We start from the raw sequence: 1,153,433 nt of genomic DNA, 5'->3' as shown, positions 1-1,153,433 counted from the left end.
ATGCATTCACAAAAAATCACAGTAACAACCCACAATCCCCCCGGAAGAATGAATACACAAAGTGAAAATCGGTCAAACAATGTAATGTGCCAATATACATGTCATACAAAAATATACAGATATATATTTGAAAATCAGTCATAATTATATACAATACGAGAAGTAGTGCAGAAATGTACATAACAATGTCCGTGCACCAACAGTCCAAAAATGCATAGGCGAGGCCCACAAACGATACCTGACCACAATCGGAGAGAACACTGCCGGGGCATCAGATAGAAATACTACAGGCACCTCAGGGGGAAGGGGGGCACCTCAGCCGGATGACTGCAAAGCCAGATCCATGACGGGGCTCCATGCCCATTTATGCCATCCTGGGGAGTGCAAAGCCACAGTCTCTCAAGTCTATACAGTGGGTGGGTTGCCAACTGTGCCATCCTGGGGAGTGCAAAGCCACAGTCTCTCAAGTCTATACAGTGGGTAGCTTGCCCACTGTTCATTCCTGGCGAGTGCAAAGCCACAGTCTCTCAAGTCTATACAGTGGGTGGTTTGCCCATTGTTCAATCCTGGCGAGTGCAAAGCCACAGTCTCTCAAGTCTATACAGTGGGTGGGTTGCCCACTGTTCAATCCTGGGAGTGCAAAGCCACAGTCTCTCAAGTTGATGCAGGTCTCTACTGGTACTGGGGGGGACTGGTGCCCAGACTGGATGAGTCTCCCCGTGAAAGGTCGTGTCCTGTCACTGTCCCAGCTGCACATGGGATAAGGATGCCTGATGTGGCGGTCCCTTCATTCCTACCCGGTGCATTGCCCTGTTCAGCAGTGATTTGCCATGGCGGTCTTTGCCCTGTTCAGCGGTGCTTTGCCATGGCGGTTCTGATAAGGACATTGGTGTGTGGCATGACGTTCTCTACACTGGACATTGGTGTGTGGCATGACGTCTACTACACTGGACATTGGTGTGTGGCATGACGTTTCATCATTGCCCAGCGGGGCTGTGGCAGCCGGGGCCCTCCAGGGCACTGACTCCGGCGGTGGTCTCCTGACTAGTGACGATACTTGGACCCTCCTGGGCTGTGACTCTGGCGGTGGTCTCCTGACCAGTGACCATACTTGGGCCCTCCTGGGCTGTGACTCTGGCGGTGGTCTCCTGACCAGTGATGATACTTGGGCCCTCCTGGGCAATGACTCCGGCAGTGGCGGTGGTCTCTGGACCAGTGACAATACTTGGGCCCTCCTGGGCTGTGACTCTTGCGGTGGTCTCCTGACCAGTGACGATCCTTGGGCCCTCCTGGGCTATGACTCTGGCGGTGGTCTCCTGACCAGTGACGATACTTGGGCCCTCCTGGGCTGTGACTCTGGCGGTGGTCTCCTGACCAGTGACAATACTTCGGCCCTCCTGGGCAATGACTCCGGCGGTGGCGGTGGTCTCCTGACCAGTGACGATACTTGGGCCCTCCTGGGCAATGACTCCGGCGGTGGCCTCTGGACCAGTGACGATACTTGGGCCCTCCTGGGCTGTGACTCTGGCGGTGGTCTCTTGACCAGTAACGACGGTGCTGGTGGTTGTTTCTTGACCGCCGGAAATGATGGCGCACTTCTCCGCCGTGACACTCACAACAGGCTGGGGAGACTTCCTCTGGCCCTTCCCCACCTTTGGTGGAGTCACAGCTGACTCTCCAATCCCCTTGGAACCCATGTCAGTTGTTTTCCCACCAGGAGTCTTAGCACGGTCCCGTTGTCCACTCTCCAATTTTAGAGCCTTTACAGGGGGTGGGCTGCCAGTGCCTGGGCTCCAGGTCCTACTACCTGCCCTGGTGGCCGGTGCACTCCAAAAACCTTGAACAGGCACCACTGGTATTGGAGGCTTTTTGGCTGAGGCGCTACGACGGGACTGATGAATTGGAGGGGGGGTGGGGGCAAAAAGGTCAACTTTACAGAGGGACAGTTTCTGACGAACACTGGGATGGGTAGCTGGGATGGGACGGGTAGCTCGGAGTGGAGGAAGAGGAGGTGGTTGTCGGAGGTGTCACTTTAGGTGTTTTGGGTGCAGGTGCAGGTACTGGAGGCTGTTGTGAGGTGGATGGATGTTGGGTGAGTGATTGCCGGCGTTTGTGTACTTTGGGAGGGGGCGTCACAGACACACTGGGAGAGGACACAGGGGACGTGTAGATGGCAGTGGCGGTGGTGAGTGCAGGTGAGCGGCTTGTGGTGCTGGGTGTCCTGGTGCGATTCATGGTGCCTGTGGATGTTGTGCATGCAGGTGTGTGTGTAGACGAGACTGGGAGGGAGAAGGGAGAAGAGGAGGAGGGGGACACAGTGGAGGCAGTGGATGTTGTTGTGTCTGTATGTGACTGAGGCATGCGTGAGTGCCTTTGGTGTGTGTGGTGCCTATGTTTGCTTGAGCTACTTGGGTGTGTTGACTTGTGTGCATGCTGGTCTGTAGGTGTGCTTGGGATGGGATGGGATACAGGAGATTGGGTGGGGGGAGGCTAGACACAGGGACAATGGCTGCCATCAGTGCTGAGGCCAAAGATTGCAGGGTTCGCTGAAGGACAGCCTGACCAGAATGAATGCCCTCCAGGAATGCATTACTTTGTTGCAACTCTCGTTCTACACCCTGGATGGCATTCACAATGGTAGACTGCCCAACAGTGAGTGACCTGAGGAGGTCAATGGCCTCCTCACTGAGGGCAGCAGGGGTGACTGGGGCAGGGCCTGAGGTGCCTGGGGAGAAGGTGATGCCCACCCTCCTGGGTGAGCGGGCACGGGGCGAACGCTGAGGGGCTGCTGGGAGGGCGGTGCTGGTAGGGGAGGTGGCGGCTGTACCTGTAGACGTGGGGGGCACAGATGGTGCCACCACCACAAGGGAGCCCACATCGTCGAACGAGTCCATGTCGCTGCTTGGTGATCCGGTGGCCGACGTGAAGCTCCCCTCGCCCTCCGTCCCACTGGTGCATTCAGAGTCCGTGGTGTGGCCCTCCATGGTCATGTGGGATGCAGCTCCCTCGTGCTCCGGTGCCATTGTACCTCCGCCTGTTGATGCTGATGTACAAAAGGACAGGGAGAGCAGAAAAAGGGGGGGAGACAGAAGAAAGAGGGTTTTAGTGCATGGCATACCGCTACTGTTGGCGGACAAAACAAACGCAGCTGCCCCCTGCATTACGCCGTGCTCCTGCCCTCTGCAGATGCAATTTCTGGGATATGGCCTATATGGCAATGGAGGACATCTGCGCACATGGATGCCACAGGGGAAACTATACCTCGACTTGGCACTCTGCTGAGGTGGGGTAGAGTGCCACATGGCCTACATTACGGAGGGGCCTTGCCTACCTAACTCGCCCTGGCCTAGGGACACCCACAGCCCACCTCCCCCACCCAGACACCTCCACTGCACGCAAAGTCCGCAGAATGAGGTTGTACTCACTTCCTTGTGTCTGCTGTGATGCCCTCCAACTCCGGGTAGGCCACCGCCAGGATCCGGAACATCAGGGGGGGTCATGGTGCGACAGGCACCCCTCCCACGTTGGGAGGCCATCCCCAGCTGAGCCTCCGCCGTCTTCTTGCTGCAGCGGCGAATGTCCTCCCATCTCTTATGGCAGTGGGTGCCCCGTCTCTGGTGGGCCCCTAGGGTCCGGAACTCCTTGGCGATGGCACGTTAAATGTTCCTCTTCTGGTGGGCGCTGACCTACATGACATGCACAAGGAAAGAGGAACAGTAATTACCAACTGCACCGTCGTTGTGAGTGGCCCCCTCCCTACTCTGGCCATGTGGCCCATTCATTCCCATGCAATAATGTTCTATGAACTCTGCCCCCTTCCCTCTTCCAAGCAGCCCTCTCCACCCAGGCCTAGCCCATACAACGTGCTCCCTGTGTACTAACCTGTTGGTCTGGATGACCGTAGAGTAGCGTGTACTGGGGGAGGACCCTGTCTACCAGTTTCTCCAACTCCTGTGCAGTGAAGGCAGGGGCCCTTTCCCCAGACGCAGCAGCCATCGTCGCTTCCAGACCGAGGTCACAGCAGCATTTGCAGTGTAGGTCCTCTCCTGTCGAAGGTCAGGTATCTAGTGATTGAAGAGATAGAAAATGTTGGTGACGTCCGCGGCGGTGCGCATCATCACCGCCAGCGCACCTGTTCATTGGCTCCTGGGACCCATAGGGTCCAATGTTAACCAATGCAGCATTGCGCCGCGGTCTACGACCGCCTACCGCGACGGTGTGCAACGCCAGCGCAGTTACCCCACAATCCCATTGTCCCAGTTTAGAGGTCAGGCAGCCGCCATTTCAGGGGCCCACGTGGCTTCATTTACTTCTGCGTCACACATAGCTAGGCCTACACTCAACACACATACAGGAAGGGTTTTGTGAGTGGTGTGGTCTTGTGTGTGACTGTGGGTACATACCTGGAGGAATAATGACTGGTTCTTCGCTGTTGTCCTTCGTAGGCACCGTCTGCTGGGACATATGAGAAGATGGCGGAATCCTCCGGTGTACCGACCGCTGGTGGACCTGTTGACAATGGAAGAGCGACATGTCATCGTAACCTACCGGTTTGACCGTTCCACAAAGCAGGAACTATGTACCCAGTTGGAGCCAGACCTGATGTCACCAATCCGCCATCCGACTGGAATCCCCCCTGACGTGCAGGTGCTGTCAGTGCTCCATTCCCTTGCAAGTGGGTCTTTTCAGACAACTGTGGCCATGGCATCAGGGATGTCCCGGCCTATGTTTTCCAACGTGTTGTCCAGAGTGTTGTCTGCCCTGCTGAAACACGTAAGGAGATACATAATTTTCCCTGAGGTGGATGATTTGCCTACAGTGGAAGGTGACTTCTATGCCCTTGGACATATCCCCAATGTCATAGGTGCTATTGATGGGACCCATGTAGCTCTGGTCCCCCCCCACAGGAGTGAACAGGTGTACAGGAACCGGAAGAGTTATCATTCGATGAATGTCCAGATGGTCTGTTTGGCAGACCAGTACATCTCGCAGGTAAATGCTATGTTCCCTGGCTCAGTGCATGACGCCTACATCCTGCGGAATAGCAGCATCCCTGATATGATGGGTCAACTCCAGAGGCACCGTGTATGGCTATTGGGGGACTCTGGTTACCCCCAACCTGTCCAGGCTATTGACCCCAGTGAGGAATCCCAGGAAAAGGGCAGAGGAACGGTACAATGAGGCCCATGGGCGGACTAGGAGGGTGATCGAATGCACCTTCGGCCTCCTGAAGGCCAGGTTCAGGTGCCTCCATATGACAGGTGGATCCCTATTCTACTCACCGAAGAAGGTGTGCGACATCATCATCGCCTGCTCCATGCTCCATAATTTGGCTTTGCGACTCCAGGTGCCTTTTCTGCAGGAGGATGATCCCGATGACGGTGTTGTAGCAGCTGTGGAGCCTGTGGACAGTGATGAGGATGAAGCTGATGAAGAAGACAACGACAACAGGGAGTCTGTCATACAGCAATATTTCCAGTGAGACACAGGTGAGAACATTTTCATTTTTAGCATTACATTAACTTTCACACTTCTACCTCTATCCTGTTTTTCGATTTAAATCACTATTTGGTAACTGGGTTGTACCCTCCCATTACAGTTTCACAGGTGTGGTTACCTACGTGTCAACTGCTTGCATCCTTCAAGGGCTTGTGATGTGTGACATAGGTATGTTAGCTTTACAATGGTACACCCATTATGACACTGTCATTGATAATACATTTTTACTAAATCACAGACTGACTCCAGATTGTTTTGTGTTTCAAGGGTGTTTATTGAAGTGCTCAGAAATGGGAGTGGGTTGTAAAATGAGGATGGGTGATGGCGGAGGAATATCCATGGCAGAGTCCAGTCTATTAGTCTCACAGGTGCACTGCCCATCTGGGCATAGGAAGTGCAGCTGGGGCAGTTTAAGTATGGACAGGATAACAAAGTGGGAGAGTGGGGTGACAATCAGGGTGGTCTCATTTCCTGGCGGGGGTCTTGCCATCTTGCTCTGTCCTGTTCCTGGATCTCAGGGACCGCTTGCGTGGTGGCTGTCCATCTGCAGGGGGTGGGGTGCTGGTGTGTTGGTCCTGTGGCGGGGCGTCCTTTCCACTAGCGCCGGCGGAGGTGGTGGGCAGTTCATCATCCATGCTAGTGTCAGGGGCCCCTTGGAGTGCCACGGTGTACTCAAGGTCTGCTGTATGTCCTTCAGCACCCCTTCGATGGTGCCCAGGGCAGAGCTGATGGTCCTGAGCTCCTCCTTGAACCTCAAATACAGTTCGTCCTGCAGGCGCAGGGTCTCCTGCAACTTGTCCAGGACCGTCGCCATCGTCTCCTGGGAGTGGTGGTATGCTCCCATGATGGAGGATAGGGCCTCGTGGAGAGTGGGTTCCCTTGGCCTGTCCGCCCCCTGTCGCACAGCAGCCCTCCCAGTTCCCCTGTGTTCCTGTGCCTCTGTCCCCTGGACCGTGTGCCCACTACCACTGCCCCCAGGTCCCTGTTGTTGTTGGGGTGGTGGGTTACCCTGGGTGCCCTGTAGTGGTGGACACACCGCTGATTGACCTGTCCTGGGTAGGGAGGTTTGGGCCCGCTGGGTGGGTGCTGTGCTGGTGTTACCAGAGGGTGGAAGGTCGGTGTTGGGCTATGCCTGTGCAAGGGGAACCGACTGTCCAGAGGCCCACGATAGTCCGGGCTGATCATCAGGGTCCAGTAGGGCAGAGCTGCTCTAGTCACTGTGGGCCTCTTCTGGGGGTGGAGTCGTGTTGTCTGGACACTCTGGTGTGGTGACGGTCCTTCGGGTTCCTGCAGGGGCATAAGAGCATGATTATTGCATGTGTGTGTGTAATGGTGTGCAATGGGTGGGTGTTTGTGTACCCCAGTGCAAGCATTCCTGTGTGTGGGTTTGTGTGGTGATGGTTGGGGGGGGTGTACTGGGTATGTGCAGTGGGCATGCTTTAGTGATGGGTGTCCATGCTTAGTTGTGTCATGCAGGGCTTGGTGTTGGGATGGGTGGTTGGTGTCATGCGTACATTAGTGAGGAGTTGTAGTGATAGGGGAGGGGGTGAGGGAGGGGGTGTGTGATAGCATGCAGGTAGGGTGGGGGATATGATAGTTAAGATTTTACTTACCAGTGTCCCATCCTCCACCGACACCTGCAAGGCCCTCAGGATGCAAGATGGTCAAGACTTGCTCCTCCCATGTTGTTAGTTGTGGGGGAGGAGGTGGGGGTCCGCCGCCAGTCCGCTGTACCGCGATGTTGTGCCTGGAGACCGTTGAACGCACCTTCCCCCGTAGGTCGTTCCACCTCTTCCTGATGTCCTCCCTATTTCTTGGGTGCTGTCCCACGGCGTTCACCCTGTCCACTATTCTGCGCCATAACTCCATCTTCCTGGCTATTGATGTGTGCTGTACCTGTGAGCCAAATAGCTGTGGCTCTACCCGGACGATTTCCTCCACCATGACCCTGAGCTCCTCCTTGGAGAAGCGGGGGTGTCTTTGGCGTGCCATGGGGTGGTGTGGGTGATGTGTGGGGTGGTGATGGTTGTGGTGAGTGTAGTGGTGTGTGGTGTTTTGTGCGTGGATGTTGTGTGGGTGATGGTGTTGTGTGCCTCTGTGTAGTGGGGTTGTCTATTCTGTGCTCTCTCTCTGTCGCCTTCGTCTCTAATTTTTGGTAGTAGGGGTTTGTGGGTGATGTGGGTGTGTGTTTTATATTGTATTGGGTGTGTGGGAGTGGTGTTTGTATGTGTTTCAGGTGTGTGTATTTGGAATTGTCCAATGTGGCGGAGTTTTGGAGATGTGTGTGTATTTTGAGCGCAGTGGTGTGTACCGCCAATGGAATACCGCGGTTGAAAGACCGCCGCGTGGATTCGTGGGTCGTAATAGCATGGGCGTGTTTCTGTTGGCGTGGAGGTGGAGGATTTGTTTCCGCCAGTTTATCACTGACCTTTGGTGTGGCGGTCTTGTGTGGGTGTCTGAATTTCGGCGGATTCCAAGATGTGTGTCATAATAGCTGTGGCGGAATGCCGCCGCCACGGAGGTGTATTGGCGGTCTTCTGCGCGGCAGTAAGCGCCTTTTACCGCCAATGTTGTAATGACCCCCTAAATACTTTGTGGTGGGAGTACCTAGTACCTTTGAAAAATCAGGAGGTAGATAAGAGAGCACCCAGCCATGAAGGAGAAGGTGTATCTAGCCCGGGAAGTAGGAAGAATAGAGTAAAGATAAAGACAGAAGTAAGGGGAATCCACATGATGGGCGGCATAATGCGGTTCAGAAACTGCACATGCCACGTGCTATTCTCAGATGTCACAAAATGTCACCCTGGCAAGACATAGAGAGACCGCAGAGGAATAGAGAGGTGAGGAAAGAATGTGTATCAAGTCATCAGATATGTAGCAATTGAGGCAGTGTTTTGATCAGGTAGACATGCGAGGTGATAGATAACAGAAACAGGGGAGATGCAGCACTGTGCATGTGTACTAATACCTGGGGTAGAAGTGTCATGTGGTTATAGTGATAAGTCAAACGTCTGGCCCAAAATGTTGTGGAGCTCTGTGGTATAACATAATAGATGATTAGCATAGACGTCATTTACTGGTCGCCAGAGGTCGCAGCTGCGACCCCTGGATTGCCTCCTGCGACGCCTGGCACTGCCCTTGCAACCTTTTGCCTCAGAGATCACAAAGACAGTGCTAGGAGCTTAAGTTTAAGCAGGGTTTTCTTCAGCCTTTGTCCCTTTCTTTAGCTCAGTACAGAAAACTGACACCTATACTTTTATAGCGCCACCTTTACGTCATTTTTTGACACAGAAACGGCGCAAACTTGCAAAATACAATTGGGGCATATTTATACTCCGTTTGCGCCGAATGTGCGTCGTTTTTTTCGACGCAAATTCGGCGCAAAACTAACGCCATATTTATACTTTGGCGTTAGACGCGTCTAGCGCCAAAGTATGGGCAAATAGCGTAATTTTTTAGCGTGAACGCCTTCCGTGCGTTAATGAGATGCAAGGAAGGCGTTCCCGTCTAAAAAAATGACGGCGACGCAAATGCGTCGTATTTATACTCCCGGGCAAAAATCATGCCCGGGAGTGGTCGGGTCAAAAAACCCCGCATTTGCGCCACTTTTTAACGCCTGTGTCAGGGCAGGCGTTAAGGGACCTGTGGGCTCAAAATGAGCCCACAGCTGCCCTCACATGCCCCCAGGGACCCCCCCTGCCACCCTTGCCCACCCCAGGAGGACACCCAAGGATGGAGGGACCCACCCCAGGGACATTCAGGTAAGTTCAGGTAAGTATAATTTTTTTTTGTTTATATTTTTTTTTTGGCATAGGGGGGCCTGATTTGTGCCCCCCTACATGCCACAATGCCCAATGACTATGCCCAGGGGACATAAGTCCCCTGGGCATGGCCATTGGGCAAGGGGGCATGACTCCTGTCTTTACTAAGACAGGAGTCATGTAAATGGCGTCTGGGCGTCGTTTAAAATGGCGCAAATCGGGTTAAGACGATTTTTTAGCGTCAACCTGACTTGCGCCATTTTTAAGACGCCCTAACGCCATTTTTCCCTACGCCGGCGCTGCCTGGTGTACGTGGTTTTTTTCCACGCACACCAGGCAGCGCCGGTCTGCTTGCGTCGGCTAACGCCATTCAATAAATACGGCGCCCGCATGGTGCTTCAGAATGGCGTTAGCCGGCGCAAAATTTTTTGACCCTAAACTGCGTTAGCGTCAAAAAGTATAAATACGGGCCAATTGTATTTTGCAAGTTTGCGCCGTTTTTGCGTCAAAAAGCAGCGCAAATGCGGCGCAAAAAAAGTATAAATATGGTCCCTTATGTCATCTTCAGCAGGAGAACGCTGAATACGTTTTTGCAAACCTCCTTCATGGCGCTGCGTTTACTGGCGCCTCCTTGTCCAGGCTCACCACAGATAAGTGCATGTAAGTATACAGGGGATGTGAAGGCCCTTTTGGAGCGTGGATGGGGCTCGTTGGGAGTTTAAAGATACAATTTTTGATAGCATGACCTACTGAAAACAGCTTGAGCTGGCAATTACGTCGCAGTGCTTAAATGTCTTGTTTGCTTATGGTGCTGTGCTCCCTTTTATTATGTGTGTCAGAAAAATGCTTTAAAGCTAAAGAGAACCCGCCCTGGTCTGACAATGATGCTAATATGGGCACACTGGCAAGGTACAGATGCGAAGGGGTTTTGGTTATGCCAGGCCAAGTTTTTGGTGCATCCACGCTGGGTAGGCTGTAATGAACTTAAGGCTGATCACCTTATTATATGTTTTTAATCATGTGTTTTTATATTGTGCCTAATTTCTGTTTCTAAGCGCTATTAATAATGTTTGTAGTAGGTATGCCATTAAGTAAGGGTGTATTTGTAAATGATATAACTAGGAGAAGAGAGGGAGCTCTAAAAAAGCCTTCCTCACTGAACATAATTGTGCAATTTATGTTAAACAACTACCTCCTAGCTAGGCTTCACTTCTCCTATTCCCAACAAATGATTAATAGTTAGAAAAATGTTGAAACTAAATGAGATTTATTTTGCTGTGCATTTATGGTGCAAAAGTGGGGAATGCCTAACCTGTGGTCATGCAGACTAGAGTCCTTCTGTGCATAGCTAGAAGATGACTGACGGTTAATTCAGTTTTATCACGGTTTCTAAGAGCAATTATAATAGTGAATTTCTGGAATGGTCGTGGGTGTTCAGGAAGGAGATGAGGTCCTGGATTAAGTAACTCTTTATTGAAGAATAAGAAGTAGAACGTTATCATCAGGGCTTGCTTCCTCAGCACAATTGTATTATCTTGCGCAAACTACTTTACATTCTGACCTGCGCCTCCCTTTGCTTATTTGAAAAAAGCATGAGAAGTCATTGTGGATACTTGTGTACACTGGGCACAGTAGATGCCATACTATGGTGGTCATTAAAACCCTGGTGGTCGGTGTTAAAGCGGTGGTAAGACCTCCAACAGGCCGGCGGTAAAAAATTTGGAATTAAGACTGTGGCGGAAGACAGCCACTTTAACACTCCGACCGCCACAGCAGTACAGACAAACAGCTTGGCGGTCACTGCCAACAGACAGGCGGAGGACAAAGTACCGCCCACAGTATCACAACCTACCAATCCGCCACCTTTTCCGGGGCGGATTCACCACGGATAAAAACACGGCAGAAACAGGACTTCAAAGAGAAAGCGCTCACCTCTACACACCCCCCGAGGAACCAGGACACCATGGAACCGGAACTCCAAATTCTCCCTGTGATAGTCTTCCTGCTCCTCTACCAGGAGCACGAATGCCGGCGGCGACGACCACGGTGAGCACTGCACCTACGACACAGGAGAGGGGGGAGGGAAAAAACAGGGACACAGACGTGCAACACCCCCACCCCCACCCTCACCCACTACAACACACACACTAATACATATTTATACATTATAGTTACCCCCACCAACCCGGAAGAATGCAAAGACAAAAGGAAATTAGTGTAACCATTGTAATATATTAAAATCAAGTACGCAAAAATATATATATATATATATATACACCATAAACAAAATATACACCAAGAATAGTAGTCCAGGTAGTGCTCCAATGAAGTCCGTGGAACACTGGGCCCACACGGTATGGGCGAGGCCCACACAAGATCCCCGACCATGACAGAGAGAACACTGCAGGGGCATCAGAGAGCAACAAAACAGGCACCTCAGGTGGAGGGAAAGGGGGGGCACCTCAGCCGGTTGAGTGCACAACGCCAAATCCACGCAAGGGCCACATGCCCACTGTTCAATCCTGGGGAGTGCAAAGCCACAGTCTCTCAAGTCTCTACAGTGGGTGGGTTGCCCACTGCCATATCCTGGGGAGTGCAAAGCCACAGTCTCTCAAGTCTCTACAGTGGGTGGGTTGCCCACTGTTCAATCCTGGGGAGTGCAAAGCCACAGTCTCTCAAGTCTCTACAGTGGGTGGGTTGCCCACTGTGCAATCCTGGGGGGTGCAAAGCCACAGTCTCTCAAGTCTCTACAGTGGGTGGGTTGCCCACTGTTCAATCCTGGGGAGTGCAAAGCCACAGTCTCTCAAGTCGATGACAGTCTCCACTGGTTCTGGGGGGGGCTCTGTGCCCAGAGTGCTTCATCCTGCTAAGGACAGAGGTAGTGGATGTATCTCTCCACTGGTTCTGGAGGGGGCATGGTGCCCAGAGTGCTTCATCCTGCTAAGGACAGAGGTAGTGGATGTATTTCTCCACTGGTTCTGGAGGGGCATGGTGCCCAGAGTGCTTCATCCTGCTTGTGATGGACTCAGTAGCGTCAGTGCCCTTGGCGCTCATGGGCCAGCGGTGCTTGAGGCGGCGGTGCCCTGTTCAGTGGTGCTTGAGGCGGCGGTGCCCTGTTCAGCGGTGCTTGAGGCAGCGGTGCCCTGTTCAGCGGTGCTTGAGGTGGCGGTGCCCTGTTCAGTGGTGCTTGAGGCGGCAGGCTCCTTTGCAGTGACTCAGCTGCTGGCGCTCCTCTCTGTCCCAGTGGGGCTAGTGCTGGCGGTCCTCTCTGTCCCAGCGGGGCTTGTGCTGGTGGTCCTCTCTGTCCCAACGGGGCTTGTGCTGGCGGTCCTCTCTGTCCCAGCGGGGCTAGTGCTGGTGGTCCTCTCTGTCCCAGCGGGGCTTGTGCTGGCGGTCCTCTCTGTCCCAGCGGGGCTTGTGCCGGCGGTTCTCTCTGTCCCAGCGGGGCTGATGGCTGTGGCCTCCTGGGCAGCGGGGCTGATGGCTGTGGCCTCCTGGGCAGCAGGGATGATGGCGGTGGCCTCCTGGGAAGCGGGGATGATAGCGGTCTCCTCTGCTGTGTTGCTCTTCCCAGACTTTCCTGGTTTCTTGTGGGCCTTCCTCACCTTGGAAGGTGTCGCAGCTGACTCCACACTCCCACCGGGACCCCTGGGAGCGGCTTTGGTGGCTGGAGTCTTCCCCCTCTCCCGCCGGGCACTGGCCAACTTTTGATGCTTCACAGGTGGAGGACTGTCCGTGCTGTGGCTCCGTGCCACACTGGCTGCCCTGGTGGCCGGTGCACTCCAGATTCCGGTGACTACAGGCACCACTGGTCCCAGAGATGTTGTGGCTGAGGTGCTAGTTCGGGACCTATTAGACGGACGGGGTGGGGGAGGTGTGGGAAAGAGGTCAAGGTTGGACAGGAAAAGGTTTTTTGAGACACTGGGACGGGTAGCTGGAGGGGATTTGGGAGTGGAGGAAGAGGTTGTGGTTGTAGGAGGTGTTAGTTTGCTGACTTTGGGTGAAGGTGCATGGGCTGGAGGCTGTCGTGAGGTGGATGGCTGTTGGGTGGGTGTGTGCCTGCGTTTGTGTATCTTGGGAGGTGGCGTCACAGACACACTGGGACCTCTCCCAGTGTGTCTGTGACGCCCCCTCCCAAGGGGACGTGTGAATGTTAGTGGGGGTGGTGACTGCACGTGAGCGGGGTGTGGTGGTGGGTGTGCTGGTGATGGCAGTAGTGGCTGTAGATGTAGTGCATGCAGGTGTGAGTGTAGACAAGACTGGGAGGGACGAGGGAGACAAGGAGGAGGGGACACAGTGGAGGCAGTGGATGTTGGTGTGTCTGCATGTGTGTGATGCTTGCGTGAGTGCCAGTGGGATGTGTGGTGCTTATGTTTGCCAGAGCTTCCCTTGTGTGTTGACGTGTGTGAATGCTGGTCTGTAGGTGTGCTTGTGATAGGCTGGGGTACGGGGGATTGGGTCTGGGTGGAGGAAGTTGGAGGGGGGATGCTAGAGACAGGGACAATGGCTGCCATCAGTGCTGAGGCCAGAGTCCGAAAAGCTCGCTGAAGGGCCGCCTGACCAGAATGAATGCCCTCCAGGAATGCATTTGTTTGTTGCAACTGCCTTTCTACACCCTGGTTGGCATTCAAAATGGTAGACTGCCCAACAGTGAGGGACCTGAGGAGGTCAATGGCCTCCTCACTGAGGGCAGCAGGGGTGACTGGGGCAGGGCCTGAGGTGCCTGGGGTGAAGGTGATGCCCACCCTCCTGGGTGAGCGGGCACGGGGTAAAGGCTGAGGGGCTGCTGGGAGGGCGGTGCTGGTAGGGGGGGTGGCGGCTGTACCTGTAGATGCGGGGGCACAGATGTTGCCGCCACCACAAGGGAGCTCCCATCAGAGGACGAGTCTGTGTCGCTGGTCTCAGCTCCTGTCCCCGCCGTGGAGCTCCCCTCACCCTCCGTCCCACTGGTGAAGTCCAAGTCCGTAGTGTGGCCCTCCATGGCCATCTGGGATGCAGCCCCCTCGTGCTCCGGTGCCACTGCTCCTCCGCCTGATGATGCTAATGCACACAAGAACAGGGAGACCACAAAAAAGGGGGGGACGACAGAAGAAAGACATGTTGAGTGCATGCATTACCGCTACCATTGGCAGACACGACAGACACAGAAGCCCCCTGCACTACGCCGCGCTCTTGGGATCCACTGTTCAAACCCTGGGAAATGGCCTACTAGGTATGGCCGACATCTGCACACATGGATGACACAGGGGCATGACTAGGTGTACTTGGCACTCTACAGAGGTGGGGTGGGGTGCCACATGGCCTGCCTTACAGAGGGACCTTGCCTACTAAACTCGCCATGGCCTAGGGAAACCCACAGCCCACCTCCACCACCCAGATACCTCCACTGTGTGCAAAATCAGCAGGATGAGAGTGTATTCACCCCCTTGTGGCTGCTGTGATGCCCTCAAGCGCCCATCCAACTCCGGGTACGCCACCGCCAGGATCCTAAACATCAGGGGGGTCATGGTGCGACGGGCACCCCTCCCACGTTGGGAGGCCATCCCCAGCTGAGCCTCCGCCGTCTTCGTGCTCCAGCGGCAAATGTCCTCCCATCTTTTCCGGCAGTGGGTGCTCCGTCTGTGGTAGACCCCCAGGGTCCGGACTTCCTTGGCGATGGCACGCCAAATATCATTTTTCTGGTGGGCGCTGACCTACGTGAATTGTACAGGGGGAAGAGAAACTTATTACCAACTGCACCGTCACAGTCATTGACCCCCATCCCTACCCTTGCCATGTGGCACATGCACTCACCGTCGTTTCATGCACGCTGCAATATCCCCCCCTTCTTACATCCACCCCACTCCACACAAGCATAGCCCATACAGCATGCTCCCAGTGTACTTACCTGTTTGTCTGGAGGACCGTAGAGTAGCGTGTACTGGGGGAGGGCCCCGTCCACGAGTTTCTCCAACTCCTCCGATGTGAATGCAGGGGCCCTTTCCCCAGACACTTGAGCCATTGTCTCTTCCAGACCGAGGTCACAGCAGCACTTGTAGCGTAGGTCCTCTCCTGTCGAAGATCAGGTATCGAGTGATTGAACAGATAGAAAATGGCGGTCACATCCGCGGCGGAGCGTACCGTCACCGCCGGCGTACATCGTCATTGGCTCCTGGGACCCATAGGGTCCGATGTTAACCAATGCAGCACTGCGCCGTGGTCTTCGACCGCCTACCACGACGGAGTACAACGCCAGCGCAGTTCCCTCACATCCCATTGTCCCACTTTACAGGTCAGGCAGCCGCCATTTCATGGCCCCACATGGCTTCATTTTTAACTGCGTCACACATACCAAGGCCTAGACTCAACACACATACAGGCCACTTTTTGGATTATGATTCATGTTCTGTTTAAGCTGTGGGTACATATCTCTGAGTTAGTTGACTCTGTGCTCGCTGTTGTCCTTCATAGGCACCGTCTGCTGGGACATGTGAGGAGATGGCGGCATCCTCCAGTGTACCGACCGCTGGTGGACCTGTCGACAATGGAGGAAAGACATGTGATCATCACATACAGGCTTGACCATGCCACAATCCATGAACTGTGTACCCAGCTGGAGCCAGACCTGATGTCAGCTATTCGCCATCCCACAGGAATCCCCCCTCAAGTGCAGGTGCTGTCAGTGCTCCATTTCCTTTCAAGTGGGTCATTTCAAACAACTGTGGCCATTGCATCAGGGATGTCCCAGCCTATGTTTTCCAACGTGTTGTCCAGAGTGTTGTCTGCCCTGCTGAAACACATGCGGCGCTACATCGTTTTCTCTCAGGTGGAGGATTTGCCTACAGTGAAAGGAGACTTCTATGTCCTGGGACATATCCCCAACATCATAGGTGCCATTGATGGGACCCATGTGGCTTTGGTCCTCCCCTGCAGGAGTGAACAGGTGTACAGAAACCGGAAGAGTTATCATTCGATGAATGTACAGATGGTCTGTTTGGTCGACCAGTACATCTCCCATGTGGATGCCAAGTTCCCTGGCTCAGTGCATGACGCCTACATCCTGCGGAATAGCAGCATCCCTTATGTGATGGGTCAACTCCAGAGGCACCGTGTGTGGCTATTAGGTGAGCACCTGGAAGCAAGACAATGGGAATGGTTGTCTGGGTCTGGGGTTATCCCTACAGGTTAGTGTGTGTCTAACAGTTGTCCCTCCCCATTTGCAGGTGACTCTGGTTACCCCAACCTGTCATGGCTACTGACCCCAGTGAGGAATCCCAGGACAAGGGCAGAGGAACGCTACAATGAGGCCCATGGGCGAACACGGCGGATAATCAAGCGGACCTTCGGCCTCCTGAAGGCCAGGTTCAGGTGCCTCCATATGACAGGTGGATCCCTATTCTACTCACCAAAGAAGGTGTGCCAGATCATCGTGGCCTGCTGTATGCTTCACAACTTAGCTTTGCGACGACAGGTGCCTTTTCTGCAGGAGGATGGTCCAGATGGCGGTGTTGTTGCAGCTGTGGAACCTGTGGACAGTGAAGACGAGGAAGCAGAAGAAGAAGACATGGACAACAGGGACTCAGTGATGCAGCAATATTTCCAGTGAGACACAGGTACGAATACAAACCTGCCTACTACATGTACTTTAACACTACTACCTCTCTTCTGTCTGTCGTTTTCACCCAGTGTATGGTCACTGAGTTGTCACTTTCCCTTACGATTTCACAGATGTGGGTCCCACAGTGCTTTGATTCCTCATGGACTAGAGCTGTGTGACATAGGTATGTTGACATTACAAATGAAAGAGCTTTTTGACACTGTAATTGCTAATACACTATTCCGAAATCACAGACTGACTCCAGATTGTTTTGTGCTTCAAGGGTGTTTATTTAAGTGCTCAATATTGGAGGGGGTAGCAAAATGGTGAGGGGTGATGGTGGAGGAATGTCCATGGCAGAGTCCAGTCTATTAGTCTCACAGGTGCATTGCCCAAATGGGCATAGGAAGTGGAGCTGGGGCAGTTTAAGGATGGACAGGGTGACAAAGTGGGACAGAAGGATGACATTCAGGGTGGTCTAATTTCTTGGCGGGTGTCTTGCATGGTTCTCTGTCTTGTTCCTGGATCTCAGGGACCGTTTGCGGGGTGGTTCTCCCTCTGCAGGGGCTGGGGTGCTGGTGTGGTTGTCCTGTGGCGGTGCCTCCTGTCCACTAGCGCCGGCGGAGGTGGTGGGCAGTTCATTGTCCAGGCTAGTGTCAGGGGCCCTTGTTGTGCCACAGTGTCCCTCTTGGTGTTGAGTACTTCCTTCAGCACCCCTACGATGGTGCCCAGGGGGGAATTGATGGCTCTGAGTTCCTCCCTGAAGCCCAAATACTGTTCCTCCTGCAGCCGCTGGGTCTCCTGAAACTTGGCCAGTACCGTTGCCATCGTCTCCTGGGAGTGGTGGTAGGCTCCCATGATGTTGGAGAGGGCCTCATGGAGAGTGGGTTCCCTTGGCCTGTCCTCCCCCTGTTGCACAGCAGCCCTCCCAGTTCCCCTGTGTTCCTGTGCCTCCGTCCCCTGGACCATGTGCCCACTACCACTGCCCCAGTTCCCTGTTGTTGTTGGGGTGGTGGGTTAACCTGGGTTCCCTGCAGTGGTGGACACACTGCTGATTGACGTGTCCTGGGGCGGGGGTATGGGCCCGCTGGGTGGGTGCTGTGCTGGTGTTTCCATAGGGGGGAGGAGGCTCTGTAGTGGCCTGTGACTGTGTGATGGGAACCGACTGTCCTGAGGTCCCCGAGGGGCCAGGCTGGTCATCTAGATCCAGTTGGACAGAGGTGCTGTCATCACTGTGGGCCTCTTCTGTTGGTGGTGTGGACATGTGTGGACCCTCCTGTCCGGTGACGGTGGGTAGGGGTCCTGCAGGGGTATAAAAGGATGTTTATAACATCTGTGTGTGCCATGGTGTGCAATGGGTGGGTGACCGTGTACCCCAGTGCTTGCATTTATACGTGGGACCTTGTGTGATGATGGTTTAGGGGGGTGTATGGGTATGTGCAGTGGCCATGCTTTAGTGATGGGTGTCCATGCTTTGTGGTTGCATGCAGGGCTTGGTGTTGGGATGTGTGGTTGTGATAGTGGAACATTTGTGAGGAGTAGGAGTGATGGGGTGAGGTGAGTGTGGGGGTATGTGATGGCATGCAGGTTGGGTGGGGGATGAAGTAGTGAGAGATTTGACTCACCAGAGTCCATTCCTCCATCTAGTCCTGTGAGGCCCCCAGGATGCAGAATCGCCAAGACCCGCTCCTCCAATGTTGTTAGTTGTGGGGGAGGAGGTGAGGGTCCGCCGCCAGTCAGCTGAACCGCAAGGTGGTGTACTGAGACCACAGAACGCACCTTCCCCCATAGGTCGTTCCACCTCTTCCTGATGTCATCCCGATTTCTTGGGTGCTGTCCCACTGCGTTCACCCTGTCCACTATTCTTCGCCATAGCTTCATCTTCCTTGCAATGGAGGTGTGCTGCACCTGTGATCCGAATAGCTGTGGCTCTACCCGGACGATTTCCCCCACCATGACCCTGAGCTCCTCCTCCGAGAACCTGGGCTGTCTTTGCCGTGCCATGGGGTGGTGTGGGTGATGTGTGGGGTGGTGTGTGTGGTGATAAGTGTGCTGATATGTAGTGGGGTGTTGTGTGAGGTGCGTGGAAGTTATGTGGGTGATGGTGTTGTGTGCCTGTGGATGCTAGTATTGTTGATGGTGGTGTCTCTCTCTGTGCTTCTTTCTCAATTGTGGTCATAGGGGTTTGTGGGTGATGTAGGTGTGTGTTTTATATTGTATTGGGTGTGTGGGAGTGGTGTGTGTATGTGTATCAGGTGTGTATATTTTGAATTGTCCAATGTGGCTGTGTTTTGTGTGTGTGTGTATTTTGAGTGCGGCGGTGTGTACCGCCAATGGAATACCGTGGTTGAAAGACCGCCGCGTGGATTTGTGTGTCGTGATAATGTGGGCATATTTCTGTTGGCGTGACGGTGGAGGTTTTGTTTTCGCCAGTTTATCACTGACCTTTGGTGTGGCGGACTTGTGTGGGTGTCTGAATTTTGGCGGTTTCTGTGCTGTGGGTCATAATGGCTGTGGCGGATTTCCGCGGCCGCGGCGGTATGTTGGCGGTCTTCTGCACGGCGGTAAGCGGCTTTTACCGCCAATGTTGTAATGACCGCCTATATGCCTTAGATGGTTGTTTCATGACTTGGCGTAGAAGAGGTCTCTTCGCCGTTGCGCTCTCCTGTGAGGCTGCAGTTGCAGAGATAAATTCATGAATTTCACCCATCACGTTTTTGCATGGCTCAGTGTGACGCCCTAAACATGATGAGTATGTCCAGATGTGGGTCCCATTCTCACTTTATTTCGGAAGCCAAGCTGCTTGACCCAAATAACCCAAAACTAATCTGGGGGTTTCTTGTGTTCTGTTTCAGAAGGGATCTGTCTTGGGAGTTTGGACTTGACTGTTCCTGTTGATGCAGGTCTATGGCTGATTTGCATATGGCTGGGTCCTTGCTGAGGGGCATGGCAGGCAAAAAATGATGGACTATGATTGGGCCTAAAGTATTTACCAGTGGCTGAGATTAATGCAACCATTTAACCCTTTACTTTTTTATTTTCATAGAGGCTGGAGGATGAGCCTTGGGAAAGGTATACTGGCCTTCTGAGAAGGAGCTAGTGTGCAGTAACCATAAAGTCTTTGCAGCTGTAAATGGCTTCTGTGCTGGTATTCCTATAGCTGCACACTGGTTTTCCTTAACCCAGGCTTAAAGTTTCAGATAAGGCCCATTGAAGTAGGTTTGTAAAAGTAGCATGCCATCAAGAGTCCAGCTGACTCCTTTCATCCTTTAGGTATGGGTCCTAAAGGGAAAAACATATAGGAAATGTAAATAGTGCGTAAACTGCCAGTAGTAAATGAATGCTTTTCATGAAGCTTGTTTATTACTGTCTTCTTTGCAAAAGCATTATCTATATGTTTTAACGGTTTACTGTTTTGTTGCATGGGCGTGTTTTTTTTGGAGTTAATGTGGGGGATTAATGACAGAAGTTAATTAGTACCCCAACTTAAGGTTTCTGTACGTTGATATTTCATGGAAGGTATCAATGATGAACACATGCTGTGTGACTTTAAAATTTTTTATTGTCAACAATACATCTTCTGATTAAATACTTTATACTGTGACATTAATATTTAAAGATTTGTAGCACAGGTGTGGTTTGAATACTCCAAGTGCTATAAAAGAAAGCCACATGCAAATAACTAGGGACTAGGGACAACTTAAGAAGCAAAATCATAGGGTTTGCAAATGTGAAACGCCTGGATTGTGGGTGCTAAACACATTTTGCAAAGGGTTACCAAATTGCAAAATGGGTTTAGAAATAGATCCTGAATCTCAATTTTGGAAGGGTCCTGTTTAGGACATCCCTTCCAAACAGTGACTCATTTTGCAATGTATCATTGGCTTGCAACCATAATTACAGTTGCAAACTATTGAAAAGTTACCAACTCCAAAAAGAAAGGTGGTAACCCATTCACAAAGGGAAAGACGTCCCGCTGATAACTGTTGTGAGTGTTCAGAAAAGTTTCTGTGGGAGAGGTACTTGAGGCTGAGACAGTACATGCAGAGGTTGCAATTGGCATTGGAAGCTGTGGTGTACACTTGAGGATGTTATCACAGGGAAGTGGATTGTGGGTGTATGCATTCCCAGGTTTTGCTACATGCATCATCACCATGCATCATCAGCATCATTAGCTTTCTTAATTCGAGTAGGCCTAAAAAACCTTTAGCAGTTTGTGGGTTTTGTTTATAAGCAGGGCTTCTGGTTTTATGGTATTTATTTTATTTGACATTTCCCTCTGTATTTATCCATATTTATTTTTTAGTAATTTCGTATGTATTAATCCATATTTATTTTGTATTTTGTGAAAAAATTAATCCACAACTAGTATTTTTGTACATTTATTTAACCAATAAATGTATACTCTGACACAAACGCCTGACCAGTTTCAATGAGATGACTACCCATAAATGATAAATGTATTCCCTGGTGAGAAAACATGTGTAAATATACAGCTGTTTAAGCCTCATTAGGAAACTTTCTCTTTTTTGACTCCGTTACCTGTCAATCCGCACAGCTATTGGCCAGGCACTCACGACTGACAGCATTTAAAATCACTCAAAAAGCAACCTAATTTCCATTTTTATGCATGTTTAAAAATAAATACAGACAGGAAAATAGATACTTTTCTGTCTGTATTTATATGTAAAAATCAGTACAAACAAAAAATTGGGAGCCTTATTTACAAGATGTCAAAACTATTATTTATATTCTTTATTAAATGATACATTACATGCAGTAATTTTAATCTTATAAAATCCAAAAGACAGTAGATTCACATTAAAATACAACTGGATTTAATGTTAAGAATAGTTTGTTTTATGAATTCCAAGTAGTGTAGTTAAATACTCGTGTGGGGAGGAAAGCAATGTTGATGAATGCACAAGCATACCAAAGATGTGCCCAAGCAATCTGATAGAGACTTTTAGCTGCAGATTCCTTACCCTAGAATTATCCTAGGCATCAGACTGGATGCAGAAGATTTTTTGTGCGCAGTACCCCTGCACGTGGTAGGTGGCATCAATCGGCTCTGCCTGTGCGTCGTTGGTATCATTCTCACCAGAAGTGACGTCTGCTGTACCTATATTGGGGCCACCCCTGGCGAGCTGATGTAAATTCTTTTCTTTCAGCACCAGCCAGCACACATACAGGAAGAACTACTCCTTCAGTCACTTTTTGACTGTACTTTTTTGGCATTTTGCCAAGGTTTTTTGGTGTGGCAGGATGTTTTCGAAGAAGACCGGCTTCAGTCCCTGTGGTGCATGTCACCAGCCATTGTTAGAGACGGACCAGCACCTCATTTGCCTGTGGTGTCTTGAGCATGACCATGACCCACGACTTAGAGGGAGCACTCCCTCAAGCTGATGGCGGCTCGTTGTGCGACTCCGCACCGGTCGAGGACCCAGTCAAGAGGAAGGTCCCAGGATCGGTCATGGAGTCTGAGGTAGTCGTCCCATTCGAAATCTTCAGGACATTCACGTAAATCTAGACACAAGAAGAAAAAGAAGAATAAGCATACTTCAACTTCGCTCTGTCTGTCACCTGACAAGTTGCAGAACTGTGACCCCCACCCAACTAAAGGAATTCTATGACACCATGTGCCTCATATTTGGGGAGGCTGACTCCTCCAGCATGCCTTCGGGTCCCACAGAGCTGGTAGGATCCCCCTGCTGGTTCAGTGCACCATTGGGGACCCAGGGATCCACTTCTGGATCCGAACTGACGCCGGTTGTATTACCTCAACCTTCCCCAGCGCTGGTCCAGATGCTGATGCTCCCAGCAGCGACAGCAATATCTACATTTTGATCTCTGACTCCGATACGGAGCAGGAGGAACATCACCTAATGCGGTATCCAGTGCTATCTGGAGCCTTGCCTTCCAGATCAGATCCTGAGTATTATTCCTATGGGCTTGGACTTGGGGAGCAATAGGAATGGTCACTGGACCCTGAAGAAGTCTAACCTTATGAGCATGATATGGACTGGTGTGAGAAACAGGGTGAAGCTAGTGGCCTAGATACTTCCCCAGCTGCTGCATGCTTTCTCTCCCTACCGTGGCTACAGATAAGTGAACGTCTTTTGCCATGGTGGTGAAGAGGGCTGCAGAGGTCCTCTTCCTTCATTTGCCTTCAGTGGAGGTCAAGACCAATATCTTGACAGAGTTATGTCAGCTGGGAGTCTCCCCATCTGAACCGCACCTCCCATTTATTGAGGCCCTTACAGATGTCCTTTTGGATACTTGGTCCAAACCCAACACAGGGGCTCCTGTGACTATGACAATCATCTGTTGCCACCGCCTCACAGGACCTAAGTTTCCTCATGCAACACTCCATCCCTAAACATTTGGTGGTCCAGGCTTCCACCTCCAGTGTCAACCCAAAGTCCAAAAGGCTGGAGACACTTGGGGAGACGATGATCTCTTCCATCAGCCTAGCAATGTGGCCTGTGAACACTGACCGCCTTTTGGGCCGCTCCTGCACTCTCTAAGATACGATTGTGCAAGTGCTGCCTACAATCTCGAAGGAGGCCCAGGCTCTGTAGAAGACAGGCGGGATGCAGCAGTGTTCACAACTTGCCTGGGACTCGACAACTGACTTGCTAGGCATAGCAATTTCATCACTCTTAAGTGTCATGTCTGGATTTGTACTACTGGCTTTTCAGGGAATATCAGGGAATATCATGTCTTCTTTGATGGTCATGCCCTTTGATGACTCCTGTCTCTTTGGAGACAAAGCGGACTCATCGCTCAAACGTTTTAAGGACAGGTTACGGCTCGGTCCTTGGGCTTATTTTCTGCCCCGCCCCACCTCTTGTCTGTTTTTCACTCCTTTTATGGCTATGGAGGTGCTATCAGCCACACCAATACCCATCCCAGTGGTCAAAGTGCATTAAAAAAAGGATGGGGACTGTGATGCTGCATGCACTTGGATGGGATCAGTTAGCACGGAGGCAGGGACAAAGGTGTGGCTAAAACAACAAAATATTCTGTAAGTTTCTTTGGCCTTTCACTGTCAGGTAGCTACATATAAAATAATGTGCAGCTTAAATGAAAAATGAATAAAAAAAGTTGTTACCCAGTGGGAAATGCACTATAGTACATTATGAAGCCTCTCTTAGTTAATTCACTGCACTGATCTGTGTGTAACCAGAAAGCCACAGAATGAAATCTTGATTGATTCAGTGGAGAATAATGACTTTTGTATTTTTAATGCTACGAGGACACAGTTTGTGACAGAAAACACTGTGAATATGTAAGTCAATATTTTAAGCTTGCATTACACAAATACAAGTATAATGTAGACTGCTACAAAATGAGCAAAATGTTTTAAGATGAGATGGTGCTTCCAAATTATAGATTTTTATCAATACCTGACTGTAACTTATTTTACATCACTGTCCTTTCAGCACCTCCAGGGGTAGTAGCGCTATATAAAAACAATTACAATTAAAAGCATGCACTTCACAGCCCAGTTGTTTACTCTTTGCACTGCCACTCAAAAAGAATAAATATTTGTCATCACAAAGCTTCAATCAATTAAAGCTTGTACCGGCTCCCAAGCATCCCTTATATTTGAGGATTACCCTTTACATTTGTAGATTAACTTGTAGCGCACATTTGCATTTCTTTCACATAAGCAGGCACCCTGGCAGAAAGGCTTGTTTCGCTGCCAGCCTGACCTTGGTTTCACAGACAGGAGACTCACTGAATGACACTTGGGCTGAAGCATTTCATCTATCAGATTTAAGCCTCCCGGGTTGTCTTTTTACAAAAAGTAGGGCAACAGATTTTCATAAATCAAAAAAGTATGGGCACGTGGTGCCCCTCTGATCTCGCCCACTTTGATCTCTGACCCACCCAACTCTTGTGCTGCGTGGTCGAGGGCATAGTATCCATAGGCTTTGTGAATGAGGCAGCCAGATGTTGAGTCAGTCCACCACCATCTCCCCCTCAAGCTGCAGCCTCCAAAAACTCTTAATGTGTCCTTATATCATCACTGGCTTCCAGTTGGCTGCAGGATATGCCATCACCTGCCCCATTGTCAGTCCATACCACCAGACAGGTGGGTTTTGCAGATAGTCTGAAAGGGCTACTACATCCCCTTTGCTGCTACCTCTCCCACATGCCACCATCTCATGATAGGCTTGCGGAGGATCATCTTTCCCTTTTCCACAAGGAAGTTGAGGCTCTCTTGGCCAAGGGAACCGTAAAGAGGGTCCCAATGCCAAAAGTATGGCATGGTTGTTTTTCTCGCTGCTTCTTGGTGCCAAAGAAGAACGGAGGACTTTGTTCTATCCTTGACCTGCAGCCCTTCTACTACTTCCTCGGGAAGGAGACATTCAAGATGCTTACATTGGCTCAGGTTCTGTCTGCTATGGACCCGGGAGACTGGATGGTAGCGTTGGTCTTGTAAGACATATATTTTCACATCCCTGTCTTGCCTGCCCATAGGCGTTACCTGCAGTTCCCTGTCGGCCATGAGCATTTCCCCTTTGCTGTGCTCCTCTTTGGCTTGACCAGAGTCCCTTGGGTGTTCACGAAGGTGATGGCAGTGGCTGCATCTCATCTGTGGAGATCAGGGGTGTCAGTCTTCCCCTATCTCGATGACTTGCTGTTGGGCTCACCTCAGACCGTTGCATCCCACCTCCAGACTATGGTGGGCCTTCTGCACTCACTGGGGTTCACTATAAACTTGCTGAAGTTACACCTGACTCCCTCTCAGAGTCTCCCTTTCATCATGGCTGTCCTGGATACAGTGTGGTTTCGGGTTTATCCTCCCAATGCGGCGAGTCCTCGATATTTAGGCTATGATACCAATGCTTCAGCCTCCATTCTGGGTTTCGATGAAACAAACTCTGAGGCTGCTGGGGTTCATGGCTTCCTGGATCCGGCTTGTAATAAATACACGTAAGCATATGAGGGCACTACAGTGGGACCTGAAGTTTCAGTGAGCACAGCATCAGGGGATTCATTCCAACATGGTCCAGATCTCAGAGGGAAATGTGGAAGATATAAATCTACAGTGGTGGCTAGCAATCTGCGATTGGGCTAGGGGCAGAGCCCTCTCCCTTCCTCAACCAGATCTTATACTAGTGAAAGATGCATCACTCCTGGGATCAGACAGCTATCTGGGAGAGGTGGCGATCAGAGGATTCTGGCCTCCAGCGTAATACAGGCTCAACATCAGCATGCTGGAACTCCAAACAATCCAACTAGCATTGAAAACCTTTCTATCTTCCATCAAGGGAACCTGTCCCAAGTGTTCACTAACAACACCACCACCATGTGGTACTGCAAGAAACCGGGGATGGAGCCATGGACCCTCTGTCAAGATTTTTTTAATTTCTGGACATGGCTGGAACATCAGGGCACATCCCTGGTGGTTCAACACCTGACAGGTTCTTTGAATGCCAGGGCAGACAAACTCAGACAGAGGTGCCTAGAATATCACAAATGGCATCTCCATCTGGAAGTGGTACAAGACTTTGCGTGTTCTCAGTGGCGGCAAACAGATTTAACAATGTCAGCAGTTTTTTGTGCTGGAATTTCCAAGTCAGCCCTTTATCGGAGATGTTTTTTGTTGCAAGTAGAGCCCAGCCCTCCCATATGCCTTTCTGCCTATCCCACCCCTGCCCAGAGTTCTCATGAAGATCAAGAATGACTGGGCCCAAGTAATTTTTCTGGCTACTGAGTATGGCTTTCGATTCTCCGATCATATTGCCCCTTTGGGAGGATCTTCTGTCGCAGCAACACAGGAGGGTTCTCCACCCAAACCTGTCCAGCCTCTGCCTTCTTGCGTGAAGCTTGAGCAGCTGAAGTTGACAGCCTTTGACCTTCCTTCTGAAGTCTGTGATGTTATCTTAGCAGCCATGCGTTCCTTCACCAATTTCTATGCATCTGCAATTGGAATAAATTTGTGGATTGATGTTCCAACAGAAATGTCAAACCCATTTATGTCTCCCTTTTTCAGTTTCTTCTCTTTATTCTATCTCTTGCCCACCAGGGCTCTCCTCTGGACACTCTTAAGGGCTATCTCTGCATTCATTAGATTGCCTGAAAAACCCTCTCTCTTCAAATCCCCTACTGTATATAGATTACTGAAAGGTATGGTTCATCTTCTCCTATGTTCTCTTGTTATCATGCCTCAGTGGGACTTGAATGTGGTTCTCACATTCTTGATGTCTGCTCCTTTTGAGCCACTTTGCAATGGTCTCTTGCAGCTGTTCATCATCAAAACGGCTTACCAAATGGCAATCAAATCTGCCCGACGAGTTAGCGAGCTGCAGGCCTTGTCTTAGCCACCCTATTTATCCTTCCACCCTGACAAAGTAGTGCATTGCACGCAGGCCTCCTTCCTTCCGAAGGTGGTCACACCTTTTCATGTGTGATCAGGTGACCAGTTCAATTGATCACCTTATCTATTTAATATGCTCCCCCTCACCCTTCCAAGGAAGAGGAGCATCTCCATCATGTAGACCCCAAATGAGCGTTGTTGATCTACCTTGACCGCATGCGGGAATTCCAAGTGGACAATCAACTTTTCATGGGATATGTCAGAGCCAAAATGGGTTGTGCTGTGCATCTCCAGATGGGTTGTGCTCTGCATTAAAATCTGATATGCGTTGGCTAAGAAGCAACCCCATGAGGACTTGATGAGCCAAAGCTGTGACTACTGTGTTAGCACATGGAGTTCCAGTCCTGGATATCTGCCAAGCAGCAACATGGGCTTCCCTGCACACAGTTACCAGACATTACTGCCTGGACAGTCAGATCCGTTGGGATGGGTATTGTGCCTGTTCGTTCACGCAGGACTTCCTTATCTTAAATTGGTCCGCAAACCCACCTCTGTGCATGGTATTGCTTGAGTATCTATTCTAAGGGAAGGAATCTGCAACTCAAATTGCGTCATTATTTGGCGGCAGGCATCCAGCCAATTAATGACGCATGAAGCATGCTGGCGGACGGTGGTGGGGTGGATGCTGCTCCACCCTCACTGCCACATCAGTTCATACACCGCCACACCTATAATGATTCATTCATAGGCATTGTGGTGTATGGAGAGGCGGCGATGGTGGCAGTGCAGCATCCAGGGAGCCCGTTACCTCCTGGAGCAGAGTGACGGAAGAGGTAAGTGCTGTCCGAGAGGGAAGGGGGGAAGGGTGTGTGTGTGTGAGTGTGTGAGTGCATGGGGGTGTGCGTGAGTGTATGTGGGGGGATGTGTGTCTGAGTGAATGTATGCATGTGTGCATGTAGGTGAATGGGTGCATGTGGATGTTGGGGGTTGGGTTTTGGGGGGACTTGTATGTAGGGGTGAAGGGTGGGGGATGGTGAGGGTCAAGCGGGGGAGCCTACATGTGGTTTTGGGGGCGGAGAGTTGGGGGGGTCAGTTTTTGGGGTTCAGGGAGTGGAGTGTGGGGGCAGATCTAGGGGTTTGGGGGGTGGGTTGGTGTAGTGGCAAAGGGGGGGGGGCTGGTGTGTCACATACAGGTGACAGGAATGGTTATTCCTGTCACCTATATGCTTTCTGCCAGGAAATCCCAGGTGGAAATGGGATCAAAATCCTACTGCCAGTCCGGCCTCCACCGTCAGGTTGAATGTGCCTCCAGTCGGTCCGGTGGTCAAATCTGGCCTGGCAGTGGGTGGTAGTGAAATGGCTGCTTTGCACTTATTGCTCAGTTCGTAACATCAGCCTTGTCACTTCCTAGGTGACATTTGTTTCTCTTACATCATCGATAATATGATGTCCCTTCCTGTGATGTCATTGGGTGTGAAAGGCCATGTGTTCTCACTTCCACTTGGTGAATCGACATCCATGATGATTAGAAGACATTTTCAGACATATTTGACATCACTCTGGTTTATAAGGGAAAACACCCTATGCATTAAGCAGGTAATTTGCAAACAGTAACGGGCACTGCAAACCTACAATTCTGAAACCATCATTATATTACCAAGAACCTTAAAACAAGGTTAGATGGTGAGTCACAAAGGTAGGTACAGAAAGCCAGAGACAATCCATCGAGTGTACTTATCATGGTTGCACTGTCAAGGTGATTGTATTTAATGTCCCATTATTCCACCCATTGCATAGTGGCAGGAACATATTTCTCTTGAGGTTTTTGTCTGTCAAGTAGTCTGCTGCTATGACAATCTGATGCCCAATGAAGAGAAAACAACTGTTCCTGTTCCTTGCAGCCTATAGTACTAGTATGTCCTGTTGGTGCTGCAGGAAGCATGCTCTTATGGGACTCAACCAGTTAGAGGCAGCTGCATATTTGGGTCTAATGCAGTGAATCCTTTGGCATTTTAAAGCTCCAGCAAAGTCTATTTCAAGCAGTTTTGCCAAGAATGCCACTATGTCCTCCTCTGCTTGCACCAGCTGCTATAGAATTGGATGCTGTTACAAATAAATACCAAGCCTGTGATCATAATCTTTAGGACCAAATGTCCCAGCCTCTGTTCGGAGTCTTATCCACCCTTTCTTCTACTACGTCCCCCCTCTGGGTTGTGTCAAGGACAGTGGTGAAGTCAAAACTGCCAGCTTAGACAGATTTAATTTCTGATACAATAGACAACACTACTGAGTCCAGTTTGGTCATTGTAAAGCCAATCATAGAGAGCTGTTTCATTATCAACTCAAGTGTGATTTCCAGTGACTACACCATCCTTTGACAGACTTGCTATTGGATACAGTATGTACTTCTGTAAAGACTAAACAGAGTGATGACATATGGATGGACATGCAGGGTAAAAGATGACCACTGGCCCCAGGAGAACCTCAAAGATCAGAAGGGAAAGTGTATGGCTTTGTGGGGGAATTCTGCAACCCCTCTACTGTGGTAAATGAGCAGCTCCAGGTTTCATGGACAGGTCCACAGTAAGGTCGTCACATAGGTACAAACATGATGACTAGTGAGTGTGTATTTCACTACAATGGTACAACAAAGATTATCTTCTAAATAGAGCTCAGTAGAGAAGTGGCAGTATAAGGGTAATACACCAGATTGTTGACAGCTGTCAGTGGGTGTTGAGACAGAGGGTCATTGGACCTGTGGAGGATATGAACTGATTTTGCGGGCAAGCTATGAATAAAAGTCCATTCCTGAATTGGATGAACACTGTACATTCTCCTACAAGACAAGATTGACTCTTGGTCTCTGGGGACAGCACACTGTCACGTTTCTATCTAGAGTACTGAGGGGCTTCTAGCCCACAACTGCTGGGTTGAGTGCTGGGTGGCAGTTCCGCTAGTTGAACCACGGTACAGCTAGGCTGAATATTTACATACAAGGAGGTTGCAGTGTTTGGGTAGTTGATGCGGAAGGGGCAATTTGTGTAGCAGTGGGACGATTGATGGTCACGCCTAAGGGGTATAAAGAGCTGTGCCCCACAATGGTGTCACAGGGGCTTTAAAGTGCCCCTCTGTGCACAGGAATTTCTCCAAGGTCATTCTTCCAAGGCTGCTAAGGCAGGGTGTACGCGGCTTCAAAAACTGCACCCAGTACCGACTGGTACCAAATACCCGATTAAACAATGCCCCTTGTCTAATCATGGGAGTTGCTACTGAGGTGTGCATGTGGCACAGGAGTGAGTACAGGCCAACCAGAGCTATCCGAGTTGATGCCACTTACATTCTATACTTCACCACTGCTTCAATATTAAAGGTGAGTCCCTCTTCCTTGGGAGAAAAGTCCACATCGGGATCCATTCGACTGAGCATGATCAACTAGCGGCTTTCTTGGATGAAGCCAGCATCAGTTCTAGGCCTGACTTTCTTTTAATGCATCCCTGATGCTTGTGTTGGGTACTTGGGGAAATTGTTCTTTAAGTCGTTAATACTTGTTTGCGGGCAAACTGTAGAGTTTTCCCTAGCATAGGTGGTGCAGAATGCATTAAGGGTGTTAATGTGTTGGGTCCCTTTTTGTCGGGTGCCCCTGATAGGCACTGAGGCCTCTAAGAGGGTGTACTCATAGGCACCTACACCTGCCAGTCTGTGTACATGTATAATTTGTGTGCAATATTTAGCTTTACATGCAATACATTTAAGTGTTGTTTGTTGCATTGCTGAGTTCTGAGATTCTAGCCCACAGTATCTCCCCAGAATTCATCTTGGACTGCTCTGCCATGCTACCCTGAGTGCCAACTGTTTTCCTGAAAGCTTTTAAAATGCATGAATTAAGAATTGCATTTAAATTATCTGTGGTCTAAAAGTGACAAAAACACATGGGAAGAGAGAACATTTTGAGAAATGAATTGATGAAACTCAGTTACTGGTTGGGGGGTGGGAGTGTTAAAACCCTACTCTAGCCTTGATATCTGTCACGGTGAAACACAAGCAAACCCCAGATTAACCTGTGCTTAGCCCTCTGGTAGCATGGCACAAAAGCAGTCAGGCTTAACTTAGAGGCAATATGTAAAGTATTAATGCAGCACTTCAAACAGTAATAAAGTAAAAATATCTAAACAAGAAACATCCTCGAAGTTCCCTGCCCTCCTTGCCTGGTGTATAAGCTTCAAAGGACTTGTCACCACTGCATTGTTCATGCAGCCAGCTTATACACTGGGCAAGGAGGGCAGGGAACAGCCCCACTTGCAAATGAATAGGATGTGGGGCTGTGCCCAGGTCTGACCTCCATCTGGCAGTTGATGGTCTATGCAGGCACACAATCCCCATATTATGTGGCTGTCTGGGAGGAATAAACAAAGTCCAACTTCCAACTACACCCAGTCATGTGACCCAAGAACAGGCTGCAGGCACCAAATAGTTAGGGCAGGAAAATGCCAACTTTTTAAATTTGTGATTTAAAATCAGACTTTACATTAAAGAGGGTTTTTAATTACGATTTATCAGACACCAAACTTGAAATTTTTACTTCTTCCCAATCAAATGTTAGCACCTATTAAATGTACTAAGCAACCAAATTTTACTGTATGGTATAGGTAGGCCTTGCGGTAGTGAAAAATAAATGTAAGAGTTTTTCACTATGAGAGCATGCAAAAGATAAAAATACATATCCAACTTTTTAAATGCACTGCAGTCTGCTCTATGGGTGGTTTAGGGCCTACCTAAGGGGTGACTTATGTGTGTTAAAAAGGAAGGTTTGGGCCTAGAAAAAGGTTAATCTTTCCTGATCAAAATGGCTATTTAGAACTGCATCCACAGGCTGCAATGGCAAGCCTGAGACATGTTTAAATGGCTACTTAAGTGGGTAGCACAATGAGTGCTGCACACCCACAAATAGCATTTAATTTACAGCCCTGGGCACACGTAGTACCACTTTACCAGAGTCTTACAAGTAGACTAAATAAGTAAATATGAGTGTAAGCCAATGTTACCATATTTAAAGGAGTGAGCACAAACACTTCAGCAATGTGGTAACAGTGGTAAAGTGCACAAAGTGCAAAAGCCATCAAAAACGAAGTCTAAAACAAAAAGCATAATGCCATATTGTGTATTTATGTGTTTGAATTGAACTGTTTGTTTACTCTGTGAGGTAGAAACAGATTTACTAATCTTGGCTATTGGCAAATGGGACAACAGCATTCCTCATCTTTGTGGGTTAGAATGTGCGATGAATGTTAGCTATTTATTAAAGTAAATACCTAGATAGGCTTTGCTGCATGGATCCAGAATCTTGTTTTCTGTGAACTATGTAATAGACATGGAACACCAATTATTTTATCAATGCGTCATGTTTGATGCAGTTACATTTGTGCAGATGCAGAGATTAAAGATCAAAGATGTACTGCAGTATATGCTGCTGGGGAGTGTGTTAGAAGGTAACCTATTCTTATAATGGTAAAGAATTGATATGGAAATCATTGTGAGAGAGGCCAAGGAATGTCAGACTCACAAAATGTAAACTCCTTGTTAATTTTGGTTCCTCTGGGTTTTTGTTTTTTTAGTAATGACTAATTGTACGTTTTAGTGTGTGTGTTTCACAAAATTGAAATGTTTCTCTAATGAAGCAGTGAGCATTTTTGTTTCGATGGTCATTTTCTCCTTTGTATATGAACATTAAACTGACCATAATCGCTCTCTGACTATGGGATCCATTGTGGAATGTTCTCAACCACCTCACAGGGCCCAGTCCAGCAATCCTGGAGGGTCCCGAACTCTACAGTTTCCAGCACCCACACTTTCTGCCCAGGCTGGAATTCCACAGTGGTATAGTTTTGATCATCCCACTCCTTCATCAAAGCCTGGCTGGCTTCTAAGTTGTCAGAAGGTTGCTTCCACAACTTAGCCATTTGGCTGTGGACAGCCAGCATGTAGTTCACTACATCCTGGGTGACTTTCTTGGGAGCTTGCTCCTAACCTTCCTTTACCAAGCTAAGAGGTGCCCTGACAGGGTGCCCATACAGAAGCTTGAAGGAGATGGAGCCCATTCCCTTTTGTGGTACCTCCCTGTAAGCATCAACAAACAGAGTAAGAGAATATCCCTCTTTCTCCTTAGGCAGACTTTTGATCATGCTTTTGAGGGTCCTGTTGAATATCTCAACAAGCCCATTGCTTTTGGGGTGGTAAGGGGTGGAAAACGCGTAGGTTACCCCACACTCTTTCCACATGGACTGCATATAAGCAGACCTGATTTTGGTGCCCCTGCCAGACACCACTTCTTTGGGGAAACCGAGCTGGGTGGAAATCCCCATAAGGACTCTTGCTACTATAGGTGCAGTGGTGGTCTTCAGAAGTATGGCCCCTGGGTACCACGTTGCATGATCCATCAGAACCATGATGAACCTGTGACTAGAAGTGGTCTAGGGATCCGTAGACAATGTCAATGACCACCCTTTCAAAGGGGGTGCTACTGACTGGCAGTGGTTCCAAAGGAGCCTTCAGCTTCTGCCCTGTTTTCCCACTGGCCTGGCAGGCCACGCAGGTCCTACAGAACATGCCTGAGGAGGTCCAATAAAAGTGGGTGATAAGTCTTGCAAAGCTCTTGTCTTGGCCCAAATGTCTCATCAGGGGTATCTCATGAGCCAGCTCCAGTAAGAAGGCCCTGTAGTGTTGGGTGAACTGCCAGGACCCTTGTTATCCCATGCATGGGAGCTTTAGGCTCACTATATAGAAGGCTGTCCTCCCAGTAAATGTGATAGCTCCCAGAGCCATTACCTGCTGCCTGGGCTTCGGCCTGTCACCTCATGCCCTCGAGGTTGAGACAATCTTTCTGTGCCCAACAGAACTTCTTGGTGGGTCCTCCTTTCTAGGCCTGATCATAGAACTCCTCTCCACCAACACATTGTGGCATGGGGCGGAGTTTATTCGCGCTCACAAGATTATATTTTGGCACTCTCTTGCGAGCACGATGATACTCCCCGGCCGCTAGTAGCGCATGCTTGAGACTTCGCGTTCTCTCATGTTGTTCCCAGGTAATCCGGCGGCCAAAACAGGACATGAGTGCGAAGTCAATTCTGAAGTAGATTTTCTACTCCAGAGTCACTAAGGGCCTCATTATGACCCTGGCGGGCGGCGGAGGCCGCCCGCCAGGATCCCGCCCTCCAAATTACCGCGCCGCGGTCAAAAGACCGCGGCGGGTATTACGAGTTTTCCCCTGGGCTGGCGGGCGGTTCCAGTTAAACCGCCCGCCAGCCCAGGGGAAAACGACCTTCCCACAAGGATGCCGGCTCGTAATCGAGCCGGCGGAGTGGGAAGGTGCGACGGGTGCTACTGCACCCGTCGCGTATTTCACTGTCTGCAAGGCAGACAGTGAAATACATTTTGGGGCCCTCTTACGGGGGCCCCTGCCGTGCCCATACCATTGGCATGGGCACGGCAGGGGCCCCCAGGGGCCCCGCGACCCCCCCTACCGCCATCCTGTTCATGGCGGCTTTCCCGCCATGAACTGGATGGCGGTAGGGGGGGTCAGAATCCTCATGGCTGCGGAGCGCGCTCCGCAGCCATGGAGGATTCCAATGAGCAGCGGAAAGTCAGCGGGAGACCGCTGACTTTCCGCTTCTGACCGCGGCTGAACCGCCGCGGTCAGAATGCTCATTGGAGCACCGCCAGCCTGTCGGCGGTGCTCCCGTGGTCGGTGGCCCTGGCGGCCACCGGCCGCCAGGGTCAGAATGACCCTCTAAATCTAGTCAAAAAGAGATTTTAACTAGATTTTCTTCTCCAATGGACCCTGCAATTAGTTTTTTAGATTGAGAATCCTTTTTTTCAAAAAGGAAGGAGGTGTGTCAGAGACTCCAACTTCTTTTTCCTGTCCAGCAGGCTCCTCCCAGTGTTTTGCCCATCTCCTAGTCACTTTTCACTTGGATTTCAAGGTGGAAGGATCACTCTCTTTGTCTCCTTGATATGCCTTTGGTTAAGGACTTTGTTTTTGATGAATCGCACAAGTAAGTTAAAAAACTGTTGTGTTTGCTTGAGCATGCACCACTATTTTGTTTAACTTTAATTTGATATTTGATTTTAAAATTGTATTGTGTTGGTTGGGCTTGAGTTTAAGTATGGGCTTAGTTATTAATTTTTTTTATTTAATTGATTTTTCACCTTATGTAAGGAACATGGTTCCACAGCTCAGTACCTTTTCTACGTTTGTAACATTTGGAATAATATTTTAGTATGTGGCCTAGATTTCCAAAGGGCATTTAGCCAGTCTGCCCAGTAATAGTAGATATTAGTGCATGAAATAAATGTTTCAGTGGTATATGTTTTTAAAACTTCATTTAGGGGTGGGGTGGCATTGGATTACATTTAAAATATATTGGCTACTGTTTGCATTTAATTTTTTTAAAGTGTATATATTGTGTACATATTTGATATATATTTGATGGCATAGATGGATAATGTTTGACCATGTGGCTGGCAGCCATTTTGTGCAGGCAGCCAGTGCCCCTTTGCCATAGCCTTGCATGTGTTCTCCTTTGTTCTCCTTGCTCCTTGTTGTTGTTTGACCATGTGGCTGGCAGCCATTTTGTGTCTGCAGCCAGTGTCCTTCCCTTTGCCATAGGCTTGCATGTGTTCTTTGTTTGCCATGCCTCCTTGCTCCATGTTGTTGTTGTCTGAGCATGTGGCTGGCTGGCAGCCATTTTGTCCATCCAGCCAGCGTCCCTTGCCACAGGCTTGCATGTGTTCCTTGTTTTCCAGTCCTCCTTGCTCCTTGTTGTTTGATCATGTTGCTGGCAGCCATTTTGTGCATGGAGCCAGTGTACCTCCCTTTGCCATAGGCTTGCATGTGTTCTTTGTTTGCCATGCCTCCTTGCTCCTTGTTGTTGTTGTTTGACCATGTGGCTGGCTGGCGGCCATTTTGTTTATCCAGCCAATATCCCTTGTTGTAGGCTTGCATGTGTTCTTTGTTTGCCATGCCTCCTTGCTCCTTGTTGTTGTTGTTTGACCATGTGGCTGGCTGGCGGCCATTTTGTTTATCCAGCCAATATCCCTTGTTGTAGGCTTGCATGTGTTCTTTGTTCTCCATGCCTCCTCCTTGCTTCTTGTTGTTGTAACTTGTTGTTTGACCATGTGGCTGACTGACAGTGTGTCTTTGATATAGGCTTACATACAAACATCGTAATTGTTGATCATTTGTTTTTTAAGTTTTGTTTATTTTTTATTTTTATTTTTAATTTGAATTTTTATGCCATTTTTTATTTCATTTTTTAAATTTATTTTTTATTTTAATATTGATATTTTAGTTTTATATTTTCTAGACTTTTTTAAAAACTTTTTAACTTTTTTATTTTTTGTTTTTAATTTAAATTTTTTTCTTTCTTCATTTTTTTAATTTTTATGTTTTATTTATTTATATATTTTTATAAATTTTAATTGAAATTTTTATTTCATTCTGCAGTTTGCCTTGCTCCATCCATCCGATGTATTCCATTCATCCATCCATCCATCCATCCACCAAAGGTGCACAGCTGCACTACAGCATTCAGTTTCTTAGGTGTAGTTTCATTTCCTTCAGAACACCCTGGCTGCGGAGCACCGCAGACAAATCAACAGCATAATTAATTTTGTTATTGATTATTCCATTTCCCTGAGACCACCTTGCCTGTTACTGAAAGGATTATTCCATTTACCCATGCATCTCTCTTTGACTACACCAGGTATCTCCTTTAAAACAGAAGGACATAAAGCAAGAGCTAGATCTGTCCGTTGTGCTGTCTGATTTGAAATGTAATTTTTTTGTGGTGTGGTTTGCCTTTACAATGTTTGATTAAATAAGTACATTACATAAGTACCTAACAGCATTTCTCTGTGCTATTTTCAACCTGCAACAATGCCATGTTTCACTAACTATATGATTTTCTTGCTTGGTTGTTTTTAGGTGCACAAGAGAAGAGACCCCACATCACCCGCAGTATTTCCAAAGAGAAGGCCTTACAGGTACTTCAGTCCACAGGCACCAAACACTTTCGCTTGTGCATCTTAGTGCCACTGCCAACCTAAAGATAAAAATGGCCCAAAGAAAGTTGCTCCCAAGAAAGTGGACAGTGAGAACAAGCAGCATTCTGCCAGTGGCATGTCAACCGCAACTTTTTGGGGGAGATGTGTGCTTGCCACACTGGCCTCAGTGGAGGAACCACCCACATCAACAGCACCAACCCAAGTTCAAGACCATGTCTGTCAGTGAGGCAGCCACCTCAATCATGGCAACATCGAAGAGCAGTGATGTTGAATTGGATTTGTCCCTATCGCAAAGTAGTATCCAATCTTTTCAGGAAACAGAGCAACGTGGACAGCAGCTGCAGCCAGATCTTCCAAAGTTGGATCAGAACAGGAGATAGAGCTTCCTGCTGAGCAATAACCTCTTCTTTTAAAATTAATGGCTCCCAGACCTCCAGCAAGAAAAAGGAAGGGTACTACTCCACCATCTTCTCCAAGCACCACTTCTGAATCACGATGATAGGGACAAGGCGTGGACCCCAGCAGAGTCCGGGAGACACCAGGGAGGCAAAGTTCCAGAAAGCCTTAGAATCATGGAAAGGGATGAGGATGAGGAGGATGATGATGATAATGACAAGCCAGTCATTGTGGAAGCTGGCACAGAGGAGTCTGACATTACTATCAACCTGCTCCGTGGCATATGGCACAGGCAGCACTGCCAGCTCCCATATTTGTAAGGCCCCAGCAGAGACCTGCACCAACCCGTTCCTCATTAGAAGTATGCACTGCAGAGAGGCAATCAACATACCCACCTACATCCAGTTCTCCTTCATGCATTGGCAGTGGCCCAATAAGAAAGTACTCCTCCCAGTTTGGGACTTTTTTACGATTAGCAAACAGGAGGAGAACATTGCCATATGCTCCATTTGCCACGCAAGTGTTCGTCAAGGTAAGCCTGGTTCACATTATGGTACTGGAAGCCAGACGACCCACATGAAAAAACATCACGCAATCCGGTGGTAGGAGCACCTTAAAAAAAATGGCTCAACGTGGTTGCGGTGGTGAATGTGCAGAGAGCCAAGGGACATCAGCTACAACTGATCAAATCACGTGGAAGGTGAGGAAGAAGAGGGTGACATCTTCATTCAAAGCAACCCTGACCCCAACAATGTGCCAGAATCACCCACCTCAGCGACCTCACAATGGCACAGGAAGGCTCAGAGTAAGATGTGGTGCACATTCAGTCTACCACCACCTACATCTCAAAAGTTGCCTATGTCAGTGGGCTCACAAAAGAAGAACATCCAGGTTACAATTATGGGCATGCTTAGGCAGGAGGGGCCCTATGACCGCAACCACTCAATGGCACATTTGTGTACAATGGGAAGCTGGCAAAAATATTAGCTCTGGACACCCTCCCTTTTTTGTGAAAGGAGTGGAATTCTTACGAGTTTGTGGTAGCCCTCGAAGGAATGGACGGTTCCAGGCTGAACCTATTTTGCTAGAGTTGCTGTTCCAGCGCTGCATCACGATGTGCTACCATTGGTTGGACAAGCTTTGCAGCAAAGTGTTGTCCACACTATCCACCTGATGGCAGACATGGGGACCAGTTGTCAGGCGACGGATTACATGTGCATCACTGCACACTGAATCTCTTTTCTGGGGGTAAAGCAAGAGCTATCTACAGGTGTTTGCCCTGAAGAAATTTTTAAGAGTGGGTGGTTATATAAAACAGTAGCTATGTTTGCCATGGAAAAATCACATACAGCTGCAAACATCTTAGAAGACTTTAATAGCAAAGTGTCTGAATGGCTGCAGCCCAGAGGTCTTCGAGTTGGATCTGTTGCCACAGACAATGACAGTAACATAGTCAAGTCCATGGCAGACAGTGGCTATTTCAGGGTCCTGTTGTTGGTGCACTGCATTAACCTGGTTGTGCAAGACTTTCTTAAAAAAGAGGCATAATCATCAACATACTGACCACCTGCAGACACATCTACATTCATTTCAGCCATTCTTTTAAAGCCCGGAAACAATTGTGGATTAGTTAGTGTGATAACAAAGTACCTGTTAAAGCCCTGATACAGGAGATGCCAACACATTAGAACTCAGCCTATTATATGATGCAGCGTCTGTTTGAGCTGTACAAACTGATCAATGACTATGCCATTCAAAGAGGATCTGATGCAAATGGGAAAACTATGACCATGGATGTGTCCAAATGGGGCCTAGTCAAATGCCTCACACAGATGCTGCTCCCTTTTGAGGTTTTCACACGACAAGTTAGCAAGGAGGACAGTACAATGGGTTAAGCTATCCTGTTATTGCATCTGCCACAGGAGCAGCTAAAGAAGGTGTCTAAAAGGTTTGCATTCGGGGTGCGAACGAAATCCCAGAAGCGCATGCTTTGGTTAATAGCCTAAGCTATCGCTTGACTTGTAATGCCAGGCTACAAAATGTCATCATCTCATCCGAAGAGTATATCAGTACCAGCCTACTTGATCCATGCTACAAAAAAATGATTTCTGCTATCATTCCTTTTTCTAAAGGGGCTATTTCACAGTACTAGAGATGGATTGTTGAGCAAGCAGTAGAACTGGAAGAAGAACGGCTGGAACTTAGAGTTCCACTCTGCAGTTCTGGGGTGCCACCTTCAACTTCTAGAGAGGGCAGTCTTGTCTCACATCTGCCAACCCTACCACCAAGAAAACTGGCGACAACAACAACAAAAGAATCAGACCCAGTCTCTGCATTGGCTTGGTTTCAAGTGGCAGGTCTTAAGTCCAGTGCAGAGGCAAAGTAAAAAGCGGTTGAGCAGGTGGCAGCACCAATGACCATTCCGAGAATGTTCCAGGAAAATCTGGATGACCCGAAGTAGGTGTATGTGGATCAAAACCCATTGGTGTATTGGTATGGGAAGATGCGCAAATGGCCAGAAATCAGCAGGCTGGCAATAAAGTTTCTGGCTTGTCCTGTAGCCAGGTTATCTGCTGAACGTGTGTTCAGTGCAGCTGGTACAGTTTTTACAGTGAGAACTACCAGTCTCCCTCCTCAAAACATGGAGAGATTGACCATGATCAAAATGAACCAGCATTTTATACCACCTGATTACACTGTTCCTAATACACCACAGGAAGAGGGAGAGAATAAATGGTCATAATCAAGCATGTTAGCTGATCAACTTCTAGGAGAACCACCAGAGTTTGAGGATGAACTCTACTTCCCAGGTTGAGTATGACAGTGCCACCATAGAACGTTTTAATTTTCTCCTTCAGCTTCTTTTTTCTCTTTCTTTCTTTGGAAAAAAAAAGAGAAATATGCTAGTGCAACATTACATTAGTATCGATTTATGATGCCCCACCATTGACTTTATAGTCACATACAAGCCCAGAATAGAGTTGGTCACATGTGCAATGAAGAAGCCCCCACATACTCTTCAGGACGTTGGAGATGATGCCTGCCTCCCCCACATGCTATTGCCTGTCCTATTTTTACATCACCTAGCAGGGCTGCCCTAGGAGGTCATTGATTGAAATACTGCAAGTGCCAATGCCTAATTCCAATGTGTGGCTACCATCAAAGAGGAAGTATTTTGTTCAACCATCATGCTTGGTTGGAAGAAGTAACTAAGTAACTATTGCACCATTGAGTGGTAATATATTGATTGATTGTAAGTGTGAATTCGTGAGTGATGACTGACGTATGTGGTGGCCGACAGTGAGGGAAGGAAGTTCAATAAATTTGTAAACATTTTTCCGATGATTTGCAATGTTTGGGGGTTGATGGGTGATCATTTTTTCCTGACAGTGATTGACGTTTCAAAAGTAGTGAAATGTACCTGCAGGGTCTACTCCTTTTTTCTGTTTCCTCATAAAAAAAAAGCCACTTTAGTTACCAAACACAAATCTACACAAACAATGCTCCAGTTCTGTTTCTCTATTTGTTCTTCAACAGCAGTGCACTTCACAGGTCTACCTTGCTAGGTTTGGGACTGGGACAGAGTTACTCTGAATCTGGAGGAGAAAGGATTCAGGGTGGGACTACCTCAACAGCTGGAAAGGAGAACGTTTTTGACTTCGAAGAGAGCCCATGATGATGGTGAAGACTCTGAGGCCTAGTACTACTTCTCACTCGGGTCTGTGAACTGGAGAGAGGTGTGTTGGTTGCTAGCTCAAACGGGAAACTCCTCTCATGTTCTTGCTCTGCCACTGAGTCGTCTTGGTACAATCCTAACTCCTTGTGAAGCTTACCTTGCTTTCTTTTGTCCTTTTCCTTTACTCTATAATAAAGAGACTGTTTTTTCAATACACAAGCCTTCTCCTAGTCCTCTCCTGCACAAACAAATCTTGGAAAGACCAAGACTCCAGCTTACCTACTGGGCATGTTCAGACAGGCATCAGAGTGACAGACATTCCAAGAAGAATGGAGATGCATCACCCAATTTAGCAATACATTATAATATTCCTTTTAACAATCATAATTTTTTAGAACTTGGTGGGTTACATTTAATTTCCATATTTCAAAACTAGAAGACATAAAAGGATATACTATTAGGGGTCTCTTTGGGGCAGAAGGACTGTTTCCAATTAATTTACTGAACTGCGTCATACTTACTTATCCCTTCATTTCCTTCCACAACATATTGATGATGGTGTGCTGCTCAGTGCCCCAATGAGTATTGTTGTGGTTTCTTTTGTGTAGTGTTTGTCTTTGTCCCAGCTTTCGTCAAATCCCTTTTCTCATCCATTCATTGAGCCCCTAACCCTCTTCCCCCAGGCTGTGTGATTTATTGAGGTGTGACCTAATTTTATACCATAAATGAGTCACACGCTTGGTGAGGCAGATGTGGTGAAATTTACACCAACTCACTGCATGACGTTCTATTTTGTATTATCCGAACAATATTCCACACCGGCCCCATTCATTCATGCCTTGTGTGCGTGTGTTCCATAAAGGCTTACCCTGGTCCAAACACTCTTGAGACTGAGCCCACTTCTCCTGACTCCATGATTTCATTTCCTCAGTTTAGTTTTATATTATCACTCCCCACCATTGCTCAGAAGAAACTGATATTGCTAGAATTTATTTTCATATCAGGTCTTCTTTGCTGTTTGTCAAATACTGTAATTGTGGTAGTCTGGTCTCAGTCTTCCTAAAGTTATGATAATATGATGATGACCCACTAACTCAATGTTTTCTTTTAATCGAGTTGACAGTGATGAATAACCCTTTGATTATTCCTATAGTTGGAGTTTGCATAGGTGGGAGTGGTACCTTCTGTGAAGTTCTGTCTTCCCTGTTAGCATGCTAGCCTGCTACTAATACTACTACCTACCGCCATGCATTGCGCCTCTTTGCAACCCTGTGTGCTACATTATGCCTGTGCCAGGCATAATGTATGCAAAGGGGGCATACCCTCATTAGGAGGGGCAAAACAATGGTGCAAGGAAATCTATGAGCTCCGAGCAGGCATTAAAAGGAGGCTTTCATTATTCAGAATGGGCCCCCATGTACTCCGCCGTAGTAGCGCCAACATTTTGCCACTACTCCTGCAGAGTACATCAATAGTGTCACATAGAATTACACTATTACCCCCTACACTGCGCCATGGTGTTCCATATTTTGAATACGGTGCACAAATGGTGGCGGTAGGGGAGCGCTAAAGGGCATAGGGAAAGTGGCGTTTCCATGAATCTGCCCCTATGATTATCATCCTTTCATTGCGAAAGGGGCGGTGCCATGGGAGATGACGGAGATGAGGGGAGTGCACTGTGCACTCCCCTCAATGGCATGTATATTTGGCCGGCCATCACGGGATGGCCAAACACGCATGCGCACTGTGCTCTCTCCAGCCCTGCACTGTGTTGCTGGGCTGGAGAGAGCAGACACAGGCTCCCAGTCTGCCTGGGAGTGCCCTGACTGGGCGCTCCCAGTTAATCCTAATGCTGCTCTGAGCAGTGTCAGAATTTGCCACAGGGCAGACTTGGAGCCTGTGCCTGGAGTGACGAGGGAAAGAGGAGCGGCACTGCGCGGCTGCAACAGAGCAGGTCCTTTTTTTTTTTTTTTTATGAAATGATTCCCCCACCCCCATCCCTCCCAACCTCAACCCAATGTCCTCCACCTTCCCCGGGTGTGGGTATACTAAGTTCTTGTAGGCAAAAGAAACAAAGGCAAGTAAATAACATACACTTTTTTTGATCAGATTCCAATTAAAAGGCTACAATAAAAGTCAGCAGTGCAAACTAAAAGTCTAAAACACCAAAATAAAGATTTGAAATGCAAATTAAGTTAAAAAAAATACCCTTCATTATTTACAAACACAAAACTCTCCATCTTCACCCACAACAGTCCCACCTCTCTCCCCGAACAAATAACCCCATCTCCAAAAGGTCCAAAGAAATGTCTAGCCCAAATCCTTTCCCACCCTCTCCACCCCCAACAAGTCCCTCCCACCAGAGGAAAAAAAAATCAAAAGGGCTTAAAAAAGGACACTGTAAATATGGGTCCGGAGCTGGTCGAGGCTCTGTATAATTTAGTAACAAAGTATTGGTAAAGTATTGGTAAACCCATGTTTCAATTGATTAGTTCATGCCTTCAATTTCACAGTTCCAGTTATAGTCAATACATTCAGCCCAGTCAATAGATCCAATGAGAGTTTATTTTCAAGTGCATAGATAACAAGGAGTCAATACAACGTGCATAAGTGATGAGCAAACGCTGACACATATTTCGCCCCCTAGTGGTATGTAAACCTGGGGCTTTCTCAAAGCTGTGCTAGTATTCTTACAGTAGAATCGTGTAAGGCCACTTTATCATATAAGATTGATAAAGGACCACATCCGGGCAGATTCATGGGATAAATCCCTGGATAGAGAACCGGCAAGCCCAGGCTCTTTATAATGCTGGTGAGCCGGCTCTCCATCTGGTCCATCCACTGCAGGATGCATCAGAAGAATGCCCTGGTAGAGCAGGAGGGTGCAGGCGCAGGTGCAGTCAGTGACCCTGACTGATGGCGGTGGCGCCTGTGATGTACTGGCTGGGAGACTGGGGACTGGTGTGCTGCTCTGCTGGGTCAAAAACAGCTGTTTCAGCCTCTTCCTCCTCCAGGATCACCAGGCACTGGTATTCTGCCTGAGTGTTCCCCAGTCTCTGCTGCTGCAGATGAGCTTCTACCTCCTGCCTTATTGGTGGTGGTCATTGGGCAGTAAATTTCAAGCTATTTCAAGAAAAAGAAGAATAACAAAAGTAAATTGTAAACAATACTCTGAACAAACACTTCTTCAAATGATCGATAGTGAGTAGCACTACATTGCTGGTCCCCTGAGGGCATTGGAATTTGATGTGATCGTTTATAATTAGGAGAGTCACAGGGCCAATATTTTATTTGTTTACCTGCACATGCCTCACATAAGAAGCACTAAGGCCCTCATTACAACCCTGGCGGTCAGTGATAAAGTTGCGGTAATACCGCCAACAGGCTGGCGGTAACTACTGGCCAAATTATGACCATATCGGAAACAGCTCAGACAGACAGCCACTTTAACACACCGACCACCAGGGTGGAATTGACAGGCACCAAGGCGGTAGCCACCTACAGTTATGCGGAAGTCAATGTTCCGCCCACTGTATTATGAGACAGGAAACCACCACCTTTTCCGGGACGGTACCAACGACATCAAAAGCCTGGTGGAAACACTGCACAGAAGGGAAACAACTCACCTGTGGAGACTCTGGGAAGAACCACACCGCCATGGAGCCCGAACTGCATATCTTCCCAATGCTCTTCTACTTCCTGCTCCACTATGAACATCAACGCCGGCGAAGACGACCACGGTGAGTACTGCCGCCTAGCACACAGGGGAGGGAGGGAGGAAAAAGAGAGTGACACACACATGCAACACACAACCCCACCCCCACCACTATAAACACAGGCAGATGCAGTAGCATAACATATTTACCCCATACCCCCCAGGAATTATGCAAGGACAACAGCAATAGATAAATACAGTAGAAATATGTGCATCCAAAACTATGTACATATTTACAAATGAAGGGACACTGCCCAGTCCTCAATCTTCATGGGCTACAGGGCCACATTACAAAGTCTCCTGCAACAATGCAGAGAGAAAACACTGCAGGGGCATCAGTTCGAAAATAGGCAGGCACCTCAGTGGGACGGAGAAATGGGGGCACCTCAGCCGGAAAATGTAACAAATCCACTGGATCTAGAGGGAGCAACGTGCCCTGTGCTTGGTCCTGGGGAGTGCAAGGCCTCAGTCTCCCAAGTGGGTGACTTGCCCACATGCTCTGGAGGTGGCATTGTGCCCTGTGATCTTCATCCTGGGGAGGATGGGGTGAGTGGATGGCTTCTCCACTGGTTCTGAAGGTGGCATCATGCCCTGTGATCTTCATCCTGGGGAGCATGGGGTGAGTGGATGGCATCTCCACTGGTTCTGAATGGGGCAACGTGCCCTGTGATCTTCATCCTGGGGAGGATGGGGTGAGTGGGTGGCATCTCCACTGGTTCTCGAGGGGGCATTGTGCCCTGTGATCTTCATCCTGGGAAGGATGGGGTGAGTGGATGGCTTCTCCACTGGTTCTGGAGGGGGCATTGTACCCTGTGATGCAGTCTTGGGGTAGTGGTGGGGGGAGGCTCCAGCCCATCCTCTGCAGCCTCAGATGGCTGCCCACTGGTGCTGCTACTGCTGGTGGTGCTGGTGGCGGTGCTGCTGCTGCTGGTAGTGGTGGGGGGAGGCTCCGGCCCATCCCCTGCAGCCTCGAACGGCTGCCCACTGGTTCTGCTGCTGCTGGTGGTGGTGCTGGTGGCGGTGCTGCTGGCAGTGGTGGGGTGAGGCTCCAACCCATCCCCTGCAGCCTCAGACGGCTGCACCACCATGGTGCAGGCCCCTTGCCCTTCCTGGCAGCAGCTGGGGATTCCTCCTTTCCCTTCCTGGCAGCAGCCGGTTGATTCCTCCTTCCCCTTTATTACAGCAGCTGGGGGTGGCACCTTTCCCGTCCTTTCAACAGCTGGGGGTGGCACCTTTCCCTTCCTTACAGCAGCTGGATGTGGCACCTTTCCCTTCCTTTCAGCAGCTGGGGGTGGCTCCTTGCCCCTCCTTTCAGCAGCTGGGGGTAGTTCATTGCCCTTCCTGGCAGTACTTGGGGCAGGCACCCTTTCCATGTGGCTGCCTGGTGATCGGGATCCTTTCCCACCAGGAGTTGCTCTGGACACTACTGGGCCCGTGGACTGGGTGGCTGAGGTGCTTGCCTGGGTTTTACACACCCTGGCCAGACATGAAGGATGGGGGGGAGGAGGGATAGGGAAGAGGTCAACGGAGGAGAGGAAAAGCTTCTTAGGGACATTGGGGCGGGAAGAGGGAGAATGTTTGGGAGTGGAGGAAGAGGGAGTGGTTGCGCAAGGTGTCTGTCTGCTGTGTTTGGGTGCAGGTGAATGGGCTGAATGCTGTTGTGAGGTTGATGGCTGTTGGGTGTCTGAGTGATTGCGTTTGTGCACCTTGGGAAGGGGGGAAAGACACGGTGGGAGAGGACACAGGGGACGTGTACAAGGCTGTTGGGGTGATGTTTGCAGGTGAGGTGTGTGTTATGCTAGGTGTGGTAGAAATGGTGGTAGTGGATGATGGTGTAGTGCATGCAGGTGTGAGTGGAAATGCAACTGGGAGGGAGGTGGAAGAGGAGGAGGACACAGTGGAGGCAGTGGATGTTGGTATGTCTGCATCTTGATGGTGTTTGTGTGAGTGCCTGTTGGATGATGTGTGGTGCTTGTGTTTGCGTATGCCACTCTTGTGTCTTGTCCTGTGTGTATGTATGTCTGCCTGTGTGCTTGGGATAGGTTGGGGTTGAGGGGAATGGGACTGGGTAGAGGAAGTTGGAGGGTGGAAATAGGGACAATGGCTGCCATCAGAGAGGAGGCCAGAGCCTGGATTGATTTCTGCTGTGCCGCCAAGCCAGTCTGAATGCCCTCCAGAAATGCATTGTTCTGTTGCATTTGGGCTGCAAGCACCTGGATGGCATTCACAATGGTTGACTGCCCTGCAGAAATGGATCGCAGAAGGTCAATAGCCTCCCCACTCAGGGCAGCAGGGCTAACTGGGGCAGGGCCTGAGGTGCCTGGGGCGAAGGAGATGCCCACCCTCCTGGGTGAGCGGGCATAGGCAACTCACTGAGGGGCTGCTGGGAGGGCAGTGCTGGTACGTGGGGTGGCGGCTGTACCTGTAGCTGGGGTGGGCACAGATGTGTCTGCCACCACCAGGGAGCTTCCATCGGAGGAGGTATCTGTGTCCGAACTGTCCCCTCCAGTCTCCACCGTAGTGGTCCCCTCCGTCCCACTGGTGCCCTCACAGTCAGTGGACTCTGCCTCCTGGGTCCTGTGGGATGCAGCTCCCTCCGTCGCAGGTGACACTGCTCCTCTGCCAGATGATGCTAATGCACATAAGGACAGGGTGACAAAACAAAAATGGAGGGGAGACAAAGGATACACTTGGTCAATTGCTGCACCAACTCCACCGTTGGCGTACACATCACACTCACACACAGGGAACAGCCCTACGTACTAGTACTAGGCAATGAACTACCAGTAGCAATGCTAGTCACCAGGGCATGGGGAGAGATACATACCACCAACTGCAGCATACCTGGGACCCACATAGCCCTGCCCAGTAGTAGATGCCTACTAGCTAGGTTGGAAGAAATTCACATCAGAACCCTGCCCAACATGGAACCTACTCTGCAATGTCAGCTCTGGCCTAGGGTACCCACAGGCACACATCCCCCACCCAGATACCACCCCACCAGGCGTAAGTAGTGATGATGGGCACTGTACTCACCCCCTTGTGGATGCTGTGATGCATCCAAGAGCCCATCCAGCTCCAGATTGGCCACTGCCAGTATGCGGGCCATCAGGGGGTCAGGGTTCGATGGGCGCCCCTTCCTCGTTGGGAGGCTATCCCCAGCTGGGCCTCTGTCGTCTTCCATGCCCATCGTCTCAGGTCCTCCCACCGTTCCGACAGTGGGTGCTCCGCCTGCCGTAGATCCCCAGGGTCCCCATGTCCTTGGTGATGCCACGCCATATACCCTTCTTTTGATGGGCGCTGACCTGCAGAGGAAATATACACAGGGAAAGGTATTTAGTTAGACTGTCCTGCCCGTTAAACTCATGGCCCACCATATCCCTTCCCATTCCCCTTACACACAGACATCGCCCAGCATAAATGCTGCACGCTGCCCAGGGCCCATCGAGCAATCCCCCTGTAGGCGGGTGTCCTACACTGCGCCTCCAGAACTGTAGCATTGGCGACGGAGGAGTCTTTCTTCCGTCTCCATGACGCGTTGTCATGGAGACGCATCGGAACCGCGCCTCGGGGCGAGGCCGGACTTCCGGGTTGTCGGCTCTGAAAACGCCGAAACCCGGATAAAAGGAGACGCCGCGGCAGAGACGAAGAGGGAGGACAAGAGGAGTCAAGGAGAGGAGAACGGGATCTCACCGGCAGCCGAACCCAGACGGAAGGAGCAGCACCCCCGCAGTTACATGGGAGAGGGAGAAGCCTCCCAAGAAGACGAAGAATCCTGCCACGATCCAGGAGGATCGTGGCTCAACAAGGTACGGGGTTTATTCAGGGACAGTTACTCTAAAGGGGCAGGAGGGAGGAAAAAGGAGGGAAAAGGAACCGGGGAGGGTAGAAGGGGAACAGGGCAGTTTTGGTTGGGGAACTGGGGAAGTCACAATGCACGTCCACTGCATGGCACTACCCTGACACAGACCCAATAGTCGTCCACCCAAACCCCCCCCTAACTACACCAACCCCTATCGGTTTTTCCCTCACACCCCTCCCTTCTATTAATAAGATATAAATATAACACTTACCGTCCCACTTACCGTGTCTTGTCCTCTGATTCTGTCGAGAGTCCACGTGCACCCAAGGAGAAGCCGTCAGTGGAACGACCCTAAAAAGAAAGAAGGAAAAACTGAGGACCTGCATACACCACCGCACCTATAACCAGAGACTCCTCAAAGAAAAGACACAAAGAGAAGAGCAGTTTCAAGAGTTTATTTGTTGTTGTTTATTTTTTTTGATAATTTTTTCTCCTTCTAACTAATAAAACCCTGGCTTCAGCCTTATAAACCCCTATAAAACTGGGTCTGAGCCTCTGTACTAGCAAGCCCAACATCCCGCCTCACCACACCCCCCAACACAAGGCCTTCACACACAGCACTCCATGCATTCATGCCCCATGCATCGTGCTCACAGTGTACTCACCTGCTGGTCTGGAGGCCCACACAGCAGTCTGTACTGGGGTAGGACCCCATCCACCAGTCTCTTCAACTTCCCTGAGGTGAAGGCAGGGGCCCTTTCCCCAGTTACACGAGCCATGGTAGGTTCCAGACACAGGTCACAGCAGCACATGCAGTGTAGATCCTCTCCTGTTGAAGGTCAGGTAGCAAGTGAGTGTACAGATAGAAAATAGCAGTGATGTCCGCAGCGGTGCATACTGTCACCGCCGGCGTACATCACCATTGGCCACTGTATACCATAGGGCCCAATGATAACCAATGAGGAGTTGCACAGCTGTTCCCGACTGCCTCCCGCAATGGAGCACAACATCAGTGGAATTACCTCACTTCCACCTGTCCCTCCATACAGAACAGGCGGACGCCATTTCAGGTGGGGGGGCAGGCCATGGATCCTAAATGCGTCAAAGTTCACAATTGTACATTCAGGACATATGCCACTAATAAATTATAAAAATTACATCATGCATTGAACTGTAGTGGTTACAATGAACAGATAATGACCAGCTCCTCACTCTTTTGCCCCGTAGATTGCAACGGCTGCGGATGAATAGGAGATAGAGACATCCCCCGTGTTCAGACCCCTGGTGAACTTGGCAACAATGGAGGACAGGCACATCGTCCTAACCTACAGACTTGACAGGGCCACAATCACAGAGCTGTGTGCCCAATTGGAGCCTGACCTGACATCTGCTATCTGTCACCCCACTGGGATCCCCCCTCTTGTGCAAGTGCTATCTGTGCTTCATTTCTTGGCAACTGGTTCTTTCCAAGTGACAGTGGGCTTGGCAGCAGGAATGTCGCAGCTAATGTTTTCAATTGTGCTGACAAGAGTGTTGTCTGCCCTGATTAAGCACATGTGCAGCTACATCATTTTCCTCCAGGTGGAGTGTTTGGCTACAGTGAAGGCTGACTTCTATGCAATGGGACATATCCCCAACATTATTGGAGCTATTGATGGAAGACATATAGCATTTGATCCCCATCCCCCGGCGAAATGAACAGGTCTTCAGAAATCAAAAAGGTTTTCACTTGATGAATGTGCAGATGGTGTGTTTGGCGGACCAGTACATCGCCCATGTCAATGCTAAGCATCCTGGGTCCATGCATGATGCTTTTATCCTGAGAAATAGCAGCGTCCCAAATGTGATGGCCCAACTCCAGAGGCACAGGGTGAGGCTAGTACGTGACCCCATCCAATGGATGTTGGTGTATGGGTATTGTGTGGGCCATAAAGGTTAGTGTGTGGCTAACAGTTGTCCCTCAATATTTGCAGGTGACTCTGGTTACCCCAACCTCTCATGGCTACTGACCCCTGTGAGGAATGCCAGAACAAGGGCAGAGGAACGTTACAATGAGGCACATGAACGTACATTTGGCCTCCTGAAGGCGAGGTTTCGGTGCCTCCATCTAACAGGTGGATCCCTGTGCTACTCACCCAAGAAGGTCAGCCAGATCATCGTGGCATGCTGTATGTCGCACAACCTTGCTTTGAGACGCCATGTGCCTTATCTGCAGGAGGAGGAGGATGGAGATGGCTGTGTGGCAGCAGTGGACCCTGTGGACAGTGAATATGAGGAGGCAGAGGATGAGGACAAGGACAACAGAACTGCAGTGATACTTCAATACTTTCAATGACACACAGGTAAGACAGTGTAAATTCACATTTCATTGACAGTTTAATGTTTGACATTGTCACTGGCAGGCTGTGACTTCCTACTTCACTGGCCACTCACTGTACCCTTTGGGATCTCTATTTGCAGATATTGGTGCCCCACTATCGCTCCTGGTGTGTTCACTGCAGCCAACTACAGGTCTTCACTATGTATACATTACTGTACAGTTGAATTGCAATGATTAAACCTTGTTAAACGAATACATGCTTCAATCATTTGACGTACTCCATACTTGTATTTTTTCAAACTGTGTTTATTGCAGTGCTTTGAAGAAAAGTGGGAAGTGCAATGAGCTGGGTTGATAATGGAGGAAAGTACAGGGTAGAGTCCAGTCTATTTGTAGCACAGGTGCATTGTCCCAGGGGGCATAGGAAGGGGAGCAGTGGCATTCAATGTGAACAGGGTGACAGAGTGGGACACAAGTGTGACAATCACAAGAGTCTTATTTCCTGGTGGATGTCTTGGCAAAGTCTCTTTCTTCTGCTTGGATCGCAGGGAACGTTTGCGGGGTGGTTCACCTTCTGCAGGGGCAGGGGTGCTGGTGGCCTGTTGGTCCTGTGGCGAGCCTCCTGTCCACTAGCGGCAGCGGAGGTGGAGGGCTGTTCAGTAGTCTGGCTAGTGTCAGGGGCCCGCTGGTGTGACACTGCCTCTCTCATAATGTTGGCCATGTCTGCCATCACCCTTGCAATGGAGACTAGGGTGGTGTTAATGGACTTCAAGTCTTCACCTGCAACTTGTCCATGATCTGGCCCAGCGTATCCTGGGAATGTTGGTATACTCCCAGGATCCCGGTGAGTGCTTCCTGGAGAGTCGGTTCCCTGGGTCTGTACTCCCTCTGGCACACAGCACTCCTCCCAGTTTCCCTGTTGCCTCTGTCCCCTGAATCGTGTGCCCACTGCCACTGACCCCAGGTCCCTCTTTGTCCTGGGTTTGTGGGGTGCCCTGGGGTCCCTGTAGAGATGGACACACTGCTGATTGACGTGTCCTGGGGACAGAGGTATGTGCCCGCTGGGTGGGTGCTGTGGTGGTGTTTCCTGAGGTGGGAGGCTCTGTGGTGGTGTGTGACTGTCCCTGGGTAACCGACTGTCCTGAGGTCCCTTATGGGCCAGGTTGGTCATCCAGATCCAGGCGAGCAGAGACGCTGTCATCACTGTGGGCCTTTTCTGTGAGGGGACTGGATGTTGCTGGCACCTCATCTCCAGTGACATTGGCTGGGATACCTGTGGGGATGTAAATGCAGTGTTATTGTTTCTGTGTGTGACATATTGTGCATGAGGGGGTTGCCCTTTATGGTTGTTATTGCCCTGGCAGCTTTGCCTTGTGTGAGTTGCTATTTGGTGGGCTAGCTGTTTTCCTCTGGTGTGTATGCTTTAGTGATAGGTGTCCATGCAGGTTTGTGAGTGGTGTCCATGCATTGGTGGTGCATGCAGGGCTTGGGACTGGGATGGGTGAGATGTGATGGTGGGGTGTGTGGGAGGTGGTGGAGTGATGGGAGTGAGGGCGGGGGTATGTGATGGCATGCAGGTAGGGGGGTGATAGAAATAGTTGAGAGTTTACTTACCAGAGTCCAGTCCTCCTCCTACTCTTGCCAGGCCCTCAGGATGCATGATTGCCAAGACTTGCTCCTCCCATGTTGTTAGTTGTGGAGGAAGAGATGGGGGTCCACCGCCAGTCTGCTGTACAGCTAGTTGGTGTCTTGCTGCCACAGAACACACCTTCCCCTGTAGGTCATTCCACCTCTTCCTGATGTCATCCCTTGTTCTGGGGTACTGTTCCATGGCGTTGACCCTGTCCACGATTCTCCGCCATAGCTCCATCTTCCTAGCAATGGATATCTGCTGCACCTGTGATCTAAATAGCTGTGGCTCTACCCTGATGATTTCCTCCACCATGAGCCTTAGCTCCTCCTCAGAGAATCTGGGGTGTCGTTGTAGTGCCATGGGTGTAGTGTGAGTGGTTTGTGTGAGAGTGTATAGGGTGATGTGTTGGGGTGTGTGTTGTGAGGTGTGTGGGTGGTGTATAGGTGATGGTGTTATGTGGCTCTGGGTGTGTGGGTGCTCTTGCTGTCTGTCTCTGTTGGCAATGGTTTGTAGTCGTAAAGGGTTGTGGGTAGTGTGGGTGTATATTTTATAGTGGTGTGGGTGTGTGGGTGTGGTGTGTGTATGGGTGTCAGGTGTGTGTAGTTTGAATTGTCCAATGTGGTGTTGTTTTGTTTGAGTGTGTGTATTTTGAGCGCGATGGTATGTACCGCCAATGGTATACCGTGGTTGAATGTCCGCCGTGGTGATTCGTGGGTCATAATGTGATGGGCGTTGTTTTGTTGGCGTAACGGTGTGGGTTTTGATACCACCAGTTTATCACTGACCTTTGGTGTGGAGGAGTTGTGTATGTGGCTGTATAGTGATGGATTGGTGTGTGTGTCATAATATGGTAAGTGGATTTCCGCCGTGGCAGTGGTATGTTGGTGGCAGTCAGCATGGCGGTAAGTGGGATTTACCGCCAATATCATAATGAGGTCCTAAAAGACTTAAGGCAGAATACATCCAGATAAAAAAAAACTGTGATTTAATTTTTTTTCTTTTAAAGGATTTTATAGTAACTAAGCAGACACATTTAGCGGAGAAATAAAAACAAATTATCTCTCATTATGATGAGTAAGACATTATGCACTATGGAGTACAAGTTGTGCCAAATAATTGGAGGCATGCTAGCCAGCACTTCAAGTACATTGTTACTGTCTGCAGCTCGGGCAGCTTTACCTGACAATTGTCTATCTTTGATTCCAATGGTCCTGCTCCTACCCACATGCCTTTCACTTAGTTTAGTTTCTACCCTGACTCCAAAGAGGCACATGAATAAATAAGATATGTCACACGTCATGTATAAAATGCAGATATATTTTATCCTGCCTCCTGTAAGTAGACGGGGGAAACGATGCACTGCACTATAGGGAAAAGAATGGGCTATATAGATTGTATTTGGCACACTCGTCACAATGTATCCCCTATACCAAACTTTAAATCAGATTGTGCATTTACTAGTCGCACTTTACTCACTGGTCTCACCCATCATCACAACCAAATTATTTCTAACAAATTGATTCACTGGCAGTAAGAAAAGAAAAACAAATGGACTCACTATAATGCAGAGTAAGGCAGATGGATTAGGCAGGTAGGTAGAGCTTTTGCTATACAAGAATAGAGGGGTGTCACTGATCTCTCTACAGAAGAAGAGCTTCATTCTTAATCCATCCAAGCAATTATTCAATCATCCTTTCATTCTTCATCTATATACACCCATAGCCACCATGATTTAAGCTTTACTTTCTCTCATCTAGTCTTTCACCCAAATTCACGACCGTTTATCCATCCATTTAATACCCCCACTATCCACCCTTTCTTTCAATCATCCTTTCACCCATCCATCCATTTATCCAATACCACTACTCACCCATGTGTCCTTTTTCATCCACCTATGCATCCCTTTCTTTTACTCTTTACACCCATCCTTTTTTAAAAACTTCATTTCGTTCACATTTTTGTCAAGCCATCATTTTCAGCGTACATTACGTGTGCTTTTTGTGAGTTGCAGATAGAAGAGACTATAAGTAACCCAACCACAGCTGTAGCTATAATGCGGGGGGTCATGAATCTGATCAGGGCAACGCCCTTATAGCTAGTGAGTAAGAGTAATTGTCACTAAGCAAGCAATGTGACTTACCAGCGCCCATCCCTGCTGCTGCATATCTCCCTGGTCCAACTGCTCCTGCAGTGGTTGAACTTGCGCTGGATCCACTGATTGGTGTGTCTATAAAAAAAACAGTATACTATTTTTAGATGCCAGGTCCCATTCTTAATGTTTTAAAATTCAACTGCAAACATTACAGTTCAGTAAGCCTGCAGTATATTGTGTCAAAAATATCACTCTGGTTATTTTGTAGGAATGTTTGAAAACTGGGTAGTCAAACTAACCAAAAGCTTTGCATAATCAAGAGGCAGAGCTTTAGCCTATGATTAATGATGACTCAAAATCATTGAAGAGCAATGAAGAGGTGGAATACAAAATGGTCAATGAAAGAAAAAAGATAATGCAGTGATAACAGGAATTAAACAAAACTTGGATAGGGGAGTTGGGAAAACAGGGAGACAGTATAAAAAAGTAAACAAGGCAAAATTAAAAGTAGTATAAAAGTGGGGAGAGATACAAGTTAGGGAAATAATAATAATATTAAATAATAAGACTTACTGGGATGAGCAGAGCCATCTGCATCGGCGCTGGCGGTCTGCGCCTCCCCAGCTCCTGCCGGACCCGCTGGTGCAGTGCCCCTCTTATTGACCTTGGGTGCTGATGTAAGATTAGAAAGAAGATAAAAAAAATACATCAATCGTACCGTTAATCTCCACTAATTACTATATAACATGTACATGCAATAACATTGTACTTAAATCAGATCATTTATGGTACTAGATTAGTATGATCAACTATCATTGAGTTGGCTATACTCCTAAAATCCCTATTCCAAATTTCCTTAACAAAAACTGCATTTGGAACTAATGCATTTGCAGTGAATTGATCTTTCATTCTATTCTCATTTCTGAAGCCCCTTGATGGACCAAATTAGTCTGTACGGGCTACATAAAGTCACAGAGGACACTAACTCACTGATCTTACTACTTCACTATGGAGACAGGAAGACAGAGGAGTCTGTGTTGCAAAGGCTTCTTAAATAATCAGCCAAAGCAAATGTCTACCTACGTGTACAATGAGGTAGCACCGAGCACCTGCCTAGCTCTAACTGCATCACATAACAAATAATATTCTTAACGTAACTAAACATAACTTACCTCTGAGTGAAAGCCACATGCTATTCAAAAGAAAAAGGTAGCATTATAGAACACAAACACACTAACAATGTAATACTAAGCAAGCCCTGGGATCTTGATGCCTAGCAGGTCGAGTAGGTCTTGCTCGCGGTTGGTGATATCCGCCCAGCGGTGTCAGCTGCTGGGTGGTGTGCTGAACCTGACCAACTGATGCACCCTAGCCCAGCACTGCTGATGCTCCCGCGGGGGGTAAGCGCTTCCAGGCCTGCCACTAGCAGGGAGGGGAGGTGGAGCTGCACATAAAAAACAGTGTTGCCATCTCCTCCTTGCTGAAGATCAGCAGAGGCCGCAACCCTTGGCGGCAGCGCCGTCCACAAGCCTGGCGGCCATTGTTGCTCTGCTACTCTGCCATGGTGCTGGGTGGGATACTGGGGTAGGAGAAAAGAAACAGGAAGAAAAGGAAGGAAGAAATAAATGAAAAATAAACAAAAAAATCAAAGTTTCAAAAAACACACAAAAAATGCAAACACTAAATAAAATGAGACACAAAAAGGCGGCAACACGAGGAGTGCTCCCGTCATGCACTCGCCCTGAAGGAACCACTTCTGGGGGAAATCAGCGCTGCTATACACGGCGGCTGTGCACAGCATTTCTATGTCAGCATGTGACCCGACGAGCTCCGAGGAGGCAGTGATGCTTCTAAACCGCATACTGTGATGCTGAAGGCTTCTTGATGATTCCTGCGAGGCAGTGAGGTTGTGGAGGTGAATTATGGCATCCTCTGGTTTCTCGCTGCGACCTGCTGAGACTCGCTACATGCCGGCCATAGAGGTTAGATGCCTGTAAGGTAAGCAACCTTCCTTGTGTTATGCCCCCCAGTGCTTCTACTGAAAGGACAGAGAACAGTCTTTGGTGCCACATAAAGGTGGTCATTACGACCCTGGCGGATTACTTCCGCCAGGGCCGCGGGACGCGGTGGCACCACCGACAGGCCGGCGGTGCCCCGCGGGGCATTCTGACCGCGGCGGCTTAGCCGCGGTCAGAGAAGGGAAACCGGCGGTCTCCCGCCGGTTTCCCGCTGCCCCCAAGGAATCCTCCAAGCCGGCGCAGCTTGCTGCGCCGGCTTGGGGATTCCGACTCCCCCTCCCGCCATCCAGTTCCTGGCGGTTCTCCCGCCGGGAACCGGATGGCGGGAGGGGGAGTCGCGGGCCCCCGTAAGAGGGCCCCAAAATGTATTTCACTGTCTGCATAGCAGACAGTGAAATACGCGACGGGTGCAGTAGCACCCGTCGCACCTTCCCACTCCGCCGGCTCGATTACGAGCCGGCTTCATGGTGGGAAGGTCGTTTTCCCCTGGGCTGGCGGGCGGCCTTTCGGCGGCCGCCCGCCAGCCCAGGGGAAAACTTGGAATACCCTCCGCGGTCTCTGGACCGCGGAGCGGTATTCCTGACGCGCAACATTGACGGGCGGCCTCAGCCGCCCGTCAATGTTGGAATGAGGGCCAAAGACTGTGAGCTGGTCACAGGGAGAGGGTACAATTTCTGAAAGGAGTAGCCCGAGGTGCACTTTACAGGGCGCGGTGGAAAGAGGCAAAAAAAAAGGCAACGAGTGAGTCCGTCCTTTATCATCAACTTTGTCAGCAGTGTTCGCTCAGGGTACGGTAGGCCTCCTTGCTGGTGTTTTGGCAGGCTGGTCGGGCAGCGGAAGTGGCTTGCTTAGAAGTGAAGGCGGCTTGCTTAGGAGTGAGCGCGGCTTGTGCCCGCATGCTCTGCCCTAAGTCCAGGCTGCAGCCCCCCTACAACCTGGCTCAACGCCAACAGCAGACACCCACAAACTAGTGACTATTTGTTAACCTTCCCTGCTGGCAGGACTGGCATATCAATGAAGAAAGCGGGAGTTAGAGAACCATTATTACGTGGGTGTACTCCAGGGAAATCTAAACCGGCAAGCGTATCTACGATGTCTAAAACACACTATGGCGGTCATTCCGACCCTGGCGGTTGACTACCGCCAGGGCCGGGGACCGCGGATGCACCGCCAACAGGCTGGCGGTGCATCCATGGGCATTCTGACCGCGGCGGTACAGCTGCGGTCAGAAACGGGAAACCGGCGGTGTCCCGCCGGTTTCCCGCTGCCCGAGGGAATCCTCCATGGCGGTGCTGCAGGCAGCGCCGCCATGGGGATTCCGACCCCCTTACCGCCAGCCTGGTTCTGGCGGTTTTGACCGCCAGAACCTGGCTGGCGGTAACGGGTGTCGTGGGGCCCCTGGGGGCCACTGCAGTGCCCATGCCAATCGGCCTTCGGGAAACTCAGAATTACCGCGGCGGTCTTTTGACCGCGCAGCGGTAATCTGACGGCGGGACGCCGCCCGCCAAAGTCAGAATCACCCCCTATATTTCCTTGGAGAGCTATAAGAGCAAAATCAATCTTCAGAGTTTGGAGGGTTTGGCTAATGGGGACCCTAAACAAGGGGCTTCTTCCCCGGAAGGCAAGGGCAGGGGATCAACTGCATAGTCAGCAAATTCTATAGTGATTTCCAATTTGCCACCTTGTGAACCTGGCTCACAGGACTCTGGCTCCCAGATCATTCTAATGTCTGCACAGATGGAGGGTATCTCAGAAGCCTGCAAGAAACTACCACTTTACCCTCTGTTTGGTTTCAAGACAGTGGGCTTAGCTTCATTAGAAAGTGTGGTCATATCATCTCCAGGGACAGTGACAGTTGGCCCGGGAGAAACATCTCATCCATCTCAAACTTTGACATCTAGTCCTTTTTCACCTAGCGTCCAGGGGCTGAGCGACCACTTAGTTCTGCAGTAAGCGCATATAATGAGTTGGCCTTTCAGCCGCCATTATTCCAAACAAACAGCAGTGATAGTAGTATTGTTAGTTCAAATGCAACCCCGAGCAAGCTGGTATTGGATGCACAGTTAGAAACTCTCCTGCTACAAATTTTGGGAAATTAAGAACTTTGAGGCCAGCACATGATAAAGCACACTTTAGAGGTACAAACACAGCTGGGCCACATTAAGGAAAGTTTAGCACAAATCAACTCCAGACTGGCTCAAGCAGAACAGCGCATATCAAACTTGGAGGACGTTCAGAGAGGTATGGAACCACAGATAGCGCAACTGAAGCGTGAGATGCTCGAGTCTCAAATAAAGTTGGAAAACTTGGAAAGTCATGCTAGGCGCGCCAACCTATGGTTTGTGGGGATTCCAGAAGGCTCTGAAAATGGGAAAGATCAGATTAAATTTATGACTGATCTGCTTGCTCAGCATGTCTTTCCTGGAGGTTCTTTTCCAAAAGATCTGACCATCATGCGGACCCATCGGGTTCCTTTGTCTCAGTTAACAAACATGAAATATCCTCGGCCTATTCATGTACACTTTGAAGACTTTAGGGTTAAAGAAGCTATTTTAACAGCAGCAATCAAATCCAAAGGCTTTCCCCTACCTGCCAAAGGTCGTTTCAATGCTTTTCTGGATCTGCCAGCATTGGCAGCATCGAGAATTTAGAAGTATGATTGAACATTTGAAACATCAGGGCATCTAGGCAGCTATAGTACAGCAATCACAATTCAAAGTGCTGCTGGAATGCCAGTTTCTTGTCCTGCAAACAACTGAGCAGGCAAAGGAGCTTCTGAATCCTCAGAAATAGGACACTCAATTTTTTCTCCGCAAAGCACAGAGGGGGTCTTTTGTCTTTTCCTTGTCTTCTTCTTTTTCCTCTATTGCTGTTCTTTTCCTCCTTGTTGATTTAACAAGGCTGGTGATGTACTGCCTTTTTATTTTTTATTTTATTAGGGTGGGGACACGACAAGCAGCAGCATTAGACTATGCTCCTTGGGGGCGACACATTCACATGTAAATGTGGCTGTTACAATAATCGGTGGTTGAGGCCCGGAAGAGAACTCTTGAGTGCTAAGGTAAGGCACTCACCTAAAGGGCAGGGGGAGGGTGGGCCAAGAGATTGGGGGACCCTATGGGAGAGCCCTAGCTGGATTGACCTCTTGGCTCCAGGGGTATGGGGGAGGGAGGGGTAGGGCACTGGAGGGTTGGGCTAGAGGGGGGTAAGGATTGGGTGTTGAATGTGACACTTGTGGACAAGCATTTATAAAATTATGTTGCAGTATCGCAGAAATGTCCAAAGGGTTTTAAGGTTCTCAAAATCAAGGGTGGGCCAGCCTCGATATGCTGCGGGGTAGGATAGGCTGAAAGAGTGTTTATTTCCATGAAGGGTTCAAGATCACTGACAATGGTGTCTTACAATGTGAATGGCTTCAATAATCGCCAGAAGAGGAAAACAATGCTCGTGTGGTTTGTCTGTGAAGGCTAGCATAATACTTGTTGAAGAAACCAATTTCAAATTATCAGCAGTTCCAATTAAATTCCCGGGGTATATCCAGCTTTCCACTGTTGCGTCAGCAAATGCTACAATTGGTGGTGTTGCAATATTGATTAGCAGAGATATTGATGCATAGATAATCAGGATGCATAAAGATCCTAATGCAAGGTGGATAAAAAAAAAAATGGTTCAATCGAGTTATAAACTTGTCAAGTTTCTGTGGTCCGATTAAAGACTCCCCTGAATCATTGACCTTGATTCATGATTTTGCTAAGGGTATGGAGGGCCCATTAGTAATGGTCAGCGATTTTAATATTCTCTGTGACCACCCTCTGCTAGATTGTTCACGTCCAAATAAAACTCAGACAAAACCTAAATCCATTAGAGTTCTTTATACCCTTCTGTGTGATTTTGATCGGATTGGGTATATCCAGCTTTCCGTTGTTGCGTCAGCAAATGCTACAATTGGTGGTGTTGCAATATTGATTAGTAGAGATATTGATGCATAGAAAATCAGGATGCCTAAAGATCCTAATGCAAGGTGGATTAAAAAAAAATTGTTCAATCGAGTTATCAATTTGTCAAGTTTCTATGGTCCAATTAAAGACTCCCCAGAAATATTGACCTTGATTCATGATTTCTCTAAGGGTATGGGGGGGGCCCATTAGTAATAGTCAGCGATTTTAATATTCTCTGTGACCACCCTCTGCTAGATTGTTCACGTCCAAATAAAACTCAGACAAAACCTAAATCCATTAGAGTTCTTCGCGCCCTTATGTGTGATTTTGCTCGGATTGATGCATGGAGTTCTGATCATCCTTTGGACAGACTCTATACCTATCATTCTAAACACTTCCATTCATCATCGTGTATTGATTTCTTCCTCATGTCACATGCCTTGCCAAGATCGGGGACACCTATGATGGCAAATCAATTCTCAGATCATGCTGTGATCACTCTTGACCTGCATTTTTCAATCCAGCATCAAGTACTATCTTGGTGGACATTTGATAATTCTTTATTAGCAAATGAGGCATGGTTTGCCCAGTTGCAGTTAGCACTTCAAGATTTTCTGGAGTGCAATGTTGTCTGTGTCTCAGAATTTGTAGTATGGGAAGCCTTAAAGGCCTTTTTCAGGGGCAAGGTCATAGCTTATAACGCTCCGGTTAAACTGTCAGAAAAAGCTGCATGTCTCCAGTTGCACATCTCGCTGGACCAAGCAACGACTGCATACTTAGCCGCTTCTTCACCAGATTGTAAGACTAAGATGAGCCGCGTTCAGCGTGATCTCATGGATCATTTTCTTAGTAAGGAGGTGGTAAATCATAGCACAATGTTAAAGCAAAGCTATGAGGACAATGAGCATACTAGCAGGTATTTGGCTTGGCTGGAGAAGCGCAAGACTCATGTGAATAGCATAACCCATATTTATGACCCATGCACTGCAGCATCTATGTCAATTCCTGACGAGATAGATGGGGTGTTTCTGCATCACTACACTGCCCTTTATTCAGATGTTTCAAACCCATCTCTTGAGGAGATCATGAATTAGTTAGTAGATATTCATATCCCGACAATTACACCTGAACAAGGGGGCACCCTGATTAATCCAATTTTTCTTGCGGAGGTCAAGGAGGCGGAAGATTCCTTGCTGAATGCAAAAGCTTGTGGGGCAGATGGGATTCTAGCCAAGATTTTTAAGCTCTTTGCTCCCCAATTAAATCAATGTTTAGTTGCTTTATTCAACAGCATCTTGCACGGGGCTACAGTTCTAGATACTTTCACTCAAGCGGTGGTGGTTAGTTTTTAAAAAAAGGCAAGTCTCCCCAAGACTTTCAATCTTATCGCCCCATCAGCTTATTAACTGTTGATTCAATGGATTGTGCATTTCACTATTTTAGCAAAATTTGTTTTTCCAACACCATTTATGGAGTTATTGAAAAAGCTGTGTAGGCATGCAAAAACATCCATTGTTATTAATGGTCGATCAGCTGGCGAGATAGTAATATCTCGGAGAACATTTGAAGGGTGTCTCCTGTCATCCACTTTCTTTGTGCTGTTTTTGGACCCATTAGCCTCGACTCTTCGTCAAAACTCAGATCTGCAAAGTTAAAGCTTTTCGCCGATGATATGGCACTGTATCTGGCTGCTGACGCATTTAATATTCAACGTGCTTTTGCTAGAATCAATCAGTTTTCTCCTATAGAGGGGTACGTAATAAATCATGCACAATTTGAGGCATTACTTCAGAAATATTACCTAGGAACAGGCAAGTTCATTATTCCTCATCGCAGCCCATCCGATATCTGAGAGTTTGGGTATCCTCTAAACTTGATGATCTTTATGCTCTTAATTTTAAGACCATTCTGAAGAAGACAGGGTCATTATTCAGACAATGACGAAGTCCTTCTCTGTCAATTATGGGGTGTGTCGCACTAATTAAGATGTCCATTCTTCCTCGTTTTCTTTTTACATTTACTAATATTTTGATCAAGGTGCTGCAGGCTTTTTTGAGTCAGTTGATTGGGAAATTCGTCAATTTTTGTGGCTAGGTAAGAAGCCTGGATTCAAAATACAGGCCTTGCAGTTTAATCTTGAAGGGCGCGGGACTGCGCAACCCAATCTTAAAGCATATCAACAGGTGTCACTTTTGGACAGGCTGAATAGATCTTCCCGCTCATTCCAGCTTGAGGTGAACTTCTATTTAAAGCTGATATTGAAAGAATTCGAGATTAGGCTGTTCCCCTTTTTGAAATTTCCTAGGTTGCCCAAGAAAACTCAATATAAAATAACTTGTGTAATTTGTAAAAGCTTTCAGAGGATTCAGGAGAGTTATGAGATTCATGGGGTTCATCTCCAATTGAAACTAGTGGAATGTATTCTGTTGGTTTTACAGTTAAGTGTGTTAATGTGCAAACGTTGGTCAGACCTGGATGTACATCGGTTACAGGATTTTTTTTTTTATGGGGCACTGTTTTTCTTGACATCAACTGGTGAGCAAGCGCTCTGATATAAATCCCTCTCTCTTTTTTTAGCTATGTTCAAATTAAGAAGTTCTGTGCAGGGTATAGGGAAGAGGAAAAACCCATAGCTGATGAAATTGGTCGATCTTATTTGATCTCTTTGATGCAGGGTATCGGTAACTGTTACCTAGTCTGCCAGTTCTTTAATTGATCCTCCTAATGGAAAAAAAGATGTTTGAGAAACATATGCTATTACAGTAATGTCTAACTTTTCCCATGTGTTTCCTTGCACCTGGTTCAGGACAGCTATAAAAGCCGGAGTTTAAGACTAAATCCTGCTTAGCTCTGTTTAACTTGGAAGTGACGCTTACCTGTCTCCAGTCTTCTTCAGCCTTCCCTTCACAGTGGCAGTCCTCTGTTTGAAGCAGCATCCATATGTTAAAAGTGACGGGCATCTTCTCACAGCAATGTGCTTCCTGAGTTCCGACCTAGTATTTCTGATCTTCTCCGCAGTTACCACAGTACCTGTAAAGGGTGGGCAGCTTGCAATTCAGATCTCGCATTGCACTTTCTTGCACTAGCAAAAAGGCACGAGTCATCCCATAAAAGGTAACACAAGTTTTTCTGTTTAATTTGGGATCTTGATCAGTGCTGATTTATCAAATGTACCTAAAGCCAGCAATAATATTCAGATCAATCTCGTAACTGAAAGGACATTAGAGAAAAGTTGTATTTCTTGTAATAGCTGCGCCTTCCTTGACCGTGTGATCACAGCTGGTTTTCAACCGTGTTCTCTCGATCAGAATCTGATGTTGGTGTTCTAAAGACTTTTGGGACAATTGAGAACTATAATCTGATTTGTATTGCATATTTGCATATGAACCTTGAACTTTTGAGACTCTTAAACTACTGAAGAATTTGAAGTAGTTTTATTGTGATTAACCCTGTCATTTTCTCTCAGCAGCACTCCCTGTACATGATAATTCCAGTTCATGATATTTCCTGGATAATTCTTTAATCACACTGGGGAATCGTTCTATTGTGACTTATTGGTATGTTGATTTTAACTTAGTTTATGCCAAAGATCTGTTTAGTTTTTCCTGTTTTAAAGTGTGGTTTAATTGCAGGGAAATCCGAGTCCAGACCATTGTATCTGAATAATCCTGATTGCCGGCATCCTGAATCCAAAACCAGAATCCAGATATCCTTGAGCCCAGCAGTGTCCGCAGTAGAGATATAGAATACTCAGAAGTCCTCGTAGTTATCTCTTTCTCTCTCATCCCAACCCCCCCTTGCCCTTTTAAACTCCTAAGGTTGCAGTGTCCTTCATTGCTGCCCTGTCAGTTATCATTGGGACTCGGGGATTATCATCCCCCCATCATGACTACCTGGAGTTCAGGTAAGTGGCTCACAACACCAGTTCCCCTTTATAACCCAGTCCTGTCTGCCAGGAGATCTGCGGGGGTTATCAGTCCTTTGTCTGTGTCAGGCCACTAGCCTTTGAAGTGTAAGTGAGAGCTCCCCCACCCTTCCTGCCCAGGAAGACCCATCAGTATGCAGATGAATGCAGATGCAGCTGAGTGTCCTGTGTTTATGGCTGTCTGGGTGGAATGCACTAGGGAATCTGTCAACCAGCACAGACCAGACATGGATTGGGGACAGGCTGTAAGGCACAGAGAGCAGTAAGTGCAGAGAAATGCCTACTTTCTAAAAGTGGCATTTCTAAAATAGTAGTGTTAAATTCAACTTCACCAGTTAGTAGCATTTCTCACTACTATTCCAACCATACTAAACATGACAATGCCACTCCTTTCAGATCAGAAATTACCACTTAAAAGTACATATGGAAATTTCCAATGTTGGCCTATGAGAGGTGCAAGCTTCACAATAGTGAAAAACAGCTTTCGGTGTTTTTCACTACCAGGACATGTAAAACTTACAAGTACTTGTACTGCCTTTTACTTACATAGCACCCTGCCTTATGGGCTACCTAGAGCCTTACTCAGGGGTGACATATGTAAGAAAAGAGTGGTTCTGGGCTTGGTAAGAGGTTTCAGATGCCAAGTCGGGTGGCAGTGAGACTTCACCCACAGGCTCTGCAGTGGGAGGCCGGAGACATGTTTACAGAGCTACTTAAGTGGGTGGCACAATCAGTGCTGCAGGCCCACTAGTAGCATTTAATTTACAAGCCCTGGGTATATGGTATACTACCCTACAAGGGGCTTACAGGAAAATTAAATATGCCAATTGTGGATACATCAATGTTACCATGTTTTAGGGGAGAAGCACATGCACTTTAGCACTGATTAGCAGTGGTAAAGTGCTCATAGTCCTAAGGTCAACAACAGATACAGCAAGGAAACAGGAGGCAAAGGCAAAATGTCTGGGGTAAGAACACCCTAAGGATGCCAGGTCTAACACCTGTGCTTCTTCTTGGGTCTTCTCGCCCGCAACTAAGGTCCTGAAGTACCTCTTTTCGGGGCTCAGGTAAGTGTAACTGCTAAATGCTTCATTATCAATCATTCTGTCAGCTAGCGCTCTTTTCTATATCTGTTTTTGGCTGCCTTTAGCGTTATCACTCTATGTCCTATGTAGCTTCATATTTCGTAGTAGTGCGGTATCTTTCTGTATAGCCTTGATCGTAGTTTCTTGACCAGTGATGCGTAGACTTCTCAATGGAGCATTATCGTCAAATTCTACACACCGGCGGGAGTTGCGATTTGACTCCACATACACCAACCGTCAATTCAGCACTTTGACAAAGGCACACAAGGCATGCCCAAGCAGTTTGCTTTGGCCACAGTCAAACTCTCTGGGAGAGCACTGTTGATCTTCGGGTTACTTATCCCCTATCTCCTCACTAGCTGTGGTGTCCTGCCCAACGTGGGTACCTGCCAAAGCACCACACGCAGAGCTATGTGTTACACATTTTTATTCTTCAATGTGTAACTGCAAACTCAACATTATAAACCTTAATTCACCTCACCACATTCTAAAACGTACATCATTATTCTACAGAGTCTTTCAAGATCCAAAAGGGGTTCCATCACACATACTCACAAGACACAACATGTATTGTTAAGAATGTTGATGTCTCCCTCTTTGTCTGGTTTGTGCATTATTCTATTGGGAGTAAGCTCTGAACTCTCCTGTGAAGAATTTGAATTCAATGTATGTCTGCAGTTTGAAATCGAAATCTGCCTCTCATTTGTCAGTAGTAAAGGTGATAATGTACCACCTCACTTTGTAATAAGGTGGGGCACTGGTAGAAGTGGATCATGCGATTTCCAGATACTCTTTTCAGTCATGCTTGTCCAACCACAACAAGCTCTCCTTCAAAAGGAATGCAACATTTGTTTTTGGAATCCTGGACCAGGTATTCAGCTTTAAACTGTATAGTGTATGTTTTTCATAAATGATTAAATATATTGCTACAAAAAGGGTAAATTGGATTTGCAAATCTTATCAATAAAACTTGAAGGAAACTGATATTCCATCATGACCAAAATCAATTACACTATGAAGACAGGGCCATCAAGCTAGAGTATGCCAGGGCCCATTAGATGAGATGCAGGTGTGAGCCTGTCTTGGCAGATCAGGTAGCTGTTATTTTGTACTATCTGACTTAGAGTAATAGAAAATATCTTTTGGTGGAAAGCTCCAAAGGTAACACATACCTTATTCAACAGAATATTAAGTTGTGAAACGAAAATAGTATGCAGGTCACCTCCTTTTTGTTCGGGCTTCATGTAATAAGAAAATATTTTACAGAACTATTTATGATTTGATACGAAGCATTGATAGGGTCTCTGATCTTACTGTGTTAAGATGTTAATAATAAAGAGAGATGAGAAAGTGCAACTGAATGTCTTGTTAATGTCACTCGTAAGATGAAAGTAAAAAGAGAAAAGATAATTTGACTTAAATGATGATATATGTGTCAAAATGTTATCGATACAGCCAGATCAATCAATTAAATATTACAAAAAATAATGTTACTGACTTCTCACGTGATTTATGAAGACAACGTAGTGAGAAAAGAAAGAAAACCGGCCTAGAATTTTCCTGCTAGTCACTTCCAAACCTTTTACAAAAATGTTGAATTAATTGTTCAAAGATAAATATTTGCAGGTTGTAAAAAGATGAGACGCTGGCCTTCGGTAGGAAAAGATCCCATGGTCTCAGAAAGAGCCATGAGAAAAAACTGTCCTTCCTTGATATAAAGAAATGTAAGAAATTCAACAAAAAACTTGAATAAAACCCCTACCCCCTGACTAAAAATGTATATACATATTTCTTAACTCCACAGTCAACTTGAGAGTGTCATGTCTTAACAATGCAAACGCATTCGCAGAGAGCGAAGGAAATGTATATGAGCGCTCACTTCTCTGGCAACAAAGCACATTTCAGTAAAAATACCATTACCGATTCTTGTGGAGGTTCTGGGGCTTGACTCCTAGAGACCAGGGGATTGTTTAGGTACTGTTTGTCTCCAATGAGCGATGTCCACAATCAGCATAGCACACAATGTTCTTGAAGTGCAGAGAAACAAAACAAAAATATTTCCTCACTCCATTTATATTGCTCTGCCCTATCCATACCACAACCTTGTAGAACTGAATGATTTTAGAACTCAAAGAATGTGTTTATCCATATTTAAGGTATTATGACTGAAAAATACTCCACTGTATCGAGTTTCAAGGTCTACTGTTTACAATATTGTAATAGTGTAATATTACGGCATTGTTCACCACATATGTTTAAAGGCAACCAATAAATTGTCCCTCAGTATTGAAACACACTGAATTTAAGTAAACAGATTGGCAGATAATTGTAGGACTAAACTACATCCCACTTAGTTGACTGAAACTTTGGTTAACTATATTTCCTCCTCTACTCATCATTCAGCAGAGCATATACCGTTAGAGGAAATAAAATATGATGATATGAGAACTACTGTTAAGGATCCAAGCCTTTCAAACAGGATTCCGTTCTTGAAAGAAATATTCCATCCTAAAGATATCTGGGTTAGAGAGTCCCAGGGGAGCCTGATCCAGAACCTGGGCCGCTCCCACCGAATCATCTACCTATATCCAAGTACAGTGTTATGATGCAGGGAAACCGTAGCAGAGAGAGTGCATATTCACTGCGTGATGTTTTCAGCTATGCGGGGCAGCAATCTGCATGGTGGTGCAAATTCCTTGATAAATGCACCTACGAGTTGTGTCCAGCTGGAAGCAATTCAAGCTCATATGGAGCCAAACACCTAATTTATTCTCAGCATGTCGCTTCAACGTGACAACTTAGCTTATTTTATCAACCTTGATAAAGGAAGATTGAGTAAAGATCTGAAAGGATTCAAAGCTACCCCTGGCAGGTTACAAAGAGCTGTTTGAACTTTGCATTTTAGTAATTCAGCCTTAACTAGGCTTGTAACTTATCGCCTACAAGTAACATAATGATCTCTGCAGCAAGGTGATTAACTATGTCTTCTATGTTGCATAAAATACAAATCTGTGACCCACACATTACACCTATTCTCTGAAGCATTCTCCCATCCTCCCCATCACATGGATTGTGTACCGCACGACGCTCACACATCTGATAGTGTGTCCACTAAATCTGTTTCAGGCTCATTTTTCAGCCAGCCACACTAACTCGATGTAAACGAGCCCAGTTCTTGCTTTCTCTTGGAGCCGTGACCCAGCGCTTGAACTTCACTTTCAAACCACAAGCATGCATGGGAGCAAACGCGTCTGCTGGGAAAAACGGAGCCTTAACAACCGAACCGTGAAGCCAGGCCCAACATTTGCGACTAATTTGTTTTCTTTGTCATCGTCCAAATATGTTTCACCCTGTCTGGGCCTGGTTACCCATTTTAAGAAGCCCAGATTTTTTTGGTGGGCAGCCATGTGATTTGGTTGTTCAGCTTAAGGTGAAGGACAGGCTGCGGGATGTCTCCAGTGTACATTTACGCAAAGCGGTTGTCAAAGCCAGACCACTGTGGATCAGACAGAAGTTAAAGCCAGTGACCAGTGTCCCAGGCTGTCTCTGTCTGGTGTCTGATGGCATTTTCTCCAGCGATTGTTTTTCTTTCCTATTCTCCGTATTTACAAAGGTCGTTTAACAAAGAGGAAAAAAACGCAAAAGCCGCAGCTGTCCACCCGTAATATTTTGCATCATCTTTTATTGTACTTCACCCCAGGAACCTCGTGAAAGATGGACCAAAGAAAACTGTGTCAGGACGGAATTATGTCATGTTAAGCTGCAGGCCTTCTGGCACTGGTTGAAGGGCCCAAGCGCAGACACAAATGCGACTAGTATTACTGTTATTTTTTTTAATATGTGGTACTTAAGGTTTTTCACTTTCTACAACTTCGCGCTTATAGTGTGCAGTGCGTTTTTGCAGCCCCTCGGCCTGCCTTCCTCGAACACCGGGGCTCTTTACCAGAAAGGGGGAGATAGCAGCAAAAAATGGTCTCCTTGGTTAGGACAAGGGGTGAAGGAAAATAGCGTACCCTTGCTGCAACAGATGAGTCTGCGTCTACACCTGCAGTGCAGTGGCGGGGGCGGGGCTAGTGTAAACAAAACAATTCTAACTCCTGAAACATAGTTTTAATGCCCCATTATAATACACACACACACACACACTTCTACCTTGTCATTTTCTCACTTTTTTACTCTGTGTTAAGTAGTACCATATCTATGCAGATATGTTTTAACAATAACAACGTTCATTATCTCTGCGCTTATTACTATTAACATAGAGAATTCAGCCCAGATTTATTAAGGTTTTACTTCACCCTTGTGCCACACAAGGGGATGCAGGTAGATGTAAAAGCTAGAATGAGATTTACCAAGCCATGCAAGCCCCCCTTGCGTGGCTCTGCATGGCTTGGTACATCTAGAGTAATGCAATGCAGTGCAAGTTGTTGCCTTTCATTACTCTGCGTGGTGGGAGCATTACATGAATGGGACGTGTGTGTTCCCATGAATTCATCCATGTATTTTGAAGCATTCCCAGATTTACCCACACAGGTAGACCTTGGAATGTGTCAGAAATGTACACCTTCCCACCAGAGGCACAAGGAGAAATATATTTAATTAAATCAATCAATCAGTATACATGTAGGCGATACTTGTCACCACCCATGGGGATTTCCAGGCACTGGCAGTGTCCAATTGATTATCTGAATAGCCAGATCTCCAGACTTTCGGAACTCTGGAAAGGGAGGTCCATAGATGAAAGGGTAGCTCGTTCCATGTCTTCACTGCTAGGTAGGAGAAGGAGGATCCTTTACATTTGCTATGTCGGTTGAGGGAGTGAGGGTTAGAGAAAGAGATGCAGAGTGGAGATTTCTGGTGGGCTGATGGAAGTTCAGACTGTGGTTCAAGTAGGCGGGTCTACAGTTGTGTAGGGCCTTGTATGCATGGGTCAGGAGCTTGAACTGACATATTTTCATATATGGAGCTAGTGGAGTTCACTGAGGTAGCGGGTGATGTGGGTTTAGCTGGGGAGATCCAGGACGCGTCTGGCTGCAGCGTTCTGTATAGTCTTTAATCGTCGTCGGAGGTGAGCTGCTATCCCTGCATAGAGAGCTTTGCCGTGGTCCAGTCGGCTGGAGATGAGGGCCTAGATGATGGTGCATCTGGAACTATGTGGTAGCCATTTGAATATCTTACGAAGCATGCAGAGGATGAAAAAACAGGAGGAGGAGACAGAGCTGACTTGAGTCATCATGGTTAGCTTGTTGTCTAGAATGATGCCTAGGTTTCTTCATGGTCAGTGGAGGTAGGAGTAGGTCTGAGTTCTGAGGGCCACCAGGATGTGTCCCATGTGGAGCTTTTGATTCCAAAACTCAGTACCTGTGTTTTATCCATGTAGAGCTTCAGGCAGCTGTCCTTCATCCATTTGATGACATCTGTCATGCAGTTGTGGAAGTTGGTCTTGGTGGTGCCTTCGTAGAGCAAGAGGATGAGTTGTGTGTCGTTGGCTTAAGATATGGTGTGAGTCTTTGTGTTTTGGAAATGCTGGCCAGGGGTCATATAAGTGTGGGGCTGAGTGAGGATCCTTGGGGTACTTCACAGATGAATTTCCTGGGTTCAGAGGTGAAGTGGGGAAGGTGGACTTTTTGCATTCCTCCGGTGAGGAAAGAGGCTATCCATCGCAGCCTTGTGATGAGTGTGTGGTGGGAGAATGTATCAAAGGCTGCCAAGAGGTGTAGGAGGATCAGAGCTGTTGTCTCGCCTCAGATGAGTAGGGCTCAGATGTTGTTGGTACCTGTGAGGAGGGCTGTCTCAGTGCTGTGGTTACTACGAAATCCGGATTGGGAGGAGTCTAGTAGGATTTTCCATTCCAGATTTGAGGAGAGCTGTTGGTTAATGGCTTTCTCTAATACCTTGGCCAGGAAGGGGGCAGGGAGACTTATCAGTAGTTGTTGAGTAAACTGAGGTCTTCTGATGGTTTCTTTTTTAGGGTTTTGACTTCGGCGTCTTTGCAGTCCCGGAGAATGTGGCCATGGCAATTGAGGTGTTGAACAAGGTGGTACTACGTGGCTGATTATGGCTTTGCCTTGGTTGAAGATGTGGTAAGGACATGGGTCGGTTGGGACCCTTGAGTGGACTGAGTTCATGATCGACCCAAGGTGGACAGAAACCACTAGGCACCAGGGATTTTCTTCTTAGTTTTTACAGATGGGGAGCGACCCCTTAGGCAAGGGTTGCTCCCCTGGGGGGCCAATTCTATTATTAGGCCATTTCTGCCCACCTTTAGAGCAGAATGGAGAATGACCAAGATGGGCAGAAACCACTAGACACCATGGATTTTTTTTTTGTGCCAATTCCACACAAGGGGAGCGACCCCCTAGGCAAAGGTTGATCCCCTGGGGGCAATTTTATTTTAAGCCATTTCTGTCGCCCTTGGAGGGAGATCGGCCTACTTTTATTAGGCCAATCTGCCCCCAAGGGGGGCAGAAACCACTAGACACCAGGGATTTTTATTTTGTATTTTTTACAGATGGGGAGCGACCCCTTAGGCAAGGGTCTCTCCCCTGGGGGGGGGGGCAATTTTATTTTAGCCTTCGGCCTTCAGCAGAAGTGGCCCGGTTAGTCTGTGTGCAACTTGCAGGAGCCCATAGTGCCCTGCTTGTTACTCGTTTAAGGGCATGCTTGTTCCCCCCATCTCAGGAGAAAGGTGGGGAGAGGCGGCATCCATAATAAAATCTGTGACGTGCTCGTGTCCCCTACCAAAAGTCCAGGTGGGGCATGGTGGCGAATCTGTGTGGCTATTTGTGATAGCATTCCTCTTCTATCCAGTAAATCAGAGTCTCTGGATGATCAGGTTACTATAATTATCTAAGGCTTACAACCCACCTGTCACCACCTTGAGCAGTCAATGAGTAAAGTTGCACCACCCTCCAAGGAATTCACTAGCATAACAACAAGTCCTTGAATGCCAGACCAAATGAATCTCCTGTTACCTTCTTCCACCACCTGCTATTCTGTGCAATGAGGTCTGGCAAGGTGCGCAGTGCATCAAAACCTGCTGAGAAACGAGGGCCAAGGGTAAAGGTTACTCCAGCTCCCACTGATGGCCCTAGCAAGTGTACATCGGCCACTTCAAGTCCAGTGTCCAAAAGACAAGGAAGTAGAAAATTAGTGACTTCCTGAAGCCCCTACAGGAACTCTTGCTCCTGCTCACGGCCATCCATCAGTTACCATGTTGGCTGAGATCTGCCCTACGTTGCCAGGGAAGTTACCTTCAATACTAAATAGGCCAAAGCAACCAGAAATGCTAGCTGATGTGCGCATATTTGACAAAGACTTAAGCTCGATGGGGCAACCCTCCAGTGTCTTCAAGGAAAATATCATACACCAGCATGTCTCCCCACAGAGATCCCTCAACCTCCCGTGTGAACCATACCAAGTTAACTCCTCTCTTAAGAAAATCTCTGGATTCTTCTGCCTTATGGCAAGATCTCTTATTGAGCCCATTCGAGGTCAGCCAAGAACGCCCCAATGTGCAGCAGGATGCCACTTTACCTTTAGGCCCCAAACACGATTATAATTTCCTGCTCTCTCCAATAAAGATCCAACGGCCAAATTAACTTACCGAATTTCTGTTTTTCAGGGAATATACATTTTAGAGGCAGCCTAAAGCTAATCACAGATCCTTCTCCCTACAAGGGCCATAGCAATGAGGCGTCTCTCCTTGAACTTGGCAGCAATTCTGGGACTACAGCACAAACCTCCCCACTTCAGCAGGCCCCCCCCCCAACATTTGTCGGGATGATGCCCAAAAACCAGGAGCCTCACATGATATGGGACACAATGCACTGGTGCCGCCGCTTCTGTGGCCACTTTGTTAAATTCAATGGAGGTGATTTCCTCTGCCCCTTCCTATCACTTGAAAAAACTTGACCTCCAAGTCAACATCCTCAATTCCCTGACACCTCATGTCATCGGCATCTATCAAAAGCTGCAAGATCTTAACAACCTCATCAGACGGGTGCAGAAAGATCCTGACATAGTTTATCATTCTTGTCAATCCTGGCAGAAATCTGCCGTTAAGCTCCCAAAATCTTTTTCGGTACCTGAGTCTGCCACAAAACCAGATAATGAGAATCAGCAGGCAAACCATGAAGCAAGCCAGTTTGGGAGGGTGCAGGACACTGATCAGAAGCTAAGTTCTGAGTCCTGCCATGATGATGTGCCGGATGTAGGAAAAGACAATGGTGGGTCCCCTAAGCAAAGAAACACTGCGATTCTATTAGAATCTCTGGCCTACAGTCTTTCACAGAGCTCCCCCACGAGGTCCCAGGACAGAGCCCTCAAAAAAGTAAAACCACCTATGACTAAGAGAGTGCAAATGCCTCAGGAAGGCCAGGAACAATAAGCAGAATAAAATAATAGTTCCTGTACTACTGCCCTAGGATGCGCACAATCTTTAACGGAGGACAATGACCTACTGAAATTATGGCCACTCGACTCGCTCTTCGAACAGAAAGAACCACACAACCTCTTGCGATCAAAAGAGCTCATATCACTAGAGCCCATTCAATCGGAAAGGTCAGACATGCCTCAAGCAGCTTCAAACAGCACAAGCTGGCTAGTAGATACAGCTCCACAGGCTCCCTAGGACTTAAATCTAGAGGCTCGGAGTACGGTGCCTCCTAAAGGACCAGGACAACCAACAAACTGGCCTCTAACCAAGGCAGGCTTCCTTTGCTGAGGTTCAAGCAACAGCTCGGCTAATGATCAGCCTTGCAACTTCAGCCAAATTCAGCATCAGTTTATTCTCCCATGTCACTCAGCTATTCTACCCAAGTAGTCTCACCTGAATACACCTGAAACCTGTTAATGAATAATAACATGGAACCGCCATTCCAATGCACACATCAGTCTCCAGGGATTTTCATTCAGGCCCAAGACAAAGCTCAGTCTTCTGCTTTGGCCAAAGATCAGCTCTTCAACCTCGGCCAAGTTCAGCAGCACTCAAATTCCTCCTGCCACTCAGTTTTGGCAAGCCACTTACCTAGGCAGCTATTTCTAAACATCCCTGTGACTTGCCAGTGAACAACGGTTCGGAACAGCCATCTTATTGCCCATGCCCCCGCCTACGGAAATCTGCATACAGCCACCAAGAGGATCATCAATGGTACAAAGGCAGTTTGGAAGCAGAATCAGTGAGGACCAAGATGATTCCACACTATAAGTCTAGAGAAAGGCATGACATTTTAAATAGGGCGGCTGTCCTAAAGCTTATGTGGCCCAATGACAATCTCAAACATCTTCAATCAGATCGCATTGAGATGATTAAATTTAAGGCTAATCCAGCGTCACCAGGAAAGTAAACAGCGGTGGTCACCTGGTCTGATAGCAGGACTGCTGCACTATATTTGGACAACAGGGATAGTTTTTTAAGATGGGACATTGAGAGCACCAGGATGCAAAGTGGAGCAATCGGCCCTCTCGAACTGTCTCCTTATACTCCCTTGAATTTTATGATTCAACAAACAAGGCTCCTGGTGCGCCCAGTTACATGACGTGCCTCAGACCAGGACAAGATGGCAGCATGAACCTCAAGCAGCCATAACTCCAGCTTATCGATCATGTGCTGTTGGAATGGAAATGGCCTAAGAGGCAAGATGAAAGAGGTAGATGTCATCAACTATCTATTAAAATACAACGTGTTGTTGCAGGAAACATGGTCGGAGAAGCCGATTTCCGTTACAGGCTTTAAGGAATACCACCTAGTTGCCAAGAAGCTAACAAAGGGATGCAGAGCAGCAAGTGGAATGTCAACATATGTTGGATCACATCTATTATGGCAACATGCTCCGATTGATTTGGCCCTCTCATGGGCCCAATGTGTTAAGTTTACAGCCCTAACTACCTCACATGTAGACCAAGAGCCCTGCTTTTTACTGGGTAATGTCTCTATACATCTGAACAAAAAAGGTAAAGCAGGGAAACTAGAGGTTTTATATAAACTAGTTAAATCCTTACATTACACGTTTGCCCATGCAAGGTTGGTTCTATCAGGGAACTTAAACATGCACCTACTAGAAAGCAACATCAATCATAATCAATCTCCACTATTGAATGCGGACAACAAAATCCCCCAGTAATAACATAATTCCACGAAAATGACCGGCTTGGGAAAGAATGTGTCATGGCCTTGGAATGTAGAGGTCTATACACACTCAACGGGCGTCTCCCTCAAGATCAACCAGCAGCCTTTACCAGAGTTATGAACAAGTCCTCTTCCACTCTGGTTTATACGTTTGGTGACTTGGAGTTATTTCCAGTGGTCAATCACTACAGCATCCTTGACAGAGTAGAGGGTGACCACTTCCGCCAACACATTGAATTGCTGTTAAAGCCTCCCAGAGCACCTCATGCAAATGATTGGCTGATTACCTCATGGGCCTATAACCTAAGGCATTTGGCATGGAAAAGAGTAGAAACGAGTCCTTAATTAATTTTATACTCAACTTTCCACAACATTATTACCCTGCACATGGTTCTCATTTGATACACTTCTGGGAAACTTTAACAACAACACCCCAGAGTCACTTTGCAGCAACCAGGGCAAAACATTGCAAACCTACCAAGGGAGGGGCCACATGGTTTACCAATGCCCTGCGGCTGGAAAAAAGAAAATGAAACAAGGCTGTCAGAAAGTACCGGCAGTATGTCCTAACTGCTGGTCATGATTCGAGACAACAAATAGTTGCCTTACGACAACAATGTAAGAACAACATCTGGTCCGCTAAAGGGTCCTCGTATAGTAGTAGGCTGGCCCTCTATGTAATGTGCAAAGCTAGGCACACTGTGAAGGGGATCCAGGCAACCACACAGTCTCCAGAGGCAAAAACTAGATCACCGAATGCTATCATTTTTGAGGTAGCTTGGTTGAGCAGTTAGGCTAATCTTAGAGAAGTGCAAAGCATTTGTTTTATTCACAGTATCAATCATGCACCACACACTCACAAAGAAATAACTTAAGACCAATTTATAAAAATACGTCAGCTTTTTAAATAGATTTTAAGACCAAGATTATTAAGATTGGTTAAGTACTTTTGAAATTATGAAATTTTGAAGTTTTAATAAATGCAGTCTTTCTGTGCGTAATTGTGCACCATAGGAAGTAACAGGCAGTCACTTTTAAAAAAGCATATAAAATCACACAATTGTGTTACCACGTTCCACTTTTGCAGCTTCGTCAAAGTTGTCGGTGGGCACGCTGTGCCAGCTCGAGAGGCTCGGGTGGCTCCTGGTTTCGATGGGAGCAGCGTTGGAAAGTCCCTTGGAGCAGGTGCAGGGCCACTCCGGGGGACCAATTGGAAAAGGGTGATTCTTGCAGCTTTAAAGGTGGTGCCTTGGGATCCCCTTTTGCAGGGGATGAGGGACCCTTGGAGCACAACTGGTTCCTCGTTGCAGGGCACAGGGCAGCCAGGTGCAGAGCAAGTTGGTGATTCAGGAGCTGTTAGAGAAAGAGATGCAGAGTGGAGATTTCTGGTGGGCTGATGGAAGTTCAGACTGTGGTTCAAGTAGGCGGGTCTACAGTTTTGTAGGGCCTTGTATGCATGGGTCAGGAGCTTGAACTGACATATTTTCATATATGGAGCTAGTGGAGTTCACTGAGGTAGCGGGTGATGTGGGTTTAGCTGGGGAGATCCAGGACGCGTCTGGCTGCAGCGTTCTGTATAGTCTTTAATCGTCGTCGGAGGTGAGCTGCTATCCCTGCATAGAGAGCTTTGCCGTGGTCCAGTCGGCTGGAGATGAGGGCCTAGATGATGGTGCATCTGGAACTATGTGGTAGCCATTTGAATATCTTATGAAGCATGCAGGGGATGAAAAAACAGGAGGAGGAGACAGAGCTGACTTGAGTCATCATGGTTAGCTTGTTGTCTAGAATGATGCCTAGTTTTCTTGCATGGTCAGTGGAGGTAGGAGTAGGTCTGAGTTCTGAGGGCCACCAGGATGTGTCCCATGTGGAGCTTTTGATTCCAAAACTCAGTACCTGTGTTTTATCCATGTAGAGCTTTAGGCAGCTGTCCTTCATCCATTTGATGACATCTGTCATGCAGTTGTGGAAGTTGGTCTTGGTGGTGCCTTCGTAGAGCAAGAGGATGAGTTGTGTGTTGTTGGCTTAAGATATGGTGTGAGTCTTTGTGTTTTGGAAATGCTGGCCAGGGGTCATATAAGTGTGGGGCTGAGTGAGGATCCTTGGGGTACTTCACAGATTAATTTCCTGGGTTCAGAGGTGAAGTGGGGAAGGTGGACTTTTTGCATTCCTCCGGTGAGGAAAGAGGCTATCCATCTGAGGGCAGCTCCTTTGATGGCTATGTTGTGCAGACTTGTGATGAGTGTGTGGTGGGAGAATGTATCAAAGGCTGCCAAGAGGTGTAGGAGGATCAGAGCTGTTGTCTCGCCTCAGATGAGTAGGGCTCAGATGTTGTTGGTACCTGTGAGGAGGGCTGTCTCAGTGCTGTGGTTACTACGAAATCCGGATTGGGAGGAGTCTAGTAGGAGTTTCCATTCCAGATTTGAGGAGAGCTGTTGGTTAATGGCTTTCTCTAATACCTTGGCCAGGAAGGGGGCAGGGAGACTTATCAGTAGTTGTTGAGTAAACTGAGGTCTTCTGATGGTTTCTTTTTTAGGGTTTTGACTTCGGCGTCTTTGCAGTCCCAGAGAATGTGGCCATGGCAATTGAGGTGTTGAACAAGGTGGTACTACGTGGCTGATTCTGGCTTTGCCTTGGTTGAAGATGTGGTAAGGACATGGGTCGGTTGGGACCCTTGAGTGGACAGAGTTCATGATCGACCCAAGGTGGACAGAAACCACTAGGCACCAGGGATTTTCTTCTTATTTTTTACAGATGGGGAGCGACCCCTTAGGCAAGGGTTGCTCCCCTGGGGGGCCAATTCTATTATTAGGCCATTTCTGCCCACCTTTAGAGCAGAATGGAGAATGACCAAGAGGGGCAGAAACCACTAGACACCATGGATTTTTTTTTGTGCCAATTCCACACAAGGGAAGCGACCCCCTAGGCAAAGGTTGATCCCCTGGGGGCAATTTTATTTTAAGCCATTTCTGTCGCCCTTGGAGGGAGATCGGCCTACTTTTATTAGGCCAATCTGCCCCCAAGGGGGGCAGAAACCACTAGACACCAGGGATTTTTATTTTGTATTTTTTACAGATGGGGAGCGACCCCTTAGGCAAGGGTCTCTCCCCTGGGGGGGGGGGCAATTTTATTTTAGCCTTCGGCCTTCAGCAGAAGTGGCCCGGTTAGTCTGTGTGCAACTTGCAGGAGCCCATAGTGCCCTGCTCGTTACTCGTTTAAGGGCATGCTTGTTCCCCCCATCTCAGGAGAAAGGTGGGGAGAGGCGGCATCCATAATAAAATCTGTGACGTGCTCGTGTCCCCTACCAAAAGTCCAGGTGGGGCATGGTGGCGAATCTGTGTGGCTATTTGTGATAGCATTCCTCTTCCATCCAGTAAATCAGAGTCTCTGGATGATCAGGTTACTATAATTATCTAAGGCTTACAACCCACCTGTCACCACCTTGAGCAGTCAATGAGTAAAGTTGCACCACCCTCCAAGGAATTCACTAGCATAACAACAAGTCCTTGAATGCCAGACCAAATGAATCTCCTGTTACCTTCTTCCACCACCTGCTATTCTGTGCAATGAGGTCTGGCAAGGTGCGCAGTGCATCAAAACCTGCTGAGAAACGAGGGCCAAGGGTAAAGGTTACTCCAGCTCCCACTGATGGCCCTAGCAAGTGTACATCGGCCACTTCAAGTCCAGTGTCCAAAAGACAAGGAAGTAGAAAATTAGTGACTTCCTGAAGCCCCTACAGGAACTCTTGCTCCTGCTCACGGCCATCCATCAGTTACCATGTTGGCTGAGATCTGCCCTACGTTGCCAGGGAAGTTACCTTCAATACTAAATAGGCCAAAGCAACCAGAAATGCTAGCTGATGTGCGCATATTTGACAAAGACTTAAGCTCGATGGGGCAACCCTCCAGTGTCTTCAAGGAAAATATCATACACCAGCATGTCTCCCCACAGAGATCCCTCAACCTCCCGTGTGAACCATACCAAGTTAACTCCTCTCTTAAGAAAATCTCTGGATTCTTCTGCCTTATGGCAAGATCTCTTATTGAGCCCATTCGAGGTCAGCCAAGAACGCCCCAATGTGCAGCAGGATGCCACTTTACCTTTAGGCCCCAAACACGATTATAATTTCCTGCTCTCTCCAATAAAGATCCAACGGCCAAATTAACTTACCGAATTTCTGTTTTTCAGGGAATATACATTTTAGAGGCAGCCTAAAGCTAATCACAGATCCTTCTCCCTACAAGGGCCATAGCAATGAGGCGTCTCTCCTTGAACTTGGCAGCAATTCTGGGACTACAGCACAAACCTCCCCACTTCAGCAGGCCCCCCCCAACATTTGTCGGGATGATGCCCAAAGACCAGGAGCCTCACATGATATGGGACACAATGCACTGGTGCCGTCGCTTCTGTGGCCACTTTGTTAAATTCAATGGAGGTGATTTCCTCTGCCCCTTCCTATCACTTGAAAAAACTTGACCTCCAAGTCAACATCCTCAATTCCCTGACACCTCATGTCATCGGCATCTATCAAAAGCTGCAAGATCTTAACAACCTCATCAGACGGGTGCAGAAAGATCCTAACATAGTTTATCATTCTTGTCAATCCTGGCAGAAATCTGCCGTTAAGCTCCCAAAATCTTTTTCGGTACCTGAGTCTGCCACAAAACCAGATAATGAGAATCAGCAGGCAAACCATGAAGCAAGCCAGTTTGGGAGGGTGCAGGACACTGATCAGAAGCTAAGTTCTGAGTCCTGCCATGATGATGTGCCGGATGTAGGAAAAGACAATGGTGGGTCCCCTAAGCAAAGAAACACTGCGATTCTATTAGAATCTCTGGCCTACAGTCTTTTACAGAGCTCCCCCACAAGGTCCCAGGACAGAGCACTCAAAAAAGTAAAACCACCTATGACTAAGAGAGTGCAAATGCCTCAGGAAGGCCAGGAACAACAAGCAGAATAAAGAAATAGTTCCTGTACTACTGCCCTAGGATGCGCACAATCTTTAATGGAGGACAATGACCTACTGAAATTATGGCCACTCGACTCACTCTTCCAACAGAAAGAACCACACAACCTCTTGCGATCAAAAGAGCTCATATCACTAGAGCCCATTCAATCGGAAAGGTCAGACATGCCTCAAGCAGCTTCAAACAGCACAAGCTGGCTAGTAGATACAGCTCCACAGGCTCCCTAGGACTTAAATCTAGAGGCTCGGAGTACGGTGCCTCCTAAAGGACCAGGACAACCAACAAACTGGCCTCTAACCAAGGCAGGCTTCCTTTGCTGAGGTTCAAGCAACAGCTCGGCTAATGATCAGCCTTGCAACTTCAGCCAAATTCAGCATCAGTTTATTCTCCCATGTCACTCAGCTATTCTACCCAAGTAGTCTCACCTGAATACACCTGAAACCTGTTAATGAATAATAACATGGAACCGCCATTCCAATGCACACATCAGTCTCCAGGGATTTTCATTCAGGCCCAAGACAAAGCTCAGTCTTCTGCTTTGGCCAAAGATCAGCTCTTCAACCTCGGCCAAGTTCAGCAGCACTCAAATTCCTCCTGCCACTCAGTTTTGGCAAGCCACTTACCTAGGCAGCCATTTCTAAACATCCCTGTGACTTGCCAGTGAACAACGGTTTGGAACAGCCATCTTATTGCCCATGCCCCCGCCTACGGAAATCTGCATACAGCCACCAAGAGGATCATCAATGGTACAAAGGCAGTTTGGAAGCAGAATCAGTGAGGACCAAGATGATTCCACACTATAAGTCTAGAGAAAGGCATGACATTTTAAATAGGGCGGCTGTCCTAAAGCTTATGTGGCCCAATGACAATCTCAAACATCTTCAATCAGATCGCATTGAGATTATTCAATTTAAGGCTAATCCAGCGTCACCAGGAAATGAAACAGCGGTGGTCACCTGGTCTGATAGCAGGACTGCTGCACTATATTTGGACAACAGGGATAGTTTTTTAAGATGGGACATTGAGAGCACCAGGATGCAAAGTGGAGCAATCGGCCCTCTCGAACTGTCTCCTTATACTCCCTTGAATTTTATGATTCAACAAACAAGGCTCCTGGTGCGCCCAGTTACATGACGTGCCTCAGACCAGGACAAGATGGCAGCATGAACCTCAAGCAGCCATAACCCCAGCTTATCGACCATGTGCTGTTGGAATGGAAATGGCCGAAGAGGCAAGATGAAAGAGGTAGATGTCATCAACCATCTATTAAAATACAACGTGTTGTTGCAGGAAACATGGTCGGAGAAGCCGATTTCCGTTACAGGCTTTAAGGAATACCACCTAGTTGCCAAGAAGCTAACAAAGGGATGCAGAGCAGCAAGTGGAATGTCAACATATGTTGGATCACATCTATTATGGCAACATGCTCCGATTGATTTGGCCCTCTCATGGGCCCAATGTGTTAAGTTTACAGCCCTAACTACCTCACATGTAGACCAAGAGCCCTGCTTTTTACTGGGTAATGTCTCTATACATCTGAACAAAAAAGGTAAAGCAGGGAAACTAGAGGTTTTATATAAACTAGTTAAATCCTTACAATACAAGTTTGCCCATGCAAGGTTGGTTCTATCAGGGAACTTAAACATGCACCTCCTAGAAAGCAACATCAATCATAATCAATCTCCACTATTGAATGCGGACAACAAAATCCCCCAGTAATAACATAATTCCACGAAAATGACCGGCTTGGGAAAGAATGTGTCATGGCCTTGGAATGTAGAGGTCTATACACACTCAACGGGCGTCTCCCTCAAGATCAACCAGCAGCCTTTACCAGAGTTATGAACAAGTCCTCTTCCACTCTGGTTTATACGTTTGGTGACTTGGAGTTATTTCCAATGGTCACTCACTACAGCATCCTTGACAGAGTAGAGGGTGACCACTTCCGCCAACACATTGAATTGCTGTTAAAGCCTCCCAGAGCACCTCATGCAAATGATTTGCTGATTACCTCAAGGGCCTATAACCTGAGGCATTTGGCATGGAAAAGAGTAGAAACGAGTCCTTAATTAATTTTATACTCAACTTTCCACAACATTATTACCCTGCACATGGTTCTCATTTGATTCACTTCTGGGAAACTTTAACAACAACACCCCAGAGTCACTTTGCAGCAACCAGGGCAAAACATCGCAAACCTACCAAGGGAGGGGCCACATGGTTTACCAATGCCCTGCAGCTGGAAAAAAGAAAATGAAACAAGGCTGTCAGAAAGTACCGGCAGTATGTCCTAACTGCCGGTCATGATTCGAGACAACAAATAGTTGCCTTACGACAACAATGTAAGAACAACATCTGGTCCGCTAAGGGGTCCTCGTATAGTAGTACGCTGGCCCTCTATGTAATGTGCAAAGCTAGGCACACTGTGAAGGGGATCCAGGCAACCACACAGTCTCCAGAGGCAAAAACTAGATCACCGAATGCTATCATTTTTGAGGTAGCTTGGTTGAGCAGTTAGGCTAATCTTAGAGAAGTGCAAAGCATTTGTTTTATTCACAGTATCAATCATGCACCACACACTCACAAAGAAATAACTTAAGACCAATTTATAAAAATACGTCAGCTTTTTAAATAGATTTTAAGACCAAGATTATTAAGATTGGTTAAGTACTTTTGAAATTATGAAATTTTGAAGTTTTAATAAATGCAGTCTTTCTGGGCGTAATTGTGCACCATAGGAAGTAATAGGCAGTCACTTTTAAAAAAGCATATAAAATCACACAATTGTGTAACCACGTTCCACTTTTACAGCTTGGTCAAAGTTGTCGGTGGGCACGCTGTGCCAGCTCGAGAGGCTCGGGTGGCTCCTGGTTTCGATGGGAGCAGCGTTGGAAAGTCCCTTGGAGCAGGTGCAGGGCCACTCCGGGGGACCAATTGGAAAAGGGTGATTCTTGCAGCTTTAAAGGTGGTGCCTTGGTATCCCCTTTTGCAAGGGATGAGGGACCCTTGGAGCACAACTGGTTCCTCGTTGCAGGGCACAGGGCAGCCAGGTGCAGAGCAAGTTGGTGATTCAGGAGCTGTGCGCAATGGAGCCCTTTGGACCTGGAGATAGGTCTTTTTGAGGGTAGCTCACAGGACAATGGGGGCACTTTGGTGGGAGGTCCCGGATGTTCCTGAATTCCCTTGACTGGGGCTTCCTTGTGGTCTGAGTTCAGCTCTGGTGGGCTGTGTTTTTTGGAGTCCAACGTCTACTGACCAGCACTCAGGGTACTGGCACGACTCGGCCACTGGAGAGCGCAGGGCCCCCAAACTTGGCTTTCTTATGGGGTTTGTCCAGGCGGTTGTCAGTGTGTTGTTGGATCTGGCTGCAACTTCTGGTTCAGAAGATGTTGGCTAGTTAGTGAAGTAACCCTCACTGGCTTGGTGGTTCTTGCTTGGTTGTAGAGTTGTACCTCCACTCAGAATGGAGATCTTGGGCAATTGGTGAAGCCTGGAGGTCCTCTGGGTTTCTTGTGGTCAGTCCAGTGTCCAGCTCCTCCATAGTGGCGATTGTCGGGTCCTGGGTGCAGCATGGAGGATTTGGCACCATTTCTTTGTGCAGCATGTCCACAGTTCTCATGCCTTGGTTCTTTTTTGGGCTGGTCTTCTTTGTCCTTTTGAATCTGAAATCTTGGTCTAGGGGTGTCCACTAAATACTGAATTTATGGGATGTTTTAGGGGGAACCAGGAGGAAAATGAAAAAGAGGGTCCACCTCACAGGCAACAACCTTGGGGTGGTGCATCCCAGGTGAGGCCACTTCTCCTACCCTTTGTCTGGTTTCCCACCAAAAGTGGGGATTTGCAAAGGGGGATGCCTTCTGCTAGCAGCAGGCGTTGGGGACGAATTTCAAGGGCGGTAAGCCCTTTGAAGCTCACTGCCAGGACAGTGCACATTCCTGAAGGAGGGGGTGATATCAAACAATCCACGGTTCAGAGCAGCCATCATGTAGCTGGGAAACTCGTGTTGACCAGTGTCCAGCACAAGTATTCAAATGGCTGCTCTGTTTACTCACTATCTCCCAAGTTTGGCAAGAACACAGTGGGGGCATATTGCTCATGCAGCTATGCCGTCACATATAATAGGGAGCACCATGCCTTAGGGCTATAAGGCCTGTCAGGGGGGTGTCTTACCCATAGTAAATGGAGTATGGTGGACAGGCACACAGTGTACCATGTTGAGTTTGAGTTTTAGGTTTGCACCATAACTCTCAGCCTGCAGTGGCAGGGCTAGGTGTATCTGAATCCATGGCACTAAAGGGTGGCACAATCATTGCTGCTGCCCTGAGGGGTCTACCCATAGTAACCCATGCCCTGGGCACATAGGTGCCCACTTACTAGGGACTTATAGTGGTAGTTAAGGGTGTATCCAATTGTGCCAATGTATCACAACCGATTTAGGGAAAGAGCTCTTGCCCAGGGAACCTGGTTAGCAGGGGCCCTGGGCACTACAATTCCTAGGACACATCAATATCAGGCAAAAGGTGGGGGGATAACCATGTCAAAAAAGGCCTTCTCTCAAACTACCGTCCCCACAAACGAAAGAGGATGAGACTACCCTTTCCCTAGTGAGTCTCCATCATCTAAGTGGAAGAACCTGGAGAGGCCATCTGTATTGGCATGGGCAGTCCCAGGTCTGTTCCACTTGAAAGCCCACCCCCTGGACCACCTAAGCAGTTTGGGGTTTTCACCTGCCATTTGTTGTAGCCTGTGGTCATTCTGAACTATGAAGTGGGAGCCAAACAGGTCTGGTCTCAACTTCTTCAGGGCCCAAACCACAGCAAAGGCTTCCATCTCTATGGCACACCATTTGTGATCCGTAGGGAGTAGTTTCTTGCTTATAAAAGCAACTGGCTGGTCATGTCCATCATAATTTTTCCAGGAAAGGACCGCTCATATCCCCATTTTAGAAGCATCTTTTTGGACTATGAATTCCCTGGAGCAGCCTTGTGCTTGTAGAACTGTAGCAGAGCACATAGCTTCCTTCAGAGAGTCAAAGGCCTTTTGACAACTTATTATCCAGTTAACCTGTTCGTGCATTTTCTTGGAGGTGACCTCTGTGAGGGGGGCAACTATTGTGCCATAATCCTTCACAAACCTCCTATAATACCCAGTCAAGCCAAGGAATGCCCTGACTTGTGTCTGGGTTGTGGGAGCTTCCTGAGCCAGAATAGTCTGAATCTTGGGTTGAAGGAGTGGGACTTGACCTCCACCAACCAGGTGGCCCAAGTAAACAACTTTCTCCTGCCCTATCTGACACTTACTAACCTTGATAGTGAGGCCTGCCTTTTGCAGAGCCTCAATGACCTTTCCAAGGTGGATCAGGTGATCCTGCCAGGTGGAAGTATAGACTGTTATGTCATCTAAGTAAGCTGCACTAAATGTTTCCAGTCCATCAAGGACTTGTTCACCAACCTCTGGAAGGTTGCAGGTGCATTCTATAATCCAAAGGGGATAACAGTGAATTGATAATGCCCACTGGGAGTAGAAAATGCTGACCTCTCTTTTGCTCCTGGGGTCAGACCAATCTGCCAGTACCTAGATGTTAAATCAAAGGTACTCAGATATTGGGCTGTCCCTAACCAGTCTATGAGCTCAACAGTACTTGTAATTGGGTGTGCAGATGTCTTTGTTACATCTTTGTTACAGAGTTGAGGCCCCTATAGTCCACACAGAACCTCATTTCCTTTTTCTCTCCTTTGGAGTGAGGCTTGGGGACTAAAACTACTGGTCTAGCCCAGGGACTCTCAGAGGGTCCAATGACATCCAAACCCAGCATCTTTTTAACTTCTGCCTCTATGCTCTCTCTGACCAGGTCTGACTGTCTATAAATTTTGTTTTTGACAGGCAAGCTGTTGCTAGTGTCCACATCATGGGTACACCAGTTTGTCTTTCCAGGGGTCAGAGGGAAGAGTTCAGCATACTGGTTGAGGACTTGCCTCCAATCCATTTGCTGTTGTCCTGTGAGGGTGTCTGATAAGGCCACTTCATCCACAGAACCATCTTGTGGGTTGCTGGAGAAGAGATCAGGGAGAGGCTCACTCTAATCCTCCTCTCCCTCCGCTGTAACCATGAACATGGTCACATCAGCTCTATCATAAAAGGGTTTTAGGTGGTTGACATGGATGATTGTTTTTGTGGCTCTTGCAGCTGCCTAGGTCAACTAAATAAGTGACCTCCCCTTTTCTTTCAAGTATGGGATACGGCCCAGACCATTTGTCCTGGAAGGCCCTTGGAGCAACAGGCTCCAACACCCAAACTTTCTGCCCTGGTTAGAACTCCACCATAGCAGCTTTTTGATCATAGCAGAGCATTTGAGGCTCCTAGCTGGCCTGAAAATGTTTGCTGTCTTTTTCTATGTACTCAACCATTCTGGAATGTAGGCCAAGCACATACTCCACAATATCCTGTTTGGGCTCTTTGAGAGGATTCTCCCAGCCTTTCCTAACAAGACTTAGTGGCCCCCTAACAGGGTGCCCCAACAAACGTTCAAATGGAGAAAAACCTACTCCCTTTTGTGTCACTTCCCTGTAGGCAAACAGCAAGCAAGGAAGCAGGACATCCCATCTCCTTCTGAGTTTTTCAGCCAGTCTTCCAATCATGCCTTTTAGGGTTTAGCTAAACCTTTCAACCAACCCATTGGTTTGTGGATGGCATGGGGTGGTGAACTTATAAGTCATCCCACATTCCTGCCACATGTGTTTTAAGTATGCAGAAATTAAGTTTGAACCTTTGTCTAATACTACCTACTTAGGGAACACTACCCTGGTGAAGATACCCAGGAGGGCCTTGGCAACTGCAGGTGCAGTAATAAACCTAAGGGGTATAGCCTCAGGATACCTAGTGGCACGATCCACTAGTATATACCTGTGTCCTGCTGCTGTTTGAGGGTCAAGGGGGCCAACAATGGTGACCCCTACCATTTGAAAGGGTACCCCACCACTAGAAGTGGCATTAAGGGGGTCTTTGAGTGCCCAACTGCTTTGCCACTGGCCTGGCAGGTGGGACAGGACTGACAAAAGTCTCTTACTTTTTGGGACATACCTGGACAATAAAAGTGGTTAACTAACCAACTCCAAGTTTTGTTTTGGCCCAGATGTCCTGTTAGGGGAATGTCATGGACTAGAGTGAGGAAACATTCTCTGAACTTTTGGGGCACCACCACTCTCCTGGTTGCACCAGGCTTGAGGTCTCTGGGCTCAGTGTACAGGTGCCCGTCCTCCCAATAAATCCTGAGCAGCTTGCTGTCTCAGGTCTTCGAAAGTGGGGCAGGTTCTCTGCCCCTAGCATAGATCTTCCCTAGAGGGTCCCGCTGGGCCCAAGAGTTCTGGGTGGTAAGGCCCAAACTCTTCATGCTCAGTTCCATCTAAGGTGGGTGACTCCTCTTCCTGAGAGGAGGGGCCCTGTCTTGTGATCTGTTTTGGAGCTGGTCTTTCAGTTTTCTTGCCTTTTCTCTTGGGAGGCTGGTCCACTATTTCAGGACCCAGCTGTCCTTTTTCTCCTGTGAAGTTTGGTTTGTGCCCTTGTCTTGACACATGCCCACCCAGGGATCCCTAATATTGCTGCACGGGTCTTCAGTTCTATTTCAGCCCAGGGGGAATGCTCCTTGTCATTAACAAGCAGGGAATCTACAGGGATGGATGAGGACACAACCACTTCTTTGTGCCCTACTACTTACATATTTACTGCATATATGCAGACATACATTTGGTGCTCCTGTCAGGCAACACTTCTTTGTGGGGAAGTGTGAGAAACTGGGGCTGATTGCAGAGGCCCCATAACTTTTTGCCCCCATTTTCCACTTTATGCTGGTGTTTTCCTGACTCTGATGGTGCCCTGGGTACTGCTAACCAGTCCCAGGGCCTGTGCTCTGTGTAAAATGGATATGCAAATTAGGCTAATTATAATTGGCTAAGTTAACCTACCTATAAGTCCCTAGTATATGGTAGGGCATGTAGGTTTAGGGACCACAGCATAGGTGGTGCACACCTAGGTGCATTGCTGAGGTGCCCAGTGTCATTTTAAAAGCAAGCCTGCCTTGCTGGCTGCTTTTAAATTAAAGTTATATGCAAATTCGACTTTGGAATTAAAGGTACTTCCAAAGTCTTAAACTACCTTATTTTTACATATAAGTCACCCCTAAGGTGTGCCCTATGTGCCCCTAGGGCTGGGTGCCATGTAACTATAAGCAGGGACTTTATAAAAATAGATTTATAAGCCCTGGTGAGGTAAAAACAGCCAAATTACTTTTTCCCTCATTGAAGTAAATGGCCTTCATAGGCTAGAATGGGCAGACTTTATTTTAAATTTTAAAGTCTCCTTAAATGTTACATACCAAGAATGTGGTATCAAATTGATTGTTATAATAAATCCCACAACTTCCAGTTGTTGGATTTAATATAACTAGTCCAGGTAAAAAGTTTAGACTTTACCTAAAAAGTTGCCAATTTCAGCTCTGCATTGTTTTTGCTGCTGTGCTCTGATTGGCCAGCCTGCAGCAGCTTCTGCCAGGCTACTTTAATGAGGTGTGAAGTGGCCTGACTTCACACAAAGGAATGTGCTTGGGGGAGAGAATCTCCCCTCAGCAGATGGTGAGGCAGGAAGGGGGAGGGCTGCCAAACTGGTCTTCAAAGGCAGAGAAGGACATCTGGAGCACCCAGCAACACCCCCACATCCTGCAACCCCAGACAGCTAGGTGCCCCCTTGATTAGATTAGGAGAGGGGTGTGTTTATGATTTTTAGCCACACCAGTGGGTGGGCTCAGCCAGATCTCTCCTCCAAAAATCAGATTCATCCATTTTGGATTTTTAGAGACTGTTGCCTTCTGGGATGGATTTTTGCCACACTTCCCAGGAAGTGGTCATCACAGGGGGACGACCCTGTCCCTGATTGGAGAACCAGGGCCCCCCTGCTTTTCACCCAGGAGCAAGGATAAAACTGGCAGACCTGCACCCACGCCTCAGATCCCCTCCAGAATTCAACAAGAAAGGAACTAAAAAAGAAGAAGGACTGCCCTGCTGGACCCCTGGCCTGCACCTGGACCCTGCACTCAGAAGGACTGCACCAGCTGCACACTTGGGCTTCACCACAAGAAGGACTTTGCCTGGCTTCAACTGGTTCAAGGAGGGACTCCCTGTTTGCTACAGGTGAAAAATTGCTAAACCAGAGTCCCCTGCACCAACTCCTAAAGAAAGCGACCAGCTGACCACTGTCCAGTGGCCAAAAAGGAGTTTGCGCCAGGTGCATTCTGGGAGTTGAAGTCCGCACCCCCCAAGGACCATCACAGAACTTCTGGACCCTTGGGGTGAGCTGTGGACCCCAAAAGAACCTTAAAAGAACATCTGGGTGAAGCCCCAGAAGTTTGGAAAAGATTGGAGAATTTTTGAAAAAAAGCTCCATAAAGTGACCGACCCGACGCGGAAATTCTAGCCGGCTTGCCTCAACCGCGACCCGGCCTGACTTCGTGGTTCGTCCCGGTAAAGAAAAACATCCAAAAAAGAGACTAAGTCCGAACGTAAAAAGTTGACCGGGACCTTCCAGCCATCGTATCTGAGAAGGGCTCCACGGACGTCGGATCAAGATCCAGGTTTACTCCGGTCGAAGGATTTTCATCTCGAAATAACGACTAAGTCCGAAGGTAAAAATCACCACCGAGGAAACCGACTTCGCGTATCCGGACAAGGGCTCCAGGAGGTCGGATCCAACTGGCAGGTTCGTCCCGGGGAAGAAAAACATCAAAAAAGAGACTAAGTCAGAAGGTAACTTTTTAACCGAGGCCTCCCGCGACTTGTAGCCGAGCAGGGCTCCATCGCGGTCGGCCTGAAAGTTTGACTTTGCCCCGGTCCTGGTGCAACCAGATGACCCGATTGGCGCTTTTTGTTTCTAAGCGCTAGAAAATAATAATACTTTAAAAATTCATATCTCCGGTTCCCCTGAACCGATTTTAATCGTTTTTGTGTCATTTTAAAGATAAAAATATAAGCTATTTTTATAAATTGGTTTTGGATTTTTAAACTGTTTCCTGTGTTTTATTTAATTACTGTTTTGTGATATTTGAATGCTTTACACTTTGTCTCCTAAGTTAAGCCTTGACGCTCGATGCCAAGCTACCAAGGGTAGAGCTGGGATTAATTTACTGAGACCTAACTGTACCTATGTGGAGGTTAGTGGCTTGTTGCTAGGTGTAGGTACCTACCTGCCCTACCAATAACCCATTTTCCAACATAATTGGAAGCAGCGACGGGATCCTGTACTTGTGTTCAATATCACGTTACAGTTTTAGATAAAACAAATTCAAAATCCTTTAAATTGTCCTAGTGCAAAAATTGTTTTTAATTTTTTTTTTTTTTTTTTTTTTATTAATTTGGATTAATTTCAATTATTGAATTTTTGTAATTTTTCTAAATTCTTGTTTCCAATTTTTGCAAAAAGTTTTTGTTGACACAAAACTAGGGAACCATGGAGCTTGATCTGGCTAGCCTACCCACACTGACAGTAGTCCAGCTTAGGGGGTTGTGTATTGAAAGAGGGTTGCCTGCAACCACTGATCTCAGGAAGCAAATCCTGATCACATCCCTGACAGCATGGGCTGAGGCCCAAGAGGTAGAGTCAGAAGAAGCTCCAGAGGAGGGAGAAAGAAGGGAGGATGCAAGCTCTAACCACTCAGGGGAGGGAAGGCATCTGACCCTAAGTGAGGATGAGGAAGAACGGTCCTCAGTAAATACAGTCACTAGGGGCAGATCCAAAGCTAGTGGTGGGAAGGGGGTCCTTTCAGGAGGAGAGAACCCATCCATCAGAGAAAGAGAGCTGGAGGCCCAGCTAGCATACATAGCTTTGGAAGCAGAGAAGCTGGCCCTAGAAAAGAAAAAGTGGGCATACAAAGAGAAAAGAGATGGAAGCAGCGATAAAGAAGCTGAGGTGTCCATGGGTGGGGGAGTTTGCCCCAGGTTACCCAAGGGGGTAGTTCCTGCTTATGTAGAGGGGGATGACATAGATAAGTGGCTGGGGGCCTTTGAGAGGGCACTCCAAATGAGAAGGGTTAGGCCTCAATACTGGGGTTCCCTTTTGTGGGAGTTGGTCCCCAACTCAGGGAGGGATAGGCTTCTGACCTTAAGGGGGGAGGAGGCAGATTCATACCCTAGTATGAAGAGGTGCTTAGCCAAGAAGTTTGGTCTGACCCCAGAGCAATATAGAATGAAGTTCAGGGACACCCAGAAGGTCAGTACCCAGTCTTGGGTTGACTTTGTGGACATTTCACGAAAGGCACTAGAGGGCTGGATTATTGGTAACAAAGTAGATACTTATGAGGGGTTATACAATCTGATCATGAGAGAGCACATCTTGACCAATTGTATCCAAGAAAGGTTACGCCAGCATCTAGTGGACTCTAAGCAGACCAACCCTAGAGAGCTAGGGGAGGCAGCTGATGAGTGGTTGAGAACCAGGGTGGTTGTCAAGTCCCAGGGGGGAGACTCCAAGAAGGGGGGGACAGGTCCACAAAAACCTAAGGAGGGAGGTGGTAAGCCCACCACAGAGACTCCCTCTGTACCCCAGAACCCTAAGAAGGAGGAGAGTAAATCCCACTCCCACTCTGACAAGCAGAGACAGGGAGACCCAGGGTTAAAAAAGCTCTTGGACAGTAGGGCTTGCTTTGACTGTCAGCAGACAGGTCACTTCAGAGGAGATGCAGCCTGTCCAAAGAAGGTGGTTAGCACTGGGCTGTCCAGTGTAGCCATAGAGGAGGATTCCTCAGATGATGAAGTCCTCCTAGCATTGTGCTGGGAGACAGGACCAGATGGTAAGCTGGTGATCCCTGAGGGTGGGAGTAGGCACTTCCACCACATTCAAGTGAATGGGATCCCTACCACTGGCCTGAGAGACACCGGTGCCAGTCACACTATAGTGAGTGACCGGTTAGTGACCCCAGACATGTATGTCCCAGGAAAGACAAAGAAAGTCAGGATAGCCACAGGGGAGGTCACCTCCAAACCTGTAGCCATAGTGCCCCTAGAGAGGGAGGGTATCCTTGAATGGATTAAGGTGGTAGTCAGTGCTGACCTTCCCCTAGATTGTATCCTGGGCAATGACCTCCCAGAGGTGAGTCTGGTCACAGATGGGGTGGTCGCCAAGGGCGCCCCCCCAACCCAAAGTCCTGGGGAGTCAGTCCATACAGTTAGGAGACAGGGGTCCCCAAGAAAAGGAAAGAAGAAAAGGAAGGGTAGGCCACTCTTAAAGAGAGTTCCAGGGAGCCAAAGGCCTTCTGCCCCAGTAGGGGGGGAGCCCAGAGTTGGCACTGGTGAGGCCTCACCTGACCCCAAGAAGTCCTGAGTAGTCAGGCAGCTGTCCAGATGCAAGGTGTTGCCCCTGCACTGACAGAAGGGAGAGTGGAAGGAGAGTGTCTGCCACAGGAGGTGGTAGCCCCCCACTCTAGACAGCAAGAGGGGTGCCAGGACCCCAAAGTTGCCCTTAAAGCAGCTCAGCCACCTGTCAGTGGAGAGCTTAGGGTGTGGTTCTGGGTACTGACAGCTGTCAGTAGCCTCTGCTGGGTGCTAGCCTTCCTGGCAGCACTGTACTTGGCCTGGGAGGCAGACCCCAGGGCCAATAGCAAAGTAGGCCCCCTGACCCTATTGGTCATGGTGGGGTTGCTCAAGTGTTGGGTGACCTCTTTGGGTAAGCTAGGTGTTGCCCTAGCAAAGTTTGGAGTAGGGGAGGTGGGCACCTCACTACCCAAGTTGGCAGAGAGAGAGGAGGAAGACCCCCCTAGAGGGAAGTTTCAGTTTGAAATGGGTCCTTTCATTGCTGGGGTGGGTTCACTACCCATAGGGAGTGACCCTGACAGGAGGATATAAGGCAGAGTAGGCCCTGCAAAGGGACAGCCAGTTTTCTTCACTGTCTTCCTCGCCTAACAAGCCAGGAAGACTCTCCCAGGGTTGGGCTGAGTCTCCTGAGCGTGTGGGCTGGGGGGGGTTGTGTGAGAAACTGGGGCTGATTGCAGAGGCCCCATAACTTTTTGCCCCCATTTTCCACTTTATGCTGGTGTTTTCCTGACTCTGATGGTGCCCTGGGTACTGCTAACCAGTCCCAGGGCCTGTGCTCTGTGTAAAATGGATATGCAAATTAGGCTAATTATAATTGGCTAAGTTAACCTACCTATAAGTCCCTAGTATATGGTAGGGCATGTAGGTTTAGGGACCACAGCATAGGTGGTGCACACCTAGGTGCATTGCTGAGGTGCCCAGTGTCATTTTAAAAGCAAGCCTGCCTTGCTGGCTGCTTTTAAATTAAAGTTATATGCAAATTCGACTTTGGAATTAACGGTACTTCCAAAGTCTTAAACTACCTTATTTTTACATATAAGTCACCCCTAAGGTGTGCCCTATGTGCCCCTAGGGCTGGGTGCCATGTCACTATAAGCAGGGACTTTATAAAAATAGATTTATAAGCCCTGGTGAGGTAAAAACAGCCAAATTACTTTTTCCCTCATTGAAGTAAATGGCCTTCATAGGCTAGAATGGGCAGACTTTATTTTAAATTTTAAAGTCTCCTTAAATGTTACATACCAAGAATTTGGTATCAAATTGATTGTTATAATAAATCCCACAACTTCCAGTTGTTGGATTTAATATAACTAGTCCAGGTAAAAAGTTTAGACTTTACCTAAAAAGTTGCCAATTTCAGCTCTGCATTGTTTTTGCTGCTGTGCTCTGATTGGCCAGCCTGCAGCAGCTTCTGCCAGGCTACTTTAATGAGGTGTGAAGTGGCCTGACTTCACACAAAGGAATGTGCTTGGGGGAGAGAATCTCCCCTCAGCAGATGGTGAGGCAGGAAGGGGGAGGGCTGCCAAACTGGTCTTCAAAGGCAGAGAAGGACATCTGGAGCACCCAGCAACACCCCCACATCCTGCAACCCCAGACAGTTAGGTGCCCCCTTGATTAGATTAGGAGAGGGCAGGAGAGGGGTGTATTTATGATTTTTAGCCACACCAGTGGGTGGGCTCAGCCAGATCTCTCCTCCAAAAATCAGATTCATCCATTTTGGATTTTTAGAGACTGTTGCCTTCTGGGATGGATTTTTGCCACACTTCCCAGGAAGTGGTCATCACAGGGGGACGACCCTGTCCCTGATTGGAGAACCAGGGCCCCCCTGCTTTTCACCCAGGAGCAAGGATAAAACTGGCAGACCTGCACCCACGCCTCAGATCCCCTCCAGAATTCAACAAGAAAGGAACTAAAGAAGAAGAAGGACTGCCCTGCTGGACCCCTGGCCTGCACCTGGACCCTGCACTCAGAAGGACTGCACCAGCTGCACACTTGGGCTTCACCACAAGAAGGACTTTGCCTGGCTTCAACTGGTTCAAGGAGGGACTCCCTGTTTGCTACAGGTGAAAAATTGCTAAACCAGAGTCCCCTGCACCAACTCCTGAAGAAAGTGACCAGCTGACCACTGTCCAGTGGCCAAAAAGGAGTTTGCGCCAGGTGCATTCTGGGAGTTGAAGTCCGCACCCCCCAAGGACCATCACAGAACTTCTGGACCCTTGGGGTTAGCTGTGGACCCCAAAAGAACCTTAAAAGAACATCTGGGTGAAGCCCCAGAAGTTTGGAAAAGATTGGAGAATTTTTTTTAAAAAGCTCCATAAAGTGACCGACCCGACGCGGAAATTCTAGCCGGCTTGCCTCAACCGCGACCCGGCCTGACTTCGTGGTTCGTCCCGGTAAAGAAAAACATCCAAAAAAGAGACTAAGTCCGAACGTAAAAAGTTGACCGGGACCTTCCAGCCATCGTATCCGAGAAGGGCTCCACGGACGTCGGATCAAGATCCAGGTTTACCCCGGTCGAAGGATTTTCATCTCTAAAAAACGACTAAGTCCGAAGGTAAAAATCACCACCGAGGAAACCGACTTCGCATATCCGGACAAGGGCTCCAGGAGGTCGGATCCAACTGGCAGGTTCGTCCCGGGGAAGAAAAACATCAAAAAAGAGACTAAGGGGGTCATTCTGACCCTGGCGGCCGGTGGCCGCCAGGGCCACCGACCACGGGAGCACCGCCAACAGGCTGGCGGTGCTCCCACGAGCATTCTGACCGCGGCGGTTCAGCCGCGGTCAGAAGCGGCAAGTCGGCGGGCTCCCACCGACTTACTGCTGCTCGGGGGAATCCTTCATGGCGGCGGAGCGCGCTCCACCGCCATGAGGATTCTGACCCCCCCTACCGCCATCCTGTTCATGGCGGGAAAGCCGCCATGAACAGGATGGCGGTAGGGGGGGTCGCGGGGCCCCCGTATGAGGGCCCCGCAAAGTATTTCAGTGCCTGCCTTGCAGACACTGAAATACGCGACGGGTGCCACTGCACCCGTCGCACCTTCCCACTCCGCCGGCTCGATTACGAGCCGGCATCCTCGTGGGAAGGGAGTTTTTCCCTGGGCTGGCGGGCGGTCTTTTGGAGACCGCCCGCCAGCCCAGGGAAAAACTCATAATACCCTCCGCGGTCTTCTGACCGCGGAGCGGTATAATGGGGGCGGAATTCTGGCGGGCGGCCTCCGCCGCCCGCCAGAATCAGAATCACCCCCTAAGTCAGAAGGTAACTTTTTAACCGAGGCCTCCCGCGACTTGTAGCCGAGCAGGGCTCCATCGCGGTCGGCCTGAAAGTTTGACTTTGCCCCGGTCCTGGTGCAACCAGATGACCCGATTGGCGCTTTTTGTTTCTAAGCGCTAGAAAATAATAATACTTTAAAAATTCATATCTCCGGTTCCCCTGAACCGATTTTAATCGTTTTTGTGTCATTTTAAAGATAAAAATATAAGCTATTTTTATGAATTGGTTTTGGATTTTTAAACTGTTTCCTGTGTTTTATTTAATTACTGGTTTGTGATATTTGAATGCTTTACACTTTGTCTCCTAAGTTAAGTCTTGACGCTCGATGCCAAGCTACCAAGGGTAGAGCTGGGATTAATTTACTGAGACCTAACTGTACCTATGTGGAGGTTAGTGGCTTGTTGCTAGGTGTAGGTACCTACCTGCCCTACCAATAACCCATTTTCCAACAGGAAGCCTACTCTGCTCAAAAAGAAATCCCCATTAGGGCCCTAGCCACTGCAGGTGCAGTTGCAGTCTTCAGAGGTATGGTCTCTGGGTACCTTGTGGCATAGTCCACCAAAACCAGGATAAACCTGTTGACAGAGGCTTTCAAAGGGTCCAGAGGCCCAATAATGTTGGTGCCCACCCTTTCAAAGGGGGTGCTAACAACAGGTAAGGGTTGTAGGGGAGCTTTAAGATTTTTCCCTGTCTTCCCACTGGTCTGGCAGGTCAAGCAGCTCCTGCAGAATGCATCTGAGGATCCCTTCATCCAGGGTAGGTAAAAGTGGGGGACCAGCCTGGCAAAGCTCTTGTCCTGCCCCAGATCTCCTGCAAGGGGAATTTCAACAGCCAGCTCCAGCAGGAAGTCCTTGTAGCACTGAGGAACAACCAGTGCCCATGCTGCCCCATACATAGGTACCTTAGGCTCTCGGTACAGGAGGTCATTCTCCCAATAGATGCAGTGATCCCCAGAGGTATCACCAGCAGCTTTGGCTTGAGCCTGTTGTCTCATGCCTTCCAGGGCTAGTTACGCTCTCTGTGCGTTACAGAACTCCTCAGTGGTGGGTCCCCCTTCTGCTTGCCATTCAGCAAGCTCAGGCAGGTCACCAAGGAAGGCAATGTCCTCCTCAGTGGCCTCTGGGGCAGCCTCTTCTGCAACCCCATCCACCTCCTCTGCAAGACACTCAGTGGCTGGTTTCCATTACGCCTTGTCCTTCCCTCTCTTGGCAGCTGACGGGGTCATTTTCCAGGCTCCAGACTTCCTTGACTCCCTTTCTGGGATGCCATGGGCCTTGTCGTCACCCAAACCCACTCAGGCAACCCCAACATTCCCAGGTGTGACCTGAGCTCTACTTCCTTCCAGGCAGTGTGCTGTAGGTCATTCATTAGCAAACAGTCCATAGGCATGGCAGGGCTCACAGCAAATTTCAGCATACCTGAGACTCCCTCTTCTTCCCTCAAAGGGAACTAAAATCACAGGGCAGTGGCTCTCCTGGTTATCAGCTACTACAACCTGGTACGATACATTGGACACCTTACCGCAGTCATACTGGCTTCTGTGTCCCTCAGAGTCTCCATCCTCTGACCATTGATGGTGACCCACTGCCTATACTTTGCAGTATTAGAATGCATGTGGGCCTTGGGCACATCTCCTCATCACCAAGGGATACTAGGGTAAGCTCACTTACTTATTTCTACTAAATGGGGCCATCTCCTCCCCAAGAACTACACTAGCCAATCCAGAGGGAGGATGTGCCCTCTTGTGGGCATTAGGATCAGCCTTGTAATTCCCATAGTCATAAGACTCATTTCCCTTGGGGTTAGATTTGTTGTGAATCTATTTTGAGAAGCCCATCTTTTGGTGGCCAGATTACAATTGAGACCCTTTCCCTTGAGAGCTATTTTAGGAGCCTTGAGATGACTCCTTCTTTTTATCTCCCACATCTTCCTTCTGGGGGGAACCCCGACCACACTTTTGGCAGTCCCGCCAGATGCCTTTTTGAACACTGTAGTGCAGGCCAGAGGTCCGCCTCCTCAGCAAACATCCGGTGACCAATCAACGTGCTATCTATCAGGTGTTGGCACAGGTCTTGAGCATGTGCTCCCTCAGAATCAGATTGTACCACCCATCAAAATAATCTACCTTGCTGGCCCACACTCAGCCCTTCAATATCTTGCTGGCATAATCTATGAGGTCCATTCAAGACAGGTCTGGGAGTTTATGGCTGTCCCTGAACCTTTGCCTATATTTATCAGGGATCAACCCAAATTCAGAAAGAAGAATTTCCTTCATGAGGGCATACTTGGTCTGATCTTCTACCTCTAGTGTCAGGAGTGTGTCCCTCCCTACCATTGGCATGTACCACCACAAGCTACCCCCCACAGCAGTACTCCTCTGGGACCCTGTACCCTCAGAGCTACCTCATAAACTGAGAACCATTTATCTGTATCATCCCCACCACATACCTGGGTACCAGGTCTTTGACTATGAGGACTGAAGCCATCTGGGCTGTCCTTCTTTGTGATCATGAGGACACACCGGCCCGGAGTGCTGTTGTGGGCTATCAGACCCTGTATTCAAAATTACAGAGACTACATCCTTTGTGTGGCCCAAGAGCTGGATACTGCACTCTTTGAGAATCACAGGATCTCTTTCTCCCTGGACTACACCAGCAGGGTACAGGGTGCCCAGAAGGGTTTTCTGGAGGTTAAAGCCAAGTTACTATCCATGGAGCTCAGGTACATGTTACTGTATCCAGCTCAATTGAGGGTTTTGTCTGGGGGCAATTCCTATTTCTTTGATACTCCAGAGGATGTTTGGAGGTGATTGAAGGTATGGGACTTGGTGCCCAAGGAAAAAGCAGGCTCCTGGCACACAGGTGCTGTGGGTCTCTGACGAGCTTGCAGCCTGAACTGGAGAACAAGGGAGAAGCCCAAGACTGATGAGACTTTGAAACCTAGTGGGGAGAGTCCAGCAAGGATTGTTATACAAGGGGATGGTACTATGGCATTGGCTCCCCAAGTCAATGTATCAGACTCTTTGGGGGACGTGCCTGCCCCGGAGACTGTTTTCGAATTGGGTGAATCTGTTACCTAATATGTGACTACATATTGTGACATACAAATTGTACCTTCTCTGCTTTCTCTTCTTTCCCCTCTCTACTTCCAGGAGGGGAGGGCAACTTGCCGGCGTGTGGCTGGGGTTACGCTTAGTTGTTGTGCTCAACATAAGCTGGAATGGTCTGCATTGCGTTCCTGGTACAGCATCCTATTATGTAAAGGGGTCGGGAATTCTCTTCACAGTTAGTGATAGGCCATGGTTTTGGAGCTCAAGGTTTAGGCTGTGGGTCCTGACAGCAGGGACCTTGATGGCTATGCGGTATGCTCTGTTAATGTTTTACTGTTTATCTGGGGTGGGGGGGTTAAGGGTGTTGAAATGGTTTATTCTCCTTCAGTTGGGGGTACATGTTTTTTGGTTGCAGTACGCATGATGTACCAAGTCTTTACCTTACATTGATTGGGATGCTTGCGACAGCTTGAGTGAGGGGTGGCTGAGACGGGTCCCAAAGGATTGGGGTTGCATTGATCAGTGGCTGAATGTATGAATCTCTTAATGTGGAATGGCAGGGGCTTGAAGGGCTACTTTGAGAGGTATAGAGTGCATATGTTCCTCAGGCACCACAAGGTGCAGATCGTTTGCTTGCAAGAAACTCATTTGATGAGAGGGGTACCTCAGAAATTAGGAAAGACATTGAGGGTTCAATTCTATTCTGCTACTTACTATTACTATGCCATTGGGGTGGCCATTTGGATTGCACCCGGGGTCCCATTTCAACACACTTACAGCGAGGCAGACATAGAGGGACGTTATCCCCTACTTCAGGGAACATTGGATGGTAAACACATTATTATCCTGAACACTTATGCACCTAACCTGTATGAAAAACATTATTATGAGCAAATTCAAGATATTCTGTAGGGCAATATGGCGCCCCCTGATATGGGCAGGGGGTTACCATTGCATTCTAGATGGTGAGAGGAACTGCCATCCACTCAAGCAGGGCACTAAGCCCCTGATGACTAGTTCCCTCTCTGCTGTCATGCGCAACTTGGGTTTCCTTGAAGGCTAGCATGTGCTGCGCCCAGAGTTCCAGGAATACACCTGCCATTCTCCAACATATAATACCTATAGCCACCTGGATCACATGTTGATGGCCGGGGTGGACCTTCAAAGGTTGGTTGCGGTGACACATTTGGGGAGGTTCCTTTCTGACCACACGTCTGTGCTGCTCAAATTGAGTTAGGGGGATGATCAACACCAGGTGCGGAGTTGGCATATGCCTTCTGAACTCCTGACCGATATGATGTGTTGGGAGGTGCTGGCAACATCCCTCATGGACTATTTAACCACGAGCAGATGGCTTCCCCCTTTGCAAACCCCCACTTTTGGTGGGAGCAAAGGCAGGAAACCAGACAAAGGGTAGGAGGAGTGGTCTCACTGAGCATGCACAACCCCAAGGGGCTTGCAGGCAAAGTGGACCCTCTATCACATTTTCCTCCATGTTGGATGGCAGGAAACATCCAATAGGGTTTAGGAAAGTGACCCTGTCCACAGAAAGTGGTCAATGTAGTGGCCCTGATGAGACCTGCAGGTGTGCCAAGTTTGGTGGTACTGTGCCCTCCCGTGGCTGAGTTGTGGAAATACCCCAGGTACGGATGAGTGCACATCAGACATCTTCAAAAGCAGCTCCCCCAGAGCTGCAACTAGACCAGGGGGAAGCCCCAGTTGAGGGACTTCAGTGATGCCCTGGACCTCCCGCTAGACTGTCTTCTCACTGCACACCGGCTACCTGGTATTTATCCTTTCCTCGGATTCCGAGCTCAGGGACTACACTCTGTTTCTTTCTCTTTAAAAACAAAATATTGTCTCTTTCTAAGTATAATGTATATTCTTAGTTTCTTTCTCACCAATATTTACTACCTCTGATTTTATTTGTGCACTATTCTGTTTGGCATCTTTGAGTAGAGTCTGGTTTTTCATCCTGTATGAGAGTATCTCAACCTTAAAAGTATATTTTCCATTCAATGTTGTCACCTGTTTTTTTTTTCTCTGCGCGCTACCCTTTATTTTCTGTTATATTTACATACCAAAAATATTATTTTGCGTTGTTACAACCTTGAAAAAGTCCTGTTGGACGAAACACGTGTTGGCTGCTTTCTACATATACATATTTATATGTGTGAACATAAGGAATTAAAGTGTTTTGCCATGTGAAAACTAATTTCTGGAACGTTGGACTTTTATTCACTGTGGACTGCTATCTGGAGTGCCCTGGTATCTCTGTTTTGAAATTCATTTTCCAGCACGGCTCAAAGGAAGTTGCCTTCTCTTTTTTTGATCTAGTGCAACTTAGGCCCATATTTATACTTTTTTAGCGCCGCATTTGCGCCGCTTTTTGACGCAAAAACGGCGCAAACTTGCAAAATCCAATTGTATTTTGCAAGTTTGCGCCGTTTTTGCGTCAAAAAGCGGCGCAAATGCGGCGCTAAAAAAGTATAAATATGGCCCTTAATATCCTGGGTGGTTGGGTATTTCTACCAGGTTGGCACCCATTCAAGGACCCATTGCATTCATTACTGGACATTGTTCCTTTGTATTCAGATGTGCAAACACTAAGCATCAACCACCTAATTTTTCGTATTACAATGCACAATGTAGTGGGAGGAGCCTGAACTTGAGTAGGAGGCAGCACTGGAGTCGGAAGAGCACGGCACACGGAGACTTGGTGCCCAGAGAAGCATGGCTGAGTGCCGTGGTGAGTGGCACTCAAGATTCTGGGCAAAGAGCACAGAGCTCACATCCTCCCCTGCACTACCGCCCTGCTTCTGCTTCGCTACTGGTGCCCACAGTTGTGGCCACATAAACAGAGAACCTCTCCATTCCACCCCCGTTCCAGAGCACCCACCAGGGGGGCCACCATTATTTACATTCCATGCTATGATACCTCCTCCCCCATATCACTGGGTGACAATGGTTTTAACAGCAGTCATTGGAAGTGAATGAGGTGGCAAAAAACGTATACTCCACGAAAAAGGCTGCATCACTGGCAGTATCTGCCTCTAAAAACAGTCTGTCCTGCAGTCCCCTCTTTAGATGAATCTCTCTGACCACAACTTTTCACCAATAGTTACATCAAGTGATTCCTCACCTACCTTCTTGGATGCCAAGTCTTCACTCAAGGAACCACATCAACAGGAAGAGCAAGGCATCAACCGCAGTGGCAACATGATTCCAGCCCCTGATAACATCGTTAGTCCCCAGCAGCACAATGGACCCGAGGTCCGACCGGGAAAATTATACTACTCTCACCCATGAAATCCATTCATCTGAATGGCTCATAAAACCCTGTCAATGATCCTGCAGGTACGAAGCTGAATGATCAATCTCTTTTGGAATTGTCCAGAGAACCCGCTATGTGCACTGGCCAACAAGACAGACCTGTTCCTAATGCAACAACAGACCCCTCCAGTACAGTCTGGCATCAATTCGTAAAAACCCTGCAATCTATGTTCTCAGATTGATAAATAAACTTGTTATCAAAACCTACAAGCAAGTGTTACCTCTTCCAAAATCTTCATCTGTCGCTCTGATTAGGCTCGAATTCGGCCTTCCAGATCAATGGGCAGCCGGCACAAGTGCCTATCTTAATTTGTCTTACAACCTACAGAGGGCCCAGGCTGACTGCCTAGAAGCATTACTATGGCAGAAATCAGCTGCAGTGGCTCAGGTCAAGCACATAGTTGGGTCTTTGAAGACTCTCAGCAACTGCTGGATGCAATAGATCTCTGGGGCAGCAACAAATTCACTCAAGTTTTAAAATAAGTTTAAAAAAACACATCCACCTCTGGTCATTTCACTCAGACAGCGATATTTGCATTATGCAAACATGCTTGGGGAATCATCAGCAGGTATCAGCCGGCATCCCCAGCATTATAGCTTTCCAGCATGTACTCCATCTATTTGAAGGCAAGACTAAGGGTTTAGGACTAGGAGAGTGGACCTTTCTGAAACACCTGCCCAGCTGGTGACACCTAAATGCAGACATAGATTGTAGGGGCTGCAGAAGTGGTGAAGAATCCTTCGAACACATATGTTTGCTAAACCAGGATAATACAGCTCTGAACATTTTGTTGACAAAATGTGTCCTCATTGCGTCCACCATGTTCAGTGTGCTAGGAGCTCGGCAGGTGGGCTATGGGGCCCTCTCCAAACCACCTGTTGAGTGTTCCAGTTCTTTAAATATTGTCCATCAGGGTATTCGCAATTATAACTGATTAGTTACGCAACACAGTGCTATAGTAACATCTTCCTGCATGAAGCAATCCGGATGGTGTTTGCTTCCAGAGACATTGTCACCCATCAGCTACAACTTGCGACCACTCCCGCTGTAGCCAATCGGATCGTGGCCTCTTTAAAGATTATTCATTTGGTTCTGTGTTGTGGAACTGTTGTCTTAAGGCATCAACACTTTAATTATATCACAGTGCTGCTACTATCGATTAATAATTTGCTGCCATTTTTGCTGTTCAACTGTCGTTAAATACTCGATTTGAACCATTAGTTTAATAATGTTGCTGTTATCAATGTGCCTTTCTAAACTTGTCAGTGTTGTTTTTAAAGTATGTTTCTAATGTTGATGACACTGGCTAGTCAAGTGTCGATGTATCCCTTGCTTTAATAACTGAATTCATTTTAATAGCTACAGTCAATGTTGCACAATGTGCTTATTGTTTTGTTTTCCTTTTTATACTGCAAGGGGTTTTAAGTGATCAAAAACAATAAAGAAATATTTCAGTGCTCCACATTTGTTGCTGGGTTCTCTCTCAGGCCTCACTGTCAGCAATCTAATACATAACAATTGGCCTTTTTCAAGCTAACAAGAAGCACAATATCACACAATCAGAGTAGAAAAAACAGCATACTGGCAGAGTTAAAGCAGCCATTTTCAGCTGTGGCCTAATGTCAAGTTCTGGTAAGTCAAGAATCAAAATTGATGCACGTTACAGTATTATAAATCAGTGGAAATCAAACAATCATTATTAAACATGAACATGTAGTGGATATGTAATGAATATGTTAACATCAGTCTATTAATCAACCTAATACACCTTTGTGTGTAAAACCCTATTAAATGAAATAATTACGTACTGTTAATTCATTTTTATTCATGACATATGTTACTGAAGTTAGACCACACTATGAATGAATATGTTGTATATAAGTCCATAAATGTATTTGTAAATATATATTGAATATGAGTGCGTCATGTGTGGGTCAACTTTATTGTTCAGGTAATTAAAACCATAACAAAAAGAATACAACAATTATGTTTTAAATTTAAATGTAGTCACATTAAAATGCCATTTTATCTGTAAAAACGGTTGTCAAATAATGTTGATCTGCAATTTGTCTATGACTCAGGTTTCATCAAAAAGTGCTTAGTTTCCCGTTGAGCCTTCGTGCTTCATGCTGGCAGCCCCCACTAACTGGGATAGCAGCCGCCTGTGTGTTGTACCATATTTTGCCTATCTAGCCAAGGCCCAGGCCGCCGAGGGTGAGAAGCAGATGTCGGATGTCTCCATACAAAGTCCACTAAGGCCAAAGCTACAGGTTTCGGGTTGATAGGAGCAGACTCATGCTTACTCTTTTATCCCTGTGTGGGGGCCAGGAGGGGTTAAAGTCCTTAATTGGCAAGGCTAATGTTCACATGTGAAGAATCTGCTGTCGAGTTCCTGTATTTATTGATTCTAAAAGATATGGCTGAGGGACTACAATCAGGGAAGAGTCATTTAACACTGACACTGCTGATGGGGATTTGACTGACAGTAAGTCAAGTTGCTCCCTTGAGATTTCCCTTGATCTTCAGTTGTTGTTTTCCAAACTCTGAATGCCACTGTATCTGCCACCTGGATGGGGTCACCCATTTTGAAGGTCTTCAGTGTTTTTCTTAGCTGTGTGTTCCAGGGATTACCAGGAGTTTCAAAGATGTATATGACTGCATAACTGTATATACACATGGAGCGAAAATTGCACTGCTCCAGATGGTTGGCGAAGTTGGCATTGACAGTATATCTAACTGAGACCTGGTGATACTTTGTGCAGGGTGTTTGAGGTGGAAGGCAGTACAAGAGTTGCAGAAGCCTTTGGCCAGTTCTTTGCTATGTCAAGTTGTTCTGGATACAGTCAGAAAGGTCTGTGAAGCACACAGTGAAACAGCTCTTAAAGAAAGAAAAGCAATTTGAAATCAAAGTTTTCGATCGAGGTTGATGAGTTGTCTCTGTACACTATATTCAAGCCTTCAACTGACTTGGTTCTTTAACATGATGTAAACATCTATTATATAGACTACAATGTGGGTGGAGTCCTTTGCTAGCTAGGACTCCTTGAAGGACAGCTAATGTGGGGTTTTGTCAGTGATCACATCATGGACATACTTGTAATGTGGCATTCTTTAGGATGCACTTTAAAATCTCCAGAGGAGCATGGGGGAAGCAATGAAAGAGAGCTGAGGTAGGAGGCTTGTGGGATTTGTCTGGGTTGCATGGGAGAGAGGTGAAAAGGAGAAGGAAGCCTAAGCATTGACAAGGAGGGGTGGCAGGCAGGGACGAATGGTGTCAGTAGGTAGTTAAAAAGGAAATAGTAGGGTGGAGTGAATACGGATGAGAGGGCAGCAAGAAAAAATGATGACAGGTAAAGTGCAGTAGAAAATGGTGAGGCAAGTGGAGTGAGTTGGGGAGAGGGATAGAGGGATGGGATGTCAGCATAGGAGGTCAGTAAGTGGGGATGGGTGAAGGCTGGAAGCAAAAGAGATGGAGGATGCCCAATCGAACATGACTCTAGATAGGTGGAGAATAGTTCGAGAGTGGTCTTTGGATAAAGAGAGGGCTAATGTGACATCAAGAATGAATTGTGATGCTAGTGAGATTAGGTCAGGAAGGAAAGATTTGAGAACAAATAGTACAGGAGATGGAAAACATAGAAGGGCTTGGCAATTCTTTCTTTCAAAATAAAGAATTGCAGGTACTCAGGACCTGGCAGCACCAGCGCATTTAAAGCAGTGGCTGCAATCCAAAGCTTAATGCCCTTTTAATGCATTTGTTTTTTGGGTGTTTGTACAATACTTGATTTCTGCCTGTGATTACTTTATAGCATGAACAATCAAACAGAAAGGTTTAGTGAATCCTAGTTTGTTTTAATGGGATAACAGGAGTTAGCTTAGCCTCTGGCTTTCAGATTCATGCCCCCGTCACCTAGTGACTTTTAACCTACTTAGCTTGCTCTGTCTTAGCCATTTAATTATTTAATTCATCTAAGATGGCTACCTTGTTTATAGTTAGGCCACTTGTTATGCTTTGCATTATCAGTGCCACCGCGCTAAGGCGTCAAGACCAAGCAGTAAAGACAAACAAACATTAGGTGTTCACACTTAGGGATTTTCCCTCTCTATACTTTCGAGGGATTGTTTATAATAATTGCCATCCCAAGCATGTCTGTTATCTATTGTTTGGGAACACACCTACGTCAGGGGTCCTGGTAGATCTGTATAAATATCGCACTTTAGACAGATAATCAGAGGGATTCCGACCAGAGGGCATCGCCACCATCGCTGATACCGATGCTGCACGTCGTCTTGACGCTGAACCAGTCTTCGTGTCCCTGCAGAGTCTGAGATAGAGACCTCATTTCAAGGGAACAAGGGTTGGGGGCTCCTCTCTTGGACATGGCATTGGCAGATTAGGTTTAGCAAAGCCAGCTCTCCTTTAGGTAGGAGGTTAGGTCTATCACATTAGGGTATTAAGGCATATTACATCTTGTACGTCTTTTACATGCATTGCAAGATGGTGGGGGTCTTTGTAATAATGACTCTCGTCTTCACAATTTTGTTCCTTGCATTATTCATTATCCTAATCATCGCAGCCCATGCAACTTATCGGAAATCGCAGTTGTGTTAAATAAAAACTATTGAAACTTTACTGCATCTTTGTCATTGCCTGTGTTTGTATGAGACATGATATATCTGTGAGAAAGGGGTAATCTCCGTTTAACAACGACACTCCCTGAGAAGTCTTATTCTCAAGTCCATGTGTAAAGGCTGCCACAAATCACCTTTTACTATTGTGTTTCTGGTGAGGTACTGCTAGTGAGCCAGTAAGGTTAGGACTACAGTTTTGACTTGTTGTAGGATAGGCATAGTCACCTACAAACAAAAGTACTGTCAGCCTTTAACCAGCAGACTTGCCTACAGCAAGAGTCCAAACAACGAGAAAGGCAGTTAACAGCTGTTACAAAGGAAGGGCATGCTTGGAGGCTAGCTAAATAAAACTGTGATTGAGACTTAAGATAAAGAGATATCTCAGATGTGGCTCAATCTAGGCAGTGGAAACATTCTTTTATTTAGTGATGTAAACAGCCCAGACATCTTGGTATGTTTAGTTGAAATTTTGTGACATTCTCTCTTTGGATGTGAATTTGGGTATTGTGGGAAATTGGGTTGTTGGTTGACCATGGTTTGACCCTTAGTCAACCAACAGCCACAGTCCCTTACAGGGTGTCCGACAAAAAGTCATTAAATTAATCTGTGCTTACGCTCGATTGCTTGGCACAAAAAGCAGTCAGGCATAACTTAGAGGCAAAGTATTAAGTATTATTGCAGCACACAAACAGTAATAACTTGAAAACAGAACACAAGAAAAACTCTAAACCAATTTAGAAAAATAGAGTACATTTTAATACATTATTTGACACCAAAACAGCAAAAATCCAAACAGAAGAAATAGAGTTTTTAAAGTGTAAGGTTCAAAATAGCACCTAAAAGATAAAAGCGCAAGTCCTATCCTCACCGCTGATCACTAATGTTAGAAATGGGGTCTTTGGTTGGCAGTCAGGTTACCCCCTGTCCAAGCAAGGACCCTCACCCTAGTCTGGGTAAGTCACACACAATCCAAATTATCCTGTGCCCACCCTCTGGTAGCTTGGCACTGAGCAGTCAGGCTTAACTTAGAAGGCAATGTGTAAAGTATTTGTGCAATAAATCATGCAGTAACACAACATAGCACCACAAAAATACACCACACAGTGTTTAGAAAAATATATAATATTTATTTAGATATTTGCAGTTCAAAACGATAAAAGATGCAATAAGAAATTGTAGAGATATCACTGAAAAGTGATATGAAATGTCTTAAGTCTTTAAAAAGCAAACAAAGTCTCTATCAAGCACAAAGTACCTGGGTTGGAGTGGAAAATCTCTGCAAAGGGCCGCAGAGGAGGAGATGCGTGGAAAAATGGTGTGTGCGTCGGCTCTGCCCCTTCACACACGGACTTGCGTCGTTATTTTTCACGCGTTTTCCGGCGCACGGACAGGTCTCCTCTGTGGGTCGCGGGATTCCCAGATGTCCCGGGGTCTGTGCGTGGAATCCTGGGCTTGTTCTCCGGCTGCGCGTCGTTCCGGTGAGCTGTTTGTGGAATTATCTCCCTCACAGCAGGCGTTGCGTCAATTTCCTCTCTGGAAGCCAGGCAGCGTTGTCCAGGCGGGCCGTGCGTCGAAGTTCCGGTCGCACTGCAGGCATCGCGTCAATCTTTTCCTTGCGGGGTCAAGCGGCGTCTTTCCGGATCGGCGTGCAGTACATTTTTCACCACGGAGCAAACTGTGCGTCAAATTTTGCGGCGCACAAGGAGTCCAGTTGAAAGATGGAAGTATTTTTGGTCCTGAGACTTCAGGGAACAGGAGGCAAGCTCTATCCAAGCCCTTGGAGAGCACTTCTGCAGCAAGGCAAGAGTTCAGCAAGGCAATTTTGATAAGCGTCAGGGCACTCATGAATACTATTCAGACCAACACACGTCATGAGAGTTTAGTGAGTATCATCTATACTTCGGACCGGGATGAGAATAATGATAGCGATCCACCAACAGTTAAAATTCCAAATTTAATGCCAAAGCTCAAGCCATTGAAATTCAGATTTTCTAAAGTCCAACAGCAGCCAACACGTGTTTCGTCATATGAGAATAATTCTTCTCAAAGACTTCATCAGGGCTGCAAAACATAATTATTGCTATAATAAGTATGATGGGATTCTTCCCATAACACATAGAATGTCCCAACACCCGTGACATTCGTGATAGAACATTATGATGAAAAAACACACAAATATGTGATAAAATGTGACTTATAGCAAACAGAAAACACCAAAAGAGAGGTCTCACATGACAACATATAATATTACGTCCACTACCATGCAGAATACCCTAAGATCATGTAGATCAAATATCATTATACCAAGTACAAATTGAAATTAAGTATATCGAAGTGATCATGGTACTCATATGAAAATTGAAGTATAAATAAGTGATAGTAAATAAATGCCAAAATTGGCAATAGATAATAAATATGATTAGAAGAAATTCGCCAAGAAGACCCATATGAAAAAGAATGCCACCACTAAAGTGGAAAAAATTCAACAATGGTGATCAAATAATCACCAAACGGCACACACCTTTATAAATATTGTAGAGATGTAAAAAAGCGCGACCAAATAATATCATATCAAATAATATATGTCTACAATAGAATTGGAAAAAGTTGTCATTATTCTGAATCTGATTTCCAAGGCTAAAATACTTAAAATTCAGTATTTAGAATCTCCCCTGAGATGTACATACCTCCGTGTTACATTAACAAAAACAATAACATCCTGTTGCGATAGCACATGGTCTTGGTTAACTGTAAAAGTAAAAAATAGACACAGATATATATTTTCTATATATGTAGAATATACCAGAACTAAATCGTTAATCTCCGAGTTCTATGAAGATCTTCGCTTACCTCCAACTCAATAAAGTGGAGTAACACATTATCCAATCTATCCGTTGCGCGCCTCAGCGTGGGCAATTATCGAAACCGGCGCCCGGGAAAACCCGATTTTTAAACCGGATCACTCAACATTACGTCATTAGAGACCATAACAATAGAGAAAAGACTGAGAAAACCGTAGCGGGTGCCATCTTGAAATAGAAGAATGAACATTAACTGCTATGTTCCATCACAAGGCAGTAATGTTTGTAATCACTTATACTTAATATGGCGAAACCAATATAAAATAATAACGAAATTATGAGGGAAAACAGACAAAATTAATAATCCCATTAATCCTAAACCGATGGTAATACACCTAATAAATACGTAAACCAGCATAATGGGTGGCATCCTTAGTGTCAAAATAAAGGTGCTAATAAATAAATAAATGGATAATCCCACCTCCAACTGCTCCTGACCTACAATGAATAAGAAAGACAGCGGGGCAACGAGACAAAAACAGACCACAGAACCCATTAGATCAGAGGGAAGGACATGAACCCATCGTGAAACGTGCCATCTAAAGTGTATAAAGGTATAGAGGAGGCAATAAATAAGATCCCCACTTATTGAAAAGAGGAATAAGAAAAATAAAAATAAAAAATAATAATAATACTGACAATAATGGGATCTGGTTTAAAAATCGGGTTTTCCCGGGCGCCGGTTTCGATAATTGCACACGCTGAGGCGCGCAACGGATAGATTGGATAATGTGTTACTCCACTTTATTGAGTTGGAGGTAAGCGAAGATCTTCATAGAACTCGGAGATTAACGATTTAGTTCTGGTATATTCTACATATATAGAAAATATATATCTGTGTCTATTTTTTACTTTTACAGTTAACCAAGACCATGTGCTATCGCAACAGGATGTTATTGTTTTTGTTAATGTAACACGGAGGTATGTACATCTCAGGGGAGATTCTAAATACTGAATTTTAAGTATTTTAGCCTTGGAAATCAGATTCAGAATAATGACAACTTTTTCCAATTCTATTGTAGACATATATTATTTGATATGATATTATTTGGTCGCGCTTTTTTACATCTCTACAATATTTATGAAGGTATGTGCCGTTTGGTGATTATTTGATCACCATTGTTGAATTTTTTCCACTTTAGTGGTGGCATTCTTTTTCATATGGGTCTTCTTGGCGAATTTCTTCTAATCATATTTATTATCTATTGCCAATTTTGGCATTTATTTACTATCACTTATTTATACTTCAATTTTCATATGAGTACCATGATCCCTTCGATATACTTAATTTCAATTTGTACTTGGTATAATGATATTTGATCTACATGATCTTAGGGTATTCTGCATGGTAGTGGACGTAATATTATATGTTGTCATGTGAGACCTCTCTTTTGGTGTTTTCTGTTTGCTATAAGTCACATTTTATCACATATTTGTGTGTTTTTTCATCATAATGTTCTATCACGAATGTCACGGGTGTTGGGACATTCTATGTGTTATGGGAAGAATCCCATCATACTTATTATAGCAATAATTATGTTTTGCAGCCCTGATGAAGTCTTTGAGAAGAATTATTCTCATATGACGAAACACGTGTTGGCTGCTGTTGGACTTTAGAAAATCTGAATTTCAATGGACTTGAGCTTTGGCATTAAATTTGGAATTTTAACTGTTGGTGGATCGCTATCATTATTCTCATCCCGGTCCGAAGTATAGATGATACTCACTAAACTCTCATGACGTGTGTTGGTCTGAATAGTATTCATGAGTGCCCTGACGCTTATCAAAATTGACTTCTAGTTTCCTAGGAAACATTGGAGGAAAGAGGAGGATCCTTCCGCCAGGAGCACCTTGCTTTTTGAAGAACATATTAAGTTTACTGGATGACTAACTGTTTGAGCGCTGTTTCCTATACTTTCTTCCTCGTGTTCAAATTGTGTTAAGAGTTCAGCAAGGCAGCAGGCCAACAGCAAGGCAGAAGTCCTTTGTAGAAAGCAGTCAGGTGAGTCCTTTGAGCAACCAGGAAGTTCTTCTTGGCAGGATGCAGGTTCTGGTTTCTTCTCCAGCAAGTGTCTGAGGTGGTAGGGCAGAGGCCCTGTTTTATACCCAAATGTGCCTTTGAAGTGGGGGAGACTTCAAAGAGTGGCTAAGAAGTGCACCAGGTCCCCTTTCAGTTCAGTCCTGTCTGCCAGGGTCCCAGTAGGGTGTGTGGCAGTCATTTGTGTCAGAGCAGGCCCTCCACCCTCCCAGCCCAGGAAGACCCATTCAAAATGAAGATGTATGCAAGTGAGGCTGAGTACCCTGTGTTTGGGGTGTGTCTGAGTGAATGCACAAGGAGCTGTCAACTAAATCTAGCCAGACGTGGATTGTAAGGCACAGAAAGTTTTAAGTGCAAAGAAATGCTCACTTTCTAAAAGTGGCATTTCTAGAATAGTAATATTAAATCCAACTTCACCAGTCAGCAGGATTTTGTATTACCATACTGGCCATACTAAATATGACCTGCCTACTCCTTTCAGATCAGCAGCTACCACTTCAATAATGTATGAGGGCAGCCCCAAGGTTAGCCTATGAAGGGAGCAGGCCTCACAGTAGTGTAAAAACGAATTTAGGAGTTTTACACTACCAGGACATGTAAACTACATAGGTACATGTCCTGCCTGTTACCCACACCGCACCCTGCTCTAGGGGTTACCTAGGGCACACATTAGAGGTGACTTATGTGTTGAAAAAGGGGAGTTTTAGGCTTGGCAAGTACTTTTAAATGCCAAGTCGAATTGGCAGCGAAACTGCACACACAGGCCTTGCAATGGAAGGCCTGAGACAAGGTAAAGGGGCTACTTGAGTGGGTGGCACAATCAGTGCTGCAGGCCCACTAGTAGCATTTAATCTACAGGCCCTAGGCACATACAGTGCACATTACTAGGGACTTCTAAGTAAATTAAATATTCCAATTGGGTATGATCCAAAGTTACCATGTTTAAAGGGAGAGAGCATATGCACTTTAGCACTGGTTAGCAGTGGTGAAGTGCGCAGAGTCTAAAAGCCAGCAAAAAGAGTGTCCAAAAAGTGGAGGGAGGCAGGCAAAAAGTTAGGGGTGACCACCCTAAGGCATGTCAGGTCTAACAAGTGCCAACTGCAGACATCTGGCCATGCTAGAACTGGTCAGAGTCCAAAGTTAAGGAGCACAGTTCAAATGCAAGAAGTGCATTCAGCCAGGTCAGCCTTTACCTTCAAACTTAAAAAGATTTTTTTTTTAAATGTATGAGAAAGTAAAAGTTCAGAGAGGCACGGCTGCAGAAGTGTCCAAGAAGAGAGCACCATTGTCAGATAGACGTGGAGCAAAGCAGCAGTACAAAGTAGAAGGATGTAGCCGAAGACAGTTCCACGAGGTCGGATACCACTTTAGCAAAGGACTGCTGAAAGGAATTTGCTGCTGTGAAGAAGGTGGAGGAAGATGGTGCAAAGTCAATCTGACTGGCGATGCAACTCAGGCGGATAGTCAAGTAGGTTTGTCCTGGTCTCCTCTTGGTTGTCAGAGCACTTTTTGGCCAAATTTTGTCTGTCTGCAGTTTTGGAAACAAATTGCCATCTGGGCATGTTTAGCACCACAACCAAGGGTCCAGAAGTGAATAGAAACCTATTGGGGGTTCAGGACTCATTCAGGCTGGGTTCAGGCGTGGGTTTAAGATTGTCTGAGCCTTTTATGTCCCTGGAAGACTTGGGGGCAGGTAAAAATGCAGGACACAACAGCAGGGCAGGCCTCCTAGGGTCGAGGGCAGGCTCCAGGCAGCAAAACAGTCTTTCCAGGTACAGCAGCAGACTGTTAGAATGCACAGCAGGTCACAGCAGCAGACAGGCTTCTGACAATCCTTCTGCAGGTCGAGTAGAGAACTGAAGAGTGGATCTGAGAGCCCTATTGTTATACCCTGGTGCCCTGCTCCTAGAAGGTGGGAGACGTTTCTGGAGAGGCCCTTTGAAGTTCTAGGAGTTTCTTGCTTCCCCTGCCCTGGCACCAAGCTGGCTACACTGACAATACAGGGTTCTATGCCTATTGAGATGAGCCAGAACACAGTCTATTCAGGTGTAAATGGGGCTGTGCTCAGCTCTGTCCCCATCCTGGGCCCTTACATGTGGTGCTAAAGATGTCCAGATGGCCAATTTTCTAAATGAGGACTTGAATTAAAATGTGACCAAAAAGTGCTTTGAAAACCAGGAGGAGACCAGGACCAACCTGCTTGTCTATCCGCCTGAGGTGCATCGCCAGTCGGATTGACTTTGTGGCTTCCCCCGCTATGTTCTTCTCCGCAGCAGTAAGTCTGTTCCAGTGGTCCTTTGCCAAAGGGGTATCCAACTGGTGGGACTCCTATGGATACATCCATCTGCTTCGACCAGCTGGAGATTTTCAACTTCCATCTTGACAACTAAGTCTGAAGGTAAAAATCTTCACAGTGGCTTTGCTCCACGGCTATCTGACGACAACGCTCTGTTCTCGGACACTCCTGCAGCCTTGTCCCACTGAACGTCTACCTTCTCAGAGATTTTTTCTTCAAATTTTTTCCAAGTCCGAAGGTAAAGGCAAACCGGACCCAATCCACTTTATGTATCTGAACCTATTTTGTGGTGTTTTCACTTTGTGACTGTGTGTGCTGCATAAATACTTTACACATTGCCTGTAAGCCAATCAAGCCTGACTGCTTTTTGTGTCAAGTTACCCAGGGTTAAGCACAGGTTATTATAGTGATTTTCTTCTGGTTTACGCTGATTGTTGCTATTGCTTGAGCAGGGCCCAGTCAACCAACAACTGAATTTCTCACATTGGTGTTCAGCGGTCTGGATCAGGACTTGTGCTTGTTCAGTACCATGCAGTGATTTGTGTTGCACTTAAATCCCAGATAAATAATTTGACATCAGAGTGACCGCTTTTTTAATTCTCCTTTGTCCCAATTGGCTGTATTTATTTTTTCTAAATTTAAGTAACCATACCTTCCTCTACTACTATAGAGATGGAGATGGTGACTCCGTGCCCAATCACCAAGGTCACTAGTATTGCCATCCCTAGAACTGGGGGCATCCCCTGTTCCTTCTGCCTTCACTGCACCGGTGTCTGTCTGGACCCCAGCCAACTTCTGGGTTGTAGAAGGATGCAAGTCCATCGACAGAGCAAGGAAGGAGCACAATTGTCCGTCAAGTGTCCCTCAGCATGCGGCAAGGTCTCCTTCACTGTCCAGATTCACTCATAACAGTACAATTAGGTGGCATGCTTCATCAGCGGGTGTTGCTCCTCATCGGGCTGGTGCTGCAATGCCTGACAGGCCCCATGAGGGGGCTCTTTGCCGTAGATCTTTTTTTGTAAATGTCATGAAACTCAAGCCCATATTTTGGCTTGAATGTGAGGAGAATGTGAAGGATTGGAAAGGTGAGTAGCTATAGGTACCAATGCTATCACTTTACTAAAGGCTGTGGAACCTCTGCCAAGATTAAAAACAAACAGGGGACTGGAACCAGAAGCAATGATCTGTGGTTCCCTGAAAACTATCTGAGTGTATGCTTCCTACACTATTAGAAAAATGTCTACATGTTTCATGCCCTCGTCAGTCCCTATGGATCTATTGGTGTTTCTTCAGGACCTATGAGAAAAGAACCTAAACCATTACTTGAAGTAAAATGGTTCTTGTGACTAGTGTGCCTATTTGTTAATGTATCTTACACTAATGTGTATATAAGTTTCCTCTGCTGGTGACCCTTCTTCAGTCTGGATGTGGCCCTGTGGGTTGCGTGGGCTCTGCATCTCCTACGTATTTCGTTAGGAGATGCTGTTAGGTTTTTTAACCTAGCTCTCTTCCACGACCCAGGGGTCCTGCAGAGGAAGCTCATACACACATTAGTGTAAGATAAGGGCTTACATCCCCCTGCAGCTGGACCAGCCAACGAGACGGAAAGAGGGTCCCAAAAAGACCTCCAGAGTTGCAGCAACCACACTAGCTGGCTCAATGGCCCAGGATTCTCACTCGCATGACAACTACCATTGAGCTACTACTCCACATGACAAGCTCGGGGGAAGACCGCCGGCTGCTATACACTCACCACTCCACTGCTCCACTGCCTGGGCACATCCACGCCAAAAGGATACACAGGCAGTATTAGTCCTGCAGGCCCCAACACTCCTCACTGGCCATGCGGGTGAAGATGCAGGTCTGTGAATTCCTCCGCTATGGAGAGGTCCGTCCCCATGCTACCTGGGCAGCTTTGAGAGCCTCACCACTATGCACCCCAGTCAAGGACAATCGGCATGTCCCAAGGCCGCCAGAAGATTCCCAGCCTTGTAGGCCGTACCTTGTCCCGGTGGCGCACTCAATCTCCAGCTGCAGTGCTCAGGCCCACCGCAGGTTGTGACAGGCTCCATAACACAGGAGAGCAGTCCTGCACCAATCTCTGCCAATTTTACGCTCACAGGGCACTGGACTGTTGTGGGGTGCTCTGTGGTGGCGGCTAAATGACACCACTGACTGCCTGCAGCAGGATTCTGCAGGATAATGCTGGAGCGACAAGGAGCCTCTCAGGGTTGCGTCCTGTCTGCCATCTTGCGGAACTACTGCCAGGCCTACTACCTGCTGCCAGCATAGAGGGAAGGTGGCGCTGCACTGAGAAAACCAATGCTGCCACCTCCGTCTCACAGGGGTGGGCCGGGGTTGCACCCCTGTGCAGCGTCGCTGCACACAAGATAGATGGCTCCTGCTGGCTATTCAGAGGGACCTGGAGCTGCCTTCCACTGATCACCAGGGCCACCCTGCTCTGCCAGGGGGCTGGGTTGAAGAAAAGAAACAGGAGAAGGAAGGAAGGAAGAAATAACTAAGGAAGTAACGGGAAAAATAAACAAAAATACAAAAAGTCACAAAAAGCCTGAAAAAAAAGAACAAAAAAAGTATCAAAACACAGACACAAGAAGCCACACTAATACAATGACTAAAAATGAGGGGTAGATTAATTAGGAGGGTGGAGGGTTGAAAAGTTTACTAAGGGATGAAAAAACAGGCCCAGCTCCATAAACAGAGAAAAATGTCCATACCCATGCGAACAGCGTGGTGCCGTTAGCACCTGAATTTGCACACAAGAAAGTACTCCGCATTGCATTTGATGTCAAATGCAATGCGAATGGGTGCGAAGGGGGAAACTCCGCCTACCCGCGGAACTCCACTTATCTCAGCAGAGTTTTTTTTACCACTTTGCAGAGTTCCACGTAGCGTGACTCCATGAACTTCATCCACACCTAGGGTGAAGTGAGAAGAGAAGGGGCCTCAGTATAGAGCCTTTGGTGGCATTGACAAGTAAAATAAATGGTGGTTGGAGAGCTGATGGGTTGAAAGTACACAGTGAAAGACCAGTTTGGGAGGTAGGAAGGGGACTATTTGAGAGCAGTCAGTAATGCCAGTGGTTGAAATGGTGGTGAGAAAGACAGGGCAGTGGTTGGTATCAAATGTGGCAGAAAGTTCGAGGAGTATGAGAATGGGTGGGAATTGGTTGTGATGTGCTGGAGTGGAGCGCACAACACCCATTTTTAGAAGGGCTTGTGCATATTGTTTGCATAGAAGTGGAGACTAATGTGGCCTAAAATTAGGCATTCAAACATTTTAGAGAAGAAAAGTAAAAGCAATAAACAGCTGTAGGTTTCTTATGTAAATGTAGAACCATCACAGTTTTAAGGCAAATATCATCAATACCAGGTAGTAATATGTAATTAAATAGGGGAGTTAGACAAAGTAGTACATTGGAAGTGAGTACACAATCTTTTATTCAACTTGTTTAATGGTTTGTAGACTGAAAGCATCCGATGGATGCATAAATGGTTAGCAGATTTGTTTATGGGAATGAGATTTCTGGGACATGTAAGTTTGAAGCTGGCAAGCGTTGCTATGCAACATAATGGAGTATTAGTCTTATAGGAGAACAGAGATGATTAAGTGATGAGGCAAGTGTATGCCTAATAATAATGATTTTTGAAGAGAAATAGGTTGCAAATTCAGATGCAGAAAGAGCGGGTGAGATGTGCTAGGAATAGCAAGAAGGTTCTTGTTGTGCGTATCAACTATTTGGGGTGAGGCTGAAGAAAGGTGATATAGATTTGAAAGTAAGTCGATTTATTGTGGTCAAGTGCTGTATAAAGTGTGTTGAGAGCTTATTTGTGAGTCCGAAGTTTTTCCATATTCTTGTTCTAGCTCAATTTACAGAGGAATATGCTCACCAGTGTTTTGGAGGAAGGAATATGTGGTGTGATTCATGGTCTTGGTGTTTTTGGAGAGAATGTGCACAATGGGTGGTGTTAATTAACTGGGTCAAACTGAATTTTGTGATTGAAGCATCCCTTAGTAATGGAGAAACGTTGTGTTAGACCTGACAGCATTAGGGTGGTCATCCCCTAACTTTGTGCCTGCCTCCCTCCATTTTTCTGACCCTGTTTTTGCTGGTTTTGGGACTCTGCTCACGTTACCACTGCTTACCAATGCTAAAGTGCATGTGCTCTCGCCCCTAAACATGATAACATTGGTTCCTACCCCATTAGCATATTTCATTTGTTTGTAAGACCCTAGTAAAGTGCACTGGCAGTGCCCAGGGCCTGTAAATTAAAAACTACTAGTTGGTCAGCAGCACCGGTTGTGCCCCCCACATAAGTAACCCTTAACCATGTCTCATGCCTGTCATTGCAAGGCCTGTGTGTGCAGTTTCACTGCCACTTCAACTTGGCATTTAAAACTACTTGCCAAGCCTTCAACTCCTTTTTTCTACTTATAAGTCACTCCTAAAGTAGGCCCTACTTAATCCACAGGGCAGGGTGCTATGTAAGTAAAAGGCAAGATATGTACTTATGTGTTTTACATGTCCCAGTAAGGGAAAACTCACAACATCATTTTCATAGGATAGCATTAGGGCTACTCTCATATACTGTTTAAGTGGTAGATTCTGAGCAGAAAGGGGTAAACAGGTCATGTTTAGCATCGCCAGAATGGTAATAGAAAATCCTGCTTATTGGTGAAGTTGGATTTTGTATTACTATTTTAGAAATGCCACTTTTAGAAAGTGAGCATTTCTCTGCACCTAAAATCCATCTGTGCCTTACAGCCTGTTTCCAATCCATGTGTGGCCTGTGCTGGTTGACAGCTCCCCTTGTGCATTCCACCCAGACAGCCAAAAACAAAGGACACTCAGTCACATCTGCATTCATCTGCATACTGAATGGGTCTCCCTGAGCAGAAAGGGTGGAGGGACTCTCTCTTACACTTCGAAGGCCAGTGCCCTGCCCTCACACAAAGTTCTGATAACCCCCACAGGGATCCTGGCAGACAGTCTTGGGATGAAAGGGGATATTGTGCACTTCAAAACCACTCTTTGAAGTTTCCCCCACTTTAAAGGCATATTTGGATATATATAATGGGTCTCTGACCCCACCAAATCAGACACTTCTGGATCTACACCTGGACTCTCTCGAAGGGACCGCCTGGCTGCCCAAAGGACTCATCTGGCCTGCTTTGCTGAGAAGGACTGCTGCCTTTTTTGTTGCCCTGCTGCCTATTGGCCTCAGACTGTGCTGGAAGGACTCTGTCTTACCTACAAGTGCTCTCCAAGGGCTTGGATTGAGATTCCCTTCTGTTATGAAGTCTCAGGGCCACAAAGACTTCACCCAGGGAAGAAAATCCCTGTGCGTTGGAAAATCGATGCAACACCTGCAGAAATCGACGCAGCACCTACCTTGCAGGAGAAAATTCACCACTTCACCTACTGGATCGACGCAGCACTTGCTCCTTCTTACCAGCGCATCAAGGATTTTCAACGCATTGTCCCTGAGCATCGAAATATCCCCACATCACAGTGAGGAACCAAGGCTGTGCTCCTGGAAAATGATGCATCACCTTGCAGCGCGGAAAGAAATGACGCATTGTCTGTGCCGTGCCGGAAGTGGATAGTGGTGTGGTTGGCTCAGAGGAGATGGACACCCATAAGTCAATGATGGCATGATCAGAGGAAGAGGAGTAAATGGTAGTTAGGTAATGTGACAGTTTGTGGGAGATAAGTATCAAGACTAATTGTTTGTCATGGTCATGGTGGGAGTGGTATACGTGCTGAGTACTGAAAGGTAAAAGAGAAGCTGCATGAAGAGAGTTGATTGCTGAGGTCTAGGTTGAAGGATCCCATGCCTTTGAGAGGAGTGTAGGGTGTTATTTAATACAAGACATTATCTAAGTCTATGACTGAGACAGTGCTACCTGGAGGCCGGCAGAGGGTTAGTATGTATATGAGAAAGCTGAACATTTGGGGTTCTCACTCAAAAGGGCAGGAGTAAATCTGCTTTCTGGTATGGCATGCTATAGGCCACGAGGTCCTGCCACTCGTTTTTGGGGAGTTTTTACTTAATTTTGTTTTTGCATTAACACTATCACATTTCTTGGAAATTTCAACAGTTCTGACCACACTGCAATCTGGTCAACTCATTGGCATCAATTGGTCTTGTCTAGTTGATGCAAGAAATTACTTGTGATGCCCAGCTATAGGTTGGATCGAAGTTTCGGGCAAGCCAATCAAGTGGCCTTTTACTCTGTCTTACCACAGAGTTCGACTGATCACTAATCCATTTTTTCATCTGCATACCCTTGCCTAAGAAGTCACACCAACTTCCGGACAATCTAAGTTAAGTCGGCTAAACCACTTTTTCTGCTGCCAAAATACTGGACAGCTGCAAACTGGCAAGGACCTATTTTCAATTGCTCGTAACTTAGCCAAACCCACTTGTACCTCTCAAGCAATTGTCCCTACTCACAAACTTTGTGAGGATTTTTCTCAGTGTTTTTAAGACAAAATCTCGGATATTTTAGATTCCCTAGGGCAACCTAAATTGTCAGACTACATGGCTGCAATAGATCCTACTATGATACTATCAGGCATCATTCCAGAAATCTGTGTAATTTCACCCATTAATGATGAGAATTTTGCGCTACTTATGCAGGCTGTATGCTTGGGCTCTCCAGTGGACCCATTAAGGGGCCGATCTAGTACCTGAGCCCCTTAGATCATTATGCAATCTGTCACTTTTTACAGGGAAGGTTCCCACTGAGTGGAAAAAGGCTCTGGTGGTGCCTTTGCTCAAGAAAGCCTACCTGGATGTTCTTGGTAACGTTCGACCTATTTCCCTGCTACCTTACTTCATAAAAAATCCTGGAATGTATGTTGACCATATCATAGCAGAACAAGTAGAAGCCTACCACCTATTTGATCATGCCGAGTCCGGGCTCTAGCCCGCTCACGGTACCGAATCTGCCCTGGTAAAAGTGATGGATATTCTGTGGCTGTGGTAACTTTGTGACCCTCGTCCTGCTTGATTTCTCTGCCACATTTGATACAGCGACCCACTCCATTGTGTTGAGAAGGTTGCAGGAAATTGGAATTAAAATATCGGCTTTAGAGTGGTGCACCTCCTATCTCTCTGGTAGGCAGAAAGCACTCTACCTGACCCCTTTCTACTCTGAGTTCAGAGAGGTGGGACAAGGAGTACCTCAGGGATGGCCACTGAGTCCCACTTTCTTCAATATCTATCTGAAACTGCTTGCTCAACAGATCCGCAGCCATGTCCTACCCTTCATGAACTATGTGAATGACTCACAGCTTATCTTCTGGGCTGATGTCAACTTGTCATGCCTGTTTGAGAGATTCCATCTATGTATGCGGAGAGATCACATTCTGGCTCAGTAAGAATACATTACAATTTAATGCCAGTAAAACTGAAATTCTATGATGCTCTACCAGACCGGTGGCTAGCTGCCTCTTGGTGGACTTCTGAAACTCTGCAATGACCGCTGTCTGAAACCAGGGCTTTCAATTTGTGAGTAATCTGTCTTTAACTAGCCAAGTTAATAAACTTTTGGTGTCTTGTTCTTCCTTACTCATTTTGTTAAGGGAAATTCTCCCATTGCTACCCCTGGAGTCAGGAAGGCTTATTGTTCAGTTAACAATTGAGTCGACTGGACTAGTGCAACTCACTGTATCTGGGCATTTCTGGCTATATGAAACAGCTCTTTTGTATTCAAAATGCAGCAGCAATGCTTGATTTGGGCAGGGCTTATCATTCACCTTCTTTGTATACCCAGGCCACTTTGCATTGGCTCCCAGTAAATAATAGAATAACTTTCAGGTGTCTTTACTCTTCCTTCAATAGAAATTCTGTCACTACGAACCCACTCGTCTGTTGTGCTCTAACAACTCAAGGTGACTTTGTGTGCCCTTAATCAAACGAGTTTGTCTTGGAAGAAATCTTTTTCATTTCAAGCTAGTCATGTCTGGAATCCATTGTCTACTTACATTTGGCGATTGGACAACCATTTTGCTTTTCGTGATGCCTTGAAAACCTGTCTGTTTCCTCAGTAATGCTATTGGATATAGTGCACTCCAGTTAGTTCATAGCACCAGGATACCTTTATAGGGTTTTGTAGTGGTCTGTAAAATAAATTAAATTATAAATGGCCAAAAATTGTAGTATATTTGTCAAGCTCAAGATCTCTGAGCTCAGAAGTTTGTTTGCTAGTTCATCTCGTAAGGTAGATTAAATGATTCTTTATGGTCTGTGCTGTTGGAGGTAGGTGTGGTGCTGTGGCGAGGGTTGTGCGGCATGGTGACATGTTTTTATTTAGTAGTGGAATGTGTTTGTGTGTAACTAGGGTGCCCTCATGACTTGGGGGAAACAAGGAAACGGAGTATGGATAAATTGGGTGGTAGTAACATGATTCTCCATGTGAGGATGCAGATACAATAACTATGTTATGACTAAGTATGGTAGTAGTAGTGGAGGTCTTGGTTCGAGGTACTGTAGGTCTTAGTTGTAGTGAATTTCTGTGAAGCAAAATTGCAGTGGAGCAAAAAGAGTAGAGCATATCAAATTGTAGCGAATTACAGTAAATTAAACCAGATTGCAGAAACAGGTAAGGAAGCAAACCATAAATACTTTTTTGTTTTAGAACTTTATTGCTTATCTTAGTCAAATTCAGGCAGTATTTAAGCGTATTATATGGCTTTACCATAGAGCAATGTAACTTGAATTAAATTAGTAAGAAGGAATGTAAGAGAGGATTTGCGCTTCTGCATGTAAATTGTATCAATTGGCTACAATTCTGAGGTGACTATGAACCTCATTATGTGTGGCTTAATGTAGTCCATGCAGTTACCAATGCTGAAGCTTTCCAAAACCTCTGCTGGGTTGAGTTATCAGATATTAGAAGTGGGACCCAGAAGCCCACCTAAAAAATGAGGAATAAGCAGGAAATTGATAATCCCACTCCTATCACTAATTTCTGATGATTTCAGATGACTTCACTGATAATAATTTATGCTTTCAAAATGTTTTGAAAGAAAGTAATACAATATACTCCTTTTGTACTAGTATACGCTCTGGTCCTGATTTAGGGGTGTGGGTCTACTGGGGTAAAATGAGGTGTAATTACCAACTCTGGCTTTTATCCCATGTCCAAAACTGCCTATTCAAATTTATTGAGCCCAGAATGGGGAATAGCACTCACACTTATTTTAACTTGGTCAGAATCTTCATATAGATTCCTTCTCTGGGCTGAGCAATGGCTGAGCAATGGCCAGTTTTCAGATCCTATTTACTATCTCTTTTTTCTGGTAGTGTAGTGAATCCTAGTTTGTTTTAATGGGATAACAGGAGTTAGTTTAGCCATTGGCTTGCAGACTCGTGCCCCCATCACCTAGTGACTTTTAACCTACTTAGCTTGCTCTGTCTTAGCCCATTTAATTATTTAATTCTTCTAAGATGGCTGCCTTATTTATAGTTAGGCCACTTGTTATGATTTGCATTATCAGTGCCACCGCGTTAAGGCGTCAAAATCAAGTGACAAAGACAAACAAACTGTAGGTGTTCACATTTAGGGACTTTCCCTCTTCATGCTTTCAAGGGAATTGTTTATATTAATTGCCGCCCCATGCATGCCTGTTATCTATTGTTTGGGAACACACCTACATCAGGGGTCCAAGTAGATCTGTATAAATATACCACACTTTAGACAGATAATCAGAGGGATTCTGACCAGAGGGGATCGCCACCATCTCTGATATCGATGCTGCACGTCGTCTTGACGCTTCGTGTTCCTGCGGAGTCTGAGATAGAGACCTCATTCCAAGGTAACGAGGGTTGGGGCTCCTTGCATGGACATGGCATTGGCAGATTAGGTTTAACATACCCAGCTCTCCTTTAGGTAGTAGGTTAGGCCTATCATGATAGGGTATTAGGACATATTACACACTTTATGTCTTTTCATGTTAATGCAAGATGGTGGGGGTCTTTGTAATAATGACTCTCGTCTTTACATCTCCATTTCTTGCACTGATCATTATCCTAATCATTGCAGCCCATGCAACTTATTGTAGATTGCAGTTGTGTTAAATAAAAGCTATTGAAACTTCACTGCATCTTCATTATTGCCTGTGTTTGGGTGAGACATGATATATCTGTGAGAAAGGGGTAATCTCCGTTTAACCACAACACTCCCTGAGATGTCATACTCTCGAGTCCATGCGTAAAGGCTGCCACAAATCACCTTTCACTGTTTGGGTTTGTGGTGAGGTGCTGCTGGTGAGCCGGAAGGGTTGGGAAAACAGCTGCGACTTGTTGCAGGATAGGCATAGTCGCCTACAAACATTAGTACTGTCATCCTTAAACCAGCAGTCTTGCCTAGAGCAAGAGTCCAAACTACGACAGTAGTAAATGACCTTGGGGATCCAGCGGAGGTCACTGGGCTGTGTGTGAGGGTAGGGGAGGGTGCCCGGTTGAGGAGGAGCTTTGGCCTGGCTTGGGAGGAACATTCTAAACTCTTCGGGTGAAGTTGTAGGCATCTGTTGGGGCTTGGCTGGTCTGATGCCCTCATCTCCTCCCCATGTTTGCTGGTTGCAGATTCTTATCCAGTGCATGTGATAAAATAGCCCCCAGTAATTCTACAAGTGGGAATACAGGCCACCTCACATTTGCTTTAAATGGTATCCCCCACCCCAAGTAACACAAAGCAACTCGTAATGAAGGATTATGTGTCACCATTTTTTAATTTTACAAATGGGGTCCAATGTTGTTTGCAATGTAAATGATTTTGTAAATCTTTAATACAAAAACATTTACGCATGGTGACTCTTTCATGTGAGTCCATGTGCACACGCCAATGGGTGGCCATTGTGAGAGCATTAATACTTTTACAAAAATACTTGCAAGACTGCAACTTTGTGCATGAAACATGAGTGGCCATCTTAGAATTGTTTTGTAAAAAAGTTTTTAAAAGCACATGAAGTTTTAAAGTATTACAGAAATGTTTGGAAGGTGGCTGTCCTGCATATGCATGGATGTACATACATGGGGAGCCATCCTTGAATGGTTTAAAAGCTATTCTCAAAGATGGCAACCTCAAGCAGTGTGTGCTCAGTTACTGCCCGCTGCAAGTGGCAGGCAGGGCGTGATAGAGGCATATGGCGAGCTGCTGAGCCCTTGCAAAAATTAAAAGTAATAAGTTGTTTTAGAGAAAGCACACAATGGCCCTTAAGTCCCTGGGATGGAAAAGGACTACTTTCTGTTTGGGTGGCCATGTTATGCTTCTGCAGAATGTCATTACTCACACAGAAATGGATCAGTGGCTAAAGGAAGCTGACTCTGTAACCCATGCTATATGCCTTGGCGGGCAGAAGCACAATGGGAACGACATTGCAACAGATCACTTGATGAAGAGGGCGTAGAGTCCATGACCAGGCCGGGCTGCTTTGTGGGGCTGCGGGGGGGCTGTGCCTGTGCCCACATTCCTTCACTGATACTGTGTTTAACACGTGCTGATTTTCATCAAGTAAAACTGTGTTCATTGTTTCCATACTCAGTAATCTCTGGTCTAGAAATGCCACAAAACTCGTAATATGGCAGCTTGGTATACATCAGGGAATATCGCTCAGCCATATGCATCATGATGGCCTAAGTAGGTTATTCTGTTGAAGCCACTGATGTCGACTCAGTTTGTACAGTTGCCCTTTTCACTCAGATGGACAGATTCTTTTTGTCGCCACCTGTTTACAGATTATGGATTCCCTATAACTATTCTCAAAATGACTGACAAGGCCTTGAGTGTGTATGTGTGTCTTGTATTCTGACACAGAGTTTAAGGTATCCTGACTTCGGCAGCCAGATGGTTCTCATGATCTTCTGGGATTTGGTGGAAAATGTGTCTTAAATGGTTCTAGACTGGCCGGCTGCTGCCTGAACTTTCAATGGGTGCACTTACCTCAGCTGTAGTTTTCTGATGGCGCCCTATCTGTACATGTGCACAAACCCTGCAAAGACCCATAGATAATAGTGCTCACTAAGACAACACTTGCAAGCACCTCACCAGATCACACATAAAGAGTGACAGTTAGGCGGTATGGCCTAACTCACACAAGTAAATCTATAGATGAAAATTCCATACATATTTACTTATGCCTGTGTGTGAATCCTTGCCTACATGCAATTTAGCAACTCTAAGCAACTCTAAGCAGACATTTACACATCTTAGATTCCCCAAATTTAGCCATTGTGCGCCTGTCCGCTGTAATATTTTACCATGAGTGCACAAACTTCCAGAACGTGAGAGGCGGTTGCTCCCTACACTTGTATTTTTCTGCTATTTTCTTAATCACAAAATACGTCTTTGCGTCAAATATAGCACTAAAGGATGGATTTGCTTTTCGCCAAATTACATGTAATTTTGCATAATTTCCTGAAATTTTACATAATTATGCCAAAGTAAATTATGCAAATTTAATTCACACCCAGTTTAAAGTCTCCAAATTTAGGGCCACATGTATCAAACAATTTTGCATTCGCAAACAGTGCGAATCGCAAAATTCGGCTGTTTGAGAATTCAAAAATGCCTTTCAAGATGTATGAAAGGCATTCGCAATGCAATTTCAAGGAAACGCTAAATTAGCGATTCCCTGAAATTGCGACTCTATTTAGAGAATCGCAAATTTCGATTCTCTAAATAGGAAATTGCAAATAGGGAATTCCTATTTGTGACTTCCAGAGCACATGTATCAAGCATTTCCTAAATGCGAATTGGGCATTTAGGAAATGCAATTATCACCAAATCCAAGTTGGTGGTAAGCAATTGCAATTTTTAACAATGCATTATAAATGCATTTTTTAAAATAACATGTAGAGCACACGTGCCCCTTGGGCATGTGTGAGCTTCACATGTCCGCAAATATTTTTTTGGGGTGCATCAAAGGGGGCCTTAGGCCCCCAGCACCCTGGGGTTTACATTACCTAATTTGCAAAATCCTAACTGGAATTCGCAAATTAGGTAATGCAAAACCATTTGCACCTATCAGCCTAGAGGCCCATAGGGGTGAATGGAGTCCCATTCCCTAATTGCGATTCGGTAATAGCGATTGCGAATTTTAAGAAATCACTATTACCGACTCACAATTTTCATACATCCCAGTTTGCACTTCTTAAATAGCAATTTCTTAAAATGTGCTATTTAAGAAATACAAACCAGGAGCTTGATACATCTGGCCCTTAGTTTTTTAAGCCATAGAGATGTCTTCATTTGCTATGTAGAATAGCAAATTAAAAGTTTAGGGAAGCAAGCATCACCTGAAGAAAATAATACATGCTTGGGAAACGTTAGTGCTGGGATCTAATAAATAGAGTTGCCACCATTGCTTTATCCTTTTCCCCTTGTGCATCAAGACATTGTAGTCAGCAGAAATCAGCTACATCAGTTGTATTGTGCATGTGGGGTGCAACATGGAAAATGTCATGATGTGCTTGTGTGTGTGAGGAGAGTAGTTAGATGGATCAATCAAGAGTTTACTATTCATTGACAGTTTTTATCTTTGTAACTATCTATGTAAGTCCATCTGTCATATTTTCATTTTTATAGTGTGATTTCTATACGTGTTTGCAATGTTTACAGTTATAATTTTTTACATTAATTATTTTTTCTTTTCTTTTATATTTTGTACATATGTTATATATATATGGATGTATGCAATATCTACAGTTCTAGGACCCATTTTTACACTTTTGTGTTTTATTTTATTTTCTATATATTTTCTGTACATTTATACAATGTGATGAATATGGTTGGTTCCATTGTCAAAACTCTAACTTGATATGATGATCATTTTCTACCTTAGTGTTGTGTTGATAGTGTTTGTCCTATCCTCAATTGATTTGTATGTGGTTCCCTTGCAGTACCGGTGAGTTTCAGTATGAGGTGTGTGACTTACTCCAAGAATTGAATTGATATCTTTGAGCCTGATGGGACTGTAGTATTACTAAAATAGATGTTATTGCAACCTTACTGAACTGCAAGTGACTTACCCTTTTGTAGGTGTGATTTTGTATTTGCATGTCTCTCTTTGTGGGCCTTCTCTATTTTCCATTTGTATTTTCTACTTTGTAGTAGATTTTTCATGTTACAGTAACTTTCTCGTGCCACTCCTACATTTACACCTAAAACAGCACTCTCGGCTGAGAATGCTGCATGAGACAGATTCAGACTAAGCAAAGATCTACTCTACCTATGTGAACTGCACAGTAAGATGTACACCTAAACCTTTGTGAATTGGATTTAATAGTAAATGAAGTAGTGCTACAGTAACACTATCATACAGACTCATAAATGTCTTTGTGACTAGGCCGCTATGTCTTTTGGTTCTAAAATGTATGTTTCTATTGTGTTTATTTATCAAAGGCACACAAAGGATGGGAAAGACTCAGTGGGGTAGATTCGGGAGAGTGAGCAAAAGAGTGTGGGGGCATTTTAAGTGCACACAGAACAGAAGAAGGAGCTGGAAAGTGCTCTCAGGGAGTGTTAAATGAAAAATAACATTTGCAAAAAAAAAGAAAAGTAGTTCCATGATGTCAAATGTGGAAAGAATCAGTGCATTTTATCAAAAACAAGGGTAAAGAAGACATGCTTTGGGGTGGGACAAACACAAGAATAGGGAGGAAAGTGATCCAATCAAAAGCAGGGAACTCAGAGAAACAATAAAGCCATCCAGTCACGATCGAGAGATTGACCTACAGCCTGCTCTATGTAGCATTGTTTGCAGTTCTAGCTGCTATAGCCAACTGAAGCTGTCTGTAGCAAGACCACCAATAAGCATTAGCAAAGCCAATAGATCTTGCCTATGTGAGTGTGGCTACTGTTGAGCTTGGCTAAAAGATAGTGCTGTCGCCTAGAGTAGAGCTGCATAGAGGAGAATGGAGTGGCATGAAGTGGCATAGAGTAGAGTGGAGTGATGTACAGAGGAGTAGCATAGGGTAGGCTGACGTAGAGTGGCATAGAGTAGAGAGGCATAGAGTTCATAGGTGTAGAGCAGAGTGGCAAGGAGTGGTGTAATGTAGAGTGGTGTAGAGTAGAGTTGTGTAGAGTGGAATGGAGTGGTGAGTAGGGGCATAGGGTAGAGTGGCATGAAGTGGCATAAGAGTAGAATTATATTGAGAAAAGTGGTGTAGAGTGGAGTGGCACAGAATGACTTAGAGTAGAGTGGAATGGTGTGGAGTCATGCAGAGTGGAAAGGAGTCGCGAGTAGGATAGTGGCATACAGTGATGTGGCATAGAGTGGAGTGGCAATTGCTAGAGTGGCATGGAGTAGAGTGACTGAGTAAAGTGTCATAGAGTGGAGTATTAGTGTGTGTAGTGGTTTAGATTAGAGTGGTGTGGAGTGGAGTAGAGAGGTCGCATAAAATAGAGTTGCATAGAATGTAGTGGCGTAAAGCAGTGTAGAGTGGAGTGGAGTGGCGTAGAGTGGAGTAGTGTATATTGAATAGACTGGCATACAGTATTACAGTTGTGGGTGTTAGCAACTAAAGTGACAATACAGATGGCAGATAGGATAATAGCAACATAAACAAGAAGCAATATGTCTGTGTTAAAAGTAGGAAAGCACAATGCATATCCAGAAATAATACGGGAATGCTTATAATTTTTGTTTTTTCAAAGTGTGTTGCGAAAAGACGAGGATGAACAAAGACAAGGAAGAACACCTATGCTTGCTAAATGTCAAAGGCCGGAGCTAACAGAAGAATGTAAGAAAAGTCTATGGGAGTTAAGAAATTGAAGGATTGCAAATGAGAGTGACAACGGAAACAACTAATGTTATGCTGTGGGTGGGTTGTAAACCCACTGAATTGTAAACAATGTGTCTGACAGCACAGTGTTAGCGCTGTATAGGCGAGACCTAAAAAGGTACACAGAGATTAGTGTAGTGTCAGTTACATTAGAAGTAGTGTATTTAGGTAGATGATGGGGTGGGTAAAAGAACTAGCATTGGGTAAAATCAACACATTTAAGAGTGATATTTAAGAGTTATCTGCTTGTTATATTCAAGAGGCACATGGGAAGGAACTGAGTGAGAGATGTGGCACCTCAGATTAACACTCCCCAGTCATGAAGCCCTCTTTATCCTCTAAACGTGGATGAGAAATATTAGCAGAAATGCCTATTTGATGGAAGTTACTATAGCCAAGCCATAATGTTGTTTTTCTCCTTTGGATTGATATTGTTTTTTATGCAATGATTTGAACACTTGGGAGAAGGTCGACTCCATGGAGATGCAAGCTGTGATAGGCGAGCAAACTCTTTCCAAATTTTGGAAGCAGATTAATCTTTGTGAGACTGTTTCTTCCAAATCATTCGGTTCTGTTTTCGAACCTGGGACATTAAAGATGCATTCATAATTTGTCGATACAGTCATTTACAATTTGTAATATGTCCGCACGCCTTGTCCATTGTTTGAGATGGGTTTGCCTGACTGCTGACTTTCGATCACCACTGCGCCAAGCTGTATTGTTAGGTCAAGCGTAAGCGTTAGACCTCGTGTATACTTTTAGTATACTTTTTATGGCTTAAAGCAATTTAATTTGTTGGTTGCAGTGCCTTTAAAAATTATTGCTCACTAGTGGTCAGTTCTGTCTTTTTCTCCCTCCTTTTTTGTTTCAGAGCAGTGACCAACTACTGTATTATTCCACTTTGGTTTCTTTATCTGTTGCTGTGACGGACTATTTTTGTTTTTTCTTTGGTGCTCCCCTTTCACTGTGGTTGTTTTAGGCTGGTAGCTGCCTGTATTTTATTGCAGCATTCCGTTCCTCCCATCTCCTCCCATGTGGCTGACATTTGTTTTGGCTTTATTCCAGTGCTGTCCTCGTTTACCTCTGGGTCCTAAAATAAGCTTATTTTACAAAAGAAACACCCAGTTGTTTAGCTCACTGCTCACGAAAGCCGCAATATGCCCTTTCTGGTAGAATGTAGCTAAACCTAGAAGCTATGATGTGAAACTTGCTTAGCCTTGCATCGCATCACAAGTTTATCTCTCCAGGGCCCCTCCCTGCCAGAACTCATGACATTACAAACAAGGCATGGCTTATCTCCTTTATTTGGGTCCTAAGTCTTCTCAGGCTGCTCTGCTCGTTGAAATGTGCAGTAAGAATACTTGCAAGACTTTTCATTCTGTTAAAATAAAAATAAAATACTTTTCCAGCTTTATTTTCTGTTCAGGTGTATACTCAACATGAGATAGTGCAGCCATCTTCTTGGGCTTGTGATTTCTGATATCAGTAGCCACCAGTGACCACCAAAACATGCCAGGAAAAGATGAAATTATGAGACAGGGTTGACCAATTTATGTGTCAAGAAAAGTCCAGTTCTGATTTTTTTTTTTTAACCAAAAGTCTACAGCACAAACTGCAGCTGTGGGGCTCTCGTCTGGATAGTACGGGCCTGTTTCTCATGCAGAGGAGGCAAGTTTCTGCTGTTTTAAGAAGCTTATTCTACCTTGAAAAACACATGTATTTCCGCCTTTTATCAAGTCAACAGGAGTTTTGAGGTAGAGAGTGTCCCAGGGTGGTTTTATTTATCGCTTTTAATGGAATTTCCTCTTTTGCATTTATATATGTCTTCTGTTAAAATAAAACAAATAACACCCTTGGGGTCTTCTGAGTCATGTGGACTGTGGAAAATGTGCCTCAGTCGCAGTTGCCACTGCTTCTTTGGAAGAAATGCAGATGTTTTAATGCGTTTGTTTGTGCTGAACTTTGAAGTTAACCCCATCTGAGAAAATCCGAGGCATCCTGCTTCCGGAAGACATGCCCCTGGAAAACCCGGCTTCGATAAGGCGCCTGCTTACCGGGAGTTCACCAAACCTGCAGCAGAAATTTATTTTGCACACTTACTTGTTTATAGCAGATGTCGGGGTGAGGCTGAGTTCGGAATGTTATCAATGTAGTTTGTGTTGTGATTTGTATGTCACAAAAGCCTAAAACCGGGTGAGGGAATTTGTACAGTGAATATATTAAAATGCAGACAGAATATATTAAGATGCAAACGTGAAAAGCATGTCTTTGTAAGAACAGAAATATGTATAAATCAGTTAGAAAAAAGCCACAGGTGGCTTTCAAACAGCAGTAAGGAGAGGTGCGGTACAGTGCACATACCCTTGAGTCTGCTCTAAACAAATAAAGGTATGAACAAAATATTCAGTAACCGCAGTACGAACTATGTCTAATTTGTAGCTGTATTTCTGTTTCTTAACATGCAGGTCGCACTTTCCTAACTTCATATTCTCCACTCGTCAAGTGGCATACTGCATTGTGATGCTTGATACAGATTGGACAACAGTTAGGTTCGCTTTTTCAGAAGTCTGTTAGTTGAACTGCATTGGGGTGAATGGACAAAAAGAAAAAAGGGAGCACACTCCCTCACACTCCAGCAAAAAGTTAGCCCCAATGCATCATGGTAAATGCAGTCACTTTGTTTTGTGTTGAAAAAGTAATCAAAAGTCTTTCACCTAAGTAGGTGCAGCAAGTGCTGTGTATCTCTGGACACGTGTTTCTAGGTTTAGCCCGTCATCAGCAGAGAGCAGCCAAAGTCTGTGGGGTTGCTTGAAATGCCGCCAAAAGTCTTCTCAGGTTTATGTACCACTCACTGGCGCACAGGTGCCTCACCAGAGCTCGTCAGCTCGTTAGCTCAAGGGAGCAGTCATTGGACAAAAAGAAAAAAGGGAGGGGGTGAATCTGGTTTGGTCTTGGAGACCGTTTTTGTTGGAACACAGAACAGCCATGCACAGTGCATTGAGTAATGATGGTCACCAGTTTATAAGTGTGAGGATGTCGCTGGCCAGTGAGGTGAAGTAGGCAATGGCTTAATCCTCTAGATCAGTATTAACCATCTCTGCTATTCTTGGTCTTAAGGTGACTTGTTTGAACCATACAAATGGTTCTATAGGTGTAGTAAATCTAACATATAAAGGGAGTCATGTCATTAATAAGCATTTATTAACATGAAGGGTTACTAGAACAAAGACATGTAAAAATAGGTTTTATAGCATTAACAGGTTAACCCTCCAAAGGGGATTTACAACCTAGGCATATACTGATTATTCAAGGGGCCTAATAATGTGTTTAGTGGTGAACGAATGTGTTAAGTTAAGTGACTTTATGATTTTTTTTCTTGGTTGAATAAACTAAGAGGGCCAGATCGAGAAGTCAATGGATCTACTTGGTTTGGACGTGGTTGGCCCACTGAAGACAGTTGCCTTCAAACTTAAAAACATAAATATTCATGTAGTTAGACTCACATGGGAGCAGGCTGTGCTTTTAACACTGTCCAGACCCCCTGGTTTGCTTGTTTGTTGCTTCTGGGAAAAAATACTTGAAGTGAACATGGTTTGAGTGGGAGCAGACATGTCGTACAGTTGAAGCATGATGTGCGATGCCTGCTTAACGTGCCTGTTGCTCTCACTTTTTGTTAGAGCATTTGAGTTGCAAAGTGAGCAGCACAAATGGTTCTTGGTGATTGCACTAGAAGATAATATTTCAGTCATAATTTTTCACAAATTATTCTTAGTACAGTGCTGCCAGTTGAAACCCTGCAACAGAGTTTGTCATACATCAACGTCAGTCTCAAGCAATCTGTTTTTCAGCAAATGACAAGCTTTTAAGCTAAGGTACTCAAGAACATTTATTTGAAAGGTACTCAAGCAAATTTATTTGAGTCCTCAACTGAGGAATCACCCTCGGATTTTCCCTTATGTAACAGCTTCTCAGAAATGAGATTCAGAGAAATATACTGAATTCCATCCAGGGCCCCTTCTTGATGCATAGGTTTTCTGACGATATGCAGATACCTTTAAGACCAGCAACATTTTTGAAGTCTTTCTCTTTTAAAGTTATTCTTCTTCTCTGGCACAAGTTTTCTTACACAAACACACACAGGATTCCTTTTCCTTTTCAGTTTTCCTCGAGCTGTGACCCAGCATCAGTGAATTTTATCCTCTCTGGATAAAAGTTAGTACTCTGTTGCTCTCTAACTAACAAGTGTGTGTATGTATGTCTCTCTCTCTCTCTATATATATATATATATATATATATATACACTAATAACCTTGGCACCGTTTGATGAATCTTCACAAGATTTTCACAAAAAAATACGATGTTCACTTCAGCATGTCTAGAAAGTTTTGGGTGAGAGAAAAAGAGGGTCCCAAAATGCTTTTCCCCATGCATTTTTTATAGGGATTTTGAACTGGAATAGTGCCCGAACCACTGGACGGAATTACACCAAATTTGGCACAAAGGTAGCTCTTGGTCTAGAAAACAACCTTTTTAGGTCGAACTTGCAAGCTCTTTGAAATGTTATAATCTAGCTTTGGGTTTTCACCACACCGACAGCGCCCATCACTATCACTCGCTCGTGGGCTTGCCTTTCAAAATCCTTTCTTATCATTGGTAAATGCTTTATGTTTGTTCCTCCTAGGGGCAGTTTTGTTACTGCCTTGGACATGGACCCTGTTACATGGATAATTGCACTTTTGCCGATACGTTTGACTGCGAGCAAACTTATTTTTTCTTTTATGTCTCCTTCGCGCTCATGGCGGCCCTTGAGCTTTGAATTGTCTCGCTTATGTCAACTTTTTTACTATTAATTTTCAATTTATGTGGCAAGAAAAGTCCAGTTAGGAAATGTACAACACTAATAGCTCTAACTGGAGCAAATGCGAGACCCATTGCATTGCAAATGCTTGTTTTTTTTTTGTACATGCACATTTCCCACGCTTTAGCATCTGGATGACTGGCTAGATTTGTATTTGGCAGTCCTCTAGCGATAGTGCGAAAGCCAAGAACTGTTCAGAAAGTATTTGGCTCTTAGCTGCAGAATGAAGTTCGTAGACTTTATTCCAAACTCTTTCCAAACACTTTTTGAATAGCTAATATTAAGTAGATAATTTAAATAGATTATTTTTCCTGTAGCGCTTTCTACCGAACATCTCTCTCAACCAACCCTGTTTACCATACAGCTGGGCACCAATAACTCTCCTGTGGCTGCTTCAAGGAGAATAACATTTACGGAGGTTTAATAGCAAGGCAGTCAGTGTCGGGCCTAGTTGCTTACATAGCTAGAACTGTTTGCATCAGTTCGTAGGGGAAATGTGACGTTAACGTTTCTTTCCCAAAGTGGAGCATTACATTGCTGTCCAAACCGAGCTATTGGTGAGCGGTTGTTTGTTTCCTGTGTAAAACTTGGAATGCGTTGTTTTGCAGTCCTTCCAAGAAAGAAACAATTGCTGGCATGCAGTCTAGCCCATCTGTAAGTAGTCATTTATAATGTGCTCTTACACATCAGAGAGACATGCGAATCTGAAGAAGGGGAGGCGTGGAAGTATCTAGCGGTTTGGCAGGGAACTGGGTTCCATACATGACACAGGTTGCCTGCTTGCACATGCCTTATGCTTTATTTGAGAGCAGGCACAGTTGTTAGTGCTACTAGTTTAACTCTCTGTTCAAACCAAAACATTTTGGCGAGGTGACAAACACATATTACTCAATATGTTTCTGTAATAGAATCCAGGGGCTTAATAGAAATGAACTATGAGTAATGGCCGTCCGACCTACTTCAATTTTCTTATTTGTCACATGTGATGTGGGTGGGTGCACTTGGGCCCATATTTATATTTTTTAGCGCCGCATTTGGGCCGCTTTTTAACGAAAAAGCGGCGCAAACTTACAAATACAATTGTAAGTTTGCGCCGTTTTTGCGTCAAAAAATGACGCAAATGCGGCGCAAAAAAATATAAATATGGGCCTTTTATGTTTACAGTTCCCAACAATTTCATCTCACGGTGAAGCTGCTGTAGGTCCTCAACTAGTCCAGCAGATGGAGTTATTGCACATTCAAGACAAACCCTCATCTCTTCGTTTGTAGTTGTTAGTCACTCTGTCAGACAAGCGCCTGAGACATCCTTCGTTCGAATAATTGTGCTATGGAAATGCCTTCTAATTCTGTTTGGGCTTGGTTCTGGCACACACTGAAGGCAATAGGAAGCTTTAATAAGTGATAGATTGAGATGGACTGTTGTTCATCGTAATGACAACACAAAGGTCCCCATTCACAATTGTCACTGCTGGTTAGTCAGAAATGTACACTCCTGTACATGCAAATACAACTTGTGGAGATTTGCAATTTCATTGAAGTTACGGGAATTGCAGGATTACTTGTGAACCTATGACACTCAAAGATTCCTTGGATTATTCAAATACATAAACAGTTTACTTCATATGGACGTAAAATCAGTCTACATCTGAGCATGTGTAAATGAAACATATATGAGCATATGGCCCGGTACCGCCGAGGTCTTCTTTCCCAACCTCAAACCGTACCCCCCACATATCCCCTTGCCCCCACATTGGTAGGCAATAATACACACATCTTTGGGCTAAGGGTCGTAAACCCCCTGGCTGTATTTTTATTAAACAAACAAACATGTTCAGTAACACCACATAATATATCAATATTATACCCGGTAACCCATAGTATCTACAGCTTATTTACATATGGCAATGGCTAGCCTTAACAGAGACGCTAATATATTCGGTTTTTCAGTACTATCTAAACATGTTCCTGTGTATCACAATTTATGCCTGCGAATGAGATCATGACTGGTCCCCAATGGTGCCTCCAGAAATGATCCCTTTTCCCATCTATGTGACCTGTGGTGGGTCCCTCCATAGGGAAGGACCCCACCCCCTCACAACTCCTCCCCGGGCACACTTTGAGTAGGGGGCCCACCTGCCCTCCAGGATACTTACCCTTGGCCCCCACTCCACCCATCAGTCCTTACCCCAAGGGTCAGTGCCAGCTTCGCACCAACTGCACATGCGGGGTAGCTGGCCATCAGGACCAAATGCCAGCAACTCCCGCCCCTGGATTCTCTATTCAATTCCCTGCCAACACCCTTTGGAGGGCCCCATGACATTGCTGTCATGTTTAAGTAAGGAAAAGGTATGCCGAATTGTCCCACCATTCATGATCTTACCCCACCTGAGGCCAGAATAATTCAACTACTATCTGGGTCCCCTCCGCCCCCTTCCAAGCTGTCATACTAGAGAGGGTGGTGCACCAGCCAGGCCAGTTAGTTCTCAAGAAACATCTCATTACCAATCCTCGACATGTGTACTCTGTCCTGTAAGAAAAAATGCTCACCTTTTATGTATTCATGGGTTATGGTTGACAGCCTAGAGGGTCTGAACAGCTTACCAATATTGTTGTTTAGAAGCTTCACTGAATCGCTCAAGGCCCTGACCTAGCTACCATCCCTCCACTGCAACTATGGATGACGTTAGACCATGCTAGCACTATCTGAGGGAATTTCTTAGCCAGACAACCAATCGCAGAGATCATGAGTTCAAATAGGTGCTTCCGGCCAATATGCACTAAAACATCTAAACCAGGCCCTTAGTCCCATCGGTGTGTCCGAGCAGTTGTGCAAAAAAGAAAATCGCTGCAGTGTGGCACCTAGCGCAAGCAATCGACTGATCCTCACCCCTTAGCATCCCCAGGAATGCTATGACTGGGGAAGAAGCAAACCAATCTGACCTCCCCATGGGCGCCAAGAGTTTATGATAAGTGCTAAACACCCCTCATAAGCACACCTGGTCCTGGGAGCTAGATTGGCTGTCATGAGGTCTGGTAATCTTGGGTGCCAAGCCACCACAGATTGTCCAGGAAAGGCATAGGGGATTCTGGATGATGAAACCTGAAAACCTGCATCTTGAAACAAGACAATGCTTCAGCATCATTGTTTACACACCAGGGACATGCTTGGCTTTGAAAAGTACAGTCGATTTTAGACCCTGCAGTACTTTTTCATTAAGCAACCATAGAGTCATTTAACATTTCACAGCCTGTTGAGGGATGCAGTCCACCACTGTCATATTATCAAACCAGAACACGACTGACTGATTGTGGAACTGCTCTGACCAAATGGACAATGCTACTAAGATTGGAAACAGCTCCAGGAAAACTATGTTAGTAACCAACCCAGATTACCACAACTGCACACACGATGCTGCCCCCACAATGGCACCAAACCCTTCACTACCTGCTGCATCGGTGAAGAGACCTAGCTCCTCATTGGTTCAGGGCACACCACAGTCCCATTAAAATCACACAGAAATGACTCCCAGTTTCTCATATCTGCCTGACCTCACTGGACAGCCTCTTGTGATGATGCTTTACCTTCCGGCCAGACATGGCTTGGACAATTGATCGAGAGAAGGGGTGCCCCATGGGGAAGATCCACAATGAGACATTCAGATGTCCAACCAAGACATGTTACTGTTGTAAAGTGACTTTTTTAGCCCCAGACATGCTTGCAGAGCTTTGGAAAAAATTTTACACTTTTCCAAGGGAAGCCTGGAGACAAAGTCGTCTAGGTAGTGCAACACCCATTGGTTCCCTAAAGTCCACCAAGAAAACCCAATTGAAGAACGTGCTGAACTTCTCAAAATAGGAGCATGACATGGAGCCGCCCATAGGCATTCACTTATCAAAGAAAAGGCCGCCTCCAATTGAAAACCCAGCAGATGAAAGTGTACAGTTCATTCTTGAGGGCATAGTCTTCTGTTGCATGCCTACCCTTGTTCTGCTGAGCAGCACAACATCGTCTTCATATAGCAGGTTTGACAGTTGCTTCTTTCCCAGCCTTAGTGCATGGGCGTTGACTGAAGATAGCGCCATTGAGAAATCTGCCATGAAGAGATTGAAGAGCGTGGGGGCCAGGACACAGCCCTGTTTTAGGCCTTTTGTTGTTGGGCTCTTTCTGGATAGGTTTGACCCATTTCCCAGTCTAATCCTGACTCACGTGCTGGTGTACAGTGACTCAATGGCTTTCAGCATCTGTTCTGGGATTTGCCAGCTGCTGAGTTTCTCCCATAGTCTGTTTTGGTTGATGCTGTCGAAGGCTGCTTTGAAGTCAATGAAGCAGAGATAGAGTGGGAGCTTCATGGCCTTTGAGGAGTCCAGTATGAGGGATTATGCCGTGATTTTAGTGTCCGTGCCTGTGTTACTAGTGAACCCCGTTTGGTTTGCAGAAATTAGAGATTTTTGACCAGCCTAGTCGGCCAGGTGTTCCAGGAGAGCGCCGGCGTAATACTTTGCTTCGTTGTCTATAAGTGCAATCAGGCGGTAGTTGCTGGCGATCGATCTATCACTGCCTTTGTATATTGGTGAGATTATAAATCCCCTTCATGATTCTGGGATTGATTCCTCAGACAGGGCGTAGTTGAAGGGGGAGGGCATGGCCTCAGCTGACTTGGACGGGTCCAATTTGTAGATGGCCTGAGGAACTCAGTTTGGACTGGGGGCGCCCATCTTTCTCCCTCTGCCTATCAGCCTTTGGATGCCTGCACAGGAGATGGATAGTTCACTGACTAGTAGCTGCGTTTTCCGGCAGCTGGGTTTCTGGCATTGGATGGCGTACCTAGGCCACTGGTGGAAACGCCGTTGGCTTCCTGGAAGTATAGTTACAGAAAAGATGCCCAGTCCAACTCCGACATGTTTGAGTCCGTGATTGGGCCTTGTTGATTTTTCAGGGCAATTGCAGTAGTCCAGAATTGGCTGGTGTTCTTGTGTTTTATGTCCCAGATGAGTTTAGCCCAGACATTTCCGTGTGTAGCCTTCTGATCTCCAACACCATCTGTTTCAGTTTGTCTTTTGCTCCTCCCTTTTTTGTTGATGGGTTAGGAGCACAGTGAGAAATTTGTTGGAGTCCCAGGAGAGCCTCTTGCAGCTGGCCTTTAGGGCCATTGATAGATAGACCCCCAGGCCCTCTTACCCTGGGCCAAATTTGCCTTCCTTGGTGGCAGGAAGGCAGGCAAAGGAATATCCAGGAATGGGGATTGGTTCCAGGGCCCAGGTTTCTTGTAAGATGATGATCGAGAAGCCTTGAAGATAAGTAAGTGTGTTAGGGTCTTGCAGTTTGTCCTTTAGCCCGTGAATGTTCCAGGAGCAGAGCTTTAAGCCGTGACTGTCCGGGACCTCCTTGCCCCCTGGGGCAGAGATTCAGTTTGTGGTTTGTATCTGGTTGAGGACGCGGGCTAACCACTCCCAGTCTTCTCTCTCTTGGCTGTTCTTCTGGTTCAGCACTTAATATATGGGCTGGGCACACCTTGTGGAGTTTGGTCCTGGGAGCGGACCTCGCGCTCCCTGAAGAACCATGGGGGGAGCCGCTGGCGTCCTCCTGTTGTCTTCAGGAGTGCTTTATCATGGCCTGAGTAAATAAGTGTAGCCGGCGTCTTCTACCCCTTCCAAGATGATACCCTACTTCTTAAAGTGTTTTCCTTTTTTGAGAACAGCCTCAGCCAGCATAACGGACTGCCAGGTGACTTTGGTTTATTCATTGGCTTTTCCTGTCCCTCGCTCTATAAATTAAATGGATTCAATCATGTCTGAGGTGATATAGGCTACACTTAGAGTCTACCCTAGAAGTTTTAGAATGTTTCCACGGTTGAGGATATCCGTGTTCCCAAGTGATCGATATTCTGGGTGGAATAGAATTACCCGGCTCTCTCCCTCCCGTGGGATGTTCTCAGTGGGGCGGGCTGTTGTGTTAGGGATTTTATCTTCCGTGGATGGGGACTACAGGGTGTGCAGTTCATCTAAGGGGTGATAAGAGGAGGATCTGTCAGGGTCGAGTCTGATCGTTCTCCTAACCAGAAGTGGAGTGACTGGCTAAAGCGTGGTTACTTGCCACATCACGTTATTGGCATTAATGCTCTTTTACTCCTTTTCATAATCTTTCCGGGCTGACCCAGGCTGACCCACCATACTCATCTGGAGCACTCACAATCCTATTTTGATAGCCACAAGTTGGGTGCCTAAATCCTTAAAGCGCTTGGCCAAAATGGCTTGGTAAGTGCAGACGCATCTAACCCAATTTGCCAGTGTTTCCTCCACATTTTCCTGTATGATCAATGGCCGTTTCTAGAGTGCAAACATTCCTTGTAACATTTGACCTCTTCCTTCTCAGACTTACCCACCAGCAACTCAAAAATATCCACATATGTCCCCTTCCCAAAAATTTTATTCACCTCCATGGGCACATGCCTGCCCAACTGCTCATGCTCCTACTGCACATCACCCCCAAAAAAAGCTGGTAATGGTGCCCCGTACATAGATTTAACACCCCTGAGCTGGAGGAGTCATCACCATCACTGCAGGTTCCCCGGGTGTACTCCCCCCCCATTGCTGTGCCTGATGCAGTGGGTACCTGACTTGCTGGCTGGGAATCCCCCTCCCCCAATCTCTGCCACATGTGTGTACCTGACGGGGCTGCAGTAACAACCAGGGGCACCCCACTGGGCCCTGTGGCAGGCCCACCCAGGTGAGACACAAAGCACATAGCCCTTTCTAGATCATCACCTTCATTAGTACCTACCAAGGCTCCCCCCCACTAGGGTGGCGGAGAGCATCCTCACTTCTGAGAGTCAATGTAACACAGTCACCAAATTAGCCACTAAGTCTGACCGGGAAAGTCTCCCTGCGGGCATAATTCCAATGTCCATACCACTGTTGCCATTCTGTACAATGTCGTTGCGTGCCGCCGGCCCCATTGCCACTGTGACATAGCCCTGTGCGGCAGCCTGGCCCGAGTCACCAGGAGCCGTGGTCTGACCCAAAAGAGTCACAACCAAAGGTATAGTGCCCTGGACCCCTACCCACCTAGGTTAACTGTTGCCTGCCCATGCAAAACCCTCTTATACCTGCACTGCATATGTGATCTCTTTGAGACAGAAGTAAATGCCTCCCTGGAAGGTACCCCTGCTTTCCTGACCGCTCCACTGCCTCCGCAGACACCCCAGGTATTGTGACTTCAGTGACGCAATCACCTGGTGCATGGCGTCCATTCTAAGCAGCAACTCCTCCAGCAGCGCCTCAGTCCATGAGTGCTTGACATTCTTCCGTGCACCACCAGACATAATCGCACCATAGGCCAGACAATAATTCTTACTACTTGAATACATGACTAATGTTATTCCAAGTTATGAAAAAACTCAATCACCCTTCATTAGTACCAAAAAGAATGCCTAAAAGAAAGGCAGCCTTCTTGATTATGGGAACCCTCAATCATTTTGTTCACATACCACCAGGAGTACTAACCTACTGAACTGTCATGACTACTATCACAGGGTTTCAAAAATGCAATCAATGTTACAATCAAATTATTTGCTAAGGAGTTCTAGGATGAAGGAAGAAATTCTACAATTTTTAATTAGTGATATTTTAAGTAGCTCTACAACATATTGCTTAGTGGTCTCCCCCAGTTTTCCACCTTCATACTAGTATCAATCCTAAAACTACAAGGGTGATGTGTGGGCATCAAATCAAAGTTTAAGAATACAGATTCCTTAGATTTATTAATATCTTGTAGCAAGATTGGAAAGCTACATAAAGAGGCTTGCTACTTATCCCTATATTTGTCTCCTTGTTTTAGAGCACCTAACAACCCTTGCTGGGCCAAGCAACTTCTGCATGCCCTATTCCTATCATTGCTAACTTTCATCCCAGGATTCATGTAGGCAGCATCATGAACAGAAAGTAATTAAGGGGGTCATTACAACATTGGCGGTAAAAGCCGCTTACCGCCGTGCAGAAGACCGCCAACACACCGCCGTGGCCGCGGAAATCCGCCACAGCTATTATGACCCACATTCCGAAATCCGACAAAATTCAGACACCCACACAAGTCCGCCACACCAAAGGTCAGTGATAAACTGGCGGAAAAACAAACTCCACCGTCACGCCAACAGAAATACGCCCATGCTATCACGACCCACGAATCCACGCGGCGGTCTTTCAACCGCGGTATTCCATTGGCGGGACACACCGCAGCGCTCAAAATATACACACATCTCCAAAACACCACCACATTGGACAATTCGAAAGACACACACCTAATACACATACACACACCACTCCCACACACTCAGTACTATATAAAACACACACCCACATCACCCACAAACCCCTACGACAAGAACATCTGAAAGAAGGCCAGAGAGAGACACCACCATCCACAAACTAGCAGCCACAGGCACTCAACACCATCACCCACACTACTTCCACGCACAAAACACCACACACCACTACATATCACCACACTTATCACCACATACACCACCCCACACATCACCTACACCACCCCATGGCACGTCAAAGACACCCCAGGTTCTCTGAGGAGGAGCTCAGGGTCATGGTGGAGGAAATTGTCCGGGTAGAGCCACAGCTATTTGGATCACATGTGCAGCACACCTCCATAGCTAGGAAGATGGAGCTATGGCGAAGAATAGTTGACAGGGTGAACGCAGTGGGACAGCACCCAAGAAATAGGGACGTCATCAGGAAGAGGTGGAACGACCTACGGGGGAAGGTGCGTTCCGTGGTCTCCAGACACAACATCGCGGTACAGCGGACTGGCGGCGGACCCCCACCTCCTCCCCCACAACTAACAACATGGGAGGAGCAGGTCTTGACTATTCTGCATCCTGAGGGCCTCGCAGGAGTCGGTGGAGGAATGGACTCTGGTAAGTCAAACCTTTAACTACCATATCCCCCAACCTACCTGCATGCTATCACAGACCCCCACCCTCGCCCCCTCCCCTATCACTCCAACTCCTCACAAATGTCCCAACATCACAAACCACACATCCCAACACCAAGCCCTGCATGAAGCAACAAAGCATGGACACCCATCACTAAAGCATGCCCACTGCACATACCCACACAACCCCCTAAACCATCATCACACAAGGTCCCACACAGGAATGCCAGCACTGGGGTACACGGTCACCCACCCATTGCACACCATGACACACACAGATGCAATAATCATGCCTTTACACCCCTGCAGGACCACTACCCAAAGTCACCAGACAGGAGGGTCCAGACATCTCCACCCCACCCACAGAAGAGGCCCACAGTGATGACAGCAGCTCTGTCCAACTGGATCCAGATGACCAGCCCGGACCATCGTGGGCCTCGGGACAGTCGGTTCCCCACACCCAGTCACAGGCCACCACAGACCTTCCACCCTCTGGTAACACCAGCACAGCACCCACCCAGCGGGCCCATACCTCCGTACCCAGGACACGTCAATCAGCTGTGTGTCCACCACTACAGGGAACCCAGGATAACCCACCACCCCAACAACAACAGGGACCTGGGGGCAGTGGTAGTGGGCACACGGTCCAGGGGACGGAGGCCCACGAACACAGGGGAACTGGGAGGGCTGCTGTGCGACAGGGGGCGGAAAGGCCTAGGGAACCCACTCTCCACGAGGCCCTCTCCTCCATCATGGTAGCATACCACCACTCCCAGGAGACGATGGCAACGGTACTGGCCATGTTTCAGGAGACCCAGCGGCTGCAGGAGGAACAGTATTTGGGCTTCAAGAAGGAACTCAGAACCATCAGCACCGCCCTGGGCACCATCGTAGGCGTGCTGAAGGAGATACTTAACACCAGGAGGGAGACTGTGGCACTACAAGGGGCCCCTGACACTAGCATGGACAATGAACTGCCCACCACCTCCGCTGGCGCTAGTGGACAGGAGGCACCGCCACAGGACCACCACACCAGCACCCACCCCCTGCAGATGTAGAACCACCCCGCAAACGGTCCCTAAGATCCAGGAACAAGACAGAGCACGATGCCAAGACCACCGCCAAGAAATTAGACCACCCTGATTGTCATCCTACTGTCCCACTTTGTAACCCTGTCCATATTGGAACTGCCCCAACTCCACTTCCTATGCCTATATGGGCAATGCACCTGTGAGACTAATAGACTGGACTCTGCCATGGACATTCCTCCACCATCACCCCTCACCATTTTACAACACCCCTCCAATATTGAGCACTTAAATAAACACCCTTGAAGCACATAACAATCTGGAGTCAGTCTGTGATTTTGAAAATGTGTATTAGCAATGACAGTGACAAAATGCGTTCTCAAATGTAATGTCAACATACGTATGTCACACATCTCAAGTCCATGAGGAATCTAAGCAGATAACACACGTTGGAAACCACACGTGTGAAACCGTAATGAAAATGTACAACTCAGTTACCATATACTGGTTGAAATCGACAGACAGGATAGAGGTAGAAGTGTGAAAGTACTTGTAGTAGGCAGGAATGTATTCTCACCTGTGTGTCACTGGAAATATTGCTGGATAACTGAGTCCCTGTTGTCAATGTCTTCTTCCTCTGCTTCCTCCTCATCACTGTCCACAGGCTCCACAGCTGCCACAACACCGTCATCTGGACCATCCTCCTGCAGAAAAGGCACCTGTCGTCGCAAAGCCAAATTGTGAAGCATACAGCAGGCCAGGATGATCTGGCACACCTTTCTTGGTGAGTAGAATAGGGAACCACCTGTCATATGGAGGCACCTGAACCTGGCCTTCAGGAGGCCGAAGGTGCGTTCGATCACCCTCCTAGTCCGCCCATGGGCCTCATTGTAGCGTTCCTCTGCCATGGTCCTGGGATTCCTTACTGGGGTCAGTAGCCATGACAGGTTGGGGTAACCAGAGTCCCCTAATAGCCACACCCGGTGCCTCTGGAGTTGACCTATCACATAAGGGATGCTGCTATTCCGCAGGATGTAGGCGTCATGCACAGAGCCAGGGAACATAGCATTTACCTGGGAGATGTACTGGTCTGCAAAACATACCATCTGTACATTCATCGAATGATAACTCTTCTGGTTCCTGTACACCTGTTCACTCCTGTGGGGGGGGACCAGAGCTACATGGGTCCCATCAATGGCACCTATGATGTTGGGGATATGTCCAAGGGCATAGAAGTCACCTTTCACTGTAGGCAAAACCTCCACCTGAGGGAAAATGATGTAGCTCCGCATGTGTTTCAGCAGGGCAGACAACACTCTGGACAACACGTTGGAAAACATAGGCTGGGACATCCCTGATGCCATGGCCACTGTTGTTTGAAATGACCCACTTGCAAGGAAATGGAGCACTGATAGCACCTGCACTTGAGGGGGGATCCCTGTGGGATGGCGGATTGCTGACATCAGGTCTGGCTCCAACTGGGTACACAGTTCCTGGATTGTGGCACGGTCAAACCTGTAGGTGATGATCAAATGTTGCTCCTCCATTGTCAACAGGTCCACCAGGTACAACAACAGGTCAACAGGTACACTGGAGGATTCCGCCATCTCCTCACATGTCCCAGCGGACGGTGCCTAGGAAGGACAACAGCGACCACAGAGTCAAACAACTCAGAGGTATGTACCCACAGTCTACACAGAACACCATTCATACACAAAAGGTGGCCTGTATTTGTGTTGTGCGACAAGGCCTAGGTCTGTGTGACGCAGTTGGTAATTAGGCCATGTGGGCCCCTGAAATGGCGGCTGCCTGACCTCTAAAGTGGGACAATGGGATGTGAGGTAACTGCGCTGCTGTTGTACAACGTCGCGGTAGGCGGTCGAAGACCGCGGCGCAATGCTGCATTGGTTAACATTGGACCCTATGGGTCCCAGTAGACAATGACGATGTACGCCGGCGGTTATGCTACGCACCGCCGCGGACGTGACCGCCGCGGACGTGACCACTATTTTCTAGCTGTTCAATCACTCGATACCTGATCTTCGACAGGAGAGGACCTACACTGCAAGTGCTGCTGTGACCTCTGTCTGGAAGAGACAATGGCTCGTGCGTCTGGGGAAAGGGCCCCTGCCTTCACTGCAGAGGAGCTGGAGAAGCTCGTGGACGGGGTCCTCCCCTAGTACACGCTACTCTACGGTCCTCCAGACCAACAGGTAAGTACACAGGGAGCACGTTGTATGGGCTATGCCTGTATGGAAAGGGCTGGTTGTAAGAAGGAAGGGGGCAGAGTTCTGAGTGCATGAAAGACGGTGAATGCATGTGCCACATGGCAAGGGTAGGGATGGGGGCCCCTCACTTTGACGGTGCAGTTGTTAACGACTTCTCTTCTTCCCCTGTACATGTCATGTAGGCCAGCGCCCACCAGAAGAAGGATATTTGGCGTGCCATCGCCAAGGACGTCCGAACCCTGGGGGTCCACCACAGATGGAGCACCCACTTCCGGAAAAGATGGGAGGACATTCGCCGCTGGAGCAAGAAGACAGCGGAGGCTCAGCTGGGGATGGCCTCCCAACGTGGGAGGGGTGTCCGTCGAACCATGACCCCCCTGATGTTCCGGATCCTGGCGGTGGCCTACCCTGAGTTGGATGGGCGCTTGAGGGCATCACAGCAGACACAAGGGGGTGAGTACAACATCATTCAGCGGACTTTGCGCGCAGTGAAGGTGTCTGGGTGGGGGAGGAGGGCTGTGGGTTTCCCCAGGCCAGGGCGAGTTCCGTAGGCTAGGCCCCTCCGTAATGCAGGCCATGTGGCACCCCACCTCTGTAGAGTGCCAAGTACAGGTATACATGCCCCTGTGTCATCTATGTGTGCAGATGTCGTCCATAGCCATGTAGGCCATATCCCAGGAATTGCATCTGTAGAGCCCAACAGCGCGGCATAGTGCAGGGGGCTGCTGTGTCTGTATTGTCCGCCAACGGTAGCAGTAAGCCATGCACTCAGCCTGTCTTTCTTCTGTCATCCCCCCCCCTTTTTGTGGTCTCCCTGTTCTTGTGTGCATCAGCATCATCAGGCGGAGGTACAGTGGCACCAGAGACTCGGAATACACCAGTTGGACGGAGGGCGAGGGGAGCTTCACGGCGGTCACAAGATCTGCAACGAGCGACACGGACTCGTCCTCCGATGGGAGCTCCCTTGTGGTGGCGGCAAAATCTGTGCCCCCCACTTCTACAGGTACAGCCGCCACCCCCCCTACCAGCACTGCCCTCCCAGCAGCCCCTCAGCCTGCGCCCCGTGCCCGCTCACCCAGGAGGGTTGGCATCACCTTTGCCCCAGGCACCTCAGCCCCTGCCACCTCTGCTGCCCTCAGTGAGGAGGCCATTGACCTCCTCAGGTCCCTCCCTGTTGGGCAGTCTACCATTTTGAATGCCATCCAGGGTGTAGAAAGGGAATTGCAACACACAAATGCATTCTTGGAGGGCATTCATTCTGGTCAGGCTGCCCTTCATGGAACCCTGCAAACTCTGGCCTCAGCACTGATGGCAGCCATTGTCCCTGTGTCTAACCTCCCCCCTCCAACTTCCTCCACCCAGAGCAATCCCCTGTACCCCAGCCTATCCCAAGCACACCATCAGACCAGCATGCACACACCTCACCACACAAGGGAAGCTCAGGCAAACATAAGCACCACACATCCCACAGGCACTCACGCAAGCATCACACACATACAGACACACCAACATCCACTGCCTCCACTGTGTCCCCCTCCTCGTTGTCTCCCTCCTCCCTCCCAGTCTTGTCTACACTCTCACCTGCATGCACTACCACTACAGCCACTATGTCCCGCACCAGCACACCCACCACCACACCCCGCTCACGTGCACTCACCAACCCCACTACCATTTACACGTCCCCTGTGTCCTCTCCCAGTGTGTCTGTGATACCCCCTCCCAAAGTACACAAACACAGGCACACACCCACACAACAGCCATCCACCTCACGACAGCCTCCAGCGCATGCACCTTCACCCAAAGTCACCAAACGTACACCTCCTACAACCACTACCTCTTCCTCCACTCCCAAACCCCCTCCAGCTACCCGTCCCAGTGTTCCTAAGAAACTTTTCCTGACCAAGCTTTACCTCTTTCCCACCCCCCCTCCAATTCATAGGTCCCGTACTAGCACCTCAGCCAAAAAATCTCCGGGACCAGTGGTGCCTGTTGTTACAGGTATGTGGAGTGCACCGGGCACCAGGGCAGCCAGTGTGACACGGAGCCACAGCACAGCCAGTCCCCCCCCTGTGAAACACCAGAAGTTGGACAGTGCCCGGCGGGACAGGGGGAAGACTCCAGGCAGCAAAGCCGCTCACAAGAGTCCTGGGGGGAGTGTCGACTCAGCTGTGACTCCTCCCAAGGTGGGGAAGGGGCAGAAGAAATCACCAAAGTCTGGGAGGAGCAGCACTGCGGAGAAGACCACCATCATCCCTGCTGCCCAGGAGGCCACCGCCAGCCCAACCGTCACTGGCCAGGAGGCCACCGCCATAGTCAGTGCCCAGGAGGGCAGCCCAATCGTCACTGACCAGGAGGCCACCGCCAGAGTCAGTGCCCAGGAGGGCAGCCGGATCGTCTCTGGCCAGGAGGCCACCACCAGAGTCAGTGCCCAGGAGGGCAGCCCGATCGTCACTGGCCAGGAGGCCACCGCCAGAGTCAGTGCCCAGGAGGGCAGCCCGATCGTCACTGGCCAGGAGGCCACCGCCAGACACAGCCAAGCTGCCCAGGAGGGCCCCGGCAGCCACAGCCCAGCTGGGCAATGAAAGACCGCCAGCCCCAGCACAGCTGGGCAATGAAGGACCGCCATGGCAAGCACCGCTGAACAGGGCAAAGACTGCCAGCCCCAGCCCAGCTGGGCAATAAAGGACCGCCATGGCAAGCACCGCTGAACAGGGCAAGCACCGCTGAACAGGTCAGGAACTGCAAACTCAAGCACAGCTGAACAGGGCAAAGACCGCCATGGCAAGCACCGCTGAAGAGGGCAAGCACTGCTGAACAGGTCAGAAACTGCAAACTCAAGCACCGCTGAACAGGGCAAAGACTGCCATGGCAAGCTCCGCTGAACAGGGCAAGCACCGCTGAACAGGTCAGGAACTGCAAACTCAAGCACCGCTGAACAGGGCAAAGACCGCCATGGCAAGCACCGCTGAACAGGGCAAGCACCGCTGAACAGGTCCGGAACTGCAAACTCAAGCACCGCTGAACAGGGCAAAGACCGCCATGGCAAGCTCCGCTGAACAGGGCAAAGACCGCCAACTCAAGCCCCGCTAGCCCATAGGCGGCAGGGGCACTAACGCAACAGGGACCGTCACGGGGTGAGTGATGCACTCTGGGCACCAGTCCCCCTCCAGAACCAGTGGAGACATGCATCCACTACCTCTGTCCTTCACAGGATGAAGCACTCTGGGCACCAGTCCCCCTCCAGAACCAGTGGAGACATGCATCCACTACCTCTGTCCTTCTCAGGATGAAGCACTCTGGGCACCAGTCCCCCTCCAGAACCAGTGGAGACATGCATCCACTACCTCTATCCTTCACAGGATGAAGCACTCTGGGCACCAGTCCCCCTCCAGAACCTGTGGAGACTGTTATCCACCTGAGAGACTGTGGCTTTGCACTCCCCAGGATGGTACAGTGGGCAACCCACCCACTGTAGAGACTTGAGAGACTGTGGCTTTGCACTCCCCAGGATGGTACAGTGGGCAACCAACCCACTGTAGAGACTTGAGAGACTGTGGCTTTGCACTCCCCAGGATGGTACAGTGGGCAACCCACCCACTGTAGATACTTGTGAGACTGTGGCTTTGCACTCCCCAGGATGGTACAGTGGGCAAGCCACCCACTGTAGAAACTTGAGAGACTGTGGCTTTGCACTCCCCAGGATGGTACAGTGGGCAACCCACCCACTGTAGAGACTTGAGAGACTGTGGCTTTGCACTTCCCAGGATACATCAATGGGCATGGAGCCCCCTCGTGGATCTGGCGTGGTGCACTCATCCGGCTGAGGTGCCCCCCCTTCCCTTCCCCCTGAGGTGCCTGTTGTATTTCTAGCTGATGCCCCAGCAGTGTTCTCTCCGTTTTGATCAGGTATCTAGTGTGGGCCTCGCCCATGCATTTTGGGCCCAGTGGTCCACGGACAATGAATGGTGCATTACCTGCACTACTAATCATGGTGTATATTTTGTGTCATGTGTATATATATATATATATATATATGTATTTATTTGCTTACTGTATTTTGATATATTACAATGGTTCAATTCATTTCCTTTGGTCTTTGCATTCTTCCTGGGGGGGTTGGGGGTTGTTACTGTAATGTTTGGATATGCATTGGTGTGTGTGTTGTAGTGGGTGAGGGTTGGGTGGGGGTGTTGCGTGTGTGTGTCCCTGTCTTTTGCCTACCCCCTCACCTATGTCGTAGGTGCAGTTCTCACTGTTGTCTTCGCCGCCGGCATTGATGATCGTCATAGAAGAGCAGGAAGACTAGTGCAGGAAGAATATGGAGTTCCGGCTCCATGGTGTCGTCGTTCCTCGTGGAGTGTGTAGAGGTGAGCGTTTTCCCTTTGAAATGGCTGTTTCCGCCATGTTTTTATCCGCGGTGAATCTGCCCCGGAAAAGGTGGCGGATTGGTAGGTTGTGATACTGTGGGCGGTACTTTGTCTCCCGCCTGTCTGTTGGCGGTGACCGCCGCGCTGTTTGTCTGTACTGCCGTGGCGGTCGGAGTGTTAAAGTGGCTGTCTTTGTTGACGGTTTCCGCCACGGTCATAATTCCCATTTTTTTACTGCCGGCCTGTTGGCTGTCTTACCGCCGCTTTAACAGTTTACTTTCTCTAGTTCTCACTCCGTATCCTTCTCCTAGCTCCTCAACGACAAATACAACACTGTCTAGGGGCTAAGAATGGGATGAGGTTAACCCTGTGCTCTCATTAGAAAATCAAAGGATGTATGATGTCACTTCTGCCATTCTTGGGATTTTGCTGAATTCATGCCCATGAATGTGGACCATTACATTTTTTTGGTCCTTCCTGTTTATTCCCTAATATATTTCCTTTCAACACAGGTCAGCCTTGACCTATCGAGGGAGGCAAACTGCATTAACAGTACTGACACTGTACTACAGCAAACTGTCAGTGCCCACACGAGAGTGGTCCTTGAGAATGTATTGCATGATTACAACTCTTTACAGTCTTTTTGGGAATAATGAGTTCTTCCATAAGTTCATCATTGGTATTCTCAGTTGGCAGGTACGATATATGAGGTTTTAAAACCTGTGCAATGAGACTGTACATGGGTGGCAGTTTGGCAATAACAATAATTAAAGTAGAATTGATGAGTCAAACATCATTGGCAAACTGAGACCGCATGACACCACTTCAAGTATACACTGTTTAATTTTACTACATGGAGTAGTTATGGCAAATGTTTTACAGACACTTAAACAACCAGTAGTGCTTGCATCTGTCTTCATCTGTTGAGCTAATGATGAATGGCATATATCAATGACATGATTGAATGAGTGCATAAACAACACAAAGACAACACTGCAAAAATTACCTATAAGTAAGACATGGCGGAATAAGCTTCCATCCTGCCAACAACCGTTGTTATAGAGCAAACTATGGAGGTGTACCCAGGCAGCCTTATCAGGCAGTGAGAACATTTGTACTGTTTGCTTTACAGACTCATGCAACCTGATTAATAGAGTCGTTCAACACCTACATCAAACTTAAGTATGAAAATGGTTGGGTTCAACAGATCAGAGTCGCTCTTACCAACCACAAAGTATGAATTTGCAGTAGAAAATCAATTTACCTTTTTGTCATTTTATTCCAGTGTTATGTAATTTTACATTGAAGTAAATATGCTTCCACAAGCAAGCAGTAGTCGTTACACAGGAGAAGTGCCCTGGAAGGTTTTTGCACAGCCACAACCTTGTAAGTTTGTGGGTATTCACAAACCCTTTCACAGCTGATTCCCGCCTTAAAAATAGATCAAGTTGAATCAAATCAGGATTTATAGAGTGCAACCACTCACCCGTAGGGGTCTTAAGGCGCTGAGTGGGTTTGTCCTCTGTGCTTCAGTTGAAGAGCCAGGTTTTATGGTCCTTCCTGAATTTGCGGAGCAAATAGCAGAGGTTTCCTCTTGTCAAGGGCCGATGTCAATAAACTGGAAATGGGAAGGAAACACCTCAACTTTCCAACAGTCTGTGGGAATGGATTTTTCAATGAAAAAAATATATTTTCACAGTGGAGAAACAATGTTAAAATGTGCAGTTGCACTATGAGACAGTTCCACATGTATTTATACAACATGTACAACAACCACTGTGAAAATACCTTAGCATTAGCTGAGGTTCCTGAGTTGGAACAGGTGTAGGATTATGATTGTCAGCTGAGCTCCTCCCAAGGATTACAATTGACTCTTAAACCCTGACAGATGATGGGGCCTTTGTACCAGTCCTTCAAATATAGATTTCTTAGTGCCTAGATCTATTGTTCCCAACTCTACTCTAAGGTGCCATTCTGGGCCACATAGTTCAGAGATTTTAAAAATGTATCTGCGTGAAGTTCGTTTAACAGAATGTTTCTTTCCTTTGGGTGTTCTTGGAGTCAACATTTCATCATTGCAATATATTAATCTCTCATTAAACCCTCAATGAGGAAGTTCTATTGAATTTAACATTTTTAATTTTGTTAATCAATTCTCACCGAATCAGCTTCTCTAGTTGCCCTGTGAGGGACTTATGAGACATGTAGTTCAACTCTCCGTTTCATGTTCATATCAAGGTTGAAAACTGATTGCCTCAAACCGATTGTTGATTTTTGGCACCAAACATTAGCTATTACTGTACCTTATGTTTTTAACACCTGTGAAATGTGCCCCAAAACGCAACCTTATGACAGAGCTGGGAACAATATATATGTAGATACTAAGAAAGAACTAAGAATTAACCATGACCAAGAGCTTTGGTGGTCAGAAGGCCACTATATTTCAATAAATAATTGAGCACCACCTTGTGGTATACTACTGCTCTTTGGAATGATTGGTTATAACTGGGGCAGTGGTCCACTTACATTCACCAGTTATTGCCATTGATCCAGCATGGACTATATCTTCAATTTTTGACTCTGATGAATCTTTCCTTCTCTGTTCCAAGGGGTGAGGAGACTCACATCAAATTATTTAAATTAATTACAGTGCAACCCAATGGCCACACATTCAATTTTGGTGACTAGGTTAAAGTTTCAAAAGACTTTGGCGGTCATTCTGACCGCGGCGGGCGGCGGTCACCGCCAAATGGCCGCTCCGCGGTCAGGAGACCGCGGATGCCATTCTGGCTTTCCCGCTGGGCCGGTGGGCGACCGCCAAAAGGCTGCCCGCCGGCCCAGCGGGAAAGACCCTGCAACAAGGAAGCCGGCTCCGAATGGAGCCGGCGGAGTTGCAGGGGTGCGACGGGTGCAGTGGCACCCGTTGTGATTTTCACTGTCTGCAAAGCAGACAGTGAAAATCTTCATGGGGCCCTGTTAGGGGGCCCCTGCACTGCCCATGCCAGTGGCATGGGCAGTGCAGGGGCCCCCAGGGGCCCCACGACACCCGTTCCCGCCATCCTGGTTCTGGCAGTGAAAACCGCCAGAAACAGGCTGGCGGGAAGGGGGTCGGAATCCCCATGGCGGCGCTGCAAGCAGCGCCGCCATGGAGGATTCCCTGGGCCAGGGGAAAACCGGCGGGAAACTGCCGGTTCCCCTTTTCTGACCGCGGCTTTACCGCCGCGGTCAGAATAGCCCTGAAAGCACCGCCAGCCTGTTGGCGGTGCTTCCGCTGCCCTCAGCCCTGGCGATCAGAGACCGCCAGGGTTGGAATGAGGGCCTTTATTACAGACTCAATGTCAAACTTATATAAATGAGTCTCAAAACCATTGTATAGACACAAAATCACGAAAGGAGAGTTAAAGCGTCGCAGAGTAATTGGATTAACATATGCAATATCAATATCTCAATAGCGACAAGGCAGAAAATCAAGAAAAGTGTTTGGTGTTTAAAAGGGAAACACTTTCACATTATACAGGAAAATAACCATCCCTTCTTTTCATGTTTTAAGAGACATAACGACACAGCCAGGTTATGCCCTCTCGACCTTCCCTCTGATGACTTTTAGAGTCATCATAAACCCACTTCATCCTTGAATGAGACTCTCTAAAATCTGTTTGTTTTAAACAACTTTCATCTAGACTCCTCCAATCGTTTCATATCAACATAATAGTTTCACTGATTATCTTCCATCTCAACCTCTGCTCTCTTTCTCTAGCTGCCTTTTTGAACCCTCATTCTCTGGAAGATTTTGTATCCAACCAAAAGAACTATTACCACGGTTGAAATAATCAACAATGGTTTCAGCACAAAGCCTACAACTCCACTCCCCAAATTTCCAAACTGTAGTGAAAACCCCATTTCCAATTGCTCCCCATGCACCAGTTGCTTTCAAATCTTTTGAATCCTTTATCAACCCAGAAATATTCCCAATATACTTCTGCAAATCCTTCCTTTTCTCCGGAATATAGGTACAAATTTGTTGGACTTTCAGCATCCAACAGACTCCGCCTTCCTTTGCGAGCAACAAATCCAGCACAAGTCGATTTTGCAAAACCATTGACCTTATCGCTACCATCTTGGTGTTTACTAACAAGGTCATTCAGAATCATTCTCACTGATTGAATCAATGCAGCAAAAACATCCCCTACTTTTTAAGCAGCAATTGCTTCTCATCTAGTTCTAGCTTTCATCTTCGACACAGGATCTTCAAGGTGTTCAACATGATAGATTTTTGGAAACACTATTGCTAAAAAACACATACCATGTCAACCGTTTGACAACTTAAAATATGCATGCTGTCCAGGGATTACAGTATCATTTCCATCCAAAAAGAATTCACTCTTTCTCCTGACATCAAAAACATGCTCACAATCACTTTTCCCTATAAACAATGGATCTATATAGCTCTAGTCAATGTGTACACACAACTTCCCTTTATGTTGCCAGTCCAAAGCCAAAGCTAGCAAATTCCCTTGCACTTGGTGTTCTATTTCCTCTTTCTTCTATTTGTGTTGTGCTCTAAGATCCTTATCGGTTTTGGGTTAGGCTTCTAATTCCCTCCTTTGATCCTTTACCAAATTTAGAAATTCCTTTTCTACCTTACTTATTGAACAGGTTAAATTATGTCTATGTGCATATGCAGTATTTAAAGGCTTCAATGGTGGAAATTATTTCCCTGCAATTTTAGCACATTTAAAATAAGGATTTTTATTCAGGTGCTTAAAAAAGGGAATTTCAGGCAACAATAGCTCATAATATGAGAAATAATATTAGAAACGTCCCTTGTTATAAAATATACTTAACAGTAAACTACAAGAAATACCATAAGTCAGTAGAATATGATGATGAGTGATACCTCTGATGCAGAAGCAGGTAAATATGTACAAACATAGAAATCTATTGCATCCATTGTATTGATATATTCATAGAGGAATTTAAAATATACATTAGCTGAATATTCTCCTTTTGACTCATCTAAATATAATGCTTTCTCTTTTAAGATATAGTGATTATTAACCTTAGGACTAAGAGTCAAAGTGAAAACAATTGGGGTCAACTTCTCTTCTTCAAAACGAGCAGAGGAAAAGGCTCCTATTAGCAGCACTTCTGATATTACAAAAAAAATAAACACCAAAGCACCTACTATGTACTTACCTCTAGCTTTCTGATTTGGACACATTACATCTTTAGAATCAGATACATTATCAAATCAACACAGCAATGGTAAAAACCCCTTTGTTGGTTTCACCAATGTGAACAGCAAGAGAGTTCAAAAAGTCCAAAGTTCATTTATCAACAACATGCAAATCTTTGTGAGACTTCCGTAGTCCTACTCCACGTTCTTCTAAGTGACAACCCTCTTTCTTCTTCTACCGGGACCTAGGAAATCTTCCAAATTCCTGATCCCAATCAATGTAAATACCTCTAACATACATGCACACTAAGCTCATAAATGACAGCGAAAACTCAAGATACAGTTCAACCACAATGTTCAGTTCATGGAGGTTTAGCCAAACCTGTATATTGATCCCAATATTTCCAGAACCCTTAATCTGTGGCTGTGTAATTTGCAAAGTAAGTCCACTCTGGTGAAGAATGTCTACGACTAAGCACTCTTGTTGTTTTTAACCTTCTCAGCGCCACACCCTCGTCTTCACTTCCACTCAAATCAGAGTTCTCATTCCCTTCAGAAATCCTTGGTGGCACATGTTCTTTAGGCAAACCCAATTATCTCATTCTTGTCTTCTGGGCCAATGATCTCCAGCTTCTACTTGCTTTCTTCCAGCACTCATTCCTTCTCCAGGGTCTGATTCTGAGTCTGACTCGTTCACCACAGGACAAGACTTCATTGTTTCTGCTTCCGAGTCAGATATGACTTGTTCAAGACCCTCTTCAACTTGCTCAGGTGTTATTTCAAACTCAGGTTGGTCCCCAACAACTTGACTGAACTGTCTCCATTGTCTCTCTCGTACCACTGGTTCTACTGGAACAGGCACTGTTGTTTCAAGGGGACATTCACCCCTACGATTGTGGAAAGTGTGTATCCAGTTGGGGGCACCTCCACACTTCACAGGAGTCATCGTAACCAGAATCACCTGGTATGTACCACACCAACGGGCTTCCAGACACATTTTCCTAACGTGTTCCTTCACCAAGACCCAATCTCCGGGACTAAGGTCATGGCACTGTTCTTGTTGCGGGGGCTGTGACTGATCTGACCTAATGAGACACAGACTGCACTACATCAGCTAGTCCCTTGCAATAGTCTAGGACCATATTGTCTGGTATATTCACAAGTGCATTTGCAGGAATCACTGGCAGCCTCAACACCCTCCCCATCAGGATTTTGTGTGGGAAGGCAGTCCAGTCTTTTGATCAGGTACACTCTGAAGACTCATCAACACAACAGGCAAGGCATCAGGGCATTTCAAAGATGTTGAAGCACACACTTTTGCTGATCTTGATTTCAGTGTGCCATTCACTTGCTCAACAAGACACAAAGCCTCATCCCTGTAGTAGCAATGCAATCTGTTCCAATTGCAATGCTGTGCACAACAATTTCAGGACCTAATTATTAAAATGAGTTCATCAATCTGATTCCAAAGAAGTTGCGAAACCAACTCTGGGAATGAGTTCTCTCATCAGTAGTTTGGCTACAGTAAGACTATCATTTCGCCTAGTTGGGTACACTTCGACCCAACAGGAAAAGATGCATAAAATGACCAAAACTTACCTCAATCCCTTGCACACAGGCATCTCAATAAAATCCATCTGTATCCTGTTAAAAGGCCCACCTGACCTTCCTATGTGGCACAATGTGACTGCAGTACTTTTCCCAACATTGTTCTGTTGACATACAACACACCTGTGAAATAATGCTTCAGTCATCAATCCGAATTTCAGATTAAAACCAGGTCTACCTGAAAAACCTCACCATGGCGTCCCTACCGATATGACAAGACCATAGAATGTCTAGCCACAGGAGGTAACAAGCTACTTGTTAACACTGGTCATCCATTCATTGAAACCCAAATGTCATCATCTCTTTTGACACAACTTGCTCTATCCCAACTCTTTTGTTCCTCTTCAGAGGTTAAAGTTAGTCTCATCCATTCTCTCATTTATGAGTTCACCGTTAATTGTACAAACAATATAAGCGCTTGGCAACCCTGTCAGTGTACCTATTGCCCAAAGTCACATGATCATCTCCAGAACGATGAGCAGGGCACGTGACCAGTGCAATTTGTTCAGGCAACTGTAGTAAATTGAGGAGGTTTCTTACTTATCTGCCATCCGGATCGGAGATCCAGAGGACTTCATGAACCCTCAATGAGATCACAGTTGCCCAAAGTCATTAACAACACCAAAGCCATATTGACTATCGCTAAAGATTGTCACTTTCAATTGATCAGAAATGCAACATACTCTGGTAAGAGCAATCAACTCGGCCACTTGTGCTCAGAATATTCCTTGAAACGAGGAAGCTTCAACAATTCCAGAAAGGTTATAGACAGTATAGGCTGCTCTTAAACTTCCTCCACGGACTCTCAAGCATGAACCATCAACATAAAGGACATAATTGGATTTAGGTAATGGTTCATCTCGTAAATCTGGTCTCAGCTTGGTACACAGTTGAGTAACATCAAGACAATTGTGGTCCCCTTCACAATCTTAATTAGTTCTTTGACCCAATATTGGCAACAGAGTAGAAGGATTCAAAATCCCACAACGTTTGATTGTCACATTCTCTCTAGCCAGAATCACTTGCTCATCTTCAGTCAGTCGCTTGCTTGTCCGGTGCTGTGTTCTGCTTCTAGTCAACAAAAGGTTTACTGATTGGGGCATGTACACAGTTAAGAGGTAATCCATAACAATATTTTCACACCTCTCAATACTAATGCTGACCCCTGCTACTGATTTTAGACACCCAGTAAGACATCCTGTAAAGACTTAACCACCAGGGGAAAGTTGGGCATTCATCATCTACAGTAGCCCACTATTCCCAAAAACATTCTGACTTCCCTCTGTGCTGTTGACATACTCATTTTCAATGTGGATGAAATACTCTCTTGTGACACTTTTCTCACTCCTTTCTCAATGTGGTATCCCAGATATTGAACCTCTTTCTGACAGTATCGTAACTTTCCTGGGGATACTTTATGTCCATTCTCAGCCGGGTGGTTCAATAACGTAATGGTATTCTATTTGCGAGCCTCTTGAGTATTCAACACCACCATTAGTGCGTTGATGTACTGAATCAGGACTGAATTGTAAGCCATGATCAGAGATTTCAAGTTTCTCCTTAAAATCTGATTGAAAATAGATGGAGACTCAGTAGATCCTTGTGGAACTTGGTACCATGCCAAAACCCTGTTTCCAAACTGAAATGCGACAATGAATTGGCTATCCTCTTCCAACAGTATCAAAAAGAAAACCTGACACAAGTCAATGACAGTCAACCACCTCACATGGAATCTGAAACAATATTACAGCTGGATTCTGTACCAGAGGGCAACAAGGAACAACAATATTATTTATTTTCCTAAGATCCTGTACAATTCTGTACTTGTCATTTGGGTTCTGAAGACCCATAATGGGCGAGTTTGAAGGACTCTCCATTATCTTCCTCAGAATTCCCTGCAGTATCATGGACTCGACCACAGGAGTTATTCCAGCAATCATTTCAGGGGTCATATTGTACTGTGAGGTTCTCAGGAATTCAGCCTTACGATTAACAGTTATTCGGACACGTTCCACACCTTTTATCAGTCCAATATCTTTTCATGAGAAATCTCACTCTAAAAGTGTCTCTCAAATCTGAAGGCAAATCGTCAACTGTTAACAAAACCAATACCAATGCAATGAGATTCATTTCTTGATACTTTAAAGAAAGCATCTTCATCTTGAGTCTGAATCTCAATTCCATCTGGGGGACAAGAGATAACACAATTCATGTTTGTAAGCAAGTTTCTTCCCAAGAGGTTCACTGGGCTTGGTCATACAGTATACAGTATTAACATGTGCTTGTTATCCTATTTTTGCCGTGATTGGTTTCTTGAGCTTTCATTGGCTTATTCCCTACGTCAACAAGTTGGACTGCTTTTCCCGGGAGGGGTAGGTTTAGAACATTTTGAAATGGATTATTATCCTGCGTCTGATTCAGATTCATTCTCACACACTGATTTATGTTCTGACGCAACCCACAACAATTTGCTGCGGCATCGGAGGTTGAGGTACTTGCATAACTTGAGCTTAGGGCATATTAAAACTTTGAGTCCTGGGTCTTTGAGCATGCTACATCTGATTGGGATTATTATTCTGAGAAGGCACAAACCCTGCATTTTGGGCCTGATAAGCTGAATTCAAACAACATTCCCTCTTCCAATGCCCCAGCTGAATTCAAATGTGAAAAGGAGTTGATATTTTTGGACTATTTACATCCATTATGGTATCCGGATCTATAGGAACTCCCTTACCTTGCATTGGGTTTTGTGGCTGTTGATATACGCCTTGCATTGTGCCTGCATTATTTATAGCTAGGGCCATCTGACTAGTTCTCTGAGCTGCTTTCATTTGAGCGACCATCAACTTTTCCTTGAGGTTTTTCTGCTTCATCTCTATCTCATCATGGCAGTATTTTGCATAGCGCAAAATGTCATTAATAGACTTATTCTGCCAACAAATCAAATGTTGCTGAATCATTATACTGATTTCTGGCCTTAGCCCTGTCACAAACCTCAACACAAAATGTCCCATATTCTTAGCCTTTAAGGTCTCCATACCACTATACTGTTTGAATGTCTGTAACAACCCATCATAGTAAGGATGGATCGACTCCTTTGACTCTTAGGTCATCCTGTCAATCTCGACCCAATCAACATCTTCTGGAGGCACATTCCCTTTAAGGAATGTCATGACCTCCTGATTTTTCTTTATTACCAACAGCGAAGGACCCTTGATTATTGCATTTCTAGTTAGTTTCATCTCAGGCCATCGAACAGCTATTTTACACTCAATCTACAAGTCACTTGGAGTAGCAATGTCAAGTAACATATTCTAATCAACCCACAACACATGGGAAATGTTCACAAACCCTTCAACCTGTCGATACCATTCCACTGTCTTCTCTCATAATTTTACGAAATCATTGGTAAATGACGCAAGATCACTTCTGCTCCATGGCACATCAACATAACCGCCACCAGGCCCTTCTCAATGGAAAGGTTGTAACACCTCCCTCTGCTCCACCTGGAGGCGGCTCACCCGGAGGCTTCATTATCTCCTTCTTCTTTGCCCATTTAGTCTAATTCATTCCATTTCCTAATGTTCTTAATTCGTTATTTGATCTGAGTTTTCAATCCTGGGCTTCTCATATCAGCAGTGTCCTCACTAAAGCACACTTGATAGCCACTTTGCAGAGCCTTAGTTTTATTTAAATCTACCTCATATTTTTGAGACAATTTTGTAACTTTATCATGAACCTGGCCCACTTCTTTAGTAATATCTCTACACATAAATGCAAGCTCATCTTCTTGATAAGCCTCTAGCTGTTCCAAGCCAAGATTTCCAACAATCATTGCGTCCAATTCTTCTGTCAGCTTTGCTACATCCAGAGTTCTTTCTCTTGGTATTGATGGAATTGTCCTCTGACTCACTTCTGTATGTGTACTCTCTTTAGATGGAGTACCTCCATTGAAGAATTGTACCCATTCATCTAGCTCTTTTGCAGTAATAGATCGAGTCACTACAGGAATCTTAGGTGTGAAATTGTTTCCCTGAGCACCATTTCCTAAATTCAAAGGCAGTTCCCATACAGGAGTAGTGCGGGTGGGTACTTTCTGAAGAACCTGTTGAAGTGTATCCTGACACATTCAAATTCATATCTGCACTCACTCTGCGTGGAGTACTAGTATGCGTTGGAATCAAAGAAACACGCTCCCTAGTATCTGGACTATTTGGAACTCTGCTCTGTGTTCCTGAATTATTAGGTACAGCCAAATTGTACGTATTTCTCCCAGAGCTTTCAGATTCATGGCTAAGAACTACCTGCCCAATAGTAACCAGGACTGTGAGAGCATCGACAGTCCTCACAGTGGGGTCGACTGGAACACATTCCCTCAAACCTTCACTTCTTGGTTCACAAGGCACATTAACTGGAATGGGTCCCACAGGACTAGCAGTAGTCATAGTTGGGCAAAGGGAAAAGTGACTGTTAGAAATTAGGTCTTTGGTTGGCATTCAGGATGCTCCCTGTCCAAGCAAGGACCCTCACTCTAGTCAGGGTAAAGGAGAATCACACTTAGTTAACCCCCGCTCGTCCCCTTGGTAGTGTGGCACAAGCAGGCAGGCTTAACTTTAGAAGCAATGTCTAAGGGGGTCATTTTGACCTTGGCGGACGGCGGAGGCCGTCCGCCAAGGTACCGCCGCTGAATGACCGCACCGCGGTCAAAAGACCGCGGCGGCCATTCAGACATTTCCTCTGGGCCGGCGGGCGCTCTCCAAAAGAGCGCCCGCCGGGCCAGAGGAAATGCCCCTGCAACGAGGACGCCGGCTCAGAATTGAGCCGGCGTAGTTGCAGGGGTGCGACGGGTGCAGTTGCACCCATCGCGTATTTCAGTGTCTGCTTAGCAGACACTGAAATACTTTGCGGGGCCCTCTTACGGGGGCCCCGCGGCACCCCCTACCACCATCCTGTTCCTGGCGGGAGACCCGCCAGGAACAAGATGGCGGTAGGGGGTGTCAGAATCCCCATGGCTGCGGAGCGCGCTCCGCAGCCATGGAGGATTCACAAGGGCAGTGGTAAACCGGCGGGAGACCGCCGGTTTACCCTTTCTGGCCGCGGCTGAACCGCCGCGGTCAGAATGCCCTCGGGAGCACCGCCAGCCTGTTGGCGGTGCTCCCGTGGTCGGTGACCCTGGCGGTCACCGGCCGCCAGGGTCAGAATGACCCCCTAAGTATTTGTACCAACACACACAGTAATACACTGAAAACACTACAAAATAGACACCACACCAGTTTAGAACTATAAGTAATATTTATCTAAATCAAACAAGACCAAAACAACAAAAATCCAACATACACAAGTCAAGATATGAATCTTCAAAAGAATAAGAGTCTTCGGCCCTCATTACAACCCTGGCGGTCGGTGTTAAAGCGGCGGTAACACCGCCAACAGGCTGGTGGTAAAAAAAATGGGATTACGACCATGGCCGAAAGCGCCAACATAGACAGCCACCTTAACACTCCGACCGCCAGGGCGGTAGCAACAAACACCGCGGCGGTCACCGTCAACAGACAGACGGAAGACAATGTACCGCCCACCCTATCATGAGAGGCCAATCCGCCAGCTTTTCCGGGGCGGTCCCAATGACATCAAAAGCATGGCGGAAACAATACATCGAAGGGGAACCCCTCACCTTCCGACAATCCACGAAGAACCAGGACGCCATGGAGCCTGAATTGCAGATCCTCCCCATGTTGGTGTATCTTCTCATACACCAGGAAGCAGAAAGAAGGTGGCGGCGGCAACAACGGTGTGTACTGCACCTAGCAAACAGGGGAGGGGAGGAGGGAAAAGAGAGTGACATACACCCGCGGCACGCAACACCCGCACCCCCCACCCTCACCCACAACACCATACACACTAACACATCCAACAACGTCACTGATACACCCCGTCACCCCCTGGAACAACGCAAGGACAAAAGGAAATTAGTTTAACCAGTGTTATATTAGAACATTCAGCTATAGCAATAGAATTTTAAATAATCAGTGTATACAAAATTTTACATTATGTACACAAGGCCGTACACTGTCCCTTGTAAATGTCTGTGGACCAGTGGTCCCAAAAAGCAAGGGCGAAGCCCACACATGTCACCTGCCTCAAAAACTGAGAGAACACTGCAGGGGCAGCAGGTCGAAAAAACACAGGCACCTCAGGGGAAGGGGAGGGGGGCACCTCAGCCGGAAGATGGTACGACGTCACTGCTCCTCGAGGGGGCTCCATGCCCACTGCTTGGTCCAGGGGAGTGCAAAGCCACAGTCTCTCAAGTGAGTGGTTTGCCCACTGCTTGGTACTGGGGAGTGCAAAGCCACAGTCTCTCAAGTGGGTGGTCTGCCCACTGCCTGGTCCTGGGAGTGCAAAGCCACAGTCTCTCAAGTCTCTCAAGTGGGTGGTCTGCCCACTGCCTGGTCCTGGGGAGTGCAAAGCCACAGTCTCTCAAGTGGATGGCTTCTTCCACTGGTTCTGGAGGGGGCATTGTGCCCAGAGTGCTTCATCCTGCCAAGGATAGTGATAGTGGATTCATTTCTCCACTGCTTCTGGAGGGGGCATTGTGCCTAGTGATGCTGCACCTGGGGTGTGGCAGTTAACATTCTCTCACCTGGGTGTCTGAGCAGCGACATGTACATGGAACAGGTAGCATGATACTCCATGGAGGCAGAGCCACACTCCATCCAGCCGCGACTTAGGCTGCAAACTTCTGGTAGTGCCAGTGCTGGTGGTGGTGCCTCATGTGGTGTGTCCAGGGTCCAGGACATCACCTGCAGCCTCAGACGGCTGCCCACTGGTGATGCTGCTGATGTCTGAAGTAGTGGCACCGGCTGGGCATGTGGCGGTGAAGATGGTGGTGCAGGTGATGGTGGCTGTGGCTGCGGCGGAGATGCTGCCGGTGCTACCAGTGGTGCAGGTGTCTGTAGTGGTGGACGGAGACACCAGACCCTCTCTGGCAGCCACGGATGGCTGATCCTTGGGGAGGATGCTGCAGATTGACGTTGTGGCAGCGGCGGTGCAGGTGGCAGTGCAGGTGGCGGTGCAGGTGGTGGTCGTTGCGGGGGTGGTGACCGTGGCACAGGTCGCTGGCATCTCTGGGGAAATGGTGGTCACCAGCCCCTCACCAGGAGGCTTTGTGTCCTGAGGTGACTTGGCCTTTGTCTTGTGTCCCTTCCCCACGTTGGTAGCCGCTGCTGGGACCTTGGCACTGTCCTCTTTGTGTTTGGATGACGCCTTGCTGGGTGGGTGGTGCGACTTTCCCCTGCTGCATGCCAGCCCCTTCTTGACCTTGGCAGGTGGCGGAATCGGGTGGACATTCCCATCTGTAGGTGGCACACTGGCAGCTCTGACGGGTGCCCCCTTCGATTCCCCCGGACTTGCAGGGACCACAGGGGACGAAGATTTGGTGGTTGCGGTGCTGGGCTGGGATCTACACATCCTGGCCCTAGGGGAAGGCCGGGGGGAGGTGTAGGGAAGAGGTTAATGTTAGCTAGGAAAAGTTTTTTGACACACTGGGACGGGAAGATGGAAGGGGTATGGGAGTGGAGGAAGAGGTAGTGGTTGTAGGAGGTGTATGTCTGCTGAGTTTGGGTGAAGGTGCATGGGCTGGAGGCTGTTGTGAGGTGGATGGCTGTTGAGTGGGTCAATCAATCAATCAATCAAAGAAATTTGTAGAGCGCACTACTTACACATGAGGGTCTCAAGGCGCTGGGGGGGGGAACTGGGGAGGGTGGGGCCAGGGAGGGTCACTGGTCGAACAGCCAAGTCTTGAGGTTCTTTCTGAAGACCAGTAGGTCTTTGGTTTTGCGAAGGCCGGTGGGGAGGGAGTTCCAGGTTTTGGGGGCGAGGTAGGAGAAAGACCTGCCTCCTGTTGTGGTGTGCTGGATGTGGGGGACTGTGGCTAGGGCGAGGTCGGCTGATCGGAGGTTGCGTGTGGGAGTGTGGAAGTTTACTCTTTCATTGAGGTAGGTTGGGCCGGTGTTGTCAAGGGATTTGTGTGTGTGGATGAGGATCTTGAATGTGATTCTCTTGTCTATGGGGAGCCAGTGTAGGGATTTGAGGTGTGGTGAGATTCGTTTGTGTCGGGGGAGGCCAAGGACGAGGCGCGCAGCTGTGTTCTGGATACTTTGAAGTTTGCGCTTGAGTTTGAGTGTGGTGCCGGAGTAGAGGGCGTTGCCGTAGTCCAGTCTGCTGCTGATGAGTGCGTGGGTGACTGTCTTTCTGGTTTCTGGGGGGATCCATTTGAAGGATTTTTTTAGGATGCGGAGTGTGTGGAAGCAGGAGGAGGTTAGAGCATTGATTTGCTGTGTCATGGAGAGGGAGGGGTCGAGGATGATGCTGAGGTTGCGTGCGTGGGTTGCAGGGGTGGGTGCGGGGCCTAGGGAGGTGGGCCACCAGGAGTCATCCCATGTGGTTTTGTTGGGGCCGAAGATGATGACTTTGGTCTTGTTTGAGTTGAGCTTGAGATGGTTAGTGGTCATCCAGTTGGCGGTGTCTAGGAGAGCGCGTTTAGGTTGGTTTTGGCGGTGGTGGGGTTGCGGGTGAGGATGAGTTGGGTGTCATCTGCATATGAGAGGATGGGGATTCCGTGTGCTCAGAGAATGTTGGCTAGGGGGATCATGTAGATGTTGAAGAGTGTGGGGCTGAGGGAGGACCCTTGGGGGACTCTGCAGGTGATCTTGGTAGTGTTGGAGTGGAAGGGCGGGAGGCGGACTCTCGGGGTTCGGTCGGTGAGGAAGGAGGAGAGCCAGTCTAAGGCTTTGTGGTGGATTCCTATGTTGTGGAGGCGTGTGCGGAGTGTGCGGTGACAGACGGTGTCAAAAGCTGCGGAGAGATCTAGGAGGATGAGTGCGACGATCTCGCCTTTGTCGACTTTGGTCCTGATGTCGTCAGTGCCTGCGATGAGGGCGTTTTCTGTGCTGTGGTTCTTGCGGAACCCTGATTATGAGGGGTCAAGGGTGTTGGTTGCTTCGAGGAAGTGGGATAGGCGAGTGTTGACTAATTTCTCTGCAACCTTGGTGGGGAATGGGAGGAGGGAGATGGTGCGGTAGTTGGAGAGGATCTGCGGGTCGGCTTTTTTTTTTTTTAGGAGAGCAGTAATTTCCGCGTGCTTCCAGGGGTCTGGGTAGGTGGCGGAGTCGAAAGAGGAGTTGATTATGTTGTAGAGTATGGGGGCGATGGTAGGGCTAGCTTTGTTGTAGATGCGGTGTGGACAGGGGTCGGAGGGGGAACCGGAGTGGATGGAGTTCATGGGTTTTTCGGTTTCTTCGTGTGTGGTAGGGGTCCATGTGGATAGTGTGGTGGGGGGTCTTGAGTGGGGGTTGAGTTGGGTGAGAGAGGTGTATGTGTGGTGGGTGTGTGTGATATGAAGCTGTTGTGGATGTCCAGGATTTTGTGGAGGAAGTGGTTGGAAAGGGCGTCACATAGGGGCTGTGTGTGTGTGGGGTCTATGTTGCTGGCTTTGGGTTTGGCAAGTTTGTTGATGATGGTGAAGAGCTCTTTGCTATTTTGGGAGTTGTTGTCAAGGCGTGTCTTGTAGTGATCTCTTTTGGCGGTGCGTATGAGTTGGTGATGGGTGCGAATGTTGGTTTTGAGGGTGGAGAAGTTGGTTGAGGAGGGTTCCTGCGTTTGTGTACTTTGGGAGGAGGGCTCCCAGACACACTGGGAGAGGACACAGGGGACGTGTGAATGGTTGTGGGGGTGGTGATTGCTCATGAGCGGTGTGTTGTGATTGGCGTGCTGGTGATGGAGGCAGTGTCTGATGATGTAGTGCATGCAGGTGTGAGTGAAGATGAGACTGGGAGGGAGGTGGAGGACGTGGAGGAGGGGGACACAGTGGAGGAAGTGGATTTTGGTATGTGTGCATGGGTATGGTTCTTGTGTGAGTGCCTGTGTGATAATGTGTGGCGCTTATGTTTTCCTGAGCCACTTTTGTGTGTTGATGTATGTGCCTGCTGGTCTGAAGGTGTGCTTGGGATAGGCTGAGGTAGAGGAGATTGGGTCTTGGTAGTGGAAGTTGGAGAGGGGAGGCTGGACACAGGGACAGTGGCTGCCATTGGTGATGAGGCCAGAGCCTGAAATGCTCTCTGTTGAGCCGCCACGCCAGAATGAATGCCCTCTAGGTCTGCATTTGTTTGTTGCAAATGCCTCTCGACACCCTGGATGGCATTCAGAATGGTTGACTGCCCAACAGTGAGGGATCTCAGGAGGTCAATAGCCTCCTCACTGAGGGCAGCAAGGCTGACTGGAGCAGGGTCTTAGGTGCCTGGGGCGAAGGAGATGCCCACCCTCCTGGGTGAGCGGGCACGGGAAACATGCTGAGGGGCTGCTGGGAGGGCGGTGCTGGTGGGGGGGTGGCGGCTGTATCTGTTGTTGGGGTGGGCACAGACGTGTCCGCCACCGCCCGGGAGCATCCATCAGAGGAGGAGTCGCTGTCACTGGTATCCCCTCCTGTCCTCGTCGTGGAGCTCCTCTCGCCCTCTGTCCCACTGGTGCCTTCACCCTCCGTGGATTCACCCTCATGGGCCATGTGGGATGCAGCTCCCTCCGTTGCCGGTGCCTCAGCTCCTCTGCCAGATTATGCTAATGCACACAAGGACAGGCTGACAAAACAAGAAGGGGGGAAGACAGAGGACACACATGGTCAATGCCAGCAACACCACTACCGTTGGTGGACACAACACACACTGAGCTCCCCTATGCACTAGGCCATGCCCAACCACTCACTAAGGTAGTCACCAGCCCATGGGGTATAATGCCTAATGCCAGCACCTGCACACCTGACACCCCAGGACCCTGCACACTAGAAGTTGCCCAATTGTACCACTGGGGTAGGGGTGCTTCTGAGCCTTCAAACAAGGGACCCACCCTGGCATGATCGCCCTGGCCTAGGGGCACCCACAGTCCACATCCCCCACCCAGTTAGTTCCTAAACTGCGCAAAGTCAGCTTAATGAAACTTTACTCACCCCCTTGTGGCTGCTGTGATGCCCTCAAGCGCTCATCCAACTCCAGATAGGCCATCGCCACGATGCGGAACATCAGGGGGTCATGGTGCGACGGGAACTCCTTCCACGTTGGGAGGCCAGCCCCTGCTGGGCCTCCTCCGTCTTCTTGCTCCAGCGGCGCAAGTCCTCCCATCTCTTGCGGCAGTGGGTGCTCTGCCTATGATAGACCACCAGGATGGCACGCCAAATGCCCTTCTTCTAGTGGGTGCTGACCTAGAGGGTAAACAGAGTGAAAACATTTAATTACTCACCCGTCTGGACCGTCATACTCATTGCCCACCTGTTCCCACCGATGCCCTGACGCACATACACTGACCACCTCACATGCAGCACTCAGGCCACCCCCCAACATTTGGCTTACATCCACACCACTCCAAACAGGCATTGCCCACGCATCATGCTCACAGTGTACTCACCTGTTTGTCTGGAGGACCGTAGAGTAGCGTGGACGGGAGGAGGACCCCATCCACAAGTTTGTCCAACCCCTCCGCAGTGAAGGCAGGGGCCCTTCTCCCAGACACTGTAGCCATTGTCGCTTCCAGACTCAGGTCACAGCAGCACCTGCAGTGTGGGTCCTCTCCTGTTGATGGTCAGGTATCAAATGAGTGAATTGGTATAAAATGGCGGTGACGTCCGTGGCGGGGCGTACCATCACCGCCGGCGTACATCGCCATTGGCTCCTAGGACCCATAGGGCCCAATGATGACCAATGTGGAGTTGCGCTGTCGTCTTCGACCGCCTACCGCGATGCTGCACAACGCCAGCGCAGTTACCTCATTTCCCCTTGTCCCTCCTCACAAGTCAGGCAGCCGCCATTTCAGGGAAGCACATGGCATGGCACCTAACTGCGTCACAGCACATATTGGCACGTATACTGACTCACGATTTAACATACGGCTTCTGTAACATTAGTTCAGACACAGTTGTGCTATCTATGTGGTAAATGACCTTCTGCTCACTGTTCTCCTCCATAGGCTACAACCGCTGAGGCAGCATATGAGATGGCGGCATCCTCCTGTTTACAGACCCCTGGTGGACCTGTCGACAATGGAAGACAAACACATCATAATCACAACACAAAAGGATGATGGACTGATCTGGGTTTAATCCATCGTTCTTTTGCTCAGCATGCCACCCCAGTTTGAACCCAGCCATTTGCAAATCAGGCTTGACCCTGTTCCCCCATGGGAACAGTCCAGCCCGAACTGCCAGGCCAGGTCCTCCCTGGACCGGAAACAAGCATCCTGGGACCGGTTTCAGGATATCACCCTTCATCAGCCTGGCTAGCTTGAATCCAGTGGCACAGTGAGCAAGGGACCCACGTCTGGGCATAACCTTCCCACTTAGGGCAACTTTAGCAACACAAAAGGTTGATGTATATGGCTGGGTCCAAACTGGGGTGACGTGGTGGGCAAAATAACGATGGATTAAACCCAGATCTGTGACAGGGGGTGAGTGTTTCAACACTCCGTCCATCATTTTATTTTGTTTTGTGATGTTGCTTTATGTGCCCTAAGTGGCAGGGGTATGCAACTCGTGTACATCGTGTTCCCCCAGGTGGAGGATTTGGCCACAGTGAAAGCTGACTTCTATGCCCTGGGACATATCCCCAACATCATTGGTGCCATTGATGGTACCCATGTAGCATTTGTCCCCTCCCGGAAAAATAAACAAGTGTGCAGAAATAGAAAAAGCTACCATTCGATGAATGTGCAGATGGTGTGTTTGGCAGACTAGTACATCTCCCATGTGAATGCCAAGTATCCTGGCTCCGTGCATGATGCCTATACCTTGCGCAATACCAGTATCCCTTATGTGATGGCCCAACTCCAGAGGCACCGGGTGTGGCTAATAGGTGAGCCCAAGGTCCCCACACAGTATGAGTAGGTGTCTGTCAGTGAGGAATCCCAGGACAAGGGCAGAGGAATGCTACAATGAGGCACATGGGCGAACTAGGCGGATTATTGAGAGGACATTCGGCCTCCTGAAAGCCAGATTCCAGTGCCTCCATCTGACAGGTGGCTCCCTTTACTACTCATCCAAGAAGGTGTGCCAGATCATCGTGGCATGCTGTATGTTGCACAACTTGGCATTGAGAATTCCAGGTGCCTTTTCTGCTGGAGGATGAGGCTGGTGATGGTCTTGTGGCAGCGATGGAGCCTGTGGACAGTGAGGAAGAGGAGGCAGAGGAAGAAGATGTTGACAACAGGACAAACATCATCCTGCAGTACCTCCAGTGACACACAGGTAAGAGACTGTAACTCCTCTTCACATATCAGTTTACTTTAGGACACTGTACATGGTAGCCTTGTAACCTCCGTCTATGGACAGTGACTGTTCCCTTTGGATTTCCTTTTTTCAGATCTCTATCCCCCATTCTGCCTTCTGCTATGTGTACTGCTGCCCAACAACTGTCATACATTGGTATGAGTAAATGAACATATACCTTGCAATGTTTTGCTAATGTTGTAGTAATACATTTGTGAATCATCAGACTTTCTCCAGATTGGTATTTGATTAAAGGGTGTTTATTTAGGTGCTAAAGAGTATAGGGGTATGTGCAAGGGGCTTGGGTGATGGTGGAGGAAAGTCCATGATAGAGTCCAGTCTCTTGGTTTCACAGGTGCATTGTCAAAGGGGGCATAGGAAGTGGAGCAATGTCAGTTCAAGGTGGACAGGGAAACAGAGTGGGACAGAAGGGTGACAATCAGCAGGGTCCTATTTCCTGGCGGGGGTCTTGGCAATGTTCTTTGTCTTCTGCCTGGATCACAGGGACTGTTTGCGTGGTGGTTCTCCTTCTGCAGGGGGTGGGGTGCTGGTGGCCTGTTAGTCCTGTGGCGGTGCCTCCTGTCCACTAGCGCCGGTGAAGGTGGAAGGCTGTTCCTCGATTTGGCTAGTGTCTGGGGCCCTTTGTTGAGCCACTGCCTCCCTCATGGTCTTGCCCATATCAGCCAGCACCCCTGCTATGGTGACCAGGATGGTGTAGATTTTGGTGAGGTCATCCCTGATCCCCATGTACTGTCCCTCCTGCAGCCGCTGGGTCTCCTGAAACTTGGCCAGTACCGTGCCCATGGTCTCCTGGGAATGGTGGTATGCTCCCATGATGTTGGAGAGTGCCTCGTGGAGGGTTGGTTCACTGGGCCTGTCCTCCCCCTGTCGCACAGCAGTCCTCCCAGCTTCCCTGTTGTCCTGTGTCATTGTCCCCTGAACCGTGTGCCCACTGCCACTGACCCCAGGTCCCTGATCGTCCTGGGTTAGTGGGGTTGCCTGGGGTCCCTGTAGTGGTGGACACACTGCTGTTTGACGTGTCCTGTGGACAGTGGCATGGGCCCGCTGGGTGGGTGCTGTGGTGGTGTTTCCTGATGGGGGGAGGGTCTGTGGTGGGTTGGGACTGTGGCAGGGGAACCGACTGTCCAGAGGTCCCAGATGGGCCAGGCTGGTCATCCTGATCCAGGCGTGCAGAGCTGCTGTCATCACTGTGGGCCTCTTCTGTGGGGGGACTGGATGTAGCTGGCACCTCCTGTCTGGTGGCATTGGTTAGGGGTCCTGTTGGGATGCAAATGCATTGTTATTGTATCTGTGTGTGCCATCTTGTGCAATGGGTGTCTTTCCCTTATAGAATTGTGCTTTCCCTGTTGCCTTGGCCTTGTGTGATTGCTGATTGTGTGGGGTGGGTGAGTCTCTCTAGTGTGCATGCTGTGATGATGGGTGTCCATGCAGGGCTGTGATGGGGGTCCATGCATTAGTGGAGCATCCAGGGCTTGGTAATGGGATGTGTGGGTTGTGATAGTGGGGTATATGTGAGGTGGTGGAGTGATGGGGGTGAGGGTAGGGATAGGAGTTAGTGACGGCATGCAGGTAGGGTGGGGGGGATAAACTAGTTAAGAGTTGACTTACCAGAGTCCAGTCCTCCTGCTACTCATGCGAGGCCCTCAGGATGCATGATTGCCAAAACTTGCTCCTCCCATGTTGTTAGTTGTGGGGGAGTGGGTGGGGTTCCACAGCCAGTACTCTGTATAGCAATCTGGTGTCTTGATACCACGGAACGTACCTTCCCCTGTAGGTCGTTCCACCTCTTCCTGATGTCATCCCTGGTTCTTGGATGCTGTCCCACGGCATTGACCCTGTCCAGGATTCTCCGCCATAGCTCCACCTTCCTTGCAATGGATGTCTGCTGCACCTGTGATCCGAATAGCTGTGGCTCTACCCAGATGATTTCCTCCACCATGACCCTTAGCTCCTCCTCAGAAAACCTGGGCTGTCTTTGAGGTGCCATGATGTGGTGTGAGTGTTATGTGTGAGGTGATGTGTGGGGTGATGTGTTGTGATGTATCATGTGATGTGCGTGGATGGTGTATGAGTGATGGTGTTCTGTGCCTCTGAGTGAAGGTGTGCTCTTTGCTTTTCTCCCTCTGCTTGTTCTAATTTGTTTGTTGAAATGGTTGTGGGTAATGTGGGTGTGTGTTTTATAGTGGTATGAGTGTGAGGGTGTGGTGTGTGTATGTGTGTCAGGTGTGTGTATTTCGATTTGTCCAATGTGGTGTGGTTTTGTAAGTGTGTGTGCATTTTGAGCGTGGCGGTGTGCACCACCAATGGTTTACCGCAGTTGAAAGACCGCCGCGTTGATTCGTGGGTCATGATACTGTGGGCGTGTTCCTGTTGGCGTGAAGGTGTGGGTTTTGCTATTGCCAGTTTATCACTGACCATTGGTGTGGCGGACTTGTGTGGGTGTCTGTATTGTGGCAGTATTCTCTGTGTGGGTCATAATACCCGTGGCGGTTTACTGCCGCGGTCACGGTCTGTTGGCACCCGTCAGCACGGCGGTAGACAGCATTTACCGCCAGGGTTGTAATGAGGGCCTTAATCCTTAGAAAAACAGTGAGAATGCTGTTGTAACACAAAGTACCTGTTCAACATGAAAAATAAAGCCGCACGGGTGAGCGTGCATCGGAAAGGCAGCGATGCGTCGATTGCTTCCTCCCAAAGGAGGCCCTGCGTCGTTTTCTTCAGTTGGGTTGGCGATGCGTTGTTTCTTCTCCCTTGCAAGAGAGCGATGCGTTGATTTCCGGATGGGAAAACTCAGATCCGCGCAGAGTCAGGTTGACTTTGACGCCCAGGGACGATGCATGGAAAATCCTGTTGCATGGTGTTAGAAAAACGCTCTGCGTGGGGTCTGTGTCATTATCAGCAGCCGCAAGCAGGTGTTGCACGTCGTTTCTCAAGTCACGATGTGTTGATCTCCCAGCCGCAATGCAGGTGGAGTGTCGATTTCAGCCGCGATTACGGCGGCTGAAATGTTTATCACCCACGTTGCAGATGGTGCATCGTAAATTTCCCCGCACAGCATTCTGTGCATGGATTTTCAGCTCTTGTCTACCAACTTCACCTTTCAAGTGCCCTGGGACTGAAGAGGACACCACTTGGCAGGGCAGTAGTCTCAGCAGAGAGTCCAGTTGTTAGCAGAGGAAGTCTTTGATGGCACTGAGACTTCAAAACAGGAGGCAAGCTGAACTCAAGCCCTTGGAGATTCTTCACAAGCAGGAATGTACAACAAAGTCCAGACTTTGTCCCCTTTCACAGGCAGAAGCAGCAACTGCAGGATAGCCCAACAAAGCACAGTCACAGGCGGGGGCAGCACTCCTCCTCAGTTCTTCTCCTTGACTGAGGTTCCTCTTGAATCCAGAAGTGATCTGATTTTCAGGGGTAATGGGTCCAATACTTATACCCCTGTCTGCCTTTGAAGTAGGCCTACTTCAACGGAAAGTCTCTGTTGTTCTCCAGATCCTGCCTTGCCCAGGCCAGGCCCCAGACACACACCAGGGGGTTGGTGACTGCATTGTGGGAGCCCTTTCAGGTGTGAGTGACCACTCCTCCTTCCCCTCCTAGCACAGATGGCTCATCGGGATATGCAGGCTACACCCCATCTCCCTTTGTTTCACTGTCTAGAGGAGAGTCACAAACAGCCCAACTGTCAAACTGACAAAGAGATGGACGAAGGTCGCTGTCCAGGTCAAATCACTGACCATGGAGTTCGGGCTCAGGGCGTTAAATGGCAGAACCAAATCAGACACCAATGGCTGTCACACGTTCAACAAAACCAATCACACCAGCAGAATCGACTACTGTCTATTCGACATAAGACTATGGCCTTTAGTCATCGACATGACGATCATTGAAAGGACTGAAAGCGATCACAACCCTCTCTCTGCCCACACATTAGCTCTAGGTAATCTCCCATCCACGTTTAACTCCCCAGCAGTAGCACCGGAGGGTATTAGCCTGGCCAACAATAAACAACACTTAAAATGGGACAAGGTCGTGGCTCGGCCCACACTCATCAACGCCGCTAATAACACCCTAAAATCCACACTAATGGACCTAGAGGCAGGTCCTGCAATTCCCTACCAGGAAATAAGCTTAATCCACACCTCCTGTTTCAGGGACATCGCAGCCCACTTTTCAGTGCCCCCAGCCCATGAGAACAAACGACACATGGGTAGGCACCGCTGGTTCAACAAAACGTGTCGGTCCCTAAACAAGCGCTTAGTTCAAGCCATTAAATCCAAGGACCCCACCGCCATCCGCGTAGCTAGTAAGTCCTATAAATCTGCAATACGCAAAGCCAAGTGTGACCAAGATAATAAATGGTGGACAGCACTCAGTGACGCTGTGCGCGAGAGGAACCATAGCCTGTTCTGGTCCCTGGCAGCGCGAGGCCCAGAATCCAGTGGTTTGGACATCGCAACCAATATTGCCCCGAAAGACTGGGTAGTTCACTTTAGTAGCCTGTACTCCCCTGTCCCTGATAGCCCCATTCCTGTTTGCATGGGCCCCCACCTATATCCCTCATTAGCACCCACCACCGCAGCACCCCTGTTGTTCTCCCTAAGCGACATAACCTATTCCCTAAGCACCTTAAAACGCAGCAGTGCCCCTGGATCAGACTGCGTCCCAGCAGACCTGTTCTCAACAGACCTAGCATCCTGGTCAAGATACCTCACCATCATAGCAAACGCAATAGCATCTGGGGCGCCAATCCCCGATTCCTGGAAAGCGGCTATTGTTATTCCAATCTTTAAAAAGGGCGACAGATCACTTCCCTGCAACTATAGACCTATTAGCTTAATTGACTGTGTCCAAAACGTCTTCTGCCACTGCCTCCTAGGAAAGATCGAAGAATGGATGACTGAACATGATATCCTTAGCCCCCTCCAAGCTGGTTTCCGGAAGAAAATTTCCACCACTGATCAAGCCCTCAGATTCCTATTATTATATTGGAAAACAGTGCTCATTGGCAAAAGGCAGCCTTTATGTAGCTTTTGTGGACCTCAAATCTGCTTTTGACCTAGTACCTCGCAACAAACTATGGGACACTCTCTCTCGGATGGGAATCCCGGAGCACATTCTTGCCATACTGATACGACTCCACGAGGACAACTACGCACGAGTCAGGTGGGGCAACAAGGGCCAACTAACTGATAGAATCCATGTTTCCAGGGGTGTGCGGCAAGGGTGCGTCCTTGCCCCGACCCTCTTTTCCCTGTATATCAATGAAATCGTTCCCTCCCTCCTCAGATTGCAGGCTGACGCACCTTCACTTGGCACACAAAAAATCCCAGTCTTACTCTTTGCCGATGACACTCTTCTGATATCCAAGACCCCTAGCGGCCTAAGGAAACTCCTTACGTGCTTCGAGAAATTCTGCTCATCACAGGGACTCGAAATCAACGCCTCGAAAACAAAACTAATGACCCTCAATCCCCATAGATCTTTTAAAGGGAAGTTTACTTTAGTGGGCTCCACACTTGAGAAGGTGGGCATTTTCAGCTACCTGGGCTTAACATTCACTGACAACATGTCTTGGAAACCACACATAGGAAAACAAGTTCTAAAATTAAAACAAACAACAGGGGTACTACTAAAAAACTTTCACCTCTCACACACAAAATCAATTCGCCCAGCATTACAGTTATACGAAGCCCAGGCCGTCACCTCAGCGCTTTACGGGGCTGAACTATGGGGCTATACCAAAACCCAAGACTTAACCACCGCTGAAAATTACTTCCTGAGAAACCTTGTGTCCCTTCCGCAAAGCACCCCACTGTTCCCCCTTTTTAAGGACCTCGGTATCAAACGCATTGGACACAAAGCCCACCTGCGACCTCTGCTGTACTGGCGGCGTCTCTGGACCACCCCTGAGCTCGACATTTTCACTGAAGCTCTACAAGTCATTCTAAAAGCCGACCATCTTCACAGAATCCCATGGCTACGACGCATCAAGGGCTCACTGTACTCACTCGGGCTAAATGATCTCTGGAACTCACCCACCACGTCCGTCTTCCCCTCGAAAAGCGAACTAAAGAAACTATATTGGCAAATGGCAAATTACGAAGACACAAGGGCTGCACTCCACACCACACTATCTTGTGATTTTGCCAACCTAAAAGAGTCATGCAAGTACAAAGCTTTTTGGGACCTAATCACGGCCCCAAGGGAAAGGAAACTGTACTTCCAGCTCCGCATTGGAACACTCACATTAAGTCTTCTCACCAGCAGCTGGTCACACAACGAATCAATCGCATGCCCAGCTTGCAAAGCCCCCATCGAGAATCTCCCTCACGTCCTTTTTGCCTGCCCCGCGTACACCGCCCCTCGCAGGAAATGGTTGGCCCCGGCATGCAGACTACTGGGAGTCCGCAGCTCTGAGCTAGCCCTGCGAATCCTCAGATCAGACACTAGGCCAACGCTAGTGATCGCCGTCGCCAAATTCCTCGGAGCTAGCTGGCTTGTTAGAGGGAAATCCCTTCTGTATAAAGACTCCAACTAAGACTGTCCCATTGTCCTGTGCGAGCGCATTTTATTCCATTTTTATTCCATCTTTTCTTATCTTTTACTCCCTTTTTATCATTATATTTATTATTGTATTTATTTGTATTTATTACTGCTTGCGCTTTTTTGGCTCCCGTAGCCGCAATAAAGCTCCTTTGAATTGAATTGAAACTGACCCAGTCAGGCAATCCACAAACAGGCAAAGTCATGGAATGGTTTAAGAAAGAAAATGCCTACTTTCTAAGAGTGGCATTTTCAAACTAACAATCTAAAAACCAACTTCACAAAAATATGTATTTTTAAATTGTTGAGACCCTAAACTTAAAATGTCTATCTGCTCTCAAAGGGAATCTGCACTTTAAAGTTATTTAAAGGTAGCCCCCATGTTAACCTATGAGAAAGAGAGATAGGCCTTGCAACAGTGAAGACTGAATTTAGCAGGATTTTAATGTTAGGACATGTAACACACATCAGTTCATGTCCCATCGGTAACATACACTGCATCTTGCCCATGGTGCTACATAAGGGCCTACCTTAGGGGCGCCTTACATGTATAAACAGAGAAGGTTTAGGCATGACAAGTGAAAACACTTGCCAAGTCGAATTGGCAGTTTGAAAGTGTACACACAGCCACTACAGTGGCAGGTCTGAGCCATGTTTACAGGGCTACTAGTGTGGGTGACACAACCAGTGCTGCAGACCCACTAGTAGCATTTGATTTACAGGGCTTGGGCACCTCCAGTGCACTTTACTAGGGACTTACTAGTAAATCAAATATGCCAATCATGCATACGCCAATTTACACATACATTTTACATAGGAGCACTTGCACTTTAGCACTTGCCAAGAGTATAAAAAACAGCAAAAAGAGAGACCAGCACACATCAACAAGCTGGGAAGCAAAGGCAAAAAGTTAGGGTAGACCACGCCAAGGATGCCAAGTTTAACAGCGACTATACTACTGCTTTCAGTACCATTGTTTCCCTCTTCACTCCTAATTCATTATACAAGGGTGGACGTTCAGACAACAATACACCCCAAAGACTGTCTCTAGAATCATCACTGACTAGACTCATGTCATCATGCTCTTTTGATTTCTTCTCCTTTTGTCTTCAAACCATTTTGTTTTCCCCTTTTCCCTTCACCATATTGGTAGTCAAGGCTGTGTACAGCTTGACCCCTTTTATCATGTCCGTTCTCTACCTTTTCTACTCAACATCCCATCTAGCATCTGCACAAGTACTTATAGCTTTCTTTGCTCTACCATGGCATTTCTCCTTTTCTTGAGCATCGGCAGCATGCCCCCAAGCATTAAGCACCCCATATTGTGCAGGTCTAGGAGGTGGTTTCATTTTTTACAATATCCTCCTCAGATTCTCAATAATCTTCAAATTAAATGTGCTGTATTGTGGGAATCTCACTGGACCTTCCTTTTTCCTTTTCTGTGATCTTATGCCATTGACCAATCCAAACACATGTAAAAGCTCTATGTTATTCACCATATAATGACCTGGTGCACCTTCGGGTGGTGCCATTTTACCTTCTCTACTGGGAATATGAATATAACTTCTAAACAAGTCTCTTATAATTTTAAAGTATTTCATTTTTCACAAATGTCCACAAAGCGTCAATTCAATCCAAAACTGTATCCACAATCCCTTGCTCTGACAAAGTCACCAATCGCAGCACGACACCTTATGGCATTGCCCACCAATAGCAGCATGGTACTACACCAACCAACCTATACCAGCGCAGTACAATGTGACGTAAACCTCGCTCCTCTCAGCTGTTCCACTCCTTACAATCTGCATGCACACTCACTTTGCAATATCACATACATACACAAAATGCAAAACCTTTGTCTGCTCTGCTAAAGAACGAATAGCTTCAAACACACAAGAAAGATTTCGATCACTTTTGATGAAACCTCGACCTGCGGGGTGTCACGTAGATCACTACAGTTTTGATCTGTGCTTTAAGATATCCTATACCAATCGCCTCACATTCACACAAAGTAACTCCCTATCTTATCTATGCCATTGATGACATCTCACAACGAACACAACCTCGTAGCAGACAATATAATATGACACCTTTTAAGCTATCCCGGGATCTTAGGCCATGTCGGAACTGATAACCAATATGAACTCCTTTATAAATCACCACACTCACACCACATACAAACATCTCCGCAAGACACAATCCAGCCTCACAATCCCCGCCAGCTAAATCCGGGCAGTAAGGAGACTCACATCAAAATATTCAAATCAATTACAGTGCAACCAAATGGTCACACATTCAATCTTGGAGACCAACTTAAGTTTCAAAAGGCTTTATTATAGACTCAAAGTCAAATTTACATGATTGAGTCTCAAAACCACAGTATAGACATACAAAATCACTAAAGGAGAGTTAAAACATTGTGCAATATTGAATTGGATTAACATATGCAATACCAATCTCCCAATAGTGACAATGCAGAAAATCAAGAAAAGTGTTTGGTGTTTAAAATCCAAAATCAAATGTATTCTCCTCCCTAACCACTGAATCTTGATGACTAACTATTCTAATATTTAGAAGGGTTTCCAGGAAAATGTTAGCATAACAGAACTTCTGTAGAAGGTTCCATCAAGAGAGGTGTGTGCCGCATAAAGCTGCAGAATCTTTAGTAATTTGAGGTCTATACCTCAAAGAGGTCCCCTCTTCTCAAAGGAATAAAGGTGTCTGAACCTTTCACTAACTAAACCACTCTTAAATCTCAATCCTTCCAAAAATGACATTGTTGTCGAACTCTTCCACTGAAAAACAAAATCATAAATCAAATGGATACTTGGTAACAGTATCTCCTTTAAGTTTCTTTTATGTGTTCTTGGTGCAGCCTTGTGCTTAGGAATTTCAAAACAATAACTGACAATTCAGGATACTCTTATCCTTGTAATGCTTCTCTCAGACTCTCTTATCTCTCACGTACAATAGCTTCCTTATTAGTTTCAGCAACTGCAGCTTTAGAAAACCATGCAAAAAGCAAACTTCACATTGAATATTAAAACACAGTAAAAATGTGGGCATTCACTTCAGCCAAGCTAAATATAAACAAGTACCCTTTCAAATTAAATGGCTTCTGTGAGTCTTCTTATGTTGAATATAAAGTGATTATCAAGAACAATAGTGCTTAAAATACTATAATATTTTTCAAACGATGATTAAATGAGGCAAAGATGAAACATTATATTTATCTCTGCACTTTCTTGTATGCATTTCAGTGCAACATGGTTAAATGGGAAGCACTTTTACGTTATACAGAAAAATGATCACCCGTTTGTTTCATGTTTTTTTAGAGACATAATGGCACAGCCAGGCTATGCTCTTTCACCATCAACACACAACATAACTTGTGCCGTCCTCCATGTTCAAAACAGCAATTTGCCAATAGCACAGAAACACAAAAACAGTTATCACAAGAACATGGCGGGTAACACAAGTTATGATGTGTGTTTTGTGCATTGATAACCATATCTAGTGCATTTTAGTGGTTTTGTTCATTTGACCCAGAACCCTAACTCAGTTTGCTATTCTTTTCAGTGAATTTAATTGGAATTTTTTATGATGTACTTAGACACCCACTGTACAGTGGGCTTTGGCTGCAGGGCTTAGCCTGCCACTAAGCCCTGCATCTATATCATTCTGAGTGCACAACTTCTCCTGTGCAAAGCCTTTCTCTGTGCACAAAGGTTGCGCCCAACCTGTAGCACATGTCAAACTCCCTCTGTGCATGTCCTCTGACCTTGTTCACAAGAGACTGGAAACAGGGCCTGCTGCCAATGCTCAGGGGGTGGCCCAAATTGCTTGGCCTTTTTCTAGGCTGGACTAGCAAATCTGAAGCATCTTAAATTGTAGTTAGGAACCGAGGCAAGTACCTCGGTCCCTGGTTGTCATTTTATGTGTGGAATTCGCAAGTCAGAAAGTTTGGAAGTGAATCCAGTTACATTTGTAGTTTTTAAATTCAACCTAAAAGGCTGCCCTTTATAGTTTTCCAACTATGGTCTGGGGTTGGGGTGTGCACACGCTGCCTCCTGGTGGCCTTTTTTTCTAAACTGCATGAGACTGGGACTGTGTCCCTAGTCTTATAACAGCTGCCAGATGTGAATTTGGTCTCTTCAGATATCTCAGATCCGAAAAAGTTGACTGAAGAAAAGGCTCACTTGTCCAATCTGATTTTTTTTATTTTTGGATATTCCTGTATTCTTGTACTACCTCGAAGAGCTGCAGTTCTGCTAAACCTGCTATCACCTACTCTGGATACCAAAGCTAATTTATTGACTCAAATTCTTTAACTAGATATGACTTCATCAGACCCTCTGTTACATTTAATGAGGCCCTAGAGACACTCTCATGGCCACCTGGTCTAATCCATGTTTAGCCGCTCGGGTCAGCTGACATGTGGTCAAGCCCTTGGTGATACTGGATTTTTTACAAGACACTCACACTGAAAGCCTTGCGATGCAGACCTCCACAAGTAAAGTCAATGTGAATGCTTTTCCTTCGAGACCCCACACCTTGCCCAGATAGGAGTCGAAATATTTTGATCCCCATAACATTTCTTTGTAAGGTGCATGTTCACCATTAGGTCTTTTGGCACAATAATAATAGATGTTTATCGTTACCAAACTGATTGGTACTGATATTGACCCCAGAAGAATGAAAGACTGAGTGGACCCTCTAGGATCCAAGCCTGTGACCATGAGGTCAAATACAGATTCCTGGGGCCGTATTACAGAAAGTACCCCATGGGCACAAATAGCGTGTGCTCCTGTTTTGTAAACCCCTGGGGCACTTTTATATGAGAGATGAGGCAGCAGATGCTTTTGCTGCCCCTCCTGTAATACCGATTGTGCTCGCGCACATGCAGTTCCATCACTCCATTGCTATCATGACAGGGCATTCCCTCATTTACATGGGGGCATGGCCCCATCCAAATAAAGGAATCACTTTGCCTCTGTGCCCATGCTGTATTATTGATGTGGGCACGGAGGCAAACATGCCCTTAGGAGGAGCACTGAAAGGTACACAAAAGGGGGGGTTCACTGTCAGTGCTCCCCCTCAGGGTATCCCTCTCGGGAGGGGAAAGAGATCCCATGGACACCCCTAGACATCCTACCTCAGGTGAGTGTTGTCACTCACTGCACCTACCTGCAATGGGATCTCTAATTCCTCTTGACAAAGAAACACGGAACAGCTTTTAAACATCTGCTCCATATTTCGCATAAATGCTCCAATGCAGCACAAGTTTGCATCTGCCATGAGGGCATTGCATTCTTCATAATATGTACTTTCCCTCTTTTCACCTGTCACACGCCTGGGGGGTGGTATCTGGAAGAGCTGGAGATCAGAAACCTCTAGTCTCCAGTGGAAAGCCAGCGTCACATTAACCTTTTGGAACGTTGGCCCTGAATGCCTTCCTGCTGACCATCAAGGGAACTCTGGTACGGGTCCTTATGGGCAACAAATCCACCAAATGGTACTACAAAATGCAGGGGATAGATCTGTTCGCCACCATCAAGAAGACACAATGTTAAAGTTTCTGTGCACTGCAATTTCCTCCAACTCCAGATTCTGTTTGGAAAGTTACACAGGTCTCCTCTGTGCATTCTTGCCACTGCCTCTCTGACCTTGCGCTTAGAGAAAAGTCAGGACAGACCAGCACCAAGTCATCTTTAATAGCCCTGAACTGGATCAAAAGAGTATGGTGCCCATAGCTCCTGAGTCGGAGCATCTGATCCTGCCACCCCTTTGTGGTTAACAGTTTTATTAGCTACCACCTCTCATAAGGAGTTGGTAGGTTCCCTCAGGTGGACCTTCTGTCTCAGCAACAGGGGGAAGGTCTTGCTCTCTAATCTCCACAACCTACACCTGTATAAGTGGTGACAACTAAATTCCTTTGTATTGCTGCCTGTAGTGATAGATGTTATTCTTTCAGCTAGATGCCTTTCCATGAAGTCCATGTATGCCGCTCACTGGGAGATGTTTGTTGCCTATGTCTGAGATATGTCTAGACCATGTGCAGGCAGATTTCTCTAATACATTGTTGCTTGTTTTGTCATTTGTGGGAAAACTGGGCTGACTGCAGAAGCCCCCTAACTTTTTGTAAGATACAGGTGCAAAGGTTCCCCTGCATCAAGTCCTGCAAGGAGAGCCCTGCTGACCAGCGTCTAGTTGCCATTTGAGGAGTCTGACCAGATGTATTCTGGGAATTGTAGTCCCAACCCAAAGAGCAACTCAGAGCTTCTGGAATCTTGAATCAAGTTGTGAACACTTCAAGGACCCAAAAAAGACCTCTGGAAGAAAATCCAGACGTTTGGAGACATTTGGAGCAACTGTTGTAAAGAGCTTCGTAAGTTGAAGATGCGCATTGTGGGAGTTGTAGTCCCAGACCCCAAGAGGCAGACCAGAGGCTCTCAACCCTTGGCTGGTGCGGTGGACCACTTTCCTGTATCAAGAAACACTTCTGAAAGTAAATGTAATAGTGTTAAACCGTGGGTGGCCTGAATTCTGGACATTGTCCCTGTCCAGTGTGACCTTTTTTTAACCCTTTGAGTGCTATCTGCTTCTAAGCACCTGAATTGCTTTTAATCTTTAGAAATGCATATCTCTGTTTCCCTTTTGTCATTTTAGTGTCATTTTTAGGATAAAAATATAGGTGGTCATTACAACCCTGGCGGACGGTGTTAAAGGTGTGGCAATACCGCAAACAGGCCGGCGGACAAAAAAAGGGAATTATGACCCTGGCGGAAACCTCCAACAAAGACAGCCACTTTAACACACCGCCCGCCACGGCGGTACAGACAAGCAGCGCGGCGGTCACCGCCAACAGACAGGCGGAAGACAATGTACCGCCCATAGTATCACAACCCGCCAATCCGCCACCTTTTCTGGGGCGGATTCACCGTGGATAAAAACACGGCGGAAACAGTTACTGCAATGGGAAAACACTCACCTCAACACATCCCACGAGGAACGAGGACTCCATGGAGCCCGAATTACACATTCTTCCGGCCCTTGTATTCCTACTCATCTACGAAGACCAACAGCGGCGCGGCCGAAGACAACGGTGAGCACTGCACCTATGACATGGGAGAGGGGGGAGGCAAAAGTTAGGGGGACACTCACAAAACTCTCCCACCCCCACCCCCACCCTCACATATTACAACATACACACCAATGCATCCAAAAAAATCACAGTAACAACCCACAATCCCACCGGAAGAATGCAAAGACAAAGCGAAATCTGTTCAAACATTGTAATGTATCAATATACATGTCTGTCAAAATATACAGATATACAAGAAAATCAGCCAGAAATATATACATTACGAGAAGTAGTGCAGATATGCACATAGCAATGTCCGTGCACCACTAGTCCAAAAAAGCATGGGCGAGGCCAACAAAAGATACCTGTCCTCAATCGGAGAGAACACTGCCGGGGCATCAGATAGAAATACTACAGGCACCTCAGGGGCAAGGGAAGGGGGGGCACCTCAGCCGGATGACTGCAAAGCCAGATCCACGACGGGCCTCCATGCCCATTGATGTATCCTGGGGAGTGCAAAGCCACAGTCTCTCAAGTCTCTACACTGGGTGGGTTGCCCACTGTACCATCCTGGGGAGTGCAAAGGCACAGTCTCTCAAGTCTCTACAGTGGGTGGGTTGCCCACTGCCATATCCTGGGGAGTGCAAAGTCACAGTCTCTCACGTCTCTACAGTGGGTGGGTTGCCCACTGCCATATCCTGGGGAGTGCAAAGCCACAGTCTCTCAAGTAGATAACATCCGCCAGTGACTCTGGAGGGGGACTGGTGGCCAGACTGGATCAGTCTCCCCGTGAAAGTTCCTGTCCCATCACTGTCCCAGATGCACATGGGATAAGGATGCTTGATGTGGCGGTCTTTACATTCTTACCCGGTGCATGCCCTGTTCAGCGGTGCTTTGCCATGATGGTGCTTGCCCTGTTCAGCGGTGCTGTGCCATGGCGGTGCTTGCCCTGTTCAGCGGTGCTGTGCCATGGCGGTGCTTGCCCTGTTCAGTGGTGCTTTGCCATGGCGGTGCTTGCCCTGTTCAGTGGTGCTTTGGCATGGCGGTCTCTGGACTGTTCAGCAGTGCTTTGCCATGGCGGTCTCTGGACTGTTCAGCGGTGCTTTGCCATGGCGGTCTCTGGACTGTTCAGCGGTGCTTTGCCATGGCGGTCTCTGGAACGGGCATTGGTGTGTGGCATGACGATCCCTAGACTGGGCATTGGTGTGTGGCATGACGTTCCATGGACTGGGCATTGGTGTGTGGCATGACGATACCCAGACTGGGCATTGGTGTGTGGCATGACGTTCCCTCATAGCGCACCGGGGCTGTGGCAGCCGGGTCCCTCCTGGGCACTGACTCCAGCGGTTGTCTCCTGACCAGTGACGGTACTTGGGCCCTCCTGGTCACTGACTCCGGCGGTGGCCGCCTGACCAGTAACGATACTTGGGCCCTCCTGGGCACTGACTCCGGCGGTGGTCTCCTGACCAGTGACGATACTTGGGCCCTCCTGGGCACTGACTCCGGCGGTGGTCTCCTGACCAGTGACGATACTTGGGCCCTCCTGGGCAATGACTCGGGCAGTGATCTCCTGACCAGTGAAGATACTTGGGCCCTCCTGGGCACTGACTCTGGCGGTGGTCTCCTGACCAGTGACGATACTTGGACCCTCCTGGGCACTGACTCCGGCGGTGGTCTCCTGACCAGTGACGATACTTGGGCCCTCCTGGTCAATGACTTGGGCGGTGGTCTCCTGACCAGTGACGATACTTGGGCCCTCCTGGGCACTGACTCCGGCGGTGGTCTCCTGACCAGTGACGATACTTGGGCCCTCCTGGGCAATGACTTGGGCGGTGGTCTCCTGACCAGTGACGATACTTGGGCCTTCCTGGGCACTGACTTGGGCGGTGGTCTCCTGACCAGTGACGATACTTGGGCCCTCCTGGGCAATGACTCCGGCGGTGGTCTCCTGACCAGTGACAATACTTGGGCCCTCCTGGGCAATGACTCCGGCGGTGGTCTCCTGACCAGTGACGACGGTGCTGGCGGTGGCGTCTCGACCGCCGGGAATGATGCCGCCCTTCTCCGCCGTGAGACTCACAACAGGCTGGGCAGACTTCCTCTGGCCCTTCCCCACCTTTGGTGGAGTCACAGCTGACTCTCCAATCCCCTTGGGACCCCTGTGAGTTGTTTTCCCACCAGTCCCGTCGTCCACTTTCCAATTTCAGAGCCTTTACAGGGGGTGGACTGCCAGTGCCTTGGCTCCGGGTCATACTGCCTGCCCTGGTGGCTGGTGCACTCCACATACCTTGAACAAGCACCACTGGTATTGGAGGCTTTTTGGCTGAGGCGCTACGACGGGACTGATGAATTGGAGGGGGGGTGGGGGCAAAAAGGTCAACTTTACACAGGGACAGTTTCTGACGAACACTGGGATGGGTAGTTGGAGGGGGTCTGGGAGTGGAGGAAGAGGAGGTGGTTGTAGAAGGGTGTCACTTAAGGTGTTTTGGGTGCAGGTACTGGAGGCTGTCGTGAGGTGGATGGATGTTGGGTGTGTGGGTGCCCGCGTTTGTGTACTTTGGGAGGGGGCATCACAGACACACTGGGAGAGGACACAGGGGACGTGTAAATGGCAGTGGAGGTGGTGAGTGCAGGTGAACGGCTTGTGGTGCTGGGTGTCTTGGTGCGATTCCTGGTGCCTGTAGATGTGGTGCTTGCAGGTGTGTGTGTAGACGAGACTGGGAGGGAGGAGGGAGAAGAGGAGGAGGGGGACACAGTGGAGGCAGTGGATGTTGCTGTGTCTGTATGTGTGTGATGATTGCGTGAGTGCCTGTGGGTTGTGTGGTGCCTATGTTTGCTTGAGCTACTTGTGTGTGCTGACTTGTGTGCATGCTGGTCTGTAGGTGTGCTTGGGATGGGCTGGGGTACAGGGGATTGGGTCTGGGTGGAGGAGGTTGGAGGGGGAGGCTAGACACAGGGACAATGCCTGCCATCAGTGCTGAGGCCAGAGACTGCAGGGTTCGCTGAAGGACATCCTGACCAGAATGAATGCCCTCCAGGAATGCAGTACCGTGTTGCAACTCTCGTTCTACACCCTGGATGGCATTCACAATGGTAGACTGCCCAACAGTGAGTGACCTGAGGAGGTCAATGGCCTCCTCACTGAGGGCAGCAGGGGTGACTGGGGCAGGGCCTGAGGTGCCTGGGGCAAAGGTGATGCCCTCCTGGGTGAGCGGGCACGGGGCGAACGCTGAGGGGCTGCTGGGAGGGCGGTGCTGGTAGGGGAGGTGGCGGCTGTACCTGTAGAAGTGGGGCGCACAGATGGTGCCGCCACCACAAGGGAGCCCCCATCGGCGGACGAGTCCGTGTCCCTGCTTGGTGATCCGGTGGCCGACGTGAAGCTCCCCTCACCCTCCGTCCCACTGGTGCATTCTGAGTCCGTGGTGTGGCCCTCCATGGCCATGTGGGATGCAGCTTCCTCGTGCTCCGGTGCCAAATCAAATCATTAACATTTATAAAGCGCGCTACTCACCCGTGCGGGTCTCAAGGCGCTAGGGGAAAGGGGGGGTTACTGCTGCTCGAATAGCCAGGAGTCTCCGGAAAGCTGGGTGGTCCTGGGTGGTCCTGAGGCTGGTGGGGAGGGAGTTCCAGGTCTTGGCCGCCAGGAAGGAAAAAGATCTCCCACCCGCCGTGGAGCGGCAGATGCGAGGGACGGCAGCGAGTGCGAGACCAGAGGAACGGAGGAGGCGGGTGGGGACGTAGAAGCTGAGGCGTCGGTTGAGGTATTCCGGTCCCTTGTTGTGGAGGGCTTTGTGTGCGTGGGTGAGAAGTCGAAAGGTGATCCTTTTGCTGACTGGGAGCCAATGCAGGTGTCTCAGGTGTGCGGAGATGTGGCTGTTGCGGGGTACGTCGAGGATGAGGCGTGCCGATGCGTTTTGAATGCGTTGCAGGCGATTTTGGAGTTTGGCTGTGGTCCCGGCGTAGAGGGTGTTGCCGTAGTCCAGGCGGCTCGTGACGAGGGCTTGGGTCACGGTTTTTCCAGCGGAAGATATTGCGGAGTATGCGGAGGGTGAGGAAGCAGGCGGAGGACACGGCGTTGACTTGCTTGGTCATGGTGAGAAGAGGGTCCAAGATGAAGCCGAGGTTGCGGGCGTGGTCTGTGGGGGTTGGTGCGGTGCCGAGGGCCGTGGGCCACCAGTAGTCGTCCCAGGCGGACGGGGTGTTGCCGAGGATGAGGACTTCCGTTTTTTCAGAGTTCAGCTTTAGGCGGCTGAGCCTCATCCAATCTGCGACGTCCTTCATACCCTCTTGTAGGTTGGTCTTGGCGCTGGCGGGGTCCTTAGTGAGGGAGAGTATAAGTTGGGTGTCGTCGGCGTAGGAGGTGATGATGATGTTGTGCTTGCGAACGATGTTGGCGAGGGGGCTCATGTAGACATTGAAGAGTGTCGGGCTGAGCGATGAGCCTTGAGGTACGCCGCAGATGATCTCGGTGGGTTCTGAGCGAAACGGAGGGAGGTAAACTCTTTGGGAACGGTTTGAGAGGAAGGAGGCGATCCAGTCCAGGGCCTGGCCTTGGATCCCGGTGGAGCGGAGGCGGGTGATTAGGGTGCGGTGACAGACGGTGTCGAAGGCAGCCGAGAGGTCGAGGCGAATGAGGGCGACTGTTTCACCGTTGTCCATCAGGGTTCTGATGTCGTCAGTGACTGAGATGAGGGCGGTTTCCGTGCTGTGGTTGGTTCGGAATCCGGTTTGTGAAGGGTCGGGCAGGTTGTTGTTTTCCAGGAAGGTGGTCAGCTGTTTGTTGACGGTCTTCTCTATTACCTTGGCTGGGAAAGGCAGAAGAGAGATGGGGCGGACGTTTTTCAGGTCGCTCGGGTCAGCCGTAGGTTTCTTTAGTAGGGCGTTGACTTCGGCGTGTTTCCAGCATTCGGGGAAGGTAGCAGAAGAAAAAGAAGAGTTGATGACGGTCTGGAGGTGTGGGGCGATGATGTCATCGGCTTTGTTAAAGATGAAGTGAGGGCAAGGATCCGAAGGGGCGCCGGAGTGGATAGAGTTCATGATGGATTTGGTTTCTTCAGTGTTGATGTGGGTCCAGTTGTTGAGGGTAATGGCCGGGGGTGCGGGTTCGGTGGTGTTATGTTGGGTCTGGTGTCCGAAGCTGTCGTGGAGGTCGCTGATCTTGCGATGGAAGAAAGTGGCGAGGGATTCGCACAAATCCTGTGAGGGCGTGACGGCGTTGGCGTTGGGGTTGGAGAACTCCTTGACGATGCTGAAGATTTCTCTGCTGTTGTGGCTGTTTTTTTCCAGTCTGTCGGTGAAAAAGTTCTTTTTAGCAGCGCGGATCAGGCGGTGGTGTTCGCGGGTAGTGTTCTTGAGGGCGGTCATGTTGTCAGCGGTGTGGTCCTTGCGCCAGGCCTTCTCGAGGGCGCGACAAGTTTTCTTTGATTCTTTGAGGGTGTCAGAGAACCAGAGAGGTTTTTTGGTGTTGGTCTGTCGATGCGTGCGTTTGAGGGGAGCAAGGTTGTCTGCGCAGTTGGAGATCCAGTTTGTGAGGCTGAGGGCTGCGTCGTTGGGGTCGGTGGGGAAGGTGGGTTGGTTGGCGGCGAGTGCTGAGAAGGGTTGCTCTTCGGGGATCTTGTTCCACTGTCGACGAGGGATGGGTTGAGTGCGGAGGTGGCGGGTCTCGCGTCGGAATGTGAAGTGGACACAGCTGTGGTCGGTCCAGTGTAGAGCGGAGGTGTGGCTGAAGAAGACGTGTTTGCTGGCGGAGAAGATAGGGTCAAGCGTGTGTCCGGCGATGTGGGTGGCGGTGTTCACCAGTTGTTTGAGGCCGAGGTTGGCGAGGTTGTCGAGCAGGGTGGTGGTGTTGGGGTCGTTGTTTTGTTCCAGATGGAAGTTGAGGTCGCCTAGGAGGATGTAGTCCGGTGAGGCGAGGGCGTGAGGGGAGATGAAGTCGGCTATGGCGTCGCTGAAGGGGGCGCGCGGTCTAGGAGGACGGTAGACGAGGGATCCTCTGAGGGTGGTCCTCGGGTCGGTGCGAATCTGAAAATGCAGGTGTTCAGCGGCGAGAGGGGTGTCTTCGGTGGAGGTGGAGGTGGTGACGCTGATGGAGTCTTTGAAGACGATGGCGATACCTCCTCCTACTTGGTTGGTGCGGTCTTTTCTGGAGATCTTGTAGCCTTCGGGGATGGCGGGTGGCGATGTCTGGAGCAGAGGAGGCGTTCATCCAGGTCTCCGTGATGAAGGCGACATCCGGTGCTGTGGAGTCCAGGAGGTCCCAGAGTTCAACGGCGTGCTTGTGGACGGATCGAGCGTTGACCAGGATGCACTTGAGGTGGTTGATGGCGCGTGGGCTTGTGGTCGTGGTAGTTGCGTGGTGGAAGATGCGTTTGCAGGAGTTGCAGGCGAAGGGTCCATGGGTGCGTTTGGGGTGAGCTTGGAAGCAGGTGTTGGAGCGTCCTGGGTTGAGGGCGAGGAGGGTGGTGGGGTCGTAGCGGATCAGCGGGGTTTGGGAGAGCTGGGGACCAGGGGTCGTGGTGCTGGGCGTGGGCCAGGCGCAGACGGGCGCAGACGGGCTTGCCTCTGGCGCACCTCCGGCGCGCCGGCGCGCAGCGGCCGCCATATGAGGTAGGAGGGGGGGAGGGGTCAGCTGGGGGCGAATGGAGCTGGGGGCGGGGGCGTGCAGGAGGTCGCAGCGGGAAAGCGCGAGGGAGGGGGGGACAGGTAGAGTGAGAAGAGCTGGGGGAGGGGGGTTTAAGGGTGGAGGGGGGAGAGTGTTAGGACGTTTGGGAGATTAGGAAGAGAGATAGGAGTAGGGTTGTGAAGATAGGGGAGGGGGGTTGTAGAGGTGGGTGAGGGTGAGAGGTAGAGTGAGAGGATAGGAAGAATAGGTAATAGAGGGGGTGGCGGGAAGGGGGGAGAGATAGAGAAATAGATAGAGAAAATGGATAGATAGAGAAATCGATAGATAGAGAAATAGATAGATAGAGAGATAGGTAGATAGGAGGAGGTGGAGAGTGAGGGAGTTAGATAGTGAGATAGAGAGATAAGTGGATAGGAGGAGAGAGGGAGGTAGATAGCGAATGGGTTAGATAGGGGTGATAGAGAGGGGGAGGCGAGTGAGGGAGGGGGATGAGGCAGGAGCAGGAGGGCAGGCGCGGGGAGAAGAAGACGGAGGGGGCAGAGGAGCCGAAGACAGAAGATAGAAGACAGAAGAACAGAAGACAGAAGAACAGAAGACAGAAGAACAGAAGACCGGAAGAACAGAAGAACAGAAGAACAGAAGAACAGAAGACAGAAGAACAGAAGACAGAAGAACAGAAGACCGGAAGAACAGAAGAACAGAAGTACAGAAGACCGGAAGAACAGAAGAACAGAAGTCCAGAAGAACTCAGAAGAGCAGAAGTTCACAGAAGAGCAGAAAATCACAGATGAAGATACGAAGAACAGAAGGCAGAAGACAGGCAGAAGACCTCAGAAGAAGATGAAGAAGAAGAGATGCGACGGGAGAGGCAGAGAAGCACACAGAAGAAGAGAGAAGACGGGGAGAAGAAGAGTACAGAAGAAGATTACAGGCGAGGAGCGAGGAGGAAGAACAGAGAAGAAGAAAAGAAGAAAAGAAGCAGGAGCAGGAGACAGGGTGAGTAGCGCGGGGCAGGGCGAGGGGCTGGGAGGTGGGGGTACTTACTGTGAGGTGGGTCTCAGGAACTCAGGAACTTGGAGGAGCTGGAGGAGCTGCAGCGGCAGGGGGAGCGACCTACCCTTGGGTCAAGGGTCGCTACCACTGTCGCGCAGCGGCCGCCATATGAGGTAGGAGGGGGGGAGGGGTCAGCTGGGGGCGAATGGGAGCTGGGGGGGCGGGGGCGTGCAGGAGGTCGCGGCGGGAAAGCGCGAGGGAGGGGGGGACAGGTAGAGTGAGAAGAGCTGGGGGAGGGGGGTTTAAGGGGGGAGGGGGGAGGGGGGAGAGTGTTAGGAGGTTTGGGAGATTAGGAAGAGAGATAGGAGTAGGGTTGTGAAGATAGGGGAGGGGGGGTTGTAGAGGTGGGTGAGGGTGAGAGGTAGAGTGAGAGGATAGGAAGAATAGGTAATAGAGGGGGTGGCGGTAAGGGGGGAGAGATAGAGAAATAGATAGAGAAAATGGATAGATAGAGAAATCGATAGATAGAGAAATAGATAGATAGAGAGATAGGTAGATAGGAGGAGGTGGAGAGTGAGGGAGTTAGATAGTGAGATAGATAGGTGGATAGGAGGAGAGAGGGAGGTAGATAGCGAATGGGTTAGATAGGGGTGATAGAGAGGGGGAGGCGAGTGAGGGAGGGGGATGAGGCAGGAGCAGGAGGGCAGGCGCGGGGAGAAGAAGACGGAGGGGGCAGAGGAGCCGAAGACAGAAGATAGAAGACAGAAGAACAGAAGACAGAAGAACAGAAGACAGAAGAACAGAAGACCAGAAGAACAGAAGACCGGAAGAACAGAAGAACAGAAGAACAGGAGAACAGAAGAACAGGAGTCCAGAAGAACTCAGAAGAGCAGAAGTTCACAAAAGAGCAGAAGATCACAGATGAAGATACGAAGAACAGAAGGCAGAAGACAGGCAGAAGACCTCAGAAGAAGATGAAGAAGAAGAGAGGCGACGGGAGAGGCAGAGAAGCACACAGAAGGAGAGAGAAGACGGGGAGAAGAAAAGTACAGAAGAAGATTACAGGCGAGGAGCGAGGAGGAAGAACAGAGAAGAAGAAAAGAAGAAAAGAAGAAAAGAAGCAGGAGCAGGAGAGAGGGTGAGTAGCGCGGGGCAGGGCGAGGGGCTGGGAGGTGGGGGGTACTTACTGTGAGGTGGGTCTCAGGAACTCAGGAACCTGGAGGAGCAGGAGGAGCTGCAGCGGCAGGGGGAGCGACCTACCCTTGGGTCAAGGGTGCCACTGTACCTCCGCCTGATGATGCTGATGCACAAAAAAGAACAGGGAGAGCACAAAAAGGGGGGGGGAAAGACAGAAGAAGAAAAGGTTGAGTGCATGGCATACCGCTACCGTTGGCGGACAAGACAGACACAGCAGCCCCCTGCATTACGCTGTGCTCCTGGCCTCTGCATATGCAATTCCTGGGATATGGCCTACATCGCTATGGTGGACATCTGCACACATGGATGCCACAGGGGCAACTATACCTGTACTTGGCACTGTACTGAGGTGGGGTAGAGTGCCACATGGGCTGCATTACAGAGGGGCCTAGTCTATGCATTTCTGGCTGGCCTAGGTACACCCACAGCCCTCCTCCCCCACCCAGACCCCTCTAGTGCGCGCAAAGTCCGCAGAATGAGGTTGTACTCACCCCCTTGTGTCTGCTGTGATGCCCTCAAGCGCCCATCCAACTCATGGTAGGCCACCGCCAGGATCCGGAACATCAGGGGGGTCATAGTGCGACGTGCACCCCTCCCACGTTGGGAGGCCATCCGCAGCTGAGCCTCCGCCGTCTTCTTGCTGCAGTGGCGAATGTCCTCCCATCTTTTACGGCAGTGGGTGCCCCGTCTCTGGTGGGCCCCCAGGGTCCGGACGTCCTTGGCGATGGCACGCCAAATGTCCCTCTTCTGGTGGGCGCTGACCTACATGACATGCACAAGGGAAGAAGAGAAGTCATTACCAACTGCACCGTCGATGTGAGTGGCCCCCCTCCCTACTCTAGCCATGTGGCCCATTCATTGACATGCATTAATGTTCCCTGAACTCTGCCCCCTTCCCTCTTCCACCCAGCCCTCTCCACCCAGGCCTAGCCCATACAACGTGCTCCCTGTGTACTAACCTGTTGGTCTGGAGGACCGTAGAGTAGCGTGTACTGGGGGAGGACCCCGTCTACCAGTTTCTCCAACTCCTGAGCAGTGAAGGCAGGGGCCCTTTCCCCAGACGCAGCAGCCATCGTCGTTTCCACACCGAGGTCACAGCAGCACTTGCAGTGTAGGTCCTCTCCTGTCGAAGGTCAGGTATCTAGTGATTGAACAGATAGAAAATGGCGGTGACGTCCGCGGCGGTGATGTCCGCGGCGGTGCGTATCATCACCGCCGGCGCACCTGTTCATTGGCTCCTGGGCCCCATAGGGTCCTATGTGAACCAATGCAGCATTGCGCCGCGGTCCACGACCGCCTACCGCGACGGTGGGCAACGCCAGCGCAGTTACCCCACAATCCCATTGTCCCAGTGTAGTGGTCAGGCAGCCGCCATTTCAGGGGCCCACATGGCTTCATTTGATTCTGCGTCACACATAGCTAGGCCTACACTCAACACACATACAGGAAGGGTTTTGTGTGTGGTGTCGTGTTCTGTGTAACTGTGGGTACATACCTGGATGAAAATTGACTTTATCGTCGCTCTTGTCCTTCGTAGGCGCCGTCAGCTGGGACATGGGAGAAGATGGCGTAATCCTCCGGTGTACCGACCGCTGGTGGACCTGTTGACAATGGAAGAGCGACATGTCATTGTCACCTACAGGTTTGATCCTGCCACAATCCAGGAACTATGTACCCAGTTGGAGCCAGACCTGATGTCACCAATCCGCCATCCCACTGGAATTCCCCCTGACGTGCAGGTGCTGTCAGTGCTCCATTTCCTTGCAAGTGGCTCTTTTCAGACAACAGTGGCTATGGCATCAGGGATATCCCAGCCTATGTTTTCCAACGTCTTGTCCAGAGTGTTGTCTGCCCTGCTGAAACACGTAAGGAGATACATCATTTTCCCCGAGGTGGAGGATTTGCCTACAGTTAAAGGTGACTTCTATGCCCTTGGACATATCCCCAACATCATAAGTGCCATTGATGGGACCCATGTAGCTCTGGTCCCCCCCCACAGGAGTGAACAGGTGTACAGAAACAGGAAGAGTTATCATTCTATGAATGTACAGATGGTATGTTTGGCAGACCAGTACATCTCCCAGGTTAATGCTATGTTCCCTGGCTCTGTGCATGATGCCTACATCCTGCGGAATAGCAGCATCCCTGATATGATGGGTCAACTCCAGAGGCACCGTGTATGGCTATTAGGGGACTCTGGTTACCCCAACCTTTCCTGGCTACTGACCCCAGTGAGGAATCCCAGGACCCGGGCAGAGGAACGCTACAATGAGTGCAATGGGGGGACTAGGAGGGTGATCGAACGCACCTTCGGCCTCCTTAAGGCCAGGTTCAGGTGCCTCCATATGACAGGTGTTTCCCTATTCTACTCACCATAGAAAGTGTGCCAGATCATCATCGCCTGCTCGATGCTTCCTAATTTGGCTTTACGACGCCAGGTGCCTTTTCTGCAGGAGGATGGTCCAGATGACGGTGTTGCGGCAGCTGTGGAGCCTGTGGAGCCTGGGGACAGTGATGAGGAGGAAGCTGAGGAAGAAAACAACGACAACAGGGAGTCAGTCATACAGCAATATTTCCAGTGACACACAGGTGAGAACATTTTCAGATTATACATTACATTCACTGTCACACATCTTCCTCTATCCTGTGTGTAATTACTTGGGATTATTTTGTAATTGAGTTGTTTCTTTCCATTACGGTTTCACAGGTGTGGTTACCAACGTGTGTCATCTACTTGCATCCTTCAAGGACTTTTGATGTGTGACATTGGTATGTTGCTTTTACATCTCACAACGCATTTTCACACTGTCATTGATATTACATTTTAACAAATCATAGACTGACTCCAGATTGTTTTGTGTTTCAAGGGTTTTTATTGCAGTGCTCAGAACTGGGAGGGGGTTGTTACATGGTGATGGGTGATGGCGGAGGAATGTCCATGGCAGAGTCCAGTCTATTAGTCTCACAGGTGCACTGCCCATCTGGGCATAGGAAGAGGAGCTGGGGCAGTTCAAGTATGGACAGGGTAACAAAGTGGGGCAGTGGGGGGACAATCAGGGTGGTCTCATTTCCTGGCGGGGTTCTTGCCATCTTGCTCTGTCCTGTTCCTGGATCTCAGGGACCACTTGCGGGGTGGTTGTCCATCTGCAGGGGGTGGGGTGCTGGTGTGGTGGTCCTGTGGTGGGGCGTCCTGTCCACTAGCGCTGGCGGAGGTGGTGGGCAGTTCATCGTCCTGGCTAGTGTCAGGGGCCCCTTGGAATGCCATGGTGTCCCTCAGGGTCTGCTGTATGTCCTTCAGCACCCCTACGATGGTGCCCAGGGCGGAGCTGATGGTCCTGAGCTCCTCCCTGAACCCCAAATACTGGTCCTCCTGCAGGCGCTGGGTCTCCTGAAACTTGACCAGGACCGTGGCCATCGTCTCCTGGGAGTGGTGGTATGCTCCCATGATGGAGGTGAGGGCCTCGTGGAGAGTGGGTTCCCTTGGCCTGTCCGCCCCCTGTCGCACAGCAGCCCTCCCAGTTCCCCTGTGTTCCTGGGCCTCCGTCCCCTGGACCGTGTGCCCACTACCACTGCCCCCAGGTCCCTGTTGTTGTTGGGGTGGTGGGTTAGCCTGGGTTCCCTGTAGTGGTGGACACACCGCTGATTGACCTGTCCTGGGTAGGGAGGTTTGGGCCCGCTGGGTGGGTGCTGTGCTGGTGTTACCAGAGGGTGGATGGTCAGTGTTGGGCTGTGCCTGTGCGAGGGGAACCGACTGTCCTGAGGCCCACGATGGTCCGGCCTGGTCATCAGGCTCCAGTAGGGCAGAGCTGCTATCGTCACTGTGGGCCTCTTCTTGGGGTGGAGTGGTGTTGTCTGGACGCTCTGGTGTGGTGACGGTCCTTCATGTTCCTGCAGGGTCATAAGAGCATGATTATTGCATGTGTGTGTGTCATGGTGTGCAATGGGTGGGTGACCGTGTACCCCAGTGCTAGCATTCCTGTGTGGGGGCTTGTGTGATGATGGTTAGGGGGTTGTTCTGGGTATGTACAGTGGGCAGGCTTAGGTGATAGGTGTCCATGCTTCGTTGTGTCATGCAGGGCTTGGTGTTGGGATGTGTAGTTTGTGTTATTAGTACATTAGTGAGGATTTGGGGTGATAGGGGCGGGTGTGAGGGGGGTGTGTGATAGCATGCAGGTAGGGTGGGGGATAAGTTAGTTAAGATTTGACTTACCAGTGTCCCATCCTCCACCGACTCCTCCGAGGCCCTCTGGATGCATGATGGTCAAGACTTGCTCCTCCCATGTTGTTAGTTGTGGAGGAGGAGGTGGGGGTCCGCCGCCAGTCCGCTGAACCGCGATGTTGTGCCTGGAGACCGTTGAATGCACCTTCCCCCGTAGGTCGTTCCACCTCTTCCTGATGTCCTCCTTATTTCTTGGGTGCTGTCCCACAGCGTTGACCCTGTCCACTATTCTTCGCCATAGCTCCATCTTCCTGGCTATTGATGTGTGCTGTACCTGTGAGCCAAATAGCTGTGGCTCTACCCGGACAATTTCCTCCACCATGACCCTGAGCTCCTCCTCGGAAAAGCGGGGGTGTCTTTGGCGTGCCATGGGGTGGTGTGTGTGATGTGTGGGGCGGTGTGAGTGTTGATGTGTGTGGTGTTGTGTCGTGGTGTGTGGTGTTTTGTGCGTGGATGTTGTGTTGGTGATGGTGTTGTGTACCTAACTGGACATACCGGGGGTTAGTGGCCTATTGCTAAGTGTAGGTACTTACCTGCTCTTAGAAATAGTCCACTTTCCAACATCACTGTACCAGTATCATATTCACATGGACCTGGAAACCAGAACCCTCATGTCCTCAACTTTGCTCTCCTCTATTATCTCTTTCAAAGCTCCATACGACAGTGTAGCACAACTGCGGTGGCAGAGAATCACAATGTCTTATGTTAGATAAAGGATGACATAGTTTCTTTCTGTACATTGATGTGTTGTATCATGTCTCTTGATTACTGGCTACAATCTTCAATTAAGAGTCGGTCTACAGTTTATGTATTTACCTTACAATTTTATATAGCACCACTCTACCAATAAATCAGGTGTCAAGGTGCTTCACATAATAAAAACAGAAGCGTGCAAAGTACAAAATAAGAGAAGAAAATATGAAAACGGCAATGGGAGCATTGCAGGTGAACATCATAGTAGTTAGGTTGGAGACATCAGCTTTTCGGTTGTGCTAATAGCCTTCCTGTCAACAGTATCACTATCCTGCTTCCCCTTGTTGGTACTAAGCTTCCACTCTCCTAATCTCTAGCATGAGGGAGTTCTGGGTTTTTCAGGCTATTGTGAGTTAAATATTCTGTAAAAGCTGAATGTGATACTGATTTGCCCTCTCTTAGAGGAGAATAAGGAGATTGGGGATGAACGCATTAAATGTAAACAAGTTGAAAGGAAGTGCATGGAAGATACAGGCTGGGTATGTGTGGGCAGGAAGTGCTCCAGCGTGGAACCTGTATACCAAAGGTTATTAACCTGTTGTTCAGGGATCTCCGGTGGTCCGCAACAACTTAGAAAATGAAATACAATTAAATAGTGTATAACTGAAGAAGCAAAATGTAAAACTGAACATTTTTAAAACATTCTGTAAATACCAAGGAATTTGAAATTGGGGGCTACAAATTATGTGGGTATCCTTAGATTGATCCATCGGAGCAGTGCAGGTGCGTCAAACACAATACAATAGTATGATAGAACTGCTCAATTGAATTTAGATAAACTCCAGCCTTCCAAGTAAAATGGAAAATGTTGATTTTTTTTATATTTGTTAAATAAAGAAACTATTTCACCATTTTTGTATATGTTTGATGAATGCTTGTATTTGTATTTGTTTGCATTGTTTTGTGGATTAAAACATCAAAATTGCCTAGGTTGATGACCCTGGGTTCCAGGAATGAATCATTGAGGGTCCCCTAATTTCAATAATGATTCATTGGGGTCCCTGGATTCCAGTAATGATTAAGTAGGGGTCCGCAGATGTCAAAAGGTTGGGAACCTCTTCTGAATAGGACTTAATAAAATGGAGTGGGGTGGAGAGTTGTCTGGGCACCGCACCACAATGCTCCAAAGATCTCACAGGTAGGAGCGTGTTTATCTTAGACCTTCACACGGGTTTCAACAATTTTCACTATTTAATGTGCATCTATAATTATTATTTTTCTTATGCTCATGTAGTGCTAATGGGCGTGAATACCTGCCCGTATTAGTATGTCCTACTTCATTAATTGTTTAACTGTATCACCTTATATGGGACAGGGTTGGTAATAACTGTGATAATTTACTTATATGAGTCATGTCTGGATTCTCTTTTTACAATTCATGTCAGCTTTCAAAACAAAATAGGATTTGAAGTCGGCTTAAATGAATTTTGATGTCTGTAACCAGAACGCAGGATAATAAAGCATTTTATTACAATTAAAAACTGGAAATTGAAAAAGTGATACTGAACTTGTTTAGTACAACGCATTATATTAGAAATAAGTAAAACAGACACACCTTGTTCCTATGCTAAGCATTCTGCATCTACGAGGTGGGACTTAGCAGCAGTGCAATTCTCTGCTTTTTAAGTGCTAGAATGTTTACTTTATTTGCTATTGTACTTCACCTATGCTTTTAATCTGATTGTTTTGCGTATGAAATTATGTGGTTATATCTACCATAATAGGGGTTTGATTGATCGTGATTCAGCAAGTATTTGGAGTAACAGGCTGAATCGAGGTTATGAAGTCAGAAATAGTTCTGCGGATATTTGGGGCGTCCCCAGGTCAAATGCTGTGGAAAATGAGGAATTAGTGGTATGGAGACCGGAATTACTGATTCTTCTGGTAATTCCTCATTTCTTGGGACTCCTTCAGTGTCTCACTTGTAATCATAAGGAACTTCAATCCCCGGAGTTACTGGTACCTCCCAATGAAGCCAAAGTAGCTCTGCGACACATGATTTTTAGGGTTGAACACACCAAGCGCTCTGGCCCCTGTTGTAATCTCGCTGTGGACTTTTAACCACGTCCATCAGTTTGGTTGGTTCGTGGGCTTGCCTTTTAAAATTTGCTTGATTTCATTTGTGAAAGGCATGCATACATCATGCCTTTTCCGTTGTTTGACCTCCTCTACAGCACCGGGAAGCTACTGAAAACGTACGAGGCTCCATGTTTTCCAAATGGCTTCTGCACTATTTCTTTTTATTTCCTACGCAGTGCAATCTCGCTGGGCAATAGTCAAGCACTTTGCATGACATCGACCCTGTTACATGGATAATTCTACGTTTGCCGGTTACATGGATAATTCTCCTTTTGCCGGTTAAATGGATAATTGCATTTTTGCTGATACGTTTCACTGCAAGCAAACTTCTGTTTCCTTTTCTGTGTCTCCTTCACCCTCATGGCGACTGTCGGCTCGCATATGTGAAACTGTTCTATTTTTCAGATAATTGCACTTTTCCTGATACGTTTCACTGTGAGCAAACTTCTGTTTCCTTTTCTGTGTCTCCTTCACACTCATGGTGACCACTGGCTTGCATAAGTGAAACTGTTTTACTTTTCATTACCAGTTTATGTGGCAAGAAAAATCTGTTTCTGAGTTTATAACCCTAATAGCTCTAACTCGAGCAAATGCGAGACCCATTGCATTGCAAATGCTTGTTTACTATTGGGAATACTCCTCTTATTCCTTCATAGACAAACACAGTCCAATTGTTATTGTACATTTTCATTGTCTCAGCATGGGTTTCCCCATTCTTGTGATTGATAGGTGGTGCTTCGTTATTTCCTCAATGTCACAGGACTGAATAGTCCTTATTCTTACATGTCTTTCCAAGAAGAAAATAGAAACACATTTGATTTGAGAAACTCATTTGATAGAAGAAATAATATGCCCTTCACATGAAACCAAATATTTGTGTCTTTAGTTGCAATACATCCAAAATAATTAGTGAAACATTTTATTTAATAAAATATTGAAATAATAGGGTATCTTTTAAGGACCAGTACAAGTGTTTTATTTTTTTATTGAGGTGGAGGCAGAAAATGTCCTTTTAATTTGGGTGTCATTTATACATTAATTACTTTACACAGTTCGTTTTTAGAGATTTAGGAAAACACTTTTTGTTACTGCAAGGTTTTTCTAATTGCTTTAGAAGATGGTCAAACGTTTTTGCATCCTGCCATGTATTTCCTGCCGTCCCACAACAGTCACCCACAAATTGACATTTTATTGGGTTCAAGCTTTATTTATTTATATATTCAATCACTGACTTAGCTCACCTAGACTGATAGATAATAAGGTCCTTTACACTGAAAAATAGCAGAATATAATGGGTTTACATAAAAATAGGAAGGGGTTTAATGCAACTAAAGTGATGATTTCTAACAGTCTCATAATTGCATTAGAGTCAAGAGAACCTTTGCACACATTCATTCAGAAAGGTGTCTTGAGCTGTTTATAGTTTGTGGTAAGCCTGAGCAAAGTTTTGAGATCTGAATCTATGTTTGCACAGACCCCAGATAATGCATCTCGAGAGGGACAAACCATACAGATATCACTATAATTTAAACACTAATTTCTCAAAACATGCTGAATGGATTTACTCCAAATCACAAAAAGAGCTATTTCTGAGTAAAGGCCTATCCTTCTACCAAATGTAGCCTATTTCTAACTGTTTTTGTTTTTTTCTTTATCGCTTTTCAAAATTTCTATTGGAATTAACATGGGAAAAAGACATGGGGTAGCTCCTCTTTTTACCCACCTTTACTTGATGGATCAGCCCGAAATTTTTCAGGAAAGATCAGTGGTGGACAAACTTGTTTTGAAAAGCTTTGTCAAGATTCACCAAACGGTGCCAAATGTATTAGCAAAACAAAAAATGCTGTTATGGAAACTGTGCCCGATCATATAACGACACACTGGTGACCGCCACTGTGTCATATCTATGTCAATATCAATATTTATATCTATCAATCTATATAAAAATATAGTTGCTGAAAAAACAAAGATAAAAGTGACGTTATAGTTAGATAAAAATTTCAGTGCTAACATAAGGTTTTAACCTGAAAAAAAAACACTGAAATTTACCAGTTACAGTTATCTCAAGCAACCATAACTCATGCCCTAACGTAACTGGGGAGCAGCAGCTTGTTCTTGCTACTTGTGCTTACTCCCACAGGAGGGAGCAATCAGAGTTTCCCTGCCCACAAGAGTGAAGGCAGGGAAACAGAAGTGAGCTGCCATCCGGCGGGAGCATTTTCAAAGCTCACGCTGGGTGAGAGCACACTTCTTCCCTTGGCCATGCTCCTGGGGGCAGGGAAAACTACTGTGTCCTAGGGATGGGTTCCCTGGGATGCATTTAAAGAGTCAGTCCTAGGGTATGCAGTCCATGGGGCCTTGTAAGGCTTTGGAACTGGGTCACACTCCCACCCTAGTTTTGTTTGTTCCCAGGTCCCATGTGGGCTTAAGGAGGGGGGCCATGAGATCCCCTCCCCTCAAGTGTTTGGCCCCGAATTCCTCTAAAACTAAAGTGTGTGCCTCAAGGGCTGGGGCCCCCAGGGCCACTATAGCCTGGTTGGGGGGGGTCCGTGTGCCCCCTTCCTCTATGAGTATATTTTTAGCCACAGGGGATTGGGTCACTGAGGCTCATCTCTGTTTCAGAAATGGGGGTGGGCACATGCCCCTATCCCTAAATAATATAAAAGTTAAAAAGCTGACAGACTTTTTTTTATTTTAGTTACTATCCCACTGGAGTCTCAGAAGACCCACAGGAACTTTAAAAAAATATATATATATTTTGGACCTAGGCCTATAGGGGTCATGGTAACTGTACCCTGCCACCTTATTTTTTTTTAACTAACCTCAAAACAGGGGACTAAATCCATGAGTCATATAATGGTTGCCTGTAACATTTTTCCTCCTGTTGCAGGCAGCCAATCAAAGCCTTGCACCCAAGGGTACAAAATAGCCTAAGGGTAAAAAAAAACCCTGGGCCAATTAGAAGGCTTTACTTTTTAAAACTGGGTTTGAGCCTCTCTTGCAAGAGTCTCTCGAACCCAACCGTCCAGATATTTTTGAGACTTAGCATCTATGGAGTTGCACCAAATCACAAAAAGCATGCTTTCTTGACCAAGATCTAACTTCCTGGGAAATTTTGTGTAATTCCATTCAACAGTTTTTGCAGTAGCGCTACATATAAAGTCTATTAAAAATGCATCTGAATTTTGTGGTTAGGGACTCTCTCTTTGTCTCTGTCCCCACTTTGACGAACCGTGCACATGCTAGACAAAAAAAGAAACGTTTTGGAAAGTTTTGTGGAGATTTGTCAAACAGCGCCAACATTTTTAGCAAAACAAAAAAGGAATTTTCTATGGAAATGCTGAAGTAACCATAATTACTCACTGGCAACCACCACTTGGTAATGTACTTATCTATATATGCATATTACTATATACGTATATCTCTCTTAATACATAAATCCATCTATCTATCTAACATTTGTTTTTTAAAACATTCTTAAGACGGTTATTATGAACAGTGAAGATTAGGATGCCTTGAAAAGAAGTGAAGAAAAATTAAATTTGGATCGAATGTAGTGTATTTAAGAAATGTGTCCACTGAGGCAGGAATAATATGGTTAATTTAATTTGAATTTTTAATGTATATTTGGTAGGTAAATTATGCAAAAAACAGAAATGAATTTAAATATCGGGTGTGCGATATTGCGACGAATCAGCAGTACGGATGTTTTGAATATAGGCTAAGATGGCCACCGTTCAGTGAGTGACGGTTACAGTGAATTGTTTGTCCTTGTTTTATGTTTATGTTTTATACACCGCGTTTTCAATTATAGAGGTAAGTGTATGAACGAATGTTTACCTGTGATCAAGGAGACTGGATCTCCGAAACGCGTTGGGTTTGAGGCGTATCATTGCACAATAAAGTGAAGTTTTGACATTTGGAGGCGGAGTGGTCTCAGCTGCTTTTTCTGGTGGACACTATAACATTTTCTAGCTCTCGCGTCTAGAATTTTCAGTTCTATTAAGGACACGGAGGCGAGGAGCCCTCCCTTGATAGAAATTTCATTAATAAAAAATTACTGAAAATATTCTACATGTGTTATTCTTGTATTTTCCCACCCAGAATTTTTACAGTGTATGATATGAATAAAGGACCGGAGGCTCTGATTATGCTAGTTTAGCCATTATCACAGAGGAGACATCCAGAATAGGTTTAAAATAAAACTTCTTAAACGTGGAATCAGATGACCAATGTGCTGCATTTAATATGTCCTCAAGGCAAGAACCTAAGGCGAAGGATTTTGATGCCATAGCACCCTTCACAGAGTGAATACCAAATTTGGAGACATCAACGCCTGCCTCGGCTAAGAGCCACCTCACCTATCTGGCAAGTGTTGCTGAAGTAACCGGGCGAAAAGGCTTTTGAAGAGAAATAAGCAGCTGACTTGACATATTAGTACGAAATTCGGCCGTACTCACCTCGTAATCCTTCAGACATTGTACAACACGGAGTTTTTTGTTATCAGGAAATGCTGGATAGGATACTACCCTGGTATTGCATTTTGTTCTTCTGGATATGGTAAAAGAAACACTTTCTGGAGAAAATCTTCTTCCAGAGCTTTAACATCAGACATTCGCTTACAAGATACAAGACAAAGTAAAAAGGTAAGTTTTGCCAACAGTTGTTTCCTGGAGAGATATTAATACTTCCAATAAAATAATGCCAGGAAACAAAAAACTGCAGAACAATATTAACATCCAACAGATCTGAGTAGTTGGGAAGAGGCGGCTTCAACATTATAATGCCCGTAATCAGTTTACAAACCATAGGCAATTGACCAATAGGCCTACCCTCGACAAACACATGGCCAGCCGAAATGGCTGAGCGGAAATTGTTGATCGAGTTATAAGCCATTCCAGAGGCGGCCAGTGGAGCTAGAAATTCAAAATCAAGATGCAATCGGCAGTAAGAGGATCTGAACCCCGTGAAGAACACCAGCTACACTAGCGTCTCCAGGCTGAGGAATAACGTTTATGAGTGTTGGGGGCCCAGGACTGGATGATAAATTCCTGAGCTTCGCTCGAAAGGCCTGGGAGGTTCCAATTTTGCCTGAAAGACGTCAGGCGAGGAGAGAAAGTTGGCCTGATAAGATCAAGGGATGAGGGGATTTCCCCGGGTCCAGGAGGAGATTCAAAGACCGAGGTAAGAGGTAAGGAGGAGCGCAGGCAAATTCCATAATGATGGGAAACCATGGTTGTGCTCTCCAAAAGGGGGCAATCAGCACAATTTCCGCCTCTTGTCTCCGAAGATGTGCTAGGAACCTGGGAGTCATTACAAAGGGGGGAAAGGCATAAGCGAGGAAGGGAGACCAGTCCTGGAGGAAGGCGACTGTCGCCTTTTCTCCCGGATCCGGGTGCCAACTGAAATATGTCGGAAGTTGAGTGTACAGACGGGATGCGAAGAGGTCTATTGAGCAAGGGCCCCAAATCCGCATGACCGAACTCAAGATTCGAGGATGCAATCTCCAATTGCTGGCATCCCTCAGATGGTGGGAGTGCCAGTCCACTATTACATTCCTTTGACCCGGAAGGTATTCTGCTGTCACAGAAATTTGGTTTTGGAGACAGTAATGCCAAAAGTCTTTGGCGATCTCCGTCAAGATCCAAGACCGGGTTCTCCCCAGTTTATTCACATATCGAACTGCTGACACATTGTCCATCCGGAGAAGGATGCCACATTTCGCCCTGCCCACAGAAAAACTGCAGATAGTAAAAGAACCTGCTAGAAGTTCCAGGCAGTTGATATGCATCAATAGTTCTTCCTGAGACCAACGGCCCCCGGTGGACAGGGGGCCACAATGAGCACCCTAACCCCAACGGCTGGCATCCGCCTCTATGGTCAGGTCTGGAGAACATGGAAAAATGGCTCTGCCATTCCAAGCCTCCATGTAATTTAACCACCAAGAAATCTCGATTCTCGCATCTTCCGAGAGAGGAACCAATTGGGAGTAGGACAAACCATTGTTCAAGTGTAAGATCTTCAGACGTTGGAGGGATCTGTAATGCAGAGGGCCCAGAAAAATCGCCTGTATAGAAGACACTAGTAGTCTCACTATATGAGCTAGGAATCTCAAGGATACAGTCGTCTAGGATAATGCTAGTCTCAATTCTCTCTTGACCCTCCCCACCTTCACTTGATGAAGAATCCATTGAGCGGAAGGGGAGTCCACCAAGAAACCTAGGAACACTATCGATTGAGAAGGAATCAGGATGGATTTCTGGACATTGATAACAAAACCCAGATCCTGAAGAAGAGATATTGCCCACTCCAGGTGTAGCATGATCGTTTGAGGGCACTGAGACATTATTAGCATGACGTCTAGATAAATGATCAGACGAACACCCCTGTGTCTCAGATATTCCACCACCGGTCTCATCAACTTCGTGAAGCACCACGGAGCTGACAACAGACCGAAAGGGAGAACCTTTAATTCTAATATCATTCCCTCCCAGCGGAATTGCAGAAAGCATCAGTGAGGAGGAAAGATAGGAATTGACAAGTAAGCATCCTTCTGGTCCAGACGGACCATCCAATCTCCTATCCGAACGATGTCTCGAAGTAAGTGGATCCCTTCCATTTTGAAATGGCGGTAAAGTGTCCACTGATTGAATTCCTTCAAATTGAGAACCAATCTTGAACCGCCACCCTTTTTGTCTACCAAAAAGATGGGACTCACAAAACCCCTGGGGTGTAAGCTTGTTTCTTCTATCGCCTCTTTTGAAAGGAGAGTAAGAATTTCTTTGTGAATGAAAGACTGATCGGAGAGGGAAAATACATAGTTTTGGGGTAGATAGCTGAAGAGGGGATTGAAAAAATTCTATTTTGAAACCGAGAATGGTTTTGAGTACCCAAGGATCGTTTGAGAGCTTTTGCCAATTGTGGTAAAAAAAGGCGAGTGCGACCCCCTAATGAAATCTCTTCCCAAGGAATGATTCTCACCTGCAGGAGACGAGTCTTGGATGGTGGCAGCTGCACCTCTGAACCTTCCTCTACAAAAATGGCCTCAGAAGGCCCGCCTTGAGGGGTAGAAGGTGGAGGGCTGATCTTGGTAACCACCTCTGCTCTTATAGCCTTGGGAGCCATCTCCAGAGGAGTTGTGAAATACTCGGCTGAACGAACGTCCCCTGAAGCGTCCGGCTCTGGAAAAAAGAGGGCGAAGAGCTCTCTTGATAGAACCCTGTGCTTTATCCAGACTGGAAAAGGTGGTAACAAACTTGGAAAGCTCTTTCAAGAAGGGGGTTCCGAATAGGAGGCCCTTGGCCGCTGGGCCCACTTCTGAAGATGCAAGGTCAGCTAGTTTGGGAACCAGTTTCATCAGAATGGACCGGCGGCGCTCATTTGAAATGGCGCAGTTGGTATTACCCAACATGCAAATTGCTCTTTGTGACCAGCCAATAAGGGTTTCCGTGTCTATTGGAACATTGGACTCTTTCGCTTGGAAAGCGAGTTCCAGGATCTTAGTCAAGGGGCCCGATAAATCCAAGAGTTTATCCTTATAGGATTTCCAGGCCCTGTTGATTCCTTTCGTAGGGTCTTTGGTATATTTCTTGAGGTAACTAACCATAGAAGGGTCTATTTTTGGGGTTTCTGTCACTTTGTCAGGGAGATCTGGTCTGGGGCACTCAGAGCGTAAGCGAGCCCGTACCTCTTTATCAAACTCTTGTCGGAGAAGATTCTTTACATAGTCTGTGATCTCAGGGGGAGGAATCCAAGCAGTAGACCTAGGGTGAATGATCTCACCCGGTTCAAACATTAAAAGCTTAGCTTGTTTGGCGGCAGAAGTATGATGGGACTTTGCCTTACGTTTACGGAGTTGAGTATCATCCTTAAGTGAGCTACGAGATGAATTAGCATCAGAGTCCTCAGATACTTCATCTGAATGAGGATCTGCTGGAATACTATAAGGGTGTTCAGCCATTAATGTTGCTGTTAGTTTTTCGAAGGCTTCAGTATGAATGGCTTTGGTGGGAGGATTAGACTGACCTACAATTATGCCCCCTTTGGGAGGAAGCCAGCCCTGTTGCTGTCCAAACCTGTAGAGGTGATGTTTCAATGTGGTTATAGCTTTGGCTAGTGCATCATTCACAGTCTGACGCACGCCTGCGTCTAGAGCGTGCACAAGGTCTTGCTCGAAGGAGCTTGAGTGTGCCTCTTCATAGAAGTAGCCTTCATCCCCTTCCAGATCTTCTTCGTACAAGTTTTCCATACTTTGCAGTAGAACCTTAATTTGGTTGAAGCACCAATAAGTCAGGGGGGAGGGGCGGAGCTTTTCAATATATATATACATATGAATATATTATCATAGACCACAATGCAGGTGTGCAGGTGGAAGGAGGAAGAAATCAAGTGTGAAGGGAGCACCTGCACAGAAGCTCTAGGTAAGAAAACCACTACAAAATTTTACAACCATGCAGATAATTCTGGCAGGGTGTTCAGGGGGAGCTGAGGGCTATGGCAGTAGAAATCTGTCTCCAGATTTAAAAATCCAAACAGAACAGGCAGAGTGCAGGGTTCCAGTGCCAGAGTAAACGCGCAAGTCGATCGGCCCCGAGAGGAGAAGAATGGCGGTCGACTTGCGCACTCTCGCCCGTAATAAAAATAGAAATAGGACTGCGCGAGCAAGTCGCGCAGTCCCGCTCCCCAATAAAGGCTTCCACTCCACCGGTGCTACGGACGGCAAGCCGCTCGTTTTAAATTAAGCATTGCGCTAAACAGCATTTGTTAAATAAACATAGCATTACATTAAAATCACAAAACGTTATACGCGCTAAGGCAAAAAGGGTGACTTAACTGGCTGCGGAGCAGCAAAGAAAGAGGAAGAGACGCTGAGTCACGAGGGTTTTATAGAGCTGGTCTTTATGGTTATAGTGTTGTCATATTGGGTTCATGGGATTTGTAGTTTTTGTATACTAAATCTTTCCTATTGGCTGATGAGTTATTAAAAGCATAGAAAGAGAAGCATAATCAAACCTCCGGTCCTGACATAGAATTAGATATGTGTAAACACTGCTACCCTGTGAGACCTGCTGCATTGCTGGCATAGGATAAAAGCAGTATTTTGTTTTGGGATATATATATATATTTATATATGGTAAAGATTTATGCTGCAACAATATGGCTTTGGATGTAATGTGACAAAATACATTTTTCAGAGGAATATAGTGAGAAGATTTTAAAAATCTGAATTTTTCAATCAGCAAGGTCATTTTACAGCCTAATCTGTCAGGCCGTTTTCTGAATCTTGGATGAACAAATAACAACAAAAATGTGCTATTCATTAAAAAAGAGTGCCTAGAAAAAGCTGGCAGACTGAACTTGGCCATTTAACAAAAATCTTAAATGAGGAAGAATCTTTATATGCTGCTAATTAGAAAGAGCAAGACGTGAAATTGGTATTAGTTGTCAGTTGATCTGGTCAGGAACATGGCTGACAAAAAAAAACAAAATAAAAGAGTACTTTAGAAAAAGTGTTTGAATGATTATTGGCACAGAAGATCGATTAGTTTTACCACAAAAATTGACACCCTCTTTTTGAGCTTTACTAACAAGTGATGAAGTGGGGGATGGGATTTGCACCGTTTATAGCCTTGGTATGAATTTCGAATTCCAGCTGTACTCAAGTGGATGGATTTTTGTCTTGAATAAAGCTTAACATCAACATTTCAGTGCCATATTAATAACAGTGAAGAACATTTTGCTTCGCAAGAACAACAGAAAGTAGTAGAATTGCAAATCATAAAGGTTTATTACCTGATAAAATTACAAACTCAAATATTTGAAATTAGTCATAAATTAATAATCATCTGGTTACAGCATGTCACTATAATCCAACTCAATCAGAATATCAAATACAAAGCAAAGGTATTTAAATTTTGTTGTAGACAATTCTTGAAAGACTTGGTTCCCCTGAAGGGAAACCCCCTAATGTTAACTTAAGGTTTCAAGTGAGGTCAGGAACAATCTAAGCAGAGGAATCAGCAAGTGAAGCCTCTGAGGCAGAACCAATGAGACCAATGAGAAATCTGTTTGATTGAGAGTTTAACTCTATCAGCAGCAATAAACTAAGCATAGGATCTCAAGAGAGGCAGAGTGACATCTGTCTTCGAGGAGGGACAGGAATGATCTGAGCCAAGGAAATTTAATAAATTTAATGGGAGCATAACACTCTATGGTTCCAAAAAGACAGGAACTAATCAAAAGCTAACATTTGATGATAACATGTCCTTGGTTTCGTTCTCAGTCATCACACCAGGGAGTCTTCCCAGGTGCATGACCTTTAGGCGTTGGGCTGGTCAAACAGTCCAGGGCACAGACGCACAAAACTAATTATAAAGTTACAATGAAACTGTCAATAATGTGTTCACGGTGAAACAATTATTATTCAAAATACTGCAGCTAACTTGGGTCTTGAAACAAGAACAAAGTGAGATAGCACATTAAGGGGGTCATTCCGACCCTGGCGGTCGGTGTTAAAGCGGCGGCCAACCCGCCAACAGGCAGGCGGTCAAAAAAATGGAATTCTGACCCTGGCGGGAACCGCCAACACAGCCCGCCACTTTAACACTCCGACCGCCAGGCCGGGCCAAACAAACAGCGCAGCGGTCACCGCAAACAGACAGGCGGCAGACAATGTACTGCCCACCCTATCACGACCCACCAATCCGCCACCTTTTCCGGGGCGGGAGCCCCGCCTATAAAAACACGGCGGAAACAGATCACGAACGGGAAAACGCTCACCTCTATACACTCCACGAGGAATCTGGACAGCATGGAACCCGAATTAAACATCCTACCAGCGATTGTCTACCTGCTCCTCTACCAGGAGCACGAACGCCGCCGCAGGAGACAACGGTGAGTACTGCACCTACGACACAGGGGAGGGGGGGAGGAGAAAAGATTACGGGCACACACATACGTGACACCCCCCCCCCAAATCCCCACACACCAATGCAGAGCAACAAGTCAGATTTACACCCCCCAAACCACCCGGAATAATTCAAAGACAAAATAAAATGATCATTAAAATAGAAGTATATTAAAGCATATTTGAACTGAAGTGAAATATTAGATTATTAAAACAAATAAATAACAACATGAAGAATATGAACATAGTCCAAAAGTCCGGCACATATTGGCTACATGCCATTGTCCGTGGGCCAATGTGCATAAACACATGGGCAAAGCCCACACACGAAACCCGATTCCATTGGAGAGAACACTGCTGGGGCATCAGATAATAAAACCACAGGCACCTCAGTGGGAAGGGAAGGGGGGGCACCTCAGCCACATGAGTCCACAACGCCAGATCCACGAGGGGCCTCCATGCCCACTGTACCATCCTGGGGAGTGCAAAGCCACAGTCTCACAAGTCTCTACAGTGGGTGGATTGCCCACTGTACCATCCTGGGGAGTGCAAAGCCACCGTCTCACAAGTCTCTACAGTGGGTGGATTGCCCACTGTACCATCCTCGGGAGTGCAAAGCCACAGTCTCACAAGTCTTTTCAGTGGGTGGATTGCCCACTGTACCATCCTGGGGAGTGCAAAGCCACAGTCCATCTGGTGGATTACAGACTCCACTGGTTATGGAGGAGGCATGGTGCCCAGAGTGCTTCGTGAAGCCCTGCCCGACACAGATCCGGCCCTGCCAATGGGCCAGCGGTGCTTGAGATGAAGGGCCCAGCGGAGCGGTGCTTGAGATGAAGGCCCCAGCGGAGCGGTGCTTGACAGGAAGGGCCCAGCGGAGCGGTGCAGAGACGGCGGGGCCCAGCGGAGCGGTGCTTGAGATGAAGGGCCCAGCGGAGCGGTGCTTGAGATGAAGGCCCCAGCGGAGCGGTGCTTGAGATGAAGGGCCCAGCGGAGCGGTGCAGAGACGGCGGGGCCCAGCGGAGCGGTGCTTGAGATGAAGGGCCCAGCGGAGCGGTGCTTGACAGGAAGGGCCCAGCGGAGCGGTGCAGAGACGGCGGGGCCCAGTGGAGCGGTGCTTGAGATGAAGGGCCCAGCGGAGCGGTGCTTGAGATGAAGGCCCCAGCGGAGCGGTGCTTGACAGGAAGGGCCCAGCGGAGCGGTGCTTGAGAGGAAGGCCCCAGCGGAGCGGTGCAGAGACGGCGGGGCCCAGCGGAGCGGTGCTTGACAGGAAGGGCCCAGCGGAGCGGTGCAGAGACGGCAGGGCCCAGCGGAGTGGTGCTTGAGATGAAGGGCCCAGCGGAGCGGTGCTTGAGATGAAGGCCCCAGCCGAGCGGTGCTTGAGATGAAGGGCCCAGCGGAGCGGTGCTTGACAGGAAGGGCCCAGCGGAGCGGTGCAGAGACGGCGGGGCCCAGCGGAGCGGTGCTTCAGATGAAGGGCCCAGCAGAGCGGTGCTTGAGATGAAGGCCCCAGCGGAGCGGTGCTTGACAGGAAGGGCCCAGCGGAGCGGTGCTTGAGAGGAAGGCCCCAGCGGAGCGGTGCAGAGACGGCGGGGCCCAGCGGAGCGGTGCTTGACAGGAAGGGCCCAGCGGAGCGGTGCAGAGACGGCGGGGCCCAGCGGAGCGGTGCTTGACAGGAAGGGCCCAGCGGAGCGGTGCAGAGACGGCGGGGCCCAGCGGAGCGGTGCTTGAGATGAAGGGCCCAGGGGAGCGGTGCTTGACAGGAAGGGCCCAGCGGAGCGGTGCTTGAGAGGAAGGCCCCAGCGGAGCGGTGCAGAGACGGCGGGGCCCAGCGGAGCGGTGCTTGAGATGAAGGGCCCAGCGGAGCGGTGCTTGACAGGAAGGGCCCAGCGGAGCGGTGCAGAGACGGCGGGGCCCAGCGGAGCGGTGCTTGAGATGAAGGGCCCAGCGGAGCGGTGCTTGACAGGAAGGGCCAAGCGGAGCGGTGCAGAGACGGCGGGGCCCAGCGGAGCGGTGCTTGACAGGAAGGGCCCAGCGGAGCGGTGCAGAGACGGCGGGGCCCAGCGGAGCGGTGCTTGACAGGAAGGGCCCAGTGGAGCGGTGCAGAGACGGCGGGGCCCAGCGGAGCGGTGCTTGAGATGAAGGGCCCAGCGGAGCAGTGCTTGACTGGAAGGGCCCAGCGGAGCGGTGCAGAGACGGCGGGGCCCTGTTAAGCGGTTCTTCTCACGGCGGGGCCCTGTTCAGCGGTCCTTCTCACGGCGGGGCCCAGCGGAGCGGTGCTTGAGATGAAGGGCCCAGCGGAGCGGTGCTTGAGAGGAAGGCCCCAGCGAAGCGGTGCAGAGACGGCGGGGCCCAGCGGAGCGGTGCTTGAGATGAAGGGCCCAGCGGAGCAGTGCTTGACAGGAAGGGCCCAGCGGAGCGGTGCAGAGACGGCGGGGCCCAGCGGAGCAGTGCTTGACAGGAAGGGCCCAGCGGAGCGGTGCTTGACAGGAAGGGTCCAGCGGAGCGGTGCAGAGACGGCGGGGCCCTGTTAAGCGGTTCTTCTCACGGCGGGGCCCTGTTCAGCGGTCCTTCTCACGGCGGGCCATGTTCAGCGGTGCTTCTCACGGCGGGCCATGTTCAGCGGTGCTTCTCACGGCGGGGCCCTGTTCAGCGGTGCTTCTCACAGCGGGGCCCTGTTCAGCGGTGCTTCTCACGGCGGGCCCTGTTCAGCGGTGCTTCTCACGGCGGGGCCCTGTTCAGCGGTGCTACTCTTGGCGGGGCCCTGTTCAGCGGTTCTTCACACGGCGGGGCAATCATTCCCGCTCAGTCGCCATCCGACCTATCGCTTGCGGGGCCCTCCTGTGTTGGACTCCTGGGCCCGTGGCTGTCCTCCGTCACACCCCAAATGGGGCTGGTGGGGCCCTCCTGGGCAGCTCGCCTGCTGCCGGACTTCTTCGCCCTGCTGCCCTTGCCCTCCTTGGACGAATCTCTGGGGCCCTTGCCTCCCTTGGAAGTATCTCTGGGGTCCTTGCCCTCCTTGGACGAATCTCTGGGGCCCTTGCCTCCCTTGGAAGTATCTCTGGGGCCCTTGCCCTCCTTGGACGAATCTCTGGGGCCCTTGCCTCCCTTGGAAGTATCTCTGGGGCCCTTGCCCTCCTTGGACGAATCTCTGGGGCCCTTGCCTCCCTTGGTGGATGGGCCAGGTGACGGTGCAAGGCTGGTGTCCTTGGGGGCAGCCGTCTCAGGCCTGTGGCGCCGGCCCTTCACTTTTTTGCTTCTTTTCCCAGGGGGTGGGCTGGCTGTCCCCTTGCTGCTGGCCGATGTTCCTGCCCTAGGAGCTGGTGGACTCCAATAGCCCTGAACGATGGTCCTAGTAGTTGCAGGGCTTGTGGTGGCTGAGGTGCTGGTTGGACTCTTACGAGATGGAGGGGGTGGGTCAGTTGTTGGAGAGGAAAATCAATTTCGAAAGACAGGGACGGGTAGTTGTAGTGGGTATGGGAGTGGAGGAAGAGGATGTGGTTGTAGGAGAGTCAAGTGTGCTGTCTTTGGTTGCAGGTGCTTGTGACGGAGGCTGTCGTGAGGTGGATGGCTGTTGGGTGGGTGGCTGCCTGCGTTTGTGTGGTTTGGAAGAGGGGGTGACAGACACACTGGGAGAGGACACAGGGGACGTGTAAATGGTAGTGGGGGTGGTGACTGCACGTGTGCGGACTGTTCTGGTGGGTGTGGTGGTGATGGACGTACTGGCTGATGGTGGTGTGCATGCAGGTGTGAGTGGAGACGTCACAGGGAGGGAGGAGGGAGACGAGGAGGAGGGGGACACAGTGGAGGCAGTGGGTGTTGCTGTGTCTGCATGTGGATGTTGCTTCGGTGAATGCTTGTGTGATCTGTGGTGCTTATGTCTGGATGAGCTGCCCTTGGGTGTTGATGTGTGTGCAGGCTGGTCTGTAGGTGTGTCTGGGATAGGCAGAGGAACAGGGGAGTGGGACTGGGTTGAGGAAGTTGGAGGGGGGAGGCTAGACACAGGGACAATTGCTGCTGTCAGTGCTGAGGCCAGAGCGTTGAACGATCGCTGATGGGCAGCCTGACCCGAATGAATGCCCTCCAGGTATGCATTGCTCCGATGCACCTCCCTTTCCACCCCCTGGATGGCATTCAAAAGGGTAGACTGCCCAACAATGAGCGTCCGGAGGAGGTCAATGACCTCCTCACTGAGGGCAGCAGGCGTAACTGGGGGCAGGACCTGAGGTGCCAGGGGCGAAGGAGATGGCTGACCGAGCGGGCACGGGGCGAAAGCTGAGGGGCTGCTGGGAGGGCGGAGCTGGTGCGCTGGGTGGCGGCTGTACCTGTTTTTGCAGTGGGCACGGATGGTGCCGCCACCACAAGGGAGCTCCCTTCCGAGGACGTGTCGGTGTCACTGACGTCTCCACGGGTCCCCGTTGTGGAGCCCCCCTCGCCCTCCGTCTCACTGGTTAAGTCCGAGTCGGTTGCAAGGCCCTCCGGGCCCATGTGAGATGCAGCTCCCTCGTGCGCCGATGCCACTTCTCCTCCGCCTGATGATGCTAATGCACACATGAGCAGGAAAACCAAAAAATAAGGAGGGGGAGAGAAGAAAGAAAGACATGTTGAGTGCATGCATTGGCGGCACCGTTGGCGGAGAGGACAGGCACAGAAGCCCCCTGCACTACGCCGCGCACTCGGGGTACACTACTCAATTATTGTGACTTGGCCTACAAGTCTATGGACGACAAATGCACACATAGGTGAGCCCGGGCCATGGATAGCTGTACTTCGCACTCTACTGAGGTGGGGGGCCGGGGCACAGGGCCATGTCTATCGGAGGGGCCTGGACTACAGAAACCTCCCTGGCCTAGAGATAGCCACAGTCCTCCTCCCCCACCCAGACGCCTCCACTGTGCGCTAATATGGCAGAATGTGCTGATACTCACCCCCTTGTGTCTGCTGTGATGTCCTCACGCGCCCATCCAAATCGGGGTAGGCCACCGCCAGGATCCGGGGCATCAGGGGGGTCAATTGACGACTGGCACCCCTCCTACGTTGGGAGGCCATCCCCAGCAGAGCCTCGGCGGTCTTTCTGCTCCCGCGGCGGATGTCCTCCCACCTCTTGCGGCAGTGGGTGCCCCGTCTGTTGTGGACCCCCAGGGCCCGGACGTCCTTGGCGATGGCACGCCAAATGTCGATCTTCTGATGGGCGCTGACCTATGTGACATGGACAGGGTGGAAAAAGAAATATCATCACTTTTCTGCATGGTAGATGTGAGTGGCCCCCCCTCCCCAACCTTGCCATGTGGCACATGCTCTCATCTGTCGTGCGTTGCTATCCTCATACGCTCCCCTCCCCACCATCTTACATCCACCCCACTCAACACAGGCATAGCCCATACTACGTGCTCCCAGTGTACTTACCTGTTGGTCTGGAGGACCGTAGAGTAGCGCATACTGGGGAAGGACCCCATCAACGAGTTTATCCAATTCCTCAGATGTGAAGGCAGGGGCCCTTTCCCCAGTCGCAGCAGCCATTGTCTCTTCCAGACCGAGTTCACAGCAGCACTTGCAGTATAGGTCCTCTCCTGTGGATGATCAGGTCTCGAGTGATTAAGCAGATAGAAAATGGCGGTCACACCCGCAGCGGTGCGTACCGCGGCGGTGCGTACCGCGACCGCCGGTGCACATCGTCGTTGGCTCCTGGCTCCTGAGACCCATAGGGTTCTATGTTAACCAATGCTGCTTTGCGCCGCGGTCTTCGACCGCCTACCGCCACGGTGTGCCACGCCAGCGCATTGACCTCACATCCCATTGTCACACTTCACAGGTCAGGCAGCCGCCATTTCAAGGGCCCACATGGCTGAATTTCTACGGTGTCACACAGGCCTAGGCCTTGCATTGCCACTCATACAAGCCATTCAATGCATAGCGAATCGTGTACTGTGCAAGCTGTGGTTACGTACCTGTGGGTTGCTTGACTCTGTGCTCCATGTTGTCCTTACTAGGCACCGTCCGCTGGGACTTGCGAGGAGATGGAGGAATCCTCCCGTGTACAGACCGCTGGTGGACCTGTCGACAATGGAAGAACGACATGTCATACTGACATACAGACTTGACCTAGCCACTATACATGAACTGTGTGCCCAGCTGGAGCCAGACCTGATGTCCCCCATTCGCCAACCCACAGGGATTCCCCCTCTGGTGCAGGTTCTGTCAGTACTCCATTTTTTGGCAAGTGGATCATTCCAAACAACAGTGGCCATATCATCAGGGATGTCTCAGCCTATGTTTTCTAAGGTTTTGTCCAGAGTGTTGTCTGCCCTGATGAAACACATGCGGAGCTACATTGTTTTCCCTGAGGTGGCCGATTTGGCTACAGTGAAGGGTGATTTCTATGCCCTTGGACATATCCCCAACATCATTGGGGCCATTGATGGGACACATGTGGCCTTGGTTCCCCCCAGTAGCAGTGAGCAGGTATACAGGAACAGAAAAAGTTATCATTCTATGAATGTCCAGGTGGTCTGTTTGGCTGACCAGTACATCTCCCATGTAAATGCCAAGTTCCCAGGGTCAGTGCATGACGCGTACATCATGCGAATTAGCAGCATCCCTTATGTGATGGAACAGCTACAGAGACACCGTGTGTGGCTAATAGGTGACTCTGGTTACCCCAACCTGTCGTGGCTACTTACCCAGTGAGGAATCCCAGGACAAGGGCAGAGGAACGCTACAATGAGGCCCATGGGCAAACTAGGAGGATTATAGAACGAACCTTCGGCCTCCTGAAGGCCAGGTTTAGGTGCCTGCATATGACAGGGGGATCCCTAATGTACTCACCAAAGAAGGTGTGCCATATCATCGTGGCCTGCTGTATGCTTCACAACCTGGCTTTGCGACGCCAGGTGCCTTTCCTGCAGGAGGATGGTCCAGATGGTGGTGTTGTAGCAGCTGTGGAGCCTGTGGAGAGTGAAGAGGAGGAGGACGACGGGGACGACACAGACAACAGGGACACAGTGATACAACAGTATTTTCAGTAGCACACAGGTACGAATCAACCACGCCATTTTACATTTACTTAAAGTCTCCTGCCTCTCTACTGTCTGAGTTCCCCCCAGTTCCTGTTAACTGAGTTGTGACTTTCCCTTCAGTTTTCAGAGCTGTGGGCCCCACTGCGTGACCTCTGCTTTGTTTGGCCATGTACTACAGCTGTGTGACAGTGGTATGTTGTCATCACAATGTAACCGAACATTTCTGCACCGTTATGTCTAATACATTTGTTCAAATTACAAGCAGACTCCAGATTTTTTTAGTGCAAAAAGTGATTTAATTCAAGTGCTAAATTTATGGAACATGATTGTAAAACGGGCATGGGTGATGGTGGAGTAATGTCCATGGCAGAGTCCAGTTCTCAGTCGCACAGGTGCATTGTCCATATGCCTGTGGAAGGATGGAGCAGGGGCAGTTCAAGGTTGGACAGGGTGACAATCAGGGGGTATCGTTTGCTGGCGGGGGTCTTGCAATCCTACTCTGTCTTCTTGTGAGATCTCAGGTTCCGCTTGCGGGGTGGTTCTTCTTCTGCAGGAGGTGGGGTTCTGGTGGCCCGTCGTTGTTTGGGGGCCTCCTGTCCACTAGCGCCGGCAGAGGTGGTAGGCTGTTCCTGGTCCAGGCTAGTGACAGGGGTCCTTTGTGGTGCCACATGGTCCCGCAATGTGGTGACTATCTGGGTTAAGGCCAGGACGATGGTCCCCATTGCGGAACTAATGTTCCTCAGTTCCTCTCTGAACCCCATGTACTGTTGCTCCTGCATGACCTGGATCTCCTGGAACCTGGCCAGTACCGTAGCCATCGTCTCCTGGGAGCGGTGGTATACTCCCATGATGGAGGAGAGGGCCTCTTGGAGAGTCGGTTCCCTGGGCCTGTCCCCCCCCCTGTCGCACAGCAGCCCTCCCAGTTCCCCTCTTTCCCTGGGCCTCTGTCCCCTGGACGGTGTGCCCACTACCACTGCCCCCAGGTCCCTGTTGTTGTTGGGGTGGTGGGTCAACCTGGGTGCCCTGTAGTGGTGGACACACCGCTGATTGACGTGTCCTGGAGACAGAGGCATGGGCCCGCTGGGTGAGAGCTGTGCTGGTGTTCCCAGAGGGGGTTAGGTCTGGTGTAGCCTGTGGCTGTCTGTGGGGAACCGACTGTCCCGAGGTCCCCGATGGGCCGGGCTGGTCATCAGGGTCCAGGGAGACAGAGCTGCTGTCGTCACTGGGGGCCTCTTCTGGGGGTGGGATGGACATCTCTGGACCCTCCGTGGCGGTGTGGTGGCGTTCGGGTCCTGCAGGGGTATAAGAGTATGGTTATTGCTTCTGTGTGTGACATTTCGTGTAATGGGTGGGTGGCCGTGTCCCCCAGTGCTGGCATTCCCTTGTGGGGGCTTTTGTGACGGTGGCTTGTGGGGGTGATGGGTGTGTGCAGTGGGCATGCTTTGGGGATGGGTGTCCATGCTTTGGGGAGGCATGCAGGTCTGGGTTTTGGGATGGGTGGGTTGTGATGGTGAGCCATTAGCAAGGAGTTGGTGTGATGGGGGTGGGGGTATGATTTGGCATGCAGGTGGGGTGGGGGGAATGAAGTAGTGAAGATTTGCCTTACCAGAGTCCATTCCTCCGCCTACTCCTGCGAGGCCCTCAGGATGCAGGATGTGCAAGACTTCCTTCTCCCATGCTGTGAATTCTGGGGGAGTAGGTGGGGGTCCGCCGCCAGTCTTCTGCACCGCAATGTTGTGCCTTGATACCATGGAACGCACCTTCCCCCGTAGGTCGTTCCACCGCTTCCTGATGTCGTCCCGATTGCGTGGATGCTGTCCCACAGCGTTGACCCTGTCCACTATTCTGCTCCATAGCTCCATCTTCCTGGCAATGGTGGTGTGCTGCACCTGTGCCCCGAAGAGCTGAGGCTCTACACGTACTATTTCCTCCACCATGACCCTGAGTTCTGCGTCAGAGAACCTGGGGTGTCTTTGGGGTGCCATGGGGTGGTGTGGATGAGGTGAGGGGTGGTGTATGTGTTGTAGAGTGTGGTGAGTGTGGTGGTGTATGGTGTTTTGTGCGTGGAAAGTGTGTGGGTGATGTTGTGATTTGCCTATGTGTGATGGTGTACTCTATGCTGTGCTCTCTCTCTCTGTCCTTCACTCGCAATTGTGGTCGTAGGGGTTTGTGGGTGATGTGGGTGTGTGTTTTATACTGGATTGGGTGTGTGGGAGTGGTGTGTGTATGTGTCTCAGGTGTGTGTATTTTGAATTATCCAATGTGGATGTGTTTTGTAAAGGTGTGTGTATTTTGAGCGCGGCGGTGTGTACCGCCAATGGAATACCGCGGTTGAAAGACCGCTGCTGGGATTTGTGGGTCGGAATGGCATGGGCGTATTTCTGTTGGCGTGACGGTGGAGATTTGGTCATCGCTAGTTTCCCGCTGACCTTTGGTGTGGCGGAATATTGTGGATGTCGGGTTTTTGGCGGTTTGCCAGTTGCGGGTCAGAATGACCGTGGCGGTTTACCGCGGCCGCGGCGGTGTTATGGCGGCCTTCTGGCCGGCGGTAAGCGACTTTTACCGCCGAGGTCAGAATGACCCCCTAAGACCTTTATTACAACCCTGCCGGTCGGTGTTAAAGCGGCGGTAATACCTCCTACCGGCCGGTGGTAATAAAAATTTAATCATGACCACAGCAGGAACCGCCAACACATAAAGCCACTTTAACACTCCGACCGCCACGGCGGTAACAACAAACACCGCAGCAGTAACCTCCAACAGACAGGCAGAAGACAATGTACCGCCCACCCCATTACAATATGCCCATCCGCCAGCTTTTCCGGGGCGGTACCAATGCCATCAAAAGCATGGCAGAAACAGTACTTGGAAGGGAAACCACTCACCACTCGACACTCAACGAAGAACCAGGACGCCATGGAGCCCGAGCTGCAGGTCTTGCCCTTGCTGGTCTACCTTCTCATACATCAGGAGTACCAACGGCAACGATGACCACAGTGCGTACAGCACCTAGTAGACAGGGGAGGGGGGGAGGAAAAAGAGTGACACACACACGCAACATGCAACATCCCCACCCCCACACTCACCCCCAACACCATACACACAAACACATGCAACAACATTACATATACACCCTGTAACCCTCTGGAAGAACGCAAGGACAAAAGGAATTGAGTCAAATTAGTGTAATATTAGAATTCTAGAGAAATACGTTCATAAATAAATAAACAGTATGTACAATATATACAATATATACAAAATGAGGGACAATGTCCACACAAAAATAGTCCGTGGCCCACTGGGCCAAAACACATAGGCCAAGCCCACACTTGACTCTTGCCTCAAAATGGAGAGAACACTGCAGGGGCATCAGGTCGAAAACACACAGGCACCTCAGGGGGACGGGGAAGGGGAGGAACCTCAGCCAGAAGATGGTACTACGCCACAGCTCCTGGAGGGGGCTCCATGGCCACACCGATGTCCTGGGGAGTGCAAAGCCAGTCTCTTAAGTCTCACCAGTGGGTGGGTTGCCCACTGCTTGGTCCTGGGGAGTGCAAAGCCACAGTCTCTCAAGTGGGTGGTTTGCCCACTGCCTGGTCCTGGGGAGTGCAAGGCCACAGTCTCTCAAGTGGGTGGTTTGCCCACTGCTTGGTCCTGGGGAGTGCAAGGCCACAGTCTCTCAAGTGGGTGGGTTGTCCACTGCTTGGTCCTGGGGAGTGCAAGGCCACAGTCTCTCAAGTGGATGGCTTCTTCCACTGGTCCTGGAGGGGGCTTTGTGCCCACTGTACGTCATCCTGCCAAGGACAGGGTGAGTGAATGCCTTTCTCCACTGGTTCTGGAGGAGGCTGTGTACCCAGCGATGCAGCAATTGGGGGGTGCCAGGTCACAGTCCCTCACCTGGGTGTCAGAGCCACGAGATTTGCAGTGGTCAGGATGCATGATATTTAATAAAACTAATGGGGTGTAATGCTCAGGATACAAGTTAGCCAAAGTATAATAACTATGGGGTGCCCACACAAGGGAAAACACCCATCCCTTAAAGGTTTAGACGAAATCCAACAATTTATAGAAACAATATGAGGCCCCCCACCAATATTTACAATTACAGCAATCAAATGTATTATGACTCAATTGAGTATTGTTAAAGAAAACAAATCATTCAAATTTAACACAGTTCCATAATGTTCGACCCAGTCCAAAGGTTTATTGAATCAAATCTTCAAATCCCTCAGCAACCCATCCATGGAAATACAATTCAAGCCAACACGTGTTTCGTCATGGGAAATTCTTACATCCCAAACGACTTCTTCAGGGCTGGAAATCGTAAGCAAATAGTTTGAGTTAGAAACCAAAATGCTCAAACTCCATAGTTAAATAAAGTATAGAAATCCCAAGTTAAGCCAAAAATCCAAAACCCAATAACCAAGTGAGAGGAAAGAAATACTATCTGTTTGCAATGAATTATTATCTTTACCGAAAGAAGAATAAACCCTAATAGAAAAAAAACAACCACAAATAAGAACCACAAAAATGCTCCCCAGTCACCAAATAGAAGCCCTATTTCACATACGTTCACAAGATTATGTAGTATCACGAAATCACCCTTATCTGTGAACACACACCCTTTGTGTCATGCTAATGATATCCTATATATGTTACACATGCACTATACATGGTGAATTAATGGTGTAGATCCCATAGTTTGTGTCTGACAAACTACACATAACCCCTAGCAGTACCTTATGTTAAATGAAATCCAATGCAAACGGAAATTCCTGTCCGTTTGTAACTGTTGTCACTAATATAACATATCGAAATAAGTTATCCAAGCCTGATCAAAAAAGGAGAGAAACCAAATAAATGTATAAATAGTTTACTCCAAAACACAACAAAACCAATGTATTAAATCCACACTCCAAACATGTGGCACAAGAGTTAACACCATATAGAGTACCTTAAATTCATGGCCCAATTGTGTAAATGATAGTTTAAAGTTCATATAGCTTCCATCCGTAAGCTACAAAAAAGCAGAAAAACAAATACTGAATATAAAAGCTTTCCGATTGACAGAATCTCTTGTTTGGATCTTTTTTTAAACGGAACATAAGAAGCACAATAGGGAGAGACCGTCCCCCCCAGTCACTTACCAAATTAGGTTGATCAAGCCGATAAACGGTGTTAACATATTAAGGACGCCGAGCTGCGAGTACGCTACTCGCGCTCCTGATCCCGGAAGCTAAATAGACTTCCGGTATCACCATACGAGTTGATACTGTGAGCAGAGAAAACGGACAAACGTCCGCTAGTGTAGAAATGGGACCAAAGGTTCCCTGTAAAGCATAAAAACAGAAACACGATCAATCCGGCTCAAGTAATCTTATTTTGCATGTGCAACATAAAAAACACACAAATATGTAAACAATCGATTTATAATTAAAATAACCAAGTAACAATCCTCATTGTAAGAAATCCTATACAAAATCAATCCGATTTGTGTAATCCTCTTTTTTCTGTGAAAACTTTTTTGAAAACAAATAAACATAATCGATCCGTATAACGACCACCATTGGTCAGAAAAGAAGCCACATACTCTAATATTAACCATACTTCATTAGAAACCTCAGCCCAAATTATCAATCAGAATTCTAACCTAATCCATACTCAACATATGATGTTGAGATAGAATTCTATCCAAGTTCTCCATCGCATATTACTCAACAAAGGAAGCCAAACCTAAAGAGTCAGACAGTTAACAAAGATTGGGCAGAAACAAAAAAAATTGTACCAACCCAATTATATTATGGACCCTTAACATCCCCACTGCTGAAATTACAACAATTTATGTTTGAGAATTTTGGTTAATAACTCCATTTGTTATAAAAATCTCCAATCCATAAGATAATAAAATTACATCAAGTACATCAACATCATATCGATGCACTTTTAAACAAGTTTGACAAGATAAGATATACCACTGTACAAATATAAGTCAAAATTTCAATCCCCCAAGAAGAACTCCAATTCTCTATCAAAGTTGAGGCCTGATTCTAAGGCCCTCAATCTCATAATCCATAATGCCTCTTTCTTACGTAAGGATAGTTCTCTATTGCCACCCCTCGGATCCCTAGGGACATGTTCAAGTCCCAAAAATTTGAAGCTTTTATGGGCTGATTGTGAGTCACAAGCTATAATATGAGCCACTATTGGATATCTTACGTCACTATTTTTAAACATTCGAATATGCTCTTCAATTCTAACCTTAAGTGGGCGTATTGTACTCCCCACATAAATTTGAGTGCATTTACATTGTATTATGTATATAACATAAGTAGTATTACAATTAATCATTGAACAAATTCTAAAAACTCTCCCACCAATAGGAAATTCTTTAATATTGTGGCATGCCCAGCGACATACTCCACAGTAGCCACATTTGAAAAAACCTATTGCACGTGTGGATAACCAAGTTTTAATGGGAGAAAAGGTAGTGAAACTAGGACTCAGGATATTCTTCAAAGTCCTACCCTTCCGATATGATGTAGGTACTCTTTCTGATATTACATTTTTTATTGATTCATCTTGTAGTAATATATCCCAATGTTTAGTCATAAATCTTTTTAAAATCAGGGAGGCATCATTGAAATCCGTTATAAATCGAACCTTATTGGATTTGTCCACCACGTTATTTCGATCTTTAGTTTTCAAGATATCACTTCTATCCAATTGTTTGGCTCTAAACTGTGCCCTCTTAACTACCTTGTTCGAGTAACCTCGTGCTCTGAACCTTCTACCCATATCATCCACATGGTTTAAAAACTCATCATCTAGACTACAGTTGCGTTGTGCCCTCACAAGTTCTCCAAAGGGAATTGAAACTACTTGATGTCTGGGGTGTGTACTTTTAGCATGAAGAATAGAATTGCATGCTGTGGCTTTGCGGAAAAGTCTACTTTGAATTTTATCTTCCGCAATGGAATTCAATGTTCACCGAACTGAATTGGTATGTGAATTTTACATTCATAGTATTCGAATTTAAAAAGGTACAGAATTCCACCAGTTTCTGTTCACCACCGGTCCAAATCAGAAAACAGTCGTCTATATAATATATATAACGACCCCAAAACAGTATGTGGGTTTGCCATTGAGTAGATTCCGGACCCCAAACCCATTTGTGTTCAAACCAACCCATGAAAAGATTTGCATGGGAGGGAGAGAATTTGGAGCCCATCGCAACACTCCGCTTTTGTCTAAACCAGTCTTTATTGAACAGAAAAAAGTTATTTGTGAGAATCAAATCGATCATTTCAATTACCATTGGAGTATGTTCCCAAAGACTCGCTGATCTTTTATTCAGAAAAAAGCGAATGGCTTCCTGTCCTAACTCATGATTAATGCAGGTATACAAAGATACTACGTCCAATGTAACTAATAACATATTACTCTCCCACTCCACATCATTCAAAATACTACGAATATGTGTAGTATCTTTGATAAAAGATGGGAGATTGTAAACCATAGGTTGCAAAAAACAATCCACAAATTCGGAATGTCTCTTAGTAGGGCCTAGTATACCAGAAACAATTGGTCTACCCGGTGGAAAAGGCAGTCCCTTATGCACCTTAGATAGTGTGTAAAGACATGGATATCTAGGATGATCAACCTTCAAATAGAGATATTCGTCTTTGCTAAGTAGCCCTTGTTGTTGCCAAGTAGATAAACTCTTGTTAATCATGTACATAAGGTTGGGAATGGGATTCCCAATGATCTTCTCATAGCATGTCCTATCATTTAGTTGCGACAATATCTCATTGTCATAGTCTATCTTATTCATGAGGACAACATTCCCCCCTTTGTCTGCTTGCCTAATAATGATATCTTTATCCTGTCTGAGTACTTCCAATGCAGCTAATTCATCTGGACTAAAAAAAATCGAGAATTGTCTGTATTTGTTCTTAGCCAGATAATTGTCATAATCCTGACAAACCAGGTCAAAGAACCTATCAAATGAGTTCATGCCTAAAGATCTCGGAGTCCAACACGATTTCCTTTTTAAACCACTAGAAATACTTCTACTCGATACTACATCCAAATCCTGTAGTACTCTTGAAAGAATACCAGGATCTTCGTCCCGTTCAGCTATAGATAGTATAAGTGCTGTGTCCTGCACTTCTTCAATAGATAAAGTGCTTAATGAAGATGTAGCCGCATCCGGAATTGAGCTCTCAATAGGATTCAATTGAAAATACTTTTTTAGTTTAAGTTTACGAACAAACCTGAATAAATCAATCTTAGATCTACAGGGATCTCTGAATATTTTATGGCAGAAATTAAGACCTCTAGCCAGAAGACTCTTAACCCCTGATGTCAGTTCAACTTTGGAAAGATTGATCACATTGATGGCTGATAATCCATCCAAGCCTATATTTTCTTGTCCCGAGATCTCATTTTGACTCCATCTTGATCTTTTGCCTTGACCACCTGCTCCTCTGTTGCCCCTCCTGGTTTTTTTGTATACGAAGTCCCTCTGTTTTGGACGTATTTGCCTCGTTTCATCCTCATTAGTTCTTGTAAAAAAGCACTCCCACCCGAAACGTCACACCCTTGGGAAGAAGTACTTGCACCGCCCTCCACCTCACTATCACTTGTAATCGAGGTACTAATAGATGTTGAATCTGAAACATTGGACATACTAGACCTCCTGGGAGCCAAATTAGTGTGAATTAAATGGTCATATTTGCTAGAAAAAGTGAAAACCCTACCCGTCAGGTAATCTTTCTCATCCCGTTTTAATTTACACGCTTTTCTCTGCGTAATTTCCTCCTGGAATTTAAGTAATACTTCTTCTAAAATTTTATAGTTTTTATCAGTGGCTTCTTTTACATTTAAATCTTCAAATTTTTTTTCTAAAACCCCGATCTCAGCTTGTAACTGAGTCACTTTCCTCTCCGCATTTATGATTAAAATATTCATAAGTTTCATCGAGCTGGCAGTTAACTCATTGTCCCATAGAACCAGCAAATCTGAGTCTAGGTCATCGTAAGTAGGAAAAATCTGAGATCTCAAACCACGGGGATGCGATTCAATTTCTTGTATTGTTTCAATGTTGCCCCATCCCACCACTTAGATAATTCACTTTTCTTCATTTTTTCTAGTCTAATGAATTTACTTCTTAAGCCTTCATTCTGTGAGTGCGAATTGTACGTAACATGTTTTGAAATGTACCCCCCCTGGCTAGGCTATTGAATAATTCCTCAGCTAGTTTCGTTCTATCCATAATAAAGTAGATATATATCAAGGCCACTATCCAAGCAGCCCCCCTAAAACTTAATTTAATAAAACTAATGGGGTGTAATGCTAGGGGAATAGAAGGCGCATGGATGCATGATAGTCTATGGAGGCAGGGCTACAGTCCATTCATTGGCGGCTACGGCTGCACAGTGGTGGTAGTGCCGGTGGTAGTGGAGGTGCAGCCAGTGATGGGGGAGGCTCCAGCCCTTCTCCTGCAGCCTCGGACGGCTGCCCACTGGGGCTGCTGCTGTTGACAGTGGTGCTACTGTCAGCGGTGCAGGTGGTGGTGCTTGCGGCAGTGCTTGCGGCAGTGCAGGTGGCGGTGCTGGGCGCAGTGGAGGTGCCGGTGCTGCCAGTGGTGGGGCGAAGCTCCAGCCCATCCCCTGCAGCCTCAGACGGCTGCTCACTGAGGCTGCTGCTGCTGACATGAGTGGTGCTTGCGGCGGTGCAGGTGGCGGTGCAGGTGGCAGTGCTTGGTGCGGTGCTTGCGGCAGTGCAGGTGGCAGTGCTGGCTGTTGTGCTGGTAGCCACCAGGCCTTCACCTGCAGGCTCAGACGGCTGAAGTGCCTTGGCTGGTGTTTTCTGCCCCTTCCTGCCCTTGGCAGATGGTGGTGTCACCATCGGTCTGGCAGCTAGAGTCTTTGACATGGCCTTGCTGGGTGGTTGTGGCTCCTTCCCCTTACTGGATGCTGTCCCCTTCTTCACCTTGCCAGGTGGCGGAATGTTCTTTGCCTTGGCAGGGGTTGGAGGCACAATGGCTGGCCTGATGGGAGCCCCCTTTGAGCCTATGACAGCTGTAGGAACCACAGCAGACGTGGACTTGGTGGCTGAGGTGCTGGGCTGGGTTCTGGCCACCCTGGCCCGAGGGGAAGGACAGGGGAGAGGGGTAGGGAACAGGTCAATGTTGGCTAGGAAAAGCTTCTTAGGGACATTGGAGCGGGAAGAGGGTGAAGGTTTGGAAGTGGAGGGAGAGGGAGGGGTTGTAGGAGGTGTCCGTCTGCTGTGTTTGGGTGCAGGTGCATGAGCTGGATGCTGTTGGGAGGTAGATGGCTGTTGGGTGGGTATGTGCTTCCGTTTGTGTACTTTGGGAGGAGGGGTCACAGACACAGTGGGAGAGGACACAGGGGACGTGGACACAGTGGAGGCAGTGGATGTGTCTGCATCGGGATGGTGGTGTGTGAGTGCCTGTGAGATGAAGTGTGGTGCTTGTGTTTGCCTGAGCCACTTTTGTGTGTTGATTTGGGTGAATACTGGTTTGAAGGTGTGCTTGGGATAGGTTGGGGTTGAGGGGATTGGGACTGGGTAGAGGAAGTTGGAGGGGGAGGCTAGAGACAGTGACAATGGCTGCCATCAGTGCAGAGGCCAGAGCCTGAAATGCTGTCTGTTGGGCCACCACGCCAGAGTGAATGCCCTCCAGGTATGCATTTGTTTGTTGCAAATGCCTCTCGACACCCTGGATGGCATTCAGTATGGTTGACTGCCCAACAGTGAGGGATCTCAGGAGGTTAATAGCCTGCTCACTGAGGGCAGCAGGGCTGACTGGGGCAGGGCCTGAGGTGCCTGGGGCGAAGGAGATGCCCACCATCCTGGGTGAGCGGGCACGGGAAACACGCTGAGGGGTTGCTGGGAGGGCGGTGCTGGTAGGGGGGGTGGCAGCTGTACCTGTTGTTGGGGTGGGCACGGAGGTGTCCGCCACCGTCAGGTAGCTTCCATCGGAGGAGTCGTCGCTCTCTGTAGTGTCCCCTCCTATCTCCGTCGTGGTACTCCCCTCGTCCTCCGTCCCACTGGTGCCCTCACCGTCGGTGGATTCGACCTCCAGGCCCATGTGTGATGCAGCTCCCTCCGTCGCCGGTGTCCCTGCTCCTCCGCCAGATGATGCTAATGCACACAAGGACAGGGTGACAAAACAAAAAGGGGGGGAGAGACAGAGGATACACCTGGTCAATGCCAGCAACACCACTACTGTTGGTGTACACAACAGACAGGGAGCTGCCCTTTGCACTAGGCTATGCACTACCAGTTACAATGCTAGTCACCAGCCCATGGGGGACATGGCATAACGCCATCAGCTGCACCCCTGAACCCACAGGACCCTGCCCAGTAGTAGATGCCCACTAACACCATTGGGGTTGGAGTGCTTCAGAGCCTGCCCAACAAGGGACCTACCCTGCCATGTTCGCTCTGGCCTAGGGGCACCCGCAGTCCACATCCCCCACCCAGGTAAAACCTTAACACACGCCAAATCATGAATCTGAAGTAGTACTCACCCCCTTGTGGCTGCTGTGATGCCCTCAAGCACCCATCCAACTCCGGATAGGCCACAGCCAGGATGCAGAACATCAGGGGGGTCAGGGTACGACGGGCACCCCTTCCTCGTTGGGAGGCCAGCCCCAGCTGGGCCTCTGCCGTCTTCCTTGCCCAGCGGCGTAGGTTCTCCCACCGTTGGCGGCAGTGGGTGCTCCGCCTGTCAAAGACCCCCAGGGTCCTCACCTCCTTGGCGATGGCATGCCAAATACCCTTTTTCTGATGGGCGCTGACCTGCAGGAACAATAAAGCAGAGAAGGCATTAGTAATCCCGTCTGGACCGTCACACTCATTGCCCACCATATCCCTCCCATCCACTAGCGCACATTTATTGACCACCATACATGCAGCGCACTGGCCAGGACCCCTCAGACCCATCCCTACACAGGTCTTACATACACAGCTATTCATACATTCATGGCCCACACATCATGCTCACAGTGTATTCACCTGTTTGTCTGGAGGACCATAGAGTAAAGTGTACTGGGGTAGGACCCCATCCACAAGTCTCTCCAACTCCTCTGCAGTGAAGGCAGGGGCCCTTTCCCCAGACACATGAGCCATTGTCGCTTCCAGACACAGGTCGCAGCAGCACTTGCAGTGTAGGTCCTCTCCTGTTGAAGGTCAGGTTGCAAGTGAGTGAACAGATAGAAAATGGCGGTCACATCCGCAGCGGCGCGTACCATCACTGCTGGCGTACATCACCATGGGCTCCTGAAACCCATAGGGCCCAATGATAACCAATGCGAAGTTGCGCTGCTGTTGTTGACCGCCTGCCGCAACGGCCCACAACGCCAGCGGACATACCTCATTTCCTCTTGTCCCTCCACACAGGTCAGGCAGCCGCCATTTCAGGGGGCACAGGCGATGCCACCTAACTGCGTCACAGCAGACATTGGCACATCAATTGACTCTTGGATTCAGATACTGGTTCTGTAAATGAAGAGATGCATCATTATTGCAGTAGATGTGTGAATATGACCCTCTGCTCACTGTTTTCCTCGCTAGGCTTCGACCGCTCAGGATGAATATGAGATGGAGACATCCTCCAGTGTACAGATCCCTGGTGGACCTTGTGACAATGGAGGACAGACACATTATCCTAACCTACAGACTTTATCGGGCCACAATCCAAGAACTGTGTGCCCAATTGGAGCCAGACCTGATGTCAGCTATTCACCAACCCACAGGTATCCCCCCTCTAGTGCAGGTCCTGTCAGTGCTACATTTCCTGGCAAGTGGTTCCTTCCAAACAGCAGTGGCCATGGCATCAGGGATGTCTCAGCCAATGTTCTCAAACGTGTTGACCAGAGTGTTGTCTGCCCTTCTGAAACACATGGGCACCTACATCGTATTCCCACAGGTGGAGGATTTGGCCACAGTGAAAGCTGACTTTTATGCCCTGGGACATATCCCGAACATCATTGGTGCCATTGATGGTACACATGTAGCATTTGTCCCCCCCCCCCGGAGAAATGAACAGGTGTTCAGGAATAGAAATAGCTATCACTCTATGAATGTGCAGATGGTGTGTTTGGCTGACCAGTACATCTCCCATGTGAATGCCAAGTATCCTGGCTCTGTGCATGACGTCTTTATCTTGAGGAATAGCAGCATCCCATATGTGATGGCTCAACTCCAGAGGCACCAGGTGTGGCTAATAGGTGAGCCCAAGGTCTCCACCCAGTATATGTTGGTGTCTGGGTATGGGGTTGTCCCTAAGGGTTAGTGTGTGTCTAACAGTTGTCCCTCAATGTTTTCAGGTGACTCTGGTTACCCCAACCTCTCATGGCTACTGACCCCAGTGAGGAATGCCAGGACAAGGGCAGAGGAACGTTACAATGAGGCACATGGGCGAACAAGGAGGATAATTGAGCAAACCCTCTGCCTCCTGAAGGCTAGGTTCCGGTGCCTCAATCAGACAGGTGGATCCCTATACTACTCACCCAAGAAGGTGTGCCAGATCATCGTTGCATGTTGCACAACCTGGCCTTGAGACGCCAGGTACCTTTTCTGCAGGAGGATGAGCCTGGAGATGGTCTTGTGGCAGCTGTGGAGCCTGTGGATAGTGAGGAAGAGGAGGCAGAGGAAGAAGATGTGGACAACAGAAGTAACATACAGCAGTACTTCCAGTGACACACAGGTAAGACACTGTAACTTCACTTTACTTTTCAGTTTTCTGTTGGACATTGTACATGGCAGCCTGATTTCCCTATGTCTCTGGCCACTTACTGTACCCTTTGGCATCTCTATTTTCAGATCTCTGTGGCCTACTCTGGCTCCTAGTATGTGTACTGCTGCCCACTAAATGTCATACCAATGTATTAATTACTGTACATATGAATTGCAATGTTTTCAGAATGTTGTACTAATACATATTTCAATCAATTGACAGACTTCAGATTAGTATTTGTTCCAAGGGTGTATATTTAAGTGCTAATAAGTAGAGGGGGGTGTGCAATGGGCTGGGGGGATGGTGGAGAAATGTCCAGTTAGAGTCCAGTCTCTTGGTATCCCAGGTGCATTGTCCAATTGGGCATAGGAAGGGGAGTAATGGCAGTTCAAGGTGGACCAGGTGACAGAGTCTTATTTCCTGGCAGGAGTCTTGGCAATGTTCTCTGGCTTCTGCCTGGATCGCAGAGACCGTTTGTGGGGTGGTTCTCCTTCTGCAGGGGGTGGGGTGCTGGTGGTCTGTTGGTCCTGTGGCGGGCCTCCTGTCCACTAGTGCCGGCGGAGGTGGAGGGCTGTTCATTGGTGTGGCTAGTGTCAGGTGCCCGTTGGTGTGCCACTGCCTCCCTCATGGTGTTTTGCCATGTCAGCCAGCACCCCTGCAATGGTGACCAGGATGGTGTAGATGTGTTTGAGGTCCTCCCTGATCCCCAGATACTGTCCCTCCTGCTGCCGCTGGGTCTCCTGCAACTTGGCCAGTATCTGGCCCATGGTCTCCTGGGAATGGTGGTATGCTCCCAGGATGTTTGTGAGTGCCTCCTGGAGAGTGGGTTCCATGGGCATGTCCTCCCGCTGTCACACAGCAGTCCTACTAGCTTCGCTGTTGTCCTGTGCCTCTGTCCCCTGAACCATGTGCCCACTGCCACTGACCCCAGGTCACTGATTTTCTTGGGTTTGTGGGGTTGCCTGGGGTCCCTGTAGTGGTGGACACACTGCTGATTGATGTGTCCTGGGGACAGTGGCATGGGCCCGCTGGGTGGGTGCTGTGCTGGTGTTCGAGGGGGAGGCTCCGTGGTGGTATGGGACTGTGGCAGGGTAACCGACTGTCCAGAGGTCCCTGATGGGCCAGGTTGGTCATCGTGATCTTATAGTGTGTGTCTTATAGTGGTCTGAGTGTGTGGGTGTGGTGTGTGTATGTGTGTCAGGTGTGTGTAGTTTGAATTGTCCAATGTGGTGTCGTTTTGTTAGTGTGTGTATATTTTGAGCAGGGTGGTGTGTACTGCCAATGGTTTACCGCGGTTGAAAGACCGCTGCGGTGATTCGTGGGTCCTGATACTCTGGGCGTATTCCTGTTGGCGTTACGGTGTGGGTTTTGGTACCACCAATTTATCACTGACCTTTGGTCTGGCGGACTTATGTGGGTGTCTGTATAGTGGAGGATTTCTCTATGTGGGTCATAATACCCGTAGCGGTATACCGCCGCGGTCATGGTATGTTGGCGGCTGTGAGCACGGCGGTAGGCGGCATTTACCGGCGGGGTTGTAATTAGGGCCTAAGTATAGCTTACTGAATGTAAACACACTCTAACTATGGTGAATCATTAACATAAGAATATCTAACTATCATCAATCTGAAAATGAAATCACACGTAGATATAAGTGCCAAAATATGATTTCCATTAGCAGATTGCCAATCGAAAATGAAAAATGGTGACAGCACCACATCTATGTAATGCAGACTTTTTAATGAACTCTGTGAGAATGTGGCATTTCTTAAATAAAGTTGATCTTCCTAAACATACCATAGAGGATATGCATTTTATAGAATATCAGAATTTTCTTGCTGTGTTATCTGGGGTCAAAGGTAAGAGTCTGTAGAAATCTCCAGAATTAAGTGGGTTTCTCACTTTTATTGAACATTTTAGAAATTACTGATTCCCTCGTTATTCAAAGGGAATAGTGGCTGATTCAGTGGTCTGGCAGCAGTTGCCTGAAATGCAAATCCCAGTGGCCTCATTACAACCAATATCTTTTTTTAAACATTGATCTAAAGATTCTGTCAAAAGTCAATGCTTTATATTCAAACATATCCATAGCTATATAATTCAATACCCCAAACATTTCTGTGGAAAACATAGGATGAGAGAGTTAGTTGATATTACTAGTATGAATAAATTTAATGTGTACCCTTTGATTGCAGTTATTTTTGATATAGAAAAAAACGTTTGATAGTTTGTGAAATATACTGCAGACATTTTAATTTCTCAGGTGGGATGAATCACTGTATTCTAGTGCAAGAGGTAATTTATTAACAAATGGGGCTATATTGCAACAGTTTATTATTATGATGGGTATGAGACAGGAGTGTCCTTTACCTAACGTCTTTAGTTTTGCTCTTTAGTCTCTTTTCACTGGAAGATCGTAGGACCGAGGAGATATGTGCACTCAGGTTCGGGAGGTTAAGATTAAAACTTTGTGCATGACTATGTAGCGTCTACTGAAAGGTTAATTATTTATTTTGTTGCCTTCATTGGTCTATTTGGACAGGTTTTCAACAAATAACTAAGGTGGGGAATAGATGTTTTGTATTTCACAGGAGTGTTATAAAGAGAATTGTGCAGAGTGCAGGGTAAAATGGCCAGATAGTGGATTTAAGCATTTAGGAACTTCACTCAAAAGGCACTCTCATAATTTGTTGTCTGCCAGTGTGAAACCTGTAAAGTCTGTAATTGTGTATGTTAAACAAAAATATCAGTAGATTTGGCCAATGAGGTTTGACATTTTGGGGAAAAAGTGTCTACATTTAAAATGAATATTTTTCTCAGATTTATATACATTTTGAATGTCTTATGGTTTCATGTGAGGAAAAAAGATCTTCAGTTAATAGAAGATCTTCAACACCCTTTTTACACGAAACATCTGAGAAGACTGCTGTTGCATAACTCAGACTTTGTTTGGGTACAAATCATATCGTGAGAGCAAGGGATGGATGGGAACAAATGGAGCAGGAGCGACTGTTGTAGAATCACATGAAATGTTGTGCTATTTTTAGCGAAATCTGTCCCTACTCCAAAAGTGGACACTGGGACACTGTTACTGTTTTATATTCTATCAGCTGCCTTTCTAAGAAAACATACTTGTTTATGTTCTATGTTAATATGTCTCTTGCAAGCATTTCACTTTGTGCCCTGCTCAAGTCTCATATTTGTACACAATAGTTAATCTAGTATTGCCCTCCAAGAGTTACAGAGTCAGCCTTCTAACAATAGAAATGTCAGCCCTGTTCTCAGAACCCAACATGTTTTGTTATATAAACACCGCTTAGGGCAAAGAAGAGCAGAGGGCATTCGAGCCAGTGCAATCTTATGCTGTGTGCCACTTCGTTGACAGTTTCGCTGATCTTAGCTTTGCCTTTCCAGCCAACTGGGAGGACTGCCAGCAGAACAACAGGCAGACCCTTGCCTTCTTACAGGTATGGGGTTGAAGCTCCTTCCATAAACTGGGACAGGCAAAAGGGCTAACAATGCTATGTTCTCATGTTAGACATTAGGGTGTAGGTAGGAATTACTAGATCTCATGATTATGTCAGGATGTTGGGACTGTTTATATATTTCACTCCAGTGGTCACTATCATCACTGTACTATGTTTCATCCTTCTAGTAACCACAGCTCATGTTTTATTATCACAGAAGGCAGTTGCTTCAATAAATACATTGAAACTTATCCTGCATCATGTTTCTATGCTGCCACAAGTCACCTTTACCTTCTAGGTTTGGGTGAGGTGCTGCAAGCTAGCTGAAAAGCTCGGGCTGACAGCTACCAGTTGGTGTGGGACTGACTCAATCACCCACACATGGAGGTGCTGCTGCCCTAAACCCAGCAGATTTACTCCCATGGTAAGAGACCTATGACACCTTCAGATGAGCTGACAGAAGAGGGAAACAACTTGTTGCAAACCTTTGATATGAAATACTATATAAATGTGTTTTCCTAGAGTAGGCAGATCTATTCTGACCCAGACTCTTTGCTTACTTTCCAGACCACTCTGCAGAGCCCTTTGCAGACATTTCTCAGATTCATCCAGAGAGATCCTTTTATTTCCTCTGCCAGAATCTATGCTGCTATGAGACTCTACTGAGTTTCTTGAACATCTCTTTAGGCGAAGTTCTACTTTATGATTTGAGATTTAATGCTAAAAGCTTCATACTTTTGCCTCTGGATTTTAGAGCTCATTATTGGTTCTAACTGATGTTTTCTCTCATTCTCATTAGCTTAAAATAGGGATTTTTCCTTTAAGGAATGTGCTTTATGTATTTGTTCTGATATTAATGATTTATATTTATTATGAATTCATTATTTTGTTTCTGAACAATAAAGATTTACTTACTAAACGCTTTGATACTCACACCAGCTCTCATCATTGACTCCCAAAGGTTAAAATTAAAACTGTAATGAATACGTTGATTTGATTTACAGCTCCTGGTTGCCCTCAAGCGGTCCAGCGAGGGGTCGGACTAGGTGCATAGCGAGCGCCTCCTTTGACGTAAGTGTGACTATAAGGGGACACTCCCCCTCCTGGAATCTGGGGCCAGTAGCCTTTAGATGTGGGGCATCGGCTAGGTAGTTCCTCGCCACAGGTAGGCCCCTTCATTTGTTATATTTCCTTTCCCACTCTCTTATTGAGTGAAGAATGCCCCCAGACCTTCCTTGGCTCATTGTAGAGGGCAGAAACATGTCGGCTATTTTTTAGATAGGTGACCCAGTGAGTCCTTACTCTCACCCTGGTGTCCTACCCTTGTTTTTAATACACCAGCAGACACAACTATTAAAAGTGTAGATTACACACCGGTAACTGCTTAGGTGTTTTTATATCTTCCCCTAGCTTAGCTGGATCCCACTTACTCCAGATAAATAATAATTTACGCACTCCCTCCCGTTCCCTTAACGGTGAGGTTGAGTCCGCCCAGGTGGCACTGTACTACCTGGATGGGGCTAGGTGGTCAAATGATGAAGCACGACACTATATAGTGTGTGAGACCACCTAGTCCATAAAGGAAATACCCCCTCCCCCTACCCATCACCACCTCACATCACGCACACTCCATTTTTACACCCATTGAGGTCTAGGAGCCCCTGGATAATCTCCCGTGGACACAGCTTCTTATCACTAGTGAACCCCATACCCTTTTGTGTTAATTTGCTCTCATCTACAACCAAAGTCTGTCACTTGGGTCCCGATGAGAAAAGCAGGCACTGTTGATCTGATGAATTGGTAAGATTTAAGCAGTAAACCAAATATTTAACTAAGGTCCCAGCTACACCATGTGTAAGTTCTGGTTTTTATTTGTACTCCTAGGTGTTTTTTTGAAAAATATTAAAATTAAATACATAATCATGAACACTGTTATGAACTTGTCCCTAATAATCCAGTGATTACTGAAAATACAAATTGTTGTTGTCAAAGTTTTGTTTTTCTTTGTGAAGAATTATAATGATCAGAGTTTGGGTGGATGCTCTGTTGCATTTACAGAGTTATGTAAATATGGTATGTGATCCCCACTGGTGTATGCAGAAACCTCTTCCACCCTATTGGACTGGCTAATCTCTCGCTGGGGTCAAAATTACCCCCAGTAAAGCCTGGATTATGAGTGGGATTGAATGGGAGGATATTGACCGTAACCAGTTGCAAGTAATACCTCCTATTCTGAGTATTTAAAAGAAAAATGTGAAATAAATGTAGAGTTGGTGTATTCACCTCCAAATTCTGGATTTCTGGGAACATATCAGCCATTTTTCCCTGTTTAATTTTGTCAGGTTTTTCCTCCTGAAAGTTACCTGGTGGAAACTGTGGTTGTATGCAGTGTTTGCTGCACAATTTATGTTTAACAGGGGTTTGTAAAGATGGAAATTTAACACATAGTAAGAATTGGGGCCTAAATATCTATATATTTACATGGTAAGAATCAGTCTGGAAGACGTTTGTGATTATGTTCCCACAGGACTGTGGCAAATTCGTGGTCTATACCTTCAAAAGTAAAAGCACACTCACCAGTCAAGTCATTCGAGCACCTAACTTCAGTTACAATCACAAAATGATCTACATCGTAATCTATAGCTGGTTTCTCTCAACTCCACAAACTTCATACAGGTTTCTCAGTTTTTCACAAACCTACAAATAATCCACTATGAACTAGTTGAAAGAACAAGTGATGAATGGGTCAAATTATCATGAGCAAATTTACACATGCCAATAAATCTATTAAATTATCATTGCAAAACTTTGTAAATACTGATCCAATGTTTTATTTTTTCACACTAGTGCAGCATCAGGCTGTGGCTGAATGGCTGAAGGCAAATGTAATTCCACCTTAAAACTTGGAAGTAAGACGTGTTACCCTTTTTTTGAATAAGCAGGCACAAGATAAATTCAGACTTTCCATAAGTGGGTTCATCTTATTTCTTTGACATAAAAGCTCAGAATAAAGGAAGTATGATTATCTTCCTAATTTACATTTGACAGTCCAGGTCTCTCTCTCAGGAGAAGTGCTGCCCTCAACAAAATAAACAGGTGTTACTAGAGTAAGGAAACTATATGGGTTGTTCATATCCACTTCTATGCTCACTTTCTTTTCTTTCTTGTTGAGACATTTTTAGGTGTGGCCTAAAAAGAGCTTTGCCTGTTTTGCCAGCCTCATGTTTTCCAAACCGTACAGTAAAAATACATACGTATGTTGTGGCCTTCAATCAACACTCTTTGGGCACTGGTCTGGTCAGATGTCACACAAAGTATGCTCCTTCCCACCAAAAAAACAAAGTATAGGTCAATGGACCAGCCTATTTCCATCATTGGATGTTTTCACTTTGAATGACTGCATGTTGCCCTTGCATACATACACTTAAAATAGCTCCCAAAACTTTTTAGATACTTGTTTTTCCCCAGTTACTGGTAGTCCCTATTCATAGTAGGATTTCATCAACTATTTCCATAACAATAAGACATTTGAATGAATAAAAGAACCTTTAATCATATATGTGTGCCTATTGTGTTGCTCCACTGACATTGACATTTTGCTTCTTTCTACCACAGCATATAGCATAGGACCGCCGCTTTTAATGTAAGGAACTGCAATTATACGACACATGTACAGTGCCACTCTAAAAGCGGTTTGCCAATAATAAGGCTGAAGGAACATGAATTTACTTGTGGCTGCTTGTACTTTATAATAAAATGTCATCACAGATTTGTAATAGTAATCAACACTACTGGCCTAGCCTGGCCAAAAACTCCATAATAGCAATATCAAAACTTAAATTGATTTTAGTCAGCTGAATGTATCCAGTAGGCTGCTTCTTACTCAAAGTATACTCCCTCCCACCACATCACACACAATATGTGAATGGATCAGTCCACTTCAGCCACTGGGTACATTTAGTTCAAGACCACTTTTAGATTGCACCCCCTTATTCATCCAACTAAACATAGAAACCCGGGGTTACCTACTTGAAATCACTTATATTCACCAGTGCATGTGTGTGCAAATTTATATGGTAACACACACTTCATCAGCTTAGAGCAAGTCATTTGAAGTAATTCGAGCGGGACCTCTAGCAACAACTTGAGGTACTGCAGGTTTATGGAGACATCAGTTGAATCTGACTCAATCTACATAGCAGTCCGCAAAGATCTGTGCTTTCCAACGAAGGTGACTCGTGGTGTCAGGCACAGCTCTTGACATTAGAACCCAGAAGGACAAGAAAGGTGTTTTAATCAACCAAACACTGGCCACTGCATATATATTCTCGAAAAGAGTAAAAAGGCACTCCTCCCTGGATGATTAGAATGCTTTATTCACGATGTCAAGGACAACACGTTTCAGATATCAGTCTTTCTCAGCTGCAAGCCCAATTTCTTCATTGATTTAAATAGTGTGCAAACATGAGTAAAGCATGGAACTACACAACATACTCAGTAAGAATATTGAGAAACAAACAATGACATTGATAGATCTCACCATTTAGAGGAAACTCCTAAAATAGAATACATACAATACTTTTATATTTTATATAGTCTCACTGCGAGATTACCATTTTCAGGTCAATCACACACCCATAATTAAATCACGCCATCTCTGATCAGTCTCCATTATTATATATACATACAGCCCCAGTGGACTAATCTCAACTCCAAAGCCAAGAACAATTTTTTATCTCCAATTTACAAAGAAAATTATTTACATATGTTTTACGTATGTATTAATGGCCCTTAAATATACTGGAATTCATAAGTGAATCCTTGATAATGAATTACCTCCATGTATTAAAATTCATTCTTAGTTGATACATGCATCACAATAAATGACACTGGAAATCTTACGTAGTCCCTTGGTCAGATTACCAATTGCAGGTCAGTGGCACATCCAAAATTAATCCAGTCATCTCTGATCAGTCTTCATGATATAAACATGCTGCCCCAGTGGACTAATCTCAACTCCACAATTGTAGATACATTTTTGGACAAAAGGAAAAATCCATCATCAAACAACATAATGAAGAAAAAATAAGTGCAATCACTAAAAATAACCTATTCTGCTGAGTGGGCCTTGTCACAACCATTGAAGGCAAGAAACAAAATATACTGTAAAAACAAAACAAAATGTATACTCATCTGTTTCATATGAAAATAGGATTCCAGTATTCAAATTAGAACAGGCCAGCATAAAACCTGAAAAGGACATATATTCTGTTTGTATGAGAATGATACGGTGTATTAAGTCAAATGTATAGGTTGCTGCTCATCAAGATTCAAACCATGAATCGCTTCAGCGATTCAAATCTGGTGAGCCTTGTTCTCTGGGATTTCGTTCCATGTGGAATGTGATCCTGTATCTGTTTTGTATGTATAGAAGCATTTTTATTCAAATTAGATCATCTTCAATATGCAACTTTGCTTGTTTTTTTGTTTCTTGATTTAACACCTCCTGGATTAAAGCCACATCCCTGTCTTATTGATAGCAATTTTTTACTGCAATAATATTTGTTATCATTTTTATTAGAGTTTGAGGCAATGGTTGGGGCTGTGTAGTGCATGCAGTACAGCACATATACTTTAAAATCCCTATTTCTAATATGAAATGTAATTACAAATCCACATTTTAAGAAAACTGCTACTCTCTGTATCCATGCATATTCCTTTTTGGGGCAACATGTGTAAATTGAGAGACATAAATGTTATGATTTCAGGTACATATCTGGCTGTGCAGAACAACACAATTCCCATAATGTCTGAAATGACTTATACTCATTTCTCTTCCAAATAAAAGAAATATTGTTCTTCGTTAAATTAGTGAATGGTGATATGTAAGGTTAATGATTGGCAATAAATGTACTACACAAATTTGTGACGCCCATGAAACTATGGACAGAGTTACATCCCCGACAACAAACCCAACAGTACTGCTTGAGTTTTGTTTATATCAACTGCATTCTTTCTCTTGAAATACCATAACCCAGTGAGGTGCAAATTTATTGTCATCCTTAGAAGTGAACAAATGTACATACATCAAGGGCCATATGTAAGAAAACAGGAGCTTGCGAATCGCAAATAGCGATTTTTCAGAAATCGCTATTTCCGAGTCACAATTGGCCATGTAACAATATTGCGATTCGGAAATAGCGATTTCTTAAAAATCGCTATTTGTGATTTGCGAGGCCCATTTACTGAATCGCAATTAGCATTTTCGCAAATTGCGATTTTTTTTGCGATTCGGTAAAAAATTGCAATTTGCGAGAAAGTTCGAGAATGCACACCTGGAGGAATCTGATGACATCACCAGCAGGAAATGAGTCATCCCAGGCAGTTTCAGGTGCCACACCCAAACCAGCATTCTGAGAGAGAGCAGCCCAGCCACACAGAGCAGCACTCAGAAGGAGCCAGAACACCTGAGCAAGGATGGATACCCCAGGCCAAGCACAGGAGAAGGGTGAAAGAAAACGAAAGCTGAAATTCAGCGAGCAGGAGCTTGAGGTGCTAACTGAGGAGGTGGTCAGGAGCCATGACCACCTTCTTGGAAAAAGCCCACTGTAGGTGCCTGAGAGTGAGAAGAGGAGACTATGGTTGGACATACAGTCAAAAATCTGCACAATTGGAGTGGCACAGCGCTCCATCGAAGAGATCAAAAAAAGGTGGTATGACCTGCGGTCCCGTGCAAAGGAGAGGGTGGCAAGGAGACTTGCGGAGGCCAGGGGCACAGGAGGCGGTCCACCCACAGAGGCACCACCCACACCATTGGAGGACCTAGTCGAGTCCACACTCCTCCCTGAAGCTGTGACTGGGGTCACAGAGATCGACACCTCCGGCACACCAAGTACCAGCCAAGGTAAGTGCAATATGTGTATGCACAAAAGCCCCTTAGGAATTCGCAAGTAATGTTATACAGTGTGAGAAGTAGTCCAGTCCACATCTTAGAAGCAGCACTACAATGCATTATGGGAGTGGCAGTCCACAACCCAGAACTGAAAGTAGCACATACAATGTATTTACGTACAGTGACACCCAGAGGAGCACACCACACACAACACCGTGTAGAGAAGTACCTGTACCTTTATTAGCATTGTCTGACCGTAAATGTAACATACATAACTGACATGCTGCATATTGTTGTTGCAGGTTGGCCAGGCCCAGCAGCCACAGCATCTGCATGGATAGGCGAGACAGACACCCATCTGGCCTCCGATTCTAACACCAGTGGATCCCTCAACATAGCGACTGTACGACGCAGGCCCAGGGCACTTCCACTGCCAGAGCTCAGCAACGACTCTGATGAGCAGCAGGAAGGGCCAAGTACCCCATCAGCAACAGACAGGCGCAGCCCGATTCAGGAGGTCAGGTGTCATCCAACCACAGCACCACGCAGGATGGCAACAGATTCCTGAGCACAGCAGCATGAGGCAGGTGAGGGTCCCTCCTTATTTGGTGGCCTGGAAGCTGCTATGTTGCAGCAGCAGCGTCTACAAAATAAGCGGATCCTTGCATTAGATAAGAACTTGCGCAGACATAACCGCAACATGATGGGCCTGCATCGCCAACTTGACTCCCTCAATAATAACATTGTACAGCTGCGTGAGGGACAGGTGCAGGCATCACAGGACACCAGGGACCTCACAAGTGCTGTCCGTGAACTCTGCCAGGAGCTGCGCCATGAGAGGGTGAGCCAGCGCAGACAGGAGCGCAGATTTCGTACAATGTTTGGCAGCTTCTGTCGTTCCTCTTACAGGATGGCAAATTCTACAGCACTGATTGCCCGTCGTGCAGTGGCTGCGCAAGTGGAGGCAGCACACAGCAGCAGGGACGTTGTAAATCGACTTGTGCAGATCACCAATGTGATCGAACACATTATGGGACCAAGGTCAGCCACTCAGAGTGAGCTAGCACTGGGCGACACTGAGGACAGTTCCAGCCTCAGCAGTGTTGCCGTACCAGCAGCGGACACCAGACGGCGCAGTGCCAGGCACAGCACTGCCACTGAGGGTGACAATAGAGGTGCCAGTGATGTAACTGGGCACCCGAGTGGTGTGCATGAGCGCAAAAAATGACTCTAGCTGCCAGTGGACTGCTGTTGACACTATGAAGTAATAGTGCATAACTCTGGTCCTTCATTGTTTTGCGTTTATCACATTACCTGTTTTTTGTCATTACTCACACGTACATTACCTGACTTAAGGTAATACATTTATTTCACTACAGATACATTTGTCAGAGGATTTGTGTCATTAATACTCACGTCTGAAATGGTTGTGTCTGATGTCGGCGCGCCTTTGCCTTCCCTCTGCTGCACTGCTCCTGTCTGCTGGCTGTAAAGGTGGTATGGGATCATCATCCTCCTCTGATTCAGTTTCACATATTTCTACAGGTATGCCCCTGGTGGTAGCTATATTGTGCAAGATTGCACAAGTAGCCACTATTCTACATGTAGTCTCTGGACTGTACTGTAGTGCCCCTCCACTTTTGTGGAGGCACCAGAAGCGACTCTTCAGCAGTCCAAATGTGCGCTCCACCACATTGCAGGTCATCCTGTGTGCTGCATCGTATCTCCGTTCAGAAGGTGTTGTAGGATTGAGGTAGGGCATCATCATGTAGGTGCGCACTGCATTGGCACTGTCTCCTGGAAGGGACCGAGGGTATGATGAGTAACTGAGCCATCTGACGTCACAACGCCACCAATGCACCAGTGCACAGAGGGACAATACCTAGTAGATATCCTTCACCAAACTACCCAGCTAGCAGTCTTGTGTGAATCCCACTGTGGCAAAAGATGTAAGAATCATGTGTGCTCTCTGGGTACCTGGCCACGAGATAAGTAATGATGTAGGAGGCATTCCATATCACCTGTATATTCATGGAATGTTGGTATTTCCTGTTGTGGTACACATACTCTGTGGCTGATGGTGGACAGATTGCCACATGTGTGCCATCTATGGCACCTAGGACGTGGGGGAACTGTGCTATCTGGTAAAACTCTATTTTTGTCTGCTGTAATTCCTGTGGGGTGTGGGGGAATCTGATGTACTGTTGTAGTTTGCTCAGCATGGCGTTGATGAATGCATTGAAAAATCTAGAGAGGGTACTCTGTGAGACCCCTCCAGCTGCTGCTATGACGCCTTGATAGCTCCCTGAGGCGAGTAGGTGGAGGGAGCATAATACCTGCACATGGGTGGGTATGCTGTGAGTCCTTAGTGTTCTGTGCTGCAGTATGGGTTGTAGCTTAGCTATCAGATCAAGTATCATGGCTGAGTTCAACATATACCTCTCATATATTTCCTCCTCTGTCAGGTTAAAAAGTATAATGCGCACTCTGAAAATGCGCTCTTGTCTCCTCCTCCCTCTCCTCAAACCTGCCAAGATCCTCATCTTCCTCGCCATGACGTAGAGTGCAGCCATTGTTGAAAAGAGTTTGAGGCATTCTGGGCCTCTTTATATAGGTTGCACCTGGTTACCACCTGGTTTCAGTTCATGGTATTTTGCATGTGCAAAATGGCATTCTGCAAAAAATTGCAACTTGAGATTTTTTTATGCATCTCTTTGCGACTTGGATTTTGCGAGTCGCAACTTGCGCCTCGCAATTCCCTACTGGAAATACCGAATCGCAAATTGCGACTCACAAAACCAGGTCGCAATGCAAAAAATAACAAATTTTGCGATTTCTTCTTTTTGGTCTGCGAATGCCTTTCATGCATCGCAGACCACTTTTTTGCACTGGCAAACAGCTGATTTTTGCGTTTCGCACCATTTGCGAGTGCAAAAAAGTTTAATATATCTGGCCCCAAGTCTCATGTGATTGTTAAAAGTGGCATTTAAAAATAAATACATTACGAGTTGTATTCCTTCAATTTAATTGCGTTTTTCAACTAGTGACAGGCATTTGTAGGATTAGCACAGTTACTCCCAAAAATATTAAATACAGAAACACAAATCCTACCAAACAGATAACTCTTGAGGTAAGTATAATCTGCATTTCCATTTTTCATGTTTGATGAGTGACTACCCCATAGCTGGATTATCACCCATCAATTACCCTTACTAGCTCCTGAATGTCTTGTTCTTCATTTGGAATGTGATAATTAACAAATAAAATAGAGTTTGATGTCACTGCCTAAGTAAAGACTTGAAAATTGTATTTCACCTTGTCAAAAACCTCTAAGAATCTCCTCCCTAAACAATGCCTCCCTATATATTTTGAATGTACATTGCAGTAATGCTGAAATACTGACTGCACGTTTCAATTACTTTGAATTCTTTTTTAACCTCTTTTTTCTGTAGTAATGAGTGCCTTTTTGTGGGGATACCTCATATGGGCAACCAAGCATAATCCTGGTATAGTCATGGGCACAATTTACCAAAAAATGAGTAAATATGCACTGGTGCATTTATGCCTTGTATGCTGGTGCGGGTGTATTACTTTTTCACTGTTTAACAAACATTCTCATACACCTGGAAAGTTACACTAAGCGCATGTTGCGCACTTCTGGTAATGTCATATGACTAGTCCCAAGGACTCCTATCCCCCCTGTATCGAGTTCTCCATACCGGATTGAAGCCCTGTGCGCAAACGCACATTTTTACTTTCTTTTCTCTGCGAGACAAACATTTTTCCCCGTGTAAAATGCTCTTAGTAGCTAATATCTTACGATACAGATTTTGCGGTAATGAACATATAAGGATAGTAAAATGCGTGCCTGCAAATTCAATTGAAATACCCTCCCAATAATGATACGATATACCTAAGTAGGTACAGGTTCTTGATTCTGCAGAAACATAGCAGAAGAGAGTAGCTACGTGCAGAATCTCAGGTTTCCAGGGGAGGAAGCAAGCCTGGGGGCGCGTGAGGGGTGGTTTGTACAATTAAACAAGCCGTTCCCATTCATGCGTCTAATTTATCAGACTAGCAAGGACCTCATTCACAGAGACTGCAGCGATCTGGAGAAAGCCTCTGTGCTGAACCTCTTGGCTCACCACTATGATCTGGAAGTGGCTGAAAACAATTTTTCCTCACTTTATTCAAATTGTTACACATCTGGCTGGGAAGACAGAGGCAATAGGAGAGGAGGTAACCCCAGCAGAATGAGTCAAACAGAATGTTTCATAAGTAAGGTATATGCAGGAACAAACCTTGCAATGAGGGCAGGTACATATGTGGCATATGTCTCTAGGAGCATGATCAAGGCTTTTGGCTGCTCTGAGAGATGAATATTTTATGGGGTCGCTTTCTACCACAGGAATACAGACCAATTGTTTTCAGGTGTCTCTATTGGTCATCTAAAAACAACAGCCCTGACCTCAATGGCAAACGTTGCTGGAGGACGACAAATTAAATTGAGAACTTGGAAAGTAAAGTAGAATACGATCAGAAATAATCCCTATTGAAAACAACAGAAATGAAGCATCTCAAAAGATATCTTCCAGCAGTCCTTATTGCAAAGAAATATTTTATAAAAACATTTATTTCACTTTCTACCAGGTGGGAATTGGGGTCTCTCGCTGTTGGGGTGCTTACACTCATATTCCAATTTCCAGTCAGGTCAGAAATTGCTGTACTTTGCAGGCTTTCACCAGTGGTCTGTGTTAGAAATTGGGTTTTTGGTTGACCTTAGTCAAACAGCAACCACAATCTTCCTCAGGCAAACTCTAAATTCATCTTTGCTCACCGTCTGGTAGCTTGGCACAGAGCAGTCGGGCTTTACTTAGAGGCGGTGTGTAAAGTATTTGTGCAACAATTCAAACAGTGAAACAGTGAAAACACCACACAAAATGAATCCATACCAGTTTAGAACAATAGAGTAAGATTTAACAAATAAAACACGACCAACTTGACAAAAATCCAACTAGTGAACTTGAGTTATGAGCTTTTAAAGAATAAACTGTAAAATAGCACTTAGAAGCAAAAGGCGCCAACTGGGATAATCCGGTTGCACTGGACAGGGACAAAGTCATAAGTTCAGGCCAACCGTGAGGAAGCGCGGGCCAGCTACAGGGACCCCGTTAGACCAGCTGAATAAAAGTACCTTAAATCCTGGTTGCAGAACCTTCGTTTGGTTCCAACCATGCAGTAGAGCTGATCTGTTGACTTTCTCCATTCAACAGTGGCAATGCATCAGTTCCGAGATGTGGCGAATTTAGGGTGGCAGTACCTGCTGCATCAATCTCGAGGATCAAGGAGCTGGGGCTTGCAACACTGATTTTGAGGATGCATTGTGCAGTAGGGACAATGCATCGGATCTTATGAGTGCAGAGACAGCAATGCAGAGTTTTGGTATCATTGTCGAGGCTGCCATCGATGGGGATATGAGGTTCTTACAGCCAGAAAAGTGTTGCAGTGCCCGTTCTGAAGGCTATGTGCAAGTTCTGTTCCACGCAACAGTGTGATGCATTGATTCTGCTCCTGAAGCAGAGGATGCATCTATTCTGCTGGAGAAAGAACCTTAGTCCCTCTTCCAAGTGTCCAGGACTGGGGTGGAACCACTTAGCATGGCAGACACACAGATGGCAGAGTCCAGGTGCTGGAACAAGGTGGTTCGAAGTATTTTATGTCCCTGAGACTTCAGATCAGGACACCAACCAGCTTGCCCTTGGAGTTACTCTAGATTCAAGTGATGCATGTCCAGTCCTTCTTGCTCTGGCCTGGGACCAGCAGGCAGCAGAGCACGACAGGAGTCCAGTAAAGCAGCAGTCAAGCAGAGTGGCAGTCCTTCAGCAGCACAGCAGTCCTTCTTCTTGGAAGTGCACTTCTCCAGAAACGTACTGAGTTGGTGGTGTCAAAGGTCCAGTACCTATACCCAGTTGGGCCTTTAAAGTAGAGAAGACATCAAAGACAGGCCTTTGAAGTGCATGGAGGTCATACCCTTCATATCTGGCTCCAGACTCACTACAGGGGGTTATGCAGCCCTTTGTGTGTGGACTGGACACAACATATTCATGTGTAAGTGAGGCTATAACCAGCTCCTCCCTTCCATTTTCCCAGGATGGCCCATCAAGTCACAACTAAGCTCCCATCATGTGTGGCTGTCTAGAGGGAAAACACAAAGCCCAGATGTCACTCACCACAAACAAGTGATCAGAGACATGCAGCAGGCAGCATATGGCTAAAGTCTGAAAACACCAACTTTCTAAAAGTGGCATTTTCGAAATTAAAATTTAAAATCAGACTTCACCATAAACTGTGATTTTAAATTGTCATTCAAGAGACACCAAACTCGAAAAGTTTATCTCTTCTAGATTGTGAATTACACTTATAAGATGTAATAAGGTAATGACAATGTTATCCTATGGGAGAGATAGGCCTTGCTGTAGTGAAAAATTACTTTGGGAGTTTTTCACTACCAAGACATGTAAAGCTTAAAAGTACATTGCTTGCTTTTTGAATATTGTGTGCCCTGCCCTCTAGGTTGTCCACAACCTACCTTAGGGATTGCTTACACGTACAAAAAGGAAAGGTTTGTGTCTGGCAAAAGGGTCACTTTGTCAGGTCGACAGGGAGTGAAAAGCTGCACACACAGGCTCTGCAATGGCAGGCCTCAGACATGGCCTCGTGTAGTGTACTTAACTAGGGACTTATAAGTAAATTAAATATGCCAATTGGGAATAAGCTAATATTACCAGGTTTAAGGGAGAGAGCACAATCCCTTTAGCACAAGTTAGCAGTGTTAAAGTGCCCAGAAACCTAAAAGCCAGCAAAAATGAGCCATGAAAACAGGAGGTCAGAGGGCAAAAAGTTAGGGAAAACCACACCAAGGATGCCAGGTCTAACAGTTCACAGCCTTGCAAAAAGTCATCTCGAATCTGGGCTTGCTTCTTGGCCCAGGCCCATGTGATGACATTTTTCACCCAGATATCTTTCACGGGCCCCATCGCAGATTTCCATGTCATTGCAGTCCTTCTCTTAGCCAGCACTAGGGCCAAATCTGAGAATCTAGAACCCACCTTCCAAATTCGAGGTCTATGAAACAGTTCCAAAAGACAGACCTCCAAAGTGCAATCAAGAGTTCAGTCTAGGTTGATATTCAGTGTGCAGATCACCATATCCCAGTATGGCCAGAAGTGGGGGCAGCTCCAAGTCATGTGGCAGAAATCTGCATCTAGAGGCATACATCTAGGGCAACCATGCGGTTCACCGTCATAAATGATCTGGAGTCTGTGGGGGGTTAGGTAAGTCATATGAACATTATTAAATTGAGTATATTTCAGTTTCATATTCCTGGAGACCTTCTTAGGATATACCAAAACCCTGCGACACTTTGGATATGTAAAGTCTCACCCTAGTATCCCTCCCCACTTATGCCAGAGTGTCAACTGGGGTTTCTGGACAAATTTGGCAGCAATTTATAAAACGACCTCACCAAAGGCCTCACCATGCCCATGGACACCAGCATCTATAGTACTGCATGTGTCATTGGTTCATCATACCCTCCAGCCCGCAAGTCTCTAAATGTCTGTGTCAAGGCCTCATAAGATAGAATCTGTCCTGGAGATAGGTCATATTGGGCTATCAAATATTCTAGTGGAAGCAAAGCCCCCAAGTGATAACAGTCACCAACTGTTACCAGGCCAGCATCCCTCCAGGCCGACTATTGCACAGCCGGGAAAAAAGAGAGGGTCACCATGTGGGAGACCCACTAAAGACACGGCAAGGGCATAAGAGGTTCTTCGGCACACAGCGCTTCCAACATTTCAAGGCCACTGCCAACAACGCAGCTGGTCTGGGAATTGCCTTTGCCGGGCACAGCACTTTTGCCAGCAGTGGACTCTGGCCAGTCCCATCAGTCCTAATTCCTCCTGTAGGGCCCTGTCAAGCCACTGGGTGACCCACTGGAGCTGCGCCATTAAAAAATACAAATCAAAGTCCCTTATCATGGTGGAATGGTGATTTACCTCACAGGACACTCTATGGTGGCTCCCAACCCATGTTATTTTCCTAAGCAGGGTTTCAAATTGGTAAAATCAAGAAGGCACCACTACCAGGAGATTAATAAAATAGTATAATAATCTTGGGCACATGACCATTTTGGATACCAAACTCATGGCAATAATTGGCAGTTTAAGAGATCTCCAAAAGGGGACACCAGTTTTGAGTGATCTGAGAGCCTTCCCCAAGTTGCCCTCTCATAGATCTTATAGTGAGTGGAATACTTGAATTCACAGGTACATAAACATAGAGGGGGACCAAGTCAAATCTTGCAGAATGTCGAACGGCTGCTGGGTTCCTGGGGTAATGAGGAACAAACAAGTTTTGGTTTTATTGACCTGGAGGCCTGAAAGTGTCTCAAATTCCCCCAGAAGGCATAGCACTGTCACAGCACCCGTAGGGCCATCAGCCAGGTACAGCAGGAGGTTGTCTGCATATAAAGAAATATTATGTTCCCAGCCTTGCACCACTATGCTGGTGCCAACCCCTCCCATTGAAAGAATTCTGGGAGTCGTTCAATGGGCAACGTGAAGAAGGAGGGATAGTGGGCATCCCTGTCTGGTGCCTCTATAGACATTGTATTGTAGGGAGATAGTCATGCCTGTTCTAACCAGTGCAGTGGTGCAGAATAAGGTAACTTAACCCAATTAATCCAGCATTCCCCTAGACCCATGTGACGTTTAGCCTTCAACAAGGAAATCCCACCGCACAGAAACACAGGCTATTTTAAGGTCCCCAGACGTAAGTGTGGTCAGTGGTTGAGACTGCACCTCTGGATCATAGAGAACATGGTAAAACCGCCAAAGATTAAGGGAAGTACTGTGGTCTGGGATGAAACCGTTTTGGTCCTCATGTATCAATGCAGGCATGTGGGAAAGTAGCCAGAAGGCCAAAGCCTTGCTAAGAATTTTTAAGTCTATGTGGAGCATGGACAGAGGGTGAAATGCTGTGGTCTGTGCACCCTGTACATCAGTCTTGGGAAATGGGATCAGAACAGAATCCATGTGGATGCAGGCAGTGCTCCTTGTTTGAAAGAGTCTGTGTATAGTGACTCCAACTTTAGAGCCAGAGTTCCTGCAAAAGCTCAGTAAAACTCCACAGGTAGGCTGTCTGGGCCCGGGGTTTTGCCTGTAGCCATTTCCATAATTGCAAGCCAGATCTGCTGGGTCGTTACCGGACCCCCCAGGCCCACCCAAGCCTCTTGAAGAAGTTCTTTCAGTGGCAATTGTTGCAGGAAGGCAGCCTGTACCCCCAATGGGACAGCCCCAGGATGCCTATACAGTGTTTCATAATATTCTTTAAATGAGGTGTTGGTGGCCCTAGGAGAATAAAGTGATGCTCCATCCTGTTAGGAGTTGTGTGATAGGGGCCTCATGGGACTCCAGCCTAATCAGCCAAGCTAGGAGCCTCTGCGGCCGTCCCTCTTCATTCTGTGTTTTAAGTATATAATTCTTATAATCATGACATCACAGTAGCTCTAAGATGGTATTATACTGTTCCCAAGCCTCCCGAGGACTAGGTATTGCAGTCTCGTCCATCCCCAGAGCATTATCTAACTTGTGCAGCCTGTTATCTAATGTCTTTACTTCCCCATTCAGCTCCCTCCAAACTCCAACTGAGTGACTTAAATAGTGTCTGCGAACTACCACCTTATAGGCTTCCCACTCGACCAAGCAAGAGGAGACGGAACCCTGGTTAAGCCATGCCTGGATCTTCACAGAAGTAAATAATACCATCAAGTATGATCCTGAAATTGGCAGGGAACATCAAAGAGTATTGCAAGCCTTCCTCCCTGAGGGCCTTCTTTACTTCCAGGAAGGACACACGCTTAACTTGCACTGCCACCATGAAGTCAAAAAACACTGAAAACATTGTCAACTGTTAAAGTGTCCCCTATTTGCGCTTTTGAAGTATAATATCTCTGTCCTTATAATGGAGTAGCTTTGCTGCCACAGTGTGGGGCCGGTGACTGGGTGCCAGCGTGCAGGCCGGCACCTGTGGGCACACTCCAGGGTGAAGAAGGGGGTAAGATGATGAAACCTCTGCTTGAGGCCAACGTTCGAGAGACATCACAATATTGTCTCCTTCCATACCTTCAAACCACCCGGATATTGTTTCAGCTGCTGCGTCCATCCATGTTTTTCAACTGATGTTCCAACATGCATTCTCATTCGGTCAGATCTTCCATTCTGCAAGACAGTGTTTGTTGGTCTGGCTGCAGCACTCCCACTGAGATCTCCACTGCCTTAACTCGGTCACCCAGCCTGCAGGAGGCCGTGGCACACTGATACTGCACTGTCTTGTTGGAGGGTGTCCCTGGTGTCTGCTATGGCAGCAAGAATCTTGTCCAGTTGGAGATCGATGGGGCACCTGTTGCCTCAGTCTCCGTGGTCGGAGGCTGGGAAGGCTCCCCCAGTCCAGGCTGAGCACCCACTGCCTTGGTTCTCGACTTCCCCAGAAGGACGATATGGCCAAGGCAGCAGCAAAGTTCAGGGCCACTAGCCCCAGGTGCATTCAAGCAAAACTCAGTGGTATGGCAAAAGCCTCTTTCCCCAGGGAGGGTAAAAACCTTGGAGCCCTGAAGCTCAGCAAGCCTATGTCTCACCAGGAGAGAGACAGCTCCTCTTTCAAATCTACCAAATATGCAGTCCTACATCATTAGCTTCCCACGCAGACACTTCAGTAGGTGGACAGGGCCAAAGACAACTTCCCAAAGTACACATGGCTGCAAAGTGCACCGCAGGTGAGATCAAACCCCAGGGATGGCCCCTAGGCTTAGCAGTTGTCACTCACACCTCATCGCTCCAAATAGGAGGCTCTGGCATTGGAAGAATCACAGCCCCCTACATGGAAGAGGCTCACATCACAGCAGGCTCACACCTCTGCCTGCAGAGTCCATACAGGCCCCAGCAGCTATTCCATACCTCTAGTTTGAGTCCAAGGGGAGAAGGCAGTGGCCACCCTCCTCCCACAGTTCACAGGGTGGAGTTATGACAAAATGGTTGGGTTCTTGGACCCCCTGTCCATCTCCGAGGTCTTTCTGGGCCCACCGGCGGGCCCTGAATCTCCAACGTCTGCATTGTAGGCAGCTTGAGCCTTCAGGGATAGCAGGCAATCCCAGTCCCTCACACTCACCGGCTGACCCCAGAGTTCTCACCCCATCAGTAGTGTTCAGGTGGCCCCTGGCACAGTTCACCAATCATCAATATTCTCAAGGGGAGGCCATCCGGCTGGGACAGAATCTTTACCCTATCAGCTACCTTGGCACTGGGCCCCCATAAAGGCCCGAGGCATTCTACTCACCTTGTTGCGGAGCTTGTCTGCCGGGAGACCACTCCCCATGCAGCTACCCAGAGGCACATCTTGTGGCCCTGCTGGGCTCTGAGCATGCGTCACTCACAGGGGGCCGCCACCTGTCCAATTTAGGCCGGCTGGCTCGAACGGTAAGCAGCCCCCCAAGGCACCAAGTGCCCTTTCAGGAGTTGTGGCCTCCAGCTGGAGCAATCCTCAGATCTGGAGGCACTTGGACAGTCTCCAGCCAGGCTCTTTGGTGCCCACGCACAACAGGTGGGGTCAGCCGGTCAGTCCCTTAGCTGCACCCTGGTCTCAATCCTCCACACCAGTGCTAATATAGGCCCTGAGTTGTCCCGCACCTTGAGATCCTTAGCCTGCCAGCAGGGATGCCGCACCCCACTCCCCAGCACAGAGCTGCATTGAACAGGCTCCTGGAGAGGCCGCTCAGGGGTTAGTTCATGGTCTCATCATCCGATGGTAATGGGGGGCTTCACTGCTCTTTCTGCACAGACCCTTCCAACCAGGGGAAGCAGCACTATCAATCCCTGGTTGCCATCTTGAAGTTTGTGGCCGCTAGTACAGCTCCCAGCCTCACCGGTCACTAACACGTATGGATTTGTAAAACATTTCTGCCCTCAAAAAGTGACCCCAGGAAAGCTGCCACTAAGGACGTGGTGGCAGCAAGGCAAGTGTCTCCCCCAGGCAGCAAATAGTGCCGGATGGATAATGGGCCTGCACGGACAGCAAACGCATGCGCCCACCATCTTTGACTTGTAAGCCACAACACCCTCCAAGAAACTTACGTTGCTTAGGAAACTTTATTTGAAGTTCCTAAAAGGAAGCACACTGGTTGTAAGAGTAATACAGGGTAATTTTCCAATTTGCGGACTGAATATCGAAAGTCCTGAGAGCTTTATCTGGTTGCCCTTCTCCCCCTACTGAGCAAAGATGTTGCCTGGAAATGTTCTCTCGCCTCCATATCAAAATACTGCAGGGCCCTTTACTCTGTCGGACCATCGGATGCAATTAGTGGAAAAATCCCACCCCCTCCAATCAACCCCACGATTTCAACAAAAAAAACATAGTCTGCTTGCATACTTCTTCTTTTCCTCTCTCCTCTTCTGTTCTGAAGACTCACCCAGTTAGGCACATTCCTTTTGGACTGTGGTGTGCACATGTGTGACCACCTGCAGGGTCCACCTTTCTTCGGTCCATGCCTCCTCGTCAGGAGCCTCCTCTTCGCATTCATCCCACATTCTCCTATCTTGAGGTGTCATAACACCTCATTCACTTTGCATTTACTCCACACTCTCCTTCCCAGGGCTTTAAGAGGGCCAGGGCACTCCTGGTCTCAGACTCTGTAGTCATTAAAAATGGACATTGAAACACATCCCTATTGGGCCCATATTTATGTCCTTTACTTTAGTGGTGAAAACACTGATTGCTTTCTAAAAAATGAATGTAAAAAATGTTAAGGAATCACACAGTTTACACAATATTGAATTCTATAGCTTCTTAAAATTGAAGTTTGTCTAAATAAGCTAAACGTGCAATACGTATACCCGTTGATCCTTCAGGACATATTAAATCTATATAAAACAAAACACCTGGTATCTAAAATAAATAAAGCTATCAAACCTAATATTTCCAGATTATTACGCCACCTCCAAACAAAATGGGAAGAAGAAAGTCCTCCTCTATGGCAATATACTGGTTGGTAATATATCTGGTTGCACCTCTTAAACACAAAATGACACCTATACTGACACAATCCAACATCTTGCTGACTCATAAATACTATAGGACCCTGCCAGTGCCTATACAAATTGGGTCTTAGAGATAGCCCCACTTACTGGATTTGTAGTTCTCTTACTGGAGTTATTCCATCTGTGCTTTCTAATTACCCTCTTTTAAATACCTTCTGTAAGACATAAGGTTACTGTTTTGGGGGGAGCCGGGATAAAACCCTATTCAAGCAGCAACCACATGAAATCACAAACTCCAAATTAACCTTGGCTCAACTCTTTGCTAGCTTGGAACATAACATTCAGGCTTCATTTAGAGACAATGTATAAAGCATTAGGAAGCACATCAAACAGTAATAAAGTGATAACACAGCACAAAAAAGTCCCACACTAATTTAGAAAGAAAAAGTAAATTTTAATAAAGAAAACAAGGCCAAAACAACAAAAATCCAATCACTAGAGCCTGAGGTATTCAAGTTTGACATTTAAGTGGATATAGTGCCAAAAAGCATAAAGCGCCAGCTGTGGATATCTTTTAGTGCTAGACCAGGAAAAAGTCACAAGTTCATTCTGATCGCGATGGAGCACTGGCCGGCCACAGGAACCCAGTAAGGCCTGCTGAACAGGAGTACCTTAAATCCTGGTTGTGGAACATTGCGGAGTCCTTTGTCTAGGATTTGTTGCACAGCAGCGATTCACAAGAGCTGCAAAACCGATGTGTGGTCCAGTGTTGTCATTGAGGACCCTGTAGTCGAAGGGCTGGCAATGTGAAGTCCTGCATTGAGATGTGTTGTGCACTGGCTGGTTCCCAAGAGGCTGCTGCAGGGCTTGCGATGCATAGTCCTGCATTGTCATTGAGGATGTGGTCGAAGAGGGGCTTGCGATGTGAAGTCCTGCGTCGAGGATGTGTCATGCTGCAGTGCTTTCTGTAAGACTTCAAGTGCCAATGCAAAACCCTTGCATTGGGGGAAATCCATGTGGCAAAGGGGACTGCATCAGTTCTGCTTGAGGTTGAGCTGCGCACAGAGGGGATGCATTGGTTCTGCTGGTTCCACAGATGGACTGGCAGAGCACCTTCGGGCCCACTTCCTGGGGTCCAGAACTGGTGTGGTACCACTTGGTATGGCAGGGATCACAGTTGGCAGAGTCCAGCTGCTGTGTTCAAGATTATGGAGCCTTCTGTCCCTGAGGCTCTAGTCCGGAGGCCAGCCAAACAGCCCTTTGAATCACTCTAGGGTCCTGGTTTCAACAGATGCAGGTCCATTCCTTATCCCCCAGCAAGAAGGCAACAGTCTATCAGAGCAGCATTCCACCAGAGTGTCAGTTATTTCAATAGCACAGCAGTCCTTCTTCCTGACAGAGTCCACAGGTCCAGAAGTGTACTAAAGAGCTGGGGTCTGAGGTCCACCATTTATACCTGTAGCCCACTTTGAACTGGAGGAAGCTTGTAGAGATTTCCACCCCCTGAGGTGTCAGGTATTCGCTTACTCCTTTTCCTGGACCCAGCTTGTCTGGGCTCACAATAGACCAGTGACAATCTTTCTGTGAGAGAGCTCAGTCAGTGTCTTTGTGATGTGCAAGTGTGGTAAGTGACAGCTCCTATCTCTCGTTAACTCAGAGTTACCCATCCTTTGTCTGGTGCTCAAGGAGCAAAACAAAGACCAACTGCCAGCTCCAACTAGTCATGTGACCCAGAAACAAGCTGCAGGCACCAAATGTTTGAGGCAAGAAAGTGACAACTTTCTAAAAGTGGCATTTTCAGAATTGTGAGTGAAAATCTGACTTTACCGTTAATGAAGGTTTTTAATTGCAATTCTTTAAACACCAAACTCAACTGTCTACCTGCTCTCAATTGGAAGTTAGAGCTCATTAAATGTAATAAGGTATCCCTTGTGGGAGAAATAGGTCTTGCAGTAGGGAAAAACACATTTAAGAGTTTTTCACTACCAGGGCATGTGATTCTTAAAAATAAAGATCCAAAGTTTTAAATACACTGTACCCTGCCATCTGGGCTGTTGAGAGCCTACTCTAGGAGTGTCATTTATGTATTAAAATGAAGGTTTGAGCCTGGCAAAAGGTTTATTTTGGCAAGGCGAAATGGAAGCTTAAAATTGCACACACATGCTGCCATGGCAGTCCTGAGAGATGTTTGCAGGGCTACTTAAGTGGGTGGCACAATAAGTGCTTCTGGCCCACTAGTAGCATTCAATTTATAAACCATGGGTACATGTAGTATCATTTTACTAAGGACTTGCATATAAATTTAATATATCTATTTAATGTAAACCAATTCCATCATGTTTAAAGGAGAGAGTACAAGCACTTTAGCACTGGTTAGCAGTGGTAAAGTGTGCAGAGTCCTAAAAGCCAATAAAAACAGATAGGTTCAGAAAACAGAGGGCGAAGGCAAAAAGTCTGTGGGTGTGCCTGCAGAAAGGGGCAGTCCAACATATTGTGGTCTCAAATTCACTTTTATCAAATCGTTACTGCAGATAAACATACCAAATGATTTCTCATGCATGATATTTGCCCCCTGCATCTCAAATATAGGAACTGAGCAGAATAAATATCTATTAGATGTTATACTCAGTTGGTATGCAAAATCATACTTACTATTTGGAAAGATTACAATAAATTGTCCTATTCAGTAGGGCCAGAATATCTTGTATTCCTTGGGGGAGCAGACAATATTTCACTATCACACTCAATATGGAAACACTAAGCAAATCCATTTGGCAATCACTAGACACCAACTGGGGCACTTTGAAACCACCATGAATTTAGAAGAATTTCAAAACCAATATGCTCTATGATATTACTCACACAATAAAGATGCTCTCTATTCAAAACGTACCTGGTTATGAACATAGTCACTTAACTACATACATACAGAGTCCTAACTCATGCTTACCCCTTCCCTTCTTCTTGTGTGTTTGCTTAATATGGAGTATGATTAGAAACAAAATGACACATTTCACCTGCATTTATAAATACTATGACTTCTTTTGTCATAGAGCATCATGTCTACATCCTGTTATACAGAACTCCTCAGTTGTTGTTGTCTTATTGTTTTGTTCTGCAAAACCAACAAAGATTTACAGAAATAAAAAAGTTAAGGTAATTCATGTCAGCTGTTAAGTACCTGTTGTATATTTCATGTTTTACCTAATCTTGAAAAAGTGTCACAAACGGAGAAAGCAAGATCCTGCAGCAATGAGATACAGGGGCAGGATAGTGGATTAAAGAGGCAGGAGGTGGATTTAAGACTACCAATCTTGGTATTCGGTGTGCCAACGTTAAATTGCACTAGGCGGGGGCTTCTAAGCAGTGCTTCGGGCACCAGCACGCTTTCTATTACAAATTAAGCACTGGGTAAAATAACGGGGTGTCAGGAAGTACATTCTGAAAGGAGTGAAAATAGGGTGCTAAAGAGGAAAGAGAAAAGGCATAAGATATGTAGATTGATGAGATGTGGAGAGAAAAAGAGCATACATGTTTAACAAAGTGAGCATAATGAGACACTCAAAAGTCCCCTACTCCTACGGCAGGCTTCAGTAATGTTTAATTCTGTCTGACAATTTCAGAATTGAAACAGTTTGAATATTAATTATTTATAACATAATCATTGTTGTTATTAATTGATCTTAAACAGCTAACAACCATTTTCTAAACTTGTTTTTATTAAGCATTTTGCAAACAGTTTCATCGTCTCAACAATGCATGGCATAGATTTGTTACAAAGACAATAGCGAGGTAACAGTGCACAGTATGTAGATGTTCCATAACAAGGGGAAGCATGTGTTAACGCAGGCAAGAGTGTGCGCACAGTTACAGAAAAAGAAGTGAGGAAAAGAAAGCAAAGAGGAGCAACATAAGCACACGCATCAGGTGCACTGAGGCGTCTGGCCCCACACCACACACACCTGAACATTCGTTGTCACTGAACTAGAAAAACCGTATAGGTTGACCACCCCAAAAGCAGATAAGTGGTGAAACCAGGGGGAGGAAGAGAAAAGATGGGAGAGAAAGAGCGAGAGGGAGGAGGCAATAAAACAGGTCATCGGCAGTAGGAGGTCAAGCGGGGTGACAGGTCTGGGGCGCTGAGCGAGAAGCAGGCTCCGTGCCAAGGGGTGGGGGGGGTATGGTAGGAGGGGTTGAGAAGCAGGGCAGGTGGAAGAGGGTCAGAAACATCCACACTCAATTTAAATGCTTCAAGCAGGGTGTCCCACTGATGCAAAATTGGTTACTTCCAGTGACCCCGCAGCTCCTCCAACCATAGGGGAGTCTCCGCTGGTGCCCACACCCCCACTGATCGAGCCCAAGCAAGTGGCCGAGAGGGAGTATTTGACTTCTAAATGGGCCCTCGATTTCCAAGCGTGCGTGGTTCACCACTTAGCCAATAGAAGTGCCAGATCGAGGATCGGGACAACAGCCCTATTTTTCTTATTATGCTTAAAAAACCAATAACACAAATGCCCCTGGTGCATAGCGAGGGAACTCCACTGGTTTGGGAGAGGCAAGCAGCAACAGAAGGCCAGTTAAGAGTGAGCTGGGGAAGGACCAAGACATGTGAATGAAGTCCGCATCCTCATGCAAGCAACGGGGCAGGAGGCATTCATGCAGTGCAAGAAACAGCTGATCTTCGCAGGAGCGAGAAACGCCTTATGCAGGATGTAAAACTGTATTAGTTTGACCCACACATTTCTTGAGACAGTGGCAGGGTAGTTCAGGATCTTGGCCTCTTCCGCATTGCTGCACGCCCTACCCAGGTCTTCACTCTACTGGTTGCGAAGCGTCAGAAGAGGCAGGCAAGTGTGCTCACTCAGCACTTTGGCGAACCATGTGACCAAGTGATGCCCCATGCCCAGGACATGTAGATTTTTAAGTACTTTATGTGTGACTGGATCAGGCTGCAATGGTCCCAGTATATTCGTACTGTGTCTATAATTGAGTTGTATATGAGGAACTGCCTGGGTGAGGAGACCAGTTTGGTCATTCAGATCAGCAAATGGAATGAGTATAGTGTCAGGTAAGAGATCACACAAAGTATAGAGGCCCGCTTTGTGCGAAGGGGGCTATTGCTGTCATTGCTGCCATTGTGATTTGTGCTTGCCTTCTGGGTGTACTGAGCAGCAGGAGCAGGAGGCATATGCCACTGAGGCAATGGTGAGGCATAGACAGAGGTGGAAGCAGCTCCACAGACAGGGGGCATATAGGCAGGATGGATGCACGAACAAGTGGGTGAAAAAATTGCAACAAGCGCTCCGACGTCCACAATGGGGACATCAGTTTTGCAGTGTTATCCAGGTCAAGTTCAGCAAACTACTGCACTACCCACTTCAGCTGGGCAGTGATGTAATAGTCCTCAAAGTTGAGAGCGCCCAGCCCACCCCTGTCAGTTGGCAGGCACAGTTTTGACATTGCTACTCTGTGGCATCTGCCAGACTAGAGGAAGTCACAGAGCAGGCGTTCAAGTGTGACAAAAAAGGATTTGTGCAAATAAATCGGGATATTAACAAAATAATTAAGCAAGTGCTGCAGCATTACCATTTTAGACAGAGCAATGCATCTTGCCACTCACAGTAGTAAAACTGCCCAACAAGAAATCTGCCTACTAAGGGAGGACACTATCAGGGTACGTTTCCATCCTCCAGTGCTGTCGCATCATAGTAGATCCAGATAGTGAATCGTTCCTACATGCCACTGCACCACCTCCTAACTCAGCCGGAGGCCAGCTTCCAGTGCTCCTGCCGACAAGGGGAAAAGGCAAGACTTGCCCTATTTGATGTGCAGACCCAAGACATCTGCAAAGCAGGAGAGCAGTCCCTCAATGGCAGGCACGGGCCGCTTAAAGATATTTTGCACATTTAGAACCATTTCATCCGTGTAGAGCGACACAGTATACACACGATCCCCCAGTGGAATCCCTCAGTCAAGGGAGAGAGTGGGCAGCCCTGGAAGGTGCCACAGCCAATGCATATGAGCTCAGAGATATATCTGCCCATCTTGACTGCAGCCAACAGTAGGGTGTATAAGAGCTTAATAAGCCCAGGATGGCCTGGACCAGCAGGGCAAAAAGATAGCCCCACTCCAAGGAGTCGAAGGCTTTTTCAAAATCCAGTATCAGGCAGCCAGACTGGGGCCAGCGGCCTGGCACCTGCTTCAATACCCAGAAGAGGGTATGGGTTGCAGAAGTGCTGCAACCCAGCACAAGCCATTTTGGTCCCTATGGACCAGTCGTGGGCCCACTGGTGACAGCCGGTCTGCTAAGATTTTGGCAAGAATTTTATTACCTGAGCTGATCATTGCCAAGTGTGTATGGGAACTGAGGTTGGATGGGTCGCACCCTGGTTTAGGAATCGAAACAATCAGCGCTTCCAGGAGACAGGAGCATGAGAGCGCGTCATCATAGAGTTTGAAAGTGGGGCACCAGCAGTGTGGTATACCTTTTATAGAAGACTTGGGAAAACCCATCGGAGCCCAAACGTTTGCCCTTAAACAGCCAACAAACAATGACAAAGCCAATAGTCCTGGTTGGTTTTAAGTGTTTTTTTAAATCTTGACCATTTCCCAACAGCAAATAATAAATTATTTAGTGAGGGTCTTGAGGCAATTTTACTTTTTCTTCTTGTTTTTCCGTCCTCTTTCTTGGACCCATACTTGGCTCCGCGGCATCATCGTTAACAAAAAGATCTCGGGCAAAGAGCCCCCCTTCGGGGGGTGCCCGTCAGGCATTGCAAGGCCGGCCTGACGAGGAGCTGTCCGATGATGAAGCATGACACCAAATGTGGTGTGTGAGGACTTTTGCTCCTGACTATCAGGACTCCTTTTCTTTTTCTTTTTCCTCCCGTTAGTTTTGGAACAGTGTATTATATTATATTATCTGGTTTTAAGTGTATGTCAGTGTGACGGGTTCTTTATCCCGGGTTGAAGGGATATTGGATTAAGGCGACAGACGCGTGCTCAATGGGTTAACTAATTTATTTCGGTTTTGGGTCTAAGATGAACTTATCATCTTCTCACAATGTCAGGGTTGGTTTAGTCTCTTATTTTCTCTTTCAGGGTTCGGATAAGGTTCCTGGTGTGGTCTGGTCCGACTTTAAGAAGGTTCTGGTCTTCCCATATGTCAGCGGCCCAGGTTCCCCAGAATAAAGAAGAAAAGAAAACAGGTAAGTGGGGATTCAGTAAATATGTAGAGTTATTTAGGTTTAGTAGGGTGGTGGGGGATAGGTAGGAGTGCAGGGAGGTGAGGGGTTACTTTTTACCGTGTCTTTCTCCCTGCCCAGTGCGTTCGTGGAGCTCCCCTTTTATTTTGGTAGCAGCTATTTAGGGTTGGGTTTCCGTGAGGTTAGAGGGTACAATGTTTTCCCTTTACACCGTCTCCCCTCCCTTATAGGACCTCAGCCCTTTCCCCTTAGTTCCCCGTAATCCCAATAACCACCCGGCGCCCCTCTCCCATTTGCGGCACGATCGTACCTCTGGTGGCCACGCCCCTCCAGGGACGCGGCCGGCTTCCTGGCGGTCTCCCGACTTCACTGGGTCAGGGGCGGGAGGCTCCCTGAGTATCTCTCCTCTTCCACATCGCTCGTCTGCCTCGCGGGGACTCGCTTCGTTGTGGTGTGCGTTTTGCCGTTCGCCTTCCTCCGTTGTTGCTCCGTGAGCGTTTCGCTCCCTCGCGTCTTCCGGGGCCTCGGCGGCGTCCTTTTTTTCAATTTCTCCTCTGGCGTACATGACGTTCGACGTCATGACGTCCAGAGCTCCTCAGGTGCCCCCGGGGTATTCCTCGCCAGTTTCCGCATTTTCCTGAAAACCGGCGTCGGGAGACGTCCGGTTACACATCCCCTCACTTGAATGGGGCTGTTCGAGTCCCACAGGTCCCGGAAACTGGGATAAATAGTCGGCCTGACCCATAAGGTCACCAGGGAGGTGGCAAACCTGAAAGGAGAAAGGTTGAAGCTCGATAAACCACCTCAGGATACGATTGTTGGTATTTTTATATCTCGAGAGCCAGGTAAGGGGAGCATGATCTGTATACAATAGGAAGGACCTTCCCAAAAGGTAATATTGGAGGCTTTCGATTGCCCACTTAATGGCAAGACACTCCCGCTCGATAATGGGATATTTCTGTTCCCTGGGAAACAGTTTACGGCTAATAAAGACCACGGGATGGCTTACTTCGGTTTTATCTTTCTGAAAAAGCACGGCTCCCAATCCTACGTCGGAGGCATCCGTTTGAAGATGGAAGGGTTTATTAAAATCAGGGCATTTTAAAATCGGTTGAGTAGTGAGGCATCTCTGTAAGGTACGATAACTATGATATTGAATCGGGCTTAGTCTCGTAATGGTTTTGGGTTGTCCTTTTCTCAGAAGGTCGGTCAGGGGGGCGGCCAAGGTGGAATAATGGGGTATAAAGCGTCAATAGTATCCTACCAGGCCTAAAAAAGAACGGACCTCCTTTTTCGAGGTGGGAGCATCGATGCGTAGGATGGCTTCAATTTTATTCATTTGGGGTCTCAGTATACCTTTCCCTATGTGATAGCCCAGGTAAGAGATATCATTAAAGGCCAGTCGGCTCTTAGAAGGGTTGGCTGTCAGTCCAGCCCTTCGTAATGCTGTAAAGATTTTGCCTATATGCGTTAAATGGTCTTCCCATGTCTCACTAAATATGACAATGTCATCCAGATATGCGGCAGCGTATCTGGTATGAGGTCGTAGAATGGTGTCAATGAGGCGTTGGAAGGTGGCGGGTGCCCCATGTAACCCGAAAGGGAGAACATTAAAATGATATAGTCCGGAGGGGGTAGAGAAGGCCGTTTTTTCTCTATCTTCTGTGGCCAGCGGGATCTGCCAGTAGCCTTTTGTCAAGTCGAGAGTAGACATGTATTTAGCTTTCCCCAATTTCTCTAAAAGTTCGTCTACTCTTGGAAGGGGATACGTGTCAAACTGGGATATAGAATTGACTTGTTCAAAGTCAATACAAAAACGTATAGACCCATCCGGTTTGGGCACCAATACCACAGGCGAACACCAGGGACTTTGAGAAGGTTCTATAATATCTAGGTCTAGCATTTTCTCTATTTCACTTTCTACCAGAACCTTCCTTGCTCCGGGGATACAATAAGGGCGTAACCGCACTATCTTACCAGGAGGGGTTATGATCTGATGATGTACCAACTTGGTTCTACCGGGTATCAGGGAGAACATCTGAGTATGTTCATCGAGGAGTTTGTTTAACTGCTTGCGCTGTTGAACCGAGATGTCTGTATTTATGACCGGTGCCTCGCGCCCGCTAGGGCGATCAGTGGGGCACCACCCTACCTCCAATTCCTTAACGGTGTTAACCAGACATCCTCGGACCGGGTCAGTCACAGGTTCTTCCCATTTTTTTTAGCAGATTAACGTGAAAGATCTGTGACCTATTGGGACTATCGGTGAGCTGAATTTCATAGGTCACGGGTGTTATTATTCCTGTCACGTTATATGGTCCCTGCCACTTTGCTAACAGTTTGTTATCTGAACTGGGGAGAAGCACTAACACCTTATCCCCTATGGAAAAAGACCTCAACTGAGTATTCCTATCATAATACCTTTTCTGTTTCTCTTGAGCCTTCTCCATGTGTTCCCTTACGTTTTCCCACACCGTGTGTAGGTGGTTTTTTAATTCCTGGGTATATTTCAGAAGGGTCTTTTCCCCATCCTCCTCCTCCCATAATTCCGCTGCCATGTCTAATAGGGTCCTGGGTTGTCGTCCGAACAACAGTTCAAACGGACTATGGCCCGTAGAAGCTTGTTCATGGGTTCTGATAGCGTATAATACTAAGGGGAGTTTCCTATCCCAGTCTTTACCTGTCTCGGAGATAGATTTCTTTAGAAGATTTTTCAGCGTCCGGTTGTACCGTTCCACCAGGCCATCAGTCTGTGGATGATAAACCGACGTCCGCAATTGCTTGATCCCCAAAAGTTGACATATTTGTGTCATCAAGGAGGACATGAATTGGGTGCCTTGGTCTGTTAAGATTTCTCGGGGAAAGCCGATTCGGGAGAAGAACCCTATCATGGCGTGGGCAACACTCTTGGTGTTAATACTACTAAGAGGGATGGCCTCGGGGTACCTTGTGGCGTAATCCACCAACACTAATATGTAACGGTATCCTCTGGAAGAGGGTAGGAGAGGACCAACAATGTCCATTCCTATTCGTGAGAAGGGAATATCTATGATAGGAAGGGGTTGTAAAGGGGCTCTTCTCCTTGTACCAGGATCAATCATTTGGCATTTAGGACACTGCTGACAGAATTTCCTAAGCTGCGAAAAGACACCCGGCCAATAGAACCTCCTCAACAGATACTCTTCAGTTTTTTCCCTCCCATAGTGGCCACCCCCTGGCTGACTGTGGGCTAGGTGCAGAACTTGTTGTCTATAGGGTTCGGGGACTATCAATTGCTTCTTTTCTTCTCGGTCATTGCTAATGACTCGATATAATAGATTTTGAACTATTGTGAACGATGGACCTTTATCTTGGAGGGTCCGGGGCCGTGCACTTTTCCAGTCATGAACCAAACTTGGATCTTCTCTTTGGCAGCTCCGGAAGGGGGGAAGGTTAGTAAGGGTAAGAACCGGTGTAATTACCCTCTCTGGGCTCGAGTTTTCTTTTGCGTAGGCTTTTCTGGTTGCTCTTTTTTCACCTCGGGAGGGTTTGTACCGGTCTAACGGGGAAGGTATAGGTATGTTAGAGAAGGGAGCATTTTTCCACCAGGTACTCATTTCTTCAGAATGTCTTGTACTATCCAGAAGCTCCGAAAATTTTGTAAAATCCGTTCCTATAATAGCTTCTTCCACTAGTCGTTCCACTACCCCCATCCTTATGGGATTTTCTTTTCCTTCCCATGACAGGGTTGTCCAGGTTAGAGGATATTCTTTGGTTTCCCCATGAATACAACAGATGGACACAGTAAGACCTGCAGTAAAGGTAGGGTTAACAAGTAAATCAGCCCGGATTACGGACTGACTGCACCCTGAATCAATGAGGGCCAGGGTGGGTCTTCCATTGATAACAAGTCTCTTCTTATATGGGGTTTCTTTTCCCCCAGTATAAAAGACTCTTCCCCTAGTAATTCCTATTTCCATTGGTTCTGGTTTTTCTGTTTTTAGGGGGCAAACCCGGGCTATATGTCCCCATTCGCCACAACTAAAACACTGTGGTTGTTGAACATACGGCTTTTCAAGTCCTCGCGTTTTCCCAGTATCATCGTTGGTTCTTCACCCCACCGATGAGGATGAACTGGGACTCTGTCGAATGGGGCTAGGCGTTGACCGAAGGGGGGGAACCTTGAATTCGAGGGAGCGGTGTAAGGCACAGGCTAACTCGATGGTGGTGTTTGTGTCTGGGTTTGGGTGTTGTTTGATCCAGTGACGCGTGTTGGGGGGTAGGGCGTCTAGATATTGTTCTAAGAGGACGATCTCAATGATATCTTCCCTATTAGTCCCAATGGGGCCTAACCATTTGAGACCCAAATCTTTGATCCGGAAGTATAGGGCTCGGGGATTCTCGGAGGGCCCCCACTTGGCTTTTCTAAACCGGACTCGGTAATGTTCTGAATCAAAACCCACCCGTTCCAGGATGCTCTTTTTAATGTCCTGATAGGGAGTTATTCCGCCTGGGTTCACCGCTTGATAAGCCGCTTGGAGGGTTCCTGTTAATAATGGGGCGATATATTGACCACATCGCTCCTGGGGCCAGGTAGCGGAAGTGGCAACTCGCTCAAAATTGGTGAAGAAAGTATCCGGGTCTTCGCCTTCCTGGTACCGCTGTAGGACCGAACTGGGCACATTCGGATGTACCCGGGTGGCAGCAATGGTATCCGTGAGATTTTTGATGGCAGTCTCATGAACCAATTGATTGTTGGCCATGATAGTGGCCTGACTTTTGAGCGCGCTTTGTAGGGCCTCCCTTTCCACTTTAGCCTCCTTCTGTTGCTCTTCCCACACTATTTGCAGATGCCTCTGTCCCTCGGCCAACTGCTGCATCATATCTGATATCGTGGGTTTATCCTCCATGGTCTTGGACTGCCTGTCGCCTGGTCCAAAATCCCACTTCTGACACCACTGTGACGGGTTCTTTATCCCGGGTTGAAGGGATATTGGATTAAGGCGACAGACGCGTGCTCAAGGGGTTAACTAATTTATTTCGGTTTTGGGTCTAAGATGAACTTATCATCTTCTCACAATGTCAGGGTTGGTTTAGTCTCTCAATGAAAATAATAAAGTCTCCTTTTATTTTTATTCTCTCTTTCAGGGTTCGGATAAGGTTCCTGGTGTGGTCTGGTCCGGCTTTAAGAAGGTTCTGGTCTTCCCATATGTCAGCGGCCCAGGTTCCCCAGAATAAAGAAGAAAAGAAAACAGGTAAGTGGGGATTCAGTAAATATGTAGAGTTATTTAGGTTTAGTAGGGTGGTGGGGGATAGGTAAGAGTGCAGGGAGGTGAGGCGTTACTTTTTACCGTGTCTTTCTCCCTGCCCCAGTGCGTTCGTGGAGCTCCCCTTTTATTTTGGTAGCAGCTATTTAGGGTTGGGTTTCCGTGAGGTTAGAGGGTACAATGTTTTCCCTTTACACCGTCTCCCCTCCCTTATAGGACCTCAGCTCTTTCCCCTTAGTTCCCCGTAATCCCAATAACCACCCGGCGCCCCACTCCCATTTGCGGCACGATCGTACCTCTGGTGGCCACGCCCCTCCAGGGACGCGGCCGGCTTCCTGGCGGTCTCCTGACTTCACTGGGTCAGGGGCGGGAGGCTCCCTGAGTATCTCTCCTCTTCCACATCGCTCGTCTGCCTCGCGGGGACTCACTTTGTTGTGGTGTGCGTTTTGCCGTTCGCCTTCCTCCGTTGTTGCTCCGTGAGCGTTTCGCTCCCTCGCGTCTTCCGGGGCCTCGGCGGCGTCCTTTTTTTCAATTTCTCCTCTGGCGTACATGACGTTCGACGTCATGACGTCCAGAGCTCCTCGGGTGCCCCCGGGGTATTCCTCGTCAGTTTCCGCATTTTCCTGAAAACCGGCGTTGGGAGACGTCCGGTTACAGTCAGTTTTATTATATATCTGCGTGCAATGACTCAAAGCTTAGAGAACCACCACCACCAAAACACTGATCAGTTCCATCATTATTATAGTTATTGCCTTACAGGAAACCTTAGACCATGATTCCAAGAGATATAGTACCAGAATAATGTTTTAAATACTGTAGGAAAAGGGGGTGAAACCCTACTCAAGCAGCAACTACAATTCTTGTCAGGGTGAAAAACTACCAAACCCAAAATTAACCTGTACTTAACCCTGTGGTAGCACAAAAGCAGTCAGGCTTAACTTAGAGACGATGTATAAATTATTTATGCAGCACAATAATAAAGTGAAAACTCGAAACAAGGAAAATACCACACCAATTTAGAAACACAGAGTAAACGTCAATAAATGATTTGAACCCAAAACAACAAAAATTCAATTAGTAGAACTAGAGGCATGCAATTTTAAAGAATTTGTGAAAATCAAGCTCTAAGAAGCAGAAATCACCAACTGCAGTTATCTGGTCATGGTAGACTGGGTCCAAGTCACAAGTTCAGACTGACTGAGATGGAGCGCTGGCCTGATACAGGACTGATTTCAGTCCTCTGGGAAAGTACCTTGTGGGCCTGGGTGTTGAGATGTGAAGTTCTTGAGCTGCTCTGCACAGGCTGGCGTTGAGGAGCCGTCAACAAGGAGCTTCAATGCAAAGTCCTGCATCGAAATGGGTTGTGCATCATTGAGTTGAAGAGCTATCATCGGGAAGATGCATCGCGCAGCAAAGGGTCAATGAGCCGTTAATGAACAGATTTAATGCAAAGTCCTGCGCGGGCATCAAGGAAGTTGCCGGGCTTGCAGAGAGCTGCATCAGTGCCAAAGATGAACTGCATCAGATTGGAGTCGATGGCAAGCTGCGTTGAGATGGGGAGAGATGCATCAGCATTGAAGAAGTCTGTTATGTCCCTGCAGCTTAGAACAGGGGGCGGCCAACTGACCTATGGAGATTTAGTGGAGCTGTTGTGTGCTGAAGGTTACTACTGATTAAATGCAAGGCACTGTGGTAGTGAAACACTGATTTAAGAGTTTTTCACTACCAGCACATGTAAATGTTAAGAGTACATGTCCTACTTTTTAAATAACCTGTACCCTGCCCTCGGGCTGTGTAGGGCCTACCTAGGGATGACTGATATGTATTAAAAAGGAAGGTTTACATCTGGCAAAAGGTTTCTTTTCCAAGGTCAGAAGGGCAAGATAAAATTAAACACACTGGCTGCAGTGGCAGGCTTGAGACATGTTAAAAAGAGCGAAAGTGGGTGGTGCAATAAGTGCAGCAGGCCCACTAATAGCATTTAATTTACACGCCCCTGGATATACATATTACCACTTTACAAGGGATTTACAGGTAAATTAAATGTACCAAAGGGGTGTAAGCCTATTTTACCATGTTTAAGGGAGAGAGCAAATGCATTTTAGCACTCTTTTGGCAGTGGTAAAGTGTGTAGAGTCATAAGGCCAGCAAAAACGAAGTCAGGAAAAACAGGAAGTTTTGAGACAAAATGTTGGGGAAAGCCACACCAAGAATGTGAGGTCCAACAAATACTATCAAAAATGTAGTGTTGTTAATAAGGTTTACAAAAATATCACCCCAGTACAGCCTATAACACCCAACAGAGAAACATTTTTGTAACCCATATTTAGGCCACAATATTTATTGTTGTAACCAGTATTCAGATATACAACCTTCCAGCAGTGTGGAGGGACTCTAGGCTACCTGAGCAGATGCAAACACTTGTACATCATACTGTAAGTACTTTGGGCGTAACTGGATGTCTCCCCCGATATCGAAGTCTACCCAAAAAGGCACATTTGCCTTCCACCACAGAACAGCTTCTCCAGCACCGCAAAGTAACGCTTCCCTGTGTAGTTTTGTCTGTACCTTCAGGCTCAGCTTCCACTGCCTGGAAATGGCTGCCCTGGAACCCTTGGAAGCTGGCTTGGAAGCCTGATGGCATTAGAAGTAGTTTAGCAATGCTGGCTACTTGCCAACCATCACCAATGCCAGTTGTGGAACACCAAGAGTTCACTTGCCAGATTGAACTTCAATTTGATAGTCAAAACCTCAGTTTGGTGAGTGTTTTGAATGCCACAGGTTTTTTTTTTAATACAGGGATCTTCATTTTTAGCTAATGCCAAGGAAATGTATTCCGACAGCTGTTTAACAGTGTCTCTATCTAGAGCTGGGTACAGAGCACCTCTCCATGGATAATTTGTCCGTAAACATTTTTAGATCTCTCATACCAGACAGCGAAAGATGTCTGGTTTTGAAACAAATTCTGGGAGCTAACCGTGGGCCTACAGCCCGGTCATTGCTTACCATCGACTGTCCATATTAATACTCAAATTTGCTTGCTTCTTTTTGGATGAATTGTCTTTCTCGTCTTGTGCTTGGGAGAGCTGTTTTTTTCCTTTCTCATATTAAATATGTTATAAACTATGCTTACACTGATTAAAACTGTTTTTACACTGTTCTCCAGCTTGCATCAATGCCACTACACACCACATAACTAGCTTTACTGTTGTTTTTCATTCTAAATAAAGAAGTGTGTGCTTTACTCTGATAAATGGAGAGCTTCCCCTCGCTGTACCTAACAAAGGACATTTCAGTTGTCCCAGGCGACTGCTAAGCAATGTTCAATAAGCATACTTGAATACACTGTGAGAATTACTGAAATTCAATGTAATATTACCATGAGAGAATTTTCAAATGTAGTAAGTAGTAACAAATTTCCTCTTGCTTGTTCCCTATTGGTGTATATCAGGATCACCATGTACTTGTGTAGAGTGTATGAAAATCTTTGTCTAAAACCCTATAAAAGGACATATTGTTTTCTTTATTTTGGTACCTCTATTTCCCACCTGTAGAAGGGGACTCTATGTCGGATTGCATATAGAACTGTATTGAGTTCTTTGTACTTATGATTTGTATACTTTGCTACTAAACTTACTGATGGCACATTTCATGTATATTGCCTATTAATTCTTTATATAAAATATCAAATGACAGCTCCTGTCATACTTGTAGGGATGTTTCAGCATTGATTATTGAACTTGATCAAAATTAATATCAGTGACACATCTAATCGGGGAGCACCAAAGTCCTGATATGGACTACACTGCTCAAGGTCCTATATGCTGGCACACCTTGTTGACTATGACAATTTAGGATACATTTGACACCTGCAGAAGTACTACAAAGGTGATGGTTCCTATTAGCGCTGATCAGTAATTGACAAAAAAAATTGGCTACATAACCAATCACTGCACCTTCATGGTTCAGATGGGTTTCTCCAAAGGTCAAAATTGCCACCGTCCAAACATGATCCTGGTTTCCGAAAGGAGAAGTAGCTGAGAAAGAATGATGTAAGTATCAATAGGGACTGCATGCATGTGAAAAATGAATCAGTTGCAGAACAGTGCATGCTGGGAGTTGTAGTAGGTGCATTGTGGTGGAATGCGGTAGACACATTTGAAAAGTAATTATTATGTGGCCCTGGTCTTCAAATTTGTGGGAACAGTCATTATTGTGTTCCTGATTATGTCTTTTGATTTTTTTTACATTCGGAAATGTATGAGTTGTTATACACATGGTAGAGAATTAAAGCGAGGTACCTCAAGTTAGATATTAAACTTGTGAACTTGCCCGCTAAGGTGAAATGTGCTGTGAGGTGCTATCAGTTACACCAAGATAGGGACGAAATCTTTTCTTGCATGACTGTACTAATTGAACTCTGTGGCAACTCGTTCCTTAGTGCACAGGAGCGAACGCGCATGACTTTCACAGGTCGAAGGCTAACTCTTGATGAACGGAGGTAGTATTCTTACGGCTGTGGAGGATTTTCTGCTTGATTGAAGCAGGCAAATGGTGAAAATTTCAGAAAATTGGTTTAGAAGCAGTCTGGCAGTATTCTGGCATTGCGTCATCAGAGTTCCACACAGGGCATTGCTGGTGAACGCCATAGTTGGACTGTAATAGGTGCCCTTTGACAGAGACACGCTGGTATTGGAGAAGGGATCGTGAACCCAGTAGTGCAGAGAAAGTGAGTGGCTGGAATATTAGTGACTGAGAGTAGTGCAGAGAAAGTGAGTGATTGGAATAGACAGTTACTGAGAGATTGTCAGAACAGCAAATCCTTTGTCAAAGAATGAAAAAGAAGTAAATAAGAAGGAAAAGGTGCCACCGGAAGGTACCACAGCTAGAAAGATGGTGGCCAAGAAAGGGTCACTCAAGTGGACATCACTTAGCCAATGGCACAAATATACATCCAAAGATATGGAACTGCAATTCCAGTTTTGAGTTATACTTTCCATATCCCTCAACTTTAGAAGTTGAAGAGGAGAATGTACAACTTAAAACCACAGCCTAGTCCGACTCAATTTGAAGCCCTAAATCTTTGGGTGCAAATGGCCGGAGAAATGAAAAGAAAGAAATCTGAATTAAACATCTATATTGTGGCTCATGCATGGAGAAGCATGTAGGATGAGGAGAGGCAGAGACAGTGGAGGCAGGAAGTCATTCAGACAGTTGGTGCTTATCCCTTGATAGAAAATGAAGAGAAGGGGAAACCAAAAAGGGAGACAGAAACGGAGAGCGAAGAGAAAGACGCCTTCATAGACGATCTCCTCAGCATAAGACCACTCCCATACAATGCGGGCAGCCGCTGCATTGAGTGCCACAGCCCCAACCAAAACGGAGACTGTGTCACAATTAATGGTGCCGAAGGAGCAGTACCCTCAATATGCCCACCACCTGGCAGCACCGATTCGGCAATGCTAAATAAAAGTTCAGAGTGGTCAGATGAGGGGAAGGGTACTGGGGAGGTGTTGGAAGGTGGGTCATAAGTTGTGTGGCCTGCTCAAGTAATGGGTCAGCACAGGGCCATCAGTGGGAACCAAACACCCCGTTGTAGCGCTTGATTCTCATAGGGTAGTGTTGCAGAGCAGTCCAAGGCTTACCCAAGGTAGGTGGTGAGGGCTAATAATCCCCATTCACAAGCACACAAACGTGACACTCAATAAATGATGGTCCAGTCTGTGCTTTTTCTTTTGATAAAGTGAAAGTACATTTATTACACACACATACTACTCAATGCTATGCAACAATTTACAAATATACACAAATTGGTGGAATTACTCTTGGATCATATTATGTAATCTCTCAAATCTCCCCGAAGGGGGAAATATAATCCAACAACTCACATGGCAAAACAATCCCAGGTATCCCAATACACAGTTGACTCTAATATAGATTGTGAGCACCAAAATCTGGCAAATAAGTACAGTCTCATTACTGAAATCAGCATCAACAAGGAACATATAGAGAGAGATTTAAATACTTTAAAAGGGGAAGATTACTTTTAGATTATTCTCAGATTACTTTTTGATTAACCTGGTGTAATACCATCCTACAAACCTAGAGGGTGCAGTCACACAAGCAAAGAACAAAAGTTCCAAGATGCTGGTGCTTTACATTTTGTTGTAAACCTTGGGGGGGGGGGGAGTTACATTTCCTTTGTCCCGCCCAACCTAGTTTGGGGACACAAATGTTGCATCGGGGGCTTGCTTTACTGTTCCTGTAGCTCCCCCTGGCAATGGGAGCTTGGTTGGTGGTGATCCCATGAACTGAGCACACAGCTTAGAATGATGTTGGGCCTTGCAAGGCCTTGTGGGACATATGCATACCTAATGAGTGGCTCTCCCTCTATGCCGTGGAAAGCCGCTTGGATTCCAGTCAATCAACCTCATGCGCATTTCTCCACTTTTGTTGGTGTCTTTGTTGGACCGCAGTGTGAGGAGCCCACCCCCGGCTGCCCTCTTGTTTGGGGGTTTGTCTATGGTCCCACCCGGACACCCCTGTCATGCAGCAACTTTGGGGAGGGCGACGGTGCTCCTCACCTTCCTTAGCTGGGGGGCACCCAGATGGGGTCCGGGGACCTTCTAGGTCCTCTTCATGCGGGTCGCGATGACAGCCCCCACCTTTACTTCATTTTGGGGGCATTTTAGAAGGATCTCAGATTATAAGGAGCCAGTCCTACTGACTCCTTGCACCAGCCTTCCTTCTAGGGGTCCTCCTTTTCTTCTGGGTAGCGCGCTCCCCTTGCACTATCCCAGCCTTTCCCCCAACTAGTCCTCAGGGGGAACAAGGGGACCAGCTTACCTGGCTCTGGCAGGCACCTCGCTTGGCCTGAAGTCCTTCAGGGGCAGAGACCCTGCCCCAGGGGGCAGTCAGGGGATTCTTCATTCCTGTTGCCTAAGTGTCCAGCAGTGAAACACAGCCAAGAGAGAGAGCTCTCAACTGTGCAGGACCTTTTAGGTGGGGGCAGAAGTGTCCAGCTGGCCTGCACCTCTGGCCAATCAAGATGTGCCACATCACTTCCTTGCCCTGTCCCCTCCTTCCTACACAGTCTTCTGGGATAGCTCAAAATGGCGGCGGCCTGGAGCTAGGGCCACATGTGCTTTGAAACTCAGCCCCTCCTTCCTAACATTCCTTTGGGGCTTCTCCACCCATTTCCTTGCAGGGTCAGACAGCTGGCTGATTGATGCAAGGCCCTGCTCAGGTAGTTGGGTAGAGTAGCAATTGACCCTAATCCTGTGCTGAGTCAGAGAAAGATGACATTCCTGGATGACCCATACGTTTGTAGTCTACTGCATAATTCTTTTCATACAGGTTGCAGTGTACATTGGTGTGACTCTGGTCTTGGTGGGCCCTAGGAGACCTGAGTCATGCCCTAGGCCACTCTTTCCCATTTACATATAATGGAGTTTCCCTACAGTGAAAAGACAGTATGCACACTGATGTTGACATGTACTGGAGTGTCCCTACAGTAAAAAAGACAGTAAGCACACTGACTATCCCTCACCTGTGTACACCCATCTCATGAGGCATACTCCAGGTCACCACCCACTCTGCATAGGTCCTTCTGCACCAGGCTCTCTAGCGCAGTTCTTGGGCTGCGCACACCAGGAACCCTCCCCACTCAGCCCTTATATGGGTGCACAATCGTGTGCACACATAATCACGGGTAACCAACCCGGGGCCTCCTAATCTTGCTGTGCCATAGGAGCCTTTGCTTAGCAAGGCAGCACCGGCGTTCACACCCGCAGTCCATTTTACAATGAGTTTACTGTGGGTGAGTCCCTGACTAGGAGGCTCCTTCACAGTAAAAAGGTCAAAAAGCAGGTAGTCAAAAGTGAAAAATCAGGGCAGACCAGATGGTCAGAATGGTCCTCTCACAGTGGGGTCCTATGGGGAGGGAGACCTGTAACGAGACAGGGTCCAAATTAGATGACTGGAGCCTGCATGCACTTTAGAACCAGCATTACAATTGAGGCATTACAATGAAGAGCTTCTCTTACCTGCGGAATAGAAATGTGTATCCACATACTGCCAGAGTAGTACCAAATGTTCCGTTTGTTAGCACCAATGTTCAGTTCGTTAGCAAGGGTTAAACTCCCTTGGTTCTCTCTAATTCTGGAAATGGTATACTTGGAGTGCTTCACACAGCTTTGACAGTCTTACATTCTCTTCAACTTACATCATCAATCATATTTTATCACAGAACTAAAAAGTTTGTATTTACCTTGAAAGCAATGAGCTAAGTTCACTCTAACGTTCTGTAAATTTACGTCAATGCCACACATAAACAAAATAACATGTGGATTTTCTCTTAAAGACACAATGGATTCATAAACACAGCAATTCACTTTGATCTATGAAATACGGTACTTATTGTCTGTAATTTAACACTGAAGGTTTTCACAAGCGCTGTCTAATGTGCCTGTCGAATGTGCCAGCAAACTCTTTCAGAATCCTCATTCAGAAATATGGCTTTATGTTATTGTGATTCTGTGCTCCTCAAATCACTTTTACCTGTAGAAACACTGCAGGGGCTGATGGGCCTCAGCAATGGAAGAACTTGGAACTTCTCCAGCGTCTGACTGCAAGATGCAAGATCAGCAATTGCAAGTGGTTGGCATTGGGTGGGGCTGCTTTTTTTAGCATCGGCCACATCCAAGATGGCGGCAGTGATTCTTTGTTGTCTCGTGGGATTTTGCAGTGTTTGCAGATGGTAGGGTTGTATTCTGCAAAAGTAGGTGATTAATGAGGAATGAATATGCGCATACATCCCTACTCACAAGATGGGCTTTAACAATCTTAGCATCAATCAATCAATCCAAAAATATATAGAGTGCGTTCATCACCCATGAGGGTCTCAAGGCTCTGGGGGGGGGGGTTACTGTTTGAACAGCCATGTCTTGAAGTTTTTTCTGAAGAGCAGGAGGTCCTGGGTCCTGCGGAGGTTGGTGGGGAGGGAGCTCCAGGCCTTGAGGGCAAGGTAGGAGAAGGATCTGCCTCCTGTGGTGGCGCGTTGGATGCCGGGGACTGTGGCGAGTGCGAGGTCGACGGAGCAGAGGTGGCGAGTGGGAGTATGGAAGTTCACTCTTTCGTTGAGGTAGGTTGGTCCGGTGTTGTGGAAGGATTTGTGTGCGTGGATGAGGATTTTGAAGGTGATCCTCTTGTCGATAGGGAGCCATTGAAGGGATCTGAGGTGTGGCGAGATGTGTTCATGGTGAGGGAGGTCCTGGATGAGGCGGGCGACTGCGTTCTGGATTCTCTGGAGTTTGCGTTTGAGTTTGAGTGTGGTGCTGGCGTAGAGGGCGTTCCCGTAGTCCAGCCTGATGATGATGAGTGCGTTGATGACGGTCTTTCTGGTCTCTATGGGAATCCACTTGAAGGTTTTTCGCAGCATGCGGAGTGTGTTGAAACAGGAGGAGGTGACGGCGTTGATTTGCTGGGTCATGGAGAGGGAGGAGTCCAGGATGATGCTGAGGTTGCGTGCGTGGTTTGCGGAGATAGGTGCGGGCCTAGGGCGGTGGGCCACCAGGAGTCGTCCAATATGGTTTTGTTGGGGCCAAAAATTATGATTTCGGTTTTGTTGGAGTTGAGCTTGAGGTGGTTTGCTGTCATCCATGTGGCGGTGTCAAGGAGTGCAGCGTGGAGGTTGGTTTTGGTGGTGGTAGGGTTACAAGTGAGCAAGATGATGAGCTGGGTGTCGTCTGCATAGGATATGATGTGATTCAGTGTGGTCGGAGGATGTTGGCGAGTGGGGTCATGTAAATGTTGAAAAGGGTAGGGCTGAGGGAGGACCCTTGGGGGACTCCGCAGATGATTTTGGTGGCTGTGGAGTGGAAGGGAGGGAGGCGGACTTTTTTGGGTTCTTTCGGTGAGGAAGGAGGTGAGCCAATGTAGGGCTTTGTGTTGAATCCCTGCGTTGTGGAGGCGTGTGCGGAGGGTATGATGGCAGACAGTGTCAAAGGCAGCGGAGAGGTCCAGGAGGATGAGTGCGACGGTCTCGCCCTTGTCGACTCTGGTTCTGATGTCATCAGTACATGCGATGAGGGCGGTCTCAGTGCTGTGGTTCTTGCGGAACCCAGACTGGGAGGGGTCAAGTGTGTTGTTTTCCTCAAGGAAGTGGGACAGGCGGGTGTTCACTAGGTTCTCAGCTACCTTGGCGGGGAAGGGGCGGAGAGAGATAGGGCGGTAGTTGGTGAGGTCGTCAGGGTCAGCTTTGGGCTTTTTCAGGAGTGCGGTGACTTCTGCGTGCTTCCAGGGGTCTGGGAAGGTGGCGGTGTCGAAAGAGCTGTTGATTATGTCGCAAAGCTTGGGGGCGATGGTTGGGCTGGCTTTGTTGTAAATGCGATGGGGGCAGGGGTCAGAGGGGGAGCCTGAGTGGATGGGATTCATCGTTTTTTCAGTTTCTTCGTCGGTGGTAAGGTCCCAGGTGATTAGTAGGTTGGGGTGTGTGTGGAGGGTCTATGTTAGTCGAGTCGGAGGTGTGTGTGGCGGGTGCGTGTCGTTTGAAACTGTTGTGTATATCTAAGATTTTGCGGTGGAAATGGTTTGAGAGGGAGTTCCAGAGGAGTTGTGTGTGTGTGTGGGGTCTATGTTGCTGGCTTTGGGTTTGGAGAGCTCTTTGATGATGGTAAAGAGTTCCTTGCTGTTGTGAGAGTTACTGTCTATGCGTTCCTTGTAGTATGCTCTTTTGGTGGTGCGTATGAGTTGGTGGTGGTTGCGAATGGAGGTTTTGAGGGAGGAGAAGTTGGTGGTTGAGGGTTCCTGTCGCCAAGCATGCTATATGACAACACCCATTAAGTCACATGTATGTAATGGATGCATCTTTATCGCAAATACCATGTCATAACCACCAGTTGCATGCAATATTCCAAGTGTGACTCACAATGGCAACAATCAAGGGCATCAATACACCATTACTGCACAATGTAGTAGCTATTTCTCTATTACCCCATATCCATTATCATGATGAGGACATCATGATGAAGGCATCACATCAGCCGTGACAGTACCTCCTACCAAAAGTCCATCTTGAGGATTTAGGGAGGGGGAACTGGATGTGTTGAATGAAAGCTCTGAAAGAGGCACAGTGCATGTATGGCTTCCCGAGGCTCCCATGAGTCCTCCTCCAAAACCATACCCTTTCCATGATACAAAATACCAGAGACTACCTTTGTGAGGTTTGACAGCTTTGATGGCACACACTTTATATTCCTAGCAATCATCCACCATAATGGAAGGCGGCGGATATGAATGGGCAAAGGGACCTGCAGGCTTCAGCAATGAGGTGTAAAAGACAGAATGTATTCTCATACTACAAAGTAGTTGTAATGTAAAGGTAAAAGGATGAACCACTTTCTCAATCGTAAATGGACCCACATATTGAGGTTGGTTGAAATTTGTGCTGGTGCTCAAATCTGAAGTTTTTTGAAGACAACCAGACATGGTCACTCAGGTGATAAATCGGGCTTGCTTAACGTTTCCGGTCTGCAAACCATTTGTACAATACTTTGGCTTTCAGAGCATTGTGACAAAGACGCATGGTCATAGTGAATAGTTTCTGCAATCTGTGGGCCACAGTAGGCATACGTTCAGATGATGATGGATGGCGTGATAGCAGGTACTGTGGGTGATGGCCATAATTCAGATAAAAGGGAAACATTTTTTGTTGCGGAATGTTAAAGATTGTTATAGGTTAACTGGAGTCCCCAGAGTAAATACACCCAAGAACATGGCACACCTGACAAGTAACAACAAAGTTAATGCTTTAATACCTGGTTCACCTTTTCTGTTTGGCTGTCTGTTTTCCGACAAAAGCTAGTGGATACATGACATATACTGCCGCACACCAGGCTTTCTAGAACCTGGAGGTAAACTGAGTGCCTCGATCTAAAGTATCAGATTTAAGTAAACTGTGTAAGTGTACCAGTTGAGTCGGCAGATGGGTTGCCACTTCTGCAGCTGGTGGTGAACCTGTGCATGCAATGAAGTGAGCCATCTTAGCTAGATGGTCTACAACCACTAAGATGGCGTCTTTACCTTGATCCATAGGTAGTGTGGTAATAAAGTCCACTGATGTATCTTCCCAGATTCGGTCAGAGGTTGCAAATGGCTGAAGAAGCCCTTTTTTCTTTGATCTGTCAACTTTGGTTTGATTGCAAACACCACATTGTTGTATATGTGTGCCTGTATCAGATCTCCAAGCGGTCCACCAAAAGTAACGACTAATCAGTTCCAGTGTTTTGGTTCATCCTGAGTGTCCTGCTAATGTCTGATCTTGGCACCATTGAAATGCTTGCTGTTGCAATTGTTTTGTAAGAACGTATAAAGGTTTGCCCTGAAATGGTATCTTGTCAAGCATACATCGTCGTTGTCTTGTTTGCACCATTGTACCAGTTGTGACATGGGTAGGGCCTCTTGGATTTTAATGAAAAAGGTATTGGTTAGAACAATAGTGACTGCAATGATTTTTTTCCTGAGCTACAATATATGGAGGTTCATAAGGTTGTGTAGTAGTGAGTTCTGAGTGGGATAGGGCATCCAATGTATTGTTGCCACTGCTGGGACAAAATGTGATTTGGAAAAAACAAATCCTAAAATAAATAAAGTCCAGGTCAACTGCTGCGAGTTAATGCTTTAGCACAGTGCAAAAACTTTAGATTTCTATGATCTGTGTATACAGTGATGGAGAACTTGACAGCCAATAAATAGTGTCACCATTGCTTAAATGCTAGATGAATTGCCAATAGTTCTTTTTCAGAAATAGTATGATTGTGTTCTTCTGGTGGGAGCTTTTTTGATAAATATGCCACTGGATGCAAGCAATTGGTGTCTGGATCTCTTTGAGGTAAAATAGCACCTATGGCTTTACTGGATGCATCTGCTTTGATGATGAAAGGTTACTCAGTATCAGGGTGTTTGTGGACTTATGCTGTGGTAAAAGCGTTTTTCATTTGAAGAAATGCCTGCTCGGTTTTCTGAGTCCACTGACATGGAACCCCCTTGTGGAGTCATGTGGTTAAAAGAATCACTTTGGTGGGGAAGTGCTCTGTAAATCTTCTGTAAAAATGTGCAAACCCCAATAATCTTTGTATATCTTTCACATTCTGGGGTCTGGGCCATTCAGTGACTGCTTGGATCTTGCGTTCCGCCACTGTGATACTGTGAGGTGTCAGAATGAAATTTAAGAACTCCACTTCTGTGGTGTGAAATGTGCACTTGGACAGCTTGCAATATAAACCATTTTACCGTAAGGCTGTTAAAATGATTTTCATATGTTTTTCATGTTCCTCAATTGAGGTGGATTAAATAAAGGTGTAATCAATGCATACAATGACAAATCTGTCCAGGTACTCATGGACGAAGTTATCACAAAAAAATGACATGCCACAGGGGTGCTGAATAACCTGAATAGCATGACATTATATTCAAACAAGCCATGCCTTGTGCCGAAAGCAATCTTCCACTCACCTCCATCCCCAATGCGCACTAGGTGGTATACGCCGCTAAGATCAAGTTTTGTATAGATTTTGACTCTTCTTACTTGATTGAGCAGGACTGGGATGAGTGGTAATGAGTAGCATTTTTTGTTATTATAATATTGATTAAGGCTCTATAATCAATACATGGGCATAATTTGCCATTACATTTTGGTACAAAAAATAACAGCAGATTCTTGGTTTCTGGCTACTTCAGCTGTAACTGTATGATGTGTTATCAGCCCAGACATTAACATTGTCTCATCTACAGCTCTTACTGATTCAGGCTGGGTCTTTTCTTTTTCTGAGTGGTAATCTGTAAACTTGAGCAGTATTGGCATCAATAAAGTTTCCGGTTGCCCCAGAATCTATCATTACTACCACTTCTTCTGTCCTGCCTTCCACGACACATGAGCATTGAGGAACAGGTGTGGAAATCAATGGTTTGATCAGGAGCCACAGGGTAAATGCTCAAAGGATTCTCCTGTCTGTCTCTTGAGCTTTCTAGTTTCTCTTGGTACAAGCGGCATGTGCTGTTTTCTGACCTGCTGTCTTGTGCCCCTTTTTACTGCAATACAGCCATTGACCACTCTTGTGCCTTTGGTCTTTTTCTTCCCGTGTGAGTGGCATTCTAACACCTTCTATTTCCAGAAGTTCACCACTGTCTGAAGAAGAGGATATGGGTTTCTCCTTTGGGCGACTAAAAGGATGAATGTCCCACCTTTTCTGATCTCAAAGTCTGTGGTCTAACCATAAAGGGAAGGCTATGAGCTTCTCACATGTATCAGGTTGTGGGTCAATTTGTACTAAACTTTTGTCCCTTAAACCCTGGTAGTATACTGCTGCCCTTTTCTCCTCTGGACAGTTTGTTTCTGAGGTTAATCAATTAAACTGTGTTAGATAGTGTACCAAATCTTTGTTGCCCTGTTTGAGCTCCAGCAGTTGACGGTCTGCTGAACCTGTGATGATATGCCTATCAAAGATCTTCTCAAACTCTTCCTTGAAATCTTGCCAATTGTATAAGAGCCAGTCTTCTGAGTTTACTAAAGGGACTGCTCACATGGCGCAATTGCCACTGAGATAAGAGATTAAAAAGGCAATTTGTGATTGGGCATCAGGGAAAGCAGTAGGGCATACCATAAAGTGCAACTGAACTTGTGTGAGAAAAGTCTGGAACTGTGATGGATCCCCTGAAAATCACTCTGTTGATGCTAATTTTACAAGCGTTGTAATGGTCACTGACACTGTGGGAGTGGGTGGGTTGCTTAGTGTCTGCAAGAATGGAACTTGGACTAGATTCTGGTGCCCACTCACTATCTGGGTTTGAAGGTAAGCCACCTGACTAGAGCTGTTTCCTGCCATGCAGCAGCCATTTTGTTGTACATTTGTTAGGATTTTACTCAAATCGCCTATAGAAGACACCTTGGAGGCACTGCTCAGGTGAAATGTAATTGTATATGCTCACAATTTTGGCAATACTGATGATTTCTAAGGCGCAGTAGCCCCAATATGCCCACCGTTCAGCAGCAATGGTAAACGGACGTTCGGAATGGCCAGACAAGGGAAAAGCTTTTTGGGATGGTATTGCACGGAGAAAGACCTGGAATGAGACGGCGTTCAAATTAGATAACTAGAGCCTGCATGCACTTTAGAACAAACATTACAACTGAGGCATTACAATACAGAGCTTCCATTATCTCTTACCTTTAGAATCAGAAATATGTATCCCTATACTGCCAGAGTAGTATTGTTAGCACCAAATGTTCAGTTCATTAGCAAGGATTAAGGTATCTTGGTTACCTTTAATTCTGGCAGTGGTATGCTTGGAATACTCCACACAGTTTTTACAATCTTGCATACTCTTAGACTTGCATCCTCAATCGTATTTAATCACACAACTCAAATGTTTGTATTTACCTTGAAAGCAATGAGTTAAGTTCTCTCTAATGTTCTGTAAATTATGTCACTGCGACTAATAAACAAAATAACCAGTGTCTTTTCTCTCAAAAACAGGATAGATTAATTAACACAGTGTAGGAGGCTGGCCTGGCTTGTAGTGGGTACCAGAGGTACTTACACCTTGTGCCAGGTCCAGTTATCCCTTATTAGTGTAGAAGAGGTGTTTCTAGCAGCTTAGGCTGATAGAAGATAGCTATGGCAAAGCAGCTTAGGCTGAACTATGAGACATGTAAAGCTCCTACTATACCACTGGTGTCATATGCGCAATATCATAAGAAAACACAATACACAGATATACTAAAAATAAAGGTACTTTATTTTTATGACAATATGCCAAAAGTATCTCAGTGAGTACCCTCAGTATGAGGATGAGAAATATACACAAACCAAAGTTATGCAGCTAATAGCAAAAGGAAGTAATGCAAGCAATGTAAAGTTACAGTAGATTGCAATAGGAGCACATAGGTATAGGGGCAACACAAACCATATACTCCAAAAGAGGAATGCGAACCACGAATGGACCCCAAACCTATGTGAGCTTGTAGAGGGTCGCTGGGACTGTAAGAAAACAGTGAGGGTTAGAAAAATAGCCCACCCCAAGACCCTGAAAGGTAGGTGTAAAGTGCACCTACTACCCCCAGAGAGCACAGAAGTCGTGATAGGGGGATTCTGCAGGAAGAACAAACACCAGCAATGCAACAACTGTGGATTTCCGGATCTGAGTACCTGTAAGACAAGGGGACCAAGTCCAAGAGTCACGACAGTGTCGAGAGTGGGCAGGAGCCCAAGAAATGCCAGCTGAGGGTGCAAGGAAGCTGCCACCTGTTGGAAGAAGCTTGGCGTTCTGCAAGAACGAAGAGGACTAGGAACTTCCCCTTTGGAAGAATGGATGTCCCACGTTGTGAAGAAGCTTGCAGAGGTATTTCCACGCAGAAAGACCGCAAACAAGCCTTGCTAGCTGCAAGGGTCGTGGTTAGGGTTTTTGGATGCTGCTGTGGCCCAGGAGGGACCAGGATGTCGCCACTTGGATGAGGAGACAGAGGGGGCACCCGGCAATTCAGGGAGCCCTCACAGAAGCAGGCAGCACCCGCAGAAGTACCTGAACAGGCACTTAGAAGAAAAGTGAACCGGAGTCCACCCGAAGTCACAAAAGCGAATCCCACGACGCCGGAGGACAACTCAGATGGTTGTGCACTGCAGGTTAGAGTGTCGGGGACCCAGGCTTGGCTGTGCATGACGGAAATCCTGGAAGAGTGCACAGGAGCCGGAGCAGCTGCAAATCACGCAGTACCCAGCAATGCAGTCTAGCGTGGGGAGGCAAGGACTTACCTCCACCAAACTTGGACTGAAGAGTCACTGGACTGCGGGAGTCACTTGGACAGAGTTGCTGAGTTCCAGGGACCACGCTCATTGTGCTGAGAGGGGAACAAGTGGACCAGTGATGCAGTCTTTTGTTTCCTGCGGTTGCAGGGGGAAGATTCCGTTGACCCACGGGAGATTTCTTCAGAGCTCCTGGTACAGAGAGGAGGCAGGCTACCCCCAGAGCATGCACCACCTGGAAACAGTTGAGAAAGCCATCAGGATGAAGCGATACAAGGTTGTTAGTAGTCCTCTTGCTACTTTGTTGCGGTTTTGCAGGCGTCCTGAGCAGTCAGCGGTCGATCCTTTGGCAGAAGGGGAAAAAGGAGATGCGGAGGAACTCTGGTGAGCTCTTGCATTCGTTATCTGGTGAGATCCCCAAAGCAGAGACCCTAAGTAGCCAGAAAAGGAGGTTTGGCTACCTAGGAAGAAGGATTGGCAAGTTTGCGGCCAGTATGGCTATATTCTGCAAAAACAGCTGATTAGTGAGCAATGAATATGCACCTGCATTCCGATGTGCAAGATGGGCTTTAACAGCCTTAGCATGCTCTATGACAGCATTCAGTTAACCGCTTCTGTGCCGGGGACATAATGGTTACGTTCACCGGCACAGTGCTCCTGTTCCGAGGACGTAACCATTACGTCATCGCACATGAGCTCGGAGGGAGCGCTAGCACTCCCTCTGTGGGCTTCCCTCCCACTCCCCCCAAGGCAGGGATGGAAGGGGAAATCCTTCCCCTTCCACTCCCAACCCCCCTGCCCCCAGTGACTTCTGCTGACGTCAGCCTCATCAGAGGCCACCTCCCCATCGCGCTGGAAGCTCAGCTTCCAGCACGATTGGAAGAGAAAGGCTTTGCACTTCTCTTTCGATCATGTGATTGGGGCCTGAGAGGCTTCAAAGGGAAGGAAAGGAATTTCCTTCCATTTGAAGTCTCTCAGAGCATTTCAGAAGCCAGATCGTGAAGTGAACTGGCTTTTGAAATGCCCACTAGACACCAAGGATTTTTTTAAATAAGGAAATTGGCATAAGGGGAGCGACCCCTTGGGCAAGAGTCACTCCCCAGGCAGGCAATTCTCAAGGCCTTTTCTGCCCCCCCGGGGGCAGATCGGCCTATTGTTATTAGGCCGATCTGCCCCCAGGAGGGCAGAAACCTCTAGGCACCAGGGATCTATTTTAGTTTTTTTTGTTTTTTAGAGGTGGGGAGCGACCCCTTAGGCAAGGGTCGCTCCCCTAGGGGGAAAATTTTACTTAGGCCATTTCTGCCCCCCTTGGGGGCAGATCGGCCTATTGTTATGAGGCCGATCTTCCTCCGCGGGGCAGAAACATTTAGGCACCAGGGATCTTTTTTTTTTTTTTTTTTTTGGTTTTTTAGAGGTGGGGAGCGACACCTTAGTCAAGGGTCGCTTTCCTAGGGGGGAAATTATATTTAGGCCATTTCTGCCCCCCTTGACAGCAGATCGGCCTATTTTTATGAGGCCAATCTGCCCCCTGGGGGGCAGGATCCACTAGACACCATTTTTTTTTTTTAAGGCAAATTCACGCAAGGGGAGCGACCCCTTAGGCAAGGGACGCCCCCGGGGTGGGGGATTTATTTTAGGGCATTTCTGTCCAACCTGGGGGCAGATCGGCCTATTGTTATCTATGGGCGCCAGGGATCTTTTTTTTTATATACATGCGCATAAGGGGAGCGGCCCCTTGGGCAAGGGACACTCACCAGGGGGAATAATATTTTTAGGCAGATCGGCCTATTATAATTAGGCCAATCTGCCCCCGTGGGGTAGAAATCCCTAGACACCAGGGATATATTTTTGTTTATGTCTACTTTAGTTTTTTATATATGGGGAGCGACCCCTTAGGCAAATTGTATTTAGACCATTTCTGCCCCCTTGGGGGCAGATCAGCCGATTTTTGTTAAGCCAATCTGCCCTCAAGCGGGGAAGAAACCACTAGGCACCGGAGATTTTGTTTTTGCGCCAATTTCACGCAAGGGGAGCGACTCCTTAGACAAGGGTCGCTCCCCGCGGGGGGGGGCAAATTTATCTTAGGCCATTTCTGCTTCCCTTGGGGGCAGATCGGCCTATTTCTATTAGGCCGATCTGCCCCCGGGGGGAGGGGCAGAAACCACTTAGGCACCAGGGATTGGTGTGTGTGTATTTTCTTTGGGGGGCAGCCCCTTGGTTAAGGGTTGCTCGCCATCGGGGGAAACATTACTGTTGGCCATATCTGCCCCCCGTGGGGGCAGATTGGCCTATTTTTGGAAGGCCCATCTGCCCCTAAGGGGGAGGCAGGAAGCCCACCAGAGACCAGGGAAGATTTTTTTTCCAAAATAAGAGGGTGGGGGTATGGCCAGACCCCCACCCCAAATAAATGGGGCCAAAGTTGTTCTGCCCACCAGTGGGCAGATGGGGCAATTACCCCTGATCCACACCCCTGGGGCAGAAAGTCTACTAGATGCAGGGAATAAAAATTAAAAAAAATAGTGGGGTGGTGGCTACCAATCAGTATGGGCCTGGTTATGCCCCCACCCCAGCTGAAAGGGATAACAGTCTTTTAGCTCTCCCTTGCACACTAAAACATCTTATCCCACCGCAAGCAAGAGGACATTTGATTATTTGGGGTTTTGGTTTTACATTTGGGCCATGAGAGCTTGGCTAACTCTCAAAATTGTCCTGCTTGGAATGGTGAGGGCTGCACTTTATGGACTTTCGGACGCTGCCTTGTAGAAAAATCCACAAGACCTCGACACATCTGAAAACTAAACATCTGGGTGATTCCAGGGTTGTGTGTTTCACATGCACCCCCGCAAAACCAGGTGATTATGTATTTGATAATTTTGATGTGTCCAGAGAGTGTTTTGGGGCATTTCCTTTCGCGGGCAGAAGGGCTATCGACAAAAGGGAGGTACCATCTTCATCAGGAGACTTGGGGGAATGCTGGGTGGAAGGAAATTTGTGGCTCCTCTCAGATTCCAGAACTTTCTGTCACCGAAATGTGAGGAAAAAGTGTTTTTTTAGCCACATTTTGAGATTTGCAAAGGATTCTGGGTAACAGAACCTGGTGAGAGCCCTACAAGTCACCCCATCTTGGATTCCCCTAGGTGTCTAGTTTTCAAAAACGCACAGGTTTGCTAGGTTTCCCTAGGTGCCGGCTGAGCTAGAGGCCAAAGTCCACAGCTAGGCACTTTGCAAAAAACAGCTCTGTTTTCTTTGGGAAAATGTGATACGTCCACGTTCTGTTTTGTGTTTTGGGGCATTTCCTGTCGCGGGCGCTAGGCCTACCCTCACAACTGAGTTACCATTTTCATCGGGAGACTTGGGGAAACGCTGGGTGGAAGGAAATTTGTTGCTTCTTTCAGATTCCAGAACTTTCTATCACTGAAAGGGGAGGAAAAGGTGTTTTGGGCCAAATTTTGAGGTTTGCAAAGGATTCTGGGTAACAGAACCTGGTCAGAGCCCCACAAGTCACCCCATCTTGGATTCCCCTAGGTGTCTGGTTTTCAAAAACGCAAAGGTTTGGTAGGTTTCCCTAGGTGCCGGCTGAGCTAGAGGCCAAAATCCACAGCTAGGCACTTTGCAAAAAACAGCTCTGTTTTCTTTGGGAAAATGTGATGTGCCCACTTTGTGTTTTGGGGCATTTCTTGTCGCGGGTGCTAGGCCTACCCACACGAGTGAGGAACCCTTTTTATCAGGCGACGTGGGGGAAAGCTGGGTTGAAGGAAATTTGTGGCTCCTCTCAGATTCCAGAACTTTCTGTCACCGAAATGTGAGGAAAAAGTGTTTTTTAGCCACATTTTGAGGTTTGCAAAGGATTCTGGGTAACAGAACCTGGTGCGAGCCCCACAAGTGACCCCATCTTTGATTCTCCTAGGTTTCTAGTTTTCAAAAATGTGCATGTTTGCTAGGTTTCCCTAGGTGCCGGCTGAGGTAGAGGCCAAAATCCAGAGCAAAGCACTTTGCAAAAAACAGGTCTGTTTTTCTTTGGGAAAATGTGATGTGTCCACGTTGTGTTTTGGGGCATTTCCTGTCACGGGCACTAGGCCTACCCACACAAGTGAGGTACCATTTTTATCGGGAGAGTTGAGGGAACGCTGTGGCTCCTCTCAGATTCCAGAACTTTCTGTCACCGAAATGAGAGGAAAAAGTGTTTTTGGGCCAAATTTTGAGGTTTGCAAAGGATTCTGGGTAACAGAACCTGGTGCGAGCCCCACAAGTCACCCCATCTTGGGTTCCCCTAGGTGTCTAGTTTTAAAATATGCAAATGTTTGGTAGCTTTCCCTAGGTGTCGGCTGAGCTAGAGGCCAAAATCCACAGCTAGGCACTTTGCAAAAAACAGGTCTGTTTTCTTTGGGAAAATGTGATGTGTCCACGTTGTGTTTTGGGGCATTTTCTGTCACGGGCGCTAGGCCTACCCACACAACTGAGGTACCATTTGTATCTGGAGACTTGGGGAAACGCTGGGTGGAAGGAAATTTGTGGCTCCTCTTAGATTCCAGAACTTTCTGTCACCGAAATGAGAGGAAAAAGTTTTTTTTTAGCCAAATTTTGAGGTTTGCAAAGGATTCTGGGTAACAGAACCTGGTCAGAGCCCCACAAGTCACCCCATCTTGGATTCCCTTAGGTGTCTTGTTTTCAAAATGCGCAAGTTTGGTAGGTTTCCTTAGGTGCCGGCTGAGCCTGAGGCCAAAACCTACAGCTAGGCACTTTGCAAAAAACATGTTAGATTTCAATGTAAAAATGTGATGTGTTCATGTTGTGTTTCCTGTCATAAGCATTAGGCCTACCCACGCAAGTGAGGTACAGTTTTTATCAGGAGACTTAGGGGAACACAGAATAGCAAAACAAGTTTTATTGCCCCTTGTCTTTCTCTAAATTTTTTCCTTCCAAATGTAAGACAGTGTGTAAAAAAGACGTCTATTTGAGAAATGCTCTGTAATTCACATGCTAGTATGGGCACCCCAGAATTCAGAGATGTGCAAATAACCACTGCTTCTCAACACCTTATCTTGTGGCCATTTTGGAAATACAAAGGTTTTCTTGATACCTATTTCTCACTTTTTATATTTCACAAAATGAATTGCTGTATGTCCAGTATACAACAGAAACCCGTTGCAAGGTGCATCTCCTTTATTGGCTCTGGGTACCTAGAGTTCTTGATTAACCTATAAGCCCTATATATCCCCACAACCAGAAGAGTCTAGCAGATGTAACGTATATTGCTTTTGAAAATATAACATAGAAGGAAAAAGTTACAGAGTAAAACATGGAGAAAAAATGGCTGTTTTTTTCACCTCAATTTCAATATTTTTTTAGTTCAGCTATTATCTTCTGTAGGAAACACTTATAGGATCTACACAAATTTCCCTTTGCTGAGTTCAGAATTATATATACTTTTCAGAAATGTTTAGCTTTCTGGGATCCAGCATTGGTTTCACACTAATTTCTGTCACTAACTGGAAGGAGGCTGAAAGCACAAAAAATTGTAAAAATGGGGTATGTCCCAGTAAAATGCCAGAATTGTGTTGAAAAATGTGGTTTTCTGATTCAAGTCTGCCTGTTCCTGAAAGCTGGGAATATGGTGATTTTAGCACTGCAAACCCTTTGCTGATGCAATTTTCAGGGAAAAAAACCACAAGCCTTCTTCTGCAGCCTTTTTTTCCCATTTAAAAAAAAAATGAAATAGTTGCTGTATTTTGGCTAATTTCTTGGTCTCCTCCAGGGGAACCCACAAACTCTGGGTACCTCTAGAATCTCTAGGATGTTGGGAAAACAAGGACGCAAATGTGGAATGGATAGCTTATGTGGACAAAAGGTTATGAGGGCCTAAGCGCAAACTGCCCCAAATAGCCAAAAAAAGGCTCGGCACAGGAGGGGAAAAGGCCTGGCAGCGAAGGGGTTAATCACATGTATATAATGGAAGTGCCTTCACCCCAAATACCATGTCATAGCCTCCCGTTGCAGGCAAAATTCCAAACACGATTGTGGCATCACAAGGGCAACAATCAAGGGCATCAATATACCATTACTGCACAATGTAGCAGCTAATGTCCTATTGCCCCATATCCATTATCATGATGAGGACATCATGATGAAGGCGTCATGTCCGCCGTGACAGACCGGGACAGTTGCAGACTACCCTATGGACGCTTGTGCATCCCGAGCTACACAGAAACCGCTGTCTCATCTCATGTTCAGATTCCAGTACCCACAGTAATAAGACCACAATCTTCAACAAGCCCCTTAATTGCTACTCCGGTAGAGGCACTTGGTAGTGCTCAACCACATTAACCTATCCCAAGCATACCTCAGGACTCTACATCAAGGCCTGGAGTAATGGCACTAGGGTTCCCGCAAAGAGAAGGTTTAGCTAGCAGGGGCATGGCAGCTCAGACAACTAGTACTGCTTCACCATCGGGTAATGAGTTGGGCGTAGCACAATCCCCACAGCGCCTTAATGTTCTTCAATTGAAAACAAAATTTGAAGAAACATGTTAAGGGAAATGTGGGAATGGACTACTTAGGACATTACAGTGAGAATGAGTTGCTTTACAGAAGGTTAAGGTAAAGTTTGCGTGCTGACGTGTTTACCTCTCACATAGAGCAAAGCATCTTCGGAGCTCTTTTGATTGGCTAACATGTATCCTTCCACTACTCCCATTTAGGAAACATTTTGTTTCTTTTTCATTCTGCACTCCCTGAGAATGCGAGTTTTCTACCTCCCTCTCTTGTGTGCTGCTTATTCACCCCAAATACCTGCCCCCTCCTCGTGCTATGTTGATCCCCAGCCCTCCCAGCTTGCCTGTAAAAGCTCAACAACAGGGATATTTTTGCTGGGCTATGGCTGAAGAGCAAATTTTAGGGCTTTTATCTCCTGCATTCCATGTATTGCATGCGAGAAAGCACACGCTTTGGCACACTAAGACCCCCATTTATATAGTTTTTTTGCACCACATTTGCGTCATGTTTTGTTGCAAAAGCGGTGCAAACGTACAAAATATAATTGTATTTTGTAAGTTTGCACCGCTTTTTCATCAAAAAAATGAAGCAATGCGGCACAAAAAAAGTATAAATATAGGCCAAAGGGTTTTTTTAGAGCTTGGGTAGAGTCATCTGCTGCATTCCTTCAGCTAGCACCTGAGGCAGAAGGAGGTGCAGTTAGCGTGACATTTCTCCTGGCTTCCTAAACTAATAAATAGGAGTTAACGGTTAAATCCTTTGGAAAGTAAATTAGACTTTGGCCATTGTTTCCATTTACAATCTGACACTTCCTTGCACTTTTCGGAATATGTTCAGAGTTGCCTGATTAATATGTATTTGAAAAACTGTGCCATTTTTAAAGTTTGAAAACACTGAATTCAAGGTACAGTTTTGACAGATCATATAATTTGTGTTTGCTTTTACTCTGGTATTTTCCTTTTTTCTTTTACTTTTTTACAACAAAGACTAACATTGGCAAAGCACTACCCTGACCCACATCATCATCACCTCCATCATGTCCGCCACTTTTTCAGATGAATAGAAACCTGCAGAAAAGAATGCCCTCATCAAGCAGCCCACAGTTGACCTGAATCAACTAAGCTACTCCTGACCCATCTCCCTACTCCCCCATCCTGTCACGATTCGTCTTTCTCTTACCGCTTCTGTCAGATGTAGATGGAGTACGGCTTCGGAGCTTGCACGTCCTGGTCTAGCCAAGATAAGGGTGACCCTACCGGTAGCCATGGTGCTGCTGGTAAGAGGGGCATGCAAGCAGTCCATTCCCTCCAGAATGAGCTCCAGAGGAAAAACCACTTAGGGAAAAACCTCCAAAAGGGAGCTCCAGAAGATCAGAAAAGGCACAGTAGAACTCAGGACTCCAAGAACTGGAACATCAGGAATCTACAAGGGAAAACAGGCAGGAACAGTCCACAGCAGGAACACAAAAGAGCGAGGATCACCACCAACCAGAGTGTTTCAACGCAAGGAAGAAAGATACTCAAGCTTCTTATATACCAGAAAACAGGAAGTGAACCAACAGGAAAAAGGAAAAATGCCATATTAAGTTAGGAAAGTGTCATAGAGAAAACTAGGCAAAACTTCATATTTGAAAGGGACTAATAAAAGAAAGGAACAGTGCATGCTGGGAAGAACAAGCATTCTAGGACAAAGAAAGTCTGGCTTCCATAAACCAAAGAATGAACAGCCCAGAAACAGATAAGTATTAGATATGCATTGCAGGGGCCACCTGCGAAGCAAGAACAGAGCATGCAGTGACCACGGCAAGACCCACGTCCTGACCGTGGGCCGCCCGACCTTGCCACCGCACCAGAGAAGGATGCTGCAGGCAGACCAATGGCCGTGGCAGGCTGGACCTGCTGAACATCGGACCGCGGGCCTCCCCGCAGGACAAAATTAGAGCGCCGCGGGTGGATTACCGAGCCGTGGCATAACACATCCAGCCAAAGTGATTGTGAAGGCATCAAACAAGCAACAAACACGCACCTCTAACTTCACCATCTTCTAGACAAAACTCAATCAGGATTCAGAAAGAACCACATCAAAATAGCACTCACCACGGCCACTGACAACAGTTGAAATGAACCATGGATGCAAGGGATATAGCCAAGGGACAATTTGTTCCCATTATTTTACAACTTACAAAGCCAAACTGAGATAATCATATTCGTTTATATTGATTATTGGGGCAATTTAACAAGAGATGTTCTCTAGTTTCAATGTCTCCTCTACGTAGTCAAACTAAAGAATACAAAAAAGTGATGGATAGAATGCTTGAATTAATCTCAGCCACTGATAATTACTTGTGGCTTCCATCATTATTTTGCACACCATGCCATCTACGTTTTGCCCAGCCATGTGAAAATCAGTCTTGACAAGTGTTTTTATCTGCTGCCCTGCATCACAAGGAAAGGGCGGAAATGTGCTGTATTTATCTAATATGTTGCATTCCTGTTCTTCCCCCCTAGTGCCCTTTTGACTGCCCAACACCAACGCAGACTCCCTTGCACAATGGTGCAAGGGTTCCTGCATTGCATACATGACTGCTTTTGTGCAGGAAGGGGCATCTACCTGCACAAAAACAGTCTTGAGAGGTTTTTTCCTCTTTCTGTGTGTGCTGCAGAACATTTGAATCATCCTAGACCGAGGAGAAACAACTGCCCTCATCCTGTTTTACCTTCCTGAATCCTTCGACACCATCTCCCGTAACACCCTTATCTGAAGAGTCCACGAGATTGGCATACAAGGATCCACTCTCAAATGGATCTGTTCCTTCCTCATGGGAAGAACTCAAAGGGTTAGACTGCCACCTTTCACATCAGAGACTAAGAAATTGCTATGCAGAGTCCCACAGGGATCGTTCCTCATTCCCACCCATATATCATATATCCATATACAATAAACGCTTGCTTCCATCATGTGATCACAAGACATCTCCGTCATCTGCCGACGCCAATAACAACCAACTTATCCTCCCCCTGATGGATAAGACAACTGTCATAAGAACCAACATCATCAGTTGCATGACCATGGTAGCAGACCGGATGCGAATCAACTGCCTGTAGAAGAACTCCAGGAAGACAGACGTATTGGTCTTCTGCAACAAGACCTCCCCATGGGACTCCACCTGGTGGCATTTGGAGGTAGGACTCACACTCGCAGACTTTGCAAGTAATCTAGGGATCATCCGAGATGACATGCTTAACATGACAGCTCAAGTCAATGCAGTGTGCACCTCCTGTTTCCATACCCTACGCATGCTACAAAAAATCTTTAAATGGTTGCCTCAGAACACCAGACAGACCACCTAGCAAACACTCATCACCAGCCGGCTGGACTACTGCAACACTCTATGCCGGAATCTATTAACAACTGCTACACAGACTCCAGACCATCCAGAACACCACTGCAAGGGTCATAATTGATGTTAGAAATGGGTCTTTGGTTGGCAGTCAGGTTACCCCCTGTCCAAGCAAGGACCCTCTCTATAGTCAGGGTAAAGAAAAATCACACTCAGTTAACCCCTGCTCACTCCCTTGGTAGCTTGGCACGAGCAGGTAGGCTTAACTTCAGAGATCAGCTGTAAAGTATTTGTACCAACACACACAGTAATACAGTAAAAACACCACAAAATGACTCAACACATGTTTAGAAAAATAGCCAATATTTATCTAAACAAAACAAGACCAAAACAACAAAAACCTGACATACACAAGTCAAGTTATGATTTTTTAAAGATTAAACTCAAAAATAGCACTTAGAAACATAAAAAGCTTTGGTGAGGTGATAGCACGGGGTAGTGATGGAGTCATTCCCAACAATCTGACGCCCATGGCGCCGGGTGCAGAGCCACGCAGACCCCCAGGTACAGTACCTGTGAGAACAAGTCGGTGCGCGAAGTCGGGGATCGTGGCATTGCTGGATCTGAGGCGGCGTCAGTTCCGGTGCTGTGGGGCGAAGGAGCGGAGGCGTCATGAAGAGGCGTCAGGTCCTTGCTGCAGAGTGGGGGAGGTGAGGAGGCGTCGGTGCGAAACGTTGAATCTGAGCACTTCAGGTAGTGTCAGTCGTGGCGTGGCGCGGCGACTTCCACAGAGTCGCAGACTTCAGTGGGGCTGCAGCGGTGTTGAGCCTGGGAGGATCATCACACTCCAGGGAGGACCACAGAGTCGGTTGCAGGTGGCATCACGGGATTCAGCAGCGGCGTCGGTCCGGAGTCATCCAAAGTCGGCTTTCCTGGATTTTCACCAGCTTCTCCTTTCATTGAGTGAGGGCAAGCACAGCCCTTTCAGGTGTGAAATCCCTCCCAGCACAGATGGCTCATCACAATATGCAGGCTACTCCCCAGCTCCCTTTGTGTCCCTTGTCTAGAGAGAGGTGCAAACAGCCCAACTATCAAACTGACCCAGACAGGGAATCCACAAACAGGCAGAGTCACAGAATGGTTCAAGCGAGAAAATGCCTAATTTCTAAAAGTGGCATTTTCAAACACACAGTCTAAAAAACAACTTCACTAAAAGATGCATTTTTAAATTGTGAGCTCAAAAACCCTAAACTCCACATTTCTATCTGCTCCCTAAAGGAATCTGCCCTTTAATAATATTTAAAGGCAGCCTCCATGTTAATCTATGAGAGAGTTAGGCCTTGCAACAGTGACAACCGAATTAGGCAGTATTTCACTGTTGAGACATGTAAAACACATAAGTACATGTCCCACCTTTAACATACACTGCACCCTGCCCATGGGGCTACTTTTGGCCTACCTTAAGGGTGCCTTACGTGTATAAAAAGGGAAGGCTTGGGCCTGGCAAGTGGGTACACTTGCCAAGTCGAATTGGCAGTTTAAAACTGCACACAGAGACACTTCAGTGGCAGGTCCAAACCATGATTACAGGGCTACTTATGTGGGTGGCACAACCTGTGCTTCAAGCCCACTAGTAGCATTTGATTTACAGGCCCTGGGCACCTCTGGTTGTAGGACGCTGGCCTGGCTTATAGTGGGTACCTTGTGGTACTTACACCTTGTGCCAGGTCCAGTTATCCCTCATTAGTAGAACAGAAGTGTTCTAGCAGCTTAGGCTGATAGAGGTAGCTATAGCAGAGCAGCTTTGGCTGAACTAGGAGACATGCAAAGCGCTTACCATACCACTTATATCATATAGCACTATATCATAAGAAAACTCAATACTCAGAGTTACTAAAAATAAAGGTACTTTATTTTAGTGACAATATGCCAAAAGTATCTCAGAGGATATACTCCCTTAGGAGGTAAGTAATATACACAAAATATTTAGACACAAACCAAAATCAGGTAAGTAACAGTTGGAAAAGTAGTGCAAACAATGTAGAATCACAATAGTATGCAATATGGATAAATAGGCATAGGGGCAACACAAACCATATACTCCAAAAGTGGAATGCGAACCACAAATGGACCCCAGGCCTAGTGTAGTGTGTAGAGGGTCGCTGGGAGTGTAAGAAAACACTAAGGCCCATATTTATATTTTTTTAGCGCCGCATTTGCGCCGCTTTTTGATGCATAAACGGCGCAAACTTACAAAATACCATTGTATTTTGTAAGTCTGCGCCACTTTTGCATCACAAAATGACGCAAATGCGGCGCTACACAAGTATAAATATGGGCCTAAGGGAGTCCAAGATACCCCACTTCAAGACCCTGAAAAGTAGGAGTAAAGTTACTCTACTACCCCAGAAAGACAGTAAAGTCGAGATAGGGGATTCTGCAAGGACAGCAACTGACTGCAAAACACTGAAGACGGATTCCTGGACCTGAGGACCTGTAAAGGAAGGGGACCAAGTCCAAGAGTCACGCAAGTGTCTGGGGGGTAGCAGCCCACTAAACCCTGGATGAAGGTGCAAAAGGGCTGCCTCCGGGTGGAAGAAGCCAAAGATTCTGCAACAACGGAAGGTGCCAGGAACTCCTTTGGTCAGAAGATGTCTCACGGCGTGCTGGAGGATGCAGAGTTGTTTCCACGCAGAAAGACCACAAACAAGCCTTGCTAGCAGCAAGAGTCGCAGTTGAGAATTTTGGGTGCTGCTAGGGCCCAGGAAGAACCAGGAAGTCGCCCCTTGGAAGAGGAGACAGAGGGGGCGCTCAGCAACACTGAGAGCCCATGCAGAAGCAGGCAGCACCCACAGAAGCACCTAAACATGGGACTTAGAAGATCTGAGGACGACGGTCGACTCAGAACAACAAAAGAGGGTCCCACGACGTCGGAGTCCAACTCAGCGAGTTGGGCAATGCAGGATGGAGTGCTGGAGACCTGGGCTAGGCTGTGCACAAAGGAAGTCTTGCAAAAGTGCACAGGAGCCCAAGCAGCTGCAGTGCATGCAGTACACAGGATGACTGTCTAGCGTGGGGAGGCAAGGACTTACCTCCACCAAATTTGGACAGAACGCCACTGGACTGTCGGGGACACTTGGACCCAGCTCCTGTGTTCCAGGGACCACGCTTGTCAGGATGAGAGGGGACCCAGAGGACTGGTGATGCTGAAGTTTGGTGCCTGCGTTAGCAGCGGGAAGATTCCGTCGACCCACTGGAGATTTCTTCTTGGCTTCCAGTGCAGGGTGAAGGCAAACAGCCCTCAGAGCATGCACCACCAGGAAACAGTCAAGAAAGCCAGCAGGATGAAGCGCTACAATGTTGCTGGTAGTCTTCTTGCTACTTTGTTGCAGTTATGCAGGCGTCCTGGAGCAGTCGGCAGTCGATTCTTGGCAGAAGTTGAAGAGGGAAGTGCAGAGGAACTCTGGTGAGCTCTTGCATTTGTTATCTGGTGAGATGCCCACAGGAGAGACCATAAATGGCCCATAGAGGAGGATTGGCTACTGAGAAAAGTAAGCACCTATCAGGAGGGGACTCTGACGTCACCTGCTGGGACTGGCCACTCAGAGCTGTCCATTGTGCCCTCACACCTCTGCATCCAAGATGGCAGAGGTCTAGGACACACTGGAGGAGCTCTGGGCACCTCCCCTGGGAGGTGCTGGTCAAGGGAGTGGTAACTCCCCTTTCCTTTGTCCAGTTTCGCGCCAGAGCAGGGCTGGGGGATCCCTGAACCGGTGTAGACTGGCTTATGCAGAGAGGGCACCATCTGTGCCCATCAAAGCATTTCCAGAGGCCAGGAGAGGCTACTCCTCCCAGGCCCTTCACACCTTTTTCCAAAGGGAGAGGGCGTAACACCCTCTCTCAGAGGAAATCCTTTGTTCTGCCTTCCTGGGACCAGGCTGCCCAGGCCCTAGGGGGGCAGAAACCTGTCTGAGGGGTTGGCAGCAGCAGTAGCTGCAGTGGAAACCCCGGAAAGTTAGTTTGGCAGTAACCGGGCTCTGTGCTGGAGACCCGGGGATGCATGGAATTGTCACCCCAATACCAGAATGGTATTAGGGTGACAATTCCATGATCTGAGACATGTTACATGGCCATGTTCGGAGTTCCCATTGTGACGCTACATATAGGTAGTGACTTATATGTAGTGCAAGCGTGTAATGGTGTCCCCGCACTCACAAAGTCCGGGGAATTTGCCCTGAACAATGTGGGGGCACCTTGGCTAGTGCCAGGGTGCCCACACACTAAGTAACTTTGCACCTAACCTTCACCAAGTGAGGGTTAGACATATAGGTGACTTATAAGTTACTTATGTGCAGTGTAAAATGGCTGTGAAATAACGTGGAAGTTATTTCACTCAGGCTGCAGTGGCAGTCCTGTGTAAGAATTGCCTGAGCTCCCTAAGGGTGGCAAAAGAAATGCTGCAGCCCATAGGGATCTCCTGGAACCCCAATACCCTGGGTACCTAGGTATCATATACTAGGGAATTATAAGGGTGTTCCAGTGTGCCAATCAGAATTGGTAAAATTAGTCACTAGCCTGCAGTGACAATTTTAAAAGCAGAGAGAGCATAAACACTGAGGTTCTGGTTAGCAGAACCTCAGTGATACAGTTAGGCACCACGCAGGGAACACATATAGGCAACAAACTTATGAGCACTGGGGTCCTGGCTAGCAGGATCCCAGTGACACATATTAAACATACTGACAACATAGGGTTTTCACTATGAGCACTGGACCCTGACTAGCAGGATCCCAGTGAGACAGTAAAAACACCCTGACATATACTCACAAACAGGCCAAAAGTGGGGGTAACAAGGCTAGAAAGAGGCTACCTTCCTACACTAGTGCACTGTACTAGGGGCTTACTGGTAAATCAAATATGCCAATCATGGAAAGTCAAGTACACATATGTTTTACATAGTAGTATTTGCACTTTAGCACTAGATAGCAGTGGTAAAGTGCCCTGAGTAACAAAAACAGCAAAAACAGGGTCCGGCACACATCAACAACCTGGGAAACAGAGGCAAAAAGTTAGCGGAGACCACGCCAAGGATGCCAAGTCTAACACTCGACCTCCCACACTGCACCCACAACACTCAGCACCTCAAGAAGATTCACTGGCTCCCCATTCACAATAGCAGCCAATTCAAACTTCTCATGGACACATACAAAGCCCTACACAACACAGGACCAGAATACATGACCAGCCGCATACACTTTTACCGACCCACCAGATACCTGTTTTGCCACCTTTCACTCGCACATTCCTTGCATCCGCAAAAGCAAAACTGAAGGTCACCCATTCTCCAACATCGCACCCAGGACATGTAACCACTCCATCAAAAAAAAAGGCCTCCTCCTCACTTCTTGAGTTCCACAAGAAGTTAAAGACCTGGCTCTCCGTATGCACACCTTGAGGACCACACACCTACACTCTTGCCCAAGTGCCTGGATAGTCTCTCTGGTGATTAGTGCGCTATACAAATCAATATAACATAACAAAGCCAACAGTCTGGTACTCGGCTTATAAAGGCATACCTATTTATTTTGCCAGTGCTTGGTCACATGGGTGTGGCACAGCCTTACTTATTGCAGCACAGACCGAGCTGATTTGACCGACAAACATAAAAATGTTACAGACACTTTATCCTATGACTTGATTGATGCAGTCTCTTTCTACTTCTCACAACTTTGGAGCCTTATTAAGAGAACTAAATCCACCATGTGATTCCTAGGCTGGCCCGGAGGAAAGCTAAACACTTTACCGACTGCTTCCTCGGCTGTAGATGGCTGTGCTAGGTTTTCTGAGGTCTTTATCAGCTGTTTCCGAAGTTTCAAAACCTGGGTAAAACTTCAGTGTGACTGTTTGCATTTGCAAGGGCTGAGCAAACCTCGCTCTAGACAGCGCTGGCTCGGATGCCTGGCTGGGCTGCAGAGTGCGCGCTCTGTAATATGTGCTGCTGGCTGCAGTTAGAGAAACTTTACACCACATTAACGGAGCCTCCTCTCTGGGACGGGCTTGAGCAGGGCCGATGCTCAGGCCAGCTTTGATGGGCGAGCAGTATCCCCCTCTCTCGCCGCTCTGTTCTGTTACATTTTAAATCATCTGTCACGTTCGTGGGCTCTGGGCTGCGATAGCATGACTACACGGTGAAGGCATCTCCTGGAACCCTCGTCCATGTCCCCCGGGCGTGGCGGGGCATCCCCTGTGCGCGATCAGCCCCAGTTTTGGGCAGGGCGGACGGAAAGCCTCACTGCGTAATGAATACTTTGAACCCCATGGGGAGAGCGCGCATTTTTTCGATGCCTCATTAAAGGGTCCTCTCTGAGTTTGTTGTGCTGTAGTTTGTCGATCGCCTCCTGCTCCAGGAAGGTCTGTTCTCGGAGCTGCGGGCCGGGGGAAGAGGCGACCAGTGTGAAGGGGAGCAGGGCAGCGTGCACTAGGAGCTGGGAGCCGGACTCGGCGGCAGCAGGATGCGGCTGTGCGGGCTGCTTCGGGTGGCGCTGGGATACTGTACACTGCTGATGCTGTCCGGCCTGACCCCAGGCCAAGGTGCTGAAAGAGACCCCGAGGCCGACGGCGTGAAGGAGACCAGAGCCAACAGGGCCAAGCGGAGAGGAGGAACCGGAGGAGCGGGCGCAGGTGGAGCAGGCCACGACGTGCTGAAAGGGTAACGTGTCCTCCTTAGTCAGACTCAAGGCGCTAAATCTAGGGCCGGTGATGACCCAGTGTGTACATATTAGGATAACCCATGGACAGCAACGGGGTTTATTATACACTATGTTGGGAGGTACCTGAAGTTGCTCAGCGTGAGATGCATTTCCCCAGCCCCATTAACTTTGCACTCCAATACTTGTAGCTGCGTATTCCCTCTTATATACACGGGACTGGAAGTACCAGAATGCAAAATAAAGCCTAGGACTGGGCGAGCTTCGCACCCCTGACTTGGAACACCTTGGTATCTCTGATTGCATTTGCTCAGTGACCGAAGTTGAAACGTGTGCATGGTCAGGTGTTCTAAGGCGGGCGAGTGCAATGCTTGTTGGCTCCTCTCATGGCGAAAAGCTAATATTACTTGACGCCTCTCTCTATTTTTTAAAATCCGCTTTTAAATCTGCATTCTGTCGGTGTATGTATGCTCTCTTGGTGCTGCAAACACACCCCACGTTAAGGGACAGCTCGATCTCAGACAAGGGATTTGAGAAGAGCTGTGTGTCGCTGTTTCACTAAAATCGGAAACTCAGCGGAGCATGAGCTGTGCTCCGAGGCTGCCTTTAATAAAGGTACTAACTGCCCATTCTAAAGAGTCCGTGGACTCTTGGTGTTTATGTCAGTCCAGTGCTTGCATTGTTTTGTGTTTCTGATAAATTTAGTGACCAAACTTCCTTTGAATCGTATGCGGTAAAGAGATATCTTGAGTACTTTTTTTGCAGTACTTTAAAACCAGTGCCGAGGTCAGGTGTTACGGTGGAGTGCATGTATATTCGGTTCCGGGCAAGCTACACCAGTAGACCTGCATATTTGCACGGACAAACTGTCCCAAATATGTTCGTTCTCTGATCAGTCTGGTCGTCGATGTAAGTGTTACTGCCATTTACCTAACTCCGTGTAAAAGCGTGCAGTGCATCACACAGTGCATCACACAGCACGGGATCCCTCCAAACATTATTCGACAGGTACAGTGGACGTGTGAATGAATCGCTGTATTCGGACAGGTTACCGTGAGCGTGGACTACACTCGGACACATTGCAGTGTACACCTGTCTGTGTGCATCGCTGTGTTCGGACGGATTAAGATGCACGTCTGAGTGCCTCCCCCCCTCCACACAGCCCCTCAACAGGTTGTGAATACCTAAGGGCTGCCCTATTTGTACTTCTAACTCAGGGGTCTTCAAACTGGGGGGCGGGGCCCCCTAGGGGGCCCTCAAGTGATTCCAGGGGGGCGCCAGGCTGTGGCCAAAATAATTATTACACAGATAACAGTGTTTTGTTTTGAGCAGAAACATATTACTTCACAAATAAAAAGGTAACATTACTTAACTGCAATGTTTAAATACTGTAGACATCTTTAAACATTGCCATCTTTTTAAAATGACTGGGAAAAATTCTGAGGGGGGTGCAATGATTTTAATTTTTCAACTGGGGGAGCGGCATTAAAAAATTTGGAGACCACTGTTCAGACTGCACCTTGGGATTGCGAGCGCCTGTAAACTCCGTGGTTGTCTGGTCGCAAATCCATCCGACCTCTCCACGATCCTGGCTGGTAGTTGGTTTCTTGACGCGGCCCTGAGGTGCCTGGCCTCGACCCTTAGGTGCTGGACGCGGTCCTGAGATGAGGTTAGAAGTCCTGGGCTGCCCGGTCGCGGCCCTGAAGTGCTCGGCGCGGTCCTGAGGTACAAGGCGCGGTGCAGAGGTGCAGGTCAGCGGCCCTGGGCTGTCCGGTCGCGTCCCGCGTCTTCAGACCGAGCGATAAAGGTCTGTATCATGCACACAGACTCTCTTGAGAAGGCCCCGTGCTGCGGTCTGTGAGCCCATGTGTTTTACTGCTCAATGGAAGCCTGGAGCTCTCGTGGCACTTCTTGCTTTGGCTTCGGAAAGCACAGTACTTGGCAGTCACTGGAAAGAACCGTTACTGTCTCTCTTTGCTTTGTCGAAGAGGCCAAAGATAGAGGCAAAAAAACAATCTGAGCATCTCTCTGGAGTTTGGCCCTTTCTCATAAGGTGTTCTTGCACCTCATTCACCCCCCACCCCCCACAACGTAGTGTACTTATGTGTCCCCAGGGCGCATTCACCTCGCACTTTCTTTGCCTGTCATAATGCCAAAACCATATTCACCTCACACTTTCCTGAGGTGTCATAAGTCATCAGGCCGCAGCCACATACCTGTGAACCCATCCTCAACTGGCTAGAATCCCCCTCTCATGCACGTGCCTTCAGTGAATTGTACTAGGTCCCCCTGTTTGGACACCTGCCTCACTCTCCCAAATGTTTTGTTCTCAATTTAGTTCAATGGTATCACCCTCCTAAACACCTTGCTGCGCTCTCCTTCCAGAGAAAACTGGTTGACAATTGTTTTTTCACATCACTCTTGAGGTGTCACAACACCCCATTCACCCCACACTCTGCTATGCTGCCATAACTCTCCATTTACCTCCAGTGCTTGAAATGGAAAAGTGGAAATGCAGGTGCCCTGGAGCAGAGTACCTGCTTGTTTCTGAGAAGTGTTGGTACTCTCCAATTAAAAGTATTACGTTTTTCTTGAGAAGGTCAGGTTCTCTCCCTCTCAAAATAAAAACGTGCCGATACTCAGTACCGGCCCATTTAAAGCACTGTTTAACTCACAGCCTCCTATGACAAGACCTCATTCACTTAAAACTCTTTTTGAGGTGTTATAATGCCGTATTCACCTAGCAGTCAACTGTCTTGTGGCGTACCAACACCTCATTCACCCCAGCCCCACATATCCCGAGTTGTCACAACGCCTCATTCACCTCACTGTCTCCCAAAGAGTCACATCACCTTATTCAGCTCACTGTACTGGGGAGGGAACCTCAGGGGCTCTCAGTCAGTGATTGGTGTTATGCTCTGTGACACTCCTCCACCATTTCACGGAGTCACGTGGTGGGGTTTTAGAACTGCTCCATACTGAACACCCCCAGACATCACACACACTGAGAGCGAATTTACTGGTTGGAACCAACGAAGGCTGCAAGTGATATAGCCCAGGGATGGACTGGTCCCATGAGGACCAGGGTGAGGACGTGGCATAAGGCGGGCGTCTGTCTAGAGTGGCGCAGTAGCAAAAAACTATAGACTGGACTTCGGCCCGAGCACCTTGTTGTTTGTTGTAGCGGGTATAGATCTCTCCATCGAGCATCTGTTGCTGGCATATAAATGCACCTTTCATATTACTAATCTGAATTATAGGTGTGGGTTTAACTCCGTTAAAAGGGAATCAAATTACCTTTTAACGAACTGAGGTCGTTAAAATGAATACCATTTTAATGGCTAATTAAGACACTTTTAACGCAAGAGTAAATAAATCCAATTAGTCATGTGTGTATTACAAAAGGGAAATCTATATGTCTGTCTGTCTATCTGTCTGTCTACCTGTCTATCTGTCTATCTATCTACATTTTTCTTTCCCTCTGTCTGTCCCCGCCCTCCAGCCTCCCTACCCACCCAGCGCACATCTTTCTAACGGTCCATCATTCTGCCACTCTGCCTGACCACCTGTCTATTCATCTACATATCCATCTTTCCCTGTGTCTCCCCTCCCTAGTCCCTGCCCACCAACAAACCAACCATCCTTCCATCCTTCTACGCCTATCCATCCTTCTATGCCTCTACCCCTCCCTCCAGTGACTGATGCACCAGAGGAATGTCTTCGACTTCGCCCGAGTATACTAGACTATCAAGCACATTCCAAAGCAACTGAACGCCTAGCATGCCCTTGGGATGACAGAGTTTTACAGGAAAGGCAAAGGCATTGGTGTTTACACTGTCGGTTGTCTTTACTCACTGTCCCTTCGAACAAGGGCACTGTGTATATCCCTGGCCCGAGATCTCCAACAAGGTTTCAAGTATTGGCTCGGGCATCCAACGAGCATCCTCGAGTTCCTTCACTCATCAAATGAATGACCATTCAAAGGCTTCTGGCTATCCTGGAAGGTGAAGTTAATGGTCTTCACCAAAAGTGATGGCCCACAAGCACACGCAACCTAGACAGACGACAGCATTCAATAGTTTGCATCCGCCTGGAGGTGAAAGCGGCACCTCTCTAGGGCAGGCGTGGTCAACGATGTGGTGAGAGCCATGTCAGAATTTCAGGGTAGACCCATGAAGTAAAAAATGGTATAGTAAGAAAATCAAGAGCAATTGCAGAAAAATCTATGTTACTTGACTTATTGAAACCACAAACTATAAATCTTCAGTACCACGATATTTAAACAATTGTGGTACTTACTCATTGCACTCACATATGAGTTAGATAACTCCACTTGGAAACACCTAGTGACATTAACACATATATTTTTGCCATATCACATGTGTAAAAAGCGAAATAAGTCTTCTATTTTACAATTTACAAAGCCAAACTGATATATCATACTATTTTATATGGACTCTTGGGACAATTAACAAGAGATGCTCTACAGTTTCAATGTCTCCTCTACATAGTCAAACTAAAGTATACAAAAAAGTGAATGGAGTGCTTGAATTAATCTAATCCACTGGTTATTAATTACTTGTGGACGCCATCGTTATTTTGCACACCATGCCATCTCAGTTTGGCCGAGCCATTTGCAAATCAGTCTTGACCAGTGTTTGATGCGCTGCCCTGCGTACCAAGGAAAGGGCAGGAATACACCTCAATTATTCAATATAGTGCATTCCTGTCCCCCCGTGTCCTTTTGCAGGCTAGCACCAACACAGGCTCCCTTGCACCATGATGCAAGGGTACCTGCGGTGCATGCATGATTGTTTCTGTGCAGGAAGGAAAACCTTCCTGCACAAAAACAGTCCTGAAAGGCTTTTTTCTCTTTTGGTGTGTGCTGCCGAAAACAGCACACATAAAAAGAGGAAAACAGCAAGGAGAAATAAAGATATTTCCCATCGTTATGTCTTTCCTGGGGAGGCATACAATTTTGGGGCATTCCCAGTTTTACCAGGGTTGGTAAATCTGGGAATGCGTTAAAAACCAAGGGAGGTGCTTGGGAACACCCATTGAACACCTCCCTAGCTCGGAGAAAGGCAACACAACGATTTGCGCTTACTTCATATTTTTGAAGCTGTTCAAAACCACGCACAGTGGCTGTGAGTGGCTTAAAAAATATGACTTAGTGGTTTGTGCCATGCAGGTATCTTGTTGCGTGGTGCAAGCATGAAGCAAACCCCTCATAAATATGCCCCTATGTTTTTCAAACTTCTACTAATCTGTGACATCCATTTAAAGAGCTAGGCCTTTTTTTAGCTGATCCTAAGTGCGCATGGCACATGGGTGAATTGGAGGGGTTTTCCAGTACTAAGTAGAACACAAAATAAGGAGGAGAAAAAACATACTTGTCTCAGTTCTTCTGCTGGAACGCAGAGGTTGTGAGAAGTTCTGGCTGTGTGCACCTTGGTGTCAGTTCATCAGCCTATTGCCTGTTGATCTTGTAGAGTGCTAGCTATGAAACTCTTCAGTAGGCGCTGCAGTTTTATGAGACCTACTATGTCAACTTGCCATGCATCAAAATGCAACTCGTCCTAATTTCAACGTGGTGTCACAGTTGCAATCTTACTTATGTCAAATTATGGATTGGGGTTCACCAAATTTAAATCGGATTTTCTCACTGAGCCTGCCTGCAATTAAATAGGAGCACAAACAGTCCTATGACGCAGAACGATGCAGCAAACGTTATCAGTGCGCCATGTAATAAGTTTAGAAAGGCTTCAGACTCCCTGCCTCCAAGGCATTTTGAACTATGACCTTTAACTGTGCACAACAGAAAATGGTATTTTAATAAATACCGAACCCTTTCTATGCTGTCAAAAGTGCTTAACTTCAATCCACAGGTTCGAGTTTATACAGTAACAGCTTTTTTCTGCAATCAACACATTCAAATATAATCAGTCCTGAGATGAAAAAATGCCCCTTTTTCGGGCTATTGCATTAAGATCTGGAGAGAAAGACAACTGCCCCGCAACAAGGGATCAGGAGGCGCACAGAACACTACTTTTGCAATGCCACTTGTATGGAAAGATATAGCATTACCATGCGAAAGCGCTTCTCGAACTTTCTACCACCACAGATGTCATTATGTACACCATTCTTGGACATAATTCTTAAATAATGTGCCAAAGCGACAGATGCTTGACTAATTTGAGCGGTAAAGACATTTGATTTCTGGGTAGCTTTTGATCATGTCTGTGTTAGGCATGTATATGTCTGTCAGGGTTTGCATAAGCTGTCGGATGCCTCGAGGCCTTGAGAGGTGGGATTGTGGAAGCTTCGAAGGCCACAGATCATAAACGTAGAGGGCACGATTAGGACAAGAACATTTCAATCCTATCAGCCGCTTTCTGAAACGAGGCACTCAAATGTTTACAGAATTCTGTAGGGCGCTTTTCAATACTGAGATTATCTGGTGGTGGTTTTTATTAGACCCGCGGCCCCACCCCGCAGCTCCCACCCCAGGCCTCTGTTACCTATCTATTTTTCTTACATATGTGCTACACGAGGGGAACAGCACACATACAATGGAGTGTAAAATTCACATTCATTTTTAGGGAAGAAGTTGCTCTGCCTTAAGCTCTCACATACACAGAACAACTTTGAATTTATAAATGGCCATTGATGACACAGAAGGTATCACATGGGGTATCCTTGTATTTGATGATGACTTAGTGAGTCAGCAATTGGTGCGACCCTCTGAAGATCATACCTTTGAATCCTTCAAGGCACTCTTGGCCTTACATCTTTGGTAGCACTGAAAGCTGTTATTTATCGCGTTTGGCGATGGCAGGAGTGCAGGATCAAGCGCTGGAAAAAGCTATTTCTACACTGTATGGCCACAAGCCAGCCATTTTCCTCTTCTGACAAAGTACCCCTAACCGCCTCAATTTGCAAAGGTTTTTCTTGAAGCAACAGGTCCACCGGAAACTCTTACTGCCCAGATGAACGAACTCTGGGTGTATTTCACTAGTTTCACAGACGACCTTCTTTTTCGACTTTCTTGTATTGTGTGCTCAGTTAATAGCACTAAATCACTTGATTCAGAAAATTAAGTAAAATGCCGTGACCATATCAAAAAAGCTTTAATCTCTCCCTTCAAACCATATGGAAAGGGAGTAATTTCAAGTCTTTCAACCCAATTAGTTTCTGCTTCTAATTAGAGAAATTTTGTCTCATAAATCTGTGGTTCCTAGCCTGGAGGCCTGGGACACTGGTGGTGAACCCTTCTCATTGGGTCCGTGACTGCTTTGCAAATTACATAACATTAAACGATTAATAAAGTGTATATAAATAAAGAAGCTAAGGCCCATATTTATACTTTTTTAGCGCTGCATTTGCGCCGCTTTTTAATGCAAAAGCGGCGCAAACTTACAAAATACAATTGTATTTTGTAAGTTTGTGCCGCTTTTGTGTCAAAAAATGAGGCAAATGCGGCGCTAAAAAAGTATAAATATGGGCCCAAATGTTCAACTGAACATTTAAAACATATTGTAAATGTGAAAAAAAAATGTAAATTGGAGGCTAAAAACGTAAATTTGTATCCTTAGACTGATTCATGGGAGCAGTGTAGGTGCATCCAACAGAATATAGAATGGACGATGAGTTGCCTCAGTTGAATTCAGAAAAGCTCCAACCTTTCTATTAAAATTATACTTTTTTGTTTGCAAATTAAATAATATGTCATCATTTGGGCATTTGTTCATTGACTGTTTTTTTCTTATATTGTTTTGCAGTTCAAATCATCGACAATGCTTAGGCCTGGTTACCCAGCTTCCAGTAATGATGCGTGGGGGTCCCTGGATTTCAATAATGATTCAGTGGGGGTCCCCGGGTTTCAGTAATGATTAAGTGGGGGTACCTAGGAGTAAAAAGGTTGTCATAAGTCAATATATCCATTACTCCCTACTAAATAGAATACAATCTTTCCTCTGCAGAATACTCCAAGTAAGGACATCCAAATGTCATCTTAAATGCAAGTAGAAGTGATTCATATGTCTCCAAACAGGCATCCAAAGTTGTTATTAGAGGAGTTGTCTAGGCACATGCTGATCTATTAGGGAAACCAATTAATTAACCAACCTTTACTCAATGTACAGGATGAAAAGCTAAGTTCTCTCAACTTCACTGAAACATTGGGAACATTTGGCACACTTGAAGAAACTAATGGGATATTAGTAGGTCTGATACAGTACCAAACAGTTGAAGTGCTGTTGTTGTAACTTTTGTGCTTGGTCCTGAGATTAATCCACAGTGTAATCGGTCCTAAAAATCTGTTGATGTTAAATCTGTATTGGACTAGACACTGAAATTGTTGTGAAGTTTTATTCTTGATTGCCCAAAGAAAGAACAATTCCTCTTAGTTACAATGGTACCACCCTGCACTGAGCAGTTCATTTGAAAGATGCAAAGTGTCTCATTTAGAGAGTCTTAGATTAGGAGGAAATGTCCCAAATGGCAAAACACTTCCCTGACAATTTTGTAGTTCTTGTTTGAAGACAGGATTAAATAAGAAGTAAATAGCAAAGCACATGGAGGCAGGAGTGGGTTAATTATTGATTTCTTAAGTGACGCCATTTAAGGCAGTTTCTCTTGCTACTATTGCTAGTTGGGTGAAGACAGTGATGGTGATGCAGGAAGTTAGTGTGAGTATGGCTGCCTTCAGAGTGCTCCCAGTGAGGGGTACTATGGCAAGAAAGTTGTGCATAGAAAGGAATGTGACTCCTTTGGAAGCTTCTTCCACTTTGGTAGTGATTTTTGACACAATTATTTGAAACATTATTCATTTATAAAACAGTGAACAGATACACCTCTCCAGCAGGAGGTTATTATTTGAGTTTGGGAAAGTTAATTCGTTGGAATACTTTGATATGTAGATTTATGAAGGGGTGGGAAATAGGCAGGGTATTTAGTATATTTGAGGTGCGGTTAATACATTTTTAAGTTTAAGGATGTTGAGTTGGAAGTTAGCGTCTTTTTCAAGTTTGATTGCTTTCAGAAGATTATCAGGTGTTCGCACTTTAAAGTGATGTAGTAGGTATTATAACCCAGAGGGAGTTTGAATAGGGGAGAATGAAAACAATGAGTTAGACAATATTTTATCTTAAGTTTGAGAAGTTTCCAAATGGTCTGTTGTAAGATGTATTGAGGAGTATGAGAAGAGAATTCTGGAGTTGAGGCCAGATCAAGAATTTCAGCTGTTGATTTCTTAAATTAGATCCTGCAGACCTGCATCATTTTAGTCTTCATTCTGAATCACTCAGTCAGACCTACTGCCCTTCTGGGGACAAAAGAGAACAATGAACCAATCATCCATGCCAAATACTATTTGATTCTTTTTTTATGCTCTAGATCATTGTTTTACTTGTTTAATTTGGGTCCCAGTATGGAAGTATAGCGTGGGATAGTGCTAGCCGCTGAGTCTTTAATAAAATCTGTCACTAAGAGGGTCATTCTGACCCGGGCGGGCGGCGGTCGCCGCCTGCCTGGTGGGAACCGCCAAATGGCCGCCCCGCGGTCAAAAGACCGCGGGGGCCATTCTGACTTTCCCGCAGGGCTGGCGGGCGCCCGCCAAGGGAGCGCCCGCAGGCCCAGCGTGAAAGGGCCTGCAACACAGAAGCCGGCTCCGAATGGAGCCGGCGGTGTTTCAGGTGTGCGACGGGTGCAGTAGCACCCGTCGCGATTTTCACTGTCTGCTATGCGTTTCACTGTCTGCTATGCTAGGTGTTGTGGGGCCCCTGGGGGCCCCTGCTATGCCAAAGGCATGGGCATTGCAGGGGCCCCCAGGGGCCCCACAACACCCGTTCCCGCCATCCTGTTCCTGGCGGTAAAAAACGCCAGAAACAGACTGGCGGGAAGGGGGTCGGAATCCCCCAAGCAGCGCCGCCATGGAGGTTCAGCCCAGCCAGGGGAAATCCGGCGGGAAACCGCTGGATCCCCTTTTCTGACCGCGGCTTTACTGCCGCGGTCAGAATGGGCAATGAAGCACCGCCAGCCTGTTGGCGGTGCTTCCGTTGCCCGCGGCCCTAGCGGTCCAAGACCGCCAGGGTAGGAATGAGGCCCTAAATGTTAGAGAATAGTCATTTTATGGAAAGACTGGGGGCTAGCATCATGCATATTCACAGTCCCTCAATACGGCAATTGCAACATGCGTCACTGGCCTTTAGTAAAATTTTGCAAACCCTCCTGCATTTGACCAGTCGATCATCTGTTCTCAAAATTACTTGCAGTTTTCCTCCCAAAGAAAACATCTTATTAGCTGTTGCCCTCAGGGCTCAATGAATCCATTTAAATCCACTCCAGATTCCTGTACTAGTGCTCTCTTCCACCTATTGTTGTCACTTACAATACCACTCTGTAACAGCGATTTGTGTATGCAAGACAACTGTCTAGAATTTATTCTAAACAGCTGTTATCTTGCTTATCAAAAACTATTTCTAGAAATCTTCCTCTGGCCCACACTTGCACTTCTAAAGGAATATTAGGGCAACTCTTTCTACATTCTGCGCTTCCTTTATTCATTTTGTGAACAACACCTCATGTAAAATTGTCTCTATTTGTTAGGAACTCTGTGAACCCTGTGCCACCACCTCCCCTCTCTTTTAGGAGCTCAAGAACATTCATTGCTCTTTCACTCCTGCCCACACCATTCCTAATTCGGTGTCCTCTCCTCTTTCTTTGAGCGGTACCTCCCTTTCTTCTCTCTTACTTCACACATCCTTCTGTCGACATTATCTTTGATTCCCATGCTTTCATCAAATCAGGGCCCATCTCCGGCCTTTGCCCCCTACTAGTTCTCTCCTTTTCCTCAGACAATATCAATCCCATTCCTCTTGACCTCTGCAACACTTCGAATGTTAGAAACATGGAAACATACCCAGATTATTAATTTGAAAAATTCTGTTTATCTGTCAGTTTGACAGTATTTGCCTGCCTCTTTCTCTCCCTTTTCCTATTAAAGGTCTAGAAAAAGAAGTAAAGCACTGAATCTCTACATCCACTGAGAACATTACCCTGCTTGATGCCAGTCAGTAAGTCTTCATATGGTCACACAGCACTGAAACCCTCTTCAACATTCATATTACCCCTCTTGCTTCACTGGCTCAATCATTTAGCTTCAATATCATGTCTTATGTGGCCAATACTCAAATCACTGTCTCTGCCAGTGAAAATATCTTTCACACTCAGGAATAGTTCTGCTCTTTCATGACTGCAGTGGCAACTTGGATGGATTACAGCTGCCTTAAACTAAATGGCAACAAAACTAAGGTTTTCATCATTGGTGTTCACAAACCTTTCTGGTCATATCTATGGTGGCTTTCAGAGCTCTGAATTCAGGCTGTTGGAAGCTGGGCTCTACCTTTGATTCCTCTTTGTCTTTTGCAAGTCACTTTGGATGTGTGTCAGCCTCTTGAGTTTCCTATCTTTATACGCAGCAGAAAATAATTCCTTTTATTTCTAACATCCTTGATGAAGACTGAAATGATGCTGCATACACCACAGGTAAGTGTAAATATTCTTCTTTCAATTCAGCATCTAAGTTCACCACTGGCAGCACACAGGACCACTCCAACAGCCCCCATCCAGCTCAAAGCCAAAAGGTCTAAGAACCTTTAAACATTCTCAATATCACTTACATCATACCATGAGAATCCCAAATAAGCTAAACCCAACACATCTTCCCCCTTTACAATCCAAAATAAATATATGTTAGCACCAACATATAGAAAACATCAGTAGCAGCTGGTGTCAGGACAGACTAGCAGGGCAGGGGGTGGTGGTGTTTGACACGAACACATAAAACAACAAATGGATGATGACACAAACACAAAAAAAACATAAAATAAGTTACCTGTCGCCTGTCGCATCAACGCTTTTCTGCTCCTCTCCACTGCAGCACAGGCTCCCAAACTCCCCTTCGCCAATCCAGATGCTGCTCTCATGCTGCTGGCAGCATGAGGGCTGAATCAGGATTAGCCTGCGTGCCCTGGCTTTGCGTTCCCAGAGAGACTAGGAGCCTGTGCCTGCTGTCTCTAACCCGGCAACGCAGCTCGGGTTGGAGTCAGCTCAGTGCGCATGTCGGTTTGGGCATCCTGAGACAGCCAGACAAACCCACATTCACACTGATAGCAGTACACACCACTTACCCTCTTTTACTATCACCGCAATGGCCCCGTCCCCAAGACTCGGCCAAGGCCTTAGAACTTTAAAAATAAAATGATAATAAACCTGTTTTATTATTGTTTTATTTATCAACTTTTGAGGCTGCTGGCGGGGGGTGGGGTGGGGAGGGCGATGCTCCTCCGCCATAGCAGAGGAGCCACCACTGGTAAACATGAATCTACAAAGTAACCCTATGTCAAAACATAGGGTATGATTTAGAGTTCAGTGAAGGGGTTAGACCATCACAAATGTTACCGATATCCCATCTGCCGTATTACAATTTCCATAGGCTAGAATGGAATTGTAATATGGCGGATGGGATATCTGTCTATTTGTGATAGAGTAACCCTTTCCCCAAACTCTAAATCAGGCCTTCAATCTTTTAATTTAACAGAAACAGAAGTTCTCCAAGAAGAATTCCTCATCCAAAAAGATGTAGATAAAGATGAAGGCACTGCCACATGATCTTTGTAAAACCTCACTTCAGAGTTGTTCTGCACTAACAATGAATCATCCAGCATCAGCAATAAATTGCCTTTGTTCCAGCATTTACTATCCTCCAATCTGACCGCATGATCATAGACTTTAACCACCTTCATTGGCTTAGAAAACCGAGACCCATTCCCACACATAAGGTCTGTTGCCTCTCACATCTCCTTCCTTTATATTCAAACAACAATTATTATTCTCAGTGTACTTCCTCTAAGCATCTCTTCTTTTCTCTGGTACCTCACTCAACACAGACATAGATGGCGATTCCATATCTATCCTCAATATGATCATCTTCAAACTCGGCAACCTCCCTTTCAACAGAACAAAAGGTGAAACCTTGGTGTCGGCATTAGGAGTTGTTCAAATGTCTCATAACAATATTTTTATCTCCTGAATTCAATCCAGTCCACCAGCCAATGACAATTGCAAATTTCCATTGATGGCCTGATTACATGAATCCACCAAACTATTACTTCTGGGATGTTTTATACCTAACTATTTAAGAAACATTTTAAATTCATTTGAAACAAATTGTGGTCCATTGCCCCTAACATCCTCATCTGGTATCCCTTCCTGGAAAACCACATTTTCATAAGCTTCCTTCACTTTTCCTTAAATGACAGAAATCATGAAAATTACTGCTGACCATCTAGAATGGTAATCAATGATGACCAAACCATACTTGACCTGACTTCCCATGTTAAGAGGACCCTTAATATCCATAGCAAGTTTAGACCAAGCTTTGTCAGGCACAAACAGGACTTATGGGACACAGTATGGTAACTTGAAACTTATCACTGGCTACACAAAATATACATTGTCTTACATAGTGTTCCACAGCTCTGTCCACATTTAGCCACCAGAACAAATCTCTAACTCTCCTTTTCATGACTCTCAATCCAACCTGCTCTTCATGGACAGGCTGCATCTCCCTTTTTTGTCCTCATGGAATCCTGTACTACCAAATTGTCCCCAGAAAACAACAGACCTTGAATTACAGAAAATTCTGAGGCTATGTGCCAAAAAACATTATATGACTTCCTTCAACACCATGTCCTGCTCTAGTGCATCTTACAATCCCTATTTCGAAATGACACCCTTGGTAAAATCAGTGAGTTTACTTACAACAAATCACACCTTCAACATCATATCCATAAATCATTGGAACACCACAGATGCCAAAGCAAGAACAAAAGGTATTCTTTTGTACTGAAAGGTCCCTTAAGGAGTAACAAAGGACATCAAGTTACAAGAATCATCATGTAATACAATCTGATGAGATGCAGATGCCATATCTAAAGTTGAAAAAAATCTGTGCTTCTTTTATATTGGTTAACATCTCCATGATATTGGGTAATGGGTCTCTGTCCCCCGACCCCCAAATGCTGGGATTAAGATCCCTGAGATCTACACACATGTGTAAGTTTCCATTTGTTTTATGCTCAAGCATCACTGGAGACAAACATTCAGAACTCTCAATTGGTTCAATGATATCTTGGACACACAACTTATCCAATTACTTACATAGATCAGGTCTCAAAGCCGAAGGGACTTTCCTGAGCTTGTGCACAACTAGCTGTACACCAATTTCAACTGTATTTTGTGTTTGAAACCCTTCACTTTTCCAACTACATCTGTGAATACTTTATGAAATCTTACTTCCCATTCTGGCACTAGCAGTGCCCATACACCCATGCATTCTTTCTTTAGAAGCAGCACTTGTTCAGGATTGTTAGGATCCAAAATAATGCCTAGATCTCTTTGTTCCAACCATCCCAATATTGATGATCCATACAATGCAACATACACAGTGGCAGACATGATACTTTATCTAAAATACACTTCTTGCTTAATTTTTGATTTTCTCAACTTAATATATTTGAAATGTTTCCAATCATTGGTTTCAATCAAGATAAAATGTGAACCTGAGTCTGCCATCAAATTTACAGACACCTCTCCAATTCCCACTCGACAATATAGATGTATAAAAGGTTTGTACCCTATTTACAGTACTAGGACTTCCTTACATTCAGTATCAGATGAAATTACATCCATGCATAATACAACACTTTCATCACTAGAATCAGAAGTTTCAATTAAAATATAATTTCTATTAACCACTCTGACAACTTAGGACTGTTGGATTTTGCTGGAATTGCAAACATTAGTAAAGTGTCCTTTTATACTTTCATGCACCTTTTATCAACAGCTGGACATGTCATTAAAATTCCCAAATGATTACCATTACCCCATCTGCAACATTTGAGACTCGTCGACTTAAAAGATTCCAAATTATTATTTTTAGAGGTACTCTTCATACTCGCCACTACATTCTGAGATGCTGATCTTTGTGAAAAAAGTGGCATTTCTGCTAAATACGGTGCTGTCCTTTCTTTTAGCAGCGATTTCCACAGCTCTGTCCAGAGTAAAAATTAGAAATAGTAAATAAAGTTTCTTGAACCTTCTTATTATTACTATGCTCAGCAATCTGATCTCCAATAAATTCCTCTTCATAATTCATATAATCGCAGGCAGATGCTAAATTTCTTAGGGCCAGCACAAAGCTCTGACTGGATTCTCCAGGCGATTGATGACGTCTATAAAACACGCCTTTTAAGAATTACATTTTTCTGAGGTTTAAATCTGGTGTCCAAGATTTTTAGAGCGGAAGCATATTCTTATTCTACACCTCCCTCCCCATAGCTTATTGGCAAGGTAAATGGTTCAGAATCTTCCTGCCTTTCTGCCCAAGACAATGCTTCAATAAAGCATATTTTTTCTTTTATGTGGATGGATCCCCCTCTCATGCATCTACATACACCTCAAAGCCCTCTTTCAACTGTTACCACTCAGCACACTCACTACTAGAATTAAGATTATAATGAGGTGGTGGTACAATGCTCTGCTGCACACTGAAAGAGTAGTAGTCCTGCTAAAAACTGTAACACTAGTGATATTCCACCATACTAAATAAATAATACACAATGACACCTGCAGTTAAATGTACAATCCACAGCAGCTAAATTATTGACATGCTATTTGAGCACATCACTATAAACATAACTTTATAAGGTCTGGATATCACAGTAGATATGCAAGATGTGCACATCACCGTTAAATAACCGTCACATGGTTCGGTGCAAGAATGCAAAATGCTGTTGGATTCCTTCAATTCATTTATGAGTGCTTCCATCGACCAAACAGATATCCATCAACTTTGTTGTTAACTCCAATATTCAGTAACTCACACAGTTGTGCGAATCACCATACGATCACCATGTTTCCAATTTCCGTATAAGTCTGGAATACTTCATAGATAAATAGATATATGCCAAAACACAATGAACACATCTAAGATGGCTGCATTAACCATCTAGTCAGCAAACTGCATAAAATGGCCATGCGCGATGTGATTTGCATTGAATTCTACAGGTGATAGGTGCACCGCGCCAGTAACCGATCCAATATGGCCACCGCCAACATCTAGACCATGCTCTTCGGCTGTAAACAACTTCCATGATAGCCACCCAACAAGTTTTGTTGAATTCTACAGACAACAGATGTACCACACCAGAAATACCTGTAGTGCGCCTTCCAACAACATTTAAACTGTGACACTACAACAATCAAACACAGATTGCCATAACAGGAAATAATATTCCGATTTGTTCCACTGGCAGCTCACCACACAGATGGATATATTCCCTCAGCTCAATCTAGATTGCCGGCAGATGATCGTCTTTTGGGTTAAAGATTATGTTGTCCTTGAATAAATTCAAATAAAAAATGCAGAAATCAACGTGTGCTGGATGCAGAGTTACCCTTCTGCCATTCGTCGTCGCAAATGAAAGGATGCAGCATACACCACAGGTAAGTGTAAATATTATCCTTTTTATTCAGTATCCAAGTTCACCACTGGTAGGCATGCAGTACCACGCCAACAGCCCTCACCCAGTTCAAAGCCAAACAATATAAGAACCTTTAAACATTCTAATTACCTCTTATGTTGGCTCTCAGAGCTCTGATTTCAGGCAGCCAGATCCAGATCTTGGGCATTATCTTTGATTACTCTTTGCCTTTTACAAGTCAAGTTGGCTGTGTGTCAGACTCTTGAGTTTCCTATCTTCATATGCATCGGAAAATAACTCCTTTCTAGCTAGCTTTCTTGAGGAAAACTGTTCTCCAAACTCTCATTCTTTATGGCTCGATTATCAGAACTTACTTAACCTTGACCTTCCTTCCTATCCATCATAGTGTCTTGAGATCGTCCAGAATGCAGCAGTCTGCTTTTCTTTGGAATCTCAACATACTACCCAAAATCTAGCTACCTCAACCTCCCTCCACCGGCTGCCTGTTGCTAAATATTAATTTGTAAAGCTCTTTTCTTCTTCTATTGGGCCCTTCACCTCACAGGCCAACTGTGTCTTAGGAGAAGGTTCTAGGCAGACAATCCTGCCTGCTATTTGAAATCCTTGTCTGGCAGTCTTCACAGTATACTCCCATCATATGTGCCCAACTCAGTGGATGCTCCTTTTACTGCCTGACTCCCTTTCAGACAAACATTAGAACTCTTTGCCCTCTAAGCTTTACAAACTTGACTATTACCTATCCCCCAGAAAACACATAAAAACTTGGTTATTCCTGCTTCCATAATCTCTAGGTTTTCTGGTCCGATTCTTTCAGCACCAGGATGCCCTCAGGGTATTTAGCTTGCACTTAATACGTTGCATTAAGTAAATCTCTCAGGCATTACAGCATGCAGCAATACCACTTCACTCAAAACCCGATTCAGCTGGGTTGATAGAGGTTGGTTTTCCCAGGATATATTTACCAGGTATAACCTAGCAAATATAACCTGGTTGACTATATGCCTGGAGAAATTGTGAATTACCTACAGAAACTGTTACCGTGCAATGCATTGGTTTGCCTGGCAAGTTCCAATTCCGTAGAGTAAAACCATAAAAATGAGGTCATTTTGCATCCTAGGGTTACCACTGTCCATTGCTAATGTAATTCTGTGTGGGAAAATACTGCTTCAGGAGTTTCGTCAGACCTGCAATGATAGCCTTCTAGCCAAGTTGCCTATATCTGAAAGATTTCCCATAGAGAACTCATTTATTTCTCACAGACTTGACCTTGGAGATCCAGAATATTGTTGGCAATCTGTTGCTCAAACATCACAGTTTCAGCCACACAATCATTGCGTTTAAATTCCTCAGCTGGCTTCCCAGTGCTGATTACAGCTTTAAATGTCTCTTCATTACACAGGGGGACTGCTAAAAGAAGATTGCTACTTTCCTCACACAAAAACACAAACATTACTCTTCGACTTAACCCGGCTCCTCTCCTTTATAAACATTTCGTTCTTCAGCAAGGCGCGTGGAGACTCACCTCTTTCTTGTTCCTGTCCTCAGCCTTTGGAACTCTTTGCTTCAAGAAATCTGAGACATTGAACTTCGCCTGACCTTCACAAATGCAATAAAATTTTGCCTTTTTCACTTTCATTCCACCTTTTGTCTACTTTCTCGTTCCTCTAGTTACAAGCTTAAGAGAATCTTCTTCAAATATGCAATGTGTTTTACAGGTGTCAAAAATACATAAATGACCTGTTACCATACAGTCACTGCAGCAAAAGGACATTGGCATGCAGAAAGGAAACGTAGACCCTGGCTGTAGGCTGATACTCATGTTTACCATCCTGGTCCATGAAACAAGTTTACCTTGAAGATCTAGGAAGTAAAGACCGTGGCCACAGCTCACTGACTGTATTTAGTAAACTTATCTGTTGGAAAATGGGTTATTGGTTAGGTGCAGGTAGGTAACTACACCTAGCAACAAGCCACTAACCTCCACTTAGGTCCAGTTAGGTCTCAGTAAATTAACCCCAGCTCAACCCTTGGTAGCTTGGCAACGAGCGTCAAGGCTTAACGTAGGAGACAGTGTGTAAAGCATTCAAATATCACAAAACAGTAATTAAATAAAACACAGGAAACAGTTTAAAAATCCAAAACCAATTTATAAAAATAGTTTATATTTTTATCTTTAAAATGACACCAAAACGAATAAAATCGGATAAAGGGAACCGGAGATATGAATTTTTAAAGAATTATTATTTTTCTAGCGCTTAGAAACAAAAAGCGCCAATCGGGTCATCTGGTTGCACCTCGACCGGGGCAAAGTCAAAGTTTCAGGCCGACCGCGATGGAGCCCTGCTCGGCTACAGGTCGCGGGAGGCCTCGGTTAAAAAGTTACCTTCTGACTTAGGCCCTCATTCTGACCCTGGCGGTCTTTGACCGCCAGGGCGGAGGACCGCGGGAGCACCGCCGACAGGCCGGCGGTGCTCCAATGGGGATTCCGACCGCGGCGGTAAAGCCGCGGTCGGACCGGCACCACTGGCGGGGTCCCGCCAGTGTACCGCGGCCCCATTGAATCCTCCGCGGCGGCGCAGCTTGCTGCACCGCCGCGGGGATTCCGACCCCCCCTACCGCCATCCAGATCCCGGCGGTCGGACCGCCGAGATCCGGATGGCGGTAGGGGGGGTCACGGGGCCCCTGGGGGCCCCTGCAGTGCCCATGCCACTGGCATGGGCATTGCAGGGGCCCCCGTAAGAGGGCCCCTTCATGTATTTCACTGTCTGCTGTGCAGACAGTGAAATACGCGACGGGTGCAACTGCACCCGTCGCACAGCTTCCACTCCGCCGGCTCGATTCCGAGCCGGCTTCATCGTGGAAGCCTCTTTCCCGCTGGGCTGGCTGGCGGTCTGAAGGAGACCGCCCGCCAGCCCAGCGGGAAAGTCAGAATTACCGCCGCGGTCTTTCGACCGCGGAACGGTAACCTGACGGTGGGACTTTGGCGGGCGGCCTCCGCCGCCCGCCAAGGTCAGAATGAGGGCCTTAGTCTTTATTTTGAAGATTATCTTCAGCGGGACGAACCTGCCAGTCCTATCCGACCTCCTGGAGCCCTTCTCCGGATACGCGATGCTGGATTCCTCGGTGGAGATTTTTACCTTCGGACTTAGTCGTTTTTTCGAGGTGAAAATCCTTCGACCGGGGTAAACCTGGATCTTGATCCGACGTCCATGGAGCACTTCTCGGATACGATGGCTGGGAGGTCCCGGTCAACTTTTTACCTTCGGACTTAATCTATTTTTTGGAGATTTTTCTTTACCGGGACGAACCACCAAATCAGGCCGGGTCGCGGTTGAGGCAAGCCGGCTAGAATTTCCGCGGCCCCTATATGGAGCTTTTTTACAAAAATTCTCAAATCTTCTCCAAACTTCTGGGGCTTCACCCAGATGTTCCTTTAAGGTTCTTTTGGGGTCCACAGCTCACCCCAAGGGTCCAGAAGTTCTGAGATGGTCCTTGGGGGGTGCAGACTACCACTCCCAGAATGCACCTGGCGCAAACTCCTTTTTGGCCACTGGACAGTGGTCAGCTGGTCACTTTCTTCAGGAGTTGGTGCAGGGGACTCTGGATAGCAATTTTTCACCTGTAGCAAACAGGGAGTCCCTCCTTGAACCAGTTGAAGCCAGGCAAAGTCCTTCTTGTGGTGAAGCCCAAGTGTGCAGCTGGTGCAGTCCTTCTAAGTGCAGGTTCCAGGTGCAGGCCAGGGGTCCAGCAGGGCAGTCCTTCTTCTCCTTTAGTTCTTTTCTTGTTGAAATCTGGTGGGGATCTGAGGTGTGGGTGCAGGTCTGCCAGTTTTATCCTTGCTCCTGGGTGAAAAGCAGGGGGTTCCTGGTTCTCCTATCAGGTACAGGGTCGTCCCCCTGTGATGACCACTTCCTGGGAAGTGTGGCAAAAATCCATCCCAGAAGGCAACATTCTCTAAAAAAATCCAACATGGCTGAATCTGATTTTTGGAGGTTACATCTGGCTGAGCCCACCCACTGGTGTGGCTAAAAATCATAAACACACCCCTCTCCTGCCCTCTCCTAATCTAATCAAGGGGGCACCTAGTTGTCTGGGGTTGCAGGATGTGGGGGTGTTGCTGGTTGCTCCAAATGTCCTTCTCTGCCTTTGAAGACCAGTTTGGCAGCCCTCCCCCTTCCTGCCTCACCATCTGCTGAGAGGAGATTCTCTCCCACAAGCACATTCCTTTGTGTGAAGCCAGGCCACTTCACACCTCATCAAGGCAGCTTGGCTAAGCTGCTCCAGGCTGGCAAAAACAATGCAGGGCTGAAATTGGCAACTTTTTAGGTAAAGTCTAAAACTTTTTACCTGAACAAGTTATATTAAATCCCACAACTGAAAGTTGTGGGATTTAGCACAACAATTAATTTGATACCAAATTCTTGGTATGCAACATTTAAGGAGACTTTAAAATTTAAAATAAAGTCTCCCCATTCTAGCCTATGAAGGCCGTTTACTACAATGAGGGAAAAACGAATTTGGCTGTTTTTACCTCACCAGGGCTTATAAAACTATTTTTATAAAGTCCCTGCTTATAGTTACATGGCACCCAGCCCTAGGGGCACATAGGGCACACCTTAGGGGTGACTTATATGTAAAAATAAGGTAGTTTAAGACTTTGGAACTACTTTTAATTCCAAAGTCGAATTTGCATATAACTTTAATTTAAAATCAGCCAGCAAGGCAGGCCTGCCTTTAAAATGACACTGGGCACCTCAGCAGTGCACCTATGGGTGCACTACCTATGCTGTGGTCCCTAAACCTACATGCCCTACCATATACTAGGGACTTATAGGTAGGTTAACTTAGCCAATTATAATTAGCCTAATTTGCATATTGATTTTACACAGAGCACAGGCCATGGGACTAGTTAGCAGTACCCAGGGCACCATCAGAGTCAGGAAAACACCAGCATAAAGTGGAAAATGGGGGCAAAAAGTTAGGGGGCCTCTGCAATCAGCCCTGTTTTCTCACATTATCTAACAAATACATGTTTCCCACTCAGTTTCATATTATCTTTGCAGTAGTTGCAGGCTACAATGTGAGTGCAGTACAACGGTCCAGGAAAAACAGATCACAGCCACATTTACATTTTTTAAAACACTAGTCCGAAGGGTTGTATGACATTAGAATGCTGCCCAAAACCACGCAAGCCTTTACGACCCATTTGTTTTTACCACACATATTCCTTTACCATGCATGCTTTCACTATGCATGCAAAGTCTATTTAAGGTAAGTGTTTTATATATATATGTGTGTATACGCGCTCACACACAAACATTTATACTTACTTTAAATAGAGTTTCTGTGCATGGTAAAGGCATGTGTGGTAAAAGCATCTGTGTGGTAAAAATGTGCGTGGTAAAAAATGTGTGGTAAAGACACTGTGTGGTAATTTTTGCGTTGAAAAGGCTATTTCCCGTCAGAACGTCAGGAGGGTCATTAAGGTAACCTGCCCAGCAGGAACATCATGCTCTTCTTAGTACTGAATGATTAGAAATTGCATGAAAAATCTTGTAACAGTAGCTTCTCACCCCCTATGTAATGCATGTGTTCCCCCCCAGGGGCACCACAGATGCCTTGTTTAAGATCGTTCATGACATTAGCTATTACCATCACCAACTAAATCATCCATGTCATTGATGTAATTGTGTCTTTTTAAAATTATCTTTATGCCATTTTGTTGGACAGGAAGATGTTGGTCCACTTAGGTAGCTGCTGCTTCCTCGTTCCCATCATACAAACTTGTCTTATTGTAGTATCTAGGTATTTCTAATGGTAAATACATTTTCTGCCACTGGATTTCTGTGTTAAACGCCACCACCTACAGTGAACGTGGCGTGCAGAACTTGATTATATTATTGTGTAGCTGTGTTTTAGTTCTTACTCCACTACCTAATCTTAGATTTTCCACTTCTTCTTTATGCCAAAGAAAAGTGCCCTAATTTTCACATGTCCTATTTTTATCTATTGGCTCACGATTCATTGGTATTCATCTACATGTTTTTCAAAACCAACTTACATATTCTCTCATTTCTTTTGTGCATCAGTACACAGAAAAAATTAAATATGTTCTTATGAATAAGCAAAAGGATCATCAGTTTTATGGGCAAATGGACTCAATTTATATGTCAGGAAAGAATTAGACGGCTACTTTGTAGTAAGTGAAATATTTTGAGAGATACCAAGGGAACTCCTGCCAGTAGTGACCTAAAGCATTAAAGATAAATCTCCATTTATATTTCTCTAACTACAGAATCAACAATGTAAAATGGCCGCCCAATATACACCTTTAGTTATTTATTTTATCCAAACATAGAGCCTGATTTAACGCTCGGCAGAATGTTAGTCCTTCACAAACGTGACGGATAACCCTCACCTTTATGACAGATTAATTACTCTGTCGAACTCTAATCAACCCCAAATTTTCCTGTAGCCCTTTACCTACGAGGACCACACCGCTGACAACATGAACGCCCTCAAGAACGCTACCCGCGAACACCACCACCTGATCCGCGCTGCCAAAAGGAACTTCTTCACCGACAGACTGGACAAAAACAGCCACAACAGCAGAGAACTCTTCAGCATCGTCAAGGAGTTCTCCAACCCCAGCGCCAACGCCAACGCCGTCACGCCCTCACAGGATCTGTGCAAATCCCTCGCCACTTTCTTCCATCGCAAGATCAGCGACCTCCACGACAGCTTCGGACACCAGACCCAACCAAACACCACCGAACCCGCACCCCCGGCCATCACCCTCAACAACTGGACCCACATCAACACGGAAGAAACCAAATCCATCATGAACTCTATCCACTCCGGCGCCCCTTCGGACCCTTGCCCGCACTTCATCTTTAACAAAGCCGACGACATCATCGCCCCGCACCTCCAGACCGTCATCAACTCCTCTTTTTCTTCTGCTACCTTCCCCGAATGCTGGAAACACGCCGAAGTCAACGCCCTACTAAAGAAACCTACGGCTGACCCGAGCGACCTGAAAAACTTCTGCCCCATCTCTCTTCTGCCTTTCCCAGCCAAAGTAATAGAGAAGACCGTCAACAAACAGCTGACCACCTTCCTGGAAGACAACAACCTGCTCGACCCCTCACAAACCGGATTCCGAACCAACCACAGCACTGAAACCGCCCTCCTCTCAGTCACAGACGACATCAGAACCCTAATGGACAACGGTGAAACAGTCACCCTCATTCTCCTCGACCTCTCGGCTGCCTTTGACACCGTCTGTCACCGCACCCTAATCACCCGCCTCCGCTCCACCGGGATCCAAGGCCAGGCCCTGGACTGGATCGCCTCCTTCCTCGCAAACCGTTCACAAAGAGTTTACCTCCCTCCGTTTCGCTCAGAACCCACCGAGATCATCTGCGGCGTACCTCAAGGCTCATCACTCAGCCCGACACTCTTCAATGTCTACATGAGCCCCCTCGCCAACATTGTACGCAAGCACGACATCATCATCACCTCCTACGCCGACGACACCCAACTTATACTCTCCCTCACCAAGGACCCCGCCAGCGCCAAGACCAACCTACAAGAGGGTATGAAGGACGTCGCAGATTGGATGAGGCTCAGCCGCCTAAAGCTGAACTCTGAAAAAACGGAAGTCCTCATACTCGGCAACACCCCGTCCGCCTGGGATGACTCCTGGTGGCCCACGGCCCTCGGCAACGCACCGACCACCACAGACCACGCCGGCAACCTCGGCTTCATCTTGGACCCTCTTCTCACCATGACTAAGCAAGTCAACGCCGTGTCCTCCGCCTGCTTCCTCACCCTCCGCATGCTCCGTAAGATCTTCCGCTGGATCCCCGCCGACACCAGAAAAACCGTGACCCACGCCCTCGTCACGAGCCGCCTGGACTACGGCAACACCCTCTACGCCGGGACCACAGCCAAACTCCAAAATCGCCTGCAACGCATTCAAAACGCCTCGGCCCGCCTCATCCTAGACGTACCCCGCAACAGCCACATCTCCGCACACCTGAGACACCTGCATTGGCTCCCAGTCAGCAAAAGGATCACCTTCCGACTTCTCACCCACGCACACAAAGCCCTCCACGACAAGGGACCGGAATACCTCAACAGACGCCTCAGCTTCTACGTCCCCACCCGCCACCTGCGCTCCTCTGGCCTCGCACTTGCTGCTGTCCCTCGCATCCGCCGCTCCACGGCGGGTGGGAGATCTTTCTCCTTCCTGGCGGCCAAGACCTGGAACTCCCTCCCCACCAGCCTCAGGACCACCCAGGACCACTCCGCTTTCCAGAGACTCCTAAAGACCTGGCTGTTCGAGCAGCGTTAACCCCCCCTTTTTTTTCCCCTAGCGCCTTGAGACCCGCACGGGTGAGTAGCGCGCTTTATAAATGTTAATGATTTGATTTGATTTGATACTTGATAGTATTTACCCATACTCATGATTTACCAAACATGGACTATTGGACAAAAAGAGCATACACTTCTCAGCACGAAAGCTATATAGTCTGGATGTTCTGCTCTCTATAGAACTAGTAGTGCATTAATGTATTAAAAATTCAATAGGTGGATTAACTCCTTGGATACATATTTGTAATTCACTTTATCTGCATCTGACAAGAGATACACTTTCTGGATCTGCTAATCAGGATTGAAGATGGACACATTAATATGAAGACATACAAGAAGACTACTGATTGTAACAGCTTAATGTTATTTGACAGTCATCAACTGAGAACCTTATGTGAGCATCTACCTTATGGACAAATGCATTGGTTAAAGAGAAATTGCAGCACCCCACAAGGCTTTGATACACAAGCAAAAACACTGTGTAGGAACTTGACTGAAAGAAATTACCCATCTAGAATAATCAAACAAGCCGAAAAGAGAGCATGGAATAACCATAGGGATGCCCTTTTAAAGACGGTGGAGAAACCTACCAGTAACGTTATAACATGTGTCACCACCTTTACACCTAATTTCAACAAGATCAAATGCATAGTTAACAAACATTGGCTTATCCTCAATGTTGGCACTTTGGAGATTCCCCGCCCTTGTTTTGCGTTCAAACGCACAGAAGATTTAAGAAATCTTCTTGTCCATATCAGACCCTGCACTAAACGAGTCGAAACACAGAAAACATTATGGGACCTGACACCTGTCATGGGACATTACCCTTGGGGATCATGTGGCGTTTGCTCCTTTACACAACAATCTAAAGAAGTTACTCTGAATTCCAGATTTGTCTGGAGACAAAAACATAATACAAACTGCATCACCAAGAATTGTATTTATGCCATCACAAGCCCCTGTGGACTTCACTGTAGATGGATGACCACCAGAGTGGCAAAAATTAGAATAATGGAACATGGTAGCACTATTCGCTGCAAACGAGATATGACCAGGATGTGCAAACATTCCTAACCGCAAAACACTCCTCTGATGAATTAAGATGGACTATTTTGGAAGCCAACCAATGTTGGAGCAATGCCAGTGTTTTTAGGAGAGAACAACAATGTATTTTCTATCCCTCTTCTAATAAATTGAGGTTGAACGATGACATCCCCTGGTGTGAGGTATGAGAGCCTGACCTCTTAGAGTAAGTCTTAAAGTGATTATGTTATTTGACCTTGACCAACTCTCAGGTCTCCTGACATCATACCCCATGACAGTTCTCTTGGCTCATTTTTTGTGACAAATGTCTATCTTCCTCACAAACCTCCGGACTGCTCTCAGCACTTGTCTGGTTTATACATACCATACTATCATGGTCGGTATCAACAATTTGTACCTGCAGACATCCTAGGTATCTGTTACCTACAGTACCCAGAAGCTCTTTACACTTCACTGATCTTATTGGATTGCCATCAAGTACTTACATTGTATTCTAGTATGTTTCCTAATATGTATATGCCCTTTTTGAGTTTGTCTTGGGGACCCGACATGCCCTACTTGAATTTGTGATTCACACACCTGCCATCACGATTATAATGCCAATCTCCCCCCACTTTAAAATAGCCACCCTCTGTATTTGACACCCATACGTGTCCCATGTTTATTACCAGAGGCACATCACAGAATTTGCAGACAACTCACATCCTACACCATGTAGGTGTGGATTGCATACTATCCAACTCCAACAACTCAGTCTTCAACATTTAGGCTCTCGTATAATTCTTCCTCTTCCACCTTAAGATGGCCGCTGTTTCCTTGCATAGACTTGCCCATTGACACTAGTCCTACCTTATGTTCATGATTAGAAGAGCTTGACTGATCTCCTAGCACTCCTGACGAGGATTACTGGGTTATCTGACCTTTAAAAATGAACCGCCCTCCCTGCTCAGTTTACGTTCCAGATGGGGCACTAATATATTTTACCATTTAATGAGATTACAGGTATTACCTTTTAGGGGTTACCTTAACTACCGCAGAGTTTTTTTGGGTGCTCTGTCACTCTCCATATATGTTTCGTCCTGAAGAGGTGCAGTGGACCTGTTTTCTCGGGCATAAGAGGTGCAAAACATGTTGACCCAATATCACTTAGTATTTATTTGCATTTAGGCTACCTGGGTACATTGAGTCACCCCAGCAGCTCCAACCATTTCTTTAGGTCTTTTAATTCCATACAGTAAAGTGTACAGGGGGTTCCCTTAGATGGTTTTAATTTTCAGTTTTTGCACATAGAAACCTTACACACTTACTTTGCCCCATATGGACACCCTCACACTTGAACATCTCTCATTATACGGAATCAACTAAAAAGACCTCCGTCAAAGCGACCCTTCGGGGGCACGGAGGACATTGCAGCACCAGTCCTATGAGGAGCATGCCCTATGATGAAGCATGGCATCCCTTGGGGTGTGTGAGGGCAACACAATACAATTCACAGGATTCTCTCCTGAATTCTTGTGTCTCGTGTCCCATCTGTGGTTTTCTTCTCTATAGGAACAGTACCTTTCTTTGTTTGTGACAGTCATTTTCTGGAACCGAGGTACTGGACCTTTGATTTTGGCTCATAGCCCCCCCTTTCTTTCTTTTTGGTTACCTTATTTTGCAATCCTAGGAGTTAAAGATTCACATTTTACAAATCCTTGTCATGTTGTTTTAGGAAGGGTTGTATATTGTTTTGACAACTGTAAGTTCAGGCAAGTTTGTAAATGTATGACTGTATACGAAAAGTTGCCTTGTGGAAAAACCATTGCTAAATACAGGTAACCTGAGTTATTTATGGAGACAAGCCAGTGGTGAATCTACAGGCCTGATTGGTTCATTAGAAACAGTTATGTCAGAGGCCATAGGTCTAATCTCTTTAGTAAAATTATAAGAAATGCAGTAGGCATGACTTATTTATTATTATTAAAATATGTTACAGCAAATAGCCTTTTAAATATGGATAATCACACTGTGTTAAAACCTGTCAACAGGTATTGTGTTACATGGATTATCATAGATCACTGTTGAAGTCAGAGGTTTTAGTGTTAGGTATCTCATTTGGTTTCCCTATCTGACAAATCCTGTGAATATACAATTTTCACATTTATATTAATTGCTAACCCTTTTGGGAGGGGGTTGTATATTGTTGTGCTAACTATAATTGTATGTGGATATATATGATTTTCTGTCTGAATGCGTGGGTGTTGCCTTGTCAGATGCCCTAGGTCTGATATGTTTGTTATGAAAAGTTACTACAAAGGCAGTAAGCCTTTCCAGAGTTTTGTGCGAAGAGTTTGATAACTCTAGTAGGCCAAGGGTCAATTGCATTACACTGTGTTAAAGGCTGTAGAAAGGTACATGTTGTCTCGAAGATTAAAATAGTAGGCAATAAGTTTGGTTCTCTGACAAACACTTGGAGTTGAAGATTTGCAATACGATAATCCTTGTCCTTTTCACAGTGGTTGTCTATTGTTTTGCCACCTGTAATTTTGTATATATTTGTAATTTTATCACTATTCCTGATGTTGCCATCTAATGTGCAATACAGAATGCCTACGTTCGTTAAGGTGATAAGCCAATGATTAAGGCCGTAGGTTTAATTTCCTTTTTGGGAAAATGTATGTCAGATGCCGTAGATCTAATCTGTCTTCTATGAAACATTAGGACAAAGGTAGTAGGTCTGACCTATTGTTGGACCTGGCCCTTTTACAGGGTCATTCCCCAGACTTTTTGACTCTGAGCGCTTTTTCACTGCTAACCAGTGCTAAAGTGCATGTGCTCTCCCTTACAAAATTTGTATGATTGGCTTATACCTAATTGGCATATTTAATTTACCTATATGTCCCTTGTAAAGTGGTATCCCTATACCCAGGGCCTATAAATTAAATGCTACTAGTGGGCCTGCAGCGCTGCTTGCGCTACCCACTGAAGTAGCCTGTCAAACCTATCACAGGCCTGCTAGCGCAGGACCTGTGTGTGCAGTTTTCTGCCACAGGGACATGGCATCTAAATTTACTTGCCAGGCACAGAACTCCCCTTTTACTACATGTAAGTCACCCATAAGGTACGCCCTAGCTAGCCCTATGGGCAGGGTGCCATGTATGTAGAAGGCAGGACATGTGCCATGTTGCATGGCCTGTCCTGGTAGTGACAAACAGCCTAACTTGGTGTCTCACTGCTGTGAGTGCTGTCTTCTCATAGGATTGCATTGGAAATGCCCTGCTTTATGTGTAAGGGGTATTGTCTGATTTATGAGGGGTAGCTTAGGCATGTTTGGTATGGTTGTGATAGTGGTGAGAAATGCTGCTTGCTGGTGTAGGTGTATTTATTGTTACTATCACAGAAATGCCACTTCTAGAAAGTGTGCATTTATCTGTGCTTATGACTTTTGGTTTTTTGCAGCTTGTCTCCAATTCACGTCTGGGCAGACTGACAGTTGGGGCTTTGTGCATACTTTTCAGACAGCCTGAACACAGGGAGGGTGGAGGTGTCACAGAGGTGCATCTACATATTGTAAAGCCTTCCTGGGCTGAGAGAAGGGAGAGGCGGGGCATACCTGCATTTGTAAAGGCTGTGCCCTGGCCTCGCACAATAGGGTTGTTTACCCCCCCAACTGATTTTTGAAGCCTGTGCTGGAGGAGAGAAAGGGCACTCCCAGAACCAGTTGTAACTGGTTGGAACCCCCTCTCTTCCCATTTTAAAACACACTGAAAACTTAGTACAAGTACAGGGGAATTTTCCCCACAATTTAGACATCATTTGACATTCTTTGGACATTCTTGGGACTCCAGAAACCTTACCTGGATGCAGGACGCTGCTGAGAGGACCCACCAGGACCACCTTGGACTGCTGCTGCTGTGCTGACCTGTGACCTGTCTGGTCAGAAGGAGAAACTGCCACTGCTGACATCCACTTGTGTGCTAGCCTGTAGCTGGGTTCACCAGCCCTGCACCCCTTCTTCATTGTCTTTGTCTCGAAAGGCAGGGTGCCATGGCCCCTGACCTCTGTAAACTTACTCTTGCACAAAGGAGGGCTGTTTTTGAGGATGAAGCGCTGGGAGAGTGCTCCTGAGTGCTCAGTACGCCTTTAAAGTGCTATTCCTGGCCCAAAATCACCACCACAGCCCGGGATCACAATTGTGCCCCTCGCGCTGTTTTTAGCGTTCTCTTGTGCCTGAAAATCTTCCCCCGCCGCGACCCAGGGTCGTCTGTGCTCAAAAAGTGCTCCATTGTGCTGCCGGGACTCACTGCCGCAGCCCGGGGGTGTTGTGGCCTGAGCGCGTCGTGCTCCATTTAGTGCCCCCAGGGCACCAAGGAAAGAAGAACCGGAGCGAGCGCGCTCCAACAGTGCCCCCGGGGCGAAGAGTGCTTTTTGACACGCCCCCGGGGCACCTGCAGGCACAATCCTTGGTGCCTGCCCCACGCGACAGCCCAGGTCAGGCTGGAAAGCAGCTCGCGCACCGGACCCGGGTGCGGCCTTGTTGGGATGCAGGAGGGAAGCCTCATCTGAGGCCCCTGATTCCTTCCCCATTCTTGGCAGCCGCACCGAGGACGAGGGCGGCTGCCTATTGCTATGCAGGACACGGGGCGGAAAGGGAGTTCCCATCCCCCCGGTCACTGCCTGAGGGGTGCGATCGCCCCAGTTACCTAATTGTTGGTTTGGGCCCCCCCTCTGCTCTGGGAGAGGGCCATTAGAGACCCGGGGGGGGGGCCCACAAAGGTCGCAGGTCCCAAGAGGGGCCCGTTCCGTTTTTCTGCCACGAGAGGGTGCAGTCCGCCCCTCTCCTCCCACTGAGACTGCGTGACCCCCGTTTCGCACATAGGAGCGCCGGAGGCCCCTATGCTCATCTAGGCACTAGGAGTGCCTTTTCATATTCACCAGGTACTGTAAGATCCATATTTTTGCTCTAGAAGCCTAGTATGAACCTTGAGGGAGGGGGTTATATGGTTTGACCTACTTTTCCTGCCAGTACATATATGTGCTAATGTTCCTTTTATGGGCATGATTTACTGATATGTATTTATGTGACTTGTGAGATGTTTTCTAATGTTCCTTCTATGAGTATTTAGGAGTTATTCATTGCAAGTGCATAGAATTCTTACTGTAATTCCTGACTACTGCTTATGTTGCAGAATCCTGAGTACTTACGTGTTCTAATGTGACAACTGCGTATTCTTGCAGAGTATTAGTAACTTGTGTAACATTTTGACAACTGCTAAGACAGCACGGTATTACTTACGTGTAATGTTGGTCTAATTATGTTTTGTGCAATACAGTTTATTTTTACATAGCTCAGTGTTGTGTTTACTTTGTGGTGTACATTTTGCATCACATATGTTGTGTGTGTTGTGCAAACGCTTTACACATTGCCTCTGGGTTAGGCCTGACTGCTCGTGCCAAGCTACCAAGGGGGTGAGCAGGGGTTATCTTGGACGTGTAACTCCCTTGCCCTGACTAGAGTGGGTAGGTTCTGCCTGGCTTAGGTGCATACCCTAGCCAATCAGAAACCCCATTTCTAACACCTATGTATTGTTAAATGCGTTACTAAAGCCTTTAGATCTTAATGGGTGGATTGTTATAACACTCTGCTGAAAACTGTAGATAAGTATTTTATTACATGGACTCTCCAAGATTATCATAGCAAGCAACAGTTTCGTTGTTGGTGATTGTATGAAATTCAGTTATTAGTTGTGAAGGATGTGAATCCTCCACAAGTAAAAGGTCCACAATTGCAGTCGTGGCTCATGGGGGTTACAAGGGGTGGTGCTTGTAGGGAGGGTCTGGGGGTTCAATATCAATAATTACAAAAAAACTTACCTGCGCGTGGCGCCGCCGATCCTCTGTCTCCTCAGCAGGCAGGCATAGGCTCCCAGCCTGCCCTGCGGGTCAAACCTGACACTGCTCAGAGCAGCATTAGGATTGGCTGGGAGCACCCAGTCAAGGTGCTCCCAGGCAGACAGGGAGCCTGTGCCTATAGCCTGGCAACACAGTGCTGGGCTGGAGAGAGCACAGTGCGCATGTGTGTTTGGCCGGCCCGAGACGGCCGGCCAAACACACAAGTGCACTGAGGGGAGTGCTGTGTGCACTCCCCTCGGTGCTTGTCATCCCACTTGGCCCACCCCTTCACAATGAAAGGATAACAAACATAGGGCCTGATTACAACTTTGGAGGAGGTGTTAATCCGTCCCAAATGTGACGGATATACCACCAGCCGTATTACGAGTTCCATAGGCTATAATGGACTCGTAATACGGCTGGTGGTATATCCATCACTTTTGGGACGGATGAACACCTTCCTCCAAAGTTGTAATCAGGCCCATAGTTTATTATCCTTTCGTTGCAAAAAGGTTTGCAGCTTCTGCTGCTGGCAGGGCAGTGAGCGAGCGGAGGAGCTGCCTCTGCACAATTGCTTCCTTACTGGGAGCCGGATTTTCCATTTTAGCAATTTACTCTCTCAGGGTAGAATCGGAGCTGACCAAGACCTACTCTAAGTAGGCAGTTTGCAGGCTATCAATGCCAATTTGCTGGTGTGCAACAACAACACTCAATAAATTATTGTCCAGTCAGTGCTTTATCATTTAAAAAGGAAAATACATTTATTACACACAGACTATGAAATACTGCACATTAATTTACAAATATGTGCATCACATTTTACTTCTAGAAGGTCCAAAACTCCATAATTACCGTAGCCCTCCCCTATACCAGATGCAGCACCATAATATAAGGAGGTGTCATTTAAAATAAGGAATGTTTACAGGCTTTGTTAAGGTGCCACAATAGTAAAACCATGATCACATGTTGTTATCATTAAAGCCAATAATCATATTCAAATACATTCTTTAATGTAAGCATTACACTTATAAATTATTAATAAAGCATATTAAATAAAGAATTTCAAATGCAATCACAGACATAGCAGTCTCTCTTTTACACTACCCAGGCCACATAATGCAGCCATAGAACCAACCACTAAATGTCCCTGCAATTCCAAGCCAAAGAGCAAAAGTGCCAGCTCCAAGAGGGCTTGAAATTGTTGCAAGCCTCTCCCAATTGTATTGGCCCAGGAGACTTAGGGTTGAAATTTAATGAAGACTTCTAGGGTGGGGGCTGCATTCCCTGGGCCTCCTGAAACACTTATGCAATTCATTGGTGGTGGCCCTGCCTCTCCTTGGAGCCCCAGTAGGAGATAGAAATCTGTAAACAAGCCATTGCCGGGCATTATAAGGTGCTCCCTTGCTGGGAAAATCCATATTCAAATAGCAGCTCACCTGCTGTGCAATTTCACGTCATTCATATTTTCTTTTCTTTTTAAATCCCTGGCCTGTGCCCACTGTGCACCTGAGTGCCGCACCATGTTAAGGGCAGCACCTGGAGCCCACTCCTGGCGGCCCTAGCAGGCTCCCTGCACAGCCTACGCTTCCAGTTGCCAGAGCCAGCATCTTCATTCTCCCGGCAGAGTGTTTATGCTGCAGTGGCCACCCTTCTTGCTCCAGGAAACTATCAAGGGAAACAGTTGTGGGTACATTGGCATTGGATTGGTGCCCCACCTCTTTCCACTTCACTTCAGGGTCTGGGAATCGGGTCCTGGGCGCCCCTGGGGGCTAAAGTTCTGATAGTGAAGGAGGCCCCGTGCATAACCCATCTTCAACAAAAAAAAGCCTCTTTCCCACACTCCCAGGCCACGTAGTCTCCAGAATGTCTGAAATGCGACCCGGTAAGGAGGGATTGGAGTCCAGGTCTTCCCCCAACTGAGTGTATAACTCTCTGCCAAGTTGGGGTGTGACACACTGATTATCAGATGTAGATTTTCCTCACTTTGCTGTCTGTGCCAGTGGCCAGTCCTATAGTTTTCCATCTTTTACTTCTATAGGGCCCCTTTTATTTATTTAGTTCTCCTTTATTAGCATCCTGCAGCTGCTCATACATTTCTACTAGGTTGCTTGCTTGCATCTGATTTCATATGCAGTGTGATGCATCCTCTAGGAAGACTAGAGAATAGGATTGCCGATAGTGTATCATTAGGTGACCATTCCAAGATGGCCACAATATCTAGAAGTATTTTGCTGGCCACCTTGATTTAGTTCATTAGTGATTCACTATACACTTTAGCATTCGTAGATTACTTCCCATCTACCAACGCTTACTGAGTAGCTACCTTGGAATGGTATTGTACATAGTGTATCATTGTTTTAATTACTCCAAGATAGCCAACATGTTTTTAAATGTAGCAGTTATGCTGGAAATGTAAATAATGATGCTTCGTGTACAATACAATTGCAAAATGACAGCCCTCTACTATGTTCAATTTTATTTTTGCATTTCAAACATATGCCCACCAACTTTAGGTGACAGCATTTTTTATTGTTTTATTATTCTTTGCGTGTAAATGCAAGAATGATTTAGTGGGTGGATGAATGAATGTAAGACTGCAAGAACGAGTGAAAGGATGCATGCGTGATAACTTATTGAGTGCCTCAATTTATCTGTATCTCAAGATACACTTTCAATACCATAAGCCAGGACCGTTGGCATTGCCAGTGTTTGATTTTTATCTATTACTATTTTTTCCAAAAATAAAAAAAATGTATATGGTTCACTATTGTACAACTTCGTCTGATGAAGATGCCCAGGTTTCACAGCTTATTGAAGCGCAAAAATCATTGTAATACGTAGAGACAGTGGCCAATCACATTAATAGGCTGCTGTGTAAAGTTAACTTAGATGTCTGTAATTAACAACAGTGAATATAGCCATAATCTGCTAGATGGAAATTACTCTTGTTATTAGGGCTATTGTGGAGTAAATTGCAGTCTCATCAAGGAGTCACGAAGCAAACATAATTTTACTATAAACGTTAAAATAAAAAACTGCCAACAGATTGGTAGCTGATAAAGACGTACAAAAAAAGGAAATCGAAGATGCTGTACACGGCATATTTTCCCTAAGTGAAGAATTGGTATACTAAAGAAGAGTTACAAACTGCTTCGAATAAAGGAAAATTCCATTTTGCTGTTTTGAGCAATTAATGTCATTAATTATCAGCGGAGCAAAAATAATAATTTTCAGGGTAGCAAGACTTGCTTCTAGGTAGTGTTATTTTTCTAGGGCACCTGTGGTTATAGCTGTTACTGATGGACTTTAAATCTGAGATGCATGCCATCTGTTATTACCACAAATGAGTTGCACATGAGGTGTTATCATAGGTTGGGTATTTCCCCAGGAAGGATACTTTCATAAAAGTTAAAACAGGCACATGCATTATGACCAGAGGTAATTCTAATTCTGCTGATTTTCAGAATTGCATCCGTTCTGTAGACGAGGGCTTAAAGCAAAATAATCAAGTGTATCTGCTACTTCCATACCCATATTAACTGATTTGCATTCTTCATTTATAAGATGTCTTGTTCCTTTTTGAGTTTTTTCTTTAAATTTTTGGTGTTGACGATTTTTATTTGCTTCGCTTTAATTACTAAATTTAACACCAAAATCCCAATTATGCATATGGGGCAAAATTGCAATAATTTGTGCAGGGTTTAGAATTCTAAGCCCTACGCCGGAGTTCACCATATGCTATTATTTCTGGGTCCAATAAATTACACCCAGGTAAGTTTTATGAGCTCACACCTGCTGAAATTTACCCGAGGAAAGTGCTACGTAATTGCTGAGACATATGGAGTTTGGTGAGATGGGTACCGTATTGTACATGTTATGCTCCATTGCTGTGTAACTTGGAATAGGAAATATGTACTGGTCTGTATAAATCCATCACCCTGTGGTGTTGACATATATCGAGCTAGTAAATACCTAAAACCTATCTGGAACACATAATCAGACAATTAGTAATTTTTTAGATCAACGTTCTGAATGATAATCCATAGCGACCTAGCAGTATTTCCTTTTTATTTTGGGATTAGGAATCTATTAGTGCTTATTTAACATCATTGTAGGACACTATGATGCCAACATTTCTACTTTTATAAATTGCCTGACGGAATGGAAATGATGAGACGCTTTCATATTGTTAAATACAATGTTTTACTTTACACTTCTTTACTCCCTCTCCATTTATAACTTTCGTCAAGACTAAAAAAATAAAACATATGTGTATTCCCGAACTGAAAAATCTTGACTGAGCTACACTAAAAGACAAACACATGAAATACAGTTTTGAAAAATAGATTTTTGAATGGGAAATTTTAAAGGTGGGACAATACTAAATAATAAAATTAACAACCCAAAGGCAGGACCACTGGAATTATGTAGCAGGGAAGGGCCAAATTATGCGTCATGGTTGACTAAATTATGTGGCAAGAAAAGGCAAAGTATGCAGCATAATGCAGCAACTTTTGTGATAGTATTACTTTATTATTTTGTCATTTTTATCTGGGCATAAATTGCACCTCATTAGTACCCATGACTTCCCATCTTCCAATGCTTACTGAGTGGCAACTTTGGAATGGTATTGTACATAGTGTATCATTGTTTTAATCACTTCAAGATGGCCAACAATTTTTTTAATGTAGCAGTAATGTTGGAACTTAACCCATTAAACACCCAAATGTAGCAATAAGCAAATAAATGTGGACCAGTCAACCTTTGCCTAGGGCCTTCTACCACGCGAAACACGCGTCACTGTGTTTTTAGTAACTTTTGAACCGTTTGAGCTAAAAGCAATTTGTTTTTGCAGATTACACAGCAGATGATGGATTAGGTGGCAAATCCCTAATTATGCGAAAAACACCTCAGCTGCACAATCTCATAATTTCCAATGGCCCTGCCTTTAGGTAACAAAGAAAGGAGTTTTTAGTAAAGGTTTGTGATGTTCTGAAGTATCTCAATTCACAACAATTTTTTTGTCTAAACCTTCCAAGCTTCATGAATTGCGAAGCTTGCAATTTGTTTAAACAGCAATACTTCTGTAGCCCCAACTGGGAAATTATTGCTGTTGCAACAAAGGCTAACAGTGGTCTGTCACTATTAATCCTCATCCACATTCTGAGCGATGAAACAGGCAAATACTAAATCCAGAATACCTGACAGTATCCCATTCTGTGCCGAAGACATTGTTCTCCATCCAATCCCTATTACCTTGTGCAGCAGGAGGGTTGTAGACAGACAATGCATATCCCTGCTGAAATGTTTCCCACCAACAGGATGTCCTCCTACTGGACATTGTCACTGTTATTGAGGTCAGGTGTTAAACTTCAGTGTGGAGAAAGTTGAATGTATTCAAGTTCCTCCACAAGTTTAACCCATGGCAAAGTTAGGTGTGGACATTCGCCTCTGTTGCAAATTAAAAAATGTGTACCTTGTACCTAGCTGGGGGTGTTTAGTAATTGTAACATAGCTGTCAAGGTTTCAGATTGGTATGTGTGACATTTTCATAAGCTCAGTGACTTAAAAGTGACATTTCAACGACTATGAGCGACATTTTATAATGAGCAAAATCAAGCACTGAAAACATGGGAAACACATAGGGGGTTATTCTAACTTTGGAGGAGGTGTTAATCCGTCCCCAAAGTGACGGAAAAGTGACGGATTTACCACCAGCCGTATTACGAGTCCATTATATCCTGTGGAACTCGTAATACGGCTGGTGGTATATCCGTCACTTTACCGTCACTTTTGGGACGGATTAACACTCCTCCAAAGTTAGAATAACCCCCATAAATATCAGATATTACGCCCATTTTAGCAGCGAAAAACCCTAAGTAGTTCTTAAAACTGCTGCAGAACACTTAACTAACTAGCCTAGTGCCCTTAGAGCGCACAGTAGGCACTGCGCACATCATGAGGCTCTCAGTTTGCCACCTATGAGCTTTTTATCATCATGGAGGTGCAAAGGGGCAGTGCACGTCATATCTCATCATGAGGCTCTCAGGGGCATATTTATACTCTGTTTGCGCCGTATGTGCATCAAAAATTTTGACACACATTCGGCGCAAACCTTGCCCCATTTTTATACTTTGACGCCCGACCCCTCGGACGTCAAAAATCCTCCGTGTACGTCATTTTTTGGATGCGGAAAACCGCCTTGCGTTAATGACATGCAAGGTAGGCGTTCCCGCCCCAAAAATGACTTTAAGTCCTGTGCGCCTTATTTATACTCCTGCGTCATTTTGACGCACTGGAGGGGGCGGGCCTTAAAAAACGGCGCACAGCCTGATGTGCGCCATTTTTTAAGGCCTAGGTGAGGGCAGGCGTTAAGGGACCTGTGGGCTCACTTCCGTGGTCTCTGACCATGGAAGGAGTCCAGAGGTGCCCTTCCCTGCCCCCAGGGACACCCCTTGCCCCCCTGCCCACCCCTGGAGGACACCCATGGATGGGGGGACCCATCCCAGGTAAGTACAGGTAAGTTGAGGTAAGTATTTTATTTATTTTTTAAGTGCCATAGGGGGGCCTAATTTGGGCCCCCTACATGCCATTGTGCCCAATGACTATGCCCAGGGGACAGGAGTCCCCTGGGCACGGCCATTGGGCAAGGGGGCATGACTCCTGTCTTTGCTAAGGCAGGAGTCATTTCAATGGGGGTTGTGCGTCAAAAAAATGGCGCAAGTCCGGTTTGAGGCATGATTTTTGCCTCAAACCTGACTTGCACCATTTTTTGACGCACAACTACCATTTTCCCCTACGCCGGCGCTGCCTGGTTTGAGTAATTTTTTTTCACTCTGACCAGTCCGCAGCGCTGGCTAACGTCATTCCTTAAATAAAGCACCCGCATGGCGCGTAGGAATGGCAGTAAAAAAATTTACGCAAACCAGCACCGGCACTGGTTTGGGTCAAAAAGTTTAAATATGGGCCTCAGTTTGTTACCTACCATCAGTGTACACAGGCAGTCACAAGTGTTTTCAACAGTTTTCATGGAAATGTTTAACAGAAAAGGAAACATGTATAAGCAGTAAGCACTCTCTCACTGTGATGATGATCATATCCACCATGGAATTTGGAAGACTAGAGTTCTCTAGTGTTGATCAATGGCTGCAGGCAGTGTCGGGGCATCGGCGACATGGCCGGGTGGGCTGGGCACTTTGGGATGATCATGATGCTGCATCATGATGAAGGTGACTCTGAAGTGGTGGTGCCAGCCGTCTCAGCCGGCTGCTGCCAGGGTCGCCGGAGACAAGGAGTCATTGTTCTATTGCGCAGAGAGGGATCTAGCGGGAATCACAATATGAATCAGACACTCCATATCTTCTCTGGGCCATGGCAGTGTAATAAAAATAGCACTATTAACTTCAACCAGGCCAGCCTCGTCGGGCCAGGGCCAGTTAGCTTAGCTGAGCTGACCGCCCACAGCACACAGAGAAGAGTCAGCTATGGCGGTCACAGGCTGGCGGGTCGCAGGATATATTATTCATTGTTTATTTCCCAGTGCAACTGATCATCCAACCCACAGTTCCGACTGCTGGCCACCGTCAGAGCCTGCTGCGGCTGCGAGCAAGGGGGTCAGAGGAGGATTTCAGCCTGCCTCTGCATGGCGGGTGCCTCATAAACTTCTGGCGCTTGCCGCCAAAAATCTAATTTATGCTGCAAGCGCAGAAACAGTGTGGCCATTGGACGCTCACAGTGATGTCACTTTTCTATTCTTCGTGTGTCAGCTGCGCTGCCCGGGGAGGGCTGTCTCTGTTCATAGAAGTTAATTTAGATAAATTGCAACAGTACAAAGGGTGTACTTAGCCTGCCAGGAGCAGGCAGAGCACTGCAGATCATACAATTATCTGTGCATTATAGCATGCTCCCCTTAACAGTTGAGGAGGCGCTATAATGCGTGATTTTCCATTTCTGTGCGGTGATGTGGACCATCACACTGAAATGCGTTAGACTCCTGCGTGGTGTGTGATACTTGACAGGGCTGTTGTAACATTTAAGATAATATGGGTCTGTTGTACTAATAGGCAGGTGTTGGTAGCAAATTGCCGACCAATATTTTGTGACCTGTCTGTCATTTTGCGATGCAACTTACGTATTAATAGGTCATATCACAAAATCCCATTTACAGGGGATTGCTGAACAAGCAGAAAAAATAATATTAATTAGATAAGTCACCATTTGTCTCAAATGGCTATGAACACAAGGATGTTGATTTGCAAGGAACAGCAGACCTCCATCACTACATTCACATTCCAAAAGGGGAGATAATCAAGGCAATGTTCCTTAAAGGAACAAGAGCTGCTTTAAAAAATCTTTCCTGTTTGGTAAGACTCCCCCTGAGGCCACCTGATATAATTGCAAAAATGAAAGCTTCCCTTTTGTCAATGAGTTAACACCTCCTTTGCAACCGTAAACCATTGATACATCACAATTAGCAGTGTATGATCCTTTTATGCCCCCTTCTAATTGTGATTAGAAAGGCTAAAACATGACAAAAAGATTTTGTAGTTGCAAACCTCCTGATTTTGTAAACTGCATGGTCTGCAACTGGGTTTGGGTTCGCTAAATGGTTTGCTATATGTGGTTTCCTGCTCCTTCTCTATTAGGTAAAATGTAGAGATCAAATTGTGATGAGAATTTAGGGTGCAGCTAACCAAGTTTTATCTGCACATTAGTAGAAAACATCTGCAGAATCAGACATAACACTTAAGAATGAAGACAATTCATTAGTGCAATTTGTTATCCGTATAGTTGGGGTCAGTAGTTGGATAGTGGGTTTTCCTGGAGGACGACACGGACTGTACATAGTAGTGGGTCTTACTCTGCTTTTGTAGAAGCTTTGAGGAAAAGGTTACTGCTTTCAGACACCTGACTGTCTGCCTTGGGTGTGATCTAGGTTACTGACAGTGTGGTTTCCAGAAAGGGGTGTCCTTTCCTGAAGTCTCTAAGAAACAGGCATAGGTCGAGTCTATGGCAAGTTGGGATGCACACCAACATTCCTATATTATTTGGGTATCCAGGACTGCGGTTATGAGCTTCACTTTTTGTCATAAGCATTGGAGGCCAATACGTACAAGGTTAAAGTTGAATATCTGATCAAGACCAGGACTGGAGAGGGGGGTAGATTGGGCAGGACTTGGGACCAAAGAATAATTACATCCCCCAGTAGAAGACTACACAGGAACAAGGCTATGGTTTATATTTAAGTGTCACGCAATTGCCCAGGGCATGCTCTTTGAGGTATTAAGCCTTTCGGGACTTCAAATTAGTGTGAACAAAATATACAGCTTATCATTGCAAAATAGATACTATATGTACATTGGAATTCCTAATGCACTATCAAATTTGATTGAAGAGTAGTATTGAACATCTTCGATAAAACCAAGAAACCCGATACCTAACACTATCCATGGCAATAGTATATTGTATACATTTAGTTATGCCTATTCTGTCACTACAACAGATGCTAGCACTACTATACATATTTAGGGGCCCATTCACAAAGGTGTTCTAGTGCACATAAAGTACTACTCTTTATATACTCGTATGTGCCTTTGTGAATTGATGCCAGAACATCTAAAATGGCAATGAAATTGGAAGATTCAGGGACAATTTGTATTCGAATATATTTAATGCAACTAGAAAGGACCGTTCCCTCTTTGCACATTTACTTATAGAGAGCTGGATGTTTTGGGGCTGATTCACAAAAGCATATAACAGTACATAACAGAGTATCCCTGTATTGCTACTTTTTGTGACTCGGCCCCTTGAAAAGCAAATCAGCACTCATTGAACATCTTGGCACGAGGGAACAAGATGTCAGATCAAACCAAGTGTAGATTAACAAAGAGACAAGTAAAAAGAAAAGCCAGGCTGTCATTTTTGGAGGCTCAGAAAAAGCTGTTCCAGAACCTGGGTGCTAAAATAGAAGAGGTCTTGATAGCCTTCTGGATTAAAAACTGCAGAAGCAGTGTGAGGCCTGCTTAGGTGAGCTCAAGCCTCTGGCATTTATTGAACTAGAGGATGGGCCCTCCTTGGCATGAAAGCATGATAAAAAGTCCCTTTGAACCTAATCACTAATACACTGACTAGCTATCAAGAGGAGGGACACTGTTAGTCTGTTATGCCCCCTGGAGAAACCACGTAACTGCATTGTTAATGAGCTCCAGTTGGTTTAAAAATGTGGCTTCGGTTTACAGATGCAGTGAGTCACCCTAGTCCAAGCATGAGGGTGTAAATCGCCACAACTGCAGTTATTGTACATAATCGTGTAACATTTGGCAATATTTGCTTTATCACATTCATATGGAATTAAAAAAGAGGACAACATGCCAAAACTGCATCAATCTCTGAAGATTCGGATAGAAGCATGTAAGAAAAATAGATGCACTATATGATAGGGTAGGGGCATTATCATGTAGTACACCCGCATTTATGTCCTTGGGTCCAGTAAGTGATATTTACTTAACCTTCAGCTCAACCCTTTGGTTACCATGGCACAGAGCAGCAAGGCTTAGCAAAGGAACAACATGTAAAGCATTTAACAGCACCAAACAATGGAATAAGAAAGTCACCAAACAAGAAAGAGACACAACAACAATTTATAAAAGTAGAACATGTTTTTAATACATTTTTAGAGTCCTTGATGACCAAATTCACCAGAGGGCTCCGGAGATATAAACTTTGACTGCAAACAAGCAATGGCAAGTCAAAACTTTGAAATCTTTCAAACATTTTGTAAGAGTTTCTTAGCACTGAGTTTGTCGACTCCGACTCAGGTTGGGTGGTCAAATTCAACAGGATGGAGGACTAGAAGTCTTAAAAGAAATCTTAGGACAGTTACTTGGACACCAGAGCATTTTTGGAGCATGTTCTAAACTGTATAGGACCAGTGATTACTATGGAGTGGTCCTGATGCTGAGAGATGCAGGCTTAAAGATGCTCGATGGATGCTCCATATGCTGTGCAGTCCACATGGGGGAAGTCTGGTTGAGTCCTCGGTCCACAGGTGAGTGGTGGTGTCTCCAGTCACAGATCTCGGGGTGCCACAAAGTTCTCTATGCAGGGATCAAAGGGCTGCTGATGCATGCCTTTTGTTCGTGCAACACAGCTGTTACAGTGCAAACCCTTGGTGGGGGCTAGTGTCCCTTGGGGTTGACTAATCAGGTCAAAACCAAGGTGCCCAGGTCCAGCAGGCTCAGGTGCAACTTCTGAATTTTCCCTTATTGTCTGTCGAAGTGCCTGGCATCCGGCAGCAGCAAAACAGCTACTGTGGCTCTCAGAGAGGCGGTTTGGGCTCTTTCCACGGGTGGCCCCTCCATGAGAGTGGAGGAGCATCACCCTCTAAGAAAAATGCCCCCAGGACAGAAAAATACAATGGTAATAAACTTTCTTTATTACCACTTTATTTTTCAGGAACCCGTCCTGAACCGAGTGTCAGGACGGGGTGGAGAAATTGCTGGCGAGTGGCAGTAGGGATCTGTGCACTTGTTTAAAGTGCGCATGTCCCTTTGGCCGGCCATCTTGTGATGGTCAGCCAGACATGGACACTTTAAACATCTCTAACGCAGCTGTCTTAAGACAGTTGGGTTAGAGAAAGCACAGGCTTCCAGCTCTCTTGTGAGCGCTGAGAGAGGCCGCTCTCACCTATCCAGATGCTTCTTTCATACTGGTCACCAGCATGAAAGCAGCTCCAGGATTGGCTAGTGCTGTTTCCTAGGTCCTGTTGTACGTTGGACTCAGGAGAGAAGGAGAGACGCCAAGAGGTGGAAGACCGTCCTAAGGTAAGTGCAGTTTTATTTATTTTTTATTTTATTATTATTGTACCCCCTCTTACCCCTCAATTGTAAATAAGAGCAGCCACCAATGGCTCTTTCAGCTTTAATGTCCCCAGTGCTATTCTCGGGGTCAGCCAACTAACCCTTGGAGTCTCTGCTTCGGACTGGGACTGGGAATCAAGTATTCTCTGAGCTGGGCATGCAGAACAGAGTCAAAACTTTGCTAGCCCAAAGTGCAGCAGTTGCACCGGCATTGCAATTGCTTCTTGTGCAGTTCCAACAGGTGCAAAGTGGTCTTTTTCTCATCCTTGATCCAAATCCAGCGAGTACTGGAGTCTCTAGTGCCCTGGGTGTCCATTATATCCCAATTAAAGTGCCTCCTATTTGGTGACACAGTTCTGGTGATGTGTGGCATCCCGGTTATCCCAGAGTGCATCTTGCATGCCACAAACAACATGGCTGAAGTCTTCCTCGAGTGTAAGGACCTTGGTAGCCCACTCCCGGGGGTGTGACTACCATGGGCTACACACCCACTGAAAACTGGTTCTGAAGCCGGTTTTCCCTTCCATGGCCCAGGCGCTAAACAGCCTTTGCTTATAGCCTGGGAGTCATTCACACGTCTCCTCAGGTGGGGAGAAACCTGTCTCAGTCCCGCCAGCTGGGTCAAAGAATGGTCCACAAAAAAGTTGCCAGAATTAAATGTGACATAAATGTCGAGTGCACTATTGAGTCACATTTAATGTCCCCTTTAATTTGATACCTTACTTGGTATAATTAGGTGGCCTCTGTCAGAAGTTAGATGCAGTGGGGTGCCAACCTTTAACCCTGCAATTACCTTATAAGGCTACTTTACGATCCTCAGCAAACACTGACACTTTAGGGCTTCGTTGTATAGACATATCAAAAACATATGTCTATCTTAACAATATACACCTCATTGCCAAAGGACTTCACATGCCTCCCTTAGAAGAGACTTATATATATGGTTATGGGACTGGTGCACTTTGACATTAGTGGTGATGGCAAAGCCGGTGTGCAGTGCATGCACAGCCTCTTCAGTCTGCAGCACTGGTTATCACACACAGAGTGGCACAACCAGTGCTGCAGCTCTGGTGTTGCAGCCAGCCTTACCTGCCCTGGGTAGCAGGGTACCATATACTAGGGACTTATAAGTAAGTCAACACATGCCAACTGGGAACATCCAATTAACATACCATTTTGAAAAGTAAAGAACACTGAAGTCTGGACAGCAGGCCTCGGTGCACTCTCAAAGTTGAAAACCAGCAAATAATAGCCCAAAATGGGACAAAAGGTTGGGAGAAACCTGCAAAAGCCTATTTTCTCACAAGATACATGAATCTTAATCCCCAAATGTATCCCCTGTTATATAGTTGTAGGACAGTCATCCATCGTTTGGAAGGAAAGGAATGTCTCTGATGATAAGATCCACCTTAAACCATTACTGCTTAAGGTGGCTCTTTATACTGACTTCCTGGAGGTGGTAGAGGAAGATGTTACAACAAATATATTAACACTGAAATACACAAAAACTTGTATAAGCCGATGACTGCTGCTATTGGGCTTTGCTAAGAGATCCTTTAAACACTGAACTTGAAATGGTTTAAATGCTTTTGGGACGTTGGAAGTCCTTCTGCTTACCATATAAAATCCTGAACCTTTTCAGAAAGCCTCTAGATTTCTCTGGCAGAGGCGTAACAAAGGCCCCCGCAGCCCCTGCAGTGCGGGGGGGCTGGGGCCTCAGCACAGCACCTGCCCTGACTCAGTCTGGAGGGGGACCCCCCCAATGTAATTTGCAGGGTGCCCCACTTCCAGTTTTGTAACGCTACTGTTGACTGGTACTGCCCCTTCTGTCAACTGAAATGTCACTATCAGAAATTAATTGGACATAGGTCCTGAAGATTCAAGCACTTTTTATAAGAAAGCTGTACCAATTGTCCTATTCATCTCCATGGGAAAGTATTACATTCTTAGAGAAAGATTAAGGCCCGTATTTATACTTTTTTAGCGACGCATTTGCAACGCTTTTTGATGCAAAATCGGCGCAAAATTACAAAATACAATTGTATTTTGTAATTTTACACCGCTTTTGCATCAAAAAATGACGCAAATGCGGCGCTAAAAAAAGTATAAATATGGGCCTAAGAGTCTTATGCAGTTTACAAAGCATTTAATTTTCTGTTTGTCATTCTGAGTTGACTGGAGTTTTATGACCATTGTGCAAATTCCTGTTTGTGCAGGGATCTTAATTCTAAGCTGGGTAGTAAATATCTCACCCTTCCATAAATTGAGGCAGGTCAACCCTGCTGGATTTTAATAAGGGGGAACAATGTGGTATTTACCATTGCATGTAAATTTAGATGTCGTAAGCACCAAATGTCACGTTTACCCCAAAAACTCGGAATAATTGATATTTATTGCACCCAATATATTCTGAAGACCTGGGAGTCAGATTTTATTGGGTGTGATAAAAACCACCTACTTGTCTGATCAACCTAGAATGAGGGCTATTGTGTATGAATTATTTAGCCCATTAATGTATGGGTGGGCCTTAGCTCAGACCCCGCCATGCCGAGAATTAAACTCTTAAGTGTGAAAACTTGTGCTTGCAAGATCTTATTCACAAGTCAGTGGCAGCGGCAGAACACTAAGAAGCATGAGCTCCTGTGACTTTGGAAGTGTCAATAATAGTTACTGGTGTGCTAATAAAGAGGATCTTCAGTTGAGTGTTACATGGAGTCTACTAGAAGAATATCTCTAGTACACTTACCTTGCTATGCGTTTAACAAGCAAAACTGATCACAAAAAGACCCCAAGAAATGAGTACCAGACACATCACCAATTAAAAACGCCAGACTACAAAATACATCTCCAGAACTTCATCTGAGGCCAGAAACAGTCCTGTGTGGACAACTCTTTCGTGACACCTTTCTGTTCATTTATCAAATAATCTCTGAAGATAGTGCACCCTTTATATCTGAGGCTTAAAAAAAATATTCCTTCCTTCCAAAAAAGTCTTGCGTATCCCTACCACTTGATCCTTGCATTGTACACAGTTGTTTTGTTCTAACCCTCACGGAGTTTTGTCTTCATTCGTCTGAGAACAAAAATCAGTGCACCTCTTTTGAAAAACGTTAATACATATTTAAAAATGTGTGGATTTGCATTACCGAAAAACAATATTTAAATGATAGTAATATCAAATGAGTATCAGTGAAATGTTTCGATTATGAGCCGTCTTCATGCCTCAGACTTTTTTTACACTCACACTAATGGACAACCCAGACGTGCCTCACTAAAGACTCTTGCACTGAGCTTTAAGGCTTGGAAGACATTCAAAGAGAAAATGGCATCAAAAGCATTTCATTTTTCAACCCTATATGGAACAATGCATTCCTGGCAGGCCATCATTAATGATTAATTGTGTATTCCATAGGGGAAGACAGCTGTACCTGCCGGTTTCAATTTCCTGCCAATGAGAGAACCCTAAACAGAGTTACAAGATGTAACTTCTGGAAGGTTATTTGCGCTCAATCACTTACACATTTGGAGCTTTTCAAAGATCATAAATCAGCAGTGAAACCCATCTTGGAACAGATTTTGGAAAATAATGTGCTGATTGTAAAAAAAAAACAATGATAGAAGCAAAACCATTACCTACTTGAAAATACATTCCAGATAACCCATTTTGTACAACGTTCAGAAAAATGTCAGCAACATCTCTTCTTCATTGACTGGGTAACTGGGCTTTGCTTACTAAAAATACTTATAATGAAGGTGTACATGTAATATTTCTGTTTCGTAAAGTGAAGGATGCCGGATATAAGGGTTTAGGATTGGTGGCACTCAAAAGATACTGGCAGAAGGAGATGTAGTTACTGTATTGAGCTGCAGAGCCACGGAAAACACCGGAAGATATAAAGAAAAGTCTAATGTTTGGCGTGACCTGGGTAAAGGTGAATAAATAATCTTTATATGCAGGTCTATTACAAGGAGTTCCACATATATGTGTTACAATTGCAAAAACTATGCTGTTTTCTCTACGACTCAGTTGATAAAAGTTCTGTGTCTCTGATGCAACCATTGTTCACAACCACTTTGGAAGAAACATATGATACTGTTTAACACTTAACAATCACACAGGTGTTCCCATTCATATTAAATGACCGAGCCAGGTTAGAACTTACCACAGAGTTTTAAAGAAACATTTATTTCAGATTGCAAAGTTTTTGTTTTGAAAGATAAGGGTCAACACTTATAAACGTTATGATATTTTACATTCAGATAGGAGTGCCTTATTCAATGTTTTCTTTAACATAATTTTCAGAATTGGTTCCCGTTACTACCAGAATTAAACTAAAGCCTCCTGGATATATTAGTGGTTTAAGCATTTACTTCTGATATCATTGTATGACTTACTGGGGTCAGCGAAGTTTCAAGATATTTGCAAATTTAAGCAGAAAATATCACTAACTTGCCAAAGTTAAAAAGATTTTCCCTCTAAGATCTGCATTTCTAAAATTGTGAGTTTTGTAAGTATATAACAGCTACATAAATCAGTAAAATGCAAGGTTAAAAGTTGCACTTTGTAAACATATCTCCACAAATTATAATTTGGCTGAAGTTAAGTTCCACAAAAATCCCATCAATTAATGTTTCATACTTTGTCACCAACTACAAAAGAACATCCAAAAAGGAAAATAGATTATTGTCCCACAATCTGCCGCAGTCCCTCCATGGTCAATAAAGGGAGCCCGAAACTGCAGAATGCTGCCTTCGACTTGATCCAGCTCTTTAGAATGTTTGATTCCACAAAGGCCCAACAAAAAGCCAGTCTATAAGTAGCATACTGTTTGTAGAGTACTGTGCCAACTCACCCCATGATCTTTTTAAACTTAACAAAATGGCATACTTTTCAACAAATACATTAAATTTGCAGAGCGTAAGCTTTATGTGAATAAAAACATATGAGTGGAATGCTTATAATTGTGAAATTTGAAAGATTTTCCAAGGCGAAACTAGGAACTTTTGTGAGCTCAGAAGGCAGCAAAATATTCCACATGATGATCTCACATCCTTGATGTCCCCAACTTTTTGCCTCCAATCTGCCTGTTTTCGCTGGCCTAAGGGCTCTGCAAACTTCATTGGCTTCCACCTAATTGGCACAATTAGTTTACTTGTAAGTCCCTAGTACATTTATACTACCTGTACCCTGGGCTGGTAAATTTAATGCTACTAGTGGGCCTGAAGCCCTCATTGCACCACCCTCTTAAGTTGCCCTTTTAAACATCTCAGGCCTGACATTTCAGCCTATCTTTGTAGTTTTAAACTGACATTTCAGCCTGGCGAAAAAACTTTCGTCAGGCAGAAAACGTCCTTTTTAGTATATGTAAGTCACTTCTAAAGTAGGCCTAAACAGCCCATAGGGCAGGGCGCAGTGTATTTAAAACGTTGGAGATGTACTTTTAACTTTTACTTGACCTGGTAGTGAAAATCTCTTAAATTAATTTTCATTAAGGCCTACCTGTCTCATAGGATAACATCGGGTCACCTTATTACATTTAATAAGTGATAACTTTCAATTGGGAGCAGGTAAGAATCTCAAGTTTGGCGTCTAAAGAATTGTAATTTAAAATCCTCTTTAATGGTAAAGTAGGGTTTTATGTCACAATTCTGAAAATAACACTTTCAGAAATTTGGCATTTTCTTGTCCTAACCATTTGATGCCTGCAGCCTGTATCTTCTTTCACATGAGAAGGTGTAGGTGGCAGTTGGTCTTTGTGTATTACTCTCAGACAGTGAGACGGAGGGGGAATAGGTGTTGGCAGGATGGTCAATCTCTGACTTGATGAGGAGGGTGAAGCTGTCACTTACCACACTTGCACATTACAAAGACTCGGCCTCAGCACAGTCACAAAGGGTTTTACACAAGTCTTTTGTGTCCCCAGACAAGGTCCAGGGAGGCAGGAAATTCCAGACACCTCTGTAGGGTGAAGGCTGTAGAAGCTTCTCCCACTTCAAAGTGGGCACCAGGTACAAATATTGGATGCTCAGGCCCAACTCTTCGGTACACATCTGGACCTGTGAAAGACGCAGAAGAAGGACTGATGTGCTGCTCTGCTGTAAGAAGACTGCTACCGAGTTGCCCTGGTGCCTGAGTGAGAAGGACTTGACCTGCTTCTTGAACCCAGGACCACCAGAATGACTCAAAGAGCTAGTTGGATCAGAGGCTCATTTACAGAAAAGGCTTCAATCACCTGAACCCTACACCTGGCCTCTGCCTGCTGTGAGTTCACCCCCCTAAGTGATGCCACCCCAGTCCTGGACCCTTATAAGTGAGCCTGAAGGTGGGCCCAAATGTTGATCTAACAGAACCGACACCAACTTGATGCATCGGAGCTCTGGATCAGAAATGCCACTGCGTGACGCATCATTGATGCAGGACCTCGTACCATAGCTCTTCAGAACTGCAGCTGTGTGATGCATCCTTGATGGAGAACCTCCCATCGTAGCCCCATAGATTCTCAGGATCACGGCACATCCTCAACGCATCCTTGACGTAGGACACGCAAAGATCCACAACCAGAATTTAAGGTACTTTGTTCAGTGGCCTAACTTGGTCCCTGTATCCGGCCCGTGCGCCATCGCGGTCGGCCTGAACTTGTGACTTTGTCCAGGTCTGCCATGTCTGGATATCCACAGCACAGTTGTTGCTTTGTGCTTTAAACCACAATTTCTACTAATATATTTTAAATTGCATATCTCTGGTTCTATTGACTGGATTCTGTCATTTTGGTGTCAAATTATTGTGGGAAACTGGCACCTTGTTGCCATACACCCCCACTTTTGCCTCGCTACTTGATGCAACTTGGACTGGAGTGCACTGTGATCCTGATAATCAGGTCCTCAGTGCCAGTGTTCTATCCCTAAAAATTGCAAAGGTATTGATTCAATTGGCAACATCTTTAGCTGCCACTGTAAGTCCCTAGGAAATGGTACTGAGGTAACCAGGGCATGGGGTACTAAGGGAAGGTCCCAGAGGGCAGTTGCACAGATTGTGCCACCCTCTAGGGCCATGCATCCAGAATTACCCTGCACTGCCATTGCAAGCTGAGTGTTCTGATGCAATCCTAAAAGACAAATTCAACATGACAGATGGTCTGTGTGCCCTGTCCACCATACACTGCATGCACTATAGGTAAGTCACCCCTCTGGCAGGATTTCAAGCCCTAAGGCACGGTGTACTATATGGTATGTGTGGGCATATATTCATGACCAATATACCCCTACTGTGTCCGTGCCAAACCTGGGACATGGTAAGTGAACAGGGCAGCCATTTTAATGCATGTGCTGGACACTGGTTAGTGCGAGTTTCACAGCTACATGATGGCTACCCTGAACCCTGGGTTGTTCGGTATCAAACAACTCAGAATGATACATCCCCCCCCCCCCAAGTGATGCCACCCCACTCCTGGAACCTTGTAAGTGAGCCTGAAGGTAGGCCCAAATGTTGATCTAACAGAACTGACACAAACTTGATGCATCAGAGCTCTGGATCGGAAATGCCACTGCGTGACGCATCATTGGTGCAGGACCTCGTATTGTAGCTCTTCAGAACTGAAGCTGTGTGATGCGTCCTTAATGGAGAACCTCCCATCGTAGCCCCATAGATTCTCAGGATCGTCGCACATCCCCAACGCATCCTCGACGTAGGACACGCAAAGCTCTGCAACCAGAATTGAGGGTACTTTGTTCAGCGGCCTAACTTGGTCCCTGTATCCGGCCCGTGTGCAATCGCGGTCGGCCTGAACTTGTGACTTTGGCCACGTCTGCCATGTCCAGATATCCACAGTTGTTGCTTTGTGCTTTAAACCACTATTTCTACTAATATATTTAAAGTGCATATCTCTGGTTCTATTGATTGGATTCTGTCATTTTGGTGTCAAATTATTGTGGGAAACTCGCACCTTGTTGCCGTACACCCCCACTTTTTGCCTCACTCCTAGATGCAACTTGGACTGGAGTGCACTGTGATCCTGCTAACCAGGTCCCCAGTGCCAGTGTTCTCTCCCTAACAATTGCAAAGGTATTGATTCAATTGGCAATACCTTTAGCTGCCACTGTAAGTCCCTAGGAAATGGTACTTAGGTACCTAGGGCATGGGGTACTAAGGGTAGGTCCCATAGGGCAGTTGCACAGATTGTGCCACCCTCTAGGGCCATGCATCCAGAATTACCCTGCACTGCCATTGCAGGCTGAGTGTTCTGATGCAATCCTAAAAGACAAATTCAACATGACAGATGGTCTGTGTGCCCAGTCTACCATACACTGCATGCACTATAGGTAAGTCACCCCTCTGGCAGGATTTCAAGCCCTAAGGCACGGTGTACTATATGGTATGTGTGGGCATATATTCATGACCAGTATACCCCTACTGTGTCTGTGCCAAACCTGGGAGATGGTAAGGGAACAGGGCAGCCATTTTAATGCATGTGCTGGACACTGGTTAGTGCGAGTTTCACACCTACATGATGAGCACCCTGAACCCTGGGTTGTTTGGTATCAAACAACTCAGAATGATAAATCCCCTCCTCCAAGTGATGCCACCCCAGTCTTGGACCCTTGTAAGTGAGCCTGAAGGTAGGCCCAAATGTTGATCTAACAGAACTGACACAAACTTGATGCATCAGAGCTCTGGATCGGAAATGCCACTGCGTGACACATCATTGATGCAGGACTTCGTATTGTAGCTCTTCAGAACTGAAGCTGTGTGATGCATCCTTAATGGAGAACCTCCCATCGTAGCCCCATAGATTCTCAGGATCGTCGCACATCCCCAACGCATCCTCGACGTAGGACACGCAAAGCTCCGCAACCAGAATTGAGGGTACTTTGTTCAGCGGCCTAACTTGGTCCCTGTATCCGGCCCGTGTGCAATCGCGGTCGGCCTGAACTTGTGACTTTGGCCACGTCTGCCATGTCCAGATATCCACAGTTGTTGCTTTGTGCTTTAAACCACTATTTCTACTAATATATTTAAAGTGCATATCTCTGGTTCTATTGATTGGATTCTGTCATTTTGGTGTCAAATTATTGTGGGAAACTCGCACCTTGTTGCCGTACACCCCCACTTTTTGCCTCACTCCTAGATGCAACTTGGACTGGAGTGCACTGTGATCCTGCTAACCAGGTCCCCAGTGCCAGTGTTCTCTCCCTAACAATTGCAAAGGTATTGATTCAATTGGCAATACCTTTAGCTGCCACTGTAAGTCCCTAGGAAATGGTACTTAGGTACCTAGGGCATGGGGTACTAAGGGAAGGTCCCATAGGGCAGTTGCACAGATTGTGCCACCCTCTAGGGCCATGCATCCAGAATTACCCTGCACTGCCATTGCAGGCTGAGTGTTCTGATGCAATCCTAAAAGACAAATTCAACATGACAGATGGTCTGTGTGCCCAGTCTACCATACACTGCATGCACTATAGGTAAGTCACCCCTCTGGCAGGATTTCAAGCCCTAAGGCACGGTGTACTATATGGTATGTGTGGGCATATATTCATGACCAGTATACCCCTACTGTGTCTGTGCCAAACCTGGGAGATGGTAAGGGAACAGGGCAGCCATTTTAATGCATGTGCTGGACACTGGTTAGTGCGAGTTTCACACCTACATGATGAGCACCCTGAACCCTGGGTTGTTTGGTATCAAACAACTCAGAATGATAAATCCCCTCCTCCAAGTGATGCCACCCCAGTCTTGGACCCTTGTAAATGAGCCTGAAGGTAGGCCCAAATGTTGATCTAACAGAACTGACACAAACTTGATGCATCAGAGCTCTGGATCGGAAATGCCACTGTGTGACACATCATTGATGCAGGACTTCGTATTGTAGCTCTTCAGAACTGAAGCTGTGTGATGCATCCTTAATGGAGAACCTCCCATCGTAGCCCCATAGATTCTCAGGATCGTCGCACATCCTCAACGCATCCTCGACGTAGGACGCGCAAAGCTCCGCAACCAGAATTTAAGGTACTTTGTTCAGCGGCCTAACTTGGTCCCTGTATCAGGCCCATGCGCCATCGCGGTCGGCCTGAACTTGTGACTTTGTCCACGTCTGCCATGTCCAGATATCCACAGTTGTTGCTTTGTGCTTTAAACCACTATTTCTACTAATATATTTTAAAGTGCATATCTCTGGTTCTATTGATTGGATTCTGTCATTTTGGTGTCAAATTATTGTGGGAAACTGGCACCTTGTTGCCGTACACCCCCACTTTTTGCCTCACTCCTAGATGCAGCTTGGACTGGAGTGCACTGTGATCCCGCTAACCAGGTCCCCAGTGCCAGTGTTCTCTCCCTAACAATTGCAAAGGTATTGATTCAATTGGCAATACCTTTAGCTGCCACTGTAAGTCCCTATGAAATGGTACTTAGGTACCCAGGGCATGGGGTACTAAGGGAAGGTCCCAGGGGGCAATTGCACAGATTGTGCCACCCTCTAGGGCCATGCATCCAGAATTACCCTGCACTGCCAGAGTGTTCTGATGCAATCCTAAAAGACAAATTTAACATGGCAGATGGCCTGTGTGCCCTGTCCACCATACACTGCATGCACTATAGGTAAGTCACCCCTCTGGCAGGACTTCCACCCCTAAGGCACGGTGTACTATATGGTATGTGTGGGCATAGATTCATGACCAATAGGCCCCTACTGTGTCCATGTCAAACCTGGGACATAGTAAGTGAACAGGGCAGCCATTTTAATGCATGTGCTGGACACTGGTCAGTGCGAATTTCACAGCTACATGATGGCTACCCTGAACCCTGGGTTGTTTGGTATCAAACAACTCAGAATGATAACTCCAAACTGGTACCAGCACTGCATTTTTTGCAGTTTGTACCCTGGGGTCACCTTAGAGGTGCCCCCTGCAAAAGCTAACTACCCTGGCATGGTTGCTTGCCGGTCACAACCAGCCTACCACCACCAGACAACAGTGTGAATCCCTGGGGTGAGAGAGCCTGCTCTCTGGGATTCAGAAGAAAGCCCTTCCTGGGTGGAGTTGCTAACACCCACCTCCCTCGGGAATGTGCACTGCCCTGCTATTGAGCTTCAAAGGCTTACGGCCCTTGAACGCCAAGCCTGCTGCTAGCTGAAGATGGCCGCCTCCATTGTAAACCCCCACTTTTGGTGGGAGCAACGGTGGAAAAACAGACAAAGGTTAGGAGGAGTGGTCAGTCCTGGCTTACACCAACCCTCAGGTGTTACATGCGAGGTGGCCTCTCCATTTCATTTTCCTCCATCTTGGATGGAAGGAAAATAGCCAATCAGATGTAGGGAAGTGACATCTGACCACAGGAAATGGTCAATTAGTGGCTGTAACCGCCGTAAGCTTGATGGCCCATTGGCCACTACTAAGTTCCCTCCTAAAATACTCACTAAATACAATATTTAGTGGCCATTCCTATACCAAGAAATCAGATTCGAAGGACAAAAGAAGACCAGCAACAAAGAAGACCCAAGGCTTGAGAACTGAAGTCCTGCTGCACCAAGAAAAGGCAAAGCGCCAAACCATGTCTGCTGCACCCAGGACTCGACAATCACCGCTGAGGGGTTGCTTGGATGCTGGATGGACTCTACAAACCCCAGAGGACTGCCACTCTTCACAATTTGTCAAAGATATCCCTCCAGAGTGAAGGCATCACTCTGCAACACAAAGGAACCAAAGACCCAGTGAAGGCCACTTCACTGACCGGCTGCTGACCAAAGAACGAGATGCTGCAGCCATACCAAGCTCCATTCGTTGGATTGTAATGACAATACCTACTAGTGTGCCAAGTTTGGTGGCACTGCGACCTCCAGTGGCCAGACCGTGCAATAGCCCCACGTACTGGGCACCTGAAGGTGGACCCAGAAGGACAGTCCACTTCAGGCTGAAGAAGGCCCACGAGGAAGCCCCAGTTAAGGGACTTCAGGAAACACCCAGACCTCCCACCAGAGGGCCCCTGCTGACCTGCAAGTGACCCTCAAAGTGACCTACCTCCTGCTTCCAAAGGCACCTTTGCGTTCAGCTCCTGGCTCACTGATTCGCTCTGCACCATGGCCGCCCTGTGTCCTGCACCAAAGATACAGCTGTGCCCTAAGGGTCCCACACCCCTTGCGACCTTGACATCCCAAGGGACCCCACAGAACTTACCTTTAAATCTACCTATGTAGTGCTTTTCCAAGTGGTCCCCTGCAGTAGCCTGGCACCAGCTCCATCGACTTTCTGCAGCTGCTCCTGCTGGAACCAGGAGTCACCTGAACTTCTCCAGCTGATCCAGGGTACCCATCGACACCCTCGACCTACCTGCAAAAGGAGACATTGGTAAACGCATTGCCTGATTTACTGTGAATTTTAAAAGTATTTCTCCATTGATTCCTATAGTGTGTAATTACGCACAACAAGACTAACTTTATAAAAACTTCACAAATTCATAAGTTAAAAAAAGTACTTACCCAATTTTGATGATCTTGGTCTTAAAATTTTATAAAAATCTGAAGTATTTTTGTAAATTGGTATTGAGTTATTCTTGTGTGTCTGTGCCTCGATTTTCTGATTCTGTGAGTACAACAAATCCTGTGCACTTCTCCAAGATTGGCCTAACTGCTCGACCAAGCTACCTTAAAAATGAGAGCATTAGGTGGTGTAGTTTTTACCTCTGTAAACCAACATGTGGTTACCTGGGCCCCCTGCACAGTGTGCCTAGCTTTGCACACTAGACAGAGGGCCAGACTCCTACAATAATCTATTGAAGTTTACTCTATACTTCTAAATTGGTGTAGGATTTGTCTTCTCTTATGTTTTCACTGTATTACCATTTAAAGTGCTGCATAACCCCTTTACACATTACCTCTAAGTTAAATCAGACAGCTTTTTTGCCCAGATACTAGAGGCTTAAACACAGGTTAATTTGGTGTTTTTCTTGTGTTTCACCCTGACAAGAATTGCGTTTGGTGCTTGACTAGGGTTCCCCCTCCCCAACCAGCAACCCAACTTCCTACAATTGAGCTCTGTAAGTTTGACTTAAACTGGTTAATAGTAATTTCTGTTATTTAGAGAGCTACCTCCTAGAGATAATATAATATATCAGACACAAAAATATTAGAAGGCCACTGACTTTTGGCAATACTAGACCTGTGATTACCAAACAACTTTATTCTTATTTACTGGCATTAGTTAACATGAATGGTCTCATACCAAACACACTGTGGTTTTTCCCTAAAGGTGGGTGGTGTGGATGGGGAGTCATCTATATGTGTACATATTGACTGCTTAGCAGAATTTAATGGGAGCAAAGGAGAATGCCATGATGGAAGTTGGCAACATAGGTGAGTTTGACCACTCTGTTGCTATGCTCTATATACTAAATGATGAGCCCTGGGTCAGGGTCCATTTTAATGGCTTTGTAATCTGACTTGAAATTACAATATAGTCCTTTGGTGAAACTATACAGTAGGACACCATAGTCCTTTAGACTCTTTTGATAAATATTGTAAACTGGTATAACCATGATATGCAAAACATGGACAAAACCATAATTATTGTTGCTTGGACTAAAGAAACAGTTTGAAATTTAGCATTGATGATTGTGTGTTGTAACCAGTCAAGCCCTCTAATTACCTGGGAATAATATTTGATGACTCAATGTGAAGGGTACCATGCTTAAAATTAAAACTCCATCCTCAATTAACATTTGAACATCTACTACACAACTCTCGTATGTTGGGTGTAAGCTATCAAAGTAGCTGCATGTTTGATATAGGGAGCACTTATCTGCCTCCGAAGAAGTAAGTGCAGCCTGGAATTGATAGAGGTGGCCTCTGGTGCCAACACCTACTCCAGTTTTAAGTGTCAGAACTGAATTGGGTTTCATTCCTGTAAAGCTACATCAGTAGTAAGCCTATTAATTGTATGTTGTAATTTTGTCAATGTGTCACCTTCTAGGCTCATAGGAGTGGTTAAATATACAATGACACACAATAGAAATTTAGCTCTGAAGGAATTTTGAATGATATGTAATACCTGGTGGGAAACAGTAGGTATGGAGCAAGGCTATAGGTAGTCATCTTCTGAATGATAGCTTCAACATGAAGATATGATCAAAGGAAATATTCGCAAATGCATTGATTACCTAATTAAGAAAGGATTTCGCAAACACTATGGGGGTTATTCTAACTTTGGAGGAGTGTTAATCCGTCCCAAAAGTGACGGTAAAGTGACGTATATACCACCAGCCGTATTACGAGTTCCATAGGATATAATGGACTCGTAATACGGCTGGTGGTAAATCCGTCACTTTTCCGTCACTTTTGGGACGGATTAACACCTCCTCCAAAGTTAGAATAACCCCCTATATATTAAATCAGTAAAAACAAAATGGCGTTTTTGCAACATTATCCTATGGGCAGGATAAATGCAAATTTTGGGGTTGGTGAATAGCAGATATCTAAATGGTGATATTGTCTCTGGCTCTGCCATCAGCTCCGTCAGGATGTCAAGATAACTCTATCAACAATTGTGTTCGATCAGTCTATGGCAAATTAAAGAGTCTGGTTATCCATGATGCCATTTGAAGTCACCTCTGTGAAAAGTAGGCATAAAAATTGTGATAGACTTTCATGGAAAGGTAAGTATTGCTATTTAGCATTAAGACGAACAATACTAACACATTTGAGAGACTAGACATGAGGACATTGACCACCAAAAGTGCCTGTACTTTTCATTGCCTACGTGTAATGACGTTAATTTGACCAGGAAAGGTAAATTGTCTGCTGGCAATGTCTCAGTCAGTGGGTTCTTTGACACAAGATACAACCACTTTGGGGGAGAAACCCCTTCTGCCCTGGTGGGAAACGTAAACTGTGTCAACTTTGCCAGAAAATGAATCTAACGGGTTTCTGGGAGAAAGGTTGGTTACCAATTCATAGAAATAAAATGTATTTCTCCAAAATAGGACGATTATTTACCTGGGTCAATTGCCATGTCAGTTCAACCCACTGTTTTTAACATCTCACATCTTGTTCTCTAAGCTCCACTGCTTAATTTGGAAAACAAATGAGTACCGGTTCCCAAATAGCTGCCCAGAAGCCCGCTGCTGGTGTTATTAAATATCAGAGCGCTGAAAACAATTAGGCTGCGTAGTCCTGAATTCCACGTCAGGCCTCTAGCCCACTGCCAGGCATAGCCTGCCCGCTTACCTCACTCATGCAGGTCCCTCCTTTCTCCCTTTGTGGCCCTTTTCCCGTTTGTTTTCACTCTCTTTGTCTGATAAGGAAAAATAACTGCCGGTGCCCAAAAGGTGCAGCCATCGGCTCAAATTAAGCTCTGCTAATCTCTATTTCTTGCACATTTGGTGTGCTTGTTGCTTCTCTTCTGTATCTTGGCACAGAATCCCCCTTCCTTTCAAAGGGCCCTACACTGGGTGCCTGGTATGTGTCTTAACATTTTCTCACCTTCCTGGTAAAAAAGGTGTGAAGTTCAGGGATTAATCACTTTGAGGCAAGCACTGAAACTAGGAAGTGGGGGAGAGCGATTTATAGCATAAAAACGCCTGTCCGCTTGTTTTACACGAAGCAAATTCTTAACCTCCAACTTTTGCAAAATCAGCACATAATCACACCAGAGCATCAGGCCTCGTTGCCCTCGTAACTATCCTTATTGTAGTGAGTTGAAACGGGTAATACATCTTCTTTCCAAACTGTGTTAAAAAGCTCTCATTGAAAAGGAATTTAAAGCAGGTTCCATGCATACTGTCAGGTGAATTCTGGGGCAGGCTGACAACGCGCCAAAAGAGTGAAGAAAATGTTTAGTCAGATATCTGAAAAACAACAAAACGGAAACAGGGCATCTTTATTTTAGAGTCTCCCTTCTCTGGATTATTAGTCTGCACTTTAAATTGTTTTGTCTTTGTTTGTGTTGTGCAATTCCTTGATTCTCCCGTCATCCGGAGAAACACCTTCCTCGTTTTAATAAACATGCTACTCTTGTGTCAGATTTCCATTTCCGGGTTTTATCTGTGCTTTCTTATAAAAAATGCCAATGCCACACGTGTTTCAGTCACTGGAGTATGTGAAATCCAGCACGTGCAAATTAGGAATAGTCCAAGAATACCTTTTCCACATTAGATTGTTTTTATCGCGGAAATGCACGTTCTAAATTTAGAAACGTACTGCTCTGTTTAAAAAAGGCATGAATGAAATGCCACCATACTGTTATTATTTGGAGAAGTTTGCAACCCACAATAGAAACTGGAGTATACTAGAAACATCCGCACGATCTTTTTGCGTTTTGGGCCCTGGCATTTACCAGTCACTTGTTTTTTTCTGTCAAATATGCTTCACGTCCACGCCATTTTCGACGTTGCTTATCTCGTGGTGTATTTTCCCTGTTCAGTCCTGATAGAAGGCTACTTCTTGCATCTTCTGTCTTTGGCCTGAGGGTTAACTGACCTGTGTTTTTAAATCTATCTGCTTCGTTCCTTTTCATTGCTTTCATTTCCCTGCTTTGAAGAGCCTTCTTCACACTAAAATGCTTTTCTTATGGCTGGAAACACTTTCTCTGAGAAAAGTACAAATCTATACTATGTCTGTGAAGTGCTTTGGATCTATTTTCGCCTTTGCACCCTACCAAAATCAATAACCCAGGAGATATGGATAGCCCTCAATTTATTCCTGAACTACGTAACTTCAAGAGGTCTATGCAAGCATACCCTCACTAAAGCACAGTATTATGCCATTTTTTACGGGGACCTCGGAAAAGAAAATCTGATCTGCCACAAATATACTATTCTCAGGAGTTTACCCAAGCAACAACCTGTCCAAACAAACAAAGAGTTGAGCCAAGAAACCAAGAGTCGGGAGTCGTCGGCCCACAATAACTGCTATCAATTCAGGTCTTAGTGTACTCAGTTAATTTTATTGATCGCCTGTATGACAGTTTTGTAATTTTAATGAATAGGCACCCTAAATTGTAAATCGTGATGTTAAGCGCGTTTTTGCTTTTTATAATATGCACTTATGGTGGGTTACAAAAAGTGATTTTAAGCTTATCTATGTTTGATTAACCCACTTTAGGGTTGAACGCAACCCATTTTTCGCTGCAATTGTAACTATTAAGCTGCCCATGTTCACATAACGCACTTCATGTTGGGAAAAAATGCTAATTTTGTTTGTAGGTTATGTCTAATCTATGCACCTTATGGTTGGAAACAACAAGTTAATGTTACACTGAATCGTAACCAACCTGTCCAGCTGAGCATGTCCAAATTGTTTGTTCTGTCACCTGGAGCCACTTCTTAAGCTCAAAGAGAGAACATTTGAAACATCTTTGTGGCACAATAAATATAACTTTCACAGCTACAATCTTCAAAATTAGCGATAACAGCACGAGTACCTTGTAAAATGGTGTAACTCATAAAATACAAATCCATTCATCAAATGAGTGACCTACTTATGATTGTCGTAAGGATTTGGGTGTAAGTGTGGCTGCCCGTTTCTCTGGCCACACCTCTAGAGTGGGCACTGGAGGAATGCACACGTGAGGAACAATTCTGTCATCTTGAGTTTAGCCAAAAAGGGCACTGTTGGATGTTTGTGGGTATGAGATCATAAGATCTGCTGCAAAAGTAGGTAGATTTACCCCTGGGAACTGTATGCCCTGTGGATAGGGTGGGGAAGGAGTTACCTGGTTAGTGCCAGGCATACATGTGGCATCCCTGGGCACCCTTTTCTGAACACTGCTGGACATGTGGACAAAGAAGAAGGACTGTACCTGCTGTTGAGACCTGTGAGGAAAACCGTAAGAGCTGTACCTGCTCCTACTTGTACCCAGGACTGAGAAGTGGACTCCAAGAGTCCACTGCTAAGCTACAGGGACACAAAACTGGCAGAAGCTTACTTTCCTGGAACAGCCCAGCTGAACCAGCCCTGGACCCTGCTGCTGGCTTCTGTTGAAGTGTGTTGTATCACTGAATATCAGAAACAGAAATATCGTGTGGACATAATATTGTGTCAGCAATATCGAGATCCAAAACATCGAGAAGTAAAGTGCAAATAGGATACGTGCAAATAGGTATCTACATACCTTAAAGATATACGTTTTGTCAAGGAACATATATGTGGAGTTATATGTAATAAACCTTTGATTACCTATACAAACTTACCTTCACGATGTTTGTGTCCTTGATATTCAATATTTTGGTCCACAATATTTCTGATTCTGATATTCTGTTTAAATAGCAGTGTGTCCCAACCCCCAAGTGCTGTTCTTGCGTTCCTGGAACTTTTGGCTGGTGTCAGAGTGTACCCCTCCTGCCTAACCCTGAAAGCTGGGACTTAGAAACATGCTGCTGAATGTCTACCTGGTGAACCCACCAGCTGGTCTGCAGAGCTTCACCACTGCTCTCACTAGGTTCTTGTCCACAGCAGCAAATCTGATTCAGCCAGCCTGAAGCCGACCATCATCCGACGGTGCCATACCCTCTTCAGCTTCAGCTCTGTCCTGCTTATAAAATCTGATTTTCAGAAAACAGTCCAAGTCCGACGCAGAAATCTTCCCTAAGCCTTATGCTTAGCAGCATTCAATTGACATTAGCGACTTCCAGGGCACAAACTCTGGCCTTTTCCCGCCCAGAGCTCTTCTTGGTTTTATCAATGGCTTCCGCAAAACCTCATCCTTGGTCAAACTGTCATCAACAAGCCTTTGGATCCAGCCTGCAGCTTGCCCCTCGGAGGACTCTACCTTTCCTGTGCAATTTGGTTTTTTACAACTTTAAAACTTCACATCTCCAGTTCCCTGTATTGGATTTTTGTTGTTTTGGTGTCATTTTGTTTAATAAAATATTCTCTACTTTTATAAATTGGAGTGGGATTTGTATTGTGTTGTGTTGTCAATTTTATAACTATGTTGGTACTCCTAAATTATTTACACATTTTCTTAAGTTAAGCCTGCCTTCACTGTGCCACAACTATCGGTGGTTGAGCTTAAGTTTAAATTATTGAAACCTTTAGTTGACCTGACAGGGATAGCAACATTATTACTTGTTGTGGGCTAACATCTCCCATACCCAATAATCCACTTTCTTATAGCATTCTCTACTTTAAATTGTTGAAATTGCTTCTGGTAATAGCCTTCTGCTTGTGCCCTAGCTACCAGGGGTTGAACCAAAATTCTCACAGAACTGTGCTGTCTTTATTAAGCTAGTAGAGACCACCCCTCTCAAATTAATTCCAATTTCTTACAAATATCAAAATTACATTTGATTTGTCGCATGTTTTAACTCTGCTTTAGCTCTTCTTTTCCATTTGTTGTTTCTTCAAGTATGTGTGTAAACTGTGCTTTCAGCTGTACAGGTTACACTAATGGGGATACTTGCCACATTGTTTCTAATGGAAACCTTTTGAGTTTTTAAACAGTGATCCAGCACTGGCCCTATCTCTATTTCTGGGGTCAGGTGAATCTTTCTTCCCTGTTCCGAGGGGTGGAGAGATAAATTTACCAGTTAATTTAAATCAATTACAGTGCAACTCAATAGTCACACATTAAACCTCAGAGTCCAAAATTAAAGTTTCAAAGGGCTTTATTACAGACTCAAAGCCAAAGTTACATAGGTGAGTCTCAAAACCATAGTATAAATATACAAACTCACCAATGGAAAATCAAGGCGTTGCACAATATTAAATTGAAGCAACATATAAAAGACCAAGACTTCAATAGCAACAGTGCTGAAATCAGGGAAAGTATGTGATGTCTAGGTTCTAAAATTAATTACTCTTGCCTAACCATTGAATCTAGCTCCTGAAGTAATCTTATACAAAAGGAATATCTAAGAAAGGTTAGCAAACAGAACATCAGTAGAAAATTATCTTCATGAGCGATGTGGTGACATAAACCACATAGAAAGTATGATGTATGTACCTCAAAAAGGTCCAGTCTAAGCAAGGAGCAAAGAGAATCTGAATCTCATGCCAACTAAACCACACTTAAATCTTGTGTTTTCCAGGTGTCATGACATCATAACCAAAACTCTCATTTGAAAAACAAAACTGCAAATCAATTATAATTGACAAATCAGTCTTCCGAAGCCTTCCGCACTCAACCTTGAAACACCCTCGCATTCAGGAATCTCAAAAGCTAGAGCTGCCAAAGCCAGGATATTCCTTTCATTCTACAGCACTTCTCTCAGACTCTGTTATCTCTTGAGCTCAACAAGCTCCTTGTTAGTTTCAGCACCTGCAGCTTGGAAAAATAAGTTTTCACATTGAAGATTAGAACATACAAAAAGAATGTTGCCTTCACTCTGACCAAACTAAAATGAGCACTAATATACTTTTAGTTCAGTATGTTTTAAATGTCAAATTTGTCGGGCATAAAATGATTATAAAGAATAACATTTCTAAAATACTATAACATAGACATTCTTGCAAATGAAGGTTATGTGTGGCAGACATAAAACATTAACTTAATTGTGCAACTTTACTGATATATTTCAGTGCACTACGTTTAACAATTCGTTTTACACAAAAAGAAAAATAAGCACCCCTTCCTCTCCTTTTTTAAAGAAGCATAATGACACAGCAAGGTTATGCTCTTTCAACAACAAATATCATTTTGCAATTTTCAGCAGTAATTGGTCAATACTTGCCCTCAAAATGTGTACTGCTTCAGAATGGGGTTAGATCAACCATGCTGGCAAACCTAGAACCAATAACATCAATATAACACTAGGAACATGCACAATAATTAGTCTGTGAACAATGTAATGCAACTATTTACTGTATGTTAGAAATTACTGTTTCTGAGTTTACTTTTTAATAAAAATTACTATTTTCATAACTTCAGCTAGGCATCCAAATTGTTAAAAATTCAGTTGTTCTAGAAAACCATCACTCTGCTAGCACCTTTCACGTACATTTGTTCACAAAATGTAAACAGGACACCCCTTCAGTACTGAAGTTAAAATTTGCATTGGCTTTTAACAGGTTAGTGGGAATAATGGAACACAGTATCCATACAAAAGAAGTGTTTTGGACTTTTGGAAAGTCACCCCTGCAAAGAAGTGTACTTCTAAGATTACCCTGTCTTGGTGTAGAGATAAAAATTGGACAAATATACAAAGCAGTTTAATGGCAGAAGATACCTTTTATCTAGACCAAGGTTATCCAAAGTGGGTCTAGATGGTTTGCATCCATGTCAGATTTCCATGATGACCACAAGCCAAATGATTTCAATTTCGATTAATTGTATGCAAATGTATCTTAAAAGATTAGCCTGTAAATCTGCAATAGATCCAGCCTTCCTCCTCCTATTCCGGCTTCCCAGGGCACATGTAGTTAAATATGGGTAATGGTGAATAATGGGGATATTTTTCACCAAGGAGATTTCATTTCATCAAATAGACAACAAGAGCAAAGTTTGGCTCTAGCCTGGCCTTCTCAAGCTCTCAGTGGCTCCCTGGCACCCTACTTGGCTCTACAGCTGCCATGCATGCAGGTCTGGACTGGGATCCCAAAGCAGCCGTGGCAAATTTTGTTGGACCAGTCCCCAAAGGGTGCATAGCGAGCGAGCGCAAGGAGCAAGCCTGATCACTACAAGGGTGCTTGGGGGCGTGGGCTCTTCCTCCCAAAGAAAATTTGGGAAACAAATGGCAAAATGGTGCATTCTGCAACACATTTTTACATTATATACACAATTGAATTAGTGTTTACCGCATAATAAATACAAATGAGCCTACAGTGCACCATGATACTCATCTATCAATAGTCCATCTTCAACATGTATGTAAATTGTTTTATAGCATCTCTCTAGCCAGTGTAGCGTGTCAGAGCACTTACATTATACACACACATACAGAGAAAATAAATCATACATGTCTAAATCAGTATGTAGAAAACGTTACATAAGCCAAAGAGGACTACAAGGTGTAGGATTCACATGCCATCCATATCAGTAGGCATTTTTAAGAGTGCTTTGTCTGAGGAAGCATAAACTCAGGATTCAGAACGTAGCCAAGTGGTTAGGGTTGACTTTACTAATACTTGTTCCTACCCAAACAAATCCCTTTTAGCAAAAGTAGGATAATAAATAACTGGAGAAAAACATAACTTTCTAACCTGTACTATGCAATTTGTATGCAGCTCTTTGTTGGCAGTTCATAGGTCATTGTGCTAGATTATGATTGTAATTTATGAACTACACAGTGACAAAAGGATTTCTATGACAAAAGCAGTAACCCACTGAGCTATGCACATAAAATACTGCTCTGTGATCTGTATAATACACGTTCTTTGCAGCAGGCTTATTAACCCTCTGCGCAACCTCAGATGAATCAAAACTTCCACTAGACAAACCTACATCTCTCTCCTGCAGGTACATTATTCGCTAGAGTTACCTTGGCACTTTTATTGTTGCCTGAAAGCAGTTGGATATACAAAGAACTCTGCAGTGCTTTTAAAACTGCTGCACTGCTACAAAACCAGCCTCCCGGGGAAACACCCGATGCCCGGTATGGCCAGTCTGGCCTTGCTTGCCTGGATATTTCCCTCTCACTGTCCATTACTGCCAACCTCCAGCCTACCAACGTTCACTCGAGAATGCAGCCTTTATTAGATTGCCTATTCATACTCTAGATTGCCCCACAAAGGGACACTCTGGAGAAGGAAATGATCTTGGGGAGGCAAGATAACTATCATTGCCTAGCCAGAGAAAATAGGAAAGCTCTGGCTCGAACCAATTTTCCACAACTGTGCCCACAGCTTTACCACAAGTACATATGCTCTCTCCCTAAAACATGGTGACATTGGCTCATACCCAATTGGTATATTTAATGTACTTGTAAGTCCCTAGCAAAGTGCACTCCATGTGCCCAGGGCCTGCAAATTAAATACTACTAGTGGGCCTGCAGCAATGGTTGTGCCACCCACACAAGTAGCCCTTAACTATGCCTCAGGCCTGCCACTACAAGGCCTGTGTGTGCAGCTTAACTGCCACTTTGACTTGGCTTTTAAAAGTGATTGCCAAGCCTTAAACACCCCTTTTTTTTACAAATAAGTCACCCCTAATGTAGGCCCTAGGTTGGGTGCTATGTAGGTAAGAGGCAGGACCTGAACCTGTGTGTTCTATAAGCCCTGGTAGGATAAAACTCCTAAATTCGTTTTACACTGCTGTGAGGCCTGCTCCTTTCATAGGATAGCATTAGGGCTACCCTCATATACTGTTTGAGTGGTAGATTCTGATCTGAAAGGAGTAACCAGGTCATATGTAGTATGGCAAGAATGGTAATAGAAAATCCTGCTTATTGGTGAAGTTGAATTTAATATACCTATTCTAGAAATGCCACTTTTAATAAGTGAGCATTTCTCTACACTTACATTGTTATGTGCCTTACAATTCATGTCTGTCTGGGTTTGTTGACAGCTCCCTTGTGCATTTCACTCAGACAACCCCAAACACAGGATGCTCAGTCACACCTGCACACATCTGCATACTGAATGGGTCTTCCTTGGCTGGGAGGGTGGAGGGCCTGCCCTCACACAAAGGACTGCCACACCCCCTACTGGGACCCTGGCAGGGAGGATTGAATTGAAAGAGGACCTGGTGCACTTCTAAGCTACTCTTTGAAGTCTTCCCCACTTTAAAGGCACATTTGGGTATTTAAACCGGGTCTCTGACCCTACCAACTCAGACACTTCTTGACAAGATACCTACTGGGAAAGGAACTCTGAACCAGAACCTGCAACCTGTTAAGAGAAGCTGCCTGGCTGCCCAAAGGACTCACCTGACTGCTTCGCTGTAAAGGACTGCTGCCTTTCTGTTGCCCTGCTGCCTTGCTGCCCTCCGGATCTGCTGAGAAGTGCTCTCCAAGGGCTTGGATTGAGCTTGCCTCATGTTGTCTCAGGGCCAAAAAGACTTAGGGGGTTATTCTAACTTTGGAGGAGTGTTAATCCGTCCCAAAAGTGACGGTAAAGTGACGGATATACCACCAGCCGTATTACGAGTTCCATAGGATATAATGGACTCGTAATACGGCTGTTGGTAAATCCGTCACTTTTCCGTCACTTTTGGGACGGATTAACACCTCCTCCAAAGTTAGAATAACCCCCTTAATCTCTGCAAAGGATTCCTTGTTCGGCGAAAATCGATGCAAAGCCTGCTGGAATCGATGGACAGCCTGCACTGCGATGAGAAAATCACTGCATCACTGAACCGGAATGACGCAGCCCGGCTCCCAGAGTGGAAATCGACAGCATTGCGACCAGAACTTTGACGCACGGCCCACTGGATCAATGCATCGTTAAGCCGGAACAACGCAACCCAACTTCCTTCAAGAGGAATTGACCCAGCGCCTGCCGTGTGACAGAAATTTCCCCGCATCGCCCACCAAATCGACGCCGCTCCTGTGACTTCATCCTGCACGCCCAGGATTTCTTTGCATTGTCCCCGGGGCGTCCAAATACCCCGCAACACGAAGAGGATCCAGGTTTGCGCACCGTAAATCGGCACAAAGCCCTTGCTGTGTGGAAAAGCATCAACGCATTGTCTGTGTGTGCCTTGAAAAACCGACGCACACCTCACCATTTTCCACGCATCTCCTCCTCTGCAGTCCCGTGCAGATAATTTAGACGCAAACCAGATACTTTGCGCTCGCAAGAGACCACTGTTGTTTTTAAGAACTAAAAGTCCCTATTTATCATTACAAAAGTGATATTTCAACTTGTATTTATCAAATCTGCTCAGTGCCAAGCTACCAGAGGGTGGGCACAGGATAATTTAGATTGTGTATGACTTACCCTGACTAGAGAGAGGGTCCTTGCTTGGACAGGGGGTAACCTGACTGCCAACCAAAGACCCCATTGCTAACATTCATCAATCCTTGTATCCATCCATTCACCTTTTCACCTTTTTTCAATCCATCCACCCATCCCATGACCATTCACTTCACATATAGAGGTATAATTCTTTGCACCTTTATTACTTTCACACTTTCTTCCTCTCCACTGCCCCTGTCTCTATCACAATTCCTTGTTTTCACACATTTTTTCCTACTTGCCTTTCTCTCTCCAACACTAGATTCTGAGCCGTCTGTACTTTAATTGTTTCTTTCTCTTGCTCCTTTACTAATTTCGGCTCACATAGCAGCGTGGATCCTCACCTGTTAGCCCTGCCCTGCTATTCCCTTAGAGAGTTTTATGAGATTTTATTTGCAGCTCTAAAGAGGCTAATTTAAAACAAATTAACCTTTAGTGTCTACACCCACTTAAGCTGCTAAAGCAGGAGGTTTGTGACTCCACTGTTGTAGGGATACTAGCCCACCACATTGCACTCCGTCCTAGGAACACAAAAGCATCAGATCAACACGGTACACTGCATCAGATGGACAAAACCAGCCTTCACTACACTGATCCTATAGGAACTCACCACTCACAATTAATTAATTCCCATAGCCACTGATCTACCACATTTTACTGCATCGTGTATACAGTCATCACACTACTTCCTAAGGACATGAACAAAGCACATTGCATTGTAACAAGATTCATACTGCACTGCACTCTATGGATTCTAATCTACCACGCCGAACCATGTGAAAGTAGCTCATAACACCATGCAGCGTTCCAAGAACAGAAGCCATTCACACTGCACCCTAGAGATGCTATCACACTACTCCACCCCACTGCTCATGAGACCTAGGTCTCAAAAGCAATGGCAACTGTAGCGCTGATGTCTGTGTAAGAATCCCCTTCATCACTGGGGTTTCTTGTCTAACAACTTAGGAGGTTCAGCACTGTGTACCTGCAGCAGCAGAGGTGAGGTGGCTATGCTAGATAGGTTGACCATGACAGTAAGACGCTTTAGCATTCTGGTGAGAACCTTCATGTTGGAAGTTCCAACACCAGTGCCTCTCTCCCTCACTACATACATATTCAGTGGACTTTCCTCCCCTCTCCTAATATCATACAAGGAATCATGGTGTTTGTCAGTAAGTGCTGCTTGCACATCTATTGCCTATATCTGCTGTACATGCAGGATAGTCTGCACTCCATTAGCTAATGCGGTATATCTTTTTAGTGCAGCAAAGGATTGCAATGATGCTACATTTTCTGTACTTGTTCTACATTTGAGGGAAAGTTACACTGTTACTACCAGTGCTGTATCTGTTCTGTGAGTGGAGACTAAACACTGTTTCTTACAATGCTGTACATATTCATATTCATGCTTTCATTCATTCATATTATTCATGCTGTGTGTAGATGGGAGACGCCTGCATGCTGTTTCTGTTCTATGTGTTATCGACAATGGAGAAAATAATGTAACTTTATGAAAGCTGAAGCTTGTGACTTTGTAAATATTGGTTACCTCTGTATGGAATATTTATCAAATGGGCTGATTTGACCATAAAGTAAAACATGTACAATCATTTTGCTATTCACTATTTAGCAATCTTCTGTAGACTCTAGACCTATTGACTTTGTTAATATTGTTGCACAAGGTGATGCTGATCTCTACCATTGTAATAAACCACTGGGAAATAATAAGATACTGGAGTATATTTGCTATGCCTCATAGAGTGAAATGAATTGTCAGGCGGCCAGTCACACCTGAGCACCACAAGTTGTCCAGTCATACAAAGATGACCCAGTTGAAAAATAGATGTTGTATAGTCTGGCACTGGCGTTAACGTTTACAATTGGCAGCCTACCTCTGTGCTGGATTTTGTGGTGTATGGCTACTTGAGAATGGTTTTAAAAATGTCTGTCCTTATGCTCATAAAATTTCCCTACAGTACAGAAAATACCCTATGTAAAACAAACTCAGGGGTCGATTATGACTTTGGCGCATGGAAAAGGCCGTCCGCCGAAGTCCCGATGGTCAGGTTGCCACCAGTGCGACCACCTTCCTGCGGGCCCTATTAAGAGTTTCCCTACGCACTACAGCATTGCTGCCGGCTCTATTATGAGCCGGCGTCAATGTTGTAGGCTTTCCCGCTGGGCCAGCCCGCTGACCCAGACGGAAACAATTAATGGGGCTCGCGGGAAGGTAGCCGCACTGGCAGCAACCCGACTTCAGCCTTTACTGTCCACCGAAGTCGTTATCGACCCCTTAGACCCATAGCTTGGCTCAGCGCTCCCTGTTAATTTGTTGTTTCAACCATCTCTAGTGCAGAGGCAAAGGAGCTGTTGAGAGGTTCACTGACTGTGCCCCATCTTTATGGGGGTCAGAGGGCCAGCATACCAACAGACACAAATAGTTGGCCCACCTTTCATTAATGCTCTGTTCCCCACTGCAGGTGCAATTTTTCTGCTACAGTGTGGACAGTTCATTTACTGTCATAGGACACACAGTCCCGGTCTACACCTACTACACTTCCTTAAAGTGTGCTGTGACGCAGACAATGACTGTGTGCCCTATATGTAATACAGACCGAGGTATTTATTTAAGATATATGGGGACAGATCTACCAACGTTTTGCACTGGGTTTGGCACATGAAAGAGATGCAAACCAGTACAAAAAGTTTTTTCTATTATTTACTTTCCAGTATAAAACTTGTTTTGCACTGGAAAACGACTAAAAGTAACACAAAGTAGCACGAGGCACTGCTTTGCATTACTTTGCGTCAAGGGCTCATTACATGGGCGTTCCCATGCAACCACCCACCCTTTTTGACGCAAAACCCAATCTACTAAAAATATGAGACAAGGTTTTGCGTAAAAAAGTACCGCCTTTTAAAACTAGGCGTTAAAAGGAGAAATGTTGTCATTTCTCCTATCTTTTCTACTTTGCATGCTTGCTGCACTGTTCAGCACACATACAAAATAGGAAAAGTTTTAGAAGTTGTCTAGGCCTAGTATTTTGTACTGGAAGAGTACCCTTCCAGTACAAAACCTATGCTAGACTTTCACGTACACCCATGCACTGTGGCTCAAAGGTGTGTGCGTGGTGCATAGCAACTGAAATCAGTGCCGGCTATACAGAAAGTGGAGGAGAGAGACATATCTCTGTAGCTATGGTGCTCTCTTGCTCTCTCCTTCTCAGGCAACACAGTGCAGATTTTTTGGCTGCTGCTCTGCGTTGCCGGGAAGGATGGTAGATCTGCCCCTTAGTGTATTGGTAAGAAAGGGAAGGTAAAAGACAGTGACAAGACTCCTTTAGATAAATATATACGATGAATGTGCGTTCTAAGAGATTGGCAGAAATGCTGTAATGTTTAGGTCCTTCCTGGAAAATGCTTTAACTGTGTTGCCAGTCTCATGCAACCAAAATAATTCATGAACAAAAATGCATACATATAAGAACATAGAGAAGATTTGGGTCTGCCGCTTCATCCCATGGTGTGTTGAAATATCATTATAATTTTGTTTCCACCCACCACAGCATACAGCATAGGGCAATAGGTCAGTCCACTTATGACATTGTTTTTCTTTCACTGTGACTAACTCAATTTGTCTGATCATGTACCTAAAAATAAGTGCTCTTCAGTGTCCGGGTTGGTGGGCCAATAATTTACTTTGCTAATGGCTTTTTCATTTTCAATATTTATCCTTGTTTTGAAAAAAAAACTATTTTATTCCTCCTGGTGTGTTTTAGCTATTTCTTTGGATTACAGAAATTTAAAGTCAATAAAAACATCGTTTTTTCTGTGATGTGTATTCAAAATAAAAAGGTTTCTATATCTGTCCCACATACACCTGTCCGGCTGCTAACAATACTTGTAGTATGCTATTACAATAATATAAGACTGTTATTTTTTTTCTATGAAACATTTTTATTGCAAGAGTATGGCCAGTAGGTTTAGGCTGCAGCATGTTTTCTTTTGTCTCGTTTGAGGGCTTGCTATAACAAAGAAAAGTAAGTAACCGTGCATTAAGCTGGCAATGCCAGACCTATTGAGTTTGCTAGTGGTTGTGTGCATTTTATTTTGTGAAGAGAACGTCGTTGTAATGTGTTAAAATCATCACATAGACTGAGTAGACTTGGGGTTGCCACGGCTCTACACTCGTGAACTACCATAACAGCTCCCTTCTTCTCTTATCTGTTAAAAAACATCCCTCATACTCATCACATCATTTCTCACTGACCATCCGTTTTCAGGACCTGGCTTTCCATCACCACACACGGCTAAGTTGCTATGTACCATCTGATGAAACGTTGTACCATATTTAGGCTCAGCAAATAGATAAATACAAATACCACAATATGAATTTAGACGTGTATTTTGTGAGTGTAGAAAATGTCTGGGTTGCCTTTATCAGGGGACACATATATCGGATGTAAGCAGTCTATCTTCGCCTGCACATGGTTGGGAAGTGCGGGGCGTTCAGAAATATTGAATTAACTGATTCATGGGTGCAATAGAGGGTGGAACTGAAACTGAGGAGTGTGAAGGAATTAACATGATTTTGCTTCTGACCTTCAGTGCTTGATTTATGAAAACTCTTATTGTGAATACAAACCTCCCTCCCATAATCTCCTCTTTCAATAAACTGACTATACAAGCGGCTCACTGTTCATGCGAGCACGCTACTAAGGTGGATGCCAGCATCTGCTTTCTTTCCTGTGGTAATGCCCTCTCCATGTGTATGCATCGAGGCTAGCTATACTTGGCTCATTCAGGTGGTGTCAGGGCACGTGGACAGTTATCTGTTTTCCTAGATTTGTTGAGTAAAACCTATAACTGTGTCTTCTGTTTGCCCCTTCTTTAAATAAAATGTAATTCAGGAGTGCCTCAAAATATTCTTTCTATGCAGAACCCATATGCCCAATGATCTGCGTGCAATAAATAAATCACAGATTAAGAGTACTGAGCTAAAGAGCTCTTTGAAGTTATTCACTTGCTGTGCGGCGTGGTAGCCTCACCTCAGCCTTCAGGTCCCGCATGCGCAGTGCTAACTTCCACGAGATCCAGTTTAGCACCATATTACACATTTTAAGGGATTGCCACCTTGCTCCATTTATTTTTGCCGGGGTCAGTGTTTTTTTGCCCTAGTGAAAAAACAGTTTTCGTTTTTTACCTGGGAATACAGATACTGATTCCTGCTAAAAACAAATGCAGCAAAGTAGAAAAGGCAACAAAGCAGAATACTCTAACAATATGCAGTATATAGTTATTCATGTTGCACTATGGAAAGTATACATTTAAAATCAGATACACACATTTCACATTACCAGGTAGTCAGACTAAACCAGATAAGGATTGAATAAATAAAGCGAAGCGAAGAGCATACTTATTTCAGGTATGACCAAAACACATAAGGCCTTATTATGATTTCGGCGGACGGAAAAGCCAGTTTTCTGAAATTCTGACGGGTAGGTTGCCGCTAGTGTGGCAGCCTCCTCACGAGGCCCATTACGAGTTTCCCACTGGGTCAGTGGGTGGAACCTCTTTTTTGCCAGCAGGCCTAGTGGGAAATGGCCTACAGCATTCTCTCCGGCTTGTAATAGAGCTGGCTGCAATGCTGTAGTGCGTAGGGTGCACCAGCACTTGTTGCAATGTTCACTGTTTGCAAAACAGACAGTGAACATTGTGATGGTGCTGGCCAGGGGGCCCCTGCACTGCCCATGTCAAATGCATGGGCAGTGCAGGCACCCCCGGAGCCCTCTGCACCCCTTCCCGGCCAGCCTTTTCATGGCAGTGTTACCGCCATGAAATCGCTGGCAGAGAAGGGGGTCGTAATCCCCAGGGCTGCCCGGGCAGATTAGGACCACCACTACCAACAGACCGCTGGGACGATTAATCCTGGCGGTGTTGGCGGTCCAACCGTGGCACGACCGCCATGGTCATAATTTGGCACTCGGACCACAACATTGCCGGCTCTTCGACTGCCAGCGCGAGTCTAGCGCTCAGTAGACTGCAAGACTCTTAATGAGGCCCATAGACTGTTAAAAATCGTTTTAATGCCATGAGAAAGCGATCCACTGGAAGAGTGTTCCACCAAGGATTTGCTGCTCTTGGAACTGATTGTTGTTAGGTTTGTGCAATTCTAAATTTAGGTGCTTCCAAGTAAAGTAGTTCCAGCTTCTTAATCCTCTTTGCACCCCTGAGATGTTGAGTAGCTGAGCCACAGGGGTGGTTTCTCCTTTAGGGCTGAGGGGCTATGCCACTCTGAACTTCCTACACATGTATAGCAAAAAAATTATAAATATCATCTGTAACGAACGTAACTCTAAACAATCGATGCATTTAATTCTGGGCTGTCTGACCCAGGCTGCCTGTCCCACCTCGCCTTAAATCAGGAGATGGAAGCCAAGCAGTAAACCAACTTTCTACACTGTGACGCATGACGCAGGGCTGACTGCTCTAAAGCCCTTCATTTCCATTGTGTTCTATGGCAGTATTAACTATAGGCCAGTGATGCTTTTTGCATCAAGATTTGGGGCATCAGAGTCTTTATCCGTGCGTAAGGGCAGCTGTCTGTCATTCACAGGCATAGATCCCACCCTTTCCCCATTCATCACGCAGTAGGAATGGATGCAAGCGTGTGTGATTTAGTGCCTTGGCTTTGGTAATGGTAAGTGTTATAATGCTAATCTTGAGTTATTTTTATTGTATTGAGACTCCTTGTCACGCTAACCTTCCCCACTGTGACACCCTAGGGCCTGGCTGCAAATCGCTGGCTCTTTTAGAAGTGGAGTATTTGTTCCCTCACCAAATCGATCCAAAAGAGGAGCAGGGGTTTTGTTCCGTTGTGAAATGGATCAAATATCAGGCTCAAGTGCAAAGGGAGAAATATGTGCTTACAGTAAATGCACTTATTGCTGTATGGCTTTAAAACTGGCCCGATTGTCATGCCCTTTGCATTTATGCCAAAAACATGGATTGATATGCAAAAAATGAATGTTACAAAGAGATTTAGTTCCTCTCTTATTTTACGTTTGACTTACTGTTGCGTTCGCCAAGAGAGTTAGCTGTTTCATCATGCTGTTTCTGTATTGTTTTCGTGCATTTTATTACTTTTGCACACTTTGACTCCTGCTAGGGGTTTATGAGGGGCTTTGATTGACAGCGTTGGTTCTGAGGCTGACGGTAAAGCAAAGTTCCTGTCACTGTGTTCGCATATCGTATTGAGTGTAAATGTGTGTGAAAGGGGTGCACAGTGGTCAAAACATTTAGAAGGCAAAAGCAAAAAGAAACAAAGTGCTTAAACGTGAATGAGTGCAGTGTATGTTTAGGGTGGTAAAATGAGGGAGATGCGAGGAAGTGCATTCAGGCAAGAGTGAAAAGAGGGATCTAAAGAGGTGAGAGGAGGTTACAAATGTGCAGATGGATGAGGTGTGAAGAGAAAAAAGGGCAAACATTGCTAACATAAAGCAAACATAACTGAAAGCCTCACTCCTGCCACAGGCCTCAATATTATTTAATTCAAGGTTTCACAATTTCAGAATTGAAACATTATCAATGTTAAATATTTATAAATAAACGTTGTTTTTCATTTATCTTAAAGAGCTAACAACTGCTGACAAAGCCAACAGTACTGACAGATTTTAGGTGTATGTCAGTTGTGTTCTATTTCTGGATGCAATAACATCTCAGAGAGAAACCAAAATACAGGTCAGGTGGCACACTATGGGTATCGCTGACATTTATTTTGCATGTTCCCTTTTAGAAAGCCCCACTTTTACATCCCACTTAAAGACACGTCTTCACATATTTATGTATGACTGATTGCAGCCAACAGCTGTGGGTGCTCCTGCTGCCTGGGAAGAGCATTTTCTTCCAAAGTTGATGTTGCATGCAGTGCAAGACATTGGGCAAGCACACAATTTAAATGGCCTGAAGTTGTTGCAATTCACACATTAAATTAAAGGATGAACACAGTAATGCAGTAAGATATGGGGCAGTTTTTAATGTATTTAATATTTCAAGACTATACATTCCCACTGCTTATGGACCTTGCTTTCTCCCTAGATGTATTTCCTTTCAAATGTTAGGTATACATAGTATTTAAAAGTCGATTTTTGCTTCAGTTGGTAATTAGCGTAGACAGTATTGGTGTGAATTAGCACTGACAGAGCAGTTTATGTACTCTGGGCCTAGATCTGTGGAAAGCACAGTATTTGTGAATTGTAAGAAATTGGGTTATTAATTGGGAGTGGTGGAAACCCCACTTTGGCAACAACCACAAACCTTATAAGGTTGTATTACAGATGTCACAACAAAAGCAGTCAGGCTTCACTTGAGGCAATGTGTAAAGTACTTATGTAGCACTCAAACATTAATAAAGTTACAACACATATTAATATATAAACAGACACCAAATCACCTTAAATACGATCAGTAGAACCAGAGTTATGGATTTACATTTTTTGGGTAAAATCTAGTGCCTGAAAGGTCAAAGTGCCAACTGTCGGTACCTGGTCCCCTGAGACCAGGTCAAAAATGAAGGATGACTGTGATGGAGCATGGGTCTAATCAAAGGGGTGGATTGGGCCTGGTCTAGGCTTACCTTCAGACATAAATTCTGAAGGAAAGTGCCTGAGAAGGTAGAGTTCAGCATGGCAAAGCAGCAGGCTGTGCCTGAGGAGGATTTGCCAGTGCCGGGGAGTCACAGGACAACGACTCGATAAAGTTGTTGATGATGGTGGGAAAAAACATGAAGCAGAAAAGGCTAGATTTCCAGTCTGGGAGATTGTTGTCATTGATGAGGAGCTGATCATCATTGAGCTCAGAGAAGACTTTTACCTTGAGGTTTAGACATCTTGTTGGAGGTCGAAAATCTCCAATGGGAAGAAGCTGCAGGCTGTAGCTAAAGAGGACTTCACAAGATCAGATACATTCACAGAGAGGTCCTGCTGAACAGAATTTTCAGCTGCAGAGAATAACATAGCGGGAGCTACCACAGAGTTAGGCCGACCAGTGGTGCACCTTTGACAGATTGGCTGATGGGTAGGTCCTGGTATTCTATTGGTTCTCCTGGAAGTTTGTGTAGAAATGCTTTCTAAATCCAAGCTTTAAGAGAAGTGCCACCAACACCATAACAAGGGTCCAGGACCTAATGCTTACCATTTTGGGGGGGTTGGGACTCACTCAACCAGATGCCAGCAGCAGGGTTCAAGTTGTTATGTCCCTGTTGCTCAAACAGGAGGCCAGCCAACTACCCCTTGTAGTCATGTGTGGTGGTCCTAGGTTCAAGGGATGGTCCAGTTCTCCTTCAAGCAGCAAAGTGGTACTTTAAGTAGCAGGGCAGTCCCCTGGTGTCAGGGCAGTCCTTCTGAAGTCCACTGGTCCAGGAGTGCACTGAAGAGGTATTCTGAGGGTCCACCATTTATATCTGGTACCAGCCTTTGTGTCAGGGGGAACATCCTGTCCTATCCCCATATCTGGTTCTGGAAAGTTCTTCTCTTCCCCATCAAGGCTTCGAGAAGTCTGGGGTGACAAAAGACTAGTGTTGGATTATTTAATGGTGATGGAAGGAAGTCCCTTTGAAGTGAAAGTGGGTTAGGGAACAGCTCTGCCCTCAGCCATCCTGGCAGGTTGGCCCCGCTTGTGCACACCTACTCCTCTTTGTGTGGGAGGAATACACAAAGCTCAAAAGCCATACAAAAATGGCAACTTTCTAAAAGTGGCATTTCAGAATTGTGACTTTAAATCTGACTTTACCATTAAAGATGATCTTAAATTGTTATTCATTTGAGTCCAAACAGTATGTCTCTGTTAGACCTGACAGCCTTAGGGTGGTCACCCCTAACTTTTTGCCTGCCTCCCTCTGCTTTTTAGATACTGTTTCCGCTGGTATTTAGACTCTGTGCACTTTAACCCTGCTAACCAGTGCTAAAGTGCATATGCTCTCTCCCTTTAAACATGGTAACATTGGATCTCACCCAATTGGCCTATTTAATTTACTTATAAGTCCCAAGTTGAGTGCACCATATGTGCCCAGGGCCTGTAGATTAAATGCTACTCGTGGGCCTACAGCACTGATTGTACCACCCACTTAAGTAGCCCCTTAACCTTGTCTCAGGCCTGCCATTGCAAGGCCTGTGTGTGCAGTTTCACTGCCAATTTGACTTGGCATTTAAAAGTACTTGCCAAGCCTAAAACTCCCCTTTTTCTACATATAAGACACCTCTAAGGTATGCTCTAGGTAACCCATAGGGTAGGGTGCTGTGTAGGCAAAAGGCAGGACATGTACCTGTGTAGTGTACATGTCCTGGTAGTGTACAACTCCTAAATTCGTTTTTACACTGCTGTGAGGCCTGCTCCCTTCATAGGCTACATTGGGGCTGCCCTCATACATTGTTTGAGTGGTAGCTGCTGATCTGAAAGGAGTAGGAAGCTCATATTTAGTATTGCCAGAATGGTTATATGAATTCCTGCTGACTGGTGAAGTTGGATTTAATATTACTATTTTAGAAATGCCACTTTTAGAAAGTGAGCATTTCTCTGCGTTTAAATCTTTCTGTGCCTTACAAGCCACGTCTGGCTGGGTTTAGTTGACAGCTCCTTGTGCATTCACTCAGACACACCCCAAGCACACTCAGCCTCACTTGCATTCACTCAGACAGACCCCAAGCACACTCAGCCTCACTTGCATACATCTGCATTTTGAATGGGTTTTCCTGGGCTGGGAGGGTGGAGGGCATGCCCTCACACAAAGGACTGGGACCTTGGCCGACATGATTGAACTGAAAGGGGACCTGGTGCACTTCTAAGCCACTTTTTGAAGTCTCCCCCACTTCAAAGGCACATTTGTGTATATAAACAGGGCCTCTGCCCCTACCACCTTAGACACTTCCTGGAGAAGAAACCTGTAACCAGAACCTGCATCCTGCCAAGAAGAACTGCCTGGCTGCCCAAAGGACTCACCTGACTGCTTTCTGTGAAGGACTGCTGCCTTGCTGCTCTCTTGCTGTGGTGAAGAAGTGCTCTCCAAGGGCTTGGATAGAGCTTGCCTACTGTTCCCTGAAGTCTCAGGACCAAAAAGACTTCATCTCTTCAAGAAGGACTCCTTGTGCGGTGACATTCGATGCAGAGCCTGCCAGAAACGATGCACAGGCTGCCCCGCGGTGAAAATCTCACTGCACGCAGAACCAGAACGACACAGTCTGATTTCGCGAAGAGAAGATCGACGCAGCGCCAACGTAGCGACCAGAAATTCAACGCACAGCCCACTGGCTTGGCGCACAGCTGACCCGGAACAACGCAGCCCGACTTCCAGAGAGGAATCGACGCAGAGCCTGCCGTGCGGGAGAAAATACGACGCAACGCCCACTGGATCGACGCAGCTACTGTGACTTCATCCTGCTAGCGCAGGAAATCCACAAATCGTCCTCAGGGTGTCTGAAAACCCTGCAACCCGAAGAGGGTCCACGACCGAGGCCCGGAAATCGGCGCACAGCCATCCCTTTGTGAAAACTAAATGACTCATCGGCGTGTGCGGCCCGAGAAATCGACGCACACCCCCTTTGTTTCCATGCATCTCCCCCTCTGCGGTTCTTTGCGGAGATTTTTCATGCGAACTAGTTACTTTGTGCTTGAAAGAGACTTTGTTTGCTTTTAAAAGACTTAGGACACTTTATATCACTCTTCAGTGATATCACAACATATACTTATTGCATTTTAAGTGTTTTGACCTGCATCATATCAGATACATATTATATATTTTTCTAAACACTTTGTAGTGTATTTTTGTGGTGCTATATAGTGTTATTGTATGATTTATTGCACAAATACTTTACACATTGCCTTCTAAGTTAAGACTGACTGCTCAGTGCCTAGCTACCAGAGGGTGGGCACAGGATAATTTGGATTGTGTGTGACTTACCCTGACTAGAGTGAGGGTCCGTGCTTGGACAGGGGGCAGGTAACCTGACTGCCAACCAAAGACCCCATTTCTAACAGTCTCCAATGGTTCCCAAACCAAAGTTAGCACAATGAAATAAGGTAGCGCAGTGAAGTAAATGGGAGAGACAGGCCTGAGAATAATGAAAAACAACTTTAAGTTTTTTTCATTTGCTGGACATGTAAAAAGTAACCCACATGCCTACCTAAGGTGTGACATATATGTATTAAAAAGGAAGATTTGGCCTGGCATGCTAGGTTGAATTGGCAGTTAAAAATGCACTACAGGCTACAGTGGTAGACCTGAGAGATGTTTTGAAAGGCTACTTTAGTGTATGTCACAATGAGTGCTGCAGGCCCACTATTAGCATTTAACTTACAGGCCCGTGTACATGTTGCACCATGTAGTGCCATTTACTAGGGACCTATAAGTAAATTAAATGTGCCAATTAGGCAATAGGGCAATTTTATCAAGCTTCAGAGAGCGAGCACAATCAATTTCCTAAAGCCAAGAAAAACAAATTCAGCGAAGAAGGAGGGGTGAATGCAAAAAGTTTGGGGGTGACCTTGCAGAGAGGGCCAGGTCCAACATTGATGATATCACTATATGTAACCTACATGCCATAGAGTCAGACCTCAAAGTAACATAGATGTGCAGCTGGAAAGCTTTTCCTAATCAGTGACTTAATTCAAATGGTATTTGATGTTAGATGCTAAAACGTAATTAAAAATCAGTAGCGTCCCGCATGGAAACAAGGAAAATATGAAGTAAGTTTGTCCTTTAGAGAGTGGAGGAAGATAGGAATGGTTGAAAACCTCTTTATTATCCATACACAAGGTTTTCAACAGAATCGTTTGTTATATTAAAAGCCAGAGTAGATCACAGCTTGAATCAGAGAGGAGACCAAACTTTCTAAATGTTCACACTGGTCATGCTGTAGCAAATTGTACATGCTGCATTTTGATATTTGGCAAACACCATATATATACGAAAAAGGAAGTAGAGAACTCTGGGTAGTTCCCAAGTTTAGGTGGAAAGCAGTTCCATTATATAGAGCAACCTACAACATTACCAACACTCTGAACCTGTTCACCTCAAATATATAGTTTTCTAGCAGAGTTGTTAAGCATCGGATTAGCACATTGCCATTGAGCCGAACTAGAAAGTGACAAATCCAAAGTCATTAACATAAGATTTGCACAGTGCATGAGCTGAAAAATGGCAAAAGCCCTTTACCACTCCAGGCACAGTATTGTAGTTTTTTATGGGTCAAATACCATCCAAGCCAACCTGGAATAAATAAACGCATACCCTGACATAAGTTTCCCTCTTATTGAAGCTCATCAGAGAACTATAGCTTTGTCTAGACAAAAGGGAGCACCCAATGTAAATCAAAATAATACCCTTTCAGGCTTAGAGTGCTACATAAATTATGCAAAAAAGGAAGCAGGGAACTCTGGGTAGTTCCCAAGGTTAGGTGGAGAGCAGCTCCTTTATATGAAGCACCCTACAACACCACCAACACTCAGAATCTGCTCATGTCAAATGTCTTTTGTTCTAGCAGAGTTTTAAAGCATAGGATTATCACAATTCTATCTATGTCGAACTAGAAAGTGACAAAGCTATTAGCCGTTTGCATCAAGGTCTGTACAGTGCTTTCCATGACAAGCTGAAAAATGACAAAAGCCTTTTACCACTCCAGGCACAGTAATACAGCTTTGGATTAATAAAATACCATCCAAGCTAACCTGGAATGAAGTCACTCCGCCACCCCCGATACTAGCCATTTGTTATTTCTACAGCAGTTTTTAAGCATACGATTAGCACAGTGATATATATATGTATATATATATACATCAACAACATTCATGAAATACTTCACGAATGACCGCACTCCGGGATCTCTTGTTTCACATATATATATATCAAGGCTACGGCCGAAACGCGTTGGGAGGAACCTTCTGTGTAATAGTAAACCTTCTTACAACTAGCTGGAAGTGTCCTGACCTTTTCTTTTACTATAAGGAAATGCTTGGTTTATATATATATATATATATACATATATATATATATATATATACATAGATATAGAAGTGTCTATCTGTCTATCTATCTATCTATCTATCTATCTATCTATCTATCTATCTATCTATCTAAATATCTAAATATATATATATATATATCTTCCAGGTATGTAGATGTTGCGTTAAGTACATCCACTTCGTACTTGATGCTATGACGTTACAGAGAGAATTCATGTTAAAGTTAAACTGAAGAACATACTCTTGACTGTCATTGCATGATTGTTTTTTTTGTGAACAATTGTAGCAATTTACTTTTGAGATGTTACCATTCAGATGCCTTCTGACTAATATATGCCACTTATTTTTCCATTTTTAGACCTAATGTGTGCGGAACACGGTACAGTGCATATTGCTGCCCTGGGTGGAAAACCTTACCTGGTGGAAACCAGTGCATTGTCCGTAAGTAATTTTTTTTGCCAATGTCTTGAATACTTTGTTTTTTTCGTATTGGTTTTATAGGGCATATTTAAATCAGCCATTTGTTTCAGGCACAATCATTTACCTAATATTTTCAAATGTCTAAGTATGCCTAATAATTGTTACTAGTCTCACCTCGATTACATCTTGTCTGAGTTATTTTCCGTTTTTTAAATATATTGAGGCCTTTTCACGAAAGCAATTTTGGCTATATTTTGGTTTACGACTAAAAATATATCATTTACACATGCCAGGAATTCAAAAAGGAAGTCTTGGCTGGTGTAAATGCATGTATGACTATAGATTTCTCTGCCGCAAGTGCGGAGAAGCCCCCAGTTGTAAATCCCACTGAAAGGGTGGGGAATGGGACTTCAAAGATGTGGTTTGCCATGAAAGTTTGGGAACACTCTCAAATATCTACTTTTATTAGCATTTCAAATTCTGATCTGACGTCTTCCTTCTCTAGAAATGGTTGGGAGAGTCAGTCGAGCCAAGTATTCCAGTCACAGGATAGTGTAACTCCACTTCTCAGATGGAAATTGGATGTGAGAGCCCACAGATGTGTTAGGGGTGGGGAGGAAGAGCTTTGACCATGTGGAAAAATATTTCCCATGGAAGAATTCTGCACAGGAAGAATAGGACCTGTGGGAGATGTGACATGATATTCCTCTACTACATATGTAAACCAGATGCTTTCCAGGTGTACTACTCCGAAAGCAAAAAGTAGGAATTTTTCTCCCGTTCATAGCGGTACATCTACTGGAGGAGACTTTTTTCATGAATAAATAAAGTCTGTATTTTTTTATTTTCTTTTTACCCAGTGTGGTGGACAGACAAATTGTAAGGTAACATGATTAACTGTGCTAATCTGGTACATAAACATTTTACTTTCCATTGATTTTCTCATTTTAATCACACCTCCTGAGTCTATGCAGGCTTTTGAGAAGCAATGGTACCACTTCCTAAATCTTGGTCCCTCATGATAGTTCTCAAGGACCAACTTCAGTTTGGCATTTTGGTTTGCTATAATTAGTATTCAGTATTTACATTTTTCAAAAAAATGGATTGTAGTTTCACAGAATCTGCTTCCGACACCGGCATGGCAGAAACCACACCATGCTGCCTGGCCTGGCAAACCATGTAGAGATGAAGAACTGGCCAGCATTTTACAACTATTCATAATTGATAGAAGAAAATCACAAATTAAATACCTATTACAATAACCACAGAGAATCTAATAATATAGTCCATCAGAGTAGTGGCTGAATAGAAGATAGTCAGTGGATAAGACAGAGCAATACTAACTTTTGATACAATAATGAAACTTAGAGAAAGCTTTAGTTGAATATGAATCCAGGATAAAGGGTACGGTAGGGATAGAAGTGGGAGAAGAGAGTGGGGAGGGGGAGGAAGAAAATCAGTCAAGCACTAAGGAAGTTCTTATTGTTCAATAAGTGGTGTCTTAAAAATAGAATTCCTGGGACATATAATCCCATTAAATAGAGTTTCAGGCAATAATTGTAAACTAAGCACATGTTTCACAGTTTCACTTTTTTGTCTCTTGATGGATGGATATCTCTGTCTCTGTACTTTTTTCAGTGGCTGATGATGCCGAGAGCCACAGTCTCACACCCGTAGTGGTGAGGCTTCTTGTCTCTGCCAATAGTAGGGGCATTCTTTTGGGCTATGTTGTTGGACAGCTGCTTGCGAGGTGCCATCCCTCCTGTGGATTTGCGGGAGGCCTGCTAGGCACAGGCCATAGCAATAAAATGAGTTGCCTCAAGTAATAATTACAATCCTTGTCAGGGTGAACCCTTAAAGTCACTAGATTAACCTGAGCTAAACTCCCTGGAAGTTATGGCAAAAAAGCAACCAGGCTTAACTTAGAGACAATGTTTGAGAGATTTATGCAGTACTAAAACAGTAATAAAGCTGAAATGCAAAACAATAAAAATCTTTTTTTTTAAATAGAAAAATAGAGTATCCTTTATTAAACAAAATGACACTAAAATGACAAACATCCAATAAGGTGAATCAGTGATAGGATTTTTTAATGTTTTCATTAGAAATAACGCCAAGAAGCACTAATTGCCAATGATAGTCAATGATTGTGGTAGAACAGGCTGAGGCGCAACTTGACGCTGATGCGGTGGAGTGCAGGTCGGATACACTAACCAGGTTCGTCCAGGGCAAAGATTTTACCTTCTGACTTTATGTCCCAATAAATAGGAGACCTATCAAGCATGTCCTGGCAATCCAGCAAGTTCTGACATTGTGATGTCAAGAAGAGGCCTACTGTGATTGAGGCCGGTTTGACTGGGGGTATAAACGAAGTGTGCTGGCCTGGGTATTACCTACATCGGCTTCTAACAGGGTAGGCCTATTTGAAGTTAATTAAGTCATTCCTCTCACACAGAAGGCCATCTTGTCAAGGGCACACCAAGAAGTCCCCACACCCCAGTCCTTTTCCCCCTGTTGTGTGAGCAAGCTCACACCTCATTCTCACCTACTGAAATGCTAAGCACTGGCTAGCAGAACAAAATGCAGGTTTAGCTTCCTGGCAGTTCAGGCAGGGCAAAGGTAACTTTTTAAAAGTCATCTTTCCAAAATAGTTATTACATATCTCACTTTCCCAGTGAATTGGGCTGGGCTTATAATAAATATTTGAAAATATCCAATAATTAAATTTGTAGCTGTTTCTTAGGCAGAGATAACATTTATTAAACTTAATATTGTATTCCAATGTTTTCCTATGTTACAGCGAATCCTGCTACTTAAAAAATAGCTTATAGGGCTTTTCACCGTAAGGAGATGTTTAACAATAAACATTTATACGTCCTACTTTTACATACCACACACCCTCCATTAAGGCCTACTTAGAGGTGACTTATCAACATTGAAAACGCAAGGTTTAGGCCTGTAAAATGGGGCTAGTTTGAGAAGTTAAAACCTCTACAGCCAGGGTATACCTGCTGTCATGTTTACATTGTCACTGTAGTGGATGGCACAGTGGAAGCTATAGTCCGCTTGTGACATTTAACTCCCAGCCCCTGGGTACACCCTGGTACCATATAGTAGGGCTATGCGGCAAGCAGCGCTGCCCTGGTGGATTATAACCGCTGGGACAATGATGGCGGAAAACCGCCAGTCGCAGCTGTAAAATATGGCAAATTGTACCACCAGCCTGTTTGGCGGTATGATTGCCAATTCAACCCAATCGGTCTTTGACCACCAGGGTTGTAATGAGGGCCTAAATGTTGGTGCAGAGGGCCGGGGGAACAGAATATGTCTTTGATGAGAGTGCCAAATCTATGTATAGCAAAGGGTCCATTCTCATAACACCTGTGAAGACGATAGTGGTTGGACAAAAAGGTCCCAGAGTAAGGAAAGGAATCCCACCTGGTCCTAAACTCTATATATAATCTGATCAGACAAGGTGACTTTCAAAATTTGAACAAGCCATCCATTCAGATCAGATATGGGAGTCTTCCTCCAGTGTCTCATAATACAGAGATTGGCAACTGAGCGGCCTGCTGCTAGCTACCACCTTCCATGAGTTGAAAGTCCTAGTCCCTGTGACACATTGTATAAAGGAGCAGGGCGCACAGAAGTTACAATCTCAAAACTAGGGTCTTTGATATTTTGTCCCACATATTGGACTAATAATCTGCAATAGATGGGCAGGAGCAGACTTTGTGCGTAGTTCAATTGATTTCATATACAACAATTTGTACGAGGGAGAAGGCCTTGACCATGAAGATTGGGCTGGAGAAGAGGTAGTTTATGAGTACCCTGTGAAGGCACAGGATTACGTCCTTGTGAAAGGTACTTAAGTATAGGTATTTAAGTATAGGGGGGTCCTGTAAAACGAATAGGGGACATCCTACTCAATGGACGATATTTCTATGAATCTTTATTACTCATTCCATACCAAATTCCTATAGATTAGAAAGGACCCCATCAGAATACAGATGGTCTAGACATCCTCTAACTCTACTGCTCCCATTAGATAGGTCTGTTTCTAATCTGAACAACAACATTGTGCCTGAATGGTGCTGAAAATTGAATGAATGAGCAACCTTCTGCAGTGCATACAAAAAATAATAGTTGCTTCTAGGAGCCACTACCATCTCTATGATCTATACCATGCACCACAGGAATAGACTGAGTTGAGTCCAACTAGCATAATTCTTCTACTATTTAGAGATAAGCAGGGTGAGATTATCCAGCATCATATTCCTCAGGACTCTCTTTGGATAAATGCTGAAGTATTTCTTAATTGAGACCCGTAGACAGGCTTTAGTGGGAGTGCATGACATGGGAAGGCCTCACATTGCCCCAATTGAATCCTTAGCCAATGAACATAGAGAAATCTGGTATCAAAACAATAAAGGCTGACATTAAGGTGGTGGGGGATGCTACGGTCAATAATATGATCTGAATATAGAAGAGCCTTTACTGATCTAACTGCAGTGGTGGTTCCCCTGCTTTCTGGCGTAGCCCTGATTGCATCTCATAGTGGCTCCAGAGAAAGGAGAACAAAGAGAAGATGGGATAACATTAATGGGTCTCCCTTCATACTTTAAAGAGTGTAGATAAGAAAGATAATAGCCTAATTGGATATATGAACTAGGGATCAACTTTTTTCAGCTTCTCAAAATGCTGCATGTAGCACGAAAGCCAACCTGTGTTTTGTGTTTCTATATGAATTATTAGGGAAGCCGTCCTACCAAGGAGACTTACAGATTGGAAGATCTGGGATGGTCTCAGCTATCTCGTCTGCATAAATCTCTCACCACCATTACAGCTTGCCCTTTAGAGGTCAAGGAAAGGCAAGTTTAAAGAGTCCAGAGTGTGGGCCTGAAACCTGGGGTCAGCATTTGCACAAGGATGGTGCAGTTTCTTGTAATAAGAGGCAGACACCTTGGCTATGTCCGATGGAATTGACAATGCCAGGCCCTCACACCTGCAAATTGACAATGTGCTATTTGTGCTTCTTTTTGTCACAAGAAATGTTCATAACTATACACCCTTTTCCACACATCACAGTGTCCCCATTGCACATTTTCTAAAGACTTTTTGGCCTTGGCTGTGTAAAGCAGATTTTCAGCTTCTAGCTTTTTTGGAAGGGTGTAATGGGATTAGCATTATATTCACTGGTAAGGGATAGGAGATTACTCAAGCATTTCACCTAGCAATGCTGGAGTCATCATTAAAGGTCCTCTAAAGGTTGCTTCCCTGCCCTCCAAAGAATCTGGGATTAGGAGTCTGAGGGATTAAAGTCAGAAGACAAACATTTAAGTACATCTCTCTCTCAGGGAGTTTATATTTTTTTTTTGCATTCACCAGTTTGCCAGTGGTGGGGGAGTGTGGCTCATGTCAAAGCATAGTGAAACTGGAGAATACAGGAAGTACCACCTCTTAAGATATCTTTGAATTGGACCCAGGGTAGAGAGAAGTTGTGTATGAGAAAATAGTTGATGAGTGGTGACCTGTTACGAAGCAGGGGAATAAAAAAGATAGTCTTTTTCTCTGGAGTGGAGCAGCCACCCTAGATATATGATCTCTAACCCAAATCAAAACCTAAACAAAAAGCACACCCAGAGCAGATAAATTGTTCCAAAAATTAGTGAACAGGCATCAAAGAAGTCCAGTTCAAATGCAAATTCAGTAGAGAGATTGTGATGTTTATTCCATTCAGAACAGGCACCTGACACATGTTTCGTCTTTGACGACTTTTTCAAGGCTGTAAAAATACAGAACTCACACCAAAAACGTGTAATAGGTGTGTGAAGACCAGCAAATGTCAAAGTTAAAAAAAGGTGTAAGGAGTGTAAACATCTGATAAGGATGGAACATCCAAAAGACCCAGAAAATGTAACTATAAACAGAGTACAATAATAATTATAGTGCAGAAAGAATAAATGGAAGACAAGAGCAATCACCAACAAGTCGTGATAAAGATAGGACAAATCAGCAGATGAATCAAAAAGTGCCACAAGAGAGATTACCTATAGGCAAAATGCCAATTAGCACTAAATGTAACCACGATGTTGACTGTAAATGAGTCGGCAGCATTGGTAAAAAAAAGTCTGCAGAAAAAGCAGTGCCAGGGTACAGGCTCCCACAACAAATCAATTCTATGGGTAACTGGTCAAGGATAATCTAACTGTGGTCCAGGCTGAGTGTTTTAATCTTTCCCTCAGAGAGTGCTTGGCCTGCAAAGGTGCCGCGGGTAGGACACACTCAATTGGATGAAGTGTAGGATGGAACTCAGCCACCAGGAGGAAAGAGTCACCAGGTAGTATCAGCCTGCTTTTGGGGTGCTCCTCTATGTCTGAAGCAGCTGGGGTACTGCTCTGAGCACTGATTTGTCTTCCTTATGCTGTTGAATAGGCCCATCATCACTGTCACTCATGTGAATACTTTTCACAAAGTCTTACCTGTCAAGGGTACAGCTAACCACTCTATCATGCAGTGCCCATCATTACTCTTTCTGTCAGAACACTGTGGATGGCTTCACTGCTGTAATATAACTGATATAATTGTCGGACAATGGAAAAATTCATGGAACACCTATCTTGCTCTGTGTAACGACTTCATTTCTTCTGAACACCATTTTTCTAGTTTTTCAAAGATAAATCTCTGAAGTGGGAACTGTACTTCAAAAAAATAAATCTAATGTTCCTGATGCACCTGAAGTGTCTCTCAGCAAGTGGTACATAATGATACTTTTTACCTGTCTCTGCATGCTGGTCACTGTGAGGTAAAGTATGGTGGACCTAGTCCTGAAGAAATTTTTTAAGTATGGTGGGCTTCAGGTGCCATGTGTTCTTCAGAAGAAAAGCATAATTTAAAAAGAAAAATATTTATTTAGGTTTATATCAATCATCATTAAGCAGATGCGTTCACAACAATATACAGAGACAACCGGAGAGTAAGTTGTGAATCCACTTCACATTCCTCCATAACACAGTCAGGTATCAAAATAGAAGAAAAGGATAGAGCAATAGGGAGTCGCTGCAAAAGAGAACAATAGGATATAATATCTAGAGTGAATGGTCAGAGCGATTCTTCTCAATCTGTCCCATCTCACATCAATCTCAATTAAGAATCGAGGTGTATAAATCTTGAACTGAAATGATAACCACAATAACATTTTGGTTGGCTGAGTAGGAGGAGGTCTTTCAATCACAGCCGTGAGGGCAACCATGGCCAACCCCTCTAATAGCATAACATATAGTCTAACCATGGGGCATCTATGTGGAGGGGATAGATGAGCAGGGTAGGCATTATTTCCCCCTTCGCAACCATAAGGAGGAAGGGGGGAAAGGCTGGAGGAGGGGCCCACGTGTGGTGTGTTCTGTGTAATTGAGGTAGTGGAGCAAGTGTTTGGACGGGGTGTAGGTTAAATGGGAGGTTGGCTAGAGTGGTCACCCCCACTTCCGGGGCATCGTTGTTGTGTGCTGGAGGTGGGTGTAGTCTGTCAAATAATTTAATGGTGTATGTATCCCATATGGTAGTAGTGACAGATCCTTCCCATGTCCTGCAGTCATCTGCTATTGCGTCTGCTTCTGTGAGGGCCCATCTGTGTGTCACCACAAGTGCAAATAGCTATAACTCTTCAGGGCCAAAAATGCCTCAGAAGTAAACGAGCACTTAAAAAAGAACAGACTGCTAGGGTATCTGCTATCTCACTCGATAGGAAAAGTTGAAGACCATGGCACCTGCAGGATATGGGAAGATTGGAAAATGAAGTAGGATGCTAACATTTTGCTTACATTTTGACTCATTGTGCCCTTTCCTGTCTTGTATGGGGTCTGCTAAATTTGCATGACTCACATTTGAATTGTGATATAATGGTTGTATCTGGTAAGCAAAGACGATTCTTCAGCTGGTATGTGGTTTCTTTGCAGCCATTTGTAGGCATTCCTGTGGAGACGGATTCTGCTCAAGACCAAATATGTGCACATGTCCCTCTGGCCAGATAGCACCCTCCTGCGGATCAAAATCAAGTACGTTTTATTGTCTACTATTAAGTTGAAGTCATTGTGCTCTATATGCTTATTGTCTTCACAGCAGTCTCCAAAGCAATCGGTAAACGTGCCTATTGAAGTAATTATACATTCATACACGCCCTAAAGAGCCGTGCTTCGTAAAGTCAGCACAGATCTTTATTTTAGAAACAGCCATACTTGGGGCCTGATTCACAAAGGTAAACTTACATTTTAGTTTAAGTTTAAGATCTTTTGGTATTCACAAATGAATTTTACTAGTAGTATCTTTACTACTGCACAGCCAACTGTTTCAGACCAGGCCTATCTTTTTTATGTGTAGAGTTTCCATGGCGAGTGCAGAGACTCCACATTCTTAAAGACACTACCGTAAAAGTTGTTAGTGAATACCAAAAAATCGTGAAGCGTAAATTTACCTTTGTGAATCAGGGCCTTCATGTTTGGTTTTACCAATGACGTTTGTAACACCGTGGAGCGCTAGTCTTCCAATGGCCTTTGTTAGTAACCATACCACATATCCTCACTTATGAGCTCTCTTGTTTAAACTCTGAACTATGCTTGACTTCAACACAATTTGTGCATAGTACCAGTACGAAGAACTTTTTATTTCGGTATGCTCGAGCAGGCATGGAGAGCATTCAAGGCAGGCTCGGTGCACTCTTCTTCGTGGTAATGTACAGCCTGCTCTGTTTTAGTGTTCTTTCTGCATGTCACTGAGTTTTTGATCAAGGTTCTTGTAAATTATGTTGCATTAATAATCCAGTCAGGAAGATTTGAGATCTAGTTAACTACTCCCAGTGCTTGGTATGGACAAAGCTGACCGTCCATAACATTAGGAGTGGTAAATATGTGCCCTCATTGGGTAGAGAATGATAGACTCAATTGAACAGTTTGTTACAGTTTGTGTTGGGGATGAAGCTTTTCACAAAAATCCAGGTCAAGTGAATAGTACAACATTTTGATCTGCATCGCCCTGTGCCGGAACCTCTGTTTTGAAGCTTTTATGGTACAGGAAATGTTCTAGTATCTGGGCAAGTTCTCTTGTGGTATTATTCTGGGTCCCTTCTGATGTTACCAGTAAGCACCTGGAATTGCTGGTGGTGATATTCTACACCCCGATGGCAACATGTAGGTGTGAACATTAAGACGTAGAGTTGGAAGAGAAGAATAAATATCAAAATACCACTGTCCATTCATAAATTGTGTAACAGTTTACATTAGGATGTGTGGGTGTACAGGGTGAAGAAGTGACATGTCGCAGTGGGATTGTGTTGTTACTTACTAACTCCAGTCCAGCCAACAAAGGAGTAAGAAAAGTATGTAAATGTTTATATTTAATCAAGGTTATTGTGTGACGTCTAGACACCAAAGAAAGTGGATGTATTTAGAACTCATATTCAGAATTCCATTAATTTTGGAAGGATATAAAAATGCCTTACAAAGCCCTACATACCTCTCCATTGTACGATGTGAGGATTTGGGGTGATGGCATGGCTAGGTAGCCCTACTGTGCCGTACACTCGCAAATACTATCTTGAGCCCAGTCAAGTACATTTACTCAAGCTCAACTCTAGGTAGTTGTGGCTGTGAGCAGTAATGCTTAGCAAAGGAACAATGTGTAAAGCATTTAACAACTCCAAAAAACAGAACAAGAAAGTCTCACAACACGAAAGAAACATGACACCAGGCTAGAAAATTATAATAGATTTTTATGTATCTTTGGAGGGCTTGATCATCAAAATCCACCAGAGGTTTCCGGAGATATAGATTTTTAAAGCAATACCTTTATACCTAATACCTTTTAGCATCAACTGCAAATAAGCATTGGCCAACAAAACCTTTTGAAACTTATTGAAAGTTTGGAAACGTTAGTTCGGCAACTCTGGCCTGAGTTGGGCGATCAAGTATAGCAGCATTGAGGTCTGAGGGGACAGAAAGCATGCACTGGACAGTTATCTGGCCATCTGAGCATTTTTAGAGCAAGATCAAAACTTTACAGGATGACTGCCATAGATGATAATGGAGTGGTACTGATGCAGGCTTAAAGGTGCTCAAGGATGCTCTGGATGCTGTCCGGTCCATGGGGGTGAAGTTGGGCTGAGTCCTTGGTCCACTGGTGAATGAGGGTGACTCTGGTCACAGATTTTAGGGTCCCACAAAGTCTTCTTTCCAGGATTCCAAGGACTGCTGATGCAGACCTCACGCGCTTTGTCATACAGTGGTCACAGTGCAATTCTTTGGTGAAGGCTAGCGTCCCTCTTGTTTGATGAATCCTGTCACAACAAACATTCAAAAGTCCAGCACACACGGGGCACCTTTTGGCTATCTCTAAATTGTCGTTGGTGCTGCCTCCAGGAGTGGCAAGACTTTGGTGGTGGCTACCAGAGATGTGAGTTGGGCTCCTTCAGCTTTAATGTCCCCAGTGCTGTTCTGGGGGTGAGCCACATGACCGTTAGAGTCTCTGCTTCAGACTGGGGCCAAGGATCAGGATTTCCCCAAGGTTGGCATGCAGAACAGTGTCCAAATGTCACTAGCCCAAAGTGCAGCAGGTGCCATTACTCTGGCATCACAGTCACTCTTTGGGTGCTTCCAATGGGTGCAGGTTGGTCTCCTTCTTGTCCTCTTTCCAGGTTTCACATTTGACTGAGGGTCAGTGTGCCAGAGGTGCCATTTTTATCTCAGGAAAGTGCCCTGAGAGGAATTCGCAGTCATTAGCCAGTGGCCTACTCGGTCCCCTCCTTAATAGCGATGAAGTTCCTGTGATTTGTGGCATCAGGTTATCCCAGAATGCCTATTCTTGTCCCCTCCAAGAGGGCATAGTAATTTGTTAGTCATGTGGAGCAAGGTAGTCCACACTAGAATTGTGGATACCTTGGGACCACACGCCTACTTTAGGACCTGTTTTGGGGCGAGTTTCCCACCTGTAGCCCTGTCTCCATACTGTCTACATGGACAAAAGGATCCTGCTCAGGGGTGTTGGGCCAGGCAACCCACCAAAGGCGGCTTCCTCTTTGAAGCATAGCTCAAGTCTAATCTCCAGAGTGGCCATCCTGGCAGAGGAGGTGACACCTCGCTACTGCAGTACTGCCTTCGTCCTTGAGCCTGGGAGTTGTTCACACATCTCCCCAGGCGGTCAGAAAGCTGTCTGTATGGGTGTGTCTTTGTGAGGCTCTTGAATGAGCAGAACATAGTACATTTTCTAAAAGTGGCCAACTATTAATAGTGACATTAATGTTGACCTGAGCATCAGATCGCATTTAATGCCATGATTAATTTGATACCTCACATGACCCATTGTGGTACTTCCAGTCAAAAGTTAGCCGGGTGGGGATGTCACGCGATAATCCTCTGTTAGCCAATGGGGCTACCAACTTTATCCACAGCAAAACGACAATTTGGAAGTGTTACTATTGAGACATATCAATATATATATATATATATATATATATATATATCTTAACATAATACAGCTCCCTGCCCTGGGGCTCTCTAAGCCTTCTTGGCGGATGCTTACATATAATGTTAAGGGGCAGGGCAGCTTTGCTATTAGTTTAAATGGCAAAGCCAAACTGTCAGTGAAAACACTGTCCTTCCAGTCACAGTCTGGGAGCCATTTTCTGTCTTGCTGCATGAAGGGTAGCACAAATAATGCTGCAGCCCTGAGTGGACACTCTGCCTTACATTCGCTGTGTACCATATACTAGGGTCTTATAAGTAAGTCAGGCTGTGCCAATTGGGCGTATCCAATTCAACATACGGTGTCAAAACACTGGCACTAAGGTCTGGTTAGCAGACCCCAGTGCACTCTCAGAGTCAAAACGCCAACAGAATTAGACCAAGAATGTGGGACTGAACATGCTAAAAGAGACATTTCCTTCAAAATGAGATATGGGTTCATGTAGTGTGTGAGTCTTAACGGGGGAAAGGAGATGTATTGGAGGAAGGTAAAAGTGGAACCTGTATGCCCCTGAAATCACATAGGTGTATTGATTATGAAGGAAAAACATTAATAATTATTATTGGTGAGGTTTGAAATTTGTGTGGTCTGAGGGGATGAAGTGCTTATGGAATGTTGAAAAGAATGCTTTGCATGCTTATAAGAGGAAGGTAAAGATGTAAAAATACTTCTAATTCATTGCAGAATGATAAACGTGTCTCCTTTATTGTTTAGATAGTTGGGTATCTTCTACATAATACAATGGTGACTTTACTCCTCTCTTTGCTTAAATTCCTGTCCATCAAGCTATCACCCCAGGTGCACTACCTTTCCCAATTTGAAGATCAATAATTAATATAACTGGTAGTCTGTCATCTGTGATCTAAGAAAAAGGCAAAATGGGGAGTCAGTTGCAAGGGGTATTAATTTTTCCTGAGCGGTGTACTATGAGAATATAGACTTTAAATGATCAAGCTTTAAAAATATCCGCTATTCACAAAACGGAGCTCAGAGTGAAATAAAGTAAAGAAGAGGGAGGGGCGCCACTCAAAGTTTACAACACTACAAACTCCTTCTTCCTCCACCCCAATGTCCCTAGAAATGTCACCCTTAGAACTACCAGTTTTAAGGGCTATGACCAGTAGCAAATCTGGTTCACAAGGGGTGTCTACACTTTTGAAACCCAAGAACTATTGCGTGCTGTGCCATGATAGGGTAAACATGGGAGATGCTTCACTTAAGCTACCACCGTGAGCCTGTTGGATAGCAACCCCAACTGGCTACGCTTTTAATTACAGGTGTGCTCCCTGTGTGTACAAGGATGCCACCTCCCCATTCCCATTGTGTGATCAATGCAGCCTGCCTTCCAACTGAGTGTCAAACAGTTGTGTGCCCCAAAACAGGAACCACAGAGCAGATGATTCCTGGGAAGCATCAGCATGCCAAATGTTTAGAAGCACCTCCTGTGAGGTCAACAGCATGGATCACATTAAACGATATGTTAGATACATAATTGGCACGCTTTAGTCTCCAACAGCATCAAGCATTCTGTTCCCTCCTCTACCACTTTAAACATTTATTTAAAGTCTTGTAAAGTATATGCTCCATAAATGCCGACCTGCAATGCAAAATGGGAGGCAAAGTACAATTTCGTCAGGGAAGAGACCACCGTCTCGTTTGTCTGATCCTTATGAATGGCATCCTCTCCCATGGGAGTATGCGTCACTTCCCATGTCACGACTAAATCCCTAGGCACTGAGTCAGGAAAAAGCGTCACCACGCGAGAGCAGTGCCATGAATCTAGGCAAAATAATTTGATCAAGTTCCTTCTATTCACACAGTTTTACATCATGCACATCCTGATTAAGAGGTAATCCCAACTAGTGAGTGATGATGTGGCATAGTATCTGAAGAAGAGGCAAGATCATCAGAAACACAAAACCCATATTTCCATGTACCTGAGGCAACTCATTTGGCACCAGTTCCTTTATAGCGCAACATTGTATGACCACATGTCCTTTCTTACCACTGTCCATTTGGTTGTTTGTTCAACTCGCCCAATGTTTCAGTGCCCACGTTCGGAACAGGGTAATGTTAATTTGCCATATGTCTAAACATGACAAGACAATTTAATGTACTTCAATAGTTTCAAAAAAATATTGATTAGCTGCAAGAACATATCTTCAAGCATCATGTTACTGATCTATTTGTTAAAAAATGCATTTCCTATAATAATGTAAGTGTTCCTATGCACTCCCCTTTCATGAATGCAACAGGAATGCTGATTCGGAGCAAGTGGGAATTACTGCAGAATAGGGATTCCATCTGAAGATAATGGCACTCCTTAGGTTTCTTAAGACACAGTTTACTGCAGAAAAAACCTAATGTAATTTGTTACGGGACCATTGACAAAACGTATGGCATAAGTGTGCACTTACCTGAATGCAGCTGGTATATCATTTGATCCAACCTACAAAGAAGAAAGGAAGAGCCTCAAGCAGATGATCTGATCTATCCTGTGGCTTTATGTGTTGCATTTAGGGGTTCATTTCAAAAGGGTATCCTCTAATTTCGCCTGGTTTCGAACTGAAAAGGACAGTGCCTGAAAGTAGAGAAAACACAATTTGCTTATTGTTATTACTATTATTAAGTATTTGAATGTGTGCTAATTAAGATATGGTGAAAGCATTCAGCCACTGCCTGGAACCTGTCTGGTATGGAAAACACACCCTGCTTTACTTGCTTCAGTGTATTATCTTGTTGTTGTATTTATGTAGCATTTGATACCCCTGATGAAGCGCTGAAGAACATTTGCGGATGGGCAGTTTTCTGCTCTCCGAGAGCCCTTGGACAGAGGACCATGTCTCTGTCATGTGGCTCAGGTGCACAATGTTTTTATGTTGTACCTAAGGACCAGAGTTACACTCACTATTGTGTTTTTTTGTCTTGGCACCTTGGCTTGTAGTGATAGATAGGACTCTAAGCAGTGCTTAATTTGTAAGTGAAAAGATGCCGGTGCCCAAAGCCCTTCTCTGAAACACGCGTCTGCTGCGATTAAATGTGTGAACATGGACTACTGAGGCGGCGTAATCCTGAAGCCATCTCGGGCCCCTTCCTCCATATAAAGCCACTCCCTGTCCCTTCAGCTCACTCTTGCAGCTTTCTGCTTTCTCAGATTGTGACGCTTTTTCGTTTTTCCGCTCATCCGTCTTTCCCATATGTGTCTTTTGCTCCCAGTACATACTTGAGGCAGAAGAATAAGCCCCGGCCCAAAATAAGTGCCGGTGCTCAGCACCGGAAACAATAAGCACAAATTAAGCACTGACTCTAAGGCTTAGAAATCACTACTGTGTGATTGAAGAGGAATGCAGGAGTGCACTGCGGACTGTGTGGAAGGGGTTTTCGTGTTGTGTATGTGTAGCAGGCTGCTCATATGGCGTCGTAAAGAACACGTTCCTTATGCATGGAGCTGCAAAGAAGAGTGAGAGGTGGCTGTAAACACGGTGGTAACTGTCGCCCTCAAGGTTATTTGTTACATTGTAAAAGGTAAAATAAGATTGATAATTAGGGGATTGTGAATTGTAATAGGCAAGAAACATTTATTTGTTTACAGGGTTCAGCGGAGGAGAGTCGTAAAGGTTATGGGCATCATAGAGGCCTGCAGTAACTCGCAGTTTAACCTAGGGTGCCTGGTGTTACTAAACCAATACAGGCTCTGATCTAAAGGCCGTAACTCGGGTTAGTGGCCGTTATTTGCATACTTCCATGACTTTTCCATTGAGGACTGTGGTTACAAATTCTGCCAAAATGTTAATGAAAATGTTTACCATTCATTTTCATCAGTCATGTTAACATTTAGACCATGCCTAAGATTGTTGCTCAAAAGCTTTACTTGTGCTTTTCATGCTTGCACTAATAAAAGTGTAATACTGCCCATCTGTTTCTGAGCATAAAAGCAAAATGTAGCATTTCCAGTACTTGACTGCAACTTCTAAGAAGCCCTAATGTCATGTTTATTTTCCAGGTACTTTAGCTTATCAGTCGGTTTCTGGGGCCTGTATGGCGCTGTTGTTTTTTTTAAAGAAATCAACAGCAAACTTCGGCAGTCTTGCCAGCATCCAACTTTCAAAAGAAATACTTCTCGAACACAGTAACTGCACTGGTCAAACGTTAACAGGAAATGCTTAAGATGGCCGCTTTCCGCTGTTATTTTAGCTCAGTAAACAGCCTAGCGAAATCAAATATTCCACCCGTCGTTTTTTTAATTTATTTCAGACTGTCGAACATAATCTGATGTTGACAACTGAATGTTAATGTGAATTCAGATTATTCCCCGGAATATGAAACCAATAGTTTAACCTGTTTTCAGCTTGAAAGGGCTACTTTATGTGAAAGTCAGTTCCTTAGATGCTGTGAGCATTTTCTTATCACAGCTTGCAGTTCAAAGTAATTGAAAAGACTTTGGTCCTTGTGTGAGAACACGAGCTTTGTTTTGGCATGGATCCCCCCATTCAAATGAAAGTCTGTCTCTCAGTTCCTTTCCCTGCTTGACAGATGATATCATTTCCGTTTTCATGCCCAGTCCCTTCTGTTTTTGAAAGATTACATGAAGCTCTATTAGGCGATAGATGTTAGATCCGCAATGTACTCTTTTTTGAGCAGCTTCAATACTGTTCGAACTCCTCTTAAAAAAAAAAGTCTTTGACTATGGGCCCAAGTACAAGTGTTGCGGTCTCTAGACTGCCACACTCGCGGTGGCAGTCTGGGCAGCGGTCACATTACAGCCATGGCAATCGGGCCACCAGGGAACCGCTATCTCTGCCAGGATCTTAGATTCCAGTGGTCTGGAGGTTGGTGGCAGTCCTAATTTGCCAGGAGCAGCCCTGCCCTGGGGATTGAGACCCCCTTCTCTGCTAGCAATTTCATGGCGCTAGCACCCCCATGAAAAGGTTGGCCTGGAAAGGGGGCAGGAGGCTCCGGGGAGGCCTTGCAATGCCCATGCACTTGGCATACAGCGCAGACAGGGAATATTGCGAGTGTGCTGGTGCACCCTGCAGGCTACAGCATTGCCACCGACTCGATTACGAGCCGTATAGGCAGCGGCCACCCTATCTGGAGTTTGGCAGACAGGCTTTCCCATCCACCAAACTCAAAATAGGGCCATATATTTCTAGGTAAATTTAACAGGTCCTTTTGGGATGATGCCCCTGATGATGCAAACTTCTGCACTCTTTCACTTTTTGCCAATGTGGCAAATGTGTTTTCAGTGTTAAAGATGCATGCAGTTAATATGTTCTGTCTACGTGCAGCACCTGATCCATTTTTTGGGTGCAAGCAGTCAATACTTATCATCTCTATTGATCTAGGCCTTGGGAACTCACAAACATTTTCCCAGGGGCCTCATTGTTTGGACTGTGTTATGAGCGAGGGCAGCAGTGATGCCAGCAGGGTGGATGTCAGATGGCTGATGGGAGGTGTGAGTGGGTTTTTGGTAAGGTGATGTTGGGGAAGTGAAGCATATACATCCGGTGTCAGAATTGCATTATGTGAAACCAAAAACGTGGGCTTAATCCTGGCTTCTCTACTTAACAAAATTGTGTGATCCTAGGCAATTGTTTTATTTCTCTTTACTTCCTTTTTCTTCATTATCACACATGAGGATTTGGAAAAACATGACTTCAGGATGTGTACTGTACAAAATCTTCACATAACAACTGACGCCTCTTAGTTCACTATTCACACAGTTCTGCATGTTAATGAAATACACTTTTTGAATTTTGAACAGACTTCATTAGAATTTTATACTTTTTTTTACTGCACCCCAGTTAATGCCTCTTTTTTAAATTCAAATAACCTTTAAATAGATCCCCTTTTAACAATGTTTAATGTTAATGCTGAGTCAAGTAAACAGTAGACCAGTGCTGCTGTGACCTGGGGGCTGCGTCTAAATGTCAGGACGGCTGCATGTGGCTCCTGGTCCATACTTTGAGTACTACTCCTCTAGGCAGTAGGCTACTTCTTTTTCAGGAAGATTACCGCCTACCACATTTTGCCTATAATCCTACATCATTGTTCTGAGGCTAAAGTAGGCCTTAGCAATTCCTGCCCTCTCATTTAGAGAGATAAAAATAAAACAAAAACAAAAAAAAACAAGAGAACAATACTGAGACCAGCTGTGGGTCATATGACTTCAGGATCGCTTCAGAAAATTTGTCTTGTGAAAGAGCGATTCGAGAGTAATTAACTAGCTGGCTCTTTGTACTGTAACTGCACAGGTATGAATGTGCTACCTTCACAGGGATAAGTGAATGTAGAACTGCACAAAAGCAGTCCTTTAACAGTATTTGATCAGGGCGATGGGGCTGCATCATTAGCAGGTAACCTCTTCCAAGGCTGTGCACCTAAGCTTTCCACAGGGACATCTCTGGGGAGGGACGTCCACAGAGTGCCTTGTGTGCAAATCAGTTACTGTCACTGCAGAACAACCAGTCCTGCCACAGAAAGGACTTTGTGCACTTTACAACTGCTAACCAGGGCCAAGGTGTGTGTGCTCACTCCCCTAAACATGGTTTGATTGGCATATACCTGGATGGCATATATAATTTACATGTAGGTCCCTTGTAGAGTGCTATACCATATTCCCGGGGCCTGTACATTAAATGCTACCAATGGGCATGCAGCACTTATTGTGTCACCCACTTAAGTAGCACTTTCAAACATGTCCCAGGCCTGCCATTGTAGCTTGAGGGAAATTTCCCACTGCCATGTTGACTTGGCATTTAAAACCCCTTGCCAACCCTTAAACTCTACTTTTATTGCATATACATCACCCCTAAGATAGGCCTTAGGTACCCCAAAGTGCTGTGTCATTAAAAGGTAGGACATGTACTTTTTATTTTGACATATCATAGTAGTGAAAAACTCCCAATTTATTTTTTCACTACTGTGAGGCCCACCCCTCCTATAGGATAACCCTGGGGATTCCTTAGTAGATTGAATAAGGTGTACTTCCTAAATCAGAGGTGGTAGATATGTATTGTTTGGTATCCATTAACTTGTAAACCCTCTTTAATGGTAAAGTCGGATTTATCATACAAAGTTAGCATTTTCCTGCCCTTAGCCCTCTGAGCCTGCACCCTGTCTTAGGTCACATGACTGAGTGTAACTGACAGTTAGGACTTTGTGAAATTTTCCCAGACAGTTACACAATAGTAGGATTAGCAGATCCTTTTTGGGCCATTACCTGACTTGATGGGGGGGCGGAGCTAAACACAGCCCTACTTGCACCCGAATGGGCTGGGCTCTGCCACCACACAATAGGCTTAATAATCATGTATTGCCAGCCACCTAGGAGCCGGGGAAGGGGAGGCAGGAAACTCCTGGATCTTTAAAGAACACTTCTGGAAACTTCTCTGGCTTCTAGGAGCATGGCACCATGGTATAAAAGTAAGGCTACACCACAAAATAAAATGATAGAGTGTTGAAACATTTCAAACACTCACCCCCAGTCAGACCCACTCTTCATTTCACTACTGGACCTGTGGCAGGACTCTCCGAGGACTGCCTACTGCTGTGACCTGCTGTGCATTCTACAAGACTGCTGCTGTTCCTGGAAGGACTACTTTGCTGCCTCTAGCCTGCCTTGAACCTTCAGAGCCCAGCCCTACTGTGGAGGCCTTCATTTACACCTGCACCTAGGACTTCAGAGGTGACCCTGGCGGCTAGTTTATGTGCCCTCCTGTTCAGAGCCACGGGGACATAATAGGCTCCCACCATCTTAAACCTGTACCTTGACCCAGCCTGGAGTGAGTCTTGAACCCCAAGAGGTCTCCATACACTTCTGGACCCTGGGTTATGGTGCTAAAGGTACCTAAATGGCCATTTTCAAAAACTGAGGACTTGTTACTTTGAACTTTAAAAAAGCATATCTCTGGTTCTACTAATTGGATTTTGATGATTTTGGTGTCAAATAATTAAAAAAATTAGTTGGGGATTTTACTTGTGTTGTGTTTTCACTTTATTACTGTTTGTGAGCTGCATAAATACTTTACACATTGCCTCTAAATTACGCCTGACTGCTTTTTGTGCAAAGCAACCCACTGTTACGGCATGTTAACTTAGTGACTTTTTGTAGTTCACTATGCAAGGGATAGTGGCTGTTGCTTGACTAGGGCTAACACCCCAGTCAACCAACAGCTGATTTTCTCACAGGGAGCCTTTCATGGCTTGGGGCTGATACCAGGAGGCTAGCAGACTAGCCTCTGGAGTCACTGTGGTAGCCCTGGGTTCAAGATGAAGTTGCAGATCAAGCTTTCCTTCCCCAGGCAAGAGGGCAGTCAGTGGCTTTGAAGTGCATCGAATTTCCTCACTCCCTGCCCTGGCACAAAGCCGGCTGCAGTGACAATGTGGAGGTGATAGGTCCTTCCTGTACACTCCCTATTCAGTTGCAAGTGGGACTGTGCTTAGCTCTGCCCCCCATCTTGCCAGCAGATAGCCCATTCTGGCCCACCTAATCCCTCTAATGTGTGACTGGGAGGAATTCATGAAGTAAGTTACACCCACTCATGTGACCCAAGAGAGGCTGTAGGCACAAAGGGCTAAGGGCAGAAAAATGCCAACTTTCTAAAAGTGGCATTTTCAAAATTGTAATAATTTTTTTTTTTACCATTAAGTAGGGTTTTTCATTACAATTCCAAAGACACAACAATGACATAGTGACCTTCTCCCAATTGGAATTTACAGCTTATTAAATGTAATAAAGAATCCCCAATATTATCCTATCGGAGGGGTAGGTCTCACAGTAGTGATTTAGGAGTTTCTCGCTACCAGTACATGTAAAACTTAAAAGTACATGTCCAACCTTATAATTATAAGGCACACTGCCCTATCTGCTCCCCAGGGCCTAGCTTAGGTTTGACTTAAATGTAATACCAGGGAAGTTTAAGGCATGGCCAGGGGATCTTAATGGCACGCTGAAATGGCAGTTTAAGACTGCTTTTAGGCTGCAGTGACAGGCTTGGGTCATGTTTTAATGTGCTATTTAAGTGTGTGACACAATACGTACTGCAGGCTCAGTGGTAGCATTTAATTTACATGCCCTGGGTAAATGATAATCTACTCTACAAGGAACCTGTAAGTAAATTGAATATGCCAATTGGGTATATGCCAAATTAGCCATGTTTTAGGGGAGTGAGCACAAGCACCTTAGCGCTGGTTAGTAGTGGTAAAGTGCACAGAGTCCTAAGGCCAAAAATAAAATGCAAAATGTGGGAGAAAAGGTAAAATGTTTGGGGGAAGACCACCCTAGAGCTGACAGATCAAGGAAATACATATGTATCAATACGTTAATTTCAGTTCTTTGTTAAAATAACATCTACTCCCTTCAACCTTTGCCCCATTCCTTCTCTCTCTGACTCATCTAAAACCCTTCTTACCACTATGAACACCTAAACAATTTTCCCCTGCTTTTCATACGCTTCACCCAACTGACAGGAGCACATGTCCATGACTCCCAGACATCCTTTTCAAACTTTACCCTCCTTTTTAGCCAGATTGCCAAACTAATAGACACAGGTGTCCTTTACTCTCAATAGCAACTTACAACTTTCCCTTTTCTAATCCATTTCCATCATGCAATCCCTTCTCAAACCACCACTAAACACATAAGAACCTATCACAACTAATCGACAAGGACAAAGAAAGCACATGTTACTAACATACTAACTATTCAGCTCTAATCTTGGGTTCTGGAATAGCATGCTATTCACCAAAAAACACTTCAACCCCTGGTCAGGGATAGTAAGTGCTACATAAATACTATTTACAAATTACAAATGAGATGGCACAGTCTTAGACCCCAGGATTGTATACCTTTTTTAATTAAAGGTGGACATACTGGACACCTGAAAAGTAATAATGTTTTGGCACAATCGAAGACCTTCTTATATATTTACAACCTGTAGTGCAGACAGTGAGTCAGTCATGGGCCCCATGGCAAGAAAGGAAATGGGCCCCCTGTCTGGGGTTTGAATTATAAAATACAGCTATAATCAGGGTTCACTGGGCCCCTCATGTCTCTAGCCCCCAGTGCCATTTTACACACCTATTTCCAACTCAGGGATACTTCATCATTTGCAATAGGTACTTAAGGTGTTACTAGGCAATAATTAATTAATCAAGGATGAATAAAAATTTACTTACATTCATCTATTCTAGGCAATAATATGAGCATCCGGGTACTATCTGAAGTGGTTACCATGGCAAAATTATGTTGCAAAGTAATTATTCTAGTAGACCACCCTTGGCAGCTTCTCAAGGTGATGAACATAGTATCCTTAAGAAAATTAACTACAAAATTAATATTACCAGCACAATGTGTTCCAGTGCAAATTAATTCTTTATTTGAGGAAATTATATTTTTCCAATTCATTGGTGCATTACATATTCAAGGAATTGGTACCTACACAGCCAACACGTGTTTCAAGGAGTCTCCTCTTTCTCAAGGCGGTAGATGACCATGAACATTAAAAAGTTATAAATGTCCAAAGAAAAAGACTAGACATTCACAATTCTTGTGTATTACTTAAGATCCGAAACCATTAAAAGTGCCACTCACAAACCAGGCTGGAACTTGTATGATCTAATTTCACCTAATGAATATTGTTAGAAATGGGGTTTTTGGTTGGCAGTCAGGTTATCCCCTGTCCAAACAAAAGCCCTCACTCTAGTCAGGGTAAGTCACACACTATCCAAGATTATCCTGTGCCCACCCTCTGGTAGCTTGGCACGAGCAGTCAGGCTTAACTTAGAAGGCAATGTGTAAAGTATTTGTGCAATAAATCATACAATACCACCATATAGCACCACAAAAATACACCACACAGTGTTTAGAAAAATATATAATATTTATCAGGATAATTGTAGGTCAAAAAGAATAAAGATGCAATGGAAAATTGTAGAACTATCACAGGAAAGTGATATAAAGGGTCTTAAGTCTTTAGAATGTAATAAAAGTGTCTTTCAAGCACAAAGTACCTGGTTTCTGGTGGAAAATCTCCTCAGAGGGCCACAGGTGAAGAGGTGCGTGGAAAAAGGGGGGTGTGCGTCGATTTCCTCTCAGCACACACCGACTTGCGTCGTTCTTTTCCACGCGGGGAAGTCGGGCGTCGTTTTCCGGCGCGCAGACAGTCTCTTTTTGTGGATCGCGGGGATTACCAGATGTCCCGGGTCTGTGCGTGGATTCTCCTGCTTGTTTTCCGGCTGCGCGTCGTTCTGCGGGGCTGCGCGTCGAAGTTTCGATCTCACGGTAGGCGTCGCGTCGATTTCTCCTTGGAAGTCGGGCGGCGTTGTCCTTGCGAGGCCGTGCGTCGAAAGTTTGGTCTCACGGCAGGCGTCGCGTCGATTTCTCCTTGGAAGTCGGGCGGCGTTGTCCTTGCGAGGCCGTGCGTCAAAGTTTCGCACTCACGGTAGGCGTCGCGTCGATTTCTCCTGGAAAGTCGAGCGGCTTTGTCCTTGCGAGGTTGTGCGTCGAAGTCTCGATCGTCCCGAGGGCGTCGCGTCGATCAGCGTCGGTGTGCGGCGTTTTTCTCGCCGCGAAACAAGCTGTGCGTCGAAATTTTCGGCGCACGGAGCGTCCAAGTGAAAGGAAGAAGTCTTTTTGGTCCTGAGACTTCGAGGAACAGGAGGCAAGCTCTATCCAAGCCCTTGGAGAGCACTTTCACAGCCAGACAAGAGTTCAGCAAGGCAGCAGGGCAACAGCAAGACAGCAGTCCTTTGTAGAAAGCAGACAGGTGAGTCCTTTGAGCAGCCAGGCAGTTCTTCTTGGCAGGATGTAGTTTCTGGTTCCGGTTTCTTCTCCAGCAAGTGTCTGATGAGGTAGGGCAGAGGCCCTGTTTTATACTAAGTTGTGCCTTTGAAGTGGGGGTGACTTCAAAGAGTCTCTAAGAAATGCACCAAGTTCCCTTTCAGCTCAATCCTGTCTGCCAGAGTCCCAGTAGGGGGTGTGGCAGTCCTTTGTGTGAGGGCAGGCCCTCCACCCTCCCAGCCCAGGAAGACACATTCAAAATGCAGATGTATGCAAGTGAGGCTGAGTACCCTGTGTTTGGGGTGTGTCTGAGTGAATGCACAAGGAGCTGTCAACTAAACCTAGCCAGACGTGGATTGAAGGGCACAACAAGATTTTAGTGCAAAGAAATGCTCACTTTCTAAAAGTGGCATTTCTAGAATAGTAATATTAAATCCGACTTCACCAGTCAGCAGGATTTTGTATTACCATTCTGGCCATACTAAAGATGACCTCCCTGCTCCTTTCAGATCAGCAGCTGCCACTTCAACAGTGTATGAGGGCAGCCCCAATGTTAGCCTATGAAGGGAGCAGGCCTCACAGTAGTGTAAAAACGAATTTAGGAGTTTTACACTACCAGGACATATAACTACACAGGTACATGTCCTGCCTTTTACCTACACAGCACCCTGCTCTAGGGGATACCTAGGGCACACATTAGGAATGACTTATATGTAGAAAAAGGGGAGTTCTAGGCTTGGCAAGTACTTTTAAATGCCAAGTCGAAGTGGCAGTGAAACTGCACACACAGGCCTTGCAATGGCAGGCCTGAGACAAGGTTAAGGGGCTACTGAGGTGGGTGGCACAACCAGTGCTGCAGGCCCACTAGTAGCATTTAATCTACATGCCCTAGGCACAAGTAGTGCCCTCTAATAGGGACTTACAGGTAAATTAAATAGTCAATCATGGATAAACCAATCAATAGTACAATTTACACAGAGAGCATATGCACTTTAGCACTGGTTAGCAGTGGTAAAGTGCTCAGAGGTCAAAAGCCAACAACAACAGGTCAGAAAAAATAGGAGGAAGGAGGCAAAAAGTTTGGGGATGTCCCTGTCAAAAAGCCAGGTCCAACATGACCCCCCACCAGCCTAAAGCCAGGGGAGAACAATCACTATCCTGATATACTTCCCTGTTTGAGGCGACAGAACGAGGACCCAGGCCCACAACAGCAGTGGCATGCTCCAGTTCTTCGCCTTCCTGACTCCAATTGGATCCCTCTGTCCATACTCTCAGGGCCCACTAAGCCCATCCATGGGGAACCTTTCTCCTTTCCTGCGGATCCCATCTGTGCAGCACCTAACCTTACATTGCTCACAGATGTATCCCAGGAACAGGATAGTACCACCAGGACCAACACAGTGGTGTTGCCCATTCTATCACCGGGGTGTGACACTTGTCCCCTCCCCAGGGATAACTCTGTCCACCCGGACAGCAAGCCACTGTGGTTACTGACAGTTGTCAGGGATGAGAGCCAGGCCCCAGGCCTCTCAAAGCTCTCCCACCACTGTGGCTGTGGAGAGTGGGGGGCGGTAGCCCCAGGTGCTCGGCACCCTTTAACCACTCTCCCTTCCACCAGGTCAGGGATGACAGCCTGAACCTGGTCCTCCCCTCTGGGGCTCTGTACCCTCCCTCCTGGAGCGGTACCCCCAGAGTCCACCATGGTCAGGGTGCTTATAGAAGTCGCCCTGTACCATTCCTCCACCAGTGCAGGGCTGTTAACCTGCAACTGGCCCTCCAACCTGGGGTCTGTACCTTCAGGTTGGACTAGGGCCCGGGGTGAGGCTTCCCTCCCCCTGCCCTCCCTTCTGGGGTCCAGCACCCTCCAACTAGGAGTGGCCTCCTCAGAAGACAATAGGGTAGGGGCACTGTTATCAGTAGCCCCTCTCTCCAGGTCCGGGGGGACACCCTGAACCTGGTCTTCCAGCCCAGGGTCTGTACCCTCAGACTGGACCACTGCCTGGCAAACCAGGACTTTCTGGGAGGCACACCTACCCCCCACCAGGTCAGAGTTTAACCTCTGCACCTGACCATTCAACTCAGAGTCGCCACCCTGAAGTTGAACAATTGCCTGGCACGCCAGGACTTCCTGGAGGGCACACTGACCCTCCACCAGGTCAGAGTTTAACCTCTGCACCTGACCAGTCAACTTAGAGTCACCACCCTGAAGTTGAACAATTGCCTGGCACACCAGGACTTCCTGGAGGGCACACTGACCCTCCACCAGGTCAGAGTTTAACCTCTGAACTGGGCCATTCAACTCAGAGTCACCACCCTGAAGTTGAACAATTGCCTGGCGCACCAGGACTTTCTGGGAGGCACACCTACCTCCCACCAGGTCAGAGTTTAACCTCTGAGCCTGGTTCCCCAACCCAGGGTCACCACCCTGAGGTTGGGCAATTGCCTGGCACGCCAGGACTTTCTGGGGGGCACACCTACCCCCCACCAGGTCAGAGTTTAACCTCTGAACCTGGTCATCCAACCCAGAGTCAACACCCTGAGGTTGGACAATTGCCTGGCACAGCAGGGCTTCTTGGGAGGCACACCTACCTCCCACCAGGTCAGAGTTTAACCTCTGAACCTGGGTATCCAACCCAGAGTCACCACCCTGAGGTTGAACAATTGCCTGGCAGGTCAGGACTTTCAGGGAGGCACACCTACCTCCCACCAGGTCAGAGTTTAACCTCTGAGCCTGGTTCTCCAACCCAGGGTCGACACCCTGAGGTTGGACAACTGCCTGGCACGCCAGGACTTTCTGGGGGGCACACCTACCCCCCACCAGGTCAGAGTTTGACCTCTTCACCTGGTAAGCCAACCCAGAGTCACCACCCTGAGGTTGAGCCATTGCCTGGCATTCCAGGACTTTCTGGGGGGCACATCTACCCCCCACCAGGTCAAAGTTTAACCTCTGAACCCGGTTATCCAACCCAGAGTCACCACCCTGAAGTTGAATCTTTGCCTGGCATGCCAGGACTTCCTGGGGGGCACTTTCACCCCCCACAAGGGACACGCCGTCCCCAAGGGCCACACAAGAGTCTGGTTGGCGCAGGTCTCCCGACCTCTGCCCATCCGGCAGAGTCTGGGTTTCCCCCAAACCAGAAACGGTCTCACCTGGGTCATTCCTGGGGGGCTCTGCTCTCAGAGCTGACCCCTGACTTTCAAGATCCTCCACTGGGGTCTGCCACCCCCTCTCAACCCTATGTCTGGACTTCTGCACCCCCTCACTAGGAGTGGTACTGCCAGACACCAGAACTGTTGGGATGCTGTCTACAGTCATCCCCCCAAGTTCTTCTGACACTGCGGGGCTTCCCTCAAAAGGTGGCCCTACGGTACAGGTTAGGCTCTGAGACCTACCTGGGACACTACAATCCTCTCCCACCTCACTTGGTCGGGAACCACCTAGACCACTCCCTTCAGGAGCACCCCCAAATGCCTCTTCAGACTCTCTGGTACTCACCCAAAAGTCTGCCTCCACTGTAAGTTCCCTGGGGTCAGAGAACTCACACTCCACCTGGTGTTGGCGTAGCTCTGAAAAATAAGGACCAGACATATGCTCTCCAGCAATTACATCACTCTGCCCTTCACATGTATTAACCACAGTACCCTTCACCCAACCACCCAGTAACTCAACCTTGGAAAAGCACTCTACTTCACCCTCCTGAGACTGGTGAGACAGTACCTGTCTGTCCCTGACACTCAACCCAAACTCTTCTGGGATGTCTCTACACTCTATATCCAGGACGTCCACCAGGGGGGAACCCTTTTCTCTGTCACTCTCTGCTAGAGTCAGTAAAGTGTCCCTCCCCCCAGTAGGAATATGACTCCCTGTGCCAGTTCCCCAATCCTTCTCAGGGACCCTGTGCATAACGGGAACTACCTCATACCCTTGAACTGCCTGGGGTGTGTCAACTCCCTTCTTCAAGTTGGGCACCACATCTCTGGGCTTGTGCCCTTCTTCAGCAGTACTAGATGCAAGATTTTTGCTGCCACCATCTGAACTGGACTCAGCCCTTCCGGCCTCCAGTTTCAGCTCTTTACAGCTCAGCTCTTGAGCTGCAATCTTTTCTTCTTCCAGGGCTAAAAGTCTTTTTGCCTCAACCTCTGCAAGATACTCCTCTAATTGTTGCTCCTGTCGCCTTTGACTTCGGAGCCATTCATCTATTTCTGGGTCACTGTCCAACTCTGAGTAGCCTTCCTCCTCATCTGAGTAGTCTTCCTCCTCATCTGAGGGGTACTTAGTCATTTGGTTTCTTGCTGCCTCTCTCTCTGCCCATCTTTCCTCCCCCCAGACTATGTAGTGATGGAGCATCTCAGCTTTAGTAGATCTCCTTGCTACAGGAAGGCCCCATTGTCTGCAAAGCTTCCTTAGGTCAGCCTTAGTGAGGTGGTCAGTACGAACAAAGAATGAGTCGGTACACAATCCCATTTTGATAAGATCTTATCAGCAAAAACCAAAATCCAAAGTCCAAAATATCAATAGTATATCCAGGAGGACATCAGAGAACCAAGAGCCAGAAAAGATGAAAAATCAAGTTGACCTTCAACTGTGGGTAGGTAGTGAAATACTTAGCTACTGTATGTCACTGCACAAACACAAGTCCTATCCTCACCGCTGATCACCAATGTTAGAAATGGGGTTTTTGGTTGGCAGTCAGGTTATCCCCTGTCCAAACAAAAGCCCTCACTCTAGTCAGGGTAAGTCACACACTATCCAAGATTATCCTGTGCCCACCCTCTGGTAGCTTGGCACGAGCAGTCAGGCTTAACTTAGAAGGCAATGTGTAAAGTATTTGTGCAATAAATCATACAATACCACCATATAGCACCACAAAAATACACCACACAGTGTTTAGAAAAATATATAATATTTATCAGGATAATTGTAGGTCAAAAAGAATAAAGATGCAATGGAAAATTGTAGAACTATCACAGGAAAGTGATATAAAGGGTCTTAAGTCTTTAGAATGTAATAAAAGTGTCTTTCAAGCACAAAGTACCTGGTTTCTGGTGGAAAATCTCCTCAGAGGGCCACAGGTGAAGAGGTGCGTGGAAAAAGGGGGTTGTGCGTCGATTTCCTCTCAGCACACACCGACTTGCGTCGTTCTTTTCCACGCGGGGAAGTCGGGCGTCGTTTTCCGGCGCGCAGACAGTCTCTTTTTGTGGATCGCGGGGATTACCAGATGTCCCGGGTCTGTGCGTGGATTCTCCTGCTTGTTTTCCGGCTGCGCGTCGTTCTGCGGGGCTGCGCGTCGAAGGTTCGATCTCACGGTAGGCGTCGCGTCGATTTCTCCTTGGAAGTCGGGCGGCGTTGTCCTTGCGAGGCCGTGCGTCGAAAGTTTGGTCTCACGGCAGGCGTCGCGTCGATTTCTCCTTGGAAGTCGGGCGGCGTTGTCCTTGCGAGGCCGTGCGTCAAAGTTTCGCACTCACGGTAGGCGTCGCGTCGATTTCTCCTGGAAAGTCGAGCGGCTTTGTCCTTGCGAGGTTGTGCGTCGAAGTCTCGATCGTCCCGAGGGCGTCGCGTCGATCAGCGTCGGTGTGCGGCGTTTTTCTCGCTGCGAAACCAGCTGTGCGTCGAAATTTTCGGCGCACGGAGCGTCCAAGTGAAAGGAAGAAGTCTTTTTGGTCCTGAGACTTCAAGGAACAGGAGGCAAGCTCTATCCAAGCCCTTGGAGAGCACTTTCACAGCCAGACAAGAGTTCAGCAAGGCAGCAGGGCAACAGCAAGACAGCAGTCCTTTGTAGAAAGCAGACAGGTGAGTCCTTTGAGCAGCCAGGCAGTTCTTCTTGGCAGGATGTAGTTTCTGGTTCCGGTTTCTTCTCCAGCAAGTGTCTGATGAGGTAGGGCAGAGGCCCTGTTTTATACTAAGTTGTGCCTTTGAAGTGGGGGTGACTTCAAAGAGTCTCTAAGAAATGCACCAAGTTCCCTTTCAGCTCAATCCTGTCTGCCAGAGTCCCAGTAGGGGGTGTGGCAGTCCTTTGTGTGAGGGCAGGCCCTCCACCCTCCCAGCCCAGGAAGACCCATTCAAAATGCAGATGTATGCAAGTGAGGCTGAGTACCCTGTGTTTGGGGTGTGTCTGAGTGAATGCACAAGGAGCTGTCAACTAAACCTAGCCAGACGTGGATTGAAGGGCACAACAAGATTTTAGTGCAAAGAAATGCTCACTTTCTAAAAGTGGCATTTCTAGAATAGTAATATTAAATCCGACTTCACCAGTCAGCAGGATTTTGTATTACCATTCTGGCCATACTAAAGATGACCTCCCTGCTCCTTTCAGATCAGCAGCTGCCACTTCAACAGTGTATGAGGGCAGCCCCAATGTTAGCCTATGAAGGGAGCAGGCCTCACAGTAGTGTAAAAACGAATTTAGGAGTTTTACACTACCAGGACATATAACTACACAGGTACATGTCCTGCCTTTTACCTACACAGCACCCTGCTCTAGGGGATACCTAGGGCACACATTAGGGATGACTTATATGTAGAAAAAGGGGAGTTCTAGGCTTGGCAAGTACTTTTAAATGCCAAGTCGAAGTGGCAGTGAAACTGCACACACAGGCCTTGCAATGGCAGGCCTGAGACAAGGTTAAGGGGCTACTGAGGTGGGTGGCACAACCAGTGCTGCAGGCCCACTAGTAGCATTTAATCTACATGCCCTAGGCACATGTAGTGCACTCTAATAGGGACTTACAGGTAAATTAAATAGTCAATCATGGATAAACCAATCAATAGTACAATTTACACAGAGAGCATATGCACTTTAGCACTGGTTAGCAGTGGTAAAGTGCTCAGAGGTCAAAAGCCAACAACAACAGGTCAGAAAAAATAGGAGGAAGGAGGCAAAAAGTTTGGGGATGTCCCTGTCAAAAAGCCAGGTCCAACAAATATGTTAAGCATAATCTACATTTCAGATCATTAGAAGAATAATCAGTATGACCTGCATAGTATTCTGAAAAAGTGCAACTGTCCTATACTACAAAAAGAAAATTGTTGTAATAAAGTATGTGGAATCCAAGGTACCATCAAATAAAGAATTCATTAGGACTAGAACACAACTTGAATGGAACTATTCAATTTGTATTTAACCTCTTCGAGGATACAATGAAGTTTGCATCACACCAAAAGGGTATTGGCACAGAAGGAAAGAAGGTGCTGGACTGACAGTCATTTTTACTGTACAACTAGTATCATGTCACAGGTGATGATGACTCTTGTTATAGGTTCTGCTTCCTTTTGAAATAGGCACGGACTGATGGGGGAGATCCTAGGAATGTTGCGGTGCAGGACCAAACCATTGAAGCCTTTGGTGTGCTGCAAAGAGCCTTTGGGTGCAAGTCTCAGGCCCTTTAGTCACAGTTGGGGAGGGGCTACATTAAATCAGATACACTTGTGGTACAGCTTAGGAGACAATACATGGAAGGAAAGATGCAAGAAGAGAAGGGGTAGAAATGTTTATTCAATCTGCATACAATTCTAAGCAAACAAATACATATACTATGCCTTTCTTTAATTCAGAAGTTATTTCAGTTAAACCTGGGAACACTTATGAAAGCATGCAGGAGTGTGATTTATAATCTCTCATCTGATGTATCTCTTTATGTTGAATGAGACATTGACGTGTTCAACAATAATAAAAAATTTAGATTTCTATGAAGCCCATTTGGCCACACAATAAGGACCAATAATAGATAATTAAAGTTAAGTAGTTTATTTTAATCAATCCAATACATATGCAGGTCTCACAGGTGTTCAAAAGATACAGAATGACAGCTAGCAAGTGGAAAAATTGCAATTGATTCAATATTATAAGATTGAGATACAAGGCAATAAAAACCACAGCAATACAAAAACTAAGAATCAGACATAGCTAGACATGCACATGTATGACTTTTGAAATAAATGCAAAACACAAATAAAGGAATGCATGTTACCTCTGCAAAAACAACTTAAAACATAAACGTAAAATGAGAATAATGAATACATGGAAGCAATTTGTATGAACATTTCTGTGCACGTTTGTAAAGTGTCAATCTTTCAGTGATTACATTACATAAATACATTAAAATATCCATCCACTTTAATAATATTAATACACAGAGTAAATATAATGTTGTGAGAAAACAGGGCTGATTGCAGAGGCCCCCTAACTTTTTGCCCCCATTTTCCACTTTTTCCTGGTGTTTTCCTGACTCTGATGGTGCCCTGGGTACTGCTAACCAGTCCCAGGGCCTGTGCTCTGTGTAAAATCAATATGCAAATTAGGCTAATTATAATTGGCTAAGTTAACCTACCTATAAGTCCCTAGTATATGGTTGGGAATGTAGGTTTAGGGACCACAGCATAGGTAGTGCACCCATAGGTGCACTGCTGAGGTGCCCAGTGTCATTTTAAAGGCAGGCCTGCCTTGCTGGCTGCTTTTAAATTAAAGTTATATGCAAATTCGACTTTGGAATTAAAAGTAGTTTCAAAGTCTTAAATTACCTTATTTTTACATATAAGTCACCCCTAAGGTGTGCCCTATGTGCCCCTAGGGCTGGGTGCCATGTAACTATAAGCAGGGACCTTATAAAAGTAGTTTTATAAGCCCTGGTGAGGTAAAAACAGCCAAATTTGTTTTTCCCTCATTGTAGTGAATGGCCTTCATAGGCTAGAATGGGGAGACTTTATTTTAATTTTAAAAGTCCCCTTAAATGACAGATACAAGAGTTTGGTATCACATTCATTGTTATAATAAATCCCACAACTTCCAGTTGTTGGATTTAATATAACTTGTTCAGGTAAAGAGTTTTAAACTTTACCCTGACAAGTTGCCAATTTCAGTCCTGCATTGTTTTTGCTGCTGTGCTCTGATTGGCCAGCCTCTGGCAGCCTGGCCAGGCTGCCTTGATGAGGTGTGAAGTGGCCTGGCTTCACACAAAGAGATGTGCCTGTGGGAGGGAATCTCCCCTCAGCAGATGGTGAGGCAGGAAGGGGGAGGGCTGCAAAACTGGTCTTTAAAGGCAGAGAAGGACATTTGGAGCAACCCAGCAGCACCCCCTCATCCTGCAACCACAGACAACTAGGTGCCCCCTTGATTAGATTAGGAGAGGGCAGGAGAGGGGTGTGTTTATGATTTTTAGCCACACCAGTGGGTGGGCTCAGCCAGATGTAACCTCCAAAAATAATTTTCAGCCATGATGGATTTTTGAGGAATGTTGCCTCCTGGGATTGATTTTTGCCACACTTCCCGGAAAGTGGTCATCACAGGGGGAAGGACCCTGCACCTGATTGGAGAACCAGGACCCCCCTGCTATTCACCCAGGAGCAAGGATAAAACTGGCAGACCTGCACCCACACCTCAGTTCCTTACCAGATCCCTACCGGGAAGAACTACAGAAGAAGAGGGACTGCCCTGCTGGACCCCTGGCCTGCACCTGGACCCTGCACTTTGAAGGACTGCACCAGCTGCACGCTTGGGCTTCACTACAAGAAGGACTTTGCCTGGCTTCAACTGGTTCAAGGTGGGACTCCCTGTTTGCAACAGGTGAAAAATTGCTAACCAGAGTCCCCTGCACTAACTCCTGAAGAAATCAACCAGCTGACTACTGTCCAGTAGCCAGAAAGGAGTTTGCGCCAGGTTCATTCTGGGAGTTGTAGTCCACACACCCAAAGATCATCTCAGAGCTTCTGGACCCTTGGGGTGAGCTGTGGACCCCAAAAGAACCTTAAAGGAACATCTGGGAGAAGATCCAGAAGTTTGGAGAACTTTTGAAAAAAAGCTCCATAGAGGGACCGACCCGCCGCGGCAACTCTAGCCGGCTTGCCTCAACTGTGACCCGGCCTGATTTGCGGGTTCGTCCCGGTGAAGAAAATCTCCAAAAAAGAGACTAAGGGCCTGATTCCGACCCCCGGCGGTCCTGGGTCGGCGGGAGCACCGCCAACAGGCTGGCGGTGCTCCACAGGGTATTCTGACCGTGGCGGTTCAGCCGCGGCTAGAAAGGGAAAACCGGCGGTCTCCCGCCGGTTTTCCGCTGCCCTGTAGAATCCTCCATGGCGGCGCAGCTTGCTGCGCCGCCATGGGGATTCTGACCCCCATACCGCCATCCTGTTCCTGGCGGCTTCGGCCGCCAGGAACAGGATGGCGGTATGGGGTGTCGTGGGGCCCCTGGGGGCCCCTGCAGTGCCCATGCCGTAAGAGGGCCCCACCCTGAATTTCAGTGTCTGCTTAGCACCCGTCGCACATCCTCCACTCCGCAGGCTCCATTCGGAGCCGGCATCCTCATGGAGGGGTGTTTCCCACTGGGCTGGCGGGCGGCCTGTTGGCGATCGCCCGCCAGCCCAGTGGGAAACCCAGAATACCCGCGGCGGTCTATTGACCGCGCAGCGGTATTTTGGCGGCTCCCTCCAGGCGGGCGGCTCCCGCCGGGGTCAGAATGACCCCCTAAGTCCGAACTTACAAAGTTGACCGGGACCTCCTAGCCAGCGTATCCGAGGAGGGCTCCAAGGACGTTGGATCAAGATCCAGGTTTACCCCGGTCGAAGGATTTTCACCTCGAAAAAACGACTAAGTCCGAAGGTAAAAATCTCCACCGACGATTCCCGCAACGCGTATCCGGAGAAGGGTTCCAGGAGGTTGGATTGGACTGGCAGGTTCGTCCCGCTGAAGAAAATCTTCAGAAAAATGACTAAGTGTGAAGGTTAACTTTTGACCGAGGCCTCCCACGGCCTGTAGCCGAGCTGGGCTCCATCGCGGTCGACCTTACACTTTGACTTTGCCCCGGTCAAGATGCAACCAGATGATCCGTTTGGCGCTTTTTGTTTCTAGGTGCTAAAAAAACAATAATTATTTAAAAATTCATATCTCCGGTTCTCCTTATCCGATTTAATTCGTTTTTGTGTCATTTTAAAGATAAAAATATATTCTATTTTCATAAATTGGTTTTAGATTTTTAAACTGCTTCCTGTGTTTTATTTAATTACTGTTTTGTGATATTTGAATGCTTTACACGCTGTCTGCTAAGTTAAGCCTTGTCGCTCGTTGCCAAGCTACCAACGGTGGTGCTGGGTTTAATTTACTGAGACCTAACTGGACCTAAGTGGAGGTGAGTGGCCTATTGCTAAGTGAAGGTACTTACCTGCCCTTACCAATAACCCATTTTCCAACAAATGTCAAATGTAAATGTGTATTTGCGCAATGATGACGTGAAGGATGGAGCCTAAATTGCTCAACACTGAAAAACTTGTCATTAGTATAAAGAAGCTCACTACTGTGCCAAATCCTCAAGATAATTCATTTTACTAATTTTGCTAACATTAAAGGTCTCCATTGGAATTCGTTTTGTGCTAATTTAAAGCATCAACTAGGTCCAAAAAATATTTAACATTTTGTATAGTTTCAACCGTTTTCTGAACACCATGGATATTTTAACATAACTTCATTCCAGTAATGAGTAAGGAGGCCATTTAGACCTCAAGGGTTTCATCATTAAGCTTTTCAGGGCATTTGATGTCCTGCGTCCAACCACTCCATGGTAGACCAGAAATATGTTTCTGAAAAAAGAATGACATGATCTAATGTTTGAGGATTCAGTGACACATAGTCAGTCGCCCCCCTCCATGCTTTAAGTGGGGTGGGGAACAGTTTCTTTAGTGAGACTGAACCCCCACAGATTTGTGGTAGGCTTTCACTTCCCCAAACCATCAATTTGTCCTTTATTCTCAGGCAATCAAGGAGGATACAACTCTAAGAGGTAACTGAAGATGTGCAAGCCCAGCCTGTATCAATTTCTTTGAAACCTAGTAAAAGTAGGTTCTACCACCATGGAAGTGTGAAAGGTGAAATGCAACATATTCCCCTCATAGAGCTGAGATCTAGATCAACTGACCACCTATGTCTTTTCCATTCATATCCATTCATCCATATCAATATATAACATACATTATAGGTGCTCAAAAGACTAGCATTGAGCTGTTCTAATAGATTTGGCTGAGGATTGGAAGAAAATTATAAAAAACAACTGCCTCAACAGGATCCAGGCCATCAGGAAGAATGTGAATTATATATTTTGTAATAAGAGCTGTTATAGCTTTCATTAAATTAGTAAAAGAGTTATAATTACAGGATAACATCACTTCAGAGTTACTCATTCCTGACACAAGTTACTTAACCCACTATGGTGCTGTCCTAATTCATCTCTCACAAATATTCTAAACAAAGTCAGCAAACATTGTGTAAGATGATTGGGATGGTCATTGCTTTTTATTAATCACATTATTAACAATATTCTCCTCCACAACTATAATTCTCCATGCTTGTACAAAAGATGATATTTTCCAAACTTGTGTGGGTTGGCGGCTGACTTTAGTTATCCTAAATATTACTATTTACAATTCATCATGCCCCCAGAGGTACCGCTGGACCAGAATCCACCTCCAGTAAAATCCCTTTCCTAGATCCTTGCAGCTATGCTGAGTAAAGATTAAGGGGGTCATTCCGACCCCGGCGGGCGGCGGAAGCCGCCCGCCTGGCGGGAACCGCCAAAAGACTGTACCGCGGTCAAATGACCGTGGCGGTCATTCTGACTTTCCCGCTGGGCCGGCGGGCGACCGCCAGAAGGCCGCCCGCCGGCCCAGCGGGAAAGCCCCTTCAACAATGAAGCCGGCTCCGAATGGAGCCGGCGGAGTTGAAGGGGTGCGACGGGTGCAGTGGCACCCGTCGCGGTTTTCAGTGTCTGCACAGCAGACACTGAAAATCTTTATGGGGCCCTGTTAGGGGGCCCATGCCTGTGGCATGGGCAGTGCAGGGGCCCCCAGGGGCCCCACAACACCCGTCCCCGCCATCCTGTTCCTGGCGGTATTTACCGCCAGGACCAGGATGGCGGGAAGGGGGTCGGAATCCCCATGGCGGTGCTGCAAGCAGCGCCGCCATGGCGGATTCCTTGGGCCAGGGGTAAACCGGCGGGAAACCGCCGGTTGCCCTTTTCTGACCACGGCTTTACCGCCGCAGTCAGAATGGCCCTGGAAGCACCGCCAGCCTGTTGGTGGTACTTCCGCGGTCCCCGGCCCCGGAATGACCCCCTAAATGTCAATTAGGACACCCCTTAGTTTTGCATTGCATTGTATTATAGCATTTGTATCCCACTTCAAAACTCATTGTGAAGGTACTGAAGCACATTTATGGATGGATAGCATGTCACACTGGTGGAGTGCAGTGTTGGCAGAGTGCTGTGATTGTTGTGATCCTATGTGGAAAGTTTTTTGGTGTCATGTGTGAGCGGCCCTAAGGGTGCTCTTATTTTCTGTTGGGGCACCACGCAGTCAGCACCCAGCAGGGGTAGAAAGTTTAGAGACTACATAGAAAAAATATAATTATAATTAGCTGGTGGTTATAATTTACTCTGCAGGTCAGTGTTATGTTTCATTTTCTCTCTTATGCTAGAGGAAATCTTTCTTATAGAGTATCCTGTTTGGGGTGGGTTTTGGAGGAATAAAACGTATAGAAAATGACACAGCACCAGGTTTGCTTGGGGACAGCATGGTGTTGTGTGTGTGTGTGTGTGTGTGTGTGTGTGTGTGTATATACATACACACACACCAAAAAAAGGGATAATCAAAGATGGCACAGCAATCCATATGGCAAAATGCTGTTAAATTATCGTTGGGCAATGATGGGAATTGATGAAATGGACAACAGCCAAGAATTATGAACAGTGATTCCTAGAATTCACTAGTAGTAAAATACTTACACACTTACACCCTCCGGTGCCTACAATAGTTGCTTTTTAACCATGTCAATATTGATAGTTTTTTCAAAGGCATAAACAAAGCCTGTACCTGCAAAGTCAATATACCAAAACACATTTGCATGTAATAGTAGCTCAAAGCGTTCCGTTGAAACCTAGAAAAGATCATCAAAATGTTCAGACTTGCGTAAATGTGCACTTAAGTTACAAAGCATATAAAGAATAAAAGTCTTAACCTCGACCCATTCTTCCACCCCCCACTGTTGCCCAATTGCATAAAAATCAACCATGGAGTTGCTATTCATATAGGTTTACTGAACAAAAAATCAAGATTTTATTAAAGACAAGGAGGCTAGCATTATGCGTAACCTTTTATTTCTTACTTTTGGAGCCGCATCTTAAAAGCTTCCAAATAGAACACATCAAAATAGAATAGAATTTTGAGTCCCATAAATATAGCTTCTCCTCCATTTTCTCCCTCTTTTGTTTCGCCTTCTTTCTGCCAATTCTGCCTAGTCTTCCGAAAAACAAACCTTAACCATGTTTATTAATCTACAAAAAACAAAGAATTCTATTATTATCCATTCTCTCAATAAAAATTTTCATAGGTGATTCCTAAAACAACATCTTAAGTTAAATTCAAATACTATATCAAAACATAAACTACATTTCAAACTTATCGCAACAAATACATGTATTAATTGTCTTGACATTATAAGATACATAATACAACATACTGTTATAACCATTTACAAATTTATCAGTATTAATCTAATACCATCACAATCGCAATTTTATGTCGAGACAGGAGGCTAACATTATGTATGTTCAAAGCTTCTTAAAGCACATTTAGAAACATGCTCGACTCTTTTTAAATAAAACTTTCTAAAAGTTTCTGCATCTGACCAATCTGCAGCTTTTAAAATGTCCTCCAAATGACCTCCCATGACACATACCTAACGTACCATTGCTCCTCTTAATGAATGTGCTGTAAATCTGGACAAATCCACCCCAGTTTTATTTATCACCATCTTAACCCATCTTGCAATTGCTGCATTTGATACTGGTTTGAAAGGTTTTACATATGAATTAATAGTTGGGTATCACCTGCTATCCTGTTTTTTGCCACTCTCACCTCATACTCCTTCAGACATCTGATGACACACAATTTCTGAAAATCATCAAACCTTGGATAAAAAATTGATTCACACATAGATTTAGTCCATCTACATATTTGAAACTGTACCCACTCTAGTTGCACAAACCTATGTGATATTTCTAAATGGCGCCATCCAAAACTCTCCTAAAAGAGATTAAACATAATAAAGTTTCTAATTTCCAAGTCAGCTCCTTAATTTCCAGAAATCTGTTGTCTAGGCAAGACACAAACAATTGTAAAACCAGATCAACATTCCACATTGACTGGCATTTAGCCATAGGAGGTCTCTTCAAAAGAATTCCTCTTATAACTCTACATATAAAAGGATTCCTCTCAACTGATGTTCCTTGTTGCAAAGAATGGCAAGCTGCAATTGCTGATCTACAACAATTCACTCTCCTATGAGACAAACCTTTGTCAAATAATTCCGCCAAAACATTCGTCAACTCTATCTCATCAACCTCTATGAGATCCAAACCCCTTTCCAAGCACCAACATGTCCAAACTTCCCTTTCTCCTTTATACCTTTTTCTGGTTCCTGGTACCCTTAATTCATGGAGTAAGCCAGAAGCTGTTGTTAAAAAGCCTCTGAATCTCCCTCGACACCTGATATCTTCCATATTAGAAGCTTCATTCAACTTGTTTCCACCAATGGATACTCCTTCCCATCTGCACCCCTTAGAAGTACTCTGTGAGAATAGATTAGAGACTGTATCTGCACAGCCATTTCCATCATTGCAGAAAACCAAATCTGAGTGTCCCAAAAAGGAGTTACAAGGACCAATTGACATCTCTGTCTTCTCACTTAAACCAACACCCTCTGTATCACTGAGAAAGGTGGAAATGCATAACCCTTCATTACTGACCAATCCTGTGTGAACGTATCTACTGTGATTGTGCCAGGGTCCCGCCTCCAACTGATATAATTCTGCAACTGGTAAGTTAGTCTGGAAGGAAACAGATCCACCTCTAATGGTCCTAATTTTTTTTTATCTTTCTGAAAAAAAAATTGTTCACTTTCCAATCGCTGAAATTTCTCATATTGAGCAAATAACAATCTGAGAGTCCCTGGGAAATATTCTGCTTTCAATCCTATCTTGTATTCTAAACAAAATTTCCAAATTCCTTTCACCAAATCTGTCAAAGTTTTGGACCTGCTGCCTACCAGCTTGTTCACATATGTTATAGCTGTTATGTTGTCCATCTTTAATAACACTGGACTTCCTATTAGAAACTTTTTGAAACTGCATATCACAAACAACCCTGCTTGCGTTTCTAGATAATTTAGGTGTTCTGTCTTCTCTGACAGGTTCCAAACACCACCAGTCTCCAGTTACCAACAAGCTGCACCCCTGATCCACCTCTAATGGTTCTAAAAGTATTTGGATCTTTCTGAATGAAACTTCGTTCAATTTCTAATTGCTGAAACTTCTCATATTCCGCAAATATCAATCTGAGAGTCCCTGGGAAATATTCTGCTTTGAATATTATCTTGTGTTGTAAACAAAATTTCTTTCACCAAAAATGTCAACTTTTTGGACCTGCTGCCTACCAACTTGTTCACATATGTTACGGCTGTCACATTGTCCATCTTTAATAACACTGCACTCCCTATTAGAAACTTTTTGAAACTGAATATCGCAAACAACCCTGCTTGCGTTTCTAGATAACTTATGTGTTCTGTCTTCGCTAACAAATTCCAAAATCCACCTGTCTCCAGTTCCCGACAAGCTACACCCCAACCCGAGGTGCTGGCATCTGTTTCTACAACAAAATCTGGACTCATTCCAAAGATTGCTCGGCCATTCCAGGCCTCCAAATTTTCTTTCCACCAAATCAACTCCTCTCTTGCTTCCTCTGTCATGACCACTGCATCTCCATACCGTAGACTCTCCTCAAACCTGAAGCCTCCAGCCATTGAAGAGCTCGGTAATGTATTGGACCTGGAAACACCACTTGTATGGAGGATGACAGTAGACATAGTATTCAAACTAAATCTCTTACTTTCACACTTCCCCTTTGTGACATCAACTTCACCTCTTCTCTTATCTTTTGTACCTTCTTTTCTGGCAATTGTAATTGACTTTTCTCTGTGTCTACCAAAAATTCCAAAAACTCTATTTTCCTCACTGGTACTGAAATGGATTTGTCTTAATGTATTATGAAACTGAACGCTTGAAACAATTTCATCACTACTTTCAATTGTTGGTGTAGCTCTGCAACATCCTGATTCATTATGAGTAAATCATCTAAATAGACAATCATCCTTATTCCTTTATCTTTTAAATGTCCCACAATTGGTCTTACAACCTTTGTAATACACCATGAGGCCAAAGATAATCCAAAGGGAAGACAAAGAAATAGATACAACTGCTTTTTCCAGCATAATTGTAAACATTTCTGACTCACCTTTACCATTGGAATTGTGAAGTAGACATCCTTGATATCCAATTTCACCATTCAATACAATTCCGGAAGAATATCTCGCAACAAATGTATCCCTTCCATTTTGAAATGCTGATATGTTACAAACTGATTCAAATCTTTCAAGTTTATGACCGGTCTCCATCCCTTCTCTTTCTTCTCCACCAGGAATAAAGTACTCACAAAACCTTTGTCCTTTTCTTCTATTTCCATGATAGAATCTTTCTCTAGCATATACATTATTTCTTCCTGAACAATGTTCTCCAACTCTTTTTGAAGCACCAATTCCTTTGGTTCTCTCATTTGGAAAGGTTCTTGATCGAATTATCTACAATAACCCTGAATTGTCTGCAGGACCCACACATCCAGTGTTATCTTTTCCCAATCTTTTCTGAAAAACTGTAACCTTCCTCCCACACATGTAGGGAAAAAGTGGAAGTAGTCCTCATACTCACCTTGTCCTTGACGACTTTGGGTAGAATTCTGTTCTCTACCTCTGTTCGATCTATCTCTTCCTCTCCATTTTTGGGGGTAGAATAGTGATTCACCTTGGTTTCTGTATGAACCCTACACTTGTCTTTATGAATAAGGTATTTGATATTGGGCTGTACTAAATGCCATCCATAAGGGCGCCCTCTCCATTCGGCCCCATCATGAAAACTCGTTTCATTAAAAACTCTTCTCATTGAAAATTGTGCTTTGTCCAGGCTAGTAAAGTTTGCACATATTTAGTAACAGATTTAACCATCCCTTCACCAAAAAGCATCATCAGAAATTTCTTTCTTTGCTAAATCGCATAGCTTTGGGTTAATATGCATTAACACTGTTTTACGTCTTTCATTCAATAGCCCATTACCTAGAAAACATTGCTTGTTGACACCAACCCCATCAGAGCAATACTATCTAAATCTGTACCCTTGATGACGGCATCCTCAATTGAATACATTTTTTTTGCCAAAGGTCCCAAAACATCCAAGATCCTGTCTTGGCATTGTTTTAAAGATTTTTCGAACCCTTTCCTGGGATCTTTCCCTTACTTAAACAATAATGTAATTAACTCAGGGTCCAAATTAGGAGTGATCATCACTATATCATCAATAATAAGTCGCAAGCATTCAGCTCGTATTATACTCCTTTCATCCTTCTCTGAAGGTTTGCATAACCTTAATTTAATATCATCTGCCACGTGTTCGATTGGCTTCCATTCCTTCCTCCTAGGATGTCGAATTTCCTTCTGCTCAAATATTTTTTCTCCAAATGGATCTACAATAGGAATCTCTTTCTTTACCTTCGGCCTCACTGAAATCTCTTCCTCAACATCTGAATCACCTTTATATTCTAAATCTAGTATATATTAGTCCAAATCCGCATTTTTACTATAAGATTCTAAATCATCTACAGTCTCATCTTTATTCTCAGTGTATAACTGACTCCTTGTTATGCCGCAAAGAACATCTTTCTTGTTTGAACTGCTTTGGATTCCTCTATTCTTCTGCATGCTATTCTTCTGGCATTTACTTCCGGGACCCCTAATCAAATCATCCTCATCTGAAATAATATTTTTCTTCTTCCAAATTCCTTTTTTCTTTATTTTTGTTCAGCACCTGCTGAACTATTACCTGAACTACTGACTGCAATTCCTTAGTCAGTATTTTCCTTATTGACTGCTCTTGTGAACTAACCTCCATATTGGGTTCACTCATAATGCCTTTTTAATTTTAATTTACTCTACCCACAATTTATAAATTGCATTATTCAGCTTAGACTCTTTTAATATTTATTTAAAAACTCCTTACAGGCTAAACGCAACAAAAGTGACTCCTTCAATTAATAAACTGTCACTTGATCGTAGTTATCTCAAATGTTCCAATGGAAACAACTTCTCGGAATGAATTCCCTTAGAAATCAGCCTTACTGCTAATCCAGTAGGCTGATTTCCATTAGAAACAAACGTCCGAGATGCACGTTCCTCACGCTTTAAAAACAAGGGCAATCGCCCTTAAAAATGCCACTACTGTGATTTAAGAGGATGCGGGCTATCAATGCGTCTCTCTACAAACTCTCCAACTCAAGCTTAAACACGTATGCACACAATACATTTCTTTCTATCTGACGCGTCAAGAATTTTCAATTGTATCAAGGACACGGAAGCGAGGATTATGCTTCTCTTTCTATGCTTTATTACTCACAGCAGCCAAACAAAAGAGAGTATCACATAAACAAAACATATCCCAACATTCAATGTATCATGTCATAATCATAGAGACTGTAAACCTATATAACCATATGGGGATAATTAACTTCCTCTTTCTTTGCGAATGCTGAACCAACAAAGTCAACAATAAAAAGTCTATAAAGGAATGGATCCAAAGAGGTAAAATCCAAAGGACCAAGGGCCAGATGTAGCAAGATATGAATTTGTGAATCAGAAATTGCGAGTCGGTGCGACTCGCAAAACCATATGCAGAATGGTGTCTCAGATACCTTCTGCGAATCGCAAGGGGGTCGCAAAGACCCACCTCATTAATATTAATGAGGTGGGTCGCAATTTGCGACCCCCTTGCGATTCCCTGCACTCATAGGGATGGTGGCCTGCTGGAGACAGCAGACCTCCATGTCTGTGACTGCTTTTTTAATAAAGCAGTTTTTTTTTTGTATTGCAGCCCGTTTTCCTTAAAGGAAAACGAGTTGCAATACAAAAGAAAAAATGAAACCATTTGGTTTCGTTTTTTCAGAGTAGGGAGTGGTCCATTGGACCACTGCCTGCTCTGAAAAAATATTTTTTGGCGACATTCACAAAGGGGAAGGGGTCTCATGGGGACCCCTTCCCTTTTGCCAATGAGTTAGCACCCACTTGACATGGGTGCTAACTGCGAACTGCTTTGCGACCGCGTTCGCGGTCACAAAGCAATTCTGCATCGCGGTGCGAATCGCAAATAGGAAGGGACCACCCCTTCCTATTTGCGAGTCGCATTCCCATTTTGCGAGTTGGTACCGACTCGCAAAATGGGAATGTGCATCGCGAAGCGCATTTTGCATGGCGCAAACTGCGAATTTCGCAGTTTGCGCCATGCAAAAAGCTTTCTACATCTGGGCCCAAGAAACTAACGAAGAACAAGAATCCAGGAGAGAAACATCTCAGAAATCCAGTGAGTGTCCAGGACATCATTGTTTCTGGTCAAAACCTAGGAAAAAAGAAACATAACCAGTCATAGACTACGGCAATATCATAGCAATCAATATCATAGCCAAACATATGCAATGGGAGGGAATGCAATAAACAGGACTATAAATATAAAAAGATTGAGATACTCAACTCTTAAATTATAGTTTATTTCTGTAATCCGGGTGGGATAATCCTCGCCTCCGTGTCATTAATAGAATTTAAAATTCGTGACGCTTCAGCTAGAATTTTTTTTATTCTATTTCGGGACCGGAGGCTTCGGATTATACTAGTTCAAAGCTGACTTACCACCACTGATGATATATCCGATATAGGTTTGTAATAGGTCTTGAATGTCGACTCTGCAGACCAGTCCGCTGCTCTCATAATATCTTCTAACCTAACTCCCGAAGAGAAGGATTTCGAAGCCATAGCTCCGCAAACATAATGAGCTCCAAAGATGGAGACGTCAATACCAGCTTCAGCCAGAATCCATCTAATCCATCTTGCTAAAGTAGCAGATGAGACAGGGTTAAAAGGCTTTTGAAGAGCAATCAAAAGTTGACCTCCGGGCTCAATCCTGATCTCTTCTGTAGCCGCCTCATAAGCTATTAAGCACTGAACTACACAAAGTTTGGGGTTATGAGGAAAGGCGATATAGCAAACAGGGGAGGTACCGGTCTTAGTGCATCTGAAAATAGCAAAGGAAACTCCGGAAGGAGAAAAAATCCTTCCAGCTTGATCCAGAGCTCTAACATCTGATACTCTTTTACAAGATATTAGACACAGAAGTAAGGTATGCTTGGCCGAAAGTTGTTTACGTGACAAAAATCTATTATCGGGCCAAGAAGAAATAAACGACAGAACTATGTTAACATCCCAAAGAGATGAGTAACGGGGAAGAGGAGGTTTGGCAAGACGAATACCTCTCATCAGTTTGCAAACTACAAAGTATTCACCAATCGGTTTACCTGAGACTGGAATGTGACCGGCCGAAATAGAGGATCTATAATTATTAACAGATCTGTAAGCTAGGTCTGAAGCTGCTAGGGAAGCTAGATAATTAACTACAAGATTAACATCAGCTTTAAAATGATCTGAATCCCGTTTCGCACACCAATGAACCAATCGCTTCCAGGCGGAGAAATAACATTTATGTATGCTGGATGACCATGCCTGATGGATGAAGTTTGAAGCTTGTTCAGAAATGCCTGCCGGAAATTTTCCAAGCCACCAGTTGTAACTTGCCTGACACAATCAGAGGATGAGGATTCCCGAGAGGGTCAAGCAACAGATTGTATTGCAGTGGAATCAGAAGGGGAAAATCGCACAATAACTCCAGAGCTAGGAGAAACCAGGCCTGCGCTCTCCAAAGGGGAGTCACCAGGGAGATTACCACTCTCTGGCAGCGAACCTGGGACAGAACTCGAGGGATCATGCTGAACGGGGGAAAGGCATATCCCCGAGGAAGGGACCAGTCCTGAAGGAAGGCATCCATGGCCGCTGCTTCCGGATCTGGTCTCCAACTGAAAAATAGGGGGAGATGACGGTTCAGTCTCGAGGCGAACAGATCTATGGAAAACAGACCCCACAACTGGTACAGATACAGAAACATCTCTGGATGGAGTTCCCGCAGGAATCTGGAGTTCCAGTCTGCCACTGTGTTGTTCACCACAGGAAGATGTTCTGCAATTACCGAGATGCGGTGCTAAAGACAGAATTGCCAAAACTCTTTGGCAATCTGAGCAAGCATCCGAGACCTTGTACCACCCAGTTTGTTCACATACCTGACTGCAGATATGTTGTCCATTCTCAAAAGAATGCAACAATCCGACTTCAGGGGCGACAGACTTCGTATCGCAAAGGAACCGGCTAGCAGTTCCAGACAGTTGATGTGGAGGTGAAGTTCCTCTTCTGACCAACGACCTCCCAGGGTCAGAGAACTGCAACGAGCTCCCCAACCCCATCTGCTGGCGTCCGACTCCAGAATCACATCCGGCGAGGAGCCGAATATTGCCCGGCCATTCCAGGCTTCCATATGATTCAGCCACCACATTATCTCTGATTGGGCCTCCGTAGATAGAGGAACCTTGTCTGAGTAAGAGAGACCTTTTTGAAGGTGCAAAATCTTGAGACGCTGAAGGGCCCTGTAGTGAAGGGGACCCGGGAAAATAGCCTGAATCGAGGAGGATAAAAGGCCTACCATCCGGGCTAAGCTCCTCAAGGACACTCTCTGTTTGGATAAAAGAAGACACAACTCTTTCTTTATATTGCAAATGTTCTGGGGCGGAAGAATCAAAAGGGTCTTCACAGAGTCTATTTGGAATCCCAAGAATTCCATCTGTTGAGAGGGAAGGAGGCAAGATTTGGGTTGATTGATCAAGAAACTCAGATTCTGAAGAAGGTTGATTGTCCAAGTCAAGTGATCTTAAAGGACTATCGGATCTTGGGCCATAATTATCAGATCGTCAAGATAGACAATCAGGCGAACTCCCTGGCCGCGTAGGACTTCCACTACTGGTCTCATCACCTTGGTAAAGCACCAAGGAGCAGAGGAAAGACCAAAGGGGAGAACCTGGAATTCGTAGCATTGGTTCATCGCAAAAAATTGAAGAAGACGCCGATGGGGGGAAAAATAGGAATGCTTAGGTATGCGTCCTTTAAATCTAGGAGAACCATCCAATCTCCTTCTTGCAGAACGTCTCTTAGGAGATTAATTCCATCCAGGCATTGAAGTGTTTGAGGTTGAGAACCAATCTTGAACCGCCGCGTTTCTTGTCTACAAGGAAGATGGGGCTGATGAACCCTCTTGGATTGGGATCGGAAAGGCAAATAGCTCCTTTTTGGAGGAGAGAACGAATCTCTGAACTTATTACCTCTTGGTCGAGACGGGAAAAATGGGGAGGGGGAGGGTGAAAATGTTCGACAGGGGATTGATAATACTTCAGCTTGACACCCTGGATGGTCTCCAATACTCCAATACCCAAGGGTCCCTGGTTAATTTCTTCCATTCTAAAAGACATGTCTGGACCCTACCCCCAAGAATTACTTCTGAGAACGGAATGAGTCTCACCTGAAGTGGAGGCAACTTGGGAGAACCCTTGTTGTCCTTTGTAGAAGTTCTTGCAGAAGCGGGGTCTCCCTCCACGGGGGCGTGATGGGTAGAAGGAGGAGTCTGCTTGTTGGTCTCTGTAGTACCCCCGACCACGGGCAAAGGATTCGCGTCTGGGGCCTTGATAGTAGGAACGGCATGACGAGCGACCTTGCATACGTCCGTCCCTTCGAAAAAGAGTTTCTCTGAAAACCTTTTTTAGAGATAATTGTGCCTTGTCCACAGAATTGAAGGTAGCTGCACATTTTGATAAATCTTAAATGAAAGGTGCACGAAGAGGAGACCATGGGCTACCTGACCTGCTTCAGAGGATGCAAATTCATGAAGCTGGCGATCAATGCGCATCAAAATAGAGCGTCTTCTTTCTATCGAGATCGCAATGTTAGCATTACCTAGGAGGCAAATAGATCGCTGAGCCCAACCCACGAGGATATCAGGGTCAAGGGGGGTGTTCAATTCTTTAGATACGTATGCCAGTTCCAAAATCTTTGCTAGCGGGCCCGAGAGGTCAAGAAGTTTGTCTTGACAAGATGTCCACGCTCGGTCCAGACCCTTCTTGGGGTCCTTTGCACACTTTTTCATGAACGTAACCATAGTGTGGTCAATATCAGGAGTATCAGTGACCTTACTATCCAGATCTGGTCTAGGGCATTCCGCTCGAAGTCTTGCCCTGACCTCCTTGTCGAAGCTAGCTCTAATGTGTTCCTGCATGTAAAGAGCTACTTCAGGGGGAGGGGTCCAGCTCGAGGATCGAGGGTGGACAATGTCTTCTGGATTAAAGGTAAGTACTCTGGATGCCTTAGGAGCAGGGTTCTTAGCCTTGTCTGACCTCTTGCATTTACTAGGGCCAGGATGCTCGCTTCGAGCAGAGTCAGATTCGGAGTCTGAAGAGACCTTCGGGGAGGATTGATCAGATGACTGGTCTGAATCCTGAGCCTCTTGTAACTTAGAAGTGCTATAGCCATGTTCATTCTGGATGGAGGCAGTTAACTTATCGAAAAGTTCTGAATGAACCAATTTTTTGGCTTTAGATTTGCCCTTGGTGGTAGAGGGTTGATCTTTTTGGGCATCTTCAGCAGGTGTAATGGGAGGAAACCATCCCTTATGGCGAGCGAAGCTCTCAAAGTGTTGTGTAAGGGGTCCCAAGGCTTTTGCCAGAGCCTTATTCACAGATAGCTGAACGCTATTGTCTAGGGCACCCACCAAATTTTCTTCAAAAGATGGGGCATCTTCTTAAAAATATTCCTCCTCCTCATATGAAAATGAGTGGGCCACATTACAGTAGTCAGTCTGAGTAACTAAAATCAAGGGTAGTCCAAGACTACAGTCAGGGGGAGTGCGAAACCCCAGCAGGCTAGAGGGCACCAATATGTCTGTAAAGCATGCAGTGAGCAGCCTGCAGCACTCTAGGCAGAGCCTATGCACATTTTCCAACCTTGGGCCGATCAGAAGGTCCCAGGGCATCAGGGAGCTCTAATACCTAGAAGGTATCTGGTTTGGAGGAGTACTCAGCTCAGGGATCAAAACCCTGCAGAGAAAAATGAGGAAGAGGCAGGGTGCCTCTAGCGCGCGATCGTTCTGCTCATAAAGACCGCCAAAACCTTTGAAAGGAAAGGTAATGGGCGGAAACAAGCAGGAACGATCGCGTGCGCGTGTGTGGAAAAAATAGCCGGTACTCCGGCTCCCGAAGGACTGAGAAAATCTAGGGGCGAAGCCCCGTAGAATGCTCCCGCTCCACGATAAGGTGCCTAATCAAAACGCTGAGCGCGCGCTCAACAACAAAGCCGGTAAATAGAGTAAAGAGGGAAAACACCTAACTGGCTGCGGCAGCAGCAAAGAAAGAGGAAGTTCATTATCCTCGTATGGTTATATAGGTTTACAGTCTCTATGATTATGACGTGATACATTGAATGTTGGGATATGTTTTGTTTTTGTGATACTCTCTTTTGATTGGCTGCTGTGAGTAATAAAGCATAGAAAGAGAAGCATAATCCAAAGCCTCTGGTCCTGAAATAGAATTCTTCATGCTTCCGGAAAAGTCACTTTTGCACAAGAGTTGCGCTCGCGCATAAGCCTCCAATTTATACAACAGTAACTTCACGATTTTACTTTGCTACATATGTAAAATGGTAATAAGTTTTACAGTATAAATATATATTTTTTCCTTTTTTTTAAAAGAATCCTACAAATTTAAAATACTACTAATAAAATATATATATAAACAAAATAATGAACCTTAAATATTACCCATAAATTGGGTAGAAACTATTAAACAAATTAAAATAAATGAGTTAATTCCTCTTATATGTACAATTTATACACATTCATACATTCATACAAAAGAATACTTATCTGTCCAGAAGCAGCAAACAAAAGAGGGAGAAAATAGATGAGGAGCTACATTTATGGGACTTTAAATTTATATTCTATTGTGATGTGTTTTCATTCTATTTTGGAAGCTTTTACGCTTCTGCTCCAGAAGCAGTAATTAAAAGGTTATGCATAATGCTGGCCTCCTGTCTTGACATAAAATTTAGTGGGCATATGTCTCACTAATGATGTTACATCATAGCCTAATGAGGGTGGATCCCCTACAATGCTGCTTTTGTAATGTAAAACCGATTGGAGCAGTAATACAATCATGAACAGTCACAAGAGAAAGGGGCCCAATGCTTAGCATCAATGTTTCGAACAAATTGTAGGAAAGTACCATCTTGCCTGGCATGTTACCCCCATTTTTTACTTATATGTATGTTTGTTTTTCCCTGTGTCACTGGGATCCTGCTAGCCAGGACCCCAGTGCTCATACGTTGTGCCCTGTATGTGTTCCCTGTGTTGTGCCTAACTGTATCACTGAGGCTCTGCTAACCAGAACCTCAGTGTTTATGCTCTCTCTGCTTTTAAAATTGTCACTGCAGGCTAGTGACTAATTTTACCAATTCTGATTGGCACACTGGAACACCCTTATAATCCCCTAGTATATGGTACCTAGGTACCCAGGGTATTGGGGTCCCAGGAGATCTCTATGGGCTGCAGCATTTCTTTTGCCACCCATAGGGAGCTCAGGCAATTCTTACACAGGACTGCCACTGCAGCCTGAGTGAAATAACGTCCACGTTGTTTCACAGCCATTTTTCATTGTACTTAAGTAACTTATAAGTCACCTATATGTCTAACCCTCACTTAGTGAAGGTTAGGTGCATAGTTACTAAGTGTGAGGACACCCTGGCACTAGCTAAGGTGCTCCCACATTGTTCAGGGCAATTTCCCCGGACTTGGTGAGTGCGGGGACACCGTTACATGCGTGAACTACATATAGGTCAATACCTATGTGTAGCTTCACAATGGTAACTCCGAACATGGCCATGTAACATGTCTAAGTTCAAGGAATTGTCCCCCAATACCAATCTTACAGCCAAAGTAACTCTCTGGTAGTCTCTGGGGCTACCGCTGCTGCCAACCCTCAGACAGGTTTCTGCCCCCCTGGGGCCTGGGCAGCTCAGTCCCAGGAAGGCAGAACAAAGGATTTCCTCTGAGAGACGGTGTTACACCCTCTCCCTTTGGAAATAGGTGTTAAGGGCCTGAGAGGAGTAGCCTCTCAGGGCCTCTGGAAATGCTTTGAAGGGCACAGATGGTGCCCTCCTTGCATAAGCCAGTCTACACCGGTTCAGGGATCCCCCCAGCCCTGTTCTGGCGCAAAACTGGACAAAGGACCACTCCCCTGACCAGCACCTCCCAAGTGGAGGTGCCCAGAGCTCCTCCAGTATGTCACAGACCTCTGCCATCTTGAATGCAGAGGTGTGAGGGCACAATGGAGACCTCTGAGTGGCCAGTGCCAGCAGGTGACGTCAGATCCCCTTCCTGATAGGTGCTTACCTCTCTCTGTAGCCAATCCTCCTCTGAGGGCTATTTAGGGTCTCTCCTGTAGGTTTCCCGTGAGATAATGAATGCAAGAGCTCACCAGACTTCCTCTGCACTTCTCTCTTTGACTTCTGCCAAGGATCGACCGTTGACTGCTCCAGGACCCCTGCAAAACCGCAACAAAGTAGCAAGAAGACTACCAGCAACATTAGGCTTGTTTGTGGTCTTTCTGTGTGGTAACAACTCTGCATCCTCCAGCACGCCGTGGGACATCTTCTGACTAAGCAGAAGTTCCTGGCACCTTCCGTTGTTGCAGAATCTTCTGCTTCTTCCACCCAGAGGCAGCTCTTTTGCACCTTCATCCGGGGTTTATTGGGCTCCTGCCCCCCCTGGACACTTGCGTGACTCTTGGACTCTTGGACTTGGTCCCTTTCCTTTACAGGTCCTCAGGTCCAGGAATCCATCTTCAGTGCTTTGCAGTCAGTTGTTGCCTTTGGCTGAACTAGGAGACATGCAAAGCTCCTACTAAGAAGTTGCACTACTTCTCTAACTGTTTATTTACCTGATTTTGGTTTGTGTGTATATTTTGTGTATTTTGTGTATATTACTTACCTCCTAAGGGAGTATATCCTCTGAGATACTTTTGGCATGTTGTCACTAAAATAAAGTACCTTTATTTTTAGTAACTCTGAGTATTGTGTTTCTTATGATATAGTGCTATATGATATAAGTGGTATAGTAGGAGCTTTGCATGTCTCCTAGTTCAGCCTAAGCTGCTCTGCTATAGCTACCTCTATCAGCCTAAGCTGCTAGAACACTTCTAATCTATTAATAAGGGATAACTGAACCTGGCACAAGGTGTACGTACCACAAGGTACCCACTATAAGCCAGGCCAGCCTCTTACACAAATGTATTTGCATAGTTTCTTGTCATATAAACAACTGAAAAGTGCAGACAATGCAGTGCTCTGTGAGACTCTGACAACGTTACATAGAAAAAAATTAATTAATTACACTTGGTCAAATCTATTAATACACTATGCATCCTTAGCCCATAAATATTGAAGTTTCGACCTTTAAAGTGGAGCCTTTGCCCCTGAATATTGAAGTTTTCGACCTGTTAAAGTGCAAACCAATGTACAATATCAATTATCTGTCTGAATCAGAAAAAATGTGAGCCAATATAAGTGAGCAAAGTTGCTTTGGCTACAGAATTGCTTGGAGAACGGCTACCTCAATGGATGTAGGTACTACTTCCATTCAATACAAAATGGTGAAATAGAAGTACCCCTGCTAAGGAATATTCTGCCTATGAAGAACGATCGAATAAGCAACAGCCAAGTACTTTTACAGGTAGAAATAGTGTCTACTACTGTACAAATAAGCCTCATGAGAAAGGAAAGAAGCAGAAGAGCAATCAAGGTTGGCAGCCCAAGAAAAAACTGTACAATCTTTCAAATGCCCAAATCCATTGTCCCCTGCTACACTCAATGAGGGTAATATTATGAGCAGGGTATTGTCCCGGATGCCCCTTTCATGTTCCCAAAGTGTCTCAAAGGTGAAGGCTGCAGTCAGGTCATGGCTCACAACCTAGCCTAGCTCGAGAATTAACTGACCCACAGAGTGTTATCCTTCTGTCCTCATCCATCCATTTGAGCCCAATATGGTTTGTCAGATCCAGCAGATCCTTGCTTTTTTCCACCCTGGCAGCTTCCACATTCATTTTTAGTAGTGCATGATGTTCCAGGACAAACAGGAAACAATCCAAAACAATCTGCCCCACTACTATCTGCCCCACTACTATCTAAAACAATCTGCCCAACTCCAATCCACTCTGACCTGCTCGAATCTAAAACAAGCTGCCCTATTCCAATCTGTCCCACTCCAATCAGAAACAAGCTTCCCCACTCTAATCTGGCCCACTCAGTCCAAAACAATCTGCCCTCACCATTCCACCTTACTCTAATCCAAAACAATCTGTCCCACTCCAATCTGCCCCACTCCAATCTGCCCCACTTCAGTCTGCCCCACTCCAATCTGACCCACTCCAGTATGTCCCATTCCAATCCAAAACAATCCTTTGTGCCCAATCCAATCTGCCCCTTTCAATCCCAAACAACCTGCCCCACTCCAATCCCAAACAATATGCCCACGTCAATCCAAAACACTCTGCCCCACACCAATCTAAAAAAATCTGCCCCACTCCAATCCAAAACAATCTACCCTACTCAAATTTGGCCCACTCTAATCCAAAGCAATCTGGCCCATTCCAATCTGCCCCACACCAATCCAAAACAAACTGCATCACTCTAATCTAAAACAATTTTCTACACTCCAAACTGCCCCACTTCAATCCAAAACAATCTGCCTCACTCCAATTTGCCCCACTCCAAACCCAAACAATCTGCCCTACTCCATTCTGCCTCATGCCAATCCAAAATAATCTGCCCCACTCCAATCTAAAAAATCCACCCAACTCCAATCTGCCCCACTGCAATCCAAAGCCTTCTGCCTTACTCAAATCCAAAACAATCTGCCCCACCCAATCCAAAACAATCTGCCTAAGTCCACTTCAAACAATCTGCCACACTCCAATCTGCCCCAATCCAGTCCAAAACAATCTGCCCACTCTATTCCAATGCAAAACAATCTTGCCGACTCCAGTCTGCCCCACTCCAAAGGAAAACATAGATCCCCACTTCAATCTGTAGAATTACAATCCCAACCAATCTGCTGCACTCCATTGTGTGCGCCTCTCCAATCCAAAACAATCTGCCCCACTCCAATCAAAAACAATCTGCCTCACTGTAACCTATACACATCTGCTCAACTCCAATCTGCCCCAATCCAATTTGCCCCACTTCAATCCAAAACAATCTACCCCACTGCAATCTACCCCACCCCAATCCAAATCAGTCTGCCCCAGTCCACTTCAATCAGCTGCAGTCCAATCTGCCCCGCTCCAGTCCAAAATAATCTACCCCACTCCAATCTGCCCAGCTCCAATGCAAAACAATCTGCCTGACTCCAATCTGCCCTACTCCAATCTGTCCCACTCAAATTGAAAACAAAGCGCCCCACTACAATCTGTGCTATTACAATCCCAACCAATCTGCCGCACTCCAATCACAATCTGCCCCACTCCAGTCCCAAACAATCTGCCCCAGTCCAATCCCAAACAACCTGCCCCATTTCAATCTGCCCCACACCAATCCAAAACAATCTGCCTCACTCTAGTCTGAAAAAGAATCTGCCCCATTTACAATCTGCCCCTTTCCAATCCAAAACTATCTACCCCATTCCAGTCCAAAACGATCTGCTTCACTCCAGTCTGCCCGACTCCAATCCAAAATAATGTGTCCCTCTCCAATCTGCCCCACTCCAATCTCAAACAACCTGCCCCACTCCAATCTGCCCCTAGGAATCCAAAATAATCTGCCCCACTTCAATCTTCCCCACTCAATCCAAAACAATGTATCCCACTCTATTTTGCCGTGCTCCAATTTAAAACAATCCGCTGGCTCCAATCTGTCCCACTCCAAATGACAACAATGTGGCCCACTTCAATTTGTCCCACTCCAATCCCAACCAATCTGCCAACCTCCAATCATAAATAATCTGCCCCATGCCAACCCAAACAATCTGCTCTACTCCAATCCAAAACAATATGCCCCACTCCAATCCAAAACAATATACCCAACTCCAACCTGCCTCACTCCAATCCGAAACAATCTTCCCCAGTCCTAACCCAAACATCCTGCCCAACTCCAAACTGCAGACACCAATCCAAAATAGTCTGCCTCTCTCTAGTCTAAAAACATCTGCCCCACTCCATTGTGTGCCCCTCTCCAATCCAAAACAATCTGCCACACTCCAATCAAAAACAATCTGCTTCACTGTAATCTAAAAAAATCTGCTCAACTCCAGTCTGCCCCAATCCAATTTGCCCCACTTCAATCTAAAACAATCTTCCTCGCTCCAATCTGTCACACTCCAATCCAGAACAGTGTGCTCCCTTCAATATGCCCTACTCTAATCCCAAACAATCTGCCCTACTCCATTCTGCCCCATGCCCCACTCCAATCAAAAAAAGTCTGCCCAACTCTAATCTGCCCCACTCCAATCTAAAACAATCTGCCCCACTCAAATCCAAATCAATTTGCCCCACTCCAAATGAAAACAATCTATCCCACTTTAATCTGTCCCAGGACAATCCCAACCAATCTGATGCACTCCAATTACAAATAATCTGCCCCACCCTAGTCTGCCCCACTCCAATCCAAAGCAATCTGCCTCTCTCTAGTCTAAAACAATTCTGCCTTACTCCAAACTGCCCCTCTCCAATCTAAAACAATCTGCCCAAGTCCAATCCAAAACAATCGGCTCCACTCCAATCTGCCCCACTCAATCCAAAGCAATCTGCCCCCCTCCAGTCTGTCCCACTCCAATCCAAAACAATCTGCCCCACTGCAAACTGTCCCACTTCAATCCCAAACAATCTACCCCACTCCAGTCTGCCCCACACCAATCCTAAACAATCTGCCCCACTCCAATCCAAAACCATCTTTCCCCTCAAATCTGCCCCACTCCAATCCAAAACAACCTGCCCCACTCCAACTAAAAACAATCTGCCCCACTTCAATCTGCCCCACTTCAATCCAAAATAACGTGTCCCACTCCAATCTGCCCAACTCCAATCCCAAACAATCTGCCCTACTTTAATTCGAAACAATCTGCCCCACTCCAATCCACCCCACAGAAATCCAAAACAATCTGCCCAACTCCAATATAAAAAAAACTACCCCTTTCTAATCTGCCCCACTCCGATCTGATTGAATCTGCCCACTCCAATCCAAAACAATCTGCCCCACTTCAGTCTTCCCCACTCAATCGAAAACAATCTACCCCACTCCAATCTGCCCTAGTGCAATCCAAAACAATTTGCCCCACTCCAATCTGCAACGCTCCAGTCTAAAACAATCTGCCGCACTCCAATCTGCCCCACTCCAGTCTGTCCAACTCCAGACAAAAACAATGCGCCATACTTCAATCTGTTCCACTACAATCCCAAACAATCTGCCACATTCCAATCACAATCGGCCCCACTCCAATCTGCCCCACACCAATCTAAAACAATCTGTCCAACTCCAACCCAAAACAATGTGCCCCACTCCAATCTGTCCCACTCCATTCTAAAACAAAGTGCCTGACTCTAATTTACCTCACTTCACTCAGAGACAATTTGCCTCAGTGCAATCCCAAACAACCGGCCCCACTCCAAACTACCCCAAGCCAACCTAAAACAATCTGCCTCACTCGAGTCTACAAAGATCTGCCCCATTCCAATCCAGACGATCTGCTCCACTTCAGTCTATGCCACTTCAACCCAAAACAATGTTCCCCACTCCAATCTGCTGCACTCCAATCCCAAACAATCTGCTCCACTCCAGTGTGCACCACAACAGTCCGAAACAATCTGCACCACTCCAATTCCAGTCTCCCCTACTCGAATCCCCAAAAAATCTGCCCACTCCAATCCAAAACAATCTGTCCCACTCCAATCCAAAATAATGTATCCTACTCCAATCTGTCCCACTCCAGTCCAAAACAATCTGCCCCACTTCAATCCCAAGCAATCTTCCCCGCTCCAATCTGCCCCACAGGAATCCGAAACAATCTGCCACACTTGAATCTTCCCTGCTCAGTCCAAACAATCCACCCCATTCTAATCTGCCCCACTCAATCCAAAACAATCTACCCCAATCCAAACAATCTGTCTCACTCCAAATGCAAACAATCTGCTACTCTCCAATCTAAGACAATCTGCCTCACTCCAAACTGCCCGCTCCAATCCAAAACAATCTGCCTCAGTCCAATCTCCTTTAACTCAACCTGCCTCCTTCCAGTTTGTCCCCCTCCAAACCAAAGCAATCTGCTCCACTCCAATCTATCACATTCTGTTCAGCCGCACTGCAATCCAGAACAATGTACCCCGCTCCCATCTGCAGCACTCCAGTCCCAAATAATCTGCCCCACTTGAATCTGCCCTACGCCAGTCCAACACAATCTGCCCACTCCAATCTAAAACAATCAGCCTCAGTTCAATTCAAACAAATGTGCCCCACAATCTGTCCCACTCAATCCAAAACTATCTGCCCCACTCCAATCTTCCCCATTCCAATAAAACAAATCTGCCAGTTAGTCTCATTCTATTCCAAAACAATCTGCCCCACTCCAATCTGTCCCAGTCGAATGGGAAACAATCTAGCCCAATCCAATCTGCCCCACTCAATCCAAAACAATCTGCCCCACTCTAACACAAAACAATCTGCCCCAGTCCTACCTGTCCCACTTCAATCTGTCCCACTCCAATCCAAAACAATCTGCCCCACTCCAATTTGCCTCACTTCAATCTGTCCCATTCCAATCTGCCACACTGCAATCCAAAACAATCTACTCCACTCCAATCTGACCCCCCTCAATGCAAAACAATCTGCCTAAATTCCAGTCTTCCCCACTCCAATCTGTCCCACTCTGTACCGCAGCACTTCAGTCTCCCCACTCCAATCCAAAACAATCTGCCCCACTTCAATCTGCCCCTCTACAAGCCAAAACATTCTGCCCAGCTCCAGTCCATTTCATTCCAATCTGGCCCACTCAAATCCAAAACAATCTGTCACACTGCAATCTTCCCCACTCTCTGCCCCACTCCAGTGTGCCCCACTCCAATCCAAAACAATCTGTTCCACAGCAATCCCCCAGTACAATCCACCCAATCCAATCTACCCCAATCCATTTCAATCTGTTTTCACCTCAATCCAATCCACTCCACTCCACCCCACTCCAGTTCAATCCAACATAATCCACTTGATTTCAATCCAAATCAATCTGCCCCACTCCATTCTGCCGTGCTCCAATCTGCCGTATTCCAATCAAAAACAATCTGCCCTACTCCAATCGAAATTATTCTACCCCAGTTTATTTCAAAACAATCTGCCCAACTTCAATCCAAACAATCCGCCTCAATCCTAAACAATTTGCACCACTCCATTCTGCCCCGCTCCAATCCAAAACAATCTGCCCACTCCAATCGGAAAACAATGTACCCCATCCCAACCTGTCCCACTCCAATCCAAAACAATCAACCCACTCCAATCTGTCCCACTGCAATCCAAAACAATATGCCCCAATTCAATCTGCCCCACTCCAGGCCAACACAGTGTGCCCCCTACAGTCTGCCCACTCCAATCCAAAACAATCTGGCCCAATCCATTCTCCCTCACTCCAATCTGCCCACTCTTATATGCCCCACTCGAGTCCGCCCCACTCTAATTTGCCCCACTCCGATCCAGTCCTCCTCACCCCAAGCCAATTAATTCCACTCTATTCCATTTCACCCACTCCAGTCCACTCCAATCCACACCACACTAATCCAGTACAGCCCAATTCAGTCTAACCCACTCCAGTCTAGTCCACCTCCCTCCAATGTAGTCCACCCCACCCCACTCTGCCCCAATCTGCCCCACTCCAATCCAATCTACCAGAATCCACTCCAATTCATTCCACCCAACTCCAGTCCAATCCACACCTTTCCAGTTCAATCCATCCCACCTCACTCCAGTTCAATCCACCCCACCCCACCCCACACCAAACCAAACCAAACCAAACCAACCCAACCCACTTCAGTACAGTCCAACCCAATCCACCCACTCAAATCCATTCCAATCCAATTCAATCCATGGCAACCCAATTCACCCCACTCCTATCCATTTCAGCCTAATCCACTCCAGTCTAATACAGTCAACCTTAATCCACCCCACTCAAATCCACCTCACTGTATGTCACCTTAATCCACCCCACTCCAGTCCAATCCACCCCACTCCAATCCGATCAACCCCAGACCAATCCAACTTGCCCATTCCAATCCACCCACGCCAATCTATCCTACTCCAAAAATCCACCCCACTCCAAAAAGTAAACCCCATTGCAGTGCAATACAATCCAAGCTACCCCACTCGAAGTCCATTCCACCTCAGTCCAATCCAATCAATTCCCCCCACTCCAGTCCACTCCACTCCAATCAACCCCACTCCAAAAATTCACACCACTCCAATTCACCCCACTCCAGTCCACCCCACTGCAATCCAATCCCCCATTCCACCCCAGTCAATCCAATCCACCTCACTCATCCAATCCACCCTACTGCAATCCAATCCACCCTACTCCAGTCCAATCAACGGCACTCCAGTCGACCCCACTCAAGTCCACCCCAGCCCATCTAATCCACCCCATTCAATCCAATTCCCCCTGCTCCAATCTAATCCACCATATCCCACTCAAAACCACTCCAATCCATTCCACCCCACTCCAATCCATCCCATTCCACTCCAATCCATCCCATGCGACCACACCCCAGTCCAGTCTGCCCCAGTCTAATCCACCCCAATCCACCCCACTCCAATTTACCCACTTGACTCCAATCAGTTCACCCTACTCCCTTCCACCCCACCCCAATCCAAACCACCCCACCCATGTCAACCCACCCCACTCCATTCCAATCCACCTCTCCAGCCACTCCAATCCACCCCATTCCTCTCCAATCTACCCCACTCCATTCCAATCCATCCTGCCCCACTCCAATCCAACCTGCTCCAATCCACCTACTCAACCCCAATCGAATCCAACCCACCCCAGTACAGTCCATCTCACTCCAATCCAAACCATCAGCCCACCCAGCACAATTCCAATCTGCTGCACTCCAATCCAATCCAACTCACTCTGGAACAGTCCAGCCCACTCTATTCCAATCTACCCCACTCCAATTCAATGAATTCAGTCCACCCCACTCCAATCCACACCACTGTAATCCAATCTACCCCACTCCGGTCCAATCAAATTCACCTCACTCCAGTTCAGTCTAATTCACCCCAGTCTAATCCAATTTAATCCCCCTCACTCTACGCCACTCTAGTTCACCCCACTCCAAACCACCCCATTCCAATTCCATCCGGCACAATCCACCACACCCAATCAATCCAATCCACCTCACCCCAGCCCTATCACTTCAATTCAATCCACCCACATCAATCGAATGTAATCTACCCCACTCCAATCCACGCCACCCCAATGCAATTCTTCTCATCCCATCTCAGTTCATCCTGCTCCAATCCACCCCATCCAGTCCACCCACTCAATCCTCTCCATTCCACTCCGCCCAATCCACCTCCCCTTCTCCAATCCAATCCACCCCACTCTACTCCAATCCGATCCACCAAACTTCCTCAATCCACTCCAACCCACTATTCAACCCTACTCCACTCTATGACACTGCACTCTGTGACACACTCTGCCACTGAACCACTGCCATTGAACAACTGAACTCTACTCCCCTCTACTCAACTGTATGTCACTCTACTCCCCCACTCCACTCTACAAAACTCTACTCCAACAAATCCACTCTGCAGCCCTACTCCTCAACTCCACTCTATAACACTCCACACTACTAACTTTTAGCCATTCTGAAAAGCAGCCACACTGGTGTACAAATTGGGAAAAGCACAATGCCAAGCCAATAGCTCTTTTATAGACGAGTGCTTGTTTTTCTTAGCTAAGTGAATCAGGAAATAATTTTTTTATATTCTACAGTCTTGTCTTTAGCCATTAAAGCCTTATCTCGATTACTTTGTGCTTGACATTTACGTCAGAGAGCTGGAAGCACTCTACTCCAAAATTATTTGCTGGCTTCATATAAACCTTGTCTTACAATGGTGACTAATCTACTGGCAGAGGGCTAATGTGATGTTTCAAATGTATCAGGGAGAAATTGGCTCTGCTTCCATTCTCTCAAGAAAATAATTAATTTTTAGAGAAGACCATCTAGAAAATAATTTGTGTGTGCAAGTTGAATTTTCAAAAGAAATGGCTTGATTTACAATTCAAAATTTGCTTTTGTAATTTTACCAAATGAAATTTTGTAATCATAAAATAATTTAATCTTGTGTACTTATATCCAATAAGGTAAATATTATGCATGGTTATAGGAGTGGAATGTCCTGAGAGGTTTACCCACAAATATGATTTTTTGTGGGTTCTCACAAACTACTCAGTAATTCTGAGCGGAAATGAGAAAGGGTCACCAACAGAATTGGTGGAGGTCTCGGGCTAGAGATTTTTCCAAATGGGAATACTGTTTCTTCATAGCAAAAAAATATAAAAGTACAATTGTGGTAATTGTAAAGCAGCTTTGTATGCACAATTTTACAAGTGCAATAATATATGCAAATGTTCCATTATGTGGACAGAATTAAAAATTCACAAAAACTGTCTAGGAGTACCACAGAAGAGAGGCTGCTTATTACCCTGACCAGACCTCTGCTCTGGGTGCACCTCTACACAAACGGTTTGAGGTTCTCCACCTTGAATTTAATGAGCAAGGGGCACCTTGAGAATGTTTGCAATAGGGTACACAGGTACTGCTGCAGAAATGGTTATGGTTACCTCTGAAAACTTTTACCCTGCTGGATAGGGAGGGAGAAAGAGTCACACCAACCCACAAGCTAGTACCGGGCATAAATGTAGCACCCCAAGTCACTTTTGTCAGAACACTGCGTGACCTGTGGCAGAACAGAAGAAGAGCTGCACCTGCTGTTTGAGACCAGTGAGGAGACCTGAAGTGCTGGACCTGCTCCCACATGTATCCAGGTCAAAGAAGTGGACTCCAAGGTTCTGTTGACTGACCTCCTGTAAAAGCTACAGCACCGCAAGCAGCTGCAAAAGGCCTTTTCTCCGAAGAGCTGCAAAGACCAGCTCCAAAAGGACCGGTGCTCCATTGAGGTCAGTCTGAACCCTCACCTAGGTCCCAGTCTACCTTGATCATTTAACCAGCATTGGCGCATAGTGCTTTTGGTGCTATTTTCATTACAACTTTAAAAATGTATATCTTTGGTTCCCCTTACTGGATTTGTGTAATTGTTATGTAATTTTGTTCATTAAAATATACTCTATTGTTATAAATGGAGTGTGATTTTTAATTTGTTTTATTTTTGATTTTTTAATTGTTTTGGTACTTCTAAATGTTTCACCCATTTTCTTCAGTTAAGTCTGTCTCCTCTGTGCTATATCTTCCAGGGGTTGAGCTCGGGTTTAAACCACTGAAACCTTTAACTGGATCTAACAAAGTAGTGACCTTATTACTTATCTTAGAGTTCATATAAATGTCAAAGAACTAGTTTAAACTTCATTTTCATCAACACCTTAACTTTCTGAATAATTCCATATATTTCCAGTGTACATCAGTACAAATCCATTGGACGCATTCGGTATTGGATAGGAAATCTGAGATCTGGGTAGTGAGGCTCTGGCTGCAGAAACATTGTATATTAATTGCTTAGTGTTGGGCTTGGCCGTTTCCACAGGGTCATCCTAAAAGTTTTGCCTTCACCCTCCTGTTTTCTTAACCCATTTGTGTTGGCTTTTAGGACCCTGCACAAGTTACCACTGCTAACCAGTGTTAAAGTGCTTGTGCTCTCTCCTTTAAACATGGTAACATTGGTTTACACCCAATTGCCATATTTAATTTACTTATAAGTCCCTAGTAAAGTGGTACTACATGTCCCAGGACCTGTAAATTAAATTCTGCCAGTGGGCCTGCAGCACACATTGCGTCATCCACTATAGTAGCCCTTTAAACATGTTTCAGGCCTGCCATTGCAGCATGTGAGTGCAGTTTTAAACTCCCCTACACTGTCAAAAGGACAGAGTGTAGTGTATTTAAAACGTTGGACTCATACATTTAAGTTTTACATGTTCTGGTAGTGAAAAAACCTTAAATTCATTTATCATTACTATGAGTCCTACTTCTCCTATAGGATAATGTATTGCATTTAATAAGTGATTGATTTCAATTGGGAGCAGATAGCAGAATCATGTTTGGTGTTTAAGAAATTGCAATTAAAAACCCTCTTTTGTGGTAAAGTCGGATTTTGAATTACAATTTTGAAAATGCCACTTTTTCTAATTATTTGGTGCCTGCAGCCTGTTCCTGTTTCACATGGCAGTTGGACTTTGTTTACTACTCCAAAACAGACAGACACAGAGTAGAGGGAGTAGGTGCCTGGATTTACCATCAACTGGCAGGTCGGGGGGAGGAGCGGGTTATAGCTCCTCTTGTAAATAAATAGGCTGTGCCTTGCCTTCACTCAAAGGACTTTTCATTACTGCATTCTTCATGCAGCTTGCTTGGAGCCAGGGCAGAGGATGCAGGAAAGTTCAAGAACTTCAAAGGAAATTCTCTAGAAACTTCAACCACTTCAAAGAAAGCACCAGATATAAATATTGCACCATCATACCCAACTCTCGAAGTACACTCCAGGACCTATGGATACTGCAGAAGGAGGACTGCAGTGCCGCTTTGCTGGAAGAAGGACTGCCACTCCATTGCAATGCTGCCTGCTACCCTGCTTGCTGCGAATGAAAACTGGACCTGCACCCTTCATCCCAGGGTGAAGCGACTACAATGGTCAGCCAGCTGACCTTCTGTTTTGAGCTACAGGGGCATAACAAGCTCCAGAGGCTTCCTGCAACTGTCCAGCTGACCTACTGCCTGGACCTACAACTGAACCTGCAGCTGAACCTTCCTGAACCCTGCTAGTCTCCGCTGGAGTGAGTTCCAGACCCCGAAGTGGTGCCCCTCAGGTCCTGACCCTTGATATGGCCTCATTTGAGCTCTCCTGAGGTTTTTGGCTCTCTGTGAACCATCAAGAACTTGCTGCCCGACAGCTCAAAGCTCCAATGAACCCGACTCTTCATACCACTGCAACCAGGAATGACACCGGGCAATGTGAGATATGCATTTCATGCTGTAGCCTTGACACCAGGGTTGACCACCAATGCGAAGTCCAGTCCGACCGTTTGCGATGGCCGACAGGACCTATGTGCTACAGCAACAACCATTCACGAAGTATGGCCTGCTCTCACACTAGACTGATGACCATCCACAATGCTCTCCCTGCTCCTTGCAGCCCCTTTCACTGTGAACAGAACTGTTCGCACTAGACTCTTTCATTGACTAACCTGGTGTCTGTATCCACACTGTGCTCCATAATGGTTGGCCTGAACTTTTGACTTTCACCCAGTCTTGCACAATCAGATGACCGCAAGTGGGACTTGTGCTTTTAGGAGCTTTAGTTACCTAAAATATTTAAAATTGCATATCACCGGTTCTACTGATAGGCTTTTCTTCATTTGGTGCCAAATAATGTATTACATTTATTTCTAGTTTTCTAAATTGGTGTGGGATTTTTCTTTTTTTATGTTTTAACTTCATTACTGTTTGAAGTACTGCACAAATACTTTACCCATTGCCTCCAAGTTAAACCTGACTGTTTCATGCCAAGCTTCCAGAGGGTTGAGCACAGGTTAATTTGAGGTTTGCTAGTATTTCAACCTGACAGAGATTGTGATTGCTGCTTGAGTAGGGTTTCAACCCCCTCACCCAGTAACCCAAGTTCCAACATCCCACAAATAGTTGTGGGCCATGAAGGAAATTACACCCAAGTAACCAAGATGGTCACAGTTTCTTCAGAAATTTGGAGAGTTCGTGGCCTGCTGACAATTATAGTTCATTGTTGGGTCACTTCTGCCTAACGTATCCATATGAGCAGCATCATTCCAGACAATGCTGACATTTTGCAACGACTGCCAGCCTTTCAATCCCTGAAAGAAAATTAGCTCAAATTAGTTCAGTGTTTTACCCTTCTCCGATCTGCCCATACTTAGCGGTAATCACTGTTTACTGACACATACATGAATTGTTTCAAATTCCAACTACAAGGCCTGCCAATGATTCTGGAAAAGATAGTTATCAACAACTTTTAAGAGTCAAACCACTGGCACATACAATGTATTCCTATATCTAGAAAGGCTGAATTCTAGTACTTCTCTTTATGAACAGGTGTCTTCACTGGCCCTTTATTTATCTACTGACTATTGAAATGTCCTCTTATACACATCTTGCAAACCAACAGTCCACTTGCAGCCTTTCATACAGTTACTGTACATGCTCTATGTGGATGCAGATAGAGATAGGTGAAATTCACTTTTTCCCATTTGCTGTAAGTAGATGAGGAACTGGGGGCAATTCAGCCATTTTGACACTCACATGCCCCAGATAGGAAAACAAAAGGAATGCAGGCAAAATGCCCTGTGAGAATGGAATTCCTCTAGGAATGTAAGGTACAAGGAATTCTTATGCCGCTGGCATTGTCAGTGGCTGGTAATTTTATTTAACCTAATGGTAATGTTAATGCGCAACGGTCTGGGAAGAATTGTCTCCCCGATTTTGGTTCAACAACCACCAGTGTGCAGGTGAGACACCAATTATAATCTCACCTCTTGAGGTCGACTAGATCTTTGGACTTGGCAAAGAGTGTTGTAGTCAGAATCATTCAATTCACAAATCAATTACATTATACCATAAAACAATGTTAAACACCATAAACAACACACTAAATCAAACTCCACACCAAATAAAGTTTCAAAGCTCTATTATAATCCCAAAATCAATGTCACATATATGGTGCCCAAAACTTACTTAAGTTAAAAATACATGAAAACCATAGTCTGACCAAAGTGTCTGAAAAGATTTAACCTAATAAACATCAATACTGTTAAGCACTCAAAAAAAATAATGTAAATAAACAATAACACAATATTCACCTTATTGTTATAATTCAAAGCAGATGATGGTGCCATCCGTAAATCATCAGAATACAATTTAACATTCAGTTTCAGATTTCATAACTGGGTCATTCCTTTCACTAATACGAATTAGGACCTGCATGTGTGGGAACGGGCTAGCACATGCGTGCAAAAGCAAAAATTAAACTGAGGCAAAAAATAATTTAGAAAACATCTAAACTAGGACAACTCACTATAAAAATTACGCTGGTGTAAGTAACTAACTAAAAAGAAACAAGAAATCGCATTTAGTTATACCTCTCCTCATGGGACAGCAGACAAGAGCAGTTTGTCAGGCAGGACGATCATCTTCTTTCGGCATCAGTTGACCACAGCATCAGAACAGTGCAGAACACAGGCTGAACATAGTACAGCATCAGCAGTTCACAATTAGTTGCCCTTATGTTCTGTTATATTATTTATAGAGCGCGTGGCTACCGACCGGCTTCCCAGCGCTAGAGGACTGTAGACTAGTGCAGGGGGAAGAGGGCAGGGGCCTTATTAGTACTGAACCACATAACAGAATAGTGCAATTAAACTGAGATGAGAAAACTCATATAGGGACATAGATAATAGAAGGGTGACTTCAAACTTAATACAGAAGTGGACAGCTTCGAGGCAGGAGGGCCACTCTGTGAAGTCTGACTCAAACAACACTAACTAAAGAACTGACTACAAAAGAACTGACTGCAAATTCAAAGTTTCTCACTAATTAAAATAGGCAAAAACCATTCATTGTTCCTTCAGGTGGGCACACTCTGGGCGTCAGCTTCAGCATCCAATATTTAGCGGTGATGCCACCAAGTCTGCAACTTTTCTGAATCTTCTCAGCCAAAGTTGATTGTTTTACCCCTTGACTTCACATATTGCTGACAATATATTAAATTATCTATTTATTTGTTACTTGAGATCCTTTCTCACAACACACAATAAACTAGTACAATGAACTAGTACATATCACTAATACATTTCACATGAGAACTACAAGGTAACTGTTCTGTTGAATAGCTAGAACAAATAGTGTTGCATTGTTATTCTGAAACATGTTTCTTGCCTCCAATACAATAGGACATTTAACATTGACATCAACAGCCTAGGGAAAGAATTCAGGTTAGAGAGGGCAGAGTAAATAAGTGATTTTCCATTACTGCTGCAAAATGAATCTCTTCAGACCTAGTCAAGCTAAGAAACCTAAATACAGAATAATACATTAATAAACCTACTGCACACCTTACACTTCATATATGCAAAGCAAATTGTTTATTGCAATCATTATTTATAACATGTTAGAACTAATTTAAACATGCATTTTTTTCTGAACATGTAAGTCACATTAATAAAACTCATCAATTCAGTATAAATGCGTATAATTCATATTCATTCAGTACTTCAATTATTAATCTACATTTTAATAAAACACTCTTTAACGTTAACTCATTTTAATACTTCATTTAATATGAATACAAAACTCTCATGTGAAAACGTGGTGCACAATACGAATGGTGGCCACATGGCTCACCATATTTCAAATGTGCACATTTTACAACTCATGTTATTCTCTCTGTTAAGCCTTTAAATGTAGGATAATTAGTATCCATATGCTAACTTCTATGACACTAATTTATTAATAAAATGTGATCTCTCTCAGTAATTACATTGTTAATTACAATACTGGCCTTTGACAGTGTTCTTCAAAGCAACTATCTTGCAGGAGGGCGTGTGTCTAACATGTGCTTGCTAGTGGGGCAGAAGGACCCTGCCGACAGGCACTGTACACAGACTTCACTGCTGGGCAAGTAGTTTTGAAGTGCATTGACAGGGGTTTGGGCAATGTGTTTACCTTAATGCTTAATGCTGTGGAAATTAGAAAGCATTGTACTCTAAAAAATAGTTTAAATTTCACATGATGCAAACAGCATCTCCTTGTCTTTTGTTCAGTCACATTGTTCTTGCGATCTTGCAATTCCATTTGTCCATGAATGTAGGTGGCTTAATGGTGTCATTTGGTGTATTTCATGGAACAAGTGTTACACACAATGCTGGATGTTATGCAAGATTCTGCTGGTGTAACAAAAACATAGTTTGGGTCTAGTACATACATTGGTCTGCACCTCACAGTGCTTCAGAAAGCAGCTGTGCTTTTTGTATTTTGTTTTAACCCAAAGAGCAAGGAATCAGCCCCAATTCATGTGTTTCACAATCTACACAGGAATTTTATCCAACTCAAGATAGGGGCACACTCAGATTCTACTTTGACCCTCTATCAGTGGTGCTTTGCCTCTTTCGTATGGACATTTTCTGTGGTTCTCACTATCCTGCAGCTGACAGCTCTACCATGGTGACCACGATCCTAGCTTGTTTCAGTGGTTGCGTCAGCTATATCTTAACATCTTTAAATAACCAATGACTTTCAGGACTCATTGCTTTCATCATTCATCCCTTATTGATCTTCTTTGGCACCTTTCATTGCTTTGATGGCAAAGTGTAATTTCTGATTTTGCTGTCCTTCGACTTTGGGTACTCTCCAGTCAAGTGAAAGTTCCTAAGCGTGCGAAGCCATGGCCACCATGAGACCGTTTAACATATTAACATTTCCCTGCATCCCTCTTTGTAAAATATTATAGTGGTCTCAACACTGTACATAGAAATGTCAACACAGAGCTCCGTAGAACACTTGCAGGACAAGGGTCATAAAGAACACATGGAAGTTCATGGCTGCCAATATATCTAATTTATTAGGCTTGAGGGAATGCAGGAGAAAGTTCTTATCTCACATCCTCCTAACAAATCACCCATGCAAGGTTCCTCATATGATCCATCAGCAAAATGTGGCTAGAAGTATGAAACCACACGTGAAAATGTTACAAGCATCCTCGGCTTAAAGAATATACTGTGCTGCAAAGCTCACATTTTGACCCATATCTTATTTTAAACCCAAATGAGAAAACCTCACATATTTTATGATCATCAAAGAAAGACGTTTTGGACCTTTATAAATAGTAGTGCAGGAGAATGATGGCTTTGGTTTGATTAGCGCTGGTTGGAATTCTTCAATGTTTGTGCTAGCTCTGTTTAAAGAGTGTTTGAAAGAATGACTACTTTGGTATTTGTCAGTTCCAGTTGTATACATACTCATTTATAAACCAAAAGCAAAAACTGGCTATCATCAAGTTGTGATAGGAGCATTCAGAGAATTCTGTTCTATTGAGTACCTTGAACTAATAATCTAGTGGCTATGACTCATTGGGTGCAGGCCTGTACTGTAGCAGGTAAATAGTTAAGTATTGTATGTCACATTATTAATATTTTAACAGCATATGCCAGCCATCATTATAGTCTCTTGGCACTCAAGTCTGGCCAAATTACTTTTAGTATGTTTTACCATATGGCTCTTGGCTGTCTCGATTGTGAGTTGAAACAGAGTATTTTGCATCGTTCTATGAATTATGTATGCATGTATGTAGACTCTCTTGTGTTTGTGTAGCTAGGGTATGCACCTCAGCCAGGCAGAACCCACCCATTCTAGTCAGGGCAAGGGAGTTACACATCCAAGGCAACCCCTGCTCACCCGCTTGGTAGCTTGGCACAAGCAGTCAGGCCTATCCCAGAGGCAATGTGCAAAACTTTTGCATAACAAACACAACCCACGTGACGCATTATCCCCACCACAAAGGAAACACAACACCAAGTTATATGAAAATATACTGTATTGTACACAATGCAATTATTAGACCAAACATCACATATCAGTAGTATCCTGCTACTTTAGCAGTTGTCAGAACGTTACACTTTAGTTACTCTGCAAACTAGCAGTAGTCACATATGACACAGGTTACTCAGTATTCTGCAACACAAGCAGTAGTCATGAAACATGTTATTACACGAAAACACTTGTCTTAAGAATATCATAAATACCCATAGTAGGAACATTATAAAACATATGGCAAGTCATAGAAACATATTAGTATGGTATGCCCATATTAGGAACATATACATACATATATAAAGGCATCAAAAACAGGTAGGCAATATATAAATTAGCAGAGTCTGTAGAAAGAACTTAGAATATATATATTGTTCCTTTAGGGAGTACCTGGTCTGATGATGAAGGCACCTTCTGTGCCTGGAAGACGAAAAATGGGGCCCCTGGCGCTCCTCTGCGCCATACGGGGGCCTCTGCTACTCTGAGGCAGAGGAGGGCGGCACGCACCTCCTCTGTGCTATTGACGAGCCGCTCCAGGTGCCCGCGATTACTGGGGGCCCCGGGCCTCAATCGGCCCTCCTTAGGGGGGCCCAAGGTCCTCCAAAGTAGTGTAGGGGAGAGAGGGGCACCACGCGCCCCCTCCGATTTGTGACAGGCCCCTCCTGGGGCCCGCGATTGCTTGGGGTCCCCCCAGGCCTGCACTTGCCCTCCGAGTCGGGGAGGACCGCAAAACTGGCACTGGCCCACGAGGGGCCAACAAGGGGCCTGCAGCGCGGGTGAGCCTCCGGTGAGGCTGCCGCCCCACCCGCAGATCAACAAGGAGCCCTTCTGGGCTCGTCAGGTTATAAAGAGGTGTCCTCCTCTCCTTCCTGCCTTCCGTGGAGTTCCGGCCCAAAGCAGGGCCTTCTGGTGCCCCGGGGGCACTCTACAGAGCGGACCTTGCCCCGGGGGCACCAATAGGAGCACGCTTGCTCCTGTCTTTGGAAGAAAGGTTTACTTCGTACCCCCGGTGCACCGTGAAGCGCGCGTCAGTCGCACTTGAGTTGAACAGCCTTCCCGGGCTGCGGCGCTGATCCTAAGCACCACGACGCGCTTTTCAAAGCGCTGGGGCACTAAATTAAGCCCGGGTCGCAGCAGTGAATTTCAGGCCACAATCCAGAGGAATGCATTTCAAGCACTAATAACATTCCAGCAGCAGCGCTCTCCACAGCGCTACACACAGAGATATATGGAAGCACTCTTCGTGACTTGAAGATCATTGCAGGGGTCAGGGGCCACAGCACCCTGTCCCCGGCGGACTAGAGTCCTAGAAGAAGGCCCACAAGGGGAGGGGCCCAGCAACAGGCCAGCACAGAGGATGTAAGCAGGTGGCAAGTCCTTTACAGTGACCAAGCAGGTCACAGGTCAGCCCAACAGCAGCAGTCCTTGGCGATTCCTGGTGAGCCCTTCCAGTCCTTTGTGTCCAGTTCCCAGATGATTCCAAGAGTCTCCAAATTGTGGGGAAAATTCCCCTGTACTTATACTCAGTCCTTACAGTGTTTTACAATGGTAGGGAGAGTAGGTTCCAACCAGTTACAACTGGTTCTGGGAGTGCCCCCTCTCTCCTCCATCACAGGCTCCAAACATCAGTGGGGGGTAAACAACCCTATTGTGTGAGGCCAGGGCACAGCCTTTACAAATGTAGGTGTGCCCCACCTCTCCCTTTTCTGAGCCCATGAAGACTATTCAGTATGCAGATACACCTATGTGACACCTCCACCCTCCCTGTGTACAGGCTGTCTGAAAAGTATGCACAAAGGCCTAACTGTCACTCTGCCCAGACGTGGATTGGAGTCAAGCTGCAAAACACCAGAGTCATAAGCACAGAGAGATGTGCACTTTCTAGGAGTGGCATTTCTGTAATAGTAATAAAATATACACCTACACCAGTAAGCAGCATTTATTATCACCATCACAACCATACTAAACACGCCTACGCTACCCCTCATAAATGAGACAAAACCCCTTACACATAAGGCAGGGCATTTCTAATGCAATCCTATGGGAAGGCAGCACTCACAGCAGTGAGACACCAAGTTAGGCTGTTTGTCACTACCAGGACAGGCCACACAACCTGCCACATGTCCTGCCTTCTATACACATGACACCCTGCCCATAGGGCTAGCTAGGGCATACCTTAGGGCTGACTTACATGTTATAAAAGGGGAGTTCTGGGCCTAGTAAGTAAATTTAGATGCCAGGTCCCTGTGGCAGAAAACTGTGCACACAGGCCCTGTGCTAGCAGGCCTGAGACAGATTTGAAAGTCTGCTTCAGTGGGTGGCGCAAGCAGCGCTGCAGGCCCACTAGTAGTATTTAATTTACAGGCCCTGGGTATAGAGAAATTACTGTACAAGGGACTTACAGGTAAACTAAATATGCCAATTAGGTATAAGCCAATCATACCAACTTTAGATGGGAGAGCACCTGCACTTTAGCACTGGCCAGTAGTGATAAACTGCTCAGAGTCCTAGAGCCAACAAGAGAGGTCAGAAAAAATAGGAGGCAGGAGGCAAAAAGACTGGGGATGACCCTGCATAAGGAAAAAAATCCAGCAGAGAGCAACAGCATGCTGAACAGGGGGCATGGCCACTGGGAAAATACATTTGATAGAGGAATGTCAAGGGTAGACTGTTGAATCAATGCTCCCATGAAGAGGTGTGTCTTCAGCCTTTTTCAGAAAGGTAAGAGAGTTGGTGCTGATCCGATGTCTATCTACATGGATGCTGTTCCAGATCATGGGAGCATCAAGAGAGAATACTTGTCTTCGGTTTTTTCCGTCTTGTAATTTTTATCATATGAATGATATTTATTTGAGTCCTTGATGAGCTGTGTTGCTGTATGTAGGATACCTCTGAGGAGTGCTAAGATGGTATCTTGAAAGCCACTGAGCAGCTTGCCTCTATCCATCCAGATGGGAAAGGACGAAAGGTTCTGTGGTTGTATTGAAGTAATTTTCCAGGACAACTAGCGTCACTTTCTTCAAGATGCAGAGTAGGAACCAAGAGGTATTGGTTTTCCTTGTAACTCTTGTTGCTTGAATGAGAGGTCGGTCTTGAGGGTAAATCCCAGAGATTTTGCATGGTCTGTCAGGTGGGGATCGAAGTCTGGTAGACCTAGGTTGGAGATTCAGGTTACAATGGTATTGATTGATACCATTTGCAAGTAGGAGGAATTTAGTGTTTAGCCCAGAAAGTTTGTTGATATCCACGATTGGATAAGTTCCAGGCAGGATTTCAGTATCTTTTGGTGCACTGGCGAAGATACATAAAAGAACATGGTTAAAGGGCTACTTAAGTGGATGGCAAAATCAGTGCTGCAGGCCCACATGTAGCATTTAAGTCACATGCCCTAGGCATATGCAGTGCACTTTACTAGGAACTTATAAGTAAATTAAATATCCCAATTGGGGATAAGTCAATGTTACCATGGTTAGGGTAGAGAGCACATGCACTTTAGCACTGGTTAGCAGTGGTAAAGTGCAGAGAGCCCTAACACCAGCAAAAACGAGGTCAGAAATTTGGAAGAGGTAGGCATAATGTTGAGGAGAAGATGACCCTAAGGCTGTTATGTCTAACATGTGCCCCCCCCCCAGATGAAAGTGGGGAGAGCTATCCAGACCCTTGGGAATTCTCTTCCCTAAGGAAGAGGAACCTGGGGAGACCTTCAGCATTAGAATGGTCTGACCCCGGGCGGTGGTCCATTCTCTGTAGGGAGATGGACATTTCATCCCTCATCTGCAGGAGCCATCTGAGGGGCCTATATTCTGTCTGACCCTGGAAGTGAGTCCCAAACAGGTATGGTCTCAGCTTCTTCAGTGCCCAGACTACATCAAAAGCGTCTCTTTCAATGGCACTCTACCTCTGTTCCTGTGGAAGTAGCCTCCTGCTAATGAAGGCTACTGGTTGGCCTAAGTCCTTTTCATTCAACTGTGCTGAAACCATCCCTGTGCCATGTTTTGAAGCGTCCAACTGCACAATGAATGCCTTGGAGTAGTCAGGAACCTTGAGTATAGGTGCTGCACACATGACCTCCTTCAGGGTAACAAAGGCTTTCTGGTAAGCCTCTATCCAGATTACCAATCTGGGTTGCTTCTTCGAAGTCAGCTCTGCTACGGGGCCACAATGCTGGAATATCCATTAACAAATATCCTATAGGTCCCTGTGGGGCCCAGGAAGGTTCTCACCTCTGTCTGAGTTTTAGGGGGTTTCCAGACCATGATAGTCTCATTCTTGGGCTGGAGATGCTGCACCTTACCCCACCCTCCAGGTGACCCAGTTACACCACAGAAGTCTGGCCAATCTGCTACTTACTGGCCTTGAAGGTCAGGCCTGCCTGCCTGTTACAGGGCCTGAAGCACCTCACTGAGGTGCTGCAGGCGTTCCTCCCAGCTGAAACTGTAGACTGCAATGTTGTCTAAGTAGGTACAACAAAAGACGTCCGTCCCAGCCAGGACTCTGTTCATCAACCTCTGTCAGGTAGCAGGGGTATTCTTCAATCCACAGAGCATCACCCAAAACTGGAAGTGGCCCTCTGTGGTTGAGAATGCTGACCTCTGTATAGACCCCTCAGTCAGAGCAATCTGCCAATACCCTTATGTCAAACCAAACCTACTGAGGAATTTGGCAGTGCCCAGCCGGTCAATGAGCTCATCAGCTCAGGGAATGGATTGTGCGTCCGTCTTCGTGATAGAATTGAGTTCCCAGTAGTCACACAGAACCAGAATCTGGAGTGGCGCTCGGTGGTGCAGGATTTGGTACAAACACCATAGGGTTGAACCAGGGATTATTGGAGGGCTCTTGGTTGGCCTCAAGGTTACTTTTTTCCTTCTTCCAGAAGTGGTGAATGTGGCTGTGGAGGGCCAGCATGTAGCTGACCACATCCTGGAGGGGTTCTTGGGAGTTTCCTCCCATCCTTCCTAACAGGATGGCAGTAGAGGAGTTTGAAGGGGCTGAACCCTACTCCATTCTGTGGCACCTCCCTGTAGGTGAAGAGAACGCATGACAAGAGGATGTCACACTTATGCCTCATGGGCTCAGAAAGGCTCATAATCATTCCCTTTAAAGTCTTGTTGAATCACTCTCCAAGACCATTGGTTTGGGGGTGAGAGGTTATGGTGAACTTGTAAGTTACACCACACTCATCCCACATGGACTTTATGTATGCAGACACCAAGTTAGTGCCTTTGTCAGGCACTACTTCACAGGGGAATCCAACATGGGTGAAAATCCCCATCACAGCTCTTTCCATCATAGGTTCAGTCACTGACTTCAGAAGGATGGTCTCTGGGTGGCAGATGGCATGGTCCACCAAGACTAGGATAAAACTGTTTCCTAAGGCTTTTTTAGAGTCCAAGGGTCCAATGATGTTGATGCCCACCCTTCTAAAGGTGGTGCCAACAACTGGTAAAGGGATCAGGGGAGCTTTTTGCTTTTTTCCTGACTTCCCACTGGCCTGGCAGATGGTATAGGCCTGCAGAATGCATCTGAACTCTCTTCATTTGGGGGCAAATGAAGTGGGCAACAAGCCGTGCGAAGGTCTATACTTGCCCCAAATGTCCTGCCTGGGGTATGTCATGAGCCAAAACCTAGTAGGAAGGCCCTGTAACACTTATGGACCACCAGCACATGGGCTGCCCTAGTACCAGGAGCCTTGGGCACAGGAGATAATTTTCCCAGTGGTTAGGTGATACCCAGAGGCTTCACCTCCTGCATGAGCTGAGGCCTCCTGCCTCAAGCCCTCAAGAGTAGGAGACTCCTTCTGTGCTTTGCAGAATTCCTCTCTAGCAGGCCCACCCTCAACTTGGCATCCAGCAAGCTCAAGTGGATCACCTACAGTGGCAGTGCCCTCCCGGGTTAGCTCATGGACCTCCTCCTCAGGAACCCCATCAACTTCCATTGTGGAAAATTCAGGGGCTGGTTTCCCATGCCCTTTGCCCCTTTCCTTGGCAGAGTTTTGGGTCATTGTTTCAGGCTCCAGGCACCCTTGGCTCCTTTCCCGGGCAGCTATGGACCATGTGGTCATGCAGGCGCACTCAGGCAATCCCAACATTTCCTAATGAGACCTGAGCTCTACCTCCCTCCAGGTTTTGGATGACAGGTGTGAGAAGGAGTATCATCTGTTGTTGCCTCAGCGGATCCAGGGGTGTCAGCGAGAAAGAAGGAGGTGGATCATAGGTGTCTGGTCGGTTGATGGAAGGCCATGCATTTTTTAATGTATGTTGGTCCCTCGCTGCGCAGGGCTTTGTATGCATGGGTCAACATCTGGCATCTCTTCTGGATTGGGAGCCAATGTAGTATTTTGAGGAGGGGTGTGATGTGGGTTTGTCTGGGGAGGTTGAGGACGAGTCTGGCTACTGTGTTTTGTGTTGTCTGTAGTCTCTTCAAGAGGCGCAGTGATTCCTACGTAGAGTATGTTCCCATAATTGAACCTGCTGGTGATGAAGGTCTGTGTGACGGTCCTTCTGGTGTTGAGTGGGAGCCACCTGAAGATCTTGCAGAGCATGCACAGGGTGTGGAGCAGGTGGATAAGGCTGTGTTTACCTGTTTCATCACGGATAGTTTGCTGTCCAAGATAATGCTGAGGTTACGGGCATGTCGGGGGAAAGGAGAGCTGAGTTCAGCAGGCCAATATGCTTCGTTTCTTGGTGAAGTGTTGTTCCCAGAGATGAGGACTTCTGTCTTGTCTATGTTGAGCTTGAGACAGTTGCCCTTCATTCAGTTGGCAACATTCGTCATACATCTGTGGAATTTGGCTCTGGTGGTGGAGGGTTCTTCTGAAATTGAGAGGATGAGCTGGGTGTCATCAGTGTACGAGGTGATGTTAAGCCCATGTAATCTGATGGTGTTGGCCAGGGGGGTCAAGTACCTGTTGAAGAGGGTGGGGCTGATGGACTATCCTTAGGGGACACTGCAGATGATCTTCTTGGGTTCTGAAGTGGGCTGTCGGGAATGGATTCTCTGGGTTCTTCCAGTGAGGCATGAGGCGATCTATTTGAGGTTGTCTCTCTGAATTCTGATGTGGTGGAGTCTGTTGTTGATATGTGATCGGACACTGTGTCAGAGGTGGCTGACAGGTCCAGAAGGATGAGGGATGCCCTTTTCTCCACAGTCCAGGAGGCCACTGATGTCATCAGTGGCTGTGATCAGTTCTGTGTTGGTACTGTGGTTGGCTCAGAATCTGGATTGAGAGGGGTCCAGGAGGTTGTTATGTTTCAGGTGTTCGGTGTGTTGCTCGTTCATTGCCTTCTCGACAACCTTCACTGGAAAGGGGAAATGGTCTGATAGTTCTTCAGTTCTGCTGGGTCAGAGGATGGCTTTTTCAGGAGGGCCTCATTTCAGCGTGTTTCCAGTGCTCAGGGAAGGAGGCTGAGGTGATGGAGTTGTTCCAGACTTTCTTAAGCTCGTCGCCAATCGCCTTCCTCCTGAGGATGAAGAGATGGTGGGGCCTGTGCATTTTCCTGAGTTGCCGGAATTCATTATGGAGATTGTGGCTGGAGCCATGAGAGGCGCCTAATGGTTGAGCAGCTGTTTGGGGTTTGTGCTCCTGAGTGTGATCAGACTCATGCTATCAGTGGCACAGGGTTGGGGTTCAAAGTTTTTGTAGATGACTTAGATCTTGTAGTAGAAAGACTGACCGGGTGTCACACAGCTCATGGGAGAGAATTATGTCATTCCTGGTGGCTGCAGGATTGAAGAACTCCTTCCTGTTGGTGAAGAGGCGATGGAAATGAAGTTAAGGTAGGTGTTGCAGAAGCTGGAATGTGGTCCTGGTGGTCTTTAGGCAAGGGTGCCTCTGATGGTGCTTTTACTGTCAGTGTGGAGTTGGAAGTTGAAAAGCTCCATTATCGGGGTTGACTTGACAGAGGAGGTCATGCAGCAGATGGTGTCCTTGTAGATGATGGCAATTCTACCCTCTGTGTTTGTTGGTTTGGTCCCCTTTGTGGCAGTCACCCCAGATACATTCTTGGACACACTGGCCCAAAGGTCGGCTTCCTCAGCAAGCTTCCTGGGGTGAGTCAGCCTACTGTCAACTAAGTGCTGGCTCAACTCTGTAAAACAGATACTGAGCATGTGCTATCTCATGATTAGATTGTACAGCCTACCATAATTATTCACTTTGCTGCCCACACCCGACCATTCAGTGCCTTACTGGAGTAGTCCACAAAATCTATCCAGGATTGGTTGGGGAGCTTCTGGCTGTCCCTGAATATTTGGTGATTCTTCTCTGGGGTTAGCTCAAATTTTGCAAGTGAAATGGTTTCCTTGGGGACGTTCTTGGTTAGATCCCAAACCTCTAGTGTTAGAAGTATGTGTCCCACCCCAAAGTAGGCATGTGTTTCCACAGACCCCCCCCCCCCCCCCCCAGTGGTACTCAGGAACCCTATGAACCTTCATTCAATCTCATAAGCAGAAATCCATTTGTCTATGACTTCTCCCACCACATAACTGGCCACCAAATCCTTAGGTATGCAAACCCCTTTCTCTCCTTCAGGAACACAAGATATGCTGCCATCATCACTGCTGGAATATACCTGCCTGGCCTGGATATCCAGCTCTTTCAGACTCAGTTTTTCCTTCTACCTCCCTTTTTAATTGTGCCATCTGTAACTTGAATACCCTCTCCCCCCTCCTCTCAGCCACATCCTATGGATAGAGGCCACAGGAAGAGACATTGCTTCCTGCCCTGTCAGGAAGCTCCAAATCAGGGGTCAATTATTCCCTTACTGCTGCAGGTGGTCTCTCTAAAGGGCAATACTCAGGCTCCTCCAGCTCCTTATCCTCTTGTGGTTATAACCAGTGTGGAGTGAGCTTCTGCCCAGGCCCTCAGTGCCTTTTGCAACTCCATCTTCTAGGTAGTACTCCTGGCAGGAAGTCCAAACCCTTTGCAGAAATCAACCTGTACAACAATGTAAACCTCCAGGTTGGTATGCCCAAATTCAATTTTTGCAGTTGTAGATCTAGATAGAGACATGATTTAGGAAAACATCAAAAATGCCAATGAGGGATAATTTACTATTTGAATTTTTCTTGGATGTGGAATGGTAGTGCACACCAAGTTACTGTATAGCACTGCACAAACACAAATCTGATCCTCAATGCTCATCATCAATGTTAGCAATGTTAGAAATAACCCAGTCATCCAGTGTTGTTGGTTGACTTGGGTATGAGCCCTGGTCAAGCAGTGACAGCAATCCTAGCCAGGGTAAGTGTCAGGCAAACACTAAATTAACCTGTGCTCACTCTTTGGTACTTTGGCACATAGCAGTCAGGCTTAACTTAGAGGCAATGTGTAAAGTATTTGTGCAATCCTTCAAATAGTAAAACTGTGCAAATACCTCACAAAAAGATTCAACACCAGGTTAGAAAAACAGATATACAACAAGACATTTTAAAGATTAAACTGTAAAATAGTGTTTAGAAGCAAGAAGCACCAAGCCGGAAAATCATGTTGCACCATACCAGGACAATGTCAAAAGTTCAGGCCAACTGCAATAGAGCACAAGCCGGCTACAGGGACCCAGTTGGGTCCGCTCAACAAAAGTACCTTAAATGCGGGTTGCAGAGTTATGTGTTGGTTCCAAACCATACAGTAGAGGGGATGTGTTGCTTTTCCCCACGCAACAGCACTGATGCATCGGTCTGAGAGGCAGTGAGGCTGTGTCATGAGTTCCTACTGCATTGACGTTGAGAATCTGATGTGCAGTTGAGGTGATGTGTCGGTTCTGATGAGTGCAGAGGCTGCGATGCAGAGTTTTGTCGTCTTCGCTGAGGTTGTTGTCGGTGGGGGTGCAAGAACCTTGCGCTAAGAAAAACGCCTCAGTTCTGAGGGTGATGCGCTGCTTTCAAGATGCAAGGTACCGTGGCAATGCATTCCTGTTTGCGCCAGTCCCACCAAACAGTAGAGGTGAGGCGTTGAGTTTCTCCATTTATCAGCGGCCATGCATCATTTATGCTCCCACAGCTGAGGATGCATCGCTTCCACTGGAGTAAGCAACTTAGGTCCACTTCCAAAGCTCCAGGACTGGGGTGGCACCACTTGGCAGGACATACTCACAGATGGCAGAGTTCAGGTGTGGGAGCAGGGTAGTTATAAGTCTGTTATATCCCTGAGACTTCAGATCAGGAGGCCAGCCAGCTTGCCTTTGGAGTCACTCTGGGTTCAAGTGATGCATGTCCAGTCCTTCTCACCCAGACAGTGGAACACAGAAAGGCAGGGGTCCAGCAAAGCAGCTGTCCAGCAGAGTAGCAGTCCCTCAGCAGCACAACAGTCCTTCTTCCTGGCAGAGTAGTCAAAGCTCCAGAAGTGCACCACTTATACCTAGTTATGCCTTTGAAGTGGGAGAGACTTCAAAGACAGGCCATTGAAGTGCATATAGGTCCTGCCCTTCCTGCCCTGGTTCCAGACTCACTACAAGGCCTTATGCAGCCCTTTGTGTAGGGACAGGACACAGCCTATTCAGGTGTTCGTGACGCTGTGGCCAGCTCCCCTCTCACATCCTGCCAGGATAGCCCATTAAGGCCCATCAAGTCACACCTAAGCTCCCATTGTGTGTGGCTGTCTGAGGGGAATACCCAAAGCCAACTGTCACCCACCCCAATCAAGTGATCAGAGACAGACAGCAGCCACCAAATGGCTAAAGTAAAAAAAATGCCAACGTTCTAAAAGTGGCACTTTCACATGTGATTTTAAAGTGTGATTCCAGAGACACCAAACTCAGAAAGTTTATCTCTTCCAGATTGTGAATTACACTTATGAAATGTGATAAGGTAGTCCCAATGTTATCCTATGGGAGCGATAAGCCTTGGTGTTTTTCACTATCAGGGCATATAAAACTTACATGTACATGTCCTGCCTTTTAAATACATTGCACTCTGCCCTCTGGGATGTCCAGGGACTACCTTATGGATGACGTATAAGCAGGAAAAAGAAGGTTTTGAGCCTGGCAAAAGGAAAACTTTGCCAGGTCGACATGGTAGTGTACAATTGCCCCACTTTACTAGGACTTAGAAGTAAATTACATATTACAACTGAGGATAGGCCAATGTTACCAGGGTTAAGGGAGAGATCACAAGCACTTTATCATGCACTGGTTAGCAGGGGTAACATGCGCAGAGTCCTAAATGCAGCAAAAACGAGGTCAGAAAAGTGGAAGTGGTAGGCAAAAAGTTGGGGAGAAGACCATCCTAAGGCTGTAAGATCTAACAAAGTGCAACAAGAAAAGAAGCAGATTCAGCAACCACATCAAGCAGAAGGCTCGGTTTGGCTGCTTTGAATTAAAAAATGGGTGAAATACATTACTCATTTGCTCTCCTAGTCTGACATGGGCTGGACATTATTCTGTATTTGCTTTTGCATTGGTTGTTCTTGTTCAGGGTGTTTATTGTCCTCAGTGTTATGGAAATAGTTGGGTTTTTATTGCTTTTCTGAAGACCTGGCACCTGGAAACGTATTGAACATGTCTCTGCGGTGTGTTCCAGCAGTTCTACTAGGAATGATGCTTCTTTCCTAGTGTATTTTGAGGAAAGATAGGTGGGTGAGTGGCATTTACCTGTGCATTGGTAAGCATAGTCACAAAGATCTCTGACCGTTTGTATTATGGCTTTAATAAATCCTTCATTTAATAAACAGGGACATACTCCACATTTCAAAAGTCTTATCATTTGCAATGGGTATATGAGGTGGGGTTTGTTGGAGGGAATACAAATGGTTTTTAATCAATTGAATGAATGCATGCATTAAACAGCCAGCTGGGTGGAAGTTCTAAGATGATGATTGACCCCCACTTTAAAAAAAAAATACATTTTACCTTTGTCTGGCAATTCATTTTCTAATCTTCCAATATTGAAGGACTGTTAGAAGCAAGAAATAACTTGGAGGCCTCACCCTCGATTCCAAGTAGCGCAATATCAAACCAGATAAAATACAATGGTCATTGTCCTCTTAAGCTGTAGGCTTATTAAAGAGGCCACAGATTCACTGGTTGTGCATTCTTCCACCCCTTGCCTCCAGGGCTGTCTCACCTGTGTTACCTTTAAGTTCATCAGGTGATAGAGCTAGTGTACAAAGTGCTTGTTGCTGTTCAATGGAAACACAAAGGCCACAGTGGGACCCTATCAGAAGCTTTATTATTTAGTTTTTATCATGCTCAGCAAGTCAGTTCCAACTGATCATGACATTTCAGATCTGCTATCAGATGCCCATTCTATGACCAAAGTGTCTTAATATGGAGTGGACATATTTTTTAGGTGGATGATATGGATGTGATCTTTTTGTCTTTTTTTCTTTCCAGTACAACACTGTAACATCAGATGTATGAATGGAGGAACCTGTAATGAAGACCAATGTCTGTGCCAAAAAGGATATACAGGACCACACTGTGGACAGCGTAAGTGTTTTTTTAATCATTTATGGGTGGTCCTTGCTCTGTACATTTCTTGTAAACATTTTTAAGAATCAATATGAAACCAATTAGGGCACCCAGCTCACTTTTTTGTCAGTTAAAATATGTTTAATTCTAATCGACACTTCCGAAAATGGAACGTTGTCCAATATTTTGAACATCTGTTGAGAGTGAAGATGTGTTTTCCCAAGGATTTTACCACTGTTATTGTATTTTTGTTTATCAATTATGATGAATCTATAAATGTTTGATGTTGGCACAGAGGATGAAATAGAAATTCAACTGTCTTTTTTTGCCCTGGATGCTTTACTTGAATATAATATTGTTTTTGTAATCCATAAGGAGCGTGAGGAAAGACTTAATTCAAGTAAAAACGTTACTCACAAGGTGACCCAAAGTTTCTTGTTGAAGTATTAGAAAATTAGTTTTTGAAAGAGACAGTATGATGTTTATTTTTATGTCTTTTTGAGGTGTTGTCAGGGTTACGTAACTTCACTTCCACTGGCAGTTCCTGAACATGACACTAAAGCCCTTACAACAAGGTTTAAATGAATCTAGGAGATGGTAGCCTCTGCCTGAACTGGAGTTAGCAGTTTTACAATAAAACCTTGTTTCTGTTTTTTTCCATGTGCATATTTCACTGGTTAAATCCTTTTGTAATGTATACAACAAACAACTCATCAGATCAGATAAAAAATCAGCCATTTAGGAGTGCATCAATGCCAACACACACAACAGCATGGAACTCTCCACCATAGTCAAAGAATTTGTGAAACCCTGCACACACACCACACATCCCCCCTTCCAAAACCTCCACGACAATCTTGCCACATTCTTTCACTGAAAAATCCAGAACATCTATAAAGGATTTGCAAGACAAGACCCGCCCAATGGCCCACCACCACCACCACAGATTCCAACCCCCTGCCAACCTTGAACCACTGGACCCTCCTCACCCCAGAAGACACCCTGAAGCTCATAAGTTCTATCCACTCAGGGGCACCCTTGGACTCATGCACCCACCACATCTTCAACTGAGCTGGCGTCACTATGCCATACCATCAACTGATCTATTGAAACTGCCACCTTCTTGGATGACTGGATGCGGAGATAAACTCCCTACTGAAGAAGCCCTTCGCAGACCCAATGCAGCTGAAAAACTACAGACCAATCTCACTGCTCCCTTTCCCAGCCTAGGTAATTGAAAAAGCGATCAACACACAGCTCACCAAGTTAATCAAGACAAACTACAACCTAGATCCCTCCCAATCCGGATTCAGGAGCAACCACAGCATTGAAACCACACTCCTAGCTCTTGGACTGATCCACCTCTTCCCACCAGAGCCTTGAGACCCCCTTGGTCATAAGGCGTGCTCTACAAATATCTGATTGATTGATTGATTAATACCTCAAGTGGTACTTACCGTACCCTCTGGTATCACTAACTGTAGGAAAGTACCATCTTGCCTGGCATGTTACCCCCATTTTTTACTTGTGTGTCAGTTTGTTTTTGCCTGTCTCACTGGGATCCTGCTAGCCAGGACCCCAGTGTTCATAGTTTGTGGCCTAAATGTGTCCCCTGTGTGGTGCCTAACTGTGTCACTGAGGCTCTGCTAACCAGAACCTCAGTGCTTATGCTCTCTCTGTCTTTAAAATTGTCACTGCAGGCTAGTGACCATTTTACCAATTCTGATTGGCACACTGGAACACCCTTATAATTCTCTAGTATATGGTACCTAGGTACCCAGGGTATTGGGGTTCCAGGAGATCCCTATGGGCTGCAGCATTTCTTTTGCCAGCCATAGGGAGCTCAGACAATTCTTACACAAGACTGCCAATGCAGCCTGAGTGAAATAACGTCCACGTTATTTCACAGCCATTTTACACTGCACTTAAGTAACTTATAAGTCACCTATATGTCTAACCCTCACTTGGTGAAGGTTAGGTGCAAAGTTACTAAGTGTGAGGGCACCCTAGCACTAGCCAAGGTGCCCCCACATTTTTCAGGGCAATTTCCCCAGACTTTGTGAGTGCGGGGACACCATTACACATGTGCACTACATGTAGGTCAATAGCTATATGTAGCTTCACAATGGTAACTCCGAATATGGCCATGTAACATGTCTAAGATCATGGAATTGTCCCCCATGCCAAATCTGGTATTGGGGTGCCAATCCCATGCATCCCCGGGGCTCCAGCATGGACCCCGGGTACTGCCAAACTAGCTCTCTGGGGTTTTCACTGCAGCTACTGCTGCTGCCAATCCACAGACAGGCTTCTGCCCTCCTGGGGTCTGGGCAGCCCAGTCCCAGGAAGGCAGAAGAAAGGATTTCCTCTGAGAGAGGGTGTTACACCCTCTTCCTTTCGAAATAGATGTTAAGGTCTGGGAGGAATAGCCTCCCCCAGCCTCTGGAAATGCTTTGAAGGGCACAGATGGTGCCCTCCTTGCATAAGCCAGACTACACCAGTTCAGGCATCCCCCAGCCCCTGCTCTTGTGCGTAACTGGAGAAAGGAAAGGGGAGTGACCACTCCCCTGTCCATCACCACCCCCGCCGTGGTGCCCAGAGCTCCTCCAGTGTGTCCCAGACCTCTGCCATCTTGAATGCAGAGGTGTGAGGGCACAGTGGAGGCCTCTGAGTGGCCAGTGCCAGCAGGTGACATCAGAGACCCCACTTGATAGGTGCTTACCTGGTTAGGTGGCCAATCCTCCTCTGAGGGCTATTTAGGGTCTCTCCTGTGGGTTTCTCATCAGATAACGAATGGAAGAGTTCACCAGAGTACCTCTGCATCTCCCTCTTTGACGTCTGCCAAGGATCGACCGCGGAATGCTCCAGGACGCCTGCAAAACCACAACAAAGTAGCAAGACGACTATAAGCAACATTGTAGCGCCTAATCCTGCCGGCTTTCTCGACTGTTTCCTCATGGTGCATGCTCTGAGGGCTGTCTGCCTTCACCCTGCACTGGAAGCCAAGAAGAAATCTCCTGTGGGTTGACGGAATCTTCTCCCTGCTAACTCAGGCACCAAACTTCTGAATCCCCGTCCTCTGGGTTCCCTCTCATCTTGATGAGCGTGGTCCCAGGAGCTGGATCCAAGTGACCCCGACAGTCCAGTGGTCCTTCTGTCCAAATTTGGTGGAGGTAAGTCCTTGCCTCCCCACGCCAGACAGTAATCCTGTGTACTGCGTGATCTGCAGCAGCTAGGGCTTCTGTGCACTTTTGAAAGGAATCGTTTGTACACAGCATAGCCCAGGTCCCCAGCACTCTGTCCTGCATTGCTCAACTCGCTGAGTTGACCACCGGCTTCGTGGGACCCTCCTTTGTAGTGTTGAGATGACCGCCAAGCTCAGATTTCTTGAATGTCTGTTCAAGTGCTTCTGTTGGTGCTGCCTGCTTCGCGTGGGCTCTCTGGCTGCTGAGCACCCCCTCTGTTTCCTCCTCCAAGGGGCAACCTCCGGGTCCTTCCTGGGCCCAAGCAGCAACCATTTTCTTCAACCATGACCTTTGCAGCTAGCAAGGCTTGTTTGCAGTCTTTCTGCATGGAAACAACTCTCCATCCTCCAGCACACCGTGGGACATCTTCTGTGCAAAGGAGAAGTTCCTGGCATCTTCCGTTGTTGCAGAATCTTCACCTTCTTCCACCCGGAGGCAGCCATTTTGCACCTTCATCCGGGGTTTAGTGGGCTCCTGCCCCCCCGGACACTTTCGTGACTCTTGGTCTTGGTTCCCTTCCTTTACAGGTCGTAAGGTCCAGGAATCCGTCTTCAGTGCTTTGTAGTCAGTTGTTGTCTTTGCAAAATCTCCTATCACGACTTTAGTGTGTGTTTCTGGGGAAGTAGGGTAACTTTACTCCTAGGTTTCAGGGTCTTGGGGTGGGGTATCTTAGTCTTTTCTTACACTCCCAGTGACCCTCTACACACTACACTAGCCCTGGGGTCCCTAAGTGGTTCGCATTCCACTTTCTTAGTGTATGGTTGGTGTTGCCCCTAGGCCTATTACATCCTATTGTATTCTACTACTTTTCTAACTGTTTACTTACCTGATTTTGGAGTGTGTGTATGTTTTGTGTATTTTACTTACCTCGTAAGGGAGTATATCCTCTGAGATATTTCTGACACATTGTCACTAAAATAAAGTACCTTTTTTTAGTAACTCTGAGTATTGTGATTCTTATGATATAAGTGGTATAGTAGGAGCTTTGCATGTCTCCTAGTTCAGCCTAAGCTGCTCTGCTATAGCTAGCTCTATCAGCCTAAGCTGCTAGAACACTACCAATCTACTAATAAGGGATAACTGGACTTGGCACAAGGTGTAAGTACCATCAGATACCAACTATAAGCCAGGGCAACCTCCTACACTAACTCTGTTTGCAGCTACTATACAGTCCCCAGCATCTCGTGATAGAGAGATCAGACTCAGTCTGGGTAATGCATCCTGCTCCGATCTAGTACAAGTGACATTTAAAAGGGACACAAGACCCACGGCCGGTTACGCTTTAGGTCAATGTCAAAATATGCAAAGGAATGCATTAGATAGTGAAGATCTTAAAGTGCATGCAAGATGGTGTATTTCTTTCCACAATTAAATCTTACTGAGGCCTTTTTCCCCCACCCACAGCTGTTTGTGAACATGGATGTCTCAACGGTGGAAGATGCGTGGCTCCCAACAGATGTGCTTGTATGTATGGCTTCACCGGACCCCAGTGCGAAAGAGGTAAGTTGCTCTCTGTTACTCAAATCTTGTTCATTTCAGGCACGTTTTCACACCACCGTAAAATAACGTACGAACACACTAAACTGTGTGTGAAATGCAAAGAAGAAAATAATTGTAGAAAACAATATCTCCAGATTTTGCAGAACCTAAATGTGAGTGCCTGGGCTATATTGTACATATATCTTTGTATTCATGCTGCCTGTTGACTAAATAGTTAACTGTGAATTAAACTAATAGTGTTTACTGCTGTCATCTGAAGGTGGTTGCAGCTGTATCTAACATTGAGATGTTTTACATAAGTGTTTACTTACAGTGCCCCCAGTCTCTTCCATAGGACGTTTTAGCCTGTTGGTGCTGCAACCTAAGATCTCGTAGGCTTAAAAAGCTCTTGTATCCTTACCTCCGAGAGAAGGTTTTTGTAATGCTGCTAGTAGAATATTACTGGTCCCATCAGTCTGAACGTTCCACAGTTCAGGGCACAGAAAGATTTTCTGGGTCAGCATGAGAATGGCCACAGTACTGAGGGGGGCATGTATAGCTAAGTGTCCACACTTAAAACATGCAAGAAGTCAAAGCCGTGTTGGTGATCTGTGTTGTTTGACATTTATTGAGTCCCAAATGCAGTCTAGAATGTTGTAGGGAGCCGAAACGTCCTGTATTAAAATGTATTTGTACTGTGACCCCTGACGATGTGACAGAACATTTTTATAACACTGCCGGCAGGAAACTTTAAGGCCATGCAGGCAGGAGTGTAACACAGTACCATGCAGCACAGACACACAACCCTTCAGGGTGCCCTCAAGCCTTGAAGGGGCCCCCAAACAGCCCCAAGCAATTGAATATCTGTGAAATATGCCCCCTCTGCCCCCTCATCACATTCCACTGGGGGGTGGAGTTTCTAACATTTGATGTTATACCACTGCCTCCCTTGCAGACGTAGTGGCGCCTTACGCGTACAATGGTTTCTAACATGGTGGTTATTGACCTTAATTTAGATGCCTCTTATCCTAGGCAGTTGCTGGGTTGTCTGATTTATATGCAACATTTTTCATCCCGAATAAATAAAGTAACTCGTTGGCTCAGTTCATAAAACATGTAAATTGATAAGTGTTAGACCTGACAGCTTTATGGTGGTCTTTCCCACAACCTTTTGCCTGCCTCCCTCCATTTTCTGAGGTCATTTCTGTTGGCTTTAGCCCTTTACCACTGCTAGCCAGTTCTAACATGCATGTATGTCCCTCTCCTCTAAAACATGGTAACATGGGCTCATACCCAATTGGCATATTTAATTTACTTATAACTCCCTAATAAAGTCCACTTCCCAGGGCCTGTAAATGAAATACTACTAGTGGGCCTGCAGTACTGACTGTGCCACCCACCTAAGTAGCTCCTTAACCATGTGTCAGGCCTGTCATTGTAGAGCATGTGTATTCAGTTTTAAACTGCCATTTCAACCTGGCAAGATAAGCCTCTTGCCAGGCCTAAACCTTTTCTTTTTATACATATAAGCCACCCTTAAGGTAGACCCCAGGTGACCCACAGGGCAGGGTGCAGTGTATTTGAAAGGTAGAATATGTACTTTTAAGTTTTACATGTCCTGGTAGTTAAAAACTCTGAAATTCGTTTTCTACTACTGCAAGGCCTCTCCCTCCCTTTGGTTAACATTGGGATTAATGCATTACATTTTATGAGTGTAATTCCCAATCTGGAAAACTTACATTTGTCAAGTTTGTTGTCTCCAAACTCACAATGTAAAATCACAACTTATGGTGAAGTCGGAATTTAGATTGCAGTTATGAAAATGACACTTGGAAAATGTTCTTACTTTAGCCATTTAGTGCCTACTGCCTAGCTCCAATATACGCCTGGGGTGGGGTGACAGATGGGCTTGTGCATTCCCTCTATACAGCCATACACAAAGGGAGCTTAGGTGTGAGTGATAAGCCATCAACATCCTGATTGGCCACCCTGGGCAGGGTGAGAGGGAGAGCCTGACACAAATGAATGGGCAGTGTCCTGTCACACACAAAGGGTTGCAATCCCCCCTGTAGTGAACCCGGAGCCAGGGCCGGAAGGTAGGACCTCTGTGTGTTTTAAAGACCTTTTTTTGAAGCCTCTTCCACTTCAAAGGCAGAGCTGCATATAAGTACTGGACCTCTGACACCAGCAACTCAAACTTCTGGACCTGTAGATACTTTGCCAGGAAGAAGGACTGCTGTGCTGCTACAAGGACTGCCACTCTGCTGAGTTGCTTCTCTGCTGGACCCCTGCTTTGCTGAACTGACCTGCTGCTCTCTTTCCTGGGAGTGAGAAGGACTGGACCTCCTGCATCTCTACATTCCAGAATCAGAGCTTGGCTTCTGTTTTCCAGAGTCTTAGGGACACAAAATACTTCCAACATTTCTACTACTGCTCCTGGACCCATCTTCAACCAGCTCCTGACCCCCAAAAGGTGCCTCCCCACTCCTTGGCCCTTAAAAGTGGTTTTGAGGTTCCTGAAATCAAGCTTTTGGGCTCTTTGTGACCATGAACGGGCCCTCTCGCACCAGAATCCAGCCCCTTTCCAAAAGTGTTGGTACAAGCTGCCTCAAGCTTGTGTCTTCGCACAGCAAGTATCACCGTTTGTGACTGTGAAGCTCCAGCCCCCCGTCTGCAGCAGCTGGATTACCCGCGGACCACCGCCAGTGGTGCTCTCCTTGCTCCTACAAACTTCTTACCCGCGAATGGGACTCTTAGCTCCATTCTGAGATGAAATTTCAGCTGGACTTACCAGGGACTGTATCCTACCCACGCTCCATTGTGGTCAGCCTGAACTTTTGCATTTACCCCAGTCTAGGTTGACCAGATATCCCCCATTGGCACTTTATGCTTTTAAGCATTATATTGAAGTTTAATCTTTAAAAATCCCGACTTCTTCACATTGGATTTTTGTTGTTTTGGTCTTGTTTTACTCATAAAATTAAACTCTATATTTCTTGTCCTTTTGTTTGTTGTTTTCACTGTTTTACGTTTTGCAGTGTTGCACAAATACTTTATACATTACTTCTTAAGTTCAGCCTGACTGCTCTGTGTCAACCTACCAGATGGTGAGCACAGGTTAACCTTTGGTGTGTTTCTGATTTACCCTGACTAAGATTGCGGTTCCTGCTTGGGCAGGGTGTATACCTCTGCCAAACAGAAACTCAATTTGCGAACCGAAAGGCACAATTATAATCAGAATAGCAATCGATAATCTTTTAAAATACCAGAGTACTATCCAGCTAGAAGATTAAAAATTTCTTAGTTTAACACATTTTTCACAATTTCATTCACTGTGTAAGGGTGCTGTACGACTCATTGTATACTAAGCCAGATTTTAGTTAAGGCGTCAGAACCTAGACAGAACATAACATGTATAATATGACAGAGGGGGTACTTAAGAATAGTCAAGTGTGTGTGGAGGCCTGTATGAATCTACCAGCCAATCAATCAATCAATCAATCGTATTTATAGAGCACGCTACTCACCCGTGAGGGTCTCAAGGCGCTGGGGGGGGGTCACTGCTGCTCGAAGAGCCAGGTCTTGAGGTGCTTCCTGAAGGCGAGGTGGTCCTGGGTAGTCCTGAGGTGGGCAGGGAGGGAGTTCCACGTCTTGGCTGCCAGGTAGGAGAAGGATTTCCCTCCAGCGTTGGTTCGGCGGATGCGAGGGACGGCGGCGAGGGCGAGGCTGGTAGAGCGAAGTTGACGGGTGGGCGTGTAGAAGGCGAGGCGACTGTTGAGGTATTCGGGGCCTTTGTTGTTGAGGGCTTTGTGTGCGTGGGTGAGGAGCCTGAAGGTGATCCTTTTGTTGATGGGTAGCCAGTGCAGGTGTTTCAGGTGGGCGGAGATGTGGCTGTGGCGGGGTGCGTCGAGGATGAGGAGTGCAGAAGCGTTTTGGATGCGCTGAAGACGTTTCTGAAGTTTTGCGGTGGTTCCTGCGTATAGGGTGTTTCCGTAGTCCAGGCGACTTGTGACAAGGGCGTGGGTAACCGTTTTTCTGGTGTCGGCGGGGATCCAGCGGAAGATCTTTCGGAGCATGCGAAGTGTGTGGAAGCAAGAGGACGAGATGCCGTTGACTTGCTTGGTCATGGTGAGAAGGGGGTCCAGGATGAATCCGAGGTTGTGTGCGTGGTCTGAAGGGGTCGGTGCGGTGCCCAGGGCCGTGGGCCTTTGAGTAATCAGCTTAAAACAATTGATGCAGTCTCTTCTTTGTGGACTATCCAAGGTTTTGATAGGGTTCAGTACACCAGAGCACACTGACAGGATAGCCAATCCCTCTATCAGTGCTTAAAGCAGACTGTGCAGACAGCATGAGCTCACACATTGTTAATGTTCTCATGAGTGAAAATGGCCTGGTCACGGTGTGCATACACCCTGCAGTCCAGGACCACATCTTTTATGAAGAAGATGGTGATGGTGGTGTTATGTATAGTAACCAAGATGGCAGAAAGCAGAGCTAAACATCTGCTGTGTACTTACAGCAAAGTGTTTGTAATGAGTGTAGCAAACATGCTACAGTGCAATCATGCAATCACGTAATTCAGAACAAAAGCATGGTAAGGGCAATTTTAGTTTTTAAAATTCCTCAAAAAACTAATTTATACAAGTTGCTCTTCCTATGTTTATGTTCTGATTTGCACTCATGCCGACCGCCACAGCTGTCTGTTTTTTACTGTGTGCATAGTAAACAGACTTCTGTCTTCCGCTTTTATGAAAAAATATATTTATTTATCTATGAGGGAGTTTCTTAACGTGCAGAGTGATGCACTACAGCAACTTCAGAGTGCTGACAGAGATCAAGAAATACAGTTTATTGGTTGGGGGAATGGGACAGGAGTCCAATTAGGTATGGTGATTTACCAAAAGCCTTGTTCTCATGAAGGGAAGTTTGAAAAGTTCAATTGAAGGTGATTTCTGAAATTCTAGTAATTTGGTCAACTTGTAGTTCTGGGTCACGATTATTTCAATGCATCAGCCCCTGAGCACCAAGAGATCTGCCTCTATTCCTTATGCTCTTGATGGAATGGTGGTTGATAATTTGGGTAGATGTTATAAAATGGGTAACTGGTTGACTGAGGTGTGAGCCCTGGTCAAGCAGCAACCACAGTCCTAGTTCGGGATAAGGCACAAGCAAACCCCAAATTAACCAGGGGTTGCCCCATGGTAGCTTGGCACAGAGCAGTTAGACTTAAATTAGAGGCAATGTGTAAAGTATTTGTGCAACACAGTAACATAAAAACATGTCCCACACCAGGTTAAAAAAATAGAGCTTATTTTAATGAATCTGATAAACCATTTTTCTCTTGGTATGCTTTAAAGGAGGTCAAGAAATGTTTCCAACCAGCATGAAGTGGTGGAAAAATAGTTCAATCAAAACTTCAAGCATGATCCCTTCAAATAATGCAATTTAGACAGACAATATGACCCATGTACCCACATCAAAAAACCTCCAGTCTGAAGTAAAGCTAAATGGTTTTATTACAAGCTCAGACTCAAAGCCATGTAGACAATCCCCAAAACAAAGAAATAAATGACCTAACATCAAAAGAACTAAACATTAAAAAATGAGAATACAAAACAGCAACACAATGATCTAATGTGTAGAAAACAAACACTGGTCAGTTCTTTTAAACATTAAGGCAATTTAAACATCATCTAAGGTTAGCTATCTAGAGCAAGGGAAAACCTTACAAATTAGCAAGTCAACAGTTAACATGTGCTGGGCTAAAACAAATGTGGACAAAAAGTGAACAGAAAAAGGCTGAAAAGAATTTTGAAAAATGACATCTAAGGCAAAGGATGACTAACCAAAGTAGGCAAAAAGTAGGTAAAAAGTGAAGGCATCAGCATTTCAGAAGCTCGATTAGAGAATCTTCTTTTCGGGTTAGGGAAAAATTGTATGTCTCAGAAAAGCATTGTTGAAGGGGTAAGGGTAGAGAGGTCTGCACCTCTAAGAGTCTAAGGGGTCTAGAAAGAAGAGTGGACTGAAGAAGGTTGAGGAGATGAATGCTGCTGATCTAGCCTGGGAACAGTATATTAAAGTCCATACAAGATGATTCGCTCATCCATCACTCCACATGACTCAGAAGGTGTAATTGTCCAATCAAAATCTGTCATGTAAAATGGAACTGCAACATCAGTAAAGATCCCTTTACCATGGGATAGGCTTCCATCTTACCTAATCAGGTTGAAACAATTGTAGGCATTCTACTTTCACAGTTCCTGAAAGTACTGGGCTCAAGGTTAATTTCGGAGGCTCGCTATGTGTAAAACAATAGGACATCTATTTCCAAGCTAGAATTTCTTGAGAATGAAGTCTGAAAAGAATGAAAAAGCTGTTTTTCTCTTGCTAGTGTGTCATTTCTTTTAAAGACAGAGGAATAGCAAATGAGTATTGATAAACTAAAGCAAATGAAATTAACATGGCACATTCATTTATATCACATAGGCACACATAACATTTAAATCATGAATATAACATTTAAATCATGAATCCCCCATTAATAAGCTTTGGCAGCATTCATGTTACAGTAGATTGTAAAATGAAATAACTGTTAATGCATGTCATTAAGTGTTAGAAATGGGGTCTTTGGTTGACAGTCAGGTTACCCCCTGTTCAAGCAAGGACCCTCACTCTAGTCAGGGTAAAAGGGAATCACCCTCAGCTAACCCCTGCTTACCCCCTTGGTAGCTTGGCAGAGCAGTAGGCTTAACCTCAGAGTGCTAGGTGTAAAGTATTTGTACCAACACACACAGTAACTTAATGAAAACACTACAAAATGACACAACACCGGTTTAGAAAAATAGGAAATATTTACCTAAACAAAACAAGACCAAAACGATAAAACTCCGACATACACAAGTCAAGTTATGAATTTTTAAAGATTAAACTAAAAAATAGCGCTTAGAAACAAAAATGCTTCAATGAGATGTTAACACGGTGTTGTGACGGAGTCGTTCCCAACAAGCCGACACCAGCAGCGCCGGACACGGAGTCGTGTAGACCCCCAAGTACAGTACCTTTGGTGAAGAGTGAAAACAAGCTGATGCGTGAAGTCGGGAATCGTGGCGTCTGTGTGAAACGTTGAATCCGTGCACTTCGAGCGGCGTCGGTCACGACGTGGTGCGGCGACTTCCACGGAGTCGCGGACTTGAGCGGGGCTGCAATGGCATCGGGCCTGTGAAGAGCGTCGTTTTCCAGCGAAGGTCACGGCGTCGGGTGCAGGCGGCGTCACCGGATTCAGCAGCGGCATCGGTCCGGGGTCGTCCAAAGTCGATTTCCTTGGATTTCCACCAGCTTTTCTTTCAAGGGCCCAGGGACTGGATAGGGCACCACTTGTCAGAGCAGGAGTCTCTCCAGAGACTCTAGGTGCTGGCAGAGAGAAGTCTTTGCTGTCCCTGAGACTTCAAACAACAGGAGGCAAGCTCTAAATCAAGCCCTTGGAGATTTCTTCACAAGATGGAAGGCACACAAAGTCCAGTCTTTGCCCTCTTACTCTGGCAGAAGCAGCACTGCAGGAAAGCTCCACAAAGCACAGTCACAGGCAGGGCAGCACTTCTTCCTCAGCTATCAGCTCTTCTCCAGGCAGAGGTTCCTCTTGGTTCCAGAAGTGTTTCAAAAGTCTGTAGATTTGGGTGCCCTTCTTATACCCATTTTAGTCTTTGAAGTCACCTTTCTTCAAAGGGGACTCACACCTACTTGTGAAATCCTGCCTTGCCCAGGCAAGGCATCAGACACACAGCAGGGGGTTGGAGCCGGTATTGTCAGAGGCAGGCACAGTCCTTTCAGATGAGAGTGACCACTCCAACCCTCCCTCCTAGCAGAGATGGCTAATCAGGAAATGCAGGTTACACCCCAACCCCCTTTGTGTCACTGTCTAGTGCGAGGTGAAAAACAACCCAACTGTCAAACTGACCCAGACAGGGAATCCACAAACAAGGCAGAGTCACAGAATGGCTTAAGCAAGAAAATGCTCACTTTCTAAAAGTGGCATTTTCAAATGCACAATCTTAAAATCAACTTTACTAAAAGATGTATTTTTTGATTGTGAGTTCAGGGACCCCAAACATCACATGTCCATCTACTCTCTAGGGGAATCTACACTTTAATCATATTTAAAGGTAGCCCCCATATTATCCTATGAGAGAGACAGGCCTTGCAACAGTGAAAAACGAAATTGGCAGTATTTCACTGTCAGGACATATAAACCACATTACTATATGTCCTACCTTATCCATACACTGCACCCTGCCCTTGGGGCTACCTAGGGCCTACCTTAGGGGTGCCTTACATGTAAGAAAAGGGAAGGTTTAGGCCTGCAAGTGGGTACACTTGCCAAGTCGAATTTACAGTGTAAAAATACACACACAGGCACTGCAGTGGCAGGTCTGAGACATGATTACAGAGCTACTTATGTGGGTGGCACAACCAGTGCTGCAGGCCCACGAGTAGCATTTGATTTACAGGCCCTGGCACCTCTAGTGCACCTCACTAGGGACTTACTAGTAAATCAAATAGGCCAATCATGGATAAACCAATTACATACAATTTACACGGAGAGCATATGCACTTTAGCACTGGTTAGCAGTGGTAAAGTGCTCAGAGTTGAAAAGCCAACAGCAACAGGTCAGAAAAAAATAGGAGGCAGGAGGCAAAAAGACTGGGGATGACCCTGCATAAGCAAAAGTCCAACATTAAGTATAATACAGTATAGTGCAGAACTGTAATCTTGACTTTTACAAGTAACATTTAAAACATTTCTCTTGTTGTTTTAGTGCAAATTATCAACATCATAAGGAATCAAATAGAATTGGATTCATGGGGTTATGCATTAGGTTTTATGGCTATCCCACCACACTAAAAACTGCTAGTTTGCAGTGAATGCACCTTAATATAGACTTTCAGTGAACCATTTAATACAGCAAATCTATTAGTCCTCTAAATAACAGAATGGAAAGATTGTCACATATAGGGGTAGCAGTAACATTTCTGCTACATCAAACCAAACAAGACCAAAATGACAAAAATCTATGCAGTACAACTGGAGTTATGAATTTTTAAAGCATAAACTGCAATATAGCATTTAAAAGCATAAAGCACCATCTGGTTGTGCTAGACTGGATCAAAGTCAAAATTTCAAGCCGACCGCAATGGAGCGCAGGTCGGATACAGTCCCGGATTAGTCCTACTGAATTTCTACTTTCTCATGTTTTGTGCCAAGAGTTCCATTTCCCGAGCAAGAAGTTCGCTGTGAGCAAGGAGAGCGCCCTTGGCAATGTTTGACATGGCGCGAGGAGTAGGCTGGGTATAGCGGACAGGTGGCTGGAGCCTCGTGTTGGCAATTCGCGTAGACAGATGATGCTTGCTGTGCAGAGATGGACTTGTGGTGGCTCGTTCTTATTTTTCAAACAAGCGGAACAGTTTCAGTGCAAATTGACACATTCCCGGTCATTAAGAGCCTAAAAGCTTGACTTTAAGAGCTTGAGACCCACATAAAAGATCCAAGACCTCAAAGGCATCTCTTGGGGGTTAGGAACTTCTTGAAGATAGGTCCATGAGCTGTGGGGAGCATATCATGTCCCTGAGGCTCAGATCAGGAGGCCAGCAGACTAGCCCATTGAGTCACTCTGGGGCCCTGGGTTCAAGATAGAGGTGCAGGTCCAGTTCTTCTTCCCCAGGCAAGAGGGCAGTGACAGCAGGTCAGCACAGCAAGGCAGCAGGTCCTTCAGTGTAGCAATTCAGCAGAGCGTCAGTCCTTTCAGCATCACAGTAGTTCTTACTGGCAAAGTATCCACAGGTCCAGAGGTGTACTGAAGAGATGGTGTCTGAGGTCCTTATTTTATACACAATATTGCCTTTGAAATGGGGAGAAGCTTCTAGACAGTGGCTTTGAAGTGCAAGGAATTTCCTGCCTCCTCTGCCCTGGCTACAAGCTGGCTGAAGTGATGATGCAGAGTTGTTAGGCCTTTTGTGTGTGGACAGGACACAGCCTATTCAGGTGTAAATTAGGATGTATCCAGCTCCTCCCTCCCATCCTGTCCGGTAAGGCAGTCAAGTCACACCTAACCTCCCATTGTGTGTGGCTGTCTAGGAAGAATATACAAAGCGCAACTGTCAGCTACACCCAGTCATGTGATCAGAGACAGGCTGCAGACACCAAATACCAACATTCTAAAAGTGTGATTTTCACAACTGTATTTTTAAAATCCAACTTTATCATAAATTAGGATTTTAAATTTTTATTCCAGGGGCGCCAAAGTTGAAGGGGTTTTCTCTTCCCATTTGGAAATAACACTTATAAAATGTAATAAGGCAACTTCAATGTTATCCTATGGAAGAGATAGGCCTTGCAGTAGCGAAAAATTAATTTAAGTGTTTTTCACTACCAGGACATGTAAAATGTAAAAGTGCATGTCCAACTTTTTAAATACATTGCACCCTGCCCTCTGGACTGTCTGGGGCCTAGTCTAGGGGTGACGTATATGTATTAAAAAAAAGGTTTGAGCAGGTCAAATGGCAGTTTAAACTACACACATACACACATAGCCTCTGTAATGGCAGGCCTGAGACATGTTTACATGGCTAATTAAGTGGGTGGCACAATGCAGGCCCACTGGGAGTATTTAATTTACAGGCCCTGTGTACATATAGTACCACTCTACTAGGGACCTATAAGCAAATTAAATGTGCCATTTGGGTATAGGACAATTCTACCATGTTTAAAGCAGAGACCACAAGCACTTTAGCACTGGTCAGGAGTGATAAAGTTCACAGAGTCCTAAAGCTAGCAAAAACGAATTCAGTAAAGAAGTAAGAGAAGGAAGGCAAACAGTTTGGGGTGACCCTGCAGAAAGGGCTACCTCCAACTGTAGGCACTGAGAGGAACGAAGGTCTGTAATTGACTTGTAACAGAGATCAGTTTCTGCAGGTATGCAGCGCCTTTTACCCATGGAGCCCGTGAATGTAATGTTAATATCTATAGTAACTAGGAGAACATGGAGAGCTGGTTTATGTGGTCTCACGTTCAGATCTTATGTCACATGAGGGGGTGCTTCGTTTTAGAATGTTTGGGGCTTGGGGCTTGCCAAAGACAGTTCTTCGAGAGACAAATAAAAGAAAAAAGCTGCAGTAATCGAGGGGTTCCATGGCTCGGGCTCCCAGCAAATAAACTGTGTGGTTGTTTTTCAAAGAGAGAGCTGCGCGTTAACACCCTTTGCTACAGGAATGACCAGCATATTGGTGCACGCGACGATCCTACTATTGCAAAGCAAATCACTTTGAGCATCCTATAGCAACACGTTCAGTGCTTCCTCTAACTGGTTAATTGTCCCTCAAGTGCCAATCTTTCCTTAGAAGGTAAAAGTGGCCACTCATAGATTGATTTTATAATATACTGTTGAACGTATGCAATGGATCTATTTTTTCTATTTCGCTTCACAAAAAGTTGATAATAAAGTAATACAAAATACAACAGTTAATTTGTTTTTTAATAGGTAAAATCGTGTACTTTCCTGATTGCCAGTTAGTCATGTCTCACGGCATTTTTCGAACCTCACAATGCCCATTCTTGGAGTGGTGTCTGAGCACATCCTTTTTGTAAAATATTTCCCAGGGAAGGGTAAATTGTTTGGATTAAAGTTGCCTTTACCAGATTAGAAACAGGAAGAAACCGTTTCTGTTATTACTTGGCTGACAGCCCAGTTTGTAAATGGTGACTGGCTGGAATGTCTGTCCACTTTCCTGGTAGGCTGGCAAATAAGGAAGGATTTCCCCCTTGCACTGGCACGCATTATAATTTTCCTAGTGCAGAGATATGGCTTGCAATCAGTGTCTAGAATAGAATCTTTGATTGCCAATAAATAGGTTGTTATTCAGAAGCACGTAGTGAAAACTTCATCACTATATGAATAGCGGCATATTGATCCATCAAATCATGTTTTCTGTAATTGTGTGCCCATATTAGGCGAGAGCGCACAGTTGTTAAATCTTGTTAAATTTGTAAAGTGATTGAAATGTAATGGAATGAATAGACTTTTTCCTACATTGTTTGTGAGTAATAAGCGCTCTCGCTTGTTAGGCAGCAACAACCTGTTCAGAAATCCGGAGCATTTAATCGGTTAGATGTTACAAGTCAATCATCTAGCGTCTGCGCTGACGTCATTTAGTGATCGCCTGCCTCTTGCGACCCCTGGCGCTCCCTTTGCGACCTTTGGCACTTCCTTTGCGACCCCTGGCCTCAGAAGTGGCAAAATCAGTACCAGGAGCACAGGGGTAATTCCTACTTGCAGTCCTCGGTTGGAGCTCCATTTTACTTGTGTTCTGTCAGTGTTTTATTACACTAATAGTGACTAATGTATTATTCAATATTAGTGTAATAAAGAATGTAGTACAATTATCTGGAATATGCCTCACTCGCATCTGATGTAAGTAAACATACTTTTAAATGTATGGTGTATGCGTGCTTGCGGGTGAGTGTCTGTCTGTTTATGTGAGAGAGTGTGTGTATTTGTGAATGTGTAAAAGCGTGTGTGTTTGTGTGTGTAAGCATGCCTGTGAGTAAAGGTAAAGGTCAATGACACTTCCGCTACCCCTGGCATTTTGGAAAATTGACGTTCATGGGCGTCTGCAGTGCAAACATACAAATTCGAACTTCAACTACTAGCTGTGCATAATTCAATACTTTTAGCTGAAATAAAATGACAGAGCAGAAGAGCAATTTTCCCAGGAATAATGTAGTATTAGAAGACGGTTGGTCTGGCTCTTTTGATAAAGGAGGGTTTAGGTCACCAGTAAACAATTACTGGTGGCCTAAATGCTTAGTTTATTTGATATGACCTTTGATTCTAGAACTGCGCAGAAATTTTCAAAATTGAAAAGCCTTAAATCTTGAGTTGTCTTGATATGAGAAAATACAGTAGTTGGTCAAACGTGTGATATTTGAAATGTAGAAGCAGGACTTTGCTATTTTGTAAAACCATTATGGCCAGCAAATAGGTTTTACCTATCAGAGCATTGACAGCAATTCATTCAGGTCCATGCTCCATGCAATCTTAATATTGCATAGTTCACATACAGAACATACATCAGACTAGTATAATCTGGGTACCAACGTCGCATAATCAAAGCACCAGAATTCATACAAAAGTAATAATACATGAAAGGCAGTCAATGAAATTGTTTGTGAGAATTAGAAAATAGAGTGCCCTGATAAATGTGCATATACTGCACTAGATTAAGGCATTCTAGTATATGAATGTAATGAAAAAACAGTTAAAAAAAGTCTCAATTTAGAAAAGCCACCTTCCTAAATGTTTTAAAATGTTTTCTTATAAAAGCTAGAATGCCAAGTTGATCCCAGTAGGAAACATCAAATAGTAAAAGTCGGAACAGTTCTGAACTCAGCATATAAAAGAGCTTGCATAAAAGAAATGAAAAAAATGAACTCTAAAAGAGGTAGTGATGTAAATATTTACACAATAAAGAAGGACGAAGCAAAGGGAATAAAGGAGGAGAAACAAAGTAAAGAATATGAGGCAAATGTTTTATACATGGGATACCAGGTAAAGCAGCAAATAAAAATACTTTCATGGGAATGCTTTACACTTGAAGTGTTACACCCGCTGCTGATTTCAAAGAATGCTTTCACCACAAATGGGCAGGAGAAGTGATTTGGCAAGAGTTTTCAGGGACTTAGGGAGAAATAGAGTAGCATGTGCAGAAGAGGGAAAACATAGGTGACAGTTGAGTGTAATGTGTAGCAGGGAAGTTTGTTGATGAAAAATGTAAGAACAGACCAAAAGCAGGTTTTATCATACATAGCAAAGAGGTCATGTCGATGGTGTACTCAGGAGTTATATACAATATGATGCCAAAGTCCTTGTTTAAAGAATATCGATCGGCAAGTTGCTTACACCTGGAACATATACATCACAAGGGCTATAGTGGAGGAGATATGGATATTTTATGGTACATGTAGGCTGAACGTTTGTTGAAGTGGTAGTCAGAAAGGCAAGGTGTATGTGCACAAAAAGGATCCGCAATTTTGGACTGGATGCTATTATAAGACTTGAATATTTTTAGATGCTTAAGGCCTCATCATGAGGCTAGCGGCATAAAAACTGCCAGTCTCGCTGTGGCGGTTGGACCGCCGCACTCCAGGTGGTCCAACTGCTAGATTACAACCCTGTTGGTCAGACCATCTCAAGACTGCTGTTCCTGCCAGGACCATTGTTCCAGACGGGCTGACGCAGTCGGATTCTAGGGCAGCCACAGCACTGCGATGCTGATCAGGACTCCACTACTGTAGCACTGTTCCCGCTGGTCAGCCAAGCGAGAATGTCATAATACAATGTTCCCACCTGTCAGCCCTGCAGGAACATGACAGCAGGGTCCTCCCCACGGGATTGGCGGTGCTGCGGTGGGATCACCAATGTCACAAAGAGGCCCTAAGTCTGATGAATAAAGGATGGTTGTTCAACAGGCTGAGGTGGGTAAAGGTATTCTTCAGGAAGGCAGTGAAGTGCTTAGGAGAAAATAGTAGTGCTTGAAAGATGTAGTCTTAAATAAAATTGGTGGAGGGCCTCATACTGCCCATGAGGTGCATACCTTTGGAGATGGGGGTCAAAAGAAACAATGAATGGTAGATATGTAAAAGGAGGGAAGTATTGCAGCAGTAGGTGCCTCGAACTGGCTCTCACCAGTTGTTATTACAAAAACCGTAGATGGCTGGTTAAGATTATGTGTTAATATGATAAATTTCAATCAACATATAATGTTGGAGAGTGTACCTCTTCTGATGATCTATCAAATGGTGCTATTACAGAATGATGTAAATTTTTTCGAAAGAGTAATTTTAAGATTAGCCTATGATCAAATCAGAAACTGTCCAAATTAAAGTCCCTAACAACATTTATAAGGGTGCAGGGCATGTTGGATTTCACTAGACTTACTTTTGAGTTAGTGTCAGTGGCCAGTGCCTTTCAAACAATGATGACTAATGTGTTAAAACAACAAGAACATTTTTTCGTTTTATAAGACAATATATTATTACATGGAGCCACAGAAGAGAAATACAACAAAACTTTGAAAAAGGTACTATAGAACTTTAAAATGTTTGTCTCACTCTTAGAAAGGAGAAATGTAAATTCTTAATAAATAATATTAACCATTTAGACTATATAGATTTGGGTCAAGGAGTAAAAGCTAGGGATGATTTTGTGAGGTCAATGAACTTGGCACCAACCCCGGAAAACATAAAAGCGTAGAGTATATTTACTGCTGATACTGGCAAACATGGATGATGAGTGGTACTCTATCAAGTGAAAGGAGTAAAAAGGAAGGTTGTTTGCCTTTGCTTACGGATCCTCAAACACAGCAGAACACAACTACTTTGTAATCGAGAGGGCAGTAGTGTCAGCAGCTTGGACCTGAAATATTTTCTGATGTACTTGGGAAGGTTAATCTTTACATTGTTTATGGACCATAAGCTGCTTTTAAAAGTACTGGAGCTAAGTGCAGAAATAATACTTATGCAACGTTGATTAGTATTGCCTCCAGATTACAGGAGTGAATGTTGGATGAATGTTCACATTGATTGCTTATATAGAATGCCTTTGAAGTAGAGAAATTTACATTTGCAAATTCAGTAAGATGTGATTTGTCTGAGTGTGTTGTGTGGTTCATAGTAGATGCTACAAAGATAGACAGAAAATTGCATCCCATGAATAATGTGAAAAAGCTGCTGAAAGTGACCTCATGATGCACAAAATTATTAAATGTGTCAAATTAGAGTGGAAAAGAGAGGGACATTTGGTTGCAGGTTTGTGAGTTTTTAGACAAGTGAAAGATGACTTGAGTTTGGGACTCTCTGGAAATATAGTATTGAGGGGTGAAAGATTTTGTATCACCAGCTGGATTAGAGGAACGTTGATGTTATTGCAGGAGGGACATTCAGGACAAACATTAACAATGCAAGGCAGAAACAAAAGTATTAGCGGCCAGGGATAGCTAAGGATGTTAAAGAGTGGGTGGAGAAGTGCCAATTATGATTCAGCATTGAGAAAAGACTGAGAGTGAGTGAAGGTCCAATGGGAAAGTTTGATGCATTGGAAGCAGCGTGAGAGAAGATTTGTTTCCATTTTACTGGGCCTCTGGATTTTCTAGGATTTTGCCACTGTTGTAGCAAATGTTTTTTTAGATAGGTGGCAGCAGAACTTGTGAGGGAATCAATACTGAGACAACAATAAACATATTGAATACTTTGTTTCCTAGAGAAAGGCATCTATTGCAGATAGTCATAGACAATGGTGTACATTTAACTTCTAACTTTTTGAATAGCATTTTAGCAGGTCACAATATCAAACATGTGAAGACTCCTTTGTATAGCCCACACAGTAACAGCATAGTTTATGGGCCAATAAATGGGTTAAGAGCAAATTATGACTTGGACAGAAAACAGGCATGGACACCAAAATAAAACTGGCCCCCCATTAGCAAATGAGACAGCTGAAAATAAGTGGTCCACATTTGCAAATCAGGGCAGGTTTGCAATCTGTATAACTGTTTTGCATGGTATGGGAGACTGTATGCATTTGTGCTTGCTGCAGGGAATGTGTGTGGTAATATCAGGGAAATCAACAGTAAAACCCAAAGTGAAAGATCATAAAACAGGCTCACAAACAGCCAAAAAGGTCCCACACACTGTTCTGTCAGGCAAGCCTTTTGGGCATTGCCAGATGTCACTACAAGTCAGTCCAAATTTGGTTAAGGGTACTGTTCAGATGGCATTGAATTAGTGGCTAAATGTGAGAAGTGCAGCATAAGAAATGATAGGGGCATTTTGCACTACAAGGAATAGTACTACAGGCTCTACTCTGAGAAGATGAGAGACAGGAAATCGAAAACCAAGTTGAGTATGAAGTGGGTGTTCATGGGAGAAAGTAAAGAGCTGAAAGAGGAAAAGATGAAACAATTGAGGTGAATCAGATAAAGTTTAAACTGGGAAGAGGAGAAAATGGTTTCAGTAAATTTGTGGAACCAATGGAAGTGTATAAAGTGTACGGTTAGCATGTGTTATTGAAGAATGGACGTAAATGGAACAAAATATTTATTCTGTATCCAAGAAAAGAATTAGGGGTGAGAGGGAGGACAAGAAACTTGGTGAGTGGGTATGAGGGGAGAAATTCTGATCAAGCAGTTTCATGTTGATTGATGGCACAGAAATATTGGGCAGAGAAATAAAACCTGATAGAGTTGCATGTGAGTGGTACATTACGAGAAGTTCAGGGGACCGAAGAAGGCTGGAGTCTGGGAGGACTAGCATGTTGAGGGCAGAATGAGAAGTGCGCGTGCATGGCTACAAGACCATGGCCCTGAATATGAGTAAACATGTGGGTAAAGTCTTGGTGGCTGAAATGATCATTTCCAACTATTGTCCTGGCACATGTTTACTCCTATAATGAGGTACACCCCTAGGAATGAGACATAAGTGGGTGGACAGGAATGTGTGGCATTATGCATGATAATCTTTTTTTCAAGGGATTTGATGCTCACATTTACCACCTATTTTAAGCAGGTGATAAATGTGTACAGGGGCTTCTGTTTGGGTGGTGGTGGAGAGAGACTGTAGCAGCCAAAGCCTCATGCGATGTTATGAGCCACAATTCTGGCCAGTAAAATAGGGCAGTTGATAAATACTTTACCCTCTGCAATGTTTCCTGTTAGGTGTAGGGCAGATGGTTTGTACCTCAGGCTCTGCCATACATATTTTATGCCCTGTAATTCTACCAGACAAGTGGTAATTACTTCAGGTAGTGTTAAGGTTTTAGGTCTTTAGTATGCTAATAGTGGTGCTGTGTGAGATCCATATGTTCCTAGAGCCTGCTGTGGCAGGTGTTCCTGTACAGGCACAAGGATCCTCATGGCACTGTTGTATGCTGAATAAACTACTGCAAAGTACCATACCTTCCTGCATGTACATCTTTACGTTAAGGCTCTCTAATATTGGGCAACCTTTAATTTGCTTTGACTGATGACCCTGTGGCAGGTGGGTCGCCAATCAAAGGTTTCTGATGGAAAAGACAGCTGAGGTTGCCTCTGTTGCTAGAAATATGGTGATTTGGCCCACTCTAAATGAGGTCTGCAAACCAAAAATTTGACTGTGCAGGAACTCTGCTGGGTTACAGAAGGGCTCGCAATCTGCCAATGTCTAAATAACAATCTTAAACTTTCAGCAGATGAAGCCCCATTAAATTCAGACATAGCTATCCAGGCATTTACACCAGCATCTATTAGTCTGTTATTGTTTTAATCACAATTTTCTTCTGCCCACTACACCACTCAGCATGGAGTAATGGTTCAGCCCACTTCAGCCCACTTCAGCCATTGGCTGAATTCTGCTCTTTCACAAAGAGCACGTCCATTCAAATGAGTTCCTTTCAGTTCCACGGATTACTGTTCAAAGTGTGCAGTAACCAAAAAAATATTTTTGCTTTTAGGTTATGTTAATTTTTTATATTGGTGAGGGCCTGAAACCTCCTCAAAAATAAAGTTTTACGAAAACCATAACAAAACAAAACAAGCATTGTCAAAGTAAAAGGCTGACAGACATTGTCTGGGTTTATGGCTTTGCTAATGCTTGATTAGAAGTGGTAGTGATGCAAATGCTTAGGAACGGGCTATAATTCAACTCTGGGGTTACTACTAGTCCCTCATTCTGCAAGGAATTATATTACATACTGTATAACTCTGTGTGAGTGTCCAGGATGCCAGTTACTTATTTGTCTTTGAATCAATATGCTGATTTTACTGGGATTTCTTCTGATACAACTTTTAAAGTTGTTTAGTGAACGTTATCATTCTAGTTGCAATGAAATAGCTTCTTTGACCGAGGTCGCTTAAATTTCTAATGACATATTTGCCAGCCGGAAAAATCAATCTTTGAACCAGCATCCTGCATAAAATAGTGGATTGTATACTCCAGGAGACTCATAGGATTCAGTAAGTGACTTTATAGAGATAACGAAACACAAGTCCCAAACCCTTCCATGCACCAGGTGATGAGTTATCAGATCTGTTTAGTGGGAACAGTCCTTGGAAACTGGAACCCGGCAATCTTTAAACTCAAATACAAGCTTGATTAATCATTTACACTTTTTGCCTCACATATTACTCAGGTATACTGCCACATATAGCAGTTACTGTCATAAACCAAGCACCAGAATACACCTATTCCAAGTTTATGGTGGTAAATAAATATTTCTGATTTAGTTGCTTATAGAGATCACAAATATCTTGGAGGTTGAGGTCGTGTCTTTGCCTTAATTTATTCATTCCAAATCAAAGACCTTAAAATACAAAATAGTTATTTCTAATGATTTTTCTCAGCTTCCCTCGTTGGAAATGTGTCACTTCAATGGCGGAGGCTCTTTCTGCGGTCTAATTCAATGTATAGACCAAAATATCATTAGTTTACACTCAGTGAAATGGAATCTAAGACTGCAGTTTGTGTGAATGAAAACTGAGCCCCTTTTCATAGTAGGATCATACAATTCACTGATATGATAGTATCTGGATCAGACCGGAAGGGAAACCAATGTTGTCAAAAGGTGTGAGTTATGATCCTGTCAATTGATTCTTTTCAATAGGTGAGCTATAGCTGATGATATAATAGTACATCCTTTTTTTGTTTTTGGCTCTTAAATCATGTTATGACATCTACCAACGTTTTTGCTGATCACCCTTTCTGACTTAAGTGTTGGGCTGCATGATGTGTGATCTCAATCATTGGAGTATAGAGAGGTGGAAGCACTGATGTGGTGAACAGTATTTTCGGTGCCCACAAGAAGGCTTTCCATTCATTTTATCTATCCTAAAATTCAGTCAACCCAATCTGATCTTAATATTTGTAGTTTACTACATATCTTAAATAACTGCAGTGTGATGGACCCTATGGAATTAGTATGGAAGCTTGAATACTTCAGCCTGCTATCCGTTTATTTTACAACATTGACTCAGAATTAATGTTCCAAGTGTAACAAATCATTGAAACTGTGCCAGTACATAGCAGATGTTATCTGTAAAATTGGAGCATCCACGGGCAACGTAGTAAAACCACGTGCCGAAAGCAGTTACTAGTTTACAGCACTTCTTGATTTATGGAAGTCACGGCTACATCTGCTGCCCGTGAACACATGTGGAAAGTAACATTTATCACGACAGTGCTAGCTGGTGGTGGAAAATTTGAATCAGTCTCAGTCAATGGCTCTTCATTAATCTACCAAAAATATTGTCTATCTATAGGATGAGATCAGGGTTAGGCTATCTCCGTTTAAACAGGATACTGAGGACAGACACAGTATTTAGCAGGAATAATATAGTCACAACACTCTCATCACTAGATAACAAGTCAATTGATGTTGCATGTGAAATGTAACATAATGTGTGCAATATTGTGCCAGTTGTGTATGCTCTTTAACCTGCAATGATCAATGACATCAACATATTACAGCAAAAAGTCTTGTGCTGAGCCACAGTAGCTGCTGACACCACTAGCATATAGAATTACAGCTTGGTAATGAGTAGCAGCAAATTAACAAATAGAGTGTAGGCCTAGTTGTCTCTTATTCACTTTTTACCAATTTAAGAGTTTATGTTATGCATATTCCACAAATTATCTGCCCATGACTTCAGCTGCTACCCAGGGGTAGAGGAGTAGTGGGGTAGCCATACATAACATTGCTTTTCATTTATTTCCCAAATGTGAAAAGAAGGTACCTCACATCCTGCCACTCACCATTACCCTCCGTGCCTGCTGTTCCTTTCCAAACCTCTCCTGAAGCTCTGCTCTCCATTAGCGCATAGAGGGCCAGTGCTGAACTGAGAGGCTCTCAGGGAGGCCCTTCGGAGCAGTGTGGATTCTTCATAATATATCAACAGTGGGAACAACTTTTGTTTCTCCTGTTCCTACATTGTAGAAGTGAATAGCCAGACTTAGAATAATGAATTTATGATAGTAGCACTCAGTGAGAGCCATACATACAAAACAGTAATATGTTTTTTTAACATGATACATAATAACACAGCTTTGCAATTTATAAGGCTGTAAATAACAGGTAGTATCATCAACTAAGTTGTTGTACTCTTTTTTATCAACTTTAGAAGGAGGAAAGGCTGATTTGGCCTTTTCTGGTATACACAATTGTGACCTTCAGTTCCTATCAGAGGTCACCACTTAGTGCTTAACTTCTCTGAGTAACCATGTCCGTATGGCTCTTTACTCTCTGCCAAAAAGCTCGGTTCAGCAAGTTATTTGCTAATTTCCATGGGCCTTGAAAATTCGTTCTCACAAATATGTTATGTGGGGTATTCATAGAAGATTAAACAAAGTCCGCTTTCTGCCAGCAGGAGCTGTCAAACAGCTCCCCCTGGCAGAAAACAGAGTTTTCATGTTTCCCTGCACGCAAATATGCATGCAGGGAAACATATGAAAACATTACTCCCGCAAGCAGGGAGCTGCTAATTCAAGCATCTCCCTGCTTCCGGGAGCAATTCCAGCTTCTGCAGGAGTCACAAAGTGGCTAGGACCCCAGGGGCCTTGAGGCTCCCATTGTAGTCCTTTAGTGTTATTAAAAAACAGCCTGGGACAGCTATTAAGCTGTCTCCCAGTAGGTTGAAGGTTCAAATCTTAGTATCTCCTGTGTGTTTGTTTCTTCAATAAGTCACCACTGGCATAGTGATTAAGATCTCAGACTCTCACAGTAAAGGTTGTGGGATCTAGTCTAGGTGTGACTATGGTCATTTCCATATTACAACTTTATTTACCTTCACATTTTTAAGGTACATACTGAAAGATGATCTCACTCTACTCCACTCGCAACCTCACCAATTACCCCACAAATTACGGCACTTATGACATCTTTGATAACATGACTGATAATATCAAGGTAATTTTTGCAGTAAACTTTTTGATGAAAAATACTGTGCATGGCAGGGGTGTGAGTTATAGTTAGCTTAGGGTATGAGTTATAGTTACTTCAGATAATTCTAACTATAATAGGTGAATTTCTTTGTATTTTTAAAATGTGAGCCTAACTATAACGTTCCTGTAACCTTTGTTTTTTTGAGTGAATATATATATATATATATATATATATATATATATATATATATATATATATATATATATATGCATCAAAGGTTACAGGGATGTTATAGATAGATAGGCAGTTAGGCTTACATTTTAAACATGCAAAAGCCTAGAAACCATAGAAATTCATCAGTTATAGTTAGAGTTATATCTCAAGTACATTTAATACATATATATATATATATATATACATATATATATATATATATATACATATATACATTTATATATATGTACATATACATATATATATGTATATATATATATATATATATATATATTCAATGTACATATTTATGGCGTTAATTAAAATAAATCTACACTTAGCTATATAACCCTACTTTCTTGGTATTTTGGTCCTTGATATGTTGTCCACGGGATTCTGGTAGTACGATAGTCTGGAATCAATATTAAGGTAGAATATCTTTTAAAACATTTTTGTTAATTTCAGTTTTGCATCAACTATTGAATCAACTTACTTGATCACATCCTTAACCTAAACAATCTCCGTGGTAGAGAGACATACATTTCTAAAACCATGTCTACCTCTTTTAATCTACTGGCTCTTGAAAACTGTTGTATTATCCACCATGATGCAAAAAACATCCTGAGACTAAGCCTTACTGGCTATAAAAACAAGGGTCCTTTAAAATCATCTCAATATGTCTTCTTAATTCAGCTTCCAATTCTAGCTCTTTTCAGAGATCAGTAGTTCATCTGGCCAGGCATTCAGTGAACAGTTCGCAAACTTGACTACTGATAGGCCTCCGACAGAAGCTTACATTGACAAATGCTTCTAATTCACGGATGGTGCTGCCCTATTTTTAGTCAAGGCCAGTAAGCAGAAAGAAACAATCCTTAGTGCTCAGTCATTCTAAATCACAGGAAGCACTCAACTTGATAAATAGAAAAGAAGACGAAGATGTCATCCAACTCCTGAAGCCTTTGAAGTCCTTCAAATCGTCAGCTCAGTGATTTTAGATAATAAACGAAATGCAGAAGATAGTGAGGAAGGTTTTCTTCTTCACTATACTAATGCACCTTTTGTTCAGCTCGCACTCAACCAGCGCCACTCGAACAGGCCTTAAAAACCCTGTTCCTTCTTTCATACGACCCCACACACTTGGTGTGTTTACAGTACTACTAACCAGCACTTTCTATCATCTATAGTAGGATGACATAATCAGGTCAGGGCTAGATTTCTGGCCAAAGCCTAACTGATAAAAGTAGAGTAAGGCTGGAGTCATTCTGTCAGCGCCTCCTGTGCCTTTAAGGAGGGATAAGGCTTGCAAATGACCTCGAAAGTGCTGTGATCAGGACTGTCTGTCATTAATGAGAGATGATAATGTGGGCTCTTAATCCCCATTTTATTCTGTCTCCCTTTTCCCTGATTACAGAGTAGGCACGTTGACAACATAACACATGCACTGCAAAAACCCATTTCCTCACTGGGACTTTAAAAAGGTAAACGTGGCTCTGGTACGGTAGCAAAAGGAGGTAGTGTTTCTAAATATTAAAGCTCCAGTTCCTGGTATTTTTTTTTTTTTTAAACTACATACACACGGCACATTTTCTAAGTCAATGTCTGTTTTGGTGGCAGAGAGGCAAGCTGGATTCTGGATGTCAAATCCAGCCACAGGCAGACTGACGTTTACTCGAGGAGCTATGGGAATTCAGGAAAGCAAACTCCTCTCAGCTAAAAATATCGCTTTTCCCTGCCTAGGTAGGTTTGTAGATGGAAAAGGCCTAGATTGAGTACACACTTAAGGACCGCTCCAACAACATTTTGGTTCTTGTTCATGTTTTTCCTTGTGACCATTAGAATTAAAACATAAACTGTTTTTGTTCCGAAAACACCCTTTGCCACTTAGTGTAGCTCATCTGTGGAATCTGTTTAAACCGAAAGTAAATAACCTTGTGTATGTAGCTGCAAAAGCGTGTTCCAGATCTCCCTCTAATATTTAAAGCAGTGTTGCAGCATATTGTAAACGGCGGGCAACTGGAGTACTGGTGCCTTCTGAGAAATTCACCTTTAAATAGCTCATTTCAGTCTCTGTGTTTTTGATTCTCTGCGAGGGATTCATAGAACACGTGCTCACTAACCAAAACAGCGTGCCTGCAAGTGTGCTGTGTACATTGCACCAGGGTTGCCTTCCATATTCCTCTGCCAGTGTATCGGATGTCCAAAGTATGACTATGGCATTCTAACACGGACCGGGGGTATCATTTTCTTAAAAAAAAAAAAACAACAAAAAAAAAACAAATCAAAGTGTAATGAAATGGGGCGTGAGCCCTTTAGAGTTCATCGCCTTGCCCCCTTGTTTCATATACCCAAAGAAGGTCGGTTATCCCTTGTAAGGAGGGGCGTAGACTAGATTTGTCAGTAAGATTGGGGCGGGGCGGTGGAGGGGATCCCAGAAACAGCCTGAATCTGCTTTTGTGAAAGAGAGTACTACACTAATTTGGTGATGCAAATGTAATGCATACATCTGATCAATCAAAAGATGTTACACATTGCGTTTACCGTACCAGCAGTGTTACACCAGGTGTACATGTTCAGTCTCTTCAATCAAATATCATGTTCCAAAATATAAGAGTTAATATTTTGATTGGAATTTTATCTCTGAGAGGTTTGATTGACTTTCAACTAGCACTTCAGAATCACACAGTAAAAATCGAGAATGCTGTGTTTTAAATTAGTAATTGGCTCCTCTATTAGAACGGAGGAGTGTTGCCCCACTAAATAAAATGTCCCAGAAAAGCCCCAGAAATGAAAAATAAAATGGTAATAAAGTAAATTTATTACCTTTTTATTCTTCACCAACCTGCCCCAAACTGAGTGTAGGAGGTGGCGGGCCATTGCTGCTGAGTGGCAGCAGGGAGGAGTGGTGGGCTCGGCACTTAGTTTTAAAGTGTGCATGTCTCTTTGACTGGCTGTCTTGCGAGGGCCAGGGTGCTCCCAGATGACTGGGAGCCTGTGCATGCTCTCTCCATCCCGGCAACACAGTGCCTGGCTGGAGAGAGCCTACTGCGCATTTGTGTTTGGTCGGCCCGAGACAGCTGGCCAAACACACATGCGCTTTGAGGGGAGCGCTCTGTGCACTCCCATCAAGTGCTCATCACCCCCAATGCCCTGCCGTTTTTCAAGAAAACAATAATAAACACAGTTTATTATCGTTTTATTGAAAACTTTTTGAAGCTGCTGCTGCTGGCGAGGTGGGGGTCTACGCTCACCCTATTGTAGGAGCCGCCGGTATCTAAACTTGGTATGATTGATTTACACCTGTTTGGCTTATTTAATTTACCTACAAGTCCCTTGCAGAGTGGTATACCATATACCCAAGGCCTGTACATTAAATACTACTAATGGTCCTGCAGCCTAGCTTGTACCACACACAGAAGTAGCCTTTGAAACCTTTCTCAGGCCTGCTACTGCAGACGCTGTGTGCTCAGTCTTCTGCGACCCTGACTTGGAAAGTCATACTTCTTCCCAAGGCCTAAACTCCCTTTTCACTACACCTAAGTCACCCCTAAGGTAGGCCTAAGATAGCCCTATGGGCAGGGTGCTGTGTATATAAAGGTAGGACATACGTATTTATGTACTACATGTCCTAGTAGTGACAAACAGCCTTTTTAGTTTCTCACTAATGTGAGTGCTACTCCTCTCATTGGATTGCAGTGGAAATGCCCTAACATGTCTAAGTGGTATTGTGTGATCTATGAGGGGTAGCGTAGGCATCTTTGGTATGGTTGGAATGGTAGTGAACAATACTGCTTACTGGTGTAAGGGGATTTTTTATCACCATTATAGAAATGGCATTTTTTAGAAAGTGAGCATTTCTCTGTGCTTATGACTGGTGTTTTGCAGCTTGCCTCCAATCCACGTCTGGGGCACAGTGACAGCTGGGCTTTGTACATACTTCTTAGACAGCCAGTACACAGAGAGGGTGGAGGTGTAACAGGATTTCATCTGCATAATGAATGGTCTTCCTGGGCTGGGAGAGGGAGAGGCGGGTGCACTTACCTTTGTTTAGGCTGTGTCCTGCCCTCACACAAAGGGCTTGTTTACCCCGTACTGATGTCTGGAGCCAGTGCTGGAGGAGAAGGAGGCTATTCTGTAACTGGTTAGTGCGGGTTGGAACCCTCTTCCCCACTTTGTGGAAGCTGAGCAAAATGAGTATAAGTACAAGGGGTTGTACTCCATATTAACAAGAGAGACACCAATGGACTCTGATGGACTGGACACTAGATGCTGGAAGGACTCATCAGGAACTGCCTTGAAACTGCTTTGCTGTTGTGCTGACCTATGATCTGTTAGGTCACTAAGAGGTACTGCCACTGCTTTCTCTTGACCTTTGTGCTGCCCTGTTTATCTGAGTCCTGCATTCTTGTGCCCCCACAGCTGTCTCCAGGGGCTGGGTAATGTACCACCCCTTTTTTCCCTGCTTTGAGCTTCTCCAGTACTGTTTCCCCTTCAGGAACAGAGCAGGGCATGAGTGGAGTGCTCCTGGCTGGACTGCTCCAGTGTGTGAGGAGCGCCTTTTTCTGTTATTAGAGCGCAGGAAGACCACTCTATTTTGGTATTGCTCACTCCAGGTGCAAGGAAGCACCCTTGTGTTACTGTGTGCGTGGCCACCCCCCTCTCGGGTGCAGGAAGGTCGCAAGAGGCCCTTTTGATACATTGCAGATAAGCGCACTTCCAATGGTGCCGCTGAGGCACACACAGGCTCCAATTTTTGCACAATCACTGCCACGACCCGGGCAGGACAGAGGAGAGGAGCAGGTTAGCCCTGAAGTCCCAGGTGGGTTCCCCCGGGCTGGGCTGCCTCTGAGAGAAGGAGGGAAGCATCTGTGAGGCCAATGAGGGCCCTCGATACCCCTCCCCCGAGTCGGAAGCTGTCCGTGCCTCACAGCCACCTCTAGGATGGGGGCAGCTGCCGACTGGTGACTGGCATTCAGCTCTGAACGGGAGACCTAGCAAGGTCTCCCTGCTGTGAAGAGAGCTGCACATGTTGTCACCGTTTTGGAGGCTCCAGCCGACTGAGGGTTACTTGCTAGAGGTGGCCCCCATTAGAGGAGTGGGGTCACCTCCCTTTGAGATACTTCCTGTGCTTTCTGCATTCCCCCAGAGAGATGCACAGGAGCACCATGCTCTTAGCTGGGAAGCAAGGGAGACCGGCCACTTTTTTAGAGGGCGCTGTACCACCTGTTTGCGGGCAGCACCCTCTGGGAAATGCCAGCATGGACCCAGGAGTCCTAGGAGGGCCCTGAACCCACTGGCAGCATCAGAGGGGCTAACGAGGAAGCTACCGAAGGAAGCAGCATCCTTTGCGGATGAGGGCAACTGCCTCAGTGATTTACTTCACACGGGGAGGACCCAGAGAGGCCTCCCCGCCATCTTGAGCCCCAGGTGTGTGCCCCCTCTCCTAGTGGGATACCTTTGAGGGGCATCTTTTATGGAGGGCAGTTCGTGCTAGCTGGTGACACCACATTTACTGCAATAGAAAAGCAGGAGCTCCCCTCCCTGACACAGTGGATTTGGGTTGGCGTTCACCCTGTCCATGATTCTCCACCATAGCTCCATCTTCCTTGCAATGGACATCTGCTGAACCTGTGCTCCAAACCGCTGTGGCCTCTAAGGGAAGTCCAGGCGTTCTGCAACTTTCATGTGGAAGGTATTAGTGGTTATTCTTATGAACGCTATGCTCCACCATGGTACTTCGGCCCTCGTTGTGTATGCTGCATATTTTTTATGACCTCACTTATATATATGTCATGCTTGCCATGTTGGGGAGGGCATACACAGTTTCAGGATTTGCCTTGCATCCAGTGGGAGGGTAATGTTCTGGGACACATAATATGGAAATGTTTCTTATTCTTCAGTCATGATGATATTTTGGCACTCATGATAATGTGTTTATTATGACATGTGCGTTATTGGTGATAATGGTGACCTGACTACTGCTTGTGTTGCAGAATACCAGTAACCTATGTGATGTTTTGATAACTGCTTGTGTAGCAGGGTATTACTGATACATGTTGTGTTTGGTCTAATGATGTTTTATGCAATGCAGTTTATTTTTATATAAGTCGTAGTGTTTCCTTTGTGGTGTATTGTATTGTCGTTGTGTGTGTTGTGCAAACGCTTTACACATTGCCTCCTGGATAAGCCTGACTGCTCATGCCAAGCTACCAAGGGGGTGAGCAGGGGTTTTCTTTGTTGTGTATCTCCCTTGCCCTGACTAGAATGGTAGATTCTTCCTGGCTGAGGTGCATACCATAGCCAACCAGAAACCCCATTTCTAACACAGAGGAAAGCCATTCAGTAAAGAGGAGGGAATTGAGATAGTCAGGAAAGTCATCTAGCTATGAGAAAGGGGCTGGCCCCTAGCTCTCTCTATGCATTATTGTCTACCATGCTGCCTGTGACAAGTAGACAGCATGGCAGACATGGAACTGTTTGTAGCAAGAGTACAAAAAAGTGTGGAAAGTATAACGAATCCTGTTTTCATGCCAAATATGGTATCATTTAATCTACTGGTTTTACTCTAACCTTGGCAAAAATTCCTGAGTGGGATTTTTGAATTTTAAAAGTATCTTTTAGGGTTCTAGTATTGTTTACAGTTTTGTGATTTTTTTTTTAATTGAACAATGTACAATTAAAAATGAGATTGCACCATAAATAAAGAGTTGCTATTAAAAAAAAGTTTAAGTAAATGCTAAATGCATGTACCTCTCAAACAACCGACTAGAAGGATGAACAGAAGATCCTAAGCACCCTCCTTAGAGCCTTATTACAGACAATTTGGTCACAGGCTGCACCCTCACCAAGATGCGGTCCAACTCTAAAGGGAGACAGGCCTGCCTTTGGGCAGATACTGGTAGTGATGCTGGAGCGTCAGTGACAGTTTTTGCATTGAGACACCTTACACCATTGAAGGGGTCAGGTGCACTAGAGCCTTAAGGAGAAAGACATATGCAGCCTGTAAATGCACCCACCGTTGTGTGGCCCTTCAAAGCACTCTTGCAATGTACCATCATCACATAAAAACAACTGAACAGCCGCTCTGTGTTCTCTTGCACGCTGTCTCCAGTCAATTTGCAGATTAGCAGATTTGATAGTGGATTAGACAAAAATGCCATCTGCACCACACTAATTTGGCACAAACTCGTAACTTTGCTATGTCCACAAGGATGGACCTTTAGCTCAAACCTAGGCTGTCAATTCACTAACATTGCTTTGACAGTGAAGCAGATTTTACCACACAGTAACAACAGAGAGGAGTAGATTGTGAACCATGAAGGTTTAATAACAAATTATTAAAGTTATCATCTCCAATTAAATAAATTAGGCAGAAATTGAAAGTCACTTGAATATAGCATACATGGATATAAACTGAATAATTAAATTAGTAATGCAGATATTGTGTTTATAAAGGCAACAAATGCAAATTGAGGAAAAGCCTTGTTTTCATAAAGGAAACTCTCTAATGCTAAACTAAGGTTGTAGGCAGGTTGGAGAAATCCAGAAGAAGCAATTGTCAGCAAATATAGCATCAAAATAAAAACCAAATAAAGGTTCCAATCAGAATGCGGAGGAATGTGCTTGCTCTTTAGAGTATCTATAGGAGAAGAAAAATAAGGAGCATTGGTCTCAGAAGAAGGAAAGGGGTCTTTGCCTGCATAGGTGGACGGGGCAAGTGATCTAACCAACAAGCTTCACAGAGTTAAAACATAAGTTTCATCCAAATGACATATTCTTCTGTTTCCCAACGAGCAAGCATCAATCAAAACCTAATGTTCCCTCCGTACTTGGTGTCAGCTTCCTTCTCATGGATATTTCATTTCTAACTTCTTCTCTCATGCTACCTTCATGATATGTCACAAAGGAGTGTCGACCTCCTCAGTTTCCCACCCCGTGCAGTTGCTAAAGACGCTGCCCAAACCAATGAATTGCTACTCTATGACATTCAAAATGAAAGCTAACAAAGAATACCATTTATAAATAAGCACACGGTGACTCTGGTGCATAAAACAGACAAAGTGGTATGCACAACAAACATAAATTTAAGCTTTATTTCAAACATAAAGTAAGACACATAGGCCTGCTCATGTCAATGTTAACTTGCACCTATGCTAACTAAAGTTAATCAAACATGATTCATTTCAGTCTTCTAAGCATAAAACAACATAAAAAATATGTGAAATAGTATGCAGAAATAATTAGTAAATCAAGTGTAGATCAGGTATGGTATGCGTATGCTGTTTACAGGTTAACAGGTAATCAGAGACAGCACATTACCTGAGACAGTGCTTTTTCCTGATAATTGTGGCGAAAGCTGTATTCTTATGTAAGTGGGCAGTAGTGCAAGTGTTTACTAACACTAACTAGCAATGCACACTGCCTGTAATCTGGCCCCTGGTCCACATTTTCTGCTTAAGTCATAACATTATCTTCCATCAGTAACACCATAACAGTGTGAGTTTAATCGTATGTGCATCACTTTATGGGTATGATTATGCAATATCAGTTTTGCTTTATTTGTTGCCTGGGCATCTGACTTGTGACTCTGTAAAACAATGATTCAAGTCCACAGGAAGGTGCTTCAGTAATATGGCACCATCCGCATAAGAGATCATTGCACCATTTTATTGGTTGATGTCTCCTCCACAGACTGCAGAGTACGATATTGAGGGTAGCAGTGCAACTGTGGCAGAAAAGCAGTGTGTGGAGTTTCAGCTTTCATGTGGCAGTTAATTCTATCACCCACTGCATGCTTCTTTGTCATGGCATTCTAGTTCAGACTAGCAAAAAAGGACCACCAGGCCTGATGTCCTGTTACCCTAAAATGATGTTAAGTTTTGCAATTTGAATTTAAGGTAATTGAAAAAGTCTTAAAACTTTATCCGAACCGTTGGGAAATATAATCAATTATGCTTATGATATATGTTACTCCTCATTCTGAGAGTACAAGGTTGGCATCTGACTCTAACTCCAAGCCATTTATCTTCAGCCATGACTTCAGCTAATGCGAGTTTCTCAGAAAAGTCATGCTGATAAATTCTGCCATGTTTCTCACAGAAAGCAAATGCTGAGGTTTTGTATCTCTGTTATAGCACTAGAAGTAATTGCACATTCTTAACAGTCTGTATTTAAAAGACCAGACTGATACACTTTTTAAATTGTATTTGGTTTGATCATTCATTCTGTTGTTAGATCTTGCACTACACAGGCATATTGGACCTTTGTGTCAGTTAATTTCCTTTTCTATTTTCAATAAGAAAATTCTGAAACAGGACTTGCATATTGGCAATAAAAAAGGCAATGCCCCCCCCTGACCATTTTTTACTGACCCTCACTGTGTCAGGGTTTGCCTGATAGTGACGGACATTATAAAAGCGGCTATATGTCTGCTCATCTTAATTTGACAGGCAGACATACAGACAATTCTCTGACGGCCCTTACTCCGTACGGCTGTCGATGGGTCTAACCATGGCGAAATGGAGTAGTCTCCACCATGGTTCCACCAATTGTGTGTCTGAATATCAAAAGGGTTGGCAGATCATTAGCTTGGCTGTAAGGATACTCTGTTGCCATGGTGTCAGAGTATCCTTCCCACCAAGATATAAATTGGGCCTATAGCTGCTTCAATATTTTGGACTTTGTTAGTCAAGAACCTACTCACAGCACTTTACTGACAGTGAGGGTAAACTGTATGTTGAAAATGTGGAATGCTCTTTTTTCCTGGAATTATGGTTTGTAATTTTTCCTCAGTGTAGTTTCCACTTATCACAGTGGAATTCCGCTAGGTGGGTGGGTTTTCTGCTGTTGTAATTTAAAGAAAGAGGAGAGTAAGAGCCAGACCGAAGCAGGGCAGACATTAGAAATGATGGCAACACCACTAAAGTCATACCATTTGGGTATTAATAAACATTTCAAGTGAATGTTTCCAATGCTAATGCACAGTTACTTTAAGAAAAGATTGAAATAGATGTAGAGAGGTTTGAAGCATTAAAAAACATTCCAAGTGCATCCACTTTTTAGACTGATGGTAAAAAGGCAAACACTTTTTCGACAGAATAAATGTTTACAAAATGTAGAGAAAGAGGGATAAGATGTCTGCAGATCCACATTGTCCATGGCCTACATCAGCTTCAGGAGTATCACTTGGGAAACTGGTACAGATGGAAATTATTTGTGTACATTTCTGAGCATAATCCTGGTGAACTTCAAAACTAGAGTAAAGGCCTGGTTTACAGTTTATCATGGTGCTCAATCCATCAGGCTGGCAGAGGTCATTAGCTCCGCCATCCTGATGCACTACCTTATGTCAAATGTAGAGGTGACCGTCGCCCGAGCAGTCATCTCTGCACACTGAAAGGATCTGATGCCATGACGATTCCTTCCATTGTACAAAGCGTTTGGTGGATGATAGTTTTGACAGACATGCACCAAACATAATTTTAAACTTTTTATTGTTTTTCTGAACTAAACTCCCAAAAGAGGAGTTTGTGTCAGAAAAAAACAAAAAACTAATGACTCTAAAGTGTTGGGGGGCATGTGTATTCTGGCAGTGAAGGACAGAAATAAAGGCATTACAGCATCCTCTCTAAAACAGATGGGTGGTGCTATGTCCTTCTTCTGATGGCCCCTACTGGGTTGGGCATTTGGAGCCAGTTTTCCAGCGGCAGAGTGAATGGGAGCTCGGACAGAAAATGTAAGGTCCACATATCTTTAAATGAGACAGGGTACTTCATTGCAAACCCTGTCTGCAAAACACTAATTTGGGCCCTCAATTTTGGAACATCATACGTACAATTTTGTGAGCTATAAATGTCTTGTTTGTGAATTAAGTTCCAAGGGAATATAATGGTGGGTTACCTATTTACTTCCTATTGTGCAAGATCCACAGCAATTTCAAAGCCAGAGTTCTAAACATAATCGATGGTAAAGGTTGTTTGTTCCGATGTACACAAGATTCACAAAAATCATGTGTTTGCTTGTTGTGATGCTTCTGCTAATTACTCATCTTGTTGTGATCTGTCTGGAAATTTTCAAGAAGTATTAATGTTTCACAGTATCTCCTGGAGATAAAGTGAGGTATTACACAAGACACTAAACATGATGATGAGATGATAGTGTTGAATTCAACGTATTATATTATCACGATGCTAGTAATACCCATTCTCAAGTTCTTTTCCATGATTACTTGATTGAAATCATAAGGCCTAACCTGCAGAGGCATGCAATCATTATTTTGTACAGCCAGCTACATTGAGATGTGTGAATAACATCTCTGGATGTCATTTGAGCAGGTACAGATGCTGTTGAGGTAGTTACAAAAAATGTATGAAGGCTGGATATGTTTTGAGGCCTTTTGAGACCTGGTATAAGTGCGTGGGAAACACTTCCCGGTGGAACTATGCTCATGAACTGCGATTGTCTGGGTTACCTATGTGAGTGAATAGCTCTGAAAAGCTGAAACCTGGGGGATTCTATCAACACTGCTTGGGACTCCTTTGCTATCCCAGTGTCATTATCCAAGTTATAAGGTGGATAAATGTTCTGATAGCTCCTGGTTGTCTATGGACTTTAAGTTAAGGTGCAAAATAACTCTGTAATGATCATACAGAGACATTACACTTCCATTCCAAGAGGTGGTTAATTTTTCACTTTTTATTCATTCAACTGCTTGGTGACATTACTGAGGGCCTTATTTAGAGTTTAGCATTATTACAAAAGCATTACACCCCATGCCGCTTGCAATAAGGCAGACTGGATATCTGTCCTGTCTGTGACAGAATAACCTATTCGACAGACTCTGATTCTGGCTCTTACTTTCTCTTGTGATATTTGCTCATAAAAAAAAGGAAATGGATTGCAGCTTTGTGGTTCGATAATGTATCCTGGCTGTCTGCTTAATATTTATATGGCACAATATATTGAAATCTAGAATTCTGATTAAGGAAATAATTCATACATTCAATCAATCTATGGCTAGACCATTGTTTCTCTGCTTCTGCAAGGAAGGGAGAGCTGCAATTCCAGCTGGAACATCAAAGTAGATTTTATATTTCTGAGAAATTAGTCATTTATTCCTCAAATAGCTTCTGGCTGTGGTGGTTTCAATGTCTTCTTCATTTGCACAATATCTTCAGCTGTGGTAGCAAATGGTTGTTGCAACCGTTTGAATGGCAGCAAGGGGAGGAAATAATGGATTGTATGAAATCCGGCACCAGTGATAAACCATGGAATCATAGAATGTGCAGTTGGGAGATATCAACTTTGAATCCAATCACAATTTCTGTATTATCGAATAATTGATGACTTTGATTTAATGCACCAGTAAACCATCCCCTGGCACTGTGCTATGAATTTTCTGCAGGTTACTCAACATGAGACGTAAAGAGACATCTAGAGAACAAGAGATAGGTTTAGAGAAAGCTGGGTTTGCAGGACTAAGTGGAACCTTAGGTGATTTATCTTCTGCTTTAATTCAATGAATGCGTGTTTCTTGTTCTTGGCATTCCACTAATTAATCTGTCAGAGTCTGAAGATGAGAAGTAAGCAATCCTTTTCCAGAGGATCTAAGATTCTTAAATCTTGAAATACTCGGATGCCTGCAACAATGTTTCCTCTAATTATTATCCTTTGTGGGTGGGAATGGATTGAATGTGTCCTCCCTTTTCACACTGTATGTACAGCTGCTTATAATTGCTTATAATTGAATATTGCAATACTTCCAAATCTTTTATGTTATAAAAGGCCATATGTAGTAACACATTTTCCCATAAGGACAGAATGGGTAAAACCCTTTGCTACATCTGGCCCAAAATGTGCTAAATTGTAATTTGTAAAGCATTTTTCCAACTATCTCAGCCAAAACAAAACGCCACACATTCTATGGTAGGAGATACAATAGCCATGATATTACCTTACCAAACTATGTTTATTTGAATACATGTGGTTACAAAATATATCTATCAGAATTACCATGTAACAGATTTTGTAAATCTGAATTCCATTGTGCCTCCTGTCCGAGGTACTATACTATAGCAATAGGGGTGGCCAAATTCCTGGGGTGGGCATGGATAATTCGTTTTGAATCACTAAAACAGCTACATGTTTTAGATAAGTAAATTATCCTGAATTTTAGAACTGAACCTTTTTAAAGTAATGTACTCCTTTTTATTATTATGTTAAGATATTTAACAAATGATGCATTAGATAGATTTAATACGTTCTTAGTAGCTTTTATGAAATATTGTATTTATTGTTATAATCATTAGCACTGACAATTTTATAAGTATTATGACGTGTAGCATGTCTTTTATGATGAAATATCGAATAAAGACTTCTTTGACTTGAATATATCTATCAGAATTACCATGTAACAGATTTTGTAAATCTGAATTCCATTGTGCCTCCTGTCCGAGGTACAGTGGCTGCAGGGCATGCCATTAGTCATTTTGCGGGTCCCTCCATTAATTTGCAAGAGAATGTCTGCCCAAAAGTGTAATAATGAATGCCTGTCATTCATTTATTGTGCCTGTAAAGTGTCTTATACATCATAGGTATCACTCATATATTCCTGATTCATCAGCTACTGCCAACAGAACACCTCACTATCGCCTACTGTGCTGTATATGTCCTCTTACTCGTTTTAGCTTTCAACTTTCCCATGTCTCCCAACATCTGTCTCCAGGAAGTCTCCCTTTCCCTTCCATTCCGACTTCCTTACCATACCTACCCACACTTGCTTCCTAGCCTCATCATTCACCCTATCATACTTACTTTCACTCTTTCATACTTAAGTCATTATTGCTCTCATTATGTCACCCACTTTATCTGTTGCAGTACCGCTCTTTCTTGCAGTCTAACCACGTTTCTAACATCTACCTTCGCCATCACCATCTCTCAGTCTTTCTCTTAATAATTGTCTTTCTCTTCATGTTGCTCACTTCTGCAATTGTTATTCTGACTTCCACACACTCACTGTCTCAGTCCCACTGTTTTTCTCATTTGTTTACTTTTTGACTGTTTCAATCACACTCTTACTCTTTATCTCACACTCATTTAGGAACCTGTTGCACAGATACACATTTTCACGCAGCAAAAGAGGGTTTAGTGGAAAACATTGAATGGGGAGAAGTACAATCCATGAAATAATATCTTTGCAGGCCCCATTGAAGCCTATGGAGCAGGTCCAGGCTTATAATGGTTGGTGTAAGCCTTCTGGTCCAACATTCCAATGTTTATCTTTATGTTTCTCCCTTTCAAGTTTGGAACATTCTACCTTTAGTGTCTGGAATGTTCAAATAGCCTTATAGCCCTTCTACCTTGGGCTATACTGGTTGTTGCAGGCCCTATACCTCATTATAGGCCTTCACCTGTGGCTCTGGCCTGTAGCTTTGGTTCAGGGTCTTTCACAACCGATATAGTCCTCAGCAGCAGGCTATAAGGCTATAACAAACGCCTTTCTTTTCATAAATCAAATCAAATCAAATCATTAGCATTTGTAAAGCGCGCTACTCACCCGTGCGGGTCTCAAGGCGCTAGGGGGGAAAGGGGGGGTTATCGCTGCTCGAACAGCCAAGTCTTTAGGAGTCTCCGGAAAGCGGAGTGGTCCTGGGTGGTCCTGAGGCTGGTGGGGAGGGAGTTCCAGGTCTTGGCCGCCAGGAAGGAGAAAGATCTCCCACCCGCCGTGGAGCGGCGGGTGCGAGGGACGGCAGCAAGCAATAACAGTGTGAGGTGGTGTTCTCAGATCTTTGGAAAGTTTGAAATGAACTTAGGAGAACAGAGAGTGGAATGGTTGATGGTCTAGACTGGGACGTGTTTCGTTCTGCCGAGTGATTAGAGACATACACAATAGCATCTTAAAATGTTGGAAGCAGGAACTTAATTGCAAATAGTGACAAAAGCAACAAAAAGGTTGCCTTATTTTCTGTAGGCACATGGATATTGATGCCACTTTACCAGTTTCGATTTACTTTGTTATGCTTCCTGCTCAGCTCTTAAATATTTCTTCCCCAATCAACCTTTTAAGGCAAAGAAACAGATTATCGAATGTGCGCCCTCACTGATCTCCTGGTGGGGTGAGAAGTCGCAACCTGTACGGGTGAACAAGCAGTGCTCAATTTGTACAAGAATAAGTTCCCGGGCCCAATGTTTTGTTCAGAAATCCACAACCCATGTTACCAAATGTCAAGGCTGCTGGATACCAAGGCTTCATAGACTTGATTCCACCCCATGGATCTTTCATCCCCCACCACGCGCTCCCTGCCTCCTTATCTTATTCCTTCAGGTTCGTTTATTTAAATCCCTGCTTTCTCCCTTTGTTACTGGTTTTCCACTGTTCTCTTCCTCCTTTTGTCTTTTTATTTCTGTCTCCCTCTTGCTCTGGATCAGAGTCTGATTTTGAAAAATATGTGGCAGTCGCGAAAGAATGGGTGGCAGTGGGCTCCAGCTGCAATGGGCTGAAATTAACCACAGTGCAGAGGCACCCAACTGAAAGGGAACAATGAGCATCCGTACATTTAACATGTTTTATAGGTAAACTGGCACAGTTTTAGAGATGTCTCTATGTAAAATGCACAGGAATTCGGATTCTGGTTGATATTTCACTTTAACCACTGTATGATGTTTCTGCTGCAGTTACATGATCTCTTTTGAAAAAGCCAGTTTCACTGCCATATTTTGTGCTACATGAAACACATAAATATATGTTTTTTATGTCATAGAAGAGAACATTAGTTCAATCTAGCGAGGAGGCGATTGTGCCTCTGAATACAGTGCGAGGGCAAACATTTACCAGGCAATGTGGCCAAATGTAAGGATATATTTTTTATCAAAATGTCCCACCAGAGTTTTCATAATTTTGCTTGCATCAAGACGGAAACCCAGGTTTGTAGGTGCCAGGATGGGTATTTACTTGAACTTTCTAGGGAGAAATTAGGTTAATGATTCTGGTATTGAGTCTAAACATGATAACGTCATCCTTTGAGCAATTCAGTTGGTGCAAATGCAACTTCATCGTGTACAACTGCTATCAGAAACGGTGTTCATTGATCAAGTCATTCATCTTAGTACAACCACACAACTGAAAGACAATCCTCTCTCACCTGCAGTTCCAGTGTTCTTTGAACCAGAAGAGCTGAAAGGGGTAGTGTAGATGCTACTGAATAAATCTGTCTCAGCGTCATGGTGGGGAAGGAAGCTTGGCTGTAAATAATCCAAAGTGTGGAATTCCACATATTTTTGCAATTGTTTACTTGTGCTAATCACTGAAAGCTTAATACATAGGCCGAGATAAGTATTTTCAAGATCGTGCTGTTTAAAAGATGTGTCAATGACAGACTGAGGAGGAGGGTAACGGATACTTGGTGCTTTTGCAGTAAATGTGTGTCAGCCAAGAGACATGCGGCAAAAGTTAAACCTGAGTGTAGATGTGATACATTTTCTATTAGCTAACCATGATGGCATCAGAAGTGCAGTCATAGCTCATTTGGAACCATGTTAGGGTTAATATTCTCCATTGTGTTGTTTCTTAAAGTAAACAATTGCATTTAGGGTGGCAGATATACAGGCTGGTGGTAAAATCAGCATTTGAACTGTTAACGCGTCCCTTTATGACTAATTTACTCACTCTCGGACTCGTTTTAGGCCAATGAATCTTTTGACCCTGATTGAAGACACCTTAGGACGAGATAACTGATCAACATGTCAATCAATATGTCAATAACCTCATCAATATTTACCGTAATAAGACAATTCAGATTAGTCAAAGACATTAATAATACTCAGAAACCACCATGACCTTGCAGTCATGAATAACCACACCAGTTTAGTACTATTATATGAAGTTTATTCCCTATTGATTACAATTCTACTAGTAAGTTTATTAGTCTCAAAACCAGGAAACACATTAGCATAGTCACAATATGGCAACTCTGATAAGATTTCATCAAAGCAAGAATCACGAACATTAGAATATAGCACGACGTCAACATAGGTTATTCTTAGCAGAGTATCATTATCACTTTATTCAACAAAGCATAGATTCAGTCATTTGTCTATTTGCGTCTGTTTAGTGAACCCCTCATCTAACCTCGAATTAGCATTGGCATGTTGGGCTTCATGCAAAACAATTTAGCAACACCAATTTAGAAAAATATCTAACTAGGGTCTCTGTCAAAAGAAGCAGTTGGTACCTAGAAAGGAAAAGCAAACAGACAATTACAATTTCATTGACATATAGTTACCCTCCGTATTGGGTCAGCATTCAGGTTCGGTCTTCGTCCTCAGGACATCAGTTGATTCGCCATCAGGAATTCAGAAGTTGGGTAAAAGGGCACTTCCCTCATAAGGAGGTAAAGTGTAAATGGGCAATATAAGGCAAGGATGGTTTTAAGAACCAAACAGCAAGGTCTCTATGCAGAGTAACAAAGTGTCGGATCATAGCAAATCGCAATAGCATCTCCCTAACTAACTCATTTCCTTGTGTCAAAGGTTTTTATCCCTTTTCTGTTGTACAGTCCCCTAATTTTCCATTGGTCCGGGGTTTGTACCATACTATCTCCCTCCAATAGGGTTTCAATGACTTCATTAAATTTGTCACCCCATAACGGTTCTCACGTAGTTTATTGGTCCTCATGATTGACGTCTTCAGCGGGTAGAATGTCCGGTATGATTTCATACTCTTGTGGTCCTCTTCGCATCTTTAGTCAGTGGCTCCATTGTCTGTACCGGTTTAGGCGACCTTGTACCTGCGAGTAGTCTACACTGTTGCATTCAGCAAGAATGTTTCACTAAGCAAGTCGAATTTCATGAGAACGGATCTACTACAGTTACATTCATCTTCTAGCTTTGGAAAAATACGAGTTCATGTCCTTCAGCAAGTCAGCACACTGCACGTTAGAAAAACACATTTAATATGAAACCAGGCAGCTAGGCCTCGACTCATGCTAACTAAGGCCTAATGATTTATTAGCAGAACTTTAACATATAACCTTTTATTATTAGTGCAAAATCATACCCTAACATAACATTTTCATCATTATTAATCAGTTTCATTAGTCATTGTATACATTGGCGGCCACTCCCCGTGGGCACCTTTCAAGCGCACGTTTTAGCAAAATACATTAATACATTTTCTATGCGCCATTATTACGCATTAGTTCATAAACATTTCATGTTAATTTCTAAGTGGATAAGCTACGCTCTCTCAGAACTATTTGGAAATGCTCTTACATGACTATTGTGCCACGGTGACAACTTGCACAGAGCAGTGCAATGTGTCATATGTCCTAGGAAAGGGATCCCAATTAGTTTTAAATAGAGATAAAGGAGAAAAAACTCCTTTGGAATGCTAAGAATCTTGATTGAAAATGAAGATTAGAAGAGAAGAGCAAAGGACTTCTTCCGAGCAATCAGAAGGAGAAAAGAGCCAGGCCAATTCCAGAAGTAGAATCCAAAAGAATGTTCCATCTTCAAGGCGCAAAACTCAGATACAAAAAATGCAATCACATTCCTGAACAACATAATAAAAAATGAGGAACGTATTAGAAATTAGGTTGTTGGTTGACTGGGGTGTGCTGAAGCAGCAACCACAGTTGTAGTCAGGGTAAGGCACAGGCAAATCCCAAATTAACCTATGCTTAAGCCCATGGTAGCTTGGCACAGAGCAGTCAGTCTTAACTTGGAGGCAATGTGTAAAATATTTGTGCAACACTTCAAACAATAAAACAGTGAAACACCACACAAAAAGTATTTCAAACAGGTTAAGAAAATACAACTTATTTAGTAAATAAAACAAGCCAAAACGGCAAAAATCCAATAAGCAGAAACTTCAGTTATGAACTTTTAATGATTAAACTGTAAAATAGCACTTAGAAACAAGAAGCACAAACTGGGGATATCTAGTTGCACCGGACCTGGACAAAGCCAAGAGTGCAGGACGATCACGAGGGAGCATGGGCCAGCTACGGGGACCCAGTTGGCCAGCTGAAACAAAGCACTTTAAATCCAGGTTGCAGAGTGATACATTGGGTCCAAACCACGCAGCATGGGGGATGCGTTGCTTTTCTGCATACAACAGTGGTGATGCATCAGTTCTGAGATGCGCTGAGAATGTGGTGTAAGTTCCTGATGCGTATTTATAGAGGATGCGTTTGGCAGTAGAGGTAATGTGTCAGATCAGATGAGCATAGGGGCTGCAATGCGGAGTTGCATTGTTGAGGCTGCTGTCGAAGGGGATGCGAGGACCTTGCATCAAGCAAGGCACCACAGTGCTGGTTCCGAAGGTGGTGCACTGTTTCAAAATGTGAGGTACAGTGGCAATACGATTCTAGTTGTGCTGGTTCTGGCCTACGCAACAGAAGTAATGCACTGATTTTCTCCATGCACCAGCAGATATGTGTCGGTTCTGCTCCCACAGCACAGGATACATTCGTTCTGCTGACGCAAAGCATATCAGACCCACTTCCTAGAATCTAGGACTAGAGAGGCACCACTTGGCAGGGCAGACTCTCAGTGGGCAGTGTCCAGGTGCAGGAGCAGGGTGGTTGGAAGTCTTTTCTGTTCCTAAAAGTTCAGGAGGCCATCCATCTATCCCTTTGAGCCCTCTGGGTCCTAGGATGAAGAGATAAAGGTCCAGTCCTTCTTACTCCCAGGCAAGGAGGCAGCAGGCACAGGTCAGTGTACCAAAGCAGGAGCCCAGCAAAACAGCAGTCCAGCAGAGTTGCAGGCCTTCAGTAGCACAACACAGCAGTCCTTCCTGGCCGACTATCCTCAGTTCCAGAAGTGTACTGAAGTGGTGGTGCCTGAGGTCCAGTATTTATACTTTGGTGTCCTGGTCCTGGAAGGTGGGAGAAGCTTCCAGGCAGTGGCTTTGAAGTGCAAGGAATCCCCTTTCTCCCCTGCCCTGGCTCAAAGCTGGCTGGAGTGGCAATATAGGGACATTCAGCCCTTTATGTGTGGACAGAACACAGCCTGTTCAGGTGTAAGTGAGTCTGTGTTCAGATCCTCCTTCCTATCCTGCCCAGGATGACCCACTAAGTCATTCCTAAGCTCTCATTGTGTGTGGCTGTCTATGAGGAATACACAAAGCCCAACTGCCAACTACAACAAGTTATGTGATCAGAGACAGGCTGCGGCACCAAACGGCTAAGGCAAGAAAATGACAACTTTCTAAACGTTTCTAAAATCAGACTTCACCATAAGATAGGATTTTGAACTGTGATTCCAGAGACACCAAACAAGAAGGGGTCATCTCTTCACATTTGGAAGTTACACTTATAAGATGTAATAAAGCAATTCCAATGTTATCCTATGGAAGAGATGGGCCTTGCAGTAGTGAAAAATGATTTCACGAGTTTTTCACTACCAGGATATGTAAAAGTAAAAAGTACATGTCCTAGTCTTTGAATACTCTGCATCCTGCCCTCTGGGCTTCCCAGGGCCTACCCTAGGGATGCCCTATGTATTAGAGAGGAAGATTTGGACCTGGCAAAAGGTTTATTTTACCAGGTCGACATAGCAGTGGCAGGCCTGAGACATGTTTTAAAGGGCTACAGAAGTGGGTGGCGCAATCAGTGCTGCAGGCCAATTAGTAGCATTTAATTTACAGGCCCTGGGATCATGCTGTGCACTTTACTAGGGATTTATAGGTAAATTAAATATCCCTTTTGGGGAACAAGCCAGTATTACCATGTTTTAAAGAGCGAGCATGTGCACTTTAGGCCTGGTTAACGGTGGCATATCGCTCAGAGTCCTAAGGCCAACACAAATAGTTCGAGCAAAATAGAGGAGAGGTAAAATGTCTTGGGGAATGCCACCCTAAGCATGACAGATCTAACAGGAAGAAATGTTTTGCTTCTCATACTTAACTTAGAATTGTCTCCTTATATATGGTTCTAACAGGAGCTGACCCCACAGACACATCTTACTTTATTTTGGATTGGAATCCTCAGATAACATCCTATGAACAGACTACCATCCTGGAAGGGGCATATTATAAGGGTTGACAGCACATTCATTCTGGAAATAATGACATACATTTTAAGGGGTGAAGAAGCCTACATTTTCAGTCATAAAACTATTTCGTGTTCATGCTGCCACCATTCTCACTCTCCAGAAAGCTCATGCAACACCCCTCCAGGTGTCTTCTAGTACATAGATGCCAGCATGGTCCAGACAGTGTTGATAAGCACTCATATACCTTCTTGGCATAGATGTAATAGGGGTAGTGGTGTTCTGAATGTTCATATTATCAAACCAACTACCCTAGGACTTTATGATATGTGGAAGAAAGGCAATCACAGAAATGCAGCTTTGACAAGATGCAAAATCTTTACAACCATGTATCATTTTAATTTCTAGATATTCACAGCACTTCAAACTTCAAGTCTATTTCAGTATATTAACAAGAATCGCACCATAAGGTGTGTTAAGGTGTAACATCTCAACGTTAGGTCCACAGCCATCTGAGCCCATTAGTTCCAAATGTTACCCAGTGATGGAGATTAAGCACACAAGAAATGCCCATGAAATGCATCTTTAAAGGAACGCAGGCCTTGCACTTACTATATTTCGTCTGAAAGCAATGCATACCAACAGCACTTTAGAGGGCACAACTTTATAATTTCTAACTTCAATACACACTAATGTCACATATTCAGACATATGTTTAGTTCCAACTAAATGAGGCACTGATGTTGGTGTATGCAGTGCTGGTTGCTCCACACAACATGAGGATAGTCATATCACCTTTGCGAAAGTTAGCAACTTTTCTGTAAAGTGAAACCATGCCAGCATACATCGGTCTTATCCAAGTGCCAAAGCCTTTCCATTACTTCCCAATGGGCACTATGCCTAGAGAGACTTTGGAGTTTATTGTGAGAAAAAGCTCTCTGCGCATAAAGAACAATCTGATTTGTTTCCTCCAGAATTCAGTCTAGCAAGGCTGTGTTTTGGGAAACATAAATCAGCCAATTGTTTTCTCTGGGCACTGAGAACATGGGCTATTGTACTGTTTATGTTCCCTTGCAAATAAAATTACTTTATGCATATTTTCTGGGTTGGGTTAAGTAAGTTCACGACCAAAACCTAAAATTAGCTACAGTGTACTGGGTTCAGAGACATCACAAAATATCTACTGATTAACTCACAATTGATAGTTATTTGCAGTAATTGTTCATTTTGAGGGCATTCGGAAGCATTTGAGAGCATTCAAGATATTTCTGTTACATGAAATAAAATTCCAAATGTTTTTTGAAAGAAGGTGGACAATTATTTTCGTCATTTTGTGGAGTAATAGTCTCTCACACGTCTGCGATTTTATTATTCATTTTATTATTCACTGTTATTTTATTATCCATTGTATTATTCATTAATGTTTTGTATACATGTCAATCGTTTCTTCACGCTACACTCAGGAACACATTAATCAATTAACCTAAACACATATTTGTACTACCTCTAAATGTAATTAGCCACATGTGGAGTTAATACTGTGGGCCAGATTTACAAAGGTAATTTGCACTTTTGAGTAAGTTAACACTTTTTAGTAAGTTTACTACTTTACCATATTCACAAGCTGCAATTTTATAGTAACTTACACTTGTGTAGTAGGTTCAGCACTACACATAGCCTACCATTGGTACTGCAACACTGTAGAAAATAATGGAGGTAGGGATGCATAGCAAAATCCCATAGGAAATAATGTTAAATTGAATTAAATTATTTAAAATTGTTAAAGTTATAAATACATTTAATGTAATGTTAAAAAATATGTAGAGCTAGTGCATATTTATGTACTATTTTTATAAGTATATGTAACATTAATTTATATACTAGTTGTTAGATTTTTCATCCTTGGCGTGGTCTCCCTTAACTTTTTGTCTCTGTTTCCCAGGTTGTTGATGTGTGCTTGACTCTGATTTTGCTGTTTTTGTTGCTCTGGGCACTTTACCACTGCTAACCAGTGCTCTATACAAAATGTGTATGTAATTAGTTCATCCACGATTGGCATATTTGATTTACTAGTAAGTCCCTAGTACAGTGCAATAGAGGTGCCCAGGGCCTGTAAATCAAATGCTACTAGTGGACCTGCAGCACTTGTTGTGCCACCCAAATAATGTAGCCCTGTAATCATGTCTCAGACCTTCTACTGCAGTGTCTGTGTGTGCAGTTTTAAACTGTAAATTCGACTTGGCAAGTGTACCCACTTGCCAGGCCTAAACCTTCCCTTTTCTTATATGTAAGACACCCGTAAGGGTGCAGTGTATGGTTAAGGTAGGACATATAGTAATGTGTTTCCTATGTCCTGACAGTGGAATACTGCTAAATTCGTTTTTCACTGTTACAAGGCCTGTCCCTCTCATAGGTTAACATGTGGGCTACCTTTAAATATGATTAAAGTGTAGATTCCCTTTGGGAGCGGATAGACATGTGGAGCTTGCTCACAATTTAAAAATACATATTTTAGTAAAGTTGATTTTAAGATTGTTTGTTTGAAAATGCCACTTTTAGAAAGTGAGCATTTTCTTGCTTAAACCATTTCTGTGACTCTGCCTGTTTGTGGATTCCCTGTCTGGGTCAGTTTGACAGTAGGGCTGGTTGCACCTCTCATTAGACAGTGACACAAAGGGAGCTGGGGTGTAGTCTGCATTTCCTGATGAGCCATCTGTGCTAGGAGGGAGGGGAGGAGTGGTCACTCACACCTGAAAGGGCTGTGCCTACCCTCACACAATGCGGTCTCCAACCCCCTGGTGTGTGTCTGGGGCCTGGCCTGGGCAAGGCAGGATTTCACAAACAAGAGAGACTTTCCTTTGAAGTAGGCCTACTTCAAAGGGCAAAATGGATATAAGAAGCGCACCCAAAACCAGAGACTTTAGAACACTTCTGGAAACCAAGAGGAACCTCTGCCTGGAGAAGAGCTGAAGAGCTGAGGAAGAAGAGCTGCCTGTCACTGTGCTTTGTGGAGCTATCCTGCAGTTGCTGCTTCTGCCTGTGCTAGAGGCCAAAGACTGGACGTTGTGCTGTCTTCCTTCTTGTGAAGAACTCTCCAAGGGCTTGATTTAGAGCTTGCCTCCTGTTGTTTGAAGTCTCAAGGACAGTACCCTTCTAGTTCCTGGGACCCTGAGAATAAAAGCTGGCAGCCCAAGAGTGATAAATCGACGAATTTCCCACTGTGCGGGGAAAAGATCAATGCGACTCCGATTTGTGGCTGAAAAATCGATGCGCCGCTGGCTTCGCGGCTGAAAATCGATGGTCGCGGCTGGAGAAACGACGAGCAGCATCGCTGACGGAGACCGGTGAGATCGCAACCCACGCTGCATGGTTTTCAGATCATCGTGCGGCTGAATTTCTGATGCAAGTACCGCTGGGTATGTAAAAACGACGCAAGGCCTGCCCGGACCCAGAAGTGCTGACCGGATTGACACATCACTCTCCTGTGGAAAGAGGAAATGATGCACGCCAACCCGACTAAAGGAGAAACGACGCAAGGTCTCGCTCGTGAGTGAAATCAACGCATCGCAAGCCCTTTTTGATGCACACTCGCCTGTGCGGGGTTATTTTTGACACACCCAAGGTACATTTTCACGCTAGCAGCGTTAGTGTTGTGTTTAAAATTACATGAAGATTCTTTTTGCATTCTTAGTGATAACTTGACTTGTGTATTGTGATTTTTGCATTTTGGTCTTGTTTTGTTTAGATAAATATTTTCTATTTTTCTAAACCTGTGTGATGTCATTTTGTAGTGTTTTCATTGAATTACTGTGTGTGTTGGTACAAATACTTTACACCTAGCACTCTGAAGTTAAGCCTACTGCTCGTGCCAAGCTACCAAGGGGGTGAACGGGGGTTAGCTGAGGGTGATTCTCTTTTACCCTGACTAGAGTAAGGGTCCTTGCTTGGACAGGGGGTAACCTGACTGCCAACCAAAGACCCCATTTCTAATACTAGTAGATACCAATTGGTTGGGAGTGTTAACGAGCCTAGCTCAGGAGACAATAGCCTGCCTTTGAGCCCAGTAAGGACAGGGAGTTATTAACTGCTGATCACTTATCCATGATTAGCTCTCTGGAAGTGGACAGGAAGAGCTGACAGAAGAAAAGGACAGCCCTGGCACTACCCCTTTTGACTTGGAAATGTGAAGGAGTTCTTCTCCTATTATCTCCAGTACAATCCTAGATATCCAGACTCCAGTGACAGTAGGGGAGAAAAACAGTTTATTCCCTGTCAGGTGAGAGGGGAGCTCATCTAAACAGCAGAGTAGCTAAGCAAGCAAAAGATTTTGACTTGCACAAAAGTGACAAAGGGTCTTATTAGGACATTGGCGGCTGCGGACCGCCAATGCCACAGTGGCAGTCAGCCCGCCCACTCTAGGCGGTCCGACTGCCACATTACGACTGCCATTCCTGTCAGGAACATGGTTCCGAAAAGGCTGACGGTGGTCTGCTAAGTTCAGCATCGCTGTCCTGAGCGCGAGTCCCCTTTCCACCAGCCTTTCCATGGTGGTTCCATGTCATGAGCAGTGCAGGGATCCGCCTGCCAGCACCCTCAGAATGTGCACTGTCTGCTTTGCAGACAGTGTGCATTCCTAGGGTGCTGTAGAACTAGAGTCGTAATGAGGCCCAAAGCCTAAAGGTAAAATCATGGACCAGGGTGAGGCTGCAAATCTATCTGACTGGCAAAGCACCCTTGGTGCACATGAAATCCAACTTTTTCCAGCTGGGAGTATTGAATGCCAAAACCAACTTCTTCAGTGGGTTCTTGATGACAATGTATCTAACTTCAAGGGATCCTCGCCGGCCCCAGCATTGAAACTTGCCTGGCTGGAAGATTTGGTACCATTTCAGAGATTAAATCTGAAGGTAAAAACTTTGACCGAGATGACCTGCAATGGAATCTGACCCCTGGTCCTTCACAGTTGACCTTGTATTGCACCCATGTCCCAGTCAACTGAGAACAGTTGTTTTTCAATGGTGCTTCATTTTCTATAGGCACCTTTTGCTTTCAAACTTTAAAAAATCCAATATCTAGTTCTCCTTAACCAATTATAATGATTATGATGCATTTTTGCTCATTTCTTGGTATCACTGTTTCCAAAGTAAGTTTCTCAAAGGTATTGTGTTGTGTACTTGACTATGATAATGTCAGTATTGTTTGAATGTCTCAAGCACTTTGGAATTGTTTGCGACTTGTGGCTTAGCTACCAGGGTTGAGCAAAAGTGTTTTTACTTATTTGTGAGTATGAAAATGTTAAGGGTCACACGCTATCAATTCAGGACTCAGTTGCTTACACTATTTCTGTACTTTTAAGAATTGCAAGAAGATGTATTTTAATATGTATTCCAATTCTGGAATTCCGTCACGGGTCTAGCATATTGACTCCATAAAAACCACCAGATTTTCATGGAAATGTTTTTTCCTCAATGAAAATTGTCTGTTTTTTGTGTAAATGTTTTAATTTGTTTCTCAATTTAGTGTTTTGTCCAAAAAGGAGATTTCCATCCTGGGGTCGTCAGGCAGAAGTTCTCCATTTTCTGTTTATCTGCAAGGTGATGATGATTGAGGGCATGTGGAATGCTACTGTGAAATGAAGGGCGAATTTTGATCAGAGGCAATCTACTTCCCAGTTGTGGAACCTCTAATCAGAGCTTGCTTAGAAATCACTGATCGAAAATGATCGTACCCTCCTGCAACAGCCATGCAAACGAGGCTAGGGATACACAACCTCCTTCTAGTCACATTGAATACTGATAGTTCTGCTTTCCAATCAGTTATCAGCCCAAACACTACACACACTGAGACCACCGAATATCCCTCAGCTATGCCCTTCTTGTGCCCTTCCATACAGTCTTATTTTTCTCAGATCAAGGCTCCATGTTTCCTCTGTTCGGCAACATGAGGATTACATGAACGAGAAAGCACAGTGCCGTGAATTGGAAATGCTTTGGCCACCATGAGGAAACTTCTGGCAATAAAAGAAACGTCTGGCAACAATGGACTCACGAAAGGACTTGGAAATGAACTTCTGTCATAAGGGTGGAAAAACAGCTTATGTCTGGCACCAATACTGCATTTTAGCTCCTTTCCTGAATGGTGCTTTATTGCTGTAGGGCGGCTGGCTGAAAAAAGATGCTGAAAGGTCCCTCTAGTTGAACCCACGCTAAATGAGTGCAATTGGGAGAGGTGTTAGTATTGTATTGTTTGTACAAGATGTCACTAATGGAACGGGATTGTTTAAGCTAGAGGCTAATTAAAAAGTCCTGTTTCTTTATTATTTACATTAGCTATAAATTGGTTACGAAGTTACTTGAAAATATACATTCTCTGTTTAAACCCCGGACAAAGAGAGGAAGACTGGCCGGGCTTTTTTTTAGAAGAATCCTCTTGGGGCTAGGCCTTGATCCACTTGAGCACCCTTCAGCCTCCTGTGCTTTCCGAGCTGCTCCAGCAGAGTAATCCAGTCAGCTCAGTTGTAAAGGGCGGAGGCACTTGGTCGCTGGCCAGTGAAAGTGAGTAATAACTGACCTAATGTACAGAGCGCATGAATAACATATTCCTTTGGTAAGAAATGTATGTTTTACAGGGTGTGCAAGAGTTCACATTCCCTTTTTCACATCTTCCAAAGATGTTAAAACACGCAGCTGTTCTATTAAATTTCTAATTCAACAAAGACTCAAATGCTAAGTATGCATTCGATAAAGCTGCTGAATGGAGTCCAGAGCTTGGAGAAAGAAAAGACGTTTTTAATCCGCCCTGGAAACAGCTGTTTGAGATTTTGAAGAACAGTATCTGTCTTCATCTTGCATTCTTGGTGACTGACCCGGGCCAGCGTTGTATTGTGCAAGTCACATTGTTCGGCAGATTGTGAACCTGTCCTGCATCCTTTGATTGCAGAAACATCTTTCGAGTAATGTTGCATTATTGTTCACACCAGAAAGAGGCGGTGCTACGCTAACTCCAGGAGTAAGAATGTGCTACATACCGAAGATGGCGATTCCTTAGATTGTCTCTATTGATGTGAAAAATAAAAACACATTACTGTTCCATGAATTAGTCACATAAGCCATCTGCATCCTTTAACACAACGCTATTTCTTATATTTTCCTAGGAAACTAATAGTTTGCTAAACTTTAGTTTTAACATTTTAAAACCTTATCACCCTTTAAGATATTTAAATCTCCAGAAGGCTGTTACTATATCGTTCTCTCTTTGACCTGTCCAATTTTGTATGTGTTTGTAGTTACAGTTAACAATAGTTGCGGCTCTTTTAAACATTCTACACCCTCTGTATGCCAGAGGAAGTCCCTTTCCATGCTCCTGTTATAGGGACAACCTGTTTGCAGTAGTGTAAGAGAGTTTTCATCTAGAGTTTCTCACAGACAAGTTGCAGACAGAAAAAAGTTAGTGCGGTTGTTTTTTAGTTTGTCAATGTACTCGCAGTGGGACAACAAACAAACGTCTTTATTGTCATCTTTTATCTGCGCATGCAGTGAGCACTTCCGGACATCTGGATCGTAACTGTTGTTGCCCAAACCACAGTCTTTAAAGAAGCTGCTCAGGCTGAACATAAAAGTATAGTGGAGTGAGTTCTGCTTCCAGAATGTTGACTTTTGATCATAAAGCAGCATCGCAGAATCATTGACCGAATAGTTTACTCACTGCTGTTTTATTTATTTCCCTTCTTGGGAGTGGGAGGAGTCGATTTATGCAATTGTAGTAGGTTCGGCAGGTTATGGTATTCAGTGATCTCATATGTTGTTTGCAGTAACCATTTAGTTTCACCGAAGAAGAGAGCAAAATCAAAGTTACTTTCAGGATTTCAATAATTGCTGTAACTTGTGGGATATTTCAACTCTGGGCTGTTTCTTTTCTCTTTTGCTTCTAACGCCAGTACATCTCTTCCCTGAGGTAGCTGTTTTGAACTTCATAAATCACAAATGCATTCATTTACTCATTGATTCACTCGCTCATTTAGTTATAATGTCCAAAGAGTTGGAGCTAACTGGACTTCTATGCGGTCACTTATCTTTGGAGTTCGGGGGGAGCTTAATCTGCTGGGGTCCTTGAAGGAAGATTGGGAACGCTGTGCTGCAATATGACTGCCCCAAAATATGCAACAAACATATTTGCCCAGTGCTTCATCAGAGTCCTTAGTCAATGGAGGCAGTGAGAATAAGCAAAGAGGTGCAATCCACTGACAACTGTAGCAGTTCGAAATAGTGCTGACCCACAATATGAGTCACAAGGGTGCTGTGCCTTACTTTGGTGGAGATGTGTGATGTTGAGCTAAGACCTTAACAATACATTCATTGTGTAGAAGGCTCTGTCCACACAGTAAATCGGGTCTGCTGAAGTTTGTCCTCTTAGATACTGGCATACCTCTTTGACGAGGGAGACAGGGAGGAGATGTGCTAGGAGTGTGCAAGATTTCCAGCTTCTCTGATCCTCTTTGGGAATTATCCACATAGCGTTTGCCTAGCTGACACCCTACTGATAATTTACTCAATTTCTGCTTGGCAGTCCTGAAATCTGGGACCCATGTTTCCACTGCCTTGTGGTGGAAATGCATTCAAGGAAACACCAGAGGAATCATGTAGCTGAGAGTTGGTAATTCTTCATCCTCAAGAGGTTTCACCAACCCAGCAGGGAAAGAAGGATTTGGCATACGAAAGGGCCCTGTAAAACAGTTAACTACCCCCTACACATAGTGACGCATTCATTCTGGTCATATTGAGATTGAGTGGCCATCAACACAAAACAAGGAGCCCTAAACAAAATGTGTTACGCAACTTTTAGCATCAATGAATATACAGTTGTTAACAACAGAGGGGACTTAAAAGGAGTAATGGCGGAGGTCTTTAGATTAGGGAATTTAATCTATGAGCTGGGAACTGCTATGAAGACACAACACAAATTTCAACAAGCATTTGTAATATAATGAGTCTCGCTTTTACTTGAGTTTTAGCTATTAGTGCTGTAAATTCCTAATGTCTAGAAGGGATCACGGCTGGGATGAAAGGCAAACCAAAACCGGAGGAGGGGCCATCACACACTGTAACAAGAAGCGTGATGTAGTGTGGTGGCCAACAAAAATGTTCACTTTGTGAAATCGCCTGGGAGGGAACTCAGTACACAAAAGGAGGGACATATCACAAAATGCATTGATAAAAATTAAGCATAAAACAAGCACAAGAAAGAACGAATAGCAAGAGTGGCCGTGGATTACAACATGCCAGAGTGTTTGCATGCTCAACCCTATTTTGTTTTAGAAAGAATGAGTTCCTAAAATGCAGTAATTTACCTTCCTTGTATCTTTAAGTACGTAGACCGATGCTTTCACTCCATTTTTTTCCTGGCAGGGGTCTTGTAGGTTGTTTGCATGTTTATACATGTTGCTATAAACTATGACGATGTTATGTATTCTCTCAGTTTTAATGCCTTCTCGTTGCTTTAGCCCCATTTTCTCCTTCCTAACTTAGTCTTTGGTGAGGGATGTGCATTTTTCATCTAGACAGACTGGCACATGATGATCATTTAATGTTTTGAGGGGAATCACATGTTTATTTTTGATTAAAAAGTTTACTTTGTCCTTAGCAGACAAAGATTGAAATCCCAAGTATTGTAGCTACCACAGTATTGATGTAAACATTTTTTTTAAGCTTGGGTAACCATTAGCTTAGAGTCCTGTGTATACCTAGGCTGTTTGACCATTCCTCTCACAGTGCATCGTGATTTTAGTCTTCAGGGTATTCTATTTAAATTGGCTCGACAAAGTATAATCATCAGTTATGACAATGCTGTCTCCATGCATCACTGTGGGGAATTACTTTATCTTCATTCTTGGCAGTAATTGCTATTGTCTAAATCTTGTACAATGCTAGTCACATAAGGGTTGAAAAGAAGGGTGGCAAGAATGTACCCCTGCTTCAAGAGGTTCCTAGTTTATTTTCTTCAATGTTTCAATATGCAGAGGCTCAATTAGATGTGTGGAAACTGAACTAACTCATTGTGGATACATTCAGCCATATTCTATTCTTACGGACAAAATAAGCCACTTCAAAGGTTCACAGATAGTAGCACCTGTGCCTAAAGGATAATCTCTGACATCACCATTTCTCCCAACATTGGGCCAGCTATGAATAAAACCACCTAATGTTTCTGAGTCAGGATGACTCAATCCACATACAATTCTTTGGCCATCTGCCCAGCACCTCAGAGTCGACTGGGACCCAAAAGTACTTCTCTTTTACCATGTACATAATCTTGGCCTTAGGAATTATCAAATCCAGTAATTTGTTTTGACAAGCTCTCTTAGCTTCACCAATGCCGTTTACAGAGTGGTTCACATATTTGGCATGGAAGGTCAACATATATGAGTCTCAATCTGGTGTGCCTGACACATTTTCCTTTATTCTGCTCTCAACTAGTCTCTGACAGTCTTACCTAGAGTTTTTTTCATTACTCAACCACACAAGGATAGGCCCAGCCTAGTATTGCCATATACATCCTTTCAAATGAAGAGATCTTTGTCCTGGTGCTCTCTTTGATTATTTTCAACATAGGCATTTTTAGGACAATTGTCAGGTCACATAAGGGCTGTTTGGGAGAATCAAAGCCTGTGTTTTCTGAAGTCCTGTGAGATCCTACATCACCCACTGATGATGAGCCATAGACTTCTCAGTTGCCTGTTTTATAAACCTCATGATAGAAGGATTTTAGCATTGGAATGGAGCTCTAATAAACAGCGCTTCTCTAACCTTATTTAAGGCAAATGTCATTTAAGGGCAGACCATACATCTCATAAGCTAGGTCTTAGCCTTCAGACAGATTTGACCTTCCTACTGTTTGATATCTTGTGGCTTCCCCTGATTGAGATCCACAAATAGCCTGAACCTCTCTGAGCGAAGTAGGGGCCCACTTAATTCTGTGGTGAGTTCAGGGGACTAGACTGATTAATTCCATCAGACTATGTCAACGAATGTGTTGTCATAGTCCCCAGTCTGCACGGTCTCCAGTATGTTATTCATTGCTCAATTTGTGGTGGAGTAAAGAATACCTTTGAATTTCAGGGTCAGGTCTTCATTTTTGTAACCCATAGGTAGATCCTCCCCAAGTTGAGATGACAGCAATCCACAGATCAATTGAGTAGTCATGATCGTAGGAGTAGTTAATTAAGCCAAATCCTTTATTAAATGTACCATATCTAGTATCCAAGCTCTTCAATCTCTCATGCACAGTGTCAACACTGTATGTCCCACTTCCCTCTCTGTGTAGTGTGGTGAACATGTGTGTCTACCACAGAGGGGCAAATATTGTACCCAGTCCCAAAGCCTCCTACTGTTGACATTCACTGCCTGTATCAAGATCGGAATAGTTTGCAGCCCTAGTACAGTCAGGGATCTGTCCCAGACTGAGGCATGCATGCTGCTGAGCAGCAGGGAGCACAACTGCCCTAATCAACTCACACCCGGGCTGCTGCCAAATGAGGTACAGCTAAAAGCAAAAACAGTAAAGAATAATACAAACCACCACAAAAGCAAGCAAGCAGAGCAGGACAAAATGAGGAACTTTCTACTGCAGTTAAGCAAAGGGAGGAAGGGGATTTAGTTATGTAAGTTCCTGTCATTTAGGTCATTAATTGTGGGATTGGTTGAGATAACCACATTCTAGGCGTTTGTTTCCACTATATTCCCGCTAGAAATGCAGTGTTTATGTTTAAACATATTTTTTTGCTCCAAGGAAGTGAAGAATATGCGAGCATAAGAGGAACCTTCAGCTTTGACAGAACAGTTAAGAGGTTAGCCAGTAACATTGTGGATGCTGTGAACTGCAGCACTAAATAGACATGTCAGCGTGACTGTAGGCATGCTGTAATTCTGACTCTACACGTTTCATAATTAGAATTGATTTTCCATGTTATTGCACTTATATAAATAATCCCACTATTTTAATTAAGGCCAATATTAATTTAACCATGTTTGCAAACACATTTTGAATATCAGGGAAACATCGAAAGGGTGTATTTGGTCGATAAGTCATACATTCTACCTTCATTTGCAAATCTTTTTTATTGGAAAGAGTTGTAGATTTTGGATAATGAATCAGAGCTCATGTTTGAAAGGCCTTGTTTACTAAAACACGTTTAAACACTTGTGCACATGCTGATAAAAGCTCCCCAGAGCTATCTCAAGAAAGCATCGCCACCCGGCCTCAGAATCCTTCTTGTGATTGTCCACGTTTAAAACACGTTCCACTTTAAGACAACCCCTACATTGCTCTCTCTCTCCAAAGGAGTCATGGAGTGTGAAGAGTGTCAGAGTTAAGTGACTGCCTGAACTAATGTGTAACACAGCGTCACAAGGCTCTGTAGCTTTCCATTACAACAGTGACCCCTCCTGCTAAAAGGTGTAGGAGTGGCATTCATTACGTTTTCCCCGAGTGGCCTCTTCCTGCTTACTCCATACTGAATGCCCTGTTATACCAGGGGCTGCAGACTGCGATGCAGGAACAAAATAAGACGGAGAAAGAGTGTTGATTCCAGGTATTACTCACCATTGTAGACTTGGAGCTTCGGTGGCTGGAAGTAAACGCCTCTATCACACTAGCAAAGGAAGATATGTCTAACTCACAAAAAGTTTCCACAGCACTGACTGAATTTCTCGGACATAGCTTCCATTAGTGTGGAAGGAGACACCGTGGTGGGGAAAAGGTGCCTGAAGGCAGTTACACCATGCTAAAGTGGTATGGTGGAATTAGTAACGCAACATGAGGGTACTGGAAATGTGACCTCCCTAAGATAAATGGTGCTTTTCCAATACTCACATTACAAGTACTATCAATGCCCTAGGAGTTTCCTGCTAAAGCATTAGCAAAATGTGTTTGCAATTCCATACAAGACTGCCATGGGTTACATGGTGGTCTTGCAGGGAGAAGACCAGACCTACTGTGGTAGTGCACTGGCAATCCTAAATTGAGCAGATTGGTTGTAACTATGTTTTATGTCTGCACCAAATACATAACTGTCCCAGAGAATGTGCTGCCATTTTTGATCGACTCGTGATATGGGTGTAATAGAAGGAGAGTCTCAGGACTTCCTCTGTGTTTTGGTAGAACTCCCTTTGATGCTGTCCTCTAAAGTAGGCCCTTGGTGCTCATTGAGATGAACCAGATTTTCTGCATTTTTGTTGTTGCCAGAATCGTCAGGGAAGGGGTTTACCTGTCTTGAAGACACTTCATGTTGTGTTGATGCTTGCATGTACATCCCCTTAGTATCACAGATATAGGACTCCACAAGGTCCAATAGGTATGTAGCTCACTGAACTTAGCACGAGCAATGTAATATTCTATTTTCCGAGCACCATTTTGCACTTGATTTGTTTTGCACCACTGCACTTTAATAACTAGGCTAAAGGGGTAGAGACAGGTTTACAGGAATACCAAGCAGCGGCTATATGGCTGTTTATTTGTTGTTATGCAATAGTTAAGAATACAGCTTAAGATTGGGCTACACTTCATTGGGATATGCACGACAGCATGTTAAGAATTTCCCCTTATGGGGTAAGGATGGGCCTATGGGAAGAGCGATTAAGTGGTAACAGGACTGTCCTTTTGCTCTTGTAACCTGCATTAGCTTGTATTTAATTGTGTTAGCTTTTCTACTTCATCTCTGCAAGTCTATCTGTGTGTAGATGCTACAAAGGGAGAAGGTTTTTATGGACTTTAGATGTACTGCACTTGTGAAACCATGACTGCTTGTGTCAACGCGTCGGTCCTTATTTGGTTTTTATGCTAATAGATAAGGGGACACCTTTATAGGTCGATGGACCTTTTGACAACTCTTAGGCTAACTCCATCATAAGTCCCTATCTACTAATTTATTCACATTAACATAATCAATAGATATCAATGAATATCTCAGGACTCAAAAATCTTTACATGTCATGACCCATTTGGCCATTAATAACCACACCATTTAGTAAAGTCTGAAATTTTATTTCCCTAAATTAACAATGCTAAAATCACGTAAATCAATCTCAAAATCATTTGGTAAAAATACACGAACACCACTGGTTGACCAAATCTTCTAAAGAATCTCAATTTAGCTAATGCATTGATAGTGAAACCTTTTAAGATCACAGTACAAATCAATAACAAGAATAACTGTGCATTAGATACAGCATACATTTGGTTCAGCAAATGAACAAAAGCAAATTCTCTCAATCAGTGTGGTGTCAGCATCTCTAATGTGACTCTATCTAGCATCCGGATTAGAATAGCATGTTGGACTTCATGCAAAACAGTTTGGTCAAAAGTTAACTTGGAAAACATCTAACTATGGCTTTAACAAAGATCAGCAGTTGGTACATAATATAACTAGAATTATCTACAAAAGACAATTACGTTTTTATACCTCTCCTCAATATTGACCGGAAAACAGCAATTCTGTTTGTCAGTTGGACATCTGTCTGGTCTGCATCAGTGAAAGGGCAGTGGAAGGGGATAGTTCAGACAGAGGGGTCTCTATGCAGTCTGAACCATAAAGCAATCTCTAAGGACAGCATCAATTTATTTAGCCGTCAAGCTTCAAAGTCGAGCAACAAAATAAACAAGAAGTAGAAGTGTCCCAAGAAAAGTGAAGAAGTGAAGTTTCTCCTCTGTGCAGTGCGGTTAAGTTAAAATCGCCTAAAGTATTTCCCATATTACCATTGGTCAGAAAATCATCCATTTACAGTTAGTCCAATTAAAGCCGAAATTGAAATTTATGCTGTAACTAAACTATATTTTCTACGTCGATGATTGGTTTGTCTCCTTCCGTTCCCATCATCCGACTCGTCAGGTTACTTTCTTGTATCCCTCCATTGTCTAGTCAGTGTGTCCATTGTTAGTTCCTGGGAACATCGCTTTCACACGCATCAAGTTCTCAAATGTAACTTTTTAGGTACAGCATGATTCTACAAGCAGTTCCCATGAGTAAGTTAAAGGCTTCTGCTACATTTGGGCAACCTTCAGTTAGAACAATCCATCTTTATTTTTCTAAACATGAATTCACACTTTTTTTCAGACATTGCATTTTTATTATGAGGCTGTGCAATACTTAGGCCCAGACCTCGCTAACTTAAGGCCTACAATTAATTAAGCAAGTACGTAGCATTCAATCATTAATATGACACAGTACTGCAAAATTTGCATTCATATACGTTCTGATTAAACATTAGTACACATTTAGTAAAACATTACATATATGTATAAATGGCGCCCACTCAAGTGGGCCCATTTTCAAATTGCACACTATTTTCTACGTTAATTAATTTCTATGCAAATTTATAATCAAATACACATGAATATTTTATTACTACAAGTTCAGCGTTCACACTTGAGCAAGAGCAGTTGGTCCATTCATCCTTGCTGTTGTTTAACTACTTCTTGAAATCTTGCACTTTGTCACTTTATCTGTCTTATTTGTACTGTATATTCATTCCATTACACGCAATGCAGTTGCTCAAGGTTGAATCTCTGACTCCTTTATCAAGATGTTTTAACATTCTTTGATTTAATTCCGCTCAATAAAAAATAAAAAATAAATTTGTAACAAGAGATGATCCAGATAGAGTATCTTAAGGTAATTCTTGTGGCGAAGATATCTTTTTAGCACCATCATAGCAAAGAAACCTCATGAGTAACTCTTTAAGATGGTGAAAGTATGGTTCCCCCTACTGTCTCTCCTTCAGAGTTGTCGTATATAATGATCGATGTAGAAATATCAATAATATCTGAGCTAATGCTAGCACTCAAATTCATGACAATATGTGCACACCATTACTGCTCATTGGCAATCATAACACCAAAGCACCTCTTGTTCTAAAGATATCAAATGGGCTTCTCTCCATGGCCTCATTCAGCTTGCAGCTGTGCTGAACTGGACACTTACAGTTTGTTTCCATTTTAGTCAGTCTTCTCCAAAAAAGAACTTTGGCAACATGTTGCAATGCGTCATCTGTTGCTGGGGCCTAAGTACAGCTTTAGATTGGTTATGGTATTTTCTTTTTCACTAGGAGCAAAGGGTAAATATGGGCTCCTTGGCATTCAACTGGTATAAAATAGACAGCAGGGTCACACAGGCACCCCTCATTTCAATCACACATATATTTTAGACCATTGATGCATCTTCAGTCGATGTTTAATATGTATTTATTACTTTTTGAATTATACACAGATTTCTCAGTGTGTGTTACCGTAAGAATTATTTACACCAACCTATTCCTTGTCCTCTTCAAATAATAACGGCACTACTAGATCCAGGTCAGTATTTCTAATTTAAGTCTGTGCTCAACCTTACTACCTGCGACACAGAGCAGATAGGCTTAATTTAGAAGAAATGTGTAAGGCATTTATCAGAAACAAAGAGTTAAAGAAATAGAAAACACACTATTGTAAAAAAAAACTGTACAAATCCCACTCCAATAAATAAACTAAAGTACATTTTATTGAGCAAACAGACACCAAAACAAACAACAAAAATCAGATGTTGGGAACCGGATCTATTTGTTTTCAAAGTTTTAGAAGTTTCTAGTGTCAAAAAAGTTCAAAGCACCAACTGTGGGTATCTGGTCAAGCTAGATTGGGCCAAAAGTCAAAAGTTAAAGCCAACTGCCATGGAGTGTGGGTCGATAGAGGGACTAGTTTCAGTAGGGGAAGGTTTTACCTTCTGAATTAGGATCTGGTTTAGATCTAAATACCATTGTTTTCTGTGGCAATTAGATTTCAGTGGACGGGATATCCGTCACTGTTGCAACAGAGTAACCCCTCTGCCGTGATGTAAATCAGGCCCTTAGTCTCTGAAACAGAAGTGGAGGACTGTCATGGGGCAAGGTAGGTGGCTGTGGCTGACATGGGCTCCCCAAGGACGGGTAGCCATCAAATGTGGTCCTGGTGAAGGCTTTGACTGGGAAGCTCTAAGCAGGAGAAATACAAAATGTGTGCCCAAGGAAGGTTTCTTGCCAGCCAGATACCTTTGGTGCCTTTGTCTGATGGATATTTCTATCTTGGGACTTTTTTGGAAGTTAGAAGTTCAGGGGGGCAAACTAGCAAGTTGAATCTGATGGCAGTTTGATTTTAATGCCTTCCTCTCAGCAGCTGTATTGTGGTGGTCTCTGTTTCTTTAGGCAAAAATCTTTGAAAAAGTTTCTAGGTCCAGGCTTTTAGGGCTAGGCAGGAAGAGTACACTCTGATACTTATCCAGTGCACCAAGACCCTTAGAGACACCACATGGGATCAGGACTCACTCCAGGGAAAGCCACCGGCAGGATCTAGGACATATCCATTTGGAAATGATCAGCTGAGCCTTTCAGGAAGGTGGAATTCTTGCATCTTTTGTTTACCGGTGGCTTAACAGGAGGCTAGCCATCTAGCCCTTGAAGTTTACTCAGCTGTCCTGGAATTTAGGTGGAGCAAGTTTAGCCTTTGGGGATTCTTTCCACAGCCTACAGTAGATTTGGTCCTCTTTCTGTAGTACAACAGGGTTTGGCAGGTGCAGTCCTTCTGTTTTCCCAGGTGTAGCAGTGTTCTGAAGAAGATATCCAGGGGTGCCACCTTTATTTCTGGCACTAGTTTGTGGGTATCAAAAGAGAAAAAGTCAGGAGGAGGTAACACCTCCTCCCAGCCATAGACTATTTGTTCCCTTTTCTGGGAGTTATTCAAACCTCAAATCAGGCCCCCAGGTGACAGTTGGGGATTAACTTTGAAAATGATACTAGGAGCTTTAGGCAGGGAAATGGCAACTTTCTAAATGTGGCATTTTCAAAATAGTAATTTAAAATCCAATTTAAGATTAGATTTTTTATTTCTATAAATCTCAGTTTTGACCATGGTTTTAGCTATTCCCAAACTGATGTTAGTCATTAAATGGTGTTAGAATGTAACCCAGTGCTTTTCCGTGGGAGAGTCAGACTTGCAATATTGAAATTGACTATGGGGATTTTTCACTGCTAGGATACATGTCCTACATCTTAAAAATATTATGTACCCTGCCCTCTGGGTATTTAGGGACTATCTTTGGGATGACTAACCAAATAAAACCTTTATTCTGTCAGGTTGAATTTGCAGGATTAAAACTGCACAGTCAGGCTGTAGGGGCAAGCCTGAAGACACACCTTGCTTTGTCACCTTAGTGATGGCAAAATAGATGCTGCAGTCCACTAGTGACACTTAACCTACAGGCCCTGGACACACAGAGTACTATACACTAGGGGCTTATAGGTAAGGTAAAGGTGCCAATCATACATTTGCCTATTCTACATGTTTTCTTGGGTCAGACTACATATGCTGGGTGATGGGCATTGGTGCTGCAGTGTTCAAAGTTTAAACACCAGCAATGAAATCCAGCAAAAAAAGAGTGTGTGTGTGTGTGTGTGTGGAGAGGGGAAGTAACCACCAAAAAGGGCATTTTCTTACAGTTACCAAAGCACATGAGAAAACTGAATTTGTGTCACAGTCTGAGTTGTGTAGCTGAATGGATGACCAGAGCAGGTTGATACTTAACAGATTAAAAAATTAGGTTTTGATCATGGGTGACATCATCTTCAATCATAGACATGCTGCACCTTGTTTTGAAAGTGAACTGTGAGTGAATTGACACATGGAGATAGAGGTTCAAGGCTCATTCTTTACACCGAGGCAACTGCATGAAGATGTGCCTTACATATCTAAGAAACCCCATAAGATTGTGTTAGGATAAGTGCTTAGTACCAAGTTATACTACATCAAAACACTACATCTGGGCCTATCAGCATACCAGATCAGATGCTGTCTGCAGGCAGTTCAGAATGAGGAAGGAGAATTTGTTTTGGAAAAAAATGTGAGGGATTCTATTACCCCTCTGCACTGACTGATATTAAGCATATGAAGAGAATTCAAGGTACCGGATGTAAAAATATATTCACAAAATCTTATCTGAATAAGGAAAGTATACTTGTACAACAGCAAGGTTTTACAATTTGCAGTTTCTCCTGCAAGTGTTAACATTGAAATGGTGAGGGGAGCAGAGATTTTCGGCATTTTGCCCTGATGTTTGTAATGCTTTTCCTTTTCACAATATGCATTCTTATCCAGTTCCAATATGCTTTAAAACCCAAGTAGTCCAGTTGCTTAAGTTTACTGAAGGGCTGGTGGGAGTGAGACAATTCAATTAATTATGTCCTATGTGCTTTCAGAAATACAGCAATCTCTTTGGTTACTCTTCTAAAATGCAGTATTGAATGCAGATCTTTTGTCCAGCTAACTCCCAATGTGCAATTTCTTCTGTCCAGGTGTCAGCATTTCATTGGAAAAGAGTCCTCTACCTTGTAGTTGGAATAGTCCTACAAGACAAAGAGAGCTAGCACTGCAGAAGCAGGAAGAATGACTGGCAGACACCATTTTGTGACCACATAGAGGGGAGGCACTAGTAGGTCCCAATTATAGTGTTTTTTGTTGTTTGCCACTGGAGGCCTGGGGACTATCTTACTATTGCTCTGCAAACTAGGCTAAGTATACCCTTTCTGCACTTGACTCTGAGGATAGTGAGAGCTTCTCGGGGAAGTAGTGTGGGGGCAAGAGCAGTTAGCCAACACAACAAATGATGAATTGTCCAGCCCAGTTCTTACCTTTGAGTAAAAAGGAAGTATGTTATTCTCACAGCAAAACAAAATGGTTTGCAGTTCAGTATGGTTCTCAAGTACAGGACTGTAGTCTTGTCTGTGATCCTCAATGAGATGAACACTCCTAGTGCTCTCTTCCTGCCTGATTATGGTATAAATTAAGCACAGGTGCAATTCACTGCAGATTAACCCATTGGCCGTATGAGTAAATCAGTTTAATTGCTTTTGATAACCCAATTTCACCTGGGAAAAAAGTATTACGTTCATACCACACATTTCTCTGTGCACTCAGTCTTTCACTACATTCACAGCCAGACCCTGGTTTTACCTGGTCATGGTGATGCAACTTTAGTGGTGCTGGCAGGTTAGTTCTGCATAAATGCAGTTGCAGTGTCATAGATGTGGGGGCCTAAGTGAAACCCTCACTCAGAGCATGAGCATTTATCTTGTGAATTTGCAGCAACCCAGGCTGGATGCAGAAAGGTGCTCAGTCACAACAGTTGCAGCCTCAGGGCGTATCTTCAATGGGTGTGTGTCTTTGGCAGTGGTGGCCTCCAGGCAACGATAGGCAGCTATAATAGATCCTCACTTCCCGCATCAGACAGTGGCAGCACCAGTCTCTCGGGCACATGGCAGGTTGCTGGCTAATATGTTGATACTTGGTCCTTGAAAGTCTTGGTTCAGTTAAAACAGAAACCGTTTGGGAGCTGCTTCCCAACACAGGGCACACCAGACTGTGCTTACTCTTCCAGTCAGTTTCTTCTGGTTGTTCGTCATTCCAGGAACTCACTGGGTTCCTTCTTATGGACAGTCTCTTCTCCTGCAGGACCATGTACTTTCCTTCCCTCTCCCAGCAGGCAGTCAGGTGTCTAGGCACTAGACCAAGCCTCGGATCCTACATCAAGCAGTACAGACTTCAGGTAATGCCCCCTCACCAATGGGAGACTGTCATGTAGACACCAGCCCTAGTCACAAAGCAGTGCTTCAAGTATTCTGCATGGCACTCCCTTCCTTGGTCATGAAGAACTTGGAAAGGGAACAAAGTGTGGTGGTTTGGGATCCACTTTTTTTTTACAAATGTTTCAGAAAGGATGTGGCTCCAACGACTTAGGGGCTGGAACTAGCATTGGTTTGTTCTTTCATATGTCACTTTCTGGCTGTTCCATAGACACAATGACTGTGAATGTTGATAGCTGTGATAGCAGGTCGCAATGGTGCTTGCTCCAAGCAGCAGTATTCCAAAGAAAGGCACAGTGAAGTGTGAGATCTCATCACCTGGCTGTCTTCAGCCTTTCAGTTGGGAGGCGATAGAAATGCGGGCCCTGCCTAGAAAGTTCCTCACCTTCAACAACTGAAACTGCATTCCCCCTCCTCAGCTCTTCCATCTACCAATCGGAAGTGCTCAGGAGGAAATAATTAGTAGCCCTCTGCTAAGAAGGAACTCACTGCACCTCTAAAGATATATCTGCCTCTGTCCTCTCTCACTTCACCATCAATATCTCCACTCACAGTTCTGCATTTCCACTGTCTTTGGATGCTGCTAAACCAGGGGCCACCCAAAATGTATGTCTCTGGTTCCAGTGCAGTCTCTTACCACACAGAGTCTTACTACCACACATGTTCTAGACATCCACTGCATATACACACACTGGACATGCACGCAAGATGTAATTGCAAGGGTTTGGGGGTCACATAAAGAACTTTAGAAGAGAGGGGTCAATAAACCACACTCTCCTTTGACACAGAAAAAAAGAAATGTTGTACTAATGATTCACACAAACCACCCCTTTATGTGACTACACCAGGACAGAGGTCAACCAGAGAAAGCAGCAGTTAACCTCTGAAAAATGGACTTGCAGCACAAATGAGCAAAACATGTAAACATTAGTTACCTGAAATAATTAACATGAAATTGCTACAGCAACTACTGTTTCATAGAAAAAACAAAAGTTATAGGAACTGCAATGATCAAATAATAATCAGTAATATATGGCAGCTCAAAGCTGCATGAACAGTGCTGTTGTAAACATGCCTTATAAATCTTAAAATTTGCTCTGACTCCGTGTACACCACACTTCTAGGGTATTGTACGGACAGAGTGTTGCTACTCAGTTTAAGCTACTGTGAGACTCAATGTAATACTTATCAAGTACTACATGACTGTTGTGATGCAGCTACAATTCCATCTCATTGCTGGTGTTTCCAGCTTGTCCCCTCCCACAAAACCAACAAGTGCCCGTGATCGGATACGCCACACATCCATAATGCAAGGGCCAACAACAATCTGCAGAAGCAGTTGATTGTGAACCTGCCAGATGCAAAGCACAGGAACCAACCTGCAAGTATCTCATGAGCTTGCCTGAAGACGGGAGACCATAGATGAATGTGACCATAACCCCTGACTCTCACTTCTCACCACACATAGCGCCCACATCCTACATTGATGGTCATCTGCGTGCGTTAAGTCCTGAATGGCACACATCACTAGCCAGCGCTGTCACTTTGACACACTCTAAGTGGCAATGATGAAAGTTCTCACACAAAACCATACCACTATTTTCTGATTATGGCTCTGGATTGACAGTTCACCACATGTCAACAGTATAGCAACAGGAGCGAAGCTGGTTTAGGATTTTAGAGGATTGTAGAGGCTTATTCTTGGGGGGCATGATCAGCTTTTTGTTAGCTGATTATAACAGAGAGTGGATTCCTGGGGCATGCTTAATCTATGGGGCTTCAGGCTCCTCTGCAGGTAAGCTTGGTCTTTGCAGTATCCTAACGGGCCAGCCATGTGGTGCCACCTAATCTTCTTCCTGGTGTTTATTTCAGCAGTGGATTACACTGCTCTGGGAGGTTATATATTAAACACCTTACACTACTAACGTCAGAGAAGTGTCACAAACTGGTCCTCACCTTCATTGTAAGTTATTGTTTAGGGGGCTTGAGTCTGGCCGGATGACTATGAACAAATTATGTTTTCAAGCTCTTACAGTCAATGCTTTCAAGCACTCCCTTACTGCGGTCTAGGCAGGGCATAACAACTGACAGAACTAATTAAGTTTGCAGATCTAAGTGAAAGGCCAAGATTTTGCACTTTGCTGCCAAATAATTCATCATATTTTGGCCACCGTATTAACTTGTGATTTAAACGTCAGTGACAAATTAATGTTGGTTTTAGGATTTCTACTTTACCAGGTGAACATGCCATTTCCACTGACTAACACCCTAGAGGAAGGGTGGTTTCAGTCTCGTTCACCAAAGTGATATTTGGTTTTGTAACTTTTAAGGAAGAGACTTTGTTTTCATTGCCACTTTTGTATGCCTCAAACAAGCTGTTCCTTTCATATATGTAAAATGAGTTTGGTGGTCTTACACTGACTTCCAATGGGAACTTTGTTCCTTTTCTTCTGTGTTAGTATGCTCCCCATTCATAAACGCTAAAATCCAAGCCCGTGTACATCTCGGACAAACTACACTAATCTCATGGCATATGTGCTTCTTGTTAAATCAGAAAAAAAACTGACAGTCATCAGCATATGTTTCATACACATTACTTGCTCTATTTGTAAATACATAATCTATTGAATCAGACAATCAAAATTATTGTAAAACGTTTACATCCAAATTGAAAAAAATGTGGTGGTGAAGATCTCTACTGAATACCTTCCAGTGTCTACTGTTTTACTCCCCCCAGCTGCCTCTGCCCAATGTCCTTAGATAGCTCCTCAAGGCCGGCCCCACTGTCTTTCATTTGAATTAGCACAGGGCTTGTAAAATGGTTTTCCTTGTTTCCTCATCTCCCATAACCCCAGCCAGCATGCTAGGTAATGGCTGTTTCCTGGCTCATATTCTTTTTTTTTAACTATACAGTAAATCAAAAGTATCAAATCAGATATATTTTTCTATAATTTCGTTTCTCTGTTTTTTACTAGTATGTTGAGTGCAAACGCTATAAAATGTTGAAGCATAGATGAGTATTATGTGATACAGAAGTTGATTCTGCAGGGCATGGACGTCATTTAGAGATTAGCAGAGGTCGCTTGCCCTTTGCGATCCCTGGCGCTGTCTTTGCGACCCCTGCGTCCAGAGGTGGCAAAATCAGTGCCAGGAGCACAGGGGCAGTGCGTCCTTCTCTATTAGTGTAATAAAAATACAATTAGCTGGACTATGGCCCTCCCTGGCAGCTGAAGTAAGTAAAAATGAATGCTTTTAAATGCATGTTGTGCGTGTGCTTGAGGGTAAGTGTGTGGTTGCGTGAGAGAGTGTGTGCAAGTGTGAATGTGTGAGCATGTGTGTGTGAATGACATTGAAGCCAAAAGTGTGGGATGTAACTTACGCTACCCCTGGCATTTTGATGAGCTGTCGTTCATGCTGCAGTTTACCTCTGTCGGTTTCCATTAACATACACACGGCACATTTTACTTCACAGTAGTCTGAAGAATTACACCGATTCCTGCTGTTTAGGTGACACCTTAATGCATTTCTCAAATCGGTTCCATATAACGTGTCCACATCTAATTGTATTATCAAAACAAATCATATAATGAGAGCGCTATATGCAGTGATACATCTGTCAAAAGACGTCAATGATGAAAAACGCTTTTGGTTATTGTTTTATTATTGCTGTCGGTTGTATCTTTCAAGGTTCAGGAAGATCTTCTTTGATTAAATCCAGGTTGTGTACATATCTCTTTAAACGCGTGACTGACCAGACCGGGAATGCCTGAATTGTCCACAGCTGGAGAATAGGGATTATGGTAGGCCTTGTGCTTAATAGATATTTTTGTATTTTTCAGTGAGTGAATCATTGTTTTTCAATATGAACAACAATATTCATGGTGTTTTCATAAAGCCATTCGTGTAACATTTCAACTATTTCAGTGCTGAAGATGAAGAATAAAAATGTCCAGTCAGAAAAAAAGCACAGGGTTGGGTTAGCATGTCTGATTAGGCAGGACAGGTAGCTGACGTTCGGCCGTCGTAGCCCCTGGTAAGGTACATTGAAAAGCACATCTGAATGTTCAAGCGTTTCATGGAATGCACATGATTGGGTTCTAGCCTCAAGTTGGAGATTGAAGACACTCCAGTCTTGGAATCTGAACTCTCAGCGAGCTGCCGTCTTGTTTCATCCACTTGAACAAACATTGTAGAATACGGTTAGCAGCTAACAAGTGGACTTTCTCTGTGGTGTATGGTATAGGGCTATTTTCTGCTGGTAATTTAGGCCTTTTCCCCAGAAGGCTTTGTGGATGGTTCAATGAACATTGAACTTGACCCTGACCTTAAATGGTAACCAGGGAAGAGCTTTCAGACCAGTGTTGATGTCCTTTTCATGGAGATTAAGGTGCATCCTGCAGTCTGCATTTGTAGCCTTTGTAAAGTGGCCATACATGTTTGACCACTTCATTTACTTTTGCAGCAAACAACATCTCTGCGTCAAAGACTTCAAAGCTTTAGTGGTGGTTCAGTCCGAAGCTTTAGTGGTGGTTGGGTCCGCTGTCCCAAGACCTGGGCATGGTGGATAAACTGAAAGGTAAAAGAAAAAAAAGGTAGCTTTTTCTCATCATAAGTGATCACAGTTTTAATTCTATTAATGCAAAGGAAGTGCTATGTCACTAAGGAGAGGATGCAGTCCATGTTATGTTAGCGGTATTGGTTAAATTGTGGTCTAACTAGAAATACATTTATGTGAAATCTGTATACATTTGAAGGCATATTTGACCCTGCCTGAGGAACTGTACCGGAAGGTGTACCTTCATTTTTAACAAGAAAGAGGCTAGGAAAGGATGTTCCTTGTGGAGCACCGAAGAGTCCAGACGTGGATAATTCATCTGTTTCGATCCTGATTTTCTGGTGGCGCTTCTTGAGAAAAGATTGCATCCAAGGTATAGCAGAGCATACCCGTATTGTCAGACTATGGAGCAATGTCAGACATTTGAAACAAATAAAAAACATATTTGCTAGTCTGAGTTCTGTTTGCTCTCCCTGACCGCCATTTTTTAAATCTTTGTCTGTGTCTTCCATCCGGCTAACGTCTAGCCCCTTGTGCCCATAATCACATGCACCTTTGTTGTCACCTGACGAAGACACCACACATGTCTGCTGATTTATTTATTTATTTATTTTTCACATGTTTTTGCAAGCAATATCAGGCATATCTGCAATCACTTTCCTTTCCTTAACTTTAGCCAATCATGAAGGGAGTAACTCTGAACAGGGCGTGAAGTTCCATAACTATTCAAAAGGTAGAAAACCAGTAGAAGAAAGTGGCATACAGTGATATGACCACTATTTCTCTTGTCAGAATCTGGTCACTTACAACCTATCAGCAATGGCAATTGAACACCTTCTGTTAAGATCATATTGATTAATGTATTAGTATTTAGAGAGTAAAACTTGGTGCATTTATAATTATACTAAAAGCATGTAAGACCTCTTCCACCTTGTGTGAATAAAATTGCATAACATTAGCAGTAGTGATTGAAAAGGAAATTCCTCTATGAAGGGGCATTCTTTAAAAAAAGAAATACGTCTTCAATATTGGTATTGCTTATAAATCTCCATTCCACACATTTCAAATAACAGTCCACTAAAGTAATATTATACTTCTCGTTCCCACTGAACAACAGAATTGAATACCAAATCTCGAATATCAGACATTAGTCTGCAAACGTTTACTCCACATGCCTTTACTCCACAGTTACATTTAAATAATGATAACTCCCTTTACAATGCAAGCCTTTAGAATTTTTTCTTTTTCTTTTTAAAATTCCACATACGTGTCAATATATATAAATATATGTACATATATACAAGTGTATATATATATATATATATATATATATATATAGATATATATATATATACATAAAAATATATATATGTGTGTGTATATATATATATATATATATATATATATATATATATATATATATATATATATATGTGTGTTTCAAGACATATTCATTTTTTTAAGGGAGGGCAAGCAACCCTTTTTCTTTTTTTGGAGAGGGTTACCTTTCAAACTCCCCTTTTTAAAGTGCTTTTTTGGGGGTGGTAACCCTTTCAACCTCCACTTTTTCTTTATTTTAAACACTTAACTCCATTTATCTATGCCCACCACTTAAACCTAACAAGCCCTTTCCCATTTTACCGCAACCCACCTCTTAACCCTAAAATCACCCCTTACCCTTCTTTACTTCTACCTACCCATTAGCCCTAAAATCACCCCACCTCCATTCACCTCTACCCACCCACTAACCCTAAAGTCATTCCTATCCTGTTGTCCTCTACCCACCCCTTAACACTAAAATAATCCTTACCCCCTTTCCCTCTACCCACCCCTTAACCCTAAAATCACCCTTAAACCCCTTTACGTCTACTCACAGCCTAACCCTAAGATAAACCATACCCTCTTTACCTCCATCCACTCCTAAACCCTAAAAGACCCTTTACACCCTTTACCTCTATCCACCCCTTAATACTAAAAACACTTACTGGCAGAATAAAGGAATACAGGATAAGGTTATGCAGGTTAAAGGCACACAAAGCGTAAAGGGTGAGAAGTAAAGACTATGCAGACTAAAAAATGTGAAGTAAAGGCTACATATCCCAAATCTCTAATTTTGTATTAATCCATTCATAGGTGTTAGATCTGTCAGTGTTAGGGTAGTCTTTCCCCACACATTTTGCCTTCCTCCTCCATATTTTCCTGATCTCGTTTTTGTTGGCTTTGGGACTTTTTGTACTTTAAGCTGTGCAATTTAACACTGCCAAATAGTGCTAAAGTGTGTGTGCTCACTCCGTACAACATGGTCACGATGGTTTACCCCCAATTGGCATATTTAATTTACTTATGAGTTCCTAGTAAAGTGGTACTACATATACCCTGGCCCTGTAAATTAAATGCTACTAGTGGGCCTGCAGCACATGTTGTGACACACAGGTAAGTAGACTTGTAAACCTAAGTGCTGCCACTGCAGCCTGTGTGTGCAGTTTTAAATGGCAATTTTGACCTGGTAAAATAGACTTTTGCAAGACCCAAACCTTCCTTTTTGATACACGTCACCCCCTAGAGTAGGGCCTTAACAGCCTACATGACAGGATGTAATTTAAAGTTTTACATGTCCTGATAGTGAAAAACTCTTAAAGTCATTCTTGCACTATTGCAAGGCCTACCTCTCCCATTAGAATAACATTAGGGGTTACATTATTACATTTAATAAAGATAACTTCCAAATGGGAACAAGGAAACAGTTCATGTTTGGTGTCTTTGGAAGGGTAAAAAGGAATCCTCCTTTGTGGTAAAGCCAGATTTCCAATTACAATTGTGTAAATGCCAGTTTTAAAAATCTGGCATTTTTCTGGCCGGTCATTCTGACTTTGGCGGGCGGCGGAGGCCGCCCGCCAAAGTCCCGCCGTCAGAATACCGCTGCGCGGTGAGAAGACCGCCGCGGTAATTCTGAGTTTCCCGCTGGGCTGGCGGGCGACTGCCAGAAGGCCGCCCGCCAGCCCAGCGGGAAACCCCCTTCCTTGAGGATGCTGGCTCCGAATGGAGCCGGCGGAGTGGAAGGGGTGCGACGGGTGCAGTTGCACCCGTCGCGATTTTCGGTGTCTGCTTGGCAGACACTGAAAATCTTGGTGGGGCCCTGTTAGGGGGCCCCTGCAGTGCCCATGCCAGTGGCATGGGCACTGCAAGGGCCCCCAGGGGCCCCGCGACACCCGTTACCGCCAGCCAGGTTCTGGCAGTCAAAACCGCCAGAGCCAGGCTGGCGGTAAGGGGGTCGGAATCCCCATGGCGGCGCTGCCTGCAGCGCCGCCATGGAGGATTCCCCAGGGCAGCGGTCCCGCCGGTTTTCCGTTTCTGACTGCGGCTGTACCGCCGCGGTCAGAATGCCCATGGGAGCACCACCAGCCTGTTGGCGGTGCTCCCGCGGTCATTGGCCCTGGCGGTCCATGACCGCCTAGGTCAGAATGACCCCCTTAATGCCTGCACCCTGTTTTCTTGGTCACATGACTAGGTGTAGTTGGCAGTTGGTCTTTGTGTATTCGTCCCAAACAACCACACACAAAAGAAAGCCTGGATGTCTCTGGATGGGCCATCACTGCAGGATGGGGTTGGAGCTGTGCACAGCTCCACTTACACCTGAATAGGCTGTGTCCTGCCTTCACACAAAGGGTTGCCCTATAGCTAGTTGGTCCGGAGCCAGGGTCGAGGAGGCAGGACATCTGTGTCCTTTAAAGGGAATCCTCTAGAAACCTTTCTCACTTCAAGACACCAATTATAAATATTGGAACTCAGACACCAACTCTTCATTACACTCCTGATTCTGTGGATGCTATCGAAGAAGGACTGCCCTGACGTTTTGCTGACAGGACTGCCGTGCTGCTGCCCTACTACTATGCTGCCTGCTGCCCTGCTTGCTGAGAAAGAAGACTGGACCTGTACCCTTCATCCCAAGCTGAAGTGACTCGAAAGGTCAGACACTTGACCTACTGTTCTGAGCTATGAGTACATAACAAGCTCCAGAGTCTCTCTGCAACTGGCTAGCTGACCTGCTTCCTGGACCTTCAACAGACCTGCTTGAGGCCTGCTGGCCTCTGCTGGAGTGTGTTTCTGACCCCTCAACCCAAGTGGTTCCCCTCAGGTCCTGAACCCTTGAATTTTTGGGGCTCTTTGCGAATGGGCCCATTCGTGTGAAGATTTTGCCACCTGCGCCTGAATGCTATCGCAAAGTTCTGGCAACCCTAACCAATGACACCTGGCAGTTCAAGATCTGCGCTTTGCACTATAGCATTAATAGTTTGCAGTGACCACCAACGATGCTGACAAGAACTTCTCACTACATCAACGACCTTCCGCAACACTCTTCCTGCTAATCGTGGCACCATCCACTGCAAATGGAATTCTTTGTGCAGGACTTTGAAGGTAACTGTCAGCTGGATTAACCTTGTTCCTGTATCTGGCCTGAACTTGTGACTTTCACCCGATCTTGCACGACCAGATAGCCACGAGTGGCGCTTTTTGACACTATTTTCTCTTAAGTCTTAAAAATTGCATATCTCTAGTTCTACTAAATAGATTTTTGTCATTTTGGTATCAGATTATTTATTACATTTTACTTTGTGGGATTTTTCTTGTTTTGTGTTTTTACTTTATTATTGTTTGAAGTGCTGCATAGATACTTTACACATTCTAAGTTAAGCCTGACTGCTTTAGTGGCAAGCTACCAGAGGGCTAAGCAAGGTTAATTTGCCATTTTGTTGTGTTTCACCCTGACAGAGGTATAGTTGCTGCTTGAGTAGGGTTTAACCGCCCTCAACCAGTATCCCAATTTCCAACAAAAATGTCAGACATTATGAGAATATCAGTATGTCACACAATATAAAGCCACTGCAATAATAATAATAACAGCCTAAAAAGAAGCTGCTGGATACACATCAAAGTATCCTTTTGATTTGACAAATATGGAATAAGAGGTTTAGGGCCTGCTTTTGATCTTGGCGGAGGGGAGTAATCGATCACAAACATGACAGATATCTCATCCGTTGTATTACAATCCTATTATATCTTATGAGGATCGCAATAAGGCGGAATATCTCAGTAAATTAGTGACAAAGAAAAATATGCCCTGAAAAAGCACTGAGATTTACACTGTGAAACACGTTGGCTGTTGTGTTAGTCCTATGCTATTCTTCTGTGGAAGAATATAAGAATAGTCTGTAGATTTTTGTAGTGTAAATAAACTTGTGACTGATAATGTATTTAAAATAGAAAAGGTACAATTGTTGAGAAATTGTTTATTCAAATATTGTAAAAGAGTTTGAATATTTATGTGTGAATTTGGTGATGTGTTGTGAATAACTTGTATAATTTACTTTGTATCAAATAATATGGTTTGATTTTAAAATGGATATTGTAGATGACTCCCCACCTATTATAGTTGTTAGCATTCTTGTGTTATTAGTGTTTTTCATCAGATTGCTTTTGAGATATCAAAGTTGGTAGGTTTTTGGCCCCATGCCTACTGTTTAGCATTAATTATGATTCTAATATGTGTTCATCTTTGTTAATTCTTTTCACTCAGTCTGAACCAGCAAGCTACCAATCATGAGATTCATAGGCAGTTTACCTGTTAAAAACCTTATTTTGTAAGTTAATTATTAGGACTGCCAGGGAGGAACAAAACATCTTAAAGATCTTGTTGGAAATGGCCTTTTTGTAGAGTCAACCCCAAACTTTTTGCCTTTAGGAGTCTGCGCACTTGACCACTGCTAATCAGTGCTAAAGTGCATATGCTGTCTCCCTAAAACCTGGTGACATTGGCTCATACCCAATTGACATTTTTAATTTACTTGTAAGTCCCTAACAAAGTGCACTACATGTGCCCTGGGCCTGTTAATTAAATACTACTAGTGGACCTGCAGCACTGGTTGTGCCACCCACATAAACAGCCCTTAACCATGTCTCAGGCCTGCCACTGCTAGGGTTGTGTGTGCAGTTACACTGCCACTTCGACTTGGCATTTAAAAGTAATTGCCAGGACCTAAACTCCCCTTTTCCTACATATACGTCACCCCTAACGTAGGCCCTAGGTAGCCCATAGGGCAGGGTGCTGTGTAGGTAAAAGGCAGGACATGACCATGCGTGTTCTTTATGTCCTGGTAGTGTAAAACTCCTAAATTCGTTTTACACTGCTGTGAGGCCTGCTCCTTTCATAGGATAGCATTAGGGCTACCCTCATATACTGTTTGAGTGGTAGATTCTGATCTAAAAGGCGTAACCAGGTCATTTTTAGTATGGCCAGAATGGTAATAGAAAACCCTGCTTATTGGTGAAGTTGGAGTTAATATTACTATTCTAGAAATGGCACTTTTAGAAAGTGTGCATTTCTCTACACTTAAATCCTTCTGTGCCTTACAATCCACATCTTGCTGGGTTAGTTGACATTCCCTTGTGCATGTCACTCAGACAACCCCAAACACAGGATGCTTAGTCACACCTGCACACATCTGCATACTGAATGGATCTTCCTGGGCTGGGAGGGTGGAGGATCCTGACACTTACATGTCAAAGGACAGTGGCCTGCCCTCACACAATGGATTGCCACACCCCTTACTGGGACCTTGGCAGACAGGATGGAAATGAATGGGGACCTTGATCACTTCTAAGCCACTTGTTGAAGTCTTCCCCACTTCAAAGGCACATTTGGGTATTTAAACAGGGGTTCTGACCCTACCAACTCAGACACTTCTGGACAAGATACTACTGGAAAAGGAACTCTGAACCAGACCGATATTTTCCAAGAGAAGCTGCCTGGCTGGCCAAAGGACTCACCTGACTGCTTTTGCTGAAAGGGACTGCTGCCTTGCTGTTGCCCTGCTGCCTTGCTGCCCTCTGGCTCTGCTGAGAAGTGCACTCCAAGAGCTTGGATTGAGCTTGCCTCCTGCTTTCTGAAGTCTCAGGGCCAAAAAGACTTCATCTCTGCAAAGAACTCCTTGTGTGACGCACAGCTTGCCAGCAATGACGCACAGCCTGCATTGCTGTGAGAAAATCACTGCACGCCGAACCAGACCAACGCAGCCCGGCTCCCCGAGTGAAGATCGACGCAGAGCCAGCGTTGTGACTGGAACTTAGACGCACGGCCCACTGGATCAACGCATAGCCGAGCCACAATGACGCAGCCCGACTTTCTGCGAAAAGAATTGACGCAGCGCCTGCAATGCAACAGAAATTAACCTGCATCGCCCACCTGACTGACGCATATCCTGTGACTTCATCCTCCATGCCCAGGATTTGTCTGCATCGCCCCCCGGGGTGTCCAAATACCCCACAACCCGAAGAGGATGCAGGTCCGCGCACGGGGATTCGACGCAAGGCCCTGGCTGCGTGAAAAATATCAACGCATCGTCTGTGTGCACCCAGAGAAACTGACGCACACCTCACTGTTTCCCACGCATTTCCACCTCTGCGGTCCCTTGCGGATAATTTAGACATAAACCAGGTACTTTGTGCTTGTAAGAGGCACTTATTGCTTTTAAGAACTTAAGACTCTTTTTATCGTTCTCTAAAGTGATATTCCAACGTGTACTTATCAAATCTTGATCGTTTTAACATGCAGTTAATCAGATAAATATTCTCTTTACAAACCTTTATTTAATATTTATATTAAATATGTATATATATATATATATATATATATATATATATATATATATATACATATTTAATATTCTAATTACAAACCTGTGTGGTGTATTTGCCCACAGGTGCACAGAAGTATGAAGAGGCATTCAAATAAGTGTCTGAATTCCTCAGGGAAGATTAGTAATGGGGAGGGTTAATGAGAAAAGCAGAAGGACAGGCCTTACTTACTTTAACAGCCATATAATCTTCCACAAACCTTCAGACTCCTACTCACACACATCCCCTGCATATGCAGAACAACATCCAGCAGTCGTGCCTTCTACTTTATGCCGGAAGCTTGGAGCAACTGGCCCCTGGACACCAGAGCTGCTTCCTTAATTTTTGAATTCCGCAAGAAACTAAAAAGCTGGCTCTTCACCTAATCTGGGCCCTGTCCTGGCATACATAGCTCCTGCCTTCACTACCAGGATACCCTCCCGGGTGAGTTGTGAACTCTACAAATACACATAACATAACATAACAGGTCAGAGTTGGTTGCAAAAAATCAGGAGTGATGAAAATACTATGGATATGCCTTAACAAGCAGTGCAAAGTCTGAGCCCGATTTGGTATTGTATAACGATTTTAAAATGATGCTTTAAAAGAACCAAGGAAAACAACAAGGCTGATTTAGCCCTTGGCGATCTTTACTCTATATGCCAGGGTGGCAGAATATTCGTCCCTCAACCCTGATGGACTCAAGCCCACCATATTTTGAGTTCATTGCTAGCCCGCGTTGATCTCTGTGTGTTCACTGGAGCCACCACCATGGTGACTCCGGTGAAGGCTCTAAAAGTTTAAAAGTTTGGTGTGCAGCCATAGTCTCTTAGGTAATCATGCACCAATTGTTTAATTCTTTTTAGAAACAAACTCCCAAAGTGGGGGTTTGTTTCTGAAAAACAAAAAAACCAAATGCTCCCCATATCCTGGGGGTTTCTACCAGAGTGTGGGGCTTAGTATTTTTTTCTGTTCATAATAAAGAGAAAAAAATGACATTAAACTGTTTTCTCTAAATAGGACAAGCAGTCTGATGCACTTACTCTGGTACAATTACTGCATCGGGCTGTCAGAGAAAATTTCTGACAACAAAGCAAGCATGGGCATTGCCGCTAGAAACATGATGGTCTCCCCCACTCAAATTAGAGCAGGAGGACTGAGGGTTTGGCTGACAAGATTCTCCTTCATATTTGTGCTGAAGTACCCTGTCTGACAGATTAAAAATCAGGCTGTAATACATTTGAAGACGTTTGGATTACAAACTGCATGATACCAAATGGGGCAGTAGAGTAGCTAAAGCTCGTTAGTAACACAAACATTTATGTGCTAAAGACTTAGGGCCTGATTCTAACTTTGGAGGACGGTGTTAAACCGTCCCAAAAGTGGCGGATATACCACCTACCGTATTACGAGTTCCATAGGATATAATGGACTCGTAATACGGTAGGTGGTATATCCGCCACTTTTGGGACGGTTTAACACCGTCCTCCAAAGTTAGAATCAGGCCCTTAGTGCCTGATTTAGAGTTTGTCGGACTAGTTACTCAGCCACAAATGTGAAGGATATTCTGTCCACCATATTACAATTCCCATAGGATATAATTGGATCGTAATATGGTGGATGGGATAACTGCTACGTGTAACTTGGAGTAACCCCATCCGCCAAACTCTAAATCAGGTCCTTATTCCATAAGGCCATAATAGTTGTATATTTATTTTTGCTTAAAAATACTCATGAGATGTGTGCCTGCGGGCTAGATTGTAACATAGAAGAGGGCAGAAACATTTTCAGAACTGTATGATAGCAGTGTCAGAGTGGATGAGGGAGACTTAACATTGCAAAGACTGAAGTTCCGGTACCAGGCAACAGGAGAGCTGTGTGTTCCAAATCATGGCAGCCAAAGAATATGGCATGAGCCTCAGTTCCATCAGAGACATTTAGGAATTTGGGAGACATTTTTGACGTAAAGATATTGCTGGATGCTCAAGTAACTAAAGTTAACCCCCTTGGTTTAAGGGTGTGAAAACTTTTATGAAAATCCCCACTGTCTTCCTGGTCTGCTGCCAGAAGTTGGGGGTACAGGTACCAATAGCATCTTACATAGATTATGACAATTCACTGACAGACTCCAAATGGTGCAGAACATGGCAGCAAGACTCATTTTGGAAGGCTTAGCAGTTTTCTATCAACTGACATGCCCTTACTAGTTATCAGTACAGAAATGAGTCTGGTTTAAGTGCTTGTATGTAGCGCAACCATTCCTAAAATGACCAATAAATGATTTATCTCCAGAAAAAATGTGAAATATCCACATTCCTGCCTACTGGGATCTCAAGTAGCTCTTTTTCTTTATTCTCACTACACATGCTTTAGAAGCATCTTTTAAAAAACCTTAATTTTAAATCAGCTGCCGCCTCTGATAAAAAAACAGAAGCTAACAACTTCAAATTCATAAAGTTGCTTAACACAACTTTTCTGTAACTAATCTATTTTCTTGATCACTTTTAATTCTTGCCTCCTGTTTTTTCATTATCTTCTCTCCTTCCCCGAGCACCTCCACCCACACAAGGATGCGTCTTGCTCTACAAATCTTTCAAATAGAAGTGGTTAAGCTGCCTGTTACAATAATGTCTGCTAGAACTACAAGCATTGATAGTGCTAAAGGGCTGTATACATATTAACCACATAAATAACTGGTTCACATTGATCACATCATATGCAGCTGGATCTAGTACAGTACAGTATTTCCCAAACTGTGGGCCATGACCTACTGGTGTGCTGCAAACTGATTTTTAGTCAGTTGCGAAAAGTCAAACAATAAATAAACATGCCTTTAAATTCTGTAATTATAATGTCACATTTGGTGTGCTTCAAAGTCAGAGGTCTAATGTTAGGCTATGTCTTCTGACAAATTGCTGTTTATGTTTTCTAACATGAGGCATTGTTAATGACGAAATCCTCTCACTGCAGTGAGAGAGAGAACAGTAAAGTCAACTACATGATAATCTTGTTGGGGGTACAGGGAGTGTGAAAGGGAAATGCTGTAGGATGTAATTTTTTTGTAACACGCAACAAAATGTAAATACCTGTAAATGAACCGTACACATTCAGCAGTTAGGAAGGCACAATTAAGCACATTTGTTTGTAATTCTGAAGTGTGATGGAAACAAAGATATTATTAGGATCATCAGAATAAATAACACGCTTTACTTGGTGATGCACATATGATAAATAGACACTGAAACTCTATTTTCACACATTATCAATTGTGTGCAAATTAGTTTTATCTGTAAAACTATTTGTGAAAAATGTGTGACCATTTCAACAGAAAATGTGCTCTATGTAAATGACAGTGTGTTACCACTTGATGCTTTAGTTATATTGAACAATTGCACAAAAGTTTGTAATTCTAAAAATTGTGTTGTGGTTCGAAAAAGTATGGGAAGCATTGATCTGGTAGATAGATAGTTGCTAGCTAGCCCATCTCAAAAGGGGATTGATGAACTTACTATGGTCATATGGAGCTTTGGTTCATTTTTTAGACAATAATATACCTGGAAGAAGGTCAAGGGTTTAACTATTTTTGTGATTTTTGTGATTAATTCTGGGGCATATCCCTTAGACACACCCAAAGACAAGTGGCTAAGATTGCAAAGTTGAACAAAATATTTTGAATATCACATCTTTTAATCTGCAAAATAATGACAGTCAACTGGAATAGATTGTATATATTGATACAAATGTCAGTAAAACACTGTATATTATCAAGTTAAGATTTAGGACCACTCGTTTGGGGATCTCTCCTCAGTTTTACTTCAAACTGAAATGTTGTTTTATCCCCTTGAAAGAGCGCAATGAAGATGTGATTTAAAGCTTAAAATGGTTATATTGGAACAAAAGAAGAATGAGCATTCTCACAAAGCCTGTCATGAGCAATTTCCCATGGTACATTTTATTTGCTAAATACTAGTAAAGTTAGAGAACGTTGTATTCTAACAATGCTTTAGCTAGAATGTGGTGCTTGTTTGAAAGTTAATATCGTCTAGTACTGTATGTTCAACTTGTTTCTTTTGCATGAAATACATGAAAGCTAGCTATAAAATAAATAAATTGGAGCCAATCAGTTCTTTCTAAGCAGAACTTTCAGACCACAAAAGTATTTGCAGTCGTTATCATGCCCACTTCACAATAAAAGTAAGTTGTGGCTTCTCACATTGAAAAAAAGCAGATGTTATTCCATTGAGAAATGAAGGGCAGAAGTGGATTTTCCATCTAGACTTATAGTTGACTGAATATATATGTTAAATAAATGATTCTTCCAAATTACAAGTGTGCTTTTTATGACTTTACTCCAGTGGCTAAGGCTCTGGTCTTCATCATGGAAATGAGAAAAATGTGTTATAGTTTGCTATAGCTGGATTCTTTCCTTGCTTATCTGGAAACAACAACAGGCTCCTAGATATTTGTTAACAGTGCAGTGTCTATGTAAGATATTTCCCATTTTATATAACCTTCCTAGATTCATCATGCTATGTTGCTTGGTGCTATAATTCTGAAGAAATTATGATGAAAGAGTATCAGAGTTTTGCATTTTCTAAAAAAAACAGACTGAGTTACAAAAACAGCAATTATACTTTGCAGTTGTAGATATTTCTGACTGTTACCCAATTCACTAAAGTCCCATGGGTACACTAGGGAAAAATATTTTTTTAAATTTTCTGGAGATTTGTCTGTATGATTGAATCCTAAATATGGAGAATATCCACTTTTCATGAAATCTATAGTCTTAATGTGTGAGATACTGTGAAATTTCAAGTCTTTTTGCCTTCAGAAGAAAAATTATTTTCATATGAAAACTCACCTCTCCCTACACCACCTGCAATAACTGATGTGTTAAATGTGCATTACCTCCCTAATGGCACCACCTATACATGGATTATTATGGTGCAAATTTGTAATGGTACTTGGAAGTGAGAACTAAACATTTGTTTGTGTCCACAAAGTTATGCCCACTCCTTGGAAACTCCAATACAAACAACTACCTCTGTGCTCCCAGCTATTTTGTATGATGCAAAAAAGTATCAGTCAAAAGTATGATCTCCTTATGTAGAAAGAGCAGTTCCTGTTATTGTGAAATATGATCTGTACATTGTATGGTTATATTTAGTTACCACAAGTGTAAAAAAAGATATTTAAAATCATTTTTAAATCAGGAAGATCCTTCCTACTCACACTTAAAACAAAAACCACATTTTTGTTTATATTTCGCTTATTTACATTTTTAATTACTAAAACATTATTTATTTTTGAAACCTATCCACTTTCCTTCAATATGCCCCCAATCGATGTAAAAATACAGAAGAATCTTTAAAATATATAAAAATATATTTTTACATTTCATTATCATTTAGCACTACGATACCAGATTATTACACATGTATACAATTATTTAATCTCCAACTAAAACTTTCATAATAAATGGATTAATCAATTGATAACAACTTATACATGTTTATAATTTTAAAAACAACCCACACATGCCACCAGTACGTTTTTAAACAAATAAATACTAATTGAAAAATCAAAATAGTCAACATATTAATCAAAAAATTATTTGATATATATATATATGTATTAAAACCACTAAACAATTCCTCAGTAAACACAACTATGTAAAATGAAATAATGAAATAATGAAAAAATGTAATATTTAAATATTCAAATAACTGTTTAATAGTATACAATAAATAACATAATCATCAATTGTAACTCATTAATATGCAATTAAAAGCACAGCCCACTCAATCCCCCCGTAAAACCAACAACCTGAAAGAATATACATTACATTAATTTGTTTTGTGAAACAATTAAAATACATTCTGCAATAACATATGTATTAAAAACATAGGGTCCCATAATAAGTTTGTCGGACGGAAAACTCCATCCACCAAACTCCCGACAGGGTTGCCGCCGCCTATGTGGCGACCTCTCTGCCAGAGTTGAGATATCATGGGTTTCCTGCTAGGTCGGTGGGTGGAAACGTAAGTTTCTGTCCGCTTGCCTAGCGGGAAACTGGCTACAGCATTGTCTCAGGCTCACAATGGAGATGGCAGCAATGCTGTAGCCAGCAGCATGAATGCATATCCGAACCCTGATGTATGATGTGTGTAGACTACTCTACCAATCAGGGACTTATTGCTAAAGTGTGTAAATGTACATTTGTTTTTACAATGCAGAAATATGTGCACTGGTGAATAACCCACTTTTGGGATATGCTGAATGTGTCCTAACTATTTAAATCCTAGCCAATATCCACCTGAGAGCTTTCTTGCTCACAGTACGGGTCTACTGTTGACATTGAGCTTTTGGACCTTAGCAGTTGCAATTAATCAAAGCATGCCAAGGGGTAGAGTTAAGTAAGAAGGAAGATTCATAGCCACTGCAGATATCTAGCAACAAGAAAAATAAGCTCCAGTAAAGTCAGCATACTTACTCGAATCTAGACGTTGACCAGGATAGCGTTGTTGCTCCCCAAGAATGCACAGTAGACAAAGAACAATAGCAGTAGATGGGTGTGCTCCAATAAAAAATTAACAGAAAAACAAGGGAAAGCAAAAGGAGTTTGTAGGTGTTGAACCTGGGACGTTTTGCAGGGTCACCCACAAACCTTTTGCCTCCTTCCTTCTATTTCTTCTGACCAGTTTTTGTTTGGTTTAGGACTCTGGGCACCGCTGCTAACCAGTTCTAAAGTGCATATGCTCTCTGTGTAATTTCTATCGGTGATTGGTTTATCCATGTTTGGCATATTTGATTTACTAGTAAGTACCTAGTAAAGTGCATTAGAGGTGCCCACGGCCTGTAAATCAAATGCTACTAGTGGGCCTGCAGCACTGATTGTGCCACCCACATGGGCAGCCCTGTAAACATGTCTCAGATTTGCCACTGCAGTGTCATTGTGTGCAAGTTTTAAAGCTATTTCGACCTGGCAAGTGCATCCACTTGCCAGGCTCAAACCATCCCTTTTAGTGCATGTAAGGCACCCCTAAGCCAGCCCCCTAGGTAGCCCATGGGGAGGGTGCATTGTATTTAAAAGGTAGGAAATGTACTGATGTGTTTTACATATCCTGATAGTGAAATACTGCCAAATTCAGTTTTCACTGTTGCTCCCTCATAGGTTAACATGGGGGTTGCCTTTAAATATCCTTAAAGTGCAGCTCTTTCTTTGAGAGCAGATAGAGATGATGAGTTGGGGGTCTCGGAACTCACAATTTAAAAATACATCTTTTGGTAAAGTTGGTTTATAGATTGTCTGTTTGAAAATGCCACTTAGAGAAAGTGGGCATTTTCTTGCTTATCCATTCCGTGCCTCTGCCTGGCTGCTGAATCCATGCCTGGGTCAGACTGACAGTTGGGCTGTTTGTGAATTCACTCTAGACAGTGACACAAAGGAAGCTGAGGTGTGTCCTGCATATCCTAATGAGTCTTCCTGGGCTAGAGTGGGAGGGAGGTGCTGACGCCTGCCCTTGAAAAGGGCTGTGCCTGACCTCACACAATACTGTTTCCAACCCCCTAGAGTGTAGCTGGGGCAGGGCAAGAAAGAGGCAGGGTATTGTGCACTACAAAGAGTTTCCTTTGAAATTTGCCTAATCCAAAGGCAGAAATGAGTATAAGTAGTGGACCCAAAACTCCAGACTTTTAGAACACTTCTGGATCAAGAGGAACCTCTGCCAAAGAGAAGAGCTGAAGAACTGTGAGTAGGAGTACTGCCCCCTATGCTGTGTGTGCTTTGCTAGGTTGGCCTGCAGTTGCTGCTTTTGCCCTAGAGAGGACAAAGACTGGACTTTGCTGTGTATCCTGCTTGTGAAGTTTCTCCAAAGGCTTGGACTGAGCTTGCCTCCTGTTAAGAAGTCTCAGAGACATCAAAGACTTCATCTGCCTGCACTTGGACCCTCTTGCTGACACCCCCTGACTTGCCAAGTGATGCTACAACCAGTCGCTGTCCCCTGGAAGGAGAAGCTGGCAGAACCTGAGTGAAGGTCCAGCCACTGGAGCTGAGCAGCAGAAAAAGCGATGCAGCATCCGCCTTGCAACTGTAAAATCCACGATGCGCCTGCCTCAGGACTGCAGAAATCAATGCATCGCCAGCTCAATGTGGCTTCACAGTTGTCGTGCATCTGGATTTTCAACACAACGTCCCTGGGCATCAAAATCTTCAACATCACCGCACGGACCCGTGGCTGCTTGTCTGGAAATCGATGCATCCCTTCCCTGCGAGGAAACAATCGATGTATCGCTTACCCGACGGAGAGAGAAACGATGCACGGGCTCATTTGCGAGTAAGGAATCAATGCATCACTTGCTTCTCTGATGTACTCTCGCCTCTGCAGCTGTATTTTTGCATAGCATTTACTTTGTGCTAAAACTACGCATCCAGTGATTCTTATGGATTAAGATTTTTTTTACTTTACAATTTGATAGCTTTACTTGTGTATGTTAGATTTGTTGTTGTTTTGGTCTTGTTTGAATTAGATAAATATTGTCTATTTTTCTAAACAAGTGTGGAGTCTTTTTGTGGTGTTTTCACTGTGTTACTGTATCACTTTACACATTGCCTCTGAGATAAGCCTGACTTCTTTGTCAAGCTACCAAGGGTGTAGGCAGAGGTTCTGTGAGCTGTGTATCTCTCTTACCCTGACTAGAGTGACAGTCCCTACATTGGCCTAGGTGTAAACTGACTGCCAACTAGAGACCCCATTTCTAACAAGGATGTTGGTTTATTTTTCAAATTCAGCAAATACAGAATTATGTAGAGACAAACTCACATGATGTAAATATACATTATAGATAAAGGTTGCATGCAGATATGTTTACATTGTATTCCTTTCCACAAAAGGTGTTGGCCTCTTCTAGAAAGAAGACACTGCAAAACAAATGGGTGGATGATAGTAATAGAGCATTTTGCAAATCATATTGGGGTGTAGTACACTTTAGAGTTACATATAGCCATGGCCCCTAGAAACAAGTGTTGTTTGTGTAAATATAAATTCTCCAAGCTTTCCACATAATCCACGGACTGCTAAATGAATTGCAGACTTTAGCAAAAAGAATGTTATTGCACTTACTGTACACTTAGTGTAGCAGTTTATGGCCCACACCTGGCACGTTGGGAGGGTTAAGTTGTTATCTTCATACTGTCAATTGCTGTATTTAAGCGTTTAAAGATGTGACAGTTTTAGTCAGCTAGTGTAATTATCCCTATTGGTGAACTATGGGAATGAGTTTTGTCTGCAGTAAAAAACAAAATACTTAAACATAATTCAAGCAGAGTGGAAACATTTTTCTATGTCATGAAATATATTTTTCACTGTGCATAGTAACTGTTTTTTACCCCACAAAAACTGTTCTCAAAGCAGCAGGTGTTTCAAGGGTACCGCATAACATGCTCCCTTTCTTTGTAGGTCTTGGCATGCCTTTTGCAACAGAAAAAGAGCTTTAAGAACCTTTACTAAGAGAGGAGCTTTAGCTCTGCCCAGATGTTGACTACCTTGAGAACAGATATTGATGTGGCAGAAGATGTGTGCTTACATGGGGAAATGGTTCTTGTTTATACTTTTTGTCTTGTGTTAAAGCTTATGCTGAATACAACAAGACCGAGGGCCTGATTTAGATCTCACGTGGATGGAATACTCCATCACAAAGGTGACAGATATTCCATCCATCATAATACGATATAGGATAAAATGGGATCGTAATACGACGGACAGGATATCGTCATATTTGTGATGGAGTATTTCCCTCCGTCAAGATCGGAATCGGGCCCTGAGTTGGTTGTGAACACAAGCCATTGATCAAGGATATCAGCCTGAACTGTTGATTATTAAACAATACATCAAAGGCATTGGGCATGTCATATTTATAGTAAAAAGCACAGTTTAAAGCCAGTAGTCTATTCAGGTTGAAATGTCATTACACTGTGTTAAAGTATGTATTTTGTTAAGGGAAAGCTCACAGATTACTATTGTAGGAGAGGATTACCCCCTGTGACAAATCTGTGGGGAAGAAGAATTCTTGCTATACTGTTTTAGAATGGGTTTATTGTTTTGTCAACTGTTAGTTATACATATCTGTAAATATATGACTGCATTTGGATAGGTGTCATGTGGGAAAGCTAATATGGAATGCAATAGGTCTCATTTGGTTGTGGTGAAAAGGCTACAGGTCTTGTTGGTTCTTTGGAAAAATATTTGTCGGAAGCTAAAAGTCTAATCTTTTAATCATGGCAATATATAAAAAACATAGTTGGCTTGATTATTTATTGCAAAAATCAGATTTTAATGCCAATAGGCCTTTAAGAGTGGAATGTTATCAAACTGTGTTAATGTTTGTAGGCAGGTATTGTCTTCAACAGATTCTCACAAACTATAGTAGTAGTTAGGGTATTCATGCCAGTTTTCCCCTCTGACAAACCCTCCAGGTAGGAAATGTGCACTTTGATAATCCTTGTTATTAACTTTCTTAGGAGGGGTTGAATATCGTTTTGCCAACTGCAAATTTGTAATAAAGGTTATAGGTCTAAATGGTTCATTTGGGAAAGTTATGTCACATGTCATAGGACATATCAGTTTATTATGAAAATATACCACAAAAACAGTAAGCCTGACTTATTTATAGTGAAAAGCATGTGTTAAAACTGACCTTTAATGATGGATTGTTAGAGCACAGAGTTAAAGGTTGTGGACAGGTATGTTTTGTATTAAGGCTCAGAGATTACCATTGTAGGCCACAACTTTGGTGAAGGTCACCCATTGGCACAAACCCTGGGGCAGGGGAGATGTGCACTTTAGGAATCTTTGTTGTGCCATGTTTGGAGGGGTTGCATATTGTTTTGCCAGTTGTAATTTTGTACTTATTCAAAATGTACTGCTTTCTATCGATTGTTGCTTTGTAGCAAAGCTTGCGCTCTGCAGTAGATTTAAGATTTCTATGGTGATAATCCAAAAAGTAAACATTAGACAGTAGGCGTGACGTATTTATTCTGAAAATCATATATTAAAGTCAATAGGCTTTTAGGGTGGATTGACGTTACACCATGTTAACACCTGTAGAATGGCATTTTGTTACATGGAATCTCCAAGATTCCTACATTAAGGAAGAATTTAATGTTCATCATTTTCTTTGATAAACTCTGAGTATAGACTTTGTTAATCCCTGCTAGACCTCTTTAACAGACCTGGTAGGTGTGGTTGTGTGCACGGCCCTGGTAATAAAAACATTAAAAAGCCTACATCCACACCGGGTCTTTTGCCAGCCCTCTTCTGGCTCTTTGAGTTTCAGTCAAATTCTGCTTCTCCCTAATTTTCCAGTGCTGCATTAATGAATGGATTAGCACTTTTCTGCATTGGATATGGGGGCCAGATGTATCAAGCAATTTTGCATTCGCAAACGGTGCTAATCACAAAATTCGTCCATTTGCGAATGCAAAAATGCCTTTCCAGATGTATGAAAGGCATTCGCTGTGCAATTTTAAGGAATTGCAAAAATAGCGATTCCTTAAAATTGCGACCCCATTAAGAGAATCGCAAATTGTGATTCTCTAAATAGGAAATTGCAAATAGGGAATTCCTATTTGAGATTTCATATGCACATGTTTCAAGCATTTCCTAAATGTGAATTGGGCATTTAGGAAATGCAATTACCACCAAATCCAATTTGGTACATTATAAATGCATTTTTAAAAATGACATGTAGCGCACACATGCCACTAGGACATGTGTGTGCTTCACATGTCCGCAAATATTTTTTTGGGGTGCATCAGAGGGGGCCTTAGGCCCCCAACACCTTGGGGTTTGCATTACCTAATTTGAAAATTCCTAACTGGAATTTGCAAATTGGGAAATGTAAAACCATTTGCACCTATGGGCCTGGGATGAACGGAGTCCCATTCTCTAATTGCGATTCGGTAATAGTGATTGCGAATTTGAAGAAATCGCTATTACCGAATCGCAAATTTCATACATGACATTTTGCATTTCTTAAATAGCGATTTCTTAAAATTCGCTATTTAAAAAATGCAAACTGAGAGCTTGATACATCTGGCCCCTATTGCCCTGTGAATATCAGCCTTTTTCTGATCACACGAGGGCACTTTAGTGTCTGGGCTGGTGGCTAGTTTTTAGCTTAAAATGTTTTCTTATGTAGGTCTTTTCATGTCTTTCAATCTTTTTTAACTTTCCTTCTAGTGTCATATAGCTCCCTGACAATCCTAGCAGGCTGCTCTCATCTAATGTTTTTTATCTGCAGTGTGCTGCATCCTGTGCAGCCAAAATGTCTGAACTGGGAAGCCCTCTTGAACTGTTATTGTTCGTGGTGTATCATTTTTTACCAAGATACTCAGCATGCTCAAAAGCTATAAGAAAGTGGATTACTAGTTGGGATGGATGGGAGTCCACTGCAAGTAATATAGTCACAAAATTGTTTACCCAGTTAATAGTTTGAGTAACTTAAACCTGAACTTAACCCCCGGTAGCTATGGCAAATAACAAACATGCTTAACTAAACACAAATGTGTAAAACATTTAAAAGTACCAAAACAGGTAGAAAGTCAAAGACCCAATACAATAAAAACTTCAGTACAAGTTATAAAAATAGAGAAAAATGTATTAAGCAAACTTGTACCAAAACAAACATTATCCAATAAGGGGAGCTAAAAAGCACAAAGCCTCAGTGCTAGTCAAGGTTTACCTAGCACCTGGAACCTTGAGGCAATTTGAAGCCAAAGGTGAGGGAGCCCGGGTCAGATATGCTAAGTGGATAGGTCCCGCTGAAGCTTGAAAGTAGACAAGTTAAAAAAATGTATAAACCCAATCCAAAAAGGGTCTTTGGCTTTTTTTCTGAAAAAAAACATTTCTCCATTTGGAACTAAGCTGAATTTGTAGACACCGCCATGGAACTTAACGTCGAATAAGCTAAGCCTCTCGCTCCCACTGCGGCTTTTGAGGTTTTGGTTGACAAGCTTTGAAGTCCCAACACGGAAAGGGACACTCATAGTCCCTCTCTGAACAATGGAGCAAATGTATGTGGGACCTGGCCAAGCTATTCTTTCAGTCACTCCTGTTTGCTTTACTACAAACAGGCCAAAAATGCAATGTATCAGGACAAATCTAAGATGGTGAAAGTCTTCAGCTACGCTAAACTTGGTCTCTGCAGGCTGGGGGTTTATAGGGAAGTGAAGTATGGAAAACACAAGTATCCACCCACAACTAACACTGAAATCCAGCTTGATGAAAGCCCTGTGCCCATTACAAACCAGGAGACAGTAGTGTGGTAGGACAAAGGCAGGGTCCTTCTTCAATCTAAAAAGAATACATAAGTATTTTACTGGCATCGTGTTTGCTCTCCTTTTAAGTGTGCCACAGTGTTACATGTGGCTCAAACAGACCTGTCAGTCAGAACCTCAAAGGAGTAACCCTGGTTATTCAGTTCGATTTGTCAATCAAAGTTACCTTTTCTGTAGCTTCTGGGAGGAGTTCAGGCTGGTAGAAGCTGGAGCATTAATGCAAATCAGCCTCTGTGAACATCAGGCAAGGAAAAGGTAAAATTTTAAAGGTTAATTTTCTTTAATATTTATTAGAAATCTGAGTTCACCATTTAGTTGGACTGAATAACTATGAACATCAGTGGATTCATTATTTTTCTAGCTGGCCCTGTTCCTGAGATACAGTTTTAATATTTTAATTTGTTCTCTGATTTTAGGAGAGCTGGATCATGAAAATACATTTTAGGACCTTGTCAATGTAGGGGCATGTTAACTTTTAATTTTCTACCTGTTCCACTTATAAATGCCATGCACACTTGTAGGTTACAAAGCCTACACAGAGATGATTTACTAATTTTCGAAAGAGAAGTTTTTACCTGTTAAAAACGCTATGCCTAAAAAAGCATTGTTGGCTTTCTTGAATCAGCACAACAGTGATACGGTATGCACTTTAAAATTCATAGATAACCACCCAGTTCGATGTTTGCTTAAGAACATTATTGAAATTGTATTGTGCATAGTGTATCATTGTTACAACTGCTCCATGATGGCCAACATGCTGCTTCACAACATGGCACTTATATTGAAACATTAAAACAATGATATACTATGTATAATACCATTGCAAGACAGCTGCCAGCTGCTATGTATAATTTATTTTTGAATTGCAAGCATATGCCTGCCAAGTTTAGGTATTTCCCTGTTTTCTTTTTTCTAATTTTATTCCTTTACTTTATGTTTCATATTCTTGTAGAGTTTCTGTGTCTGTTTTTACTGTGGATGAGTTAATTGGTAAACACAAGAATGAGTCTGTGGGTGGAGGAATAGATGTGTAAGTGAAAGGATGAGTAATATCGTGCATGTATGATGATTTAATGTGTCTCTAAACAAAACAGAAGAGGCATTTTCAGTCATAAACCACTCATTTTGTAATTGCTTAAGCTTGTTTAGATTTATTGCTTTTTATGCTAAATTGCCTCCTCCAAGTGGCACATAAATAATCAATATGAATGTACTATGCCGTTCTGCAGGCTGATTCTTAAGCTTTCATGTGCTTCTTGAGTATGCAGTATGAACAAAAAGGTAAACCTTAATGAACGGACGTTTAGAACATAAATGGAATGCTTAACAATAATGACACGCACATTTATTACAAGAAGTACCAAACGTGTGTTTTCAGGGGAGTGTAGCATTGTCTATATTTTAATCAATGTAGTTTATTTTCTAAGATGGAAAAGACAGATTTAATAAAATTTGTCTCATGTGTGTTCCATGCAAGACAGAATTAGACAAGACAGAATTATTATCCGCTGTTAAAACCCATTTTGACTGGAATCTGGTGAAGCAGTATAATATTTTTTGTAATCTATATATTATTGTTAACGTTTGAAACCCTTTTGTATCAATGACGGTAAATAAATATATATATATAGATATAGATATATATATCTATATATATATATATATATATAGATATATATATATATATTATATATATATATGTATGTATATATATATCTATATATATATAAATACCTAGGGGGTTATTCTAACTTTGGAGGAGGTGTTAATCCGTCCCAAAAGTGACGGAAAAGTGACGGATTTACCACCAGCCGTATTACGAGTCCATTATATCCTATGGAACTCGTAATACGGCTGGTGGTATATCCGTCACTTTACCGTCACTTTTGGGACGGATTAACACTCCTCCAAAGTTAGAATAACCCCCCAAATGTGTTGAATAATTTGCCTTAAATCGCACCCTCCACCGCTGCCTAATTCTTATGGCCCTGTAGGTTGCACCACATGGATATGTGATTGATAAAGTCACTCGTGTAGTCCATAGTTACACTGGTTTCTGCATATACTGAACAGAAGACACTAACTACTTATCTAAATTAATAGCGCCATGGAACCTGTAATTGGGAGCAGTATTTGTTCTCAGAGATACACAAATTACCATTGCAAGGAATATAAATTGAGGACATTAACAGTTGCTAGGTATTATCTTAAACAAATTCACTTTTGTTTATATTGACCTTCTTTGAACTTTACTTTGTATCTTTAATGGAACAGAAACTCAGTTTGAAATTGCTGGCAATGGAAAGTTAGGAACAAATCAGCTAAGATCATAAAACAAGATGATAAAGCGGCAGTAGGCCATTTATTCTACGGAACTCTAAGGATTGTACTGCAGTAATTCTGACACAGCTCAAACAGCTTGCCTACTGGACACCAAGGGTTCAGCCCTGCACTTATTATCCAAGTGCCACATTCACGCTTTGCAGATCCAAAAATCATGTAGCTGAAGATGCTGCGAGGTCAATGTTTCTGATTTTATTGTAAAAAGAAGCGTAACTACCTTAAATGTCATTGCTATACATTGTCTGCATATCTTCACTTCAAGGAAGAGCAAAATACACCATGGGGCGGGGAGAGACTGTCATCAGTAAACCTAAGGCCATGAACATGTGAAGTGCAAAGAGAAAAACATAACACCTCCTGGCAGTTAATTAATGCAGCACTGTCAGTAAAATGTAATCCAACACTTTCAATAACAATATAATTCATGCACATCAAATCACATTTCCAACCTAATTCTGCGCCTCAGGTTCTTAAGAAGATCTCTAGAATTCACCATTGCCACAACTGCAGCAAAAAGTTTCATACAAAAGCTGATATGTTTAGGAAAGCTGCCTTTTCTTGGTTATCCCCATAGATTTTTGGCGTATTTATGGTCCTTCTTTTGGTGGGCTTACAACAACAAAAAGTGCCTGTGCTCCCTTCCTTTAAGCATGATTAACATTGGCTTATCCCTGATTGACATATTTAACTTGCCTATAGGTCCCTCATATATTGTGTAGAAAATGTGCCTGGGGCCTGGAAGTTCAATAACTTATTGACCTGCAGCACCTATTATGCAATCCAAAGATTGGGCCTGTAATACATGGCTTCAGATCTATCATATATGTCCTGACTGCAGGAGCCTAAAAAACTGCAATAAATACACTATCAAACTGGTCAAAATAGCTGTTTTTGACAGAGACAGAGCTTAAGGCTTGTTCAGCTGGATAGGTTTGAGCTCCATAAAAAGACTAAGGGCTTGAATTGGATCTTGGCGGTAACCGTCCTGCCGTCAGCTTTTCAACTGGAAACCCGTCTGCTGCAGTGAAGGTCAGCCTCCCATATTTAGAAGGTGGCCCTTAAATGAAAGCCCACATTTGAACTGCTGTCTCCACGAAGAAATACTGCTGGTGTTGACGGCGGGAGAGGGAAAAGGGGATGTCAGCAAGACCCCAGCTACCCTTCCTGCAGTGCAGATATGGATGTGCTGGTCCGACCTCCATGTCTGAGTTGGTGGATTGGGGACAAAAGAGGTGAAGACTCATCTTTTTTTCATATTCCGCCCTCGTCTTTGACTGTACATGCACATGAATGGACAACACCAGCCATCACTGTTGCCACTGACCCATGGAGAGAACACAACCCCCCGTCTCCGGACTCGAAGGTAGGGACACCAAATTGCCAGGGTACACTGGGAGGGCACCGCACAGGAAGTTGGGACCACTGCAGACATATACTGTACATGACACAGTATTTTTTTTAAGTTAGTGTGACATGCATATGTGGGGGACACGTGGGTCAAACACTTTCAACAATTATATTTAGAGTTCTTTCAAGTAACTTTAACTCACGCCATAAGGTAACTATAAGTCGCGCCCTTGCCATGCACAGTTTTCTTATCAATAATTTTATTGCAAATGTTGCAGTGATAATATCAAAGACGCCATACTCATCATTGATATAATATGTGGAGTAATTAGTTGTGCATGGCGAAGGCATGCCTTTAGGGCGCGAGTTATAGTTACTTGAAAGAACTCTAACTCTTGAATTTCTATGGTTTTGTATAAGTGAATTCAGAAATAAGTCGAAAGTCAGGGCACTCATGAATCACAGTCGTTATGTTAAAGATGTTGAGAGTCCATATTGTAATGGTAAAGAATTTTTGTACAATTGGAAATCATGAAAACAGGATCTTCAATTTAATCTCAAACAATAAATTACAACACAGTGATAGGAAATGATCCTTAAGGTTAATATATCTGTGACTACGACAGCCGATAAGTAGTCATGTAGCAACAAACGCCAACACGTGTTTCGTCTTGTGAGAGATAAATCTCAAAGACTTCATCAGGGCTGGAATAAACAAAAAACAATGTCTAAAATGTTTGGTATAATAACCTCTGAATTATTAGATGTGATGAGTAACAAAAACAAATCATTCCCACCGTGACATTTAAGTGTAAGAAAAATTGCGATGCGTGACAAATGTAAAACACGTGGAAAAGAGTTTTCCCTTTCCCTGTATAAGTAATATCAACCGAAAATCATAAACGCGTGTAACAGAAAAACAGGAGGTCACTTATTGTGAAAAAACAATACATCGAGACAAACATTAGCAATAGCACAAATAGTTATAAGGACTAGTATACTCTAAAAGTTGTTGTGTCCTAGTTGGTGCATGTCCTCCATTTTAAATTAAAAGAAGGTGAAAACATTAATTGATCAAAACATCTATGGACCGGTACGAAGATATATAACTAAGGTCATAAAGGTGTATTGTTGACGTCAAAAAGAGCTAGAGACATACCTGAGCTACAGTAAGGCCATCTATCATAAATGTACTCTCAAGCAATCCCAGGTATCTGAAAACTGTAACAAATAACCCCATGAGAATAGTGAATGTAGTACTGGGGACATAATGGTAGCGCCGTAAAAAAGAAAGAAAAATGATAAGCGATAAGAAAATGGCCCTAAGACCTGTGACTGACCTTGTAACTGGAATAGAGAGAAATGGCAGGTAGTTGAGACACCTCTAACGCCAAAAAGTATCCTGAAGTAAGAGGAAACCAATACCAGAAATGCCCGTCAGTGAGTGCAAGAGCACTATTATGTCCACTGAGCATGCCGCGTTTCAAGAAACTTTAGTGAAAAAAAATTAATTACGCTAGTCGAGGACTATCCCCTAAGGAAAAACAGATGGGAAAGCTTACCTATTATGACGAAGAATATAAGAAGGGGAAAGCCGTGTTCAGGTAATCGCACAGCGTTTCGTAGTGTCCGGGAAGCAAATAATCCGCCCATTCATTGGTAGGCGCTCTATTTAAGCTGTCTCTAACAAACGTTCGTCACCCGAAATAAAGATAGGACTACAATTGGTCTATGGTCGCCATCTTGGAGTGGTGGAAAACAAAATCTATGTGGGCACGGGTGTCAGTAAATGATACGAGAGCCTCAATCACGTAACTGATACAGTTAGAGAAAGTCATTAATCAGTACTTCGTGGAGCACAATATTTAAATAAAGGCTCTGTAGTAAAGTCCATATATTGGTGAAAAGATGGTGAAATTTGAATGTACTACAAACATCGTGGGAACTAATTCTATAATCATAAAGTTGGTAATGGGCAATCTCAAAAAACTTGCTGCAAAATTTAGGGAAGAAAGCTCAGAAGGGTGAAATGCCCCAGCTAAGACACAAATACAAAAAAAAAAAAAAAAGACCTGACAGCATACAGGATCTAAACACAAATGATTGTTATAGTGATAATGGAATTGGTGTGACGACCGGGTTAGAAATACAGAGTAAACACAGAATACAGAAAAACGGATGACGGAGAAAATTACAGTGTATATGTTTAAGCATAGTCGGGAACAAACATAACGGCGAAAACTCCAATTTATCTACTGTAAGATTCTAAAGTATACAGATCAAATGTTAATCAAATACATAACAAATAGAATTAGAGGTGTTATGTCAGACAAACTGGGCAGATGACAAAATATTGTATTTATAATGTCCATATCATATCATTCCCCTAAATAATATTCCATCTCAAAGTTGGTGTTGAGGCCCTCCTCCACCACTCTGAGTTTAAGAATCCAGTAGCATTCTTTCTTCCTGAGTGCTAACTCTCTGTTGCCGCCCCTGGGATCCTTACTAATGAGATCAAATCCAAAAAACTCAAATCCACAAGTCTTGTTTTGTTTCGGACATTGTCTCATATGGCTCACTATAGGATATCTTTCATCATCCTGTCTTAGGGCCCTAAAATGTTCGCTAGCCCTAACCTTGAGTGGCCTGATGGTACTGCCTACATAGTATAGGCCACATTTGCAAGTGATCATATAAATGACATAACTGGTATCACATGTGATGTTATGGTTGATGTTAAATTTAGATCCAGTCGGACCCGTAAACGTAGTGATGCCTGATTTGGCCCAACGGCACATGCCACAATGGCCACATTTAAAAAATCCTTTGCTACGGCTATTTAACCAATTATCTTGCGTCTGTATTGTGCGATAGCTAGGGCACAGACTACTTTTCAAAGATTTGCCCCTTCTGAAAGTTAAAACCGGTTTATCTGAAATCACCGTCTTCAGGTTAGGATCCGCAGTTAATAGATGCCAATGTCTATTCATGCATTTTTGTAATAAGGTGGCCGTTTTTTAATAGTTGGTTATACAGCGGATGGCATTAACCCTCGGTCTAGGTCTCTGATTTAGTGTGTCTGTTCTTTTCAAACGCGTTGCCCTGTCACGAGCTCTCTTAATCACCTTTGGGGGATAGTCACGTGCCCTAAATCTGGCACTCATGTCTTCAATACATAAGGCAAAATCTTCCTCTAAACTGCAATTTCTTCTTGCCCGTACCATCTCCCCATATGGTATCGAGTTGATTTGGTGTGTCGGGTGGGCGCTTTGTGCATGTAGAATTGAATTACATGCAGTACTCTTTCTGTGTAATCGACTCTCTATTTTATTTTCATGAATGAATAGTTCTACATCTAAGAAGGCAATGTTGGTAACGCTGTGTTCTGAGGTGAATTGGATATTGTACTCATTGGTGTTTAGATAGCTGATAAAATAGTTTAGTTTATGTAGATCTCCTGTCCAGATCATAAGACAGTCGTCTATGTATCTACCCCAAAAAAGTATGTCCGAAATCCACGTACTGCCATTATTACTCCAAATCATGTTTTGTTCAAATAATCCCATAAAGAGATTGGCGTATGCTGGAGAGAACTTAGATCCCATTGCTACCCCTTGCTTCTGACGAAACCAGTCGTTTTTGAATAGAAATACATTATTGTTTAGGATTAGATCCACCATATTTAGTAGCTTACTAGTGTGCCCATAGAGGTTAGCTGGTCTTTTGTAAAGAAAGTGACATAATGCTTCCTTTTTTAAGTTTATCAGACGTCTGAAACTAAAGAAGTATTTCACTAGGAACACTGACAACGGGGATCTTAGTATTCTCCCTAACAGTCATAACGCCTCTCAACCACTGTCCATCAGAGATATTCAGGATACGGCCACTTTACTGTCCATTACAGACTGCGAACAGGACCCTACTACCATATCACGGGTCCTGTCTGATCTTGATATCCCATCGGAGGCACTTCATAGTGGTGTGAGGAGGAAATCAACTTGGACACCAACCCTTGGTAGTGTCTATTGCATTGACACATTTTTCAAATTGGTCTGGCTTGACCTTAATAAATCAGAATCTACCAATGGCACACAACAACAATTCTGGCATCACAACTTAAGCCATGCAGAGAGAATTAGCTTGAAGCAACTGAGTTCCAGGACAGACATCACGATCAGAGAAGCAGATAAAGGGGGGAACATAGTGGTTTTGAACACCTCAGACTACGATCAAGAGCTGTACAGACAGCTGGGCAACGCCACTTCTTATGAGAGGATTCCCACTGATCCTATTCCCTCACTTGCCAACAAAATCAATACATTTCTACAGGATTGTTTGGATCTCTCCCTTCTAAAAGAAGAAGAATACATGTACCTTCGTGTCCTCAGACCTAGATACCCCTGCATTTATGCATTACCCAAAATACACAAAAACCCGGCATCACCACCGGGGAGGCCCATTGTATCAGGCATAGTTGGCCCCACTGAAAGACTCTCAGAGTATGTAGATATCTTTTTGCAGCCATTTGTAATGAATTTGCCATCCTATATCAAAGATACGAAACATATTTTGAGCACACTGTCTGACATCACTTCGGAAATAGGGATGACCCTGGTAACATTAGATGTAACTTCCCTATATACCAGCATCAACCATAATATGGGAAAGGAAGCATTATGTCACTTTCTTTACAAAAGACCAGCTAACCTCTATGGGCACACTAGTATGCTACTAAATATGGTGGATCTAATTCTAAACAATAATGGGGGTTATTCTAACTTTGGAGGAGTGTTAATCCGTCCCAAAAGTGACGGTAAAGTGACGGATATACCACCAGCCGTATTACGAGTTCCATAGGATATAATGGACTCGTAATACGGCTGGTGGTAAATCCGTCACTTTTCCGTCACTTTTGGGACGGATTAACACCTCCTCCAAAGTTAGAATAACCCCCAATGTCTTTCTATTAAAAAACGACTGGTTTCGTCAGAAGCAAGGGGTAGCAATGGGATCTAAGTTCTCTCCAGCATACGCCAATCTCTTTATGGGATTATTTGAACAAAACATGATTTGGAGTAATAATGGCAGTACGTGGATTTCGGACATACGTTTTTGGGGTAGATACATAGACGACTGTCTTATGATCTGGAAAGGAGATCTACATAAACTAAACGATTTTATCAGCTATCTAAACACCAATGAGTACAATATCCAATTCACCTCAGAACACAGCGTTACCAACATTGCCTTCTTAGATGTAGAACTATTCATTCATGAAAATAAAATAGAGAGTCGATTACACAGAAAGAGTACCGCATGTAATTCAATTCTACATGCACAAAGCGCGCACCCGACACACCAAATCAACTCGATACCATATGGGGAGATGGTACGGGCAAGAAGAAATTGCAGTTTAGAGGAAGATTTTGCCTTATGTATTGAAGACATGAGTGCCAGATTTAGGGCACGTGACTATCGCCCAAAGGTGATTAAGAGAGCTCGTGACAGGGCAACGCGTTTGAAAAGAACAGACACACTAAATCAGAGACCTAGACCGAGGGTTAATGCCATCCGCTGTATAACCAACTATTCAAAAACGGCCACCTTATTACAAAAATGCATGAATAGACATTGGCATCTATTAACTGCGGATCCTAACCTGAAGAAGGTGATTTCAGATAAACCGGTTTTAACTTTCAGAAGGGGCAAATCTTTGAAAAGTAGTCTGTGCCCTAGCTATCGCACAATACAGACGCAAGATAATTGGTTAAATAGCCGTAGCAACGGATTTTTTAAATGTGGCCATTGTGGCATGTGCCGTTGGGCCAAATCAGTTATCACTACATTTACGGGTCCGACTGGATCTAAATTTAACATCAACCATAACATCACATGTGATACCAGTTATGTCATTTATATGATCACTTGCAAATGTGGCCTATACTATGTAGGCAGTACCATCAGGCCACTCAAGGTTAGGGCTAGCGAACATTTTAGGGCCCTAAGACAGGATGATGAAAGATATCCTATAGTGAGCCATATGAGACAATGTCCGAAACAAAACAAGACTTGTGAATTTGAGTTTTTTGGATTTGATCTCATTAGTAAGGATCCCAGGGGAGGCAACAGAGAGTTAGCACTCAGGAAGAAAGAATGCTACTGGATTCTTAAACTCAGAGCGGTGGAGGAGGGCCTCAACACCAACTTTGAGATGGAATATTATTTAGGGGAATGATATGATATGGACATTATAAATACAATATTTTGTCATCTGCCCAGTTTGTCTGACATAACACCTCTAATTCTATTTGTTATGTATTTGATTAACATTTGATCTGTATACTTTAGAATCTTACAGTAGATAAATTGGAGTTTTCGCCGTTATGTTTGTTCCCGACTATGCTTAAACATATACACTGTAATTTTCTCCGTCATCCGTTTTTCTGTATTCTGTGTTTACTCTGTATTTCCAACCCGGTCGTCACACCAATTCCATTATCACTATAACAATCATTTGTGTTTAGATCCTGTATGCTGTCAGGTCATTTTTTTTTTTTTTTTTTTTTATTTGTGTCTTAGCTGGGGCATTTCACCCTTCTGAGCTTTCTGCCCTAAATTTTGCAGCAAGTTTTTTGAGATTGCCCATTACCAACTTTATGATTATAGAATTAGTTCCCACGATGTTTGTAGTACATTCAAATTTCACCATCTTTTCACCAATATACGGACTTTACTACAGAGCCTTTATTTAAATATTGTGCTCCACGAAGTACTGATTAATGACTCTTTCTCTAACTGTATCAGTTACGTGATTGAAGCTCTCGTATCATTTACTGACACCCGTGCCCACATAGATTTTGTTTTCCACCACTCCAAGATGGCGACCATAGACCAATTGTAGTCCTATCTTTATTTCGGGTGACGAACGTTTGTTAGAGACAGCTTAAATAGAGTGCCTACCAATGAATGGGCGGATTATTTGCTTCCCGGACACTATGAAACGCCGTGCGATTACCTGAACACGGCTTTCCCCTTCTTATATTCTTCGTCATAATAGGTAAGCTTTCCCATCTGTTTTTCCTTAGGGGATAGTCCTCGACTAGCGTAATTAATTTTTTTTCACTAAAGTTTCTTGAAACGCGGCATGCTCAGTGGACATAATAGTGCTCTTGCACTCACTGACGGGCATTTCTGGTATTCGTTTTCTCTTACTTCAGGATACTTTTTGGCGTTAGAGATGTCTCAACTACCTGCCATTTCTCTCTATTCCAGTTACTACAAGGTCAGTCACAGGTCTTAGGGCCATTTTCTTATCGCTTATCATTTTTCTTTCTTTTTTACGGCACTACCATTATGTCCCCAGTACTACATTCACTATTCTCATGGGGTTATTTGTTACAGTTTTCAGATACCTGGGATTGCTTGAGAGTACATTTATGATAGATGGCCTTACTGTAGCTCAGGTATGTCTCTAGCTCTTTTTGACGTCAACAATACACCTTTATGACCTTAGTTATATATCTTCGTACCGGTCCATAGATGTTTTGATCAATTAATGTTTTCACCTTCTTTTAATTTAAAATGGAGGACATGCACCAACTAGGACACAACAACTTTTAGAGTATACTAGTCCTTATAACTATTTGTGCTATTGCTAATGTTTGTCTCGATGTATTGCTTTTTCACAATAAGTGACCTCCTGTTTTTCTGTTACACGCGTTTATGATTTTCGGTTGATATTACTTATACAGGGAAAGGGAAAACTCTTTTCCACGTGTTTTACATATGTCACGCATCGCAATTTTTCTTACACTTAAATGTCACGGTGGGAATGATTTGTTTTTGTTACTCATCACATCTAATAATTCAGAGGTTATTATACCAAACATTTTAGACATTGTTTTTTGTTTATTCCAGCCCTGATGAAGTCTTTGAGATTTATCTCTCACAAGACGAAACACGTGTTGGCGTTTGTTGCTACATGACTACTTATCGGCTGTCGTAGTCACAGATATTTTAACCTTAAGGATCATTTCCTATCACTGTGTAGTAATTTATTGTTTGAGATTAAATTGAAGATCCTGTTTTCATGATTTCCAATTGTACAAAAATTCTTTACCATTACAATATGGACTCTCAACATCTTTAACATAACGACTGTGATTCATGAGTGCCCTGACTTTCGACTTATTTCTGTTCAGTTTCTTCGGAAACTTTAGAGGACAAGGGAAGATCCTCTTCCCGGGAGCACCGTGCCTTACCTGCTATGTTTATTTGTTAATATTGTGGATTCACTGTGCGCGCCCAAGTACTATGTCCTTTCTTCCTGGTTGCTAGTGTTTTGGTTATAAGTGAATTCAGACCCTAACTATGACGTCCCTGTAACCTTTGTTTTTTTTCCAGTGAATTTCTATTTTTTTTAAGGTAAAGGAGTGTTAGTTACTATGGGCCTGATTCTAACTCTGGAGGACGGTGTTAAACCGTCCCAAAAGTGGCGGATATACCACCTACCGTATTACGAGTCCATTATATCCTATGGAACTCGTAATACGGTAGGTGGTATATCCGCCACTTTTGGGACGGTTTAACACCGTCCTCCAGAGTTAGAATCAGGCCCTATATGTCATTCCAAACTTTCAGCCAAGCCCTTAAAACCACCCAACCCATGCCACGCACGGCCTTTCGGCCGTGTGCAGTGTAGGTTGGCCACAGGGCCTGTCTCTGTCAGTGGATCTGTGAATGGGTGCATGAGTGTCTGAGTGGGTCTGAAAGTGGGAGTGTAAGTCTATACGTAGTTCTGATTGGGTGCATGAGTGTCTGATTGGGTGTCTATGTGGGTGTCTGAGTCTCTGAGTGCATGTATGAGTGAATGAATTAGAGTATGAATGAGTCTCTGTTTTTTCTATCAAATTGTTTCATACTTGTGAATATTTTGCAAATAATTCCTGAAAACTTGTGACAATTCACCAATTTTAGTGAATACCATGCATGGTGACATAAAATTATTTTAAACCTAGAATTTGCCCCTACCACAGACTTATATCACACCCCTGGTTTCAGGGTACCTTCATCCTGACCCCTTATGCCACTTTCAATTTGGATTTTCACCCCCCGGGGACCATGTCCCGTGGAATAAAATGGTGGCCACAACTTTCTAGTCAGGTTGTGGTCAGCCAATTGCAGCGCTTCTTTTCGCAGATGTATTGGCAAATTATTTGTGAAATATTCACAAAGTCATCGTGGCCAGAGATATACAAATTTGTTTTTCCTTTAATATCTCAAAAGCTGCTGAACGGATTTACACCAAATAAATTGTGATCTGCATACCAAAAGCTAGCTTTCTTCCAAATTTTGTGTAATTCTGTCCAGCAGTTTGGGCTGTATACATGTCTAAATGTTCCATGGGAATTAACATGGTGAACACAACTTTTTTCATCCCCCGTTTTTCTCAGCCCCTGCTTGACGGATCACTCAGAAACTTTCTGTGTACAACAAGAATCACCACAGCACTTTTTGGGGGAAACTTAGGTGAAGATTCGTCAAATGATGCCAAAGATATAGGCAAGTCAAAAAAACACCTTATCTATGGCAACATGGTCCTAACTATAACTACCTAGTAACCGACCACCACTAGGTAAAAAAAAAAAAAAAAACTATATATATATATATATATATATATATATATATATATATATATATATAGGGAGAGCATTTTTTGTGTTGCCAATAACTTTGGTGCCACTTGACAAATCCTCGAATCTTCACAATATCTTTTCCTATGGAAACTAGGCCCTAACTATAACTGCCTAATGGCCGCCAGTAGTATATATATATATGTATATGTATATATATATATATATATATATATAATATAATACACACGCACACATATATACAATTTGCCCCTGTAAAGTGCATTTGCCTTTGCAAAAGTTCCATTTCCCATTGATTTTAACAAGTGTGAGCAAATAATTGTAATGGACAGTGGCATAGATTGTGTCCATCATCCTGTGTGGTATTTACATTGGATGAGTGCCAATGTGTGATAAATTGGGTCACAGGTCTATAAATGCAGCATCTTTCGCATACAAGGTACACTTTGTTAAATGATACAGTCAGACACTTTTGCTCCCTAATGGGACCTCATCCTTAAATTCCTAATGTTATTATCGAAAACAAAGCAAGCGTGCTGGGTATATTCTGAACATTGAATTTTGAGCTGCAAGAATGGCTTTTGTTTTTACTTACTCACCAAACTATTTATAAATTTCACAAGAGTTTGGCAGTGCTAGTTGTCATAATATACATTAATACAGATCTTTTGCATCTTAGCTTACCTCAGCCCAAGGATATCAAATAGCTGTGTGTGTGTGTTTGTCTACTGCTAATCAAAAAATGTGATTTGCAATTATTGTTGGAAGAGATCAGGTTTTTTTCCAATTGATTATCAGGCCTTAGTAATCTCCACAAAGTATCACCTCATTTGTAAAGGGCTGGAAAATAATTTGTTAGTTCCCTAAATATAAAAAGGGCATCATTTGTATATGGTAAGACATTCTTATTTAGCCATTCGTAATGAAACCCTATGTTTCAGTGTTTGGCTTTTATGGTGGAGCTGATGGTCGCAAAGTGTAGATGTAGAAGGGGTAAGGCCCTTGTCTTTTTGGCTGCTGAAGAGTTGGGGTTTGTTTTAAACATTTCTGTGGTTGAAGAAAGCTGAGTAATACTAACTAGACCTGTTCAGATCCTCTCTGTGCATCTTTTGCCTACTTTACTGATCTCTTCTTGTGTAATTTTGCTCAGTTCATCCTTTCTATCTTTCTCAATTTCTCTCTCGCTCATGGTCTAGTGTCGGATTCCAACAAATATTTTACCCTATTCTTTTCCACAGCTTGATCTTTGTGGCTCTGCTAACGTCTAGTTCATCTGCCTCTTTATTTTTCTATCATAAATCCATGAGAACATTTTTCCTCATCAGCTCCTATTGCTCCTGGGTCCTATTTATGGTCTCTCTTCTTTACAATAGCTAAACTCTACTAAAACATCTGTACACTATTTGCAGATCATCTTAACTATTGTCAGTTTAAGTTAATCTATATTTCCCTGCTTCTTTGATATTGATGACTTCTTTGGTTTATTAAATTCTTTTTTTTCATCTCAACATTTAGAATAAACACCTTTTTGGTTTTCTTACTTTCCCTCCAACCATTTGTACTGTAATCATTCTCCTTTGTACCATTTTTCCTGATACCTGTTCATCAAAACTCAGTACTAAGCTGACTTGTCGTCTTGCCTGTTTAATCACCTCCTTGGACCATCTTGTCACTTGTGTATTGATGCTACTGAGTTTTTCCTTTCATTTCCACTACTCTTTACAATCCATTTCAGTGTTAAATCCTGAGTTCTTCCACTCACCTCTGGCAAACTGCTCATACCAATGCATGCCAAAAATTGTCCATACCCCATTGCTAATATTTTTGAAGTGTTAGATTAAGGCACTCTTATGACTTATATTGATTCCTGAAGGTCTCAATTAAAACTCATCCAACAATAGTATGACAAATGAAAATGTGAAAGCTCCAAGAAAACAAATACGTCTAGATAGACACTTGCATTTGTAAAACACAATATTTTAATTTCTATTTCTGCTTCTGTTTCACTAGGAATGTGGTATTTAAGTTAAAATAAGCTACATATTATCGTCATTATAAAGTATTAAAGAAAATGTGCTAAAATGAGTTTCAATTTGAGGTTGTATTTCTTTAAACCCAAAACAAAGTATTCCTCAGATGACTGAAGGTTTGTGGTGTGTTCCAAATAAATATAAAGAAGGAGAGATTAATTTACAATGATTAATGATTGTAATTAATTTGGAAAAGGGAGAAATATATTATGATTAAGTCAAGTGAAACCATTTCTAAAATCAAAGTTTTGGCAAGTCTATTGAGAAACCACTCTATGCCAGGGCAAGAAAACAAAAAACAAGTGAGTATATACTACACTGAAGGAAGTGAGAATAAAAATGACAACATTCTGGTCCAATAAGTTTATACAGAATTGTGTCAAATAACATTTTACATTCCTAGATTCGAACAACGTTCCATCTATGTTACAAGAAAAGGCAGTGAATCCAATAAACATTAGCAGAGTAACAGATTGAAAGTGGTGTTTAATATGGAAGGAGATTTAGCTTGAGATCCCCTTTCTATTCAACTGTTGCATTCCCCTTTCTCTGCAAATGATCTGTTTAGGAAAAATAAACACTGGGGCTAACTACTATACTTGCACTGTCAACAGAGTCGGACCTGCCCAATGGGCAATCTGGCAGTACCAGAAGAGTTGGTCTGACAGATCAGTGTGTAAGACAGTTTTGTGATTGTCTGTTTTTTGATCTGGTGAGCTGGATTTTACTGATATTCCTCAAAACATTACCTGCAGCAAGCACACATACATGCAGTCTTCCATACTTTGCAAAGTGTTTTCCTGTTTTATATTAAAGATGGAATCATTTTCAAACTGAAAATCTAAAAGTTAAGACCGAACTGCCAAGCCAGGGCCTCACTGGACCGGAAACAAGCATCCTGGGACCGGTTTCGGGGTTTCACCCCTCATCAGCCAGGCGATGGATTTAGGCCCAGATCACTGTACTGGGGGTGAATGTTTGACAATGTTCAGCATTCCGTCCATCATTTGTTATTTTTGCTTTGTCTCCCTAAGTGGGAAGGGTATGCCCAGACGTGGGTCCCGTGCTTCCCATGCCACTGGATTCAAGCTAGCCTGGCTGATGAGGGGTGAAACCCCGAAACCGGTCCCAGGATGCATGTTTCCGGTCCAGTGAGGCCCTGGCTTGGCAGTTCGGTCTGGCCTGTTCCCATGAGGAACAGGGTCAAGACTGATTTGCATATGGCTGGGTCCAAACTGGGGTGGCATGGTGAGCAAAAGAACAATGGATTAAACCCAGATCTATGACTGGGGGTGAGTGTTTGACAATGTTCAGCATTCCGTCCATCACTTGTTGTTTTTGCTGAATCTGGGATACTAACATGAGCTAAAACCAACCAAAAGGTGTCTTTATTGCCAAAAATATTAAAGACTTCAGGGAACAAAAGATTTGAGCATGATCTAGTAGTGTGATTGTTAAACCGCTGCAATGTTTTGTAGCTCTACCTAATATGGAGCTGCGTTCTTCACTTGATACAAGCTCCAGGTCAAAACCAAGAGTAATATTTAGCTTTTTTCATTTAGTGAATGTTTTAGTATCAGAATTCAGGAAATAGATTAGCAGGTATGAGGAGCAAAGAGTGTGATTCTTATTTGTTTTGAAGAAAGATAATACTATTAGTTTGTGCTCATTGCTGAATATGTATTTATGAATGTATGTGGTATCTCCACTGTGTGATAGCTTAAAGGCAGCAGAACTGGAACAGTTGTGGTATTAGTGTAATACAAACTCTATCCAACATAAAGGGTGAGAGGTAAAGAAAGATATACCCTTATCTTCCTATCATAAGTAAATACACATCAAAAGGGTTCTGCAACTATCTCAAATATTCTCATCAATCCTCACAGAGACATTCTCTGGTAAAAGCAGGGCCCTCATCCTCATCAAAATGTGGCATGCTTCTTCATCAGGCTTCTGAAACCTAGGACCTAAATGAGTCCTAGGTGAGCTTCTACCACACAAAGGCCCTCATTATGATTCTGGTGGTCTTGATACCGCCAGACTAGTCTTGGCGGTCTCACCGCCGTGGAGCCAGCGGTGAGGACCGCCGTATTACGAGTTGTGGGGCTTGGCCGAAGCCAAACCTCCACAACTCCGCCTGGCCAGCTGGTGCGGTTACACCGCCGCGGCCGGTGGTGACCTCCTCCAAACCGGCAGCAGGCCTCAGGCCGCCGTCCAGATTACTGGGTTGCAAACCGCCAGGCTTTCCATGGCGATCATCTCCACCACGAAAAGCCTGGCAGTCACGCACCCGGCAACATGAATCTTCATTCCTGTCACTGACACACACACCCATCACCACACATGAACACATCCCCCCCCCATCCATACACTCACAGGCACCCCCAACCACCACATGCACGCATGCATTCACATACACACCCATTCAGCATACACATAGATGCACTCAGACACATCCACTCACTTGCATTCATCCATACAGACACCCCAATACATGTGCACACACACGCACACACACATACACATACACTTGCAGACACACACACATTCGCACCCCCTCTGCAAACACACGCACCCAAACACACCACAGAGTCCCTTCCCCCTTTGGGACACCTACTCACCTCATCCGTCGAGGAGGATGTTCGGGAGGGGATGGGTCCTGGCGGTCTTCCCTCTCTGCCACCACCACGCCAGCAGGACACCACCAAGCCGTATTATGGATCGTAATACGGTGGGCGGAGTCCTGCTGGCGTGGCGTTGTTGGCAAGGGAACAGCCTCTGCACTGCCGACCGCCAGAACGAATGATGGCTGCTCTCCACCTCAAAAACTACCACTCGTAATATGGTGGGTTGGGCTTTGCTGGTCAATGGAATTGACCGACAAAATCGTAATACGGACCAAAGTCTGGGAGTGAGGTTTTTTTTTCCTTTAAACTCCACATCAACTAGAGAGAAGAAGGAAAATTGGGTTAAAAATATCTTGAGCTATCCGAATATAAATATTTTATTGCTGGATGCCCTGACATGATTAAAAAACATAAACAAGGGGATGTTAATGGGTAGGTTAGTATCCCTGTCATCCCTTAAATGATCAACATGTTTCGGCCATCCTAAATATGACTAAAAAGGTCAGTGGCCTTCTTGAGGACCTACAGTCTCTGGGTAATGAAAAACAGAAAACCTCATGCTAGGAGGTAACAATACCATGTGATGTGCTGGCTATGGCGACCTTAACCAGTGTCCAAAGGCCCTGACCTGTTATGTAAAAACAAACAACATTAAAATGTAAGATAATTCCTCTTGCATAACTCCGGAGATCATTGCTCTATTGAGAAAGAGGACATAGTAAATGACCATATACATACTTGCCAACAAAGACAAAAACAGTAGACTTAACATACCACAAATATAAGACACAATGGTTGAACTCACACCGTTATCATCACATGATAAACCATGGGATTGCATGTATGACAGTAGACAGGCAAAACTCTTAGGAATCAGTGCGAAAAATTGCATATTCATTTGTAAGTGCTAACAACCAACATCACCAATGAGGTAAGTGTATGTACACTCTGTGATAATCAGTGTATTAGTGTTGTATTAAGCTAGGTACTAACACTGAACACACACCAAAAAAATAGCGTTGTCTTACCTGGATAAAGAGAGAAAATTGCCTAACCCAGGGACCTCAAGGAGGCATCGCTCTGTTATCACACTTCAATAAGATATGTGGGTGTAAAGTTAATCATAACACTTCTCATACTCATGAAAAAAATGAGGAGTTCAAAACTTGCACACCCTTGAAAATAATAATTAGTCCAGTGAAACAATGTCAATATTACGTCTTGATCATTCAAAAATAAGGTTACAATACCCTTAAAAAAGTCACAACATCATGTATCCATTGGTGCCTTTCAGTCCTTTCTGTATAAGAAATATTAATATGCTGTTGATAATAAGGCTTTGGTCCCTTCCTTACTGAGAATGCACAGGCACCAGGTGCCCTCAAAGCTACTACTCCAAGAGCCTGACTCCACATGTAGATACCAAGGTGTTCCCACTGCTGAGAACATCCTGTTGTTGAGGACAGCATTTTGACCTCAAACGTTCACACTGCAGCGGGGGTCATGCTGCAACGTGATCGTAATATGCAGCACAAATTTGGTGTGAGCTCTGTCACAGCTAAGCCTTCTATGCTAATATAGTCGAACTCTGTGGCAATAATAGGACCACTTGAGTGACATTGAAAAGCAGTGTATTATACCATTATTCCCCAGTTTATTTGTTTGCTTGTATACATTTGACCAAACTGTGCTAAAACAAGCATAAAACCCAGTTCGAGAGGAGAAAGACACTACCAAAAGGGGCCAGTCAGACTGACTTTTTAAAAAACAATTCTAAAACAAAATGGAGGTAAATCACCATGTGTGGGCAATAGCCAGCATCAATTATGCAAGTTAAAAAAATGGGGGAATCATGAATGGGGTTGGAGGTTTTTATTTTATAAAATAAAGGGAGCCCACTTTGATTGTTCTTATATCACCACAATTATCTGAGGCTTGCAATATCAGTATAAGGTAATCATATGCTTTATGTATTGGATCATGCGTGGACAAGTGGGGTGGCAACCCTTTTGATTAAGACAGTAAGGGGGAAAATAAAGAAATAGCCCCACCATAGTCGAGTTAGTGCCAGAGAATTTCCTCATTAGGCTCCTCTAAATGAGTCTTTAAACGAAACACCTACTGTTGTTCTCTGCATAATAGGGATCTCCTGCGGTCTTCTGGGCTCCCATTCAATCACGGTTTATCAATCTCTAACCAGTGAATATCATTCGCAGTGTGATGTGCTTCCAGATGGTGGTTCGGCAGTTTAGTAGATGTATGGGCACATTTAAATGTGCTCCTTTGTTTGCAGATTCACTTTTTTTAATCTTTCTAAGGGTCATACCGATGAATCTCAATAAACTAAGTCCTCCGTATTGCAATTGGTATGGGGTCTGAGTAGACATGGTGTCAATAAGCCAAAATCCACTTCCTTAGGGACCTTGGTGAATCTACATACGCTGCATTTGCCACATGAAAAATGACAGCTATGGGAGCTCTGTGCGTTGCTGATTTCATAAATCTCAGTCTGGTATGTACTAGTCATCCCTGAGATTGTTGCTTCTGTTGAAAGAGAATGTAGGTGGGGTTAGACCTAACCCATTAGTATTCAAGGTCTTCAAATGTTTGCTATTTTTTTTTTTTTACTTTATTGGACATCGTGCTGTATGTAGTCACACAGATCAACCGATTCATGTCTGTCCTAACTCTGTGTTCCAGGAGGGCCTCCCTGTTGTTATTAAGGGCCCTTTTGTATGCTTTTGACACTGCATCAGGCGGGTAACCCTGATTTCTCAGTTTATTTGACACGGAAAGTGCTTTTTGATCAGAATCTTTTACTCTCGTTCAATTACGGGGTGCCATTAGAAATTGGTAAATGGGGAGATTTTCTCGCAATGTTCTAGGATGGAAACTTTCAAACAACAGGAGGCCATTTCTGTGAGTAGGTTTGTGAAATAAGCTTGTGGTAAGTCTCACCTTCCTTGATTTGGTATAATAACCAAATCTAGAAAAGGAAGGTCAGATTTAGTAATAGTAGAAGTGAACTTCAGAAATTGGTTGTGAGAGTTAAACATCTACTAACACAATTGCTTCATACTCAGCGCCGTGCCAGATTAAAAACATGTCATCAACATACCACCTCCATAACTTGATCCTGTCCTGATGAACATATGTGTTCTTCCTCAAAACCATGAAAATATAGACAGGCAAAGCTCAGAGAAAAAGTGCTCCCCATGGAAGTCCCATGGATTTGTTTATAGTATGTCTCGTTATATTCAAAGACATTTTTTGTCAATGCTATTCTAGCCAAACACATGACATATTTTTGGAGAGCCAAATATGGCTCAGAGCAATGCACTGATGACTCTTAAAGTCTCATTCTGGGGAATACTGGTGTATAAAGATTCTACATTGAGCGAGATCAAGAGATCTGATTCCTTACCAAATGGGACATCCTCCAAAAGCTTCAACACTTAGGAAATCATTCTCATGACCACAGGTCATAGATAGTTGTCACAATACAGTGAAAGGGGTTCCAAAACTGACCAAATGCTGGATACTATTATGAAACCAAAAAAGAAATTAAGAAAGAAATTGACATAGGAAGGACCAATGGATGGATCACTGAACACAAAGCTAGATTCCTAACACAGACTCACAAGTTCAGGCTGACTGCAATGGAGTGCATCTGAATACAGAGACCAGGTTAGGCCTGCTGAGAACTGTACCTTATGTCTTTGATGCAGAGTGTTTCGCTTTACAACAGTGGGTCTGAGGTGTGATGCAGGGTCCTGTGTTATGATGGGGCGGGGGGTGCTGCATTGAGTTACATCCTGCACCTTCAGTTCCGATGAAGATCTGCAAGGGCTACGATCTGAGGTTTTTGTTGAGTTGCATTGTGCTGCTTCCGCTCCGATGGGGAACTGCGTTGGGTTGCATCGCTCTGTGTCATTTATGATTAGGGACCACAACTCGGCTGGCAGAGCACCTTTATCTTCACTTCTACGGTCCAGGACTAGAGATGCGCCACTTAGGGGATTAGGACTCACAGAAGGCAGAGTCCGGGTGCAGTGGTCCGGATGATAAGAGCCTTTTCTGTGCCTTAGGCTGTGATCAGGAGTCATTCTGGGGTCCTGGTTTCAAGGTGTAGGTCCAGTCCTCCCTACTCAGGTAGTAGAGCATAATGTTCTGCAGCAGAGCAGTCCTGCTTCTAATTCTTCCACAGATCCAGATGTGATCTGATGAGTGGGTCTGAGGGTCCTATATTTGTACCCAATGCCTTCTTTAAAGTAGGGGAAGCTTCTACAAGTTTCCCTTTCAAAAGTGCTTGGAATTTCCTGCCTCCCTGTCCTGGCCCCAAGTTTGGCTACAGGCACAGTAGACTAGTGTGAAGTTCCTTGTGTGAAGGCAAAGTACACCCTATTGACTTGCAAGTGGGGCTGTGCCCACTTCCGCTCCCCTATCCTGTCTGAGATGGCGCATCTAGGCACACCTAATCCCTCTATTGTGAGGCTGTCTGGGAGGAATATACTAGGGCCACCTACCACTCACACCCAGTCATGTGACCCAGGAACAGACTGCAGGCACCAAACAGCTAGGATATTAAAATGTCAACTGTCTAAAAGCAGCATTTTCACAATTGTAACCTAAAATCTGTCTTTACCTCTAAAGAGCATTTTAAATTACAATTTCTCAGACACCAAACATGACTTTCCTACCTGCTCCCAATCAAAACTTAGCACCTATTACATTTTAAAAAATCTATCACAGTGCTATCTTATGGAAGAGGTAGGCCTCAAACTGGTGAACAATTAATTTATGAGTTTTCACTTTCAGGACATGTACAATTTAAAAGTACATGGCTGACCTTTTAATCACACCGTACCCTGCTCCATAGGCTGCTTAGGGCCTACCTTATGGGTGACATATGTAATAAAGAGGGAGTTTTAGACTTGGCAAGGGGTTATTTTGCCAAGTCAAATTGGTGTTTGTTTTGAAATTTCGGAAGGGTTCAGTGATGTTACAAACATTGTTCTCATTATGTGTTCAGTTTAGTAAACAGATACAGTTTTTTTGTCCTGCTAGAGTAATTTTCTGCATGAATCTGTCTGCAAAGTGCAACCTAGGCATAGCGCTGGAGAGTTATTAGCATGATGAAGATGTGAATTGTGTGTGTAGCTGAATGATTACAGCTTTAAGACTTTTTTTCCGCAGCACCATTTAATTTGCCCATAATTATAGTGAAATGTATGTGTGTGTCTATATGATTCTTGATTAGCATGCTTGGTTCCCCACTTTAGTATGCTGGAGATATAACACATTTTCAGCGCATATGCTTGAAACTCCAGCTCATTGTACAGCCTCCTGAGTGCAAGCATGACATTTTGCCACACCAGGGTCTTGACCTTAATTGAGTCTTTTGGACTTTCTTTGTCTGCTCCCTTGTGCTTGGTTCCTCTGAAGGTGTTCCCTCAGTATTTGAAGGCTATCCATTTTGAACTGTTCAACTTGTTGATCTTTTCCTAGGTCAGGCATTTGTTGATCCATATGTAAGTTCTTAACCAGATATCCCCCTTTTCAACAAAACTGACACAGCAATTGATCTGTGATTATGCTGGATTTGAAGCTGTCTCAGAGTCTGTTTGAATTGGAAAATAAGAGGAAAAACACAAATATTTGAAAGTGGATGAACCTCCTACCTCACAGAAGCAGCCTATCAGAACTAGGAATCCTTTACATCTTAAGCCATCAAACCATGGCTGCATATATATATGGCTCCTCTTTGATAATAACATATCTCATTGTTCCAAAATGTTCATGCAAATAAGAGTACATTACATAGGGGTTACTAGTAGGCCCTCATTAACAACTCTCAAATGTGTATTTGATTCTGCTACACATGATACCATAAGCATTTAGAGGTGAAGAGGAAAGAAATGCCTCTTGCAGACTTTAGATGACGGGTAGGCTTAAGGTTTGGCATCTGGGTACTTCATTGCAAATTGGACAGAGTGCTCTGTCCACCAAACTGATGGTTTGCTCATCCTATTTAGGGTTGGTAGGACTGCCTTTGATGGATCCTCTGTTGGTTCCATCACTGAAAAGCTTTCTCTGATGGCTCAAAAGAGTAGAGTCCACCGGAGAGGGAGGGCATTACACCTCCTGCCCTATTTAGGGGGGAACTGTTTGACTGTTTGTTGTAAGTTTTCTTTCCATCCCTATCAGATAAAGCCTGGCATTGAAGTACAGAAACAAACAATGATCCCCCATACCCGGTAAAAAAAATCCCTGGATGTGGGAGTCATTTGGTTTTTTATTTTCAATAACAACCTCCCACTTTGAAAGTTTGTTTTTAAAAAACAAAAACTTTGTTAAGATTTGGTGGATGGCTTTTAAATCTAAAGAAGGCCACCTACCAAGCTTTTTGTTCCTTTCAAGGTATAAGAATCACCATTGGGCCACTGGTAATCTCTAAATTCTGTGAGTGTGACATTGTTCCAATTTGGCAGCTGTGAATCTAATACTCATTTTAGTTCTTATGTATATTTAAGCCGTTACATCAATGAAGTAAAGCTCATAGATGCAATAACATTTAAGGCTCCAGTTTCTGCCAATTCCTTTTTTTATGACTATTAGCAGCAATTTAACAATCATTGCTCATTCCTGGTCACCCTGTCTTTCAAGAAGGCACAAGTGTGCCAATCACAAAACAGCCAATGTGGATGAAATTATTTGGAAATATGTGATTGTGCAGTAACAGCATAAATTGTATAATTGCAGACTAGGTGGGTAATTCATAATGTGCTGAGTAGTCTGTGTCTGTTGAACTAATTCAAGTAGTCCTGACGCAGTGCTTGTCCCTTAAAGCTTAATTTTCAGTTTTTATGTCTTTATACAAGATACACGTTATCCAAACAGAAGTAGGATCACATCACACAGCCTGTGAGAACAGCACTAGCTCTTTCTTCCAGCCCGCTTCAAACTAATTACTTTTGCCTCATCTACAACCTCCAATGCACCATCCTATCCAACTGACAAAAAGACATTATCTTGGTGGCCTTTGCAAACCAAGGTGTGATTAGATGAGAACCCTAGAAAACACACCATGTCTAACATCATGTACAGTGCTCTATTGCTCACCAGTAAGTTCACACTGTGTAAGTACCAATGTAAGCATACACTTCCAGAACTAGTGACCTTCAAATTTTGTAGAATGGTCATATGATTGGAATGGATTCAACCCAATGGTTTTACATATTTTTCCAGCTTGGGACCAGGAGCCCTATGTATGTCTAGCATGTAGCCTAACCTAGCTAACCTAGTATTGCCGATTACAAGTATTGCAGAAATGCATGGCCCTCGCATGGGGTATGACATTGAAAACCAAATTCTCAGTTGCTGACCACAAGAACTATTGCACTGCAGTACAGACCCTGTTTTATACTACCAAGTCATGGTGCTCTTTGCGAGTGTTTGTGCCAACATTTGCATGAGTTTTCTTCTGAAACCAAATGTTCTGTGTTTGTGCTGAGGGTGCATACTCCCCCTTAGAGAAGAGTGGTTGGCTATTGCATCAAGTTACTAACCAAGGGAAGACTTTGCTTAATATACTGAAACGAACAATGGGTCTGAGTTTTCAGCAAGAGAAGAAAAAATTAAGTATAAGGAAGCAGGACTGAGGCATACATGATGAATATTAAAAGCGCCTTTACACAAGAGTCATCAACATAGTAGCAACAAGTGCCTCTAACCAATCACAGTAAATGGGGGAGCCTCCCATCTCCACCCCACCCAAAATGTCAGTTATGCCATAAGAGTAGTAGACTGACATATTAAAAGTCGTTTTTTGTTGCCTGGAATCATCTACAACACTTGAAAGTTTAACGACTGATGGGTCAAAAATGTAAAGGGAAATTGAAATAAATAACTTGTAGCGTGCTGTTTGGTACATTGCTGTGCTGAATATTACATTCGATTCCTCTGCAAAAATCGTTGACGTTGTTTTCCTGTTTTCACCCAGGATAACCTTTGCTAAGCTCTCGACTCATTAGTACCATCTGTGTTTCTGGGAACAAACTTCCAACCAGCGGATGGAATCCCCTAAGCAGACAATGTTTCTTCACTTCTTGTAAGGGTGGCCATTTTGTTTTGTGACAAAAAAGCAGTGTTGTACAATTATTGTACAAATATCGTACAATTCCCTGCAATAAGGACCTCTTCCAAACATTGAATCCAAATATTGTACAATTCCCTGCAAGCAGGGCTACTTCAATTTCTCACGGTAATCTACCTCTGGCAGGGAGAATTTGCCCCGTTCAGTTTCTAGGGTTTAAATATCTACTCAGAACGCATTAGGAAAAATATTGTTCTTTTAGAAAGAGAAATGTGTACCTTTGTCTCGCACTGCTTTTCTTCTTATCTGGCATTATTCAAAACATTGGATTGCTTACGGAGACGGGAGCTGTCTGAGCATTAATTATTATTATTTTTTGTATGCTTTTGGTAAAGAGCTGGCTCTATAGCCGTTATGCTCACAGCTGATGTTGATCCAGTGTCACATTTGCATTTTGAGAGCGCTCTCCCACTGCCACATTAGAAACATCAGTAGAAGATAGAAAAATAAATATACAGTATCCAGGAGAACCCTGACGGAAGATGTCTACGATCTGCCGCAGATACTAAACAAGCATTGTCAATGCTAATGGGTCTGGCTTTAATGAAATATTGTATGGTAATGTGAAGCATTACAAGTAAATAACATGGAAGCAAAGAACTGTAGGATATTATTGGTGTAAGATAAAAGGTCAGGTGGCAGTTACACTGTTAAGCCAGACATACAAATCCATGTGGGTTAATGCCCTCCTCCTATCTGAGCAGCTGGCAGAGAGGAGAAACTGCATACATTATCTAATTATTTTAAGATACTTTAATAGCATTACAATGCCATGTTTGTGCCCCTGAAAGTTCAATGTCAGGCTGGTGAATAAAGAAAGTGATCAAAGATGTGAGGAAGGCAAGCACTTATTTTTGTGGAAGCACTCAACATCTGACCAAATCAAAACATTTACTCCTGACCCCCAACAAGAGGACAGAGCCAAAACCCCTCTATAGTGATGCACACATAATTGGCCAGTGGCAGCTACAGTGTCAAGCCAGACCACAAAAAGAAATGACATTTAATTTAGATTTTGTTGCCAAGTATGCTAACATAAAGGTATGAATCAATTTTGTTCATTGCACTCCATGACCTTTACGTGTTCGGCAACAAAAGTTGAATGGTTACTGTCAGTTTTTTTCTACTCCAGAACAGTGACAAATATTACGCCAGTGTCACCAAAAAATGTATCAAGAGAATGCAGTGAGGTTGATTTGTGGCTTGTACTGTACTACCCCAACACCCTGTGTTTGTTCTTAGGAAGGCTCTTGAACAGATGGCAGCTTCTTCTCATTGCTTCTGGTTCCCATCTTCTCAAGAGTCCATTTCTCTCAAGCGTTCCAGGCGTTTTAGTGGTTGGTGCTTAGAGTTCAAACAATATTTGACATCTTATATCTGATGCATAAAGGTGTCTCATTTCAGAAACATGCCTGTCCTAGTCTTTGTGATTTGAACAAAGATTTGTCTTGTTTGGTAGAACGTGGGTACCAAAAAGGACTGGGCCTACTGTGTGATGGTTGCGCAAGTGTTATATGTATCTCAATGAGAATTAAAGTAATGGAACTCCTGGTTTATTTTGATAAATATAGAACACGAATAAACAACACAACAGTTTACTATGCATTTAGCCCAAACTGAAAGCTCACTTTGAGTAGCAACATATTAGTATTTGTACTATCACACTATACTCACTTAGAGCTTGAAACTGTCAACAGCAACTGACAAAAGTAGAACAGCAGCTAATATCTATAATATGAACGTTTCATATCAGGACAATTCAAGTCCTTCTATTTTTGATACCATTAACCTTGGGTGATTTTAGGAGACATTGAACTGATTACCTTCCTTAAAAATAAAAATGCAAAATCTAGCATGCTTACTTCGAGTGATTTCTGTAATATAGAATTGGTTGATTGTGTTCTATATATTTAACAACTTCATGTTTTGTAGTATGTTACTTATGATTATCACAATCTAGTAAATCAAAACATTTGCAAACTAAGAATACATTACTCTTAAGTGGTGCAAAAAGCAGAAACCAACAGTAAAATCTCCCATAGAGAATATGGACTTTGTATTGTCAGCATGGCCCTTCTTGGTTGTCCAAAATTTGCACCAAATCAACCATCTGAATGCTGTAGGGCTGCAGTGAAGATGTGTTTGAGACAAACGGTGCAATGTTTTGTTTCTGATTTCGGAGGACAATAAAGCCCAATGTGCTGCAAGTCTGGCTCCTTCTTTTAAGGATTATTGTCCAAGAAGAATAACAACTCACATGTGTTGCCAGCAGCAGTGTGTTTACCTATTCTATTTTCTGTTCTTTGCACTTCTGAAGCGCTTGGCTACCAAGCATAGGTAGAAGAAAATGCAAAGTCAGCAATGGCATTGTTTCTACTGGAATTTCGTGAATGTGGCAGAATTATTCCAAAACGTTAATTATTTTGATTCAAGGAATATCTGTATGTGTTGTTAATGGTAATTCTTCAAGTAACATGGGCGACAGATGATTTACAATTGGATGGTTAAAGGACCTTTGATGATTCTACCACCATACAAGCTGTTAGAAGCCACTCTGTGTAAAAGTTCTTGGAGTGTTAGTTACGATGCAACAAAACTTCATAATAATCCCCTTTACTAGATACATGTCTTATACTAGATTGCTGTAGAAATGATGAATAAAGCACAGAGGTATTAAAAATTGACAGTCTGTATTAGCCCTTGCATAAAAATGAGGAGTTTTGTTCTGATGCCTTGCAGAACATCTCTAGATATATTAATGCCAGGATTTCAATAGATGAATGTTGAGCAGATATATTGATAGTTCAGGATAAAGTTAGATAACCAAATAATAATTAAACAATATGTAAATGGAAGAGATCATATATCTGTAAAAAAATCTGGAATCTAAATGGATGAGTGTGAGATGACATCCCAGCTCAACTTTCCAGAGGTAGTGGAGAATAATGTTCCTTGACTGGTTACAAATACTCTGGTATTTTTTGTTTATTTCTTGTTAAAATAATTGTGTAACAAAACTGATTAACATCCTTGATGTTTGGGAACTGATACTATAAAAAACAGACTGGAAAGTAAGTGAGCTCCATTTTGATTGGTGTAGGGTGTTTCCTACATAATTTGAGTATATTGTATCATACAATTAAACCCTCATTCTGTTTTGGCTTTTGAAGAGTTTACTCAAGTAATTGTTTTCTACTACACATTGTTAAAAATTGTCCTCCTAGGGGCCTATAGCTTTAGCAACTGCTAAAAAAGGTAAGCACTGCATAATAAAAAAATAATTATGTGATCAGATTATCACCCTCTGTGAACCTAAAATTAGTGGAAACCTTGCAATAACGATATCCTCCAAAGTATGTTAAAAACAGGTGATGCCCATCTGAAACATCTTTTGCAAGATTACAAAAACTTAGTTACATTTTAAAATTTCAAATATCAGATTTACAACTGAGCACTTTAGAAATTTTAAATATTTGTCACATTCTGAAAATGATAATATCAGCATCCTGCATATGTGAATACTTCAGAGATACATAGTGCAGACTCCTTTGCTCTTGAACAGTATCAGGTGCATAGACGTATGCAACCACATTATGCAGTCAGATGGACCTTCCTGAGCTTCCAAATGGGAAAACACATTCCATATTCACCATCAAACAGGTTCAACTATCATACACGGCCACTTTTCATATTTTTGCAAAGTTTTCACTTTTGGACATACATTTCAAACTAGGAATCTTTGTTAGCCTATTCTATTTATTGTTTAGACAAAGCCATATCACTACCCGTCAATTTCCTTAGTAACCATATTCTAATTGTGTCGGAACAGTAATTGTTTTATTCTGTTTTGATAACTAATAAGAAAATATGGCCCTCATTCCAAGGCTGGTGGTTCAAGGACCACCAGCCTTGTGGTGATGGTTGGACTACCGCAACTGTGGCAGTCCGACTGCCACATTGCAACCCTGGTGGGCAGACCTGCCAGAAGACTGCCGTCGCCGCCAGGAATATTGATCCAGACGGGCTGACAACGGTCTGACGACGGTCTGAGTTGTACTCAGCCACGCCGCTGCTGAACTCAGCACCGCCATGCTGATTACAACTCAACTTTCTGCCAGCCTTTTCATGGCAGGGATCCCGCCATGAAAATGCTGGTGGAAAGCCAGTGCTGGGGACCACAGGGCTTGAGCAGTATAGGGGCCCTCCTGCCCAGCAGACAGTGTGCATTCCAATAGTGCTGGGACCCCGTGAAGGAGCCAAGGCCAATATTGTAGCACTGTTCTCATTGGTCAGCCTGGTGGGAACGCGTAATGCAATGTTCCTGCTGGTCAGCCTAGTGGACACATTGTAGTACGGTTGGGGGGGACACCACGGGTATGACGTGGCATCCTCCCTTCGAGTTTGGCTGTTGGCTCATCTGACCGCCAAATTCCTAATGAGGCCCTAAGTATTTAGTTTAGAATCAAACATAGCCAATTTAGAACGTATGCATTGGTGAGTGTGAGTAATGCATAATCCTTCTATGCTTTTTGAATCCCTACTTCAAATAAACTGTGAAACTTCAAATGCAACTTTGAAAAGTTTCATCGGCTCAACCAATCTTTGTAGAATAGGTAAACAATAACTTGAGATATGTTAAGGATTATTTTAATATACCCACAAGACTGTGCAGTAAATTAAGCCAAAGGATGAGAGTCCTTGGCTCCTTGGACTGGGATAAAAATTGTCTATACTTTATAGTGGAGTGGAATATATTGCTTTTATGTATATTGAATTTAAGTTGAAGTGCACCAATTAATAAATAACACAATGCATGTATCAAGGGATCCAATAATGATAAGCCTTTCATGATAAGAGTCAGAAAAAGAACAATATAATTAAAATATCAATGATTTCACTTGTTTTATACAATGCATAAGTCATGCATACATAAATGTTAAGTAGTGTCTACATAATGCATACATAAATTGTGTACCATTACAAATAATTTTGTAATGAGGATACACTTGTGGTTACTCACATGAGTAGGGAATCGCACATTCAACAATCTAGCCTTGGAATACCATAGAGCTGAATGAGAGGTGCATACACCAATGCATTTTGATGTATAATCACAACTCAGTTGTCAATCCAATTAAACAGCATCCAGGACTTTTTTAACACGTAATGTTTTATGTTCCTTCATTTGCATTTGACCTCAGTTTACAGTCAATGTTATACCTTAGTGTATTGTCTCTGTGTCCATATGTTTTTTGGATTTATGAAAAATGTATTTAAATTGATAACTAGTGTGTAAAATTGTGTTGTTGGTTTACTGGGGTGTGAGCCCTGGTCAAGCAAAAGCCACAATTTCTTGCAGTGTGAATGACAAAAAGTCACTAAATTAACCTGTGCTTAACCCTGGGTATCTTGGTACAAAAAGCAGTCAGGCTTAACTGAGAGGCAATGTGTAAAGGATTTATGCAGCACACAAACAGTAATAAAGCGAGAACAAAAAATCCCAAACCAATTTAAAAAATAGAGTAAATTAAAATTTAAAAGAACTATTTGACACCACAATGAGAAAAATGCAATCAGTAGAAACAGAGTTATGCATTTTTAAAGTTTTTAGTGGAACAGCGTGCATGGAAAGATAAAAACGCCTCTCAAGATTGTGTTTGTGCAGGAAGGTGCCCCTGCCTGCACAAAAACAATCCTGCTGACAACACAGGCACCCTTGCACAATGGTGCAAGGACACCTGCATTGGCGCTATACTGATGAAATGGCACCAGCACAAGGGGAAAGGACAGCAATGTACGGTATTGGCTAAATATGGTACCATCCCGCCGTTTCACTTTGGTATAGGTCAGCACAGCAAGCTGACTTGCTGTGCTGCTCTACGTCAAATCCCCATAAATGAGGGCCTTAGTCTCTGAAAAGGAAGCTGAAAATCTCCTGCAGGATGAGGCAAAGGGCTGTAGCCAAAAACAGTACCATGAGGATTGGATATCCCTTTGGCTATCTGGGTCCCTTTAGCACCACTTGCAAGGGTCCAGGACTGGAGGGGCACCACTTAGAGGATCAGGACTCACTTAGGCTGGGCCCAGGTGCGAGTTCAGAAGAGAGAAAGCCGTTTGTGTCCCTGTGGCTCTGAATAGGAACCCAGCAAACTAGCATATGTGAGTCACTTTTGTGGTCCTGGGACGGATGAAGATCCAGTCCTTGTTCCCTGGCAAAAGGTAGCACAGCAACAGGACAAACATTGCAGTAATCCAGGCAGGTCATCAGTCTTGCAGAGCAGCAGTGCAACAGAGTGGCGGTCCTTCCGGTAACACAGCAGTCCTTCTTTCTGCCAGAGTATCCACAGGTCCAGGAGTGTACTGAAGAGTTTGTGTCTGATGTCCTACTTTGTACCCTGGTGCCCTGGTTCTGGAAAGTGGGAGAAGCTTCTAGACAGTGGTTTTGAAGTGCATGAAATTTCCTGCCTCCTCTGCCCTACCTCCAAGTTGGCTGAAGTGACAGTGCATGGTAGTTAGGCCCTTTGCGTGAAGGCAGAGCACAGGCTATTCAGTTGTAAGTGGGGTTATGCTCAGCTCTGACCCCCATCCTGCCACCAGATGGCCCATTTAGGCAGACCTAATCACTCTATTGTGACTGTCTGAGAGGAATTCACAAAGCCTAACTGTCATTTAGACCCAGTCATGTCACCGAGGCCAGGCTATAGGCAGAAATGGGCTAAGGGCAGAAAAATGTAAACTTTCTAAAAATAAACAAACACAAATGATTGGTGGAATGTGGAACCAATCAAACATTCACTCCCATTCACAGATATGGGTTTAATCCATTAATTCTTTTGCTCACCATGCCACCCCAGTTTGGACCCAGCCATATGCAAATCAGTCTTGACCCCATGGGAACAGTCCAGCCCATACTGCCAGGCCAGGTCCTCCCTGGACCAGAAACAAGCATCCCGGGACCGGTTTCAGGGTAGCACCCTTCATCAGCCAGGCTAGCTGGAATCCAGTGGCAATGTGAGCCAGGGACCCATGTCTGGGCATACCCGGTGCACTTATGGCAACAAAAGCAAATAAACACAAATGATGGACAGAATGTGAAACCAATCAAACATTCACCCCCAGTCACAGATCTGGGTTTAATCCATCAATTCTTTTGCTCACCTTGCAACCCCAGTTTGGACCCAGCCATATGCAAATCAGGCTTGACCCTGTTCCCTATAGGAACAGTCCAGCCCGAACTGCCAGGCCAGGTCCTCCCTGGACCGGAAACAAGCATCATGGGACCTATTTCAGGGTATCGCCCTTCATCAGCCAGTGGCAAACTGAGCCTGGGACCGACGTCTGGGCATACCCGGCACACTTATGGCGACAAAAGCAAACAAATACAAATGATGGATGGAATGTGGAACCAGTGAAACATTCACCCCGTCACAGATCTGGGTTTAATCCATCAGTTATTTTGCCTGGCACATCACTGAGGTGATGTGGCAGGCAAAATAACGGTGGTTTAAACCCAGATCTGTGACTGGGGGTGAGTGTTTAAAAAGTTTCAACACTCCGTCCCTCATTTTATTTGTATTTTGTGATACTGCCATGTGCACCCTAAGTGGCTAGGATATGCCCAGGCGTGGCTTGTTGCGCTACTGGATTCAAGCTAGCCTGGCTGATGAAGGGTGATACCCTGAAACTGGTTCCAGTATGTCTGAATCTTGTCCAGGAAGGGCCTGGCTTGGCAGTTCGGGCTGGACTGCTCCCATTGGGAGCAGGATCAAGACTGATTTGCATATAGCTGGGTTAAAACTGGGATGACCTGGAAGGCAAAATAATGATGAATTAAACCCAGATCTGTGACTGGGGGTGAGTGTTTGAAAAGTTTCAACACTCTGTCCATCATTTTATTTTGTGAAATTTCTAAAAGTGGAGTTTTTAAAATTGTGATCAAAAACCCGACTTTACTGTTAATTAGGGCTCTTCCCCACTATTCCAAAAACACCAAACAGTTGGAAATTACTGCTTATTAAATGTAATGAGGAATCTTCAATGTTAACCTAAAGGCGGACTAGGCCTCACAGTAGTGAAAAACGAACTTAAGAGTTTTTCACTACCAGGACATGCCCAACCTTTTAAGTACACATCACCCTGCCATGTGAGCTGCATAGGCCCTACCTTAGGGGTGGCTTATATGTAGTAATAGAGGAAGGTAAGGCTTGGCATGGGGGTTTAAATACTAAGTCGACATGGCAGTTTACAATTGCATTCAGACTACATTTGTAGGCCTGGTACATGTGTTAAAGTTGTACGTAAGCAGGTGGCACAATAAGTGCTGCGGTCCCACCAGTAGCATTTGATTTAGCAGGTCCTGGGTATATGGGATACCACACTACAAGGGACCCACAAGTAAATTAAATATGCCAAGTGGGTACAAACCAATGTGGACATGTTTAAGGGGAGCGAGCACAAGCACTCCACCACTGGTTAGCAGTGGTAAAGTGCACAGAGTCCTAAGGCCAACAAAAATAAGTCCAGCAAAAACAGAGGAGGCAAAGTTTGGGGGAAGACCACCCTAAGGCTGACAGGTCTAACAACTGACTAGTCCTTTGTCACGTTATGCATTGTTTGCTATGTTAAACATTACTTAAAGGATACAACACAATGTGCTTCCTAGAAAAGGAGAGTGCTTTGCATGACAGCTGTCCATTATATTGTAAAGGGACAGCTTTTTAATTCCCTTCTGAGGGTGATGTTGCATTGGTGGGAGAGTAAACACCCATTAGCAAAGCCAATGGGTCTTTGTTTTATATGGCTAAGCTATTGGCTCTTTGCCAATGCTTTTTGTCACTGGCATACAAATGGATGTATCAAAATACATATGCATGGATGTCCAGTAATGCTGGAATGGTCTATTGAAGAAAATCCATTGCAATATCAGTGTTGATGCACTTACATGCATCATGATGCACATGCATGCTTGCGATGCATCATGAGCCTGCATGCGGATGATCTGTGATCCATAGTGTCCATTTTTAATTTACTGTTCTAACCTGGCGGACAGCCATGTTAGATGGGTAAATTAAAATAAAAAAGGGAGCTGGTGGGCAGGATGCACATTGCAACTGCAAGGCTCGTGTTGATTTTTTTGTTTGTTTATAAATAAATATAACAAGGACACCGGGAAAGAAGTAATAGGAGAGAAAAGAGAGTGCAGGATGGGAGTCAAAATGAAGTGTGCAAAGCATGAAAATTGAAACAAGCAGCCTGACAGTATTTTGCAACTACTGCACCATGAGGAGCAGTGTGGGTGAAAAAAAGAGAATGCGTGGTGAAGAAGCAAAAAGAGAATGCAAGGATGGAAAGATAAAGTAGGCAAGAAGAGGGAAACACATGCACTCTCATGGAATGCTCAATGAAAAAATAAAATAAATAATCCCTTCAGGAATGCAGTAGACAGTTACAACTCATCCATTCAGAACACTGTGAGACTAAAATACACCTTGGTAGGACAAACTATTGCAAGAAAGTCACAGAACCAAGGCAGGCATCTGAGCAAGACAATAAAGCCAGCCAATAATGAGGAAGAGGGTGGCCCAAAGCCAACCCTCAGTATGTTTTATGTATAGGATGCAATAGGTCTGCCTACAGGCAAAAATATCCTCTGCCAATGCAAATATGCAGTATAGATGGCACTACTCTAATATGCCTGGCACACGTGCAGGTTACTTGTACAAGATCTAACTACACTAGAATGCGGCACCTGTGTGGTGTACGGCCTAGAGAACAATACAAACCATTTTGAATGGTGTGCCTTTTTCCACTGGCATCCCTCAACAACCAAATGTGTCTTAATAGAGGTGATATACATATCAATATTGCTGCATACTCTACTAACGTTTGTCAGGTAACAAGACAGACAACCGAAAATTGCATTTGCATAACTCAATCTGGAAAGTAGTAGGAAGATTAAAGATAGATTTCTTAGTGAGATTTAGTTTTGAAAGAATTTCTCAGCGGGTTTTGTCCAGAAAAAACAGTATCTACAATCAGAGCAACATGTGGCTTATGAGACAGCAAGCAATGTATTAGAACATCCAGGTTCTTAGAAAAGCCAGATTCTAATCTGCACCAGCTGTTTCTGCATAACAGAAAAATCGAGGGAACCATAAGTGATGTCTATCAGGAACCCGTACAGCCATTATGGCGTGAGAAGCTTTGGATAAGTACCATTTGTGTTCCAAAAAGCACTCATGGGGCGTTCCTTCACTCGTGGGGTGTTGATTCTACTAACTCGGGTGAAAGTCTCTGGGCTTATTGCTTGTTAGACACAATGTTGTTCAGTAGGAGAAACAAGCTATCTTGGCACCAAACTCGGATTTCAGTTGCAGGGAGCTAGTCGTTTCTCAGGGCCAGATATATGAAATTGTGAGTTTGCATTTTCCTAATAGTGACTTTTAGCAATTAGCTATCAGGAAATCGCAAAGAGCGATGTACTACAGAGTGTACCTAGTGGGTCGCAAATGGACCAGCCTCATCAATATTCATGAGGCAGGTCGCAATTTGTGACCCAATGGGAATGGTCAAAGGTCACAGGGATGGTGGCCTCCTGGGGTCAGCAGACCACCATGCCTGTGATTGCTTTTTCAATAAAACAATTCATTTTTTAAAATGCATCCCGTTTTCTGTAAAGAAAACGGGATGCATTTCAAAGACAAAAATGAAAAGTTTTCTTTTCATTTTTTAAGAGTAGGCAGTGGTCCCTGGGGCCACTGCCTGCTCTTAAAAAAATGTTGCATCCACTTTCATAAAGGAGAAGGGGTCCCTGGGGACTTCTACCCATTTGCGATTAGGTTACCACCAACTTGAAGGTGGTAAGATACAAATTATTTGCAACTACATTTCTGTTAAAAAACATTTGTAAATGTCAGTGCGAGTAGCTATTAGGAAGGGATATTCTTAACACACCATGTCCTAATACCGAATCACAAACCCTATTTTGCAATTTGGTAATAGGTTACCAACTTGGAAAATAGGGTCAGTACATAAAAGGAAGGCTTTTTAGTGTTTGCAAATGGCCCAGTTCTACGAATCGGACCCTTTGCAACTGCTAAATACCTTTGTTCATCTGGCCCGCAATCCCTAAAGAAAGGTCATCTTTGTAAAAAAAAAAACTTATTGTATAGGATTACTTTAGAAGATTTAAGCTGTGAGAGTTCCAAGTTCGCTTTTTTACTTTTTCAGACTCAGAGATGCATTTAATCATGAGAGGTGTTCAGAAATGAGAACGGGATAGCCCAGCGTTTAATCCAAGTGATTTCCAGAAAGTCTTCAAAACAGGCCAGCTCTGAATATCATAGTTAAATCAACATTGCTGCCCTTATTACAGATAGGGTCTTTAAAAAATCTGTCAAGATCAGCTTCTAGTTTGATCTGTGATTTGAACTGGAGCCTTCAGATCTCAACAGGTATTTGAGCAAAGGAGAAGAAGTGAACATGCGTTTCTAACAAAGAATGTGCAGGTCATAGGCTGAAGATAAGGGTTTAGTCAAACGCAATTGCTTGGCCACACAGATGACATCAGATTTTATTTAAGGAAAGTAAGCTATTGCTTGCAAAAATTCCATTGTCTTCATAAATGGCACTTCTTTATAAGGGATATACTAATGTGACTAAGATTTTGATGACAACATGAACAGAACTACTTAGCATTCAGTTCTGAACTCAGTTTATTTAAGTATTATTATTAAGAAAACATTCATGTATATAGGTCACAAATAATGCTCCTATCATAGGAAACAGCTGGTAAGGTCCAGTATTACAAATTCCAATATGACCAATCTGTTACGTTTTATTAATGAGCACAGATTTGGTTTACCCACTGTCAACTGGATAAACTAGTAGCAAAGTAGTGAGTCGGGAATTGGTCTGTGCTGACCTTTGTTAATGCAGGAGGCTGTTAACCTGGCAAGGTCCACAGGAAATGTGCAGTGGGTGGTGTTGAGGGTTCACCATATGTGCTTGGGCATTAATCACTTTATTGAGACCAATATGTGTTAATTCCCTATGCTGACCCCACCCCCCGGACCATTTCAAAGCCTTTGAAAGTTGCATCCAGAGTAGCAATGAGATTCCAGAGTCTATGAAATCAGTCTTTGTTAGATTTTGGCATAAGGGACTGCTGATGTTGGCCATGCCCTTTCTCCCCAAGAGCCTCAAGCATCTTAAGAAGAAGAATCCTGAACATACTTCGGAGTTGTACTGTGCCTGGTTAACTGTTTCCAGTCATCTGTGTGATCCCCAGCTACAATATGAATCTTTATATAATATTTAAAACCCCCTGCTTTGGCAACTCTACATTGAAGTGGCACCACCTTGTCCACGTACTCTTTATCTGACTTGAAAGTACATTACTAGCAATTTACCTGGCCAACCCTGGGTTAAAGGAGGTTACACTATAGCCTTAGAACCCGCCGTAGCGGGCTCTACCGGCTATTAAAGGCCCGCTCCCCGCGTTAAATGCCCGAGCCGAAGGCTCTAATAGCCGGTAGAGCCCGCTACGGCGGGTTCTAAGGCTATTAGAACATTCTGCCACACAAGGCAGAATGTTCTATTAAAAAAAAAAAATGTTCACGGAGCCCGAGGGGATTTAAATCCCCTCAGGCTCCATGAGGCTTTGTTCACAGCTGTTGCTGTGAACAAAGCGAACATTGGAATGTTGGCGCTGCGGGCTTTTACTGGCCTGTAAAAGCCCGCAGCAGTCCATTGTCTTCAATGGACATGCCAACATTCAAATGTTCTAATAACTATTAGCTCAAGATTCACGAGGTTACATTATTAAACTAAACCCTCAGAAAACATCCAGGGCATCGATCTTGTTGAAATAGGAGCCTAGAAGCTTTAACCTCTTCGTTGCGGGTGTCGGCCACTGGCCGACGCCCACACACCCTCCCTGGTGCGGGTCACGACCAGTGGCCGACACCAGGAAGGGTATCAATAAATCCTCGGGTGCGTCGCACCCGAGGATTTTTTTTTTTTTAAACCCCCCCCCGGGAGACACGGAAGCTTCCGTGTCTCCCCCCGCCCCCCCCACCCGCCCCTTTGTGAAGTCAGCGCGCCTCGCGGCGCGCTGACGTTGCAAAGGTGTTTTCCCCATCAAAGCAGGAAGCAGCCTTGCGGCCGCTTCCTGCTTTGATGGGGAAAACGGCCTTTCCCACATTCGGGAAGGCCTCGTAAGAAAGGGGAGTGTCTCCCCTTTCTTACGAGGCCTTCCTGAAAGTGTTTCCTGGCCCACAGTTTGAGAAGGCCTCGTAAGAAAGGGGAGAGTCTCCCCTTTCTTACGAGGCCTTCTCAAAGTGTTTCCTGGCCCCCGATCGCAGCACAGCTGCGATCGGGGGCCAGGAAACACCACTAGACCCCAGGGATTTCACTTTGGGGGGGCGGCCCCCTCGGAAAACGGGCCGCCCCCCCGGGGGCATAATTAATAAAAAAAAAAGGTAGGTGTCCCCTGGGAGGGGGGGGGGGGGCGGACACGATCGCGCCCCCCCCCCCCAGGGGATTGTTTTTTTTTCAAAAAAATAAAAATAAAAAATAAATAAAATTACAGGGGGTCGTCCGTGGGCAGGGTGACCCCCTGTGGGGGCAATTTTCTTTTTTTTTAGATGTTGTAGGGTTTCCCTGGGGGCCATTTTGGCCCCCAAGGAAACCATACAACAACTAAAAAAAAAAAGATCTATATATAGATCTATATTTATATATCTATGTAGATAGATATATCTATGTACATGGATATATCTATAGATATATCCATGTACATAGATATATATATATATATAGCGGTAGATCTATATATACCAAAGAGATTTATAAAGTGTGCTACTCACCTGTGAGGGTCTCAAGGCGCTTGGGGGGGGGCGGGGGGAGGGAAAGGGGCTGGGAGGTTCACTGTTCGAAAAGCCAGGTTTTGAGGCCCTTCCTGAAAAGAAGTAGGTTTTGGGTCTTGCGAAGGTGGGTTGTGAGGGCGTTCCAGGTTTTGGGGGCAAGGTAGGAGAAGGATCTGCCCCCGGTGGTGGTGTGTTTGATGCGGGGGACAGAGGCGAGAGAGAGGTCAGCTGAGCGGACGTTTCGTGTGGGGGTGTGGAAGGTGACTCTCGTTGAGGTAGGCAGGGCCTGTGTTGTGGAGTGATTTGTGTGCGAGGATGAGGATCTTGAAGGTGATCCTTTTGTCAATGGGGAGCCAGTGGAGGGATTTGAGGTGTGGAGAGATGTGTTCGTGTCGGCGGAGGTCGAGGATGAGTCGTGCTGCTGAGTTCTAGATGCGTGTAGTTTGCGCTTGAGTTTTAGAGTGGTGCCGGCGTAGAGGGCGTTTCCGTAATCAAGCCTGCTGCTGATGTGTGCGTGAGTGACAGTTTTTCTGGTCTCTGTGGGGATCCATTTGAATGTTTTTCAGTATACGGAGTGTGTTGAAGCATGAGGAGGTGAGAGCGTTGATTTGTTGGGTCATCGAGAGGGAGGAGTCTAGGATGATGCTGAGGTTGCGTGCGTGGTTGGCGGGGGTGGGTGCAGGGCCTAGCGTGGTGGGCCACCATGAGGGGTCCCAGGTGTTTTTGTGTGGGCCAAAGAGGATTATTTCGGTTTTGCTTGAGTTGAGTTTCAGGTGATTGGCTGTCATATATATATCACTTTTGTCAATATGTGTGTGGTTTCCCTGGGGGGAAAAGGGTCCGACTTGTCTAGTGGCAGTTTTAGTGCCATAAAGAAGCGCAGAAGGTTTATATGCCTACTGCAAAGAGCAAATCTGTATTTTATGTAAATAGCTGAGTACATTAGCAAAGTCTATGGAGAGATGAAGGGCACTTTTGCTGGGTGGTAATGAGGGAATCCGAGGAGGAGGGAGTGGGAGCACCAATAATGATTGTTGGACTGGGCGCAGGAGGTGCTAAAGACTGTGACGAATGGTATGTGACAAGGTGTTTTTTGAGTGTCTTGAAAGTACGTGCTGATTGAGGGAAGAAGCGCAGGTAAGGTGGCCTCTACTGTTGCACGTATCTCACACACCATCGATTTTGTGACTGTCTACGTAGGCTAGTGTTTTAGAGCAACAGTTTAGCCAATAGCAGAGATGGCATCTTGATGGATGACTGCTGCCTGCACTCGGGTTATAGAGGACCGCTCTGACATAGGATCAGAGACTGAGACATCAGATACTGAGACAGCATCTGAGGGATAGGACAATGGCGCAGACTCTGGGAGTGATTTTTCAGTCAGAGGAGTCCCATTCGATAACTCCTCTTCCAGTACATTATGAGGGAGGTGATGAGGACAGTCCTGCTGTCCCTTCGCAAGCTGTTTGTGCAACTGGGTAATAGTGGGTTAGGCCAACCCAGAGAGCAGGTGAATGTGGCGGCAAGCAGAGAGAGAGTGCTCTCTTGGGAGCTCCCCAATTTAGTTCAGCCCCAAATTCCACCACCCAAATCATATTGTGGAGACATCAAAATTATCCATGGCAAAACAAACTGGTTTTGTAAGGCAGGCACCTGTGTTTTTGGTCCTGGATTCGGCGGCCATATAGAGAAACACACTAAACCCAAACATTTCTGGAAACTAGACATTCGGGGGAGTCCACAGAGATGTGACTTGTGTGGCTTCCTCAAAGTTTTCTTACCCAGAATATCCTGCAAAGCTGAAATGTTGAAAAAAAACTCAATTTTTCTCGCATTTCTGTCACACAAACTACAGGAATATGCTGGGATCCACAATATTCCTACCACCCAGTGACTCCTCACCTGTCCTGATAAAAACACTACCCCACTTGAGTGCCTACACCTAGTGTCTGTGTCAGGAATGGATCACCCCAGGGTCAACAGCTGCCTCACGTAAGGACCAACATTGACCGTTGTGTGATCTATTCCTGTCGCAGGCACCAGGCCTAACCACACAAGTGAGGTATCATTTTTATCGGGAGGCTTGGGGGAACGCTGGGTGGAAGGAAATTTGTGGCTCCTCTCAGATTCCAGAACTTTCTGTCACCGAAATGTGAGGAAAACTTGTTTTTTTAGCCACTTTTTGAGGTTTGCAAAGGATTCTGGGTAACAGAACCTGGTCCGAGCCCCGCAAGTCACCCCTCCTTGGATTCCCCTAGGTCTCTAGTTTTCAGAAATTCACAGGTTTGGTAGGTTTCCCTAGGTGCCGGCTGAGCTAGAGGCCAAAATCTACAGGTAGGCACTTTGCAAATAACAGCTCTGTTTTCTGTGATGTGTCCACGTTGTGTTTTGGGGCATTTCCTGTCGCGGGCGCTAGGCCTACCCACACAAGTTAGGTATCATTTTTATCGGGAGACTTGGGGGGACGCTGGGTGGAAGAAAATTTGAGGCTCCTCTCAGATTCCAGGACTTTCTGTCACCGAAATGTGAGGAAAACTTGTTTTTTTAGCCACTTTTTGAGGTTTGCAAAGGATTCTGGGTAACAGAACCTGGTCAGAGCCCCGCGAGTCACCCCATCTTGGATTCCCCTAGGTCTCTAGTTTTCAAAAATGTACAGGTTTGGTAGGTTTCCCTAGGTGCCGGCTGAGCTAGAGGCCAAAATCTACAGGTAGGCACTTTGCAAAAAACAGCTCTGTTTTCTGTGATGTGTCCACGTTGTGTTTTGGGGCATTTCCTGTCACGGGCGCTAGGCCTACCCACACAAGTGAGGTATCATTTTTATCGGGAGACTTGGGGGGACGCTGGGTGAAAGGAAATTTGAGGCTCCTCTCCGATTCCAGAACTTTCTGTCACCGAAATGTGAGGAAAACTTGTTTTTTTAGCCACTTTTTGAGGTTTGCAAAGGATTCTGGGTAACAGAACCTGGTCAGAGCCCCGCGAGTCACCCCATCTTGGATTCCCCTAGGTCTCTAGTTTTCAAAAATGTACAGGTTTGGTAGGTTTCCCTAGGTGCCGCCTGAGCTAGAGGCCAAAATCTACAGGTAGGCACTTTGCAAAAAACAGCTCTGTTTTCTGTGATGTGTCCACGTTGTGTTTTGGGGCATTTCCTGTCGCGGGCGCTAGGCCTACCCACACAAGTGAGGTATCATTTTTATCGGGAGACTTGGGGGGACGCTGGGTGGAAGGAAATTTGAGGCTCCTCTCAGATTCCAGAACTTTCTGTCACCGAAATGTGAGGAAAACTTGTTTTTTTAGCTACTTTTTGAGGTTTGCAAAGGATTCTGGGTAACAGAACCTGGTCAGAGCCCCGCGAGTCACCCCATCTTGGATTCCCCTAGGTCTCTAGTTTTAAAAAATGTACAGGTTTGGTAGGTTTCCCTAGGTGCCGGCTGAGCTAGAGGCCAAAATCTACAGGTAGGCACTTTGCAAAAAACAGCTCTGTTTTCTGTGATGTGTCCACGTTGTGTTTTGGGGCATTTCCTGTCGCGGGCGCTAGGCCTACCCACACAAGTGAGGTATCATTTTTATCGGGAGACTTGGGGGGACGCTGGGTGGAAGGAAATTTGAGGCTCCTCTCCGATTCCAGAACTTTCTGTCACCGAAATGTGAGGAAAACTTGTTTTTTTAGCCACTTTTTGAGGTTTGCAAAGGATTCTGGGTAACACAACCTGGTCAGAGCCCCGCGAGTCACCCCATCTTGGATTCCCCTAGGTCTCTAGTTTTCAAAAATGTACAGGTTTGGTAGGTTTCCCTAGGTGCCGGCTGAGCTAGAGGCCAAAATCTACAGGTAGGCACTTTGCAAAAAACAGCTCTGTTTTCTGTGATGTGTCCACGTTGTGTTTTGGGGCATTTCCTGTCGCGGGCGCTAGGCCTACCCACACAAGTGAGGTATCATTTTTATCGGGAGACTTGGGGGGACGCTGGGTGGAAGGAAATTTGAGGCTCCTCTCAGATTCCAGAACTTTCTGTCACCGAAATGTGAGGAAAACTTGTTTTTTTAGCTACTTTTTGAGGTTTGCAAAGGATTCTGGGTAACAGAACCTGGTCAGAGCCCCGCGAGTCACCCCATCTTGGATTCCCCTAGGTCTCTAGTTTTAAAAAATGTACAGGTTTGGTAGGTTTCCCTAGGTGCCGGCTGAGCTAGAGGCCAAAATCTACAGGTAGGCACTTTGCAAAAAACAGCTCTGTTTTCTGTGATGTGTCCACGTTGTGTTTTGGGGCATTTCCTGTCGCGGGCGCTAGGCCTACCCACACAAGTGAGGTATCATTTTTATCGGGAGACTTGGGGGGACGCTGGGTGGAAGGAAATTTGAGGCTCCTCTCAGATTCCAGAACTTTCTGTCACCGAAATGTGAGGAAAACTTGTTTTTTTAGCCACTTTTTGAGGTTTGCAAAGGATTCTGGGTAACAGAACCTGGTCAGAGCCCCGCGAGTCACCCCATCTTGGATTCCCCTAGGTCTCTAGTTTTAAAAAATGTACAGGTTTGGTAGGTTTCCCTAGGTGCCGGCTGAGCTAGAGGCCAAAATCTACAGGTAGGCACTTTGCAAAAAACAGCTCTGTTTTCTGTGATGTGTCCACGTTGTGTTTTGGGGCATTTCCTGTCGCGGGCGCTAGGCCTACCCACACAAGTGAGGTATCATTTTTATCGGGAGACTTGGGGGAACATAGAATAGCAAAACAAGTGTTATTGCCCCTTATCTTTCTCTACATTTTTTCCTTCCAAATATAAGAGAGTGTGTAAAAAAGACGTCTATTTGAGAAATGCCCTGCAATTCACATGCTAGTATGGGCACCTCGGAATTCAAAGATGTGCAAATAACCACTGCTCCTCAAAACCTTATCTTGATCCCATTTTGGAAATGCAAAGGTTTTCTTGATACCTCTTTTTCACTCCTCATATTTCAGCAAATGAATTGCTGTATACCCAGTATAGAATGAAAACCAACTGCAGGGTGCACCTCATTTATTGGCTCTGGGTACCTAGGGTTCTTGATGAACCTATAAGACCTTTATATCCCCGCAACCAGAAGAGTCCAGCAGACAAAACGGTATATTGCTTTCAGAAATCTGACATCGAAGGAAAAAGTTACAGAGTAAAACAGAAAGAAAAATGGCTGTTGTTTTCAGCTCAATTTCAATATTTTTTTATTTCAGCTGTTATTTTCTGTAGGAAAACCTTGTAGGATCTACACAAATGACCCCTTGCTGAATTCAGAATTTTGTCTAGTTTTCAGAAATGTTTAGCTTTCCGGGATCCAGCATTGGTTTCACACCCATTCCTGTCACTAACTGTAAGGAGGTTGAAAGCACCAAAAATAGTAAAAATGGGGTATGTCCCAGTAAAATGCCAAATTTGTGTTGGAAAATGTGGTTTTCTGATTCAAGTCTGCCCGTTCCTGAAAGGTGGGAAGATAGTGATTTCGGCACCAGAAACCCTTTGTTGATGGCATTTTCAGGGAAAAAAACGCAAGCCTTCTTCGGCGGCCCTTTTTTCTCATTTTTTTGGAAAAAAATAAATTTTCACTGTATTTTGGCTATTTTCTTGGTCTCCTCCAGGGTAAACCACAAACTCTGGGTACCATTAGAATCCCTAGGATGTTGGAAAAAAAGGACGCAAATTTGGCGTGGTTAGCTTATGTGGACAAAAAGTTATGAAGCCCTAAGCGCGAACTACCCCAAATAGCCAAAAAAGGGCTCAGCACTGGGGGGGAAAAGGCCCAGAAGCTAAGGGGTTAATGGTAAGCATGAAGTCCATGATACAAGTCATACATGGCGACTGGGCCTCTTACAGATTCGATATTTTCAAAGCACAACAGACGACCCACATCACAAGGATGAGAAAGGGCTGGAACCTCTAGACAAAGTGGTATCCAAATTTACTGGGCAAATATTTACTATGCATCGATATCTATAGAGTACCAGCTTAGCAGGGTAGCAATGGAAAGTTGTACTTCAATGGGAATGAATACAAGATGATTGGAGATTTGATGCGTAAAGTAGGATTTAACATATTTTCATTACACACATGCATTAGCATCATTTACAGATGGGGACATGGTTGTACTTTCGTCATTTCCCCAGAATAAGTGCTTTTTGGTTAGTTGCTAAAGTTCAGCCCAGGTCTTCAGGTTTGATGGTCAGCAATTTAGCAACTAGACTTTTAGTGAGTAAGATATGATATCCATCCAGTCAGAATTCCAAATGGGGATTTATCATAATATTTCAAATTTTGTCAAGCGTTAACTTTTTGTGCAAACTAAAATGAAGAATGGAGGTCAAACTGAATTCCTTTCCACACACACGAGATCTAGGTTATGCTCTTGCATATGCAGTGGCTCATTGTACTGTATGAGGTCTAACCACCTGACTGTGAACCTTATCTGTAAAAAGCAAATAGTACCATAATGTTGCCTTCAAGAGAATATATGTTTATGAACTTGATAATAAGCAAAGTTGACACCTCAATGTTTCGGAATGGGTGAAAATATTCGTAATACATATGTGCATAGTTGGTGGTGAATTGGTTTGTCTCTACCTTTAGAAACTTAAACATTTGCAGCCATCTTTCCTTCGACAGGTGCAGTTGTTTAAATGTCTAACGTATTCTGGCGGTTCCTCAGGTTGCAGCATCGGAGGGTGCTGTTGTGAGAAGGCAGTATAGTTTTCTTTTGTAATGCTGATCGGCCTCAAACAATGGGTATCATCTTATTTGCATTGGTTATGACACCCTATGAACGTTTCTGTGCATATTTGCTGGATTTTGGTAGTAGGTTGACTGTGCTACTTTATGGGGGATGAGTAATTTACATAAGTCTGCATTAGCTTTTTACCCTATATATATCTCATGTTTTAAGAGGCAGGCGCATGGGAAAATGAGAGTAGCATTAGATGAGGAGTATTGTGTGTGGTTTCTCTAATGGTAGCAGACATTTAAGTGTCCAGGTTGGTATCTGTTGAGAACGTTCTAGGAAGGTTTGCACCCAGCTATCCACAAGGTCTCTAAAATTACCGAAGTGCGTGCTAAATGTATACCCTACATGAGCCCAGGGTAAACTGTAATATTTGAAGTGTAGTCACCTACTTTCGTTCTACTGTCTACTATTTCCACCTTTTCCTACTCATGCTTGCTCTACCACTGGTATTTCTTTTTTTTACTATGGGATGTCCAGTGCAGCTCCTAGTTTTGTAGTAATGCTGTTATTGTACTGGGATTATCTATTCTATATAGTGAGTGTTTCTTCCTTTTCACAAGTATGCCCTCCTTTAGAGTGTGGCGGTGCAGGTTCACTACCGTACATCAGCAGTGCTGGTCCATCACTAAACATGCAGTGTTTCCATTCTACGTTGAGTAAGTGAAGCATTGTGTTTAAACTGACTGTGTCTCTATTGGCTCTGCCAGTGTAAGCCTCAGACCTGGGGTCCCAAATGCCAGAGAGCGATCAGGCCACAATGACAGCAATCCTGTGCTTTTGAGAGCCAAGTGACCTTCACTGATTTTCCCTGCACATAATACCTATGAGCAGGGTAAATGTAGACAGCTTTTTGCTTAGAGAAAACAGACACACATTTTGGGAGTTTGTTTTGTCTAAACAAAAAATATTATAGAGCAAGTGCTTTTCGCATGTCATTGCTCTGAAAACCTGCAATGAATTGAGGGGTACAGCTGCTGCTGTGGTTGTCAGGCAGGCAGGTATCTCTCAATAGATTGGTCAGTCTACACTTGGGTGGTGGAGGCCATTGTCTACCAGACCCTCCAGAAGGGTCTAAGGGCCAGATGTAGCATGCATTTTGCATGGTGCAAACTGCAAAAATCGCAGTTTGCGCCATGCAAAATGCCGAATCCGATGCTCATTCACAATTTGCGAGTCGGTACCGACTCGCAAATTGTGAATGCGACTCGCAAATAGGAAGGGGTGTCCCCTTCCTATTTGCGACTCGTATCGCTATGCTAAATTGCTTTGTGACCGCGAATGCGGTCGCAAAGCAATTCGCAGTTACCACCAGTGTCACACTGGTGGTAACCCATTCGCAAAAGGGAAGGGGCCCCCATGGGACCCCTTCCCCTTTGTGAATGTTGCCAAAAAGGGGTTTTCAGAGCAGGCAGTGGTCCAATGGACCACTGCCTACTCTGAAAAACCGAAACCAAATGGTTTTGTTATTTTTTTTATTTTGCAACTCGTTTTCCTTAAAGGAAAACGGGCTGCAAAATAAAAAAAAAACTGCTTCATTTAAAAAGCAGTCACAGACATGGAGGTCTGCTGACATCAGCAGGCCACCATCCCTGTGAGTGCAGGGACTCGCTATGGGGTCGAAAAATGCAACCCACCTCATTAATATTAATGAGGTGGTTCTTTGCGACCCCATAGCGACTCGCAGTCGGTGTCTGAGACACCGTACTGCATCCAATTTTGCGAATCGGAAAATGCTACATCTGGCCCTATGTGACCTACATAGTGGTAGAGCATTGAATACTGCTGTTATGTTGATCACTCACAGGTCGCCCACATGCGTCACTTGTTACATATTGTTCTTCAGTGTCTGATGTTATGTTCTACCTATGATGAACATTGTATCGGTAAATTTAGTTGTAATGGGAAACACACAGGCGATGACTTCTGTACCTCTGATTGTCTATACTCAAAACTGCAACTGTCAAGACTTATTGTTAATTATGCTGTAATTGTTAACCTTTTGAACCAATCACTCCTGTTGAATCTATTGTATTGCAGTGCATGTATGGAAACCTTGGTGGGTTCACCAAACATTGATGTATGACATTGATCCACAAGTCTGTAATATGCCTTTGTGGTGCTACTGTAAATAAGTGTGATTACAAAAAAGAGTTGTAATAGGAAACTGTTATTTAAGGTTAACCTCATTCCAGCCATAATAGTATGGCAGGAATTGCATATGCTAGAGGGACAATGGACCATTTCACTGTTGTCTGCCACATTACAGGCATCGAAAGTGGGGGTATTGATGGCTATGATGTTTTGCTACTACAGCAATGGGAGCTACTTTTGTAGGTGTGCTAACACTGCGTATGCCGAATGCTGTCCTAAAGCCACAAGTTCTTCCTACTGGTTGCTCTTCATACAAAACTGGAGAGCAGGGTGAACGTGTACTACAATCCAGTCAAGGCCTTTGGGTCCTCAGGGGTGACATCAAATATGTCACTGCCACACCCTTTTTGATGCCTTGTGGTCGTGTGATATAGATAAACCTATGTCAATGGTTGTCTTTTTTCTGGTGGTGTTGCAAACCCAACAGGGTGACACAGCTGTTTCTTTTATTCATGTGTGGATCACAGGGCTTGCCCTGGCAGGTTGTGTGGCATACCTATACATCCTTAGAAGGAGCAAGTTTGTTGGAGGTACAAATGTCTACTGTCATTACCACATCCTACACAGTTTAACATATTTAGGGAGCTTCGAGTCATTTGAAGCCCATTTATGTATCCTAATATGAATGTGATTCTACTTGCCCCTCTGAGAAGGTGCCCAGCGTGTATTTTTCTTGTGAAAAGTAAGAGCGCTTCAACAGAAGTAAAAAGTTATCTATTGCTGTGTTATTTAAACCTAACAAAAACCTTTCTCTTTTTGTCTACATTCAGACTACAGGACTGGACCCTGCTTTACCGTGGTAAGCAATCAAATGTGCCAAGGTCAACTCACTGGAATTGTTTGCACAAAAACCCTTTGTTGTGCCACCGTTGGAAGAGCATGGGGCCACCCATGTGAAATGTGCCCTGCCCAACCCCACCCGTGCCGCCGCGGCTTCATTCCAAATATCCGGACAGGAGCCTGTCAAGGTAAGCATGGCCTACCCTTTCACCAAGGGTGGTTGAGACTAATGATGGGTTGACCCTGAAGGAGTTACTTTGGTCTAGATAGCCTGTCTTAATTCGTTCTACAATGCAAGCAAGGAGAATGGAAAATTTGCCTCAGAGGCATTACTTCATGATTCATTGAGTGCATGCTGTTCATGGAAGTATATTCGTAGCTTGGGTCGTGCAAGAGCAGCCAAAACTGTAATGAATTTCTGACTGCCAACAACTCCCTCATTGGATCACCTAGTACTGCTTAAGAGCTGGTTCTGTGGGAATGGATTTTATGTCAAACAATTTAAAAAGACACATAATTTGTGAAAGTAGTTGATGACTATTATAGTCTCTCTTTTTCCATTCTTAAATTGAAACAGTTTACGTCCAGCTTGTACAATGTATATCCCGAAACTGGGGAATGACTGGTAAAATGCCACGGTCTGCATTTCATCTGGCTATAAATCTGCTGTAAAATCTGCTCTCGGTTCACATCACTGAACCCACGCAGATGTTGCTTACTCGTTTCAGAACATGCCTCACGATAGAAAACCCTTACACGGCTTTTGGCTGTGGTTCCAATATGTCCAGCTGTATAAATTCTTTTATTGTCTGGATGTCTGGTTTTTGGAAGGAAGCATTAGAAAGTTAAAAGGTGGAGTCATGTACTTAACTCTTGTGCTACCTAGATTCCTAGGTTTATAATTACGAGCCATTTTTTTTTTACAAAGAATAGAGTGGAAGGCAAAAATGAAGTAAGAATGTCTGTGTCAGGTTGCTTAGCGATTTTCTATTTTTTGTTTTCTTGGCCCAGTTTTCCTTAGAAACGTTTCCCTTGGGACGGATCCCTGGTTTGATAGCTGCCTGCTCTCCTGAGACATCTGAGTTTGGAGGCCCAGTCTGTTGTGATGGCGTTCAGTTTCCACAGTTTTTGTTTTTTTTTGTTTTAAGAAGGTGGGGCACAAAATACATCTCCATCACCTTGCGGTTGGACAGGATTAACAAGTGGCTAACATACCGAAGGGGGAAGGCGTTTTTTCCACTCTGTCAGAAAAGTCGCTCAGTTTCTGTCTCTGCTGTAGAAACAGATTCAAAGACAATTGTGGAAACAGCTTCGCAGCCGTGCCTGACGTGAGCAATGCCATGCACCGGCAGCCACTTTTATAGCAGTAGCCATCCCTGTGCCACAGATTACATCAGAAAGTAGACCCCGCCCCCTCCCATCACACTTTCTCGATTTACCTCTATGGAGTGTGAAACTGCTTCGGAGGGAACCATTCTTTAAAGGATGTGTTAAAAGTACTAGTGATCTGATAATGACCTTGGCGGATGGGATACTTTGGATTGGATACTTAGGCGGTCATTCTGACCGCAGCGGTCGGCGGTCGCCGCCCGCCAAGCGGTTCCCGCCGAAAGACCGCTCCCCCATTCTGGCTTTCCCGCGGGGCCGGCGGGCGACCGCCAGAAGACCGCCGGCCGGCCCAGCGGGAAAGCCCCTTCAACAATGAAGCCGGCTCGGAATGGAGCCGGCGGAGTTGCAGGCGTGCGACGGGTTGAGTGGCACCCGTCGCGATTTTCACTGTCTGCATAGCAGACAGTGAAAATCTTTGTGGGGCCCTGTTAGGGGGCCCCTGCACTGCCCATGCCAGTGGCATGGGCGGTGCAGGGGCCCCCAGGGGCCCCACGGCACCCGTTCCCGCCATCCTGGTTCTGGCAGTGGACACCACCAGAAACAGGCTGGCGGGAAGGCAGTCGGAATCCCCATGGCGGTGCTGCAAGCAGCGCCGCCATCCGCCATGGCGGATACCCTGGGCCAGCGGGAAACCGGCGGGAAACCGGCGGGAAACCGGCGGGAAACCGCTGGCTCCCCTTTTCTGACCGCGGCTTTACCGCCGCGGTCAGAATCGCCCAGGAAGCACCGCCAGCCTGTTGGCGGTGCTTCCGCCGCCCTCTTCCATGGCGGTCATGGACCGCCAGGGTCAGAATGACCCCCTTAATCACTAAACGTGACGGATATCCCGCCCCCGGTTTACACGTTCCAGAGGCTATAATGGAACTTGTAATCCATCACGTTGACAGAGTATCCCATCCTCCAAGGTCATAATCAAGCCCTAGGTCTTTTATTCAAATACTTATCTGAAGTGACGACTGATGTAAATTATGCATGGCAAAATGCACATCACAGATGAAACAAATTAAAAACAGGGTCTGGATTATTGCCCCGGGTTCAGGATGTTATTTAGTATCATATTATCATCAGGGAAAGCAAGAGCTATATACATATAAATACATATAGACTTACAATTACTTCTTGTAACAATGTGCCATTTGCTTCACTGCTTGCGTAACAGCTATTGCTGTTTTGCCAGCAAAAAAAAATAAATCTGATTTTGTTGCTGCAGCAAAGAACAATGGTCACGTCACGAAACTGGATAAAAATATCCTGTCACGACAGGTGGTATTGTGGGACTCAGAATTTGACTCCATGCAATTCCGCAGAGTTGCATAAAAACCCTGCGAGATTCCACTGAGTTGAGCCCACCCTTAACATTTGATAAGGTCAATGCCTAATTGTAAGCAGTTGCGAGATATCCTTGAAGCCAAACTAACACACCCAGGGCCGCAGCTCATGCGGCATCTCCCAGCACGCGCTCATCTCTGAGCGAAGGCACGAGGTGTCCTCGCAGGTGCATATGACATCAGTCACGTGTTTGTTGTTCAGCCAATGAGACTAGGAATTCACCTTATCAAGCGCACGTCCCTACGCCTGCCCGCAAATGGAAGTAATGGCCTCAGTTACCAATTTGCATCGTCAGAAACACTGGCCTGATGAATGAAGCATGGATGCACAGAGACTGACAGCAGCAGCTCGTCATTTAATCTTCTGGCATTCCCGTGCTGTCAGTGTTGGATAAAAGGCAACAGGTCTGCTGTAAATTATGGATACTAGCCTTGTGGTCAGTGGCGGGGCACCAGTCCACCCTTTGCCGACCCAGGCTGGTCGATTACCTACTGGAAACTGCCAGGTAATTCATGGCTTTGCACATTTCTGTGGAAGAACAATAATAGCGGTCACAAAAGCAAAACAATATTTTGCCAACCAATTACAGACTGCATAAACGTATAAACAGAGCAAAGAGCCACACGCCACCAGTCAAAGACAAAAGCAAAGAAATAGCCTGTCAGAAAATGTGTTCTATTTTAGCACCATCATTTCGTGCAGAATGTGCTACACCACCCCGGTGTCTCACATTACACGTGCTCATATCAACGTCCATCCTGTGATTATAATCTCGGTTGTCACTACGTATGAAAAAAAAAAAAACATTCCTCCAATCAGTGCACACTGTGTGCAAAAGACGCTGTGAAGTAAATAAATGCAGTATTTATGGTTCTGTATAGTTACTGGAAGCCAGTTTACAAAATCTAGAATGACCCTGCAGAAAATATTCTGCATCAAGACGATCAGATTAATCAATCTGTAGCTAGAAGACAGGCTGCAACCTCCTTTTTAAAAATGGGTAACACCTTAGCACCTTTCCAAGACTCTGGAATTTGTGCTCCTTTGCCTACAGCATTGCCCAAAAACAAAATGTACTCAGCCCACTTTGGTTTATCACAATGATAAATGTTCCTGGGGATACCATCCGATCCGGGGGTCCCCTTGCTGTAGTGCCTATTGCTGGCTCTACATCCTTTAGATCAAAAGTCACTACAAAATCTGTCTGATCTGTATTGTTCAGAACCTCTCCTCCTTTTCTGTCAGGCCATCATAATACAGGGATTGAAAATGCTTAGCCCACACCAGGGGCAACATATGATTAGCAGTCCAGGCTGCTGCCTTAGCTCTTCCTCATGTGATGAATGAACAACATTTGGTCACGTCTTTCTTTTGGCAGGTGGATAGAAGAGCTCTCTATCTTTTTTCACCCCAGCCCCACTTAGCTTTTGATTGGGCATTGTTATAGGCCTTGTGCAAAGAGTAGGTTTTGTTAATATTTGTCATCTTTATAGCTACTATGAGTTTGGATTTTAAGTTCATGCATTCAGCTTTGAACCAGGCAATGTTTTTAGCACTCTTCTTCTATTGTTGTTAGGCTCGTGGAAATTGGCAATTAGTGGATTAAAGGGGTTTTGATGAATGTCTATGACTCCCTGTGGATTAACACTGGGAACCATGGCGGTTTTGAGATGTGATATAATACACCTCGTGTATAAACAAAATGCCCACAAAAGCCCCCTAATATTTCTGACAAATATTCTCGATTCTGCATCAAAGATATCTGCCATCAGGATCCTTGGGCATCTCCAGACTTGATTCACAGACACATCACTTATTCCACGTGAGCATACATGCTGTAAATCAAATGGATCTACCCTCAATAGTATAGCTTTTGTGTAATCTGTGTTAGAAAAGTATGTGAGACCCAGGAGGCGGCTGGTTTATGTTGCCATTGTAGACTTTTCAACAGCTTTTGAAGGAGTTGCTAGATCCACCTTGTGGAGAAATCTGGTAGCACTGGAGATTCCTTCATGTTTTTGAAGCTAATAGTTACCTTACACTTCTCTGCTTGGTGTAACGTTTTAATAGGAGGAGATAGAGGAGTGTCTTTGAGGACTGTGCCTCAGATTGGAATAAATATGGGCTGTATGTTGGTCCCTCTGCTGTTCTCCATATACTTACATGCTGTGCCAGAAATGTGTGTCCACTTGGAAGGCTTGCCTTGAAAAATTAGGTTCATGCCCACTACGTTAATGAATGCAGATTATGTGATCCTATCCAGCCACACTCCAAAGTTTCTCCAAAGATCTTTGGATAACATGCATTCTTAAGTGATTCACTACTGAAGGTTTGTGGCTACAAAATAACGTGATTACATTTTTTTGAGGCAGGAGTATGGCGTTAAGCTATGTAAATGAATGTTGGGTCAGGAAAAAATGGAAATGGCAAATGTGCTTAGGAAGAATGATCTCCTTCGACTTCAGTAGTCAACATCACTGGATCCAGCAGGATGGCAACGCATTGGACTTTTTACAAGTCAGACATTTTAAGTAATTACTTTCCATGTATAAAGTTAAAATCTATGCTACATTGTTTTATGAAATTGAGCATGTGCACTACAAGTCATAGTCCTTGTCCTTGTATAATGTAGAAGGAAAAATATTGCATACACGTTGCTCATTGAAGCCTTACATTCCCATATAAGCGCTGAGATTCGAGTTTGGGTTGCATAGTTGCTTTGTCATGACTCTTGCTGCTGTGTTTCACTGGAGTATCGGATAATCCACTACTTGATGTGGTGCCTTGGGGGAGCTCCTGAACAAAGACTTTTGTTGAAGAAAGATACTCATGAGAGATTGCAGGGCGAGTGGTGGCTGGTGAACCTTCTTACAGTGGGACATAAATAACCTTATCAAATTGCCCAGATGAAGAAAGCAAACTGACCTCAGCCGTGCTGTAAAACAATTAGCATATCCAAACAAGGGATGGTTGGAATGCTTGAATTAATCTCAGCCATAGGTAATTACTCGGGCCATATCCCAGTTCATAATTATTTTGATACCATGCCATCTAAGTGTGACCCAGTCAGTCTTCACCCAGTCAGCCTTAACCCTGCTTCGATAGTAACAGTCCAAGCGAAACTTTCAAGCCAGGTTCTCCCTGAACCAGAACACAAGCAATCCATGACTGATTTTACCCTTATTAGAGCTCAGCAGCTGGGTGTAGCTTGGCTTCAGTGGCATAAGTAGCATAAGACCCACATCTAGGCATGCCTGTTGCACTTAGGGCGTCACACTGAAGTATACAAAAAAAAATGTCATGACCGCATGATGCATCTTGCTCCCTTATGTTCCAAAGAAGTGGGCTGAAAGCCCCAGATTGTATAAAATGTTTTTTAATGGCACTCATAAAATATTCTGAAAGTTCATTGTCAGCCAAGTGAGGCCTGCCCATCCCATGAGTTGTTTTGGGACTGGCCCTCCAAGAGAATTTTGGTCGCTTCGGCAACAAACTGTTTATTTTGCAGCAGAATTTCCCAAAGTAACTGGATAAAGTCACATCAGGACATGGCATTTTGCAAGGCCTTTATTAATGTCTTCAAAAACAATAAAGTGCAATCTCTCACTTTGATTCCTTTTCACTTCCTGTTCCTTCTGCCCCTTCCAAGCAGATTGGTCCTGTAATATGACTGTGAAACTAGTCAGAATGGTAAAGATGGAACATATTAAAGGTATGTAAATCTCACTTTCTCAGACCTTGGAAAACATGTGCACACAACATTACACAGATCCAACAGGCCCCCATCACTAATGCATGCGTAAGCATGAATACACACACTTGGTGTGCTACCATTCATCTCAGGAGTTACATCAGGAGTCATTACGTCAAGATAGATAGATAGATAGATAGATAGATAGATAGATAGATAGATAGATAGATACTAACAGGTTAGGAAATAATAGTATAATAGTAAGTAATTGAATAAAAAATGAATAAATAATACGTATTTAACATTTGAACATTAGATTGAAGTAATGCTTTAGTGTTCAGGGATGAGTAGCATATGGGGCAGTGATGAGTTTTAGTGTTCAGGGATAGGTAGTGGGTAGGGGTTGTAAGGATTTTTCAAGGTTCAGGAATGGTGGCATATATGGGTAGTAAAGGTTTGTTAGAGTTCAGGGACAGGTAGTGTATGGGTTAGTAATGATTTTAGGGATCAGGGATGGTTAGTGTATGGGGTAATGATGGGATTTTTATAACTCTATTTTTTTGAGTTTATAATAAACAACTTAAAAACACAAAAAAGACAAAAACAAGCAGTGCATTTCCATATGAGATACCACAATGTCCATTGTTCTTCTGGGTGGAGGATGATGACACCTACAGACAAAAACATGGAACATATCCAATCAGACCAACAATAGCTACCCCCACGTGCCCTCCCCAAGGAGCTCACATGTAACCAAGTCGTTCATACACCATGTTCACGCGCGTTACTATATTACCACAGTTGGTTGTCACTTGTATGCATAGCATAACATTCCACAGTCAACAATCATCATCAGTGCTCCAATCAGAACTGGACTCCTGAACCCCTGTGAAGCATTCCAATAATGTACTCCAAGCCGTTATGTCAGTCAGAGCCCCTTCCTCCCTACGTGTCAGTCTCATGTTTTGTTCTTCGACCACACCCCATTCCAAAACATCACGGGACCAGCTAGAAAGGGATGGGCTTTGTGTACTCATCCAGCCTATAGCCACCCTGCGCTTAGCCAGCACCAGAGCAAGCTGTGCAAATCTGTATGGGACGATCCTACCCTGTTGTCTCTGTAATATATCCAGGAGGCAAGTCAATGGTGTCGCCTCGAGCCCCAAACCGGTGACCCCGTCTAACTTCCAAACCACCACCCACAAAAATTGCTGAACCTCCCTTCAGGACCAGGCTAAGTGGAGAAAGGAAGCACCTGTCTCCCCACATCGAGGACACCCAGTATCCCTTGTTGGGTCCATCTTATTAAGTCGAGCAGGCGTAATATATACACGATGAACGAAATTAAAGTGCAACAACTTAAATCTGTGGTTACAAGAGATCGTGCATACCAGAAACAGTGCCATATTCCAGTCCACATCTTGTAGAGAGTTCTCCAGTTCTCGATCCCAGGCCCTATGCGCTACACACTCCACCCCCGCACAATCCCCACGCAACGCTCTATAAAACAGAGTAACCAAATGGGAATCCTCTCCCCAATTTATTAACCCATTCAACACCTTTGATGCTGAGGGGGCCACCAGGAATCCAGACCAGACCTCTCGAGCCACACTCTCAATCCTGGCACATTGCAAGAACTGAGAGATAAGCTCCCCATTGGGGTATAAATCACCCGTCACCAAGCAGGCCCCCATTCTCCAAGCCTTAATTGACATTAAAGTATTCATATCCCAAAAGGGGGCTAGACTCCAGTTCCCTATCAAAGGGGGCACATTGGAGTATTTTCTTAACTGCCTGCTCCCAGATCGCTGCTATAGTCTTAACCAAGTAGGGGACAGGAGTCACCGACCTACCGCCCGCCATTAATGCCTGCACAAGTGCTTCACCTCCCAACATGCCAGCAAATAGTTGCTTCTCCCAATTGTCCGTCTGCCTCTTCCACTTAGCAGCATGTTCTAAATGAACTGCATAATAATAGAGTCTAATATTAGGGAGGGCCGAGCCTCCATCTTCCATATCCCTTTGTAACGTGGACAACGCACACCCTGCTATGACGACCAGCCCAAACCAAGGAAATCAACAAGCTATCCAGACGATTGACAAGCCTAGCTGTCAACGCAAACAGAGAATTCAGGACAAGGTTAAGACACCACGTCAAGAACACCATCTTGGCTACAGCTGCCCTTCCCATCACGGAGCTGCCCTTCCCATCACGGATAGAGGCAGCTTATTCCAGAACGATACAGAGCACTCCAGACCCTTCACCACCCATTCCACATTGTGCGTCAGATGTGCGGTCATCATATGTGTAACCCATATGCCCAAATATCAAAAACTTTCAAGCTCCCACCTGAGCCCCACCTCCGGGTGGGGCATCATATAGTGATCCTAGAGGAAACAGTACTGCAGTCAAAGGAGATCATTCTTCCTAAGCACATTTGCCATTTCCATTTTTTCCTATTCACCCGTAGACCAGATACAGCCCTAAATTGTTCCATCAACTGTAACAATAAAGGGACCAAAACGCGTGGCTCTCGGAGGTATATCAATGCATCATCTGCATATAGTGAGACAATATGAGTGACCTGTCCCACCTGCACACCCCTAGGCTCCAATTCCTCACGCAGCCAGGCCGCCAGTGGTTCTACCGCTAAAGCAAAGAGGATTGGTGACAGTGGGCATCCTTTTCTGGTCCCCCTACCAATCGCCCAAGAATCTGAAAGCTCTCCGCTCACCCGAACATGTGCAGTGGGAGCAGTGTACAACAAATTAACCCAAGCACAAAAATGAGGGCCAAATCCCATTCCCTGCAGGACTGCCACTAGGTACTCCCACTCCACAGTATCAAAAGCCTTCTCTAGATCCAGCAATACTAAAACCAATTTGTCTACCACCCCGAAGTTTCATGTAGAACATGTGCCAAACGGCGTAAGTTGTAAGTCGTACTATGACTGGGAATTAATCTGCATTGATCCTCGTGTACCAGACCCCGGATCACTCCACGCAGTCGAGTAGCCAAAATTTTACACAGAATCTTGACATCCGTATTGAGCATAGTTAGCGTATGATATGAGGAAGGGTCATCGGGGTCTCCCCAGGCTTAAGCATTAGACAGACAATGCCCTGCCACATGGTCTCAGAAGGAAAACCCTGATCCCGGGCTTCCTCAAACACCGCCAACAACCTCTCCCTCAGAAGGAGAGAAAACGTTTGGTACAACTCGATCGGGAAACTATCCCCACCAGGCGATTTTGATTTTGACAACGCCTCCAGAGCCGCACCCACTTCAACTGTTATCTCACCCTCTAGACTTTCCATACAGTCCAGTTCCAGCTGCGGAAGTCTCATCCGCTTCAGAAACTCTCCTAAGCTAACATCCAAGATGGGAGGACCAGCCCTGGACACAACCTGCAAATACTCTACTAACACCTGGAAAATATCTCTGCGATTGGTAACCTGACCCCCTCCGCGTTCTTAATTCACAGGATGGGAGGAGATTCAACCTCCAGCTTAAGGAGCCATGCCAGCAATGTACCAGACTTGTCTCCCTCCCTATGGAGTCGCTGTCTATATGATCTAAGGGTGACCTTATCCAGCATGTCCCAATAGTTACTAACCTTCTTAAACAGCCGAAGCTGCTCTTGCTCAACCTCTTGAGTTACCGGTATCTGGTGCTGTGCTACCTCCAGTGCACTCTCACAGTCAGTAAGTTCCTGTTCCATTTGTTTGCGCACCCCACATGCAGTACCGATACACACTCCTCTTAATACTGCCTTCATGGCTTTCCATTCCGTGGCCCTTAAGTTAGTTGTACCCCAATTCAAATCCAAATAGTCCTTAAGGGCCACCGCCATTTTCTCACAACAGCCAGCATCCATCAAAAACGACGCAGGCATACGCCAACTTCAGGACACTTTAGCATCAGATCCCCACAGCACATGCATCAGTACTGGTGCATGATCAGACAAAAACCTCCCCAAATGCTTGACATCCATTACCTGTGAACAAGTCAGTCCACCCAAGAGGAAACGGTCCAACCGACTATATGTATTGTGCGTCTTAGAATGACAGGTGTATTCCCTAGTCTCCGGATGTAGTTCTCTCCAACCATCCCAGAGCCCTAGATTGTGCATAACCTCTGTGAGGGATCTCGTCATCAATGGTTTGGTGCCCAACTTAGACGGAGAACGATCCATTTCGCCATCCAATATACAATTGTAGTCTGCAGCCCATGTTAGAGGGGCGACTATCCCCTCCCCCAGCATTTCAGGTATATTGTCATAAAAGGAGGGATCATCTATGTTAGGTGCATAAGTGGTTAGAATGGCAAGGGACATTCCATCCAAAGTGCCCTGTAAATGTATATATCTCCCTTCCACATCTGCTTCACTATAGATATGTGTAAACGGGATCTTGGGGGCAATCCATATCAACACTCCCCTTGCATAGGAGGAAAAGGATGAGGAGAACACCTGACCCTGCCACTTTCTAGCCAATTTATGTGATTCCTCTTCTGTCATATGAGTTTCCTGGAGACACGCTATATGAACCATATGTCGCCTCAGGAAGGAGTGTACTCTATAATGCGTAGTGTAGCTCTACAAACCCCTAACATTCCATCTCAGTATATTAATCTGTCGACCCATGTTAAGATTGCATATCCACCCCTCCCGCTAGGGCCTCTCCTCCAACCCCACGCCCAAAAGGAGAAGGCAAGACAAGTCCCAACCACCCATCTCACATTCAACAATGCACTGTCGTTATAAACATCAAACCAGTGCGAACTTGCACAAACTGGGCACCCCTAAACCCCTATACCCACCCCGGATGAACAGTAAAACATACATATCAAAACATACTGTAGATCCATATATATATATATATATATATAAATATATATATATATATATATATATATATATATATATATATATATATATATATATATATATATATATATATATATGTATGCTACCAGGACAACAGCCCACACCCCAACACCCAAAAACCCTACCACAACAGTGGAAGTGGTCACCCCGTCCCAAAAACAGTATACACAGTGCCTTCCACCACAACCAATCATTGTCTACGATAAGCATTTCCCCCCTCAAACATAAAATACAAATACATATAAAGCCCCTTCAAACCAACATCCGGAACAGTTCCATTGCTCCCAATCATGCAAGGCATGTTCCATGGGCCGAACGCAAGACCCCTGGCTGGGCCGCAAGAGCAGTATCCACCAAAGGCCAACATGTTCAAGAATCAACAGAGAGCACCCCAGCCCCCCCCATCCGATGAGACAGCAAGTTCAACAGCCTGCTCAGGATCCACCACCGCCATAGAACCATCCTGTTGGATTTCGATTCTGCTGACAGAGTTATCACAACGCTGCGCAGAGACCCACATGGGCCATCTCCACGCTACCTCTAGCCTTTACCGTCCACTCCAGAAGTACGAGCCAAACCAACTCCAGACCACCCAGAAGGACCTTGGCCAACCTTGTCCCACATCTCTAACCATCTCCAGACTTCCTTGGGATGATCCAAAAACTGTGACTTGCCTCAGGAAATCACCTTCAACCATGCCCTATATAATAGCATGTATCTGATGTTCATGGCGCGAAGCTTGGCCTTTACCTCCAAAAAACCCTTCCGGGAGGACTGGACCTTATTCGTATAGACTGGGTAGATGGAAATTTTGCTATTCTCAAAAACAGCCCTGTCTCACGGGCAGTCCGTAGGATACAGTCCCTGTCTTTAGAGTTCAGGAGGTGCGCTATGCTGGCCCTCGGTGGCGCCCTAGGCCGAGGAGGAGCAATCAGAGCCCTATGAGTGCGCTCCACAACAAACACCCTGGACAATCCCTCCGGCTGCAATACTTCTCTGATCCATTGCACATCAAAACTTTCCACCGTGGAGCCTTCCGCACGTTAGAGGAACCCAAGGAGGTGCACGTTGTTCCGTCGAGATCTGCCCTCTGAATCCTCCAGCCTCGCTTCCAATGTCCAGACAGTAGAAATGACCTTAGCTACCTGTTTCTGCAAAGTGCCAACCTCTGTTTGCAAGTCCACAATAGACCCCTCTGCCACCTTGACCTTTTCAGATACCTTGCGGAGATCAGCTCTCAGAAGGTTCACCTCCACAGCCACCATTTCTTCCCTCCCCAGGATCACTCTAGCGCCATGAATGGCGGCTAACAGTTCAGCACATGAGTGCTCCTCTGCTGTGGCCGTCACCGCCATTGCCTCTCCAGACCCCCAAACGAGTCTGTCTCTGTGGGAGCAGCGTAGATGTAGTATATTACTCCATTGTGTTCCCCTGCAACGGCGTGGTCTGCCGATGCCACCCAATATTACCTCCACTAAGAGATAATAGGATGTGTCACCAAAAGGGCAATGCAGGTACGGTGTCCAGCTCAAATATCCACAATAGGGACCTCCGAATGCCCACGCAGCCGTTCCAACCACTCCAACCTGGCGTGGGTCAGGTGTGCTCACTGTGTGCAGGATTACAGTTCCCAGTCCTCTACACCTCTGCACGAACTCCAAAAGCACAAAAAAAAAAACTCACCGTCACAGCATAGCCACCCATCGGGTCCCAGACCGGCCCGGCTCAAGTTGTCCGCCTTGCTGACCTCGGGGGGCAGGAACAGCCCCAAAGACCCCCCGCGAGCACCAGCCACCCGATCTGGGACCACCGCGCCCGCTGGAGAAAGCCGTAATAGGTCCACTGCACCAGCGTTGGTCGCGCCTGTCTGACCTAAGCCCGACTTCGCACTCCATCCGACCGGGGACTTCAACTGTGGCAAAAAGCAGGCAGGAACCCGCTGCCATCGTCAGGACACTGCCTCTTGCTTTTTTGGGGGGTGCACTGCTGTCAGGCACCCAGGATCCCTGTAGGATTCGATGGGACGGCAAAGTGCACTAGAGACGCCTCCCGCCAACAACCTTGGTTCAATGATGGAATTTTAGGGTTCAGTGAGCATTAAATTAAAATTAAAATATGTAAATAAATTATTTTATATTTAAAATAAATATTACATGTAATTAGGTATATTTAATACTAACATCATTTATATGTAATTTAATTAATTTATTTAGTATATTTACTAATTACTTACATATATATGTGTATTTAGTTATACGTTTTCTATATATCTCATATTAGACCCAAAAAGCATCAGAGCCCTTTACACAGCACAGCATACACATAAGAAGCAGCAGAATGGAGAGTACGAAAAAAAAAAAAAAGGAAAGCGCACTAATAACTGATAGAAAGGCAGGTCTCCAGAAGTGTGAGTAAGTTACAGTGTGAAATGAGGGCAAATAGGCAACTGTTGAGGAAAATACATTTTAGATTCTATCAGGGGCGCCGTTGCAAATAATAAAGCAGGGCTGGATGCAAGCATAGACAACGGAAGTTGGAGGGGGGCTAGTGCCCAGTGCTAGTGTCAGAAGAATGATCTTGCTTTTACAACAAGGAAACAGCGATCCAGAGACAATACCTAACCACAGCTACAGTCAAGGAGAATAAGTGACATTTCACACACACATATGCGACACACACATAAACATTCTTTCTCTATTTCTCCACAAGCTAGGTTAATTTTCTGGAGAGACTCAAGTAATCAAGACATGTAAATGTAAATAGAACATGATTTTATGGCCCAATGCATTTTGTAGAGAAGTAGTTACTATCAAATCCATTGACCACAGATCTGTTTAGTTTACAGTAACTTTTAAGTACCACTGTACTTGCTGCAGTTTGTAATGCAAAATACAGCACGTATGTTGTAATTAAATGCCAAAGTGATTGGTTAGCATGCATTAACAGTGATAAGTTAACTGTAGTAACTATTTAACCATGACCTAGTTTACATTAACTAGATACATCCCTGAACTTCGGGTCCCTTTGTCACTTAGTCCTAATCTTAGCCTATGAGGTATAATGTCAGCCTCCAGTAAATGGATGGGTTGGCCTAATTCTAGAAAGGCTTTGTGAGCTCTTTTCCCAAATTCAGCTGAAGTATTTGCACAAATGGGATAGTGTAGTTCCATTAAAGCCCTGGTTGTCCTTTTGACAGTGACTGTTAAGAAGACAATATGGCAAACTTGTGACAAGTGTCACAAGTAAATTCATTTTTACTTCAGCATATAAAACCCAAGACAATTGTGACGTTATGCTTTAACTCGCAAGAAAAACAAACTTTTAGTTTAGCTTGAAGTAAAAATTGTAGGACCAATGTAACCTAAACGCAAATGGTTTGCCCAAGAGCTAAATAACATTAAGGGGGTCATTACAACCCTGGCGGTACAAGACCGCCAGGGCTGTAATGACGGAAGCACCGCCAACAGGCTGTCGGTGCTTCCCAGGTCATTACGACTGCGGCGGAAGCGCCGCGGTCGCACCGTCGGGGCCGGCGGTTTCCCGCCACAATGGCCCCGGCGGTAGTAATCCGCCAGGGCAGCGCTGCTAGCAACGCTGCACAGGGGATTACGAGTCCCCAGGAAAAGGCTGGCGGTACGGGGAGTCGCAGGGCCCCTGGGGGCCCCTGTACTGCCCATGCCACTGGCATGGGCAGTGCAGGGGCCCCCTGACAGGGGCCCGCGCAGCTTTTCACTGTCTGCATACCATTTGGAGCCGGCTCCTGTGTTGTGGCCGAGATCCCCGCTGGGCCGGCGGGGATCTCCAAATGGCCGCGGTGGGGTTGTGGCCGCATTGGCGGCCGCCCAGCAGTCCGATCTAATTCATCCTCCTTTTATTGATCAACCAGTCCACACTATTAACTTTCCATCTAGAAGCCCGTTCATCCATCCACCCATTATTCATGATGCCACTGAATTAATTTGTAGCTCAACGCTGCAACTGAGAGTTGTTTCCTTCCTCTTTACAATTCCAGGTAACTGCCCAATCTGCCTCCCTCTTCATGGTGCTGTGTATGTGGTTACAGGGGGGAGGGTGAACAATGATGAAGCAGGCATCATGGCTATCTACGTCTCACCTCCTTTTTCTGTCACAAGAAAAAAATTAAATAGAAGACCTCATTATCAACCTGGAGTTTCAGCTCCTGGCTCAGGTCACAAAAATGGAGATGAAATGCACTGTTCCCCACAAGATGTGTTATCTGGAACAAAAGATCATTTTGCCTGACACCTTTCTGCTGAGATTAGCAGAATCAGTGCTTCATTTGAGCTTGTGGTTGCTGGTGGGGCCCACCACTACTTATTTTTGAGGACCGTTAGAGGTGAAAGCTGTCACCAAATGGGAAAGCAGGAACCTGCACATGTGAGGTAAAGGGACAGGGAGTGTCTGATAGTGAATGGAAGGTCCATGACGTCGATTCAAGACTACCCAGCATTGGTATTAGGTGCGCTGACATTTGAAAGCACCAGCTGCAGCTTTCTGAGCAGAGCTTTGGGCACCGGCACTCATTGTGTTACAAGTTAAGCACTGATCTGCAGCATGGACAGTTCAGGAGGAGCTGCTGTTATTCTCAGTGTTCACTTCAACCGTGCCTCACACATCCGGTCGGGGACAAAATCGAAGACTTGCAACAACAACGTCAGTGACTTGGTCCGGCATTTACTGTTGCAATCAAAAGGAAGCTGTCACCGCTCCCAAAGTACCCTGCAGAGTAACTATGTCATCTGCATGAGTAGAGTAAACTTACACTTTTGCTCACTTATAACCAGACAGATATATCTTGTCTGCAGGCTCATTGTGGCTAAGGATATCCCCTTATCTAGTAGTGTCCGCACCCATACTCAGTGAATGGTTCTTTACAAGAACAATGAAGCCAGCAATCGTGTTGCAGGAAATTCAGCACTAGTTCAGACACAAATAGCAAAAGAATCTGAAGAGCCAGATGGTTCCTTTCATAGACTGTATTTTAATCTTATCTTCGAGGAAGCTTAACAAATGTCAACAGCGTAAGCGGAAATAGCTGACATGTGAACAATCCAGAAAAAAGCCACAGTTGGCTCTAGGTTGACAGTGTTTTTAGATGTATTTTGACATAAATGCCAAAAACACGAAAGTGAAACCAAAAACAATTTATACCTGGCATGTTAAGGGTAGTGATTCATAACTGTTCTTCTGAGTTGTGTACACATTTGTTTATTGAAGATGTGGTAATAACCGTAAACAACATTTTGACTATATAAAAACCCTATATTTTCGAATTCTCAAGATTCTGAGTTGAGAAGGATCCCAAGTTCCTCTATCATTACGAAAAGAATATTGTAACTGCTAACATTGTATCCACATTGGTAAAAGTCCAGAGAACATTTTCGTTTTGTTTGGACCTCTTCTGTCGGCATGATCTTTTTGAAATGCGAAGCTCTCCACTTCCAATGCAATCACATCAGTTGCAGGTCTGGTCTGACAAGAGATCAGAACACCAGTTTAGTACGGAGAGTCGTTTAATATTTAATACTGCCTATCTTCCTTTTAACTAACTCCGTGAGTACGGGCTCTTCTTCCCTTTAAATTGGTGGAGGGTGAAAAACATGTTTTTTTCCGAAGGGCTATAAATGTCAGTCCTGTTGCAAGACATCCATTTGCTGAACCCCAAAGGTTTTTTTTGTAGTCCGGTATGACTTAAGAAGGATCCCCTTACAGTGCAATTCCGTCTGATTTGGCACGGCCATCACTACATGTAGATATTTTATCAAACTTATTGTAGAGCCCCGGATATAGTGCCCCATACGCCTCAGGCCTCTTCATAATACAAATGTTACCAGACAAAATATTTGTTTATTAGTGATCCATAATATGGCCTAGTGCAATTTCTACATAAAACTGAAAATATTTTTTCACGCTTTTCATAGGTTAGCTGCTGCATGGGAATTTTGGAGTTTTAATTTCAGAAGAGCTGTCTGCATCTCGCTGAGAACACAATCATGGCTCAACAGTTATTTATGCTGGTCCAAGAGCACACCTATACAGCTTCCATTATTGTTATAACCTATTTGGTTCAATCCTTTTTGTGTGGTGGAAGCTGGCATAAAAGTACATTCTTGCAGGTGTTTAGTGTTGTTAAGGCACGGTTGACCTTTACACTTAGAATGAGAAGGTCATACATTATCACCACCCCCAACATCCATTCCATCAGTGCCTTCTTGGCTATTTCTTGCAAAGCTGAATCTAAGAAAACACAGGCATTGCATACTGTATTCACATTCCCATTACTCATAATTGAGGCCTCTTTTCAAGTGCATTCAACGGTTCAAAAAGACCTGGTGCAAAGCTGGTGTTTGCACCCTGCCGTTTGCCCTGTATCGGGTGTGTTTTTTGCACCCAATTAATACTTTTGTAATATAAAATGAGGATTAACCTGTGCAAATGTTTTTGCACCTAGACTGTGGATGTTATTACGTTTACCCACAGTTTTACAGGCAATTTCCTCCTGCCACAACATTATAGTACTTGCTTCTGCAAAACAAAGGAAGGAGGGTATTTACGCCTCTCTCCTCATTGGAGCACTGGCAAAAGTGTGCATAAAAATAGACTTTACTCTTCACAGAAATTAGGCCTTTGGTTTCTTACAGAGGCAGGGTGTTCCTCGGAAAATATAACCCAGCAAGATATGATAGAACCTCAGCAGGTAAACTGTCAGTCCTATCCCGAGTACTCTGAAGTCTAATTTACAGGGAATTTCCCAAGCACTGAATACAAACTCCCTGGACTTATTAAAGCAAGCCTTCTCCCACCCGTTTTAGCTACATGAGGCAAGACAGGTTGTTGCAGTGTTGCATGAACAATGAAACACACAGACAACTATTATATCATTTGCAGTGGCAAATTTAGAATACAAGTAAAAGACAGATGTATCAGAAATGGCACTATGTATTAAGAAGACGCACACACTATTAATAGTCTAAACAAATACTCACTGGGAGTGAAGCTGGGATTGATAAGTTACTTTTTGCAACACAGTTTGTGGTGATAACTATAGCACAAGCCTAATAAGTGAGTTAAAAAGATGTTTAGAACCTTTAAACATTTCTTCAGAAACACAGGTCAATACAAGGACTGGTAAAGCCAAGCGGTCTGGCTTTAATGGCCATTTTCATGCCAAAACAGTCAAGCGCAAAGATGTAAAGACTAGGGTGCCTTGTCAGTGTTGTACTGAACCAAAAGCTTGGGGAACAAAAACATGCATAGAAGACATAGAAAGATGCAGATTTCACAGGGAAGGATACAAATAGTCTGTGCACATTTGTGCATGCCTCTCTTTGCACGTTAGCACATTAAATCCAGACCTATTGGCTTTGCCTATTCTTGTTTATTTTTCTTAATGAGATGCTTATGTGCAAATGTATACCCAGACATCGACCCCATGCTGTTTGTGGCATGCGATTCCGGCTGTCCCTCAATGAGTAGATCCAACAGGCAGTAACTAGTCTGACGTTGCACTTGTTCCTGTTCATCTAGGGCACGACCTAGCTGTTTAGCAGAACTATTTGAATTGCGGGAGGAACAACACTAAATTACATGGGTTTAGTATTTGTCTGCAAAAACGGATGCATTGGAATGAGGGCCAGATTGATTCCATGCAGCTAAAATTAATATAAGTAGTTTTCTGTTTTTCTCAGTGGTTAAAATTATTGTTGCTGCTGTTGCTCCTGTTATGGCGCTGTTGTGATAGTTGTTGTTTCCGTAGTCGATTCTGTGGTTACAGTTGCAGTCAGTGCCTTTCTCCTGGCCTTGCTGAACACAGTTGTTACTGATATTGTTCCTGACATAGTAGCAGCTGTTATCTCTGCTGGGTTTCTCCAATTGGTCACTGCAGTTGTCCTTGCTGTGGTAGCATATGTGGTTGCTTCTGGGGTCACTGTTTAGACTATAGCTGTGATTTCTGTTGTCAATGCCGTTGTGCCATCTGTTGTTGCTGCGGTCCGACTGTTGTGAGTGCTGCAGTTACTGCCATTGTAGCAGTTGTTGTCCTTGAAGTGGTTACAGCTGTGTTTCCTACTGTTTTGCCCGTCATGATGGCAGCTGTGGTTGGTACTGTGTTTAATCTTTTATTAGAAGCTACTCTTACAGCTACTGCTTTTTCTGTGGTACCAAATCTGGTTGATGCTGTGGTGCCTGCTATGGTTAAAGCTGTGGCCACTGCTCTCAATCCTGCTATAATGGCACCTGTGGTCCTTAATGTGAACCACAATGTCATTAAAGCTGTGGTTACTGAGGTCAACCATTCTGTCCAACAGCTGTTTTTGCCGTTGTGGTGGTGGCTACTGAGGCAACAGATGCTGCTGATGTGGCTCCTGTGGTGGTGGCAGCTATTCTTATTCCCTTAGTTCTTGCTATTGTGGCTGTTGTACTTGCATTGGTTACAGCTGTGGTCACTGCATTTGTCCCTTACTTGCTGATATCTGTTGTTGTTGTGGTCCCAGCTGTAGTTGCAGGTGTTGTTGTTCCTGTCATGGTGGCAGCTGCGGTTGTTGCTTTCATGACACATGTTTTGCTGCTGTGGTGTCTGCTGTGTTGATTGATGTGGTTGCTGTTTAAGTACCCAGTGTGGTTGAACTTGTGGTAGGTGTTGTGGTTCCTATCATTGTGGTTGCTGTTGTCTTTGCTGTGTTTGTATCTATAGTTTTTTTCTCTCTTAACAACTTTGGTAAAAACTATTGTTACTGTTGCGGTCCATTCTGTGCTTACCACTACTGATGCAGATGCTTTTGCAAGGGTGGATCATGGTTGTATTCACAGCTGCTTTGATTAGCGTTTTGGGTCCTATTTTTGCTTATTTGTGGGTCCTGTTGTAGTTGAAGCTATTGTGAAGGGTATTGCGGCTGCTGTGATGGTAGCTGCATTTAGTGCATTGGTCTCTCCTGTGATTACAGCTATTGCCACTACTTGAAGACCAGCAGCTGTGGTTGCAGATATGGCTCTTCCTGTCCTACCCACTTCCATTACAGATGTGGTTGCTGCTGTGGTCCATGCTGTGCTTGTAGACGTTGCTGCTATGGTGCTGGCTTTTGTGGCTGCTGTTGCGACAGCAATTGTTGCTGCAATGTCCCTACTGTATTGTCAGCTTTTGTCACTGCTGTGGTTTCTGGTGTTCTGTTAGCAGTCATTCTTCATGTTGATATTGCTATATTTAAAATTGGGGTCTCTGCTGATGTCTGTGTTTTGCTGGCAGCTGCTGCTGCATTTGCTGCTGCAGTGGTGGCATCTGTGGTCATTGTGGTGGTCGCTGCTGTGGCTACAGAAGTGGTTGCTGTTGCTGCCCCTGCCATAGTGGCATTTGTGGTTGCACCTGTAGTCACTGTTAGTTAGAGATGCTGCTGTAGTGACACCTGCTGTTGGTGATATGATGGCAGATGTGGTTGCTGCAGTCGTACCTGCTGTGGATGTGCCACATGACACTGGTGGCGCTGCAGGCAGAGTTTGTTTCAGGGAAGTTTTATATTCTGCTAGCCCATTCATCAATGCAAACACATAAAGCAAAATGTATAAATGCATGCACAAATCAATGCTCAAAGCCCCTCTTTGTAGATGTTTCTGCTTTCTCATAAGTTCTACTGGAGGGCTAAAGGTGTCTATTGCATGAAAGTATGAAATTGCAAGAACACTTTGCCAAAATTTGATCAGCAGAGTAAACCATTTTTACGAGTTACTCTTGTGCTGAATTAAAATGTAGGTCAAGAAGTATGTCCTGACCCAGAACATTCTTATCAGGAATAGTTTGGTTTGGATGATTGCCTTCCAAGGACATAGCTGTTTTTCTTTGATGAAATCCTGTGCACCGGGTATCCCTCCATCAAACATTATGACCCACAAGAGTGCATGGAAACTTGCACAATCAAGCACACAAAGAAATGGACATATTCAACTAACAAAGAAGTGGCCTGTTGTACACTATAATTACAAATACGCACCCAGACATTTCATGTCCCATCTGCAACACTCCCATTCCACAAGAGCACGTGTCACATCATGTATGTATAACAGATGTACTTGTTTGTCTGCTGGGGCAGGGTCGGGACTCAATGCTGCCTTAAGTTCCTGTCAGTTGTTGCTGAAAGTTGTGGGGGTAGATGGGGGTCACATCAGTTCTGTACAATACAGATGTAGCTATTCTATGCTGGAAACATCTCCTGGTTAAAAGTGAAGCTGATTTGTTTGAGGGAGAGGGCTACAGCAAAGCCCTTGATAAGCCCAAAATCCGACTGTGGCAAAGCTCTGGGGTGTACTCCTCCTATCCAGCCTGCTGAGGATTCTTTTCAACTGGGCTGGTGTATTTACAGCAAAGTTTCTTTACTACATGAATTTCAGAATGTCTATTTATAATAGCACTCTATTTAGTAACACATACTGTCATTATCCCACACCATCACAGACCCATCATTTATGAACCACCTGCTTCTCATGGAAAAGCATTATAGAAGAGGAGTGAGCTTCCACCCTCTCTGTTCACCGGCCTGAGTACACTAGCAACTTTCCGAAAGCCATCAAGAACCTCAACACTTGGATCAACCACAGGCATCGACATCCTGACTCCCCTCAAGCGCGACCCAATGGCAAGAGCCCTACCACAGGCGAATTGCTACACATAGGAACTCAAATTGACGAACCGCAAATGTGAGCAACTGGAGTGCAAGTGGAGAACAAGTCAAAACACCTCAGATAAAGATACCTTTAAATAAGCCCTAAAACGGTGGCACCAGCAGATATGCAGCACCAAGTGCTCAACTCTTGCAGATTGCATTGATGCTTAAAATAAAAGCAGGAAGGAAATCTACTCCATCATCAAAGATTTCAGTGCACCTCCTGCCACCTCCAGCAATGTCACACCCTCACAAGAACTTTGCAAAAAGAGCTCGGATTTCTTCTCTAACAAAATCACCTCTGCATCCAGCAATTTGGGCCCCCAACTGGACCCTGTCACCCTCACAATGCAACGTCTGATCAGAGCAGAAGAACGAGTCCTGAACTCGCGGCCTGCCATCACTACCATCAAAATCACTGCTACCACGAAGTCCATCCACTTGGGGCCCAATCTGACACTTGACCCCAATACTTTTTCACCAAAGGACTCCTATCAATCAGCAAAGGTCCAAAACATATCCTCAGAACCACCATCATCTCAGTCAATTTCCTGGACACCTAGCAACATGCCACCATCATGCCCCTGCTCAAGAAACCATTGGCTTTCCCAGCGCCTCTTTCAAACTACAGACCCATCTCCTTCCTGTCATATCCGGCAAAGATCTATCAACCAATTCCTTACAGACCACCTTGGCAACAACCAGCTCCTCGATGCCACACGGACTGGATTCAGGCCCAGCATTTGGCACAGTCTTCTACCTCATCCTCATCTGGCACCAGCATGAGATTGGCATCCAAGGACCCGCTTTCCACTGGTTCTGCTCCTTCTTAATGGATAGAACACAAACTGTCAGGCTGGCACCCTGCTCCTCAGAAGCCCACAAAATCATCTGCAAAGTGCCTCAAGCTTCATTGCTCAGTCCTACCCTCTTCAACGCTTACATGATTCAGACTAGCCAAAGTCATCCATGCACACCACATCAACATTCTCTCCTTTTGCCAGCAATATATAACTTATACACTCCCTCTCAGACAACACCCTCAACTCAAGAAACAAGTTCACCACCTGCATTACCGAAGTCACTAAATAATGAAAGCCAACGGTGTCAAGCTCAACACCTGCTCGAAAAAAGTTGTGATCTTTGGCAAGAACACCTCACCACGGCACTGAAAATGGTGGTCATCCCAACTCGGACCCACACCTAGAATCCATGCCAGGACCCTGGAATAATTATCAACACCGAACTGGACATGACCACACAAGTCAACTCTGTCACTGCATCCCGCTTCCACAGCCTGAAGATCCTAAAGAAAATCTTCAAATGGCTCAAGAGAAGCACTAGAAAAACTCATTCAGGCCCTAGTCACCAGTTGGTTCATGGAAACACCCTCTAAGCTGGGATTACCAAACAACTCATAAGAAGATTACAAACCATCCAGAACTCAACAGCCAGGTTCAACCTCCTACACATAAGTTGAATTACACCACAACTCAGGGAGCTCCACTAGCACCCAATAGATAACCTTGCTCATTTCAGACTCCACACACATTCAGGGCACCAGACAATTTAGACCCCACCTACCTGAACAGTTTCATCTCCTTCCACCAACCACCCAGACTCCTCCACTTCTCAGAGCTCCTACTTGCACACAACCCACTCATACACAGAGCCCGATCAGGAGGATGGTCATCCTCTTACATTGCTCCTAATGCATGAAACAGCCTCCCACTGCACATCAAAGCCTTCTCCTTTCTTCTTAAATTCCACAAGAGGCTGAAGACCAAGCTTTTCAGTTAACCAATCTACTATAGGCAGACAGCTGCTCAGTGCCAAGGCACCCTTGACAGTGATAGTGCGCTTTACAAACAAACATAATATAATATAACTTAACATAACATAACATAACATAACATAACATAACATAACATAAATGTGAGAGTAGGTCGAGACTAGCCTCTGATATAAAGCTGTGCAGGCGTTCAATCTACAATGGTCTGTTGGTATGTTCTTTGGCTTGCCTCTCATCCCCATGGGCAGCATAAAAATATTATATGATAAGCATATTGTTTCCCACAGGTTTTCAGTGTGTCCTGCGTGTATTACATGCATCCCTAAATATCACCATTATTTTGGGCAACTCTCTCGTTCAGCTGAAACTTAGGGTAGACTTTGCCGTACAGTAACCATTCAGAGATGGTGATTTTGGTAAACTATCCCCACAGTCTACCAATAGCGTTATTCTGTAGTTTCAGTGTAAACGATGAGGGTTATGTTTTACAGTGTATTTGGCCCCACTAATCTGCGTAATTCTGCTGTTACATAATACTGTTTTAAAATGGTTTTAAATCTGCATCTTGTTTATAGATACACCATGGTTGTGATATTTTGTCATGGTTTTCATACTGCATTTTATAGAGTTGCATTTTTCATTAATCTCACTTCTGTGCAATTGAAAGACAGTGAAACACAACAAAATATTCACAGTGGGTTACGCCTTAGTTAGATAAGAGCTAATTCCCAAAGGTATTATTCAAAACCAAGACTTTGTCCTAACCACAGAAAAGGCACAGGCATCTGACTGTTCTCATGGACATCTAGTTTTCAAACAAAGACAGTATCTAAGAAGTGCTGATAGCAAACAGGAAAATAGTGTAAAGTTCTTTAGTTAAAAAAGGTGAACTTCATTTGTGGAAGGCTGGTGATCCAAAATACAACTTTGTATAAGATGTGCTGTATTATAAAAGGCCAGCGTGAAAAACTCACAGATAATGAGGTGTTCAGAGTACAGACTGTCAAACAGAAGTTATACAGCAAAGTTAAGAAACCCATGTGGGCGGTCTCAGTTTATAGACATGCTCACCTAAACAAATGGTTTCATCATTGTGAGATGGGATGAAGCCAAGGTGTAGATTTCTGTAATGGTGGGCTAAGGCTAAATGTAGGACGACCCTCCAAAGGATTGTCATACAGTAAAAACAGACTAAATGCAAGATGGCCCCTTAGCCTGAGGCTCTGGAGTGGAGCTGGAATTAAAGAGGCAAAAGTCTATCTTGCTAGATCTAGGTTAAAGTAATTACTGTTATTCCATATATGGAGAAGCTCCATTCAGGATACAATTAGTGTCAGTAACAGGGTAGAGAAACGATTTCACCATAAATTGAATATCACCTGCATTTTTATAACATGTTAAACTAAAGGGGTAGATGAATGTGCCAAGAGAAAGTAGATAAACATGGAAAAGTTGGGGGTAACAGAACTGAGCCATGTGGGACCCCTCCGGTTAGCGTCAATTAAATATGGGCTTGTATGTATGTGTGCAAGTATTTATTATGTATGTACTATTAATATAGTGCACACCTAGCTGAAAGATAGAGAGCGCTGTATAAGCTCTCAGGCAAAGACACAGTAGGAATGTGTGAATGAAGGCCTAGCTGGTTTCTAAGGCTGAAAGCTGACTGTTTCTGCATCAAGATATAACGATCTTTGAAGAGCGGTGTCTCCAACACTTTTCTAAATTGGAGCATGTTTGGAGAGTCCTGATGGATACAATGTATACTAGTTGCATAGACGGAGAAGGGCTATTCCTTTTCATTTCTTTTGTATAGTTTTCCAGAAAGTTGGAAATCCCTGCATTACACAGGCCACAAAACCCATTCTGGTAGAGTATGTTAAGGGGAATTACCTAATTTTACAGTTATGAATGCCGAAGAAGCATCTAAGAAAACAAGAAACACTACCCCAGTTACCATTTTTGGTTTGCCAAGACTGCATGTTAGAGTAGGACTGAGGATGTTCTCTTCCAAAAAGAGTTGCAGCTGTGGATTGACTGTCTTCTTTGACTAGTTACAAACGGGAGTTTGTTTGTAAATTGTTTGAAAAGTAGCAGGTTAACCATTTTCAAGGCACAGCTATTTGTCTAATTGTGTTGCAAAGAAGTGTGTGGGTTATGTGTTTCTATGGTTAGAGAGTCATCAAGACTTGAGATCTGCACTGAGTGAATAGAATGGCCAACAGGTTTAAAAACCAAGTGGTCCATTCGTGGTTCTTAAACACATTATTTTGCTCACCATTGGTTGGTTAACACAATGTCAGTTGAACAAAGCATTTACATAAAAGATGAGCATCTTGTCACATTTTATAAGGAGCCGTCAGCTAGGACGAAAGTGCTGAAGTCAACAATTGTGATATTAGATCTAAGGTAACTCTAGTGATGTACGCTAGCGATTGTATCATGGAAACACATGGAAATTACCATAGAATATCACATGCAACAGCAAAGTATAAATAGAATTTATATGTGCTGTTTAAAATGAGAATTTCAGTGGGTACCAAAAATAAGCCTTCCACTGTGCAGTCCGAAGGCTCGGGACTCTAATCCCTCCGAGAACCATTAGTTCCAATTATGGTGCACTACAAGGTAGTTTGAAACAGTGGCGTGACAAAACTTGAGGAGGTCCCCCCTGCGAAGCACAAGGATGGCCCCCCTCCGAACTCACTCAGGAGCTCTCATGCCAGGGTACTGTGCTGAGAGGGTCCCCTGCTGGAACTCCTCCCCCATCCTCCCCTGCACTGAGGGGGCTGAGGAGGCCTTTGTTACACCACTGGTTTGAAACATCTCGTTGTAGTCCCATTTCAGGTACCTCGGCGTCCTGTGGTATTTCCCTCCCTGTCTTCTCCTGGCCTTATTGCTCGATTGTTTCCCCACACTCTACTATCGCACCTTTGGTCACTATGGGAGCTTCATGGATCCTGTTGCCAGCATACTCTTTGCTTTGGGAGTGAATGTGATAAGCATGGAAAAAGAGATACAGTGGGATTTCTGGAACTTCTGCAAAGCACTAATCTAATTTTCTCATAAACCCTCCTCACATCATAAATGGCAGAGCTTGGATGTGATATTGGGCTGGTGCATAAATGTTAGATTAGCTGGTCTAAAATAGTTCTAAAATACAAGAATCGAAAGATGCCATTACCCTGAAGCAGAGTACCGGAAGCAGAAATCTAGGTGTGAGGAAGACGTGGCTGAGTGTTTCAGCTTCTTTGACTAGTGTTTTTATATTTCTACGACATGGCCCGGTATATTTAAAAGAAAACATTAGTTTGCATATCCCCCACTTCCTTCCTCAATTACAGTCGTTGTCATCTTATCTCTAGGAAGTTCCCAGATCCCACTTGACAGAGAGGGGAGACATTTTGCTGCCACGTTGCTGACGTGATTGCATGTATGGTTCTTCCTACTAGGTGAGAGGCATCCTTTCAACGTGCAACAAACCCATATGCAGAATGTAATTAATGGCAGGGAAACGTTTGCAGCGGTTAAATGTAGGCAACTTAGAAAGCCTATTTCCTGTTTTAGAATGTGATTTGAAAGGATATGTCTGCTGTCATGTACTCACTTCAAATAGTGCGTGCAACGTCCAATACAGCAACGACAAAGCGCGTCAAACCTTTCTTTATCAGCCAATGAAAGGAAATATCATAGATGGACAGACAGATATGAGAGCCATAATTTGTGTGTAAGTGGTAGTTGTTATTGTTTTCAAGAAGATCGATTAATATGTTGTGCCAGCTCTGACACACTTTGACAGTGAAAACAGTGATATATGAAGTTATTGTCAAGGCAGAATACAAATATAGTAAACATCTAGCCCCACAAGAAGAATCCAGGCACCGTCATACCTTACTCCATTGTAGAAGAATCCAGGCAACCTCATACCTTACTCCATTGTAGAAGAATCCAGGCACCCTCATATCTTACTCCATTGTAGAAGAATCCAGGCACCCAAATACCTTACTCCATTGTAGAAGAATCCAGGCACCCTTATACCTTACTCCAGTGTAGAAGGATCCAGGCACCCAAATACCTTACTCCATTGTAGAAGAATCCAGGCACCCAAATACCTTACTCCATTGTAGAAGAATCCGGACACCCTCTTACCTTACTCCACTGTAGAAGCTTTAGTTAACCCCGTTTTAAAGCTGTTTCATCAGCTGCACTTAATTTGTAAAAAATAAATATATGTGCAGAAGCCCAATGTTTTTCTCAGAATCCCGCCCCTCACAGCGCCCTAGTACCAGGGTTGCCGAATATCAACGCTGCTCAGTCTTGAGTACCCCTTGTGCCTCGGTGTTCCTCTCACTGAACTTCTTGCCTCTTTATAACTCTTTATATCACTATTGCAGGTTCTTTTTCTTACATACATTCTCCCTATATCTGCTTTCCTATCTTTTTCTTTCTCCTTCCTTCTCTCTTTTCCACCCTTCCCTCTGTTGCTGTGGGTCAATTTCTTATGATGAGAAAAATTCTCTGTCCCCAAAAATGGGTTGCAGTACATAGAACCCCAATAACACGCACAATTTAAACACTGTCTGTGAATGGGGTCCATGAGGCGGAAAGTGGAATGGTAACTGCAGAGAGGAGGTTAGCTCGATGTTCCCACAACTGCCCTCCGATCAACACATTCTTACAAACAGTACGCTATTTCAGTGGTCTTCAAACTTTCTAAAGCTGCCTCATCCAGAATAACAAAAATATGTTCTTACAATTATTCTATAACATTGGCAACTCTGAACATATTTAACATGTTTAACAATACAGTTATTTTCAGGTAACTCTGAAAAAATGTATTCAAATACAGTTGCCAACATTTTATTTGCAGCCAGGTCTCCCTAAAAGTGGAAAGGTATCCATAGTGTGATCCTGTTTAGGTTTATACCCAAGTTTGGAGCCCTCCTCATCCCCACTTTAACACCTACTCTGATCCAGGACATGAGTGACAAAAGACATTACTGATGGCTCATTAAAGAGTGGTCCACTGCCACTCTGTTTTTTTTCACTTAAAACACAAAACTGTTTTCAGGACGATGATCAATTCTGTTATCAAGATGCATAGTAAGTGTTCCTCTTGGAAAGAGTCGCGTCACCCCCAGCCTCGAGACCAATTACGTTTAACCCCTTCGCTGCCAGGCCTTTTCCCCCTCAGGTGCCAGGCCTTTTTTTGGCTATTTGGGGCAGGGCGCGCTTCGGCCCTCATAACTTTTTGTCCACATAAGCTACCCACGCCAAATTTGCGTCCTTTTTTTCCATAATCGTAGGGATTCTAGAGGTACCCAGACTTTGTGGGTTTCCCTGTAGGAGACCAAGAAATTAGCCAAAATACAGTGAACATTTCGTTTTTTTTGTTTAGAATGGTAAAAAAAGGCTGCAGAAGAAGGTTTGTGTTTTTTTTCCCTGAAATTGGCATCAACAAAGGGTTTGCAGTGCTAAAATCTCCAGCTTCCCAGCTTTCAGGAACAGGCAGACTTGAATCAGAAAACCCAATTTTTCAACACAATTTTGGCATTTTACTGGGACATACCCCATTTTTATGATTTTTTTGTGCTTTCAGCCTCGTTACAGTCAGTGACAGAAATGGGTGTGAAACCAATGCTGGATCCCAGAAACATTTCTGAAAAGTAGACAAAATTCTGAATTCATCAATGGGTAATTTGTGTAGATCCTACAAGGGTATCCTACAGAAAATAACAACTGAAATAAAAAAATATTGAAATTGAGGTAAAAAAACCAGCCATTTTTCTCTACGTTTTACTCTGTAACTTTCTCCTGCAATGTCACATTTTTGAAAGCAATATACTGTTATGTCTTCTGGACTCTTCTGATTGCAGGGATATGTAGGGCTTGTAGGTTCATCAAGAACCTTAGGTACCCAGAGCCAATAAATGAGCTGCACCTTGCAGTGGGTTTTCATTCTATACTGGGTATACAACAATTCATTTGCTGAAATGTAAAAAGTGACAAATAGGTACTTAGAAAACCTTTGTATTTCTGAAATGGGCACAGGAGAAGGTGATGAGGAGCAGTGGTTATTTGCACATCTCTGAATTCTGGGGTGCCCATACTAGCATGTGAATTACAGGGCATTTCTCAAAAAGACGTCTTTTTTACACACAGTCTTATATTTGGAAGGAAAAAATGTAGAGAAAGACAAAGGGCAATAACACTTGTTTTGCTGTTCTATATTACCCCAAGTCTCCCTATGAAAATGTTATGAAAATGTTATCTCAGTTGTGTGGGTATGGACAGGAAAACATATTGCCTACCTGTGGATTTTGGCCTCTAGCTCAGCCGGCATCTAGGGAACCCTACCAAACCTGTTCATTTTTGAAAACTAGAGACCTAGGGGAATCCAAGATGGGGTGACTTGTGGGGCTCTCATCAGGTTCTGTTACCCAGAATCCTTTGCAAACTTCAAAATGTGGCCCAAAAGCATTTTTTCCTCACATTTCGATGACAAAAAGTTCTGGAATCTGAGAGGAGCCACAAATTTCCTTCCACCCAGCATTCCCCCAAGTTTCCAGATAAAAATGGTACCTCACTTGTGTGGGTAGGCCTAGTGCCTGCGACAGGAAATGCCCCAAAACGCAACATGGACACATCACATTTTTCCCAAAGAAAACAGAGTGCCTACCTGTGGATTTTGGCCTCTAGCTCAGCCGGCACCTAAGGAAACCCACCAAACCTGTGCATTTTTTTAAAACTAGAGACCTAGGGGAATCCAAGATGGGGTGACTTGTGGGGCTCTCATCAGGTTCTGTTACCCAGAATCCTTTGCAAACCTCAAAATGTGGCTAAAAAAACACTTTTTCCTCATATTTCGGTGACAGAAAGTTCTGGAATCTGAGAGGAGCCACAAATTTCCTTCCACCCAGCATTCCCCCAAGTCTCCCGATAAAAATGGTACCTCAATTGCGTGGGTAGGCCTAGCGCCTGCAACAGGGAATGGCCCAAAACACTATCTGGACACATCAAAATGATCAAATAGAAAACTACCTGTTTTTGCGGGGGGCACCTGAATTTTTGGTCCTGGGCTCAGCAGCCATCTAGGGAAGCCTACCAAACCAAGACATGTCTGAAAACTAGACACCCGAGGGAGTCCAGGGGTGTGTGACATGCGTGGATCCCCTAATGTTTTCTTACCCAGAATCCTCAGCAAACCTCAAATTTAGCTAAAAAATCAAATTTTTCCCACATTTCTGTGTGGGATCACCGCACCGGGACAACTTTCCTACCACCCAACATTCCCCTCAGTCTCCCGGTAAAAATGATACCTCACTTGTGTAGGTGGGCCAAGTGTTTGTGACAGGGAACAGCCAAAAACACGTTGAAATTGAGGGGGAACCAAACTGGGTACTAAAGGGTAGTTGGAAAAGAAACATTTTTAGGCTGAAAAGTGCTGCAGAAATGTTATCAGTATAGATGAGACAATGCTGGATGGTAGGAATTTTGTGAATCCCTGCAGAATTGGCCTAAATACAATTTGCCCCCCAAGGGAGCGACCCTTGTCTAAGGGGTCGCCCCATACATAAAAAAATAAAGTAAATAAAAAAATATATATATCCCTGGTGTCTAGAGATTTCTGCCCCCCCAGGGGCAGATCCGCCTAGCTATCTTAGGCCGATCTGCCTCGGGGGGGGAAGAAAAGGCCTAAAAATATTTTGTCTCCCCTGGGGAGCGGCCCTTACCTAAAGGGTCGCTCCCCAAACATAAAAAAATAAAAATAAACAAAAAAAGAAATTATCCCTGGTGACTAGTGGTTTTCTGCCCCCCGTGGGCAGATCGGCCTAATAATATTTTAGGCCGATCTGCCCGCAGGGGGGACAGATATGGCCTAAAAATCATTTGCCCCCCTGGGGAGCGGCCCTTTCCCAAGTGGCCGCTCCCCTTATGCGCAAGTATGAATAAAATAAATAATCCCTGGTGTCTAGTGGTTTCTGCCCTAACTGGGGGAAGATCGGCCTAATTATATTGAACAGAATATTATACAGAAATGGCCTAAAAATAATTTGCCCTCCCGGGAGCGACCCTTGCTTAAGGGGTCGCTCCCCAAACATGAAAAAATAAAAATAAACAAAGAAATGTATCCCTGGTGTCTAGTGGTTTTCTGTCCCCATGGCATACAAATAATTTGCCCCCCTGGGGAGCGGCCCCTGCCCGAGGGGCCGCTCCTCTTATGCGCAAGTAGGAGAAAAAAAATCCCTGGTGTCTAGTGGTTTCTGCCCCTCTTGGGGGAAGATCGCAAGGCCGATCTGCCCCCGGGAGGGTAAGAAATGGCCTAATAATAATTTGCCACCCCCGGGAGCGACCCTTGCCTAAGGGATCGCTCCCCAAACATAAAAAAGTAAAAAAAACAATTAATAAAATTATCCCTGGTGTCTAGTGGATTTCTGCCCCCCCCCCTAGGAGGGCAGAAATAGCCAAGAAATAAATTGCTCCCCTGGGAAGCAGCCTTTGCCCAATGGGCCGCTGCCCTTATTTCATAAATAAAATAAAGACAAATTCCCTGGTGTCTAGTGGCATTTCTGCTGCCCGATCGCATCGCGATCGGGCAGCAGAAATGCTCATCGAGACATGAAAGGAGAGGAAAGGCCTTTCCTCTCCTTTCATGCTTCTCTGCCCCCTCCACGTGATCGGAGGAGAAATGCTTCTAGCGCCGGGGGGAAGGCCTCTAATGAGGTCGCGTGGGGTCAGGGGGGGTGGAAGGGTAAGCGATTCCCCTTCCATCTCTACCCAGGGGAGGGGGTGCTTGGCCATCTGGGGGAGCTCTAGCGCTCCCCGGGGGCCCATAGCAGTACGAGCTGGTCTCGTCCTCAACGAGACCAGCTCGTCCTGGCCGCCCTAGGGGTTAAAGACCTCTGCCATGCAGTCACTCACATTTGTTATGTAGTTTTAGGAACAGAGGTAGCATAATCTAGCAAAAGAACTTCCCCCACACTGAAGCTTTTATTGGACCATCAGAAAGCCTCACATTCAGGAGCTTTTCTTCTCAACTGTATTGACTTGGACAAGTTACAGTTATGTTATCATAGGTTTATTGTCCACAGGATGTTGGTGTCCACCTTTAGGTGATACGCTCAAACATAATTCATTCACGTCAGTCATGTACACTAAGGACACTATTTAAGTGAAGAGATGTGACAGACAAATTATCTGCACATTGTGAAATTGTTACATCATTTTGTAACACCAATGCAGTTATTTCATGGGTATGTGTAAAATAAAGTCAGTGTGTACAATCACTGCTATTGCATTGTCTGACAGTGATACAAAGCAGTGGTACAATAGAGTGAATATACATAACAAATTATTACTAATCTAAGCGTTAACATGCAATTTTGAACTATATAATGGATCATAATGGAAAGAAAGACATTGTGGTATAATCTGCGGATCATGTTTAAAAATCAAATATTATGTGACTTTTTACGTGAGGAAATCTAGTTTCCTTTAATTCGTCAAAGGAATGTTTCAGATGTGACTGTTATTGCATTTTTTAATTATGACAGATGTGGATGAGTGCCAAGCCATCCCAGGGATGTGTCAAGGAGGAAATTGCATTAATACTGTCGGATCCTTTGAGTGCAAATGCCCAGCTGGACACAAGTTTAATGAAGTTTCACAAAAATGCGACGGTAAGACCTTTCAAAACCCACTGTTCATCTATGTGAACTATTTTGAGATAGTCAACTTTTTGTGAATGCCACCCTTCAGTTGTCTATATAAATACCTTACGACTTGTCCATTGTTTTAGCTGTGGGTGCAATGGGTAATATTTTTCATGTTGTGAATTTTATATTTTTCCGTGGTGTCTGTACCTTTTTCTTTCACTTTAAAATTGCATAGAACAGAATTATATGTGATAGATTACATTTTAACATATGTTTTTCTTTGAAGCTTTTTTATTGAATGGTTTATGTTTGTTTATATGCACCACTGTTTTTCTTACATCTCACACTTAATGGCAAATATATATACATATTTAGGTGTCTTTTTGAACGCACTATGATAGTGATTCAAATATCTACTTCTAATTTTTTGATTTGATACAAGTGACTTATAAGTAATATAAGAGTCATCATCACGTATAAATAACTGAACATTGAGGCAGTCAGATGGATGCATCAGCCCTTAGTACGAGGGACCTTTTAATTATAAAGGGGCCAGTAACAATAGTTACCAGCCACATCGGAGCAATGCAATATGCAGTGTTTATTATACCTTTGAATATCTGGGGAAATGAGGAATTGTTGGGGGGAAACAGATCTAGAAATACTGGTTTTCCCAGAAATTCTGAAATTTTAAGGAGACTCTCAGGATTCGTCTTGTAAGTGCCATGCTTTACCCAACAAGGAGTTATTGATAAATAGTTATCAGACACTCTGGGGGAGGGAAACCTGGGCCATTTTATGGGACAGTCATAATGAAGATTACAGTGCGCAGTATACAAAAATTATGGCATTAACTATTATATAATAGGCACAGGTCGTGCATTGTCATTTATTAGAAAAATCTTAAAAAGCAGCCATTGATCCATCAGATTTCCAACCAAATGTGTTTCTAAACTAATGGAAATGGCATTGATCCTTCAGATGAAGAACTATGTCAAAGAAAGTTGTGGACTTACTTCAGTTGAATCCCATCCAAGTAATGATATATAATCTAGTACAGCTGGAGTTAGTAGATGGCCTGCATTAGATGCAAGATACATGCATTGTCAGTGCTTTTATGTGTGCTGAACTCATCCAGAGCATTTGCCACCACTGATCTGCCTGACTCTCAGATGCAAGTTCACTTCCTGTCATGAAATTAGGTTTTTGCCCCTCACATCTTGACTTCCTTAATCATAGGCATATTCAAACACTGCTTACTGCACAATATCATGTTGTATCTTACTCCTTTTCAAAAAATATTCTCATAATACAGTATTAATATTGGAGTGGTATTCATTACCTTTTTCCAGTTGATTGTAATTTTAATCCAGATATTTTTATTGCCGCTTTAAAGATCCATAGACCAAGCATGTTTTTAGGACACTTCCTGGAAATTCACATTATTTTACTGACATCAGTTTTGTACTTTGCTTCATTTGTTTAGTGTTTTATCCAAATCCAATTATTTTTCATTGCCTCCTAGAGGTCCAGAGTCTAGACATGCTACTGCTAAGGCAATATCTGGACAGTAAGTTATTTTACTGACACTAGTTTTGTATTGTGACAAAAATCCATTTTGATTAATGGCCTTCAGAAGTTCTAGAGTATTTCTAAAGTAGTTGTACGAAGACTAGTAATGGAAATCAACATGTTATCAATGTACATGTAAGTAGTATGATTTCTTCATCTCTGGGCTATCAGCTTGAAGTTCCCGGTCTGATATATATATATCACTTGACTTAATGACCCTAAATAAATGCCAAAATCAAAAGAGAAAGGAAACAGGTTTTCCCCCAGTACTGACTAAAGATGTAATTAGCCCATGCTTAATGGTATAAAACTTTGGCCCGTATTTATACTTTTTTTAGCGCCGCATTTGCGCCGCTTTTTGACGCAAAATGGCGCAAACCTACAAAATACAATGGCATTTTGCAAGTTTGCGCCATTTTTGCGTCAAAAAACGACGCAAATGCGGCGCAAAAAAAGTATAAATACGGGCATTTATGTTTGAGTATAGCTATTTAATTAAATGACAACACTTCAGAAAATCTAAAGAGATGGGCACAGCAAAAAGAAAAGTACATTCTAATTCAAAGCCATTTCAACATCTGTTAACACAACTGATGTGGAACACACATTTTTATTTGAGATATTCATACTGTCTAGGAGCTCTGAGGTGTTACCGCTGTTCTTTTTGGTCCTTAACAATTTGCCTAATACTCTGAGCTAATATGATTCTGATGTTTTGTTTCCACATTTATGAACAAAATTGGGTCAGCAGTTTTCACTGACCCACTCACATAGCTAAATAATATTTAGGGATGTTAAATTACTACCATCTGACACCGAGGACATATTGTTTGAGGTCATGGACAACAAATCCTGATGTGGTTTGTATACATTGGGCAGATAGACCAAGCCTCCTGAAGCACAAACTCCTTGAATGCCAGTTTACAGTGTCACATGGAATGTAAAAAAGGTCTGTCCACTCCAGTCATTCATGTGTGAGTTGTTTAAAACTGTAACTATGGCTCAACTTTAAATACGGGGAGTTCTTTTAGGAACGTCAATGAGCTATAAGCACAGCTTGCATTGTTGAGAGTGGTTTAATATGAAAATCTGTAGATATGTTTGCAACATTTACCAATTTGTAGCTATATATTCTTCCCTTTATTCACCTTTATGCACCTTTATTACTGGCAAATAGAGGCTTAACAATGGAAGCAAAAGTGGTTGTTTTCTATTAAAAGCAAACAATTTCCTAAAACAATTGCAAGTTAAAGAAAACTGGCATAGATTGTTGAATTGCTTGCAAAGTTTTCACCCACAGCGTTTGATTTCAAAATAAAATTCGCCCTCAAACTATTTTCAGCTTGAAATAAAAGTGGACCAAGATTATAAACAGTTTGCTAAACTAGTGTGAAATGCTTAGCATTTCTCAATGATGTGATATAATAATGTGTTAAATGCATGCTAATGTTAAGAAAGATACATCATCGTAGAACCATTATGGGAACATTTGAATACATAAATAAACAAATAATAAATAAATAAATTGAGGGCACGGACAAAAAAAAGACAGCCACAAAGTGCAAGTGCAGGCCTATGACCTTACAAGCGTAAAGATGTATGACTTTTCAGGCATTCACAGTTTACAGAAGTAGGTCTGGAAACCTTATGCTCAAGTGAAGAATAATATAATGGAGGCAATATTCTTGATCTTTAGTTGGAAACTTTGGCACTGGACTCCAATAACTATCTTACTACATGGTCAGGGACCTTTTGTGAAATCAAATGAATGCTTGCAAGTAAATTTGCCAAAGCAATTCACAAGATACTTCATAAAAAACTGCATAGAAAGAGAGTAATGCCACAAAAACTGCCTTTTTATAATCAGAACCGACCTGTAACCAGAACCTTCCTAGAATACAAACCTTAACTTGACATAATGTCTGGTATAGTCATATTGGCTGACTCTGATATACTGAGAAAGCTACCATAACTTGTCACATCATTGCATTCCACCAAATGGGAAAATTGACTGTTTGCAGGGCAAGTACAATTTTAATCATCTCATCCTATCTTATGTTTTTAAAGTTACTTAAAATAATTAAAGTTACTTACGAATAATATTATGGTTTTTGTGGATGAGAACAATATTTGGAGGAAGGCGTTTGCCATTTATAATTTTTCTAATTTCACTCATAGGTTTATGCAAGGTTCAGAGAGCCTGAAAGCATAACCATTATATTGTAGTAGTGTTAGATAAAAAACACTTCATGTTAGATTTTTCTCAACAAATGCAGGGGTTGGATCTTTCCTTAAATATTACTGTAAAATCAGTTTTCTCCTAGTCCAAGATTTGAAGATGAAAAACATATTTGAAAAAGGTTCTTGCTGTACCTGGGAAGAAAATAATTGGGAGGCTGCTTAAACCTTCCACATGAATTTTGCTGGAAAGGGCTGATACAGGGTTGCAACCACCTGACCTCTTCTTTAGCTATCAGGAAAACAGAAGCCTTGATCTGGCAGATAAATGTAGATGGCTTGTTGGCATAATAAGCTATGATAATTATAGAGAGTAAAAGACACAAAACAATTACATAGAGGAAGGGAAACTGAATATATGATTTTTTAAAGTAAAAAAATCCTAGTTATAAGTAAAGTGCCATTTAAACATATAATTTTGTGGTTGACTGGTACTTAGGGGGTTATTCTGACCCTGGCGGTAATTACCGCCATGGCGGAGGTTGGCGGTAGCACTGCCAACAGGCTGGCGGTGCTCCGCCGGGCATTCTGACCGCGGCGGTACAGCCGCGGCCAGAAGCGGAAAGCCGGCGGTGTACCGCCGACTTTCCGCTGCCCATGGGAATCCGCCATGGCGGCGCAGGGATTCTGACAGCCCATACCGCCATCCTGTTCCTGGCGGTTCACCCGCCATGAACAGGATGGCGGTATGGGGTGTCGTGGGGCCCCTGGGGGCCCCTGCAGTGCCCATGCCAATGGCATGGGCACTGCAGGGGCCCCCGTAACAGGGCCCCACAAAGAATTTCAGTGTCTGCTTTGCAGACACTGAAATTCGCGACGGGTGCAACTGCACTCGTCGCACCTTCCCACTCCGCCGGCTCCATTCTGAGCCGGCTTCCTCGTGGGAAGGGTGTTTCCCGCTGGGCTGGCGGGCGGACTTTCGGCGGTCGCCCGCCAGCCCAGTGGGAAAGCCAGAATGACCGCCGCGGTCTTTTGACCGCGGAGCGGTCTTTCGGCGGGAACCGCTTGGCGGGCGGCGACCGCCGTCCGCCGCGGTCAGAATCACCCCCTTAGTTCTTAAAGTGGTGAAGTGGAGGTTGGATACTCCAGGCAATTAATGTGTTTACCTTCTAAATTAATCCACTTTTTAGAAGTCAAAGGCCTCCAGCATGGTAAGGTCGAATTATGGGCTCCCGCTGAAGTTGTTGGTTTTGGCACCAAAACTCTGAGCCAAACAAACGTGGATTTCAAAGCTGCCTAGATTGTTTCATGGTTCAGATAGTTTGTCTCCACACCCAGTTTTTTACCATCCAATCTAAATGCTTTTTTTGCTAGATGGCTAATCCCTGTTAAGAGGCCAGTCATAGACAACACAGGTGGATCCAGAGACCTGGATGTTGTTATGTAAAGAACATGGTCATTAACTATAGTCAGGAACATGTATTTGGCCTCTATTGCTTACATTACTGACAGAACTTTGTTCTAAGACCATCTGAAGTACATTTTTAAGTACACTTTTATAAAATTGAATCTAGTTCAAAATTAGATGCTTAAAACTCAGTGAAAAATAACTTTTAACCATTTTGCCAGTACATTCTCTACTGAAGTTTGATACGAATAATTGAAATAATTTCGTTCTTGGTGATTATTATATATATATGGCACACTTTCAATAGTATGCTCTCGCAGTGTCTAAGTACCTGAAAGCTGTTTCGCGCTCATTCGAGTTCTTCATAGAGGTTTAGCTTTGTCGAGACACAAGAAAGCGTCCAGTATAAGTCAAAACAAAGCCCTTTCAGGGTTAGAGTCACACATAAATTATGCAAAAAAGAAAAGAGAACTCTGGGTATTTCCCAAGTTTAGGTGTAGAGCAGCTCCAGTAAGGAGCACCCTGCAACACCTGAGACACTCTAGATTAGCTCACCTCAAATGTTTATCTAGTAAAGTTTTTAAGCATAGGATCAGCACAGTGCTATCCACGCAGAGCTAGATAGGGACAAAAACTTTCCCATTTGTACAGCAAAATCTTTAAGTATAGGATTGACACTTCATCCGTGCCGAGCTGTAAAATGACAAAAGCCATTTACTGTGCTGATTCAGTGCTATATATTATGAACCCGGCCCCATGGTCCTAACAAGACACTATCCATAATGCCATGCTAACATATAAATATTGTTTTTCTACATTTCTACACGACAAAGGCACTTTTCCTTTTCATGTGTTGCAGTACTGCTTTTAAATTGTAGGTAAGCCAAAAGACAGTGGTGCTCCTGACAGCAATGTATTCTGTCATATATGTGGGAGCACACTTCGATTTATGGAGTACATTTTCTTCCCCATAAATAGTAACATTTCCAGGCCAGACCACATTCACTGTGGCACTGAATGGCACAGTCCACACATGCCTGATTGTAACAAAATAGGGTCCAGAAAGGCAAAAAAATCAGATTTACCATGCAGAAATGGCGACTTTGCTACACTCAGACTTTCTAGTAAGCAGCTAGTTTATATGTGCCATGCTATTATTTCTCTTAATATTGCTATGTAAAGATGGGCAATGCACCTCGTACTATCCACTTCAAAGAGAATAAGGCAGTGTGCTATAAGCATTTCCATTTCAATGTGAGAATACATACGAGTAGCTCAGTTCACTCTTTTGTCATGCGTGTCTTGAAAAGGTGGTGGGATGATGTTACCAGTTGTTTCACAGTGTGAGCTGGCAAAGAATACCTGATGACACCTAAGATGTGCTTGCTGGGACTTCTGCAGATGCCCAAAGCCACTAGATCCAGCACCCAGTTTGTGGGCTTGTTTTGGCTCTCGCTAAATGTCAAATTAATATGAATTGAAGGTTTGCCATGCACCTCATAAAGTGGAAAGGGGACCTGTACAAGTTTGTCAAGGCTGAAATCGATGCTAATTCACATTTCGTGGTGGGTATCCCCAGACCTAGGCTGACACTGGAATGGGAATCAATTCTCAGGGGTGTCAACTCTAAGTCTGATGAAAACTACCCTAGAGGAAGAAGCAGATAGTCACGTAGGACAGAGGGAAATATCCGTAAACTGTGTATAGTGCATTCGATTTCTATTTACATCTTAATATGTCTTCCGCACACACACTTGGACTTTGATGCACATCACCAGTCTTTCATAAAATTTTCAAATATACCGATATCTTTGGTTGGGTGCAGAATGGAGAGCTGGACTGGGGCCAGGGTTAGTGCTGCTGGGGCTCAGTGTGACAATCTTTTTTTGGCAAACCTCTGCCCCCCCGAATGACCTCCTCCAATAATTCCCTCACCTTCCAACAGTGCCCCTCATCTCCCCTTAGCCCCTCTCACACTAATTTAATTTGTTTTATGGTGCTATTCGTAACAGATTAAGGTGCCCATGAACTTTACATCACACACAAATTATACAGAGACAATGAATCAAATGTGTAAATCAGTCTATAGGAAATGTTATATAAGACAATGAGAATTACTAGGCGTATGAATCCCATGTATTAGTAGGCAGTATATTTTAAGAATGTTTGATCTTGCGAAGTAGAAACTGAGGATATGAAATGTATCACAGTGGTTGTTGTTGGCTTTACTAGTCTCAACGTATTTCTACCCAAAAAACCACTTTCTTTAGCAATATTAGGAAAATAAAGGTTTGGGGAAAATCATAACATCCTAACGTATACCATGCACTTTCTATGCAGCTTTTTTATGACAGTTCATAGGTTACTGTGCTATATTAGAATTGTAACTGATGAACTGCAAATAACAAAAGGATGACTGTGATAAAAGTAGTAGCCCACTGAGCTGTCCACATCAAATACAGGTATGTGAGTTGTATGGTGCACTTTCTGTGCAGCAGGCATATTAACCCTTGGCGCTACTTAAAGATGAGTCAAAACCGCCACTAGCCAGAACTCTGATCTCTCTCCAGCAGGAACATTAATTGCCAGAGTTATCTTGACATTTTATTGTTGCCTAGAAAACTGCTAGACACAAAGGAACTCTGCAGTGCCCGCCATATGTTCGTTCTCACCTCTCTAAAGCTGACTCTCAGTGGGACCCAGGTGGGAGGGCAGCTTTGACCATAACTGTTGTTATCAGCGAGTATAGCACAACGTGGCTCGGCCATACAGGACTCCCATTAAGGAATTTCCTGGTTATTGTATGTCATCATTAAGTCAGGAATAATGGACGTCAATGTGATCCTATGTCAGTGGAATAGTTGTGGATTTATTATGGTCAGTGATACTGGTTGTCTCTGTCATTTTATGGTTAATTATGAAAATAGCAATAATGAAGAACTGGTAATGGAGAGTGGAAGCCCTCCCTATTTTGTATGACTTTGCTACTGCACTACACTGCATCAGAAACGTTTTGCTGAGACCAGGAATTCAATAAGTAATAAAGGTATTTGTTAGAGGGGGTTTAGCATATCCAAGAGAGCTCCTAAAACCTGGAAAATACTTGATCATGTTTGAGTGAGCTGGAATCTAAATATTAGGCAGAATTGACTGGGCAATGCTTGTAGGTGGCAAAACTAAGGAAACTACACATATACCATAAACAATACAAATGGAAGGGCAACAGGAAAGCATGCTCTGTAGGAAAAGATCTGTAAACAAAGGGATAATTTTAAAGGCAAAGATCTCTTATTCTCATGGTATCTTGGAAGATATCTAGCAGCTCTTCTAGAAGAAGGGCGCATAGTGAATGAACAATGTAGCAAGCCTCGAAAGTCACTGGCCCCCTCTAGTAATAACAACAAAGATTTGAACACAACAGCAGAGAGTGAAATTAAATGAAAATAAATTCCATAAAGCATGACTATGCCCGTAGGTGTTTTGGCGCTGCCAATTTGAACAGAGAGGAAAGAAGGAAAAAAGAAGAAAGAGAAGTCTGACTGAGAGATTAAAAAGCCAAGTCTTGAGGCTTTTCCTAAAAGATGACAGGTGCATTTATTCAACTGTAAAGGCACTGTTCCAGTGCTTAGCAGTACCATAGATAAAACGTTTTCCACCGCAGTGGGCTCTTTTGAGTTTTGGAATGGTTAAATTGAGACATGGGTAGGACAGCAGGGACCTACATGGGACATACCAGATAAACTTTTTCTTTAGTTAATCTGGACCTATTCCATGTAGGGCTTTGAACGTGATACACACAGCCTTGAAGTCAATGCGTTTGTGAACCAGGAGCCAGTGAAGCTGGACAAGGCCCTGAAATGGCAGATTTATGCTTAGGGATCTCCATAAGCATACGTGCTGCGGCATTCTATACGACCTGTAATTTGTTCAGCAGACTCCTCTGCATCTTAATGTACAGGGCATTACAATAGTCCATCTTTGAAAGAATTAGGTTGGTAACCACTAGTTTCCTTAGATCAAAAGGAATAAAAGGAAGGACCTTTCTTAAGATCTTTGAAATTTAGAAAGATGAAGAGGTAACTGTGTTTATCTGTTTGTCAAAAGACAATTTGTTGTCAAACACAATCCCAAGGTTTTTAACTTTGGGGACAGAGGCTGGTAGGTCTACCAATTCTGACGGCCACTAGTCTGGAGACCAGAAGAAAGGACGATTGCCTAATAAGAGAATTTCCATTGTATTGGAATTCATTTTTAGGAAATTCTTGGGCATCCAGTGGCTGATATGCTGCATACAGCTTCAGTTGCGGCTGGCTAATGGGCAAAGTGGCGGGGCGGGGGGAGCAAAACAAAAATAAATAAAAATATATATAAAAAAATAAACTTACCTTAAAGTCGCCGCTGCACTGCCACTGTACTCCAGGTACAGGCTGCCAGCCTTCCCTGCGCCAATCATGATGCTGCTCAGAGCAGCATTATGATTGGCTGGAGTGCCCTGGCTGGGCATTCCATTGCATACTGGGAGCCTGGGCCTGCCCTCGCCAACTCGGCAACACAGTGCTGTGTGGGAGAGAGTCTTCTGTGCATGTGTGTTTAGCCGGCCCAAGACTGCTGGCCAAACATACATGTGCACTGAGGGGAGTGCACTGCTCTTCACCCCCATGGCCCCACCCCTTTAAAAATAAAACAATAATAAACACTATTTAATATTGTTTTATTTCTAAAGGTTTGCAGTGCCTGCTGCTGCTGGCGGTGGGGGGCGACTCTCCTCCGCCATAGCAGGGAGACGCCCCTGTAGAGCTGCAAAAGTTAGCAGCTGTGACTTTCTGGTTTCCGGACACGGAAACGATCTGAGTATCTTCTGCATAGGTTACCACAGAGAACCTACATTTATTGATGAGATTAGTCAAGAGAATAACATACAAATTGGTAAGGGTTGGGATCAAAGACGAGCCCTGAGGCACCCCACAAGGAAGGGAAAAAGAACTGGTGGTGTATCCATCCATAGCAGCAGATTGCTCTCTCTTGGATAGAAAGGATTTGAGCAGAGCTAGAGCAGAAGTTAAGACCGTCAATCAATACTCAATGATTAACCATATCAAATGCGGCTGAGAGGTCTAATAAAATCAATGCTGCACTAGTGTCCCTGTTCAGAATAGCTCTCAGTTACTCTGAGGCCACTATCAGAGCAGATTCAGTACGGTGTTGACCCCAGAGACCAAATTGTGTATGGTCCAGAAGTTTATTTGTTTCAAGAAAGAGAGTACGTTTTTTTTACTTCTCCACAATCTTGGTGGGAAAGGGAATGCAAGAGTTGGGCCTGTAGTTATTTGGGTCCAGAGAACTAAGATTTTTTTTTTTAACAGAGGTAGAATAGAGGCTACTTTCCAGACTTTCGGAAAGTAACCTTGACTAAACATACCAATAAATATGCTGGTTAAATTGCAGGCTACTGTTGTGGGGATCAGCTGCAAGATCTTGGGATGTCAAGGGTCTAAAGGTGAGGCGGATCTGATAGATAATAGTAAATCCTTAACTTGATCTGTACCTAAGGTGGAGAAAGAAAAAAGAACTACTGGGTCAGGAAGAAAGGGTGCATCCGTCTGACCTGGGGAAGCCACAGTGAGAAAACAATCCATACTAACATCTGTAGACGTCAAATAAACTTGTGCTAGATTTGTGGTGAAGGTATTATATATATCTACCTCCTTTGCCTGAAAGGCAGATGTGAAAGAAATGGGAAAAGAGAAACTGAGACCAGGGCAAGGGAAATGAGAAAAGAAAAACAAAGACCAGAAAACATGCTTAAGAAGGAGAGGACTGGATTCTTGGACACAGGAATTAGACAAACGTAGCAATACAAAAATGAGGCAAACAAAGTCAGGATTGAGTTCCACAAACAGGGAATAGAGAATGGCTAAGAATAGAGAAACAGTGGGCTGATCAACCTAACTAAATGAGAAAATAACACAAACACATGAGGGAAAAAATGGCAAAAATCTAAGTAAGGGATGATAAGAAAGTAAACAAGCATTTTCAATGCAACGGGGCTCGAATTTGCTCGAGTTGGAGCTATTTGCATTGTAAACTCCAAGCCTAACTTTTCTTGTCACACAAATTAAAAGAAAAAAAACATAGCGTGATCGCGCTATGTAAAATGCAGCGCAATCGTGCTGAAATTGAAAATGAAAAAACCGAGCGCGATCGTGCTACGTAAACCCCAGCTCGATCGCGCTGCGGGGAAAATTAACAGATAAAGTAGTCCAGAAACCAGACTCAAAACATTGAGCTTCGTATGTTTCTAGTAGTTTACAGGTGCTGGGTAGGCGGGCTAAACCCTGGAAAAGGCATGACGAATGCATGCCTTTCACAAATGAAAGCAAGCAGATTTTAATGAGCAAGCCCAGGAACCAATGAAAGAGACTGACGTGACCTGGGCGTGGTTTGAATCCCAAAGGAAGATTACTTTATGGACGGAGCACTTGGCGCTTGCCCATAAAAAAGGATCCTAGAATAAATGATAGTGGTGCTACAGCTTAGGAAGTGAGGAATGGGTACACAGGAGTTATAGCATCAAGATAGGATCTAAGAATTCAAGGAACAGAATAAGCAAGTACATAATAAATATATAAAGATGCAACAAGTGGGATTTATGCATGCTACAGAATAGCCCCACTTTTAGACTTGTCAGCCTTAGTATGGTTTTCCTCTAAACTATTTTCTTTCACCATCCTATTTTTCTGTATTTGTTTTTGCTTGCCTAAGCCTCAGTGCACTTTGCCACTTCTAACTAGTTCTAAAGTGCTTATGCTCATACCCTAAAACATAGTAAAATTGACTTACACTTGAGTGACATATTTAATTTACTTAGAAGCCCCTATTAAAGTAGTATACCATATACCCAAGGTTTGTAAATTAAATGTTACTAGTGGACATGCAGAGCTTATTGTTCCATCCACATATGCAGCCCCTGAAAACATGTTCCTGGCCTGTCATTGCTGCCTGAATGCATGTTTAAACTACCAATTCAACTTGACAAAATAAATCCCTTGCCAAACCTTAAAATACCCTTTAATTACATATAGGCCACTCCTGAGACAAGCCCTAGGTAGCCCAAAAGGGCAGGGTGCTTTGTAATTTAAAGGTTGGACATGTACTTTTAGGTTTTACAAATTTGTTTTTCACTAGAGTAAGGCCTGCCTCTCCCACAGGGTAGCATTGGGGTGCCTTATTACATTTAGTAAGTGCTGAAGTGATTGGGAGCAGGTAAGGATTTCATGTTTGGTATCTGAGAAATTCGAACTTATGATCCTCTTTAATGGACAAGTCAAGTGTGAACTTACAATATTGAAAATACCACTTTTAGAAAGTTGGCATTTTCTTGCCATAACTATTTGGTGGCTGTTGCCTGTTCCTGGGTCACATGATTGGGTGTAGTTGGCAGTAGAACTTTGTTTATTCTTCTCAGACAGCCGTCCAATAGAGGGATTAGGTGTGCCAGAATGGTCCATCACTGGCAGGTTAGGGAGCAGAGCTTCGCACAGTTGCACTTACAAATTGATAAGAAGTGCTTTGCCTTCACACAAAGGACTTCACACCACTTTATTGTTCATTCAACCAGGCTGCATCCAGGAAATACCAAGCACTTTGTTAGACCTGACAGCCTTAGGGTGGTCTTCCACCAGACGTTTTCCCTTTTTCCTCCCGTTTTGCTGTATCTATTTGTTGGACTTAGGACTCTGAGCACTTTACGACTGCTAGCCAGTGCTAAAGTGCATGTGCTTCTCCCCTAAGCATGTTGATATTAGTGTGTTCACAATTGGTATATTTAATTAACTTGTAAGTCCCTTGTAAGGTGGTATACCATATACCCATGGCCGGTAAATTAAATGCTACTAGTGGGCCTGCAGGGCTGGTTGTGCCACCCACACAAGTAGCCTTTCAAACCTGTCTCAGGCCTACCATTGCATAGCCTGTGTGTGCAGTTTCACTACCACTTTGACTTGGCACTTAAAACGTCTTGCCAAGTCTTGAACTCCCCTTTTATTACATATGTCACCCCTAAGGTAGGCCCTAGGTGACCCATAAGGTAGGGTGCTATGTAAGTAAAAGGTGGGACATGCACGTTTAACTTTTATATGTCCTGGTAGTGAAAAACTCTCCAAGGTGTTTTTCTCTGCTGTGAGGCCTACTCCTCTCATAGGCCAGCAGTGGGAATCCCTTAAGATATGTTTAAGCTGTAATTTCCAATCAGAAAGGAGTAGTTACATCATGTTTGATATAATTGGAATGGTAATGATAAATCCTCTTTACTGGTAATGTTGGATTTATCATTACTATTTTAAAAATGTCACTTTTAGAAAGGGGGCAGGCCCATCAGTCAGCAAGGCTAGGCCAATATATATAAGACACAGAAACAATGCCAATGCGGATACCACTTATGCAACATTTACTTTTTCGAATGTGTGCAAGCGCAATTGAATTACCGCTGCCACATTTTAATTATAAAAAGTTTCAAGAAAAGTTCATTTCAATGTGTACATCTGATCATTATACGCCAGAGGACAAATAAACAATGTACAGTTTTAAAAAACACCAAACAATTGTTTGGCATTTCAAAGAAACAAATATGTTGAGCAATATTCATGTACATACAAAACACATATTAAAGAATCTATGAACAATTGGTACCCAGGTTCTGAAAAATTGTATAAAAAAGGAAGAGCTGGAACAGTTCTAAGTACTTTATCAGCTCTTAATTCTAGAGCCAAGCCTAGATTCAGTCGAAATGTAGAAATCCTCACTGTGACTTTGTCCAATGGATCCCTGAGGACGATGCCTCCTTCTTATTCCCCTTCTACAACCTTGCTGAACTTTACATTCGCAAGACATTTTTGCTGAACTTTCTTCTTAGTCTGAAGGTAAGCCCCGACCGGGCCTAATCCACTTCTTGTATCCAACCCATGTTCCATCACAGCTAGCCATATTTTTAAACTTGTCGAGCAACTAGATTTTGAGGTTGGTGGTTTGTTATTTTAGTTGCTAGTTTTTACCTCAAAGTTTAAAAATCTAGAACTCCAGTTCTACTGATTGGATTCTTAAAGTTTTGGTGTTAAATATTTTATTAAATTGTAGTCTATTTTTAAAATTGGTGTGGGATTATTATTGTATTTTCGCTTAATTACTGTTTATTACTTTACACATTGCCTCTTAATGAAGCCTAACTGCTTTTGTGGCAAGCTACCAGAAGGTTAAGGCCAGAATAATTCAGTGACTTTAGTGATTCCCCCTGACAGGGACTGTCACTGTTGCTTGAGCAGGGTTAACACCCCACTGAATCAACAACCCAATTTCTCACTCTTGCACTTTAAGCATAGCATAGCTCCAAATTAGCACCAGGTGAATCAATCTGCCAAAATAAAAGTGAAAAATGACACATACCACACAGACTGATTGAATGTGGTAGAAGCAGCGGAAAAAACAAAGCAGCAACAGATTTAGCGCCATACATAGTCAATGGGGTCTATGACATAAACATTTACTTTAAAACAATATAACACATTTCAACCGCAGACATCGATGTTTGGACCTTTACTTGTTGGTAATATAGATGCATTTGGTTTTATGCAAATAAATAAGGTACACTGTTCCAAAGGGATGACCACAGGTCGGGGAAGCACTACTAAAAGTAGAGGTCAGGGCTCTCACACACCCAATGGGTGTCATGCTTCATCATAGGGCCTGCTCCTCGTCGGGCTGGTGCTGCGATGTCCAGCGGGCCCCTCTGTGGGGCTCTTTGCCAGAGATCTTTTTAGATGTGTGTCGTGGTTAAAGGTAGGAGTAGACTCAGACCTACACGTGGAGAAGTGATATTAAAATTGGCTCTAGACTCTACCATCAGTGTGTTTATTATTAGCCAGGGGTCTAGGTGAAAGTTAAAAACAAGGGGAGTGATGAAAGAAATAATGTTCCTCCACTCTAACAAGAAAAAAGAGAAGTAAGGAAAGGAAAATCCATCCTTTAACCATAATTAGTGGTCGACATGTTTCATGCCTATATTGTCCCTATGAATCAGTCGGCGTTTCTTCAGGACCAAAAGCAACTCCTAGGCTTCACTGAGGAACTCAAGTGAGTGTAAGGTGCATGAAATATATGATAGTGAATGTAAAACTTAAATGAGAAGTTAAGAAAGAACCTAAATAGGTTTGGACCCTCCTATATTAGGCAATGGGCCCTTAGGGATAATGCAAGCCGAGGAACTAGCATCACAAGTTACTCTGTATAGACCTCATGCCGAGACCTACCTGGCGGCAGCAAACCCGGAAGTAATTATCCCAAGGGGCCCATTCCTTAATATAGGAGGGTCCAAAACTATTTAGGTTCTTTCTTGTCTTGAAATCTACTGGTCCTTCCATTGTACCTAGCATTGGGCTTTATGTCACTCTCCCATGAGTCTTTAGCCAGTAGTAGCAAAGATACAAAGGCTTTTTGGAAGGTGGTTAATTCCACCCCACTTGCAGAGAAAGATAATTCGGTAATAGACACTGTCGTTCCCCCGCAAGTCTGGTTGGAGCATTTTTCCAAAAATTTTAAAACAGAAGTTAATACTTCTCAAAGGGACCCAACTAGGTTTGTTATTGGGGGGAATGCATTTATAATAGCCCTCATAATTCACTGGAAGTATGCAAGGTATCTTAGGCTATTCAAAATTGCCTCTCTGACAAAGCCCCTCGCCCAGATAGAATTCCAGCTGATATATATATATAAAGCATTGCCTGAATTTTGGGCACCTCTTCTCACCAATGTTTTGAGGGCTGCTATGATGGGCTCCTTGGTAGACACCTGGAGTGAGGCGATAATTGTGCGCATTTTTAAGAAGGGGAAAAGAGCAGATCCGCCGTGTTATTGCCCAATTTCTCTTCTAGATAGTTCTGTCAAGATTCTAGGACGAGTGCTATTGAGTACGTTAGAATATTGGGCTAAGGAGACCAACAGCCTATCAAAGGTCCAGTTTGGGATTCGACCGGGGTTGGGTACAATTGAACAGACTCTCAACTTAACCCTGATAGAACAGAAATACACGAGGCTAAAAAAGGCTGTCTCCGTCTAGCCTTTATGTACTTATCCTGTGCTTTCAACACAGTTGATTGACATAAATTATGGTCTGTCATGTCAGATATGGGAGTTGATGAAGGCCTGATCTCCTTACTCAGTAGACTTCATGCCTGCACTACTGCCCGGGTGCGTTTTAGCCAGGAGGATGATCTTACTGAAGAATTCCCCTCTTTGAAGGGGGTTAGACAAGGGTGTCTGTTGGCCCCTTTTCTCTTTCTGCTCTATATTTATGGCTTATAAGATTTTTTATGTAAGATGGGGAAGGACCCGCCTATTATCAATTCTCAGCCACTACCAGTATTACTCTACGTGGATTGTGCTGTCCTTATCTCAAGGACAGCAAATGGCCTGCAATCCCTATTAGACGCTTTTAATATTTTTATTGGAAATCTTGGTATTAATATTAATAGAACAAAATCATTTGTGATGAAGTGTGGTCCAAAGTCATCAAAAAGTTTAAAAAATGTTTTGGAGGCTGTAGAAATAGTTAAGTTTCCTAATTTTACTTATCTGGGGACCCCAATTGATGTTGATTTTAATTGGACATTTTTAATAAATGTTTGTATTTTGCAGTTTCAAAGAGCCATTGACGCAGTTTTTAGGTTTTCAAAGTAACTGAAACATAAACCAGTTAAGGAAATGATGACTATTTTTAAAAGCAAATGTCTTTCAATTGCCTCATTTGGAGCTGAGGTGTGGGGTTACACAGACTGCTCAAGTCTACAGGTAGTGGAAAATAAGTTTCTGAGAAGGTTGTTAGCATCCCTCAATCCACTCCGGCTACTTTTTGCCATGATGAAGTGGGGTTGAGGGATATAGCCGACTATATGAGTGCCACCTTTACTGCTCTAGTTAAGAGTATGGCTAAATCCTGATGCTCACTTCTGCAGATCTGTGATCAGGGACTGTTTGTGACTGACGCGTTTTATGGATATCCCTTGGATTAGATAAGTAAATTCCATGTTTGAGTGACAGTTTTTCTAGTGTTGCTTGGAAACCATTTAAAGATCTTCCTTAGCATCTTCAGGGTGTGGAGGCAGGATGCCGTGACAGCTCTGACATCTGCAGTCATGTCTAGATTTCTCACAATGATTGTTCAGAAGTTTCCAGTGTGGGTTTCTGGGGTTGACGGGTGTCTGAGTTAGGGTTGCCATCAGTTGGAGTCCCATGGTGAGGTGTTCTTGCCAAAGATAATTACTTCTGTCTTGTCGGTGTTGATCTTGAGGCAGTTAGCTTTCATCCAGTTAGCAACTTCGGTCATTTGGGGGGTGACCTTGTTTCTTGTGTGCTGGGGGTCTTGTCCGAGAGGGAGAGTATGAGTTACATGCCATCTACGAAGGACAGGATGCTGATGTTTTGTGGGAAGATGATGTTGACCAGAGGGATTATGTATGCATTGAGGAAGGTGGGACAGAGCGATGAAGCTTGAGGCACTCCATGGATGAGGTTGCGGGCTTCCGAGGAGTAAGGTGCCAGGCAGCCAGTTTGTGTACTATCCGTTAAGAAGGAGCGGATCCAGAATACACTGTAGCCTTGGATGCAAATTGCCTGATGACGATGGGGTTTGAGACGATGGGGTCAATTGTGGCAGAGAGATCCAGAAGAATGAGGACTGCTTTGTCTGCTCTGTCAAGAATCAAATGGATGTTGTCTGTAGCAGCAGTGAGTGTTGTTTCTGTACTGTGGTTGGGCCTAAATCTTGACTGTGTGGCGTTGATGAGTTGGTGGTTGCTAAAGTGGTCATCAGGCATTGGTTGCTTAGTTGCTCTAAGACCTTTGCCTGGTAAGGCAGAGGGGAGGAGGTTCTGTAGTTGGAATGCGTGGCTGGCTCAACCGACTGTTTCTTGAGCAGTGGGATGATGGTGTCATGTTTCCAGGTGTCCAGGAATGTGGCTGAGTCGATGGAGACAGTGATGATGGGTTCACTGTTTGGTAGGAGTGCTTTGGGGAAGGTGTAATGGTGGCAAGGGTCAGCTGGAGCCCCGAGTGGATGATCTTCATGATAACAGCAATTTTGCCAATAGTGATGGTAGGCCATGAGTTGAGGGTTTATTCATCAGCCATGATGGGAGGTTTAGTTGCGATGGTGACCAGGGTCCAGTTGATGGTCAACGTTACTGTATATGTAGGTGAATTTGTTACAGAAGAATTCCAAGATCTTTTTGCAAAGGTCTTGTGAGGGGGTGATGTTGCTGGAGGCCATAGGAGGTGTAATTAATTTTTGAAGATGGCAAAAATGTCCTTGCTGCTATTAGTGCTGGCATTTTTGTGATCTTCTAGAGCCGTGCGCTTGTGTTCTGTATCTGTAAGTTGAACCTGTGGTTGCAGGTGGGACCCAGCAGCCCTTATTTTTGGGCACCAGCACTTATTTTCCCTCATCAGACTTTGAACCAGAACAAGACAGACAAAAAAATACAAAAAGAGGAAAGAAAGAGAAAGAGAAAGTCATGAAAACAGTGACAAATGTAGATAGCATGCATAGAAAACGATGTGCAGTAGTGGGTTTGAGGGGCGACGAGTGTCTAGTTATGGGTTAGAGATCCATGAGGAGGAATCATGACTGTACAGCCATAGTATTCAGCACTATGGTCTTCATTAGCTCCAACTGTAGGTTCTAGGCAAAAGTTTTAGCCCCAGCACTCATTGTTTTACAAATTAGTCAGTCATCCCAAAGTGAATGAAACTCACTAAATAAGGCATCTGTGTCTGTTTTCTTAGCCCTAGACTTGTGCAGTTCATCATTACACATAAAATTTGCCATTGTAGGTTTATGGAAGTTTAGACATTTTTAAAGTAACTGCAGAAATCCTTTCTTCTCTTGTTTTTGTTTTCCTTAATGTGTCCTTTCTTCCTCCACCCCTATTTTCCCACATTCCTATCAACCATAATGTCTCTGCCTCCCATTTCTATTCTAAATGATCCCACTGGTGTGATGACTCTTTCTCTTCAGAGTGCATGAGTTACACACATGTTTCTACGTTAGTCAATTTTGATCATTGGCCCCAATAGCTTTGTAAACCTAATGTGTCTTATTCAAGTGTATGTTACTCTGATTTAAAGATATACGTCTTTCATAAGTCTGAAAATGTCCTTTGTAAATCATACCGAATGTATGACGTAGTAATAAAGATGCTTTCCTGTTAACAAGATAACAGAATAGAATATTAAAAATGTGGTTTGGAATAATTGGGTTGATTACTTTATAGTCAGAAACAGAGCAAATGCTCAGTGGAATATATATATGAATATGGAATGCACTGCACATACACGCTTCATATTTTAAATTACAGTTAAAGTAACAGCCATACTCACTAAGGGCATTTTTTTCAGATATCGATGAATGCAAAACCATTCCTGGAATTTGCGAAGCGGGTGAATGTGTCAACACAGTCGGCAGCTACTATTGCAAATGTCCTCTAGGTTTCTACACTGTGGCAGACGGCTCTCGATGCATAGGCAAGTCAAAACATGCTTCTAAATAATTTATGTTTTGTTGAATGTAATGGAATTTTCTGTAACTATTAAGTTTGATTAAAAGATTAACTAACTTGACCAGTACTTTGCAAATACATCGGGGTTCCATGCCATTCAGTCTTAAGGTGTGGTAACTCCACACATAAAAGAGAGCACCACACATGGGTTTGTGAGTAGTATTTTGTAGTATGGTAGTAATGTTATTGTAGTAGTACTAAACATACTACAAAATGTAGAATGTCAATAGGCCCCTGTGCCTTACGTCTGGTATAATTAAATTCACAGTCACTGTCAAACCCAACTTAAAATATGAAAATGACATACGTATTTGTTTGCTCATTAAAATAATAACAAAAATAATTAAATGTTTGTGATCAGAAAACATTCTTTCACAATTACAAGAGCGTAGAGGGGTCATTATGACTTCAGCGGATGGAAAAGCCCGTCCGCCGAAGTCCCAACGGGCAGGTTGCCACCGGTGCGGCCGCCTTCTCTTGGGCCCCATTAAGAGTTTCCCGCTGGCCAAAGGGGAAACGGCCAACAGCATTGTCTCCGGCTCATAATAGAGCCAGCGGCAATGCTATAATGCGTAGGGTGCACCAGCACCCATTGCTATGTTCACTGTCTGTAAAGCGGACAGTGAACATCATTATGGGGATGGCCAGGGGGGGCCCTGCACAGCACATACCAAGCGCATGTGCTGGGTACCCCTTCTCCACCAGCCTTTACATGGCACTGCTACCGCCCTATAATCGCTGTCCGAGAAGAGACTCATAATCCCCAGGGCAGCGGATTAGGACTGCCGGCACAGCCAGACCATCGAAAACTCATAATCTGATGGTGCTGGTGGTCTGACCATGACGCTACTGCTGCAGTCATAATGAGACAGGTGGACCGCCACATTGGCGACGGTTCGACAGCCACCGCGGCCCTGGCTGTTTTAGGACCAACAGGGTCGTAATTACCCCCTAGATCTTAATATGTCTCGACATTTTTAAATGCTAGTATCAACCAGTCTTTATCAAATGTGAAGTGAAATAATTTATATAAATCCCTGCTCGTGATATTCATGTACCTTGCAACAACATATAAAATTACCTTTATTGTATACCCAGTGGATTGAGGTGGATGCACCTCATTAATATTAACTCTTATCTTAACATTTGTCTGTGGTCTAATTTTTTTCACCAATAGCATGACAATGGGGTATCTCTTGAATGCCCCATATGGCAGTTTAAACTGCAAGAGGCCAGGTTATCACTTGTTTTGTTAATTCTTATATTGTGCCTGTTGTCCTGTAAAATATGTAAACATATATGTTTTCAATACCTCAATATTTTCACTTCTTTCCCATTTATTTTGGTTGTCACATTCAGGGCCATATTTATACTCTGTTTGTGCCGATTGTGCATCAAAAATTGTAACGCACATTTGGCGCAAACCTTGCCCCATATTTAAACTATGATACCCGAAATTGCGGATGTCAAAAAACCTCCATGTGCGTCATTTTTTGGATGCGGGAAACCGCCTTGCGTTAATGACATGCAAGGTAGGCGTTCCCGTCCAAAAAATGACTTTAAGGCCTGTGCGCCTTATTTATACTCCTGCGTCATTTTGATGCACAGGAGGGGGCGGGCCTTAAAAAAAGGCGCACAGCCTGATGTGTGCCATTTTTTAACACCTGGGTGAGGGCAGGCGTTAAGGGACCTGTGGGCTCACTTCCATGGTCTCAGACCATGGAAGCAGTCCAGAGGTGCCCTTCCCTGCCCCCAGGTACACCCCCCCTGCCAACCACGCCCACCCCAGGAGGACACCCATGGATGGGGGGACCCATCCCAGGTAAGTACAGGTAAGTTGAGGTAGGTATTATTTTCTATTTTTTAAAGTGGCATGGGGGGACTAATTTGGGCCCCCCTATATGCCACTGTGCGCAATGGCCATGTCCAGGAGACAGAAGTCCCCTGGGTATGGCCATTGGGCAAGGGGGCATGACTCCTGTCTTTGCTAAGATAGGAGTCATTTCAATGGGGGTTGTGCATCAAAAAATGGCGCAAGTACGGTTTGAGACATGATTTTTTACTCAAACCTGACTTGCATCATTTTTTGACACACAACCCCCATGTTCCCCTAAGCCGGCGCTGCCTGGTTTGAGTCATTTTTTTTTACTCCGACCAGCCTACAGCGCCGGCTAATGTCAATGCTTAAATAAGGCACCTGCATGGTGCGTAGGAAAGGCGTTAGCCGGTGGTACATTTTTTGATGCAAACCAGCGGCGGCGCTGGTTTGCGTCAAAAAGAATAAATATGGGCCATAGTGCTAAGCATGTATTATGACAAGCAAAGCTTCTGAAATGAGGTTGGAGATTTGAAATGGCAAGTTCAGTTGGTAGCCTTCTTAAGGAAGGATTGAATCAGAGGTAATTTCCTGTGTTGGGGTGCCCTGTTTTATAAGCTCATGAATGTTAGCTGCCAGGCAGATTAGGGCTTGACCTCTGCTCTTATACCAGGATGCAATTTTAATTTTTTAATTTTTTTATTATTTACTTATGATATCTGTAATGTATATGTCCAAATATTCCTGTCAAAGTCAAATTAAACGTAATTGCTATGGGAAACTAAACCAGTATATGAGCCTCTACCACTTTCAATTGTCCCTTCCTGATCTAGCCTTTAATTCTCCCATGATTAGTAAACTGAATACTAATACATTGGGTAATAGTGACATGTTATTTACATCTTAGAAAAAAAACCATAATTATTGTATGAAGCACTCTATGAAAAAAGATATCATTTCACTAATTGCTGCAAATATGCCTCAAGGGTGCGACCATACATTGATTTCACTTTCAGAAATTAATACCATTAATTGCATCTACAGATATTCCTGCATTAGTTTTGCAATATAGGTTGGGTCACAGATATTAGGAGTGCTTTCATTTAATCTTCTCACATTTATATTGGTTATGTAACAGCACTTTGATAAAAGACTTGACAAAATATTCTTAGCATAAGAGCCACATGAACAAAGCATTTTTCTAAATGCAAATGGGCCGATTTGCATAATTGGCCTGTTTGTGACTAGAAAAATGATTTTTGGGATGTACAAAGCTCAAATTTTGATTCAGTAACTTATTACCGAATTATAATTTGGTTTTTGCGATTCATTATTAGGAAGGGCCGTGTTTTCTGCGTCCCTTCCTAATACAGCATCCGAGAGGTATAGAAATGTTTTGCAACCAAAATGAGGTTGCAAAACATTCTCAGATTACCACCAATTTCAAATTGGTGGTAAGCCATTCGCAAACGGTAAGGGATCCCCAGGTGACCCTTTCCTCTTTGTGAATGGGGGTGCCAAAGTTTTTTCAGAGCAGGTAGTGGTCCCACAGACCGCCTACTTTGCTTACACTGAAAAAATGAAAAGGAAACTTTTCATTTTTATTTTTGAAACACATCCTGTTTTCCTCAAAGGAAAACAGTACGCTTTTAAAAAACTCCGGCAGACCACTATCCCTATGGGTGCTGTCCATTCACAAATGGCTCGCAAATTGCGACCTGTCTCATGGATTTTAATGAGGCAGGTCCCTTGCTACCCATGTGGAAATCGCTAACTGTGTCTGAGACACTGTTGTGCATTGGGGTTTGTGACTTGCAAATTGTGAGTAGCTTAGACTCGCAATTTGGGAGTTGCAAAACCTGCCATTTGTACATGTGGCCCTAAATGTTTATTCATAATTGGGCGATAGCCAGGTGTACCAGCAGCAATCAATTTGTTGAATGTTGTGTGCCCTTGACTCAGTTAGCTCTAGTGTATGTTTAGCCATTGATCAGGCGGCATAGTGAAGCAGTTTAGGTAGGGGACGTGACCTAACCACTTCGGCCCCCAATAGAGTTGGTACCAGGCACGTTAACATCTTAATCTACATAATTCTAAGGGATAGCCTCCTATTTAGTTCTCCATTTGGACTTTGTTTTGAAATCAACCTACACGAGGTCTTAAATAAGTGTGTGTGAATTGCAAGGGTTGCCCTCTTCCTGTGAAATTTTCATATTGTAAAAACAAACATTGGTAAAGAGAGTTTACTTCCCTTTGCAATACAGTGAGCAGCCATTTTGTGTATTGTGTGATGCTATTTTAGTGGTATTGTCACGTCACGCCACACAATGTGGTGACTATTTTGAAAATGTAGAAAACAATATTTAAATATTATGCAATTCAAAGACAGAAAAAAACACTAAAGACTGAACAGACAACATAGAGCTTATAAAAGATCAAGAATAAAGCTTTCAGAAGTAATCATCAGTGAATAGATGGAATAGTCTGCAGATGTTGAGTTTTCTTTCTTTTCCATAATGTCTGTTCATGGACCCCACATTAGGTTAAACATATATTCTCCGTTGCTTCCTCTTTACTATTATTTCTTGCGTATTTTGCTTGTTTAAATATGACTACTAACTTTTTCTATGAACTTTTGTATTTTTATTGCATCGCATAAAATAGGTGCTTTGTGTATTTGTGTTTTCTCACGTGACAATGAATGCTACTTACAGCTAAATTAGTAAATTTACTATTACCACACCACTGGTTGAGGGTTGACAATTTTGAACTGACTGTTCCTGCGCGCTTTAGTAGGCAATGGGCTCACTGGCCTAAAATTCACTTAAAGCAAAAGTGAATGACGTTGGTCGCGAATGTTCACTCACCTTCATAAAGTGCGACATTTCTTCACTTTACGAGATCTCGCAGGCAAAGTTTGAATCTTTGCCCGCACCTAGTTGTCAGTCATGAGTGATATAAAAACACTTCCGCTCACCCACTAAATCATGCACTAACGCAATTTTACACGGTCTGTTTCATCATTTATTTCAGTTTTTCATACGTTGGACTGAGAACGTTTTGTGAATTTTGAAAACCAGAAAAACGCGAAGATATAATTTGGCTAAGTACTTGAGGATAGTTATATTTTAGATTATCAACTGTGGTTTTGACCATTTATATCTACACAGACCCGGTGGGGTTTGATTAAATCGATATTACTTTAAAAGACAGCAAATACATGGAATAGTTCTGTAAAAATTGTATCTTAAAGTGCATGCGTCTTGGCCACCACCTAGGCCAGTGGTGTTTGTCAACGCAGGCAGACCAGCACACTGGGATACTGACATTCTATCTGACAGACACTGTTCTAAAATTACTTTTATTAACACTCTAATTATAAGACAATGGTGACCCTTTCTATGCTTGAATATATCATCAACATTTTATCTCATGCACCTACACCAATCCATGATTCTACAATACATTTTAGAGTACGAAAAACACAAATGTATGTTTTAGCTGCATTGCCTTTTGAGTGAGATGAGGTGTTATATAAATTGCAACATTAATAACATGGCTTTTCGTGACTCCCCCTCATCGCATCCTGGTGGTCAGCTGTGCACTTAACACTTTTTCACGTTTTTTTCATTAACATAAATAGGCAAAGTAAAATGTTACTTGTGCGCCTTTGTTTTAGCCACTGTATCCTAGAGAAATTAGCATATTTTTAATTTCATTAAAATATGATACGTAATTCTTAATCTCCTCTTTTATTTAGATATACGCCCAGGGTATTGTTTCAATGCTTTAGTGGGCGGTCGCTGTACAGATCAAAGGCAACAGCTTTTACCCAAAGTGCAATGCTGCTGTGACAGTGGGCGATGTTGGTCACCAGGAACTACCAGTGCTCCCGAAATGTGCCCTATCAGAGGAACGGGTAAGACCATTTACTGTGTGATCTTGAATAGCCTATATAAATAACTTACTTTAAAACAATTACTGGTAACAGTTCTACAGGGCCTCTCGACGCATATATTCTTTTTAAGTACACCCCTTAAATTGCTTCTTAGGCTGATATGCAGAATGAGCTGCAGTCTTTCAGTAGGTAGCTATTTATTTTTCTGACCTGCAAAAATGTGTGCTACAAGGATGAAGTCAATTTTATGCCATTACTAATTGAAGCCTTTGAGTTTATAGCAGTTTAGTAGTTATGGGTTGCTGCAATTGGAAGATTTAAAAATTTTTTGTCAGTAGGCTCTTTCCTCCACAAGCAAAAAGCTAACTAACGCTCACATCGAACCTAGGGGAAACCAGTATTCAATTCTATGTTAAATTTTCTGAAATGTCTCACAAATAGTGCTGAGACGTGTCCGCCCCATCTTGCTCCAAAATGACACTAAGGGGGTTATTCCAACTTTGGAGGACGTGGTAATCCGTCCCAAAAGTGACGGTAAAGTGACGGATATACCACCAGCCGTATTACAAGTCCATTATATCCTATGGAACTCGTAATACGGCTGGTGGTAAATCCGTCACATTTGGGACGGATTACCACCTCCTCCAAAGTTGGAATAACCCCCTAAGTGGGGAAAGACAGAGTCAGGGGTTGAGGTGGGCAGAGAGGGAGAGTAGCTCAGATGTAGATATAGATAGATATGAGGTGGGGGGGTTGAGGACAGTTTTCCAGGGGACCCATCAGTAAATTGAGGCACTGGGCAATAGTCAACTTCACCTATGTTTTGAAACATCTATTCACAGGTGTCACATTGTTATAAGTAAAAATATAAGTAAAAATGCAGAGCGTCGCATGGGAGGTGACATGATGTAATCACGGGCCAAAGCAGGCAGCGGTCCGGGATTTCGAGGTAGTGTTTCAGAGATCAGAGTTTAGCTTCCTGCCTTAGGAAGTCTGTCTTGCTTCTACTAAGGACAGGAGCTAATACAGAAGCTTCTGGTGTAATCATAAGCAATGGTACTCTTATTGAAAATTGAAGAAGGTCTGATGGCCCTGTCTGAGAATGAGAGGTTCTGTCTAGGATAGGTGATTACAAATCTCACAAAACATATCAGTGAGTTACACTGATTGAAGGTTTGGAATGGCTCCTATAGACATAGGAGCAATATTTACATAACACAATAAAATACAGAACTGTACATTTGAAGAGGGTAAATAAGATGATCACATTTTACAAGATTCAACATTGCAATACTCAATGAAATGATTAATTTTTCAGCTCCTTATAAATAATTGTAAAGAAAGACCAGTCCGTGTGACAGTGAAATGGCATTGCACACTTTAGGCACACTCCCAGAAATTGATTATTTTATAGATTTTTTCCTTTTAATGGAGGTAGTTTTCAGAAAGAGACTGTCCTTTTAAGATTGTGGGTACACCTTCAGGTGAGTGGTTTATCGGACATGGGTACTGGAATAAGGATTCTAGTACAAATACATTGAAACAAGGACACCAGACATAATACTTTGTGCTACACATCAGGCTCCTTCCTAGAGATTTTAGTAATTAACTGGTAAGTCAGGAAAGTTGCTGACGCCAACGGAGAAATAGAATAAGGGAATTGCTTCGAAAATATGTTTTTGATATCTCTTTCATTGAACAGATGTAAGAACCAGCATTTTACCAACAACTCAGAGCATACCCCTGGGGACAAAACATAGAGAAACGTACAGGGATACATGTAAATAGAGACATGGAGACAGTGGCACAGGGACTCCGGAATGCTGTCAGGTGTAAACACAGAGTAACATTGACAATGGGGACAGAGACTTCAGGGTACTGACATGGAGAATGAGGCATGGAGTCAGAATGCAAAGTGATTATGACAACGGTTTGAGGGCACCTACTGACTAAAACATGCACTGATATTTTTGTACATTGAGAGATGGACCCTCGGAGATGGGCACTGGGGCATAGGCACTGGGAGCATGGACAGTAAGACAGAGGCAGTGGCCGATTGGCCTATGCACATAGGGACACAGACATAGTGGCATCAATAGGTATGGATTGACTCTGGAACACAGGCACTGGTACAGTGACACCAGTACATGGACGGATAGAAAAGGACAAAGAGAAAACTCTTGAAGCAATGGCTCTGGGATGTGGATACTGGAATAAGGATGTTGAGGGAAGAACACTAGAACAATGCCACTGGAGACTTTAACATTACAGTGGCAGTGGGACAACAATATCGGGCAAGGGCATATGTTAATTGTGTGAGAAAGTGGATTATTAATTTGTTGAATGGTAGTCCACCACGAGTAACAATTTCACTATTCTTTTTAGGTCCAGTAACGGTTTCAGTCATTTAAACCTGAGTTCAAACCCCTGTAGCTATGACTCATAGCAAGCAGCTTTAACTTGAGAAAATGTGTAAAGTGTTTAGAATTACCAAAACAGTTAAAAAGTCAAACACACAATACAATAAAAAAACATCCCCTCCAGTTTATATAGATAGAGGATATTTTAATAAACAAAATGACACCAAAGCTACAATAATCCAATATGGGGAACCAACAATATGAATTGAAAAATGTTTAGAATAAAATAGCTCCAAAATGCATTAAGCGCTATCCTCAGTCAATTGGTTGTGATTGACCAGGACAAAGGTAAGTTTTCAAGCTGACTGCAATGGTGTGTGCGTCAGATACCAATACTATGTTTTCGTTGGGGAAAAATTACATCCTTGGCTTCAAAACCTTCATAGTAATAGAGGAGTGTGCTGACGCCAAGGTTGATGGACTCCAACACTGAGAAGGAGAATTTGCAAAACCGTTGGTTTAGGTGGGAAAAGCTGAGGCAAGATACGTTCAAGTATTTGTGCCCTAGAGGTCTTTGAGTTGATTGGGTTCTCATCCAAGGAGTGTTGAGGGTGCTGCAGGATGGAGTTGAAGAGACCTTGTTGTTGATGAATTTCCATATTGAGTGGAGACTATAGTGTGGCCTACGGCGAAGTCAAGCCCAATGGCCATCACCCTCAGCAGATCGTATGAGAAGTTGGTCCTAGTCCCTCCATCGTTCTCCAGGCAAAACGTTTGTAGAAAGTATCAAAGTTCCAAATTTCCCCAGGCTGTTAGGAGGAGTACACTTTGACCCAGCCAAGGGTCCCTGGACCTCAGGAGTAGCAATTTGGAATAACGACTCATTCCAGCAGAAGCCCCAGCAGGGTCCAGGGCAGGTTAAGTAGAAACTGGTCAGTTATGCTCTTAAAGAAAAGTGTGCTTTTTCAATCTTTTATATCCCTGTGGCTTAACAGGAAGTCAGCCAACTGACCCTTGGAGTTGGTGTCTTTGTCTTGGGTACAGGTGGGAGCAGGTATAGCTCTTTGATTCTCCTTACAAGTCTCAACAGCGGGTGCCGCCCTTCTTCTGTCTTCCATAGGCCCAGTAGTGGTCTGAAGAGGGTGTTTGTTAGACTTTTCATCCTTCATGTGGTAACTTTTTGCCTCTGTTCCCCAGGTTGTTGATGTGCACTGGGCTCTGTTTTTGCTGTTTCTGTTACTCTGGGCACTATACCACTGCTATCCAGTGCTAAAGTGTAAGTGCTCCTTATCATTTAGCTGAGGTAGCACTGTCCCATCCCATCTGTTTAGAACATAAGCTATTACCTGAAATCAGGTGCCTTGAGTAGAGGTGCTGTAGCCCCTACTTCAGGGTGTCATTAGCCCTCTGACACTCCTCAGTCCATATGGCCTTCTGTGACTGCTTTGTTGAAGTCAGCTATGTCGGTTGTGGAGGGGCTACAATGGTGCCATAGCCCTTGAGAAATCTTCTGTAATAAACTCTCAGACCCAGGAAAGCTCTGATTTGAGTCTAGGGTTTGGGTGTTTCCAAGCCCTGTCTGTCTGGATCTTGGGCCGGAGAGGCTGTACATGTTGTTGAACAACTTGGTGGCCTAGATACTCTGTGGACTCCTGCTCTATCTGGAACTTGCTGGCCTCGATAGCCCTGCCTTTTGCAGGGGCAGGCACACTTCATTGAGAGGGATCAGGTATTCTTGTCAGGTAGAGTTAAAGACAGCAATATCATCTAAATAGGTTGCATAAACAGCCCCAGACCAATATACCCTGTTCACCAGCCTGAGGAAGGAGGTAGAGGTATTCCTCAACTCAAAGGACATTACTTTAAATTGGAAATGACCCTCAGGAGGGTCTCTGCTGTCTCACTCAGGATGATCTGCCTGTACTCTGAAGTCAAATCAATTGTGCTGAGATAATTGGCAGTCCCTAACTGGTCATAGAGGTCATCAGCTTTGGGAAATGACATGTGTGTCAGTCTTGTGATGGCATTCAGTGCTCTGTAGTCCATTTAGCACCTGATTCCTAGAGTTTCCCCTTTGTTGACCTTGGCAACAACACTATTAGGCTCATCCAGGGATTCTTAGAGGACTAAATACTCATAGGGCAACATTTTTGAAACATCATCCTTGATTCTGAGCCTTAGTTTGTCTGAAAACCTGTAGATTTCGTTTTTGACAGGCAAGCTGTCATCAGTGTCAATGTCATGAACACATCGCTTGGTCAGTGCCAGATGTCAGTGAGAACAGTGCAGCAAACTGCCCCAACAATTGGTCACCATCTCTCTCCTGTTTCACTTTCAGGTAAGGGGTAAGAACTACTCCCTCCACTGAAATATCCTTGGTGAGGTGAGACAAGAGATCTGTGAGAGGTTCACTATTCTCTTGTTCTCCTCCATCAGTGACCATGAGCACGTTCATATCTGCCCCGTCAAAGTGGGGCTTCAGGTGGTTGACATGGCTCATTTTATGGGGGTATCTGGGGTTACCAAGTTCCACCAGGTAGGTGACCTTACCTATCTTCTCTAGTACTGTGTAGGGCCCAGCCCATTTGGCCTGGAGGGCTTTAGGAGCCACAGGCTCCACAACCTACACATTCTGACCTGACTGATACTCCACCAACAATGCTTTTTGGTTATACCAGTGCTTGATCAACCTTGAGAGGTTTTACCTACCCTTCTCGGAAAAGACTTAAGGGATCCCTGACAGGGTCCCTGTACAAAAGATCACTCTTCTTTGCAGTACCTCCTTATAGGCAAATAAAAGTAATGGGAGTAGGACATCCCACTGCCCATAGAGTTTCTCAGACAACCCCATAAAAATACTTTTAAGGGTCTTGTTGAGTCTCTCCACAAGAAATGAAGTTATCCCCCTATATGAGATTACAGCTTTGGGGAACCCTACTCTGATGAAGATACAAGATAGGGCCCTGCCCACCATAGGTGCAGTCACCATCCGCAGAGGAACGGATTCAGGTTGCCTAGTGGCAGAGTCAGTCACCACCAAGATGAACATGTTCCTTGAAACTGTTTTAGGGTCTAGGGGCCTGACATGTCAATCCCGACCCTACCAAAAGGCATCCCCACCACAGATCGTGGGATCATGAGAGTCTTGGGCTGCCCTCCTGTCTTGGCACTGGCTTGACATGTGGTGCACGATCAGTAGAGCTCCTTCACCCTCTCAAATATCTGGCGCCAGTAAAAGCGGTTGACCAACCTGTCCCAGATTGTGGTTTTCCCCAAAATCTTAGCCAATTTTAGTTTAAGAGGATTTTCCTGTACTACTGGGGGACCGCCAATGTCCTGGTTGACCAGGTTTTGGGTCCCTAGCCTTGTTGTATATGACATCCTCTTCCCAGTTGATCCTGCGGGTTCCACTAGTATCCTCTTGTTCTTGGGCTTCACCCTGGGGCCAAAGGCCTTCAAGGGTTATGCACCCTCTCTGTGCTTCGCAGAATTCCTCCCTGTACGGTCTCCCTGCCCCATGCAACTTAATGAGCTTCTCAGGATAGGCTCTTTGTCCCCTTTACACTCCAGATCGTATCCCTGGGGACCAGATTCCTTCTGGGACATGGGAAGGTTTGATGCTGGTTTCCCTTGCCCTTCTTCTTGGTTGTGGGGACCTGAGCTGTTGTTCCAAACTGCAGGCTCTCTTGACTTCCCTGACGGGCTGTCTAGGCTCTTGTGGCCACACACACCCACTCAGACAGACCCAACATTTCTCAATGAGTCTTCTTTACCTCAATTCAAACATAGGTTTCAAAATCGACCAACAGACAGTCCATGGGAATGCCAGGGCTCACAGCTATTGGTTCCAGGCCACTAACACCTCCCTCCTCCATACACACTCAAAGGTGACTGGGGATGAAATTTCACCTCATTGTCAGCAGAGACTCCCCTATGGAGAGTATCTGGGATAACCTGCCAGTCCCCTACTGTGGTCATTCTGGCTCCTGTATCCCTTAGAGCCTCTTTGTGTTCATATTGATGATTCTCAATTGCCTGTACTTCCCCATACAGGGAGGTAAGCCGGCCAGGGCTTCAACCTCCATCCCACCCACAGAGACTAAGGTAGCTTCAGCCCAACCCTTGGTTAACCATGGCAAAGTTCCACCCCCAATTCCTACACTTGCAATCCCTTGGGAATGCCCATTGGTGGCAGGCTTTTTGAAACAAACTGAGTCTGGCTTGTGCCAGTCCAGACACACCCCAGCCTTCACTGGTTCAAAGGTTTTCTTCATCTTGCACCCTCCCCACTTGATCTGGAAGTGGCACAGCTCTCCCCCTGTTAAGTAGACTATTGGGTTGTGAGAGAACAGGGCTGCTTGCAGAGGCCACCTGTTTGCCCCCATTTTCCACTTTTCCTGACTCTGATAGTGCCCTGGGTACTGCTAACCAGTCCCAGGGCCTGTGCTCTGTGTAAAATCAGTATGCAAATTAGGCTAATTATTTTTGGCTAAGTCAACCTACCTATAAGTCCCCGGTATATGGTAGGGCATGTAGGTTTAGGGACCCCAGCATAGGTAGTGCACCCATAGGTGCATTGCTGAGGTGCCCAGTGTCATTTTAGAGGCAGGCCTGCCTTGCTGGCTGCTTTTAAATTAAAGTTATATGCATATTCGACTTTGGAATTAAAAGTAGTTCCAAAGTCTTAAACTACCTAATTTTTACATATAAGTCACCCCTAAGGTGTGCCCTATGTGGCCCGAGGGCTGGGTGCCATGTAGCTATAAGCAGGGACCTTATAAAAATAGTTTTATAAGCCCCGGTGAGGTAAAAACAGCCAAATTCGTTTTTCCCCTCATTGTGGTGCATGGCCTCCATAGGCTAGAATGGGGAGACTTTATTTTAATTGTAAAAGTCCCCTTAAGTAACAGATACAAGAAGTTTGGTATCAAATTAATTGTTATAATAAATCCCACAACTTCCAGTTGATGGATTTAATATAACTTGCTCAGGTAAAGAGTTTTCATCTTTACCTGAAAAGTTACCAATTTCACCCCTGCAGTGTTTTTGCTGCTGTGCTCTGATTGGCCAGCCTCTGGCAGCCTGGCCAGGCTGCCTTGATGAGTTGTGAAGTGGCCTGGCTTCACACAAAGAGATGTGCCTGTGGGAGGAGATCTCTCCTCAGCAGATGGTGAAGCAGGAAGGGGGAGGGCTGCCAAACTGGTCTTCAAAGGCAGGGAAGGACATTTGGAGCAACCCAGCAACACCCTCACATCCTGTAAAGCCAGACAATTAGGTGCCCCCTTGATTAGATTAGGAGAGGGCAGGATAGCGTGTGTTTAGGATTTTTAGCCACACCAGTGGGTGGGCTCAGCCAGATGTAACCTCCAAAAATCACTTTCAGCCATGATGGATTTTTGAGGACTGTTGCTCCCTGGGATTGATTTTTGCCACACTTCCCAGGAAGTGGTCATCACAGGGGGAAGGACCCTGCCCCTGATTGGAGAACCAGGACATCCCTGTTTTTCACCCAGGAGCAGGGATAAAACTGGCAGACCTACACCCACACCTCAGTTCCCTACCAGATCCCTATCAGATTCCAACAAGGAAGAACTACAGGAGAAGAAGGACCCCTGACCGGGACCTGGACACTGCACTCTGGAGGACTGCACCAGCTGCTCACTTGGGCTTCACAACTTAAAGGACTTTACCTGTCTTCTACTCCTTCAATAAGGGACTCCCTGTTTGCCACAGGTACAAAGGAGCTACCCAGAGTCCCCTGCATCAAGTCCTGCAAGCAGAGCCCAGCTGACCAGCGTCCAGTGGCCATTTGAGGATTCTGACCAGGTGCATTCTGGGAATTGTAGTCCCAACTCCCAAGGAGCAACTCAGAGCTTCTGGAACCTTGGGTCAAGTTGTGGACACTTCAAGGACACAAAAAACCTCTGGAAGAAGATCCAGAAGTCTGGAGACATTTGGAGCAACTCCATAAGTTGAAGAGGTGCATTGTGGGAGTTGTCGTCCTAGACCCCAAGAGGCACACCAGAGCCTCTGGACCCTTGGCTGGTGCTGTGGACCACTTTCCTGACTCAAACACTTCTGAAAGTAAGGGTAACAGTGTTACCTCGTTGGTGGCCTGAACTCTGGACTTTGTTCCTTTCCAGTGTGATCTTTTTTAACCCTTTGACCGCTAGTTGCTTCTCTGCGCTAGAAACCATTAATTCTTTAAAAATTCATATCTCCGGTTCCCCGTATCTGATTTTATTCGTTTTGGTGTCATTTTAAAGATAAAAATATAATCAATATTTATAAATTGATTTTGGATTTTAAAACAGTTTTCTGTGTTTTATTTAATTACTGTTTTGTGATATTTGAATGCTTTACACTCTGTCTCCTAAGTTAACCTTGTCGCTCGTTGCCAAGCTACCATGGGTTGAGCTGAGTTTCATTTACTGAGACCTAACTGGACTTAAGTGGAGGTTAGTGGCCTATTGCTAAGTGTAGGTACTTACCTGCCCTTATCAATAACCCATTTTCCAACATAGGTCCCTTATGAGAACTCCTTTTTATTTGTGCTGCTCTCTGTTTTTCCCCCTGAGGGGGTCTTAATCCTTTTCATGGGATCATACCACTGGCACTCACACATCAGCTGCATAAGGTCAGACAAATTGGAATATACTACATGCTGGTGTAACTCTAAATAACAATTGCTCAAAGTGTGCTTCTTCGAGGTCTGATTATGTAACCCATCTTAAATAGTGACTTTATTGTATTTTACCCAGCCGTGTAGTCCCTTTATTGAGACGTCTACAAGTCAACCCAGGACTGTTGTGTGTGTTTGTCTGTATGTTCTCGAACTTCTTCCGGTACACTTCAGGTGTGAGACCAAACTTCTACATAAGGGTATCTTTCATGTGAGTGTAGGAGTCAGCTACCCCATCTTCTGGAGCCAGTAGTTTATCCCTTACCTCCACAAAACTATGAACAATACCATTGGAAAGTGGAGGTGTGTGAGCCACCCTGTAGACACCTCACTATTGCTGCCACTATTTTTATTGGACTTCAGATGTCTTAAGCTGGTTTTCTTTCCCACCAAGGCCAGTTTCTTTTATTTCAATGCAAGTTTCTTTTCTTCCAGTGCTATGGCTGCCAGTGTGGCCTGCTGCTCCCTTGCTTATTGTTTATCAGTGAGCTCCAACTGGCAGATTGCAAGCTCAGAAGAGCTTGTACTGGCTGAGCACACTCTCCTCCCAGCCCTGGATGGTATGCCACAATATCCATTTTCAGACAGGCGGTCCCCTGCACCTTCATTCTCTGGTGTTGCAACCAATGTATCATCCTCAGAGGGAATCTATGCTTGGCGGTATTCCTCTCATGCCTCAAGGGTCTTTTCATAATCTGCCTTCTAGGCATTCTGGGTGAACCTCCATTACCTTTCTCAGCATTTCAGCCACTGTGAGTGTTGGTAAGGTAGCCAGATCCAACTCTATGTTCCCTTAAGACTTTTAAAAGGTGCAAAAATTTGAATCAAAAATAATTTAAAAAAATCAAAGACCTGATGACTATTAACAAAAATCAATTTGTGCATTCTGTTCAATTTCAATTCAGAGATGTTAATTTCAAGCTTAATAGCTGAGTAATACTGCTAAACACAAGTTCTGCTTCCCACGGCTGACACCAATGCTAGAAAGTAGATTATTAGTTGAGGTGGATGGTAAGTTCAGCAGAGGGCTTCTTAGGATGGCTTTGAGGACTTCATGTCTCCGGAAAAATGGCTGTACGGACGGGGTTGAAGGCCTTGCTAATAGGGAATTATTCTTTGTCAATGGGGTGATGGAGGCAGGGGTCTGTTGGAAATGTATGGACTACATTATTACTGTGGTTTTGAAAGTGCTCATGATGTCCTATATGGTTATCGTGTCGTATTTGTTCATCCCTGGAAGAGTTCTAGTGAAAGTGAGGGAGTGTGGTTGTGGGGTGAAGTTGCTATATATTATTGTGACCTTGCTGCAAAACACAACTGAGGGGTTGTCATATAAATCCTGATTTGGGCTAAAGACTTTAGTGGCTGCTATGGGTGTGGTAAAATCCTTGATGATTGCAAAGGTTTCCTTGCTCCTGTTGGAGCTGGCGATCATTCATTCGGCTAGGACATTCCACTTGATTTCTTGGATTAGCTGGTGGTACTTTCTCAGGATGACTTTGAAAGCATCTTTTTCCACTTACCCATGGCTGATTCTCCATTTCCGTTCCAGTTATTTGCAGTGCTGCTTGGTCATTCTGAGGTCTTCTGTGCATGAGCTGGTTTGTGTTCCAGTTTTTGCTGTGTGGCATCATTTCTGGGGGGCCTGAGTGGTAGCGCGGTTGATGATATACTTGTTAAGGTTTTTGCTGTTGCATGCTAGGTAGCCTATGAGTTCCGGTTTGTTCTCATTGAGGGTAGAAGTCCAATCCGCCTCTGCTAGGTGGTTCCAGGGTTGGTGCACTGAGCCTGCTGTGGGGGTTCTTCTGTGTTGATGGATGTTGTTTGTGAAATTGACTATGACGAGGTCAGTCCAGGAGATGGGCCTGGGTGTATTGATCATGAGGTTGTTGAAGGATTTGAAGACAAGATTTAGGGTGTGTCTGATGATGTGGGTGGCATCTGTGATGCATTGGGTTAGTCCTTTGTTTCTGATGTTGTCAAGGAGTGTGGTTGAAGTGGGATCTCTCTGGTCTTCTACCTGGAAACTGATATTTCCTAGGAGGATGAATGTGCTGGAGTTGAGGACTAGTGGGGTGACAAATTCTCTAATGTTGCTAGCAAAGTTGGCTCACCGGCCTGGGTGCAGATATGCCAGGGTTCCATCCAGAGTGAAATTTGCTGTGATTTGTATTTTATATTTTGTATTTTAAATTTACATCATTCTAGCTTCTGTTGTGACGGTGCAGTTGGAGGTGTCCTCCTCCAGGTCTGTTTAGGTGGTCTTGCCTGGTGATCTTCTATTCAGCAAGAATGACGGCAGTGATGTTCGGTGTTGATGCTTTAGTCAGCCATGTTTCTGTGAGGAAAAGTTGGGCTGGGGCATCGTCTTCCAGCAGGTCACAGATCTCCATGGCGTGCATGCTAAGCAAGCGCATGTTAAGGAGCATGTGTGATATTGGTGTGGGAGGGTGCTAGTGTGTTTGATGGTAAGTGTTTGAGTGGGTGTGGTGTTGGATGTTGTGGGTATGTTCTTGGTGGATATTGGAGTTGTGGAGTGCTGGTGCTGGTGAAGTGGCAGAAGGTGCAGATAAAAGCACTCTCTTTGTTGTGCAGTGTGGTGTGCCAGCGTAGAGTAGCTTGATGTATGGGGTTCAGATCATGAAGGAAGGCAGTGGGTTAGTGATGGGTCAGAGGAAGACTAGAGTTTCTGATGGTGGGCACAGGCAGGTGCAGCCAGGCTTGTCTTTGGCATGCCTGCTGTGTATGCCTGCGCTCATCAGCACTTTGACCACCATTAAGAATGTCCTGGGTTGTGGAAGAAGCACAGGGAGTTGTGGGTGGGTGGGGCTGAGGAGGAGTGCAGTTGGCAGAAGAGCAGGAAGGGAAGGTGCAGGGATCAAGTAAGGAACAGGGGAGGAGTGAGAGGGTGCAGACGGTGATAAAGAGGAACAGGAAGGGGCACACAAAGATAAAGAAGTGGGCATGGGCAGCAGGTCTTAAAGGGATAGAGAGACACAACACAAACGTGATTGAAAGAGTGAGTTAGATGGCAAAAACGTCAGAGAAAGAGCAAGACCGATTGCAAAATAAATGATAGAAATGACAGAAAGAGTGAGAAAAATGGCACAAAAGACATTGAAAGATCGAGGGAAATCGAACAAAAAACCCAGAGAGATAAAGAGAAATGGCACAAAAGACACAGAACGCTCTAGAGAAATGGCAGAATGAGCAAGAGAAGTGGCATAAAAAGTCACAGACAGAGAAGAAGGTGTGAGAGAGAGCAAGAGAGAATGAGGCGAGGTGGATGCCTCGAGGCACTGTACCCGTCACAACAGCCTGCTTCTAGAGTATTTAGGCAGGCAAAACGTGACTTTTTAAAAGTACCTTTTGTGAAATATTGAGTAGCAATCTAGTGAATTTGACTGACTTTGTAGCTGGTTATTAGGCAGATATAGCATTATTGAACACTAATATTAACCCACAATGCTTTCCTATGGAACATCTAGACCTGCTTCAGTGAGAGCAACTTTTGGGGCATCACCACTGTGAAGAAATGTTTTACATTAAACTTTTACATGTTCTACTTTTATATACCATGCACTCTGCCTTATTGGGCATACTTAGGGATAACTTACTAATATTTAAAAGGAGGGTTTAGGCCTTTCAAAAGGGGTGATTGGCTGCTTCAATTTGCAGTTTGAACCTGCACAGCCAGGTTGCTAGTGTAATGCCTGCAGTAACGTTGTGCACTATCATGGCTCTAGTAGTGGCATAATGTGTGCTATAGTGCACGCGTGACATTTAACATACATATCCAATTTCAAAATGTTTTAGTGATCAGAGTACATGCACTGAGACCTGGTTAGCAGAATCCCAGTGCATAGAGCCAAAAAACAGCAGCACCCACCTTACAAAATGGGGGTGAAAGTGCAAAAAGATTAATTGTCCTAAAATTGGCAATGAGCAAAGACACAAAGATAAGGATCATTTAACAATGACATTGGAACAGGAATGCTGTATAAAAGAAACTGGGACAAGGTCACTATGAAAATGGCACTGGAATGTAGATACCAAGACACAAAAACAGTGACACAAACCCCAGACAGTGACTGTGAAGCATAGGCACACCCAGGAAGACATTGCACTTTTTCAATAGCCCGCATGACAAGAGGACAATCAAATGACAAATGTTGCATTTTACAAATACCTCCAATCAATATAATATGAGTAGTAAAACCTCATATGTCTAAATACACCTCATAAATCCACGTACACCCATGCATACACAAGTGCAGATGTGTATGCTTATTATAGCTTCATGTTCACAAACATAGCCACATGACATGGCACATTATCCTATGTCCAAGTACTGCCACATATTCCCAGGCTTAGACTCATATATTCCTAGGCTTAGCCGCATATGCTAATGTACATTCTCAAATGGGCAGTAAGCCCTCACATGCCCAGCTTCATATACCAAGGTAGAGCCTTACATGCGAAACACAACCTCTTATGACCAACGGCAGCACTGCATGCACAAATGTAGGCTAGTATGAGCAACACAGTCTAATTCTTCTATCCTACACAGTCTTATATACCCAGGTATAGCTGCATTTTATCCCCGCACATGTCCTTACCTGATGTAGATTGCACATCATTGTTCTTAGACTTTAACCTCGAAGACAACAGAGAATGGTTCCGGTCATGTGGTGCCTTCATCTGGTATGCGTGTCTGGCTACAGTACTGAAAGCCTGAAAGGCCGTGTGGGAGTCTTGCAGTGGGTATACTCTCAGCAAGACTGACAGAACAATACACCTCTCATTCCTTCCAATGTCCTTCGTTCTTCTCACAATACAGTGCTATAAGTGGAAAGAAATAGTCCTGCCTCCTGCCCTTAGAAGTGAATCAGATGATGCTGAGGTTGGAGTTTGTAAAGGACAGTGTTCAGGAATTGGTAAAGGCTGAAGCGATTCTCGGTAGTTTTCTGTACCGGATGCCATGTCTGCCATATCTGGATGAGAGATTGTGAGGTAGCATCAGTGGAAGGGAGGCACTGGCCAGAGAGATCTGTGAACACTGACAATCTCTAGAGGATATCCTGACATGGAATCCACAAAGTGTCTACAACTGGGGGGGGGGGGATGTCACTTATGTCTGCCTCTAAAATTAACGCTACACTTGTTTCAGAGGTATCTCTAGTTGAACATCCTCTGCACTTCATACCTATACCCAGTCTGTGATTCATCGAAATATACACCACCTCGGGGAATGTGTTTGCCGTTCAAGGAAACTGCTGGCGCTCATGTACAAAGTAACTTTGAAATACCAGTGAGAGCTTCTCACTTTTTTTATGGTAACAGCCTGGCGATCTCTCATTTTTGCCCTAAACAGTATTTGAAGCCCTCTATGCAGAGATAGAAATATATATATATAGCTGTTTTGTGAATACCACATTAATCTTATGAATCTATGAGACTATGATACAATGGTCAAAATGTTCCTCGAAATAATACTTCAAAGTTCACAACATTGAAAAGTCTTTGAAAGTTCAAAACAACTATGGCACACCCCAGGTGGCCATTCACATCACACAGTTCTTGATGACCGCTTATGGTTATTAAATCACTTTTTCATCATTAGTAAAGGAATTTCTTGCTCAAACTTTGGATTCGTAGTCAGCTCTTTACAACGAAGTGAGTGAGAGACAGTGAAATAGATGTAAGACAGGGAGAGAAAAAGAGGGAGAAAGAAAGCCAGTGCCCCAGCAATGAACCCCGTTACTGTGAGGCCATACCCCCAATGTCTGTTGGCGCCAGTAGCACTGTGCATGTGCCCTGTAACATGCACTGCAAGAACCACACAAAACACAAACCTGGTCGCTCTGAAGCTGGTCAGTTCTTTGACTCATGAGGTAACAATGATCATTGATTCTGGCACAATACAATGGTACACACAAATATGACATCAGCACCTGCACAGACTTCAGTCCCTATAGAAGCGTCCTTGTATTTGCTGTGGACACTTAGAAACCACTTGGTTAGTGTTTTCGCACTCATTTGGCTAAGTAACAACAAAGTATTACATACTTTTGTTAAGGTAATATATTGCAAATGCCAGTAATTCTGATTGTGTCAAAGAAAACGTGTTTGCTTGGATGCACTTCAAGTGAAAGGATCTATAGGTGTTAGAACAATGCCATTGCATATTTTTCATGTCATTCATAAACATCTTATCACTAAAGGTGTAAATATTGACATGTTCCTATAATGGATGGGCGGTGAAATCTTAGTGAGAATGTGCTTGTCAAGCCACCAAATAGGAGAATCCATTTCTGTCCAGTTCAGTTTGATCAAACGTCCGCGAATAATCCCCACTAAAACACAGAACATGCAAATGTATTTGGAAATATTGATTGTGAATATTCGGCGGCAATCATAGCCCTAAATCTAAGCCTTACATTAATTATCGCTCAAAGTCATGGGACAACAGTGTCTGAAATACGGGCGTTTGTAATTCGCTACACGTTAGAAATAGATATTTAAGTAATCGCATAAAATACTTCATAAAATCCCTATCATTTTGTTATATTTGTAATTGGATTGATTATATGGTCTCATTTTTAAAAAACACATTTGAGGCCGGCAAGCCAACAAACCTCAGAAACGCAATCTTTGCAACAGCGGACGAGTACACAAAACACTTTTTTCAATTTGGAAAAGTCTACCAACTGGCTAAAGCGGTTTTACGACCAATTATAAACTGTAAATAGGAGGGAGTATGAAAGAGACACCCCCCTTCTCAGCTGGTGCTGCAATGGTATGTATAAATTCTGTACAACACATCAGTTGGTTCTCACAAAACATTATTCAGGTGCTGACACCCAATATGAGAAAAGGGAGTGTCTGACTCGTTAGGGGACGCTGCCCCGGGGGATAGCTTCCACTGTGGGAATCGTTTTTTTAAAGCAGCACCAGTTCGTGTAAGGGACATTGGGTTACTTTTTGTAGGTTTTACCATCTGGAATGTGAACACAAAAATGGGAGTGTTTTGTCCTGTTTTCCTAGGCATTCACATAGTTCTCAAACTTTCTCCTTGCTAATCAATATTCTTTAGTCAGGAGATTTTACAACTTCCTGTGAATCCACACTTTTCTGTTAGCTCATCAGTGGCACCACGTCATGCTGGGGCGATTTCAAAAATGAGTTTTCATCCATTATTTGTGACCCACTGAATGCCACCTCAGGCTCAAAGTGTCTCTCGTGAGGTTGAGGCATCTGTTGTACTGGCCTCATATTTGGGCTTTGGATGTGTTGAAACCTTTCCGAGATGCTATGAGTGGAAAGTGGTCAGTTTATGATACGAATATTGTTTTTTGGCTCTGATATGTGTATTAACACGCTGTGCCTTTGACACCTGCATAGTCCACTGCATCAATAAGTGCTTCTAGTATTGTCATTATTATCAGGGAACCATAGTGGCCACAGTTTGAGACCAACGATTTACAATCTTTCACAACCCATTGTGGTTCATTATGATACAACTCTTTATAACAGAAGCTAGCATCACACACTCGTTGGGGCAAAAAGATAATTAATTATAAGACAACATTTGATGGCTTTACTATTTGCACCATTGGTTTCTCGTATCAGCGGATGAGGAATGGCCAGGTGTAATTGTATGGTGCTACTTCGACTTGTCAGTGATTCATTGGGGTAAAAGAGAAAATGGAACCACCTTTCAGTTGGGATTTATTTAAAAGAAAGCAAAAACAGAACTACAGGCCTACCATTGTTGTCATGTCTTGAATTTGAATTGGTATTTATGAAACCTTGTCTGCAGATCTGCAGAGAAAATTGGTGGTTTTTAAAGCGCTAATTAGGTTTTTACTGCGTCTCAGCCTGTCAGACTACTGGGAACCAGTGGTGGCCTCACCTTAGTTGCTTAAGTGGCGATTCCCCGCAGGTGGTTCCAATGTTGAGAATATTTAACTGGTTTATTGTCTCAACCACTGGGAGGTTATACACATGATGATTGGTATTGTGTCAAATTTTCACAACCTCTGTGCCTCTTACAGGATCAATCTTACATTTGTGTTGTTAATCTGTTTTGTTTCAGATGAGTACCGCAAACTTTGCACTGTAGCAGGATTAGTGCCAGGTGTCGGACCCGGTCCTGGTCCGGCGAGACCTGACTTTCCCGGGCCTCCAGTCCATCCTGGTGTGCCACCTGGTGGTCCATTTCCTCCATGGATCCACCCTGGCCAAATACCAGATGCTTACCCTTCTCGTGGACCTCCAGGTAAGATGAATTAACACCGTTAAAAATCTTACAGAGCTTTTTTTGCTGTTACAGGCTACCACTCTCTCAACACAAAGAGCTTCTGTGTACATTCTTTCTGTAACATGGAAGCTTCTACCACTGCTTCAATGATTGTACCTTAAAAATGGAAGTGTCCTTAATTTGATAAGGGTGGCCCTACATTAACACGAGAGAACCTTCTTTGCCCATGAAAATGCTTTTGCCACAGATGCATGCGATCAGACAAAATGAATCCAGGGAAATGTGCAGAATGTCCACTCTTATGGTAGGAGTTTGGAAGGGTACAGTAAGGATCTAGAATCTCCTCTCCTTCATCTGTCCCCAATAGTGAAGGCAGTATTGTCACATAATTAGTATCCCCGCTCCTGCGAGGAGCGGGCTAACCTCCCCTCCAAGCAGGAAATGGCGTAAAGATGAAGCCATTTTAGCAAGATGTGCATTGTACATAGTTACACATAACGTGCACTGCAAAGACAACTGCATGCTATCATTTTATGTGCTTAATTTTATAATATCTTTACTTTCAGTGATTTTGCCGGTGAATTTGACCGACCAGGTATCAGTTGATTATTGTGTATTATTTCGGAATCTTTGCCTTAATGGACGTTGCATTCCAACACGTGGGAGCTATCGCTGTGAGTGCAACAAAGGATTCCATCTGGATGTTCGAGGAGAATGCATTGGTAGGAACAGTTTAAAAATAATGTTTTATAAATATAACGATTTGACATGTTATTACTGATCTGCTATTGAAAACTGTCCCTTGCCGATGGTGACACTTAAGAAGGCCAGATTACATGAGACAAATAGAGTAAATGATTTTTTCCTTAATCTTTGCTCTTTGTTTGCGATGGATTCCTCCAATCCACATGCATAAGACACCAGGTCAAAAGATGGAGCCAGCGAAACTTACCTCGTTTACGTTGTTTGCACAATTCGAATGGACGGAATTAATGGAACGTTTTATGAAAAAACAATTAGACAAACTCTGTATTTTTCGTTCCCTACCATATAATCAAAAAGGGAATAGAATTTTGTTTTAGTACACTTTCAAAATTTCCTTCAATCACACTTTGAAATGGCGTATTCTAAGCAATGCCACGTGTACTTAAAAGATTGGAGGCTTCTAACCGTTCCTCCTCTTCAAATGTAAAATAATACACTCTTTTATTTAAAAAAACACCAACCTTATTTTGTGCATGCAACAAACATACTTTTGAGACACTCCAAAAAGATTTGAAGCAGATGAGTTCTGAAGTACTGATTCACAAAAACACAGGAAAAGCAAAGATGTCCCGTAAGTTACGTCCATAAATAGTCTTCATTTGTTCATCGTTGGGAAATTCGCAATGGTAGCCGACCTACAAACCTATGTATGCTGTAGTTTCCATGGGTAAAAGCTTGTAATTCCCATAACTTGCTGGTTTACTCTTGCTTTCCTAACCTCCTGAGTGAGTGCACTACCCATTTTGTACAAACCTCAAGCCCAGGTTTAAGACATATATGGGCTTTTATTTGCCATGTAGTTTCTTGTAGTTTATTTAACAAAAATGTTTTATTTTTTATGCCTTCGTGTGAACTTCGTGTAGTGTGCCACCCTACACAATACTGCAGGACTGACACGTTTAGGTGTATGTCAGATACGATTAGAACCTTTAGATGGTTGGTAGCATGATTGAGGCTTTCCGGAATGTTATTGATTTGGGCTTGTTAACCTCTTTATTGGATCCTTCCTTTTGGGAATTCAAATTGGTCTAAACTGAGGACAATAGGTTCTGTATGACTAAGCAGTTTTAGATCGTTATGTATGACTTCGCATTTTTAAGCACCACAAAAAAGGAAATCTGAACCTCACAAAAATTATCACGCAGTTCCAATTTAACTGATATCAAGCAGTCTATTTAATTTCACGATTTCACTACAAATGATCACAGTCACTTCATGTACTCTATGCCTTTAGCAAATCTTCAAACTTGGTTTTCCACTCACCACTTTGGCAACATAAAAAGGAACGCAATCACCATGTGTAAATTATGACTTTCACCAAATACAAATTAGACTTAAGGATAAATGTACAAAAGGTTTTAACCCATTCTGTGCCTTTGGTAAAATGAGTTACTAGATATGGGCCTATATTGACTATATTGACATTCCACAGATCAGAGAACTTCGTAAATGGCAGACAGTTCTGCAAACAGTCTTTCAGTAGATATTAATTCATGGGATTTAGCTGTAGGAACAATAGTTCAATATGGAAACATTTGATTAATTTATTACACCTGCTGAAGTGGGCTTAATACATTGTTCCACTTGCTGGCTCATATATCAAGACCAGGATGTGTAATCAGATCAGGAGATGCAGGAGGCGTGGGCTTCCCTTGGGACAGCTTCAGTAGCAGGACCCTTGCTGGGCATGGTAAGATGTAACTGCTCGCATTCTATGTTGTCAAAAATGTACCCAAGAGCAGTGCTTTAAATGGGCAGGTACTGTCTGGTACTGAGTACCTTTAATTCTTTCATTTGAAATGGAGAGTACCTGCACTTCTCAGCACTCTTACAATGCCTTTAAGGGGAGAGTACCAGCACTTCTTAAGAGCAAACAGGTACTCTAAATACTGAGTACTTACACTTCTATATTTCCATTAAAAGCACTGTTCAGGAGTTTGTCCGAAATGGGGCAGCAGAAAGCTGACTTCTTCAATGCGGTATTTGAAGGCGAGCAGTACTTGGTGAAGTTACTTGCACTGTAAAGGAGATATCTGGCACAAGTGATGGCCTTGAACCCGCAAGCTGCCTACTGGGACTAAAGGACCGTCCAAAACTATTGAAAGAAGATTGCAGATTCATAGACATGGCCCTAGTGATTGCTAAATGAAACATAGCTATGAGCTGCAAAGGTCACACCACTCTTCCTGTTGAAAAATGGTTAGCAGATGTGAGAAACTGGGCTGCTGCAGAAACGGCTACATTACTAATTCAAAAGAACGTTACAGGGAGCGCTAAAGCAACGGATGTGTGGGACACAATCCTGCTAGCTATAGGGGCCAAAACAGACAATCCCTTCCCTCTCTTCTTCTTTAATACCATGCAAAACCTCATGTGCTTATATAAGAAGAAATACGCCTCTTTCATGGAATTCTCTATTTGCCTGATTTATCACCTCACATGCGCATTGTATTCCTTCATAGTCACAATACACAATGCTTGTACTAACCAGTTAGTGGTAAGGGAACTTGGGGGAGTCAATACTACTTTGGCTTGTTTGACTTTAAGAGTTGTTCTGGAGCTATAATTTACTCCTTGAAATGTACAATGGTTGAGAATGTATTGCTGATATGCTATGTGAAGGAGGCTTAAACCTTCATAAAGAACAATCAAAAAAGAGATTCTGTTTCGCATAATCTGAAAAGAATACTTCATTGTCATTCACACATATATCATAGGCATCTGTAAAAGTATTATTCAGATAGGGTAATTGTATATTTTCATAAACAGAACATCAATCATTCAGTACTTAAAATAATGGTACCTATTTACAAGGTAATCATGTTTATTTTATACTTCTTAAATATTATATTTGTTTTACAGATGTGGATGAATGTGAGAGAAATCCGTGTCTCCATGCAGACTGTGTAAATACACAAGGATCATACATATGCAAATGTTATTCTGGATTTCAAAGCACAGCCACTAAAACAGAATGCAGAGGTAAAACTATGTACATCTTTGAGTATTATTATATAAGTGTGTGTATACTATGTTCTTGTAATGGTTTTCTATACTGCTGCAGTTCCTATCATGATGGTTAGTGTCCAAACTAGCATGCAATACTCAATTATGCATTTTCCTACTGTAGGCGTGGTTTCCTACAAATACACCCAGTTATCAGCACATCAAAATCTGTATACAAATACGTACTTTGCTGCCTAAACAATTATTCATGAGATCCACATGCATTTTTTAAGACTTATCAGTAGATTTAAGTGTTGGATTGGATTTATTTTAAGATTAGAAAACTGTTCTCATTGAGGCATTGAAAAACATGGAAGTCGCTTCAGTTTGGTGGACGTCTGAGCTATTGTTAAGCTTGGTCCAAAATGCTTGAAAGCAAAATATATTTTCTACAGGTTTTGATTAAGTATGATGGTGTTTGTTTTAAAAGTCCATATTAAAACAGCACATAAAGTTGTGTTTCAACACTTCCCAAATGTAATTTGGACTGTACCATCTGCGTTTTGAAAACTGTAGTAAATAACATTTTTGTTACGGATCTCGTTTTGCAGGTATCTCCTTTTGATATCCTTTGATTGCTTTGATTTAATCTTAAACATTTAAAACAATGCAGATCCAGCTGATCCTGTACTGAAAGATGTTAAGTGGCATTTATTTCTTTATTCGCTGGAAATCTAAGTGTATTGATTCTCCAAGGGGTTTGCTAAGTTACACTGTTTTTCTCTTGTGAAATTCCCACAATTCTAGGTAAATCTGCAATTATCTCTGCTAGAACAAAGCTTTCTGTATTTGGGTTTGCACATTAAAATTGGGACTTTCATGCCCCTTTAACGTTGTTGCAATAAAAAAGACTTCCAGTTTCATCCTGTTTCAAAATTGAGAGGAAAATATTGTTGTGCACATCTATCTTTAGTTCCAAGAAGCACTTACAAGGAAATATTGGCAGGTGAGTAAAAGTGGAACATCAGGAACTCCACCAGAGAACAACAGCACAAATTAGCACTCACAAGAAAATATTGCCACCTGTGAGGAAAAAGTGGAAAACTCAGTTGTCCACTCTGCAGCTCCATAAGACTGCGCTCATGTGATAAAAGCTTTGTATACTCCTCCAACTTTCCAATCCTTCTGACCATTGTATTTGGAAGCAATCCTTTCCCGTTGCTGCAAATACATTAAATTAAACATACACCTTAATTTAGTGTTACAACACCAAAATCTTCAAGCTTTGTCACTTTGCATTTAGAGGTGAGAGCAGTTTAGAGTGAGGAAGCATTTACAGGCAGCCAGCCAGCAGCCTTTAAGAGAAAATGGACTTTTCTGACAACTTGGTATGATGCCTGTAAACGGACATGTTATAGCAGGTTTCCCAGTTAATCCCTGCCCTGGCAACAAGGTTTGGTATCATTGATTATAAAAGTTTCAGAACATGTGATTTGCAGGCTTTAGGCATATTTATTCCTCAAGAGGAGCTTTCTCAGTTACATCAATAAAAGGAAGATTCTTGAGGTCCATTCACAAAAAGCAAGATATCTTTTTGCAGTATCTGAGCTAAAAAGAATCCAAGCAGCTGTTTCCTTTCCAGCATGCTGAGGCACACAATCATATAGTATTCCCTCACACTAAAATACCACACCTCAATGAAAGAACTGCAAAAAATTTAAAGCAATAAATAAAATTGTTCTTCATTCACAATATTCGTTTCAGAGTATTATGAAGATGCAATTTAAAAAAATGAATTAACATTTACTGTTCAAATAAATGAAATTGTGTACTAACATATCAAATTCTCTGCATCACCTTTAAGTTTTTTTAAATCATTGACAGTAAGATTATCACTTTAACCATGCTATCAATATGTACTATTGTTATGCTTTTCTTAATAAACAGCAGGGAAATTAATAATTGTATTGATTTTCAACAATCGAGCCACAATCATTAGCTAATCACTGAATGTACAGTTTGCCCCCAAAGTTCTATATTTTTATTAATAATATTAGAGAGCATCGTATATTGCATAATTTAATATTCAAGAGTGTAGGAATATCAAGATAATTGTCATCCAGAACGAGAAGCTCATCTTTTGCTGATATTTTCACTTTACTACTTCTATTATTGCATTAGTTTTAGAAAACAATCTACAAGTTAAGGTACTCACCATCTGACATGTCTGACACCAACATTGTTTAATGGAGTTTTGTGCTGAAACAAACATTTTATTTAATTGATCTGATTTGAAGTTGTCCAGTAACATGTGGTGGTCTTAGTTTTACTGTTAAAGAAAAAGTGCTAAGTGGGCCAATCCACTCAGAAATACTTACATTTTGACAACCAGTTGTTTCCGTGTTGTCATCTTCAGGGGTAACAGTAGTAGTAGTCCAAATACTGGTATATAGGTGGTGTCCCAGCATATCGTCAGCGAGGAGGACTGCTTGGCTTTTCAGTCAACATAACATCAAATTCCAAGGCAGCAAATTCTAATGATCCTTTTATTTACTTAGTGAATCATAATGTAGCATCACATAGTTCTATGTATGCTGAAGCAAATGACATATAGGGACAGAGAACTGAGGATCATGAGTCCTTGACATTTCCTTCAGCCCATCATGTTTTTCATCTTATTCCATTCCTATTGTAACTTATTCACTTGAATGGGCCTTTTCTGTATGATGTGCTAATTAAGTATTCATACTTTGATTACTATGTAGTATTATCATATCCTATAACTTATTTGAGCATCCACCACATTAGCTCGCTCAAGCAGTTCATTGGCATAATTGCTCCTAGAAGAGTGCGTGAGGGCAAGTTGGATGTAACACATCATATTATCTCACTTGATGTTATTTATTTCTCAATATGTTTATTTTTACACCAGTTTTTGGCAACCAGCTGGTGCTGATACAGTATGGGGCTTTTTTTACAACACATATCCATAGAGTAATGCTGTGGTAATATTCCATTAATATCACACCAAATTGTCTGGAAAGGTTGACAAGGCAATAAAAGCAGTTATGAGAATGTATGATTAAGATAAAGAGACATTTAATACACCACATCCTAGAATGATTGTAGGTTTGTCACATTTACCAGCAGCATCAATATATGACTATATATCAATACAGGGTGTTTTGCAAACGTGGTTAGAACTGGTTAGATTTTTTTTACAATTTGTCAGTTTCATGTATTAAAATTGTTTTCCATAATTATTACAACTTTACAACATACCAGTTCATGAGCACATTAGTGTAGGTCTTTCTCAGAGCTGAGAACTAAGTTTATGTGTTAAAGCAATGGGTTCTCTCATTTAAAAGGATTATGTCTGATTGTTTGTACATTCATGAATATAAAGTTAATATTTTCTGATATACTACACCAGAACTGCCAACTTCAAACAAAAAATTCACTTTGTGAGAAGGAGGTGTGGTCTTTGAGAGGGAGGAGCTTGATACCAAGATCTGCTCGAGCGGAACTAATCCTCCATCCCTCCTCACCCTATCGACCTCCTCCCCCTCCAAAAAAAGGGTTGTTGAGTGTGGCACCAATATCCTGGGGTGTGTTCAGACCCTTTATTAAACATCGGCAACTTAGAGCCTCCAAAGATAAACTGGAAACCCACTGAGTACAGGGGTTTCCAGTTCACTTTGCTTGCACCCGTATGATATTTGCTGTTCATCGGGTAACTCTGTGAAGGGGTCCGATATTGTGTGACACATTATGGCACTGCGTGAGTGGCCAGGTCTGGTACACTTTCTGACAGAAAGTAGTCTCCTTTAAACTCCCAATATATTGTTCATCATGAGACAAAAGTAAAGCAAATTTATCATTCAGCTGTTCCTTATGCAAAAGAAAACATGCTACCATTTCTAAAAATGCATTCCTCCTCTATTAAAATGCTAGGGCATAAGCACATGTAGTGAATGTATGTCTACACTTTTCTCATAAATGTAAAACTAATTTGCAAATATTCCCTTTCCAGATATTGATGAGTGTCTACAGAATGGGCGGATCTGCAATAATGGGAGATGTGTCAACACCGATGGCAGTTTCCACTGTGTCTGTAATGCAGGATTTCATGTGGCAGCTGATGGGAAAAACTGTATAGGTAAGAACTTCTGTCTTCCATGTAGTGTAAGCGCATATATTTTCACGATAAAAGTGTAATGTACAAACTTGTACTTATCATTCTTTTGCTAGATTGAGCAGCAACCAAGACTTTCCAAGTAACAGCTGTATAGAACAAAAAACTACTCTCATTTGTAACTGTCAAAGCATAGGGCTTGATTCACAAAGGCTACCTACACTGTTGAGTAATTTACACTTGTGATTGAGTGTATTGTTACAATATTTTTTAAATTCAAAAAAAGATACTAAACTTTGTATAGCTGAATAATAAATGTCTAATATTATGACATATAATTTTACCAGTAAATCATATTCATTTATATTTTATCTTCTTACTAATAATTTTATTTACCATTATGTCTAATAGTTTTTATTATATTTCCCTACCTCCACTATTTTTTATGTGAGTCATTGCAGTGCCAGTGGTTGGCATTGTGTGGTGTTGAACATACTAATGTTTATTTGGAGCAAGTTACACTTGGATTTTGTGAATAAGCAAAAAATAGTATAGTGACCAAGCAGTGTAAATTACTAAAATGTGTACGTTACCTTTGTAGATCAGGCTCTATAATCATTTGTTATGATATGACAGTTTAGTGGGTAAGTGTGCCTGATGTTTAGAATGCCTTAGGTTTGAATTCCAGTGGTTTATCTCAGCCAACTATCCCTGCAAGGTTCATGAAAAGGTAACTCTAGATATGACTGAAGAATATTGGTTAAAGAAATTACCATTTGTAGTGTGTAGTACACAAATAACCCCTATTGTTATGTAACTCACTTTAAGTCTTGATTTGATTTGATTCATAAACTGAAATCCTGTTTTATCACCTGTATACTTTGTGAGGTATTCAAGATTGATCTAAATTCATTCAATTGTAACTTTTGAAAGATAATTGCAAGTTGTACACATCACAGCAATGTATACACAATTGAGCTTTATTACTGTATTTGTCACTATGGGTAGTGAAGGGTTTCCCATTTTCATGGGAAACCCATTCAGCAATATTGGCCTTCATGGACAATTTTACCGTAGAATAGTAGGTCAGATGGTTTTCAGCTCTTTGCCTACTTATCCTTATGCCAGGTGTAGTATATGTGAACAGAAAATAAGGCAACAAAGCAACAAATTAACATAAAATGAATAACTGGTCAGTGAGAAGGCAATTGACTCTGACTTTATCAATATGCTTTCTCAGTTGCTAGCCTCATCTGATTAAGACAGTCTGTGTTTTAACTGTAATTAATGGGATCTAATCTCCTAGACCTTTAGTAAAATGCAAGGGGTGTTCTTTATTAACTTTCCCATGGCTCTTGGAAGCCTTCCCAATTATCATTACATATGTTCAGTAATTTCCAAAACGGTTCTTTGAGGCATTTCTCAAGGCTTATTATCTTAATGATTCAGCTCAAGGACCAGGTGCCAAAATTCTTACTTGAAATTAGAACATGGTTTAGTCTTCAAGTCAGCCTGGAAGTGATAAGAAAACACATAATTGGACTTGTCTATCAAACTCACCATCCCTTGGGGAAAGTGTGAATTGAACCACTAATAAGCAATTCATTTTTCAATGTAAAGTTACAGTAGGTTGCAAAACGAAATTCACAGGGCAATGTGAATTATTCTCACTGTTTTAAAACGTAACGTCCAGTCTCTTAGCTAACACATTTGAGCCATTTTACAACCACAAGAATACCACAAGAATTGGTCCTGGACCAGCTGAATGGAGCCCAACCTCAAGCTGTGGATATTACCCATAATATACCTCATCCCCTAGGGTTTTTCTTCCGGGCTGATCTCTTGGAAGGTCAAAAAGCCAATTGGGGTTGAAGAAGTGTGGGTCTAAACCCTAAAAACCCGGAGGAAGTCAAATCAGTATCACATGCTTAACTCTGATTTTAGTTTTCAAAATATCAGTTTTGCCTGTAAATGATTTGTTCTTGTGGCATATAGATTCCATTTTGACATTCAGATTGATGCAATATATCTGTGTTGTTTCTCCGCTGCCCTTACTTTAGCATCTAGTAATTATATCACACTCACTCCTTCTGAAGTCACCCTTACACACCAGCTTATCAAATTGATTAAACATCTTGGAAATAGATTGTGCATTGTCTGTAGATGTTTCTGATCCTGGCCAAGGAAATGGACATGGATGGCTTTGGTAATAGTTATGATATCCATCAGTTAGTTCAAGGGTAGACAGTTTCATTGGCGGAAACACCATATTATTTTAACAAATCTGACTGACTGGCTTTCAGCCAATTGATAGAACACTCTGATCAACTGATCAGACTAGCTATAGCTGTGTTTACCTTTCAAGACTACTTAATGGTTCAGTAATTAATGCAGGAAATGTCGTACATGTGGTAGTTGAGGCAGTGGGGCAATGGGAGTAACACAGCTGGATGCAGGACTGTTTTCCATCCAGCGATCCACATCCTTGATTTACACAAAGAAAAATATGCCATCAACCCTTCCCTAGTTTTGAACAGTGACGTGGCCAGAGTGAGAGAACCAGCTCTAATACAACCCAAGCAGAAAAACACTCCCTTTGCTTTCCTCACTTTGAGCTATCCAGTCAGGATAGGAGTTGAAGATGGCCAATTAACATAGTTAGACAAAACATGCTTACTGCCCTAGACAGCGTGATAGGAGCCAAGCGTGTTCTTTTGAGGAGAAAGATCTCTCCCTGTGGAACAATAAAAGAAAATCTTCAGTAAGAACATAGGCGTTGTTGTGACTTCAAAATAAAAGAAAGGGCAGTGCCACTCTACACAGACACACCCAGTCAACCCAAAGTCAACAGCAGCTCAGACAGTGAGTGGTCATAGGTTGAGGTGGGAAGGAGTAACTGCAATGGAGAATTATGTATGTATTTACTAATACTAATCAGACCTACTATCAACACATTATAACCCCAAACTATTTTTGCTGTTGTAATAACATCTTTAACTTCTTATTTGACTGTAAAGGTCAATATAATATGACAGTTCCTTAAGTTGAAAAGAAGCAGTTATTGTAGCATAATCTCTATTGATCCAAGTTGAACTCACCCATATGGTCCTTCGATAAGACTTTGTATGACTAAACATCAGTGCTTTCATCTCCCTCTTACATTAAATATGTTATTTCTATTTAGACACTAAGAACTACAATGAGGTCACATATATTCAAGTAACTGATTACCAAGTTACACTTAGGAGCACTACCAGTGGACACCCTGGTGGAAAAACCATGTAATGTGAAAGACTGTAGTTTTTCCAATTGAGAGTTGAACTCTTCTTACGCTCTGTATGTGTCTCTCCTTTTTTCTTCAGCCTTCATGGGTACATATCTTTTGTCCCTTCATTCTTTTTTTTTTTTACTGTTTTTATTAGTTTTAAATAGTAAAAAACATATACATGCAGTGCACGTAACAGCATCACTTATATTATCATTAGCAGTTACTGTTCAGGGGCCAACACAATTCTTTAAGACATCAAGCAACGGCAGCCTGTCCACTGAGAAAAACAATTACATATTCTGGGGTATCATCTGGTCATTAGCACTTTCCAGATCGCTAACCATCATAACATTCAAAACATTCCTGGGATCTGCATTTTCCATACAACTATAAAAAAACAGAGAGCAGGCCATGCCCCAGCAGATCATTATCCCTCACCTTCAGAGCTCTCCACCGATGTTGTGATGTCGTCCTTGGGAAACCTCCCCACTGGGCCTACTTTAAGGGTGACATCTTACATGTAGTAAAAGGGAAGGTTTGGGCCTGGCAAGTGAGTGCTTTTGCCAGGACGATATGGCAGTTTACAACTGCACACACAGACACTGTAGTAGTAGGTCTGAGATGTTCTCAGGGCTACTCATGTGGGTGGCACAATCAGTGCTGCAGGCCCACTGGTAGTATTTGATTTACAGGCCCTGGGCACCTCTGGTGCACTCTTCTAAGGACTTTCTAGTAAATCAAATAAGCCAATCATGGAGAAACCAATCACCAATATATTTTAGAGCGATAGCATATGCACTTTGGCACTGGTTAGCATTAGTAAAGTGCCCAGAGTCCTAAAGCCAACAAAAACAATTCCGAAAAGATAGGAGGAACAAGGAACAATTTCGGGGATAACCATTGCCTAATTTGAGCTGGAGGTTGCCAGTGGGGGACACCAGCACTTATTGTTGAGGGCCAGCACTTATTTTTCTGCTATAGGCAATTGCTGTGATCAAAAGACACATATGGGAAAGACAGAGCAAAGAAAGATAGAAAAACATCAAAAAGGGAGAAAGCAGAAAGCTGCAAGAGTGTGTTGAAGGGGCAGTGAGTGGCTGTAAATGGATTAAAGAGGCCAGAGATAGATTTAGGATTACACTGCCTCAGTATTCTGTGTTTACACATTTAAATGTAGCAGCCATGTGTTTCAAAGGAGAGCTTTGGGCGCTGGCATGTTTTTATTTACAAATTAACCACTGGGGATAACCCTGCAAAAAGGGCCAGGTCCAACAGTTCCTTAGAGGAACTGCTGCTGCTTTAAAAAATATAAAAGTTTTCAATTTAGGAAAACATCAGGAGAAGCACCTACAGCTATCATCGAAGTTGCAAACAACACAATTCCCAAAAGAGAATAGATACCATTTGTGAATCAGTTACTACCTCCTTTAAGGTTCGTCACCTTTCAGTAGTTTGCGACTGGGGCAACCTCTTAGAAGTTGAAAACCTCACCAGTTTTAGATCTGGCTTTGCTGTTTCTGCTCAGTCCTATCTTTGGATGAAACCTCTGTCTAGTAGCATACCTATGACATATTTACATCGCTTGTCTCAATGAGCATGCTTACTACCTTCAAGTCCTTGAAGATACCGATTTCACTTGTTTGTCCTTGAGTTAAAAAAAAGACCAGGGGTTAATATCCCCTTTTGTGAACGTCCATGCAACCCTCTTCCATCATCATCTGGATCATCATCTCTGTTTACATTTTCTTCTAACTGCACGTCCTCCATGATTTTTAGGGCTGGTTCGACAGTACAGCTGTCAAGAAGTACTGTTATCAATTCTTTATAATGTACAAATATCAATTGTTTACAATATATAAAGCGTGGTTCCGGCTACACCCAGAGGAATGATATTCCCTCACCTTATACTATTGCTTATTTCTCTTACCTCATACCATTGGCAATTTGGTTTATTAGTCCACCTTTAATTAGAATGCATGAACTCTGTCACATTCCAGTATTTATTTCCCATGTGCATTCTATAAGAAAGCAGTTCGTGTTTGAAAATCTTTGGCCAGCGTTGTTAATGCCAGTAGGACAGGCGTTAATGTGATAAGCAGTGTCCATGCATTTAACACAGCATTTCAGTGTGCCTGTGCTTATATACGCTGCCCGAGGGAAGGCCAGGCCCTTTGGCTTTCCCAGTGCGTGTCTTCCATTGTTAGCAGTTCACCTTCCTTTACCAGTTTGGATTCTCCTGCTCCAGTTACCTAGTTATCGCCTGTCATTCTTTGACCTGCCATCTATTTTATTTCTTAACGCTTTATCTTATCCCTCATTGCTGTATTCTCAGTCATGCTTTTATTTATTATCGTGTTTTGTATTACTGTTAGTAAATGAGAGACGATGTATGCAGACATAAAGTGCCGGCTCTATATTTCAGACATGGATGAGTGCAGCATAAGAAACATGTGCCTGAACGGGATGTGCATCAACGAGGACGGCAGCTTCAAGTGCATCTGTAAGCCTGGATTCCAGCTGGCACCGAACGGGCGTTACTGCACGGGTATGTATTGCGCATCTTGAAGCAAGGCGGCGCTTACAGAACGAGCAATAGCCCCAGTTTAAATAACAAACACAATACCAGTGCAGTCAACGTGTTATCTTCCTTTTCACAATTTTTGTTGCAACTCGGAATGCTTGCTTGAACAAGATATCGCCGTCTATGACGGATGGGTTTGCCGGTCTATGTATCTCTACCTACCTACAGCCTGATTCACCAGCTATTGTTGTACTTGTATTTCTATCTCTCCATCCATCCGCCCATCCATCATCCTGATCGTCCACACATCCATCAGTCACTCTCGCCATACTTCGACTACCCACACACTCACTTAGATCTATGCTTCTATCCATACAACCGACCACAAACTCATCCATCCATCTGCCTGATCACCAACACATCCATCCTGCTTCGATCTGTATATCATTCTCGCTGTATGTATTGTTCATATTTCCAACGCTTTATCTGCCGTTCCACGTCAGTATGCTTCTTTTGTATTTATCTCTACATTTGAACATTAACCAATCATTATCCATCATCCATCTCTTTATTATTCAGACCATTGTAGAGTTTTGTAGAACAAATCCAGTTCTCAACGCAGGGTTGTAATTACAGACGTTATGTTAGATGTTAAAGAAAGCTGCATTTTTGTTCATATGATGCATTTTGGAAATGTGTTTTAGTAACCCGCAACCCCGCCAACAAAGCAACGAACAAACTAGATGCCAAATTACTTTGGTTTTTCATTGTTTTATAATGTGACATTTTTGGATTCTAACTCCACATATAAAGATTATTTGATCAGGTTTGTGACTTGGTGCCGATGGCAGCCTTAAATAAAGGAAATATAGTACAAGGGTGTGTTTTTCTGTATCCATGCAGGAGTCGCATTTTTTTCAGTAGGGCGACTAAACCAAAAAGCATAATTTAAAATAAACCCTCCACAAAGCTGCACTTAGGCACATAGAAGGTAAACTTTAAACCGCCGCTAGCCATATACTTTAGGAAAAGCTTTTCTTTCTTAATGGTTAGGCTTTAATTTTCCGATTGAGATTCTGCTTATAGACCCTCAACTAAAATCAGTGTGCACGCACACACCCTGTATGTATGCCTCTCGAAGGAATTTGACAAGCATACTGTTTCTCACTGCGAAGCAAAGAAATATCAATCAAATGATAAAAGGGGCGTTTCTGATGGATACTTCTAGTTTCAGATTCCTCACCTTAACAATATTCCAAGATGCCAGACTGGATCTGAAGAATGTTCTCATCAAAGCTCCTGCCCACCAATAGGTTACCTTTTTGTGGTTTTGCAATAACTTTGTGACAACCCAAAAATCAGCAAGCAGACCTGCATAAATGCACTATCCCAATGACCTAATGTCAGTTCCTTTCTTTCCACACCCTACGATGCGGAGCCAGAGATCCACTCACAGCTTTTTCTGAAGACTTTCAAAACTTTACGGAACAGTGTGTCAGCGTGGATGCCTCCCACAAAAATGGCAGGATTCAGGTGATGCTTTTTCTTGGAAGCATATGCCGGTCACTGACCCACACAACCTGTGCTTTTGGTTCTTGAGTTCTGGTCACAAATGCCATTCAAGATTTAACTGCTTGCTGCCACTCAAAATCAAGCAAGCAGTTACTGCGGCATCAATCTACCCCGCACCTGACTCTGATCTGGTTCTGCCATTGTGTCCAATGTGCCCCAAAGTGCCTGGGTCATCACCAGTCCCACAGCAAGTTGTTTCCTTAAAGGAGTCCATGCTCTTTCAGGGGCTTGCAACTTGCTGTGGCTCGCTTAGAGGCCCACAGAGCCTCAATCGGTTTCATTGGACTTCCGATGGTGGGCTCTATCTCGGGGCCAACTAACCTCATGGGAACAATGCCCAAACCTATTCCAGTGGCAGGTCATGCTTCCAGTCTGAGTCCAGGGTTCATGCCAGCCCCATGCATGCCAATGCAACCACCACCAGCCCAGGACCGGATCCTGATATTTGGTGTACGACCCAGAGCCACAGTCGGCTCATTCCAGACCTGTGTCATGCCATGAGATCACAAACGCACAACCAGTCAGTTTTCAACCAGTCTTTTATCCACAATGCCAGTACTATCAAAAGCTGGAGATCTTATTTGGAACTAGCACTGACATGGATCACGGAATGCAAAATGTTCCTCATGCCATTGATGATGACAAAGAGGTGGCCTATCTACTCCACCCTCACTATAGTGATGATGGGCTATACTTGGATGTTCAAGGTGCCACTAGGCTACATACATAACTAGGGACTGTGCTAGACTTATGAACTTGTACGCCAACAGAAGATAGTGCCTCTTTCTCAGAGTTTGTACGAAGGGCAATAGAAGTGCTTTGTTTATAGTTGGCTATTGTTGAACCCAGGGCAAACGTGTTAACTGAGATCATTTGAGCAGGTCCAGCTTCTTCTGGGCTGTTATTGCCCTTCAACATGGCTCTTAGAGACACCTAAATGGCCACCTGGTCCAAGATGGTCTCAGGCTCTCCGGTCTCATGACCTGTTGGCAGTTATCATAAACCAGTGCCCAGTGATACAGATTTTCTAACAAGGCACCCCACACTTCAAAGCATGGTGGTGTATGCGTTGATAATAAAGTTACCCCTGATGCCTTTCCAAATGGTCCTCTGGGTAAAGAGTCAAAACATATTGACACCTTTAGAAAGACATTGTTCTCTTTGGCCAGTTTGGCTTTAAGATCCTCGAACAAGGTGTGCCTTCTGGGCAGGTAAATCCATGCTTTGTGGGACATGGCCAATTAAATCTTGCCAGCCAGCCCGAAAGACCTTAGAGCCACTCTTCCTCAAATGATACAAGAAGGCCAGAATACAGTGAAGTATCTTTTATCTGCTGGTTCGGAGACCACAAACTGTGAGAACAGGGTTATTGACACCAAGTGTAATGCTTAGAAGGGGTACCTGGATGCAATCAACCAGAATTTCAGGGGAAGTCCTGGTGACTCTAATGGACATGCCCTTTAATGGCTCTAGATTGTTTGAGGGAGAAGTCTGATTTTGTGCTTAGGTGATTTAAGGATAATCAAGCCGTGGCACAATCTTCAAGAATTGTGTCTACTGCCAACATTTAAATCAACAGTACCAGAAGTATAGGAAATATTCCAGGGACTAGCCTACAGACAATGACAACCTTTGTAATGTGTGCAGCAGCAGGACCTGTCTTTCTGGGCGCAGAGATCATGGTGGTGGACTAGGCTGCTCATTCCAGCAGACACAGCTCTCCTTTACCACGTCATCTGCTGCTACAGTGGCTACCAAGCTGCTTTAAATTGCCCTGATAGGGCCACGTTCAGTTGGTCGGAGGCACAGCATGACATTACCTCTATGGCTGGAGAACCATCACATTGGAGAGATTGATCTTAAACATAATTCAAACGGGCTCCACGATCCCCTTCATTTCCTCGCTACTCTATTCCTCCCACCCCACCAGAATGACTGTCAGAACACCATTCCACAATCTTTTGGCATTAAGGCCCTCATTCTGACCCTGGCGGTCAAAGACCGCCAGGGCGGAGGACCGCGGGAGCACCGCCGACAGGCCGGCGGTGCTCCAATGGGGATTCCGACCGCGGCGGTAAAGCCGCGGTCGGACCGGCAACACTGGCGGGCTCCCGCCAGTGTACCGCCGCCCCATTGAATCCTCCAAGGCGGCGCAGCTTGCTGCGCCGCCGAGGGGATTCCGACCCCCCCTACCGCCATCCAGATCCCGGCGGTCCGACCGCCGGGATCCGGATGGCGGTAGGGGGGGTCGTGGGGCCCCTGGGAGCCCCTGCAGTGCCCATGCCACTGGCATGGGCATTGCAGGGGCCCCCGTAAGAGGGCCCCTAAATGTATTTCACTGTCTGCTGCGCAGACAGTGAAATACGCGACGGGTGCAACTGCACCCGTCGCACAGCTTCCACTCCGCCGGCTCGATTCCGAGCCGGCTTCATCGTGGAAGCCTCTTCCCGCCAGCCCAGCGGGAAAGTCAGAATTACCGCCGCGGTCTTTCGACCGCGGAACGGTAACCTGACGGCGGGACTTTGGCGGGCGGCCTCCGCCGCCCGCCAAGGTCAGAATGAGGGCCTAAGTCTACTTTCTGCTGGCTAAGAGTGCCATTGAACGTATGCTGATTTTGGAGAGAGGATAGTTGCTATTCATGCTACTTCTTCATACCATAGAAGGACAGAGGTCTCAGGCGTACATTGTACCACCATCCACTGAATACGTTTCTGTGGATAGGCTTCCTCTATCCCAGATTATTTTTCTCTGGAGTGAGGATTGTATAGTGTCCATGTGTTGGAAAGTGGATTATCGGTAAGGGCAGGTAAGTACCTACACTTAGCAATCGGCCATTAACCTCCACTTAGGTCCAGTTAGGTCTCAATAAATGAAGCCCAGCTCAACCCTTGGTAGCTTGGCAACGAGCTACAAAGCTTAACTTAGGAGACAAGTGTGTAAAGCATTTAAAAATCACAAAACAGTAAGTAAATAAAACACAAAATGCAATAAAATCCAACACCAATTAAAAGAAATAGATTATATTTTTATCTTCAAAATGACACCAAAATGATTGCAATTGGATAAGGGGAACCGGAGATATGAGTTTTTAAAGAATTAATGTTTTCTAGCACATAGAAGCAACCAGCGCTCAAAGGCTTAAAAAAGGTCTCACTGGAAAGGGACAAAGTCCAGAGCTCAGGCCACCCACGAAGTAACACCATGACACTTACTTTCAGAAGTGTTCTTGATTCAGGTAAGTGGTCTATGGCACCAGCCAAGGGTTCAGAGGATCTGGTTTGCCTCTTGGCGTCTGGGACTACAACTCCCACAATGCACCTCTTTAACTTATGGCGTTACTCCTAACATCTCCTAAAACGTTAGCTATTTTTCACCTGTAACAAACATGTGAAGCAGTAGAAGACAGGCAATGTCCTTTTAGTGGTGAAGCCCAAGTGTGCAGCTGGTGCAGTCCTTCAGAGTGCAGTGTCCAGGTGCAAGTCAGGGGTCCAGCAGGGCAGTCCTTCTTCTTCTTTGTTTTGTTCCTTGTAGGGATCTGAGGGGTGGGTGCAGCTCTGCCATATTTATCCTTGCTCCTGGATGAAAAACAGACTGGGTATCTCAGGGAGCAAAATTCCTAAAAAATCCAGGATGGCTGAAAGTGATTTTTGGAGGTTAGATCTGGCTGAGCCCACCCACTGGTGTGGCAAAAAATCCTAAAATCCGCACTGCCCTCTCCTAATCTAATCAAGAGGGCACCTAATTGTCTGGGGTTGCAGGATGTGAGGGAGGTGCTGGACTGCTCAAAATGTCCTTCCTTGCCTTTGAAGACAAGTTTGGCAGCCCTTCCAGCTTCCCCAACTGCTGAGGCAGATGTCCTTCCCCAGGCACATCCTTTGTATTTAGCCCAGGCCACTTCACACCTCAACAAGGCAGCCTGGCCAGGCAGCCAGAAGCTGGTCTATCAGAGAAGGGCACTACAGAGCTGAAGTTGGCAACTTTCAGGTAGAGTTTTAAAACTCTTTACCTAAACTAGTTATATTAAATTCAACAATTGTAAGTTGTGGGATTTATTATAACAATTAGTTTGACACCAAACTCAAGGTATCTGAGACTTAAGGGGACTTTGTTAATTAAAATAAAGTCTCCCCATTTTAGCCTATAGAGGCCATTTACAACAGTGAGTGAAAAACAAACTTGGTTATTTTTATCTCATCAGGGCTTATAACATTTTTTTATAAGGTCCCTGCTTATAGTTACAAGGCACCCAACCCTAGGGGCACGTAGGGCACACCTTAGGGGTGACTTATATGTAAAAATAAGGTAGTTTACAACTTTGGAAGTACTTTTAATTCCAAAGTTGAATTTGCATATAACTTTAGTTTAAAAGCAGCCATCAAGGCTGGCCTGCCTTTAAAATAACACTTGGCACCTCAGCAGTGCACCTCTTATGATGGGGCCCTAAACCTACATACCCTACCATATACTGTGGACTTATAATAGGTTGATATAGCCAATTATAATTAGCCTAATTTGCATTCTTGTGTTACACAGAGCACACGCCCTGGGACTGGTTAGCATTACCCAGGGCACCATCAGAGTCAGGAAAACACCAGCAAAAAGTGAAATATGGGGTCAAAAAGTTAGGGGGCCTCTGCAATCAGCCCTGTTTTCCCACACTGTGGACTTACAGGACATTTATTTTCATATATACCCATCCTTTAGTGCCAAAAGCATTCCCTGTGGTTCACAATGTGGACAGAACACTTCCAATTCACTGTGCTTCTCTTTGACCTCATGTCAATGTCTTGTGTGTTCCTTAAGTGATAGTGGTGGTCACTGCCTACCTTCAGAGGTTCTGGATATATGTGTTCCCATACCTCAAAGACTGTCTGATGAATATGAGCTCACCAAAGTCAATCACAGACCATCTGCTGAGAACAGATGGACTCCTGACATTTATGGGATTTTCCATCAACAAGCCGAAATCCCATCTGTGCCATAGGCAGAGGATTCACTTGATTGGGGCTGTCCTGGACACAGTGGTACTCAAGGCCCTTTGAGTAAGTCTGGGAAATTCGGGATATGATCCCAGTGTTTAATCCTCAATCCTGGGTATCGTTGAGGAGAGCTCTGAGGCTTCTTGGACTCCGAGCCAGGTGTATCCTTCTTGTCCTGAATGCTGAATGGCATATGCAGGCCTTGCAGTGGAGCGTTGGATTTCGGTAGTCTGAGCAGTAGGGTTGTTGTGCAGACTCCGTCACAGGAGATGGCTCAGCATCTAATGGAGTGGCCGGCAAATGCCAACGTAACCTGCAGCATATTTGTGATCTGCCTGGTCATGAAAGCCTTCCTGCCACCCATCAGTGTGAGGCTGGTGCAGGTCTTCATGACCTCTATGTGGTACTATAACAAGCAGCATGGAGCAGGTTCCTGGGTCCTGTGCTAGGATTCCCTACCCTAATGGAAATCGCTGGACCAACAGAACATCTTTCTGGTAGCCAACCAACTGAAAGGGTCTTTCAATGCCAGAGTGGATGAGCTCAGCTCATTTTGACTGGTCGATCATGAATGGCATCTCCACCCCAAGGTGGCAAGGGACATCTTCGACCAGATCAGCTCGAGCCCAACGTAGCGTAAGAGCAAGCCAGACTTTTAAGTCAGGCGCGTTGCGAGCCTTCCAGTTCGTTGCTATCAATCTTTTGTACATTGCATACGCTAGATCTACAAACCTGTGCAAGTGTTTATTTCTTTTCGTCCTTGTCCTTAATCCGAGTAGACAGGATTTGGGATTCGTGTCCAGGTTGAGCCCCGTGATTTCCGCTAAGGCTGTGACCACCCCTGCCCATTCCCCCCGTAGCCGCGGGCACTCCCAGACCATGTGATAGAACTGTGCTGCTGGTGTTTTACATCTGGGACAGGCTGGGTCCAACCCGGGGAACATGCGTTTAATCCTGGCCGGCGCCAGGTATGTCTGATGTAGGTAATTGAACTGTGTATATCGGAATCTGGGGTTTCTTGAGACCTCACGTGTGTGGCACAGAGCTTTTGGCCAATCTGACCCTGAGATCGGAATGGGCAATACGGTGTTCCACCTCTCCCTAGCTTTCTGCAGGTTATCTTCCGGGGGTCTGTTCAGAAGTTTATAAAGGTTTGAGACTGCTTTTCCTTGGGGGTCCCAGTTCAGCATGTGATGCAGGGTGACTGAGATATCAGGCTCTACGTCGCCAGATGCCCACGTTTTCCTGATTGCATGGCATATCGCGTGATATGCCAAGAATTGCCCCGGATTGATCTCTGTAAGGGCGTGTATAGCTTCGAAGGTTATTAATTTCCCACCCTCGAAACAGTCTCCTACTGTACCTATACCCGCGTCTAACCAAGTTGTAGGTGAATATGAGCCGGCTTCCACCCACCCGGGGAGCCTATCCAGCGGGAGGAGTGGTGAGTAGGGTAGTTTTTTAACTCCCTTTTGGATATACTTCTTCCAGTATGTGTGTGCCACTATCATCAGCGGGTTTGTGCATGTGCTTTTAGTCTGCTTATCCAACAACCAAACTAGTATGGGAGCGCCCTGGAGTCGGGATTGCAACCATATAGTTTCTGCCGAGCTAGGTCTATGGAGCCAATTTAAGATCCACTGCAGCTGTGTGGCCGCAGAATAGAGCTCAAAGTTTGGGGCGCCCAGTCCACCCATTGCTACCGGATGATGCAGCGTGGTAAGTGCAACCCGCCTTCTACCCTCTCCCCACACCAGTTGTGGCAGGATGGAGTTCAAGCCGACGAAAAAGCTTTTGGGGATAATGATTGGTAGGGCCGCGAAATAGTACAGCAGTCTAGGTAATATCAGCATGTTTGCTATAGCTACTTTACCCAGTGGTGAGAGTGGTAATTTATTCCAGAAGCGTATTGAACTCTTAACAGAGGACACCGCTTTCCCCAGATTTCCATCCCTTAGATCTTCCGCCCTGTGGTATATGTTGATTCCTAGGTATTTAAATGTGTCGAAGCACCATTTTAGGTGGCCTGGTGGGGCACTTTCTTGCCTCGCAGGAGGCCAGCTGGTTAGTGGGAATATGCAGGATTTCCCCCAATTAACTATTAGACCAGATACCCTTCCGAACTCAGACAGCAGCGACATCACTGGGGGCAGCGACTCCTCCACTCTGCGTATGTATATCAGGGCATCATCTGCGTATAATGATATGGAGTGGAGAGTGCCGTTCCTTGACACCCCCCATTCTTCTTTTTTGGCCCGGACGCGTGCAGCTAGTGGTTCCATCGCTAAGGCAAATAGGAGGGGGGAGAGGGGGCAGCCCTGTCTTGTTCCCCTGTTAATCGGAAAGCTTTCTGATATTACTCCTCCCGTCTTCACCCTAGCCTGTGGGGCAGTGTACAGAATGCGTACCCAGTTTGTGAATTTTGGACCGATACCCAGTAACTGCATAGTGGCAATCAGGAAGTCCCATTCTAATGTATCAAACGCTTTTTCTATGTCGAGCGATATCACCACCTCCTCGAGTGCGGTCGGGGGGGGTGTCACCCATCACACTGAGCAGCCTCCGAATATTTAGGAAGGTGTTACGTTTCGGGATGAATCCATTCTGGTCATCGTGTACCAGGATATGCATGTAGGGAGCTAGTCTGTTAGCCAGGATTTTGCCAAGTATCTTGCAGTCTAGGTTCAACAGTGAGAGAGGTCTGTAAGACCTGACGTCAGTGGGGTCACGCCCCTGCTTTGGAAGGACCACTATCATTGCCTCTCTCATTGAGGGAGGCAGGATACCATTGGTCCCTGCTTCTTCAAACGTTTTTAGGAGATGTGTGTTAAGGTGTGACGCGAAAGTGGAGTAGTATTCTGACGGCAGGCCATCTGTCCCTGGGGCTTTATTCCTAGGTAGTTGTTCAAGAGCCTTATTGAGTTCCCCTAATGTGATGGGGGCTTCCAGTGTCTCTCTGTCGACATGCATTAGTTGGGGCAGGGGAGAATCTGCTAGAAAGGACTCAAGTTGTTGGATGGTACATGATGTGCTTTTGGTGTATAATTGTGTATAATATTCCCTAAACGCATCATTTATTTTTACCTGCGTGGTAGGTATTGCGCCTGCGCCTGATCCTATCGCCCCGATCGGAGGGCACCGCTGGTCCTCCCGCAGCAGCCATGCGAGCAGCCTACCAGATCTGTCGCCTTCCGACTGTAGCCTAGCCACGTGGTGTTTGTGATCGTGAAGGTGTAATGTAGCATCAGCATTTGCATGTTCCGCGCGCGTTTCCTTCAGGGCCGTGTATGGCATTTCATTGCGGGCAACTGCGTTTTCTAGTGCTCTTAGTTTCTGCTCCAGCTTGCTAACCTCTGCATGGAGTGTGCGCCTCACCCCCCATGTAGTGGAAATACAATGTCCACGGATCACCACTTTGTGTGCGTCCCACTCCATTGCTCTTAGTTTTGTGGTGCCAGTGTTTAATTCCCAATACTGTTTCAGCGCTGTTCTCAGTGAGTCTGTAAACGCAGGGTCGTGTAAGGCTTCCGCTTGTAGCCTCCACGTTGGGATAGCCTGGCGCTTCCTGCCCCAGTCCAAAACTATTTTAAGCGGTGAGTGATCTGATAGTGTCTTGGCTAGGTATTCTATTCTACTGGTCCCTGTGCAGATCTCCTGGGTGCCCCACATCAAGTCTATCCTGGTGTGTACCTTATGTGGTGCTGAATAAAATGAATATTCCCTGTGTCGTGGGTGTTTCATGCGCCATATGTCATGAAGGCTCATGTTACTAGCCCATATCGATAATGGGCGGCTGAGGTGTCTGATGACTGTTGAATATGTGGGGGGATTTGACCTGTCCAATGCTGGATGTGGCGTGCAATTGAAGTCACCTCCCCATATGGCGGGTGTTTCGGGGTTCGTTAATAACGCAGGAGTGAGTGTGCTCAGGAACTCAGGCAGTGCGCTATTGGGAGCGTATACCCCTATAATTGACAATTGTTTGCCGTCCAGCTTACCCTCCACTACCACATACCTGCCCTCGTGATCTATCTTGTGTGATGTTTGGATAAAAGGGACATTCCCTGCTATCCATATGAGTACCCCCCTCGCAAAGGATGAATAGGATGTGCCCACAATCTGACCTCCCCATTTACTGCGTAGATCCTGCAGGTCTGGGTCCCGCAGGTGAGTCTCTTGTAGTATTGCAATATGTGTGCCATGGCGTTTGAGTCGTGCGTGCACCCTGGACCTTTTTCCCGGAGTCCCCAGTCCCCTGATGTTCCAAGTGACTATGTCATATTTGTATGTGCTATGGGTTGTGGATTGGGCCATATTCAATTTGTGAGTGCATGTCTTGCTCCCCGGATTCCGGGAAGGCCCATTGGGTCTCCTCCGCCCCGTCGCCCCCGCGTGCGGGCCCCTCACCTCCGGGCGCTTATCCAGTGTTGTGAGCAGACCGGTAGTGCACAAACTAATAGTTACCCTCTTTCCCTCCCCAACTGGATCCCAACCCCAACTGTGAACTTGCAACAGGCTACGCACCCATTTTAGGTGCATGCTAAGGTGTATCCGTATGGATAACAGCGGGGGAGCAATAATACTATCCGGATGCGGCTCATTTTAGGGGCTCGCATCCTTCTGCAGACACGGTCCGCAATTGGCTTGGGGCACTCCCAGGGCACAGCCATCCGCCCCCCTGCCCCCCGCCGCCCGCCGCGCACAATATGAATAAAGGAGTTATCTCCAGGAGCAAACGTGCAAGGATACATAAGTTCAGGTGATGTGACCACCCACTTCAGGAGGAAGTCGCAAAGTTCAGTTCTGTACTCCGGCCGTGGCGGTTGATCCCCCTTGGGGGGATAATTCAGTAGTGTTTGTTCAGAGTGTGTCTGCGGACCTGGGGGTGAGCTCCGGGCCCCTCAATGCCTCCGTTAATGTAGAGTCCGAGCTGACCGAGTCAGATTCCGAGCCTTCCACTGGCTGGGTCCTGAGCGTCTCAAAGGAATTCTGAGTTAGTAAGGGGGTTTCTTTAATGGCCATGGCTCTCTCCTCTGCAGCCTGTTCCACCGTGGGTTGACCTCTGGCATGCCTTTTGGATCGTTTCCTAGGTTTCGTCGTTGACCAGTTCTCGTCAGTACCAGCTGCCTCGCGGGGTTGGGCGATGCCTTTGGCATGCATCCACGTCCAGGCATCTTCCGGTGAGGTGAACACATGAATGCGCTCATCTGTTGTTACATGTAATTTAGCGGGGAACATTAATGCGTATTTTATGTCATACTCCCGGAGGCGTTGTTTTACTTGGGTGAACTAGTTGCGTTGCCTTTGCACTTCCTGAGTGAAGTCTGGATAAGCGTAAACAGTCGAGTCCTCATACCTGTATGGGCCTTTGCTGCGGAACTGTTGGAGTATCGTATCCCGGTCCCTGAAGTTTAAAAACCTGGCTATCAGCGGTCTCGGAGGTTGGCCCGGTGCCGGGGGGCGTCCGGGGATTCTATATGCTCTTTCCACTGAGAAGAATTTGGATGGGGTTCCATTCAGGACCTCTTTAATTAGCCAGTGTTCCAGCAGGAGCTCTGAGCTTTGATCCAGTGATTTTTCAGGAAAACCAAGAAAACGTATGTTGTTGCGACGGGATCTGCCCTCCGCCTCCTCTGCTCTTCTCAGCAGTGACTTTACTTCTGCATCTAGACGGAGAATTTGTTTTTGGTTATCCGCTACCGTGGGGGCCAGTTCACTTAGCACCGCCTCCGTTGTCTTCACTTTATCAGATAGTTTGCCATGGTCTACTCTGAGGATGTTCAGGTCTTGCGATACCGTGTCTATCCTGGTCTCCAGTGAGGTTTTAGTGTCCATGATTGCTTGTAGTATTTTCTCGAATTGCGAGGAATGTGACATGAGCGTGGACTCCAACGACTGCAGAGAGGGCGTATGCTGTTGATCTCCGGGTGCCTGACCTAGCGTGTTTCGATCCTGGTTTTTAGCTGATTTGAGTCTTCCGGCCATTTTGACTTATCTGTTGCGGCCTGATTCCACCTAGAATCACGCGCTCATCTACTTTCTCTGGGCCCTGCAAGCGAGGAGGGCGTACATGTCCCCACGGGGCCACGTCAGTGCAGATTCCAGTTTATGAGGTTTTGGCCCTGCTGGTGGTTCTCCTAATGAGATCTTATTCAGGTGGTCTAGTACCTCCCGTCGCTGGGTCCACGTGCGTGCCCCGTGCCCCCGGTCAGCAGCCAGCTCCAGGCTCTAGGTCCTCTTTCGGTGTGAAGTAGAGGAGTGGTTTTCCCAGGTGTGTTCACTTAGTGTGTTACGGGCTCGCACGGTTCTTTAGGCATTGTTCCACCCTGTGGTGCAGGTCGGCGCCATTTAACAGAGGATATGGCTTAGCTTGATCCTGGTCGACCCTGCACAAACCACGTCTGTTGTGGCTTTGCTATCCAGCTGCAGGTCCAGAGACGATTCCCGGGACGGGCACTCCACGCCATCAGCTATGAGATAGGGAGGCACCCCCAGTGGCCCACGACAGGATTCGTCTCCCGTCCTTCATCCCCCCTCGCGGGCAGGAGGGGGTAGTCGATGCAAGGCGAAGGCAGTGACTCCCAGTTCCCTTCGCAGCGGTCCCCGCAGATGCCGTACGTCCGTCTCGCCGTCAGGACCTCCAAACCTGGCGCTGAACCCCACCCCAAGGGGAGACGCGCCAGCGGCCTCCAGGAGAGGGCGCGTCTGCTGTGGCCGAGCTCACAGCCGCCCGACAGGGCCCGTGACCACGCGTAGCAGCTGGGGAGTTCAGGGAGCGGGTCCCGACCCGCTCGTGAAACAAATTCGCCCCTGGCCTGTAGTTGTGGTCCCACAGGGCCTTTTGCGGAGGGGGAGGCGCGTCTCTCTGCTCGTCTCCAGCCGCGGCGGGGACATCCACCCAGGGTCTCTGCAGTCCTCGCCGTTAAACCGCCGCTGCTCCTTGGAGCTCCCCCACGCCTGGTTGCGGCCGATAGGCGGACAAGGAGGGGGGGGGGCTCCCAGGGCGGAGGAATTGAAGCAAAATATGGGCTTATCGCCCTCGCGAGGTGGGCCGCTCCTGCTTCCGCGCACCCACCTCTCTTCCAGTCCTTAAGGCCGCATCCAGCCCGACACAGCCGGCAAAATGGCGGCCGCAGCTCCCGGCTCCGATCCGCTCCGCGGCAGCCCCTCTGCCCGGCCGCTCGATCGCGCCCGGAGCCGTCAGCGAGGGAAGAGCGGTCCCAGCAGCGGATCCCGCCATAGGGCTGCGACAGCGGCGCCCCAGGAGCGCCCCGCAAATATTTACGTGGCGAGCCCGAGAGGAGCGCTTAATCAAGCGTCCTTCCCGGTCGCCATCTTGGCTCCTCCCGGGCCCAAGTCATCTTAATATCCCTAGACTCATCCAGGATAGTAAGGTACAAAGAAAGCTTGAGCATGAGCATGTGCCCTTTGATCCAACTACCACTTAAGGAGGATCTCCTATCTCAGCAACTGATGATTCTCTGCCCCAATAGGTCTCCATGATCTACATCTCAACTCGTGGAGATTTAGCAACAGCAGTAAAATGTGTGTGATCTGCTGATCACAGTAGTCAATGTTATCCTTGTAGCCCAATTCCCTTGAAAAAAGTCAATCTATACTGGAAGAAGTTTATTGCCTGGTGTGGTGTGGACTGCACATAATGTGATTATCTGTGGCACAAACTGATTCAGTCTATTCCATCCGTTGATTTTGTGCTAAGGGGGCTGACACTTAACTTATGGGTATTTCTTTTGTGTCGGTGGGTCGGCCACGATCTCCAAACATGATCCTATTTTACTTCATTTGAAAATAGACAATTCTCCCTTTCTGGTTATGTGATATGTTGCTATTTTCTGATGTGAAACTAATTTATGGGCCCTTTTGTATGGGCTTTCCATCCCCTGGTAATAATGAAGCCTCTTGTGTCTAGTGGTCAGCATTAGCAAACCTGGGAACCCAGAATGAAGGGAGATTAAGTTCTGTGCAGAAGAAAAGTCAAACATGATCTGTGCCAATGACTAGTCTAATGGCAGCATTCTTTCAATAGACATAGTGGAATTGACAACCAAGCTACTATCCATAGGTAAGATATTTTAACATTATGAGAAAGAGGTTGAATCTTTTCAAATAATTGTGTTCACAATACTCATTTACCTGTGTGGCGAGATAAGGCCTTGTTGTGTTTTGTGTAGTCTTGCTATTCATCAGTTAGAAAAAACAAGGGGCTGTCTTGGTGGGCTTCTAAGCCCTTGTGTGAACAAAGACTTCACAGATTCCTTCTGGGACTAGTAGCAATTTTGCTCAATGTTTAAATGGCTCAGTAGCTGCGAGGGCTTGAGCAAACCCTGAGGATTGTATCAGGGATGAATCGACCTTATGATTATGTAAAGGCGGCGTGCTTTCATCAACACCAAAGTGAATGCGATTCAGCTGAACTCTAGGGATACGTGAATGTCCAGAATCACTTAGGATAAAATCATCCATGCTTTTTAGCAATTGCTCACCCACGTGAAATGTAGAGCACCGTTAAAGCTATGAAAACAACATGAAAAAGGTTGACAGGTCATGTGAATAAAGTGTGTGTCTGTAGGCAACTGCAGTGCACAGCACCACCACATTGCAACTAGTGGTGGGCATAACTCATGCTATTTGCTGTAGTGTAATTATGTGAAAATGAAGCGCAAACTGCATTCTCGCATCCCAAATGAATCCGAGGAGGCATTTTGCGCTAGGAAAAAAACAGAGCTAAATACAACAAAATACAAACAGCAGCAGCTGCTTACGCTCCTTAAATTATGTGTTCCTGTTCAACTTCGTTAGGATTTTTCGCCAAATTACTCAGAATTATGCAATCTGGAATAATAGCATAATTTTCAGTTATTTTGCGTCAAAAGAGTCACTTGAAATTACCAAAATTACTCCAATTAATCCAGCATAATTAGCATTTCGCCGAAGCCTAATTGTAACTAAATCAGTTATTAAAGGTCTAGCAGAACTAAGCTAGGACAGGATGGTGCACCATCATAGTCACACTACAACGTTAACTCTAATTCAGATGTTTTAAAATTATGTCAGAGATATTATGTTTTCTGAATGGCACATTTGATTAATCTAAATGGTTTATATTTCCGTGTCCTGTTGAGCTCTGTAAGCAAGAACTCCAGCAGATTAATTAGCGAGTGAGGTCGCTTTGACATTATGGTGGCCCACACTTATTTTCTCATAATAAAAGAAGTCAAGATCAGCAGGAGGCAAGAATCCTCCGGTCTTTAAACTCCAGATGAATTGTCTTTATTCTTACCTAGGAAGAGTAGCAACTTCGCCACAAATGCAGAGTGTGGCACCCATTCTTTTGCCAGAAAACCAAGAATTATAGATTAATAAGTACCTGATTGATTCCTTTAGCAGCTTGACACCAATTATCTGAGCTTGATTACCCGAAGGCAATGGTAGATTTAGGAATTGAACATTAAATCTACCAGTGACATCCTTTCCAGTCAGGAGATGTATTTAAGGGCTACAATAGCTTGCAGTATAAAAGTGGCATATCTCTAAGTGAAATTTCTGAAAGCGTGATCTCCCTTTACCATGATGTTCGAGCTGTGAAACCGGAAAGGCGGTGTTCCTTCCACTAGGGCGTTTCTTCACAACTGTGAATCATTACAGTTTCTGTGCTGCTGCAGAATTAGAGGATCTCCAAAACAGGGCCACCTATAGGCCCCCAAAATGTACATTGCCGAAGTTTTTCTTATGGCAACATTTTTAACAACTTCAGACAAATCTCCCTGAGAAATGTGTGCTACATTTGAGCAGCACCAAACAGCATTAAAGATATGATCACAACACAATAAAATTCCCAAACCAATTTAGAGAAATCGAGGTAAATTGAATTAGCAAAAATACACAAAAGTGATTAAAACTGGAAAAGCGAAATTAGAGATATAATTTGTAAGGCAAAAAGCACCAAGGGATGGCACTAATGAAAATCTATTGTCACTGTAGACAGGGATCTATGTGCGATATTAAGCCAACCCTGAAAGAGCAGGAGTTAGTTTGGGCCCGGTTTGTCCTGAACCCAATTTTTACGATTGGAGATAATGGGGTTATTACAACTTTGGAGGAGGTGTTAATCCATCCCAAAATTGACGGTAAAGTGACGGATATACCACTAGCCGTATTACGAGTTCCATAGGATATAATGGACTCGTAATACGGCTGGTGGTATATCCGCCACTTTACCGTCACTTTTGGGACGGATTAACACCTCCTCCAAAGTTGTAATAACCCCCATTGCCTCTTTTCAATGTCAGAATCCTCCCATGGAGCAATGCTGAACACTGTAGGTGGGCTGGACTTCATGACGGTCGATGCCTTCATTGGAAGGTCCAGTTAAAGCTTTTTTTGCAGCAAAAAAATCAGAGCAAGACATATCTGGAAATCTTGCCCACTGAGGGGCAGCCTCAGCAACCTGTCTTGGCCCTCCAAAGTTGAAAATTGAAAAAAATGTCTAACGGCCTTATTTGGAGTCTGACCAACAGGATACTCTGTCATAAACATAGCGGATGTCCTCTCTGCCATTTTACAAGTGCATTATAGCCTATGGCCCCTGTAATATGGTGGATGGACTATTCAGCAGTTTTTGACAGAGTATCTTGTCTGCCAAACTCTAAAGAAGATCTTAAATCCCCATCATTTCTTAGTATTGGGAAAGTCATTCTTGGTCGTCCTACAGCCCCATGTCTATAGCAATTTCTAGTGTGTCGCAAATTGACCTACCATATGAATAATAATGAGGTAGTTTGATAATTGCGACCCATTAGGAAACCCCACTGTCACAGGGGTGGTGACTTCCTTGGGTCAGTAGACGACCATGTCTGTGATTCCTTTTTAATAAAGCGTTTTTGTTTTTTGAAATGCACTCTGTTTTCCTTGAAGGAAAATGGGTTGCATTTCAAAAAAGAAAATTAAACCTTTACCTTTCATTTTTTTGCAGTAGGCAGTGGTTTGTGGGACAACTGCCTGCTATTAAAAAAAAACTTTGTTTAACATTCTCAAACGGGAAGGGCTCCATCCCATTGGGATCCCTTCCCATGTGCAAATGTATTGCCACCAATTTTGCATTGGTAGTAAAGTATTACTGTTTTGCAACTACAATTTGGTTGCAAAACATTAATACATATGACTGTTATCTGGTATTTGAAAAAGACTCCCTATGCAAATTGTGATTTGGTAATAATTTACTGAATCACCTTTTCATTTACGTACATTTAAAAATGCTCTTTTGCAGTTGCAAACGTCTCGATTCTACGATTTGGGTTATTTGCTACTACAAATGATCTTTGTACATCTGGTCCTTGATTTCTTTCAAGGCAGGGCCTTCCCAGTGTCCATTGACGTCCACTCACGTCTAGCCAACTGGATCTTATTCAGAGCAGGAAGTGCTCTTCTGCTTTTAATGTCCCTGTAAAAGCCACAGGAGACCAAACAGATGACTCATAGAGAGCAGATCTAGTCCACCTATGTCACGCAGGAGTCCTTCAGTCTGCTTTCCTAGTATTCAGGAAAATTTTTATTCTTCATTCAAATGCTCTTCCCAGTCCACAAATGTTCTGCAGAGATGGTGAGGTACCATGTTCAAATTGTGCAATAGCCCACGAGTAGCAAATTCCCTGTACCCAATCCTGGCACTTTCCCACGGAAATTCACTCCTTTTGCAGCACTTCCCCCTCCCTAGATTGTAAACCTTGAATGTGTGTGTGTGTATATATATATATATATACATATATATATATATACACATATATATGTATTTATATATTCTCTGAAAAAAACAAAGGTCACAGGGAAGTTATAGTTAGGTTCTGAACTTACTCATACAAAACCATAGAAATTCTGCAGTTATAGTTAGACTTCTTTCAAGTAACTATAACTCATGCCCTAAGGGAACTATAACTTGCGCCTTTGCCATAAACAGCTAATTACTTCATATATTATATCATTGAGCCATGATTTCAGTCCTTGGGACTGTTTCCCAATGAAATAAAATGGCAGCCACAACATTCCTTGAGTTTGCAGCCAGCCAATCAATTTCTCCCTGTGACGTGTGAATCAGTGGATTGATCAGCAAAAATTTGCGGAATCTGCTGTAATAGATATCTATATTTTTTCACCCTAAATTACTCCAAAACTACTGAAAAGATTTACACCAAACCAAACACAGTGTGACGTGCGGAACATAATCTAGCTTTGTGCTACATTTGGTGTAATTCGGTTCAGTGGTTCAGGCTGTAGGCTTGTCTAAAGAACTGAAAATCCCCATGGACAAAGAATGGAGAAAAAGTGTTTTGGGACTCTCCATTTATTTCAGCCCCCACTTCATGGATCACACCGAAACTTTCAAGACAGCAGCTGAACTGACCAAAGTATAAGTTTTGAAAATTTCGTGAAGATTCGTCAAGTGGTATCAAAGGTATTGGCAAACTAAAAATGCTCTGTCTATGGAAAAAATAGTCCTAACTATAGCTACCTAGTGGCAATCGCCACTAGGTAATATATATGTATAAGTATATATGTAAAATTTATATATTACAAATATAGTTGAAAGGCAGTGGATCACTGCACACCATCAAAGAAACAGTCAATATCTGATAGGAGAGGTAGCTGGTGCACGGACTTTTACTGCATCAAGAGGCGTCTGGCTTATGCACAGATACTGCATCATGATCCAGTATTCTTCAAAGAGCTGAGTTTTCAACTATTTCCTAAATTGGACCGTGTAATTGATGCATAGATAAAGAAAGCCTTCCCTGAGTCCCATTTTCAAAAAATCCCCAAACATTTTTCTTCTTGCCAGAACTTGGTTGTCTTTTTCAAGCATATCCATAAGAAAATGAGGATACACCTGCTCTTTTGATATTGGAACCAGTTTTCCCTCTTGGTGTGGGCATAGATTAGTGTCTAAAAAAGGATACACAGTTTAATACATTTCCCTTGCAGGGAAGAGTTGTGCTGGTAGTCCTTTACATTAATCATATGTTTGTATACCCAATCATTTAAATGATCTCTGCTAAGTCAGCATTGTTTGCACCACTTCATCATTTCTGCTCCAATAAGGAACTGCATTGTCCTCCAGGAGGCTGGCTGCTCATGCCTAATCTGGGGTGCTAATTACAGGAACTGATGTAGAGGCAACCACACACACACTGCTTGAATTTAAATTTAATTTGGCTGAGAGGCTGCGCAAAATACACCTTTTAAAAGTTACTTTCCCACAACCATTATTAAAAATCTGCATTCACCTTTAGACTTTGGGCAAAATGTGGAAAATAACTTAGCATTTTTCTTCTATTTTCCCAAGCTGAGTTGAGAAAATGTATTTGTATTCACAATTAGGCCTGGTCATCGAAAATATACCTGGCCTGCAGAGTGACAAACAGCTCTTAGACACTTTTTGCTGTGAAGAGATATGTTTACCTTAGCTTTTGCATGTCACAATCAAAATGTGTACTCTTTATTCATATATGTGTGAAGGTGGAGGTAAATATACATTATAGCCCACGTGTGCCATGTAATTACTATGCCACTGGTGCACTTCCTTCTCCTATAACCTGAAACCTATTATGTATTTTATTCTATTTTATTTTGAATTCTCCTTTTTACTGACACAAATGTATTGCGTATAGATATGCTCATATCATTTTTTGAAACAGCAATTGTTTTTAGAGTAAATTACTTATCTAGTAAAGATTTTGCAGAATACTTGAAATTTCCTAAACCCACAGTCCCTCTTACAAGGTTATCTTTTGGTACTCCTGAGCGATCAAAAGTGGAACCCCTAGTATGATAGAGAGACTTATGGCAACAAATTGTCTGCACTGAATGAGAAAGGAAATGGAACAATATCCCTGTTAATGTTTGACTAACTCTGTGAAGTGTAGATGGAAATAGAATCTTGGATAGTTTGTAGTCTAATTTGTTGGTAAAGACATAAATTCAGTTGAAGTAACTGCCAATTTCTCATCTCTTAATAAATGCATTTTTACAAACACAATTTCAACAAACAAAACCCTATGTTTGTAAGCAGCTACCATTTTGTATGATTATGCCATATCTGTTGGAAAGTAGATTACTGGTAAGGACAGATAAGTACCTACACCCAGCAACAGGCCACCAACCTCCACTTAGGTCCAGTTAGGCCTCAATAAATAAACTGAGCTCAACCCGTGGTAGCTTGGCAACGAGCGACAAGGCTTAATTTAGGAGACAAGGGGGTAAAGTATTCAAAATCACAGAACAGTAAATAAGTAAAACATAAAACACAATAAAACTCCAACACCAATTTATAAAAATAGATTATATTTTTATCTTTAAAATGACACCAGAATGATTCAAATCAGATAAGGAGTACAGAGATATGAATTTTTTAAGAATTAATGTTTTCAAGTCCATTGAAGCAACTAGAGCTCAAAGTTGTTAAAAAAAGGTCACAGCAGTAGAAGACAGGCAAAGTCCACACCCCTGTCCTGCCCTCTTCTAATCTAATCAAGAGGGCACCTAGTTGTCTGGGGTTGCAGGATGTGAGGTAGGTGCTGGGTTGCTCCAAATGTCCTTCGCTGCCTTTTAAGACCAGTTTGGCAGCCCTCCCCTCTTCCAGCTTCCCAATTGCTGAGGTAGTTCTCCTCCCCCAGGCACATCCTTTGTGTTCAGCCCAGGCCACTTCATACCTCATCAACGCAGCCTGGCCAGGGTGCCACAGGCTGGCCAATCAGAGAAGGGCACTACAGAGCTGAAGTTGGCAACTTTTCAAGTAGAGTTTAAAACTCTTTACCTGAATTAGTTATATTAAATCCAACAACTGTAACTTGTAGGATTTTTAAAACAATTAATTTGATACCAAACTCGTTGTATCTGACACTTAAGGGGACTTTGTTAATTAAAATAAAGTCTTCCAATTTTAGCCTATGGAGGCCTTTCACTACAGTGAGGGAAAAACAAATGTGGCTATTTTACCTCACTAGGGCTTATAAAACTGTTTTTATAAGGTCCCTGCTTATAGTTACACTGCACCCAACCCTAGGGGCACATACGGCACTCTTTGGGGGGGGGGGCATATGTAAAAATAAGGTAGTTTAAGTGTTTGGAAGTACTTTTAATTCCAAAGTCGAATTTGCATATAACTTTAATTTACAAGCAGCCAGCAGGACAGGCCTGCCTTTATAATGACACTGGGCACCTCAGGAGTGCACCTATGCTGGGGTTCCTAAACCTACATGCTCTACCATATACTAGAGACATTTATAGGTAAGTTGACATAGCCAATTATAATTAGTCTAATTTGCACACTCATTTTACACAGAGCACAGGCCCTTGGACTGGCTAGCAGTACCCAGGGCATGATCAGAGTCAGGAAAACACCAGCAAGAAGTGGAAAATGGGGGCAACAAGTTAGAAGGCCTCTGCAATCAGCTGTTTCCTCAAAATATCCTTCAGGTCCAAAGCCTGTATATGGAAATATGCAGGCTAAGTTTCAGTTTTCAAAAGCTTGCTGAGAATGACAACCCCACTCAAGGCACAGCACAATATTTTTCTAACCGTCCTGGACTAAACAAGCTCTTGCACAGTAGTGCAGTTATAAAATAAAATATATATTTAATTTAAATTTGTGTATTAGGTATAGTAAAAAGACAAACATCTGCTATGTGGTTGTAGATATTAGTTTTGTATTATGTGTGGTGTACAACAGTGCAGACTTAGAGGTATTATGTATTCAGTGCCTTAGGCATACTAACTTATTCAGCAGATATTGAGGGTCTCATTACAAGTCTGGTGGTCCTACGACCACCAAACTCACGGTGGCAGTAAGCGGCGGTCTGACAGCCAAATTATGGCTGTGGTGAAAGTGCAACGCTCCGACCACCGGCACCACCACCACTTGTTCGACGTCTGACGGCCTGGCGGTGCGGCAGTCTTAATCTGCCAGGGCAATTGTGGAAACAGCCCTGGGGATTACGACTCCCATGTCCGCCAGCTTTTGCACGTTGGTCCCACCGCCATGCAAAGGATTTGGCATGGCCTTTGCAGGGGACCCCATGGAGAGCCCCATCACACTTTTCACTGCCTGAGTTACAGGTGGTGAAAAGCTCAATGGGTGCCATCTCACCCGACACACCGCAACATTGCTGCCGGCTCGATTACAAGCCAGCGTCAATGTTGTGGGTAGTTTCCCGCTGGCCCAGTGGAAAACTCATAATAGAGCCAACAGGCGGAAGACTGGAGTGGAGGTCTTCCAACCCAACGAATTTGGCGGGCAGCCTCTGCCACCCACCAAACTCATAATGAGACCCTGAGTGTTATTTAGAATGTGCAAGGCAGCCCAAATTAGAGTTCTCTATTTCTATGTCAACGTAGCTTGCCAAAAATAGCACCAAAATCTATGGTGCAAGCGGACCTAATCGTATAAGCAGGTCTATCATAATAACTTGGTGGGCTGACTCCTAAAGGGCGGGTCCTTAGCATGTCAGACAAAGGCACAAACTGTTGCTAATGAGCCTGGCACCGCAAGAACTGACTTAAATAGCACAATACCGTTGACATAATTTCCACTGTCATTGTGTTCTCACCAATGGCAGTTAGCCTTGTCATCAGGAAAACTGATCCCCTATAGTCCAGATGAGGTGAGGGAACAGAGAGGGTGATGGGTGAAACATCACTAATTTTTGGTAGATGTCCCATTAATACCCTTATCTAAAGAAAGCCAATGATATTTTAAAAGTACCTACAACATGTATATAAGGTAAGTAAAACATATGAAGGAACTTCCTTTGAAGAGTTTGAATGCAAAAATGCGGCACTGCCCTGTGGAAGAAAGCACTTTCCAATCAGAACAAAACCCTCTCCTCTTCAGGGGCCTCCCACCATAAGGCTTAGAAAAACATGCAATGCTGACCTGTAAGGGTCCGCCCTCCTCCGCACAGCTAAGAAAATATGATTTTTGATCATGCTCCCAAATACAATTGTGGCATTTATGGAAAGTTTGGAAACTTAAGTAGAGCTACATATTTTGTTGAGTCATCTGGATGTCCTCAAAAATAGATTTTAATTTTCATAGTTCATTTTTGGGCAGGTTCCTTCTCGCCTTCTAGGTGTCTGAGCATTTACCCTCAGTATTGTTCACCCTACGATTTAAAATTTGCAAACTACAGTTATCGAAAAATGACCAATCATTTTTCCATATTGCAGTATTAGCATTTATTGATATTTTAGTCAAGCAGAATGATGTGCATTTGAGAACATGATGTTCTCTGGAAGCATTTTTGAGTCACAAAGGTTACAAAATTGCAGACTCCCACAGAACACATGAAAAAGAAAAAAAACAGCATGCAGCACATACTTTATCCAGTACTAAATAGGTTTAATAAGGTCAGGGCAACATTTACTTTTTGTGTAAAGTGGTAGTGCTTGCGGAATGTGATGCTTTAACAGCATGAATAAACAAACACTGCAGAGACGGTAAATGTACAAATGTTAATTTAGCATCCCATTTGTTGACTTGTCACAGACAGACTTTGGGCCTCAGTCTCACACAATACAGGAAATTCCAATGTGACTGTAAACATATTTGATAATTAATACCATAAAAGGTAGAAATATCGAGCTATAAAGAACTGGCATGTTGAACTACGTTCTGCCCATCCCGTCCACAAGGTAATTAGGCTTTCCACAGTTCTGTTTGTTTCACATTTGGTAATGTGGATTGTTCAGCGTAGGTATACTGTAAAATAATGTTTGTGTGGTGCATGTTTCTACAATATGCAATATAGTAAAGAAATGCAGAACTTAAATGACCAAAGCAAAATTAGAGAAAAAAATACATGTTTAATTAAAATTATGGGTAAAAAAGATCAAAATAAGATTAATGGATCAAGACTTATTAAACATCTAAAACTGTCCCGTGCAAATAAAAGGCGTAATTAGGTAAGTCTAAAGCAAGGGAATGGTTGGTTGAAAAGAAAACCCAGTCTCATCACTGTATTACATTAGTCCTACAGTCTTGAAGTATGAAATAGGCAGCCCGGGCAGGTCAATGTTGTTCAAGAAACCCACTGATATTTATGTCTCTGGGATTCTAAAGTCAGAAGACAGTTGGTTACATACCGGAACATGGATCCTTTGGATAGTCTGGTCTTTCCTGCTTCAAGTTCCAAGATGGTTTAGAGGAACAGTGGCCATTGCAGATCTATATGAACCTACACCATTAATAGAAAACTAAAATTTCCACTCAAGAAAAACATTTTCTTTACTACAAAATGATGTATTTGTTGCTTTTCGAGAGTCCCTTTTATTTTAAAATCTCCTAACTGCCTTTGTACAAAATAAATCCAACATTGTAGCACACATTCTCAGTATATTAGAGCTCCTTTTGATCTCAGACACTTTCTCAATTTGCTTATCCCACTCATAGCCAACAAAGAACATGATCCAGTGTGAATGGAGCAGACATGGGAGGCAGCATCTAGTGTGAACGGTAAATGGGGCACTTACCTAGCCTCTGCCCTCTTGTTCTGACAGATAATGTCAGTCTTAATGGGTAATCCAGTGGCAGGTCAAGTGATCAATTCAGCACATTTTCATTGTTTAGCCAAGCTCCCTAACCCAAATAGTAATATGATTTGTGAGTATGTGATATTTTTCATGGAGAAGACATGTTGTCCTACATTTCCACATCATAAATGATAAACTAGTAAACAGGTTACCTGCCGCTCTATGCTTACCATGGTTCAGTTATCACACTTTGATATTTTTGAAAGCCTGATAAGCTACCTAGGGCTGCCCTTAGGGGAGACCTATATGTAATAAAAAAGGTGTTTAAGGCCTGGCAAGCAGATTTAAATGCCAAGTCGAAGTATCAGTGAAACTGCACACACAGGCCTTGCAGTAACAGACCTGAGACATGATTAAGGGGCTACTTAAGTGGGTGTCACAATTAGTGCTGCAGGCTCAATAATAGCATTTAACTTACAGGCCCTGGGCACATGCAGCACGATTTACTAAGGACTTATAGGTAAATTAAAAAACTAAATATGCCAATTGGGTATGAGGCTACGTTACCATGTTTTCGAGATAGAGCACACGCCCTGGTTAGCAGTGGTAAAGTGCCCAGAGTCCTAAAACCAGCAAAAACGAGGTCAGAAAAAGAGGACGAGGGAGGCAAAAAGTTTGTGGTGACCCTTTAGAGAGGGCCCTTTCCAAACTATATATATATATATATATATATATATATATATATATATATATATATATATTAAAAAAACTAGATTACAGGAACGTTATAGCAAGGTTCACATTTCACACTCACAAAGCCATAGAAATTCAACACTTATAGTTACAATTATCTGAAGTAACTATAACTCATGCCCTAAGGTAACTATAACTCGCACCCTGGCCATGCACGTTTTTCTCATCAATAATTTTACTGCAAATGTTGAAGTGATATTATCAATGATGTCAAAGAAGATGTGATGAGTGATTTAATATGTGGAATAAGTAACAGTGCACGGTGAGGATCCAAGTTGTAGTTACCTTAGGCCATGAGTTATAGTTACTTGAGATAAATGTAACTATGACTGCTGAATTTGTATGGTTGTATGTGTGTAAAATGTGATCCTAACTATAATGTCCCTTAATCCTTTGTTTTTTTAGTGAATTTTGAAGGTTTTTAAAATTTTATTTCCTAACTATAACGTCGCTGTAACCTTTTTTATTCAGTGAAACCCCAAACAGCACACAGCCTTCACTTGTGCTCGGCGGGGGTTGACCGCAGGTCAGGCCCTGCAACCAACCCCCCCCCCCACATGCAGCAAACCCATGGCACACACAGCCTTTGGCTGTGACACCAGGGGATTTGGCCAACCCCCAAAAGCAGTCAACCCTGGTAGGGGTCACATAGCCTCTCTCCCAGGGCTGTATTTGGCCCCTGGAACTCCATTTCTGGGACTCATCCATTAATTTATAGGTGAGTGGGCACACAGCCTGCCTCCCTAGGCCGATTTCTTTCCCGGGGACCCCCATATCCTGAATTCCTATGGTTTTGTACGGGTACAACGTGAACCTAACTATAACGTCCCTGCAGCTTTTGTTTTTTTGAGTGAAAAAAGTATATATATATATATATGTATATATATATATATATATATATATATAATATTCACAAAAGTTAATCCCCTCAATGCGTCAGCTCAGCACAGTGGTCCCGGTCGGGCGCAGGGAACGCCCAAATATTTGTCACAAAAATTCTTTGTTGATTCCAAAGAGGGCCAGGACACCTCTGTATACTGTTCATATATTTATTCACAGCACTCGAATTAAATCCAACGCGTTTCGGCAAAAAGCCTTGATCACAGATGAGGCAACATTCCTACCACCTCAATTAAATATCCTAATCTAACAAAATAAAAAGAGGACTAAATCCATTGTGTCCATGGCAGTCATATTGGTGTACCTTTTACAAATTAAGCGCCTCTGCAAAGAAATATACAAAAATAGTTCAAACATTTACTCTACTATAATTAACAAGACTAGTTTCTTTTTATAACAGTACAATATGTAGTATATTGCCTAATACTCAAAAAAATTCTAAATCATTACTAGTGTTGATCCTCAAAGCACACTTATTTAGTTCTATATACAACATGCAAATTACAGATTACAGATTTCAAATTACAAAATTACAAAATCTACCCAAGTGGGAAAGGTTACTATACCATATCGCTGTTTTCTAACTAATTTCTCATTTTTTTGTATTTCTCTTTTTTTGTATTTTCACACAGTCCTCTCCATTCCAAAACTCTTAAAGTCCTCCTCTTCTATGAAACTGAAAATTATATATACTATATTATATATCAAAATACATAAATCAAAAGAAATTACATTTACCTAAAGTAAATACAATACCACTGAGAAGAGTCCAACCCACATCTAAAAGTGGAGGAATGTATATCTCCCTTTCCCAAACTTAATCACTCATCCCAAATGTATACTTAATTCTTCACTGGAGTTCAGCCCCATGAGGTCCAATGTCTCAAAATCTATATTGTAACGAGACTCCAATATCCTCAAACTCCGTTCTCTGTTGCCTCCCCTTTTGCTCTGTTTAACCTGGTCAATGACCACAAACTTTAGCAGATTCTCATTGCCTTCATGATAATTAGAGGAATGCTTTGCTACTGGATAGCTTTTGTCTACATTTTTAATTGCCCTCCTATGCTCAAGCACACGTTTTTTGGCAGTGTGTATCGTGCTTTCTACGTATAATTTGTTACATGGACATATAAGGCAATATACACAGTAGCTTGTCATACAATTGTAACTCGCTTTAATCATGAAAGCCTCATCTCTCCCTGGTATCTGTAACTTACTACAGTTATTGCTCGTCCTACAGGCCTCACACCTCATACAACATGAAAAACCATTATCAAGGTTATCCCTAGTATCATTAAGGCCCTCATTCTGACCTTGGCGGTCTTTTCGCAAGACCGCCGAGTTACCGCCGCGGTAAAGACCGCCGACCGCGGCGGTATGCCGCTGCGCGTATTCCGACCGCTGGGAGCGTTCCGCCGGAATACCGCCAGCAGCCACACTGGCGGTCGGCGGGAAAGTGGAGACTGGTCAACCTCCACCGCCACGCCAGCAGAACACCGCCCCCAGAATTACGACCCACATTTCTGTGTGGCGGTCTTCTGTTGGCGGTCTTCTGTTGGCGGTCACGTCCCTATGGCTCCCGTCGCCTCCCGGAGGACCAACGCACAAGGTAAGTTGATCGTCCGTGAGGGGAGGGGGTGGGGGGGTGTTGTGTGATGTGTGCGTGCATGGGGGTGTGCGTGTGAGTGTGTAGAGGGGGTGTGTGAGTGCGTGCATGCGGGCGGGGAGTGCTGCTGTGCCTATGGGCAATGTGTGTAGTTCGGCGGGTGCGCATGTCGGCATGTATGTGTGCGGGTATGTGTCCCCGTTGTGTATGTGTGTGTGTAGGGGGTGTGTATATGTGCATGTTGGGGGTGTGTGCATGTCGGGGTGCGTGTATGTGCATGTCGGGGTGGGGGTGGGGAGGGGGTTCGTACCACCTCTGGGGGGTGGCAGGGGGGTGGAGGGTGTGGGGGGAGGACTCGGGGGGGCAGTGGGGGGGGTGGGGGAGACCCCTATCAGTGCCAGGGAAGGAATTCCCTGGCCCCGATAGTGCCTACCGCCATGGTTCGCATGGCGGTTCCCGAACGCCAGAAACCGCGGCGGTAAGCAGGGTCATGATACCGTTGGCGGTCTTGGGTCGACCGCCGGACCGGAGTGCGCAGACTCCAGCCCGTCGGTCATGACCGCCGTGGCTGTCGGAGTGGGGAAGTGGCGGTCGGTCGCGGCGGTGACCGCCGCGGTCAGAATGCCATTTTTAATACCGCCGGTCTGTTCGCGGTCCGACCGCCGCCTCTCCGCCGACCGCCAAGGTCAGAATGAGGGCCTAAGTCTTACTATTTCATTTCTACAAAGGTCATCCCTAAGGGACCTACTTCTCCTGAATGTTATTTGCGGTTTTTCTCCAATACACTTAACCAATGATGAATCAGTTTGTAAAATATGCCAGCTACTATTCAGTACCTTCCGTACCTCGTAGGCTAGATTACTATAGGTCGTTATAAATCTAACCTTGTCCTCACTCATATTTTCCTGCTTATCCATCTGATAGAGTAGATTTTCCCTTCTCAGACTCTCCACTTTACGTCGGGCTGAGTCAATAGACTTAAGCCCATAACCCCTTTCTTTAAATTTTTCACACATCTCATTCCCTACTTGTTGGAAATCTAATTCATTGCCACAATTCCTACGGGCTCTGAGTAACTCCCCATAAGGAATGCTTTGTATCCGACTTCTCGGTGTGCACTACGGGCATCCAGCAGACTGTTGCCAGCTATTTATTTCCCATGTAATTTAGAAATCAGACCCCCTGCAGTTGCTGTAATTTCCACATCTAGAAACACTGCATGTTTATAGTGCAGATGTTTTGTAAATTTCAAATTATAATCATTTCATTTAATTTCTGTACAAAATGCTCTGCTGATTCTCATCCCCCTTCCAGATCACAAAGATGTCATCTATAAAACGACACCATAAAATTACATTCTTCTCAAGTTCTGTCAGAGTATATATAAAGCTTTCTTTGCTTTGCCTATATATTTGGCACCGGTTGACGAATCTTCACAAAATTTCCCAAAAACTTTTACGCTCACTTCAGCTGCTGTCTGGAAAGTTTCGGGGTGATCCTTCTAGCGGTGGCAGAGAAAAAGAGGAGGGGGTTCCAAAACGCGTTTTCGACATTCATTTTTTCTATTGGAATTTTGAACAGCAATAGCACCTAAACCACTGAACAGAATTACACCAAATTTGGCAGAAAGATAGCTCTTGGTTTACTTATATGGTGGGGTGTGTTGCCCCACCGCAGCCCTGGGGACCACCACTTCCCCAGAGCATTTAGTACATTTGGTGCAGGGGCTGACATGCAGCTCCCTCATAGACACAGGGTCCACCACCTCTCCTGGGCAAACTATAAAAAAAATAGGAAGGGGGTCCATTTGGAACCCCGTGCAGCCCCGGGGACCACCACCTCCCGAGGCTATGCAAGTTGAATGGGGGGCCCTTTGAGGAGCCACTGCTGGCCATGAGGACCACCACCCCCCAGAGCTGGCTCAAGTTATGTTCCAGGGTGCATAGCAGTTTGCTGTGGTTTGACCTCAGCTTTACAGCTGCGATCAAGCCACAGCAAACACTCTGTCACTTGGGAGACCCCTCTGTCACTTTAAAGGAAAGCGGTTATCGCAGTACAAGGTGACCGCCTATCATCAAATAAGTTCCTGACATGCAGAACAGAGTTCTCTAGTTGGGCTACTATGTTGCCATGCTCTTAATGCCAAGGTCAATTGAGAATAAATTGAGTATCATTAATTTTGTTTTGCTGCACTGGCCTTGTTCAAAACCAACATTCTCCTCACCTCAGGGATGATTTCAATTTAATGTGTTGTCTGTTACCTTCCAGACTAGCTGGTTTGGAGATCTTTAGTGGAAGCTACTTGAACGCATTGCTGTCTTTAATGCCACTCGGAAGGCCCACCTGGTACTTTCTCTGAAAGTAGTTCATGCACTAAAAAGAGACATCTACCAGCTAGTAAATTCCAGACAGGACAGGTTTCTATAGTCTAAGCTGTCTAAGAAGTTGCCAATGTGAGGATGCAGCCTCTCCACAACAAGGTTCAATGGGGCATCAGGAACACTTTGAGAGAGCATGTTTTTATATAGGTTTGTCCTTAAAAGTGGCACATCTATGTAGTTGGTTTTGGACTTGGCTGGTTTGCAGGGTCACCCCCAAACATTTTTCCTTCACCTTCCTGTTTTCTTTTTTGTTGGAGTATATACTCTGCTTATTTTACCATTGCTAATCAGTGCTGAAGTGCTTGTGATCTTTCCTGAAAACATAGTAAAATGTGCTTATACACAATTGGCATATTTAATTTACATCTATATCCCTAGTAAAATGGCACTACCTGTGCTGAGGTAGAGTAAATGAAATGCTACTAGTGAGCCTGCAGCACTGATTATGCAGTCCACTTAAGTAGCACTTTAAACATATCTCAGGCCTGCTTTTGCACCCTGTGCACCCAGTTTTAAACTGCCATGTCAACCTGGCCAAGTAAACCTTCTGCTAGGCTAAAATCTTCCTTTTGAATACATTTAGGTCACCCCTAGGGTAAGTCCTGGATATCCCAGAGGGTATGGTGCAGTGTACTTAAAAAGTGGCATATGTATTTTTAGTTTTACAAGTCCTGTAGTGAAAAGTTCTTAACTTTGTATTTAACTACTGCAAAGCCTATCTATCCTATAGGATAACATTAAAGTTACCTTATTACGTTAAATAAGCTGTAATTTCAAAATGGGAGAAGGGAAAACATTCATGTTTGGTGGCTTTGGAACTGTAATGAAAAATTCTAGCTTATGGTGAAGTCAGATTTTAAATTACAATTTTAAAAATGCCATTTAGAAAGTTGTCGTTTTCCTGTCTTGGCCATTTGGTGCCTGCAGCCTGCAGCCTGTCTCTGGGTCACATGACTGCGTGTATTTGACATCTGGGCTTTGTGTATTTCTCCTAGACAGCCACACACAATAGAGAGATTAGGTGTTGCCGGGATAGGCCATCACTGGCAGGATGGGAGGGAGGAGCTTGCCACAGCCCTACTTACACTTGCATAGGCTGTGCCCTACCTTCACATAAAGGGCCAGAACTAGGAAAGTAGGATACCTGTGAACTTCAAAAGGAATATCTAGAAACTTCTCCCACCTTCCAGAGGAAGGGCACCAGGAAAAATATTGAACCTCAGGCACCTGGTCCTAAGTACATTTCTGGACCTGTGTGGTGCTCTGCCAAGAAGAAGGACTGGCTGTGTATCTTTGAACTCAGGACTCCAAAGTGACTCCAAAGGTTAGTTGCCTGGCCTCCTGATCAGAAGGCTCGGGGACATAACAGCCTTCTAAAAACCCTGAACCCACCTTTGGCATCTGTGAGTCCTGCCCTCTCGAATGGTGCCACCCAGTCCTGGACCCTTAAGAGTAGGACTGAAGGGACTCTGCTAAGCCCAACTGTGATCCCCATCAGAACTGACATGAAGCAATTGGAGTCAACTTGAAGCCCTGCAAAGCCTAACCGCACAGCTGCCAATCTAATTGGCATCGATGGCGAGTGTCACAAAGCACCCACCAAGCTATGCCACACAGCTCCCTGGAACTGATGCAATGCCCTGCCAAGCTACACTGCACAACTCTCTGGCTGTGCAATGTAGCTTGGCAGGGCTTCATGTTGATTCCAATTTCTTCATGTCAGTTCTGATGGGGATCACAGTTGGGCTTAGCAGAGTCCCTTCAACCCTACTCTGAAGGGTCCAGGACTGGGTGACAAAGTAAGACAAAGCCCTCACAATGCCTCACCGCAAAGCTTTATCTGAACTGATGACAGATAATGCAAAGTCTTGTGAATCAACACTGCACAGCCTGCACAACTGGATTTAAGGTACTGTGTTCAGCAGACCTAAGTAAGTACTTGCAGCTGTCCGGTGTTCCATTGTGGTCCGCTTGGACTTGTGACTTGTTGTGTGGTGTTTTTACTTTTATACTGTTGGGAGTGTTGAACAAACACTGCCACATTGCCTCGAAGTTACGCCTGACTGCTCTGTGCCAAGCTACCAGAGGGTTGAGCACTAATTACTTTGAGGTTTGCTTGTGCCTCACCCTGACAAGGATTGTGGTTCCTGCTTGAGTAGAATTTCACCCCCTCAAACAGTAACCCAATTTCTCACATTGGTGATCAGCGTTGATAATTAGGACTTGTGTTTATGCAGTGCCATGCAATGATTTTGTGTACAATACCACCCCATATCTCAGATCAATTTGCGTTTTACATTTCCCCTGACAGACCTTCTTGGTTTTCCCAAATTCACCCTTACTCTACCTGACTGTTGGTGCCTGCGGCTTCAATTGCAAAGATGGAATGTGGGCTCCTAAACTTGGAGAGGTACACTATGGCAGATCAATGAATTTTGCAAGGAAAGGAGGCTGCCTGCCAAAAGGAGCATGAAGAAGGTGGAGCTCCAAAATGTTTTGAAGGCATGGGCAGGGGCCCATGCCTTTAGTAGGACTTTAAACATGTCCCAGGCTTGCCATTGGAGCCTGTTCATGCAGTTTTAAACGGTCATATCAATTTGGTCAAGTACATCTTTTGGCACGCCCTAGCTTTCCTTTTTAATACATATACGTCACTCCTCAGGTAGGCCCTGGTCAGCCCAGAGGCCAGGGTGCAGTGTACTCAAAAAGTAGGCCATGTACTCTTTAATTTTACATGTGCTGGTAGTAGAAAAACTCTTAAATTCTTTTGTCACTATGACAAGGCCTACCTCTCCTATAGGAAAACATTGGAGTTACCTTATTACATTCAATAAGCTGTAATTGCCAAATAGGTGCAGGTAACTAATTCATGTTTGGTGTCTTTGGATTTGTAATTAAAAATCGTAACTTATGGTGAAGTTAGATTTTAAATTACAGTATGAAAATGCTACTTTTCGAAAGTTGCCATTTTCCTGCCTTTGCTGTTTGGTGCCTGCAGCCTGTCTCTGGGTCACATGACTGGGTGTAGCACACAGTTGGGCTTTGTGTATTCCTCCTAGAGAGCACTCACATTAGAGAGCTTAGGTGTGCCTGGATGGGTCATACTGGCAGGATGAGAGGGAGGGGCTGAGAATAGCTTTACTTACACTTGAATACACTGTGCCCTGCTGCCACACAAAGGGCTGCATACTTTGTCTGGAGCCAGGATAGGGAAGGCAGAATGCCTTGGGACTTCAAAGAAATGTTCTAGAAGTTTCTCCTACCTTCCAGTGGAAGGGCACAAGGTATACATTTTGGACCACAGACATCAACTCTACACTTCTGGACCAGGAAGAAGGACTGCTGTGCTGCTGAAAGGACTGTCACTCTGTGGATTGCTGCTCTAAATGGACTTCTGCCCTGCTGTCCTGACCTGCTGCCCTCTTGCCTGGGAGAAAAGGACTGGACTGGCAACTGTTGAACCCAACATTCCAATATGACTCCAAGGGCTGTTTGACTGGCCTTCTTATCAAAAGCCTCAGGAACCTAACAGGCTTCCAACAAACTTGAACCCAGCACCTGGACTCTGCCATCTGTGAGTTATACCCTCCCAAATAGTGCCACTCCAGTCCTGGACTCTTGAAGGTACTCTGTGATCCTTTTTTTGTCAGTTTTCACTTTATTACTGTTTAAGAGTTACTCAAATACTTTACTCATTGCCTCTAAGTGACGCTTCACTGCTCCCTGTGCTAAGTTACTAGAGGGTTGAGCACAGGTTAACTTCGGGGTTGATTGTGCCTCACCCTGACTAGGGTTTCACCCCCCTCAACCAGTAATCTAATTTCTCTCTGTTGGCAACTGCTATAGTGTACAAACCGACCAACGACCCTAGAGGTGACTTGTGTAGACATAGCAAAAAAATCCAAAGCACATGAGAGGATTAATGATTATCCATGTCTTAAACCTTTTTTGTAGCAACACTGTCTAGTCGTCATCATGGAGCAACAAAACATTTGCTATGTTTGTTTAGTTTTTGCCCTATTAATACTAAGAGGATGCACGAAGGATTGCATCTTCCTACTGAAACCCCATTGGTAAAGTTGCTGTTGGTTTTCATTTAGAGCCGAATAGAAGTTATTGTCATGTTTCCATCTCTATCTTGCCAGGAAATTTCCTACAGCAACCATTATCTTAAGATGAATCGACCCCTTTTGGTTTTGACAAAGACGTAGAAAAGACCTCAATATTCTAGTTTGAATTGATAGGGTTGCCTTATACAGCAAATTGACCAATGTTGGTCATTGCTGTCATGATCTATCAGAGAAAATGCATTGCTTCCCTTCAAGTCCCGGATTAAGTGCCACTATTGAGGTAGTTGCATCTAACATATAGGTTTCTGATCTGACAAAGTGAGAGCACTATTTGATCAGATCCTGTTCCAGTTTCCTAATGGACTTCTCCCCATAAATATATCCAAATATTTGTCTGTCCACATATGCAAGACAATTAAAACCATTAACAGTAGATTGCCTGCTTCTCTGTATAAGTGTATTTAAATCCTATATTCAAGTGCAATGGCGAGAAATGTTACGTGTTTAGTTGCAGTCATGGTTTAAGGTCTGCTCCAACTATTAACAGATAAGGATGAAAACTGGTGACATAGGTTAGACCTTTAAATATTAGCATTTGAAGATACTTAAGCCCTCCTTACGAGTGACCTGGTAATGCTCCCAATAACTTTGGGTTCCAGGATATACCTATTCCGGGAGTACCATTAGATCCGAAGAACCGTATTTACTGAGGGATTATAATTGGAAACCAGAGATTCCTCTCCGAAATTAGGAGTTACTTTGCATTTGGTAATTCCGAGCCAGTTCCCTGGTAATTCTTCATTTCTCCCCAGATTTTTACACGGAGATTTTTTTACGGGTGTCATTGGAATACAGATACCACTAATAATGAGGCAGTTAGAGTGAGCCTCCTGAATTTTCGTACTTCAACATCTGGCAGATAACAAAACAAATATGTTTAACTTTATGTTATTGCGAGAGGCCCACAAACAGCAACAGCCGTGAGTTCTTTTGTAATATTGTCTTTATATTTCGAAACAATACGCTCAAGCCGCCAAGAACTGCCACTATGGCCGCGAGACTCACTGGAGTGGTACCAAGAACTGTTTTTAGTCTGTTTGCATCTTTTTGTCTAGGACAAAGGGTCCGCTACATTGGTCGTCTGTCCAATGTTGGAGCACATAATGCTTCACAGGGGAAGATCCTGATGTTTCCACTTGGCCTTTCTTAACGCACTGTATATTTTAGCTAATCTCTATGTTTTTCTAAACAACGTGATGTTTTAAGCAAAGGCCGAAGGCTAAACTTAAATGACTTTTGAACATTTACTTAAATGTGATTTTTATTATAAGGAAGAATTTATTTATGTCATAAATCGCATTCCACGTGAACGGCCGTAAGTATCAAGTGATACAGCATAAGCGTATCACTGAGGTGCTTTACTGTTTTTGCCCTTTTAAGGTAAAAAATGGTCACCAATGGATTCATGTAAAATGTTGATCTATAAAATATTACTTTTCTAAAGTATCAGTCGTTTGTTTCCTTGAAACAACATGAAGTCCTCGTTTCCCTTTCTTTCCTTTTACGGAATATTTAATCCTTGTCATTGAATTTGTAGACCCTTTCAATCTCCCATGCATTTTTCTTTTACTATGAATATCATAACGTACAATTCAATGATAATAAACATTAGTAAGAGATTCAAATGAAACATAGAAAGGGCCCAAATCTGCATAACAAAAACGTAGATCCTAATGTTAGTGCCTGGAGCAAAACCATATAGTCCAACACACTCAAAAATATAGCGAGTAAGTTTTTGTGCATCACACATATTGTAAACTAAAATAATTTTTCAATTTGAGGGTTAGGATCTAGTACACACCAACACAATCGACCTCATGTCTCGCAACAGTGACATAACGTAAAATGATGCCCCTCCCCACCCCTCCCAGAATAGGATCAAGAGCCCTGAGCCCGAATGGGGCCCTCCTAAAGAGTTGGGGAGCCCTTGGAGGGATTGGGGTCCCCTCTGTGCAGGGCCCTGTAGGGGTCTGTGCTACACCTGCTTCACATCCACTTGTAAACTCCTCATGCTGGTTAGAGGATGCGTTCATTAAATCGTGGGCTTCTTCGGATAAGCCACTAACAACAAGGACACTAAATCGTGCGCTATTTTCCCAATGTACATAGTCACCTGAAAGCTGTGCCACAAAACCGATTTGAGCCAAATACTTATTCTACAAGCATAAAAAGCTGAATATAGCACACCGACAGGGTCATTTAGCAGCATGTTTTGAAAGAGTAATAAGCATACCTAATAGAATACTATGCCTTGGTAATATACGAAGCGATATTGTTATTGTAATTTAGGAGTATGTCCATTCATCAGGATATAGTACCTTAGTAAAATGCCCCTCCGTCAGAATGACTAAGCACGGAAAATACCAAGTCATGTGGATGTTCTTGACAGCAGTATGCCCATCATGTCAGAGTACTGAACCAAACTTATATGCACCGTCATTAGAATATCATGCCACGGTAATAAGTCTGGCCATCAGAGTATGGGGTCGCGGTAATAAAGTCATCCGTCAGAATATTGTATAAGGCCGAGCCCTAAGAACATTATGCAACAGAAACAGGCCCACCCATCCGAATATCGAACCACAGCGAAGCACCCAGTCATCCAGATGTTGGCTAGTGTGAATATACTCATTCATCACCATATTGCATAAAATAATATGCACAGCTATTCAATATTTCAGGGTTACGTGCTCAGTTTCCGGATACTGACCCGTAGTGCAATGCCCAGTGGGAGTATGTTCATCCACCGGTTCGTGGACTCAGTAAAAAAGACTCAGTTAGAATACTATGCCATAGTGGTACAACCAGACATCAGAATATTGCCCAATAGTAATGCCTGAGTAGTCAGATTATTTTAGCACACTGATATGCCGACTTTTCAGAATTCTCTACCACTATATATACTTATCCAGTACAGTCCACAACGATTCCGGCACCAACCGGTTGCAGCAACCTGTACTGTTGCTGCTGGCTCACCGAAGACACTTCCCTGGACTCACCTCAGAGAGTATGGACCACGGTGGGGTGAGGACTATAGAATGTGTATTTCATATGGGAGTCTGGGTCCATTCTATTACCGATGAGTCCATTCAATTACCAATGAGAGGAGTCTCTCTCTCTCACTAAACGGGAATCTGGCCAGGGCTAGACTGGTTGTACCGGGCATTGGACATTTTCTCCAGGAGGGTGGAAGGGTGTGGGCTGGTTTTGCTTCTGGGGGGCAGTTTTGCAACACTGCAGTTTCAGCCTCCTCTAACAAAAACCAGCATAATCCACTCAATCTCGTTTCCAGCCTCCCTGGACCAGCCAGTGCTACACACTTAACCTCGACTGCTGTTTTTGTTGGGGCTTGTCTGACAAAACTGCCAAGGCTGCTTTGGGTTCTCAGTCTGGCCCTGAATCTGGCTATCAAACCTTTTAATTTAGGCTGACAAACAAATCACCAAGTAGTAATACAATTCCCTAAATGGGGAATATCAAGCAGATTAAAATCTGTGACCTAGAGTTGACAGGTCATGAAAACATCACCTCAAATTATTTAGCCATCTAGATCCACTGGGGAAATAGGGGCTAGACCAAATCACAACGATGTACCCTGCTTCTAGTGCAGGTCTGAGGAGTAAGCCAACTTTCAAGGCTGGGAGAGACTTTCACCATTTATACATGTAGAATGTAAGGCATTTTACTGAATAAAACATCTTCCTGCTGTGGTATAAAACAAATAAACATAAAACCAGGTTGACCACATTGCAAACAGTTAAAAAGTCTATTTTCTGGCACACAGCAGTAGGTACTACAAGTGGGAGGTCCCTGCCACTAGCGAACCTTCCATGACTGCTCAGCTACCGCTGGGGCAGACAGAGTTCATATGCATGTTTGCATGACCTCTGCAGCGCCTGAAGTGATGTAGTGTGGGCTATAGGTGACACCGGCGACACCCAGTAAGAAAGCCAACATACTTACCCACTCTGCTAGTGTTGTCACTGGATCAAATCTCTTCATTGGCATGTCAAGAAAAACTTAAGGTGCTGGGCAGTGAATAAGCAGTTTTTTTGTTTTTCATGGAATTTGAACTGGAGGAGTGAGATTTAGTGAAATGTGATTGATTGAGGGCCGCTGAAGGTAAATACCTCCTTGTACGTGCGAGCTACCTCACACTTGTGTACATGAATCCTAAACAGGTGCGCAAAATGATGATGAGCTGGTACCTAATAAGAAGATAGTGTGGGAAGCCAGACTTTGCTTCTATTTATCGACCTGCCCACAATTGACTAGGTTCTGTAGACGCTGTCTCAGGCAAGAAGTGAAAACGCTCAAATGTGGATCGGTCGTAGCAGTTGATGTAAGGGCTGGCGAGGCACTAGAAACATCGCCACCAATTTAGGGATACGTTTCTAGTGCCCATATTTTATGACAGCAATTGCACCATTCCACCTCAGCGAGGAGGAATCGCCGGCAGTGTGTTTTTCTTCTTAGCTACCATCATGCTGACAGTGAGCTTCTCAGGGTAAAAACAGCAACCACTGGTGGTAACAACTTCTAAGGGGCAGGTGTTGAGTAGCCATGGCAACAGACCACATGATTATGTCAGATTAATCAATTTCTAGAGCACACTGTTACCTATACAGGTATCCTGGCACTAGGAAATTGCTATTTTTACATACAAATATGACCTATTCTTGCAGTTAGACAATGAAGAATCATAAACAAAATTAGGAAAGGTGGATATGAAGCGAAATATGAAAAGATGGAAGTCAGAAACAGATCTAAAACGTTTGTCAGTTATGACATTTTTGGAAGAATATTACTGACCTATTTTCCATTGGTGTAGTAATGGGGAAACAGCCTTTACCACACACTCATTTTAGTATTTCAGAGGGGTGAGTAGTAAATAGAGGTACTGGTAAATTTAAGATTTACGGGTGGGTAGAGGTAACAGGAGAGTAAGGGTGATTTTAGGGTTAGGAGTGGGTTGAGGTAAGGGGAGCTAAGTGTGATTTTTTGGTTTAGGGGTGGGCCAAGGTAAAGGGAGATGAGAGTAATTTTAAGGTTCATGGGTGGGTAGAGGTAAAGGGAGTTAAGGGTGATTTAAAAGTTTAGGAGTGGGTACTGGTGAAGGGGAGCTAAGGGTAGTTTTATGGTTTAGGGGTAGGTGTGGGTAAAGGCAGTTGAGGGTCATTTCAAGATTCAGGGGTGAGTAGATCTAAAAAGAGATTTTAGGGTTATGGGGAGGGTAGAGGTAAAGGGGGTGAGGGTGATTTGAGGATTCAGGGAAGGGAAGCGGTAATGGGAGTTAAAGAAAGAAAGGGGGAGAGGGATGGCAGGGTTGGGAGGTTCACCCCTAAAACTAAAGTTAGGGACAAATATTACATGCGTGATAAAGGCAAGCATAGTAATGGCATGCATGTTAATGTCATACAACTGTAGTTATGACATCCGTTTGTTAACTACGTTTTTCATTCCAAAATGTGTAAATTATAATTTCATGTAAGTCCTGCAGCGGGCAAAGTTGAACGTGAAAAGCTGTTTAGCCCTGTAATCTACAGAAATGGAAGTGAAATATGAACAAGTACATAAATAGAAAGCAGTGCAGGAGAAACCATCAGTGCAAAGACAGATGTTTATAGCGTTGCAGGTCGTACCGGGGTACAGACAAGGGAAGCCAAATGAAATTTAATAGGGCCTTTCAGCACTGCAACTGCAATTCCCTGAGTCAGCTAAAGCCAATTCTCTAACGGACCCAAAATAATTCACTTATATTGCTTCCAATTACAGGCCTGTGACAAAGGCATTTTTTCAACCGTTTCATGTATTTTTTACCATATGTCAAAGAGTCTCTGGGCAACAGACTTTCAATAAAAATATGACCTCTTCTGGAGTGTTGAGAGGTTTTCCACTTTGAACTTTGGGATACTTGTTGCTTCCTAACTTTGGAAATGATTTCCTTCTTCAATCCAACACTTGTTTACTTAATTTGAAGGTATCTCTCTTGGAGTCCTATATTTTCTTTAGATGTATATCATTTGGGAGAAGTAGATGTTGCTGATAATAGCAAGCGCAAAGCTTTTTTTTGCCCAGGATGCTATGATACTAATAATTCACAGAGAATTCAACTTGATTCACAAAATTCGGCGCACAAGTAAGTGTCAAAAAACTGATTTGTGGGTGGAAAATTCCTGACCATGTTTCAGTGAACATTTCTGCTCGGAGTCCAATTTTACTGCAGTGGATAATCCATCACTATGGTTGATTGTCTGTTGTAATATTTCTGTGTTTATAGTTGGAGGTGTTTCTGAATAAGTTGGGGACTGTGACACTGCAACCTTACGGAATACTCACAAAACCCAGACGTTTGCGGGCAGGCTGTCACAAGGGAGGAAAGGAACATTCTTCACAGGCTCCATGCTTCTCAGGGCCTCCCTGCTCCAGAAGCAAAATGCATTTATAGATTGCTAATTTCAAACAAGCCTGCTGTCATTAATAAACAAGCATTGGCATAGCTAATAGTTTTCGCTTTTGGTACGTTATAAGTGTTTAGCCATACAGCACATTATCCTGGGTGCTGCGTTGCCAGGGATTGAAGAGATGTACAAATTTCATGTTGCAAGGTAGAACAGAAATAGCACACCATTGAACAACATTTTATATACCGATTCTAGAGATCGGTTAAAAGAGAAACGTGTAATAAGGCCTGTAGTTATCGTTCTGCTTGACGCAGCCTTTCATTCATCCAAGGCGGAATAAGGGAGTACCTGAAACCAATCATTCTTACAATTCTTTTATGCCATTACTTAGGCGATGCTCCCTTCCAGTAAGACCTGGGCGTAAGTTTCTATATGTTGTGCTGTCTGCACAAGCTGCAGGGCCAGAGCTTGTTACTAGAGCGCCCTGTGTCCGGGCACTAGCAATGGGAGATCAAAAGTGCAGTACCACAGATAGTTGGAAGTTCCGTCAGAGCCAGCGTCAACGCAGAGTGAGCTATGGTGCACTACCACAGGCCATCACTAAAGGTTCCCGGATAGGAATATACAGTGCTGGGCGAACTATGGTGCACTACCACAGGCCGTCACTAGAGGTTCCCGGATAGGAATATACAGTGCTGGGCGAACTATGGTGCACTACCACAGGCCGTCACTAGACGTTCCCGGATAGGAATATACAGTGCTGGGCGAACTATGGTGCACTACCACAGGCTGTCACTAGAGGTTCCCAGATAGGAATATACAGTGCTGGGCGAACTATGGTGCACTACCACAAGCTGTTACTAGAGGTCTCTGGAGAGCCGGACATTAGCTCTCAGAGTCGGTGGCTGAAAAACCATAGCTTGTTGCTAAAAAAGAAGTCTGTGCGCAGAGATCACCACAGCAGGTCCTCAGCTCACATACGTATGTTAGCACCGCATTTTAGGTCATTTTAAACAGCTATAATTGTATTCATTTTTGGGGAAGAAACGTACAGGTTTTGCTAATGGGCACCATTGCGCCCCAGTCCTACTTTATAAGTATTTGCCCTAAGTATTACATTCATTTAAAGAATTGATGAATACCTTAGTCTCTCCTGGGACAGGGGTTCGAGAATATTATCAAAAGACGGCGGCTTTGCTTTCATTTATAACAAGTAACAGAGCGGGAGATGCTGGAAGAATGGCAGCAACATTGTGAGAAGGAGGGGGCGGGAACGAGGTTGCAAAACAATTCAAGCAGAGACGGGCGTCAAAGCTAATCATCGATTTTAAAATAAATAAATAAATCACAAAACTAGGCCACTCCCAGCCAAACACAATGAAAGAGTGTCTGAGATGACGCCTATGCCCAGGAACATTTGGAGAAAAGATGTGGTGTAAGATCAACATCTGCTGACTTTGAAACTGGGGTACTGGGTTCGAGTCTCAGCGCCAGATCTCTAGTGCCTACAGCAAAAAACAACAACCTGAGACATGCCATATCAAAAATGTGAATACCATGTGTGCTATAAAATGAAAATGACATTAGCTGAGGGCGTATGATGAAAAACACAACATTCTGAAAAGACAAGCCAGGACAAATGAAACAAGTTAGAGCTATTTGTGTTGTAAAGAAAAAAAAAACGCCTCGCGATCACGCTATGTAAAATTCAGCGTGATCGCGCTGCGTGGAAAATAAACAGTTAAAGTAGTCTGGACACCAGGCTGAAAACATTAAGCCTCGCATGTTTTTAGTAGTTTACCGGTGCTGTGTAGGTGGGCTAAACACCGGAAAAGGCATGACATATGTATGCCTTTCACGAATGAAAGCAAGCGGATTTTAAAAAGCAAGCTCACAAACCAATGTAAGTGACTGATGTGACATGGGTGTGGTTTGAAGCCCAAAGAGAGACTACAGAATGGGACAGAACGCTATGCGCTCGCCCATGTAAACAAGCATTTGCAAGGCAGTGGGTCTCGCATTTGCTCGAGTTAGAGCTATTGGTGTTGTAAATTCCTAACTGGACTTTTCTTGCTACATAAATTGAAAATGAAAACTAAAACAGTTGACATAAGCGAGCTGATAAAGAAATATAACAGGGGCAGGCTGCAAGGCGGTAACAAAACCGCCCCAAGGAGGGACAAACATAAAGCATTTACCAATGATGATATAGGATTGCTTGATAGGCAAGTCCATGATGAGTTAAAGTGATGGGCATGAGGTGGGCGTGGTTAAAGCCCACAATACTTACAACAGGTCAAAGCCCTTGCGCGCTCGACCTAAAAAGTTTTCACTAAAGGAAAGCATCAATCCAGTTTTTCACCATAAGCATTAGAGCCCTCCTTTGCCTTCGCAGCTATGTAACGTAGGCCCTAAGGACAGTACACCCTGCTGAACACTCTTCTCATCACTGTTCACTCTCTTCCATCCTTCCTTTTTCTACCCTTGGCCCTGCCTTTATGACCTCTAACCTCAAAGGTGGAAAATTCAGTGCCAGGAACACAAAGGCCGTTTGGACATCATTTAAGGTTCTACTCTCTTTGTTTTCTGTTATTTATTATTACATCAATAGTGAATTATAGGATATTATTCACTATTATTATTCACTATTAGTGTAATGAAAATGGAGTGCATTTAGGTGGAATATGCCCTTCCATGGCAGCACGGTTAAGTAAAAAAATGCTTTTAAATGTATGTTGTGTGCATGCTTGTGGGTGAGAGTGTGTTTATGTGAGAGTGTTTGTAAGTGTGAATGTTTGTGTATGTGTAAGTATGTGGGTATAAGTGAAAGTGGATGTCAAAGGGCGTGTGATGTCACTTCCGCTACCCCTGCCATTTCGGTGAATTGAAGTCCATGCTCCTCCCATCCCTGAGCTGGAGTTGAAACGTATTTAATTGCACACATTGCTCGGGCCCCAGTTGTGCTGTTCTAACCATATAACAAGTCACATATTTTCCTGTGTGGTGTTGTATTCATTCTCCTGGATTACATTTATCATTACGAGTGAACTGAAGGAGGGTGCGATATTTACTACAGTTGCTTAAATCCGACCCAGAAGGGGTTGGTATTTATCTGCTGCGATGAATAACTTTTACAAGTTTTTGGGGAAGCCACCTTTGGGTTTTGGAGCTTACCACATCACCCCATTGCAACTCCTTTGCGTAGATTACTGTAGAGTTGGCACTCCACAACAGGTACATTTTTGCTGCAAAACATCTTTTGTGTGTGAAGGATGAAGGCCCCTGCCGTCAATACTTTGGAGAGCTGCCATTTGTTGCGCGAGCATGAGCGCTCTCATCCCTCTTCAAGAGTTGTAAGCAAGACCTCGGAGATATTAAAAGTAAGATAAACAACGGGTGCAAGAAGAAAGTAAAGGAAAGGCAATTTCATCACGTTATAAATAGAAGGTTATGGAAATTGATGTATATTACTGCAAGCGCTGGTATAAAACGTCATGTGTAAATTATGTATACAAAAACTGTAAGTGCATATCAAGAGACCTGACAGACACAATGAAGTAACCAGAAAAAGAAGCATGGGTGACGGTAGAGCCCAGGAAAGACTGCATGGCAGAAAATGGCATGGAACGGTGCACCCCGAATGATCAGGGCCCCCACCTGCCATCAGGTTCCAGGGAACTAATTGGATTCTCGCTTGGGAAGTGGGTTTGCTTTGAGTGTAAACTTTTTGTTTCACAACCATCTGGTAAACCAAAGCACTTTGGCATGCTCCCTGGAATTCACACTCAAATTTCCGTTAAGAATATAATCTGGTGACCTGTGGTAACTCCTATCACAAAACGAGTTAGAGCTATTAGCGTTGTAAAGAAAAAAAACACGCAGCCTGATCTCACTATATAAACCCCAGCTCGATCGCGCTTCGTGGAAAATAAAAAGATAAAGTAGTCCGGAATCCATGCTGAAAACATTGAGCCTCGTATGTTTTTAGTAGTTTACCAGTGCTGTGTAGGTGGGCTAAACACCGGAAAAGGCATGACGTATGCATGCCTTTCACAAATTAATTCAAGCGGATTTTAAAAGGCAGGCCCACAAACCAATGTAAGTGACTGACGTGACATGGGCGTGGTTTGAAGCCCAAAGAGAGATTACAGAATAGGACAGAGCGCTTTGCACTCGCCCATAATGATGCATAACTATCAATGGAGCTGACCCTTATAACCCTTAGAACTAGGGTGGCCACAGTGTATCATAAAACAGTGGTTCACTCGGGGATAGGGGAAAGAAATATATTTTAGAACAACAAATAGTTAAGTTTGCCAAACAAGTAATTACCTATATAATGTGTAGCCGGTAAGCCCACAACATAAAGGAAATGAAATGTAATAAAGACCACACAACTACACACATTATTAACTATTTAAGTGTATTTTTGTAAATCCAAAGTTGAAATATAAGGGCACAATACTTTTGCTGTAACGGTGCAGTGGGTATTGTGATAAGAGAGGCGCAAGTAACCTTCTACACAAACAAAGAGGAATGTTTAACATAAATAACAGGCTGCATTGGTCATGCAATATTGCATCTGCATCTGTATGAGCTGAGGAACGCTCATAGTTATAAACAATATTAAATAATAATGCAGTCTATACTGCAAACTATTATCAACCTTTCAACCTCAATTAATTTTTTTAACTTTGGACCTTTAGCATAGTCAGTTAAGAGCATCAAGGGGGCAGAAATAGACACGAGCTGGGAAGAGCTGTTTACTCGCCTCGCGGCTGACCGCCCGCTTAACAGTAATCCACTTATTAGCACTTTGGCCCATATTTATACTTTTTTAGCGCCGCATTTGCACCGCTTTTTGATGCAAAAATGGCGCAAACTTACAAAATACAATTGTATTTTGCAAGTTTGCGCCGTTTTTGCGTCAAAAAATGACGCACATGTGGCGCTAAAAAAGTATAAATATGGGCCTTAGTGATTCCAAAATGAAACTAGATTTTTTTAATGATGTAAAACTTTGCAAGCTACCAATGTAATTTCGAATCATATTTAAATGCTTGTGACTTCTGCCTAAATTAATGACTAAAACAGCCTCCTATGTCCTCAATAAGAAAACTACTGTTAATGCACTATCCTGGGCCATCTGATCTTCTGGATAAAATATATTTTATAAGTAGAAGCAAAACTAAACTGAGCTGAAGGACATCTTGGGCCCAATGATGAAATAACTAGCGATTTGAGTTTGATTTAAACGGTTCAAATAAAAATGACAGTCTATATTGCTGTAGCCACCCCTTGTGTTTTTCTCTCCCAGTCAACTTTGAAAGACGAGTACTTGCTGACAGTCTCATTACGGACGGCGAGACAGTCTGATTAATGTTCTCAATAATAAAATCTTAGTATTGACAGACCAAATCTATGCCTCTGAGTAGTTTAGGGATATATGCATTATCAAATACGTGCATGAAGTGCATCCACTAATAAAATTGTTTGAAAATAACATAAAATGCAAAAAGTACAGTAGAACTGGAAACGTATGTTTTCAAAATACAGTACAGTAATAGATAAACAAAAATCAATGTTTCAAAATTAAACAGAAATTTGTTGATGTATTTGAAGTCATTTAAGAATAATACATGATATTTTGAAAAATTGCATTTTATTGTGTTTAATTTATTTAATGTTTCTTAGTGAAATCTTACATGGATAAATCTAATTTACCATTTAATTAAACCAGCTCTTTCCAGGGTTTGAAATGTAATCTCATTATCAAATACTCTTAAAGAAACCAGTCTTAAGCCTATCCAATATATTTTTCAACCAACATTAAGCTGAACTTTCCAAATTGTTGAGTAAGACTTTTAGAACATTATAATTGTTGTTATTGCGTTTTTTTATGCAGCCAATTAATAACAACTTGCACATGTTCTATATTTGTATAACATTTACATTGATTCATATAGAGACACAAATAATGTGACTCTGAATATAAATAAGTAATTTGATAGTCATATCAAATTTTCATTTGTATCACTATTACATAAGACATGTACCAAAAACAGTAGGTAAATGTTATCTAATGATTCCTGGTCATTGTTGGCCATGGTCTTTTTTAATATACCCGCAGACTCCTTTGTGTTCGGAGATTTCATCTCACATTTTACAGGACAATTCTAAATCCCTTAGCTAAGGTTATTGACTACTCAGTAGCCTTTATTGAGAGTGTGGTGTACTATATGTGATATATATTATATATTTGCATTGTGAGAACCTTTTTTAAATTGTTAGTCCTTATTGTTTTATACTGACACGGTGGGAATGCCAACTTTCTTTATCTGTTACTGTGTGATGTTAGGAGCACATTTCATCAACAATTGTCATTTGCTTTTATAATGTGTAGTTGGTTTTCTCAAGACACAACTTATTGTTCTATGTGTTCTCCATGTATACTAACGTTGATTTAATTTATTCCTTTCTAATAGATATCGATGAATGTGAGATTGCTGGAATTTGCATGAATGGCCACTGCGTGAATACCGATGGCTCATTCCGATGTGAATGCTTCCCTGGCCTAGCCGTTGGTCTTGATGGCCGCGTGTGTGTTGGTAAGACATTCCTTCTCAGAGATAAATATGCTTAAAAGACTTAGAATCATGATGCCACTAGGAAGACATTTACATAATAGGAACCATCACTCTGAGCTTCCTACTACTGTAAACCTGACTGAATGATGTACACTGTGTTCAAGTCCATGTGCAGTTCTTCATTTCTATCTAGATAGGCCCATGGCCAGTATCAAAGCTACAGCACTCACGCTTATCTTGCAAACAAGTTCACCATTTCTGTGGGTTCTATGCACAGCTGCAGCTAAGGCACCATCAGAAGGAAGACCAAGAAGTGTAAAACAAAAACAAGAGAGCAAGACATTTCAGTCTGGAACAACATCCCTATATTCATCATCCCTTCCCCAATGCTGCTCCAATTTAGTAAAGAGGATCCACTCTTTAAAAAGCACTACATCACAATGCATTGACCATCCACAAACCAGCTATCTTCCAATCACTTGTTAACTTTATGCTTGTCTTTAACCCTGTACAGCACTCCACTTCCTTTTGGCTAGGTTTTAGCTATTCAAATACCACACACATACATACTCACGCTATACATACCCTCTACACACATACATGCACATATCTATAGGAACAAAATAAGAAGTGGAAAAGTGAAAATGTACCTGAAAAAGAATTCACTAGCACCCTCACATATCTCTTGTTCCTTTTTAGAGTTCCTTTATACATGTCTAAACATAAGTGATTTCCTTGTCAAAAGATAAATGCATGTTGTGACACAGTTGGTGGAAGTCTTTGGCCCATACTAGGTAAATATGTATCATGTTCTATCCGGCACTGAACAAGGCCATCACTTGGCAGAACATAATACCCATCATGCAAAACACCATATGACAGCCCTTACTTGCGAAATAAATTTGCAGAATGAGTATGTATGCTGTCACACTGCTCTGAAGATTTTGGTCTGTATTGTGTAAATGCTTTTTACGTTCTGCCAAATGATATGCAGTGACACCACAAGTCAACACATAAGATTCTCTGCTGAAACCCAACCTCACTCATGTATGTTCCACATAAAAAAAACATAGGCCCATATTTGCACTTTTTTTTTTTACACAAAAGCGGTGCAAACGTACAAAATCCAATTGGATTGGCGCTAAAAAAGTATAGATATGGGCCATAGTTTTACAATGGGGCATCTTTAGCATACCTCCAAAAATATGTCATGTTTTTGAAACTTTTAAAATCAATATGATATGTACATACTGTGTTCCTTGAGGTGGGACTCCTGGAAAGATATTCTGTGTTCTAATGATTGGACTTAAGTCAAAATTATCACTGTGAAAACCTCTGCAATAATGTGGGACCTAATGTACTAAGGGCCAGATGTAGCAAGCAGTTTTGCCCATTCTGTGTCTATGGGAAAATGTGTTCATACATATGGCCCTAAGAGTCCTTTTAAGAAATTGTAAATTGCATTACAGAATGATCTGCAGTCTGCAATATCTTATTAGAAATCTACTAAAATGGATTTGGTAGAAGTTGGTGCAATTTGCATGCCAATGTCTGCTGATTGTCTTGGTATTTTGTGAACCAACCTATGTATTAATAAGTTGGTTTACAAAATACAGACTCGTAGTGGGTCGCACTCTGACCTATCTCATTATTATGCATGGGGTATAATACTAACTATAATTGGTTAGAGCCACAGGCATAGTGACCTGCTGGCATCAACAGATCACCATGTCTCGATTGCTTTTAAATAAAGCAAACCTTTTTTAAAGGCATCCCATTTTGCATTGCATGGATGCCTAAGGAAAAATAATATACTTTTATAATGTTTTGTTTGGAGCAGGCAGTTGTCCCAGGGACCATATCCTCTTTGAAAAAAATATTTTTTTCTACGTTCATAATAGAGAAGTTGCAGGAACATCTTAAGGATCTTGGGGGCCACGGGCCAAATGTATTTTGGGGGCCCCTGTACAGACAACTTTGGATTTATGATCTAGTTACAGATCTTTCGTGCCCTCTTTGGCCAGGTGCCTGACACACAGTAAAGCACACTTGTTCAAATTCTAAATGTGTTTCCGTCTAATATTTAGGGATAGAAATGTGCGATTGTATTACAGCCGCAGCTAACTAATATTATTGCAAATAATTTCCGTGACCCTCTCCTGTTTCCAATTTGTGAGGTCCTGTTTCGTTGTAAAATATTTTTTTTACAGAGGTTGCATGGTGTTCAAAAACATAATCACAACATTTCTCTGCAAAATATCTTTACAGACTTCCATACATTACCTGTATTAAAATAAATTAAAGGAAATCAGTATTTAAAACCATCTATGTTTAAGAATCATCCAAGTTCATCAGGACAGAACTGTCTTCAGAACAGTGCCAGGTCTACCAGGGGCCCCTTGAAAGGCTAGGCGCCCTGGGCCAGAGCCCCCTTTGTCCAGGCTGTAAAAAATCTGAGTTGTCCCCTATAAACTCCTTCCTGCTTGCAAATGGTTACCACCATATGATAAAATATTAATGTTTTGCTACCGGATTTCGCTCCCAACACATTAATAAATAAACTAAAGAATCGATATTTGGAAGGGACGCCCTTTACACGTCCCTTTCAAATACCGATCCTATATTTCTCATAAAATCCGATTCTGCGGCATGTTCTGAACCACAATTTGTGTTTTGTACATTTTAAAAAGAAGTTTTACATTTACAGAGGCTCAAATAGGACCTCTGCAAAAATATCGACTGACACATCAGGCCTGCGGGCTTCTAAATTATACACCCGCAATCAATGTACATTTTAGGGTTAGGTTTCTCCAGCACCTGAATACTGTGTCACGACCATGGTAGAATGCAAAACCAGAAAGTGAATTTGTTGTGCATTAAGTTTATTTCCTAATTCTCATACTTGGGTGTTGTGGAAAAATGTGGATACCACAGATAAAAACAAAGACCATATTTAAAGGTCTTTTTTTATTTTTAGAGTAGAACATGCATAATTACATGGCATGAATGTTTTTAGTTTTTTTAGGCGAAAGTAATTGCATATTTGCTAGTGAAAGCATTTTAGGTGTAATACCAATGTCTTTTTTTCATCTAGATACACATATGCGAAGCACTTGCTATGGCGGCTACAAGAGAGGTCAATGCGTGAAGCCCTTACTAGGAGCTGTTACTAAATCTGAATGCTGCTGCGCCAGCACTGAATTTGCATTTGGAGAGCCCTGTCAACCTTGTCCAGCGCTAAATTCAGGTACAGTAGGAATATCGTATTCACAAACAATAGCACGTTTTAATTCCAGCCTACAATACACAGTACTCGTGGTACTCTGTTTTGCCAATTTACGGATTGAAGCAGGCAAGCCCTTGGCTTTAATAAGGACGGGGCTATGTGAACCTGGCCAAAGTTGTACCATATAAATGTGATGATTCGACGTTTGTCGAGCTCTAAAAGGGGGTTTTATAGCTTGAGGTCTCCATACGTTATTGTAGAGAGCCACCCGGGCTCTTCTATATTTTGTTGCCCTTGCAGGACGTGAGGGCGGGTCTGATGGACGAGGTTATAAAAATAAAAGCTGGGGCTGCGGAGGCAGCCTCCATGTACACGCAAGCTACAGTGTCGGTGTGATTAATTCCAGGGCTGGGTCGAGGGCCTAAGACATGTGGAGGGCCCAAACTACATTGGCAATGAGTCAGATAAAAAAAAAAAAAAAACCATAACAACTACTATATCGAACCCACGCCTCGTCTAACACGGCCTGTGCACATGGCCGTGCCTCCTCCGGTGCCGTTTGCTCCTCTCTACTCTGGCCGGAAGGCGCAGTGTGTGGCACGCTACGAGGCCCCTTCTATTTAGTGAGGCAAGGTGTGCATTGCAGGTGGTGACTCACTGGGCCCGAGTCGGCGGAATCCGGCACTTGGATCGCTCGCCAGGTCCGGCGAGGGGCGCAACATGTCTGGGGCAGACAGGACTGATCCGGACGGTCCCGGCACTCAGGCCCCCAATCACCTGCATCAGCAACATGGTAACAGCTCTCAAGGACGTACACACCCCTACACGCTCCTCCAGGCCACGTGAGGTGAGAGGCTGCAGAAGGGGGGGAAGAGACGTGGCCCCAGGGACCGCCGAGAAATACAAAAAACAAAAAAAACAAAGCAACAACATAGTAAGGAGGAGTGAAGGGAGGTGGTTGGCCCTGCAGAAAGGACAGAAAGCCATTCTAATGGCAAAATAAAGCACAGGCTCCACATCCAGTGGACACTCCTACCACCCCAGTTTGTCCTTGAGGTGGACAACACCAGCCTCCTCATCAAACACCAAAACAAATAGGAGAGGAAGAGGCGGGATAACCGTGTAATCCACCTCACTACACACCCACACCCAATGGATACAGCAACATGAGTACACCACAGCAAAAGAATGAACCGCATCCAGTACCCACTACCTCCAACGCCCACTCATCATTTTCCGCACTACCCCCATTTAGCCAGCTAATAGACCCCGCCACGGCAGCACCGCGATGGCGCTTGTGGTTAGGTCGTCTAGACAATTACTTTTGTGCTACGAGAGAGACGGATGGGGCAGTGCGTAGGTCACTGATGCTACTGATGGGAGGCGACGAACTTCACAAACTCTTTGACTCACTCCCTGACACTGGTGATAGAAGGGATTATGAGGCTGCAGTGGCCGCACTGAATAAGCATTTTGATCCCCAGCTGAACCCGGATTACGAGTGTTTCAAGTTTAACCAGTCCCAGCAAACAGACGTTGAGTCAGTTGACATGTTCTACGAACGCCTGAGGAAGCTGGCCAGCAAGTGTGTAGGCCTTAACCAGCACAAGGAGATCAGAGCTCAGATCATCCAGGGGTGCCGGTCCAACATACTTCAGAAGCTGATCATGCGCCAACCAGGTATTTCCCTAGACGAAATCCTAATATTGGCTCGCTCCCATGAACTGTCTGCCATCCGTGCGGATGCCATAGCTGCAGCAAGGGGGCAATCCATATCATACCGCGCCCGGCCCAGGTGAAGGAGGAACAGATGGATGTCATCCAGCCTCGTCAAACCCCAGGGCATCCGCCGCCCTCCCCAAAACTGGGAGCGGGAATCTGCAGCAGTTGTGGCTACGAACATAGGTCAGTGAGTGGGTGCCCAATCAATCAATCAATCCAAAATTTATAAAGCGCGCTATGTACCCGTTAGGGTTTCGAGGCGCTAGGGGGCTGGGGGGGTGCTGCTATCGTTCGAAGAGCCATGTCTTGAGGAGTCTCCTGAAGGTGAGGAGGTCCTGGGTCTGGCGTAGTGAGGTCGGAGTGCGTTCCAGGTCTTGGCGGCGAGGTAGGAGAAGGATCTGCCGCCAGAGGTCTTGCGCTGGATTCGGGGGACGATGGCGAGGGCAAGGTTGGCAGAGCGTAGTTGACGTGAGGGAACCTAGAAGTTGAGTCTGGTGTTCAGGTAGGTGGGTCCGGTGTCGTGTAGAGCCTTGTGTGCGTGGGTGAGGAGTTTAAAGGTGATCCTCTTGTCCAAGGGGAGCCAGTGGAGGTCCCTCAGGTGAGGGGAGATGTGACATCGGCGGGGTATGTCGAGGATCAGGCGGGCGGATGCGTTCTGGATGCGTTGGAGTCGTTTGATGTCTTTTGTTGGGATGCCTGTGTAGAGTGCGTTGCCGTAGTCGAATCTGCTACTGACGAGGGCTTGGGTTACCGTCTTTCTGGTTCCTGTTGGAATCCACTTGAAGATCCTGCGGAGCATACAGAGGGTGTTAAAACAGGAGGATGAGACTGCGTTGACCTGTTTGGACATGGTGAGGGCGGAGTCGAGGATGAAGCAGAGATTTTGTGCGTGGTGGGCTGGGGTGGGTGGAGGGCCTAGGGCGGTGGGCCACCACGAGTCGTTCCAGGCCGATGGGGTGCGCCCGAGGATGAGGACTTCCGTCTTGTCGGAGTTAAGTTTTAGGCGGCTGTTGCTCATCCATTCGGCGATGGATTTCAGTCCCTCATGAAGGTTGGCTTTGGCGGTGAGAGGATCTTTGGTCAGGGAGAGGACGAGCTGGGTGTCGTCGGCGTAGGAGATGATGCTGAGGTTGTGCTGGCAGGCCAGTTGTGCGAGGGGGGCCATGTAGACGTTGAATAGCGTTGGGCTTAGTGAGGAGCCTTGGGGGACGCCGCAGATGAGGTTGGTGGCTTTGGAGTGGAAAGGTGAGAGTCATACCCTCTGGGTTCTGCCGAGAGAAAGGAGGAGATCCAGTTGAGGGCTTTGTCTTGGATGCCGGCTTCGTGTAGACGGGTTAGTAGGGTGCGGTGGCAGACTGTATCGAAGGCGGCTGATAGGTCTAAGAGGATCAGGGCTGAGGTTTCGCTGTTGTCCATTTGTAGTCTGATGTCATCTGTGGCGGCGAGGAGTGCAGTCTCTGTGCTGTGGTTTCGTCTGAACCCGGATTGGGAGGGGTCTAGGATGGAGTTGTTTTCTAGGTAGTGGGCGAGCTGTGTGTTAACGATCTTCTCGATGACTTTCGCTGGAAAAGGGAGGAGGGAGATTAGTCGGAAGTTTTTGAGATCGTTGAGGTCAGCCTTAGGTTTCTTGAGGAGAGGTTGGATTTCTGCGTGCTTCCAGCTGTCCGGGAAGGTAGCGGTGTTGAAGGAAAGGTTGATGATCTTGCGGAGTGTGGGGGCGATGGCGACGTCGGCTTTGTTGAAAACGTGATGTGGGCAGGGGTCAGAGGGAGATCCTGAGTGGATGGAGTTCATGGTTTTTAGGGTTTCGTCGTCGTCTACTTGGGTCCAGGTGGTGATGTGGTCGGCGTGGGAGGAGTTGTTGGGGGTGGGGTCTGGCGGAGGTGAGGTGTTGAAGCTGTCGTGGATGGCTGCGATTTTCTGGTAGAAGAAGGTGGAGAGATCGTCGCAGAGTTTCTGGGATGGAGGGATGTAGTTGACGTTGGGGTTGGGGTTGGAGAGTTCCTTCACGATGCTGAAGAGTTCCTTGCAGTCGTGAGCGTTGTTGTTAAGGCGTTCTGTGAAGTGGGAGCACTTGGCGAGTCGGATCAGTTGGTGGTGTTTACGGTTGGCTTCCTTGAGGGTAGCAAGGTTCTCGGGTGTGCGTTCGAGGATCCATTTTTTCTTGAGTTTCTGGCAGGTGCGTTTGGAGGTGGTTAGTTCGTCTGTGAACCAGGCTATTTTTTTCTTTTCTTGGTTGGCGGTGGGTCTCTTGAGTGGGGCTAGGATGTTGGCGCAGTTGAGGATCCATTGTTGGAGGTTGATGGCGGCGGAGTCCGGGTCGGTGGGGTTGGGTGGTGGGTTTTTGGTGAGGGTGTTGGTGAGTTGGTCTTCGGTGACTTTTCCCCAGCGGCGGTGAGGCGGAAGAGGGGTGCGGTGGTGTTCGGTGTTTTTCTTGAAGGAGAAATGGACGCAGTGATGGTCGGTCCAGTGGAGTTCGGAGGTGTGGCTGAAAGAGATGTGGTTGCTTGAAGTGAAGAGTGGGTCAAGGGTGTGGCCGGCGATGTGGGTGGGAGTGTTGACCAGTTGACGGAGTCCGAGGTTGGAGAGGTTGTTGGTCAGTGATGCGGTGTTGACGTCATTGTTGTTCTCCAGGTGGAAGTTTAGGTCTCCCAGGAGGATGTAGTCTGAAGAGGCGAGGGCGTGGGTGCTTGCAAGGTCGGAGACGGTGTCGCTGAAGAGGGCTCTTGGTCCTGGAGGACGGTATATGAGGGTTCCTCTGAGGGTAGTGTTGGGGTCCGTGTGAATCTGGAAGTGGAGGTCTTCGGCTGTTTTGAGGGTGTCGTCCGTGTGGGTATGGATCTTGAGGGTAGCTTTGTGGGCGATGGCTATTCCTCCGCCGATTCCGTTGGTGCGATCTCTTCTGGTGATCTTGTAGCTGTCAGGGATGGCGATGGCGATGTCAGGGGCCGAGGAGTCGTTCCACCAGGTTTCGGTCAGGAAGGGTACGTATGGGGCGGTGCTGTCGAGCAGGTCCCAGAGTTCGATGGCATGCTTTCGTGCGGAGCATGTGTTGAGGAGGATGCAGTGCAGGTGGTTTGTGTTGGTTGTTGCTGGCTTCGTTGTTCTGTTGCAGGTGAAGTTGCAGGTGCGGCAGGAAAAAGGTCCTTTGGTGTGCTTCGGGCTGGCCTGGAAGCACTCTGTGGAGGGGCCAGGGTTGAAGGCGAGGAGTTCGCTGGCCGAGTAACAAAGGCATGGGGCGTGGGGTGCGCGAGGACCAGGGGGGGGTGGCTCTGGGCGCGGTCCAGGCGCGGACGGGCGCAGACGGGCTTGCCTCTGGTGCGCCTCTGGCGCGCCAGCGGCGCGGACGCGCAGCGCCAGCCATTAAGAAGGGAGAGGGGAGGGAGGAGCAGCTGGGAGGCGGGAGGCGGGAGGCGGGAGGGAGCGGCGAATGGAGGCGCGAGGGGGGCGGGCCGCAGGGAGGCAGCGGCAGGGAGAGAACTGCAAGGGGGAGCGCCCAAGGGGCGAAAACAAGAAAAACAAGGCACAGAAAAAGTCGGGCACAATTTGAAAACAGTCACAAAAATACACTAATGGCACAAAATACAATCGGGGCACAGCAATCAGAGGGGCACAACGGGGGCAGACGCGCAGGAGGCAAGGCGCTTGAAAAACAATAGAAAACACTTACAGGACGGCGAAAAGTGGCACAATCAGAAGGGGCACGACCGGGGCAGACGTGCAGGAGGCAAGGCGCTTGAAAAACAATAGAAAACACTTACAGGACGGCGAAAAGTGGCACAATCAGAAGGGGCACGACGGGGGCAGAAGCGCAAGGAGGCAAGGCGCTGAAAATATAGAAAAACACTTACAGGACGGCGGAAAGCGGCACACGGGTCGAGTGAAGCTTGCTAGAGCCCACTAGACACCAGGGAAGAGGCGCAGGAGGATGCCTGCGGGTGGAGGAGGGCCTCGAACACGCTAGCAGCAGCGTGGGCGGGGGTCAGAGGCAGGAGGCAGCAGGTTGGTGCTGCGGACGTGGGGGGCGAGCTCTGGACCTAAGGCAGGTCAGAGGTCGCTCACTCGCGACGCGCAGCGCCAGCCATTAAGAAGGGAGGGGGGAGGGAGGAGCAGCTGGGAGGCGGGAGGCGGGAGCGAGCGGCGAATGGGGCGCGAGGGGGGCGGGGCCGCAGGGAGGCAGCGGCAGGGAGAGAACTGCAAGGGGGAGCGCCCAAGGGGCGAAAACAAGAAAAACAAGGCACAGAAAAGTCGGGCACAATTTGAAAACAGTCACAAAAATACACTAATGGCACAAAATACAATCGGGGCACAGCAATCACAGTGGCACAACGGGGGCAGACGCGCAGGAGGCAAGGCGCTTGAAAAACAATAGAAAACACTTACAGGACGGCGAAAAGTGGCACAATCAGAAGGGGCACGACGGGGGCAGAAGCGCAAGGAGGCAAGGCGCTGAAAATATAGAAAAACACTTACAGGACGGCGGAAAGCGGCACACGGGTCGAGTGAAGCTTGCTAGAGCCCACTAGACACCAGGGACGAGGCGCAGGAGGATGCCTGCGGGTGGAGGAGGGCCTCGAACATGCTAGCAGCAGCGTGGGCGGGGGTCAGAGGCAGGAGACAAGCGAGAGGGAAGTCATGTAACCGGTGCGGCAAGAGTAATCACTTTGCCAAGATGTGCAGGACAGCAAAAAGCAGACATGCGGAGTCAAAAGGGAAAGAGGCCAAAGTCCGGAGTGTCAGCACAGAAGATGAATCACCTAGAGGACAGAGAACCCATAGAATGCCGGTCTTTGAGGAGGACGAGGAAGAGGAAATTTTCGTCATCTTGTTCACGGGGTGGAGACAGCACAAACGGTGACCACCCCCAATGAGTATGGTGAAGATCAATGACACCCCTGAGACGGTGCTCATAGACACAGGGGCATCAGTCAACGTGATGGACGATGCTATGTATTGACAGCTGTCCCCCAAACCATGTCTGACCCCGAGCAACACCAAGATTTACACAAATGGAGGATGTGACCCGCTTCCTCTGAAAGGGACAATTGAGGTATCAGTGACTAATGGCCAGCTCTCGACGGGAGCAAAGTTCTACGTGGTGGCTGGCGATCGAGGCACCTTGCTAGGTTGCCACATCACAGAATACCTCGAACTGGTGTTTTTCGCGCGTCAGGTGTATGAGTCGCATACATAGGGGGTCATTACGACCTCAGCGGTCTTTTCAATAGACTGCCGAGGGACCGCCGTACGGAAGACCGCCAGTGCTGGCGGTCTTCCGCATGGGCCATTCTGACTGTTGGCAGCGCTCCGCCCATTTCCGGACAAAGAGCCGCCAACAGCCATACTGGCGGCAGGCGGGGAAGTGGAGGTAGCTCCACCTCCACCGCCACGCCAACAGAACACCGCCCAGCGAATCACGACCTGTGATTCGCTGTGGCGGTGTTCTGTTGGCGTGTCGGTGTCGGCGGAGCTGCCCGTTCCCTCCCGGAGGATCACCAGGAACAGGTAAGGTGATCGTGCGCTAGGGAAGGGGGGTGGGGGGGTGTTGTGAGTTGTGTGCGTGCATGGGGGTGTGCGTGTGTGTATATTGAGGGGGCGTGTGAATGCGTGCATGAATCCGGGGGTGTGTGTGTATGTGCATGAATGCGTGCATGAATCCGGGGGGGTGTGTGTATGTGCATGAATGCGTGCATGAATGCGGGGGGGGGTGTGTATGTGCATGAATGCGGGGGTGTGTGTGTATGTGCATGAATGCGTGCCTGTATGTGTGTATGTGTGTGTATATGTTGGGGATCGGGGTGGGGGACAGGGGTCCTGCAACCTTTTGGGGGTGGCAGGAGTGGTGGGGGGGTAGGGGAGGGAGTCAGGGTGGGGGTTGGGGGTGGGGGAGACCCCTATCAGTGCCAGGGAAGGGATTCCCTGGCACTGATAGTGCTTACCGCCATGGATTGCATGGCGGTCCCCAACCGCATGAAATCCATGGTGGTAAGCCGGGGTCAGGCGGGTTGGAATACCGCCGGCGGTATGTGACGACCGCCGGGCTGGAGACCCATGTCTCCAGCCCGGCGTTCGTTACCGCCGTGGCGGTCGGAACGGTGAAGCGGCGGCTGACCATGGCGGTAACCGCCATGGTCAGAATACATGAAAAAAGACCGCCAGCCTGTTGGCGGTCTTACCGCCGCTTCACCGCCGACCGCCAGGGTCAGAATGACCCCCATAGTCTCTTCTGAGCGACTTCCCACAACTGTTTGAAGGGTTGGGGAAACTCAAAGGCAAGAGAGTCAAGTTACACGTTGATCAGGACGTAACGCTGGTGGCACTGAGACACCGTCAGGTCCCTTTCCATCTACAACCGGCGGTGGAGAAGGAGTTGCAGCTGTTGGAGGATCAAGGCGTAATCGAAAAGGTAGATGGGTCCACCCCGTGGTTTTCACCCTTGGTAATTACACCTAAGCCTAAACAGCCGGGGGCCATCCGTCTTTGTGTAGACATGCGACTTCCAAATAGAGCCATCCGAAGAGAGCGACACATCGCGCCCACCATGGACAACATAATTGCAGACCTAAACGGAGCACAGTGGTTCTCTAAGGTCGATTTAAATTCCAGATATCACCAGTTGGAGCTTGACCTGGACAGCAGAAACATAACAACTTTCTCGACGCATGTGGGGCTAAGACGCTACAAGAGACTAAGGGCTTGATTACAACTTTGGAGGACGGTGTTAATCCCTCCCAAATGTTACGGATATACCACCCGCCTTATTACGAGTCCATTATATCCTATGGAACTTATAATACGGTGGGCAGGATATCCTTCACATTTGGGACGGATTAACACCGTCCTCCAAAGTTGTAATCAGGCCCTAAGTTTTGGAGTGTCCTCAGCAGCAGAGGTGTTCCAGAACGCTAACAAGGAAACACTGTCTGGTCTGTCAGGGGTGATCAACCTCACTGATTACATTTTGATCTATTCTAAAACATGCAAGGAGCATCATCAACACCTGAGAGCCACTCTGTAGAGGCTTGCGGATGCAGGTCTCACACTCCACAAACGCAAGTGTGCATTCTATCAGTCATCCATCAAATTCTTTGGATACATCTTCTCGAAGGATGGTCTGAGGGTGGACCCGTGCAAGGCGGACACCATTCGTCAAGCCCCGATTCCGAAGAACGCCACGGAAATCAGGAGCTTCCTGGGGATGGCCAAGTATTGTGGCAGGTTCATACCCCAGCTAGCCACGATGGCAGAGCCCCTCAGACAACTCACCAAAGTGTCTCATCGTTGGGAGTGGAGCCAGGCTGCGGATAAAGTCTTCAAGGATGTGAAGGCGGCGCTTCTGGATAAATCCATCATGGTCTATTTAAATCCCCAAAAACGAACAGAAATAGTGGTGGATGCCAGCCCGGTGGGTCTGGGGGCAGTTCTTCTCCAGCAGTGATATTCAAAGGACGGCCCAGGGGCCGCATGCGGCCCTTTTGACCTTTACATGCGGCCCCCAGGCCAGCAGTAGCCCTAGGCTGCTGTTTACTCAATTTAACAGGGGACACTTGATTTAAACATGATTGAAGATAAAGAAAGGAAGTAAGGAATTTGTCCTGCACCGCTTTAACTGCAGGAACACTTTCATTCTTTAAGAAATCTTGCACCAAATGTCTTCAACTATGATAAGTGTTCTTAAAAATTCAAAAAGTGTATTTCACTTACACACAGAACCATTTATTCTAAGTACATAAGATATTATCAGTGCATGGAGAAGTATTTTTTTTAAACGAGAGATTTCAAACATAAATTCAGAAACTTTCATTCTTTCCCCCACCCCGACATTCATTCTTACCCCCACCTTTATAACAATGCCAATAGTGAACTAAGAGGCAAGTCAGTTGTTATCTGCACTCTTTGATTGGCCTGATTTGCTATTATACATGAACAACTTTATAGTTTATTAAATCAAACACAGGAGAAAGGTTTGCAAAGCGTGCATGCCAAAGTCATGCATTTTGAGGTCCTCCTACATACAATAATGAAGAAAAAGAAGGGAACGTGAAATAAGACAATTGCCTACGATCACACAGTTTGGTGATGTGGGGAAGCTGGGATTAATGCCAGGTTTTCTGGTTTCACATTGTGCGATTCAGCCACTAGATCCATATGCTTTGCTGCCCCCTAGCGCCACCATAATGCCACAAACCCTCCTCAACCAGAGCTCCCTCCTCCCTTTGATCGGCATGCTGTTGCATTAATGCTGCCCTCGGTCGCACCACAGACCAAACTTTGTGGCCCCTGGGAAAATGTTTGCGAGTACCCATGTTCCACAGGAACAGCGTCATCAGAAGTGGGTCCCCGTTGCATATGCCAGCCGCGCCCTAGCGGCTGTAGAGACCCAGTACGCCCAGATCGAAAGCGAGGCGTTGGCAATCCGATGGGCGTGCAAGCATTTCCATCTCTATGTCTACGGGCACGAGTAGATTACGGGTTCCAAGTAGTAACGGATCACAAGCCACTGGTGTCACTGTTTGAAGGGACTGCACGTCTGGCACCGCCGAGGTTCGAACGCTGGGCTGTTCTACTCCAACCCTACAGATTCAGAGTCTTTTACCGGCCCGGTGCGAATAATCCAGACAATTATCTCTCCAGACACCCGTCGGCAGATATGCCAGAGGGATCCCAAGAAGAGGATGAGGAGAACACTGAGGTGTTCGTAAGCATGGTTGTTCAATCTGCTTGCCCAACCGCTCTGACTGTGGGAGACATCGTACAAATGACAGAAACTGACACAGTGCTCCAACGTGTTAAAGAAGCGCTCAGCAGCAGACAGTGGAAACACTTCCTGGGAAGAGCTAAGGGGACCGATCTAGAAGACAAAATGATCATGCAAGGAATGTGGAGAGTGAGGGACGAGCTGTACGTAGGCAGCGAAGGTCTAGTTCTTCGGGGGAGAAGAATAGTGCTGCCAAAGTGTCTATGGCATCGAGTGGTAGAACTCGTCCACCAAGGACATCAAGGGGCTGCGAAGACAAAGGCGTGACTTAGAGCCAAGGTGTGGTTCCCGGGGATGGATGCCAAAGTCGACGCCATGGTCGGGAGCTGTCATTCGTGCATAATTACCTCAGTTGAGCCGCCGGTCTGTCATCATCGAACATCCTAGTCTAAAACCCTGGTCCAAGTTAAGTATGGATTTTGGAAGCTTCCCTGACGGGAGACTGACCATGGTCGAGTTGGATACCTACACCAAGTTTCCTGTGGTGAAAGTTGTGGTATCCACCTCCTTTGAGCGTGTGAGACCTGTGCTGGACAGGACTTTTGCAGTCTTCGGGCTCCCGGATGAAGTCTGGATGGACAACAGGCCCCCTTTTCATGGACAAGAGTTCAGGTCGTACCTGGATCAACTGGCTATACGCCACCATAAGATCATGCCATATTGGCCTCAGGCCAGTGGCGATGTGGAACGGTTTATGAGGACACTTAGCCGTGCCCTAAGGATTGGCGTTGAACAAAAGGAAGACAGCGAACAATGCCTCCACCAGTTCTTAAGAGCGTAAAGGCAAACACCCCACAGCACAACTGGCTGTGCTCCAGCGGCCCTGTTGTTCAAGACACCTCCGCTGGATTGCATTCTGGCAGATTCACAATGAGAGTCCCCTGAATCGGACGTGGAAGCTACACAACATCGCCGGCAGCTGACTAACCAAAAAGCCAATGAGAGAAGGAGGACCAGCAGTCGTGGCTTTCGAGTGGGTGACTGTGTGGTGGTAAAGAATCGCAGTGGAGGAGGAAAGTTTCAGACACCGTTTGAACCGGAGGTGTGGGAAGTAGTGGCCGTACTAGGTTCCATGGTAACCGCCTATCGGGGCGACCGGCAAGTGACCAGAAATGCCTCACACTTCAAACGAGCGGGTGTCAGGCTAATGGCTGAATGTGAGGAGGAGGAAGAGACTTTGCATGTTGAGCAAATGCTTTGAGACATCTTACCCACCTGCCAGGACCGCAACAGTGAATATCAACACCTTTGGAGTTTGAAGAGAGTACTTGTTTTGGTTCCATTTTGTGTTATATAGTTGTGTTTTGTTTAGCGTTATTATTTTGATCTTTCTCATGGAAACATGGAAGGGATGTAGAGAGCCACCCGGGCTCTTCTATACTTTGTTGCCCTTGCAGGATGTGAGGGCGGGTCTGATGGACGAGGTTATAAAAATAAAAGCTGGGGCTGCGGAGGCCGACTCCACGTACACGCAAGCTACAGTGTTGGTGTGATTATTTACAGGGCTGGGGCGAGGGCCTAAGACATGTGGAGGGCCCAAACTACAGTTATCACCTAATCTACCTCCCCGAATTTGCATACCACAGTAAACGTGTTTTTAAACCTGTTTTCTTTGTTGGACACAATGCTGAATGTTTAAACAGGAGTTGAAACACCTCACACGGACTCAATTTATATTTGAAAATAACGCTTCACTGTACAAATAAATTCATAATGCTGAACTGTTGAGATCTGATTGGTCCTTAAAAGTTATTATATGCTGTTACAACAGTTTATGGATTCCTCTCCCAAAGCATGGTCTTGCTAAGCAAAACAGGGACTTCACCAACAGGATCTCTAATATCTACATAACAATGCTGGACATTTTTCAATCTCTCACCATCAGGGAGAGCTTAGCATCTGTCTCAATTTTGGTGGCCACTCTCGGCAAGTTCAGTTCAGGTGTGTGGTACGATTCCCCTAATTTAAAAAAAAGTGGTGAACTGGCTTCTCATTTCTTTATGTGCAGCAAAGTTCTTCAGACTTTCACAGTCTTCACATAGTTCAGTTTCACCCCCTCTGTAAAGCACACTTTGAACCCTACGGATTAAGGGAATTATCATCCTATTCCATACTTGCATCATAAGTGATGAATTACAATAGTTCCTGTAAGTAGAGATTTTACTAATCTCTTGTGGTTCCGGACTAGTGAGGTGCACACAAATTCCACTAATGGCATCTACCTATGCTTTCTGATGATTGATTCATCTGTGTGCTATTTTTTTTAGATGAATAGATTAATTAATGAATTGGGCATTCCTAAAGTGCACCACTGCCCATCGGCATCCAGGTGCTATCCAAGAAGGTTGTGGATGTGCTGTTCTCAATTAAATCACATTATCTTGTCACAATTAAGACACCTGTTGATGCTAGGCCTATAGGGTTCTTTACTGTGTAATCAGATCTTGGAGGTTCCACTGGGATTCTTTCTTAGCCATTTGCTGACAACACTAGGGGGGTCACGAATGACGGAAGCACCGCCAACAGGCTGGCGGTGCTTCAAATGGCATTCTGACCGCGGCAGTAAAGCCGCGGTCGCCCTGCCGGGGCCGGCGGTATTCCGCCGTTTTTGCCCCGGCTGGGAGAATCCGCCAGGGCAGCGCTGCCCTGGGGATTCTGACCCCTGTACCGCCAGCCTGTTTCTGGCGGTTGTCACCGCCAGGAAGAGGCTGGTGGTAAGCGGTGTCCTGGGGCCCATGGGGGCCCCTGCACTGCCCATGCCAGTGGCATGGGCAGTGCAGGGGCCCCCTAACAGGGCCCCGGCCAGCTTTTTACTGTCTGCCTAGCAGACAGTGAAAAGCGCGACGGGTGCAACTGCACCCGTCGCACCGCCGCAACACTGACGGCTCCATTCGGAGCCGGCTCCTGTGTTGCGGCCTCATTCCCGCCGGGCCGGCGGGAATGTTGGAATGGGGACCGCGGAAATTTGGCCGCATGGCGGGCAGCGGTAGCCGCCCGCCAGAGTTGGAATCACCCCCTAGATCCTGTTTCATAGTGAGTGATCCAACCATTATGCAGACCCCACACAAAAGCACGTCTTGAAGCAGTGGCAGAATGGATGCACTCTGACTCCCATGTCAGGCTTAAAAAGGGCTTGCCATTTAAGGTACAGATGGGAGGCCTGGCTGAGGGGTGCTCCACCATAGAATGTTGGGGTAGAATATGGGGATTTGAGGTCTGGGAGCAGCAGTTGAGAAGAGATTGTCAGATGGTGAATGGTGCAGCTCTGCCCTCTGTTAACCTAAACAAAATGTATTTCTTAATCTAATTTTAGAGTTGATTACGTCTTCAATGTATCACTGGTATAGTCCTGCTACGGCTAATGAGAGATATTGTGATGCATCTTGCTGTAACTCTCGGAAACCAATTACACTTGTGGCAGACCCCAGGATTCTCGCAACATGGACCATTGTGCTGGAAAGCAGTTTATTAATAGGAGTTGATAGGTACTCACTACTAGTAATAAGGTCACAATCACAATATAAGGTCCAGTCAAGGCCTCAGTAAATTAATCCCTTGCACAACCCTTGATAGTGGACAACAAGTAGGTAGGCTTAACTTAGGAGACAGCTGTTTGAAGCATTCAAAAACGTCAATACATTAAGTAGGTAAGACACAATAAAAATCCAACACTAATTTATAAAAATAGGAAATATTTGTATCTTTAAAATGACACCAATATGACAAATATCCTCCACAGGGAACCAGAGATATGAATTTTTAAAGCTTAAAAGTAAAACTAGTGATTAGAAGCAAATAGCCCTCAAAGGGTTAAAACAATTCACACTGGACCGGGACACAGTCAAGAGTTCCAGCAGCCCGCAATGTAACACTTTTAAACTTACTTCCAGAAGTGCTTCTTGATGCAGGAAAGTGGTCCACAACCCCAATCCAAGTTTCCAGAATCTCTGAGTTGCTCGTTGGGACATTGGGACTACACTTCCACAATGCCCCTGGCCACATCTTTAAAAGTCTACTGAACACTGCCCAGTTGGGCTCTTCTGGCAGGATCTGATGGAGGTGACTGTTGGTAGCTCCTTTATACCAGTCGCTTACAGGAAGTCCAGTCCCGAATCATTTAGAAGCCAGGCAAAATTCCCTTTTGTGAAGCCCAGAGTGTGCAGCAGAGGCAGTCCTTGTGAATGCAATCCTTCTTGGTGCAGGCCAGGGGTTCAGCAGGACAGTCCTTTTTATTCTTCTTCTTTCCAAGCAGGGATCGTTTGGCATGCACAACACTAACTCAAGTGTCTAGAAGCTCTGAGATGGTCCTTGGGATGGGATGACCCTGGCCACTTCCTTCGAAGGCCACTGTAGGCTGTCCAGCTGGGATCTTCTTGATAGAGATGGTGCAGGTGAAGCTCTATTAATCCTATGTGATTAGGGAGTCCACTCCTTCACTTCTTGCTGCCAAGCAAAGTCCTTAGAACTGTAGTTTCTTAGTGTGCAACAGGTGCAGTCTTCCAGAGTGCTGTCCTTGAGGGTGAAGACCAGGGTTCCAGTACAGCAGTCAGTCTTCTTCTTGTAGTTGCAGGCAGTGATCTTAGTGGCTGGGCAGCTCTCCCATATTTATCCTGTGTTCCTGGACTGGCAAGCAGGGGGCGGCCCTGACCAGTGGGGTGCAGGGTGCCACCCTCTGGGGTGACCACTTCCTTTGAAGTGTGGCAAAAATCAATCCCAAGAAGCGTTATTGTTCCAAAATCCAAGATGGAGAAAATGCCTTCTTGAGCTCAAGCTCTGACTAAGCCATCTCAGTAGTGTGGCTTATTTCCCTAAACACTCCCTCTCCATTCCTTCTGCTAATCACATTACCGGGGCTCCACTTTGGCTGGGGTAGCATCCAAAGTGTCAGTTTCCCTTTGAAGACCAGTTTGACTACCCAGCCCCCTTCCTGCATGTTGCTGTACAACTTGTAGATCTTCAACCACCAGATGTCCCATTGTCTCAATGCAGGCCACGTCACACCTCATTAAGGCATCTTGCTTCAGCCTGGCAGAGGCTGACCAGTCAGAGAAGAGCAGCTGGAGAGCTGGATTCTGGCTTACATAAAAGGAAGCCCATTTCTAGTGAAAATTATACTTTAATAAAGTTTTCCAATGTTAGCCTATGGATCTACTGTTCTACAATGGGACAAATGAAATTGGCAGTTTTTCCCTCACCATGGCGTATAAACATCTTTTATACTGTCCCTGCTTATGGTTACAAGGCATCCTACCACTGGGGCTCCTAGGGGAGACCTTAAGGGTTGACTTGTGTGTACAAATAAGATGGTTTGAGACTTTGGAAGTACCTTTAATTCCAAAGTTGAATTTGAACATAATTTGCCTTTAAAAGCAGCCTGCAACGCAGGACTGCCTCTAAAATGACAGTAGGCACCACAGCAGTGCACACCTAAGTGCATTAAATGCACTGCAAAGCAAGAGTGCCTTTAAACTGATAACAGGCACTACAGCAGTGTGTTTGAGTGTGTTAAATCCTCTGGGCCTATAACCCTCCATCCTCTATTAAATACTAGGTACTTATAGGCAGGTTGTCATGCCTATTACAAGTGTGCCTAATTTGCATATGCTTTTAATCAGAGCACAGGCCCTGGGGCTGGTTAGCAGAGCCCAGGGCACCCTCAAAGTCAGAAAACCAGTATCTAGGGGTCACAAATGGGGGCAAAAGGTGGTGGGACAGAGTGTGTATTTGGGAATGCCAAAGAACAGGATATGGCTGTCCTGTGTCTGTTGCTGGCTGACTCCCACTGGTTACTGGTAGAGCAACTCAAAAAATTCAAGGCTATATAAGTAGTGCATAAGGCACACTAGTGAGTATGCCTGCATTTCATGGCTAATAGATTTTCAAAACTACTGCCCTGCAGCCTATGTTCCTCGAGTCATTTTTTTTTCATGTACATTCCTTCCACAAGGTCCGAACATGCGTTCGATGTTCAGGGTGCAGGCCATGAAACAGCTCCCTGACTCCTCACCTCTGGCAGCAATACCTAACCTTCCTGTATAACTGGGGGCTTGCCTGTTTGCCAGTTAACTAATGGTGGAAGTCCCTCTGTTGTTTGTGATGGTCACTGGGTTCACTTTTCTTAACACCATAAAGCCTTGGGTAAATATTTGCCTTACAATACGTAAATAAATATGTTAAATGGATGTTTGAAGTTCATAGGCCTTTTACTGCTCTAGTGGCTTCGGTGCTTTCAGATGCTTTCTTACTTCGTTTGGCCTGCTGTTTGAGTGTGGAACGCTCAATGGGTTTCTGTTTTTGGGTTTCTGAATTGATCTTTTCATTGGTTCATTCTAGTTCTGGTGTGGGCTTTCTTAGTCAGATAGGGATTTACTAATGGTCTGACTGGCGCTGCCAGCTAAATAGTCTTACTGGCAGCTTTCTGGTTCTTTAAGAGAAAGTGTAATAAAAGCACCAGTAATAGAATACACATAAACACGTCAAACCATTTTGATCTACTGTGCTCTTGCTCTAAAAATAAGTTCAGCAGTTAAAAATACTTCAAAAGACAACCCATTAGCTGTAGGTCAGATTTTCCGAGATGTATGAAGGCATCATTTATTTCACCATTACAGATTGTCTATCCAAATGCTTATATATCAGCTGACAGAAAGAATTCTACCCGTAACACAGAAATCACAGGTGGTAAAGCCAAGTTAAATGCAATTAAGTCAGCAAAAAAGTTACAAAGAATATTCTCAAAAAATACTGTCAAAAACGTTTGCTAAACCGATGGGGACAATGATTGCCCATCTAAATCGTTGTGCAATACCCGAACAGACTTAAAAAATACTTTGGATGTCTCTATAAAAAGGTTAACGGGTAGCGTTAATTGGTATTCCTTGCAATATTACCCCCAGAAAACATAGCACTCATGCAATGCGTAACAGAAGGCCCCATCAGCCCCCGCGGAGCCTCTGATCTTCAGGGGGCCCCCACAGCACAGTACCTTGGTCCGAGAGCTCCGGAGGGGGTCCTCTCCACAAGTACTTTGCAGGGGGTGGGGGATAGATGGTGGATAGATACCACAGACAGTGGAGCATTTACAAACTACTCGGCCTTTGGCTTTGTGGTTTAGGATGCCATCAGAACCAGAAGCTGGCAATAAAGGACCATAAGACACTTTACCAGTTGAGTATTTTTTATTATATATTTATTTTGGGGCAGTTAAGATGAAAAAAAAATTTAAATCATTAAGTGAAATACTGTACTATATTGTTTGAAGTGAAACATTGTTTGGCTGCCTATAGCAAAAAGAGGAGAAAATAATGATGTAGTTAGGAATGGAGTGTATTAGAAAAATATCCATTGCTTTCTTGGAAACACATTCCAACTACTAAAATGGAGATTGCAGCCATCAATGGACAGTGAATTACAATGTTCAAGCTTTCTTCACCTTTCATCAATAAAATGTCCAGTAAAAAGTGGACAATAATAAAGCTGGAGAGAATGGTTTGGGGCTGCCTTTATGGTCAATATGCTGATATTTTACAGGGCCCATGAAATAGTCTCCATATTTCACAGAGACCTGTGAGATATTTTCATGGTCGCTGTTAAACGTGTTATGTACCATTTCGTTTTGTGCAATGACTGCGCCCAAGCATCTGTGTCTCTCAATCAAACCCTGTGAGACTCTACCACATAGGTGGAAGGCCTTTCATTTGTGACTGTCATCAAGGTATAGACTAGATTGAATGAAACCAGTGACAGTGGAAGGAGCAGAGGACTTGGTTGGTAGATCTTTCTCCTTTTAGTGTTTTAACAAACAATGCAAGCCTCTCTTTCCATGAAAATGTCTACTAGTCTGCAGGATTCTGCCTTCTTCATCCCTGCTCCATTTCTTCAGTTCCGGTTCTTTAATGAATATATCCATTAATCCCTGGAAGGCATTTATCATTTTAATTTACCAGTTTCTGTTGAAAGATGGAGATCAGTGCATTTCTAAGTAAGGCTAAACAGAACCCTTTGCCTTTCTTCCAGATGAATATCAGGCTCTTTGTAGCAGCGGACCTGGAATGACATCAGCAGGAAGTGGTGAGCATAAATTATAAATTTTCTCTAAACATGGATACAAAATAACAAAGGATTCTGATTTGAGCAGGCAGTTTGTGGGCACAATGACATGTTAAAAATGCATGGGAATGAACAGAAAAAACAGCCATGGATAAATGCGTTTGTGTAGATGTTTGCAGCATAAGACCAGATTGCAAAACAATCCTGTAGGAAGAAATGCACTAAGAATCTGTTGGTCCTGGTGTCCTATCTGAATAAGGAATCAACATTATGGACGGGACAGATTATCGAGCATGAATATCAAAACTAAAATATGACATATCAAGATTTGCTATTCCTTACTCCACATATATGTACCCACACCGTACATATACGTTCAAGGCACAAACGTAGGGCTATAAACTGTAAATCTCTACGTCACTACATGCAGTTACCTTTCTATATGTTGCCCCTTAACATTCTGTCCTTGATGTTAGTATGCCACAATATTGTTGGTGCCAATATTGAGGGGTGTCCTGTAAACCACAATCATTAATGGAACAGCAAATCCCTGTTTGGGCGCAAACTACTCCTTGATCCCAAAACAGGATTATATTTTGTGCTCAAAATGCTGGTGTTTGCCCCTGCCATTTGCGCTGAAGAAACCCTGTGCAAATGTCCTGCAGAAGTGGAGGATAAGAAGTTTTAATTGCATGTCGATTCCCCTTCTCGCTTACCTGGATGCAAATTATGCACCCAATAATTAGCAAACTCCTTGCTATCACAAATTTGCGGCTGTGCAATTAGGACATGCAGAATGTGGCCTGCTGTGATCAGGGCCATAATCCGGGCAGAAGAGAGGAGGATGGTAAGAACCGAAAATGGAAGACCGTGTCTTCCACCCCCAAGCCCCCTTGAGCTTTTCTGAGCCAATACATATAAAAACCTGAAAAGTGCCCTTACCTGGCATTTATTTTAAGCCTCTTTATCAGGCTTTAAAGTAATATAAAAAATGTTTTCTCAAATTACCATTGTAGATTTACATGAAAACCTCTCACAAGGACATTAACCAATAGGAAAGATATCTTGAATTGTTTCAGCTAACAGTAGCTCCCAACTCATCTGCAGAGGGTGCTAAAACAAATGTTGCAAGGGAAATCATTTCTGTGCGAACCCCATAATTTCATTGTCAAAATTTGGGATGATCTGCCAAGTTTCTATAAAAAAAAATCTGCATAGAAAAAGTAAGAAATATTTGCAGATAATTGTGAAAATATACAAAGATGTTTCATGATAGTAAAAACAAGCACAACTACATCTCATTGGACCCACGGATTTGTATTCATCCATCCTTATTGTTTAGAAAACCATCTATTTAAAATGTGTAGGGATTTGTCCCTGTCACCCATGTCTCTAATTTAGGTGAAGAGCTCCGTTTACGAGTGTGCTGGGAAAGGGAGCGGTATTTACCGCACCTAGTAAATACCGCCATCACGAGTCGCGGTATTCATCAAGTACGGCAAATACGTCCAGGTATTTGAAAATGAGGAATAACATGCAGAATTGGTGTTTGCCGCAAAAAAAAAAAATCAGCATTGATCACAATTCTTTTGGTGACGGCTGTCGTTGATGTTCCGTCACTTTGTCCAGTCGCAATGACTGACCCTTTCTTTTTTGATGCTTGAGGGCTACTTTCTGTCTTCAGGCCGAAAGAGAAAGCCTCCATGTCATTTCAAGAACGTGCAAGACTTGAGTTTAGATTTCACAATCTGCACTCGGTAAGAGTACTACATGTTTCCCAGGTGTGCTCTCTGATTACCCATTAGCAAGGATGCGGCATATAGGGCAACAGCAAGTGGTGGGAATTGCATCTGGCCTTAATAGTGCACTGTAGGGTTAGTATTGGCACGCATCCAGTGCCAGATACATGACAGGTGCTTCAGTGCTATCCTAAGCTACATATGAAACTTGCTTTATTTGCACGATTTTATTTATGATCATAAGGAACTTATTCCATATACTTTTTATTGGCAGATATTAATGAATGTGCACTGGATCCTGATATTTGTCCAAATGGAATTTGTGAAAATCTGCGTGGGACATACAAATGTATATGCAACTCGGGATATGAAGTGGACTCCAGCGGAAAGAACTGCCTAGGTACTACTTTTTTTTAGATTAAGCCTAGTAGATTGTTTCATTTACTTTACAGTCTATTGTTTGCGTAGATCATTATTCCTCAGATAAATTAACGAAATTGGTAGTAAATTGATAGTGCTTACTTATAGAAGTATCTATTAATTTTGCACTTATTTGAGCTTCTGGAATTATTAGCAAGCCCACATCACTCTCCCATGACAGCCCCTGGGCTTAACCTGTGGCCACTTAATAATTTTGTAATGTTGAACTACCTTTCAAATAATTACCATCCATTATGTTTTCTCTGTGCTTCTTGTTTAACACTCCTTACATAATTCTTATCGCAATAATGCCTTCTGGTATGGAAATTAGAAGCTAATGCTATTGTAGTAATATAGGAATAATAATTTTACCATGAATGTTTTTCTTGGAATTCTTCCATTCAATTAGATAGAATGCAGTAAAAATGGAGTAAGCCAAACCTCAGTAAATGCGGTGGTAGACAGGGAGATGGCGCATTTGATGTGCCAGGGCTGCCCTTGCCCTCTGCACAACCTATTGGGGAGTCTGCCCAGCTCAAGTGCTGATATGGAGGCAACCATTTCACCCCATGCCCTGCAGTATTCTATCTTTCTCAGTCGCCTCTTCACTGCCTTATGTAGGAGCAGCCCCTCTTCTTCAGCCCATTGTTTCAACTGCTCGTGCCACATATAGCAGATAGGCCTGCTAGGGCTCTTCCAGCCCAAGAGCTAAGCTGTGACTTGCTTAGCCTTTGGTTTAGCATAGAGCCCCAGCAATCACTCTTCCAAAGACCCAGGTATGCAACCTTCATTGTATTTATGACCTTTCCCAATATCTCGTTAGAGCAGGGCAATCCCATCCCATATGATAAAAGGCTGCATACAGGTCAGCACATCTGGGAAATTTAGCCTTTACCTCTGGACAAACACTATAGATTTGTTTCGATTTTAAATACACTCTATGCATGTAATATAGGTGGATAAATTGAAAACATTCATTGCTAGAGATTTTTGGGACATCCCTAAGTGCTCCACCCCATTCTTCTTCATCGAAAGCTGCCTATTGTCTCCCGTCCAGGTTTCTCTAAGTGTATCTAGCATCTAATGAGCATTTGGTCTGCTGCAGTAATGCGTGGTACATTAATGTTAGTACCTTAGATTTCCTACAATAGCCCATCCTCTCCTTTGCTTCCTCCTTTAGGCTTAAGTAGAATGCCTAATATGTTTGTTCTCCTCCCTCTCTGTTCTGCAACCTCTCTGCCACCCAGCACAAGACGCACTGCACCTGTACCACCAGTTAATACAACTCAAAATCTGGAGCTGCCATCCCACTCCTGCCTTGGCAGCTGCAATTCTGATAACCCTAACCAGGGTCTGCCTGTCCCCCATGTCAGGTTCACCTACAGAGCATACATTTGTGAAGGAGGTCATTCATGGTCTACAGAGCACCAAAGAAATACAAGTGTGACAGGGACACCATTTTCACCAAGGCAATTCATCTAGCTACAGACAGCAGTAGTGTCTTCCAAAAAGAAAAACTTTTCATCATGCACTTACCGTTGGCCCTATATTCCTCTCTAACAGGTCAACATCAGATCTGTACCCCATGGTATTTTAACCAATCAAATCAATCAGGCCATACCCTCTTCACCCAGTCACCAGGCTCTGGTCCCTCCTTGGGGAGGGGTGAGGGGTTGGGGGGGGGGCATATGTTTTAGGTCCTTGTCTCAGTCCTCAGCTCTTGGTATCCAGACACGGGCCCTCCTTACCTCACATGTGAAAGGGCACTCTACAAGCATCTAGGGGCTGAAGACAACTATGGCGGTCCCCACCCAGTCTATAGCCTCCTGGGTGGTGCCATCTTGAACTTGGCACATGGCTGCAAATATCCTCTGGGATCAGCAAGATATTGCCAGTCGTCTGCACCCCACAAGCTGTGGTTTATGTTTAGGGATTCACTCTACCCTCAAATCTGCTCCTATTTGTGGCCTTATTGAAGAAGATGTATGCTACAGGTGCCTTGGGGGCCAGAGAACTCTGGCGTTAGATGTCCACTGTCATACATGTCATGGCCATGTACCATCCTGAGGCATGCTTAATATTATCAATGCTTTGAGTTTCTCTGCTGGGCAGTGCGGCTGCTGAAAATTCCCCCTGGAATAATAGCACTATCCTGGGAGATTAGCCTTCTCCTGGCAGAGGAGGAGTTAAAATCGTCACATGGTAAATAGCTGCCTTGGTCTGGCAAGCTCTAGCAGGGTGCTTCCACGTGGGAAAAAGGAAAGGCAGGCAGACCTTGGCTCCAGCCACCACAAGGGGGGTTTCTTTCTTTCTTTCAAGACATCGAAGGAAGTAATCACACATGAGTAGGAGGCAGACTTGGTCAGAAGAGGGGTGTGCTGCACTGTCTCTTTCAACAGCATTTTCATTCTTCCTTGGACGCTGTGTGGGGATTCTACAAAGCTAGGGGACTGTTCCATGGAAGAGCCAGTTAGGGGTGGAGTAGTGAAGTGGCATTTCTAGATTGGATATGGACTCCTACCATCTGGAATTCTCTTCCTCCATTTTTAAACTACTGCACAGAGGAGAATGTTTGGGAGAAACGTGGATGCACACAATTGGGTGAACCCAAATTAGAATGGGAGGACACATTCTGGAAGGTACTTCAGGTCTTTTGTTCGATTCATTCTCCAGAGCTTTTGGCGCTATCTCTCAGCCTCCTCTTAGGGACAATAGAGGGTGGATTTGCTGAGGAAAGTGAAGAAAGGTGTTCACCTTGAACTTCTGTCATCTGGTCATTGGTGATCTAGGAGTGAGTACTACAGGCTCCCGCTGGACACACAGGAACCCTGCTGGTTAGTGTTCCCTGTAATTGTTTTTTCCTTGTGTGCGGCAACAGAACGTTTGCACGCACACCCTTCTAGCTTTGTGATGAGATGTGCATTTACGAATATCGACTAGCTACCATTTGGAGTTTGACAACAATCATTGTCAATGTCAATAGATCTGGCTTATAAATGAAAGGGCCTCCTTAGTTGTTGATGGGTTTAGGCACAGCATAAGTCATCATACATGTTTTTTATTATTTATTGGTGCACTCATGAAGCCTTTCCTCACTGACTCATTCTTACATTCACCCACTTACACAACTAGAATCAAATACATGCACAAACCCAGTAACACATGTAATATAAATTAAAATAAGAAAAGTAGAAAAAAGAAGAATACATGCTGTTGCCTAAAATTGTCACACATACGCTTGCAATAACAAAATTAAACAAAACAGCAGATGTCCATCTTGAAATGGTGCTGTGCATAGTATATTGTTGTTTTATAGTACCACCTGACTGCCACATTTAGAATCAACATATTAGCCATCTTGCAAAGGTAAAAACAATGAAACCATACCCTTCCATGATGGTCAGGTGGTTTAGATGGAGTGGCTGTACATTTTGTGGTGCACTGCAGATGAAGTGAACGGCAAGCAAGCAGCCAGTTAGATCTGTCTTTGAAGGTGTAGCATCCTTTATCATGAAAATAAAAAGAGGAGAAGGAAAGAAATTAAATGGGGTCTGTAATTCGAAAATGGAAAACTAAAGGATTAGCCCACCGGCTTTGGCTCTGAAGTGCACTCATTTTCAGGTGGCTGTTCACATGTGATCAGGCAGATGTCACTCACAGTGCAGGAGTGTCAATAACCAGATGGTATATATACCACTGGTCTATTTAACAGTGGTATGTATGCTTTTTTATTATAATATCCTGGCAGAAAATAAGTCTGTCAGACCTTCTAAGAGATTCCAGGAATACAGTGCAAATATTGTACTCCTATGGTTTGTCAAAGGGATAATAAACAGAAAATTCTTCCCTAAAAAGTCATCTGTGAGATTTCATGTAACAAACTACATCAGCAGGCTTTAACAATGCAATAGTAGTCCACCTTTAAATACCTATTTGCTTTAACAGATGTGTTTCACAATAAATAAATCAGGTTTACGGCCATTGTTAGAACGTTTTATAAGAGATATATCAGACCTATTGCATATGAAATAACCTTTTCCAATGAGCCAATCATGTCTATAGCATTTGTCATTGGCTCATCACTGTAATAGAGGCAGAACAACTGTTTTGAACAGAAGCTTTCCCACAAGGCAACCATCAATAAAATTGCAAATACTTACAAAATTACAATTGTCTAAAAAATAAAAACTCCTCCCTAAGAAGGTTCAATAAGGATTATCATAGTGCAAATAATCTATTGCCACAGTTTATTCAGGTCAGTCACCAACATGAAACCCCTTACCTACTATGGTAATTTGTGAAATTCTGTGTAAGTAAATGTCTGCCTACAGGCTTTAGCACAGCACTATAATAATCCTCATTATAAGCCTATTGGCTTTAACAAATACTTTTCACATTAATCAAGCCACACCTACTTTGTCATATCTTTTTATAATAAACTGATCAGATGTATGGCATTGGAAATAATTTCTTTTTACTGTGACAAATCAGGTCTATTCTTTTCCATTGGCTTCACACCATAACTGGCGCAGTGTGCAAAAGTGGATAACCAGTGTGGATAAAGTTATAAAATTAAAAATGTGATTAAAAAAAGTAGATTTTTATTACAGTTGTCAACGTCATTAAAAATTTCAAAGACTGCTGTAAAGGAGTCTGTTACATGCAGTTTGTCTAAGCATTTGTATACTGTTAGCAAGGCCACTAGAATTATGCGATTTTGGGATTTATGGATTTTCTGCATTGGTCACAAAATCCATCATCTGCTGCATAATCTGCAGATTTGAACAAAAAAAGATTATGGGAGTCATTCCAAGTTTGGCGGGCGGCGGTCGCCGCCCGCCAAACTTACCCCGCCAATTGGCTGCTCCGCGGTCAAAAGGCTGCGGGGGCCATTCAGACTTTCCCGCTGGGTCGGCGGGCGCCCGCCAAGGGAGCGCCCGCTGGCCCAGCGGGAAAGGCCCTGCAACACAGAAGCCGGCTCCGAATGGAGCCGGCGGTGTTGCAGGGGTGCGACGGGTGCAGTTGCACCCGTCGCGAATTTCACTGTCTGCTATGCAGACAGTGAAAATCATGCTGGGGCCCTGTTAGGGGGCCCCTGCACTGGCCTGGGCAGTGCAGGGGCCCCACGACACCCGTTCCCGCCATCCTGTTCCTGGCGGTAAAAACCGCCAGAAACAGGCTGGCGGGAAGGGGGTCGGAATCCCCATGGCGGCGCTGCTTGCAGCGCCGCCATGGAGGATTCTCCCAGCCGGGGGAAATCCGGCGGGAAACCGCCGGACCCTGCTGGGCGACCGCGGCTACCAAATGAAGCACCGCCAGCCTGTTGGCGGTGCTTCTTACGACATCCACCCTGGCGGTCTATGACCGCCAGGGTTGGAATGAGGGCCTATGTTTTTAGCTCAAACAGATCCTAAGTTGCTTAAAATATGGCAACGCAGGTTGTCACACAGCGGAAGGCCTTTTGCAAAGGTTGACTGGTTTCCTTTCAGTTTCCTATTGCTGTTTGGTTGTTAAACTGGTACTGATGGGGCCATTCCTTTGTCTAGACAGAGTTAACCTGTGCAAAAATCCCCAAATAAGGAAGCAATACTATCACAATTGTGCAGCATAATTTGCCTTCTCTTGCCGCATAATTTAGTCAACCCTGCCACATAAGTGCTCCTCCCGGCCACATAATTCCAGTGAACTTGACTATAAGGAAATAGGAGTGTGGTACTCTTCTGTATAACCTATGTCCTACTTTGGATAAAAGACCCCTAAAAAAGGAATTTCCTAAGTACTAGGACTGTGAGGATTAGTTTTACTACTGCAAAGACAAGGGCACCCACTGAAAGTAATTTTGTGCCAATGGGCTAATCAGCACTTAAAAAACAAGCATTCAAAAAACCAATAGGTATTGCATAGGAAAATATTTTCTCTGTCACTGTTTGTTTTATAGATTGCTTCCTAAAAGCAATACATGTTGTTTAACAGGGATTGTTCAAACCAAGAACTCATGTTTTGTACACTTTTATAAGTATCTAGCTCTTCCTGCTTTACAGGTCCTTCCTATTCAAATTTTGACATGTTAGTTATAAATGACGACTTGGAATATTCAAACATTTCAGTAATCAAGAATACCCAAAGGAAATAATCCTATATTTATATATAGAATAAAAAAATCACATTGAGCTCATTAAGTTATTGTCTTTAAAAGATTGCAATGCCATGTAAGTGCCTTTCCCAAACAGCAAGCCTCTTAAAGGCAAAGATAGAGTTTAGCCTTGAGGTGGAGGTGAAGGTGAGGTTACCATTGTGAAACTCAAAATTTTTGTCACCATTGCACACCCCTATTTCTTTGTGCAGGCCTGGGGGTGATTGAAGTCTACAGTCAAGAGCCATTATTTCCTTCATAGTACTACGGTCTATAAAGAGCTGTCCTTGTGTTTAGTGATGTACTCCTTGTATGACAGGACAGTATATCATGACAGTGCTTGTGACACAGGCAGTGGGCTCCATTGAGAGGAAGATTGTTGTTTTGACTGCCCTTGACTCAATCATTTACAGCATCACTTTCCTGCCGTTGGGACATATCTGAGATGTCATCCTTGCTGCTTTTGTTCATCCTACCATCAGTTATGCAACCCGGCTCACAGAGGTCAGACATGAGCAACAGCATTGATAGAGGCAGAGGCAGGAGGAGCAAAGTAGGGCCATGCCTGCAGCAGTGGCGAGGCTGGCTCTAACACCCCCTAGTGTGTACAGTGGGAGGTGATTGACAGAACAGCTTTTCTGCAGCTTTTGTGAGTGGAAATGGTTTGGTGGGGGAAGAAATAAGTCTCTGCCTCTCGCCAAACAGTCCTTAATAAAAGTAACAACATGGAAGTAAAGGGCTTGCAAAGGAGTTGTCCATTATTCTGAAATCATGCTCACAGAGTGAAAGACTAATGATGGACTATTGTGAGTCCTGCTGCCTCCATAGCCATATTGTTTTACAATCACTCAATCAATCGGGATATACAAAGCGCAACAAATCACCCATCAGGATCTCAGGGTGCTGGTGTTGCTATATGCTTCCTGGTGCTCTGTTCATTTGAAAAGCCATGTCTTGAGTCCTTTTATGAACTCCCGGAGCAATGCAGCATTCCTTAGGTGCAGGAGAAGGCCGCTCCAGGCTTTGGCTGCCAGGTGAGAGAAGATGTGACCTCCACTGTTGGACCAACAGATCCAGGGAGTGTCTGTGAGTAAAAGGGAGGCAAATCACAAGCGTCTGGTTGGTTGGTGAAAGGTCATTAGTGGTCAATCGTAACTGCAAAGAATGGGCTGAAGAGTGCATCATCTTAAATTAAAATTAGGTTCCAGTCTATTGTTGCAGAATTTTAGGAAAATTCATTCAAAGATGGCTACCTTAGAACATTGGGCATCCATGCGGGCACCCTTGATTATAGTTTTTAAATAATTTTCATAAGAACCTTCAGCCTGCAAAGCTAGCATGCACTGGAGCCAATTCACACTTTGATAGCAAGGAAGCAAATGACAATCTCAAATAGTGAAAGAGACTTCTCTTTTAAGAACATGGCCACCTTGATAGCAGGATCATGGTTTCCAGTTGTATATCTATAGACCCAATTTTAGATTCATAGTTGTCCATCCCTAGTGTCTCCTCAGCACAATATTTCATATGCCCTATAAAGAATTTTTGGGATGCTATCTTTGGATATGCAATAGGCACTGCATTATCAGTGAAAAAAGAAAAGGGGTATCCTGCCATACATCCACTTGCTGTATATTTGGTTCAGACGTCAGTAATTTGTTAAAGTTCAGTTATATATTAAGCCATATGTTTGCACTACTCCCACAGACAAGGAGAATCCCTCAGTAGTTGTTAGTAACTTCATTATTGTAGAATCTGCAGCAAAAATTGTTTTAAAAAAATCATTAATTACTCAGTCAAATGCCACATCAAATCAATGTGGTCCTATTTCAGATAGACAATTTTCACAATGTGAAAAATAGAACTAAATGTGAAGCAAATGTAACTATTTTCGAAATTGAGTTCTACTTATACAGCGATTCCATTAGGAATATTTTCCCATTATCCGTCCCTCCAAAATCAATAAGTATGCGTATAAATATGACATGAATGAAATTACTTCAAGAATAAAAATTTCTAAGCAATATTTAAATGCTTAAAAGATTGTTGATTAGTGTTAGAAATGGGGTCTTTGGTTGACAGTCAGGTTACCCCCTGTTCAAGCAAGGACCCTCACTCTAGTTAGGATAAAAGAGAATCACCCTCAGCTAACCCCTGCTTACCCCCTTGGTAGCTTGGCAGAGCAGTAGGCTTAACCTCAGAGTGCTGGGCGTAAAGTATTTGTACCAACACACACAGTAACTTAATGAAAACACTACAAAATGACACAACACCAGTTTAGAAAAATAGGAAATATTTATCTAGACAAAACAAGACCAAAACGACAAAAATCCAACATACACCAGTCAAGTTATGATTTTTTAAAGGTTTAAAATAAAAAGAGTCTTTAGGTAGTTGTAACACCACACTAGCGCTGCTAGCGTGAAAATGTACCTGGTTTGCGTCAAAAATAACCCCGCACGGGCGGTGTGCGTCGAAAGTAACCCTGCACGGCTGTGTGCGTCGAAAACAACTCGGCACGGCGGTGCGCGTTGAAAAAGCCAGCCACACGACGATCCGAAAGTCCCGCGGCGCAGGGTGCGATCTCTCAGCCTCCGTCAGCGATGCTGCGCGTCGTTTCTCCTGCTCCGGGCGTCGGTTTTTCGGTCGCGTTTCCTGCGGCGTCGTTTCTCAGCTGCGGAACCGGCGTCGCGTCGTTTTCTCAGCCGCGATTGTATTCGCGTCGATCTTTTCTCCGCACGGTGCTCGGTGCGTGTATTTTTGTCCTTAGGCTGCCAGCCTCTCCTTTCAGGGTCCCAGGAACTGGAAGGGCACCACAGAGCAGAGTAGGGGTCTCTCCAGAGACTCCAGGTGCTGGCAGGAAGAAGTCTTTGCTATCCCTGAGACTTCAACAACAGGAGGCAAGCTCTACATCAAGCCCTTGGAGATTTCTTCTTCAAGATGGAAGGCACACAAAGTCCAGTCTTTGCCCTCTTACTCAGGCAGAAGCAGCACTGCAGGAAAGCTCCTCAAAGCACAGTCACAGGCAGGGCAGCACTTGTTCCTCAGCGATCAGCTCTTCTCCAGGCAGAGGTTCCTCTTGATTCCAGAAGTGTTTCTAAAGTTTGTAAGTTTGGGTGCCCTTCTTATACCCATTTTAGTCTTTGAAGTCACCTTCCTTCAAAGGGGACTCACACCTTCTTGTGAAATCCTGCCTTGCCCAGGCAAGGCCTCAGACACACACCAGGGGGCTGGAGACAGCATTGTCAGAGGCAGGCACAGTCCTTTCAGATGAGAGTGACCACTCCACCCCTCCCTCCTAGCAGAGATGGCTAATCAGGAAATGCAGATCACACCCCAGCTCCCTTTGTGTCACTGTCTGGTGTGAGGTGAAAAACAACCCAACTGTCAAACTGACCCAGACAGGGAATCCACAAACAAGGCAGAGTCACAGAATGGTTTAAGCAAGAAAATGCTCACTTTCTAAAAGTGGCATTTCCAAACTCACAATCTTAAAATCAACTTTACTAAAAGATGTATTTCTAAATTGTGAGTTCAGGGGTCCCAAACTCCACCTGTCCATCTACTCTCTAGGGGAATCTACACTTTAATCATATTTAAAGGTAGCCCCCATATTATCCTATGAGAGAGAGACAGACCTTGTAACAGTGAAAACGAAAATTGGCAGTATTTCACTGTCAGGACATATAAACCACATTACTATATGTCCTACCTTATCCATACACTGCACCCTGCCCTTGGGGCTACCTAGGGCCTACCTTAGGGGTGCCTTACATGTAAGGAAAGGGAAGGTTTAGGCCTGGCAAGTGGGTACACTTGCCAAGTCGAATTTACAGTGTAAAAATACACATACAGACACTGCAGGGGCAGGTCTGAGACATGATTACAGAGCTACTTATGTGGGTGGCACAACTAGTGCTGCAGGCCCACTAGTAGCATTTGATTTACAGGCCCTGGCACCTCTAGTGCACATTACTAGGGACTTACTAGTAATTCAAATATGCCAATCATGGATGAACCACTTACATACAATTTAAACAGGAGAGCATATGCACTTTAGCACTGGTTAGCAGTGGTAAAGTGCTCAGAGTTGAAAAGCCAACAGCAACATGTCAGAAAAACATAGGAGGCAGGAGGCGAAAAAGACTGGGGATGACCCTGCATAAGCAAAAGTCCAACACGACCCCCTACCAGCCTAAAGCCAGGGGAGAACAATCAATACCTTGATGTACTTCCCTGATTGGGGCGATAGAACAGGGACCCAGGCCCACAACAGCAGGGGCATGTTCCAGTTCTACGCCTTCCTGACTCCAGTTGGATCCCTCTGTCCATACTCTCAGGGCCCACTAAGCTAACCCATGGGGAACCCTTCTCCACATCTACAGACACCATCTGTGCAACACCTAACTTTACTTTGCTCACAGATGTATTGCAATGGGCAGATAGTACCACCAGGGCCAACACAGTGGTGTTGCCCACTCCACCCCCGGGGTGTGACTCTCGTCCTCCCCCCCCCAGGGGCAACTCTGTCCACCAGGACAGCAAGCCACAGTGGCCCCAGACAACTGTCAGGGATGAGAGCCCGACCTCAGGCCTCTCTAACCACTGTGACTGTGGAGAGTGGGGGGTGGTAGCCCCAGGTGCCTGGCACCCTTTGACCACTCTCTCTTCCATCAGGTCAGGGATGTTAACCTGACCCTGGTCCTCCCCTCTGGGGCTCTGTACCCTCCCCGCAGAAGCGGCACCCCCAGAGTCAAAAACTGTCAGGGTGCTTGTAGAAGCAGTCCTGGACAATTCTTCCATCAGTGCAGGGATGTTAACCTGCAACTGATCCTCCAACCTGGGGTCTGTACCTTCAGGTTGGACCAGGGCCAGGGGTGAGGCTTCCCTCCCCCTGCCCTCTCTTCTGGGGTCCTGAACCACCCAACTAGGAGTGGCCCCCCCAGAAGACAACATGGTAGGGGCACTGTTAGCAGTAGCCCCTTCCTCCAGGTCAGGGGGGACACCCTTAACCTGGCCTCCCAATCCAGGGTCTGTACCCACAGACTGGATCACTGCCTGGCAAACCAGGACTTCCTGGGGGGCATACCTACCCCCTACCAGGTCAGAGTTTACCCTCTGAACCTGGTCATCCAACCCAGGGTCACCACCCTGCGGTTGAACCACTGCCTGGCACACCAGGACTTCCTTGGGAGCACACTTACCCCCCATCAGGTCAGAGTTTACCCCCTGAACCTGATCATTCAACCCAGAGTCACCACCCTGCGGTTGAACCATTGCCTGGCACACCAGGACTTCCAGGGGGGCACACTTACCCCCCTCAAGGGACACACTGTCCCGAAGGGCCACACAAGAGTCTGGCTGGCGCAGGTCTCCTGACCTCTGCCCATCTGACAGAGTCTGGATTCCCCCCAACCCAGAAATGGTCTCACCAAGGTCATTCATGGGGGGCTCTGCTCTCAGAGCTGACCCCTGACCCTCCAGGTTCTCCACTGGGGTCCGCAACCCCCTCTCAACCCTCTGTCTGGACTTCTGCACCCCCTCACTAGGAGTGGTACTGCCAGACACCAGAACTGGTGGGACGCTGGCTACAGCCGCCCCCCCAAGTTCTCCTGACACTGTGGGGTCTCCCTCAACAGATGGCCCTATGGTACAGGCTAGGCTCCCCTCCTGGTGTTCCCGCAGGGAACCCTCCAGGACCTGGGACCGGATCTCGGGCACCTTGGGCCTCAACCCATCCCCATTCCCTCTCCTCTGAGACTGGACATGGGGTCCCTCACCCATCCCACTACACTGGGACCTACCTGGGACACTACAATCCTTCCCTACCTCACCTGGTTGGGAACTACCTAGACCACTCCTCTCAGGAGCACCCCCAAATGCCTCTTCCGACTCTCTGGTACTCACCCAGAAGTCTGCTCCATTGTAAGCTCCCTGGGGTCAGAGAACTCACACTCCACCTGGTGTTGGCATAGCTCTGGAAAATAAGGACTAGACATATGCTCTCCAGCAATTACATCACTCAGCCCCTCATATGAATTAACCAAAGTACCCTTCACCCAACCATCCAGTGACTCTGCTTTGACAAAGCACCCCACATCACCCTCCTGAGACTGGTGAGACAGTACCTGACTGTCCCTGACACTCAACCCACACTCTTCTGGGATGTTTTCACACTCCATAACCAGGACTTCTACCTGGGGGGAACCCCTCTCCCTGTCACTCTCACTTAGAGTCAGTAGAGTGTCCCTCCCACCAGTAGGAATATGACTCCCCATGCCAGTTCCCCAATCCACCTCAGGGACCCTGTGCATCACTGGAGCTACCTCATACCCCTGAACCTCCTGGCGTGTGTTAACTCCCTCCTTCAAGTAGGGCACCACCTCTCTGGGCATGTGCACTTCTGCAGCATCACTGGATATACAATTGTTGCTGCCACCATTCCAGCTGGACTCAGCCCTCATGACTTCCAGCTCTTTCAATTTAAGCTCGTAAGCATAAATCATTTTCTTAATCTCTAAGTTCCTCCTCCTTTCTTCCAACTTTTCCCACCTGTCATACTCCCTTTGCATCCTCAACTTTTCTGCCTCCAACCGGCGAACCCTTTCTGCCTGTCTGTCCTGTAACTCTTCAGGAGTCAGACCCTTGGGTGACACCCTGCCATCCCTCCTGGGGACCCTCCCCCCAGGCGTAACAGGTACCTCCACTACACCACTGTGTATCCTCTGCACTTCCCCACCCACATTCTCCTCCTCTGTGTGCCCTCCAGCCTTCTTGATTGTCACCCCGGCCCTCTGTGCCTGTTGCAGCTCCCCCTCCCTGGTGGAGCTCTCAGTGGGACAGTCAAGATCTTTAAGGAACTGTTTCAATTGAGCAACTGAGTACTCCTTCAGTTTCTCCATTTCAAACACAGCTCCAGCTGTTGCATCTCCAGATTGAGACATGATGGTCACAAGTGCAAAGTTCCAAAAGGCAGAAAAAAAAGTTCCCAATGAAGTAAAAAGAATCAGTCAAGGGATCAGCAAAATCATGGAAGTAGAACAAAAAGGAGTCCTTAAGAGAAAAAGCAAAAGATCACCAAACAAGTAGTATGTGGTCACGTAGTGGTCTGAGATCAAAACAGTAGTGTACACTTAATTACTGTATGTCAAGTACAAATACAAGTCCAAATCCCGACCGCTGGTCACCAATGTTAGAAATGGGGTCTTTGGTTGACAGTCAGGTTACCCCCTGTTCAAGCAAGGACCCTCACTCTAGTTAGGATAAAAGAGAATCACCCTCAGCTAACCCCTGCTTACCCCCTTGGTAGCTTGGCAGAGCAGTAGGCTTAACCTCAGAGTGCTGGGCGTAAAGTATTTGTACCAACACACACAGTAACTTAATGAAAACACTACAAAATGACACAACACCAGTTTAGAAAAATAGGAAATATTTATCTAGACAAAACAAGACCAAAACGACAAAAATCCAACATACACCAGTCAAGTTATGATTTTTTAAAGGTTTAAAATAAAAAGAGTCTTTAGGTAGTTGTAACACCACACTAGCGCTGCTAGCGTGAAAATGTACCTGGTTTGCGTCAAAAATAACCCCGCACGGGCGGTGTGCGTCGAAAGTAACCCTGCACGGCTGTGTGCGTCAAAAACAACTCGGCACGGCGGTGCGCGTTGAAAAAGCCAGCCACACGACGATCCGAAAGTCCCGCGGCGCAGGGTGCGATCTCTCAGCCTCCGTCAGCGATGCTGCGCGTCGTTTCTCCTGCTCCGGGCGTCGGTTTTTCGGTCGCATTTCCTGCGGCGTCGTTTCTCAGCTGCGGAACCGGCGTCGCGTCGTTTTCTCAGCCGCGATCGGATTCGCGTCGATCTTTTCTCCGCACGGTGCTCGGTGCGTGTATTTTTGTCCTTAGGCTGCCAGCCTCTCCTTTCAGGGTCCCAGGAACTGGAAGGGCACCACAGAGCAGAGTAGGGGTCTCTCCAGAGACTCCAGGTGCTGGCAGGAAGAAGTCTTTGCTATCCCTGAGACTTCAACAACAGGAGGCAAGCTCTACATCAAGCCCTTGGAGATTTCTTCTTCAAGATGGAAGGCACACAAAGTCCAGTCTTTGCCCTCTTACTCAGGCAGAAGCAGCACTGCAGGAAAGCTCCTCAAAGCACAGTCACAGGCAGGGCAGCACTTGTTCCTCAGCGATCAGCTCTTCTCCAGGCAGAGGTTCCTCTTGATTCCAGAAGTGTTTCTAAAGTTTGTAAGTTTGGGTGCCCTTCTTATACCCATTTTAGTCTTTGAAGTCACCTTCCTTCAAAGGGGACTCACACCTTCTTGTGAAATCCTGCCTTGCTCAGGCAAGGCCTCAGACACACACCAGGGGGCTGGAGACAGCATTGTCAGAGGCAGGCACAGTCCTTTCAGATGAGAGTGACCACTCCACCCCTCCCTCCTAGCAGAGATGGCTAATCAGGAAATGCAGATCACACCCCAGCTCCCTTTGTGTCACTGTCTGGTGTGAGGTGAAAAACAACCCAACTGTCAAACTGACCCAGACAGGGAATCCACAAACAAGGCAGAGTCACAGAATGGTTTAAGCAAGAAAATGCTCACTTTCTAAAAGTGGCATTTCCAAACTCACAATCTTAAAATCAACTTTACTAAAAGATGTATTTCTAAATTGTGAGTTCAGGGGCCCCAAACTCCACCTGTCCATCTACTCTCTAGGGGAATCTACACTTTAATCATATTTAAAGGTAGCCCCCATATTATCCTATGAGAGAGAGACAGACCTTGTAACAGTGAAAACGAAAATTGGCAGTATTTCACTGTCAGGACATATAAACCACATTACTATATGTCCTACCTTATCCATACACTGCACCCTGCCCTTGGGGCTACCTAGGGCCTACCTTAGGGGTGCCTTACATGTAAGGAAAGGGACGGTTTAGGCCTGGCAAGTGGGTACACTTGCCAAGTCGAATTTACAGTGTAAAAATACACATACAGACACTGCAGGGGCAGGTCTGAGACATGATTACAGAGCTACTTATGTGGGTGGCACAACTAGTGCTGCAGGCCCACTAGTAGCATTTGATTTACAGGCCCTGGCACCTCTAGTGCACATTACTAGGGACTTACTAGTAATTCAAATATGCCAATCATGGATGAACCACTTACATACAATTTAAACAGGAGAGCATATGCACTTTAGCACTGGTTAGCAGTGGTAAAGTGCTCAGAGTTGAAAAGCCAACAGCAACATGTCAGAAAAACATAGGAGGCAGGAGGCGAAAAAGACTGGGGATGACCCTGCATAAGCAAAAGTCCAACAATTAGTCACTGGTAAAATATATAATTTTTCATACATCCTCTGTCACAGATGAGGCATACCAGGAGTCAAAATAACATTCCTTTAATAGTAGTAGCAAAAAAATGTGTTAATATAATTTACTTGATCTCATCTTTGGTTGCAGATATTGATGAATGTGCACTGAACAGGTTGCTCTGTGATAATGGCCAGTGCAGAAACACCCCTGGAAGTTTCACCTGCACCTGTCCGAAAGGATATGTATACCAGCCTGATCAAAAAACGTGTGAAGGTAAGCTGGAAAACCACAAACTCTAGAATCATTACTCTCAGGGTAAATCACTTACTCTGCACATTATTAGTATGTGCACTACATTGGTCTGGGATAGGTCTCTTCATAATCATTTTAAAATAAAAAACTATATAAGAAATGTAGCACTGCAGTCAAATATGTGACAGATAGAATTATAAAAAATGTGTTGGAACTAAGGATCATGAAATACCACTGGAGGTAGAAGATAGTTCCATGCAGAATTCTTCAATCAGACCCAGAATCAGCTGAATTTGCAAGTATTTTTTAAGTTTGGATCCTTTTTTTCATGGCCTGGCTCCCAGGTTTTGCAGGCCAAGTGATGAAATCAGCCAGAAGGGAAGCCACATCATCTCCCTTTCGATTTTCACAGCTGGGCTCTCGGGGTTAGTGGTCCCAGGGGCTGAAATCAGCTGGGTGGAGGTCTATATGCCCTGGGCCCTGGGGGATCGGGTCCCAAGGGCCAAAGTCAGCCCAGAGCATGGCCCCCCTCCCCTTCTAAATATTGGCAGTGCACCAATGAGTGGCAATCCCTGGGGCCAAATTCAGCCCCGGGAGGGGGCCACATGATCCCCCTCTCCCAAAAGTACTTCTGACATTCTACCCGGATCCTGGCCCAACTGTGGGGTGGGGCAAAAAAAAGTACGGGTAACTGCGCTTGGTTTTTAAAAAAATGTCCCTTTAGATCCTCCAGGGATTCGCTGGAAAATGTAAGAAAAAAAACATTTTTGGCCCCCGGAGGGATCCCTGTGGGAGCTCACCATCAAGCCTAGAGGGTCAGGGTATTCCTACCCTGCCCCCTTGTCTTTTTTAAATATTTTTTATTGGGACTAAGCTGAATCAGAGCCTGGTTGAAGTGGTGGCAGCCAATCAGATCTCATTTTTAGATCTGTTGCATTCACGGAGCCTCCACGTCTCTAGATGCATAATTATTTTTTTCTTTAATAATTCCAAAACTACTGAATGGATTTAGACCAAATTACAAAAAAAGCACTCTTTCTGGGTCAAGATCTAGCTTTCTATCAAATTTGGTGTATTTCTGTTCGGGCTGCAGACATGTTTAAAAGCCCTATGAAAAATTGCATAGGGAGAATGCGTTTTAGGACCCCGCTCTTTTTCTTGGCTTCTGTTTGACAAATCACCCTAAAACATTTAAGGCAGCACCTTAAGTGAGTGGAAAACTAGCTTTGGAAATTTCATGAAGATTCATCAAACAGCCCCAAAATGATTAGCACAACAAAAAATAGTTTTCCTATGGATGCTCGGGACCTGATTTAGATTTCGGCAGGGGGGTTACTATGTCACAATGGTGGCGGATATCCTGTATGCCAAAACCTAAATCCCATTGTAAACAATGGGATTTAGATTTCGGCAGATGGGCTATCTGTCGCTGTTGTGATGGAGTAACCTGTCCACCAAAATCTAAATTAGGACCTTGGTCCTAACTATAACTAACCTACCAGTGATATATATATATGTGTTTCTCTCTGCCAGCCAAATATTTCTGCTCACAACTGGGACCATTAAAACATTGTCTCCATTGCTTTATAGATAAAATGATCATCTTTCATTTAATTTCAAAATAATGTATTTAAAACATTTAGATTGTTTTTAGATTTTTGTGACTTAGTAGATTATCCAGTAACTTACTCATAATATTTAATTGAATTGTTTACTCACATTTCCTCATGAATCCCTATTCCTTTATTTTAATAAGCCAAACATTGCCCAATAGTTACATTGATTTTTTTCTCCTGTAGATATTAATGAATGTGAGTCCAATCCTTGCATTAATGGAGTCTGCAAGAACATACCAAGTTCCTTTTTATGTGAGTGCCCCACTGGAAGTACTCTGGATACAACAGGAACCATCTGTGTTGGTAAGGGACATACACTTTCAAACAGTAGCATTTTCCGTGCATTACTTGTTGATGATATACAAAGGTATTTTAGATTCAAGTTTTATTAAACATATCTGTAGCAACTGATTTACAACACAGTTAAACGTTTACATTAAGTAAAGTAAACATTAAAATGTGAAATGTTAGAATGTTCATGCACAATTGCTTTGAAGCAGTCATTGGTTAACAAATACACCTAACAGTCAAAGTTGCAATGTTAAATGTGAAGATAGTAAAATATGGAACTTGGTATGAATCCTGATATATAATTTCTGTAAATGGCCTTGTCAAGTCATGCAACCTAAGTTTCATCCAAAAATAAAGATCAGTCTAAATGACTAACAGACTGGGGCAAGATTTGGACCTGTTTTGTGGCTTCATGGCAGCCTTTATCATGTAGAATTTCCTTTTAACCATATCAGCATAGAAAGACTTCCTTCTCAATACCCAATGGCAAAACACCTCTCTGCTACCTGTCATTTTGCTTTAACTATACTGGGTCACTATGTAGATCTGAGCTCTGCCACATGTGTGTTTTGCTTTTGATTCAATGCTCATTGTCCTGCCTGCATTGATCAGCACAATTGTCTCGTTATAGGTTATCAGCTCTCTGAGTACGACGTTTCTAGAGATGAAAGCTCACCTTTAATTGCCAGGGTGACACAATGAACCACAGATTTCTCCCTCTGTGTGTTCATAGTTAGTGTGTCTATTATTTCTTAGGGCATTCAGCATCAACATCTTTTCATTTATGTAGTCATAGCTGTTTTATGCACTTTGCATGGAATTTAATGGGACCTCCTTCAAGTGTCAACGCTTTGGTCTGATGTATTTCAGGAACTTCATTTACATTCTTGCCTTCATGTACTGCTACTGCAGCAGGATTAGGATTTTATTTCTTTTGATTCGTCAGTTTGCACAGAGCATGTTTTTTACTCCCTCTCACATTTGCCCAATAACTATGCTTTTTTCATGTGAACTCTCCAATCATTCAGATTCATCTGGCTCTTCCATGTTGAACTTTTGTCTCTGTAACCCTTTAATTGCATGCATTCTTTTGTTGTTTGTCTTTTATTGGGCAACTTTTTCTCCACCCCTTGATAATGTACCCCGGGGTAATCCCCTTTGTGAGTCATGTGGATGGTCCCATCTTAACATGTCAATCAGGCCATACCTGTTTGTGAATGTCTTTACTAGTGTTTCCCCTCCCGTCATGTGTTGTTTCCTGGAGGAACTTTCACATAGGCTATCCAGAACATCATTAAGGTGCAGTGAGTCAGGTGTGTCTAGATGTTTCTGTCCCACTTCAGTGAGCAGGTTTTCCTTCAGTTTTGGAGCAGAATATAGACTAACAAGTGCATGAGTTTGTTGTACTCAGAGCTCTGCCACCCCTGTGTAACACCTAATTGGGTCTTCCCATTTTTTTCAGTATCTTGAATGAGAGGCCCTTTGCCATCATAACCGTCCCTCTTCTAGAGCTTCTTTTAAATCCCACCAATGCTATCAGTTTGTATCTCCCTTTGCTCAAGAAGCTACATCTCACCATTGCCATGTATGTCTCCTGCAACAGAATGATCTCTGGATCAAGTCACCTGAGAAATTATCTCACTGTCCCATGTTTAATTTTGTCTACCTGATTATTAACATTCCACATCACAAACTTTGTATTTGTCTTTTACCTTTGTCTTGTCTGTCAAGGTTGTTCTGTAATGGTATATTGCGGAGGGGCTGAAATCACTGTTATTATTCCCATTATCTGTGGTTACATCTCGACTTGCAACATGTGCTTGTGTAAATTTCCCTTTGACGATGCATCAATCTTTCCTTGAATAATTAACTTCCAGCTGATTGATGTAAAACTGACTCAGTATGTTCTATGTAAGTGTCTTTGCCCCACCCCTCTTCCAACTAACCTGAGAAATGTTCGTTCATTACCACCCTTACTTTATTCTCATGTTGTAACTGATCTCTGGAGCATTTGTTTTATCAGTTGTCTTCATGGGCTTGTGGTGTCTGAACTTCTGCAGCATCCTTCGTTGTGTCTTCTCTCACTTTCTTCCACCTTTACTACACCCCTCCATCCCTAATAAGTTTAACATTGTATCCTTTGGTCTAGGAATCTGCTCCCACTGTGTCTTTGTAAGTGATCCTCTCCACTTCTGGCCACCTTCTTGTCCAGCCTAACTCCAGTGAACTATTGTGGTCAGTTGGTGTAGATACCTCTGCTCTGCTGCCTAGTCCCATGCTACTCCCAGTGTCTCATAAAAGTGAGGCCTGAAATAATGAATCACTTTGAGTTTGGACTGGTACAGAAGCATGTAGGGTAGATTTATCACCTGCAGTTTCTTCTTGACTCTGTTGAGCGAATTACACTACTTAAGGATTTTTATGATGTAGTCAAAGAAGAAAATAATGTGTGTGAAATTATAAGTCAAGATTCTCTTTTGTTTGGCCTTCTTCAGTAAGCTGTCTCGATCTTTCTAGTAGTGCATCTTCACTATGATTAGTCGTGATGGGGCTCTGGGTGAGGAGTATTGAGCTAAGGCTGTATGTGCTTGGTCCACCACAAAACACTGTGATGGATTCTCTGATGGTACCAAAGTCTTTAACCAGTGTTCCAGGAATAATTCAGGTTGTGCACCATCCATCCCCTCTGGGAGACCCACAATGAGCAGATTGGAATCTTCTGGCTCTGGCTTCCATGTCTTTTATTTTTTCCTCAACTCATCTTCCAGATGCAAAACTCTTGTCTCCATGAATCCGCTATTTGTTGTAGTTCTTGACTGATCCAACCCACATCTGTGCCCACTTCCTCTATTTTGTTTTGCAAAGTTTGGCAAATGTCTGAAATTGACAGCAAAATAGTGTCAATTGATAAAAGGTGTCCTTCACTTGCTGTTGTTTTTTTTGGATTCAACAGGTCTCAGCCCCTTCCTTTGGTCCCTGTCTTGTTACCTCACTCTGGCACATTTGCCAATGTATCCCTGTTTCATGGAAGTAGCACCTGTACTTCACAAAATCCTCTATTGCTCCCATTTCTGTTCTGTTTTTCCCTTTGTTTCAGTCAAGAGATGTCACCAGGGTCTTTCCCAGCCTTTTCCCTGCTTATTTAATCTGTCCCGAGCTGGTAAAAGAGGCTCACGGGAAAGAAAGTGGAGCAGTTCCTTTACTCTCCCCCGCCACCCCACATCTGTTCAACCATCCCACTTATTTGTGTCCTTATTAGATTGCACCACTAGTGTAGGATTGTGTTCCCATCAGGGGCCGTGTGGGAGTTGGCCCCTCTTTTTAGCTTTCTTTAGGTACCCAGGCTGTAAGCTTCTCCTCCTGGGCCCCTCTCTCCTATGAGCTAGGTTTTCAGTGACCCAAGTGGTCTCTCTCACCTCCCGCAAGGGGCTCCCAGGTTCAGTTCCTCACTCAGGGGGCACCAAAGCCTCCATTGAGGCTCTGTCTTCTCACAGGACTTGGGTCATCAGGCCTGCAAACCACAACCCTCTTCTTGTGTATAGGAGCCTCTGTATCACTTCACTCCTTCGCTTTTGAGACACAAGTACCTTGGACCGCTCCACCCAAAAGCCCTCATTGAGATGTGTCTCAATGTCACAGGGGCCTTCCTCCTCCCCATGCCTCCCATGCTCCTGGCACTGGTGCGATGACCGTTCAATTGAGAGAGAATAAAGGGGATTACAGTAGGAGTCCAGGAGTTGGCTGCTTTCAGATCTGTACAGCCCTGGGGATCCCCAAACTGTCCTCTTGAGTTAGCCCTGACAATCTCCTCTACTTGGGGCTCACCCTTCAGGCCCCAACTCAATTGTGCCGGCACCGGACATAATTTACCGTCCCAGTATGGCCTACTCTGATCCAGTCCTTCATGCTGCCCTCAGGTGCGAGTGGGAACATTGGTGGTCTCCAGCTCCTGCCGGCAAGAGCCCTCTCTCCTAATTACAGCTCAAAACTAAATCCTAATCTTACAGTACAATACACTAGGAGTGAATGTTGTGTAGCTATTGGGAAAACAACTCCTCTTGATAAGGTTTCAGGAGAGTTATGATAATCAATCCTGATGGTTTAACCATGTGTCGTGATTGGGCAGACTGGGGTGCCGGTTCAACTGCGATCAGACCCTCTTCATGCTGTTATCCCTGGATATGTCAACCTCTGACTCTGTTCCTACTGAATTCGTAAAGACATCTAACATCCTCGAGTTAATATTGCTGCAAAATTAGCATTACATGTGTATGAATTGTCATAAATGTAAGTTAATGTATCGTTAAACGTAGACTTGTGTATAGCTCTCATGACAATGTGCGTTTTTTTCTCTAATTAGAAACCATCAAAGGCACGTGCTGGCTGCATTTTGTGAATGGCCGATGTGAAGTTAACATTAATGGTGCGACCCTACGATCTCAATGCTGTTCTTCGATGGGTGCTGCCTGGGGCAGCCCTTGCATTCCCTGCGAACCAGGTGAGACAATCATTCTCCCCTCGTCCCCCGTGTTCGTCTGTGCACCCACACGCTCGAAAGTAGTGGAATATCGCAATACATGTGTCAGTGGACATTATGTATGTTTTAAGAGCATGTTCTAAATCACAGATGTTTTTGTCATAGCTGTACTTTATTTATTTCCAGACCCTGTCTGCGCCAGAGGATTTGCCAGAAGTAGGGGCACAATATGCGAAGGTGAGCCATGCATTTAGCATTTTGTAGAAATGAGCTTAAAAATAAATACTAGAATTATATCAGTTCTAGGCTTTGCATGCGATAATGCGCAACTGATATGCATTTCTGCATTATAACCTTGAAGGCTGTATGACACTTTATTGAGGACAATAATATTGAACTACAATACTACATTAATATCGCATTGAGTGCAACAACGTAACACTCCCACGCAGGGTAAATATATATTTACAATTCTTAACTCCACGTCTTCTTACCTAGACTTACATAGACTTAACTTATGATGCAGTGATTAGGCCGATCCAGTCAACGCAACATACTTGGCATGTGATATAATGCATGCAATTATCTCGAACAGGGCATTTTTCAGGCACACTGGTGAATAACATCAATATTTGACCTGAAACATAAAGCCACTTTATTATATTTTCAAGGGTGCCCATTTTTGTTTACAAATGTTTGTTAGTGCTAAAAGTGAAAGAGCTTCCTTCTTGTGTGTTAACTTAAAACCGATTTCCTCTTTTACATCATTTTAATGTGAAAAAAGATGTGCAGAAAAATCCAGATCTAAAAGGAATAAACATAGTATTCCTTGAGAAATATGAAAAGTCCATGAGAGACAATGGTCTCAACTTAGCACACCCCTCATAGATATCCACGAGTCAGCCTAGGGTGGAAGTGATTTCCTATATACTTCACATATGTTATAAAGGGCTTTCTGGGCTTGTGACATTGATCTCACGGACATTTGCAGAACGTGGTGGCAGTGACCTCCCAAAAGGTTCAGATTCTAGACCCTCGACCTCTTCCATGGGTCTGTACTATGGTTGACCTGATATGCCTTTTCCTTGACAGCTGAATGTAACTGCACAGGGGGAGGTCAGCCAACATCTGTACAGTGGGAGTTGGCTTCACTTTGGGTTGATAGCCGATTTGTTGTAGCTGAACATGCCAAACACAGCTGCGCACCCCACCCCAAAGATTAGCGTTCTCCCCTGTCCGGAGTATCCCTTCGCGATAGCTGACGTATGCCTTAATAAATCAGTTTTCCAAGAAGAATATTAATACGTAAGTAGGCCACCCCTCCCGTCTAGTATTCTCCAAACGGTAAAAACATTGTTTGGCATACATCTTTCCTTGATGTCTGTTGTTTGTCTTGCATGATGTAAAAATGTATTGCATCCTGGTGGCAAAAAGCAGCAAAAATAGGGCTGATTCCTGTTTCCCCCTTTCCTTGTGCAAATGATAAGAGTGGGACAAATAAACCAGGCAGATTGAACCTGTGCAGTGTCCCAATATCTACCGTCCACTACACTTTAACAAAAGTAATGAAAAACGATTACCTAATAGCAGCGATAAATGGTATATTGCTCAAATTACTTACCCCTAATCTTACTTTCTCTGGCTTTCCTTATCCCACTGTGTCCTCACAAGAAAGGGACCTAAAATCCCATCTCTGTCCTTGAGAAGTGCCATGAAGGGAAACATCATCCAGGATTCATTATTTACTTCATCATGTGCTCACAGGGGTTGAAGTGACTTCTCTGTCTGAAGTTATGGTTAGACAGGCAGGGACGGATGCCAAGGATTTCAGTGACAACTGAGACGTTTTCCATCGATGATACATTATTCTGCAGAATAATGTATACTACCCTAACAAAATTATATTTTTGTCAGCTGATTAATGGAAGAATTACATTTTCCATGAAAATATGATGCAGAATTGCTTTAATAATAATGAAAAATTGCTTCGTGACTTTTGCAAGGTTAGTAACCAAGCCCAAACTGCTGTTTAAGTGATTATAGTCACAGTGTTGCTGCCACATGAGTTAAATGTGGAACATATGAATTCCATTGATGTGCCCAGACCCAGATATGTTTAGAATCTAATTTTCATCCTTCAAAATGAGATGTTTTGCCTCATTTTACATATCAGATGACGGGATCGAATAGTCAACATTTATTACAGGCAGTGCTGGAAAACTATGCGTGAAACAAGTTGACCAGGATGTGACTTTAAAATGCTGTCAAAATATAATTACGTCAGGCATTAGCCACGATCTTTCGATTTTTATTAAAATGATATGTATTGTATACTTATAGGGGCTTTCACCCATACTCCTCTTCATCCCGTTGCCTGTTTGTGTGTCATTCACATATTCTTTCCCACTGCCAGGTACAGCATGGTGCAGTGGATCAGTCCATTTCAGCCATTGGGTGACTTCACTATGAGTCTTAGCGTTCTGCTCTTTCACAAGGAACCCATCCAAACACAAAGTCGTTCTCTTCAATGTGTGCATTTTGGGACTCCAAAAATATTTGTGCCTTTGGATAATGTTAGTTTTTTATATTTTTGTGAAGTCCCCTAATATTTGTACTTCACCATGTGTTGTATGTAATATTGTGCTTGTTTTGACAACAACTTGTATTTTGTTTCCCACTATACAATTCTGTTTTCACTAATTCGTTTGCTTTTCCCTTCAAACAGACGTCAACGAATGCGATGTATTTCCCGGCGTGTGCACGAACGGGCAGTGTGTCAATACTCTGGGGTCCTTCGTCTGTCAGTGCCCCAGCGGCATGACTCTGGATTCTTCCGGAAGGACGTGCATCGGTATGAGTACAGATTATTGCAAAGAGAATGCATGAATCAAAAATTAATATTAAATGTCAGTGCACATATATTTTATCCGAAGATTTATGAAGGCACTTGATAACATTTCCCTTTCATTGCGTTCGATGAGAAATATAAATATAATATCCTGTATCTGGTTTATTATTTTGTACTATTCCTGCACGCAACAGTAATTGTATGCATCGGATACAACCCAGTGCATCCTGGGACCACTTTAGCAATGGTGGATTGCATTATGATGCAAGAATAATGACGGGTATCAGATGTTTAAATTAGTGTTAAAACTGTAATAAAGTCCGGTGGTGCCAAATAATTTGTCAGGGGAGCACAATGGTTGGCGCCACCCACTGCCCCCTCCAGATCTGCCCTGTGCCACTGGAATTTGGCAGCAATTTTGAGAGCATACTGTGGCCGCAGGGCCCTCACTTCCCATGCTTGTTTAGTAAAATAGGGGTCATCGCAGCCATGCATGTTGGGAGCCTCCGAATGTTACTGAGAATCAACTCTCCACCTAGTGGGAGGAGCCTCTTTTGCTTTCTCAGAAGGAGCAACATGTAAGGGTACACAAGAACCGCTTAAGGCCACCACAATGAGGATAAACATTCGGTCTACTCTGGGCCGACTTTAGGGCGGTGCGACCAGTGCAGCGCACCGGGTGCTGACCTGAATGGGGGGGGCCACTGTGTTTAGCAATAAGTTACGAAACTTGCAATTTAAAAGCACCTGCTGAAAAGTTCCTTGTGCCTCCAACTTTCAGTAAGCAATTAAGATGTCAAGATAATTCTTGTGATTAATGTTCTTGCTAGAGAGAGAGATTAGCCTTCTGTTCAGTGGTAGTTTTGATTTGTAGTATTACAGAGGGTTAATATGCCTGCTGTAAAGAACAGAACTATATTTTATGTAGATAGCTGATTGGATTGCTAAAACCAACCTTTACACACACTTTAAAAACAAATGAAATGTATGTGAGGGGGCTATGGCAAGATGAGGGGCACTTTTGCTGGGTGGTAATGAGGGAATATGAGCAGGTGGTCATGGGATGGGGGTATCAAAAAAGATTGCTGCACCGGGCGTCACCAATGCTAGAGCCGGCCTTGTCTACTGGTTAAGGTGAGCATTGCAAAACCATGCTGCCTGACCTTTAAACATGGCTACCCCCATGGCTAAAAAAGGTGATCTAGAGTGAATTGAGTTTTGCCTACCTATTTGTCAAAATTCTGAACATTTGTATATACTTAATAAGTTACTCTTCAGTGTTCGGTGCAACATAAAAATGCAAGTCATTTGTGTAGGGGCCTATAAAGCCTGTAATTAAGTAAACTAATCTCTGACTGCACGTACCAAAAACTGAATTCTCATGCATTATGCAAACTACGTTTTCATTCTTCCCCTTGGATGAATAACTAAATTGCCAGTGATGCGTGGCCCCTACTTAAAAGGAATGGGCAAGTTTCATGGCCGGATTGGGAAGGCCGAGTGCCCCTGCTGGTATAGAGTTGATCCATTGTCAGTTCACTATGGGTGTTCTCATTCCTGATTAACATCTATGAAGGAAATGCAAAGACATGTTTGTAAAACTGCCTTTAGCGGTACACCATTTATGCTATTGGTCATCCCCCTACCCCTTGTCAGGTAGTAAAAGATGAGCCAGTATCACCTCTGCATAGCTTTCCACAGTGTGCAGATCTATGTACTGGGAAGATCTGGAAGAGAGACAACACATGTCTGAGGGATGGAAGAGGGACAACACGGGACAACAGGTGTCTGTTCTCTTCACTTGTCAATAGGTATCCACTTGGAAACCTGTCACTCCAGAGTTCTCATCCTTCACTATCAACCCTTCCAGTTGCCTGCTGGGAACCTGTCACTTGAGAGTTCTCATCCTCCACCACCTGCCACTTCAGAGTTCTCACCCTTCTCCACCAACCTGTCACTGGAGAGTTCTCATCCTTCTCCACCAAACCTCTCGGCTGCATGCTAGCCCTCACCATCCCAAACCATTAGTGGTGACACAATGAAACCTGGCATCATCTCTCTTGCCTCCTCTTAGCCTTACAAATCAATGACTGGGTCAGTGCAGCCTCCCACCTGAAAAGTGCCAACCACTACATCAAGGCCGTGATTGTCAGCAGTTCCTTTTGTAGCTCAGCTGTTGAGCTGCTTCCTTGTGGGTGGGAGCCAGAAAGGGCATGACAACAGTAAATGGCAGGGGTGCTACCCCCCTCAGAGCAGGTCATGTCACCCCTAGCTTTTCATTACGTCCAGAACCCTTCCATTGACATTGGCGTAGGTGGCATGACAGCACACAAGAGAGACCCTGCCCATCGTAAGGCATTTTACAACAGCCATTAGCCGACGCGTTTTGTCCTCATGGACTTCATCAGGGCTGTGATTCCCATCGAAATGAGCTCAGGGGAGAGATGAGAAGTGCACCCCAGTGGCCGCCATTAGGAGCGCGCGCAGAGGGAGAAGCTCCCCGATGACGCCTCTTCTCTCAGCTAATGGCTGTTTTAAATGGAAAGAATGATCAAGATAAGCAATAAAGAATTAAAAAGAAATAAATTGGAATATGATTGGATTACTGGAGTGCTTTGAATTTGAATACTGAAACAAGATAATGGGATGCCAATAATTATATGTGCAAAATAAGGATAATATTATGTGCTGAATCTTGCATGCAAGTTGTATCGGATTTCTGATAATAGGAGACTAAGGAGTTGGCCTCTTAGATTCGTGCACATGGTTCTGATTTACTGTACAATTTGAATGTATATGTGCGGCTGGATTCACCTCAACTCCTATCCGTTAGTGCACTAATATTTATATATATATCTGTATACACACACACACACTTTTTAAGATCACCAAAGCTGTTAAGGAGTAAAAAGGATAGAATTTAAAAAGATGATTCCAGATTCAAATATTCAAAGACAAACTTTACTGTGTGAAATCGTTAATATTTATTCTAAAGTTTATTTTGACTTATGTAGAAATGTAGAAAAAAAGTGCACCAGGTGGCCCCAAGTTCCCAGCCCACAGTATCTGTACGTTAGGGCGTAGTGAGCACAGGCCGGCGTCACTCTGTTATCATGGAATTGGGAGTTCACGTCCAGCTGTGAGACCTCTCCCTTCCCCGTGGGGCGGGGGTGTTGCCTCCACAGCACAAAAGCCAGCACAAAGGCCATGATGTAACATTTGCTCCCCGCCCTCCTCTCCTCTGAGAGCGAGCTTTCATAAATCATTAGAGGCTGATGATTGAAACTAATCAGACAGCGCCCCCTAGTTTCTGCTCGGACTCCTCCTGCATAACAATTGTCATTTGGGGAATTAAAAAGTGGCAGACATACTCTTCAAACAGCACATATTTAAATGACATCACATGTCTGTTCCCTTCACTTGTCAACAGATATCCGCCTGGAAACCTGCTACTTGAAATATGAAGATGAGGAATGCACCACCCCTATCGCTGGCAGGCATCGGATGGACGGCTGCTGCTGCTCTGTGGGGGCGGCATGGGGGCCTGACTGTGACGAGTGCCCCCTCAAGGGAACGCCGACATACGAGAGCCTTTGCCCAAGAGGACCTGGCTTCTCTACCAGAGGGGAAGTGATCAATGGAAAGCCATTCTATAAAGGTACATAATGCAGAATCCCTACTCATTAGTGGATGAGCCATCTTTGACATGGAAAGAGGCTGAAAGTGGGGATTTGCGGTTATTCGTCAGATTTATGATAATATGTTTTTATTAATGCATGTGGAGTAGTGAAGTTGGACTATTTAAATTAAAAAAACAATGGGAATGAAGCATAAGTTGTGCAGACATAAAAAGTACTCTTTAAACCTGTTGGTCTGGGTGCAGAATGATAATCGTCCCCCCGCAGCACACTCTTTTCTTTGCACTTTTGTCTCTACTGTCTGGTAAAGTCTTTATACATTTATTTGTTTGATTTCCATTTTATTAGCTTTAGTGCTTTATGCAGTGGTGGAAGACATTATTGAAAACCTTTTTATCGTAGCTGAAGCAGCTTTAAAATCAGGTGCTGCAAGTGATGCAGCATGGTCTGTGGAATGAAAGTTGATTACAAACACCAGTGTATCATAGAAAGGAGGGGATGCATTTAGGATAATGTTGCCAAGGACACAAGCAATACCTTTTTAAATCATACATGTGAACATTGAGGCACATCAGTGGATCAATAAAATTCCATCCACAAAAGGCAGCCTTCGCCGTTCCTGTCAATGGATTGCTAAATTCGGATAGGTAAGATGGTTCACTATTTGATCCTTTCTTCCCAGTAGTTTGAACTAGAGAAATTATGATTTCTGGTAGAGGGTTTGGCACTTCCATACATGTATATACGACTGACATGGCATTCCTCAAAGTGTCATCTTTGCATGACATTTGTCAGCTAAACAAATGCCCCCATCTGAAATCATATATCTGTTCAATTGGTGGTCTATCTCTCCCATAAAATGCTCATCTATATCGTTTCATTTGATAAATGCATGGGCTGCACTCTGAATCTTCTCTTTTTTCTTCATATAAATGTTCAAAAATAGTTAATTTATGTTTTAATTCCAAGTCATGTGGAAAAATATATAGACTAGCAGGTGACATCAGTAGTACTATACGGACCTGACCACGAAAACGCTTGAGCACCTTGTCTCCAAGGCTCTACACTGCATACGTGGCAGTAAAAGTATTCAGATATGCCCATAAAATCCTTTCAGTGCGCTATAATTGGATATCTGAAATGTTGTCCTTTTGTGTAGCAAGCGAAGTTCAGTTAGTTATGTTAGGTTTTATTGAAAGGAAAGTCACCCAGATGCATAGTTTGGAGATTAAGGCATTTTACCTTACTGGCATTCTCTTGACAACATACCCTAAGGTATGACGTGGTGTCCTTGCACTTTGGTGGTCGGTTACTCCACAGTCTCCCTGCGTTCAGTGCTCCCAGTGGTTCCACATACTGATTGAACTTTGTGGGTGAAAGAATTGAACCTTGAGGTACTCCACTTACCAGTGGGAATGAAGTAGGTATAGCAGAATCGATCTGCTCAAAATGTATTCGTCTTTTAAGAAGGGAGACAATTAGTTCAAAACAAACTCCCCTATGCTCATGGATAAAGGATAAAGGAGACTCTCCTGTCCAGTGCTATAAAAATGCTGAGAGTTAGAGCATAACCAGGAGAAAGGAGTTACCAGGATTGAAACTGTGCAGAGCGTGACCTAGTAGATGCAGGGTTGCATTCTCTCTATTATACTTATTTCTGTAGCCGAGACTGGTAGCAGAAGAGAATATGTGATCACTCTATGAGCTGAAAGTTTACCACCTTCTCAATTATGTGCCCCTAGAATCAAAGGTTCAAAACAAGAGCTAGATTTTGATGGTGAGACTTGGGCCTTCTTGAGCTGTGAATGGTGTCGATCTTTAAAAAATGATTCTTTTACATCTCTTGGCAAACAGCTGGAACACAACCTATTAGTAATGTTGCCAGGGTGGAATCCTCAGTGAGAGATGCAGGTTTTTTGACAAAACCTTATGTACAGTTATATGATGGATGGTTTAAGTCAATAAAGTAAGACATAAAATTGTCTTTTGACAGATTTTTCAGATGTCTCTTGGGAATGCAGGGTTCGTCCTTGTGAAAACGTATAGTCCTTCAGGGATGAAGTAGGGGATCACTTTATGGTCAGAATATCCTACAGTTAGGGGGGATAGGAACTCAAGGACATTCTCTCATTCCATTATAAGGTCTTGTTTTTGCCTTTATTATGAGTGGAAAAATTGCAGGCAGCAATTATAGTGAGTGAGCATGTTGCAGCTCCTTTGGGCAGATAGTATGCAAGCATCCTCTGAAATAGTCAAGTAGGAACACACTATACTTTTTCATGAACATCTCTAGAGGCACCATCAACAGTTTATGGTAGTTTAGTCTACCTTGTCAGACTCCTGGGGATCTCTGGAGGCATCTTTAAGAATACCCCAAGATAATCTTGCTGTGTGACGTGCTCTACAGTCTTCTCATCTTCCTTGTAATGCAAATGCTTAACTTTACACTTCGAGGTTTTAGTACAGCTTTGCAGGTTTTGTTCACACCCTTTCAGCTTTGCAGATCCTATTGTCATCTACATCATCCATTCAAGTATTTTTGTAAAGCTACCATTTTCCCATCACTGCTTTCAATGACAACAACATTTCTGCTCGTATTTAGTGGTGTATCTACAAACTCAATCGTCACACAATGCATCATCTTTATATCACATTTCACTTAGATGCACCGCCTAGATGAACCACTGGTTATCTAATTCATTGACATTTCTTTTCAGATTATATGTCCCCCATATGTACAAAAATCCACACCCAATAAAGTAATTATGTTTTGAGAAAGCTTGGTAATGTTAGTAGCAGCACCTTTGCGATATTGTGTACATTTTTATGCAGGTCCATGCCAGTTATCAGTATGTCCAAACGTCTGTTCTAAGTTGCTTTCCATACATTTTTCGTAGAAATGATACAACACAACAAATAAAGCATTTTAGAAACCACAAATATTACACACATATCATTGGAAATACGTAATGTGGAAAGTTCCCTCACGTTGCTTCCTTTCTGCAACCTCTCCTTGCCTGTTTTTCCTGAATCCTGATTCCTTGCCAGAGTCCTTCAGCTACAATCTCTTCAGAACCAAACTCTCCAAGGATTCTGCATTATGGTTCTCTGCTTTTCCTCGTACCAAGGGATAGTTATGTCATGAACACCTGCACGTTGCAGTTACATGTTATCACACTATTTTGTTTATTTCTCGTTGCAATAAAAACGAGCTAACATTGCTGCTCGCGACTTAATGGTAATTTATGGTGATCAAATACAATCCACATTTGTGATATTTTTTGTATTAGGAGTCATTCAGTATGACAATAATTCATTAGCCAATAAAAGAGTTTTACAACCTGAGCAAAAACATGCAACGTTCAGCAGATTCACTGAATAAATTAACATCAAAGAGCAGATTTGGATGCTTCAGGAGCGGCCAGTTTAATCTTTACGTACCAAATGCTTGAGACAAGTGCAGTTGATGTGTTGAGAAGTTAGATACTGTGTTCCTTTGCGCACATGGCAGAGCTCATTTGCAATGGACAAAGGCCCGGGCAACTGAACTCCACTACTGCAAGGTGAAGAGCAGACTTCTGAGAACATCTAGGCTGTGATGATCTAAAAAGTGTAATCTTTCAGTAGGGTTTGGAAAGATGGCCAGATGAGTTGTTACCTCTTTTGTGGGAGCCACTCCTGGTCTCTTCATGCCAAGGGCAGTGAACATCTCACACCACATAATCACCTGGTGCTTTGAAATAGTGACCCTAAGCCTTCTCTGGCTTGCGTACATTCAGTAATAGCGCGCCCAGAAACTTTTTTCACCGAGTACAAGAATCCCAGGCCCTTTTTCTAATGCCCTCATGTTGTAATGGGGCCCAGTTGTTTAGAAAATAATTTTCACTTCTATAGTCTTAGTAAATAGCAAAGCATTTTCATAAAAATAAAAAGTAATTTGTTGGTATCCGTTTGTATGTGAAAATAGTTATTAAATTCAGTTCCCAACTTTGATCACAGCAGTGGCTTAAACTCACCTACATGGTATGCTTTCTGCACCTAGCATTCATTCTGAAGGTGTTTAATTTAAGTGCCTCCCGTTGTTAAAATTTTCACTTTACGTCTTTTGCAAATACCTTCACCTACCTTCAAAATACGTCCAAAACCCTGTTATGTACTCAACAGAGAGTCTTGACGGCACATATGCTCGGGTAATACTATGGAACTGTTGTAAAGTTACTTTTCATCTCCCAAACACAAATTAAGGGGGTTTAACTTTTCAAATGCTTAGAAGACGCTATGGACTTGATTGCTTTGAGAGAACTTCTTTGGCTATAAATGCAGAAAGAGATGTAATACCATTTTATAATCATTTATAGCTGGTGGGTGGTGGGCCCCTTCTATTAGATATTTAAATTGAGCCTCTGGATTTCCAGTAGAGCAGTCCTAACATGGGAATGACTTCTGGTAGGGAGGAGAAAGAGGTGGTTCTCTATGCTGTAACCAACATTGTGGGAATCACTTCCATCACACGTAGGGCCCACTCTTGAGGTTGTGGGATTTTTCACAGTCGGGTGCCATAATTTTTTTTTCCTCGAGTTTTCCAACAATATTTTCTCTATACACAATTCCATAAGAAAGGTTGGGCACACTTCATGCAATGATCGCTACCGTGGTCAGTGCTCATCTCAGGTCGCTTCCATCTGCGCTCCTACCGGCCTCCCACAGATGTATACAGCAGAAAGACTTGCAGCCATAAATAGCTTGTTTAAAGGCATAAAAGGCATGTGAAGTAAGGTCACAAACGAATGTGGCACTGAACATGATGTCTCCTCTTCTCCTCCTTCAGATATTAACGAGTGTAAAATGATCCCCAGCCTGTGCACGCATGGGAAGTGCAGAAATACCATTGGGAGCTTCAAATGCAGATGTGACAGCGGATTTGCAATAGACTCTGAAGAAAGGAACTGCACGGGTAAGTGAATGCACAACAATCGTTCATCTTTTTGATATATATTTAAAAATACAGAAATGCCTTCTGAAGCTAATGCCCATCTGTTTGGATTCTTTGTAGATATCAACGAATGCCAGATATCTCCCGACCTATGTGGCCAAGGCAACTGTATAAACACCCCAGGAGACTTCGAGTGTGACTGCTTTGAGGGATACGAAAGTGGATTTATGATGATGAAAAACTGCATGGGTAAGTTTAAAGAGCACTTGTTGGACAGTTACCCTTATATAGAAACCTCAGACCTTTAATGTGTTTGAATATTATGACTGTCCATTAGGCTTGATAAATATTTCAAATGAGCTAGGGGCCTTACCTGAATATTTCAAATCATCTATTTGGATTACTGATAAATAAATTCACCATCATCTATGATCATGAAGAACACACAAAAGTATAAATTAGATGAACTTGTACATGTACCAGGTGCTAAGCCCAAATATAGCCCAACAGACAGTCAGTATGTCAAATACCTTGGGTTCAGTAGGCAGCGGGGGAAGTGACAGTCAATACACAAGCCTGGATACACTTTTTTATCAGGTCGATTGACATGCTGAGCTAGGCCACGGTGCACTGGTTCATGTTGGCCACTAATGACAATTATTTTCATTAGTTTACAAATTATGTATATGATGGATTCAGTGTGACTTGAAAATCAGTAAGGGTGAGGTATTGGGGAGTATCATGGTGGGCGGGTGGTAATTGCTTTCACATCGAGGTGCCCTTTCTTTTGTTCTTCATGGGGGCGAGCTGGGCCTTACAATCCCATAGTTTGCTCTTCTTGGTAACCTTAGAAATAATAGATGTCTTTGCATTATATATTTATTTTACCTATTCGTTTATCTTATTTAGAATTTTTTTATAGTGCTGTGTGCCACTACGATATTTCCAGAGCGATGTTGAATGCGTTGTTTCTCAAACTAACCTCAATGGAAACAAAATAAATATGGCAACTATTGAGTGCCTTGCACTGCATTAACCGTGCCGTGTTTTATGCATAAGCGTCCATTGTGTCTGCAATTCTAAGACGTATCCGCTGTCTCCGTGGATAAGCAATCTTGAGGCTCTGTTGAGAAATTATACAATGTAACATTAATACGGTACAGCATTATGAAAATACCCTTTGACATCAGAATTAGCAAATAATGTAATCCTTTAATCCTCCTACAGAAACCCAGCGAGGCATTGTCATCATGAAACTAATCTCTTCTTCTAACCTTAGGGTTTAGAAATGAGGCTAGGAAAAGGCAAATAATGAAATGAACTGGTGGTGTACTGAACCATAAACCTTAAAAGTGTACAGAGTGAGACATTTGAGTTAGAATTGTGGCGCCCCGTCCACTGCAGGGCACTGGATTCCAGTGAGCCGTGCCAAGCAGAGTTGCGCCAGCCCAATGTGCTTGGATACTGCCAAAGAAGCAAAAGGATATTTTGTTTAGAGAAGTTATAATATTACATTTATGAACATTGAGATCACTCTAACAATCACTGTGAACACATGGACGTCAGCACATAATCATGACTGCATTAAAATACCAGGTGACCGCTTGTCCATCTTGATGTTAAAAACACGAATTTTTACACCAGAGACAGAAATCTGTAATTTGGGGGGGGGGGGGGAGTGGTGGTGGAGGGGTCAAAGGAATCTTTCTCAGTCAAAAGGCTACCTAGCCAGAAATAAAATAATTAGTTTAATATGTCAGCAGTAAACAAATACAACTCATTATTGGTCGATGTACCAGGCAACTGTCAGAGCAAGTTTACTGTAAGGAATATTACTCGAAATGGCATGTATCAGTGACAGGGATGCCCTTATAATTGAACGCTAGCACAATAAATAGAAAAAAATAGTATGACTCCCTCAATTCTTTTTTTATTACCATAAAAGTGAGGCAAAGTTTTCCTTGCATGCATCGTGCATTTCAATGATAAAAAACGAGGATGAACTCACAAAAAATCTGACACATGAAAAGAATGTGATTGGGCAGCTAAACCTTTGAACTAATTTGTAAAAACGGTAACTCTCGATCAGTGCATCAGCATATGCCTAGAAGAAGAAGGGAGGGGCAGAGTTAGGTTACAGTAGGGCAGCAGGCTGCGCTTGTGTGCACTTCTCATTAATAGTGTGCTTTTATGCTGAAAAACCTCAACACTAATCCCCTACTCCTGAGGACCTTTACGCGTGACTACCTTCATTGCAACTTAAAAATCAACGGTTGACTGTTGCAGAGACTGAAGGGCTGGCTGTAATACTCAATAGCTCCTGGGTACTGGAATGGCAAAATTAAAGTGTTGTGTATAGCAAAATGTTGTGATAGTTTTGCTCTGATCATTATCCAAATATACTGTAAAGTGGGCATTTCAGCACCTTATCACCTCCCTCCCAATCACAAACGACCAGACGTAAATGTAGCCACTAGTTTTAATTGTCCAGTCATTTAAAGATGATGTATACACTACTATTGAAGATTAATGACAGGAGATAGATGTATACACTACCATTGATGATTAATGACAGGAGATATATGTATACACTACTATTGATGATTAATGACAATAGATAGATGTATACACTAATATCGATGATTAATGACAGGAGATAGATGTATACACTACTATTAACGATTAATGACAAGAGATAGATGTATACACTAGTATTGACGATTAATGACAATAGATAGATGTATACACTACTATTGACGATTAATGACAAGGGATAGATGTATACACTACTATTGACGATTAATGACAGAAGGTATTCAAAGGCAACATACAAAGACAATTTGACAACAGATACTTACTGCTAGACCCTTCCAGTCTTCCACTTTTCCTGCAAAGTAATGATGCACAGATCCTACCTGTTCTCCTACTTTACCATGGCTCAAGACAACATTCTCAAAACATGTTAAGGTTGAACATGAAATGTTTGAATCTTCCATACATTGTTATTGTTTTGCAGATATCGATGAATGTGAAAGAAATCCTCTTCTCTGCAGAGGTGGCCATTGCCTCAACACTGAAGGAAGTTTCAAGTGTGACTGTCCCCTTGGACACAGCGTCGCCCCGGATGGCTCAGCCTGTATAGGTACAATGGTGTTTTTTTCTGTGGTTAAATCTAGGCAGTTTCTAATCAGGAAAAGGTGAAAAATATATTAGTAGTAAATATGAATAATGGACAGAAGTACATGTAAGCAAGAACATTAAATGAGCGAGCATTTGACAACAACATTAATTTGTAAAAATGTCCCATATGTGCACAAGCTACATTTCTCAAATAAGCAATTTTTGGAAATGTTGTGTTTTGAGTACATTTGATAATCATAAGATACACATTTTACTAATTCATTAAAGGGACCTGTGAGAGTTTCTGCTTTATATACAAAATAATGGAGGCATAGCGTATTAGTACTATTTTAAACTACAAATGTCTTATGCAATTACAGACAAATTCTACTTTATTTATATAACAATAAGCAGTGTGCCAGGGATATGCATATTTAAATCCTGTGGCATTAATTAAAATACAAATGTCTTAAATAATAACAGACGAATTCTATGTCTTTTGTATGACAACAAGCAGTGTGCTAGGGATAAACATATTTAATTCCTGTGGCATTAAACATTAATATAATGCCAACAACACTAACTGGACATCCACCAGCCTTTCTTTTTGCCATCAGCAACGTGTATTAATTGGTAAATTCACTTAAGGCTGCAATGAAAGTCCATAGTTTGTAAGTTCTGACGTTTAATGTAAGGTGAGCTTCAGACTTAAAGGTTCTGCATTTAAACAAACATGAATATGTAACAAACGCCGTCATGACGTTCATTTAATCACAGATGTATGCATGCGAACAGGTGATTAAATTTTTGCATAAAAGCATGCATTTACCATTTTGTGTGTTCCTTTTCTTCCTATAGATATTAATGAGTGTGAGCTAAGCGCCAATCTTTGCAAAAATGGCCGATGTGTCAACTTAATTGGGCGTTATCAATGTTCGTGTGATCAAGGATACCATCTTACGTCAGACAAATTATCTTGCATTGGTAAGTCCACAAAATAGAAAGCACACATTGTTAAATGTATTTAAATCCAAATAAATTGCAATAAAATTTAAATTGCTACTTTATTTCATCCTCTTACGTTTTGGCAGCTGACTTCCAAAATTACTGAACGGTTAGGGAGAATTGAAAAAAAATCGATGTTTTCCCATTTTTATCCGCAACAATACTGAGTTACAAATTAGTATTAACCTTTTTTTTACAGTGATGCAGAAAGTTGCAGCTTTTGCCGCCATTGACAATATGATAACATTTCCACTTTAGCAATATTGCAAAACAAGTTTCTTTCCAACTATTTAAAAATCTTCACTTAAGCAACAATTTCTGTTGAATGTATTGCTATTTAAAACTAACAAACTGCCATGTGTAAGGAAAGCATCACAAATAACAGTAAGACTTGTAATCCTAGTCATTGCAGTTGTGCATAGAAAAGCTCAGCAAACCTAGGATAATTCTGCATACATTTGCCATTGTGCACTGAAAAGCTTTGCAAAAAGTACATTTGCAGATAAAAGATCTGCATACTTTTTCCAGCTTGGATGAGTTCTGTTACAGTGAACATTAATGTGCTATTCACTGAAAAGCATCTTGCTATGTGGAAAAATCTTCATAAAGGCGAAACAGTGGGTAATCTAGGAAGCGTCTCAAAATTTTCAAAGTGCAACCATTCACAAGTTTACAAAACGTTGCTGGTGGAAAATAACTTTTGCATGCCCCATTTATTTAAAGAAAATCAAGTGTGGGGTGTTTATTAAATGCTGGTCAAGTTGCTGCTGCTCCACTTTCCAAAACAACTTTTATGATCATAGGATGAAGGCATACAAAATGAATGTATTTAAAGGTTGCTCAATCTTGTAATCTGAAAGTGGTTATATGAACCTGTTCAGCAAAGACCTCAGAGCTGTAGCAATATCAAAAAAAACTATTGGGCATAATTTGGTCAGTCATGTAATAGAACATCACCATCTGGGTCCAGATCTACTCGCTGTAAAACCAAACGGAATTCTTAACTCCTTGGGGTTTAACACATACCTTTACCACCTGCTGTGAGCAGGAGGTAAATGTATGCTTCTGTCCAGGGTGGTGTGGGGGTACATGGAGACGGGGTGGAGAGTAGAAGAGGGAAGGGAACAATATATCCTGGCAGCTCAGAGCAGAAAAAAGAACCTCCTGATTTTTTCAGCAGGTGCTACAGGCTGAAAAATTAGGGTCTAGTGTTCTAACAATCTGAAAACCTGGGTGTGAGAACATCAGCCCACTTTGCATCATGGGGACTGAAATTCCATACAGTAATTATGCTCTGAATACCGCATAATGAGAGGTGAAGTTTCAGATGAGGTCAAATCAAACCATACTTTATTTCGACCTTTGGTCATAAAAGTTACACATAGAATAAAGAGAAAGTACATTCATTGTCACTGTTCTCTCACAATGACTTAAGAATAGATTTAGAGTAAAAATAATTTCCTAAAACCTTCAAATACTAGCAATAAAAAAACAATCATAGGCAGTAGCCTACTGTAATCCACCAAAGTTCCCAATACATAATTCAACATTTAAATTCCAAAATTTCTAAAATATCTCTATCAAAATGAGAAAATAATATAATTGTTGAGGTTATTGTAGAGTGTCTTTATGAAATGCAAGGGCAGCTTTATTGGCAACTCATTTGTGCATGCCCATTTTGGAGTAGCATAATTTTCACATTCCTTGTTGACGTATTTTAAAAATTTCCTGCACATCAACTTTACAGGATGTTGTATTTATAATTTGAAATATCAAACACAAGGGCTACAACTATAATCTAGCATTGCAATAAAGTGTGGTTCAAATTAGATCGAATACACTATTAAATCTATAGCAGACATTAATTTTGCCTACATGTATACGAAGCAGTATTTCCTTTGGCTTTGTGTACATAACAATGTGAAATATAAGAGGAACTGAAAAAACATGGCTCCAATGTACGATAAATGCTGAGCAGAATGATAAGGAGGATAGACTAAAGTGCATCAAGGAATAAGTGCCTTATCGAATACCATCGTCAAATATAGACCAATATTGGGCTCTATAATGCTACATATTTTTTTCACTTTCAGATATTGACGAATGTGGGATCATAAATGGTGGCTGTGATACCTTCTGCACGAACTCTGAAGGTAGCTATGAATGCAGTTGTAGAACAGGATTTGCCTTGATGCCCGATCAAAGATCATGCACAGGTAAGTTCCTTTCCATGTTTCAAAGCCAACAAAAATGAAATACGTTAATACCCATTCCATAGTCATAAAAACTACAATTTACTTTCAACAGCGCCCCCAAGCCCCAGTAACCGACATATGCACAAGTCCTGTTTGTCTCTAAACCTTATCAACATAGATTCAGTTGTAATTTAAGGGAGCGTGAAGCTATGTATGATCTAACATGCATAATGCATGCAGATAACCAATAGTAATGTCCCAGATTATAGTGTACAATAAGCAAAACTACAAACAGATCAAGTGAGAGTAAGAATTTAGGAGTGATAGCTTACAGAACTCTGCCTGGAACATCTCAATTCCAAAGTAAAGGTGCGGTCGGAGAAGAGCTCCCTCTACGGGAACTGAAGGTTAGTCCTGTTGCTTTTTGCTGTGTTTAGATAAAGATAAACTCCACAGAAAATTGAAGAGGAAGAAAGAGGAGGAAGGCAGAGAGAAGATTAAAAGGTGGAGGCAGTTTTATGATACAGAAAAGACAAAATGAGAAGAAGAAAAAAAAACAAGAGGAAGGGATGAAAGGTAAATAGGAGTGGTCAAGGAAAGGAAACAGAGAAGGAAAAAGCATGGAGAATGAAGAAATAATTGATAAGGGACCCTTCACCTGTATATAGGGGCTTGAGGAAACCCTGTATCATTCTGAAGAACTCCAAACACAGCACTGCCCAGAGGCACAGTACCAGCTTTAAGAGAGGAGTCTTAATAAATCCATTCACTGGGTGCCAGAGTAAGACACTCGGATCCCTACTTTTGCAGAGGTGATGGGGTAGAGGAGTTCTCTTTTGAAATGCACAAGAAAGGTTGGGAAGTTAGTGCTGATGCCAGGGTCAAGATATTGCCATCCATGGTAAAATGTCACTATCTAGTGCTTGGGGATATCACCAATCCCGGAAGTAAAATCGGCACTATAGTTCTTGCTCTAACCAGAATGTGAAGAGATCACTTGAAGTCAGTGGGTTGGTCTTTGAGGTGCTTCATCAGTCCTTTCTGTCTATTAGACCAGCACTTAAACTGTCCTCCAAAGATTCCTGGGACAACATGTTGGTTAGGTTGGTTGTTACTGCAACCAATACCCTGCATTGTCGACTACAGATTTTGACGTTTTCTCTTTCTGGACCCCTCTTGCTTCTCTGGATAACTGAGAGTGTTGATCTTCTGCAGACAAATGCTGTGAGCAGAAACGCAAGCCATCCACCCGTGAACAGCGCTAGGTGACATTGCTTACTTTAAGCCCAGTAGGTGTAAAATGTCACTCTTGGTCCACTTGTTTCAGAGAGGAGAGCTGGGCTGTGGAAGAGGCATGGGCCAACCAAGTCCTCGGAGTGGAGGCAATTCTCTTACACTGAGGAGTTAACACTCCACACTGCAATCTGCCGCGATCGGAATCAGGGCTATTCCTTCCATTGGTCATGCCTGATCCGGGGGAACATCATTTCCGCCCCAAAGTGACAATGGAAGCTGACTGTACGCGTGAACATTTTAGATATACTTTACAACATTTTTACTATCATGTATGTTGTTTACACCACTCTAACTCTGACAAAGCCACTTTTATATTTTATGTTTAAAAATAAATTGTGCGCCGCTAATAAGTGCACATCTCTTTTCTGCCAAAACTGTAGGTAATATTTATGGCTCCCTTCAAATAACAACTACATAAAGCAGTGTTCCAAAAATGTGCAGCCATGTGTTCGAAGAAAAGTGTGAGCAAGGGACATCTTTAAATTTATGGTGTTTGTATATGCTTGTAATGTAAGAATGCAAGCGTCTAATGCTTTTGACTTCAAGTTCGTAAACGTACTTTAAAAACGGTAAAGCAGATTTACAAGGGATTCTTCGGGTCACTCGCGCGCTAGCAGAGCCACTGTTATTGCTGTTTAGTTACTTAGCAACAGTATAAAGTAAAGGATGGTAATAGTCTGTGATTTCATTAGTCCAGATGCAGCTCTTAAAACATGCTTTTCTTTTGATAAAGCAGAATCAAAAAGTGTTCTCATTCAGTCTTGAGTTAGAAGTAAGCAAAGTGTTTCAAAGCATCGACACAGCGTTCAAACATACAAGGGACGGGTTAGCACACTAGGGGTAACCTTATGAGAAATTATATATTTTCCCAAGTAGAAGGCATGTGACCTGTTAGTGAGTGGTAGCAGTGACCTTTCATTCAGTGCTGGTTCCTACTAAAAAAGAGTGCTGGTTTACTGTCACTGTTAGCAGTGAGTTCTCAGTGAGGAAAGGTCGCCTCTGACACGGACTGCTCCACATTCTGGAAGAACAGGAAGTGAAACGAGGCCCTGTGCCCCACCCAGATGCTAAAGAACCAACAGGGCCCTGCGATTTCCTTGGACGGGGGAGGAGGAGTCAATACACTGGGTTTGGGAGACACATAAATCAACGTTTGTTATTACTAAGTGGAGCAAAAGAGCAATAATTGTTGACCTGATTATCTACTAGTCCTGGAAAACTGGTGAAGAAAATTATCTTTTTGGATGTGCACCCTGAATAGCAATCCCAGAATATCTTTAGAACAGAATATCGAGGACAAAATATTTGAAAAAACGATTAGAGGTAAGTAAGTCTAGATTTTCTATACCTATCTCCACATATATGCACCACTCGGTACCTATATCTTCAAAGTACATGTGGAGTTCGGAATAGTAAATTAAAATTTCTCTATATGTACATACCTTTTGATATTTTGTCCCTCAATATTCTGTCCTCGATATTCTTAGACCACAATATTGTGGGGTCAGTATTCATAATGCAGTCAGCTTTCAAGGACTCTGCCTTCTCAAATCTCCTATAAATTATTTGCATGAAATTCTGAATATGCCTATCCTTTGAGCAAAAGAAGTCTTGATCCAGCCGTTCAAATAAAGCTATTTTCTTCTGTTCACAAATTGTTGCCTTTAGTCACCACTTCCAGCCACACGGAAAACCTATTCAAAGAAATAGCATTCCCCCTATGGCTCTCCCTATTGGAGAAGTCACAGCTGGTTCAGCTAGGGTGAGCTAGACTGTGCTAGATTTCTTAAGGGCTTCTTTTGAAACCGTTTAGAGCGAACTTTTACAGTAATGAAACGCAGAGCATTTGTTCGGCTCGCCAGTCAGGCTTTCAGCACTGAAAATGTGCCATAATGTAAACATCATCCAAAAATCCCTTCAGAGCCCTCCCATATTTTATCTTCAGTTCAACTTGTGTCGTATATGAGCATGTAGCCCTTTCACGTGCTGGGCGCATTGTGGCAAGGCCGAATGCAACAAGTGGTACCATGTTTCTGAAGTGTGTGGGCAGAATAATTGTTCTCTTGTAGAGACATTCTTGGAAAGTATGTCTGTCTGGCAGCTGAAATTAGGAAATAGTGGGAAGGCTGAAATTAATCGAGCTCAGCTGGGAATGTGACATTTTGGCAAAGACTCACTGGACACAAAGCAGAAATGTTGAAGCAGCGGGCTTAGATTTTATCAGCACGCAGTGGAAGACGCACCACACAGACTGCACACAAAGGCCCAGATTTATGGGCTTTTGGCACAGGGCAGTGCAGCAAGTCACCTTGCTGCGCTGTCCTGGGTCAAAAAGATAGGACAGAAATGTGTTGTATTTATGCAATACTGTGCATTCCTGTCCTTTCCCACTGCGCTGCCGCCTTATTGGCTTCCTTGCGCCACAGCAGGCACACTTGCAACATGGCGCAACAGTGTCTATCTTTTAGGCAGGATTGTTTATATGCAGGAAAGGGAAAGATATTGCTCCTCGTTGCCCCTCCCCGGGGGAGGCGTAAGGTTTTGGCTCAGCCTCAGGTTTACAGGCTCCTGTAAATCTGGGGATGCACCAAAATCCTTGGGTGTTGCGTGGGAAAACCCACTGTGTTAGAAATGGGGTTTCTGGTTGGCTAGGGTATGCACCTCAGCCAGGCAGAACTTACCCACTACACGTCCAAGATAACCCCTGCTCACCCCCTTGGTAGCTTGGCACGAGCAGTCAGGCTTAACCTGGAGGCAATGTGTAAAGCGTTTGCACAACACACACAACACACGTGACGCAATATCCCCACCACAAAGGAAACACAACACCAGATTATATAAAAATATACTGTATTGTACACAAGGCAATTATCAGACCAAACATCACATATCAGTACTATCCTGCTACCTTAGCAGTTTCCAGAACGTTACACATTAGTTACTCTGCAACCTAGCAGTAGTCACACATAACACACAGGTTACTCAGTATTCTGCAACATAAGCAGTAGTCAGGAAAACACGTTATTACATCACAGCACTTGTCATAAGAATATCATAAAATGCCCATAGTAGGAACATTAGAAAACATATGGCAAGTTAGAAAAACATATTAGCAAGCATGTCCATAAAAGGAACATTTGCATACACATATGTAAAAACATCAAACGCAGGTAGGTAATATATGAATCAAACAAAAGTCTGTAGAAAGAACTTTGGATTGCATCTATATTGGTCCTTTAAACAGTATCTGGTTGGATGAAGGCACCTCCAGTGCCTAGAAGGCGAACAATGGGGCCCACAGCGCTCCTATGCGCAAAACGGGGGGCTCCCTTATACTCTGGGGTCAGAGGAGGGCGACATGCACCTCCTCTCTTTTATAGACAGGCCCCTCCGGGGACCGTGATTACTGGGGGCCTCCCAGGGCCTCAGCCGGCACTCATGAGGGGGACCAAAGCCAGCAAAAACAACTTAGGGCAGGAGGGGGGCACCACGCACCCCCTCCGGTTTAATGACAGGCCCCTCCCGGGACCCGTGATCTCTGGGGGCCCCCCCTGGGCCTCCACTAGCCCTTCCACTAAGGGGGGGGCCCACAATAATGCCCGTTTTACCTAACAGCAGAAAAGGAGCATCCTGTTCCTAACGTAGAGGCCAGGAGGAAGGGGGCACTCCCCGCGCCTTCCCCTGGTCCTGCCGTGAAGCCACAAGAAGAACAGACCCCTCTTGGGGCCCGAGCAGACACTCGCCTGCACCTGATGCGGTGCGCGAGTGTTCTTCCAGCTTCCCGGGCCGCTGCGGTGATCTTATTTAAAGGGGCACAATGCAGCAAGGAGCCTACGAGCTCCCAAGGCTCCATAAGCGCGCTGCAATCAGCACTATGGCAGCTGCAACCACGGAGAAGCACCCCTCGTGAAGAAATGGATGCAGGGGTCAGGGGCCACAGCACCCTGCCCCTGGGGAGCAGAATCTTAAGACAAGGTCCTCAGGTTGCAGGGCCCAGCTACAGGCCAGCACAAGGGAAAGGCAGCAAGTGGCAAGTCCTTCACAGTGGCCAGGCAGGTCACAGGTCAGCACAGCAGCAGCAGTCCATGGCGGTTCCTGGTGAGTCCTTTCAGCCTTTGGTGTCCAGTTCCAAGATGATTCCAAGAGTCTCCAAATTGTGGGGAAAATTCCCCTGTACTTATAGTTAGTTCTTACAGTGTTTTACAATGGTAGGGAGAGGAGGTTCCAGCCAGTTACAACTGGTTCTGGGAGTGCCCCCTCTCTCCTTTCAGCACAGGCTCCAAACATCAGTGGGGGGTTAACGACCCTATTGTGTGAGGCCAGGGCACAGTCTTTACAAATGCAGGTGTGCCCCGCCTCTCCCTTCTCTCAGCCCAGGAAGACTATTCAGTATGCAGATGCACCTCTGTGACACCTCCACCCTCCCTGTGTACAGGCTGTCTGAAAAGTATGCACAAAGCCCCAACTGTCACTCTGCCCAGACGTGGATTGGAGTCAAGCTGCAAAACACCAGTCATAAGCACAGATAAATGCGCACTTTCTAGAAGTGGCATTTCTGTGAAAGTAATAAAAAATACACCCACACCAGTAAGCAGCATTTATTATCACCATCACAACCATACCAAACACACCTACGCTACCCCTCATAAATCAGACAATACCCCTTACACATAAGGCAGGGCATTTCTAATGCAATCCTATGAGAAGGCAGCACTCACAGCAGTGAGACACCAAGTTAGGCTGTTTGTCACTACTAGGACAGGCCATGCAATATGGCACATGTCCTGCCTTTCTACATGCATGGCACCCTGCCCATAGGGCTAGCTACGGCGTACCTTAGGGGTGACTTACATGTAGTAAAAGGGGAGTTCTGGGCCTGGCAAGTAAATTTAGATGCCAGGTCCCTGTGGCAGAAAACTGCGCACACAGGCCCTGCGCTAGCAGGCCTGAGACAGGTTTGAAAGTCTACTTCAGTGGGTGGCGCAAGCAGCGCTGCAGGCCCACTAGTAGTATTTAATTTATAGGCCCTGGGTATAGAGCTACCACTGTACAAGGGACTTATAGGTAAATTAAATATGCCAATTAGGTATAAGCCAATCATACCAACTTTAGATGGGAGAGCACCTGCACTTTAGCACTGGTCAGCAGTGATAAAGTGCTCGGAGTCCTTAGAGCCAACAGCGAGAGGTCAGAAAAACCAGGAGAAAGGAGGCAAAAAGACTGGGGATGATCTTGCGTAAGGCAAAAAGTCCAACACACTGCAACACCCATAGAATGCCTTCCTAACGCAGAGTAAGGCAACACAGTGATTTGTGCTGCCTTGCCTTACGTCATATCTATGAGGCCATTCAAAGCCATTCAAAGTGGCATTGCATGCCCTCATAGATATGGTTTAAAGGTTTGTGCCACCGCTGCATCACTAAAAATGACGCAACAATGATGCACGCCTCTCATAAATATGCTCCGAAGTGTCAAAGCATAACTGCATTAAACTCTGTTTTGATGTAATGCTTGGTGTCTGTGTGCTCAGGTCTTAGGTACCACTGTGTTTCAGTGCTAACTTACGTTTACAGTGGGTAGCACACAGTTGGTGGGAAGATATGGTGACTACTAGATAAGACTGAAATTCTAATTTCAAAGGAATGGAGAAGGACAGAAGTGGGATTCTCACCGCTTCAGAATCCAAAAAAAGACTTTGGCATGAGAACAAAGATGGGGGAATAATGGATGACATGATATCGATTCAACAGTATGCTATTTATCACAGAAATGAGGCATGGAATATTGAAGACAGAATATTGTGGTACCATGGTCCAAGAGTGCCTGCGTTGCAGGTCTATGATTGTTTTCCCCTTTCTATGTGTGCTAAATGCAGCACACGTAGAGAGAGGAAAAACAGGGAGAAATAACAATATTTCTCGCTGTTGAATCATTCTTACGCCACCCCTGAGGTGGTGTAGTTATCTCATGCACTCATAGACTTGTAAGTCTGGGAATGCGTCAGATTTCTTTGGTTTCCATGGGTGTTGTGTAGGAACACCCCAAGCAATTGTGAGAAAAGGCCTCTTTTTGATATGGTTGCCCCCTACTTTTTTCCTGATGTTTGATGTAGCCTAGAAGTTGTAGTGCCCAAGGCCCCTACTAACCAGGTTCCCGACAACTGTTGTGGTGCATTGGTACAATTGGATACACCCTTATCTACTGCTATAAGTCCCTAGTCAAAGGGTACCTAGATACCTAGGGCATAGGCTACTATGGGTAGGCCACTGAGGGCAGCAGCACCGATTATGCCACCCTCTAGGGCCATGCATCCAGATGCACCCAGCACTGCCACTGCAGGCTGAGTGTCCTGGTGCAAACCTAAAACACAAACTCAACATGGCACACTGTTTGTGTGCCCTGTCCACCATCAACTGCATTTAATATGGATAAGACACCCCACTGGCAGGCTTTACAGCCCTAAGGCAGGGTGCACCATATTATAAGTGAGGGCATAGCTGCATGAGCAACATGCCTCCACTGTGTCCTTGCCAAACCTGGGACATAGTGAGTGAACATAGCAGCTATTTTAATACATATGCTGGACACTGGTCAACATGAGTTTCCCAGCTACATGAAGGCCACTCTGAACCCTGGGTTGTTTGGTATAAAAAAAACTCAGAATGATAAATCTAACTGGTACCATTATTAGATTTATCCCTAAAGGTACCCAGGGGGCACCTTAGAGGTGTTCTCTGCAAAAGCTGACTACCCTAGCATGGTTGCTGACTGGGTCTGTCTAGCCTGCCATCTCCAGACACCCAAACTACAAAACGTGGGGGAGAGCCCTGCCTCTCTTGTTTGTAAAACAATGCCCTTCCTAGGGTGAGGAACTAACACCCCCTCCCTCATGAATTTGCACTGCCCTGGCGGTGAGCTTCAAAGGGCTTACCCCGTTTTAAACTCAAACCCCAGGCCTGCTGCTAGCAGCAGATGGTCAGCCCCTTAGCAAACCCCCATGTTTGGCGAGAGAAAAGGCGGGAAACCACACCAAGGGTAGAAGGTGTGGCCCCCCCCTGACATGCACCACCCCTAAGTTGTTGCCTGCAAGCTGGACACTCCATTTCTTCTTCCTCCTTCTTAGATGGAAGGATAATAGCCAATCAAGGTTTGGGAGGTGACCACAATAGTGGGTGTAACCACCCAAAGGTAAGTGTCCCATTGGACACTACCAGGTACCCCCTAAAATATCCACTAAATTCAGAATTTAGTGGGTATCCCTAGACCACTAGACCAAGAAATCAGATTCAAAAGACACAAAGAAGACCAGCACAAAGAAGATCCTAAGCAAGAGAACTGTAGACCTGCTGCACAAAGAAAAGGCACCAAACTCTGCCTGCTGCACCCAGGACCCGACAATCACTGCTGAGGAGCTGCTGGACAACTGGACTGACCTAAAGAAATCTAGAGGACATCCAGGCTTCACCATTCAGCCAAGAACTCCTTCCAGAGTGGAGGTACCACTCTCCAACCAAGAAGGAACTAGCAGCCCACTTCACTGACCGGCAACTAACTACCAAACTGCAAGATACAAACCAAACCCGACAACACACTAATGACCACGAGGAAAAACCCTGCAAGTGTGCTAAGTTTGGTTGCACTGCACCCTCCAGTGGCTGAACACCCTGGGAACTGGTTAGCTGACATTGGACACCAAGAAAACCAGCCTGCCTAAGGCTGAAAAAGGACCAGGAGGATGCCTCAGTCAAGGGACTTCAGGAACACCCCAGACCTCCCACCAGAGTGCCCCCGTTGTCCTGCAAGCAATCCTTAAAGTGACTTACCTCCGGATCCCAAGGGCATCTTTGAGGACAGCTCCTGGCTCACCAATACGCTCTGCACCCAGCCGCCCTGTGCCCTGCGATGAAGAATCTGCTGTGCCCTACGGGTCCCTCACCTCTTGCGACCTCAACACTACAAGGGGACCCCAAAGAACCACCTCTAAACTTACCTGCGCAGTGCTTTTCCAAGTGGTCCCCCATAATGGCCCTACATCAGCTCCAGAGACTTTCCATCACTGCCCCCACCAGAACCAGGAGCCGCCTGAACTTCTCCAGCTGGTACAGTATGTTCACTGACAACCTTGACCAACCTGCAAAAGAAGAAATTGGTAACTCAACTGTACAATTTTATATGTATTTTTAAAGGTGACTTTCCATTGATTCCTATGGTGCGTAATTACGCGCAAAAATACGATTTCCTTTAAACTTCAAAAATCCATATCTCCAAAAGTACTTAACCAATTTTGATAATCTTAGACGTAAAATGTATGTAAAAATCTGATTTTTTTAAATAAGTTGGTCTCTAGTTATTCCTTCGAATGTGTGAGTTGCATGATTGATACTGTGAGTGCCACAAATGCTTTGCACTTCTCCAAGACTGGCCTCACTGCTCGATCAAGCTACCTCAAAAATGAGAGTATTCGGTGAACCTGTTTTTGCCTTTGTAAATGAACGTGTGGTTGCATGGCCCCCTTCCACAGTGTGCTTAGCTTTGAACACCACATAGAGCGCCAGCCTCCTACAGCAACACCCATGGAATGCTCCTTTCACCCAGTGTTATGCGTGAAAGGAGTACATATTTACAAGGCCATGAAAAGCTACACAAGATGGCTTTGCAGGGCCTTGTAAATATGGGCTGGCACACTGCACCATCGGAGCATTAAAAAAATGGTGCTGCTGTGGTGCAGTGTGCCGTTAGGGACTCGAAAATGAGGCCCTATAAGTTCAACCAGGGAAGCCCAACATGTTATGTTTGATTGACAGTTTTTAATACATTCCACCTTAGTGATGAAGATGATTGTTTTGTACAGCTGCATTCTGTCTCAAACCGCGACTGACTAATTGATTAAAATGTTATCCGGTTACGCCCTCTTTTCTCATGAGGACGGCAATGCTTGACTTTGTAGGATTTTCCTAATGATATTTGCAATGATGGAAAACTGTCTAATTAGAAACAGAGCTTTATACTGTAGAACATGTCAGTAAACCTAGCCTCCTTGTATAATGGCACTGTTATTTTCTTATTCTTATTTGCTTGATCTGCTGTAGACATTGATGAATGCGAGAACAATCCCAATATCTGCGATGGAGGCCAGTGCACTAATATACCTGGAGAATATCGATGCCTGTGCTACGATGGATTCATGGCATCTGATGACATGCGTACTTGTATAGGTAGGAAACACCTATCATTTCCTAAAGAATGTACCTACACAGCATTTAATGTCAATTGTCTATTCAAAGATGGCAATACTCACATGAATTTGTTTTATCTGACACAATGGATGACACCCTATAACTTATACTCAGTAGTATATACATAATGTATAATCAATTGTATCTACATGCATTTCAAATATATACAGGTACATACAATATGTGTTTTACATATATATATATATATATATATATATATATATACATATATATATATATATATATATATGCACACACATACAGATATACATACATATATGTCCATATACATCCATATCTATATATATATATATATATCAAATGGTGCCAAGGAGATATATAATATAGATATCTCCTTGGCACCATGTCGCATAGGCTCTCATTATCCTAATGAGACTACTGGATTTTGAGCAGCAAGATCGTTCACAGTGTGGGGGACTAAGGGCCAGATGTAGGTAGCCTTTTGCATGTCGTAACTGCGAAAAAAGCAGTTTGCGACGTGCAAAAGGCCAAACGCGATGCACAACCTCAAATTGCGAGTCGGTACCGATTCGCAATTTGAGGCTGCGACTCGCAAATAGGAAGGGGTGTTCCCTTCCTATTTGCGACCGCATCGCCATGCTGAGTTGCTTTGTGATCGCGAATGCGATCGCAAACCAACTCGCAGTTACCATCCACTTGAAGTGGGTGGTAACTCATTCGCAAAAGGGAAGGGGTCCCTATGGGACCCCTTCCCCTTTGTGAATGTCGAAAAAAATGTTTTTTCAGAGCAGGCAGTGGTCCTATGGATCACTGCCTACTCTGAAAAAAACGAAACCAAATGGTTTCGGAAGTTTTTCATTTTGCAGCCCGTTTTCCTTTAAAGAAAACGGGCTGCAAAATGAAAAAAAAATCAGCTTTATTCAAAAAGCAGTCATAGACATGGAGGTCTGCTGTCCCCAGCAGGCCACCATCCCTGTGAGTGCATGGAATCGCTATGGGGTCGCAAACTGCGACCCACCTCATTAATATTCATGAGGTGGGTCTTTGCGACCCCATAGCGTGTCGCAGAAGGTGTCTGAGACACCTTTCTGCATTTGGTTTTGCGAGTTGCAATTTGCGAGTCGGTATGACTCGCAAATTGCAAGTCACAAAATTATACCTACCTACATCTAGCCCTAAGTCTGACCCACAGTGAAGGACCCTTGTCGCCCTAAATCCGTGTTTTGCTCCGGCTAACTAGCAGTGCCTCATCTCTCCCAAAGGGAAGAGACAATTGGGCAGCCGAGCGCATGACATCTTAGTACTTCCCAGGGAAGTCGTGGTCACTCAGGTCACAACCGGTTCTCTCATACACAGTGCATTTTAGATAGCAAAGCGTGAGCTGCAATAACCAGAACTACACAACACAGTAGGATTAAAATAGTAACGATGAGAGTGAAGAACAAGAATAAGGCTATCATAGTGCAACTAGATTAGGGTCTCTAAGTTATAGCCTGAGCACAGCATGTAAAGCTCTAAGTCTGCCTTTCAGGTTCCCCCGGGAGGACATCAACCCTCATACCTGAGCAAAGGCCTGTAATCTGCATCAGCATCTGCAACGGGCAGTCAGCATCTAGTTGTAGGTTCCTGGTCAGACTTTCCAAAACATTTCATCTACCTCACCATCTTCCTTGAAAGTTTCATGTTGAGCCATTAAGTGGGAACAGAGAAAATAGTAGGGTCCTAAAACACAATTTCCCATAAACTTTCCATAGGGATGTTTGAATAGCGCTACAGCCAAAATGGCTGAACAGAATTACACCACATTAGCCAAAAGCTAGGGGTGCTTTTTGTGATTTGGTGTAAATATCTTCAGACGTTTTTTAGAATTTAGCTTTCAAAATATATGTATTTCTGGATGGTTTGGTTTGAGGAACTCTGGCAGGTGCCAATGGACACACAACTTTAATTAATCTGTTTGGCCAAGAGATCGTCTTTTTCCAGTGGCTGTCTCACTTCTGTGAGTCCTGTAGGAGCTTGTGCAATGATTGACAGGTGGCAACTAAAGGAGAAATGTTGCAGCCACCATTTCAGAACAATGAGATTTAGTTCCAATGTTCAAAAAGAAATGTGGTAAGAGGGAGCAGTGTAGGGTATCCTGACACCCTGAACCTTGTAGAGGGTGTCAGAGGGACCCCCCCACACTCTTAGCCAGATTTTTAATTTTTTTTTTGTGGTTGCAGCTATCCCACTGTCCTCTCTCAGGAGCCAACGCAACTCCTCTGCTCCTGTGAGAATCCCAATGCAGAGTCCTCTCTGTCTACTGTGAAAATCCTGGGAGACCAGCAAACCATTAATAAAAATAAGGGCATCAGTATATGTGGTAGGTTTGCCACATACAAGCAGTTGGCCCTGCAGCAACCCCATACTGATGTGCGCAGCAGGGGTTTGGCTGCCCACAGGAGGTAGAGTCAGCGTCAGTCCACAGCACCGGCCCTGCAGCCGACACCACGCCTTACATGGCCTGTGGCCATACTCAGTGGGGGGAGGCCGCTAGCGGGGGTTTGCGCACAGAGCCAATCAAAGCCAGGCCAATGCCCAACCACATGTCATACATAGCCTTTGCTAGTGTGCCTCAGAGGTTGCCCATCCTTGGGGGGTTGGGTGCAAAGCCTGGCCACTCTAAAAAAGCTAATGGTTAAAGTGACATTATAGTTACATGAAAATGTCTGTCTGAATGTATCATTTTAAACAAAAAAAACTGAAATTCACTAGTTATAGTTATTTCAAGTAACTGCTGATCACTTACATTTTACATTACAAGTTTTTGGATAAACCAGGTATAAGTTTTTGTCTCAGAAAATTACACAATACATTTACGTACTTTATTCACACTTCTCATAAACTGGTTTAAGAACAATTAGTAGATGTGTGGAAGACCTGTCTTGCTTCCTGTGTCACAGTAATCTGGATAAACCTGAATAATTTAGCAAACGCATAAATGAAAAACCAAAGAAAAATACATTTGGCCCAAGGTTTGATCTACATCATTATGAAAACGGTTTGGTTCATTTGAGAGGAATCAGTCACATCCCATGAAAGTTCACCCTTGCGATACAGACATTTCACCGTAGAGGCAATAGATTGAAAACGTTCCTGGACGTTTTTCTCATTGAGGAGAACCAGGCTCCCAACCGTTATTGCTATTCCGTGGTTATGTAGCAACCAGTGGTGACATTTACATTTTTAGCTGAGTAGTTTATACTCTTGTGGTTCCGTCTCCTCAGCAGTGTTTATCAGAGCGGGTGTGAATTTCCCTAGCTTGAACTTGCGTCTAACGTTACTGATAGGATAAACAATAAAACTAATGTGCAACGCATGGTTACAGGTGCCAGCCTTGCTGTGGCTTTGACTTTGTAGTTGTGAACTGTCCAGTAGCAATAACTCTAATATGAGATGCACAGCGCTTTAATAGTCACAGAGAAACAGGTTGTAGTTAATATCTCATCTGAGGAGCGAAACGATGTCAGCACAGGCTCGATGCTACTAAGGACTGCTCAGTGATGGATGGTCCCACGAACACCAAAGGTTACATCGAGTAGTCTATCACACAAAGATAAAGGAGCCTTTCCCGAAGATGCTGAAGCTTGCTCATTCTCTCCTCATCAATCCTTCCACAGACTTCATAATTTGATACTATTGGTTTACGTCAGGAGACAACCTAAAGCCCTTCCGGGGAAAACTTTATTATTTCTGGACGGGCGGGACACTTTTTTATTTGTCTGTGAAATACTTCTGATCATCTCTAACTTACCATTGACCTCAGACACCAACAATTAAAGGAAAGATAATGTTCAGTACCGGGTGCCTACAAGTGACAATCATTACACAGTAACTTACATGTTTACACAAGTGGCAGATCAATTGTCTCTGCGGCTGTTTGACCAGATGGAGTTTTTTGGGGGGGGTTGTGTGCACACGCACACTTATTATAAGTTAACTAAATACGTGAGGTCAGATATAAGTGCGAAAATGTGTGCTTCAGTGCAGCCATGAATAACAGTGAAACGTGCTGACACAATTCAAACTGCCTCTAGGCACATGTTTCCCTTTTAAAAAAGGTTCATGGTTGATTCTTTGTTAGAGGCCACAATTGTTCTTTTTAAGGTAATGTCTCAGTAATGAGACCTGGGAAACAATGACTTCAGTCATTGGATGTTGACAAAAGTGGGACAAGTCCCTGACCCCACAGTTAAGGTATCTCAGAGTGTGCCCATCTGCCACTACAGTACTTACCTGTAGACAGTTGAGCAAGCCATAATTACTGCAAACACATCCGTGTTGTAAGTAGAGGGTAGAAAGAAATGTGACAAAAGCATCTTCAACCTTAATTGCCTTATTCAGAGTTTGACAGGTGCAAAAACTGGAGGATCTCCCTTCTTCCTTCTTTAGGTTTTGTACCCATGTATACACTGTAAATAGGGAAGATGGAATACCCACCAATTTCTAGCAGATAGCCCACATCTGCCAAACTCTAAATAACACCCAAGTCCCATGTTACGAACCAGGCAGAGGCTTGTGACATTTCATGGTAAATACTACATGCTATTGAACCATGCATAAAATCAGTCAATCAGTCAGTTTCCAGGCTTCGTCTTAACTAAATATCCTTATCGTGTAACTCTGTGCCATTTATTTTTCCAGATGTTAATGAATGTGACCTCAATCCTAACATCTGTCTAAGTGGGACCTGCGAGAATACTAAAGGCTCCTTCATTTGCCACTGTGATCCTGGATACTCAGGCAAGAAAGGAACAACTGGATGCACTGGTAAGTTTTCCAATTTTCCATCCAAGGCAGAGTGAGACATTGAAGTTAGTTGCCAAAACACACAGATTTAGGTAAAAAAAGATGTAGTTTCTTTGAGTTTTTCCTATATCCCTCTAGCTACAGGGATGATCAAATTACATTAGTTTGCTGAATGTCAGTAAATATCATGTGCGATTTTTGACAAATAAATGTGTTAGCTCTGCCCTGAAGCGTTAAATTGTCATACAAGTCAAGTTATATTTCCACTGACCACAGTAAAGGGTTTATTTGTCTAATTATGACTTAAATTAACGTGGCAGAAAGGTGACGTGGACGTGTGACTCAAAACAAAGTTGACAGAAAAGCCCAGCGGTCATGCGATGAAAAATGTTAAATACATAAGAAAAATACATGTAAAAGGTATGCGATGAATCACAGTGGGATCCACTGGCAGCAAACGATATCGATTGTAACAGCTTACAATATCTTGGTACAAATATTTAATGTTTGATGTTTAATGTTTTTCCATACTTCATAACTTCAAAAATGAATTTAGGTGGCAGTAAAATAAATTATTTGCCATCTGCATTTGCCGAATCGGGTAAAACGTTTAAAAGGAGAAATAAGAAAAACAAATAAACGGCAAGCAAAAAATGAAATGCATTTATTAGAAAAACATATTAGAAATAAGATTGCATTGCATTACAAAATAAGTTAATTAGGCTTAGTTATAGATAACTGGTTTTATGTTCAAAATGCCTGATAAAAGCATACTACAACGTTTCAACCAGGAGAGACAGAAAAACAGTATTTCGCCTCCGTGCTAAAAGTACATCTAAACAATGGCATCTTTGAGACCAGTATACTACAGTTCATCAGAACACCACAAAAATGTAAATGGCTTACCCACCCTATTTGGACCTGACATCTTGCGGCTTGGCTGTTCTCAGTGGTGCCTGCCTGACAAACAGGCTAAATATTTATGGTTGATTATGATGCACACTTAAGGGACTAAACAGTAACTACTGATGCACTCACTGGGATGGCACTGGGAGGGCTTGTGGCTATGACCCAAGGCTAAGATACGAAATTTTTCCCATTCTTGATGGGATGTACTTACACTTGACCTTATATGATTAGTGTTTTCTGATGGCATCACGTGTCTGAAACTGGAAGGAAAATTGATGTAGAAGGCTAATGAAGGCTTAACAAGAAGAATATCATGAAGAGTATTATTACATTTTCAGGTGTTTATAAAACAGGAGCTTGTTACAGTAATGCAGATGGCTTTTGATTAGTGGGCCCCTGGACTCAAGCAGCCTAGTCCCCACTATCAACTATGGAAGCTCTAACAGAGCAGTGAAACTTTCCTTTAGTGATTCAAAGTGGGGCTTTCAGTGTGCAGCAGCTTTAAAGAATAACAGCACAAGGAAACATACTTTGTACTACTGTACAAATAATCTTTATCCCTATTTAATTCATTTTACGTAAGCGCTTTGGAGTTGTGGTGCACCAGGCATCTGGGAATCCATTTTATAGGATTCCACAGCTTTCAAGGAGGATCGCATTTAAAATAGGAAGCTTCTCCCTTTCCTACATTATTGAACTGCTTAACTATCATTAGACGATGTTCCTTCCCTTTTAGTAATAGGTCGTGACAGCTCGAATTGTTTCCAATTACTTCAGCAAGAAGTCGGTGTTTAGACTCAAAACTCAGCCAACTCAACTGGCATTCAAGTGCTCTTCTTGACTCAGAGGGTTGGTGCTGTAGCAAAAATGAAGGACTATTTCTGCCTGTGTGCTGCAAGACATATCCTACCAGTTCTGTTAGTTTTACATGTACTCTATGAAATGCCCTCCATATTTAATACTAATTTGTTTTTGTTTTTAATGATGCAAGTAAATATGAAGAAGAGTGTTTTCTGCCAAAATGCTTTAATAAAATGTAAATTGATATATAATGGAATACAATTTTGAATTTCTGTTTCCTGGAAGTGCCATGAGTTTTATATTTGGCAGTAAAAACAAGCATTGGTCTCTGGTTTTGGAACAGCAAAATACATTCCTAATCCACAATAACGTTTTCACATTGCCACTCCTTACTCAAAATAGAAATAAAATTTAGGGGGTTATTATGACCATGGCGGAAGGCGGAGAAGCGGCGGTAAGACCGCCAACAGGCTGGTGGTCTTACTTTGTGGAACCGGCATGGTCATCAGCCGGTTCTCCGTTCCGCCCGGCGGTCGTCACTTTACCGCCGGCGGTATTTGGACCCGGCTGACCACCATGGATTTCATGCGGTTTGAAACCGCCATGAAATCCATGGCGGTAAGCACTATCAGTGCCAGGGAATCCCTTCCCTGGCACTGATAGGGGTCTTAGCCACCCCATGCCCCCACCCCGACTCCCTCCCCTACACCCCCACCACCCCTGCCACCCCCCAAAGGTGGCAGGGCCCCACCCCGACCCCCAACATCACTCACTCACACACAACACGCACACAGGAACCACCAACACACATACACGCACACACACCGACATACATGCCACCATCCACACACACAGTCAGACACGCACACCCACATTCAAACATACATGCACACATCCATACAGACATACCCACAGACATACACGCACTCATTCCCATACTCACGACACCCCCGCAAGCATACAGGCACTCAGACATCCCCACTACATACACACACGCACACCCCCATACACGCTTACAACACACAACACCCCCCCACCCCCTCCCCTCACGGACGATCGACTTACCTGGTACAACGATCCTCCGAGAGGGGACGGGAGCCATGGGGGCTGCTCCGCCGACACCACACCGCCAACAGAACACCGCCACGCCGAATCACAGGACGTGATTCGGTGGGCGGTGTTCTGTTGGTGTGGCGGTGGAGGTGGTGCAACCTCCACTTCCCTGCCACCCGCCAGTATGGCTGTTGGCGGCTCTCCGTCCGAAAAGGGACAGAGAGCTGTCAACAGTCATAATAAGCCGAGCGGCAAACCGCCACCACTGGCGGTCTTCCGCACGGCGGTCCCTCGGCGGTCTTCACAAAATGACCCCCTAAATGTATTAGGTTCACAATTTGATTCATCATGATAAACAACCAGCAGTTTTGATTCCCGGGGGGATGATGTAGCGGGAAATATTTAAAACTAAATTATTTTGTATCATTTTATTCCTATTTTAGATTACATATAATGTTTTATTAGCATGAACGTGATTTGGTAGGCAGCTTTATCAATCCATTTAACTGTTAATGCCATAGATTATTGTACAAAGACAAGCACTCACAGACGTCTGCATGTCTAAATTTAATGTATTTAATGTCTGCTCTTTTGGAATTTTCCAAGTAAGAAGTTCGTAGTGCCATGAAGTCAAACTGAAAACAAGTCCAACAAGTACAAAATGCACAGGACATGCGACCCATATTTAAAAGTAATTTTCTTTTAATACAAAATGATAAAACATTTTAAAAACAGGAAGAAGTAGTTAAAGTACTTTACCAAAAAACCAAACATGACAGGGTGAATGTGAATGGTAAGAAACATTGAAAACAAATGGGTGGAGTAGTGTTTCATCCTTGTACCAAAACCTCCAGTTGCTGCAGAACATAATAAGGAAAGAGAGGCCAGAAAGAGGGAACATTAAAGGAGAAATGGTCAAAAGGGAACGGTAGGGAAGAGGATCGAAATGACGGCAAATGTTTATTCTTTCAAAGCAATATTTGAATGTGGAAACCTAAATCAAATGCTGTCGCCGGGCAAGAGAAGGGGGAAGGGAAGGAGGCAGAGGAAGGGACAAATATAAGAAGCAGTGGAACTGATAGAGGTTCAGATTTCTAACAGTGACACAGTCACATAATAAGTGTTAGCCATGGGAAGTGGAGAAGGTGGAATAGGGGCGATGAAAGAAAAATTAGGAATAAAAGTAAGCAATTAAACAGCTGGAGGGAAGTTGAAAATTGGTGAGAGGTGGTAGGAAAGTGATCTCTCCTCCATGGTAGAGTGCACTGAATAAATACAATTATTACTGTTACTACTACTTATTCTACCACTACTACTACTTTTAAGGCAGTAAGACAGTCAGCAAGTTACAAGAATTTTGAAATTCATCTAGTTATCTTCATTAGGACTAGGATCTATATATAAAATCAGAAAAGTTGTCATGAATGTTTCATCAGCCTGATTTCACTAGTGTGATAATTTGTTTGGAAATGTTTTGTGCCAGGATAACAAAGAGTTAATACTTACATGACATGTAATAATTTATATAGATATATGTTTTAATATCTCCACAAAGGCAATTTAATAGAGCCATGTATCCCTTCATGGTTAGGCATTGCACAAGAGTCCAGGAATCCTGAGCCCTGATAGAGCTAGTCAAATGAAGAAAAACAAGAATGTGTGGGTGTGTCTGTGTTTTTATCTGTTTGGGATTTGTGTGGGTTATCTGTGTGTGTCTTTGTGAGCCTGCCGATTTGTGTAAGTATGACAGATAAGAAGCAGAAACACTTTGGGGTATGTTGCAGGAACCCTCTGTGTCACCAATGGAGCAAGATGGAGAAAGAGAAGAAGAGGGGTCCTTGGGGGCCATGGATAAATGGAATGTCCACAACATCACCTCAGTATAAACACACATGTCCCTTATGTCATCAGACATGCCTTTTATGCCATGTAAAAAGTGCATTTCCCACAACAACATTACAGAAATGCACAAACAACAAGCTGGTTTTCAAGATCAGGAAATTGTATTCTCCTAGTTTATTAACTATTAGCCAGAGGGAATATAGCCACTATCCATAAAGCACCCAGCACAGAAAGCCACCAAATGAATGTAGTAAACGTCAGGCCTTAACTTCTCACTAGGTCTGATAAGAGAAGATGTAAAATTGACCGGAGGGACACAAACCCACAATTAAGCAACAGTGTGAGATGCTGAGTAATAAGTCAATCAATCAGGAATATGTAAAGCGCACTACTCACCTGTGAGGGTCTCAAGGTGCTGAGGATGGGGGGAAGAAGGGGGAGAGGTACAGCTACTGCTCGAACAGCCAGGTCTTGAGAAGTTTCCTGAAGGTAAGGAGGTCTTTGGTCTGGCGCAGGTGGGTGGGAAGAGTGTTCCACGTTTTGGCGGCGATGTACGAGAATGATCTACCGCCAGTTGTAGTTCTGCGGATGCGTGGGGCGGTTGCGAGGACAAGGTCGGCGGAGCGGAGATGCCGGGTCGGGGAGTAGAAGGAGAGCCGTCTGTTCAGGTATTCTGGGAGGGTGTTGTGCAGTGCTTTGTGAGCGTGGATGAGGAGTTTGAAGGCGATTCTCTTGTTGACTGGGAGCCAGAGCAGTTTTCTCAGGTGGTCTGTGATGTGGCAGTGTCGGGGGATGTCCAGGATGAGGCATGCAGAGGCGTTCTGGATGTGTTGCAGCCTCTTCTGGAGTTTGGCAGTGTTTCCTGCGTAGAAAGCATTGCCATAATCCAGTTTGCTGCTTACGAGGGCTTGGGTGACTGTTCTTCTGGTTTCGGTGGGTATCCATTTGTCGATCTTTCGGCGCATGCAGAGGGTGTTGAAGCAGGAGGAGGAGATGGCGTTGACTTGCAGGGTCATGGATAATGAGGAGTCCAGGATGAATCCTAGGTTGCGTGCGTGGTTGATGGGAGTCGGAGCGGCTCCGAGAGTGGCAGGCCACCAGGAGTCATCCCATGCGGAGGGGGTGGAGCTGAAGGTGAGGACTTCTGTCTTGTCGGAATTGAGTTTGAGGCAGCTGCTCTTCATCCATTCAGCCATGGGCTTCATTTCTTCATGGACGTTGGTCTCTGTAGTGTCCTTGGTGAGGGAGAGGATCAGCTGGGTGTTGTTGGTGTATAAGATGATGTTGAGGTTGTGGGATCGGGAGATGTTAGCGAGCGGGGCCATGTATACGTTGAAGAGGATCAGGCTGAGGGACGAACCCTGGGATACGCCACAGATGATTTTGGTGGCCTCTGAGCAGAATGGGGAAGGCGGACTCTCTGGGTTCTGCTGGTGAGAAAGGTGACCCAGTCCAGGGCCCTGTCGCGGATTCCTGCATTGCTGGGACGTGAGCGTAGGGTGTGGTGGTTGACGGTGTTAGATGCGGCCGAGAGGTCCAGGAGGATGAGGGCCACGGTTTCGCCATTGTCCAGTATGATTCTGATGTCATCGGTGGTGGCGATGAGGGCAGTTTCGGTACTGTGGTTGCTGCGGAATCCGGATTGGGAAGGGTCCAGGGTGCACTTCTCCTCGAGGAAGCGGGTTAGTAGTCTGTTGACAGCCTTTTTGATGACTTTTGCCAGGAAGGGGAGCAGGGAGATAGGCCGGAGGTTCTTGAGGTCCTTTGGGTCCGCCTTGTTTTTTTGAGGAGGGCGTTGATCTCAGCGGGTTTCCAGCTCTCCGGGAAGGTGGCGGACTCGAAGGAGCTGTTGATAATCTTCCGTAGTTGGGGTGCAATGACGGAGCTTGCTTTGTTGAGGATGTGTGGAGGGCACAGGTCAGATGAAGAGCCGGAGGGGATGGTGTTCATGATTTCGAAGATGTTGTTGCCATTGACCGCGGTCCAGGAGAGCAGGAGGTTGGTTGGAGGTGAATCTGTGGTGTTGGTGGTTGCCGGGGGGGTCTGGGTGCTGAAGCTGTTGTGGATGTCTCCAATCATGCGGTGGAAGTAGGAGGCTAGGGAGTCGCAGAGGTCTTGGGATGGCGGGATGTCGTTGGCTTTGGAGTTGGGGTTGGAGAGTTCCTTCACAACATTGACGAGCTCCTTCTGCCTGTGTGCATTGTTGTTGATTCGGTCTTTGAAGGCTGTTTTCTTGGTGGCTCAGATGAGTTAGTGGTGTCTGCGGATGGTGTTTTTGAAGGCTGTGTGGTTGTCCAGAGTCTGATCTTGGCGCCACTTTCTTTTGAGTCTTCGGCAAGTTTCCTTAGATTCATGGAGGTCGGCGGTAAACCAGAAGGCCTTTCTGTTGGTGCGTCTGTTGGAGGGATTCTTGATTGGGGCGAGAGTATTGGCACACATGTCGACCCATTGCCTGAAGTTGCGGGCAGCTGCATCAGTGTCTGTGGTGTCGATGGGTGGGTTCCGGGAGAGGGTCGCAATAAGTTGGTCTTCGGTGACCTTGTTCCAACTTCCGTGGGGGATCCGTTGTGGGTGGTGGTGTGTTGTGGGTTTCTTGAAGGAGAAGTGGATGCAGCGGTGATCTGTCCAGTGGAGTTCGGTGGTGTGGCTGAAGGAAACGTGATTGCTGGCAGAGAAAATAGGGTTGAGTGTGTGTCCGGCGGAGTGGGTTGGTGTCATGACAAACTGTTTGAGGCTGAGGTTGGAGAGGTTGTCGAGCAGGGTGGCAGTGTTGTTGTCGTTAGTGTTCTCAAGGTGAAAATTTAAGTCCCCGAGTAGTATGTAGTTAGTGGATGCGAGAGCATGCGTGCTGATGATGTCAGTGATGAAGTCACTGAACTGCTGTCGGGGGTGGGGGGCCTGTAGACGAGGGTCCCTCGGAGGATGGTGTTGGATCCAAAAATGTAGGTGTTCGGCGGTGCTGAGGGTGTCTTCGGTGCTGGACGTGATCCTAAGGGGGTTCTTGTGGATGATGGCAATGTCTCCTCCTGGTTTGTTGGAGCGGTCCCTGCGGGTGATTTTGTAGCCGTCCGAGATGGCTATGGTGATGTCAGGCACTGAGGAGGGGTTCATCCAGGTCTTGGTCAGGAAGGTGACGTCTGGGGATGCTGAGCCAAGTAGATTCCATAGCTCTACTGCATGCTTGTGAACGGAGCAGGTGTTGAGGAGGATGTATCTGAGATGTTTGCGTCCTGCCTTGGTGGGTGGGTCATTGACGTGGTGGTCGGTGAAGGTGCAGTTCCAGCAGGAGAAGGGTCTGTAGATGGTCTGCGGGGAGGCTTGAAGGCAGGCGGGAGAGTGGCCAGTGTTGAGGGCGCGGAGGGTGGCGGCATCGTAGTGAAGACATGCGTGGCAGTGGTGGCGGGACGGGAGCCAGAGGTTCTGGTGCTGGGCGTGGTCCAGGAGCACACGGGCATAGACGGGCTTGTCTTTGGCACGCCTTCAGCACACCAGATGTGCAGCCGCACAGCAGCCGCCATTAAGTAGAGAGGTGGGGGGAGGAAAGGACAGCTGGGAGGCGGGAGCGGGGGTAAAAAACTGCATGAAAAAGGGGGCGGGCAGCAAAAAAAGGGGCAGGGCCACGGGGGCAGCAACGGCAGGAGTGGAGGGCTAGAGAGAGAGGAGGGTTCGGGCCGCAGGGGTAGCAGCAACGGGGGTCAGAGAGAGAGGGGAGAGTGAAAGTGAGAGAGAGAGTAGAGTGAGAGAAAAACAAGGAAGAGTGTAGCGCGAAGTGTAGCGCAAAGCGAAAGGAGCACAAACGGACAGAAGTGAAGCGCAAAGCAAAAGGAGCACAAAGGGACAGAAGTGAAGCACGAAGCAAAAGGAGCACAAAGGGACAGAAGTGAAGCAGAACAGAGAGCAAAGCAGAGAAAAGAAGGAGAGAGGCAGAAGGTAGCCTAGTTGGAAAGCAGAGCTCTCCCACTAGACACCAGGGATGAGGCGCAGGCAGAAGCCTATGGGTGGAGGAGGGCCTCGAACTCCTGGCAGGGGGCAGGAGTTCAGAGGAGCCAGGGTAAGGGCTCTACTTACAAGGTGGAGCCACAGGAGGCAGAGCAGCGCACTGACCAGTTCAGTGATATTGCTCCATATTCTGGCCTGCCTCATAGGTTAAAAAGAGGTTCACGAGGGAGCATTATCCATGTCTTCCACATATGTTGCCATACTTCAGTCACAAAAAGTGTAAATTGAAGATCCAAAGTCTGATAGAGGAAAAGTGGGAGATCATTTTACTAAACATTTTCAAGGAACCCAGTGAAAACGAACTCCTTGGAGCTCCCCAGTATTGTTTGTAAGGTCAATAGATATATGCAGGCCAGCTAAAAGGATTAACTGCCAGGGCAAGAAGAATATATAGTATATATAATATTAAAATATATAGTGAAATCGTTGCCTTCCAAAGCAAAGTCATGCAGTTGGAATAACAGATAAACAGATGATAAAGACAAAAGGGGCTAGAAATAGAGAAACAGTGAATAAGAGAGGGCAAGCAGATGGAGAACGAACAGAGAGAGTGTAATAGAAATGTAGCAGTGAGAGTGAAAGAAGGCTTAGAAAGTGAGAGAAATAAAGAAAAAATAATACCTTTTGGAGGAGAGACAGACAGAGAAAAGAGCATGTGACAGAGTGTAAGAGAGACGGATAAATAAAGAGGGGGGCAAAGAGAGAAGAAGAGACAACAAAGGACAAAAGCATGCAGAGTGAGAACATTGAAATAGAAAATAAAGATTGGAAAGCTGGGGATATAAAGAGAGGAACACTATTAGAGGGAGAGAGATGACGATTAGAGAAAGAGAGATACATAGACACGAAGAGCGTCACAGACAAAATGAGAAAGTGAGATTGTATATGTCTTTCGATTATCACCAGATATTACCCAATATTACTTTAACTTGTTCATCTGCTGAATTAGTCCATGATGTCTCACAAACATAAGCTCTTTTAGGTGATAGTAATCTAGCGTCTAGATAATACTAACTACTGTTAATGCTGCAAGCATTATAATAACAGGGCTTGTAGCTCCACGAAAAACCCACTGCAGGGTGCTATTTATGTTATGTTATGCTGTGTTGTGTTGTGTTATTTTTTCACATAATGTTAGGTGATGTTATGTTATGTAATGTTACGTTATGTTATTTTGTGGAAGTTTATGTTATTGTTGTTATGGTATGTTAAGTTATGGTATATTGTGTTATGTTGTGTTACATGTACTTGTAAAGCATGGAGCTCATCCCAGAAGGGTATCCTGGTGCTGGTGAAAAGAGGGTGTTGCTGCCTGCCCTGTCCTAAGGGAGGAGCATAGGTTTCAGTTTCTTCTTGAATACTAGGATGGAGCTGGTGGCCCTAATTACAAGGGGGAGTGGTTCCAGACTTCAAGAGCTTGGTACGAAAAGGCATGACTGCTGGCTCTGGCTCTTTGGATGCAGGGGACAGTGGTGAGCAGGTTTGTTGAGTGGGGGTGTCTGGTGGGGAAGTGGAATCTGATGTGGTTGTTCAGGTAGGTGGGGCCTAAATTGTGCAGAGCTTTGTATTTTGTACGTGTGCGGAGTTTGAACTGTGTACAGTTGTATATGAGGAGCCAGTGGAGGTCTCAGAAGTGTGGGAGATGTGGGTGCATGGGGGAAGGTTGAGTATGAGTTTAGCTGCTATTTTGTGGGTGATCTGGAGTCTCTCGAGAAAAACAATAGGTTACCCCTCCAGCATTACATTATTTTCATCTAGAAAGATAAGGACTCTTCCCAGAAGGCAACTCCATGACCACTCATACATATTAGCCATAGTGCATACATTAGGAGTTTGTAAAACTTCTCAGTAAAGGACCTCACTGAGAGGACCAGTAAACCATTACTAGTCTCAATGATAATGTGGGTGGATTGCGGCATGTTCTGTGACCATCCTCTTAAACCACAGGTGTATGCAAAGAGATTGCTACATTAAAATTCACCTTTCTTACTGACACCTCAATGGACAGATGAGAGAAGGGCATCAAAGCCTTTAAGGAGGGCCATCTAAAGTTAATTATCAGAAGGAAAAGACAAAAAACAAATTTGGGAAATGCTTGAAAAGATAACAGTCAATCAAAAGAAAGTAAAGGTGATAAACAATACAGTAAAACATATTGAAACAAACCATGGATATTCACACAGAATCCTAATGATTGTTTTTATTGGTTAGGTGTTCACGGAGTACTACAGATCTATTAATAATAAATATCTGGCAATAAATGGTGATTTGAGGACAGGGTCAAATGAAGGCATGGGTAGATGCTAACATTATCAATGAGGAGGAGATAACAGTTAAGCGAGAGGAGACTGTGAGTAGATTTAGGTTGCTTGTCATGTTTGTGGCTGTAGGGATTCTGGTCAGGGTAGTTGCATATTCCATGGATGATTTCAGTAAGCAACCACATATTGCAACTCGTTGTTGAACTCGAGAAAGAAGTGTAGATGCACCACTGAGCCATGGTGTCCTAGCAAGGGGTGACACCCCAGGATGAAAAGAAATTGTCCTGAATCTAGAGGGGTCTCTCTCCCTACCAAGAGCTTTCCAGAGGTGATGCTGATAAATGAAAGCGAAAGTAGTAGAAACCACTCGGACAAATCAAAGATTGCTGCATTCTGACTAACAAATACATTGATAGTCATGCGAGCCATACACATCGAAAACAAAAATAAAGCCTGAAAACAAAATAAAATTAATATATTACAAAATTCAAAAACCGAAATTATAAAACAAAATCGTGTCCCAGAATGAATCGACGTTCCATAAAACCCTTTCCAACATTGAGCATGGGGCATGCTTATTCAATGTGACCAACTATTAAAAACAACAGCAACGATTCCTATTGCTTTTTCTTCCAATAACAAAAGTATATGAAATTTTGATGTGAATGCATTTCTCCATGAGAACAACGAGCTCTTTTCCTCTGGGTTCTATTACATTTCTGTCTAAATATTTCTTCTCCCTTGTCATTACAGACTGTTTCCACTCCAACAAATAAACATGTTTTTCCCACTCACTTAAGAGTATTCAGAGAACGCCCACCAACTTGCAGTGCACTCCTCTCCCACACAGATGTTCATCTTGTTCTCTTTTGTGAGAATGTCGCTAGAGTTTAGACAAATATTTTACTTCTTCATTCCACACATTTTAATAGTGGTATTCCTTTCTGACAACTTATAAATTAGTTCATCTGCTTCAAAAAATAGCAAGACTGCATTAAAATCATATTCTCAGTAGCAGAGTGTGTTTTTCCAGATGAGGTTGCCATTAAAAAAAATGTCACTTTATCTCTTTTTGTTCATATTGGTTAGGTTGTGGGAGTGCTGTACCCCTCTCTTTTCACACTGGTTATGTTATGGGAGTGATGGTGTCAGCAGATTCTTTTCAAATAGTCTGTATTTGCATGTTTTACAGTCACATCTAGTCTTGTACTCTCTGCAACAACCAAAGCTCATGAACAGCTACCGGTATGCTGCTTCATGATTGGATCACGTCTCTTATTTTCACACACCTCGCTCAACATCTCCCTTGCCGCCCAAACTACAACCAAACTCTGTCAGCCATGCTGTTGCAAGAGCATCTGGGAACCTGATGCAAATCAGAGTGCTTTGTAATAAGTGTTACTGTACAAATTCTGCAGCTCACCAGCATGCATCAGAACATTCCAGGGATGCAACAGCTCTTCCATACCACTTTTTAGAGCATTGGACCTGTAACCTCTTGGGAATGACAACAAGATGCCCTTCAGCCAAACATCTGATTGGCGGGCATGTGTGGGAAAAGATTTCCCTTTTCCTGTTTTCTAGGACCCAGGAATAACGAGGTGAATGTCTTCTCACAAGAAATCACTGGAGATTTCTTAAAGGTAGTTTGATCTAAAATACCTATTAGAACATTGAAATGTTGGGAGCTCCATTGGAGACAATGGAGTGCTCTGGGCTTTTACTGGCTGGTAAAAGCCCGGAGCGTCAAAATTCGAATGTCCTTTTGCTGTGAACAAAGGCCTCGCTGAGCCCGAGGGGATTTTAATCCCCTCCGGCTCCATGAGAACTTTGTTTTTATTTATTACAACATTCTGCCCACTAGAGGCAAAATGTTCTAATAGGCTTAGAGCCCACCGTAACAGGCTCAACCGGCCACTAAAGGCCAGCTCCCTTGTTAAAGGCCCTCACCTTTGGCTCTGGCCTTTAATGCTGGAGTGGGCCTTTAATGGCTGGTAGAGACCGCAGCAGGGAACTCCAAGGCTATATCAGAATACCGTACTTAGCGCCATTCTTGTGACCTGTGTTCAGAAAGACTACAAGTCAATGTGTTAAACAGACCTCTGAATGATGCACCCTTATGATCCCTACATGGAATCCCTCAAACACAATACTTAGTGCTCTGGCCATGTTTTACAATGGGTGAGTGTATTTAAACAATAAAATTAAATATAGAAGTCAAAACCTTCAGTCAAGACACATAAATACGAGCCACTGTGAACCAGCTGTATTGTTTAATGCTCAAAATAATGTGTAAATACTGCAGTTTCTCAGAATGTAATATGCTGCCTAAGTGCATGCACTGTTAATGGCATACTTTTTAGTCCCATAAACGGACCTTGGCTGCACTGCCTTATGTGGCATGCGTTGGTTTCTTGTTTCTCTATAAGATTGTATGTTAGGGTACCTTCATTTGAGAGCACCCTTATTAATCAGTTATGCCCATCTTTTGTCTAATGTTTTACAGTTTTACATTTCATTTATATATAGGCATGGAATTCTCTGGAACTATTAGGAGACAATTTGTCTGACACATATGTCATACGTTGTGTGTATAATGACCATCTCTGCTATTTGCCCTAATCCTTGATCCCCTAAAGAAAAGACAAATCTCAATTATATCTTGCTATTTGTAAGGAATGTATACTTTGTCTAGAGGATGGGGATGGTTATGGTACGCTCTTGACCTACTTTGTATGAAGTTTAAGCTGTTGGTCTAGCCCACGGATTGCATGGTGTGCAGTACAGATAGCTTTAAAGAATATTCTTCTTGCAAGCAGTGATCAGTTAAGTGCTTAGATGGCAATGGTAATGCAGTCCTACCTATATACATATGCGATTTACCTGACTGCTGTGTTCAGGATGGTATAGCTTATCATTTAATATTCTTGTAAGTCCAATAAGGAGACCATTTGAAAACCTGAAGTAAGTGATTCTTAAGAATATTTTTCATTGAACCATTTATTGTGATTTTTTTCACCTAAAATGGCTAAAATGACTTTCACCAGGTCAGGTTGTTTTTCTCCTCGCTTTCTAAGGGAGCATTCACCACCTTTTTGAGTCTGATGATGTTGGAATATTTCCATAATGACAGTATGCCTACCAAAGATATTACTAATGCCTGAGATCTCTAAGATGCCTACATCTTATATGAGACACCTAGGTAGGGGAAACTATGTTGTAGAATTCTTATCATGAGAATGAGTCTTCAGTCGTTTTTGTTGACTTATGGTTAAAGAAAGAGGTTAGAGTCTGTGATCACATTGAGAGAGTTTTATAGTTTTGCCAGGATTCACAGGTAAATTTGAGGTGTTTTGAATTGTTAAGCTTGAGATGATTTTCTGGCATCCATTATTGCCTGAGTCTATAAGTCTTGACTTCTGAAGATTGTTCCAGGTTTAAGATGATCTGGGTCATAGTGGCAGTAGCAAATGTAGTTGAATGGTCAAGAAGTGAGGCTAGAAAAACATTGAAAAGTAGGTGGGTGATTATTGAGCCCTGTGTGACACCTACTGGACAGGTATTGGATGCTGAATGGTATTAGTGGGGCATGTTAAGACCCATACATATGAAAGGATTTTATACAGTTGAGGACTGTACATGTATCCCAGTGTCATATAGCCTTAGGGCCAATAGTTGGTGGTTACCTGTGTCAAATGATTCAGAGTAACAGAAGAAGAGCCACCTCATTAGCCTTGACAGACTTCCTTAAGTTGTTCAAGATGGTAATTATTGCTGATTTAGTATTTATTTCTAGTTCCGAGCCCATTCTGAGCTCTAACAATAATCTATTTTGTTTAAAGAAGGTTGAGATGAGCCTTTTCAATGAGTTTATCTATAGTGAGGGGAGTTGGCTTGATGGAGTCCATATTTCTTTAGTATTGTCCTGACACAGGATGTTTTTTAGGCCACTTGAGACTTCAGCAGTTGATTGAGAGGAAATCACACTCTCGCAGGTATGACTGCAGAGGATTGTAGTATGCTTATTTTGAAAATGTTTGGAGGGCAAGGATCAGCCTAGGAGCTAGCGAAATGTATCTGCTGTTTAGGCCATTCTTTTCCTGTCAGTGCTTGAATGGGCAAGTAATAATCCCACAGATGGTTGCTTTGTCCCATTGGCTCCTCACCAAGCATATACACCAAATTTCTGAGCTGTGGTTCCTCTTGTGCTAAGCAGGATTACTATTGCAACCACACATAATTATTGGGTAAAACTAACAACCGTTCCAACAGTCTAAACCATGTTCACATTCCCTGTTAGTGGATGAAGGATCCAATGCTTGGTGATTTCTGACTCACAATGATAGGAAGAGCTGATGCCGAAGGATCAAAAAGTGATACCACTTTGAGCGCTTGGCCAACACAAGCCAGTTATCCTTGTGGTACATTTTTTGACACCTCCTCCTTGAAACCCAGAATGTCAAGACTGTGACCTGCCATCCCAAACCCTTCCTACCCCCCGAGCACTTCTGCAGAGAAAACTGTGTGCTGCAGGGCCTGGATGAGCCCAGGCAGTGGTCTCCAAGAGGGGATCCGCCCTCCCGGGCGGCCGACCTTCCTGCCATGTTGAATCCTTTGGGCATACTACATGGACCCCACCCATTTACCTCTCAATGGTTTCACGCCTTCATGAACTCTCTCTTCAAATTTCTTTTCTACTTTCCCTTATGGTACCTGTTGGCTGTTGGTCTTGCACCTGTATTTAGCCCCAGATGGAGTTTACCATTTGCTTTGGGCTGCATTCCCAAGCAACCCGACTCAAAGAAGTCCTGATCCAGGTGTGCCAGATGCTGCTACTAGCTAAATTTCATCTGTGGGGTGAGCCTTGATCAGAAGGGTTTGGGCAACTTAAGTAATGCAGTGGAGTCGGGCTTCTGTATGTTACATTTCCTCCACCTACCACCGTTCAGGAATTTGCAGCTCAGCTCTTCACTCCCGGTTAATGCTTAAATTCAGTGGGTCACAATGCCGGATCTGAGGTCATAGTTGAATGTAGAATCTGGGCTGATTCCCTGGGTAGGAAAAGGGAGGACCCTCTTTCTTACAGGGGATCATTGCAGCACATCTATTCACAGATTGGAGACCAAAGCCTGTGGGGGCCAGCATGGAAACCAGTACCCACAGGCAGGTAGGGGGGCTAATCAGCCCTAGCCACGGAAGTGAGTACCCGAGGCGATGCACACAGCCAGCTGTGAGATACCGTAGACACCTATGCACAGAACACAGCCAGGCACACCAGGTTTTTCAGGGCTAAGCAGATCTGGCACCCACCCGCCTCACCATGGTAGTGAAGGCCAGGCATGCCAGTGATGTACCTGCAGAGTGGGACTGAGGGGAAGCCCCTGTGATGAGTGATCAGGGGTCTGACCTCTGGAAGTCAGCCTCCACGATTTAGAGTGTTTCCAGGCAATCGGCCTGGGAGATCTACCCCACTGCTACAGCAGGCGGACAAGTAAAAGGCCCCTGAGGCATTGGAGGCAGACATCTCCACCACTGGTCCTCAGGGATAAAGCTGCATGAGTCTTGAAACCCCAGCCTGGTCACATGGGTTGAGGCCACCAGGTACATGGCAATGAGTTAGGGTTGCTCCACCTGCACATCAACCAGAGCTCGATCCCTCCATGTTAAGAATTCCTAACTTTATGACAAACCAAGCCATGCTGCTGGCTGGGCCCTCCTTGACCTTGTGAGAGACAAGAGGAGAGAAGAGCAAGGCTCTCCCACACTGTCAAAGTAACTCACTGACTTCCAGTACACACACACAGATTGAGCAAGGGAGAGCACAGGTGACAGGGCCTTTAAGGGGTTCCCAGCCCAGGAAGTTACTCCCAGGTGTGTGCTTGGAGAGCATGGGTCATATATTAGGAGTCCTGTCTGTTAGATCATGATACTCTCATTGGTGCCAGGAGGTCACACGCCCCTTTCCTTGATGTGTTGGTTGGGTCTTCCTGTGTGGAGTAGCCTGCCCAGTGCCTAGCCCTTGCCCAAATGTCAGTGGCTTCAGACCACTCCACTGGCCATGGCACAAGAGGGGAAAGCTAAGCCTATACCCTGGGGGTTCATCTGGGAGGCAGTCAAGTGTTCGAGTTAGAAATGTCAGTCACTCAGGCCACTACACCGTTAACAACCTTTTCTCAGGTTCACTTACAGAAACCTTGTTACAACTTTACTTCTTCTCGATAGTCAGGTTTTATTGTTTTCCTGGTGTTTACGAGGGCTATTGACAACCCCAGCAGGGCCATTCTGAGGATCTCACAAAACCATCCAATTGGTAGTATTGATGGGCGGTGTGTACAAAGAGCAGGGACTTAATCGACCCAAGGTTATGACCTACACTCATTCATGGGAAATAATTGCAATCCCTAATCCCTATCACCAATGGAGTTCAGCGGATTACCTGCACCTGTCAGCAAAGGGTAGACACACGCTGATCCATTCAGTTCGGCATGGGTGCAGCTGGTCCATCTAAGGGTATCTGTTAGAAATGGGGTCTTTGGTTGGCAGTCAGGTTACCCCTGTCCAAGCAAGGACCCTCACTCTAGTCAGGGTAAAAGAGAATCACCCTCAGCTAACCCCCGCCCACCCCGTTGGTAGCTTGGCATGAGCAGCAGGCTTAACTTCAGAGTGCTAGGTGTAAAGTGTTTGTACCAACACACTTAGAAACTCAATGAAAACACTACAAAATGACACAGGTTTAGAAAAATAGAGAATATTTATCTAAGCAAAACAAGACCAAAACATCAAAAATCTACAATACACAAGTCAAGTTATCAATTAAAAACCAAAAAGAGTCTTCATGTAATTTTAAACACAACGTTAACGCTATTAGTGTAGAAGTGTACCAGGGTGTGTCAAAAATAACCCTGCACAGAGGAGTGTGCATCAAATAGGGCTTGTGATGCGTCGATATCACTCACGAGCTAGACCGTGCGTCGTTTCTCCTTCTGTTGAGTCGGCGTGCGTTGTTTCTTCTCTCAGCAGGAGAGCGATGCATCGATTTGAACTGCACTCTCAGGTCCGGGCAGGCCTTGCGTCTTTTTTAAACGCCCAGCAATGTTTGCATCAGAAATCCTGCCGCACGATGATCCACAAACCGCGCAGCATAGGTTGCCATCTCACCAGCCTCCTTCAGCAATGCTGTGCATCGTTTCTCCAGCCGCATGCGTTGATCTTTCAGCCGTGCTGCAGGCGAGCATCAATTTTTCAGCCACAGATCAGAGTTGCATTGATCTTTTCCCTTGGCAGAGTAGGAGTCTCAGCAGAGGCTCCAGGTTCTGGCAGAGAGAAGTCTTTGCTGTCCCTGAGACTTCAAATAACAGGAGGCAAGCTCTAAATCAAGGCCTTGGAGAGTTCTTCACAAGAAGGAAGGCACACAAAGTCCAGTCTTTGTCCTCTAGCACAGGCAGAAGCAGCAACTGCAGGATAGCTCCACAAGGCACAGTCACATGCAGGACAGCTCTTCTTCCTCAGCTCTTCAGCTCTTCTCCAGTCAGAGGTGCCTCTTGGGGTCCAGAAGTGTTCTAAAAAGTCTAAAGTCTGTGGTTTTGGGTGCCCTTCTTATACCCATTTTGCCAATTGAAGTAGGCTTACTTCAAAGAAAAGTCTTTCTTGTTTGTGATATCCTGCCTTGCCCAGGCAAGGCACCAGACACACACCGGGGGTTGGAGACTGCATTGTGTGAGGGCAGGCACAGCCCTTTCAGGTGTGACTGACCACTCCTCCACCCCCTCCTAGCACAGATGGCTCATCAGGATATGCAGGCTACACCCCAGCTCCTTTTGTGTCACTGTCTAGAGAGAGGTGCAAACAGCCCAACTATCAAACTGACCCAGACAGGGAATCCAAAAACAGGCAGAGTCACAGAATGGTTTAAGCAAGAAAATGCTCACTTTCTAAAATTGGCATTTTCAAACACACAATCTCAAAATCAACTTTACAAAAAGATGTATTTTTAAATTGTGAGCTCAGAAACCCCAAACTCCACATGTCTATCCGCTCCTAAAGGGAATCTACACTTTAATCATAATTAAAGGTAGCCCCCATGTTACCTATGAGAGGGACAGGCCTTGCAACAGTGAAAAACAAATTTAGCAGTATTTCACTGTCAGGACATATAAAACACATTACTACATGTCCTACCTTAACCATACACTGCACCCTGCCCTTGGGGCTACATAGGGCCTACCTTGGGGGTGTATTACATGTAGAAAAAGGGAAGGTTTAGGCCTGGCAAGTGGGTACACTTGCCAAGTCTAATTTACAGTTTAAAACTCCACAAACAGACACTGCAGTAGCAGGCGTGAGCCATGTCTACAGAGCTACTAATGTGGGTGGCACAACCAGTGCTGCAGCCCCACTAGTAGCATTTGATTTACAGGCCCTGGGCACCTCTACTGCACTGTATTAGGGACTTACTAGTAAATTAAACATGCCAATCATGGATGAACCAATTGCATACACATTTTGTATAGGAGCACTTGCACTTTAGCACTGGTTAGCAGTGGTAAAGTGCCCAGAGTAACAAAAACAGCAAAAACAGAGTCCAGCACACACCAACAACCTGGGAAACCGAGGCAAAAAGTTAAGGGAGACCCCATCAAAGGATGAAAAGTCTAACAGTATCACAGACCTGTTATTGCTCAGTCTTGTGTGGTTGAACACGGACCGCTGGGGGTCATGTAACAAATTAGTATGAAGGAGTCCTAGTCGCTATCAGAATTAACCAGACAAATCACTTCACCAACTATGAAGGGCCTTCCACCACCACAGAAAGAGCTATGAATCCTTTCCATTTTCGGGTGAGGTTTCCAATGTTGAGTCAAATTAAGCCACAGGCTCCATTCCTTGTTGTGCCCTTCCGTCAATTTCTTTAAGATTTGGTTTTGCAAACTTACTGTGCCCTCTCCCCCTCCCGGAGCCCAAAGACTTTAATTCCCTGGATGCTGCTTGGCATGCCATAAGAATAGCGCCACCAGATTGCTAGTTGGCAGTGTTTATTGCCAGAACTACAACAGCATCTGATCACCTTCAAGACTCTGACTTTCATTCTTGATTAGTGAAAACATTTTGGCAAATGTTTTTGCTTTGGTTTGCCTTGCACCAGTTTCAGAATTTCATCTCTAGTGGCACATTACAAATTGCCCCAGCCATCTATCTAAATCATGAACCCTTTTCTGAACCCAGCAAAATACATCCGGAGCCCTATTCCATTATTCCTAGCTGCAGTATTCAAATCACCGGCCTGCTTTGAACGCTCTAATTTTTTCAGAATAAATGCTTCAGACCCCAAGGACACCCAGTCAAGAGCATTAAGGGGGTACCGAAAGGCAGGGGCTGAGACAGACGATAGATTGCCTCACAGTGGACTGCCAGCTCAAGCTCAAGTTCCACATGTGAGCTGATGCAACTGTAATATATGCTATTGGAGCTGAAATTATTGCAGCTGCTGGCACCAGCCTTGCCCTCCAATGGATCCTCGTTAAAGGATTTAAAGTGTGCTCATTCCAATAATAGGGCTCAAAATAGCCCTGTATTGTTATCATGCCAGTGTCTGGAGTGCATGCCTGTTGCCTTTCTTGGATGTGGTAAACATTTCTCAGGCTCTGGCTCCAGAATCAAAGCCTAATTCTCTTTGCCTGTTGTCACCAAGCTAGGCACAGAAAGTACCATTGAAAGTTGATAGGGCAGGCATCAGTATGTATTATCGCCATCACAGGAACGTGCAATCAACCCAAGGTTGCTCAGAGTCACCAGTGGGCAGGCAAGCCTGTTTTTATCTTGGCCTAATAAATGCACACATGCCACTCATCAGCATGCTTTAACTCTGGAATTACCAAATGTATTCAAGTAACAGATGGCATGATCAGAGGCACAACAACTGATTTAATGAGTCATTTACAGTATCAGCTGGGTGTACTTATACATGCATGCCTTAATCTTCGAGACAAGCATATGCTACTGGCAGGATCAACCAGTTAGCTGCACCTGCTGGGTGGGAGGAGGAGCTGCATTCACATAACTCCTCTTGGGCACCGGCTGTGGCAGGGGTCATTTCAATGGGGGTTGTGCGTCAAAAAATGGCGCAAGTCCGGTTTGAGCCATGATTTTTGACTCAAACCTGACTTGCACCATTTTTTGATGCACAACCCCCATTTTCCCCTATGCAGGCGCTGCCTGGTTTGCGTCAATCCTTAAATATGGCACTAGCATGGTGCGTAGGAATGGCGTTAGCCAGCGGTAAATCGTTTGACGCAAACCAGCGCCAGCGCTGGTTTGCGTAAAAAACTATAGATATGGGCCCAAATGTGCCCAAGTAAAACACCCTAAAGCAGGCCACTGTGCACAGGTATTTCAGTTTTGCACCTCTGTCTGCTTTCAGGAAGGCAGGGGTGCAAGGCCTATTGGATAGGGCTGGAAGGCTGCTTAGGACAGGTCCCTTGGGGCGTGGGGCATGCCTGCTTGGGCCCTATGGCATCTGGGGACAAAAAAACAGATGATGAAGGAGCCCCCAACCCCATACTTTACTAATGCAGAGAAGTGTACCTGCCTTTCTTGTAATCTGTGCACAAAAGGTGACAGAGAGGGACATTCAAGAAAATGTGTCTGTTGTCCAGACGCCCAGGCCATGCTTGAAGAGTCAAATGAACCCTCATCAGGACTTTCAAGGCAACCCCACCATCTGGGCGCACAATTTATTCCTGTGACATGTGCAATCACATGGGCGGGCTTGATGTACAGCCATCTGGTTATACTATGTCTTGCGAATGAGCTTCCACTTGCCCTTGGAGGGGCCAGAGGCTCTGGGAGCGAGGATCTCTTGGCCTAGGCTGGGCCTTAGGCATGGGGCAGTTGTCAAACCTTACAGAGCTTGACCTGGGGAAGGGACTCTAGGGTCTTTCACCCCTGTGCCTGTTGGAGCTCTGAGCTGGGGCCCGATCAGAGTCTCTTAAACCGTCAGGCAGGGGCGGGCCTCCAGGGCCTGCAGGAACATATCTTGGGCATTTTGAAATATGGTTGGCCAGTCCAGTGCAAGTGGCTTCCACCCTAGGTCTTTTGGAGCTCCCATCATGGCATGGTCAGAGCTTCTTAGCCTGGGCAGGCAGGAGAGAAGTTCCCAGCCAGCAGGACTCATTTAAGGCCTGTGCAAAATGTTTTTTATGCCTGAGTAACTGGTTTAATTTTGATAATTTTGCATAATAAAATGTATGTAAAATTTCCCAGATTATGCCAGCACTTCACATTGCATAATACAAGATGTACCACATAGATACTTTTTTTAATGCAAGCAGCATTTCAAGGATATTTTTTGACAGAGTGGATCATTCAGGTTATTTTTGATTGCAAAACTACAAATCTGAACACAAATGGCAGTGTTTTCCCTGTGGGTGGCAGCTCCTTTAATATGAGAGGTCAACAAACATGTCACTTTTCCCCAAGTGATCATTTTTAAATGTGAAACTGTACATCTGAATGTGAGCTACAGTGTTTTGAAGCAATCAGAATTGAAGTCGAAATTACATTTTCTAGTTAAATTTGTTCTGGAATGGACCATTGTGTGATGCAGTTTGCACAATTATGCATAATTTTGTGTAATTTTCCAGTTATTTTTCAGAATTATGCTACCCAAAATTTCACAGGTTATGACCACCTGTACCCTGTCCTGGGCACCTTGAGACATGTGGGCCAGGGAACAGAGCCCAGGGCAGGGGCTTCCAAACACTGCACGCCAGATCTCTGACCCTAGGCCCAGTGAGAGCTTCTTAACCTGGTCAGGAAGGGGAGACCTTCCCATGCCCAGGGCCAAAGTCTTCCAGACACACACATCCCAGACCGGCCATAACTCTGCCTGAGTTCTGCCCAGTCAGAGCTTCTGTACCTGGTGAGGCAGCAGAGGCCTTCCCAGGCCTGCCGAATCATGCCTCAGGCCTTTTGGGAAATGGTGGGCCAAAGAACGGAGCCAAGGACAGGGGCTTCCACCCCTGGACCTGCCAGAGATGAGATCTGGGGCATGAGAATAGACTTAGTAGTTCTGTCTTGTAAATCTACATTCCTGGCATTCGTTTCATATTTAGATACTCAGAAAATGTCTTTCTGCTATCTCTTTAATATCAACAATATCACCAATGTGGCATTTTCTTCTAGTATGTGCATTTAAACTAGCAATTTTGAATAACTATTGTGTGATGATTAACATGTTTTCATTAGCAGATAGTGAAGGTCCTGCTTCTGTGAAGGAATACCACTGTTAGGAAGCTAACAGAGTGCTCAATTTAGTGCATTGAAAAACAAATGTCTTTATAACAGCAAGACTTTTTGTTATTTTTGGATGGCAAAACATTTCCACATAAATTTTGAAAGCGATTTTAGGCTGAATGTCAAGCTCAAATACTTGCCACCATCACAGCAATTCTGTGAATTAGAAGGATGGTTCTTCATCGCACCAATGATCATCTTTTCTTCAAACAAAGAATATGTTCTTCCTTTAGTAAACATCTTTGCATTAGACTAAATGGCTACTAGACATGAATACAGAATTGTTGACCGAGTTTTCCCCACTGGTTGGTCTATATAGAGATGTAAATTAGTAGCATGCAGAAAGATGTAAAGGCCTGACCGGGCAAAGATTGAATGGCAAAAATGCCAAAGAATCTAACGCTAAGGAGCAATGGGGTGCTTTACAGATTACTTTTTTGTAGCAGATAAACAGTATTGGGTTGGGGTAATGTTACTGGGAAAGGTTACAGAAACCAGCCTGTAAGGACAAAGCACAGTATGTATTTACAGTTTTGTGGCACAGATACATATTGATGTGCTTGAAATGTCATGGCCTTTGTTAAAATCATGAAGGTAGGACTAGAACTCAGCTTTCCAGGATGAGAGGGGAAGGAAATAAATTACTAGAATAACTCTCTGTCTGACTAAGCCCCAATGTTTTTGCCATTCTCAATGGAAACAGATGTACAAATAAAAACACACCACAGGATCTATCAAGCACTGCATCTTTTCCAAATCAACTGGAGACTGAGCTCAGTTGTTGCTGTCATACTTCCATGATAAAGCTTACCCCCAAAGCTAAACATTGCAATTGAGCAATCAATAAACTGCCCCAAAATGCACAAAATCACATAATCACACACTGAGATACCTGTAAGACTTAAATTGATTAGCAAGTGCCTTTTTATATATTCAACCATAAAAAAAACAAAGCGTCATTTACAAAATAATCATTGGCCCTATATAAGGTGACATGACAAATTTACTTTATTGTGAAAAATGTTTACATAGAAAACTATATTGGTACAAATATACTCGTTAAAAACATCAGGAGCAAAAATTGAAGACAGACAAGGCCTAATATTGGATGCTAGTGATGTGTGAGGTATGAATTTAATTGTAGAGTTAGAGATCTTGCGCTTGACAAAGTAGAACTGAGCATTTTGACTTCCACTAACTACACTCTAAGCAAAATATTTCACCCTGTCAAAGAAGCAGTAATCATTTCCTTCTTTAGGATGTTTTATGATTGGGTTATCCTTCAACAGGGAATCACATGATCTGTTAGCCTGCCATTCTATGGGCACAGCAGTGCAGATAGGAGGGTCTGGGTTGGGTAAAAGTTCATGATAGGGATGAAGAGGTGGTGTACAGTGGATGTAGGTGTTAGATGACTCCACCAAGAGAATGGTGTAGTGGGCAGAACCAGTTTGTGTAATTTGAAAAAGAAAATGGTGCAAAGTTGCACGTAGAACAACATTACAGTTTTGCTCATCTTGTTTGGCTTTGCCTATCTTTTCACCATCATTCACAATAGGTCTTGTGATGGTGTGTACCTAAGGAAGCTCATTTGCAACATCAACATAAGCCCCATACCATCCTCCCCCATGCCCCAGTGCCATGGAATGATACAGAAAACATGTAATAAGGTGTTGGTCACAGTATAATGCAGCTCTTCCTTAAGTCCATAGTCGTGCAAAATATGAATAGAAGGTGGGCAGTACAATTAGAATGTGTCCTGGTGAATGAGTAGATAACACAATCGTCAACACAATACTCTCATTTCTCAAGCCGCTCTTCCAAGACATGCAATAGCAGATACAGTTGTAAGATATGGCTGACAATACCGAACCACAATGTACAATACAATACAGGTTACTTCTAGAGCACTCAGTTGCCTCCAAAGAAAAGCATTCTGGTGCTAGAGATAGAGATCCAAAAACGGAGCATCATATGGCCATGCTTAAATGCTTTCCAGACAGGAGACAAAGAGCAGAGTTTTATGATTATTTCCAAAAACCAGTTCAGTGGGGCTACACCGCAAACTAATAGGAAGAGCATTCCATAGCATAGAGGCCTGAAAAACTAATTATCTAACACCTCTTGTGGCCTTACAAATTCAATGTAGTTGGGAAAGTTTGAGGTTCTTACATCTCAGGGATCTGACTTGACAACAGGCCATAAATCTCCCTCTTATATAGGGGAGACCCTTTTGCACATATGGCCTTAAGGCAACAGTTAGTGACTTAAACTGGATCCTCTTGATAACTAGAAGCCAATTAAGTTGACATACTTGGGAAGACACCAAGACCTGTGGAGGGATCTTTAGTAGAGTGGTGATGTTCTGTATTGTTTGTAAGCATTGAATTAGGTATGCTGGCAGATCCAGATACAAGCTATTGGCATAGTCCAATTTGGACGTAACCAAGGCATGAACAATCGTTTTGCGTAAGTCTTTCAAAATAAGAAGGCGCATCATTTTAGGGACCTAAATGTGGCAAAACAATTGGCATAAATAGCCTCAGTTTGGGGTTCAAATGAAAGGTTGGAGTCAAGTTTCACACCCAAATTTCTCACAATAGGTGGCAGATGAGGGGGAAACCCTAGCTCTGTCGGCCACCAGTTTCCGGAATCAGGAGAGGTTTTAATGCCAAAGAAAAGAGTTACAGTTTTTTTCAGAATTAAGCTTTAAACAGTGTGCTTTTATCCACTCAACCACTTGCTTCAAGTACACTTCAAAGGAACCGAAAGCGTTTGGCACATTTTCATATAAAGCCAAAAGAAGCTAGGTGTCTTCTGCATATGAGACCACCCACACACCCTCAACCAACTTCACAAACTGCTCCAAATAGATATTCAAAAGAGGGGGACTAAGTGCCGAACCCTGACGCATGCTACATTCAAGAGGTTTAAAATAGTTTAAGGAGAAAAAAACTCCTTTTGAGTCTGTCAAACAAAATAGGATGGGAAACAGTATAGAACGCTGAGGACTCCATTACCTCCAGAAAGGCAGAATTGGTACTGTATCCCGCATGGAAGCACGATTGGGTATGATACAGCAAATGGTTGGTCTCTAGAAAGTGAGACAGCTGCCCATAGCCCATGTTTTCCAAGAGTTTAACTGATGTTGGCAAGAGTGAAATTGGTTAGTACCTTGGGGTCTGCCAACGGTTTTTCAAGTGAAGGAAGCAGCAAAGGCTGCTTTCAGCTCCTAAGAGCAAGAACAAGATCCAAAGAATCATTCATCAGGTTGTTTAAGATTTGATTAATGGGGAAGGGCTGGTGTGGGAGGCATATTTTCGAATGGCATGTGGGCATGGATCCAAAGGCGATCCTGATTTACATATATAGCTCAGATGCTGGTTCCTCTAAAGATATGTGTTCAACCCTAGTACGTAGAGGACCGGGGCGAGATGAAAAAGCTTCTACCTGACCTATTAAGTCCTGCACAGAAAATTGCTCTTAGATGAATTGTACTTTCTTAAAAAAGAAAATAGAAAGATCCTCACATAAATCAAGAGAGGGTGAAGGAACATTCTTAGTTGCATTTGTGGAAAGAGATGAGTTAACCATTTTGAACAACTCACAAGGTTTATTAGAAGCCTCTGTGATGGAAGATGAATTGAAAGCTTTTTGAGCCTTCTGGATGGAAGGCAGCATGATATCTTTTAAAGGCAGCCTGGTAAACCGCTTTAGCCTCCTTGTCATAGTAGATCCCCCATTTCAATTTTAGCCTTTTACATAAAGATTTTAACTCCTTTACATCATCTGAATACCATGGAGCGGATTGCTTTGATATTTTGGAATTGGAGAGTTTTAGAGGGGCAATGATATCCAGAGTACTAACAACACAATTATTAAAACTGACCACATCCTATTCCAGTACTCCCATGCAATTTATGGGGATAGATTTTTACAACTTCACAAGGTGGAAATCAGAGATTTTATCCCATGGTCTGGTAGTTTCCATAGTCGACCTTGAGGACTACAAGGTACCACAGAAAGAACAATAAAATGAATCAGAAGTTGGTCAGACCAGGTAAGCTTCATTGCAGGTTTAACCAAGACCATCAAGGGGTTAGATAAGATGAGATTGAGAGTATGACCAGCCTTATGTGTGGTCTCCCTTCCTAGCTGTTCTAAATCAAAGCCTTCCAGAGAGGTCAGAAACTGCTGAGCAGGTCTGCAGTTCAAGTCATCAACATGTAGATTAAAATCACCTAGTACCATGAAAATGGCATGAAGAGGTGACAATTGACCTAAAGCATCAGATAATAACTGTAGAGAATTAGCCGAGCATCCAGTGGGTCTATAAATAAGTGCCCCAGATAGAACAAGGGAGGGCGAAAAACAATACTAAAGTGTAAAACTTAAATATTGTTAATATTCAACATTTTGGAGACGGAGCGTAAGAAAGAAGAGTGATGTACAATTGCCAGCCCTCCCCATTTTAATCCTCACGGTCAATATGATTAGTTAAAAATCAGGGTCAATGGCTAAAGCAATATCAGTGGCAGAACATTCTTTAAGTCATTTTTCTGTTAAAAACATCAAATCTCAATGATTCTCAACAGTTAAATTAATAAAATCGAGGGCACGTTTGGGTAATGATTGCCAACTTATAAGGCAGACAGCAAAAGAAGTGCCGAAGTGTGGTAAAGCCCCAGCTTCGGCCCCACTAGGAGGAGTAGTTCCACTGCACCTATCAGAAGCCCCATTTAACTTGTTGATACAGGTAAGGGAGAACCCACAATGGGGACATGTGTTCCCCACTCTCTTATCTACAGAGCCCAAATCAAACAAGTGGTTACAAGAAGCAGTTCAAGGCTTCAACAGACCCTCCTTGTAGTATACCTGTAAGAGAGCTTTGTGGCAGGCTTCACTGGCAAAATGGCTGGTGCTGGTTGTGATCCAGACACAAAAGGGCACAGACAGGCTTGACTTTGATGCGCACACTGCATGCATCCATTTCGTGTCCATCACAAGGGGAAACCTGAGTAACCAAAGGGCCCACGATTCAAACCACTAGAGTGCATCAATACTGGTAAGTGGTGTCTCTGTGTGGACCAAAATGAGGTAATAGTTAAAAATGATGATGCATTAAAAGATAATCCACCCAAACAGTGCAAATTTAATTTGAGGCAATACACAGTAAAAAAATCAGCAAACAACTAACCGCTGCACGACTGTGACATGGGGAAACTTAAATAACCAAGGGGACCACAATTCAAACCTCAAAAGCATGTTGATACAGGTAAATGACATATCTGTGTGGAATCACGGGGTAATACGTATGTAAAACGTAAACAGCACACTGAGCAAAAGTGGTTAAAATATCCGTTAAAGTGACCAAAATGACCTAAAAGTTAAACATCCCACATCCCAGCAATCCCATAACTGTGATGGTACAGCAGAGCAGCCCCTCAAAGAGAATGTACCATTGAGCAGGCTGGTGAACCAAAGATTGATGTGCTTCCATCAAGGCCTATGACAAGCCAAGCAGGAACACAGAAGGCAGCAGAACTGCTACAAGTATGCCCCAAGCTGACGGCTTTCGCTCAGCAAAATATTCTCAATTCTCTTAAACCAATAACAACACCTAGTAGTGCAGCCACTACAACTAATAACATGTGGGTCAGTAAGTCAATCACTAACCTAGCCACCTGGATATGCTGCTGAGTGAATGCGGTTGGCATTGTCCAAGTGTGTATATCACTGAGACTTTACAGAGGTCTGTACTGTACAAGCAACTATAACATCATTAAAGAGTGCAGAGAGTACTAGGAAACCTGAAGTCCTCTGACCACTGCATCAGATCCCATGCTACTATAGCCATTATAGAGATAAGAAGGTTGGAAAGCCAGAGCTATAGAAGCAAAATATTCCAGTGATGCCTGTGATGTCTTTGATGCCCAAAATTCTTAAACTTGTATTACACGAATAAAGCAGATGCATGCACAATATTAAGCATACAGGACACATGCAAAACCCCAATGTTGCTCAGCAGTAGGAATCCAGAGTGGGACAAGATACCTCTACCTACAGAATGAGTAGGGCCACATCCAAGGTACATTGCTACAGAGGGCATGACCAGCTCATACTCCTTTATCCCATTATCCCAGCTGACTGTGTAATAATAGTTGCACCTGTAACACATGTTGTATTTCAACCAATGTCACATGTTGCCTGTACTTCCAACATTTTGTCTATTCCTGCTTATGTGTTTATACTGTTGCTGCCTGTCATTACTTCATGATTCCCCTGATAGTGGCTTCCTGTAACTCATTCATTGATATCCACTTATATTGTGTAGTTCATTCGACTGCCTTCTGCCACTCCTGTTGCTAATTTTGTCATTTTCTTATTGCACTCAACATTCTGTTACTTTAAAACATCAGAACCTAACACTGGGTGGCCTTGCCAGTTTTTGATCCCTCAATCCCATCATCTGCACTCCACTTCCCCATACCTTTGCTTGAGTCGAGTGATACCTGTAGACTCAGCTTCTGTGCCCTGTACAGATGTGACAGTGTTGTCTGTCTCTACCTCACCCCTTGTCTGACCTTGACACTCTGTGCCAAGCTCAACTATCACATTCCTTTAACTCTATTCTAGCGTCTAGCATATTACATCTTTCCCTTTCACTTTCAGAGCCAGTGTCTTCCTTATCCCATCAGGATAGGTCTCAGTTGTAGTTGACAAGTTACATTTGGTTCAATGTGGTTATGAATCGAAAATATCATATCTTTTTCTACCATATCTCCCCCATTGAGGTAGATGCTGGTGTGCTGTTGTCAGTGTAAGAGGTATATGGAAGAACATAAACCTAGACCACAGTCTTGCAGACAGGGCTAACTTTCATCACACGTACACCATGCACAACAGACGTTTGGGTACCTAGAATGTGGGACCAAAGTGTAATCATAATGCGTGCTCTGCTTTCGAGATGGAAAGGCCTACAGTGTTTAGAGATTGTACACTTCAGGTGTCCTTGTGGCTGGAAACTACCCATCATTTAATCCGGTAATGTAGCAGCAACTTCAATCAACCATTCCTATGTGGTATTCTACTCAAATGCCACTGACTGCTGAGTGCCGTGAGGCGAACCCTTCTACATTTCTGTTTGAGGCTGGTGAATGCGCACAGCTTAGCCAATACAGAGTATTTCAACTACCACAGGTAATTAACCTATGCCCCCAGTTGATCTTCCATTATAATTTTGAGAATAATGAGTTAAGTGAAACCCATTCTTATGCCTACCTCATTGATAGAGCTGCCTTTGCAATTGATTCCTTAGTGAATCTGATGTTCATTATGCATTCCCATTTTGTGATGTTACCTGGGTTGCATGGTTCTCTCCTACAGTCTTTCTATTTGCCTTTCTTGTAACAAGGCAATGCCAACCTGACTTGATGGACCATGACCTTCAGTTGCACCACTTAGTCACTGAAGTTTTGTGTCCATGTGACTTTCTGAGGTATTTTCAGTGTTTGACTAGAATGTTGCACAGCTGTTAGGGTTAGTGTCAGTGGGGAAAATCATTAGTCTACATATCACAAAAGGGAAGTGAGAAGCAGGAACCAAGGATGCCTTCAGCCTCCCAATCAATACAAAACCTATCCTATTTGTCCCCTGAAGGGTAGTGAAATGTGGGAATCTTGAATCATTTAGATTATTTATTAGAATCCTCACCCACATACCACTTGTGGCATGCTTCACCATTAAATCCTTTCCCACTGCACCTAGTATGAGTGACTGGGCTCAACGCAATTTGTAAGCTTAGCACTCACTATAAAGGGATCTTCAATTAAAATTGCCTGGAAGTTTCACTAATCTATTGTTTATTGTGTCACCTTTGGCAAGATTAAAAACAGGTTTAAAAAGTGACATTACTAGAGTGTTTTATGACTCCGACATCACGGGCCCACATGTTTCAGCCCTGCTCGGTGCCCATCAGGGTCACTGGGCTTTCTTCAGGACTATTAATATCTATAATCCTTATTCTCAGGGGTTATTTATTAATCTACCACGTAGTCAGGGTGCAAAGGTAACACACTCAGAAACATGCAAATATGTACAAACCATTATTTGTGAATTACCCTAAATTTGACCTTCGCAGATGTATTTTAAGGCTCCATAGGATCTCAGAGGAGGGCGTATCCTGTAGTCACACATTCATCAAGAGCACACACCCTACGTGATATCTATTTCATGTCCTCAGAGCTCCGTATTGAATTCCAATAGTCTTCCAAGAAGATGAGAGCTCGGGTCCCAGGGTGAGTGTTCTTGTCAGAAGAGATTTCTTAGAGCTGTTGGCTGTCTTAGTCCTGCTCTGGGCTTTGCTGTTTCCCAAGGTGTCATATTTTCCCCACTTTTTTGGGAGAAATCTTCACCACACTGTTACATTGTTATAAGTGTTTTCATTGATACTAGACTTTTATCCATGGATGTACAGACTTCCTGTCTGAACTGATGATGGTGGCTTGAATGGTGTGGCCTGATGTGTATGGTTAGCAGGTGCAATGGAGAGACAGTTCTTTGCTCTGAGAGTGGGTGTATATTGAGTAGCATGCATCTCAATCTTAATTTTCTTTGTGGAAAATTGTGGCCTAGTTGTCTTGGGTTGTTTCCAGAGCCTCATGTGTCATTGTATATGCTTATTGGATTTTGCTGCGTGTTCCTTCTTTCTTTCTTGTAGTTTGTTAAATGTAAAATACCGTCATGTTTGTGCACTGATGCCCACATTTCCGAAAAGGGGAATATGAAGGTGATATTTGTTAATATAGACTGTTGGGTATATTTATGAGTCTGATATGACATGTTTGCTAGGGCTTGGTTATATTTTTGTGATCTTTATTTGTACTAAACATGGACTTTCAAATATGTGTGTTTTCTAAATTGAGTCAAATGTATTGTTAATGGTATACATTGTAATATAAGAAATACATACTAGTATATATATATATATATATATATATATATATACATTTATGTTTGAGTGGTATGCAAGGCACAGCAGCAGCTTCACAAAACATGAAGTCAGGAAATACAAGACCAGGAAGATCAGATGTTTGCTACTAGGGTTCTAACTTTTTCGGTATCTACCAAGCACCAGCTCTCCTCCATTTTGGAAAGAGGCTGACACCAGTTCTCCACAGTCAACATTTCATCATTGTGATCACCTCAGTTCTCCAACATGTGCATGTTCTAGCTGTGGCTTGTCCACCACTGTTTCCTCCCAACACTGCTGCTCTCTGATCTCTAGTGATCCCACCCCTCCCATTCCCTGGAATTGGAATTCTTCCACTAGTCCCCCCGCCCCATCACTGCACACTGCTTCATTACTTGGTAGCTACGTTTCAGTTTCAAACAACCACAAACATACAGTTAATTCAATGTAGATACAAGCCATAACAGTAGGTAGATAACACAATAGGTTACCAAATGTATGGCCTAAAGTTGTAGGGTCGATTTACTTAAGCAAACTAAAATGATGTCCAGCTATCCATCACAATAGATAAACCTCATAAAGAAAACAATAAGGAAAATGTATTCTTTTGTTACTCAGTTCCATGGCTCTAGCTGATATCATTGAGCTAAGGGAGGCATTCCCACATTCTTAAATTCCCACAGTCAGTGAAGTTTGAGTTGGAATGGATTGCATTTCTTTCCAGTGTATTCTACTTACCCCTACATATTTCCTTAAACAGATGTTTGGCTTTTTTAATGGAGATAATAACTGGTGTTTTCCCATCTGAAAAAATAAACTTCTATCTTAAGGGAATTATTGACTAGCTGATATGCAATATTGTATGCCTGATTAGCCCAGGATTTATGAAATGTGTGGATTCCCTGTATGAGCTTTTCTTCTCCTCAGAGTTAACCATAGTTGAGGGTGTTGCAGTAATGCCAATTGGCTTGAACCTCAAGCTCAAAAGGTTAGTCAGATGTGAGCATGTATTGTTTGGCAGTAGATAAGTCAGAGAAACACATTTTTTTAATGACTTAGATAGTCAAAAGTGGATTTGGCCTCTCTGGACTGCTTTCTCTGACAACACTAACACAACAGTTGTAAGGGCACACCTGTCACTCTAAAACAAGCCTTTCAGCATTTGGATCCTATCTAATACTGCCTAATACTGCCGCACTACAGATTCCGGCTTCTGGCTTAATCATCTACAGCAGTGCTAACCAATGTAGCTCCTGGGTGGCCTGGTACATGCTAGGTTTTGGCGGTCTACAAGTAATATAATTGAAACCAATGTGCAGAGCCAGTGGTTGTCCTGAAAGCCTGCTATAGATCCTCTGTCCTCAACCTCTGTTGGATAACCTTAGATCTAGAGTGTGGGGATATCCCCCATTCAAAAGCAGTTTGTTGGTTTGTTGAACACATTTCAAAAGCAGTCAAAAGTATATGTCTGGCACCCAAATTGTTGACTCGACTTTTCAACAACTAACACAAAATGTGTCTGTCAAGTCTGGGAATGATGCAAACATGATGAGGGATTTGAAATCTGTGTAATGCAGTCAATCTTGCATCACCGTAAGCACACTTGGCATTATCAGTGCAATGTCCTCGTTTCACCTACCTGGCAGGGATGCTGGAAAATTCCATTCTATCAGATAGCTAACATTTTAGGCTGATTGAAACTGGAGCCAAACTTTTTCTGAACTCCAGTGTGTATCTATGAGTTTTAGACAGTATGAAACTCATCAGCATGCAAAGATTAGTAGAGGATTTCTCAGTGTAGTGGGTCCCAGCATAATCGAGTTCAAGGAGAAGGCAGAGGAGATCCCCTACAGAGCTTTCTTTTTGAGTGAGCTGAAGAACATATTCAGTATGCAGCACATTTAAAGTAACTATTTTATGTAATAAATTAAAATGATCATATTTGTGCTTCTTCAGACGAGTGTGAGAAAAGTAGGCAGTGCGCTCAACCTCGGCACTGGTGTTACATTTTTACCGCTGCAAGAAGTTGCATTATCTAGCCATCACAAATAGGTCAAGATTGCAGTCCATGGCCACAAAATGGCTTGATGCTGGTAAACAATGACTGTCTGAATGGCAAAATGTACGATGCATAAAGGTTGCCTTGCCGTCCGTTGTTCATTTAATGTAGAACAGGATTATAATGGAGGGAGACTTCCTTGTAGGCTTGCTTTAATTTCTATCTAAAACAAACATCCATAGGACGCTGCACCAGATTTGTCTCTAATACACTAATGCACAGAGATGCACAAATGTGGACTTAAACATGCATATGTGGTACATGTGACAGCATTAGATGCAGAACTATTGGCTTTATCAAAGCCAGTTATTTTATTGTGCTAAGCGGTAGGACTCAGTGATTAAACTCATATGTTCTGTCATTAAAACATTAAGGGCCGTATTTATACTCCGTTTGCGCCGAATTTGCGTCGTTTTTTTCGACGCAAATTCGACGCTAAACTAACGCCAACTAACGCCATATTTATACTATGGCGTTAGAGGCGAATAGCGCCAAAGTTCCCGGAATGTGCGTCATTTTTTAGCGTGAACCCCTTCCTTGCGTTAATGATATGCAAGGGAGGCGTTCCCGTCTAAAAAATGACTCCCAGGCCTTTACGTGGTATTTATACTCCCGGGCAAAAGAGACGCCCGGGAGTGGGCGTGGCTAAAAACGGCGCATTTGCGCCGCTTTTTAACGCCTGGGTCAGGCATGGCGTTAAGGGACAAGTGGGCTCAAAATGAGCCCAGAGTGCCCTCCCCTGCCCCCAGGGACCCCCCCTGCCACCCTTGCCCACCCCAGGAGGACACCCAAGGCTGGAGGGACCCACCCCAGGGACATTCAGGTAAGTATTTTTTTAATTTTTTTTAATAATTTTTTTTGGCATAGGGGGGCCTGATTTGTGCCCCCCTACATGCCACTATGCCCAATGACCATGCCCAGGGGACAGAAGTCCCCTGGGCATGGCCATTGGGCAAGGGGGCATGACTCCTATCTTTACAATGATAGGAGTCATGTTGATGGGGGATGGGCGTCGAAAATAAATGGCGCAAGTCGGGTTACGACGATTTTTTCGACGTAACCTGACTTGCCCCATTTTAAGACGCCCATGCGCCATTTTCCCCCTACGCCGGCGCTGCCTGGTGTACGTGGTTTTTCTCGCGCACACCAGGCAGCGCCGGTCTGCTTGCGCCGGCTAACGCCATTCAATAAATACGGCGCCCGCATGGCGCTTCAGAATGGCGTTAGCCGGCGCAAAACTTTTTGACGCTAAACTGCGTTAGCGCAGTTTAGCGTCAAAAAGTATAAATATGGGCCTAACTCTCCTTAAAGGTTTGTTTCAAAACATGCACTTCTCAAGGGATATTTCAGTGTTGTATGACGTGCCATGGTTGTGCTGGCACTGTTGTAACTGTTCTGCCCAGCAGCAGTTTAGCATGAGCAGTACATGGACGAGCATAACATTGGAGCGCAAGATGAAGCCTTAATGATGCAGGGTGAGTTCATCAAAGTCTCAAGTACATTTTAAGTGATTACTTTGTGTGAAAACTGTCCCCATTTGTAATTGATCAACGAAAGAATAAGGAGGGTGTCTGTAAACCTTTGGTAAGGACTCGCCTCGAGCCTAAGTCAGGCACAAATGAAGCACCTCTATAAACTCAAAGAGGCTTCATTTAAATACAACTACATAATGCAAACAACGGGAATATACAATGAAAGGATAACTGATGTATCAGATAGGAAAACGGCAACAGTTTTTAGTTTTAGCCACAGTGAATAGTAAAACATGATAACCATCAGATCAATAACGTAACCATCTGCTGAATAAAATAAATAAGAATAACTAATAAAATCTGCCTATCAGAGTGTCAGTGACATTTATATGTGTCTAACATGATTATGTGATGAGGTCTTGAGCAGATAGGCTCTCATCTACAGTCACAGAGTCTATAGAGTACAGGTTTTGCGTGGAAGGACAGAATCATTTGTTCTCTGGGAGTCCCATTCACAGTAATGAAGGACTCCCCCAGTCAGAAAATGACCTTTGAAATTAGTCTCAGAGTGCAAGTGAAAAACCATCCTGGCCTCTGAATGGACTTGCGTTCAATCAATCAATCACTCAATAGGTTTGTAAATCTCAGCTTATCACCCCGGGGGGTATCCAGGCGCTGAGGGATGTCACTGTGAATCAGTAGCTACTCCTTAAAGAGCATTGTCTTGAACTTTCTCCTGAAGTCCAGGAGGGTGTGTGGGATGTGCAGGTGGGAGGTTGGGAGTTGTTCCAGATCCTGGCAGTGAGGTGGGAGAAGGAGCACCCTTCTCTGCGGCTGCGTCAGACTCAGGATTTGAGAGAGAGTTGTTGAACGGAGTTCTCTGGTGGGCTGGTGGAGAGTCTGTGGTTGATGAAATTAGGACCAATGTTGTGGAGGGCTTTGTATGCAATGGTGAGAACTTTGAATTTGCACCCATTGTGCCCAGGCAGCCAGTGGAGACCTCTTAGGTGGGGATGATGTGGGTCTCTCAGGGGAGGACCAAAACAAGTCTCGCTGCTGCATTCTGGATGATCTGGACGCAGTGGAGGAGCTGGGTGGGGAGTCCGACATAGAGGGCATTTTCGTATTCTAATCTGTTGGTGATGATGGCTTAGGTGACCATCTTTCTAGTTTCGATTGGGATGCATCTCCAGATTTTCCATAGCATGCAGAGGTGGTGGAAGCTGGAGGAGTTCAATGCATGTATGTGTTGTTTGAAGGTGAGTTTGTTGTCGATGATGATACCAAGACTGCAGGCGTGGTCAGTCAGGGTCCGGGGCTGTCCGAGTGTGGAGGGCCACCAGGAGTCGTCCCAAGGGGGGGAGGTTACTTCCGAAGATGATCACCTCTGACTTGTACATGTTCAGCCTCAAGCAGTTGGACTTTATCCATTCGGTGAAGTGTGTCATAGCGTTGCTGATGTTGTCTATAAGAGTGGTGTGGTCTTCGGAGAAGGAGAGTATGAGTTGGGTGTCGTTGGTGTACAAGATGATGTTGATTCTGTGGGAGCAAACAAATCTCAGCCAGCGGCATCACATAGATGTTGAAAAGGGTGGGGCTGAGAGAGGATCCCTGGGTGATGCCGCATATGTTGCTCTTGGGTTCTGAGGTGAAAATTAGGAAGCCGACCCTCTGGGTGCAGCCTGTGATAAAGGTGTGGATCCATTTGAGGGTGCTGCTTTGGATCTCGATGTGGTGGATTCTGGAGGTGAGGGTTTAGTAGGAGATGGTGTTGATCATGGCAGAGCATTCTAGGAGGATCAAGACCATTTTCTCTCCATGATCGAGGATGGACCTGATGTCATCCATTGCAGTAATAAAGGTGGTCTCAGTGCTGTAGTTGGAGCGGTAGCCGCACTGGGAGAATTGTATTAGGTTGTGTCTTTCCAGATGTTTGGAGAGCTGTTTGTTGATGGCTTTTTCCAGGATCTTGGCTGGGTAGGGGAGCAGTGAAATGGGGTGGTAATTTTTTACTTTACTGGGGTCAGCTGAAGGTTTCTTCAGGTGCGGCTTGACCTCTGCTGGCTTCCTTGCTTCGGGGATAGTGGGAGTCCTCATGGAGGTGTTGAGGATGGGAGAGAGGATGCTGGTGATTTTCTTCTGGCCCAGGTTGAAGATGTAATGTGGGCAAGGGTCATTGGGTGAGGCGGAGTGGGTCGAAGTCCTGAGGGCTGCTGTTTCATGGAGGGATAGTGGTTTCCAGTTGGTGATCAGGTGTCTGGGGATGGCCCCAGATGTAGTCAGTCCGCTGTGTTTCTAGCCTTTTGCATTCTCTCTTGAGTGTGTGTAGTTCGGGTGTGAACCTCCTTGTGGGCTTTCAGAATCTTTTGGGGCAGTAATCGTTGAGGGGTGACTTTGTTGCCACCATTGAGGATCTATTCAGATAGATTTCTGACGTCTTGTTCGAGGTTGCTGGAGAGGATGGGTTTGCTGGACTGGAGGGCAGTGGTTCTTTGGGTCTATGTGACTTTACACCATCTGCGGAGAAGGGGGGGTGGGTGTGTGGTGGACAGCTCTGGTGTGCTGGTTATGATGAAGTGTATGAGGTGGTGGGTAGTCCTTGTGAGCTCGGTTGCATGGGACAACTTGATTTTATTGCTGGCAGTAAAGATGGAGTCCAGGGTGTGTCCAACTGTGTGTGTGGGGTTGGCGAATAGTTGTTTGAGTCTGATGTTGCTTAGGTTGTCCAGGAAGTTGGTGGTGTTGTGATCACTCTGGTCGTCTAGGTAGAAATTCAGATCTCCTAAGAATATGTAGTCTGTCGAGTTGATGGCAAGGGGGGTGATGAGGTCAGCGATGGCTTTGCAGAAGGCAGGTGGTGGCCCCGGGGGGCTGTATGCATGATTTCTCCTAATGGTTATTCTTGCGCCAGTTTGGATGAGGAACTTTAGTTGTGCCATGAAGTGAGACACCTCTTCCTCGAAGGTGGTGCACAGGAGGTTGTCCTTATGCATGATGGCAATGCCTCCTCCATGCTTTTTGTAGCGGTCTTGGTGGATTAGTTTGTAGCCTTGCGGGGTGGTGCAGGTGATACTGGGGTAGAGGCGGGTGCAAGCCAGATCTCAGTGATGAACATCAGGTCCGGTCTGAGAGTGGATATGGAATACCATTTTTCTGTGGTGTGTTTACAGAGGGTTCTTGCATTGAGCAGTAGGCATTGAAGTTGGATTATTGGGCCTGGGGTGCAGTAGTGCAGGAGCAGTGTGGATCTCAGTGTTGCAGGTGAAGTAGTATCGGCAGTAGGCAAAGGGTCCTAACTGGATCTGGGGGGAGGTGATGCAGCAGTTGTTGTCTCGGTTCCTGGGATTCAGGGCCCAGAGCACTGCAGTAGAGTATCAGCAGATGGTAGGAGAGCCACGGTTCCTGGTGCTGGGCATGGTCCAGGCGCGGATAGGCACTAATGGGCTTGCCTTTGGTGCACCTGCAGCGCTCCCACAGTGGGCACCCACTGCACAATGCAGCATGACCACCGTTAAGTAGGTTCTGGGATGGGAGGGGAAGGTGGGTAGGGTGCAGGCAGGCTGCAAAAAAAGTGGGGGAAACGGTGGGGGGACAGCGGGGGCTGAATAGAACAGGGAGCAAAAACCAGAGCAGAACAGGGGCCAAACATGATCAGGGACCAAACAGGAGCAAGCACACAGAGCAGGGAAGCTGCTTCAGGACCTTCTCCACCTGGTCCTGCATTCATGTTGCATTGAAGCCGGATATGCTGGCAAGTCTTATCCCATTGAAGAAATCCTCATTTTGACTATACTGTGTCTTTTTCTGCCTGCACTCCATCACAAGCACCAGATGAAAACAGAAAAATGTAGGAATGTTGTTGGAGGTGACACATTCTGTTTGGCTGAGACGAGGCTCTAGCCAGGCAGAACCTACAACTCCTGTCAGGGGTGGATGATTGCACTCACTGTATGACCTGCGGTCACCCATGTGTAGCTTGGCACAGAGCAGTCATCACAAACAAGACTTTACGCAAAGTATATGTAAATGAAGTTTGTATTCAACATACACATGAACTAACACCAGATGAACATTGTGTAAATTTGGACATAAGTCACATTCGGAAAGATCATTAGTTGTACGACGCCCAACAGCGTTAATACAACATTGGCAGTGTGTACACAAGAGAAAAACAATACTTTCTCTCCCTGCTCCCACATGTGGTACTACAGCATGGGTAGCAGGAGACCCACCCCAACGATCACCCCAATTCAATATAAAATAGTTGTAGGATTCATGCCCCTTTCCATCGATAGCAGCAATGTATTCATACATAGAACTATAACACTTTTGAAATAGGTCCACGGCCTAGGCCACACCAGTAAACGTCAATGCCAACCACTATTGGAAACAACGGGAACAGCAACGCTATTGCACTGTGAAATCAAGCCCAGACACTCACTCTCACACTCTCACTCTACACCGCTACGTGGTGCCATGGATATCAAGCATGCTAGCATAAGCAAATTTGAACACACTCACTTCTAGCATCCTAATGTGTTGCTCTGACTGCTGTCAACGAAGTTCTCAGACCTCTCTTAAACACAAACCTTCCTCCACCCTCCAACCAATTTCCACCCCCTCAGAGTTAGAAATGAAGCAACCTTTCCCCGGTTACTAGGCAGATTGTTGCCGGTGGTTACATTTAGGGTCCCGGGCCAAAGGTACAGAATAAGAAATAAATAATGGCTGATCAGACAATAGTCTGCAAAGAGAGGTTTGGTCCTCACTCAGGAAGTTCACTCAGGGGTCTCCACACCAGCCTTCCGCCATGGTCCCAGGTCTGAAAAGCCCAGGGGGTGGGGGGGGGTTGCCTTGGGACACGCTGTTCACAGTGGTGTCCAGCCAAATCACCTACCAGGACAGGAGGCACCACATCTAGGGCATAATGATTTGGACCATCCCAGGTGTCCCGGATGCACACAAATGGTTTGCCAAATTCTATGCCCTCCTCGTACGGGCACAAGGTCTGGTGCGTGACGACCTAAGCCTCACGAGACACTTACGAATGCACACACAAAATGCTCAATGCAGGGTCTCTCTGGGACAAGGCCTAACATCTGGTGCGCAATGACTTGAGTTGCACCAGACAATTCTGCTTGTACATGAAAGGTCACGAATGCTGTGCCTCCCTGGAATGAGGCACAATGTCTGGTGCCCGATGTCTTGAGTCACACCAGACAATCCCACTTGCATATGACAAGCTAACAGTGCTGTGCCTCACTGGAATGAGGCTCAGCATCTGGTGCATGATGACTGGAGATGCACCAGACAATCCTGCTTACACACGAAAAGTTATCAATGCAAGGTCTACCTGAAATGAGGCACAATGTCTGGAATGTGATGACTTGAGTCGCACCAGACATTTCCGCTTGTATATAACAAGTTCCAGTGCCACCCTAGAATGAATCACAATGTCTGGTGCTCGATGACTTGAGCCTCACTAGACAGTCCCGCTTGCACATGAAAGGTTACCACTTCAGCGCCTCCTAGGAATGAGATGCCACACCCAGTGCTTGATGACTTGAGTCGCACCAGGAACTCCTGAACACTTAATCAGTTTCCTTTCCATACCTTCACGCAATGAGGCACAGCATCATGTGTGCAATGACCTGAGCCTCATCAGGTCACACATAGAGAGATGCCAATTCAGCAGTACCACACAAGGTAGAACGCAACACTACTCCAGGTATGCCCCCACCTCTGAGTGTTGTAACCAGTGACACAGACACCGCACACAATGAGCATGCAGTTGGGTGTCGCACGAGAGAAATTGTGGCACACTCAACAATAGCAGGCCTTGTGGGGTCCGGCAACCAGTAATCCATTCACTATCAACCAAATGCTTATGCGTGGGGTGGCCCCCATGATGAAAAGCCACATTCCTTGCATGCTAGCAGTACTTTGCAGGCTCTGCACCAGGCACCTCCACTCTCCAGAAACAATTTTAATTCTACCTGGTGTACTCCAGCAGATGACGTAGACACGTAGGATGTCACCGCTCTTCAGATGACATGGTAGAAGGTGTAGGTCCCTTAAAGGAGGTCTTTGATGTCCCTGAGACCTCCACACAGAATGGGGCAAGCAAAAAAGCCCTTAGGGGATAAACTTCAGAGTGTCACACTGCAGCAAGCACTGTGACCAGATCAAACACATTGCATCCCCTTCCCTGGACAGTAAATACTCCTGTGCACAACAGAGTCCCCTGGCAGTGTTCAGGGACTCCTTCCTGCATTCCTGCAAGTGACTCCAGTAAATTTCAGTCCTGTCTGCCATGGGGACATGGAATGCAGATCTTTATCTTTACTGGTGCCATGATCTGGCTCTGAGAGGACAAATATCAGAACCTCTCCCTCCAGTTTATCCAGACAAACCCTCAAATGACAGAGGTCTGTTGTTCTAGTTGCCTAAGTTTTCTAGCTGTCGCTGGGGAATGCACAGGTGTGTTTTCCCTCAGCCCCTAGTGGAATGAAGCTTGAATTAAAAAGGCACACAACTCAGGTTTTGGAACATGGAATTGCTCACTTTCTAGAAGTGGCATTTCCAAAGTATTACTGACAAAACCACCTTTACCATTAGAAAGGGGTTGTCTTTAGGAATGTAATGATTTGAAACATTATGAGGCTGCTCCGCTACAATACACTAATGCATCTAGGAATAATTATAACCTTTCCCCATATTAACCTATGGCAGAACAGCTCTCAATAGAAGTAAAAACACACATGGTCATTCTTCACTCGATGGGCATATGCTGGTAGATGCAGGCTGGACACAAGCTTGGAGAACACCACAAGGGTGCAAGTGTACCCATACTGGCCTGCTATGACAGACTCAGTATATATATTAAAGACTAATGTGCAAGTGTGCACATACTGGCAAATTGTGCCAGGCTCTGTATACATATGAAAACACCAATATGCAAGTGTGATCATTCTGCCAAACCATGCTAGGCTCAGTATATACATATGAAAACACCAATGTGCAAGTGTGCACATACTGGCAAGCCATGCTAGGCTCTGTATATACATGCCACCACCAATGTGCAAGTGTGCACCTTTGTGCTAGCCATGCCAGGCTTAGTATATAGATGAGAACACCAATGTGCAAGTGTGCACATATAGGTCAGCGAGGCTCACAATATACATGGAAAACCCAAATGTGCAAGTGTGCATCTATAGGTAAGTCATGACAGGCTCAGTATATACATGAAAACACCAATGTGCAAGTGTGCACATACTGGTAGGCACCACTTCCTAACTTATGTATGGAGGGAGCACATGCACTTTCACACTGTACTTACAGTGAGAAAGTGCCCAGGGCCCTAAAGCCACTCAGAGAGGATCAGCAGAACCTCAAGGAAGAGCCAGTCTCCTCAGTGTGGAAACCCATATTTGGGTTCTCTCCTACCAGGTCATGGGACACCCTTGTGTACTGCCCCTGCCTTATGCCTTCCACCTGCTCTGCCCTCTGGGGGGTGCTCTAGGGATAGTGGAAGGCCTACTCAGGGCTGTCCCCAGGGGGGAAGATGCCACCCTGAGTGTAGGCGCACCTGCACCTCTACATGCCTGCATTACCAGGCCTATTTCATGTTGGTCAGGCTACTCTGGTGGGTGTCACTCTCAGTGCAACATCCTGCTAGTTGCCAGGGCTGTACCCACCCCAGGTATGTGGTATATCTTTTTACAGGGCGCTCCTGGGTACGGCACCTCAACCAGTCATGTTAAGAGCCTCTTCCTGGCATGAGTAAGAAGGGCGCAAGCACTTCCCCCTGCGGTACAGTGGGAGAGTGCCCATAGTCCTAAGGCCACACACAGAGAGTCAGCATAACTGGGAGAAAAAAGCAAAGGTTTCAGGGAAATCCCCTAAGAAGGACCATGTTGAATGAATATCAACCCTGCAGACAAAATACTTAAACCGTCCTTGATGACTAATAGCACCCATACACCACGGGTTGCATTGAGCAATAATTTGGTATAGGGATTTTTATGCAGCTCCTTGACTAACCTAAAGGGCCTTAAACTGAAGGAATTGGACACTTAATATAATGCACAACTCTGACTAGAACTGTCCTGCTTATATTGTTTTTTATTAACAAAGTCAAAGATTACTAGATGTGACTAGCATGCGAAAAAGCCCATTTGCTGTGTTCCTTTCCTACTTTTAGTTCATAAATAACTCCATATGAGTTACATAATCTTATTATTACCCAAGCATTGCTAGGCAAATTTAACATAACAAAGTTTTGAACTAATAAAGCAGAAGTTGTATAATGTATGCATCTTGTAATGGAGCCAAATAAGACACCCAAGAAGCATTGTTGAATTTGACAGACAGCATAATTAGTGATTGAGTTTGCTTTCGGATGGAAAATGGCACCTCCTGTATTCCAATGGAAGCACTTCCTGGAAGGAAGAATCATACAGTAAAGAGGCAATAAAATGAGCTTAGAGAATAAATATGAAGTCATCTTTTTCAATGAACAACAACTTGGTTTTCAGAAAGTTACTTCATGTACCCCGACATCAACCAATGCTGAATGGAGTGATATGTCATAATGAGTACATTCACCTGGCAATTAATAGCCAAAAATATCCGAATTCTGGAAAGGAGTAACATTGGTCGTAGGCATAAGTAATTTTGCTTTATTTGGTAAAAAATAGAACCACCTCGGTTGTGGAGTGTTTCACATTCCTGGACAGTTACGAATCTCCATCTATTGCAGCCTTGTGCTCCGAGACGTGGCATACTTAACATGGAAAGGGCAAGTTACTATTTGGACATTTTTTCCATTAAGATGTGCTAAACCTCTGTGGGAAAATTAAGATTTGTTTATACATAAGAGCACAAAAGATCAGCGTATGGCCCCTAACAAAGCCAGCATAGAGTGAAAATGAGACAGAAAGACCAAAAGGATTTGAAATTGTTAACATTGCCCTCTGTACTCCAAACTCACTGTAACTCTGAAATGTCTCCTGTCTATCCAAAGCAAATTACGAGTAAAAGCAAAGCCATGCTTTACGTCTAAGACTGTGTTCAGTCTAAATAAACCCTTTCACCTTTCTAAAAATATTTTGGGCTGCAATTTTACACCATAAAAACCAATGCTGTCCATCTGTGGCACAGATCGTACCCCTCCAGAGCCCGACCTCTACCCCCGGTACAGTTTGTGTAGTTTCGGTGAGCATGCACCTCAGTACCAGTACTGTAGTCTGTTGGCACAATTAGAAGTGCCACACCGCTGTGGTGTCTGTACGGTCCAGGTGGCATGGTAACAAGAAATCACCAAGTCTGTTACTCAGGTCACTATCGTCTCAGAGCAACCTCCCCCCATCTCCCATCACCCTCTCTTTTAAGTGAAGGATTCCCCTGGGTGGGTAGGAGAAATGCACATTTGCCCCGTCCTTCAGTACGGCGTCACATCTTGTCAGGGACAAGTTACGAACCCAGGTCTTCTAATCATTTGTTTTTTTTTAAATGCAGGATTAGTTCTGTTAGTCTTGAACGATTGCAGACTTATTTTACCCAGTAATTCTGATCCGTGCCGCACTGTATTGTTGGCCAGGTTCCTGGTAGTCCATGAGCCCATGGGAAGACTGGATAGCTTTCGACTGACAGACGAGATGGCAGTGTGTAAAGTTCATATTCAGTAAAGCAGATGTCATTAAGCGACTTAACAATGGGGGAAAACTGGTCTGCTTGTAGGAGCCCCTTGGGAAACACCTACTCTGGACAGTGAGATCTGTCTCCCTGCAATTCTGCAAAGGAAGAACTTGACAAGTGGAAAGATGTACTGTACCATTCAGTTACATCTCAGTTCCTTTTTCTGTCAAACAATATCTGTGGAAATCTTTCAGCAGTTATCCTGTATTCACGTTTCCGGTTGGTATTTAATGGTAGGTTATATAATATTTGGCAGAATAAATTGGCACACGTATGCTTCTGTTGCTTTGATGTGCTTCACATGTTTAGAGAGGCAGGCAATTTCATAAATCTTTAAAAAATTTAAGTAATAAAACACACAGCAGACATGTGATACAATAATACCTGATTTAACTGCATATGTATATCACATTGAGTTAAAATTAGACTTTTCGGATCTTTGCTCTTGGACTTCACCGCGTAGCCTTTCCCTTCTCCTTTAGACAAAATGAGTGCCTAAGACCTCTTCTGATACTGGGTAGAGTCATAATAGAATGGATTTGCATAGACATGTGACCTCGTGGAATCTCCTACAGTATTATCAGTACCTTATCTCCTTCCATCTTGTACCCTGGACTCAGACAATTCAGTGTCCTAACTAGTCTATGGCGTATACCTCCGCTGTTTGACCAAGCACCTCTTATTCAAAGGTCCTCCGCCTCCTATAATTACTTAGCTAGCTTTTTGTGTTACTCTCAATAGTAAAGTAACCGACTTTTCGGCATTTTGTTCACTATGTTAAGAAAGTTTCTGAATATTGAAGCATGTTTGGCAGAGGTCGGAGTATTAGGGGGGCTGAGAGATCATATATCAGTATTGTCTAGTTGATTGAGCATGCTGATATTTTGCATTATGTCATGGGGACCGTCCAAAGAGACACATCTTATTTGGGTTTTGAATACCAGTTTAGCCAGTAAATAATAATAATTGCGAAATTGTGATACTTGAATGTGCTGATCAGGAGGTGTGGGGATGATGGATACTTTTGTAAACATTTGGTCTTGTTTGTCAGTACAGAATAATTGCAGCACCATATTTAATATTTACAGGATGGAAGAGGTTATATAGTTCACAGTTACAGTCTTACCGCTAAAATACTGAAAGAAAGGCCACATTGTATAGTTTATGCTTTATTTATCCTATGGATGTGCACTGAGATTGTTAATGCAGTAAAGATATGAAGAGCAAAACCAAGATCCAGACGAGTCAGACATGGCTTTTAAAATTACAAACACACAGTAGTCCAGAGGGTTGCAGAAGTATTTTATGAGTGCCATAGCAGATGGAATTATCACACTTAATAAGAGGGGATCTGCTTATATTCACATTCGGGTTGAACTAGGCAAGATAATATAAGCTCACCACAGTTTGTATCATTAAAAGCTGAGAATACACCTGCATTGACCAATTGAAAGAAGTAGATGTTCATTAACGTTATATAATTTTCTGTCGTAAGTAGTAAGGGGTATCCTCTGGCAACACCTTTTATGGGCAGTGGTCGAACCGCTAGTTTAGCTATTGAGGTTTAAGTATGGTCACAGAAATATGCAGAATAAGAACATAATCTCCTCTTACGTAGGCTCTGCGTGCCGTGTTCTGCAGAGCTTGTTAAACACAGACCATCCATACTGTAAAATAAATTGCTTTTTTGAATATCCAGATTGCAAATTGATTTGGCATAAATCAGGGTGTTTCTTATTTACTAGTTAAATTATTTCGAAACATAGCACAATGTATCTTTAAATATTTCAATCCTTTATGCTCATCACACTCTATATAAAGCTGCACACAGTTCCTTATCCCCACATTTCATCACACCCATGCTCCACCACGATTAATTTAATATGACTGACTTCACCAATACTCTTCTAACTACACTTTCCTGACTCTACACTGCTCTTTTCTTTCCCGATTCAACTTCCACTATTGATTATTGGTCTTGTCTTCATGTTTTACTCAAATCCCTAATGTGATTTAGTTTGAGCAGTCTTGTTCATTTACAAAGTTCTGTGACTCAACCTAACCTCATGTAAGAACGTGTGCATCTCCAGAAATGTCCCAGCAACAGCTGTACTCAGGTATACTAATAGCGGAACTGATATCAAGTTTCACCAAATTGATTGCATTACAGGTTTATTACATAGCTTAAAATAGTAACAAAGTGCAAGTTGGATGCAATGGATCACTATCCTGGTTATTGTCCCCCTAAAGCAAACTTCATACACATACATCTAATCATGTACATGCTATGGTTTTCTTTGGCAAGGCTTTGTGGAGTACTACCTACTCATTTTCAACAAACTGCACCTTCCTCTTCGTGTTTATTATGCCTACTCCCAGAACCAGCAAAGCAACTTTTAAAATATTAGCTGTGGCATGGGTCAAAAGAAATATCAGCTTGAAGTGACTGTGAACTGTACGTTCATGTGGGCTTTTTATGTCATATTTTATTGTGCCTGTTCTCTCTCATATTAGGTGCATGCACTTCAGAGTTGACTTTAACTGGGTGATTACTGAGTCTGATCTTCACCTTCTTTGGTGTGCACAAATGCTTGCCCATACATGTTCTTTGCATAGCAGAAATTTAGCAAAAATGCTATAAAACACTATAGAGCTGGGGCAGAGAACAAGCAGAGGTAATCTAGAAAGGGAGTGCTGGGGCCAGAAAGGAGAGCAACCTATCCACAGTGTCATTTTTAGTATTCTTTCAAGAGGTGTGTCTTCAGTGTTTCCTAAATTGAAAAAGGGTAGGGTAGTTCTGATGAAAGAAAGGGGTTTGCTTCTAATCCTGAGTGCACAGATGGAGAATGCCTCTTGTCTAGTTGTTTCTATCTTACACTTCTTAATTGATAGTCTGATGGTGTCATAGCTGAGGGTGTGTTCAAAGACACTGGAGATTATGGTTTTGTCAGGAAGATAGATGAGGGCTCTTGTCATCATATCCTTGAAGATAATGCAGCTGGACATGAGGTTTGTGCGGGTTGGTAATGGAGGCAGTGTAAAGTAAAAGAGTGTGGGTGATGTCATATTTCTTCAAGATTTTGCAGAGTTGTGCATGCAGGATGCCCTGAAGGAGTTGCAGCATGGAATCTAAGTAGCTGTAAAGTATGACATTACCATCAAGATGCAAGAGTGCAAGGGCTTATATGGATGTCGGTTTCTGGGAGAAACTGTTTTACTTTCTACGTCAAGAGTGAATCTGAGTGACTTGTTGTTGGTTGAAAAGAGGTTTTAAATTCATATGGGGCATAAACTGAGTAAGTTGTTGATTGAAATTAGATTATAAATCCATTGATTGCATATACTCAAGTCAGGTTTGGGCTTCTTATTCCTTCTTGTTATTTGTAAAAAGGAGTAATTAGGTTTCTTTGGGGCTAGTTTTCAGGTAGGCACTGTACATCCTGGTCTGAATGAGGTATTGGCCATGCTTGAGGCATTGGATGTCTAGAGGAGAGGACACTTTTAGACTTTTGTGTAGGGTTGTGCATCATCAGCATATTGATGAATTTGATTCTGTTATTGGTGAGTAGAGTTTGAAAGTGTTCCATGTTGTGGCTGAAAATTAGGGGAGGCAAGTGGGATCCTTCGGGCACCCTATAGGTAAAGGGGACCTCCTGGGATCTAGAGGAGCACACATGAATGAGTTTTGGTTGGTTGTAGAAGTCAGAGGAGAATTAGTAGAGAATGCCATCAATGAATTTCATTTGAGAATTCAAGATTTGGATGAAGATAGAATGGTCAATATAGTTAGCTGTGGCCTAGTGTCCAACGGTATCATGAGGCAGGGTTCATTGTTATCTGTGGTCAGGGTGTGCCAATCATGTTTTATAAGGTAGCTCTTTCCATGCTGCAGGATGTTTTGAAGTTGGATTGGTTGCAATGAATAAGATGCACTGCAAAATTTGCATGTAGACTGCAATTTTGATGTTCTTGTTAAGAAATGATGTGTGGGTGATGGGCCAGTAGTTGGTGAGCCATCAAAGTCTAGTGTGGGTTTCTTAAGGAGCGGTAACATCTCTCCTGTTTTGAGAGCTTCTGGAAAGATGCCTTGAGTGAGGAAGATATTGACAATGTTGAGTAGAGGTGAGATGGCTTTGATGACGCAGCAGGGTAAGATATCCTCTTCATAGATGGCTTAGATGGGAGCTGAGGATGTTGTAAAGTCTGCTAGAAGGAGGAGTTTGAAGGATGGGCAATGTGGAATCTAGAGTTGGTGGGTGGGTGTAAGGAGGGAAGCAACCCTGGGTTTGAAGAATTTCTGTATTTGTTTTTGACTGTAGAAGAAGCTTGTGGCATTGCAAATGTCTGTTGAGTGTGGCATTGAATGGCAAGGTAGGGAGGTGATGCAATTCTAGAGTCTTTGAGAGCGTTCAGCTGATGGTGTCTGCTTCACTGGTAAAGATGAATGAATACTTGGCTTTGGATAATGTGATACGTTGTTGGCACATTGCACTTTGTAATCACTGGGAGAATGCATTTCTTGATTATTAGCACCTTAAGCAGCAGCATAAAGACAATAAATTATAGAATCCCATGACAACAACTGCTCTCCAGAAGTCCTTTTTTGTACACATTTAATTGATGTCACAAGCAGAGTGATAAGACAACACTAACAGACAGGAAATACAACCCAGGTTAAATGACAATTCAGGTTAGTTTTTGTAATTGCCAAATAATCTGTGATGTACTCTAAAGATGTTATCTGCTAACTGTGAAGAACATGCCATTATTGAAAAATAAATAGAATAATGTGTCATTTAAAAACAAATTTCAAAAAAATGTATTGTCAGTTTCTTTTGCAACAAAGTATACTTGGATTCTTTGTTATCGCGCAAACCTGTTTGTCTACAGCCAGTGCTACAAGAATTTGTATAACTGCAGCCTCATAAAACATTTCTACTGATTTCCTATTCAAACTTTAAATAAGGGAGTTATATTTGGACGAGAGAACTCACTTTTAAATATGTATTTGCTCAAAGTGTATGTACACCAATGCACATGGATATCTTCAGGATCCCTTCAGATCACATTTAAGGTATTCAGCAGACTCCCTTGAAGTCATATACAGAAGTGCTTTTTGTAACCTATAAGGCCCCACATTATTAAGGCTTTGTGTCAAAATTAGTGCAATGCAGAGCACTGCATGATATTTACTATCCAGCTCAAAAGGTGTTTTGCAACAGAAAGGTGACTTTTTCACAGTACAAAAATAGCTTTGTGCTGCTTTCCATCAAGGGGGCATTACTGGGACTTATCAGCGCACAACACCCAAAACTTTGAGGCAAAGTCTGATCTACTAAAATAGTCAGACAGGGATTTGAGTCAGAAACTAATCCCTATTTGAAGCAGGGGCAAACAAGAGAAATGTTAATTCCCCCCCCAAAAAAATATATTATGTTACATGTGTGCTGCAGTACACAGCACACAGCCCGTGCATGGGAACCTTTTGAGTTTGTCTATTCATAGGAATTGGTAATGGAAAGGTATGCCTCCAGTACAAATGGTATGCTGCACAGCATACACTCACTTTTGCACCATGCTGTAAGGATGTGCAGTGTACAAGGAAGCCTGTTTTTGCACCAGTGCGGGGAACAAAATCATCAGTAGGCCAAACTTTGCAGATATGGTGTTGCACTGTGTTTTCCTCCCTACACAATATAGCAAAATTTGATGTTTTTCTGCTTTGCAGGAAAAATAGCAAACCTTGTCCATGATGCTCTTGAATCTGAAATAATTTTCTAAAACCTGAAGCAGTGCTAGGCACAGAAAAATTACCCCAGTCTGTAACTTTAGAGGTTTACAAACAAAGAGGATAGCAAATGGATCAAACCTAATAAATAAGATATGTCTCACAACACTGTATCAGATGCAATTAATTTTAATAATACAATTTGTAATTGCAAAACATTAATCAGTCAGGCCCAATAATATTAGGTTTCTTGTCACAACCAGATTGCATTACATTTTCCATCCCATATAAAAGGAATACCTCATCCCAAGCTGGGGCATCCCTTCTGTCTCATAACTAAATTAGCTATTTCAAACCAGGGAACAATTTCCAACTTGAGCTCCTTGAGTAGAAAGACTAAAAGATTATTTTTATTCCAGGAAATTATCATCTCCCCGAAAAGATTGGTTAACACTTCTGCACCTGTATCCAGTGGTACTGAATCTTTAGGCAGCGCCTAATTGAAACCTTGCTTTTATCTATAATTCTATTCTTACACAAATTAATTATCATCAGGTTTTGGTAAATATTCACATTTTAACCATATTTTATAGGATCTGACATACAACTGCTCCCTTTCAGCTATGCTGTACAATATAAGTAACCTTTAGTCACACAAAACTCCGATAGAAATCACATTGTGTGGATGACATGGTTACTTTCTTAAATTCCTTACAGAATAAAACTATCATTTCTACAACTTTGGAAGACTGTACCACAGTATCTGGCCAAATATTATTACTGTTAATGGCAAATTCCAGTCTTAATCCAAGAAATGTATTTAGGGATCTACGAATTTAGGTAGTGCATGCCCTTGGACATGTTTTTGCTAATTTTAATTTCTAATCAAAAGCCTTAAAATTTACATAGAAAGAGGTGGTATTATGCATATTTTGCTTGTCTGCTACATTAATTTGGTGATGTTGAATATTCAGTAGTGCCCTCTTTTTTCTTTCAAAATGCCCCAATTCTATATTGAGATTCCGTCAATCTGAAATTAACAAGGTTGTGTAAACTTCAAAACCCCTGGATCTAGGCTGAGAAGGCCTGAAAGAATCGCCACAAGTTTATCTGATGATCAACAATTGGGCATCACTTATTTTGTACAGACATGGATATATCTGATTATTTCTAGAGTTACAAGTATTAATACTACTTATTAGAGTTACAAGCTTTCGAAGTATGTGGTCCTTGCCCTTTTCCTTCTTTTATCTCTGGCAAATTCAAAACTTGCAAAATCTCATTTGCATTTTCATGTTCTTGTCCATATGTTTTTGTGAGGATAGCCACCAAATAATAACATTGTTCATGAAATTATTTTTTTCAATATACAGATGGAGCCATTCTGATCAATTATGCAACTGCACAGTAGTAAGATTAATATTGAATCATGCTAACATTTGTGGCATTGTTAATACTTATAACATTCCTTTGCTTCACAGATATAAATGAGTGTGAAATTGGAGCACATAATTGTGACAGACATGCAGTATGTACAAACACGGCAGGAAGCTTTAAATGCAACTGTGGTCCTGGCTGGATTGGGGATGGCATAAAATGCTCTGGTAAGTATAGTGAAACTAGTAGAAATGCGTTTAAGTTATTTCAATGTTTGTAATGTATATTTAGAGTGGCCACATTGGTTGTATAATTACTTATGAGTCCTTCCCATTGACCCTACATTTCAGTTGTTTTAAATGAGATTTGAATACACTGTCTAATAGCTGGTTATCACCAAAAGTGAATCTCTCTGAGTCTGAAAGTGTGACAATTGAAGTAGATAGAAGCAAATATATATTGAGCCTATTATAGAAATCTATTCCAGCATACCTGTGTGAAACGTACGTTTGTTTGAAAAACGTTCCCTCTAATTTGCATGCTTTAGGGTGTTGTTAGAGGTCTCTCAATGACTAGATGAACATATTGGCATGATGCAGGCTTCAAACAAACCCTTCGGAATAAGTGGAGAAGGCTTAGCAATAAGGCAGTGTGTTTGAATGCTTGTACTGGCACCCAGAACTAGTGGCTTTAAAGTAAATATCTAACCAAAAAACACATGTCGTACCACCCGTTTGAAAAATCCTATAAATGCTCAAAAAGGTGATCAAAAATAATTGAATTTTTTCTGTTTTAACCAGATTTGGATGAATGTTCAAATGGAACACACATGTGCAACACACATGCAGAATGTAAGAACACCATGGGATCATACCGATGTCTTTGCAAGGAAGGATACACTGGAGATGGCCTCACTTGCACTGGTGAGTTTTCATTCAGTGATACCGACTGTACTGTTTGTTTGCCTGTTTCTTGCCTGGTGTTTTCTGACCCGAAGATTTGTAAACCACAATACAGCTGCACATCTTCTCACCATCCAAGGCAGCCATTTCACATAGTTATATTTACATGTCTTAAACTTTTTGAGAAGGAAAAGGATTGCCTTCCCCCATATAATCAGTTGATATTTTTTACTGCAAAATTCTCAAAGGATTGTACGACACATTTATAATTGCTGTCCCTAAGGCTATTTTGCTTCATTGATACCATTTTGTTCAGTATTACAAATTATGACAAGATCATAGTAATAACTGGTTAAAGTTTCAGTATTTGTTTTAATAAAGGCTCAAACAATCCATAATATGATTGTGATATTCTATAAAAAAGAATAAGTAAATGAATATGTATCCCAACTCAAAATGTTAAAATATTAACCTAAGCATTTTTAATGATGGACAATTCATTCTATTGTAATGGATCATTATTTGGGAAAAACTAGCAATTTGTACAGCGAGTTGAAACTTTCTGGAACTTCTAGAAGATATCAGACACAATAGATTTGCTTTTTTCATTACTTTTGCTTTAATGTACAATAATTAAAATTACTTATCTAATCCACTTTTAAGTTGCTTACTAGCAAACATTAGCCAGTATACAGTTTTCATAGAGACGTGAAGTCTAAAAATGTACAAATATAAATTACAATTGTGCTTGACCACTTGAAATGGCTGCTACAGTTTTTCTGCTGATTCATCAATGTGACAGAAATCAAACAGTGAGACATATTTGCTATTTATTTATTTCAAAATACTGATGACAATTTATAATCAGTACTTTTGTGCTCAGTAAATATTTTTTGAACCAATCTATGTACAAATAGCTTAATTCAAAAAATTCAGATTCGGAGTAGGTCACAGCCTGGCCTGCCTCATTAAAATTCATGCAACAGGTTGCAAGTTGTTACTCATTCTGATTAGAGGTCATCACAGGGATGACACGAAGTCAGCGGACCATAATTGTATTCTGCCTTTTAATAAAGTATTTTTTTTCAATGTTTGTTTCAGAATTGTCAGTGGTCCTGTTGACCACTGCCTATTCCCAAACTGTCTTTTTTTAGTATTCACAAAGGGGACGGCAACCCAAGAAAACCACTTTTGTTTTGTAAATAGGTTACCAACCCAGCTTGGGGCTGGCACCTTTCAATGGTTTATTATGCTAAAACCACTGATGAATATGGCTAGGAAACTCCTACAATACGCCAGTTTCAAATAGCCATTACTTATCAATTTCTAAACCCATTTTAGGAGTCGGAAAAAAGCTACTGACTCTTGAAATGGGTTTAATACATTGCAAAAACATTTTTGTAGCTTCAAACTTCGATTCAGAAGGCAATCATATTTCTTCTCATGATAGTTCTTGGCAGAGTTCCTAGTGACACAGATGTGTCCCAAAATTTCATTAGCTCTAAAATACACATATCTGTGGGTACAAGGGCAGAGATGGGCATACATGGCATACAAGAGTTAAAAATTGCTAGATTGGGTATTTCTTATCATTGTTAATTTGAAAAATACAAGCCTTTTTATGCATATTATTACAAAATGAGAAGGGTTTATAGCCACATAGTCTGTTTTGGATGTTAGTAAGTGTTGTCTTTTGAGATCAGTACTATATTTCATAAACCACAGGTCAATGCTTCAGTCAATCTGATGGCAAAATCCTTTGCGACTGATAACTGGAGTAAACACTGTGGTTGTGCAATACATATATTCATATTGATAGCTCCATCTTTGCTCCTCGAGTCCCCTTTACTATGTTTTCACTGGTGCTTCACAACAGTATCATAGATTCAATGTATTCTATCCAATTATAATTGGAGCATTCGGAATCCACTTCTAACCCAATCCCTTCTAACCTGTTCTAAATATAAGAGGTTCATAAGGTACATTCTAGTTTTATGAGAATAATCTCACTTGCATTGCTAAGATGTGAAATACGCAACCTTTGTCCTCACAGTTCTCTAATTTAAGAGAGTTTGCTTTACACACAGCATACCCTGTTGTAGTTAGTATTCAGTCCTGGTCCGGTATATTGCATTTCCATTATTCTAAATACATATGTCAGTATTGAGAGTTGAGTGCATGTTTATGTGCTGTGTTTGTAAATGATCATGTGCTTTAGAGTGCAGTTTTAGAACAGAGTATACAAATTGGTTCATGAATTAGGTGTCCATGTATGTGCACCTATGAGCATTGTGGATGGGTACAGCCTTCGTAAGAACATTGTAAATTTCTGTAGCATGGAAATGTGAGACATATTTCAAGCAAAAGCAGTTGATGAACATGAGTGATTGTTTTATATGTGTGTGTGTGTGTGTGTGTGTGCATACATCACTGTGCATATAAAGATGACTGAAGCCTGTATGGGAGGAAAATCATGCCGAAATTGCTGTCTGAGAACGTGGTTCACACATGTACTTGTAACATTATTGAGAATGTCTGGGTGTGTGATTGGGAATGTGTAAGACAGAACTGAGTTTACACTCATTAATTATGAGTATTTGACAACAATAATGTTCCGTTTAAAAAGAGTCTGTGATATAAGTGTTTCAGGTTGAAATTTAAATTGTTCAATTTTAACTCATTGTTCAAATGTCTCTACTTGACGTGTGTGTGTAAGTGTGGGCTGTGTTAGGAGTAATGTGCATATTTATGAGTTGGACCTTTGTTGGTGCAGAAACGTGTTTGTGTAATGTGTGAGAAGTATTTGTGGAATGTTCATGGGTCAATGTCCCACTCAGTGTGTGACAGTTTGTAGGAAAGTGGAGTGGTGGAGTAGTGTTGGAGAGGAGATTAATGTGACTCAGTGGACAATAAAATCTATATGTAGAATCTGAATTGTGGTTTGAGGATTAATGCAGTGCATGCATTTGTGGTGTATTTAAGTGCAGCTGCAATCATGCATGTGGTGCATTGAAAACATGTGTGTGTTGATTTGTGTCACGTGTTATGACCCTAAATGGGCAAATCCATAATTTGATGTAGAGTTATCCACTTTTTCACAAATATGAACCATGCTCCTTTTCACTTGAAGTCAAGTTGCAATAATGCTGAACTCCACACAGAATTAATTTCACACAAAGACTTAATGAATTACGATCTACCTAAAAACATTCTACGGAAACGTTCTTAACTGCACTGAACCACTTACGACCTTTCCTCACTGATTCTAGTAGCCTTTGCGTTCTGAGTTCTTTCACAGACTGTTGTGAGTGGTCACTCTTGGTTACATGTATACTAAATAGATTTGTAGCACTCAGTTAGAAAGCTTTACACTTTTGACTATACCAGTCTACCCAAATTACTTCTCAGTGTATTGTGTCCTAAGTTCACCACATGCAACCCTCTTTTTGGCACAGTTAAAGACAAATAAATATCTGTTTTAAATATAAAATTTGCCTGATTAGACACCCCATGTCTGAGGTCAGTTGTCCTGCTTTAACCCTATAAACATGGCCCGCTTTTGCATTCATATTGGCTTGCCTCAAATTTATTCAAGCCGCCAATCTAATGGGACTGCGTGGCATGGAAATAAAATAATCTAAACTAATAAGGTGTTTCAAGTACATGTATGTTTTATTTTTAACCTCCACTTTTTAACAATTCAAAGAAATCAGAATTACTGGATATAACCATAGGAAAATTCATGAATGTTTAATTAATTTGTCTAGGTTTCCACCCTCCAGCTTCAGGAATGTCTGCATTACACATTCGCAGTGTGGGAAATGAACTTCCCCTCCATCCATCAACCATCTCCATAAGGTCATCTCCAGCCCCCCTCATGATCACAACTAACTCTTAATTAATTAATATAATCCACTACAAAGAAACTGTAGTGAATGCATGAAGGGGTTATCTTAAACAAATAAAACAATAACGAATACTACTGGACCAACCACTAATCTTGAGTTCTGGAGCAGAGTGCTGCCCAGTATGAAGTGCTTCAATGCCGCATCAGGGGAAGTAAACGCTATATAAATGCAGTTACAATTATAATTACAGTTGTAATTTCAGACTCAAGGTAGGTAAAGTCATCTTTGCCATTTTAATCATATGCCACTTAAACACAATGAAAAAGCCATAGTCTTGAATTCCAACTCACCAGTAGGAGACATAAATGCGTTCTGTTTGTTTAAAAATACCAAGAATAACTGGTGAGGATTAACGCCAATCACATATGTAAAATGCAGGGGCACTGCTTTCAGTTGGCTCCACTTTTGAACATTGGATAATGTGAATGGAACTCCATGACCTTTTTTTTATGTTGAAAAATATAATAAGTGACTAATCTTTATTTGTATTTTCAGAAGTCGAGATTTGACTTGACCTTATCTGTTTGCATGAAGTAATTTTTTTTAACGTATTTCTAAACTGGAAATGGAATAGGATGATCAGTAAAAAGTAAAATTTTCTAATTGTAGATGTCGACGAGTGTTCAGAGAACCCAAATCTGTGTGAAAATGGGCTGTGCCTTAACATCCCTGGAGGATATCGATGCGAATGTGAAATGGGATTTTTACCAAGCCTTGATGGGAAAACATGCCAAGGTAAAGTTTGAATTCCCTAAACAAAATATACTTTCATAACGTTATATTAATTCATATTGAAAGGTAGTAACATTGTGTTCTTTTTTCTGTGATAGGTTGCATTAATCAATGATTTCGCATAGACCTGAGTGCCTAAGGACATAGTAGTTTAGGAACAGGGTAACAAAGGATGTCTTTCCCCAAAAGTAAAATATATTTTAGTGTACTAACATCCAGGCACACATGATCATTCAACCATGGGAGCCTTGGGCTAAAAACACAGTTGACATTTCAACATTGTAGGAAATTGTGTCACCATTTGTGGTGGGCGACTCCTTCCTCAAGGGAAAATCACAACCCTTGTCCGGGTGAACCCTAAAAGTCAATAAATTAACTTGAGCTCACACCCCAGGCAGCTATAGCCTAGAGCTGACAGGCTTAATTTAGCGCAAAGTGTAAAGTTTATATACAGTACGGAAACAGTAATAAAGTCAAAATGCAAAACAATAAAAATTCCAAATCAAATAGAAAAACAAAGTAAAGTTTAATAAACAACATGATCAAAATGCACTGTGCAATGGACTGGGTCCTAGGTGCACCTTGAGATTCGACTCCATTGAGCTTTGGTTAGATACCCCACCCAGGTTGGTCCTGGTCAAAGATTTTACCTTCTGATTTAATCTTTTAAGTCCCAACCCACCAAAGGAGTATACTTCTAAAGCTCCCCAGTACCTCGGGGAAAGTACGTAGAGACTCACACAGTGTCAGACAGAGGCCAAGAGCAGGGTCCAGTTGCCACTGGTCACCTGGGCAGTTGCAGGAAAGACCTCTTGTACCTTGTTGCATCTCTGTAGCTTCCACATGAGGTCAGTCTAATGATGCTTGTAGTCCATTTCTTTATCCTCTGTACAAGAAAGAGCAGGTCTAGTCCTTCAGAGCTCTTCACAGGCAGGAGGTCCAATCCTCAGTAAAAGTTCCCACAGCCAACCCTACCTGCCATTTTCCAAAAATGGCAGATGATTTTAGCCACACTCTACTTGGGCTTGAGGGCTGGGTGTGTGTATGAGAAGTTTTCTATTGTAATCCTGGTGAAATCAGCCAGCCTTTATTTCCACAATCAACCAAGAGACATAAGCCTGGAAGGACAAAGCCAGGTTCATCAGCTGCCAGACTGTGGATACAGAAGAGTTGTCTTGGATACCTGTTTGCCCTTCTTTCATCTGTGCCCGCAGTTTTTATGTGTAAACCAAGCAGACCTGTCAAGTAGGATTTGACACTCAAGCAGAGATTGACACTGTAATGTCGAAAAGGAAGCTCACGGGCCCCACCATGCATATTCTGTTATGTTTGAAGGAGCTATCCTATCCCTGCCCATGCAGGTCAGCCTATCTATTGCTTCCGGGAGGCATTTCACACCTTTTTCACACCTATTTAAATGCTAATCCCTGGTTGGGAGAAGTTTGAGAAGAAATGCAAATTAGCCTCCAGGAAATTCAGGCAAGGAAAATGTATTTTTTCCTTACTAGTCTTGAAAATTAAACTTCATCATTTAATTGGATTTTTTAACAGCCATAGAAAGAGTTGTTTGAATATTTTCCTCGCTAACTAATTCCCTTCCTGTGATACAGAATTAGGATTTTAATCAGTATTCTGGATTTCTATATAGGTCTATATAGGAAAAACAGATTTTGATTGCTTAGTCATTTTGTCATTTTATGTAGGTGGATTACTTCTTTTTCATCCTTTAGTCTTCCTTGGACTTGCTTCATGATATTCATAGGTCAGTATTCTGGTTATGTCATTGGGTGTGATATGCTATCTATGCGATCAGCGGATCCTACAAGCTCCCAAACCAGATTGAAAATCTGGCGTATTATTACACAGTAGAGTAGAACATGAAGCCATTGGAAGCCCTAAGCTGTTTTTAATATCCACTATGGTGGATTGCTCTTAGGGATAAAATTGACACTAGTGGTAAATCCTTTATCAGGGTACCCTAATTGTGTTATCTCTGGTAAAAACAATGCTGTACTTCTTGCCAGTCCAAAACAAGCTCAACTCTGAGCTGCTCTTGTCATGGGTAAAGCTCATAGCTAATTTCAACAGTGTGAAAAACATGAGCTGAAGACTGGTGGGGCATAGTGGCAAATTGGCCTTTCGGCGTATAACTTGCACACCTAGTTGCAATTTAGCGTTGGTGCTGGTTCTCAAGCCAATAAATATCCAATTTCTCCCAATCCCAATGTCCACGACAAGGAAGGCCACACTCGAAGTCTTCTGCTGGTTACATATTTATTCCAAAAGCAAAAGTGAGCACAAACCCCCATCGCATTTCAGTCACCATACCTTGATCACGGGCTAACACTTCATGTCCATGATTTGTGTTTATACCCAAAATCCATGAACCGATGACAACACAAAAATTGGTAAACATCTTTCATCCTAGAAATCAAATATTAATTACTTCAAATAATTGTTACTGACAGATTACCCAATGTGATATTCACTATATAATCCTTGACAAAGCGCTGCAAACAATAAACATAACCTTACAGTGCATGATTGTACTTGTAGTCTATAACGACCCTGTTCCTAAGCGAAGACTACTGTTACAAGTCATAATTGATGATAAGGATTTAGTGCCCATTAACCATGTATCTTTGAAATCAACTGCAGGATTGGCTCAAATCATCAAGATTCTTTATGTTTTAAAGTCAGAAGTATATGATGTTGCTCCAGTTCTTTTTACTCTGTATCCACCCTCCTGTTGACAATGTCTGCCAGGGTCGGAGAAGAGCTATCTAAAAAGGGTTACAGGTTGACTCTTCTCTTGTACAAGGAAAAGATAGGTATAGTAGCGTAATTTAACCAATTCCCCAAAACAGTGTTAACAATTTCACCCACTCCGTTCCTAAGTGCCACTGACAATGAACATGTCCAAGCAGGGCATGATGGTATGCGTATTCTAAACACCCTTGTTCCCCCAGAAAAGACCTTTTATTCTGCATACTAAATGAGAATGAGGCGCAAATACTCATTGATCTGAGTGTTCTACATCCACTACAGAGTCGGTTCCTATCAATCACCTGGATTTGTTATGATCTAAACCCACCTGCTTTCAGAATGGAAATACTTGACCACCCCTACCCCAGGTCTTGTACTTAGAATCCTTATTGCAAGCAAATGCTTATGATAAGCCAAAGTTTATTTACACAATCAAAAATCTTTGCAAATTAGGTAAACTATTATGCATGGAAATGGGGACATTGTGGACTCCTATGCCCTTCTCACCTATCCCCAGGACCTTCTCTTCTACCATGCATTGCATCACATCTTATAGATACATTCATCAAGTGCAATGTATCATCCTAATATGATTAAAACACAATACCAGGAGAATATCAATAATCCCAAAACTGAACCCACCAACAACTAGAAAAAAGCAAAATAGAAAAAGATATGAGAATTAAGATCAAATTGAGAATAAGAAGAATGCCTGTGTTCCTGGAAATTTAAAGTACTTAAAATATACCTGCTAACCACTTCAATATACTGCCGTTGATCTTATAACCTTTTTGCACACCTTTTGACGAAAAGTCGTGTTTTAACGGTCAGAGAAAGATCTACTGCTCCTAACTGGAGTCAAATGAGAAAAGAATATTACAAATGAGAAACCCTCATAGTAGGAGCTGTATATATATATATATATATATATATATATATATATATATATATATATATAAGCATATATATATATATATAAATATATATATATATATATATATATATATATATATATATATATATATATATATATATATTTGATTCCTATCATTGTACTACAGTTATATAATAACACATTAGAACTGTTATTTCTCACTTGCCTTAGAATCTTCTTTGTAAGCCAATGTGGGACTACCATTTGTAGATCTTAGCTACTCCTGATGGTACCATTTTGTTGTTTATGTAAAGAGTTATAGGCTAAATTGGAGCACACTTTTGCCAAGCACCTCAATAATTTCTGGCTTCGCAGAGCAATGGTTCTGGTGTTAGTTCACATGTTTTTTTTTTTCATTCTTATGAATTTTAATTGTAACAGTTAAGAAAAGAATAATTATACTGGTTTAAATTTATGCATATATATTACTTTTGCTGCATTTTTTAAGTATCAGGAAATATTGCAACAACAAGCGTCCTGGAAAAATTCAACTCAAATTGAATTATTGTATAACGTTTAAATATGTTTTATTCCTAATATTTTAGATATTGATGAGTGCACTCTTGCCAATATATGTGTGTTTGGTACTTGCAAGAACCTTCCTGGCTTCTTCCAGTGTGAGTGTGACTCAGGATACGAATTGGACAGAAGTGGTGGGAACTGTACAGGTAAGAATCTTTACATCAAACTCTTTTTATTCTATTCTATTGCAAAGAAACTGGAGTGAATGCATGGAATGATTTTCATGTGAGCACAAACCACATCCCAATACTAATCTCAATAATAATCAATAAAGAGTGGATTAACCACTATTTGTGGGCTTTGGAGTAGTGTGCTGGTGGCATAAAGTGATTCAATACATTGTCAGGGGTAGTAAGTGTTGTCTCCATCTAATTACAATACAGTACTCTAGGAAATGGGTTCTGCTTATTTAATTCCCCTGATTTGTTTTACTTTTTGACCACCCAGTTTTGGACTTTCACTGTGAGTGAGTTTCACTACCTGTGTCTCACTCAGAACATCACAGAAAAGCTGCACCACTGTTGTTTCACAATACTTAGACCTGGAGGGACTTCTGTGGGCTAACCCCCAACTGCGCTGACACACAGGTTGCCAGGAGGTCGTGAGGCCTGAGAGGTGTGTTAGGGAGGGTGTCCTATTTTTTTGGCTCTGGGGGCTATGATAGATGCCCCTCAAACAGCAGAGAACATCAACAGCACGGGCACCAGACAGGTGTAGTGAAAGGAGCCTTAGAAATCAAGCTTCCTAACAAAAAGAACATTTAAAGGCTTGGAGGCTTGAAGGAAATGCTCCTGGGCCCAGACCACACTGATGTTATCTCTCTACCCTTGGCCATGTGAGCGAGAGGGCAAGTAGGATGCCGGCTTTGCACCAGCACCTGATGCAGGCAACCATTCTTAAGGGTAGTCCCCTGGTGTTCCTTCTCTATCAAACTGGACACCTGAAAGGTTAGTGACAGTGGTGGAGGATTTTTTGGGAAAACTTAGAAAGTTGTCTTATTTGAGCTTTTGTCTCACCCTTGGGTTCTCCCTCCTGGCATGCATGGTGCTTGTAATTGAATCTCGCTACTGACTGGGCCTCTGGGGAGCCAGTGGGTGTGGGTGTGAGGTAGGGCATAGTGTTTATATCAGAATACCATGCTGCAATGTGGTGGTTGCTGGGGTGTGCCCTTTCACAGGAAGTGAGCTTTGTTAGGCGAGTAGAAACTTTTTAAGTATCAACATTTAATGAACTCCTACCAAAACAGATTCATACAGTCCTGACTGGAGTTCATTAGCTAGAAGTAAGAGGCTGTGGCACTTTTGTAGCCTTATAAGACAGCAAGGCGAAGGAAGTTGCACAGAGGTTAGAGGGGAGGAGGTAAGAGTATGAGTCTGAAGTTTAAGATCAGCTTTTGGTCCAATGTATTTGTGATGTCCATGGCATTAGAAAAGCAACTGAATAGAGAACTAGTTCCCTGTTCTAACTTGTGCTATGTTGTGCACTCTTGTGAAAAGAGCACAACAAGTCATTTTAGCACAGTGGGGAAGCTGTTGAGAAGTATAAGGAGAAGAATCCTTATCTAAGTTCCATTCCTAGGTGACCTTTAGAGCTCCCTAATGCCCCTAAATAGGAACAAAAATACCAGAGGGGGCAGGGATTACTAATAATTGCATATGGGGATTAAAAAAAGAGATTTGAGAAAAACTTCCTGTGGTGAAGAGGGGAAATATTTGGGCACATCACTGCAGCATGTTAGTTCACCTAAGGAGCAGAGATGTGAGATTGATCCAGGGGCAAGGTAATTTTCTTATGTAGGAGTGACCCTTAGCAAAATAATATTCAGTTGCCTGAAAATTGTTATGTGTGTCTAAACCAAGACTGGGAAGACCCAGATGGGGATATTAGTGATGTAGGTTAGGGCGAGTTCCTCCCAGTCAGCCTATGGGTTCTCTCCTGGAATATTTATGGGTTCACAAAGCTTGAAGAAATATGCTGAAGGATAACATGATTTTTGCATTCCAGGAGACTTGATGGACTGGCACCTATTCTAAATTTGACTGCATTGTGCAGATTACATCCCAGGACATGGTTGGCTGCTAGATATTAATCCATAAAGGCAGCGGACTGGATAGGAGTGTTCTATCTTCTATGGCTCCAGAAGAATGCTTGTTTGAATTCATGAGTGGCCTGTGTAAGGGCACACAAGATGAAAGTAAGAAAGACGTGTACATAGTTAAAGAAGACATTCTAGGATAATTGTGTGCAAGATCCTTGAAAATTATAATTTCATCAATCAATGTAATAGGGGCAGCAGGCCCTGATGATCTGCCAGCAAGATTAATTAAAAGCAGCATACAGTAGTGGACAAGATTATTTAAGATTGCTTTTAAATAATTTGCAGAATTAGAGTGTTTCCCAGATAGCTGGAAAGGTGCAATCATTAAGCCCATACTGAAGAAATATAATCCTTCTGATCCAAAGAAATACTGATTGATTAGTCTGATAGATGTGGGAGCGAAAGCATTTACTCCAATATATGAAAGATTGGATTGACTCTAATAACCTCATCCCAGTAAAGCAGGGAGGATTTAAAGAAGTCCACTCAACAACTAATCATTGTTTTAGACTCTAGACCATGGCCCAGAAAGGAAGCAAACCAGGAAAAAAGGACATTTTCATTGTTCAATTGTGGATTTTCACACAGCGTCTGATCTAGTAAATCACCCGATCCTGTGGCATAAATTTGAAAGTATGAAGATACCAAAGGGACTGCTGGTTGCTTTCTCATCAATGTGTAATCCAGGAATAGCCGGACCTTTAAGTTGCCAATCATGTAGGAGCTACACCATCTGTCCTTCTTCAAATTATTGCCTTAGTCAACACAATTCAGCAATTTAGCAATGACAGGTCTAGGAACATTAACCTTTGGTGGTGGTGGCACCGGGGCCCTGCATGCTCTCTCAGTGAAGATAAAAATTGATAGTTCATTAAGTACCACAGCTGTGCTTAGCCATTCTTCCAGGAGCAATTAGATACTCAGCCATAATTCTTTTCTTAAAGTTCCATAGTTCTAGTATTGCTTCTCCTTGACTTTCCTCCTTGTACTTTATGCTTGTCACTCTAGAAAGAGTACTCTTTCTTTTAGATCTGAGACTTTCTTCTGGATTTTTCGGACCCTATTCTCAATAAATGCAGTGGTAGGTGGAGAAGTGTTAAAGTGATGGGGAGTAAAATGATTACTTGGGCACTATTTTTGTAGAGTGAGGAAAGGCTAAAGATGTTTTTTTTCTCAGCATTTCCCCAATCTGATAACATTATTCTCACACACAGAATACAAATAATCATTTCATGCTCCACCACTTTAACTTTTCACCAGTTCCACTCTGATATTTTTCACTGGTAGCAGGTAGATATAAATCTGCACAATGTCTGTCTTGGACTATATAGTAGTACAGGTCTCATGTATTGTCTGTAGGATAAGGTATAACTGATCGGGGTTTTTGTTTTTGATAGAACCATATAAGTGATCACTTGAGAACATCTTCCCATCTTAATCTCACCTACCAGGTATTCATATTAGCATAGGTGCCTCTACATTCAGGTAGGGCTTCTCTATTACTCTCCTCCATATGAAATCTGGATTGGCAAAGTAGGCATCACATTTAATCAGGTATCTTCTAGAGTCTCTCCTCACCTTCTTTCTGATAAATGTGGGGGAGAGTAGCCCTTCTCTTTGGTATTAGTGGGATGGTGGTTTCCTCTAATCCTGCCTTTAGCACTGTTCACATTGCCACAGGGAACCAGCTGCCATACTGGGCAAGATACACTTCATACTGCCCTTTCAGTTGCCTGATATGTATGTGAAGCGATCCCCTACAGCCAGCACAGTAGCTGCAATGAACCTAGCTGCATTTGAGACACTTCACATGTCCGCTCCTAGTTCTCAGGAGCAGTCTGTCAAAGCCATTCAATTGCTTAGAGCTCTCTGGATCCAGCACTTCTCAGTCACCAGATCTCTACTACTCAATTCTTTCTCTCCTCAGCTTCTGCTATTTGTGAACTTTCAATGCCACAGGGAGCTTAGGAGCTGCACCCTATCTTTTCTAATTAGCCCTTTGCAAAGAAGTGTTTGGGCCTTCCCATTACTTTTGTAAGCAGTACCACCTTCTTTCCACCTCTTTGCTGCCTTTTCAGGCACCCTGCCCTCTGTTGCCTGTTGCAGCCCACTCTACAGGAGAGAAGGTATAGGAAGAGCGATTACGTATTGACGATCTATGCCCAGGACATAGCTTTTCTGGCTCCAATTCACCATTTATGGCCTGGTCCAACTGATGGTCCCAGAATAGCCCCGCTTGTTTGCTGTTGTATCATAGAAAGAGGAGAAGGGTCTTCTGATGCACTGCAGCATCAGTCACACAGTTCTAACATACACAGGTACTGTCAATGCCACACTGCCTCTAAATCTCACAGCAGCTATTTGTGGGAAATAGATGACTTCTCGCATTGCAGATAATACATGTATTAGTGGAGGAGTTACGTCCTTTGAATCCTTTTTTTGGACACTCCTCTATTTAATGCTCAGATGAATGCAAAGCAGGCACAATGTTGTTTTTCGGCCCGCTCTGTATTTAGTTTGTTTTTCACAAAAAAACTCCCAAAGCAGAATTTATTTGTGAAAAACCTAACAACGACCTAGACATTCAGGGAGTTTTGAGTCTGTGTTTACGCTGCCTTGGAAAATCAGGGATGACACTCCATCACTGTGATCTTGCAGCCCAGTGGGGGACATGCTGTCAGATGAAAGTTTTCTGCTAGAGGTAAAAGCTGAGTCTCAGTGGTCTCCTGACTAAGTGAGGTGGGGAGTCAGTGTTTGGAGGAGCAGGAACATTGCCAGTGAGTGTATGACAGTGCTCCCAACCACTAAAAAAAGCCCTGAATTCTAAGTAATAAATCAGCAATAATGTCATATAAACAGCATTGTTTGGTTACTAATGTATTAGTTTTGAAGTATTTCATAGAGAGTGCTATTATTGCCCTCTTCCAAGGTAGCTAATAATGAATACCACCCTCTACCTAAGGTGTTAACTACTATTAAATGCCCGGCCAGCAATTATGGGTGCATAATGAGAGTAGGGGCATTTAAAAGCTATATATACTGATAGTATGTTGACAATAGGTCTGTTGGCATATGTCCTCCGAATCTGACCAAACACAGGTAAAAAACATACCCACTGCCTCTGTATGCCTGCTTTTGGTCATGTGTCACATTGAGAAGAAGGAATTGTCTTGTATGCCCTTTTGCATGCCATAATTGTGGTGTACTTTGATGTCAATGTTCCTGTGTTTTAGACGTGAATGAATGTGCAGACCCCACAACCTGCATCAGTGGAAGCTGTGAAAATACACCAGGCAGTTACACCTGTGAATGCCCTCCTGACTTTGAGCTGAACCCAACACGTGTTGGCTGTGTGGGTAAGATATTCCTCTTATGTTTTTACTATAGGAAATATAACATAATCGCTACACTGTTTTCTGTTGTTGTGTTGTATTTGCTGCAAAAACAGGCACAGACATGGCTATCCTCCTTCCGTGAAACAAATCACCTGTGATTTGTGTCCGGGTGCTTGCTTGCCTGTTCAGCAGGGACTTAGCCAAAGATAACAAATAAAATTGCCAAATGCTTTTTATCCAAACGTATGTAATGCTTAGATTTGTCTATCAGACTTTCTATACAAGGTCCTATAATGGCCTCCAACTATGCCCATCTTGAAAAAAATGGTTTATCTCATTCAAACCATTTTTATTTTTTCCGCAACATGTTCAATGTGAAGCAGTAGATCAACAAACCCAACCAGACCTCATCAGACAAATATATATTCTGGAATCCTTGTAGAAGTTGCACTGGCACAGCCTCCTCATCTCAAATAATCAAGAAGTTATGTCTGTGTTTCACATTATTTGAATATAATAATGGCCACTTAGTATAGAAGCGTGCATGCTTGGGGGGTTGTACACTATTTCTAAACCCATAATCAGGATGTTTTGCAGTGACTCTTCCTCCCTTGTAGCCTCTGAGCACCATCCACTGATAGCTGGATTACTGCAAAGGTCCCAAAATCAGCCTCTCTTCAGTGTTTGAGGAGTCCTCCAGGAGGCAAAAAACTATTTGTCTAGAGCTCTCAAAGTGCTATTCCAGTATTATAGAGCACATTCCCTGTCAAGGAAACCCATGTGTCTGGGGAGCTCAGGCCCCTTAGTCCCATCATCCTGTGGACACTGTGTAGGACTAAAAGGCCCATCATGAACTTTGTGGAGGAGGTAAATTATCACATTGAGGTATTCAGGTTCTCCTGTACCTCACTATAGGATGCTCACCTAATGCCTGCCCATCCTTCTCTGCTAGTTATTTGTAATTATTGGTGATACAAAATTGGCTACACACTACTTGTGGTCCCCAATGTGCTTATACAAAGAGCCAGGTCATCAGCTTCTTGTGAAACTCAAGAAGTGAGGAGGAGGCTCTGATGTGTTGAGGGAGGTGGTTCCATGTCTTGGGTGTGATGTAGGAGAAAGAGCAACCTCCAGTTTTGCATCTGTGGGTATGGGGAATGTGTGAAGGTGAGAGTGAGGCAGAGAGTAGGTGTCTGGTGAATTGGTGAAAGTGTATTTGGCTGTTCAGGTATTCTGGTCATGTGTTGTTTAGAGCTTTGTATGTGTGCATGAGAAGTTTTAATTGGCAGTGCTTGTGAACGGGGAGCTACTGAAGCTTCCGAAGGTGTGGTGTGATGTGGGTGCATGTGTGGGGGTCAACTATGAGTCTTGCAGCAGTGCTCTGGTCAGTCTGAATTCTGTGTAGGGGTTGTTTGAAGATTCTGGCACAGAAAGTGTTGCCATAGTCCAGTCTACTTGTGATGAGCTCTTGCTTGATAGGCCATCTGGTGTTCTGAGCAACCATTTGAAGAATATTCTCAGCATACCTAGAATGTGGAAGTAGGAGGTGCATAAGGCGTTGACTTGAGCCAGCATGTTGAGCTTGTCATTTAGGATTATCCCTATATTTCTTGTGAGGTCTGTGGGTGTGGGTCCTAGCTCCGGTGGCCACCAAGTGGATTGTATTGGGGGGGGGCCTAGTTGCCAAAGACCAGTAGTTCTGTCTTGTTGAAGTTGAGCCGCAGGCAATTTGGTTTGCATTCAGTATGCTACCATCATCCTGCAGTTGATGAAGATGGTTCTGATGATGGTTGTTATGGCTGTCAAGGAGAGAGTGAGTTGGGTGTCATCAACATAGGAGATGATGGTGATGTTTTGTGATCGGATGATGTTGCAGAGTGGTGTCATGTATATGTTGAAAAGGGTGGGGCTAAGAGATGATCCCTGTTGGACTCCCCAAATCAATTTCTTTGTCTCGGATGTGAAGGATGGTCGAGCAGGATGAGGGCCGCTGTTTCTTCTCAGTCCCGGATGGCTCAAATCTCATTGGTGGCTGCAATGAGTACTGTGGTTCTTTATGAATCGTGGTTGAGTGTTGTCTAGAAGATGGTTACGTTTGCGGTGAGTTGTGGAAAGTGGCAGACGTGTTGGAGTTGTTGATGATGTTGGTCAGGGTGGTGCTGACTGGTGATGGTGGGTAGGTTAGCAACGAGTTCTCTGGGTTTGGTTTGGTTTGGTGTACAAAGTTGTTGTAGGTGTTTGCGATTTTACTGTGGGAAGAAGTTGAATAGGGAGAGATGTTGGTCGCAGTAGGGAGCTGGTAGGGAGCGATGTTGGCCACAGAGGCACGATGTTGCTTAAACCTTTGAGGAGTGCTGTGGAGCAGGGATCGTTATAGTCTTCCAGGAAAAGGTTGGGGTCACTGAAGAGAATGTAGGCTCTGGAGTCAATGGTGAGAGTAGCAACAAAACGTTTGATGAGGTTAGTAAAGGTGGCTCATGGTCCGGGTGGTCTGTAGGTGAGGATTTCTTCAGGCTGAAGTTTACTGAGATTTGCAACTTGATGTGCAAGTGTTCTATGAATGGAGAAGCATTCTTTGTGGATACTAGGGAGCATATTTATACTCTGTTTGCGCCGGATTTGTGCAAACTTAACTCCATATTTATACTTTGACGCTAGACCCGCCTAGCGCCCCATTTATGGAGTGAGAGTCATTTTTTCACTTTGGAAACCTACCTTTCGTTAATGACATGGGCATAAAATTACTCTAACACATTTGCGCCTTACTTATACTCACAATAATGACGCGTGGGAGGGCCTTAAAAAATTACTCTAAACCGGTTTCAGGGCAGGGTCAGGGCAGGAGTCAGACCTGGGTCAGGGCAGGAGTTAAATGACCTGTGGGCTCATTTCCATTGTCTCTGACCATGGAAGCAGTCCACAGGTACCCTTCCCTGCCCCCAGGGACACCCCCTGCCACCCTCGCCCACCCCTGGAGGACACCCATGGATGGGGGGAACCCATCTACAGTAAGTAGAGGTAAAAAAAAAATTTCCGTAGAAGTGGCACAGGGGGGCCTAACTTGGGCCCCCCTACATGCCACTGTGCCCAATGGCACAACCCCCAGTCTTCCCTATGCCTCCGCTGCCCAGTTAGAGTTATTTATTTTGGCGCTAACCAGGCTGCAGCGCCGGCTACCGTCATTCCATAAATATGGCGCCCGGCTGGTGTGTTGGAATTGTGGTAACCGGAGTTATACTTTTTGATGCAAATCTATGCTAGTGCAGATTTGCGTCAAAAAGTATAAATATGGGGCTAGATGTTTGACTGATTCTTTGTAGATGATAGTGAGTCCTCCTTTTGGCTTGTGAAGGTGGTCTTATAGAGTGATCTTGTAGCCCACTGGCATTGCCATGGCGATGTTAAGAGCCAGTGAGGGGTTAAACCATGTCTCTGTGATAAAGAGGATGTCAGGTGTGTCACTACTCAGTATGTCCCATATTTCAGTTGTGTGTTTGCTGAATGACCTTGTGTTGAGAATCATGCATGTGAGTGGGTGTTGACGTGGGCGTTTGCTGAGGTGTGTGGTGTAGGGTGAGGGGGTAGACAGTGTTGGTGCTTGTGTTGCATGTGTGTTGGGAGGGGTGTGGAGGGCTTTGTTAGTATTTGCATGAGGGGTGTGTGTGTGTGTGTGTGTGTGTGTGGAGCTGCTGGAAAACCGGCAGTAGATGCAGGTGAAAGCTCTTACCATTGTATGAAGCTCTGCACAGCAGCAGTTGGGGGAACAGCGTTCAGGGTCAAGTAAGCTAAGGAGTACTGTGGAATATTTCTGGGTGGAGATCATACCAAGGTTCCTGGTGCTGGGTGCTATTCCAGCAAGAACAGGCCCAGGAGGGCTTGCCTTTGTTGAACATAGTACGCTAACGTCTGGAAAAATAAATACACCAACGTAAAATGAAAACTTTTACGAAAACCACTGCCTCTGATTCTAGATTGCGGGGACCCTGGGAATCTGCATATGAAATACAGATCCACAGATATAGGAAAACAAGGGAACTGTGTACAGTGGCATACTCCACTACCTCTGGGGACACCTCCTCTCCTTATCCCACAGAGGAGCAATTTCGCAACAACAGGCACATATTACTGCATCCAAAAGCACTTGGAAGCCAAATAATTGAAAGGCTTGCACCATATAGTGCATGCACTATCTGCTAAGTAACATGGCATAAAAGGTAACACTAAAATATATTTTGAAAAGCCTTGACAATTATGCTAACTTAAGATCAAGAGAGTAAACAAACTATGAAAGGTTAATTTTAAATATTTTCTTTCATAAGTCTGTTTTTTTAATCAAGTAATCTTGGTGCCTCAGTCAAGTGACCGTGGGTCTTAATTTTCCTTTGCTCTAATGTCAGCAAACTTACTGAGTGAAAAAAATATCAAAAATAATTACTCATTTTATAGATAAAACCAAATCTATGGAGAAATCACCTAGCGTTATTTAACATTTTGACACAGCTGAAATTTGCATTTGTTTTTGTTGAAGAAAAATTCTGTGGAATATATGAAGTAGGTGTTTCAGGCTTTTTTTATCTTTTATTTTTCAAATTTTAAGAAAGCAACAAAATATAAAGCAGTGCAGTATTTTCTGCATCACAATAGTACAATCAGGTATTATGAAATCCTCAGTAATTGAGAGCAATGTGGCAGGTATATATAGTAGAACAGTGACCCCCACATAGTCCATTAAGTGAGGTCCCTAACTATTCGAACCTTGAGTACAGAGACATGTTGTTGAATCACTGGTGGTCAGCATCCCCACCAAGGTAGGTATGTTGTGGGCTACAGATGTCCCTTGGATGGGATGCACACAGGATCCTATTCACATGCACCTCTTGCTGTTCTTAACATATACACCAGTCCCTCAAACAGTCCTCACATTGCAGAGGCCTGTCTGTACCCCAAGTCATGGCAACCCTGCACTTGCCCAACAACATGTCTGTAGAAAATGGATTATTGTATCACTGACACAATATTGTTGTTAACAATCTTGTTGACAAAATATTTGTCAAAGGTTTTGTTTACCACAATATTATGCTCCTATCCTTACAGTAAGAACTAAAATATTGGAACAAAAATCTCACTAGTATCATCATAAATATACCAAAATATTGATTTTTTTTATATAAATAGATTTTAAAGTACATAAATGTAAAATATTTTAATATATACATTTAATACAATTTAAATTAAATACATTCCACTCATATTTAATATTATATATAAATATATGCTTATATAAATAGACAAATACATATACAGATGTTTGTACTTATATACATATATTCATATAAATATATAAAGATATTACATTGAAAGCATATACATACACAATAAAATACTACAAAATAAACAATTCAATAGCAAAAAAATATATTCATTAATTTAGGCAATGAATAAAATATTTAACATTTCAAACCCAAAAAAACACATTTACTAATAATACTATAAACATTAATATAAATTAAAAAATGAAAATAAAGGATGTAAACTATTAAATAAATAATGCTAAAAATCTATTTAACCAACATTATGGAATAATAGGAGGCTAAGAATATTAAATATACTATTCTGACTCTAGTTTATACAACATTAAGGAAAGTGTTGGACTTCCGAGGGCTTAGATTTAGTATTCCTACTCCAGGCACTGCAATAGTAGGGAAAGTGATAGACTCAGAAGAGGTTAGATTTACTTTTCGTACTCCAGTCAGTACAAAAGTTGGGAAAGCATCGGAGTTCAGAGGGGTTAAATTTGCTATTCCCACTCTAGTCACTGCAATAGTAGGGAAAGTGTTGGTCTTCGAACGGGTTAAATGTACTATTCCTATTCCAAACAGCGCAACGGTAGGGAAAATGTTGGACTTTAGAGGTGTCAAATGTACTATTCCCACTCAAGTCTGTGCAACTGCAGGGAAATCATTGGATTTGGAAAGTGTTAAACGTACTATTCCCACTCCAAGCAGCGCACCAGTAGGGAAAGTGATGGACTTCGGAGGGATAAGATGGTTGGACTTCCAATTAAATTTACTATGCCTACCCATAACAACACAACAGTAGGGAAAATGTTGGAGTTCGGAGGAGTTACACTTACTGTTCTCATTCCAAATAGTGCAACAGTAGGGAAAATGTTGAACTGTGAAGAGGTTAATTTTATAACTCCTACTGCAAGCTAAGCAAGGGTAAGGAAAGTACTTCACTGCAAACATAATACATACATGAATAGCCTCATGAATGTAGAAAAAATATTAAACTGATAGTATCAAAGTTAATAATTAACAAGACAAAATATATATGTATTTAAAAAACAATCAATTTATGGTATGACTGTTTAATAATCTCATTTAAGACATAAATAATTGTTTTTCAATTATTAATTAACTTCCTGTCCCCTACACGTGTAGCAGCCTGCACTTAAAATATTAGTATTCCATAACTTACTTATTTAAAATCAATTACATAAATAATTTAAAATGATTCATTATTCAATAATTAATTGATACTTAATTAATGTGTCACACTAAACCCCGCCAAACCTAGCATCCTACATCTAAAATATAAGCAAATTAAAAGTATTCCATGATTTGTATTAGAAATTCATTTAAATAATTATTATGCAAATAATTATTATTTAGTTAATGATTACTTAAATACTTGCCTCCCTATACCCCTAAAAACCAACCAGCCAACATTAACTAGTATTCCATAATTTAAATTTACATAATTAAAAACCAATTAAATGATTATTTTACAATTAACATTTAGTTGTTAATTATTATTTAATTATCCTAGATCCCTACAACACAGCAGTCGGGTACTAAATTCTAAGTAAATTAATAAGTATTCCATAAATTGCATAAGTGATGACAAATTAAATAATTAATTAACAATATCAATTAATTGTTAATCAATTATTACTTAATTTACTTCCCACACTATACCCCACAAACCTAAGAGCCTGCAAATAGCATATAATGAAATAAATTAAAATTGCATAATTTACATGATAAAAATCAATCATATAATTAAATAAAATATATTAAATAATTCCTAATTAATTAATACCTAATTAGCTTCCCATCCTATCCCACTACAAACCCAACAACCTGCTATGACAATATAAATTACTATTAATAATTACATAAAACATTCTAAATGACTAAAATTAATATATCCATCAAAACACATTAAAAAAACGATACTTTTAACAACTAGATTAATGAAAACTATATTAAAAACATTGATATTCTTTAAAAGGATATTGCTTACCTCAAAAAATGACATTTTTGTCCACGGTATTTCTGCACCATGATTGTGTTCCACAATATTTAGTTTCCGATAAGTATGTCTCCTGATATTTTAAACTAAGTATTTTTCTAAACACCTTCTTATTTGGGATGGATCACTGTCCACCTCAAGAAATAATAACACTCCTTGTGAACCCTCAAAGTCATTAAATTAACCTGAGCTGAGACCCTGGTATCTATGGCACAGAGCAGACGAGCGCACCTTAGGACAATGTGTAAAGTATTTAGGCGGTACCAAAACAATAATAAAGTCAAAACACAAGTAATAAAAATCCCAATCGAAATAGAGAACTAGATTAAAATATAATGAACAACATTTCAAAAATCCGATAAGGGTAACTGCAGAATGCATAAGAAGAAATAACACCAAAAAAGCGCAAAGCGCCAATGATAGTTTACAAAAGTGATCAGGACCAGGGAGTGATTTGGGGCTGACTGCAATGGGCCCGAGTTGGGCTTGCGCATGCCGCACCATATAGCCTAGGGTCACGGCAGCCCCCTCATCCCCTATCATCTCACCGCGGTGTTACTGCCATGGGTCTATGTGAGACGGTCATGGCTATTTCAGTCACGAGTCCCCAGAAAAGGCTAGTAGGGTGTGAGTGAGTCCCAGAGCCCTGGAGAATCAGTCTGTGCTTTGTTTATTCCAGGGATAGAGCAGGTCTCAGGCAGCAGGCTTCCTCCGGCACACCTCACAAACCCTACACTGACAAACAGGTCAGCGGCCATCTGCCGTAGCCCAGGCCCCTCTGGCATTTGGGACACAACAGTGATGGTACTAGATGGCCAAATAAGGATGATATTTGAAACAGCTAGTTGCCTTGGCTGTCTGAGCTGACTTAGGACGTGGCTATCTTGTTCAGCACTCTCTGGCACATTCTTTATTTTAGGTTTTGAGAGACAGGTACGTAGAAGAGGACAGCTCCGACCACCCTTGCAACATAGCTCTGCCATTAATCTAATCAACGATGAAGCTGAATGACCCTACTGTCTGGAATATGAATGCTTTTCCCCCTTAGGCCCTGATTACTAGCTGGCCATTACATTCCATTATGTGTGGATACTGCTGTTTCTGCACATATTGGAAATACTAGCACTACAGTAAAAATCTCATTTTGTAGATGCATTCTGGCAGATCACATTTATTGTTGGAAAAATGCCCTGTAAATACTAGAAGATTTTGGTGCGGTAAGAACAAAAATCAGCATGTTATTCCTCATTATTAGGGATGTTTATCATACCTGATAAATGTTGCTGCATCAGATCACTTACTGTCACCATTTTTGATATTGACATCAGAGAGACCAGTGACTAGTTAATTATTAAGGACCTCATTACGAGGCTGACATGCCCACCGTCAGCCCATCAGCCCCGTGGTGAGAAGGCCGCCGTGGACATGGAGGTCTTCTCTCAGTGCCTATTATGACTTTCCCACAAGGCTGAAGGGGAACCAAGGTTCCCATCCTTCTGCCCAGTCGGAAAGGTGTAGCAGCATTGTTCCCGGGTCATAATCGAGCAGGCGGCAATGTTGCTACACACAGGGTGCACCAGCACCCTTGAAATGTGCACTGTGCAAAGCAGACAGTACACATTTCAAGGATGCTGGGCTGTGGACCCTCTGCACTTGTTGTCTCCCAGCTTTTTCATGGTGGGAAAACCACCATGAAAAGGCTGGTGGAGAACAAAGTTGTAATCAGCATGGCGGTGCTCTGTGCAGCGCTACCAAGACTGACTACAGCCAAAACCGCTATCAACCCATCGGGATCTTTGATCCTGGTGGGGACGGTGGTCTGTATGTGGGTCTGCTTGCCTATCTAGTAATGTGGCGGTCGGACCACCACAGCTGTAGTGGTCTGACCGCCACCGATGGGCTGGTGTTCCTAGGACTGCCAGCCTCATAACGAGGCCGTAAATCTCTACCTCCTGACCACGACTGTTGCATATTAATGCTAGCATAACAATGAAAGAGTATAGCTCTCAAGTCTCTCAGTTTGGTGCAAGTCACTAGGACTATTGTCAAATGGCAATTTTCAAAAGACTGACATTGCTGAACACTGATATGTCAGTGTTGATTTTTTTAATGCCGGTTTTTGTGAACAGGTTCTCATTCATGTCTTGTTTTTTTTAAATAGAAAGATCTGTATGTGCCTCTAATTATATATTTGACTCTCCTGTCCCATGAATCCTCAGTCTCCCTCTGACCAGGCTTGTTTGCACTGAATTGTGTAAAATATACTTATTAATGTGGCAAAACACGTGAAAACAAAAGTATTGATCACTTCTAAGTATTGTCTGGATGTTTTGCTTTTTAATTCGTTTTTCTAAATATAGCGATAAAGTGAGCAATTCGCAAGCTCACAATCTGCGCCCCTGCTACTGGAAACCTGGAATTATCATGCAGGTTCTGAATTGTTATTAACAGAAATAATGTTTTACATTTTTTGATTAGACACAAGGCACGGAAACTGCTTTCTGGATGTGAAACCACGTGGAGACAACGGAGGCCACTCCTGCAGCAATGAGATTGGGGTTGGCGTTTCTAAAGCCTCATGTTGCTGTTCCCTCGGTAGAGCCTGGGGCACCCCCTGTGAACTGTGTCCGCTAGTCAACACAAGTAAGGCTGTTATTTCACGTGGCATGCCAGTGTCAATCACCATGGGATTACACTAAAACATTAACATCGATTATATTAAAATACTGGTCGAGCAGACTTGTGAATTGTCTCTATTTGGTGAATTATATTAGGAGTTGAGGAAATGTAAACGATTTTGGAGCACAGCTGTTCTGCAAAATGACTATTTCCAGTGTTGAATGGCTTCATAATTTATGCTCTTTGCAGGCAAACTGTCATGATGTGTTGAATGAATCTTAGCTCTTTATATGTGTGTTGCAAGCGATCTGATTTATGAGCAGTTGGAAGACTAGACATTATTTGTCAAATATTTTAATATGATAATATATTTCTCTAGTTTATTAGCTGAGTATACACTTTATTGTCACTCTAACCAATTCCAAAAATACCTAAAAAAATACGCTCGCTTTGCATTGTGTAGTCATTGTCTCCAGACTGTGCAATATAATAAGAGTTGAGACAAATGTTAACGATTCTAGATCATAGCTGATCTGCAAAGGAAGTCATTGCAATATTTACTGAATTTCATAGTTATAGATCTAAATCAGAATTTAGGTTAGGCTCCATGCAGACAGACTTTCATGATGTGATGAAGGAATCTTGGCACTTAATATGTCTGCTGTAAAACCTCAGAACTACGAATGAAACGCGAATGATTTATTAATCCATGCTATTATATGTCTGTGTCTTTATTAGCTGAATATAAAGTTTTATGTCCTGGTGGAGAAGGATTCCGGCCAAATCCCATTACAGTCATACTGGAGGGTGAGCAGGAGCACCAACATAATTGTGTTTACAGAATGCAGTGTTCTCGGCGATTCACAGGACAGTTTGCGACCTAACATGTTGTTGTTGTGTTTCCTCCGTAGACATTGATGAGTGTCAAGAACTGCCGGGGCTTTGTCAGGGAGGAAAGTGTATTAACACGTTTGGTAGCTTCCAGTGTCGATGTCCCACAGGCTACTATCTGAACGAAGACGCCCGAGTGTGCGATGGTAAGGGGCTCTTGCAAATATTCACCATTAGCATTTTGCCCTCTCAGTTTGAGCGGAAGATTCTTATCTAAAAACGTTTCATGAATATTAACAATCATTTTAAAATTTTTCAATTATAATGATAAAAAACATTTTTAACAACATTTAAATTAATTTAAAGCTGTTTTGCAGATCTCCACAAATATGAGTGTTCTAAGTATCATGGTTTAAAATTAATTGGGCTCAGTTTACAGTGGTATAGTTTGGTCTTTGTATTGATTTAAATAATGATATCTAACACATGTGCTGAGGGACACTCCCTGTTGGTAAAGGATTCCAGCAGGCAGGTTTTCCCACATGGTGGAAGCATGGGGTTATCAACATATTTAACTAACAGATGTAAGCGCGCTTTGTGATGTCTTTGTCTCCAGACAGTTCAAAATAGTAAGAATTAGGAAGTACATAAATAATTTGTTTCACAGCTGATCAGCAAGCCAAACTATTCCAACATTTACTGATTTTCATAGTACTGAGAATTATGTAAGCCGAGATCTTCCAGAAGAGGCACATTAATGGTAAACTGGCATAGTCCTGCTTTTGAAAACACCAGGATTGAAGCACACAAGAAGGAAGATGTATATCCTGAATATTGGATGATTTTAAAATCTTACAAAAAACAGGCATACTGATGCACAATCTTGCCTTAAGTAAAATACCTAATTCAATTTTCAATCATCCCTTTATAAAGGTGTGAAAGAAAATCAACTCACAAATAATCTATTTCCAATAATGAGGTTTTTTCAGAGATCCTGATTCATTGTGTTTTCAGTTGGTCTTTATGAGCTACCAGTGACTATGAATTAAACAAATAACATTACAAGGATGGACGTAAGCACACAACTATGCAAACACGCTGACCAGAGCATACTTCTGGCGGACAAAGGGTCTTCTATCAGAATATGGTACTTTGAATATGGTCCTACAAAAATTATATAGTCAGAATATGGAAGGCAAGTGTAGATATGGTATCCTTAACTCAGCATATATGTACGATGACCATATATATCTTCAAGTTATGCAGAATTAAAAATAGTAAATATATATAATTAGGTTTAAGTAGGCAATTATAGATCTGCTATTCTTAACTTGGTACATGTTTACCATGACCATATGTATATATCTTCAAGTTACATAGATGCAAATTTAATACCAATAAATGTATGCTTAACTATATATACTTAAATGCACAAAATTGTGGTAGTGAATATTCTGGGCATGACATTTTTGTAGGACAGTATTTTGGCCTATGATATTCTGACTTAAAACTAGAAAAAGAAACGTTCTTAGGGATGTAAGGAACACAAAGCATAGAGGGGAATACATTTAGGGCCCGATGTACAAAGCATTGCTGCCGCAAACAGCCCAATTTGCTTCTTTCAGATGTACAAAGCCCAAATTGCGATTCAATATCTTATTGTCGAATCACAATTTGGGTTTGCGAATTAGAATTTGGAAGGGGCATGTTTAGTGCGTCGCTTACCAATACCGATTTGCAGTGTTATGTACAAATGATGTTTTGCAGCCAAAATGTGGTCACAAATCATTCACAAATTACAGCCCACTCAAAGTTGGTGGGAACCCATTCGCAAATGGGAAAGGGTCCCCAGGGGACCCCTATGAGAATGGTTGAATACATATTTTTTAAGAGCAAGCAGCAGGCCCACAAACCACTGCCTACTCTTAAAATATGAAACTTAAGCATTTTATTTTTTTCTTTGTAAACGGAACGAACATGGGCTGCATTTAAAAAAAAGATTGCTTTATGAAAAAGCAGTCACAGACATCGTGGTCTGCTGACCCCAGCATAGTTATCAGCATAATCCCTGTAATGGCAGCGAATCCTAGTTGGTCACAAATTGCAAACTACCTCCTTATTATGCATGAAGTAGGTCTATTTGTGACCCACTAGGAATCGCTAATAAAACTCAAAAGAGGTTCATAGATAAGGAATAGCTATTTTCCTAATTGTGATTTAAAAACAATCATAATTAGGAAATCACTATTCTTAGTCTGCAAACATCTGACCCCAAGTCATTTTAGTACATCTGGCAACATCTTATCTAGAAACCTGATGGTTTATTTAAAACAAATAAATAAATAATATTGGCATAAATGACCTGAAGAAGGGAATACACATGAATTTATGTTTGCTGGGATGAAGAGGTTGGGAGACCTTGGCTATGACCTCTATAGGGGAATTTCAGAAGGCGAGCATGTTTGGATACACCAGTGCTGTTTATTAAGTTATTGGAAAAGTGGCAACAGCATTTATTGTTGCCCTACCAGCAGCAAGAAACTATGTGGTAGAAGAATAGCACATATCTAATTTATATCTTAAGTTAGTGTGGCATGGCTTCTAGAAGCTACCCTTTTCCTCTTAAGGACCAGCTGAGTGTAACTTTGTATTTGTTAAGAGTAGATTTGTTGGTGAAATCGGCGTAATGGTTTTGTTGTTATCTGTATTTTTAGGTAGCCACATATTGTTGTGCAGTTTAATTGTGTGGCAGCATTTCTTCACTTTAATGGACTCTAGAGGCCATTGAGACTTGAGAACTGTAATGATCCAGGGTAATGTAAATATTGTTCACGTTTGCTGCACTAGTCACTTCTGAGGAAATTGCATAGTTATCCTCTGTAATTATGACATACTACCCATTACAAGCACAATATTTTGTGTTTCCTTTAAAAATATATGTTGTATTTCTCTGTATGTTATGTGGATATATACATTGTACATTAAACTATTTAATATAATAGGTTTATACATTGTGAAATATATTGCTGTGTTCTACACTTATCTGTCCCATTGCAAACTTTCCAGATATGGGTGAATTTCCATACCCAACATTAGAACACATGCGTAAGGGCAGACAAATAATTTATAACCTATTTTATTCAGTTATACATCCAGTGATGCAGAGCTAAATACAGATTTTCCATTTACATATAACAACAGCTACACATGCTGATTTCTGACTTCTGAGAAGTATTAGTTAATTAATATAATTGCTTGTATTTTAACAGATGTAAATGAGTGTGAAACACCTGGTATTTGTGGCCCAGGTACCTGTTACAACACAGTTGGAAATTATACCTGTATCTGTCCTCCTGACTATATGCAGGTCAACGGTGGAAACAACTGCATGGGTAAGCATATGTTCTGATTCCTTGGAAAACAAAATTGAATTAAACTGGATGTCCACAAAGATTTTTTTAGTTGCATCTCTCATGACAACATTTGTATACATAGTCTATTTATTGAGTGATGTAGTGCAGCATTACAATAGAGAATCTTAAATCACACAACTCAGAATTGGAACCACGGTACCATACATCTGTGGTAAAGTTATATTAAGGGAAAAACTGCACATTCTGTCTACTTTTAATATGAATCAACATGCGTTTGGCGGATGAGAAATCTGTCCACCAAACTCCTGACTGGGTGGCTGCCGCCTTCATGGCAACCACCCGCCAGAGTTATTAAGAGTTTCCCCCAAGATCGGTGGTGTAGTTATTAAGAGTTTCCCCCTAGATTAGTGGGGGGAAACCTCAGTTTCGGTCCACCGGCCTAGCAGAAAACAGGCTACAGCATTGTGTCCGACTCGTAATAGAGCGTGCCGCAATTCTGTAGCCTGCAGGGTGCACCAGCACCAGTGCAATGTTCACTGTCTGCAAAGCAGACAATGAACATAGCAAGGGTGCGGGCAGAGGGGGCCCTGCACTGCCCATGCCCACTTGGCATGGGCAGTGCAGGGGCCCCCCGTGGCTCCCTACACCTGTTTTCCACCAGCCTTTTCATGGCAGTGTTACCACCATGAAAAGGTTGGTGGAGAACAAAGTTGAAAGCTGCAGGGCAGTGCTGCATGCAGTGGTGCCCTGGCGGATTACGATCTTCGCCACCGCCAGGCCACTGAGATCATGGATCTTGGCAGTGCTGGCGGTTACCTGGCTGTCTCACCACCAGGGTTTTAATGTGGTGGTCAGACCGCCTCCACAGCAGTGGCCCTGACCGCCTCCACGAGTGTGGCGGTCTGAAGACCGCCGCACTCATAATGAGTACACGTGTTTTGCTTAGGCTTTACAAAATAATATTATGTTCAATTGATATGGTTCACCTGAATCGCAATGCCCCCTCATATTTGGGCCCATATCAGTTAGAGTAGTGTACAATGACTATTGACAGAAAAACCTTGGCAGACCTGCTGGCTCATATGATGCATTTGCTTAGGAAAGACACTCTCCTTTACCACTGTTAGTCATTAAATTACGCACATGTTTATAGACAACAATCTCTTCTGTCAGTTTGAAGATGATACTACACACCATTCGGATTGAGGATGACTCTTTTTAAGGTGAGTGCAGTCATTTGATTGTTTCCCCATTTCTACTCTGTCCAACACTTTTTTCCCATGAGAGCATTGGGAAGGTGAGGGGAAAGTATTGGCATAGATTTGCGATCCTGTTTATGATCTAACAATGTGCATTTTTAACTAACAGAAGAAAAGTGAACACACTATAATTTCTTTATATTGTGAATTTTATTTATGGTACTTTAAATGGAGTTAAGTTACCTCAGTTGGGGAAAAAAGTTCTGCTTCGCTGTTTATCATAAGTGCACATGTCATGCTCAGCCCTGTCAAAGTCAAAAACTTTGGGTTTTAGATGATTACTAGTGTCCAATTTTTTTTACCATTGCGTACTTTAGACTAAACATTGAAGGGTGGCCCTTACAGCCCTGTCAGTCAGCTTAGTAATGGCGAAATTCTAAAGCCATGTTAAATATAGCATATTCCACTCTCCATTGTTGAAGGTGGGAGGTATTCTTCTGAAGTGCATGCTTCCTGTATCTCTTATACTATTAAAATGAATAACAACTGCTATTTACATTACAAATGCCTGCGTTCTGAATGGGCCAGTAATCCTGAGCCAGGAGTTTGCACCCAACTTGGTATTACAACTTGTGCAAAATTACACCACAGACCTGTCATATTTTACCAAAGAAATTCCACCAGGTAAAGCCTAACAAACTTTGTGTTGGCAAAAACCTTAATATTCTGAGTTTCCAAGCTAGAAAATGGGTGAATTGTGGGTAACAATGCAGTGAGGAAAAAGCGAATACTCCTAGGGTATTTCTGTTTTCCTGGGTGCTATTGCCATGCCTAATTGGCAGAAATGTCTTCACAAAGGCTTACGAAGTCATAGATGAAAATGTCTTTACCATCCATGTAATGATATATCTATTGACATCATTGTGCATATCTTCCTTTTGTTATGAAATGCACATGAATGTATACATCAGTAAATATATGGGTGTTTTGTTTGCCTGCAGATATGAGAAGGAGTTTATGCTTCAGAAATTATTACGCTGACAATCAGACCTGCGATGGTGAATTGCTTTTTAATATGACAAAGAAAATGTGTTGCTGTTCTTACAATATCGGGCGAGCTTGGAATAGACCATGTGAACAATGTCCAGTTCCTAGCACTGGTATGTATATATATTATCACTAAAACACGACTATGTAAATTTGAAATGCACATTTCATTTAGAGTAATGCATTGTAAGTACAGTTTCACTACATTGTACATACTGCAAAAACATTTAACTCTGGGATTTGCAGATTTAACTTGCAGAAAACCAGTTTAAACAGTAGAAAGTATCAGTGGCTGCGGCCGCAAATTTCAAAGCAGGGTGGGGGGGAGCAAGTTTTTAAAAAGAACACCTACCTTTCTTGTCGCCGCAGCCCGCCGCCTCCTGCCGCCTCGTTCGTCTGCGCCTGATGGTGTCCCAGCATTTACTGGGACACCAAACAGGCTCCGCAGCAATCCTGGTGCTGCTTTCATGCTAAACCTAGCATGAAAGCAGTGTCGGGATTGGTCTGAGCAGCTTGGACTGCCACTCAGACACAACCCTGAGGTCTGTGCATGTGTGTTTGGCCTGCCTGAGACGGCCAGCCAAACACACATGTGTACTTAGGTGCACTCTCCCTCCCTCCCCCATCCCACCTCCATTGACTCAGCCCCACCCCTTCCTGCACTGCTGGCTGAGCCAGCAGATGAAAAATAAAACAATATTAAACTATTGTTTTATCTTTCAGCTCCTGGCTCTTGGCCAGGGGGGTGATGCTCCTCCACCATTACGGAGGAGCCGTCCCTGGGAAGTATACCATGAGATTCACGGAAAAGTGGCATTTTGTTCCTAGAATTTAGAGGAGGTCCTGAAGAGCTAATTGAAAGTGAAGTATTACTCTTCTGTATTCTTTTGTCACTGGATGCAGTCTAACTTTAAGAAGGGCTAAGTGATGCCTCAAAAAATGCTGACATACAGACTCAATTGGTTTCATGTCTGCATTGAGCGACTCTTATTTTTTGTAGCACTTTGCTATTTGTAGTCCTCGATTTATAACAGGAAATACAAAACTAAAAGAACCAGAAGCAAAGGAAAAATAGAACTAGGTAACGTGAGCACTAAAGTGTAAGGGCATCTTGAGCTGAGAGTGGAAGGAAGCTGATTTTTAAATTGTGTGGACAGCACGGGTATGTGAACTCTGGATCTGGGTAGATTCATGATGCTCAATAGCTAAATCAATGTACTTTGGCCAAACTTCTTCTCTGCTACAAATTGCAAATTAACACCTGAGGTAATACTCTGATTTCTGAAATGCTTGTACAGAAATGGCAGAGGTCCCTGCATGGCCACTAGTTGTGGAGGGGGCAGTATGTAATCAAATATTAGAAACAGCTGATTATAACTTTATAGGTGTTCATGATATTTGCAGGGTGCTTTCCTGACCACTTCGACCTTACTCCTCTCGCAGCACCCACTGCTACTACTCTGTGTGTCACTTGAAACATCTCTACACCTTTATGGAAGTGTCACCCTCAGATATGAGATCTCTGCATGCAAATCCTTCACAGCTCTGATTTTTTGACTCACTTCCAAGTTTTTCTTGTAAAACCTATGAGTGGATAAGTCATTCATATACATAAATGAGTTGAGAGGAATGTTTGAAGGAGTCTCACCCACGAGCAGTCATGTAGGCATGCGCTTGATCCCACTGTTCCTTTGCTCACTCTCCCAGGGGCCAACCATATACAGGGAGTGCAGAATTATTAGGCAAGTTGTATTTTTGAGGATTACATTTATTATTGAACAACAACCATGTTCTCAATGAACCCAAAAAACTCATTAATATCAAAACTGAATATTTTTGGAAGTAGTTTTTAGTTTGTTTTTAGTTTTAGCTATGTTAGGGGGATATCTGTGTGTGCAGGTGACTATCACTGTGCATAATTATTAGGCAACTTAACAAAAAAATATATATACCCATTTCAATTATTTATCATTACCAGTGAAACCAATATAACATCTCAACATTCACAAATATACATTTCTGACATTCAAAAACAAAACAAAAACAAATCAGTGACCAATATTGCCACCTTTCTTTGCAAGGACACTCAAAAGCCTGCCATCCATGGATTCTGTCAGTGTTTTGATCTGTTCACCATCAACATTGCGTGCAGCAGCAACCACAGCCTCCCAGACACTGTTCAGAGAGGTGTACTGTTTTCCCTCCTTGTAAATCTCACATTTGATGATGGACCACAGGTTCTCAATGGGGTTCAGATCATGTGAACAAGGAGGCCATGTCATTAGATTTCCTTCTTTTATACCCTTTCTTGCCAGCCACGCTGTGGAGTACTTGGACGCGTGTGATGGAGCATTGTCCTGCATGAAAATCATGTTTTTCTTGAAGGATGCAGACTTCTTCCTGTACCGCTGCTTGAAGAAGGTGTCTTCCAGGAACTGGCAGTAGGACTGGGAGTTGAGCTTGACTCCATCCTCAACCCGAAAAGGCCCCACAAGCTAATCTTTGATGATACCAGCCCAAACCAGTACTCCACCTCCACCTTGCTGGCGTCTGAGTCGGACTGGAGCTCTCTGCCCTTTACCAATCCAGCCACGGGCCCATCCATCTGGCCCATCAAGACTCACTCTCATTTCATCAGTCCATAAAACCTTAGAAAAATCAGTCTTGAGATATTTCTTGGCCCAGTCTTGACGTTTCAGCTTGTGTGTCTTGTTCAGTGGTGGTCGTCTTTCAGCCTTTCCTACCTTGGCCATGTCTCTGAGTATTGCACACCTTGTGCTTTTGGGCACTCCAGTGATGTTGCAGCTCTGAAATATGGCCAAACTGGTGGCAAGTGGCATCGTGGCAGCTGCACGCTTGACTTTTCTCAGTTCATGGGCAGTTATTTTGTGCCTTGGTTTTTCCACACGCTTCTTGCGACCCTGTTGACTATTTTGAATGAAACGCTTGATTGTTCGATGATCACGCTTCAGAAGCTTTGCAATTTTAAGAGTGCTGCATCCCTCTGCAAGATATCTCACTATTTTTGACTTTTCTGAGCCTGTCAAGTCCTTCTTTTGACCCATTTTGCCAAAGGAAAGTAAGTTGCCTAATAATTATGCACACCTGATATAGGGTGTTGATGTCATTAGACCACACCCCTTCTTATTACAGAGATGCACATCACCTAATATGCTTAATTGGTAGTAGGCTTTCGAGCCTATACAGCTTGGAGTAAGACAACATGCATAAAGAGGATGATGTGGTCAAAATACTCATTTGCCTAATAATTCTGCACTCCCTGTACAAATCAGCCATTGTTCTACTTCAATAGAAACCTGGCTACTTGCTAGTGGTATTTAACTATTAGAGCAGGACCAACTCTGATTTGCAAAAAGCTGATCACTGTTTGGAGGAGGGACATCACAAGGGAAGGACAGCCAGGGCTCTTTGTCCTATGAATTTTGTGCTCAGCTCTCAAGTAATAACTTGTTTTAAATAACAAAACATAAGTTCTGCCTTGTTCCTTGATCATGTAGCTTGGGTAGTAGCACAAATAAGAAATGCATTGTGTTTGCTAATATCAGGTTACATGTTGCCTTAATTATGTGATGTTCTTTATATGAGAAACCAGAAAGTGAGGCAATCAAATGTTTCGAAACCCAGCACCACAAAAGCTTCTGACGAGCCTGGTATGGAGTGACATAGTGGAAAAAAATGGTGGACTTGAATTTTGCCTGAGTGATTGACAGTGGCTAAGTAATTTGTAAGCATTTCACCCATCACCTTTGTGTTTCAATGTGGTTCCTTAAGTACGATGGGAATGCAGAGACATGGGCCCGGTGCTCACTGAGCCATAGGACCCAATTTGCACTATATTAATGAGGCACAGCAAGACCAAAATCAAGCTACGGATTCTTGTATTTCCATCTACAAGGTGATAGGGCTGGACAGTTCAGGCTAGACTAATCCAAATGAAGGAGGACCAAGTATAATTTGCATTTGGCAGGTCCCTGTCTGGTGAAGCATAGTTATAAAAAACAATGGACCAGAATGCATCCTGAGTGACTGCCATTAGCTTGGACTTTTCCACTTACACAAACACATGCACACGCACACATGCACCAACAAACATCCCCTGCTCCCCCATCCAGAAACACTCAATCAACCCCCACCCCATCCACAAACAATCGCTCACACACGCACCCTCATCCACATTCATTCACACCCGACCCCTCCACATTCATGCACACCCCACCTCCTCCACACATGCATACATTAACACACTCCCCCTCTGGATATGCACACTTTCCCACATGCACCCCCACTCACTCACAGACTTGCACACAGACACCCCCACTCACTCGTTCACAAACACACACTCATCCACCCCATTCACACACATACATGCACATACCACACACATGCACCCAACACTCCCTACCTCCCCTTTCAAACGATCACCTTAACTTATCCGGCGAGCTGGTCGTCCGGGAGGGGATGGGTCTTGGCTGTTTTGCAACATCAGCACCACAACACCAGCAAGACTCCTCCAAGCCATATTATGACTTGTAATACAGTGGGTGGAGTCTTGCTGCCATGGTGGTGCTAGCGATGCACCCACCCATTCAACTCCGTTGGCCAGGCCGACGGAGTTGGACTTCCGCCCATAAATGGAAGTCCTTGCACGACTGCTAATATATGCTGGCGGTCTGCTAGCTGCAGCAGCTTCGGCGATATTGAAAAAGACCGCCAAAGTCGTAATGAGGGCTTGAGTACTGATGATGGTCTGATGTACTTCTGACTGCCACCACAAACCGAAACATCAACATTTCCTTCTCATTTGACAAGCTGAATTGAAAGACCAAGATATTGCTTGAACTGGGACTGAAAACCAGGCAATTATTGTACAGGATTGTGTCAAGAGGATGATAAGATACGAAGATAATAAATTCCACTTTACCATTGAAGTGGGTTTATCATTACAAGTTCATAGATACCAAACATGATATAGCTACCACCTCTGGTTTAGGAATTGCAGCTCATTGTGTATAATAAGGAATCCCTTTTGTTATCCTATGAGAGGGATAGGCCTCACAGTAGTTAAACATGAATTTGGAAGTTGTTCACCACTAGGACATGTAAAACTTGAAAGCACATGTCCTACCTTTTAATTACACAGCTCCCTACCCTATTGGCTACAGGGCAGTTGTCAGTTCTATGCCTCTCAGAATTCATTTGGACCCCTTTGTCAACACTCTCTTAAGCCACTAAACTGATCCAAAGTGACCACTTTCCCTCACCTGTGGACCCCATCTGCACAGAACCAAACCTTAACCTAACCTTAACATGCTCACAGATGCATCCTAATAAGCAGACAGTACCACCATGGCCAACAAAGTGATGTGGCCCGCTTCACCCCTTAGGCCTGACTTCTGTCCCCAACTCAAAGAAAGCAACCAACAGAGTCCTCTGGCGGCTGTCAGCATCAATAGCCAGGCTCCAGTCCTCCCTGGGGTCTCTGGCCTTTGAGGTCTCTCAGAGCTGGGGCAGAAGCCCCAGGTGTTTGGCACCCTTTCTCCACTTTCCTCACAGGTTCAGGAGTGATAGCCTGAGACTGGTCACTCAGCCCAGGATTTGTACCGTAAGGCTGAACAGGAGCCAGGGGTGAGTCCTTCTTCTCCCTGCCCCTCCATCTGGGCCTCTGTACCCTCTGCTGTGGAGTGGTACCCCTAGAAAACTGAACTGGCAGGGCACCTGTGGCGACCACCCCACCAAGTTATCCTGACACTGTGGAACTCCCATTAATGGATGGTCGCTTGGTACAGACCAGGTGCCTTGCTTGCCCTCCTTCTGGGAGCAACCCAAGCACTGGGTTAGAAATGTGGCATCCTGGACCTTTGCTCACCATAACCTCTCTTCTTAACCCTGGAAGGGACATGGGGCCCTTCTCCCCAACACTACACTGGGACCTGGCTGGGTCACTGAGTACCTCCCGCTCACGCTGATGGGGGAATCCGAGCCACCCTCCTTTGGATCACTGCCCAATGCCTTTCTAGACACTCTGGTACCTACCCAGAGGTATGCCTCCTTTGCAAGCTCCTTGGGTTCTGTGAGCTTACAATCCACCAGGTGTTGGCATAGCTTTGGGAAACAATGACTCAACGTGTGCTCTCTAGCAATCAAATTGTACAGCCCCTCAAAAGTGTTTACCATGCAACCCTTCACCCAACCATACAGTGCCTTGCAAAAGTAACCAACAAAATCTCCCCAGGACTGGTGAGACAGTTTGTTACTGCCCCTAAATATCAACCTGCATTTTTCTGGGGTGAAGCGATATATCTTGACAAGAGCATCCTTCATGGTGGGATACCTCAGTCTGTCCCCCTTATCTAGGGCCAGCGAGCCTTTCCTACCATCACCAGATATAAGCCTCCAAAGGATAGCTCCCCAATCCTCCTCAGGTATCCAGTATGCTTTTGGAGTGCCCTCATGTACCTTAAACCACCTGTCTATGTCACCCCCTCCCTGAGGTCAGGCACCAAGTCTCTGGGTGTGTGAACCTTCCTTCAGCACTGAACATGGTATTGTCACTGCCACCATTCCTGCCAGACTCTACTAGCTGTTTGGCTTTCAGGTCCATCTCTCTCAGGCTCAGTTCATGAGCAAGTAAAATCTTTTACTCTTCCAAGTTCCTCTCAGCCTCAGCTGCCTCCATGGCAAGACTCTCCTTAGCTAGGGCTCTCTCAGCCTCAGTTCATCTCTCCTCCAGCAGGACATTGTCAGCCTCAGCTCTTCTCTCCTCTACAGCCAGTTGGGCCAGATGGAGCTTCAGGTCCCTCTTAGCCTCTCTCTCCTCAGGAGGCAGGGAGTGCAGAGGATGCAGCAGGGGACTCCAACTCTGTTGGATCCCTTCTCTCCTATGGAACCTCTACCAAGCCACTTTCCTTCTCATCCTCATCCTTCTTGGTTCTCTGAATCATCCAGGAGGTTCCAGGGCTTTGGGTTCTTTAGAATTTGCAAAGTGGTCCTCCTCCTCAGACTACTTCCCAGAGTCATCACCCTTCAGGTCCTCTGCTGCCTTTAACCAGTATGCTTCCTCATAACCGCATAGTGCTTTCTGCAGGTCCCACTTTGTGGACTTCTTCAAAGGAAGCCCCTTCTCTTTGCTTAACTCCTTAAGTTCCCTTATAGTATAACAGACTATGCAGTTGGAATCCATGAACAACCTGGCAAGGTATCAATGGTGCAACAACAAGTATCCCAAGTTGATGAAGATGAAGCAGGAGTAAAATTTAGAAAAATTACCAATTGAAAGAAAAAAGGAAAATATAAAAATAAATTCTGATACCAAATTATTTATCTGGGATTTTTGTGTTAGACAAATCACTGTATGGTACTGCACAAAGACAAGTCCTGATCCACAATACTGAACACCAGTGTGAGAAATTGGGTTGCAGGTTAACTGGGGTGTGAGCCTTGGTCAAGCAGCAGCCACAATCTCTTGCAGGGTCGATCAGGTATATGACAATTAAACCATATCTTAGGGAGAGAGAGCACAATCACGTTAGCACTGGTTAGCAGTGGTAAAGTGCACAGAGTTCTAAGACCAACAATCAGAAATCCAGCAAAAAGTAGGCGGAGGAAGTCAAAACGTTTGGTATGACCCTGTAGAGAGGGCCATCTCGAAGAGTAACCTAATGAGCATCTGCATTGATAGGAGAACTTTTCCAAGCCAATATGATCCCCACCTTGACATACTGCTTGCGTAATCAGCAAAGACCGAGAATCAGGTCTTGCTAGCTTTTTACCTCAGATTTAGGTAAATAATTGGTTCCATTTGCCTACATTTGTAAAGTAATTAGCAACCTCACATGTTTTCCCTTCATCTATAAACAGGAGACTACCAAATATACAACAATTATTATCCTAGGCTTTCGTTCCCCTGATAATTTTTCATGTCTTCAGTAAAGTGCTCTGCCACTCGTAGGCTTGTATAACTCTTCATAAATTTAATAAATAAATAAATAAACATACTTCATTTTCCTCAGTGCTTTTGCTTTTCATATCTTTTGATTATGGACTCACCTGTTCTGGTCAGAAGCCAGATTTATGAGTATTATGAGACTATTAAAAGAAAATTGACCCATTTTTACTCATCAAATATTTGAGATCCTAAAAGTGTATGGGAATGGTCCAGTCTTAGTAGAGATTCTTGATCTAAATATTCCTAACTGGGTTTGAAGTACATCCACATATGCTTTATCTCGGAGCTGTTTCTCAGGTTTGCTTTGCTTCACGTCAGTCTTTTTTTTAGCCTAATCTTGCATGTGCTTTACAAATAACAGCACTGCTTTGCGTGTGCCCTAATGCATTTTAGCCGTGCTTTATATTAGACTTTCTGAAGCCCAAATTCAAAATCTGTTCATGGATTACAAAATGTATTCCTTTGTTGCATACAACAGTTTTTTTAATCTCACCTGGGACGTACGTAGGCTATCTGTACTACACTTTTTATTCACCAGAACTCCATTTTAGTTTACAATAGCTTTACTCTGCCGATGTTTGACATATCAAGTATTAGACTGGCCTTGTATTAAACCAGACTCACTTTTCCAGTATTTCTTACTTCAACCCAAACCTTGCTTGTACCCAGGCTTATTTAACTGGGGCCTTGTATAAAACGTGCCTTGCCCATGCAATTCTTCTTTTACCACATACCTGTTTTTTTATCTATTGCTTCATTGCCCTTACATTGTTGTGCCTCATTTTACATTTACCCCAGTCTTGTTTCACTATACCAATGTTTTAACATTTCCTTGCTTTAATGATATAAGACAATTGTGTGTAGTTAATGCAAAGGTACAGTTGTAGTGATAATGATAGCAAGTTACCTAGTGCGCAGTCATAATACAAGCACAAATAAAAGGCAATACATCCGCGATGACCAGGCAGAAAAAACACATTTGCTGTTTTCGCCATTAACATTTATAAGGTATTGTCATAAAAATGATTTTCTAACGATAAGAAATCAGAAAAAGAGAAGTAATAACGTGTCAAATAGCAGATGAACGTCAAAAAAGGATTTGCCAATTTTTACTGTCGCTTCTTTTGCTGTAGATGAATTCACATCTTTCTGCGGAAGCCAGAGGCCCGGTTTTGTCATTGATATTTACACCGGACTACCAATTGGTGAGTGATTATTTATTTCTTCCGATATTATACTCTAGGATTTAGAAAAAGGAATAATTATTATATTTTTAAGGAAATAAAAATATGTAGTGTTACCTGCTTTGTGCAAATTCAATCACATTTAACACATTTGTTAGGTCATTCAGGATATTCGATAGAGTGGCTGCATTAAAATTGTCAAATTCAAAATGAGTGGAATTTATTTCAGCATTTCTGAACAAGTCATAGGCAAATTACACTTATGAGCCCCAAGCATATTAAAATGCATCTGCAGTCTTGAAGCTCGTTTACAAGTCAAAAGTTCCTAGGGTGGTTATTTCAGTTTTCATGTGCTGCTGCTATACCAGAGTATCACTGAAGTAGAGTTGAAATAGTTTTTAGAGAAAATGTATACAACTACAATACCCACAAAATGAACATATTTTTTAGATGAACATTTATGGAAAAAACCAAGAAAATATGTATATTATTTGGAGAACACAAACAAAGAGAAAAAAAAAGGTCTAAACTAAAATGTCCCCGTTATTAAGTATACATTTATTAACATTATGGATACTATGGACCTTGCCACAAGGCTAGCTAAACGCCTCAGGTAGAACTCTCAACATACAAAAAGCACATTGATTACAGCACAAGAGCTTAATAGCTTGTCAGAGATGCTAAGCAGGAGCGTAGCTAGCTCATTAAAATTGGTGGGATGTGAGCTTCAGATTTTCCCAACAATCACGCTGGCATATAATGTAAAAATACATTATATGACAAGTGGGGTGCATGCGAGCGGCCTGCAGGGCAATGAAAGGGAGAGAAATTCGGACTGGTAGGAATATTATGTGAACGAAAACACATTATTTTCTAAAAAAAAAGAAAAAAAACATTTTCAGTTCTTTCAAAACACAGGGAGAGAATGTATCTGTGTTTTTGTCTGTGTAGGTGTAGAAATTCCTGGTGAAATCCCACAGACATCTCACTATACCCGACTGAAAGCACCTGTACCCAACAATTTATCAGAAAGTACATTTATTAGAGGGTTGTAACACCCCACCCCCCAAATCCCCCCCCAAAAAAGCTACGCCCCTGATGCTAACACTCAGAAAACCGAGTAGAGGGCAATAGATGCTAGTACTGGAAAGTCAGATCTACAGAAATAGCATTTACGTCGCATGGGATGAGAAGCTGCACTCAAATGCTAGGAAACATTGACCAAGTTCTGTTTTTTGAACGTTTGCTCAGCGATCCATGAATCATTTTTAGCAGTTTTCATTCATAGAAGATCTATGCAACTTGTGGCCATACCCTGGAAAGAGCTTTTCAGAACACTGCTAAGAAGATGTGTCCTAAGTGAGACAGGCACTTTATTCTTCGATGGCATAGCATCAGTATTTCGGTGATAGGCAGCTGCAAGCTACATGACATTGAACCAAAGCAAGGTGCTTGCTTTCCTTATGATAACTGATGCCATTGACATGCAACGGCCTGTGCATAGACAAAACACTTACTCACCTTTATGGTGTTCATGTCTTACGCGGCAATGTGACTCAGAAACTACTTGTAAAATGTGAGGGGTAAAGCTCAGACAGATTTCTCCTTAGAACTTAAATCTGCAGAATGCATGTTTTGATCGTGGCAGGTTTTGCACTTTGACAGAAACATATAGAAAAATCGTCAATACCTATTCCACTTTCTTTCATTGAGGATTTGAAATGAAGACATGCCTTGCAAGATAAGTAAAAACCTAACTGGAATTCAACTGGGTTCACATAAAACAGTCTGATTCATCTTGTGTAGTGTGATTATGAAATGCCAGTTTGTTTCTGAAAGGTAGAAATTGTGTCCTACTCAAAAGTCAATTATGTGGGTTCACTCTTTATATCACACCTTCTAAGAAACATGTTAGTACCTTTTGAAGGTGATCTTTTTAAACAAATACATTTCAATTGTTTAATAAAAGTACATCTGTGCAAAAGGAGCCGCTCTGGGGCCCTATTACACATAGGGCGTACTTTCGCTGTTTGTGCCATGGCAGACCTTAAAACGGGTGCGATAGGTGCAAAGGAGAAGGTACTCCCTAGTACATTGAATGCGCTGCCCCCAGGGCAGCCTCAAGTTCTCACTGCCCTCAGTACAGCGTGTTCAAGTGAAAAATGGAGGGGCTTTAAAGCAGCCGCTCTTTCACTGTGCATGCGGCAACGCACCTGCACGTTTGAGGAGGATTATAGATCCCCTTGCAGCCGAGTGCAGTGAGTGACTGCACCCACCTGCAAGGCGATGCCTGGCAGGTCCATAGGACCCACTCTTCCCCCTCCAGAGGGCTGCCATCAGGAGGCACATTGACAGTGCGCCACCTCTTAGGTGGCACACTATCAGTGCACCTCCTGACAGCTTCTTTTTCTCTGCGCCTGCATCTATAATACGGTGAAGGCGCAGAGGTAAAAGGATTCCGTCATTTGAATGGGGCCACATCACCCCATGCAAATGAGCACCTTGGTGATAGCACAGGTGCTATATGTGCGCCAGAACTATCTGTATTACAGAAACGGCCGCACAAGCATAGGCAGCCCTTTTCAGAATATCAAAGTGCCCCAGGGGCGGGCAAAGTGGGCACACATGCCCATTGTATCCGGGGGCACTTTTTTAATACTGCTCCTGATGTCTGTAATTTCATTATCATTTAACAAAGAGGGCTAAGCAGGGAGTGGTATGGTATTTTTGCTGTACAGGTTATTTAGTACATGTACTGAGAAATTATTTCAAATGGCTGCTTATTTAATCTGTGAAAACACCTTTCCTATTTGGAAACCCAGTTGACTGGTTAAAAATGATTTTCCTGAATTCATTTACACCCTTTCGATTTTTAGATATTAGACTATATGTATTCAGTGGAAAAAAACAAGATGAATTATACAGTTTAATTAAAACCTATAACTGGAAGTAATACACGCTAGTCAAGTGTTCATATGCATTCAGTAAAAAAAACAAGGTGTTTCTGCAGTTTAATAAAAAGGTATAACTTGAAGCAATACATGCTAGTCAAGTGTTCTGCAACCTACAATCACCTTGGATAGTAGCTCGCTAGGTGCTTTCAGAGGTTCTACTAGAAATCATTTGCAATGAGACAACTCAAACATTTCCTGTAATTGACTCTGTGTAAATTCTTTTACTATATTCAATGTTCTCCCAAAAAGATGAATTTCACAAGAGTGTAACTTTCACTTAACATCTTATCAAAACATGTACGTCAAAGGTCATCATCTTTCTGACAGGTTTCAATAAAATGAATGCTTCTTGTGCCTGCCTATCCCTTTTGGGAACAAGGATCCTAAGTGAGGACCCTCCTTTGACTCAATGTGTTTTTTTGGTTTCAGATATTGATGAGTGCCGAGAGATCCCTGGAGTCTGTGAGAATGGAGTGTGTATTAATATGGTGGGCAGCTTCCGGTGCGAATGTCCAATGGGATTTGTGTACAACGACAAGCTGCTGATCTGCGAAGGTAAGAATTTCACGTGTTCCGAGTTGACCTCTGGAGTTTAACACCTGATAACCACAACTGCATCAACGCACATTTGCATTAACCAGTAAAGTGTACAGAGTAAAAACATATGTTTTATGCACTTACACTCAAATCATTTTTTCTCATTGTTTTGAGGGATCTGAACACATTTGTGCCAGTCAGGGTCGTAGTTTGGTCAATAAGATTGGGGCATGTGAGCTTCAGATTTTCCAACAAGCAGGCTGGCATATAATGTTTTAATACATTATAAGGCAAGCAGGGTGCATGGAGGGGCCTAAGGGGCAGAGGAAAGGAAGAGGAATGTGTAGTGGTTGGAGTACAAAGAAAGAAAACACTATTTTGGAAAATAACCAATATTTTTGAAGACTTTCAAAACAGAGAGGGAGAGAGTGTGCGTGCGTTTTTGTCTGTGTGTATGCAAAAACTCCTGATCACATCCGACAGACATCTCACCATACCCAACTGAAAGCACCTGTACCCAACTATTTACCAGAAAATACATTCAGTAAGGGTGGTCGTAACACAGAAAACACCTCCCTTGAATCTACTCCCCTTGGTCCAACTTACAAAATAAGTAGTTAATGTGCACTCGGATATTTACACCTTCATTCAAATGTAAGTTTATAACTTTTTGGAATTCATGAATTCTGCCTGGAATCCACATGCAAAGCCATGCCTGGTGCAGGTTCCTGTATAGATTTGTTGATAAATTATGTGATTCCCAAATCAGGATCCTATTCCTGCTGTATGGAGATTTCCGTGACTCAAAAATTTGCACTGGTGGAATAGAATCCCTTGTGCAGATGCACATTTTTTATTACTTCTTTTATGTTTTTACCTTTCCGAGGAAACTATTTTCCCCATGAAGAAACCTCATCCCCATACTCCACACAATTTTGAATGACCCACTTACCTTCCCTCCCTTGCAAGGGCTGCGTAGAATTAAAAATAAGACTGCCAGGAATCTTTCTCTGATATTCTGGCAAGTATAAGTATGATAAACTCTGCACCATAGAAAATCCTTGCATTTATTTTGTATAGGAAATACGAATCATTGTTGTGTAATTTCATTCTGGAAGGAGAAGTTAGTATTAGTAACAAATAATACATTGTGGATAAATGTTTAGATGGCATTTAACAGTTACTCCCATAAAGAGATATTGACTGATCAAATATTTCCCAAATTACAAAGTTCAACCATGTCAACTTCAGTGGGAGGTATAATTGAAAGGCTGGTGACCATAAGTTGTTACACATCAAATGCATTCTTTCCTTTACATTAAGTTTTTTGTACAATGGAAGCTTTACATTCTGTTATTCTAAATATCCTTATTTCACATTGACAGATATTGATGAATGCCAGAACGGCCCAGTCTGCCAACGAAATGCTGACTGCCTAAATACTGCAGGCAGCTATCGCTGTGATTGCAAACCTGGATACAGGTTCACATCCACAGGGCAATGCATTGGTAAGTATTTTCATGAATTTCTATCCCATCACGCTGGATGGATGCCATTGTGTTCCAGACATCAATTGCGAAAGGTGTGACACATCGATGCAGCATCATTAAGATTGAGGGTTGAACATAGGTGGTAACACAAACAGGAAAGTAAAGGGGTGACCCGCATCATGTCAGGAGAGACGTCATCACAAAATGTCTGACATCTATATAGTCAAAGTGTCTCCCCTCAGCACTCTTATTTTTGTGTTTGTTTCTTTACCAGTAAAAAAGTAAAATTTTATCACCCTTAAAACCATTTGGTAAACAGGGTATAATAAAAGGTTTAAAACTGGCAGGATTGGTGCGCTTCAATCGCACTCTGAGCACACTGTAATTCTATAGTGCAAAGGTCCTGTAAGAATAACCTACCACAGCAATAGTCTACAACAATGAATCAATGCTCCTCAATAACAGTGAAATGTGAAGTAATCCATTCGAAAGTTACAACATGCTTTTTTAAAGTCGCCAGGCTTCCTGTTGAAGGAGTACAAGTTCGTAACAGAGGCACGAACATTTTAAAAAATCTCAGAAAGTACACAAACACAACAGAGTTTTAGATTTGCGAATTAAAAGGAGCAGTGATGAGTTGTGTCCATGGAAGGAGATGTGGCCTCTTGTTGGCTAAGTTGTTTCATAAAAGAATGAAACTAGAGTTCTCAAACTGTACCTGGGACACCCTATTTGTCTAGATTAAAAACATGCAAATCTCAATTTCCATGCCATAAGTATACACAATCTCGTTCCCTTCTGCATATATCCACCCTTCCCTCATTTTTTCAAATTTTTTTGCATTCTGGGAGAGATAATTTCCAGATAGTTATAGACGGAAGATCAAATTGTTCATACTTGAATGCAATTTCTACTAATGGTCCTCCCAATTCTGGTGCATAAATCTGCATGTGAGTTATGTTAGAGGAGCTGAGTACGACCTTGCTTCCCTTAAATTCAGTAGTTCTTGAGAGACACACTGGTGTGCTAATTTGTCCCAAGAATTACTGGCATCCAGCTAGGAGTACTTCTCTGTACTTCTCTGTTAGTTTCTTAATTGTCAAGTACTTATCCTTTCTCTATTGGGACCTTGATGAAGTGAAAACAAATCTACTGGCAAGTCCACGAAGCAGCAGATGCAAGTTACCGAACTAAAATATTACTAAGAGTTCCAATTCGAGCTCTGTGGATGCACATTTTGAAACTGCCAATTGCATAAATAGTGACCATAAATTGAAGACAGTTAGGTTACAGTTTTCTCTGTTATCACAACACATCAAATTCTACTAGTCTCCTGATGTTTTTGTCTGACGAATTCAAGCTTCCCTATGCATTCTGACCGTATTAAGTGCATACAAAAGTGTCCCAATCAATATATTCTGAAAACTTATGTCGTATAATGCACAAGGTTAGTGCCTGAGAATTTATAAAGCCACCGAACTTTGAAGTCACTTAAGATGTTCTTAAATTGTTGCTGATGGGGTGAGGGGGAGGAGGAGGCATTATTCCATTTAATACCATAATGGCAAATATGTATTTTTGATTTAGTCCTGAAAATTATGCTATAAGGTGTAGTGTCTTCTGTATGAGTTGTGGGTGTCACAGATGACTCCACAATTGTTTGATTATAAAATAACCATGCCACTATGGTGCCATAGGGTGCTCATCTGAGGGTATATTGTATGTAGTTGAAACATGTGTAAATAAACAACTGGTGTTATATTGTATAATGTAATTGAAAGTAGACACATGCTGGGCTGATTTGCACTTTCTCAAGTTTCCTAGACCGTGAGCAATATCCTATCGGCTGGCCACAAAATTATTTTGTTGAGCAAGAGCCAATCTTGTATCAATGATGGTGGAAGAAACCCAAATGGCACCACATATTATGATCACAGGAGTCCTTGCATTAACAAGTCAAGCAGTGAATTGATATGCTACGACTGTCGGGTGGTTTAACGCAGGCTTGCTCGAGTTTCACCCAGCAAGCTTTATTCACAGTATTAAATAATGCTCACTCACAACCATGCCTTTCCTATTGTTCGTAAAACCAAACCATGAAAGGTATCTTTAAACAGGGAAACTAATAAACCATGCCTGTTTTGTTCCTTGTAAAGTAACACACTGGAAAAGTTGAGTGTGTTCTTAATTGAATTGTTATTGTAACATAGTTATTGAAATAGCAGAACAGGAAAAGCATGGGAAAATCTGATACGAGTCACAATACACTAGCAAACATTGGCACAAAAGTCATTTCCCTCTATTTAATTCTTACTTAAAATGAATGCCATTGCAATCAACTTCAATCACAATTCAAGTGAGCAGTAATTGTATATATAATAAAGTTTACTAAAGACCGAAGAGCCTTCTTAAACAGAAACAGCAGCCATGAAACGTATCCTGGATCTACAAGAAAGGTTCTGTGAGCTGGAAATGCAATGATTGAGGCTGAGTTTCTCTATGCTTCGCTTGCTTTATGACTTAGAACACTGAAGCAGAACAGGATTATATCTTCACTGTCAGTCTGTTCGTCAGTTGATCTAGAAAAATAGGCAAATTAATGAAAAATAGAAATTTTATTTGTGGCAAAGGTCTGTGGAAATGATCTGTCGTAGACAAAAGGACTCATATTTAGCCAAACAATGACTGAAACCATAATAGCGCAATCAGGTCAAGGTTGCCCGATGTTTGACCACGGTCCCACGAGATTATAACCTGAAAAGACATGTCCCCCTTGGACTGCCACTTGACCCCCCCCACAAACAAATTCCCTATTCAGAAGGATATTGGCGTTTTGTGGTTAGTATTAAGCAGTGTTACAGTCATTCTGATTGATATGCTACCTGCCTTCATAGTGCCAACTTAAAACAATCTTTTTGTTTTCCCATACAATTTTTGAAGTTAGGCTCATGTTTGCCACTTGCAGATGCCTGTGGTAGCAGAGATAACTCACGAGGTCTCTTACCCTGGTTACATCACAGATTCATTCACTTGTCCCACCCATCGTTATCTTGTTATTTGGCTTTAAGGGGTAGAGGGGATAGCAGTAGTGGAACTGAGACAAAGACAACAGGGCTCATTGAATTCGGTGTACATTCTGTCCTTGATGCTGCTTTCGTGACCCATGAGACTTAGAGTAGCAAGGCCTGGGCCAGGGTTATCAAAGGTCAAGCCCACTCTAGGAGCTACAACTCCTGATTTTCCTTAAGTAACCTCCATGGTGAGGCTTGACTGGCATTTGGTGACACATCGATCTGAATGAATACATGTCAGAAATCGTCTATAAATTCACCGTATTCAGTGGCATAACTTAGGGCCATATGTACAAACACATTTTCCCATAGACACAGAATGGGCAAAACTGCTTGCTACATCTGGCCCTTAGTCCCTTGCAGCCTCCTTGGTTCGAGGGTTCCAACTAGTTAGGAGCCTTCACCTTAATCCAGTTTGTTTAGGAGCAACTCCCTACATTTGTTTAACAAAGGAAATGCCTTCTATTTAGAAGTTCATCTAGCATAATTCAATTTAAAATAAATGGTATGTTAGCATCATACCACTGCCTATAATTTTATTTCTGGTTACTATTTACAAGGAGTTTACGCTGGATTTGTCTCACATGTGCTAGGATGAGTTTATCCACATTATCCACCTGTCACTTTTAGACAAATATGTTTATATATACCATGCATAGAATTTCAGTAACTATTCAGCTTATTTTGTGTTCTCCTATTATCTACTGTATGTAACATAACTATGCCTTTTTTATAGATCGAAATGAATGCCAAGAAATCCCTAATGTTTGCAGCCATGGCCAGTGTATAGATAAAGTCGGTGGCTATTACTGCGTTTGCCACAATGGATTTAAAACCAATGAAGACCAAACTATGTGCATGGGTATGTGACTTTTCTTTATTTATCTGGTTTGTAATAGACAATAGCGGGCTCCAAGAACTTTGGTTTGGTTTGAGGTGATATCAAGAATCTACTGCTAGCACAGCAATGATGACCAAAGATGTTTTGATTTAGGGTCTACAATGATCACTTCCCTCCAAGTCATTACAAACACTGTTCTCAGCCCTGAACTTTTACTTACTATCGTAATGCATTCTGAGTGTTGTAGTTGGCTTTCTTTCCATCTAATTAATTGGACTTACACACCTGAGAACCATAATTTCTAGGATAAAGTGTCCATAATGACCTGGAGTAAGGTTGCCAGTCCAACTACTATTGAAATTGATGCTGAACCTCTGGATTAGCCCAGGAGGCAACAAGTGTGGAAGTTGACCTGTTTATTCGATACAATTAGGTTGAACTATATGCTGTCTGCAGTAAACTAATCTGACAGACAGCAGCAATATTAATTTGCTTTATGTCGTGATTCCTAGCACATGAATTTCAGAAGGTTGTCTAAAGTATCTTCAATCATATTTCAATCAAGACAAGTCCCTTTTTTGTGAAAGACTCACATGTGTCTCTTTGTTGTACATCAAATGATGATTCCAGAACCTGAAAGCTTCAATATTTACATTTAAATGCATATTCCACAATAAGAGAGTTTAATTATCAGTGTGTGTAATGATGTGCGAAAGGAGAGAATTCAGATTTTTGTTGCTTCATGATTTTGCCAGGTCATGTGGAGTGGAAGATACACATAAACAGGAAAGATCCCTTTCATTTTTCAAATGTTAATTTGAAATGGTTTCAAAGCATTGCTTGCAACTTGAAGAGGCTTTTACATCCCTGCCCTAGACTGCCTTGTGAGATGACTTGCCAAAGTTCAATCTGACCCAGAAGAATGCAAACATAACGCTTAGCTCTCTTTCACCATTGATGGGCTCTACTCAGATTATTGTAGTTAGTAGAACACTGAACCCTCCCTATCTAAACAAACACAGGTGTGTAAACCCAAATAAGCAAGCTGATGCTACCATCATATGTGATATACACAATTTTTGTACTGTAATTACAAAAAAGGTAGTCATCAAGGTTAGAAGAGTGCGGCCATCTTGATCTGTGCTGTACTTGACTGGGGCTTCATGTGGAGACAAGAAGGAGTATATACAAGGCTGCCTCCAGTGACTGTGCGCGCACATCACCAATCATGTTGCCCATTTGGCTGTGGGTAACATCTTCATTCCATGGTTTGGTGAGAATGGGTGCATTACTTACTGGCGCGATCACCTGTTGAGGATCAGAGAGGCTAGGAATATGTTTTATCCTGTTAACACCAATTTGAGATTAGAGGAGGATAGGGGTGTGTTGACTTAGTCTGCCTTTTTTGATGCAGCTCCAAAGATCACTAATAGCGGCCTAAGACTCAACTGCACACTGTTAATGCTCACTCTTCAGTTAGGCATGCAATAGAAGTTCATGAGGTGAATGATTCTATAAAAGTGGAGCTGTTCTTTATCACTGAAGACTTTGCCTCTGAACTCTCAGCACATGGTTTAGCTGCATGCCATGATTGAAGAGGTGGTAGTCTTGCATTAATTTATAACGATAGGCGGGATGGCAGTCTTTTGAAATTGAGTCCTTTGGCTAAGGTTGTATTTTTAGATTACACCTTAACTCTATCTCCCAAGGTTTCTATTAAAGGAATTTGTTGCTCCCAGCATTTATAGGGACGTTGCTGATTACTTTGCTGATTTTCTAGTGCCTTTGCTAATTTGTCACACATTTATTGTTTTGGGTGACTTCAATGTGCGGCCGGAGCTTCCTAGTAAGTGCATGCAGTATCTCTAATTAGAATATTACCTGTGTTAAGTCTTACACAAACAGTGAATTGGATCACACATCGAAATGGACATTGGCTGCATTTAATGTTTGCTCCTGAGAAGCTTTATAGCATATGTTAACATAATTACACACATTTGGTTAATTTTAAGATTGTGTTCACGCTTCTGAGACAGCTTGGCCTCCTTCTAAAAATTCAATTGCTGCTCATGAACTAAAACTTTATCTGAGGAGTTCAGGAAATTTTGACAAAAATGTTTATTCCTTAGGGGATGGTTCAGTTAAAGGAGACTATAAACTTGTCAAACCAAATTAGTTCAGCATGGGATGCCGTGCCTCCCTTGTCCTCCTCTTGCTCTCATTGTATTCACCCCTCAGACCTTTGGTACGAGGCTTCTCTGAGGGACAAAGTTTGAGAGGACGTGGAGGGTTCACTATGAACCTAAGGCTTAAGCCAAGTAGTAGTAGAAAGCGTTGCTTCAAACAACTGCTTGTTTTTTGTCAGCAAAGTTATAAGCTATGCAAAAAACATTCATAGAATTTGTGTAAGTTCTGAACCATCATTAGGCAGTTTAGTTAGAACGGAGGAGCAGCTTGTGTAGGGTCTTGAGTCTGTGGCTCCTTGTCTCTTTAATTTGATTTATTAACTCTGGATGATCAGTGAAAGCCAAGTCTATTTCATTGGGTTTGCCTCTCATTCTAATAACTTAATTCATTTGGAATTATCAGCAGCTTGACTGGCACAACCTCTTCTGGAGATCTGTAACAAAGTCGTTTTGAAAACTTATGCAACGGATGTCTTGTTCATTTGATTAAAAAAGCCAGCTGTTGACTCTTCCAGTGTGAGCAAATACCACTCTATTTTCTGTTCTACCGTACCCAGTAAAATGTTGGAATAAAACTACTTATAGACAATTTTCTTGACTATTGAAGCACCATTCTTGATGAGGATCAATTAGGCTTTCATCCATCTCATAGAACAGAAACTGCGTCAGTGTCTGTCCTTGATGACTTCGAATGCTGCATTCAACACATTCTCTCATATTAAGCTGCTCATGAGGTTGGCTGAGGCCAGCATTTAGGGACTGGCTTTACATTAGGTTGAGTTTTGGATCCAGATTCCAAGTGGTTCACTAGTCCCCTTTTCGTTTGGTGGTTAAGACTTCACAGCAGGGAGTCCCATAGGGCTCCTTACTAAGTCCTCCTCTTTTTAATATCTATTTAGTTGGTTCATTCTTTTAGTGTCAAATTCATGAGGTATGTGGATGGCAATGAGATTTTAATTTCTGCATACAACTCTATTCGTGATCCACATGTGTTATTTCAAGACTGCATGTTGGCAGCCGCCTCTAGGTTGGCAGACAATTCCTTAAAACTCAGTGTGGACAAGACAGAGGTTCTGATCTTTCCTGGACATGGCTCTCTTCAAGGTTTTGCCCTGTTTCTGTCGAACCTCCTTGGTAATCTGCCACCTCCGTCAGCAGCAGTATGCATTTTGGACTTTCATTTAGATGACAAACTATCTTTGACTAGACAAGTTAAACATTTGTCTGCTACTTCTTTTTCGTTCATACAGTTGTCACACAAAAGTCTCCCTTTTCTGTCATTACAAGCTCAGCTGCTAGGGCTTAGGTGAAAATTCTGAGCCACCTGGAAAACTGTAACGCCTTAAATCTCAACTCTCCTCGAGCCGTTGAAGCATCTCCAACACATTCAGAATGCTGCTATGAGATCGTTTATACAATGGCCATGGTTGCCTTCTGCCCTGGCAGCATTTAATGCGCTTCATTGGCTGTCTATCTTCAAATAAGTGCCATTTAAATCTTTTTGCCTTGTCCATCACACTTTTTATGATCGGAGCCCTTGCTATTTGCAAAGGGAGTTTCACTATTACCTTGCAGTTTATAAATTGTGGTCTCCTGCTTCTCATTTGTTCCCCAGTTCCATAATGTAAGATTAGATGACAGCCTTAAAGACATGGCTTTTTACTCAATAATGCTGAAATTTTGCTAAACCTATTTATCACCTGAGTACCAGGATACGTTTTTTAGGTTGCAACACGCTTTATGAGCTACATTAACATAACATAAAATGACATAACTCTTAGTTGTTAGGAGAAATGGGTTAATTAGTGCAGCTTGCAAAAACACATCTCTAAAATCCAACTGGTTCATTAGCATCCTCAAACACTGGAAGGCCTGGCTATCATCACTGGCTTTCTTCTGGTGGCAAGGTGTCTTCTTAAGCTTCACCACCATTGTTTGCTGTTTCTGCTCAAGGTGAAACCTAAGTTTGTCTTTCAGAAAACAGCAGGGAAATATCCAAATATTCCTCTATACATGCCCTGGCATTTTCTTGTTTTTTGCCTGTCTCTTGACTGTTATTTTATGTCTCTTTGTCTGTTCGCAAGTATCTACTCCCTTGTAGAAAAGAATGGGCAGTTTCTTAGAAAAAGCTGTGTGTTTTGTCCTCCATCAAATATGACAATGCATTGATTAATGTTTGTTGGAGAACAATTATTCCGCAATCAAACTGTGCCCGATGCAATCATTCCCACAGACCAAGGCACCCTTTATGGAAAGTGTCCTGTGCTACAGCAAATTGCACCTTCCCACATTTAGTCAAGTAACGTCCGTCGAACAGAAGTACAGGCATATGAAGTTTGTAGACATTTCAATGAATACAGGTTGCTCGTTGGTGCTGGCAGTTGGGTGCAGAACTCAGGCTTTCCCAGGAACAGCCAGAGTGGGTTTACAACCTTCATAACTAGTATGTCTCAAATAAATGTTTTCCTACTTTATCCATCAACCCAAACCTTGTCTTACTGCAGACAGGTAAATTCCAGGAGCTATAACGTCTTCTAGCTAGTGACACAAATTTTGCTTTTTCCAAGACAGACACTTGATAATGGGCTTGGAAGGCAAGTGCCACTGTCAATTGATATTTCAGAGCAAATTAAAGGTAGAAATGTGAAGTCATTTTTAGTTGGGTAGTGCAAGGTAAACCAAAACTAAAAAGGATAATTTGCTATCAAGACCTGGCAACAATGTACAGAGGATGGCTGGATCGGGCACTCACAAGGTATTCCCAGGAAAGAAGCAGTGGGAGAATAAGCAAAGGCGGGGCCTCAGTAGCAGACTCTACATGACACCAGTACCATCAAGACAGGCTTAATGCAGGTCTATGATCTGAGCTGTAGATTTGGGTTGCCAATAACACAAAAAGGAAGGTGGGCCCTTTGCTAGTATAAACCAGTTTCTCCATTTCAATACACAGAGGCAGGAGCCTGTTTACAGTCGCAATACTGACCCATGGTAATAGGCATTTGCAGTTAATAATGAGTGGTACCGGGTTAGCAGCCTCCTTTACGGTGCCTTGGGATTATGTTGTTTTCACTGATTGCCTATAACACCCAATCCAATTGCACTCTGTAGCTGAGTTAACACACACAAATTTAGATGGATGGATGAATTTTAGGAATACGCCAATCAATGACAAAAGGTATTGTACATCAATGTGTTTTCATGTGTAGCCACAGGCTCCTGGTCTAGTGAGAGAGGATTCAATAGGAACAGGCCCTTACAATAACCACTCTTGAAGGGCGCTCTGATTCCATGCAAAGGTGCAGGGGTGGATCAGGGCATTCAGGCCCTCATTTTGACTTTGGCGGGCAGGAGAGGCAGAGGCATACTCTTCCTAATTCAATACCTAGCTATAAAAATATGATTTTCTGTTTTGCTATGCTTACAACTACCAGTACATAATGAGCATGTACTCTGTGTGTTCTAGATGTCAATGAATGCGAAAGAGATCCATGCGGAAATGGAACTTGCAGAAATACCATTGGTTCCTACAACTGCCGCTGCTTCGATGGCTTCATTCTTTCCCATAATAATGACTGCATAGGTAAAGTACTGTTGCTCTTTTTGATAGGGATTCTCAGCATTATATCATTATTTAGCCAAATCCGCTTTAAGAATGCTCCTTTCTCTGCTAATTGTGACTGACTCTTAGAATGAATTATACTTGCTAAGAATAGAAAAGGTACAGAAAAACTAAGCTCATTACTTCTCCTTGATGGCAGTTTTTTTTAAAGGTTTGTTTTCTTTCTGTGCTTTAATTCCACTGTATATTTAGAATTTAACATTGTACAGCATGCAGTAGTTAGCGGTAAAGCCATCAATAATGCAGTGGGTACAGTTGCACTGGAACCAAGGATTGTGTGGGGATTCAGGCACACCAAATATGGTTGTCTTTTACTACCCTACTAGGGGGCATTATTCCTCATGCATTAGGGCCATAGTACCATTGCAAGATCAGTGCTTTTATTCTTTGATCATTTGGCCTTTACAGATCTCGATGAATGTTCTACTCTAAATGGGCTCCTGTGCAGGAATGGGCGCTGCATAAATACAGTTGGGTCATTCGCATGCCTGTGTAACGAGGGCTACGAGGTTGCTCCTGATGGAAGAACCTGCGTGGGTAAGTCAATATGTGATACCAATTGCTATGCAAGAGGAAAGCAATATATTTCTATAGGGGAAACAATATTCATCAGCCCTTTAAATTATGCTTATATTTATATTTTGTTTCTAGATATACAACTTTTCTCTGTAAACAACACATGCAAATTATTCTTAGGCCTGTTGGGGCTCCAATGCTTTCTCTTTTCAGAACTTTGATTTCTGTTTGAATTTACCAGAAGAGCAGCTTTACCTGATATTCTAGAGCAGCTTGCCATATGCTCAGTCTTGTGGATTTGTCGAGGGTAGAATACAATCTAGATACTTATAAAGCCTCAAAAGAGGTTTGTGATCAGATATTAAAGCAGATTTCTGGCTGTCACAAGCACGGGCTGATTAAACATCCTTGATTATCCCTCAAACCATTTCCACTTTTCCTTTCACCCATGCCCGTAAGCTTGATTTAATCATCACAATATAAAAGAAGCATCTCCATGAGGGTAAACATGGTAAGAACTTACTAAGAAGAACCTGCCGGTAGAGGACTGTGAACTAAAAATCCAAAGTAATGTGTATTCCAGACAATCTCACATGTGACGCATGGTTGAACTTTGCTGAAATATTGAAAAGTTCCCTTTTTGAGGATGGGGAATGAAGGAATAAAGGAGTGGAGGAAGTTAATATTTTTTCAATTTCAGCATGAGACAAATCCCTTGAGCATTGGGTTTGACAGCTCCAAAATTAATTAAGTATTAAGCATAAAGATCATTAGAGAAAACATCTATTAGTCTATAGGCTATCACATGGATGATATCCAATATAAAAATACAGTACATTTCATTTCAAAATTAAGTTAAGAAGAAAACATTAGAGGAGCAAACATTTAGTAAAACTGAATATTGTGTGTTATATTGAATTCAAACACCAATGTTTGAAAGAGATTTTACTGCAGATAGCTCCCACTGACCAAATATGCATACACACACAAACAGATTATCCAGACATATTTTAAGTTCAGCTGGAAATGCAGTTTACTGCTGCACTGGTAATTAATCTGAGTGAGCCACAATACTGACACTTAGGCTCATGCACCTGCTAATTAATCAACCACTGTTCGGGATACTTATACTTCTGATCACCTTACGAAGGAAAGATCACATATCAGACTACTTTCAGCTCATAAGATGGTTTGGCTTTTGGTGCAATAGGACAATGGTGTATGAGCAAAGACTAGACAGATATTGTAACACTTAAAATGACAATATGGTTTTTAGTGCCTAATATTGAAATATTGTGATGTAGGAAACCACTTGGCTTCATTCCACTCAAAAAATAAATAGACATATGCATGTGTGTGCTTAGGTTGTAAAACATTACTCAGTATTTCTCTAAAAGTATAGAATTCTAATCAGCTTTCTTTTTTTAATAGACATCAATGAATGTTTAGTGGAGCCTGGAAAATGTGCCCCAGGAACATGCCAGAATCTGGATGGTACTTACAGATGTATCTGTCCTCCTGGATACATTTTGCAGAATGACAATTGTATAGGTATGTTCAATATATGACCAAACCTAAAAAAATGTTATGTGCTGTTGATACAACTATCAATGTCCATAGTCCGAATGATGTCAGGTTCATGTAGTTGATGTTAATGTTTAGTAAACATAGAGTACTTACTTGTCACCAAATAGCAACTTTCCCAGGTAAGAGAATATCGACTATTCACTAAGTTGCATATAAACTATTGTGCAAGTGTACTGCCTGGTATTTACAGAATATAGACACAGCACACAAGTTGATTCTGCATGAAAAAAACACATATACATGTTCTAGCACATGTAAAGGCATACACAAAGGAACAGTTTATGGAAATTGAGTAGGTCAGATATGGGTATGGCATCAATGGGGTGACAGGTAAAATGAAACAGAAATTGATCACAACAGATGATTAGGAGGAACCGAAGTTCAATAAGGTCACTTAACAAACTCAAGCAGAATTAGTTGGGAAATATAAAGGCACTATTGCAGGGAAAGAAATCCAAAAAAAGTGTATTCTCCTGTTTGTTAAAAACAAACTGTTATTTTATTATTCACTGAATGATAGGTCAGGAAGAGAGTACTGAACTTGAATACATGTTACACCCAGAGCCTATAGATTTCCATTTTAGTGCACTGTCAATGTTCAGTGGATAGCAAACATCTATTACTTTGAATCTGTGGCACAACAATAATAAGCTTTTATGAAACAGGTCAAGCATCAGCTGGCACGGCACTTTTATTGGATCAAGATATATAAAACTTGTATTCAGATTATGACTATTTGTGCACACAATTTTTATTCTGAGCATGTGTGCCTCATAAGGGTTCCATCTGGGGCTCCATATTTATTTTAGACTAAAAGAACATAAGTCTTCATGTTTTGTCATGTTAGGTGTACATCTTCCTGAGTTACTGCCACAATTCCTGAGTGGCAATGATTGTAAGATTTCACACAGTAGCTAGGGTGAATTAATTCCATGTGTTCCTTATTCCCACTAGAACACCCAATGCATTTCCTTGAATTTGACTTCCTTTCATTCTTCATTGTGCTGTGCTTTTCAGGACAATCATGAGCGTTTTCTACTCCTTTTATTTTGCTTCACACATGGTCAGTATAGACACTGATAAAGCACTTTGTTGATGCGAAGTTGAAAAATTGCAGTGATGATGATTTATTTTCTGTGCCCTGGTCTAACATCGGTGGTTTTAGCGTTTTACCACAAATATTGTGAAAACATTCTTTAAGTTATGAAAGTCTAACCTTGTTTCTGAGAACATATATATCAGCAAATCCAATGTAAGACATAGGCCCTCATTATGATAATGGCGGTAAATGACGCCTACCGCCACGGTGATGGCCTCCGAAAGACCATCGCCATGGCTACCTACCATCCATATAATGACCGTAGCCGGAATTCCACCAGAAGGCTGGCGGAATTCCAGCTGCGGTCATGGCGGCAGTTGGCGGTAATTTAGCAGCGCCATGCCAGTAGAACGCTGCTGACCGTATCATGACACATGATACAGCCTGGGGGTGTTCCGCTGGTGGACCCCCTGCATGCAGGTAAGTCGGATGCTCCGACAGGAGAGGGGCCAGGGGTGTTGTGTGTGTGGTGATGTGTGTGTTTGTGTCTGTGTGCGTGCATGCGGGTGTGGGGCGTGTGTAATGCGTGTGCACATGAATGAATGTGAGTGTGCATGTATGTTGTGATGTGTGAATGCGTGTGTGCTTGTATGTATGTCAGTGTGTGTGGGTGTGAGTGTGCATGGATGTATGCATGCGTGGGTGAATATGGGTATGCGTGTGTGTATGCTTGTGTATGTCTGTGTGTGTATGTGTGTTTATGTTGGAGGGGACGGAAGGGGAAGGGGAAGGGTGGGAGAGGACTCTGGGGAGGGGGCGGGGCGAGGGAGACCCCTATCAGTGCCAGGGAAGGAATTCCGCCTTTACAGCCGTGGCGGTCAGTGTGTTACATTGGCAGTATGGATTTTGTCATAATATGGCGGTATGTACCACCAGCCTCTTGATGGTACTACTGTCACTATAGCACCAACCACCAAGGTCCTAATGAGGGCAATAGTTTCAATGCACTAGTTAGACAAGTCAGTTGGTAGTTTATCTAGTATAATATATCTGACTAATTTTATTCTGCTTGCCTTTTTCCTTTGTGTTTTCATTTACTTAGACATTAATGAATGTGAAGAGGAACCGGACATTTGTGCATTAGGCACATGCAGCAACACTGCTGGCAGCTTCTTGTGCCAATGTCCTGATGAATTTGTGTTATCGTCCACTGGCAGAAGATGCATAGGTAAATTTCACGGATGGTTCTTTTATATCTCTATTCATTGAGCAGCATTCAATACACAATGATACTTCTTTATGAGTGTAATGGAATAATACCATTTATTTAACATTAACATTTTTGTATGCATGCATCTGAAACTTTGTACAATGGTGTGATGTGATAGTAAAATTATTATATGAAGTATTATTATAACTTAAAGAATGAAGTCATTTGAAAGTAACGTGATTATTAAATTTCCAAATGTTTGTTGAAATTTCACACTGTTATTTCTGTTCAGGAAACAGACATTGTGGTATATCTACAGTTGATACGCAATTCCATGTTCCTTATGATAAAGTGTACTCTTTGAAGCAAGTATGAAGGTTGATGATGGTCCTTAGTGTAGCTGCTAACAAATCTATTACTGTATTTTTGCTGCTTCAACAACATATTTTGCAAGACTACTTAAGATCATTTGTGGGATAACGGTAACAAATGATTGACACTCAATTTAATACCAGTACTATAAGTAAGGGTGAACAAAAAAGCTTTATTCACATATAGTGTTCAATGCCATGGCGTAAAGTACATCCTGTCGATCTACTGACTCTCACAGTAGGTGGCATTTCAAAGGAATACTATTTCTTGCAGGTTCAGTCACCATTTCCCTGGGAAAGTCCAAGCTCTCAAGCAACCTAATAAAAATTGTTTTGGTTTTGGATTGCTTGTTAGAACTTCTTTGTTTAGGAATGTTTATACATATATTGTCTTAAACTGTGTATAGTTTATAAATATTCCCAAAATGTTTACAAGCCACAAAAAGATTTTTTAACTTTTAATAACTTTTAGAACTGATTGTGTACAAATTATAAATATTCATAAAGTTCTCAACAATCCCACCTTTGGGAATAAAACCTCTACACATTTTTAATTTTTCAAATACTGGTGTGTTACTAAAAAGTTCCCAATATGTAATTCTGATGTTTTCTCTATCAATCCTAACTTCCTCGAACCCTCATAAAAACTATTTTATATTTTTAGAAAGTTGGAAATGGTTGTGATACTGTAAATCACTTTTCAGAAACACAAAGATTTGTTAAAGTTCTTAAATACCATTGAGAAATGTACGAATGTTTTTGGAACCCTTCTAAAAAATCATATAACCTTTTCCCAACCTACTTTCTAACTGACTGTTGTATCTGTTTAAATAGAGGAGTTTGTCTGTGGAAACACGACAGTAACACAACAATAACTTTTGAAACTCATAGGTAAATGCTCTCCTTTTTAGGTACATTGGTCTGTTTTGTGAAAGAGTTGTAAAAATGTCTCATGTGACTAATTATGTAAAATAAGCTAAAAAAAAGTATTTTATAGTCATTTTTAGCTTTTTTAGAAAGATTAAAAGTTATTTTTAGGCTTATTAACAAACAGTGATATCTTTGTAATGCATAAACATATTATTCAATATCAGTCAGATACCTGCTGGAAATGTTCTGAAATTCATTTGTGGGTTTTAAAATGTGTTACTAAATGTTAAAAAATAATTTCAGTTTATCCTGGCAATCCCACTGAAATTAAATGACACTAACATTTCTTAGGACTTTTATATTAACTGGAAAATATATGCTCTACTTAAAATTGCGCAATTTTCAAAACAATACCTTTCCTAATAAATATAAAGTTGTACAAATACATTAATCTTTCACCATGGTGTTGACTGACAACATCATCAGACCCATACCAAATAGACAATGCAGTGAAGATTGCCAAGCCTTTTCTCTGGATGAGTTTCATAGTATCTGAAACAAAAAGCCACAATGGGTGCCAAATTGCTTCTGATTTAGAGGCAGTGGGTTTCATGGAACACTTTGTTTTACTGTTTTCCTTGAAAATTCTTGCCAGTGGTTTGTTGATGAGTAGGATGGCACATATTAGCTGTATTGAGTTTTTTTGTATTTCTATTAATTAACTGGTTGTGATGAAGGGTGTGTAAATATGATTATGTTTTCTTGCAGACTTAAGAGCAAGCTTCTGCTTTTCAAAGTTCGATGAAGGAAGGTGCTCTTCACCAAAACCCAAAAACCACACCAAACAGGAATGCTGTTGTGCAATCTATGGAGCTGGCTGGGGGGATCCATGTGAAATCTGTCCAGTTGAAGGGGATGGTGAGTTTCAGGCAGATGATGCTCACTCCAATATGTAATGAGACGGAGAATATACCAGGATTCTCAACTGTGGGTTGATTCCAACAGAGTCAACAGAATGGTATCAATGGATTCACCCAGTGAGGCCAGTTCAATCAATTTGTCATAAACCAAAACATAGTAATGTTGAAAATGGAGTTAGTGCTGTCACATCACAATTTTACTTTAACTACTAATTGAAAATTTTAGTTAAATGAAACTAAAGTTTGAGAAACCCTGATTTAGGGAAATACACAAACAAACAATAGAGATCATAAACAAACCATTCCTAAAAACATTAGAGCCATAGGGGTCAAGGTATTAAGCCATTTATCAGTCATAAACTCTATGATTTACAAAGTCACATGACTTGTCCCCACAAAATGTTACGGAGTTCTGCACAAAACCCCTTTCGCGAATCAGCAAAGCCTTTCTGACTCACAAAAGCTCTTTTTATAAAACATTCCGAATCTCAGTTAGTATAGGTTGTTAAAGGGCATTCCCTATAATTGCGATTAGAAGTAATTTGTATTTTAATGATTTACAACAGTTTTGCTTTTGTGACTCATGACTGGCAGCCAACCTCGGGGGGAGGGGTGACCAGAAAGGTTTATAGAGTACCAAAATTAAAGTTGTCAGATGTCCCTTTAATGGTCTACTTAAAGCTGTTACCTGCATTGTAAAACAAATTAAATGATGTTGATGTATATTACAAATTGTTAATCAGTAATTAACTTTGCACCCATTTAACAGATCTCCACAAAACTTTGCAGATCTTTGGCATTTTACAAATTGGCAGATAAGGCACAGTTTTGTGAGGATTAGTTAAAGAGGTGCAAAGACAAAAAGGGGGGGCCAAAACGTGTTTTTCCACCAATGCAGTTTTCATAGACTTTATAGATAGACGTAGAGGAAAAACAGCTGAATGGATTTTCATGAAATTTAGCAGGAATATAGATTATGGTCTGGAAAGGATCCTTATTTGCTATTTCATAAAACATCTATTCAGCAGTTTTATAGTTATAAGCCACAGCATATTAGTTATAACTCAGGCCGCAGTACACTATTACATTATATTTCAGGAGGAATATAGCGTAGGACAGTGCTTTTTAAATTTGTACACATTTATTTTTATTACATTTAATCACATTTCTGTGTTCTGGGATTAAAAGAGAGATATAGCGTAGTACAGTGCACTTAAAATAACCTACAAATTAAATATGTACAACATTTTAACAAATACACTGTACTACACTACATTTCCCCTAAAATCCAGAACACATGGCTATTGTGGTCTAACCTATATTTTGCACTTTCAAAATTGGAAAGATGAAATTTTGTTTAGACCACACTTAGGGCCTCATTATGACTTTGGCGGTCAGAATCATGTGACCATCAAAGCTGCGGGGAGGAGGCTGCCATCATACCGGCGGCCTCCCCCCACAGTTCTATTACAATGTTTCCACTGGACTGACCGGCGGGAACAATGTAATATGACGTGTCCGCTGGTCAGACCAGAAGAAAAAGTGCCACGTTATGGAGCCGTGGCTCATGCCATGGCACAACAGCACACTGGGAATGCACACTTTCTGCAGGCTCCCCAGCACTGGCTTTCTGGCACCTTTTTCGTGGTGGGGACCCCACCATTAAAAGGCTGGTGGAAGGTGGACGGTCCCCTATTCCACGCTATGCCACTCCACTTTACACCACTCCACTCTATGCTATTCCACTGTATGCCACTCCATTGTACGATATTCCACTCATGCCACTCCACTCTACACCAATCCACTGGATGCTATTCCACTCTATACCACTCTACACTAGTCAACTCTGTGCCACTCCACTCTACATCACTGTAGTGTATGCCACCTCACTCTACACTGCTCCACTCTGTGGTATTACACTCTATGCCACTCCACTCTATGCTATTCCACTCAATAGCACTTCACCCCTTGCTGTTCCACAGTATGCCCATTCACTCTACTCTATTCCACTTAATGCCACTCCACTTCTTTGTATGCCAGTCCACTCTATGCCGTTCCACTGTATGCCACCCCACTGTACACTATTCCACTCTACACCACTCCACTCTAGACACTGTAGTGTATGCCACTTCACTCTACGCCGCTCCACTCTATGGTATTACACTCTATGCCACTCCACGCCACTCCACTCTATGCTATGCCACTCAATGCTACTCCACCCCTTGCTGAGCCACAGTATGCCAATTAACTCTACGCTATTCCACTCTATGCCACTCCACTCTACCCCACTCTACACACCTCAGCTCTATGCCATTCCACTCTACCCAACATCAATCTACGCAACTCCACTGTATGTTAGTCCACTCTGGTCCACACCCCTCTACAACGCTATACTGTATGCCACTCCTCTTTATGCTACTACACTCTAAGGTGCTCAACTCTATGCTATTCCTCTCTACGCCACTTCACTCTATGCCACTCATAGCCACTCCATTCTATGGTATTGTCACCTAGACCATTCCATTCTATGCCACCCACTCAATGCCACTCCACTCTATGCCACTCAATTTTATGCCACCCTACGCCACTGCACTATATGCCACTCGACATTATGGCACCGTAATCTATGCTATTTCAGTCAATGCTATTCCACTCTACACTATTCACTCTACATTATTCAACTCTACTTCACTCCACTGTACACTACACCACTGCACACTATTCCACTGTAAGCCACTCCACTTTATGTCACTCTATAGTACACAACTCCACTCTACGTCCCACCACTCTATGCTAGTTCAGTCTGCACTATTCCACTGTACACCACTCGATTCTATTCCACTCTACCCCACTCCAGTCCATGTCATTTGACTGTAGGCCGCTTCACTCTACTATACGGCACTCCACTCTATGCACCTCCACTCTACGCCACTCCACTCTATGCCACTCAGCTCTATGCTGTTCGACTCTAAGCCACTCTAGTGTACACCACTCTGCTCTACACCGCTCCATTCTACACCAATCCACTCTACGACACTCCTCTATATGTCACTATACACAGATCGACTGTATTCCTTTCTACATCACTCCACTCTATACCACTCCACACTATGGTATTCAACTTTACACAACTCCACTCTACGTCACTCTACTGTATGCCACTCAACTCTACACCACTCCATTCTATTCTATTCCATTCTATACCACTCTACTATACATGACTCTATGCCACTAAACTCTACAGTATTCAATTCTATCCCACTCCACTCTTTGCCATGCCAGTGTATGCCATTCCACTGTATTGCACTCCACTTAACATTGCTTCACTCAGCTGTATTGGGCAACCCTCCACTGTACGACACCATACTCTATAACACTCCACGACAGCAACCGTTATTGATCAAAGTGAATCAACCCCATGATAATTATTATATTTATTTATGATGTATTTCTTCTGCTTGGTGCATCTGAAAAGGTGTGGGACACTGTGATGTCATTATTAGTTAAGTAAATAATTGATAAAGTGCTGAGTCGACCACTGATATGGCCTCGATGTGCTGAACCCTTAATCAGGCAGAGTCTAACCAAATTACACACACATTTGTATACATTGAAAATGCTTTTAAACAGATTATCCATGGTTACTTTGTCACGATGAGACAAATGTTTCACATAGAATATCTGTCAGGATATGTTTTTTTAAGGTTAGAATTCTTACTTGAATCTGCACATGATAAATGGGGTCTTGTACTTGGCGAACTGTGAAAAACAATTTAACCTGCTAGTGGGGAATATCTTATATTATTGTTTTTCTACAAAATGTGTTGCTTGCATTAGATGTTCTAATGATCAGTCCAGTTGCCATTCCTTTCAATAATATGCTATCCAACTAGCTGAGAGCATTTTCTGGCTTTGGACCAGTAGATATGGGCTTGCCAGATGTTCTGGCAGTTTGTTGCCAAAACTAAACTATATCTCTGTGAAAGATCGGAAAATAGTTCTTAGAACTTTAATTTTGAGATTATAGTAATATTGTATTGTTTCTAAGCCTATCATCACACTAAAGATAATGTGCATGTGCACACATTCAGAATGGAATCCAAGTTTTAATAATGTTTTGAGGTTTAGTCTGGATGAAAAGATAAAAACTGTGAGCTGTTCCTAGCATTCTCTGAAGTGAGAAAGGCTGAGATATAAGAGATCATTCGTAGTCTTTTTCTTCTAAAGAGAATTTATTAAGTATTCCTAGCCCTAGACTATGTATTTCAGACAGCAGTTATGAACAGAATGTGAATAGTCTAGGGCATTGATACTTATTTCCCACCTCTTTTGCATGCCTGAGTAGCATCGCTCACTTTAATTAATGAACAGTTATTTCAGAAAAAATATAGTTTTGAAAAACTTTAAAATGGATTACAATTCTATACTGTTCTCACACTGGAGGTTTGACAAAGGTGAGGGAATAAATATAAGCATGGTGTACCTGGTAAAATGACTTAAATCAGTAAGTGTGCTGAGCAGAATGAATTGTGCTTTTGAAATTTTTATTGGAAAAGTCACACATATTTGCCAGGGCAGGATACTGCCTATGATGGGCATTGTTGAAATCTACTTAGAGCAGACTTCCTCTGCTGAAGCCTGAGCCTGAAACTACAGTGAAAAGAATAGTGCCCCACCTCCCCACAGTAGGCAACCCAGTGATAGGCAAATCAACGTTTTTAAATATACCTGAAATCTACATACTTAACAGGCCATCTGAAACAACAGATCTGTGCATCAGAAAGTCATAAGGAATCCATGACTGGTTTGTTCTTTCAGCGAGGTGCGACCTTATAGGGCCATAAATACATCCCTTTTAATCAGGTAGAGAATGTCATAGGCAAAGATGCATTTTTGCTTATAGCACTAATAATTCTTGCATTGTACCTGAGAATAAAGCCTCATTATGTTGCTTAGTTATCAAACAAATTAGGTTGTACATTATGAGATAATAATAGACTTACAGGGATGTAAAGTGCATTGTGACTAGTTACTCCTGGTCACCATTGGGCTATGAGGACAACTTGGTCTTGTCACAGTGAATGACATTACTCCAGCCCAGTGAAAATCTGTTGGCCATAAACTAGCATTTGTCTGATCTTACATGACGACTCCTCAACTTCGCACTTGTATCTGAATCAAGATGATAAGATGGTGTCACTGCATCTATATTACTTCATACGTTGGACAAATAATGGAACCAGACATTAAATTGTTATCCTCTCCTGTGTTCCCCTGTCCTAAGTTCCACATAAAGGCACGGGGCACCTACACTATTATTTATAGTTCATAGACAAGTGAAGGTAAGGGGCCTCTGAGGGTAGGGGTGAGGCAGGTAAAAGACTGACCTCAACCACTGTGGCACAGGAACTGCTACCACCACAACTCCGCTTCCCCTGGGTTGTATGTCAGAATATTGTGCACAAAAATACTGTGTTTCAAAAATATCACAGCCAACAAATCAACTACCACAATATTGTGAGAGTAAGACTATATAGGCTTAATGTTCTTAAATTCACATCTACATACCTTGAATACATAAATTTTCAAGGTACCCCTATGTTGAGTTAAAAATAGTAACTCTATTCTTACTGATATATACATATATACTTATCTTCATGAAATTTTGTTAGTCAATATTCTGGGTACAACATGTTTGTAGAACAGTTATTCAAACCTGATATTCTGGTAAACTACCATCCAACTCACTACATTACAAATAAGTGAAGTCTAGCTTGAGTTCTTGTTAAAGAATACACTGTGTGGGAAAAGATATGCCATAAGACTATGGTGAGCTGATTCAGCAGTATATATGTACTACTGCCTTAGATGTATGACTTTTTTAATATTCACAAACGCAACACAAGTGACACCTGAAAAACTAAAATGTTAATTAGTCTAACTGTAAATGTATTTGTCCTATATATCTACCTGTCAGATGTCAAAAATTTGATTTTGTCACCCCATTTTCATCTCCATGGGAATCTATTTTTCCCATTGACCCAAAAAGTTTGGATAACAATCCATCCTCCATTACCATTCTCCAAACACAATGACATCCTTCTTTTGTTGGTATAACTATCAGTGTTGATAGGATGGAAACTAGTACAAATATTTGGTGAATCCCATAAAGTTCCACATGCGGAGAAGTCTAGGCCACCAAAATGTCTCTACCGGTCTGTAGCGGGATACATGGACTATAATGTTAGCAATGTTGGGCTTTCTTGCATAAATGAAGCCTTCTTCAATTTTTGTGATTCCCCCTGCCCACAGGTAAATGTTGTATGGTGCCCACAGCTAATGTTGTATTGATGGATGTGAGCCACAGCCCCAATCAACATTACCTGAGCGCATTCTTTTAATGTGCTGTTAATGTGTAATGTGTAATGTGTGAGGTGTACACAAGTAAAAGTCATGTCACAACTAAGTCAATATGTCAGTGCAGTGTGATCACATGACCATTATTCAATGTCAGACCCACGATGTCAATGTCAGACCTATAATCCCTAGAAGAAGTATAATCAAAGCATTCAACCAGAATGTTCAACCAGAAAGGAAACAATAAATTATACAAAACAAGACATGAAGATAACATTGACCAGTCACACAAGTTAATATTGACTTTTCAGGGCAAACAACACATCACGCACTATGTTTAAAAAAATAGTACATTCAGAAAATAAACTTTGTTGCAAAGAATGCTATAGTCAGAAAATAAACAAATAGGTGCTACAAGAGACGGTGCAGTGAATGAGTGATATAAAGTGAACAATTACACAAACTAAGTTTATGTAATAAAAATGTACAATTTAATGCAATGCACCATGCACCCATTCCTCAATGGATTACTGAGCTGAAAACTTGAAACCAAAAGATTCATGTGATGTATAGTCCAGTATCCTAAAATTACAGTCCAGAATAGGCAAAAGATTAGGCGTACATTTTGACCCCTTGTTCAGAATGAATCCACTTGGGTCATCATCGGGACAAACAAAGGTAGATACATACATAAGACAAAAACAAAAGGAAAAAACTGGAAGAAAGAACCAAAGAGGTCAAACCAAACCCACTTGGGTATATACCAATCATTCTAAAAAATCTGGAAAAATGCTTCCCAGTAATCCAAAGTCACGAAGACAAACTCCTGAAAGGACTTCCATCCATATTTCTTTCTGAGGAAAGGGGGGAACCAATCCCAACACAAAAACAAGAAAGAAGAGCGAGGGAAAAGAAGAAGCAGAGTATTAATAAATAAAGAGGTGAGGGGCGAACCAACAAGAGATATCACAAGATAAACCCTCACCCCCAATCAAAAGCAGAGAGTATGATGCCGGTCTGGTGTGAGATGCTGACTCAAGACAAGTAACCACTCCCTGTGTGTATGAAAAAAACCCTTAGAGGGATCCACAGGAATAACTCCCCCAGATACCACTATCAATGCCTAGTGGTCTGTCAGAGGAAATCCAAGGAACTTTTGTTCGTAAGAGGAGGCACAATTGGCCTACAGAATAACATGAATATTTGTGCCCCCTCAACCAATCTTACCAAGCTAGAAGAAAGTGCATCAGAACTGCACTGTGCAGGCCCGAAAAAAAAGCTCACCAAAGGCCAACAATAATCAAGCACGGCACAGGTTAACAATAACTAGGTACTGCACATATAAACACTGCCCCCGTACAGTCAGGTCCGCATCAATATAAACTTACAAAGCATTACTGTAATCTAAGGGATTCACATTCACAGACTTTGCAAAAGTGCCAAATGTAAAATATGCATAGCAGTAATACATGAAAATCTCACAGATGGCAAGTCCTGAGCAGGAGGGTTGTTCGTGACCAACTCCTATGAGTAAAAAATAATATGTGTATACTCTCATTGGCCGGTATGCAGACTTTGGCCTGTGTTGTTCAGGCTGACGGACATTTCCCCTCCTCTACTGAAGGCTCAATTAAATAGCTATGGAGTCATAGGTAGGGAAATGCCTGTCAGCAGATTAATAGAAGTACAGGGGCACGTCAGTTAAAAAAAAAAGAAAGCACCAATCACTGCGGGGTAGACATTGATGTTGAGAGTGAGTCAGTGTTTGCCACACTGTTAAGTGTCCAACAATCTTATTAGCCAGTCGTTCAATGCTCTAATTTCAAATACGCACCTGGCCTTAGGTTCCTGCATGCAGTTTGAGGCATCTTCAGTTTTGCATGTGCAATGAAAGATATTGAGGTGCAGCTCAAGTTTATATCTGTTGACATCAAAGTCTTCAGATTTATTGACTCATAGTATTTCCTTACAGACAGTTTACACATTTACAAATGTGGCCAATCCATTTGGAACCGTAGAAAGATTGTAAATTAGACACTTTTTCTACAAGACAGTTCCTTGGGTTCATTGTTGCTCAAAATCTGACAATGAAATTGAACAATCCTGTATTTTACGTGGTCTTCAAAACTCATGGTGCTAAGTAGAAGTCAATTCTTGGAATCTTTCTGATGGGCACTATCCCACTTGCTGCTTTTAAGTCAGCTGTCTATGAAACTGACTTCCTCCTACACTCTTGTATCATGTTCAGGAGTGGGCATATGTAGTGTAGAGTTGGAATCTCCTGATTATTGTCTGGTGATAAGTTGGTTGCATTTACACAAAACTATTCTCCTAAAAAAACACCTGTTTTATTTTACAGAGGCGTTCAAGCAGATTTGCCCATTTGGAGTTGGGATACGTGTGGGACCCGATGATGAGCGGCTTGGTATGTTCCTCTTAATAACCTACCCTAAAGTTGGATCATTCACAATAAATTATCATGTTAAAATGGCAAGAGGCAGAGGCACAATAACAGGAGAGAGGAACTGCAAAGTTGATTGGATTTTCAAAACTTTATCTGCCCCTCCCTTTGCCATACTACTACCGCTTTATACCCCTCACCCATATTTTCATTTTACATGTGGTTCTATAAACCAGGATCTACAGACTTTAAGAAAATGGACCCCTTACCTACCTCCTCCTTTTCCCTCATGCACTCACCAGTTGTTCCCTATTATCTCAGTCTCTTGCTATCATTGTCAGTGGAACCCCTTCCCTGCTCAAAAAGAGCTGCAGAATTACATGTATATTAAAATAGATCTATCACTCAAACCTCACTCACCCTGGCTTTCTATACAATGTATTCTGCCACTTTTGCATTTCTTTGGACCATCACAGCCAGGGCATTCTCTCCAATCCTCTTGCTGCCATCTGTCCACCATGCTCATTAATCCTAAATGTAGTTGTGTGAAGGTGGCCAACTTGATATTTGCAGCTCTTTATTGGTTGTACTCACTTCGATGTCCCCTCCAAACTTCTCCTGCATATTCTTTGCCTCCCAAAATCTTTATCCATTCTAGAGAGAAAATTTAATACCAGAAAGACATCTGGCAATACAATAAGCAGGGGTAGGTGTAGACCCATAGACAGGGCAGTACTTCTCTGGTGCTCAGTGCTACGTGTCTAGAGTCTGTTTTGCTATTTTGTCTATCTTGAGTCTTGCTGATTTTTTGTGTTGATTTCATTTTTTTGTCATTGTCTGAACTAAGATGTGGATGAATGTGAAGACCCAGAAAGGTGTCTAAACGGACAGTGTATCAACACTGATGGCTCTTATCGCTGCGAATGTCCATTCGGATTTGAACTTTTTGGCGTTGAATGCAAAGGTAGGTATTTTTGTGCAAGAAAATATTAAATCAATTCTACATTACGTAATTGATAACTCAATCATTGATAATGTAATCTGTAAGGTTTTGAGTCCACTTTAGGATTTTTCCACCCCGTGGATAATTAATCACATGTTCTGTACTACAGATGTCGATGAATGCTCAGTCGGAAACCCATGTGGAAATGGGACTTGCAAGAATGTTGTTGGAGGATTTGAGTGTACTTGTGATGAAGGTTTTGAGCCAGGACCAATGATGACATGTGAAGGTAAAAACTCAGAATTCCTAAGCATTTCTGTTGTCTGAACCTTTTTAAATGTATGGGACTCTCTGCTCCTATTTTAGCCCTGACCACAATAATCAGTATATATGTAGACTTATTAAATAACATTTGATGCTATTTACTAGTGGAATGTGAGGCATGGTTTTGAGGATACACTCATCATGTCAATGACATATATCTGAATGAGACCGGGAGCCAAAAAGCAACCCTGTTTCATACCTGTGTTAGATTAGAGCTGCTTTGAGTATGCATCCTTCAGGCATATGTGGAACTCTACACTTGTCTTGTAGAGACTTTTGCTAGTATTTAGTAGTATGTCAAGGACTAACACTATAACTTGTTCTTCATATTTTATCTGTGACCAAGCTAAAAAGGAGCTGAGTGCATTATAAAAAATATGCAAATGTAACTCGTGTGGGTGGAGGGGGGTTGCTGATGGTCTTTTTAACTCAGTAGCATTTAATTTAAAAGATGCATTTTTGATTCTCTTATGTCCCAATATATAACAGTGATACTGATGCACTGAAATGCTACTATTAGATATAGCATTACCCAAAAGGAAAGGAAGTGGGATGTCTCATAACAAGTTCCTCCAAACTATATAACATCAACATCAAACACCAACACCAAACCTGGCTCAAATTCCCTACCCATAATAGTTTTCTCTCACTACGTGCTTCCAGAGCAGCCCAATCCCTTACACCTAGCCTTCTCATACTTTGGTACTGAGAGGACATCTCAATCAGCAAAAATAACATTTGACTTTGGGACTCAGTTAGTAAAGGTTTTCCCTCACTATTTATGTTGCTGAAACAGATTACCAGTCCAGCACTATAGGTAAGAATCCCAACTCTGGCTACTCTCTCCAAACCAAGGGGTAGTAATTTGTCTAGTAGACCCTAACCTAACAGCCCTTGCACTACACAGCAGCACCCTTGCACAGCTCACATATTGTTCATCTAACTAGACCCCTCCTCATCACCCACACCTATCCTTCGTAGCCTGTCTGTCTTTCTTAGTTATGTGAGCAGGAAATACATGCCCTCCTTTGTTCCAATAATCAATCTCCCACTGATTCGGTTATGTTTCCTGTGACTCCACTCGCCCTTGAAATCTGTGAAGGTGCTTTTTTCTCAGTCTCTATTAGCCAAAGTCAATATCATTGTCCCATTCTGCTGGCTCACTGAACATTTATCTTCCTATGTATCTATGCTCTCTGCAGAGATCATGTCTACTACTCTAGAAAGTAGTGCTCTAGTCACCCTTGCACCAACATGGGCCTCAGAATCTTCCTTCTGAGCCCCAGTCTCCTATCCACAGCCATAGTGCTCTTGTCTCCCCTATTGCTCCCCATTAGATGCTATCCTATTTTCCCTCTATTATCCCCAGAGAAGAGCCCCATTAAATTCCACCCAAAATATTCTGCATAGCTCTTATCCTTCTTCCACCCTACTTTTGCCTGCTATTCAACTCTCCATAGAAGAATTCCACACCCTACACCTCAGCATATTGCTTCTCTGATGAGAAATTGTTCTCTCTATCCCATGGTAGACAGTGCTTCCTTTAGACCAAGAGCACATTGTCTCCACATGCTTGAGGGCTGTAGGATGGACTTATAGGAACTCGGAGTAGCCAGTGCTGATGATCATTCCTGTTGAACTGTACATTAGGTGTGTGTTAAAATGCATCATTTTTTCTCTGAATATCTTGGAATCTCATGAAAACTTTCCGAAATTAGACTTTGAGCACAAATGTTTGTCAGTATCTGTGTACAGTTAATGTACAAAAAGTAACTCAAGATACCAAAGGGAAAGTCCTTTGAGCATATGTCACTAAATAAGTAATTTACAGCATAAATCAGTCTCCCACAGGCAAAGATGATGAATATTAGAACACTGGAATGTTGAGAGCTCCTTTGGAGACAATGGTGCAGCTGTGGCCTATATGAACTGGTATGGGCGCGCTGCTGTCAACATTCCAATGTCCTAATACACAAACTCTCCCTTTTTCTTTCCATGCCTCTCAAAAATATATTGAGGAAAATGAAAGGCAAAGGCCGTGCAGTAGGACACTCACATCCTTCACCCATCCCTCCTTCTGTAGTTCAGTGTCGCTGTGGCTTCAGAAGGAGGGAGGAGTGAATGCTGCTCAACTCCTGGGTCTCCCTGGTTTGGTGGAACTACAAAAAGTAGTCCAGCCAAGCCGGGGAGAACCAGGGGCTGACTTCAGCCCCCTTTCACAGATCTTGCTGTGAATATTCAACAGCTAACAGTTGGGGCCCTGTGGCGAGCTGTTAACTGCAGAACACTTACAGCAAAAGCTGTGAACAAAGGCTTTGGAGCTGAGGAAAATTTCAGCCCCTTGGGCTCCAAGAGGCTTTTGTTTTTATAATTAGAACATTCTGCCCTTGGAGGGCAGAATGTTCTTATAGCTTTATAGCCTACCGTAGCTGGGCTATGCCGGCCATTAAAGGTCCGCTCTCTTGTTAAAGACCCTCAGGCATTTAACACTCAAGCAGGCCTTTACTGGCCGGTAAAGCCCACTACAGCGGGCTATAAAGCTATAATCAATCAATCAGTATTTGTAAATCATGGCTATTCACCTGTGAGGTTCTCAAGGCACTGGGGGGGAGGGGAGGTGGCTCATGCGAAGAGCCCCATCTTGAAGGTACTTCTTGAAGATGGTGAGCGGCAGGCTTTGTTTGAAGTACAGGGGTAGGTTGTTCCAGCTCTTCACTGCAGCGTAGGTAAAAGATTGGCCTCCGGCGTTGGTTTTGCGGATGCAAGGGATGGTGGCCAGGGCCATCTGGGCAGAACAGAGGAAGCTGGTGGGGGTGTGGAAGGAGACAAGGTGGTTCATGTAGACTGGTCCTGCGTTGTGTATGGCCTTGTACGTGTGAGTGAGAAGCTTGAAGGTGATTCGTTTCTCGACCGGTAGCCAGTGGAGGGTCCTCAGTTGTTGGGAGATGTGTTCTCCATAGGGGAGGTCCAGAATGAGTCTAGCGGTGGCATTCTGGATGAATTGAAGTTTTTTTATGTTCTTAGTTGAGGTGCTGGCATAGAGAGCGTTGTACTCAAGCTTGCTTGTGACTTAAGAGTGGGTGACTGTCCTGGGACAATCTGCTGGGATCCATCTGAAGATCTTCAGGAGTTTGCGTAGTGTGTGCCAGCAGGAGGAGGCAACAGAGTTTACCTGGCAGGTCATGGATAGGGAGGAATCGAGGATGATTCCAAAGTTGCGGGCATGCTCGGTCGGATCAGGTGGGGCGCTGAGGGATGTGGGCCACCAGGAGTTGTCCCAAGCACACATGCAACACCCCCCTCAAATGCATACACGCACACTCGCCCAACACCCCTACTCACACATGCACTCACTACATTCACCCCCATTGACACGCATACACACTCCATCCCCCACCCCCTCCTTTCCTCAACATACATACACACACAACCCCCACCCCTGTCTACATGCATGCAGACACGAACCCCGACCTAGCATTTACATTCACCCACACATGCATCGCCATTAGCACATTTACACACAGACACACATGCACAACACTCCCCCTCTCTCCCCCATTCATGACATGCATACACACTCACACACATCCGTTCCACACCTCACCCACCTCCCCTGGCGGAGGGCACTTACCTCATCTGACAAGTGCTCCTCCCTGAGGGGACGGAACCCGGCGCGCGCACCGCCATCACCATCAGGACACCCCCAGGCCATATTACATATTTAATACTGCTGGCGGAGTCCTTTTGGCGGGGCTGGTCCAGCGGTGGAACTGCCTCTGCACCTCAGACCGCCAGCGCGACTACTGGAGGATTTCCACCCAAATTGTGGCAGAAATCCTTCAGTACTCATAATATGGTAGTGGTGCTCGTGGCTTCGGCGGTCTTAGGAAAAGACTGCAGAAGTCATAATGAGGGCATATATGTTTTCCTGAGAATTGTGAGCTGCCATAAAATATCCTAAAATATCAAGATTAAGGGCCTGATTTAGATACTGGTGGACGGGTTGCTCCATCACAACAGCGACATATATCCCTTCTGCCGAAATCAAAATCCCATTGGATATAATGGGATTTAGATTTCGCTGACGAGATATCTGTCACCATTGTGATGGAGTAACCACTCTCCCGATATCTGAATCAGTCCCTAAGTGTTGTCGAAATGACCCGAAACATGATTGCATTGTACCAAAATCTGACTAAACGCAAATGAAAAATCTTACAATTAAGTAATCCAAAGCAACCATGAATTGCACTGTTACACAAGAATCATTTGTTCTCAATCATGTCATACTTTAAAGGTATCACAAGTAAATGTTTCAAAACATTAGCTATTTCCCTCAACATAATTAAATTAGAAGCATCTAAACCATCATAAAATGCTCCAAAATTTCATAAATTCAGTGTTGCCTCAATTTCATGCAATGTTCTCAAAATAGTATGCTTTAATATCGACAAAGCAATCACTATGTAAATATTTAGCATTACAATTTGCAAAAACATGAATTGCCATTTAAATATCAAAATTACGTTTTATCAAAATATTACACCATTTCCACAGGATCTATTGATAAGAGCCTAAACGTGTAGTTGGAGTATGGCTTTGAAAATGTGGGCTGTAAACCTGGATTTTTTTATTATGTTTGCATCTAGTATGCCCATTTCTGCCCATACTCTGGCTTTGGCCAATGTCCTACACCTCTTGGTAATGTGAGTAGTTTGTGACAGATAGTGAACCTTTCTGTAAATAATCAGGTGAAAAGGTGAGAGCAAATATTTATACAAGCAGGTCACTGGAAACAATTCCTTAGTTGCAGAGCTACAATCCTATAATTGTTTTAGCATTTATCTACAACAGGAAATATTATTTAACAATTGTTTCCAGTTTTTGTAAACATATATTCTTAAGATCCGTTTGTGCAGGCATTTCAAGAGCAGCTGCCAAAAGGACCAGCATTATCTGTGATGCCTTCTTTCAGTTTTGGATTCTTAGTTAACAGAACTTTGCTTTGTGGGGCTTTTGCTTTTCCTGATAAAAATATGGATTTACCAATTATTGCACAAAGGGAGCTGTTTGCTAAAAGCTATGACAGACTGAGTGTTCCAGACATTGTATGGGGCAACTAGTAGGGCCTTCATAGAGAGCTTTTCAGTTACAAATAAACCCAATCTTTATAGTTTGGTTTTGATATGCATGAGATAAATATATAAAAGGGTAAGAGAGTGTGATAGCAAAATACAGAGTAATAGGAGTAGGAGAGGAAAAAGAGACAGGAAACCTCTATAGATGTAAAAAAAAAACAGGTGGGGATATCAAGACTGAACTAATGATCAACAAAATCATGTTTGCTGCAAGGATAAGTTAATGTTAGAGTAGAGGTTGGAATTGCACTGTCATCCTCAGTAATAATAATCAAGATATGAACACAACCACAAGAGAAGAGAAAAAATAAAAGAGCAAGAAACACTGAAAACAGGAACTGGCCTCAGGGAGAAGCATGGCCAGATTCTAAGAACAATGACCGCAGTGGAATCAAGAGCCCAGACCAAGGAACAAGAACCCAAGGCATAGAATCTGCACACCAATCCTTACCAGGATAGGGAGTGTGCACATAAAGCTAGAACCACAGGGGACTGGAGGGACAGAGAGAAGACAACAACAAGAAACTGAAACAGGGAAGACTAACTAACAAACAGAGAGTAGGGAGCAATACCTAAGGGAACCCAAAGATATAAATAATCAAGGGGCAAACCTGGAACTAGAGCAGAAAGGCAGAACTGAAAAAAGTGGGGCTTTAGCAGACAAGGCTAATGTGAGCTACTGCACACTGTGCGCACAGTGTATAAATAGTTGGAGGCTTGAGGGAGGAACACAGGTACTGAGAGCGAGTCACTGACTTAACCTTATGTATGGAATCAGGGAATCACCAATGAAGATAAGGCTGCACAGGAGGTCGGAGAAGAGAATAGTGTGGAAGCAAGCGGCTCAAGAAGGGGAATAGGAAAACCAGAAACCTACTGTGGAATTAAGTTGAGTATAACAAGGTAATCTTGTATCTGTAGTCTGGCACAAGAAGGGGAATAGGAAACCCAGAAATGGAGTGTAGAATGGAATTAAGAGTATAAAAAGTTGAGGGAGCAAGTCTGAATAAGTCAATGTATCTGCAAGAGTCAGGAAATATGGTGCTAAACTGAGTGCCAGAACATGCTCGGACAAGATTTGGCAGCATAGCCACATATAAAACAATGCACCGGATGGTACAATCAAAACCAGAACCTGTGGAGCAGGTGGACAGTATGGGCAGTACGCTGGAGAGTGCACTGATTGGTCAGGTCTAAACGCAGAAGCTCCCAGTGACTACACGAGCACCAACCTACTGGATGGATAATGGAATCTTTACAGTGAATTAGAAAACTAGAGACAGTATGAGCAAGCTATTGTGCCTAAATGCTCGGGTCTAATTTTCAAAGAAAGCTGATGTTAGACCTGACAGCCTTAGTGTGGTCACCACTAACTTTTGCCTGCCTCCCTCTACTTTTTAGGTACTGTTTTTGCTGGTTTTAAGACTCTGCACTATATGTGCCCAGGGCCTGTAGATTAAATGCTACGAGTGGGCCTGCAGCACTGATTGTGCTACCCACTTAGGTAGCCCCTTAAACCTTGTCTCTGGCCTGCCATTGCAAGGCCTGTGTGTGCAGTTTCACTGCCAATTCGACTTGGCTTTTAAAAGTACTTGCCAAGCCTAAAAGCCCCCTTTTTCTACATCTAAGACACCCCTAAGGTATGCCCTAGGTAACCCATAGGGCAGGGTGCTGAGTACGCAAAAGGCAGGACATGTACCTGTGTGGATTACATGTCCTGGTGGTGTAAAACTCCTAAATTCGTTTTTACACTGCTGTGAAGCCTGCTCCCCTCATAGGCTAACATGGGGGCTGCCCTGATACATTGAGTGGTAGCTGCTGATCTGAAAGGAGTAGGAAGGTCATATTTAGCATGGCCAGAATGGTGATTCAAACTTCTGCTGACTGTTGAAGTTGGATTTAATATTATTGTTTTGGAAATGCCACTTTTAGAAAGTGAGCATTTCTCTGCACTTAAATATTTCTGTGCCTTACAATCCATGTCTGGCTGGGTTTAGTTGACAGCTCCTTGTGCATTCACTCAGACACACCCCAAACACAGGATACTCAACCTCACTTGAATACATCTGCATTTTGAATGGATCTTCCTGGGCTAAGAGGGTGGTGAGGCTGACACTTGCATGTCAAATGACAGTAGCCTGCCCTTACACAAAGGACTGCCACACCCCCTACTGGGACCCTGGCAGACAGGATTGAACTGAAAGGGGACCTTGTGCACTTCTAAGCCACTCTTTGAAGTCTCCCACACTTCAACGGCACATTTAGGTATATAAACAGGGCCTCTGCCCCTACCAACTCAGACACTTCCTGGAGAAGAAACTGGAACCAGAACCTGCATCCCGCCAAGAAGAACTGCCTGGCTGCCCAAAGGACTCACCTGTCTGCTTTCTGTGAAGAACTGCTGCCTTGCTGTTGCCCTGCTGCCTTGCTGCTCTCTGGCTGTAGTGAAGACGTGCTCTCCAAGGGCATGAATAGAGTGTGCCTCCTGTTCCGTGAAGTCTCATTTCTACAAGAAGAATTCCTTGTGCGGTGAAATTCGACACAAAGCCTGCCAGAAAAGCTGCACAGCCTGCACAGCGGTGAAAATGTCACTGCACGCCAAACTGGAACGATGCAGCCCAACTTTGCATCGAGAAGATCAACGCAGCGCCAGCGCAGTGACCCGAAATTCAACCCACAGCCCACCAGAACGACGCACAGCCGAACCTAGAGCGACGCAGGCCGACTTCCAGAGAGGAATCGATGCAGTGCCTGCCGTGCAGTAGAACATGTGATGCAATGCCCACCAAATCGATGCAGCTCCTGTGACTTCATCCTACCAGTGCAGGAAATCCAAGCATCGTCCCCGGGGCGTCTGAAAACCCCGCAACCCGAAGAGGATCCACGACCGAGTGCCGGAAATTGATGCACAGCCTTTCCTGCGTGAAAACTAAACAAAGCATCACTGTGTGCTGCCCGAGAAATTGACGCAGACCCCTTTTTTTCTACGCATCTTCTCCTCTGCGGTTCTTTGCAGAGATTTTTCACGCTAACCAGGTACCTTGTGCTTGAAAGAGACTTTGGGGGTCATTTTGACCCTGGCGGTCCAAGACCACCAGGGCTAAAATGACGGAAGCACCGCCAACAGGCTGGCGGTCCTTCCTGGCCTATTACAACCACGGCAGAAGCGCTGCGGTCGCAACGCCGGGGCCGGTGGTATTCCGCCACTTTTGCCCTGGCGGTGATAATCCGCCTGGGCATCGCTGCTTGCAGCGCTGCCCAGGGGATTATGAGTCCCCGACCGCCAGCCTTTTTCTGGAAAAAAGGCTGGTGGTATGGGGAGTTGTGGGGCCCCTGGGGGCCCATGCGGCTTTTCACTGTCTGCTGTGCAGACAGTGAAAAGCACGACGGGTGCAACTGCACCCGTCGCATGGCCGCAACACCGCCGGCTCCATTTGGAGCCGGCTCCCATGTTGCAGCCCATATCCCCGCTGGGCTGGCGGGCGGAAACTTGGTTTCCCCCCGCCGGGCCAGCAGGGATGTCCAAATGGGCACCGCGGGAGTGCGGTCGCATTGGCGGCCGCCTGGCGCTTACCGCCGCCCGCCAAGGTTGTAATGACCCCCTTTGTATGCTTTTAAAAGACTTAAGACACTTCATATCACTTTTCAGTGATATCTCAACATTTACTTATTGCATTTTAATCATTTTGACCTGCCTATATCCAGATAAATATTCTAGATTTTTCTAAATACTGTGTGGTGTATTTTTGTGGTGCTATATGGTGCTGTTGTATGATTTAAGGCACAAATACTTTACACATTGCCTTCTGAGTTAAGCCTGACTGCTCAGTGCCAAACTACCAGAGGGTGGGCACAGGATAATTCAGATTTTGTCTGACTTACCCTGACTAGAGTGAGGGCCCTTGCTTGGACAGGGGGTAACCTGACTGCCAACCAAAGACCCCATTTCTAACAGCTGAAAATCTGCACTTGCAGATCTTCAACCTCTCCTGGGTGCAGATTTATGATTTATTGGAATTCACAAAACTCATCATAAATATGCCTGGAAAGCTGTGTCAGTCACTGGTGTCCAGGCATACTTCTGGAAATCCTTTATGTATTCCATTATTTGACTATTTGTCTTTGTGCAATTGCATAATTTCATTTTTCTATGTGTTCTTCACGGGGACACATATGTTTCCCATTGAAAAAAGAACTAATACCCTTCCTCACTATACCCACACCACTGTTGGGGTATTTCATTCCATTTCCCATCTAAATCAGACCCTTTGTGTCTCTTACCGTCCAAAATCTCAGGTCTCCTTAAACCCTTAATACTAACAATTCTGTATGGATATTAGAGGGGGTGTTACTTCGCAGGCTTTCATATCTTCCCTGTACTAACTGTAAGAAATTGGGTTACTAGTTGTGATGGATGAGAGTCCTTCACTCCACTAGAATCCAAGTAGCCCATTTTAGCACTTGGATGTCAGGGTAGTGAAGCAGAGGAGTCCAAGGCTTATTCGTGGGAGGTGTTATAGGCTAGTAATCTCCATCCATTGGCATGCAACAACAACACTCAATAAATCCTTGTCAGTAAGTATTGTTTTTAAAAAAAAGGAAAAGTACATTTATTTCTGTGCTCATTATTACTGTCTCTGTCTCTCGGATTGTAATCAAAGATGTCTGCCATTGATTGCAATGGGTTTAAGGATACAAGTGGAGTAATCACTGTATTGGGGCACACCTCACTGATTTGCCTGGACAATTAAGGCTCCAGCTACAGGTGAGTTTGATTGGACAAAAACAGAGCCATTTACCTAACGTCTAAGATACTGGCAGTCTGCTAACTATGGGCCTGATTTAGATCTTGGTCGAGGGAATAAGTAATTTGCAAATATGACGGGTATCCAACCTGCTGTATTATGATCCTCATAGAAGATAATGGAATTGTAATACAGCAGACGGGATATTTGTCACATTTGTGACAGAGTATTTCCCTCTGCCAAGCCCTAAAGAAGGCCCATTGTCTTCATAAAATGTTCAACATCTTGTTAACTGACTACAGAATAGACAATGGTATGGGAGTACACTGACTTCCGGAGCTCTGTTCCCATCACAGTATGCTGGCAATGGTCTGAGGTTTGCTCCTCCTTGGCAAGCACAGATGTGCCTAATTACTCATAAGCTCTTCACACTATAGATGTACTGATGATACTGAGTTGTACCCTCAGTATTCATTATACCATGGGCATCAGGTGCAGGCAGATGTGTTACTTTAACACTGCCCCACTAGTACTATTTATTGGTAGAATCATATATTTAGTAAAGAGGTCTAAGAAAAAACACAAATTGCATGACTTAGCACACTAAAGAACATCATGATCTGAACTTCAAACATAATTAATGGAAATATGAACAAAATCTCAACACGACACGGTTATGTTGGTACTGTTTACTGCAAGGTAGGATCAGGGCCGGCTTTAGGACTGGTGGCGCTTTGTGTGACAGTTTATTGTGGCGCCCCCCACTCCATGACCCCCTCCTCTGTTTCAGTCACTACCACTGACAAATGTGCCCCTCATCTCTCCATCGCTCCCTTTTTACATACATTCATGTGTTTTAAAGCACTTGTAAAGACTGGCTTTATCAATCCACTCAACTAGCCACATAAAATATAGGGGCACATTTAAAAGCCCCTAGCACCATTCTAACGCTACATTAGAGTCAATTATTTTTTTACACTAATGTGGTGTTATAAGGCCAAAAGCACCATGCCATATTTACAAAGTGGAGCAATGCATGCATTGAGTCACTTTGTATCCTTTTGAGCTACATTATGCCTGCACCAGGCATAATGTATGCAAAGGTGGCATTCCCCCATTAAGGGGGCCAAAAAAATGGTGCAAAGAAATCTGACAGATTTTCTGGTACTTTTAACGCCTGCTCAGAGTAGGCGTTAAAAGTAGGCGTCTGTTGGTTACAATGGGCTTCTGGATGCTTTGCAGGATTAGCATCAAAAAATTTTACGCTAATCCTGCAAAGCTCCAGACTAGCGTCCAAAATTCTGACACTAGTCCCCTAACTACCGCCATGTTGTGCCAAATTTCAAATACAGTACACACATGGTGGTGTTAGGGGAATGCTAAGGGGTGCAAGAAAAGTGGTGCAGCACTGTGTGCAGTGCCACTTTTTTCAAATATGCCCCATAGGGGCATATTTAAGAGCCCCTAGTGCCATTCTAACACCACATTAGTGTAATTTTTTTTAAGCTAATGTAGCATTAGGAGGCCAAAAACGATGCCCCATATTTACAAAGTGGCTCAGTGCATGCGTTGCGCCACTTTGTAACCTTTTGCGCCACATTATGCCTGCACCAGGCATAATGTATGCAAAGGGGGCATCCCCCGTTAGGGGGGGCCAAACAAATGCTGATAAGAAATCTGACAGATTTCTTTGCATCATTTTTTTCCGGCACTTTTAACTCCTGCTCAGAGCAGGCAATAAAAGGAAGCTTCCATTAGTTACAATGGGCCTTTGGGTGCTTTGCAAGATTAGCATGAACATTTTTTACGCTAATCCTGCAGAGCGCCGGACTAGCATAAAAAATTCTGGCGCTAGTCCCCTAACTACGGCCATGGTGCGCAGTATTTTAAATATGCACACAAGGCGGCATTAGGGGGCAGTAAGGGGTGCAAGAAAAGTGGCACTGCACTGTATGCAGCGCCACTTTTCTTAAATATGCCCCATAGTTCTATTTTTGCAGCTGGCATATTAACCCTCTATGCTACTTTATGTTGAGTCAAAGCTGCCAGTAGGCAAAACTCCAATCTCTGTCTTTAGCAGGAACATTAATCACAAGAGGTATCTTGACAGTTTAATTGTTTCTTGAAAGCTAAACGCACAAGGAACTTTTCAGCAGGTGCTTTTAAATCGCAAGTTTCGTAAGTAATCGCTAAACACAGCGCCCCCCTGAGCTCAGTGCCCGGTGCGGTCTCACTGCTTGCATCGCCCATAAAACGGCACTGGGTAGGATGAGCAAGGCATAAAGGATTGATTATCGTCATTACTAATATTACAAATGAGGATTGACAAAGCCAATCTGGCTTTACTAAAGCTTGTGGATTTCCAACACAAGTAATGGCAAAGCCTGTAGCAGGGTTTTCCCACCTTGGATTTTTCTTTTGTACACTTCAAAGGTGGCTGTCACTTTGGGCCTAGACACAACATGATAGCTAACTTCAAAGTAAATAAAATAATGTTCCAAGATAGCTAAATGTTACTGTCCATACTTCAAAAATGGCTTCCAAGTTACCTCTAGACCAATGTGCAATGTGGAATCCATCTTGGAAATACAATAAATGCCATTGCACAATGCCCATGGTGGCCAATATTGACTTTTCCAGTGGTGGTGGAATTGCGTTGCAAGCATTGCAATAGCAGTTGCTGCCCTCTTTGAACAGTATTTTCCATACTTCTAAGATACCAGAAGCATGGCGACTATTTTGCAAGTGTAGAAAATGTTTCCAATGCTAGCACAATTCTAAAAGCAAAGCCAACAGCTGCAGCAGCGTGCAGCTGGCGGGGGTTACAGTGAGGTAAGGAAAGTGAGAGAGAGAGAGAGAGACATTGAGCTTGCTGTCAGTGGTAGATGGGAAGGAGAGCAATATTGAGAGAATGAGTGGAGAATTGCAGAGCACTAGATGGACAGAGAATAATGGCAGTAGTTGAGGAGAAAGTACTATACGATGTTCAGAGAAAAAGAGAAAGAACAAGAAAGAGGGAGAAAGAGTGAAAGAGAGGACCGTGCAAGACAAGCACACCGATTGAACTCCAATGGGGCGAATTACATTTGAAGAAACAGACCCCATAATCAGCGGTGCAACAATAAACTCAACCAATGAAAAAACACAGGGTGAAGCCAAAATTCTCGAAGGAAAGAGAAAAAACAAGAATAGGTAGGAAAGCCATCAAATAAATAAGAAAACTATACAATCATGAAAAAGGGGCTGATCTGAAAATCATCCTAACTATTTGATAAACTAGTGTTGGGTCTGATGATGTCTGCAACAGACAGCTAAATTTGTCTGTAGCAATACCACAGTAAGAAATGGATTAAAAATTCTTTACAAAAAAATATATGTGTTTCTCTTGTGTTTTGTGAGAAGAAAGAAAGTTGTATTATTTCAATATCAATGAAAATGTTATCACTGTTTACATTGATTTAACGAAGATCTTTATCTGAAAATATTTATTTTTTCTATTTTTTCTCGGTTCTTTCTTCGATAATGTATACTTGTGTATTCTTTATATCCATATGCCGTCCTTTGATACTGTAAAGGTGGGCACTTGTGTTTAGTATACACCTCCAACTAATACATTATTCCTTATCTGATACGTGTTATTGCTTCTGAGCACCTTGATTATTGCTTTTGGAAAGTCTGGTGAAAATAGATACATTTGAGCCTCAAAACAAACGCAATAAGGAAAAATTAATCAGGTGCTATGCATAGTACCTATTAAGTAGGTTGAGATTTGTTATTGATAATTGTTTCCTGTTTCCATAATACAGATATCAATGAATGTGCCCAGAATCCTCTGCTGTGTGCTTTCCGATGTGTGAACACCTATGGAGCATACGAGTGTAAATGCCCATCTGGATATGTACTGCGAGAGGACAACAGAATGTGCAGAGGTGAGTTTAGCCCAAAAAGTTTCCACACCTGCAAAGTAGGGTAGGTTCTAAATAGCCAGCGTGTACTCAATACAAGATGGGCGGCATAGTATTTTCACGAATGTCAAGAGCTAGTGAAGTAGTTCACCAACTAAATAATTAGGCTTTTCGCCCAGTTTTCTTTTGTTCTACTACATGCCCTTTAGCATGTCTTAATTAAAAAAACGATGTGTAACATTATTTGTGTAAATTAGTAAAGTGGTTAGGATACATTATTTTTCCACAATAAAAATTAAATTGTGAGTTATTTCACAACAATGATCAAGTTAGTGCTTTTGTTTTACAATGTTAAGTACTTTCGTGTTCATTTGGGGGTGTCACCCCCTCACTTGAATATACACCCCTGATTATTGCACTCTTTTGTATGTGGGCAGAATGTCTTAATTAAAAGTTACACTCGCTAGACACTGAGGCTTTTAAAAACTCCTGTGGCTATCTGACTCTTCCTCTCCCTTCTTTTGTAGCTTCTGCTGTGCATATTTGCCATTTAGTGGGTGCCACTTGCACCAAATTGTAGAATCCTGGCTGTAACTGGCATGCACGGGCAGTGTGAAAGAAGAGAGTGTGAAGGTTCTGAGACCCTTGCATCTCCCTTAGCTCTGCCACATTTCCTTAATTTATTTGCGAAAGCAGAGGCTGAGAATGTGCTTAAAATGATGCTCCTCCATTGCTTCTGGCTATCGCTGGATAAACATTCGTGGGAGCAGACAGAAGAGAAAGGCTGAAGTCTCCGTTATTTTCTCGTGACCTCCGCCTCTACTTCTCTCGCTCCCTTGCACACCTCAACACATCTTCACACGCCCTGAGAAGAGGCAGAGGAAAATGAGAGACATTGGGGTAGTTTGGGATATTGAAATATTGATGACAGTTGGCCTATATCAGAGTTCCGTAGCCTCTTGCTCTAATGTCTTTCAAGGATTTCTCAACATTCCAATGTTTTAACATTTGTCCTCATTTAGATTCCTCCTCGTTCATATTCCTATGTTTGAATCCTCAGCTTTAATGTTTGTTTTACCTTTGTTCCGCATTGAGATCTGTTAATAAGTTCTTACTGCAGTATGATGGCCTGTCTTTTATCCTACAATGATACTTTACTCATATTGTGTGTTTGAACTATGGCTCGATAGACACTGAGTTCCATAGAGATCCAAAGATATATCAGTTATGACTAAACACATTGCTTTAAATTCCTTTTCAGATCAGGACGAATGTGAGGAAGGAATACACGATTGTGAAGCCAAGCAAATGACCTGTAAAAATTTGATTGGAACATACATGTGCATTTGTGGACCTGGATACCAACGCAGACCGGATGGTGAAGGGTGTATAGGTACAGCATAGGTCACAGATTATGTGCCATTCCTCATTAAGGACAATGACAAAAGCATGGGATTTTAAATATATGCCCAGAGTTGGCAAAGAATTAACCATAATACTTGCAAAAACGTTTGCCCTGTTTTGGATTAATCCTGTATTTATCCATTCTAAATTCTACACATTTGTTAGTTTCCTCCTTAAATCGCACGTATTAGTTTCGACAGTTAATGGCATGCACGTTCATTTGCTATGACCTCATATCAGCTGAAGTCTAGATTGCTTGCCTATAAGAAGTCAGTATTTGCATTGATTGATGTGATGTTCAAGATAAATATAAGTGGGGCTAGATTTATCATACTTTAATGCAACGCAACAAGACACTTTGCTGTGCTGGGCTGCATGAAAGGGAGAGGACAGAAATGTGCCACATTTAATGGTAAATGGTGCATTTCTATCATCTTCTTGTGCTGGTGCTTAATTTGCTAACTTGCGCCAAAGTAAGCACCTTTACATCATGTTGCAAGGGTGCCTGCGTTGTAGGCAGGATTGTTTTTGTTCAGGAAGGGGCACCTTCTTGCACAGAAACAATCCTCTGAAGCTTGTTCTGAGCAAGCAACAAGTATAAATAGAGATAATTCGCCTGAGTAAGCCTCAGCCTGGGAATGCGTAGCATTTTAACACATTTCCAGATTTATCTGCACTGGTAAATCTGGGAATGTGCCAAAATCCATGGGTGTATGTGTGGGAACATCCACACTGCACCCATAGAGCGCCATAGGGCAGAGTAAAGCAAGGCAGTGGCCTGTGCTGCCCTGCATTACTCTAGATTTACCAAGCCACTCATGGCCACGCAAGATGGCCTTGCATGGCTTGGTAAATCTCATTTTAGGTTTTGTGTCCGTGGCATAAGAGCAATGCAGAACCTTGATAAATTTGGCCCTAGGTCTATACTCCCATCACTTGCTGGCTTCATTTATCACAGATGTTACCAGCTATGGAAAAATGTGTCTATACACCGACCGTCTTTACTTCCGTAAATCATACAGGGTTCTTTCACCTAGTATACTGTGCCATATTTTGTAACTTTGTTTATCAACAATACTTAAGTGATCTCCTAAGTAATGAAACGTTTGTGACCAATCCAAGGAAAGCTTTTTATCAATGTTTCTCATAGATGATTAGTCCAGTCCTTAGTATTCCATAAAAGGGGGAAACTCTGTAATCAGTGAAAGAAATAGCGGGTTCCAGATAGAACCTATTCTGCTAGGTTGAGCCTGGCTCCCTATGGACAAGGTGGTATCTGTGAAGCTGCTGGTCATCTGGTACATGGCTGTGTGTGCAACACTGGTCTTGGGAGGACATCCTATTATATGTGCTTCAGTTTATTTTTGTTTCTTTGATGCGCATCATGTTTGCTATTTTACTCCCACAAAGAAAATAATATGTATAAGTTGTTCATATATGTATCTTGTAGTGCATGTTGCATCTCAGCCTCTTCTGGATTGGAGTTAAATCCTTAAGATATCTCCACTCTCAAATTCACTATTCTGTGAATTTGCATTTTCCAAGAAGTGTTTTTTTAGAACATTTGGATTTTCATTTTAAAAGAACTCAACTATAGACACTGTGATAGATATATAATAAATATATTTATTTCCTGCATTGACACCATCTGAAATTCACTAAAAGACGTGAAAACTTTCACAGCCTAGATACAGTGGGCTGAATGTGAAGACGTAGAGCGGAGGGTGAAAAATACATGTTGGAGAGTTCATTATGAAAACATACAACAGAATAGCAGATTTATTCTTCTTTCTGGATTAATAACTATCACATATGTATAGACCTATCCATTAGTTCAGTGAATCACATTTGTGCTCATGTTTGCACTTACCTGTATACTCCCCACACATTAATGTATTTACACACAACATATGTAGTACTTCCTCCCTGAGCCAAATACACACAAACATGAAACCCAAGCAATACAATTCCTCAAACTCCTCGCTCCTTCTCTATTTTTTAAAGAAAGACATCTGTGTCCAGCATGTGGCCCTGAAATACCACAGGACAGTGTTGAAAGTATGTTGAATCCCATCCAAAGGGACATCTCACGACGGATGAGGACCACCAAAGGATCGAGATAAACAGAACACAAAAGTGAAACTCAAGGGCCCTGAAGAGGAAGGGGAGATACAACTCTCAAGGCTTTAAAAGATAAAGGGATAATTCACACCTCTGACGTCCCAACATACCTGTAACGTTTGGTATGCAATGTTGCTGCTCACCTTACAGAACTTCCTTTTCTCTTGTACGCTACGAAAACATGAATCCCAAATCAAAAGTAATCATTATTTACACATAAAATGTATTGTCAGTGATGGGATAAAGAGTGCCTATGTTCTGTCAGCTCAATGCTTACAGAAAGCGAACGTAATACTGTAGAGAGTGATTCATTTTATAGGCCATCAGGAAGGCAACAGGGAATTTAAAGGTGCTGAAACAATCCAAAGAGTGTGAGGAGGGACTCATTCATCCCCTTTTGTACCCCTTCATTCCCCCCTCTCTCCCCGTCAAGCAGCACCATCTTGGTGTGAGGCTCTGAGGTCAGGAACAACTGATAGTTTCATTTTCAATGCTTTTATGACAGGTCTATGTGTATGATATAATTACACTGACTTCACTGTCACTATCAAGAAGCCAGATTTGTTTGGGCTACTGCAATGTTCTCACTGCCTCAAAGGGAAGCATGTTGGCCTTGGAGAGAGGAGTAGTGGATTCTGAATGTTGAAGCCTTTCCAGGGTACTTGTTGTATGCTTTATCCCTTAGGACCTCATGATAGTGATCTCAGGCCATAGCGCCCATCAACGAAGTTTGACACAGAAACTATCTGGAAGCAGGGGTGTTTGTAGTTAAATACTGTGAACTTGAGGCATCAAACTATCCAAATATTTTTGCAGTACATTTGAAAATCACAGGTTTCAGTATGAAGTCTTTAAGAGGGGTTGATTGAAGCATTTCCATTCCTATTTTGCCAGGTCCAAATGCCAATTTAAAAACTGCACACACAGGCTTCAATGGCAAGCCTGAGACATGCTTAGAAGGGCTACTTAAGTGGATGACACAATCAGTGCTGCAGGCCCACCCTTAGCATTTAATTTACAGGCCTGGTTTCATGTTGTACCACTCTACTAGGGACGTACATGTAAATGAAATGTGCCAATTTGATATACGCCAACTCCACTATGTTTTGAGACAGAACAAACACTTTAGTACTGGTTAGCAGTGGTAAACTGTGTAGATTTCTAAGGCCAGCAAAAATTCAGATCTGCACAAATAAGAGGGCTGAAGGCAAAATGTTTGGGGGAAGACCACTCTAAGGCTGACAGATCTAGCACCTACTCCATGTCTAAAGGTATCTTAATTAGTACAGAATCTTTGTCAATAGCAACATCTTTATGGATTACAGAGGCTGACAAATGTCAAATGCAGGTTATTAATCATTGCCAAGTGTTCCTAGTTTTCATCAAGGAAGAATTACTGTTTAACAGAATTATATTTCCTACCTTAGCCATGATAATTGATTCCCAATAGACAGTACTGTCTGTTTTTTAATAATCTAGGAAACTGACTACTTTATTACAAACTATTTGGGTTTTACTTTTGTTCAGAAAGTAGCCCAAGATTTTGCCTTTCTACATACTTATAGTTCACTTGGGGTCTGTGGTGACAAGAGTGACATCATCAGCATATGCCAATTTCATGGTGGCAATACCATTTGCAGTCAGGGTCCTGATTATTTTGTTCTTCTCAAGCCTTTGCAAACCAGGGTCAATGTGGAGTTCAAACAAGGGGGTGAACAGGGACACCCCTGCCTTGTCCCTCCAATATTTACAATTGACTCAGATTCCCTATCAATCATTGAGGTTTAGCAGTAGGATCACAATAGAAACACCTGAACTAAGCCCATTCTTTTCAAGGACCTCCCAAAAATAACTCTGTGTGACCCAGTCAAATGCTTTCTCAACATCGAGCAGGATCATAGCCATTGAGGTCCTTAATATCTCATCCATGTCAAATAATGTGATTACCCACCTGATATGATCTGTGGTATTGCAGCCCGGCATGCTGTCAAGGGGAGACCAAGTTTGCCATGATCATGCCCAGAGGCATCACATTTTAGAGTAGATTTTTACATCGCTATTGATAAGCGAGATAGGTCTATATGAACCAGGATTCTGTGGAGATTTCCCTTTCTTCAGAAAAAACACGATATTGGTGACTGTCCACTGAAGTTTCCTGCTGAGCTTCCAAGAAAGTGGTAATCATATTTCTCAATAGCACAAAGTGAAATGCTCAATAAAACTTCAATGTTCAGTCCCACGGCATTTCCAGATGTCAGAGAATCAATGGCCTGTTTCAGTTCCTTCAGTATAAAGGGAGCATGCAAAGCTGCATGTTCGACCTCTTTTAGTACTGACTTGTTGACTAGTTTGAGATACTGTTTGATCTTACTCAAGGAGGGGGGCAAGTTTTTCTGATAGAGTTTTTAGTAATATTCTTCAAACACCCTGACAGTAGTTTCTGGAGTGTTGACCTGGTGCCCATCCCTATCCCTGATAACAATGATGACATTATGCATCTCTTTCAGCTGCGTGTGCAGCACCAGGACCATTCCTACACTATTAATATAGTCATTACTTTCTGCATTATGCGTTTGATATCTTGCCTCTATTTTTCTAGTGTAGTATCTATAGATGCAAGCCTTTGTAACTGCAATTCTTTAAAGGAGCACATACTTTTCCTTCCCTTTAATCATGGCCTTAACAGGGCAAGCTTCCAGGTTGGCTAACTCCTTGTAATCTTCCTTGATCTCATTTTCTTGTTTTTTTCTGATTTTGAAAGTCAAAACTAAAGGCTTCCCCTCTAATACTAGCTTTGAAAGAGTCAGGCACGATATCCGCAGCTGCACTCCAACTATTTCTATCCATGAATTCTATCAGCCACTCCTTCATATGATCAATATACTCTAGATTAAATAAGAGCCACCTATCAAATTTCTATGTCAGATGTAACTTTGCTGCTGCGTTAATCCATCAATTAAGAAGCAAAGACTTATGGTCCAAGAAGACCCTAAGAATTTCTCAGTTTGTGTCTTCCTCAAAAAACTGGATGAAACCCAAATATATTTCAGATGTGCATACTTCCTGTGAGGGCAGGAAAAAGATGTACAACCTAGATCAGGGTGATTAATTCTGGCCCAAGCGTTGATGAGCCCATGAATCTCCATGAGCTGCTGAACTGCCCTGTAAACCTGTGGCTTCTGGTCCACATACACTTTAGACTGTGCTGGGGGTCTGTATTGCATCCATATATAAATTTAAATCCCCACATACAATGAAGGGCAGTGGCCACAAGGCCAGCTCCACATCCAGAAATGCCGCTTTGCACAGGATAAACCCGTAGATAGAGCAGATACTGTAACTTGAAAATACTATCTCACTTTCGGCCGAAACCCACCTCCCAAGAGATCCTCTTTACCTCCCAAACATTCCTGTTGGCCGAAATTGCCACCCCCATATACTAGGGCACTGTGTGGTACAGACCAAGAGAAAATATGTTAGGTTTCGACCGAGCCCTTAATAGCCACTACAATGTGTGTTTCCTGTCAATGTATAAAGTCTGTACCCAGGGTTCTCAAACCTTCAGCCTTCCTATCCCACTTAGATCTATTATTCAAACCCTGGATCTTAACTCTACAACATGCGTTCTTTTCAAAAACACAATGCGAAGTGCAAAAAAAAAAAAAAAAAACAGAAACAGGAAGAATGCATGAAAATAAGATAGAGAAGATAGAGCTAGAAGTACTGCTTATTCCCTCATCACTAGTTGAGCCCTCCCCCACACAACACCAGCCTCCTTGGGCAACCAATTTGAGCCATAGAACTTAGAAAATACGTGTTTCTTGGAATATCTGCACGCCTCATTTTGCTTCCCCCTTTCCAGTCTCCTCCTAACCCCCTAGCCCACACTAAGATCTCACCATTTCCCAAAACCACCCCCTCTACCACCACCTTCCACCAACCAAAGCACTCCCTTGTACCCTAGTGAAGCGGTCAGACCCATTCAGGGTCTGTTTGATGGAATGTGCACTCTTCCCCACACCCCTGAGCACAATCAGTAGTAACATGTCATGTTACAACAACCCTGCGGGAAAAAAAAGAAGAGATAAAAGAAGTCACATCTTGTTGGAAAATGGGTAATTGGTAAGGGCAGGTACCTATACTTAGCAATAGGCCACTAACCTCCACTTAGGTCCAGTTAGGTCTCAATAAATTAAACCCAGCTCAACCCGTGGTAGCTTGGCAACTAGCGACAAGTCTTAACTTAGGAGACATATGTGTAAAGCATTTAAAAATCACACAACAGTAAATAAGTAAAATACAAAACACAATAAAAATCTAACACCAATTTATAAAAATAGATTATATTAATATCTTTAAAATGACACCAAAACGATTAAAATCGGATAAGGGGAACTGTAGATATGAATTTTTAAAGAATTAGTGCTTTTTAAGCTTAGAAACGAATAGCGCCAATCTGGTCATCTGGTCGCACCTCGACCGGGACAAAGTCAAAATTTGAGGCTGACCGCGATGGAGCCCTGCTCGGCTACAGCTCGCAGGAAGCCTCGGTCAAAAGTGTACCTTCAGACTTAGTAGTTTTTCTGGAGATTTTCTTCAGCTGGACCAAGTCGCCAGTCCAATCCGACCTCCTGGAACTCTTTCTTGTATACGTGTCCCAGGAGCCCTTAGTGGAATTTTTTACCTTCGTTCTTAGTCATTTTTTTGAGGTGAAAATCCTTTGACTGGGGCAAACCTGAATCTTGATCCGACGTCCCTGGAGCCCTCTTCAGATACACTGCCTGGGAGGTCCTGGTCAACTTCATGTGCTCAGACTTTTTTTGAGATTGTCTTCACCGGGACGAACCTTCAAGTCAGGCCAGGTCGTGGTTGAGGCAAGCCGGCTAGAGGTGCCGCAGCAGGTCGTCCCTTTATAGAGCTTTTTTCCAAAAGTTCTCCAAACTTCTCCAAACTTCTGGATCTTCTTCCAGATGTTCTTTTAAGGTTCTTTTGGTGTCCACATCTCACCCCAAGGTTCCAGAAGCACTGAGATGCTCCTTGAGGGTGCAGACTACAACTCCCACCTGGCACAAACTCAGCTGGTCAGTTTTTTCAGGAGTTCGTGCAGGGGACTCTGGTTAGCAATTTTTCACCTATAGCAATCAGGGAGTCCTTCCTTGAACCAGTTGAAGCCAGGCAAAGTCCTTCTTGTGGTGAAGCCCAAGTGTGCAGCCGGTGCAGTCCTCCAGAGTGCCATTTCCAGGTGCAGGTCAGGGGTCCAGCAGGGCAGTCCTTCTTTTGTAGTTCTTCCTTGTTGGAATCTGGTAGGGATCTGAGATGTGGGTGCAGGTCTGCCAGTTTTATACTTGCTCCTAGATGAAAAACAGGGGGGTCCTGGTTCTCCAGTCAAGTGCGGGGTCCTTCCCCCGTGATGACCACTTCCTGGGAAGTGTGGCAAAAATCAATCCCAGGGAGCAACATTCCTTAAAAATCCATCATGGCTGAAAGTGATTTTTGGAGGTTACATCTGGCTGAGCCCACCCACTGGTGTCCACATCACACCTCATCAAGGCAGCCTGGCCAGGCTGCCAGAGGCTGGCCAATCAGAGCAAAGCAGCAAAACACTGCAGGGCTGAAGTTGGCAACTTTTCAGGTAAAGTTTAAAACTCTTTACCTGAACAAGTTATATTAAATCTAACAATTGTAATTTGTGGGATTTATTATAACAATTAATTTGATACCAAACTTAAGGTATCTGACACTTAAGGAGACTTTATGAATTAAAATAACGTCTCCCCATCCTAGCTTATGGAGGCCATTCACTACAATGAAGGAACAAATTTGCCTGTTTTACCTCACCAGGACTTATAAAACCATTTTTATAAGGTCCCTGCTTATACTTACATGGCACCCAGCCCTAGGGTCACATAGGGCACACCTTAGAGGAGACATATATAAAAATAAGGTTGTTTAATACTTTGGAACTACTTTTAATTCCAAAGTCGAATTTGCATGTAACTTTAATTTAAAAGCAGCCAGCAAGGCAGGCATGCCTTTAAAATTTTAAATGACACTGGGCACCTCAGCAGTGCACCTATGGGTGCACCACCTATACTAGGGTCCCTAAACCTACATGCCCCACATATACTAGGGACTTATAGGTAGTTTGATTTAGCCAATTATAATTAGCCTGATTTGCATACTGATTTTACACAGAGCACATGCCCTGGGAATGGTTAGCAGTACCCAGGGCACCGTTAGAGTCAGGAAAACACCAGCAAAAAAGTGAAAAATGGGGGAAAAAGTCAGGGGGCCTCTCACAAATCTCACCTCCCCAAAAAAATCTAAACATTTAAGCATGAGTAACCAAAAGTGACCTAAACTGTATGCCCCAACAACCACATTAGGAACAACTTATTTAGTCTAAACACAGCCCCTTAAGCCCCTCAAGACATGCAGGCACCACCAACACATCAAACTTCCACCCAACTACATGTCAGAATATATCAGTGCAAAAGATCCAAATATTCCTTAGCCTTTATTTATGAGTAAATGCATATATCTTGTTGATGATTATCTCAAGTCTTGCAAGAAGAAAATATTGAGCAACTTTTGCCTGGCGTGAATTTATCAGCTGGCACATCCTCCAACATCACTGTACCTTATTGTGACAGAAATCAGGCCTCACAAAAAAGAATGTCCTTCTGCACTACTTTTGGAGTCCAAGGGCACCTTTTCAAACACCTCTCACCTTAGAAGAAAGTTACCAAAAAAGACCAAGATAGTTCTGGGTTTCTTGCTGAAAGAAGCACTCTCCTGGTCCACTTGTTTCATTGTGAGTGGATCCTGTGTGTTCATTGGATCTCATGTTCCCAATTCCAACCCTCAAAATCTGAGAAGGCACATTGACACATTTTGGTTACAAACCTCTGAACGTTGTTATCCTCTGCACCGTCCTCAATCCTAAGAATCCTTAAATTATTCTATCTTTGGTGATTCTCCTACTCTTCTAACTTTCATCTTACATCCACTAGTTATGAATCATGTGCATCTGTCTGTTTCCTTGCAGAAGTAAGGTTTGTTTCTAATATTGCTGCTCAACCTTCCACCATGGAGATTCTTTTTACTATCTTTGAGCTAGTCTTGGAAATATTGCCTCCAGCAGCTTCCTAGTGGCAACTGGGCTCTCAGATTGTCAGTGCATATCTCTACCTAATGTAGCATAAGGCTGTAATAGATAGTCTCAAGAGTAGGCAATTCTAGTGCCCCCACCAGAGTCTGAACAGGTCAATCCAGGGATCCATTTAGGCTGTCAAAGGTGTGCTGTGTAGTTCCATAGTCCCACTTTATATCACCCCCTGTGCAAGCTCTTCCTGTTGCTTTTACCTCTACAGGAAGCCGTCCCACCATAGACTAGGTGTTTCCATCCCTGCCTCCTGCCCTTGGGCTGAGTCACTTGCTTCACTTATCAGCCTACTCAATGAATAATCATCTGACAGATCAGAGTCGTTGATTGGTCTATCTAACATTGAGAAAAAACATTCTACCTCTTCATTGCCTGATTCACTCTGAGCCATGTTTGCATCATATCTCATCTGGGTTTCCCTTGTAGCCTTATTCCTCCTTTTTTGACACATTAGCAACAACAAGCAACAGAGCCCTCCTGGCCCAGATCTCCACATAAACAGTCTAAGGGAATTTCGATTATTCCTGAAACTGAGATGCTTCTCCTGTTTTTTGAGGTACGAGGGGGTGCGGGCGGTTCAGGGCAACCCGAAACTTCATTCAGACTGGTATAAACTACACATATGCAATATCCAGCCTTTGCAGTAAAATTTCCTTCTATTTAGTAAATAATAGCTGAGCCAAACTTTCTTTTCATTTTTAAGGGATCATGCAGTATAGTATGTGACAATCGGTCTCAAATCCAACTAAGTAATCAAATATTATCAATGAAAGGACCATTGTGGTATCTTTATAGCTGTTCATTGTTGGTGATATTATATTGGGTGAAGAGGGTTTTTCCTTTCTTTGTAAAGCCCCTTTAATGCTATTAGATATGGACAAACCTTCCTTTAGTTTAAGTAACTTAGTTTAATTTAGCCTTTTGTTATGACTAATTGAAAACAACGATGGGAGAAAGCTTCATGGACCGTGAATACAAGGTGCATGTCAGAGTCTTCCTAATCCTAGCAGGCAGACGTTGCTTACTGGTTGATTGTTTACTTAATTGTTAGCCTTTTGATGATGGGGCATCTGAAGTTCCACTAGCCTATGTTGATGTGTTCAGTGGGTCTTCCGTTTTGGCAACTACTCATGTGTCTGTGTGGTTCCTGTCTTTAGAATGAAGTCACGCCACCTTTGAAAGGTTTTCTGATTTTTCAGATGTCCAATAAGATGTGTGAGTGGTTGTGCGCGGTCCTAAGATTTGATTGCTTTGTATGCCTCAATGTCTTCCTGTCTTTAGTATGCAGATTGTTGTCTGAAGGTTGTAGGTTATAGTAATAGCAACAGCTCTCAAAGTGGATCAGGCCTTGTGTTTTCGTATTAACCTATTACTCTGTGATCAGGAGTTCTTGAGTTGTGATAACTGTGAGTGTGTGCTAGTGTCTTTCTATCTTCACCTTGTAGGCAAATATGGTCAATAGCCTTTCTCATCAAGTGAGGCACAAGGTTGCATGTGAAGATAAATAGCTGAGATTGCATAGCAACATTTTTCGACTTTAAGTTCTGTCTAGGTTCTAAATGATAATACCTTTTTCACTTTTTGTGTTTCATACAAAATGTATTGTCTTTTTTCTTTAAATCAGCATTATTGTATATCTTACTGCTCAGTGTAATCTGTGCTCCCATTGTTACTGTTAATTATGCCATTTGTTCAACACTAAGGTGCTCATTACGACTTTGGCAAGCAGTGGAGGCCATCGGCCAAAGTTCTGGGTCAAGATGACCACCTATGCGGCTGTCCATCTGCGGGCCCGATTACGTGTTTCCTGCTGGGCCAGCGTCCGGAAACAGCATTTCCGCCCACCAGCCCAGAGGGAAACTCACCACAACATTGACGCCGGCTGGATTACGAGCCGGAGGCAATGTTGCGGTGCGTTGGGTGCGAAAGCACCCATTGTGCTTTTCACTGCTTTTTATTCAGGCAGTGAAAAGAGCGACGGGACTGTCCATGGGGGCCCCTACACTGCCCATGCCAAGTGCATAGGGAGTGCAGGGGACCCCCAGTGGCCCCCGATGCCCCCTTTCTGCACTCTTTGCATGGCGATCCGACCGCTATGCAAAGGCTGGCAGGAAGGGGACTCATAATCCAGATGGCAGTGCTGCCCTGGCGGATTATGACCACCAACACCATTAGGCTGTTGTCTGGCAGCAACCTGGCAGTGCCGGCGATCGGACTGTAGCAGCTCCGTCACGGTCGTAATGTGGTGGTTGGACCGCCACTATGGCGGCGGTCCAACCGTCACCGTGAATGTGGCTGTCTGAAGACCGCCACACTCGTAATGAGGGACTTAGTTGTCTTGTATTCATTAGGACTTTAGCTATTTGGACTGTTTGGAGCCTGTACATTAGAAGTAGTGTAAGTTATTTTTCTTGTTTCAAAATTAGATCAAAATGAGTGCCAGGCGAAGCCCGGTGTCTGTGAAAATGGGCGCTGCATCAACACAAGGGGAAGTTTCAGATGTGAGTGCAATGATGGATACATCGTCAGTGAGTCGCAGAATGAATGCATAGGTAAGTACATTAATATATTGTTCTTTGAAACTGGCTAAATTTTTATTGCAGGCTAACGCAGCAATAAATCATCACAGCCTATTAGTTTGCTGAAAAAAAAATATATACCTGATTATCTGTTCTCAAGTTATGGTCTTCAGTCATTGGTCTTTTCTGCTCATTATTTGTTGTCCGTCTGAAATTCATGGATAAGATGGCTTCCCCATAGGATATTGCAGTATCCTTGCTCCCCTGCTTTTCTGACACCACTGCACAACCATTATCCATGAATTCAGCCCGGGAAACATCCTTTATGCCGACTTTTTTATAACGAAGTCCTGGTTAACGAAAGCGGAACAACGCTTTCTTTAACCACGACTTTGTTATTTTGTGCCTTAACCACGCATGTCCTTAACAACGAACATGCATGGTTAAGGTACAAACAAGGGAGTCGGCTGAGGCGGACGATGCAGATGAGGTGACGACTCAGGTAAGTGGGGGTTTTAGGTTTTGGGGAGGGGGTGGGGGGTCTGGGGTTTTAGGTTTTGGGGTGGGGCGTTTTTGGTTTTGGGGAGGGGGTGGGGGGTTGGGGTTTTAGGTTTTGGGGTGGGGTTGGGGGGGTGGGGCGTTTTTGGTTTTGGGGTGGGGGTGGGGGGTCGGGGTTTTAGGTTTTGGGGTGGGGCGTTTTTGGTTTTGGGGAGGGGGTAGGGGGTTGGGGGTTTTAGGTTTTGGGGTGGGGTTGGGGGGTGGGGCGTTTTTGGTTTTGGGGAGGGGTTGGGGGGTCAGGGGTTTTAGGTTTTGGGGTGGGGTTGGGGGGGTGGGGTGAGGCATGCAGGATCAATGGGTGCCTGTTACTAATGACTTTACCAGGAATGTCTTTACAACGAAATATCGTTGTTAAGGCATTCGTGGTAAAGGCATTAGTAGTAACAACGAGGTCGGTGTTCCGACCTCGTTGTTTAGGCACCCGTTGTTTTGTCAGTCGGCATTCCGTCGTACAACCATTCAGCCCTCCCAAACCCCTAATTGATTAATTTGTGTTTCTATTAATATTTTCACAGACAACCGACAAGGGTATTGCTTCGCTGAAGTCTTGCAAACCATGTGTCAACTTGGATCCAGCAACAGAAATACTGTCACCAAGTCTGAGTGTTGTTGCGACGGTGGTCGAGGTTGGGGTGCCAACTGTGAGCTCTGCCCTCTGCCTGGCACTGTTGCGTTCAAGAAAATGTGCCCCCACGGGCGAGGATACACCACGACTGGAGAAGGTACAGTGTGAATAGGAGTTAACCAGGGACAGAGCTACCATTAGCACAGAAAATGCTGTGGCTGTGGGGCGCAGTGGTGTGAACAGCACACTGTGCTCTGATTATGGATAGATTTTACGACCCAACCAGAGGTCAGGGGGGCTGTCGTCCTGCCCTGCATTAGGTCCCAGGGTACCTTTGATGTGCTACTGGAATTAAAAGTTTCTAAGCAACATTTGTACAATAATGTTAAAAAGACTCAAGTATTTTAGTGTAAAATGATTTATTTACCGAGGGCAAGTCCTGCCTGCTTTTTACAGAAACTAACCTGGTTTGGACATCTCCCTAACTCCTAGCAGAGCTTATTTCCCTGACTGCAGTTTTCCACAAGCCAGTCCAGGTCAACGTTGTATTGTTATATAGATTACACTCCGAAGTGTTACATGAATGGTTTCCTGTGCAAAAAGCAGTGTTTCAACACTCGTGTGTGAGCACCTAGAGAGCTATCATTATATTACAGTATAATTGGGGTGGGAGGGGGTTGTTAGCTTCTGATGTCCGACAATCACGCTGGCACATGATGTTAAAATGCATTATACAACAAGCAAGGTCCACCAGAGGGACTTAAGATGCAGTGGAAAGGGAGAGAAATGTGGGTTGGTAGGTATACTCAGTAAAAGAAAGCACATTATTTTGCAAAATAACCAACATTTTAAAGTCTTTACAAACAGAGAGGGGAAGAGAGTGTATGTTCGTTTTTGTCTGTGTGTGTTCAGATTCCTGGTGAAATCCGATACCCAACTAAAAGCACCTGCACCAAACTATGTTAGCGCGTCTGACCTTAATAAGTAAAGTTACAAGGGGACGTGAATAGGTCGATAAACCTTTGGACTCGCAAGTAAGATGATCCCACCATACCTTAAGCACATGCAGATCTATAATCACTAATCAATCAAGAACATCACTAATCAAGCAATAACATCAATAATAAATGATAATCAATAACACTAATAATCAATGGAGTCAGAGATTGTCACACATCATGACCTTTCAGTCATGAATAACCACACCTTTTAGTAAAAGTTAGAATTATTATTTCCCTATATTAACAATGCTAAAGTCACGTAAAATAATCTCAAAATCAAATTATACACATACAGAAACAACACTGGCTGTCCGAACCCGCGAAAGAAGCGCAATCTAATCAAAGCTTGAACTACTACACATTCTAAGGTCACAGTACAAATTTACAATAAGAACAATTGCGCTAATGATATCACATACATTTAGATTCAGCAAAGGAATTCATCAAACGTTATTCCCTATTAGCAGACTTTTCATTAGTGAGAAATCCTTATCTAGCATCAGATTAGCATCAGCATGATTGGCTTCATGCAAAACAATTTAGTAAACACAAATTTGGAAAACATCTAACTATGGCTCTATAAAAACAGTGTGGTTGGTACCTAGAAAGAAAAAGCAAATATGCATAACATACACATGGGTAAAATAATACCTCTCCTCAGTTGGATCGGCAAATTGAGATAGTCTTCGTCATCAGGACATCAGTTCAGTCAGCAAGGCATCAGGATTCAGCATCATAGTTCAGAAACGCAAAGTCTTTAAGCATTAAAGTTAAGCATGTCCCTTGTCAAGACGCAAAAGAAAATAAAGACCTTTCGGCCAGGAAGAAAATGGGCAATGACAAAATGCAAATTGCTGGTTTCTTCTATGTGCAGTCCCGTTAAGTCAAATTCCCTAAAACTACTTCCCAAATCCCTATTGGTCAAGGGATCACATGTTCACACTTTGTCCAATAATACTAATACTTCAAAATCTATACATTCTACCCCTACTCCGTTCACATGTCGCTGATTGTTTTTTCCTGCAATGTCATCATCTGGCTCGTCAGGTAACAATATTGTTGCAGCTTTTACTCCAGTAAGTATCTCCATTGTTCTCCTCCTGAGAAAGTCAGTCAATACACACATGATGTTACATTTAGCAAGAACATTATCTTCTAGCAATCGGTTCTCATGAGAAAAGGCTTTTAGCTCCATGCACATTTAAACAATACAATGGAAAATCATAGTTTAACTCTGTAGGACAGCCATTTACTAAATGTTAAGAAATACAGCTTGACATGATGCCGGGCCACTAGGCTAAGACCTTCCCTAAGTTGAGGCCTGCAATTAATAAAGCTAATACATAATGCATAACCCTTAGTATGACATATTACTACACTCATCAAACGTATACGCAACATTTCATATTAATACTATTAATAAGTACACTTCGTGAATATTGGCGGCCACTCATCGTGATCACATTTTCAAATGCGTGCATTAATTTTCAACTTTATTATATTTTTTACACAAAACTATTACTCATAATACATGAACTCTTGTTAATAATTTTTATTAAAACACCTGTGCTAGCAGGGGTGTAACATCCCCTCCTACCCCTCCACCCCCGAAGTTACATCCCTGGGTATCATGTTCAATGTTCAGGCACATTTGATTTAAAAACCACATAGCTAGCTTTCCCAAAGCTATATTGAGCTTTTAACTAGTGTCCAGTAGAAAACCCATACGGTAAACCAACATTCCTGTATAATTTGTTTCAAATTTTGCGGTCCATGCATGATAATGTCAGCGGGTCTGAGATAGAACATGGTTTGTGTTATGCGACAAGCAATTCAGAAGGGAGAGACGCTCAAAACATTTTGGCCTCAAGTCAATATGTTTTCAATAATGTCTTTAATTCAGTGTTTAGAACAATAGAAAGTGAGGCAAAATAGGAGGTAAACGTTTCAAACCCTTGCTGTATCTAAGCACATATTTGACATATTAGGCATACTTTCAGGAAGCTTTCCCAGAACATTTGGTTGATTTTTACACTCATTACTACTCAGCACATTTCATTCAGCTTTGCATGTACCTTCTAAGCAAATTTGACTCATCTTCATCAACTAAACACATTTAATTCTTCTTTACTCATACTTAGGAAGAAAACTTGAATAACTATTACACACATCCTCCTTCGATGCATTATTCCAACACATTAGTAAACACATTTAATGCGTCTTCTCACAGACCTGATCGGCATATTCGATTAATCTTCACACATGCTTACTAAAACACACATGACCCCTGAGTCAGTTTAATGCATGTTTCACATTTATTCAAAGATAATAGCCAAATATGCAACATGGTTGTTTGAGTTACGCAGTAAGGAAAGCCAAATTATGTGGCCAGGGAAAGGACATTGTGTGCATATTATTTGATTAAATACAAATTAGACAACCCATTATGTGACATCATTGTCTAGCATGGTATTATACCATGATTATAGCAGATTGAATAATCTTTCATATATTTGAGCCAGATACAGGTCAGGCTCACCTGTAGGGAAATTGGCTGTGCACAAAGAGCTGGTCCGACAGGTCAGTGTGTGGGCCACCTCTGGGTCTGTTTTAAGTTGCCTTGTAGCTGGTTTTTGAAGATTGATGTCCCTGATATTACCACAAACATTGGCTGCAGCAAGCACAACATGCTGCCTTTGATATCTTGCAAAACACCTATACAGTGTGTATGTACAAGTTAAAAACTGCCCTGATGCAAAGGTGGCCCATTGTTTGGGTATCTGATTCACTAATAAGGACCACTTTTATACTGGTGCCCATGCCTGTTTTCTCTCCCAGTCCGATCTTAGCTAGATACACATTTTTTGTTAAAATCTATCAATTATACATCAGATAGTGATTTATGTGACAAGTGAGGCAGACTCTGATTTACTGTGAAAATGCTGCAGAAGTCCTTTTTTCTAGGGGCTAAGCATATATATACTAAGACCGTATTTAGATTTCTGTGGAAAGGTTACTTAGTCACAATAGGGAAGAATATCCCATCTGCTGAAAACTCAGTCCCATTGTTTTCTATGGGATTTACATTTCGGCAGATGGGAAATCTGATGGAGTAACCCCTCCACTGAAATCTAAATTAGGCCCTAAGACTATTTGATGCCCTTTCCCATGCACTTGCTAAGAACATTTGCTGATCTTTCACATATCCCTACTAATTACTTTTGTATTTTTTATGCATCTTTGCTCTTGCCTATTAGGTATGTGTAGTGCATCTTCTCCCATGACTATTAACATATTCAATGCACCTTCAGACTTTCATACTGAGTACACTTATGTACCTTTGGAAATACCTTCTAAGCACATTTGATGCACTTGCAAATACACCTTGTAATCACACATAGTAAACCTTTACCCATATCTTCTTGACACTTTTGATTCACTTTCACACGTACCTACAATACACATTTGATATACTTTCATGAATCTTTACTGAGCATGTGTGATGCTCCTTCTCGAAAGCATAAAAAGCATAATTGACACATACCTACTAAGAATAGCCTATGTTCTTTGATATAACCCTACATGACACATTTGATGCACAATCATAAATCGATACAAAATACATTTGACATACTTTCACATTTTATGCACTTCCACAAATATCAACCTTTTCTGCATGGTCACCCCAGATTTTTTGCCTTTTTCTGGACCCTATTTTTGCTGTTTTTTATCTCTATGCACATCACCCCTGCTCACTTTGAGTAAAGTAATGTGCCCTCCTTTCAAACATGGTTAAATTGGCCTAGACCTGATTGAAGTATTTAACTTGCCTAAATGTCCTTAGGATTAGCCTGTTAAGCAGGGCTTCAGGCATACCCTGTGACAGGCTGAAAACTCTACTTTAAATAGTAATGTCATCCTTACGTATACTGTGTCACCCACAAGGTGTGATGTCTGATGTTTAAAAGTGGAGCATGGCCGAAATATAAATTTGGCATATTCCTCCAATGCCTAACCCTTTACTGGTAGGACTCTAGCTCAATCCTAAAAAAAATACCAAAGGACAGCATATGTACTTTAATCTGTAATTTTTGACAGTGAAATGCTAAAATAGTAATTGAAAGACTATTTTTCATATTCATTAAAATCCAAATCATTGGTGAAGTTAAACCTATATTAATTATTTAGGAAGAGTAACTTTTAGAAAGTTACCTTTTCCCTGCCTGAAGCTCCTGGATGCTAATTTGTATTACCCTCTACGCCACTGCCCAGCTAGTACTTAACCTTAATGAGGTGTGAATTCTTCTCCCAGAGCAGAACAGTGGCTGAGGCCTGGTGGCACAATGAAATGTGTATGGGACATTTGATCCTTACCCGGAAGGAAATTTGTGTTTTACCTAGGGACTGGACAGGGAGTGGGATGGTGTCCAGCATAAGTAATAAAGTGGTCACTATCCTGTTAGGTCCAGTTAAAGGTTTAACTATTTTAAATTTGAGTTCAACCCCTGGTAGCTATGGCACAGAGCAAAGCAAGCAGGTTTAACTGAACAACACTGTGAAACGCATTTAGAAGTAGCAAAACAGATTAAAAAGTCCAAAACACAATGCAACAAAAATAATAAGCAAAATGCCACAAAAACCAATAAGAAGAATCAAAGAAATACATCTTTAAAGTGAAAATATGTCTCCAAGGAGACACTGATATTCAATGGTCACAGTAGACAAGTACATAGGTATGATTTGAGGCTGACTACAATGTAGCGTGGTTTGCTGCTCCAAGAAGAATACCGCTGCAAGGACATAGAAGTAGGGACACTTAATAACGTTCCTAAGTCCCACTATGAAAAGGGACTTTGTTGTCTTTCTGTGGAAAAACATTTCTCTGTGCAAGATAAGCCTGAAAGTTAATCTGATGACATCAGGCTGATGGTCTGATAATTTTCACGATCAGTGTCCTTGAAGCTCTGGAGTAAAGGTTTTGAAAAGGTCCCACATTTCGTTTGCTGCCCTAAACAACCACAGGACTTTCTGAATGCTTTTAAGACCTTCGAGAAGGCCTTTGTAGAAGACCTTCAAAGGACTCCGAGACCTCAGGGGTAGCACCAAGAAGCTCTCAGGGTATCAAACAGAGGGCAACAGCACAGTCCAATTCAGGTTGGTCCAGTTGCCACAGAGCAGCTGAAAGTCTTGATAAGACTGTCCTCTTCAGCTTTTCCATGTTTCTGGAGCAATCCAAAGGATCAGCCTTATGATTCTTGGAAATCTTTCTATTTTAGGGGTCCACCCTTCCATGGTTCTTCTCAAAGGTCCAGATATCAAGTGCAACAGGTTTAGTCCATCTTGCTTCATTTTCCTAGTCTAACAGTGTTCTGTGGAAGGCTATGCAAGGGTCTACCTATGTGGGGTTCACCTTTTGGGAGACCCAAAGACACTCCCAGTTCCTCTCTTACCAATGGAGTAAAAGGTCCAAGACCTTGACCCACCTACTTTTGTAGTCGTTTTTATTTGTTTAACTGCAAACATGCCCAAAATGGCATGTCAGCAACTAGTTAAGTGATACACAAGAATTCTCCTGCATCCTGTACGGAACCTTTTTATTTTCTTCTCCCCTAGTAATGCTAGAGTGCCACGATACACTGTTAGGTGGCAGATGTGCTTTTTAAGTGTTACAAATAAAATAAATAAATCAATAAATAAATTATGTTCTCTCCCTTTCAAGTGTACCAAAGTGTTACGTGTGGCTCAACACACCTGTCAGGCAAACTTTGACAGTGTGGTGCCAAAGAATGCTTCTGCCTGCACCCTGCATATTCTATTGAACTCAGATGAGTCATCTCAGGCTATTGCACGTTTCTGGGCGGAATTTCACATCTCTTCCAGGGCTGAGCACAGGCTGGAGAGGTGAATGCAAATTAGCATCCAGGAACTCTAAGTAGAGAAAAAGTAGCTTTTAAAAAAGTACCATTCCTTAATGTTTATTAAAAATAGGTTATATAGGATATCACCATTGAATGGGACTTTTAATAACTATTAAAAACAGTTGTTTAATTAATTTTCTAGCTGGTCCTATTCCTAAGATGCAGTATTACTATTTTAGTCTATATTGTCATTTTCTACACAGGCATTGTTCCTGCATTGGGAAATTAGCTTTTAGGACCTTGTCACTTCAGAAACATGGCAATGTTAATTTGCTACATATCCCACTTTTAAATACCATTCACCCTTCCCTGTGGGCTACAAGCCTTGCCTAGGAATAACTCAAATATATAAAAGGTAGGTTTTTACCCATTGAAAGGGTATTTTAGGAGGTCTCAGTGCCGGGTTTACACTCCATCAGTTAGGCTACAATGGTAGACCTGAACCCATATTTTCTTATATCAGACTAGTGAATGACACAATAAATTCTGCATTCCACATTTGACATTTAAGGTTTTATGCCATTGAAGTATTTCTGCACAATATACTGGGGCTTTATAGAAAATGTAAATATGCCAATCAGGCATTTGCTGATTTCTACATGTTTTAGGCATCAGATCACACACGATGGGCATGATGCAATAGTGCCCCAGGTTGTAGAGTGTAAATATGCAGCAAGAATGGGGGTGTGTTCATGCAAATGGGGCATTTTTTTGGCCTCTATCGCTAATAAGACAAGGAACAACAACCGTTCCTTTGGCAGTTCTCATTGTATTAAGTAGAAAGGATGTGGAAAAGCCCTCTGCCCTAACCAGGTCTGCCCCGCCTCATCCTACTTCCACGTGCCCACTACTCCTGTGGGAGCTGAACCACCTCAGCTGTTTTGGAACCTAAGCTGTTTTGAGTTTACACTCAGTTCTGCCTTTGACAGCACTGCCCTGGTCCATGAGAAACCCTTCTCATCAGCAGACCATACCTGAGATGGAGCTAACCATAGCCTACACAGAGGCAAATCTGCAAGTAAATAGGATCATCATGGCCAACAAGATAATGTGGCTCGAACTGCCTGTAGGTCAGGTTTCTGTCCCCATGTGAGGGCCAGCTCTGCCTAAAAGGCAAGCAGCTAACAGAGGCCCCTGGGAGCTGTCAATGTCGTCAGGAAGCTAGTGCTTAACTATCCACTGACGGGTGGATGCTCCAGTTTGGTGCTTGGAATAGGTTTCACCACCAGCGGCTGGGCTGGCATGGAATTAGCCCACTTGCTACTGTGGTTCCTTGGGCCTCCTAGGTTTTTTTCAGAGTGAAAGGCTAGAAACTTCAGGTTGCAGACACCCTGTTTCCTCTCTCATTTCTACCATCTAAGGGTCTTTACCCTGCGCTTGACCATATGCATCCCAGTTCAGGACTTCTAGAGTCAACACTCAGTCCTCTTCAAGGCTGACGCGCTGTGTTTCTGTCTTGTAGGAGTCTGCCTGGACGAGGTCCACTGTCACTAGGACAGTGCAGGCAGGATACCCAGGCCAAAGGTGGCCATACCAGTGTCAGTTTTTTGGGTCTTCCTGTCATATCGGGTAATCCCTGACCACCAGATCTCCTCACTGTGGATGGCATCCACCTTTTATCCCTTACTCTCCTCAAGGGCCTCTGTACCCTACACCCAGGGAGAATCAACCTAAAAATCTGTGTTTTGGGACACCTTCATTACCATAATAATTTGTATTATGTACAAACCTATTTGGCTCACGTTCACTTGTTCCTAGTAAGCATGTTTAATGCTCTTCATATAAATTCACACATGGTAATAAACAATGTTAATGCTACTTCTCAAGTACCTACTAAGCACATTTGATGCACTGTCACATATACTGAACATATAGATCATTTGCTGGACCTTCACAAACGCCTATGACATACATTTGATACATTTTCAAAAATAATTTCACTGCTTGTTTCATGTACCTTTAGACAAACTTGCTAAACGTATTTGATGAGCCTGTAAAAAATATCTACTAGGAACACTTGATGTGTGTTCATGTCTGTCTACTAAAAATAATTGATATATCTTTGTTGTAGACCAGCATAATTGTTTTACTGGCAAACAGAATAAAAATGGAAATCTTTACTTGTCTTGAAATCTCTAACCTTTCCTACAGACATTGATGAGTGTAAGGTTCTTCATGACATCTGCCGCAATGGAGAATGCATCAATGAGAGAGGATCATATCGATGCCAGTGCAAAATTGGATACACCACAGACATCAGCGGCACTCTCTGCTTGGGTACAGTTTTATTATTGTCCATTAGCATGTACAGCATTTAAGAAGCTATTCTAGAGCACTATTAAATTCATGTTTATTCTGCCCTGCTACTTAAGCACATGAAGTTCAAAATGTTGTTTTATTTTTGTAATATTCTTTAATATTAATGAAAATATTGATATAATTCTGGATACAAAGTGTGAATGAACATAAGCCAAACTAATGATATAATGATCTTTAATATTCAAATACATTGAAAACATGTCTTTAATTTGTAGATCTTGATGAGTGCAGCCAGGCTCCAAAACCGTGTAACTTCATCTGCAAAAATACAGAAGGGAGCTACCAGTGCTCATGCCCACGAGGGTATATTCTCCAAGAAGATGGAAGAAGTTGCAAAGGTATAATGAAAAATGGCAGCATGATTTCTAATTTGAAAATACTACATCTGAGTATGAATCTTTTGGAGTTACAGGTCCTGTTCCAAATGAACAACATCACTGACACTTAACACTTCAAATCACCCTGATTAAGGAATGCAGATCTTTCATGTCAAGTAATTAGTTGTGTGTCAGATAATCAACAACACAAATACCATTGTGGCAAAATACTCAGTTCAGAATTTCAAATACCAATATATTGTGAATATACATATCTATATATATATATATAGATATATATCTATATATATATCTATATTTACATATATATATATATATCCATCTATATATATATATATATCTTACATATATATATATATCCATCTATAGATATATATATATATCTTACATATATATATATATATCCATCTATAGATATATATATATTCATAGATGGATAGATAGATAGATAGATAGATAGATAGATAGATAGATAGATAGATAGATAGATAGATAGATAGATAGATAGATAGATAGATAGATTTACTATTCTTAACTCCACATCTGTGTATCTTGACACATATTTTCAATATATGCAGGTGTGCAGTTAAAGATAGTAGATCTATGTAGAGTTAGCTGCTTCTCTGGATAAAATATTTTGGCAGGACAAAAAAACTGATTGTCTGATAAATAGTGTTTCAATGGTAATATTCTTTTCTTTATTTTTGCTCACATAACAATAATAGAAAATCATCTTTGTCTAATAATAAAATAAAAATACTCCCCATTCAATTCACCTTCCTAACAATTACTACTGTATGTTTTAACCCACCAATCGTATTATTGCATAGAAATGTCAGTATTTAATAATCTACATTTTCCTCAAAATTACACTGCAACATTATAACTTTAAATGCATTACATATCTTTCATAATCCTTACCTCCTCAACTCTCCTTTCGTCCTGTTATTGCCCTGCTGCTGTGTGCCGTATATTCCTCCTCGGTTACTGCTTCCCTTATGTCTCCTCAATTTTTCTTTGTCCCTTAATTGAGGGTTTAGTTTCAAAGGGACATTGTTAGTTCTTAGTTTTTCAGAAGGGTTCTCAAGGCATTCTGCCAATTTGCCATGACCAGTTTCACACAACAGCTCTTTCATAAATAATTCCATCTGTGTAAGTGTATCATGAAATGACTTGACTACGACTGCTATGCTTGTATTCCAGTGTAACATTATTCTCTGCTCTACTCCTCTTACATTGTCTCTGCATAGTCTAACTTGCAGTATCCATATAGATGGACCCCATAAAGCATGTCCCACTTCTCTGTAAGACCATGCATTTGGGATCTACTCAGTTAACCCCAAAGATGTATCCCACAGAGCCATTAGGTCCTGGTACAAATGTATCATGTGTCCATGCATTGTCCTTTCGAACACCTACCTGATTCTCATCTGTCTATATTTATTTGCCTCTCTGGAGTCCAGCATTTTCTCCTCAACACTTTATGGTGGGTCAGACTTGACCCTGGGTCCCCAGCATTCATTTCTTCATTCTCTAAATATATCAAACCATTCTGTTTTCTTTATTATGGCACCCAGTCTATTCTCCCATTTTCCCTTCATTTGTTGATTCGATTAATATGTTTACCTATGGGGTTATGGTATATTGACATACCAATACCATACCAACATTTCTATGCCACTCCACCTATTATTTGCTTAATTATTCTGCTGTACTTTAATAACATTCATATTGTTGCTAATTTACATGTTTCCAAAAGTTCTCCTTATAAACATAAAGTTGCTCATCATTTCTTAGGATTTTCTGTCTCTCGCCCGCCAGCCCAGCGGGAAACGGGCTACAGCATTGTCTCTGGCTCGTAATCGAGCTGGCAGCAGTGCTGTAGCCCGCAGGGTGCACCAGCACCCTTGCAATGTTCACTGTCTGCGATGGTGCTTGGCAGGGGGGCCCCTGCACTGCCCATACCGCTGCACCTGTCCTCCTCCAGCCTTTCTATGGCAGTGAAACTACCATGAAAATGCTAGTGCAATGCTGCCCTAGCAAATTACGATCTCTGCACCCACCAGGCCATCGGTATCATGGATACAGGCAGTGCTGGCGGAACCCTGGAGGTCTGACCACGAGGGTCTTTATGTGGTGGTCGGACTGCCACAGCAATGGCGGTCATGACCCCCACCTCGTAATGAGCCCCTTAAACGCAGACTCTAAATGATCCATGCACTCATACTCATGCACTCATATACCGTACCTCAATCATAATATTGTAAATCAAAGATATGTTTACACATATTGTGAAAGAGTTGCCCAATCTAAACATTCTGCTTTTACTATTATATTTTCAACCATGGATAATTTCAGATATTTGCAGGTGTTAGTCATTAATTGAAAATTGAGGTGATTACTTCCATTTCCTGTTAAGAATTTTTTTTATCTTAAGACCATAAATTACCCACAATATCATATAGCTGTGAGAGGTTTTTCGTGCTGTCATAATTGGACAGCATTACCAACATTGTTTATTTCATTTCTAGACTTAGTGCTAATTAATTAATGAAGCAATATTTTCAACCTGTCTTTTGAATTTTGCACATTTAGGCCCATGTTTATACTTTTTTAGTGCTGCATTTGCGCCGCTTGTTGACGCAAAAACATTGCACACTTACAAAATACAATTGTATTTTGCAAGTTTGCGCCGTTTTAGTGTCAAACAATTACGAAAAGCGGCGCAAAAAAAAGTATAAATATGGGCTTTAATGAGTAAATGTTTGTTGACAATTCCAATAGCATTTTCCGTCCATTAAATGCAGTGGTTGCATTTTTGATGTGCCTTGATAATAATGTTTTTGTTCCATATATGTTGTCTGCAAAATTCCATTGCGTTATTCACATTAGCTATTGACACCATTGTTGGTCTGACAATGAAACATGCAGCTCACACACAGCCTTTTTTGGTATTTAGTTATCTAAGCTTTTGAGTCTCTTCTGTATTTTGTGTTTTTGTATATTTGAGGTCAAAATTACCCTTGTGCTCTTTACTAATTTCAGGTTGATCAGGAACAAGAGGAGAGAATCCCTGCCTTCTCTTTCTTTCAGCTAACAAATAAGCTTTAAGGCAAATTGCTTCCATACTGGATTGCTCCATTATTCTGGCACTGATAGAGATGTTGTGTAGGTCATTGAACAATTCACCAGTTTAGTCCTTAATTTATATTTATGTATTACAATGGGCATAATTTGAGTAGTCTAAAATATGGGTTAGAGGAGGAGTTAGTAGAGAATTTGATTTATCTTAATTATTTTGTATATACTTCTTGTATGTTGGATACTGTCAGATGCTATTGACTCTGTATTGATATTGTGGCAGAAAAGAATAATAATCAAGGCATGCCCATTCAAATTATTTAGCCCTGTCACTGCCAATTTTAATATTTCCTCTCAGATATGAGGATGAAGTAATTTGCTTATAGCATTCCAAAGCAGAAGCAGTATTCCATGAACATCAGAAAAACAAATCCACTTCTGAAGGGGAGTTTCAATTTCTCTAGTCCAATGCTAGATGTGATATTTGGATGTCAAATAAACAAAGTCAGTATAAATTCATATTTCCTGCAATGGTGATTTAGGGCCAGATGTAGGAAGCCTTTTGCGCCTCGCAAACGGCAAAAAACACAGATTGCGAGGCGCAAAATGCCTTACGCGATGCAGAGTCACATTTTGCGAGTCGGTACCGACTCGCAAATTGTGATTCCGACTCGCAAATAGGAAGGGGTGTTCCCTTCCTATTTGCAACCGCATCGCGATGTAGAGTTGCTTTGTGACCGCGAAAGCGGTCGCAAACCAACTCGCAGTTACCATCCACTTGAAGTGGATGGTAACTCATTCGCAAAAGGGAAGGGGTCCCCAGGGGACCCCTTCCCCTTTGTGAATGCCACAAAAAATATTTTTCAGAGCAGGCAGTGGTCCTATGGACCACTGCCTACTCTGAAAAAAACGAAACTAAATGGTTTCGGTATTTTTTCTTTTTGCAGCTCGTTTTCCTTTAAGGAAAACGGGCTGCAAAAAGGAAAAAAAAAATGCTTTATTTAAAAGCAGTCACAGACATGGTGGTCTGCTGTCTCCAGCAGGCCACCATCCCTGTGAGTGCCTAGACTCGCTATAGGGTCGCAAACTGCGACCCACCTCATAAATATTCATGAGGTGGGTCTTTGCGACCCCATAGCGAGTCACAGAAGGTGTCTGAGACACCTTTCTGCATCTCGTATTGCGAGTTGCAATTTGCGAGTCGCTATGACTCGCAAATTGCAAGTCGCAATTTTTACCTTACCTACATCTGGCCCTTAGTACTTTACACAAATAATGATAAAACATACACAGTGCTAGGGACTATTATCTTTTGTAGAGAGTCCACCCAGTTCCACACATTGTGCAGGTAATTTTGAGTTTGGTGGACTGAAAACTCTGTCAGCCAAACTCCCAACAGGGTGGCCACTGCCTACGCTGCGACATTCCCCCCCGGAGTAATTAAGGGTTTCCTGCTAGGTCAGAGTGCGGAAATCTACATTTCTGCCTGCTAGCCCAGCGGGAAACAGGCTACAGCATTGTCTCTGGCTCGTAATCAAGCCGAGGGCAATGCTGTAGCGAGCATGGTGCACCAGCACCCTTGCAATGTTCACTGACTGCAAAGTGAACATTGCAGTGGTGCTGGGCGGGGGTGGCTGCATTGCCCTTACCAAGTGGATTAGGATCTCCGCCACCGGTCCGACCACCAGGGTTGTTATGTGGCAGTCAGACCACTGACGGTTCAGATCACCACCACCATACACTCGTAATCAGGCCCTAGGATTTAGGCCACCATCACGACCCTGGCGGTCTGCAGTAATTTGGGGAAAGGTACTGCTAACAGGCTGGCGGTACCTTTTCCCAAATTATGACATTGGTGGTTTGGCTCAAGCCAAACTGCCAGTGTCTCACTCCAACTGCCAGGGCAGTTACAGCCGCTGGGCTGGGCACTTCAGTCTGCAGCCAGGCGACCGTCACTGTCCTACCCATGGGAAAATGACCCTGCCTACCGCCATGGTTTTCGTGGCAATCTTACCGCCACGAAAACCATGGCGGTAGGCACTATCAGTGCCAGGGAATTCTTTACCTGCCACTGATAGGGGTCTTCTCTTCCCCCCCCCTTCCCAGAGTTATCCCCCACCCTCCCCCTCCCTCTCCTGCCCCCTGCACATTTCCACACCCACACATGCACACACATATACACACAAGCATACCCACATCCACCCACGCATGCACAAATACATACCCACACACCGGAACACACACCAACATACTTTGCCGCACACATGCATTCACAACACACAACATACACGTACACTCACATGCAGGCATTCACACACTCATTCAAGGTGACTCACACCTGCATGCATGGAGTCATAAACAGACACCCCCCCACACACACAACACCCCCACACATGCACACGCACACAACACTCCCCACCCTCCCTTCCTGTCGTAGAACCCGACTTACCTGCTTGCAGTGGGTCCTCTGGCTGGAGACAGGACGTGGCGCTGCTGTCAACAGCAGCGTCCACCAGCAAATCCCCACCAGGCCGTATCATTGCTCATGATACGGTCGGCGGTGTTTTGCTGGCGTGGCGCTGCTGCTGACAGCAGCTCCACCTTACCGCCATCCGCCGCCATGACCGTCGACGGTATTCCGCCAGCCTTCTGGCGGAATTCTGTCAAGGGTCATAATGTGGGTGGGTGGGTGCTAGCCACAGCGATGGTATGTTGGCGGCTGTGGTGGTAGGCCGCAGTTACCACCAATGTTGTAATGAGGGCCTTAATCAGTGCTTGTTCCTTTCTCCAAGAATCTTCATTGTGGGATTCACCTCCACTAGCCTAGCCACTAACCTTTACTTTCCTCCCCTAAATATCTCTGTAATGACTGACTGGGTCATCAAATGCATTTACTGAAATAGTAGCAGCAAACTAATGGCCTTCTAAAACTTTAACCGAAAGCCTTCTGTGCTAGTGGATTCACTATTCTGGTGGTCCTTTATTAGGCTTTTAACTTATTCTCTATATAAATTGATTGCATTAAGGTCTCTTTACTGTAAGTCTACAACTTTGGAGGTTTAAACTCCTCAAAGCAGAATTCCAAATCTTACAGTGTGCGAATAATCAGGTCCAAATCCTTTTTTGGCATCTTCCCAGAAACCTCTCATATATAGTGGCTGGTGTCCTTTGGTCCTCCAACACTTAGGTGTGTCCACTTGTCAAAATGCTATTGAGGATCCAGAGTTTTTAAAAAACTGTCAAATATGCTATGGATCCTGTTTTAATTTCTAGTCTCTTGATTTCACTCTGTACATCATTTGTGCTGTTTACATGCTTAACAACCCTCAATCACACACAAAGGAGAAATTAAATATTTGTATTTTTGAACATAAAAATTGTTTGCATCTGCTAAATTAGAGGCATATGTATTTTACTTCTATAGGCTTAGTTAAAAAATATATCAATATTCACTTTATGCATTGTAAAAATCGGTTTGTGTGTTAGTTTTGTATTTCTCTTTATCAATTTGAGAAGGGCAATGTAATTCTACATGTGATTTGAACATGAAGTAAATGTTCTTTCTTTTCAGAACTTGATGAATGTTCAACAAAGCAACATAACTGTCGGCAACATTATCCTACAAGTGATTTGAACATGAACTAAATGCTCTTTCTTTTCAGATCTAGATGAATGTTCAACAAAGCAACATAACTGTCAGTTCATATGTGTTAACACTATTGGAAGTTTTGCTTGCAAATGTCCACCTGGATTTACACAGCACCATACAGCATGTATAGGTGAGTAACAGGAAGACACAATGATTAAGTGGCAGAGTGCATATCTTAGCTTTTAAATTGTGTATTTTTTCATACACATTGTTAGTCAGAGAATTGGTGTGCCCAGTGGTGCACTACTCTACTGAGTTTACTACCCATCCAGAAAAACAATTTGAAATGATTTTCATGTTAGATTATGCACCTCTGTACCCAAATATAAAGGCTTAGCAAAACAACATATGTTGGCTTATAGACAATCCTTTTTGTTGTAAAAATTTTTAGTTTTATTATTACAATGTAATTTCCATTGGCGAACATTTATATCCTCTAACACAATCCAGAGCTTGATTTGGTAAATATGTGTATTTTAACCTCTGTGTTATTAGCAATATATTCTTGTAGACTTTTGTTCATCTCATAGCCAGGGCACTCCGGGATGCCCATTGGTCATCGTATGGAGTCCAGAGTCTTTTTTGTCAGAATAATCCTGTTTATGTTTGTTTGTCACTTTATCTATTTCTTGAACATTTGTTTCAAATATTAGGAGGAAACTCTGCATCACAATTGTTCATCTCATTTTCACCCACCAACCACCTACAAATTGTTCGTCTCATAAGCAATTTGCTTAGCAATTATTTTAATTCCTGTTTGTAAAGCCTTTTTAGCCAATGCAGTTGTTCCATGATACTACCATATGCTGTTAATACAAACCTATGTATTATATTCATCTCATACCTTTTCATCAATCATGAAATTTCAGTGCATTTGTTAATCTAAACTCGAATAAAAAGTAATTTCTGCAACAATGTAATTCTTCTCAATTTAGAATATAATGGTGCATTTCACTCTTGTTTCTTGTTGGAGACAGATACATTTTATCTCCAGACAAGTAAAGATGCTCTATAGTACTTGATGCAGTGCATACTACTTGATTGATACAGCCTCTTAGTCATGGTACACTGCTTGTCAGAGGAAGAACTATAAATTGTAAGTCACTATACACATACTCAAAAATGCCTTGGGGAAAATCATAATAACTACATAGAAATAACAAGTAAAGTAATAGTATTTGAAAAGGATCTCAATTACATTTGTTTGTGAGATGAAAATAACACACAGAATTGCATTCACAATGCATGGTTGTGTCATGGAATTATTAAAAAAAGGTTTACAGAAAACATTTGAACTGAACACTCAATAAATTGGTTATGATCTAAATGATTGCATTGGATGCATATGTTTTACAAATAGAATGTGGAATGTGGAATGAACATGCTCAATCAGGATTATTCTGAAAGAAACATCACTGGATTGCATTTTGACCAACACACAAAATGAATTGTGTTATAAAATATAAACTGTCTCAAGTGGAACTGTAAGCCTTTCAAGTACAAAACAATAATTATTCATAGATTACCATGCAGATTTGTACTATACATTTTTCTTTGGTTTTCCAAGCTCACACTCCAACAAAATAACTTTTAATGTGTGTCTTTTACTACAAAATATTACTGCTAAATGGATCTATTGGTCAGCAGGTTACATCTTTTGACAATAAAATATTAAGTCTGAAGCAAATCAAATTGGTTTCAATTTTACAAATTGAGAGCTGAATTTTTGAAAATGGAAAATAATTGTGTAGTAGTTTATGAATTTCAACTTACTATGATTGAATTCCATTATAGGGATAGGAGGGTGCAGGCCCTGGGGTCTGCAGACCACCATGTCTGTGATTGTATTTCAATAAAAAACACATGACTGCATTTATATAGAAAAAAGGTTATTATAAGTTTGTTTGAGAGTTGGCAGTTGTCCTCTATGCTACTGCCACCTCTCCAACATTTTTCTTTTGGGAGAGATTTTTGTGAATGTGTTACCACCCCAACTCAGAAGTCAGTAACTTTTCATGTTTTGTAACTGGTTTACGTTTGCAAAACATTGATAAGTCCTTCAACAAATCCAAATCTGGAAGGGGCACAATAAACACACCCCTTCCAAATAGATATTTGGTATGATTTTTAAACTCATTTTGCCACTCAGTAATCTGTTACTGAAACGCAACATATGCCTAGTACATGCCAAATATCCATTATACAGTTGCAAAACTTCTGATTTTGTGAATCGCAGGCTTTGCAATAGCAACATTTCTTCATACATCAGACCCCTTATTGCTTTCCATTAATTGCAATCACTTGTCTGTAGCATTCAATTAGAAATCAATAATGACAGATCTAGTCTATAAAAGTGTATTTTTCAAATATTAAAACTGATATTTGAATTTCATAAGCACATGTGAAGAATGAAAGAGATAACTGCTTTTGACGAACTAAAGAACTTGTAAAGAGGTGAAAAATTGCCATGTTAAAAGGAAATCAGTGATACTGCACAAAGCTGTAATTCTTTAAATAAAATGGTACAAGAGAAGAGATATTAAGGCAGGGTACAACAGCCTTTAGTTCCTAAACTAGCCTACAGCTAGGTCATAGGCTGGTGATATGCACAGCAATGTGTTTGAGTTGGTAGTAACCATGCCTAATGATAATAAAAAATGAATGAGTTATCAACTAAAATATATAAATCAATTTTTGAAAATTCATGTGTGCTCTGGATCCGTTTAATTTTATCGAAGGCTGTAGTGGCATAAAATGAATTCATAATGTGCATATTGCACAAACTGTTGTGGTACAAGGTGCATGATCATGGCTGAGAAAAGTTTAAGGGGCATATTTATACTCTGTTTGCGCCGAATGTGCGTCAAAATTTTTGACGCACAATCGGCGCAAACCCTGCCCCATATTTATACTTTGACATCCGACCCCGCGGGCGTCAAAATTCCACCATGTGCGTCATTTTTTGGAAGGGGGAACCAGCCTTGCGTTAATTATATGCAAGGTAGGCATTCCCTTCCAAAAAATTACTTTAAGGCCTGTGCCCCTTACTTATACTCTGGTGTCATTTTGACTCACAGGAGGGGGTGGGCCTTAAAAAACGGCGCACAGCCTGATGTGCGCCGTTTTTTAACGCCTGGGTCAGGGCAGGCGTTAAGGAACCTGTGGGCTCGGAAGGAGCCCAGAGGTGCCCCTGCCCCCAGGGACACCCCTTGCCACCCTTGCCCACCCCAGGAGGACTCCCAAGGATGGAGGGACCCATCCCAGGGAAGTAAAGGTAAGTTCGGGTAAGTATTTTTTTCCGTTTTTTTTTGTGGCATGGGGGGCCTGATTTGGGCCCCCCTACATGCCACTATGCCCAATGACCATGCCCAGGGGACATAAGTCCCTGGGCATGGCCATTGGGCAAGGGGGCAAGACTCCTGTCTTTGCTAAGACAGGAGTCATGTCAATGGAGGTTGGGCGTAAAAAAAAATGGCACAAATCCGGTTTGAGGCCTGAATTTTGCCTCAGACCTGACTTGCACCATTTTTTGACGCACAACCCCCATTTTCCCATACGCCGGCGCTGCCTGGCCTGAGTCCTTTTTATTTGACGCACACCAGTCCGCAGCGCCGGCTAACGTCATTCCATTAATAAGGCACCCGCATGGCGCGTTGGAATGTCGTTAGCTGGCGGTAAAATTTTTGAGGCACAACTGCGTTGGCGCAGTTGTGCGTCAAAAAGTATAAATATGGGCTTAAATGAGAAGTAAGCAATTGCAAAAAACAAGAACAAAATGTGAGATTAATAAAAGCAGTGCCATATTTCTACCATGGCTATCGTAGGAATGGCAATACTAGCCCTTATGACTCCACATCAGGCTATTTTACATTTCTAAAAAATGTATTGGGAAATTAAGGGTGCAGCATTTTGACAATGTTTATTCCTTTTAGGTTTTAATACCCATGAAACATTAAAAGAGCAAAAAACCACATAACTAATTCAAAACAGTGGCCCAGGGCCTAGACAAAAATGTGATGCCTAAGCAGAGATGAGTTGTCTGGAAACAGCAACCACCAATTTAGCTTGTGTAACAGTCCTCAATAGCTCCAGTGCTGGCTTTTTGTTGTGAATATCTGTGACTCTTAATGATAGTAACAACCACTTCCATCTTCGGGCAGTATACAAAAATCAAAAGATTAACAAGAGTATCTCATCTTCAAGGCAATGTCTATAACATGTGGATTACTCCAATTGTAAACAAAACTGTTTAATGACAGAATACCCTTTCTGAGTTTAAGATACAAAGCTTGAGCCAAAATTAGTGTAATATCATCTAAAAGTGCTCCAAATTGGGGGGTACTTCTGAGCAACAAATATATATTTGTTAATCTGACATGTTGACTGAAATGTGCAATGTCAATTGGTTTGCAGTGTCAACTTGTTCTACCCACGCTTGACATCAAAGGTTCTATCAAGTGTAATTACTCTAGAAGATTCTCCAAGGTGTGAGAGACCAAATAGCCCCAGTGTATTTTATGTATTTACACCTTCTCAAAGCTCTGATGTCTGGATGACTCATCAAAACCATCCCTGAGATGCCTGTGCTCCGGTGTACCGAAGACTTTTATCTAGTAAAGTAATGGTTTGAGTTTATCACTGCAGCTAATATTCAAGTCCAAATAAAGAGACAATGTGGGTTTGCCAGAGGAGAATCTCATCATTTTGCTGTAATAACTGTTCTATACTGATTGTTAAATAGGCAAGATTTAAATGCCCTTACAAATCAGCTCCATAAAGTGAAGTGCTCTGACACTAGGCTTTGTACTTCCAAGGCAGGAGGCACAAGGTGCTCCCTAAAATTCAACTGTGAAGCAAGATGTTACACATGCCCTCAGTGCCAGGACATTCTTCATTCTTGCAATGAGTGGCTTCAGGAGATGAGAGAAGGCAAACTAATCGCCAGATAAGAAAACCCTTCTGCTTGCTCCAAGCTTGAGTTACCCAGAATGAAATCACACCTTTCTGCTGACTGAACAACATTCTTGTTTTTTCTGTGTTAATGGCAAGACCTTTGTCTTTAAAAAAAACAGCAAATGTGTAGACCTTTGGAAGTCTTGGAGATCAAGAGAATGTTGTTGGCCAATATTAATGTAGCTGTCTTTGTTCTTCATTTTATTTAATGACTGCTTGGTAACAGGTGAGAATAACGAACTGGCAAAACTAGCCCTACCCTAAAGGCAGTAATCACTTTAAAAAAGATAAGCTGTTGGTGTAATTACCTCACAGGGTTTTTAAGCTAAAACACAGATGTAGCCATTACAAATGACACATGACACTTGGCCACAAAAGTGCTATGATGCATGTTTCTAAACAATTAAATTGCCTCTAATTGTGAATGGGGATGTAGGTAGGTGACAAGCTAAGTTCGAATAAGGAAAGGGGACCTCTATGAAGCAGTCTACTGACTCCAAACGACCACTCTATGCAGTAATAAAACACTAACATTTAGTACAGTCATGCCATGTTGTAGCATCACTCATATTTTAATTATGTTGACAGACGAACTGGTTGCCAAGAATTTTCTCATTTCTGTAACAGTTTTTGTTGAAACTGGCTGCACATTTACAAAACATACATCTCTGCAGTCCTCTGAATCCACAAACTTTAAAAAAATAATCTGTTTTATGGAGTTTCAAGTGCCTCTGATCATTGCTACTCGCTGCCAATGGGTTTCAGTTGAGTCACACTGCCAGATATTGCCTCATAGAGTTGGCTGTTTAGACCTGTTTTGATGATATATTTGACTACATTATCATGTGAGCCTGTCTCCTAGGCCCCATCCAACTTCAAACAATGTATTATGGGGTTTTCCTTTTTATGGCAGGAACAAGGAAAGGCAATGTACTGGATAAAAGGTCCCAGTACCATATGAATAAACCTTATAATACATATACAGCTCAGATGAAATGCAAAGAGCACTAAATTGAGCTATAAAAATCTGGGATAAAAATACTGTCTTGCATTGTGGGTTATAACCCGATTCACATGATCATTTAGATTGGAGCACGGCAAGTGCTGGCTATAGAATCTGTTCATATTGCAATAAATGCCCTGTGGGCATTTATGCCTACTCCTTGTGCGTCAGGCACTTTCATATTACAGGCAGAGCTGCAGATGCTTGTGTGTTTCCTCTTCCGTTATATGCGTCATGCTGATATAAGTTTGGGACGTTTCGTCATGCATGCAGGAGTGACCCCATGCAAACAAGGATTCACTTTGCCTCTGCACTTGCACTGTATTATAGGCCGGGGTGTAGAGGCAAGGAGGTTTTCAATAGTCACCTAGACTATGTGCCACATCGAGGCAGAGCACAGTCAGTGTTCCCCTATGTGAAAGTTTGGGTTATCACTTGAGGGGAAGGAGCTCCACTCAAGAAATAAACACAACCCCTGGTCAGGGTAAATCACAAAAGTCACTAAACTAACCTTTGCTTAACCCTCTGGTAGCCTGGCACAAAAGCAGTCAGGCTTATTTTCAAGACAATGTGTAAAGTATTTATGCAGCACAGAAACAGTAATAAAGTGAAAACGCAGCACAGCAAATGCCAAACCAATTTATAAAAATAGAGTACATTTTACTAAATAAAATGACACCATTATGACAAAAATCCAATCAGTAAATCTGGAGATATTCATTTTTAAAGTTTCAAGTGAAAATAACACCAAAAAGCACAAAGTGCCACTCGGGATCAAGTGGTCATGCTAGACTCGGGAAACTCACAAGTTCAGGTTGACAGCGATCTAGCACAGGTCGGGTACAGGGACCAGGTTAGTCCTGCTGAAGAGTTACCTTCTCCAAGTCTGAGAGAAAAGTTCCATTCTCGGCTGAGAGAAGGAGATGCTGGTGATGCGAGCAGCAGGTCTGACGTTACGGGCAGTCGCTGGTGTAGTGCGAAGAGCCAGTTTTCGCTGAAGATTCAAGTTGGCAGTTGATGTGGGCTGTTGCTACAAACAGCAGGTTGCAGTGGAGCTTTACATTGGTGGCCAACGCAAACGGTCACTGTCAGTGTGTAGAGCGGGGCCTGCTGAAGCTTCACATTGAGGGTCATCGTGGGTGGTCCTCACCACAAAGAGGTCACTTTGTGGTTGCGAGGAGCCTAAAACCGCTGTTTCTTCACCTTTGCTTCAAGAGGAATTCACACTGATGCCAGCCAGGGGTCCAGGACCTAGGTGGCATCTCTAAGGGATCAGGGCTCACTCCAGCAGAGGTCAGCAGCTCAAACAGTCCAGGCAGGCCCAGTTTACACTGGCCAGCTGGGCAATTGCATGGAGGCCTTTGGAAGCTTGTTGTGTCCCTATAGTTCATACAGGAGGTCAGCCAGCTGACCCTTGAAGTCACTCCAGAGAGCATGAATTCAAGGCAAGCAGGTAAATCTTCCTTCTTGAGACAGTAGGACAGTTCTCCTTCTGAATCTTCCACAGATCCAGGAGTGTCCTGAATAGAGGTTCTATAAGTCTTATTGTGGAGTAATTCACTGACTGATCCCCAAAATTGTCTCTTGTCAGTTTTTCCCTTTCTCCTAGGTTTGGCTACAAACTGTTTAGGGTGAAAAGGCAAGGACAGGCCTGGTGTCAGGGTCCTTTCTGTGAGCTGATGGCAGGAACCTTTGAAGTATAATTAGGGCAGGTCACTGCTCCTCCCCAGTCATCCTGTCAGGAAAATCCTCTCCCTCCATACCTCGGCCTCTTTATTCCCATGTCTGGAATGAATACACAAAACGCCACAGGAGATCTGTTAGACCTGTCAGCCTTAGGGTTGGATGTCCCCTAAACATTTTGCCTTTCCCCTCCATTTTAGTAGAAATTTGTTTTTGTTGGCCTTAGGAGTTTACAACTGCTAACCAGTGCTAAAGTGCTTGTGCTCACTTGATAAACATGGTAAAATTGACTTACACCTCATTGGCATATTTAATTTATTTATAAGTCCCTAGTGAATTGGTAACCCATATATCTAGGGCCTGTAAATGAAATGCTACTAGTAGACCTTCAGCACTTACTGTGCCTTACACTTAAGAAACCCCTAAAACATGTCCAAGGCCTGCCACTATAGTTTGACTTGACAATATAGTCTCCTTGCCAAGCCTTAAATTCACCTTTTATGGCATATATGTCAGCCCTAAGGTGGGCTATAGGTAGCCAATAGAGCAGGGTGCATTATAAGTACAATGTTGGACATGTACGTTTAAGCTTTACAGGCCCTGGTAGTGAAAAAAACTCCTAACTTTGTTTTTCACTACTGTTCCATTGTTCCAAAAGATAACTTTGGGTTGCCTTATTATATTTAATAAGCGCTACATTTTGATTGGGAACAGATAAGCATTTCATGTGTGGTATCTATGAAATTGAAATTAATAATTCTCTTTACTGGTGTTACTTTTAGAAAGTTGGCAAAATCCTGCCATTTGGTGTCTGCAGCCTGTCCTAGGTCACATGGCAGGGTGTATTTAGTAGTTGGACTTTCTGAATTCCTCCCAGTCACACAATAGAGGGATTAGGGTTGCCTGAATGGGCCATCTGGCTATGCATCCTCAGAGGCCTGCCCAAGTGACTGAGCCCTGCTTTATCATTCGATTCCAGGACTACCAGAGTGACTTCAAGAGCTTCTTTTCTCCCCTTTTCTGAGAGCCACAGGAACATTAAAAGGCTCCCACCATCTAGAACCTGCACCTGGAGTCAGTTCTGGACCCTTGGTAGTGGTGCTAAAGGTGCCCAGATAACCAAAATCCAAAACTTGAAACTTTTTGGCTAACATCTGCTCTGCGAATCAAGAGAAAGCTGGTACCAAAATGTTGGTCTATCCACCTAAGGAACGCCACTGGTTGGCCTGACTTTGTGGTTGCTCCCACCATGTTCTTGTCCCCAGCAGCAAATCCTATTCAGAGGCTACTCTGCGAAGGGGTATTGGCCTCCTGGAACTCTCATCGGCTACAGCCTCCAGCTTTGTCTTGCTGAAGATTTTCAACTTCAAAAGAGGAGACTCAGGCCTATATTTCTGGGCTTTGTGGCACAGAGCAGCACAGCAAGTTAGCTTGCTGTGCTGCCCTCCATTACAGGGAAAGGGCAGAAATGTGCGGTGTTTAAAATATTACCACACATTCCTGCCCTTTCCCCTGCGCTGGTACCGTTCAGGCAGCCTAGCGCCAACACAGGCACCCTTGCACTGTGTTACAAGGGTGCATGCGTTGAATGCAGGATTGTTTTTGTGGAGGAAGGAGCATCTTCCTGCACAAAAACTGTCCTGAGAGGCTTTTTTCTCTTTGCATGTGTGCTGCAGAGTGCAACACACATAGAAAGAGAAAAAAACAAGGAGCTATTACTCCTCTATATGCTTCTACTGGTAAGACATATCTTTTTGGCACATTCCCAAGTTACAAGTTCTTGTAAATCTGGGAAAGCATCAAAATCCATGGATGTTGCGTGGGAACACCCACCCAACACCCATGGAAGCACCCCCCTGCACAGAGTAATATAACACAGTGATTTGTGCTGCGTTACATTACTTGATATTTATTAAGCCAGAGTAGCCATCCAAGGTGGCCTTGCATGACTTCATAAATTTCACTTAAGGTTTGCGATGCTCCTGCACCACATTGTGCGGTGCAAGAGCGTCGCAAACCAGGTCATAAATATGGCCCTCAGTTTGAACAAGGAAATCTTCACCACAGCTTCATCCAGCGGCTCCTTGGCAGCGATTCTCCCTACTCTGTAACCATCTGCAGCCTTTCTCTGCTGAACTTCAACCTCTCAGAACATATTCTCCAAGATTTCTTCTAAGTCAAAATGTAGACGCTGACTGCGCCCAATCCATTTCTTATGTCTGACCGGTGCTCCATAGCAGTCTGCTATATTTTTTTACTTTGATCCAGCCTTCCGCAACTAGATGTGGGCAGTTGGCACTTTGAACTTTTAGGTGCTAGTTTTTACTAAAAACCTCAAAAATTCTTACTCAGGTTCTACTGATTAGATTTTTGTCATTTTAGTGTCAACTATTATATTAGCTTGCACTTTATTTTTCTTAAGTGGTGTGGGAATATTCTTGTGTTGTTTTTCACATTATTGCTGTTAGTGTACTGCATAATTTCTTTACAAAGTGCTTCTAAGTTAAGCCTGGTTGGTTTTGTGCCAAGCTACCAGAGAGTTAAGCACAGGTTAATTTAGCGCATTTGTAGTTCACCCTGACGGAGATTATGGCTGTTACTAGTTACGGCCCCTTCAACCAACAACCCAATTGCTCACAAGAGCCATTCCCAGTGACTTTATCCAGGACACAGGCAGAAATGCACATTTCGTTTAGGCAGAAAAATGCAGACTTTCTCAGAATAGTAATCTAAAATTTGACATTTCTCTATCTGTTCCCAATCTGAAGTTAGTCCTTATTAAGTGTACTAAGGTAACCCATTGTTAGTCTATGGTAGACATAACAGTAAAAAATTACTTTAGGAATTTTTCAATGTCAGGAATGTAAAACCTTAAACACACGTCTTACTTTTTAAATGCCATGTGCCCTGCCCTCTAAACTTATCGGGACATGAAAAGAAACATGTAAAAGATTTTGACTGGGCGCTATAAACACCATAACATTGTCATTCATTAATGCCTATTTTAGGGGAGTTCCTCATTAAACAATTAATACAACATCCTTAAAATACATATGTAATAAATTAAAGGAAAAATATACAAGATGCCCCTATGATTTCCATTGAATACAGACAAATCATTATTCATTACATCAAGTTAACAACTTGCTCGCTAATTGCCAAGTAGCATGTAAAAACTAGCCACACTAAAAACAATTGAACTTCTTGTATAAGATTTCATTATCCTTAAAGCCTGTTTATATTGTAAAACGCATAAGAGGCGGCATATCAGTATCATCCACATTTTTCATTGATCCACATAAACTGGATAAAAGATCAAATATTGAGCCTCCATTTCCTTTTACGCTTAGCATGCTGGGCAACTCGTACAGTTTAAAATTGCTCATAAATCCATACCTACATTTTATGTACAAGTGGTTGGATGAATATGGAATAATGTAATCTAAAAAGGGCTCAAAAGTGTGAACATTTTTTATATCTAAAAGATGATCAGTTATGCCTTCAACTGTTACAGAGCGGTACCATGACTCCATGGCATAGATAGAAAAACATGCTGTAAGAAGATTACCTGCTTCCCTAGTAATGGAACTTGGTATGGCCCACATCTCGTAGAGTCCCAGTGTCATCAACCAGCATTGCACATATTTAAGCTACAATGTGGAACAGTCGTGATCCAGGGCTAAAAGTTCTTGTAAACACGATACGTTAGGAGCCAATTCCTTGGTATACCAAATCCTACACCAGTATGGAGAGGTCTAAGTTTAGTTACATCTGTTATACCTTTATTGCTTATGTTGATATGCAATAGTAATGCAAGGGCACTCTGTGGCAAATTAAAATTGATTCTAACTGTGCCACAAAATTGTTCTCTTACATATCATACTATACACGTGATCGAATTTCCCAACATTACACATTGCATTATGCCATATGAGCACACACTGTATGGTGCCATTATATTGCGGTCTAAATATTGTCTTTCAAGACTATAGTGTGTAAATGATGTTTACAAAATATCTTCCCAGTGGAGTAACTAAGTATGAGGAGATATATAATATACAAAACAATACTATAACACCATATTTATGCCAGACAACATTTATGTTGCTGATATTCTGACATGCAACCAGCAATCACATCCTAAAATGATATAAACCATGTAGTAATCTCCATTATCAGAAGTAAGAGGAATTTATTTTCCCTAAAATAGGCCATGAAGTTGTAGTTGAGCAACATCACCCTATAAACATCAAACTATCATGTGGGTCAGCAGTGAACTCTTCTCTCTCTGCTTGAAGAGGGCATTGGTGTGGTCTACTACTACCCAAGTCTAATATCCCAGATATGCATTCTAGCCAGTTGCTTCTTATGTTGTGGTGAGCAATCTACTCTCTGAGATAGGTAGAGACAAAGAAGAGCTCTCTGGCAACTCCTACATCTATCCCCCTCAAAGGAAACACATGGGACAACCCACTTAAAGGACAGAAAACTGTGCCAAAGCTATGTAATAGTATGGAATAAAAAATTTGAATTATTCAATGCTTCCCATGCCTATCGCTTATGAAAATTTTGTTTGTCTCCTTTCCTGTAACTAGACTGTAGTACGAGCTTTGGAGCCATAACCTTGTAGTTAAGTCTTTTTCTTAAAGCTCTGCAGCTGGTTTATGCCTTAGAAGTTCACTCACATAATGGCGTCAGTCACAGAACTCTGGCAACAATCCAGATTGCTAGCTTTAGGAAAGCAAGTTCACCGCTATATATATACAGAATACCCAAAACTCTTCACTCTCACAGTGTTAGAACTAACTATGTGAATGCATTTAATGTAGCATAGCATAACATGACGCCTAATGGAGATGATAGTTCAGCACTGGGGGTGGTCAACGGGGTACATATTTGTGCTCAGCAAAGCATCTGACAGAATCCACCGACTTCCTTTGAAAGGTGTTTATGCATTTGAGAATAACTTTCCTTTATGTTTTGCACTGTACTTGACAAGCTTCACATTACTTTGAGAATATGTTCACCTTTTAATCTTTACTGGTGTTTCATAGATAAATATAACATCCGTAATGAGATGGATTTTCTTTCTGTGGAGTATGTGATCTGATAAGGTTTAGTAGCTTTTACTTCTAGAGGAGTAAGTTGGGGTCCTGTGACAGTAAAACACATTATGAAATCCTTATTTACTTCCAGATAACAATGAATGCACTTCTGAATCTCAACTGTGCGGCTCTAAAGGCGTTTGTCAAAACACCCCTGGGAGCTTTGCTTGCGATTGTCAGCGTGGCTTCTCCCTCGATCAAAGTGGTTCCAGTTGTGAAGGTAAACTATTCAGTGAAACACACTGGGATGATTCACATGTGTGTGTTTTTGTAAAATATAAGGACCTGATTTAGACCTTGGCGGATACGTTTCTCCATTACAATGGGGACGGATATCCCGCCCACAGAAATCTAGACCCATTATAGCCTGTAGGATTTAGATTTCAGCAGATGGGATCTGTCAGCATTGTGACGAAGTAACACATCCGCAGAGTTCCAAATCAGGTCTCTAGTTATTTGTGCAAATTATTTGATTTACAGCGGAAAGGAGAAAAATGACCTTGCATTCTTAGATATTGAAACTCATGCACAATATTACTACAGAATGATTATGGACGAGTTAAAGGATTTAAAACTCAGGATTAAAATTTACTACACAAGTAGATTCTATTCAAGGGGTGAGGAGTGAGTGTTCCAAGGTGTGGTCTGCTTGAAAAAATTAGGAACCTCAGCACATGAGTTTGTGGCTATTCTCAAACTCCTCTTCAACCACTTCTTACCCTGGAAAATGTTGGACTTTTACTCTTGACAAGGGAATGAGTCAAATTCTTTCTGCATTACACCTCAAATTTGTATTTTTTTAAATGAAGAGTTTTAGATAGTGCTGGCAAAACCTGAATCAATTCACTTTACAGATGATAAAATCATTTTTACAGAACATTAATCACAAAACACAATATCCTGGAAGTCATATCAAAATAAGTCTTGGAAAGTGAGCAAATATAAAGTAACTTTAACAAGGAGAAGAGTCCAGTTGTGAGTTAGAAGTCGAGGTCCGAAGGATTGAGGTGTTGATTGAGAAAAAGCTCCTGTAAGTGTCTTTTGAAGCTCAAGGAGGGGTTCTTCCTGATGTGAACTGGGTGGGAGTTCCAGATTTTAGGGACATTTCCCAAGAAGAAGTGCATAAGGGTTTTTGTTTCTTTTTTTTGGGTGGGATGAGAAACAGAGTGTTGGTGCTTCTTAGATTTCTTGACAGTCTTTGAGAGTTTGGCCACTAGGTCGGCTGGTTTCCAGGTGTGAGTAAGGCAGGCCATTTTTAAGCAGCAGCGGGCTTTGATTGGGAGCCTCTTAAGGTTGTAAAAGGATGGTGAGATATGATCACACATTTTACTTCAGTGACCATCCTTGCTGCTGCATTGAGTATGGCTCTCAAGGAAGCTAGGTGCGATTTTGTGGTGCCAGTGAGGGTGGTGTTCCTGTAGTCTAGCCTCAATAGTACCATTACTTGCATGGCGGTTTTTAAGTCATTTGGGAAGAGGAAGAGCTTGTTTTGTAGTTGGATTGGAGCAATATTTCCATTTTGTCCTGGCTGAGTTTTAAGTAGTTTTGCAAGAACCAGTTTTGAACTTTTATGAGAGTGGTGTTTAGCAATTGTAAGTCCTCTAGTGTGTATACTTCTAAGTAAAGCTGGGTGTCATCAGCATAGAGGTGGTATAGGATGCTTGCTTGTTTGAGTATGGTGGAGAGGTGTTCCATGTATATATTGAAAAGTGTAGGTGAGAGGACTGAGCCTTGTGGAACATCCTTTGTTATGGTGACAGTGTCTGAAGTCACGTTATTTATTTTTATTTGTTGGGAGTGGTTATGTCAATAAGAGGCGATCCATTTCAGAACCAGACCATCTGGTCCTATCTGTTTTTGTATGGATTCTAGCAGCAGCTTGTGATCGACAGAGAAAGGCAGAAAAAAGAGCAATACAAAGAGAGGAGAAAGGGCTTAAAACAAACCTTCAGGTGGACCTTGAGGTGGAATCAAAACTAAGACACCTATCCATTTGGCAACCCTAGCATTTGATGGTCCTGATGGTGAGCTGCTAAGGAAAACTTTGGGTTGCTGCATTTATGTTTTTCACAAATGCACAAATTCAACACTGTGCCATGCTCAATTGTACCAGGGCACATATCAATGCACATTCATACCCCAGAATTCAGAAAACTTTACCTGCACCACAGCAGGGAAGCTGTGACACTGCAGCCTTCTAGGCATCCAGGTGTTTTATATAAAATGTGTACAATTTACAACTTTTTTTGTGATTTAGTGGAATAGTCATTTAGTACAGATGCTGGTTCTGCTTTCAGCAGTTAATTCTGTGCAGAAATAATTTTTCATTGGATATCAGTAAATCTAAAATGGAGATATTTCCACTGACTATTTGCATTGCAGAAAAACCCACATCTGACTATTTAGGTTAGGGAATTACATGTTGATGTACTATAAAGTGGCACGGGTATGCCCAGGTATAGGTCCCATGCTCATTGTGCTGCTGGAACCAAGCTACACTTGACTAATGAGCCACAATCAGGGTGAAAACAATCTTGGGTTGATTGTGTTATTGTTCAGGGCCTGGCCTGGCAGTGTGGCCTGGACTGTTCCTATTGGAGCAGGGTCAGGAGTGATTTGCATATGCAGGGCCCAAATGGAATTGGCTGGTTGGGCAAAAGAACAATAGGTTGGAGTGCTACCCCAAGCTGTTGCCGCACTTAATTACTTTTCATTACTTGCGTCTTGATTGGGTATTTTAGGCTGATAGGTGTTCTCTTCAGAATGCAACATCTCAGCAGCATTATCAACCCTAAATTATATAACAAGCATAAACTGTGTCTTTATTGTAGATGTTGATGAATGTGATGGACAGCATCGTTGCCAGCATGGTTGCCAGAATATCATTGGTGGATACAGGTGTGGCTGCCCACAAGGATATCTTCAGCACTACCAATGGAATCAGTGTGTCGGCAAGTTCAAATTTATTACTAATACTAAACTGATATGTGATTTTATACATTGCTGCACTGGGCTTTCAAGCTAATCCTCAAACAACCCAAATCCAACAGATGTTCAAAAGAAAACCTGGTTCTATATAAATCAATAATATAAATAGCATGTAGGAATTGCATTGTATTACTTGCTACTTGTGATTATAGAGATCTCAAAACCATACATTTCTTTGCAAAATGTTAGACTTTCATAATGATTTTGTTTTATACCAGAATGCGATGCAAAGTAACTTCCCTAATGCGAATGCACATTTGTAGGAACATTTACATGTCTGAGTAATTACTGTATTACTTTTTGTAATATCAATCAATACATTTTAATAAAATCACAAAGGGATAGCCAGTGAACCTCTTCCAAAGAGTCTCTAATGAGACTTTCAAACTTAGCGTTGATTTGGCAAGTGACATGCTTTTTCACACTTGGAGGTTATTGTCTATAATTCACATATATTGTAATATGCACAACACATCTCTGAATACCTGCAAAGTAGATCCAGTATTACATCCTTAGAAGATCAGTAAGTTGAATTCCATGAAAGTAGGTAATGATAACATATTTTAACTACTATGCTTATAACCAGCAGAAGTACACTATTAAGAGCTGTATGCAAAACAAATTAAAAATATTATTTCTATAACCATTTTCTTCCACCTAATGAAATGATCATCTTCCTTTAAAGGATAGCTGGACCATGCTTTGAATTATAAAACACAAACTGATATAGGCTGCATGCATGTTGAACACTGATTTATTTGCATCAGTTCTTAACTCTAACAGCTCATAGAGTCCCACATGTTGCTTTTGCAACTTACAGCCAACAAAATGTAAATCTCAGTCCCATGGCTCTCTTCACTTTATCTGTTGAAGTTGAAAAACTGTAATAACATATGTAGCACTATGTGCCTTATGAATGACAGTACCCTAAAATGAAACCTCTTCGTTAGTAACTTTTCAGCTCTTGCAAAAAATAAAAAATGAGCCTTTTGTGACCCTTTCTCAAAAAAGATTGTGGAGATTGCATTGTATGGGCCACAGCTGTGATTAGGCATGGAGCTCCTAATGTTACATTGAGAAATTATATTCTTATTTAAGCATACCAACACCCCCTAAGATACTGTTGTCTGTAGGCACCTTGGCACCTAGCCTGGCACTTGCCTGTGGCCTCTAGTTTCTTCCAGGCTGATCCAGTTGCTGCTGTTTGACCAAGTGGCACCACCGCTACCCGGGTTTTCCCACCTGGGTTTTCCAGCACATTGTTCTTCCCGCCAGCAGAAACCCCGCCACCCCAGGACCTACTTAATGGAGACCACAGTGCAACCACACTAGCAGGCACATAGGCGTCTAGCCTGCCACTTGCCTCTGGCCTCCAGTTCCTGCTTGTTACAGCCTGATCCAGTTGCTGCTGTTTGAGCAAGTGGCACCGACACTGCCCAGAATTTCCCATCTGGGTTTTCCCACTCACTCTTCTTCCCACTAACAGAAGCCCTGCCTACCCCAGGAACTACTAAATGCAGGCTGCAGCGTGACTGCACTAGTAAGCACCTGGGCATCTAGGCTGTCACTTGCCTGTGGCCTCCAGTTCCTACTTATTCTGGGCACCATTTAACCAAGTGACACCACTGTTGCCCAGGTTTTGACTTCTGGGTTGTACTGCTCATTGTTCTTCCTGCAAACATAAGCCCCACCCCCCCAGGACCTACCTAGTACAGCCTGCAGTGTGACCGTGCAGTGTATGCATGACCAGCTAGAGCACCAAAGGCAAACCCACCTGTGCCCGTCTGCGCATGGACCACACCATGTGCCAGGAACCCTAGCCCCATAACCATGCAATGTAACAACACAATCCCAGATGCAGCCGTCACCAAAGCCAACAAATGCTGCCACTAGTCCTCCATGACCTCAACAACACACCCCGGCAAACACACTGCTGCAGTGCATCCCCAGGCACTACAGTAGGACCTTTCTCCTGCACTCATTGCGATTTCACCTGTGACATATCAGACACTAACATCACTACCACCAAACAACCGACGCACGCCGCCACCACCACCACCCCTACACCAACTGACCACCATGGTCCTCAACGTCCAGTCCCTCAGAAAACACTCCACTGAAATCTGGGACCTCATCAACAGCAAAACACCGACCTTCCCTTTCTGACCGAAACATGGCTCAACCCAGCCTTTAACCTGGCCATCCTGCCCACCTTCAAAATCATACAATAAGACTGAACTCACAAACCAGGCAGAGGACTCACAATCATCCACAAAAACACGATTGACTTTGCAACCTTCACATACTCAGACACCAACCTCATGGAACACCTCCACTTCAACATACAAATGGACTATATACGCCACCCTGAAGGGAGCCCTCAGCTACCATCCCCCAGAGCCCCAAACAGAATTCTTCAACCACATTGCAGACTTCTTTGCTCCCCTGTCCATCTGATCAACCAACTGCATCCCCCTTGGGGGCCTCAATTTCCACCTGGAAGACACCCCAGATCCCAACTCCACAGCACTCCTCGGCAGCCTCAGCAGCCTCGGACTCAGCAAGGTTATCCAAGGACCTACCCATCCAGCAGGCCACTCCCTCAACCCTTTTTTCTCCTCAACAACAGGATCATCACCACCCACATGAACCTCACTCACAAGGTCTGATTACTACATCATTCATTTCAAGCTACCCGCTCACCAAGCCACCCCACCAGAAAAACCCAAAGCACCATCAACACACTGGGGCAAAATGTCCAAAGAAAACTGGACCAAGACCTTACATGGACACCCATCCAGCCATACCGGAAACCTCGATGTCAACGCCAAGCTCTTCAATAAATGGCTCACTGACTGCACCAACCACACTGCTTCCACCAGAAACAAGACCTCCCAAAACGGCAAATGACCCATCTAGTACATGAACAACCTCAGTGAGTTGAGGTGCCACTGCAAACACCTTGACAGACAATGGAGACTTGAAAAAACACCACTGCAAGATCTACATCCATCTCAACCTCTACCACCAACAACTATGAGTTTCAATGAAAAAATAACTAACTCTCAGATTCAAAGTCAGCCCGATAGCGCTAATGAACTCTTCACCATTGTCAAGGAGTTCTCCAATAAGGTAGCTGCCAATAGCAATATCATCTCATCTCAAGCACTTTGCAATGGCCTCTTATACTTCTTCAAACAGAAGATTTCCAAGATCTACAACACATTTGGGACACAGCATGCTGATACGAACTCCAAGCAGGACATCTCCCTCATCGCCACACAGCAGCTAGGCAACTGGGAGCGCCTCCTGAATGAAGACACTACTGCCCTGATGAATACTATCCACTCAGGAGCCTGCTTAGACCCATATCCCTGCTTTATATACAACCTTGGAAGAACCATTGTCACCCCTGTGCTCACAGCTATTATTAACACCTCCATAACCACTGCCACATTTCCGTCTTGCTGGAAGAACGCAGAAGTCAACACTCTATTGAAGAAACCAACAGCAACACCCTCAGTACCGATACACACATCTCGCTCCAGCCTTTTCCAGCTAAAGTCATGGAGGAAGCCATCCATACTTAACTCACAGACCACCTAGAAATCCATCAGCTCCTAGACAGCTCTCAATCTGTCTTTCACACCAACCACAGCACAGAAGCAGCCCTCATTGTGGTCACCAATGACATCAAAAGCATCCCTGGCAAAGGAGAAATGGCCCACTCATTCTCCTCGACCTCACCGTAGATTTCAATACATTCTCCCACAAGGCACTCATCAGAAAGCTTCAGCACTTGAATGTCTGTGGACCGCCACCTCAAGTGGAAATCCTCCTTTCTCGCAGACAGAATTCAATGAGTTAGACTACCCCTCTACACCTCAGAACCCAAGAAACACATCTGCAGAGTTCTCAAGGATCGTCCCTCAGCGCAACACTCTTCAATGTCTACATGGCGCCCCTCGCAGAAATTGTCAGAGCCCTTGGCATTAACATAGTATCCTATGCCAATGACACACAGCTCATGCTCCACCTTACTGACTCAACCAGCACCACCAAAGCAAACTTTGCCAACTGCATGAGGAACATCACTGCTTGGATGAAAAAAAACTGCTACAACACAGACAAAACTGAAGTCCTTATCTTCAGTAACAACCACTTCCCCTGGAATGCCTCTTGGTGGCCCACTGAACTTGGCCCCTCACCCGCCCCTACGGACAGATCAATGCTGTTGCCTCACCATGCTTCCACATCCTGCAAATGCTAATCAAGATTTTCAAATAGATTCTACTTAACACTAGACAAACAGTCACCTAGGTTATTTTCACAAATAGACTTGACTATGGAAACACCCTATACTTCCAGAATCCCAGCCCATGTTCTACACTGGCTTTAAACCACCCAGAATGCAATCTGACTCATCCTGAACATCCTGCAAAAGAAACCACATCTCTCCACACCATAACAATCTCTACTCACTCGATCCAGGAAAGATGTAAGTTCAAACTACTCACTCATGCCTACAAAGCGTTACACAACACCGATCCGGCATACCTTAACCACCGCCTCAACTTCAACTAACCGACCAGACACCTCCGATCTGTGTCCCAGGCAAGATCACACCTCCCTTGCATTAAGAAGAGCAGAAGCAGAGGACACTCCTTCTCATTCCTTGCAGCCAAGACCTGTAACGACCTCTAGCAACACCTCAGAACTTTCCCCTCCCTGATAGATTTCTGAAGGAATCTCAAGACGTGGCTCTTCTTGATGAAACGGGCATGGTCTCCTCCTCCCCCCATAGGCCTGCCTTATTCAGCACCTTGATACCCTCACAGGTGACTTGCCTGGCTCTACAAAACCACATAACATAACATAGCATAACGTGACGTAACATAACATAACATAACATTGTGTTTAGTATAGTAAAGTGGCAGGTCCTGAAATGTTGGTGGAGTCTACAGGACGTGTGCAGTAGGATGAGTATCATTGAGCTAGGAGAGGAGAAAGACCTGCTTCAAGTAGTATTTCATTAAATGACAAAAGTGCAACAGAAAACACAAAGTAAAAAGTATTATTAGGATTTTTATTCATCCAAAACACCTTCTAGATAGATATCTAGCACTACAGTCTGAAAAATGTCTCTGTTGCAGTACTTTAGTTATGTTTTTGCAATATAACTTTCTGATATCAGTTAGTGCAAAATTCATTTAAAACACAAGTGAAAACTCTAATTAACTGTATACCCATTCTTTTGTTGTCTTATATAAAAAAATGACAACTAAACCTGATCCCATCCTTCAAACTGACTGTGTAACAGAGGATAGCACTTTCTATATACACCCAGGATGGAAGATGGAGGAGATGGATTTTTCATCTAATAACAATGACCGCCATGTGTATGGTTTCTGCTACGTACTATAATAAACTATTCATATATTGTTTGAAATCTATACTAAATAATACTAACTGTGCTCCAGAATGTATATTCTATTTTCCAATTTTTTTAAAGAACTAAATCTGAAATTCCCTCAACATACACCAAGGGACTACAGTTCACAAGGGTAGGCCTCATCTTCCTCCTAAAACATTTTAATGACTCAAATATGTGCATTTAAGTCTGGACAATAATAGATGGCATAATTTAGAAGTGAGCCAGCCATCAAAACCATTATAAATTAGTGGCCATTCCACTCGACCTTCTCTTTCATTCTCCATGACATTTAGAGGTTGGAAGAGGTCAGTTTTCCCAACAACAAAGCTGAGCATTCACTGGTGGACATGACATGGGAATGACCTCTCTCTTAGCAGTGCAGGGCAGGAAAATGCAGAATGGTCCCCCAAGTACTTGTAAAAGAATAGAATGTGAGGTACATTAACCATTTATTTCCTGAAGAAAAATCCCAGTTGTCATTTTTTTTAACAAGAAAGCTCCTACCGTGGAGATGGGAGCTGCCCATACAAAAAGCTTGGCAAACCAGCAAAAAATATTCAAATAAAAGCAGACCAGAGGGAAATTGTCCTCCGTTCATGGATCATAATTAATTTGTGGTAAAGTGCAATTCTACGTAATCTGTTGCGCTCCATTAACCTTTGCCAGGCTTGATTGTTTGTAGGAGCAAATTAAACTCCCTTTTTGGATTATCATTGTTTGGCATTTTGGGCATGTCTGTATTCATTATCTTAACAGCATGGCATGTTTCAGGAATTATTTTTTTCCATGCCATAAAAAAAGTTGTAAAATTATAAAGTTTTACTATGCTCTTTTCACCTGCTTTGAAGCTGTTTTACTCAAAGCATGAAATTAATGACGTTGTGAACATTCTTCATTTTTTTATGGTTGCTTCCAATGTTGTTATAAACCTTTATGCTGCCTTTTCATCTCACTAAAGCGAGTACTGGAAGTTAAGAACAAATAGCCTTAAAATTATGTTATATAGTAATTAGCACATTGATAAATACATATCCGTGAATGGACCTCCCCTGAGGTGGGGGAAGTTCTTGGGTGAAGTTCTTGGGTCTACATCAATATTTGGTAATTCTGTGGTTGTGTCTCATTTGAGCATGGCAGTTTTCTGTTACTCAAACATCCAGTAGTAGACGATAGCCTCTCAAATGGAGTCTCTTGGCTGAAGAGACATATCTCAATGTTAGTTTCATATGAAGTTATCTGCTGGATCAACTGTGCCTAAACTGATCTCAGGTTTTTTATGTGAGTGGTGTGGGATATGCTTTTCTAGCTTTTTCAAACCTCAACCTTAGAATACACTGTGCTTGGTGCTGAGAAGTGAAAGGGACATAAACTTTAGCGTGAGACTAAATAAGTCACTCTTATTGAAGTTGGTGCTGTTTATGGTGCCTTGGGGTTTCTATAATTTGAGATGGTATTCTTTGATAATTGTTAAATAAATAATACATTGAAGCTATAATTATAGATCTGTAAATTTCCAATATAGGGACAGCCTGGAGGAGGGAAGCAGCTATCACAGGGTGAACATCTCACTTTAGGCCAATGCAGACATTACCTCCTATTCTGAACTTTTAACCTATCAATCATTGACTTTAGGTGTGCTATTGAAGTATGGAAGACACAAGGTTTCAACACATAGAATGCATTAGGGTGTCACACAAAAGTCCAGGACTGGAAACAGTGTCCATAATGATCTGAAGGGAAGTGTTCACTCTAAACCAGCATATTATACTCAGGTTTAAGTACACCTCCATACTTTCAATATTTTCCTTGGGATGAAGGACATGTTTATTTTCAATGTGCTCCTTTAGGAACTGTGATAGAGATTTGTGTTGCATAGGTATAGAGTAGCACAAAGTTGCTGACACCCACCCAGAGCTGTGCACTGCTAGCAGGGCAGCAAATGGCCATTTTAACTACTCTAACTTACTTCATGCAAGCTTTGCAAGAAGCTTTTGAACAGAATTCAGATGACACACAATGCAGTCGCCTGTAACCATGTATCATCAGTCCGTAGTAACTTACTGGCTTGCATTCTCAGATCAAATTATATTTCAAACACTATTTATTTTATACTGAAACGTAGGTAAACTGACTCCCAGCCATATGACCACTAAAATTATTCATCAGGTGCCAGACCGGGATTTTTGAGTAATAATAAGCTCAAACCAATGGCTTTCAAATACAGGTATAACACAAAAGGAAACACATATTAGTGATGGAACCTCTTACTGTCAGACATCAAGCACTAAATCAGATTCCTGAGCTCCATGTAGAAACCCAGGATCATTTATTTTGATTAGACACTTATTTAGACCAGAGTCAAAAGCCCCTTCTAGGATGCTGTACGATATATAAATGCTCTGTCACTTACTCACTCACTTTTGCTGTTGCCACTTAAACTGTACAGAAGCATTATAACAAAAGTGTAACCCACCAGATATTGTTGCATTAGTGTCTAGTGTTTGAAAAGAGGGACTCAGAAATCTCTTCACACATCCAGATCCAATGACAGTGTGCAAACAGCCTTTACGATGCTCCCCTTTCAACCTGATCTGACAAGGATTTTATGTGGACCAGCTGCAGTAAATGAGAGTAATATGTATTTCATCTATATAGTTTCAATTAATGCATACCTGACATTTTCATTTTGACTTTGAGATAAAAAGTATGCATTTTAACTGGCCTTTTGTTGGAAATTGGGTTACTGGTTGAGGGGGATAAAACCCTACTCAAACAGCAGCCACACTTTCTTTTGCGGTAAAATCAACAGCAAACCCCAAATTAGCCCATGCTTAACCCTATGGTAACTTGGCACAAAAGCAGTCAGATGCAATCTGTAAAGTATTTATGAAGCACACAAATAGTAATGAAGTAAAAACATAACACAAACAAATCATACACCAATTTCGAAAAATGGAATATATTATTTGACACACAAATGACAACAATCCAATCAGTAGAGCGTGAGTTATGCTATTTTTAGCATTTTTAAAATTTCAGATAATAAAAGTGCCTAAAAGCTGAAAACACCACTTGTGTTTATCTGGTCAGGTGAGACTAGGTGAAAGTTGCAAGTTCAGGCCAACTGTGATGGAGCGCAGGCCGGATACAGGGACCAGGTTAGCAGATGGTCGTCAATGGATCGATGTCGATTCTGTAGCGTGAAGTGCAGATCTCACATTGCCAAGCATCGCTGGCAGTCGCTGTGGGCGAAAGTTAGGGTTCACCAGAATGTTGCAGCATGGGGGGCAAGATCTTGGTATGAACAGGCCTGTTCGCAGTCCTGAAGAGCCCAAAACTTCAGGATTTCTCCTTTTCATTCAGATGGAATTCACTGATGCCAAGCCAAGGGTTCAGGACCAGAGGGACACCTCTTGGGGTTTAGGAAATCCCTCCAGCACAGGCCAGCAGGACTCAGGCAGGTCCAGGACTCAGGCAGGTCCAGTTACAGGTCAGCTAGACAGTTGCAGGTGGTCTCTGGAGCTTGTTATGTCCCTGTAGATCAGAACAGGAGGTCAGTCAGCTGAACCTTGGAGTCACTTTAACCTGGAATGGTGCAGGTCCAGTCTTCCTTCTTAGCATGCAGTTCATCAGGCAACCAAGCAAAGAGTAGCAGGGCAGCAAAGTGGCAGTCCTTCTGCAGGAAAGCAGCACAACTGCCCTTCTTCTATAGTATCCACAGGCTCAGGAGTGTACTCAGGTATTGGGTCTGAGTGTCTATTATTTATATCTGGTGTCCACTTTGAAGTAGGAGAAGGTTCTGGAGGTTTCTACCCAGAGAAGTGTTCGGAATGTCCTACCTCCCTGCTCTGGCCCCACTTGTCTGGGTCACAAAAGACTCTTGTCACAACCCTTTCTGAGTGTGCTGGTAGAAACTTTGTAATGTGCAAGTGTGGTAGGTGAGAGCTCCATCTCTTTGTCTCACTGTCTGGGAGCAATACACAAAGACCATCTGTCAGCTACACCTAGTCATGTGACCTAGGTTACAAGCTGCAGGCACCAAATGGTTGGGACAAGAAAATGTCAACTTTCTAAAAGTGCCATTGTCAAAATTGTGACTTAAAATCTGAATTTCCCAGAGGGATTTACATGACAGTTCTTTAGACACCAAACACAATAATCATTCTTGCTCCATATTGAAATGTATCACTTAAATGTAGTAATTAAACCTGTGTTATCATATGGGAGAGGTAGGCTTGCAATAGTGAAAGACAAATGTAGGAGTTTTTCACTACCAGGACATATAAATGTTAAATGTACAATTCCAATGTTTTAAACACAGTGTGCACTGTTCTTTGGGCTGTTTAGGGCCTACCATAGGGTTGACTTATAGGTATTAAAAAGGAAGGTTTAGGCATGGCAAAAGGTTTACTTTGCTAGGTCAAAATGGTAGTTTAAAACTGCACATACAGGTGGCAAAGGCAACCTCTAGACATGCTTAAAAGGCTACTTAAGTGCTGCAGGCTCACCAGTAGCATTTAATTTACAGGTCCTTGGTACATGTAGTACCACTTTACTAGGGGCTTGCAAGTATGTTAAATGTGTCAATTGTGTGCAAGCCAATTTCACTATTTTCAAAGGAGAGAGCACCTGCACTGTAGCATAGAGTCAAGCCCTAAGGCCAACAAAATGAGATCATCAAGAAAAATGAAAGAGTAAGGCAAAAGGTTTGGAAGAAGACCACTTTTAGTCTGGCAGGTCTAACACTGTTTAATGGGCAGTATTGAATAGTAATTGCATTAAAATCTATTTTAATAAACATAATTGACTGGGTAAATTGCTATATCTTGATTCATAGCAAAGGTCAAAGAACCATAGAAAAAATGACCTAAAGTGAGAGGGTAAAATTTAGGCTTCAGTGCTCTTCAAAAATAATTCCTGTACTCATTAACACTTAAGAACAAGGACTACAGTTATGAGTCTAAAGTAGACTGCAGTGAAAAAAGTAACATTGTGATTTGTTATGAAAATACCAGTCGATGATTACAGGGACATTTAAACATTTAAAAGGAGATGGGATAGCCTAATAAAATGCTCTTCAGCACCTGTAATAACGTGTATGCCTTCAGCATTATTTAACACATTTTGCAGCCTTCACATTCCTTCAAATCCTTTCCTACATAATCGAAGTTTTAACATATGTGAAGCGAAAATCACTAGACATCATCTTCAGCCTGCTTCTCCCTGAAAACTTAAACAAGCCATCACTCTAGTTCCTTTTTCCAATACTTTGCGATCTGGTCATAATGGGAAAGCTTTCCAGGTTCACAATTACCACAACCAGGAGCTAACCACTAACTTTCTTCACATCCTCGACATTTTCTACTGTTACAATCAGTGTTAATGGAGACTCTATTGTTTGTGGGCAGTACTATTTAGGGATGTTTTCTGTAGTCTGGTATCACTTCATAAAGATACTACCTATCACTCAGAAGTTGGGTGGGCAAAGCCTTCTAAAATGTTTGTTATATTCCATGATCCCAATCATACGTGCAAAGGAGGACCTCAGTGTCAGGATCATATATCTAGGATAGCACGTTGTGGCCTTGTATCACTTTAAAAGATAGTTTAATGTGGTTGTTAGATAAAGGGGATGACATGAAAGATCCCTGTTGGACTCTGGATACATTTACTGCATTGGTAGAATGCTACATTTTCAGAATTTGATCTGCATCTCTGAAGAACCGGATAAGTAATCATAGGTAGGTCCACATTAGCTCCTGTTGCAGAAACATCAAGAAGGAGCAGAAGGAGTGAGACCGTTGGATTATATTATACAAAACAGTATAGAAAACAATTTTCAGTTATGAACCTACTAAAAATACAACAGGGAGCATGAATTGTAATTGGAGGCTTCTAATCAGCATTTACATTTGGAAATAGCTGTTGTTCAAGGCAGACAGGAGAAACAGTTTTTATTGGGGATGTCTAAAGTGTTGGCTATATTCAACAAAGTTGATTGCCTTCTCTTAAAACCTGTGACAGAAGCTTCAAGAAAGTACTGTATTTCTCTATTTCTTCCAAACAGATTTTACAAGTGTCTATCAATAGAACTGTGAGGACCCGAAAATTTTTAGAGATGTCTTATGGTCCATAGTGGCAACCCACACATGCCAACGTTTATCTGAGCATGATCAAGTTGGCATCTGCCAACTTGCTTTATTACGGTACCAATATTTTGTCACTGGTGTGGTCTTTTAGTGCTTGTGATTTTTATTTGACTGCGTAGTCACATGAGACACAATGGCTCCCTAGGTAGTTTAAGATCAACAGACAATTTAAAAATATTCAGACACATTACCTCTTGATGATATATTTGATTAAGTCTCTCTTCCATACTTTATAAGTGTATTGCAAGTCATTAGGAGTTCTGTGACCTTATGGTAGCATGAGGGCGAAGGTCGAGCTCCTTTCTAAGGTCACAGAAACATAACTCCCTTTACAATGGCTGTGGGAGTAATACTAGGATTCAGGAAAATGGCATACCTCTATTTGGCCATGCAATTAATTTTCTAGAAGTTGAATCATATCTGTTTGGGATCTACTTTATGCTTGATTCATAGATCAAAAGATACATTTTTCTATAAGATGTTGTTCAACTTTAGGAATAAGGTTACCCTTTCTATAGTGCCTGGCAGCTCAGGTAATATTCTCTATTAATTCTGTTTCTGTAGGTCACTTTTTTATTATCCAATATCGTAACATTATTTTTGAGTTATGTAGGAAAGTACCATCTTGCCTGGCATGTTACCCCCATTTTACTTGTATGTCAGTTTGTTTTTGCCTGTCTCACTGGGATCCTGCTAGCCAGGACCCCAGAGCTCATAGTTTGTGGCCTGAATGTATGTCCCTGTGTAGTGACTAACTGTGTCACTGAGGCTCTGCTAATCAGAACCTCAGTGCTTAGCTCTCTCTGCCTTTAAAATTGTCTCTATAGGCTAGTGACCATTTTCACCAATTCAAATTGGCACACTGGAACACCCTTATAATTCCCTAGTATATGGTACCAAGGTACCCAGGGTATTGGGGTTCCAGGAGATCCCTATGGGCTGCAGCATTTATTTTGCCACCCATAGGGAGCTCAGACAAATCTTACACAGGACTGCCACTGCAGCCTGAGTGAAATAACGTCCACGTTATTTCACAGCCATTTTACACTGCACTTAAGTAACTTATATGTCACCTATATCTCTAACCCTCACTTAGTGAAGGTTAGGTGCAAAGTTACTAAGTGTGAGTGCACCCTGGCACTAGCCAAGGTGCCCCCACATAGTTCAGGGCAATGTCCCCGGACTTTGTGAGTGCGGGGACACCATTACATGCGTACACTACATATAGGTCAATACCTATATGTGGCTTCACAATGGTAACTCCGAATATGGCCATGCAACATGTCTAATATCATGGAATTGTCCCCCCATGCCAAATCTGGTATTGGGGTGCCAATCCCATGCATCCCTGGGGCTCCAGCATGGACCCCAGGTTCTGCCAAACCAGCTCTCTGGGGTTTTCTCTGCAGCTACCGCTGCTGGCAACCCACAGACAGGCTTCTGCCCTCCTGGGGTCTGGGCAGCCCAGTCCCAGGAAGGCAGAACAAAGGGTTTCCTCTGAGAGAGTGTGTTACACCCTCTCCCTTTGGAAATAGGTGTTATGGGCCTGAGAGGAGTAGCCATTCCAGGCCTCTCGAAATGCTTTGAAGGCACAGATGGTGCCCTCCTTGCATAAACCAGTCTACACCAGTTCAGGGAACCCCCAGCCCCTGCTCTGGTGTGAAACTGGACAAAGGAAAAGAGAGAGTGACCACTCCCCTGTCCTTCACCACCCCAGGGGTGGTGCCCAGAGCTCCTCCAGTGTGTCCCAGACCTCTGCCATCTTGAATCCAGAGGTGTGAGGGCACAATGGAGGCTTCTGAGTGGCCAGTGCCAGCAGGTGACATCAGAGACCCCTCCTGATAGGTGCTTACCTGACTAGGTGGCAAATCCTCTTCTGGGGGCTATTTAGGGTCTCTCCTGTGGGCTTTTCACCAGATAACAAATGCAAGAGCTCAACAGAGTTCCTCTGTATCTCCCTCTTCGACTTCTGCCAAGGATCGACAGCTGACTGCTCCAGGACGCCTGCAAAAACTGCAACAAAGTAGCAAGAAGACTACCAGCGACATTGTAGCGCCTAATCCTGCCGGCTTTCTCGACTGTTTCCTAGTGGTGCATGCTCTGCGGGCTGTCTGCCTTCACCCTGCACTGGAAGCCAAGAAGAAATTTCCCGTGGGTCAACGGAACCTTACCACTGCTAACACAGGCACCAAACTTCAGCTTCACCAGTCCTCTGGGTCCTCTCTCCTCATGACGAACATGGTGCCTGGAACAGAGGTGCTGGATCCAAGTGACCCTGACAGTCCAGTGGTCCATCTGTCCAAATTTGGCAGAGGTAAGTCCTTGCCTCCCCTCTCCAGACAGTAATCCTCTATATTGCGTGAACTGCAGCTGCTAGGGCTTATGTGCACTTTTGCAAGGAATTCTTAATGCACAGCATAGCCCAGGTCCCCAGCATTCCGTCCTGCATTGCTCAACTTGCTGAGTTGACCACCGGCTTCATGGGACCCTTATTTGTACCCTTGAGATGACTGCTGTGCTCAGTTTTCTTGAACCCATGTTCAAGTACTTCTGCGGGCGCTGCCTTCTTGTGCATGGGCTCTCTGTGTTGCTGAGGGCCCCCTCTGTCTCCTCTTCCAAGTGGCGACCTCCTGGTCCTTACTGGGCCCAGGCAGCACCCTTTTTCTTCAACCGCAACCTTTGCAGCTAGCAAGGCTTGTTTGCAGTCTTTCTCCAAGGAAACAACTCTGCATCCTCCAGCAAGCCGTGGGACATCTTCTGTGTAAATGAGAAGTTCCTGGCATCTTCCGTTGTTGCAGAATCTTCAGCTTCTTCCACCCGGAGGCAGCCATTTTGCACCTTCACCCGGGGTTTAGTAGGCTCCTGCCCCCCTGGACACTTTCATGACTCTTGGACTTGGTCCCCTTCCTTTACAGGTCCTCAGGTCCAGGAATCCGTCTTCAGTGCTTTGCAGTCAGTTGTGATCTTTGCAGAATCTCCTATCACGACTTTAGAGTGTTTCTGGGGAAGTAGGGTCACTTTACTCCTACTCTTCAGGGTCTTGGGGCGGGGTATCATGGACACCCTTAGTGTTTTCTTCCACTCACAGTGACCCTCTACACAGTACACTTGGCCTGGGGTCTATTTGTGGTTCGCATTCCACTCTCTTAGTATATAGTTTGTGTTGCCCCTAGGCCTATTGCATCCAATTGTATTCTACAGTGTTTGCACTACTTTTCTGTTTACTTACCTGATTTTGGTTTGTGTGCATATTTTGTGTATTTTACTTACCTTCTAAGGGAGTATATCCTCTGAGATATTTTTGGCACATTGTCACTAAAATAAAGTACCTTTATTTTTAGTACCTCTGAGTATTGTGATTCTTATGGGTTATATGTCGGAACCACGAGTGCTTCAAGCACCCATGGCCTCAACAGCGAGGTTGGAACAATGACCTCGTTCTTATCACTAATGCCTTTACCACGAATGCGTTTACAACGATTTTTCATTGTAAATTCCTGGTAAAGGCATTAGTGATCAGCATGCACGGTTCCAGCATGCTTCCCCCCCTACCCCCCCCAAAGAAATTACCGCGACCCCCCATCCCCACAACTACCCCAACCCCCAATCCCAAAATTACCACAACCCCAACCCCTCAAAACCTAAACCACCCCAACCCACCCCTTAAACCTAAACCCGAGCCCCCAAACCCTACTCACCCCCCACCCCACCCCAAAAACTAAAAATACCCTGAGTCCCCACCCCGCTCCTAAAACGTAAACACCCCAACCTACCCCTTAAACCTAAACCCTCCCCCAAACCCTAATCACCCCAGCCCCCACCCCACCCCAAAAACAAAAAATACCCAGAGTCCCTACCTCAGCCCCTAAAACCTAAACACCCCAACCCACACCTTAAACCTAAACCCTGACCCACCCTCCCCCAAACCCTAATCATCCCGAGCCCCCACCCCCCCAAAAAAAACAGTCCCAGTCCCAGCCCAACTTACTTCCTCCTTCACCGCGTCGACTCCGACTTCCTTCTTCGGTACCTTAACCACGCATGTACATGGTTCAGACATGTTTGGTTAAGGTACGAAAACCAGGAAGTCGTGGAAAACGAAAGCGTTGTTTCGCTTTCGTTTTTCACGACTTCATGGTTATGGAGTCGTTGTTCCGGGTGTTTCCCATTCTTATGATGTAGTGCTATATCATATAAGTGGTTTGGTAGGAGCTTTGCATGTCTCCTAGTTAAGCCTAAGCCTGCTTTGCTATAGCTACCTCTATCAGCCTAATCTGCTAGAACACTACTAATCTACTAACAAGGGATAACTGGACCTGGCACAAGGTGTAAGTACCATCAGGTACCCACTATAAGTCAGGCCAGCCTCCTACAAGCTACAATTAGTGCATGGTTTTATATCATGTATTTAGACTTTACACCTTTATAATGAGGAGTTTGTATAGAAATACTAATTTTGAAATAAATTAAATATTTGTGTTTAACATTCATAACCAAAACTTCTGTATTTCCTCACATTGTCTTTGTCATAGTGGATCTTTAAGAACTACTTTTATGAAATCTAGCAAAAGTGCAATGGTATTGTTGTACTATTTTAAAAAGAATCAACAATTTTCATACGCTCCTCTTTACTTCTGTCCTGTCAGCAAGTTATTATTCTAAAAACTATAATTCTTACCTTTCGTTAAACCAATTGCCAGGCTGTGAATACCATTTGTGTACATATTTCCCCGTTGACGTGCACTCCTGTAACTCCCTCCTCATTTAGAGGTAGGAGAGCAACTTAGTTTATGATAGCAGATAACCAGCCAGGTCGACTATCGGAAATACTTTCCTAATGAGCCCCCTAGTGTGTGAGGCCCACAATATTTAGGGTGGGGCTTCCAATGTTGTGGTTTTTTGCTGGGATCACCCAGAAATGTCCCCCATGAACTAGAATAAAACATTTCCTTTTACAACCCATAGGTAACATGCTGGCCAGTTCTTCCTGCTACCAAGGTTTGGCAGCGAGGTGGCATTCCGAACTTTTGCAGAAACTGCTGTAAGAACTTTTACAGAAAAAACACCACCAGACACCTTTGGAAATTACTGTGCTCTAATAGGTGATAAATGCCAGCTTGAACACTCTTACACATTTTAATTATTTGTCATGTGTTAAAGGTTGCATGTTGGAAAATGTTTTATTGGTAAGGGCAGGTAGGTACCTACACTTAGCAATAGGCCACTAACCTCCACTTAGGTCCAGTTAGGTCTCAGTAAATTAAACCCAGCTCAACCCTTGGAAGCTTGGCAACGAGTGACAAGGTTTAACTTAGGAGACAGAGTGTAAAGCATTTAAATATCACAAAACAGTAATTAAATAAAACACAGGAAACTGTTTAAAAATCCAAAACCAATTTATAAAAATAGATTATATTTTTATCTTTAAAATGACACAAAAACGAATAAAATCGGATAAGGGGAACTGGAGATATGAATTTTTAAAGAATTATTATTTTTTAGTGCCTAGAAACAAACAGCGCCAATCAGGCCATCTGGTTGCACCTCGACCGGGGCAAAGTCAAAGTTTAAGGCCGAACGCGATGAGGCCCTGCTCGGCTACAGCTTGCGGGAGGCCTCGGTCAAAAGTTTACCTTCGGACTTAGTCTTTTTTCTGAAGATTTTCTTCAGCGGGTCGAACCTGCCAGTCCAATCCGACATACTGGAACTCTTCTCCGGATACGTGTCGCGGGAGCCCTCAGTGGAGATTTTTACCTTCAGACTTAGTCGTTTTTTCGAGGTGAAAATCCTTCGACTGGGGTAAACCTGGATTTTGATCCGACATCCCTGGTGCCCTCCTCAGATACGCTGGCTGGGAGGTCCCAGTCAAGTTTTTTACCTTCGGACTTAGTCTCTTTTTTGGAGATTTTCTTTACCGGGACGAACCTGCAAATCAGGCGGGTCGCGGTTGAGGCAAGCCGGCTAGAGTTGCCGCGGCGGGTCGGTCCCTCTATGGAGCTTTTTTCAAAAGTTATCCAAACTTCTCCAAACTTCTGTGGGTTCTCCCAGATGTTCTTTTAAGGTTATTTTGGGGTCCACAGCTCACCCCAAGGATCCAGAAGCTCTGAGATGATCCTTGGGGGTGCGGACTACAACTCCCAGAATGCACCTGGCGAAAACTCCTTTTTGTCCACTGGGCAGTGGTCAGCTGGTAGCTGTCTTCAGGAGTTGGTGCAGGGGACTCTGGTTAGCAATTTTTCACCTGTAGCAAACAGGGAGTCCCTCCTTGAACCAGTTGAAGCCAGGCAAAGTCCTTCTTGTGGTGAAGCCCAAGTGTGCAGCTGGTGCAGTCCTTCTGAGTGCAGGTTCCAGGTACAGGCCAGGGGTCCAGCAGGGCAGTCCTTCTTCTTCTGTAGTTCTTCCTGGTAGGGATGTGGTAGGGAACTGAGGTGTGGATGCAGGTCTGCCAGTTTTATTCTTGCTCCTGGGTGAAAAATAGGGGGGTCCTGATTCTCCAATCAGGTGCAGGGTCCTTCCCCTTGTGATGACCACTTACTGGGAAGTGTGGCAAAAATCAATCCCAGGAGGCAACATTCCTCAAAAATCCATCATGGCTGAAAGTGATTTTTGGAGGTTACATCTAGCTGAGCCCACCCACTGGTGTGGCTAAAAATCATAAACACACCCCTCTCCTGCCCTCTCCTAAGGTAATTAAGGGGGCACCTAGTTGACTGGGGTGGCAGGATGTGGGGGTGTTGCTGGGTTGCTCCAAACGTCCTTCTCTGCCTTTGAAGACCAGTTTCTTTGTGTGAAGCCAGGCCACTTCACACCTCATCAAGGCAGCCTGGCCAGGCTGCCAGAGGCTGGCCAATCAGAGCACAGCAGCAAAAACAATGCAGGGCTGAAATTGGCAACTTTTCAGGTACAGTTTAAAACTCTTTACCTGAACCACTTATATTAAATCCCACAACTGGAAGTTGTGGGCTTTATTATAACAATTAATTTGATACCAAACTCTTTGTATCCATTACTTAAGGGGACTTTTAAAATTAAAATAAAGTCTCCCTATTCTAGCCTATGGAGGCCATTCACTACAATGAGGGAAACACGCATTTGGCTGTTTTTACCTCACCAGGGCTTATAAAACTATTTTTATAAGGTCCCTTGCTTATAGTTACATGGCACCCAGCCCTAGGGGCACATAGGGCACACCTTAGGGGTGAATTATATGTAAAAATAAGGTAGTTTAAGACTTTGGAACTACTTTTAATTCCAAAGTCGAAATTGCATATAACTTTAACTTAAAAGCAGCCAGCAAGGCAGGCCTGCCTTTAAAAAGACAGTGGGCACCTCAGCAGGTGCACTACCTATGCTGTGTTCCCTAAACCTACATGCCCTACCATATACTAGGGACTTATAGGTAGGTTGACTTAGCCAATTATAATTAGCCTAATCTGCATAGTGATTTTACACAGAGCACAGGCCCTGGGACTGGTTAGCAGTGCCCAGGGCACCATCAGAGTCAGGAAAACACCAGCCAGGTTGACTATCGGAAATACTTTCCTAATGAGCCCCCTAGTGTGGGAGGCCCACAATATTTAGGGTGGGGCTTCCAATGCTGTGGTTTTTTTCTGGGATCACCCAGAAATGTCCCCCATGAACTAGAATAAAACATTTCCTTTTACACCCGATAGGTAACATGCTAGCCAGTTCTTCCTGCTACCAAGGTATGGCAGCGAGGTGGCATTCAGAACTTTTGCAGAAACTGCTGTAAGAACTTTTATAGAAAAAACACCACCAGACACGTCTGGAAATGACTGTGCTCTAATAGGTGATAAATGCCAGCATGCACACTCTTACACGTTATCATTATTTGTCATGTGTTAAAGGTTGCAGAAGTCTTATTGCCTCTAAGCCATGGCAACAGACTTCCTCTGCTGTGTACTGTCAAATATAGAAACCAAAATTTCAGGTTAGTAATAAACACAAATATTTCTTGCAAACAATATTCAGTGAGTGCGATGAAAGAAAATGACTTAATTTTAGAAAAGGGAAACTGCAAATGAAAAAGGGACACACTTCTGAAAAAAAACCAAAGGTTCCAAGGTAGTCATTTTAATGAAAATTCAATCCATTCCCAAGAGTCTAAGATCAAAACCGGCCTGCCATACATAAAACACAGCAAGCACAGACAATACAAAGTGAAAGGACACTGAAACCTATGGATGCTCTCAGACTGGGCTGAAGAATGTTAGAATATTGAAAATGTAACAATCTTTGCAGCCGTATTACAGTAAGCCCCCTGGCGTTTGCACCTGTTGCTTACACAACCAGGGCACATTTGTATTATAAAAGAAGCTGCTTCCCACAGGGTGCCCCTCTGAAAGGGGATTTCTGATCCGCTCTGAATTATAGGACAGGATGCCTCTTGTACAGTGAAAAGCAGGCCAGTGGCTTCCAACAGCCCGACTTTCACTACAGTGCTGTTCCGAGGGTACGTGAAGTTAGTGGCTGCACTGGGATCAGCACTGTTAAGACACACTGTCCTGGTCTTCGCATAGCACATACTGCTAATGGTACCCTACGATGCCAACCAGTGTAGTGCATACTATTTGTAGTACGGGTCATGGAGAGCAGCAGGAAATGGCTGGAGACTGCCACTGTGACTTTCTCTTGCAACATCACTTGGAAGGCCTATAAAAACACTACCTGCAGACAGAAATGGGCCACTAGGAATGATTAGTGATGTAGGACGCTTTGTACTGCCCCAGCTGCACCTATCCCCCTGGATATTTTCTCTCTACTAAGAAACACCTCTCATGCATCCTGAAGGATAAAGCAGTACTCTGGTGACTTCCACACCGTGCATGGAAAGTAATTTAACAAGCCAATTACCGCTGTTAGATGGATGCATCTAGTGGCGGTGCCAAAGCCCCTCTTACTGCAGAGAATCCTTTCCCAGGGGTGTGGAATTTAATAAAATATCTACTTGTCCATTGGACAAGCTACTTCATACATCTACTTGCCCTGTAAAAAAATCTACTTGTCCCTTTGGTGCCATGTAGTGCGGCAACAACCTATGGAATCAATCTCATTATGTAAGAGCTCTCATTAGCCCATCTCATGATGCCAGGGCTAATGCTATAATAGGCTTTGAACACTAGCAATTTCCTTTTTGCGCATTCCCATACTGGGACTTGAGGTAGCTGTAAGCAAAAGTTCTAGGGTTGGATTACCCTTTTGAGTCTGTGCAAACCTACTAACATGCATGTTGTACAGTTTTCACCAGCTCTTCTTTAATCTTTTTTTATTCTGAGAAATGTTGGAAATTTACTCCTGGCAAGGGAGGAAGTTAAACTTCTTCCAGGGTTGGAAAAAAAGTGGTTAGAGGGAAAGTGAACTTGTAAACGCTCAACAGATTTGCACATGAGCAAATCTACGCATGTGTATTTACTCGTTCTAAAATACAGTACACAAATATTTTCTAGGAGTACAATTTCCTGGTCTACTTCTGTAAATTCTTGTGAATTCATGAAATACGGAAATCTGCACTAATGCAACGACATATACCATCAGTGCACTTTTGTGACCTTCTTTGATATTTGGGCCCCTAATTCGGTCTGGCAATAACCAAGACCTTTTGTTTTTATTTTATCTCTCTCTCACTCCCACTGTGAATGATAGCAACCTGCTCTTTCACACGGAGCACTAAGCAGTTTTGTGGCAATGTATGCTTTTGCTTTGTGCCAATGTTTGTTACAATGAAGAGGGCCCGGCAGCTCCAACATCAATAAAGTTTTACACAAGCCATGTCAAACTAAGACATGCATTGACATAGCCATAAGGAGAGCCACTGGAGTTATGTGGCAGGAGAGAGTCAAATTACATGGCAGAGTTGAGTACATTAAGCGGTAAGAAAAGGCAAATTATGCTGCATAATGTGTCACATTTTGTAATAGTATTAATTCATTATTTCATCATTTTTAAACTTAGTAACACTCTTTGGGCATTTGTTGCACCTCATTAGTGTCAGTTTAACACCCAAGTACAGCAATAAGCAATAGAAAAGTGACCAATCCAGCTTTACAAAGGGCCTTCCACTGATGACAACATGTGTCTACACATTTGAGTAACTTTTGAACTGTTTGAGCTAGAAACAACATTGTTTTGCTAAAATCTGCAGATTCTCTGGCTTATGATGGATTATGTGGCAAAGGTGGGGCATCTATAACTATGTAAAAATCGCCATGGCCACACAATCACATAATTCCAGTGGCCTGACCATAAGACTGGCCACCGATGTCGGACCTTTTGGCTTTGCCAATGCTTGTTTATTTTCATGTTTTCCATAATCTTGTTGAAACTAGCTACGTTGATTTTCCATTATGAATATTTTGGGGAATTACTTTGATCAACACATTTTACTAAATAATGTTGCAGATAAATAGAACCTAAAATTTCACAGTAATTTTGTGAAACATTTTTTTACCTAGTTGCATTTTTTGTGAACATTTTACTTTGAAAGCAAATAATCATCAATCTTGCTTTCAAGCTTCTGCAAATATTTGCATCTAATCAGAGAGCATTCTGGGATCATTATACATAGCCTTATATTGTTAACATTCTCAAACGTGTCTATACACATTTCTTTACTGAGGCAACTGTCAGTAGGGCGGTTTGAGCATACAACATTTCTTTACAGCACTCACAGTAATAATAAAAACAATATGTCCTGGGCATCCAGCTATAGGAATTCCGCACCTGTGTTTCCTAGTATGGGGTTGTCAAACACTTGGTATTTTTTCTCTTTCTCCATGCCCACTTCTGCCAGGACATTGTACACCTAAAAGACTGTCCAATCTCTGAGCTACAGTTATATAGGAGACATAAAGGAGAACTAGCTTAGGTATGAATGTTATTAAAAATAAGATTAAGTTGTTTATCTGTTGGTATCAGAATCACCATGAGTGCAGGGTCAAGATAAAGCTTTAGATACAAATCACACATCGAGTAAATGTGAGGACATTTTCGAACTGGATCTCTATGGTAAATGACCAATTCTTCATTTTCACGCTATGTTTATTGCGGTTTCCACCGAAATATCTTAGCCTTTTCAGTTTCTCCCAGTAACCTACCCACATGTTTTCTAAAACAAAAAAATCACAACTCAACAAGGTGACAGTCTCTTTGGAAATATTATTGAATTTGTGCATGGTGTGCTAGGTACGTCTGATTGCATGTTGCAAGGCACACAAGGGAATATACTTCCATACCGCTCATCAAGAATTGCAATAGCAACCTACAAATAAATCTCTCATTCTGTGGGCTGCCCATTGGTGATACCCATTGTGGGGATTGCCAGTTGTAGTGGTTCACAGTTTGGGATGCTTTGGCAACAATACAAAACGTTTTGATTCAGAATCTCAAACATATCAAAGGTCTCAGACCCGGCAAAGCTCTTTCACATTACTGAAACCCTGCATTTCACAAGCTCACAAGGTTTGTGACACAAAGCAGCACAGATTCTCTTTCATGAGTTGGAACTCATAAAACAAAATGTGCAAAATTTTGTTTATGAGTTGGTAAAGTACACATCAGACCCAAAAGATTTCAAATTTTTGAAAAAAATTGACTCTAATGTCTGACTGTTTTCATCTTTCTTCTCTTAACCCCTTCGCTGCCAGGCCTTTTCCCCCCTCCGGTGCCAAGCTTTTTTGGCTATTTGGAGCAGTTTGCGCTTAGGCCCTCAGAACTTTTTGTCCACATAAACTACCCACGCCAAATTTGTGTCCTTTTTTTCCAACATCCTAGGGATTCTAGAGGTACCCAGAGTTTGTGGGTTCCCCTTGAGGAGACCAATACATTAGCCAAAATACAGCGAAAAGATTGTTTTTAAAATAAAATTGGAAAAAAGGGCTACAGTAGATGGCTTATGGTTTTTCCCTGAAAATGGCATCAACAAAGCATTTGTGGTGCTAAAATCACCATCGTCCCAGCTTTCAGGAACAGGCAGACTTGAATCAGAAAACCACATTTTTCAACACAATTTTGGCATTTTACTGGGGCATACCCCATTTTTACCATATTTTGTGCTTTTAGCCTCCTTCCAGTCACTGACAGAAATGGATGTGAAACCAATGCTGGATCCCAGAAAGCAAAACATTTCTGAAAAGTAGACAAAATTCTGCAAAATAACAGCTGAAATAAAAAAAATATTGAAATTGAGGTGAAAAAAACATCATTTTTTCTCCACGTTTTACTCTGTAACTTTTTCCTGCGATGTCAGATTGTTTAAAGCAATATACCATTACGTCTGCTGGACTCTTCTGGTTGTGGGGATATATAGGGCTTGTAGGTTCATCAAGAACCCTAGGTACCCAAAGCCAATAAATGAGCTGCACCTTGCAATGGGTTTTCATTTTATACCGGGTATACAGCGATTCATTTGCTGAAATATAAAGAGTGAAAAATAGGTATCAAGGAAACCTTTGTATCTCCAAAATGGGAGGCAGAACAGGCCTACAAATATTTTGACCCCCTGTGGAGCGGCCCTTGCCCAAGGGGCCGTTCCGATTACATATAAATAGAAATAGAAATAGAAAAAAAAAATCCCTGGTGTCTACCTAAAAATAATTTGCCCCCAGGGGAGCGACCCTTGCCTAAGGGGTTGCTCCCCTCCTGCAAAAAAAATAATAACACATAATCCCTGGCGTCTAGAGTTTTCTGCCAGATCAGCCTAATAACAATAGGCCGATCTGCGCCTAGTGGAGGCAGATTAGGCCTTAAAAATAATTGCCCACTAAGGAGCGACCCTTGCCCATGGGCGGCTCCCCTTATTGAAATATATATTTTTTTTAAATTCCCTGGTGTCTAGTGGGCATTTCTTCTGCCTGATCGCATTGCGATCGATCAGCAAAAATGGTGAGAGAGACATGAAAGGAAAGGTCTTTCCTTTCCTTTCATGCCTCTCCCGCCCCACCTCCCTGTCAGAAGAGAAATGCTTGCTTCCAGCACGATCGGTGGCGACCTCTGATTATGTCAGCGCACGATTTGCACGCTGATGTCATCAGATGTCACGGGGGTGGGAGGGTGTCGTGGGTGGCAGGGGAGGCAATCCCACTTCCATCCCTGCCGTGGGGTGGGTGGATTGGAGGCTCATGGAGGGAGCACTAGCGCTCCCCCCATGGGCCCGGTGCAGGATGAGCTGGTCTTGTCCCCGGCACACGGGAACCGTGTGCAAGGACGAGACCAGCTCGTATCGGGCACCATAGGGGTTAAAGTAGTTATGTCAAATAAAATGAAATATTGTGTTTGTTCTTTCTTGAGCTTGTAAAAAATATAAATCATTAACAAATGTTTTGGACGGTTTATTAAAATATTCTGCCAATAATACTGAAAAATAGTACAGTTTGCAACTGAGCTGTACTATGTTTTCATATATTAAATCAAGTGGTTTGGGAAATTCGATGCAACCTTTACACATAGTTAGATAAAAATGTGAGAATAGTTTGGTTTTCCCATTCTCTTGTCTGTGTGTGATTACTTTTCTGGCTTGAGGCTTTTTCAATAACTCTAGGCATTTATCATTGTTACTATAAATTGTTTCTAAGTTAATATTGCTTTGCAGTCTTTTCTTTCCCTGGAACGTGCTGCTTTATTTTAGAATTATATAGTAAGCGTGAAGATATGAACCGCATGTATTAATAAAGACACTACACATATTGTGGGGCTGGGACAGAAAATAGGCTCAGCTCTAGGATAAAAGTGGCCCCAATTAGCGAATCTGTTAGCTGAAAACGTTTGCACATCTGTGCAGTTTTGAACTTGTAAAGATAACACTCAGTCACAATATTACAAGGCATGGGAGACTTCATGAATTTGTGCTTGCTTCAGGCAATGTTTGTGATAATATCAGGGAAATCAACAGTATAAACTGGCCCACTAGACCCTAAATCAGGCTCACAAACTTCTAAAAAAAATGTCCCACACACTGACTGCTCTGACCAGCCCATCAGGCACTTCCTGATTGTCCTACAAGCCAGTCCAACCCTAACTACAGAGAATGACAAAAAATATCTATGTCGAAAATGAAAAGTAATGTGGTCAAAAATAAAAAATGGTGAACCATTGAAACAATCCATTTGAAAATGTAAGTTAACGTGAAGAAGATGAAATAATATGAACAATGAAAAATAGAGGTTAATGCATGGTCGTCAATTCACCAAAATGTCAGGGATAGTGGAAGTGACATCATAGACCCTTTCACTTTAATGATTTCACAGGAAGTGATGTCCCATGACCTTAACCCTTATGACATCACAATAATTGCACCCACACTTACCTTATTTCACTCATTCTCGCTCTCTTGCTCACTCTTATTGTGACCCACCTATAAATTCCCACTCACTCAGCTTCACACACAGACACTATCCCACACACTTACAGGCTCACACATACACACACTCTCTCACCCACATGCATGCATATAAAATATACTGATACGTATTTTATTTCACTTACCTAAGATGCCATTGGAGGCTTTGTTCCAGATCCTACTGTTCCACATTTTTATTACATTAATAGTAAATGATAGATTATTAATCACTGTTAATGTAATACAAAATGAGCGGAAAACGAGATTGGAGCCTGACACTGGTAATGCAAGCTACACCTGTGTTCTTCGCACAAAGTTTGCCATCTCTGAGACAAGGGGTCGCAAAGGCAGTGCCAGGGGTAACAAAGGGCAAACCAGGGGCTGCAGCTTCGACCCCTAAATGATGTCCATGGCTTAATCTCAAAAATCCCCATAATCCATAAGATTTTATGGAACAACAGCGCCCCCATCTATACTCCCTGAGCTGCCATCACCATTAACACTCTTCTAACAAAGGAAACCATTAGAAGTAATAAAGAAAATGATAGCAACTGGGTTGCCCGCTAAGTCTTTGCTACTCCCCCATCAGATATAATGAAAGTTCCACTTCTCATATAGCAACAACAATATTTAAAAATGCCCAAAACTGATAAATGTGTAGAGGAATTCTAAAGAAGCATCCTGAACCACATACAACCCTAAACTCCAACTCCATCTACCACTGCAAAACCAAAACACAATTAAAAAAATCCCCTATGAGAAACACATTATTTTTTTAAACAAAAACTAGTTTGTAACACACTATCCTTTCCTTTGAACCATCCTCCAGCCTATCTGCTTTCTGTCTTCAACAGCCCCACTTGCTTCACATTCCTTTGATGAATAATGTTAATGCAGAATGCTCTTTCATAACTGCATAACAAAGTAAGCAAATGTTGGAAAATACAAGAAATTTGGCCAACAGTTGTCCATTATAAAAATCAGTAAATATGAATACATGTACAGTTAAAACATATTCTTCTGCATCCATGTTGCATTCATCAATCTGACAAAATGGGATCATAAAACAGGAAAACAATGTCACAAAATTGCTACATCAGGCTTCTGAAAGTAAAAAACCATAACAATTGAAAACACATTTTTTTAATTTGAATTAAGTTATGAAATACCTTGCCCATCCACCGGCTCGGTTATGTGAGACAATGCTTACTAATTAGGAATTAGGCACACAACAACTGCTTTAGCAGTTGTGCAGTTGTGGAGGGCCAGGCTCCACACCCTGTTAATGTCTAGGCCAGCCCTTCTCCTCTTTTTTTTTTTTATTGACCAGAGTAAATAAACACAGGCAAACCAGTATTGAAATTATAACCGTACAGGTTTTGAAAAATGAATATTAGACACAGCTAGTGATCGATAGATTTGAGGTAGCAAAGATCCTATCATCCAGTCTTAAACTGTACTGATGAAATGCATAATGTGTCCTAGTGTATAAAAAACTAATTGAGCAGCAACAAGGGTTAGTGTACCCATAGTAAGCTGCAATCATAATTAAAACAGTATACGCATCTAACAACGCATACATTTGACATAGAAGGTATATCAATAAACCAGATTTATACAGTACAAATGAGATAAATAAAGTATCATGGTGCATATTGCCAAAAAATACAATAAGTGTTACAGTACATATTGCCAATAAAAGAAACACATTGAGCAGCAATAAAGGTAAGTATACAACGCACCCGTAGTAAGGTGCAATCATAATATAAACATATACCCAGCTAACAATGCTTAAATTTGACATAGCAGATATTCATGTGGATAAACCAGATTTATTCAGTACTGATAAAATAGAAGTGTCATGATGCATTGTTCCAAGATACAATGGAGCGGGGACGAGGGTAAGGATATAGCCCACCCATGATAAAGTGCAGTATCATATCAATAATCCAAATTTATACAGAACTGATAAGATCAATAGAGTGCTGTAGTGCATATTGCCAAGAAACAATTGAGCAAGAACCACCCATGGTAGAGTGCAATCGAATAAGTGAATCATACTAAAAACACATGCACTTCACCATACTGAGGCACATAGGATAACAAATAGCGTTTGTAGCAGGTGAAGAGACATGTGGCCATATAATAGATGTTTCAGTATAGCCAAACTACAGCTTTTGCTACACGTCCAAGCTGTGTATTAAAGTGCAATCCTGCTGGGATCCCCTGATCGCTTATATAGATTAATTCAACTAGTTATCTCATCCTATAAGAACAAGAGCAAATGCTAAATGCTCAGTGCTCCTCTATGTGAGATATGAAAGTGCAATTGTGCTAAAAACTGATACAGTGCAATCATACTGGGACTCATAGAATGACTATTCGAGTTTAAACAGGTAAGCAAGCATATAGCCATATAATAGATGCTTCAATAGAGCAAAAATACAGCTTTAACTACCCTACCAGGATACAATGCTAAAGTGCCATCATGTTATGTTCCTCAAATTGCCACTCCCATGAGATGGGTACAGTAGAACGTTATCATTACATTTACATGCACCACCTTGGGAGCAGAATGATCTGTTCTAAACTCGAAAAGATGAGATCGGCCATCAGATCAGCACAGTTTGCATTTAAAGCTATGGAAAACTCTCTTTCTCGAATGGCTCAATATACTACTAAATGCCAAACACCTCTTTAATCCACCAATCCACTTTCCATATGCATTCTCAAACCTCTATTCTAAGCAATTTTTCTGACCTGGTCTGAAATGTTGGGACTGTTCGTATTCTCCAATTTTGAAGATTCAAAGAGTGAGCTATTGAGAGTGCAATAAATACAAACATCGGATGCTGTTTGCCTATACTGGAACTCTGACATTACGTGGAAGCCCCACACAGTGCCAAACAAGATTTAGGAACTATCTTAGTCTGGAGACCAAGGCTAATAGCAGCAAAAAGCATTTTCCAAAGCTGCTACAACGTCTGGCAAGGACCTAGCCCCTGCCTGCTGACAGCAAAAACAATGATCCAAAATTGTGAGATATATTCTATGAAGGGATGCAGGGGTATAATATTACTTCCATCCAGAAAAAAATGACATTGTCTTGAAACTTGCTGCTCTTAATGACTTATGGCCAATCTCCAAAATAGTCTGCCAGTCACTTTTAGAGACTCTTCATTGTGTTTTCTGCCAATTTTTTTCTAGGAAGGTGGTTACCTGTTCCCGTGCCCTATAACTGCGTAGCAGCCTATATCAATTCTCTAAACCCTGGAGCTTAGATCCTATTAGCTTGAGCATTGTAGGGTGGGCATCTTGGCGAACGTCCTGACAATTATTAATCATAAAATGGATGATCTGCTGGAAGGTCAGTAAAAAACAATTGCATTGATCACTACATTGTGCAAGAAGTTCCTGTCATGTGATATGTTTGCCCCTTAAAATAAAACGCCCAAGCTCCTTAAAACAGCATGAGTTCCAGTAACTTATTTAATTTCTGGATATAGTTAATCCAAAATAGTGACACTCGTAGCATAAGATGCATATAACCAGCAGGTATGTGATTTGTTACGAACAAAGCTTTCATCCAACTACCCTGCTCCTGGAGCACCTTATGCCTAGTTTTCTTAGAAAATGTTGCTGTCTTAATAAAAGCTGACAAACTAAGTTCCGATTCCTGCACCAGTTTTTCTTTTTAAAAAAAGGAATCTAATATCCCACTTCCTGGAGCACCAGACCTCCCTCCTCCCTGCGCTATGTCTAATTGTAAAACTGAGTTTTTCATCCTAGGGGCTTTCCTAGTCCACATAAAATTTGTTAAAAGTGACTCAAAATCCTTAAAATAACTGTTACTAAGTTTAATAGAGACATTTGAGAGGTAACATTTACATTTTAGTAAGAACAACTCCACCAACTACTGTCAGGGGGAGAAGTGACCATCTTTCCAACAGCCCCCGAATCTTCTTCAGCATTACTAAACAAGTTGATTGAAATAGCTGATAATAGTTGTTCATAATAAAATACCTAAATAGCGTTTTGGGCTTTGCGAGCTGCCTTGTTGCTGTAGAGAACCTGGTAGATCACCCACAAAGGTGTTGAAAAGCAGCAGCTCTGTTTTATTTTGATTGGTTTTATATCCCCCAGTCCTCATGAATTCCTCAAACTCATCCATCACCCTCTGCACGTTCAAATTATCAGCTTTCAGATATTAAATATTATAATCTGCAAAAAGCTTCAGCTTAGACATACCAATAGCACGTGCACATATATCCTCATTACTCAGAATCCTAACAGCCAAAGAGTCAATGTAAACAAGATTGGGGATAGAGGACACCCCTGTTGGGTGCCTCTATGGATTGCTACTGTTCCCGCCAGGCCGGAATTCACATGTAACTTTGCCTGTGTACCTCAGTATAAATTCTCCACCATCAAAATGAATTGTGTGGGGAAGCCAAACTTCCTTAAACTGTAAAACAACGCCTCCCAGTTAACCAGATCAAATGCTTTCTCCACATTGATCATTACTATTGCTGCACTAATCTGATTATGTGCAAAATAATCTAACCCCTGTATTAAGAAACTGGTGTTAACTGCCATTGAGTGGTCTGTATGGATTAACGCCTGGGCAGCCGGAATAATCTGAATAGCTCATTCTTTCATCAGCAGTTTGTGATCAGCATTTAATAGGCTAATGGTTCAATATGAATTCACATTACTAGAACTGTTATCTTTTTTTTAGAAGCTCACTATAGTGGATTCCTTGAAAGAAGAGGAAACATCCCTACCCTCCTTAAAAAAGTTAAATAGATCAGTTATGAAGTGTACTAAGTCTTCTGCCAATATTTTATAAAACTCTATCAGAAACCTGTTACTTCCACATGCATTGCCGCTACGCATTTTTCTAAGGGTTTCCTTGACTATCCACCGAATCGGTTATGGCAAACAATGCTTACTAATTGGGCATTAGGCATAAAACTGCTGTTTTCAAAGTTGTGGATGACCAGGCTCCACACCCTGTGAGTTGCTAGCCCAGCCTTCCTCCTTGATCTAGATCCCATTTGTAAAATGGGACCAGCAAACCTAAAAAGTACATTCACACATTAAAAAGGAGCAACCTGTTTCTTGCAGATATGGGATTGCATGTCTAAGAATCCTATCTTTTGTCAATATCATATAATAGTTGAATGAAGCAGACCTTTTCAATAACTCAGACACCTGGTAGATTAAAGAGAGTTAAACATTTGACTGCATTGCATAGATTTGTGCATTGGTGGCGAAAACATGTTTAAATCATATAGATTGCACTGCTGACATTTTGGACTGATATTTACATCAATATTTCTATGACTGACAAGTGTAAAATGTGCTTTTTCACTGGTTAACCTGTGCAAATAATGGTGGATCTAGATAGAACAGATGGCTACACCCTCATTCCGGCTTCAGCGGTCTTCTGGTGGGAAGTCGCGGCTGCCAGAGGACCGCCAATGCTGGTGGTCCTCCGAGCGCCATATTCCGAGTACTGAAGGACTTCCGCCTCAATTTGGGCAGAAATCCTCCATAATTAATGCTGGAGGTCAGCGGTGCAGAGGCTGTCCCACTGCTGGCCCCGGCCCGCCAAAAGGACTCCGCCAGCCGTATTACAACCTGTAATACGGCCTGGCGGTGTCATGATGGCAGTGTGGGGCCGGTGGTGGGAGAGGAGGGTCCCATCCCCTCAGGTAGGAGCACCTCGTGGGACAAGATAAGTGTCCTCCGCAAGGGGAGGGGGTGGGGTGTGTGAGTGGGTGTGTGTGAGTGTGTGTTTGTGTGTAATGCATGGGGTTGCAGGGGACTGTTTGTGTGTGCATGTGTCTGTGTGTAATTGTGGTGATGCGTGTGTGTGCGCATGTGTTTGCGCGTGTGTGTAAGGGTGTTGTGAGTGTGTGTGTCAGGGTGTGCGTGTGTGTTACATATTTTGGTAAAGTTGGTTTTTAGATTGTCAGTTTGAAAAAGTCGCTTTTAGAAAGTGGGCATTTTCTTCCTTAATCATTCTGTGCCTCTTCCTGCTTGTGTATTCCATGTCTGGGTCAGACTGACATTTGGGCTGTTCACAATTCCCTCTAGACAGTTACACAAAGGGAGCTGCCTGCATATACTGATGAGTCTGTTGGGCTAGAGTGGGGAGGGAGGAGATGACATTACACCTGAAAGGGCTGTGCATGTCCTCACACAATGCAGTCTTCAACCCACTGGTGTGTGTCTGGGGCCAGGCCTTGGCAAGGCAGGATCTTGTGACAACAGAGACTTTCCTTTGAAGTATGCCTACTTCAGGCAGAAAGGGGTATAAGTAGTGGACTAAAAACCCCAGATTTTCAGAACATTTCTGGATCAAGAGGAACCGCTGCCAAGGAGAAGAGCTGAAGAGCTGGAGGAGGGGTACTGCCTCTTTGCTGTGTGTGCTTTGCCATGTTGAACTGCCGTTGCTGCTTCTGCCTCAGATAGGGCAAAGACTGGACTTTGCTGTGTATTCTGCTTGAGAAGCTTCTCCAAGGGCTTGAACTGAGCTTTTCCCCTGTTCTGAAGTCTCAGGGCCATCAAAGACTTCCTCCACCAGCACCCGGACTCTCTTGCTGAGACTCCTACACTGCCCATTGGTGCCTAATTCAGTCACTTGAAAGGAGAAGCTGGTGAAAAACCAAGAAGAACCAAGTGCTCTGACTTCAGACGCCTCCCGGACTCTCAATGCTGCCGGATCTCATGATGCCACCTGAAACTGAAGCCATGGCCCCCAAACTCCACAGCGGAACCTGCAGCCTCGTGACGTGACCATGACCCCGTGAGGTCACCGCACCTTGTCATTACTACTCGATATCAACCCACCGGAAGTGCGAGAATCCGATGCTTCACACCAATGCCGCCTCACCTCCACAGCTCTGCTGCAAGGGCCTGCTGCCTTGTACTGACAACTCTGCTCCTTTGCTCCGCAGCACTGGAACCGACCCTGCACCCGATCCAGCAACGCGCCAATCCCTGACTCTGTGCACCAGCTTGTTTCCTCCTTTTCACAAGTTACTGTACCTGGGGTACAGTGTGACTTTGTGACCGGCTCCATTGGAACCTGATTGTTGGGAACGACTCCGTCAGGATGCTGTGATATCACCAATTCGAAGCGTTTGTGTTTCTAAATGCTATATTGAAGTTTAATCTTTGAAATTTCATAACTATGCTTTTTGTCTTGTTTTACTCGGATATGTATTTGCTATTTTTCTAAACTGGTGTTGTGTCCACTTTGTCGTGTTTTCACTGTGTTACTGTGTGTGTTGGTACAAATACTTTACACATTGCCTCTGAGATAAGCCTAACTGCCTGTGCTAAGCTACCAAGGGGCAGAAAAGGGGTGGTCTGAAGAGTGTAACTCCCTTACCCTGACTAGAGTGATGGTCCCTGTTTGGACAGAGTGCAAAGTGACTGCAAACCAGAGACCCTATTTCTAACATCTGTGCTCTTTTTGTCCCCTGCCTAATGCCCCAATGATCGCTGCCCTACTCCTGCCACACTTGGCATACTGCTCCCCGTGTTCAATGTATATTTTTTGTATTATTTATTTTTACAAGGGCATGAGAGCTGTAAAGTATAGCTAGGCACTTGCATTCTTTCCAATGCTTTACACACAATTTTTCCATTTTAATTTCACATTCTGTTATGTTAATTTGCCATGTCAGCACAGTAAATAAAAACCGGACGCCTATGTCACGGCGCATGCACACATATACCTGGCAAACCTTCTGACACATGTATGCCACTGCACATGCATATGCACCTGCAATGACCATAGAATGGGTTTTGTGTACTACAAAACCCATTTCTAAATTGGCAGCCACGCATGCCTGGGTGTCTTGAGGCAATTGTAGTTGTGCAATCAGCAAAACAGATTGGCAAACCCTTAGCTCGACCGAGCCCAGACCAATTGGCTTTCCCATTGCTTGTTTTTTCTAGTGGCCCTTTAAAGTCTGTGACTAAGTGTTAGACCTGTCAGTCTTAGGATGGTCTTCCCCCAACTGTTTGCCTTCCTCCTCCACTTTTTTTGACCTCATTTTAGGACTCTGCACACTTTACTACTGCTAACTAATGCTATAGTGCTTGTGCTCTCTTCTCTAAACATAGTAATATTGGCTGAGCCCCAATTGGCTAGTAAAGTGGCACTACATGTGCCCAGTGCCTGTGAATTAAATACTACTAATTGGCATGCTGCACTGGCGGTGCCACCCACTTAAGAAGCCCTTGAAAATATGTCATAGGCCTGCCATTGCCGAGCCTGTGTCTTCAATTTAAACTGCCTTCTGGACCTGGCAAAGTAAATCTTTTGCTAGGCCCAAAAAGTCATTTTTAATACATATACATCTATCCTAAGGTAGGCCCTGGGCAGCCCATAGGACAAAGTGCAATGTATTTAAAATGTACTTTTACGTTTCACATGTCCTATTAGTGAAAACTCTTAAATTTGTTTTTCACTGCTGCAAGGCATATCTTTCCCATAGGATAACATTGGAGTTGCCTTATTACGTTTTAGAAATGTAATTTCCAAATGGGAAGCGATGATTGTTTCATGTTTGGTGTCTCTGGAATAACAATTTAAAATCCTAATTCACGGTGAAGTCGAATTTTAAATTGCAATTCGGAAAATACCACTTTTAGAACGTTTGGCTTTTTCTTAAGCTATTTGGTGCCGGTGGCCTGTCTCTAGTCACGTGTAGTTGGCACTTGGGATTTGCGAATTACTCCTAGAAAGCCACACACAATGGGAGAATAAGTGTGACGTGATGGGCCACTACTGGCAAAATGGGAGGAAGGAGATGGACACAGCCTCATTTACACCTGAAAAGGCTGTGTCCTATCCATACACAAAGGGCCTACTGACCCTGCAATGTCACTCCAGCTAGCTTGGAGACAGGACAGGGGCGGCTGGGAATTCCTTGCACTTCAAAGCCACTGTCTAGAGGCTTCTCCCACCTTCCAGAACTAGGGTATAAAAGTTGGAGCTCATACACCACTACTTAAGTACACTTCTGCCAGGAAGAAGGGCTGCTATGCTGCTGAAGTACTACCACTCAGCTTGACTCCACTTTGCTGGAGTCCTGCTTTGCTGTGCTGACCTGCTTCCTGCTGCTCTCATGCCTGGGTGAGAAGGACTGGGCCTGCATCTCCTGAACCCAGAACGACTCCAAGGGCTAATTGGCTGGCCTCCTCATCTGAAGCCTCAGGGACATAGCGAGGCTTCTAACTACTTTGCATCTGTACCTAGACTCTTCCATCTGTGAGTCTGCCTTGTCAACTAGTATCACCTCAGCACTGGACCCTTGGAAGTGGGCCCAAGGTGGTCTGCTATGCTGCAGATCCAGCGGAATTGACACATCTCCTCTGCTGTGTGGCCCAAATCCGAGCAGAAACAACACATTGCCACTGCTGAGTGAATTAGCCCCATCACAGAGATTCTCATTGTCTTGTGAAGTGCTACTGAATGATGCTTTCCTGTGCAGTCCCTCACATCTCTAGTCAATGGCAGCATCGATGACGATCCTGGACTCCGCATCGCAGCTTGGCAGCTCTTCAGAATTAACGTGTCGTCCTGATTGCATGTCAAATCCCTGATAGTGGACTTCGCATCACAAGCCCGTCAACAAGATCCTTGACATTAATGCAACAGGACCTTGCATTACAGCCTTCGTGCATCTCGGAACCAACATATTCCCTCGACTGCACAACACATCTTTGACGCGGATCCACACAATGCTCTGCAAACCAGGATTGAAGGTACTTTTGTTCAGTGGGCCTAACTGGGTCCCTGTAACTGGCCCTTGCTCCATCGCGGTTGGCTGAATATGTGACTTTGTCCCTGTCTTACATGACCAGATATCCACAGTTGGTGCAGTACACCTTTTGGCACTATTTTTAACTAATAGTTTAAAATTCAATGTCTCCCAGTTCTACTAATTGGATTTTTGTTTATTAAAAACGACTCTATTTTTCTGACTCTGTTGTGGGCTCCTTTTGTTGAGTGTTTTCACTGACTTACTGTTTAAAGTGTTGCAAAAATACTTTACACATTTCCGATATGTTAAGCCTGGCTGCTCTTTGCCAAGTTAGCAAGGGGTTGAGCATAGGTTAATTCATGGTTTTCTTGTGCCTTACTCTGACAAGGATTGTGGTTGCTGCTTGACCAGGGCTCACATCCAAGTGTACCAACAAACATATGTCTTACACTAAATATTATCTGTGCTGATTGAGATACAATACACCGCAGGGCACTATTCAAACCAGCTAAGAGATAAGAAATATAGCAGCAGAGAAGAAAAATCTAAAAACTAACAAGAACGTATCCTTACAAAGCACGTAAAATCTAACTTCATCTAACATACACAATCTATTAATAAATAGGGGTAAATGTCCAATAGAATGCATGTCTGAGCCTTGAAGATTCTACTCCAATGACTGATTCAGATCTAATGCTAAGAATACATTGAACACTGCAACCAGCATTAAGTGAACCAAGCATTTGTGTGGCAGAGGGCACGTCCTCTGTGCAAATGTGCGCTTGAACCTATTAATTTCTGTAGAGGCAGTTTTTCTCACGCCAGAGATCCTCACTGGGTTGTTTAAGACGTCTTGCTGTTCTCAGATGAATTGTCTGGCGTCAATGGTACTGTCCTTCATTTCATTGAAATTATTTGGGTTGGAGCATGACGCAAACAGATGCTCCACTGCAATAAACACTGTGTAAGTTTATTGATACCCCTTGTTGTTCTCTTCATAGTGATGTAAGGATGTGCCTACTTTGACTACACCGGGTGTCCTCATCCATTTCTTCCATTATTCCAGTGATGGACTTATGTACATACAATTGTGCAGAATTATTTGCTTTGAAATACATCATTTTGGGATATCAGAACATGCTATCATCACTTAGATCGTGCTAGAGGTGTCGTTATATTCAGTTAAAGTAATATTTAGGACATATGCAATGTATTTTTGGGTATTATGAGGCCATGCTATCACCCATGTTAAATGCAGTAGATATAGTCGAGAGACCTCGGATCATTATTTTTTTTCTTGAAGATACTGACAAACAGTGTTTTTACTCATACCCATATCTGTGGCTTCAAGGACGTGGGATTCAGTGGTGCATTATGAAAACATGTGCTTCGATTTCTTTCCTGATGTGGGCAGTGTCAGTGGAAAACTGTAGTGCAATTCCTAGCTGTGGTGGCACAGCTACTTACTAAATTTCTGTTTTATCATACAAAGGGTTAATGCACCTCTGTTAGTTCCCCAACAGCTTTTAGGACAGCACAATTCTTAAGCTTTTGTGTGCTGAGCTGCCCTTGAGATGGGACCTCGGTGACAGCCTGGTGCAAAGTATTTTGCTGGTCATCCGGATGTTGAAGTGAATATGGAAACTGTCAGTCTGAGTACAGTGAGGAGGAGCCAATAGGGTTGGACTGGCCTATAAGGCAATCAGATAGTGCTCGGAGGGCTCGTATGGGAGGTCAGTATGTGGACTTTTTTGGCTTTTTCTATGGTCTGCTGGGCTGGTTTATACTGTTGATTTCTCTGATAACAAACAAGGTCTGCAGCAAGCTTAGCTTCATACACTCTTCCTTACCATGCAAATAATTTACAGCGTGCCCTTACAAGTTCGAAATTGCCCCAATGTGCATACATGGGCCACTTTTTTAGCTATCTAAATCACAGAGGGCGGCACTTTTATTTTGGTGCCCGGGCCTATTTTCTGTTCCAGTCCGACTCTGAGAGCCAGAGACGTGGCTAAAAAGGAACGACAGGTTCTGAAAATGTTGTGTTGTAATTTCACCTTCAGGTAAATACATAATGATAAATAAAAAATGAAAACAACATAAAGAAAAATAAATGCAAGTTAAAGTAATCAGTGGGAAGTGCATTATTTTTTGGGGTACGAGAGCTTAGCTGTTTAATATGATCACTGCAGGTGTCTATTTATGAAACCAAGCAGTCACAGAACTGAGTCCTGGTAGGCACACATGGGAATAGTGGGAATAGTGACATGTGTAACTATAGTGCCATGAGGTCTCAACCTACAACTGAAGATACTGCGACCCAGATTTACAAAGCTGCTGTGCTGCATTGCGTGATAGGGAGAGAGCAGGTAAGCACGATATCTATGGATATATGGCACTATCCTGCTCTCTCCTTAGCGCTAGCGCACAGTCAGCAGATAAGTGCCCCACACACACACCTTTCCATCATTCCACCTCTCTTGCAAGGGTGTCTGCGTGAGTCTTGCCTACATTTTTTATTGGAAGGGTGTCCTTCCAGAACAAAATATTATGCTTACACTAACTCTTCCTACTTCGGATGTATGCTGTGCATTGCAGTACCCATGCAAGGTGGGAAACTTAGGAGAAATAAAAGCATTTCTCCTTTTAACTTCTGTTTCAAAGTGGTGTTATTTTGTGGTATAAAATCCTGTCTACTACTGCTATTAGATAGGGGTATGCATTGAAAACCCTGGGTGGTTGCACTTGAACTCCTATGTACCACCCATGTAATGCCCACTTGATGCAGAGTAATGCAAAGCAGAGCTCTGCACTGGGTTGGGTGTCATGCAGCATTCCACTGCAAAACTTGTTTTGTGCTGGAAATTAAATAAAAAAAAACTCTTTTGTGATGCAAACACAGCACAAAATGTTTGTAAATCTGGGCCTGAATATCAAAACACTGTTTTAAAATCACATTACACACAGTACAAGATGGTCTGACACAAAATGTGCTAAGAGCGGATGGTACTCAATCTATCAGGGTGACAGAAGACATTACCTCTGTCATCCTGATGGACTACCGTCTGTCACATTTTGAGATGACCACCTGTGCAGTGGTCATCTCTGTACCTTGGAGAGGACCCACTGTGACAGCTTTTTCTTTCATGGTTCAAAAAGTCGGGTTGACCGCAGCTGTCATTCTGACGGCCATCCATCAAACTTTTTACATTCTTTTGTTTTTCAAAACAAACACCCAGGGTGTGGGAGTCATTCTTTTTTCTGTCCCTCACACCCAGGTTTTTCCTAGTGATGACAGACAGAATAAAAGTGCATTACATGCCCATCCTAAAAATAACAGGTGGTGTAATACCCTTCTTCCAACTGCCCTACTACGTCATGCCATTGGAGGAAGCTTTGCATCACGCGGCCCCGGAATGCTCTGGCGATGGAAACCTTGGCTTCCACCTGCCTATAAATGAGACAGACAGACCAAGAGTTTGACAGACACAGTACTCTGTCTTTAAGATAAAATAATCATGTTAAGAACATATAGGGCCTGATTCTGACCCCGGCGGTTCCTTACCGCCGGGGCCAGGGTCGGCGGGAGCACCGCCAACAGGCTGGCAGTGCCCCGCAGGGCATTCTGACCGCGGCGGTTTTGCCGCGGTCAGAAGTGGAAAACCGGCGGTCTCCCGCCGGTTTTCCGCTGCCCATTTGAATCCCCCATGGTGGCGCAGCTCGCTGCGCCGCCATGGGGGATTCTGACAACCCATGCCGCCATCCTGTTCCTGGCGGTTCTCCCGCCAGGAACAGGATGGCGGTATGGGTTGTCGTGGGGCCCCCGTAAGAGGGCCCCACTTTGTATTTCAGTGTCTGCATTGCAGACACTGAAATACGCGACAGGTGCCACTGCACCCGTCGCACCTTCCCACTCCGCCGGCTCAATTCTGAGCCGGCGTCCTCGTGGGAAGGGTCTTTTGCACTGGGCTAGCGGGCGGCCTTTTGGCGGTCGCCCGCCAGCCCAGTGCAAAAGCCAAAATACCCTCAGCGGTCTTTCGACCGCGGAGCGGTATTTTGGAGAGGGGAAGTCTGGCGGGCGGCCTCTGCCGCCCGCCAGACTCAGAATGACCCCCATAGTTTCATAATTCGCCATCAAACTGTACCAAGGTCAAACTTTTTCTGAAATTTTTCATCAGGACACACTCCGGAGGCCTGCTTATAACACCTTTTCATTACCTCTCAAAAATAATAAATCTTTGCTGCTATGGCGCCTCAAATTACTCCATCCATATAGGCCAAATACTGGCTCCCAAGCAGTGCTTAGATTAGCTGATTAACCAATTGCACACATTTACATTTCTTTGAGGTAGCAGACATCCTGGTCAGGAGCCTTGTTTCTTCTATCACTCTCTGTATCTACCTTGGCTTGACTGAACAGAAGACCCACTCCATTCCTATCCAAACAGAAGCACCTGAAGGATGACATTATCCATTCCGGAACATTTAGTTTTGAACAAAAGGTATACAAACTGCTTTTGTAAAATTGAAAAAAAGATTTGTAACATAGTTTCCAAGGGATACTACATGCGTCAACCACTTACGTCATCCAAATGCCGTTAGCAGAGTGTTTGATTGATTTTTTATTGCTTCCCATGCCTCATGGTGTTTTGCTCTCTCTGCTTTGTAATGAAATCTGCAGAAGCTGCATTTTAGTTGTCAAATCACTCATGCCCTTTTTTAAAGATAGCTGAAAGTAGTCTATAAACATTGTCAAATTCAATAAAACACGTTTGTTGTAACAGTATCAGGTTTGACAAATATAATTAAATTGCACAAAATATCACTCTTTTTTCTTGCATTGGCTCTAAGTATAGCTCTGTTCCATTGTTCGACATGTTAGTCCCACTGCCATTTGGTCACTGATTAACCTCACCGTCTTCAGAAGTTCAGGTCTCATTGCTACCAAACATTTTGAAATTTGTTTTTTTATATATGTTGCAGAGTTATGATGAATGGCATTTGTGTTTAGGCAACAGGATGCCATGAATGCCCTTTGAGTTTAGGCAGCGGGATGCCAATCAACCAATTATTTTCTCAGATATGTGCTATCCAGCACATACAACCATGCATGGGTCTAGGGGATTTTAATTTGTGCGTAAAGTCGGCCAAGAACTCGCAGGCAGCAGATGTTATCCAGTTTTTGGAAGTTGTTGGGTATATACACTATATCAATGGCCCCACGCACAGCACGTGGCCCCACTCTGGATTTAATCTTTGGCCCTGAGGACTCTGGGGGATATGTATAATGGCTTTGCATAGGACATCACTGCAATTCTATTTGCTGCGCTGCCCTACGATAATTTAAAAGGGCAGGAATGCACCCTATTTTCTTGAAACGGTGCATTCCTGCCCTTCAAGCCAGGCACCCTTGCAACATGGTGCAAGAGTGTCTGCTTTGGTGGCAGGATTGTTATTTGTGCTGGAAGGGGCCACTTTCTGCACAAAAACAATCCTTCAAGACTTTTTCCTCTTCCTATTTGTGTGTACAGTTTGACACAGTCCTACGTTTACAGATCCTTGTAAATCTGCAAAACCCATGGGTGTTGCATGTGAAAATCAACCACAATGCCCATAGAATGCCCCCCCCGATTCAGTGTAAGACAACACAGCAACTTACGCTATGTTGCCTTAAACCATATCTATGAGACCATGAGAAGCCACATAATGTTACTTTGCATGGCCTCATAATTAGCCTGCACTCTGCACTGCCAAAGCATCGTAAAAAGTGACAAAGCAGTGGTGCAAGGGGGGTTGTAAATAAGCCTCTCAGTGACTAAAGGATCAATTATGCGCCAGGCATAGTCGGATCACTTGTTGATCCATTTTAATTTTAGGATGGGTAATCCCAGAAGGTTTTGGGGTGCTGGGAAATGACCTGCCATCTTAAACTGCCCCTAGGGCAGGTGGATGTTGACAAGATAAACTGTCAGCTAAAGGAGTCCCTTCCTCAGTTTACTGTGGATATATATATGTCTGCTGACATTATGGTGGAGACCTACTATAGGTATACAGCCAGTGTGATGGACAGTGCACTGACAATAAGGTAAATTCACCCATGCAATCAGCAATCCGCACCTTGGTATAACTAGGCCCTAAAAAAAGGTAAGATCAAATGCAAAAAAGTCAAGAATTGCAGGAGATTCAACTATGTTCCTCAATCTAAGGTGGAACTTAATAGAGCTTTATTTTCCTATAAAAAGCTTATTAGGGATGCTAAAGCTAGCTAATATTTGAATGAGATTCTCTTAGCACCAAATCCATATAACAAAATGTTTAATATCACTCACTCTTCAGCAAATTCTTATAGTGTCACCTTTCAAATAAAGCACTCTCAAGCTCTTTGTGATGATTTGCCAGCATATTTTGAAAGTAATATCACTAACCACATGTTAGTCACATGTTAGGCCTGTCATCTTTCACTAATGAGGTGGAAGAATGCCCCCCGAATTCCAGCTAGCACATTATTGCCATGAGGGATGATAACTCTTTGGTCATTGATGAACAAGGAATTGTGAAAAGAGTAATTTTCTTGGAAGACTTTGGTCAGGTCTCTGACGTGAATTTTGGTGAATTGTTGCTTTCTATTGCTGCAGGTTCTCCCAATCAAGGTTGTTTTAAGGGTGGTGCGAGCAGTGCAGCCGCACCGGATACTGACCTGGATTGGGGGGCGCCGACCTCAGGGGCGCGATATGTTTACCAAAGATTTACGAAACTTGCGATTTGAAAACACCTGCTAAGAAGTTCCTTGTGCTTCCAGCCTTTAGGAAACAATTAAAATGTCAAGATACCTCTTGTGATTAGTCTTCGGAGAGAGATGAGAGTTTTGTCTAGCGGCAGCTTTGACTCGCCATAAAGTAACATAGAGGGTTAATATGCCTGCTGCAAACAACAGAACTATATTTTATGTGGATAGCTTAGTGGATTAGTAAAGCCCGCCTTTACAAGTGCTTTAAAACAAATGAATGTATGTGAAAGGGGGGCTTTGGAGAGACGAGGAGCACATTTGCCGGGTGGTAGTGAGTGAATCTGAGCAGGTGGTCATGGGGTGGGGGTGACAAAAAAGACTGTCGCACAGGGCACCACCAGCTCTAAAGCTGGCCCTGCTACCAATAATTTGATGCTTCCTAAAGTGTGGCACTCTTAGGCTGCCAGTCATTCTGAAGTTCTGCGCCCCATTTGTAATGTTTCTTTGTCTTCAGGGGTGGTTTGCCCTGACTGGAAAAAAAATGTGTGACACCTCTTCTGAAAAAAACGTCAGTACATCCGAGTATCCTCAGCAACGTCCGCTCATTTCACTTCTTCCATTTCCAGTGAAAAACTTAGAGAAGCTTGTGAACTCTATTTTTTCAGGCTATCTTGAGAGTAATGAGTTGCTGGATTCATCCCAGTGGGGTTTCCACCCAATCCTCGACGGCCTGAGGATAGCAGTCCAGAAGGGGAACTTTGTTGCCCTTGTTGCCCTGGTAATAATGGAAACTATTGGATATGGTTTTCCATGAGATACTGGTTTTGAGACTATCTGAATTGGTATAGGTGATAAATCTCTGAGATGGTGTGTGTCCTATTTGGACAATAGAGCTCAGGTGATCCATCTTCCACCATATCATTTGGAATTCCAGTACACGAAACAGGGGTCTGAGTTGAGCCCCACTAGACTACATTTATCTGAGGCTGTGGGCCAAGTTATTTCACCATCTGGGGTTAGTTTTTATGAATTATGCAGATGTTACCCAACTTGTAATTTCCGTGGATCCAAAGGTTTCTGCAGTGTATGGTAGTTTCCATCAATACATGTGTAAAGTCACTAATTGATTGACTTTGAATTCCCTCAAATTGACTTTGAATTTCCTCAAATTTAAAGAGGAGAAAACAGAGGTATTCTGCGGTGCCAATAATAGGATCCCACTGGCCCTGTTAGTAGACTGCCAGCCTTCTAATTCTAATTTCCCTCAGACAGCTACCTCTCAAGTAAATAGGCTGGCATCTATTTATTTTCATTACTTGAAATTCCATGGAAGCATTTACCTTTTCTTCCAGCAGCCTTCACAGACCTTTGATTGATCAACCTGCTATACTCAGTCAGCTGCAGTGGCGGCTGCAAATGTCAAGTGGGGTGACAGAGAAACAAATAATAAAAAAAAACCTTACTGTTATTGCCACCGCTTCCTGCTGCCTCAGCCCCCTGCTCTTCTGGTGTCCCAGCATTCACTGGGACACCAGCACAGGCTCCCCAGCATTCCTAGTGCTGCTGTCATGTTATACCTAGCATGAGAGCATCAGGATTGGTCAGAGTGGCTTGGACTGCCGCTCAGACAGTGCACTGGGGTCTGTGCAGTTTCTCTAGCCTTGGAGAAACGTAAGTGCGCATGTGTGTTTGGCCGGACTAAGATGGCTGGCCAAACACACATGCCTACTTAGTGCACTCCACTCCTTCTCCTCCCTCCCCCACCTATGGCCCAGCCCATAGCAGAAAAATAAAATGATAATTAAATATCATTAAGCAAAATTATTGTGGGGGAGCCTCCCCTGTCAGTTAGACTATGGTAATTCGTTGTGCCTAGGTGCCTCAGATTTGTTACTCGAATGTCTTGCTTTTATAGAGAATGCTTTGGCTCCTTTGGCCATATCACTCCCCCAAATCTCTTTCACCTTATCTGTGCTAGAGAAAGGGCACTGGTTACCTGTAGCAAAGTGGATTCTTCCTAGTGCAGCACCACTTTTCTTGCACCCCTTAGGACTCCCGTAACACCACCATGTCTGCGCCGTATTCAAAATACTGCACACCATGGCTGTAGTCAGGGGTACTAAAGACATAGGCCCTCATTACAACCTTGGCGGGCAGCGGAGACAGTGAAAATCAGGGTGGGACTGTGCCTGGGGGCCACTGCACTGCTCATGCCAAGTGCATGGGCAGTGCAGGGGCCCCCAGGGGCCCCGCGACTCCCCTTCCCGCCAGCCTTTCCATGGCGGTCTCTACCTCCATGGGCAGGCTGGCGGGAAGGGGAGTTATAATCCCCAGGGCAGCGCTGCAAGCAGTGCTGCCCTGGTGGATTAAAAGCGCTGGGACAACGAAGGCGGCAAAACTGCTGGTCCCGGCGGTGCGACGGCACGGTTAAAATATGACGATTTGTACCGCCAGCCTGTTGGCAGTACGATCGCCAAAACAATGAGGGCCATAATTTTTTACTCTAGTCCAGCGCTTTGCAGAATTAGCATAAAAAATGTTGGCGCTAATACTGCAAAGCACCCAGAGGCCCAATGAAAACAATGGGAGCCTCCCTTTAACGCCTGCTGTAATTAAAAATTAAAAATGATGATGCAAATTATGCAGAGAAATCTCTTAGACATCTTTGCTCCCTTTTTCCGACCCCCCCTATTGCCGGACGCACCCTTGCATCGATTATGCCTAGCGAAGGCATAATGTGGCGCAAGGGGTTACAAAGTGACACACTGCAAGCATTGAGCCTTTTTGTAAATATGACACAACATTTCCTTTACATGAAGCAATTGATTACACTTAAAGATTTTATTAAGTGAGTGATGTTATAGCTGCAGTCACTTTCATGTACTGCTGGATGTTTTTTCATAGCATGATGACCAGTTGCAAATGCAGAGAAAATCAAACATTCACCCCCAGTCACAGATCTAGGTTTAATTCATCAGTTTTTTTAGCTTGCCATTCCAGATTGGACCCAGCCATATGCAAATCAGTCTTGACCCTGATCCCCATGGGAACAGTCCAGCCTGAACTGCAGGCCAGGTCCTCCCTGCACCAGAAACAAGCATACTGGGGCCAGTTTCAGGGTATCACCCTTCATCAGCCAGGCTAGCTTGAATCTGGTGGCAGAGCAAGCACAGGACCCAGGTCTGGACATACCCTTCCCACATGGACGACACCTTACACTGGGTTAATCGGATTTACCCAATGCTGTAAATGACTCTCCCTTATCTGACCTACTTCGAATCGGGGCTTATGATGAGTGATTCACCACAAGGTTGTTAATGGGTTATTTGTATTATAACACTGCATTGCACACAGTGTGTTTGACAACAATCTCCCCACCCCACACAATTGTCCTTCTTGGCCCCCCAATCTCTATCTGGTCCTGCCTTCTGTGCAATTGACACTGCATCCTTTGCACCATGGCAGATAAGAGACAAAACATGCATCAAACTAGCATTGTTTTTGGTGACCTAGAGGAGGTTGAGTTGGAAGAGCCAAAGAGAGTCAAATACCATACCAAAGGCTAAAATCTACTTCCCTCTCATCATTTAAATAGTATTTAGCCCATTGTGTATGTTATATCCCAACCATTACTGTTATCAGAATCTTCTTCAACTCTGGTCCACATCTTAGGGCATGCAGATAAGAGGCAAAATAGGCTAAGTGAGACATAAAGCAGGGTTACTGCAGTGATGTGAGTTATAATTTTATAATGAGTTCAGTAGCATGTTTCACGGTAATTACATAGCTATAGCTAACTTGGTTGACAACCCCCTGAAAAGGTGTACACAGTGTCAGCGGCTATGGTAGAGGTAAGTGACACACACACATTGTCCCATAGCCATGAGTGTGCCCCTGCACTACACACAACACACTACATACACACACACAACACACCCACAACAGCCAACACAGCTACACAGCACGACACAACACACAACAACGCTCACCTGAATGTGTCACACTGCAACACAACATATACAACATCGATCTTACATGCAATTGACACATACAGACACAACCACACCACCCACTCCAGCTTCCTCCGTCTCAAGCAGCAATCCAGACATACACACACATTTGCATACAGACACACATGCACAACAGATAGCACAAACCTGTACAAGTCCCCTTACAATGAGCACACATGGACACCATTGCAATGGATGATGCCACCACATTGACAGTTGTGTATGTGTCCAATATGTTTGTTGTGCCAGTGTGTCCCCAGCCATGTGTGACACAATTGTGTCCCTGACATATGCATGTCACAGTGATTAGAAAAATTTACTGTGACATGTAAATGGCTTCAGTGGTCCCGACCTCCTGTGCAGTACACACAATATGCACCTTGGCAATGTGGCGCCCCTACCTTAGAGTCTGGCAAGGGAGGGTGGGTCATATATTCTCCATGGGTCAGTGGCAGCAGCGATGGCAGGTGTTGTCCAGTCATGTCCAGTCAAAGACTAGGTGAAATGTAGAAAAAGGGTGAGTTTTCTTCTCTTCTCCCCAATCCACCAGCTCAAACATGGAGATCGGACTGCTACTTTTTTCTTGGCAGTAAGGCACATCCAAATCTACGTGTCGGGAAGGGTGTCCTCTGTCAGCCAGTTTTCCCTTTTGCGCTGTCGACGTGGGCAGTGTTTGTTTGCGGAGATGGTGCTTCGAATGAGCACTTTAGTCTATGGGACCGCCAACATCTAAATACAGCAGGTAGACGGTCACAGTGGCGGACAGGGTTTCAGTCAAAAAATTGACAGTGGGACTGTTACCACCAAGATTTAAATCAGGCGATATGTCTTTAAACCTTAACGAATCCATTACTGTTTATATATTTTCTCTCAGGTGAATTTTGTGTACCAGTTCAAGAAAATAGTTTTACCAAACCAACTGTGTTATCACACAAAGTAGGATGTCAATGATGAGTTAACCCCTTTGTAATGACGTTCCTAAAAGATTTTATAGTAGCAATCCACTAATGTCGAACTGTAGAGCTGTGTTTTGTCACATGGACCCAGTTTGTCTATCTGGCAGCCAATGTCGGGACTATTAAGTCATAATCATTTGGTTTTATTTATCCAGACACTTGTGCTTTTTTGTTCCAAATTATGACCTTAGAGCCTCAAATAATTCATGTAAAATAAATTTCTAAAATGCAGCATGATTGTTCAAAGCACATGTAGAGTTCACACGGTTTGTAATTGCTAAACTGTTATGTGTTTTTCTTGCAGATGAAAATGAATGCCAAAATGCCCACATTTGTGGAGGAGCTTCGTGCCACAATACTCTGGGAAGCTTTAAGTGCACGTGTCCCACAGGATTTCAGTATGAGCAATTTGCCGGGGCCTGCCAAGACATTAATGAATGTGGCTCCTCACAGATGCCATGCAGTTATGGCTGTTCCAACACCGAGGGTGGTTATGTCTGTGGATGTCCACCTGACTACTTCAGAATAGGACAGGGGTAAGTATGTTTGTTTTCTAGTCATCAATAGCATACTTGTTAGCTAGCCAGTTGGGTTCCTCCCTAGAAGGACTCTTCCCAGAAGGACCCTGAACAAAAAGGGAGCACTCACAGCATTAATACAATAATCTTAGAAAAATTGATTCAACAACATCTCAAGGATGCTTCTTTCGGGTATATGTTTATACCCATCTCTTTAGGAAATGGCTTGTAGTTCAAAGTTTAGTTTGCTTCCCTATACCCCTCCCTTTGATCACTTTGACTGCACATACACCCTTTTCTACATGCACCTTAAATGATTTATTTCTGACCTCTCCCTCACAGCCACGCTCTTCATAGCCATCTGGGCTCTTCCCATCCATCTTCACGCAATTCTCGAATCCCTCCCCCTTGAAGAGGGTTGCACTATTGTTTACATGGGGCCTAGCCTGCTCGATCTCTCTTGCCATTCAATAAATATTGGCACAGGTTGTTTCACTGTGGTTCTGTTGGGTAATATGGAAGAGTGAGAAGGTCTATAGATGGTAACTTCAGGTAAGATCATGTAAATAGAAGGATGGGTTGGTAAAGGCATACATTCTAAAGCACATTTGATGATAGCATTAGTTTTTTTTTTATAAGGATTGAAGAAATCTTCACATGGAGATTTAGGCATTCACCAACACTATTTTTTTAAGGTTTTTGGTAAATGGTTCAGTTTAGAGGGCAGTGGACCAGTGCCTTATACTATGATGAATAATAATGAAAGGCTAACACGGGATCCTTCTTTTCCAATATTCCCATCTTTTCAGATTTTAAAATGTTGAATGTGCGAAGTTTCTGACAGGAAAAACACAGAAAAAACTTGATTCAGAGTTTAAGATAACAGTTGCAAACAGAGGGTATTCGACGTATTATGTTTGAACAAAAACAATGATTACGCATTAAAAAAGATAATATACAGCTCTTCTAAGTAGGGCACTGTGCTGTGTGAGTGTGCATGCTTGTGATATATTGCGTGTGTGTGCTTATATTTGAAGCTGGATCCTGTATCATGAATGTTGTTCCTAACATTTTTCTGTTATTGCTATATTTTAGAAACATTGGGAAAGGTTAGCCTACATCAGGGATACTCAAAGTACGACCCGCGGGCCTCATGTGGCCCCTCTGACCTTTACATGCAGCCCTTCGAGCAACAGGAGCACTGGGCAGTTGTTTGCTCGACTCTGCACTAACAAAAATATTAAATACACACACAATAATTTATTTCAAACTTAACTGGTGTTAAAGAAAGGAAGTAACTAGGGACTCTTGCCCTTAACTTTAGAAAACGCCTTCATTTTTAAAGACATCTTGTAGCATAAGTGTAAAACTAAGACAGTCTCTTCAAAATGTATTAAGTGTATTTAGTTAACATGCAGAACCTTTTCGCCTTAATACAATTTATTTTATCAGTGCATTGAGATGTATTAATTTTAAGTGATAGTTTTCAAACATAAATTTGGAAACATTAGTTCCCTTACCCTGAGAACACCACCAATAGTAAATTAAAGAGGCCAGTCACCTGGTATGTGCACTTTATGGGTGACCTGGGTTTCTATCATACATAAACAACATTATACTTTATTAAATCAAACATAGAAACAGGTTTTGTGCAGTGCACACCATGAATCATGTATTTCGAGGTCATCTTAAATGTGATAATGCAGAAAAAGGAGGGAAAGTGACACTAAACAATTGCCTAGGATCACACAATTTAGAAAAGTGGGTAAGCCGGGATTAATTCCAGGTTTTCTGGTTTACCATTGTTTATTTCACCCACTAGATGTATATCCTTTGCTTCCTCTACGCCTACCTTGCCACCAATCCCCCTAGTCACCCCACCCGACCGCCTCCGCCCTGGCGTCAATGCAGCCCCCAGGCACGTCACAGACCAAACTTTTTGGCCCCTTGGAAAATGTTTGCGAGTACCCATGGCCTACACAAACCAGCTATTCATACTTAGCCCCTACAAAGGTTTTAAACATATGTACCCGTGCTCTGCTTACAAAGGTTTTGGGCAATAGTATCACCATTGTTTCCCTGGTTATGTAAAAGTGTTCTCGCTGTTAGTGTATGATAACATTAACCATATCAATCTTTCTGTCACAATGGTTGAGCTTCCTGTATGTGTGAAACTTTTTATTCTGATTATGTGCAAGTGTTCATTCTGTCACTGTGCCTCTACAGTGGCTTTTAATATTTTTTACCATGCCTGTCAATATATGGGATATAAATTATTTTCCTTATTTGTGTGTGTCACGGTTTCCATAATACCTGTGTCTGTGATATTGCAGGGTGACCATAAACATGGCTGATCACCCAGTGCACAAAAAACAGCTATTCTGTGGGCAATAGTTGTCGCCTTAGATTGACCACTGTATCTACTGTAGACACCCGCAGTTACCCTGCTCTAAATAGGGGATGCTACAGCAGGTGTCCTAGAATAGGAGCACCGATTCATTACAGCAGTTCTCCTATCCCTCATTTGCAGTCCGGGTGGGTTTTGAGAGGCCCTTACTCTTCTAGTTCTTTGGTGGCCAATAGGATAGTCTAATTGAGAGTTCACCACCATCTCATTAGAGAATTTTATGTTCAGTGAGAATGGAATGTTGGCTGGATTGCCAAGTCAGGTCGATATTTGTTTATTTTACAGAAATCGAAATCTTCAAAGTAGCTAGTGTTTTATTACAGCTATAAAGCAGTATCCGTGGTGCTAGGAGTTGATTTTCCATTTTTAATGCAATCTTTCATCACTGATTGGTCACTGTTGCTTTTCCTATTTTTTCTGTGTGCGACGTCATTGGTGAACAGGAAAGAAATAGTATTAGAGGCCTCCTTTAACGTTTGTGGGTCTTCTGACACTTATAATAAGGTAGCAGCAGGATGTCTGATGAAGGAGGCAGCTGAATCTCTGCTTTTGGGAACAAAGAGATCTGTTAAGAAGCAGGGATCAATGACGATAGATGTGTGGCATCCACTGATTTTTAGTAGCTGCTCCTCTTTTGTCTCCCGCTAAGTGAGGCTAAAGTTTCAAAAAATCTTGAAGACCTAAGCTCCAGGCTGGACAATGTATGGTTTTTTAGGTGAAGTTCAATGCAAGGACACTGAGTTGTGTTGAAGGCTTCTTGGGGATTATGTGGAGATTGGATAGGTTTGTGTACTCTGCTGAAGGCGTGATAGACTACATGCTTGCATCAAGGCTGCAATAGCATTTGCTTTAAGGTCTTTGCTGTCTTTGACAGGGACTGTTGGCCCACGTGCCAGAAACATGTAAAAAGTGTTTATTGTTTTATCAAATTGATATCCTGTTGTGCTGACCAGTAGACCTGACTGCGGAGTTCAGTATAGTAAAATTTATGTGACCTGACTGACATCAGGTAACACAAATTTGCCAGACTGGACTGCACAAGGAAAAAATTACCTTGTCATTGTGCAGAAGTACATGTGGACTGTTGAAAAATATATGCTTCAGAATCAAAAATATTGGAGAAACTAAAATGATTGGGAATTCACACTAGGCTGATTTAATTCTTATACTATCCATTTGAGATGACCTGCCTGCATAGTTCTTGCTGCCATTGTGAGGCTTTATGCTTGTATGAGAATCTTACTGCACGAAATTTACACTCTGTCAAACGCTATTTATTTTTGTGACTGTAAGACACAAGCAGTCAGGCTCATCTCAGAGGCAATGCATGAAATGTTTGTACCCACACAATGTAATACAGTGTAAACATTACAAATGGACACACCACTTTATAAAAATAGCCAATATGTATCTAAGTAAAACAAGACCAAAACAACAAAACTCCAACATACACAAGAAACAATACAAATTTTAAAAGATTAAATACCAATAAAGGTCTTAGAAACATGCTAGCTCCAACTGGTGCTATCACTGTGTCATGATGGAATCGTTCCCAACAGTCCAATGCCACTCGCGAGGGAGTGCAGCGGTGGTCACGGAGTCGCATGGACCCCTGGTACAGTACCCTAGAAACAAGGCAAAGTCAAAGACTTGACATGGAGTCAGGAAGGTGAGCGTTGCTGGTGTCAGTGCGGCATCGGTTCTGTACTGCTACACAGTAGGTGAGGCATTGGTTCCTTACTGCTAAGCAATGGAGGTGAGGCGTTGGTTCCCTAAGGATGTAAGGGAGGTGAGGCAACGTTGGCAGCGAGGCTTCTGTTTCTTACAATCCAGCGGAGTCGATGAGTTCAGCGGGTCAAAATGCGACTGGGTGGCCCCTTGGGGTTAAGGTCATACCACAGAGCCATAGGCGTTGCGGCAGAGTCGGGTGTCATGTACAGCAGTGACACTGGACTTATGAGGCTGTGGGACTTCAGAGGAACTGTGGCAGCACCAGGCTTGTTATGTCATCACAGTCGTCGCACTTCAGCCAGAACCAAGGCTTCAGGTGCAGGCAGCTGCGTGGAGTCGGGCAATGGTGCCGGTTCTGGAGTCGTCCAGAGTTGGTGTACCTGGGTCTTCTTGTTTTACGCCATACTTGACTTCCAAAGGCCCAGGAAATGGAGTGGGCACCTCTTGACATGTCAGGGTCCTCAGCAAAATAACCTAGGGGCTGGCAGGTGAAGTATTTGATGTCCCTTAGACTTCGTAACAGGAGGCAAGCTGAGTCCAAGCCCTTGGATAAACTTCACAAGCAGGATACACTGCAAAGTCCAGTCTTGTTCTTCTCCAAAGCAGAAGCAGCAACTGCAGGCCAACTCAGCAAAGCACACACAGCAAAGGGGCAGTACACCTCCTCACAGCTCTTCACCTCTTCTCCTTGGCAAAGTCTCCTCTTGATCCAGAAGTGTTCTAAAAGTCTGGAGTTTTGGGTCCAATACTTATACTCATTTCTGCCTTTGAACTAGGCAACCTTCAAAGAAAAGTCTTTGTAGTGCACAAGACCTTGCCTTGGTCCCAGACACACTCTAGGAGGTTGGAGAATGCATTGCGTACTGACAGGCACAGCCCTTTCAGGTGCAACTGCCAGCTCCTCCCACCACTCTAACCCAGGAAGACCCATTAGGATATGCAGGGCACACCTCTGCTCCCTTTGTGTGACTGTCTAGAGTGAATTCACCGCCAGCCCAGCTGTCATTCTGACCCTGGCATGTATTCCACAGCCAGTCAGAGGCACAGAATGGTTAAGCAAGAAAATGCTCAATTTCTAACAGTAGCATTTTCAAACACACAAGTTAAAAACCACCTTCAACTAAAAGATGTATTTTTAAATTGTGAGTTCAGAGACCACAAACTCCAAATCTCTATCTGCTCCCAATGGGAAATTACGCTTAAGTGATAATTCAGTGAAGCCCTCATTTCAGTAGGACATATAAAACACACCAGTACATGTCCTACCTTTTAAATACACTGCACCCTGCCCATGAGCCTACCTGGGGCCTACCTTATGGGTGCCTTACATGTACTAAAAGGGAAAGTGTGGGCCTGGCAAGTGGGTGCACTTACCAGGTCGACATTGCAGTTTAAAACTGCACACACAAACAGTGCAGTGGCAGGTCTGTGACATGTTTACAGGGCTTCTCATGTGGGTGGCACAGGCAGTGCTGCTGGCCCACTAGTAGTATTTGATTTACAGGTCCTGGGCATACATGGTACACTATACTAGGGGCTTACTAGTAAATCAGATATGCCAATCATGGATAACCCATCATAATCACAATTTACACAGGGAACACTTGCACTTTAGCACTGATCAGCAGTGGTAAAGTGCCCAGAGTACCAAAACTTGCAAAAACAAAATCCAGTACACAGTTAAAAATACAGGCGGCAGAAGCAAAAAGACAAGGGGAACTACGCCAAGGATGCCAGGTCTAACAATATCCTAGCCTTGGATCAACAACGTCCCATTCCTATATAGAGTAAAGAAATGCACTATTTGAAAACCTGCATCCAGGTCAAACAAAAAAGAAAAGCTACACTCTGCACTCATTGCATAAAACACAAAGAGAACTTCTCATGTTCAAACTAATTGTTTGATTTTGAACATTCTACTATAAAGACATCTAATTGTGGAAGGAAAATATATGTAGCTCAATTAAAAAAGGCTTTTCATACACAAAACATAAAAGAAAGGTAATACCAGCTCTTTATTTTATGTCATATGTTCCTAAAATGTGCTACATAAAAAACTCCAGAACAATGCATCTGTGTCCAAAAAGACAACAAATTGAATCAATGTGTGTGTGTGTGTGTGCGCGTATATTGATGCATGCATGACTGACAGAGCTGCCCAAGAGCCAATAGCTTCAAAGTGCATGTTTCTGAGCAGCAGTTTCCGGCTCTGTCATGAAGCAACAGGCTTTCAAGGCCTAGTCACAGACAACTTTTTGTAGCAGATTGTGTAGTACTTCAAAATTCACTACAAAATGCAACTTACACATCTACATGCAGAGTTAGCGCCTCTGCCTCTGCCTCTCCATCTTTTTCTGTACTAAGATCTCTGCACTGAGTGTGGAGTCTCTCCTAACCTAAATATACATTTTGGTGATAAATGTAGGAGGGACAGAAGGGAGTGATTAGAACATGGGGAATATATACTACTAAATGGGAAGGGAAAGGGAGGCATAAGGAGGGGTTAAGGGAGAGTCAGGGTGGGATTTAGGGGGAGAGGCAGTAACCGGCACACAAACAAGCAATCCCATTTCTATTCACAAATTGTACTTCGAAAGTTACGACAGCCAAGAAGGGACACAAAATAACAGGAAATTACTCTAGCTCAAGGCATGAGTGAGCACTGCACCACACTTGGCTAACCACAGGTACTGCAAGACCCTCCCATAAAAATGTATGGCGTTATTAGGGGCTTAAAATAAACCCCTTAGTAAGTAATGTTAATGTATATTAAATCATTTTAATAGTTAACAACATAAATAAACCTAATTTAATGTTAAACATGTACAAAAATAATAAAATTTTAGCTAGGTTAAAAATAAATTCCCACCTACATAAAAAAAAAAAAAAAAATCATCATACATAAATGATTATTGAAAGTGATGTATATGATTAATTTAAAGTAATGTACTTATATTTAATCAACTTTATTGTTACATTAAGTTTAATGCAGAAGGTTATTAAATTGTTTAAAATGATGCAGAATTTTACACATGTTCATTGTAAAATTATAGATATTTATATTTTTTAGTATTTGCATTTCTTTAATTTTAATTAACATTCCATTCCATGGCGTTTACATTTAAGTCCCTGCCACTATTAATTTCTATGGGAGCGTGCTAAACTTACTACTGTGTTTTTAATAGTAACTTACACTTGTTAGTTAGGGTCCACACCCTTTTTCAGTGGGGGGGGAAGATGTGCAATCCTAATTTTTGAGTAATTTGTGAATAGCCACAAAATAGTAAAGTTACTCAAAAAGTGTAAGAGTACATTTGGATCTGTAAATTGCACACAAGCGTATCTTACCTTTGTGCATGGCCCGTCAGTGTCTTCTTGAATTAACCAAACTTGGTATGCTGCCCTTCCAATCTGCCAGTTACCTAAAATAAGCTACTGAAATCTGTTTTGCCAGTAATTTGGCAAGATATAGATGTTTAATGGCAGATCATGGATCAGTACATTGCTGTCCACCTACTGAGAGCATATGAGTACCCTTTCTAACAATACTCAAAGTTAAATCAGGTCTGCTATAGATTTACTAGCAATACTTCTGCTTCATGTATTGCTTGAGAGTTAATTTAATTTTACAATCCATGCTAGATTCTCTCCTGTAATGTGTGTTTAGTGTGGATATCCAAACATCATATTTGCTGGGGATATCATTTAATGGTAACTCATATTTGTGTAACTCTTCTATTGATTTGTTTTTTTCTAGCTTTGATTTGACAACTTACTACAGTGCTCTGACACCCAAGGGCCTTGTCCATGCTATACAAAACCTCAAATAAATACCAAAAATATATATGTTCTCGGAGCCCTTTCCTTTGAAAATGCTATCATTTATGTCTACATACGGAAGAATACTTTTTCAAGAATCACTTTACACGCCCTTGTTTTAACAGCTCTTTGGACTGCCTTTCTCCTGATTCTCAGACTTTATTTCTTGTAAAACTACTTTATCCCTCCTTCTGTGTCCCCACCCCAGTTTCCCCAATGCTACATGAATATCTACTATTAATAAATAAAATAATAAAATAAAATGCAGTGTTTTAGAATTATGTCAGAGTTGATTCCTGAGGGCACAGACTGAATGCTAAAAATTGGCAGACACATCTAGAAATTGACTTGAAGGTGTGAGGAGTGGCAAGCACCAGTAATAATGAACCTTCATATATTAGACCTCAGCACTGCCTTTGGGGTCACATATACTATGGTACTACATTGCAGGGCAGCCTTGTGTCCATACAGGAAAGCAAAGCCCAGTCCTGCCAAGTGCCACACATCTAGGGTCAGATTAACACATTTGTTCATTTTCGGTGCATTACCGCAAAGCCCCAATTTTGTCACAAAGTTATAACTAAGATGTGTGTGTGATGGTCGATCCTTAGTTCAGCCTTCCTAATTTCCCTAGCTACAGTGATATACTTCTGCTTATTGTCTCTGCCTCTTTGCGAGGTGACAGTGAATGCTAATCTGATTCAGATGAGCTACTAACTCTCACTGGATGCTGCCTGTAAGGCCTACCCAGAAGTGGGCTGGCCTTGATGAGTAACACAGACTCCAGTTTAGTTTTTACACCCATGTGGTTCTGGTTTAATGGGGCCACCCACCAATGCCTTTGCTTGCCTTGGGCGAGAGAGAAAATGCTGTCTTATAGCGGAGCATGAGTTCTCTGCTGAGTTCGCTTTTGTGTCAAGACACCTGCCCAGAGCTTTCAATGTTGGCACAGACTGTGCCATTCTGATCTGACGAAACACTGTCTTGGTCACTGGGCACAACAACTCACATTATTTTTGGAGCAAAGTAAGATGTAAAGTTCCTGTAAGAGACGAACCAGCAGCGTGTCGGGAGCAGCATTGAGTTTTAAACCAGGTGTCTGCAGTGCATGCCACAGATACTGTCTACGGTCCAAATTTGACTCTGATATTACTAAATCCCAAGCTGGATCTTGGACAGAGTGTACTACAGAGGGGTACTTGGAGTTCACTGTGACTATAGCAATTAAAACGGTCACTGGTGGTCACTGTTCATATTTTACCAAGCAATTCAGAATGATTGTCCAAGTTCTCACACTAAAGAAAACTAATTCTGACTATCTTGCAATCTTACAAGTTGTGAATAAAGTCACAATCTTTATTTCTTTTTAAACATTTTTGCAATTGTGATGCAACTAATTTCCCAAATTCTGTAGCTTTTCAAATGATTTGGCTCACATCGATTAAATCAGCCAACCTTGCAAAAAAGAACTATATAGTGGGTTTAGCCATGGACATTGATCCACCAAATATGCAAAGGGAAGCAAAGTGATGTCATAGTGTGGACCCCCTATGAAATAGCAGAAGCATGCCTTTAATCCATTTATACCCTTATAATACCATCCAAGCTGCACAGTGGCGGATGGCAATAATATTTAATCCACATGAATACAAATGTCTTGCAAATTAGTTTGCAAATTAAAAGTGGTGAAGGAGTGTGAGAAAGTCATCCTTTTAGCCCTGTTCACCCCAATTTTTTCTGACTGATAAGATGGGTAACTGACTGTGACTGTGCCCTTGGCTCTGCTAACCTGGCCCAGGGCCAGAGTTCTGAACAAAAAAAGGGATTCTGGGCCAGATGTAGCAAAACGCCAATTTGCGAGGTGCAAAGTGTGAGTCCATGCGACTCGCAATTTGCACCTCGCAAATTGGTATGCAGTACGGTGTCTCAGACACTGACTGCAACTCGCTATGGGGTCGCAATGACCCACCTCATGAATATTCATGAGGTGGGTCGCAAATTGCGGCCCCATAGCGAGTATAGGCACTCGCAAACATGGAGGCCTGCTGTAGTCAGCAGACCTCCATGTTCGTGACTGCTTTTAAATAAAGCAGTTTTATTTTCTCTTTGCAGCACGTTTTCCTTAAAGGAAAACGAGCTGCAAATAGAAAAAAATACCGAAACCTTTTGTTTTGGTTTTTTTCAGAGTAGGCAGTGGTCCATAGGACCACTGCCTGCTCTGAAAAAATAATTTTGTGAGCATTCACAAAGAGGAAGGGGTCCCGTGGGGACCCCTTCCCCTTTGCGAATGAGTTACCATCCACTTGAAGTGGTCACAAATCAACTTAAATCGCGGTGCGAGTTGCAAATAGGAAGGGAACACCCCTTCCTATTTGCGAGTCGGAAACACATTTTGCGAGTCGGTTCCGACTCGCAAAATGTGTTTCTGCATCGCTTGAGGGCTTTTGCACCTCGCAAACGGCGTTTTTCGCCGTTTGCGAGGTGCAAAAGCCTACCTACATCTGGCCCATAGTTATTATGTGTAATTACAATTGGCAATGGCAGACCCCTGTAAGTCCCTATTATATAATAAGGCAAGGGGGATTCAAACTACCTATAAGTCCCTAGTATATAATAGGGCACGGACGTGTATTTCCTGTATTGGAATGTGCACTGCTGTGTTGCCTGCTGACACTTTTAAAGTAAGCCCTGCTTTACAGAATGTTTTTAAAAGTAAATTATATACAAATTTGAATTTGAAATTAAAGGTACTTCCAAAAGTGATAATCTACCTTATGTTTACATATAGGTCACCTCTGAGTCTCCCCTGGGTGCCCCAGGGGTGGGGTGCCATGTAACTATTAGCAGGAACATTAAAAGAGATGGGTTAAAATGCTCTATTGAGGGCAAAGCTGCCTATTTAGTTTTCCCCATTGTAGATCATCACCCCCATAGGCTAACATTGTAATATTTTTAGTTAAGTGTAAATATTGCTAGGAGGGATATAGAACTGCCATTCAAAGACTCAAAAGCTTGGTAATGATAAATCCAATAATTGGTCACTTTTGAATCTATCATAACTATTACAGAAAATAAGTTATAAGACTTTCTTGTCTGTGAGCCAAAATTCAGCCTTCTAGCAGCCTCTCCTGATTGGTCAGCCTTACCAGGATTAGCCAGGCTGCTTGATGGGGTGTTAAGTAGCCTGCATAAAGCAGAGATTATCTGGTAGGGGAGCTCTGCAGCTGCGGAGCACAGGCCAGACAGGGGGCTGGGTAAATCAAACTGGGCTTCAAAGAGAACAGAATAGAAAGGAATGAAAGTCAGACCTATCCCCTCACCCTGTACCCACCAGACAGATGGCAGGCCTAGGAATGGAATTTGCAGAAGGTTGGTTTAGCCAGGTCTTACTCGGCTGGAGATAAATCCACTATCTTGGATTTTTGAAGTGCAGTGTTTTGTGGGACAAGTTTGCCACATGTATGAGGAAGCTGTGATGCTTTTGAGTGCCACCCTGCAATTCGTTGGACAGGGGTGCCCCCCCGCTTACCCTGCCAGACCATTGAATAAATATGTGAGAGCTGCATAGCAACTCAGATCTGCTGCCTGAAACTACAAGGAGAAGAAGGACTTCCCTGCTGGAACCCTGGTCTGCACCCAAAGGACTACTCTCTGAAGGACTGCTCCTGCTGCACCCTGGAAACTTCAGCCCTGTGGACTTAGCCTTGCTTATAAAATGGTTTAGGAAGTGGGTTACCTGAAGACAACAGGTTAACAGAGCTTTCTAGCACCATCTTCACAAAAAGTCCCAAGCTTGGAGTTTGTCCATTGGACTTTTAAGGATTTGGTGAGGTGCATTGTGGGAATTGTAATCCAAGCTTCTACGGACCATCTCAGAGCTTGTAGACCCTTGAATTTGTATTTTGGACACTTTGAACCCACAAGAGGAACTTCAGGAAGATGTTCCAGAAGTTTGGAGAAGCTTGGAGCATAAAAGCTCCATGAGTGGAACGACCTGACGTCAAGAGCCAAGCTGACTACCTTCAACCCACACCCACACTGATTTCAGGTTCATCCCGCTGAAAGCTCCGGAGCTCCAGACTTCCATGATTTGACTGGGGGCCTCACAGAGAAGCATCAAAATTGGCTTGCTGGAGAGGACCGCATGACGTCGGGAGAAAATCTTCCAGAAAAACAATTAAGTCTCAAGGTAACATTTTGACCAAGGCCTCCCGCTCAGTGTATCTGAGCAGTGTTCCATCACGGCCAGCCTCACATTGTGAATTGGTCCCACTCTAATGCGCCCGGCTGGCGCTATTGGCTTTTAAGCACTAGGAAGCACATTTTCAGTTAATCATTACAAATTCATATCTCCGGTTCCCTATATTGGATTTTTGTCATTTTGGTGTCATTATAAAGACAAAAGTATTTTGTATTCTATACATTGGTGTGGGATTTTTATTCTGTGTTGTGTCTTACTTATTTACTGTATTGAGGTTTTAAATTCTTTGCATACCTGACTCCTAAGTTATGCCTGCCTCCTCGCAGCCATCTACCAACTGTTGAGCAGGGGATAATGTATAGAGACCTTGACTGGACCTTATGTTGGGGTGGTGTCCTTATTTCTAGTGGTAGGTGCATGCTTAGCCCTACTAATAATCCATCCTTCATCAAGGAGGTTGTAAATTAAACTAGAATGTGGGATGTACTATGATGTGAATGAGACAGAGTCAGAAGTGTGAAAGTTTGTCTATGGTCCTCTTGCGGCTTACAAATTCTATCATGGGAGTAGAGAGGGAAGTTCCACCGAGAGTGAAAGCTGATGACATTGATATGGCATGAACAATTTCAGTTCATCCTACCATCTGAAGTCAAACTATCATCTAAGACATTAACATTATTCAGGTGAATTCTTTAGAATACCATATGAGTTTCAAAAGAACTAGTGGAGTGGAGAGTGAAAAGACGATTCATGCGCTTAAACCAAGTGAAAAGTTCCCATATTTTTGGTGTCAAATGATTTGATGTTGAGCTACTTACTTGGTTGATCTCCAAAGTTTAGCCAATTATGAGCTAGAAGCATTATATCCTTGAAACAGCATTGCTGTCCAAGTACTCAGACAATCCGATCAGTGTGACTAAAGCTATTGCTCTGCTTCCTGAGGCCTGAGCCTGTAAGGTTCGTGAAACCTCAGCTATAGCTGAATTATCAAAAGGGATGGCCTGCGAGATCTGAATAACCTAAGGGATAGCTCTGCTATCTAACGATATCCCCAGAAAAAAATATGAAATATTACATTTAATTTATCTATATAGACATTACTGTTTTGTTTTACTTGTGGTAAACTGTCACTCACAGTGTCACTCTTGCAACACTGAAATGTCACATATAAGCATACTGAAAACATGCAGATGTCACTCATAGGCAAACAGAAAACTTGGCAGCTATGCAAAGCAAGGACAAAGACCAAGTCAGAGCTGCAGAGCACTGGCAAGATGCTATCGTAGACCTCAAAGCTGCTCCTTTGACTGAATTGTATTGTATTTGAAAGGCGATATATCAGACCATTATTGAGGGGAAAAGGTTGAAGCAAAAATGATACTTTAGTAATATTTGTCCTTTGAGAGCGGTCTTTTAGGAAACAAAATGTGCTCCCTCTCTTAAGGTGAAGTTAGTTTATAATAATGGAGCTTCAAAAAGAAAGCTTCAAAAGTTGTGTTGGTTGAGGACATAAATGGTAAATAACACACTCTGGAGAGGCAACGATAACTTTAATTAAACCAATGCGAGTTATATATTGATGTTACGGACATATTCCAATTATTTCAACACCTTTTCTTAGTTTTTTGGAAGGGAGGAGGGTAGGCTCCTATGGGGTCCCAAAAGTTCATACCTATATCTGTAGTATCAATAGGTTACTTGCTTTGTTCCAAAAAATTATATAATTGCCTCAATAGACAGTTGTAGTAATTCCCGTTGCGCTTTTTTTTTTCTAAAATGCGTGTGAGCTTTTGAAGGTGTCTACATCTCTCTGTGTGTTTTTTTGGAACAGCCACTGTTTGTCTGGAGCAGGACTGAGCAGAAGCCAAGATCAGACAGACAATGGGGAGGATGATGAAAACGCGCTCTCTCCAGAAGCCTGCTACGACTGCAAGATCAATGGTTACCCCAGGAGGGGAAGGAAGCGCAGGAGTGCCAATGAAACCGGTTCAAATGACGCACAGGTATCTGTGGCTCGTAACTGTTTTAGAAAAATTGCTTTAAAGTTATTCTGATCTACAGATGGAGTTGTTTCCATGTAGCATTTACGGGATGGGATAAGGAAAAGGTGGGATGAAACTGTACATTTTATTCAGAACAAGTTTTACCTCTGACAAGTCAGTGTGTGTGCTCAAAGGAGTCCTCTTTCTATGTTTCCTGTAATCATTTCCCTCAACCACTGCATTTGTATTCACAATATTCATAGAAAGCACATAATACACCCCGAGAGGTAAGGCACATTTGGTTTAAGGATTTTTTTAAATTGAGCTAACGAGTTATTGGCGATTGTAAAGAGATATCTCGCTGATGCTTCAATTACATTCGGAACATAATAGTCGACACTCACTTATTAGTGTAAAAGGCCATTTATTAGGACAGGATTGCAAACATAACATAACATTGATATACACTGTAACTTCAACTTATCAACCTTTCAACCTCCCCCTTTGAACTCTCCCCATTCTTCCTTTTACTTCATTCCTCCAATCTTGCCTCCGTTACAGCATCCACATACATTCCCCCACAAATCCCTCTTTTCCTTCCGTCCCCTGCCTGCCTCGGGCATCCCCCACTCTGTCATCCTTCACCTGTTTCTTCTTCTCCCCCTGGAAGGGTGGCCAGGCCCGCATCTGGCTCTCCACCCTCCCCCATCTACTGCTACTACTGTGCAAACCTGCCCCAACTCTGGCATCCTCCCCCCTTTGCTCTTGCCCCATTACCCTAGAGCCAATTCCCTTTATCTTATTCCCTATGTAGGGCGGGTGGGTGGCCAACTTCTTAGCAGCGCGGCAGGCTGTCTCGGAAGAGGCAGTTCCCCTAACCCCTTCCCCCTATATAGTCCTACCCTTAGACCCTCCCCAACCTAGTCCCCAGCCAATCCCTGTCCTGAAGCGTCACTTCCCCTGTCCCGAATGCCCCCGTGGAGAGACTAGACTGCGTCTGCTCTCCACAGGTCCCTACATCGGGACATAATAGTCGACACTCACTTATTAGTGTAAAAGGCCATTTATTAGGACAGGATTGCAAACATAACATAACATTGATATACACTGTAACTTCAACTTATCAACCTTTCAACGTCCCCCTTTGAACTCTCCCCATTCTTCCTTTTACTTCATTCCTCCAATCTTGCCTCCGTTCCAGCATCCACATACATTCCCCCACAAATCCCTCTTTTCCTTCCGTCCCCTGCCTGCCTCGGGCATCCCCCACTCTGTCATCCTTCACCTGTTTCTTCTTCTCCCCCTGGAAGGGTGGCCAGGCCCACATCTGGCTCTCCACCCTCCCCCATCTACTGCCACCCAGCACAAACCCCTCTTGGGCGTTTTGCTGCCCCACCAGCGAACCCACAGCAACACTGCAACCTTATGCAAATTCCGCTCATCCCCTTTTCCTCCAACCGTACCGCAATGTAATATGCATCACCCATCTCAGAAAAAATGCACTTCGTCATCCTTGAAGTGCACCGCTTCTTCCTCCATAATGCCCTCGCATTCCAACACTTATGTAAAAAATCTCAACCAAAGAAAAAACCTTTGTAGCCCGATTGATCCTTCTCCAAGCCCCTTTCAAGGACTATGTTTCATTGCCCCTCACCATCTTCTTTTGAGCACCGATTAGACCACACAACACAATTTCCATGCCTGTTCTGGGCAACAGACGCCATGATCCTGTTGCATGTGTTGCCGTAGGGTGAGCCCCAGGGAGCCGTACCAGGCCATTCTCCCCAGGTCAAACCAATTGCCCTTGCAGCCCCATGTTGGCCTTGTAGGCATCAAAAGAAATGCAAGTTACCCCACCCCATGCTGCGCTTTTCCCCGACAAAAGTTTTTGTGATGTCCACCCCGTCGGGTCCAGCAAACATCTGTAAAGTTGCCCCTCTGCATATGTCCCCTCTCGCGCATGACTGATGATGCTCAAAACACAATGGGACCACGTTCGCTTACCCAGGGCCACTTATGCAACCTGCAAAGAAAACAATGGTTTAATTGCAGAGTATCACAAACCCCCCCCGTTTCAGCTACCATGCCCTTATACCTCTTGCCCCTTCTCTCTCAGCTCATGCCCTCACCCGACAGTCACTGCATTTACCGCCACCCCCAACGCACAAAAGGAAACCCGATCCTCCTAAACTATCTTCCACCGTGGCTGCCCCAAAATAAATGAAAACACGCAAGCCATTGGCCTACCGCCTAACCCCAGACAATGTCACCCTCGAGACCGCCATCAAATGAAAATGCGTAAGATATTTCCCTTTTGCCCGACAAAACTACTTCCTTCCCTCCAGTCACCCTATGTGTCCCGAAACTGTCCCCCATTCACATACTGGACAGACTGCTGCAAAATCCCCCTGTGCTCCACCATGCCCGCTTCCCTGGCCCCCCATTTATATAGTTTTATTTTTATTTATTTTTTTAATCTATATATATATATACATATATACCCACACATAGATATATATATACACATACACACACATATATACACATATATATATACATACATATATATACATCCATACACATACACATACACACCAAAAAAGCAAGTGGCCCGATAACCGCCACGTAACTGACCCCCCTCACCTGCTAACAAACTTCTCTCCAAACGTCAACTCCTAAAACGCCCAGATAGCCCCATCCCTATCTACCATGCAGAAGCTGACCGTGCCACTTCATGTGCATCCAACCATCCAACCCGCATACTGGCAACACGTGCGATTTCAAGCCGGCGGACAAAAACAATAACATTGTTTGCCGCTGAGCCCTACTCCAGGTCCCCTTCCCCCCCCCCCCACACCATCAACCTTTCCACAATATCATTCTTAACGAGATAGCATTTTAAACAATCTGCCGCTAGGAAACTCACCTGCACACTTGTCCACCATTGTGACGGGCGGGAAAAGCTCATCCATCCCCAAAACAAAACCACATAAAACTTCCATCTCCAAGATACAGCTCACCAGCAACCAAAATTGTCCTGTCACGAACCCACAAAATCTGGAAAACCAACCATGTCAAGCGGAAAAAATATGTACGTGGGTGCGGCTAACAACCCCTCGGCCCGCTTAATGACCATCATGCCCCCACTCCCAAAATAAAATTCCTCCAGAACCCCTGACCTGCCTTCGTCCCTGCTTGAGCCAAGCTGCAACAAATACTGCCACTGCCAACGATCCAGAGCATCTGCAGCTGAACGCGTGCTGCCTTGAATATCTCTGGGGAGCTAAGCACTGAAACATGCAAAAAACCTACAGCAGATGCAGCCCTAAAATCCCTTGCCCTCTGTCTGTTCAACAAAGCCCCTTACCTTCAGATTGCACACATGTGAAAACTGATGGTTCGAGTGGCCAACCTCTCTCCCCACACTGTCCAAGCCATGATCCGTGGAAAAACCTTTATAAAACAATACTCCATGCCTTAACAAACTTGCTCCAGCCGACTTGCCGCGCTGTACCGTCCATCCCCAAAATGGTCAAAACCCCCAGCGGCCCCTGTCACATCCGACAATATCCACACCTGCCATACAGTACCTACTTTCCCCCAAAAACCCTGGATACCCTGTGTAAAACTATGCTAGAAACATGTTCCACACCCGTATACCCATCTTCCGGCCCCCTGGGAAGTGAGAAGTATGCACCCGGTATCTCAACAAATCCCATCCGGCTGCCACGTACCCTGTCCCCCCATGGGCCAATAACCTGATCGCAGTAATTCCTTCCACCGCATAGTGCCCAGAAATCCCCGCCTATGCCTCGTGGCCGTCTTGCCGTGAAGGCTACTGTGTCCAGCTCGATTCTTAATTATCAGTACCCACTGGTACCCTCTGTCTGCAATGGCGCCAACAGAACACCAATCCCGCTTTGCGAGCTGCTCGAAAAAACCTGCAAGTCTCTACCCCACTACCCTGAAACCGTGTCGTCCTCAAAAGAAATCATCTAACCTGTGCAGCACCGTCCGGTGCCCACTCCCTTCATGAGATAAACCCACAGCAGACATGTACCGAAAGCTGCCGAGAAAGCACAGTGGATTGCACACTCCGTGGGCACTCCTGCCACCTATACTGCCCTCCTGATAGCAATTCTTAGCACTGCAACAGTATCTCCATCTAAATAATCAAATCGACCGTCGCTTCAACTGTCGCCTTTGGCCATTTCAACGTCTCTTCCACCCCCCACCCCCCCCTGAATGAGCTAATTAGCCTCATCGGCTAACGCATATACCACTTGCGTCTCCTCCCACATGATTGTCATTCACCACCGCCTTCCCCATCTATGACGGGTGCATTCAAAGGTAAAATACCACTTTTCCGTGAGGGAATCAACACAACCCCACTGCCACACCTTGCATGATCCCGAAGTTTGCCCCTTGACACTACCTTGTACACTCCGTCATGCGAACCTGCCAGTTCTGGTGCAGACTGCAAATTGTCAGCCCAGCGCCACATACGCGGCCCTTATTGTCCCACACTGAACTGATGTTGATAACCCCCTCCTGAGCTAGTGCGCCGGGACCATACCCATGTAGCAATTTAATCATTTTATATATATATATTTATATTTATATATATATATATATATATATATATATATATATATATATATATTTTTTTTTTTTTTTTTCCCCCAGGAAGCAGCCTGAACGTCGACGCCTTCCTGCTTCCCCACATCCTTTTTAGTTTACTCCGCACATGAAAAACCAAAAAGACTTGTCCAACCCATGCGCATGGCTTCAACCTGTGACCCCCTCTCTGTCTCCTTACCCTCGGTCTCCCATATCTATATCGTCTCTCCCCACTCAGACCTTTTGACTCTTGATCCACTATCCACCTCCTTGCGCTCTGCCTGTGTTGCACCTGTACCGGGCACTCCATGTATAGAGTAATCCCCCAACCCAAAAATATGCCATGGCACCGTAGCCACCCAGTAAAATATCACACTGGACCACTAGATCACCAATACCTGGCACCCCTGTGCGCATGCTCCTGCGTCCACCATGGACTTGGGCCCGCATTCTCTTGCGAAAATTCCCTGTTTCCATCTTGAAATTCTGCAACACCTTAACTGAAAAGGGGGGGCACGCCGCACCTGCGCCCCTTCCCCTTCCCGCTTCCAAATCACCACGTGCTCGTGGCTCTCCCTTTCCTCACAACATCCAAAACCACCTCCTGATTGAAATTGTCCCCATCCTTGTCTTCCCCCACATGCGTCCTTAGCACCTTCAGAAAACATCACATCACGCCCTTCCCAGCTCCTTACCCCTCATGGTGTGTGCCATATGTGTGGTAACCACGTTCCCACGTTGTAGAGAAGGCCGCCGGAGACCCCTCTAGTGCTTCGGGCCAACGTCCAAGGGCCGTATTGCGCCCCGTTGGTTTCACTACCTTTCTGCCAGCCTCCACTGCTGACTTCGACTCTCCGCGATTTGCTTGGCCGTGTGCGCCATGCACTCCCCGTGCTCTGACTGCCCCCTAGGCCGCTCCAGCCTCCTGCCCCTTCCCGAGATACTCTTGCGGCACCCCACTTACTACTGACTAGACTCAGGCCCTCTTGACCCGGCCGCACCTTCGCCCCCGTTTCCCGACCTGACCACTTGTCCCCTGCTGCCCCCGTCTATCTGGGCCCACCTCCCTACAGTCTCCGATGTCCCCTAACAGCTCAGCCAATCATTGCTTTTGCCCCACCGCATGGGGCCTAAGCACCCCAGTTGCTGCTGTCCACCCCACCGGCGCTCTCCCCCCAGCCGTTGACATGCTCAGCCCGGGGAAGCCCTGCACAGATGCGCACCTGAACCCCATTGTTTTGCTACACTTTTGGGGGCTCCCAACCCCCACCATGCCTCACCTCCCTGCCTGCCCCATGCCCTTATAACCTGTATACTAACGTGTAACCTCTCCCCTCCGCACCCCCTCCCCCCCACCAGCAAACATTTTGAAACTGGGCAGAGCCCCCCCAGCTCTCCCCTCCCCTCCTCTGCTCCCACCATCTGGGCCCCTCACAGCTGGTGTGTGCTATCCCAGCCCTGGAAAAAACCCCTGCCCAGGCCAGCATGCTTGGCCAGGAAAAACAAACATGCAGCGTGCCGCCCTCTGCGGGGGCCGTATTTGTGAAAAACCAGGTGGGGGGGTGGACATTGCAACCCCCCCCCAAAAATCATCCGTTCACCGCGCATTCGCGGCAGCCTGCATGCGGCCGCAGCCGCCTCTTTGCCTTGCGCTGCACAAATGTCTCTGGTGCACCCTGCCCCCCGAGACTCGGTCTCGCGCAACGGACCTGGGCAAATCTGCCTGCCTAACCACGCCGACATCGCGAGGCACGGCCCGCACTCCCGCGAGTTCCCCAAACCCAGCAACCCACCCCCTACCTTCCAACATTAAAGCCGCCCCCCACGGCCAACTTCTTAGCAGCGCGGCAGGCTGTCTCGGAAGAGGCAGTTCCCCTAACCCCTTCCCCCTATATAGTCCCACCCTTAGACCCTCCCCAACCTAGTTCCCAGCCAATCCCTGTCCTGAAGCGTCACTTCCCCTGTCCCGAATGCCCCCGTGGAGAGACTAGACTGCGTCTGCTCTCCACTGGTCCCTACATAGCGTCATGAACTCATGATGTACAGCCTAAGAACATGCTCAAATATCTGTTCATATTACACACAACACAAAGACAGACAATTTCGCTGATGGTTCGATTAAGTGTAAAAAAAAGCGAATTCGTTTTGAATTGATTGATAGATTATTTGATTGATTCAGTGACCGATGAGATGTTCCATGGCTTGCACCTCTTGTGTCTCTCATTCAGTGGTTTATGCCTGCATGTTTTATGTTTGTGCAAAGCGCCTAGTGTGTGTTGTTCAATGTCAGAGTACTTATGTTATGTGTTCTTTGAAGGAGGAACTACAGATGGAGGCTCCAGTCAATTTTGCCAGCTGGGACATCGAAAAAACCGTTGCCTTCACCTTCAACATGTCCAACCTCAGCAACAAAGATCGCATCCTGGAACTCACCCCGGCTCTAACAACCCTGACAAACCACAACCGATATGTCATTGACTCAGGGAATGAGGAGGGCTTCTTCAAAATCAACAAAAAAGATGGAATAAGTTACCTTCATCTCACGAAGAAGAAACCTGTGTCTGGGGCCTATTCATTGCACGTTGTCAGCATGCCCCTCTACAAACAAAAAGAACTCATCTTACTCGAAGACAAACATGACAAAGACTACCTCACTGGTGAGATAGGGGATATCTTGAAAATGAAAATCCAAATCTTCCTTCATTAGTCACCCACTAGAGACCAAACATTTCAAACCAAAGATTGGCAGGATGAACTCAACATTTCTCCCGTGCAGGTTCTTCATATCATTGGTACATATCCTCATCGGCTTCAGTGTACTAGCACTTTTATAATATCAGGTAATCAAGGTACAGGATGTACATCCCAGCTCAGAACAACCACTTTCTCAAGCTCCCTGCTTGTGTAGCCAATCTACCTTGATATGTTGTACTATGATGTGTTGAATCTTGAATCGGGACTTGCTCATTGGGAGTTGGCCTTTGATGCTGAACCTTTTCATCCTTTCGGCAGAGGTGCAATAATGTGCTCTCAGTTTATGCACTGCTGTGTAACTTTATTTCCTAAACTGCTTTGCCAACTACCACATAATCAATTGACGACTTATCATATCTGTTGGTGCTAATAATTTTTCAAACCTAATGTTATGAATGCACTGTAATATTTACACAACATAGATGTCAAAGTTAAATTACTCAGTCTTAATACTTCATTGACTTACAACCAACCATCGTTAGCTCTGTAGCCTGTCAGTTATACCTATATTTTATGTAAATTAAGTCTGTGTACTGTAACCATGCTTTTTTATCAGTGAAGCATTTGTAAACTAGATGAAAACCCTTATTTGAGGGTTTACAATGGTGCTTATAGAACGTACATCTTTTAACTGTATACACAAACCTGATTGAAGCAGCACCCAGAGGTCAGAAGGAACCAGGATCCTTGTCAACATTCCGATGGTAATCAGTGCCAGATGTCATTCCACATGTATCACTTATCAACACCACCCGGATTGCTCATACAAAGGTTTTCGTGTCATAAATGTCACAATAAAACAGTGTTTTTCTTTTAACCTCTTATTTATATTTTTCTGCAGAAGGTCGAACTCAATGGGCATAGTGTTTATAGATCTGAAAAACGAACTTAAATATTTGATTCTATATTATTTTACCTTTGATTACTTTTCCTTAGGAGGGTCATGTCTACAGACGGTAATACAAAAAGGTGAAGTAGTGAAAGACGGTTGTCTGACTTTGAAAACAATATTTAGCAAAACAATCCAGGTTTGGCATTCAGTCAGAGGACAGCTTTCATAACTTGGTCAGTTAAGGGTTCTTAGGAAAAATCTTGTTGTGAAAGTGTCTATTTAATTTCCCAAAGGTTTTTATTGATTTAAATCTGCTGGCATATCTCTAGAATTATATGTTTTGTTCCCAAATCTGTGTTTTCTAAGGAGCATACGCACTGGCGAAGCCTAAGGCCTGGCTTGTATTTTCAGTGATAAGTCTGCAAACTTTATTTTACCGGTGTTGAGGCCTAAATTATATATGCGGGCAGATGCAAAAAGAGGAAGAAACGGGTAACAGGTATGGGCAGATGTAGGAGCAGACTCGAGGAATGACGAGCAAGGACTGATCAGGCTGGGTGAGATGCAAGGAAGGAGATGTGTGAGCTATGGCCCATATTTATACTTTTTTGCGCCGCATTTGCGTCACTTTATGACGCAAAGCTGTTCAAACTCACAAAATATAAGTGTGTTTTGTAAGTTTGTGCCTCTTTTGCATCAAAAGATGACGCAAATTCGGCCCAAAAAAAGGTATAAATATGGGCCTATGTGAGATGTGAACCGAAAGAAAGTCGCACAAGGAGATGTACAGGCGTGAAGGATGTGTGGAGAGGAAGAGGTGCGGGCAGGGACTGCCATGGCCAGGGAAAAGTGCAGCTGAGAGGGGTACTTCCTGGGAGAGTTACGGGAAATAAAAAATGCAGGATGAGAGAGGTGCAAGCAGGCAGTGGTGTGGGCATGTAAAGTCATGTAAAGTTGTGGCTGAGAAAGGTATGGCTGGGAGAAGTGAGGTCTGTTTGCAGACTGTGAGAGGCGTTGGTACAATGAGGGATACTGAAAGGTAGAAAAGTATGGTGGGGAGAAGTGGAGGGTGAAAAGGTGTAGGCAGGGAGAAATGAAGACAGGGAATGGAAATAGAAAGAAGAGAATGAGAGAGGGTAGTAGAAGAGGTGAAGTGAAATGTGCCTCCAAAGAAAGGTATGAATAAGAGGTGCAGACAGGTAGAGGTGCAGACAGAGATTGGAGAAGACTGAGTGCAGCATGGGACAGGCGCTGGCAGAGGGAAGGACAGGCTGGGAACGATACAGGGAAGAAAAGGTTCAAAAAGGTAGAGATCCTGGAGAGGGGCAGGCTGAGCTACTGAGCACGGGTTGGGACAGGTGCAAGAAGGGAGATGTATGTGAAGGTAGAGATATGACAGTTCAATTGAATTCAGTTCAAGGGTTTATATAAAGCGCATGGCTACCCAGAACGGGCTTCCCAGTGCTGACAGGACTTGCAAGGAAGTGAGCTGTTTAGGCGAATAAACGGGTTTTAAGTTGCTTTCTATTGTTGCTTGTCCCAAGGCTGATGGGAGTTCCAGCGTTTTGGAACCATATAGGCAGTGAGAGGTGCTAGGAGGGACAGGTGCCTAGAGGAGGTGCAGATTTAGGAGCAGATTTATGGAAAGTGGCGCTGCACCAAGTGCAGCGCCACTTTCCATGCGCCCCTAAGCCCCCCCTAACCACCACCATGTGTGCGCCGTATTTAAAATATGGCTCACCATAGCGCAGGGGAGGGGTCAATAGCATCATTATTTTTGATGTAATTCATGTACTCTGCAGGAGTAGCGCCAAATTGTTTGCGCTACTTGTAGAGTACATAGGGGCTCATTCTAAAGAATGGAAGCCCCCTTTTAACGCCTGCTTTGAGCAGGCATTAAAAGTGACGTAAAAAATGACGCAAGGAAATCTCATAGATTTCCTAGCGTCATTTTTTCGGCCCCCTCTAACGGGGTTACATACATTATGCCTGGCGCAGGCATAATGTAGTGCAAAGGGTTAAAGAGTGGCACAATGCATGCATTGTGCCACTCTAAATACAGCGCAGGGATTTTGGCCTCATTAGGCCACATTAACGTAAAAAGAATGACGTTAATTTGGTGCAAGGTGGCACTAGGACATTATAAGTATGCCCCTTAGAGAGGTAGAGGTGGGCAGGGAGAGGTAGGGGCAAGGAAAGGTTTGCGCTTGAGAAATGTGCTGCCAGGTAAATGTAGTGTGATGAATAGGTACAGGCAGGCTCGGAGAGGAATGGGTCTAGGTGAACACTAAGAAAAGTGCATCAAGGGAGAGGAAGATAGAACTATAGGCGAGGGGTGGTTGCAGGCTGACAAAGCTATGAGCAGGGAGAAGTCCAGATAGTGATAGTGTGGGATGGATGCAGGGTAACAGAGTTGGTGGTAGGGAGAAATACAGGCAGGGAAAGATGAAGGCAAGTAGTGGTTTGAACAGTGAGAGGTTCGGGAAACATACCTAAAGTGAAAACAGGCAAGCGTTGCCATGTTTGCAGAAGAAATGTTAATAATTAGAAATGTGCCAAAGAAAGCACATTCTTAAGGCTTCAAAAAGGACAACCACAATAACAATGTTTACATTTCAGCAATAATATGAAATCTTTGACCAAATGCCAGTTTTGGTGCATTTTACAGACACCGACGTGCGCACATGTCCTGTTTACAAAAATAGGGCCATATTTATGGCAAAGTGGCTCAGTGCAACAAGTGTCCATGCTGCGCTGCACTACATCACTTGGAAAGGGTATGAATGTGCTGTATTTGAGGCATATGGCGCATTCCTGTCCTTTCCTCTGTGCTGGTGCACAATGGGCTGCCAAGCTCCAATTCAAGTACCCTTGCACCATGGTGCAAGGGTATCTGGCTGCATACAGAATTGTTTTTGTGCCACAAGAGGCACCTTCCTCCACAAAAACAATACTTAGAATCATATTAAGATATCTATGTGTGCTGAAGAATCTTTTTGGTGCATTTTCAGGTTTCCAGGTGTTGTAAATCTGGGAATGCATAAAAAACCATGGGAGTTGCACAGGAATACCCACACAATGCCCATGGAACACCTCCCCTGTGCAGAGTAAAGCAACACAGCGATTTGCATTGCCTTGCATTACTCCAGATTTTTGAAGCCATTCACAGCCACACAAAGTGGCTTTGTGTGGATTCACAAATCTGACTTTAAGGGTTGTGTCACACAAGTGCCACATTGCATGGTGCAAGCATGATGCAAAGCTGTCATAAAGATGCCCCATGTTGTATATCTGGTAATGTTTTAGTTTTTAGTTGAAAAATCGCAATAGAAATTTTGAAAAGTATTTTGCTAGTATCTGGCACCATTTTTAACTAAATGATATGATGTTACAGTGCTAAGGGAAAGAAGAGGCACAATGACAACATTTGTATACATGACGACAAATTCTCAAAGTATTAAAGAAGAATTGCTCTACGATCTTTATGTACTTCGGCTCCAGTAACAGAAGGTTTTCCTAGAAGAATACAGTTGAAACAGACAGGAAACATGTCATAAAGGTAATTGTGATGTAACAGAATACCTGGCTACAGGATTTAGCACAGTGTAATACCAAGCTTTCCCTAAAAGCCTATTGCTTTTAACACATGCTTTTCACAATAAGTATGGCCTACTTTGTCAAGGATTCTGACATAACTTTTCTCAGTGAAACGGTAGGGCCTCTAGCCTTTACAAATGACTTGGCACTATACAACACTGAACTACTTAAAAGTGCATATGCTGGGAACCATCAGATATACATTTAAAAGTCACAAATATGTACAAAACTACAGTTAGCAAAACATATACAACCCCTTGTAATATAGCCTAGCACATCACATTGAATTTGTACCCCAGGGTTTGTCACAGTGAATGAAAACACAAACACCATTGTCTACTATGGTAATCTGTGAGACTACATGTAATCAAATACTTTTCTACTGCCTGTAACATAGTGTGATAACAATCCACTGTTAGATGTCTATTGGATTACCATATGTTTTTCACAATACATATGCCAGTCTCACTGTCTTTGTAATAACTTTTCACAACAAATAAGCAAGACCTGTAGCTTTGGACATAGCATTACCCTGCACCACAATCAAGCCTATTGCTATCATCTATACTCATGGTTTTTCAAAGGTGATAACCAACACCAAATCCCTTCCCTATGAAAGTCATTGTTGGACTTTTTTGCTTATGGAGGGTCATCCCCAATCTTTCTGCCTCCTGCCTCCTAATTTTTCTGACCTGTTGCTGTTGGTTTTTTAACTCTGAGCACGTTACCACTACTAACCAGTGCCAAACTGCATATGCTCTCTGTGTAAATTGTATTGTTGATTGGTTTATCCATGATTGGCATATTTGATTTACTAGTAAGTCGCTAGCAAAGTGCACTGGAGGAGGCAGGGCCTGCAAATCAAATGCTACTAGTGGGCCTGCAGCACTGGTTGTGCCTCCCACATAAGTAGCTCTGTAATCATGTCTCAGACCTGCCACTGCAGTGTCTGTGTGTGCAGTTTTAACTGTAAATTCGACTTGGCAAGTGTACCCACTTGCCAGGCCTAAACCTTCCCTTTTCTTACATGTAAGGCACCCCTAAGATAGACCCTAGGTAGCCCCAAGGTCAGGGTGCAGTGTATGGTTATGGTAGGACATATAGTAATGTGGTTTATATGTCCTGACAGTGAAATATTGCTGAATTCGTTTTTCACTGTTGCAAGGCTTGTCCCTCTCATAGGTTAATATGGGGGCTACCTTTAAATCTGATTGAAGTGTAGATTCCCTTTGGGAGCGGATGGACATGTGGAGTTTGGGGTGCCTGAGCTCGCAATTTAAAAATACATCTTTTAGTAAAGTTGATTTTAAGATTGTGTGTTTAAAAATGCCACTTTTAGAAAGTGAGCATTTCCTTGCTTATACCGTTTCTGTGACTCTGGGGGTCATTCCGACCCCGGCGGGCGGCGGGCGGAAACCGCCCAAACACCGCCCCGCGGTCAGATGACCGCGGGGGGCATTCCGACTGCAAAAGATCGCCCGCCGGCCCAGCAGGAAAGCCCCAGCAAAGATGAAGCCGGCTCCGAATGGAGCCGGCAGATTTGCTGAGGTGTGACGGGTGCAGTGGCACCCGTCGCGATTTTCAGTGTCTGCCAAGCAGACACTGAAAATCTTGCTGGGGCCCTATTAGGGGGCCCCACGACACCCGTTCCCGCCAGCCTCTTCCTGGCGGTGTAAACCGCCAGGAACAGGCTGGCAGGAAGGGGGTCGGAATCCCCATGGCGGCGCTGCTTGCAGCGCCGCCATGGAGGATTCCTTTGGCCAGGGGAAAACCGGCGGGAAACCGCCGGTTTCCCTTTTCTGACCGCGGCTTTACCGCCACGGTCAGAATTGGCCAGGAAGCACCGCCAGCCTGTTGGCGGTGCTTCCGTGGTCGTTGGTCCTGGCGGTCAATGACTGCCAGGGTCAGAATGACCCCCTCTGCCTGTTTGTGGATGCCCTGTCTGGGTCATTTTGACAGTTGGACTGGTTGCACCTCACACTAGACAGTGACACAAAAGGAGCTGGGGTGTAGTCTGCATTTCCTGATGACCCATCTGTGCTAGGAGGGAGGGGAGAAGTGGTCACTTATACCTGAAAGGGCTGTGCCTGTCCTCACACAATGCAGTCTCCGACCCCCTGGTGAGAGTCTGGGGCCTGTCCGGGGCAAGGCAGGATTTCACATTCAAAAGAGACTTTACTTTGAAGTAGGCCTACTTCAAAGGAGAAATTGGGTATAAGAAGGGTACCCAAAACCACAGACTTTAGGAACACTTCTGGAAACAAGAGGAACCTCTGCCTGGAGAAGAGCCGAAGAGCTGAGGAAGAAAGGCTGCCCTGCCTGTGACTGTGCTTTGTGGAGGTATCCTGCAGTTGCTGCTTCTGCCAGAGTAAGAGGGCAAAGACTGGACTTTGTGTGCCTTCCATCTTGTGAAGAAATCTCCAAGGGCTTGATTTAGAGCTTGCCTCTTGTTGTTTGAAGTCTCAGGGACAGCAAAGACTTCTCTCTACCAGCAGCTGGAGCCTCTGGAGAGACCCCTGCTCTGACAAGTGGTGCCCTATCCAGTCCCTGGGCCCTTGAAAGGAAAGCTGGGGGAAATCTAAGGAAATTGACTTCGGACGACTTCGGACCGACGCCGCTGCTAAATCCGGAGACGCCGCCTGCAACTGACTCCTGATCTTCGCTGGAACGCAAGGACCTTCGCAGGCCTGACCCCGCTGCAGCCCCGCTGAAGTCCACGACTCCGTGGAAGTCGTCGCACCACGTCGCGACCGATGGCGCATCAACTTGTTTTCACTCTTCACCAAAGGTACTGTACTTGGGGGTCTACTCGATTCCGTGTCTGGCGCCGCTGGTGTCGGCTTGTTGGGAACGACTCCGTCACGACGCTGTGTTAACACCTCATCGAAGCATTTTGTGTTTCTAAGCGCTATTTTTGAGTTTAATCTTTAAAAATTCATAACTTGACTTGTGTATGTTGGATTTTTGTCATTTTGGTCTAGTTTTGTTTAGATAAATATTTCCTATTGTTCTAAACCTGTGTTGTGTCATTTTGTAGTGTTTTCATTAAGTTACTGTCTGTGTTGGTACAAATACTTTACACCTAGCACTCTGAAGTTAAGCCTACTGCTCTGCCAAGCTACCAAGGGGGTAAGCAGGGGTTAGCTGAGGGTGATTCTCTTTTACCCTGACTAGAGTGGGGGTAACCTGACTGTCAACCAAAGACCCCATTTCTAACAGTCATCTATAAGATTTCATGTAACATAAAACATATCTGTGGTCTCTAATTCAGAGTAACAGCAATCTACCCTTAAAAGCCTACTGCTTTAGTCATAATTTTTTATAATGTACAAGCAGGAATAAAACCTTTATCATTGACTTGTGACCACAACCAATTGAAGCCCACTTTACAGAGGCAACATGGCACATGGCAAACATTCAACATACAGTTATAAACGTAAAAATGTATACCAAATTTGAGTTGACAAATCAAAAGTCAACCTCTCCTAGGACAGCCTAACTAGGATTGCTATGGCACATATCTTCTTTCCTCACAGTTTGGGTGGGTCAGTAACACCAAAATGCTTGCCGACTACAGTAATCTGTGAAATTACATGTACCAAAATGCCTGCCTACCGCAATGTAATAATAAGCCATCCTCAAAAGCCTATTATTTTTAACACATACTTTTCACAATAACAAGGTCATGCATACTGGCACGTCACCAGTCTGATGGCCCTTCCTGAACTAGAGAGGTGGGAGGAACTGACAACTGCACCTGAATAGGGTTATGTCTGTCCTCACACTAAGCAGTCTCCAACCCTCAGGAGTGTGTCTGGGGCCAGGGCAGGGAAAGGCATAGTTGTATGTACTACAAAAACTTCTCTTTGAAGTTTGATTACTTCAAAGATAGGAATGATTATCATTACTGGACCTCTGACCCCACATATTTAGAATCCTTCTGTACTGAGTAAATTCTGCCAGGAAGAAGAGCTGGGTGCTGTAGGAGGAACTGCCACTCTGCCTGTTGCTTTGTTGTGCTGGCCTGCTGCTTGCAGCTTTTGTCTTGTGAGTGAAAGGACTGGACTTGGCTTTCTACATCCTGCTTTCAAAGGCTCTCCAAGTTCTACTGAGCGTCGCTCCTGTTTAGAAGTCTCAGGGACATCCAAGACTTCACCTTCACCTTCTCTTACTGAGAGTCCTGACTTGCCAAGTAGTGTCAAATCCAGTTCCTGGGCCCTTGGGAGTGAGTTCTGGTGCATCACATCCTGAAAAACTTCTGAACCGGTGCCACTCTGCCTCGCCACCTGCACCAGAACTGCGGTCCACGCTGAGTGCAACGACTGCGACCTGCAACACAGGCCCAGTGCCACCGCAGCACCTCTGAAAGGCCACGGCACCGTGAGTCTTCATTAGCATGTCCACAACGTCTGGGACACCTAACTCCAACTCCACAGCAGTGCGTGTCACTCCGTGATGTGGCCGCCACACCACAAAGTTAACTCCTCTTCTGGCATCTTGACCTGCTGGATTCATCGACCCCGCCGGGTAGTAAGGAACCAACACCTCGCTAACAACATTGCATCACTTCTCCTGCAACCGTAAAGAACCAACACCTCACCTCCCCTGTCTAGCAGTAAGGAACTGACACCTCACCTCCCTGGTAGCAACAAGTAACCGACACTGCACCCGCACCAGCGATGTCTCACCGCCCCATCTCCATGCAACCTGTTTGTTTCCTTATCATTTTTCAAGGTACTGTACCCAGGGCTTGTGCAACTCTGTGAATGCCCCGCACCCCCTCACGAGTGGGGAGCAGGTGTGACTTCCTTACCCTGACTAGAGTGAGGGTCCCTACTTGGTGAAGGTGCAAACCACTGCCAACCTGAGACCACATTTCTAACATTAGTGGTCAGCAGTGAGGATATTACTTGTATTTGTACTTGACATACAGAGATTGGTGTACACCATTTCCATATTGAAGACCATTATGCAACCACATAATGTTTTTCCTTTTTGGCCTTCTCTTTTTTTGGCTTCTGGAATTTGTGGGCAACTTTTAAGTTTCATCCGCAATCATTTTCCAGACTGGTGAGTCATCAGCAGTTATTGCAGATTTGGTGTTTGAGCAGGAGAGGTTGGAGGCCTATATGGTGCCTTAGCTCAAAAAGTTCTGCAAGGAGTTCAGATGTCCTTTTGAAGGCCTCATTAGAAAGGAGGGCCTGGTAAAGGCGCTGAGGGCCTGGTTGGCAGCCAGGGAGGTTGGTGAGCACGCAGAGGTGGACAGGGTGGATCTGGAGGAACAGAGCCTGCATGGGGATTTTGTGCCGCAACAGGATATGCCTGGAAGAAAGGTGCCCTCCAGAGGAGGCAGCAGTATTACTTCACAGGGTCTGACCACAGAGAAGCTGGAGGACAGGTGGGAAGCTTGGAAGCACACTTTGGAGATTGAAAGGATCAGGCTGGAAATGAAAGCAAATACTCTGGCCACAGAAGAACACAAAATGATCGTGGCTCATGCACGGGATCCCTGAGAAAGATAGAGGGGCATGTCTGTGGACCTACTTCAGAGTGGAAGGGAGGAACACCTTGTTGGCATTAGGGACAGCTAGCGAGCTTACCTACACTACCATGAAGGGTGCCCTTATCACTAGGTATGGCCTGACACCAGAGATGTGCAGAAGAAAGTTTAGAGAGAGTAGGAAACTTGATTCCTAGACCGGGCTTGAATGTGTGGATTCCTTTTAGAGAGCACTGGATGGCTGGGTAAAGGGCAGTGAGGAAACAGATTATCAGGGACTGTACCACTTGACTTGTTTGTATGGGAGCACTTGTCTAGTCTGTGTTTTCCAGAGCTATACCAGCACTTGATGGACAGCTATCTTACTGAACCCAGGAAGCTTGCTCAGGAGGCGGACGGCTGGATGAGTATCAGGGTCCACAAGAAGTTGTATGTCAAAGACTCAGCAAAGGGTGGGCAGGATCCCCAGCAGAAGGAGGGGGGACAAAGATAAAAGTGAGGAGTTCTCGAAAGGGCCTCAAACTACTTCCCAGGGTGAGGATTCCCAACCCCTTGTGGAGAAGAAGAGTTGGTTGCCCTCAGGAAAGCCTGCAGGGCTGTAACCAGGAAGGGCATTTCAGTGGGGGTCCCAAGTGTCCTAAGTGGGCACAGACACTAGGGGTGGCCAGTGTTGTGTTTTGGGAGGAGCTGGTCCCAGTGAGTGGTGAGGAGCCAGCTGAGTTAACCCTACTCTCCTTGGGTGATGGTGAGGTGGTCCAGAGAAGCCTCATACGTGACAACAGTAAGAATTACAGGCAGTGGGTAACCATCAGTTGGAGGCGGGTGGAGGCACTAAGAGACACAGGAGCCAGTATGACAACTGTCCGTTGTCATCTGGTGTCTGAGGAGCAGGTAATCTCTAATGTGGATCCACCAGGTTGTAGCAGTCAACATCAGTGAGTGCCAAGGTCTTGCAGCTCAGGTTCCCCTTGAGTGGGAGGGTCTCAGGTTCCTTGAGGGTAGCTGTGAGTCCATCAATGTCTGTTGACTGTCTGCTAGGGAACAACCTGGAGTCCATGGCTGCCAGAGAGGGTGAGCAGAAGGACCTGGAGCCTGAATCATTGGCCCAGGTGCCTGCCAAGAAAAGGGGCAAGGGGCGCTGGAACCCCGCTCCAGAGATTCCCACAGTACTGGAGGAGGCTGAACCTCAGAGGGATGCCCCGAAACCTAAAGGGGAAGTAGCGGCAGAACTGGGGGACCTACCTGAGCTGACCCATTGTCAGCGGGAAGGAGGCATCACCAGGGAGGAGTTCTGTGATCCGCAGAAAGAGTGCCCAACTCTTGAGGATCTTCAAAAACAGGCCGAAGTCCAGGCAGCTGACAACGCCTTTTGATCTCACCTGATTTACTGGGAGAAAGATCTCCTGTATACCAAGCCTAAGGTTGATTAGCCTGGGGTAGCACGTGTGCTGGTGATACCCCAGTGTTTCAGAGACTTTCTACTGGGTCTGGCTTATGATGTGCTACTGGCAGGTCATTGGGGCAGGCAAGACCTTTGACAGGCTTGTCACCCAAATCTACTGGCCGCAAATGAGCATAACCTCAAATGCATTCTGCAGGACCTGTCAAACGTTGCTGGTGAGTGTCTCATCTGGGAAGAGGTACAAAGCTGCTCCTCAACCATTTCCTGTCATGAGTACCCCTTTTGAGCGGGTAGACATTGACATTGTGGGCTGTCTGGATCTCAAGACAGCCATGGTCTTATCCTGGTTTTGGTGGACCATGTCACCTGGTACCCAGAAGCTATACCTCTGAGAACAGTGACTGTGCCCGTCAAGGACAGGCACTTATGGGGATCTTTACCCGTGTGGGTTTCTCCAAGGAGGTAGTACCTGACGGGGGTACCAATTTCATGTTGTTATACATGAAAGCCATGTGGAAGGTGTGTGGAGTTACCTACAAGTTCACCAAGCCTTACCACCCCCAAGGCACTGAGTTGGTTGACAGTTCAACCATACCCTGAAGGGCATGATTATGGATCTCTCAGAGCACATGAGGCATAAGTGGAATGTTCTGTTACCATGCCTGTTGTTTGCCTACAGGGAGGTACTGCAGAAGGGGGTTGGCTTCAGCCCTTTTGAACTGTGTGATGGTCTCTCAGTTTGGTGAATGAGGGCTGGGAGCAAACTCTTAAGAAGCCACCCTAAGATGTATTCAGAAAGTGTGGGTGATGGCCCTGGTAGAGCCCCGTGCTCTCCAAGACTGTTCGTCTGGGCCATTTGAGGTGAAAGAGTGCAAGAGTAATGTCACCTATCTGGTGGACATGCAGACCCCTACGAACCCTTTGAGGGTCCTTCACATGAACCGCCTCAAGCCCCACTTTGAGAGGTCTGAGTTGCCATGCTCTTGGTCACAGATGATGGGGTGGAATTAGAGAGTGATGCTCTCCCCGACCTATTGTCTTTCAAAGAGCAGGATGGGTCAGTGGAGGGTGTGAACCTCTCCCCTACTAAGAGCCTAGAACAGAAGAGGGACTGTCGCCAGTTACTGAGACAGTTCACTTCTATGTTAACACTCATCCCTGGAGCTACCCACTGGTGTACCCACGATATTGATAAGGAGGACAGCCTAGCTGGTTAGCACAGGTCTTACAGGCTGACTGATAGAGCAAGGAACAGCATCAAAGAGGAAGTCTCTAAGATGCTGGAGTTAGGGGTGTTTTAGCACTCTAACAGTCCTCGGTCCAGTACAGTGGTTCTGGTCCCCAAGGCTGCTCCTCCCGGTGTCACACACGAACTAAGGTTCTATGTTGACTACTGGGGGCACAATGTCATCACCAAGACTGATGTGTACTTCATCCCATGAGCTTATGAGCTCATTGACCGGTTGGGGGCTGCCGAGGCACTCAGCAGCTTTGATCTAAGATCTGGCTACTGGCAGATTATCTTAACTGAGGAAGGCCAAGGAGAGGTGGGCATTCTCAGTGCCAGAGAAGCATTATCTGCCCACCTCAGTTTTGTGTTATGCCTTTTGAGTAGAAGAACGCCCCATCGAGAGGCTGGTCAACCAGGTCCAGGCTGGGTTGGAGAACTTCAGTGCCACCTACCTAGACAACATTGTTTTTTTCAGCTCTAGCTAAGAGGACCACGTGCAACACCTCCAGGAAGTGTTGAGGGGCCTGCAGAGTACAGGTCTCACTATCAAGGCCAGTAAGTGCAAGATATGGCAGGAGTTGTGGTGTACTTGGGACACCAGGTAGGGAGCGGCCAGGTGGTTCCCCTACAGGCCAAGATTGACACCATTCTGGCTTGGGCACCCCCAAGACCCAGACAGAGATGAATGCCTTTTTAGATCTCACTGGATACTACAGAAGAATTGTCAAGGGGTTTGGCACCATTGTTGCCCTCTTGACCGAGCTGACTTCCAGGAAGCAGCCACATCGGGTGGTCTGAACAGAAGCCTGTCAAACTGCTTTTAACGCTTTGAAGGAGGCCATGTACACCACATTAGTGCTCAAGGCTCCTCAGTGTTTAAGGAATTTGTGGTGCAGACAGATGCATCAGAGCATGGTGTGGGAGCCGTGCTTTCACAGACAAAGGAAGATGGCCTAGATCAACCTGTAGTCTTCATAACTAGCAGGTTACTCCTCAGGGAAGAGAGTTGGAGCTGAATAGAAAGGGAAGCTTTTGCTGTGGTCTGGGCACTGAGCTAAGACCCTACTTGTTTAGGACTCACTTCTGGGTTCAGACAGACCACAGACCCATGCAGATTAGGGGGGAGATTAGGGGGGAGAATCCTAAACTGTTGAGGTGGTCCATCTCCCTACAGGAAATGGACTTTATGGTAGAACACAGTCCTGGAATGGAACACACCAATGCTGATGGTCTTTCCAGGTCCTTTGCCTTAGTGATGAGAACTCCCAAGAGGTTGGGTAGTTCTCCCTACTTTTAGCTGAGGGGGACAAGTTTTAGACGTATCAGCTCCCCTGTCTTTTACCTTCTGACCTCCTGGTTTTGATCCTATGCTGATTTTCGTTTTTGCTGACTTACAGCTGACCAGTGCTAAAGTGCAAGTGTTCTTTTCTAAATTGTACTGGTGATTGGTTTATCCATGATTGGCATATTTGATTTACTAACAAGTCCCTAGTAAAGTGCACCATGTATGCCCAGGGCCTGTAAATCAAATGCTACTAGTGGCCCAGCAGCACTGATTGTGCCACCCATATAAGTAGCCCTGTAAACACATCTCAGACCTGCAACTGCAGTGTCCGTATGTGCAGTTTTAAACTGCCACGTTGACCTGGCAAGCGCACCCAATTGCCGGGCCCAAACCTTCCCTTTTTATTACATTTAAGCCACCCCTAAAGTAGGCCTACTGCAGCTCCATGGGCAGCGTGCAGTGTGTTTAAATGGTAGCACATGTACTGAAAAATACTACTAAATTAAATTTTTCACTATTGCAAGACCTATCTCTCCCATAGGGTAACATGGAGATTGCCTTGAAATACCTTTTAAGTGTAATTTGCCTTTGAGAGCAGATAGAGATATGGAATTTGGGATCTCTGACCTCACAATTTTAACATGCATATTTTCGTGAAGTTGGTTTTTGAAATGTAGGTTGGAAAATGCCACTTTTAGAAAGTGGCCATGTTCTTGCTTAACCATTCTGTGCCTCTGCCTGTCTGTGGAATACACATCTGGGTCAGGATGACAGTCGGGCTGTTTATTCATTCACTCTAGACAGTCACACAAAGGGAGCTGTGCCCTGCATATGCGGATGGCCCACTACCAGACTGATGGGTCTTACTGAGCTAGAGTGGCTGGAGAAGCCAACAACTGCACCTGAACAGGGATGTGCATGTCCTCATATATAAAGCAGTTTCCAATTCCCTGGAGTGTTTCTGGGGCAAGGGCAGGGAAAGGTAGGGTCTTGTGCTCTACATAATTCTCTGTTAACGTTTGCCTACTTCAAAGACAGAAATAGGTATAAGTACTGTACTTCTGAGTGAGTCCTTCTGGACTGAGTAAATTCTGCCAGGAAGAAAAGCTGGATGCTGTAGGAGGAACTGCCACTCTGCCTGTTGCTTTGTTGTGCTGGTCTGCTCCTTACTTCTTCTGGCCTGAGAGTGAAAGGACTAGACTTGTCTTTCTAAATCCTGCTTCCAAAGTTTCTTCAAGAGCTTCGACTGCGCTTGCCTCCTGTTAAGAAGTCTTAGGGACATCAAAGACTTCACCTGCCAGTGCCTGGGATTTCTTGCTGAGAGTCCCCTCTGACCTGCTTCGGCCAGGAGTACACTTCGGCTCCACCAGCCTGCCTCCATGCCCCTGACCCTGCCGTTTGCCACTGCTAAAGAAGTTTGAGGCCCTCCACCACCCACAGGCACCCACCTGCGCCTCATCCCCGGTGCCTAGTGGTAGGCGTGTCTTGTGTTTCATTGCATAGCTTGTATTTCGTTTTCTGTATTTTTTGCCATAGCTTTTATTTTGTTTTCTGTATTTAGTTTTTCATTATTAGATCTGTTTCTGACCTTAACGGTTCCCATTCTGTGCTCCACTTCGTATTTTGCACCTCAATAGCGCCCATTTTTCTTCCCGGCTCTCGCTGGTTCCTCAATCCCTGCCGCTGCGTACCCTGCGGCCCCACCCCCCTCGCACCCCCATTGGACTCTCCCCTCCCACCTCCCAGCTGGTCCTCCCTCCCACCTCCCCTTCTTAAAGGTGATCGCCGCACAGATGTGCCGCTGGCACGCTAGAGGCAAGCCGGTCTGCGTCCGTCCGCGCTTGGACTGCGCCCAGCGCCCGTCCCCCAAGTTCACGTTTCTCCGGCCCCCTGAAGCACCACTACTCCTCCACAGAACTCTATGCCCTCAACCCAGGCCAGCAGAACCTGACATCACCATAGCCATCCCGGAAGGTTGCAAAATCACCCATAGAGACCGCATAAACAAACCAGGAGGAGGTACCACCATAATACACAAAAACACCATCAAAATTTCCACCAACACCAACGATACCCTAGACAACGCAGAACACCTACACTTTCAAATACACATCAACGCCAACACCACCCTTAGAGGAACCCTCATCTACAAACCACCAGGACCCCCCCCCCATTCTGTGACTCCATCGGGGATACCATCAGCTCCTTCGCCCTCACCTCCACAGACTACATACTCCTTGCTGACCTCAACTTTTACCTGGAAAGCACCCACAACTGCAACTCCACAGCCCTGCTGAACAACCTCATGAACCTTGGCCTCAAGCAATTGGTCACCTCACCCACTCACTCAGCAGGACACACGCTAGACGCCATCTTTACCTCCAGCAGCCACATCACCTTCACTCACACCACCAAACTCCACTGGACTGACCACCACTGCGTCCACTTCTCCTTCATGAAACCCCCACCCACCACCAATAATACTACACCCTACCGCAAGTGGAACAAGATCTCCAAAGAACACCTGATCTCCAACCTCACACAAGCTCCACCTCCCATCACCAACGACCCCAACAACGCCTCCCACAACCTCACACAATGGCTAGCAACCTGGACAGACTCCCTCGCCCCTTTGAAAAGAAACAACAACAACTGCACCATCAAGACCGGCCCCTGGTTCACCACAGAACTCCAGGCTTCCAAACGAGAATGCAGAAAAATTGAGAAACCAAGACCTCTGCAACTCCCTCTCCAACTACTTTCACCGCAAAATCGCAGACATACACAACAGCTTCACATCAGCAGCACCCACCATCACTACCACCGACACAACCAACACCACAACACCCTCCGGCACCAACCAACTAAACACCTGGACCCCCACCAACTACAAAGAAATCGGCAAAACCATGAACTCCATCCACTCAGGCTCCCCAAAAGACCCTAGCCCCCACCACATATTAAACAAGGCCAGCCAAATCATCGCTCCCCAGCTCCGTGCCGTCATCAACAGTTTCTTCGACACCTCAACCTTCCCAGACGTTTGGAAGCACGCCGCAGTCAACGCTCTTCTCAAAAAACCCAAAGCAGACCCGGAAAACCTCACAAACTAAAGTCCCATTTCTCTTCTCCCATTCCCCGCAAAGGTCACTGAGAAGATAGTAAACGCACAACTGTCTTGCTTCTTAGAAGAAAACAACATACTCAACGCCTCCCAGTCTGGATTCTGCAAGAACCACAGCACTGAGACCGCCCTCATCACCTGCACAGACGACATCAGGATCAGAGTGGACAAGGGGGAGACCGTCACCCTCATCTTCCTAGACCTCTCTGCAGCTTTCGCCATTGTATGCCACCAAACCCTCCGCACATGCCTTTTTGACGCCGGAATTCGCCACAAGGCCCTGGACTGGCTCACCTCCTTCCTCTTCTAAAGAACCCAAAGAGTTTGCCTCCCTCTTTTCTGGTCTACAGCCACCAAGATCATCTGTGGGGTCTCCCAAGGATCCTCCCTCAGCCCCACCCTCTTCAACATCTACATGGCTCCTTTCGCCAACATCCTCCACCCCCACGACATCACCATCATCTCATACGCCGGCAACACCCAGCTCATCATCTTCCTTACCAGGAACCCATCCACTGGCAAGATTAACCTGCACACCGGACTCCTCGACATCACCAAATGGATGACAGCAAGCCACCTCAAACTAAACTCAAACAAAACAGAGATCATCATTTTCTGCCCCAACAAGACAGCATGGAACGACTCCTGGTGGCCCACCACCCTCGGACCACCCCGACACCCACCACCCATGCAGCCTTGGCATCGTTCTAGACTCATCTCTCTCCATGACCCAGCAAATCAACGCCGTATCATCCTCCTGCTTAAACACCCTTTGCATGCTATGCAAGACTTTCAAATGGATTCCTTGAGAAACAAGAAGAACAGTCACCCACGCCCTCATTAGCAGCAGACTGGACTACGGCAATGCCCTCTACGTAGGGACCACAGCCAAGCTTCAAAGAAAACTCCAGCGAATCCAGAACGCAGCCGCACGTCTCATCCCCAACCTCCCTCGCAACGAACACATATCCACCCACCTCAGATCCCTACACTGGCTGCCCATCAACAAAAGGATCATTTTCAAAGTCCTCGTCCACGCTCACAAAGCCCTCCACGACACTGGACCAGCCTACCTCAACGAAGGAGTAAACTTCCACATACCAACTCGACAGCTCCGCTCTGCCGACCTCGCTACAGTCCCCCGCATCCAACGCGCCACCTCCAGCGGCAGATCCTTCTCCCACCTCGCCGCCAAGACCTGGAACTCCCTCCCCACCAACCTGCACAAGACCCAGGACCTCCTAACCTCCAGAAAGCACCTTAAAACATGGCTTTTTGAGCAGTAACTGGCAACACCCCTCCCAGCACCTTGAGACCCTACCGGGTGAGTAGTGCGCTTAAGAAATTATTTGATTGATTGATTGATTGAGAGTCCTGACTTGCCAAGTGGTGCCAAATCTAGTTCCTGGGCCCTTGGGAGTGAGTTCTGGTACAACAAGAAAGACACTAGTACATCAACATCCACATGAAACCGGTGCTGCTCTGTGACCTTGCTCCACCACCTGCACCGGAGCTGTGGTCCGCACTGAGTGCAATGATCGTGACCTGCAACACATGCTTGATGCTGCTACAGCACCTCCAAACTCCTGCCACAGTCTGAGACCCAGGTGCTGTGTCTACGATATCCAGAACACCTGACACAGCACCTGTGGCCCTGTGTGTGACCGCCACACATTTTGACCTGCTGAATTAATCAACCCCGTCGGGACATAAGGAACCAACGCCTCGCCACTGACACTGCATTACCCTCGCTGCAACTATAAGGAACCATTGCCTTGCCTCCCCTGCCTTGCAGTAAGGAACCACCGCCTTACCTCCCCAGTAGTAGTAAGGAATCAATGCCACACCGGCATCAGTGATTCCTCACCTCCCCGACTCTGAGCAGCGTCTTTGTTTCCTCATCATTTTCCAAGGTACTGTACATGGGGTAGGTGCAACTCCGTGAATGGCCCACACTCTCTCTTGAGTGGTGTCAGACAGTTGGAAATGACTCAGTCAAGAGAACGTGATAGCCTCAGTTGAAGCTATTGTGTTTCTAAGCACTATACTAGGAGTTAATCTTTGAAAATATGTATCTTTACCTTTGTAAGTGGGATTTTTGTTGTTTCAATCTTGTTTTATACAGATAAATACTGGCTATTGCTCTAAACTGGTATGAAGTACATTTGTGGTGTCTTCACTGTGTTACTGTGTGTGTGTACAAATACTTTACACATTGCCTCTGAGATAAGCCTGGCTGCTCGAGCCAAGCTACCAAGGGTGTGAGCAGGGGTTATCTTAGCTGTGTGACTCCCTTACCCTGACTATAGAGAGGGTCTCTACTTGTGCAGGGTGCAAACCATTCCAAACTAGAGACCCCATTTCTAACAAGTGGCTTTAAACTTTACCCAATATCGGCCTATGTAGGTCACATAAACTGCAATCATCCTGCATACAGGTATGTAATTACAAATATGTTACAAAACAATATACATTCCCCTGTCAACACAGCCTAACACGAATGATCACAGTGAAAACTCCCAAGGTTTGTCAGACTGTGTGACACTATACCCATTGCCTATGACTGTAAACCCTGAGGTTACATGTAAGAAAATACCTGTCTATAGTTGTAACACAATGGGAAAAAAAACAATTGTTAAAGGCTTGCTGGCTTCGAGAGATGTTTTTCACAATTAATAGGCTAGACCAATTGCCTTTGCCATAATGTTTCATAATAAGCAGGCCAAACCTGTGGCATTGGACATAATGCTTCCAGTGCAACAAACAGGCAGATAGCTTGTTACCATAATCAAATCAGTCCTTCAGTTTTGAATGCATGTTTTTTCAACAAGGCAACCCTCAGACACATAGCCATAAGATTAGAATGGCATACATAATTACAGGTGGTTACACAAGATACTATCTTGGCCTATGTATGGTCTTCAAATAATAAACCTTCTATATCCACGGTTTGTCACACTGGGTGACCAACACCAAAACCATTGTCTATTATGGTAATCAGTGAGATTCCAAAAGACAACATACCTAGCTGTAGGCTTTAATACAAAGTAATAATAATCCACATCTAAATGACTAATGACTTTAATATATGCTTTTCACAATAAATATGAAATGCCTAGTGCCTTTATTACAACATTTCCTAATAAACACATCAGGCCAATAGATTTGATTATCGGATTGCCACCATAATCTATTAATTCCTGATTTAGCGAGTATAAACATTGCCACGGGCTAAAACTGCAGGACAAGCATTCTTTTTAGTGAAAGCACACAAATTTGGCCCAGTTAAATTCTGTACTCAAAGGCACCAGCATGTAGTTGGTGCCTAAGACCCTCTCTCAGTAAGAATATATGGGCCATATGTATCACGCCTTTTTGCTGTCGCAAACGGCCCTATTCAGAGAATCGGGCTGTTTACGACTGCAGAAATGCATTTTGATATGCATGAATTCCAATTTGGGATTCAGTACCATGTTACCGAATCACAATTTGGAATTGTGAATACAAACCGATTCGGTATGAGGAAGGGGCGTGTTCAGGGCGTCCCTTTCTAATACTGAATTGCAGCGGTATTTATGAATTTTTTGTCACTGGATTGCGTTCACAAAACCTTTGCATTTTACCATCTACTTCAAGTAGGTAGTATATCCATTTGAAAATGGGAAGGGGTAGCCAAGGGACACCTTCCCCTTTATGAATGCATGTGAATACAAACTTTTAGGAGCAGGCAGTGGTCCTATAAACTACTTCCTGCTCTTAAAAATTGAAAAGAAAACTTTATTTTTCTTTTCTAAACACATCCTGTTTTCCTTTAAGGAAAACGGGCTGCATTAAATACAAAGATTGCTGTATTTAAAAGTAATCCCAGACATGATGGTCTGCTAATCCCTTCAGGCCATCATCCCTGTGATTTTTGCTTTTCCTAATGGGTCATAAACTGCGACCTGCCTCATGAACATCAATGAGGTAGGTGGTTCTGCAAACCCCTTAGGAAATGCTAAATGAAACTCATGGAGTTTCATACATTAGAATAGGGATTACCTAATTGTCAGAGAATCGCAATAATTTTATCACTATTTGGAATAATGATACATCTGGCCCTAAAATCTCTTTTTTTTTGCTCAACTAAGGTTGGAAGACAGTTGTACTGACAACCAGGCTTAAAAAGCCATGTGGATTAATGTAGCCCGGGGCTCTCAAACACAAATCTGCACTCTGCAATCTAAAGTTAATGACTACCTATGAGAAAACAGGGCTGATTGCAGAGGCCCCCTGACCTATTGCCCCCATTTTTTACTTTTTGCTGGTGTTTTCCTGACAGTCCCAGGACCTGTGCTCTGTATAAAATGAGTATGCAAATTAGGCTAATTATAATTGGCTATGTCAACATACCTATAAGTCCCTAGTATATGGTAGGGCATGTAGGTTTAGGGACCCCAGCATGGGTGGTGCACCCACAGGTGCACTGCTGAGGTGCCCAGTGTCATTTTAAAGGCAGGCCTGTCTTGCTGGCTGCTTTTCAATTAAAGTTACATTCAAATTCGACTTTGGAATTAAAAGTAGTTCCAAAGTCTTAAACTACCTTATTTTTACATACTGTATAAGTCACCCCTAAGGTGTGCCCTATATGCCCCTAGGGCTGGGTGCCATGCGACTATAAGCAAAGACCTCATAAAAATAGTTTTATAAGCCCTGGTGAGGTAAAACAACCAAATTAGTTTTTCCCTCATGGTAGTGAATGGCCTCCATAGGCTAGAATGGGGAGACTTTATTTTAATTTATAAAGTCCCCTTAAGTGTCAGATACATCAAATTTGGTATCAAATTAATTGTTATAATAATGAATCCCACAACTTACAATTGTTGGATTTAATATAACTTGTTCAGGTAAAGAGTTTTAAACTCTACCTAAAAACTTGCCTACTTCAGCCCTGTAGTGTTCTGCTCTGACCTGGCCAGGCTTCAATCAATCAATCAATCAAGGATTTATAGAGTGCACAAATCACCCGTTAGGGTCTCAAGGCACTGGGGGGAGCTACTGGTCGTAGAGCCATGTCTTGAGGCATTTCCTGAATGTCAAGAGGTCTTGGGTCTGGCGAAGGTGGAGCGGTAGGGAGTTCCAGGTCTTGGCAGCTAGATGAGAGAAGGATCTTCCTCCGGCTGTGGTGCGGCGGATGCGGGGGATGGAGGCGAGGGCGAGGCTGGTGGAGCGAAGATTGCGGGTGGGGGTGTGGAAGGTGAGTCTGTCGTTGAGGTAGGCTGGGCCTGTGTCATGGAGGGCCTTGTGTGCGTGGATGAGGAGTTTGAAGGTGATCCTCTTTGATACTGGTAGCCAGTGAAGGTCTCTGAGGTGGGGGGAAAGGTGGTCACGGCGTGGGATGTTCAGAATGAGGCGGGCGGATGCGTTCTGGATTCTTTGCAGCTTTGTTAGGAGTTTGGTTGTTATTCCTGCACATAGGGCGTTTCCGTAGTCCAATCGGCTGCTGACCAGGGCGTGGGTGACAGTTTTCCTGGTTTCGATGGGAATCCAATTGAAGATTTTACTGAGCATTGGGAGAGTGTTGGAGCAGGAAGAGGAGATGGCATTGACCTGCTGAGTCATGCTGAGATGGGAGTCCAAGATGAAGCCTAGGTTGCGTGCATGGGTGGTGGGTGAGGGCGCGGTTCCTAGGGAGGTGGGCCACCAGGAGTCATTCCAAGTTGAGGGGTTGGTGCCAAAGATGAGGATTTCTGTCTTGTCTGTGTTTAACTTGAGGTGGCTTGATTCCATCCAGCTGGCGATGGAGTGAAGTCCGTTGTGGAGGTTGTTCTTTGCAGTTGTAGGGTCTTTCGTGAGGGAGAGGATGAGCTGAGTGTCGTCTGCGTAGGAAACTATGTTGATGTGGTGGGTTCGTGCGATGTTGGCGAGGGGGGCCATGTAAACTTTGAAGAGCGTGGGGCTGAGCGAAGATCCTTGGGGAACGCCACAGATGATTCCGGAGGCTTCTGACAGGAACGGTGGGAGGCGGACTCTCTGGATTCTGCCTGAGAGAAATGACGAGATCCAGTTGAGTGCCTTGTTGCGGATTCCAGCGTTGTGGAGGCGTGTGCGGAGAGTGTGATGGCATACCGCGTCGAAAGCTGCAGAGAGGTCCAGGAGGATGAGTGCTGCTGTTTCTCCTTCGTCGAGCATGGTCCTAATGTCGTCTGTGGCAGCAATGAGTGCAGTCTCGGTGCTGTGGTTTCTGCGGAATCCGGATTGGGAGGTGTTGAGTACCTTGCTGTCCTCCAGGAACCGGGATAGTTGGCTGTTTACGATATTTTCGATGACCTTGGCTGGGAAGGGGAGGAGGGAGATCGACCAGTAGTTCTTGGGGTCGTCTGGGTCTGCCTTTGGTTTCTTCAGCAGGGCGCTGATTTCTGCGTGCTTCCATCTTTCTGGGAAGATGGCTGACTCAAAGGAGCTGTTGATGGTTTTGCAGAGGTGGGGGGCGATGATGATGTTTGCCTTATTGAAGACATGGTTTGGGCAGGGGTCCGATGGTGATCCGGAGTGGATGGAGGCCATGGTGGTGGCGGTGTCCTCTATGTTGATGGGGGTCCAGGTGTGGAGGAGGTGGGTATTGCTTGGAGCGTTGGGTTCTTGGGTGTTTGTAGTCAGCTGTTGGGTCTGGGGTTTGAAGCTATTGTGGATTTCTTCTATCTTTCGATGGAAGTGGGTTGCCAGTGAGTTGCAGAACTCCTGTGATGGCGGGGGTTCGTTGGAGCAGGTCCTGGGGTGGAGAGCTCATTGACGATGCTGAATAGCTCTTTACTGTTGTGAGCGTTGGCGTCGATGCGGTTTTTGAAGTGGGTCCTTTTGGTGGTGCGGATCAGTTGGTGATGTTTGCGTAGGGCATCCTTGAAAGCGATGTGGTTGGAGTTGGTAGGGTCAAGGTGCCAGGTTTTTTCCATTCTGTGACTTAGCTATTTGGATTCCTGTAGTTCTGGGGTGAACCAGCTGGCCTTGATTCTGTAGGAGGTGTTTTTCTTTTTTTTTGAGCGGTGCAAGAGTGTTGGCGCAATCTTCTATCCAGCGATGCAGGTTGGTGGTGGCTGTGCCAGGGGCCAGGCCCCAGGGGGTGGGGCCCAGGTGAGAGTGGAGATCAGTTGATCCATTGATATTTTGCTCCAGTTGCATCGGGGGGTTGTGTGCGGTGGTGGTGAGTGACTGGTTTCTGGTAGGAGATGTGGATGCAGCGGTGGTCTGTCCAGCTGAGTTCGGTGGTGTGGCTGAAAGAGACGTGGTTGCTGGCTGAGAAGATGGGGTCGAGTGTGTGGCCTGTGGAGTGGGTGGGTGTAGTGACGAGTTGCTTGAGGCCGAAGTTGGAGAGGTTGTCGATTAGGTTAGTGGTGTTAATATCGTTGTTATTTTCTAGGTGGAAGTTTAGGTCACCGAGGAGGATGTGGTCTGTTGAGGCGAGGGCTTGGGAGCTGATGGCGCCGGCGATGTCGTCGCAGAACTGCGGTCTGGGTCCAGGGGGTCTGTGGACCAGTGTTCATCTGAGTGTATTGTTGGCGTTGATGTGGATTTTGAAGTGGAGGTGTTCGGCGGAGTTGATGGTGTCGTGGGAGTTGGTGGAGACTCTTATAGTGTTATTGTGGACTATGGAGTATGTTGTCAGGAGGTCCCAGAGTTCAATTGCATGTTTGTGGACGGAGCGGTGTTAAGTAGGATGCATGTTAGGCAGTTGTCTGTTTTGATTTGGAGTTTGGAGGTTAGGTTGCAGGTGAAATTGCAGGCTTTGCAGTAAAAGGGTCCTTTGGTACGCGTCGGTGTGGACTGGAAGCAGATGGAGGACCGTCCTGGATTAAGGGCGTAGAGTTTGTTGGCAGTGTAAAGGTGTTCGGTGGCGTGTTGGCCAGGGGGTCTGGCACTGGGCGTGGCCTTGGCGCGGATGGGCTTGCCTTTGGGGCGTCCGTACTGCGGCCGGCATAAGAGGGGAGGTGGGAGGGAGTGGCAGCTGGGAGGAGGGAGGGATACCTCCAATGGGAGTGCGGGGGCGGAGGCAGCAGGAGTCAGGAGCGGGAAGAGCTCTGAGGAGGAGGGAGGGGATGGGGCCTTCCGGGAGAGGAGAAGCCAAGAAGCCCAAACAATCCCAAACAAGCCCAGACAAGCCCAGACAAGCCCAAACAAGCCCAAAACAATGGCAGCACTTACCGGAGCAGTGGTGAGGAGGAAGCGACCTGCCTGCAAGGAAGCAGGGTCAGAGGTCGCTTCTAAGCTCACGCTGCGGCCAGCATAAGAGGGGAGGTGGGAGGGAGTGGCTGCTGGGAGGAGGGAGGGAAACCTCCAATAGGAGTGCGGGGGTCAGGGGCAGCAGGAGTCAGGAACGGGAAGAGCTCTGAGGAGGAGGGAGTGGGGCGGGGCCTTCCGGGAGAGGAGAAGCCAAGAAGCTCAAACAAGCCCATACAAGCCCAGACAAGCCCAGACAAGCCCAAACAAGCCCAAAACAATGGCAGCACTTACCGGAGCAGTGGTGAGGAGGAAGCAACCTGCCTGCAAGGATGCAGGGTCAGAGGTCACTTCCTTGAGGAGATGTGAAGTAGCCTGGGGTGAACAACACAAAGGAATGTGCCTGTGGGAGGAGATCTTCCCTCAGCAAATGGAGAAGCAGGAAGGGGGGAGGACTGTCAAACCCAGACAATAAGGTGCCCCCCTGATTGAATTAGGAGAGGGCAGGAGAAGGGTGTGTTTAAGATTTTTAGCCACACCAGTGGGTGGGCTCAGCCAGATGTAACCTCCAAAACTCACTTTCAGCCATGATGGATTTTTGAGGAATATTACTCCCTGGGATTGATTTTTGCCACACTGTCCAGGAAGTGGTCATCACAGGGGGAAGGACCCTGCACCTGATTGGAGAACCAGGACCCCCCTGGTTTTCACCCAGGAGCAAGGATAAAACTGGCAGACCTGCACCCACATCTCAGATCCCTACCAGATTACAACAAGGAAGAACTACAGGAGAAGAAGGACTGCCCTGCTGGACCCCTGACCTGCACCTGGACACTACACTCTAGAGGACTGCACCAGTTGCACACTTGGGCTTCACCACAAGAAGGACTTTGCCTGGCTTGAACTGGTTCAAGGAGGGACTTCCTGTGTGCTACAGGTGAAAAAATTGCTAATCAGAGTCCCATGCACCAACTCCTGAAGAAACTGACCAGCTGCCCACTGTCCTGTGGCCAATTTGGAGTTTGCGTCAGGTGCATTCTGGGAGTTGAAGTCCACACCGTCAAGGAGCATCTAAAAGCTTCTGGAACTTTGGGGTGAGCTGTGGACCTCAAAAGAACTTTAAAAGAACATCTGGAAGAGGACATCTGGAAGAAGAACAAGAAGTTTGGAGAAGTTTAGAGAACTTTGGAAAAAAGCTCCATAAGGGGACCGACCCATCGCGGCAACTCTAGCCGGCTTGCCTCAACCGCAACCCAGCCAGACTTGCAGGTTCGTCCCGGTGTAGAAAATCTCTGAAAAAGTGACTACATCCGAACGTAGAAAGTTGACCAGGACCTCCCAGGCAGTGTATCTGAAGAGGGCTCCAGGGACGTTGGATCAAGATTCAGGTTTGCCCCGGTCGAAAGATTTTCACCTCGAAAAAACAACTAAGTCTGAAGGTAAAAATCTCCACGAGGGCTCCCGCGATGCGTATCGGAGGAACAGTTCCAGTAGGTCGGATTGGACTGGCGACTTGGTCCCGCTGAAGAAAATCTTCAAGAAAATGACTAAGTCTAAAGGTAAACATTTGACCGAGGCCTCTTGCGACCTGTAGCTTGGCAGGGCTCCATCACTGGCAGAGCTCCATCATGGTCGGCGTCAAACTTTGACTTTGCCACGGTTGAGGTGAGAGCAGATGACCAGATTGGCGCTATTTGTTTTTAAGTGCTAAAAAGCATTAATTCTTTAAAAATTCATATCTGATATCCGGTTCCCCTTATCTGATTTGAATCATTTTGGTGTAATTTTAAAGATAAGAATATCATCTATTTCTATAAGTTGGTATTGGATTTTTATTGTGTTTTGTATGTTACTTATTTACTGTTTGTGATTTTCAAATGCTTTACACATATGTCTCCTAAGTTAAGCCCTGTCGCTCGTTGCCAAGCTACCAAGGGTTGAGCTGGGTTTAATTTATTGAGACCTAACTGGACCTAAGTGGAGGTTAGTGGCCTATTGCTATGTGTAGGTACTTACCTGCCCTTACCAGTAACACATTTTCCAACACTACCCTCCTCCAATCTGTGCTCCTGCCGGCAAAAAAGAAGCATCATAAATGACCTAGTTATTCAATACACTTTAGTATCAGTACAGTGTCATGTGTGTGCCACTGAAGGTTCAGGCTCAGACAGCCAGATAAATAAACAAAATGATCACAGCTGCTTTTTTCTGTGATAATACACAGCTTCTGCCCAATCAAAACATGTGCTTCTGGATACCAACACGAGAGGAGCCAAAGCTGCTCTTTTGGTAGTATTTGTTAAAGACCTTTTTTAGGTTGATTACAAAATATCTGATGACAGCTGCACTGTCAAGCCATACCAGAAATACTGACACAAATTCTATGCTGAACTATTGATGTTAATGTTTGCTCTGAATGTTGCATGTAAAATCATTCACTCCATTTGCATTCAAAATTATGCAGTTTATCTTTGAGAGTAACTCTGCACTTCTACCTCCAAAACATGAGGCAGAATTATCGAGGCTTTGCACTGGTGCAAGGTTACAAAAATGTGATGCAAACAAGCACAAAGTATTGATAAACTGTTTACTGTTGAATGCAAATCTTGTTTTGCATTGGAAAGTTGTCAAAACGGAACATCACTTTGCACTACTTTGCGTTTCTTTGCGTTAGGGCTGCATTCCACAGGAAGTACATAGGCATTGCCATATAACCATTGATTCAAAGTCCTAATTCTAAATGTGGTAAATAATGCTTTGCCTTAAAAAAAATGCCTCTTCGAGGCAGGCTTTATAAAGGAGGAATGTTTTATTTCTCTTAACTTTTCCAACATTGCATGTGAGCTGTATCATATAGAATGCATCCATGTGGGAAACGTTTTAAAGTTGGCATAAGCATTGGATTTTGTACTGCACGGTGCCCCTCCAGTACAAAACCTATCCTAGATATAACACACACACCCTTGCACTGTGGTGCACAGATACATGTGTGACGTAAGGTAGGCTTTAAGAGCATCAGTGCAGAGGGAGAAATAGCGCCATATCTCTGTAGTGCAGTGCTGCAACTTTGGTTGCTGTTCTGCATTGCGTGACTTATATGTAAATCTGTTACACAATCCATGTTTGCACTAAGATGTTATCTCTCACTTAAAGCCCATTTCTCCTAATGTCCCAAGTCTAATGTATCACCCTTGTCAGTGACTTCTTCTGTCGCGGAGGCTCTCATTATTCTAATGAGACTACTGGATTTTGAGCAGCAGGATCGTCCGCAGTGTGAGAGACTGAGTCTAACCCACTGCGGGTGACACCTGTCGCTCTAAATCCAGGTTTTGCTCTGGCTAACTAGCAGTGCCTCATCTCTACCAGAAGATAGTGATGATTGGGCAGCCGAGCGCATGACATACTAGGCTTCTCAGCTCGGATCCGGTTCTCTCATTTACAATTCAGTCTCACATATAAACGACAAACAGAGGCAGTATATGTTTCAACAATGAGTTTAATAAAATTACTGCATCTTAGATAACAAAGCGTGAGCTGCAATAACCAGGACAACACAACATGACAGTAATAAAATTGTGACCAGAAGAGTGAAGCAGAAAAACAACGCTATCATATTGTCACTATGATCAATAGACTATGGTGGTCATTCTGACCTCGGCGGTAAAAGGCGCCTACCGCCGGTCAGAAATCCTCCATAATCCCGCCGCGGTCGCGGAAACCCGCCACGGTCATTCTGACCCGCAGCAGCCAAACCTCCGAAAATCCGACAGCCACAACAGACCGCCAGACCAGCGGTCGGCGGAAAAGTGGAGGTGACAAAACCTCCACCGTCACGCCAACAGAAATACGCCCATGCCATTACGACCCACGAATCCACGCGGCGGTCTTTCAAACGCGGTTTTCCATTGGCGGGACACACCGCCGCGGTCAGAATACACACAAACGAACAAAACTCAGCCACATTGGCCGAATTGAATTCCACACACCTGATACACATACACACACCACTCCCACACACACAATACAATATAAAACACACACCCACATCACCCACAAACCCCTACGACCAAAAATTCAGAAAGAAGGCCAGAGCGAGACACCACCATCCACAAACTAGCAGCCACAGCCACTCCACACCATCACCCACACAATATCCACACACAAAACAACACACACCACCACACTCAACACACTTAACTACACATACTCCACCCCACACATCATACACACCACCCCATGGCACCCCAAAGACACCCCCGCTTCTCAGACGAAGAACTCAGGGTCATGGTGGAGGAAATCGTTCGGGTAGAGCCCCAGCTGTTCGGCACACAGATCCAATACACCAGCATTGCCCGGAGGACGGAGCTATGGCAGAGGATTGTCGACAGGGTCAACGCTGTGGGACAGCACCCCAGAAATCGGGAAGACATCAGGAAGCGATGGAACGACCTACGGGGGAAGGTGCGTTCCATGGTATCCAGGCACAACATCGCCGTGCAGAAGACTGGCGGAGGACCCCCACCTCAACCCCCACAATTTACAACATGGGAGGAGGAAGTCTTGAACATCCTGCATCCTGACGGCCTCGCAGGAGTCGGCGGAGGAATGGATACTGGTAAGTTGAAGCTTCACTACTGCTTCCCCCCCACCTGCATGCCAAATCATACCCCAACCCTCACCCCCATCCTCGAACCCCACCCTCACCCCCACCCCCATCCTCACCCCCACCCTCACCCCCACCACCATCCTCACCCCCACCACCATCCTCACCCCCACCCCCAGCACACCTATTCCCTGCCAATGTCTCACCATCACAACCCACACATCCCCAAACCTAGGCCTGCATGCGTCCACTAAGCATGGACACCCATCACCAAAGCATGCCCAATGCATATACACATCCCCCCCACAAGCCACCCTCACGAAAGCCCCCACACACGAATGCCAGCACTTGGGGACACGGGAACCCACAGATACACCCATATGCCACACATTGAAACTATAACCATACCTCTATACCCCTGCAGGACCCGACCGTCAACACACCGCCGCGGAGGGCCCAGAATTCTCCACACCCCCCACCCAAGAGGCCGTCAGCGATGACAGCAGCTCTGTCGACCTGGACACCGATGACCAGCCCGGACCATCGGGGACCTCTGGACAGTCGGTTCCCCTCACACAGGCACAGGCCACTACAGACCCAAACCCCTCTGGGAACACCAGCACAGCTCCCACCCAGCGGGCCCATGCCTCTGTCTCCAGGGCGCGTCAATCTGCGGTGTGTCTACCACTACAGGGCACCCAGGATAACCCACCACCCCAACAACAACAGGGACCTGGGGGCAGTGGTAGTGGGCACACCGGCCAGGGGGCAGAGGCCCAGGGAAACAGGGCAACTCGGAGGGCAGCTCTGCGACAGGGGGGGGACGGGCCCAGGGAACCCACTCTCCACGAGGCCCTCACCACCATCATGGGAGCATACAACCGCTCCCAGGAGACGATGGCGACGGTACTGGCCCGGTTCCAGGAGATCCAGGTACTGCAGGAGGAACACTATCGGGGGTACAGAGAGGACATCAGAGCCCTCACCTCCACCCTGATTACCATGGTCGGGCTGCTGCAGGACCTCATCAACACCAGGACGGACACTCAACAACAACAAAGGGCCCCTGCCACTAGCCTGGACCAAGAACAGCCAACCACCTCCGCCGGCGCTAGTGGACAGGAGGCCCCCGCACAACAGCAGCCCACCAGACCCCCACCTCCTGCAGGAGAAGAACCACCCCGCAAGAGGGCCCTGAGATCTCGCAAGAAGACAGAGTAGGATGTCAAGACCCCCGCCAGCAAAGGATACCACCTGATGTCATCCCACTGTCCCACATTGTCACCCTGTCCATCCTTGAACTGCCCATGCTCCATCTCTCCACAGGCCTTTGGACAATGCACCTGTGTGACTGTTACTCTGGACTTTGCCATGGACATTCCTTCACCATAGCCCCCACCCACTTGAAACCACCCATCCCATTTTGAGCACTGAAATAAACACCTATTTTGCACAAAACTATCTGGAGTCTGGCTGTGATTTCAAAATATTGTAATTGACATGACAGTGCAAATATGTCCTTGTACATAGTGAAGTCAACAAACAGCTGCCACAAAGCTGTAGTCCATGGGGAAACAAAGCACAGGACTCGTAGTGGGGACCCCAGATCTGAAATAGGGAGGGAAAAGCCACAACTCAGTCATCATACACTGGGGCAAATAGACAGGCAGCAGAGATGCAGGAGAGTAGTTCAGATTTACTAAATTATCTTTGAATTGTTACCTGTGTCCTATTGGAAGTACTGTTCAATGATTCTGTCCCTTTTGTCTGTTTCAGCCCCGTCGTCTTCCTCCTCGTCACTCTCCACAGGTTCCACCGCTGCCACAACACCACCGTCTCGACCATCCTCCTGCAGGAAAGGCACCTGGCGGCGCAAAGCCAGGTTGTGAAGCATGCAGCAGGCCACGATGATGTGACACACCTTCTTAGGTGAGTACATTAGGGATCCACCTGTCATATGCAGGCACCTAAACCTGGCCTTTAGGAGGCCAAAGGTGCGTTCGATCACCCTCCTAGTACGCCCATGGGCCTCATTGTACCGTTCCTCTGCCCTGGTCCGGGGATTCCTTACTGGGGTCAGTAGCCACGACAGGTTGGGGTACCCAGAGTCCCCCAATAGCCATACACGGTGTCTCTCTAGCTGTTCCATCACGTAAGGGATGCTGCTATTCCTCAGGATGTAGGCGTCATGCACTGACCCTGGGAATTTGGCATTTACATGCGAGATGTACTGGTCAGCCAAACACACCACCTGGATGTTCATGGAATGGTAACTTTTTCTGTTCCTGTACACCTGCTCCCTGTCTCTTGGGGGAACCAAAGCCACATGGGTCCCATCAATGGCACCAATGACGTTGGGAATATGTCCAAGGGCGTAGAAATCACCCTTCACTGTAGCCAATTCGCCCACCTCAGGGAAAATGATGTAGCTCCTCACGTATTTCATCAGGGCAGACAACACTCTGGATAACACCTTCGAAAACATGGGCTGAGACATCCCAGATGCAATTCCCACTGTTGTCTGAAATGAGCCACTTGCCAAGAAATGGAGTACTGACAGGACCTGCACCAGAGGGGGAATCCCTGTGGGTTGGCGGATGGGGGACATCAGGTCGGGCTCCAGCTGGGCACACAGTTCATGTATAGTGGCACGGTCAAGACGGTAGGTCAGGATAATGTGGCGTTCTTCCATTGTCGACAGGTCCACCAGCGGTCGGTACACGGGAGGATTCATCCGTCTCCTCGCCAAACCCAGCGGACGGTGCCTAGGAAGGACAACATGGAGCACACAGTCAAGCAACCCACAGGTACGTACTCACAGCTAGCACAGTAAACGATTCTCTATGCAGTGAATGGCGTGTCTGAGTGGCTATGCAAGGCCTAGGCCTGTGTGACGCAGTTGAAATTGAGCCATGTGGACCCTCGAAATGGCGGCTGCCTGACCTGTGAAGTGTGACAATGGGATGTGAGGTCAATGCGCTGGCGTGGCACACCGCGGCGGTCAGCGGTCGAAGACCGCGGCGCGAAGCCGCATTGGTTAACATTGAAGCCTATGGGTTTCAGGAGCCAATGGCGAAGGGCGCCGGCGGCGGCGGTACGCACCGCCGCGGTACGCACCGCCGCGGATGTGACCGCCATTTTCTATCTACTTATCCACTTGCGACTTGAACTTTCACAGGAGAGGACCTATACTGCAAGTGTTGCTGTGACCTCGGTCTGGAAGGGACAATGGCTGCTGCGACTGGGGAAAGGGCCCCTGCCTTCACTGGAGAGGAGTTGGAGAAACTTGTGGATGGGGTTCTCCCCCAGTATGCGCTACTCTACGGTCCTCCAGACCAACAAGTGAGTTTAATTCAATATGGATTTGGGGCCACTGGCTGGCTTGGGGGCCTGGCGGGGATGGGGGGGCATGTTGGGGCTGGCGGGGGGCCTGGCGGGGATGGGGGGCATGTTGGGCCTGGCGGGGGGCATGGCGGGGGGCCTGGCGGGGATGGGGGGGCATGTTGGGGCTGGCGGGGGGCCTGGCGGGGATGGGGGGCATGTTGGGGCTGGCGGGGGGCATGGCGGGGGGCCTGGCGGGGATGGGGGGGCATGTTGGGGCTGGCGGGTGGCCTGGCGGGGATGGGGGGCATGTTGGGCCTGGTGGGGGGCATGGCGGGGGGCCTGGCGGGGATGGGGGGCATGTTGGGCCTGGCGGGGGGCCTGGCGGGGATGGGGGGGCATGTTGGGCCTGGCGGGGGGCCTGGCGGGGATGGGGGGCATGTTGGGGCTGACGGGGGGCATGGCGGGGGGCCTGGCGGGGATGGTGGGCATGTTGGGGCTGGCGGGGGGCCTGGCGGGGGGCCTGGCGGGGATGGGGGGCATGTTGGGCCTGGTGGGGGGCATGGCGGGGGGCCTGGCAGGGATGGGGGGCATGTTGGGCCTGGCGGGGGGCATGGCGGGGGCCTGGCGGGGATGGGGGGCGTTGGGCCACTGGCAACGAAAATGCAGACAAACTTGAACGTGGTATTTCTCCCTCCCTGTACGTGTCACATAGGTCCGCGCCCATGAGAAGATCGGGATTTGGCGTGCCATCGCCAAGGAAGTCCGGACCCTGGGGGTCCACCATCGACGGGGCACCCACTGCCGCAAGAGGTGGGAGGACATCCGCCGCGGGACCAAGAAGACCGCCGAGTCTCTGCTGGGGATGGCCTCCCAACGTAGGCGGGGTGCCTGCCGTCAACTGACCCCCCTGATGTTCCGGATCCTGGCGGTGGCCTACCCTGATTTGGATGGGCGCGTGAGGGCAGCACAGCAGACACAAGGGGGTGAGTACAAGCATTATCTACTCTGTTGTCGCGCAGTGGAGGTGTCTGGGTGGGGGAGGAGGGCTGTGGGTCCCCCTAGGCCAGGGCGATATCTGTAGGCTGGGCACCCCCGTAAGCCCCTGTGTCCCCAGCCACCACCCTCAGTAGTGTGTCAGTACAGCCATCCCTGGGCCGTGTCATCGATGGGTGCAGTTGTCAACTCTAGGCGTGTAGGGCATGTTCCACGGAATGCGTAGCGGACCCCAAGTGCGCAACTTAGTGCAGGGGGCATCTGTGTCTGTCATGTCCGCTAACTGTACCGGAGATCCATGTACTCAATATCCCTTTATTTCTCTCCCCCCCCCCCTTTTTGTTTGTCTTTCTGTGCTTGTGTGCATCAGCATCATCAGGCGGAGGAGAAGTGGCATCGGGGCAGGAGGGAGCTGCATCTCACATGGCCCAGGAGGGCCATGCCACAGAGTCTGACTGGACCAGTGAGACGGAGGGCGAGGGGAGCTCCACAACGGGGACGACTGGACCCTGCAGCGACACGGACACGTCCTCGGAAGGGAGCTCCCTTGCGGGGGTGGCACCATCCGTGCCCCCCGCCATTACAGGTACAGCCGCCACCCAGCGCACCATCTCCGCCCTCCCAGCAGCCCCTCAGCGTTCGCCCCGTGCCCGCTCTGCCAGGAAGCCGGGCATCTCCTTCGCCCCAGGCACCTCAGGCCCTGCCCCTGTTACCCCCGCTGCCCTCAGTGAGGAGGTCATTGACCTCCTCCGAACGCTCATTGTTGGGCAGACTACCCTTTTGAATGCCATCCAGGGGGTGGAGAGGGAGGTTCATCACAGCAATGCGTACCTGGAGGGCATTCATTCGGGTCAGGCTGCCAATCAGCGATCGTTCCAGGCTCTGGCCTCAGCACTGACGGCAGCCATTGTCCCTGTCTCCTGCCTCCCTCTACTAACTCCCTCCTCCCAGTCTCCTGTTCCTCTGCCTGTCCCACCCACACCATCAGACCAGCCTGCACACACCTCAACACCCAAGAGAAGCTCATCCAAACATAAGCACCACAGATCACGCAGACATTCACACACGCAACATTCCGATGCAGGCATGCCAACAGTCACTACCACCTCTGTGACCCCCACCTCCTCGTCTCCCTCCTCCCTCCCTGTGACGTCTACACTCACACCTCCATTCACCTCACCATCAGCCAGTGTTTCCATCACCAGCACACCCTCCAGTCCAGTCCGCACACGTGCAGTCACCACCCCCACTGCCATTTACACGTCCCCTGTGTCCTCTCCCACTGTGTCTGTCACCCCCTCTTCCACACCACACAAACGCAGCCACCCACCCACCCAACAGCCATCCACCTCACGACAGCCTATCCCTCCTGCACCTGCACCCAAAGACAGCAAACGTGACTCACCTACAACCACATCCTCTCCCTCCACTCCCATTCCCACTGTACCTACCACTCTCCATTGTCCCAAGAAACTCTTCCTCGCCACTGCTAACTTCTTTCCTGACCCTGAGCCCCCCCCCTCCTTCTCGTCGGGGTAAGAAGAGCACCTCAGCCACCACCAGCCCTGCAGCACCCTTGACAAGGGTGCAGGGGTATTGGAGCCCACCAGCCCGCATGTCTGGATCTTCGCCCAGCAGCAAGGGGACAGCCAGCCCACCCCCTGGGAAGAGGAGCAGAAGGCGGAAGGGGCGCCGCAGGAGCCCGGCTTCTACATCCCCCCCGGACACCACCCAGACACAGTCACCAGCCACAGCTCCAAAGGGAGGAAAGGGCCACAGACTCCCGACTAAGGAGGGCAAGGGCAGCAAGTCGGAGAGGTCAGGCTGCAGGCCTGCTGCCCAGGAGGAGCCCACCACCCCCATAGCCGCTGGCCAGGGAGGACCCAGCCCAGCTGGCCAGGAGGGCCCCACCACCCACAGCCCAGGTGGGCATTGAAGGAGCACCATCCCCGCTGCCCAGGAGGGCACCACCAGGCAATGAGCAGTTGGCCATAGACCGGCCGCCGTCTCAAGCACCGCTGAACTGGGCCCCGCCGTCTCAAGAACCGCTGAACTGGGCCCGCCGTCTCCAGCACCGCTCCGCTGGGGACCGCCGTCTCAAGAACCGCTGAACTGGGCCCCGCCGTCTCAAGAACCGCTGAACTGGGCCCCGCCGTCTCAAGAACCGCTGAACTGGGCCCCGCCGTCTCAAGCACCGCTGAACTGGGCCCCGCCGTCTCAAGCACCGCTGAACTGGGCCCGCCGTCTCAAGAACCGCTGAACTGGGCCCCGCCGTCTCCAGCACCGCTCCGCTGGGGACCGCCGTCTCAAGAACCGCTGAACTGGGCCCCGCCGTCTCAAGAACCGCTGAACTGGGCCCCGTCGTCTCAAGCACCGCTGAACTGGGCCCGCCGTCTCAAGAACCGCTGAACTGGGCCCCGCCGTCTCAAGAACCGCTGAACTGGGCCCCGCCGTCTCAAGAACCGCTGAACTGGGCCCCGCCGTCTCCAGCACCGCTCCGCTGGGGACCGCCGTCTCAAGAACCGCTGAACTGGGCCCCGCCGTCTCAAGAACCGCTGAACTGGGCCCCGCCGTCTCAAGCACCGCTGAACTGGGCCCGCCGTCTCAAGAACCGCTGAACTGGGCCCCGCCGTCTCAAGAACCGCTGAACTGGGCCCCGCCGTCTCCAGCACCGCTCCGCTGGGGACCGCCGTCTCAAGAACCGCTGAACTGGGCCCCGCCGTCTCAAGAACCGCTGAACTGGGCCCGCCGTCTCAAGCACCGCTGAACTGGGCCCGCCGTCTCAAGAACCGCTGAACTGGGCCCCGCCGTCTCAAGAACCGCTGAACTGGGCCCCGCCGTCTCAAGAACCGCTGAACTGGGCCCCGCCGTCTCAAGAACCGCTGAACTGGGCCCCGCCGTCTCAAGAACCGCTGAACTGGGCCCCGCCGTCTCAAGCACCGCTGAACTGGGCCCCGCCGTCTCAAGCACCGCTGAACTGGGCCCGCCGTCTCAAGAACCGCTGAACTGGGCCCCGCCGTCTCAAGAACCGCTGAACTGGGCCCCGCCGTCTCCAGCACCGCTCCGCTGGGGACCGCCGTCTCAAGAACCGCTGAACTGGGCCCCGCCGTCTCAAGAACCGCTGAACTGGGCCCCGCCGTCTCAAGAACCGCTGAACTGGGCCCGCCGTCTCAAGAACCGCTGAACTGGGCCCCGCCGTCTCAAGCACCGCTGAACTGGGCCCGCCGTCTCAAGAACCGCTGAACTGGGCCCCGCCGTCTCAAGAACCGCTGAACTGGGCCCGCCGTCTCAAGAACCGCTGAACTGGGCCCCGCCGTCTCAAGCACCGCTGAACTGGGCCCCGCCGTCTCAAGCACCGCTGAACTGGGCCCGCCGTCTCAAGCACCGCTGAACTGGGCCCCGCCGTCTCAAGCACCGCTGAACTGGGCCCCGCCGTCTCAAGCACCGCTCCGCTGGGGACCGCCGTCTCAAGAACCGCTGAACTGGGCCCTTCAAGGCAAGACCCGCTGAACTGGGCCCTTCAAGGCAAGAAGCGCTGAACTGGGCCCTTCAAGGCAAGAACCGCTGGCACTTTGGCAGACGTGGCAGGGCAGGATCTGTCTCGGGCAGGGCTGCAGGATGTCCTCTGGCCAACATGCCTCCTCCAGTGGCAGTGGAGTCTGTTATGGACTGTTTGGACTGTGGCTTTGCTCTCCCCAGGATGGCCCAGTGGGCAGGCCACCCACTGTATGGACTGTATGGACTGTGGCTTTGCACTCCCCAGGATGGCCCAGTGGGCAGGCCACCCACTGTATGGACTGTATGGACTGTGGCTTTGCTCTCCCCAGGATGGCCCAGTGGGCAGGCCACCCACTGTATGGACTGTATGGACTGTGGCTTTGCACTCCCCAGGATGGCCCAGTGGGCAGGCCACCCACTGTATGGACTGTATGGACTGTGGCTTTGCTCTCCCCAGGATGGCCCAGTGGGCAGGCCACCCACTGTATGGACTGTATGGACTGTGGCTTTGCACTCCCCAGGATGGCCCAGTGGGCAGGCGACCCACTGTATGGACTGTATGGACTGTGGCTTTGCTCTCCCCAGGATGGCCCAGTGGTCATGGAGTCCCCTCGTGGATCTGGCGTCGTGTACTCAAGTGGCTGAGGTGCCCCCCCTTCCCTTCCCCCTGAGGTGCCTGTCCTATTTTCTTTCTGATGCCCCTGCAGTGTTCTCTCCGTGGAGTTCTTGTCGTGGGACTGGGCCTTGCCCCTTTGCACAGGACCCCTGTGGTCCACGGACAGTGGTTGGACTACATTTAGTAGCTGTATATATTTTGTACATAGTTTATTTATTTATTGGGATTACTGGTGTCAATATTTCAATATATCTGCCCGTTTATGATCTCTTCTTTTGGTCTTTGCATTATTTCGGAGGGGGGGGGTTGTGGGTTGTGACAGTGATCTGTGGGAATGCATTGATGTGTGTGTTGTAGTGGGTGTGGGTGGGTGGGTGTGTGCCGGTACTCTTTTCCCTCCCCTGTGTCGTAGGTGCAGTACTCACCGATGTCTTCCGCGCCGCCGGGCGTGCTCCTGGTACAGGAGCAGGTATAGGAGTGCGGGGATGACCTGCAACTCGGGTTCCATACTGCCGGAATCTCGCGTGGAGTGCGTAGAGGTGAGCGTTTTCCCGTTCGTAGTCTGTTTCCGCCGTGTTTTTATCGGCGGTGCTCCCGCCCCGGAAAAGGTGGCGGATTGGTGGGTCGTGATAGGGTGGGCGGTACATTGTCTGCCGCCTGGCTGTTGGCGGGGACCGCCGCGCTGTTTGTTTGTTCCGCCGTGGCGGGCGGAGTGTTAATGCGGCGGGCTGTGTTGGCGGTTCCCGCCAGGGTCAGAATTGCATATTTTGGACCGCCGGCCTGTTGGCGGCTTGGCCGCCGCATTATCACCGACCGCCAGGGTCAGAATGAGGGCCTATGTCCTATCTAGGTTGTAATTCGAGCACAGCATGTTAAGCTCTAATTCTGCCTTTCAGGTTCAACTGGGAAGACATCAACCGCCATACCTGAGCAAAGGCCTGTGGTCTGCATTAGCATCTGTAGCGAAGCATTCAGCATTCAGCTTACAGTTGTGGTTCCCTCGCTGGAATCTTCCTCTAACGTGTAAGGGACAAGGAAGTGTTTATATAACAACACAGCTGACGTTCAGAGAAAATGTCCCAATGTAAGGATGTTCCTTGAATGAAGCTCAGAGTGATCAAGAATGTCTTGTTTGAGAACAGAGTGCTGGGTTAGGCAAAAACAGTTAGATAGATGAAAATAAAAAAGACCGTAAAAATGGTTATTGTAATAATAACAATGCGAAGCCGAATTAAATATATCTAGGTTAAAGTGCACAGCGGCCTACTGTGTTAAAATAACGTGCATGGAGCCATAACTGAAATGGCTACACAACACTTCATGCAGAGGAAGGGGTAGTTCTTTTCTCATAGAAAAATAGTAGCTAGTGGAAAACACTGCCATATCCTAATTTCTTCAGTTTTCTATATTGGGTCTCAAAGTTAGATGATGTTTCTCTCATATGAATGAGTCAAAACTAATCTACAATGTTTCTCATTCTATGTGGATTTGAATCAACATGCAGAATACACTATTTCTTTGAGTCAGGGAAGGATAGTCTTGTCTACGGATTTGAAGGCCTACCCTGATAAAGTTTTTTAGGGTTGAGTGTGCAAAGCGCTCTGTCCCTGGTGTAACCTCTCTTGGGGCTTTTAACCATGCCCATGTTACGCCCATCAGTTCAGTTGGTTCATGGGCTTGCCTTTTAAAATACGCTTGATTTCATTAGTGAAAGGCCTTTTCCAGTGTTTAGCCCGCCTCAAGCGCAACGGCCAACTACTGAAACCATATGAGGCTTCATGTTTTCTGTATGGTTTCTGGACTACTTTTTGGCTTTATTTCATAGGCAGCGCGATCTCGCTGAGCAGTAGTCAAATGCTTTGCATGCTTTGCATGACATCGACCCTGTTACATGGATAATTGCACTTTTGCCGGACAACATGGATAATTGCACTTTTGCCGATACGTTTCACTGCGAGCAAACTTCTGTTTCCCTTTGTGTGTCTGCTTCACACTCATGGTGGCCGTCAGGTCGCTTATGTGAAACTGTTTTACTTTTCATTTTCAGTTTATGTGGCAAGAAAAGTCCAGTTAGGAGTTTGCAATGCTAATGCGAGACCCACTGCATTGCAAATGCTTGTCTTGATTGTTAGAGGTGTCTTCAAATGAGGAAAGGAGCACATTTGAGGCCGAATTAAGCCGAGTTTTTTAACTATAAATAATAGGCCTTACTTTTAATGTAAACCACCTGCCCTGTTTGCAATTCACATTCCTACAATACTTCATTGGTTACAAGCTTCTTTGTTCCAGAGAAAATGATGAAAAATCATTCCAGATGTTTAGTAGTGGCAGTCTAAAATATGATCTAAAATACACGTATGTATGTAGGTACATATTGAAGTTTCATAGCTTTGCATGTCTTTCCTGACTCTCTATATAACATGAAGCTGTACTGTGCATATTTTCACATAAAATATATGTAATCTTTTAATGAATCCTTTCCCCATCTTTACACTTGCAGGCCTAATCTGTAGGGCATAAATAAACACCTGCACCTAGATTTATTATTATTTTGCAACGTGGGTGTGCCACTTTTTTTGGCAAAGTGTATTTTGGATTTACCAAGCCACACAAAGACTGATTCGCATGGCTTTGTGAAATAAAGGTAACGCAAGCAGCGATAATAATGCATTACTTTGTGATGGGGAGTCAGTGAATGGGTAAAGAATGGGTGTTCCTGTGCTTCCCCCATGTATTGATGTCTGTAAAGCTGGGTTTGCACCAAAAGGATATGCCTACAGGAGTCTGACATAACAAGGAGAAATATCTTCACTTCTCATTATTTCATCTTTGCATGTGTGCGACATTCTGCAGCACACATAGAAATACTAGTAAGGCTTGTGTGCAGGAAAATATGCATTCCTGTGCAGAACTATTCTGACCATAACACAGGCACCTTTCTGTTGTGGCACAGGGATGCCTGTATTGGGGATAGGTTGGTACAAGTGTGCCTGTGCAAGCATAGAGCAGAAGTGTACCATATCTTAATAAATATGGCACATTACTTCTTTCTTCCTTTCACACAATGCAGCACAGCAGGGTCCGTTGTTGTGTTGCATGAAAGTTTAGTAAATCTGGGCCTAAATGCCTATATAAATCATCCCTATGAAAGCATGTTTTCATTAAATATATATATGTGTTTCACAGGGATGTTATATTTAGGTTCTGAATTTAATCGTACAAAACCATAAAAATTCAGCAGTTATAGGGTTCTTTCAAGTAACTAAAACTTGCACCCCAAGGTAACTATAACTCGCTCCCTCACCATGCACAGTTGTCTCGTCAATAATTTTATTGCAAATGTTACAGGAAGAATATGAAAGATGGCATAGAATATGTCATCAACTATATAATATGTGGAGTAATTAGCTGTGCATGATAAATTCAGAACCTAACTATAACATCCCTGTAACCTTTGTTTTTTTCAGTGAATTTTTTTTTTTTTTTAATGTATAGTAATTTTCATTGCTATACTTTAATCCAACCACGGACGTGCATGGCCTTTGGCCGTGCGTAGCGGCAGTTGGCCACAGGACCTGAGACCTGAGGCCACTCCCCTATAAGCACCCAACCTTACACTGTACACGGCCTTCTCCTGTGCACAGTAGGGGTTGCCCGCAAGGGCTGGTCTGCAGCCAGTGTCTTTGCGCATGCTTGGAGGAAGTTGTCCACGGCCTCTGTGGGTATGAGAATCAGTGTGAAAGGCTATCTGGGGAGTGGCTGTCAGAGTGTCTGTCTGGGTGTGAGAGGGTATACATCAGTGTTTTAGTGGATGCATCAGTATGTGCGTGGGTCTGTGAGTGGGTGCATCAGGGTGTCAGTGGGTCTGCGAGTGGGTGTGTGTCAGTCTGAGTGAGTATGTGAATAGGTGCGTAACTGTCTGAGTGGGTCTCAGTGGGTGCGTGAGGGTCTGACATGGGCTGTGAGTGAGTGCGTGAGGGTCTGAGTGGGTCTGTGAGTGAGTACGTAAGTGTCTGAGTCAATGTGTGAGAATTGATTGAAAGAGAGACAGAGAAAAAAGTGAGAGGGAGAGAGATAGAGTTTTTTAGGCTTTGATGTCTGATATGCTTAAAATGGGATTTTTGTCTCCAACTTAAAATTAAAAATGTATTTTCTAAAAAAATATAATATATTTTTTCTTTATTGAAAAAAACTAATTGAAATGGGTTTAGCTGGACTGAGGCCTGAAGGTCTGAGGCCTTCACACTGAGCGATGGTGTTTCTTTTTGCTTTTTTTTTTTTTTTTAGCCCTTTATGGGCTTTGTGGGACCTTAGTGATTTAGGGCCAGATGTAGGTAGAAACCAATTTGCGAGTTGCAAATTGCGAGTCCTTCCGACCACCATAGGACCACTGCCTGCTCTGAAAAAACATTATTGTGAGCATGCACAAAGGGGAAGGGGTCCCTTGGGGACCCCCTTCCCGTTTGCGAATGAGTTACCATCCACTTCAAGTGGATGGTAACTGCGGGTTGATTTACGACCGCTTTCGCCGTCACAAATCAACCCTACATTGCGGTGCGACTCGCAAATAGGTAGGGAACGCCCCTTCCTATTTGTGAGTCTGAAACACATTTTGCGAGTCGGTACCGACTCGCAATATGTGTTTCAGCATCGCGTGAGGGCATTAGCGCCTCGCAAACGTCTTTTTTCGCTGTTTGCGAGGCGCTAATGCCTTCCTACATCTGGCCCTTATTTATTTATTACTATTATTTGTTTAAAATTAAAATGCCCTTACGGGCTATCTGGCACTGTGGGGGAAGCCTTAAGGCTTTCCTTCGGTGCCATTGATTCAATAAGCACAAATCTGCTTTGACAGCAGCTCTCTGCTTGCTGAAGCATTTCATCTCTGTCCCATGCATGTGTGCAGGGGACAGAGATGAACGCTTTGGATTTTGATAGGGGGACCTGCTTTACAGGTCCAGCTGCCAAAACCTTAAGGCCCATATTTATACTTTTTTTGCACTGCATTAGTGTAATTTTTTGACGCAAAAGCAGTGAAAACTTACAAAATACAATTATATTTTGTAAATTTGCGCCGCTTGTGCGTCAAAAAAAGGACACAAATGCGGCACTGAAAAAGCGTAAATATGGGCCTAAGTGTTTGCTGGGGCTTGGCCAAGCCACAGCAAACAGCTATGTCTGGGGATGGGAACCCCAGGACATAGAAGGAGCAAGTCCTGGGGGGTGGCGGTCCCCAGGGCCATCAGTGGCTCCATGAGGGGGCCATGCCGCCATCATCCAATGAGGACATAGCCCCAGGGGTATGGTTTACCCTGGGGCTTCGGGGTACCAAAAGGGCTTCCTTTCTTTTTTTAAATATTTGTCCTGGGGTGGTGGTCCCTGGGGCAGCTGGAGGGGACTGGGCACCCCTACATATTATAATTAACACAGCCCTGGGGAGGTTGGGTTTCCCAGGACAGTGGGGGGGGGCACGGACCCCTGCATATATTTAAATAGAAGTCCCAGGGAGGTGGTGGTCTCCAGGGCTGTGGCGGGGCTGGGAGGTGCCCTCACACAAAATGTTTATTGCCCCTGGGAGCTGGTCCTCCAGGGGGCCTATAAAATTATTAAGCACACGTTTGCTTTTTTAAAAGATAGTTGCTGCAAATTCACAAATATTGAGATTTCGCAGAAAAACATAATTTTAAAAAACAGTGCAATGGGGTCAGTCCCTTAGTCACCCACTCACACCCCCACTTAGACACTCATGCACCGACTCACAGACCCACTCAGATCCTCCTACACCCACTCACAGCCCCACCCAGACCCTCATGCACCCACTCACAGACCCACTCAGACACTCATGCACCCACTCACAGACCAACTCAGACTCACACACTCCCACTCACAGATCCACTGACAGCCTCATGCACCCGCTCATAGACGTGCACAGACACTGATGTACCCACTAAGACACGGATGCACTCAATCTTAAACCCAGACAGAGACTCTCATAGCCACTCTCATCCCCAGATACACCCTCTTACACCTATTGTCACACCCAGAGAGGTACGGTGCAGCCAACTGCCATCACGCACAGCCAAAGGGCCATGTGCAGAGCATCGTTGGGTGGTTAGGGGGTGTTGGCTACAAGGACTAGCTGCAGGGCAGGCCTTGCAGGCAACTCCTGCTGCGCACGGGCAAAAGTCATACATTGTGCAAGGTTGGGTGCCTATAGGGGGTATGCCCCAGGATTTGGCCATGTGGCCAACCACTGCCGTGCATGACTAAAGGCTGTGCACAGTGTTGATTGGATTAACGTATAGAAATAAAAATTACTATACGTTAAAAAAACATAGAAATTCACTGAAAAAAACAAAGGTTACAAGGACGTTAGAATTAGGAAAAAACCTAAGGTTAGAGGTACAGTATAATTAGGAAACAGAATTTAAAAAGCCTTAGAAATTCACTGAAAAAAACAAAGGTTATAGGGACTTTATCGTGCCCTCGCCATGCACTGCTAATTACGCTACAAATGACATAACTCTTAACATCTTTGATAACATCATTGATAAGGTCACTGTAATATCTGCAGTAGAATAATTGATCAGATACCTGTGCATGGCGGGGCACAAATTATAGTTACCTTAGGGCATGAGTTATAGTTCCTTTAGATAACTCTAACTATGACAGCTGAATTTCTATGGTTTTGTACAAGTAAATTTAGAACCTAACGATAACATCCCTGTAAACTTTGTTTTTTTCAGTGAAAATATAAATATACATATTCCAGTGGACTCACAGCATAAAGGGTCAGGGCTCCCTGGGTGTCTCGCTGCCCTGCATTATTTCATCCACAAGGAAGAAGGTGAGCCACACTGAAGCACTGAAAATAGTTTTATTTTCTGCAGAAATAATTAAGCCACACCCACTACCCTTACACTAAGATTTTGTAGTAACTATGCCAGCTCTGTCTCATTTGGCACAACATTTCCCTATACAAAATCAAGCCTATAATTGTTCTCATTGGCTTGTCACCGTAACCAACTCAGGCCTACTAAGCTTTTCCACAAGGCTCTATCAGGCATATTAACATAAAATTGCAAATGTATACAAAATTACAACTGGCAAAGCAAGACTCCCTCTCCTAACAGGGCTTAACAAGGATTATCACAGCACAAATCTTCTACATCCATAGTTCGTCAGAGGGTGCAACCAACACTAAAACACTTGCCTACGACGATGATTGACGAAAATTCTATGTAGGAAAAATACCTGCCTACAGACTATAGCACAGTGTACGAACAACTAATCCTTAAAAGTCAACTGTCTTTAACATTTGCTTTTCACAATGAGCAAGTCAGACCAATCTATGAAATCTGGCATGACGTTTCTTTATGAACCAACTAAATCTTTACAAATTACCATTGGCTTTACACCTTAACCAACACTGTCCAATTCAAGTTCCATAAATGGGTAACCATCATGGATGTAGAAATACCCAGTGTAAAACAATACACAACCCTTCTTGATAGGGCCTAACAAGAATCATCACAGTGAAAACCGCCAAGGTTTGTCAGAGTAGCTACCCAACACCAAAACCCTTGCCTGCTATGGTAATCTGTGGGATAGCTTGTAACAAAATACCTGTACATAGCTTGTAACACAATGTGATAACAAATGATTTTCACAATAAATTAGCTAGAGCAACTGCCTTTGTCTTAGCATTTCATTACAAACAGACCAGACCTCTGATATCTGACATAACGTTTCCTAGTGCACTGGTAAGGCCTACAGCTTGTCGCCATAACCAACTGTGTTCTACAGTTTTGAGTATGCTTTTTCACAAGGCAAAAAGTCATAAAATGATAAAGGTATACAAAATTACAGTTGGCTAAGTAAAATAAAAAGATTCACTGTATTTACATGCCCGCAGGACCCCCACACAACGTCACCGAAGAGGAGGTGCCAGCGACAGGGGGAGGACAGGCTCAGGGAACCTACTCTCCATGAGGCCTTCACCAACATCCTGGGAGCATACCACCATTCCCAGGAGATGATGGGCCAGATACTGGCCATGTTGCAGGAGACCCAGCGGCTGCAGGAGGGACAGTACCTGGGGATCAGGGAGGACCTGAAGAACATCCACACCACCCTGGTCACCATTACAGGGATGCTGGCAGACATGGCCAACACCATGAGGGAGACAGTGGCAAACCACCGGGCCCCTGACACTAGCCGCACCGTTGAACAGCCTTCCACGTCCGCCGGCGCTAGTGGACAGGAGGTCCCGCCACAGGACCAACAGGCCACCAGTACCCCACCCCCTGCAGAAGGAGAACCACCCTGCAAATGGTCCCTGCGATCCAGGCAGAAGCCAGCGAACATTGCCAAGACCCCTGCCAGGAAATAAGATGCCCGTGATTGTCACCCTTGTGTCCCACTCTGTCACCCTGTCCACCTTGAACTGACATTGCTCCCCTTCCTATGCACACTTGGACAATGCACCTGTGATACCAATAGACTGGACCCTATCCTGGACTTTCCTCCTCCATCACTCAAGCCCATTGCACATCCCCACTTACTTCTCAGCACTGAAATAAACACCCTTGGAAAAAAACAAGTATGGAATATGTCAAATGATTTAAGGATGTAGTTGTTTAACAATCAGTAGACATTGCAAATAGACTGTACAGTAATGCATACATAGTTATGACCTGTAATGTACTGCAGTCAATACACCAGGAGTCACAGGAGGGCACAAATATCTACAAATAGACATGTTAAAGGGTACAATAAGTGGCCTTTGTAGTAGGAACAGCAGCCAGCCAGAGAAAATTCACTTCACAAAACAGCAATGGAAGGTGAGGTTACAGTGTCTTACCTGTGTGTCACTGGAAGTACTGTTGTATTACAGTTGTTCTGTTGTCCTCTTCCTCTGCCTCCTCTTCGTCACCGTCCACAGGTTCCACCGCTGCCACACGATCTCCAGCCTCATATTCCTGCAGAAAAGGCAACTGGCGTCTCAAGGCCAGGTTGTGCAACATGCATCGATGATCTGGCAGACCTTCTTGGGTGAGTAGCACAGTGATCCACCTGTCAGATGGAGGCACCTGAACCTGGTCTTCAGGAGGCCAAAGGTGCGCTCAGTGAGACTCCTTGTTCACCCATGTGCCTCATTATAACGTTCCTCTGCCCTTGGCCTGGCATTCCTCACTGGGGTCAGTAGCCATGAGAGGTTGGGGTAACCAGAGTCACCTGTAAATATCGAGGGATACCTGTTAGCCAGACACTCACCCTTAGGGCCAACCCCACACCCATATACCAACGGACACTGGGTGGGGACAATGGGCTCACCTATTAGTCACACCCTGTGCCTCTGTAGTTGAGCCATCACATATGGGATGCTGCTATTCCTCAGGATAAAAGTATCATGCACCGACCCTGGATACTTTGCATTCACATGGGAGATGTACTGTTCCACCAGGCACACTATCTGCACATTCATAGAGTGAAAGCTCTTTCGATTTCTGAACACCTGTTCATTTCTCTGGGGGGGGGAACAAAGGCAATATGTGTACCATTAATAGCACCAATGATTTAGGGGATATGCCCCAGTGCATAGAAGTCAGCCTTCACTGTGGCCAAATCCTCCACCTGGGGAATACGATGTAGCTGCGCATGTGTTTCATCAGGGCAGACAACACTCAGGTCAGCACGTTTGAGAACATAGGCTGTGACATCCCTGCTGCCATGGCCACTGCCGCTTGGAAGGAGCAACTTGCCAAGAAATGGAGCACTGATAGGACTTGCACAAGAGGGGGGAATCCAGTGGGGTGACGGATAGCTGAGATCAGGTCTGGCTCCAATTGGGCACACAGCTCTTGGACTGTGGCCCTATCAAGTCTGTAGGTGAGGATAATGTGCCTGTCCTCCATTGTTGCCAGGTCCACCAGGGGTCTGTACACGGGGTATGTCTCCATCTCCTATTCATCCTCAGCGGTTGAACTCTAGGGTGAAAAACCGTGAGCAGATGGTCATATTCAAACATATCCTCAGAGTAAAATGCCTTGCATGTTGTGACAGAAACAGTGTGTGACCGTGTAGTTCCGTAAATGTGTCTATGTCTGCTGTGACGCACTTAGGTGCCATGGCCTGTTCCCCCCCAAAATGGCGTCCACCTGACCTGTGTGGAGGGTCAAATGGAAATGAGGTAATTCCGCTGACGTTGTGCGCCGTTGCGGGAGGCAGTCGACGACAGTCATGCAACACCTCATTGGTTATTATTGGGCCCTATGGGTTCCTGTAGCCAATGGTGATGTACGCCGGCAGTGACGGTACACACCGCAGTGAATGTGACCGTCATTTTCTATCTGTTCACTCACTTGATACCTGACCTTCAACAGGAGAGGACCTACACTGCAAGTGCTGCTGTGACCTGTGTCTGGAAGCGACCATGGCTCGAGTGTCTGGGGAAAGTTCTCCTGCCTTTACTTCAGGGAGAGACTGGTGGATGGGGTCCTCCCCCAGTACCGTTTACTTTATGGTCCTCCAGACCAACAGGTGAGTACATTGAGAGCACGATGCATGGGGCATGAATGCATGTAGTGCTGTGTGTGTAAGCCTCGTGTAAGGGGGAGGTGGCTGAGGGGTATGAATGGTGGTCAATGTCTGTGCGTAAGGGTATGGGAAGGATATGGTGGGCCATGAGTGTAACAGGCCGGACGGTATGACTTATACCTTTTTCTATGTATCTTTTTCTGCTGAAAAAAGGTATTTGGCGTACCATCGCCAAGGACGTGCGGACCCTGGGGGTCTTTGACAGGCAGAGCACCCACAGTCGCAAACGGTGGGATTACCTGCACCGCTGGGCAAGGAAAACGGCGTAGGCCCAACTGGGAATGGCCTCCCAATGAGGAAGGGGTGCCCGTCATACCCTGAACCCCCCGATGTTCCGCATCCTGGCGTTGGCCTGTCCGGAGTTGGATGGGCACTTGAAGGCCTCACAGCAGCCACAAGGGGGTGAGTACAGTTTCAGAATCAGAAAATTGCACGTGTTGAAGTGTTATCTGGGTGGGGGATGTTGGTCTGTGGGTGCCCCTAGGCCAGGATGAACACAGCAGGGTAGGTTCCAGTATGGGCAGGGTCTGATGCACTCCAACCCCAAATATGCTAGTGGACATCGACTACTGGGCAGGGTCCTGTGGGTTTCAGCTGTGCTGCTATTGGCGTTAGCCATTGTACTCCATGGCCTGGTGACTAGCATTGTAACTGATAGTGCATGGCCTAGTGCATAGGGCTGTTCCCTGTGTGTTGTGTACGCCAACGGTAGTGTTGTTGCTGGCACTGACCAAGTGTATCCTCTGTCTCTTCCACCCCCCTTTTTGTTTTGTCATCCTGTCCTTCTGTGCATTAGCATCATCTGGCAGAGGAGCAGAGGCACCGGCGATGGAGGGAGCTGCATCCCACATTGCACATGAGGCCAAATCCACCAATGGTGAGGGCACCAGTGGGATGGAGAGCGAGGGGAGCACCATGGTGGAGACTGGAGGGGACAGTTCGGACTGCGACACCTCCTCCGATGGAAGCACCCTGGTGGTGGCGGACACCTCTGTGCCCACCCCAACTATAGGTACAGCCGCCAACCCTGTACCAGCACCGCCCTCCCAGCAGCCCCTCAGCGTGTTTCCTGTGCCCGCTCACCCAGGAGGGTGGGCATCTCCTTCGTCCCAGGCACCTCAGGCCCTGCCCCACTCAGCCCTGCTGCCCTCAGTGAGAAGTCTGTTGACCTCCTGCAATCCATTTCTGTTGGGCAGTCAACCATAGTGAATGCCATACAAGGGCTGGCAGGGCATTTGCAACAAACAAATGCATTCCTAGAGGGCTTTCACTGTGGTGTGGTGGCCCAACCGAGATCATTCCAGGCTCTGGCCAACTCCCTGATGGCAGCCATTGTCCCTGTCTCTAGCCTCCCCCTCCAACGTCCTCTACCCAGTCCCATTCCCCTCAACCCCAGCCTTTCCCAAGCACACCTTCAGACCAGCACCAGCATGCACCCAAATCAACACACAGAAGAGGCTCAGGCAAACGCAAGCACCACACTTCATCCCACAGGCATTCACACAAGCACCATCCAGATACAGACACACCAACATCCACTGCCTCCACTGTGTCCCCAGCCTCCTCCACATCCACCTCCCTCCCAGTAGTGTCTCCACTCACACCTGCATGCACTACATCCTCATCCACAACATCCATCACCATCACGCCTATCACTACACGCCCCTCACTGGCAGTCAAGACCCCCAAATCCATGCACACGTCCCCTGTGTGCTCTCCCACTGTGTCTGTGCCCCCTCCTCCCAAAGTACACAAATGCAAGCACTCAGGCACCCAACAGCCATCCACCTCACAACAGCATCCAGCCCATCCACTGCACCCAAACACAGCAGACAGACACCTCCTACCACCAGTCCCTCTACCTCCACTCCCAAACCTTCAACCTCTTCCATCCCCAGTGTCCCTAAAAAGCTTTTCCTCTCCACCCTTGACCTATTTCCTGCCCCTCCCCCGTCCTTCACTTCATGCAGGGGGGTCAGGACCCAGGCTAGTACCTTAGCCACCCAGTCCACGGTCACTGTCATTTCTGCAGGCACTGCAGTTGTGAGAGGCCCCGTGAAGACACCCGTCCACACAGCCAGTGTGCCTGCACCAGCTGCCAAGGACAAAAAGGGAGCACCAGCTGGCAAACGCAAGGAGGCACCACCAGCTGGCAAACACAAGGAGGCAGCACCAGCTGGCAGAAGCAAGGAGGCACCACCAGCTGCCAAGGGCAGGAATGGAACACCATCTCCAAGGGCAATGAAAAAAGGCACAGACGCCGCAGGCAGGATGGATATGGAGGCTGGTGCTGGAGCAGCATCTGGGCATACAGCACCAGCTATGGCTCTTCAGCCATCCAAGGCTGTGGAGGAAGGGCTGGAGCCTTCCCCCACCACAGGCAGCACCGCCACCAGCACCACCACCTGCACCGCCACCAGCACCACTGCTACCACCACTGCCAGCAGCAGCAGCCCCAGTGGGCCACCGTCCGAGGCTGCGGGGGAAGGGCTGGAGCCTCCCCCACCACAGGCAGCACTGCTGCCAGCACTGCCTCCAGCACCACCACCAGCACCGCCACCTGCACCACTGCCAGCACCACTGCTAGCAGCAGCAGCCCCAGTGGGGCTGGAGCCTCCCTCCACCACTGGCAGCACCGCCACTGCCACCACTGATCAGCCGTCACCGCCGGCGGGCATTGTGTGGTCATGCTTCCATGGGCTGTAGTGCGTCCTGGCCCCTTCAAAAACTGTAGGTGTGACACCTAGGTGAGAGACTGTGACCTTGCTCCCTCCAAGATCTGCATCACAGGGCACAACGCCCCCTCCAGAACCAGTGGAAGGAGGCATCCACTCACCCCCTCCTTGCCAGGATGAAGCACACTGGGCACAAGGCCCCCCCCAGAACCAGTGGAAGAAGGCATCCACTCACCCCCTTGTTGCCAGGATGAAGCACACTGGGCACAAGGCCCTCTCCAGAACCAGTAGAAGAAGGCATCCACTAGAGAGACTGTGGCCTTGCACTCCCCAGGACCAAGCAGTGGGCAAACCACCCACTAGAGGGACTGTGGTTTTGCACTCCCCAGGACCAAGCAGTGGGCAAACCACCCACTTGAGAGACTGTGGTTTTGCACTCCCCAGGACATCGCAGAGGGCATGTAGCCCCTACTGGAACAGTGGTGTTGTACCATCTTCTGGCTGAGGTGCCCCCTTTCCCCTTCCCCCTGAGGTGCCTGTGTATTTTCGACCTGATGCCCCAGCAGTGTTCTCTCCGTATTGAGGCAGTAGTCTAGTGGGGGCTGTGTGATATGGCCCTGTGGGCCATGGACATTTTGGACTCAACAGTGTCCCTCCATTTGTATATATTGTAGATACTGTTTTGTGCTTTGAAGACGGATTTCTCGAAATGTATATTATTACACTCACTTTACTCACTTCCTTTTGTCCTTGCATTATTCCTGAGGGGTGCAGTGTGGATATGTAATGTTGTTGCATCTGTTTGTGTGTATGGTGTTGGGGGTGGGGGTGTTGCGTGTGTGTGTCACTCTCTTTTTCCTCCCACCCTCCCTTGTGTGCTAGGTGCGGTACTCACTGTGGTCGTCTTCACCGCTGTTCGTGTTTCTGGTGTAGGAGGAGGTATGCCAGCATGGGTAACACCTGTAGTTCGAGCTATATGGCGTTGTGGTTCTTCCTTGAGTGTCTAGAGGTGAGTTGTTTCCCTTTTGTGTACTGTTTCTGCCGTGCTTTTGATGGCGTTGGTACCGCCCCGGAAAAGCGGATTGGCTTGTTGTAATAGGGTGTGCGGTACATTGTCTTCTGCTTGGCTGTTGGCGGCTACCGCTGCGGTGCTTGTTGCTACTGCCGTGGCAGTCGGTGTGTTAAAGTGGCTGTCTGAGTGGGCGGTTTCCACCATGGTCATAATTCCATTTTCTTTTTACAGCTGCTTTATCACAGACCGCCAAGGTTGTAATGAGGGCCTTAATCTTTAGAAAATAGTGAGAACACTCTTATTTCACAAAAGTACCTGGGTAGCATCAAAATAAAGCCGCACAGGTGAGTGTGTGTTGAAAAAGGCCAGCGATGTGTCTATTTCACACCCACAAGTGAGAGTGTGTGTCTTCCTCCTTGGGTAGGCGTGCGGTGTTTCGGATCTCTCACAAGAGTTCGATGTATCGATCCGGACAGGCACCTCGGGTCCAGGCAGGCTTTGCATTGATTTTCCGCGCCCAGCGATGTTGCATTGAAAATCCGGTCACACGGTATTATAAAACCGCACTGAGTGGGGTTTGCGTTGTTATCAGTCTCCATTAGCAGTGTGCGTGACGTTTCTTCCAACTGTGATGCAGGTGAAGCGATGATTTCAGCCACGAAGCCGGCGGCGCGTCGTTTATCAGCCACATCACAAAGGGTGCGTTGAAAATTTCCCTGCACGGCAGTCTGTGTGTGGATTTTCAGTTCTTGTCTGCCAATTCACCTTTCAAGGGCCCAGGAACTGGTTAGGGCGCCACTTGACAGGGAAGGAGTCTCAGCAGAGAGTCCAGCTTCTGGCAGGGGAAGTCTTTGATGGCCCTGAGACTTTAACAACAGGATGCAAGCTCAGTTCAAGCCCTGGTAGATTATTTTCAAGCAGGAATGCACAACAAAGTCCAGGGGTTTTGGGTGCTCTTCTTATACTCTTTTCTGCCTTTGAAGTAGGCCTACTTCAAAGAGAAGTCTCTGTTGTTTGTAAGATCCTGCCTTGCCCAGGCCAGGCCCCCGGCACACACCAGGAGGTTGGAGACTGCATTGTGTGAGGGTAGGCACAGCCCTTTCAGGTGTAAGTGACCACGCCTCCCCTCCCTCCCAGCACAGATGGCTCATCAGGATATGCAGGCTTCACCTCAGCTCCCTTTGTGTTACTGTCTAGAGAGAGGTGGAAACAGCCCAACTGTCAAACTGACCCAGACAGGGAATCCACAAACAGGCAAAGTCACAGAATGGTTTAACCAAGAAAATGGCTACTTTCTAACACACAATCTAAAAACTAACCTCACTAAAAGCTGTATTTTTAAATTGTGAGCTCAGAGACCCTAAAATCCATATTTCCATCTGCTCCCAAAGGGAATCTGCACTTTACTACTATTTAAACGCAGCCGCCATGTTAACCTATGAGAGGGATAGGCCTTGCAACAGTGAAAACCGAATTTTGCACTATTTCACTGTTAGGACATGTAAGTACATAGCCCACCTTTTATATACACTGCACCCTGCACCTAGCGCCTACCTTAGGGGTGCCTTACATGCATAAAAAGGGAAGGTTTAGGCCTGGCAAGTGAGTATACTTGACAAGTCGAATTGGCAGGTTAGAACTGCTCACACAGACACTGTAGTGGCAGGTCTGAACCATGTTTACAGGACTACTAATGTGGGTAGCACAACCAGTGCTACAGGCCCACTAGTAGCATTTCATCTACAGGCCCTGGGCGCATCTAGTGCACTGTACTAGGGACTTATTAGTTAATCAAATATGCCAATCATGGAAAATCAATTATACATACATTTTACATAGGAGCACTTGCACTTTAGCACAGGATAGCAGTTGTAAAGTGCCCAGTGTAATAAAAACAGCAAAAACAGAGTCCAGCATACATCAACAACCTTGGAAACAGAGGCAAAAAGTTAGGGGAGACCACGCCAAGGATGCCAAGTCTAACACAGTCCATGATATTCATAAATTTACTCTCTAGTACCTCATTATTACCATGTACTATTCTCACAAAATCTCTCACAGTGAGGTCATTAAACCATGTCCCTATTCTATTAATATGTCACGCAGCATAGAATAGCACTGATAGATCACTTTTTTTTTAAAAGGTGAAATATGTATGGTATGTTTTATCTAAATGAGGAATCTACAGAATATACTCTACTGAATCTACATTCTGATGCAGGAATCTATACTGGACATTCATCATAACAACCACCTTTTCCTGTAGGGAATACAATTGGAAACACTGTACTTCTAAGCTCTTTTCCCTCACACTTACCGGTTCTACTTTTTCTTGCTTCATTTGGTACAATTCTAAAGCGTCACCCATCATGTCCCTTGAATGGAGAGGATAAATATTGTAATGTTCATATATTTCTTCTGCTTTTCCTAAGTCAACTTTCTCAAACTGAGCAGAAGGAGCTGAGGTGGAACCTCCTGTTGTAGCAGAGGTAGCATGTCCCTCTACATCAATATCCTCGTAAAACACATTTTGTAGTCCAGATATTACAAAGCTTTCTTAACCCTATCAATGCTTACAAGTTCCTGTCATTTTTGTTCTCTTTAGTAGGCACTCCATTTACTGGTTCTTTTTCTTGAACTACACCCACAGTGTCAATATTCTCATTCATAATTAAAGGCAAATATAAAATCTTACATTTTAGACATTTTTATAATTGAGTAGGAGGTAGTTTCTTATTTTTCTTCTCCATTCTAACACTTGCTTGGAATGGATGCACTGTCTGTTTTAGAATACTGTCATAAATATTAAGGTTTAAAAGCTCAGGAGGAATTGGGAAAACATTCAATTTATTATGAGCACCTCCAGCAGGCATTGTATTATCATCCAGTTTGTCAATGCAATATTTACAAACAATCTATCTAATGCAGAAGTCAAATCAATCCTCAGCTATTAAATAAAGAGCACGTTTAATTCACTGTATAAGATCAGTCTCTTCTGTTTTTTCTCAAATATATATATATATATATTTGGTTTCTGATCTGTAGTGAGGTTGCCTGTAAACCACACAGACATTTTCCAGGGATTTCTGCAGTTGTTGTTCTACATGCATCAATTTCCTTCCGATAATTTTCTAAAACTGTGCTTGTATTAGAAACTTCAGTATTGGCCTCCACAACCATCACGTTCTCCTCAGTTGGTCTTCCAGGCCCAAAGTATGTCATTTGAATCGCCTCTTTACAGAACTGACTTCAGAATGACTACCGCTTGATAACGTATCACTCAATTTTTGAAGCTAAAAACCTGGACTTTTGACAAAATACAATCTTCTTATCAAATTATGCTTTTTAGTGTGGTGTACAGAGTGCATCCTTATGTGATGAAAAGTACAGTCACAAATTTGTTGTGATAAGCAAGCCAAGGAATGTCCTTGAAGATTTGTCAGCCGATTAACTCAACATGGATCATTGTAGTAGTTTAATTTTTGCTTCGGAGTTCCTCTGCTATATTTATTTAAGAACAGTCTACTTTTGTCAATAGACTGTTGCCTTTTATTGCAAATTTTTCTACACAGTTCAAAGACGTTGACCTAATACTTCATTGGTTATTTCTTCCTCTACATTTCTAGGCATTAATATTTCTTTCACAATTGGAGTACCTTCACTCATTTCAAATGCTCGGGCATCTCTCTCAATTGCAAACACTAACTCATTATCTTAAAAATAGCTTTCTTCATTAAAACAAATTGTCGCAGTACTGGAAGTATTTTTTTACTCTCTATTGAAAAAAGTCCAACGGATTTTTTTCTAACTTGCACCTTTTGGATAAATTTTTTATGTGAACTAACCAGTTTATCTAAACATTTCGGGCCTTATTTATACTTTTTGGTGCAAAACTGCACTAAGGCAGTTTTGCCCCAAAAAGTTTTGCACCGGCTTGCACCATTTTTTAGCACCAGCTGGGCACCATATTTATGGAATGGTGCAAGCCGGTGCAAAGGGTAGGCTAGCTTAAAAAAAAATGAGGTTAGGCAGTTTTGAGTCAAAATAAATGATTCTGACCAGATTAGCATCATTTTTTTACGCTAAGGGGCATATTTATACTCTGTTTGCACTGAATTAGCGTCATTTTTTTTTACTCTACTTCAGAGCAAAACTAACTCCATATTTATACTTTGGTGCTAGACCCGTCTAGCACCAAATTTATGGAGTTAAAGTCATTTTTTGGAAGTGGAAACCTACCTTGCCTTAATGAGATGCAAGGTAGGCGTTCCTGTGCAAAAAAATGACTCTATGGCCTTAACACCATATTTATACTCCCATGTAAAAATGGTGCAAGGGAGGGAGGAGGGGTCAAAAAATGGGGCAAAGCTTGCTTTGCCCCATTTTTTAAGACCTGGGTCAGGGCAGGTCTTAGGGGACCTGTGGCCCTATTTCCATGGTGGAACACCATGGAATAAGCCCAGAGGTGCCCTCCCTAGGCCCTAGGGGCACCCCCACCCACACTAGAGGGACTGCGAGGATGGGGGACCCCATCCCAGGTAAGTACAGGTAAGTGCATTTTATTTTTGAAAGTGCCATAGGGGGCCCTGAATTGGGCCCCCATACATGGCACAGGGTGAAATGGCCATGCCCAGGGGACCCCTGTCCTCTGTGCTGGCCACTGGGGTGGTGGGCATGACTCCTGCCTTTGCTAAGGCAGGAGTCATGTGGCATGGTAGGTTTAGCACCATAAAATGATGCTAATCTGGTTAGAGTCATTTTTTTTTACTCTAACCTGCCTAAAGCCATTTTTTAGTGCTAAACCCTCTTCTTCTATACTGCCAGCCCCACCCGACTAAAGTCATTTTTTAAAACTCTAGCCTACCCTTTGCACCGGCTTGCACCATTCCATAAATATGGTGCCCGGCTGGTGCACAGAAATGGTGCAAGCCGGTGCTAAACTTTTTGGTGCAAAACTGAGTTAGTGCAGTTTTGCAGCAAAAAGTATAAATAAGGGCCAATATTTTGTACGTTTGCGCCACTTTTGCGTCATAAAATGACGTTAATGTGGTGCAAAAAAAGTTTAAATCAGGGCCTTGGTGCTAGATGGGTCTAGCACCAAAGTATAAATATGGAGTTAGTTTTGCACTGAATTAGAGTTAAAAAAAATGACACTAATTCGGTGCAAACAGAGTATAAATATGCCGCAGAGTATAAATATGCCCCTAAATATGGCGTTAAGGCCATAGAGTCATTTTTTGCACGGGAACGCCTACCTTGCATCTCATTAAGGCAAAGTAGGTCTCCACTTTCAAAAAATGACTTTAACTCCATAAATTTGGTGCTAGAGGGGTCTAGCACCAAAGTATAAATATGGAGTTAGTTTTGCACCGAATTAGAGTTAAAAAAAATGACACTAATTCGGTGTAAACAGAGTATAAATATGCCCCTTCATTCTCTTCAAAAGGAAAATAAGTAGCTTTCTCTTTAACACAAAGGCCTTATCTACTAAAGACTTACCAAACTCTTTCTGCTTTTGCAATGCTTTTCTATTTCTCATTGCATTCATGTTTCCCATTATATTGACACTACTCTTCTATGGAAGAATGTTTGATGAGGTTTGTTTAATTTCTTCTTCTTAAATCTATCTGGTTGGCCTCTTCTTTTTGCAGGATTATCGTTTTTTCAAAAACAATACTTTTTTCTTAAAAGTTGACAGATTTTCAATACTACTTCTACCTGCAGAAGGAAGTTTACATGATGTTATTCATTTTATTTTAATTAAGTGATCAGTGCTCTTTCTTAATTTTAATATGTTTTACCATCCTTTTCTTCCTGTGGATGCGTTCCATGATTGGAGTCTTGTTTTTAATAACTTTGTCTTCTCACCTTCTTTTTCTGCTCTTTGGTTGGTATCTTTAATCAACTTTAACATCTACACAGATAATAAAAGACATTTGATATTAAATTCTATTTCTCACAAAGATATCATTAAAAATCAAATTCTTGCACAAATCAGTTTAGGAACAACAGTCTCTTTACTGACACATTTAAATTGACTGAAGCGTTTGTGTTCAATTACTAAAAGAAACGGTAGAACTTGTATTATCACATTTTAAAACAGCGCAGATTAGATATTGTTTGGATTTATGAAAAGAGTGTATCCCTTTCCTATAACTTTGTCCATCATAAATATTATTTTTCTGTCATAATATTCCCTCTCAGTTCAGACCTCTGTGCAAGTTGAAAACTTTAGAATGTCATCCCAGTGTAAACATGTTTTCTCTGAGTAAAATAAATGTGTACAGGACAAAGGCATGATTGTAAAAGGTGTTAGTGACTAATTCAGCCCTACTCAAACACAGTATCTCTGAGAGGAGATACTATATGTATAGTTTTACAGATGGTCATGTCTCTTCTAATATATGTGAGAAAACAAAAAGGTTAATATTCAGTATTTTAAAGATGTAACAGACCATCTGCTATCACATTTTACCAGCATATCATTTGAATGTGGTTGAGTTTCATGAAAGAGTAACTCCTTCTCATAGAAGTTCATACAGAGTGAATAGTTTAGCTTTATAACAGCACAGTATGTCTCCTGTTATTCTCTACAAGATAACACTGAGTGTAAGGGGCTTCATTAATGAAGCCATCTATCTCTACAGAACGTTTCTTAAAGTGAAGAAGAGGGTGTTTGTTCATATCACAAACAGCTCTCTGGCTACCTATACGTCTGAAAAGAATAAAGGATGTGTGTAGAAGAATCTTTCTGTATGACTGAGTTTGTTGAAGGAAGGGCTACTTTACTTATAAGAGTATACAGGCTAATGCTTCTTTTCTAATAAAACCATTCTCTCTCTGTTATGCACCTGTTCACGGTGAAAGATGGGCTTTAAAGGCTTTACTGAGAAAGTCATCCCTTTCTAAAGATATTTTCTCTGGGTGAATAGAGTGTTTACTTGATTACAGTAAGCCAAACCTCTGTAATGATTCCTCCGGGCAGAATAGACAGTCTGTGTAGAAGGATTGAGGGGAAAAGTAGGCCATGTGCTACTATATTTCAGCATACTGTACATTCTGCATGGTAGAGTTTGATCATACAGTGATACTATCTCATACTACCCTATAACAGTAGTCTCACTAAGTGATAGCTCAGGAGGGAGCTAATGCTTTGTGTAGAAGACCTTAGAGAACTAGTACCTCCTGTGTTACATGTCTTTATAAACAGCAAGCTGTCTACTGATATCTCTGAATAGAGTAAAGGGTGTGTGAAGAATCCCTCAGACCAACAGTAGCCCTTATCTGCTACATTTTATCAGAGTGTCATGTAAAAGTAAACCTTTCTAGTACAATGTTATACGGAGTGAATGGCTCACTTCTATCACAACATTCCATCTTTACTAATAGCGGTGCATATGTTAAAGGTTGGGAGTAAAATGTTTTAGTGAGTAATTCAGCCCTCTATAAACATACTTTCTCTGTGACAACATGGTGTATGAATGGTTTAACAGACAGCAAGATCTATATTGGTACACTGTACAGTTACTGTACAAGGTTTAGAGAGACACTAGGCCCTCTGCTAGCACATTTAAACATGGTAGAGATTGTCTGTGGTAGAGTTTCATGAAAGAGTAGCTCTTTCAAGTACAAACATAGTGAATGGTTCTGTTTCATAACAACACACCATCTCTGCTGACACCTCTGTGCACATTAAACAGTGGCTGTGAAGGGCTTTTGAGAGTAATTCACCCTTTTTAAAGATGTTTTCCAGTTGAAAACATGCTAGATTGATGGTCCAGTTTCCTAACAACACACCATCTCTACTAACACCTGTCTACAGGTTAACTAGTGGGTATCAATGGCTTTATTAACTATCCCATCTCGATCTATAGATCTTTTCTCAGACTGACAGGGCATTAGACTCAGGCCCTCAATATGGCCCTGGTGGTCTCTAGACCAAAGAGGCGATCGGATTGTCTGGTTGTGCCGGCAGTCCCAATCTGCGAGGGGAGCTGCCCTGGGGATTACAATCCCCATCTCTCCGCCACTGTGTACATGGCGGTTTCACCAACATGTAAAGGCTGGTGGAGATGGGGTGCCGGGGGCCCCCTGGCTACCCCCTTCGCGCAAACCACTTCTGCTTTGCAGACAGTGATTTGCGCAACGGGTGCTGGTGCAACAGCATTGCCTCTAGCCCTATTATGAGCTGGCGTCAATGTTGTTGTGCGTTTCCCACTGGGCCAGTGGGCGGAAACTGTGTTTCGGCCTGCTGGCCCAGTGGGATACTCATAATAGGGCCGGCGGGAAGGAGACCACACTGGTGGTCTTCTGACCATGGGAGTTTGGCAGGCAGCCTTTTCCGCCTACCAGACTCGTAATTAGGGTCAAACAATCAGTACATTTATAGAGCGCGCTACTCACCCGAGAGGGTCTCAAGGTGCTGGGGGGGGGGAGTTACTGCTGCTCGAAAAGCCATGTCTTGAGGAGTTTCCTGAAGGCGAGATGGTCCTGGGTAGTTCTTAGGTGTGCGGGGAGGGAGTTCCATGCTTTGGCTGCCAGGTAGGTGAATGATCTTCCTCCGGCGGTGGTTCTGCGGATCCGTGGGACTCTGGCGAGAGCGAGGCTGGCTGAGCGGAGCTGACAGGTGGGCGTGTAGAACGAGAGGTGGCTGTTGAGGTATTCAGGGCCCATGTTGTGGAGTGCTTTGTGTGCGTGGGTGAGGAGCCTGAAGGTGACCCTCTTGTTGACGGGGAGCCAGTGCAGGTGTTTCAGGTGGGCGGATATGTGGCTGTGGCGAGGGATGTCGAGGATGAGGCGTGCGGAGGCGTTCTGTATGCGTTGTAGACGTTTTTGAAGCTTTGCCGTGGTACCTGCGTCTAGGGTGTTTCCGTAGTCCAGTCGGTTTGTGACGAGGGCATGGGTAACCGTCTTTCTGGTTTTGGTGGGGATCCATCGGAAGATTTTTCGGAGCATATGTAGGGTGTTTAAGTATGATGACGAGACAGCTTTGACTTGCTTGGTCATTGTGAGGATGGGGTCCAGGATGAATCTGAGTTTTAAAAAAAAATTGTTTTTATTGTTTTTATTAAATTTGCCATATACAGAGAACATACGTTAACACAAATGAGCCCCCTCTTCATAACAATAAGTTGTATATGCTACAGCCCTCTTCAGCTACAGCGTTGTCCCAGGCAGCAAGGGGAAGTCAACAAATGTTTCTCACAGTAAGCATCAGTTTCAAGGGACACTTCTCCGAGCCACCTCCTCCGGCTTTCAATCGACATAGTCCGCACCGCCAGTCCAGGAGGTATGTCATAATCAGCAAAGGACTCAGCATATCATAGCAGAGGGAGAAAATAACAGAAAGAACAAACAGACAGGCAGGTGGAGCACACAACCAAGTCATGCTAGCCCATCTCAGCAGCACAAGATCATACCCAATCAAGGGAGGGAATGAGCCACTAGCGTAGGCCTCTCCAGCCATTCCACCTACTCACCCCGGGTCGCCAGATATTCATTCAATGGAGCCCAAATATCCTTAGGACGAGACCCTTCAGGCATCAGTTCCCAAAAAACCGTCAGCTGATCATGACAAAAGGCAGCATCTCGCAACCATTCAGATCTACGCGGCGCTCTCCTCCCACTCCAGCACATGGCAACCCTACGCTTGGCCAGCAACAGGAGCAGGCCCACAAGACACCAATGCGGCCCCTGGATCTCATCTACCCACCCAAGCCGCGCAACTCTGGGAGAAACAGGCATCTCCAGGCCGACCATTTCAGTAATCACTTGCAAAACCTCCACCCCAAAAAAATGGACTTCCGCACACTCCCACGCCAAGTGCAGAAAACCCGGATACGGCGCCCGACAGCGAGCACAGCACGCATCCGCACGCAAACCCATAGAGTGGAGCCCCTTAGGTATATAATATAGTCGGTGCAAAAACTTAAAGTGCAGCAGTCGCAACCTGTAATTCGGGGACAGCGCTCTCATATAAGCACAGCAGCTGCACCACATTGCCTCTGTGATGGGCTCCCCCATATCACCCTCCCATGCAATCCTGGAGGACTCCCCAGAGCCACTTCTCTGCTCTTGCATACAGTTATACAGTTTGGTGACCAGCTTGCTCGGCGACCGCGCATTACAAAGCACCTCCAGAGCTCGAAACTCCAAGGGGGCCCCGGCCGGGCCAAGAAATCCGTCCCGCAACAGAGCACGGACCCGGAGAGCATACATGCGCTGCAGCGCCGTACCATCACGGGCAGCCAGCGCCACAGAAATGTCAAGCAGACGACCGTCCACCAGCCAGTCCCCCAGCTCTGTCAAGCCAGCATCTCGGAGAAAACCACATACCCCGCCATCCCGGAACATCTGAGCATCAGCAACCACCATGACGGGCAACGAAGGGGCAAAAGGCGCAGTAACCCCAGAACGCTGCATCAACACCCCCCACGCTCTCACTGTACATGCCACCGTGTCAATTCCCTTAACTCGAGACTGAACTTGACTCCCAAGTACGCGCATCAAGCCATCCGGCCACACGGAGTCGCTCTCAGGAGCCAAATGCGGCAAGTATCGAATCGGATTCAGCCAATAATACGCAAAGTGCGCCTTTGCACAGTGGTAGTATAACTCCAGGTCTGGAGCAGCAAGCCCGCCCAATTCAAACTGCAGCGTCAGTTTCTCCCAGAAAATGCACGACCGACGTCCCACCCACGCCAAACAAATCAGCGCAGAGCGCAGGCGTCGTAAGTAGCCCCTCGCGAGCGGAAGGGGAAGATTCACAAACAGATACAGGAACTTAGGGAGAACCACCATCTTCACAATGGCAATACGCCCAATTAACGATAGTGGTAGGGCGCGCCAAGTCTCAACCTTTTCCTCTAGCCATGACAGTGCAGCACCATAGTTAGCCAGCCATAGTGTGTCAACATCACAACTCAGCTGTATACCCAGATAGCGCCCAGACCAGAGGGTATAGAGAATCAAACCTTAGCACATTAGGAGTCAGAGGCAAAACCATCGATTTCGACCAGTTGATAGTGATACCAGAAAAGGTACCAAAGTGCACGATTTCCTCCAATAAAGGCCCGTATTTATACTTTTTTTAGCGCCGCATTTGCGCCGCTTTTTGACGCAAAACGGCGCAAACCTACAAAATACAATGGCATTTTGCAAGTTTGCGCCGTTTTTGCGTCAAAACACGATGCAAATGCGGCGCAAAAAAAGTATAAATACGGGCCAAAATATCCAGATTCTGACCAGGATTTCGCACGTATAGTGCAATATCATCGGCGTACAGAGATATCAGGACAGGTCGCTGTCGAAACTGTAAGCCTCTATCATTGTATTTCTGCCGCAGCCCCGCCGCCAGTGGCTCCATCGCCGCCGCAAAAAGGAGTGGAGACAGCGGACACCCCTGACGTGTACCGCGCGCAACAGGAAATGGGGCCGACACGCATCCGTTAAGGCACAGGCAGAGTATACAGCAATCTAATCCAATTCACGAATCGCGCGCTGAGTCCCACATGGCCTAAAAGTGCAAACATATAGTCCCAGGCCAGGGAGTCAAAAGCCTTGGCGGCGTCAAGAAATACCGCTGCCGCATTATCCTCTGCCCCCAGTGAACCCGCCACCGCAAAAAAGGTGCGCAAGTTGTGACATGTAGACATCCCGGGGACAAATCCCGACTGATCCGGTAGCACCAACCTAGGGAGGACTGGCTGCAGGTGCGCCGCTATCATTTTTGCCAGGATTTTATTGTCAATGTTGATCATGGAGAGTGGACGGTTCGAGTCGCATCGGGTCGGGTCCTTCCCAGGCTTCAGGACCATTACTATCAAAGCCTCCCAGAGCGAGGTCGGAAGCGACCCAGTCTCCAGAGACTCCGCATACACTTCCAACAGGCATGGGTCGGGAATATCCACATACTCTTTATAAAACGCTGGGGTCAGGCCGTCCACGCCCGGGACTTATCACCATGCAGGCCACGAATCGCCGCCGCCACCTCCTCCACAGTGAACGGTTCATCCAAGTACGCCCTGTGCGCCTCATCAAACCATACTTGCGCAATATCTGCAAAGTACGTCTGTGCAGCCACCGCCCTCAGGCCCTCTGGGGGCGCATAGAGCTGCGTGAAATATTCTGTGAACACTTGCATTACACCATTCGCTCCCGTCACCTTTTCTCCCTCAGCGTCAACAACCTCAGTAACATAATTACTGGGCCAGGGCCTGCGAAGCATATCTGCAAGCGTGCGCCCCGCTCTTTCACCCTCCCCATAACGACGTGCCCGAGCATGTCTCCCGGTAAAACAGATTTCTCTCAGGGAGGCCTCCTCATATAAGGACACCTCTCGCTGGATCTCCGCAAGAACCTCTCTGGACCAACCCGCAGCCAGACGCCTCTCCAACTCTATAAGCCTTACCTCAATGTCAGCCATCTCCCGCCTCAAGGCCTTCACTGTACCATGTTGTTTCGAGAGACATACTCAACCGAATAACTACCTTAAATGCCTCCCATAGGGTACCAGCAGACCTCAAAGATCCCCGATTCTCAGCAAAAAACAGCTTAATCGCCTCACGCACTTCCTCCCGAAAGGCCTCATCTCGAAGCGCCCCGCAAGGCAACCGCCACATAACCGACTGGCGCAGTTCGCTAGATATCGCCAACTCCAGCCTAACCGGCGAGTGATCTGACAATGTGCGGGGGAGATGATCCACCGCTCTCGTCCAGAGCTCCACATCTCTGTTACCCAGCCAACGATCTATTCTGGACCAACTGCCATGGACGTGATTCAGACACGCTCCCTCTCTCACATCTTCATGCTTTCGCCGCCATAAGTCCACCAGCGCGCCACTCCGAATCACTGCCGCCAAGGACTTAGCCGCAGAGACATGCTGCACCCTGGCCACACTCTCACGATCCATCCTAGCATCCAAAATCACATTAAAATCACCACCCCAGATCACTGCACCCGCACCCAGCGATTCCACTAGGTGCCACAGCTCCAGGAAAAACTCTTGAGTCATCAGCATTTGGCCCATACACCACCACAAGCCGGCAAGCTCTGTCAAGCAACGTACCGCTCAGTAGTACATATCTGCCATTTGGATCAACAATAACTTCTCATGTGCGCCACTGCAACCCCTTGCGGATTAAGATTGCTACTCCACGAGCATTGCCAGAATACGTGGAGCAGTGAGCCTCACCAACCCACCCAGCTTTCAATCTACCCATCGCAGTCGCCACCTAATGCGTCTCTTGTAGCATACAAATATCAATTTCATGCCGCTTAACATATGCAGCCACCAATCGAGCCTTCCGCCTGTCGTTATGCCCACTCACGTTCCACGTCAGACATCGGACCACATTCATATCATCACCCCTCATCCCATTCTACTGCCATCCATCGCTGCTCGAGAAATCTCATCTCCACCTGCCAAAAACTTAAAGAAAAGACAACCAAAACTGCATATGAAACATTCACCCTACGGCCAGAAGAAACCCGCGCCTCCCCGCCCACTCAGGCCCCCCAATCGGACCCTTTCAGTGACCCACCAGCACAATCCCCAAACCCACCCCCTGTAACCAAAGCAAAAATTGTCAGGACTCATCCCAGGGGCGATAGCCGGCCTAACAGCTCTCCACCCAGTGTACACTAGGGAAGAGGGGCCCATGAGCCAAGTAGCAAGCTACACACCAGGCGGACCCGTGCACGAAGCGGACCCACGCACCCCAGCAGCCCCAACCAGTGCTATTAGGCCAATCAAAAGCCGGTTAGTCATTGTCACTTAAGGCGGCATCCTCCGCTCCCGGCCCCCCTGGCTCCACAGCCCCCCGCCCTTTAGGCAATCGTCTAGCAAACCTGGCCGCCTGCTTTGGGTCCGTGAAATACAGCGCCTTGCCCTGGTGCCGCACCCTCAACCTGGCCGGATACAATAGGGCGAACCCGACTCCAGCCTGGCTCAACAGCCGTTTGGTCGGCAAAAAAGCACGACTCTGAGCCTGCACACCAGGGGTGTAATCAGGATGAAAGTTGATTTCTGAGTTCTTGTACACCAGCGGCCTTCTCTCCCTTGCCAAACGAAGGACAGCATCCCGGTCCCGGTAATTCAATAGGCGTGCAATAATTGGACGCGGAGGTGTTCCCGGCGGGGGCCGAGGCCCCAAGGACCTGTGCACCCTCTCAACCTCCAGCATCCGCGAGAGCTCGCCTGCGAACAAGTCCAGCAGCATACTCTCCACAAAGTCTTCCATGCGACCCATATATGTCACCTCCGGCAGCCCCACAATGCGGATATTATTACGGCGGGACCTCGCCTCCAAGTCCTCATTTTTATTCCGTATCACCTCCAGGATGCGCTCCATTTGTGCAATCTGTTCTCTATCACCCCAGCGTGCAGCTTCCATTTCCGACGTGCGTGACTCCAGAACCTTAAACCTGGAATCGTGGTCATCTACCCGGGCTCGGATGCGGTCAAGCTGCTCCGTCACATGGTCCAGCTTGGCGTCGATGCCAGCCAAGCTAGTCTTGAGCTCCAAAAACATAGACCGCACAGACGCCTCCAGGCTCTCCTCGCCAATCTCGACGTCACTGGGCTGGGAGGAAGAAGCCACACTCCTCTTTTTCACACCCTCGAAGGTGAGTTTTGCTTGACGTTGATCGGCCTTGCCCATCGTTCAGCTCAGAGCATACGGACTCCTGCCCGCACAAGAGCAATGGAAAGGATCCGGAGCAATGGGCTCCCACAACCGGTATCTCTCTCCCAGCTACCCAAGTCGCTCCTCAGGCCCACCAGCCAGCACCCAGGTCACCAGGCCTACATCGAAACACTCCAAACAGCAGGCCAGTCCGTGCTGGTGCCTCACGATGCTCCACTAGCACCAGCTCCAGCTCAGTAAATCTGCGCTGCAGAGGGTTGCCCCGGCCCCAGCCAGAGCCAGCTCCCCTGCGAGAGGAGCCCCCTACAGCTTCAGGCCTTCAGTAAATCGTCACGGGATCAGTTGGCAGCACCATCACCAGGTCACCGTTACTCGCTTTCCAGCAATCGGCCCCAGAATCCAATCAGGCACTCCGGGTAGCGCAGCACATGTCCTCCAATATAATCTGACGGGCCCCTCCTGGGCACTGCCCTGGGGGGCGCACCGCAGAACCACGCCACGAGCCCCCCAGCCGTCCACTTACCGATGTCTGGTGCCCCCGGCCGCCACAGTCCTCAAGTCTGTCCCCCTCCTCTCAGGGCTGATCCAATGTTCTGCACTGGGCCTGCTCCTCGCACGCCCGTCCGCTTTGCGGGCCATCCAAGCCCAGATGCCACCCGTAGCACAGCGACACAAAGTCCAAAGGGCCGCAAGGCCCAAACAAGTCTCCTCAGCCGCGGGGCCGCGGAAGCCTCAGGGGGCACAACAGCTGCGAGGGTTGCGGCTCGACCAAGCCGCCGATCAGGCCCCCGGGCGCACTCTCGGTCCCGGCACAGCACGCTCGCCGGGAGCGGCTTCAAGCTTCCTCACCTCCTCGCCTTTCAAATCGCACGCGCGCGGGTGAAGGCCACCGTCAGGCCCGCCCGCATGGATCCAGGCCCCAGCTTTGGCCTCGGCCGCACCCCCACGGCGCCCAAAGCATCACAGGGGCTCACCAAGGGTATCGCCCAGGTCCGCTCCAGCCAGCACCGCCTGCAGGATCAATAAAACGAATAAACGGCCTGGGGCCCGGCAGAGCCTCACTCGGTGTCGCCCATCTTGCCCGGCAGCCAGGCCATGCCCCCAGGATTAATCTGAGGTTGCGTGCGTGCTCCGAGGGGGTTGGTGCGGTGCCTAGCGCCGTGGGCCACCAGGAGTCGTCCCAGGCGGATGGGGATTGTCCGAGGATGAGGACCTCCGTCTTATCTGAGTTCATTTTTAGGCGTCTGAGCTTCATCCATTCCACAATGTCTTTCATTCCTTCCTGTAGGTTGGTTTTGGCGGTGGTTGGGTCTTTGGTGAGGGAGAGTATCAGCTGGGTGTCGTCGGTGTAGGAGATGATGTTGATGTTGTGTTTGCGTGCGATGGCGGCGAGGGGGCTCCTGTAGGTATTGAAGAGGGTTGGGATGAGTGAGGATCCTTGGGGCACGCCGCAGATGATCTCGGTGTGTTCTGAGCGTAAGTGGGGGAGGTGGACTCTCTGGGTTCTGTCGGAGAGGGACGAGATGATCCAGTCTAGGGCCTGTCCTAGGATTCCAGTGGTGCGGAGGCGGATTATTAGGGTGCGATGGCACACAGTGTTGAAGGCAGCCGAGAGGTCCAGGAGCATGAGGGCGGTTGTTTCTCCATTGTCCATCAGAGTCCTGATGTCGTCGGTGACTGCGATGAGGGTGGTTTCTGTGCTGTGGATGGCTCGAAATCCAGATTGGGAAGGGTCGAGCGAGTTGTTAGCCTCGAGAAAAACGGTCAGCTGCTTATTGACGGTCTTCTCGATAACCTTGGCCGGGAAGGGAAGAAGAGAGATGGGGCGGAAGTTCTTCAGGTCATTGGGGTCTGTCGTGGTTTTTTTTAGGAGGTCATTGATTTCTGCTTGTTTCCAGCTCTCAGGGAAGGTGGCTGATGCGAACAAGCTGTTGATGATGTTCCAGAGATGGGGGGCGATGGCGGACTCAGCTTTGTTGAAGATGTGATGGGGGCAAGGGTCTGAGGGGGAGCCGGAATGGATGGTGTTCATGATGCTTCTGGTCTATTCGGAGCTGATAGGGGTCCAGGAGCTGAGTGTAGTGGTGGGGGCTGCTGGTTCGGTGGTTGGGGGCGGGGTCTGGGGTCCGAAGCTGTTGTGTAGATCTGCGATCTTTCAGTGGAAGAATGTAGCAATGGAGTTGCAGAGTTCTTGTGAGGGTGTGATGTCGTTGGAGCTGGCGCTGGGGTTGGAGAGCTCTCTGACGATGTTGAAGAGTTCCTTGCTGTTGTGGGTGTTGTTGTCTAGTCGCTCTTTGAATGATGTCCTTTTGGTGGAGCGGATCAGCTGGTGGTGTTCATGGGTGGCGATCTTGAGGGCTGTCATGTTTTCTGTGTTTCGTTCCCTGCGCCAGGTTTTTTCGAGAGTTAGGCAGGATTTCTTAGATTCTTTGAGGGCGTCCGTGAACCATGGGGGTTTCCTGATGTTGGTCCCACCTGGTTTTTTTTTAAGTGGTGCGAGTTTTTCGGCACAGTTGATGATCCACTGTGTGAGGCTGTGGGCTGCGTTGTTGGCGTCGGTGATGTTGCCTGGTGGGTTTTGGTTCAGTGTTGAGAGGAGCTGCTCTGTGGAGATTTTGCTCCAGCGTCTGCGGGGGATTAGTTGTGTGCGATGGTGGTGAGTCTCCCGTTTGAAGGTGAGGTGGACGCATCTGTGGTCGGTCCAGTGTAGTCCGGAGGAGTGGCTGAAGGAGATGTGGTTGCTGGCGGAGAAGATGGGGTCAAGTGTGTGGCCGGCGGTGTGGGTGCTCACCAGTTGCTGGAGTCCGAGGTTGGAGAGGTTGTCGAGCAGGGTGGCGGTGTTGTTGTCGTTGTTTTTCTCCAGGTTGAAGTTCAGGTACCGGAGGAGGATGTATTCTGGTGAGGCTAGGGCGTGCAGGCTGATGAAGTCTGCGATGGTTTCGCTAAATTGGGTGGGCCCGGGGGTCTGTAGACGAGTGTTCCTCTGAGGGTGGTTTTGGGGTCAGTGTGGATCTGGAAGTGTACGTGTTCGGCGGTGAGGGGTGTGTCTTCGGTGGTGGTCGTGATGTTGATGGTGTTCCTGTAGATGATGGCGATTCCTCCTCTGGTTTGGTTGACGCGGTCCTTCCGGGCAATCTTGTAGCCGTCGGGGATGGCTATGGCGATGTCTGGGGCCAAGGAGGCGTTCATCCAGGTTTCTGTGATGAAGGCGACGTCTGGTGCTGTTGTGTCCAGGAGGTCCCATAGTTCGATGACGTGCTTGTGGATGGAGCGTGTGTTGAGGAGGATGCACTTGAGGTGGTTGTTGTTGCGAGGGCCGGTGGGTGGTCTGCAGGTTCGGAGGAATGTGTATTTGCAGGCTTGACAGGTGAAGGGTCCATGGGTTTGTTTAGGGCTGGCTTGGTAGCAGGTGGCTGTTTGTCTGGTGTTGAGGGCGTTGAGGTAGGCGGTGTCGTATCTTAGTCGGGTGCTTTGAGTGCAGTGGGGGCCAGGGGTTCTGGCGCTGGGCGCGGTCCAGGCGCGGACGGGCGCAGACGGGCTTGCCTTTGGCGCTCCAGCGGGACGGCTGCGCAGCAGCTGCCATAAGAAGGAAGAGGGGGAGGAGGAGTCAGCTGGGAGGCGGGAGGGAGGACAGCAAATGGGAGCAGGGGGGGCAGGGCCGCACGGGTGGCAGCGGCAGGAAAGAAGCGCAAGGGAAAAGAAGTCAAAAAAGGAAAACGCCAATAGAGGAGAAAAAAAACGCTGGAGCAACGTGGCAGGGGCCTGGGCAGGCGGAGCTGCATCGGCGGGCGAGCGACCTACCCAAGGGTCAAGGGTCCCCGTTTACAAACAGCAATTTGTCTACCGCCACCTCTGAAAAGAGCAAAGGATCTATGTAGAAGGTTCAATGGAAACTCTATGCCTAGTATTATCATATTTTACCACAGTGCATATTGTGTATATTTGAGTTTGATGAGAGAGGGTCCCCTTTTTCTCATAAGTGTTTTTTATGACAACATGGCCTCTCTGTTGATACATCTCTTCACTGTGAAGGTTGGCCATGAATGCTGTGCTGAGAATGTCATCCTTCTCTAAAGATGTTTGTCTGGGTGAATAGGGTGTTCAGTTCACTACAGTAAGTTCACTCTCTGTAATGATTACTCTGAGCAGAATAGATAGACTGTGTAGAAGGATTGAGAGAATAAGTAGGCCTGTGCTACTATATTTCAGCATGCTATAAGTGCTGCATTATAGACTTTGATCAAATAATGATTCTACCTCATGCTACCCTGTAATAGCAGTCTTGCTAAGTGACAGCTCAATGAAGATCTAGTACTCTGTGTAGGAGACCTCAGAGAACTAGCACCTCCTGTGTTTCATAGTTTTATAAACAACACACTCTCTACTGCACTCTCTGAAGAGATTAAAGGGTGTGTGCAGAAGGCCTCAGACAAGCACTAGCCCCGGTGCTGCTACATTCCATCAGACTGCCCATTGAGTATAGGAAAGTTTGATGTAAAAGTAAACCTTATACAATACAATTCTATGCAGGGTGAATGGCTCAATTCTATCACAACATTCCATCTCTACTAATAACACTGTATAGGTTAATGGCTGAAAGTAAAATATTTTAGAGAGTAATTCATCCATCTACAAACATGTCTTTTCTGAGAGAACATGCTGTATGAATGG

At 44.4% G+C, this 1,153,433-nt stretch overlaps 1 protein-coding gene across 1 annotated transcript; it reads left to right on the top strand.

Annotated features, from left to right (window-relative positions):
• Nucleotides 1–301,908: 301,908 nt before the first annotated feature.
• Nucleotides 301,909–1,082,449, top strand: FBN1 (fibrillin 1). Its single transcript, XM_069222499.1, has 65 exons — nucleotides 301,909–302,519; nucleotides 385,430–385,512; nucleotides 393,447–393,545; nucleotides 467,030–467,125; nucleotides 471,757–471,852; nucleotides 610,863–611,060; nucleotides 644,187–644,312; nucleotides 663,889–664,014; nucleotides 669,626–669,784; nucleotides 686,904–687,086; nucleotides 687,635–687,790; nucleotides 690,696–690,815; nucleotides 694,813–694,938; nucleotides 700,605–700,727; nucleotides 748,457–748,579; nucleotides 751,653–751,805; nucleotides 770,281–770,334; nucleotides 772,327–772,452; nucleotides 788,064–788,189; nucleotides 789,968–790,087; nucleotides 794,436–794,573; nucleotides 794,739–794,789; nucleotides 797,278–797,403; nucleotides 800,831–801,058; nucleotides 805,867–805,992; nucleotides 806,092–806,220; nucleotides 808,988–809,113; nucleotides 809,950–810,075; nucleotides 812,190–812,312; nucleotides 822,677–822,802; nucleotides 827,489–827,614; nucleotides 880,160–880,282; nucleotides 880,856–880,978; nucleotides 885,475–885,600; nucleotides 889,843–889,965; nucleotides 895,151–895,273; nucleotides 905,048–905,212; nucleotides 905,927–905,995; nucleotides 906,100–906,225; nucleotides 909,289–909,411; nucleotides 911,594–911,752; nucleotides 920,739–920,810; nucleotides 924,173–924,298; nucleotides 925,666–925,788; nucleotides 929,578–929,703; nucleotides 935,332–935,448; nucleotides 935,896–936,024; nucleotides 937,435–937,554; nucleotides 939,732–939,857; nucleotides 941,849–941,998; nucleotides 950,717–950,782; nucleotides 951,606–951,722; nucleotides 951,871–951,990; nucleotides 965,715–965,837; nucleotides 967,075–967,206; nucleotides 978,930–979,055; nucleotides 980,096–980,302; nucleotides 989,216–989,341; nucleotides 989,599–989,721; nucleotides 996,465–996,581; nucleotides 1,009,287–1,009,415; nucleotides 1,012,027–1,012,146; nucleotides 1,059,905–1,060,136; nucleotides 1,074,108–1,074,279; nucleotides 1,081,196–1,082,449. The coding sequence occupies exons 1-65, from the start codon at nucleotides 302,323–302,325 to the stop codon at nucleotides 1,081,583–1,081,585; spliced, it is 8,664 nt and encodes a 2,887-aa protein (XP_069078600.1). The 5' UTR covers nucleotides 301,909–302,322; the 3' UTR covers nucleotides 1,081,586–1,082,449.
• Nucleotides 1,082,450–1,153,433: the final 70,984 nt, after the last annotated feature.

Source organism: Pleurodeles waltl, chromosome 3_1, assembly GCF_031143425.1.
Source record: "Pleurodeles waltl isolate 20211129_DDA chromosome 3_1, aPleWal1.hap1.20221129, whole genome shotgun sequence".
In the NCBI taxonomy this organism is placed as follows: domain Eukaryota; kingdom Metazoa; phylum Chordata; class Amphibia; order Caudata; family Salamandridae; genus Pleurodeles; species Pleurodeles waltl.
Note: the sequence above shows the minus strand (reverse complement) of the source record. Positions and strands in the feature narration are given on the sequence as shown.

Bases quoted from the DNA above. Each gene is read 5' to 3' on its own strand.
- FBN1 (XM_069222499.1), top strand. From the start codon at position 302,323: ATGCGGCTGTGCGGGCTGCTTCGGGTGGCGCTGGGATACTGTACACTG. The intron at 806,221-808,987 runs GTAAGTTTAAAG...ATTGTTTTGCAG, and splicing joins GATGATGAAAAACTGCATGG to ATATCGATGAATGTGAAAGA. The intron at 965,838-967,074 runs GTGAGTTTAGCC...ATTCCTTTTCAG, and splicing joins GGACAACAGAATGTGCAGAG to ATCAGGACGAATGTGAGGAA.